General features: G+C 39.8%; 7 protein-coding genes and 4 non-coding genes across 35 annotated transcripts; 5 read left to right on the top strand and 6 right to left on the bottom strand.

Annotated features, from left to right (window-relative positions):
- Positions 1–5,961: 5,961 nt before the first annotated feature.
- Positions 5,962–62,500, top strand: BLTP3B (bridge-like lipid transfer protein family member 3B). Of its 3 annotated transcripts, none has more exons than XM_065671181.1 (21): positions 5,962–6,191; positions 25,629–25,791; positions 26,815–26,853; positions 29,958–30,049; positions 31,604–31,793; positions 33,531–33,671; positions 34,226–34,396; positions 35,725–35,905; positions 37,156–37,239; positions 41,555–41,737; positions 41,840–41,958; positions 44,904–45,045; positions 45,839–46,032; positions 47,981–49,476; positions 50,280–50,455; positions 51,855–51,991; positions 53,419–53,569; positions 56,827–57,083; positions 59,370–59,478; positions 61,133–61,302; positions 61,987–62,500. In XM_065671181.1, the coding sequence occupies exons 1-21, from the start codon at positions 6,148–6,150 to the stop codon at positions 62,110–62,112; spliced, it is 4,365 nt and encodes a 1,454-aa protein (XP_065527253.1). In that variant the 5' UTR covers positions 5,962–6,147; the 3' UTR covers positions 62,113–62,500. The 3 variants fall into 3 exon arrangements, with proteins under 3 accessions (XP_065527253.1, XP_065527263.1, XP_065527271.1); XM_065671191.1 differs by lacking the exon at positions 5,962–6,191 and adding an exon at positions 13,763–13,890; XM_065671199.1 differs by lacking the exons at positions 5,962–6,191; positions 25,629–25,791; positions 26,815–26,853 and having other exon boundaries at positions 29,978–30,049; positions 31,713–31,793.
- Positions 62,501–80,926: 18,426 nt separating this feature from the next.
- LOC136006028 (ankyrin repeat and sterile alpha motif domain-containing protein 1B-like) lies at positions 80,927–251,452 on the top strand. The gene is made up of 13 exons (XM_065664011.1): positions 80,927–81,060; positions 127,497–127,577; positions 131,606–131,762; positions 140,769–141,065; positions 147,670–147,745; positions 150,598–150,699; positions 159,184–159,294; positions 162,358–162,533; positions 184,054–184,194; positions 205,091–205,256; positions 233,645–233,781; positions 247,988–248,168; positions 251,379–251,452. Exons 1-13 carry the CDS (start codon positions 80,927–80,929, stop codon positions 251,450–251,452), a joined length of 1,833 nt encoding a protein of 610 aa, XP_065520083.1.
- A 60,364-nt stretch (positions 251,453–311,816) lies between these two features.
- LOC136010239 (ankyrin repeat and sterile alpha motif domain-containing protein 1B-like) lies at positions 311,817–755,427 on the top strand. Of its 7 annotated transcripts, XM_065671111.1 has the most exons (13): positions 311,817–312,017; positions 340,923–341,021; positions 350,386–350,538; positions 704,417–704,524; positions 710,129–710,308; positions 723,875–723,949; positions 729,215–729,343; positions 732,222–732,297; positions 737,384–737,391; positions 741,920–742,006; positions 746,590–746,727; positions 752,888–753,055; positions 754,235–755,427. In XM_065671111.1, exons 1-13 carry the CDS (start codon positions 311,817–311,819, stop codon positions 754,343–754,345), a joined length of 1,533 nt encoding a protein of 510 aa, XP_065527183.1. In that variant the 3' UTR covers positions 754,346–755,427. The 7 variants fall into 7 exon arrangements, with proteins under 7 accessions (XP_065527183.1, XP_065527211.1, XP_065527203.1 ...); XM_065671139.1 differs by lacking the exon at positions 710,129–710,308 and having other exon boundaries at positions 723,878–723,949; positions 754,238–755,427; XM_065671131.1 differs by lacking the exon at positions 710,129–710,308 and having other exon boundaries at positions 723,878–723,949.
- Positions 755,428–767,755: 12,328 nt separating this feature from the next.
- APAF1 (apoptotic peptidase activating factor 1) lies at positions 767,756–799,961 on the bottom strand. 10 transcript variants are annotated; one of them, XM_065670988.1, is made up of 28 exons: positions 799,542–799,961; positions 798,992–799,088; positions 797,553–797,694; positions 797,058–797,247; positions 795,627–795,824; positions 794,483–794,666; positions 793,238–793,350; positions 792,563–792,694; positions 791,945–792,183; positions 791,220–791,387; positions 790,269–790,400; positions 788,324–788,437; positions 787,571–787,749; positions 785,295–785,421; positions 783,174–783,299; positions 782,415–782,546; positions 780,542–780,667; positions 779,283–779,444; positions 778,857–778,985; positions 777,961–778,086; positions 776,994–777,113; positions 775,469–775,594; positions 774,990–775,115; positions 773,256–773,375; positions 772,010–772,135; positions 771,129–771,254; positions 770,551–770,697; positions 767,756–769,380 (listed from the first exon to the last, which is right to left on the bottom strand). In XM_065670988.1, exons 3-28 carry the CDS (start codon positions 797,688–797,690, stop codon positions 769,237–769,239), a joined length of 3,750 nt encoding a protein of 1,249 aa, XP_065527060.1. In that variant the 5' UTR covers positions 797,691–797,694; positions 798,992–799,088; positions 799,542–799,961; the 3' UTR covers positions 767,756–769,236. The 10 variants fall into 10 exon arrangements, 7 of the variants coding, with proteins under 7 accessions (XP_065527060.1, XP_065527076.1, XP_065527084.1 ...); XM_065671004.1 differs by having other exon boundaries at positions 785,295–785,370; XM_065671012.1 differs by lacking the exon at positions 790,269–790,400.
- IKBIP (IKBKB interacting protein) lies at positions 799,664–808,938 on the top strand. 3 transcript variants are annotated; one of them, XM_065671077.1, is made up of 4 exons: positions 799,664–800,067; positions 801,986–802,213; positions 803,755–803,872; positions 807,886–808,938. In XM_065671077.1, the coding sequence occupies exons 2-4, from the start codon at positions 802,020–802,022 to the stop codon at positions 808,639–808,641; spliced, it is 1,068 nt and encodes a 355-aa protein (XP_065527149.1). In that variant the 5' UTR covers positions 799,664–800,067; positions 801,986–802,019; the 3' UTR covers positions 808,642–808,938. The 3 variants fall into 3 exon arrangements, with proteins under 3 accessions (XP_065527149.1, XP_065527140.1, XP_065527131.1); XM_065671068.1 differs by lacking the exon at positions 807,886–808,938 and adding an exon at positions 804,774–805,671 and having other exon boundaries at positions 799,664–799,967; XM_065671059.1 differs by lacking the exon at positions 807,886–808,938 and adding an exon at positions 804,774–805,671.
- A 4,240-nt stretch (positions 808,939–813,178) lies between these two features.
- On the bottom strand, positions 813,179–822,419 carry SLC25A3 (solute carrier family 25 member 3). Of its 2 annotated transcripts, none has more exons than XM_065671099.1 (8): positions 822,316–822,419; positions 822,013–822,166; positions 818,235–818,356; positions 815,267–815,446; positions 814,975–815,156; positions 814,120–814,292; positions 813,646–813,756; positions 813,179–813,515 (listed from the first exon to the last, which is right to left on the bottom strand). In XM_065671099.1, the coding sequence occupies exons 2-8, from the start codon at positions 822,158–822,160 to the stop codon at positions 813,355–813,357; spliced, it is 1,077 nt and encodes a 358-aa protein (XP_065527171.1). In that variant the 5' UTR covers positions 822,161–822,166; positions 822,316–822,419; the 3' UTR covers positions 813,179–813,354. The 2 variants fall into 2 exon arrangements, with proteins under 2 accessions (XP_065527171.1, XP_065527162.1); XM_065671090.1 differs by lacking the exon at positions 818,235–818,356 and adding an exon at positions 817,948–818,069.
- Positions 814,603–814,842, bottom strand: LOC136007476 (small nucleolar RNA SNORA53). The gene has a single exon (XR_010609727.1). It is a non-coding gene; the product is annotated as a small nucleolar RNA SNORA53 (small nucleolar RNA).
- Positions 822,420–827,345: 4,926 nt separating the features above from the next.
- On the bottom strand, positions 827,346–856,483 carry TMPO (thymopoietin). Of its 5 annotated transcripts, XM_065670941.1 has the most exons (11): positions 855,938–856,483; positions 845,554–845,680; positions 843,742–843,900; positions 842,143–842,243; positions 836,477–836,596; positions 836,272–836,367; positions 835,614–835,724; positions 834,628–834,717; positions 834,479–834,544; positions 834,227–834,321; positions 827,346–829,183 (listed from the first exon to the last, which is right to left on the bottom strand). In XM_065670941.1, exons 1-11 carry the CDS (start codon positions 856,175–856,177, stop codon positions 828,895–828,897), a joined length of 1,494 nt encoding a protein of 497 aa, XP_065527013.1. In that variant the 5' UTR covers positions 856,178–856,483; the 3' UTR covers positions 827,346–828,894. The 5 variants fall into 5 exon arrangements, with proteins under 5 accessions (XP_065527013.1, XP_065527022.1, XP_065527047.1 ...); XM_065670950.1 differs by lacking the exons at positions 834,479–834,544; positions 834,628–834,717 and having other exon boundaries at positions 855,938–856,480; XM_065670957.1 differs by lacking the exons at positions 834,479–834,544; positions 834,628–834,717 and having other exon boundaries at positions 829,095–829,183; positions 835,556–835,724.
- A 5,724-nt stretch (positions 856,484–862,207) lies between these two features.
- Positions 862,208–862,279, bottom strand: TRNAW-CCA (transfer RNA tryptophan (anticodon CCA)). Its single transcript has one exon. It is a non-coding gene; the product is annotated as a tRNA-Trp (tRNA).
- A 422-nt stretch (positions 862,280–862,701) lies between these two features.
- Positions 862,702–862,773, top strand: TRNAD-GUC (transfer RNA aspartic acid (anticodon GUC)). Its single transcript has one exon. It is a non-coding gene; the product is annotated as a tRNA-Asp (tRNA).
- A 123-nt stretch (positions 862,774–862,896) lies between these two features.
- Positions 862,897–862,968, bottom strand: TRNAD-GUC (transfer RNA aspartic acid (anticodon GUC)). The gene has a single exon. It is a non-coding gene; the product is annotated as a tRNA-Asp (tRNA).
- Between the last annotated feature and the right edge of the window lie 290,465 nt (positions 862,969–1,153,433).

Below are 1,153,433 nucleotides of genomic sequence, written 5' to 3'. Positions count from 1 at the left end.
AAACTGTGATGGGGGCTTCACCACTTTCCTGGGAAGGTTGTTTTAGTGATTGGTTGGTCTTACTATAAAAAGTTTCTTACATCAAAATGAAACCTCTCCTGGTGCAACTTGTGCCTCTAGCCCCTTGTCTTCTTGTGAGGAGAGAGCCTCCATCATCATTGCAGGCACTCTACCGGAATACTGTGATGAGGTCCCCACTGAGCCTGCGCCAGGAAGAAATCATTCTATGATTTATGATTATATGTTTTAAATTATCATTACTAGTATCTTTGTTGTTATCCAATAAAACATAAAGTGCATTACAGTATGTAATTGTGTCTGTATGTAATTTGCTTTCTGGGAAATCCCGGAACTTAAAAATAACTGCAACTCTGTATGATGACTCTTTAACCCTAGCAAGTACCAAATGTCTTCCTATGAGCCAGGATGTTCACTAGAACGCGTGGCAATCTGCTTTGCGACCAATCCTCTTTATGTGCTTGTCAGTGTCTTAAGGGGAGCCTCCTTAATCCCCACTGTAGCTGATGCATTCTCTGGTTCTTTAGGGAGAGGTCACAGGAATTAATAAAACAGTTTTTCCAGTGCAGGAGTTTATGGATTGTTTTAAAGAACACTGTAAAGTGTTGGTTGTTCGCCTTCTTTACCCACTGACAGGTATAGTAATAGACAATTTTGGTTCTGTAATTAAAACCCAAAGTACACAAACCACAGAATTGTGATAAATGTTCTAGGTATTTACAGTGTTATGGAGAAATATAAAATACTGTTCCGAAATCACATAATTTTTACTTTGTCATTTTATTAATAATAGTACTTAGAAGAAAAATTTAGACATAAGGAATCATTGTAGCTATTGCTAACTTTTCCCCTGTAAAAATAAAGAAGAAAGCCAGAATTTGATTACTTTTTCTCTTGCAGATACTTGCTCCAGCTCTATGAGACTTCATCTGATATAATTTAATTCAGAGATGCTTTGGTTAGTTTTTTTTCTCTTTTTAAGGGACAAGCACCAGGCTTCTAACCATTCACTTAGATTTATGTGTAGTGGTTGATTTACATAAATATTTAAAATCTCTGGGAACTACAGTTGGTATATTTACTGTCATTGCTCACTGAGGGCAACTCAGGTATTTAGTGAGTTTGTTTACATACTCCTATACTGCAATAACACTTCTGATAGTACTTTCTGTTGCTGTTGACAGTGTGTCACAAAGTCAGTAATGTAGCAAGGAAACATGAACAGAACTTTCAAAGGTCCAGGTGGTAGCAAACCTCATACATTGCCCCTTACAAGAGCTTAAAATTGATACTTAGTGAGGCTCTTTAACTTTGAGCAGTGGTCTGTCAGATTATGTGAATCTTGTGCATTTGCTGTATCTTTTGCATTATCTGCATAGAACCATGCTGGTTGTCTCATTAAGTATGAAACAAAGCACTCACTGAAACTAAATCAGAACTTCTTAGGTCACATTTTATCTGTTCTTTTTCCACATTTCCTACTGCTTTATTTAATGGGAAAAACAGTATTTTTTGTTACTCTGTGACCTTCATGTTTCATGAAGTCACTTGGGCTCTTGTTATTTGCCTTTTTTTCCCTCTCAACTCCATTACAGTTTTTACAGTTAAGGAATCCACATGACCACATAAAAAGTCTAACTCCATCTGCACATGCTATACAAAGCACACAGATGCTTATTTGCTCTGCTCTGTGGGAACGTGCAGCTTCAGGATGGTTGAATGGTGCCAGTGACAGAATTTGCAGGCTGTCTAGAGCATCCAAAGAAAGTTACCCTTGAGAAAGAAGTTACTGCATTCTTTGACCCTGACACAGGGGCATGTTACCCTGGGCTTAGCATTCATCACCTGAACCCCATGCACATTTCCTCGTTTAGGTGATGGTGGAGGGCAGGTTGATGGATGACATGAATGCCTGATGTGAAACTCTGTACATCCTTGGGTTCTTGGGTCTTCTATCGAATTGAAAGTGTTCACAAATAGGCCCTAGAAATTACATGTGCTAAATACAAACCAAAATTATTCTTGAGATCCTTTTAGTATCCTGGATACTCTCAGAAGTGAGGTTCTTTCTTCGTGCCAGCTGCTTCATAAGGGAGGGAAGCGAAGAGCTGAGGGGGGATGCTGTGGCCAGCCAGAGCCTAACCCACCACCTCCAGCCAGGGAGCAAGGCAGTCAGGGATGGAAAGGGCAGCCCAGAGCCCAGGTCATCAGGCAGGTGTGTCATGATGAAGCAGATCTGAAGTCAAGCACATAAGTCAGTCCTCAAGTCAGGGTCAGGATCAGGTCTGGTGGGATGAAAAAAGCCAGACATTGTGCAGGGATCACAGGCAGGTCCACGGCAACTGCCAGCATGGAAAATTGGTGGGTTGGGGTCCAGGTCAGCAGGATCCAGATCAGAAGGATCCAGATCAGAACGACCCATGACGATACATGCCTGACCAATTTGGTGGCCTTCTATGATGGGGCTACAGAACTGATGGACAGGGGTAGAGCAGTTGATGTCATCTACCTGGACTTGTGCAAAGTGTTTGACACTGTCCCACATGATATCTTTGTCTCTAAATTGGAGAAACATCAATTTGATAGGTGGACCACTCGGTGGATAAAGAACTGGCTGGATGGCAGCATGCAAAGAGTTGTGATCAATGGCTCCAGCTGGAGACAAGTAATGAGTGGTGTCCCTCAGGGATCAGTGCTGGGACCGGTCTTGTTCAACATCTTTGTCGGTGACACAGACAGATTGAGAGCGCCCTCTGCCTATGACACCAAGCTGTGTGGCTCAGTTGATACGCTGGAGGGAAGGGATGCCATCCAGAGGGACCTTGACACACTTGTAAGGTGGGCTGATGCCAATCTCATGAAGTTTAACCATGCCAAGTGCAAGGTCCTACACCTGGGCGGAGTAATCCCAGGCACAGCTACATATTGGGCAGAGAAGAGATTCAGAGCAGCCCTGCAGAGAAGGACTTGGGGGTGCTGGTCGATGAGAAAATGAACATGAGCTGGCTTCAGTGTGCACTCGCAGCCCAGAAAGCCAACCATATCCTGGGCTGCATCAAAAGGAGCATGACCAACAGGTTGAAGGAGGTGATCCTGCCCCTCTGCTCTTGTGAGACCTCACCTGGAGTATTGTGTGCAGTTCTGGTGTCCTCAACATAAAAAGGACATGGAACTGTTGGAACAAGTCCAGAGGAGGGCCATGAGGGTGATCAGGGGACTGGAGCACCTCCTATATGAAGACAGGCTGAGAAAGTTGGGGCTGTTCAGCCTGGAGAAGAGAAGGCTGCGTGGGGACCTCATAGCAGCCTTCCAGTATCTTAAGGGGGCCTATAGGGATGCTGGGGAGGGACTCTTCATTAGGGACTGTAGTGATAAGACAAGGGATAATGGGTTAAAACTTAAACAGGGTAAGTTTAGTTTGGATATAAGGAGGAAGTTCTTTACTGTGAGGGTGGTGAGGCACTGGAATGGGCTGCCCAGTGAAGTTGTGAATGAATGAATGAATGAATCTCTGGTAGTGATCAAGGCCAGGTTGGACAGAGCCTTGGGTGGGATGGTTTAGTGTGGGGTGTCCCTGCCCATGGCAGGGAGGTTGGAACTGGATGATCTTGAGGTCCTTTCCAATTCTAACTATTCTATGATTCTGTGTTGTGATCTGCCACTACATCCATCCCTTTTCTTCTTCTGTGACATAGTTTCTCTCCTCACTGGGTGAGGAGTCATTTTGGTAAATCAAGAGCACAGAGCTTTGGTTGCTAGATGAAGGAATCCTACATAGCAATGTTTATAATTGCAAAGTAGTCATCAAATTTATCATATTAAGGTAACAGCTGATGACAGTCTCACAGGTTCTTTATAAATTATCACCTTCCTCTCTTCAAAGCAGATGTTAGTCTCTGGGACTTTGTATCAAACACTGCCTTCACATAGTGGTAGTCTAATTATCATGAACATGATAGCAGAAATTCACTTGCTGAGAAACATGCAACTGTGATTTGGGGAATCAGCCCAAAGTCTTAATAAACATAGTCTGGGGTGGCTTTTTATGACAGGCCCTTCTAATCCCTTCTAATCTGTGCATTTCCCCCCATTCTTCTATTCAGTGTGCTCCAGGAGGTGGGAGAGAACATGAGGCCATGATTCAGATCAGCCCTGCCAGACAGGCATATTTCTGGTTTCCAGTTCTGAGGTCAGTGAAGAGCCTCTGGACTTTCCTTTTTCTGTCAGACCTACACTTGCAGGACACTTGAAGGGGACCACACAGCATGGGTCCTGCTTTCCTTGCCCCATGTATTTTCTTTGACGAGAAGCTGATTTGTAATGATACTGAATAGTTTCTCCAAGACACTGGTAGATTTTTATTTTTTTTCCTCGTTGAGAAAAATTGTACTTAAAACAGGAATAAAAATGTTAGCTTCATACACAGCTCATTCCCACTTTTTAGATCTCTTTAAAGAGTATAATGAGGTCAGTATTACACAACTGACTGATTTCTAAATGCCTGGAAAAAATCAGTCAAAAACGTTCATCTCCTGACCTATTTTATTTTTTTTTTCTCTGTTACTGTCTCATATTTCTGGCTTAAGGGTCCTTGGGGGTTTGTTTCATTGCATGTAAATTATTAATCTGTTATGTACACGAGAAGCACAAAATAATATCTGATGTACTTCCTCTGCAGCTCTAGCCTATATTATAGAGGCAGCAAGCCATCCTTTAGAAAGAGGACACATCTGAAAAGCTTGTTAGGTTTACAATTGTGTTTTTTTCTTCTTCTTCTTTTCCAGTTAATACTGCTTTTAGGATACTTGATTACCCACCACTGAAATTCTCCAGGATACCTTTTCTGAATGAGGGACCCCTAAAGAAGAGGGTTACTTGATGAACAAAACTAATACCAAACATTTGCTTTTTAAGTGACTTGAAAATGCTGCTACAGCATGAGATGTTATCTCAAAATTAAAATAACTTCTTGGCTTTATACTTGCCACAGATACCCAGTGGAATGTAAGCACCTGATTTCACAAGCTTGTGGGTTTGAGTAATTGCTGAATAACTTGAGTTAAGGGAAAAATATATATGTGTATATACACATGAATTTATTGTTATATCATTATAAGTCCGTCAGTAAGCTTTTCTTCTTTTTTTATCCGACCTTGTTCCTTTTTTGTGGTGCTGTAGGAACAGTAGCTGTCCTGGCTTTCAGCTCTGCCAAGATCAGGCATGTGGCTGTTTGGGCAGGGCTTGCTGCCTGAACAACTCTTTCACCTTCCTCTGCAAGAACAGATGTTGAATTTGTTGCTTCTGGGGTTATTTGCTTGCTTGGAGTATCCCTTGGGAATAATTTTGGGGATCCCAGCTGTTAACATCTTTGAGGATTACTTTTTCTGGCTGGAAATTAATATTGCTTATGAAACAGTGGTATAAAAAGGGTAAATGTCTCACTTGGCTAATGAGGTGAATTTATTACAACATAGCTGGAGTAATGGTGCTTATCTGTAAAAATTGAAGTAACTTTACACATTGTTTCTGTGAGTGAGCTCTGCGGATCACCGGGGAAGAGCATGACCTGCAGCTCCTAATGCCAAGTAGTACTGCACGTAGGTAACTACGCGTTTTATCAGAAGGAACTCTCGCTGCATACAAGAACCACATTTTTTGTTACCGTTCTTGTTGCTACACTGCCTTTTAGTGGCACTTTAACAGATTTTCAACAAAAACAACAACCAGCCCGCGTGGGACACGCTCCACAGGCGGGGACGCGGGGAGACGCTAGCGAAGGACAGCAGAGAAAGGGCGGGCAGCGCCACCGGGGCGGAGCAGGGGCTGACGGCACCGAGGGGATCAGCTGCCCGCAGGGGGGTCCATTAGCAAGCGGGAGGGTGTGAAAGCCCTACCCCGCCTCCCTCCCGCCTGTATGGGGTGGTGGCTGCGGCTCCGGCCCTCCCCGGTACCGCCCCCCGTCACTAGGTGATGCTGCAGTCAAGATGGCGGCGGGAGCTGAGTGAGGGAAAGCGGAGACAGCCGCTCCGCTCCCGGCGGTCTCCCTGCCTCGGGCAGGGGGAGGCGGAGGGATGAGGCGCGTCCCCGGTCCCGGCTGGTTGTCGTGAGGGGCGTGGGCCGCCAGACACCATGGCGGGGATTATCAAGAAGCAGATCCTGAAGCATCTCTCCAGGTCAGTGGGGCGCCGTGCCCCGGGTGGGCTGGGGGTTGTGGGGGATGAAGGAGGGGTTGGCAGGCTGTGGCAGCTCCCGGTCCCACGGTCCACGGGGCCTGGCGCGGGGCGGGGGTACCGGGCTTCCTTCAGCCAGCGGAGGGTGGAGCTGGAGCCGCCTCCTCGGGGTGACTTGGTAGCGGCGGGGCGGTCTGGCGGTGTCAGCCTGAGGCGAGGAGGGGGCTCGGCCTGCCCGGCGCAGAACGGAGTCACCGAGTGAGTCACAGCCGGGCTCCGGTCTCCTTCTCGCCCGGCAGACGGTGCCGCCCCCGCAGCCCGCCGCACGGCGTCGAGCGAGCCGAGCCGGGCGGGTGCAGCCGCGGCAGCGGGCTCGGGGGTCCCGGGAAGCGCCTGCAGTTCAGCCCCTCGGTGGGGCCTGCTGATGGCCCGCCGCTTGCCTCTCCGATCAGCTCATGGCGGCGAGGAGTTGTGCGAGGCAGCGCGGAAAAGGAAGGGGAGAACCCAAACGCCGCCGTAATTCAGTGGCGGTGGGGTTTACACAATCCGTTCGCGTTCCCTTGGGGTGCGGGAGCTCGGCGTGTGCCCTCTCAGGTCTGCGCGCCACGGCTGAGCTCCTGCAGGCTCAGGTGAGGCCCTGGAACAAAAGGATGCGTTCCGGTGCTCGGACGAAATAACGTCCACGTTTTCTGGGTGACTGCAGTCATAACTAACGTGCCTCGTGGGTTAAAACAAACAAAAAACCAAGCAACACCCCCAACACATACAAATGTTTTTGTAGCTGTCTGTGTCGTGTGCTTGAAAGAAAAGCTGGAGAAAGTACAGTCTGACTGATATAATTTTTACAAAGCACATTACATTTCTCCCATTTTCTAAAGAGAGACAAAAAACCCCATTAAGTACTTGATCTGTCGTGATACCATAGTGCTGTTATTCTTCAGAGCTTACTTTTATATAAAAATACAACCTGAAATACTGGTTCCTGATTTGCCTTTTTAAAAAGGTATTAATCTGTTTATGTGTTATATTTCTGAAAGGTGTTTATTTTCATCAGTTCTAATAAAGAGAGGAAAAAAACCCTAAATGAAATGACAAATTATTTGACTAATCTGTGGATGATGCACAGGGAAAATAAAACTGTCATTCCTAATCCTTCGATATCTACACGCTAAAGATGCCATATGAAGCAGTAGTAGAATGTTTCTTCTGCACCCTACTCATGAGGTTTGTAGCTGGGAATGCTGGTGAAGAAATCTTGTCTTCCCATGAGAATAGCTGAGCACTGTGGGAATGGAAATGCAACACAAAGATGTCATCAGCCTTGAGTCAGTTTTCTAATCAGAAATGTGTTTGGAATCACTGGACTTAACTGGTACAGCGCAAGTCCTATAGCACTGCTGAGCAAGCTGTATGGAAAAGATGTGGTCTCTAGTCACTGTGCTACAGGTTAGAGTCTACAGTGTGCCTGTGAACTAGGCATGATAATGTGAGCTGGTTTTTGTCGAGTTTTTAAAACAGCTGAATAGATTAAAATTAAGTACTTTTTAATGTTGGCAGATTTGTGTTTGCTTTCTTGTGTGATGTGATAATGATTATTCAACTGGACTACATCAAATGATTGTGACAAGTTTAATCATTTTTAAAAAGTGGCATGGGATATGTCTCACAATCTGAGGCGTGCAGTTTGAAGTTGAGGCTCATGATCCACACTATGCTGACGTTGAGTGTGTTTGCTGTATAAAATATACACAGTTTTATTATTAAGCCCATTATTATGGGTGTTGTTAATCATGTGATTAGATAATATCTTTTCTTCCTGCAGAACTGGTGCTTCAGAGGTTGCAGAAGTTGGTTACGCAAGAAAACAGAATTCAAATGACACGAGCGCCTGTAAATCTTTTGGCTTTTTAAATTTTAGGAACTTGATTTTTCAACAGATATGATAATAATGTTCTATTTTTCAGAATTTTCTTTAATATGTGTTTTAAGAACATAATGAAGGTAGGCTTTGCATACTCTTTCATTTTAGTGTGGAGCCAGGTACGTAAGGAATTTCCCTTAATACCAAAGGACTCTTTCACTTTCTACTCTACAACTATATTGGTGCCTGTTCTGCAGTTTTCCTAGCTCCTCTAAACTAATGCTTGTTTGCTATCTTCAACAAAGCAGGTATTAGCGGCAGGATTAAAATGTACTGGAAGTCCATATATAATAGCAGGACAAGTCTTTCCATTCTTTTATCTAAATTTCCTTTCGTTTTTAGCTATTGTATTTCTCTTTGTGTTTGAGCAAAGCCAAATCTAATATGTACTTCACAGAGCAAATAGAAGATGCAAGGCTGTACCTTCAGTTACAGGGAAGTATGTATTTTTCTGCTACAAATCACAGAATATTAGAATGGTTGAGGTTGGTTGGAAGTGATTTCTGGAGATCATCTTACCTTGCTCCTCCAAATAATCATCGATTTACGAAGGTTGCTGAAATATCTGTCACTCGTGTTAGCAATTTTCAGCTTTCTTACTGTCTAGATACTGTATATGCAAATTTGAAAGTATTGTGTCATTCAGCAGTGTAGTTCACATTTAGCAGTTTGCGATGCTTTTAGATGAACTGATATGGACACTGATGTTGGGAAGGAGCCTTACCATTCTGCATTTGTTAGCTAGGGAAAATTTTTACATAGGTATGAGTCTTTAAGGTCTGAGAATAAGAAGACCCAAACTGAACTTTGGAGCAATTCTGTTATCTAAATGCCCTTTTACCTTTACAAATGGTTTTTCTCTATATTGCGTCTCAAGAACTGTGAAGGTAGTAGAGTTTATTTACTCAGTTTGTAAGAAACCTGTATCCCATGTCAGGATCTGGTATGAATGTTTAGCTTTCTCACAGTTTTTTAAAAACTTATAAAATACAAGCTATGACCTCTGTGTTCAAGATGCAGTGCTCTTCTGCAAGGCTGTGGTGAGAAGGAGGGAAGCGGAGAACCAAAATTTTTTTATTGTTCTTCAGATTATGTGGTGCTTGGTGTAGAATATGAAACTCAATGATACCTGTGAAGCGGAAGACATGAGTTTGTCATTTGGAGGCTTGAATTTTTGTCAGCTCCGTATTGTGTGAGGAGAGTTGTTTTTGTGAATCTGTTTGGTTGAGTGTCTTTATTTCATAATCTATGTGCCCTAAAATGGAACAAGTGTCTGTCTAGGTAGGGGCATTTATCTTGTACGAAGGTAGGAATGAGATACTCTACTGAGGAGTCTTATGTGTAGTGTTGGGATCATTTAGCGTCAAGGTCTTCCCCAGTGAACTGAAACTCATGTTGAATCTTCATATATGTGGTTACATGTTTTCATAGGTGAGAGATTTCTTCTTGAACAGTGCTTCTTATTGTTCTTATTATTCTTATTTTTCTTAGTCTTATTCTTTTCTGTGCGCGGCTCTGCTATGATAGAAGTACATAGCCTTCAGCATTACTTGTTTTTCCTGTTAGACTTTGTAGACAACTGTATGAAACCATAGTGTTAAAAATTTCCAGAACTCTACATTGCACTCTGCAAGTTCACGATAGTGTTCCTGTATGCTGTCTGTGATTATAAGGGGATAATCCACCGTAGGGTGGGTATTGACAGAGGTTGGGTGGTTTTGGCTTTTAGCATCATTGAAATTCACTTTCTAGTTAATGTGTAGTGTTGAGTCTTCTTTGTAAGAATCTGCAGTAGCCATGCCTCTCTGTGAAAAACAGTTTTGTTTCTCAAAATATATCTAAGAAGCATGAAAGAAAGTTTACAGACTTCGCTTCTATAATAAGTAGCTCCATTGACTATGACATTCTTCATCTCAATTAGATGCTATCTCTTAAATTTACCGATGTTTTCATGCATATTTCATTTTTACATATTTCAGCCTTTAAATTTACTTGCTTTGAATCTTGCTATTTTCACAAAGAAAACAGTAAGAAGATTTACAGTGCTTGATATGGCAGAAACCCAAATTGTTTTCAGTTTGTGTCATTAGTTAGTGTTCTGCATGAACTTAGACCTTCTTTTCTTTTGGTCACCTGAAGCAATAGATGTGAAAATAGTAAGATTTCAAAATGTACTGCAATTTTCTTCTATTGTGACAACTTTTTTCACCTCATAGTTGGAAATCATTCTAAAACACATATGAAAATTAGTTTTACAGAGAATAACGTACTAATGGCATGACTGTCAGGAATCAGCTGATTCTGCTGTAAATAGTGCTATCCTACATCATCTGGCACAACTCCACTGACACATGTCCTACCTAAATATTTGACCTTCATATCACCTTGCTTTTACATCAGTAAGTCATGCCTGCTTGGTGAGGGATACTGCTGTCTCAAGAGACCTGAGGTGACTCCTTTTAGCAATTTACCAGCATAACACCTTTATTTGACCAGAATGGGCTTGTTCCTTCCTCTAGCTGAATGCTTAAAATTATTTGGATGAGCTTTGAAACTTCTGCTGGTAGCAAAAGAAGTAGATTATTTAGCTTATTTTCAGTTTTGTACATTCCATTTCTATGTCACTTTAATTTTGTGACAGCCAAAGAGCACAAAGTGTGTACTTTTCTTAGAATAAGCGTAAACCAGGTTCTCTCTTTGCTTGTACTTAAGATTTTCACAGAGTGTATTCAATGTGACTGACTTTGTTGGCTTGTGTAGTATGTGGGAAAGTTGCAAAACACAATGTAGACTTAACAATCTGTGTTGTTCTGAATGAATCTGTGAAGAATCTGGATGCTTGTGGAACGTGTTCACCTAATATGTATCTTTAGATGCTGCTCCTAGTGAAAGAATGACTTTGAAAAAGGACAGGTAGTAAAGCAGAACTGCTTGAGACAGCAGAAGAGAAGGAGGAGAAAGCAACTTAAAGTTTCGTTATAATCCTGTATTTCTGAAATTCCCTTCTGTTCGTCACTCAGTACTTTTTGTATTTCAGTGGAGAATTCATGCCAACAGTTTTGTCTGTGGGCATGTGTTGGTAATGCTATGATGAGCTTAAGGAAAACAATAAGTGCTTTTTTTTCCAACAACAGTAAAAACTTCTTTTTTTTTTTTTTTTTTTTGGTAGCTTCATGCATTGTATTGCATTTTAAGCTTCTGTAACAGCACATCTTCCAAAAGGCCAAACTGAAATTGCTGTGGTGCTTTATGAAATTATAAATGTATTTTGGAGATAAATGAGCAATAATTTATTTACTGGTAGAATTCTTAATCATTCATTACATTTATTAAGTTTTAATATTAAATCTTATGTTACATCTCAAAGATGTCTTAAGCTTTCAGTAGCATTTGGGTTAATAAAATAAATGCACTGAATTTAATTTCTCGTTTTCAGTTTGTATTACATTATTTTTGCAAAGGTATTATAAATCTGGATGCTGATTCTGCAGACTTTTTATTTGTACAATTAAAGTTCTACTGAAGCTTTGCTGAAGTCAGATGACTCTTATCTATACAAAATAAAAATTAATGCATTTGCAGTGTCAACAGAAATTAGCAGCATTTTACTTGTATAGTAAACATTTCTCAGAGTAGTTTTGCTGGGAAATAAGTTTCAGAATAAAAATAATTTTGAAGATTACTTTGTGTTCAAGTACCTGATATGCTGGTGTATAGCATTCTTAGGAAGAAAGGGTATTTGAGTAAAGCCTGTGAGTAATAAAATTGTATCTTATTTTCAAATTATTATGGAGTATGTAAGAATAAAAACAAAGCCTACAGTTACATGTTTTGAAATTAGTTATTTCTGTTGCTGAAGCCTTCATGTTTTGTGGTCTTTTTTGTTGTGGTTGTTTTCTTAAATACAGAGAATGGTGTAAAATATACGGAGCAGTATAAGAGTAGGTACTAAACTTCCGAGAGTGAGCGGTGCCTGTTAAAGTGTACCTTTGGTTTGGTTTTGCTTTTTTTTTTTTTTTTTTCCCCTTTTCCTTACTTCTACAAGCAGATTGACCAAAGGAGTTTAGATAATTTATGGTGAAAATCAGAATTTTGCAAATCACAAGAATAATTGCTAATAAGTCATTACGGAACTTACTAAGGTTTTGGCTGGGGGAACCCAGGTTTCACCATGCGGTAGCTCCTGCAGGAGTCATTCTGTACACCTTTGTGGAGCTGGTTCCACAAACCAGGTGAATCGGGGTTCAGATCTCTTCGTTGTCCCCTCTCTTCATGAAAAGAAACAGGAGAGGAAAGTAAGAAAAGAGCTTCAATTTGGGCTGTGCCTTTCAGTACTTCCAGGCTCTGCTGCATGGATATACAAGCCTTCCTGTGTGAAAAATGCCCCCAGCACATATTTTGTGGCAGCTCTGCCATGCAGCTTACCATATAGCTTAAGAATGACAGAGCTTCTATTTTTCTCAGAGAAGTTGGCTTCTTCTGTTGTCTGACTCCCAAGGAAGTAACCTTGGGATCAACTTCCCGGGCATCTGGAAGTTACTTGGGCTGCATACTTCTGGAACAATTCTTATGTTGTAGTTGCTCCCATTGCTGGGGATCTGGAGACATGAAAAAAATAATAATTTGTAACAAGGTATCTGAAATTTGTTTTAGTGATACATCTTTTAAATGCTGCTCAGATACCCCAGCATACTGCCCACCAAGGGCACTGCCCAAATGCTTGTGTTTTCCTGTAGCCAAAAGGAATTAATTATATTTTGGCTAAAGCATCTTTTCAAAGTGAAGACAGTTAATGAAAAAAAATAATTTTTAGGTTAGCACATTTTCCCAAATTAAAGATTCTAAGTTCTAATTTTTGAGAAGCTTTAATGTGTTAAAATTTCATAGCCTTCAAAATCAGAACGTCAAGTGTGTGTAGGTCTTTTTAGCACTGCCCGAAATACAAAAACAAATCCAAGAAGTCCTGTTCTCTTATGCCTGTAGAGTTATGTTTCTTTAATGTGAATTTGAATAGATGAAGTTGAGACACCTTTAATAGGAGCAAATAATAGAATCATATAGGATCATAGAAAGGTTTGGGTTGGAAGGGACCTTAGAGATCATCTGGTTCCAACCTGCCTGCCACAGGCAGGGACACCTTCCACTAGACCAGGGTGCTCAAAGCCCCTTCCAACCCAGCCTTGAATGCTTCCATGGATGGAAATCCATGTGGGCTTGAGGAAACCTTGGGCAAGGCAAAACGAAACTGAAAAGTCATCTCCTACTTCCAAATGAAATAAAAACATATTTATGCTTTATCTCCAGGCTATCTTCCTTCTCACATTTCAAATATACTTACTGAGTATCTCTGAAACCACTTGACTACATTATATAGGCTTTTTCTGCGTGATTAGAATTTTCTCCATAAGATGCTCGCTTAACCATGGCTGCAGTATTGTGTCAGCAAGGGATATTCTCATGGGAATCTAGCATTTTACACAAGTCTGTTTCTTTTTCAGTTCTACAATGTCATGACATGTAACAAACTGTTGTACTGCAGTTACCTTTAGCTAAAACTCTCTTACATTATTATATCACTCCTTTTTCCCTTTGAACTTGATCCCTTGTGTGTCCCCTGTGTCCCATTCCCTGCAGCGATCCCAGCTGGCTCTGGTGGAGATTGGTTTGCTGTGAATATCCTTACTACCAAAATGAGTACCAGAAGCTTCTCGGAAGCCGTGGCAACTGACCACTTGCTTTCACCAGGAATAGGGGCCTTTTGTCTGAATACCTTGTCCTCAGGTAACTTCCCCTCTCCAACGTTTGTAGATTACATGTAAGAGGTGGTATGCATTTAAATAAATTTGGGAGTGAAATGAGATCTATAAAATGTTACTTGGTTTTCTCCCCTGGTTTGCTTGGATTTTTTTTTTTTTTTTGTAACTTAAACGCTGCAAAAAATAATTCTTTGCTATGCACCTGTGTGGGTTTTTTATTATTATTTAAGTCCTAAACTGAATTTGCTAAACTGGTTTGTGAAGTAAATCAGCAGTCCCATTATAAATGTAAATACTATAAACATACCTTTATGTTTTATTTTCTAAATGTAATCATCTTCTCAATATCTTTAGGTTATTTGAATTCTGTTTTTTATAATTTACACCTACTTAATTCCTTTTCTTAACTTGATATTTATTAGCTCTGTATTGATACTTGAAGGATCGGTCATCTTTTTACCCAGTTCATATTCTTATATTCAGCTGCTGAATTTGTAATTGTCCTTGTAGTTAGTCTTATTAAAATATTTTGTTGTGGCATCTGATCAGTTAGCATTAAAAAGATGTCTGCTAATGTCACATTAATAAATGATGCAGTTTTCAAGAGGCAGATGTTGTTATGCTTTTACACTGCACCATTATTTCTCAATTTTAAATTTAGAAAATTATTTTGCATCAAGTGGCTTTTCTTTACATTGGATACAGAACGTCGTATTTTGAGTGGAATTTATTAGTCATCAAGAATAAACAAATTCTTACAATGTGAGGTGTTATTTTTGCTGTCTACAGTGTGGAAGGTGCATTACCTTCCCATGCATGGTTTAGTATATTAAGGATTTTGTGTTATCTTATGCTCAGCATATGCTCTAAGGTCTGTTGTGCGGCATTGTCATGTTTGAAACAAGTTTTTGTAGTTTGATAATATTGACCATTTCTATGCTTGTGTAATATGTAAGAAGACTCACAGAACAGAAAAGCTAATATTGGTCTTGCTTGAGCAATATTTTACTTACACTGCATGAATTATGATCATCTTGTAAGCTCCTAATTTATGCACAGTGCTCAGCATGTGCATAAATGTCTGAGCAGATCTGCTGCATGACACATAATTAGATAAGTCATTGGTGACAGCAGCTGTTTCAGTTCTTCCTGTTCACAGAGAGCAACCACTAGTTTTTCCAAATAGAAAATAATCTCCTGCATGTATTATTACAGAATTAACTGTAGCTTTATATACTGTCAAGAACATTGGTGGGGATGTCAGTATTTGAGAAGGTATGGAATGGGCCTTAGGGTGAATACATGGGAACTCAGCTGGAGTAGAAGACCATGCTGAAGTCCTCCCTTGTCGTGATGAAATGGAAGCACTTATTTGTAAAGTATCAGCAGAGCAGATGTGCTACTCAGTGCTTCACCTCCTAGGGCAGGAATGAGAAGGGGGATGTTCTTACACTTCACAAGATGTGTTATACAAGCATGAGCTGGTTATTGGGTCAGGGTCCTAATTCATGGTTTGTCTGGAAAGGAATCTGTCTTTAGACCCTGGTAAGTCAAAGAGTCTCATGAGTGTTAGGTGGTTCAAATCCTGTATAGAGCCTGGAAAGTCCCACTTTCTGAAGCTGTAGGGTGGTAGGTGGAGTTTTGGACTTGTCTAGTATGGTGTAACTTGTGGCCATCTGAGAGCAGTAGGTCCAGGCAGGGTGTGCAAACAGGAATGCCCTGTCATGCTCCAGAGGGTTGGCCCCTGAGTGCCTCCTCAAGATGCTGTGCAGCAAATCATGTAGATCACACAGCCAGTCATTCACAGTCTAGGAGGTTCCTCGAGTGCATTGATGATAATTTCTTAATGCAAATGGTGGACGTACCAACTAGGGGAGCAGCGCTGCTAGATTTAGTACTCGCCAACAAGGAGGGTTTGGTCGAAGTGGTGACGGTCAATGGCAGCCTTGGCTGCAGTGACCATGAGATGGTGGAGTTTAGGATCCTGTGTGGGAGGAATAGAATACCTAGCAAAGCCACAGTTCTGGATTTCCGAAGGGCCAACTTTGGCCTCTTCAGTCAACTGCTAAGGGAAGTCTCATGGGAAAGTGTACTAGGCGGTAAAGGGGCTCAAGATAGTTGGTTAGCATTCAAGGACCGCTTCTTCCAAGCTCAGGATCGGAGCGTCCCAATAAGTAGGAAGTCAAGTAAGGGATCTAGGAGACCGGCGTGGTTAAACAAGGAGCTGCTGGGCAAACTCAAGTGGAAAAGGAGAATCTATGGATTATGGAAGGAGGGGCTGGCCGCTTGGGAGGAATATAGGACAGTTGTTAGAGGATGTAGGGAGGCAATTAGGACAGCTAAGGCCTCCTTGGAACTCAATCTTGCTAGTCGGGTTAAAGACAATAGAAAGGGCTTCTTCAAATACATAGCAAATAAAACTAACACAAGAGGCAATATAGGCCCACTGCTGAACGAAGTGGGTACCCTGGAGACAGAGGATATAAAGAAGGCAGAGGTGCTGAATGCCTTCTTTGCCTCTGTCTTTACTCCTGCAGACTCTCCCCGAGGGCCCTGGATTTCTATAGCCCCAGAAGGAGTCAGGACAAAGGAGGAGTTTGCTTTGGTAGATGAGGATTGGGTTAGGGATCAGCTATGCAATCTGGACATCTGTAAATCGATGGGTCCGGATGGAATGCACCCACGGGTGCTGAGGGAGCTGGCGGAGGTCATTGCTAGGCCACTCTCCATCATCTTTGGTAAGTCGTGGGAAACGGGCGAGGTGCCTGAGGATTGGCGGATGGCAAAGGTCACACCAATCTATAAGAAGGGCAAGAAGGAGGACCTGGGTAATTATAGACCGGTCAGCCTTACCTCCATCCCTGGAAAGGTGATGGAACAACTTATTCTTGACTCCATCACTAGGCATATCAAGGATGAGGGGGTCATTAAGAACAGCCAACATGGTTTTATGAGGGGGAAGTCATGTATGACCAACCTTATAGCCTTCTATGAGGAAGTGACTAGGTGGAGGGATGATGGTAGAGCGGTAGATGTAGTTTTTCTTGATTTCAGTAAGGCATTTGATACTGTCTCCCACAGCATCCTCATAGATAAGCTAAGGAAGTGTGGGCTTGACGATCAAGTAGTGAGGTGGATCGAGAACTGGTTGAAAGGAAGAAGGCAGAGAGTTGTGGTCAGTGGCGCAGAATCTAGCTGGAGGTCTGTGACTAGTGGAGTTCCTCAGGGGTCGGTGCTGGGACCGGTGCTGTTTAATATTTTCATCAATGACCTGGATGAGGGAACTGAGTGCACCCTCAGCAAGTTTGCTGATGACACAAAACTGGGAGGAGTGGCTGACACACCAGAGGACTGTGCTGCCATTCAGCGAGACCTGGACAGGCTGGAGAGTTGGGCGGGGAGAAACTTGATGAAATTTAACAAGGGCAAGTGTAGAGTCTTGCATCTGGGGAAGAACAACCCCATGTACCAGTACAGGTTGGGGGTTGACCTGCTGGAAAGTAGTGAAGGGGAAAGGGACCTGGGGGTCCTGGTGGATAGGAGGATGACCATGAGCCAGCAATGTGCTCTTGTGGCCAAGAAGGCAAATGGCATCTTAGGGTGCATTAGAAAGGGAGTGGTTAGTAGGTCAAGAGAGGTTCTCCTCCCCCTCTACTCAGCCTTGGTGAGGCCGCATCTGGAATATTGTGTCCAGTTCTGGGCCCCTCAATTCAAGAAGGACAGGGAATTGCTTGAAGGAGTCCAGCGCAGAGCCACAAAGATGATTAAGGGAGTGGAACATCTCCCTTATGAGGAGAGGCTGAGGGAGCTGGGTCTCTTTAGCTTGCAGAAGAGGAGACTGAGGGGTGACCTCATCAATGTTTACAAATATGTAAAGGGTAGGTGTCAGGATGATGGAGCTAGGCTTTTTTCAGTGATATCCAGTGACAGGACAAGGGGCAATGGGTGTAAACTGGAGCATAGGAAGTTCCACGTTAACATCAGGAAGAACTTCTTTACTGTAAGAGTGACAGAGCACTGGAACAGGTTGCCCAGGGGGGTTGTGGAGTCTCCTACACTGGAGATATTCAAGGCCCGCCTGGACAAGTTCCTGTGTGATGTACTGTAGGTTACCCTGCTCTTGCAGGGGGGTTGGACTAGATGATCTTTTTAGGTCCCTTCCAACCCTTGGGATTCTGTGATTCTGTGATTCTGTGATTCTGTGATCCTTTCCATGCTGGATATCCAGTCACCTAGCCACCAAGTACGCACCCGACAATTCTACAGAAGTTCAAGGTGTGATTAAATAGAGCACACAGGCATTCATGTGTGTTGTGGTTTAAACCCAACCACAAACCTCGTTCACTCACTCCCCCCCTTCTTGCCCTCCCCCTGCTCCTTGAGGGACGGAGAGGAGAATCGAAAAGAATGCAACTCCCACGGGTTGAGATAAGAACAGTTTAGTATCTAAGGTATAACACAAATCACTACTGCTACCACCAATAATAATAGTGCTAAAGGAAATAACAAGAGGAAAGAATACAACACCTCAGCACCATCTGACTGATAACTTGCCCCACTCCCCCCAGCCGAGCACCGACCGATATCTTGTCCAACCCTGCAGTCCCTCTAGCCCTTCCGGGTAACTCCCCGTTACATCCTGGGCATGACGTGCTGTGGTATGGAATACCTCTTTGGCTAGTTTGGGTCAGGTGTCCTGTCTCTGCTTCTTCCCAGCCTCCCCTCCTCCCTGGCAGAGCATGAGGCTCAGAAAGTCTTTGGCCAGACCAAACATCTGAGCAGCAACTAAAAACATCGGTGTTATCAGCACTGTTCACAGGCCAAAAAAGCAAAACATAGCACTGCACTAGCTACTAAGAAGGAGAAAAATAACTGCTACTGCTGAACCCAGGACGATGTGGAGTGGCCACATTATCTGTGACTAAAGGGGTGGTATTCTCCTGTACAAATCGAAGGGTGTGAGAAGGTGCTAGTCAGGTATCACAGGTAGTGAGGGGTGTACTTGAAAAGTCTGGTGACAGATACAGGTTCTTCAGTTGGTATTGCCATTTAGGAGTTCCCTGTGATTCCCTATAGCTTGCAGAATGAGGGAATGGTAGTCCTTGCGGTTACTCTACTGTTAGGGCTTCTTGGGAGGAAACCGCATGGTATTTGGGAATACACGCAGGTCACAGCATTGCTGATATGGATAGTTTTGGACAAAGGCTGGAGGATAGCCTCTCAGACTGTTAGGTCCTCTATAGACTTGCGTACTGGTTACCCACTGGCTGCTAACAGTGGTGGTGAGATTTGAGAATGCTATGGTGATGCTGTCTTCCTGGTGCAGGCTGTAGGAGTGCTATTGTTTGTGGGAGTATTTTTGTCAGAAATATTTAAATTTATTCTCACAATTGCTTATTTTTAGTGTAATGTACTATTAAGGAAAGAACTTAAGCATTTATGTGTCAGAATGTGTCTGGTTAATCCTACTATGTTGTAGGCATAACGATATACTTTTTAAATTGTTTTAAGCTTTTGGTTTTGGTACTGTATTCTATCCTGATGTTTTCATGGGCGTTAAAATGTTCTGCAATGAGTGTTTCCTTTTACAGGCTTTTAATGTGTTTTCTTTTTAGTTTTGAGTGTGTTTTTGTTAAGAGAAATAAGCATCCAATTAGCTTTTTGTGCAATGCTCTTTACTTTGTCATTAATGCTTTTGTTTATCCCCTCTAAGTCAGTTTTAAAATTTTCAGAAATGGATATAATGTCCAAGATGAGGGTATGCCAGCATATTTTGTGGTGATATTTAGTGCTACTTACCATTCATTTTTTATGTGTAGAAGTACTTTAGCCTTCATGTATTCCAGGCAGTTTTTCATCATTTGTCTCTTATCTTAGAGCTTTATGTGCTAAAAATGTATCTTTCAATTAGAACCCAGTAGTTTCCATGAATTATGTCTTCAGATGTTCAGTACCTCGCGTCATCGAGTCAGCTGTTGCTGCAGAGCCATTTGTTGATGTCTTGGGTTCCTCAGAAGGTCAGTTTTCTGTGCACTAGATAAACATGACTTCAGTCTTACCTGTCAGCTTTTACACATTTTAACTCAGCCTGTGGAGCTAAAAGTCATTTACTCCAAATCTTACATAAGTCATAGGTAATGTTTTCTTGCTGGGTGAAATACTACTTTTATATACTGCATTAAAATAAGAATATCCCTGGGACAGCCAGGAACCACTCGCAGGTTTCTGTTATTTCTGTTATTTCACCGATTCTTTTCTAGGGCATCACTAAATGTATTCAATGCCTTTGGACATACTAGGTATTGTTGCTCTTGCAGTCTTTTAACCAATTTCGTCATCTAACCTTAAGCCTTTACTGTATAGTGGTTGTGTTTTTTTTTGTTTTTGTAGAAGCTTTTGTGATGCCTTTTGGTTGAAGCAGTTGCATTACTAAGAAAAGATGTGAGTTGCTTGATTTGAATCTTGTTTCACAGGTCTGAAAGATTAAAATAGACACATTTTACAGAAGCTTGGGGTTTGTATTTTCCCCCCTCCCCTCCCACCTGGTCTATTACATTCATACGGAATTTTCATTAGTGCCTTACTGTTTGAATACAGGTCAATCATTTGTTGCATCTATGAAGTCTTGTCTTTCATCTGTCTGCCATTCACGTAACGACAGCTGAATCTTTGAATCTTTAATCTTGTATGACTATAGTCTGTCTCACCTTTTTTTTTTTTTTTTTTTTTTTGTCATACCTGGATCAAGAGGAGAATGCTGCTAAGAACTCTTCTGAATGTCATTGTGCTGAGACTTGTTTTTTAATCTAGGGAGTCTGTCTTATTCTCATCTAGGGCTTGCAGCCATCTAAGTAGATCAAAGCATCTTGCTATTTTGGACTTGTGATAGGCTGCCATGGGGAAAAGTATAGTAGTGCTCCTGAACTCAGTATTTGCGGGTGGTTTTGTTTCTGAGACACTGGTATTTCTTCTGGCTACAGGAAAGAAAATACAAGAGAGGAAATTGCTATGTTGCCTACAGCATACTATTTGCTGTGACTTTTTTTTTTTTTTTCCTCCCTCTTTATTTAAAGGTGGGAGGGATTTTGTTTATTTGTTTGCTTGTTTTTAAGTTCAGGCAAGTTACTGAAAGTCAGCTTTGATTTGTGGTGTTACACGGGATGAAAGGAAATCATCCTTAACAGTGCATATACTGGTGATCCCAATGCTTTTGTTTCTGTGGCAGATTTGACAAGAGTTAGTTCTGTTCCTCTTCTATTTAAGCAAGAAGTCTTAAATTTTGAAGTGGTATGGTGAGCAGAACGATAGTAGACATCACTCTGTCTGTTACCTAGTCATGGGAGGCCAGTATCTTGCTTGGAAGCTCAGTTGAAAAAAGACTTTTTCTTGCTTCAGAAGTCATATAGAGTTCCTTAGTAATCTACTAACATGGTTAATCCAACTCTTAACAGGAAAAAACCCACAGTTTTCTGTTCCATTTCTACTCTTTTATTATTGATACAGGTGCTAGTCCTTGGTAGGGCATGCTTCCCTTTTTCAGAGCCGGTTGTTTTGAACTGCACATCTTTTTAAGGAGTTCTAGTTCATAACAAGACGATAAGCAAAACATGTGGCACATATTCTGATTTAATAGTCTGTCACGATTAGAATGTACATATAAGACCAAATCCCTGCAGGAATTTTATTTAAAAAGCAGGGGAGGCAGATGGTAGAGCCTGGTGGAAAAGACTGTATGTTCATTAGATGTGCAAAACAGCTGAGAATTCCATGTCCAAATGGGATCCAGACTTTCTTAATTTCTCTATTAAATTGAGAGGTTGGAGTTCCTGTTGATGATCTTGACAAAGCATCTGGTATTCTCTCTAAACCTTTGTGGTGTGCTTCTCCAAGCTTCACGTGGTCTTTGGCCTTCATTAGACAAACCGTAAGCTTGTGCTTTCAAAGAAGTGTTTCTCCCATCTTCTCTGCTGTTTTTTTTTTTTCTTTCTAGTGTCACTTCTTGGCCATCTTCTCTGCAAGCATGGTGGAGTGTTCCATTCAGAGCTTCAAGCCTGTATTATCACAAACAAAACTGGGCAAGGAAAATAAGAATGTGTCTTCTGTGTAGGTGTTTTAGTTGTTTTAGAGAGAAAAGAGCTGAAGGCACTAAAAGAACTGTTGTGGTCCTGAGAAATACAATGATTTTAATTCATTACTGTACATATTCCTACTACTGTGTTGTTATTGTGCAGTCTTTTGTGCTTTTCACTAAACTCTTCGTCTGTGCTCTGTAAATTAAATTTGAACCATAAGTCTAACTGCATGGTAATATTTAGTGCATGTGGTTTTATATATATGTGTGTGTATGTGTATATTTATACATGCAAGGGAGATATGTCAGGCTGCTTGTGATATTCACAACTTTCTGTATTCTGGCACTTAAAGTGTAAAATATTTTATAGTATTAGTCTACCTTATGAAATTGAATATTAAATCTGAGTTGAAATTCATGCTGTTGGATATAGTAATTCAAACCTGAAATCATATATTTTGAGAAAGGAACGGTAGCTTGTGAAATTGAAACTAAACCCATGAAAACGGTTTTGCTAAGAATTATCTTGTGGTATTAGCAAACTGAGTATGTATTGCCTCAGTAACAGTGGTGTCTTACTGGCATAGCAAAACAGTGAAACAGAAAGCTTTGAACTCAATCATGTCCTTTATTTCCATTCCTGTTCCCTTTCATTTTCCTCTTTTCTGCTTTACTTACTTCATGTACTGAGCAGTGGGTATTAATATTTGGTCTGTTCCTCAAGAAAGAAATATCAGTCAGGATTTCATGGGATGTTGTGGCCTCTGCTCCCAGTTTGACCCAGTTTTACAGGAGTAATTAACTCTCTGTGAGGAATGAATACCAGGGTGAAAATCAGTTGGCAAGCTGGGGCAGAGCTGTTTGCATGTGCCAAGTTGGAGAGAAGAATGTGTGCATATCATGAAGTTGGTGACAGTTAGTTCTGAGTAGTTATAAGAAAAGCTCATAGAGAATTTTAAAATGGTTTTCCCCAAAGGTTTCTAATCATGAAGCATCATGACACAATCAAATATTTCTAATTATTACATATGCAGAATTACATGAATCTACCCTACCTTTATGGGAAGTACTTCTCTGCTTTACATAAAACTGTATCATAGATATTATAGTTGTCATAGTTCAAGCAGTTAAGCATTCTAGGTTACAGTACTGGCCAAGAGGTACAGTGCTTCTTTAGATACAGAGATAGCTTGCCAAACTTAAAAGCCATGCTGACTCCTCAGATTTTGTCTGGCAATAAATATTAGAAAACATCTCCAACACCATAATATTTAGAATAATATTAACATTTAATAATAAAATTAAAAGTTAAGAATACTAAAATACTAAATTGGTTTTTTTATCTGGGCAACAGCTTTATCAGTGATGATTATGCTAACATGAGTGTGTGTGTCTGTGGCACATCTTTGCCATGAGTTTCTCATTAACTGTGAAGCACACCAGAAAGAAAAGTCAAAGTACTCTGGCTTGGTGGGTCATGTCCTAGTTTGATGTACCATGGGATCCTAGAACAATACCATTTGGAGAGCTGTGGTTGCCTTAAGGCTTGCTGTTTATTTATTTATCTGTTCTAAATTCAGAATGCTGTCCTTTTTGTCACTTGGCTCTTCTTTTAATTTTATGCAAGAAGATCTGATTTCTTGTAAATTCTAAATAATGGGTATGATGATCACATTGTGTTTCGTAGGCCTAGCTGCCCATATAGGCCAACTTCTAATCTTTTATTTCTAAGGTTAGAGGCTGCTGTATAAAACTAAAGGTTATCCTGTTATATTAAATAGTATGAAATAGTTCTAAAGTGCTGAAATATCCAACAGACAAACAAAAGTATATTTTATGAAACAACTGAGTTTAGAAGGAGCAGGAAACTGGAACAGAAATGGAAGGGTTGGCATCCTCAACGGAAAGTTGGCTCTGGACAAAGCAGATGGACGAAGCAGATGTGGTGTTTGTATATTATGAAGATACTATAGGTTTTGGGCAAACACCACAGCCTTTTCAGCATGCACTCATCAGTCACATTCCACCTGTAGAAGTGGAAGGAAGAGGTCTGTTGCTAGAGGTGCCTACACCTGAAATGCCTTCTCACAATTCACCTGTTAAGAGTTTCTTTCTGTGACTTTTGAAATGAAGGGTTTAGTCCTACAGGTGGAAATCCTCTTATGTTGGACTATGCTGAATGAAGCAGCACCCAGAGCATTTTTCCTTTTGCTGACGGCAGAAAAGGTAACAAATTCAAAGCAACACTCTCAGAAGAATTAATAAAAATACGTAGAAGGGGGGAGGGGAGAAGTTATGCACCTTGTTGAGATTGCTTTCCCTGTCCTGCTCCTTGTTGGGAAGGAATGGCTCATATTTTGTCTGTTTGAGGGATGTTGGAACTATCTCTAGATTGGTGTTGCTGTCTCCATTCTTGTAAAATTAGATCCAGTTCATGGGCAGAAACAACTTTCCATGGCAGAATGCAAGTGTGGTTAAGTATAGCCTTTTCTTTAGCTTGTGGTAGATATAATGCTACAGCTGGGGTACCCATGATTTTTGCTGTGCTAGCTATTTCCCAAGGATGTGAACTGTCTGACACAGTCACACAGATCACAACAACAAGCCAATCACAACACCTTTTAAGTATAATGAAATGTATTGCATACGTACTCTTTTAAATGGTTACATTTTTTAGCCCTTGTATATCAGATTGACCTGCAAGTTTCCAACCAAGATTTTCTATACACCATGCTGTTATGTGTGTAAATATGTGTTTTTCTAACTTATATTATTAAATTCTGTGGTTAAATCTAATGAATACTGTAAATATATGTAAAAATATACTGTTTACAAGGAGTAGGTTTTTTTTACTCCTGAGTGAATTCTAGCCACTCCTGCTTGCTCTAAGGATGACAGTATAATGCCGTAGAAATGGACTCAGAGATCAATGTGATCACACAAAAGCCGTTTAATACAAAGCATCTATCCTTTTTATACTGTTGTCTGCATCTGCTTACAATAGCTCGCTGTATTATAATCAGCTACATATACAATAGCTTGCTGTATTATAATTGGTTACATATTCTTGTAGCACACAGCAACTAGTATACTATTGGTCAAATAAGCGTGTGGGAACTTAACCTTTAAAACTTGCTAACAGTTCACTATTTTTTATATCTTAGCACATTCCAGTTTCTTCTTACCTTGCTTGCACCGTTACTTTTGCTTCCTTACCCACGTCCGCCTTCATCCTCGATTCATGTTGAACTCCACATAGGCACTTGCTGACTTGAGAACGTGGCCATTCTTTGCTAAAAGTCCATCCACAGTATAAGTTGTAGAGTTTTTTTTTTTGTTTGTTTGTTTGTTTTTTTTTTTTTTTAAACTAAAGAAGAATGAAATAGATTCACCTCTACCTTATAGAGTTTAAAATAAATAGTTAAATACTTTGAATCAAGGATTTGTTATTCTGCGTGATGGAAAAATTAGAAGATGCCTCATATATCATGTATTTGCAGATGGGGTTAATGAGATGCAAAACTTTAGAGGGGCAAAGCAGTTCAATGGTAGCATTTCTTTTCAGGGTGAAATTGCACCTAAGATGATTTCCTTGCCACCCCTACTGTTGCTTTAAGTTAAATTGTCAGCTCTGTACGGGACAGTTCTAATTGCTTTATCTGCATTTATTTAAGGTGCATGTTTATTTTTAGATTCACCAAAAATCTGTCACCTGACAAGATCAACCTGAGCACATTGAAGGGGGAAGGTCAGCTGACCAATTTAGAGCTGGATCAAGAGGTACTTCAGAACATGCTGGATCTTCCAACATGGCTTGCTATAAACAAGGTCTTTTGCAATAAAGCATCCATTAGGGTAAGTATTTTATTATGCCAGAATGGTAATTAACCAAATCTTTTGTTTTTTTTTCCCCTTCTGTCTCTGTAAAATTTCAATCAGCTTTGTATTCAGAGAAAACTGTGCTGAGTGGTTGGTAAAATTTTTGAGAAATTAGTTACCAGCACTAATTTCTTACTAATTTTTGTATCGAAGTCCTGTGATGATTGAATATGTATGGAAACAATGAAGATATGGAGTGATTATTTAATTTATTTATTTATTTATTTATTTATTGTCTGAGTAGAATTTATTCCTGCATGTTCTAAAATAGGGGTAGAGATAAAAGCATGTATTTGCTCATGGTAATGATTCTCTTATAGTTATTTATTATTATCATATATATATTTTTTAATGTGTTACTTCTTCTCTTTGCTGCCCTCTTTATATTGCTTTCCCTCCTGTTCCTTTCATATTTCCAAAAATATCTTTCTAAAGGATTCTGGTCTCTGGGAAATGTGGGAACAGCCTAATTCTAGAAGTTGTGGTTTTGGTCCTAATGGCTGCTAGGTATTGAAGCAATGTATGTCATTTCTCTTAGATTACTCTTCTTACAAGAGTAAGAAGTGAAGCTATGACTTCTTTTTGACAGCAGTTGTGATCTGGTCAAACTTGGGCATTTCTCTTTAGTCTTTGGCATACCAATTGCAGGCCAACAGTGCCAATGTGGGGTTTTTTTCCTTTTAAAGGAAAGAATGTAGAAGATGGTGTTGCTTTTACTCATGCATGACAAGTCAGTATTAAAGATACAGATTCTATTTTCTTCCTCTGTTTTCTGCTCAGTGATAAATAAATTTTGAAGTTCTGTTTTTAACAGCTAAAATTTATGTGTGTGTATAAATTTACAGTATTTTAAGGTAAATGTATTATTTTGAAAGTAATATAATTGAGTTCAGGAGTTGCAAATATAATGTGTATGCATAAAGCAGATGCTAAACGAAGTATTTATTTTACTGTATTTTTAATATTTATTTTGCTTTAGAATAATCTTTTGCCTTGCAGATACCGTGGACAAAATTGAAAACACATCCTATCTCTTTGGTAAGTTCTTAGATCAACTCCTAAATATACTCTGTGTAGCAGAATTTGTCTCAAATGTTTATATAGTTCTTTTGCCTTGAGTCTAGAAATAACTGAAACATTAACAGGCCATTACAAAGTGCCTTCTGGGTAGTGGCAGATCGAGACAAAATGCCTTAAAGTTTTCTTTGGTAGGTTTGTTTTCTTAATCCGTGGCTTGGGGTGTCATCACTATAATGTTTGACTGTTAGCTAATTTCTGTCAAGTTCTTCAGTCATTACATCTTAATTTGGGTTCACCTGAAGGGTAGTTAATAGTCAATCTAACCCTTATACAAGTTTCTGCCTGTCTTTTAGAGCTATCTTATTTTTAAGGACTTTTTTATTCTACATCTGTACTCACCCAAATGACCTCAGTTACTGCAGGTAACATTACAGGGTTTCTGCAGCAGGCTTGGATTCAACCTGGATATAAACAGGATCTAAAATGTGTAAATAGGACTCAATAATAATTAGAAGTGATGCTAATTCTTGCATTTATTTAATTTTGTTCTTTAAGTAGACTAAGAAATTTGGTAGCACCAGAAGTGATTTGCTTGATGATGGCTAAACTTTCTTAATTGTGTTTAGTTAGGAATGAAGTCCTCTAACTGTCATGCTTGAAGTCTTGCCATGAATTCCTGAATGTGTTTGTAATTCCTTAGTTCTAAATCAGACTTGGGAAATGCATGTTTTAAATACTTGATGGATTTGCTAGTGACCTACTTGTAATGTCCCAGTGTTTGTACTGCCTCTTCCTTGACACACAGAGCTTAAAATGGGGTAATGCTGAGGTGGGATGATTCAACCTCTTGACTGCAAGATGCAAATGCCAAATTGGGAAAATCGGTTTAAACTGTGCTATTCTTAATGGTTACATACTTTGGCTTAAGGTAGCAAGGTCTGATTGTTTGTTTTGCTTCTGTTGAAATTATATTAGTGATCTTAGAGGCTAAGATAACTTTCAAGGTTGCCTTTTTTATGCTTCTTTACGTAAGGCTTTCCTTGGACAGTGCATTACATAGATAACAAAAGTTCAGTTTTCAATGGTAGACTGTACAACAGGCTTTTTGACTTCTAAAGGAGGGGAATTCAGTGGCTTAACTGTCCCAGCTTCAGCCACTTATTACATCACTGAACTTCCTTTATTTTGGAGGGTATATTTTCCTCCTGAGAGTTTGATGAAATTGGAATAGCATCCTCTTTGCGTAGCTTAGGGAGTAACTAGAACCCACTTGTCTAGCCAAAGGTTCTTTCTTTGAGCTGAGTTGCCCTTTGTGAAAATCTGTTAACATAGTGGCAAATAGTAAGTTATTTTTGCTCATAATCAGTTTCTGTTTCTATATGATAAAGAGTGTAATTTTAGATTTTATATATATAATAGATATATTTATATTAGATATTTACATTATAGATTTATATGATAGTATAGTTTATAGGAGTGTTTTGGGGACCCAAGGATGCTATGCAGCAGTTTTTCCTCTATCAGAGTACTGTATTTGCTAATGAGAAAAGAATAGACAGATATCTACATCCAGGTGTTCTTTGTTAACTCCTACTTATATTATGCAAACTTCTTAAATCACTGCGCTACTGTTCTTTCAGCTAGTCATATAGTGAAGGAAGTTTTTCCAAAGGTTTCAGTCTAAGACACCTTAAAAGAGTGGTCAAACATCCGAAAATGTTAGGATAATCAGGAGAAATCTTGTCTTTCCCCCACGATCTTTGAACTAGTTGATTGGGATTTTCTTCTTGTTTTTTTCTGTTGTTGTTTTCCAGTGTGAGTTATTAATTGAGACAGCTGAGCATCAAAATATAGTGAAGTATAAATACGTCCAGAGTATAGAATTTATGAACTTCTAGATAGTAGTTAGGGCATTTCATGGGTAAGAGTAGCATAGAAAAATATTTGTGGAGCAAGCGGGTTATGAAGACAGCCACAATTAACATAATATGATAATAAAGTCCAGTAGGTAGGGCAGGTTGAATCATGAAAAATCTAAAATCTAGGACGAAGCTTTTTAGTGTGCTTTGTTTCACCTAAGAGAGGGTAAATGAAGGAAGTCAGAAGGAATAGTACAAAGCCAGAGAGGAAGTAGGTGTTGTTTTGAATGAGCTTCCAGTGGGACAAGACTTCAGAACTATAAGCCTTAAGTGAAAAGCCTTCCCACGTTGTACAATAAATAGAGGTCACAACCATTGTAATGTAAGTTAGGAGAATCTTGGATTTATTCAGTGGCTGGGAGTAAGGTTTTGCATTTGGCTTGTTCCCATTCTGTTCGTCCCCCTGTTAGTATGCATTATTTATGATTTGTGTTACAGTTCTGCTATTTAAATATAGCCTTCAGTTAAAATAGGATTTAGGTGTCCCATTCCCTTAATTCCCAGTGTTGTTTTTAAGGGTCCCACCAGAAATGCAGAAAATACAATAATAACATATGATTTTACTATAATTTGACATATTGCAATTTATACTAGAATATATCTTTTTAGAAACTACTTGTTTTACTAGATCTTCTGAAGATTTGTATATGCACGAGTGTATACATACTTTGTGTATATATATTCAGATTTTGTTTTAATAGATGCAAGATTTGTGCTGCATCTTTTATCACAAGTTTTAGTGGACTAGTTTCAAATATTTTTCATTAAAATTTCCAGACCTTACTTGAACCATTTAGAAAACTGCAGTGGTATTAAATATTTCACTGACAGAAAAACCATGCAGGAAGAACACCCAGATGTGTATGCATGAAGTCATTCCCATTTTGGAATACAATTTTTGAAAATGTGCGTGATAATACTACTTGGGATCAAGAATTCTGAAATACAGTATTTGACTGGAAAGGTCTGTTAGAATTCATTAAATTTAAAAATTAATATAAACAAATTAAAAAAAGATAATTCTTATACATTATAAAAGTTTATGGGAAAATTGACATGGTAAGAAATGTTCTATGTATATTTCAGAAAAAAATCTCAAAATTATTTTTGGTTGGTTTTTTTTTTTTTTTGTTCTTCGTATGTCATCTGTTTACTTTGTTACCTCTTAGGTCTCCAATTCTTTTTTTTGTTTTGTTTTTCAAGTCCTTGGATAAAGTTGTAATGGAAATGAGCACATGTGAAGAGCCACGTGCCCCTAATGGACCCTCTCCTATAGCAACTGCATCTGGACAGAGGTCAGTGATGATATTTACATTGATCCAGAAAAGTTTAAATGACTATAAAACAGATCAACTCCAAATTTCAAGAAGTATATAGAGTTGCAGCTTGCCATTTTCATGTCTCCAAAATTTTACTTGTGGGTGGAGTAATACGTATAGTGCAAATGGAACTATCCAGACACAGGCCTGGAAAGAATGTCTGAACTGTGTATGGAACTTCCTAGAAATGTTTCATATGGGTGCATCTACTGCATCAAACATCAAGTTTAATTGATATTAAGGTTTTTGAAAATTTAACATATTTTGCCTTTGTTCTCATTAAAAATCTATAGCATGATGGGTTGTTTTTTTATTTCTCCTTTGGCCTAAAAAAACCCCCAGTATTAAGGGCTATTTATTAGTGTGATGTTTTAAAGTTCCATTTTTTAAATTGTATCAGCCAAGTCTTGCTGAAGGAATTTGTGCACGCTTTATAGCCCAGAACTCAATTAATTTGGTGGGACAATATAGCATTACATCAGGGACTTCCACAGTCACAACCACAGTAATAATTTCATTTTTACAGACCCAAAACATTTTTCAGTGGGCATAGGGACCCATATATAGAGAAACTAATTTAATGGTATGATTGCTTTTCTTGCTTTAATTTCTATGTAATATGTAGAATGTGTCCATGGGCCTTTACTGTCTCCTAGGGTACAGCTTGAAAATCATTGCCATAGAGATTATGTGTAGGATGGAAGTTATAAAAAGGAAAAGGAATGACAAATGACATAAACTGTATTTTTTTTAAAAAGCAGAAAAAAATATCCAAAGAAAAAAAAAAAGATTTTAAAATAATATTTAAAATGCAATTTTCCATTCACTAATCAAAAACATTCTGAACACACAAGATTTTTATTAAATATTAATTGCAACTGGTTTATATTTTTTAATACTGGAATGCATGTTGATTTGTTGTAGAAATTTAACTGCTGTTTAGGATGCCTTTCTTTTCTAGAATGAAACAAAACAAATACTTCATACTATTTTGCATATATGAAAGACACTAGTTTAAATGGTTGGAATAGTGAAGTTTATAGAGATAAGTACTAACCAGGTTGGAGTTGTCTAATAATTAATTTGATATGAATTACTCCTAATGTATACATAAGAGTAAGATTTTTATGTAATGCTGTACTATTAATTTATACATTTATATATATGTATGAAATATTCATCATGGAAAATTGCATTTATTGTTATACTTCATGGAGATTGATCTTAGTCCAAAGTATGTTGTTTAGTAACTATTTTGAGATTAGGATCATAGGGTGTAAAATTATTGTAAACTAGATCAAGTGTATTTACAAAAATTCATAATTGGGGAATGCATTAGGATCTTATTTTATAGTTTGCTTCATGTTGATGTCCCTGCCCATGGCGGGAGGGTTGGAACTAGATGATTTTAAGGTCCTTTCCAACCCTAACTATTCTGTGATTCTAGGTTGCATTTCAGCTGTTCAAGAAGTTAAACTTTGTGCCCTTTCATTAGGTGTGTATTTAATATGTTGGCATTTCACTTTTTAGTGAATATGGCTTTGCTGAAAAAGTGGTAGAAGGCATTTCGGTTTCTGTGAACTCCATTATAATAAGGATTGGTGCAAAAGCCTTTAACGCTTCATTTGAACTTTCCCAGCTGAGAATATATAGTGTAAATGCAAACTGGGAACATGCTGACCTCAGATTTACCAGAATACAAGAAGCTCAACGTGGAGAGGTAAATACTATCTTTTGGTAACATTTTTAACTTGTTTTTTGGAGTAAAGGAGAAGGAAGTCGAATTGCAACCTAACACAGTCTGGGAAACATGCTGTTACTGTGCTCAGTAATTTAATCTAGGAACATAAGGATATAAAAATGGGGGATGTGAGTCAGATCCAATGTTGTGTCTGTAAGTGGTGTCCAAAGTGAATGCTTAGGGAAGAGTGAAGACCAGGGCAAGCATATGTACTGTTCCCCTCTTACTTTCTCCAAGCTTGTGACCATTTTAAAATTCAAACTAGAAAAGACTTGAGGAGTACTGGAACAGGAGAGTATGGTGTATTAAATGTGGAAAGATAAGGTGTTGTGCTGTTTTTCTTGTTACTATTTTTAAAGCTTTAACTGGTTATTTATTTGCTTGCCAGGGTTTGACTAACAAGGATTTTTTTTTTCTTTAAGCTGTTTCAAATGAATGTTAATAAAGTTCCTATGCAAGAGTTAATTATTTTTTTTAGAATAACTAAATTGTATGTATACAAAAAAGTAATAGCAGTTAAGTGCATACTTTTCTACTGTCTGTGAGAACTTTACATGGAAGTCTTAGATTATTGTACACCATTCGTTTGCTTTCTCCCATGTAAGCAAAGTAAAGTAAAGAGTGCAAGGTTGATTCTAAATATTATATTGTTATTATTATATTGTAATATATTGTATTGAGAAAGACTTATTTTAGCATGCATCTGGCATGGGATAAGTGTTTGAAATTTTGCCCATGTTGGCCCATTTCTAGGTGATCATTCCAGAATAGTTTACTCAGAGATAAGGAGTCTGGTAGTTGCCTTTCATGTAGGAAAAGAAACCCCAAGAGAATGTTAGTTAAAAATACCACAAAAAGAATAAGTCAAACTATTTTTCTAACAGGTTATCTTTCCTGCAGCTTATCTGTATTCTAATGCTCATGTGTTAATGAAGTTTAAAGAGGAAGAGTTAAAGTTTGACCAGATAGAATTTTGTGTTGCCATATCTTTTGATGTTGTGCTTCTTAGGACGAGTTTGATGCCTAACAGTTGCTCCATGCACAGCAGACCTTTCCTTGGGGAGTAGTTTCTTTTAGAGCACTGAATTCTGGAAACTGCAGTGAATGATTTGTTAGCAGTAAATTGCATGAAACAGTGTCATGTTCATTTGATGTTCTCCATGATGAGACACGGGATATCTGCTTACTGTGTCTTCTAGAAATCCATGTAATGTTTCAAAGCTTGCGGGGTCTGTATGGCATACATTGTACTCAATGTTTAACTTTCTCTTTTAATTGAAATAAAACACTCCAAAAACCTCTTCCATCCTGTAGCTTTGCTTCCATCCCGCTCTTTTCTTACATACTCCGATTTAACATTGTGAAACAAAAACATGTAATCTTCTTTTTTTCCTCTATCAAAAACAACCTAGTATGCAAGTATTTTAACCTTTATTTTCTTCTGAATATTGGAAATGCTGCTTATTATCTCTGCTTGGGACTAGCTTAACATTTCTGTGACAATCTGGAGGTAGAGAGAAGGATCCAGGCTTTACTTCCTGACATCTCGAATAACAAGTGACTTTGAATTTCTCTTCATATGACTCTGCATGAAGGATGTATGTTAGTGTGTATGTGTGTATATATGTGCAGATATATACATGCACATGCTTATGCACAAGTAAGCTGTCATATTGCATGAAGGTGTTTTTTTTCTCTTTTTTTCTCTCTTTAAAGGTTTTGACTTTTAAAGAAATCAACTGGCAGATGATCAGAATAGAGGCAGATGCAATCCAGAGTTCTAAGCATGAAATCATGAGTGCTCCAGTTCGACTGATTACTAACCAATCAAAGATTAGGGTCACACTTAAAAGAAGGGTAAATGCGAAAGTCTTTCATTGTTTTATGAATTAATTTTTAATTATGCTCTTAGTGGATGCATGGACATAGGAGAGGTTTTAAATTTAGGCCATATAAAATGTAAAATTCCCTGAACTCAGTTTTTACTAACATGTGATTAGTAAGACTGTAGAATTTACAAGAAATACAGCAGGCAGAATTTGAAGATGCAGACCTTGCACAGGTCTTACTAATGAAATAATTTGATCTGCAGAGCTTTGTTTATGATGAGGCATGTTTTACTTCTCTAGATTCACGCAATGTTAACATCACCTACATTTAGAGAAATGCATCAATTTAATATCTAATGCATTCGAAGCAAATAAAAAGGTGGGGTATAATTATACTGTATCTTAGGTACTTTTTAGTCAATGAGAAGAATACAATTTAAAATAAAAAATGTTAATTATGTGGAAGAAATTTCATTTTGGAGGAAGTGTAGTTTTGCATTCAATTTTTTTTTCTTATATTTGATTTAAGAAGTTTAAGTATTTAATGCACCCATTTAACTTGATTAAATTTCTATTATACAGTTAAAGGATTGTAATGTAGTGGCATCAAAACTGGTTTTGATTCTGGATGATTTGCTGTGGGTTTTGACTGATTCCCAGTTGAAGGCCATGGTGCAGTATGCCAAATCTCTTAGTGAAGCCATAGAGAAATCAACAGAACAGAGAAAAAGCTTGGCTTCTGAAACAGCACAGGTATGAAAACTGGTTCTCACTATATAATTAACAGGTGCTCTAAAATGCAACACAGTGTAATTAGTTTTGTTACTTTATTTTGGAGAATGTTCAGTTACTCATTTTCATTCAGCTGTATAACTTAAATTACATTGGGAATGAATCACAGGCTATTTTACTCATGAATGAATGTAACAGACTCTACTTTACAAGATTTTGTGTATTCATATTAATTGCAGGAAAGAGAAAAGTTGGATTCCTTTATCCATGCACAGAGTGTGTAGACCTATATGTTAACAGTTGATTAACTGTTTACTACATTTGTTCCCCAAATATTTTCTGGTTATGGATTAATGAAAGTAATAGTTAAGACACACTAAGGTAACCTTAATGTGGGGATAGATATGCTTGCTATAACAACTTAAAGTGCTTGTCCAGTTTATTTTCATGGTACCAAAAAATTAGCTTTGGGTAGGAGCGTTCCATCATGCAGCTCTCTTATTGGTATACCTGGTGAAAAATTCTACTTTTAACATATCTGTGTTGGCATGGATATGGTATAGATGCTGCACGTAAGATAGTCTTATGTAAACTTTGGTGGTTTTTCAGCAAAGCAGACTAGGCCATCTGGGCTATGTGAGCATAACAGGGGGGACCTCTTGTCAGTGAAAAAGCGGAACAAATACACTGATAAAAGGTAGTCCCATTAAAATAAAACATAATTTATTACTAAGACTGAGTAAAGTAATTTCTGTTGAATCCCTTACAATGAAGCTAGTGTACTATAATGGAGAGTTCAGTTCTTACAGTGGTCCTCATGATTTACGGTGGGATTTGATAGTTTAGCTACAAGAATTTAACCATTTGCTGTTACTTAAGCAGGGAGGTTCCAATTCTTCAATTCCCTGTACTTGCATCTCACCAATTACCTGATACTGGCAGCGTCTCATCTTTGACCCTTTTGATATAGTTTGGAGAACTAAACTAGCAGAAATGAGCCCAGCAAAAAAAAAAAAAAAAAAAAAAAAAAAAAAATGGTTTTCTGCAAGTTTAGATCCCTGAGCAGCTTGCTCAGAAGTTACAAAAATACCAGTGCTGCAAGTGATGGGTGTAAAGAAGTGTGGGGGTAGGGAAGAATGGGCATTTACTCCCTGTGATGCTGAGCCATTAGCTCATCTTAGCTGTATTCTAAAACAGCACGCTTAGATCTCTGTAACAACACAAGGTGAATACACTTGGTACAGATTTCTTCCTTATTTCAGGGGCCTGTTTTGAGTAAGGAAGAGGGTATTTATGCTTCAAAGGAAGGATAAACTTTATAAATTGATACAACTGAACATTTTTTTCAGAGTTCTGCCCCTGCACCCAGCTCTCAGCAAGTGAAAGCGCCCCAGACGATGGCAGCACCCGATCAAAATGATGCAATAGTAAAATTGTTTAATGATTTTGATGTTAAGGAAACTTCTCATCACTTAGTAATTTCCCATTTGGACCTACATATATGTGATGATATCCATTCTAAAGAAAGAGGTAACATTTTGCAGAATACATTAATGTTAATCAAGAGTCTGTATTTTAGAGGAATATTCAGAATTGTCTCTATGTAGACAGCTTTAAAATTAGCTAGATGCCTTTATGAGAATAACATTTCATTATTAAATGTGATTATTGTAGAATAAATGCAATAAAAACTGCTAAGAGTGTTAGTATCATCAGTGCTTATTCCATCTTCTAGGAACTGATTCTGCCCAGTCTGATTGTTCCTGCTGTGTTTTTCTTTTATACAGCAAGTTAACTGGGTTATGAAGAATGCAGTGGCAACATTACTGTGGCTTGAAGGGGTCCTATATGATCTGCTTCTGTAATACTCTTACAAAATACAGACTAATAAAAGAGCAGTTCTCTTTCTGTTGCTAATTTAGAGAATTTGGTATGCTCTGCAGCACACAGAAAGAATGAAACAAGTGTGTTTTTTTTTAAATGAAAGGCTATTGCACATAGCCATATTCAGAATCAGAACAAAAGAAGACAAATGATGCTTCTTTAATGCCTTTAAAAGCAGAGAGAGTGATGTATCAGTGTATATCCAAGGAGCTGTCTAGTCGCCAAAAAAAGTAGAGGTATACAAGGTCTGCTGAAGAAGAGTAAGAAAACCTTAGGTTATTATTATCTCTCTTAATCAGGGAGAACACTTGGAGAACAGCAGAGCATAAGTTCACTGGCTAGAGATGTGTTTACTTACATGCAGTATGTCTACTGCTGTTTTGATTTATTATTTTTAGTGAGATGTCTTTATTAGTCATTTATTTTTTGCCCATGAAGTTTAAATTTAGCAGTGGAAAAATCAGAACAGAGAACTCCCAGGAGACCTTTTCACTGCAATAATATTTGTCAAATAAATTATATTTAATTTCAAGAATGCTGTAAGTGTTGACTTCGAATACTGATCAGAACCATACATTCAGTATGAAAAGTTTTTTTTCAGAAAAACTGCAGTAGTATGCATTCAGAGAGTTGTCTTTACTTTTTAATAGCATTTAAAACAATGCACAAGTTGTTAGGAGTGTCTAAGTACAGAGCACTGAGTTCAACTAGCTGATCTTCAGAAATTAGTAATGCCTTACCTGTATGTAAATTTTAAGGGAAGACAATGAGGTTATAAGGAGAGACAGTGAAGGGGAGGAAGAAACAGCTGTTTGATTTTTAAAGAAGTGGAGCAACATGAGAACTAACATGCTAAATACAATGTGTATAGAGCTGAGTATTGTTTTATTTTACAGACTCAAATAGACGTGTTACAGGAGGAGCCATGCAGCTTTCCTTTAGCTATTTAACAGTGGACTATTATCCATTTCACAAAGCAGGTAAGAAAGGGAGCATTTTTTGAATTACCTGTGAATGTGACTATCTTCCTTTTGAATACTAAAAAAATTTGTTTGTGTGTGTGTACGTATGTATGGCATGGATAATAATATTCTGAGCATTTCATATACACTCGTTTTTATTTCATTGTATATACAAAAACAACAAAAGCGACAACCTGGGGACCAATTTAATTTCTGTGAATGAGCTCTTTTAGGCCAAACACTTACTTTTCACTGTTCTGTTTGGTCAACAAAATGGTATTTAGACATTTCCAACATGAAAAGATTTCTGTGTTGACAGAGGAAGGCAGTATGGCAGATTGAGAATTCACAAATTGAGTATTTGCAAGAGTCAATCTGTTAGGGTTTAGGGGTTTTTTTTGATTTTTTTTTTTTTCCCATGTGGAAGTCTATAATTTTATATCCATTTCCAAGCAATGTTTTTGTTTTTATTTTGCTTGTTGTATAGGCTTTTGTTAAGGAATTGTTATTAAACAGATGTTAGCAATTTTCAAAGAAGCATTTTTTACATATAGTTTTCAGAAGTCTAAAAAAACATAAAAGTGACAAAATAAGTTTGCTATTGAATTTGAATTCAAAAGCAGTCCAGCACAGTGGAGGGTTTTTTAGCTGGTGGGCAGAACTGGTTGTGCTTTGTTTTGCTTTTTACTAACAGAGACCAGTCATTTTGCAATGGTTACCCACATAAAGATGCGAATTAGCCATAGCCTGCCTCATGCCTTTTTTGTCATGGTTGCAGGTGAAATCCTGTAGTGTCAATCTATTTCCTTCATAGGTAGCAAGTGTAATTTTTTTCATTAAAAAATGTAATTTAGTATAGGTCAAATAAACATACAAAGCCACAAAAAAAGATACACTTAAGTAGTATTCTGTCTTTCTATGGGCCTAATATGTTCCAAAAATTGTGATATAGCTTTCCTGTTCTATAAAAGGGGGAGGACCCTATTTTACAGAGGTTTAACACATGCCTGTCTTGTAAACCAGCTATGTTTTTCATTTCCTGTCACTTCTGATTCCTACAATGTCTAAGTGAGGGACCAGTCTATCTATGATTTCTGTGAGCTCTCTTCAGAGAAAATTCAGAGAATCAGGGAAATAAACTGATTGTTTAATTTGAAAAGATTCTTAGCCAGATTGAACCATGCACTGTAGGCTCTTGGATGGGCAGGCTAGAAGCAAACTGAGTGCTTTTAGGCAGTGACTGCATGTGGCATAACTCACTACATTAAACCAGAGATGGAAAAGCTCATTTGCAGATCAGAGGTGGTGCCTCTAAAGGTAGTGTTCTCCTTCCAGTCTTAAGCAGTGTTCTGCACAAGTAAGTTTAAGTAACAGAAATCTGTGTCTCACTAATAGAGTATGATAAAAAGCTTCCAAAGGTGGTGGTGGTTGATCCAATAGGATGTATGTGTGGAGGGGGAAGGAACATGACAGAAAGTTTCTTCTTCCACTTAAGAGGTCCTAATTTTTCTGTGGTTTTAGAAGAGTGTGGCAATTCTATGGGCAAACTGTTGTCACAAAGGGGACAGTCTATTTGCTCAAATCAAAAGGCATACATGTTAATCCTGAAAATTCAAAGGGAGCTCTCTAGCCACTGTGTCTCTACATACTGATGTATCGGGCTATCACCTGATATGCAGAGCATTTCTACCTTGAAGATGCAGTCCTGCAGTATTGCATACTGAAGGACAACACCATATTAATACTTTCTAACAGCAAGGTCACAGCTTTTGTGACCAGTTTTCTGTTTTTGTACCTTTCTGGCCTATGGAATATTTAGGAACAGCTTTTGGGTTTAGTCTTCGAAATTGCGGTTAATCCTCTAGGAAGAAGTCCTCAATAATAAATTATTTTGCAGATTGAGTTCTTGGGGGCTGGAAGTTTGGTGTTTTGTTTTGTTTTTTTTTTTTTGGGTAAAAGACCCTGCTCAGCAAGACTCTAAAGGGAGTTTGAGGCATAATCACTGTAGGATAAATTTCTAACCCATTGAAAATCAAGCCTTCCAACAATAACCTTGCATAGTACTTAACAGAAATGAAGCGGGTTGTATGCCCATTGACTGTGATAACCCTAACATAAGCCAGACTTACCGGATGTTGTAAACCTGTCTATGCAGCAATTCATCACTCCAGCAGTCTTCCCAGACCTGCTTTCACCCAAGCTTTTATTCAGATCCATTATCTGTGCAGCTGATGTGTTGCTGGATGATGATCAGAGAAAGCTGCTGCTTTGCCATCATGCAGGACATTTTGCAGTATAGGAAATTCTTGATCAAGCTGATATGTTGAGACAATATGAGAAATTGTAAAGCATTTTTTTTCCTGGGCAGCCAGCAATAAATTCAGATGGTAGCAACATCAGTGCCAGTTCCGCTAAAATATTGTTTTATTACATTCTGGCCTTCTCTTCACTATTCATAGATAAGTGTGGCAATGACATCATATATAGGAATGTAGAATAGTTGAGAATGGAAGGCAGCTCTGGAGATTGTGTAATCCAACTCCTCTGATTAAAGTAGTGTCAGTTAAAGTTAGTTATCTTCTCAGGCTTGTGTCCAGTTTTGTTTTGAATAGCTCCAAGGCTGGAGATTTGGTGAGATTTGTCTCCAGCTGGACTTCATGCTGCTAGTCCCAACCCTTGAAGACTAGTGGTTTCGAGTAGATACTGAGGTGGCTAAAGTTCCTAATGAGGACCAGGCTCTATGAACATGATACTGCTTCCAGTTGTCTGAAGAAGGCCTCCTCATCTAATCAGCTGGTCTGTAGCAGACATCTGTCACAGCATTTCCATGTTGGTCTGCCATCTAATCCCTACCTGTAAATGCTCCACTGGCTGATGATCCATCCCAAGGTAGAGCTCCATGTGTTCCCACTCATCTCACTGATGGGTCAACTCACTCTCCTTGCCTTCTTATCCTGTACTTCCCAAAGAGCCTATGTCCATCCTCTGCAGCATGTTAGTTGTGTGTGCTATCTCACTATGTTTCTGTGGTCCCAGTGAGATCATAGCCCTGCAACTGCATGCAGATCTCTAATTTCTTCTGCTCTGGCATGTTCCTCATGCTGCATGTGTTAGCGTGCAAGCACTTCAGAGGCGCCTGCCTGTACTGACTTCCTAGAAGGGGTAGGAGAGCTTTTCCTATTACGCTGTAGTCCTGTAGGTACTTCAGAGTTTATGTGCATATGCTTGGGGTGATCACAGTTCAGCCCTGTTTTGGAGAATCCCAGCTTCATGGACTTGATTTTAATGTATCTTTGCCCTCTTTTGTGCACTCTTTTTTTTTTTTTTTTCTTCCCTGTTATTTTCTCATCTTCTTTACCCTGAAAGATGTGAACAACCATCAAAAGGCTGAGGAAGGAGGGTGGGGAAAAAATGTCATCTTTTGTGATGGGCCCCTCCCTTATAGTTTCTTCCATGCTGAAATTCTCACATTTAGGCTTGAAATCATGTTTTGTTTTTTTTTTTTTTTTTTTCCAAAGCAATTACCTGTTTTAATTATCTACTCATCCCCAGTGTAAGTATCCAAAACCTTATTAAGTCCCAAATAAATCAAGTTTTCACATGGTGGTATTTAGAGAGTGACGTATCACTTGATAGAAGTTTATTTGTAGTGCATGCTTAGTATCAAACACATTAGTAGACTGTCTTTACAGGGACTGTTTGAAGAGATCTGAATTTCTTTCAGAGGTTTAAGTGTCTGACCAACAGAAACATGTTAGGAATAAAAGAATTTCTACTGGGCTTGATTTTTAAGGCTGTGTGTGATGCAGCGCTGATTGAAATTACCTTCTTGTTTGTGTGCCATAGAGGTGCTAGAGAGCCATCACAAAAAGAATACATTTCTGGAAAGGGACCAGGAACTTCTTAGGACACAGTTCTGGCAGGAAAGATAAGCTTGGAAAAAGTGAGCATGAGAACATTGTTCTGTTACTTGCTCTCACTTCTTTTTTTTTTTGAAACTTTTTTTTTTTTGCATGTTCTCACATATGACATTAGTGTGTCATCAGATTTCTCTGAGTTGAAATATTCAGTGCTGTTTTCAACATGCTAATGGTGTTAAAAGGCAGGTGGCCATATTAAATTGTTTTCTGAGTGATTTTGTGAAGCAGTGAGATGTGTTTTTATATAATATAGCTTCTGTTTTAACGCCTGTTGTAAATTCTGTTCAGTAATTACAGCATGTAATGATAAGATTGTATTTTGAAGAAGAATTGTCAAATAATGGGAACTTGTTACCTAGTTAAAAGCAGACTTTCAAATGAGTTAATATTTTCCACATTCCTTTTATGTGCAGGAGATAGCTGTGATCACTGGATGCATTATAGTGATGCCACTAAAACCAGAAGTGGGTGGGCCAAAGAATTATTGAATGAATTCAAAAGCAATGTTGAATTACTTAAGCAGGCTGTGAAGGACCAGGTTATAGATTCTCCCCCCGAATCACCACCTGCTGTATCCCCTCAGAATCTACAAACAGGTACTTTGTTTGCATCAATACTGATCCAATTCTATGAAATGCTAAAACTATTCTAAAAAAGACTGTTATTCTCAATGATTCCATCACTATTCTTTCCCACAGGCAAGGAACAGATACCAAAAGGAACACCTAGGGCTTCCTCTGTATCTTCTCAACAACCAAAGGGCAAACTGATGTCTAGTCCTGTTGTGGTTAGACTTGCAGATTTCAATATATATCAGGTACATTTCTTCAAGTTAGTAAAACTGGGGCTACCTTGCCCTGGATTGTTAAATAACTATGTTTTTTTAAGGGACAAATCTGAAGCCCATTGAAATTAATAGAAGTCTTTTCATTCATTATTGGATTAGACCTTTATGGTCCTACTTCTGCTTTGTTAAAATTGGTGGATATTTTCTTATTGACTTTATATTAGGTGATACCCAATTACAATTATATTTCAGATCCAAGTTCTTCCTGAATTCTGACATTTGGAATTTCATCTTTTCATTGTATTGTGTTAGGTACCCAATATTTTAATATGTGGTTTTGTATTTCATACTTTTCTTATTACGTTTTTCAAAGGACATGGGATTTTATTAGATGTTAAATTGTGAAGGTTTTTTAATTTTTTTTTTCTCCAGACCTTCCCTCCCTCAGTGATATTTTGAGTAGACATTTTAATTATTTTGCCCCCATTCCCCATTTGTTTGAGTAAGTACTTTTATTTGACAACTGTGGTCCAGACTCACTCTTTCATGCAGACAGGAGGCAACTGTCATAGAGAAGGAGTGTATCTCTAAGACAGAATGGTACTGATACAGGAGGATCTACCCTAAATTTCAGGTTCTAACAAAAATGGTTAGTGTGAGCCCAGAGTCATTGTGACTTCTACTTGCTCTTTTTCCATTTTTCAATGTTTTTTGGCCATATTGCTTCTGGTAGAGTGGGAGGTTGCAGCATGCTGCCAGGAGCCTTCATCTGGGTTTGAAGTGGTTTTATATCATTTTGTGCCATTGGTGCTTTCAGTTGCTTTCTACTCTTCAGATACTTGTCTCCTCCTCAGATACTTGTCTCCACCTCCCTACATAAATATATTTTTGATTTTTAAAATTTTCATTACTTCTATACAATTTACAGAAATCTATTTTTCTAAATAGAAGAGATTCAGAGCAGCCCTGCAGAGAAGGACTTGGGGGTGCTGGTCGATGAGAAAATGAACATGAGCCGGCAGTGTGCGCTCGCAGCCCAGAAAGCCAACCGTATCCTGGGCTGCATCAAAAGGAGCGTGACCAACAGGTCGAAGGAGGTGAACCTGCCCCTCTACTCTGCTCTTGTGAGACCTCACCTGGAGTATTGTGTGCAGTTCTGGTGTCCTCAACATAAAAAGGACATGGAACTGCTGGAACAAGTCCAGAGGAGGGCCATGAGGGTGATCAGGGGACTGGAGCACCTCCCGTATGAAGACAGGCTGAGAAAGTTGGGGCTGTTCAACCTGGAGAAGAGAAGGCTGCGTGGGGACCTCATAGCAGCCTTCCAGTACCTGAAGGGGGCCTATAGGGATGCTGGGAAGGGACTCTTCGTCAGGGACTGTAGTGACATGACAAGGGGTAATAGGTTAAAACTTAAACAGGGGAAGTTTAAATTGGAAGGAGGAAATTCTTTCCTGTTAGGGTGGTGAGACACTGGAATCGGTTGCCCAGGGAGGTTGTGAGTGCTCCATCCCTGGCGGTGTTCAAGGCCAGGTTGGATGAAGCCTTGGGTGGGATGGTTTAGTGTGAGGTGTCCATGCCCATGGCAGGGGGGTTGGAACTAGATGATCTTGAGGTCCTTTTCAACCCTAACTATTCTATGATTCTATGAAATAATGTTGCAAGCAACATCTTACACGAATGTTGTTCCATACCTTTGTTAGACTTGTTTCTCTTGAAGAGTTGTGTCATAGCGGTAGGCATAAATTGGCTTTTTTCAACAGATTCTTTCTTTGATAGTTCTAGTAACACTGCTTGCATACAAATAATACATCTAAGCAGGTTAGATATAAGGAAGAAGTTCTTTACTGTGAGGGTAGTGAGACATTGGAGCAGGTTGCCCAAAGAATTGGTAAATGCTCCATCCCTGGCAAGTGTTCAAGGCCAGGCTGGACAGTCTTGGGTGATATGGTCTAGTGTGAGGCATCCCTGCCCATGGCAGGGGGGTTGGAACTTGATGATCTTAAGGTCCTTTCCAATCCTAACCATTCTATAATTCTATAATAGATCTGTTTTTACTTGAAGTTTTTGTGTGTTGAGACAGAGTTGTTTGCAGGTTGAAAACAACTACATGGAGTGAAGCAGGCATATAAAGGTTATATATACTTTATTTCCAGTGAAACTCATACAAGTAGACATCATCATATAATCAGTATTAATATGTTGGCTAATTCCAAAGTAGCAGTCTGACTTACTAAGTGTTGGATGAAGCAGCTTTGTTTTGACAACATACTTTTTAAACTAGGGTACATTCCAAGAAATTTAAGGTCAAATATATATCAAAAGGTGATCTCTTCCTTGTTTAATAATTTTACACTGCAAGGAACCAGAAGTGAAGGATTTACTGTTCTATAGTGTCTTAATTCTCCTCTGAAGCAGACCTTTAGGCATAGCCAAGCAGACAAATCCCTGCCAGGTGCATGCTAAACACTTTGCTTAGCAGTATACAGTCTAGAGTGGGCCTCTGTCCTTATGTGACAGAACAACCATTTCCTAATTTTATTGACATTATAAACTCACCTAGCTGTCTATCCTCTATCATCTAGATAGAGAATCCTTGCGGAAAAACAGTATGCAAATATAGCGTGTCTGAGCAGAATTGTTTATACAGGAGCTTTGGTGTTTGCAATAAAGATATCAGATCATTTTAGGCTTTTACTGAACACCTTTGAAAGTGACCTGCTGCCTCCTGCCTCACATGAAGGAAGGTGATCTGGTACTGTTCATGTTATATAGTTTTCTTGTGAAGCTGTTCTATGTGGATTGCTTCTACTACAAGGCGACTAGGTCTGTCTCGTAGCACTTTGTGTAGCTGGAGTTCTACGTATGAGAACAGTGGAATATTACCCTACTAGGCGTGTGTCTTGGAACTACAAATGTATAACAATTCATAAAAATGTAATGTACTAATGAAATTAATCTTCTGTCTTTTACAGGTTTCAACAGCAGACCAGTGTCGTTCTTCCCCTAAAGCTCTGATCTCTTGCAATAAAAAGTCACTTTATCTTCCACCAGAAATGCCAGCTATTCATATTGAATTCACCGAATATTACTACCCAGATGGAAAGGACTTTCCTAGTAAGAAGTTCATTTTTTTTTGCTTTGGGTGTTGTGTTGGGTTTTTTTGTTTGGTTGGATGGTTTTTTACCCTACCATAAATTTTGTGTGTTACTTTCACCTTTATGAAGCTTAATACTTTTCCAGGTTGACAATTGGAAATAGGTAATGGCTTTCTAAAATGGAAAGAGCGCAACACTGCTCCATTTGCACAGTCCTTGCTCCTGGTAATCTCCTGTAATACTATTTTTTATAAATATGGCTTTTATATCAGAAAACACAGGATTTTAATGACACAAGTTATTAGTTCTTCAACATATATGTATTGTTTCTACAGTTGCACTGTCTATCTACATAAAATAACTCAAACTATTGCAGTAGTATTTACTATGCAATGCAGATCTGGTGGAGTTATTTTTATTAATGTGTTATGGGGTTGGCCCTGTTATATATACAGAAATGTCAGTGGATTTCTTGAGAATGGGACTTGAGGACAGCAAAATCTCCTTGGTCCTGCCTTCTGTAATGAGGGCATTATCCCCCTCTCCTCAGACTTCATTCTATTCTAATATTAGGTTTTCCATTCAGAAATTCAGTTGCTTTGAGTGAGAAATAATCATTACTTTAGGTATCCCCTAAGAATGTATTTGTCCTTGAGACCAAAGGAGTGGGTTTCCATTCATTCTCTGATGTAAAATAGCAGTAAAAATGTAAGTCTGCACTCATTAAAAAAAAAAAAAAAAAGAAAAATTTAAAAATCCACCCCCAAAACATTTTACTTATTTTCATGATTTTGTTTTGTTTTCTCTTTCAGTTCCATGTCCAAATTTATATGGCCAGCTGAATGCTTTACAGTTCACCCTGGATGAGAGAAGTATTCTTTGGCTAAATCAGTTTGTGTTGGATTTGAAACAGAGTCTTATTCAGTTCATGGCCATGTACAAGTTAAATGATAATTCAAAATCAGATGAGCATGTTGATGTTAGAATTGATGGATTAATGTTAAAGGTATGTTGTCATTGAGGAGGGGTTTTGTGGTTGCTTGGAAGAAAATACTCTTTTATTTTGAAAAGCTGTTAGTAAAGCAGCTTAACAAAATGTGGACAAAAACATGAGCAAGCAATTTATGCCATAAATAATGATCTTCTGGAAAACTATGCTGAATATGATGGCTTGAATACAAGCATGTGTCCTACATACTACTTCATCTGTGTCCTAGGGGTATTTTGGTTTTGTTTTGAAGACCTGAATGGAAGTATTCACAAATCATTTCACTGTGTTCAATGAAGCTGACATAGCAGAAGAAAGAAAAATGAGCACTGCAGTAAAAATAACTAACACATTTGCACTCAATTAATGCAAGGGCCCTCCTTTGTTCCTCTAGTTGTAGTATATCAGAACTCTTTTGTCTTGCTGCTGAATGCTTAGGGTAAAGCAAGCAGTTCCTCTGCAGGTTTATTTGCGTCTCCAGACCCCATTCTCACCATTTTCTGTTTCATGCTGGCCCTTGGCTGTAGTCCAGGTACACAAGTTCTCCATATGTTTACTCCAGAGGAGTGGAACTCATTAGTGCATTGAAACATCAGATTTTTGCTTCCCTTGTCTTTTTCTTCTTTGGAGGAGAAGGATTGTTGAGCAGACTAATTCCTCACTGTTCTTCCCTCCCTTCTCCCCCCCAGTTTGCATTGGGTATTTTTTTCTGAGGTTCAGAGGTAAACAAAACAATGACTCTCTTTGATGGTGCCTGCATGAGAGGTTTCAAAGGTTCTAAAGTCAGCATATGGAGAGATGGCTGTCCTTCTAATGCTCTTGGTACATATTTAATGGAACTTAAAAAAGACATAGTTTGTACTGAATGGAAACACTTATTGAGAGCTAACAATCAGGCAACTACAAACACAGACTGATCTAACAGTGAATTACGATGTATGAATAGCCCACTAAATTAAGAGAAGATAAAAGCATTCTCGTGTCCCTCAAACTTTGATTCATATTAATTGTTTCATCCCTGTATTAACTGCATTATTTATATTTTTAGCAATTTATGAATATTTTGTTATTGGTGTGCTTGATGTTTACAGATCTCATAGTTATTATATAATTAGATATTAGGTTATTTTGTTCTGAGTCCTTTTATTTACATGAAAAAAGCTTCATCACTCCCATCTTTTGAGTGTCTTTAGGATTACTTTTTTACTCTGATCTTTCTAGATTCAGCATGGAGATGTTGTGACAGAAGGTAGTGTTGCTGATCCTAGCAAAACTAATGTGGTCAAGGTCCATGTTAACAACAGATACAGAATTTGACATAAAATACATATTTCCTTTAAAACTTGCCCTGAAGATAGGCCAGTTAAGTTCAGCATACTGAACTATTTTGTTTTTTTTAGGAGTTGGAGTATATTTTATGATGAAAAAAATATGATTATCAGATAATGGTCACAAAATACTTATTCTGTGTTCTGCACTGTTAGGAATGTTAGCTGTGTTAGCACATTTAGTTGTTTCTTGGTATCTTAACATGGAAAATAGTGTGGTGAAAAAATCCTGTTTGCCAAATCAGATTGAAAAAAGCAGAGAATTGTAATTTGGAGTTCAAAGTTGTAAATGCTTGGAACACTTGCAGAAACTTTCTGCCAAGTTGTTTCTGTGTTGAAGAAATGAGGCACTAATAATAATGAAGAAATGAGCCTAATATTGCTGACCTAAATCTTTCAGATAAGAAAAGCCTGAGACCCTTATGTTTTTGTACAAACATTGAGTCTTAGATGCCACAGATCCTTCATAAAAAAGAGGAAACACAAATGATAATTCGTGAGCCTGTGTTAGCGTAGTTGAGTTCTCATAAAATTACAATTCCTTTATTTTAGCTGTCATGGCTATTATTTTGTTTCTTTAATTGTATACCTTCTTAATCTACAATTTTCTGACTAGAAAAAATGTATTTCTCTTGCAGTTCATCATCCCATCTGAAAACAAACCTGAAATTCATAAAGATCAACCTCATGCACTTTCTATTCAAAGTTCAGAGATGATTGCTACAAATACAAGATATTCACCAAACTGCAGACACTCTGATCTAGAAGCTTTGTTTCAGAACTTCAAAGACTGTGAATTTTTCAGTAGAACTTTCACCACTTTTCCCAAGTCCCAGAAGAATTTTAATCTTTTGCATCCAATTTTCCAGAGACATGCTCATGAACAAGATACTAAAATGCATGATGTCTACAAAGGTTATATCATACCACAATTGAATAAATATGCATTAAAGACATCTGCAGCTACTGATGTTTGGGCCTTGCATTTTTCCCAGTTCTGGATAGATTATGAAGGAACAAAAAGTGGGAAAGGCCGACCAATAAGCTTTGTGGACTCATTTCCACTTTCACTTTGGATTTGCCAACCAGTAAGGTTTGCAAAGTCACAAAAAGACCTTTTATCCCATGATCAGACACCTCTGAGCATTCCAAAAAGTGAATCTAGTGATCTTGCTAATAGACTGCAGCGTAAAAAACTTCTTAGGGAATATTACAGCACTGAGACAGAGCCCTTGACCAATGGGATTCAAATGTTAGACACTTCAGGAGTGCTTTCTGAAAGTTCTTCCACAGATGCAGATGTACATGTCCTAGTCCATGTTCAGAAACATGTAAGCATGCAGATCAATCATTACCAGTACCTTTTTTTGCTGTTTCTCCATGAATCTCTTGTATTGCTCCTGGAAAACTTAAGGAATGATGTAGAAGCAGTGACAGGAAAACCTGCAAAGCAAACAGATGTCTGCATTGGGATCCTACTTAAAAGTGCAGAAATAGCCTTACTACTCCATCCAGTGACTCAGGGAAACCCTTGTAAGTCTCCAGTTGTGGAAGAAGGAAGTCCCGTGGCATCAGAACTCTCCCCTTTGGGAAATGGGGAAGCTCTTACTTCAGAGAAGAAATTAGTTGGCAATAAGATAGTGCAAGCTGGTATTACTGATTTTGATTATGTAAATGACTGTAAGCCTTTGAATGCTGAAGGTAATAAAGGGGTTTTAATAGATCCTCTTTTGTTTAAATCAGACAGTAATATGGACTTTCAGAAAGGAACATCATTTTCAGATGATGCATCAGATAAAGGTTTGGGAGATACGAGTGAAGGAGCAAGCAGTGGACTTTTTAGTAGAAGTGATTCAGAGGAGGTCTGTGGACCTCTGAGTGAGAAAAGTAGTTTGCATCCTAAAGATTCAACATCCGTCTTAAATAAGAGAGAAGATTCTACTGATTTTATCGTTGATAAAGAGGACGACAAAAACATATTCTCAAACAAGTTAAATGAACAGGAAGGCACAACTGAAGGCTGCCCTAACCAAGTCACTGACTTGGAAACAGAAACTGCCTTAGAAACTGAAGAATTTGAAATCAACAAAGACAAAGTAACTTCAATTAGAATGTTTTCATCCCAGTCATCAAGGTACAGAAGACTTAATACTAAATCAATTTGCTTACTATTTGAAAATATTTATCAATTTTGTTGGCCATGTAGTTCTAGTAATGGTCAATGGAAATGAACATCTAGTACATAAAATTTTTTAAAATATAAATATAGAAGATATGCCATACCCGGCTTTTAATGAAAGCTAAAATGAACTGTTAGTTAACTGATCTGAACTCTTTATTTTTAGTTTAAATGTCATGAAATATGTATTGAGAAAAACATTGACACAAATATTTACAGGAATGCATGTTATTTCTGTGCTTGTCTCTGCTTAGCCTGGAGAAGAGAAGGCTGTGTGGAGACCTCATAGCAGCCTTCCAGTATCTGAAGGGGGGCTATAGGGATGCTGGGGAGGGACTCTTCATTGGGGACTGTAGTGATAGGACAAGGGATAACGGGTTAAAACTTAAACAGGGGAAGTTTAGATTGGATATAAGGAGGAAATTCTTTCCTGTGAGGGTGGTGAGGCACTGGAATGGGAGGGAAGTTGTGAATGCTCCATCCCTGGAGGTGTTCAAGGCCAGGTTGGACAGAGCCTTGGGTGACATTGTTTAGTGGGAGGTGTCCCTGCCCATGGCAGGGGGGTTGGAACTAGATGATCTTGAGGTCCTTTCCAACCCTAACTATTCTATGATTATTGAATAATCAGATTTTTTCTTTTGTATGTTGCCTGGTTCACATAAATGAAAAACAAACAAACAAAAAAAAACAAAATAAACCAACAAAACAACCAACTTTATTTGAAATAATAATTTCCTGATATCTTTATATTTAAAAAGTGCAAAGCCTAAGGAACGCTGCCCGTCCAACCTCCCTGCATTCTCTGTTTCTTACAAGAATATGAAGAGAAGTCCATCACAAGTCTCTCTGGATACCATCTCTATAGATAGTATGATGCTGGAGGATCATTTGGTAGAGAGTGATGGAAGTGACAGCCAAAGCTTTCTGGAGAAAGGTGAGTAGGTTTAACAAAATATTTTTAAGCAATACATGAAAATGTTATCTATTACTAAAATAGCCTTTAAAAGTATTGTAGTGCACCAAATCCTGGATACTTTACAGCATTATTTCTGTTAAGTTCTCCAGTTGGTACTATCAAGTATATTCACAGCACATTATTTCAAGGGAAAGCACTAAGGTGTGCTACTTAAGTAGTGCTACTTAATTTTAGCACTACTTAATTTTTCTCTCTTGAGAGTAAAAGCATTGTAGTCCTACGTTGCAATTGAATTAAGCAGCACTGTTCTCTGATTTGCTTAAAAGCCATTGCTTTGGCTGTTTTTACAGGTTTGTGCCCTGAATGGGTACAAATGTTATGCTTGAAGTGGTAAAGAACCTTTAATTTTAAAAATAGATTAAAAAGAAATGGATTTTTACTAGTACTCATCATGCTAATTACCAAGCAGATAGATTTAGTAGTCTCCTTGCAGCTTGTTCATTATGGAGCTTTTCCTAGCTATTGACTGTCTAACAGCAGGTATTTGTCCAATTTTTGCTCATCTGTGCATTAATGTGTGGTCCTGGTCTGAAGGAGGAATCCAGGCATATGGTAATTATGTCTGTATAGTCTGTAATGTTATGGACTTAAGCAATTGTAATGATCAAGTAGCTCTCTAGAAAAACTGACTAAATTATTTTCTGATGTCAGGAAATTCAATACAACTTTATTGGTACCTCTTCTCTGATAAATTTTACTTCCAATAAAGAATGACTTTTTTTTTTTCTTTTCAGTCTAGAGCAATAATGAGAATACTACTTCACTTGCAAACCTGTTATATATTTGGATCGTAGGAGTATTCCTGCATGTGCTTATGTGGGAGTATGCCATAAAATACATTTCCCATTTTAAGTAACCTTTATGTGTTTTTTTTAAGCTTGTTAAACAATATTTAACTGTAGATTAAGTCTGCATGCTTTTTAGTTGTCAGGGAAACACTACCATCATCACTCTAATGAAAGTATATATAGCTTATTTCTCTAAACATAAATCCACAAACATTTACTTTAAAGGCACTGTGCAGTGTTTTATATACATGGTTGGATCGAGTTTATATTTGATTTGGAAGACTTAAAGAGGCCTTTCACAATTTTTTTGATAATGCATGTGGAGTGCTGTTTTGGGTTTCTCACTGTATCCTGCCTTACTTGTGTAGCATCTTGAACTTTGAACTCTCTGTAAGAGGCGTGGATTTGGCAGCTCAATCATAAATATTTGTTTAAAAAGCCATTCAACTCATCTTAAAGAGTGAACTAATGTATGCACACAGTAACAGACACTGACTTTATCCTTGATGCAGGAGTGATTCAGGTTTTGCTATGCTAACTTTGTGGTTCTTTTCTGATATATATGGAAGGTATTACAGCCACAAACTATCAAAGCCCATCAGAAAATGCTCATGAAGGAGGCACAGCGATTGAAAATTGCGGTGGCTCATCTCCAGATGCCATGAGCGCTGCTTCAGAGAATGCCCATGAGCCTAGTGAAGAAATGGTAATATTGTTGAATTCCGTTAGAATACATGCTTCAGCAAATTATACCTCTAAATAGAGCTACAATGCATGCTTTTAGAGGCGATTTTTCAAGTAATTTTGGTAGCTTTTGTTAGTGCATTACGTAAGCCTATAGGTGTAGTGTACTTGTATTAAATACAAATGAAGATTGCAATCCAGGTTACACTGAGTATTCTCTGTCTTTGTCATCTCCTGTATAGCCACTGTTGATAAATGACAGTAGCCACTTAGAAATGCCACAAAATATCTGCTTTAGTACCTAGCAATATTTTGTAATACTGTCATGTTCTTTTATGCTTGATTGAATACAGTATTTAAAATGAGCTTTTTAACATCATTATGTATAGATAAAAGAAAGTACCAAAACTCTGATGTCTCTGATATGGAGATGTTTCCTTAGCACAGGTAGCATTCTGTAGTATTTGTAGCATTCTATAATATTTGCAAATAGGAGCAAAACAGCTGCCCTACTGGGTTAGATCAGAGATGCCTCTTGTCCATGACTATGTCAGGATAATGCCCAGTATTTACAGAAATACGTAGAGATTCCCTCCCTGATATACCATGCAGGGTCCAGCCTGAGAGTTTCAGTTGACTGAAATCTGTCGTGTTCTTGCTGATGTATTTTCCTTTTGTAATGCTAGTTGTGTAATCCTACCTTTGCTTTAAAATATTTGCAGATCATGTTAATTTAAAAAAAATACATTAAAAAAGCAGCTCACTTAAATGATTGGTTCCTTTTACATACATTTTCAATCATCTGTGCATATAGGTAACATGGAAAAATCAGAATTCATTGACTGTTATGCAGGTGCATGTTAGTGTGGGATTTTTTTCTACTTGCAGAATATAACTGGTCATTTTAGTAGTATTAATGATGATGGACATAGATCTTCTGATACCAAAGCTGACCTTTGAAATTGGCTGCTACTTACTGTTTTGAAAGATATTGCAGTCCAATAGAGGAAAAAAGGCTCACTACTACGCTGATAGCCAAAGTTTAGTAGCCTGATTCAGCACCACAAATGCTTGGTTGTGTTTATAATGTGCATGAAGTTGAATGCAGCCTTAGAAAGCTTCAGGTGTTACATAGGTCACAAACTTCTTTGTTGGAGTGAGGAAAATGCCTCACTTGTGGCTTTTCTGGCCAATTCTGAATTGGTATTAGTGGGTTATAAATACAAGTGTCTGTCTTTGGACAGACTGTTGAGCAATCCATTGTCAAGCTGATAGTTACAAAAAAGAAAAGAAGAAATGAGAAAACTGTGCTTTTATGTGAGCAAGGGTTATGGATACAAATATTCTTTTCCTTTTGTAGAGAAAAGGTTTAGAAAGAACTTAAAAAAAAATAACCACCATAGATTCAATTTATAATCTTACACTATTTCATCTTAATTTTGTTGGCAGATGTCTGTTGTGGTTTTCCAAATATTTGGTGTTAATGGGGAAATCGACATCAGAGGTGAAGATACAGAAATATGCCTGCAGGTCAACCAAGTGATACCACATCAGTTGGGAAATATCAGTGTTCGGCATTATCTTTGCAACAGAACTGTTGGTAAGAACTAACAATGAGATCTCGGTGTTGTGAAACTGGAGGTAGTAACATTTGTTCTGAGTAAATAAAAACTCAGCAGTAGCCTTAAAGCACAAAAACAGTTTTATGTTAGTACAATAGCATACTTTTTATGCTGATTTAGAATATCTACTCTGATTTCTTTCCTGATAAGGGAAAGGGAAGGAAATAAAAATGGAACCAGTTTCTGGTACTGCAGATAAACTGTATTGCATTGAATTCTGGTCATTAGTTTGCTCTTTTTAAAATCAAATAAATTGCATTACATTGTTACTGTTGTATGAAGATAGAACTCTCTTACTGATCTAATGATACTTTGCTTAAATGTACCTTGGTTTGAGGGGCTGGTTCTTTTCTTCATGATCTATTTCTCTAGATTAATTTAACACCCACAGTTTAAACAAATTTATAATTTGTGATTTAAGAAAACTTAAAAATGGATTCTGTGTCAGGAAGGATGAGCTATGAGGACAGCCATTTTTGCTTTTTGGGTGTTGTGGGGTGTTTTTTGTTGGTTCCTTGTTTTTTTCCTTTTTAAAGCTTGATAGGAACAGAGGGTGTAGGTTCATGCAGATATTTGCACAACTAGATCAACCAGTGTGTTGTCAGAGTTTTTCCTGGGCATGAGTACATATACGTTCTCTGCCAGTAAACCTAGTTCACATGCTGTGAGGTTTTCTTTCTTGGCGCGATGTATTAGCATGCCACTTCATGTCACAGTTCACTTTGCTCCCTCTGCCAGCGTTCCACATGGATTGCTGGATGCTGTAGGGTTTTTGGGGCAGATCCCTGATGCACTTGCTTCCTGCTTCTGGCTCCTCTCCTTTCCCAGGAAAAAGCTATAGCAGCTGTTGGCTGCCATTTATTTCCAGCCTTCCAGGAGCAGGATTTTCTTCAGGAAGCTGTACGTGGTGGGACAGCCTCTGATGCCTAACTAAAAAACCCATTTACTGGTAAGCTGAGCAGTTGCCAGCAGCTGCTGTCTGAGCAGCTGTTACATGATGTTGCAGTTGCATTCAGGCATCTGACGGCAAGTAGGAGGTCCGGCAGGGAAGACTCATGGCTGACCTTCAGTTCTTATGCAGGGAAACTGTTTTCTGGTTATCTGCCACATCCCCTGTAAAACCAAGAGGGAGTAAATAGTAACAACATGCCATCTTCCTGGTCTTTTGTGTATCTAAAACTAGAACCTGCTTCCTCTGGTTCAGCTGATAGAGATGCTTGTGCACTGGCTGATTATTTTATGGGCAAAAGATTATAATATGATAGTATTATACTTCTAAATACTTCTATATGCTTCTAAATTTGGATATACTATCCAAATACTTCTACTTCATCTCTCTTCCTTTCTCTTTCTGGTGGGTATCTGGATGGGTAGGCCAACAGCGCTCTTTTTGTGCATTGCTGGTCACTTCCATTCTGTAATGTACATCGTTTTTACTCTCTACTATTCTTCTCTCCACTGTAGGACTGTATTTTCTGCACTTAGTCAGCCATCTTCTGTGGGCACTGCTCTTCCCCATATCTCACATTTATTCTAATAGAAGAACTAAGGAAGAAAATAGTTAAATCCAGAGGATCAAGGTTGGGAAAAAGCTTGGGAATTAGATCAAAAGAAACTATTTAAATGAGTTAATGGTAAAAAAAATACAACCAGAACAACCAGTGAGCAAAAGCAAAAAGAAAATATCCCAATAAAAGCAATCTCCACCCCCCCGAACCCCCACCCCCCGACCTTTTAATAAAACTTACTCATGTGCTGAAGTAACATTTGTAATTAGTAAAGTGAGGAACCATGCAAAGAAATGATCAAGAACCTGAATCCTCAAGTATTAATGCTCTGATCAGTTGTTATAGCACTGCAGTAGCAATTAACAATATGTTAATGTACTTTTAAAAAATAAGTTCGCATGCTGCAAATGTCTGTAACAGGATACCTGAGTATATCTATAGAGACTTGATATATCATAAAGCTTGTGTCTCGCAAATGTAACGTGTTCAGCAATGATGTCTTGTAGTTTTAACCAAGTGCCTTGTAAACCAGTTGTGTAATTTCAGAAGGAACTCTAATTCTGTGAAGCAGGGTGGTTTTTCTTTATATAAAGGTATCCAGGCTAAGTTTTACTGAAAACAAATAATGTAATGTGCAGCTCACCAACATACTGTGTTTTTCTTTTACATTACATGTCAGATTATTTAGAGATTAACTCTGAAATGGAGGGGTGTAGCATGCTGCATTTGTTACAGCATGCATTATTACTTATCAGTGGATAGTACATAGCAAAGAAGCCACCACAGAGGAAACCTGCACTTCATGGGATCACAGGATAATTGAGGGGAGAGGAGAGAAGGCGATGTCGAGATGTCTCTAGTCCAGTCCTGTTCTCAAAGTAGGGTCAACTCTGATATCAGGCCAGGTTGCTCAGGGCTTTATCCCATCAGGTCTAAGAAAGGACCTCCAAGGACAGAGATTGCACAACCTCTCAGGAAGCCTGCACCAGTGCTACATTTTCCTAATTTCTTATGTTCAGTTTGGACCTCTCTTGTTTGAACTGTTGTCTCAACCTCCTGAAGAGCACCATTTTGAAGAGCCTGGCTCTGCCTTTATGACCTCATCGTATGTATTGGAAAGCTGCTAGTAGATTTCCCGTATGCCTTCTCTTCAGCTTTCTTGTAATTGCTAATATATGCATAAGCAGAAATCAAGAAGAGGAGATTACAATAAACTGCATGCCAATAATATGGGGAGAGGAGAAAGAATAGTATTAAAGAAACAAAAATAGAAAAAAAGGTGTCTTCCTTTTAATTTTATCTAATCTTTCTGATTTCTAATCTTGTTAACATTGGCCTTTCCTGAGGGAAGCAGAGTTTAAACCAAGAAACTTCTGTTTATTTTAATTCTTTCAAATTTTTTAACAGTTAGGTGCTCTACTAATATAAATGGGCATGATTCAGTTAATTTTATTTGAGTTACTTTGATTTCAGCTGTCTTTGAAATGACAGCCTTGATGCTTCTTAATACAACAACTGTATATTACTGTGGATATGCTTTTTGTCATACAATTTCTGTAGATCAGAGGCTCTGAAGTTCTGTAATTGCAATGCTGTAATTTGTAGATACGACTTCTAAAATGCTTTTGGAAAATCAGTTGGACAGCAGAGGTAAAAGTAGTTGCATCATGATCACTTTTTTGTGCATTGCAAAATTTTAATGCAAATTTGTTTTCCTTTTGCAACAGGTTCTGACTGTAAATCTGTGGCTGGACCAGTTAATTCATCACCTGAGATTAGTTTGAGATGGGAAAGTGGGCCTAGTGCTGTGATACATTCTCTGCTGGCTGTAAAAAATGGTTTTCTTCAGTGTCACGTAGAGAACTTCAGTGCTGAATTTTTAACATCTTCCCTTACGAACATTCAGCATTTTCTAGAGGATGAAACTGTCGCAGAAGTGATGCCTATGAAGATAAAAGTTTCTAATGCAAGGATTAATTTAAAAGTATGTTAACAATGAGGCATTTGGCTCCTCTATAAAAACTGTGTTCTTGTTTCTTTGATGATAAACTACTAATCTGGATATAGTTAACTTCAAAGCAACTGCTGTTGTCCTCTAGAAGGTCTTTAGATAACACTTAAATTAAAAATCCATAGATTTGGTTAGCTCTGTGGTATGCTTAGAGTAGGATTCTATGCATGACCAAGCTATTTATATGAATTAATTTTTTATACTTATTTTCTCTGCTCCCAGTCTCTTTTGTAGAGTGACTGTCTGGGAGCTTTATAGGTAAGGTATACCAAGTTCCTAGAGGCTCAATGTGGGTTTTTCTGGTTGGGCTTTTTAGCTTGGCACAATAATGGTTTTCTAATTACAAAAAACAGATTTTAGAGGTTCATTCTCTCTCTGCTTAGAGGATCCTTCTTACAATGAAATACAAAAGAAGGAAAAAGGTTACAGGAATTGCAGTTCAAACCATGTGATGAATACTGTTTCTTAGAAGCCAGATTTCATTTTCTGCCCTGCCTAGAGACAGATACTAAATAATGCAAGTTTTCTCACCATTGGAGCATAAAATAGTAACATTAAGAGGACACTCCTGCTCAAGTCTCCTAGGGGATTTTCTTTCAGACATTTAAAAGAGATGGTGAGTTCTGTGCTGCACAGTCATTGAATATAAAGATAAGGACTTCTTTTTTTGGGGGGAAGGGACCACAACAAAACCCCAAGGAGATGGTGAGTTCTGTGCTGCACAGCCATTTAATATAAAGATAAGGACTTCTTTTTGGGGGGGGGGGGGGGGAGGGACCACAACAAAACCCCAAGCAAAAGTAATGACAAGATAATTATAACATTGCTTTGTAAATTGATAATCACCCATATACATATATAAACTTAGAATAAATTGAGGACTGGAATAGCAGCTCCAGTTCTGCATCTGGGGGTAAGGCCTTGACTCTGCTGAGATAATTCTTGACTTAAAGGGCAATTATTATCTCTGCAGTGTTTTATTCAAAGTGCATCAGTATTCCCTCCCTCTGTGATGCAGCTTTTCCACCACCTGATGATCCTTAGGCACTCCTTTAGGGCTGTTCTTACTACAGGAGTAGGACAAGCATTTTTTGTAAGAGCTGTGGAGCTGTTCCTCACATTTCAATGTATCACAAACATGAATGCTTGCGAAAAGGAAAGTCTTAACATATAGACATCTAAATTTAAAAATTGATTGTCCTGATTTATGGGCAAGAAGGCAGATTTAATCAAAATATTATTGAGAAAGCAGCTGTTTGAGGTGGGGAATATACATTAATAAACAAGCAGTAGGAGTTTGCTTGGCAGCGAAAGCCCCAGAGTGCTCACTCAGCAGTGCACACGAGTCACAGTGAAGTTGCTCATGATGGTTGACTAAACTGCAAGTTTGACATACGGATGATTCATTTCTATAGAGTTGCAGGGTAATAATGAGTGAAAGGATATGCTCATAGATTATGCTGCATTGGCCATTCAATATTGTGCTGAAATTCGAAGAAAGAGTGTATTCTGCATGAGACTTGATGCAGTGTGTTGCATTGGGTGGGGCTGGAATTTAAGAAAGGTTATTTTATTTTTTGCATTTTTCTATTGCAGTCTCAGTGCAGTTTCAAGAAACTTTGGCAGTTATATCTTAACAGCTTTCTCGCTACATGCTTTTTATGCTGATATGTGCAGTTTCTGATTACACTGGCTGTGTTATTCTGCTTGACAGGAATAATGAACTATAAAGACTTCCTGGGGAGACCCCAAAAGAAATAATGTATGAAGTTTCTCTTCTGTTGGGTACAGTAATAAAACTGAACTGCAGCTGGCGCCATCCCAAAGTAAATTCTAAAAAGACAAAATCTGCTCAAGAATCTTAGTTGTACCCATTCAGTCTTTAAATAGTTCAAGGGAAAATCAGATGCTGCATAGTGCAAGTTTCTTATCTCTGACTCTGAGAGCTCCTGAGTTAAGCATGTCTTGGGTTGGGGTATAATCTTATTGAGATGTCTTTGAAAATACTTTGAAGTATAGTCAGACTAGAGTTCAGCAGAATTACTCCAGAGATGAATTTGTGCCTTTAATATGATCCCTGGGAAAAAAAAAAAAAATGAGCAAAAGTTTAGTGGTGAATCCCATTAGAAAATTCTACTGTGAAGTGTTCCCTTTCAGGTTTCATTAAATCCACTTTTAAATCAAGATGTTTAATTGAACATCTTGATTAGCTCTTTTTATATCCCAGTAAACTCATTTTTGAATACTTATATTTTTTAGGATGACAGTCCACGTGAAAATTTCAAGGCATCTGAGCTGGTACCCATAAAACTTCATATTGACATACTCTGGATAGAAAGAAATGATGATGGCTCTTTTCTCATTAGAGGTTTGTATGTTCCAGCATCTTGATATCTCAATACCATAATCTAATTATGATGAAAACTGGTTTTTTTTTGTTTTCCTTTGTGCAAATATGTGGCTAATAATGAAAAGATAATAATGTGCTTTAATTCTAAATGTAGTCACATAAAGGATCCAGTATTCCAGGTGTGGTCTCACTGGTGCTGAGTATAGGGGAATAATAACTTCCCTCATCTTGGTAGCTGTAGCCTTCCTAGTACAGCCTGTATGTGCCTGGTCTTTGTTTTCAGAACTTAACTGCTGACTTATGATGAATCTTCTCACTGACCAAGGCTTACAGGACATTTCCTACAATGTTGCTTTCTGTCCAGTTGGTCTCCAATTGGTAGTGGAGCAAGAGGTTATTTACTTCCAGCTGCAGGACTTCACACTGGTTTCAGCCGAACTTCATAAGGCTCCAGTGAGCCTGTTTCTCCAGCATGTCAGGTCCTCTGAAAAACAGGCTTGCCCCTCTCTTGTCAGTTACTCTTCCATTTGGTATTGTTCACAAAATTGCAGAGGGTGCACCCATCCTTTTATTCTGGTCCTGAATATATTAATCCAACAATATGGAATGTATTGTATGACTTGAGGAAGAGGAGGCTGTAGGGTAGTCTTAATAGCCCCTTCACCTATCTGATGGAAAGGTACAGTGAAGGTGGGCCAGACTTCTCAGAGGTATACTATAGCATGATTTACTTGTATTTAAACAACTCTATATTATCTAATATGTTGTTTGTGTGTTTAAAGATGTTCAGTGCATTTTGGTCATCTTTTTAAATTAAACATTTGAAGAAATAGTAATTTAGTAAGAAAATACAGTTTTAAGGTTTCTTTCAGCTTTTTTTTTTTTTTTCCTTCCCCTTTTTGCTGAAGTACTTTGATCCCTATTCTTGTCATGGACTGCTCAGGTACAGTGACTTCAAAGGCGTAGGTCAAATGCTGTCTGCACTGCTGTGATTTATGTCTCTGCAGTGCTAGATTTTTGAGTCCTTATGTGCGTGGTCGGAGAAGGGGCTTATGAACAGAAACCTCTTGTTCAGAAGGAAATATTTAAAAAAGAAAAACCCAACCCAGACAATTTTTTTGGCTACCAAGAACCATGACCCTCATCTTTTCCCTTCCTGTACAGCAGTGTATTTTAAGAGATGTTACAGTTACATTTCAGTTATAAAGGCTACAAAGTTTCTTTAATGCGAAGTAGTTTAAGTTACTTTCTAATTTAAAAACTGGATCCTGCAGGTTTATCTCCCTAGGTCTCCAAATGTAAATGCAGTCTTCAGCTCTGATTTGGACCTGGAGACAGTATATTAATAGCAATATTAATAGTTCTTAAACTTACAGTTATTCAGAATGCATATTCAGTGATGATTGTATTGGTTGGTATAAAAATGTGATAATTTTCTTCAAGTTGGAAGCTACATATTGCTTCTTCTCATGCCTCCTTTTCTTTCTCTCTTCCTCCAAAATAGTTTTTTTTTGTTTTTTTTTTTTTTTTTTTTACTTTATTCTTACATTTGATTTTGGGAGGTAAGTATTTGTTTAGTTGGTTTTAATTTTGTGCTGCTGGGAATCAAACTTCAAGAAAAAGACAACAAAAACCCTAAGCGCTGCTGTTAAATGTCTTTTCTGTGATCCAGACAATCAAAGAGTAAATGATCTGTCAAAGATGAAGAATTCAGGTAGTTCATCGCAGCAAGTAGGTGGACCTCCTGGACATAAAACACAGGACCGAGCCACGCAGACTATTTGTGAAATTCCCAGATCTCCTAAATCAAAGAAGGATTCGGCTGACTTCCTTAAAACTGAGGTATTAAGAATTGCTTTTGACACTCTCCCTCCCATGTCCCCTCCCTCCCTCAGTATATTACAGTCATTAATCATTATAATTTTTAGATCATCTATTGATGGGCTTGAGTGTTACTTCTGCTTAGAAATCTATCTGATATGGAAAATATGAATTATGGATATTATAGTAGGGTTCAGTACTTAGGCATGCAAAATAAATTTAATACTACCTTCTAAATATGGTAATAGTACCCTGTACTCTGATTTTTCTCCTTTACATCAGAGTACAACACAACTGCCAAAGACAAAGGACTACATTGTTAAATCAGACTTGTACTAATCTCTCAGTCACACCTGGATTTTGAATTGATGATGACAGAACTCACAAAGCAGTTTGGCTTTTTTTTTTTAATTTCCACGGGGTAAGGAACCATTCCTAGAGCTTAGAACCTGGTGTCATTTCCACTGTACTACAGAATGGAAGTGGTGTAGCTAGAACATTGGCTATCTTGCCTTTTGAGGTAACTGCATCAACTGTCTCTGTGTCCCACAGTCATTGACTGGGAATCAGTCGCAATTGACTCAGCCCCAACAAGCCTGCACTCAGCAATGAATGTGAGCATATGGTATTGTAAAAGTTTCTGTAATGGAAAATGTTAGTATGCAGGAATACTAATAAAGCTCTTCTATAATGTGATCGTTTCAGCTTATTGAAGAAAATGAATGTCTCAAACAGGAACTAGCCAAAGCCAAAATGGCTCTTGCTGAGATCCAAATGGAAAAAGATGCTCTGCTTCATCGTATAAAGAAGATGAATGTTGATCATCAGTAGGAGAGTGTTCTGTTGGTGCAAGGCATCATCAACAGGTGATGCAGGTGATGGTGGCATCTAAAATACTGTTTGTTAAATTGCTGGAAGACACAGTTGGGTGTTTTTGTCACAGAAAGTTTTCTCATTACAAACAAAATGTTTGTGAACTAATTACTATTCTGAAATTAAACATTGCAACTTTTTTCAGTCCATTTTAAACTGAAATAACTTTGGAAAAATCAGTTTATACTGTCCTTTAATTTACTGAAGGCAAAAAATCATATCATCTACTTTTAATATTATCAAAGGAGATGTTCTTTTTAAAATGTTTCCTGAAAAGTGGACAGCTCAGCAATGAAAGAATGTCTAGGTGCATTACAGAGTAAAATGTACCATGCCTCATTAACAACTGTACCTCTGTTTGTTAAAGTTATGTTGTTTTATTCTTACCAAAAGGTGTCAGTACAAGAGGTTACATTTGCACTATGATGATACGGGCTAGCTCCTCCAGAATAGTATAGCTACTGAAAATTAAAATACCAGCCCTAACCTGACTCTAAATTCCGTGTAATTTGCCCAGAGAGTTCCATATCCCCTTTCCATATGGATTCCTAAAATACCACAGTAAATGCTGGAGAATTTAAGTAAAAGGGCATACTACTGGACTTTCCTTCTGTGTGAAGGTCCACTCTGTGTGTACAGCTGATGTAATTTAGACATTCGCACCTGGGTTTTCTCCTGAGGTGAAGATACAGCCCTGCAGTAGGATCCAGCCCTTTGTGAAAGGTGAGCTTAGAGCCGTTTTGCATGCATGTCTGACTTCCACACAACTCATCAGACATGCAGGATTTGGTCCAATGTATTTAAATATGTAATGTCAATGCTGGGGGGGGTTCGGGGGGGGGGTGGTGTTGGAAATCCTACAAGGATTCTTTAGTTGTATATTGCTTTTTTTGATAAAAAAAGCTGTAGAGAATCATTTAATTACCCAATGAAATTGTGAGATTACATAAAATGTAATTACACAGTTTAAATCATGGGTGATTTGTACAAATTGAACAATAATTTTCAGCTAAAACCTGGTACAGATGAATAAATAAAAAAGCACAACGCTGTAAAATAGAGAATATAAAAGTGTGCTTTAAATAACTTACGAAACAACATACAAAACCATTTATGCCTGTAAGATTGGTTTTGCTAGAAGTAAAAAATGTCTGAATAATTTAACTAGTGACCGTGAATCTGACAACTGAAAATCTTACAGTTGCTACCACAAGTGTTTCTGCTCCATGGGATATTTGAGGGAAGTTTTGCCTGTAGATATGCAGACCAATCTCAAAAAGTATTTATTATCCTGTGGTTTGACTTTGCATATTCAGGCTGTCAAACTGGTTTTAATTAAATTGGTTTCCATTAAAACTTTTTGGAGGACACATAATTTACACTGCGAAAATAGTTACTGAAAGTGTGTAGATTTTAATCAAGAACTCCATGGAAGAACTGGTTCAGGCGCTATTTTAAAGCCTGCCTTACAAAGCCCTAGTTGAAACTCCCTTTAATGCCCATGGAAATTTTTATCTTATTATTCTGAATGAGATGAAAAAATATACACACAACTGTTTCTAACAGAAAAAGTAATTTATATTTCAAAAGGTATTCAAGACAACACAGTATTAAATAGAGTAGGCCAATTTCACGCAAATGTAATGTTGGATTCAGGGGAGGAGTTCTCAACTGGTTTACTTCTGATCGGTACTGTTAAAGTCGGTAATTCTTATGCAGTTTATCCCTGCCAAGATCTAGTTAGAATTATTCTGAAGAAAGGAATGTATAGAGTGCTTAGTAGCATGTTGCTGGATTAATACATTGAGAATTGTCTGATTTTTAAAAAGAAATAAACAGCAGTATCAATTGTCTGTCTTTATTACTGCACAAGCTACTACCTGCTGCTTTTGACAAAAAATCAAACCCACACCTAACCCAGAACAACCACCCAAACCAGCTTTTCTCAGTACAGATGCTGAAATTCAGGAGATCACTTTCTTTCTAATAAATGAATAGAGTTCTGCTTCATGCCAGTTTTGCAGTAATGAGCATCATCTGTGGACAGTTCAGAAGAGATGCATGTGCTTGGCTGCGGACTTGACATCACGGAGAGTGTACTGTGTCACTCTGAAACGAGTTTTGCTTTTGAAAAAATGCAGAGGGAGAGTTAGTTTCTTAATGTTTGACAATACAAAGTTAAACTAAGCTTTAACAGGGTATACTAAACATAGCGATTAAAGTCCTCAGATTAAGTAAAAAGGCTGAATTTATTCTCGGGGCTCTTCTAGTGTATACAGAAAACTGACTCCAAAAGTCTTGCAGGCAGACTGGTACCAAGTTTTATTTTATGTTTTCTGTGGAAATTTAAACTGAGCTACAGATTAGCTTAATGTTCATTCAGCTTGTTTTAGAAATACTGCTGCAATGTCTAATAAAGCTTGTGAGTTAGCTCACCTTAAAGAGACTATGCCCTTTCCCAGGCTAGGTCATGTAATCAACTGATGGACAAGGGTAAAGCAGTTGATGTCATCTACCTGGACTTGTGCAAAGCGTTTGACACTGTCCCACACAACATCCTTGTCTCTAAATTGGAGAGACACCAATTTGATGGATGGACCACTTGGTGGATAAAGAACTGGCTGGGTGGCAGCACACAAAGAGTTGTGGTCAATGGCTCAATGTCCGGCTGCAGACCAGTAATGAGTGGTGTCCCTCAGGGATCGGTGTTGGGACCGGTCTTGTTTAACATCTTTGTTGCTGACATGGACAGTGGGATTGAGTGCGCCCTCAGCAAGTTTGCCGATGACACCAAGCTGTGTGGTCCAGTTGATACGCTGGAGGGAAGGAATGCCATCCAGAGGGACCTTGACACGCTTGTGAGGTGGGCTGATGCCAACCTTATGAAGTTCAACCACGACAAGTGCAAGGTTCTACACCTGGGTCGGAGCAATCCCAGGCACGGCTACAGGTTGGGCAGAGAAGAGATTCAGAGCAGCCCTGCAGAGAAGGACTTGGGGGTGCTGGTCGATGAGAAAATGAACATGAGCCGGCTTTAGTGTGCGCTCGCAGCCCAGAAAGCCAACCGTATCCTGGGCTGCATCAAAAGGAGCGTGACCAGCAGGTTGAAGGAGGTGATCCTGCCCCTCTACTCTGCTCTTGTGAGACCTCACCTGGAGTATTGTGTGCAGTTCTGGTGTCCTCAACATAAAAAGGACATGGAACTGTTGGAACAAGTCCAAAGGAGGCCACGAGGATGATCAGGGGACTGGAGCACCTCCCGTATGAAGACAGACTGAGAAAGTTGGGGCTGTTCAGCCTGGAGAAGAGAAGGCTGCGTGGGGACCTCATAGCAGCCTTCCAGTACCTGAAGGGGGCCTATAGGGATGCTGGGGTGGGACTCTTCGTCAGGGACTGTAGTGACATGACAAGGGGTAACGGGTTAAAACTTAAACAGGGGAAGGTTAGATTGGATATAAGGAGGAAGTTCTTTACTGTGAGGGTGGTGAGACACTGGAATGGGTTGCCCAGGGAGGTTGTGAGTGCTCTATCCCTGGCAGTGCTCAAGGCCAGGTTGGATGAAGCCTTGGGTGAGATGCTTTAGTGTGAGTTGTCCATGCCCATGGCAGGGGGGTTGGAACTAGATGATCTTGAGGTCCTTTCCAACCCTAACTATTCTGATTCTGTGATTTTGGCATACTGTCCTGGGTTCAGCAGTAGGAGTGATTTTTATCCTTCTTAGTAGCTGGTGCAGTGCTGTGTTTTTGACTTTCAGCCTGGGTACAATGCCGATAACACCAATGTTGTTGCTAAGTAATGTTTACTCCAACAACGGACTTCCTGAGTCTCATGCTCTGCCAGGGAGAAGCGGAACCCAGGAGGAAGTAGAGACAGGAAACATGACCCAAACTAGCCGAAGGTATTCCATACCACAGCACGTCATGCCCAGTATATAAACTGGGGGGAGTTACCCAGAAGGCCCGTATCACTGCTTGGGTCGGGCTAGACATGGGTTGGTGGGTGGTGAGCGGCTGTATTCTCTCCCCTGTTCCAGTTGCCACAGTAACTCTAATATTGTTGGTAAGCACCAATTTTAAATCATAATTCTGTGGCCTTACAGAATTATGAAAGGCCTTGTGGAGAGGTAGCTTTGTAGAGATCATGCCTGTTCTCTGATTTCTCTGCTCCAATTTTATGACACTTCTGTCCCTGGATTATTCCCGTTCTTGGATTATTTCAGTCCCTGGATTAAACCCATCATGGTTCTTTGCACAGGATAGCATAGTACTGGCAGGCAGGCAACTGCCTTTTTGTTTATGTTTTGTTTTCCTGCCTAAGTCATTTCCTGGTCCCATTAGTCATGTCTGTTTGTACACCGTCTCCCCTTGGAATTGACCTGGAGTCTTAAACTGGGATCATAATTGGTTGCTAAAGAATAATTGCTAGCTACAGAATATTTCCTTAGTCTGACATGATAATGGTTACCTTTATTCATAATAAATTCATAATAAAGTGCAAAGGAAATATGATAATAAAGGTAAAGACTTTATCAAGCTTCTACAATTTCAAGAGTACAAAATATGTGAATGTATCTCAGAAGCAAACTCCTTACAGTGACTGGATTTCAGGTAAGTAACAACAAAGAAACTAGTTTCTATATAAAAAAAATGTGCTTGTGTTTGTACAGTTCTGAAAATATTCATCACAAAATGCTTGAAGTAAGTTTTCAGCTTACTGTTGCTATCTGAAAATTTTAGAGGGTACTTCAGGTTCCGATTCAGCTGTTGGATGTAAATCAACGTCTATTTATTGTAGGAACAGAAAATGACCTTGCTAATACATTAAGAAGTTGTGGGTACTGGGTGTGAAATCCACTCACTCATCCCTCCCAGTAGAGAAATGAGTTTTTTGACAGCCCTGCAATACAACCTTATCTTTTTTTCAATTCCAGCCCGCACTGCTTCACTTTTGCTGACTGGCTTCTGAAGAGCAGCCCCGTTTCCTCTGCCTCAGCAAAGATACCTGTCACTGTGAACCTAGCAGCAGGCTTTGTATTGCTAAAGCACATCTCTTGTGTATTGTGGCAAACACGTGGCTTTGAATGGCGCAGGCAACCTGCACTAAGATGCACTCTGTTTAGTTTTGAGGTAGTGTACCTCCTGATCTTGTATTACTTCTCAACAACATGGAATCTTAAAATGTGAGCAGCACAAAAATAATGTTAATCAGTAGTAAAGGGAGCAGAAGATGCGTTGTGAAACACTAGGAATAGTGGTCTTGTGCTGACGGAACAAAGCTGTTCAATCAAATTGAGAAAAGCGTAAATCTTAAGATTAGTAGTAAATAGAAGATGTATGATTACCTGTTCTATGCAATTTTTAGCTTTCTTGTATAAAAACTTAAGGTTTAAAACCTCACATTTCTAAAATGATTTTCTCTTTTGAAATTTATTTTAGTAAATTATTTAAATTTGACGGTCTCCTCATTGCATGTAGAGGGCCAAACCTGCTGTCACTACTGAAGTAATCACTGATTTATACAAGTTTCAAGCATTTTAAACTGCTTTGTGGGTGTAATTATCTGGTCTGCTTATTGGATATTATGTATTTGGATACAAAATATCAGAACAGTTTTAATTATGAAAGGTATTTTTGAACACCAGAATGAATACTTTAAAAATATATATGCAAATTCCATTTTCTCAAATACTATAGACTGTCTTGCAAGTGTCTCACATCCCTCTCATTGCCAGAAGTTCTAGGTTAGAGTATGTTTTAAACCATAAAATGGTTTGAGTTAGATAATCGCTAAGCATTTTAAACATTTGACACATGTGAACAAACGAGCACTGCAGAAGTGGCACTCTGAGCCAGTAAGTGCTGAATAAAGAAGCCTCTAAAAAGCGTACCTATGGAACAAGCCTGGATGTCTTCATGTTGTCTGCAAACTTAAGTACACCATTACCATGGAAGGTGTAACTGTCAGAAATACTTTTATCACAGTGTAATTATATTGTTCTAGTAACTTGAGGTTTTTGAGCACTGGAAAATACTTCTGCAATAAGAATTATCGTATTGAAATCTGTGATGATTAATATTTTACTAATAAGAACAGTGCTTAAATAGTTCTCAGAATTAGGAATTTTTCAGTGAGTTGTGGCTGCCCCATCCCTGGCAGTGTTCAAGGCCAGGCTGGATGGTGCTTGGAGCAAACTATACTAGTGGACAGTGTCCCTGCCCGTGGCAGGGGGGTTATACATCAGGGACTGTAGTGATAGGACAAGGGGTAACAGGTTAAAACAGGTTAAAACGGTGGAAGTTTAGATTGGGTATAAGGAGGAAATTCTTTACTGTGAGGGTGGTGAGGCACTGGAAGGGGTTGCCCAGGGAGGTTGTGAGTGCTCCATCCCTGGCAGTGCTCAAGGCCAGGTTGGGTGAAGCCTTGGGTGAGATGCTTTAGCGTGAGGTGTCCCTGCCCATGGCAGGGGGGTTGGAACTAGATGATCTTGAGGTCCTTTCCAACCCTAACTGTTCTGTGATTCTATGATTCTATAAGTGAATGATGTTTAAGGTCCCTTCCAACCTGAAACCATTCTATTACTGATTCTTTTGACTCGAGTAAACACGGTGAACGGAGCTCTCCTCGCCGTGCCACCGCTAGATGGCAGTCCTAGAAGTCACTTGTGGCTTCATTTGCTTGTCAGTACCAGTGTGTGTCTCTTTCGACTGATGAACCGTGTCATTAAACTAGAAAATGTCGGGATACAGTTTGGAGGTTTTATAAATTTTGATGCTTAATTTCATAACATGATTTTAAATCAGGCTTTTTTTCACTTTTTATATTAGCTTACCTTTGTTTCTACCGCCTTCTTTATGGCATATTACTTTCGTCCTCTTTAAATAAATCATATGATCTCCCTGTACATTGTTAAAAGAAAGGCTTTCTTCCCCTTTTAGATTTAAATAAATTCTAAAACCATTTTTGTACATATTATCCCTTTTATAGTAAAATGTTTATCATATTTGTCATGTTTCACCTCAAAATAAAAAGGTTAGGGAATTCTTCTGGTTTTCCTATCATTGCATAGATGAACAAATAAACCTTGGTGCTATCAATCTATTCGTTCATTTCCTTGCTAACTAGAAACAAATCTGATTTTATTCTACTCATTTTTAATGAAAGTAGCATATATAGAGGCTTCCTATGTTTCTTTGGGAATAACCAAATGTAATTCTTATCCACCTTCACCAGATGGTAATCTAACAAGATAGATGATATTAACACTACAGTGTGTGGTAAGTGATCTGGGGTAATTTCTTTTTATATCCTCTTTAGCTATTCAACAACTTATAGGCAGAATGACTAAACAGAAAAGCAATCTATATAAAATTTATTGTAGGAATGGGGTTGCTTTATTTTTGTCAAAGAAAAAAAAGCGTAGAAACATCTGCATAGAAAGCAGATGTCTTTTCATTTATCTGGAATCTTGATGTGGTTTGTTCCTTCCACTTACTTTTATTTCTAATTCAGAAACTGCAACTCAGAATAGGTGTGATGGAGAGGTTTTTTTTTTTATGGTGTCATCCTGCAGTGCCACATACTAGAAGATGTAGCAGAATATGACAATTCTGGACACTAACATGATAGCAGCTGCTTACCTGCACAGGATCTGGTGTAGAAATGAGGCTTCCCTGGTCAAACTGAGCGAGAAATAATTTGCATCTAAACCATAAGATGTAATATATCTGCAAAATTCACGCACACAAATCTATTTACAGACTTCTTGAGGACTTGAAAATATTTATGCAACAGCTTTCTTAAAAATTATGAAAAACGTATAATCTCCGGCACTTCATTTCCTATCTAAGGATTATGTAAGAAATATGGCGAGTTGCAAGCAGTCATTGAGAAATTCTTTAAAGCAGTCTAAGAGGTATTTGCTTTATCTGGATCCTAAATCCTTCCACATCACTAACAGCTGGTGACATGTAACTCTCATGGAAAACTGCAAGCTAAGTTTCCAACTCATAACTCATCTGAAGAGATATCTGAGAGTGGTCATGACCTGAATGGCGAGGTTTTTAAACCTTCCTCTGCAATTACCAGAAGCATTTTCAGCTTACACAACAGAAAAGTATTCCTTCAAAGCCATAACATTAAGAAGATTTTAAAAGACTCCTTGAAATGGGACTTGAGAAAATATTTTGGTAGACAACACAGAGTTAATCTGTTTTGCCTTTCTATTATGCAAAACATGTCCCTTATTTAGCTACTGCAAGTTACTGCTGCCGGGAAAGAGGAAAAAGGAATATTTGAAATAAGTGTAGGGAAAACAATACACTAGCACAAATCCTGGGCATCTGAGTTATGAAAACTTGTTCCTAATTGGCTGAACAGCTGTCACCCTTAATGTCATTGTGGCTGCCTTTAAATCTACAGCTGCTGGAGTCAAACCCAAGGATTTTTACCGAGCAGCAATTAGTGATTATACATTAATATTTTTTTACCCCCTTCTTCCCCATTTGGTGATAGAAACTTGTACATGGATCACCACAATACTGTATGTAGTAGTCAGCTATAACTGACAACCACTGCCATTAGAGTAACACTGCCATAATCTCCCACTTTGCTGATGTTCCTTCACTTTAAGGATGCTTGGAAACTTCTTATGCCAATCAGGAGAACCTATATCAAGTGAGATTTATGAATAACAGGAGACTTAGTTATACCAGATACTGTGAGATCTCACCTATAGTACTGTTCTGAGATTGACTGTTAGTGGTCCTGTCAGAAGAACCTTGAGGCTGAAGCAGTGGAGGTGAAGTTAACATACTTAAAAGAGGATGAGGCAGAGCTGTAAGCCAAACATGTCCTAAGCATGATCTACATTTTCACTACAACCATCCTAACAGGGTGTGAGAAACATGGAGTGATAGTAAGGAAGAGGAGGAAGCAGAAAACAGACAGAGACTTTTATGAAAGGAGGCTTAAAAATTGTGGCAAGACAGAAATGCACAGCAAATGGAGATGTGCTGAACAACGAATAGGGCAGTAAGGGTGTTTACATAGCATGAAGACATGTACATACAATGTGCATTAGATGAGGTACATTTTAAGGTGTAGTACCCCAAAAGATTCAAAATAACTGGAAAAGATGATGTGATGTAAAAACAATCCTATCTGAAACAAAACAAATTGACTTGGCTTCTACAGCAAATCTGAATTGTTGTTTCCTTGCTAAAATAGCAGTGGCGCGGAAATAAACTGCATCATAAAAAAAGTATTAGGCTAATGCAAGGTAGTGTCTTCACTGGGATATCCCTCAGAGAAGCAACAGTGTGATGAAATGCTAACATAAAACCCAAACTGGGCAGTTCCATATTTCACTGTTTCAATTTTAAACATGTTTTAATGTACCTTCATCATAAAAATGCATGATGTGATAAAACAGTAGTGTCACAGAAGCTCACAAACTTGCCATTACAAAACTTATTTTCAAGAAACCACAGTGTTTGGCAGGTTCCAAGGTGTGAAGGGAGAAACAAACGTAAAAAAAATTGTCACAGCAGTTATCAGATTTATGTGACTTCAAATTTTCCTACTTGAATTATTCATCCTACTTTAGTTATTCACCCTGCTTTAATACAGCTTTATACACTCTTCTTATACTGCATCTCCTTGTTGGAGGTAGGCATTTTAGCTCCAATTTGTGGTATACTTGATTATTTGATTAAAGATTACTTTGCTTTAATTACTGCGCATTTTTCTAGGATGATGCCAGCCTATTTACATAGCTGTAGCACGCTATGTCTCTGTGCTCTCTAGCCTCTTAATGTGGAAATAGAATATCTATTACAAATAGCTGTACTGGTTTCCTTCCTATGGAAGAGAATCCAAAGATTAATTCCTAAACGTGTTTTGCTGAATCTGCACCAGCTAGAAAAATGTCATGGATATGCTGGCATTTCTGTAATCTGCTCTGCTACCTTTGCTGCTGACGCTCTGCTGTAGGTCAGTACACTATTGTGTTCTTGAAATATTTATCATACATTTAATATATTTTTGTGTATGTTTCTGCCTCTGAGATAGTAGCTTTAACTTAGCTGCTGAATTAAAATTAGTAGGGCTTTTTGCCTGGGGTCAGTAATCACCTTCATTTCAGATAAATAATAACCATAAATCAAATGAACTTGCTGGCTTGGCTATAGAATTTACCAATTATTATTTTTGACCAAAATGTATTGTATTGTCTGAAGGCTGAAAATGAGAGAGTCATCACATTAGCAAATTACTCATGCTAATGTTTTCCTCTGTAATCCAGTTACACAAGAGATAAATGAGATTTATAAATTCACTGCATAACTATGTCCTCTCATGCAAAAAGCAATAACTTTCTTCCCTAGGCAGTACAGGACTAGCTTTTAAATTTTAATAAACACTCTAGAATATTGTTTTGTGGGGCTTGGAAAAGTAATTAAGAATGAAGAATCTTTTTACTGTTGGGCTAACTGAACAAAATATGTCAGGATCCCTAATCTTGTGCTAGGAGCAAAGTATCAACTTCACAAAATCACTGTCTCTGACAAATTTGGTATTAATTGTTCCTCTTGGCAGGTAGCAGAAGAACACTTACTATCAAAATCATTGTGTAGCTGTGTATGTACTGCACAAAAACATAGTAAGCAATACTCTGTGTATTTGAATTTACATACAAAGACTATATTCAACTACACTCTTACACAAGGCAGTATCCTGAGTTAAAATAGATTAGCAAGATGATGAGCAAAGCAAATACTTATTGCTTGTGCTGTTTACTATCAGTGTGTATTCATAGGTAACAGTCACCACGCTAAAAGGTATTTTATCAGAATAAGAGCACATGCAACCACACATAATAAAAAGCAACCCTAAGCCTATTCTAAATCAAAATGTTTGAATGAAAAAATACATTAACATGTTTTAATCCTGTCCCTTGACAATTTCATTGCATTTCCCTAGTTCTTGTATAAGATGAACTTCTTGTATAAGAGAAAAGAATGGATAATGGTTTTATATTTACCTTTTCCATACAACTTATCATTTTATATCCTTCTATCTGAATCTCCCTATAGTTATATTTTTTTCTTTTAAGCTGAAGTGGCTTGTAGTCTATTTAGGCTATATGAAGGCTGTACTATACATCTGATTCTACCTCTTCTTCTTTACTGTATCCTGCTTAGTTCTGATGTAATCTTTTTGAGACAGGACAAACATAAAGGTTTTGTACATTGACATAATGAAGCTAATTTCCTTTCCTAATAGTTCTCAATAATTTTACTTACCATTTTGATTACCATATAAGCATTAAATAGACATTTTCATGGAAACTCAAGATTATGGAGATGTGAAAGCCATTTTGGAACTGTAAAACAGAAATCCAAAATCTCCCTCCTATGTTGTGACAGAAAATTATTAGTTTCTTTTGTCAATGTTGAATTCCACCCTCTATTTTACTATCTGCTAGAATAATGGTATGATGTACACTTTCACGCTCCGTCCTAGTTCAAGCTATTCTGAAACCTGCTGCTTTGCTAGCAGGTTTTGTTACTTCACTTTTTACTGTCTTCAGAGACTGTTTGCTGTACAGTGCAGGTCCTAGGAGAGACCCCTACACCTGCTGTCCTGACAACCTGTCACCACTGTGAAAACTGGCCATTCTTCCATTTTCTTTTACCTCCTTTAACTGATTGTCCATTCACAAGAGAATGGTCCTTACTCAAGAACAGTTTAGGTTTTTCTAAAATTGCCATTTCACATATGCTCTTTTGACTTCTTGACAGAACTCTTACAGATATGAGACATGACTTGCTTCTCCAGGAGCTGTGCTGAATCTTCACTACTCTGTGCAGAGAGATGTCTACCTATTTGCCAGGCATGGAAATCAGTCTTGGTTCTTCAAATCCCTCTTCAAGCCCCTTGAAAGTTCCTAGCATCACATTTGGTACCTTCTATTCATCCAGTACCAAGGTCAACTGAAACACCACCTCATACCTCAGCATTTTAATTTCATGCGTGTTGGATCTGAGGTTCCTTCAAACTCTTTAATTTGGTCCAGACAGGTTTCACTTATTGATTTGGTAAAAAAAAAATAATATTTTCTTATGGGACTGTAGCGTGAGTTCACTCCTTAGACTTGGCCTGTAAAAAAAGGCCCTGATAGCTGAAATCCAACCACTTTTTCACCACAAATAGTTATGTTTACTCAAAAAAATCACACCTGGCTAGACGCAGGAGGCCCATATAAAGTCAGCCAGCTGCATCATTTGTGTTAAGAATAACTTTCAAAGTCTAGAAATTGTAAGAATTTTGTAAATTATAGCCAGTAAGAGAACCAGTGGAAGACTGTTTCTCATTGTGTATTTGACAACACTATACTGTTTTTGACAAAAAACCCCAACAGCACTGTGTGCATTTGGTTCCATGTTAAGTCCCACTGCCATTCCTACTGTCATGTATTTCTCCTTTCAGATTTCTTCCTGTTATTCCTAGTTGTACCAACCTCTTGGTGCCCAGCTCTCACTCTGACATTTATACGTTTTTCAATCCATATAGACAGTTCTGAGCCTTCCCTAAGTATACCTAAGTATAGAATCAGAATAGTTAGGATTGGAAAGGACCTCAAGATCATCTAGTTCCAACCCCCCTGCCATGGGCAGGGACACCTCACACTAAACCATCCCACACAAGGCTTCGTCCAACCTGGCCTTGAACACTGCCAGGGATGGAGCACTCACAACCTCCCTGGGCAACCCATTCCAGTGCCTCACCACCCTAACAGGAAAGAACTTCTTCCTTATATCCAATCTAAACTTCCCCTGTTTAAGTTTTAACCCATTACCCCTTGTCCTATCACTACAGTCCCTAATGAAGAATCCCTCCCCAGCATCCCTGTATGTTCTGTTTTATTCTGTGTGCACAATTCATTTCCACTAACTGCTCTCTTTTGGACCTAATTAGGTCTGAAGCTGTGTTGCAGAACAGCAGTTAGAATTTCAGATCCATTCTGCTTTATTGGTTATCACAATGCATATCCATAAGCATAAACATACCTGAAGGATGTATGATGTGCAAGTGCTTTCTCAACCATTTGTGTTAATTCTGAGGAGTGATTTCCTTCCTATGTAATAGTTGCTATTAGTAGAGACATGAACAGAATGGAAACCCCTGGCAGAACACCTCTAGCTATGCTATTGCCTTATAGTGCCCCAGTCCCCCCCCAAAAGGTGCATTCATGTGCACTACTGTTCAAGAGCCTAGGATAACAACATTTGTGCACAATTTTAACAGCTGTCTGTACTTTCAGCTGCACTCCCTCATCACTATCATGTTTCAGCTGAGATTTCACTGTGATCCTTCTTGCAGACAGCAAAAATCTGATGTGTAAGCAGTGTTGTACATATCTTTAAGGGAAGACAAGAAGGGGAAAACGTTTTATGTCCGAAAGAGGTTCCAGTGTATATCAAAGGTAGAAACAAGTTATTTTTATTGCAACAAGCTGTGCACTGAGCAGTACAGGCAAAGCTTTAATACTGTATTGTATCTCTCAACACACTATGGATTGGGGAATCTAATCAGCATGCAGTTCTTACCAACTTGTATTCACATTCAATTCTGCATTTCTCTCTAATGCATGAAAAACAGTCTTAGGCATATTTTGATAGCAAACTGATGTAAACCTACAACAGAGCAGAAGGACTGAACGAATAATTATACTGATAATCCCACCTGCTGTCACACAAGTAATACATGTAAAGAAATGTGCAGCTATACCAGTTAACCTTAGCATCTGCCATCAGAACAAGACTGCAATTGCATCGGAAATGGCACAGCAGATGGATTTGACTTGCTATCAGTACTACCCCATCACTGATTTCTGGAGGCTCAGCTCTCCAGTGCAGACAAAACCTTCAGCCTCTATGTATTTGAGACTTTGGAGTAGTGGGGCATTACAGCCCTCTCGGGAATGCAACATGCTTCCCATGGTACGTTTGGATAGCTCTGTAAGTCAGGGCCTGGGTGACAGAATAATAGTTTAATTTCTTGCTCTTCTTCAGTGTGTTCACAGCCCCATGACAATGATGTAGCGGGGTCAATCAGTGCAAATGCTGAGGCAGTATCTTGCTGCTGTGCAACATCACTAAAGGACCATTTCCTTGCATGTTCTTTTCCATTACAAATCTACACTATGACAACATGCCTGAAAGCAAGGGTTTACAGAAAACATGATCTAATCAGAATTGTACAGTCAGAGATAGGCTTGTTGTGGATAAGTCATCAAAATGGCTTTCTCCTTACCTATTACTTCAGCTTCTACTTAAATCTGGTGAGTCCAAGCATTCATGCACTCTTTTGAGACCATAGCACTCTTGGTCTTTTTATATTCCTAATGAGTTAGGCCTAGTACTGTCAATTTCTGTAATTTTCTTTTACAGTGGAGGAGGATGTAAGACCTATTTCATATTTCAGTGGTGAGAGCATGTGAGTATTATGGTATGTCCCAGTTATCTAAACTGAGGACCTGTCCATGGTGTCTGTCTACCTTCTGAGCCTGTCACTGAGGAAGGCCTTCAGACAGAGGCTGATGCCAATCTGTGTTTCAACCCAACAGGGAACTGGAACATGATGCGCATTCACACATGGCCTCAAGAGCTCAAACACGCTCCTCCACTTTGGACTTAGCCTCTGAGCCTGATGTTAAGGTATCTCCTAGAGAAGCAGTGCAAACACAAAGCTAGTCATGGTTGGTTGAAATTCATTATGTACTCTTTTACACTACTGTAAAGAGCAAAAGACAGTATCAAGCCTGAAGAACTCTTGCCACCTAGGTGCAAGAGAAATAGCACTTTCTCTTGGGCACTTTGCAGCCTTTGTCCCTGACTTACCATGGGTGTATAAACATGAGAATAATAATTAGGCTAATTTATTTTCTAATACCAAACATTTTGAGCTCACTCTCAGAATATTCCTCAGGATTTGTAATAGGGATCTTTGACATTCCTGAAGTCTAAATGAGAGAACTGATAACAGCCCTGAAACATGATGTGAATATGTTTGCTATTCTACACAACTATTCTTAATATCACAGATTTTTTTTTTTTTTAATACTAGCAACTCAGGTTTCCATATCCCTTCCATGCTTCCTGCTTGAAAATAGAGAAGGGAAAGTCACAGAATGTTAGAAAGCACACATTTAATTTGCCTTTAAGTGTGCGAGGGTACAGGAGGAAGAAATGAAGTTGTTACCCTGAAAAGAGAACAAAGCCAAGTGATAGTTGCACTGTAAAAACATAAAGTCCCTGCTTATTACAGTCAATCCCAGGCCTTTCAAATGACAAACCAGTTGAAGAATTTCTAGGTAGGCTAACTGCTCTCTCTGGTATTTAGAAAATGGAAGAAAACAGAAGGTAAGGCATATGTTGTGTTAAGAGAAATTTTCAGATTGAAGGTGTGATGCCACTTAGACACTGACAGCTGCAGTGGTCATAACTTAAAATGTCTCCACAAATACTGAAATCATAGATTCAAAATTCTGTTGTGGTATGTAACAGCACCGCTCAAAAAGCACACAGTGTTTTGAAAGACCTCATGGCTGTTTGACAAAATATTTTTCTCATCTGTAGCTGCTGCAAATTATAAAGCTATGTTTCTACTTTCTAGGTCTAGTTAACATATTTATCATACATACAATTTTCGACACTACACAGTGTTGTCCCAGTGTTACCAGAACATTTAAAAACACAAAGGAGTCCACCTGATCTCATAGATTTGACCATCTACATTCAACTCAGTCTCAATTTTTTTCCTTTACGACAGTCCACCATCAATTTCATCTCTGGAAACAAACCAAAACGTGTTCTGAATTCTTTATGCCAGTAGCCCTTAGAATTTATCCATGTTTAACCCTTCCATTAATCAGTTCTGCTTAAATTCTTTTTTACTTTTCAAATTGATAGAATAACTGCTTTCTGCTCTATTTTGCTAATGAAACTAAATCCTCTGCTTGGATTCTGTATTTTGTTGGGCACCAGGCTGATAGGTTTATTGGGGTATGTTTTGAGTCTTGCTACATTCATAAAATCCTCCTGACATAAAATCCTCCTGAATCTGCTGGCTACTGCATGCATCTGCTCCATTGATATTTCTGTCCCGATTCTCCATACTGCTCTTCAACAGCTTGCTGGATGATCTTTTCAATTAGAGCATAGTCTTGAGATTTTATTTTCCCAAGAAGAATTATGTAACGTTTAGACTGAGTCATATTTGCCATCTGCTGATCCGACCACATCAACAATACACATTCTTAAAAAACCCAGTTTTCTTTAGTATCTGCTTCTAATCTGACTTTTCACCAACATGCAGGTTTATGCACATACCCCTGCCTTATGATTAGCACTTCACAGCATACTGGCACCTCTTCAGAGGCTATCAGCAAACTTGAAGAAATCCATTCCTGCAGAGCATTCCGAGGATACATTTGAGGTGCTTATATCAGGCAATGCACGTGATCACATACAAAATCAAATGCAAGGCAGAAATAGAGGGAAATTATGTCTACCTTAACAGAGGACATTAAGAGCTTCAAAAGCAGGGGTATTCTTAGTTTATGGCTAACTTTGGAACTAGTTAATGCTTGAGTGGGTGGTAGCAAGATACATAACTTTTTATTCCAGCTTTAAATTACTGTTTCCCACTGTGACTCTGCTGTGACTAACGACAAACTGTAAATCCTAATTCATGCAATTATACATTTACTTGTTTAAACCATAATAAAACACGTTCACAGTTTCAGACCTTAAAATTGCTATTTATAACACACTCTTTCATTCAGAAAGGCCACAGTTAAAGAGTATCTTCACCAAGTAATTTTATGCCAGTGCTCAATTCCATGTCCTGTTGACAACATTGGAGGAGACATCATTTCACATCCTGAAAATGCCAAACTATGTAAATTACATTTTCTAGCTAAAAAAATAGATACTGTTTTGCTGCTGTGGACAACTATACTGGAACAATATGTCCCCATGATGGTAACTTTTTTCCTTTGTAAAAGAAAATCAGACCCCTGAAAGAAATTTCAGGGGATTAAAACTGTTTCATTATCTAATAAAAACATAAAACACACCCGTGAAACTGATACTGACAGGAGCTAAACCAAAACATTTGTGAAATCAACAAGGATCTTTCCATTGACTTGAATGTACAATAGGTCTGGAGTAATTAACGCTCTCTCTGGGAACATTAAAATCCTGCCTACCACGATGTTGTTTTGCTATTGCTGCACTTCACATTTTGAGAGCACAGTTCATGAAAGAATGCCACTGATCTCAGTGGGGGAATGGTAAGGGGTCTTAACCTACTTTTCTGTTGTACCTATGGTTCTGCCTGCACAAATGACAAAACTAAACCAGGAACCTGGAGCTGTAATTTGGCTTTTCAAGTATACACTGTATCAACGGTGCATTAAACAAGGATGTGCCTGCGAACTGGAGAGCGCTGAGTATTTTCTTCATAGCTCGTAAGAACATGAGCCATAAGGAACGATTAAAGTCATACAATTCAAAAGGTGACATGTTTTGAAACCCGTAACAGAACCAGGAGCAGCAGAAGGGATGACTGGATCTGACAGCAAGCACATTCGGTTATACCTCCCATCCTTCGACACGTTACAAAGCCACGATCCCGGTCTGACGGGTGTGAGCAGTCCCGCCTGCCCGATTCACCGAGCCAGCACCTCGGTGCTGCTCCCGACCTCAGCGGGGACCGCGCTTTCCTTTTTGTCTGCACCGGTTCGCCCAACGGAGCAGGTTCGGGGACTCCCCTCACACACACATAGCTCCGCGGTACCTCAGCCCCACCGCACTCCGCCTCAGCACGCACCTCCGCCCTGCCCGCTCCCCACAGCCTCGCCCCCTGCCGCGCCCAGCGCTGCGCCTGGCCCCGCTGCCGCGGGAGGACACCCGCCTCACCCCGGCACCCAGGGCCCTCCCTTCCCCTTCCGCAGCGCAAGGAAGCGCCAGCTCCCCGGCGCTGCTGCAAGCACCTGCGGCCGCCGGCCCTGCTGCCGCGGCCGCCCCGCTGAGCACTGACGCGGCCGCCGCTGGCGAGGGGGGATGCAGCTGCCCGCTCCCCTCGCCCGCAGCGCCGGCCGCGGCGCCGCACCGCAGTGGAGAGCCTGACACTGCCGTTGCTGAGGGGCGGGCTTGTAGGGCGGAGGCGCGCAGCCCGCGGCGGCAGCGGCGAGGGGCTAGGGCAGGCGGAGGGGGGCAGCGAGCCCGGGCAGCCACTGAGAGCGCACCAGCCGCGTCTCCCCAGCAACGGGCCTGGCAAGTCAGCGCTGCGCCTCCGCCCCCCGTCCCTCCCTTCTTCCGTCCGTCCGTGAGGGTCGTTGTCACCCTTAGCCCGGCCTGCTACGGGCACGGGGGTTGGGGCTCTCCGCTCCCCCCCGCCCCATCCTCTCCGGGTCGGGGCCGTGCGTGCATGGGAGTGGGGCGGGGGGGGGTGTCTTTATTGGCCTCGTCCTCCCCTCCTTCTCTTCCACACTCCACCCAGAAATGATCCAGTGAAACTAGGAGGAGGTGATTCTCCTCCTCCCTCCTGCTGCTGCTCCTGCTGGTCTGGAAGGGACTGCAGGAATCTGCTCTGAGGCAGGGTCTGGGCAGGGGAGAGCGCTCTCAGGAAAGAGGGGCCGCCGTGGGCCGGGGTGCAGCTCTCCTGGTGTGCGGCGGGGTGCGAGGGGGCTGCTTGGTTCCTGACCATGGGAAAGGACCAGGAGCTGCTGGAAGCTGCTCGCACTGGGAATGTGGCTCTGGTGGAGAAACTCCTCTCTGGGAGGAAAGGAGGGATCCTGGGCAGTGGATCTGGAGCTATTCCCTTATCCAGCTTACTGAGGTAGGGACATCGTTCCCCATCAGATGCTGGGGATATTAACCTCTTCTTCCCTATCACCATCATCGCCCCTCTCATCTTCATTTTCATTCCTGCATCCTTCATAGTAACAATAAATCGTTCACTGTCTCGCCAAGTACAAGTGTGCCTGTGTTTAAAGTCACAGGCAGTCATTTTATTAATACAGTGATACTGAATTTGTTGCCTTCTATGTGTCTGTAGGGTACTCGTTCATTCTGTTTCTAGCTGCGGTGCAGAACTTGTATTTTTGTTGCTGGGTTAATATGCACAATGTGCTAATTACCCTTCCTTTGATATTTCATCTTCAAATTGCTACTTGTAATCACAGATGGAAGCGTTAATCACAGATGAGGCATTGCGTTACTGAATTCTGTGTAAAAAGCCAGAGCTTCACCCCATACCCTCACTGGTAGTTGCTACCCTCACTTGCAGAAGACATGAGCCTACCAACAAAGAAAGGGAATTTTTATTTTCTTAATGAGAGATTATAGAGGCGTAAAACTTAACGGAGCAGGTTAGGTAAGAGCAGCATTACTTTCAAGGTACCTGGATTTGGTGGAGTGAAACTGGGTTACTGGCCATGTTGGATGGAAGACTTAACTTTAGTCATTAGTCATATCTCAGGCGATTCCCAGCATAGCTTTGATGTTAAGTTTCATCATGCTCTTATTTAAGAGCATTAGCACAGGCTTTTATGACATTTGACAGTATTCAAACAAGAGGAGGTCTGCAGCACACAGTCCAGTGCTAGTGTTCATTACTACACTAGGCATAGCAAAAGAAGACGAACTGTAACACTGTTGACCTAGAACTTGAATAAACAGGGATTTTGTGGTGTTTTTGTTTGGTTTTTTTTTTTTTTGTTTATTTGTTTTATTTCTCTTTTTTTTTCTGTAAAGAAAAGTCCTAGAGAAACGGAAATTGCTTAAATGAAGGTATATTTGTGATTCTATTGCCAGTACCTGCTTGTCTGGTATACTAATACATTGTTTCAGTGTTCCCCATCAGAGGAAATTTAGTGCAACTGGCCAAATTGTACCAGTCTGAACTCTTTTTATAAAGTCTTGCTGGTTTTAGTGCTGTATACAACCACAGTTCAGGTTTACCAAAGTTCTGTAATGCTCCAGTTCAATTAGTTATTGCACCATTGTTGAATTACTAGTCCATTGACCAAAATCAAAACACACCATGCAATTGTTTTTTGTGCTGTACTTCAATAGCAAGGAGTATGCCAAATAATTGGTTGAATTTAAAATGTAAGTTGTCTTAAATTGTGATACCCATTTTTTGTAAGTACAGAAGTAAGTTCACTTCAGTACAATGACTAGCCATTTATAATCCAGTTCTACTGCATGATTTGTGTAGTGACTTTCTTCAGGGCTAGTGCCTGTGCTATATTCTTGCACTGTTATTTTCATGTTATATATCATAAGTTCCATATATCCAGAGGGACTGTATTTGCTTGTGTTTTTTATTAAGCAGTGGTGTTTTACTTCGTGTATATGGAACGCATTAGCCACGTGTCTTTTACAGATGGGTCATGACAGTCATTGTTTGTTACTCACACTTTGAAGTATTTTAGGTTGTAAACTCGACTGTAGTCTTATTTTTTATTATTTTTTTATTTTTTTCCAGAAGTGCACTTAGCTTAAAAGGAAGTAAGGCAAGGTAAAACATGCACTGTTTTATTTATATTTCTTACTAATGTTATCTAGAATGTCTCTGGCTTCTGTAAATGTAAATTCAAAAATTACAAGTAAAAATTTAGCATACCGCTGCTAAGATATTTCTGTTTATAAAGAAGTTATTTGACTACATGTAAAAAGAATTCAGTAATGGATTGATGCATAATCATTTGCAGTCTAACACACTATTGAACATAACGTGTTTCAGAGGGAATCTTAATAATTTCATTGACTTCACCAAGAGCTCAAAGTAGAAGCTACTATGCATTATACAAAGTGTTTTGAAGAAAAAATTATACGAGTTAGGTATTTTAACATACCTTTTTTTGGCAATGTTGCATGATGTTAGGGTGGTGAGACACTGGAATAGGTTGCCCAGGGAGGTTGTGAGTGCTCCATCCCTGGTGGTGTTCAAGGCCAGGTTGGATGAAGCCTTGGGTGGCATGGTTTTGTGTGAGGTGTCCCTGTCCATGGCAGGGGGGTTGGAACTAGATGATCTTGAGGTCCTTTCCAACCCGAACTATTCTATGATTCTATGATTCTATGATCTATAGTGACTGATGCCAGTAATTATGGATTAAGCCCAGAATGACACGCAAGATTAAGGTGGGATTTATCTTGGTACAGAGCACATGGAAAAGAAGAAAGTACTGAAAGGGAGTCATGCTAACAGCTTGATCCTATTTAGGAAATCAACACTTACTGAAAACAGCAATCTTGTAAAGAGCCGTAATTGTAAAGTGTAAAAGTTTGAATATGAGATTTGGAGGATCTGAAGGATTTTTTAGTAGAAAACTAGTTGAGGTAGCTTACAAGTAGAGCTGTACTAATATTTTTTGCATACAGTTTATTAGACTAAAACCTGCTTTTGCAAGTTACAATAAAGAGCATAGAAAAAAGTACAGGGACATATTTTTCTTCTTCTTATGAAATCTTTAGAAGACATTGTGTTTGACAGTAACTCCTGGTGTTCATTGATCATAATTGTTGCTCAGTTCCTAAAATGGTGTCCCAGAACTGTACCTGTCCCATTGTGGTGAGAAAGGTCTATTTTACTTTTTCTGTCTCCTTTTGGCAATGCTGTTCCTACCATTAGGCTGGAAGAGTCCTTCAGCATACAAATGGACTAATTCTGTGCCTGATACACTGGTCTAAGTAGCAGTACACATTCCCTTTGGATTTCTTCGAAGTGCTGAGGACAACTCAGTTTATGTCGCTGAGCTCTCTGTGGCTTGATACTTTTCTTTTGGTGGAAATTTGCTTCACAGTAATTATGCACCTCATGAATGACATATACTATTCATGAATTGACAAATACACATTGATATCTGAAACAAGGAGGAAACTTTGAGCTCTGATTTTCTGTTCACATTTTTATATAATTTTTCTTCTGCCCTTTACTGTATTTTATGGTACTTGGGGGAAAAATATGGCAAGCTTTTGTGTGGTTGTTTTATAGTTGAACTTATTCATTGATGTTAATTGCAGACTAAATTACCTAGTTTTTAAAGGGCTGACTTCTAATTTATAGGTCATTATATTAAATAATGACTACAGTTAAGGAAACAACTTTGTTCCAGAAGGCTATTTAAGCACACATACAAATGTATGAATGAATTCCTGTGAGGATTTAAAACACGCTTAAAGCAGAGTATGGTCAAAGCACATAAATATGATACATCCTTAAGTAAAAGGTCATATGCACCCAGATATCTGTAAGAGATACTATGTAAGACCTCCTGCCCAAATAGATTATCTAGAGCAATGACAACTAATCAGTGATGTTTGGCTGTGTGCACCATAGAACTTGCTCCGGAACAATGTTCAGGAGGAGCATTGAAAGTCTCTGGATCAGTGTGTGGCGCTCTACCTCAGTCTCCATACTTTGCTCTGGAATATAAATATAAAGATTGTGGGTAAATATATGGCAGGTGAATTCCTCAGATGCAGAAGTTAGCGTAAGGTGTTGCAACATACTAGAACAAGTATGATGCCCAGTAAACACCTGGCATAGAGTAATTTAATTGCTTAAACCTGGGTATTGGAATTTCAGATGCCCATGAGTTTCCAAGGCAGCTGCATGGGCTGAGGGACTTTGACAAAGAACCACAACCTGGGGAGATAACATCCGAATTCAAGGTGGGATACACTAGGAAATCTAAAGCTGTGTTACATGAGTGTGTAGACTACAGTCTCCAACCCAAAACATTAGTGCAGCACGAGTAGTTCTTTTACTATGAAACAAGGATATTTTGATATCTGCCAACAGTCAGGAGTTCAGAAGGCCAAAGTGTAAGGGAAGTTTCTTTTCTCTGTTTCTTTTGGGATTCCACTTCCTGGAATTGTCATATGTTAGTATGTCAACTATATTTCATATTGAAAGAATGTATGTCTTTTAGGTGTGTAATAGAGTGCAAAGAGAATTTTCACGGATTTTAAAATTATTTCATTGGCTTTTATATTATTCCAGTATAAACATGGAAATTTGAGAGTGAAATCCCACAGTCCCTCTAACAGAATATATCATTTGATTCCTTGTGTATTCCAAATCCTTAAATGTAAATTAAATGATTTAAAACACTAAAAGAGTAAAGTGTTTCTAACAAAACTGGTATTTTTAATTTACTTAATTTATCTGTATATAAGTGACATGTTTTTATTGGATAACCAGGTTTCCATTACTAGACAGAGAAAGACTTTGTTTCTTTCAAATTGTTTTAGGAGAAATAACTTTGAAGGTTTCATCTCAGAGGTTTATATCTCATAGACCTTACATCATTTTGCTACATGCAGTCAGGTGCATGCCTTTTCGTCCTAATATGTGACAACCCAAAGAAAAATTGATAGTTCTTGATTAAATGCTAATTTTTAGTCTTTTTAAACTTCACATGTTAAAAGAGCTTTGGCTTTTTAACAGGACTACCGGATAGAATAGGAATTAATATGAACTGGCACAGAGTGGTAGGGAAGGATGAGTTGGCCCCTTCTTGCTCTTTGTTGGCTGCTGCCATAACACAGCATGGGAGGGCGGAGCAGCCTGCATGGAGCTGTTTTTTTCCCCTTCTACACTTGGCAGACTGTGGCAGGGAATGGCTCCATTCTTTGCTTATCCTTACTTAGCGCAGCTACACAGTGTATAGGCCTGGACCAAGATATTTCTCTTCTAAAGTATAAGAAAACCTGCAAACAGATTGTCAGCCTGCGAGTTGCAATCTGTTTTCTCATCTGTTTCTCAGAGCAGTGTCTTGCTTGCAGCAAAGCCACAGTTCAGCCTGATGGCCTCATTGCATGCTGAGAACCACACAAATCTACTTCTATCCTTGTGCAGAGCCCTGTGATTCGTTCATCTTCCTGTACAGAATCAGATCACACTTCTGCTTGCAGGGCAGAAAGTATTTAAAATACTAAAATACTTTATGAAGCTTTAGTTAAGAGCTAGGCTTTTTACAGTGATATCCAGTGATAGGACAAGGGGCAATGGGTGTAAACTGGAGCATAGGAAGTTCCACGTTAACATCAGGAAGAACTTTACTGTAAAGTTGTTTTCACATTATAATTTAAATAACAAATGGATCACCTTATCAACAAAAATAAAGGCACTAGTTCTGTTTTTCATTACAAATAGCATTATTTCATTACAAATAATGTTCATTAAAGTAAGAGAAACTTTCTTAAGTTGATTTAGAGATTGTCTTATATGAGGATTGCAGTAGCAGGGTTCTGGGCTTGCATACTTCTGAAGTCACTTCTGTGTTAGAGGGTACTTATTTCAAACAACTGGGGCAGATAATAAAATGGCAACTGTTTGTCACATATAGGTCAAGTGGGCATCCAATTAGTCTATGCTTATTTCTAATTTTAGTTACTCTACTTTTAATTAATGTATGGAGGATTTTATACTAATGTCCCAAGCAAAGACCAGCATTCCCGGATTGCCCAATTACCATCTTCATCCTGTTAGAGAAGGAATATTAAGTCTTTTGGGGACATACTTAATTTTTCTTCCTTTTGTCTTTCAGTATGAAATATAAATCACAGCAATACTTTATGCTGTTTTCTGTTAGTGCTAATTAATTGCTGCTTTGATTCTGCGTGTTTGCTCAGTCAAATGTATGAGCTTCTCTGAAAACTTCACCTTTATTTTGTTATTGTCCATCTTTCTTAGACTTACTTTTATTTCTCATAAATGCTTTCAATTAAAGTTTAGACAATGGAATTCCTTAGATTTCAAATCCTTAGATTTGAAACATTTACAGTATGAAAAAGTAGCAATATGGGCAGTATCAAGGACATCCGGTAGAAATATCATTGTTATGGGCAAGGCATTTCACAAAGTTTGCGTAAGAAATCTTCCCTAGGAGCTCAGAATGATCCTGGATTCACAGCTCTGTAGTTAATTTCTATAGATAAACTTCTCACTTCTCCTTATTTCAGATCTTGTTTTCTGAGTATTGTTGAATTGCATCTTCTATTATTTTTTAAATGTTAGACCAAATGTAAGAAATAGCCAGCTGTAAATCTAGTGTAAAATCTACCGAGGTCATATTATCTGCCCATAGATAGGATCAATACCAGTGCTACTGGTACGTAGCAGTGCTGGGAGGACTGATGAAGGATATGATGGAGACAGAAACACTGAGAAGAGCAATTTTACAAACATACTAAGGAGAGGATAAAAAAATAAATCAGAAAGTTGAAGTGTCATAACTTAAAATGATTCTTTCAGAATTCTAGACTTCTTAGGCACTAGATGGCTACTGTCTAAATCTGCAGAGGACCATATAAATGCATCATGATCACTATCTTTTTTCCCTCTGGTCTGATGTTATGATCTTAGTAGTTTGGTAATTCAGTAGAATTCATTTTGCTTTATACATTTTAAAAATTGATATGTGACAGTGCTTCCTTTAAGTGGTAGTGATGTAGCAGAACTAAGATGGGAAATAAATGAAATGAAATTAAGAATGACGTAATCTGAAAGGTCTGCTATCCTGTGACTAGTCAAGGTTAGAAATATGATGATGAGTAAATACAGATGCTTTTAAGACAAGCGTTTTCACAGTCACTGCACTAGTGATCAAGAAGAACGTAACCATGTTTCTAAAAATCTACAGGTAGATTATTTGCCTCAGTTTCAGTTTGTGTGGGTATTCATGGATGAGCTATTAAGGAACTGCTTATAGTTCTAGACCATTTTTTATTGCCCTGACACAGGCACTGCTTTAATTTATGATACTGGTATATAATCCCTAAGGGACAAAGCAGTGTGGAGTGCATTTAAACTTCCTTTCCTTCAGCAAGGTTAGCTTGCTCGTCTGGGGAGGTGACATATACAAGAGTTCCACAACTGAAATTCCCTTCTGCCATGGAATTTTTCTGCTGGCCACCTCCAATCAGTGTACACATCCTAATCCTTTTTATTACTTTAAGGTAAAATAGTTTGACAACTCTCAGTGTTAAATATACAAGTCAATGAGCAGTGTTAATTCCTGCCTACTGATACGTTATTTTCATGTACATGGATCCTTTTGGAGAGTAGGGGATATATTTTGTTTGAACTTTATAGCCTTTGTGGGAAGACTTTAATTACTATTTTTTTTCCCGATGACAGTATTTTCAGTGTCTTTCCTTTACACTTAAGAAATGATACAGCAACTCTTCTGTACTTAAATTAAAACTTATGAATTTCTAACAATGTACATGTATCTAATGTAAGAAAGGTTCTGTGAGATTTAGTTCCATGAGATTGTGCTTTTATTAAAATGATTTTACACTGTTTTCTATTTATTGCACATATGTTTTTGGAAGAAGGAAAAAATACTAAAAATGACATAATGAGTGCAATTTGGTTCCCGTAGTGGTAGCTATGATTCTAGTTGTGTTGATACCTGTCCTAGGTGTCTTAAGTTTCCATTACAGCCAATAGAGGTCTAATCAATGCAGTTAGGGAGCATACGGAGTGATTCAGATCACCACAAAGTAGAAAGTGAATAATTTTATTTCAAACTGAGCCACATCCCAATGTAAATAATTTTTGTAGGCAAAAATATTTCAGTGAAGAACAGGAAAACAATTCTAATTAAAGGTGTATGTAGAAAACGTATAAATGACCTTAGCTAGGTTAAAACAAAATTTGGGTAGAATTTCCTTCCTGATTTTGTAGCTGATATAGGTGAATTCAGAATTAGCAAGCATTAGATACTGACCGAGATAAGTAAGTAGAGTATCTGGTCAAGAGGCAGAATCATGGATGTGTGAAGTTAGAGATACATGAAAAATACATAAAATGCATGATGCTGTATCACATAAGATTTGTTGGAAACGCACCAAGTGTGCAAGAATAGAATTAGAAAAACATCAGGTGGAGTTAAAACTGGTAAGGGATGGGAAGGGCAAAAGTATGTATGTTGACAGCAAAAGAAAATATGGACCCAGTTCTCAGTGGGCCAGGAGACAAAGCACATGGAAAAGGCAAGGCACTCATTGCCTTTTCTGCTTTGGGGTGGTTTTTTTGGTGGTAAAGTTTGACTTCCCAGGTTCCTGAGCCTACTAGCAAAATTTGTGTGGCAATGAAACATGACCCACAGTAGAGGAAGATCAGGGGAAGCACTTAGGACCAATGTTACTGTGAGGCCACTGTTATCTTTGGAGGATCATGTCAAACAAGGTAAGTTTCTGATGACTGGAAAAGGAAAATGTCGTGCTCATTTTCAGAAAGGCAAGAGGAAAGTTCTAAATCATAAGGCTCATCAGTCTAACCTAGGTCCTGATGACAGTTACAGAGCATATCCTCATGGAATTAACTTCTGGGCACACAAAAGACAAGAACGTGATTGGGAACATGCCGTATGGATTTATCAAGTTCAAATCATGCCTGACCAACCTTAATTGCTTTCTCCAATGAGAAAACTGCCTCTGTGGACAAGGCAAGAACTGTGAATGTTGTCTAACTTTGCTTTAGAGCAGTCTCTATCAGTTGAAACAGTGAGTGATGGACTGAATAAGAGGATGGTAAGATGGGTGGAAACAGCATGGCTGTGAGGGTTGTGATCAACAGTACAAAATCCAGCTGTTGGTGTCACTAGATTCAAGGGCCAGTGTTGATTGCAGTGTATCAAGTATAGCAGGTCTGTAGATGATACCAAATTGGGGAGAAACAATTCATGGGAAGAATTGCTATTAGAAAGGACCTGAACAGGCTGGAGAAATGGGCAGATTGGAGCATCATGAGATTCAGCCAAAGCCACAGTGAAGTCCTTCGGCTGGAAATGAAGAACCTCTTGCTCCACTACAGGCTCTTATGCTGGAGTTGGACAAGTTTTTGTGGTTTTCTTCTTTTTCTGTCATATTAGTGATTACAAAAATGTCAATATCACATTTGGTCTTTGAGTTCACACAGTAGTAACTTCTTTCTCCTTTAAGAATAGTATGATTGGTGTGTGGATTTTTTCCTAACCTTTCATAGCCCAGACAAGCGCTGAAATAAGTTATAAAGTATTCATGTCACAGCATGAAAAGTGTCCAGGAAATAGATGTCTTTTTGAGAAAGTAAAAAAGTAGAATTTTATAAATTAGAATTTGGAGTACTTATTGTATTTTCCTTCAGCATATTGTCTGAATTTCAAGCCTCTGTGATGTAACTTTCTAGTGTGTTTATTATTGGTAGTTCTGAGAGCTAACTACGAGTTTAATGTCTTCCATGTTTACTTGCTGACTTGTAAGGGTCCTTGGTTTTTATTTTTAGATGCCACTAGGTATGAGTTGTGGAACAGTGCGTCTAAGTTATTTTTGCAGTTTAACCCCCCCAACACATTAATAATAGCAGTTTGACCCTAGAATTTCAATGAAGTCATTGGTAAGGTTTCCTAAAAAACGTAATTTACGCTTATTTTTAGTTTTTAATTTTCTCGAGTAATTATTTATCCACTTCCATATCCTCCTTGTCATCTGTATAGCTAATTTGTCAGATTATGCTTGTAAGTAATTTGCAATCACTCTGCTTCCTGTTTTGTGCACATTTATGTGCAGAGCAGTATCTTGCATAACCAAGTGGTAATGATCTGCCAGGCATCTTCTCACATAATGTGCATAAGTAACATTTCAGAGAACAAAATACACCAAATAGAGAAATAAAGCATATGGTATATAGTATATGTATATGTTAGAAATCTGTTGTTTGCCTATCACAATAGTTAAATCTATCCCCTCTACTTTTATGTACATCTTGATTAAGTCGTGACATAAGCAGAAAATGAAGGCTCTAAAGGATAGAATCAACATGTGTTCTGGGTTAGGAGATGTGGCTAAGACAGGTGGGGAGAGAAAACTGAATAGGGTTATTTAGAGTGTTTTGGCCAGCAGGCTATATATAAAAATCTGAAAAGGCTGGAGTGCTAGAAATATTTGGTAAGAGAAATGGGTGTAAGAATTGAGACTGGGAATAAAAACTGGAAGTGATCGACCATGGAGGTTAGCACTACTGAGGAGCAGAAGAGACAAGTTTAGGAAATGAGAGACAAGGAACAGGGCAAAAGGAGTTACATTTAGCAGAATAAAGGGAAAATACATATTCACTGAAATATAGTTTTCAGTCAAAACTTGGCGTTTTCATATTTCTTTGCTATAACAGGTATTTGTGAAATGCACCTGCAAACTGTCTCATTCTCTTTTAATGTTAAAATAGACAGCAGTTAATAACGTGCCATCAGTCATTCCATTAGGTTAGGTGGAAGAGGTTGTTGTGATGGATATAGAGGGATCCTAAATCATCTAGTAAAATTTTGCGGAGATGACACCACATGGTGAAATTTCAGTTTTAGTTTGCTTTTTTTTTTTTTATTAAGGGTAAAAATGAAGTTGCTGGTGCAGTTTTTGTTTAGCCCCTTGAATGTAGGCTTTATTTTTATTTTTTGTAATGATACAATCCTGTAAGGACCTTGTGAAAGAAAACACTACATCAGTTGTGGCCCAGGATACAATGCTCATTAAATAAGCAGTTATTCAGTGTTTTTTATCCTTAGGATTCAATGGTTAGCCCCGAGCCCTATTTACTACACACAGTTCAAACTGTTCTCTAGAAAAAGAATGATTTATTTTTCTCCTGGGCTTTTCAGTGGTGTTTGTCACTATAGTATCTGACTGCTTCACAACATTAATAAGTTTACTGTCACAGTACTTCCATGACTGGGTAAGGGTGTTAATATCTGTGGTTCAGAAATGCTAACTGAAGCACAGTTAAATTATGGTGAGAAGTATCCACTGACTTGGTGTTTCTAACTGGTGACTACAAGGAGCTCATTTTTCACAATATTAGTATAGTTATTGTAAAAAATAGGAATGCCTCTTCTTGGTCAGGATGAAGGTCCATCTAGCCAAGTAGCCTTCTCCAGTATAAGAGGCTGGTCTTTAAAGAATATAGCAGCACAGCAAGCATATAGGAAAGTAATACTTCCTCCAGTGTACTCTCACAGCTTCCAACAATTTATAGCAGCTTTATGAGACAGATGTATTGTCTTTGTATTTAATGGCTCCAGAGGGTTTTTCTTCCATTCATTTGTTCATTTGGTGTTTGAAGGAATGCAAATTTTTAGCATTCATAGCATCTCACAGCAAGGATTTCACATCTTAATAAAGTATTATGTGAAGAATATTCTCTATAAATTAATCAGTATTTTATATGTTCAAATGTATAAAGATCTGCTCAAATGTTCAGAGGTTTGTTTCTGGAGTACAGACATGGGTAGAATCTGTTTCTGTGGTTCAGGATTAAACTGCTGTTCCTGTTCTTAACTTGTTTAATGGATTTAGTAAATACCAATGCACCTTTTAATACCTTCAATTTTCAAGAAGAAAAGTGTTCTTATTCAGTCATCCCCATTATAGGGGTTAGGCCTTCAGCTGCTCCAGGATCACCATTCATTGCACAAGGAAAAATAATATTGGAATCATGTAATTATTAAGGCTAATGCATATGTGTAAGCAGGATGACTTAACACCAGCACTTTAATCCTTATCTTTGCAGCCTCAACATTTTTTTAATGGGTCAAGAACTGACTGAATAGGAGAGTTCAGAGGGTTGTGATCAGCTGAGTAGAATCCAGCTGGAGGCCTGTAGTCAGTGGTGTTCCCCAGGGATCAGTACTGGTTCCAGTCTTACTCGTCTATCAATGACCTGGACAAAGGGCTAGAGTGTGCCCTCAGCAAATTTGTTGATGATAGAGCTGTGAGCAGTAGCTGATACATCTGGATGCTCTCATTCAGCGGGACCTTGATAGGCTGGAGAATTGGGTGGGGAGAAACCTAATGAGGTTCCACAAGGGCAAGTGTAAGGTCCTGCACCTGCAGAGGAAGCACCCCAAGTACCAGCACAGGCTGGGGGCTGACTTACTAGAGAGCAGTTGAGCTGAGAAGGACCTGGGAGTCTTGGTAGATGGTAAGTTGACTATGAGCCAGCAGCGTGCCCTTGCAGCCAGGAGGGCCAGTAGTTTCCTGGGGTGCAGTGGGAGGAGTGTGGCCAGCAGGTCAAGGGAGGTGATCCTCCCCCTCTACTGACCCTGGTGAGGTCACATGTGGAGTATTGTGTCCAGTTCTGGGCTCCTCAGTACAAGAAAGACAAGGAGCTGGTGGAGAGGGTCCAGTAGCCACAGGGATGATCAGGGGTCTGGAGCATCTCTCCTATGAGGGGAGATTGTGGGAGCCTGTTCAGTCTACAGAAGAGAAAACTGAGCGGGGATCTCATTAGTGCAGATCAGTATCTCAAAGGCAGGTGCCAGGAGGATGCTGCCAGACTCTTTTCAGTGGTGCCCAGTGACAGGATGAGGAGCAATGGCCGTAAACTGAAACACAAGTTTCCTCGCCATGAGGAAGAACTTCTTTACACTGAGGGTGCAGAGCACTGGAACAGGTTGCCCAGGGAGGTTGTGGAGTCTCCCTCTCTGGAGACATTCCAAACCTGATGCATTCCTGTGTAACCTGCTCTAGGTGGCTCTGCCTCCGCTGGGGGTTTGGATTAGATGATCTCCGGAGGTCCCTTCCAAGCCTAATGGTTCTCTGATAATGGAAAAAGAGGCTTTTTGTTGTCAGGTTTCAACACATACTTGGAGTTTGCTTTAATCATATGGTCTCTTCAGCCTTTTGACCAAACTTCAGGGTATGCAAGAAATCTGAGACGTAGACCCCTAGCAGCAGTTATGACAAAGTTTGCCACAGGAATCATTGCCACATCCAAAACGGTGTAAGTTACATAGGTATAAATGTCAGAAAGGGAGTAACAGCACTATAAACTTTGCAATGTGTTTCCAGTGTGTGCATATTTTTTTGCCTGAAAATGAACTGCTGCAGCATTTGCTTCACTTCTTGCTTCTCCGTCTTGCTCACCTGGTTGTAACAGGGCACAGATTTAGGAAATAAGTTTTGAGAAAAGCAAGTAAGGTTGCTAAGAAATGCCTGCTTTCTAAACAGCCCAGGGAACATCCTCTTCGTTAGGCTGTCTACTTCAGAAACCTCCAGGGAATAAATCAGCTAATTATGATAGTGGTAAGAGACAAACAGAGCTATCTTTCCGTCAGTAACTCAATATTGTTTTCATAGAATTTTTTCTCCTCATCAAACCTCCTTTTACCATTATAACTGGTTTTTGTCCCCTTCCTTTCTCACTGTGATACCCAGCTTGGAAAGGGGGGGGGGGGGGGGGAATGTTAGGAAAAGAAGAATCATGAATCCTGAGTTCCTTATGCCAGCCTTGAAAAATCTTGTTGTAGATACTCAGCCCAAGGTCAGGGATTCCAGTATAAAAAAATATGAAGATCTAAGTTAATGCTTTTGGAGAATGCAAAAGTCACTAGATTTGACAATGGCATGCGAAAACTGAACATAATCAAGGCAGAATTAATTGGGAAGCTTGAAGGAACAGACACAGGGTTGGGCAAAAGTTACAAGATCAGGGATACGTGACTGATTTGGGAACTGGGCATGATAACTTCCTGGACAAAGAGATAGAGATCCACTTTTGGAAACTTTCCCAAAGACTGATGAAATCTAAGAAGTGTTAAATAAATTTATTTAGAGGGTGACAAGAAAATACACATGCATGGTTGGATGTTGTCTGGTCTTTGTCCGACAGAGCTGTAGCACATGTGAATGAATCTGCCTAGCTGCTTGGGAAAATGCCAAAACCAGAACCACCAGCTCTGAAAAAGCAGAGGAAGAAGCTGAATCTCTTTGTGGTATTTCTGTTTAAATGTGTTCTTTGGTTAAAAAAAACTCAGGAGAGAATGAGACAGGATTACTCTTTGAAGGATGGAGCCAGTGTCAAGACCTCTTTGGAAGTGCACTACTTTGGCTGTCTTCAGTTCATAGTAACTAATTGCCCAAATCTCCTTTGAAAGTGCTACTTAAATAACACAATATGTCACCATTTCTGAGTAAGTTCCAAATAAATTCTAAAGAGGAATTAAGAACAATCAGTCCAGAAGGTCAGTTCATAGTACACATCTTTCTCTTAAGTTTCATTTGACTTCTGAGATTCCGTGGCATTATCAGTTGTTTCAGGAACCATCATGCAGCATGCATTGTTAAATCTTCTGGGATTCTTGGAAGAGTCCAGAATACAGCTGAGATCTTCCTGAGAAAAATGAGCCTTTTGGTAAAAATGACAATCATTATATTCCTGAAAAGTATCTTCAGTTATTTTTTGGTCTTTGGGGGTTTCCTTTCTCATCTCCATAGAAAGCAATGTCTATACCAGATTTTATTTGAGGCTATTGCAGTACCACACTTATTGGGCATCAGATGAGCCGCCTATAAAATGTATGAAATTCTGCAAAGGGTTGGTTTATTTTCACTGTAACTAAAAGACAGATGCTACCTTTCAGAACAGCTGGACTGACACTCACACAGGGAGTTGTCAGGAGCTATTTTAAATGAGTGCAGATTTATCAGAGCCACGAAGTGGGCAGTCCTGTCTCTGTTAGCACTGCTCAGTGCATTCTTCTAATCATATACAGTTTTAGTCACATGGCCTATCATTTATATCATCACGGGCAGATGCACTATAGTTTTGATGATAAATCTCTTTCCCTTTGCACCTCTGTTAGGGCACATTATTGCACGTCTAAGCGTGCAGAACTTGACAATAATACGAATCATTAAAATACTTGATTTTAATTTAAAGTTGGTATTTAAAGTACTCTTGGTCAATTTATGAAGAATTATGTTCTTTCTGAAAAGTGTTTTCAGTTTAGTTTTGATAGGCATTATGCAAAGATTTTTTTACCTAGATTTGAAAATGTTGAAAAACCTTCAAATGAGCACATTTGGCTAAGATTAGTGATTTATGACCCACCTTAAAAATTGTCGGAAAAGGAAATAATGGCCCAACCTTAACTTCTCATTTGAAACGTAATCTATCTCTTAATTTGTTATTGTGTTGCTGTGCCGAAGTTCGCCACATCTGATTTTTTTCCATCATATCGAAGTGATTGTTTGATTTTTGAACAGATTTTCTGGTCAGTAAGCATATGCTGAGTAGCAATTACTGTATGCAAAGAGAGGTTTGCCTTGCATCCCTTAATCTCAGGTTTAAGATGTGGTCATTTGTCTTTAGCATAACAGCCAAAGACTTGCACACCTAAACATTAGTTCACATTCCAAGTGAAGAAAATGTTTTTTGGGTAACAGCAGTGTATTACGTAAGTAGACGCTGAACATACTAATGATACTGTGTAACCAAGTGTTGCTGCTTCCATTTGTGCTAAATATTACACATCTTAAATTCTGTTAGTGCTTTGATCATTAGATTCTCTTTTCCATTTAAAACAGTATCAAGTTGTGTTTATGTTTTTCACTGTTAATCATTAGTGAGCTGGCCTATCAATTTCTCAATAGGGCAGTATTTTCCGCTACAGCTTAAAATTTTAAATGTAAATAATTGTTCACTTTATCTTCACACTTTTTTTGGTTAAGGGTGTCAAATGCTAATGAGACAGGGCCTGGTATCACCATCCTCCAGAAAATAATGCAAGTAAGAGCAAACATACTGAAGAAATTTTGTAAAGAAATTTGATGTTTTGCCTATAGAAAAACCCTAAAAAAAATCTGGAAATGAGCAGAGTCACAGTTAGGTAGCTGTTTTATATATCTATGCTCCAGTGAAAAGAGCAGGTTCCTTTCCCTAGGGGAACAGAGGGACACATTCCTCAAATGATACGATGACACTGAAGGTGCTTGTCCTTTTCCTCCCAGCCCTTGTCTCTTTTCAAGAAAGTAGAGGTGTCTCTATGTATGTCTGTAGGTGTGAATATATGACATAGCCATGTAGGCAGCTAGTCCTACTGAAACAGGCAGTAAAATAAAAGTGGATGAAGATTTATTTTTTTTTGTCAACCAAGCTTTAATGAATGAATACCAGCTTTCACCCTGGAACTGCACTATTTTTTGTACTTCTAGTGGTCTTAAGTTTCTCAGCATAGAAATGGCATGGAGAATCTAAAACAGTAGTTAAGCTGATAACCATATCATTCATTTCTGGTGTAGACACTCAGGTACAAATTTCTGGTCTGTCTGTCCCAAGAAAGTTCTCTAACCACTGGTTTACTTAACACACAGTTTTCCCCTGGTCTACAATCTACTTGCGTTGTATACACTTTTCTACTAACTGAGCCTTGTCGTAATAAGAATAGCAAATATCTTAAACGATTGCTGGAGCATTTGACTAATTATACTTAAGTTCATGAACAGTGGGATTGAGTGCGCCCTCAGCAAGTTTGCCGATGACACCAAGCTGTGTGGTCCGGTTGATATGCTGGAGGGAAGGGATGCCATCCAGAGGGACCTTGACACGCTTGTAAGGTGGGCTGATGCCAACCTTATGAAGTTCAACCATGACAAGTGCAAGGTCCTACAGCTGGGTCGGAGCAATCCCAGGCGCAGCTACAGACTGGGCAAAGAAGAGATTCAGAGCAGCCCTGTGGAGAAGGACTTGGGGGTGCTGGTCGATGAGAAAATGAACATGAGCCGGCAGCGTGCACTCGCAGCCCAGAAAGTGATCCTGCCCCTCTACTCTGCTCTTGTGAGACCTCACCTGGAGTATTGTGTGCAGTTCTGGTGTCCTCAACATAAAAAGGACGTGGAACTGCTGGAACAAGTCCAGAGGAGGGCCATGAGGATGATCAGGGGACTGGAGCACCTCCTGTATGAAGACAGGCTGAGAAAGTTGGGGCTGTTCAGTCTGGAGAAGAGAAGGCTGCGTGGGGACCTAATAGCAGCCTTCCAGTATCTTAAGGGGGCCTATAGGGATGCTGGGGTGGGACTCTTCATCAGGGACCGTAGTGACAGGACGAGGGGTAACGGGTTAAAACTTAAACAGGGGAAGTTTAGATTGGATATAAGGAGGAAATTCTTTCCTGTTAGGGTGGTGGGACACTGGAAGGGGTTGCCCAGGGAGGTTGTGAGTGCTCCATCCCTGGCGGTGTTCAAGGCCAGGTTGGATGAAGCCCTGTGTGGGATGGTTTAGTGTGAGTTGTCCCTGCACCTGGCAGGGGGGTTGGGACTAAATGATCTTGAGGTCCTTTCCAACCTGAACTATTCAATGATTCTATGAATATGTGACAGAAACACGAATATTTCAGACATTTAGGAAAAGAGCTTACGATAAGAATACCTGACATATTTTCGGAGATAATTTACATGGCAGTTACAAGTGAAAAGAAAAAAGAGTGTGACTAAGGGTTACTGGCAAAAAGATAGAAAAGTTAGGTTCACATGCATTTAATTGACTTTGGTGATACCACTAGATTGTGTTACATGGGTATCACATGTTCAGAAATGCCTTTCTTTTTCATGTATTGTAAAGAAAAGAATTTAACACTGAAGTGCTTCAGATTTACAATGGAGCTCCTTTGGAATAAGCATGAAGAATAAGATAATGATTTGTATAGAAAAGCAAAAAGAGTAAGTAAGAGTAAGTAGCTAACTTAGTGGTTTATAACAAAATTGGGGCGATGATTTTGTTAGTTAAAACATATGTATGAATAAACATTCTATTTAGAAGAAATATAATGAAAAAAGATGGAAGGGAAATTCTTTACAGTCTGTTTGCAGTTGTCTTGAGAAAGAGGTAATTCAGGTAATGGGTAAAAATCTGTTTTGCAAAGATCAAGGTCATGTACTTGGGCACTCCACTTTCTCCACTCCCCTTCTGAAAGATCTGAAGTCTAGGCACTGTAGAAGTGGGGAGAACACATTTAGGGTCTCTTAGTCCCAGAAGCACTGGGCATGTTGAAATAGCACTGTACTGCCCGTGGATTACCTTGTCTGTGTTGGGGTCAACAGAGCCACCTAATAATGACTCTGCTTAAGTTCACTTAGTTGGTGGAATGACAGCCAGCCTAAATCCACACAGAGCAAGCTTTGGTCTAGTAGGAATTCCTTCTTCAGTGGCATGCAAATGTAGCTACAATTCTTTCAGATCTTAGATAGCTCTGGAAGCATTATTCAGAAGCATGTGGTTGGCTAAGAAGTGCTATTAGATGCAGACTGGCTTTATAGAGATCTTATTTCTCTGTACCCATGTTTATCTGCAGGCAGTCTGACCATGAACTGTGGCATTTGGACCGTGTGTTGATGGCATGTTGTATGTATTACTGGATGTTGTACATTGTCACGTGGTATTCTTCAGATAATATTCACTCTGCTGTCATAGTATAGGATGGATGATGCTCCCTTAGATGCTATTTAGTATTTAGTACTGCATCCAGCTCTGAGGCCTCCAAAGCAAGAGGAACGTGGGCCAGTTTGAGTGAGTCGAGAGGAGCGCCACGAGGATGATCAGGAAGAGAGAGCTGGGGATTTTCAGCCTGGAGAAGGCTTCTGGCAGACCTTATCACAGCCTTTCAGGAGGCCAACAAGAAATCTGCAGAGGGACATTTTACAAGAGCATTTAGTGATAGGACAAAGGGGAATGGCTTTAAACTGGAAGAGGCTAGATTAGATACAAGGAAGAAATTCTTTACTGTGAGGGTGGTGAGACACTGGAGCAAGTTGCCTCAAGACATTGTGGCTACCGCACACCTGGAAGTGTTCAGTGCCAGGTTGGATGGAGCTTTGAGCAACTTGGTCTAGTGAAGAGCGTCCCTGCCTGTGGAAGGGGGATTCGAACTAGGTAATCTTTAAGGTCCCTTCCAAGCCAAACCATTCTATCTTTCTATGCATTTATATTCTCATTGTTAGCGTGGGCTCATGCCTTTAGTGAACATTATGCAGATGTTTCTCACATGCTTCTCAGTAGAATTTTGCAAACATAATGCATTTATTTTAAAAACAACCTTGTTTGATGACAGGATATTATTACTCCGTTTTACAAATGGCTATGTGAAGCCCTAAGATGTTAAGGTCAAAATTATTGGGTCATTTTAGATGCATAGTTCAAAACACCTAAAAGCTGATTTCTGATTTTGCAGAATATTTGTCATCAAATACCATTTAAAAGTGCGAAGCAGAAATTACTCTGACTACCAGGGCAACTGCAAATAGTGCTTTTACAGTCAAAACTCAGGATATGAATTGAGGCACCCTGAAAATTGCATGTTTAATAATCAGTCTTGCAAAGTCAAATTTAAAAGACTGTCCTGTCTTTAAATTACTGTCAAAAAATTCTCTGTGGCAGGAGAATTCTGCATCTGTAGGGCTGTGTTCCACTCTCCTGCATGCAGTTTTCTCCTTTTTCCCCTTGTAGTCCTCTAAGCCATACAGAATAAATTCCCCTTTCTGTTTACCTTTATATTCAACAGGTTCTGTTGCTACAGGATCATGACACCTTTAGAGAGGTTACATAGACAGGCTGAAGAAGATTTACCGAGGGAAGATAAAAAATGCAATTAATAGATCATGGAATTAAAGGTTATGCATTCATAAGCAGGAATTGAATTAAGATCATAATTATTTGTGCTATTTGTTAACTTTTCAGTATGACTTGTGTCTATGTAATTTCCTTTTTTCTTTTTTGGTAAAAACAAGTGATATATTAGAATTTTGATTATTATACCAAGACTCTTATTCATTAGGACTGTGCAATTTTTGCATCACAGCTGACCAGCTGTGTGGTGACAGCTCACAGGGCTAACAAACTAGGTATTTGTGGCCAAAGAAGTAATCTTTTATCAGTAAAAGAGATAGTAGTTCAAGATGTGCTGCATAGAACTCTGTGCTTTAGTGGAATGCTTGGTAGGAGTAGCCAGCGGTTGTGTGCGTTAATATTTTGCCAAAAGTGTTGCTGACATTTGCTCAGTTATCACGGAATTCAGTTTAGGAAAATGTGTTCTAGCAGAGTGTCTACAAACGTTTCTGCTCACTCAATGCAAATTCGTGTACACTGTCCAGCTGTCTTCCTAGCTTTAGCTTTTACTCCTTATAGCTTGTGCGTCTTTGTGTCCTTTTACAGCTCTTAGTCTTACCCTGGAGGCTGATGCTTCTGGTCTTTTTACTCAGCTGTTTTCATTCTTTCAACTCTCCCTAAATTTCTGGTCTTGCCTGCACTAGTTCGTTCCTGGTCTCTGTCTTCTAATTTAATCTGATTTTAATTTCCTGTGAATTTCCCTTCATATGCTCACTCACATTTCCTGGCCTCAGAAATTCCGTATTTTCTCCTGCAACTGTAGATCTCCTTTCTTAGAACACTTTAGTCTGAGGTAGACGTCTGACATGCGAACTTCTAACTGAAACAAAGCAGTTGTAGTCATAAGCAAAGTGAAATGAGATTTTACACGGGGCTGTAGGTACTGCTCAAGAAATAGCAGTGTTGCTAGGGCACTTGCTAAATTTACCATCCTTAAAGAAGAAAAGTTATCCAGAGAGAGAACATTCCTGGAGCTGTTTTTTACTGATGCTCAATAACTTTTGAGAATGGTTTGTACAGGAAACCATGATTTATTTAATTCCACGTGGTAAAATGAATGGATTCTTAGAATGCATTAGTGCATGAATAGTACAGTCAGGGAACTTAGTTTCTGTAAAAGGCAATCTGCTGTTTATAGTAGAATGAAGGTAATCCTGTGATCAGGTAGTATGGAAAAAGTTTGAGAAATCTGAAAATAATTTCAAGATTTAAGAAAGTTAAAAAAATCTTGCATGAAAGTGCATGAAAATTTGTGGATTAAAAGGGTAAGAAAGGGCATTTATTTCTTTGTATGCATATATATGTGTGTGTGTGTGTGTGTGTGTATAAAAAAAGGAAAAATTAAATCCCTCAGTAAATGAAGTTAATTTTATTGGTTTAACTAGTTACTTTGGAAAGCAAATGGGATAATTTCTTTGTGCTAATAAAAGCACTATTTTGCTCACATCCAGCATATGTGCATGTTACAGGTTTTTTGTATTACACTAGTTCTGCCATACTGATAACATGTTCCAAGTGGAGAACTAGCTTCAGAATGCCAGTACATTTAACACCTTTATAAATCGGTCTTGACTATGAAAGATACATTTGCAAAGTATTTGAGTGATAAGTAATGGGGAAGACCTTGTAAAATTTGTCCAAAGATATGCAAATTTCAGAATATCTGATACTTAATTGCTCTTTTGTTATATAGGTTGGATGTTTTAATTATTGAGGATATTAGCTTGAAAATGGTCTCCACATTTGAGAATTATGTTTTAAAGAAAATTGTGATGAACTGAAATAATCCTACAGTATGTTTTACAGGTTTCAAAAAGGAAATATGCTATGATAAACTTTGTTTTCTAGAAGTCTAATATAATATTTTACTATCACATTACTTCAAATATAAAAAAATAATCATTAGTTATCTAGAACCTGGGCAAAAAGCATTAATGATCCACAAATAATAATTTGTGAAAAACTCAGTTCCATTTTTAAATAGAATTATAAAATTATATCATGAAAGGAATACAGAATATGCAACATTTTTATTTTAGATGGATAATTGTATTTAAATAAACCAAATTGTACTGTGTTTCTTAAAGCCCTAATTCTGAAAAATAAAGCCATTGCACTAGCTTGAATATGAATGATGTAATGGTTTAAAGTTTTATTAGATAAGAGACTTTAAAAATTGAGACTATAAATGATAGTTTATTCTACCAAATTTTGAGGTTAGTAACCTTAGGCTTATTCTAACTGTAAAACAAACAGGGTGATGCATTTAAATGTGGATGACTTGCAAGATAACCTCAAGAAAGTCTAGTATGAAAGCTGTAATTTTCTGCCAACCTGTTTGCTTTGTTCAGCATCTTGAAATAAGTTGCCACTGAGACATGCAGAGTTTGATTCTGCTGAGTATTTTCGTTTTGGAGGAAGAAACCAGAATTACATTAGTCAAATTGTCAGATGCTGAAAAACTGGAAACAGTTACAAAATACTTACAGTACAGGATTAGACTATAATAAAGCCTTGATAATCTGCAGGAATAGGTTGAGTGTAGTAAAACAGTCTGATAATAAAGGAATATTTGTAAGAATACAAATAAAATAAAATAAAGGCAGAGTATATAATGAATATTGAGTATGGGGAAGTTGGTATCACATGCTTCAGATAACCAGTCTATACAGATGCTTCTGTTTACATTGTCAAAAGAATTGAGAGAAGTCAGGAAAGCTCAGTGTACCTAAATTCTCTAGCAACATATTAGGAGTAAGAATACTGTAGTCCCAAACTGTTCACAGTACAAAACCACAAGCAAACAAATGTCACAGAAAAACTCCCAAACATTTTAACTTTATTTTTTTTCTCAAGCTTACAAAAGAAGGATGTGCCAGAATTGTGATTTCACATCTTTTAGTATGGGCGAGTCATTCTTGTCTTTTTAGAGTCTGCAAAGACTTCCTCAGATGTCTGCATTTCAGTATTAATTCCTTTCAACTTTAGGTTGTCTACTTTCAGATTTTTTTTATGTTTTTTTTCTTCCCCCTTTACAAGTTGTTGCATCCTGGTATTTGTTTTCCTCTTCTTTGATGTCTGTAATAATAGTGTCACTGTTGCCTGGTTCATTTTGTGTAGAAACACCCAGAGGAATTTGTATCAAGCAGTACCTGCAGGTAGTTGGGACAAAATCTGTAGTTTAGCCTTGTAGCTGATCTGACACAATATACCACGATCTATTCTTGACCTGTCAAATAATGAACTGTTTTTACTTAAATGGTATATTAAAACTAGCGTATTACCACTAGCAATAAGTTGTGACATCTTTTCAGTAATTTTTAAAATCATTTGAGATTAAAGCAGGTCCTCAGATTGGTGAAAATTTTCTCATTGTAGTAGACTGCTGATCTAATCTGTGCTACTTTCACTTGATAAAATTATGCCCTGCATCAACAGGTTTACCATTTTCAAACGCTATTATGAAACCTTATGTTAGTCTGGCTTTCACTATAGTGGAAGTCAGTGATTATAGGCAGTACCTAAAATCTTTACTGGTAATTTAAGCTTGACATCTAGGTGACCATGTTTTGAAACAGATCCTTATGTTTTATACTGAATCTCTGACAACTCTCCTCTCTGTCCTTCAGATTGAAGATACAGTTCGCAATGAATTTACAAAACCACCTTCAGCTGGTGGTTTCTGAGGCTGAATCTGAGAACTAAAATGCTTCTATGAACCTCTAGAGATACAAGTTGAACTTTCATTACATTACCAAGGCTAGTGAAGCCAATAATAGGATCATAAGCACATATTCAGTGTATTGCATTGATATTCTGAGAAGAGTGTTGTATTTAAATATTTGGAATGGGCACATCGTATATTAGATTTGTATTACATGATTCTGTTGCAGGTGTGTTAGATCATTTCCTATTCAGGTGCTTATGAATATGTTTAATGAAGTGCATGATTTAAATTTTCTGGAAAACATAGGCAGTGAATTAGAAATGACAAGGAGTAATGTCAGTGAAATAACATACGGTTGACTGATACCAGATTAATCAAATACATTAAGGCTTAATTTAAACAGATCTAGCAATACCCAACCCCAGGAAGTCTTCCATACATGTAGTTTGCCTTCTAAATTGATTTTGTGGCAATTGTGGTCAAACAGAGCTCTCATTCTTTGTCAGGCATAAAATTGAACAAAATTCAGAACACAGTTTGAAACAAACATTAATTTCTTATTTAGAAATAGATCAACTATTCAAATGTTTTTGTTTAGGAATACATCTTAATGAAATTTCAGTAGTTCTTATAAGGATAATAATTATTGTTTGTCTTCTCATTTGTGTTATTAATATAGTATCATACCAATTTTTATTATAAAATTATTCTCTATTTATCTTGATTTTTGCCCTAGAATCACATTTTTAATGGCAGTGTTTTCAGTGTAAATTCAATTTTATTCAAAGATGAAAATGTAAAGTTATCCGTTATCCATTTATGAGCATAGAATTAAATATGTGTTAGTTGATTGGCAATTGCGGAATTCAAGATAAAGGAAGAAAGCAAAAAAATAATTAAATCTTAAAAAAATTCATATTCTGTAGGCATCCAAATTCAAGATTAACTATATGCATAAGCATCTAGAAAACAGAAGCTGCTATAAAAATTGATTTATCATGGGGGAAATAAAGAGGAGGAAGGGAGTAAAGGTAGAAAGGATAAAAGAACTGTAATGTCTTCTTTAAAACTGTAGATGTTCTTCAGGAACAAGTGTACAGTATGAGATAGCAATAGCAAAGAGGGTGTGTTCAGTGAGAGTGTGTGTGTGGTTGAGTGGATATCTTACTTGGCAGTGGTTTACCCTTGTCTTTTACAAATCATTTTAATTCAGAAAGATAACATTTTCTCAAGACTATTAAATTTAGAACAGAATAGTAGGGACAGCTGGCTTCAGGATAATTGGTAAATTTGAACTCTGACAGACCAGGCTGAAAGCAATGAGAATATCTGTTGCTTTAACCCTTTAATACCCTAAGACAAGTGTCTCAGTCTTTAGAATTCTAAGTTAATACAACTCCCATACATTTTCCCCAGCTTTCTCTCATACGCTCTTACAGCATAACCTTATTCTTCTCTGAACGTTCTTTCTTTCTGAGATGCCTATTGCTCTTTTCCCAGATAAAATCTGCACAACTAAATGAAGTTCACCTCCATTCTTTTTCTACTCACTTGGTAAGACACTACCCTGATGTTGAAGTGTTCTGAATCCTTCAACTGTTTTCCTCTCTTCCCTTCTGCGCTGTCTCTGGGAGATGTTCATCCTTTCCTGCTTCTTACAAGGAGGCAGTGGTAGTACCTGGAATTTGTTGTTATTTGGGTCTGGAAAGGGTCAGATCATATGGACTGTAGGATAATATTTATTTTATCCTTTCTGATATGTAGTAAGGTATTAGTCTTAAATCCAAGAAACAAAACAATCATGAAAGTCGGGTGCATTTCAGGTATAACTTCTGTCAGCTACTGTGGGCAAAATTGAGATGTTCTGATTTTCCTTTGGTGTGACTCCATGGATTTTGTTTCAATTTTTTTAACAGATACCTTAACACAAATTTTGTATTTGTTATTTTTGTTTGTCTGATTTTAATTAAACTACCTGTCAGTAAAAACACAAGCCATTTGCAGCGCCTTCTGCAAGATACCAGCCTACATTCAGAGTTTCTATGTAGGCTGTCTCATAGAGAATAGCCATAGTTACTGGGAGAAAATCCTTGCTCTTCTTTACGCTTGAAATATTTGTTGTGCTGCAAAGCCAGTGTCAACTGATCTATTATTCTTATGACTGTTTCTGTACTTTATCTAGAATACCCAAAAATGAAATATAGAACCATTCACTAGTTAAAGGACTGGAGGCTAGGATATTTCCCAGGTGAATGCTCTAATCTCCCTTTTTAAGGATGTGCCACCATCACTGTGCACCTTGGAAAGAAAGAAGTCGGCTTTCTCAATTCTATGGGAAAAGGAGATAGCTGCTTATATTCAGGAAAGGCCCTCTTAACTTTGGGTCTTAAATAGAGGACATTTTTCTTTAGTTGTGTGATGCCTCATCCTTGAAACAAGAGGGGTTTTCAGAAACATGCATGTTTTCAGTGTTTCCACATGACTAGTTTTAAGGAGCTAAATAGAGGACATTTTTCTTTAGTTGTGTGATGCCTCATCCTTGAAACAAGAGGGGTTTTCAGAAACATGCATGTTTTCAGTGTTTCCACATGACTAGTTTTAAGGAGCTAAATAGAGGACATTTTTCTTTAGTTGTGTGATGCCTCATCCTTGAAACAAGAGGGGTTTTCAGAAACATGCATGTCTTCAGTGTTTCCACATGACTAATTTTAAGGAGCTCCATACTGAGTATTTTCATTTTAAATGATTCTCTGCTGAAGTGTTAGCTGAGGTGTCTAATTCTGGCAATGTGATATATGTGTGGGTAACATAAGTATTTAACTCAGGGTTCATCCTGGGGAGACAGTATCTAAAATCTGTGTGTTACCTGTCTCTTTTGTACTGTCCTTTGCATAATTGTAGGTCTTATGAAAAAGCAAAACAGCACTTTAAAATGAATGAAAAAAAAAATTTCAGGTCATGGAAACCTGAATACAAAGCACAGAACATAGAAGTCGTTCAGCTTCAGACAGTAAATATTTGCTTACAGTTTAGTATGCCCTTCTTTTCACAAAAAAGAGGGGAAAATAAAAGGGCTTGAAGGACATGAATTGAAGAACAATTATCCAGGCTTCAGTAAAGAAGAAAAGATCAAGATTTGAAAGCCAATCACTACAATCATGGACTTCTATTAAACCACGCATAGCGTAAATAATGTAAAATGAATATTCCTTTCTTGAATCATCAGTTATTTTAATATCTTAAGCCTTATCAGGGTATCTGTAGTTTCTTCAGGAGGCCATGTCTGTATGTGTGAAGGACAAGAGGGTGAATGAAGGAATCAGCATGGATTTACCAAGATTAAATTGTACTTGGCTTACCTGACTACCATCTTTGATGGGTCAGCATGATGAGAACATGGATCAGCAGTGTGGCCTCACAACAGAGAAGGCCAACAGTATACATGAACAGCAAGTTGAAGGAAGTACGTATTGACTTCTGTTCAGAGAGGTGTAGACTTTCGGAATCTGCAATAGAAGACACAACCTGGAGAAAATCCAGCAGAGACATCAAGATCATTAGGAGGCTGGCACACAGACATATGAGAAGTTGAAAGGGCTGTTTGTTCAGTCTGAGGAAAAGAAGGCTAAACAGAATCCTCAACTACTTCAGCTGGTGCTGAGAAGAACCAAACTCTTATCGGGTGTGCATACGGAAATGGAAGATGGGGACAGATACAAACCGCAACAAGGAAAGTTATGATTAGATATTAGGGATAAAAATCACAGTGAGGGTGATCGATCACTGAAAAAAAATTATAAGAGAGGCAGTGAAATCTCCATGACTGAAGATATTTAAAACTTGACTGCACAATTTCCTGAGCAAACTGATCTAACCTTAGAATTTGCTCCAACTTTGAAATTTACCCATCTCAGAGAAAATGGTTGATCGGATGATTCCAAAGATCCGTTTCATATATTCTATTAGCCTTCACAGTTACTTTCTGTGCATATTCTTTCCAAAATATGCTGTCTATGACCATTCTGTCTTTCCGGGCAGCAATATCTATAACTGCCAAGTTCTTTGGATGCTCATGCTCGGAGATAGGATTGATCATGATCAGTCATGACCACTACTTACTACTGTTACTCAGCTTCTTAAGTAGTGAGATTAGGACAAAAGTGATGTTCTCCTCCCTATGTTTTTGAGAGCCTTTTTTACTCATCAGTTAATTTGAGGTCCTTTAATTTAGGACATTTCCTTATCTGTTACTTTTTTCATTAAGAGTTGATATATATTATTGCCTGTTCCCTTTTTTATTGCTGCAAAGTCTGTCACTGTTAAAGGTGGTACTGTCCATAAATAATTTCACAGTCGAGTGGTTTTGTTACGTGGAAGATCATCCAGCCTCTCAAAATTAGGGAATTATCTTCTAATGGGGCTTTTTGTTTTCCCAGCCTGCCCATTACCTACATTGGCACGCTCTGAAAAGATAAAATATGTTAGAAGGGAAAAAAACCCTCCTTGGTTTCAAATGACTGGGAATATTTACTGTTATTATAATACGAGAGTTAGTCTTGACGTAATCTGCTTATTAATATTTATTTTTCAGATTAAGTTCAGTATGGTTGAAGATGAGAATTTTACTTCTCTGGATTTGAAGAACAAAGGTTACAGATGCATTTTCTATTATGTGTACTTTTATGCATGATATCAAGATGTGGACTTATTTGAAAAAAAAAAAAAACCCAACAAAAAACCCCATCATCTTGTAAATTCATTTACAGAATCACAGAACAGTTGATGTTGGAAAGAACCTCTGGAAATAATCTGTAGAGGTCAGCTAGAACAGGTTTTCCAAGACCGTGTCCAGTCAGATTTTAAGTACTTCCAGGGATGGAGACTCCAGAGCATCTTGAGGCTTCCCCCTCCAGTGTTTAACCACCCTTACAGTAAAAAAGTGTTTTCTTATTTTCAGATGGAATTCCATTTATTGAAGTTTGTACCTCTTGCCTCTTGTTCTGTCACTGGACACCAATGAGAAGAGTCTGGCTTTCTTTTCTTTACATCCTCCCACCAGACAGTTGTTGATAAGATCCTCCCCAAGCCTTCTCCAGCCTAAACAGCAGTCTCAGCCTCTGCTCTTATGAAAGATACTCCAGTCTCCTAGTTTTGAAAGTTAAACAAGTTATTTTTTTTTTCCTCAGTGACTGCTGGGAAGTGGCTATGCTGATGGCTTGGCCTTAAATGAAATTGTGATTTATCCCCTGACAATTCTTTTTATGTGAAGGGACAAATTTTCTTTAAGTAAAGCTATCTTTTCAATATAAAAGAAATAAAAATAAAAAGATTTTACAAATTTATGTATTGCACAGCTCTAACTTACCCTCATTTTAAGTTTTCACCTGAACTACAAGAAAACTGAAATTGCAATATAACCTATAAAAATAGAGCCAAATGCTGTTGGAAGCACTATTAACATGGAGAGTTGCTGTTCTTGTATTGCCTGAATTATTGATAAAGCAACTTTAGTCATTCAACTTCAAAATATTTTATGCATGATTTATATTTGATAGGATCGTACTGAATGTTGTAGTAAAAAATAATTTTAGATTGCTGTCTTTACAATGCTGAAATATTCATGATGCTTTGTATAGGAACTATGTTGGCTTTTGTATAATATCTTACTCAAAGCTTAGGTCGAGTTCAGTATAGTAAGACTTCAAATGGGCACCTTTGTAAGGATAAAATCCATATACTGTCTTTTGGAGAATATGAAACTTTTTTCCTCAGATGTGTTACAAATACGAGTTCTTCTGGATGTAGCTCAATGTCTTAAATATGAAAATGATTTCCAAAGAATGGAAATAGCCTTGAGAAGAAGTGAATAATCATATTATATGCATATACTCCTTATTTACAAAACCCTCCACAGTATGTAACATTTAAAGATTATTTTAGCCTGTGTTTGTAGATGTCTGTCTTTGCTCATGGCAATAACTATGTTTATAATAATTTCAGTTTAAAATAAGGTTACATTATACAGTATGACAAGAGATATGCAGTTTCTGACTATGGTTCGTATGTATATGGATTATTGTTCTTTTCTATTTCATTTAAGATCCATTGGTTGGGGTGTAAATTCAAAAGCGTATACTTCTTTTAATTCGTAGTAAACCACATCACTAGAAAGTGTAAATAAAACAAAGGAATATGACTTTTATACTAGAACTTAACTTTACTTATTAATTTGTAATCTTGTGTTTGACCAGTACTCTGCGTAACTGAGTAGGGCCAGTGCACCAGTGCTATTTTTCATTTAATTTCCCTCCCCTCCTCTCTTTTCCTCTCCCCTCGCTTCCCCTTATGTCCCCTCTCTTCCCTTCCCATTTTCCAGGGAATTGTAATATTAAATGAATAATGCCCTAAATTATAAGAATGATAACTTGTCTCATTAATTATAAAGCTCACAATCTAAAGAGATTGTGAGCACAAGGAAAATGCTATATCAGGGAGAGATCATTATGTCTGTTATGTTGCTTTTAGTGCATGGGTTCAAGGTTTAGTCTCACCTTTCCAGGAATATAAAGTACTGTTCTATGCTGTTTTGTGCTACAGGCATTGCAGGCAGTTTGGCTACATAAAGAAGCACACTGCAGAGTAAGATTCTGTTGTGGATCTGTGCATAGGCAAGCTGCCAACAACGTCTGAAGCATAAAATATTCCCCTCACTCCCCGAAAGAGAGAGAAACAACAATATAAGTCACTTAATTCATTGAAGTTATGTTTTGAACAGAGGAATTTTATGTTCCTTGCGCATCTTAATAGGGAACATCGCTGACATTGGTTAAAATACCCACTTAAGTGTCGTCTGCCCCCCAGCCCTATTATTGTAAAGAACCATTTACATTGTCTTAAAACTTTGGGTGTCAGTGGCCCAGAAATCAGCTCTGTTATGTTGTATAGGAAGCCAAGGGTAAACCAGCTTCTTTCAAGTTTCAAAGAAAACAGAGCTCCACCTTGAACTTAAAGAATAGTTTGAATGATAAAATACAATGCTATTTTTATATTTATATCAATAGGAGTGGTCTGCATCTCTTGATTTGTAAGATCCTTTTTTCCCACAGTGTGATTTATATGTGGGAAATATCTTAAAATTGGTTATGACAATTCCAGTATACAATCCTGCACTTTGTGCCTCCAAATGTCCTTAGTGAGTTCCTTATTCTCACATGGACTGGAATGTCTTTACATCTTCACTATGACAATTAGGTGTGGAAAGGTAGTTGTCTTGAACAGGTATTAAGTTTTCATTTGCATCTCCTCTTATTCGGTAGAGTTGACTACAGTTGCTATGCAGAAATCTTATGAGAGTTCCTAAAAATTACATTCCTCAAACTTTCTAAAAATGAGGAAGCTTCCAACAGCTCTTCAGGTTTCTGTCAGGTTATGCTGGACTACCTGGTGTCATTACCTTTCAGAATCCAGAGACATTATAAAGTTGGCTTTTGTTTGCAACATTGAAAAATCCTTTAAGACTATTTAGACCATAATTCTGCCTGTGAGATTTAAATTTTCTGTCATGGCAGTACATCCCAGTCAGTGACTCTGAAAGGATGCTCTTATTCCAAATTCCTGACCACGTCTCTCTTCTTTCTTGGAGATGCCACTAAGCCTTGCAGCAAAGACTCTGGTATTCATGGTAGACTCACCTCTATAGAAAGATCCTGTTCAAAGCATATTCCAAATATTTCTTTACCAAATCAAAAGATACAGGAGGTGGCACATGGCACTGCCACAACGTGACACATAAATAAGGAGATGTGAAATCCTTTCTCCTGTATTGGTAGCTGGATAATCTTTCAGATCAGTATACCTAGTGTAAGATTTGAATTCCTAGAAGCTCTGAATACACTATCAGACAATTTGACCTATTTTAGGCTTGTGAAGTGAGCGATTTAGGAAAACATTCTATAATTTAATCTCATGACCTGAGCCTTCCAAAAGCTGATCTTTTTGTCTCAGAGATCAATAGCAAGTGTCCCTTGCCCTGCTTCCACTGTAGTCAGGCCTTGAAATCTCTGTTATTGATTCCTTCTCTGATTAAATTTCCTGATTTATACTTTCATTTCCATGTTTTCAGGGATTCCCAGAGAAAGTATGACAGGCTGGCACTACGGAAATGCCTAGTTTCAGGACATCCTTCATTGTGACTGTGGATATCCAACTCTTACCCTTGACCTGTTCTGTCTAGACACAAATTTGTTCTTCCTTCTGCAGAAACCATCTAATTAAGTACAGGAAATACTATATCTGATAAGTAGGCCAAATTTCCAGTGTTCAACTAGGTCCCTTTCACCTATGAAGGCTTCTTTCTGCTTCATTTGTGATGACTGGGAGATTAGAATTACCTAATCATGATTGTCTGGAAAAAGTTGTTAAAAATTTTGGGTTGTTCAAAGTGACTGGGGGATATATGAAAGCCTATAAGAAAAACTCTTTCTGTTTGCAAATTTAAAGAGACAGCCCTGTATCGGTCTACATTCAGGTGAAGATTTTTGTTAATAATGGTGGCTACAAAACTGAAGTTGTAAAACATCTTGCCATTTCAAAGATCCTCCAAAGCCATTCTGAAATGATTTCATGGCCTGGATTTGTTACTAAATTTTTGTCTCCTATGTGGCAGAACTGTGTGATCAACTAGGTTAAATTAGGTTGTTTTTTTTCACTGTCATGAGAATCTATTCCTTCATTCACTGTTGAACTCAAAGTTTTCTGTTTTCCAAAAAGGTCAGAACTTTTGTTTCTGGGTTGGGTTTGGGTTTAGGTTTGTTTTTTTCTTTTATTTTTCTGAAGATTTAGTATAGTTTTAAAATGTCTACAACCATAAACTACATCCTGATATTTTATTTGTGTGCCCAAGGGAAATTAACCTTTCGGCTTTCTTTGATTACTCTTGTATTGAAAATGTTTACAGGTTGTCTGTGTATTCTGACTACTCTGAACTGGCATGATAAGAGTCTATAGGGAATTATTTTGATGATGGCTGGCAATTATGTGCTAGTAATGTACCCCAAGTTAATTCAGTGTCTCAATTATTGATATTAAAGGAGTACTGCTGTGGTACAATCTTTTTTTTCAGTCATAAGTGCATTATCAGTACAGGTATTTAATGTAAATCTGGGACGAGCTTTTATGCCCTTTAAGATGCCAAGTTCTTTCAGACCACTTATATGACACACCTGTATGAGGTTCTTTGCCTGCATAGTGGTACCAAGGGAGACCAGCCATGAAACAGCAACTAGTCAGGCTGTACATCAGCAGTGCAATTTAAGGAATTAATCTCTTTTTCTATAGTTCTTTCTCGGTGCTGGGTATCCAGCTACTCAGGAAAGCTGACCTAAAGAGTCTTGGTTCCATTTAATACTTTCCTCAGTGACGTCTCAGCCACTTTAAATTTAATTCCACTAGAAGGATATGTATTTTTATATGACTCCAAGTGTGACAAGTATTTTTTTGTTCAGGCTTCAGCCCTTGGAACAAAACGTCCCTCTTCTTGCTACTTGAAATCAGATTGTGCACCCTCTGGTGAAATGATTATTTCTTTATTTAACAGAATAATTACACTACTAAGATTGAACTAACAAACAAATCTACTTCTTGAAAGTGCTGTTAAAATAAGATGTGGAAAAAGATCTTTGTTTCCACGATTAAAGGTAAGTGAAATTTCAACTAAATTCAGTTAAAGTAAATTCAGTAGGAATATTTTAGGGGGGGTTGAGTCTGAATTCTGTTAAAAGTTAAGTAGCTTCCAGAGAACCTAGCGCATATATATGTCACAGGCCTTCATTCTCCATAATTCTCCAAAAATCTACACCTTTCTAGAGACTTCACAAACAAGGATCCATTCCTCTCTGAAAATGAAATTTTAATGACCTTTAATGTAAAAAAAAAACCAAAATAAATATGGTTTATATATAAGGGAAGGAAACCAAGATGGAATCTGCCACCTCATGATTGCGTTTCATAACTGTTTTTAGTGTATCACATACCCTTTTTATGTTCTAGGCCAGTCTATCCTTACAGGTTACATTTAGCTTAGTACCTAAGATACTTAGTCAAGGGTTGTTCTTTCATTGCCGTATTATATAAAGAGCTAGGAACACTGTTTACATTAAACACAGCTGAACAAATCGTAGTAATTGTTTCTTGAGTCCTGCATCTGCTGTGGTGCTAATAGTAGATTATAGGGAGTGAGTGTTGGGATGAATCATTTTCCATGGTGCCTTATTGTGGAATTGGGTCTCTTCTCCAATGTTTCTCAAGCTCTATGGTACTGGAAGGAATTTTTGCACCCAAATTTGAATTCTCCAGCTATCTTTTACCAGTGAGGCAGCTCGGAAAGAACACTAAATTATTCCTGTAATGGCTGAGTCTTACAATATATTTTACATAAAGGTATCTGCCAAAACAGATTTTGTGGAGTGTCCTATCAGTTCTATTTTAAGGAGCAGAAAGATGACAAGATTATTCAGTTAGCATTCTAGAAATATTTTCCCCAAATATAGCATTTTTATTTTAAGATTGCTGAAAAGTTTATAATCTATGGGCTGCAACTGAACAGAAAACTTGCAATACTTATAGAGTAGAGGGCTGTTTCATTTTCTAGAAAACACGCCCCAGTAGAACTATTTGAGATACAAAGAATGCTTAGTTTCTTTCTCAGTATTTCATTGTTTTTGTAAAATTGAGAAACATAGTGTTCACTTCAGATACATCTAGAAATATTTGGGGGTTTTTGTTCTTTTCAAGCTGCTTGAAGCTCTACATCAGCCACATCTTCCTTTGTAGCAGAAGCTTCTGTGTCATTTAAACCTCTTAGTCTTGGATTTAATTTCTACATTTGATAAGGCTTTTAAATAGAATAATAACAATAACTCCTAATGGATTTGAAAAGGGAATTCTAACATAAGTAGACTGCAGATTTAGTGAATATTTTTACTATAATTACATTTTACCTTCTAAGCTATGTGTCATAAATGATTTTGTTCAATAGAAGGCATCATGTTGGATGATTTTTTTCCTGAATGGTCCAAGTGCTTACTAGTACATCCTACCAAATATTTTTTTGGGGGGATGTGATGGGTATGATCTTTGTAATTATTTCAGTAGCGCTGTTCATGAAGTTTTGAGTGGTGATATATTCTTGTTACTTACCCAAAAGTTTTGGAAGACGTTTGTAATATGTAAAGTTGTGAAACTTTAGCCTTTCTAGTTAATGTATGTTATTTTTCTTTGTGAAAATTATTTTGTGCTGATAAATTCCAGTCATGATCATAGTAGTGCTTTTGATGCTCCTGAGGTAATTCTGACCTCTGTTGGCAAATCACAGCAAAGGAAATGCGTGTTCTGTAGCACGCTTCTGTTTTGATATTTATTTCAGGCATGACATATTGCTAAGAGGAGAAATTAAGGTGTCAATTCTGTATTTTTTATAGTTGTAAAGCTTTTTTTGTCCTACCATTCTGATTAGTTTGAGCACAAGAAGGATTTCTATTCAAACTCTCCTTAGTTAATAACATTTCATGGTTTAGTAATTTTTGTACCAAAGAACCAGTTTCATCCAATATCTTTCTTATCCAGATTTTCTATACTATGCCAACAGCATTTAAACACATCATTTCATAATAGCTCTATGTGTTAAAGTTTGGATGTTGCAAAGATTCCATTTTAGGTTATGCAGTATGTCTGGTAATAATGATTACCATTCTGTAACGCAGTGTTTAAGCCTCTGAGAAAACATGATCAGTGGATTGGTTTTGCTTAGTTGTGCTTATTGCAATAGCTAATTTCACACTAATCATGGTTCTTATTGAACATGTTAATCCAGTTGAGAGACATAAAGAAAGAACTGAAGGGATGTAATCTGAACAGGTGCTATTATTATTTTTTTTGTGCAGTAACTATAATTTCTATCATATCTTTGTCATATCTGTCTTTAACTTTCAGATGTCCTTCCTAGGTTGTGTTCTTGTTAACAAAGTTAATATAATGCTGATGGAAAGAATAAGGGTTAGCACTTTGATGCAGCCAGGTGACATGCACATACTTTCTGCTAGCATTCTAGCAAAGACATTAAATGCATCGCAATTTTGAAACTGTGTTACTCCAGAGAACAGGCACAGATTGTTTAATATTTTATGTTATGGATAGGAAGGGGTTTTAGTACTATTTTGAATTAATTTTGATCTAGCTTACTTTCAGTTACCTTGCAAAACTGTACTGTTGCAGGCTTCTGATGTTCTCTGCCTTGCTCATTGTCAGCTTGGGGCTGTAGAGTCTGAGTAACTGCAGAAGTATTCTACAATAAATGGAAGACATTTATTCTACAATAAAATAACACAAATATGTTGTTTGTATGTTATAGGTCATTGATAGACTTCAAGAGCCTTAATATCTCAGCATTCATATTTTGGAACATAGTTGCTGGAGTTACACTCTTTCAATTTTCTGAGTTTAGGTTAAGTTTATGGCAGGTTGTCTAAAAGTGTTAGAGGTTGTTGCTGCTGTTATGAGATGAAGATATGGAAGATTTGAACTCAGAATATGGGAAAACGTGGATGGTTTATTTAATACCATTTGGATGTAAACACAAAATATCAGACTCTTATGTCTGTTACATTCTCATTTGTCAAGATAGCTAGTGATTGATTTAATTGATTCAGGGTTTAAGACTGCTATAGGTTGATTTCTGAATCTCTTTTTATATCTTAACGTAAATTGGGAATGAGGTGTGCAATTAGTTTCAACGATTGAGAGGAAATGGAATCATGTATTTTTTCTGGTGTCTATTTTGCGGGTGTCTGATAGGATTACTCTACTTTTGAGGAAACCCGGATTAGGAAGGGCAAGGTTATTAAAGCTAGCTGAATTGCAGACCAAAGAACCAAGTTCTGTTCTGTATGTCCTAGAGATATAACAAAGACTCTCATCTCAGGTTGGTTTCTATGATAAACAATCTTTAGTTCCAGAATGAGGTTATAGTTCTAACAGCATTCATATTTCAAAATTGGTGATACATACTGTTACTCTTCCCAGTGCTGCTTCCAGTGCCAGAGCTTCAGAAATTTTTATTCCACTTAAAAAAGTGTCAGTAAGTGTCCCAGTATGCATAATTAATCATTCTGAGGTTTTAAAATCTCTTTTTACAGTAAATATTGACTTTTCCTGTCTGTGATAAATTGCAAACACCGTGAATTCATGATGGATATGAATGCTCTGTTGAACCTACAAAAATGTATTCTGGAAAAAACTCCCTATAACTTTTCTTACTAAAGATCCAAGGTCAGTTGAATTAGGAAAAAGAATGGCTAAAGGAATATCTCTCCTAATAAAATTCACCATCGTATCTGTATTCTTGAGAGAAAGAGAAATGGGGCTTTACTTCAGTTTGGTTTTTATATGAGAAATATTAGTGTGGGTTTTTTTTTATTTTAGCATCATCTAATTTTTACAAAAGAAGTCGGAGTGTTCTGAGAACATGTTCTGTTCTTCGAAAGAAAATACTGATGTTATATACTGTACTTAAATGTTCACAGGTATAGTCACGCAAGTGTATCTTTCAATCATGAGATATGCAAGGGCTTTCAAAACCCTTCAGAAGATCCACTTCCATTGCTGTGCTTACAGAAAAATAATTATTGTTTATATAGTTTCACTAAATAGCAGTTGTCTGCGAAGAGTTGAAAGAACCCAGAATTTATTTATAAAGGGAGTTCAATACATGTGTGTATTTATGTATTATATGTATTGTATATACACTGAAAAAAGATATAGTCAAGTATTATATAGCCTGACATTATGTAATGCAATGGATCCCTCTTCCTGGTGGATCTTGATCAATGTATAGATCTTATACAAAGCATATAGGTCCGATTCACAGCAAACCCATCTACCTCATACATATATAGGGAGCCTCAACTCGTGTTACAAAGGGTGTGGAGCTGCCCTCTATAGAAATAATGTGATGCATTGATCTTTAGCATTAGCCATACACATCACTGCAGATTGCTCAGATGACGTAAGATCATACATGGAGACATCAGTGACAACAGTTTTAAAACATGGTTCAGTAGTAAAATCATTCATGTATGTTAAAGATGCTGCCTCCTGATCTGGTTTTGGACTGGGCATTTTCATAAGTTAGTTTGTAGTTGTTCTCACAGTATTCTTCTGCAGAATGATGCCAAATGAGAGTTAACATTTTTTTCCTAACAGGATGACTGAATTATTTTCAAGGACAGAATTCTGGAGTGGATCCAAGGATCTGTCTGATTCATCATTGACAAGCTGGAGTTACTAAAGTTCACTATGAACTGAGCAAAATCCTGGCTTGTCCCTGTAGACAACTGGAATACAGAGGAACCTTGCTGTCATAACTGATGAAAGCTTTCTCTGTTTTAGCTACTGCAGGCAAATTGGTCTTGACTGCAAGAAGGCAAAGCTAACCAGTATTAGCCAGGAACATACTGCTTTCTGAATATAGCCATAGTATTATGCAGTGTACGCAGCCAGTGTACTTCCAGATGAGTAGTCCATAAAGAATGATGAAGCCAAGCCAGTTAGATACAGGTCAAATGCAAAGTGTCCTTATATGTGACAGATCATTTTAATAAAGCATGCCTAATTTATTGCCTGTTCATTTGTGTGACATCATCAAGAGATCAAAGTGCTTCTCCTTTACATGTTACCTGACTTTTTATAACATTTAAGCTGATATAACTATTAATATATAAGAATATATATAAGAATATATATAAGAATATATATATATAAAAGAATAAAATTAAATGCCTTGAAATGAAATTGATTCCAACTTGAAGTAAATAGAGTTCTAGTTCACTTAAGCTAGTTCATGTGACTTTAGTTCAGGTTTAGTTTCTTTAGTTTTTACCATACAGACTACTTAACTGGAGAGACACTGCTTGTCAACATGTTTTTCTAGGTAGATTCTTTCTCAAACTAAACCTATCATCTAAATTTGCATGTACTTACACATGCACAGACTGTCTAATCTGCAGACTCCTAGAGCACACCTCCCACTGGCCCAAATCTGCCTTAGAACACCACTTTTTTTCTCTAGTATTTTTAATATAGATGTTCAAAGTTGGCTAAACCTCCAAGATAATATTTGTGACTTCTGCAGAACCCTGTTGCTCATGTTTTGGTCTGCAAAATCTAACCTTCACCGTGGTCTCATATGACAGCCAGCTTCTCTGTGTGGTCTCAATCTCAGAGACATGCAGACACACAGCTAGCTCCCAGGCTACTTCACCTACTTGCTGACTAGTCCAGCTTGATCTTCATCAGCAACTACACACTGTCTCACACACCCACGCTCCCTATAGTTGCAGGCTCCATGGATACACAGGCCTTCTGTCCCATGGTCCCACTTCAGTTTCTGGTCCCTAGAACCTCCCTTGCTCCAGTTTCTGGCAACACAGACACATAGGCTCACTCAGCCGTTGTCTGACCCAATTTCTGGCATGTGTATACATATGTATGTATATGTGTATACATGCACATGGAATAGAGTCCCTCACCCAGGAAAACAAATGGAATTTAATATGATTGAGAGCAGGACACGGCCAGACTATTGTATTGTAGAGCTAACTATATATATGTGATCTGCGCCTTTTTTCCCCCTTATCCCTGTTTTCTCACACATGTTCCTTTCCAAATCACCTGAACCCATCCCTTTCCCTGGATTGGGTTCCTCCCTAAACATCCCATAGGAAGTCTTGCTCCCATGTGTCCCATATCCCTATACAGGAGCACCTTTCAGCCTGAAATATGCTCCAGCATTGCCTCAGTCTCTGTCACTCCTGGGCAATGGGTTGGAGATTGTCATAGGACAGCCCTGGGAGGGGCCCCAACAGGGTGTCTCTTCCTCTGAGCCTGTAATTTGGGTTTCTGCCTGCCATTGTGCTGCTGGGCTTGTAGAGATGGGCCTTTAATGTGTTGATGGTTCTTCCTGATGAGTATGAGAGTAGTTGGGTCAGGGTATGTCTTGATTCTCCCACCTGCTGTTGTCTCTTTATGCTCCTTTGTGGATGTATGCAGGAGCTGTTTATCTAACTCACATTTATGAAATTTTGTATAGTTTCTGTTATCTTAGTGCTGTTCTAGCCTGTTCTTTGTGTACTTCACAATTACTATGTCCTCATATACAGGTTCTGTAATTTCTTGCCTCAGAAGTTTCTTTGGGGTTGCTTCTTTAGTCCTAACAGTATCAAAATACACTTTTATAAGACCATTTCTATTTCTTTCAGTTGCAATTCTTATTTTATTCTAAGGTTATTCAAAGGATAAGGCCACATTGACTCTGTGAGTCAAAGGTCACATAGATTCTGTGAGACTTACCATGGCTAGGGGTGTTCTGGATATCCAGGACTTGTGCATCTCTATGCCTGGTATTCTGCCACACACACTGGGCTTCTGTCATTTAGAATCAGTCTTTTCTTAGTCCTTTCCATTGGAGAAAGTGTGGATGGGCAGACTGGCTTAATGACTGTGCTAGCCTTGTCCTTATGCAAATATAGTTAGTAGCAGCAAGAATGGTAATGAGCAAGTATGCTAGGTTATCTATTTGGCATTAAGGTTATTTGTATACTTTTAAATGCTGCTACCCTACACCAAATTTTGGTCTGGGCAGATGTAGTTGGTTAAATCTCAGTGTTAGTTTAGCAGTGATATTTCACAGAGTCTGAAAAGCAATAATTACAGGTAAAATACTCATTTTTGAGCCTTACATTGTTGGACATGATGCTTCTGTTCTACTTTTATGTATGCAATTTTTTAAATTGCCCTTTTTACTTCCGTGCTTGTGTTAGCACTTTAACTACTCATCCTGATGTTTGTGTATTTGGAAAAAGATCTTTTTCTAACCAACTATTGTTGTAGCTTTTCATGGAGGAAACAAACATGACCCGCAGAAAATAAACATTGCAGTATTGCTAAATTCATAATGTTGTGAATTTGTGCCTTTTTCTCTTTGTGCTCCGCTTGATGTCCATCTTTATAGATATTGCTATTACTGCACATGGCATTCCTTAGACAGGTTTTCAAGAGGAAGACTTAATTCAGAGTTCAATCACAACAGATACAGCAGGAATGCTCAGCGTAAATGAGTGTTATGATGTAGCTATTGATGCTTTTATGCCCTAGATAGACTAGATGGTAGTGAGTGACTCTTTCTAATTTATTTTCACATTTCTGTTCCCAGTTGACATTCAAAAGGAGTTATATGTATATTGGAGGCTTCTGTGACAGCTGGGAAAAAGAAACCTTTCTCTGGTTTTCAGAGAGGCCTAGCATCACAGATAGACACCCCTGAAGCATCCCAGTGGTATATTTTGTGAAAGTTTGCTATATCTCCCTGAGAATAGTGAGGAATCAAATGGCTTTCTTAGCTTATCCCAACTTGTTCTTCAGTTTCTAGGTTGAATTACATAATTCCTTGATAGGAAGGGGATGCTGATATATGAGCAGAATCTTTGTATCTTACACATGCCGCACAGGAGAATTTCCTTTATCTCTGGATATCTTCATTGCCAAAGAAAGGCGGAGGCTGGATTTACCTTCAGTTATTGTCTGCACTCCATTCCAATAGTAATTTCATATTACCATTATAAATCTGACTTTTGCTGAAATAAAGTTCATTGGATGAACTTGATCATGCATCCATAAAGAGGAAGAATAACCTATTTGTTCCAATATCTGTTTTGACCACAGGCAATGCATTCTTGCAATGAAATTTATGTATGATACCCAGCTGTTAGGAGACTTCAAGGTAGCAGTCCCTAGATACATGGACTCAGTTTCTCACTAAGAGATAAAATTTTGCATAAGTTATTGAAGGGAGAAGTAGCTTGTGTAAATAACTTTACTTCATTATGAGACCACTGGGTAGGACTGAGACCTAGTTATATAGGAACCACTCTTGAGTATAGTAATAAGTAACTGTTGTATAATAAAAAACCTCATAATATTTACTATATTCAGTATTTCATATTAAATAGAAGCCACTTATCTACTGAACAGAATCAATGTGGAAATAAAATCACAGTTCAGTGAAATTCCTCAGTATTCCAGACTTACACTATTTGTGGCCAAGACTGTAAACAGATCAAGGTTAAAGAAAACAAGTGGAATAAGCTGTTTTGGAGCCTGAACTTGAATGACATACTTAATCCCATGGATTAGTTGACCATAGATTTTGTTGTATTATTCATATTGACACAACTGAAGAACAGGAATCAAAATGAGATAAACACATTCCACACATTCAAAAATGAAATGGTTTTGAGTCACATTTCAGACTAATACAACAAAAGCACTTAAATGAACAATTGGAATTATATATACAATCAGCTTTAAAGAAGCAGTATTAACTGGATTGATAATCCCTCTGCCCTTCTCCTGTTTAATTTTTAAGTTAATAATTAAAATTTTTATTATTAGTAGTTTTATTTTTCACTTTTAATTCTCAGTTGCTACAGGCAGCAGCTGTTTTTAATACTGGAAAGAAGACTCAACCTTACTCAAGACACCGTCTACTTTTGTTAATGTAAGACATATAGCGGCACTTGCTCAAAAAGATTCTTACAACGCATTTTTGGGTGATGTTTTTCCATGTACAAATTTTGAGCACCTTATTATTAATTTTTCATTATGCTTTAAAATATGACTTTCTAAACATTTTTGTTTTTTTCCCTAGTGTCACTAAAGGCAAATATTTGAATTTACTTTCCTTGAAGTAATTTTAAAATGTATCTATCTCAAATTCAGCAAAGTAGTGTAAATATAGGTAAAGCCATACAAGAAAAAGTCATACATTCCTTTTACTGTATAACTTACATAGCACTGGATTCCATCAAAGAGGACTCTGTCGGAAAAAAAAAAAATCACATTTACTAAAATGAAACAATTCTATATTTGATAAGTAGCATAATTAATCTGTATAGGTTAGGGCAACATGGTTGACAGTTTATTTGTGCACACAATGGAGAATGTTTTGCTGCTTTTCACAGTAAGTAGCGTTATTATTTTGTGTCTGAATAACTGATGATACATATTATTGTGCAAAAAATTGCATTTTCAAAAATGCTCTGTAAAACTGTTCATATATTTTGTATAAGTTCAGTTTACATGACTGAAAATGTGTGTGAACATAGGCAGAGCACTAATGAACATAGGAGCCTGGCTATGTGCTTTAATAACTTTATGCAATGTGTTTCTGACAATTTAATAACAATAATTTTAACAACAATAAACCTGGAAACTTTGTAAGATTTTGGCTCAGAACGGGACAAATTCCTTTAATACCTATTTATTCTATGGGACACAGGAACAGTGAGGAAACTAAATTTATCTGAGCTGCTTGGTTGGTTTCCAACAACATCAGTGGGAACAGGATATTTACTGAACCTGCATTCATTTTGTAGGAAATAATGTTGCAGTACTATAGCAATGCAAAGTAAGTTTAGGATTTCCCACAGTTAAAACTGGCCTGGCAAGATCAGCTTCACTACTTTTATTGTCCTGAAGAGCCAGCGGTTCTCTAGGAATAGCTTCCAAAGATGCTGAAGACCTGGGAAAGAAGGTGGGGAGAAGGGTGGGAGGGATGAGAACTAGGTATGTGCTAATCCTCTGCCAGCTCTCAACAGGGTTTAGACCCTAAAATATGCAGTCATGAACACCATGCTCTATCCATCTCCTCTGAAGCAACTGATTCCACCCAGACAGTGTCATCTTTCTTTCTGCAGAGAAGAAATAAATTCTAAAGAGAGTTACCAGAGAGCTGTCAGCTAAGGTTTAAGTGAAACCAATGGGGAGACAGACACTGATGTCATCAGGCACCTCTCTATGGATTTTAGGGACTCATATAATTGTTTTACCAAAAATATTTTCCTTTCACCTTGTCAAAACTACTATACAAAGGTCACAAATATCAGTGTACACATAACAAAATAATAATAGAATTTTATAAGTAAATATATATGTATATATATAAGTACAGAGTGGAGATATGATGGAAACAGATTCAAACTTGTGACAGATATTCTGTGCATGTATGCATGGTTCTTGCGCTGTTGATAGGGAGTCTTCCTGTGGGATTAAAATTAGCAGAATTAACTTCTGATTTCCTTGCTTTTGCATGAAGAAATGACTTCCCTATTATTTTTTTCCATATAGCAAAAACTACAGCAGAATACCAATCAACTAACCATCTTTTTCTTTAGTCTGTCATTTTCATGTCAGCTTTGAAATGCTACTTCTTGCATGTATTCTCAGCTCACAAAAGAGAAAAAAATGTTTTCTTACCAAGTAAAGGGTATTTCCAATTAATGTATGACATCAATTCAAAAGGTCAGTGTTCTTTGTCCACAGCAACAACAAACTATAAGAAGGTCTTTTTGCTGTTGGCAATGGTGTAAGTAGCATAACAGACTTCAGTTTCTTTGTGCCTCACTTTGGCAAGATAAAATGGAAGAAACTAATCGATGATCATGTTTTAATTCAGCGTTTTAATTCATCATTGACTGAAAAATGATTTTTTTTGCACAAAAAGTAGGTTCAGTTACTCTCTTAAAATTCATTAAGTGATAGATTTTCCTAATATGCTAATGTACATAGGAAAAAAATTCCTAACTTCTTAATGCATGTAAAATTAAGAAGTCTGATTTTTGACTGCATCGAAGAATTAGGAGAAACTTAGTTTTGTGAACATTCAGTATTAATGGTAATCCAAAGAGCTGTGGATCTTCTGTGAAAAAATACTCTTTTCTGGAGGTTCAGTGCTAACTTGTTTTGTTCCAGGTTCTCCTTAATGTTGCTTTCACAATAACTATTGAAGTGTTTTAATACACAGATAAATCAATACATTTGATAATTTCTCATATATTTTCTGCGACGGTGATGCCACAGAAAGGCTCTTTAGACTTTTTCCTCTTTCTGCACCCCACTTTTCTTTGAAGTCAGATGTTTTTTTATGGAGCTAATACACCACTAGACTTTTGTCCTGCTGTATCTGTTTGCAGAAGAGCTTTAGGCAAACTCTTCACCACAGTTGGGAATTTTAGGGTCTAAGAATTTCTATTCACAGGCTGTCCAGTTTGAACTTAATTTTCAGTTATTAGAGCATAAATATCCAGTGTATTTACTGACCCTGCATCCATTTTGTGCGAAATAATGTTGCAATACTATAGCAGTGCAAGACCGCCTAGGAGGGGATTTCTGCACAGGCCCAAAGGAAAAATTTGCAGCCAAGATGTGTTCATGTCTCTTGTGTTCTCTGGTTTGATAACCAAATTCTGATTTTGAGCATGTGGATTAAAGGATAGAATTAGGGGAGAAAAGAACTAGGTTTTTGTTGGTTTTCTGGGTGGGGGCTTAAGGGCCTAATTCATCATGAGCAATATATGGATTTGGTGCATTTTGAAAGAACAACCAAAAGGTAAATCCTAACAACTTAAAACTAAGCAAGCAAGTAAGCAAAACCAAGTAGATGAATATTCTGGGTTTTTATGTGATTATTTTAATATTTAAAATAAGTAATAACTTTTTATGTAAAAATATAAACGAGGTTATAGAGTATCCATAGATAAGGACTTTATGCTTCCCAATAGGTAAGTTTAACCTCTGTCATATAAATGATGTATGTCTATTACGGAGGAACTAGCATTTCAAGGACTCAATTTTTACTACATCATGAATTTAAGTTAATTTCTTTTAATTGGATATATTGGAGTGACTTTCCTAACTTGAAGTTGCCTTTCATAAAAAGAAACATCTGTAGACTTCTGAGCAGATTAAAAAAAACAAAACCAAAAACTTCAGTTTCTGCTTCTTTGCAAGAAATTGAATTGCAGGGAGAGGTGAGGCTCTCAGCACTAAGCAGAATTTTCCTCAGTGCAGAACATAATGTATGACACAAATAATCTGTATGCATGCAGTATTTTATACTTATGGGAAACAACTGCTTAAATTTATGAGCTAATTAATCATTCAAACACACACAATGAAAAAAACACCAGTCTACAACATCAATATTCCATAGGTAATAAAATACACATTCAGTAGTCAAGAATTCTTTAAAAGCGTTTATTTAGCATGCATGTTGTTTCACTGATGTAGATCATGAGAAAGGCCAGTATGAAGAGCTCATTTTACCTATTAGCTTCAGATTATTTTCTTCAAACTGCAGCAACTGATTCTAAGGTACAAAGTGAAAGGAAAATACAACTTTCCTAAAACTGTTTGACACTGTATTAGCAGCTAAAAAAAAACCAGATTGTAATTCAGGACTCATAATCTTGTGTTCTGGAAGTTGTAATACTAATGATTGAAAACTGCGTGCCACAAAAAAAAAAATGCTTTCAGAAAGCATTCAGATGTATTCAGAGAAAAATCTGCTGGGATTCAATATGCCTCTGATATCCAGTTTTCAGAATTTGGGTTTTTTGTTTGTTTTTGTAGACTAGCAGTCACATTTTTGTACTTTGAAAGAAAAAAATCTTTACTGTTTTGTGAAGATTCCATAATAGATAGTGAAACTAGTTACGTGAGGTATATAATGAAGCTGACTTTAAAAATAAGTGATGTAAAATGCAGAAATAAAAACAACAACAAAAAGGAAACTTTTGTATATATGTAATTTTTTTTAAATGTAATTGGTTAAAATGGGAGCTAAGATATCAGGCCACATAAAAAGAATACGTTTACTGTTCCTTTAAAGGATATGATTGGTTCTCACTAATCTTATGTTTGTATGAATCTAGATTAACTGACCTAAAGTCAATGAATGCATTTTGTGAAAAAAGTAGTGCAAAATCAGATTATAACCTCAATGTAGTTACCAGACTAATAGTAGGAGAACAGATCTTTGTGAGATGACAGAATAGTCATTAGTCTTTGAGATTGCCCTACATAAAGTTAATAAAGATTAATGTGTAAAATTATTTTTATAAATAATTTATATTGATACCAACATGACATTTGTTATTTTAAGTTCTTTTCAAGATAATTCGTCCCTTAGTTGTTGCAGAGGTCTTTAGATTATTTATACATCAAATTTCTGACATTTCTGTACTTGCCAAGCCAAAAAATTAACTTTACAATTGTGCTTTATTTGCAGCATCTGGCGAGGACCAAATATAAACTGCACAGACAGTTCAGGTTATACTGCTTTACATCATGCAGCTTTAAATGGACACAAGTAAGTGCCTCACATTTAGTTTTTATGTAGAATGTTATTTAACAGCATAATTTAAAAACAGGTAGCATAGCACTGAGATTTTCACAGAAAGTTGACAATCCGTGATTTACTGAAATAATCTCATTTCCAGTGGGATATATTAATGCAAGTATTTTTGACACTGACATTGACACCAGCATGTAGTAATGACAAATAGGAAATGCAGTTTAGAATCTACTGATTCTATACTGGTTCTTCCAAATTCTTCCTTGAGTTTGAGTAAATTTATTATTGTTACTGGTAGTGGTGGCTCCAGTGCTTTTTAGCTGGTAGGAAATTGCAACAGAAAATTTTTTAATATACTTGTGTGTGTACTTACACATGTATAGTGCATTGAATATTTAAGGAAGCAATATCATGAAACAAAATAGTATAGATTAATCAACATCAAAGTAACATGATAAGAATATTCAGTAGTTATACACTTGAAAGAAGAAAAAATAGCTATTACCTTGTATGGGACGTCATAGCTTTACCCTCCCTGCTGCCCGTTCAATCTACCACATGTATATTCTATCTCAACAATCTTGGGGAAAGCCTTCAAAATCTGCACCAAGGGGTACTGCACAGACATACCAGTTCAGGTGAACTTTAAGGTATTGACATGTCAGTAAATTATGTGGAAACATATTTTGTTATTACACCTTATTATTTGTTTTGTGTTATATCTGTTATTACCTGTTGCTCCGTGCTACATGTTACCTCCATTGTATTATGTTGCCAACCGCATGTTGTAAAAAAATTCTAATGAGGTCTATAAAGTTCTAGTGCAATGGACCCCACTGTAACCAAGGTGAGAGCTGCTCCACTTACTGCAGTCCTGATACCCTGTTTTTAAACTGCCTTTGTCAACACTGACTGTTTTTTCACTAAAAATTTTAATGTAAGTCTTTGGGTTATTCCTCTGTGGGAGATAAGGAAGTGATGAAAACCCAACTGAAATTAAGTGTGATTTGCACTAACATTAATGTGATTTTAGACTGTCCAAAAGATAACATGAATCTGTAATAATGATATGTTTTGTTTACTCATTTCACAGTTGTTGCATTCTTCCTTGGAAAAATTAAAATTTTAGTTGAATTCTAGAAACCTGTATATTTTCTTTCGACCAGATTAATCTTTTGTTTCTTCTTCTGAATAAATAAATGAAGTTAAGATAGTGTTAAAATAGATATTGGGCATTTTCCAAAATTTCAGTTCTGTAGGAAGATGCAGAATAATCCATTAATATATTTTACCTCCATGGAATTGAGTCTAAGCCCATATGGTCTGTTACACTCAGCCTTTTTTAAAAAGGGAGAAAATCACATTTCTCTTGTTTATCATTAATGGATTGTTTCTTGTGCCATTGCACATTTTTGATTGACAAAAGCCCAAGCCTTAGCTTGCGAAGATTGCTGCTTTTAATATCTTTAATAGTGACTATGAACCAATTATTACCCAGGAAAGTGAAAAATATCACTGTATAAACACTGAATCTATTAAAGATTTCAAGTGAATCATAGCAATATAAATTATAAAATCCCAAAACATACAAAAGCCAAATCGTGTTTTCAGACACAGCATTGGCCAAACTTCTGCTGAAGTCAGACCAGACAGAACTTCAAGGTGTGGACTTAGGTACAGCCACAGATATAACTGCAGCTATTGGAAAGGTCACAATGGCTATTGGCTGCTGTGACCCCTTACCTTCATAGTGCGATAATTAGCAGTTACTGACATCACATTTATAGCTTGTTATATTAAACTGCAGTACATCATGGGGCATTTCATAATAAAGCATGATGGTTCTGGACCTGCTATCCATACAGATCCTGCTGCAATGGTAGCACTGTCAGCAAGAGAACTGGACAGATACCTGCTGTTTGTAATTTCATTAGTCACCATAAATAACAAATAAATAGCTTTACACTCTCAGATTTGAAACTTGATATTCATATTCAATATTGGGTACGATCTTGTGACACAAGAGCCTTCCCACTTAGGAGTTCTTGTCTTTTGAAAACTTTTGGAGTTTTAATTTTTCACACATTAAATTAGGATGAACTTGCAAGATTTCAATTTTTTTCAGGAAAAGTGAGAACATAAGAATTAATGGCCAAAGCAGTAATTTCTGGCTGGGATACTTGTTGGACACCAGTGTTCAGGTGCTTGTTTGATCATTGTATGTGATGAAATCTCTCCTTCTCCCTTATTCTGGGATAGTTCTCTTTTCTTTTGAAACTATCCCGCTTTATATAAGTAATTAAATCATATCTGGGGCAGGCACTTGAATCTCAACCTCCCTAAGTAATTTTAGTTAGCCCAGTAATGTTACTGGGCTAAGGGCTGTCAGTCTTCTCTCTGAAATTTATTTCTACAAAATGAAAAAGTTCTGACAAAGTGCTAAAAAAGACTCTCCCTAGAGAAGTGTAATGGGTCAGGACATTCTTGAAGGATGAAGGAGATCTAGGTTCTATTTTGTAGCTTGAATCTTGCAACAGACTCTTGCCAATAGGTGCTGTGTATCATTATCCAGAGCTTGCAGTTGTGGAGGGTTTTTTTTCTGTTTTTTTCTCCCTAGTTAGTTCAATTTCTGTTTCATTTGATTTTTGTCCCTTTCAAACTGCTATCTCAAGCTTTCATTGGACTGTCTACTGCAAGACCAACTATTATTACATTAGAAGTCTCTCAAACCTTATTTGTACTAAAAAGTTTCTCTTGGGAGGCACTTTTCTGGAACTTTCTGTATAGCAAGTCTTTCTGTACTTGAGCTGCTTTTTCTTGTTTCTTTTCATGTTATTTATTTGACCTGGTCAGGGGTAAGAAAAATCCAGCGTAAAGTCTCCCCCAGAGACTAAACATGATGACTCCAGTATCTCCATGAAATCTTCTGAATACAATGGAGAGTTTCTTTTGACCTGGATGTATTCACTTTTACTTGCCACGTTTTATTCTTGATAGGCAATTAAATAGGGTGCCATCAAGGTTGGAAGAACAATTGCTTTGGGATTTACCTTCTGTCTTGATTTGTAGTCAAGGGTTTAGCTTTTTGTCGTAGCATAGGCTGCACTGAGCTCCCTGCTTGCCCTGATTTTTTTGAGCCAAAACAGTAAGAGCCAGTGTTTCCATATTCAGCAAAAATATGCATGGAACTGCCTACACTGGATCATAGATGCTATTAACCTAATAACTAATGAGGCCTGACTGTGTCAAGCTATGAGAAGACAAATGGAGAGATAAGACAAAATTTATTTACTTTCTGACAGACTTGATAATGTGATCATAGTGCACAGCTGATTTTTATGTTCAACTGTTGAAGTTAAGTACAAGGATGCAATATGCCAGTTTATACTAATCTTTAATTTAATGTATGATAAGCCACACTGAAAATCAGAGAGGAATATAGTAAGAATTAAAATATTACAAGTAATTTTTTCCTCACTTCTCTCAGGAACCTGGATGTGGGAAGTGAAAGCAGAAGCAGTTATTCCAGAGAAGATATCTAACTAGGCCTTTATTAAATTGTTTACTCTATCTTTGAGATATCTTACAGAAGAAAAACTTGCTTAAGCCTTACTGCAAGAACCATATCCATAAAGCTACCCTCTTGTCTTGCTGCCTCCAGATCTCAGAAGTGATAGGGAGAGGAGTACTTCTCTGCCTTTAGTGCTGGGAAGGTTTGGCTTGAGGGACATGCATGTGGCCTGGACTGGCAAATTCTAATAATGATTCCATGGCCAGGTGATCCTGTTGAAATAAACAGGTACAAAGAACCTATGATAACAGTGTTGATGGGTATTCATGGAAGTAAGAAACATTGCAATTAATAACATTTTAGCTATGTTTTACTATTTCATTCTTAGAAATGACTGATCTTCATTTTTATAACTGTTTCTCTTGAAATACAGGGGGTTTTCAGGGTAAAAACTTTGGTAATATATGTATGTTCATGTAAAAACTTGTAATAATCTTCCCGTCAATTTTTAGATTTACTTCCTGTTTTCCAGGGATATAGTTCTCAAATTACTTCAGTATGAAGCATCAACTAATGTGGCAGATAATAAAGGTTATTTTCCTATTCACTTGGCTGCTTGGAGAGGAGATGTAGACATTGTGAAGATTCTCATCCATCATGGGCCATCACACTCCAGAGTGAACGAACAGGTGAAGTGCTAAAAGTATTTGTGTACATTATCAGAAAAAAGCGGCACATATTCTTTAGGTCTGGCAAATTTATAGCCAAGTTATGAAAAAAAATCTTATTTTCCATTGTTTCAGTAACTTCTTCTCCAAGAGTAATAAAATCTTCTAATATGAGCATACCAGGTATCTTTCTTCTGGATGGGACTTACCTAAAGTATATTAGATTTTAAAAGTATGAAGAAACCTTCTGCTTGTTTCTGAAAAATCATACAAAGAGTACTGTAACTATCTATCTTATATATATGCTGATGTAAATTTGCATTAACTGTGTCTTATTTACTTCATTAGATATTAAATTGAGAAAATTAATATTCTTGCTATCTTGCGAGTGTACTGTAAATGAATTGATATGCAGAGAGAAATGACAAACCAGATGGACTGCACATGCAGCAGAAAGGACACATAAATACCAGGAAAAAATGCTGACAGTATTACAGTAGATAAACGCAGGATAAATGTGTTTCATTCTGTTGTCAAACATAGTACACCTGTTTTCATTCTACGTATTCTTATATGGTCCGTGCATAGGATTAATACTTAAAAATATAAAGAAATAAGGCAATTAAAATCTGACACTGTCTATAGTCAGCTGAACTGCCTGAGGAATGGAAGTAAGCAGTGAAAGACGAGTAGTAACTGCAAGTTACTGAATTTGGCAGAGTAATCGGGAAATTATTGGAATGTAAAGGTGGGAGTCAGATCCAGATCTAAATTTTAGTGTCCACATTGTCTGCATGTAGACTGTGCCTGCCATGCGCTGTTTTATTCCACAAAAAATATTCTGGTCAGTGTAATCACAGGAGCCAACAAGGTTTATTCAAGTGACCAGAAGTAAGGCATGTGGATGGACTCCAAGTAAGGTGCCCCACAGCACCTCAAATGGCAAAGTACAATCTAACAAATGAATTGCACTCTCAGTGTGTATGTTAGTGTGGGAAAACTGTGAGAAAATGAGAATTGTTTGACCTAAATTGCAAACACTTAACCAGTTTGAGCTGCCCTTCTTTCAATAATCTGTTTGATATCTGAAGTGATACACTTAGCCATTGGAATTGATACAGTGACTATGATATGTATGTTATGACTATCAAGTATTAGTACAGGAAATATAGGAGAATAAAGTAATAAAATGTGTCAGTCTTCTGGGAAATGCTGTAACACTCTGACTCATCCAAGAAAAATACAAAAAACAACATGTGTCATTCTCTGGTTTGAGTTGCAGATTTGGAGTTCCTCTGAGTTTCTTATTCTCATCAGCTGTTGCATGTAGGGTGAAAACACTTGAATTGTAGGATTTTTTTTTTTTTTTGTCAAGGAGAAGGGGTTTTCTCAGTTTTATTTCTGCAGCAGAATAAAAAGGCAACTTTCTGATCCCGTGTTACCCATTTGCTCGAAGAGATTCTTTATACTCTGCTGACAGAAAACTGGAAGCTGTGTAGGAACTTGAGGGAGGGATAGTGAAAAAGATTTCAGTAAGGTCAGAAAGAGAAATGTAAATTCAAACCTACTTCTCCCCAATCCCAAATATATATCCAGATTTACAGAATATTCTCAGACTTCATTAGGTGTGCTGTTCAGTCTCTCTGGTTTGATCACTGAAGCGGAAAGCAGGAATACATTTGATGCTACACCCTGCTGACTCAGAAAAGGTTTTGTTTTCAGATCTCCTGCAGATTATGCATTTAATCCAAAAACTTCATAACGGAAATTGTCCGAGCAATCCTCACAAGAAATGTTGTACCTTAAGTTATCTTGATCATATTTAAGTTAAATTGAAGCATACACTGATCTTCTGACTTTGTAAATCTGCTGGTTGACCATTTTGCTGGTGCAAACTTTCCCCTGTTAATTAGCACTCTACACAGGAGAATATTGCCCGTATCATGGAATGAGGGAAATGCCAAGTTAATATAAAGCCATCTCCACCCATAGATCTTCAAATAACACCACACTGACATCTTCACCCTCATACCAACTCTACATTCATTCTCATGACTCTAGTTTTCTGAAGCTTTTGCTTGTTTGCAGGTAAGCTCTATAAGTGAGTGGGTTATAAGAAATCCTGGGATTTTTCTTCCTTGCTTTTTCTTCTGAGAGTTGGACAGAAGAATAACCATTTTTTTTTTTAACACACTAAATACTATACTCAAGTCAGATGACTTTTTTTTTTTTCCCCTGGTTTTTGTTTGTTTGTTTGTTTCCTTTTGGAATATGTGTGCTTTCGATTTAAGGAAATAATTTTGTTAATCATTTAAAAATTATTGCAGCAAATTTGTAATATGTCTTTGTTTTTCTTCTATTTTATTGAAACTCTATGTAAAAGAAAGGCTTCTAAAAACTTCAGTGAAAGTAATGAACACCACAAAGAAATAAATGAGAAGCTCATGATGCATAAATGCGTATTACATGAATTAATGGATTTACTATGGTATATTGTAAATTAATTAACTACATTCTACCCATTTAAAATGCAGTTAACTAGCATCATAGGACCATATCCAGCCATATCCAGCATCTAAAGCTCTGAATGCCCCCTACTGTTCCTATTACATAAAATAGAAAAAAGGCCCAAACAGTAAAGAGGCAAACAGTTAAATGATGATTATTTTATGGGGGTCGTAGAATGTAGACTGGCAGCTCTACGCACAGGAAATGGTTACGGCATAACAATTATGTAAGAATAATTCTGTCACTGTTTATTACGGGACTCAGCTTACATGCATGGTGTATGTTTTCAACTACAAAATATGGCGAAATTATAAAACGTGTTTAAACTTTGTCGATGAAGACTTGAAAATATGTAAATTATAAATTGAATGAAGATTTATTAGATAGTATGAGTTCAAGATTTGTCAATCATTAGTAACAAGCATAATAAAAAAAAGTGCTGTTAACAGTCAAACTACTTGCATGTTTGTTTATATAAAAGCATCTGGGCAGCAAAAACATTTATTATGGCAACTCACATAATAAAATTATATAATTGATAAGAAAACCTAATCTACAAAAAAAAAAAAAACACCCCAAAACCTGACAGATACAGGTCAATATGTAGTGTTTGGTATTAGTGCAGGAAATGACAGGCAAAAAGCGTGAATGACATCAGGGATAGACATCAAGTTCAAAGTATATATTTTAATAAAGAATGTGAGTAGTGAAAACTGTACAAGAAAAATGTGAACACTTTTGAAATTTCTTGGTGATGTTCTCTGTTTTGTGATTCTGCCTGTTTTTCTTTATAGACATAGCACATCTTTTTCCTCACATTTATGTATTTCTTGTACTCTAGAATTTGCCTGTGTATCAAATTGTAATTTTCATAAAAAACATGAACATTTCCTTAATGCCTTTTGACACTTCTGCAATGTGAAGGAAAAATGTTCAGGACACACTCATAATATGTAAATATGTAACAGCTAATGTATTTACTGACTTCCCCAAATCATCAAAATGAAGCACAGAGATAACAACTACCCTGCAAACTCAATAATTTTCAAGCTCTGCATTTGATGTTCCCTCCCCCCCCTTAAATTAGAGACTGTGTGGATGAATTTCAGAATTTCCCTTGAAAATCTTACACTTTTTTAAAAAGAAAAAATGTGCAGAAGCAATCTTTTTTATTTGAGTTGATTGTAGCAATAAATTTGAAGATAATATTTATTCAAAGTAGTCAACCAAATTACAGAATTACTTTTTTATTACGCTTCCACGTAAGTAAAGTAAATTTCAGTGTGAAGTCAGTAGATTTGATTTTGATTCACACTGGGTAATTTGCACTCAGATTTTTTTCCCAATAACTTGTACAGAAATTGTCTTTTGAAAAAAAATGTTGCTATCTAAATCCAAGCATTCTCAAAGTTATGGGACAATGGCATCTTTCTGTTTCATCATGTTGTTCTTATATGGTAAAAGTATTCATTAGAACATGTTCATTGAATCATAAAATCCTAGAAGGGTTTGTGTCAGAAGGGACCTTAAAGATCATCCAGTTCCAACTCTCCATCCATGGGCCAGGACACCTTCCACCAGACCAGGCTGCTGAAAGCCCTGTCCAACCTGGCCTTGAACACTGCTGGGATGGGGGAAATCCATCCACAGCTTCTCTGGGCAACCTGTTCCGTAGTCTCACCACACTCATTATAAAAGAATTCTTCCTCATGTCCTATCTTTGTATCTAAATCTGCCCTCTTTCAGTTTAAAACCATTTCCCCTTGTCCTGTCACTACAGGCCCTGGTAGAAAGTCTCTCCATCTTTCTTAAAAGTCCCCTTCATATATTGAAAAGCTCCAGTAAGTTCTCCCCAGAGCTTTCTCTTCTTCAGGCTGAATAAGCCCAGCTCTCTGTGTGTCTTCATAGGAGAGGTGTTCCAGCCCTCTGATCATCTTCATGGCCCTCCTCGGGACTCACTCCAACAGGTCAATGTCTTTCTTGTGCTGGGGACTCTGGAGCTAAATACAGCACTCCAGCTGGGATCTCACAAGACTAGAGGGTGAGAATCACCTCCCTCAACCTGCTGGCCAGAATTCTGTTGATGAAGCCTAGCATATGGTTGGCTTTCTGGGCTGAAAGTTCATATTGCAGGTTCACGTCCATCCACCAATGTCCCCAACTCCTTGTCTGCAGGGGTGCTTCTAATAATTTAATTACTGAGTCTGCATTAGGAATTGCCATGACCTGGCTGCAGTATTTTGTACTTAGCCTTGTTGAACTTCATGAGATTCACTTGGCCCCACTTCTCAACCCTGTAACAGTACTTCTGGGTGGCATCCCTTTCCCTCTAATGAATCAGATGCACCACTGAGCTTGGCATCATCCTAAAACTTACTGAGGGTGTGCTAAATCCCACTGTCTGTGTCACTGATGATCATACAGGTCCCAATACAGACCCTAGGGTGACACCACTTGTTACTGGAATGTTCATTAGGGATTAGAATACATAGCTTTAAACTTTACTGAGAAGGAAAAAATAGAATAGAGCAGGGCAGCATGCAGTAAAGAATTTCAGTACCTTAGTATCAATTTGTTGTAGATTGAAGAAGAAACATAAAGAAACATAGTAGGTCTAGAAGGGGAAATGTCCGACTATGTTATTTATGAGCATTTCTCTTCTTACTACTGAGATTTCTAGTTTAAGTAAAATAATTTAAGTTTTATTACATTTCTGTTGCAAATAATTGTAAACTACTTCTGTCTCTTAAAATGTTTCTTCCAGTCGATGAAATACACTGCTAGAGCATCCTCTGTCTTAGGGGTATCTGGGATTGCTGAACCAACTGTGTCTATCTGGTAGGCAGTCCCTCCTTTCCTAAGATTGAAAATGGCAGACTCTGTCAAAACCTACTTAAAAACTCTATCCTCTCTCCTCAGTAAAACCTCTTGCTTCCAAGGTGGATTATTTTATGTAAGTAGTATAAAATTGTCAAAGCAGATTAATTTAGAGGGCATTTAAATAAGTTTTAATTCTCTCTTTGAAAGTTAAAAATCATTCTGTCTTTTATACCTAAAATGGGTTGATTAATTTACATTTTAAGGAGGAAAGGATGTTTTATTAACTTTTAATTAGGTAGTACCTCTCAGGTCTGATAACACAATATATCCAGGGCTGCTTCTGACCTGCATATGTGTGGGTAATTTAAATATCATGTTTGTCCAGGTTGGATTCTTCTATTGTATTTCAGTGATGCCTAGTTCTTTTTAATTTTGAATCAGTTTGATTTGTCATTAACTTAAATGTAGCTTTCATTTAGTAAATGCAAAGAAACAAGCTATGCAAGAATATTCAACAATATTAATTTAAAAATAATAACATTTTGCTCAGATTTACAGATGCTTTTATGCACCATGCTCTTTTGAAATATACTTGCTTGGTTTTTTTTTTCTTTGCATGAAAATTCATGAAATTTATTTAGAAGGAGAAAATTTTCATTTGCTTCACAACAGCAGTGATTCGAATCGGTTGGTCTCTACGTGTCTATACCTGTGGCTGAAATTTTGGCCACTCACCACATTTTGAGAAGAAAGCTGTAGTCAATTGAATTTTTCTGTCTCTTTGAGTATTAAATCAGAATACTTTTAAACTATGATATGAGACTGTTAGCACAAGATTACAGTTTATACGATACCCAGAAATGCTTAAAAAAATTGAAACATTAGCAGATATTGTATATATAGATCTACTTGACAATTGTATAATAAATCTCTATTTTGCTGTTTACCTCATAGAATGTGGAAATAGTTATACATCTAATATTTTTGGGTAACTATTTCCATCAGATATGTAAATACAGTAACTGTAGACACAGATTACCATAATTGGTCATTTTATGTGCAATTATCTGATTTTCATACTTAATTGTGGGAACTGTACACAAAATTAGACTGCAATTGGCTATTCATCTGTAGAGTTCTGTCCATGAGCTATGGAAAATCTAAAAATAAATTGGCCCAGAAAGCCAACCGTATCCTGGGCTGCATCAAAAGGAGCGTGACCAGCAGGTCGAAGGAGGTGATCCTGCCCCTCTACTCTGCTCTTGTGAGACCTCACCTGGAGTATTGTGTGCAGTTCTGGTGTCCTCAATATAAAAAGGACATGGAGCTGTTGGAGCAAGTCCAGAGGAGGGCCACGAGGGTGATCAGGGAACTGGAGCTCCTCCCATATGAAGACAGGCTGAGAAAGTTCGGGCTGTTCAACCTGGAGAAGAGAAGGCTGTGTGAAGACCTCATAGCAGCCTTCCAGTACCTGAAGGGGTCCTACAAGTATGCCTGAGAGGGAGTCATCATTAAGGACTGTAGTGATAGGACAAGGGGTGATGGGCTTAAACGTAAACAGGGGAAGTTCAGGTTAGATGTAAGGAAGAAGTTCTTCACTGTGAGGGTGGTGAGGCACTGGAACGGGATGCCCAAAGAAGTGGTAAATGCTCCATCCCTGGCAGTGTTCAAGGCCAGGTCCAACAGAACCTTGGGCAACATGGTTTAGTGTGAGGTGTCCCCGCCCATGGCAGGGTGGTTGGAACTAGAAGATCTTAAGGTCCTTTCCAACCCTAACTATTCTATGTTTCTATGCTTGTCATTTGTGTCTATACTTGTGGCTGAAATTTTGGGTGTAGAACCATAGATAAAATTTCTTTGCCCAGTCTTGTATAGAGGATATGCTAAAAGACACTAGAATACATAAAAAGCATATCAGAGGTAGAACATTGCAGCCATGCAGTAACCTCAATTTATGGTCTACGAATAGAGAAAGACCACATGGTGGTCTGAATAATGCACACGGATTACTAGTCATCAAACCATGTCTGCCAATTGAAACTTCTCACTTTCTACCTGGCTCTTCTCCAGCTTCTGTCTCGCAGGTTAGCAGGAAACACATTCCAGTCTCTGGGATCTTGTGTGGTTTTGCAGACACCTGAAGACTTTATCTGCAACATTAAATTTATCTGAATGTATTGATCTGTCTCTTCTGTCTCCAAGGTTCATCTGAGTCATTTTAAATTACAAGATGAGATAAAATTGACAACAGTGTTATTACAACCACAAACCCAAGAATTTAGCTCTTGATCACAGAATCAGAAACACTGTTACTAGAAAGAAAAAAAGTTGTCCCTTGTTTCACCTTTCTAGATATTATCATGCAACATGAATTTTCTTATTCTAGCTAGCTTTTGAGTAAGAGGCCAGAGCCTCATTTCTCTGATTTTCTCACCCTTTCTGTCTTGCAAAAGACAAAGCTTTTTTTCTACTTTCAGTTCTCTGTCCCCAGATCTTTATTCAATTATTTCCTTGAGAAATAAAGCCTATGGGTTTGGATTTATCTCATTGCTTTAGAATTATATTTCTAGCCTTCTTTAGTATCTTTTGTGAATTTCCATTAATTTTTGATTTCTTTATATGATACATTAGCTTAGTGGCTTTCTACTTATACAACATTTTCAAAATTGTCACAACTTTTTATACATCATATATCAGTAGAGGCATTGAATGTACACAATTTTAAAATTTATAGTGTCTAGCCTATTTTAAGTCTTCATAGAGCCTACATAAGAGATATTAATAATATAAATGGTATATAAAATTCAGAGAACTCTATAAATAATTTTCCTTCCTCTCAGCCTGAAATTATTTGTCTGTTTGGGACTGTAAGTATACAGGCAGAACTGGAAGAGAACAATTAAATAAGATACTGCTTATTCTTAATATTTATTTATTATTAATATCATTAAATAGTGTTTGGGGAAAGATGTGGGGAGTGTCACTTTATACAGTAAAAACTTATTCAATCCACAGCTTACAAATACTTGTATGATATAAAACACACACATACATCTCCCTGGAGCTCTGAGAAAACTAGCTGCTTATGTGATATGCTGTCTTTCTAATATCTACAGTTGCTATTTGCTTACTTCATGCTTTGATTGTTGTTTTGATAGAAACTTTTATAGTGATGTATGAAACTAGCCTTGTGCCTGATACATTTTCATTATACAGTTTTCCTCTGTAATTTCACAACTCCAATAACAAAATGCTATGATTTAAAAACAGTGTCCTGGGTTCAGTTGTAACAGTTATTTTTCTCCTTCTTAGTAGCAGTTAAACTGAGAATAGAGACTTAATTGTCAGAGTATTTCTAAGAGAAGGACTCAGCTATGATTTCAAGAACAGTTGAATCAAGAAGGGTTACAGATTTCAGCATATCATGAACAACAAGTTTTTCTGGGGCATGTTGTTAAAGATGGATTTGGAAGTGTGGACATAAAGGGATCAAGTCTACTGGAGAGCTACAAAGCTGAAGTATTAATGTATTATTAGTAAAATTTTAGTGGAATAATTCTGAAGCATTTAACATACATTACCATACATTATATTGCAAACCCTGTCTGTAGTGATGTCATGGAGGCGATTTATAGAAGCTGAGCAATTCTATTGTGTGATTAAACATGAATTTCTGAAGCTTTTGTTTTGTTTTAACAGAATAATGAAAATGAAACAGCACTGCATTGTGCAGCTCAGTATGGTCATTCAGAAGTAGTTGCTGTTCTGTTAGAAGAGCTAACAGACCCTACAATAAGGAACAACAAACTAGAAACACCTCTGGATCTGGCAGCGCTCTATGGACGTCTACGTGTTGTAAAAATGATCATCAAAGCATATCCAAACCTGATGAACTGCAATACAAGAAAACACACCCCTTTGCATCTTGCTGCACGTAATGGCCACAAAGCTGTTGTACAGGTGCTTCTCGAGGCTGGGATGGATGTCAGCTGCCAAGTTAGTGTGTAATTACTTTCTTCCCTTATTCCTTTCCTCATTTCTTAATTTTTTTCCTTACTTTCATATATCATTAAAATACTATTCAAATTAATAACTTCTTGCATTTTTTCTTTTAAAATACACTTTCATTTACTTTATTAGAAATGCTGCAGGGATATATAGTACAGATTTATTCTTTACAACCCACATGACGTGTTTGAAGGGATAACTCAAGAAACATACATGTCTTAAAAGCTGAGTGTATATTTTAATGTTGTCTCAAGACAGGTAGATATGCAAATCATAGCAATCATTTATGTAGGTGTCTAAATATATATTTGTTTACAAGGTTGGCTTTAATGATCCTAAGCTGATGTGCTAAAGCTATGGCTCTAAATGGTCATAGCAATCTGAAACAGTTTTTGACTGAAGAATCATTTTCCCAAATGTTGATTTTCTGCTTTTCTAAACACCTGTCTAAATCTAAAAGAAAATTCTATAGCAGTACACTCTTGCAGCTACTGACTCCACCCTGTTAGCTGTTTGTTGCATCTAGTTCAATGCATAGTAAGTTATAATGGTGTAAAAGGGGTAACTTTAAGTATAAGTAGACATAGGTTGGAACAGATAGGACGTACAGCAGCAGTACTGTTTTTTGTCCAGTCCTTTGTAGTGGAAAATGTCCAAGCCTTTTAACTACAGAGGACCTGATTCTGTTATGTGCGAAGTCTTGCCTCATTCTTAAAATTTCTCTTGATTTGATTGACAGCACTGTATTTGAAATTAAAGTACATTTTGTCTTCAGATTTAAAGTAGCCTTCTTGCTGTCTGGGTATATATAATATGTTTTGAATTAAGGTTGTTTCAGCTTTTATATATATTTTCAGACAAACCAACTAAACAAACATAATTAAATCTACTTTTAGACTCACATCCAGGCATTCATTACCAATAGGTCACTTAATAAATCTTGTGACCCTTCCCTGAAATTTGACTAAGTTTTATAATAATTTTATGTGTTAGGTGCATTTAATCTGACAACTTTGTACACATTGTTCCCTTTTATATAGAAGGATTGTACCTGGATTGCATGCACTTTTGTTGTTTCTGGATTCTTCCATCAAGGTCATAATTTTCAACTGTTGAGAAAAGGGATGTAAAGTGAGAAAGCAAAGATAAATTAAAAAAAAAAAAAAACAACAAAGGGCAAGCCAGAAAATTAAAAATGGATAAACTCAAATGCCTTCAGAATGAAAACTTGGTAAAATTGTTTTGCTACTTTTATTAGCTCTAGTATCTTTTGGGTTAGCATTGTCATTGCTTTGAACTATTTCAAACTGAAACACTTTTTTTCCAGTGGTTTGCCTACCTGTGTATTTGCCTACCATTATGCTTCCAATTTAATTTGCTTTTGATTTTCTTTACCAGAAAGTGATACACTTTGAAAGGTTAATACAAGCAGTTCTTTTGTTTCAGTTGTCCTTTACTATTACTATGTCTTCAGTAATTCAGAAAAGTTTAATGCTAAAGTAACACACAACAGAACCCTTCAGTACATGTTTCTGAATGTATAATTTCTCTTCTATTTAGCAATTGAATGAGCAAAAAGTAAGAAAGAAGCTGATGCCTGAATTGATATTTAAGAAATGGAATAAGATACCTAAGAAATGGAATAATTGAAGAAAAATAGTGTCTGTTATGGCAGCTTACAAACTGACAGTTACATGGGGGTTGAATATTGCACAATTCTTTCATGAAATGTGTTCTTCCTCTTATGTAATCAAGATTATTTTAGCAGTACTGTGAATTCTCCTAAACCATTTCTATCTATAGTTACACCAAAAATTTTTCCCTGGTCTACAAAAATACAGTGGCTGCAAATTTTGTAGTCTTCTCTTAAGAAATAGGAGATTCTTTTAGTACTGGTCATCTGTTTGCCATCAACACTAAAATTCTAGGACCTTTTTTCTTTTAAAAAATTCTTATTTGTTTTAAGTAATTTATATTTTAATTTTTCTTTGTTATCCTTAGGATTTTTTCCCCCACTGGGTAATCTTGTTTCTTCTGTGTTTGTCCTACTTGCCATATAATTTATTTGTTTTCTCACCAGTATAAATATTCTCCATCAATATGTTCCTTTTCATTCAGCATCTTAGCATACTGGCAAGTTGACTCTGTACATATTATTAGATTATTACTTCTATAATCTCTGAAAAATTCTTTATTGATGATTACTGGAAGCTTATTAAAGTAAGCAGAGCATACAATATCAGCCTGTTACTTAAAACTGAACTCAGCTCTTTCAGCGTTAATTAAATTGCTCTACACCACTGATTGGGAAAGAGCAATATGCAAAGTATAAGCCCATGTGGTAAATAAAATTGTACACATTCATACACATTAAATAAATTCAGCTTATCAGTGGTAAAGAGCTCTCAGAATGTTGAGAGACAATTATAGAAGTAGCCTATCTGCTATCACTCTGTAATTGTACATATTATTTGTTTAAATGGGAAGTTTACTTTATCCATGTTATCTTTCTCTTCTGTACTTCCTGAGCACTTTTATTCATAGTAAATATTTGGACTAATAAAAGACACCATTTAATTTTTGATTGAATTAATCACACATTTTATTCATTTCCCAGGTCTATCCAATATCCTTCAATCTGAAATTATTTAGAAGTGGGCAATATGCTTTGAAGTTTTCATTTAAATTGAAACATATGAAAAATACACAGGTTTTGGGTGAGTGATAGATTTTGGGCCCTCAGTAACATAAGATACTGCACAGTTCAGTGTGTTTCATGTAAACGGTAATTTTATAATTGTAAATACTTTAAATACTTGGCCTCTTCTGCTTATCCAACTTTCATCTATCCCTATTTGCCTTCCTCATCTGTTCCCGTAATGATGGCAATTTCCATTGCTTGTCACTGTAGTTCTTCTGCAAAAAGCTATGCCCCTTCCTTTTTGCTGTCACTATGTATGAAGAATATTCCATGAATCAATTTGCAAAGCTAACATGCCATCCTTCAGATTATGTCTGAAATCCATATCAAAACCATAGTAAACCGCCTATGAAAAAGGACTAGAGAAGTGACCTAATTACAAGGTCTTGCATATTTACATGGTTAAAAAATCTGTGGTTAATAAAACCCTTGATGCTTTTATGTGAGCCTGCAAATTGTACGCCAAGTTGACTTGTGTATCCTGGTGTCCCTACTGACAATGCCCTTCTATCCTTGCTTGCTTTGTGTGTCCAGCTGTGACATTGTACCTGTATTTAGCTGTAAGCTACTTGAGGCAAGGACCATTAGCACAATTTGAGCTGTAGTTCTGTATATTTTATATACAGAAAACTTATACCAGGGAACCAATATCTAATCCTTTGGTGCAAACTCAAGCAGACTTTAGCTCACTATATTAACCAAGAAATAACAGCATTTTTTGCATTAAATATGACTGTGAAAGAATTTCCAAATTCAGTGGTAGTGTTCACTTTGCCACGAAAATATGATCCAAGACAATGAAAGCTTCAGGAAGTAAAGCAGTGAATATTGCCTATAAATCTTAAGTTTGCTTGCTGTAGCATAGACAAGAGCACATACGTACACCATTATAAGTGAAAAGTTCTACTCAAAAACTCTAGCACATCTTAAATAGTATATAGATATTATTTGCAACTACATTTTTCAATCATTCCAATTTGTGTAACATGCTCTTTTGAACCAGAAAAAAAAAACCCACATTAAAACCCAACTTTATTTCTGCCTTCAAGTAGTAGGCCACATATACGTTTACAAAGAGATATATAGCTAGTCAGCCAGTCCTCCGAGTTTCTCTTGGCCCTGTTTATCCTAAGGCTCAGCATTTTTCCTTTGTTAGTGGAGTCTGGTAACTGAATTCTCTGGTAACAAGGACATTTCTGCCTTCTGGACAGTTTTTGGGTCGAGGAATCTGATTCACTAGTTAGTTATTCGCTATTACCGTGAAATCCTGCCTAGGGCTTTTAAGATTTATGTCAGCATTCATCTTCATGACATCTCATGCAGAATTGCACAACTGCATCTTACAAGTGTAGTTTAAATCTCCGTATTCCCAGACTTAGTTTAATTTAGTTTCATTGCAATATTTCCCCTTTTACTCAAAAAATCACCTATATAGTGAACAAATAGTTCCGCTGTTTATATGGCGTGCCTTTCAAAATCCTCTTTCAAACAGTTTATAATATATGGCTTATTTCTGGAATATGGCATTCATTAGCATTGTCTGATAGCTTGTATTAATAAAGCAAAGACTGCCCCAGAATTCAGGACAGTGTAGAATGCCTGTAAAGCATTTCAGAATCATGTTCAGATATGTCAGGAAATATCACAGTACAACAGACCAAAAAGTGAGAAAGTGTAATGAAAAAAATGGTATTTGGCTTTGGCTTCCTGTCCCAGTACTATGAATTACATATATATGTGGCTCTATTCTCTTTATATGCATAATAAGGCCTTGGTTCTGTTAACGGAACTATCTTCTGGATCCGAAGTTGCCCCAGATAGATTTGTTTTCCTTTGACATCTACAGGAAATCTCTTCTTCTCATGTTTTCATTCTATTTCTTATGAAATGTATGTTTTCACCAAGGAAGATATTACTTGCCTTTCCTCCAGTGGGGAATTTTGATCAATAGAGAGGACTGCTGCCAGTTCTGGCAATCATATCAGGATCTTTTCTACCCCTTTACTGAGGAGTCTGAGGACAGATCCTCTTTCTTGTCCTCAGGGATTATGATTCAGCATGACAGAACATTAATCTTTCTCAGTCTCAGATGATGCCACATCAATGGATTCTAGATAGCTGTTTTCAATAAGGTATGCCCATTTTCCATTAGAAAAGGTCCCCTCTTAACACAGAATTATCTCTATAACTTTAGCCACGGTGCAGATGGTTTCTATCTCTGCAGTTCATCCTCAGTTGGACTAAAATTTAGTGCTCAGGACTTCTATAACATCTGAACCTCTGTGGATTTAATTGTTGGTGTATACATCAATGATTATTATCCCAGACAGAATCACACAATGGTTGAGGTTGGATGGGAACTATGGAGGTCATCTTGTGCAACTGCCCTGTTCAAGCAGGGTCAACTACAACAGGTTGCCAGGACCACATCCAGGCAGCTTTTGAATATCCAAGGAGTGAGATTCTGCAGCCTTCCTGGACAACCTGTACCAGTGCTCAGTCACCTGCACAGCACAAAATATTTCCTTAAGTTCAGACAGAATCTCCTGTGTTCCAGTTTTTTTCTATTACCTCTCCTGTCACTGGACACCACCGAGATTGGCTCAGTCTTCTTTACACCCACCCTTCAGATACTTACACACATTGATGGGATCATCTGTAAGCCTTCTTTTGTCTAGGCTAAAAAGTCCCATCTCTCTCAGCCTTTTCTTGGAGGAGTGATGATGCTTCAGTCTCTTAATCTTCTTAGTGGCTCCTTCCTATAGCTCCTTATCTATCTTGTACTGGTGAGCCCAGAACTGGACACAGTACCCATCTCAGTTTCTCTGATTACTTCTAGATATCCTGTCATTCATTGCATGGCTGTAACAGTCATGCATTCTGATACAACTAATAAATAATGAATCACTATTTCATTTTAGAGTTAATTTCCATAGTTTATTTTTTAATCATTTGCCCACAAATGAAACCAACTCAAAATCTAATTTACTATAGTTAGGAAAAGAAAAAAAAAAAGCCAACAAAAAAACCCCACAACAATTCAGCCAGGGATTCAATGAGATCTAGTAGTGTTTCTAGTAGTGTTCAGCTACTGCTGAACCCAGGACAGCTACTGCTAATGCTGTTGTATGGAAAGGCATTCCGTTCAGATTTTTCAGTAACAGCAGTATAAAATACTAAGAAAAGTAGTGTGTTAAGAGATGTAATTTGTTTTTCAGTGCTGTAAATTTTACTTGAGAAACCATTCATAAAGAATTTTGTATCACAGAAATCTGAAAAATCGGGTTCAAAGACATCTAAGGTAGAATTTAAATGATCAAAACTAGTAGGCATCTGATGCTGTTGGAGGTGCCTTAGGGTATCCAAGATATCTGTATGGAGCAGATGCGCTGCAGATCAACTGTGAGCATAAACTGGAACATCAGCTGGAGATCAAGTGGGATATCCTAGGGCATCTCTCATCATGCAATTGACCTTCTAGGGTGTGGTCCAAGTTCAGATTAAAACACCTAAGTGTAGGTGTCCACATGTAAATTGTCTAACTGCTGATGTTCCACTGATGGTATTGACTAGGTTTTCACCATCTATCATAGGAGTTTAGAAATTTTTCACCAACAAAGGCTTGTTAACTGGGAGTTGTATTACATCCCTAATATATTTTCTTGTATAGTTAGTAATTTTTATAGTAGAACTGACAACATTTATGTTGCTATCATGAATAATAATAATAAAAAATTATGGTAGCATTTGTTCTTGCCCATTCAATGTTTTTTTTATGTGTAGATAAAATAGAGGGGAAAATAAATACTTCTTTTCTAAATGCATTATTTTCAAAATTATTCATTGGTATTTTAATTTGCATTTTAAATGTCACAATATTTTTTTTTCTAGACAGAAAAAGGGAGCGCACTACATGAAGCAGCCCTATTTGGAAAAGTGGAGGTAGTACGCATTTTGCTTGAAACAGGTAAATCTGATTTACAGGGAACACTGAACAAATATACTTAATATTCCTAAACTGGCGTATGCCTTCTCAAGTTTTGATTATAGGATCATAGAATCATAGAATCATAGAATCATAGAATCATAGAATCATAGAATCATAGAATCATAGAATCATAGAATAGTTCAGGTTGGAAAGGACCTTAAGATCATAAAGTTCCAACCTCACTGCCATGGACAGGGACACCTCACACTAAACCATGTCACCCAAGGCTCTGTCCAGCCTGGCCTTGAACACCACCAGGGATGGAGCATTCACAGCTTCTCTGGGCAATCCATTCCAGTGCCTCACCACCCTTACAGTAAGCAACTTCTTCCTTATATCCAACCTAAACTTCCCCTGTTTAAGTTTTAACCTGTTGCCCCTTGTCCTATCACTACAGTCCCTGATGAAGAGTCCCTCCCCAGCATCCTTGTAGGCCCCCTTCAGATACTGGAAGGCTGCTATGAAGTCTCCACTCAGCCTTCTCTTCTCCAGGCTGAACAGCCCCAACTTTCTCAGCCTATCTTCATACAGGAGGTGCTCCAGTCCCCTGATCACCCTCATGGCCCTCCTCTGGACTTTCTCCAACAGCTCCATGTCCTTTTTATGTTGAGGACACCAGAACTATACACAGTACTCCAAGTTATACAAATTACTGTTACCTTTCTCAGTCTTTGCAAATCTAATCATATGTACCTCTCTTTAAAAGAGTGTTCTTTTAGAATAAGAAATTACTATACACAGAAAACAAAAGGAATGTTTTCACTAAGACTGAGAAACTCCATATATGACTTAGTGTATGCCTCTGTATTCTGAGAACAAAATGGGTATGTAAAATTTTGTTATTCGCTCTGAAAGACAGCCAAGAATATTCTTTGATCTAGAGGCCAGAAGACTCATGTTCACAATTATTTCCTTCACTTAGCTATTCTTAACAAACACACCATCCTGCTTGCTCTATTGCCTGGATAAACTTTGAGTGCTTGTGAAGAAAGGGGAAGGCACTGTGTCTCTAAGAAATGCATTTTTCCAGAAAGGACAGGAGAACAAGGATATATGTAGAGTTCAACAAACCCATCTACTACATGATAAGAATTTCAGAATCATTGCAGGTAAATTATTCATCTAAACAACTGTCTTCTCAGATAAATGAGAAGACCAAAGAAAGTGAAAATATCTAGAAATTACTTCCCTGATGTGTGAACTTCCATTACACTGAGGGATCTCACTGGTCTTTATTTTCAGTGCTTGTGGGGTTCTATAATGCAAAAGAAGGTATGACTTACTCACAGCTCATCTGAATCTCAGCTAGTGTATACTTGGCCTGAGATCTGTTTTCAGAAAAAAGAGGTCCTTCCAAGGTGGATTCATCCTCTTTGGATGAATAAGAAGGAGGCAGGAGGGGATCTCTAGCTGCCCTCAGAAAGGCAGGGCCTTTCTATATTAATTCGCCTAAAAGAGGAGGGACTCGAGAACATCACACAAATATAGGAAAATCCTATGTTTGAGCACAAATAAAGACTGCCTCTTATAGATTAGTACACATTATAACATCTGACACAGTGGAATTGTATAAGACAGTGGAGTAGTCTTCACTGTGAACTCCTTCAATGCTGCCACATGCTCTGCACTTCTGCAACACTCCCCACCTTCTGCCTTTTCTACCTAAAAATCCCGTATTCTCTCTTTCTGCTTCAAAAAACAAAAACAAAAACAAAACAAAAAAAAAAAAACACAAAAAACCAACAACCAAAAATACTTGGAAGACGTTTTAAGTAGCTACTGCAAAGTCAAGGTGTAAGCTATGGTGTCTGGCCACTGAATATCAGCTGCTGCTGCTAATTAGCCCAGCAATATTTTAGCTTTACTTTCAGTGCAAAAACAAATATCTCTTTCTCACAAAATAAATTAGGAAACTCACCATCAGGTCAGGAAATGACAAGAACTGCAGCCTTTTCTGGTGAGTAGAGAAATCCTTCCATGCAATCAGAATGTCCTCATAAATCCTGCTTCCCCTGATTTCCTCTATTCAGTGTCCCAAGAAGAATTTCATTCTTTACTTTTTATGAAAGTACATCCAAACTTTGAAACTACAGCCAAAAAAGAATATCAGTCTTCTGCCGTAAGGCAAACAATTCCAAAGTAGTTCCTACAAAACTAGAGTGGAGAGTCATGCACTGTCATGTACAACAGGTTCTTTGAGACCTACCTGGGATAAGCCTCTAACTTATTTAAGGTTATGTTCACAGTTTGTGCCGAACTATTACTTTATCAAAAGCCTGAACACCTGGAAATGCTCTGGCTGTTCATAAAGCCCTTTCACTACATATGGTCATTTCAGTCTACCCAGAGCATGAATTTCAAGCTTGTCACTGTGAAGTACAAAACTCTTAAGGTTAATAATTTCTTCAGTAGTATTCTCAAAACACATACCGTTACTATGAACTAGAAAATCCCCTGTGAATCAGAGCACTTTGGAGAGAATTAGAATTCAGGAATGTAGGAAAAACATTCAGAGAATTTTTTGATTGCATAAAATATTATTTTCAGGATGGCTGTTTCTTTAGAACAGTTAAAATAATCCAATATTTGATTAAGAAGCTTACTTTATATCCCCATGAATTACATGTGAAACACAACAATCCATGTCAGCATGTGAATTTTAGGCTGCTCAAGCTTTAAGCAGAAATGGATGCTGTACTTCAACAGTATCACAGCTGTTAATCTGTTACTGCTTGCATTCAATTTGCCAGATAATTGAGTCTGATATACCATATTTATAATCCAAAATACTTGGGGTTAAAAATTCCACCACAGATCATTTTCTTTTTCAGGAATTGATACCAACATAAAGGACAGTTTGGGTAGAACCGTTTTAGATATTCTGAAAGAACATCCATCTCAGCAGTCACTCCAAATTGCAGCTCTTCTTCAAGGTAAGTCATATTCAGTTATACATTTTTTAGAGGCAAATCAGAATAGTGTGGATGAATATTAAGGTTTATGGTAATTTCTACTCTTTAAATATTTTGTTACACAAAAGAGTATAGTTTGAACTAAAAGGACAAAATTATTGTTTGCTGGATACACAACAATAAGTGGTTGAATATCTGAATTTCATAGTAAACACTTTTTTTTGGCAATAGACACTAGCACTGTGTGTCACATAGTTATCCTTTGTACATTCTTCATTACAAAATAACATATTGTATTTCACTGCAGTTCCATTAAATTGTAATGGTAAACTGAAATTGAAATGCTTGATTTGTTCATAAATCACAACTATGAAAGATGATGGCAAAGTTTCAAAAAAATTCTTCTTTTTATGTTTATTTTTTTTTAACAAAATAAATGAGCATACACACCTGCAAGACCAAACAGGCAGTATCTCATCATCATAGCAGAAATAATACCATTTTGTTGTACATACATTTGTTCTCATTCCTCATCTTATGTCCATTGTTTACTTCAATTTTTTACTATAAAAGATGGCAATAAAGTGATGAAACATGAGCTAATACATAACTCAGTGTTAAACATCATTCCTTCTCTTCTATGGAATTTGTTCCCTGCATTTTCGGATTAGTCTTTCATTAACTGTGTTTGACAGATGAGTTCCCTGCAGGTGTCATTGCTGAATCTCCACCTGTATTGATTATTCTCATCTTTAAATAAGCCATTTTAATCAGTTCAGCCTTGGTTCTCCATATGAACTAGCTTATGATTCAGTCTCCCACATAACTGTATTTCATAAGAATATTTCCTGGAGAAAATGAAGTCATGTGGCCCCAATGTGTCCTTCACGTTTTCTTTTCTGAATAACTTCCTAACTTGTTCGCCAGCTTCTGTAAAGTTTTCCAGTGAGATGAAAGACTGAAGATATATAGCTCCTATAAGTATAATGAAAATTTTGCAGGCTGGAGGAGAGGTATTCTCTTAAGGACCAGATTTATGTTATAGCTGAACTGAGTTAACAGCTTGGCTTGAGGTCTCCCTCTCTCCCTCTTTTCTATTTTCTTTTTCCCTTTCCCCCATTCCCCACCTTCCTCCTCCACTACTTGCAGCTGCACAGTTCCCTTCGATATTCCCTGCTTCCAGGAGATTTTAAAGTGATCTGATTCAGTTCATGAAACAGTATTTAACTGTTCATGAAACTATTTAATAGTATGTACCAATAATGAAAAATATTATTATAATAATATAAAGATACATTTGTTTTAATGAATTTGCCTCCTATGTGATTCAGGTCCCAGAATTGGCTCTGTCCCAGGTAACTGGCAGAAATGTGCATTAAAAAGTGGAGAGGAAGATAACTGATGAGGGAAGTAGGACTTCTGCTGTCAACAGAACAGAGCTCCTAATTTGACTCAGGCTATATGGTGAAACTTCAGCCTCTCTTAACACAGCCTCACTGTCCTCACTGAACATACCACTGTGTAAAGGAAAAGAGGGTTAATATCATACTGAAACTTCTTCAGTGGCAGGAAAAGGGTCAATCAGAGCTTCCACTTTCTTAGATATCCAAATCAATCATCCTTCAGATAATAATCTAAGATGCATTATAATGTCCCAGCACCAACTAAACTAGCTTTCATTTTAATAATTCTGTATTGTGCCATTTCCTCCTTAGTGTGATAATCTTGCAGTCTCAATCCCATTGATAAACAAAGTTGCTTCAAAGTACCCTTATCCTATGAAAAATATAGCACCCAAACCCTCTTAAGGGTTTGTCATGTTGATGGATCAGTACCTGCTCTTAGTTTTTACTTCAAAAGAGAAATACATCAATTTCAAGGCTTTTTGGTGCTTTTAAATGCAATCTTTTGCGCATGTATGCCTTGAAAATGTAAAGACTACTTAGTTTCAGCTCATAGTAGTGTGATGAAACTGTGCTTGTAATGAGCAGCTGTCTTTTTTTGCTCTCTCTGCCTTGGTCAGAACTGATGTGCAAGGATGAAAAATATTTACAAGGATGCTGTTCTGATTTTTAAAACAACCTGAGGTACCCCTTAATAACTCCATTGTGGAACCCACTGAGATTGTTTTTCATCAGGCAAAGGGTTTACTGAAGCTTTAACCATCAAAGATTGTTTGAACTGTTGCAGGATTTAGTACTAGTGCTGCTGATGATACAGTAGACCTACCCTCCTCTGAAAAACCCATTGAATATACTTTTCATTGAAGTGTGGGCATTTATCCTGTTGTAGCTGAAATATCAGTGAAGCACTGGGATTTTGGGTAACCTGGATATACTGTGATTGAATTTGACTTCAGTGTGTAATAAATACCATGCAAAGAAAGGGCAATTGCTGAGAGAGAGAGAGAGTTAGTAGCTTCCAGAAACATTCCTGTTAAAGCTTCTGTCTTCAGATGATTGTCTAGAGAAGCTTACATGTCTCTTCATATAGACTTATATGAAAAAGATATTAAATTATTGGTGTCAGACAACTACTGACTAGATTTTGTAAGTTTCTTTCTAATTTTTTTTTTCTTTATGCAGACACAATGGAATTGAACGGATTCTTTCACCTTGTTGCCAGGATAGAGGAAGATTTTATCACCTAGCATTCTCATTAATTTTTACCATTTCACCCCTTGCATTTTTATGATTGTTGCTGTACAGTTTATAGTATTAACACAGAATAATATCTGTCCCTGCCACAAAACATTATCTTTCAAACTATAAAACAAAGGCTGAAAGATGCATATAAGCAGACTGGCAGAAATGGACAAGGAAATAACATGACTGGTATTCCTGGTGGGCCTGATTGGTAGTGTACTGTCTTATATGCAGAGGGGTAACAGAGTTGTAAGAAAAAATTTGAAAGAAAATGTGTTAGTTTCTTCTCCAGAGAAGTTCCTCATGAATATCCTCAAAACCAATTTATGTCTCTAGAAGTGGTTCAGGGAGGCAGTAAATCCATTCAGCTGATCCATTCAACCTACCGGACTGGTAACTTCCTGTGAATGAGGCCTCCAGAACTGAAGAATTGTGGATAGAATTTTCTATTGGTGTTCTCACTTTTTAAAAGAATATTTACAAAACTCCTTTTTAGAGACTATAGGTTAAAAGGAAACTACACTGGAGATATTCAAGGCCCGCCTGGACAAGTTCCTGTGTGATGTACTGTAGGTTACCCTGCTCTTGCAGGGGGGTTGGACTAGATGATCTTTTGAGGTCCCTTCCAACCCTTGGGATTCTGTGATTCTGTGAAACAAACCCTTTTGCCAGTGAGGCTTTAGAAGTGATCCTAGTGTTTTTGTGATCTTTACACCTTTCCTCACTATCCTAAGAAAACAATAATTGAAATTTCTGCAATTATTTTTGTGTGTGTGTATTTACCAAGTCTGTTGGTTTTGTTTGGTTGTTTGGTTTGGTTTGTTGTTTTGTTTTTTTTTTTAATATTATGGTGCATTATCTGATAGGAGGGAAGTAAATAACAATGTTGCTTTAAAGATCAAAATGAAAAAGGCTGAGTAAGACATACACCACCTGCATGGTTTCTTACTGCCTGGTAATTATAGATGATATGGTCTTTCATATATGCCTCATCACTTTCTGTGTCTTGCTCAGGTCTGAGTTGCATTGAACTCCATTAAAATACTTATTACAGTTTAAATTCTTTATGTGGTAATAAAGAAATAGCTGTTCAAGCATTATGTTCTCAAATTGCAGAGAATGAGAATCCTGTGCCAACTAAGGCCAGTCTACTGGATTCATTTCATGGATGTAGTGAAACAACAGCATTCAGCGCTGAAGCAGTTAACAGTATTGGCACTTAGGGCTTTATAATTAGGCACTGAAGATAAAAGGGATGTTGCCAAGGCTAGTAGGCCTAAAATTAAATCGACCAGCTGTGTTTTAGTTTTAGCACATGTGAACGTGACGCAGGTGCGTGCTATACCATCTTTCAACTCTTTCTCCACAGCCCACTATGCTCTGTGTTAGAATCTCGCTCTTTTACTATTTCTGGAAGCAGAATTCTTGTTATTATGAAAAAAAAAGGAGATAGTAGATAAACAGATGAAAAACAACATGAGACCTGGGAAGGCACGATAAGCTCTGCTGCACAGAGAGTATGGAGGGAGTTGTAATGGAAAGCTGTTTCCTCTCTCTTGTGTGGAAGCTGCTTAAGAACCTAGCATTGTTTGGATGTGTTACCGGAATACTCATAAATGGAAAATGCATAAGCAGCTGTAGAACCAGAACTCCTTTCTTCACCCCTCTGCTTAAATAGCTTTGGTTGGAGTAGTACTGGTTTTCTTTTGTGTATTCTCACTCTCTCTTTTTCTCCCTCTCTTCCTGTGGACAAATAGATCTTCCATTCTTTTGAGTGCAGGAGGCAAGCCTCGCTGGAAAGACAGAGTTGGTTTCCAATGAAGGATTTAATTACACCTATGTGTGGTGAAATAATAGGGATATCAATCCCTCTGTTAATTTTTTTTTTTTCTGAGGACTTCTCAGCTCCTTTATAGACTGTAAAGTATTGACTGTATTTCTGAATTAATTTAACTGCTGTTGTTTTGGGGGCTGAAAGTTTAGCTGTACCCTTACCTATTTCAGGATAATAGCAGTACTAAAGTGCTTGTTTCTATTTATCTTCCCTGAACAAATGCACAAAGGTCTGCTTATATGCTTTAAACATCTACTGATTCCTGGTTTCTTTGGAAGTTAAACTTGAGTTGTTTAGAATCATCCTCTGACAGGTAGGACATGAAGCTAGCCCAGCCTCCATCTAAGCTCCAGTCTGTCAGCTTAGCACACCTGAGGACAGCAGCTACCAATCAGTTTTCTGCTGCTGCTGTAAAGAGGAGAGAAACTGGGCCATGAAGTGTCAGGTGGGCTCCTTCCCAGGGTACCAAGTGAGCTGTTTTGGGAGGAGCTTTTAGAGAGCTCATGGGTTGGGGCAGGACTCAGTGGAGCTGCAGGATCCTCAAATGCTTTCTGGGAGAGCCTTGGCAGGGGCAGGGAGTGCTCTGAAGATTGTTGTGCTTCAGGAAGACAAAGAGTGAAGGAGTTAAGAATCCCCCTGCAGGGATTTTGCCTGTGGAGGGGAGTGGTTTCCAAACCAGTATTATCCCTCTAATCTAGTTACTGGGAGAATCTTCTGTTTGAAGAGGTGAGCATTCAGATTTTTAGTCTGATAACAATGTGGCTTTTTTAGAGTTTGTTAAGTCTCTTGACCCCTTTATGGAAGGCCACTTTAGGAAGGAAATGTATGGAAATCCACTCCATAACATGGGCAATGTAGGCTCTAAAAACAAAAAGGAAAGGAACTCATACTTCAACTAAAGAAAATAAAGTAAAAATATTTTTTCCCATTAAAAGGAAGAGTAAAAAGTTATCTGAACCTAATTTAGCCATTACTTTAAAAGTCAAGGTTTATAAATAAAGCAAGAATCTTGACCCAGTCACCTCACTGAGGAATTAGGACCCAGAGGAGCTGAAGTTAAAGTCCTAGAGCCTGAGCTTTTGGTGCCCTGGAAGCTCAGCAGCAGCCTGAGCTGAGCTGGGCCATCTTCTCTTCATGGCTAACCTCCCTGGCTCTGGCAGCTCTGTGGAGAGGCACCTGTGTTTCCCTGCTTACGTCTTAATGCTTTCCTTTCTGCTTGGCTTTGGCCTAACTGGTGTTACCAAAACTCAGAAAGGTGGAGCTGCAGCTCTTTGAACTTTGTAGTGCTTGTTATGTTTGTTATCTTTTTGGGTTCATATTCCACACTGATCTTATTCCCACTGCTGTGTGGTAACTTTTCTGCTATTATGTTTTGTAATGCATATCACTTTAGATTGAGGAGGGCTATCAAAATCTGGTAACTGTAAAGCTACTAAGCATGCAGTTATTGAGATTCTTAGTATTAATCCTCAGTGAGCTATAGTCTGTGGTTTGAGTTAACAGAAGTAAAACACTCAATTTTTCCCAAAGCAGTATGGTGAGGAGACATCTCTGAAGTGTGTATCAACATATCAAAACTTTACCCCTTACATACTAGTCATGCTGGCTGTCTTTGAAACATGGAACAGGGTGGCAATAAGCTAGGAAGTATTAAGAATCTCTTGGGTCATATTTTACATGCCCTTTATTCTGCCCTATCATAGGATGACAGTCTTTTCTCTAAACTCAGCGAGACCACAGCTGGAGAAACTGTTCTTGTCATTAAGTGGTAAAATTGACTCAGCTTGGCTTTCTTGTGAAATATCTTTCTTTTTTTGAGGAAAAATAATAGAATCAAGAGCAGTCTCTCAAGTGCACCATAGTCAGAGCAGATGATGGTAGCAGTATCATCTTTGTCAATGAGTTTGGGCAGGCTTTGAAGATGAATTTCTAGCCAGCTGCAGGTGAATGTAATTTGGTTGCTGGTGGAAGCATCAGCTACTTGTGTGTACTTTGACTTTTGAAATAAATCACCTGTTTTCTGTCTGTTTCTTTGATAATATTATGGGTAAGTGTACATTTACGTAGACTACAAGCCCCTCACAAGAGAGTCCGTGTCTTTTTTTGTCTCATACGTATCTGGTAGAGTTTTCAATAGCACAAAACCAAAATGGGAGTACAGGTCCTATATTGTAAGTGTTGTACTCTTGCAAGGATGGCACACTGCTGGCCTGTTTTAAACTCCTACACCATATCTTGTGCTGAGCCTTTTGTGGAGGGTTTTCTGGAAGGAGCTCTGCAGTTTTTAAGATAAGTATTTATGGAACTTAATTTGAATTTGGGATTTCCTCCTCAGAACTAGCCTTTAGCAGGAAAGTGCATCGGTCTGAAAGTGGAGCTTGTCAAAGAATAAAAAGAGTATTGTTGTAAAAGCTCAGTCTTACATGAATATTGGACAACAAGGTTAAAGTCCTTCACGATTTCCCCTGCTTTTTCTTTCCTGGTAGTATCTGTGTTGGTCCAATAATTTTAACATTCCCACCTGGTAGAACTTCAGTTTAGGTTTGCCTCTTGACAGCTGCACAACTAGAAAGCAAATATTTCCAGGCATTTTTCCTTTTTCTTTGTGTCTAGCTTCCTTTCTATTTCTCCGCCGTCTTGCACATTAACTCAACAAATAATATAGCTGACAGGGCTGGAAAACATTCCAGAACTTTTGTCATGCTGCTGGTTTTCTCATGGTCTCTTAGAGCTAATCTTTGCTTCTTTGCTTTCAGCACTACACAAAAAAAATTAAGTGCCTATTTTCATATGAAGGAATGTATGACACATTATGCAGGGGACCACTGCAACCATCAAACTTAATAAATGACATTTTCAAATCATACATTCTTAAAACAAAGTACAAAGAACAACCTGCAAAGCATTCTGAAACTGCATGCTGTTTGCTCCCATTTCCAATTTCATTTTCTCAGATGTCTCTTTTATCACAGATTGTATTTGGGTTTGGGGAATTGTTATTTAATCAGGAATAACAGCAAGATAAACAAGTGTATTGTAGACTCTAGAAATTAAATGAGGGAGATTTCACTTCCCAGAAACTGCTTAGCCCTTTAGTGTGATATTGATGAAACCAGTTATTGAAGTTCGCTTTTGTGTTTCTTGCAACATGCACCGTTGTGTTTACTATCTGGTATCAGAAAGAACTTGCTTAAGCAACTTCAGAAAATCAAGAAACTGCAGATGTAGTATAACTGCCCAAAGTGAGAAACAGTCACTCTGCTGGGAAAAAAGTGCCACTATTGCATAAATTAATTTATAATTTTATTTTTGTCCTATAATAACATTCATTAACGTCTTGGTGTTCCATTGAGGTAGCCTGTGTACAAAAGCACATGAAAATAATGTATATGTTCACACAAAAATAATAGTAATAAGGTGGAAGTTTAACATGCTCATCATTCCACATTTTCCTGCTTTTATAGACATCATCACAAAGGTGTGACAAGGGAAGTCTCAAGGAGGAAAAGCACAAAAATTTTAGAATACTGCTTTTTAGACTGCTAGTTTTAACTAATTTTTTGAGACTGCATTCTTTTTTCTCATGTACTATCTGTGTGCTGCAAGTAGAATTTCTGTTTTTCTTCGCAGTATAACTGTATCTACTTACTGTGAACCTGAATCCTGAATATTTTAGCTAAGAACTCTTCACAAATGTAGAACAAAGAAAACTCAACCAGAGTAATAAAATGGAACAGTTACATGGGTGTTTCAAGGAGACAGAAAAAACACAGGGATAGTCGCAACACATTACTCCTATAATGAGATTTTTGTAGCGGTTTCAGCAGATTAAGGAACTGGCCATTATAGTGTTCTGTAATGCTTTCAATAAATGATTGCCTTGCAGTAGTGTTTATGAATAATTACAAGGGTTTAATATGAAAAACTGGAAAAGTTTAATGAAAAATGAAGTAGCAAATATAATTTTAATTGGAATAAACCCCCTTAATTCAGGAGTTTAAGTGTATGTATATCTTTAAATTGCAGAATATATGGAAACAGGAAATGCAAGTATTTCAGAGGAACGCCCACTGGAATGCGCAGAACATCAGTCTTGCATTTTGTCCCCAGAAGTTCCTCCGTCTCCAAAGGCTAAAAGTAAATACATATACTCTGTGAATCAGAAGCTGTACTGAACTTCTCTTTTATATTAAAAGTATATTGCTAACACATTTATACAAACATACAAAATGAAAAAGAGGTTAAGAAAGTTATTGATATTGAGAAGCTTTATTCCACCATGAATTACCTATCTTGACGACATACACTGTAATCCATGTCATACAGGAAAGCAAAGAACTGTATGCTCAGAAATGACAAATCATAGATGGATTACAATGTATTACATTATTTGATCTTAAATATTTTTAATTTGTCTGACCTTACACATTTCATAATCAAGTAAAACCAAAGGATACTAGATTTGTTGAAATACTCTGCAGGCATCGTTCACATTCAGGTTAAAGAGTGAATCTTTCTTTCTCTTTCCCAGTGAGTACCTCTTCTAATTGTGTTACGTTTGGATGCCTCTTTCAAAATTCATGTGTGTGCTGCTATTTCCATTCTTCTTCTAACATATCTTGCATATACCATGACCATCACTGTTGTGTGCACATGCTTTCATCTTACATTTTGGTTCACCCTTTACACACCACAGCCACTTAAATAGGGCATTTCCTCTGTGGTGTCATCCTCCTCTTCCATGAAAATCATCTTCCTGTAAAACCAAACCTGACTTCTGCCTTCTCTAATCATCCAAAGTAAATGTAATTGACTGCTGGCAAATAACTAATCTTCTTTTTTTTCTTCTTTATGTTGTGTGGGGTTTTGATCGTGGTTGGGGAGGGGTGTGTTTTTTGAACTTTACAGGAAGGGTGTTTATTCATGAGAAAACTAAGCTTACTGCTGCACACTAGATTATGATCTTCATGGTGACAGTAAACAAATGCTTCAGTTCCAGTCATGTTTCCCATTGGGGTTCTTAACTGACAGATGATATATGAAGATTAATAGTTCCTTTGAGATTAGTAGAATCATGAAGTCAACTAACCTGTGCAATAGAAATGCCTATCCTGAAATTAAGTAGTAAATATTTTTAAAATGCATTTTTCTTCTTAATGGTAGGGTCATGATCTTACACTGCTTGCTTCCAATTTAAAGGGATCAATAGTGTAAAACATGCTGTCTGGTTTTGTCTATTGTGTAATCTGAGTCTTAAGGAAAGAAATTGTAGTTGATTGTGCTGCTCATCTGTCTGTTTGCCGTTCTCTGACAATCTCATTTCAAATAATTTAAACTGAATTTGGAAGAGGGATAGCAGTATCAATTACCTTTCCGTGGCTTTTGTGAAAATAGGTGGTTAGATAGATGAGAGACCTTAATTAGCACCCACACTGAAAGAAATAAGAAAAAAATCATCTTTTATGTATTTGTTCTGGTAGCAAGGAGCCAGCCAGTTAGCATACACTTACAGGTCCGTCAGCATCCTTGCACCCTTGCAGTTCCAGTCTTGTCACGTAGAATTCATTCTTGCCCAGCAAGAAATATTGCAGCCTGGATGTGGGAGAACATGGGATTGGGGGCACAAACCTAATTCTGTAGGAAAAAGTAGTCCTGTGCAGGACAGGGCAGTGTATTATGATTTTAGACTAGTTCTTGATATTTAGGTATTTTACTTACAATTTTTAAATTATTATGTTAACCTGGAATAATTTTAATTCTGTAATTAAAAAAAAAACCCAAAACTGATTAGATCTCTGTTTCATGTAAAAGTTTTGTGCAGAATTACCATCGACTAAGAGTAGCAAGTTTTGAATGCAAAATTTCTGTTACTTAGATATTAAAAAGCAATGAAATGATTTTAATTATCAGCTTCTGTTCTTGGGTCTGAAAGTTTCAGTCATAACTGGCTATAGTTGTAACTTTAAAAAATATTGTGGAATACTTATGTTTACCTGGCATAAAACCAGTGACTATGAAGAAAAATTAACATAAAACCAGCTCTAGACCACGCTGAGATAATCTTATCCAGGGCTTCTTTAGTTACATTAATGTACTTTTGTGTGTTGTATGTATGCTGAGCTTAATATGCTCACTCTGTTTTTTCCTTTTCAGCATTTTATTCCTGAAGATGGAGTAAAATGGAACTTTTTCTGTGTTTTATCAAGCCTAAGGGCTGTAGTTTCCAAGAATATGACTCTTGTAAACCTAGTAAAGAGAAGGGATTTTTTATTTGCCCCTGGAGAAACTTGGCTTTCACTCACATTTTCATTGCTATTACTGAAGGTAGCTATATAACACACATGTAGCAGATTATCAGAATCTCATGCAGTTGTTCATAACAAGTAGCTTTTTACTTTGTGAGGGTCTTGCTGCTGCCAGTGGGCTATTTGCAGAGAAGTTAATACTCAATGTGATTCTAATACTTATTACCACCACTATTTCTAATAGTGACCCTCAGTTAGTATAGACATATAAAGCCCATTGTCTTACTATTCTGTTAGATTTCTGAACTAAAGATATCTGTTAAATTAAGGAGGAAACATGAAACACAATGCGGAATGCACTAAACATGGTTTTCTGATAGGCTGCTGTAGGGAGGCATGTGGGTTTTGCCCAGTATAACCTCCCTCCCTTCCACTTAATCCTGGGACAGTGAACAAGAATTTCTTATAAAACATAGCTACCTTAATGGGAAAGATGTGCATTCTCAGAAACTCAGTTCCAAACTACTTACAGTTTATAGAATCTGTATTGTAGTGTATTAACTGATCACAGTAGCCAGCATGAACCTTATGGAGAGTATGTTTGTAGAAACTTTCCTTTCCTGGATTAATTTTACATCCGTGGATAATTGCTATTTCTAGCCAATTATGAGGATTAGAAAATGGAGAAAGGGTAAGTATATACTGTAATTCATCCTAATTAAATGCAAGGTACAGGGGACTGCAGAAGCATATAGGTTACCTCCAGTAATTCCCATTCTTGAATGAGATGCTATTATTTTTGAGGTGAGAATTGTGCATGAAGATCACTGTTTAGATTCTAAGGCATGAAATATAACAAATACTTAATACAATTTAAAGAATGTGCATTTCCTTTTTAGGCATAAATTACCCCTGGAATTCTAAGTATTGACTAATGGTGTGTCTGTTTTTAAAGGTGAAGCTGTGACTGGAGAATTATCAAAGCTCTTAGATGAAATCAAATTATGCCAAGAAAAGGAATACTCTTTTGAAGATCTGTCTCATACAATATCAGACCATTATCTGGACAATTTTAGTAAAGTATCAGAGGAAGAACTTATGACCAGTGGAAGCCAAACCAAGCTTAATGTAGTAAGTAAGATGGGATACAAAGACTATATATTCAGTTATATCTGCTTTATTTATGGCACATTCAAGAAAGAAATAGTACAAGAGTGAGACTAGTACAAGTCTAACATTAAGTTAGAAAAAAGTGATTTAGCATATGCTCCTTGCAGATTTAGGTTGTAATATTTTCCTTACTTTACAAAGATATTGCTTACCACACCTCAAAATGGTTTTTCATGGCACCGCTGATATGACTGAAAGTTCAGGTTAGTTATTGAGTGTGGGCAGTGCAAGGAAGGGGTTTTTGAGAAATCAGTTGAAATCAGTGTACTCGGTACTATGCCAAAGACTAAATACTTTCAGAATCTCATCAGAAGTGCCCCTCAAAAGAAGCAGCTAAGCATCTTCAGTTATGATCCTTACATATTTTATTGCTATATAGCTTTCCCAGTAGCCTGATGGTATTAAAGACTGAGTCTCTAATACTGAAAATTGTTGTGGTTGTGATAGTTCAGTGATTTCCAACTACAGTTGAAGATATTACTTCATTACTATTAATCCTGTGAATAAAGTGTTCTAAGATTCATATTTTTCTTTACAGTATAACAAGGCTTTTTTTTTTTTTATTTAAAAAAAAAAAAATTGAATTATCTTCAGTAAGCAAATTAAATGGGATTGCCCAGGGAATAAAGCACAGTACAGAGGGAAAATGCTAAGTGCTAAATTTCAATTAATGTTCATAAGTTAAGAAAAATTATGCTTTATTATGTGAGGAGAAAACATGGTAAGTTAAGGATTTTTATGTTCTAGAGGATTTATTACAATAAATGTAGACGGAACAAGATTTACAAAGATTGTTAGCTGCCCTGAAATGAAGTAGATACTTTAGTAAAGTCTTTCTAGCTGTTTGAATGATTAGATATATAACCCATATTGAAGTCAGCTTGAACAAGCTGGTGCTGATCGCATTTAAGCATTTTTGCGCATCTTTCTTGTGTCTTTCTGTATTTAGGTGCTAACTGCTATTTAAAACTGCTCAGCTGCTGTTCTGCAGAAAATGCAATCCATATAATTCTGTCTACTCATACTGAATTTTTTATAGACTGAAACAAAATACAATGTGAATGGGAAATATTCAGACGCTGTAGCTGTAATTTATGTGCAGCAGACAGATGCAAAGATAAATTAGGCAATAAACTATTTGAGATTTCACCTATTTGTATACTGAATGTGAAAATAGGTGTAAAAACAAATCTTCAAAAATGGGGACTGTTTAAAGCATGTTGTTACTAGAGTAAACCAAACTATACAGGCCTATATGGAGAAAATTCTTTGATATGGATGTTTTAGATCAAACAGAAAAATCCTACATCACAGCATTTTTTTAAAGTATTTTAAGGTCACTCAGTCTGTTCAGTTGCTACCTGGCTGCCTTGCATAAAAAAGAGAAGTTGCTCTCAGTTTCAACATGCCTTCTTTTGGTTTTGGGAAAGGGCTGCCTTCTCTTGGTGTACAGACTCCCTGTATAGTGATGCGTGATTTGAAAACCCACACGTGCTGTAAGGAGCTATCAAAGAGTAATTGGGTAGAAGCACTAAAATGAAGAGATATGTTTAGCTCTGAAAATGGTTACAAAGGTGAATGCTGCCAAACTACTCTGGGGGTAGGATCAGCAAGCGTGGTGGTGGAAGTGTGACAGTAGGGTGATGATTGAAGAAACTTAAATGCATATTTATGTATATGAACATGAAGATACAGAGAGAAAGAGAGAAGTGGAGACATGTATAGATATGGAAAGTCAGATTCCTTGGATGTGTATTAAAGAAGAGAGAGATTCTTACAGCTTCTTCTGATTTTAGTTTTCTTCTTCCTGGGAAGCTTCCAGAAAAATCTGAGTAGCGTTAAGTGGGGGTCTTCCCTACTGACTGCATTCATTCAGTTCACATTCATTGCTGCTACACATGCCAAGACTCTATGGAGGCAGGGGCAGCATAGTAGTGTGGTACCACTGGAGCACTGAGTTTTTCTGCCTGCAGAACCAAGTGAAGTATTTCCCTGTTACCAGCTCCAGCACAGGGCTAATAACTGCACCTGCAGTGGCTCTACAAGCAAGAAGTTACTTCAAGTTCAAATCAGCAGTTTTCCCCTAACTTTCATTGCTGACTGTGCCAGCATCAGCTCTGAAAAGGTGTAGAAGTTGGGCCACTGGTGGAAAAGTGTCAGATGATGCCATTTCGGGGACAAATGTTGGTTCCAGAGAATGATGACTGGTACAGGATTTTCAGCTTTTCCTGTAGTTGATCTGCACAGGTTCCAAAATCTAAGTCATGACACTTTATAACCCTTATGGAGATTCTGCAAAGGAACTGGCTGCTAGGAGACATTTTTTTGCTGTTCAGAGAAATAGGAGGCCAAGCCTGGGGAGCTTCCTTTTGGAATAATAGCTTGTGGCTCAAAACCTCAGTAAGATGGAGCAAGGAGCATCAGGAACCACCGTCTGAGGATAGCATGGGTATATGAAAAAGAATGCATACGGAAACAGTATGTATTTTAAAGAATTTTTTTAATAGCTGACTCTTTTGAAGAGGGTCAAATCGCCTGTGGTACTGCTCTGGCTAAGTAAGATTTAGATTGATTCAGGACTGCAAAAAGGAATCATAGAATCATGTCTATTTAGGATCCACAGCCTGGAGTTCTTGCCTGAAGTGCTAACCTGTTTCATTTGGAAGAGCAGGGCTCACTGTTTTTGCTTAGTGTAAGGGTAGTGGGGATGCCTGCCTCATAATGCATTGGCAGTGAAATGTTTCATCTGGAAAGTGAAAGAGCGGTGTTCGGTTCACTCTATGGAATGAGGGTGGGTTTTAACATCGCTTTCATAGTCTCCCAAATAAAAGGACAGAGCATCAGCCTGTTGATCCCCTCCACTATTATTTCTGGATTTTACAACCATTGGAAAAATACCAGTGCAATCTTGAGAGCAGGACTTAGGACTTCCTATTCACTAGCAAATTCTGCTCCTTTTCTGGCCTCAGATTGTTTATTGATCAGTAATACAGCACCTTTAAAGTACTACATTTTCTTTTGAAGAAGTTACAGGTTGGAATTCTCTTAGCTCAAGGACAGAATTGAGTTCATTCTTCCATTTCCTGAGTTACTGGAAAATTAGTCATCCAGCCATGCAGCAAGTTGTTCTGGTAGTTTGGACTAAGGGAATTCCTTCTGTTCATCAAATTATGTATTAAAAGCACTAATACATATTATTACTTAGTATGCTTCTGTGGACGTATGCTTGTGTGATGTGTGACATAAAGCATTAAAAAACTCCAGAAGTTTATGTTGTTACAGTATTTTATAGTCAAATAGGAAGCAGATTTGCACAACTCTGAGGCTAGGTGAAACTGGAAAAAAGCTTTCTGGAGGAAAATTTTGGGTTCAGTCACCTTAACTCCAAATTACTAGTAGGCACAGCATTGACTTTTAAATCTCCTCAGGACATGGAAGAGCTGAGTAGGAAAATTGAAGGGCAGGATCTTGAGGACTGGAAGGCATAAACATCTGGGAGGGGAGGGTACAGTGAAACAATAAGTAAAAGAATAGCACAGTGTAGATGTGAATAGGAACAGATCTGGAGGTGAGTGAAAATGTACTCAGAGGACACTTCTGTTCCTAAAGCTGACGGGGAAATTGCGAAAAATTGGGGGTTCCGGAGAAGCAGACTGTTAGCTCTGTGAATGAAGGCAACAATGAATAAGAGGGGGTGGAACCTGAATGCTTGTTTGCTGAATAGGATGAAGTCAGATGAGAATAAGTTAACGTGATCTTTTATTGGAAGAGTACATTATAAAGAATAAACTACAGAAAGTCAAGGTGAAACTTCACTGGAAACTTTATAATTCCAGTGCTTGATTTTAAAACTCTGTGTGTGTTTCAATGTACTTCTGATGTGCTGTCATGAAAATATTCATTCTATGTTTCCTAGTCTGTCATCGCCAGTCATTGAAACATGCATAATATGACGTATTAGCCAACAGCCCCTCTTCATTTTCTCCACAAAATTAAGGGCCAAATTGAACATAATTTTGCAACTGGAAATATGGTTTATTATGCTGCTTCAGAGAGAGCATTTATACCCCTAGGCATCATTTTAGTTAGAATTGTCCGTTTTTCTCAAAGGCTTGTACACTGGCTAGGATTGATGGGGGGGTTCATAGACTTTTATTCCCAGTTCCAATCCGCCTTTTTTTCCCATTTTGGTCATTGGGACTTAAACATGCTTTTCAGTTCCCCCATGTATGCAAAAACATGGAAAGCCCTGAGAGCTGTTGCACAGCTGTGCTGGGAAAGCGGTATACTTGTGTATTGTTCAGTGCTGCCATATTATAGTTTTATTATGTTTGCTAAATATAAAACTTTGACTCCAATTAACTAGGATTTGATTGTTCAGCAAGCTGGAAAAGGAGCCGTGCTTCAAAACATGTTCCAGAAAACATGAGGTAGAAAATATATGTAGGGAAATCTTTGATTGTATCACAGTTTAGTTATCTTAGGTGTTTCCTTTAAAAAAAAAATTAAACTGTCTTAAGTCTGATTGCTGGCAAAATCAGCTTTTGACAATAATTCATCGTAGTTTCAGTTAAAGAAGAAAAAGGTCTAATTTAAAAAATATTTATTTTCCAATAGATGGCAGTCTGGCTCAGTAATTTCAAGGCAAAAGCAGCCATCTTATGTAAGAGTTTTTCAACTTTTTTTTATTGCTACGTTAATATCATGTATTTTTAGCACGGTTGATAGTATAAACTGCTTAAAAGCAAACACCCATAATACTTATAAGAGGGAAATTCATACCGTACATCATAACATACATTTAAATTTCAATCTAAAATATCAGGGCTAAATTTAAAGGTATTATAACACAGATGTTACACGTGAAGTGTGTACTCAAACTATCTGTGTGAATTCAAGAGCAAGTAAGAAAATTTAAATAGGTATAATCTGCAAAGCAGAGATCCAGAAAAATTAAGTGTGTCAGGAAAATAAACAGAAAACTGTCAACTTGTATATTGTAAGGAATCTTCCTAAGCTCCTGGAAGTAAATTGCTGTAATTTAGATTTGTCTGTCCTTGGAATACTAACATCATTACCAGTTTCTTGTCAGCTTGAGGTTCCTGTGTATGTATTCATGTGAGGACAAATTATTCTAAATGTAATACTAAAACCAGAAATATGCTGTATTTATAGCAATCCATTTGCTCTATTTGTTTCTTACATTAAAAAAAAAAAAAAAAAAGAGAGAGAGAGAGAAAAGAGAAGTATGAGCTTTTTGTTCATGTAAGAAATACATTCCTGTGGACACCAGAGAATGATACGTTACTTTTATTTGCTTTAGATGGCCTATGATTGCAAAACAAAAAATAGGGTGTTTAGAACTTCTATACCTCTATATGTGTCTGTATGAGCATATATATATTTGCAAGACATACATATTGGATACATCTTAATCTTTTCATAAACTTGATACTTATTTTAATGATTATTTTCATTAACATTTACTCTTAAAAAGAGGTTCATCTTATTCTGTGTTCAAAAGTTTATTCCAGTCCTTACTTAAGAATGGCTTTGGGAAGTGTTGGTTTCGCTTAGTAGCAGTAATGCATTTTTCTCTGAATTTTTTGAGGTCATGAGAATTTTTGAACTAAACCTAATTTTTAGATAAGAAAAACCTACCATATACACTTAATAAAAATGAAGCTCTAAATTGAAGTATTTTCTTCAGATCAGCCCCTTTAATCTTGTATAGTAGGTGGTTCCTTGCAGTATTTGCTTTTACATTTATGCTATTGTGTTTGAAAGCATAATACTAAACTAAATAATCAACTTGCAAGTGCAAATGCAGTATCTTGCTGTCTTTGGATATGTGACATGACTTTAAAGGCATAGTTCCAGAAAGTGCTTTGGTGCTCTTAACAGCAGAGTATACGTTAAAGGATTTTACTTAATTACCTGTAATATGGAGAAACATAAGTTATAAAGTGCCCATATTTTTTTCTTACAGAATAAAATTGAATATAGTAAAAACATATAGGATTATAGTGACTGTGCTACACAACAATTTTACAGACGTGGCAGCAGTTCATCTGATTACATTTTATGTGGTTATATAATAGATAATAAAGGCTGGCAGCAGTAATTTAAATTTATACATGAAGAAAGATTCTGTGTAGTCTCAGGAAAAAGATTTGGATTTATCACAGGCATATAAATGTCAATTTCTGCTTACTTCTGTCATCCAGAAAAGGAAGTTGATACTTATGTACATTGAGAGTTGAAAATAAAAATACACTTAACAACATCTTATATTAACAGTGTTGAAAACAGTGATGGTACATATTCAAAGAGAAGATGCACTTTTTACTTTCATGTCAGAGTATCAAGAAGATTAGGGTATATAAAGGCAATAAAACTATGATCATATTTGGATTATATCTACGGGGAAATTTGAAAATATAGAATTGTGGTTTGTTGTTTGTTTTTTTCTGGAAGAAGGTGGCTCAGAATGAATATATTACAGGGGAATAAAATTTATGTGTGATCATTTAGAAATCAGTTATCCTGACTAATTTTTTTTCTAAGGCAAGCCCCCCTTTTTTTATTAAAACCACACATATTAAAATATTTTTAAATTATTATTTTACAAAGTAATAATCAGTGGGATTTGTTGAAGAATGTTACATTTACCATGATATTTAAATAAATAGTGGCTGGGCTGAAATGTTGTGATGGCCAAGAGCAACCAAATGTGCTGGATTAAAATGTTTGCTACCATGGATCAAACATAGTAACCTTTAACAATATCACATTCTTGCATAGAGGCATTACTGAGAGCATAAGACAAAATTCCACATGATAATGCTGATTAGTGAGCCAGAAGTATATACAATGGCTGACTAATGAGGATACATTAAAAACACATTCAAGAGCAATTTTGGTTACTTATTCATTAGGGAATAGTAAGACAATCAGGCCTGATTGTTTGGGACTCCATGGAGAGAAGCAGATAAATTTGTAATTATTTAATACATTAACATTTATTGAATTCGATACTACAGCTTTGCTGTGCTTTGTAGGTATTTTATGATGTATTAAAAAAATGGAAGAGAATTATATTCAGAGTCAATGGTTGGAATATTGTTGCTTTACTTATCTATCACGAAAGGAGAGTTAATTTATGTATTGCCAAATTTTGGCATTGCAAGAATTTTTTATGAAGTTCTTCTTTAACCGTTACACATAGTTCAGTTGTGAATCTTATTTTGCAAGCATATATTTACTCTTATTTCTGTGGCAAGTAAAACTATGAGCGCTGTCTCTCCCGGGGTATGTAAACTTTATAAGACTCCCTTGTTGTAAAGGTCGACCTATTCTCTGAAGGTAAGATTATATAACTTTAAAAATTGTTTTTAAAAGCTACTGCCCAACTAAAAACCATCTGCTAGTTCCAGTTCAAAATGTACACAGTGGTATTTCCCACTGAGAAGAACTGTTGCTGTTATTTCTTTCATTGGACATTTGTAATGTGACATCCAGTACGGAGCTGTCTTGGTTTTTATTTTTATTATTTTCAAAGCTAGAGTTAATTTTCTTCCATTTGGTCAATATAGGATGATACACTCACTATAAGCTACTTTACAAAATTATTTCCAACTTTTATTTAAACATGAGCTGTTTATTGCAAAGAAGCAGAGGGAAACATACCAACTTATAATTTTTTTTGTCCCTTTTGTTAGGTTTTAGTTATTAAAATAGGTTATTTTTTTGTATCTATAGGTTATTCAATTCTTCAGTACAGTATTGTAAAGATTTCAGTGCTAGAGGGATCCTAACAGCAGCCATGTGGAACTCTAAACAAAATGATTTACCTGGTGGCATGCTTCACAGCCAACTAAATTAGCCTGCAGCTCCCTGCTGCTGTGATTCCTGATAGAAGTATTGCTAGACAATCCTCTAGTGTGCTGCACAGACCTATCCTGCGAGATAGTCAGCAATTATTTAAGAATATAAAATCCCCAAACATGACAACACTTTGTGTGATTTAAACTAGATGGAATAACTAGTGGAAGGTGCTGGCCAAGCCACCAGTTAATCTAATCTGCATTAAAAAGTACCTTTTCCACTAGAATGGTCTTGTGGAATATTTAACAGTCTGTGCAATTATGTATGTGTGTGGCAAATTCCTTTCTGTCAGATATGTGCAGGAAAATAGTTTACAGACGAATCTCTCTGAATTTTGGTATGTGTTTAGCTTGCACTGGAGAATCCTAAATGTATCTAATCTTTTTGCTCCAATATGTCACACTGTTTACCACAGTGACCTTCTATTACTATGTTTTGCAGAACACATGCTGTATGGTAGCTCTTTTATTTGCTGAGTATATACTTCCATTTATTCTTATATAGTAAAATCTGACAGAGTAGAAAATAACAAATATTTTTTGTCCACCCTCCATAATTTGCAATATTTCTGGCTTGTTCTTTCTTAAAGCTATCTTTTTCCTAAGTAATCCTAGCATTTCAGTTTATTTAGTATGTAAATCTTGCTGTGCTACCAACCACTTTACATGTCCTGTTGTGGACTCTTTCATCTTAGGTAAATCTCTTTTATATAATGAACTCAGATACGGGTGTAGCATTTTTTCATATAAAGTAATTATAACATGAGCTTTTAAGATCAAAGAGCTTGTTTGTCTTTATGGCTTTCAAGCTGTATATACATTCAGGCTGCTGTGGAAATGATTAGTCATATTTTATCTACTCAGGAGTCCTATTGGACAGCTGTGTTCCTTTAAATTACCTACAGAAGATTTTTACATTTTTGCCACAAGGACCATTTTAGCTCAGAGACTGTCATATATATCGTACTGAACACGTATGTAATTTTAACACTAACCTCTGTTTCATTATACTTAGATAAATAACAGAGAAATCTACTAATCTCAACAGGATTAGCCAGGATTAGAGGACTCTAGCAGAACTGATCTTGAGATCATCTTCCCAATATGAAGTATATTTACTTTAATTAAATATCTTTTTGTGTGTGTTATTTGGTGCTTTGGAGAACTTAATTTGTACCCCTATTTATTCCATTATTTTTTAACATCCCTGAGCTGCCTGTGCCATTGTGGACACTGTTGCCAAGCTTGCATAGCAGAACATTTGTCCATTCCATTTCTTCCATATGCTCTGTGCCTGCCATCCTGTGAGGGCAGTACTGTATAACGCAATGCCCATTTTTGAGCTACAGTATTCAACTTCATGTAGGCTCAAGAGAATTTCAGTTCACTTCTGAAGAACAAGAAGATAATACCATGAGATTTCCACCCATAGTCGTGATTTTGTAATAGTAACTCAGATCTTTGTCATTGTTATTTTTACAAAACCAAATAATCAGAAAGACTGATGACTTTTGCTATTACTGTATCAGTCACCAGAGATGTTTCTCTCAGGCTCTGACCTTCCCTAGAGGTCTGCCAAAAATCTGTCCCTGACTCCTGCCTTGCGTTTCCCTCCGGTTTCTCCCTTCCTCAAACTTTTCTCCAGTGTTCTAGCCAGAATCATATTTTCAACTTATCCCTCAGAAGAGAACAAAAACTTGATCATTAGGATCTTCCCTGGTTCTCTTAAAATCAATTATCTCCCTATTTGATCGGAGTATCAGCAGTTGGGGTGCTGAAATTCCGAAGGTGGAAGCCAGCCGCCTTTATTTTAAGTGTCTCATATCACTGTGGATGGGAAAGGTACCTTTTGCATGGGGCTAACATAGACTCACTCGTGCCTTCAGGACCTCACTGTAGAGTCAGCTTAATCAAGATTATAATGTCCCTCCAGTAGACTGGCAGTGTTAACATTAAGGACTGAAAAGTATTTGTGAAGCTTTACTAATCTGTTTGGTTTATTTTGTTTGAGCATGTAACAATATAGGAGGCATAAGGAATATAAAGGACTTTGATAGCATTTAAGTATGATTTGACTTAATTTCTGCTCTTTTGAAAAATTAGTTTTGATAGTTTGTAAAAAGCCTAAGCTTGAATAGGTGGGAGATTTACTTTTTGCAGTCATATGTAGGTATTACCCTAGGGGAAAGATAACTGAGTTAACAAGGAAAGAAGGAGCAAGAATGCTTTAAAGTGTGCACTTTTCTATCCTGCAATCTTAAGCAAGGCATACATCATTCTAGAACTTTTTAACATATTACAGATGTAGGTATTGCAGTAATATTTTTGGAACTGTATCACTGTTGTCAGCAGGTACCAATGCATGTTTGATTGTGTTTTTTAATGCATAGTGACTTTAGACTGTATGAGTATTCTGCCTACACAAGAGGATACAAACAGTGGGGGAATCTTAAATATCTTTCGTATATGCCTGAAGTCAACGCTCATTTCTTCTCTGCTCTCTTGGTATAAGATAAAGTCATTAATCTTGGAACTAACAGTAAAGCTTGATGATTACCATCTGATAGGAAATGCATGAGGAGAGCAAGAAGCATATGGGTATGTCTCTCACTTGATTTCTGTACTGAGAGGAAAGCTCAGTTTTATCCCTATGGTGTAAGCAGAAGATGGAACCTGCTAATCTGTCAGAGCTATGTGAACTACAGGATCCAGTAAGGGGTGGGGATAAGTGTATTGTATTGTATGATTGTCCTGGGTTCAGCAGTAGCAGTTATTTTTCTCCTTCTTAGTAGCTAGTGCAGTGCTATATTTTCATTTTTTGGCCTTGGAAGAGAGCTGATAACGCCGATGTTTTCAGTTGCTGCTCAAATGTTTGGTCTGGCCAAGGATTTTCTGAGCCTCATGCTCTGCCAGGGAGGAGGGGAGGCTGGGAGGAAGCAGAGACAGGACACCTGACCCAAACTAGCCAAAGAGGTATTCCATACCACAGCACGTCATGCCCAGGATGTAACGGGGAGTTACCCTGGAAGGGGGGACTGCAGGGTTGGACGAGGTATCGGTCGGTGCTCGGCTGGGGGGAGTGGGGCGAGTTATCAGTCAGCTGGTGCTGAGGTGTTGTGTTCTCTCCTCTTGTTATTTCCTTTAGCATTATTATTATTGGTGGTAGCAGTAGTGATCTGTGTTATACCTTAGTTACTAAACTGTTTTTATCTCAAGCCGTGGGAGTTGCATTCTTTTCAATTCTCCTCTCCGTCCCTCCAGGAGCAGGGGGAGGGCAAGAAGGGGGGGAGTGAGTGGATGAGGTTTGTGGTTGGGTTTAAACCATGACAATGATTATTTTGAAGTTGAGTAAATGCTTACTCTTTTAGCAGCATCAGTCCCAATTTCCCTTCTTCGCTTCTTAGTAAGGAGTATACAAATAATGACGAAGGTAGATATTCTGCTATATTTCGCAGGGCACAATGATAAGTTAATACAAAAGAATGCTTTCTTTAAAAATTTAATAGTTGAGGATAGAACATTAGGCAACTTGTTTGGACTACTTGCTTAATTTATTTTTTATTCTATCCTAATGGCAACAAGAACACTTATAATTGACATATAAAAATATTTTTGTCCTTAAGGCTTGAGGCAGTTGACCATTCATCACGTAGAGTTTCATTGCATTCTGTTGGCAGATTTTTTCAGTCACTGTGGATAAGCTCAGCAAGTAAAAAATGAATAGCAGAAAAATATATTGGACTAGATTCTTATAACTCTATAAAATATTAAGATCACGAGTTAAGTCAGAGTTAAGGGGGAACTGCCTAATAATTGCTATGCATTAGAAATGTTTGCATGGAATTAATATAGGTCTTCAGTGTGATATAAATGCATGCGCTAACTTTTCTTCAGCTTCAATATATACTGAAACCCTTGTCTGATTTCAGTGGTATAAGTTTTTAAATTGAGATTAGAAGCAGAAACCAGGGTTACTTGGTCATGCACATATCTGTTTTTACACGTTTCTTTACTTTTCCAGAGAGATGTAAGAGTTGAATGACTTACATCTTTTTTAATAATGTTTTCTTTTTTCTTGGCGTCTGTCCTTCCTAAACTTATAATAAGTCTCAGTTTACTGCCATGAGGGAAAATCTCAGAACAGCCTCTTCAGTTTTATTTGCTTCAGTAGTTATTTAAGATTGAGCAGTTTCTATTAATACTCCTGTTATTATTTCTGTTGATATTGATGCTCTGCCCAATATCTCTGGAATATGAACTGTTCACAGCCTGCAAAGAAGCAGCCTCAGCACTGCCTGTCAATCTTAGAGAAAATAATGTTAAAATGTAAAAAAACATTTTATTCCTATGCTGGTCTTTCTTTCAGTTATTAATAGCTGATTCCTTATGGGTATTGGAGTATTTACTATCTCTCCCAAATGGCATTTTCTTTAAGGAATTTCAATAATTTAAGAGCTCACATGTTTAGCCACAGATACTTCATAAGAAATACAGTCATACACAGGAGTCATATGTGAAAGATGTTACTGACCAACTTAATTATTTTACAGGTATTCTAAGATGCTATATGATGGCTGGCTGAAGGAAGAGTTTAAGTATTGGCTCTTCATCTACTTAATAGTATATCTGGAAAACATAAAGGTGTGCTTGCATTGCAGTAGATCTGTACATACTACGCACACAGGCAAAAAGAACAGTGCAGATGAGCTAGCACAGGAAGAGCAACCATTGTCCTAAATCTTATGATAAGACTGGTTATTGAGATGACTGCAATGATATCACTGTTTTATGTAAGACAGGAGAAATCAGCGGCTTGCATCTGAGCTTCACACTGGCATATTTTCCTACAAGACATACCAAAACCTTTGCCTTCCTAATGAAGATGATTTTGAGTTCTACTTCCACGTAAATCAGCCTGCATTAAGAGCTGTTGTCCAGTTGTATTCTGCATCTCCTATGGGGGGTTGTGTGTGATCCGTTTTTCTAATACCTCTAGAAAAGTTTGAGCTTTTGCATGTTTTGCTGATACCAAAAAGTAGTTTACTATTTGTCTGATCTTTTCCCCTTGGGCCTTCAAGTCCTTTAGCATGTCAAGACATTTCAACTGATTGTCAGCTATTCTACTGCATTGTTTCTATATTATATTTAGCACTTAGGTGACAATATAGCAAACTACTAGTGATTTGTTGCTATTGGATCTGTAGATAATCTGACACAAATGCTCTTCAAGGCTTTACTGATTATCCACTCTTAACCAGCATTCATATTCAGATGACTAATTCAGTGCTGTATTTAGTTACTCATTAGATTGGCTTTATCTATTCAGGTATAATTTTTTCTTATGTCCTTCATTAAGCCAGCAGCTACTTAATGGAATAATAACTGCGTTTTCATTAACACACTTGTATTGAGTATATGTATGCTAAATAAAAAACTCTGCACTGGAGGAATAATAAATTAGTGGCTTCTGCCTACTCACCACCTGATTTTCCCCCTACTTAAATTTTTGTTCCTTCTGCTCTATTTCATGACAAATAATGTATTTTCTATAAGTTTCATCATTCTGCCGCCCACTTATCCACCCTCTCTTTCACAACTTTAAAAAAAGAAAAATACATGTTTTACAGCAGATTTTTTTTTAATTACATTGCACTGAGTTTGTCAAATGTTATATGATAACATTCAGATAGTATAGGAATGTAAAATACAGAGATGCCTCTGTAGTTATTCTCCAAATAGTACTTTCTTTCTGTGACATTTAAAGCCAAAAATGCTGGTTTGTACTTTGAACTATATGATTTTTTTCTTTAGGCGAAGGTAAATGTGCTTAAGCTTTTAATTCTGTTTAATAGTTAAAAAAATAGTAACACTTGATTTTGGTTTTCCTTCATTATCAGTCTCTTCTTTTTTAAGTGGTACATGAGTTTTACACAGTGAGTCACATTTTGGAATGAGTCATGTGCATATTGATTCAGAGAGATGCATAAGCCTGTCATTAACATGAGAAATCCTATTAAGTTAATTGGAACTATTCATGTGCTTAAACTTCATGACTCAAAAAAAGTTACCAAATTCCTGCGGTTTTGCACAGTCTACATGTGTGTATACCCTGCCTACATGCCAGCTTAGGTAAATATACTATGCCTGTGGGATGGAAAGGCAAAGAGTGTACTTGCAGTTTAATTAACCTGCTGAGTTCAGTTCTGTCTTGAGGCTTTATGCTTCAGTGTACTAAGTTCTTCCTTGGTCAAGCAAAACAATTGAAGTGATATAAAGCATTTGAAATTGATATGAAGTGTGCAGTTAGTCTGATTTATGAGTATTAAGTACATGGTCAAAGTTAGGCAAGTGTTTAAAACACAGGTTCACTTTATTTTACTTAACGTTAAGAGGAAGAAATTAATTTGGGCAATTCAATCCTGTCCCAAGCATAGACATTAGAATGAACTAAGTAAGTTGTGGAAGTGCCTATATTTTTATTCATTAAAGACAGCTAGTTTAATCAATAGATTAAGCAAACAGCTCATATTAAATGCTTAGCTTTCAAATGGCTCAAACTAATTTCAAAGAATGATGTTCTCAGTGTTTTTTTGAATCAGGACAGTTTATATTGCAGCTCCAAGCAGTGAATATTTCATCCTGTTAATTTCACACCAAAAAATAAACACAGTATATGCTTCCCAAGATATTTAAAAACGAAAACTCTATAGGTTCTGTCTACTATATCATTCTTAAAAAATACCTTCTTATTATGGTAAATTACAGTTACTAAAAGCACTGCTCTGCAATTTTTCAATTTATCAAATTCTTGAATTTTCTGTCATTTGAAAATCTTTATCTACATAGTAAAATTCAGTGGGAGTTAGAGTGAAGATTCTTACTGAAGTACATAGAGGTATCTTTTGCTTCGTAGTTAAGATCTGCACACAAAAGATCTGATCTCTAATAGAGGCTTTTATACATAGATGAAATACTCTTCATATGAAGATTACTATACTCGGTTCAAAAGCTTACGTGTAATGAAAAATCTATTAGCCAAGATCAGTCTTTTTATTAATAAATGACAGTCTGTTGATGGGCCATTCTTTCTTTACGGTTATTTTTTTAGCAAACAAAAAAGCTATCTTAAGTCTTGAAAAATAGTAATTCCTTTATCAATGGAAGAAAAGTATTTGTTGTTGTTTATGCCTGGTGTTTTCTGACTAGTTAATAACTTGTCAGGTTTTAAAATCCTAAAACTTTTGTTGTATTGTGCATGCATCCTTTTATGAGAGTAAAGATGCAGAATTGTGTTGTCATTATTGTTACATGCAAAGATTAATTAAAAATGGAATGTATGTCCCTGCTTTGAATATACATTCACATGTACTCATTCATTTTATAATCCCATTTTGACTTCTAATTTTGACCTTATTCAGTGCACATTGTACTTGCCACCTAGTTCCAGGGTGTATTTACTTCATACTGGTAGATCCTTCTCTGAAGACCGAATGACTAATTTCTGGGGTGCTCATCATGATAGGTGTCACTTGCCCACTGAGGAGCAGTAGCTACACATTCACGTACTTTTTTTTTATCACATATGTAAATTAATTATGTTTGCCTAAAGTTAATACCTTTTACTGTTGCTGCATATAGTCAATTGCCATGACCCCACTGACTTCAAGTTACTGGAATTTCTTTCCAGGTTCAGACTTCACTGTTCTTGAGCTCAAAACATGAGACTGCTTTAGACAAGGGTTTGGTTTTTGGTGGTGTTTTTTGTTTGTTTTGTTTTGTTTTGTTCAGTTTGTTGTTTTTTGTTTTTTTTTTTTTTGTGAGTTTTTCTTTATGGAGCTCCAGTCAGAAAATGCTATCACATGCAGCTTGGCTGATGTGCACTGGTGCACATCACTGTCTAGAGTTTCTAGCGCTTGGATTTTCAGAGCACTTAGTGTCACATACCACTGAAAATGGTCATAGATAGCTTGCGCTGGTTCCTGCTGTAGCCTGGTACTTCTGCAAACCTGCCTTCACAACTTCAATGTAGCCAGCAAATAAAGAACACAACTTAGTGACCATATCAGAGAAGCTTAAATGACATGCACAGCATCCCACAGGGATTATGGCAGAGGCAGGTACAGAGTACACTTCTCCAACTGCTGCTTTACCTGAAAGACCATCCTTTTTCTCTTGGTATTCCTTTGCTGAATACAGGAGGTGCATTCAAAATCTAACCAGACTCGTGACAAATAGAATGATGACAGAAATGTAAGCTAGGAACGTATTTCTGAAAGAATGGCTGCAGTCATGCAGTGTAAGGTGAAGGACAAGGTAATGAGGATGTGAAATGACAGAAAAAAACACCCCAGACAAACTCAAGCAGAGAGAAGGCTGCCTTGGGGATTGTGGGAAAGGTGTTTCCAGGCTACCAAAATGTCTCACTGTTGTCTGCCTGTAAGATGCAGCACGTACCTTGTAAATGAGGCTTCTCTTTGTCAGGTTTCTTACTGAATCCAAGGAGGGTTCATTCCGCTAATGTAGGGATCCTGCTGTGATAAAAAATAATAGCTGATGATGTTACATTCATGCCTGTTGCTCATCCCTCAGGGATTTCCCCCTGGGAGCAGCCCGAGCAGCAGCAGGGGGAGCACTGAGCGCGCAGGAACACTGCCCCTGATCTGCTTGCACGGGCTGGCACAGCTGAAAACAGCCGCGGCACGGAGCAAGCTGCTCAGCCGAATTTATAGAGGATCTTGAGGAGCGATTTCCCTCTCTATTAGTTTTTAGTATTAAGAAAAAATAGAATATTAGACAATAGAACTGTATTTTTCTTTTCACTTGTATTTTACGACATAATTACAGGCCTTTTGGACCAAAGGAGAGGTAGAGGGGCCTCTATAATCCAGTGGTTTAGGATCATATGAAATATTTGCATGGTCCTATGTCTGACAAATTATTTTTTCAGAAGAAGCCTCCTACTGGCTTCATTGTTCCAGACCGAGTGATAGAATTTACTTTATCACATCTTCCTTTTCTACCTTCCAGAGACAGGAGATTGTTTTCTTGGTTTTGTCTTTGCTCCTCTGTTTCAAAAAGCTGATTTTCTTAATATGCGATATGCTGCAAGATAAATGCAAAGTTAGCATTAGTGTCCAGAACTATCATGCAATAACAAATAGAAAAGGTCCTATTACTTTATATCTTGAATGGTTTTGCTTGTGCTATGTGGCTATTGTTCTTTTGCTGTAGTGGATGCTGCCTATAAGAGTGTTTGCAATACTCCTGCAAATGGATGGTGAATAGGAAAAAACAGAGCTACAAGATTAAAAGAAAGATTTTCTTTTGAAATTTCTATGATTCTATGATTTTGATGTTTGGTTTTAGATTTGAGTGGACTACTATAGGAAAGTCTCCTTTGTATCCTAAAATGAGGGAAGCAAATCATATTTTGCATAGCGATGGCTGCTTATGAATGTCAAGGCAGGAACCAGACCAGTATTCACTGAAAAACAAGGGAAGGAGGGAATAAAAGGAAATAAGATGTTTTGTATTACTTACTGTATTAATAGACAAAATTTGTCTAGATAATATGGTAGTCAGGAAATCATTGGCATATGTAAAAAGGAAGGTCAAGACTTTATATATGTTTTATACATGGCCTAAAGTTTCATGAGCTGTGAAATTAAAAGTGGTCTCTCTTCCTTTTGAGTTTTAAGAAGGAACAGATTTTCTCTGCTTTTTTTTTTTTTTAAATTTATTTTGTCAGTACTTGTCATTCCCTCTTGCTAAATATTGGCTTGTTCTCTTAGATCAGGAGGAAGATGTCAAGTTTTTATGATGGCCAATCTGAGGCACCTACATATTCTGGGAGAACAAATAGCCTGTTTAACGAATGAAATCCTTCAGTATAAAGTACCCTACTGGGCGAATTTTGCCTTTTAGATGGAGACATGACTATTCCCTTATCGCTATGTTATTACACTCTTATTTTTATACATAGAGAAATTATATTGTTAGTATCTTACTGCTGTAAACAATGTTTAATACTTGAGTGTTCGGGTAACAAACCCAGGACTGTTACTAAATCTCTTACTGTTTCAGTGTCTTGTGGTTTCCCTACCAATTTTTCATTTTTAAAGATTATATCTAATATCTTTTAAGGTTTTCTGTCTGTTTTGTTTGAGGGAATGTAATGCTTATACTCATGTCTCTTCTAGCTCAAGCAGAGTTGTCCTTTTTAAAGCTTAGTATTACAGTTTATATTGATTTCACAGTTTGATAACGTCAAATTCAATTAATTGAGCAGCTATGATCGAAATCGCATTTTCTAACTACATTTATTTTTTCATTTTTGCATCAAAACAGGCATGAATAAAAGGTTCTCAGTTGTGTCTGTTTTCCTTTAGGTGACAGAAATCTCTTCCTCTCTTTTTATGTTTTTTTTTTTTTTTTGAGACGTGGGCATAAATAACTTTGGCTTCTCTAAACCTCCCTACAGGGCTATTTCAAGGCTTCCCAGCAGCACACGCAGAATTAGATTTTCGTGTCCAAAGGATCTCTAAGGAGGCAAAATTAAATTATACAACAGAACAGAAAATAAAGGAGTTCTGGGAAAGGAATGAAGGGTGGGAGAGAAGAGCAGGAAGCAGGGTGGCCTGGGTTGGGAGTTCCAAGGGCTTATATAAAAGCCTGAGATCTGTGGGTTGGTTGGAGATCTTTCTGATCTCACCTGTCTCCTCCAGCTGCTTCCCTCTGTGCCAGCTATACAAACCCAGTCTATCCCACCTGGGAGATTTCTGACTCCCCTTTCTCACATGCAGCTGTTTACTCCTTTCCTCCTCTTTGCAAACACAGATCTCTTTCCCTGCAGCAACTCTCACTTCTCCCTTTGCATCTGTGGTCTAGGGAGATCTGGGCTTCTGGCAGCGGGGATAAGTGAGAAAGGTTTATAGCAGTAACTGTTTCTTGACCCTTCATGCAGATTTCTCTTAATGCTTCCTTTTTAGTGCTTTTTCAGTAGCAGAAATCTGGACAAGGCAGAAACCAGTTTTGCAGTATAAAAAGAACCAACCCTAGTCTGCAGTAGTCTGTAAATTAGCTAGTATTATGTTATTCATACCTGGGTTTTTTAGTTGTGTAAGAGTACTGGTCAGTTTATTCCAGGAGTGTGTCTAATGAACTCTGGTCCTTTTTAGAATGATCAAGAGATCTGACTATATAATATTTCCCCTTTCTTCTCATTCGTATTGACAGTAATTTAAATTCGTGTTATTCACACTCTTTCTCAGGCTATTTATATAAAATATATCTAATGGAAATAATACAACTCTTATTCTGCTTCTGCATTTTTTCTATTGGTATATTTTTTTCTTACTCTGTTCCTGTAATAGCTAAATACTCCTATGTTCTCCCTTGAATGATTCAAATATATTGAATTTCATTATTCATCTTCCTTTAGTTGTGTTGAACTCTTTGATATTATGTGTGCATATTTTTTTACCTTTAGGACATGCATTGACATTTTTCTGTGACTTTTGTCTTCATTCACTTACACTGGCTTGTTAAGGTCACTGCTAATATGTATTACCTGCTTTCCTAGTATTGCTGTACTTAGCATTGCTGCAGTTCTTTGATTTTTGCTCCAGGGGGCAAGAAACACTTTATTCTCTGGTATAACAATTCTGACATTTAAAATATAAACATAGGGCAACCACCGTGGAAGATGGCATCATAAATAGAAGGGAAAGACCTGTAGTCTGCCTCCTTTGTCTATGCAAATGTATAGCAATAATAGTCTTTCATGGCCCACCTCTGCAGACCTAACCAAGTCCTTTTAATAATCTGTACAAGAATATTGGTTGCTATGGCAACACATTCTGTGGTACCACTTGACTGTCAAAATAACCTCATGAAATATCATGCTAAGAATGTTTTAGAAATTGACTTTTACAATAAAAAGTAAATAAATCCACGTAGCTTTAGAAGATGTGGCTAGGTTTATATGGTCTGCAACAAGGGATCAACCATTTTCTAACCAAGAGGAATCAGACTAGTGGAAATGGATATATTGTGCTTCTCATCTTTGGTGAGTGAGCTGAAATACAGTTTTGAAATATTTTTTTCTGCTTAAATTGATGGTATACCAGCCGCATCTTTGTAGAAGTTAGAACAAGAGTCAAAGGTTAAATGATCCTCAGGTGTTACTAAGTTTGAGTTAGTGCCTGTCTGTGCGATGTCTTTGCTTCTCTTACAGTTTCCATTAGCTTGTGTTCATGTTTAGAACTGTTACTGTTCCTGTGCTTCTTTCTCTCCCCATACTTCTTCATTTCTGCTTTCCCTTTCTTAGAGCCAACTCCATGCTTTTCTTTATTCTGTTGGCTAAAATAGTATGCAGTTAAATGTTTGTAGGTTTTTGTATTACTTATTTTTGTATGAGCCTCATAGCAGTACTTTAGATCTAATGTTTAACACCAGATTAATAGATGTCGTCAGCCTCAACAACACTACATTGGTCAATCAAAAATCCAACTACTTCTGAAAGATTAAGACAGGCATTCCTAAAGACAGCATTTAGTATCTAAATATCAGGTAGGCTGCACAAACATCAAGCAGGCTAGAACAAGTATTGCATATTCCGATATATATATATGGACAAAAAAATAAGGTATGAGTAAAACTTACTCTTTTTTATTGTTGTTGTTACTTTTTTTTTTTTAAACCAGATTTTCAGTAATCACTCATTAGTGGCTTAACTTTCCTTCTCTTTTCCCTGATATCAATAAAAGTTGTCACTGCAGTTCATTCAGTTGAGGTGGGCTATCCTGTATAGAAAATAACATAAATGAGAACTGTTCACTCTTCATATGTTTGGCTATCATATAAAATTAGTATACTCTTTTAAGTGAAAACCAGCATTCTGATATTCCCTTATCACTGAGAACAATATGGAAGCCTTAATGCTGGCAACTGAATGACTTTTCCTAGTACCTTTCATCCCTTCTATCCAATGAAACAAAATAAGGCAGGTCAACTTTAAATAAAAGTTTTGCTTACAAAACAAGCTAGCACATTTATTACTGATACATTTAAAATAAAAATGCAAACCTCATAATTTGATTGGTCTTTTTCCCATGAAAACCCTTGGAGTGATGCAAGCAAATGTAATACAGTTGTACTTTTCTGAATACAGGAGATGAGTATTGAAGCAAGATCCCTTTAGCTTATATGATTTCTTATTTGGGGGTAGTATTTATTTTTTAAAATGTTAGTTTTTATTCTCTGTGGTATATCCTAAGCTTCATGATGTTAAAGCAAATTTTAAAGTAAGATGGCGTAAAAATAGCCAATAATTGATAATAAAAAATACATAAGTTTAATGTGTATCAATATGTTCGCTTCTATTTAAAGTATAATTGCAGATACATCAATATAAATATTTTCCTTAGAAAGTGTGATTTTCATACAGCAGATTATCAGCTGAGTAGTCACTTCGCATTAAAATAGCAGTTTAACTTTTGGAAATTATAAATGGGAATCTTTTAATTTCTTTTAAGTAAAATGTTTCATTGAGTATATCGCTGTGTTTGATTTGAAAGTATTGTTGCTTTAAGCAGAGGCTGCCTTCAACACATTTATCACCAAGAGAGGAAGAAGATGATGATGCAGGTGACAATACTTGTGGTCCTTCAGGTATATGGGAGGCATTGACACCTTGTAATGGATGCAGGAACCTTGGATTCCCTATGCTTGCACAGGTATATGTTTACCTTTCCATTATAAAACTTATTAACTATAGAAGAACTGATTAATCTCTTCTGTGTCTTACAGTCATTTCTAGTTTTGCTTTATTCCCTTCAAAATTGTTACTGTCAGTCTTCATTTTAACATCAAAATATGTTTTTAAAATTAAATGTTGGGGTTCAGTCATCCTGCTGTTATCCAGGTAAGTTTAAGGACAAGAGAGTCTGCAATTTCAACAGTTTTTGTGTTGCATAGCTTTATTTTCTCATTCCATCTGGAAAGAAATTTAGAAGTCACAGAGTTTCGTTTGGGATATATAGTCTGTTTTTGATCAGCTTCTAATTCATGTAATGGCATCTCAGCTACTTTCTTTATAGAATTAACTGAGGACACCATTCATAACTCAGCTGATGTAAGAATATAACCTAAAACTTCTATTTTAAGATTATGTAAGTTAAAAAAAATCTTCAAACATTTTCAAATGCTCTTCAAAACACAGAGGAGAATAAATAAAAATGGGTAATGTACTTGGGTCTAAGTCCCAACAATTCTCAGAGCAGGCCAATCTGCAGTATCCACCAAGGCATGCCAACAGCTGTGTCCTGAACAAGTTGCTACAGAACAGGATGATGCTTATTTCTGCTTCTGGATCTCCCTTGTTCTGTCCCCTCACTATAGTTTAGCACTCTCATTTCTGTAACATCTTTCCTGCACTTTTCTTGTAGCATTGAATGGAGGCCTGCCAAATTTGTGTTTAGAAATGCCTGTTTTTTCAGTTGCATCCTTACTTGGCACTGCATGTAAATAGCTTTGTCGGATTCTTGTGTACCAGATTGGAATTACATATCCTGTCTCACCACACTTTATACACTGTTGCTTTCATACTGTGACTGTACGTTTTATTCCCTTCAGTCTAATGGGACTTGCACCTGTTTAAAGTCAATGCTAAAGCTTCCACTGCAGTCAGTGGAAACAGGATGTGGCAACTAATGTGCTTGAATAACAATGAGCACTGCCCTGTCTTTTTATAAGGAGCTTTTATATTCCATTCCCCTTTCAGTAGCTGTTTTCTACTTCATACTATCTATCATTTCAGACATTTGGCAAGATGCAGAGCCATCAGAATTATCCTGATATACAATAGGAGTGCCATAGTTACTATTTCCTCATTTTTAAGAATTTGTTTCAAAAAATATTTCTTAAATGGAGCTTATTTAAATATCTGTCTCCTATGGTTTAATTATTGTTAAACTTTCCTATGATGAACACACGTGTCATTTTGGAGTGACTGCCTAATTAAAAAAAAAAACATTTGTTTTCCTTGCTTCTTTTTCGTATATAAAAGACTTGTAAAGTCTGTTATAAATTTGAGGAATGCATTTGAAAAATACGATGAAGTTAGCTTGGTTAGTTGGTATCTCCTTTTTATAAGTGATGTAAGTTTTAAGATGGTGACTTCTGAATTAGTTTTATTCATTGTGCTTAAGTCTTAAACTCAGACTCCCAATATCTCATCTTTCTTGCTCTGAGAACTAATAGGATTTTTAATTATGGATAGAAAAAAGAGTGCACTTATTCAGTGTTCATTAATGAAATGGCAGAACGCTTTTCTAGATTGTTTCTCCATAAAAAATTGAACAGAGGTAGTTTGATTTTCTTTTTATGGAAGACAGAAAAAAAAAAAAGAAATTAAGTAGTGAAAAATCTCCAAATTACAAACCAGTGAATTCATTTTATGAAGTGTTGCCATCACTGTATGCAGTCTTTCAAGCTGTTAGCTAATCTGATGGATCTTTCACATTCACTTCAGAATGCAGCAGAGAACATCTTGTTCTAAGGGATTGAGAGCACAAAGTATTTATTTCAATTTTAGATTAAAACCAATATCTTGAATTGGTTTAACAAATTCTGGTAGATATAATCTGTAACAGCATGTTTTAGGTAAACTAACAAAAATGTGGTTTTAATACTTATGTCAGTCCAGTAACATACAAGAAAATGCAGTTTATCATGAAGAAACAATAAGATAAGGCTACATGGCATCATGTCTTAAAATCCATACTTTACTAAAGATCCTGAAATAGAGAAAAGGGTCTATCAGATATGCAAATGACAAGTTAATTTTTCCAATTCTCTTGTAGTTAAAAATGGATTTTACAATTATGTAAATATACTGTGTTTACACATCAAAGGAGAACAAGTATAGTGATTCTTGGCAGAGGTACAATGGTGAACTGAAAGTGAATTTTAGGAGAGATTATGAGAGTGTCCATCTGTGACCTAATAACCTAACAGTTTTCAACATGCTAAAGAAAAGGGTGATTATCTCCATGATGAACTCGATTTCTTTATTGCAGTTATGGAAAAAGGCTTGCTGAAGGTTATTCTGACATGCAGTATGTCTTTTCTGTCTGTACTGTGCTGGGAAGTGGTTTAGAAAGGGCTGTTATAGAAAGTTCTGTGTAAATTATACAGTAGGTATCATTTAAAATCTAACATAGCAATAATACAGGTATTCACAGAATAAGCAACTCTCTTTCATCATCTCATATTTGGTGAAGACCTGGAAGAGCTTGATGGAAAATCTTCATGTCTTGTAAGAATTTTGGGGTTTTATATAGTGCCTAATTCTACATCAGAATGGAGCTGACAGCCAGCTTCATCCACCCGGAAGTGTGTGCTTACAGCCCAGAAAGCTAACCGTATGCTGAGCTACGTCGAGAGGAGTGTGATCCTGCCCCTCTATTCCACTCTTGTGGACCCCACACTGTGCCCAGCTCTGGGGTCACAAATGAGAGGGGCATGGATCTGCTTGAGTGAGTCCAGAGGAGGGCCACAAAGAAGACCCAAGGGCTGGAGCACCTGTCCTGTGAAGACAAGCTGAGAGAGTTGGGCTTGTTCAGCCTGGAGAAGACTTCGGGGAGACCTTATAGGAGCCTTCCAGGATATCCATTCTGATGAGGCAGGTCTGAAGTGAAGCTGGGAAGTCAGTCTGCAACTCAGGGTCCAGATCACGGGTTGTTGGCCAGGTGCAGGCACAGATGAGGTGAAGTTACAGATGGGCACTATTGCAGATTGTCTCAACAGGAGCTGAGGGCCCAGGTCTGAGCTGAAATTGGGCCCAGGTCTGAGCTGAAATTGGGCTGCTGGGCCCAGCAGGGTAAGGGCCCCAGCTGAGACTGTTCAGAGAAAGTATGACCTATTGGTGCACTTAGCTCTGTGACAGATGAAAGTGATAAAATATATAAAATGGAAGCTGAATTGAATGTGATTGTTACTTAAGCTGTTATTGTGTGAAAGAGTAAGACCAAGAAGGAACAGTTACTGATGTACTAGATTGCTTTGCATGCATCTCATGTACAGCTTTTCCATATATGTGTATGAACTTGTTTCATCTGCATTTATAGATTCATGCCTTGGCTGACATTTGTAAAGTCAGTATTCTAGCAGGGGTTCTATTCCTGAAGATTCCCAATGCTGCTGCAAGAGCAGATAGGATTTGTAAAAACCCGTATTTGCATCTTATACCACTCTAGCTATGTGGTACCAAAGTACAGGGATGATATTGGTAACAGTGGGGCCTGAACTATGAAGAGTGCTGTGCATGTTAGTCTACCCTTGGCTCTTCAATGGAGCAGAACTTTAATCTCTGCAGTCTCGTTATATTTAAACGTGAAATAGGCATTAAGCAGCTCAGGTCTGGAGGTAAAGGTACCGGAATACTCCAGCCATTTTTCCCATAAAGTCTCTTTTTGGCAGCACCTTAGAAAATTGAACAAGGAATAGCTCCTCTCTCTCCTAGTTTACCTGAACATAGGTTTTGGTAAAGTAGTAGGAACCAGTTTGAACAAAGACCAGCTTGGCAATGGCCTTTGTTTGCTTTATTGATTAAGGTGCACAAGATAAGGAAGGGGTAAGGAATATAGTAAGTAAGTGTAGAGCACTCTTGTGTGCCAGTAATGGGAGTGTTTCTTGGTCTTAATCTTCTGTGCTGTAGTGTAGATCAATTTACTGCTCAGTTCATAAAATATTTATTTTACAAAGTTTATCAGTACCCACATGCATACATACATATTAACATTTTCTTTGGAATAAGGAAGCATACTCCAAATGTATGAAACTGTAGTTTTCATTCCATTTTCTTTTTCATGGGTAGTGTGCTTCTGAATATATCTGCTAAGGGGCAAACAGGGCCTGGCATACAGAGATAAATACAGGGCTATCTGCAATGTCGGAAGGATGGGTTGCAGAGTCCTGTGTGATCATAGCAATATTATCAGTTTAAAGCAAGCAGTCTGTGTGCCTTAATCATGACAGTTGTGTCTGCATATTTTCCTAATTGTGATACAGAGTAATTGTGAGATAAGGTAGGTTTATCTGTGTCCCATTTAGGAAGCTGCTGGATCAGCTTCAATGCACTGTCTCTGGAATTAAGTCTTATATGTATAACTTAAAAATCCTGACAGTGATTCCCTATGTTTGACATGACAGCCAACCAGAAATACCACATTTGTCTATTGCAAAATGAAAATAATATCTGTAAAGAGAACAGTGCAGTTGCTATGGAAAAACTGAACTTTGATTTAAAAGCCTTAAGTATAAATCTTCATATTGTCATTTGTCAGGAAGCATGGCTGTTAACAAAAATATAGACAGATATGGAAAGTTTATTTCAATATTTAAAGAAACACTATGTTTCTAGCTTAATGTCAGATTTTCATCTTTTTAGAACCAATGAACTTCTGGAAGACCTTCACATTTACTTTTTAAACTGACCTATATTCAGCTTATACAACCCCAGGACTCCTAGAGGTAGGAATTTAAGCAATTTTGTTACAGGTCCTCCTGTGGAAGAGAATTTTCCCCCGAAATATCTTTTATTTATAGGGAAGGAAGAGAAAGGAGACTCCTGACTACATTTTTAGGAGATAAATTGCATATAATATTGTTTATTTATCAGTATAGGCTGTGATAGCAATATTTAGTTTAGAGTTTGATGCATCAGTTAACAGGTTTATATATTTCATGTCTGACTTCCAGAAGATCATAATATCTCTCTGTACTTCTTTTATATATTTTTTTAAAAGGAATTTTGTATTGTATTTGTATTGTGGAATTGGGTTAAGATTACATTATAGAAAGCCTGGCACAGAAAATTATTATGTTGCAATTATATTTACGATTGCAAAGATGGTTCTGGATACATGAGGGATGAATGTGGAAATTGCGTAAGGAGCTAACTCAGTTTTTGTGTAGAGATCAAGTCTGTTTTTAAAACTCTGTAATGATACTGTCTGGAGAGAGGCAGCATGACTCCTTGTCTCTTTCTGGACAATTTTAATATTGGGAAATTTATTGTGCATTATTTTTCATTTTAACATATTCTTCCAGTTTGAACTCCTCCTTTTGTCAGTTGTCTCTAAAAATTTTCTTAGATGTTAAGCTTAGTTCGAGTGTTTTAGTAATTTTTTGAACTGCTGATGTGCATAGGAGGGAGTATAAAAGAGGGAATGTTTCTTCTTTGCTCTTCAATTAAAAGAACAACAAAACAAACAGAAAAACAAAGAGTGTATTTTTAACTGAACACCATTAGCTGAAGTATTGAAAAGGAAGTACGTTTCAGATTGGATTGGTAACAAAACAGATTTGGTTGCTGTTGCTTCATAGAATCATAGAATTACCAGACTGGAAGGGACCTTGAAGATCATCTGGTCCAACCTTTCTAGGCAAAGTATGACCTATTTGGTGTTGAAGTTCACCAGAATTAGGAATAGAAAGCCTTGTGGCATTAGCTAATTTATATATTACCAGAGTGGAAAAACTGATATCTTGTTTCATAATGTATTTATTTGATAAGTGATACAGACATGTTAAAGACAAAATTATTTTCCAGGGAAGACCACCCTCAGCTAGGAAAACTGGCATACAGTATACCTGGAAGATGAATAGCCAGAGTAAAATTGTTACATTACCTGTAGTATTTTCGTATAGTTTCTAACATTGAAAAAATTTATTATTTTCTTCTCATTTTAGGTTAGTGGATTAAATTACGATTTTACTTAAATGGGGTTGACATGGAGACCTGTATTACCCTTAGAAATGTTTCTGTTAGCTCTTGATTTGCAGTCTTGTCTTTTCTGCATTAAGCTGTAGTTTTGTTGGTAATCTCAGGAACACACCACCCCCACACTGAAGCAGCTACGGCAAAGTGCAGTATGTATTGTGAACAGAAAGAATCAGCAGGTGATGATTATACCCTGCCGAACAGTGATGGCGAATAAGTATATTGAATAAAATTGTGGCATATTTTAGTGCTTTGCTACAAACTCTGATGGTGTTTTAAGGAATGAGGCTGAGCTTTTTGTTCTTGCTACTAGTATGTAGCTTAATTTCCATTGTAAATTTCCAGTTGCCAGATGTCTTGTGGCAAATGAATTTTTACTTCACTAGTTGTACCATCTAGACACTGCTACACATGTATGTAATGTAATGAGATGTTTTAATCTTTTTATCCTTGGGTGTTTTCAGAATTGACTGGACAAGGCTCAGAGAAACCTGATAGTTAAGATAGTTCTGCTATGACTGAAAGCTTGGATGAGACTACTTATAGAATCATAGAATAGTTAGGGTTGGAAAGGACCTCAAGATCATCTAGTTCCAACCCCTCTGCCATGGGCAGGGACACCTCACACTAAACCATCCCACCCAAGGCTTCATCCAACCTGGCCTTGAACACCGCCAGGGATGGAGCACTCACAACCTCCCTGGGCAACCGATTCCAGTGCCTCACCACCCTAACAGGAAAGAATTTCCTCCTTATATCCAATCTAAACTTCCCCTGTTTAAGTTTTAACCCATTACCCCTTGTCCTGTCACTACAGTCCCTGACGAAGAGATGCTCCCCAGCATCTCTATAGGCCCCCTTCAGATACTGGAAGGCTGCTGTTAGGTCCCCACGCAGCCTTCTCTTCTCCAGGCTGAACAGCCCCAATTTCCTCAGCCTGTCTTCATATGGGAGGTGCTCCAGTCCCCTGATCATCCTCGTGGCCCTCCTCTGGACTTGTTCCAGCAGTTCCATGTCCTTTTTATGTTGAGGACACCAGAACTGCACACAATACTCCAGGTGAGGTCTCATGAGAGCAGAGTAGAGGGGCAGGATCACCTCCTTCGCCCTGCTGGTCATGCTCCTTTTGATACAGCCCAGGATATGGTTGGCTTTCTGGGCTGCGAGTGCACACTGCCAGCCCATGTTAATTTTCTCATCGACCAGCACCCCCAAGTCCTTCTCCGCAGGGCTGCTCTGAATCTCTTCTCTGCCCAACCTGTAGCTGTGCCTGGGATTGCTCTGACCCAGGTGTAGGACCTTGCACTTGGCATGGTTGAACTTCATAAAATTGGCATCAGCCCACCTTACAAGTGTGTCAAGGTCCCTCTGGATGGCATCCCTTCCCTCCAGCATATCAACCAAATTAAGCTGGCACGGTCATTGTTTTCTAAGTATGACTGAAAGGTATTTAAGAAAGAATCATTTTGATTCCTTAGTCTTGGTTAAGAATTCAGCAGGTGGAAACCTCTCCAAAATCTGCCCTGAATAATGGAATGTTAACCTATTTAAATTACATTTTGCTCAAAAGGTACAATGCTGGACTTCTAGTGATCTCTCTCATACAAACATCTACGTTCTATAATTCTCTATAAAATTTTAGATATGTGAACTCAGAAAAGCTAATTTCTTTAAAAGTTTAGGACTGACTCCAAGTTCATCAGTTTGTAAATCAGTTTGCAAAGGTATGGCTGTCCCTCCCTAGTGCTGTGTAAATCTGGATACGACTGGTCTGTGTTATCTCTTGGTGTGATTATGGAACAACAGCATTAAGTGGGATGACACAGAGAAGGAAGAGAGGTGTCAAACAACACTGGAATTGTTGATATATGTCAGAAACCATGGAAAATATTGATAGCCATGCTGACTTTCGTGATGGGCTCTACTACTATTAAAGGTGTTCACATTCATGTAGAATAATTTTGAGTTGCACATGGTCACATTCCTAACTGAAATATGGAAGTATGATCTTAAATAATATGTTACATTTTACTACTTTGTCATTTGCACTTAAGTGGTAACCAGAAGACACACTTTCAGGAAATGCTTTTGATTTCATTACTGCTTGACAAATCATGAGAAAATGGAAAAAAAATCAAGTTAAATTGCATAGCAAATGGACAGCAACAATGCATAGCAGATAATTTTATACAAGAAAAAAAGTTCAACTTTGTATTAAAAATTTAATGTTTGAACTTCAGCTGATTCAAAACAGATATATTAAAGCATTATGTGGAAATTTGAACACATGTAGAAGTTCCTGGTTAGTCTGACCAAATTGGGTTTACTCTTCAGTACTTCATTTTGTGGGGAAAAAGTCATCATAGATAATTTGTGTTTGTTGTTTCAGTGGTAGTAACAGGAGGAAAAGAGTTGATGGCCCAAAAAGCTGGTATTCGAGGTATCTGAAGGTAGGAGATCAGTTGCATGGTGCCATCTGGGTGCTGTGATTAGTGTATAGGTTTACTAGATGGATTAGCCATTAAGTCACGGGGTGTGTAAGGTTGCAAGTTCTGTGAAGGGCTGTTTAAAGGCATTTGACTTATTGGAACATTTTTGAGCCTAGCAACTTTTTTTCTGGTTTGGGTTGGTTGTATTGTGGTGTTTTGCTATTTTTTGCTTGTTTGTTTGTGGTTTTGTTTGGTTGGTTGGTTTGTTTTTTTGGTTGGGTTTTTTTTTTTTCAGATTTGGTTGGGATTTTTTATCATAGTGATACAAATGAAATGTATTTGAGAACCACTGACAGACTAATAGCGGAAACTGTGAAGTTTCTCTGCCAACTGAGAAACTGGTAACTTGACAGAATGTACTTCATTTCTGAAGAAATGACCTGGCTGGTAACTGGGTATTTAAAGAAGAAAAACTCTGTATTCTGTAACTGTGAATCCTCTCTTGCTGTACAAAAGAAATTGCATGCCTTGGGTCTGACTGCTGTATTTTACTGAAAACTTTTATTACCAGTATTCATTACACTGAGTCTGAGAATGAGATAAACCCTGATTCAACAAATTGCTTCAGCCTACTTAAACATAGGCATTAATGTGCTTAATTCTGTTTTTGCTTCCCTACATACAGAACTTTATCAGGAAACACTTATTTGTAAACAAAAATACAAACCCAGTCTAAGGCTAAGACTTTCTTAAAATCTGAAACTGATTGTTATGGTTTTTCCAGTATTAATAGTTCAAAATGAAGATGAACTCACGAATTGGAGGTCAAATAAAATGAAACAAGTGAAGAGTCCGTATTTGAGATATCAAGGGAAAATATGTAAGACAACATTGTTGCATGTTTTTATGATAAGGCATTTTGGATTTGTTTATTGATAGAAAACATGATCTGCCAATTCTAGTGAAATACACCTTTCCACTTTAAGGTCTCAGAAAGGCGGTTCAACTAGGAAATGAGGAATGTTGTGGTTTATGTTTTTCTACGTAGTATAGTGTTAATCATGTGTATTCCTGTCGAATACAAATGCTCCATTCACTTTCCAGAAGCAATAAGCAGTCCTGAACCATGAAATCTTGCTACAATAAATAGAAATAACAGTAATACTACTGTACATAGGGATAGAGGGAGGTAGCTTTTAAAAAAACATGTTACAAATGTGTCTCCCTATAACCAGAACAGTCCAGCAGGTATTTTTCAGACTTTTTAACACAAAGGATATATGTGTAAAGACATTAAGGTAGATTAATAAATTGACAGTATTAAGTTAACTGTATTATTTTTGAAGGTGCTATAATTTTATAACATTCTAATTTCTGATTCATGATATTTTATACTGTGAAAAGAAGACAAAATAAAATCTTCAGGCAATGTTAAGTCACATTTAATTCTCCTAATTTTGAATTTAGCAAAATTGAGTCCATAGGTCTCAGACAGTATTTTAGCCTACCTTATTGTCTAAGTACTTACAAACCACTAGCTTCATCAGCCTTTATGTTTAGCAGATACTTAAGTTCTATATACACATAAAGCTTTTTGAGTAAACTGTTGTAATCTGTTTTTATATGGACAGGTGCCTAAATTCTGTCTTATTCAGATTGGTTTTGCATAGTTACTGGTTTTTGCATTATGATAAATAAATATTGACAGCAGAAAGTTCATTCAGAAACCCATCTGGGTGCTTGTGCTCCCTGTATCAATGAGAAAGTGAGGACATCTCTGAAGATATTCAGTTGACTGCTCTTTTATGTCGAACAGGAAGGCACTGGAAGACAGCCAGTGTCGAGATGTGAAGTAGAGGGATGTGTTTGACTACATGTCTAGCTTTTGAGCTGAATTTTTTGTGGATTTGTGAATTAAACACCAGGGCACTTACAGGGGATACACAGCTGACGAAGCAGGTGGCCTTCCTTCACTCCTTTCTGCCCACTTCCAAAAGGGACAGATTACATCTATCTGGTTTTGTTTCTTTTGAATGTAGTAGTGTTTTACTGTGAAGCGCATGAACAAATTTTGGAGTTGCCTGTTATGTATAGCTGTCTTAACAGCTTTGTCCTAAGGACACTTATTTACTATCAGGACTGTATGACCAAAGGAGAACTGCAGAAACTCTACATTTTGGATTGTAAGTGACTAGAATCTCATTTTCGATCCAGAAAGAACCACAGTCAAGTGTTTCCTGTTGTCTAGCTTTAGGTGGCTTCATGACATGCAGGCTTTGTAAGTGGATTTCTTTTACTGACCAGCTCTGTTTCCTTGTTGTGAAATTATGAAAGGATCTTGATTTTACAAATTACTTGAATGTATGCTTATTTTAAGCATTTACATTGCCTTTTTGAAGTTGAGTTACTAATTTGTTAAAATATAAGAAATTAGTTCAGTCAGAACCTAGAGCCATATAATCAGTAAGTTTTGTGTACTTTTTACCATCTTTGTGTGAAACACTGACGTAGTTTGTTTGCATATGAAGGAAGGTCATAAAGCATGAGTAGAGAATATCTAGTAAAACTGTTATGTACAGCTAGTGTGACTGCAAATATGGGACAAGATTCCTTAATTCTGACCAAATAGACATATAATTCTGTGGTAGCTCTTCTGAAACTGGAGTCTTGCAGCGAACCTTATGGGTTAAACTTTCTAAATTCAGATTTCATTGAAAATGTAACACTGGTTCTCTTACAATCCTTAGTCATATAATTTCATATAATCTTCACATTCTCAGTTTCCATTATGCAATAACTCAGGCTGAGTAGGTTAACATACCATAGAAGTAGATTATCGTACCACAGAAATCATTATAGTAACAATTGAAGCAGTAGAGCTTTGACATAAACCAGTAGGGTTTCTTATTTAAAAAGCCATAAGGAAGCAGCATGTGTATTAGCTGAATATTTTTCCTTCAGTGAATTAGGTAATTCCCGATGCATTGTTGTATATTTCAGTCTTTGCTGATTGAATTGAACATGGCCAAGTTAGTCCTCATAAAACTGCTGAGTATTTATGTAGTATGATAACACTGGATGATGGAACTTTTTGTATTCATAAAACTAAATATGCATGTTATGAATGTTATTTGATTTTCGCACATTTTTGGTCAGGAAACAGCAGAGTTCATAGGGTCCCATTCAGAGCTATGGTTCTGAACTGTGGTTTGAAATAGGAAATTACTGGGTCCTTTATGAGCACAGGAGGTATGGACAACATTGTATTAACATTGGCAGACTGCTATTGTGCATATTTCTCCTGTTGTAATGGAATAATTTAATTTACAGATTTTTAAATACTGATTCAAATTTACAGTATGAATTTGCTTTTCCGCTGATTGTCTCTTACTGTTAGATTCAGTTTTCACACTTCTGAAATACCATGCTTACTGTAGATAAAGGGTATTTTGTCTTATTTAATTAGGGAGTACTAAACTTTTATGAAATTTGCATGCATTCTGAGACCATTAAAGAGAATTTTTGAAATGTGGTTTTTCTGTTGATTTTGTATCTCATTTTCTGTTCAGTTTTGTACCAGATAAAGGGGATTCATAGCAAAGTTCTTCATTTTTGATAATATGACTCTTAATAACTTTAATATTTGGAATATTTTTTTGTTCTTTCTTTTTTACTGTGGAAGCATGTGTGGGAGGGAGTTCTTTTATGAGAGTCTTGGCTTACACTGTTGCGATAGTAGCTTTTTATATGTATATATATATGCTATTTATTTTATATATTTATATTATATACATAATTAAATTTTTATTTCTTCAATATCAACTAGAAAACTTTTAAACATGGGAGATTCTGTTTCACAAAATAGCAAATATCTATTTGTAGCTTCCTTTAAAGCCATTGTGTATGGCATCAAGTAATTGGTTTCTATTGTGCAAATTCATGAAAGTATATGACTTCAGAACAAGAGCATGGGCAGATACAGAGAATTTCCTAAAATGCACATATTATTTACAACAGGTGATGAATTGACATGCCGGCGGTAAAGCTTTCTTTTCAATGAAAATGTCTTCCATAATGTCTCATTTAGTGATATTGTCTGCCTCCAATCAAGTCAGTTTACAGTTACAAGTCTTTTTTCTGTTTTATATTAATAGTGAAAACTACTATTAACATAAATGACATGTTCTGGTTCCACATCAACTTAGGTGTATTTGATTCCTCTCTCCCCTCCACAGCAATCCATATATTTTTCATTTACTGGCATAATAATTGATAAGTATGAAGCTATAAAATGTTAGAAAATTTCAGTGTATCTGCTTAATATATCATGTTGTTTGTTTTGGGTTTTTTTTGGTTTGTTTTTGCTTTCTGCATTTACTGTCTAGTAAATACTGACTTCACTTAAGGTTTTATCAATATCTGTATTTTCTATGGTTTTGGCTTGTATGAAGGATAATTTTTACTTCTTGTTCTCTGCTCCTGTTAGAAAACCTAAGATTGGTTGGTTTTACTAGAATAGGAGACAAAACTTGTATAAGAGCTGGACTAAATCTGTGGTGTTTCAGATGGGGAGAAGAATGGATGATTCACTGCCTTGTGGTCCAAAGGCAGAACTATAAATCCTCATTCGCTTTTTCTGTGCATATTTCACACTAACTTTCAGGCACATACAAAAGGGTCAACCCAAAGTGTAAAATATGTTTTTAATTGGTTTAGGGGAAAGTGATTTAATAGTGACCTAAAAATTTTTTTTGTGATGCTCAAAATGAATCTGTCAGCTGTTAGTCGTGTACTCCTTAGATCCCTATAAGTCAGATCTACCACTCTTTCTGTAACTGTTGTGAACCTTTTCTTACAAATAAGAGACGGACTTTTTTTTTCCCTCTTCTTTCTTTCCTTTTCTAGTGAAGAGGTCTAATTATGTAACAAACTGGTACTGTGTAAAATGGCCTTTCATAACCACCTTCAAATCTTTGTGCTATTACTAAATGAAGTCCAGAGCCTGACAAAGTACATGTGCCTTTATCAGTCTCTGCAAAAGTGGAAAGCAGTTTCTTCCTTCTGATACCAGACATGCCTTCCTCATGTTTTGAACTTTGAAGTTGGCACCCTTGAAACCATGACATTCTTCTGAGCCTTCATTCACCTTCTGAGACATCTTCTGTTCCAAACTTATCACTTTCCAATGAGTTATTTTATCTCTTACTTGAGAAGATATTGTATGAAAATAAATGTTTGCATGGGCCCTCCTTCATATATGAGATTATTGGGGATTTTCCAGATTCTGTAATATATCATGAGCCTTATTATCTGTTCTGTGACAAATTACCTATTCAAGTGTTTCTAGCTGTTATAACAAAGAACATTTATCATAGTTTGACTCATGAAAAATTATTCTAATTACATGATGCTATAAAAATTATACTTTGGTTAAGTAAGTAATAGATAAAAAAAGTTATTACTAGCTAAAAAGTTATAGTAATATTCCTGATTTCTTTCAGTGGGGAGGCAGTCAAATATTTCACCATCTAGTTCTGTTTTGGGATTAGGATGACGTAGGAAATACTTTCAATTGGTCACTACATTATTGTGACAAATTCGCACAGTACCCGTCAGCTTCAGGTACTCTCCCCTCGACCTTGCTACATGTCAAAAATGTGTCCTAATTATCTTTGGTCCCTGGTCAGGACTCCTTTCTTGCTTGAATTCTTGATTCCTCTCAGCAATCTTTGGTTACTTATCATGAATATTTCAGTGTAAAGTGTTCCAATCCGTCAGTGTTATGCATCAGTCTGTTTGCAAACATGAAGAAGTATGTTTGATGCAAACACATTGAGACTAGATAGAAGGAAGAAATTTTTTACTATGAGAGTGGTGAAACACTGGAACGTGTTGTTCAAAGAGGTGGTAGATACCCCTTACCTGGAAACATTCAAGGTCAGGTTGGACAGGGCTCTGAGCAGCCTCATCTAGTTGAAGATGTCTCTCCTTGTTACAGGGGGATTGGGCTGTATGATCTTTAAAGGTGCCTTCCAACACAAACTATTTTTTAATTCTGTAATTCTATGATGTAAATGGGATAAATGCAATAATCATTGCTTGCTCTCATAGTAATCACCCAGTTTGGGTTGATGGAGTGTTTGGGATCAATAATTCTCCAAAGTTTTATTAACAGAAGTATCATAATACTCTTCTAAAGAAAAACGAAGCAGAATTTATCCCACTGTAAATAAAGAAGAGCTACTTGAGTTCATGCTGGTCTTCTAGCATGCAGCAAGTCAGGGGAAAAGATACGATACCCTGATGGATCTTAAGGTATATGCCAGAATTTAATAGCAGTTCTTCAATCTGTATTCTATATAAATGAAAAAGATATTTTCTAACGATGGCAAATACATTGCATGCTTCCTTTCCACATTTATGAGACTGTTTCTCCTTTAAAATTTATTATTCAGAAGAAAAACCCTGGGTATTTTACTTCTACTTCTTGTTCATACATGTTTTCAGATAATCAGTAATTATAGCCATAAAGTTTTCTTTAAAAATCTGAATTATCTGGATATATAAGACCATTGAAATACCTACTAATAATTCTTTTTCTGAACAAGTGTCCTTAACTTCTGTCTTCAAGTATAAATACCATAGTGGCATTCTTGTTTGCCAGAGTTTCTAAAAAAAATGCCTTAGGGCTAGAATAACTATTCTAAACTTTGTGGTCCTTATTAGGTATCTTAAACAAATTGTAAGGACAGTTAGTGTTAATTACAAAGAAGTCATTTATCAAAAGAGAGACTCAATCAAAACCAGATCTGGTAAATTTTCAAATAACAGGATACAGTATGGCTTTTAACTGTGAGTATCCTAGACTACAGGAGGTCTAACTCAACATCATGTAGTTTTTGAAGATGTTATGGAATATTGTTTCACACTTTTATATAACCAGTTACAATTGACATATAGATATATTAAAGCAAATTCATTCCCACTGACCAACAGTCACATCCTTCTCCTCCCCTCCTTTCTATTGTCTTGTCCTGTTTAGGTCTCACATTACATATGATAAGTATTATACCATCAAGCATATTCTCAGTAGTCCTGTTTAGGTCTCAGATTACATATGGTAAGTATTATACCATCAAGCATATTCTCAGAGGACCCAGCTGGCTGGAGATTTCTGAGTAAGGGCCATGATGTGTCCCTGGCATGTGCTCTGCAAATTCAATTTCACATTGCTGTTTCTTTCTACAAGGCAAAAATCTAATTTATATTTTATCAGTATGGTCAGATGTTCTCTAATGCTTTCCCAGTGATGCACCCACTCTCAGTCTTTTTCTGTCACTTCTATTGTGTATGTATTTTTATCCTTTCCACAAAAATACTTAAATACTTATTTTAATGTACTGGCAGCCCAACACATTACTTTTATGAAGTTCAATTTTAAGTAAGAACTAACTCTGATTTGACAGTCATGGTCAGTTACATGTGTCATCTTCAAATTTTTTGGCATAATTTACAGAAATTTAACAATCTCAAAAAAAATTAAACTTAGATTATTTTCATTTCAGGGGCAAAGGTTATTCAACTATAATGGAATAGTATTTCTTTAGAATGTTTTATTATGCAGATGAAAATATCTAGGACATGTAGGATTACCGTAGAATTACTTTTCATTGAAGTGGGTGAGATGAAACAACGGAATTGTTGTTATTGAGAAGAGTGCTGAAGGCCTTTTAATCTGAGAAAAAAAAAAAAAAAACGGAATCACATTGCTTAATGCTGCATATTCTAAGACAATTTTAAGTTGCCTACTAACATCTAACTTGAATTACTCTAGAGATTAAAGTTTTCTACAATATGCTCAGTACTTACAAAATGGAGAACATACTGCAGCAACCAGAATACTTTACACTGCTTTTCTCCAGCCATGAGAAGTTTGTCTTTTTACTACTCTACACTTTTTAATTAAGCCTTATCACCTTCACTTGATAGAATTCCAGACTTTTTAATGTATTAAAAGGGATATAGCCCTGGAGGGCAGGGGGGCCCAAGACTGTTGGTTGATATTCAAGGATCACCTGCTACAAGCTCAGGAGTGCTGCATCCCAACTAGAAGGAAGTGCAGCAGGAGGGCCAGGAGACCTCCTTGGATAGATAAGGAGCTGTTGAGGAAAATTCAAAGGAAAAAAGAGGCTTATAAAAAATGGAAGCAAGGACAGGCGGCCTGGGTAGAGTATGGGGATGTTGTCTGGGAAGCTAGGGACCAGGTTAGGAAGGCTAAGGCCCAGTTAGAATTAAACGTAGCCAGGGATGTTAAGGTTAACAGGAAGGTTTTCTACAGGTACGTAGCAAACAAAAAACAGACTAGGGACAAAATAGGCCCCCTGAGGAAGCTTTCGGGAGAGCTGGCTACACAGGATTTGGAGAAGGCTGAGGTTCTGAATGACTTCTTTGCCTCGGTCTTCACTGGCAAAGGCTCTGACTGCACCACCCAGTTCTTAGAAGGTAGACGCAGGGACTGTGAGAATGAAGACCTTGGGCCCACTGTAGGAGAAGATCTGGTTCGAGACCATCTTAAAAATCTGAATGCGCACAAGTCCGTGGGACCTGATGGAATCCATCCGCGGGTCCTGAAGGAGCTGGCGAATGAAGTTGCTAAGCCACTGGACATCATATTTGAAAAATCATGGCAGTCAGGTGAAGTTCCCAACGACTGGAAAAAGGGAAATATAACCCCCATTTTCAAGAAGGGGAAAATGGAAGACCCGGGGAATTACAGACCAGTCAGTCTCACCTCTGTGCCTGGCAAAATCTTGGAGTGGATTCTCCTGGAAGGCATGCTAAGGCACATGAGAAACAACAAGGTGGTTGGTGACAGCCAGCATGGTTTCACTAAGGGGAAATCCTGCCTGACCAATTTGGTGGCCTTCTATGATGGGGCTACAGAACTGATGGACAGGGGTAGAGCAGTTGATGTCAGCTACCTGGACTTGTGCAAAGCGTTCGACACTGTCCCACACGACATCCTTCTCTCTAAATTGGAGAGACATCAATTTGAAGGATGGACCACTCGGTGGATAAAGAAATGGCTGGATGGCCACACGCAAAGAGTTGTGGTCAGTGGTTCAGTGTCCGGCTGGAGACCGGTAACGAGTGGTGTCCCTCAGGGATCGGTGTTGGGACCGGTCTTGTTTAACATCTTCGTCGCTGACATGGACAGTGGGATTGAGTGTGCCCTCAGCAAGTTTGCCGATGACCCCAAGCTGTGTGGTCCGGTTGATATGCTGGAGGGAAGGGATGCCATCCAGAGGGACCTTGACACGCTTGTTAAGGTGGGCTGATGCCAACCTTATGAAGTTCAACCACAACAAGTGCAAGGTCGTACACATGGGTCAGAGCAATCCCAGGCACAGCTACAGGTTGGGCAGAGAAGAGATTCAGAGCAGCCCTGCAGAGAAGGACTTGGGGGTGCTGGTCGATGAGAAAATGAACATGAGCCAGTAGTGTGCACTCGCAGCCCAAAAAGCCAACCGTATCCTGGGCTGCATCAAAAGGAGCGTGACCAGCAGAGCGAAGGAGGTGATCCTGCCCCTCTACTCTGCTCTCATGAGACCTCACCTGGAGTATTGTGTGCAGTTCTGGTGTCCTCAACATAAAAAGGACATGGAACTGCTGGAACAAGTCCAGAGGAGGGCCACGAGGATGATCAGGGGACTGGAGCACCTCCCATATGAAGACAGGCTGAGAAAGTTGGGGCTGTTCAGCCTGGAGAAGAGAAGGCTGCATGGAGACCTCATAGCAGCCTTCCAGTACCTGAAGGGGGCCTATAGGGATGCTGGGGAGGGTCTCTTTGTCAGGGACTGTAGTGACAGGACAAGGGGTAACGGGTTAAAACTTAAACAGGGGAAGTTTAGATTGGATATAAGGAGGAAATTCTTTCCTGTTAGGGTGGTGAGACACTGGAATCGGTTGCCCAGGGGGGTTGTGAGTGCTCCATCCCTGGCGGTGTTCAAGGCCAGGTTGGATGAAGCCTTGGGTGGGATGGTTTAGTGTGAGGTGTCCCTGCCCATGGCAGGGGGTTTGGAACTAGATGATCTTGAGGTCCTTTCCAACCCTAACTATTCTATGATTCTGTGATTCTTCTTGTCTCTAACTTAAGTTCTGCTTGGCATACTGTTATCATATTTGCTTTATTAGTGAGAGGTTGATGAATTTACTAGTCAGTAATTTACATTCTAACCATTTTCTCAGTAACCCCATAATTTTTATTTTTTTCTTCTGTGACATTTAGATTCTTATAATGTTAATTTCAGAATCATAGAGTCACAGAATGCTTTGGGTGGGAAAGGATCTTAAGATCATCTAATTCCACCCCCCCTCCATGGGCAGGAATACCTCCCACTAGACCAGGTTGCTGAAAGCCCCATCCAACCTGGCCTTCAACACTTTCAGGGATGGGGTATCCACTTGTAATGTTTAATAACATTCAGAAAATCAAGCTGAATGTTAAGAGCAATTAGGAAAGGAGTAGAGTGCAAAAGCAGGAACATCATTATGTCAGTATGAATACTTGGTGAGCCCACACCTCGAATGCCACATGAAAATCAGATCCCTGTCAGATCACTGAAGGCTGAGGGTGAGGGCTGACAGGAATGATCAAAAGACTCTGTATGCTATTTGCGTAACTTAAAAAAATAAATGTTTTTTGGTTTTGTGGGCTTTCTTGGGTTGGTTGGTTTGTTGTTGTTTAGCTTTGGTTGTGGTTTTTTTAACAGGATATGGGCTTCAGGAATAATTTTTCTATCAACTTTATTTGAGGAATGAGATGGCTTAAGTTTAAGAAGTTGTATTTGGAGCTGCAGCAAGCCTACTTAGACACTTTTCCAATTCCTTGTTAAGTTTTTAGAGTCCGTTAACTGAAACTAGTTACTGCTAGTATATAGCAGCAAAATTGATAATGCAGAGAGCTCATAGCTTGACTAGAGATTAACCAGAAAAGGGTAAAAGAGGTAGGCACACAATCACATTCCTTTTTTAGGCGTATGTTTTGAACGCTGACTACTGACCTTATATTGTTTGCTAGCGCATACTCATTTTTCATCACAAATGCTTGTTTGTATTCTTTTTATTTTGTATTATTTTCCCTGCTCACTGTTTCTATTATTTATTTTCAAGTACTTTATTCAGTGGTGGTTTAGCCTAGATTTAATTTTTTTTTTTCTACTGAGCTCATCAAGTAGAATTTTGAAGGGGATATCCTGTTGCTGCCATCTCAAACCTATCCTTCAAATGGCCTTTATTATCACCAGATTATGAACTGTCATAAAAATCAGGTCACAATACAATGAGCAGGAAAAACTGCAAAGGTCTGGTAGTGTAATAATTTGTTAACAGTGTAAATAATTTACCTAAAAAGTGGACTGTTACCTACACCCATCTTTTTCCTTAGGTAATACCAATTTCTTGTTGAAGAAATTGTTATTCCACATCCTGTTTTAGTCATCACATTCTTAAATCATTTTCTGAGTAGGACTATGATAATATCTAAATGTCAGGGTGCTTTCTGGTCCTTTGCCTTTTATTATATCATATATGATTTGTGTGCAGTGTTTCACTTTCCCAGGCATCCATATGTCCAGTGTAAGAAAGATGTAGAAATAGTCTCTGCCTATTCAATTGCTTTCTGCTGGGATTAAAAAAATATAGATCACAAATCAAGAAACTCTAGTGAAACTGTATGGTATCTTCTTATTTGTGTTCTAAAGTAGAGACAGTCTGCTTGATTGGGCAGTTTAGTGTACCAGCAAATCTTCCATCCAATTTCTTTTTTCCTTCCCTTGACATTTGCTAATGATGGGAATTCACTATTTGTATCACTGCAAAGGGACCTTGTGCCATTATTGCTCTTCAGTTCAAATATAGAACAGTATTTCATCTTCATTCACAACCTGGGATTCTGCCATCAAAATGTAGATGGCATAACTTCAGCTTTTTTATGTGTAATATGAACATACTGTAAAACCATCCCCAAAGACAAAGTAATTGCAGTGCTTAATGTAATTATCACTTTCATGAGATATAATTCAAAATCTGAATAAGAAAAATCCCCAAATTAGAACATAGAAAAGCAGGTATGGCAAGATCAGTTATGTTGGAGCTTTTGCTAAATACAAAGTTTGAAGAATATAGACATTTCTATAACTAAACAAGAATTATAATACAAAAAATTTAAAGAAACAAGAAACGTTACCTTCTAGTGTGCAATTAATTCTTCCAGTCTGTTACAATTTAGATTTCAGCAAAACGTGATGTTTAATTTGATGGATTTTAAACCCTGCTAGCTGGAGTTATTTCGCCTGGTTCTTTTCTTATGTTGTCTCAGAAATTTCATGCTTACCTACTTAAATTTTTGCATTTCAGGAATCTTATTCAAAGAAGAGAGGTTATGCATTGGAAGCAATACCTTCTGTGCCTCTGGATGCAGTTCCCTCTGAAAATGACAGCAGTCTCTGTGATTCGATAGACACAGCAGTGACCAAAAAACCTTGTTCCCTAGAGATAGCCAGAGTTCCTTCCTCAAGACCAGGTAAACCACCACATAATCTTTTACATAATCTTTGGTGTAAGTGTAATGTTATGGAAGGTATAGAATTATGTATAGAAGGTGTAGGTTTATGTTCTTAATACAGCACTCTGTTTACTTATCACAGCATGATTATAGTCTTCCATTAGCTTCAATAAGAGCTTAATATCAGAATAAGGATTAATAGCAAAATGCTATTGAAGGGAAAACAAAGCAGAGGTTTAAATAATTTCCTAGATAAATACAAGGTTGCAAAAAGCCAAATTAGAAATCGAATTTCTTTAAGCCCAGCCTTTTTCAGTAATCTATTTACTAACCCATTTCTGTTTTTTAATGAAGTGCTTAGCAACAATATTATAAAACTAATTCAAAATTTAAAGTGCTCTATTTTCATGTTACATAAAAGAACATCTGCTCTGTTTTTGAAAATGACACAGTGGATGAGAATTGATAGAAATATTAAATGACAGATTGGCAGACTGTTTGTTGTTATAGAGGTTTGAACAGCAATGAGTTACAATAGTTAAAAACCAATATAATTACGCTGAATCAGACAAATAATATTATCTGTATGTATTCTGTTTATATTCTCCAAAATTATATGCTCTCTTCGATTTCCCTTGTTTGAACTCTTCATTAGTCACCACCTGGTACAGGAATTTCAGAATATAATCATTTTGCTATAAGTAATTGGACTGAGAGTCTGACAAATGACAGTTCTTGGCGGTGCAGACTACTTGGAATGGACAACTGACTTTTTTACCTGTGCTATCTTGATTATGAATCATGATTTGGGAAATATACAAGAATGACAGATGATTGTTAACTAACAGTATGTCAACAATCTAGTCTGTGTAAGGGGAAGCACCTTCTTGATTTTACAGCTGAACTAGTACTGGAAGAGTACCAGAGCTATATCAGGCATAGTATATAAGGGCTAGATATCAAGATACATCTTGAGAGTCAGAAAGGTGAGGTGGAGTGGATCATAATTCCCATCTCTCCAGAAGTTCTGGGCTAAAGAAGATTTGAGGGAACTTGCATTATGAACAGAGACCTAGGAGGTGGCACAAAATAAGATAGCATCTTTATTGCATAGTTGCCCAGAATGGACCAAAATCTGACATGAGCTTCAGCATGACTACTTGTATAACTGAAGGTTTGCTTTGTTGGTGTTTTTTTGGCTCTGATAATCTAAAAAATTGACACATTGTGCAGGACAGTATTGCAGGTTGTTGTTCAGTAAAGGAAAACAAAAATGCCAAATTATCCTTGTTTTTCAGACTTTCACTTGATTAATCACCATAAACACACTTATTGCAATGGGAAGACTGCTATACCCCTACTCTATTAATTGGCTGAGGGAGTTCATTATCTGCCTCCATAGTAATGGGGCTCAACTACAAAGCTTTCCATTATAGTTAGTATTAAATAAACAAACAAAAAAAAAAAAAAACAAAAAAAAAAAAAAACAACAAACCCACACAAGAAAACACAACAGGCTTTGGAATTGTGCTGTCTGCTGAACATTTTTCATAGGCTTAATGAGTTCATTAGGATCAGTATGAAGAACAGATCTTGAAAAGGAAATTTTCAGACCATAATCTGGAAACATATTTTGTGTATGGTTAAATATGATACATATTAGGGTTCCAGAGAATAACCAAGGAAGCTGTAGGACATTCATAATATTTATAAGATCTAACAAGGTAAGTTGACAGTACAAATGTACCGTAATTCTTCCGAGTTTTCCATATAGCACTGTGATCTTAGCATTTTATTGGAAAGAACGTTTTGCTGTATAGATAAGCAGATTCCAAAATGTGATTTTATTTTAAGCTATAAATGCAGTAGTTATCTAACTGGCCTGGCTTGTAAGCCATATCTGTAATTATGTTGGCTGCTGTCTTATGCTACAAATGGCCCAAATGAAATTAACCATGTCACTCACAAAGTACTTATCACTACGCATAATTGTATGTGAATGTCAGCCTGCCACTTCTGCTCATACAAATTTATTGCTTGAATAAGTTATGTATGATTACAGAGATAATTCAGTTAAAACAAATATCTGATTTGTATGCCTTTTCACCAGAATTTCACTGAGACTTGCTGACTTTGGGAATACTGTTTCAAATTGCTGTACTGTATCATGACTAGAGTTCATTTCAAAGTATGAGGTAGCACTTTGAACATAAAATTGCATCTGTCAGTCTCCTTTCCCTAGATGATAGGACTCTGATCAACAATCCTCACTGTCTGGGGCATTACTATCTCTAGGCAGTAGAAGTGAGACTGCCTGCACTCAGTGATTGAAAATTCTCCTTTCCTGTACAGAGAGGAAAGGTCGTTCTGACTGGCATTTCAAGCTGTAGAGCTGCATGTTGTAATTATTATCTGCCCTACCAGTAAACTCCTAACAGGTTGGAAGGAGTCACCTTGCCAATCATCATTCTCTGATCTACTCAGGAAAAAAACTGCTCTATAGTTCTCAATAATACTTTTAATGTCCTGAAACTTATTCTTGAACTGGTAGGGAACAGTAGAAGGTAAGTCCATGCACCAGGTGGTAAAGGGTTGTTAGATATAAAGGAGCAAAACTGAACAGAAAGGAAATAAAGTTTGTCACTTCCATTTCTGAAATTCTGTGTTGTATGAATACTATGTCTATTTGCAAGAAATTAGGTTTATATAGGAAGAACAGTTACATTATTGGTTTATCTCACCATTAAAGCAATTGCTTCTAAATAGGACTGATCTAAGAGTAAAAAAGACTGCAAACATGTCTGAGTTCAAGTTAAGCTGTTTGTTGTTTCTGTGTTAGATTGATGGGACAATGTTGGCAGAATGCGTTAACATCTCTGTCTCAGTTTCTCTGCTTTTAAACTAACAGTTACAACGTGATAGGAATATTCTGAAATACTGCACTCTGATACAATTTTTTTGTGCTAAGTTAAATATACATTTGGATTTAAAATTTTATAAATCTCATAAAATTAATTTCATAAATGAATTTATTAATCCTTCTAATCTTTAAACTAGACATTTCTACTAGTAATTTTAACTTTTAGACTGCCTGTAATTTTAACTTTTAGACTGCCCTTCTATTAAAAATGAAATCACATGACATTTAACCTTGAAAAATAACCATAAAATTTCATTAGTTCATAAGGCATGCATTAGTATTGCCCTTTTTATCTTAAGGATGTAATTAAATTTTGTGAACTATAGCAACAAATCATCTCAAAAAAATGTGTAAACTTTTAATAAATAGCTGAAGCTCAAAGCACTGGGTGATTCTAATATCAAAGTAGGCATTGACAAGCATCTTCATGAAGTTAATGTGGCTTTAATAAGTTACCTAGTGTCTAGAATACTGGTACCAGAAGTTCATGTGCAGCACCATGCTGCATTTGTACCTGAGCTGTTGAAGACCCTTACACACTGACCTTGCATCCTTGGTCGCTTGAACAGTTTGTACCATACTCCATACTTGCATCTCTGTCCTGGTTTTGTCAGGGATAGAATTATTTTCTTCCTAGTAGCTGGTAAAGTGCTGTATTTTGGGTTTAGGATGACAATAACATTGGTAACACATTTTTAGTTGTTGGTAAGTAGTGTTTACCCTAAGTCAAAGGACTGTCTGGCTTCTCACACCACTCCACCAGTGAGTAGGCTGGGGGGCACAAGAAGCTGGGAGGAGACTCAGCTAGGACAGCTGACCCAAACTGACAGGATGGCTGACTAAAGGGATATTCCATACTGTATGGTGTCATGCTCAGTATGTAAACTGGGGGGAAGCTGGCTGGGGCTGGTGCTCAGATCTGGCTGGGTGTTGATTGGCAGGTGGTGAGCAATTGCATTGTACATCACTTGCTTTGTGTTTCTGACTGGTTTATCATCATTACTATTATTAATATCTTCCTTCATTTTCTGTCCTGTTAAACTGTCTTTATCTCAACCCATTATTTTACCTTTTTTCCCCCACTTCCCTCCCTCATCCTATGGGGTTCAGAAGGGGGAGGTGAGTGAGAGGCATTGGACCCTGACAACCTCATAGAATCATAGAATAGTTAGGGTTGGAAAGGACCTTCAGATCATCAAGTTCCAACCCCCCTGCCATGGGCAGGGACACCTCACACTTAACCATGTCACCCAGGGCTCTGTCCAACCAGTCCTTGAACACTGCCAGGGATGGAGCATTCACAACTTCCCTGGGCAACCCATTCCAGTGCCTCACCACCCTAACAGGAAAGAACTTCTTCCTTATATCCAATCTAAACTTCCCCTGTTTAAGTTTTAACCTGTTACCCCTTGTCCTATCACTACAGTCCCTGAAGAAGAGTCCCTCCCCAGCATCCTTATAGCCCCCCTTAAGACCCTGGAAGGCTGCTATGAGGTCTCCATGCAGCCTTCTCCAGGCTGAACAGCTGCAACTTCCTCAGCTTGTCTTCATACAGGAGGTGCTCCAGTCCCCTGATCATCCTCGTGGCCCTCCTCTGGACTTGTTCCAGCAGTTCCATGTCCTTTTTATGTTGAGGACACCAGAACTGCACACAATACTCCAAGTGAGGTCTCACAAGAGCAGAGTAGAGGGGCAGGATCATCTCCTTCGACCTGCTGGTCACGCTTCTTTTGATGCAGCCCTCATAATGTCTTGCACTTAACAGAAATATTGAATGAAATCTCAAATACGTTATGGAAGAAATGTTACTATATTTTTTTAATTGAAGTTAAGTGTGTGTTTTTACCCAACAGAGAGACTGTATCTTTTTCAGTCTGCCTTTATAGTTTCTACTGCAGAAACTCTGTAGGAGTCAAACCAGGTGGCATTCTCTATGCTATGTTTTTAATAATAGTGAATAATGGCCAATACTGTTTTAAATGTTTTTAGGCCAAATTATTGTTAGGGATTAGAGAGGACTTTTTCAAACTCTGTTACTAATGAATACTGGTGACAAAAAAAAACCAACTAGCCTTATTTTGGAAAGTAGATCTGTCCATGCAGATTAACAAAGGTTTTGATACACCATCTCAGTAACAGGAAGAAACACTGCTGTCCATAAACTGCATGAAAATCATCTTGAGTATAGGATATATAGTTCAAGGATCTGTTTTTTCCAGTTGTGTTAGTTTACTGTGGCTGCAGGTCAAGGAGACCTTAGTGAGCCATCTTCAACTCTAGAAACAGCTCAGCTGTAGCAATGCAGAGCTTGTTATGGGCTGCAAAATCCAACTGAGACTTAAGGTGAATACTTAGGGACTTCACTTATGCTGAGCTCTCAGCCACAGCACAGTCAGCAGTTCCCAAGTCAGCAATTTTAAAGATAACTCTGGTACAACTACCCTACTCAGTTACATCTAAGATATGGCTTCTGTCAAAGGATAAAAATGTTCCTAGAGACCTGATGTGTTTGCACTAGCCTGTAGTAGTCAGGTACAAGGCAAGGAGTTAAAACATAAAGGAAAAGATACCTTAGCAGCTGTTCTGGACATCTGTCCAGCCGAATGTGTTCTGAAGAAATTTTGCTGTTGTCAGTCATGATGTTTTTGTTATTTAGAAAAATTACTTAATTCACACTTAAATGCCAGTAACTTGGAGGGAGGACTATGCAACATAATAAATATGTAGTTAATGATAATGTTTCATAATCACAGCAGGGAAACTAACAAAAAATGCTTGTCACTGTATTATTACAACATATCGAACTGTCTCCAAGCTGGCCTGTCTACTGCAGCATTAGGGTTTTTTGCTTTCGCAGCCTGGTGTTCCTCTCCTGTCATTACAGTGAAAATGAACATGAAAATATGTAGCCAGTGTATCAGCTTGCCTCTTCTTGTCTTCTGTCTACTGCGTACACTGTCAGCAATCTCAGATATCTAGGAGGTAGTACTTCAGAAACCTGAATTGAAAAATGGCTTCTCTATGATAACATGTTTATCAAATTGAAGTACAGATCCACATATTTTCCAAAATCATTAAGTGCTTGGCTTGGTAAATAAAGTGCTATTTGTCAGGTCATCAGTTTCTGATTGAATTCAGTAACAAAGCTTCATAGCACCTATCCTGAATATTTGAACATTTTAGTACTGCAGTTTGAGACTAAGATAGCAAATGCATCTTTTCTTGTTTAATGACTTTATACCTTTGCTTTTATAGAGTTATTTTTTAGCTATCAGCAAACCAGTGCAAAGTGGCCACAAGAAGGAACCATCATACTGCCAGATGTGCAGAATTGTCTGGATGAATGGAAATTCAAGAGGCCTTAGTCACCTGTGCTTCTTCATTTTGAAACTACAATTGATCTGAAAGATCATGCACTAACCCTAACTGCTTCAAACAGGACTGCTAGAAGGGCTATATTTAATATAAGCACACTTTTTAAACCAGAGGTAGCAGGACATTGTGCACTTAAACATGAACTACAGTCCAGCTCCTCAGGATTAAATACTTCTATGATCAAGAAAGATCATCTTAGCTGTGTAGAATAAAGGAGGGAGGCTCTTATCAAGCAAAGAAAATGCAGTATATCACAGTTAGTCTAGAGTCATCTGAAAATAACTAGAGTCTATGAAATTTAGTCTAATTTGACACCAGTGTTTCTGCTATGAAAGCTTTTGGTATTGTAGTGCACATTCAAAATCATTACTACCTTCCTGCCCTGAGTACTGAATATCCTAAATACTAATTCTCAGGCCTGATGTGTTAGGGAACAGTAAGGGCCAGCTGCTTCTTCAGGGATGGGGAGGCAGGAGTGAAGCGGACTACCATAGCTGACAGGGCAGGGACCTCACTGGTGAGGGCCCTGTCTCACCACCCATGAGGAGGGCAGACCCTAGGGATCATAACCAGGTTCAGCAAAGAGCCCAGATTATCCGGCAAGTTTGTACTGAGGAGGTAGATCTAAAGTCAAGCTAGAAAATCAACATGGAGGTCAGGACCAGGTCTGGTGATGGCCAGGAAGGTTCATGATGACAAGACCGTGTCCATGGTCAAGTTAGGAAGTCAGCTATCAGTTGGCATCTGGATCCACAGGGCACAGGCAAAAGCATAAACCAGTCACTCTTTCAGTGTACCTCAGGCAGGAACTAAAGGCCCCAGGCTGAGCTGAAATGCAGTCTCCAGGAAGGGGGATGCAAATAGAGCACCTCAGAAGGCTGATCAAGGCTATTAGAGCTTATTAGTGCCTCAAGGCCTTATATGATGTATGTATTGTAATCAGTGTTCCTTATTGTTTCATTTATTACTCTAGAAGGCAGTATCTTCAGAGTTTAATTCATCTGTATGTTGAGAAGTGAAGAGCCACTCAAAGCTTGTCAGTAGGAACACAAAGCATAGGTGTGTATCATAATGTGAGGCATGCATTGGTTTGATGGAGTGGGTAACTGACAAAGGAGGCTTGTGTTTCCATAACAACCTAATAGCTGAAGGCTTTCTTAGGCAAGTGGTTTCTCTTCTGAGTAATTTTCGGCCTTAGAGAAATGCTACCATTATTAAGTAGTTTCCCAGTTCTCAGAGTGTTTTATACAGTCTAATCTCCCTTTATGTTTAGCACAGAAAAAGGTTCAAAGGCCATGAGAAGAATGAGCAAAAGAGTCTCATAGTGTCCTGACAGGATAAGAATACTCACCTTAAAGGGAGTAAAGTTAGGTTTTACCCTTTGTATAGTTCCTTTAATAAGCCTCTTAAAATACATCTTAAAAATAGCTGAGGGTTGTGCCTGTTACTCTGGATAGAAGTCTGCTTCAGAAACACTGATTTTTGTGCTAGTGATTAAGAAGCTTTTCATTTCCAACCTCAGTATATTCATGGCCAGCTAAAGTCAAGACAGAGGAACACTAATATACTGGCTTTGGCTAAGTCATAACTCTCCAGCAACTCTTCAAGAAGCAATTCGGGTCAGCCTCTGAATGATTCTGAAAAATCTCTTATTGCCCTTATGCGTGTCTATATGTACTGCCTTGTTATGGTGGCTAGAGGACTCCAAAGGATGGTAAACTGTGGCATAGAGGTCTTCTAGAGGTGTGTACTCTGTATCACAGTACGTTCAAGTTATCTTGTCTTATTTAAGTATGTATGCATCTATTTAAAGTATTTGCCTCTACAGAAATCATTATATTATCTACATGCTATGCCCTAATATACTTCCCTTTTTCTGTGTAAGAAGAGAAGAATTAAGCTATAAGGAGTATAAGAAAACCTGAAGTGGTTGAACCAAAATCCAGATAATTTTTCCAGATAAATGTTATATTTATTCCAGCTGAAAATATTTTTTTTATTTGCCTCCTAGTGAAGTGTACTTTAATGTGAAAACTGAAAATTAATTAACAATTGTCAGTTGCATTTTTGGTCAATAACTTATTCATAATGAAATATAATGCCCAGCCTTAGATGTAAGACCTATATATACTTTTTTCTCTGGTCTTCTTTGTCGTCCTTTAACCTGTGTTTAAGCTGTACTGAGAGAATTTGGCTATGGTACAGAATTTATCAATTTACTTGTTTTAACTGGTTAATTTATAAAGATGCAAGGATCACATACAGAGCTTCAGGATACCAGCCTTTGCCAGAACACAGTGTATTAGAAACTAGTCTAACCTTCTGACTGAGTTTCAGTGATGACACATTTTGTATTCGTCATTCACAGCATACATACTTCTTGTAAGAATAAATTTTGTCCAGTGCACTAGCATATGTTTGCAGTTTGGATATTTTAATTTCACACAGCATTTTAATAAAGATTAAGGGAGTGCTGATGGAAGAATAGAGTATACAATAGCTCTTCTGTCGTTAATCTTGTCTTTTTCTTCAGTACAGCTAGCACTTTTTTAAGCACTCTTCAAAACTGTAAAAGATTTCTGAAAACAGTGTCTGTAAAGTGTTTGCTGGTGTAGTTGTTCCTATAACATAAACTATAAATTTGTAATTTATTTTCTATTTTTAAGTATTTTCTGTAATTTTATAGTTCTTTTTGTTCTCTCTAAGTACAAATCCCCCAAATATATATAGCTTGCGAGTTCTGTTTTATTATTATGACTTTTTCATACCCATTTTTGATATCTTTTATATTATTATCATAGTTCTTGCAGTACAACTAGGATGCTTTATGTTAGCTTTTTTAGGACTATATCTCTTGGAGCAGATCATTTCAACTGTGTTTTGGTCCTGTGTTGATTACTATTTTGTTGACAGGTGTTATCAGTTATCTACTGATTTTGACCAGTAGATCTTCAAGTGATCTGAGTCTCAGAGGCTGGCATATCTTCCTAACCTCTATGAAATTAGGGCATGTTTTGCTGTTGATTTCATTTGGGTTAGATTTTACTGTATATATCTTCTTCCAAAAGAAGGGTCTTTATTAAAATTAGGAATTAGTCAATTAAACATTGATATGAGATCAGGAAAAGGTGTGTCTTGTAGTATAATAGTTAGCATGAGGTCCTATCTGTGGAAATATTTCACTTTACCTCTGATTTCAACTCAAACTGGGAGAGGACACCTCTTCAGGTAGTATAACCCTACAGTAGATGGCAGTGGCTGAGATGGGCCAGTGCAGTGTGCATCTCTGATTTCTGTCAGTTAGGTATGCCTCTGAAATCACATTTGATAGCATGTGAAAGCTATGACCTATTTTAATTATCTCTGGGTAGATTTCAGGAGGTGAGTGAGGCACCCTTACAATTCTTTTTATAGTGAAATTCAGTTCTAGGAAGTTCATGTAAACCAGATTTCTGATATCACCTAAGAAACAGATCCATGTCATCCATATACAGTTTACATATACTGTTCCTGTGCCATATTCTTTCTTGATATGGCTATAGTCTGCTGTCAGTAGAGGTATGCCAACAGTGCGTATATCCCTTATGTAATGTTTAACAAAGAAATAGTATCCACTGTTGTTCAAATTTCTCGTACAATGTGAGAATCAGTTTTCTTGATAGAATCTTACAAAGGGAGATGAAAAATAAAATTTAACTCCTGTGGTGCAAAATAAGGACTATGTCCATTAGGGTGTGTATTGCATTACTAATGTATTAAAAGAAGAAATGAATAAATGAGAGAAGGTGAATGATAAAAAATTTGAATAACATTTCATCCACTGTCTGCTTTCACTTTAAGCAGCCAAAGGCAGTGTGAGAGAACGCCATAGCTTCCCCTAAAACAGCTGTTCCCTTAGTTATTCTGTATTTGAAGCAGGGCAATTTTGTATTTGGACAAACTTCTGTTATAATAAAGTTTTCATTATTAACTAGAAAATTTACATCATATGATAGTCAATGTTCAGTTGGCAGACTAACTGCAAAGTGCTATATTAAGAATTGATTCTTTGCTGTGTTGAGAGTCTGAAAAGTACTATTTTCTTGTGTCATTTTACTTCTTGACTTTTGAAAAAAGCAGAACTTATTCAGCAAAGCAAAAATATAACTTCAGTATCACAGACTGAGAAGCAGGCAGTGGAAGCATTCAGTAATCAGTTTCTAGTGTCATATTTCCTTGACTGATTCTTGTGCATTTAACTGGCAACTTTCAGAATCCCAACAAAGAGCATTAAGAGAAAGGAGATTTATACAGGCTTCCAGACCCTCCTTCTGCTCCCAGTGATATTTGTAGTATAAAGTTGGGTAAAAGTTTTACCTTTCTTTTTTTTTATTATTGTTTTATTTGGGTGGTCTAGAAATTCTGTCTAGTATTCTGAGTGAATACTTCTCATGCACATACATCTGGAACCATTCATTAATAAGTTTTAAAATTACCTCAGTTGCAAGTGTAGACCACTTTAATAATTTTTAGTAACCCAAATGTACTATTAAGCCAAATATTAAAATTAATTAACTTTATTTACTTGTATTAAATGAACTTATAATTTCAGTTAAAAAACAGGTTAACTAACAAGATCCAGTTTCTCTGAAGCAATGCTAACTTGAATAACCCATGCCCCTTTCATTTATTAACGGTGCTCCATATCAGCTATTCCATTATTCCTGATGTCAGAATGAAAGCCTGTAACTACTAAGGTTAATCCATTAGCTTCCCTTTAGTCTTCTCAAATCTTATCAATATTTCTAGTGCTATAAAGAAACAGCACCATTTGTTGAGATAACTTGACAGATCTTTTTAAACTCTTGGGTACAAAATAGATAGATCTGTCCACTAAAAATTTATAGTTTTAGTAACTCTCATTTAACATTCCCTTTGGATATTTTTATATGATTTTGATATTTAGGAAAAATATTTCATATCTCTGTTGTTTTATAATATTATTTCTCCTACTACACTGCTAGAGTAATGTGCCAGAATTTGGGTTGTTTCATTGTCCATTTCCCCACTCCTTTATGTCCTTGATGCAACAGAGGTCTCGTGGAGAAACAGCATTATAATCATAATTAAAAGACTTTTCAGAATGCATAGGCACAGGAGGATGAATTGAGGTTGCACAAGACACGTAAATTCTTACATATAACAGTGCTAATGTACTTTCCTTTACAACCTTATCATCCCTCTAGAAGGTTTTTAGTATGTAATTAAGATAATTGCTCCCCACCATACTCTCCTTTGGATAACATCTCTGATAACATCCTTAACAATGAAATGTTACTCTAAAAATACTCTGTCTTTTCTGAAGGTAAAGCATATGGGAATGACTGATACCATGTGACGGGTTCATTATCAAAACACATGCAGGTCTCCACCCATTTGTATGTTCCAGTAGATATGTTTATGTTAAATCAATTCTACATTCCAAAGACTAGCTTACATTTTCTCTGCAGAGGGCGAGAAAAAGTCTGCTGCTTGGCATATGTTAAACATTTTCTTATGATTCATTACTTCTTATTGCTTAAAGCACAATTGAAAAAAAATACCTTGCATGGGAGTTTGGGGCAATTTTTGCAAATGAGGACTCATCAAAGTACATGTATTTTGACCAGCACTCAGTTTCCATCTCGGTGTGATTACTGTCTAGAATGATCTCATTATTCCCTTGACTGCATGCTGTCAGACAAAACCCCTTTTTCAAATCAAGACAATAACTCAATGTAATTATTGTGAGACAGTTTGCATTTTAAAGCCCAAATGCAAATTCTTAGCAGGATTTGAGGTTTTTTGTGTTAAAAGATGATGCAGCATCTTTTGCAAGTACTTTTGGGTCAGGGATGAAATACATAGACCACATATGACATGTTTCTTTCTAGTAAGTAATCCTAGGCTTCAAAATGCTGTTGAGATTGTTTTATAATTGAGCAGATGTGATAGTAGCTGTTATAAATGACAATAATTTAATAGCTATATGAGGAATAATATTGATACAAACCCTATCAAATTGCTAGTACTAGCAGTAATAGTAAAACATCTTACCATTAATTTGTTTGTATTTCACATGCATCTGCTATATTCTAGAGGAATATAATGTGTAATGGGTATAGCACTCATCTTCAGTAGAGATTTAGTTAGTATTATATGTCTCCTGGTGCACCTGTGAATTTTCTACAAACTTTAATTTTCTACAAAGCTTTTTGTGTTGAATCGTACTCCGTATGAGAAGCTGCTGTCTTGACTTCATACAATTTCTGTTATACACAAGACTTTGCATCTTGTCCTATTTTGCATTAAGATGGAACTAAGTCCTAAAATTTGAGAGATCCAGTGCTCAAGAATAGGTACTTTAACTTTACTGGTGTCTATAATGCAGTAAAATTCAAATACTGTAAAGAAAAATGAACTGGTTTTCAGAAAAACTCAAAATGCAGTATGGGTAATTTTTGAATCGTACAAAGAACTCAGTGATCATTTGTGGAAGATTAGTTTCTTCACTGTTTGGTTTCTCAATTTTGGATGATAAAGCTGCTCAGCTCTGGATGTTTAATCGTTAGACACTGCATTATACCTATCTTAGGATCATCTAGACATTCTCAGCTGTTGCAGAAAGTTATGACATTAACAATGCTTGTGATCACTGCTGCTCCTTGTGTAGTTTTCCAGGCTTTTCTGATATTTTGTGTTAAAGATTGCACATTTAATACTATTTATTAGGAAGTGTTGTGACTTGGTGTAGATGGTGAAGAGATGTACAGTCTATAGGTGTCTTGTAGCAGTTATGTGATTGCCTTTGATTTAGGTATTAGATTTGATGTCTGGGCAATCCTTTTTATTTGTATGTCCCATATCAGGGCAGTTATTTGGGATTTGGGGGATCAAGCTGAAAATATCGGGCTAGAATATCCGTGACTATATCTGTATCACAGGGTATGAGAATTCTAATCGCTGCCGGGCCCATATTTCACATGCTGTCAGCGTCCCAGCTGCATGTCAGATGAAGAAATGTGAACTCAGTCCCTGCCCTGCTTGATCAGAATAGGGTTTGTCAAAACATGTTTGGTAGCTCTGCTAACAGACAGATACTGAGGTCTGTGGATCATAGCTCTGCCTGCTCCCTGCACCCTGCATTTCACTGCTTCTCTGTAGGGATCATCTACTGCTATGCAGTTACTGTGCTTTTTCAAATATTGTGAAAGGTCACTTTGATATGAATGCAGTTAGTAACCTTGCTCTCTTTTGTACAGTTCTAGTACCTCCTACCTCTACTCACCACTAAAAAAAAAGAAAAAATTTCGCTCGTCCTTGTAACAGTCTCTAGAAGAATTATAGTTTTTGTTTGGTTGGTTGTTTTGTTACTGACTACATCAAAATTTGGCTATGATTTTATATCATACAGTCAACTGAATGTGCATGCTAATTTTATTTGAGCATTGAGCTGTATAATTCAGATCAATTATTACAGATCAATTACAGATTTGACTTACTATCTTTCAGGATAAAAAATAAATAAATCGTACCCTGTATCTCTTGTCTTTACTTCTCCAGTAAGTAACAAGCTTGTTAAAGAATTTAAGCTATTTTATTTAATACTTAAGTACCTTTAAATGTGTTCTACTGGGAACTCATTTTTTCACAAGATTGTGATATGTTTTACGAGGTGTTTTTTTAATAAACTTTTGTACTAACTTTAGTACATTTGGTAAGCAGAAATCCTGGCGTAGTTTGCTAAATTTTGTTAATGTCAAAATATTTGTGAAAATATTAAGCGGTTACTAAACTAAACCCATTTTGTACATAATGAACAGATTTATTTGTTCAGTGTCAGACATGATTAAAAAATAGACAAACATTGATTCCTAGTGAAGGTAACCAGTGTTTCATTCTGTTAAAAAAAAAAAAAAAAGGAAAGAAAAAGATTTCCCTCCTGTTCTATTCTAAGTTACATAAAAAATACTCATTTACTTCAGTTTTCTCTGCTTCTGTCTCCCTTTCTGCATCTGCTAGTCCTGATGGCAGTTTAGCTTGCTGCCAAAGAGTTTCCTTCTGCTACTTTCTAGATATTTCATTTTTGTTCTTCTTACACAATTTTCATTTTTGTGCCACCTCAGAAGGGAATTTGTGGAGTACAAGAGATGTAGGATTTTGCTATATATCAAAATATATGTGAAAATGTGTTTGTATTGCCAATCCACAAGTGTATATATAGAGCATATCTTTACTAATAGCTAATGATAAGATAGTTTTCTGCTGCAATAGGATATCAAACTAGTCTTTTCCTTTTTTTTTCTTTTTTTCTGTTCTGTCTTCAAATACTGCAGATTTGGAAGAACCAATATGAAAGAACACTTTCACACTCCATTGCTTTATTGTTTTGAGAAAGCACAAAAAGTCTTCAGAAGGACCATTTAATATTTTTTGCTCCAGGGCAGGGTGTATTATTCTTTCTATAATACAATATACCATTGTATGCAGTTATATCTGTTCTGGATGGTGATATTAAAAACAGCTGTTAGTAAAGATATGCTTTCCACTCAAGCTCCAGCTGTTCAACCCGTGTCCTTTTTCTGTCAGATACCATTCCTTCCATGCTGCAAGATACTTGAATAACATAGCGTAATTAAAAAAAAAAAAACCAAACAAAAAAAAAAAAAAACCCAAAACCCAACAAAACCAGTTTCTTACCAGTAGTGCTGGGATTGACACTAAATTTTTTTCCTGAGAACATTCACAGTATTTTGACATCTGTCTTACATTATGATGAAAACTCTCTGTGGATATTGTGTAAGTAACATTTGCAAAAAATACCTTTTTTCTGATAAATTCTGTAAGTAGTCTTTCAGTGTTTTTCTCTTCCAACCCATAATAACTTCAACAAGGATTTGCCACTAAGTTTAAGGAAATTTTTACATGCCTTTTATAAACGCATTTTATAAATTGTTTGTCCAACTTCTAGACATCAGCCTGATAAACATAATGTGGAATGAATTTGTGACTCATATTCAAATGGAATTATGACATTTACAATATGAAGTTGTTAGTGGTCAGGAGCTCTGGCAGTAAAAGTAACAGGAGTTCTGTGAATCCTGCCTTTTGTTTTGGCTAAAGACCTCTATTCAAGTATTATTTAATTGTAATCTTTGTTGTAGTTTAAGACCTGAAGTTAAGGAATGTTGGATTGTTTTATGCCACATTTTTCTCCATAAAACTTGACCAAAATAATAATAATTAAAAAAGCATACTTTCACTTAATTATTATCTCTATTTTTGTATGAGTGGTTGGATTGGTCATTTCTGCCCCACTGTGCTGGAATATTCCTTCTTGTCTGAATATACTGATTTGGCTCTGTGTCAAACATAGGGGCCCTGCATGGCCTAGAAATTGTGATTTATTAATTTGCTATCAATAGGAAATGCAAACAGCATACCTCTTTAAAGTTTTGTGCCATCTTTATCTTTCCTTTATATAGTTAACTGCAGCTCTCAAAAATTCCAGGGTCTATCCAAACTCCTTATCTGGTCTCTGTAGAAGAGTAGTAGGTTTCATTAGTGGGAACACTTCCTTGGAAGAAATTTAAGAAATCTGCAAATATAGTTTGTGGATCTCAGAGAACCTAAAACCAAAACAAGAAGAGAAAACAAGTGAGGCAAACTGCACGCTGTTTAGTTACTGTGTTGTAAATAAATTAATATGCTGAAGTGTGTAGAAGATTCTAAACCCTCAGAGCCAGAGTTACGTAAATCCTGCCTTGTCAGTTAGAAGGTAAGCTTAATTATGAGTAAACATGTAATACTGGTATAACATATAATTTCATCTAAATTGCAGCAGATAGAAAATAAATTAATGCAGGAATATTAGTGCAAAGGGCAGAATTTGAGTATTTTTCAGAAGAAAATGCCAAGAATAAATAAAACATATGTAAAGTGTGGCAAAATTGTTTTGGCATGTTAATTATAGAAGAGATAATTTGGGAATTAAAAAAGGCAGTGAAGTGTTTGGGTATTTTTAGTTACTAATATCTCCAATTCTGCAGTGTTGCAAATTAACTTTGAATGGTTAGAAACTGTATTGTGTTATTAGAAAACTACCCACAGTATTTTCTTTGTTTCTCGAATCATCTAGATATTATCAGAGCAACATATTGGACTAGATAGCAGGTCCACTTTGGAATTGCTTTCGAAATGAGCATCAAAGACCTTTGTGAGTGCCTGAATTCTGACTGTGTATTAGTAGTGCACACTCTCTGCTGGACTCCCTTTATGCTTAATAAGTATACGGTTACGCTGGATACAATGCACAATTTGAGTATGGAACACAATACTTTCTTCCATGTATGTATGTTAAATAAAAAAAGGTAAAATTTCAGAGTGGGAATTGAGCACTCTGAAGTCACTCAAAAATTCAGATACTTTAAAGAAGAATAGCTGGATACTGAAACATTTTAAAACATTTCTCGCTTGCTGGCTTTAAAATATTTTGGTTAGCTTTTTTACTTCAGTGTTCTGGTTAAGAGGTTTATTAGTTAATTGACACTTCAGAACTGAAGCTCATGAAAATATATTTTTCTCTATAAAGTGCATTTCACTGCAACTAAAGATAGATGCATATTGAAAAGTTTATCTTCAAGACTGCTTCAATTATTAATTATTATTGAGCCTTAGGGGGGCTATTGTTATCATCAGTATTATTTAAATTATTTGAGAGTACTTACTCCCATTACCTTTTTCTGTTTATATTCTGAGATAATTTGACTATGTAGGCTAATTCACTAGTATCTATTGCCTTTGCAATAGTAGAATACTTTATCTGCACAGCTTATTTAGTTATTCTCTTTGGATTATAGGAGAAGCCTTGTGAAATACTGAGGCATACGTATAATAGCATTCAGTGGCCTCTCATTGATGAGCTAAATGTAAAAATAAGCACAGACACCCCCAGTATGTATCAGGGGGTTTTGGAGGATGTGTTTTTTATGAGACTACTAGGCATTCCAGTTTTTAGTGAATGAAATAAACAAAAATATTTTGGCACCTGTAACTACACCCTGTGCTTTTCGTTGAATTTGAGAAACATGATGACTACATGCTGAGACAAGGCAGATGTAGAAATCAATGAAATAGCTGTCATAGGCAAGTACAGTCATTTCATTACAGGCCTTTTAAACATGTCAAAGCCAAGAAAAAGGCCATTTCACAAAAAAAAAGAAAAAGTGTATGCAACTGTGTAGCATTGTTTTTGAATGCTCAATTAGACATCAGCAGCTAACAGCTTGCAGAGGCAGTCTTCAAAGGTTACTCAGGAAATGGTGGAAATTGCCTATCATCTCTAATTAGTACTTAATGAGAGATGGTTTTCCAGACACTTGCCTGGTATTACAAGGGTTATGCAAGCTTGAAGCTGTTCCAAAGTCTATTTGTGCAGGTGGGTGATTGAAGGAAATAAAAAGTTGATAGTAGTCATACCCAAGTCTCATGGATGATGCAGAAACAACTAAGCAGACCCCCTGCTGCCGCTGGAATGCACTTTGCTAGTAATTAAGTTCAAACACAACCCTGAAATAGCTGCTACATCCAAGACTGGGCCAGTTACAGCTTCAGGTGCCTTCAACAAGATAGTTGTAGATATATATTTACAATCCTACTCGGAACAATGGTTATTCAGATTTAAGTGTGTAGGAAACAAAACAAATTCAAAAGAGCAAATTCAGACAGTTTAGTCCAAGCGTTCTCTCTATGCATCCAGTGTAGCTACCTATTGATTCTATTATTCAGTATTTCATGTGCTCTTTTGAAATGTCTCTTGCAATGTTCATTCCTCAAAATCCTGAAATAGATGATGTTGTCTGTAATTCCTAGATCTATGCTGTGTTGAATAGTCACGTAGGAGAGAAGATTTGCTTCAGCGATTTAGTCAAGTTAAAACAATTTCAAAGCAAAATCCTGTACTATGAAAACTTGTCTCGTCCCTCGACTGAGACTACCGTATAACATGACAGGTTTTGTTTTCTGCTTGACAAAATAAGAGATTTTCTAATTTTTTTCCTGGATTTCTGTATGGACTTCAGTCTGTCTTAATTTGCTGCATGCAATTGCTAGGAATCTTTGCAATGTGTCCACCACTTACAGGAGGCATCACATTTTTATCACACATGCTATCCAAGAAATATTATACAAGGCAGCTCTGTATCAAATCAGGGCAATTCCTGCTATTTTGTGACCTGCTCTGCTCAGTTTTGGATCCTTATTAGTTTCTTCCTACTTGTTGCCTTGGCCTTCTGCCTTGTAAATTTACTGCTCATGGAATCCAGCAGCCTTGATTGACCCATCATGAGTGAACTGAGCCTGAGTAGCATTGTCTCCAAACAAAATGTTCAGATATATTACTTTAAGAAGACCTGCACTGAAATCTCTCTGTAGGTATGCTTTAATGTAATGGGGTGATTCTCCTTGCACTGACTTAGGAAAAGTTAATTGTGATCTAATGAGCCCGATGTAATCTTCAGGAAGATTGCTGTGTCAAATTCTCTTTACTATAAAGAATAAGATTCAGGTGATTCTTCATGTGGGCCTGGGTTTCTCACTCACTTTTAGATAAAGCTCAGCAACAGTAGGGAAGATTCCCTGACACATATTCAGGGCAAGCTTCTTGGCCTCCTCAGCATGAGGATATCAGCATATCCCTGATAAAACTTCCATATCTTTGATTGTCCCTGGAATCAGAAAATAACTGATTTAGCTCTCACTCCAGTGTGGTTATAAGTGGCAAGTCTTCTTTCTGTCCTTTTAAAGGACTAGAGATTATTGAAGAGCACTAAAATCTAGTCCTTGATACCATACATGATGGGACCTACATTAACCTGTTCATTTCTTAGCCAGCCAATGAAACTAGCTGTTCTGGTGGCCATGACCTCTGTGAGATGTGTGTAAATTCAGACACTGGTCACTGGTCCTCTAAAAGTGGTACTATTTCCATATTATCTTATTTTGTCCTTTTCCAAGATTCCTATTGTGGTTATGATTGATTTCTGTCTGAGAGAGCTGATTAGTATTGCCATGTTCTTTTCAGAGATTTGTGCCTCTTTATAACATATTTGATGTTACCAGGACATATAACATATACAAACAAAGGTATTCCAACATTTTTTTCTAAAGACAGATCAAAAACCGTAGAAACATAGAAATTATCAGACTGGATATGTGTTTTTCTAGTAGTTTTCTGATAGAGTCTGCTATAACTGATCAAACTTAGGTCTTTCTTGATTCCACGTGAAAAAGCATTTTGATGACAACACCAAGCCATCTGGAGCTTTATTCACATTTTTGCATTATCCTGATGCTGAGGTGTACAAAACAGATGCAGGATTTTGGCCTGTCTTCAAGTAGTTTGAAACACTGCATGAAGTCCTCTATGCTGAGTAGTGCTTGAGGAATAAAAGGAAGTTATTGCTAGTAACAGTGTGCCTTTGAAGTTGTCTGTATATTTATGGAGGCATTTTACACCCTTCTCTTTCTTTACCTGGAGCTGCAGTGTACAAATCTATCCAGGCCCTGAATTTATAGTATGAAGCTCTACAAGGTTGTACCAGTTAGGGTTTGTGGTTTAAGTATTTTGTTTGTATCTAGTATTATATTTTCAGAGGGTTTAGAATTTAGTGTATGTATTTATACACACCATTAGAAGTATAGCATATAATCTAGTTCTGGATTATTACTGGTCCATACCTCTAAAGTTAAATATATGTTTCTTCTGCTCTTACAGCAAATTGTAAATCTAAGCATGTAGTATTTAAGTAACTCCACACATAATTGGAATGCAGAAATAAAATAGGCTGTGTACACATTTTGGTTCAGAGCACTAGATGTGAATTTGAAATAAATTGTTGTTCCCAGTTTCTGTTAATTGCTTCAGTCACAGTCTGGTTTTGGTGCATATAAACCAGACCGCTTTTTAATCTAAAGCTCCATTTCAGGTGGGCACTAAAAGTATAGGGTCTTTATGGAAGATGTGAGGCAAATGTTTGATGGGGGTGTTTGGTAGAATAAATAATATGCTATATAGTGCAAACAACTCAAACCCACATTTATTTAAAATGGAGTGTCCTGAGGATCAATTGCTTTGATCTGTAGATCCACTGCTTTTACACAAAATTGTAGAAATAACTGATGTAACAGTGTCATGGTTTAAACCGAGCCACACAGCTCTCCACTCACTCCCCCTGCTTCTTTTCCTCCCTCTACTCCCGGAGGGACGGAGAGGAGAATCAAAAAGAATGCAACTCCCATGGGTTGAGATAAGAACAGTTTAGTAACTAAGGTATAACACAAACCACTACTGCTACCACCAATAATAATAATGATAAAGGAAATAACAAGAGGAAAGAATACAACATCTCAACACCAGCCGACCGATAACTCACCCCACCCCACCCAACCAAGCACCTATCGATCCCTCGTCCACCCCCGCAGTCCACTACCCCTTCAGGGTAACTCTCCGTTACATCCTGGGCATGATGTGCTATGGTATGGAATACCTCTGGCTAGTTTGGGTCAGGTGTCCTGTCTCTGCTTCCTCCTGGCTTTCCCTCCTCCCTGGCAGAGCATGAGGCTCAGAAAGTCCTTGGTCAGACTAAAACATTTGTATTATCAGTTCTGTTCCCAGGCTGGAAGTCAAAACACAGCGCTGCACGAGCTACTAAGAGGGAGAAAAATAACTGCTACTGCTGAACCCAGGACAAACAGTAAACACATTTCAGTAATGAAAGTGAAAAACTGTAGATCAACTGCATGTTCCATTTTGAAGATTTCTTTCTGAGGTGAAATGTAATTATATTTCGAATATACTAGCTGGAAATATGTTTGGAATATAATGGCTGGAAAATAATTCCAGCCCATATCTGGAATATGAGTTGCCTTTGACTTCTCATATTTTGCTTGATGTGATGTGGTAGGAAGTGTTCTGGTTGGTATATTTGGTGTCTGCATGATAGTTAATATTGTGGCATTACATATATATGCTGCCTTTTCTATGAGTATCTGTTATCTCTTAGAAAAGTTCCAGTGAGAAGTGTGTCCTCACAGTACGCAGATAGCAGGATGAAAACTTTGATTAAAGACTTGCTGAACTATGGTGATATGGTCTATTACTATCCATAAGAGCATTCCTGTCTATGTAGAGTGCTAAATGAAAGAAGACAATCATCCCTGACTACTAATGTCACATATCACAGTAAACGACAAAGATCCCAGTGCATGTTTTGTTTAGTTTCACTTAGTTAACATATTTGTGGTTTTGTCTGACATCACAATAGAAGGTAGCAGTAAAAGAATGCCATAGATTGTTCTTACAATATGCTAAAAGAAGACAATATTCACCTTCATTTTGCTCCCTCCAGACTGATATCTGAGTGATCCTTTAAAATGTAAAGCAGTCACTATATCCATGAAAGGGAGCTCCTTGGTCTCCCCTCTTTTCTTGACCTTCTGTTATCTGGTGCATTTCAGAGAAATTTTACTATAATTTTTATCATGACAGTAAAAATAAGCTCTCATTTTCACAAAGTTCTTTGGGAAACAATGGTTAAAGTTCTTGAGAAATGTGAGTTTGGATTCATCCCTCATAATTTTAGGACCTTGATTCAGTTGCCATACATAGCTGTCTACTGACATATAAAATGCTTTTGTGTGTCCCAAGTTGATGCTTTAGAAGGACAGTGAAATCTCATAGAAAGACAGTAAAGGCCTCAGGCAGATGCCTTGAGTTACCTTGGACTGCCGAGATGGCATTGTTAACAATGCTTTGGCAGTTGAATCTTGCCGTATTTGACTACAGTAGAAGTGTCTGAGCAAGCTGTCTTGGACTTTGTTTAAAGCTAATGCATATCTTCGTATAATCAATGAAGCTTAGGTCTTGTTCCTCTGATCTAATATTTCGTCAGGATTATATATCTTTATATAGAGTATATTTTACCTCTAATGAATACTGTTTTAATAAGGTTTTCATTGATTTAAAGATGAGTTTAGCAAATGTAGCTGCATTTAGAGAAATACTACCTTGCAAATCTGAAGATTGGTTTTTGAATTGCTGAAGATGGAACAAAATAATGCAATTTTTTTATAGCAGTTCAGCTACTAGCATATGAATACAGAAGTTTAACTTTAGGCACTGAAATCTGGTTAAAAAATCAGTCTTATTAGATAGATGTAAATGACATTATGCAATGTGTTATATATATATTACTCAGAAATCCTTTTTGTACTGAAAGACCATTGTGAATTAATCATAATGTCAGTGATGGTAGAAGCAACTTTTCTTCCTATGAAAGGATTGGTTGTGATGTTAACTCTTTGTTAACACTTAAGACCAGTGGGTAACTCAGAATCATGCAGCTGCTGGCTCACTCCCTCTCTTTCCCCCTGCCCCGCTCTAGGCAGGATGGGAGGAGAATCAGAAGAATGTAAACCCCACAGGCTAAGAATAATCCAATAACTAAGGTATAATACAAACCCACCACTATTAATAATACTGATAAGGAAAGTAACCAGGGGAGAGAATAGAAAACTAAAAAGGGAAGGGAAGAAAAACCCAAACCATAAACACAAGTGATGCGCAATTTAATTGCTCACCACCCACCGGCCAATACCCAGCCCAGCCTAAGCAGCAGTCTTGGCCTTCTGAGTGTCTCCCCCCAGTTTATATACTTGGTGTGACGTGCTGTGGTATGGAATACCCCTTTGGCTAGTTTGGGTCAGGTGTCTTTGTCTGCTTCCTCCCAGCTTCCTGTGCCCCTCCTCACTAGGAGAGCATGACAGACTGGAAAATCCTTGATCCAGGTAAGCATTATTTAGCAAGAACTATAACATTGGTATGTTATCAGCATTGTTCTCAGACTAAAGCTGAAACACAGCACTGCACCAGCTATTGAGAAGGAGAAAAATAGCTGTTACATATGAGCCCAGGACACTCTCATACAATAGTCTTTGTGTGAAACATGAGGTGTACGTCACAGTTAAACATTTTGATGAACAAGATAACAGCGCTTCTATAAATTACACTTTAATAATATTGAACTGGATAATCAATAAAATTGAGTACTATGCACAAAAGCATCTTTTTTTTCTTTTTGCAATTGTGAGTGTGATGAAAAATTTATTCTGAGGTGTTTGTCTTGCTGCTTCCATTCTCTCTTAATGGTCTCAGAAAAAGGTGCTGTGAAAAATAAGCATTTCCCGTATGAAATGATACTAAAACTATTTAATTAATAAATTAAAAAAAACCCCAAACCAGTTATGTGAATTAGTTCTTACTCAATGCTATTAAATTTCTTTTTTGTAATTTTCCTGTAAGAATATGTAACTTTTAGTGAACTATGGAATAACTGGAATAGACCAGTAAAAAGCTAATCTGTATTTCTGATTTGGTGAAGTTGATTCAATATTAAAAGTTTTTAGTGTAACTGAAATCAAACCTCCTGTTTGTAACCAAAAGTGTAGCTCTAATTTAGGGAATGCTAGTGTGCCTTGAGAGTAAAGATCTTTTAAATAGTGATAGGAACAACATGATCTTCAACTTCCAAACAATGATGTCATTATTTGTAATTACAGTCTTTTGATACGTGAAGGAAAGACTAATATGCACAGGCAACTTGTATGAAGCAGTAATGTGACCATTGCTGTAAATACTGAGTCTGCTTCTACTGTAAATATTTCAGTAATTGGGAAAAGTAGCAAATAGAATTTTAAGTAGCATTAAAATTTGGAAATTAAGATGTCTATTTGGTGAGAAATTTAAGAATAACCATCTTTATAAATATGTCCATGAGATGTTAGTGGTATGGTAAGCCAATCAATCAACCAGCAAACAAAGCAAATTAGTAAGATTTGCCAGGATGTAACCAATAAAGCTGTTTTTGTAGTCTACACTAAATGGGTCCAGTTAATCCAAAAGCTGAGTTTATCTAACCTTTGAAAAAAGTATTTTGGTTATTCTGGACTTAGAAAACATAACATAATGGTTTTTCTGTATCTGATCCTATTCTATTTCTTTTGCCCTGCAACAAAGGAAATTAAGGATGGAAAGTTCTCAGTAACCATTTTTAAAAATCAGAATAAGCTCCAATTACATAATCGTTGTGAGAGTTTCTCATGTATGATAAGGCAGGAAGGAATATTGTTAGAGCATGCGGCAGTTCTGTAATTTTTACCTGCCAGATGATCTGTGGAGCCTGGTGTTATATCTGACTTGTACAGAAACGTGTCTTAATTTATTGCAACTTGAGCCAGTAAGTAGAAGAGAATCACAGCCCAAATACTTCCCTGTTGGTCCTCTATAGTACCTGTCAGAAACTTAGCATGGGAGCTAATCTTTCCTCGGTAAATTTTAGTTTCTTGATTTTCCAAGTGCTTTTTGCCATAAAATATTCCACTGAAACTTACAGTGTTTGCATTATAGATATCTAAATGTAAAAAATGTTTGCTTTAGTTGTGTTACCAGAGAATAAGAAAAGAAAATGAAAACATAATTATTCTATTATTTAATTAGAAAAGAATATATATTCAAATCTATTCTTAATGAAACTTCTGTAGCACTGCATTCTTAATGAATACTGTAGACATAAATAGAGAAGTTGGCCAGATTGCTTGCAGGAACTAATTTGATGGCGATATTCTCTCTCTGATGGAGCAGACACAGGTAGTGAAATCATTATTGGTTGCCTAATGAGAAGATCCTACTGTGAAAATAAACAGCTGTCCACAATAAATTGTTTACAAGAAACCGTTACATGTGAGACACTTTATTCCCTTGAGAAAGGAGTGAAGGCATTGAATACTGAGCAGCTGGATTTTTTTTTCTGTTTGTTTTTGAGATGTTTATTTCAAACAAATATGTTTGAATGTTTTTTCATAACTTTAGTTTTAGACTCTACAAACATCATCCTTATTGTGTTGCCACTTTATTTTGCTTGGAAGACTGTAACTACTTTTAGGTTTTGGGTTTTTTTTTCTGAGATTTCTGCTTATTACAGATGTTCCCTAACTGTTTATAATTGTATGCACACACTGTAGCTTGAGAAGTTTTTCGTAGCCCTATCTGGTGGGGCATATAACAGCCCTGCCTCCTTCCAAGAATATCTTCCAATAAATTTTCATTCCAAGAATGTCACTACTAGTCAGTTTGATGCTTCATGGGTGGGGCAGTACCTAAGGGCAAAACGTAATGTTCTGTGACCTGTCATTGAACAGCGTCAACAAGAAGTCTTTCCTATGGAAGGACCAAAGTCCTGCTGATATAACTCGATTGCTCTGTTACCCTCTTCTGCATGTTTAAAGTATGGGTAAACTAAGATGAGAAGAATACCAATAAGGCATTGAAATGGAATGAAATGGTGGCCAGAAAACTTACCATCAGCCCCAGTCTATATTTCTCACTATCTGCTCTTTAAGTTACTTCTGCATGTGTAAGACTTCCTGATTTCACTTGCAAGGCTTTCAAGTGCTAAATAGCTAAAGAGCAGCTGTGCTTAAACACAGCAACACAGGCTTCACAGTGAAAGAACCGCAGTAGAAACACAGGGACTGATGAAATATCAAGGAGTTTGTGTTCTTTTCTCTGTTAGGTTTAGCTGTTTGTCAGAGACAATTGTTCTATTTGTTTTTCACACCAGTAAGTAAATAACTGCTTTAAGTACACTTGGCTAGATTCATGTGGAACATTTCTCCTTCTAGAAGTTATTTCTTATCTTCCTAGACAACGCCTGTATTGCCACCTGTATTATGACATGTCTCAGCAGCAGTGTAGTCCCTAGTTTGGTGTCTCTACAGAGTACAGAGCTCTCAAAGCAAGCCTCTGATTCCTCAGTCAGGGGTGTTCGTTGATAATTATCTATTGATGAGTCTGTCCACAGAATGAAATAAGGTAATATTTCATATTTTGGACTAAAAGAGGATGAGGCTCAGCTCCTATCACTCATATTTTGCCTTCATTCCCACTCTGAGACTTCCAGAGTATGGTAAGGCCTGTGTGGAGTGTCCGCTTGTCATTCCTTTGATGAGCTTGGCTTTCAAATCACTGGATACTCACATCCTGCATGTGAACAGTTTTACAGGTAGACAGCAGTTCAGACAGGGAAGCATAAGAGACATTTTAGTTCTTCTGTGTCAAGGATGTTATTATGACGATTCATTTTACGTTCCTTTCTAAGGCTATATAAAAATTTGTTTGATTTGTCATTTCAACAAACGTATTAGTTTCTGAAATGTATGAATTCAGATCTGGTATTTCTCTGTGCACTTGTGATGATTCAGGAAGAGCACTTCTCTGTGTTAAGACTCCAGACCTAAAGGACTGGCAGTTTTGATGACATATTTTTCCAAAAATTTGGAATTGTTTCTGTGACATGGAGGGTTCACTCTGTCAGATGTTAGGTAACACCTGAGGTTATCTGTAGTGTCTGTCAAGCTGCCATATGAACTTCTGTTTACACTTTCACTAATCTTAACAGCATTGCTGATACATTCCAGCCTGATATTTGCCTTAGAAGAGCAGTTTGCCAGTCTGTATTTGAATTGAAATTACGACCTCATCCAGATATGTAGTGTTTCTGCAGGGAGTATTTCTCAGACTCATCCACACAATGAAAATGTCTGTTACATTTGAAAAGCCGTAAGTTTACATTCTTACAACAATTCATCTTTATTCTATGTTATCTACATTAACGTAATTGGGTATTTGCTTCCCTTTGATACCTGTTACGTTTCCAATAATTCTTTCAGGCTAGTAGGACTGAGGAGGAGAAGCTTCTAGGATTAGTAACACAGAGACATTTGTGACTTACGCACATGAAGGAGATTGTGTTCCTGCAGAAGCTAGTTAGGCAAAACTTCTCCAGCTTATAGCACTGGAGTTGCTTTTGTTTATTCGGAGTTTGGGTTTTTCTGGAGTGGATTTGCCCACAGAGTGAAAGCATGTTTTGGAGATCCATCTCAATTACAACTAAATATGCTTTCTTCTGTGAACTCTGCAGGCTGTCAGTTGAGTCCCACAGACCCAAGATGAGAATGTAATCATTGTCTTAATACAGAGCTGCAGGTATTATAGCACATTTAGGAAAATAGAGCACATGTGATCCACAAAGAAAGGTACACACAGGCAATGACATTTTCCCCAGAATCAGAGCTAAAACATTTCTTTGATAATACAACTCAAAAGGCAGGAAGTAATGTGAAGCTTTTGGCCTCCTGTTAAGTCATTCTTGTGCTTGTTTTCCATCACAACTGGGTAGTTATGCCTTATTTCATAGACCTCTCTATCCTCTGACCTTATTTGGACTAATTTAAGTTTACATTGTTCGAACAACATTAAAGGCATTTAGAGAAGGTAAGAATGATACTTTAAGTCCCTTTAATTGTCCTTCACAGTGCCAGAAAGTGGCAAGAGCATCACAAATTTTGTCCAAACAGCAGTTTCCTATGTACATGTAGGTATGTAGACATTTTTAAGCAAGCTGTAGGTTATCTAGCTACTGCAGTGCAGAGCTCTATGGAGGTTGCAAATTTCATCTGAGAAGCTGAGTATATTTTCGTGTGATTGATCTTTGCTGATCAGTTGTATTGCTCCCAGTATCCAGGAAAGTTGTCAGTGATGGCTGTTAGCATGCTCTAAGTCAGCTATGTGTCTGTATAACTTGGATTTATATAGGATATGTATCCTGGATTTTCCAGGATGGGTTATGAGGTGCATTATAAAGCTCCCTTTCAAATCACCCCTGCTATAGTGATAGTACTTGGATTCACAATCTGTAATTCAGGTTTATGAAAGTAAAAGATATGTGTTTGGTTTGTACCTCATTTTATTTAGGTAGTAAGAGAGTGCTGTATCCTGCCTTAACGTAGAGTGAATGTATAAGCTGACAAAATAAGTGTAGATATACCATATATTCCTCACCAGATGCATTTAAATTATAATAGGTTTTGTAAGTTGAAAGTGTTCTGAGTAGTGTTCTGTTTTCAAAATAATTTTTTTTCTTATTTTAAAATATATGAAGTATTTGTAAGTTCACATAAATGCTATTTTTATTCACAGATAATGCACCTCAGGTAGCAATTACTGCACCAGGATCTGGTAACCATAGAAACAGCTCTACAGGCCCAACACCTGACTGCTCTCCTCCATCACCAGACACTGCACTTGAAAACATAGTAAAAGTTATACGTCCTCAGGTAGGTGCTCATCATAAGCATCATCTTATTAGTTCTGTTTTTCATTTTAGAAGCAGGCTATCGTGCATGTGTTCTAAGAGGACATTATCACTGTGCACATTTGAATAGGTCAGAGGCAGATAAACAGAACACAAATTATTTTTTTGTACTTGGGATGCAGTCTTGATAGCAGAAGACAGACTATTTTATGAACAAGCCCAGCAATGTACAGATACCAGTACATTTCATATAGCACTAATGCATTGTCTTTATGTAATATTTTGTATTTTTTTATGTGCTATTAATTTTCTCCTGAGTTTATGTTTGTTTTTATCAGTATTAATTCCCTGTTACTTTTTTTGGGTTCTCCTTCCTCTTTCTGTATCTCCATTTACATGGTCTCATAATGTTTCATATCTTCTTTAGTTACCTTATAGTGTAGTTTCTCTACTTTTATCCTTCCTAACTATATTTCTAATAGTGTATTGGTGAACAAGATACTTAATATATGTAAAACTTGAGTGCCCTTTTTAATTCTTTAAGAAGTACAGCCTTTTAAAAGAAAAGCTGCAAAGCAAATAAATCTTAGAATTCGAGTTATTAGTGAAGGTAGAGGTAGTCGGCATAGAGGAGTTTATTTTGGGGTCATAGGGCAACATGGGTCAGAAGAAACCTCAGGGGGTTATCTAGTTCCCCACTTAAAAAGGCATGACACTAGGTGTGTTAAAGCTAGCTGACAAGTACACACTGAACTGACTGTGAGACTTTTCTGGTGTGAACCGGAAGAAATCCTGTTCCTCTCCTACCTATTATTGGGTTCAAATGCCATCTGTTCTTCATTGCTGAGCTGATCTCTGCCAGTGAGCCGCTTTGATGCTAGTGGATGCGGGTTTTGTATCATCAGTACATTGCTGGCATTTTTTTTACTTGACGAGTAAGCTGATGGATACATGATATTTTGGTAAGATTTCTGTAGGACAGATTGTGTTGGTGCCATGCTTGTGAGCATGTCACAGTGATGAAAGTGAATCTTTCTTTCAGAACTCATTGGAGCACAGATTTCAGGTCTTGCAGACTTAGAGGTAATTTCAAGGAGCACCTGCTGTTTTTACCTAGGAGCCACTGGTTTCTTATGGCTGACACTGTCAATGCATGATAATGCTAATGACTGGCTGCATACCATCCCTCTGACACTGCAGTACCTTGGGTTCCATATCCTCGTTTAAATCTAGATTGCAGGGGGTCTAAAATAACAGCTTCCTCTCCTTTTGTCTTTTTATAGTTGTTTCTCATTTTGCCGGTTCCTGTAGTCTCTCTGTCCCTCCTACCCTACATTAGTATAGTACTGAAATGCCTTCTTCCCTCTAAGCTGTTTTTTATAGTAGGTGGTAAGCAAACAGAAAGGTATTGGAATATTGTTGGGAACAAGCTGTTGTGTGATAGCTTATTGAAAATAGCATTTAAAAAGCCGTTTCCATCATGATATTGCCAACAGATGGACTCAGTACACTGAATGGTGATGTTCTCCTGCTAGTTAACTCTGAATGGATTCAGCAGATTCTGGGGAGCTATTTTCAACTTTAAATCATACCATTTACTGACTCCCAGTATTCTCATCGTTCTGCAGAACTAAAGCTAGTTGTGTGATATATATGGTCAGAACTTTACCACATTTGTTAAAATGTCTCTCATGTGGCCCTACATGTGGCATACTTCCTATGCAGAAAAAAACAGCAGAAAGGCACATGTAGGCTTGTGCTTAACGTATGTTGTAAACCTGTGCACTAATACATGAGAAGTTGAATACACTATAGAATTCAGATCCCGTTATGCTTCTTTCTCCATGTGTTTTATGCACACTCCTTCAATATTCTTCCTTTTCTTTGCTTTTGTTGCTTACCTAGTCACCTCCCCCCAAGATCTTAACCAAAGAATTTAGGCATCAAAGCTGTATATATTTGCAATATAATGTTTGCAAACCGTTAATATTAATTCTGCCTGCATATTTAATTCCTTTATCCCATGCCTGCTGCATTCAATTACATGGCAAGCTCTTTGAAGGTTAACACAATGGATTCTATTCTTGACTGACCTCTTACCACTCATGTAAAACTAATGAATAGTGTTATACAATGCATGTAAATTAATTAATTATCTCTTGTCTTCCAGGGCCTCTTTGCACTTTTCTAGCAAAATAAACAGATTTTAAACAGATAGAAAGCAGGGATCATATAAATTTCCACACCAGCTGTCATTCCTTTCCTCTTTTCATACGTCTTGTGCATCTAGTACAGGAAGGTGCCAGTAAAAGGCAGAATGGGAAATTCTTCAGCAGCTGGTTTTGCACTAGGCAGGCTTTGGTAACTTGGATGAAACTGCCAGGGAAGGCTAGCCTTTCAACTCATGTTGTTATTTCCATTTATAGCCTCACTTATCTTTCCTGGAGGGCTGTGCATATAACAGTTCACCTGCAGTGAGGAGAAGCACTGTATTTCTGTATAAGAAGCAGCAGAAGGGACCAAAGATTCCTTCCTCCCACCAGTCCGGCGAGGGCAGGTGGTGCAGAGAGTGGAAAAGGAGAACCCTGGCGAGCTGAGTTAAGAAGGCAGAGGTGGGGGTCATCCTGCCTCCTGTTTTATTTGGCCTTTTCTTTCGGAGACTGCATGTCAGCTCACATGATGGCAGTGCATATACATGCTTCAGCACCCAACAGATTTTTAAGATGTTTGTATGAATGTGATGTTAAGCACAACACAGTGGCCTCTCTCCTGTTCCAGAGGCTCCCATATCAAATGCAGCCGGTGGGGAACCCTGTCACCTACACCTGCTACATGGGGTCCCTGAAGAGAGAAGCTGTGATGCTGCACTGCCAGCACACGAGGTAAAAGTACCGCAGCTGGCAAGTATGAGACAGGAACAATCTCATACACAAGGTGTGAATCCTGAGGGGACTGGCATGGTCAGTTAAGAGATTGGTTCCTCAGAGTACATTCAGAACTTGCTTTTTCTTTTTCATTCTAGCTGTGTCTAATCTGGTCCTAATTATTCTCCATCTTATATTAAAAACATGCCATCATAAAACCTGGCTAGGATTATTATTTCGCACCAACCTTTCACTCATATTTCTGGAAACCCATCTTTTCTTCAATGATGAATTTTGAAGTGATAAACCTGAAGTTTGTTGTGACCCTAATGCTCATCTCTTATGAGATGCTCCCTAAAATCTGTCTAAACTTGTCTTTGGATATGTCTCAACTATTCCATTCAGTGTACTGTTACTAAAGCTAAAGCTTATTTTAACTGAAATGATGTATATCCCTGGCACACACTCTGGAGAGATGCTAACTCAGATCTCAGAAGCAGTACTAAGTTCAGTGCCACAGTGCCATCCAGCCCTGAAGTGAGCACACTTAACAGTAATTCAGGGATCTGTATGCTTTTTTATCTGTGCATCTTAGCTATGGCTTTTAGCTATGATCTAGCATTTTGTAAATACATGAGTTGTTTTCAGATTTTCACAGGGTCGGCCTCTGAAAAAGAGGGGTTATTGAGAAATTATATATATGCCGATAAGAAACAAATATAGTTGAATTGAGTTCAGGGTTTGAATCACTTGATCTTTTTTTTTTTTTTTTTTTTCTGGATTGTCAGACAAGTCTTAGTAAGTTTTTAATTCATTAATTGCTAATTAATGAAGACTAAGATAGTACTTCTTCAACTTCGCAACTGCGTCTGTGAAGTATGCTAACAGCACATAGGAGAAAAAATGAGGTGTGGCAGGAGACCAAGTAGGTTAATGAGTTAGCCGAAGTCCTCGGAAATGTTAGTCTCTCTTTCAAGTTTTACCTAGTTGCATTAGTACATGTAGTAAAATATAACTTACCTTGTCAGACTTGAATTTTAGAAAGTGGTAGTAAAATTGAGCTTGTTCTACCACAATTCCTATAGCTCTCTGTCTAGATGAAACTTAGACAAAAATGAGCTGCATGTGATGCTTCATGTATATTTTTGTATTAGCCACTCAATTTAATAAGAATCTCCCTACTTTTTTGTTCAGGTCTGCTTCAAAAAAATGAACTATATACATAGAGGGAGAAGGTGCACCTTTTTATCCTAAGAGACTGTTTCTTTTGCCAGTGCTATTCACTGGTGGGTGAATTGGGGGGTCTAATGGTCATAAAATTGAATTCTGACTTCTCACCTTTTACATTCTATACTAAATGTAATCCAGCATTTGCATATTCTCTTGTTGTCTTTTTAAGATATGTTTCAAATGACTCACTGTTGGTACAGCTTTTGGTGTCTTAATGTGGATTATTTAAAAGTAACTTTGATTATATCTAGCATGAATTAGTATTTTCCCCATTTTATGTGAATAGCCCAACTTCCTAAGGCTGTTGTTTCAGTGATATAAAGAGGGCTTCTGGTAGAAAGACAAAGGAAGAGAGAAATTCAGTGTGTCTGACATAATAAAATCTCATCATCTTGTTCTTGCTGGTTTTATTGCTAAAATCTGCAATAATCTATTCATCATAATACCTTTTTATTTTTCTTGTGAGTTTGGACGTGTTGTCTTTACATTAGTCAACATTTTTTTTCTATTTAACTTTTTTAACCTCTTTAAACAAAGTTACAATTTTATGTATGGTTCATTATTCCTCTGGCTAAGACATTTATCAATATAATAGAATGTAATAGTTTAAATGTTAGAGGACAAAAGAAATTGTCTCATTTTTCTGCAAGCAGTAATAGAATGTTGTAGGACATCTATAGCCTGTAATAGACCTATTGAACTTTTTCAGGCTACCAGGTGTGCCTTGCCTAAGGTAGAACTATTTTCTGCATGTACAGTGAGCCTGGTGTACCAATGCAGATGTAGTTCATCTAGGCATGAGGGACAGGGACCATGACATTCCACCTCCTGTAACAGCCTGGGCATTAATGGACAGAGAGACTGTAGGAGATATATGCTGCAGAATCTCTCACATTCACCTAAAAAGTGATAGTAATTTACATTCAAGGAGGTTATACCTCATCCTTTTTGCAGTTAGGTGCAGGTATTACTTTGAGCAAAACCAAACAAAATCATCTTAGAGGCAGCTCTGAAAAATCACAGTTCCAGAAAATAAACTTTCAGAACCAATTTTTCCATAAACAGGATTTTTAAGTGGATTAGTATCACTATTTTCCCATGATGAAATAACCTTAGTTATTTCCTCCTGCAGTACCCTTAGTTCTTCCCAAATGAAAAGCATTTATTGTCACAGTTAGCTGGAGTTGGTATATGACTGTCTCTGCAAACTTAGTGAAACCCTCACTGCAGGCTGTTGCAACAGTGCACAAATGCACAAGGACTCTATAAGGCACCTACTGAACTTGTTTTGCAACAGAAAAAAATCTGCTTTATTACGTTTTTTGTCATGAAAAGGAGTGCTGAAAAACACTGTTATGCAATAAATTCTCACCACTCTCTTTCTGAATGAGATCACGGGACAACTGGAGTGTAAAGACCTTCTTTCTCCCATGAACTGCTTTCTGTCCTCAGCTCAAGTTACAACATGCTCAGCCAGGAAAGGAATAACTACGAAAATCCCCATGCGGAACTAGTGTTCAGGCACCCTATGCTTCCTGCTCAGTTACACACTTCTTTCTCTGGTATTTTTTGGTGCTGGACTTTGTGCAACTCTGTGCAGTGTCCATGCTTAGCACAAGAGGCAAATAAAATGTAAAAAAAAAATTATTATGATTATGAGTTATGATTATGTGGGAGATCAAACCCATCATGTCCAAGGTAAAAGCCACAACTGTGTACATGATTTTATGAAGTTCTGGAAGGTGCTGAGCATTTGAAGAGTGCTGAGCATTCCCAAAGCCTGCTAAAATAAGGATGTATTCTGTGGTCCAGAGATTTAGTCCTCATCATCAGTGTGCCAGGTCTGGATTGTTCCTCTACTTTATGTAGTGTTTCCAAGGTTGCATTAGGACTGAAAGAACTTTAAGGTAGTTGACAGCAGTCAGTGACCTTGATTCTGGGTATGAAGATATATTTCAGAAAATTTTCTATAGATTTTCTTTGTAAACCTTTAAAGCACCTGTGCAAATCTACTGCTCACAGTTTGATATCTTCTCATTCTAATGATGTTGAAATGAATAAACAGAAATAAATGGATAAATAAAGGTCTTGTTAGGAAAAGCAAATAATTAAACGATATACTGCCAGTGCTATTAAGTGGTGGCTATCTGTTCATCAGTGCATGACTGCAAATAGGACTGATATTATGAAAATCTGTTATTCTGAAATACTGAGTAAGAATTACAAGAAGACAGGTCTATGGTTGGAATTGTCTCACAGGACTGATTTTTTCCTGCCCTGTATTGCCACAGAATTAATGGTAGAAGAAATATGACAGCTCCGGAGGAGGATCTTTAAAAAAAAAAATTTCCTTTGAGCTTAATGGATGCTCTGTGCCTACTTAATAACAACATTAACCAAAATATTTTTATAGAGATGCATTGTAAAAGATCTCCTTTGACAAGTAACTATAAAACATAGTTCTATTTAGATTCTTTTAATTAGAGCTGAGATAATATGAAAACATAAACACATCTACCCAATACACAGTATTAATGAAAACAGCAAACAGTATGTGTGAGTGCATTTAATTATAGTTCAACAGGATACTAAAGCAAAAGTACAAATTAAAGCAGAGCACTTTTTATTGTCAGGAGTGTTTTGTTTTAGAATATTACTTCTACATGCATCTTGTTGCTTGGTTGAAGCTGGTCGCTTAGCTGGAGAGATTCTTTAGCTTGTGTTTCCTGATTCAATATAAGCACAAATTGTAGAGAAGAACAGAGTATTTTTAATATCTGAACTTGTTACTGACCGAATTGTTGAATTACTGAGCATAAAGGTACTTCAGACACTGAAAGGTAGGTATGTACATCTACACTAGTAAAACAAGCTTCTGAGCACTGGAAGGTTGCATCTATACTATTGAATTTTTAACAGTCCTGGCTGTAATTTTGGTCCTTTACTATTCTCTCTCTCCAAAAGTATCCACTGTCAGGCCTGATTTGGAGTTTGGATGGGCCAGGGATCATTCCTGGTAGGTAATTCTGCTTTGAATACCCTGCTCTGAAGGCTAATGAAGTTTAATAGTAGGAGGGTGAACCAATCCATGACAACTGCCCTGCCCCAGGACATATAATGCTTGGAAAGAGCAACACACTGAGAATCTGAAAGATTAAAGCCTTTCTGTAGTGCTTTGATGGGTATCTCACCAGATTCCTAGCATTTTCCTTTGTTTCTGTGTAGCACTCACTGGTTTTGAGCACCTCAGGTACTGAGTAATCCTGTATCATCATCCAAAAATACACCAAATTTTCATACATTCATACATGTAACTTAGAAATCCGTCATCACCTTGTCCCTTCAAAATTGGTAATGTACAAATGTAATGATATGAGCAATTTTCATAATCTGTGGGTCAAAATGGGATGTTGCTAACAGTTGGAAGCTAAGCTTTTTTTTTTTTTTTTTTTTTTAAGAAAATAGCCTTACATCCATTTTCCAACTGTTTCAGTGAAAATAACACTTTTTTAATACTTGAAAGTTAGAAATTTTTTATAGCTAAGGTATAAAACATTCCTCTTATTTATCAAATTTATCTGTTGCAATTTGAAGCTCATTTCAAGCAATGTTTTCCCAGGATAGGAATAATGGTGTATCTTCAAAATCTAGTCACATCTGTCAAAGAGGAAAACTACTTTGAAGTTATTACATTTTTTAGCATTCAGAACTGCTGTACTTCACAACCCACAGCTGCCTTATTGTCCCAATTAGAATGAAAGTAGAAGCCAAGGAAAATGGAAACTGGGTGATCTCTTTTTTCGCCCTTATTTATTTCCAGTCTGATTTGTCATCTGAGACAAGACCAGAGGTGGAAGATGGAAGGGGGCAACAACCTCTGACCTTTAGTTACATACTCCAGTGGAGGACTTGTAAAGGAGAAGTTAATATAACATGCACAGAGGAAAACAGAACCACAGGAACAGAAATTACTGTGGTTATATGGTACCTAGAATCACACTGCATGACTTCCTGACCATAGGCTACAGGAAAGAGGGATCTGTCTGTGCCATCCTTGAGCATGTCAGTAGCAGTGAAGTGATCAAAGTATGCCAGTGGGCTACGAGGCTACTGTGAAGAAGTAGGAACTTGCTGCTCATGCAGGATGCAAGATGTGTCTTTCTTTAAATTAAAATCAGTCAAACAGAAATTTCTAGGACATTAAAAATGAATTTTGTTTTAAAATGCACTATGCTTTTACTAATGAAAAGTATATATAGTTAAAAACCAGATAAACCATTTTTTGATATATACTTATTTATTTATTTATTAAATTTCTATGATCTTGTAAGGTCCCTGTTGTGGCTGCTTGGGCCATATTTGTTGCCAGCCACTGTGTAATTTCTGCCTTCTGCTTTTAAATTAAATTAAGATGCTGGGAAGTAAAAACAAGAATGTCAAGATTTTTTATTCTAGTCATAATTTAAGTATCTATAAAATGAAAAAAAGAGAAAATTGTATTATCTTTTTAAGACAGAACATCTCTTCAACTCTGTTACATGGAATTTTGAGGCTTGACAGAATAATTAATTCAGGAGTCTAGTAATAGTTCAGTGCAGTCTTTCACTTCTAGGTGACATAGATGAATCAAACCTATATCCATTGTAATCTCCAGGTTTTGCAGTTTCAAGGCTACTTGATCATCTTAATTCAGATCCTTTTATTTGGATAACTTCTGGCAGCAGCATTGACTAATGAAAATGTATCAGGCCTGCTGATTTCTGCAAATCAAACCTGAGGTACTGGATACAGGAGTAAGTGAAGAAGCCGTTTTTTTTTACGGGCTGTGTTTTACCAAGAAAATTATGAATGTTATGGGATTTTATATAAGTGCACATGAGCAAAAGAGATAGAGATGGTATGTTGGGATGTTGAGGCAGAGGATAGAAGACTGAGAAACCATAAAAGTGATGTGAAAGTTGTATCTGAAAGGGATGACAGAGGTTAAAATCAAATTCATTAAAGGACAACGAGAGGGTTGTAGTGACTGATAAAGCCGGTGGGAGATAAGACTGTTACGGAGTTCATTTGAGAGACCTTGATGACAAAACCACAGAGAAAGCAGAGAAGCAAGTTTTGGAAGACCAAATAGAGGTGGAATCAGCTAGGGTACTGTCAAGAGTGGTTTAGAGTAAAACAAGCTGTTTTCAAGGGAATGTAACATTAGATGGGAGAAAATTGAGAAAAAGCAAGAGGTAGGTGGGAAAATGAGTATGTACAATTAGAATGGGATCTTAAGAAAGAAAGAAGCTGGAGAAAGGAAAATTTCTGAAGTAGGAGTGAATTGATCAGGGAATGAGAAGAATGAATTCATCTGGGCTGGTACCAAAATGAGGGATTTATGTGGGCACACGGCTACACCCATACGATGTTGTATATGTGAGATGAGCCTGAGGAAGGGGCTACAGCATTTTACTTTCTTTGCTAAGTCTGCATTTTATGTAATAGCTGGAATTTGAGAATGTGGGTTCAGTTCTTTATACTATAGTGCATTTTCTGCATGGTGTAACACAACTGAACCCAGTTTTTACGTTATGCAGGACAGCTGAAATTTGTCAGGATTTACTAAAATGCAGAATTTCGTCAGGCTCATTGGGTCTTAGTGGTTTAATGAGCCACACATCTGTCCATTGGGAGAGCTCTATACCCTAGTTCAGCATCTGTAAAATGGGGCCAATAGCTCTGCCATAGTGCAGAGGAGTGTTGTGAGAATTAATTCTTTAAAGACTGTGATGGTCCTATCTACACAAATCCCAAAGATAAATGAAGGCAGAGTCACAAACTTATATTGCAGTACTTCAAAGCTGGAAAAATATTTTTAAGTTAACTGAAGAAAAGAATTTTGCCCTACTGCCTCTGCTAAATGTTATGAGAAATATTTGAATAATCCCTTGTGTGCTTGCAGTGTTACATGGGAGTCATGGTAGCATTACAGAATTTACATGCAACTTCCATTCATGGGAACACTGTAAGTCAGTACTTGCCTCTGACAGTATGTGTATTTTGATGCCTTTCTTGTTTTGCAGTGTTCAAAGTGGTATCTTTCATTGATATATGTCCATTACTGATTTAACATGCAAATATTTTTATTAGAGATGATTTGAAAGTTATTTAAAATGTGTTATTACAATATCTTTCAAAAATTTTATTGGTATATTTTTGCTTTCGCATTGACAAATTTTCTTCATTAGCCTGATTTGGTATGCTGGTTTAGTGTTTTTCTGGGTCAGTATTATGACAAGTGAAGTAATAGTCATGAAGAAACATTTTAAGCAAAATCAGTCATTAAGAAGGTTCACACAAAACAAATTAAATACATGAATGTAATGAATAAAGAATATGTAGTTAAGGAAAAACTCTGCATGTGGCTATGTAGCATACTTACTGGGGTGAAATTAAGCCATAAAAATGTTACAATTGCACAAGGGTTGTCTAAGTGTGTGCAGGTGTTTTGGTTAGTACAAGGAAAACACGTAGTGGACAAAGCTGGCTTTGGTATAAAGAATGAAGAAAACATCATCTCTCTGGGACAGAGTTTTGTGTTTGTATAATCTCCACAGCTATAGAACCCTGACTACGTTTTCTGGATATTACAATTTTCCATGTAGTAAATAATCTTAGAATTATTGAGGACCTATCGGGAGTGATCTTAGTCAATGTAATTTAGAAATGGCTTTGGCAGATGCAATTCAGGAACCAAGGTACAGGACTCCAGTAAGTGATTTGTTAATTGCTGGCTACACATTCCACCAGTAAGGCTAGAATTTGACTCCATATTCTAATACATGAAGTGTTAGAGTGTGTGTGTGAGCTACAGGTGGAATTCAATCTGGGACTGAAACACATATGCTTTTAACTCTGTATATAAGAATCTCTGTCTAATTTGCATTATAACCTCCCATCATGCTCAGGAGAGATGTGAGATTCAATTCTTTCCCCGAAATGGCAGCTGGAGGCCAAGTAGGGTGCCCCAGGGATTCTTCAGTGATGGCTGATACCTGCGCTAAGGGCAGTGAACTGATACCAAGGTGACTAGGGTGAGGTGAACTGTTCTCTGGACTCTATTGATTGTATTGACTAGATTTCAACTGACTGTAATGGGAGCTTAATTATTTAGTGGAGATGTAAATAGCTATGCTGTAAATTTAGTTGTTTAAATCTGGAACTGAATTTAATCCTGACTGTAGAAAAAGATCATTTTTTTTCTACAGTTTTTGTGTAAACTGTACTTTAGAGAGACACAAGCAGAGGGATGCAGTCAACACAAACTGGTTTACTGCATCTCTCTTAGCATTTATTATATGAACAATTAACGTACTTTAACAACATAACATTTTACAGGACCAAGCAAAGGTGCAAAAGGCTTCTCTAGCTATCTACAAAAGCTCACATGCTAAATTCTTGTGTAATTATGTGGAAAAATTATTGGCACATGTTGACAGATGGACCTTGTTAACTCCAGAGAATGTAACAGAAGTGTTTTGCTGTGGAGTACTAGAGGCTGCAGGAGGTTCTGTATAGAATCAGATTGGAAAGACATTAAACTGAGATATGCTTCTCTGAATTAATAATGTCAAAGCCCAAAATAATATAGGAAGTATTTTATATCACCTAGGTCAGCAGATGGTTGCATATTATCATGAACAAACAGAAAACATGTTTCTAGCTTTCCATAATCATGTTTGAAAACCACTTTAGACTTATTTTATATCACTGACCCATGTCTTCAGAACAAATCAAAGCTATTTGTTGATGGACACATTTTTGGAATCTGTGAGCATTTGTAAACTAAACTGATCTGTAAAAGAAGTTTCAGAACAGTCTGGGGTGCGTTGTTTTTCTTGTTTGTTTTCACCTTCACCCTCCTTCCCCAAGACCTTGCAGATGGCTTTGTGAAAATAGCTTTGTGAAATAGCTGATCACCTTTAAGTTAGTAAAAGTCTATATGACGTATCAGATGCTTCTCGGCCATCCCAGGTGCCCTTTGTGATAGGAAGTGTCTCAGTTTAAGAATAACTGGAGATTTCACACATCGTGTTACTTGATGTGTCACCTTGTCAACTCTGAAGCTGAAGTCCTGCAAAACCACAAAAACACCATTGCTTGGGAAAGGGGCCAGAAACATGTTTCTAAAAGAGTGGAGTTCTTTTCCAGTTTTAGAAATAATTAGGTCATTGATTAATTTGTTGTCCAGCAAAAGCATGCAGTTTAGGTTTAATTAATACACATGAATATTTTTGGTCTGATGAGAGAGTGATTTTGGCTCAGGTCCCAAGCATTGGCTTTTAACCAAACTGTTTGATGTTGGAGTCTGTCCCTTTTTTATTGAACTCTCCTATGAAATCACTAGACCTAGGAATCAGAGTCTTTCAAGGCAGAAGCTTCTTTTGATTATTAAAGTAAGTAAATCCCCTCAATAGACCATAGATGAGTTCCAGATGAATGCCTGAATTTACTCTTCACAATTTTTCTTAGTTTTAACAGGACACAGTTAAATCACTTGGTGCCCAACAGAACCTAACAAGCAACCAACATTATACAGACCTAAACCTATTCAGTTTTTTGTTTGACATTCCATTAAGGAGAGTGAATTTTTAGTGAAAACAGCCTGGTTCTGTATTTGTAACACAAACATTGTGGACTCATAACATAAGGACACATAACGTAAAAATGAAATAGACAACAAAATTGAACATTACTCCACTGGGATAGATTGTATTTTAACAGGTAGTTCTATGTAAGGGATGGTGAATAGCTTCATGGTCCATCTTATTGCTCCCAAGGCAACAATTTGACACTAATGATGCTAATAAGTAGCAAATTCTTGACCTTTACAAATATTCTGACCTGTTAGGCCTGGCATGCTAATAAAAGAGTTAAAGCACTCTTTACTCTCTTTTTGTATTTACTTTTCCCACCTTTATTTATCTAAGACAGTCATTCCTGAGATGTTTATCACTGTCATGAAATAAATATACTGACAACTATAAACTTGGAAGCAGGGCCTATTTTGGAGGAGATGTTTATTGGTTTAGGTCATTAGTCTTGAAGCATTAAGGAGTATGGTTACTGTTAGGATATTTTGAGTATGGAGCCATATGGCTTCTGCAACAGACTAGTATGACATTGCAGACTTTCAGTGGTCTGTGTCTTATAGTCCATGACATCAAGCACTAAGATTATGCCTGTATTAATAAGTAGTGCAGTGCAATTGGAACAGACTTATGTAGTGAAAAACATTGTTGCTGACCCGATGGTTGCGCTATATACATTTAATTGTTTTTTTAATTTGAACTAGCTTTAGTGTGATACTATGGTCAAAAGGCCATGAAGAGTTGGAGCACATTTTGTACAATCCTGGAATGTACTTTGTGGTGTAGATCCACCAAAAAGGAATGGGCTTCTCATGCTCTGAAGCTGCTCTGCAGTCCAAAACACAGTCAGTCAGTGGGATCAATTCAGAGGTTCACTTTGAAAGTGAATAATACAAATTTTGAAAGTGAATAATACAATTGATACAAGCTGTTACAAAGCTTTTCATTATTCCATGAGAACTCATGAAGAAACTTTGATTTTCATGAATGTTTTTAAAGCTGACACTTTTCCCCTTAGCTTTTAGAAATTTCAGTCTTTGAATATTTAAGACAGCCCTTTATAAATAGATCAAACAGCAGAAAGCTGCTTTCGAGTGATGAGTGCTTGCTATTATTTTGTAAATTCCATTAAACAGGCATCAGCAGTCTAATTGTTTTGCAAGATGTGCCCAGCAATGCAGCTGGTGAAGAGCTCCCTTTCTTATCGAAAGATGATTACAATTATTATATGCAAGGCTGTAAAACACCATTTTATTTTGAATTAAATTGATTAGAATGTAGACCTGCATTTTTTTCTGATAAAGATTAATCCAGATTTTTGAAGGAAATTATCTATCCACACCACAGCTTGGCATATGAAATGATTTTTGCAAGTATAACCTTTGAACCAAATAAATACAGTAGAAGGAGAGAAACCCTAGTTAAATTTATTAGCTGTCAAGTAATGAAAACTATGCAAAAAGTCTGTATTTTTCACTCTTTACTTCTGTTTTTCTTGTAGCCCAAGCAGCGCACATCAATAGTATCTTCTCTGGAATTTCACCGCATGAATCACAGCCACAATTACTTTGAAATCAACACATCCATTGGTTGTACAAGTTTTATTTCTACTCCTGCAATCAGTCCAGCTAATTATTCGTTTGGATCTTTGGCATGCAGTGTTGAAGAGAAAGAACTTCCAGGTATAGAAAAAAAAGCTTACTTTGCCTGTCAGCAAGGCTTTACAAAACTATTGGTCTTTGAGCTTATGCTGGAATTGCTGTTGTCTTTGGTAGTGAAATACTTTTATCATAAATACACAAAATTATTCCTTATGTTTTTCCTGCTGCTCAACAAAGATTCTCATATTCTGTGACCAATATTATTAAAATATACTTTTTCTTGAATGTTATATTTTGAATAATCCAAACTTTGTTTTACAGAAATGCCGCGAACTTAGGTATTGTAGTTTTTGAAATTACAATGATTCAGGTAGATATCTACTGTCATCATTGTGTGGCCAGCATACTTGAATATGAATTTCAAGTTAAGAAAATATAATTAGAAATCATTATGTAACCATCAGTAAAGATTAGGAAGGGAAGATTTCTAAGTAACCTGACATTATTTCTACAAGTAGTAGTCACTGAATACTTAGGGACGTGTTTCAGTAAAGCAGAACTTCAATATATTTGCTCTGATGATGAGTATAATAGAATAATAGTGTGATTGTAACTGTGAAGGTTTTATCTGTATATAGAAGTTTACATAATGAAAATGCTTTAAAAAGGATTAGTTTCTTCTTCACAGACCAAAACTTCAAGAGCAAGAAAGTGTTAGTATACTATGCATTTAGCTACTTCTGCCCCTTCAAATTTCATGTGTGAGTTGCTTTATTTAGGCTAAACTTGTAGCAGAAGAGTGTAGTATTTGGGAAAGCCGATGTATTGAAACAAATGTCTTTTAGTAGCTAGTTTATATAATCTGCAGATGGAATTATTTCTTTTAAAGGTACACTGTATTTAAGGCATGAATAGAAGTAGATTAATATAAAAAATAGAAATACTGAAATTCAGTGCATACTTATCAATTGGCTTCTGGAGCATTAGTGTTTAATGAGATGAATCCTCTACATTCCTGGTTGGTAGGCTTTGAAAATTCTGAAAACTGTTGCTTTTAAAGGATCAAAAAAAATTAGTTTCCTAGTTAGATCAAAGGAAAACTATATTGTTAAAGAACTTTCATGAAATAAGTTGAGTGAGAAATTCTATCTTATTGCGAAGAAAAATTTAAAATTATCAGAAATTATTCATATTATTTTTCTTGGCCTTTTTCTTGGATTTTTCATTGTCTTTGAAACTAAAGAATGTGCTTATATTCATGGATATCTTTTCAAGCCTAACTGGAAATAATTAATTTGAATGGTATCTTTTATTCCTAGGTCTGGTGTCATTTGATTCTTTAGGGTTTTGGGTGGGTTTTATTGTTTTATTGTTTTTTCTACTGTAATTTCTATGCAGAACAATATCACAATTTTATTCTGGGTAGTTGAATGACACTCAATATGTCTTGATATTTAAAAGAAAATATAAGAAAACAGAAAGAACATTCACTGGAGTTAGATAATGAAATTCTCCAAGCTTCTGATGTTGCATGGTTTTGGTTAAATTCTGCATAATATCTGGATTTGGTTTACTTTTATCTTTGGTTAAATTTACAACAGACTGCACTCAATAACTTTTAATAACTGCATTGGATTTGGTCTGAAATCGGAACTATAATCTCATGCTTACTAGAACTGCACCTTTTTAATTTGTGGATGATTTGATTTATTGATTGAGGGGAAGCTCAATTTCCTCTTGTCTCTGCCTAGAAAGCTAAGAAAAAATAACAAAGGCAAAATGACTGAAGTTCTAGGCATCTTCTACAAGTTTTTCAAGAGTATAGTTTACCAGAAGTAAATTGTTAATTTGCCATCTTTAAGTGACATAATTATAATAGAAGTGGAAACTGGTTTCTACCCTAGAATTATTTAAGTAAAATATAGGATCACAGATGAGACACAATCTGAGCCTGAATAAAAAAAAACAAAAACATTTTATTTTGCTCATTAAGGTCCTTTTGACTCCTTAAAAAAGGTAGGTGAGTTGTAGTTCTGCAAGGGACAAGGAATACTAATGTGTAAAGAGAAGAGCAAAATCCAGAAAGAGCAGATCAAAACTGTCTTCTCTTTAAAATGCCTCTGATTTTGTTGTTTACCTGGATTGTTAAAAGCTGAACTTTCAATAGTAAAGGTTAGCAAGGAGTAGCAGAAGCAGTGTTCTGCTAGAGCTTTTTTTTTTTGCTTTAGCTAGCTGTTGTTTCTCTGAAAGGTTCCTTCTTCCTTTTCCAGATCTACAGTGAAAACAAATACAATTCATCATATGTCTTGATTATAATTCTCTGAATTGCCAACTTGTTCTGAAAATTCATGGAAGACCTGCACCTTAGAAGAATGTTAAATTCATTTATAATTGAGGATTAGCAGAGGGGTTGGACTAGGTGATTTCCAGCAGTCCCTTCCAAATCTGATGATCTGTGATTTGTGTGAATTTTATGTGTTTCATTCTATATTATATTCTTGGACATTTATGTGTCTCATGTTTATTTTGAAAGCTGTCATCAGCAAAAAGCAATTAATTATTTTGTCATGCCTATTGAGGTCAAGGGTCTTCTGGTTGACCAGAAAGAAATAATACACAGAAGGAACCCATTTTCATCATAATTGCAGCTAGTAGTTTTCTGTTGCCTTCTTTGAAACAATCAAAATGAATTTACAGGATTTCTAAATCAGGAACTGCCATCTAAATAAGGCATTAGTATTTCCCTGCTCAATTTCAGTGTTTTTTATGTTTTCTTTGGGGAAACTTGTCATTTAGACAAGAGTGGGAGACGGATACAGCAAAATAATTATTCTGATTCTAAAAATCTTCGTCATTTTACCTCTACCTCAGAAGTCTGCTACCAAAGAAGAATCAATCTCTTGTAACTCTTCGTGGATTAGAGAAAACTCCTTTTTATATTTGGGGATCACAGTTCTACTCTTAGTGTTTGCTAATTCCCTACATTCCCTGATTTGAAAAACACTGACCTCTACCATAGTACTATATTGTCTGACCGACAGCATATGACAACATTTTCTGATTAATTAGCTGCAGAGCTGTCCACATACAATGGTAAGTATGTGCTTTAGCTTTGGGATTGGATGGCCTTGTTGTGTAAACAAAACTACGTGTGTTGCTGCATGGATAGTAGAAAGTGTCTTAGTATCAGGTTGCCTGCAAGCAAAATATAGGTTGTGTTAGTTTTGAACTTTAACTGGTGGAAGAACCAGCAAGTTGATGGAAACTCTTCTCTTACTCTACTATACGCAGGGCAGACTGTGAATGCAGCTTTCGTGTGGCCTATATTCACAGCTTTATTTGCAGCAAGAACGTGGACTTCATAGAAGTATTCTCAAATTCAGAGTGAAAGATTATCCTTTTATAGCATTGTATTTCAAGTCAAGTTGGAGATCAGTGGATCTAAATAATAACAGCTGCTACCATTAAACTTTGTATACTAAAAATTAGTCCACTCCATAGGACAGGGAAATCATTACTGAGTGTAACTCTGTCATGACAAGATGGTAGTCTTTTTCTTGATCATATGAATCCATGTTTAGTAGGTGGTTTTTGTGATAACGAAAAATTAAAACCCTCATAATCAGTTGATGGTTTTGTATGTGAGATGTTCGTCAGATAACTTTGACCATGAAGACCAGTAGATGTGCAAGATCATTCACTCCAGAAGAGGGCAGTCTGGGCTTTCAGGAAGATGCCTCTTTAATATCATAGCTCTGTGCCTTGTTATATACATCCCTGAAGTTCTTTTGAATCTGTAAATTTCAAATCTTAAAGGCAGCAAAATTGTAGCCATCTTGGTAACATCAGCTTGGCACAATCAACACTTGCAGTTGAAATTGTCACTCTGGATTATGTTATTTTTCATTTCTGCTTAATCAATCAGAATAATGGATCTTTCTCTAACCCATATTAACTTCATTATGTCTTGTTGTACTGAGTATAATTGGGCTGTGATATTAAAAAGACATTTCTGTGGATATTCTTGTTCTGTTTCAGGTCAGGAAATAGATCTGTTCTCAGATGAATATATGCAGCAAAAATGTTGACAGTTGTCTGTAGGTAATCTCATTGCAATCTTTATTTCCAGTCCATTAATATATCTGAATTTTCACTAGATTCTGTATACCATTCATTTTAAGAGAGAATACTGGTACCTAAAAGTATTTACTGAGTTTTTTGCTTAGTTATAAAGTCTGTAGAACCTTAATGGAGCTCTTAATCTCTTTACATGTCTTGTTTTCTTACTATGAGTGAAGGCTATATCATTCGTTAAAACAACCCAGAATGTACAATTCAAGAATTCTTTCATATATGGACTTTATTTTCAATATTTCAGTCACACCTTAGGATTGTTCTGGAGGTGTCTTCAGATCTTTCTTTAAAGTAAATATTTGATCAAATTGCTTTGTCTCACAAGCCAAATTTTTCCAATTTCTCTGAAGCAAAAGCAGCCCTAGACTTAAAGATAAGCTTGCAGTTTAATCTGTTTTGAGAAGATCAAGATATTCAGCATATTAGAATTAGACACTTTGTTCAGAGGTTCCTGGCTATGCAGCCTTCCTAGATAGAGTTGAAATTTATTCAGCTTCAGGAGTGTTCCTTTGTGTGACGTTAGTGAAGCTGAAGTAGGTCACATATTTGTCAACATTACTTTCTTATTCAAATATCTCATTTATTAAGATCTGATGTGAAAAAATCAGACTGTGATGTTTATGTAGACTCTTCAAGTCTTGTTTCTTCAATTATAAAAAGTTTTGAAATTAATGGAAATGAAATACAAAATGAGAAGAATGTGAAGAGAAAAGAAAATGTCTTTTATTGCTAGAGGGTATTATATGTGCGATCTGTTCATGGTAGACTTTGTCTGTTAATAATTCCTTACTAATTGCCAAAAGAATGCATGGTTTTCCAGTGACAGAGAAAGGAGAAAAGATTGGCATTTATTTAAATAAGCATAATCAACAAATACAGGTAAATAAAGCATTCCTATCTCTTGCATATGGATACCTAGATCTCCAACGAGGGACTATCTAAAAAAGCGGTATTCTAAGCCTAGGCCAACCTATCAGTGATTGAGAACTCTATACCACATGAAATGCCTGAGAAGGTCAAATTAAAGCCTTGTTTTCTCTGGTTTTTAATTTTCTTCATCATCTTCTTCACTACGATACAATAAAATCTACCAAGGCATTCTTTAAACCAGGTTCAGTTGAGCCTTTTCATTTTGAAGATTATCTGTTTTTTCCTTTCAATTTATTATTCAAGTTCAGCTGAGTGCAATTAGTAAGATATAGTCAAGCTATTCCAGGAACTGCTACTGGGGACCATACTCAGGACTGTCTCAAACAATTTCTTTTTTGTTCTAATTAAGTTGTCCAGCAGATGTAGCATGCTAAGGTCTCCTTATGTTGCTCTTCTTTTTGCTGCTTCTAATTTCAGCCTTTGCACAGTTGTCCAAGGTAAAGATACAGTCTGTCCCAAAGGAACAGAGAAATGTAGGGTTAATTAATATAAACTTCAGTTTCCTAACTGCTGTTGTCTTAACATCTTCCAGTTTAAAACAACAAGCTCCATGAAGCTCATTGTAATTATCTCTGTTACAAATATGTCAACATGCAGTGTATAAATAATGTCCAAAATATCTGACAGCAGAAAGATCAAGAAACTCACTCCTGTCCTTCCTTTCAAAAGCAACGTATTTTTTTTGCAAGAAACTGATCTTCTGTACTAGTGCTTTCATAAAATATTATCTGTGGTAAACCCTAAATCCCATGCCACCTGAACTACTTTTAAAGTAGTCTCGTTGGAGATATATTTTTCCAACTTCATGACAGTGTTACCTAGCTCTTCAGTAATGCCTGTATATTGTTATATTTCAGTCTTTTCTCAGGCTTAAATGAATTATCTGGACTAAACTCACTTAGTAGCTGTTAGTATGAACTTGCTTTCCAAACACACTATCTCACATGTCACTAACTGTGGATATTCTGATTGCTAAGTCAATAGTAAACTAATATGAAAATAAACCAATTTGAAGCAGGCATATTGAAAGAATAGAACTGCACATTCCCACTGTTAGATGTAGCACTGGATGTGTTAATAAAACAAGAAATGACATGAACAGCTAATCTCTTTTCAAATTAAATTCTGAATCATCTGACCACATGTGGATAGGCATGTGTTGAGCAATGCGCTAGCTATGTTTTATTCGGATGGCTGTTCTTGAGGATTTACTGTTTTCCTCTATATTGCTTACTCTGAATAAAGTCAATGAGCAATTGTTGACAATACAGCGGGGAAAAAAAATCCCATGTAATACATAAAATACATTCACTATTTTTGAAAGCCTATATTATTAGCCCTCAGTCTAAGGCAAGCAGGAAAGTAGGAAATAGAGTAATGCTGTGATGATGCTGGAGATGAGAATTAGAGACTGTCCTAAAATTGGGGAAGATTTCCTTTAGAGGGATCCTTGGGAATACTACACCTTACATTACAATCAGCTCCAGGTATTAGCTATTTCTTTGACTTTTTTTTCCACTTGAAGTAAACATAAAGTGAGGTATGCATGTTTGTATACATGTCTGTTTGCACTATTAAAATCTGTTACGCTTCATTTAGTTGCCCGGTCCTCCTATTTGTGAGATAATAGAAAAGGCATGTAACAGTGGTTCATCACATTGTAAAATGTTTTCCTGAAGGAACATCAGATATTAGAACAGTAATCCTATAAAAATATTTGTAAAGCGCTGCTTTGGAGGAGCAGGTTACAAATGCAATTGTTAGAACCAATATAATTGACGGTTTTAATTATATATATCTGATGTGCATTTTTCCAGTTACAATAATTATCCTGACAAGGTCAAAAGAAAAAATATTTTCTGTAATGGTGAATTTACAATTCCTGGCCATTTCTAGAGGCACAGTAACTATAGGAAATACTAATTTATCTGAGTGTCATCTTAGTCAATTCTTTGCTTTGCTGTTTTTTGTTTGTTTGTTTTCAGTTGTGTTTTTTTTTCTTTACAAAGCTGCAAATGAAATAAGTTCTTAACTTGTAGTGGAACCATTTGCAGAGACAGACCATTTTAGTCTTTAGACTGTCAGGATGTCTTGTTTTATTCCCTTATATTTGTTTTGGACATTTTCTAAATATGTGAACAGAATAAGCTGTGGAGGGGTCCTCATGAAAACTTCAGTCTGAATTATCATTGCAAGATGAGGGCCATTACAAAGAAACATTAGGATATTTCAGTCTCCACAGTATTGTTTGTAGTACAGTTTTCTTTTACTCTGTATATGCATTTAAACTGATTGTAGCATTATTTAGAATATTCTGTCTTACATTTCAATCTACTTTTCTTTTCTTGTTATCATGTCCTGTTATTTAATTGCTTTTCTTCTTCTTTTCCTTGAAAAATGGAGACGATGCCATGTGTCCCATAATTTTAATTCTAACCATGAACACCTTTTTTTTTTTTTTCAGCAGTAATTAGTCAAGAAATCTGAGACACTTTCACAAATGGTCTGAAAGTGACTAAATAGACCTTTTTATAAAGCAAGATGAAATATTTAAGTCCTCTAAAACCATTTAACTCTGTTCCCCCCCCCCATGTTATTGAATAACTTTTATACAGTAGCTAGTTTGATAGTTTGTAACTAGATAAGGGTTCAAAATGGTACTGACAAGTTTGTAAAAAAATTAAAAAATATCCCTTTCAGGAGCATTTTTATGCTTCAGTAGAGAAAAATAATTACACAGGATAGAATAAATAATATAAATTCAAAATGTGAAGAGATTTCTTTGAAAATCTATAGAAATACTCTATGTTATACCTAATTTGGTCTTGGTCGTACGAGTTCTGTGTATAAGTGTTCATTTTGTAGCTCTAATTGTAAAGTTATGTAAAATGAAATTATTTTTAATTTCCCCCCCCCCCATTTCTAAGTTTTAGAGTGAGAGACTCATCTTCTTAGAGTTATGCAGAGGATTCGTTAAGAGTTTGGACTTACTTAGTTGAAGAAGATAGAGGCAGATGGCCATGTCTGGGGAAGACACAAAGCTCTACTCTGAAAATATGTCAGAACTGTCAGAGACCCAAAATTAATAAATTCTCAAAAGTTTAACAAGACCAGAATAATATAAAATAAAAACCATTAAAAAAAAACATAGAAAGTTTGTCCTGAGTAAGAGTGAAGTTTTATCTACCCTGTATCATATTTGACAATGAACAAATATGAGCCGTTGGAAAATGTGTAATTGAAAGAAAAAAAAACCCAAAACATTGTGACACCTCTTCAGAATGTCATTACAGCCTTCACGTAGTTGCAGGCCAAGGTCCTCCTGGATATTTCCCATGTGTCATGAAACCTTAGCAGATTTCTATTCCATGGATTTATCCATTCTCCGCTAAGCCCACATAATTTTTGTACCCACAACATATTTTTGCAGTGAGTTCCACACTTAGCCAAATATCTAAGCCCCACGAGGAGGTTGCACCTTTTGTTCCAGTCATATAAAATTCAAGAGGCTGAAAAGAGGGTCTGTGCTTATGTTCTAGAACTTTCATTTTTGTGACTTGCACTCAACAGACTGTGACACCAGCTGATGCAATTTTTCTGCATTTCAGCAGCACTGTTCATAGAATTAAGATTCTTAATTCCTGAAGCATAGAATCCTTTTGGATCATGGCTTTTTTTTTTTTTCTAGTTACAGATATTTTATATCAAGACAAGACCTTTGTTGAATCATTTGAAAGAAAAGTCTTATTCCCAGTGTTATTGGTGTTTCATAGAGCTCATTAGTGGCTGTTTACTATTTGTACCTTTACAGGACTGAAAGTATTGAAGACGTAGCAGCAGCATTATTTACATATGTTAATTATATTTAATTCATGCTGAAGTACGCTGTTAAGAAAGAACTCTGGGTTGATCTTGTACAGCTCACAAGCAATATTACTCATCTCCTGTATTTATTATTATTTTTTTAAGAAATTATTTGGGAGTTGCTGTCTCCAGACGTATCTCGTAGGAATGCCATCATTCCGTGTAATCCTTCATCTCCACAATCTATATTGGCAACAGTAGAGGCAACACACATTACGTGTCATCAAAAAAAACCCCAAATATAGACTTCTATACAGTCTTACCAAGCAGTTTGTGTCATACTTGTGGTGATCAATAATTCACAATGCTATCTGCAGTCTCAATGTCTCAAGTAGCTTGTAGCTTGGATAATAAGATCCATGCTTCTGGTATCAGTGAGGCTTTACATGGCCACAGACAGTTATGTCCTTGCTCAAATGTTTGCAAGGTGCTTACTTCTGAAGAAAGAAAAATCTCCATGCAAAACCTCAAGCTATATGTGAAAACCCAAACACATACAAACCCCAATTTCATCATAGTATTTTTAGTACCATTTTAATTAAAATCTAATTTAGTTTAAATTCAACTTATTTGAATTCTCTGGAGCCCAGTATGCTTGCTTTTTTTTAAATTTAAATTTAACTTTTTCTTAGAATATAATGCTCCCTAGCAGCTTTTCATTTGTCAAGCTATCAAGGTGTCAGATATATATACATATTTTTATGCTTAAGAGCTTATTGCTGTTATGCTTAGCTTACAAGAGCTATAATCAGAAAAAAAGGTAGATGTAGGTGTATTCAGTTTTAATGTTCACTGGATTCCATAGAATACTATAACCCAATACTGTAACTTAAAAGTAATTCAATATTTCAATAGAAATAATACAATAACAAATGATTTAAAGTTATTTTACTTTCTGTTACTAGTTTTGGTGTCTTCCATAGCAGGAAAATGGGTTTGTTGTTGGGGATTTTTATGTATGATAAATGGATTTAAATTATAAAAAGTCTGCATTTACCAATGCAACAGGCCACTAAGAGGCAGTTTAATATTGTTCTTGCTAAGGCAGAAGTATAAACCAGGTATACTTCAGATGCATCCTGTATATCGTATACTTCCTGGATCTTAAATTACTGTCTTAAAATGTTTAGTGACACCTTAAAAATGGTGGAAGAACAAATCGTGTATTTTCTATTAAAAAGTCAGCAAAGTTAAAGCACTCATATTGAAACCCATCTTCCCATTTAATTTTCGTTGGGAAGGAATACAGTTCATGCGCTCTGAGATTGCTCCAGGATGTTAACCAAAACACCATAAATGGGAACTGTCAAGAGATTTCACAGCCAGACTGTAAAACTAATGGTAGCTGTAAGCCTTCAGTATAAATCAGCTCCTATTAACTGTAAAAGAATCAGAAGAAAGAAAACAATGAGAGAGATTTTGTATAAATCAGCTCCTATTAACCACGAAAGAATCAGAAGAAATTGGACAATGAGAGAGATTAATAGTTTGGTTATAGAAAATGATCTAATTTTCCTTTTACTGTGTCAGATATCAGAAAGAGTATGACATAAAAAGAAGCTTATTGTTTTGCTTTTCTGAGATAAATCCCAGGAAAGCAAATAGTTAAAACCATGAATATTCAATTATTTGAATCGCTTGCTGTTTATTCAAGTAACTCAAACAACCCTTACCTGCTTGCTAGATTGCTTGCATCCATCTGAAAAAGTGAGATGCTACTCGTAAATGTTCATCTCTTTCCTCCTGTAGAAGGTGTCCTATGACACCTTCATATGCAAGAAAAAGGCGGCACTGAAAGAGAAAGAAATTGGATAAGAAAGGAAAAAAAAAAATGCCTACTAAAAATACAGGTTGAAGGAACAGGGAAGACTCTTTTCCCTGTGTTACAAAGGTGAAAACATACATTATTTCTCTTGAGCAACATGAACTGCAGGGGCTCTAATACCTTCAGCTTTTTCACAGTTTAGGAAGTAGTTTTTTATCATGACCACAGAATAATGTTCACAATTTTAGTTGGGTTTTTTTTTTTAATATTATGAAACTATATATGGCCTGTCCATTTGTTTTTGAATAATGTACTTCCTTCAGAGCTTACTGAACTTTAATAATTCCTATAGGCAAAAAAAAAAAAACAACCCTGATGATACCATTCAAAGCCTGTGGAACTGACAGCCCATATCTGCTTACATGGAGTTTCTGCATGTTGTCAGAGGAAGTTCTCCTTGGACAGTACAGCACTTATTCAGAAGTACTCAGAGAATTTAGGCAAGCAGCTATATTTTGGTGCTTTAACAAGTATCTGATCCTTACCTCATCTGCTGTAACTTCATGTTTTTACTTGACAGTAAATGTTGAATCAAGCCACTTCACAGTTAAATAAAGCTGGAGCACCATACCTTACCATCCATGCAGGAGCGCTAAGAGTATACTTGTGGCCAGGTACTACAAAAGCATTGATGATCAAGTGACACATTGCCCTTTATCATGTAACCGTAATTCGAAAAAGAGTGGAGAAATGTAAATACCATTAATCTCAGTTAAAGGTAAGATGAGCAGCATCAAAGTACTAAGTACCTTGCTTAATTTTGAAGAAAAAATGGGAACAGACCTTTTTCAAGTTCCAGTCAAGTGTCATAATCAAATTTAGGATTATTTCAGGATTTCAGAAAATTCTGAACTGGCAGACTTTTTCTCTCAAGGACATTCTTCCACAGTATAGCAGCAATTGAAACATCGCCTATAGCAACAGTAGCCATGGGGAAATATTTTTTTCTCCAGCAGTGAAAAAGCAAACCGCTATATGCACGCTTAGGACTTAGAAACCAAGCCTGGTTACTGGATATGCACATTCCTTCTGTTCTGTTCTTTTGCATCACAAACAGTAAGACCACCCATGCTACTAAACACTCTATTCATGTACTGATACTGAACTACAATAATTTTGACCAAAAAACTCCCCACCCATCAGTCAATGTATAATTAAATTCTGCTTCAACAAATCTTGTATGATTAGCATCCTATTTGTAAGCAGATTAAAGAATTGATTACTAAGTACAGTCATTAAAGTAAGATAAATACTTGAAAAAAATACACAAAACAGTAAAAGGAGTTTAACTATGTTTCACAGCTATTAGTCATCTTAGTCCTAAATCTGATAACCTAAAGATAATACTGATGAAACAGAAAATAAAAAAAAAAAAAAAAGAAAGAAATGTTTCTGAGCAAATAATTCTTTTATCTAATAGAAATGTATTTCTTAGCATTCGTTATACCCCTCATTTATTCCCTGGAAACTTGCGGGCTAAACTTGAAATAAACTAATGATATGGCAGGAAATCCAGTGATTCTCCTAAGTAAATGTCAGTGATGTGATTATAGTAAATCTGATGAGAAGTTAAGAAGTATTTTATATCCTGACTTAGGAATACTGTCATCTGTCAAAAATGTGTGAGGAACGGAACAAGAAAAATGAGATGGGTTAAAAAAAGAAAAAAGAAAGCTAGTATAGGATAGGTTAGGATAGCAACAGCTTGGTTAAGATATTTATCTGTGCTTTGAAATACTTCTTTCAATTACATGGGCTCAGCAGGAATTCAAACCTTTGTCTTCCATATCACAAATGAATAACTCAGACTCCTGGTCTTGTAGATTTATAGAGTCTCTAGTTTCATCCATACATTCTTTTCTGGAGCTGAGAAACCTTTTGCCAGGAAAGCATTAAGGAAACCCACAACTACATCTCATTAATCTTTTATTAGATAATTTAACATTTTCCACCAAGAAGAGAGGAAAAATATGTAGAAAAGTACTAAATTATCCTTTTCTGTAAAATCAAATAAATGCAGGTACATTACCTTATATGTACCTAATAAATAATAATAAATTAATAATAATTTAAAATAATAAAAAAGAATTATTTATTACAGGTAAAATAAATTGCAACTTTTTTTATAAATATGGCATATTGTTGTGCATGCTACTACTTATTCATACACAATCTGAAAAAAAATTTATATTTTTTAAAAGGAATTTTAATGACATACCGTAGTTATATGTTCAATAATATCCTTTTAAGTCACTGTATAGAGCAAAAAGTGCAAATATACTTTGCAAAATAGAATATTTGGTAAGATATCTATGGTTATGACTATCTTCAGAAGATGTCATAGAATATTTGATACTGACAATATATGCAGTTCAGTAAGAAAATGTCTTTAAAATGCTGATTACTAGTTAAAATTCTCTAGCGGCCTGATCCAAAGCTTATTGGTATTAGTGGAAATATTAATACTGAGTTCTGCAGATTTCAGATAGAATCAGACTCAAACACATTAAAAATTACTGGAAGAACTTTTCCTTTCTAAAAAACACTGGAGGCAAATACGTTAGTTCAAAACCAGTGGGATACCATTCCGAACTGAATCTATAATTCTAAAGTAGAATAAGTGCATGATTAGTCTGAACAGTGATTTAAAACAGATTTGAGTTAGACTGGCACACTTAACTGACAAGATTTGGGATTATTCTGTACTCTAAAAAAGCATTTAAATCTGCATGCTTCCTGTTTTTCTGAGGCTAGAGATCAATTTGGGGCATTTTAGCACAGTACATCACTTATTTCTGTTTCAGATTCTAAAAATTGCTTTGAAGTATATGCCAGAAGCAAAATTATTTCTGCCCATATATGAAAGAACTCATTCTCTGTGGCTTCCTCAGACGTGGAGTCAATTTCTGCTAAGGAAAAATATCATTTTTAAAAATAGAATAAAATGTAACTCCTAATTTCAAGTTTAGCATTTAGAAAACATTATGGGCTAAATTGTCACAAGCTCTTCTGACGGAGGTACATCAAGATGATCTGTTTCATTTGGACACAGTCATCTCTGGGAAATAAGAGCAAGAGGAGGGTTTTTTGTCCATTGCATGTTATGCCAATGAAGAAATTTAGTTGAATCCTTCTGGATAGGTGGTTATTAAAAAATCATGGGGGTGTTAGAGAAATTTGTACCATTTCCAGTATTTTTGACCCTTTCTTAAGAGTGCAAGTTTATGCAAAATTATTTGAGCCTGTTACTTCCTTGCTTGGTATTCTCAGATATGTAATGCACAACGTGTCAGAAGAAAAGAGGATTGGTTTATCTCTTCAGTCAGCATGAAAAAAGTTCAGGGAGAGTTGCTGTCTGCTATTCTTGAACAGCTGTCTTGCTAGCTGATGTAAGGTCTTATGGCAGGCTTTCACACATACACAGAGCAGTACACAGTCTGGCCCTGTGTAAATTCAGAGCAGTATATAAATAGACAATGTAGAATTATGTTGTATTTGAAAGAGACATGCAGTTCAGACCATCACATCTATAATCATGTTACTACTATCTGGTTTTCAGAACATTTTGTTAACAAATGTCTGCATAACTCTGAATTCCAAAGTATTACATTACAATGAAGCATCATGTCATTATCTCTGTTGCTGAGACTCAGGGTCAATTATATCTCCCTATGATAGTACAGACTGTAAGGAGTTTTCATATAAAGTGAAGGCAGAACATGTTATCACTAAGGATAGGATCTGTGAATCGTGTTGCACACAGTTGTAGAGTTGTCCAGGATGCCGGAAAGATTTAATCAGTGGCTGAAGTGGATCTTTGAAGCTATTAATTTTGCCACCATCTATTCACAGCCTTTCCAGATTTAGTGTAAATCCCACAGTCCCTTCCTGGCTTGAGGCTGGGGGGACACATTTTCTTTTAATGACCTATCATTGGAGAATTTTTCTGCATAAAACATTAGTGAATTTGGTTGTTGATACAAAATCTAAAGTACAGCTGAGAATAAACATATTAAACATGTGGAAATTAATCTGACATTCTCTTTTAAGAATCCAGATTTCTGGAATAAGTAAGCTGGATGTACTGATAAATGCTTTAGAATACCATGTATGAGAACACTTAATAAGCTAGAAGATGATTAGTCAAAATTCGAAAGGTGTTTGCATTTTTTAATGGTATGCAGTATAATGTTTGCAAAATAAAAGCATATAGAATATTCTTTTATGGTATTATCTTCTGGTGATTTTCAAACTTTGTCCAGGCCCAGAAATGCATAATAAATGTGAAAGCTCTTTTGGAAAATGTGGTTAACAATAGAAATTTACCTTTCCAGTGAGGTATTTACTTAATCTGTTTGAAGCTCAAAGCCTGAATAAGCAAAACAGACACAAAAGTTGTCCCAATTACAGATGAAGTGTGATTCTGCATATTTTCTTTATAATTAGATGGCATATTGGAATTATAGAATTGTGATAAAGAAAGATTTGGTGAAAACTGTGCTGCCCTGATATTTTGCAAAGAGTTACTGAAAATAAGTTAAGTGTGAAGCATTTCCCAGATGGTAAAAATTCACTCCAAGGAATTTAAATTGATACTGAAAATGTTGCTGTGTTCTTTAAGCTCCTTTTGCATCTTTAAAAAGAAAATTGCAATGTACTCTAATCACTGCCAATTGCTCTGTAATTTATTACAGGGAAAATTAAATTAACACAAAAATTGCAGGTAGAAATCTGATTTCTCCCTGCACTAAAATCTTGCAGTATAGCATCCTCATCTTTCAAGTTCTGACCTATTTTTGCTATATTATCATGAAACTGAGCTTTCTTCAGGGAAATATTAGTAAAGCATCATGCCCTTATGAAACAACTGTCAATGTTTATTTAGTTACAGAAAGATTTCCTTCAGTGTAAGTAAAATTTCTTGCAATCTCTTGACATAATTTCTAAAAAATACCTTTAATCAAAGGTTTCATTATTGTGTTTGAAGTACTTGAGTCTGTTTAGGATAACAATGTAATATAAACCTTAGTTCAAATTCCTTAGCATTGCAGTAGTCTTTCTGGTTTAAATTGGTTTCCTGTCTTAAATGCTGAATTTTATTTTTTTTTTTCAAAATTATGCATATAATTTTGTTATCTAACATTTGATATGTGCTTTATGTAAACAGCATCAATGCAAGTAATGTTTACTTGATTAAAGAACAGAAACATACATATTTAATTTGGTGTTATCAGCATAATAATCAGATCTAATTCATATAATAAATGGCACATTCTTTGTCAAATATGACTTACATTGATAAAACACAATTATGTACCTCCAAAATATAAATATCTATAAACTCAATGCATAGAAATACTCTTCTAAGTTAAGAAAGTACTTGTATGTGCTCCTGCATGAACATGTTTTCTCAGGATTTCCAACACAGATCTTAAGTGGTTCATGAAAAACAAAGAGCAAAAGGACTTCAGCTGTGACAGATCCTAATTCTCTCCTTGCTCATGCATCATTCAGAAGCCGATCACAGGTTCACCCATCTAGGTCACAATAGTTTGTCTATCTAAAATGCTAAGCAAGAGAAGTATATTTTTTAATTTCTATAGCAGAAGAATACATGATGCTGCTCATAAATCTGCTGAATAGTTTCCATTGTGTTCTTCACAGGTAGCTGCCTGTTAGTGGTAGTTACAACGTTTCATGTTTGGATCAAAACAGTTGCATGAGTGACTGTGCCTCTACTTATTAATTTATCTCTGTACATTTTGCAAGGAGAATTACTGCATACATTTCCATGTAGAGACAGTACAGCAATATAAGCCTTTCAGTTTGCGATACTGATAAATGAAGGTGCTGTTTAAGATTGTTCTGAGTTTGCTTTTTTGAAGTTGATGGTAAAATACTAAAGGAAAGCCTGAAAAATTGAGAGATTAATCCAGTTCTTTTTATAAAGCAACCAAAGGTGAGGTTCTCAGAGTAACCATATTTTTAAATAAAAAATAATAATGCACAAGCTTTAATTTCCATTTCTCTTAAAAGCTGTAATAGGGATCCAGGCTTCTTGAGCATTTATACTAAAAGTAAGACAGGTATATATGCAACAGTAGATAAATATATCTGTCTGTAAATAAACTTTGACACACCAGTAGACTAATAATTGTTTCCTCTTTAAAGAGGCATAAGCTCAAAAGCTCCATAAAATATGAAATGTGGCCACTATACTAGGTGACATATTTATTGTAAGATTTCTTATTAGTGGAAATCATGCATCTAAAATGAAGTATGCATCTTTAGCATGTAGCTGAGAAACTGGGTTAAATGCCAATTCTTAGAACTTTGCATTTAAACTAAGATATGAAAAGAACAGATGTTAACATCCTCAATATCTACTTTAATATTTGCCTCATTGCTATGATTTAGATTCTTCTTCTGTGTTTGATGTTTTGGAAATGATTTATTCTAAGACATAGTTGCTGGGGATTAATCACTGTTTTCCTAACATCTTTATCACTGATCTTCTGGTCTTTAGATGGAATCTCTCTAAAGCACAAGGAATGATCATGCATCTGCTATTTTTCTAATTCAACTGTACGTACTAAATTCTGAGCTCTTGGCTATGAACCTGCATTGACTCTTCAATTGTTTGTATTATCTTTCTAGCTTAACATACCCTGACTGTATTTCCTTCTGTGTCAAATGATATTAATTTGCTCAAATGACAGAGTGTCTAAGACTACACTCTACTCTTTCAGATACAGCTATAGAATGATTGCTAAAATTAGAGCTAGCTTTATTGTAAATAGTACTTTTAAAATACTATGGGGGAAGTAATATTAATGCTACAGTTAATATTCTGTTACTAATGCATATTTAAATAGTACAAGCATAGATTACTAGAAATCTTTCTGGTGAGACGTCATCAGAACCACATCAGCAAAAATGAAAGGTGGTACCAGGACTGTGCTATGTCTATCTTGATTTAGTCCAATAGTACTAGTGTTAGGTTGCAATGATTTTATAAAGCCTATGCTTTGTTGCTCAGGACATCAGCGGGGTAATTCAGCTCAAGAAGAGCTTATCCTTTATGTCTTACTGACATAAAGCTTCTTGTGAAATTAGTAAGAGGATGGCTTCCAGAAATCTTTCATATATGTCATATAAATTAATCCAGAATATTTTAATGCTTTACCTATTACGATGATGTTGCTAAATATCAGGGAATATTTTTGTCTGAACAGTGAGTTTAAAATTCAGGTTCCTTAATGGTTCAGTGCATTTTGGAAATAATGTAAGTTGTGATATCAGTTCTTTTCCAATTTTGCTGGTGTAAATACACATCAAAACCAGACAGTTTTTCTGATCTTATGTAAAAATGTTCTACTTCATAAACTGGATACTGATTCTGAATTAAGTGGATTCCCATTCAGTGCAATTACTTTTTCCATGTTTCACTTCATTGCAGCGGGGCTGGGTTGCCTAAGCAACCAGTAAAATACCAGGACCACGATGCGGCTGATGCTTTCTTCCTTGCTTCTAGCCTGAATGCAGTCAGTGCTGTGCAGAGCTCCCAGTCTTGAGTGTCCATGTAAAGAGAGCATTGCTCATCACACTTTACAAAGCATGAAGTGAATAAACTGCCCGGGACTAGGCAAAACCTGTGCTGTTTCATAGTGAGGGCTTTTCTAGGAAATATGAAGCTGGAGCTGTTGCATTGGATGAGGTCAGTTCTCATAGCTATGTTCTCATAGGGGAAGTTATCAAGGAGAAAGCAAAAGGACTAAGAAGTGGGGAGACAGACACAGAATATGCAAAACGTAGAGATGTACAGACAATCACAAACCCTTGTTAGAGCTTCATGTTCTCTGCATACACATTAAGTCTTGCCCAAAATATGTGTAACTCTGCAAAGCAATGTTCCTGGGTAGGACATTTTTAGGGGTCCTGTTGGTCGTCTTTGCATTCTGCTCCTCATTTGGGATTAAACAGGAAGTGAAGTATTAAACAAGACTCCAACAAAATCTGTTTTGCTGCAAATTGAAAATATCAAATTGTTTGAAATAAGTCTCCTACCTCTGTTTAATTTGCAGCAAAATTTTGTTGGTAGATTATATTGAAATGTGTGGAAAATCAGAAATAACTATGATTAACATAACATGAAATAACATGATTAACTTAACCAAGTTAACATTCTTAACTTCTTCTTAAATGTATTGATTAGACTAAGTACTCTTCAGATCAGATGCTGTAATACGAAAACCAGGGAAATGGTGTATTAAAAAGATTTGAGGGTTATGAGTTCATTCAATGAGAAAAGTTGAAATTCTTGCTAACGTTGCCTTTCCTGGCTTTAAGTACTTGATATCTCACATTCATTTTTTAAGCAATTTTTGTAATGCAATTTTATTTTTTAAGTGTTTATTAATATTTTCCACAGAGATGAAATATCAGATGTTCTGTACTTCATTTTCCGTAAAAATTGAGCCAATGAGAAGGTATTTTAGGAAGATGCTTATATACAGTGAAAGGAAAATTGAAAACTTTTATTCCTTTTTTATTCCTTTTAGTGGTGAAGACAATAAAACGTGAATTTAGCATAAATTAATGGAGCGTAACTTTCTTGCCCATGTGGATAATGAACTCTGATGCTTTTAGCTCAGTTCTTTGAGTGCACTGTTCTGGTACCTGGAGGGAGAGATGATGGATTTGAGGGCTCCATTTTTCCTTTCCTTGTGTTCCATAAGCAATGAATCATAATAATCCATAGTGTAAAAGAGAGCATTTTGCTGGCCCTAAAGCATTAAAAAACTGTGAAAGGGACTCTCGACAAGTTTTTCTTAGGGTGGGTGTGAGTCTGAAAAAAAACAAGACTCTGTTCGACTTATTTCTGCTATCAAAGAAAGAACTCTGTACAAAGATGATTTATTATTTGAAAACAGCCTTTTTGCTAAAGTAGGTGATGATTTTGCTTTCTGCTTGTATAAACAGTCTCTTCTTTATGGATGGGTGAGGGGATGTCTTCTAAAATACTTAAAGCTGAACTGAAAATCCAAACTTGTGGCCATTTAAGTATCAGGAAAGACTGTCTTTAGAGAGACACCAATCCATGTAACAGTTCCATATAGAGATGGCTTTGCTCTCAAACACATAAGTTGAAGTCAGCTGGTCAGCTCAAATGAATGAAGTTATGAAGAAGGCATGATTAGGTATAAACCTGGTCTTTTTCTAGAAAAAATTTCAAAATACTTTGCTTTTGTCGGGGAAGAAAAAAAAATTCCACAATTTATTTTTTTTAAACCACTAGCAATTAACATAAGAAAAGTCCAGCCTGTTTAATTGGTAATTACCAGGATATAGAATTGACAGCAAAATTAGTTCTCTTAGTAGTTTATCATATTATTAGCCACTTCTACATTCAGTTTGAACAAATCTGTTTTATGCTCCCAATTGCTAATGAGAAATATTAATACACTTACTGTAGGGGAACACACTGACTAATCACTTGCAGACTCCATTGAAAAAAATCTCTACTCAAATGTAAATACCAAACCAAATTGGGTTTGTGGCTTTATTTCGTTTTCAACATTTGAAAGCTTAATAAAATGCTTTTAAGCCATGTACAGGTATGCATTCTATTTCTGAACAGTTTAATTATACAGTTTGGTTTTGAAAGGCTTGTGTATCTTCACAGTATGACATAAGTAAATGTAACAAATAAACAGAAAGCTTTGCATCCTGGTAAAACTTTACATATTAGCAGTGTGAGCAGAATAGAAAAACACAGCTTAATATAATACTAGGCTTCCAAACTAAAGAGTTAGATTGCTACATATCCATTGCTGAAAAATGCCATTTTGTCAATTACAGTTGGTTATTGCTAGGAAAAAATGTGTTGCTTTTAAAAATACTTTGACAACATATTTTATGTAATAGCTGTTCATTAAAGACACAAATTTTAATTGTAATAAAAATTACTAGAACTAAAACATAAAAAAACCCATAAATCAAATGTTTATATTAAGTACAGTTCTTAAATTTGTTCTGAGGCAATATCGTATATTCATTTACTTCAGTAGGTGTTGCACAAGGCCTCATATGCTGAAGCTAATGGCAGTTTATCAGCATTTTAGGTTTTCTCAGAAGCAGAATTATCACTAAATAAAATCATTATTTTTTAGCCATTCTTGCTATCTGTGAGAAATGTGACACTGGAAATAATGAATATTATATTGGAAAGTGACAGATGTTAACACGATATGGGTTAGTCAAGAACTATTGTAACAGATTCATGAATGCTAGGAGTATCAGAGGATCCTCTGGATCTTTTCACCTGAAGAATTCTGTGGGGAAGAAAGAGCCAATAGCATCTGAAGTATTCTTGATCTCTCTTGCCAATTACTGCAGTGTAAGCTCTGTTTTTTGTATTGTGTGTGTTAAATTCTTTTGAGGAGCTGTTTTGGGACCTGTAGTTCATGGCATGTCTGCAAATGGTCTCTGAACTCTTCAATACTGATGTTCTGCAGCTTCAGTGCCTGTTCTTACAAAGGGCTAGATTCAGTGACCCTGTGCTGGGTTCGTTTGTGCAGCCTTTAATTACGGTATTCCTCCATCAGTGTCACATCATCCTCTTGGAACTGAAGTTAATGGATGGTAGTTAATACAAATGACATGTTTTGGTACAGCACAAACATCTTCTCTGTGAAGTTTTAGCTACTATTGGGATAAGAAAAAATGAGTCCAGAAAACCCAGAAGACAAAGACCTGCAAATAAAATGCCCTCACTCTGTGTTAATGTAAACATCCTTTTTCCCTCAATCCAAAGACAAACAGATGGTGCTTAGTAAAGAAAGGGCTTGTAAGATAGTTTTGTAATTTTTAACGCTAATGCTAGTAGTATAGCAATATCTAGTTCTTAGACATGTATTTGTATTAATTATTTCTTATACCATTTTACAAAGGTCAGTATTGTCTCCATTTTACAATATTTCTGTATTGTACAGTGAACATGAGAAGATAAAACCAACAATTCAGGAACCAGAAGCAATTAGTCTTTAGACCTGTGTGAGGACTTCCTGGTCCTGAGAGGACGCTAAATAGACAAACATTATATTGACAAACAAGACTGTCTCTCAGACCTGAACTTCTCTTTTTCCATGACATTGAACTGTGATGCTAGGTTTACAATCACATCAAGAGTTAGATGGAAAACATTGCACAACTGTGCAATATTGTTGCTTGATGTGCTTTCCTTGGTAGGGATGTCGTATAAGAAGTGTTAGAAAGCATAGGTATTGAGTCATTTTCTGGGAAGATGAAATGTGTAGAAAGGAGGAGGCAGATGATGTGGATTGGGATCATAATTTGGAGGGATGAGGGAAGACTGCATAGCGCAGGGTTGATACCGAGTTTGGGAAGCTGGAACTATGCAGTGCAAAGATTAAGAACAGTGTTTAGATGGAAGCTTCACAGATGCATCAATAATGTCTTGACTCTCATGTATTTTAAGGTTAGCTCTCATAACAAAGGTAAGTATAAATTCTCAAGTGATGTGACTTTTCATATAGAATTAAATTATTTAGGTCATTCAGGTGACCTTAAATTGTATCAGGCTCTAGGCAACAAGCTGAGTTACTGCTTAGTTACCTACAGGCATGTATATAAGGGATTCTAATGTTATAAGATAGCTTCTCCAAGATGTTTCAAGTAAATACTGCTTTGTCTTTTAGAAAGCTGTCTCGTCAGTGCTCAGCTTTGTCATAGCTCATTAGTGAGCCAGCCACAGTTTCTGAAATAAGGTCATATCTGCTGACGTAATTTGGGGTTTTTCAGGAGGACTCAGTTGCCAGCATTAAAGATAAATACAGTTTTTATTAGAAAAAAGATGATGATGAATAGAAGTCTAAAGCTAAATGGACTGCTGTGGGAAAGATCATAAGTGGGCCAGGCATTTAACTGAACTCGGCAATTGTGACAACATTGCAGACTCCTGATACACTTTTTCTGTGTGTGGCTGCCGCAAGCACAATAAATAAATTTTTAAATGAAAACTGTATTTCTAGCTTCCCTTCCAGTAAAAAATGCTTTTGAGGATCCTAGAGAGCCTGTTTGTCTTCAACAGACCACAACAGTAGATTGTCTTACATACCAGTCTTCTCAGTTGTAAGAATACTAGGTACCATCTGCCTCTGATTTAAATTTGTTGTATCATAGTGTGTGAGAAGTCATGTCTTGCAAAATAATATTTAATAATTTAAATCTTTTAAATCTTTCTAATTAATTCCAGTTGAGTTAAAACATAAACCTGAAACTTCACATTTTCTTTTGAAGTATAAGTACCAAGAAGTAGCACATTGTTATTATAGCCAAAGGGCTTTAATAAAACATTTCTATTTTTTCAATTTGCTATAGACATAATAACACTTTGTATACTCTGCAGTTGAATTTGTTTTCTCATATATTCAGTTCCTTTCATGTTACAGAAGACTCCTAAACATTAGCAGAGATGTATAAAAATACAGTACAAGCATTTTTGAAGGACTTCTGAAAATTTCAGGATTTATGGCGAAATCTTTTAAGCATCTTAAGATGCTGATAGTACTTAGCTCATATACAACGGTGTTTTCATTTGCAGGTCTAAGAGCCCTTTAGAAGGACTGGTATTATTACAGCCAAGGGAATTCAGGCAAACTTAATACTAAACTGTTTTTCCAAAGTCACCTGGTAAACTGAAAAGGCTAGGAGTAACTCCTGAGTCACAATATAGCAGTTTTTACTTCAGACTACAGTTTTTTCTTCTGCATTTGCTTTAGTTAGACAGTCTTCTGTTAAGAGAAACAGATTGCTTTTAGTAATTTCTAACATTGTTCTTGTGGATTTTTAGATATAAAAGGCTTGGTATTTTTCAAAGAATCTGAGCAAGCTAGGCAAATTGAGGCAAAACCAAACTCACTTTTTCTTGACAGCAACGTATTTTACTTAAATTGTAGGGGGTATTTAAAAAAAAACACTAGCAATTTTTATGCCATCTTTAAACTGCCTCAAGCTTGAGAGTGGTATTAAATACAGCATAGCATAGGCTAATTTGCTCTGGGGTTTGGAGCAAGCCTGTTCTATGCACTGCAATGATATGGAGAGATTCCTGTTACTATGTAGGGTTTTTTTTAAAGCTCTCTTGGTTTGTACAGTGTACTGTAGTTATTGTTGTGAATGCAGTGTGGTCACATCTCCTATCCACTTAAGTAGTTTTTGATTCTGCCCCTTTCTGCTGATTTTTCATGTCACCTGTTTCTTTTCTCCCCTTATGACTCAGCTGCAGTGTTAAATAGTATTGAGAGAACCTGATGCAAACAAATTTATTCATTTGAAGTTACAATAAAGTGATTTTTCTAGATTTTCTGTAGGCATGCAGGTGTGCAGCCATTAAACAAGAGAACGTTGAAGTATTTATGCCTGCAGAGTTTATTTCTAGTGTACACTTGTATAAATACTTAGAGCAGAGGGATATTTTACAGAATTTCAATACATGCTCCTATTTACATCAAATGAGTTTTCATCCCTTTCACTTTTTCCATCATCTAGAGAGTCTTTCAGACAAGACATAAATTTGACATTAAACTAGGTAATAAAAACATTGTGTATCATAAACAAGGTTTTGTATCTTCTCTTGTATTTGGAAAGAGTTGTGTGGAACCTTGTTTTCCCTTAGTGGAAGGGAAATTGCTACTTCAGGTAGCTCAGATTTTTCACTGGATACCACAACTTCCGTTTGGAAGGGTCACTCTCTTAACAGAATACTTTCCGTGAACAGCTGGTGCACCATAATATTTTATATCGTTACAGCTGTCTTCAAAGTGGTTTTTCGACACAGCTTTAGCTGATACCAAGACTAGAAGTTAAATTATGTTCATTTTTTCTCCCTTCATACTTCAAAAAATGTTTTCTTCAGAAATAAATGACCTATATCTTAATCTCTTGATTTACATAATTCTTGACAGTGTGTAAAATTCTAATAATTGCTCTCTTTCAAGAAAATCGATTCCTCTCCAGTGGCATATGTAAAAATCAAGTTTTTTTCTAAGCATGTAAAATCTTTATTCAAGTGTTGATTTGGTGGGTTTTGAATATTTTACTGTGAAAAAAAAAATCAACTGGACAACATCTTTATTCCAAATCAAAAAGACTTCATATTGGTGAATATAGTGTAATTCTTGTTGTTGTTATTATACGGCTAATCTGTGTCATATGTGCAAAGATATCTTTCAAGAAAACACCTCAAGCATTCCCAAATTCTCAAGCAAAAGCAGTTGTTACCTTGAAAACTAATTTAATTTTGATAGTGGAAATTTGACAAGATGGCAGATTTATGAGAGAAACATTTACAATTTGAAGACTTTGAAGTATTACCTCTGAAATTGTAGAAAGGGAATTGTTTTGTAAGAAGATAGGAAGCTCCTAGCTCAAGACAGGATTATTAGAAGCAACTGCTTGGAGGCCACTGTAGTGAGTGACGCCTTTTATGCCAGTCATTTGAGTGGGATGTGGGAGAAGATGAACTACATCTAAAAAATTATTGTTGGTGTCTGTAAGATTCCAAATGTCAATTAAGAGTTCTTGATGCTGTTGCCAGTGCTACAGTAAAGGCTCTACATAATAATCTTGTGTTAGTACTGTTTAGTTACGTAGAGGGTGTGCAACATCTAGCTACATCTAGCACTCATGAGTGATGCTTTCAAATGAATTGTAGAGTGTATACATGAAATTAAGAAAAAAGTCTGCCTAGTTCACCAGTTTATTTTAAGAATATGTGGGACTCTAGTTATATTAATAGTCTTTGAAGTTGTAGAGGAAGAAGAACAATAACAATCTCAAGCATAACACTTCCAAACTTTTCTATTGCCCTGTCATAAACATGGTCAGTGTTACCTTTTTCTGAAGAATGCAGAGGAAATGACGTACAATTCTGTAGTTCACCAAACAGCTGAAAGGCATTGTGAAAATCATCCTTAGCTTTGTATCATTTGTAGAATGATACAACCCAATTTACCCAACTCATTTACCTGATTAAACTATTTTCTTTTTTAGCCTCTATCCCCATTTGTTTCTTTGTTGTGACCTCCAAGAATGCTTTTGTAGTCTCATGAAGGTGTAGGATGAAATTTCATGGTTTTAGGTTGGAGTTCACTCTGTAAAGTTAGCATAAGGAAAAGTATATTCTGTAAGTGTGCACGTGATTATCTTCTGATTTACAGTGTTTGTGATGCCAAAAAATAAGTCTGTGTACTAATGAGGACTAAACTAGTGTGTTTAGTCTTGCAAGAAAGACATGGGTTTAGGAAGCAGGTCAAAAATGCCTTTAGTATTGTGTTCCTTCACTTTGGCCCCTTCTGTCCTCTTTCCAGACTGTTGCTTGGTTGATCTTTTCCTTAGTTTTTCAGATACTGTTGGAATTCTTGAAGACCAAAGGCCCAAAGTGGTGACTTCTCCCTGTGTTGGTCCAGATATCAGCTATCACCTTGGTATCTGCTTTGAGCAATGCTGAAAGCTTGGCTTCCAGATTTTTACTGCCTGAACTTTGTACTATTTGGGGGGAGCTTGGATGTTATTTCTTTGTTTTCATATAGTTCTGGAGACTTACAATAACTGAAGGAGAAAAAAGCACTTGGGACTTAAGAATTTGAGCTGAGGCCCATGAATACAGTAATCTTTGTTCAGGTGTCAAGACACAGTCTGTATGTAAAATTGTACAGAAAAGGAATAAAGGTATAAGGACTGAGAAGATGTCTCTAATGACTTTGAAAGGAATTCTAACTTCATGAATGACAGTTATCTTAACAGTCAGTTGTCTTTACAACTCAGTTTACAGCTCAGAAAAGCATGGCTGGGCTTCCCACGTGGCATAGCTGAAAGGATTATTGAGTGAATACGAAAAACTTTAGGAAGTTGGCAGATGAATCTAAGGCAGATGAATATACAGCTTTAATACAAGAAGACATCTGTCATGTAGTTACGATAGCAAAGAAAACCTACCTATCATAAAATAGCAAAAAAATATTTGGGGTTGGTTTGTTATTTTTAATTGAGTCAGTATACATTTTTTCAATGTTACTTCAGCTACTGTAAACTTGTCATTAATTTTTTCATAAGTTTTCCCATGATTGTGTTATTGACATTATTATGACTTACTCCAAAACTTGTCTTTGACAAATCTATGGGTCTAATAGAGGAGCAAAATCAAATGCCAAAATGATAGTCATTATTATGCCTTAATTAAATGCAAAATAATAGTAAAAAAATGCCAAAAATAGTCATTTGTGTAAGATAAGTTGTATTTAAAAATGATTGACCTCAGGCAAGGTATTCAGTAAAACTAATAGTTCCGTGCAGTTCACTTCATCTATAAAGAGAAAGCAAACTGAGCTGTGTCCAGTCAACAAGTCTCTGAAAACATCAGCTTGCACCTGGGCAGTAATTTAGATTTGCAGTGGCTGTGATTATATGGGAGAGGAACACAGCAGAAGTGGAAGAAAGAGACATCTAATTTCGATATCTTGATCAAATGAGCTTCCTGACAGGAGGCACAGATGTAGCAAGAAGACCAAAAGCACTTACAGAGTAGTGCAGTTCTGTTAACATGTAATAGTTCCCTGGAATTATAATTCAGATTATCCGTTACCTTCCACTTCTGTGTTTTCTCACTCTCCTTTTCTGATTCATTATTCTTGATTATTTTTTTTATTTCTCAGGCATTTTAGCTTTTCTTTAAGTGCTTTCTTGTTTTTCTTTTTTTTTTTTTTCCAAAAATCTTCAAGCAGCTTTTTTGCATATTCCACTTAGAAGGCAGTGTGAAATAGAAATTAGATGAGATCATAGGGGCTTTGCCTTTTACAAATACTTCAATAAACATTAATAAATGAAAGAATGATCCTGTGATTAAAACTGAAAAAATTTTTTCATATTTAGTGTCCTTGGAGTGGGGCCAGTAGCTGATCTGTACAATACCTAAGAACTAGGTTCATCATCTTTATGAACTCCTTTGGCTCTGCTGTTGGATGTGCATATTGTTCAGGGAGATGAAAATCCTTATTCTATGCTCTCCTGTGCAGGACAGGTACAAATGGTACTTTTGACCTTAATTTTATAATTTTGTGTGTATATTCATTTTAGAGACATTGTACCTTCAGGAGAAGATGTGCTACCATTGCCTTAAACTCTAGTCCACTTTAACCAGCCAAGAGCCTTTGTCTGATGCCTACCTTTAAAATCCATAGAATCTTAGAATTATTTGGGTTAGAAGGGATCTTTAAAGGCCATCTAGTCCAACCCCACATGAATAAGCAGGGACATCTTCAACTAGGTTGGGTTGCTCAGAACCACATTCATCCTGACATTGAATATTTTCAGGGATGGGGTATCTATAACCTCTCTGGGCAACCTGTGCCAGTGTTTTACCACCCTCATAATAAAATTTTTTTTTCCTTATATCCAGTGTGAATCTACCTTTTTTTTTTTTAGTTTAGAAATATTACTCCTTGTCCTACTGCAATAGGCCCTACTAAAATGTCTGCTCCTATCTGCCTCCCTCTGAAAGGCTGCAATAAGGTCTCCCCAGAGCCTTTTCTTCTTCACACTAAACAACTCCAACTCTCTCAGCTTTTCCTCACAGGAGAAGTGCTCCATCCATCTGATTATTTTTGTGGCCCTCCTCTGGACCCTCTCCAAGAGGAACATATCTTTCCTGTACTGAGGATCCAGAGCAGTACTCCAGGAGGTGGGCTCTCACCAGAGTGGAGTACAAGGGCAGAATCTTGGTGTACAGTGGTACTTCCACACCCACAATGAAGAAAAAATACTTTTACTTGATCTGAGTCAGTCTCTCTAACTGTCAAGATAAATTAAGGAGAACTCCTACCATGAAAGGCTCAAGAATTCTTACTTTTCAGTGGGAATTCTTAGAGGCTTAGTCATGTAGGGAAAAAATGGTAATACTCTATAACTCTTCACCTGAGAATTGCAAAGTAAAGTTGTACAAGTGTGATAGTTTTTCTTTTATAATAGTCTTTATTAATTAATTGACTTCAAAAGCTGGCAAAAAATGTCAGATCTTAGAAATTACTGATTTATGCTGAGTCTTTGTCTTTCGTGTGGTAAAAACATTGCTGTTTGCTTTAGTATAAAGTATGGTTTAACTGAAATGGAAGATGCCAGTTTTAAGAAGCAGGCAGGTAATTTGATTCAGACTTGTGTACTTCTCTATGGTGATTACTGCATGCCTTGGGCTGCTATAAAATGCCAAAACCAATGAAAGTTCAGATTAGAAATATTTTGAAGGCACTTGCAATTAGAGATTTTAGAATTTATATTGATAGAATGACTCTGAGGTTAGGTTCACTTAAATAAGTTTCACTTAAAATTTACTTTTAAACTTCACTCATCAGTTGTCAGATCTGTGGTGTTAATTTTGGTTTGAAAGCACATAGCATATTTTTTCATATGTTTTTATGTGGTTATTTGTTTTAAAAAAAGTTTGTTAGAGTTATAATAAATATCCACAGGGAAAGCTGGAAGAAAGAAAGTTGCTTTCAAAAAAAGGGCCTATATGTATCCTCTCTCCACATGTTCATTCTTTGTTTACCAGTACTGTAGCTATCACAATTACTTTAAATTTTGGCTCGCCCTTTATTCCCTGGAATAAATTCTCTTGTCATTCTCCTTGGAAATACCTAATGCGTGTCACTTATTCCTTCCACCTTCATCAGCTTTCTTTCACTTAGGTTGGTGCAGGTAGGCAAAATAATTAAATAACATAAGCTGAAGTGCTAATGATACTATAATCTTCAAGATAACCTATTCTGGAAGTGACCATCTCAACTTTTTTTGACTCTGTTTCTTTACACTAGGTGTTTACGTAAAAATGCTTTCAAGATGCATGTGTTGGCTAAATACTTTGCATTTTGTCCTTGTTTCTCCATGAGATTTTTGAAAGCTAATTAAAAAAAAATCATAAAAGCACTTTCCACATTAAAAAGTCCTTTTCAGGACCAACTGTAATTTGAAAATCTCATCAGAAGTTTCTGGGTTTAGAATCTTTGGTCTTCAGGATGCTCCTTTCTTTTGCTCTTACTCTCTTCTCTCTTCCTTTCTTCTCCCTTTTTTGTTTCCTAATATTACAATAGGAGAGCAATATCATGTTTGCCCACTTTTAAACAGAAAAATGATCAAAATGTTTTCATTGTCATTTCTCATTATTTTAAAAATAAAAGTGTTTTTTTGGGGTTTTTTTTGGTTTTTTTTAAAGGAGAAGAAAAAGAAAACATCTTCCAGGTTTTGTTCTGGTATCTGTTACAGTGCTGTTTGATATGTTAAGCTGCTAGTGATGCTTGTTTCCTTCTTTGAACAGAACAAAAAGTGACTTGTGTGAGTTTCTCGGGAGACTGTGATCATTTGATTTCCAGTTTATTCCAAATGAGGAGTACACTAATTAAAACAATTGTAATATTGTTTCTGCAATTATTTGTTAATTATGATTGACTTAATTAACTACTTCTGCATACTCAGTTCTCTTGAGTGTTTTTGGTAGGTCAGATAAAAACCGAAGCAGAAGAATCAGTGTTATTTCAAAGCAAGTCAATTCTGAACCTAAACCAGTCTGTGCAGCAGGAGCAGCAGTGGGCTTGAGGCAGTGCCAAGAACTGTCTTTTTCAGAAACATGATGTATACCAATGTTAATTTTTCTACAGCTGTCAATGTAGTTGAAATATACAGTTGTTTTACAATCCCTTTGAATCATGAAATATTAGAACAATTAAATTCTGCTATGTGACTTCTCAGCAGATATAAAAATAACACAACAGTAATAATGGGAAATTGCTAGCACATGAAAAACATGAATTGATAATTTGATTACTTTGAAGGTTTATTAAGAAAAAAATTGCATGCCAAAAATTGCCTTAAAATTGACGGTGAGCGGAAGCATGTAACATGCTCAGTGCAATGGACCAAGAAGATGACTTTTGTAGAAGAGCTCTTGAATGGGTCAAAAGCAGGGGCCTGAAGTTTAATCAATACAAGAGAATGGTTTGAGTAACAATTTTTAGCTGGACAGGTAGAGGCCATGTTTTAGAAATACTCTACAGGACGATGTGTTGAGGCGTAAACAGTATGAAATCTATGGAAGTAAGATACAACTTACGGGATCATAGAATCATAGAATAGTTAGGGGTGGAAAGGACCTTAAGATCATCTAGTTCCAACCCCCCTGCCATGGGCAGGGACACCCCACACTAAACCATCCCACCCAAGGCGCTGTCCAACCTGACCTTGAACACCGCCAGGGATGGAGCATTCACAACTTCCCCGCGTAACCCATTCCAGTGCCTCACCACCCTAACAGGAAAGAATTTCTTCCTTATATCCTATCTAAACTAATTTAGCACCCGAGTTAAAGAACAGTGTGTGTGAGCAGATAGTAGGTCTGGTCTTTCTTCCTGTGTTTGTATGTCTGACTGATGAAGGACTTAGCCACTCTGTCAGTTTTAATAACTTCTCTATTTGTAGGGTGTAAGAGAAGGGTAGGAGTGAGTGGAGAGGGGGAAGAAAGGAGTGTGTGTAAAAAAGCCGAGTCCAAGAGCTCAGACCTTCCTTCTATAGTGACTGAAAACAAATATTCTAGTGAGTCCTTTTCTGAGACTGAAACAACAGAAAGAGATATCCTAAAAGCTCGGAAGACAAATATGAAGTGTTTGACATCCAATACTGAAGAAGTGTTTAAAATCATCATCTGGGAGATACTTCTATTATGAAAACTACTGAGGTTTGGAAGTTTCTTGTCATGTGAAATAAAAAAGTAATGTTTTTAAGTATTCAGTGAGAAATGCTGAGAGAAATGTAGCACATTCTTTCACATTACCCATTCAGAACTTACTATCAGGAACCATCTATTTCCTGACTGACCACAGTGACGAGACCCAGAAGAATGGGGAACTGTTATACCTCAAAGAGAAATGATGGCTCAGATACCTTCATAGGCAGTATTTGACATGTACATAGCTGGTGTGGCCAACAGACAAATCTATTGCTGTGAACAAAACTTCATTGTTTGTTGTTTTCAGTACAAAGGAAGTCCAGGTATCTCCCATGGACCTCCCACTAGAGGAAGGTCTGAATGGTCCACTGGATTAGGAATAAATTGATGGGTCCAAGGAGGTCAAATAGATTGTGTCCTATCCAATGAGAAAACCCCCAAATAAAACAACGTTTCTGGCATTTTCACTCTCAGGTCCCCAGTCTTTGAAGGAAACAGATGAGCTAACCTCATAGTTTAAATGTAAGTCTTCTAACTGTTGGTTCATTCCACAAAGATTTTGAAGGGATTCTTCTAAAGGAGATAAAAAAGTTAGATGATGGTGATCCTCTAATTTCTCTGCGTTCATACAAGCATTCACTTCATAGTAGCCTGCCTGAGTAGCATTTATTGCTGTACAAAGTTTTTAGGAAATCTGTACTACTTTTCTACTTTTTTGCCTCTCCTCTGTCTCTGCCCTCTTATATATATACATACGATAGGAAGATTAGATGTGGCTGATCTGAATCCTTAGTTTACAGGTAAACATAATAGTTGATGTTTGTTCATCAGTCTTCCTCATACTGAATGAAATATAAGTAGGAGCAGAACAAAGCAATAGTAACATTCTAGGCCTGTCTTGCTTCAGGTATTTCTGGTTTAAGGACCTGATGAACTTGTTATAATCCTTTATTTTACGTTATTTCTTACAAAAGCATTGTTTCCATTCTTGCTGGCTTTGAAACATAAGGGAAACAGAACATAAATGAGCTTATATGTGGAATGAGGAGAGGCAAACTACCTTGTATCACATCTAAAGTATCTTAGAAATACTGGTCAGATCAGAAATATATTCTTTACCAAGGTTAGAAAAGACAGAGATGTATGATCAGTGCAAATGTCAAAATGTATATTTTGTATACTTTCTGCTTTTGTCTCATGCTTGGGGAAACTGAATTGTTACTTAGGCAAATTCTTCCTTCTAAATACAAGTGTTGAAATTGATGAGCAATATCTCTTTTTAGAAACAGCATTCTAAAACTCATACATTATTTTTCTGGTCTCTTTTGCCTTGACAGTTAATATGTTTTGTTCCCAGTTGGTGAAGGACTTTGTCATTCCTACTTTGCATTTGAAGTGTGAAATATCAGAAGTGGAACAATTAACAAGGTTTCACTGAAGTCGTCAACAAAACAATATGGTTTCAAGATTTCATCTGCCACATTCCTATTGCTTTGCACTGATTTTGGATATTAAGTGCCACCAATTTTTTCTCTTCTGTTACTCTTCCCTGCTGTACTACATTGTCAAATTAACATGTACTTTCTGATCACAGCCACAGCCCACTCAACTGCTAGCTTTCTCCTGCAAGAAGAGACTACGGAATTCTCAATTCAATTTCTCAATGCAATTATATGTGATCTTTCTGCAAAATTACCTTTTGCATCAATTTCCATTCATTTCTCAGAATTTCTTATGAAGGATTGCTTGAGTGTTACAAAGAAATACTTTTTTTTTTCTTTTTGGCTGCATGGTAGCGTTGGAATTTTCTCGTAAAATTTTAACTTAAACATGGGTGTAGAATTAGTCCAGTGTTTCACCTGGGAGATGCTGAACATTATCTGCCTGAAATTTTTAGTCCATAAACATGTTGACATGTTAGTTTTCTGAAGGATTCTTATTTTGATGAGCAGGTATAAGGCAGATTCTTGTGCTGTAAAATGTGATGGTTCATGAGAGGCTGACTGTCATTAAGACGTCTAGGAACCATGCCTTATATAGTCACACAGAAAGAAATTCTCATGGAAACGGCATTATGGAGGTGGCAGCTGCAGCTCTATATTTTTTTCTAGGTTTAATTTTGCAGTTAAAGATTAACCCTTTATGATCTGTGTAAAAATTGCATTTATGTCCCCCTGAAAAACAGAATATATATATAATAAAACAAATTTCTGAAAATGTACAGAAGAGTCGCTACATCTCTTCAGGACTTAGAATTAACTCTGTTTGCACCAGATTACACTGCTATTGCTGAAATTTTGGGCAAGAACTATATTTGGGTATTCTAATGTGGCTAGAATTATCATTGATTACCAACTAATGTTTTTCCTCACTGAAAGCTTTTTTCTTTGTTAGAGGCTGGCAAGCAATGTTCAGAAAACTCTGTACAGAACTGTCTTTCCCCCAATATCTTTCTCTTATTTCACAGTTCATGATGGACCATTTTGAAACAGATGGGTAGAATGTGGACAGTGAAACTACCAAGGTAGCAATAGTGAGGCAGTAAAATAGTGCACAGTCAAGCGTAGACTGTGATGTCAAGTGGTTGAATTGGCAGTTATAAGTAAGAACAAGAACACAGTCCACAGAGACTTTTAATTTGATTTTTAAGGCACTGTATGGCTTTGAGAAGCTGGTAATGTTGGAACCTGAGAACAGAGCCTGAAAACTGCAAACACTAACCTTGCAAGCCATCTTCTTGTGGTTTATTTAGATTTAGGAGGAAGCAGAAGGAGAAACAGCAATCTGTCTTGAGACTTGCTGCTTTTCTGTGTTCTTGCTGGTGCCCACATTCTTCATTAGTTGCTTAGTAATCGTGTTGTTATATCTCCCACACAGGTCCATGGTACCTTGCTATAACATTTACTAGAGTGAGAAAATACTGCACTGCCTCATCAAAGATAGCTGCAGCTAACATGCTGCCATCAAAGAGATGGAGCTTGGTCAGAGCACCTTGATGTTTGCTGTGTGAGATAATGGCTTCCTGAGTATTGCTCCTTAAGTTTTTAAATACTATTAATTTTCTGTCTTACACCTCTTTTTGCTCATCATCCCATTTTATAATATTACTTTGGCAATACAACCAATATCATAGCAATACTTACCATTCAAAGTTGACTTCTAAAAGAAGGTACTCTCCAAATACTATTCAGCTGTGACTGATAGTTTTATCAATCAACAGTGTGTGTGGAGAAGGGAGTTGAGAATATAGTTTTGGGCAGATATAACATGTGCAGAATGTGCTGCTGGAAACACCTTTCTGGATCAAATGAAAACAGAACTTCAACAGATTAATTTTGCGGGTGTCACAATACAGTTGTTACCATAGCTATAGAACAGATTTCTAGTGGATTTTTATTTTACATTAGAAACTTGTGCCATGGCAACAGCAGTGCCTGTTAAAGATGTAATTCTGTCGTTATAATTTATCTATTACAGCTCTTTTCATTATTACTAACAGCTGTTATTCTTCTGAATGTGCTGTAGTTTTGAACATGGAATCTTGTGAGATATAAATGTGAATAAACTGATTTCAAACTTTACATAAGTGCAAAATTCACAGTATTTAGTATGCTTCTGGTTTTCTTAAGATGCTCTGCAGTCTTGGAGTCAGATTCAGAAAATAGATACGTGAGTTTGGTGAAGCATCTGTATAACTCAAATGCTAAAAGTGAGAAATGGTATTCCACAGACTTCTATATATGTATCACAACAACTGTGCTGGGGTGCATCAGTGTGTAAATAAATAGCTCACTGAATTTCAATTTGCTGCCTAAATGCCAGTTTGGTTGTATATAAACTGGTGATAATAGCAATATGTATTGTGGCAGAACTGAATTTATTTGTTGTTCCAAATATAAATGTTTTCCGTGCAACATAGATGTGGCAGTATTGCACCGATTTTCAGAAGTAACCCACTCGGATGGGTAAGCTGTATGTGCACTTGTAATAACACTAAAAATTGGTAGAAATGACATCTGTTTATGTTTTGGTATTTAGGATACTATTTACAAATAAAAAGATAAGGTGGTAAGAAAGGTAATATCTGGTGAGGAAGTAAGATCTCTGTTGGCTTTTTTTTTTTTTTAAATTACTAAAATAAATTTTTTGCAAAAAAAATAATTATCATAAGCAGAAAACTTCTCTCCATTGGGATTCAATCAAAGATCTTGAACTTCTCCACCTATTATTCTTTCTGGTATTCCCATGCTCTTTCTACTCAGAAGACTTCACACAAGCCTATGAGAAAGAAAAATTAGTATTGACTTGCTGCTCACTGAGTATAGACCTATGCGATGTAATTGCATATCATACCATTTCTTAGTCCCAGTTAAGTTGGTTGAAAAAATAAATATAAAGCATCTAATGAAAAGGATCAAAAGTATATGATAAAGTTAGGGCATAGAACACAATAGAAATGGAGTCTGAATTTCAGAAATACCAGTAGATTTAAGATTAGTTTTAATCACACAGAATATCAATCATTAGTATAGACATCTCAAAGGATTTTATTTCAATACACAGCAGTATTCAAAAGAACAAGAATAATTTTGATCTGTTTAAAAACAGGCAGAAAATAATACATAAAACACATCAGCACTAAGCTTCAGAAGAAATACTGAATTTAGTATCAGTTGTCTTAAAATTAATGGCAGAAATATGCTACAATAAAAAAACACCAATCTCTTATATGGGTAATTATTAAAAGCTCAGGAAGATTTTTTGTTGGTTTGTTGTTTTTTTTTCTTCAGTAAAGTTGCCTGTTTTAGCAAGGATGCAGTAGAAATATTGTATGATCCTGTTTAGACTTTCTTATACTTCAAGTTCTTGAGGCTGAGATGTTAGGAATTTGCATAAGCAATGAAGACCTGTAGTTTCGGTTCTAGATATGATGGAGTTTGATGAGGTTATTTGGTATCTCATGCTTCAGGTTTAGGTCAAAAAATACTCTCTTGAAATAAGACAGAAAACAAGTAGTTTTATCACTATCTATTTCATGGATTATTTCTTTCCTCCTGTGGTTTCTTTGGAACAATACAGTGATTAGTAGGCTACTATACTATTTAGAGCACAGGTTTAGTCCGTCTCTGTACTCTCACTATTCCCGGAACATTAAAGTATTAAGCAGTAACAGCATTATGATGCTAAAATAATAATACAAATCTGTATTAAAAGAGCATTAGACTTTTTTATTTTTTCCCCTGACAAATCCAGTCTTTTTCATTGTTCATCATAGATGTGGTTTGCATTGCTCAAAATCACGGGGAGAAGCAGGCATAGCTACGACATCTTTGCTTCCTTTGTCATATAATTAACAAAGGCCTTAGTTAAAGCAAAAAGTAAAAAAGTATCAAGGAAAGGAACTGACAGCTAGGTAGCTGAACACCACAGAGAGAATGCTCAATCTCTGACAGAGCTTTTGTTATGTTGATCAAGACAGACCAAACTTTATCCAAATAGTCATTAAAAGTATTCCTTTGGTTTTTGGCAGCTGAATTTGAGACATTAGGGGTCTGACTTGACTACTGAGGTCAATACCAATTGTGTTATATTCTGTGTTCTACAATGTTAATTACTCTGAACAAGGCAAATCTTAAAATAATTTCAAATTGAATGCCCCAAATTTGTAGACATTTTCAGCATTATATCCTTGTCTCTTATTTCCCATTTATCAAACTAGGATGTTATCACGCTACAACCTTACCCTGTAAAGATATAAGTTCATAATTGTGAACCCATTAGATAATAGGCACCATAAAAAATCTAAGGAATTTGATATTCAGAGAAGAATTTGAATGTTGTGCAATAAATAGGGAACAGAACCATTCTTTTTGAACAAAGAGAATCACTGAGAGAACTCCATCACTGAGAGAACTTCATTTTGAACATGAAATGGGCAGTTGGTTTTTTGTGTTCTTTTTTAAAATAGTAGGTTATGATGTAAGAACTCAAATACAGTGCTGCTAATGCATAAGAAGACTAGAGGTTACACAGGCAACCTTCATTTTCATCTTTTTTTACTTTCTTGAAGCGCTTATATGTGTATTATAAAGATGAAAGTTATACCTACAGTAGAATATATATACTTATATATGCACAATAAAATAGTTGTACTGACCTGCTGCAACGTATGGTGAGCAGCGTTTCTCTCTAGGATCCTCTGACTATCAAACTGATCTTTGACTGATGAGAGTTTACTTACTTCTTAGACATGTAAAATAAGATACGTCAATCTGGAGCAGGATCCCAGCTACTGAGTTTTTCATGTAAAGGAAAAATACCAAAGTTGATCATTATTTGCATAATTTATTTTTAATTTTAAGTTCACCCTCAAAATTGTAGACATACAATTAATTCAACAACTTTCAGAAATCAAAGAAAGTGAGAATGTCCCGTGTCCCCCATAAAAGAGCTTTTCTGGCATTATTGATTCCTTAAGCTCTGGCAAGTCCCCCATACAATCTTTTGCCATAACAGCCCACAGTTGCAAAATTTCTTAAGACTATATTCTAGTCAGTTGTTTCCCAAAGAAAAGTAGGTTTTCTTAGGTTGCACTCATAATCTTGGTTAGAATTTTATCATGATATTTTACCAAATAAGAAAAACTAATGTTACATTTTTAAGCAGCTGACTAGTAAAAGAGCTTTCATTCATGTAATCAAATACTGCCTTCTTTTAGAAGTAATCTTTTGAGATTTGGGGAATTTGGTTTTGATTTCAGATTTTTTTTATTTTTATTTTTTTGCAAGCAGGTATTTCACCAAATAAGAGAAAACTGCTTCATTTCTTTGCAAATTATTACATAATGAAATATTTGATTTCTTCTCATAGCTAGTGCTATGCATACAGTCCTACAGTTAGAGTCTACGTATGTGCATACAACTTCTAGGAAGAATAAGATGAATGTATTTATCTTTAACAAAGTAGTTATAGAGATGCAACTGTTAGTAGGGACACATTTATTCTGAGTAGAATATGTTAACTTAATAGCATGTGGATAGAGTGATGTTATCCATACCAGTACTGTAAATGAGGTAGTACAGATAGAAAAAGGTCTCTTTCTTCCCCCCCCCCCCCTTTTTTTTCTCCTCTTAGTCCTTACAGCAACAGTCACAAAAAAGAGCTATAGATCTTTAATAATCCACTCTGACTGCCAAAAAGTGCGTTTTTCTGTAGGTGTTTTGTTTTTGTTTGTGTATTTGTACTAAATTGCATATAAAACTTGGTTCAAAAAGACTTGATTTCCTGGTGGGTTTTTTTTTTTTTCTGTTTTTTCTTAATGGTTACTATTACTCTGAATCTATTTGCAAAAGTTCCTAGAAATAAAAACAAAACTCAGGTCTATTCTTTAGAGACTGTCAGTAAAGGCATCATAGTGTAAATTCACTATTATTGTAATGACTATAAGAACTAAAATTACTAACAATACTCCTGACAATACTGGTTCTTCATCTGTTTTACTACCTACAAACTAACTAGCTAATTCATCATAATAAACTGTATAATTTGTGCACCTTTCAACTTAATAACAAGTTAAATGAGACAACCATTAGCTTGATGGCATAACAATGGAATTTTGTCTTATAAATTTGTTTTTTCATGGAATTTATGTGTAGCACTGACTGGTTTTGGCTGGTTTTCAGGCAAGATAAAATAGTTAAGTTTAAGGAGAGAATTGTTTTTTAAGAGACTAATAAATCAATTCATGACATAAGTATCTTTTGTTTCTGTACATAAGAAAGAACCAAGTAGCATATAAAAGTCACTTTGCAGAGAGTAAGGGTTTTGTTGTTTGCAGTATTTTAACACCCTGTTTTTTTTACAAGGTAATCTCTCATTTCAGAGCGTCTTTGCCAGGGAGAAGCATCCACTGAAAGTGAGCTTCCTGAAGCACACCCCGCTGAACAGTTTGCGGGTTTACTCCATGGATCATCACCTGCGTGTGACCCACCTGATAATCCATTCCAGCTGTACAGCAGAGTAAACCAGTGCAGTGGTCCACTAGAGAAAAGCATTTTGAGCAAGAGCACAGTTCAGCAGATACAGCTGCAGAAAGAAAGCAACACTGATCCACCTGTTAAGAAAAAAAAGCCACCAGTTGTTAACAGAACCATATTTCATACTAAAACTAAACCAGTAGAAAATCATACGTTGGTTGGCACATCAACCAGGATAAGTGAACAATGGGTTATCACCACTGGGGGATTTGTTGAGCGAGCATGCACACTTGGGAGAATACGATCTTTTCCAAAGACTTTGCTTGAAATGCATTTGTGCAAAAATGTGTCAAAATCTGATTCTAATCTTATCACCCGTCCACCAAATGACAAAAAAGCAAGAAGCAACTGGAGTGAACCCACACCAAACCAGCAATGCTCCAAAGGGAATTCGGAGAGAACACCTTCCTTCACATCAGAATGGGAAGAAGTAAGTTATATTTATTTCTAAGGACAAGGAAATATATGGTATTGTGAAAATGCTGTTATTGTTTGAAATAAAAAATTCATCTTCCACACTGCAAATCTTCAGAGACTATGTCCTAGTGTAATGCATAGTAGTTTGACAGCTGGAACAAAATGCAGTGCATTTCTGTTCAAACACTGCACACTTAATGAAGCCTATTGTGTCCATGGGGAATGAAGTTAACCAGAAGTAATTCTGCAATTCGTTGTGACATTGAAATTATTTTCTACTAAAGCCTCACCACCAACACTAATTAAATCGGTAAAGTTCTTTGTAGCTATGTCCGTATTTAGATACTTGATAATTATTTCCCACGATGGCAATGCCCACCAGCAAGAGACAAGAGAAGATGGCAGGAATGGAGAGTCTAAGATTTTTAGGTTGATTATGTATTCTACAAACTCTCCCTATGTAACATGTTATCTAACTGGTATGTAACCTGTGTACAGAATGCTTGGGAAATACCATATGCTTTCGTAAAGTGGGAATGCACTTACAGCTATGGTGAATTCAGGACTATTAAAAGAAATGTCCACACTGAGTTTGTAGTGTACATGCTTGCTCCTACAAAAGCATTTATTTTAGTTTTATAACTAGATTTAAAACAAATTTTAAACACCTCTTTTTTTCCTCCTTTGTTAAATTTCAAGGATGCAAATTGTTCTTCATAGACACAAAACTTTCCATCTTACTGAGGTAAATTAAAGTGAGAAACATTTAAATCTTACTGCTATTACAGAGAAGCAAGCTTTTCTCTTTAAAATGACTGCTACAGAAAATCTATATATCTCCAGAGTGCTATTTTATTTCAGAAAGAACCCAGAGGATGTGTTTGGTTATTTTTCTAGAAACAAGGTTCCCAGCTCATCTAAATGTCTGTTCTGATAGGGCATCCGAAGGTAGTTTTTGTTGTAAAAGAGCTACTTTCTCAGTGACATGTTCTTAAGATCAGGTTTTGATCTTAATAATTTGGATACATTGTTATGAAATCCTAATATGAGTCAGGTCCAAGTTTGCCTTTTTAGGGAGACATGAGGTTTTGTTTGTTCTTGAGAGTAAGAAAAAATGTAGTTTATTTTAAAAACAAAAGGTATGAATTCTAAATCTGCAGATTCTGACATGGTTTCCAGATTGTCCTGATTTCTCATATCACCAGTGACAAATACGTAGTTTTTTAAATGGAGGCTAATGCTTTTCTGATAGTCCTAATATTAATCTTAGTAAAACCTGGTACTCTGTGTCTGCCTTCTTAGACAATACCAGCTTTTGATCCACTTTTTGTTTTGTCTTGTTCTTAAAGAAAAAAAAAAAGGTATAATATTTTTGACATAGTAAGTTCAATGTAATTCAGACATGTGCAAATGAGTTTTGGGATCAGCGTGATGCTGTTTCATGAACAATATCATTCTGTGGTATGTGGGGACACATCTATGTTTCATGCCTATTTGTGGCCTTGGGGCAGATGAAAAAAAAAAAAAAGCATAAGAAATTCTCTGGAAATCTTCAATGAACAATTTCTTTAGTACTTCATAACACACAAAACAATATTCTTATGCATTAATATTACTGCTTAAATAGATCTCTGCTGGTTATACCTACATGACCATAATCATAAGTATGAACTGTAGAAAAAGAAATACTAGTCTTAAGCTTTAGCTTTTTCTAGTGTACAAATGTTGCAAAATAAAAATCAAGGTGGAGAAATTGTCTACCTTTGATTTTTGTGTTTTGCAATCTTGGTTGTTGTTTTTTTTAACTGTCGTAATAATGCCAGAAATTTATGCATGAGAAACCAAAATGAAGTGACAAAGATGGGGCCCATCAATTGTTTTCACTGTTTTCTCTTTTGTAGATTGATAAAATCATGAGTTCTATAGATGCTGGAATTAATACTGGACTGGAGGAGATGAGTGATCACACTACAAGTAAGGAAAAACAACTAACTATTGTTTCATTTTGACTTAACTGTCTATAGGGAAACCGTGAATAAGATATTGCTAAGTAACCCACTGTGTTGAAATCATTTGTAGGTGTTTGTATAACCATGAACAGAATCAATGTTGTTTACTGTTGGAGGTGCATTAGGTCCAGTACCCTGGAGCTGTTACTTTAAATAGCACATTGAAGTCATTAATGTTGTTTTTTGAATCTTACCAGAAAAAATATTCCATTAGTGTCTACTTACTGAGGCCTTCCTGCTAGGGGGATATTTTCCAGTCTTTTTCAGCTGAGTTTTTGTTTGGAACGATGGGACCCTCCATATATCTAATCCAATTGCTGCTGACGCTTTTTAAAGCATCATGTTACCTAATACTGCTTCGATCAAATATTTGGCACAGGGCTGGAAGTGTTGCTGACAGCCAGTGACTAGTGTCAGCAATGTAGGGAAAATTTACAAACCTTTCCTACCATGGTGACTTCTAAGAACTCCACATCATGCCTAGCCTTTTGGTGTGTCAGTATAAACCTGTGCAACAGTGCTGATAAGAATTTTGAAAGTATTTTACTGTATCTTCTTCCTAAGCCGTGGAAAGAAAACTGACTTGTACGTCTGAATAATTTGGTCTTGAGGCAAAGCTATGTTAATTCACCTGTACTGGTACATTCCTGTTAGCAGTTCCAATTACTTGGGTTTATCTATTGGGCAGGAGACTATGTACCTTATTGCTTAAAATTAAGAAACAAAAAAATAGAAAAGTGTATTTAACAACAGCCCATTTCATAGAGCATTATATCTGTACAGGATAAAACTGTGTCATCAATTAAATAGAGTTGACACAGCTATTTTAACAGTAGCTGGACAGTGAGAAGGAAATCAAAGAAAAAGAGAAAAAGCTGATTTGAATACAAATGTAATAGCAGATAAAACAAGCAGATTCAGATTATTATTGTTCTAAAAGAGTAAGGGGCAATCTCATGAAAAGTGCTAGGCATGTTGTCCTGGCAGGCTGTTTTTGATTCCTGAAACTTGCAGTGTTGGAAGGGAGAATTATTCAAAGAGAAACTCTGGGTTAGGAGATAATTAATAATTTCTGAATTTGCTAAAAGCAATTCAGGATTTGCTGAATTTGACATGGAGTTAATTTCCCCTGTAGCACCCTTCATAGTGCTGTGCTTTGTACTGGTAGCTGGAAGGGTGTTGGTACCACCAGTGTTTTAGCTGCTGCCGAGCAGTGCTCACATGGCACCAAGGCTGTCTCTCCAACATCCCCCCTTACCAGTAGGCTGGGTGGGCAAGATGTTGGGAGGGAATATAGCTAGGGCAGCTAACCCAAACTGACCAAAGGGATATTCCATGCCATATCAATCTGCTCAGCAATAATAGCTAAGAGAAAGGGGGGAGGTTGGGACAGCATTTGTTATTATGTTTATCTTCTGGAGCAGCTGCTACTTACACTAAAGCGCTACTTCTGAGAAAGTGGCTGGACGTCACCTGGTAATGGCAAGTAGTGAACAGATCTTTTGTTTAATTTTGCTTCTGTGAGTGACTTTTGCTTTTGCTTTATTTAACTGCATTTTTCTTGACCCACAAGGGGTTTTTTCCATCTTATTTTCTCCCTACCTGGTCCTGCTGAGGTGGGGAGTGATATAGCAGCTTGGTGTCACCTAGCATCCAGCCATGTCCAACTCACCACAGTACTTTTTGGTGCCCCACCTGGGGCTCCAGGAATTCGAGGTCAGGGTACTAACTGTGAGAGGTAATGAGCAAAATATGGACTGAACAATGTGGAATGGTGGTGCAGAATTTTGGTAATTGTAATTGTGGTAAAGCTATGAGGGGTGCATTGTGTGCAAATTGTGTCCACTTTTGTTTGGTGTTGTGATGATATTATTCTGATTTTTGTGTGGGATTGTTTTTTTTTTCTTGTTGTTGATATGAGTGAAGTTTGTGTGATTCTAATGATAATGCTTAAATATGCGATCCACAGAGGCAAGGAGTGGAATATATTGAGTTTGTGTGGCCAGGTTTTGGATGGACCTGCTGGTAGCACGTAGTTATCTGGGCTAGCACTATAGCACTATGTTATCTGGGATAACATAGTTGAGAAGCAGGAGGGAGAGAAATGGCGCAGCAGCCAGAGAGAGGAGTTAGAATATGTGAGAGGAACAGCTTGGCCGACACCAAGGTCAGAGCAAGAGGAAAGGGAGGAGATGCTCCAGGCAGCAGAGCAGAGATTCCGCTGCAGCCTGTGGTGCAGACCATGGTGAGGCAGGCTGTGCTGCTGCAGCCCATGGAGGTCCCTGGTGCAGCAAATATCCACCTGCAGCCTGGGAAGGACCCTATGCTGAAGCAGGAGGATGCCCAAAGGAGGCTGTGACCCTGCAGAAAGCCTGTGCTGGAGCAGGCTCCTAGCAGTACCTGTGGTCCAGTGGAGAGAGAAGCCCCTGCTGGAGCAGGTTTGCTGGCAAGACTTGTGACCCTGTGCAACTAGACCGTATCACCCAAGGCTCTGTTCAGCCTGGCCTTGAACACTGCCAGGGATGGAGCATTCACAACTTCCTTGGGCAACATATTCCAGGACCTCACCACCCTTACAGAAAAGACCTTCTTCCTTATATCCAGCCTGAATCTCCCCTGCTTAAGTTTGTATAATATAGTAGTACAGTTATCAGAGTGTACAAGTCAAAGATATTTCTCTTAGTGATGGATGCTAAGGGACCTATATTAATGAAATTTCACTTTTCTTGTCTAATAACTTTTTAGCAAACAGTAAAGTTTCTGATAATACTGAAGAGCGAATGTATCTTGATATGGAATTCTTTTTTTTAATATTTACTTTAGTCCTGTAATTCATATTATACTTTAGTGTTTTAATGAACTGTTAGTAAAAACAAAATCATATTAAATTCAAGTACAAATACTCTTAATTTACTAGGCATGAAGAGCTTTTTATACTGCACAGTATCTCATTCTCAGTGAAAAATATTTGAGAGGAAACGTGTCATACACTGATAATTCAATAGCTATATTTAAATTAGACAATGATGACATCTTGTGATGAAATCCTTGAATGGATTTGCAGGAACCTTGGACTATATTTTCCTGCTAGTGAAATCTGGAAAGACTTCATTTAGCTCTCGAGGGGAATCTCCTAAGAAGTGATTAGAGGATCAGTGAAAGGGGAGAATTGAAACTGGCTGATGTGGTCATGAGGACTTCATCCACAGCATGCATTCAGAAACAAAAGTATTAAAGCAGAGATTTCACTTTAGTAGTGGCACAGGTAATGGAAGAGTAAACTAGAAACTACAGAGGGAGAGATAGCTGCTGGTGTCCTCTAAGGGCATGGAACATTCAACATTTGAATAGCTTACCTCTGAAATCAAAAGCAGGAGTGCTGACTAGAGGGCAAGTAAGAACTAATCTCAGTGGTAACAGACAAGAAAAACACTATCTCAAGCAGTACAAAAACTCTACTGTCGAGTGAAAATAAAAGAATGTACTGGCTACTGACTCCACTCAAGGTAATGTGGAGACATCTGTATCACCAGGCACTTACAGCTGGTGTATTTCTTCACCAGAGTCCGAATTTGCCAGGTTGCAAAAGATTCTTCCAATCACTAGCATGTGATAAAGAATACTCATGGACCTGACAGGAATGATCAAAATTGAAAGTGATTATAAAGCTTTGTGGCAATGGATAAAAACTACGATTCAAGTGATATTATTGTATCTCCTCTCACATCCAAGTCAAGCATCAGTTAGGTACACCCTAAATATAATTACAGGGCTTCTATTCTGAGAGAACTTTAAATTAAGAACCATGTGGCAAGGACATAGGTGAACCCCTGAGAAAGACAGGATTACTTAAAACAAGATTAAAGAATTGACTAGAAAAAGTCATGGGTCACTTTGCCAGCTGTTTGTATGCTAATGGTGGAAGAAAAGGGAGCCGAGAAGAGGAATTAATGAGCAATAGACAAGAATAAATTGATGATTGTGGCAAAATTGGCATTGTAGAGAATTTGTCATATATATTACACTGGGAGTGTAGAGGGAAAAATTAAAGAAATGTTGGCTTGTCTTTCAAAAATATAATGGACTTGATAGTAATGGGAGATTTTAGTTGCCACAGCACTTGTTGGGAAAGAATTTTCATTGACAGACTGCCCAGAAAAAAGTCTCAAGGAGGCAAACATCAGTAAACTCAGCCAGTTTATTTTAAAAAATCGCTAGGGTTCAAGTTAAATAGAAATCTATGGGCTCTTCAACAGAATACTGCTAAAGGCCGTAATACAAGCTTCACCAATATGAAGGAAAGAAAGTGTAAAAGACCAGCTTAGATAAATTGTCATTTTTCTTTCACTTTAGATAAAATGAAGAAAATGTCTCTCTTTACTGAGCTTTGTAGAATAGCACACGCATCTAGAGACAAGTCAGAAGTGCCAAAGCACTCAGTGAGAGCAACTAGCAAGAGAAATGAAGATTTAATATAACATAATTACATTAGTGCATTAATAAGGAGAAGAATAAAGAAATCTTTGGCACTTAATAGAAGTACTGCAGGAAAGGAAAAGCTGCTCATAGTAGGTGTAGAGAAGGCAAAAACATACAATGACTTTTTATAACACATTTTTACTGAAAAGGTCATTGTGGAGCATATGACATACACATCTAATCCTTAGAGTGTAACCTCAATTGTAGATAAGGAAATAGCAGGTTGTATAGGGTAGGTATCTTAAAATTGATTTATGAACTTCATTTTGTGCTACATAACTGTCTGAAAAACTTAAACCTGTTAGTGGGTTTTTATGAGAATTCTTGGAGAATGGATGAGGTACCAACACACTAGAAGAGAATGATGTAGAGCTTATCTTTAAAAAAGGAAAGAAAGGAGAATCTTTTCAATTCATAGAAAAGTATGGAATCTTTTCAATTCATAGAAAAGTCAATGAACAGATAAACTACTTAAAATAGCCAAAAAATAGTGAAGAAATAAATAAGAGGCAACATGGATTTGCCAAGAGCAAACCTATTAAAGCAATCTAATTCCCTGCTAGGAGCAGATATCAGATTTTTGTAGGTGAGGAAAGAACAGTAGACGCCTACTATTTGGACTCCAGTTAAGGTTTTGACATTGTCTTGTGTTTTTCTAGTTGGCAAATTAAGGAAACATGGGTTTAATTAAAATAAAGGTAGGTCAGATGGAAGAAGCTTATTCTTAATGTCTAAATTCAGACTAAATTCAGTGTGGACTGCATTGAGTACGATAAGCAGGCACTTCTTTGGTATTGTTCATCACATCTAATTGGCACTAAAAATATCTATAAAGATAGCCTAGAGGACATGCTCAGATATAGTGGTCTGAAACTAGCTGACATGAATCTCCCCCTCTTCTCCCCATAACACAATTAAAAAGACAATATACTGAAGCATCCAAATATATTATTAGGGAGATTATAACCTGTGTTACATTCAGCAGCACCTTCAAGACTTCTGCATATTTGCTAGAATTAAGAAGGATATAGCTTGGAGTATACCTGATTCTGTCTTGAGTCAGTTGAATAGATCAGATTACTGTTTTAAATCACTGTGAGTCTATGTTGCAATAATTCTGTGACTACTGGGATAACATGATTTAGATAGAACCTGTCTACAAGGTAAAGTAAAAAGAAGAAATACTTCAATTTCCATTTTTTTATTTGCCTAAGTTTTTCAAGGCACGCATAGCAGTATTTCTGTGTTAGTTGAAGCCTAGTAGCTGTTCAGAGGTGTGTGGTTCAGAGTTTACTTACATTTGCAAGTCACTTGAAAGAGGATAATGAAGAAATAATCTACTTCAGAAAAAAATTGGGATTTTTAACGTGGGTAATTGGATATCATATCGTTGTCATGATTAAAGCAGGGGTTGTTTCAAGTCAAAACAATTAAAATAATGACAAGGAAAATAATTGTTAAAGGTCATTCAATATCAAAATAATCTACAATCAGTTTAGGATTGTGCTGGGCTTTTGAAAAAAACACTGTCAAATATGTTCTAGCACATAGAGGGTTATTTACAGTTTTATAATTCTGCTGATCATGAATTCTTTTTTGGGTGCTAGCCAAAAATTCGCTATCCCGTTGCTGTGTGCATGCAGCTACACTGTAGTAAGGATTTCTTTGATCAGCTGAGCAAGTGCCCTCATTGTTCCACCTAGATGTATACAGAGTGCAGTTTACCAAATTATCTTGAGTTTCATGATCTACAATTTGAGCTTAGAACATACAATATTGGCAAGCCTTTTCTTACAGCTGAAATAAGCAAATTTCTTACTACATTTAGCAAGTTTGGACTTTACAAAGCTCATTTGTTGCCCTTTTCCGAGAATAGTGGCTATGCGTGAACATAATCCTAGCATCACATTCAGCATCTATGTCTAAACATCAATATCAAAGCTCCAAACTTTGCTCAGTGAGGCTTCCTGAGTGAGTGCCTTTCAAAGATTAATGTGATTTGTTACTGGAAGAGGTGTATGCAACAGAATTTTACCAGAATGGGAAAAAAAAAAAAATCTAGCAAATCTAAAATATTTAGTTTAGCAGTATGTATTAGTGTGTCAACAACTTCAGAGTGACCCATGAGTTGACTCTTCTGGAGCTACTTTGTAAGCAGAAGGACTCCAGAACGCTGACAGCTATGCCTGAGTTGACTTCATATGAGCTGTACATCATTTGAAAGTAGCAGAACTGCAGTGGGTTGTGCTGTATTCAGAATAAACCCTACAGCTCCACTTTACATGAAGTTTTTCCACAAACAAGACTTTAATGGTTCTGGATATGCCCACTACCTGTGTGTGTTTCTGTCATGTACTACATATTTAATGCCAGTAGTAGGTCATGGAACACTGTATTAGAATGCATTTTGTGTTTAAGGGATGAATGAACACACACAGCCAGAAAAGCAGAACGAGAGGAGTAAGAATTCACGTTGTGCACCTGTCATTACAGTACAGCTGTAATGTAACTGGAATTGTGCAGACCTTTGACTACCAGGAGCTACATGCCCAGTTTCCTCTCTTTCTTCCATCTGTTCCACTGCCACTACACAGACATGAAGCCTTCATCCTCCTTATTATAGTTCTGCCTATGAAAGCAAAAACTTCACTCCAAAGTAATCAAACTTTCTTTTAACAAATGAAGCCTTGCTAGGCTGGCCCTTTTTCTGTTTGCTGCCATATGGTTGTGATTTTGGCAAAATGGTCTTCCTCCAAAGCTGTTAATATCCTCCCTCCTCCAAGGGCAGAAAACAGATAAAATACAAGTATTTAATTAAGGCAGAATTTTAATTAGATATGTGTAGGCATGTTGGCATAAGGCAGTTTCACAGTGGTAAGTTATATACTTGAAAGTATATACTTTAATTGTTATTTAGGGTCTGTTTTGCAGCAGTTACTTCCCCTTTTTAAATCTCTGTGTGCTTAAACTAAGCACTTTGATGAAGTGGATTTAGTTCATAGGTTTTAATAAATGGAACCATGCACCCTCTCACAAAGTGGGAGACCTTTGAAGCTTACAGTTTTGAACGGACAACTCTAATTTTGCAGCAGCCAACACCACCAGACTGTAAAATAAGAATAACATCACTTCCCTCCTAACTCCACTTTCCCATTGAAGCTGATACACTGTGCAAAAAGACCAAAATATCTGTAGCATCATAAAGTGGAAAAAAAAAAGAAAAGGCAGAGGGAACCTGGCTCTATAACTGGTAGAAGAGGGACCCAATGATGGGAGACAGCTCCAGCAGCTGTTCTCTGCTTCCAGTGCTGTTTGATGCCTCCTTAATAGGAAATGAATATGCAGTTTGAGATTTTTAAACTGCATCTATGAACTCTTTAGCATCAAATATAGGACAGCACTGCAGGGAAAAAGGCCACACAATTGGGTTTGATTCTGCACTTGTATTTTATTAACAACTGCAAAGCGAATGTGGAATTTTAAGTTGCAGTGGCAGAATTGCTGAAGCAAATTTGTCTAAGCCAAGTCAGTATGAGATGTTATGGAAGGCAAAGGTGATTCTTGTTTCAGGCAAAACTGGTTTTAGTCGTTCATTTTCTCTTGTGAATGTCACTCACTCTCTTTACCCAGAAAACAAGCATGCATGTTAGCCAAGTTGCCTGTTCATGGCCACTTGTGTGTAATAACAGCAAACTAATTTTTTTGATAGATCTTTAGGAGTCAACAGTTACTATAGTGTGGTCCTCTTGATCCAAAATTTTGTATACTTCAGTGGTGCTCACTATTTTGGCTTTCTTATCTTGGATATTTTAGGGCTAGAATCTATCTTGCTTTCGGAATTACAAGAAGGTGAATACCACATATGGTGTGCTATAAGGTTGTTGCTGTCCTCCTGTGTAGTGTGTATTGTAGAGTCTTCTGCTGACAAATGATCTGTGCTGTTCCTTTATCAGAGCACACTCCTTGTCTTGACAGAAACACATTCCTTAGTCTTTTACTGCTGTCAGCTGAGCCCTTGGTTATCAATACAGACTATACCTTTAACCCTTTGTAGCACTGTTTCCTCTCATGCTTGCACACATGCACTTGTACTCATGTATTATACATAACAATCTTCATATTTATTATAAAAATCTCTGGAATTATTTGAATGGTAATTTCAGCCTATGTGATCACCTAGATTATAGAACAGTGGAGAACAGAAGCCATATAGCTGTAAAATACATGGAAGAAATATTTTGGACATTTATTTACTGAGAACATGTTAGTCAGAATGCATTGCATGCTACTGAGCTTACCCAAAGATCACATAAATTCTCCAGAGAAATCACAAATAATTGGATTAATATTTTGTTGACTTTACTTCATAAAGGCCTAAACAAGAGATAAGGATGCATCTGTTTTAATGATCCATTGAATCCCAAAACAAACCTTACAGAAGACTTGGGAAACTACAGGATAATTGTAGCTATGTTTTAAAATAAACACAATGGGAGTTGGATACAAGAAGCAGCAAGCATTTCTTTTATTTTCTGTTATTCATGTATTCATATTTTATTGGCAATTTTAACCTGTAGTGTCATAAATGTAATATTCATCTATATGCTCTTCATACACCAGTTAATTAGAGCTGTGTTTGAAACAGCTTACTAAAAATGAAGACAGACTAAACTGAAAAGACAGTAAAAATGTAAGTCATCAGACCATATTTACCCATGTAGTCTCTAACTCTGATGCATTTTCTATTTACATGTGCACTCTCTCTGTAAGTGCCTATCAACATATACCTTTTATTTGTGTCAGTGCTTTTTGTGTCCTAAGTTAGGCTTCTTTTTTCAAAACTGTTTGCACAGCAATTCAATCATTATATTCACAGACTTGAATAAATGATTTCTGGCATATGTCTTCTAGAAGGAATAGATGATTGACAGCAAACAGAGAAACTTAAGAAAATGGGACTATAATATCATAAATCTTGACATTCATCAGTGAGTAAATATATAACCTAATTTTTGTTGATTTTGTTTGTAGTCTACTTGTGACCATCAGATCTTGACATGTTAAATTTAGATACAGTGCAACAGGACTCCCTGAGCAAAGGAATCTTCTACAAACTCTCTTTTAATTGGAGGATTAACATTTAATTTTGACTGACTTAATGTACTGAGACTTTTGAGAGGTATTTTCCCACATCGGGTGTAAGGTTTTAGTGAAATAGCAGAGGAGGTTCAGACCCCATTCTGGTGTGTGCATTTTCTCCTTTGGAAAAACTTTAAACCTTGGCAGTCTGGGCAGTTGTAGCATTATTTCTGAGTAACCAAGCATTTTTCCTTAGAGAGTATATACTAAAATATTTGTCAGGCATAAACAAATCTCTTTTTTGTTTTGTAGAAAGACTTAATCTCAGAAAGAAAAGTAATGCAAACTGCATTCCTACCATCTCTTACTTCATTTTTTTATTAACCTAATATCTGATCCTTACATTCTGCTGTTAAATTTGGTTAGAAGTCTGTGTGACCACAAACATGAACAGTTTATGTGCAGTGTGAATATACTACTCAAATCTATGAAAAATCGATGTACTTACCACTGTTCTTAGAGCTTTGTTTCAGTATTTTTAAAATCATCTCACATTAAATAGTTCCCCTTTAGAAGGAGTGAGAGATACTGAGTTCTAAAGAAGACATGCATGTTGATAGGCAAAAATGGAATAAAGTGATCCTACATCATATTCATATACACCCATAATATTTTGTTTTGAGACAGAGTGCAGAATGGTATGAATACACAGATTGCAAAACTCAGAAAATCAGATTTTCATTGACTTCCAAGGGCGTAAGGTTCAGAAATATTGACAAATAATAGTAAGATGGAGAGTTAAGTAGTATGATGTTTAGGAATGTTTGGGGACAATGTTAAGAATTGTATACATTACTGTACAGAAAATTAAGTAAATAAAAGTTATTCTCACTTTAAAATTTTGGATATACCTGTCTATGGCCTAGCCTTACAAAATTGTGCTGATACAAACAAAACCAGCCAGAACTCAAATTGATTGGTTATGAAAGGTGCTTCAAAAATAATGTTACTCACCTCCTGGATTCTGTTGGTAGTAAATAAGTCCCTAACTCTAAAGTGGATTTGAAAACATTTCTGCTGATGATAATGTTACTGCTGCAATCGACTCTCCTTGGTCAGTTTTCTCCTCTGTCAGACCTAGTGTGAAATCACTGAGCCCTACATACTGTAGCATTTTACATTATGGGGCTGAATATTGCTGAGCTATGTCCATCTAGATAGGTGATAAAAGGACCAAAAAAAAGGTAGATTGGAGACTTCAGAACTTGAAAAAATGGATTAAGACATTTTTCAAAGTTATTTCCCGTAGAACTGAGGTCTTGCCTGTTTCTCCACTGGGCCATGGCAGTCCAGGGGGAGTACTATTAATCTGTGTCATCTCCTCAAGGACAGTTTGGCTGGATTTCACAAGGTTAATGGCAGAGTGTTTGTTGGTGTGCCTAAAAAGTGACAAGGTAATGGTGCCTTCATTCTGTAATGCTCTCATAATCATGCTACTGTAATTCCAGAGGTTAAGAGATATTTTCTTCAAGCCATGATAAATGACATGAAAAGAACAAGCAGATTACTTAAAAATTTTACAGGTCACTTGCTTAGGTTAGGCTTTATCCTTGCAGTTTAATCTGTAATTTGCAACTATGTAATCATTTACACAGATATATATTAATATTATATTCAGTCACTGAATTGAACAGCATTTATTCTTTGAAGCAGAATCAAGTTCAATACCAGGATAAAAATGTTTGCAGAATAGGAATTAAAAAGTCAGTGGAGTTAAAAGTATCTGATAAAAACTGAGGCTTTCACAACCTGTGGCTAGGAAATACGTTACAGACAATAGAATATTTCTAGCTTCTAAAATGGACTGCATGGAAACCATAAAGTGATTAGTAAGGGCAACTATGTAAAACTTTGTTCAATATTCTTTGGTGGTCTTTTGAATGAGATGAGTATTACTCTTATAAATGTGTTAGGGCTATCTTTCAAGTTTATATTTCATAAGTTATGGAGAGATCTAAGTCTACTAAGACTGAATTAATAACAGTTTCTTGAAAGTTCAGGTGATTCACTGTTTCCTTCCTAATCTAGCAGTCTTTAGATTGAAATAAATATGAATTCTTTGAAACTCGTATTTCTAGTAATCACAAAAACATCACAGGCTTAGTTAAAAGTCTTTGGCATGTAATAGAATTTACATCCCACAGAATTGTTTCTAGTTTTAGTTCCACCTACAGAAAATGAAGTGATATAGAATATTGAACTAACTAAAGTGTATTCATTTGCTTTCTAACTCAGACCTTTAACTTGAGTTCAAGATCGTAACACTAGAACCAGTATTTTCTTGTTTCATTGCCCTGTATTCAGGAATATATTGTATTTGAATGCTTTCAAATCCTTCCAAAACTATTTGCTATTTACTATTTACCACCCCTGGTTCATAAACCGTGATACCAGGAACTTCCCAAAACTTTTTTTCTACTTTTATCTACAGCTGCCTTTAGCTGAGGTTAAATTATTGGCTGCTAATATAAATTTCCATTAAATGTTTCTAATAGCACTTGTTGTAAAGTTATGAATTGTTTTGGTATCTATTCCTAAAGTATATTGATTATTCATTACTTCATGCATAACTTCAGATAAATAATTTTTATGAACTCTGAAATTTGGCTGTTTTTCTATTTGTGGGATGAGATGGACCATCTCAGTTACTTGGTGCTACTCTGTTTTCTGGTAGGCTATTTGAAATGTTTTACAGAACATAATTCCAAAGAATAAATTATCTTGTAAGTACATAAACCCCCCTACTTGCATATGAATATGGAGTTCAAGTAGATACTAGCCATTCTTCTCAAATTTATGCAAGACAAAATCCATGCAATTTTCGATCGGATAACAAGGAATGTAGTTAAACAGCCCTAGACCAGAATTTAAGGGAATAACTGCAGGTACTGGTTTTGCTTATTAAACCAGCTCTACTTTTGATCTCGTTTGTAGTATGGGAAATAATCATTATCTCACTAACATTATATCTCACACAACGTTAATGATGCTGGTGAAACTAGTCTGACATGTTTTCAGCTAACCTGTACCTGCAGAACCACTTGACCTCTTCCTGAGATCCATTAGTCTTGACAAAGGAATGATGGAAGGAATGGTGCCCAGAGTACAGTTTGTCAGTTTTGTCTGGAAAATTACATTTTTATCACTCCAATTCCTAAGGCAAAAAGCCGTGCAGGACTACAGTGGCATGAGAGCTGTTTGCACTGTCTATAGGCATCAGCACAGATCTCTGAAGCAGGATCCTAGGCTCCATCTGTGGGTAGGGAGGCCAGATCAGAGTTCCTACTCCAGAGGTGGGAGAGTGAGAGTCAAGCAGTCAGCATGAGGGAGCTCACAGACAGGATGCATGCAGTTTATATAACCTCATCCATATGCAAACAGTCCAGTGAATTGCCAGAGCAGTGCCAGCATGCCACCCACTCAAGTAACGTCTTCATTATTCATTTGAAGGTGCCGCAGTTTTCTGTTGGTGTTTGCACAGACTGTGTTAGTAGAGGATAAATATTACAGAAGGTAGTTATAGAGTTTTTATGTAATAAAGCAAGTTTCTATTGAGAACCTGCCTTTTTTGTCAGGGAGCAGAGAGGGACAGTTGTTCCCTAACAGCAGTGAGCTGTGCCCTCACCCATGGGGTGCCAGGAGGTTACCAGGTATTGGTAACATGCTCCACTGACTACACCAGACAGGCCCCTAAGAGATGACTCGGGTCCATGGTCTGTAAAGGGAGCCTAGCCAAGAGTAAAAGGAGATGAGCTCCGAGATAAGAATGGAGGAAAGGTGTAAAATGGGTTCATAGTCTATGCAGGAGGCAGGGCTGAAGATAGGACTGCAAAAAAAACAGTACAGATGTCTGAGGGGTCCATCCAGGATACAAACTACCTACATTGTAGGTCCAGAATCCATCCAGTAGTTAGGACCAGAGGCAGGCTCAGAGACTGGCACTGTTGCAGCATTATTTGGGCAGGGAGTGACAGTCCCAGGCTGATCTCAAATGGGGTCCTGGACCATAGGCAGGGTGAGGGAGGCTGGGGAGATGCTGGGCGTGGACAGCAAGGCCCACTGGTGCCCTCAGAACCCTGATACCTCTGGTTTGATTCTGTGTTTCCACAGAACCTTGCAGCAGTTACCAAATCTATGAAATTGCTGTTGCCATTTATTTAATGGCTGTATTTAACTTCTTGAGCTATTTCTGTTCCGTGAGTGTTCTTTCAAACCTTTTGTGAACAGTTTTTCAAATATTTTTCTGTTACCCACTCCTGCTTGATTTGCTCAAATCTGAAATGACATATATTTGTTTTTATGGTGCCAGGAATTACAGCATGGAAGTTTGGGCTTATATAGCATTTTTAGCAAGACTACGTAGTATGCCTTTTTTATAGATATATACTTAGTATATTAGTTTTTAACAGTAGTCTAAAATCTTTACTGAGTTAAATAAAGTATTTCGATTGGTCATGGTGTCATGTAAATTTTCAAGTTTGGTGGGTTTTTTTCTTGCAGACGATAAGAGTGAAAATGATTACTCATAGGTGGTGAGTGTAGTGTTACTATTATCCTGTAAAAGTTCCTGAAGCAAGCAGAGAAACTGCTCTAAGAAACTAACTCCTTTTTTACAGAAATTGTTACTAAGTTTCATTGAAGCCAAATAAGAATGTGCACGTTTACCCATTGCATGTGAATATGATTCTTGCAAAAAATGGCAGGCAACTGAAAGCTCCTTGTCCTACCAAAAGAATTTGTAGAAGGTAGAACAACTTAATAAAATAATGTGCTCCACTGAGATTTGCATTCATACCACCTGCTCAGCACTGCTTTCAGCAGTAGGAGCTCCTTCAGTGTTCCTGAAAAGGGGAAAAAAAGCAGCTGAATTCTAATTGAATCTTAACTGTATCTTTCCTGAATGCAATACAAAGTGACAGTAACCTCTTACCCTTGTGGTGACATCTATAATGTAAAAAGACATTCCCTCCATTTCCCAGAGAAAAGAGTTACAGAGGGAGGGCAGAAGACAAATCCAGTGCTCCCTGCAACCCTCTTTCTCCCAGCATATTTCATCAACCACCAAACCGGCAGAAAAATCCATGGAGGTCTATTAAGCAAAAAGACACTATTTCTCTTTCAGGGAGACATTGAGCTACAAATTGCTGGGTACTGGGAAAATGCTAGGAAAGGATCACTGCATGTCCATCTTACATTTTCTTATACTAGCCGCTGAATAAAGTTGGTGAATGGCTGAAGCTAGGTGAAGCTAGATTAAGGTGTGGTGTGATCCAGTGCAGCTCCTCCTGTGGTGTCACAGTGAAACACCCATCTGTTCTTAACTAATTCTTGCAAATCAGTAGGTTGCATCTAGTATTTCTGTTCTATAGGCCAAGGATATCTTGGCTATTGCAATTCTATATAATACAGTTTTATTGTTGTCTTTAACTATAAATTATCCCCCAAATTTATTAACTTAAAATACAAAATCAGAATCTTGAAAGACTAATTTTAGCTCAAGAAATCTTGCTGCATGGTGATATATGTTACCATATACCATATATATTGCTCAGCATCATAGTAGTGGCGGTCTTGAATAAAGCAAGGTGTCCTGAGACCTAGTATGGTAGCTGTGCTCTAGAAAACAGATCTTTGATTTTTCTGGTAAGAACTATCCCTTATTCACTGAACAGGATGGGTTCTGAAGGAAACTATATCAAAGTTGCCAAAGCAATTGACTATATACAAAAAATACCCTAACTTTGAAGTGTCTGTAATAGATGCATGTTTCATGATGGAGTGAAGAACTTTGAGCTGTTCCTGGGTAAATAATATATGAACAATCTGTCCTGGGTTCAGCAGTGGCAGTCATTTTTCTCCTTCTTAGGAGCTAGTACAGTGCTGTGTTTTGATCTTTTGGCCTGGGAACAGTGCTGATAACGCCGATGTTTTTCGTAGCTGCTCAAATGTTTGGTCTGGCCAAGGACTTTCTGAGCCTCATGCTCTGCCAGAAAGGAGGGGAGGCCGGGAGAAAGCAGAGACAGGACACCTGACCCAAACTGACCAAAGAGGTATTCCATACCACAGCACCTCATGCCCAGGATGTAACAGAGAGTTACCCGGAAGGGCTGGGACTGCAGGGTTGGACGAGGTATCGGTCGGTGCTCGGCTGGGGGGAGTGGGGCGAGTTATTGGTCGGCTGGTGTTGAGGTGTTCTATTCTCTTCCCTTGTTATTTCCTTTAGCATTATTATTATTGGTGGTAGCAGCAGTGGTTTGTGTTATACCTTAGTTACTAAACTGTTCTTATCTCAACCCGTGGGAGTTGCATTCTTTTCGATTCTCCTCTCCATCCCTCCAGGAGCAGGGGGAGGGCAAGAAGGGGGGGAGTGAGTGAACGAGGTTTATGGTTGGGTTTAAACCATGACACAGTCAGAAACACAAACTTGTAGAAAGTCCAGTGAGGTTCACAAAGTGCAGTTCACTCTTGACAAATCATCTGTTAAGTAAAATGAATTGTGTTCACAGACTTTGTAGTTATAGTTATTATAGATACAGTTATTGTACTTGCATAGTGGTAATGTAGAGTGTCATGGTTTAAGCCTAGCTGGTAACACAGAACCACACAGCTTCTCACTCACTCCCTCCTTCCTCCCTCCAGGCAGGATGGGGAGGAAAAACAGAAGAATGTAAACCCTGTGGATTGAGATAAGAACAGTCCAATAACTGAAGTATAATATAAACCTACTACTAATACTAATTACTAATACTAATAGTAATAATGATAAGGGAAGTAACAAGGGGAGGGGATATAAAACTAAAAAGGGAAGGGAAAAAAAAAGCACAATAAGCCCAAGTGCTGCACAATACAATTGCTTGCCACCACCTGCTGACCAATACCCAGCCCGACCCAAGTGATCTGGGCCTTCCAGGTGACTCCCCCAAGTTTATATACTGGGCATGGCATGCTGTGGTATGGAATAGCCCTTTGGCTAGTTTGGGTCGGGTGCCCTGTCTCTGCTTCCTCCCGGCTTCTTGTGCCCTTCTCACTGGCAGAGCATGAGACTGAAAAGTCCTTGATCAGGGTAAGCGCGACTCAACAACTATAACATTGGTGTGTTGTCAACATTATTCTCATACTAAATCCAAACCACAGTACTGCACCAGCTAATAGGAAGGAGAAAGATAACTGTTACAGCTGAACCCAGGACACAGAGTTATAATAAATCACATAATCATAGAGTGGTTTGGGTTGGAAAGGATGGTAAGATCATCTAGTTCCAACCCCCCTGCCATGGGCAGGGACACCTTGCACTAAACCATGTCAACAAAAATCAGAACAGAACCATGGGGATGATTTTCCTAGTCAATGAAGGTTGTTCCATTAGCTTGCATTGGCTGTGGTCTGAGAATTATTTTTATGTGTTCCGGGCCCACACATAAGCAATGGAATGTAACCTTTAGATTATAGATGCTAGATAGTGTTATTTAAATTCAAGCTGTTTCTATTGATTTTGGTTTGGTTTTGTATATGCCAGGAAAACTCTCTCTAAAAATACTTTAAGGCACATATTCAGCATCACCAAACATGATCATACAAAGTGGCATTGTCATCCAAAGAGCTAGGCTGCTGGTAGAAATTACATATTTTATGTAAGGCATCCAGGGTTTTCAGAGTTTTATGAAAAAGATAATTTCAAAATCTAAGCATTTTGAGTAGCCTAGTAATATAGCTGAAATGCATGTGGTAAAGCAGAACCTTGCATACACTTCTTGGAAACTACTATATTTCTCTCGTAACAAACTTTTTTTAATTATATTGGTCTGCTAGATGTTAGACATAGTTTTTCTCGTACAACATACTGTTCCTAGCTATTCTTGTCACCTCTCCAGGAAAATGTTTAGATTAGTTTATTCCCTAGAACGTGCAGTCATTCTAACTCTGCTTCTCAAGTTCTGTCACAGTGTTGAGATAACTTTTTTATCTGGCTGAAATCGTAAGTGCAAAGAGGAAAATTATATTCCATTTAGTGCTGGACATGGCTGAAAGCTTTAATTAAAGAAGAATGTTTATAGTACTTACTCTAGCATCAATTTCTTCAGCTCTGCTGAACTTGCTGCCAGTGTACTTTAAAGATTAATTCTTTTCATATTGTGCTATAGTCTCCACTCAGAAATGTATTGGTCAGTAGCTACAAAAATTCTTCCATGTTTGACTCCTTAACATCAGAAGTGTTTAGCGATGTTTGACCTATCTAAGAAATTGGTTTATAATAATTTGTTCACAATGGCTGGGGGAACACCTCCTCTACAAAAAATATCACTGCATTCCTTTCTTTTCCTCACTTGAAAACTAAATGAAGAAAAAATGATAAGAAAAATCCACATTATTAACAGAGACAATAAAATAAAGATCTTAAATTCCTTTTCATTTAGAGCAAATCTGCCTTTCAACATGTTTGAAATCATGTGATCTTTGATGTCACAGATTCAGTCATTTCCAAACCCCACAATAAAGATATTCTGAGTCTCACTGGGAATGAGACATCTTGTAGAATTTACTGTATAGCATACCAGATGGCATTTTTCTTGGAGACATTACTTCTATGTGCTGCTTCTTTTGCCTTGGAGAAGCAAGAACCAAGTATTGCTACCCCTGACTTATGTGTCAGTTTTCCCATGCAAGAATAAGTCCATCTTTTTTGATTGTGGTGTTGGTATCACAGAAGGATTATCATGGGATTTATGTTTTTTGAAATCATGGGAAAGCACAGTAGTATGTGAATATGTTGCAGGTGAGAACATCTTACACAGCCTGCGCAACGTTTTTCAATATCAGGACCAGCTTTAGGCATAGCCAAAGTAGGCAATGCCTGCAGCAGCACACTGGTGGGGCTGGCACTGAATCATAGACTAGCAAAATGAAGAGATAGTCTTCTAGTCTCAAAGCAACAGCATCTGCTCCAGTTTCTGCTTGAACTGGCTCATAAAAACTGTCCAAGCAGCCTCCCTAAGGTAAATCTCCTGGACTGGCAAAGAAGAAGGAGATCTGAAGAGCTGCATGTTCCCATGATGAAATATTTGTCTCTAATCTAATCTAGATTAATCTAAGGCTCTGTGCCTTCATCTTTGCCTTACTACTGCCTTTGGAAGAACAAGGAGGGAAAAAAAGTCTTGCAGGTAACAGGATACTTCAGCAATGAGACAGGAGTCAGGGATGAGGACAAGGCAGCAAGCTGACTGTGTTTCTCCTTATTTTCTTTCCCCTTTTGGAGCAACCTTATGTTGCCTTGATGGGTTCAGACATGTAGTTATACTGGCAGAGGACAGAATTGGAGGAGAGTATGCAGTGGGACCAGCAGTGCTATAATAATCCAGTACTGGGGCCATGGATAGTACCAGCAGCTACATGAGGAAATGTGTCTGGGGAGCCACTCAAAAACTGAATTTTGCCTACACTGTTGCTAGGCATTGAGCCAAACTCTTTGCATCACTGGCAGCATAACTTCCATGCTGTTTATAGTAAGGTAAGGATGAAGCATTTGACCACGAAACTGATATATTGATTATTGGCTGTGCCTTGTAGGCAGAACATTTTTGCTGATTGGGAACACAAGATGCAGAGACATTTGTGTCTATGCATGCAGGGGAAATAAAGAGCCTATCATGCATAATTCTTTCAAAGAGTGGGATTATGCTTCATTGGGTTTCTTTCCAATATCAATTCTTCTGCTTATGGGGGAAGGAGGAAGACAAATTCAGGTGTCCTTTTCAAAGAAATTAATGATTTCTCAGCCAACTAAGAAAAAAATCAACGAAGATTTAATTCTCAATTTAAGATAATTTTGTTCTCAATTTGTTCTCTGAAGAGCTTTCCCAGCCTTTCAAATTTGCTTACTTAAGGGAAGTCCACTGTATCTCATCACAACATAGCCCTACCCTCCTCCTTACAGCCTTGCTACATACTGGGCACAACCCTGAAGGGATTATGCTCCACCTGTGTACAAATATATGATTCGCAGTGGAAAAAACTCTGCAAAATAGGGAAGATTTACAGACAGATGTGAACAAATGCATTTGTATCTCCATGAGACCTAGATCTCTATCAATTTGGTATAGCTCCTTTCTCTGAGAAAAAAATGAATTATCCATTAATCTGTTTGAAATACGTTTAGCTATTTGTGCACACTGTAGATAAATGGTCTATATTGCATATATTCGCATGATAATGTTATTAAATACTTGAGAAAACTCCTAAATGCCTCTTCAACAGCTACAGATTTACCTGTGCCAGAGAAGCCTTCAGCATTTTTTTGATAGGCCTAATGAACCTTTCACATTTCATGTGGTAATGTAGCAAATTAATAAGAAGAACTGGAGTAATGCAAGATCTCCTACAGATCTATCTTGGGCAACTTTCCAACCTCATGAAAGATTTTTTATGGCTGAACTAAAATTATTCTATAAATTCATTATGGACTTCAGAGATGTTCCACTAATCCAAGCATCAATACCAGAGCAAAAGAGAACAGGTTTTAGTCCAAACTCTAGTCAGGCTGGAGTTGAAACTCTCTTAATATTGTTAATTTTAAATACCCAGCTAAGTTTAAAGTCTGTTCTGCAACTGCTTAGGGAGCCTCTGCATGTCACTTGCAAACACTTTGCGTTATACCTTATCAGTCAGGCTGTAGGTTTGGATTTCAGTGGAACAGTTTTCTTCCATAGTATCATCAATCCCAAATGATGTCCTTGACAGGTATCTATAATTTCCTTATGCCTGGAATTCAGTGCCCCTTGGAGATGATCATTGCCTGAGATTCACAATGGACTCTGAATATATCAATTTTCTGCCTTTATTTTTTTCAAGTCCTTTAGTCCAGTTATGAAAAGCAAAAGTTTAGTAAACATTCCCCTTAGAATAAAGGTGTAAAGTATTTCCAGCCTTAGAGAAACTGTCTGAAAAATGGAGCATTGATAGAGAATACATTGTGAGGTATTTGTCTTCTTGTGCAGAAAATGAACTTCACTTTCATTTTAATTTTTTCCCGTTATAGTCAATAAAATATGCTTCCTCCCTAGAAATCATGCAAATCTTATATGTCTGCCTACTATCATTCACATTTTTGTATGAAAATTCTATAAACTTAAAATCTTATTTAGTAAAAATATTCTAGTTATTCATTTGAAATGGTGACCTTTTCAAATTGAATTATGATATGTTGGCTTGAAGGTTTTCTTGTGTCTTATAATATTTTATGGTTGAAGAAATCATGCAGATAATCTAATTACTTTGACTAAAATTGTTGTGCCGGTTATGTCTTTTGCAGTACTACAGGAGAGAAGCTGTGAAATGTATTCATTATCGATTCATTAAAGGGGTTTGCTATTATACAAGCAGAAAAGCAGACCACTACCTATCTTGTATTAAAAGGGGGAAGGGGAAGGCATAGTAAACCACGCCATTGGCTATGATTTATGTATTGCAGTTCTTAGTGTCTTGTAAAACGTAAAAATCTACAATAAACAGATATGTAAAGCGTAACTGGTATGAAGATTCTATTCAGATTTAAGTGCTCTAGGTTGCTTTTGAGTCTCGCTATTTTCTGCATTTGTTTTGACTGCTCTCATCATTCAAGATTGACGCGTGGATGGGTGTGTAGGAGGAAGCAGCAGCAGCAGGCTTACAGCTTGCAGACAAAAAAAAAATCTGCCTTATCTGATGGCTATTATTGAAAATGCGAGGTGTAGCCTAGGCTGGGTAATGATGGGGAGCGAGCAAGGGGGAGCAAGAATCATGGAGCTGCATACTGATGAGTGTAGGAGTACTTGATAAAAAGAATTCTTGCTGCTGGCAGTGCATTGCTCATTGTGGAGTATTCCAACAATCACATATAACGGAGAACAGCTTCGCTGACAGCTTGATGTGCCTTTTTTTTTTTTTTCCTGCTGTATGACGTACTGGTCCGTAGTAAAGATTAATAACTAAGAAATGTAGAGCTAGGATCAGATCTTATGCTATATACTGCCCTGTAAACTATGTTTTACTTCTGACTTTTCTGCTTGCTGAAAACATTAATCTGTCAAGCTGGCGGGCTCCTTTGATACCAACTTTTCCAGGAACACGATGTGGCAATGCCACCTCTCAGCCCAGGACTACCGCTATTATCCAGTGGATGGTTATTCATTGCTTAAACGCCTCCCTCTTCACCCTCCTACAGGACCCCGATGCCCTGTCCAGACAGTGGGACAATGGTTGGAAAATATTGGGCTACCTCAGTATGAAAACCACTTGCTGGCTAATGGATTTGACAATGTGCAATTTATGGTAAGAAATTGTCTGTGCATATCTGTGTATATACACTGTAGCTGCCTTTTTTGTCTGTGTCTGATGTGCTCATAAAAACCTTAGAGTAATTCTGCATTGCACTAGGAAGATCTGTATAGTGTTTCACTTTTCTGTGTCTAGCTAAATTAATAATATATAGACTGTCCTTGTATAAACTTCCGAATTGTACTTGTTACAAAATATTCTAGCCAGAAATATGGTAAAAGAAACACTGCATATGAAGGTTTTTTTCTCCCTCTCACCAATTTTCAGATTAAAAAAGAAAAATGCACAGTTCTTTTAATCTGTTGCAGGATTTTCACAACATGTAAAAGCTGTAAACACCCCTATCTGCAATACATCACATTATTACTTTTATTTAAACATTAAGACCATTGTAGTAATAATAAAGTAACATGCAATGCTATTCTTGCATTGAGGGGCAATTAAATAACAGAAAATTATTTAATGAAGTGTGCTGTCTATGCAAGTGATTCTTGATGTCTTAGCTAAATGCTTTTTCATCTTCAAAAATCAGGCTATGGGATTCACTTGTTGAAACTTATGCCCTGTGTGGAAAAGTAATGCATTCCCTTTAATAGCTCCATTTTAATCTTTTAACTGTAGACATTTATCAGGAACATTTGAATGAAATAAAATTTTATGTAGTTCAGGTTATACAGTATTACCATGTGGTGTAAAGTAACAGAGACCTGTCATGCACAAACTTCCCATTGAAATGGATATTGACAGTAGAGAAGCTTACTTGTAAGGTTGTTATATAATCACTTCTCTATCTGCTTCAGTACTCCCATTACTTGAACCTCTTGCAAAAATCCTGACTCCATTTCCTATAAAGTATCAGAGCTTAAAATAATATTAATCAGTCCCTTTTAAGATATTTTTAGTAACCATGTATATCTTGGAGCAGTTCTAACTCTGCATAACTTACACCCGGCATATAAGAAACAGAAGTGAAACAGTGAGAATATTGCAACTGTAAGATCATCACAACTTGTGTTTTCCTATTTAATTTCTTTGGCTAAAGTCATTATGTGCCTTTGACTTACTGACTGGAAAATTAAGGCACAGATGTCTGCCATTTCTACATTATAATAGTGTAGAGGTTTCTTCCTGTTTTTACATGGCTGCCATGTGATCTTCTGCTTATATCAGTAAAACTCAACAGAATCTTCACCTTTAAATAGTCTTGAAAACAAAGCTGGAAGAGTGTGCTGTCAGTGCAGCAATGTAAAAAATAAAAACCAAAATGTGTTTCAAGCTGCAGTTTCACAAAGTGGAACTACAGATTTTTATATATGTTGTAGCATTAGTTACATAAGTAGAGGATCATTTAGTCTTAAAAAGATTACAGAAGGAAATTGTTCACAGGAGGCTGTAGGTGGCATAACAAATGCAGAGGGGTACACCTACCACAGGTAAATTATGAGCGCCAGAGGAGCCAAATAAACTGCCCTGCGGAGGGCTTTTGTTGTCCCCTGACTATGGAGGAGCCTGAACCATGTTCCGGGGGAACTGATAAGACTTTAATTTGCTATGTCTTTTATTAGCATACTTATGTAAACACACAAATTATATACAAGATTCTATGACATAGTACCCAGATCCAACTTTTCAGGTATCAGACAGATTTAGTTATGCCTGCATACATGTGTGTTAGATAATGTTTTCTGCTTCCTTTAATTTAAGCCTTTTCTGAAGTGCTTTGTTTTCAAAAATATATTGCAGGTAAAATACAGAATAAATTTTAATATTAGTTGGGGTAGTATACACATGTGAGTGGAAGGTTAGACTCATGTCCAGTGATTAAGTAAAAAGCTGGAAAAACCCTAGTAATAAGGAGTTTATATTTTCAGGATGTAATAATTCCTAATTTATTGATGTCAAGCTGTTCATCATGCTGTTATATATTTCAAGTTTTGTTTGTACCAGAATTTGGATAGTTCTCATATTTTATTAGAAACAAAAATGATCAGAAAACATCAATTTTTTTTAATAATATTCTTTTGAATGTAACAGTATTATGTAAAGAAAGCTTCTTCTGAAAATGTAAATGAGTGTTTTTTAAAAGTATTTTCCATTCTAGCCAAAATGTTGAAGAGAAAATTAAACTCAAAAAGTACATAGGAAAATGACAGAATAAAGACCTGCTATGCTAGGATTAAAATTCAGATTATTCCAAACTTAAATGTGTTGTAGCCTTCCTTAATATGAGAAAACTGCTTTGCCTTTATTAAAGTGGTTTATATATTAAGTTATATTTTACAGTCTTATTAAGTGTTTCAGATAGGTTAGCTACTTCGCACTGAAGAACTCTTAATACTTCAATGCAGTAAAAATCATTTAGACATATTTCTTCTATATTCAGTACCATATTCCTGCTTTTGTTTTTCTGGAAGCACATTCTGACCTGCATTTATTCATTCTGTTGCCTAAGCAACAACCATCACACTCCTATTAAGTATGATTTAGTAATACATGTCTTACTAGATGTTCAGAACAGGAGAGGGAATATCACAATGTTATAATTAATGTCCATGGAATAATATACATATGAGAACAAATATATCCTATTTATACTACTCTCAAAGCAAAATACTATTAATTAAATTAGCATTCTAATTAAAAGGAGGTTTTTGGATAAAAAGACTTAATGGTTAGTCATTCATTAGATCATAGAAATTAACTCTTTCTTTTTAGTCCCCCTTGGGCATTAGGAAAGTTACTCACTAGACTGTACTTTGGAAAGCTATTCACTAGACCGTACTTTGAAATAGGATACGAAGATTTGTTTGTTAACTGAAGTGTGTGGACTTTATAATAAGAAACCGCTTGTTTCTGTAACTTTACAGTATGAATATTTTTCCATTGTTCATCAGTATATATGTTTTTAAAGTATCTTGCGATAAAGTATTAAAAGTTGTGTTTTCACAAGCTGTTTCTACACGTATTTGTGCACATAGCAAGTGCAATTCCTACCTATTATTAGTGATGTGCAGGAATGACACTTGCATAACATTTAGTAGGCCCAGGACAGATTCAATCCCAAAACTTGGTTCATGTGTGCTTGTAGGAGTAGAATCATACCTGTATATATATATAAGCAATCATTATTAACTGATAATTTGTTGTGTAATAGGCTGCTGTCCTTCAAATGTAAAAATTTGTAGTGACTTTTTGCAGAGATTTTCTATATTTGAAGATGCAGATGATACTGCAGTTTCATAATATGAAGGCTGTTTTGCAGTCTAATTCTAAAGCACAAGAAAAAATTAGGTCGATCATAAATTGCAGTACATAAGCTAGATATAAAAAATAAGGAAGCCTAATGAATCAGTGAACATCTTTTTGATGCATAGGTCCCATGGATATTTCTGGGATAAGGTATAATCTTTATGCAGACTCTCAGGCCTACATGACTTAGTATGCTGAGAAAAGTTAAATTGCAGAGAAACATGAAAATATACAAGTGTACAAGGTTTCTAGACACTTGCATGCAGCTTTATACAACTCTGGAGCTTCATCAAAGACTCCATTCTGGATTCACAGAGATAAAAGCAGTTCCGTCATATCACTGCCCAGTGGGGACTGGTTCTGATTAAGGGCAGCATATTTATAGGTTGTCCTAATCATTAAAGATATTCAGAAATTTTATCACTTGCTTAATATTGCAATTTAGTGAAGATAGTATCTCTTCAAAAGATTTATACAACAGTGTGTGAAAGAAATAGGGACCAGGCAACTGAAATGACAAAACAGAAAAATATGAAACATTTTATTATAATTTTTGACATTCCAAAATATTGTTCATTAATAATAGTTAATAACTTGAATTGGCATAAGACATTTGACTTTCGTGGCTGCTGTGAACTTACAGACATGCACCTGTACCCCTTCAAGTACTTAAATGGCTTGTATTGACTGTGTATTTTTCTAAGTTCAATTTTTTTCACTGTTGGGAAACTGAGGCATAGAGTGCAGCGTGGGATTTAAAGCTGCTTATACATTTGAGATAAAGGGCACTAGTCCATAAAATATCTACTAACCTAGTGTTTAGCCGATGAATTACTTGCTTAAACGTAGGTATCTAGTACCAGTTGAGATACTGGATACTGGAGTACCAATTGGATAGGGAATCCAGAAGATCCAGACAGGGCTGACAGGTATTAATGAGGACCAGAGACAGTCAGACACTTCATGATCAGCAGCCAGAGTCCAGGTGGGATAGCACTGAGCACCTCAGATGGCTCTAGGGTCCTGATGCTTACGCAGCTGAAATGAATCTTCAATGTTGTAGGTCACACAGAGCTTGAGAATATAGATGACTTGAGTTTGCGCCTGCTGTCTTAGTTGCATATGCATTCTTATCCTTCTAATAATTTTCTGTAATTGTATTCATCCTGTGAACTTACCTGCACAAGTGTTTACCTGATTTCACAGTGCTAGGCATGGCTACCTTCTCAGTTCCCTTTAGCTGCCTGTTTTGGATTTAATTTGAGTTAACTTTTCTTTCTCCTTTCCTCTCTCTCTTTCGTTCTTTGTTTCTTTCCATTCATTTTTTCACTAGGTCTGGAGGTTTATTGAATCAACTGAAGTTTATCTGGAGACTGTCCTCCCTCAGGTGTCATTCCTGGGATTTGCTGTTCTGGAATACCCAATAATTCTTGCCTTTAATCTCTCTGGAGGATCTTAAACTCTGTACCGAGTATAAGGACAGAAACAATTTTGCTTCTTTAGAGTGAAATGCACCTGAAAGAGTTCCTCTATGTGCATTAGCTTCAAGTCCTGAAGTTGCAGAGACCACCAGAGCTTTTACCCAAAACTGCCTGGTGCAGAGATAGGCGATTTGGACATCAGATGAAAGCTTGAAAGACTTGTCAGTCTGCCAACACCTTTCTTAAATAGGCCATGATGCAGATGATGAAAAGGAAGCCAGTGTTTGACAAGGGTTCTAGTCTGTAGTGACTTTCAGAAGCCAACACCTAATATGCTTAAAGCATACTAGAGAAAACCATTTAACACAGCCTTAAAACCGGCTGCGAGTAATATGCGGGTCCCACTGATGCTGGAATAAACTGTGGTTTAAGATTTTCTGTACATCAAGTAAAATCTTAGAATATATGCCTGGAACTATGAGTTTCAATCCCCTTATCTGAACATCACTGGCAAACCCCAGAACTTGCTTGTAGTTTTATTGCAGATGTACAAAACTTGACACTAAAACTGTGGAACTCTTCTCAGTGCCTGTGCAGCTGTGGCTTCTTCCCTGAGAAAAGCAGCTCTTTGTGACTCTTTGTCGCTCTTCCGAGTCTTCCTGTCCTTCACCTCAGTAAGCCTTTGCAGCTCCTGAGGCAGGCCAACTCTAGCGATAGTCCAGCCTGTTAGCAGATCGTAGAGTGGCGGAGAATTAAAGTTAAAATATGTACCAGTCACTAGATCTTTAGGACTCATTTCAGTTGTCCACGTAATGGAAATCACTTTATATGTCTGAAACATCTGTGTAGGCCTATAATATAGGATACAGGATCCATGGAAAACCCATACCTATCTGGAGCTTTAGTTGGATTCCAGGCAATGTACATTTGCACATCCCAAATGACTAAATTAGTATCTGTGGGCAACTAGGTGAAGCACCTTATCAGCCATTAAAGCAAATGGAGCATAGGATGCAATTTAATTGACTGGCGAAGTAACTATTAGGGTACCTATTTAGGGTAAATTAAAGTAGATTCATCTGGTCAGCTGAATCACTGTCTAGGCTGTATTGCTTTTTTTACTAGGTCTCCTTAAGCTCTCGTGTAGACACAAAAATTTTGATGCCACAATTTGGGCTAGAATCCATCCAGGGTTCGCCAAAAGGAAGCACAAAGTATTTTTATTAAAGCTGTTTCTCGTCTCTCAGAATATCCAGCCCTGAGGCTTCAAGATCTTTTATCTCATTCTAGTAAGGATTCTTAGTATAAAATCTGGGATAGGCCTGTCTACCTGTCTGCTAGGTTCTGCTGAGTTAGCCTTTAGGTGAGGGTTTCTCTAGTTCTTCTGGAATATTTGGTCATCTCTATTTAAATGCTTCATACAAGGTTGTACATGCAAGGCACACAGACAGGACTTCCAGGCTGTACACTTCGTAGACAATCCAAGTGCCAGTATATGCAGTGGAATGTCCTTCCACTCACCTCTGCCATTCAGGTTAGTGACATCTAGAGTATATGGGCCTCTTTGGGAGTTCACTCTGCAGTAGTCTGAGAGGAAGAGCTTGTCCAATGTACATATCAATGTATTGGGCTCAGTCTTACCCTCACTAAGAACAGAGGGCCATATCCAGATGTTGAAAGCCATAGTATGTACAGTTACCACTAAATGTCATTGTACATATCTGTGAGTATGGTACTTGAGGACTGGAATTAGTCCCATCTGTTCTACAGATATGTTAGATGTTAACATTCAATGTTGTGCTTGACCTAAAAGCCTGCTTAGCTCTTAGAAAATCTGACAATATGTAAAGGTCCTTAAAAATCACAGAAACTTTAAAGGTTAAGGGAGGCAAAAATTATGAAAGTTTTTACTCCTCAGAGTGAAAACCTGAAGATTCAAAGGACAATCCATTGATAATTCTATTTACATTGTGGGTAAATAAGGAAAAGCTTCGCAATGGAAGGCAATGGTAGACTTAAAACTAGTGGCCTGTATGTAATAGAAGGTTGCAGCTTATTCTTAGTTATTTCATATGGGAATACTTCTTAATAAAAAAAAATCATAAAAGGATTTTAAAAGGAACACAGTATACAGTTGTTTATATTACTGTTTTAGAACAACACTGTCTGACAAGAAGCAATTAAATGAAATCTGGTAAATTAATCTCGAACAATGACAGAGTTCCCTGACTAAGTTAAAGATGTTTGAAGGGCAAAGCAGTAGAGAGGAGCTTGATTACAGATAATTACAGTGTGGGATTCTGAAGGAGTTATCAGGTAAAGATTATGGGTACTAACAGATAACTGGAAATAAACATAAGATTCTTGAACATGTTACCTTTTATGAAGGAAGACAGGATGATGTAAGAGAAACTTGGGTAGATATATGAAAAAGTATTAATGCAGATTGAAAAACACTGAAAAAAAATAGAGAGAATACATCACAAAAGAACAGGTAAATAACCAAAATTGAGGCAGGAAAAAAAAAACTGGAGAGAAAATGACATTTCATTAAGTATGTGAGTAGAATACACTTAGGAAAGGTTTTATCAATATGCTGTAGCTGAAAGGGATATTAAGAAGGTTATGACCACTGCTAGAAGACGGAGAAAACTCAGTTTTAGCATAAAGAACAAAGTACAAGAATTAGTGAAATGCGGTGTTAAATGAAGGCCACTGAGGTATTGGGAGGGGGTGAGGAAAGAGAGAGCGCTATCATGCTGCAAGCAGATAAAAGAGTACTTGGTTAATTACAGTATCTGAATCATCTAGGTTAGGTGATGTTTGATGAAGAGTCTTAAGAAACTGAAGAGGAAATATGAGATCCTTTAGCAATCATCTTTGAGAACTCCTGGAGAATTAATGAATTGTTAGAAGACAAATAAAATACAAATATACTACCAATATACATTTCCTATCACAGGATTGATCCTCAGCATAGATTTCCAGTGTCCTGACCAGCCTTTCACCTTACAACTGATGCCTTATTAAAAAGGAAATGGATGGTGCTGCTGGTAGCAACAGATAGTTACTGTCAACAGTACTGAGTCTGGCGGGGAGAAGTTGGGAGAGTGAATAGAATGTCACAATGGGGTGTAATGGGAAGAGAATAAAGCTAGATGAGGTAACTGCATTTCAGTATTTAAGAAAAAACAGTAAAGAAACAGATGTATTATAAAACACATTGTGCCTCTCATCACGTAGATGAGAAGCTTTCCTTCTATCAAAAGCAATTAAAATTTCGACAAGGGAGACAAGCTTAATTTTGCTGGTAAAATTGCAGCTACCTTTTAATACCAGAACTACCATGCAAATAAGCCATTTCTGGTACAGAATGTCTGACTACCTCTAAATTTCCTCAGCACTTCAACTTTCCTTCTGTTTAGAGATCTTATTTTCTACATGTTGGGGAAAATTTTCCTTCTCCCATACACCATGCCAATACATTTTTGTGGTACCAACACCCCAGCATCAGTTTTAACCTTTGTAATAACAAAAGCTTTGAAATCCATAAGGCTTTTATCCATATGATGTCCATTCTGCTTGCCCATCACAACATGCTGTCCATTCTGCCTACTCGTGTGCACTCGCACACACGTGTGCAGAGACATACACAAATTCCACAGAAAAGAAATTCATCAAGATCATCAGAAATAAAGAATTGGAGAGTTACAGTACCTGCCAGACCTCAGTTCATCCCTCACATTCATATGTGTCATGATGCAGTCTTTAGTCACAGGTTTCTATACTAATTTTTTCCCTCCAGTTCTTTCCTCATTCAGTGTACTGAGATCTGAGTATGCAGAAGCACATACTTCAAGGAACTAGCAGTTAAAAATAAAACTTTATTTTTCTACAGTTACATTGCTTGATGATTTTACACCCTTAGCCCAATGGTTATTTAAAACAATTGTGGGACCTCTAAGCTCTTCTTTCAGCAGTAATTCACAGTTGTCTAGTATTGTTAATCTGGAATATTAGAATTGTTTTATCACTCTAAAGTGCTTATACATCCAAACAGGCTTCTTGTTTGCATTTGGATTTTAGAAACTGGGTTATAAAAAGTTAGTTAGAAAAGATAAAAGAATAACACTTCAGATGATATCTTTAGACAATTAAAAATGAATATATTCTGTTAGAAACACTTTTCTCATAATTCTTCAGCTGAGCTTACTGTGCATCAGTGGTCACCTCCAAAAACTTTGCCTGAGTGTTTTACATGTGTCTAAGCACAGATTCAGTTCTAAGAAAGTTTGATGTTCTTGACTTTCAATGGGAAAAACAAAAGATACATTCTTCAACTGTTGGAAATAAGGTAAAGGCCAAGTGCAGACAAAATAAAATACCTTAACTATGATGTTATTCCAAATAAGAATAACTAATTGAGTTAACATAAGCTTTTATTAATCGTAAATCCAGTGTCACACAAAAATATCACGCCTGGTCTCTAGTCTTGTTCCTAGTCCTCTCCTGACTGAAATATATTTTCAGGAAAACTGGTAATACAAATACTACTTTACTCCCCATCTAATTAACTTCTGTAGACTTTAAAACACTACATTAAACATTTGAAACATTTTATTCACTATGGAACGTATTATATTCTGTATCTTTTGCTGCCCCTCATTAAGCTGCAATTACTGTGCTTATGGGATAAAATCTCCATGCAACAATGCACTATATTTGTTTTAGGCTGGTTAGTAGTGATGAAACTGAGGGTATATACACTTGTTGTACACACAATGCATGACTTAGCTGAAATCTCATGTTTCAGACATTTATTAGTGTTATATTATACAGTGTTTTATTGAATTAGTTGAAACTGAATTATTTAATAACTTTGATGGTGGGAACAGCAATAGGTTAAATTTGCGAGATGTACCATCCCTGCTCTAGTTTGTGTTGAATGTCTTTGAGTGTATGGTAATTGAAAACTTTTTGATCCAAAGACTAGATCTAGATGGAAGTTTCAAAATATAAAAAACAAGTATTTGCCCAGGTGGCAGATATGGAGGGATAAGGTTACTGTGGATACAAGTGCTAACAGTCGGTTTAAATATTAAAAACTGTTATATCATGAATAAAAGTATGCTGGATGAACACCTATCAAATGACCTTTCCAATATAAATCCTGAAGAGTATTTTCTCTGACTGCCTGGTTAGCAACCATCAATTGGTAAAGAGTGGCCTTCTGCACACAACTCCCCCTCTGTAATTAGGAAGAGGGCTGGAAAAATCTGCATCTTATTCACTGGAATCTTGCAGCTCATGTTAAAAACAAATACATGTACAGCTGGTTACAGCTCTTAAAATCTCAGAAATGATTGATAGATTCAGTAGTCACGCTATTTAACAGCTTTTACAGTGCTTCAGGTCTGATCTCTCCAAGCAGCTCCCCTTTTAATCATATAGAAAGCCCGATTCTTGAAGTAAGTTAAGATGGCGTTTATAAAGTAATAATAGTTCTTATCTGCTATACTGCATTAGGATAAAAGATTGCACAATGCTGAGTTAGTTTTTAGCCTTGATCCATTTTTAAATATAGTATGAATATTATAGCTCTGTTAGCTTCTCTGAACTCCCTAGGCATCCCTCTTGTTGCCAGAAAGGAATTATAAATTGACAATGCAAGTTATTTTATTTCATTTTCCATCTCCCTTGGAATTTGAAAATGTGTCTTTTCTGTCCGTGAACTTTTTATTCCCTGATGTTCTGATTTTTTAGGTACTTGTTTTATTTCCTTTAGAAATAGTAGATCTTCACTTTCTGTCCAGAAAAATAACTTCATGCAGCAAGAGTGGAATATTATGCTAAAGAACCCAGATACAGACAAATCTTTGGTTCCTGGTAACATCAGGCTTTTTGTCAGCAAATTCTGTTGTTCCTGCTTGTATTGTTTGATTTCTCTGTCTCTTAGCTCCTCTATGTATGTAATAGCATTTTGCTTCATGTATGTATATGTTTAAAATGCATGCTGATTTCCTTCCTTCTTGAACAATAAAAAATGGAGACCTGGGGAAAGAGAAAATAAACGCTTGGTAGCATGTGCAGAAGAAACCTGGTCTATGGAGAATGCATAGGACAATATATCTAAGGGTCTTTTCTGAGGTCAGCCTTTGATTTGGATTATGAGCTTGGGGAGGAACTCTATTCCCTTAATTATCTGGCTAGGATGTTGTGTATATTTGCTGACCCACATACATGAAATCAAGAGAGGATTCTGGAATAGGAATATTTGTATATTAAGAGCTATCGTGTGGCCAATTAGCTGCTTGTGTCTGTTCTTTGATAGTATGGGTTTCTAAGTACCTGTAGCTGGAAAGCACAGGTTCTCATTTGGGAGTCAGAGGTAGCCAGATTGCTTGAGGAATCCATTGGGTATCTTCTGTTAGTTTCTGAATAAATCCAGTGGCAAGGATTGAACTTAAGCTAAAAATAGTGCAGAAAACCAAAACAAGTATTTAATACTCATTAATATTTTTATATCCCAAACCAAATGAATCAGGAACATTTACTATGTATGAGCTAGCTATGTGTAATTTATCATTACTTTGATCTTCAAGTCATGCATTTTATTACTTCTCATGGCAGAAACTGTTTCTTAGGATTCCTCTTGTCTCTCCTGTATCTACTCAGGTACCCTATTCCTTTCTTTTTAGTCCTGAGGTTCAATGTGACTGTCCATCTAGATGCATTTGTGTTTGAGCTCTCTCCATGCCTCACCATCCCTGCAGGCTGGCCTTTTCTTCTGCTCCCCATGTCTCCTTTTCTCCATTTACTCTTTCCTCAGTTTACTGACTTAAAACATTTTAGGGAGTCCTGAAAAAAAAGCAGAGGGACATTTAACATGATAGTCTTCACAAAAATATTCTTGCCACTCTTTGGGAGGCAGCTCTGGCCTAACAGAGCTGGTGCCAAGTGAGAGCTAGTTTGCTTGGCTGGGCTTAAGCTGACTCCTTTGCAGTACTATATTATTCAGATTTTTCCATTTTCCAGTGTGTCTCAGGCTTTTGATTTATCTGGACAGCTAGCTACAAGTTACCACATTTTTTTCTGATAGAAGTGATGCACTGAAAACCCTTTGATACATATGTGCAAGAGAAGGAGCAGAACTGGATTTTCTAAAGTGTGAGTGCTCACAGCTGAAATGGAATTTGATTACAGTTTTCCTTTGAATACATATGTACATAGATACAAAGTGCTTATTGAAATGGAAGAGAACAATCGCTGCATTTAGGCACTGAGAACTAATAGATTTTTTTATTATCATTCTAATTAGTCCTACTTTAACTCTTTGTCAGTACAATGGGCATAAAAATGCCACCTTGCCTTGAAGAAATTTTATAAAACATATTAATTCCTGTTTTGGAGCTGTCTAATACTATTTCACATCTAAAAAAGTCTGAAGTGAGTCATTCTTACCGGTGAGGTCTTCAATGGAAAACTATACATAAGACATGGACCTACACAGAGCATGATAAAGACTAAAAAAAGAAATACCAGATATCTTTTTTTGTAAGCACCATTCATCCCGCTGCACTGAAATAATGAATTATTCAGAAATGTAATTCTACTGCACGTATGATGCCACGTAGAATATGGATCCTGGGTTGTAGGGTGGTTAGCCAGTGCTGAGAAGTCTTCGTTCTGGTATTTTGTAGCTTTGTGACTTTGCAACATTCCTTTAACATGTAATGGGGATCAACAGCTCATATTTTCTCTGGTTTGTTCATTTCAGTAACTTTTCATTTTAAGAAGGTGTACCAAAATCTAGAAATTTCATCATAGAATCAATTAGGTTGAAAAAGACCTTTAAGATCAAGTTCAACCATTACCTCACTACTGCCACTGAACCATGTCACTAAGGGCCTCATCTGCACATTTTCTAACAGTCTCCCACAATCTTGTGTCACTGGATCAGAAGCAGTTATATTAGCTGATTAGTTGGTAGCGCTGGTCTATTTTGGACCTGGTATTAGAGGCAGGAGAGATTCACAATTGCTCACCAGGACCCTTAAGAGAATTTATCACAAAGTTAATTTAGAAAAAGCTTTCTCGCAAGAAATCTGCAAAGTATCAGTAAAAGAACTGCTTGAATTTGGACAGGGGGAGGCCCCTAAATGTTAGTTGTCAAGCAGAGTATCCTTGTATAGGAAAAGGATTAGTGGTAAAACTCGTCACAGTAGCATCAGGAAAAAGGGTGCCAGACAAGGTGGACTGATTTGCATGAAGGCTTCCCTGTGACTGAGGGAAATGGTGTACTAGAGTGTCAGCTTACTGGACTCTGACAGTGCATATCCCAACATGCACGCTTGGAATATCAACCATGTAGCAAAAATGCAGAATCCTTCCATAGTATTTTGGGACTGGATCTGTCTGCGTATGGGCAGTACTATCTTAAGAATGTATCAACTTGTCCTCTCAGTAATTTTGACCTTGTTAATTCAGATTATTAAGAAAATTCATTATGTTTATGGGAATAATCACCACCTCAGACAAAAAAACACAGCAAGTTTACCTTTATACAGAAGATTATTGAAACCATATCCTGTTTACTTGGCGCATAGTTCAAAGTGCTATATAAGTATGCTAGAACTGTCTGTATGAGACCAATACGTGACTTTAAATTTCACAGCTAATACTTGCTTTGGCTGCAGACAAGTTACATATTTCAGTTTCTGAGAACACTCTTCCTCAAATGCATGGATTTTTTTTCTTATATTCACTGGTAATAAAAGATTATGCCTGCCATTATATATGCAAGTGATTTATGGATTGCTATAAAAATACCATCTTGTGTGAGCATTTGTAACATCTAAGAAGTCAGTTATGGGTAGAAAACACAGAACTATGATAGTCTAATTACTGCTTTTGTGTTGTATCCGAGATAAAAGAATATTTGCAAAAGAGTAAAAAATGTGTAAATAAAGCAGAGAATGTGAACAAAAAAAAGGTCACAATAGTCACAATATTAGAACTATATCTGGATACAATATGGGGATTTGGAATAAGTTTCACAGGGAGAAAAAGCAGATATGAAGGGAGGAAGGGAGCAGAAAGTAGTTTACTATCTGGCTTACACAGCCAGGAATCTGATTTTGCATTTGTTTATTTATTTATTGGATGTGTTTGTTTATTTTTATACTTCAGAATTATAAATATTGTTGCTTAATGACAAGATACTTAAAAATTGTAAGCAAACTATTTTGATGTCTATGGTAATTAATATTCTTTATGAGATCCAGTCAGTAGCTACACAGGTTATTTTAATACAGTCTGGTTGACAGTTACTGTATTATTGGTGACATAGCTAGACTATGCTACATGAAATGCTGCTGTTTAGTATTAAGAATGTATTGTCATGGCTTGACAATGTGATACTAAAAAATGCAGTGATCAGTGAATCACTGCACAGTGCATTTCTTGCGTATCAGTGGCTACCCAGTTGTTTTCCATAATGGAACCTTTAATTTTAGATAAAGTTAGCAGAAACTGAATGTCTTTCCCTCTTTTCCCTCTTTGCACTCATTGGTCACTTACACATTGCTCAAGCGTTTTAGGGATCAGTAAAGGACAGTGAAGCATCCCTTTTATGCATAGAAGGGAGGCCATCCAGAGGGACCTTGACAGGCTTGAGAAGTGGGCACGTGTGAACCTCATGCAGTTCAACAAGGCCAAGTGCAAGGTCCTGCAGCTGGGTCAGGGCAATCTCCAGTATCAGTACAGACTTGGTAATGAAATTATTAGGAGCAGCCCTACAGAGAAGGACTTGGTGACACTGGTGGATGAACCACCAATGTGCACTGCAGCCCAGAAGTCAGTTGTACCCTGGGCTGCATTAAAAGTGTGGCTAGCAGGTTACAGGTGAGTCCCCACCTAGAGTACCACATGCAGCTTTGGGGACACCAGCACAAGGAAGACATGGACTTCTCAGAGCAGAAGAGGAACATAAAAATGGCTGTAACACCTCTCCTAGTAGGAAGAGCTGAGAGAATTTGGGATGTTCAACCTGGAGAAAAGAAGGCTGCAATAAGTTTCATTGCAGCCTTCCAATATATATAAAGGGGCCTTATCAGAAAGAGGAGAGAGATTTTTTACCAAGGCCCATTGTGACAGTACAAGGGGCAATGGCTTTAAACTAAAAGAGGGTAAATTCATAATGGACATAGGGGAGAACTTTTTTATGATGAGGGTGGTGGGACGCTGAAGAGGGCTGCCCAAAGAAGTTGTGGATGGCATCCCTGGAAGTATTCAAGGCCAAGCTTGATGGGTTTTGAGCAACATAAATGATGTCCCTGCCTATGGCAGGGAGGTTGGGCTAGATATTCTTTGAAGATCCTTTCTGACCCAAACCATTCTGTCATTCTGATTCTATAGAATTATTTAGGTTGGAAAAGATCTTTAAGATTATTGAGTCCAACCTTTAACCTAGCAGTGCCAAGTCCACTAAACTGTGTACCAGTGCTGAGTACAGTGCTGTGTTTAAGTGCCACATCTTCATGTCTTTTAAATACCTTCAGGGATAGTGACTCAACCACTTCCCTGTTCCAGTGCTTTCCAACCTATTCAGTGAATAAATTGTTCCTGATATCCTGTCTAAACCTCCCCTGGTGCAACTTGAGGCCATTTCTTCTTGTCCTGTTGCTTGTAATTTGGGAAAAGACACCAATACCCACCTGGCTATAGCCTCCTTTCAGGTATTTGTAGAGAGCGATAAGGCCCCCCCAAGCCTTCTCTTCTCCAGACTAAACAACACCAGTTCCATCAGCCATTCCTCATCAGACTTGTGCTCCAGGCCCTTCACCAGCTTTGTTGCTCTTCTCTGGACCCTCTCCAGCAATTCTAATCTTTCTGGTAGTGAGGGGCCCAGCACTGAACACAGGATTCAAGGTGCCACCTCACCAGTGCTGAGTACAGAGAGATGATTCTAAGTATCCTTTCTTCCATCTGCTCTGCAGGTTTGGGCCTGTCATCATAATACAGTTTTGAAGGGGCTGTTCTTATTTTGATTCTTGTGGAGTATATCATCCCAAAGTTAATTTGCAAGAAGTCTTCTGCCTTCTCTGCAACGCACAAAAAGAAATAAGCTCTGCAGTGCAGGGATGATTTGCTGCAATCTAGAAAAGGGATGGTAAATTAGCTTACTCCAAATGCTAAAGATCAGCTGAGTCTTATGTATCCACTGAAATCTATGGTGGATTTGTATTTAACAAAACCAGGTCTTCTGCCTGCTGTACATCCAGCGCTCAGTCTGTAGTGTAGTTAAATGCCCATCTGCGTCACTTTAAATTAGTGCAAAGATCAGAGTGAAAAAAAATTATGTAAGACAAATTATTCATATATTTTGCTTTTTGGGGCAGTTTTAACTGCTAGCAGAGACACTGTGAACCACTGAGTTAGAGAAACCTTTAATCTCACCTAGTATGGTCATACCAATGATTCTTGGGAACTACGGCCTTGATTTGGATTCTCTAGCATGTTTTGAGGAGCAGTGTTTGCTTAGTGCTGAACATAGGCTTCGTGGTGCAAACCAGACATTCTTGAAGTCACTACATGTGAAGTGAAATGCATCCTGATATGATGCTGTTGTCCACGCATGACACGCAGGGTGACCAATGGAACAATAATAAATCCTACTTTATGAGAATAGGGAAACACATCTCCCCCATCGTCGCTGGAGAACAATAGCACCATGTAGTGACATAAAGCGCATGGGATCACATCACAGCGATCTGCTGGTTGCCGTGGTGACGGGAGTGGGCCTGCAAAGCCAGGCGCCTGGCTGCTGAATTGGAAGGGATAAGAAAAACACAGCCCACTTCCCATGCAAAATGAATTACAAGAACAAGCAAAGGAAGAAAAGAAAATTGTCAACCCTTAATCAAATGTTCTCTTATTTTTAGAAAGGGTTTGAATAAAATGGAGGCCATCTCCGTTTATCTCTTGGGCTTCAGGGATCTGGCTAGTAATATCTCTGTATATACCGTGAAAATAAATGACACAGTTTGTGCAAGACAAATCACACATAACAGAAATCTCATCTGTGTGCAGTAGGCGATGACAATACCATATTCAACCCTGCTATTCGTTGTGCCTGCCTTAGGAAACAAAATCTGTAGGAATATGTTAAAATTGGTCTCACCAAACCAACTGTATTTAGCAGGCTAGCCTATGTATTTTCCATGTACCCTTTTAATTTTCACCTAGAGAAAGTTAGTATATAACTGTTCCTTATTAACTGCAAAGCTCTCTTGCCTTTTGCCCTTGCTTCAGCACTACAGATCAAAAGCCACATGGTGGAATGTGAAATGAATTTAAACATAGCAAATCGGTGATGCATAAAAAACAGTTCCTGTATCTGTCATTTTCAGGAGCTGCCTTATATTTAATTCCATTTAGCAGTATTAAGCAAAACAGCTAGTTCAGTTGACCTAACAGCCTCCAATTAGTAGCAGCTAGGTTCTGAAAATGGTTTGGGCACCTGAAATTTAGGCAGTGTCTTTATTTTGCAGCGCACAGAGTGGACTCTGAACAGCCAGGTGAGGCCTCCAAGATCACATTAAAAATGCAGTTAGGTGAAGAAATGGTGAGCACCAAGCCATGCTTAACTCCACAGTTCCTGTGTCTGGGAGTGGGATTGCTACAGTTGAATTAGGCACAAAAAGCTTAATAGGAAGAGAAAGGCAGGTAAGAAAGGGGTTTGCAGTGCTAAGCAAAGGAAGCCTGTAAGATTCTTCAAAGCAGAAGTTACATCTGAAGGTTATGCATCCTTTTGCAGCCCTGCATTAGACACCATTTGGAGGCTGGATTTCTTGCGCTGCTCCCTGAGTCTTGATGTGCAAGTCATCCCTTTGGATGAGGACAGCTGGCTCACTGTTTTCTTCCAAATTACAGTATGCACCAGTAGCATGAGTCTAGCTCACAAGTTAGGATACTTGGTTGAAAGAAACAGAAAGTCCTGAATTTTTAGCTTTTTATCTGCTTTTATATTTGGCAAAATAAACCAGGAACCTCTCTAGGAACAGCACAAGATTAATTTACCACAGCCAGCTGTCACTGGTCTAAAGGGTAATATTCCTTTCTGGCTTACTCACTAAACTTCACAGCAATTTAGTTTCAGCAGGACAAGTGAAAGATTCCTTCTCAGTTCCAGAGTGCCTTTCCTATCAGCTGTTGCATAGCTTGTGCTCTTAGCAAACCCAGGTTTGAGAAAGACACATACATTTGATCTCCTGCCTTCTGTATGAATACTCTGATAGCTGGGCTGTGCTATGAGGAAGAAAGATAAAGCCATTCTTCCCCTTCTGAATTTTAAGAAAGAAAGCATCTGCCGATTTCAAGAATTTTTTAAGAAAGAGCAGCTGCCAGTTCATGCTGTTGCTCCTGTGTTTTTCCCTTGAGCGTGCTCTGAGACTACCAGATCAAGCTCTGATGGTATCTAAGAAGAGATGCCAGTTTTCTAGACTCAGCTGGAAGGACTGTCCCGCAGGGGAAAAAGGGTACTAGGACTGGCTCCCTGAAATGCCTGTACACCAATGCACGCAGCATGGGGAATAAACAGGAGGAGTTAGAAGTCTGTGTGCAGGCTAAAGGTTATGATCTAGTGGCAATTACAGAGACATGGTGGGACAGTTCACATGACTGGAATGTGGTCATGGATGGCTATGTCCTTTTTAGGAAAGATAGGTCAGCGAAGCGAGGTGGTGGAGTTGCTCTTTACGTGAGAGAGCAACTAGAATGTATTGAGTTCTGTCCGGGGTCGGATGAGGAGCAAGTGGAATGTCTGTGGGTACGAATCAAGGGGCTGACTGGCACAGGTGATACAGTTGTGGGGGTCTATTACAGACCTCCTGATCAGGACGAAGGAGTTGATGAGGCTTTCTACAGGCAACTGGAAGTAGCCTCGCGACTACATGCCTTAGTCGTCGTGGGGGACTTTAACTACCCCGATATTTGCTGGAAGACTCACACAGCCAGTCATTCACAGTCTAGGAGGTTCCTCGAGTGCATTGATGATAATTTCTTAATGCAAATGGTGGACGTACCAACTAGGAGAGCAGCGCTGCTAGATTTAGTACTCGCTAACAAGGAGGGTTTGGTCGAAGTGGTGACAGTCAATGGCAGCCTTGGCTGCAGTGACCATGAGATGGTGGAGTTTAGGATCCTGTGTGGGAGGAATAGAATACCTAGCAAAGCCACAGTTCTGGATTTCCGAAGGGCCAACTTTGGCCTCTTCAGTCAACTGCTAAGGGAAGTCTCATGGGAAAGTGTACTAGGCGGTAAAGGGGCTCAAGATAGTTGGCTAGCATTCAAGGACCGCTTCTTCCAAGCTCAGGATCGGAGCGTCCCAATGAGTAGGAAGTCAAGTAAGGGATCTAGGAGACCGGCGTGGTTAAACAAGGAGCTGCTGGGCAAACTCAAGTGGAAAAGGAGAATCTATGGATTATGTAAGGAGGGGCTGGCCGCTTGGGAGGAATATAGGACAGTTGTTAGAGGATGTAGGGAGGCAATTAGGACAGCTAAGGCCTCCTTGGAACTCAATCTTGCTAGTCGGGTTAAAGACAATAGAAAGGGCTTCTTCAAATACATAGCAAATAAAACTAACACAAGAGGCAATATAGGCCCACTGCTGAACGAAGTGGGTACCCTGGAGACAGAGGATATAAAGAAGGCAGAGGTGCTGAATGCCTTCTTTGCCTCTGTCTTTACTCCTGCAGACTCTCCCCGAGGGCCCTGGATTTCTATAGCCCCAGAAGGAGTCAGGACAAAGGAGGAGTTTGCTTTGGTAGATGAGGATTGGGTTAGGGATCAGCTATGCAAACTGGACATCTGTAAATCGATGGGTCCGGATGGAATGCACCCACGGGTGCTGAGGGAGCTGGCGGAGGTCATTGCTAGGCCACTTTCCATCATCTTTGGTAAGTCGTGGGAAATGGGCGAGGTGCCTGAGGATTGGCGGATGGCAAAGGTCACACCAATCTATAAGAAGGGCAAGAAGGAGGACCCGGGTAATTATAGACCGGTCAGCCTTACCTCCATCCCTGGAAAGGTGATGGAACAAGTTATTCTTGACTCCATCACTAGGCATATCAAGGATGAGGGGGTCATTAAGAACAGCCAACATGGTTTTATGAGGGGGAAGTCATGTATGACCAACCTTATAGCCTTCTATGAGGAAGTGACTAGGTGGAGGGATGATGGTAGAGCGGTAGATGTAGTTTTTCTTGATTTCAGTAAGGCATTTGATACTGTCTCCCACAGCATCCTCATAGATAAGCTAAAGAAGTGTGGGCTTGACGATCAAGTAGTGAGGTGGATCGAGAACTGGTTGAAAGGAAGAAGGCAGAGAGTTGTGGTCAATGGCACAGAATCTAGCTGGAGGTCTGTGACTAGTGGAGTTCCTCAGGGGTCGGTGCTGGGACCGGTGCTGTTTAATATTTTCATCAATGACCTGGATGAGGGAACTGAGTGCACCATCAGCAAGTTTGCTGATGACACAAAACTGGGAGGAGTGGCTGACACACCAGAGGACTGTGCTGCCATTCAGCGAGACCTGGACAGGCTGGAGAGTTGGGCGGGGAGAAACTTGATGAAATTTAACAAGGGCAAGTGTAGAGTCTTGCATCTGGGGAAGAACAACCCCATGTACCAGTACAGGTTGGGGGTTGACCTGCTGGAAAGTAGTGAAGGGGAATGGGACCTGGGGGTCCTGGTGGATAGGAGGATGACCATGAGCCAGCAATGTGCTCTTGTGGCCAAGAAGGCAAATGGCTTCTTAGGGTGCATTAGAAAGGGAGTGGTTAGTAGGTCAAGAGAGGTTCTCCTCCCCCTCAGCCTTGGTGAGGCCGCATCTGGAATATTGCGTCCAGTTCTGGGCCCCTCTGTTCAAGAAGGACAGGGAATTGCTTGAAGGAGTCCAGCGCAGAGCCACAAAGATGATTAAGGGAGTGGAACATCTCCCTTATGAGGAGAGGCTGAGGGAGCTGGGTCTCTTTAGCTTGGAGAAGAGGAGACTGAGGGGTGACCTCATCAATGTTTACAAATATGTAAAGGGTAGGTGTCAGGATGATGGAGCTAGGCTTTTTTCAGTGATATCCAGTGATAGGACAAGGGGCAATGGGTGTAAACTGGAACATAGGAAGTTCCACATTAACATCAGGAAGAACTTTACTGTAAGAGTGACAGAGCACTGGAACAGGTTGCCCAGGGGGGTTGTGGAGTCTCCTACACTGGAGATATTCAAGGCCCGCCTGGACAAGTTCCTGTGTGATGTACTGTAGGTTACCCTGCTCTTGCAGGGGGGTTGGACTCGATGATCTTTTTAGGTCCCTTCCAACCCTTGGGATTCTGTGATTCTGTGATTCTGTGACTGACGTGGTTTCCAGGATGATGTGCCTGCTTAGAACAGAGATATTGAACACCAGGCAGCCTAAAGGTAAAGCTGCTGGTGTAAACTGGGTTCAACACCAGATAGGAGATGAGCAAGTGCTTCCAAGGCCTCAATCATAACTTTAGGGTCTAAGTGTGTGAAGGCTTACATATTTTCTTGAGCGTGTGTTTTCCCTGCTGCTATTTTACAGAACATTCCTGTGAATAACCTGTTTTTAAGACATGGATACTGCCCAGAATTTTACAGTCAAAACCTCTGCATTTTGTACTCTCCAGGCTGATTGGGGTGGCTCAAATTTTAAACATGGCTAAGGTTGATAAAAATGTGAGGAAGGAAATATTTCTGTGAGGGAGGTAAATTGAGTTTTTACATTTGTCGCAAAACCACCAGTGGTACCTCCAAGGTTAAACAGAGCTCCATGTTCTATGCAGAACAGGTGTTCAGCATTTCTGTTATGCCTGAAAATACCATGTTTGCCACTTCCTGCACTCCCCAAACTTGCATACTTATTGGAGAAAGGAATATTTTTCTGAGAATTTACAGGTCTGTTAATTAGCTCACAATAATATTGTTTTAAAGTGGGTCTACTGAAAAATTTAGCATCTAGGCTAACTAGCATTTATCTCAAGTAATCTGAATAATGGTACAATATAGACTCTCTGGAATTTTCATTACTCAAATGAAGTGAAATTATCTTCATCATATATGTTCAAGACATTAAGATGTAATTTAGGTAAGTATCAATAATTATTTTATTGAATTGTTATGACTAAATAGGCAGACAGAGTTGGGTCAACTGTGTGAGTAATTAAGTGGGCCAAGTGCAACATGAGAGGTAATAGTTTCAACTGCCACCTTATCTGTACAGGTAGTGCACATGTGACAGTTGTATTGGTTGTAATGTATCAGTGTTAGAAGGAGAAGGGGGTAAAAATAGCAGAAATTCTTCTTACAAGGATCCTTGTCCCAGCTATTGGTATTGTTTAATTATCATTGCATTTTAATTAACTATTACTGTTGTGTGAAAGGTCTGTGACTATATGCTCATTTGAATATGAATATTTGAAAAGCTTTTGATGGCACTGTTACTTCAGGTTCACTTCTGGAAGAGCTGAATGTGAACCAAAGAGAGGTCTTTCTTTAAAACTTAGGTAAAGTGGGACTCGGATCTGTTGAGACATCACGTTCTACTTTATGCATAAATTTGCATACTATACTATGCATAGTTTGCAAATAAGGCTCTGAATTGCTATCACCAGACTCATTATCAGTGAGTGAAATGGCCTTTTTTAGTTAACATTTCAGTAGTAGTTTATTATTATTTCCTGACAAAATTACAGTAATATGGAAAACTGTCTTCCAGTTTTTCTTTTTGTGGGGGTTTTAATTGCTAAGAAAGTCATAAATATAAAGACTGACAATAGGGCAACTTGAGGATTGAGAATGAGTATCAGTAATTTAAAAGCAAATTAATTTTGGAAGAATGTTATCAAAGGATTGTTTTGCAACATGCTCAGTCCTTTATTCCTAACATTTTATAATCAATCTCTTTCCCTCAAGGCAAAATTTCATGCTTCTGCAGGGGGATTTCTAAGATATTCTTGTCAGGTTTTAGGTGAAATAACAATTTCTGCAGTATCTCCAGATATCTGATATTTTTTTCTGACCTGAAAGGCATTTCACTCAATAATCATTCCTACAGATCTTGTTTTCATGTTAGCAGTGGCAATTCTAGTGAGAGGCAACCTTTTCACTCATGGTGAAGCTTGCTAAATTCTTTTTACCAGTTCTTGTCTGGAAATGAAACATGTGACACATTGCCTGAAATTTTTGCACTAGTAAGAGGCAGTATTCATTATCGAAAGCTACATTTCTCTAGTAATTTTTTGCAAAGAAATAAAGAAATACAAAATAAGCTCTTTTACCTTGTTGAAAAGCTATGTTGTGATGAAAATGTGTAAACCTTCTGACATATGATTTAGACAATGAAAAAGAAAAGTCCTGGATACTCAGTGTGTCTGTAACTACGTTGTGAGATGTCACTAATTTGTTCCCGGCCAGAGGACGGTTTAGATACCAGCCCTTTCAAGGGGATGTGGTTTGGAAGAATATTAGGATTAGGCGGGTGAGAAGCAAAGCAATTCAGACTGAGGAGGGGACTGTTTTTCAGCAAGTTGTTGAGGATATGCTTCACAACAGTCCCTCTTCCCATTGGTACCAGATGGCCTGCTCCCTTCCTTCCCAGTTATGCAATTGGGGTAGAAGGGGTAAAAAGGCATACAGCTCTTTAGTGCGGTTGGTCTCAGTTTTCTATCTCTGACTTAAGTCTCCAAGCATGTATAATTGAAGAATTCCCATCTGCTCCTGGCCTGCTCCCACCTCTCTTATCTGGGTGGCAGGAATGAAGAGGCTCTTGGGTACTTCAGCTAAGTGTGCCACCTCCCATATCATCTTTTTTCCTTTCTGTGGCAAATCATATTTCCAAAGCCCTGTAAGCTCAAGTGTGAGGACTGTTGCCCCCGCTCCATTCAGCCCCCCGTTCTGTGCAGTGTCAAGTCTCAGTGATCTAGGATAAGATTCAGTGCAGTACACGTTGGTAGAGATATTAGCAAGGCACTTTGAACACCTACCAGGCCTTGCCTGTGATATGGATACACCACGATCTTACCCATTGCTATGCATTAGGTACCATCTGTACCAGCTCTTCAGAGTTCCTACTGATCTTATTATGTTGATGGTGCAGCCCACTACTACATGGGTGGCTGGGAGAGTGCAAAGGAGAGCATCGAGCGCTCCCCACTTAATGGGAGTGATGCAAGCACCAGTGCTGCTCCATCAATGGTGTACTAAGAAGTCATCTTTCCCTAACCAACACCAACCCTGTTCTTGGGCAAACCAATTTCCAGTACACCAAAAGCATAAAAAAGTTATGGAATTTGCTGCCAGCTCCAGTAGCACTTGTCACCTCCAGCTGAACTTGGTCTGTGGTTATACAGCAAATGAATTCCACTCAACCTCATAAGTAGCAGCTCTTACACAGCTTTAGCACCAGATCTACTACTTTTCCTCCTCTAGCTGATATAGCTGAGCATAGAAAAAGCTGGTTTAGTTGGCATTGCCAGCCTATAGTCAGAACTCTCCTAAATCTTGCTCAACAGGTTTTTCTTTTGTAAGCAGGAAAAAAGCCTTAAATTCAAAATTAACTTGTTCTTTCTCTTTTTTTTTCCCATCAGTTTTTACTTCATTTACATAAAGTAGTGCATATGCATTTACCTACTCATTGAGTTTTTTCCCCCGAACTTTACAATGAAAATCTATGTAGTGTGTCTCCCACATTTATCAGGTTTTCAGTCTATCAGCCAAGGTGAAGAGCAGTAAGACCAAAAAGCATATGCAGGTAGTTTGTTCCCTGCAGCCCATCTCTTCCAACTTCAGTAGCTGAATTTTCAGATAGGTGTAGTCTATCTGCCACCTGTTTTAAAGCCCCTGTACCATTTTACTTAGGCAGTGCTATGACACTAGAACCAGACACTGGAAAATATGTGAAGGAGGAGTGAAAACAGAGGTACAAAAGAAGAGCAATGAGAAACATCCAATCATGCCTTCCATCCCAATGCGTTCTTCTAATAACCATGTTTTATTATCTTTAACCATGTTTTATTATCTTCAGGGACAAAGTGCTTCTGTTCATGCAGGATATAAAATAGGTATTGGTCTTTTTTTTTTTTTTTAAGAATCCTGAAATTTGTTCTCTTTTGATAGTAAATGAAGTTGTCTACAAGTTTATCAATCTTTTAAATTGGATTTTAGACTCTTTGAGCTGTTTAATATATTGAAGTTTGGTTTTAATAAAAAACAGTAATTTTTGTTTTGCTATAAATTTGACATATTCCAATTTAAATTGTTTTCTAAAGATTCTGTATACAAATATCTGTACTTACATACATTTGGAATATGGCATAAAGGTCTAATCCAGCATTTTGAGGAAAGTCCATATTAACTTCAGGTGTAGAGTGCCAGAGATGATTTTGTGTGGAACAACCCAAATAAATGCCAGTAAAATCTTTATCTCATAGTGTACCATTATGTATTTTGTTCTGAACTTATTTATAGGAACTATCTCAGATTTTGGCAAAATTTCTTAGGTTTTTAAATTGCGTTGTTTTTCATATGCCTCCAGTCTCCCATATGCAGAGTCGTTTTTCCTTCCTTCTTGAGCCCAACTGTTCTGTGAAACCACTGCCTTCTTACTCAGAAGATTGGCTTCCTCTATGTGCTTACAGGGAAAAAGATGATATTCCTGAGAGCTGTGCAGATCCTGGGGTGGGGGGGACGGGGGTGGGCAGTCAGCTATACTTTTTCCTAACTGGAACTTTAGAATCAAGATCCTTCCAATTCATAAGACTAAATGTTATGCATTAACAGGACAGGAATTTCAACAGTGTAAGCTGAAGGGAATGAGATCTGAATCTGCCCTAGTGTAAGAACTTTTGATATATTCTTATTGCTTTAATTCTGAGAAGTTTTCCTTCCAAGTTTTCTTATAGACTTAAGAAACTGCAATATCACAGAGCTTCTTATATTTTTATTACATAATAAAAACATAATAACCCTAGTAGAGATTGCTGTCCTCTATTTCCTGTTATAAGAGCCTGTTTTGTATGTAAGCATATCAAAGTTAAATCTTTGGACTCAGATTCTCTAGGTGTCTACCAGAATAATTTCTTTTTGGTGAATGTTTCAGCTAATGTAGCTCAGCTATTTTTAGGGCTAAAATGATGTGAAAAGACACTCTTGCATTCATATTCATTTTAATTCCACTTACCATGTCATCTCTGTAAAGTTAATAAAGGTTAAATTGGGACCAGTTTATAATAAATGTTTGCATGGCAGCTAAGAGCAGGGAGAGAATTTCTCCTCTTGTCTCATCTCTCATTTGCCACAGAAGGAAATTAGGTTTTCCTCACTCTTAACAAAGGAGACTATGGAAGAAGACTGCAGGAGTGCAACAGTAATCAGAAAAAAAAAAAAAAAAAGCTCTGGGATTAAGGAGAGAATGGGAGTAGACACCAGGGAAATAGAAATATGGGGGACTGTTTTTTGGGACTCTTCACAGAGTCTGCAAAGCAGACAGCAGCTTTCTACTACTGTCAGTTTAGTCTTCTATGTTAAGCAGTAGTGGATAATTCTTAGTATGTAAAATTTCCTGGTTTGCTAATGTGGAAACATGAAAATCTGGTTTAACTCCATGGCAGGAGACAATGAAGCCTAATTCTGCAGGAGAGATGAGTGTCTGCTACTGTTGACACTAATGGTCATACACAACAGAAGCTCCAGAACCTGAGCACATTGAAAGATCAGGTTGTTGCCTTCTTAGACTGAGGACAAGGACGCCAGATGAATTCCAGGCTTTTTAAAGTTTTAAATATTTGATTTTGTAGTGTTGACATAGTTTAAAAAAATATATAGAATACCAGCTGCAAAGAAACAAAAGGTACAAACTGACACATAAGGAAAAATTATAATAATGAATTAATAAAATAAAGCTTTCTCTGCTATGCGACATCTATGTGTGAATAGATGGAATTTTTCTTGTGCCTAAGTATTAGTTGGATTAGATTTTAAACATTGCAGGATTTGAAGCTGGATGCCAAGGTTACTGACACACAGTAAACTCTGTGTAGTAGCTCAGTGATGAGTATTTCATGATTGTATGTAAACATCATACAGCGATGACAGGTGAAATATGAAAAACAGTGAAATGAAGTGAAAGCAATAGCTGTAAACAAAATATCTGCATTTATTAAAATGAATGAAAATGCACAGCCTTTGTTTTGGACTGGATCCTCAGTTGGCTCAGTTTTCTTAAAGCCACTTATGCTAGCTATTTCCAGCAGCTGGAGAATCCAGCCCAAAATGGAAGTTTTCTTCCTCGGTTCTTTCCATGAGTTTAGAGCCTCCTTTAGGTTTCTCCTGAAGGAGAAAAGAAGAAAGGGGAAATTATATTTTGTATGTGTTTACCAGGGAGATGAAGGGGGTGTTAACCCCACCTCATCACTATCGCTGTTTGCACAGCCTGTGCTGCATGCACTGTCGCCATGTGATCTACTTAAATCTACATGATTGCAGAGTTTCTCCCTTTAGAGCAGATCTCTGTCTGCTCCTGTTCTGAATGCTGCACACCAAGTTTTTCAGGGTATGATTTGCAGACTTGAGTCTTAAATCATACCGCTTACTGTGAAATATAATTTTAAATGTAATAGCTTTGCAAAGTTTCTATGATTGCCTTAAAAAGACATGCCCTGGATTTTGCAGGGTACTCTGCAGAGTAGCACTTGAGAGTCCTCAAGAGTACATCTGTAAACTAATTAGTCCATCTGAAAAGGGTGAAGATTTAGCAGCTGAACAGGGTGAAGTATTGCGTATTCTAGTGTGCTTTTTGAAATAAAGCTATGTAGCTGTGGGACATGAGATTTGATATTCAGAAAGAATTCATATCCATTATTAAGCCCTGATTCAGCAAAGTATTTAAGCATGTTCTGTTATGCACCTGTTAGCTTTTCATTTTTGCTGCTGCTTAAGAGTCCTACTGAGTCAGAAGCAGCAAGCCTAATGGAAACGTAGAGATGAAGTTTTTATGGTTTTGCTCACATAAATCCTGTTTCATGATGTTAAATGAGTACAAATAATAATTCTTGTTTCTAGCAAATTAGTGTCATAAGACTCCAACAGGGGTAAGACTTCAAGACAGGTCATCTCTTTTCTTGCAGGTTTTGTTTGCAACTGCAATAGTTAGAAGCTTTTAAAAATAAATTAAATGTTTTTAAAAGCTGAAGTTTCGTCTGAACTGAAGTAGTCTAAAAAAAGGAATACAAGATTGCCAGCCTACTTTGAACAATCTTGATTTGATCCCTGGCTGCAATTCTCTTTTTTTGAGCTACCGTTGTGCCTCCTGTGATTCCAAATAGTCACTGCCAGCTAAACACCTTAACCTTCAAATGCTAAACTTACTATCTAGGTGGTGTCACACTCTTTGAACGTAGGATATTATCCTGTTTGTGTACCTATAGGTCCTCTCCCTAGTGCTAGCAACTCCTAAGAATAAAGACCTGAGTTGTGGAGGCTTATTTTATGGGCTTTGGGGGCAATTATTTTATGTATTCTTCGAACAGATAAACTATTTCAGCTGTTTGTATGTTATGAATTATTTGATCTGCCCGCAAGCAGGGTGATAAGAACAGTGATAGGTAAAGTTAGGATTGCACTAGGAGAGTGAAATTTAGGGGAATAGGGACTCTATAGGGTGCATTGATACTACTCTCTTCACTATTTTTCTAACGAGGAACTAAATAATTTTATCCTCATCCACTCTGCTCATTTTATTCTGTGTTAATTATTTTCCAATCTGGAGAAAAATGACCATCATGTATAGATGGATGAGAAAGGAGGGGAATTGAAAAATAGACAGTTTCTGGACGTTTCTGTAGTCATGTCCTTGGTTCCAGTCAAATGAAAGAAGATTCGCATCTGGTATATGGTTTGAGTGAAAGCTACAATTTCTCCACTGCAGTGCTGCCAGCAGTAGAGTAATTGTCCATGAGTTCAAGCACCTTCCACCATATTTTTGTCATTGTGAAAATGAATGCAGTCATCAGTAATTTATGATTCTTGTCAGATACTGTAAGTTAAGCAAAGTGTTCTTTCTCAAATGCAACAGAAGGGCTTGTTTCAGGCTACTGAAGACATCTGTTGCTTTTTCACTTGTATTCCACCTTTTTTCTTTTTTCCCCCCATTTTTAGGGAAGCAACGTAATGGAGGACCAGGATCTCTTGGAAATAGGAATCCTTAACTCTGGGCACAGACAGAGAATACTCCAAGCAATCCAGCTTCTCCCAAAGGTATAGTTTCTGTTATTATCCAAGTGAGGAATCTAACACCTACAGCTTTCACATTATTTAAAACACTTTTTCGAACAGAGATAAAGATAATGCTCTACTGCTTTTGTAGGCATGATTTTGCATATGCAAATGTGGCATAAAGTAATGTCTTTGCATTAGACTCACTTTGTACAGATGTAATTGGCAAACAAAGCAAAGGAGAGTAAAATCTGTAATTTGAAGTGATGGCTATTTAGAATTTATTTTATTTATTTTTGGCTTTTCAATCTGTTTATAGACTGTCATTACATATGTGCAAATAAGGCTGTCAATGAATTCCAGATTGTTAATCTTTACATAGCAGTTGGCCTGGAAATACTTTGCCCCTTAAGTATACTTAAAAGCCATGTATGAAACCTTATTTTCCTAATATCTGCCTTTCATGTAATCTGTGGAGACTTCCTGCAGGCTTCATATTTAATTTGCTGCTGCGTACATGAATTTTGCTTCTTGGCTGTGGACAGAATGACATGCAATCATTTTACCAATTATTTTTGGTGCTAACTGATTTAAACTATCGATTTTAAAATCTGTGATAGAAAGGGATTGCTCTTATATTTTTTATGCCAAAATATATCAGTGGAGGCTTCTACTACCATTCTAAACAAGAGAGATAGTGCACCTAGCATGGTAACTTACTGTTCGATTTTAGAAATCTGTATGAGGAGGATGAATTAGGAGAAGTAGACCCCAGTAAGGGTCAGAAGTCTTCCATATGTGATGCAGATACTTGGTACAAAATACTAGGACTGGAATAAAACCTAGTGTAAAGTGCATGGAGTGTTCTGGGAGCAGCATGTGTAGAATAATTGAGGTAAATAGAGATTAGTCCGCTTGCAATTTAGTACTAGCAGAGAATGAGGAGTTATTAAAGGACTTTTTAGTCTAGACAAGAGTTTGACATTGCTGGAAGAGGCTTTTTGATGCATCAGGGCTTACTGGATGAATCACTTGTAAAAGAGAACAAGAGCTTCTTTTGTATGGGAAAAATTAGAAGTTGTGAACAGTTTCTGTATCTGGATGTATTAGTCAATCCATATATACTACAACATGAGCCTGTGCACTGAAACATCGAAGGTTATTAAAGGAAATAGTATTCCACATATAGTGTTAGACAAGTGAATTAAATGATACAAATACTAAGGTGTAGAAAAGTAGCTTAAAATAGATATTGAAGGTTTAAATATTAATTTATGAGTTTTTCAGCAATGCTATCATTCAAACAAAATTTTGTAATCGTAATCCCTGCTCTTAACTGATTATATACTTTTTGTTTTTCACACTTCTTAGGGAGATCAGCTTTCTTGTATTGTTGAAAGTTTTCAAAATTAATGAGTAGATTGTTAATATATGATTATTTTAGTGCTCTCTACCCTAACCTATGTTTATGAAGACATTGTTAATACTGTTTGGTTTTGGAAAGTATTATAGTGCTGAGACCAGATTCTGTCATAAAACTCTAAACTGAGGTCTTTTTAAAATATGCTTAATATGAGAAAGGAGGACAGAGTCAAGATCTAGAGATGTTCTGGAAACCAACTGAGAACAAGATGGTTATGCAGTTACTTTGAAGAACTGACATCTTTTGAACCAAAGATAATTGACAGAATGTCTTGAAGCATGGACTGAATAATGGGAGAGGTAGATTTTAGCAGCTTCCCTGTTGGGCTAGAAAAAAACAATCCTTAAGGACCATGTTTTTAGTGTCTTTGATGCAAAAATGTTACACCAAAACAAACACAATCAAACACTGAAGCTGTGCATCACATTTCTTCACTTAAGTGACTCAGCAATACAAGAGAGCTTACATAGTAAAAGTACATAATTTCCAATTCAAAACTGAGTTCTTTCGAAGGCACAGCTGTCAGAATAGCCATGGGGCCCAAAAACTGGGGTCATGCTAAGTTTTATCTGATGTAATCCACCCTTGCTGCATTCATAACAGCATGCTAAAGGTTTAAAAAAAATTCACATTCTGCAAGGAACTTTGAAATATTTCAGTATGTCTGTTTGTTTGTTGATAAGTTCAGCTCTGTCATCATGCGTTCAAAATAGTGCATACCATCTTAATATTTTAAGATCTCAAGCCATAATTGAAGCTTCACTAATTTGAATCTCATTAGATAAAAATTCTTTTAGTTTGTTTGTTTTGAACATGTACCCCTTTTCTGTTCCTCATTTAATTTAGAACTTGATGACTCCTTGTGTTTTAGTACTTAATGACATTGCTGATGATGATATTTTTAGATTTACTATTAATGTTTCATGTCTTGTGATACTTGTTAAATTTTGAGGTGGAAGTTAAGTGCTTTAAAAACATCTGAAACAGGACTTAGTTAAAGCCATATACGCAGGCACTATTGAATAAGTTTAGAGGGTAAAAATCAAGCAAAAAGTCTATTGTCAAGGTTTTAAAATACTCCTTTTTTAAAGCTCTTTGTTATTCTCATCAATATTCCTCTCTGCAGTCTGAAAATGCAACAGGCATTTAGTGGCTGAAAAGACTGTCTTTTTAATCGTAATTGCTGGCTTCCTAAGTAGTGATGAATTTCTATACTTCAAACACCAGTAGCCTGTTTAGGAACCACATTCTAGAGCTTAAAGTGGTTTTAAATGAGAAAAAAAAAAACCCCACATATCTGTCCAAATGTAGATGACTTAATTATTGTAGTTTCTTATGCAGTGTTTAACCAGTATAAAAAGGTATGCTTACCCAGATTTCTCAAAATATTTTTCCCTGCCCATTCTGTATTTGGTATGGTTGTAATAGGTGGAGTTGAAATCTTTCCATTAGATCTCTGAGTTTCAAAATACCTTTTATTTTTGTTGGGTGTCCTGGGTTTACCAGGAGCCGTTTTGCTCCTTAATAACTGGTGCAAAATACCTTTTATTTTTTTAGAGCTAGTAGCCCAAAGTTTCCTCTCACACTAATATAAGTTATTCAAGTTTCACATTAATAATAATTAGAGCACTTTATGCTTATTATTATTAGATAAGGTTATGACACTCCAGTAGAGCTCTGATTTGTAAAGTTAATTCTTGAAATGGAAATATTTTATACCTGTTATCAGTCTTAGAGCAAATTTCATAGCAGAGTTTGATACTGCATCTAATATTTCTTCTTTTAAAAAGAATTAAATCAATTTGGAGAATGATTTTAGAGGTAAAAGATTTTAGGTAGAGGCACTGTCCAAAAAGATACTGAAGCTGCAAGTACAGGACTTAAGAAAAATAAAATAAAACTGGGAAATAAACCGTGTGCAGGATATGCTTAATTGACTAAGAAAATTGTAGCAGTCATGGGAAACTAAAGAGCATTCTCAGGTTATTTCAGCATCCCAAGCCTATGTGCAAGTGACTTCTCAATGGGTTCTTCAAAAGCTAAAAATATTTTTGAAAATAAGAATTGTCCTAGCTTATCTGAAAACTTAGATAAGAAAAAGGATTGTTTTTGTGTGGGATGCTCAGTGTATGGCTCCTTCCCCCAGTGTGTAATGGGAACACATTCTCTCGTTTGACAGATGGAAGAAAGATGTTAGCTGAAAGCAGCTTTCTCCTGGCTTCAGAGTTATTCTTAAAGTATGCAGCTTGTTCCTTCCTGTACAGAGTGGTCTCAGCACAAAGAGAGTTAGGAAATCTTGTAGCAGGCAGCCAGCCTCTTTCCTGGGTGCTTTACAGAACCAGACAAGAAGTAGGATATCAAAGGCTATGAGCACATGCTTTCTGTGAGTAGTTACATGAGCAGTAAAGATATGCTTCCAAAAAAAAAAAAAAATGCTGGATCTATTACTCATATGTAACATTCTTTTGTGGAAGCATAGTAAGTCTGTCATTTAGGAAAACAGAACTACTGTGCATGTGCCCATTAACTATGCTGTGTGTCTAACAGAAAAAAGACCACATCATATGTTTGAACTGCTATATTGCTATTGGCTTTGACATCCCAGAGTTTAGCAAGCTGATTTAATCCTGGCCATTAATTCTCTTCCATTTAGCACAGCTAAAAAGTAGATCATTACAATTTCCATTCCTAAAGACAGTGTCCAAACTAGGAGATGCTGCAAGTGGTGTCATAATGTTTGTGACCCTTTCTGGCCATAACTACTTGCTTCTGGTCTTCGGAAGTGAAGAGGAAAAACATGATTCAAAGAAAGTGCTTTCTACCCTAATGATTTTCCTCTTTCTAATGCCTCTGAGAATTACTTTCCCAGCTAGAAATAGGAAGAGCTTCAGCTCTATTCACTAAAGTGCAAGTAAATATCCACAGGACTACTCTTAGAAATTATACTTATAGAAACTCATGAGATCAAAGGCCATAGAGTCCTCCTATTCCACAAATTCTAGATTTGGGTCCTTTTAAGAGTAATATGCAACAGCAAGGTCCTAAACTGTTGTGTACAGCTCAGTAGCACTGAATGAGACTGATCTTCCCTTGTCCCAGACATTGTGTCTGATGAAGAGCTAGAAGGCCTTTTCAGTCTTCCTAATGTGGACCTGTCTGAATTTGCCATTGAGGCAGGATCCTGAATGAGCCAGCACTGTGAAATGAACATGCCTGTACCCTTTTTATAGTAAGTTCCACGGGAAGATGGAAGGCTTTCGATTCGCAGAAAGGAAAGTCAAACATTAATAGAACACAGGCTTGAATAGTTAATTTTTTTAACATATGTCAAGGTAGACAGAATAGAAAACCGAAAGGTTTATGTACAGCTTTTCCACACACACTGGATCTTTGCAGACAGGTCCCTGTTTTCACTCACTGCCTTTCTCAACAGCTGCAAGTGCAAAGTCTTATCAGGTCCTTAGGGAGTTGTCCCCATCCCCAGTGAGAGCTGTCTCTCTGCTCCTGACTGCAGGCTTAATTTCTGCACAGACACCAGCTCCATGTGGTAGCCCTGTGCCATCCACAGCCTTTGGTCTTTAGAAATATCACTCTCACAAGCCTTTACTTTCACCTCTCCAGAGGAGGAACGATCTCCTCTTCCAACAGCATGAGTTCAGCTGATTGTGTTTGTAAAGTACATAATGCATGCTAGATATCTCATGAAAACAGGAGAAAAAAGAGCTGATGCTTCCTCCATTGCAAACAGCTAGAATTACTAAGATTTGTAGTTGATAGTTTCATAAAAGTTCCCAAAAGTGTGTATGTGATTACTTTGAAGCCCTTTTTGTTTGGCTGTCCTTCAGAGGCAAAAACTCAGGTACCTTCTATCCTAATTGTAAATACTGTATAGGTATAGCAGTGATGCACCTGTAAAAAGTCCGATGTACACCCAGTCTCTTGTAAAGGATTTTTCAGCCCACTGGGATGCTATTTGACATCACTATTTTATTATGAGAAACATCTCTTTCTGACTTCTGCTTTCTATTAATTTCAAGGAAGCAATACCAGTGGTAGATCAATATGACCTAGGAGAGAAATCTCTTGTGGTTTGTGTCTTCTTCCATGCTTTGTTTATATGATATTTTCTTAAAATACTTTTTTTTACTCTAAATCCTATGGGCTTTATTTCTAGCCTTTTCCGTAGTCGGCTTGCTAAAATCATCTGCAGTGAAACAGCTAACACTGATGCTGTTCTTTAAAAATAACAACTCAAAGAGCAAGTAGCACTGTCTGCAGAAGAACAATACTGCCCCATTTTATGAGCAGTTAATATTTGAAAGGCTTTCATGGCTTGAAGCTTAAAGGTTTTATGTTGCTCTGAGTCAAGCAGTATGCACATAACTGCTTAGATGTTTGACACAACTGGTGCATATGTTGTAGCTGGTGTGAAATGACTGAAATAGTATACATGGAAATACAGTCAGCAGATAGGAGGAGTTTCTTCTTTCAGAAACAGAAATCAGTCAGCAAATGGCATCAGCAAGGAAGTATGCAGGGTGTACATGATCTGTGAAAGGACTCTTAAGATCATGGTGCAGTACAGAAAAAAAATATAAACAGTCCAAGAGCCATGACCTGTTAATTAGGACTGGGATAAGATGCAGCTAAACTGGAGCTCTAATAAAGAAAGGGGGCAGTGCTTCCAGGCAGATATTTCCAAGTGGTTTTTTTTTTAAAAAGCTACATAGCATTTTATAAGAAAAGCAGATGCTGTTAATGATACTGTCACATCTAGATAACTGATCTGTCAATAAATACTTGAAAGGCAAACATTCAGCCAGCTAGGAATGACAGTTAATAAGCTGGTTGTTGTTATTGACAGAACAGAACTTTCCATACAAGGGGACAGATACTGAAAGTTTATTGATATTCATGTATTAGACACATTTTAGAAAATCTGTTTTAGAAAAGAAAGTGGTTCTTGGTTCATGACAAAACAAAATACTGCTGTTGTGTGGAAACTGCTAGCAAATACTCTAGTTCTGAGGTTTACTTTCTGCAGTAGGAGCAGCAGTAGGGGCCTGTCCTGCCAGGGCAGGTGCGCTGGGAGCAGAGAGGGAACAGTGGGCAGGCAGGGAGCTCTGGCAGAGGGCAGGGATGGTAGCAGTGACCATGAACAGCCACATCCCAGGGCAAATCCATAGGGTTGAGGATGGGACAAGGTCGATTCAGGAGGGTGAGGATCATCAAGGTGTATGGCAGGGCACAGCTTGGCACCCTATGGCATAGCTTGGGTGAATGTCAGGGATGTGGACCAGAGCTCAGATGCAGCTCCTGGAGAAGGTGGGCTGGCTCCAACCAGGCTTCTCGCTGTTTTTTCTCACATGAGTCTGGTCCAAGGCTAGGCAGTGGCATTATCCCCTATGTGGCCTTCAACACAGGCAGCCAAATCTCTGGGACAGGGAGAAAGAAAATGTTTGCAGAGCCTGCTGCTGCCCAGTGTATTTTCATGTAGGCTTTTGAGTGACCCAGTGACAATTTTGTCTATTGACACCAAATCCAGAGAATGAAATTGTCGCATACATTTCAGTTGTTCTCGGCCTCTTGCTTATTGGATCGTTCACCTGTGTTTGACTGCCTGCAGCTTTTTGCAACACACCGTAGTAGAGTGATATCTATTTTAACAACCCTTTTGATCACCAGTGGGAATTGAGAATTCAAGAAACTTCCCATGCTGTTTGCTTTTCACAGAGGCTGGTGGGTTGCCAGAATTATGGACCAGACTGCATGAGGTTTCTCAATAAGCAGGTCAAAAAAAAAAAACCAAACCAAACCCAAACCCAGAAAACCCCCAACTTGTTAAAATCAGGATTTATTAAACATACAGATCAAATAGTAATTAAAAAAAAAAAAAGATTTAATTTGCATAACATGCCCCATCTGGTTATGTTGAAAATTATTTCAAAGGTGCTTCACTTTTCTTTGTTACAGAAAGGAAACAAAAATACCTTGTATGTTTCAAAAGTCATGTGTTCCCTGTACATCTTCTTCATGTCTTCTTTTGTATTAGATTTTTCTTCCTCAAGTGTCAGTTTTTTTGAGAATACCTTTTTTAAAATCTTGAAATAAGCTTCCCAGGAGTCAGAGTTCCTGGGATCCTCCAATGTCTTTGCAGTCTGCTAGATCGTCAGTCTAAGATTTGAAGTAAGTCTGAATGACAGTAAAAGAAGAATTTGCCATGCTTTTGATATCTAAGAATTTAATTATAAATTAGGATGAAACCAAATTCCAAAATGTCAAGTTCAACAGCAAAACTGAACTCTGAATTTCTAATGACTCCCATGTTAAAGAAGTGACCTGAAAGGCTGATACCCATTGTTAATTTATGTGATTTCTTGTCCCTCTTTTATGATTTAAGATAATGATTTCACTACATCATTTAAATACTTCCATTAGTATTTTATATCCAACATCTGTAACAAAGACCAAAGAGTAAACTGTCATATCCGTGATGCAGTCTGCCTGCATCACTCTTCTCTGATACTACAGGAAACTAAGATCAAGATCATGCCATCCTGGCTTTCTGCATTTGAACAGATAGATTGATGAACACTGCCGTGGCTTTCAGATGCAGATATTAATTTTTTTCTCTGCTTTGAGTTCAAATTGTATTTCAAATAAACTGTGGGAAATAAGTCGGTTCAGGCAAGATATTAAGATCAGAATTCTCTCCCTGTGAAATTACTTTGTCACTTCAAACTTAAGCTCAAAGCATTATGTTTCTGTCACACTTCCCTTGTTTCTTAGAAAGTAGGAATGTACAGGCAGAAATGGAAGACACTCTTTTACCATGCAGTGTCACCCTTGCATAGTCAGGAGAACCTATGCAAAACACAAGGTTTCTAAACCTCTAAAGCTTCTTAGCAGTTTACCATTTCAGTGTATCATCATGTTAGCAATAGTTACACTTCTAAAGAAAGATGATATGCATATAATACTGTAGAAAATTGAGGCTATTGCACATTTTCTTTCTACTTTATTCTACCTCTGACACTATGGTAAATTACTTTAAAATTCATAAAAACAATATGGCATAACAAGCTGCACAGGTAGAGGCTTTATACGTTTTTATCTTTAATGGGTAGCTTGAAAATCTTGACTTGTGTCACTGAGAGGTGATTGTGAAAGAGGAAATGCAGCTTTTTGCTTCCTAGTAGCACAGCAATCTTCAGAAAAATAAGAAGCCAGTGGTATTTCTTTGTTATGAAAACAAGATTTATGTGATTATGCTTCCTATGACTGTGTTGCTATATAAATGCTTGTGGTGTGCTTCTGTGTGTGTCATTCTCTCAGTTCCATTCCAATAATACTTGGTTCGATTGTCCAATCTCAAGCAACTGTACAGACAGAGAGAGCTATCTAAAATATGTTAAATTCCCAGAAGTTCCATGAAAAATTGACCAGGTAGAGGAAAGTCTTTTTTAAACCTCCCCTGAGGGTGGAAAAAAACAGTTTGTCTTCAACCATTATAAAAGATAACCTAGTAGGAGAGGTAAGTTAACAATAATATAACCAAAGCAGACTGTTTCATTTGCAGTGTGATACCAAAAGACCCATTCTTCAGAATTATTTCTTCCCCTTCTATGAAAACTTAGGTGCAAATCTAACGTTTTTGTCAAGTCAGGATATTAATAATTTCTCTTTCGCCTTTTTTCCTTCTCTCACTTGTGTATTCTATGATATCTACTAAGAACTGAACTCCAGCTTCAGTCTTGGTATAGTCTGGTTTAAAAGGCAAGCCACTATAAGATAAAGATACATTGAAAACTAAGGGGTTTTAGTGCTTTTGCTCACAAAATTGTTTCACATTGTACTAATCATTAAAAAAATGCTGATCCAAGAATAAGGTAACTCTGTGAGGAGACTAATACACATAAACTGCCGTTCCGAAGGATATTTAATGAATATCATCAGTAATTCTCACTCATTCTTGGTTTTCAGATGAAGCAGATTGGTCATGATGGCTACAACCCCGCCTCTGTAGCTGAATGGCTGGATTCCATTGAACTGGGTGACTATACCAAATCCTTTCTAATTAATGGCTATACATCGATGGACCTTGTGAAAAAAATCTGGGATATTGAATTAATTAATGTAAGTTGATCAATTTATAGCAGTAATAGCTCCTCCTAAATACGTTATAATGCTTTTCTTACTTATCAAAGAGAAAGCACAAAAGCAAATTGCACTACAAATACTGACATCAAGTACTGTTAATGATTATAGCTTTCGTGCCTATACCTGAGTTGACTGTACCCTCTGCTTCCATTTGCTTTACCATTGTCTTTCTTATGGTATTCAGTCAGCGTGGTTGTGTCTGCCTTCAGGATGCTGAATGACATTTAAAAATATATTTTGGTAGTTTATAGCTACAAAGCATAAGCCTTTGCTTTTAGAGTGCCTAGCAACAGTGCTTCCTGTAAAGATGCTTAGAGTTTAATTTTTCCACATGCTCTGGCTAAATTAAACATAAAATAAGGAAACCTTAAACATAGCAAATAAGTTATGCTAAAGGAAAAGATATTTTATTTAATTATCACTTTCTCTTGAAACTTTATTTACATGAGTCAGTTAAATTAGATGCCCACAGATGGGCAACCATGAACTTTAATTTGGACTGCACTGCAGAGTAATTGAAATGAGATGAAGCTTATACAGTGGCGATATTGACAGTACAGCTTTGCCAATGAAATTTTCATGTAAGTTATGTGACTGAAACTGAGTTTTATTCCTTTTATAAAAGACGTGATTATAGCTTTGGATTCACTGTGGCTTTTGAAATCAACTGTATTGTCAGTTTATCTGAACTTTAGCGCAATCTCAGCATGGAAAAAAAAACCCAAGATCATATTTTAGTGGCTCTTCAAAGACAAAAGACTGTGCTCTTCCTTCCAATATAGAAGATACGGCATCTCTGCCTCTAATTAGTGCCTAACTCAGAACAGTCAGAGAACTACCAATAACTATAGGCATCAAGCATAAGACAAAGCAGCTGTGAAGCCATGTTTCAACATAGTAACTGGTGCATGAACCACAAGCAGATACAGCCCAAGAACAGCATCTAAAGAAAAGAAAAGGAATTAAAAAAAAAAAAAGAAAAAAGTGAGAGGTATTTGATTAACTGACAGACAAGACCATTGCATGTTAGAGTTTTTTTTCTTGCTGTCACATTACAGTTAAACGAGCACAAAAATGTAGCGTAAGAGTACGGACCAAACTCTTTCTAACATGTTATGGCTGTTGCATTCAATGTATGTTGTGGGTGTATAATTGAAGTCAGAGTATGATTGATGCTATTATGGGTGTCTGCTGCTAAGCTGTTTAGAAGTGTGATTCTTTTTTGTATATGTGGCTTTAATTTTAATAAGAACTGGGGACCCTTTGTTCCAGAAGATAATATAAATTAACAGCCAGCACTGAGTTCAAGGAAGTGGATGACTCTGCTCTTAATTTTGCATTCCATTTTGCCATAATCAGTTTGGAAACAAATTACCCTTTAGCTCCCCCAAGTGGATCATTAAAACCTCATTAAAGGCTTGTGGTTTGATGCCAAACTTGCTTAAAATGATGAAAAGGGAAGTACCTGCACTGAAGTTAATATGAATACACTCTTGTAAAATTATTACAAACCAGACCAGTATATGTCCCTCTAATTTTAAAGGTTAACATCATGTTCGAGGGCCTGTAATTCTTGGGCAAACACTCCCTTTTGCCATGAGTTGCAGGAAACAGCTGTTAAACTGTTATTTAAGTGTTTGTATAGATGCAGATACCTACAGAGATAAATATTTCTCCCACCTGATATGATATTAGATTGTGTTGTTCAGGAGCACAGTAAATAAAACAGTTCTACATTCTCAAAAATTTAGGTTTAGTCAGTCAGTATGTATTTGATTCCTGCAAATCAGTAGTAGCTAACTGTAATGACAGGGTGTTCACTAAGAAAATCTGTTGTTACTGTTATTTTTCTGTTTCAATTGAGGGGAATCTTTCAGAAATGGACAAGAAATTGGTTTGAAGCATTGTGCAGTCTGGCAGAACAAGATACTTATCTCTGACCAGCAGGCCTGCTGTCTGAAATTGAATTCAGAGGTCTCACTTCCCATTCAGGCAATGGCAAACAAGAGCTTATAACATAAAGATTTTCATAAAAGAATGTATAAAGGTCAAAGCCACTAACTCTGAAATAGGACTCTGGATATGACTAGGTTAGAATCCAGGCACTTGAAAAATTAGAGCAAGAGGAGAGTCAACATCCTGAAAATAGCTGGGTACCAATGGTTTGGTGGCTTTTGGTGCTCAAGCTGTAGATGGAGCAAGAAGCTTCATCTGCACTTATGCTACATAAGTGATAAAAATGTATCAAGGACTACAGATACAATAATTTCTTAATTTTAGCTGTCAGTTTAAGCAGTTGCAGTTGATGAATTTGACATAAACCCCATTTTTTCTTTGGTGTAATGAATCCCTTAGTTCATACTTGGGAAGCCATTGGGAAATCCTTCATGGCTTCTGGAGGTGTAGAAACAGATTTGAACATAGAGATAATATCATCTGTTAGGTAAACTAGCATAGTTGAAAGAACAGAGGAGAGAATGGGACATTTAATTTTTCACAAGCCTTTCTTTACGTCTTAAAAAGAGAATAAAAAAGTGTTTATTACTTTCTTTCTACACTTTTTGTGGTCATGAATTCACATGTCTGTGAATGAAGTTCATTAAGTTTTAGTTCCTAGATTTTTTAAGATTGCAACCCCATGCAACGCTACAGACTTGGGGAAGAGTGGCTGGAAAGCTGCCCGGCAGAAAAGGACCTGGGAGTGTCAGTCAGCAGCCAGCTGAACATGAGCCAGTTTGTGCCCAGGCAGCCAAGAAGGCCAAGAGCATCCTAGCTTGTATCAGATGTAGCATGGCCAGCAGGACCAGGGCAGTGATCACCCCCTTGTACTCAGCACTGGTGAGGCTACACCTCAAGTACTGTTCTCAGTTCCGGCCCCTCACTACAAGAAAGACACTGAGGTGCTGGAGTGGGTCCAAAGAACGGCAACAAAGCTGGTAAAGCGTCCAGAGACCAAGTCCTATGAGGAGTGGCTGAAAGAACTGAGGTTGTTTAGCTTAGAGGAGAGGAAGCTCAGGGGATATCTTATCACTCTCTACAACTACCTGAAAGAAGGTTGTAGTGAGGCAAGTGGCAGTCTCTTCTCCCAAGTAACAAGTGGTAGGGTAAGAGGAAACAGACTCAAGCTGCACTAGGGGAGCTTTAGATTGGATATTAGGAAAAGTTTCTTCACCAAAAAGGTTGTCAAGCATTGGAACAGGCTGCCCAGAGGAGTGGTTGAGTCACCATCCCTGGAGGTATGTAAGACATGTAGTCATGACATTTAGAGCTTTGTTTAGTGGTGGACTTGGCAGCATTAGTTTTATGGTTGGACTTGATGATCTTAAGGGTTTTTTCAACCTAAATGATTCTATGATTCTATGATTAAAGTTAACCTTTGTGAGTTACCCCTCATGCTGGAATGATCAGAGCTTTGAATCTTGTTATCTTCCTAAAAATAACAGTTCTTGCTCTATTTCCAACATTGTCTTATCATGCTTGGAATTTACCATCTAGGCAAGCACATTTAAAAAAAATCTGAGAGGAGAATGACGAGTATATGAGAGAGGTACAAGGTCTGAGACACCAGTGGTAAAGGCCATTTTCGCTCAGTTTCTCTGGTCCTCCAGCTTCCTCACTGACATTAAGGCACAAATCTAATATGCAGCTTCCTGCAATTTATTGCAAGTTAATGTCTGCTCTAACTCAAGTGCTGGTTTCTTTCAGGCTTTTATATTATACATATATAGTGCATGTGTTTTGTCAAGCACAGTCAAGCAGCAATTACTTAAAGCGTTTAAATCAGAAGAATATTTTTAAAAGTTATTCATTTGTGGGTTTTGTGAGCTCTCTCTAGCATTCTGTTCTTTTTCAACAAGCCAGACTTCAAAATTTAGAATCTGTTTCACTAATTTACTTGTCATTTAGATCGAGAGTTTTCCCAGGTCCATTTGCTTCATTATTTTTTCAGGTATGTGCTTCCTGGGAAGCACTGTTCTAATTTCCTCATCATGGGATTGGAAGTATTCAGAATGCCTTCTCCCAGCACTGGCTTTCCCAATGCTTCTGGTTTTGTCTCCCAGGTTTCTTGGCTCATTACAGAGATCAGGTTCTGTACCCAGATTCAGTTATAATTTATTTGATGCTGTAGCTACGTGAATCTTTTCTGAACTTCTCATCTGCTGAAAAAAAAGTCCGCTATGTTCTGAAATCCCCTAAGCCATCTAAACTGTGCACCTGTGCTTTAAAGTATAAATGCTCTTCAACATGACTAATCATATTATTCTTGTCTGTTATTCTGGATTACTTACGTAACCCTCCCCCTCAGGGAGTCACTCTCTTCAGGGAACTTTTACCAAAGACATTCTTCAGGCAAGATATAAACAGCTTAAAAGCACAAAGCAAGTTAGTTATCGTCTAACACACACAATGCATTTTAGGACTAACGAACTAGGCATTAAATCAGCCCCACCAAATGAGTCACTAAGTCTAATGGGCAAGTAATCATCACTGAAGTAGGGGAGGGTTGGCCTCTGTTGCTCCTTGGAACAGGCTGATCTATGATGTTGCTGAGTTGTTGTCTCCTGATTTTCCTTTTTTATCTCAGGATTTTATACCTTTTCATGTGAGTGGTGTTATACTTGAATCCTTGAGGTGGAGGTGCAAGTTTCCCCTGTCCTAACAATCTTATTATGTCTGCAACTTTACCTTCTACTCTTGCATGCTTCAGCCTGTGCACTTCCTCAGAGCTCCTTCTCAGGCCCTAGCAATTTTCTCAGAAGAAAACTGAGAACGGTTGTAGAACTGTGCTGTAGTGAAGGTAGGCCTTGAATCACAGCTAGCTGAACTTCTGGGAGGAGGGTTACATGTGAGTGACCTGGTTTACATTTCTTCTCAATTAGTTTATCCTGCACTATGAGCTTCTATTTTCATACATCTGTCTTTCACATGGATGATTCAGCCTTTGTCTTCTGTAAAATTAATGTTTTCCAAATGGTTTCTTAAACTCACTTCCTGTCCAGATTTTGAGCTTCTGGGGAAGTGTTATTGATGATCCTCTCTCATTAACTGCATTCCTGTTTTACATTAGGTTATGATGATTACTGTTGAGGATCAGATCAAAGATACTAGAGAGAGGCAATAGCTACCAATGGACTGCCCTGCATTAGCTAAATACCTTGGACCCTCCACAACATCAGCAACAAGTTCCGAAATTTAATTTTATTTTGTACTGTGTAAATAGGTGATTCTTTAGTATTATCTAAAGCTGCTACATGATCATTTCACTGCAGCCCACTAGGTTTTGTACTGTAGGAATGAAAAAGCATGAAAATGACCATATTGAAACAGATCAGAGGCTCTGCCTAAACTAATGTGCTGTCTATAAACATGGCCATACACAAACGACCAGGGAAGGCTACATGAATAAGACAAGCACATTATGAATTACCTGCACAACCACCTTCTTCGTCATTAATAATTTTCAGTTCATGGACTTCTGGAATTGGGCTAGTTCTTCCCAACTGGTCCTTGTCTTTTTTATCTTGAATGTGTTATTATCATCATCAAGTTTCACGATCTTACTGCTAGTCTTCTTTCCTATGGAATTTATAAATGCATTCATTGTACAGCAATGTCACAGATTTCTGCAGTAATTCACTAAGAACCTTCTTCCACTCTGAAAACTGAATTTTATGCTACTGTTTCTTGGTTTAATCAGTTATTTATCCATGAAATAACCTCTTACAGGTTAATGGCTTGACTGGTTTGTTGTGTTGGGATTTTTCTGGGTTTTTTCTTAAAGTTTTTTAAGAGTGATTTCATCAAAAGACTAGAAATCCAGACAAGCAAGAGATCATCAACTTTCTTTCTACTATTTTTGACTGTTTAAGGGAATACCAAATAGACTTCTGAAGGATGAGGTGCCTTTCCATGCAGTCAGTTTGACTCTTCCTGGTTATATATATCCATGTGTCCACTACTAGTATGCATTACTAAAATCCTACTGATTCACCTGGGTAAGGCTTAGAAGACAGTACTTCCACAAATTTTTTTGTGACACTCTTCAAAAATTGGCATCAATGTCTAAGGATCTCTAGTCCTCAGATAACAAGAAGGTTTTAAGGGAAAATTTGCACATCATTGCTAAAAAATCAGCCAGTTCATCCTTTAATTCCTCCTCTATTCATCTTTTCTATGCTGTAGTTCATTTTACACACTTCTATAATTTCTCCTATGCAGACTAAATAACCTTAGTCCATTTAGTCATTCCATACTTCCAGAAATCTTTGTTCTGTATCTTTCTGGTCCTTTTCTGTACACCTCAAATAGGCAGAGTGCCAGCTATACCTTTCTGCTTTCAAAGTGAGAATTACTTCATATGAGTTTAGCTTGAGCCTATAGCTCAAAGTAATAGAAACCACTGTACTGAACTCAGTTCTCAAAGCTTTCATGAGGCCTTTGCCAATAAACGCACCTACAATGTCAGTACAACTTACAGTCTCTGCTTAAAGAACTTAAAAATGGACCACATACTGCATTCAGGTTCTTTGACCAGGCTAGTGTCTTGCTTAGCAGCCTGCCTGTCTACTCCAGCAAAGCAGACTCCTCAGCTTGGCTGGGTAATATACACCGAAATGGATAGATTTTTGTACAGTGCTCACTTGACAGTTTAATTTCCCATGCTCTATAGCATAAAAAGGTGCCTTTTTCTTAGGAGGACTGTTCTTCAGACTCTGTTTGATAAGTTACTTTGTGGCTCTTCTTCTCTTGTTACTACTTCATTTCCCACACATGCCACTCTGTAGAGGCAGTTTTTGAAGAGGAATGAAACATTACATCTCAATAATATATTCTCAGACATTGCAAGGGCAGTTTACGAATCCTGTTCCTTTTTCTCTCTACCTCGGAGCCCTGTGGTAGATTTCAGATAACTGAAAAGAATCATGAGTACTTGGAGCCAAAGTCCTTTCCGATCTCCCAGAGGTGCTGCTGATAAAGATGTTCATAGCTCTTCCTATAGTTGCTAACTGGCTCTGATAATTTTGATAATAGGAAGAGTTTTCAAAACCATGAATCTGCCTTAGCATTAGGCTGTGGGACCTCAGGTTATTAGGTATTTTGTTATTAAAAATAACTTCTGTGATTGCTGAGTTTAGAAAAGTCTCTGTATGACTTTTTTGTTGTTTACCCAAACATTCAGGAGCATATTGCTGGTGTACTTGGTTAAGAAAATACTTAAAATTTATTTATGTAAACCAATAATTTTAAACCAGCTATGCACAGACACATATATGTGTATGTGTTTATATATAAATGTATATAGTTGAAAGTAAAGAATTCTCCAGCAAGCTAAATGATGGAGTATCACAGTTCAAATGCAAATGCCGCTTCTGTAGAGACAGCCATGTTGATGTACTGGTGTAAAATCAGATGCCTTGTATTTTAAAGTTTCTAGGTAGCATAAAATGCTTGAGAATGTCTTTGACATCCTGAAAAAACAAATGGGCCTGTTATACTGAGGAACAGATATTTCTAGCCTTTAAAAATTTTATGGGAATCTTTGAAATTCTTTGCCAGGCAGACTGAACTTTGGGTCTTCTAACTCATTAATAAAGTAGTAGACTATGTATAAGATGCATTAACATGTTTAATAAAATATTTTCTACTATATTTATGGTGGTTTTAATGTTAAATAACTACTAATGTGAAGGAAACTTTCAATATCCATTCAAGTTCTTTGGCTCTTCTGTTTGTAAAACTGTCCTAATTAATAACAATAATAGGACCAAATATTAAGCATTTTTTTGACAACAGGATAATTGCATATATTTCAAATCAAATACTCTGAAGATAAGTCTGGAAGTTAATAGCTTTCATTGTGATGCATTATTTCTTCATGAGGTAAGACATGTATATGGATTTGCTCAGCTGCTCTGACATTAGTAAAATAATGCTGCAAATGAGATTACATTAATGTGTTAGCTGCTACAGTTGTAAATTCAGAGGATAACTGTATAAATACTCTCTTTGAAATCAGATTGGTACATGCATTTAATGTACAAAAAATGTTATGAGATATTATACAAATAGTATCTTTTTCATCCATACAAAATAGGTGTGTAGATTTGATCCACCCAGGGCATCCACAGAGGTTTCAAAAGGGTTTTAATGATGCACGTCTTTGTTTCTTTAGCAAGAATGAAATATTTGCCAATCACAGTCATATAATACATTTATTCAGCTGGATCTTACATTTGAAAATGATTCTTTCTGCAGTCAGATTTTGTCTGCTTTGAATACTAGTAGCAGCTCCATCAATTATTTCCTAAATGCCTGTGGATGTTACTGATCATTTAGAAACTGTTATGTTATAGTATTGCAGTGGCTGTTTCTAGAAATCTACCTGGAAGCTCTTTATCAACAAATCCATGCGCTAGTATTGTAACTTCATGGCATGTTTAATTTTTATGTACAATTTCTGCATGTAACATTTTGCATAGGCAGTGATCTCATAGCCTTTGATGTGAAAACTTCTGTCTATTCCTCATGGTAATGCAAAACGTTTTGAAACACATTATCCTCTTTCTTCTTACTTGGAAAAGATCAGGAGATGAAAGAAACCTTGGCAATTCCTTCAAACCTCTTCCCACTACCACCTTGGATCATGGCAGTGCTCAGGCTCAGGAGAAGTGGGAGTAAAAGCATTTCTTTTAGTTTTCATGCAGTGCTTTATTCAGTTTACAATACAACACGGTAAAGAAAGAAAGAGAAAGCATTTGCACTGTGAACATTTTCACAGCATTTATTTTTTTGGTAGTGTAATGATTCTTTTGTAATTCATCTGGTGTCATTTTGCACCAGAGGTATTTAAGTAGAAGGCATTATATAGGTACTTTGAAATCCTTTCCCTAATTCTATGTTTATATTTCCTTATATATAGATATATATAAATACTGTTTTCTGATTAAAAAGTAACAGTAAAATAACCACATTTGATCAGTGAATCTAGCCATTGATATTTGCAGATTTTTAAATGCATTTATTTTTAAATGTAAGGATTTTAGTCATATCAAAATAGTATAATTTTTTTATCAATCACATTTTACCTCTTTTCTAAGGTAAATTTTTGTTCTTATATGGGAATTCTTAAAATTAGAGCTTTTTTTTCACCTTTTGTTCTCTTTTTAATTCCTCTCTTCCACGCTCTCTTCAAAACAAATTATAATCAAGTAGTGATTGGCAGCAATTTTTAGCAGTAATAATCAAAGCTGAGCAATTTTAGCACCTATTGTGTTCCACCTGCAGGATCATTTTCTTGTCCTGTAACACACTAGGTAGCACAAATGATTGATTTAATAAAAAAATTATCATGCATTACAAAGTAACCTACTCTGCCTAGTGCCAGAGAGGGTACCATCTCTGAAGAATTCTAACAAAATCTCCCTTCATTCAGACAACAAATAAATTGCCTTATCAACTGATTTTCTGTCTAAAATCTTGGTACTCTATAAGAAGGTTTGTATTTCAAGTTTCAGAATGTGACCTCCTTTCCAGGGAATACAGCAGAAGCAGCCCAACCCAAGACTTCTTATTCCATTTTATAAAGCTAGAAAACAGCCTCTCCTCACAGCCCACAAGTTCTTTACAAAACCAGATAAAATAAATCGTCACTAAATATTTTGTTGTCCTAGGCAACAACTTGTTCTGCCTTCAACAGCTTACAAGAGCCTTGGATAGAGTTCTATTTTACAGCCTTAACCTTTTCAGTGTTGTTTCAGTAAGAAAATTGGATTTCTATTTTCAAATAATGTCCTTTTTCAGATCCTTGAATCCAATACTAATTTAGAAGTTTTAGACACATCCTATTTTGAATTTGTCCTCCCAAACATGCAGCCTTAGGATAGCATCCTTCATTACAGTAATTGTAAATTGTAGTAAAAGGTAGTTCCTCTAAAGTAATTTCCTTACGAGTATTTATTTTTTCCATTCTAGACCATATTTGTGCTAGTTTTGCCAGAATTGCTTGTCCTAAATGTTTGAATTTGCTGCCCCCAAAACCTACCTCTCATAGTTCTAGTTTATAACATTTTAAAGCAGATTGTTTTTACTGAAGGTAAGTATAAAATACTTGAAGTTAGTGGTAGATAAAAGCAAACAAGAACACAATGATGTTGATGTTGTAAAGCAATATTTCTTCCTTTACTTTATAGAAATTCACAATCATGAACAAGTATCCCCTGTTTGCAAAGAAAAAAAAAGCTGCAGAATTCATTACATAACATTTTCAAGGACTGCGGTACTATTTTGATGCTTTTAAAAGAATACTGTGGGGCTTGTAACTCTACTGTTCAGCAGTGTGCAAAGGAGAAATGATTCCTCTTTGAAATATTTTTTAATCTTTCTTTCCTTTTCTGCTTCTTCATTGCTTTGTAGGATATTGTGAGGAGTTGATATTTACAATAAAAATTCTCAAGAGAGTATCAGATCTTGCCTAGCATCATTTGTCTTCCGTTCATGACTGGTATTAATGATTAAAGGTAAAGAGGACTGAATGGCAGTCCTTTTAGCTGTAAGGAAGTTGAAGATCAGCAACATTTTAGAAACAATTTCCCTGTATAGCAGGTTTTGTTAACATACTCAGGTGTAAAAGCAAATGCTGTGCTGTGGCATATAGACCTATCAGAGTGATTAATGTGCCAGAAATAGGACAGCAGCATTATCCTTGGTCTTCTGCTTGATTTCACATTGTTCAGAGCTGGCTCGGACATCTCTGCAATCCACTGTGCTTGTATCATACAGACACAGTCATGGCCTTCAAAAAAGATTGAAAAGTGTTGTATCAAGATTATTAATAGAAGTAAGGTCAGAATTTTTCAACGCAATAAAGACAAGGGGAAGGGAAGTATTCACTTAGCTATAAAAGGTTCTATTGCAGCCTACAGACAACAGGGTTTGATTCCTTAAAGTCACCTTCAAGGATTTTGTCCTTCATTGTTTTAACTTTCAAAGGAATAAGGTTTCATTCACCTTCCATAAAGGACAATTCCAAATTCTAATAGCTGGTGCCAAGAAACCTTTTATATTGTCCGTATTATTTCAAGATTACATACCATTATCTCCAGTTATCAAAAGCAGGATTTCCTACATCTGTAGAAAACTGGATTTTTTGACAGCCCCAGTGTTTACACCCTGAAAATATTTACTGACAGGTTATTTGTGACACTTTTCATAATGATCAAGTCATTGCAAGCTTATATACATTTAATTTCTGATTAATGTTCCTACCTCAGTTTGTACTTTTTCTTATTCATCACTTATTTAAAGAATGTTTTTCATATCATGTAGACATGTTAAAACTGCAGTATTCACCCAAAAGTAGCATATAAGGATGATCAAGGGACTGGAGCACCACCCCTATGAAGACAGGCTGAGAAAGTTGGGGCTGTTCAGCCTGGAGAAGAGAAGGCTGCGTGGGGACCTCATAGCAGCCTTCCAGTATCTGAAGGGGGCCTATAGGGATGCTGGGGAGGGTCTCTTCGTCAGGGACTGTAGTGATAGGACAAGGGGTAACGGGTTAAAACTTAAACAGGGGAAGTTTAGGTGGGATATAAGGAGGAAATTCTTTCCTGTGAGGGAAACTGGTGAGGCACTGGAATGGGTTGCCCAGGGAAGCTGCGAATTCTCCACCCCTGGCGGTGTTCAAGGCCAGGTTGGACAGAGCCTTGGGTGACATGGTTTAGTGTGAGGTGTCCCTGGCCATGGCAGGGAGGTTGGAACTTGGTGACCTCAATGTCCTTTCCAATCTTAACTATTCTATGATTCTATGATTGTATGTTTTTTAATTCACTGCCATAATTTGAAAAAAAAAATTTGAGGAAGTGCAGTTAAGCATGCTTTTGAGTGCAGTGATATTCAAAATGGTATTCTGATAATGAATTACAATATAGCTGTTGCAAAACTGTTACTCTGCTAACAGAAAATGAGAGATCTTTCTAGTTCTGTTGGGTTCAAAACAGTTTCAAAATCTGTTGCAGTGTTTTGTTTGTGTTTTTCATCAATGAATTAAGCGCCTGGTTCAGATGCACTAATGACAGAAGCTACTGGGAAAAAGAAAAAGATATAGTTGGACCTTGCTTAATACTTTTGTCAGAGTGAGAGTCTGGTTATGTAAACACACTCAGGAAAGGACATACATCAGTTTTCCAAATAGCAATTTTTATAATTCTGGAGGAGTCAGCCCAAGCTCCTGACCACCCTGATTTTCTCAGGGTCTAGACTCCATGCTATCATTTCAAGGAACAATTCAATAACAGGTGGGTGTAGATGACCTACTAATGATGATCTAGCAGTTTCTATCATCAAAAAGGTTTTCTCATCAACCTCGTCTCCCACGTGTCATCTACTTGAAGATGGAAAACACAGTCATAATGCCTTCCTTTAAAATATCCCTCCAGTAAGCCATAAAGAAATGCATATGCACTCACGTGCACACATAAGGCAAAAGAACAAGAATTATGCAGAGCTAAGTATTTTAAACATGTGTTCCCACATGCAGTATGTTTCTACTTTGCTTTCAGTGAACATAACCAAACACAAGGTAGTTTGTGGTTCCTGTGTATAAAATCCTGAGTTAAATTTATATAAGATTTATATAAGTGATAGGTAAGCATCAAAGCTATAGCCGGGGAGGATAGATGGCAAAACACTGGTATAGTTCATAAATTTACATTATTAAAAGGTAGTGATAGATCCATGCTGCTGCTTCTGTTGAAGCTGAGCAACAACTTGCAAGCACAAATAATTATTCTTACCTGTTTTTAATAGCAAAGTATACAGTAGCACTAGTACATGACGTCCACCAGGAAAACGCATTATCTTGGGTTATCTGCTCTGATCTTTGAACATTTTTTTTAGTTAATTTGTGGCTCTCTGGGAAGCAGAAGCATATGATATGACTTAATGTGAGAGAAAAAGAAATGACACAAGTTTAATTTGCCTCTAAGCATATGGAGTGGTTGGCTTTGAAAATTCACTAGAACTGAGGCATGGGAAAAAGGAAACTGAGAATTGAGGAGAGTTAGTAGTAAATGAGGGAGTTATATGCAAGGATGAGATGTCAAGAGTGGGAAATGACTACATTGGATGCTAATAGGCTTAGCAAGAAAGACAAGAAATAGTAGTGTACACAGAGCATATAAGTATCATATAAACCAGACACAGATCAACTTAAAGTCCTTACTTCATGTCTACCTAAAATGTAAACAAAGGACTACACAGATACAGAAAGAGTTTCAAATATCCAAAATTATTTTCACAATTGGTTTTCTGTTTTCCCTTAGCCTTCAAATTAGCTCGCATGCTCTTTGGGGCAGGGAATCATCTTCGTGCACTCACAGTGAGCTCCTAGAACATTCTCTAAAATATGAACTAAAATTTCTCTCAGTACTTTTACTACTCTATTAATAAACAACTACAGGATATCAAACTGGTGATTTACAGAAAATGTGAAATATGACCATGTCTTACATATTATAGAAGAAAAAAAAACATTGGCTAGTATTTCAGATAAGATTTGTGTCAAGAAGACCTTGATGTGAGAAAGAGTTTAAAAGATTCTTTGAAAATGTTTTATTTAAGCTAAGGTTCTGGGCAAAATATTTTCCTGGGGATTTTGGTATAATGTGCTTTAGCTTTTCACCATAAGATTTCTAGTGATCTCTGGAGTTCAGATAAGGAAGAGAAGCAAACTGGCTGATATCTTTTCTGCATTTCCCCGGGGATTTAGCACAGATTTTTCCAATGTGTCAAGGATAAAACCGCCTCACTGTTTTGCAGGAGGTGCTGTTAAATAAAATGGCTGAGATTTTGTGTTTATTGCTGACGATTTGTTGTATTTCCATAAGCAACAGCATTTTAGCACTCCATTTGTTTTTGCTCTTATACATACATTTCTATGCGTAAGTATACAATGAGGTATTGTATTTTTTCTTCTGAGAACAAAGGAAGATATTCCTTATAATTCAATACAGATGCATTAATAGGGTGGTGAAGAATCTGGTCCTGAAACTCACTTACTTGGTTTAACTGTTCATATAACAACTATCAAGACAGTAAATATACTTAGAGGGTCTGAAATATAAATCTTCTGATGGGAAAATGTCAAGGTAAGTTTAAATGAATAACAGAGTCAGAAATGTGTTTACTGATACTGAAAGAATCTGTCATCAGAATCACAACAGACATAATTCTGAGTATCTGAAAACTTGTACTGAGATTAAATTTTTGTCATGTCCTACTGGTATCTTGAAAATAGCAAAGTTCTTAAAAAAAAATAAAATTCCCAATTATCTGTCAAAGTGAGTATAGGATGATGTGGCACAGGAGCTATCTCTGTATAACAGATCATTTTACTGAATTGTAAATGAGATGAGTATTACTGATAATACCCAGTCAGATTTTACGTGCAAGTAGTAAAATAATTATAAGAATGTAGCATGCCTTTTTTATTTCAGAAGCTAGCTGACACTTGGCTTTGAAACTTACTATGTGGAATCAGTTGTTTTTATTGCTCATTTTGTTTTCTGCTTCATCCTTTTTATCTCAAGGGCAATTTCCATGAAAATATTTTGGAGCTTTGTTGGCTCTCACTGTGAGTTTCCCACCTGAGTTGCTAATCCTGTTTAGCTGGCATACTGAAAGTAAGTTGTCACAATGCATAAAGAACAAACACTGGTCAGTACAATGTACATTCTGGTATGTATTGGAGGTTTTGTGCCTTTGACACTGTCATCAAAGCAGTCTTGCAAGCAGCTGAAAACTTGGCTTGGCAGGACATATGTCATAGTGCAGGTGTGCATGTGTGTATGTGAAGTTCGGGAGTTCTTCTGTATTTCCTATTAAGATTTATTGACATTTTAGTATCCCAGCATGTTTATTCAGTGCATTGTTTACCACGAGGCTCTTGAGAACATTTTAAATGTACGGGCTGAAGCTATTTTTGCAGTAAGGTACCGTGAAGTATTTAGATGATATGTAACGCTGTATACATAGTAATATATAAAAAAGAAGCATTTTACAATCATTTAATAGGGTGATATAATTTAATATATACTTATCCAGTCTGTTTCTTGTGTTATGTTTAGCTTGCTTATCTCCTCCCTCCCCTGGCTTTTCTTTTTAAGACTTTTTCTTTGCCAGCCTTCAGATCATATGATAGCACAAGCAGTAAAAAGCAAGACCAATAATATTCTCAGAGTGCTTTGACCCAACCAGTCTCTCTCTTCTCATGGATGAAGAGAAGGAACCTCAGTTGTGTTGTTCACTATTTTTGAGTGCATCATCTAATCGGCCATTACCAAAGTGCTTCAAGTTTCAAAACAAAGGGATTTTAAGCACACCTTCACTGAATTATGTCCCAAAAAGGCAATGTTAGACGAAATTCATAACTGTCTTTCATTTGTACATTGTATTAGTTAGTCATTTTACATATTCCACTTATGAAGTGGGTGGAAGTGTAGCAAGACATTGCATTGTTGGAAAAGCCTATGCTCTTCATATACATGTATTACTTTTAAAGTTTCTTGCAATGATTGGTGCTACAGTACTCAAATCATGCATATACCAGAAACTTTCCAGATTATTTTATTTCTGCTAAAACAAATTGGCTTAAGAAACAGACAGTGCTTTTCATAATGGTATCACAGTTCTGGAAAGAAAATTTTGAAATTTATTCTTGAAATTTATTTTATTTAAATTTAGAAAATTAACATATACAGATTTTTTTAAATTACATTTGAAAATCTAAAGTGTAAAAAAGTATCATCTTGAAAACATATTTTATGTAGGCTGATGATTACTTGACATTTCAGACAATTTGAAAGAAGTTATTAGTTTGGGTTTTTTTACCTGTATTGGCCATGCGATGTCATAGTTTACTTTGGCAAGAGAGGGGCTTATGAAGGATAAAATTATGGTTGCTAGCTATATCAGTGAAATTCATATTTGCAACTCATATATAGCCATAGGAGATACATGTCTAGTTTCTTGCTATAATCATTGAAGATATGCAGTCATTTCTTTGATATGATTCATCTTGTCCAAAAGCAAATGCTTAAATTACATCAAATGAGTCATTCCTTAAAGGTGACTATTTCTCTCTGTTAACTAAAGGGATCCTTATGAGGTCTCTATTGTGTATATTTTACTTTCTATGACATGAGTACTGTTCTAATTTTGAGCATGGCTTCATACACAAGAAAATACAGTAGAAATTATTGACTAATAATGTGATGTCCAGGAAATAAGCTATAGTCAGAAGAAAAAGTAGTCCCAGTATTGAAACTTCTGAGATGAAAGCTGTTTCCCCTAGAAACCCGTTTCTTAATTGTGGAAACATACTGGAAAGTCTTGGCATGTTCTGAGAAAGCTGTTGTAGCACACCATCGCATACCAAAACATTTTATCATTACCAACCACTGGATGTACTAGACTGCTAAATAATACCTCCATATTAAGAACGTTGTATATCTCACATCTGTTTTTTTTTATTTTTTTCCATCCTGCCACTGTATACCTCATTTACTTCTATGGCATTTGTATTAGAAAACAGCACATTTACCATATTTTTTTAAACCCACACTTTTAGTTCTACATTGAAAAAGTAGCCGAAGTAAATAATCTCAGTTTTTTGGCATGACTTTTTTTGTGAAAAAATCTAGAATAATCCCATATAAATCAGATTTTCAGATTCTGTTTATAAACTCCTGTGTTTTATCCAGGACCTGTGTTTCTTATTCAGGCAAGATAAGTCCCATTCAAATAGTGCTGACCCTGATTTTCTAAGGGCTGTGCTCTTTACAGCTATGCCTACAGATTTGAACCTCTGTGTACTTCCTATAAGTTTTATGTAAGATATTACTTTGTAAACTTCATTGCAAGATAATAAAATTCCATTCTGTGTTTGGCAGTTAAATCAAGCACTGGCTGAAAGTATAGCTCTGAATGTCTCCCAGGTTCAACCAATACATCTGCTTTACATTTGAGACCTAGAAAGCTTTTGCATTTTCGTAGTGTTCTGTTAGAAAGTGTATATATATGTGGCAAAGAAGGAATTAAATTTGAGTATGCTTTCCTACTCAGTGAAAACAGAGGAGTCACACATACAGAATCACCAGCTCCAGCCCATATTCCTTAGGTTGGTTTAGAATACAAAAATGTTTGAGTATATCTTCTTAGACCTATAGAAAGACATGTTATAAAAACATATTTTAAATTTCACTTGATATCTGTATGCATCATTTTTTTACAGATTTGTGTATATCAGAAGCAAGATGCTAAGATGTGTTTCTGGGAATTGAAAGAAGAATCAAAAAGCTCATCAGATAGTGGACAAAGCAAATTTAGAAGATACCAGTAAAAGAATTTAATACTGTTACCAACACCAATATGAGCACAGAATCTTTATATGTGTCAGATCTTTATATGTTTGAAGTGTAAAACCAGAATTAAAATAGAGTTTAAATTAAAAAAAAATAGATAACAAAACCCTTTAAAATTAATTCAAGGAGAAAAATGCTCATGACGTCTGAAAAGTTAGAAAACTGTCTCTTGGAACGGGCAGTGTAGACATTACCCTTTGATACATTTACAGTAGGTGAAAAACAGTGAGTAATATCCCTGTATGACAGGAAGACAGGTCAGAAACCTGTAGGAGTCTCTGCAGCCGTAACTTCTATGATTCAGTGGTGATACCGCATATTAACTTCCCCGTAAAGAAGCACTTATTGCTATACTGCTTAGGCGATGGCATTTTTGAATCATTGTAATAAATGAAAATTCCACTAGGTGGTTCTGGTGCTCTTCTAACAAGGACCGAGAATGTTGGTGAGCGGCAGTGCTGTTCTTCTTTTGCTGTATTGTTTTCCTGTCCTGAGTATGTCAGCATCGAAGCATTTAGTTGTATTCTGGATAATAGTATTACTAATATATTTCTTGATTATGGATAAAATACTCTTGGTCAATAAAGGCCAACATATGAGACTTTAATATTGTGAAATTACATTGGTAGGTGGTTAGTATTTGTCAGTGGTGCATGACAACAGAACATGAACTGTGCAGTCATGGGAGCTTTCTTTTTGTATGGGCCATTGCTTAAGGTAGGATATTGATTTAAATACATCCCGGCTTTAGAGCTCTGCTATAGCACTGTGCAGCCCATCTTGCGTTTTTATTAAAATCAGCTTCTACTTGCCACCTTTTCCCTTTGCAATTCTTCTGTTTCACAAATATCAAATACTTTCTCTCTCAGATGTCCTGAAATATGCAACTTCAGATATGCAGCTTGCATATTCTCAGCTTCTATTCATCTTTAAAGGCTGCTGTTTCTATTTTAGACCTGAAGAAAGGCCTTTGTGCCCAAATGCCTCTATCTCCCAAATGTGTCAGTCTGGTCTAGTACAAATCTTGCCCTTTTGAGTAGGCTTAGAGTGTGTTGCTGGTTCTACAAAAGGGTATGAAATGTTTTCCTGTCTTTTTTTACCATTTCTGGTCTTACACAGTAGTTATTTTTGCTACCATGGTACAAGTTATTAATGTTAGGTAACTACTCCAAATATTTCCACAAAAAGAATACAGAACTCAGTTTGCTTTAGTTGTGTTTTCATTTTCTTAATATATTAATGAATGGGTTTCATAGAAGTGTTCATGGGAGAAATTTACAGAATACAGAACAGATATGATAAATTCCAAGTCTGCACACCAGAAAACCAATTCTGATAATTAATGGGTTTTAAACTACTTCAGTATATGTCCTCTTTTTTTTTTCTTTTTTTTTTTTTTTTTTTCCTGGTGAACATGTAGGCCTATATGCAGCAAATATAAGCTTACTGACGATAGCTGTGCTGAACCACCAGAAATCACTGACAGACCCACAGAGCTCCACAATGCACTATAAGCTCCCATCTGGCCAGAAAGGAGAGCTCATATCATGTACTACAGTTACAATATATCTGCCATTAGTTTTCCAATTTACATATTGAGTACTCAAAATAAGTATTTCAGAAAGCCCCTGGATCAAATTTCACAAAAAGTAGGAAGCAAAAGGCATTTCATAAATTCTTTCCTTTCTTCTGCCCTTTCAGCGTCTTGAGCCTAACTTTAGGAAGAGATTGTCCGCTTTGCAAACAGTTTGCATAACACAATCACTGCTAGTTTGTGGTTGGGCCATGCTTTTCTGAGGTCATGTTTGTGCTGGTTTGTATTTAGGGCCGAATAGCACTCCTGTAATTAACATTATAAGAATCTCCAGAACGTGTGTGTACTTTCTACAGGTGATGTTTTTATTTCTTTAACCCACTGTAAAGAAAGCTTTTAAAATCAGGCTGTGCATTTGCTATGAAACATAAAACTTTCAGAACCTCTACTCATCCTCTATATTCATCTGATGCCATGCCGTGCAACTTATGCAGAGAAGTTAAACTAGATTGGTACCCCAGTTTGCCAGAATAACCTGCTTGTTTTCTGTGGTAGATGAAGAATGGAGATCAGTCATTGAACAAGACTAGAACTAGATGTATTTCCCTATATACAAGGATCTCAAAAGATTACAACAGCAAACACATCCAAACAACTTCCATCAAAAACCAGCCTGAAAGGCATTATGTATGACATGTATGAAAACGCTCTGCTTTGGCTAATAGACATAGAATACGCCATCTTTCTATACAAAGGGAGAAGGCATCTTAGGAAAATACCAGAAAAAGTGGTGCACTTTCTAAAATGCGTATTCATTCTTTCATCTTGCTATGGCCAACCATCCAAATCAGAAGGATTTTTAAGATGTGATGTAAATGCTTTCTAAACTCTAGAAAGCTCACATAAAAATGCCACAGGAATAGAAGATCAAACGTGCAACAGATAGTGATTTATATGTTGAAATACCCTTGTGACCTGTGTTATTCTAGAAAGACTTAAGACCACTTGGAACTAAATATTACGACACAGCAATGCGTATATGGAGGGAAATTAATTCTCTTTATAGTCAAGCATTTAGTGTAATGTTATTTATGTCAGTAGCCAGTTCTGGGTGCAAGAATGTGTGGATTTGCAACATTTATTTCTGCCAGAGTTTGTTAGTGAAGTTTTAACAGACATGCCTTTGAAATACAAAAAAAAAAAAAAAAACCAAAACCAAAAAAAGACTCAGTTTTATGATTAAAACCCAGAATCTCATGACTTAACAGAGAGTGGAGGTTTACTTTTCAAATATTTTGTCTACTGTTTCTTGACCTATCCAGGGACTGTCCCGGTAACCAACACTAACACGTTTGTGGGTGTGAAGAACTAGCAAAGAGCATTCAGGTTTTTGGTTGGGTTTTTTTTCAAAGCAGTACAGTAGGTGAAGCAACACTACCATGCTTCACTGCTGCTCACAAGCCCTACCTTAAACAGAGGAATGTCATTATTCATGATCTATAAAATTTATGTGTTACATGAAAACAAAATAATTTTCTGCCAACTTTTGGACATTTCAAGTGTGTCTTACTCCTCAAGATAAAAAACACAGAGGTGAGTTATGTTGGCATGAACAACATTTTTCTGTGGTTCATAATTGATATTGCCAGAATTGACCACAAGCTCAGAAGAAACTGTATTTCTTTTCTCTTGTTATTTCAAAATGAGATTTCTATTATATCTTAAATGGTGTTTGTCACTGTGTAGTTCATTTCTCAAGTTGCATCTTATGATACGTTGTTTCTCAGAACCCGTAAAATGGCACAGAACAGCCTGGCAGATTTTAAATTGTCATGGTGGTTTGTAACACAGCAAGATACCTTAACACACCACTAAAGCCAGAAAACATTGAAGAATGGTTTGGGTTAGAATTCTGATTTTGAGCCTATTTTGCAAAGCCATGATTGCATGCATTTCCATCAGGACTACACAGAATATGTATGCTGCTGTTATTTTTGATGGATTTGTACTTGCTTCAGTAACAAGCAAGCAACATAGCCTTTCTGGCCTGTGATACATTACCAAATTAGTTGTGACTTTAGAACAATTATACCAAATTAGTTGTGACTTTAGGACAATTAATTCCCCAGTAACGCCTGTATTAGTAAACTAAATGGTGTTCAGAAAGCTTCTTCAGGTACTAGAGCACACATTCAGAAGGCCCCGGGTATCTTTTTGACATGTACCGACTAGTACTCTCCCCAGCAATTCCAGACACAGATCTGGAGCTAGGATGTTTTAGAGGCCATTCCCAGCAGGCGTGCTATGCTGTCCCTCAGCTTTGCAGAGTCAGGGTTTACTAACACAAGTGCAAACCATTTCAAACAATTTTGCCTTAAGGCCCAGGAATGTTCTTGGGCAGCACATTTATTGCTATGGCTATAGATCTATACTTTAAACTCAGAGAGTATCTCAACTCTGACAATATTATAAACTTACATAGGCACCATCAACCTGATAATTACATTTTTCAATATTGTCCTTTTTTAGTTTATTTGACTGTAATTTTTTTTCCTGCTATCTCATTTTGTAAGTTTGCTAAATGTTCTTAGACCACCATAGAGAAGCCATAAAATTGCAAAAATAAAGCAGTATTAAAAAAAAAAAAAAACCAAAAACAAAAAAAACAAAAAAAAAACAACAAAATAAGCAAGTACCAGTAACTTATTAGAAAAGGTCAACAATGATGCGTAACAACTTGCACTTTTTCCTCTTTACAGTCTTTTCAAGCCTACTTCTTAGAATATTTTTTAAGAAGACCTGGTTGAAAAACTTAGGATTCTTTTTTGCTTCTTCCTCCATTTTTCCACTCATAGCATTGTATCCCAGTATTCCAGAAAAGGCAGGAGCGTTTGTGACCTAAGTATGATTTTTACCCTGGTATCATAAACTATACACAGACATTGAACCACCTTAAAAATCTCCTGTGCTATCTGCAGTGACAAACATGTATTTACCTCCCGGTCCTTTTTGTCTCAGTTGTTCCAAAGCTCATCTTGATCACTGTCTTGCTATAACAACACTTTATATGAAATTCTAACAACTTGAATCTCAACAGGGAGTTTTAATTAGTGCCAAGAGTATTCTATTTCTGTCTTTTTCACAATACTGTCATACAAACAGCAAATGAAAGGTTTAAATTTTAATGTGTACTCCAGGATACCCCTTTGATTTGTATTGCAAAATACTATTTGACAGCCTGCACATATTAGAGTGTTTTACTTTATTACTCTACATAATTTAAAAAAAATCATTCCAAAAGTTGATACAAAGTATGAGAGAATAATCTAGGTATTGGCTGTGATACATCTTCCATTATCATCTTGCTTCTTTCCAACAGTTTTGCTCTGTTTTTCAGCAAGTCCACATTCTACAATACCCAGGGTTTTGAACTGCTTTCTAACTTTGACATCAGCTGTAAATGAAAGCCTTTTAGTCCTTCCATTGCTCTCTCTATAGACATTACTACATTAACATTGTAATGATGTTAACTCAGAGCAATCTGCGCAGCACCTATCACAGTGACTTCCTGGCTTGTGATCACTGTTTCTGTCCACTTTAGTAGAAGAAAAAGTAGCTATATCTGTATCTTATTACAAGTGATTTAAACTTTATTTCCATTTGATCAGGTAAAAAGCAAGCGAACCAGACTGTCCCTGCCGTCCTGCATCAACAGGGCCATTCTGCATCAACAGGGTGCCTCTGAATGCACTGCAGTGTGAAGGTGTGATTTCAGAGGTCTTGTATATACTGCCTTACCCAGCAGAAGCTGATTTATCCTGTACAACTGAATCGTTCAGTCCCAATAAGATATCCCGCAGGGGACTATCTGTTGAAATCCATGGTACCATAGGTGCTGTGCTGTCAGTAGCTGCACTGCCTGGGTATGACAGCATAGGCTGAGGTCACACATCTGGGTATCAGTTAAGTTGGTGCTTACATACGTCTCAGTCTATGACTCGCTTCCTCCAGGAATATTTTGCATCTCATGGTACAGCAAAAATGGCACCGGGGGATCCTGATGCTGCATTGACTGTGCCGCAACATGTCAACAGTCAGATGTGCCTTGCAGGTGGGGTGGTGTGGGTGCAGACAACACTCCTTTGCAGCTGCAGCATCTTTCCCTACCACTGGCAGCACCTGAGCCAGAAATGACTCAACTTTAAGATACTGACAGAAGTCACGAGCACTGCTATTTAAAATCATGGTATTTCAAAGCTGAACTAAGCTGACTATAACACATGCCACAGAGATCCATAGTCTGGTGTATGGAGTCACTTTGCAGAAGATTTAAAGCAGTGTTTTACCATCAGTGATGAAAAGGAAAGAGCGTATTTTGAGACTAGAGAGAGGAACAACAAGATTTAGCAAGAGCCCAGAAATGTCAGGGTCCACAAGGCTGGGGGCTCACTGGGGCAGCAGTGCAGTGCCTGGTAGCCCAGGCTGGTCCCACCACCCCAACCAGGAGCAGGGCAGCCAGGAGGGACCAGGGCAGCCCCAGGCATCAGACATCTGCCTGGACACAGAGATAGGCTGATACTGGATTGGGATGTCAGCCCATGGGTGAGTGTCAGGGTTATACGCAGTGGAGGAACTGGGGTCAGACATGGCTCTAGGATGGTTGTGCTGGGCGTCCCCACAGTGCTATCTGGAGGGCCTCCATGGGCCCATGGACACCAGAAGGGATGTGGTGTGGCCCTTATCAGAAGTGTAAAGATAGCAGAATGCCACATAATGATAGTGACTCCTTGTCTTGCTCCAGTTTGTCAAATCCTCTAGAATATAATAACCTTGCTGCTTATATAGTTTGCAATATATAAATAATTTTTTACTGGTGATTCCAGATGGTTTACATCTTTCAGGAAGTTCATAGATTTGGATGCAGTGGTGTACTTGCTTATGTCCTTTCTGACAAAATGTGGGTGTAACAGATCGCTTTACTGAGGATCACTGGTGCATAGATGTAGGAGATTACCTTTTTGTATTGAGAAACTCTAGGCTATAGGTAATGATGCAGGAACATTTTAAGTGTTTCTACTCAAGATAGATATCTGATACTCAAGATAGGATATCTGATACTTTTAACTGAGTTGTATATAAAGCATGGTGACTTTGTTTTTGTCTGTTTTCTCTACATTTCTGTAAATTAATTTAAAACTTTGTCATACTTTGAAAGTAATGTCTTAATAGATTTTATGTAAGTTGATAATATTATGCTTGATGGTAGAAAGATGATACTTCTCACAAATTCTCACATCCTTATTGTTTAGTTCCTTTTCAGTTTCAAGGATGAGAAAATAAACTATGTTAGATGAAATTTTGTGTTTATTGTTAACAAAGAAAATATTTGTTAGCTATTGTGATAGATAAGTTCATGAAAATGTAGATAGATTGGAGAGACAACAATTTGATAGGTGGACCACTCGGTGGATAAAGAACTGGCTGAATGGCTGCTAGCAAAGAGTTGTGGTCAATGGCTCAGTATCCAGCTGGAGACCAGTAACGAGTGGTGTCCCTCAGGGATTGGTGTTGGGACTGGTCTTGTTTAACATCTTTGTCGCTGACATGGACAGTGGGATTGAGTGCACCATCAGCAAGTTTGCCAATGACCCCAAGCTGTGTGGTTCGGTTGATATGCTGGAGGGAAGGGATGCCATCCAGAGGGACCTTGATATGCTTTTGAGGTGGGCTCATGCCAACCTTATGAAGTTTAACTATGCCAAGTGCAAGGTCCTACACCTGGGTCGGAGCAATCCCAGGCACAGCTACAGGCTGGGCAGAGAAGAGATTCAGAGCAGCCCTGCAGAGAAGGACCTGGGGGTGTTGGTCAATGAGAAAATGAACATGAGCCGGCTTCAGTGTGCGCTCGCAGCTCAAAAAGCCAACCGTATCCTGGGCTGCATCAAAAGGAGCGTGACCAGCAGGTCGAAGGAGGTGATCCTGCCCCTCTGCTCTGCTCTTGTGAGACCTCACCTGGAGTCTTGTGTGCAGTTCTGGTGTCCTGAACATAAAAAGGACATGGAACTGCTGGAACAAGTCCAGAGGAGGGCCACAAGGATGAACAGGGGGCTGGAGCACGTCCCCTATGAAGACAGGCTGAGAAAGTTGGGGCTGTTCAGCCTGGAGAAGAGAAGGCTGCGTGGAGACCTCATAGCAGCCTTCCAGTATCTGAAGGGGGCCTATAGGGATGCTTGGGATGGAATCTTCATTAGGGACTGTAGTGATACCCAAGGGGTAATCGGTTCAAACTTAAACAGGGGAAGTTTAGATTGGATATAAGGAGGAAGTTCTTTACTGTGAGGGTCGTGAGGCACTGGAATGGGTTGCCCAGGGAAGTTGTGAATGCTCCATCCCTGGCGGTGTTCAAGGCCAGGTTGGACAGAGCCTTGGGTGAGATGGTTTAGTGTGAGGTGTCCCTGCCCATGGCAGGGGGGTTGGAACTAGATGATCTTAAGGTCCTTTCCAATCCAAACCATTCTATGATTCTATGATAGATGATGTGGCAATTCTAGTCTTTCATGTAACTGTATTAGTTTATTGTCCTTGTCACTTTATAGGCTCTCTCAAAGGTCAGTAGAGGGAAACAGGTACCTCCCATTATTGATTGTCCTATGCTAAACTGTTGAGATGGTGCTTTTGACCTGTCCTGTTCAAAGGCCACCATATGATGGGGAATAAAACTTGTGCTAATAAAACACCTAGATTCGGTGGTACTGAACTCTGTCCTGATAAAAAAGTACCTGGTTACCTCTGGATAGTGATCTTTTCTGCAGTGAGATAAAAGCAGTGTTTGTATCCAAGCAATGACTGAGTGTTGAGTAATATGCCAGAAATCTTCTGAGCTTTATGAGTCACCCAAGCTGAGGTAGTGTGGCAATCCTCTGGACTGATTTGGAGGAGAGAGCAGGAAGCATTTCAGAACGTTTCTAATCACTCCTATAATCATCTTGAAGTGACCCAGGATCTTTGTAATTTTTTTTTATTTTTTTTTTTATTTAAAATTTAATTTTTTTAAATTTAAAAATTGTAATTTTTAAAATCTACTGTAAAAAGTAGAATTGTAGTTTCTACTACATCAAAAGCAGTATTTGTGTTGAGCAAAGAAATGTTCTTACATGCTAACAGAAGCAGGCAACTGCCAGAGTCAGAATCTGTCTGATTTTTGAGGTTAAGTTTTCAGAAGATTTTTATTTGAGGCGGGTAATTTTGAGGGCAGAAGTTGCTTAGAATGTTTCTTTTTCACACATTTTCTTCCAAACAGATTTGAAAACAATGTATCTTATTTTTGCTTGAAGGAGTCCAGCGCAGAGCCACAAAGATGATTAAGGGAGTGGAACATCTCCCTTATGAGGAGAGGCTGAGGGAGCTGGGTCTCTTTAGCTTGGAGAAGAGGAGACTGAGGGGTGACCTCATCAATGTTTACAAATATGTAAAGGGTAGGTGTCAGGATGATGGAGCTAGGCTTTTTTCAGTGATATCCAGTGATAGGACAAGGGGCAATGGGTGTAAACTGGAGCATAGGAAGTTCCACGTTAACATCAGGAAGAACTTCTTTACTGTAAGAGTGACAGAGCACTGGAACAGGTTGCCCAGGGGGGTTGTGGAGTCTCCTACACTGGAGATATTCAAGGCCCGCCTGGACAAGTTCCTGTGTGATGTACTGTAGGTTACCCTGCTCTTGCAGGGGGGTTGGACTAGATGATCTTTTTAGGTCCCTTCCAACCCTTGGGATTCTGTGATTCTGTGATTCTGTGATTCTGAAAACTTCCACTAAGGAATAGGTAATGTATACTATAGTTGCGGAGATATTTCTGAATTTGAAAATTAATACATAAACCAAAAAACTCAGGACCGTTTAATATTTTTGCAGCTTTCATGCTGACAGCATATAACAGGTTTGTGGAAATCTTCTGGTCAACACTTCTTGTTATCAAGTAGCATTTACAACTTTGAAGCTTAAATTTTCTTCCTTCCTATTTTCAGCTGCCTTAAGAACACTGACAAACTAGCAGAGCTCATGAGTTTTTTAAGGATTTAAGGAGAACAGTTAAGTCCTGTATATGATTAAGCAGTGTCTAAATATTAGAAAGCGGTGAAGGCTGCTCTTGGCCGATGAACTTAATCAGGGTATGGTAGGTACCAGTAAGGTTAGAGATTATTATTAAAGGAAGGTCCTTGAGAGGGCTAGTGATGCAGAGGCTGAGTTAGATTGCTACCTAAACATGGTTAGGAACTGTTTGTGGGCTCTGAAATAAAGCAGCATGAGCTGTTTAGAAAAAAATGTACCCAACCCCCCCACCCAAGTGATCATGCCTCAGCTAGCTACCGAGCGTGTTCCCTGGAGCAGGCTATCCTGTGAACTGTGCATCAGAGAGTGCTAATTTGCCATCCCAAGGAGAAGGCGATCAGTTAATTAACATGGATGAGGAGCAGTGTGGTGCCTGGGATCACTGCTTGGCTCCATTCCACTGAGCAGTTTAGCTATAAACAGAAGTATCCTTTCTGGAGTGAGCAGCTTTCCTCTGCAGGTTTCAGACTCACTAATGGGCATTGCTGATTGATCCAAAGGCAAGTTGTGATTTAGTCTCATTCAGTGGGTTGTCTGCTCCTCTTGTTTTGCTTTATAACACACATTGATGGGAGCCCCTCTGTTGGAGCATTGACAGAACTTGATGCCTGAGATGCCAGGTAAAACACCCGCTTATACCTCATTTTCTTTCCCATAGTCTTACTGCATATTTTTATAAGATAAAGACAACTTCTGAGCACCCTAGCTGAATGATCTGTTTCTGTCTATACAGAAAAAAATGCCCAGGCACAAAGTCACAAGTAACATTCAACAGGAAGAAACAAATAAATAAACAAATAAATAAATTTGAATATATATACAGCAGCTTATCAAATCCAGATCTCTTATATTTTTCTCTTGAGTGCCATGGGTGAATTAGATTTGCAGCAGTCTGTATTTGTTTTTATGAGAACTATAATTCTTTCTTTCCCTGCTGCATGAAAAGGACTATTTGCCCAGAAGAGCTTAGGTGAAAATATGAAGCTATAGTCACAGACTTTAGCTTTTGTTCAGATTCTGTCCCAGTTCACTCTCCTGTGCCACAGTAATAGCTTTAACATGATATGACTCTTCTTGCATCTGGATGGTTTACAGCAACAAGTCTTTTCTGAGCCAGGAGGCAGCAAATGCTTACCTCTGGAGGCTTAATGAACTCATTCTAATAACCAAAAGACCTATTTACATGTCAGTAATGTCTATGTAAGCTGGGTTTACTAAAATCCTCAGCCAACTAGAAGATGCACTGGTTCTCGCATCTTGGAGGAACATTAACAAACACTCGCAATTTCTCATTTTGATTATTCCAATTATTCATCAGGTATCATTCAGAAGTTGGTCACAGCAACAACGAGTGACGGGCCTGAATACTAAACCCTGTCTTTCCAAGTTTGGAAAACATATGAGTCTCTATGGCAGGGTGATACATCTGCTTCTTCCTAAATGATTTGGAATAGATTGTGAAGTTTTTTGCATTTGCAGAGCCTACCATGTTATTGAACAGCGCCAAAGGACAATCTCCTGTATGATGTGGGGAGGGCAGGTATTACAGAAAGCATACAAAAAGGTCATCAGGAAAACAGCACAGCTGTTTGGAAGGGAAAGCACCTTGCTGGACCTGCAGGAGAGCTTACTGTAAGAAGTGAAACAGAGAGCTATTGAAAGAAATGAAGCCACCAAAAAAGGTATTTTGCTTTTTGATGTCACAGCTCTTAAGGGTGTGTGGTTTTTGTGGGAATAGATGCCATATTTTATAACTTCAGCAGACAGCATCCAGGACACGATATGTTATTTCATTAATGCTTCTGCCCCATCTGCATAAGACAATCATAATATCCTTTATAGACCATTTCTTAGCTTTACATTTCTCTTTAAGAAGCTGCTGTTTTTTTAATATGCACGTCTGATGTAAGACATTTGCTAGCCCCCAAAGTGAAAATCAAATCTCATTATTACTGTAAAAGATATGTGTCTTGCAGAATACGAGTATTCTAGAGAAGAAATAGAAAACATTAAGTTAATTTACTAGACAGTAACTACTTAGTCTACTTAGCTATTTGCAGCCTGTCAACTATTTACTATTAACGAATTGACCAAGATGTTTACATGATGGCACTGGAATAGTTGCCTATCCAGTTTTCAGTCCCTAATTGCTTAGTTGGCTGCTTCACATTATGTAGATTTTTTTTCATTGTGCTGTTTAGTAAGTTTGACATTTGTTTACTGAATTTACTAATACTGAAAGCTAAAGCTTACAAGGACACGAGCTCTTCCACATCTTCTGTAACTGTTGCTAACTAGTGCAAACAGGACCTTCTGGATTAGGAGTGAGTGTGCAGGTTTGCAGTGTCTACTGCTCTAAAAAGGAGCATTTCCACAGTGTGATTTATTAATATTAAGGTTGAGGTCCTCAGAGCATCTGAATTAATGTTGCTTCACTGCTAACTTATCTTTCACGTGTTGCATATCTAAAACTTGATAAGAAACGGAGTTCACAATATCACTGCTAACCCCTCATACTTTTTTTTTTTCTCCACCCCCCTTCCCATCCCCAAGATGTTGCAGTTGAGAGTGAGAAGACATTACTTACTTATGGTCATACAACAACAGAAAGAGGCCAGAGGAGTGGTCAACTGCATAGCAACTGAACTTTTGGAAGAACAGAAGACTGAGGGACCATGTCTTCCACCTTTTATGCAAGGATTCATAAAGATAGCCTGAATTGGAAAAGCCCAGGAGAATAAGGAAGGGGAAGAGAATAAACAAGAATAGGATTGTGGACCCCTTTGACTTTCCATAAAGAGTGTATGCTCAGCATATCAAAACTTTACTAAAAACCAGGGGGTCAATAGCAAAAAAAAAGTACTGCAGAAGAAAGTAAGATAGAAAGAGGGAATTATCTCCTAGGATTGGCTTTTTGAAGAATGGAGTCATTTAGCAAAATGCTTGGCCAAGTTGTGAATTTTCTTGTATTGTCAGTGTCCCTGGTCAAGTGTGCTTTTTATCAGATCTGAATTTGCAGAGAAGTGGAGCACTTCTGTTCTCTGTAAAAGGCGGGGGGGGTTGGGGGGGGGGGGGGAACAAAACACCAAACAAAGGTGGAAAAATTCTTTCTTTAAACCAAGCTGCCACTTATCCAACAAAATATGCAAAAAAAAAAAAAAAAAGCCCCATACATAACATCCCAAGTTCCTGTAACATTTCCTTATTGGCTTCTCTCATTAGAAAAAAAAAAACAAAAAAAACCAAAAAAAAAACCACCACCAACAAAAAAAGTCACCAAAAAAACCCCACCAAAAACAAAAAATAACCCCCCCCAAAAAAAGCCACAAACTTCTCTTTCTTTCCTGCCATCATACAAACATAGGTGTCTGTATTTTAAGACAGTCAAGTTGCTGTAATGTATCTAGCTTTTTGCTTTTTAAAGAATGATATCCATGTTTGTCCCCACACTCTGCTGCTCTGCCAGCATGCCAGTCTGAAGTGGCATATGACTGCCTGTTTACCATGTAAACATCATTGTGTGGCTGCCCTTCAGGGAATAAAATTAAGTCTTTCAAGATAATCTGAACAATTCTTGGTATGCCCATTCTCCTGTGACTGTAGGAAAGTTAAGCGCAGACTCACTGTTTTTGTCTGAGTTATGGCAGGACTGTAAGAAAACATGAAGAGGGTATCACAGTTTTGCTGCTTGTGAGCAAAGACTAGGTTTTCTCTGAAACCATTTCTTTATTTTCATAGGCTATTTGCCTTTCATATTATCTGTCTTCTTGTGGAGAAGTAAGGGTGAATAAGGAGAAGCAACCTACTGGCAAATTTTCATGTTATTGTTTATGTCCATTGATGAATCATGCGACTGAATTACAGGACATCCCTGAATTATAGAAATAATCAGTTTTCACATTTTCTTAAAATTAAGATCTGTTTTAATAATTTTGTCCATTAATAAGTGCTGTCTTTGCAGTGCATTGCACTGCCCACTCTCTCTGTCTCTCTTTACTTTTACTCCAAAATGTTCTGGCTGTATGAGATGTCTGATTTCACATCTCCTCTTCTTCCTGCATTATTGTGTCTCTCAGGCCATCCTCAAAGTCATCTGCTTACATCCTCCAAGTCATCTTCAGTTAACAGAGAGTTTGTGGGTCAGGGTTAAAGGGAGAACAGTGATGGGGGACATACTGTGGGGATCTGTTACAGACCGCCTGATCAAGAGGACTCTGTGGATGAAGCTCTCTATAAAAAGATAAGAACAGCCTCACACTCACAGGCCCTTGTCCTTATGGGGGACTTCAACCACCCTGATACCTCTTGGAGGGACAGTATGGCCCGGCACAAGCAATCTAGGAGGTTCCTCGATTGTGTGGAAGACAACTTCCTTCTGCAAGTAATAGAGGAGCCGACAAAGAGAGGTGCTATGCTTCACCTTGTGCTCACCAACAGGGAAGGCCTGGCTGGAAATATAATGCTCCAGAGCTGCCTTGGTTGTAGCGATCCTGAGATGGTCAAGTTCGAGATCTTCAGCACAGTGAGAAGAGTATGCAGCAAGCTCACTGGACTTAAGGGCAGGTTAGTAAGGTTCCATGGGATATAGCCCTAGAGGGCAGGGAGGCCCAGGACTGTTGGTTGATATTCAAGGATCACCTGCTACAAAAGATCAGGAGTGTTGCATCCCAACTAGAAGGAAGTGCAGCAGGAGGGCCAGGAGACCTCCTTGGATGGATAAGGAGCTGCTGAGGAAAATTTGAAGGAAAAAAGAGCCTTATAAAAGGTGGAAGCAAGGTCAGGCGGCCTGGGAAGAATACAGGGATGTTGTCCGGGAAGCTAGGGACCAGGTTAGGAAAGCTAAGGCCCAGTTAGAATTAAACTTGGCTAGGGATGTGAAAGATAAAAGGAAGGGATTCTATAGGCGCATCGCAAATAAAATAAAGACTAGGGACAACATGGGCCCCCTCCGGAAGCTATCAATCAGGAGAACTGGCTACCCTGGATTTGGAGAAGGCTGAGGGTCTGAATGACTTCTTTGCCTCGGTCTTCACTGGCAAAGGCTCTGACTTCACCACTCAAGTCTTGGAAGGCAGATGCAGGGACTGTGAGAATGAAGACCTTAGGCTCACTGTAGGAGAGAGTCTGTTTCAAGACCATCTTAAGAACCTGAACATGCGCAAGCCCATGGGACCTGATGAAATCCATCCGCGGGTCCTGAAGGAGCTGGCGAATGAAGTTGCTAAGCCACTGGCCATCATATTTGAAAAATCATGGCAGTCAGGCGAAGTTTCTGACGACTGGAAAAAGGGAAATACAACCCCCATTTTCAAGAAGGGGAAAATGGAAGAGCCGGGGAATTACAAACCAGTCAGTCTCACCTCTGTGCCTGGCAAAATCTTGGAGCACATTCTCCTGGAAGGCATGCTAAGGCACATGAAAAACAACAAGGTGCTTGGTGACAGCCAGCATGGCTTCACTAAGGAGAAATCCTGCCTGACCAATCTGGTGGCCTTCTATGATAGGGCTACAGAACTGATGGACAGGAGTAGAGCAGATGACATCATCTGCCTGGACTTGTGCAAAGCATTCAACACTGTCCCACACGACATCCTTCTCTCTAAATTGGAGAGACATCAATTTGATAGGTGGACCACTCAGTGGATAAAGAACTGGCTGGATGGCCACACACAGAAGAGTTGTGGTCAATGGCTCAATATCCAGCTGGAGATGAGTAACGAGTGGTGTCCCTCAGGGATTGGTGTTGGGACTGGTCTTGTTTAACATCTTTGTCGCTGACATGGACAATGGGATTGAGTGCACCATCAGCAAGTTTGCCAATGACACCAGGCTGTGTGGTTCAGTTGATACGCTGGAGGGAAGGGATGCCATCCAGAGGGACCTTGATACACTTTCGAGGTGGGCTCATGCCAACCTTATGAAGTTTAACTATGCCAAGTGCAAGGTCCTACACCTGGGTCGGAGCAATCCCAGGCACAGCTACAGGCTGGGCAGAGAAGAGATTCAGAGCAGCCCTGCAGAGAAGGACCTGGGGGTGTTGGTCAATGAGAAAATGAACATGAGCCGGCTTCAGTGTGCGCTCGCAGCCCAAAAAGCCAACCGTATCCTGGGCTGCATCAAAAGGAGTGTGACCAACAGGTTGAAGGAGGTGATGCTGCCCCTCTACTCTGCTCTTGTGAGACCTCACCTGGAGTCTTGTGTGCAGTTCTGGTGTCCTGAACATAAAAAGGACATGGAACTGCTGGAACAAGTCCAGAGGAGTGCCACGAGGATGATCAGGGGACTGGAGCACCTCCCGTATGAAGACAGGCTGAGAAAGTTGGGGCTGTTCAGCCTGAAGAAGAGAAGGCTGCGTGGAGACCTCATAGCAGCCTTCCAGTATCTGAAGGGGGCCTATGAGGATGCTTGGGATGGAATCTTCATTAGGGACTGTAGTGATACCCAAGGGGTAATCGGTTCAAACTTAAACAGGAAGTTTAGATTGGATATAAGGAGGAAGTTCTTTACTGTGAGGGTCGTGAGGCACTGGAATGGGTTGCCCAGGGAAGTTGTGAGTGCTCCATCCCTGGTGGTGTTGAAGGCCAGGTTGGACAGAGCCTTGGGTGAGATGGTTTAGTGTGAGGTGTCCCTGCCCATGGCAGGGGGGTTGGAACTTGATGATCTTAAGGTCCTTTCCAACCCTAACTATTCTTCGATTCTGTGGTACTTGAATTATGAATATGAATTTTAAAATTGCAAGTACTGAAGAAAAGATTACTCAAATAAATTGTTTTCAATGATTACTAATCCAGCTGTTCCACCTTGCAATTTTATATACTTGTTTTTTAGACTTGACAGAAAATGGTCTCTTCGTGGTTTCTTGGGTAGAGAGAGAAAATATTCAAAAGCTATCATCTCTAAAGTTCAAACTGAGGTCCTGGCTCTTAGAACAACTTTTCTTCTTCCTCTGGAGCATATCTTAAATAGATTTCTTTTGCGGGAATTCACAGCTTCTTCTTGAAGCACTATCACATCAGCCATTTGTTATTGATTAGGTGCAGAAATATTAGCACATCTCCAATTTAAAGGTTGCTTTTCTCACACAGGTTTCTTTCTGTCTCTAGTGACTACCCAGCAATAGGGAACAGTTTTAGCAGACGTTAAGTGATCCATGCCGGGACCGCTTCACTGATTGTAGGTCTAAAGCCATACTGTTGGGTTGATGGAGCATATCTGCTTCAGCTTATGTTATGATTTAAGGCTTCATGGTAAATTAAAGGTTTGAAAGGTTACAAGTAATCTTTCTGCACATGACCAAATGCAACAAATTAAGTCTTTCTTTCGCTGCTTCGTGGTCTGTTTGCATAGAGGTCTGTGACGCTATTGTTTATCCAAACACATAGTGCATAATAATTTTATGCAAATAATGAATCACTTTGTCTTTTATTTTGACAAGAAATTGCCATAAAGCTAAAGCAAAAACATTCTTACACTAAACTCATTGGCACAAAGTTAATTTTCTTGTGTTTGTACTCTAAGTCAGGCAGCATGCTTCCAGCAGTTGTGAAAATTCTGAACTCTTTGAGAAAAACTTAATAAAAATGGAAGACTACATAAAAATGACTGATTGTACTCTCTCATACCTGAAAATACGTGTAAATAATATAAGGAAGGTTGTGAACATTGGCTATTATGAATGATACTATTCTTGCTTTAAAGTATTTTTACTCTTGCTTTACAAGCTTTGTACCTGATATTGGTGATGACTAGAAGTTTTAAATAATTTGTGGCAAATAATGGATTTAATTCATTTTAGCTCTCTTTCTGCATGTGATTTTGTCATGAACATCTTATAATTTTCTCAAATATATTCATGAGATAATTTCTCTGAGTAAGTTTTAGTGTATATGTTTTTTCACAACTGCAAATATTTGAAATTCAATATCTACGATGTTTTAAAGAGCTTTGATTGGATGTGTGAGTCATACAGTATTTTTCTATTCCAGGACTGGTTAAAAGAACTTATAAATTTTCATGACTAGTCACATTTGCAAGTTCAAAATTTGCTATGTTCTTATTTTCTACCATTAATTTTAAAGGGTCCTTTTCTGTGAACTATTCTGCTACTTGACTCCTTTGCCTGAAAAGGCACACAAAATTAGCCTCAAAATGAGTCCACATACAGCCACAGTAGAGTCAGCATTTTAAATATTTCTGGAAATTTTATTCAGGTAGATCTATGTCTCATCAACTGGCCATTTCAAACGTGGTTTGAAATCCTTTTTTTGAAGCGACTTATTACTAGAGTATTTAGATCTTGAAAACTTGGGGGGGAGGAGGGAGGGTAGAAAAGATCATTTGTAATTCTTAGGTATTTTGTGCTGTGGTTGAGGAAGGGTGTTTAGTGTTCCTCAAGTGTCTGAATTCATATAATCAGCACTGAATACTAGCTCAAAATGTCTGGATGGAACTGTATATTCTTTTTTGCGTTCACAGTTTGCCTGCTCTGATAGCACTGAAGGAACTAGCCCTTGAACTAACGTGATTCTAGGATAGGGTTAAGAGGTATATATGTTTTTGTAAGTTCTGTAAAACTTATAGAACTCTTAAGTTCTAGAACTAAATCAAAAGTATATTTATTTCTGACATATGATTAATTATATGTAGTGATTAAAAATTAAAGCTCTGAGCCACTAATACCCCAAGGCAGCTGTTCCGTTTTGCTGATACATCATGCTGAATTAAGCTGGTCACTTTTGGCCTGCTCACCTAATTTACATAGTCCTTAATAAAATTAAATACTTTTTTACACTTTGGTTGACGTGCCCTTTCTCTCTTAAGAATTTGTGGAAGAGATAGAAACAACAACAACAACAAAAATCTACTGATTACTTGCTCCACACTTTTGTAGTGGTCAGTATAATTTAAAATCAAAGTTACACATGAGAATATGTTCATTAGTATAGACTCATACCCCTGAAGTCATTAGGGTCACATCCAGAATAGCATTTAGCCTCATGTACTTTAACCGTAAATAATTAAATTTATAAAAAATACGTCAGTGGGACTAATTCAAAATTAAGAATTAGCTTAAATTCTTCATAGACTTGAAACATATAGGAGTTGTGAATACTCTGTGATTTCCACTATGGATCTTCCTGCTCTGTGGTAACTAAATATGTACTAGTCTAAGCAGAGGAAATAACATATTTTACAGCAAGCTTTAAGTGTTCCACTGAGTTCAATCCAATCAAATATTCTGTATGTCTGCTACATCAGAAACATATATTCATACATCTTAATTGTCATTGATCTTTGGCAAGACTCTTTTCAATAGCAATTCTAGGGCTTGTTATCAGCAAGAAAATTAGCCAAGAGGTATTCTAAATATCAGTCAGGTTTATTAGTATATTTTAACCTCCATTTTCATTCACTTCTGTAATCTCAGGTAGAAAGTAACACTGTTTCCAAAACATATAGCAAATATTGCTTTCAGTTATATATTCTTATTTCAAAGTAGCTATTAACTTTCTGAAGAGTTATTCTGGAACTGTAGAAAGGTAACTGAGGGCGGAGTATGGTCAGTTTCCAAAAACTACTATCGCTCTCCTATTTGTATATCTTAATTGCCTGGGTTTTATTTCAGGTAATTAGCAGATGCTCCTTCTGGCAACCTTATGCAACACTATGAAGCTGTTCCCAGTAAATACATTATTGCCTTGAATATCCAATAGACACAATTAAATGCATGTTATTTTTCCAGAGCTATTCCACCACTTAAAACCAGGTAATGCTCTGACAACAAATACTATCTTTAGAGCAAGATGAACTATTATATTTTGCCCTTTGTAGAGATGTGCTTGAAAAATCAGCAACACTATCTAGCAACCAAAAGGAGTAATTATAGCTTTCTCCTTCTCTAAGTGTGTAAATTCATTTAACAAAACAAACACAAGGCTATCCCTTATGTTTTATGATGGCTTGTTCTTCTGCCTTTTTTTCACGCAGAGGGACAACCATACCTTACATAGGATCCCAGCAGGAAAAACCCTAGAAATTCCTGGAAGCCCTGCCATCTGTTGGAGCATAGCAGAATGGGAGCTCTCAGATATATAGGATGTTTTGGTCCACCACCTCTTCTACACTTTCTGTAAAGAACAGAAGATAACAAACAGCCCTCCATTTGAATTTTGGGTAAGCCCCTTTAACATAATTCTTATACAAGGTTGTTGCTGGCTTACCTGAGGCCCTCTGAGATCACAGTTTTGTGATCATTATTTTATTATATTGAGTAAAAATGAAGTAATGAAGTTCTAGCAAACTAACCAGCACCAAATGAACATAGGTTTTGCAATTTTTTTTCATGTATGAGCTTCATATCCTCAGACAGTAGATAAAGATCTTTGTTATATATCAGTATGCAAATTTGGTAGCACAAAGGGAATATAAAGGTTATTTCTTCAGAGATCTTATCCCGCTGACAGCCCTTTAACAAATAGAGCAGCTTTATCCAGTATTCTTGGCCTTCCACAAAAATACTTGATGTCTGCTTCTTTTCTCCCTTTTTAAAAACAAAGATGGAACAAATACAAGAGGCAGAACTAAATGATATAAAAGTATTTCCTATGCAGTCCCTTTCAGTGTAGTACTTTGAACAGATTATCATAGATATCAAGATAGCCACTCTCTTTTTCAGTCTATACAAAGAGAGTGATAAGGCATATTTATTATGGAGGAACACACAGATCAAACTAATCTGGCAAACAGCACAGGGAAGTAAGAGCAGAAAGGTCACATTAGACAGCATCTGGGTGGATTGTGACAAGGAAGAAATGGAGATGAATGACTAGTCTTAGATTAAAGTTTCGCTAAAGTGTCTTACAGTAGAGTAATCATCATTGCAAAGGTAATTAAAATAGCACTCTTAGTCATGTTGCATCCACTAATCTGGAGATAGAACATTATTGTACAGCATTTATTCACATATGTAGTGCATGAAGGCAGAATTTTAAAATGGTACATCCCATTCGGCTTGTGAGTCAAGCAAAGATTATGGAACACCCATTTAATTGCCTCTGTAATGCCGCAGCTGCAGTGTGTTTATTTCTGCATTCAAATACTAGAAGCTACTTTCCTAGCTATTTTAGCTCATTTTACCTTCATTCTTTTCACTTCCCCGCTAAATCAGCTGCCCAAGGTCTACAGTGAAAAATGGCTTTCTGCAGTCTTCCAGAGGAAGATGCCTTCTGCACCCAGCTGGTCTGCAGTAAGTCAGAAACCTCCAAAATTTCTTCTCAAAAGGGAAGAATCTTCAGTACTCTGCTGAAGAAAACATTGCCGACATTCTTAACAGACCAACAGACACCAATCTTCTCATGAAATCTTCCTAAATTCTTTTAATCAAATTCTACTTAACAGTTATGATATCTAATCTATCCAGCCATCTCTTCTAATTCATGGAACTAATTCCTCTGAATCTTAATCAGATGTGTTATCTGAAAATTCCTGAATGCAGCCTGCATGCTGGAAATTTTATACTACCACGTTGTTGCATTAATTGTGGTTTATCTTTTTTTCACATCAGTTTTAGGAAAAGGTTTTTCATTCATGATAGTTCCTGCCCTCTGGGATTCTAGCCTGCTTTTTGTCTTTGTAAAGGCAAGGTGACCCTGAATATCGTTCAGCCTCTGATAAATATAAGAAAATAGTTAAGTATTAGAAGAGATCTTGTCCAAATGTCTCCAAGGTGAATAAACTATCCCAGATGCACCTTTCTTATCCACTTTATGCTCATATTCTATTGTGCACATGGAGACTGATTAAGGAAGACAAAGTATTCATATAATTGAAAATACTATTGTAAGTACCTTATTTTGAATTTGAATGTGAGAATGTAAACCATACCAAGAATATCTTTGATACTTTAAATTTGTGAATTGAGAATAATCTCAAAACTGGAAGAAAATAATTGACATCACTATTGCAAAAAAATCTATTAAAAATAGAATAATTAGATAGAAAAATATGTGCATTTTCATAAGTTCAATACTTTTGTTTCTTGATTGATCAAAGTAATAGTTAAACATGGAACATAATCTTAGAGGGAACTGCAGTCCCTGGTGAGGATGGCTTTGGGAAGCCCTCACCTCTAGGGTAAATACAAGAGACACTGTCAACTTACTTAGTAAGAAGCAATATAGTTTATTTATTGCACTCTGCTTCCTTATTTTGTTCTGTCAAGAAGCTGTATATGTTGAACAAGGCACATCCCTCTCTGGTGTGACTGATGCTGCTAGTAACCGATCTGCTGTGTGCTGAACTGTGCTTCATAGCCATAACTGAAAACGTTTCTTCTCAGATAGAAAAGTAAAGATAAGCAGTTATAAAAGATTTTCTTCCTTCATACATTTTCTTCCTTCCCACATACATATTCTGAGTGATATTACCTGTTCCCCTTTCTAGTCTTCTTTTTATCTCACATAGAGGAAATGCTGGTGTAGTGCCTGGGAAAATGATGTCAGGTGTTGCCACTCTCAAATACCCCGTGATACTCAGAAGATTTTTCAAGATTATCTTGTATAATTTCACTAATAAGGGACAGATGTCTTCAGAATGCAACAGTAAAAACTTGTCCTAATTAGCCCTAGTTTATATATTTTTAATACATTTCAAGCAGTCTTTTCATTGCTCCAGTTTGGAATATAGCCATTGATTACAAATTCAAATGAATTATGGGGCAGACTCAGATAGGACTTTGTCCTTTTGACCAAAGAAATAAAACTGTTACTGATATTTGCTGGCTCAGAGATGCCAGCCCACTGCAGGGAGCTATGCCAAACTGCTTTCCTCAACTGATAACATCCAAGGTAAATAGGCAAGATCTTTTTCTCTCTTCTTCCTCCTCTTCATCTGTGAAATGTGTTCACCTCAGACAAAGAGATTGGCCTCTTCCCAGAGGATCCAGAACTTCATATCCCTAGAAGCTAATATTCTGCTCTCTTCTGCAGCAGTACCATGAATAATATTCAAGAGTCAAGATACTGTCCTGCCAGAGAAAAGAAGGCTTTTGCCAGATTTTAATCATGAACCATATAACCTAATAGTCTATGTTTAGAAACTTGTCTTCCAGATGGTGCACATTTCCTTTTTTCATCTTGGGATTTCTTCTGCTCAGTTGGACTATTTATGTTATGCCTTCCTGTTTTTTCCGCCGTTTCTCTTCAAATAATATTCAGAATTAGTCAATACTGCAAAAATTGAAAATCATTCTCAAACTAAAAGTCTCTCATTTGCAATAGGTAGTCTGCCTCAGGGTAAAAATCATTATTTTTAGATACCCTAGTGCAGATTTTTCCACATGACTCAAAAAATATATCTGAAATTATTTTATAAGTACTCTGACTGTTCTGTCATTTCCTTTTATTCGAGGTGGCAGTAATTTTAATGGATTCACATTGCAAGGTTACATTTTAGACTTTCTTGCACTGATAGAAAACAGTAAAGTTTTGAAAATGAGGAGTTTGGAAAGGACTGTTCCTTACAGATTGGACCAGCAAGAAATGAAATTGTAAAACACTGTTGTGTAATTGTAGGAGCACATCGGAAAAGAAAAGTTTAATAGAACTCCAAGCTTACTAAAAAATGTTCATTAGAAAGGAAGGAGAGGGCATTTCTGGGTTGGTGTGGTTTTTGTCTGATTGTTTTCATGGGAGAAATAAGATCATTCACTTTCTTTCAAGGGTATAGAATTTTACTGGTGAAAAAAAAATATACCCAAGGAGCAGGGAAATGAGAATAAATACTGTCAAGTACAAAGTGGGGTGCATGTTTTATTCTCTCAGGTGAGATAACACACCTCAGACTTTTAAAAGTGCACTTGATATCATGGTAGCAGTGCTATGATGGTGATGACAGCCTTTCTTTGTTGCTGTCTCTACAAAAGAGGAAGTGCTGTTGTACAGGAGGACAGCCCAAATAGCTTCACTTTTGCTGTCATTCTAAAAGCTGTAGAAGAACAGTGGTACCCTGAACATCTAAGAAATAAGAGCAAAAAGTAAAAATAGATATAAAGATAAGCAAAAGATTTCAAGAGAGAGAGGAGAAGTGGCAGTAGGAATCAGCATGAAGTCCAAGAAAACATCCTTGGTGAAACCTCCATCTATTCCATTGCTTAGGCATTGACACTGCATTTACTTATAAAAATAAAAGAGTATTGCTTAATATTAGAGTGTTATTACTTTTTCCCTTTTTACTGCTTATGACTTCTAGCAAGAAGGTTGTGGAAAATGGCTCATGGAGCACAGCACAGTAGATAAGCATTATTATCTTAGAAGTGCATTGTCAGATTAGTAACAAACTAAATAACTTGATGCTGCCTTGATAATAATGGTAAGAAATATGAATCATGGAAGCCTTAGTCATGACTGTTCTATTAGATCTTTGGACAGAGAGTCACCAAGGCTTCAAGGGCCATAAGTGGGATTTTTCTTTCTCTGTCTCCTACAGTATGATCTCAGTGGACTAAGATCATGGAGAAACTCTAGCATATGGTGAAGGCTGAAATTAGTGATGTTTGTATGCTGTGATATTACTCTCCTCCTAGACTCCATTCCCATGATATGGGCTTCTAACTGTTTTTCACTCGCTGTCTTCTAGGGCTATATGACACAAAGTCACTGTTAATATCTGCTTCAGCATTTGTGAGGGAGAGGGAGGAACAGTGCAGGCTGTGGGAAATGTTTCAGGCATTTACGTCTCCTCTACAGTGTAACTATGGAGGCTACATATGGAGCTTTTCCTGAAAGCTCCCCAGCTTTCAGGAAAAATTGTATTAGGAGGTCAAGGGAGCAAAAGCAGATGAACAATATTCAACCAGGGAGTACTGTACAGAACCAAGAATAAGATTCATGTTGTGGTGATCGTGATGCTACAGTAATATCTGTGCCTAATAATTCTTGTACTTAGTATTACATCATTTTAAAATCTCAGTGTTGTTAATTGTGTGGTATGGTAATATATGGTGATATTATGTCGACACTGATGAGGATATTGGAGGTTTTGAGTAGCAAAGAAGAATGAACTTCTTTCAGGTCATACATAAACATTCACATTTTTTTGCAGCTAGGTAAACTGAGAGATTAGGAGCATCATACAGGGCCTGTTTTTCTTTTTCAATCATTCAAAGCTGACACAAGCTGTTAATACCGAGTTGTTAATACTCCCATTTGATGACTCTGGAGTGGACTATGTGGAATGTATTTCATGGCTACCATTCTAGATTCTGTACTTGTCAGAAATTGTCGGTGTTGTTGGTTAAAGATTATGTGTAGTCAAAGGCAAAATTATTCACGTCTGTGGAACTGATGCTTCCCAAAATTATTTGAGGAGTGCTGGCAGGGAAGTTTGCAATAGGAATTGATATACTTATCCATTGGGGAAATGTGAGCTCAAAAGAATGAGCAAAATGACCAAAAAAGGTTTGAAGAAATACATAGACAGTTGGAAGCAGTTAAAAGTGAAAAGCTGAGTTAAGTGTGAACATGAACAGAAAAAGAAAATACAATAATAAACTGAATAATAATTACTATAGGAAAAATTAGAAAGAACAATTCACAGGACAATGAATAACAAATAGGATCAAAAGGGGGGAAATCTCAAAATTACTATATAATCAAATCCTATTTACAGCCTTGAAAGAAGATTATTTTTAACTCTGTTTTTTTCTCTAAGCTAGTTACTGACATATACTGTGTGGCTGGATCATTTTTTACATTTTTATAATATCAGGTAAAAAATATTTCAAGTATGTTGTAAGTATTAAAGGTATTTTTTTCACTTGCCAATTATTATTTATTTGACAAATATTATTTTCAAAAAATTTTTACTGGCCGCAGAAAACTGCTCATATATTTTTGAATCCATTAATAAGGTGATAGCAGTGAAGTGATAGCTGGTGATAAGATCTTAGTGTGGGACATTACTTTTCTATTATTAAAAGTAGACTAAGTTTCATATTATAAAAAACGTTGTCACGTATTCATAAACTCACACTTAAATCAGCGAAAATTTATTCCAATCCAGCAAGGTTACTCTTTCTCTTTTTTATTTTTTTTTTTTAAAGAACTCATTTTACCTTGTTTCAACACTAGCGGGCATTTCTGCTCCCCTGTTATTAGAAATTATGATGTTAAGAAGCTGTATCTCTTGAAGAGTGACTTTAAGAACAATTACATAGTATTCTGGACAGACATTGACGCATTAAGGGATTCTTCCACAGTGAATATTGAGATATCTACCAAGTAAAAATCCTGAAATTATAATCAAACTCCACAGGTTCCTTCATTCTTTTCCCCCTAGCTAGCAGTATTTTCAAAGTATTTCAAAACAGCTCCAAAACATTACTTCAAAATGTTGACAATCAGCAGTGTGGGAACATTGGTGATTAGCAGTGCAATACATATGAATAGATTAGCTGCAGCTGGTGGGACAGGACTATATTTTTAATGCTTCAGAACACAGGACACAGGCTTGGCAACCTCAGTGAAGCTGTAGCTTGAGCTGTAATAGTATCTTTTGCATCGTAAGTGTGAAAAGTTTATAGCTACTGCAGTCTGGAAATGTTTCTTTTCCAGTTGCATCAGTCTTTAGTCAGCCATTTTAATGGTAAATCAACCACTGAAGGTGTTTTAATAGGAGCAGGTACTCTAGTAAGTCAAAATATGCCTGCACTGGCCATAAAACTTGAGTAAAAAAAGAGGAATCTCAGGTTTTAGTCTCTAAATTATATAGTCATACATAGCTAATATTTGTCCTTTACCCACTGGGCAAAAAACATTGCAAGTTGCAGCAGATGAGGTATGATTGATCCATTAACATTAATAAATGTCTGAAAAGGTCCATTGTACCATGACATTTTGAAATTTCACCCTGCTCCACATCATGAAAAATGAAAGTCTTGCCTGATATAGATGTTAATGATGCTATAATTCCAGACCTTACCCTAAAAGATCTACCTTGTCTCATGCTTCCCTGTTTCACAAAAATTACTGCTGTTTGTATGCAGAAAGATGTTACTTGTATCCAAATTAGAGACTGATGATATTCATTTCATATGGTAGATGTTTGTAGTGTTTGCTCATGAGAAAGACATTTATGCAGAGATGATAGATGGGAACTAGATACAAGAGTCTTTTGGAATGCTCTCAGTAGGCTGCAAAGCTGTTTCTTCAAATGTTCTCTTGGACTTCAAGGTGATAACCAAGTAACTACTGTGCTTTATTTGTAGTAGCAGATTTTATGTTGTGAATGGCTAATGTTGTGTATTAAATTGTTACACACTACAGTGTATACTTTGATTTTGTTAGCAAGATATATTATTAAGGAGATGTGAAACTTAATGGCATTTTTCAGTTAAATGCAATTCTGGAGTAACAAAACTATAGCTTTGATGTGTGATGACATAGTGAACCAGAAAACTGAAGTAACATAGAAATAGTCAATGTGCAGGATGAATGTATATTTGTACAACTGTGGACCACAACAATTTGTAAGGGGGGACCATACCTGTTCTGTAATTCTTAAAATGGAGACTGTCTGTCCATTCCATGCAACTAGAAGAATGAAAGGGCTGTGTTCTTAATAGGCTTCAGGACAAGTTGAAGTAGCCTGTCCTAAAGTTACAGTAGGCTTCAGGATTATTTTTTTGTCAGTCACTGTTCTTCACTGAGCTCACCTCCTTTGCGTCATACCCAGCACATATTCCTGAAAACACCTTTTATGCCCAGTCTTCCTTTTCTTGACTATTATATCTAGCATTTTTCTAGTTCTTCTCCCTCATTCTTCTCTTCTAATATAAGTCTTCTTTTCTACTATTGTTCAGCTTCTAACTTAGAGGAATAGCTGGGTTTTGTTAAAGCAACACTATTCTCCTTCATTTGCTTTCTCCCCTTCTTAGAGATGTAGCAAGGTATTAACTACTGATTAGCTACTCAGTTTTTTACCCTCATGTTGTGCTCTGATTGGTACTAGAAAAAGGAAACTTTCTTAAATTTCCCTTCTTTTGTGTATTTTCCAGGAAGTAGGGAAGTAAAGTAAGATTTTTAAGTGGGTTGGGTTTTGTTCTTTTTCATTCTTGTATATTTTCTCTGCAATACAGTCTAACAATAGCCTTTCAATAATTACCACACTGCTTCTTAAGCAGAAGCAAAGGATTCAAAAGTACTAAGACTAGTAACTTCATTCTAACCCATCCGAGACAGGGTCTCCTTACATTGAAGACAGTACCTGCCAGCTTACCTCCAGAATTAATGTGTGTTCTTAATCAGAAGAAAGCAAAAATTGGAAAGATGCATTTGAACTGTTTGAGTGTCATCTGCACAATAATGCTCATGGGATGCACCATCAGAAAATTACTCTATTAGTTCCTATGAACTTTCCTTTCCAGCTCTTCTTTAAAGTTCCTCAGTATCCTGAAAACAAGGGTTTAGCAAATGGCATAAAACTTGAGAATGACCAATGACCATTAAACAACATTTTCCTGCTTTTTATAGACAAGTATAGTGACATAGAGGATCAAGTCAGCAGGGAACAACATATATGTGTGAATAGGCTCAAAGAGATCTAGTTCAATGAGATATTTTTAACCTTTTCTTCAGCCCAAAACTGCCACAGATAAGCTGCATTATCAGATTCTTCTGAACTGGGGGAAAAATACGTTGCACTGGAGAAATGCTCTTTCCTTTAAAGACATGATTAAGGTACAACTTACAGTATTACTAATTGATTCTCTATGAACAGGATAAGAGATATGTGAATTTATTTCTCCAGCAGTCTTCTTCTAATGATATAAGATGCAGTTCATAAACAGGACAAGAAAACTTATCACCCAGGCTCTCTTATTATACCAGGGATAAAGCATTTAAATGGTCCTTGAAAAAACTTTCTTTTTGAGACACAGAATGATTAATTCCAGGAAGCTAAATGTTTAACCTAGACCCTGACCAGCATCTCGAGCCCATGTGAATGACAGTACATTTCTGCATATTTACTCAATTTAAAGGGTCTAGACAAATTTCTGTCTTCTCTCGGAATATCACTAGGCAGCTGCAGCACATTATATCCCTGCAGACAATAAACTTGCTTTTGCACATGATGTACTTCAAAAATGTATGAAAGGTCGAATTAATTTGTACTCACCAGTAAAAGATGAAGTTCTGTCACAGGAACTTAATTTGGCAAGGATATAGCCCAGCTCCATTTGAAAATATGGGGGATTATTTTTTCTTTCATTTCTCTATTTTTCAACAGCTTTTGTAAGGCTCATGACATAGGCAAGGTTAGTGGAATCTGCTAGCTATGGGGGCAGCTGGTCTTTTTCAAAAAGTTAACTTCCCCTAGAATCCTTCTGCTAAGGTTGGCTCTGACTATCATATTAGTCTAATCAGTTTATAGTTCTATGACTGCATATTCATAAAGGAGAATATAAATACACATTTCAGGTTAATCAATAGTTAATTTGCAATATGAATAAGAAAAGTTTCTAAAACAACCCAGATTTGTCTTTCTTAAGATTATGTTTTCTCTCCTATTTTTTGACAGCTGTAGAAAGATATTATTTCTCAGTCGTTATATAGGTGGATTAGTCAGGATATAGAAAAGGGGTGTTGGGCACTGTCACTTCTTCCTTCTCTAAGAATCTGTATTAAATTGATGACAGCAGCAGTGGACATATAGTTAGCATGTCTTTGACATATCCCTATTCTTGAAGGATCTGTATTCATACTATACAAAACAGTATTAATTACATCTGGCTTCTAGGTCAGCTGCTTAGTTTGGCAGAACAGTATTTCAATACCAGTTTAACAATGATTGAAATATACTGTGACTCCTGAAGAAGGAATGAGAATGTTACATATTCATGTACTTACAGGTTCCACTCAGTTATCTTTTTTGGGTGGGAGGGAAAAGGATCCTGGCCAGAATATTAATATGCTTGAAAGTTTCTCTGGCACAACTTGGCAGAGAAAAAACAGCTGAGTCATTGGAAATACCATGGTCTGCTTTTAGTGGCCTGGCTTTCAAGATAGGCATGAATTCAGAGTGGAGGGCCAGTAGGGGCATACAAAGCTGTTAAAAGGCAGTCCTGGGGTATGAAATTGACCTCTCTCTTAACTCTGATTTAACACTGCAGAAGCAACCTCCATTTCCACAAGATGGTGATGAAGTAGGAGAAGACTACTTATGTAGCATGCAGCCAAGTCTCTAGATCTCTTTGCTTGAACTTTATAAACCCAGCTTCAAAGCAAAATGAAGTAGTAATTATTTAGTTATCATGATGTATATCCTGGCACAAATGTGTTATTTACAAGTTAATGTTTGTTGAATAAATACTTACAATCCTTGCTATAATAATATCTTACAGCATTTCTGTGTTTTTTAAAAGAAAGCTTAAAGTAATTTAACGTCAAGTGTGCAGTTTAAATTCATTTTATGTGTAAGAAAATCTTACTATCTCTAAAAGTTCAGGACAGCACCAAATTTGTGACATTATGTTAATTTTCTACAGGTATATTTCTTGGACATTTTTGCTTTAATATACGGCAGTAGTTCAACGGTGTTAATATTTATTTCTGAATGGGTTACTTTACTTTGCCAAGTGGCAAGGTGAGGATCAAAAGCCGTTATAAAATAGGAAATTGAACTGTTGGAACAAATCCAGAGGAGGGCTATGAGGATGATCAGGGGACTGAAGCACCTCCCGTATGAAGATAGGCTGAGAAACCTGGGGCTGTTCAGCCTGGAGAAGAGAAGGCTGCGTGGAGACCTCATAGCCGCCTTCCAGTATCTGAAGGGGGCCTATAAGGATGCTTGGGATGGACTCTTCATTAGGGACTGTAGTGACAGGACAAGGGGTAACGGGTTCAAACTTAAACAGGGGAAGTTTAGATTGGATATAAGGAAGAAGTTCTTTACTGTAAGGGTGGTGAGGCACTGGAATGGGTTGCCCAGGGAGGTTGTGAATGCTCCATCCCTGGCGGTGTTGAAGGCCAGGTTGGACAAAGCCTTGGGTGAGATGGTTTAGTGTGAGGTGTCCCTGCCCATGGCAGGGGGTTGGAACTAGATGATGTTAAGGTCCTTTCCAACCGTAACTGTTCTATGATTCTATAAATAGTAAAGCAAATCAGAAAAGGAAGGAAAAGTAGTGAATTTTGATTTACAGATAAGGCATTAAAATAAGGGGTGGGGGGCAGGAGGGGATGTTGCTAGTTTTACTGCTATTTTCTTGCTTGAGTGATATTTTGAATGTGCATTAGAAAAAATCCCCAAAACTAAGCACCTGGAGGACTTAAGGGCATTGGAATCTTGGATGTATGTATATTCTTTCCAGTCATTACTTACAAAACATGGAGGTAGAACAGAAGCTTTCAAACCCTATTCAAAAGCACTAATGGGAGATCTCATTATTTTAATGCACTTTGTACCTACTGGATTAAAGACTTTCTGCAGTATTTCTACTTGGCTTTCTCACAGACTGATGTTGGGACTCCCACTGCATAGATAACACGCAGAAGACAGCTGAAAGCAGATACTTCTCTTGGCTTGCCTGTCTGATGGCTTACACAGTCTCAGAGAAATACCTGATATATTACAGGTCAGACCCAAAATATTTAACGCACATCATGGTTCTGTGATGGCTGCCAAGTAAAAATCTGGTCCAACTTCTCATGCAGTGCATATGGAAATATACTGGTGCACTGAGAAAGGTTATTTTGGTTTTGGTGTTTGGTAATTCACCCTGACAAGAAACCTGGGCATTGGAAACAAGATTTCTGTGTTTTTTTCATTAGCTGTAATGTGGTAGGACATAAATGAAATAGAGTTAAGATACGTCTCTTCTCAAAGGCATGAAACCTTAGGATCTTGTGTCAGGGCTATTCAGAGGCACAGGCCTTCTTCATGCAGCTGATTTACTGTCAAAGATCTTGTCATGAGCTAGAATTACCAACAGTCAGATTTTGAATATGTCCACATTTAAATAAATGCTGTGGGACATAGGATGAAGAGGGTCATGGAACGGAAGAGAATGCATAGTTCTCTAAGCAGACCAGCTGTGGAGCAATGCAGTTTGTGGTAACAGTAGTGAGGACTACTAGAAGAGATGATTGAAATAGTTACAACCACCTAACTCAGGATGAAACAGACCAATGTGGGACACAATTTTACATAAGGTAAAAATTATCACTTATTTTTATTAAAATCTTCTATATCTAGAGAAGACCTGCATTTTGATAAAAAAAGACTCCATTTGCCAAAAGGCTTATTTTAACTTTTCAAATATATGTATTTAATTTTTATGCATATGCTGGTTTTGGCTGAGGCAGAGTTAATTCTGGCTGGGGTTAAGCCACAACAGTGAATAACAGACTTCCAGCCTCTCTTAAAACTTCTCAATTTGGTATGATTGTTCAGGAGGGGCCAGCAGAAGCACTTTCACACTAATTTCAAAAGTCTCTTGAATTTGGAGGAACTGGCTATCAAAGAGTGCCAGACAAAGCACTAACATATTACTGTCAATTGAAATCATGATACAAATAGAAAAAAAAGTTTCACTTCAGAGCACTTTAAAATAGTGCCTCCTTCCTCACACTAGATGTGTTATCTGATTAGCAGAAAACTGTTAACAGTACAGTTCTTAATTCCAGTAGTTAATCCAATAATGTTAAAAATTTTAGCAATAAGTATCACTGTTGTGTTTTTTAGAATTCAGTATGGGTATCATCCAAATCTCATGGCAACAGGAAGGAAAAGTAATGCTGTCTTCCTGAAACCCGTCAGCTCATTATGGAATTAGTCTCCCTGGAGATGACATCTGAACCGCTTTCTACTGAGTTTTCTATTGCAAGCATGAAGTGAGGGTGATAATAAATGCAGCTGTTAAAGAAATTGGTCTGTTTTATCAAATGCAAGTTTGTTTACTTTGAATTAGAAAAGGTTTTCTGAAGAAAAAAAGGTCTGGTTATTTTTTGTACCTCATCTATTTCTTGTAGATTAGTTTCTGTTAGTGTTCACTGTCTAGTTTCTTAACTGACTTTTCATGCTAGCAGCTGAATGTTTCTTTTTGAAGACATTCCTTATCACTTAAATTTCTGAAAGGAAGAACAGTAGTATCTATTTTATTGTGAAAAGCTGCCATGCCTGGACCTTGAGCTAACAGCTGAAATGATTGAAGTCCTTTCCAGTGACATTCTGTCCAGTACGTGCCCTGGAACACTTTCTGGAATTAGAAAAAGACCCACTGAAATATTACTGTTATTCTAAATCCATTAAAAACACAGTTCTTCTTAAAAATCAGCACTAAATAGAGAAAACAAAACAAAACCTAACCCACCTGATTATGAACTGAACTAACAGTCAAGTAAAGAATTCTTCTTCCTGCATTAATAACTTCTCTTCTTATTTTTTAGGTTATTATTTTCCTGCTTCAGGACAGTTCTCCCCTCCCCTTAATGTGCCAGAACTTTAGGGCTTAGTCATCTCTTCCCCTTCTATCTATCCCCCAGTAACAGAACTTTTCATTTATGATTTCATTCTTTGAAAAAGGTAAAGCAACGTTTGTGTTCTCATGATTTATCTGCAATCCCCTAAAGTTCAAGGAAAACTTGAGCAGAGTATTTTTCAGATTATATGGGTAATAAAATATGCCTCAGAAGAGTTTCCCAATATAAAAATCTTGCTTTGCTCTTTCTTTTGTTATGGACAAGACCTTAAATAACATTTTAATATTAATCACTAACTCCTGATCTAGGATAACAGGATTCTCTTGAGAGTCTTTTAACACCATCTAGTTACCCAGAAGAATAACTGCCAGGCAATATGAACACATCCTCACATGTAGGGATTAAGCATTTGGCAGCTGCAGGCCCATTCATCTCTAAATTGAGAAACCTGGGCATGAGGGTGGTGCTAAATCTTCTTCATGATAAGGCAAGGAAAGTAATTATCAGTGGGCCTTGGGAGTAACTGTCAACTTTATTTTTCTTAATGGCATGTGCATGGTTTCAGGTAAAAGCAAATAGTAGCTTGGAGATTTTCATTTGTTAAAAAATGTTACCAGACTAAAGCCATTGATCTTATATTTTAGAATGCTGCTGCTCAATTTAAACTACTTCAGAGGAGCTTTGCTCTTGAGATGTCAAATCTAGGTATGAACAAGTGTCATTAAAACATAATGAATTAGAACTCACCATCCTTTTAAAAGCAGTACATCTATTAAACTAAGCTGATTAGAATATGGTCCAAAAAGGAAAAATTCAGGGTCACTGGCTCCTCCACAGATGTTGATGGAGGGGGACTGGACCTTGTGTTCTGGTCTGCTGGGATGTTGATCACTTAGGCATTTAAATCACTGTTTTCCCACAAAATATTCCTGTTTTCCTCTGACAGTTGTATAATGATAAACATCTCCTATAGTAAAAGGAGAGAATGTGGCAGAAATTCAAAATCCAGGTACAACAAAAAACAACGAAAACCAGATTGATTTCAGTTAGGTATGCCATGTATCACTGTTGGCAGTGCAGATGTACTATGTAGGGATGATGACCCATGCTTCGCGCTGTCAGAGTGGTTGACTGGGATCTCTAATGATTTCAGTTCTGCAAAGTGCTGAGCAATTTCCCAAGTACCTGTGGCTCCTACTGTCTGGCTTTCGGTCATCAGATGCAGAGGCATAGAGTCCTAGAGACTGGGATTCTGAAAGACAGATAATAAGAACAAGAGACTGCTAAATGGAATGTGGAAAGAAGCTGATAATGCTTTGTATTTTAGGAAATTACCTGGTTTACTTGGTATGTTTTATCTTTGCTATGCATCCTGGTGTTGTGTCTGCTTCCCTTTTCTTGGATGTATTTGGTTTGTAAAGGACATTGGTTACTCCCTACACGTTTGGAAGCATAAATGCCAGATGTTTCCTATTTTATGTAGGTTATCATTGATTAATACATTCACTGAAGGATCAAATAGTAATACTTTACATATAGTAATTTACAAAAACAATCATTGTGGCATGCTACTGGACACATCAGAAGTAACTTCTAGTATCCTTTAAATTTGCACTTCACATAACTTGTCAATTTGTGCCACTGGACACACTGACCTTTTTTGGCTTGATTTTAAGCTATTTATAGTCATTGGCTAGATCAGGATTTCTTCTGAACAACTCTTCTTTTCCATAACTTGAATTCTATTTCACACACACACACAAAAAAAAAAAAAAAAAACAAACAAGAAACAAACAACTAAAAGCTGTGTGGGAAATTTTGTGAAATAGAAGCAAAACAATGCAAGTGCATATTTGCACAGATAACTTAAAAGAAGTTCTTAATTTAAGAATTTTTAAGAGTTACAAATAGCCACTTATCTCAGTATTTAACTCCATCAAATGAAGACAAAGGGAAGTAAAATCTGAAGGCTACAGGTCTGATCCTGAACCGCAGCTCATTGTTGGTACGGGCATTTGGACTTAGGAATTACTTCTGCTTTTTACTCTCACTCAAAAGAAATGAAGTCCAGCAAATCATTTGAGCCTTACTGGGGAAAAGGTAGAGTAGTGCTAATTGGCAGAGGACAGAGAACACACATGATAGAGACTGGAAGAGTCAAGGTATTTTTCCCAAATTTTTTTTACTGCCAAGAAAGTCTTTTGAATTGCTGGTAGAATTACCACAATGAATTTGATATGAAATCTATACATTACTGAAATTAGAAAAAAATACAGTGAGTTATCTATTCAGATAGGAGCATTTGGCCTTTAATGATTTATTCTGATGTACCCAGGACTTGGCTAAAGGTCACCTGCAGGTGCAAATCCCTTAGATTTTTGGGGGTTTGTTGTGTTGAACATGAGGAGTTTTCATTCTGTAACAGATCTGGACATATTAGATCCAAAAATCCTGCCTGCAGTTTGGGCATGAGTCCTTGAGGCATATCTGCCTTAATGCCTCAGGTCAAGTAATATATGCAGCAGAATTTTCACAAGATGAAGTGTGCTCGTTGGAAATATGCTGTAGCCATTCTCAGAGTGATTTATAGTGAAAGAATGAGTTACATTAATTTCTGGTAATTATTGTGCAATAACAATTCAATGTGGTAAATATCTTGCCATTTAACTAAGGTACTTGTTAGTGCATATGACAGTTTGCTTGAGATTTTGTATAACTTACAGGCAAACCTTCATGTGTTCATGTAGAAATTACAATATAATAAACATAAATATGTACTGTATAATACATCTAATTGCAAATATTATGAGGAACAGCAGTTTGGAATAATGTAATTGCTAATTGTCAAATAAGACTTTTCCATGAAGTTAAAAAGAACATTACTTTTGTGAACTATAATTTTTTCAGTTTTGAAAAGCCTTTCAAAGTTACCTTCTGCCTTTCTTGGTTATGGTGAGCCGAGTTTCTCTTTAAATGTAATGTTACTGAAATCCTTCTAAGTATATGTATCAGAGTCTAACCCAAAATCATTTACTTACTCAAAGACTCTCTATAAATATTCGAGAATGAATTGGCCCAGTGGCACTCCACATTTACCAAACTAATTTATATACTGCTTAAACAAGCTCCAGTGTCTGAGGAAGTCAGTGGGAAGGTACCTGGGTAACTGGGAGCAGAACTTGGCTCAGATAAGTTCATCATTCAAATAGAGACATTATTCTAAATACCAACTGAGAGCACTGAAGCTAGTTTATTTTTAATGTATAATTAACACCAAAATATCTTGCAGGTCTTACTTCCTTTGACTCCCAAGAGGCCCTGCCTCATTCATAGAATCACAAGTAATTTAAGTTGGAAGGGACCTGTGGAAGCCATCTGAGCCAAATGCCTGCTCAAAGCAGAGCCAAGTTAGATCAGCTTGCTCAGGGCCTCATTCAGTCAAGTATAAATATCTCCAAGGCTGGAGATTCAACAGCTTCTCTGGGTAACCATTCCAGTATTTCTCTACTTTCATCATGAACATTTTTTTCTGCTGCCTAGTATTTCCAGTGTTGTGACCTGTGTCTGTTGACCCCTCATCCTATCACTGTGCACCTCCAAGAAGAGTCAGGCAACATCTGCTTTATACACTCCCATTAGGTTGTTAAAGATAGCAATTGCATCCTCACTTACCCTTCTCTTCCCAGAACTGAACAAGCACAGCATCCTCAGCCTCTGAGGGTTGATGTGCAAGTGTAACTGATTGGAGCTTACATGCAGCTTTACCAACAATTCATAAGAGTGTACACTTCTCCCTCCTAAATTATGTTGGTTGAGAGGCCTGGTAGGGAACAGGAACAGAAAAATATGTTTTCAGGTACTACAGACCTCAGATACAACTGGGAATATACATTAGAACCCAAAGTTTTATGTGTCACTGCACCATTTATATTCAGTTGTATACATTTATATTCAACTGTGTACTACTTTCACCACAAAATAACATTTTCACATTAAAAGAGATTACTTCATTAAAAAAAAAAAAAGCCTTTTTTGATCCAGTGTACAGTTTCACAAGTACATCAGAATTTTCCTAAGCATTTAAAAAGCACTGCATTACTATGCTATTCATGCACTAGCAAAAAGAGATGTAACCAAATTTAAAAGCTTAAGATGAACAGTTTGTGTGCTTGGGTAGTAAAACTCTTCTCAGCAATGTCTCCTGCAGCTAAGCAGCTCTGCTGTCTGGTCAGAAATCTACAAGTGTCTTTTGGAGGATATTGATCCTGCTCAGCTTTCTTTGGTTAGTTTTGTACTACCATAAAAGTCTGCATTCGTGAGTGGCTTGTGTAGCTGTCTGACCCCATTACAGAGGGAACATGTACAGTACTCCAAATGTGGTATTGGAAGCAGTTCTACTCCAACGACAACAAATTTTCTTTGCTTTAATCTTTCCAATGACTTCAACAAATGCTGAAGGAAAACTTTCTCCTAGTGCTTTTAATTCTCCTAGACCTTAATAAGTCTCTCAAGAAAGGAAATAAGTTTTCAGTCAAGATTTGTCCTACACAAAAAAAACCCAGGATGCTTTCTCTGACAATTCCCTCACAAGACTAGCCTGCAAATTTTTTGTGTCACCACTTCCAGCACTTTGTCTTTCTGTCTCAGCTTCAATTTGGGAAAAATCCCAAGTGTTTTTCATCAGTATGACAGACAGGTAAATACCATTCCTTCCCTTCTGTAGTGAGCATAGAGAGCGAAGTGACTTACTTAGATTATGCAATGTCTCTGGCAGAGAAATATTAAAGTATAAAAACATCTCAGAAAGTTACAAGACTTGTCAAATGTGGCTGCTCCATTTGGACTTAAAAACTTTATTCTTAGAGGTCATTAATTTTCTATGACTAAAAATTTGCAGTATGCAGCAAAGTGTTTATTAACAATGAATTTTAAGTAGAAAACAAATTCCCTCCCTTTGCTCCAACAGATTTCATTGTTGATGAGAGTATGGGTAACATTGTTTGTCAGTAGGAAAAATAACTGTTAGGGAACAATTTGTTAAAAATCTAGATCTATTTTGACTTGTTCATCAAAGAGCAGTGTGATGATACCCATGGCTTGAGCCTGGGAAATCTGGGATGTAATTAGTGCTATGGATGTGATAACATACATACACAAACCGGTGGGGGGGGGGGAGGGGGTGGTGATTATTTTTTATTATTATTATTATTATTATTATTATTATTATTATTATTGTTGTTGTTGTTGTTATTATTTTAAATGGTCTTTCCTGCTATACGTTGTGATGATCATTTTCCAGAAATAATCTGACTCTCAAATTCTGAAATGTCATTTGTACGAGACATTTCTGTTACTTTCATGTGGAGGTGAGTTAAGTTTAGAATCTGTGGTCATGAATGTTTCTGCCTACAAGTGGTTTCCACGATAACAAGAAATGCCCCAGAGTACCTGATTTAAGGACAGATACAAATACGAGCATAGGAAACCAGAGCCAGTTCTAGCCATTCTGTAGGAAGAGAGACTTCCTCATCATACTATCCTCCTGGTTAGATAGTTTTGATTCTGACAAATACGATAATGGGAGTCTTTTCCCATGAGGCTAGTTCACAAGTAGCCCTTCTCATCTGAAGTTACTGAACACACCCTGGGTGAATTGCTCCTGCTCAGCATAAGCCACTGCCAGGTTAGGAGAATCATATGGTGTCTACTGTTCTCCAGCTTTTAGGACTTACAAGTTTCCCTCTAGAATCACATCAGTCAAGAGAACTAGGTCCACAAATCAGCTGCACTGGGTGAAGCTTGCAGGAATGTGCAAGGGCACCAGAGAAGCTCTTCATAGTCATGTACAGATAAATGAAGTGTTGTACCAACCTTTGATCACTGTGATCAGTACATCAGCATACTTTGCTTGGCAGTTCTATGGAAAACGCAGGGATTTTTTAAAAAAAGAAAATTCTATTTCAGATGTGATCAGATCCACCCATAGCATCCCTCACAGGGTTTAGCCTCAACGTACGCATCTAAGATGATGGAGCTTTGAAAAATATTTGCTAAAACTCTTTAAATGGATCCCCGTCCCTTCTAACTAGATCCTCATTACTAATATAACTTGTCAATCTGCCTTCAGGAAAAGACATTCAGCACACCTGCTGAAACACACAGTGGCCCACAGAGCCCCCAGTCCGGAACTGCAGCCTGTCAGCAGCCACCACTCACTTCTCACACCCCATCTCTGCCCAACCTCTAGCAGCCACAGGAACATTAACTGAAGAAGTGGTCCATTCATGGCTATGAGGGACGCAATTTTTTGGCCTTTCTAGTAAGAGATCTCCCTGACAGAACAGACTGTGAGGTATCCTGACATACAGTCCGGCTGTGACAGATATGAATGGTCCAGCACTTCATTTACTTTTATCTTTACGTATCTGGTCCTGTCAGGATCCAGGGTAGCCAGCCTTCTCTTCAGTTCAAACAGGAGCAGGGTGAGAGCATCAGGTAGACCTGTCTTGGCTAGTGACAGCATGCAGGTACAGATATGTCTCACTCAGTGCTGACATAGCCATGACACCTACTCAGCTACAAGTGTTCAGACCGTAAAGACCTGCTGGCTGGAAAGGCATCCAGCTAAGGTGAGAGCGGCTCACGAGGAGATGTACCTTGTGCTGAAATCATGCAGATCTTCCCTGCCAAAATAGTACAACAATCTGGGCTCACGTTTGCCTCCTCACCGAGCTTCTGAACTCCTCAAAATGCCCTTTTTTCACCATCTTGATAGAAACCTTCACTCTTTCTTAGGACTTGGTAGTTGTTACACACTTGCTTCCTTCGTGCAGGGCTGCTATAGTCTGCAGTACGTTGCAGTCAGTGGAAGTAATGAAGTTTATGGCAGGTATAGGAAAATGGCTGGCAGTGCTCCATGCTCTGCCATCATCGCGTCGGATTCATGCTGACATCCGTAACTTGCTCCTCCTCTGCTTCAGCAATCCCATGACAGTAGTGCTCCTTACTGTCGGGGTTTAAACCCAGCCGGCAAGCGCCACCTGCCGGTGGCTCTGTGGCGCAGCAAGGACCGCGGTGGGACCGCGGCGGGACCCCAGCTCGGACTTGGGGCATTCCTGCTCGGTCCCGGGTTCGAAGCCCAGGGCCACCACTTTTTCCCGGCGCTATCACGAGAACCAATATGCCTTGGTTGCTGATGGGCCCTGCCGCAGCGTGGCCATTGGTGCTTCCCTGGTGGAATTCTCACCTGCCACGCGCAAGCCAGGCACGATCCCGCACCTAAAACCCATAGGGGTGGCCCGTGGCTTGCCGGTGGCACTCGAACCTTCAGCCTTCGAATGACTCCCGTCAACGCACGCTGCAAGTCCAGTGGGCTATGCATTGGGTCACAGAGCCGTCAGCGATGTATACTACACACAAGTGTGTACTAGGCAATTAATCCAGAGAAGTTCATCTGCCGTTGGTGGTGCTGCCTCATTCCAGGTCATTGCTGCCAATGAGTGGGCATACGATGATGGCGCACTCCAGCTGAACCCGGGATGCTAACTCAGAAAGCTGTTAATGGATCGCATCCCACCTGTACTGAAGATCTGATTTCAGTTTACAGGCGTAGATCTCACAAAATCCAGAACAAAGTGAGTTGGAGCTGTGCAGAAAGAAAGTCTTGTTAGCTGGAGGGATGGAGATGTGGAGATACAAGGTATTGGAAAAGTTTAGACAAATTCAGAAACATAATTCGACATTTTAAGGAAATACTGCCAAAATGTCTACTTCGAAAAGACCGGTTCCTCTCAGAACAAAACTGATACTGACTATTTAGATGTAATATTTTAAATTGCATTAACGTGTTCTGGAAAGATGAAAAAGAATTGTTTTGAAATGGTCACTTTCATATTTACAGTCTAAATCTTTGGAATTCTATTCAGGAAGCATTGCAAAATGTTTATGTTTTCTTCTGATTCAGGGTGAAACTAAACTTTCATATTCGGCTCAGTCCTTCCCCATATGGGCTACTTCAGATCCATATAAACACCAGACTGCATCTATAAATTTTATTGGGGGGGGGGGGGGGGAAGGGCTATGCAAAGAAGCAGAGAGTATTCAGTTAAAATCAAAACTTTCCTAATCTCATCCTTTTTTTTTTTTTTTTAATATGCTTTTAAAGTAATGCTTAGGGTTCCCCACCATGGATTTGGCAGGATTAATTAACTAAAATCAGTTAAAAAAAAACTGTATCTCTAGAAGCTTGCATTATCCTTTGAGTGTTCCTTTCATCTCTTAACTAATCAACGGTTGACAGAATCGTAGAATACGGGGTTGGAAGGGACCTCAAGGATCATATGGTACAACTTTTCTAGGCAAGTATGACCTAAACTAGATGTCCCGGAACCGTGTCCAGTTGAATTTTACAAGTATCCAAAATTGGGGAATCCACCACTTCCCTAAGGAGATATTCCAAGGATAGAGTGTTATGTCACATCTTTATTACCTGACAGATTTTTGTCTTTGAGGCTCTTTCTACATTCCTATTGCTGTGTGCATCACGGAACTGTATTCATAAGAACTATCAGACCTTCAGATTTCAGTAGCAGGTAATTAACAACCCTTTTGACTTTTCTCCTTAATTCTATGCTGAATTCAAGAAACCATTCGGGTAGGTAATTAGGAATGTTATTTAAAAATAAGGAGTTGAAGCATCTTCAAGGTTTTACTTTAATAAAAGTGTGATTGATAAGATTATCGCTGACTAATACATATTTGGGAGGAGCACACAGCATTTAAAAAGAGAAGTGCCTTCCCTGACTCCACAGAACCTCATTAGAAATGAGAAAGAAATTCAGATCTCCAAAAAAGTATATGAAATGGAAAGGGGGGGACAGGGGGGTGTAATTTCTTAGAAATTCTTTTTTAATGGAGAAAAGTATGCAACATCCAGTGCCAGTTGCCAGGGACTGGGCTTTGCAGCACGCTGAGGGTGATTGTCTCACCGCAATGCGTATTACAAGACTGGGAACTAAGGAGTCGCTGTCATGCACAATTAAATGTTATAGAACTTTAATTTTTACAGCCTTTCAAATGTTTGTATTTACAAAACCAAATGCATTCTTTCATAATCTGGTGTTTCAGTCTGCTTCTCATTCACTGAGGCCCATAAGAAACCATTTTCTACTTATGAGGTTGCCCTAAGGTCCTTAAGGCGACGGTATTTGAAGCAAAACATTTATGAAAATGAATGGTTTGCATAAAGTAGTGGTAAACGTCTAAAGTACCTAGAGGGTAAGTAAAATACAGTATAATTGTATACAACACAAAGGTGTAAGACAGTCTCATATTTTTATTGCCTTTTAACAAAAGCTATAGGTTATTGCAGCTTCAGGATTGCTTGGGCTTGAGATGAAGGGTTCGTAAAGAGTTTTTTCACTCTAAACTACTGATGGCACACTCTGTTTTGTATATGAGCTCATATTTGTTCAGATGTTATACAGTCTTTCCTAAAGTGTAACCTAAATTTTCCCTACTACATGTTAAATGAATTCCTCGGTCTTCTTTGATTAATCCAAAAAATGGCCTACTTTATGACACGCCTTTAATTATTTGTAGACAGTTCCTGTTGTGTCATTTTCCTCTGGCTGGCACTTGCTTAACTCTATAATCCCACATAGATCTTGTTTCCCAAACATCTCCATTCAGCCACAGTCTATCCAGCTTCTTTGGCTGGAGCTCATCCTTTTAAATACTCTGTCCCTTGACAATACTCTGATCTTTAATCACTGTCGAGTACTGCATAGCCATAGCCTAAAGGGAGCCCTACAAACAAGGAGGAGGAAAAGGAAAATTTAAGGGGAAAATTAAGAGTGATGTTAAGAGAGGCAGCAGTTGGCGAGTCCTGAAATACTCTCTCCTGTTTTACTTGTGTCAGTTAGGTGTAACCACACAACAGCAAGAGCTGATGTTGTTCTGATTGAGCCTACAAGGAGTGTGTATAATATTGCCCTTCTTGCAAATAAGTGTTCCCATGATCAGATGTAGGTTCCTTAGATCAACCTCTTTGCCATAAATTGTCTTATGGTATGACATTCCAGTATCTTAATGCAGAAAAATAACACATTTCTCTCCTTTGCAGCGGTGTGAAATATTAACATAGGATCAATTTATATTTGATCCTGGGGAGAGAATTAAAGGTCATTGTACCTTTGCATTGCATTCGTTATGTAGCAATCCCTTCTTGCCCTAAAAGATAGGAATTTTCTGAATCATGAACGTGAGCTGGTAATTTTACAGTGTATGTTTTGTCTTTGTTGCTTCCTAAAATTTTAATAGATTTTTTTTCTTTAAATGACAAAAAAAAAAAAAAAAGATTTTTTTTTTTTTATCCAGTTTATATTCTATAACTTTAAAATTTCTTTTAGCTCTGATTCATGACAGGAAAATGAAAACACAAAATATTTAATGGAGAAAATTCTATTAAAAAGTTTAATTTGGACATAGCCAGATGTTTGGTTTGAGTTTTCAGTCAAAACAAAATAGTAGCATTGTAGTTTAAAAGTATATTGCTGTCATCTTCAAGAAGGATCAGCCTTCATAGACACATTTCAATAGAACATAGTCTAGTGACTCCTCTGATTCACCATGGTACTTGTTCAGACAGAATCTCATAATGTACTGAAATACTGACCTTGAGGGACTCTACCATTCTGGGAGAATGTAGAAATCTTAATCATGGATACTGTGAGAAAGTCACTGATTTGGAAAGATAAGCATTGCTTTTTTTGACTGGGGGGGGGATGGAATAAAAACAAAGAATATTCCATTTTGTTTTACTTATGCAAAACATGCCATTCTGGGAAGAAATGCTTCAACTAGATTTTTCAAATGAGAATTCAGTATTTTTAATGTAACATGTTAATTATGAAGAGACTACATCAATCTGTTAAGAATATATTGACAATTTTTACACTGCAGAGTCTCAGAAATAGAACATTTGTGTCTAATATGTGAATAGTGTAAGTATATTAGGGCCACCATTATAATACAATAATTACTTGCGACATGGCCTTTGACACCAATATTCACCATGTAGAATTTTTTTAACATGCATATGCATCTTACAGGGCCATTAAATATACATTAGAAGCCATAAATTGAATGGTGCTATACATGCTGTATGCAATGCATGCATTTTTAAAGCCAAGGAAAAATTCTTTTGTCTTGAAAGCTGATCTATCTCATAGTATTTTCAGACTAACTATACTCTCCAGCTCAAAATTATTTTCTCAACTAGCCTTCTCTCTCTAACACTCTGTGATCCATTCCTTCCTTCCTTTGTGACTTACAGATTTTAAACATACATTTATGGGAAAAGTAATAGGATGTGATCAGTACATCAGCATACTTTGCTTGGCAGTTCTATGGAAAACGCAGGGATTTTTTAAAAAAAGAAAATTCTATTTCAGATGTGATCAGATCCACCCATAGCATCCCTCACAGGGTTTAGCCTCAACGTACGCATCTAAGATGATGGAGCTTTGAAAAATATTTGCTAAAACTCTTTAAATGGATCCCCGTCCCTTCTAACTAGATCCTCATTACTAATATAACTTGTCAATCTGCCTTCAGGAAAAGACATTCAGCACACCTGCTGAAACACACAGTGGCCCACAGAGCCCCCAGACCGGAACTGCAGCCTGTCAGCAGCCACCACTCACTTCTCACACCCCATCTCTGCCCAACCTCTAGCAGCCGCAGGAACATTAACTGAAGAAGTGGTCCATTCATGGCTATGAGGGACGCAATTTTTTGGCCTTTCTAGTAAGAGATCTCCCTGACAGAACAGACTGTGAGGTATCCTGACATACAGTCCGGCTGTGACAGATATGAATGGTCCAGCACTTCATTTACTTTTATCTTTACGTATCTGGTCCTGTCAGGATCCAGGGTAGCCAGCCTTCTCTTCAGTTCAAACAGGAGCAGGGTGAGAGCATCAGGTGGACCTGTCTTGGCTAATGACAGCATGCAGGTACAGATATGTCTCACTCAGTGCTGACATAGCCATGACACCTACTCAGCTACAAGTGTTCAGACCGTAAAGACCTGCTGGCTGGAAAGGCATCCAGCTAAGGTGAGAGCGGCTCACGAGGAGATGTACCTTGCGCTGAAATCATGCAGATCTTCCCTGCCAAAATAGTACAACAATCTGGGCTCACGTTTGCCTCCTCACCGAGCTTCTGAACTCCTCCAAATGCCCTTTTTTCACCATCTTGATAGAAACCTTCACTCTTTCTTAGGACTTGGTAGTTGTTACACACTTGCTTCCTTCGTGCAGGGCTGCTATAGTCTGCAGTACGTTGCAGTCAGTGGAAGTAATGAAGTTTATGGCAGGTATAGGAAAATGGCTGGCAGTGCTCCATGCTCTGCCATCATCGCGTCGGATTCATGCTGACATCCGTAACTTGCTCCTCCTCTGCTTCAGCAATCCCATGACAGTAGTGCTCCTTACTGTCGGGGTTTAAACCCAGCCGGCAAGCGCCACCTGCCGGTGGCTCTGTGGCGCAGCAAGGACCGCGGCGGGACCGCAGCGGAACCCCAGCGACGGGCTTGGGGCATTCCTGCTCGGTCCCGGGTTCGAAGCCCAGGGCCACCACTTTTTCCCGGCGCGATCACGAGAACCAATATGCCTTGGTTGCTGATGGGCCCTGCCGCAGCGTGGCCATTGGTGCTTCCCTGGTGGAATTCTCACCTGCCACGCGCAAGCCAGGCACCATCCCGCACCTAAAACCCATAGGGGTGGCCCGTGGCTTGCCGGTGGGACTCGAACCTTCAGCCTTCGAATGACTCCCGTCAACGCACGCTGCAAGTCCAGTGGGCTATGCATTGGGTCACAGAGCCGTCAGCGATGTATACTACACACAAGTGTGTACTAGGCAATTAATCCAGAGAAGTTCATCTGCCGTTGGTGGTGCTGCCTCATTCCAGGTCATTGCTGCCAATGAGTGGGCATACGATGATGGCGCACTCCAGCTGAACCCGGGATGCTAACTCAGAAAGCTGTTAATGGATCGCATCCCACCTGTACTGAAGATCTGATTTCAGTTTACAGGCGTAGATCTCACAAAATCCAGGACAAAGTGAGTTGGAGCTGTGCAGAAAGAAAGTCTTGTTAGCTGGAGGGATGGAGATGTGGAGATACAAGGTATTGGAAAAGTTTAGACAAATTCAGAAACATAATTCGACATTTTAAGGAAATACTGCCAAAATGTCTACTTCGAAAAGACCGGTTCCTCTCAGAACAAAACTGATACTGACTATTTAGATGTAATATTTTAAATTGCATTAACGTGTTTTGGAAAGATGAAAAAGAATTGTTTTGAAATGGTCACTTTCATATTTACAGTCTAAATCTTTGGAATTCTATTCAGGAAGCATTGCAAAATGTTTATGTTTTCTTCTGATTCAGGGTGAAACTAAACTTTCGTATTCGGCTCAGTCCTTCCCCATATGGGCTACTTCAGATCCATATAAACACCAGACTGCATCTATAAATTTTATTGGGGGGGGGGGACGGGCTATGCAAAGAAGCAGAGAGTATTCAGTTAAAATCAAAACTTTCCTAATCTCATCTTTTTTTTTTTTTTTTTTTACTATGCTTTTAAAGTAATGCTTAGGGTTCCCCACCATGGATTTGGCAGGATTAATTAACTAAAACCAGTTAAAAAAAACTGTATCTCTAGAAGCTTGCATTATCCTTTGAGTGTTCCTTTCATCTCTTAACTAATCAACGGTTGACAGAATCGTAGAATACGGGGTTGGAAGGGACCTCAAGGATCATATGGTACAACTTTTCTAGGCAAGTATGACCTAAACTAGATGTCCCAGAACCCTGTCCAGTTGAATTTTACAAGTATCCAAAATTGGGGAATCCACCACTTCCCTAAGGAGATATTCCAAGGATAGAGAGTTATGTCACATCTTTAATACCTGACAGATTTTTGTCTTTGAGGCTCTTTCTACATTCATTCTAAACTTTATTGCTAGAGGTCATTAAGTTTCCATGACTAAAAATTTGCGGTATGCAGCTAAGTGTTTATTAACAATAAATTTTAAGTAGAAAACAAATTCCCTCCCTTTGCTCCAACAGATTTCATTGTTGATGAGAGTATGGGTAACATTGTTTGTCAGTAGGAAAAATAACTGTTAGGGAACAATTTGTTAAAAATCTAGATCTATTTTGACTTGTTCATCAAAGAGCAGTGTGATGATACCCATGGCTTGAGCCTGGGAAATCTGGGATGTAATTAGTGCTATGGATGTGATAACATACATACACAAACCGGTGGGGGGGGGGGGGGGGAGGAGGGGGTGGTGATTAATATTATTATTATTATTATTATTTTAAATGGTCTTTCCTGCTATACGTTATGATGATCATTTTCCAGAAATAATCTGACTCTCCAAATTCTGAAATGTCATTTGTACGAGACATTTCTGTTACTTTCATGTGGAGGTGAGTTAAGTTTAGAATCTGTGGTCATGAATGTTTCTGCCTACAAGTGGTTTCCACGATAACAAGAAATGCCCCAGAGTACCTGATTTAAGGACAGATACAAATACGAGCATAGGAAACCAGAGCCAGTTCTAGCCATTCTGTAGGAAGAGAGACTTCCTCATCATACTATCCTCCTGGTTAGATAGTTTTGATTCTGACAAATATGATAATGGGAGTCTTTTCCCATGAGGCTAGTTCACAAGTAGCCCTTCTCATCTGAAGTTACTGAACACACCCTGGGTGAATTGCTCCTGCTCAGCATAAGCCACTGCCAGGTTAGGAGAATCATATGGTGTCTACTGTTCTCCAGCTTTTAGGACTTACAAGTTTCCCTCTAGAATCACATCAGTCAAGAGAACTAGGTCCACAAATCAGCTGCACTGGGTGAAGCTTGCAGGAATGTGCAAGGGCACCAGAGAAGCTCTTCATAGTCATGTACAGATAAATGAAGTGTTGTACCAACCTTTGATCACTGTGATCAGTACATCAGCATACTTTGCTTGGCAGTTCTATGGAAAACGCAGGGATTTTTTAAAAAAAGAAAATTCTATTTCAGATGTGATCAGATCCACCCATAGCATCCCTCACAGGGTTTAGCCTCAACGTACGCATCTAAGATGATGGAGCTTTGAAAAATATTTGCTAAAACTCTTTAAATGGATCCCCGTCCCTTCTAACTAGATCCTCATTACTAATGTAACTTGTCAATCTGCCTTCAAGAAAAGACATTCAGCACACCTGCTGAAACACACAGTGGCCCACAGAGCCCCCAGACCGGAACTGCAGCCTGTCAGCAGCCACCACTCACTTCTCACACCCCATCTCTGCCCAACCTCTAGCAGCCACAGGAACATTAACTGAAGAAGTGGTCCATTCATGGCTATGAGGGACGCAATTTTTTGGTCTTTCTAGTAAGAGATCTCCCTGACAGAACAGACTGTGAGGTATCCTGACATACAGTCCGGCTGTGACAGATATGAATGGTCCAGCACTTCATTTACTTTTATCTTTACGTATCTGGTCCTGTCAGGATCCAGGGTAGCCAGCCTTCTCTTCAGTTCAAACAGGAGCAGGGTGAGAGCATCAGGTAGACCTGTCTTGGCTAGTGACAGCATGCAGGTACAGATATGTCTCACTCAGTGCTGACATAGCCATGACACCTACTCAGCTACAAGTGTTCAGACCGTAAAGACCTGCTGGCTGGAAAGGCATCCAGCCAAGGTGAGAGCGGCTCACGAGGAGATGTACCTTGTGCTGAAATCATGCAGATCTTCCCTGCCAAAATAGTACAACAATCTGGGCTCACGTTTGCCTCCTCACCGAGCTTCTGAACTCCTCAAAATGCCCTTTTTTCACCATCTTGATAGAAACCTTCACTCTTTCTTAGGACTTGGTAGCTGTTACACACTTGCTTCCTTCGTGCAGGGCTGCTATAGTCTGCAGTACGTTGCAGTCAGTGGAAGTAATGAAGTTTATGGCAGGTATAGGAAAATGGCTGGCAGTGCTCCATGCTCTGCCGTCATCGCGTCGGATTCATGCTGACATCCGTAACTTGCTCCTCCTCTGCTTCAGCAATCCCATGACAGTAGTGCTCCTTACTGTCGGGGTTTAAACCCAGCCGGCAAGCGCCACCTGCCGGTGGCTCTGTGGCGCAGCAAGGACCGCGGCGGGACCGCAGCGGAACCCCAGCGACGTACTTGGGGCATTCCTGCTGGGTCCCGGGTTCGAAGCCCAGGGCCACCACTTTTTCCCGGCGCGATCACGAGAACCAATATGCCTTGGTTGCTGATGGGCCCTGCCGCAGCGTGGCCATTGGTGCTTCCCTGGTGGAATTCTCACCTGCCACGCGCAAGCCAGGCACCATCCCGCACCTAAAACCCATAGGGGTGGCCCGTGGCTTGCCGGTGGGACTCGAACCTTCAGCCTTCGAATGACTCCCGTCAACGCACGCTGCAAGTCCAGTGGGCTATGCATTGGGTCACAGAGCCGTCAGCGATGTATACTACACACAAGTGTGTACTAGGCAATTAATCCAGAGAAGTTCATCTGCCGTTGGTGGTGCTGCCTCATTCCAGGTCATTGCTGCCAATGAGTGGGCATACGATGATGGCGCACTCCAGCTGAACCCGGGATGCTAACTCAGAAAGCTGTTAATGGATCGCATCCCACCTGTACTGAAGATCTGATTTCAGTTTACAGGCGTAGATCTCACAAAATCCAGGACAAAGTGAGTTGGAGCTGTGCAGAAAGAAAGTCTTGTTAGCTGGAGGGATGGAGATGTGGAGATACAAGGTATTGGAAAAGTTTAGACAAATTCATAAACATAATTCGACATTTTAAGGAAATACTGCCAAAATGTCTACTTTGAAAAGACCGGTTCCTCTCAGAACAAAACTGATACTGACTATTTAGATGTAATATTTTAAATTGCATTAACGTGTTTTGGAAAGATGAAAAAGAATTGTTTTGAAATGGTCACTTTCATATTTACAGTCTAAATCTTTGGAATTCTATTCAGGAAGCATTGCAAAATGTTTATGTTTTCTTCTGATTCAGGGTGAAACTAAACTTTCGTATTCGGCTCAGTCCTTCCCCATATGGGCTACTTCAGATCCATATAAACACCAGACTGCATCTATAAATTTTATTGGGGGGGGGGACGGGCTATGCAAAGAAGCAGAGAGTATTCAGTTAAAATCAAAACTTTCCTAATCTCATCTTTTTTTTTTTTTTTTTTACTATGCTTTTAAAGTAATGCTTAGGGTTCCCCACCATGGATTTGGCAGGATTAATTAACTAAAACCAGTTAAAAAAAACTGTATCTCTAGAAGCTTGCATTATCCTTTGAGTGTTCCTTTCATCTCTTAACTAATCAACGGTTGACAGAATCGTAGAATACGGGGTTGGAAGGGACCTCAAGGATCATATGGTACAACTTTTCTAGGCAAGTATGACCTAAACTAGATGTCCCAGAACCCTGTCCAGTTGAATTTTACAAGTATCCAAAATTGGGGAATCCACCACTTCCCTAAGGAGATATTCCAAGGATAGAGAGTTATGTCACATCTTTAATACCTGACAGATTTTTGTCTTTGAGGCTCTTTCTACATTCATTCTAAACTTTATTGCTAGAGGTCATTAAGTTTCCATGACTAAAAATTTGCGGTATGCAGCTAAGTGTTTATTAACAATGAATTTTAAGTAGAAAACAAATTCCCTCCCTTTGCTCCAACAGATTTCATTGTTGATGAGAGTATGGGTAACATTGTTTGTCAGTAGGAAAAATAACTGTTAGGGAACAATTTGTTAAAAATCTAGATCTATTTTGACTTGTTCATCAAAGAGCAGTGTGATGATACCCATGGCTTGAGCCTGGGAAATCTGGGATGTAATTAGTGCTATGGATGTGATAACATACATACACAAACCGGTGGGGGGGGGGGGGGGGGGAGGAGGGGGTGGTGATTAATATTATTATTATTATTATTATTTTAAATGGTCTTTCCTGCTATACGTTGTGATGATCATTTTCCAGAAATAATCTGACTCTCCAAATTCTGAAATGTCATTTGTACGAGACATTTCTGTTACTTTCATGTGGAGGTGAGTTAAGTTTAGAATCTGTGGTCATGAATGTTTCTGCCTACAAGTGGTTTCCACGATAACAAGAAATGCCCCAGAGTACCTGATTTAAGGACCGATACAAATACGAGCATAGGAAACCAGAGCCAGTTCTAGCCATTCTGTAGGAAGAGAGACTTCCTCATCATACTATCCTCCTGGTTAGATAGTTTTGATTCTGACAAATATGATAATGGGAGTCTTTTCCCATGAGGCTAGTTCACAAGTAGCCCTTCTCATCTGAAGTTACTGAACACACCCTGGGTGAATTGCTCCTGCTCAGCATAAGCCACTGCCAGGTTAGGAGAATCATATGGTGTCTACTGTTCTCCAGCTTTTAGGACTTACAAGTTTCCCTCTAGAATCACATCAGTCAAGAGAACTAGGTCCACAAATCAGCTGCACTGGGTGAAGCTTGCAGGAATGTGCAAGGGCACCAGAGAAGCTCTTCATAGTCATGTACAGATAAATGAAGTGTTGTACCAACCTTTGATCACTGTGATCAGTACATCAGCATACTTTGCTTGGCAGTTCTATGGAAAACGCAGGGATTTTTTAAAAAAAGAAAATTCTATTTCAGATGTGATCAGATCCACCCATAGCATCCCTCACAGGGTTTAGCCTCAACGTACGCATCTAAGATGATGGAGCTTTGAAAAATATTTGCTAAAACTCTTTAAATGGATCCCCGTCCCTTCTAACTAGATCCTCATTACTAATGTAACTTGTCAATCTGCCTTCAAGAAAAGACATTCAGCACACCTGCTGAAACACACAGTGGCCCACAGAGCCCCCAGACCGGAACTGCAGCCTGTCAGCAGCCACCACTCACTTCTCACACCCCATCTCTGCCCAACCTCTAGCAGCCACAGGAACATTAACTGAAGAAGTGGTCCATTCATGGCTATGAGGGACGCAATTTTTTGGTCTTTCTAGTAAGAGATCTCCCTGACAGAACAGACTGTGAGGTATCCTGACATACAGTCCGGCTGTGACAGATATGAATGGTCCAGCACTTCATTTACTTTTATCTTTACGTATCTGGTCCTGTCAGGATCCAGGGTAGCCAGCCTTCTCTTCAGTTCAAACAGGAGCAGGGTGAGAGCATCAGGTAGACCTGTCTTGGCTAGTGACAGCATGCAGGTACAGATATGTCTCACTCAGTGCTGACATAGCCATGACACCTACTCAGCTACAAGTGTTCAGACCGTAAAGACCTGCTGGCTGGAAAGGCATCCAGCCAAGGTGAGAGCGGCTCACGAGGAGATGTACCTTGTGCTGAAATCATGCAGATCTTCCCTGCCAAAATAGTACAACAATCTGGGCTCACGTTTGCCTCCTCACCGAGCTTCTGAACTCCTCAAAATGCCCTTTTTTCACCATCTTGATAGAAACCTTCACTCTTTCTTAGGACTTGGTAGTTGTTACACACTTGCTTCCTTCGTGCAGGGCTGCTATAGTCTGCAGTACGTTGCAGTCAGTGGAAGTAATGAAGTTTATGGCAGGTATAGGAAAATGGCTGGCAGTGCTCCATGCTCTGCCGTCATCGCGTCGGATTCATGCTGACATCCGTAACTTGCTCCTCCTCTGCTTCAGCAATCCCATGACAGTAGTGCTCCTTACTGTCGGGGTTTAAACCCAGCCGGCAAGCGCCACCTGCCGGTGGCTCTGTGGCGCAGCAAGGACCGCGGCGGGACCGCAGCGGAACCCCAGCGACGTACTTGGGGCATTCCTGCTCGGTCCCGGGTTCGAAGCCCAGGGCCACCACTTTTTCCCGGCGCGATCACGAGAACCAATATGCCTTGGTTGCTGATGGGCCCTGCCGCAGCGTGGCCATTGGTGCTTCCCTGGTGGAATTCTCACCTGCCACGCGCAAGCCAGGCACCATCCCGCACCTAAAACCCATAGGGGTGGCCCGTGGCTTGCCGGTGGGACTCGAACCTTCAGCCTTCGAATGACTCCCGTCAACGCACGCTGCAAGTCCAGTGGGCTATGCATTGGGTCACAGAGCCGTCAGCGATGTATACTACACACAAGTGTGTACTAGGCAATTAATCCAGAGAAGTTCATCTGCCGTTGGTGGTGCTGCCTCATTCCAGGTCATTGCTGCCAATGAGTGGGCATACGATGATGGCGCACTCCAGCTGAACCCGGGATACTAACTCAGAAAGCTGTTAATGGATCGCATCCCACCTGTACTGAAGATCTGATTTCAGTTTACAGGCGTAGATCTCACAAAATCCAGGACAAAGTGAGTTGGAGCTGTGCAGAAAGAAAGTCTTGTTAGCTGGAGGGATGGAGATGTGGAGATACAAGGTATTGGAAAAGTTTAGACAAATTCATAAACATAATTCGACATTTTAAGGAAATACTGCCAAAATGTCTACTTTGAAAAGACCGGTTCCTCTCAGAACAAAACTGATACTGACTATTTAGATGTAATATTTTAAATTGCATTAACGTGTTTTGGAAAGATGAAAAAGAATTGTTTTGAAATGGTCACTTTCATATTTACAGTCTAAATCTTTGGAATTCTATTCAGGAAGCATTGCAAAATGTTTATGTTTTCTTCTGATTCAGGGTGAAACTAAACTTTCGTATTCGGCTCAGTCCTTCCCCATATGGGCTACTTCAGATCCATATAAACACCAGACTGCATCTATAAATTTTATTGGGGGGGGGGACGGGCTATGCAAAGAAGCAGAGAGTATTCAGTTAAAATCAAAACTTTCCTAATCCCATCTTTTTTTTTTTTTTTTAATATGCTTTTAAAGTAATGCTTAGGGTTCCCCACCATGGATTTGGCAGGATTAATTAACTAAAACCAGTTAAAAAAAACTGTATCTCTAGAAGCTTGCATTATCCTTTGAGTGTTCCTTTCATCTCTTAACTAATCAACGGTTGACAGAATCGTAGAATACGGGGTTGGAAGGGACCTCAAGGATCATATGGTACAACTTTTCTAGGCAAGTATGACCTAAACTAGATGTCCCAGAACCCTGTCCAGTTGAATTTTACAAGTATCCAAAATTGGGGAATCCACCACTTCCCTAAGGAGATATTCCAAGGATAGAGAGTTATGTCACATCTTTAATACCTGACAGATTTTTGTCTTTGAGGCTCTTTCTACATTCATTCTAAACTTTATTGCTAGAGGTCATTAAGTTTCCATGACTAAAAATTTGCGGTATGCAGCTAAGTGTTTATTAACAATGAATTTTAAGTAGAAAACAAATTCCCTCCCTTTGCTCCAACAGATTTCATTGTTGATGAGAGTATGGGTAACATTGTTTGTCAGTAGGAAAAATAACTGTTAGGGAACAATTTGTTAAAAATCTAGATCTATTTTGACTTGTTCATCAAAGAGCAGTGTGATGATACCCATGGCTTGAGCCTGGGAAATCTGGGATGTAATTAGTGCTATGGATGTGATAACATACATACACAAACCGGTGGGGGGGGGGGGGGAGGAGGGGGTGGTGATTAATATTATTATTATTATTATTATTATTATTATTATTATTATTATTATTATTATTATTATTATTATTTTAAATGGTCTTTCCTGCTATACGTTGTGATGATCATTTTCCAGAAATAATCTGACTCTCCAAATTCTGAAATGTCATTTGTACGAGACATTTCTGTTACTTTCATGTGGAGGTGAGTTAAGTTTAGAATCTGTGGTCATGAATGTTTCTGCCTACAAGTGGTTTCCACGATAACAAGAAATGCCCCAGAGTACCTGATTTAAGGACAGATACAAATACGAGCATAGGAAACCAGAGCCAGTTCTAGCCATTCTGTAGGAAGAGAGACTTCCTCATCATACTATCCTCCTGGTTAGATAGTTTTGATTCTGACAAATATGATAATGGGAGTCTTTTCCCATGAGGCTAGTTCACAAGTAGCCCTTCTCATCTGAAGTTACTGAACACACCCTGGGTGAATTGCTCCTGCTCAGCATAAGCCACTGCCAGGTTAGGAGAATCATATGGTGTCTACTGTTCTCCAGCTTTTAGGACTTACAAGTTTCCCTCTAGAATCACATCAGTCAAGAGAACTAGGTCCACAAATCAGCTGCACTGGGTGAAGCTTGCAGGAATGTGCAAGGGCACCAGAGAAGCTCTTCATAGTCATGTACAGATAAATGAAGTGTTGTACCAACCTTTGATCACTGTGATCAGTACATCAGCATACTTTGCTTGGCAGTTCTATGGAAAACGCAGGGATTTTTTAAAAAAAGAAAATTCTATTTCAGATGTGATCAGATCCACCCATAGCATCCCTCACAGGGTTTAGCCTCAACGTACGCATCTAAGATGATGGAGCTTTGAAAAATATTTGCTAAAACTCTTTAAATGGATCCCCGTCCCTTCTAACTAGATCCTCATTACTAATGTAACTTGTCAATCTGCCTTCAAGAAAAGACATTCAGCACACCTGCTGAAACACACAGTGGCCCACAGAGCCCCCAGACCGGAACTGCAGCCTGTCAGCAGCCACCACTCACTTCTCACACCCCATCTCTGCCCAACCTCTAGCAGCCACAGGAACATTAACTGAAGAAGTGGTCCATTCATGGCTATGAGGGACGCAATTTTTTGGTCTTTCTAGTAAGAGATCTCCCTGACAGAACAGACTGTGAGGTATCCTGACATACAGTCCGGCTGTGACAGATATGAATGGTCCAGCACTTCATTTACTTTTATCTTTACGTATCTGGTCCTGTCAGGATCCAGGGTAGCCAGCCTTCTCTTCAGTTCAAACAGGAGCAGGGTGAGAGCATCAGGTAGACCTGTCTTGGCTAGTGACAGCATGCAGGTACAGATATGTCTCACTCAGTGCTGACATAGCCATGACACCTACTCAGCTACAAGTGTTCAGACCGTAAAGACCTGCTGGCTGGAAAGGCATCCAGCCAAGGTGAGAGCGGCTCACGAGGAGATGTACCTTGTGCTGAAATCATGCAGATCTTCCCTGCCAAAATAGTACAACAATCTGGGCTCACGTTTGCCTCCTCACCGAGCTTCTGAACTCCTCCAAATGCCCTTTTTTCACCATCTTGATAGAAACCTTCACTCTTTCTTAGGACTTGGTAGTTGTTACACACTTGCTTCCTTCGTGCAGGGCTGCTATAGTCTGCAGTACGTTGCAGTCAGTGGAAGTAATGAAGTTTATGGCAGGTATAGGAAAATGGCTGGCAGTGCTCCATGCTCTGCCGTCATCGCGTCGGATTCATGCTGACATCCGTAACTTGCTCCTCCTCTGCTTCAGCAATCCCATGACAGTAGTGCTCCTTACTGTCGGGGTTTAAACCCAGCCGGCAAGCGCCACCTGCCGGTGGCTCTGTGGCGCAGCAAGGACCGCGGCGGGACCGCAGCGGAACCCCAGCGACGTACTTGGGGCATTCCTGCTCGGTCCCGGGTTCGAAGCCCAGGGCCACCACTTTTTCCCGGCGCGATCACGAGAACCAATATGCCTTGGTTGCTGATGGGCCCTGCCGCAGCGTGGCCATTGGTGCTTCCCTGGTGGAATTCTCACCTGCCACGCGCAAGCCAGGCACCATCCCGCACCTAAAACCCATAGGGGTGGCCCGTGGCTTGCCGGTGGGACTCGAACCTTCAGCCTTCGAATGACTCCCGTCAACGCACGCTGCAAGTCCAGTGGGCTATGCATTGGGTCACAGAGCCGTCAGCGATGTATACTACACACAAGTGTGTACTAGGCAATTAATCCAGAGAAGTTCATCTGCCGTTGGTGGTGCTGCCTCATTCCAGGTCATTGCTGCCAATGAGTGGGCATACGATGATGGCGCACTCCAGCTGAACCCGGGATACTAACTCAGAAAGCTGTTAATGGATCGCATCCCACCTGTACTGAAGATCTGATTTCAGTTTACAGGCGTAGATCTCACAAAATCCAGGACAAAGTGAGTTGGAGCTGTGCAGAAAGAAAGTCTTGTTAGCTGGAGGGATGGAGATGTGGAGATACAAGGTATTGGAAAAGTTTAGACAAATTCATAAACATAATTCGACATTTTAAGGAAATACTGCCAAAATGTCTACTTTGAAAAGACCGGTTCCTCTCAGAACAAAACTGATACTGACTATTTAGATGTAATATTTTAAATTGCATTAACGTGTTTTGGAAAGATGAAAAAGAATTGTTTTGAAATGGTCACTTTCATATTTACAGTCTAAATCTTTGGAATTCTATTCAGGAAGCATTGCAAAATGTTTATGTTTTCTTCTGATTCAGGGTGAAACTAAACTTTCGTATTCGGCTCAGTCCTTCCCCATATGGGCTACTTCAGATCCATATAAACACCAGACTGCATCTATAAATTTTATTGGGGGGGGGGACGGGCTATGCAAAGAAGCAGAGAGTATTCAGTTAAAATCAAAACTTTCCTAATCCCATCTTTTTTTTTTTTTTTTAATATGCTTTTAAAGTAATGCTTAGGGTTCCCCACCATGGATTTGGCAGGATTAATTAACTAAAACCAGTTAAAAAAAACTGTATCTCTAGAAGCTTGCATTATCCTTTGAGTGTTCCTTTCATCTCTTAACTAATCAACGGTTGACAGAATCGTAGAATACGGGGTTGGAAGGGACCTCAAGGATCATATGGTACAACTTTTCTAGGCAAGTATGACCTAAACTAGATGTCCCAGAACCCTGTCCAGTTGAATTTTACAAGTATCCAAAATTGGGGAATCCACCACTTCCCTAAGGAGATATTCCAAGGATAGAGAGTTATGTCACATCTTTAATACCTGACAGATTTTTGTCTTTGAGGCTCTTTCTACATTCATTCTAAACTTTATTGCTAGAGGTCATTAAGTTTCCATGACTAAAAATTTGCGGTATGCAGCTAAGTGTTTATTAACAATGAATTTTAAGTAGAAAACAAATTCCCTCCCTTTGCTCCAACAGATTTCATTGTTGATGAGAGTATGGGTAACATTGTTTGTCAGTAGGAAAAATAACTGTTAGGGAACAATTTGTTAAAAATCTAGATCTATTTTGACTTGTTCATCAAAGAGCAGTGTGATGATACCCATGGCTTGAGCCTGGGAAATCTGGGATGTAATTAGTGCTATGGATGTGATAACATACATACACAAACCGGTGGGGGGGGGGGGGGAGGAGGGGGTGGTGATTAATATTATTATTATTATTATTATTATTATTATTATTATTATTATTATTATTATTATTTTAAATGGTCTTTCCTGCTATACGTTGTGATGATCATTTTCCAGAAATAATCTGACTCTCCAAATTCTGAAATGTCATTTGTACGAGACATTTCTGTTACTTTCATGTGGAGGTGAGTTAAGTTTAGAATCTGTGGTCATGAATGTTTCTGCCTACAAGTGGTTTCCACGATAACAAGAAATGCCCCAGAGTACCTGATTTAAGGACAGATACAAATACGAGCATAGGAAACCAGAGCCAGTTCTAGCCATTCTGTAGGAAGAGAGACTTCCTCATCATACTATCCTCCTGGTTAGATAGTTTTGATTCTGACAAATATGATAATGGGAGTCTTTTCCCATGAGGCTAGTTCACAAGTAGCCCTTCTCATCTGAAGTTACTGAACACACCCTGGGTGAATTGCTCCTGCTCAGCATAAGCCACTGCCAGGTTAGGAGAATCATATGGTGTCTACTGTTCTCCAGCTTTTAGGACTTACAAGTTTCCCTCTAGAATCACATCAGTCAAGAGAACTAGGTCCACAAATCAGCTGCACTGGGTGAAGCTTGCAGGAATGTGCAAGGGCACCAGAGAAGCTCTTCATAGTCATGTACAGATAAATGAAGTGTTGTACCAACCTTTGATCACTGTGATCAGTACATCAGCATACTTTGCTTGGCAGTTCTATGGAAAACGCAGGGATTTTTTAAAAAAAGAAAATTCTATTTCAGATGTGATCAGATCCACCCATAGCATCCCTCACAGGGTTTAGCCTCAACGTACGCATCTAAGATGATGGAGCTTTGAAAAATATTTGCTAAAACTCTTTAAATGGATCCCCGTCCCTTCTAACTAGATCCTCATTACTAATGTAACTTGTCAATCTGCCTTCAAGAAAAGACATTCAGCACACCTGCTGAAACACACAGTGGCCCACAGAGCCCCCAGACCGGAACTGCAGCCTGTCAGCAGCCACCACTCACTTCTCACACCCCATCTCTGCCCAACCTCTAGCAGCCACAGGAACATTAACTGAAGAAGTGGTCCATTCATGGCTATGAGGGACGCAATTTTTTGGTCTTTCTAGTAAGAGATCTCCCTGACAGAACAGACTGTGAGGTATCCTGACATACAGTCCGGCTGTGACAGATATGAATGGTCCAGCACTTCATTTACTTTTATCTTTACGTATCTGGTCCTGTCAGGATCCAGGGTAGCCAGCCTTCTCTTCAGTTCAAACAGGAGCAGGGTGAGAGCATCAGGTAGACCTGTCTTGGCTAGTGACAGCATGCAGGTACAGATATGTCTCACTCAGTGCTGACATAGCCATGACACCTACTCAGCTACAAGTGTTCAGACCGTAAAGACCTGCTGGCTGGAAAGGCATCCAGCCAAGGTGAGAGCGGCTCACGAGGAGATGTACCTTGTGCTGAAATCATGCAGATCTTCCCTGCCAAAATAGTACAACAATCTGGGCTCACGTTTGCCTCCTCACCGAGCTTCTGAACTCCTCCAAATGCCCTTTTTTCACCATCTTGATAGAAACCTTCACTCTTTCTTAGGACTTGGTAGTTGTTACACACTTGCTTCCTTCGTGCAGGGCTGCTATAGTCTGCAGTACGTTGCAGTCAGTGGAAGTAATGAAGTTTATGGCAGGTATAGGAAAATGGCTGGCAGTGCTCCATGCTCTGCCGTCATCGCGTCGGATTCATGCTGACATCCGTAACTTGCTCCTCCTCTGCTTCAGCAATCCCATGACAGTAGTGCTCCTTACTGTCGGGGTTTAAACCCAGCCGGCAAGCGCCACCTGCCGGTGGCTCTGTGGCGCAGCAAGGACCGCGGCGGGACCGCAGCGGAACCCCAGCGACGTACTTGGGGCATTCCTGCTCGGTCCCGGGTTCGAAGCCCAGGGCCACCACTTTTTCCCGGCGCGATCACGAGAACCAATATGCCTTGGTTGCTGATGGGCCCTGCCGCAGCGTGGCCATTGGTGCTTCCCTGGTGGAATTCTCACCTGCCACGCGCAAGCCAGGCACCATCCCGCACCTAAAACCCATAGGGGTGGCCCGTGGCTTGCCGGTGGGACTCGAACCTTCAGCCTTCGAATGACTCCCGTCAACGCACGCTGCAAGTCCAGTGGGCTATGCATTGGGTCACAGAGCCGTCAGCGATGTATACTACACACAAGTGTGTACTAGGCAATTAATCCAGAGAAGTTCATCTGCCGTTGGTGGTGCTGCCTCATTCCAGGTCATTGCTGCCAATGAGTGGGCATACGATGATGGCGCACTCCAGCTGAACCCGGGATACTAACTCAGAAAGCTGTTAATGGATCGCATCCCACCTGTACTGAAGATCTGATTTCAGTTTACAGGCGTAGATCTCACAAAATCCAGGACAAAGTGAGTTGGAGCTGTGCAGAAAGAAAGTCTTGTTAGCTGGAGGGATGGAGATGTGGAGATACAAGGTATTGGAAAAGTTTAGACAAATTCATAAACATAATTCGACATTTTAAGGAAATACTGCCAAAATGTCTACTTTGAAAAGACCGGTTCCTCTCAGAACAAAACTGATACTGACTATTTAGATGTAATATTTTAAATTGCATTAACGTGTTTTGGAAAGATGAAAAAGAATTGTTTTGAAATGGTCACTTTCATATTTACAGTCTAAATCTTTGGAATTCTATTCAGGAAGCATTGCAAAATGTTTATGTTTTCTTCTGATTCAGGGTGAAACTAAACTTTCGTATTCGGCTCAGTCCTTCCCCATATGGGCTACTTCAGATCCATATAAACACCAGACTGCATCTATAAATTTTATTGGGGGGGGGGACGGGCTATGCAAAGAAGCAGAGAGTATTCAGTTAAAATCAAAACTTTCCTAATCCCATCTTTTTTTTTTTTTTTTAATATGCTTTTAAAGTAATGCTTAGGGTTCCCCACCATGGATTTGGCAGGATTAATTAACTAAAACCAGTTAAAAAAAACTGTATCTCTAGAAGCTTGCATTATCCTTTGAGTGTTCCTTTCATCTCTTAACTAATCAACGGTTGACAGAATCGTAGAATACGGGGTTGGAAGGGACCTCAAGGATCATATGGTACAACTTTTCTAGGCAAGTATGACCTAAACTAGATGTCCCAGAACCCTGTCCAGTTGAATTTTACAAGTATCCAAAATTGGGGAATCCACCACTTCCCTAAGGAGATATTCCAAGGATAGAGAGTTATGTCACATCTTTAATACCTGACAGATTTTTGTCTTTGAGGCTCTTTCTACATTCATTCTAAACTTTATTGCTAGAGGTCATTAAGTTTCCATGACTAAAAATTTGCGGTATGCAGCTAAGTGTTTATTAACAATGAATTTTAAGTAGAAAACAAATTCCCTCCCTTTGCTCCAACAGATTTCATTGTTGATGAGAGTATGGGTAACATTGTTTGTCAGTAGGAAAAATAACTGTTAGGGAACAATTTGTTAAAAATCTAGATCTATTTTGACTTGTTCATCAAAGAGCAGTGTGATGATACCCATGGCTTGAGCCTGGGAAATCTGGGATGTAATTAGTGCTATGGATGTGATAACATACATACACAAACCGGTGGGGGGGGGGGGGGAGGAGGGGGTGGTGATTAATATTATTATTATTATTATTATTATTATTATTATTATTATTATTATTATTATTATTTTAAATGGTCTTTCCTGCTATACGTTGTGATGATCATTTTCCAGAAATAATCTGACTCTCCAAATTCTGAAATGTCATTTGTACGAGACATTTCTGTTACTTTCATGTGGAGGTGAGTTAAGTTTAGAATCTGTGGTCATGAATGTTTCTGCCTACAAGTGGTTTCCACGATAACAAGAAATGCCCCAGAGTACCTGATTTAAGGACAGATACAAATACGAGCATAGGAAACCAGAGCCAGTTCTAGCCATTCTGTAGGAAGAGAGACTTCCTCATCATACTATCCTCCTGGTTAGATAGTTTTGATTCTGACAAATATGATAATGGGAGTCTTTTCCCATGAGGCTAGTTCACAAGTAGCCCTTCTCATCTGAAGTTACTGAACACACCCTGGGTGAATTGCTCCTGCTCAGCATAAGCCACTGCCAGGTTAGGAGAATCATATGGTGTCTACTGTTCTCCAGCTTTTAGGACTTACAAGTTTCCCTCTAGAATCACATCAGTCAAGAGAACTAGGTCCACAAATCAGCTGCACTGGGTGAAGCTTGCAGGAATGTGCAAGGGCACCAGAGAAGCTCTTCATAGTCATGTACAGATAAATGAAGTGTTGTACCAACCTTTGATCACTGTGATCAGTACATCAGCATACTTTGCTTGGCAGTTCTATGGAAAACGCAGGGATTTTTTAAAAAAAGAAAATTCTATTTCAGATGTGATCAGATCCACCCATAGCATCCCTCACAGGGTTTAGCCTCAACGTACGCATCTAAGATGATGGAGCTTTGAAAAATATTTGCTAAAACTCTTTAAATGGATCCCCGTCCCTTCTAACTAGATCCTCATTACTAATGTAACTTGTCAATCTGCCTTCAAGAAAAGACATTCAGCACACCTGCTGAAACACACAGTGGCCCACAGAGCCCCCAGACCGGAACTGCAGCCTGTCAGCAGCCACCACTCACTTCTCACACCCCATCTCTGCCCAACCTCTAGCAGCCACAGGAACATTAACTGAAGAAGTGGTCCATTCATGGCTATGAGGGACGCAATTTTTTGGTCTTTCTAGTAAGAGATCTCCCTGACAGAACAGACTGTGAGGTATCCTGACATACAGTCCGGCTGTGACAGATATGAATGGTCCAGCACTTCATTTACTTTTATCTTTACGTATCTGGTCCTGTCAGGATCCAGGGTAGCCAGCCTTCTCTTCAGTTCAAACAGGAGCAGGGTGAGAGCATCAGGTAGACCTGTCTTGGCTAGTGACAGCATGCAGGTACAGATATGTCTCACTCAGTGCTGACATAGCCATGACACCTACTCAGCTACAAGTGTTCAGACCGTAAAGACCTGCTGGCTGGAAAGGCATCCAGCCAAGGTGAGAGCGGCTCACGAGGAGATGTACCTTGTGCTGAAATCATGCAGATCTTCCCTGCCAAAATAGTACAACAATCTGGGCTCACGTTTGCCTCCTCACCGAGCTTCTGAACTCCTCCAAATGCCCTTTTTTCACCATCTTGATAGAAACCTTCACTCTTTCTTAGGACTTGGTAGTTGTTACACACTTGCTTCCTTCGTGCAGGGCTGCTATAGTCTGCAGTACGTTGCAGTCAGTGGAAGTAATGAAGTTTATGGCAGGTATAGGAAAATGGCTGGCAGTGCTCCATGCTCTGCCGTCATCGCGTCGGATTCATGCTGACATCCGTAACTTGCTCCTCCTCTGCTTCAGCAATCCCATGACAGTAGTGCTCCTTACTGTCGGGGTTTAAACCCAGCCGGCAAGCGCCACCTGCCGGTGGCTCTGTGGCGCAGCAAGGACCGCGGCGGGACCGCAGCGGAACCCCAGCGACGTACTTGGGGCATTCCTGCTGGGTCCCGGGTTCGAAGCCCAGGGCCACCACTTTTTCCCGGCGCGATCACGAGAACCAATATGCCTTGGTTGCTGATGGGCCCTGCCGCAGCGTGGCCATTGGTGCTTCCCTGGTGGAATTCTCACCTGCCACGCGCAAGCCAGGCACCATCCCGCACCTAAAACCCATAGGGGTGGCCCGTGGCTTGCCGGTGGGACTCGAACCTTCAGCCTTCGAATGACTCCCGTCAACGCACGCTGCAAGTCCAGTGGGCTATGCATTGGGTCACAGAGCCGTCAGCGATGTATACTACACACAAGTGTGTACTAGGCAATTAATCCAGAGAAGTTCATCTGCCGTTGGTGGTGCTGCCTCATTCCAGGTCATTGCTGCCAATGAGTGGGCATACGATGATGGCGCACTCCAGCTGAACCCGGGATGCTAACTCAGAAAGCTGTTAATGGATCGCATCCCACCTGTACTGAAGATCTGATTTCAGTTTACAGGCGTAGATCTCACAAAATCCAGGACAAAGTGAGTTGGAGCTGTGCAGAAAGAAAGTCTTGTTAGCTGGAGGGATGGAGATGTGGAGATACAAGGTATTGGAAAAGTTTAGACAAATTCATAAACATAATTCGACATTTTAAGGAAATACTGCCAAAATGTCTACTTTGAAAAGACCGGTTCCTCTCAGAACAAAACTGATACTGACTATTTAGATGTAATATTTTAAATTGCATTAACGTGTTTTGGAAAGATGAAAAAGAATTGTTTTGAAATGGTCACTTTCATATTTACAGTCTAAATCTTTGGAATTCTATTCAGGAAGCATTGCAAAATGTTTATGTTTTCTTCTGATTCAGGGTGAAACTAAACTTTCGTATTCGGCTCAGTCCTTCCCCATATGGGCTACTTCAGATCCATATAAACACCAGACTGCATCTATAAATTTTATTGGGGGGGGGGGACGGGCTATGCAAAGAAGCAGAGAGTATTCAGTTAAAATCAAAACTTTCCTAATCTCATCTTTTTTTTTTTTTTTTTTACTATGCTTTTAAAGTAATGCTTAGGGTTCCCCACCATGGATTTGGCAGGATTAATTAACTAAAACCAGTTAAAAAAAACTGTATCTCTAGAAGCTTGCATTATCCTTTGAGTGTTCCTTTCATCTCTTAACTAATCAACGGTTGACAGAATCGTAGAATACGGGGTTGGAAGGGACCTCAAGGATCATATGGTACAACTTTTCTAGGCAAGTATGACCTAAACTAGATGTCCCAGAACCCTGTCCAGTTGAATTTTACAAGTATCCAAAATTGGGGAATCCACCACTTCCCTAAGGAGATATTCCAAGGATAGAGAGTTATGTCACATCTTTAATACCTGACAGATTTTTGTCTTTGAGGCTCTTTCTACATTCATTCTAAACTTTATTGCTAGAGGTCATTAAGTTTCCATGACTAAAAATTTGCGGTATGCAGCTAAGTGTTTATTAACAATGAATTTTAAGTAGAAAACAAATTCCCTCCCTTTGCTCCAACAGATTTCATTGTTGATGAGAGTATGGGTAACATTGTTTGTCAGTAGGAAAAATAACTGTTAGGGAACAATTTGTTAAAAATCTAGATCTATTTTGACTTGTTCATCAAAGAGCAGTGTGATGATACCCATGGCTTGAGCCTGGGAAATCTGGGATGTAATTAGTGCTATGGATGTGATAACATACATACACAAACCGGTGGGGGGGGGGGGGGAGGAGGGGGTGGTGATTAATATTATTATTATTATTATTATTATTATTATTATTATTATTATTATTATTATTATTATTTTAAATGGTCTTTCCTGCTATACGTTGTGATGATCATTTTCCAGAAATAATCTGACTCTCCAAATTCTGAAATGTCATTTGTACGAGACATTTCTGTTACTTTCATGTGGAGGTGAGTTAAGTTTAGAATCTGTGGTCATGAATGTTTCTGCCTACAAGTGGTTTCCACGATAACAAGAAATGCCCCAGAGTACCTGATTTAAGGACAGATACAAATACGAGCATAGGAAACCAGAGCCAGTTCTAGCCATTCTGTAGGAAGAGAGACTTCCTCATCATACTATCCTCCTGGTTAGATAGTTTTGATTCTGACAAATATGATAATGGGAGTCTTTTCCCATGAGGCTAGTTCACAAGTAGCCCTTCTCATCTGAAGTTACTGAACACACCCTGGGTGAATTGCTCCTGCTCAGCATAAGCCACTGCCAGGTTAGGAGAATCATATGGTGTCTACTGTTCTCCAGCTTTTAGGACTTACAAGTTTCCCTCTAGAATCACATCAGTCAAGAGAACTAGGTCCACAAATCAGCTGCACTGGGTGAAGCTTGCAGGAATGTGCAAGGGCACCAGAGAAGCTCTTCATAGTCATGTACAGATAAATGAAGTGTTGTACCAACCTTTGATCACTGTGATCAGTACATCAGCATACTTTGCTTGGCAGTTCTATGGAAAACGCAGGGATTTTTTAAAAAAAGAAAATTCTATTTCAGATGTGATCAGATCCACCCATAGCATCCCTCACAGGGTTTAGCCTCAACGTACGCATCTAAGATGATGGAGCTTTGAAAAATATTTGCTAAAACTCTTTAAATGGATCCCCGTCCCTTCTAACTAGATCCTCATTACTAATGTAACTTGTCAATCTGCCTTCAAGAAAAGACATTCAGCACACCTGCTGAAACACACAGTGGCCCACAGAGCCCCCAGACCGGAACTGCAGCCTGTCAGCAGCCACCACTCACTTCTCACACCCCATCTCTGCCCAACCTCTAGCAGCCACAGGAACATTAACTGAAGAAGTGGTCCATTCATGGCTATGAGGGACGCAATTTTTTGGTCTTTCTAGTAAGAGATCTCCCTGACAGAACAGACTGTGAGGTATCCTGACATACAGTCCGGCTGTGACAGATATGAATGGTCCAGCACTTCATTTACTTTTATCTTTACGTATCTGGTCCTGTCAGGATCCAGGGTAGCCAGCCTTCTCTTCAGTTCAAACAGGAGCAGGGTGAGAGCATCAGGTAGACCTGTCTTGGCTAGTGACAGCATGCAGGTACAGATATGTCTCACTCAGTGCTGACATAGCCATGACACCTACTCAGCTACAAGTGTTCAGACCGTAAAGACCTGCTGGCTGGAAAGGCATCCAGCCAAGGTGAGAGCGGCTCACGAGGAGATGTACCTTGTGCTGAAATCATGCAGATCTTCCCTGCCAAAATAGTACAACAATCTGGGCTCACGTTTGCCTCCTCACCGAGCTTCTGAACTCCTCCAAATGCCCTTTTTTCACCATCTTGATAGAAACCTTCACTCTTTCTTAGGACTTGGTAGTTGTTACACACTTGCTTCCTTCGTGCAGGGCTGCTATAGTCTGCAGTACGTTGCAGTCAGTGGAAGTAATGAAGTTTATGGCAGGTATAGGAAAATGGCTGGCAGTGCTCCATGCTCTGCCGTCATCGCGTCGGATTCATGCTGACATCCGTAACTTGCTCCTCCTCTGCTTCAGCAATCCCATGACAGTAGTGCTCCTTACTGTCGGGGTTTAAACCCAGCCGGCAAGCGCCACCTGCCGGTGGCTCTGTGGCGCAGCAAGGACCGCGGCGGGACCGCAGCGGAACCCCAGCGACGGGCTTGGGGCATTCCTGCTCGGTCCCGGGTTCGAAGCCCAGGGCCACCACTTTTTCCCGGCGCGATCACGAGAACCAATATGCCTTGGTTGCTGATGGGCCCTGCCGCAGCGTGGCCATTGGTGCTTCCCTGGTGGAATTCTCACCTGCCACGCGCAAGCCAGGCACCATCCCGCACCTAAAACCCATAGGGGTGGCCCGTGGCTTGCCGGTGGCACTCGAACCTTCAGCCTTCGAATGACTCCCGTCAACGCACGCTGCAAGTCCAGTGGGCTATGCATTGGGTCACAGAGCCGTCAGCGATGTATACTACACACAAGTGTGTACTAGGCAATTAATCCAGAGAAGTTCATCTGCCGTTGGTGGTGCTGCCTCATTCCAGGTCATTGCTGCCAATGAGTGGGCATACGATGATGGCGCACTCCAGCTGAACCCGGGATGCTAACTCAGAAAGCTGTTAATGGATCGCATCCCACCTGTACTGAAGATCTGATTTCAGTTTACAGGCGTAGATCTCACAAAATCCAGGACAAAGTGAGTTGGAGCTGTGCAGAAAGAAAGTCTTGTTAGCTGGAGGGATGGAGATGTGGAGATACAAGGTATTGGAAAAGTTTAGACAAATTCATAAACATAATTCGACATTTTAAGGAAATACTGCCAAAATGTCTACTTTGAAAAGACCGGTTCCTCTCAGAACAAAACTGATACTGACTATTTAGATGTAATATTTTAAATTGCATTAACGTGTTTTGGAAAGATGAAAAAGAATTGTTTTGAAATGGTCACTTTCATATTTACAGTCTAAATCTTTGGAATTCTATTCAGGAAGCATTGCAAAATGTTTATGTTTTCTTCTGATTCAGGGTGAAACTAAACTTTCGTATTCGGCTCAGTCCTTCCCCATATGGGCTACTTCAGATCCATATAAACACCAGACTGCATCTATAAATTTTATTGGGGGGGGGGGACGGGCTATGCAAAGAAGCAGAGAGTATTCAGTTAAAATCAAAACTTTCCTAATCTCATCTTTTTTTTTTTTTTTTTTACTATGCTTTTAAAGTAATGCTTAGGGTTCCCCACCATGGATTTGGCAGGATTAATTAACTAAAACCAGTTAAAAAAAACTGTATCTCTAGAAGCTTGCATTATCCTTTGAGTGTTCCTTTCATCTCTTAACTAATCAACGGTTGACAGAATCGTAGAATACGGGGTTGGAAGGGACCTCAAGGATCATATGGTACAACTTTTCTAGGCAAGTATGACCTAAACTAGATGTCCCAGAACCCTGTCCAGTTGAATTTTACAAGTATCCAAAATTGGGGAATCCACCACTTCCCTAAGGAGATATTCCAAGGATAGAGAGTTATGTCACATCTTTAATACCTGACAGATTTTTGTCTTTGAGGCTCTTTCTACATTCATTCTAAACTTTATTGCTAGAGGTCATTAAGTTTCCATGACTAAAAATTTGCGGTATGCAGCTAAGTGTTTATTAACAATGAATTTTAAGTAGAAAACAAATTCCCTCCCTTTGCTCCAACAGATTTCATTGTTGATGAGAGTATGGGTAACATTGTTTGTCAGTAGGAAAAATAACTGTTAGGGAACAATTTGTTAAAAATCTAGATCTATTTTGACTTGTTCATCAAAGAGCAGTGTGATGATACCCATGGCTTGAGCCTGGGAAATCTGGGATGTAATTAGTGCTATGGATGTGATAACATACATACACAAACCGGTGGGGGGGGGGGGGGGGGGGAGGAGGGGGTGGTGATTAATATTATTATTATTATTATTATTTTAAATGGTCTTTCCTGCTATACGTTGTGATGATCATTTTCCAGAAATAATCTGACTCTCCAAATTCTGAAATGTCATTTGTACGAGACATTTCTGTTACTTTCATGTGGAGGTGAGTTAAGTTTAGAATCTGTGGTCATGAATGTTTCTGCCTACAAGTGGTTTCCACGATAACAAGAAATGCCCCAGAGTACCTGATTTAAGGACAGATACAAATACGAGCATAGGAAACCAGAGCCAGTTCTAGCCATTCTGTAGGAAGAGAGACTTCCTCATCATACTATCCTCCTGGTTAGACAGTTTTGATTCTGACAAATATGATAATGGGAGTCTTTTCCCATGAGGCTAGTTCACAAGTAGCCCTTCTCATCTGAAGTTACTGAACACACCCTGGGTGAATTGCTCCTGCTCAGCATAAGCCACTGCCAGGTTAGGAGAATCATATGGTGTCTACTGTTCTCCAGCTTTTAGGACTTACAAGTTTCCCTCTAGAATCACATCAGTCAAGAGAACTAGGTCCACAAATCAGCTGCACTGGGTGAAGCTTGCAGGAATGTGCAAGGGCACCAGAGAAGCTCTTCATAGTCATGTACAGATAAATGAAGTGTTGTACCAACCTTTGATCACTGTGATCAGTACATCAGCATACTTTGCTTGGCAGTTCTATGGAAAACGCAGGGATTTTTTAAAAAAAGAAAATTCTATTTCAGATGTGATCAGATCCACCCATAGCATCCCTCACAGGGTTTAGCCTCAACGTACGCATCTAAGATGATGGAGCTTTGAAAAATATTTGCTAAAACTCTTTAAATGGATCCCCGTCCCTTCTAACTAGATCCTCATTACTAATGTAACTTGTCAATCTGCCTTCAAGAAAAGACATTCAGCACACCTGCTGAAACACACAGTGGCCCACAGAGCCCCCAGACCGGAACTGCAGCCTGTCAGCAGCCACCACTCACTTCTCACACCCCATCTCTGCCCAACCTCTAGCAGCCACAGGAACATTAACTGAAGAAGTGGTCCATTCATGGCTATGAGGGACGCAATTTTTTGGTCTTTCTAGTAAGAGATCTCCCTGACAGAACAGACTGTGAGGTATCCTGACATACAGTCCGGCTGTGACAGATATGAATGGTCCAGCACTTCATTTACTTTTATCTTTACGTATCTGGTCCTGTCAGGATCCAGGGTAGCCAGCCTTCTCTTCAGTTCAAACAGGAGCAGGGTGAGAGCATCAGGTAGACCTGTCTTGGCTAGTGACAGCATGCAGGTACAGATATGTCTCACTCAGTGCTGACATAGCCATGACACCTACTCAGCTACAAGTGTTCAGACCGTAAAGACCTGCTGGCTGGAAAGGCATCCAGCCAAGGTGAGAGCGGCTCACGAGGAGATGTACCTTGTGCTGAAATCATGCAGATCTTCCCTGCCAAAATAGTACAACAATCTGGGCTCACGTTTGCCTCCTCACCGAGCTTCTGAACTCCTCCAAATGCCCTTTTTTCACCATCTTGATAGAAACCTTCACTCTTTCTTAGGACTTGGTAGTTGTTACACACTTGCTTCCTTCGTGCAGGGCTGCTATAGTCTGCAGTACGTTGCAGTCAGTGGAAGTAATGAAGTTTATGGCAGGTATAGGAAAATGGCTGGCAGTGCTCCATGCTCTGCCATCATCGCGTCGGATTCATGCTGACATCCGTAACTTGCTCCTCCTCTGCTTCAGCAATCCCATGACAGTAGTGCTCCTTACTGTCGGGGTTTAAACCCAGCCGGCAAGCGCCACCTGCCGGTGGCTCTGTGGCGCAGCAAGGACCGCGGCGGGACCGCAGCGGAACCCCAGCGACGGGCTTGGGGCATTCCTGCTCGGTCCCGGGTTCGAAGCCCAGGGCCACCACTTTTTCCCGGCGCGATCACGAGAACCAATATGCCTTGGTTGCTGATGGGCCCTGCCGCAGCGTGGCCATTGGTGCTTCCCTGGTGGAATTCTCACCTGCCACGCGCAAGCCAGGCACCATCCCGCACCTAAAACCCATAGGGGTGGCCCGTGGCTTGCCGGTGGCACTCGAACCTTCAGCCTTCGAATGACTCCCGTCAACGCACGCTGCAAGTCCAGTGGGCTATGCATTGGGTCACAGAGCCGTCAGCGATGTATACTACACACAAGTGTGTACTAGGCAATTAATCCAGAGAAGTTCATCTGCCGTTGGTGGTGCTGCCTCATTCCAGGTCATTGCTGCCAATGAGTGGGCATACGATGATGGCGCACTCCAGCTGAACCCGGGATGCTAACTCAGAAAGCTGTTAATGGATCGCATCCCACCTGTACTGAAGATCTGATTTCAGTTTACAGGCGTAGATCTCACAAAATCCAGGACAAAGTGAGTTGGAGCTGTGCAGAAAGAAAGTCTTGTTAGCTGGAGGGATGGAGATGTGGAGATACAAGGTATTGGAAAAGTTTAGACAAATTCATAAACATAATTCGACATTTTAAGGAAATACTGCCAAAATGTCTACTTCGAAAAGACCGGTTCCTCTCAGAACAAAACTGATACTGACTATTTAGATGTAATATTTTAAATTGCATTAACGTGCTTTGGAAAGATGAAAAAGAATTGTTTTGAAATGGTCACTTTCATATTTACAGTCTAAATCTTTGGAATTCTATTCAGGAAGCATTGCAAAATGTTTATGTTTTCTTCTGATTCAGGGTGAAACTAAACTTTCGTATTCGGCTCAGTCCTTCCCCATATGGGCTACTTCAGATCCATATAAACACCAGACTGCATCTATAAATTTTATTGGGGGGGGGGGACGACGGGCTATGCAAAGAAGCAGAGAGTATTCAGTTAAAATCAAAACTTTCCTAATCTCATCTTTTTTTTTTTTTTTTTTAATATGCTTTTAAAGTAATGCTTAGGGTTCCCCACCATGGATTTGGCAGGATTAATTAACTAAAACCAGTTAAAAAAAACTGTATCTCTAGAAGCTTGCATTATCCTTTGAGTGTTCCTTTCATCTCTTAACTAATCAACGGTTGACAGAATCGTAGAATACGGGGTTGGAAGGGACCTCAAGGATCATATGGTACAACTTTTCTAGGCAAGTATGACCTAAACTAGATGTCCCAGAACCCTGTCCAGTTGAATTTTACAAGTATCCAAAATTGGGGAACCCACCACTTCCCTAAGGAGATATTCCAAGGATAGAGAGTTATGTCACATCTTTATTACCTGACAGATTTTTGTCTTTGAGGCTCTTTCTACATTCATTCTAAACTTTATTGCTAGAGGTCATTAAGTTTCCATGACTAAAAATTTGCGGTATGCAGCTAAGTGTTTATTAACAATGAATTTTAAGTAGAAAACAAATTCCCTCCCTTTGCTCCAACAGATTTCATTGTTGATGAGAGTATGGGTAACATTGTTTGTCAGTAGGAAAAATAACTGTTAGGGAACAATTTGTTAAAAATCTAGATCTATTTTGACTTGTTCATCAAAGAGCAGTGTGATGATACCCATGGCTTGAGCCTGGGAAATCTGGGATGTAATTAGTGCTATGGATGTGATAACATACATACACAAACCGGTGGGGGGGGGGGGGGGGAGGAGGGGGTGGTGATTATTATTATTATTATTATTATTATTATTATTATTATTATTATTATTATTATTATTTTAAATGGTCTTTCCTGCTATACGTTGTGATGATCATTTTCCAGAAATAATCTGACTCTCCAAATTCTGAAATGTCATTTGTACGAGACATTTCTGTTACTTTCATGTGGAGGTGAGTTAAGTTTAGAATCTGTGGTCATGAATGTTTCTGCCTACAAGTGGTTTCCACGATAACAAGAAATGCCCCAGAGTACCTGATTTAAGGACAGATACAAATACGAGCATAGGAAACCAGAGCCAGTTCTAGCCATTCTGTAGGAAGAGAGACTTCCTCATCATATCATATCATCCTCCTGGTAAGATAGTTTTGATTCTGACAAATATGATAATGGGAGTCTTTTCCCATGAGGCTAGTTCACAAGTAGCCCTTCTCATCTGAAGTTACTGAACACACCCTGGGTGAATTGCTCCTGCTCAGCATAAGCCACTGCCAGGTTAGGAGAATCATATGGTGTCTACTGTTCTCCAGCTTTTAGGACTTACAAGTTTCCCTCTAGAATCACATCAGTCAAGAGAACTAGGTCCACAAATCAGCTGCACTGGGTGAAGCTTGCAGGAATGTGCAAGGGCACCAGAGAAGCTCTTCATAGTCATGTACAGATAAATGAAGTGTTGTACCAACCTTTGATCACTGTGATCAGTACATCAGCATACTTTGCTTGGCAGTTCTATGGAAAACGCAGGGATTTTTTAAAAAAAGAAAATTCTATTTCAGATGTGATCAGATCCACCCATAGCATCCCTCACAGGGTTTAGCCTCAACGTACGCATCTAAGATGATGGAGCTTTGAAAAATATTTGCTAAAACTCTTTAAATGGATCCCCGTCCCTTCTAACTAGATCCTCATTACTAATATAACTTGTCAATCTGCCTTCAGGAAAAGACATTCAGCACACCTGCTGAAACACACAGTGGCCCACAGAGCCCCCAGACCGGAACTGCAGCCTGTCAGCAGCCACCACTCACTTCTCACACCCCATCTCTGCCCAACCTCTAGCAGCCACAGGAACATTAACTGAAGAAGTGGTCCATTCATGGCTAAGAGGGACGCAATTTTTTGGTCTTTCTAGTAAGAGATCTCCCTGACAGAACAGACTGTGAGGTATCCTGACATACAGTCCGGCTGTGACAGATATGAATGGTCCAGCACTTCATTTACTTTTATCTTTACGTATCTGGTCCTGTCAGGATCCAGGGTAGCCAGCCTTCTCTTCAGTTCAAACAGGAGCAGGGTGAGAGCATCAGGTAGACCTGTCTTGGCTAGTGACAGCATGCAGGTACAGATATGTCTCACTCAGTGCTGACATAGCCATGACACCTACTCAGCTACAAGTGTTCAGACCGTAAAGACCTGCTGGCTGGAAAGGCATCCAGCCAAGGTGAGAGCGGCTCACGAGGAGATGTACCTTGTGCTGAAATCATGCAGATCTTCCCTGCCAAAATAGTACAACAATCTGGGCTCACGTTTGCCTCCTCACCGAGCTTCTGAACTCCTCAAAATGCCCTTTTTTCACCATCTTGATAGAAACCTTCACTCTTTCTTAGGACTTGGTAGTTGTTACACACTTGCTTCCTTCGTGCAGGGCTGCTATAGTCTGCAGTACGTTGCAGTCAGTGGAAGTAATGAAGTTTATGGCAGGTATAGGAAAATGGCTGGCAGTGCTCCATGCTCTGCCATCATCGCGTCGGATTCATGCTGACATCCGTAACTTGCTCCTCCTCTGCTTCAGCAATCCCATGACAGTAGTGCTCCTTACTGTCGGGGTTTAAACCCAGCCGGCAAGCGCCACCTGCCGGTGGCTCTGTGGCGCAGCAAGGACCGCGGCGGGACCGCAGCGGAACCCCAGCGACGGGCTTGGGGCATTCCTGCTGGGTCCCGGGTTCGAAGCCCAGGGCCACCACTTTTTCCCGGCGCGATCACGAGAACCAGTATGCCTTGGTTGCTGATGGGCCCTGCCGCAGCGTGGCCATTGGTGCTTCCCTGGTGGAATTCTCACCTGCCACGCGCAAGCCAGGCACCATCCCGCACCTAAAACCCATAGGGGTGGCCCGTGGCTTGCCGGTGGGACTCGAACCTTCAGCCTTCGAATGACTCCCGTCAACGCACGCTGCAAGTCCAGTGGGCTATGCATTGGGTCACAGAGCCGTCAGCGATGTATACTACACACAAGTGTGTACTAGGCAATTAATCCAGAGAAGTTCATCTGCCGTTGGTGGTGCTGCCTCATTCCAGGTCATTGCTGCCAATGAGTGGGCATACGATGATGGCGCACTCCAGCTGAACCCGGGATGCTAACTCAGAAAGCTGTTAATGGATCGCATCCCACCTGTACTGAAGATCTGATTTCAGTTTACAGGCGTAGATCTCACAAAATCCCGGACAAAGTGAGTTGGAGCTGTGCAGAAAGAAAGTCTTGTTAGCTGGAGGGATGGAGATGTGGAGATACAAGGTATTGGAAAAGTTTAGACAAATTCATAAACATAATTCGACATTTTAAGGAAATACTGCCAAAATGTCTACTTTGAAAAGACCGGTTCCTCTCAGAACAAAACTGATACTGACTATTTAGATGTAATATTTTAAATTGCATTAACGTGTTTTGGAAAGATGAAAAAGAATTGTTTTGAAATGGTCACTTTCATATTTACAGTCTAAATCTTTGGAATTCTATTCAGGAAGCATTGCAAAATGTTTATGTTTTCTTCTGATTCAGGGTGAAACTAAACTTTCGTATTCGGCTCAGTCCTTCCCCATATGGGCTACTTCAGATCCATATAAACACCAGACTGCATCTATAAATTTTATTGGGGGGGGGGGGACGACGGGCTATGCAAAGAAGCAGAGAGTATTCAGTTAAAATCAAAACTTTCCTAATCTCATCTTTTTTTTTTTTTTTTAATATGCTTTTAAAGTAATGCTTAGGGTTCCCCACCATGGATTTGGCAGGATTAATTAACTAAAACCAGTTAAAAAAAACTGTATCTCTAGAAGCTTGCATTATCCTTTGAGTGTTCCTTTCATCTCTTAACTAATCAACGGTTGACAGAATCGTAGAATACGGGGTTGGAAGGGACCTCAAGGATCATATGGTACAACTTTTCTAGGCAAGTATGACCTAAACTAGATGTCCCAGAACCCTGTCCAGTTGAATTTTACAAGTATCCAAAATTGGGGAATCCACCACTTCCCTAAGGAGATATTCCAAGGATAGAGAGTTATGTCACATCTTTATTACCTGACAGATTTTTGTCTTTGAGGCTCTTTCTACATTCATTCTAAACTTTATTGCTAGAGGTCATTAAGTTTCCATGACTAAAAATTTGCGGTATGCAGCTAAGTGTTTATTAACAATAAATTTTAAGTAGAAAACAAATTCCCTCCCTTTGCTCCAACAGATTTCATTGTTGATGAGAGTATGGGTAACATTGTTTGTCAGTAGGAAAAATAACTGTTAGGGAACAATTTGTTAAAAATCTAGATCTATTTTGACTTGTTCATCAAAGAGCAGTGTGATGATACCCATGGCTTGAGCCTGGGAAATCTGGGATGTAATTAGTGCTATGGATGTGATAACATACATACACAAACCGGTGGGGGGGGGGGGGGGGAGGAGGGGGTGGTGATTATTATTATTATTATTATTATTATTATTATTATTATTATTATTATTATTATTATTATTTTAAATGGTCTTTCCTGCTATACGTTGTGATGATCATTTTCCAGAAATAATCTGACTCTCCAAATTCTGAAATGTCATTTGTACGAGACATTTCTGTTACTTTCATGTGGAGGTGAGTTAAGTTTAGAATCTGTGGTCATGAATGTTTCTGCCTACAAGTGGTTTCCACGATAACAAGAAATGGCCCAGAGTACCTGATTTAAGGACAGATACAAATACGAGCATAGGAAACCAGAGCCAGTTCTAGCCATTCTGTAGGAAGAGAGACTTCCTCATCATATCATATCATCCTCCTGGTAAGATAGTTTTGATTCTGACAAATATGATAATGGGAGTCTTTTCCCATGAGGCTAGTTCACAAGTAGCCCTTCTCATCTGAAGTTACTGAACACACCCTGGGTGAATTGCTCCTGCTCAGCATAAGCCACTGCCAGGTTAGGAGAATCATATGGTGTCTACTGTTCTCCAGCTTTTAGGACTTACAAGTTTCCCTCTAGAATCACATCAGTCAAGAGAACTAGGTCCACAAATCAGCTGCACTGGGTGAAGCTTGCAGGAATGTGCAAGGGCACCAGAGAAGCTCTTCATAGTCATGTACAGATAAATGAAGTGTTGTACCAACCTTTGATCACTGTGATCAGTACATCAGCATACTTTGCTTGGCAGTTCTATGGAAAACGCAGGGATTTTTTAAAAAAAGAAAATTCTATTTCAGATGTGATCAGATCCACCCATAGCATCCCTCACAGGGTTTAGCCTCAACGTACGCATCTAAGATGATGGAGCTTTGAAAAATATTTGCTAAAACTCTTTAAATGGATCCCCGTCCCTTCTAACTAGATCCTCATTACTAATATAACTTGTCAATCTGCCTTCAGGAAAAGACATTCAGCACACCTGCTGAAACACACAGTGGCCCACAGAGCCCCCAGACCGGAACTGCAGCCTGTCAGCAGCCACCACTCACTTCTCACACCCCATCTCTGCCCAACCTCTAGCAGCCACAGGAACATTAACTGAAGAAGTGGTCCATTCATGGCTAAGAGGGACGCAATTTTTTGGTCTTTCTAGTAAGAGATCTCCCTGACAGAACAGACTGTGAGGTATCCTGACATACAGTCCGGCTGTGACAGATATGAATGGTCCAGCACTTCATTTACTTTTATCTTTACGTATCTGGTCCTGTCAGGATCCAGGGTAGCCAGCCTTCTCTTCAGTTCAAACAGGAGCAGGGTGAGAGCATCAGGTAGACCTGTCTTGGCTAGTGACAGCATGCAGGTACAGATATGTCTCACTCAGTGCTGACATAGCCATGACACCTACTCAGCTACAAGTGTTCAGACCGTAAAGACCTGCTGGCTGGAAAGGCATCCAGCCAAGGTGAGAGCGGCTCACGAGGAGATGTACCTTGTGCTGAAATCATGCAGATCTTCCCTGCCAAAATAGTACAACAATCTGGGCTCACGTTTGCCTCCTCACCGAGCTTCTGAACTCCTCAAAATGCCCTTTTTTCACCATCTTGATAGAAACCTTCACTCTTTCTTAGGACTTGGTAGTTGTTACACACTTGCTTCCTTCGTGCAGGGCTGCTATAGTCTGCAGTACGTTGCAGTCAGTGGAAGTAATGAAGTTTATGGCAGGTATAGGAAAATGGCTGGCAGTGCTCCATGCTCTGCCATCATCGCGTCGGATTCATGCTGACATCCGTAACTTGCTCCTCCTCTGCTTCAGCAATCCCATGACAGTAGTGCTCCTTACTGTCGGGGTTTAAACCCAGCCGGCAAGCGCCACCTGCCGGTGGCTCTGTGGCGCAGCAAGGACCGCGGCGGGACCGCAGCGGAACCCCAGCGACGGGCTTGGGGCATTCCTGCTCGGTCCCGGGTTCGAAGCCCAGGGCCACCACTTTTTCCCGGCGCGATCACGAGAACCAATATGCCTTGGTTGCTGATGGGCCCTGCCGCAGCGTGGCCATTGGTGCTTCCCTGGTGGAATTCTCACCTGCCACGCGCAAGCCAGGCACCATCCCGCACCTAAAACCCATAGGGGTGGCCCGTGGCTTGCCGGTGGCACTCGAACCTTCAGCCTTCGAATGACTCCCGTCAACGCACGCTGCAAGTCCAGTGGGCTATGCATTGGGTCACAGAGCCGTCAGCGATGTATACTACACACAAGTGTGTACTAGGCAATTAATCCAGAGAAGTTCATCTGCCGTTGGTGGTGCTGCCTCATTCCAGGTCATTGCTGCCAATGAGTGGGCATACGATGATGGCGCACTCCAGCTGAACCCGGGATGCTAACTCAGAAAGCTGTTAATGGATCGCATCCCACCTGTACTGAAGATCTGATTTCAGTTTACAGGCGTAGATCTCACAAAATCCAGGACAAAGTGAGTTGGAGCTGTGCAGAAAGAAAGTCTTGTTAGCTGGAGGGATGGAGATGTGGAGATACAAGGTATTGGAAAAGTTTAGACAAATTCATAAACATAATTCGACATTTTAAGGAAATACTGCCAAAATGTCTACTTCGAAAAGACCGGTTCCTCTCAGAACAAAACTGATACTGACTATTTAGATGTAATATTTTAAATTGCATTAACGTGCTTTGGAAAGATGAAAAAGAATTGTTTTGAAATGGTCACTTTCATATTTACAGTCTAAATCTTTGGAATTCTATTCAGGAAGCATTGCAAAATGTTTATGTTTTCTTCTGATTCAGGGTGAAACTAAACTTTCGTATTCGGCTCAGTCCTTCCCCATATGGGCTACTTCAGATCCATATAAACACCAGACTGCATCTATAAATTTTATTGGGGGGGGGGGGGGGGGACGGGCTATGCAAAGAAGCAGAGAGTATTCAGTTAAAATCAAAACTTTCCTAATCTCATCCTTTTTTTTTTTTTTTTAATATGCTTTTAAAGTAATGCTTAGGGTTCCCCACCATGGATTTGGCAGGATTAATTAACTAAAACCAGTTAAAAAAAACTGTATCTCTAGAAGCTTGCATTATCCTTTGAGTGTTCCTTTCATCTCTTAACTAATCAACGGTTGACAGAATCGTAGAATACGGGGTTGGAAGGGACCTCAAGGATCATATGGTACAACTTTTCTAGGCAAGTATGACCTAAACTAGATGTCCCAGAACCCTGTCCAGTTGAATTTTACAAGTATCCAAAATTGGGGAATCCACCACTTCCCTAAGGATAGAGAGTTATGTCACATATTTAATACCTGACAGATTTTTGTCTTTGAGGCTCTTTCTACATTCATTCTAAACTTTATTGCTAGAGGTCATTAAGTTTCCATGACTAAAAATTTGCGGTATGCAGCTAAGTGTTTATTAACAATGAATTTTAAGTAGAAAACAAATTCCCTCCCTTTGCTCCAACAGATTTCATTGTTGATGAGAGTATGGGTAACATTGTTTGTCAGTAGGAAAAATAACTGTTAGGGAACAATTTGTTAAAAATCTAGATCTATTTTGACTTGTTCATCAAAGAGCAGTGTGATGATACCCATGGCTTGAGCCTGGGAAATCTGGGATGTAATTAGTGCTATGGATGTGATAACATACATACACAAACCGGTGGGGGGGGGGAGGGGGGGGAGGAGGGGGTGGTGATTATTATTATTATTATTATTATTATTATTATTATTATTATTTTAAATGGTCTTTCCTGCTATACGTTGTGATGATCATTTTCCAGAAATAATCTGACTCTCCAAATTCTGAAATGTCATTTGTACGAGACATTTCTGTTACTTTCATGTGGAGGTGAGTTAAGTTTAGAATCCGTGGTCATGAATGTTTCTGCCTACAAGTGGTTTCCACGATAACAAGAAATGCCCCAGAGTACCTGATTTAAGGACAGATACAAATACGAGCATAGGAAACCAGAGCCAGTTCTAGCCATTCTGTAGGAAGAGAGACTTCCTCATCATACTATCCTCCTGGTTAGATAGTTTTGATTCTGACAAATATGATAATGGGAGTCTTTTCCCATGAGGCTAGTTCACAAGTAGCCCTTCTCATCTGAAGTTACTGAACACACCCTGGGTGAATTGCTCCTGCTCAGCATAAGCCACTGCCAGGTTAGGAGAATCATATGGTGTCTACTGTTCTCCAGCTTTTAGGACTTACAAGTTTCCCTCTAGAATCACATCAGTCAAGAGAACTAGGTCCACAAATCAGCTGCACTGGGTGAAGCTTGCAGGAATGTGCAAGGGCACCAGAGAAGCTCTTCATAGTCATGTACAGATAAATGAAGTGTTGTACCAACCTTTGATCACTGTGATCAGTACATCAGCATACTTTGCTTGGCAGTTCTATGGAAAACGCAGGGATTTTTTAAAAAAAGAAAATTCTATTTCAGATGTGATCAGATCCACCCATAGCATCCCTCACAGGGTTTAGCCTCAACGTACGCATCTAAGATGATGGAGCTTTGAAAAATATTTGCTAAAACTCTTTAAATGGATCCCCGTCCCTTCTAACTAGATCCTCATTACTAATATAACTTGTCAGTCTGCCTTCAGGAAAAGACATTCAGCACACCTGCTGAAACACACAGTGGCCCACAGAGCCCCCAGACCGGAACTGCAGCCTGTCAGCAGCCACCACTCACTTCTCACACCCCATCTCTGCCCAACCTCTAGCAGCCACAGGAACATTAAGTGAAGAAGTGGTCCATTCATGGCTATGAGGGACGCAATTTTTTGGTCTTTCTAGTAAGAGATCTCCCTGACAGAACAGACTGTGAGGTATCCTGACATACAGTCCGGCTGTGACAGATATGAATGGTCCAGCACTTCATTTACTTTTATCTTTACGTATCTGGTCCTGTCAGGATCCAGGGTAGCCAGCCTTCTCTTCAGTTCAAACAGGAGCAGGGTGAGAGCATCAGGTAGACCTGTCTTGGCTAATGACAGCATGCAGGTACAGATATGTCTCACTCAGTGCTGACATAGCCATGACACCTACTCAGCTACAAGTGTTCAGACCGTAAAGACCTGCTGGCTGGAAAGGCATCCAGCTAAGGTGAGAGCGGCTCACAAGGAGATGTACCTTGTGCTGAAATCATGCAGATCTTCCCTGCCAAAATAGTACAACAATCTGGGCTCACGTTTGCCTCCTCACCGAGCTTCTGAACTCCTCCAAATGCCCTTTTTTCACCATCTTGATAGAAACCTTCACTCTTTCTTAGGACTTGGTAGTTGTTACACACTTGCTTCCTTCGTGCAGGGCTGCTATAGTCTGCAGTACGTTGCAGTCAGTGGAAGTAATGAAGTTTATGGCAGGTATAGGAAAATGGCTGGCAGTGCTCCATGCTCTGCCGTCATCGCGTCGGATTCATGCTGACATCCGTAACTTGCTCCTCCTCTGCTTCAGCAATCCCATGACAGTAGTGCTCCTTACTGTCGGGGTTTAAACCCAGCCGGCAAGCGCCACCTGCCGGTGGCTCTGTGGCGCAGCAAGGACCGCGGCGGGACCGCAGCGGAACCCCAGCGACGTACTTGGGGCATTCCTGCTGGGTCCCGGGTTCGAAGCCCAGGGCCACCACTTTTTCCCGGCGCGATCACGAGAACCAGTATGCCTTGGTTGCTGATGGGCCCTGCCGCAGCGTGGCCATTGGTGCTTCCCTGGTGGAATTCTCACCTGCCACGCGCAAGCCAGGCACCATCCCGCACCTAAAACCCATAGGGGTGGCCCGTGGCTTGCCGGTGGGACTCGAACCTTCAGCCTTCGAATGACTCCCGTCAACGCACGCTGCAAGTCCAGTGGGCTATGCATTGGGTCACAGAGCCGTCAGCGATGTATACTACACACAAGTGTGTACTAGGCAATTAATCCAGAGAAGTTCATCTGCCGTTGGTGGTGCTGCCTCATTCCAGGTCATTGCTGCCAATGAGTGGGCATACGATGATGGCGCACTCCAGCTGAACCCGGGATGCTAACTCAGAAAGCTGTTAATGGATCGCATCCCACCTGTACTGAAGATCTGATTTCAGTTTACAGGCGTAGATCTCACAAAATCCCGGACAAAGTGAGTTGGAGCTGTGCAGAAAGAAAGTCTTGTTAGCTGGAGGGATGGAGATGTGGAGATACAAGGTATTGGAAAAGTTTAGACAAATTCATAAACATAATTCAACATTTTAAGGAAATACTGCCAAAATGTCTACTTTGAAAAGACCGGTTCCTCTCAGAACAAAACTGATACTGACTATTTAGATGTAATATTTTAAATTGCATTAACGTGTTTTGGAAAGATGAAAAAGAATTGTTTTGAAATGGTCACTTTCATATTTACAGTCTAAATCTTTGGAATTCTATTCAGGAAGCATTGCAAAATGTTTATGTTTTCTTCTGATTCAGGGTGAAACTAAACTTTCGTATTCGGCTCAGTCCTTCCCCATATGGGCTACTTCAGATCCATATAAACACCAGACTGCATCTATAAATTTTATTGGGGGGGGGGGGACGACGGGCTATGCAAAGAAGCAGAGAGTATTCAGTTAAAATCAAAACTTTCCTAATCTCATCTTTTTTTTTTTTTTTTAATATGCTTTTAAAGTAATGCTTAGGGTTCCCCACCATGGATTTGGCAGGATTAATTAACTAAAACCAGTTAAAAAAAACTGTATCTCTAGAAGCTTGCATTATCCTTTGAGTGTTCCTTTCATCTCTTAACTAATCAACGGTTGACAGAATCGTAGAATACGGGGTTGGAAGGGACCTCAAGGATCATATGGTACAACTTTTCTAGGCAAGTATGACCTAAACTAGATGTCCCAGAACCCTGTCCAGTTGAATTTTACAAGTATCCAAAATTGGGGAATCCACCACTTCCCTAAGGAGATATTCCAAGGATAGAGAGTTATGTCACATCTTTATTACCTGACAGATTTTTGTCTTTGAGGCTCTTTCTACATTCATTCTAAACTTTATTGCTAGAGGTCATTAAGTTTCCATGACTAAAAATTTGCGGTATGCAGCTAAGTGTTTATTAACAATAAATTTTAAGTAGAAAACAAATTCCCTCCCTTTGCTCCAACAGATTTCATTGTTGATGAGAGTATGGGTAACATTGTTTGTCAGTAGGAAAAATAACTGTTAGGGAACAATTTGTTAAAAATCTAGATCTATTTTGACTTGTTCATCAAAGAGCAGTGTGATGATACCCATGGCTTGAGCCTGGGAAATCTGGGATGTAATTAGTGCTATGGATGTGATAACATACATACACAAACCGGTGGGGGGGGGGGGGGGGAGGAGGGGGTGGTGATTATTATTATTATTATTATTATTATTATTATTATTATTATTATTATTATTATTATTTTAAATGGTCTTTCCTGCTATACGTTGTGATGATCATTTTCCAGAAATAATCTGACTCTCCAAATTCTGAAATGTCATTTGTACGAGACATTTCTGTTACTTTCATGTGGAGGTGAGTTAAGTTTAGAATCTGTGGTCATGAATGTTTCTGCCTACAAGTGGTTTCCACGATAACAAGAAATGGCCCAGAGTACCTGATTTAAGGACAGATACAAATACGAGCATAGGAAACCAGAGCCAGTTCTAGCCATTCTGTAGGAAGAGAGACTTCCTCATCATACTATCCTCCTGGTTAGATAGTTTTGATTCTGACAAATATGATAATGGGAGTCTTTTCCCATGAGGCTAGTTCACAAGTAGCCCTTCTCATCTGAAGTTACTGAACACACCCTGGGTGAATTGCTCCTGCTCAGCATAAGCCACTGCCAGGTTAGGAGAATCATATGGTGTCTACTGTTCTCCAGCTTTTAGGACTTACAAGTTTCCCTCTAGAATCACATCAGTCAAGAGAACTAGGTCCACAAATCAGCTGCACTGGGTGAAGCTTGCAGGAATGTGCAAGGGCACCAGAGAAGCTCTTCATAGTCATGTACAGATAAATGAAGTGTTGTACCAACCTTTGATCACTGTGATCAGTACATCAGCATACTTTGCTTGGCAGTTCTATGGAAAACGCAGGGATTTTTTAAAAAAAGAAAATTCTATTTCAGATGTGATCAGATCCACCCATAGCATCCCTCACAGGGTTTAGCCTCAACGTACGCATCTAAGATGATGGAGCTTTGAAAAATATTTGCTAAAACTCTTTAAATGGATCCCCGTCCCTTCTAACTAGATCCTCATTACTAATGTAACTTGTCAGTCTGCCTTCAGGAAAAGACATTCAGCACACCTGCTGAAACACACAGTGGCCCACAGAGCCCCCAGACCGGAACTGCAGCCTGTCAGCAGCCACCACTCACTTCTCACACCCCATCTCTGCCCAACCTCTAGCAGCCACAGGAACATTAACTGAAGAAGTGGTCCATTCATGGCTATGAGGGACGCAATTTCTTGGTCTTTCTAGTAAGAGATCTCCCTGACAGAACAGACTGTGAGGTATCCTGACATACAGTCCGGCTGTGACAGATATGAATGGTCCAGCACTTCATTTACTTTTATCTTTACGTATCTGGTCCTGTCAGGATCCAGGGTAGCCAGCCTTCTCTTCAGTTCAAACAGGAGCAGGGTGAGAGCATCAGGTAGACCTGTCTTGGCTAGTGACAGCATGCAGGTACAGATATGTCTCACTCAGTGCTGACATAGCCATGACACCTACTCAGCTACAAGTGTTCAGACCGTAAAGACCTGCTGGCTGGAAAGGCATCCAGCCAAGGTGAGAGCGGCTCACGAGGAGATGTACCTTGTGCTGAAATCATGCAGATCTTCCCTGCCAAAATAGTACAACAATCTGGGCTCACGTTTGCCTCCTCACCGAGCTTCTGAACTCCTCAAAATGCCCTTTTTTCACCATCTTGATAGAAACCTTCACTCTTTCTTAGGACTTGGTAGTTGTTACACACTTGCTTCCTTCGTGCAGGGCTGCTATAGTCTGCAGTACGTTGCAGTCAGTGGAAGTAATGAAGTTTATGGCAGGTATAGGAAAATGGCTGGCAGTGCTCCATGCTCTGCCATCATCGCGTCGGATTCATGCTGACATCCGTAACTTGCTCCTCCTCTGCTTCAGCAATCCCATGACAGTAGTGCTCCTTACTGTCGGGGTTTAAACCCAGCCGGCAAGCGCCACCTGCCGGTGGCTCTGTGGCGCAGCAAGGACCGCGGCGGGACCGCGGCGGAACCCCAGCGACGGACTTGGGGCATTCCTGCTGGGTCCCGGGTTCGAAGCCCAGGGCCACCACTTTTTCCCGGCGCGATCACGAGAACCAATATGCCTTGGTTGCTGATGGGCCCTGCCGCAGCGTGGCCATTGGTGCTTCCCTGGTGGAATTCTCACCTGCCACGCGCAAGCCAGGCACGATCCCGCACCTAAAACCCATAGGGGTGGCCCGTGGCTTGCCGGTGGCACTCGAACCTTCAGCCTTCGAATGACTCCCGTCAACGCACGCTGCAAGTCCAGTGGGCTATGCATTGGGTCACAGAGCCGTCAGCGATGTATACTACACACAAGTGTGTACTAGGCAATTAATCCAGAGAAGTTCATCTGCCGTTGGTGGTGCTGCCTCATTCCAGGTCATTGCTGCCAATGAGTGGGCATACGATGATGGCGCACTCCAGCTGAACCCGGGATGCTAACTCAGAAAGCTGTTAATGGATCGCATCCCACCTGTACTGAAGATCTGATTTCAGTTTACAGGCGTAGATCTCACAAAATCCAGGACAAAGTGAGTTGGAGCTGTGCAGAAAGAAAGTCTTGTTAGCTGGAGGGATGGAGATGTGGAGATACAAGGTATTGGAAAAGTTTAGACAAATTCATAAACATAATTCGACATTTTAAGGAAATACTGCCAAAATGTCTACTTCCCCATATGGGCTACTTCAGATCCATATAAACACCAGACTGCATCTATAAATTTTATTGGGGGGGGGGGGACGGGCTATGCAAAGAAGCAGAGAGTATTCAGTTAAAATCAAAACTTTCCTAATCTCATCCTTTTTTTTTTTTTTTTAATATGCTTTTAAAGCAATGCTTAGGGTTCCCCACCATGGATTTGGCAGGATTAATTAACTAAAACCAGTTAAAAAAACTGTATCTCTAGAAGCTTGCATTATCCTTTGAGTGTTCCTTTCATCTCTTAACTAATCAACGGTTGACAGAATCGTAGAATACGGGGTTGGAAGGGACCTCAAGGATCATATGGTACAACTTTTCTAGGCAAGTATGACCTAAACTAGATGTCCCAGAACCCTGTCCAGTTGAATTTTACAAGTATCCAAAATTGGGGAATCCACCACTTCCCTAAGGAGATATTCCAAGGATAGAGAGTTATGTCACATCTTTATTACCTGACAGATTTTTGTCTTTGAGGCTCTTTCTACATTCATTCTAAACTTTATTGCTAGAGGTCATTAAGTTTCCATGACTAAAAATTTGCGGTATGCAGCTAAGTGTTTATTAACAATGAATTTTAAGTAGAAAACAAATTCCCTCCCTTTGCTCCAACAGATTTCATTGTTGATGAGAGTATGGGTAACATTGTTTGTCAGTAGGAAAAATAACTGTTAGGGAACAATTTGTTAAAAATCTAGATCTATTTTGACTTGTTCATCAAAGAGCAGTGTGATGATACCCATGGCTTGAGCCTGGGAAATCTGGGATGTAATTAGTGCTATGGATGTGATAACATACATACACAAACCGGTGGGGGGGGGGAGGGGGGGGAGGAGGGGGTGGTGATTATTATTATTATTATTATTATTATTATTATTATTATTATTATTATTATTATTATTATTATTATTATTATTATTTTAAATGGTCTTTCCTGCTATACGTTGTGATGATCATTTTCCAGAAATAATCTGACTCTCCAAATTCTGAAATGTCATTTGTACGAGACATTTCTGTTACTTTCATGTGGAGGTGAGTTAAGTTTAGAATCCGTGGTCATGAATGTTTCTGCCTACAAGTGGTTTCCACGATAACAAGAAATGCCCCAGAGTACCTGATTTAAGGACAGATACAAATACGAGCATAGGAAACCAGAGCCAGTTCTAGCCATTCTGTAGGAAGAGAGACTTCCTCATCATACTATCCTCCTGGTTAGATAGTTTTGATTCTGACAAATATGATAATGGGAGTCTTTTCCCATGAGGCTAGTTCACAAGTAGCCCTTCTCATCTGAAGTTACTGAACACACCCTGGGTGAATTGCTCCTGCTCAGCATAAGCCACTGCCAGGTTAGGAGAATCATATGGTGTCTACTGTTCTCCAGCTTTTAGGACTTACAAGTTTCCCTCTAGAATCACATCAGTCAAGAGAACTAGGTCCACAAATCAGCTGCACTGGGTGAAGCTTGCAGGAATGTGCAAGGGCACCAGAGAAGCTCTTCATAGTCATGTACAGATAAATGAAGTGTTGTACCAACCTTTGATCACTGTGATCAGTACATCAGCATACTTTGCTTGGCAGTTCTATGGAAAACGCAGGGATTTTTTAAAAAAAAGAAAATTCTATTTCAGATGTGATCAGATCCACCCATAGCATCCCTCACAGGGTTTAGCCTCAACGTACGCATCTAAGATGATGGAGCTTTGAAAAATATTTGCTAAAACTCTTTAAATGGATCCCCGTCCCTTCTAACTAGATCCTCATTACTAATATAACTTGTCAGTCTGCCTTCAGGAAAAGACATTCAGCACACCTGCTGAAACACACAGTGGCCCACAGAGCCCCCAGACCGGAACTGCAGCCTGTCAGCAGCCACCACTCACTTCTCACACCCCATCTCTGCCCAACCTCTAGCAGCCACAGGAACATTAACTGAAGAAGTGGTCCATTCATGGCTATGAGGGACGCAATTTTTTGGTCTTTCTAGTAAGAGATCTCCCTGACAGAACAGACTGTGAGGTATCCTGACATACAGTCCGGCTGTGACAGATATGAATGGTCCAGCACTTCATTTACTTTTATCTTTACGTATCTGGTCCTGTCAGGATCCAGGGTAGCCAGCCTTCTCTTCAGTTCAAACAGGAGCAGGGTGAGAGCATCAGGTAGACCTGTCTTGGCTAATGACAGCATGCAGGTACAGATATGTCTCACTCAGTGCTGACATAGCCATGACACCTACTCAGCTACAAGTGTTCAGACCGTAAAGACCTGCTGGCTGGAAAGGCATCCAGCCAAGGTGAGAGCGGCTCACGAGGAGATGTACCTTGTGCTGAAATCATGCAGATCTTCCCTGCCAAAATAGTACAACAATCTGGGCTCACGTTTGCCTCCTCACCGAGCTTCTGAACTCCTCAAAATGCCCTTTTTTCACCATCTTGATAGAAACCTTCACTCTTTCTTAGGACTTGGTAGTTGTTACACACTTGCTTCCTTCGTGCAGGGCTGCTATAGTCTGCAGTACGTTGCAGTCAGTGGAAGTAATGAAGTTTATGGCAGGTATAGGAAAATGGCTGGCAGTGCTCCATGCTCTGCCATCATCGCGTCGGATTCATGCTGACATCCGTAACTTGCTCCTCCTCTGCTTCAGCAATCCCATGACAGTAGTGCTCCTTACTGTCGGGGTTTAAACCCAGCCGGCAAGCGCCACCTGCCGGTGGCTCTGTGGCGCAGCAAGGACCGCGGCGGGACCGCAGCGGAACCCCAGCGACGGGCTTGGGGCATTCCTGCTCGGTCCCGGGTTCGAAGCCCAGGGCCACCACTTTTTCCCGGCGCGATCACGAGAACCAATATGCCTTGGTTGCTGATGGGCCCTGCCGCAGCGTGGCCATTGGTGCTTCCCTGGTGGAATTCTCACCTGCCACGCGCAAGCCAGGCACGATCCCGCACCTAAAACCCATAGGGGTGGCCCGTGGCTTGCCGGTGGCACTCGAACCTTCAGCCTTCGAATGACTCCCGTCAACGCACGCTGCAAGTCCAGTGGGCTATGCATTGGGTCACAGAGCCGTCAGCGATGTATACTACACACAAGTGTGTACTAGGCAATTAATCCAGAGAAGTTCATCTGCCGTTGGTGGTGCTGCCTCATTCCAGGTCATTGCTGCCAATGAGTGGGCATACGATGATGGCGCACTCCAGCTGAACCCGGGATGCTAACTCAGAAAGCTGTTAATGGATCGCATCCCACCTGTACTGAAGATCTGATTTCAGTTTACAGGCGTAGATCTCACAAAATCCAGGACAAAGTGAGTTGGAGCTGTGCAGAAAGAAAGTCTTGTTAGCTGGAGGGATGGAGATGTGGAGATACAAGGTATTGGAAAAGTTTAGACAAATTCATAAACATAATTCGACATTTTAAGGAAATACTGCCAAAATGTCTACTTCGAAAAGACCGGTTCCTCTCAGAACAAAACTGATACTGACTATTTAGATGTAATATTTTAAATTGCATTAACGTGCTTTGGAAAGATGAAAAAGAATTGTTTTGAAATGGTCACTTTCATATTTACAGTCTAAATCTTTGGAATTCTATTCAGGAAGCATTGCAAAATGTTTATGTTTTCTTCTGATTCAGGGTGAAACTAAACTTTCGTATTCGGCTCAGTCCTTCCCCATATGGGCTACTTCAGATCCATATAAACACCAGACTGCATCTATAAATTTTATTGGGGGGGGGGGGACGGACGGGCTATGCAAAGAAGCAGAGAGTATTCAGTTAAAATCAAAACTTTCCTAATCTCATAGTTTTTTTTTTTTTTTTTAATATGCTTTTAAAGCAATGCTTAGGGTTCCCCACCATGGATTTGGCAGGATTAATTAACTAAAACCAGTTAAAAAAAACTGTATCTCTAGAAGCTTGCATTATCCTTTGAGTGTTCCTTTCATCTCTTAACTAATCAACGGTTGACAGAATCGTAGAATACGGGGTTGGAAGGGACCTCAAGGATCATATGGTACAACTTTTCTAGGCAAGTATGACCTAAACTAGATGTCCCAGAACCCTGTCCAGTTGAATTTTACAAGTATCCAAAATTGGGGAATCCACCACTTCCCTAAGGAGATATTCCAAGGATAGAGAGTTATGTCACATCTTTATTACCTGACAGATTTTTGTCTTTGAGGCTCTTTCTACATTCATTCTAAACTTTATTGCTAGAGGTCATTAATTTTCCATGACTAAAAATTTGCGGTATGCAGCTAAGTGTTTATTAACAATGAATTTTAAGTAGAAAACAAATTCCCTCCCTTTGCTCCAACAGATTTCATTGTTGATGAGAGTATGGGTAACATTGTTTGTCAGTAGGAAAAATAACTGTTAGGGAACAATTTGTTAAAAATCTAGATCTATTTTGACTTGTTCATCAAAGAGCAGTGTGATGATACCCATGGCTTGAGCCTGGGAAATCTGGGATGTAATTAGTGCTATGGATGTGATAACATACATACACAAACCGGTGGGGGGGGGGGAGGGGGGGAGGAGGGGGTGGTGATTATTATTATTATTATTATTATTATTATTATTATTATTATTATTATTATTATTATTATTTTAAATGGTCTTTCCTGCTATACGTTGTGATGATCATTTTCCAGAAATAATCTGACTCTCCAAATTCTGAAATGTCATTTGTACGAGACATTTCTGTTACTTTCATGTGGAGGTGAGTTAAGTTTAGAATCCGTGGTCATGAATGTTTCTGCCTACAAGTGGTTTCCACGATAACAAGAAATGCCCCAGAGTACCTGATTTAAGGACAGATACAAATACGAGCATAGGAAACCAGAGCCAGTTCTAGCCATTCTGTAGGAAGAGAGACTTCCTCATCATACTATCCTCCTGGTTAGATAGTTTTGATTCTGACAAATATGATAATGGGAGTCTTTTCCCATGAGGCTAGTTCACAAGTAGCCCTTCTCATCTGAAGTTACTGAACACACCCTGGGTGAATTGCTCCTGCTCAGCATAAGCCACTGCCAGGTTAGGAGAATTATATGGTGTCTACTGTTCTCCAGCTTTTAGGACTTACAAGTTTCCCTCTAGAATCACATCAGTCAAGAGAACTAGGTCCACAAATCAGCTGCACTGGGTGAAGCTTGCAGGAATGTGCAAGGGCACCAGAGAAGCTCTTCATAGTCATGTACAGATAAATGAAGTGTTGTACCAACCTTTGATCACTGTGATCAGTACATCAGCATACTTTGCTTGGCAGTTCTATGGAAAACGCAGGGATTTTTTAAAAAAAGAAAATTCTATTTCAGATGTGATCAGATCCACCCATAGCATCCCTCACAGGGTTTAGCCTCAACGTACGCATCTAAGATGATGGAGCTTTGAAAAATATTTGCTAAAACTCTTTAAATGGATCCCCGTCCCTTCTAACTAGATCCTCATTACTAATATAACTTGTCAATCTGCCTTCAGGAAAAGACATTCAGCACACCTGCTGAAACACACAGTGGCCCACAGAGCCCCCAGACCGGAACTGCAGCCTGTCAGCAGCCACCACTCACTTCTCACACCCCATCTCTGCCCAACCTCTAGCAGCCACAGGAACATTAACTGAAGAAGTGGTCCATTCATGGCTATGAGGGACGCAATTTTTTGGTCTTTCTAGTAAGAGATCTCCCTGACAGAACAGACTGTGAGGTATCCTGACATACAGTCCGGCTGTGACAGATATGAATGGTCCAGCACTTCATTTACTTTTATCTTTACGTATCTGGTCCTGTCAGGATCCAGGGTAGCCAGCCTTCTCTTCAGTTCAAACAGGAGCAGGGTGAGAGCATCAGGTAGACCTGTCTTGGCTAGTGACAGCATGCAGGTACAGATATGTCTCACTCAGTGCTGACATAGCCATGACACCTACTCAGCTACAAGTGTTCAGACCGTAAAGACCTGCTGGCTGGAAAGGCATCCAGCCAAGGTGAGAGCGGCTCACGAGGAGATGTACCTTGTGCTGAAATCATGCAGATCTTCCCTGCCAAAATAGTACAACAATCTGGGCTCACGTTTGCCTCCTCACCGAGCTTCTGAACTCCTCAAAATGCCCTTTTTTCACCATCTTGATAGAAACCTTCACTCTTTCTTAGGACTTGGTAGTTGTTACACACTTGCTTCCTTCGTGCAGGGCTGCTATAGTCTGCAGTACGTTGCAGTCAGTGGAAGTAATGAAGTTTATGGCAGGTATAGGAAAATGGCTGGCAGTGCTCCATGCTCTGCCATCATCGCGTCGGATTCATGCTGACATCCGTAACTTGCTCCTCCTCTGCTTCAGCAATCCCATGACAGTAGCGCTCCTTACTGTCGGGGTTTAAACCCAGCCGGCAAGCGCCACCTGCCGGTGGCTCTGTGGCGCAGCAAGGACCGCGGCGGGACCGCAGCGGAACCCCAGCGACGGGCTTGGGGCATTCCTGCTCGGTCCCGGGTTCGAAGCCCAGGGCCACCACTTTTTCCCGGCGCGATCACGAGAACCAATATGCCTTGGTTGCTGATGGGCCCTGCCGCAGCGTGGCCATTGGTGCTTCCCTGGTGGAATTCTCACCTGCCACGCGCAAGCCAGGCACGATCCCGCACCTAAAACCCATAGGGGTGGCCCGTGGCTTGCCGGTGGCACTCGAACCTTCAGCCTTCGAATGACTCCCGTCAACGCACGCTGCAAGTCCAGTGGGCTATGCATTGGGTCACAGAGCCGTCAGCGATGTATACTACACACAAGTGTGTACTAGGCAATTAATCCAGAGAAGTTCATCTGCCGTTGGTGGTGCTGCCTCATTCCAGGTCATTGCTGCCAATGAGTGGGCATACGATGATGGCGCACTCCAGCTGAACCCGGGATGCTAACTCAGAAAGCTGTTAATGGATCGCATCCCACCTGTACTGAAGATCTGATTTCAGTTTACAGGCGTAGATCTCACAAAATCCCGGACAAAGTGAGTTGGAGCTGTGCAGAAAGAAAGTCTTGTTAGCTGGAGGGATGGAGATGTGGAGATACAAGGTATTGGAAAAGTTTAGACAAATTCATAAACATAATTCGACATTTTAAGGAAATACTGCCAAAATGTCTACTTCGAAAAGACCGGTTCCTCTCAGAACAAAACTGATACTGACTATTTAGATGTAATATTTTAAATTGCATTAACGTGCTTTGGAAAGATGAAAAAGAATTGTTTTGAAATGGTCACTTTCATATTTACAGTCTAAATCTTTGGAATTCTATTCAGGAAGCATTGCAAAATGTTTATGTTTTCTTCTGATTCAGGGTGAAACTAAACTTTCGTATTCGGCTCAGTCCTTCCCCATATGGGCTACTTCAGATCCATATAAACACCAGACTGCATCTATAAATTTTATTGGGGGGGGGGGGGGGGACGGGCTATGCAAAGAAGCAGAGAGTATTCAGTTAAAATCAAAACTTTCCTAATCTCATCCTTTTTTTTTTTTTTTTTTTTACTATGCTTTTAAAGTAATGCTTAGGGTTCCCCACCATGGATTTGGCAGGATTAATTAACTAAAACCAGTTAAAAAAAACTGTATCTCTAGAAGCTTGCATTATCCTTTGAGTGTTCCTTTCATCTCTTAACTAATCAACGGTTGACAGAATCGTAGAATACGGGGTTGGAAGGGACCTCAAGGATCATATGGTACAACTTTTCTAGGCAAGTATGACCTAAACTAGATGTCCCAGAACCCTGTCCAGTTGAATTTTACAAGTATCCAAAATTGGGGAATCCACCACTTCCCTAAGGAGATATTCCAAGGATAGAGAGTTATGTCACATCTTTATTACCTGACAGATTTTTGTCTTTGAGGCTCTTTCTACATTCATTCTAAACTTTATTGCTAGAGGTCATTAATTTTCCATGACTAAAAATTTGCGGTATGCAGCTAAGTGTTTATTAACAATGAATTCTAAGTAGAAAACAAATTCCCTCCCTTTGCTCCAACAGATTTCATTGTTGATGAGAGTATGGGTAACATTGTTTGTCAGTAGGAAAAATAACTGTTAGGGAACAATTTGTTAAAAATCTAGATCTATTTTGACTTGTTCATCAAAGAGCAGTGTGATGATACCCATGGCTTGAGCCTGGGAAATCTGGGATGTAATTAGTGCTATGGATGTGATAACATACATACACAAACCGGTGGGGGGGGGGGGGGGAGGAGGGGGTGGTGATTATTATTATTATTATTATTATTTTAAATGGTCTTTCCTGCTATACGTTGTGATGATCATTTTCCAGAAATAATCTGACTCTCCAAATTCTGAAATGTCATTTGTACGAGACATTTCTGTTACTTTCATGTGGAGGTGAGTTAAGTTTAGAATCTGTGGTCATGAATGTTTCTGCCTACAAGTGGTTTCCACGATAACAAGAAATGCCCCAGAGTACCTGATTTAAGGACAGATACAAATACGAGCATAGGAAACCAGAGACAGTTCTAGCCATTCTGTAGGAAGAGAGACTTCCTCATCATACTATCCTCCTGGTTAGATAGTTTTGATTCTGACAAATATGATAATGGGAGTCTTTTCCCATGAGGCTAGTTCACAAGTAGCCCTTCTCATCTGAAGTTACTGAGCACACCCTGGGTGAATTGCTCCTGCTCAGCATAAGCCACTGCCAGGTTAGGAGAATCATATGGTGTCTACTGTTCTCCAGCTTTTAGGACTTACAAGTTTCCCTCTAGAATCACATCAGTCAAGAGAACTAGGTCCACAAATCAGCTGCACTGGGTGAAGCTTGCAGGAATGTGCAAGGGCACCAGAGAAGCTCTTCATAGTCATGTACAGATAAATGAAGTGTTGTACCAACCTTTGATCACTGTGATCAGTACATCAGCATACTTTGCTTGGCAGTTCTATGGAAAACGCAGGGATTTTTTAAAAAAAGAAAATTCTATTTCAGATGTGATCAGATCCACCCATAGCATCCCTCACAGGGTTTAGCCTCAACGTACGCATCTAAGATGATGGAGCTTTGAAAAATATTTGCTAAAACTCTTTAAATGGATCCCCGTCCCTTCTAACTAGATCCTCATTACTAATATAACTTGTCAATCTGCCTTCAGGAAAAGACATTCAGCACACCTGCTGAAACACACAGTGGCCCACAGAGCCCCCAGACCGGAACTGCAGCCTGTCAGCAGCCACCACTCACTTCTCACACCCCATCTCTGCCCAACCTCTAGCAGCCACAGGAACATTAAGTGAAGAAGTGGTCCATTCATGGCTATGAGGGACGCAATTTTTTGGTCTTTCTAGTAAGAGATCTCCCTGACAGAACAGACTGTGAGGTATCCTGACATACAGTCCGGCTGTGACAGATATGAATGGTCCAGCACTTCATTTACTTTTATCTTTACGTATCTGGTCCTGTCAGGATCCAGGGTAGCCAGCCTTCTCTTCAGTTCAAACAGGAGCAGGGTGAGAGCATCAGGTAGACCTGTCTTGGCTAGTGACAGCATGCAGGTACAGATATGTCTCACTCAGTGCTGACATAGCCATGACACCTACTCAGCTACAAGTGTTCAGACCGTAAAGACCTGCTGGCTGGAAAGGCATCCAGCCAAGGTGAGAGCGGCTCACGAGGAGATGTACCTTGTGCTGAAATCATGCAGATCTTCCCTGCCAAAATAGTACAACAATCTGGGCTCACGTTTGCCTCCTCACCGAGCTTCTGAACTCCTCAAAATGCCCTTTTTTCACCATCTTGATAGAAACCTTCACTCTTTCTTAGGACTTGGTAGTTGTTACACACTTGCTTCCTTCGTGCAGGGCTGCTATAGTCTGCAGTACGTTGCAGTCAGTGGAAGTAATGAAGTTTATGGCAGGTATAGGAAAATGGCTGGCAGTGCTCCATGCTCTGCCATCATCGCGTCGGATTCATGCTGACATCCGTAACTTGCTCCTCCTCTGCTTCAGCAATCCCATGACAGTAGCGCTCCTTACTGTCGGGGTTTAAACCCAGCCGGCAAGCGCCACCTGCCGGTGGCTCTGTGGCGCAGCAAGGACCGCGGCGGGACCGCAGCGGAACCCCAGCGACGGGCTTGGGGCATTCCTGCTCGGTCCCGGGTTCGAAGCCCAGGGCCACCACTTTTTCCCGGCGCGATCACGAGAACCAATATGCCTTGGTTGCTGATGGGCCCTGCCGCAGCGTGGCCATTGGTGCTTCCCTGGTGGAATTCTCACCTGCCACGCGCAAGCCAGGCACGATCCCGCACCTAAAACCCATAGGGGTGGCCCGTGGCTTGCCGGTGGCACTCGAACCTTCAGCCTTCGAATGACTCCCGTCAACGCACGCTGCAAGTCCAGTGGGCTATGCATTGGGTCACAGAGCCGTCAGCGATGTATACTACACACAAGTGTGTACTAGGCAATTAATCCAGAGAAGTTCATCTGCCGTTGGTGGTGCTGCCTCATTCCAGGTCATTGCTGCCAATGAGTGGGCATACGATGATGGCGCACTCCAGCTGAACCCGGGATGCTAACTCAGAAAGCTGTTAATGGATCGCATCCCACCTGTACTGAAGATCTGATTTCAGTTTACAGGCGTAGATCTCACAAAATCCAGGACAAAGTGAGTTGGAGCTGTGCAGAAAGAAAGTCTTGTTAGCTGGAGGGATGGAGATGTGGAGATACAAGGTATTGGAAAAGTTTAGACAAATTCATAAACATAATTCGACATTTTAAGGAAATACTGCCAAAATGTCTACTTCGAAAAGACCGGTTCCTCTCAGAACAAAACTGATACTGACTATTTAGATGTAATATTTTAAATTGCATTAACGTGCTTTGGAAAGATGAAAAAGAATTGTTTTGAAATGGTCACTTTCATATTTACAGTCTAAATCTTTGGAATTCTATTCAGGAAGCATTGCAAAATGTTTATGTTTTCTTCTGATTCAGGGTGAAACTAAACTTTCGTATTCGGCTCAGTCCTTCCCCATATGGGCTACTTCAGATCCATATAAACACCAGACTGCATCTATAAAATTTATTGGGGGGGGGGGGGGACAGGCTATGCAAAGAAGCAGAGAGTATTCAGTTAAAATCAAAACTTTCCTAATCTCATCCTTTTTTTTTTTTTTTTACTATGCTTTTAAAGTAATGCTTAGGGTTCCCCACCATGGATTTGGCAGGATTAATTAACTAAAACCAGTTAAAAAAAACTGTATCTCTAGAAGCTTGCATTATCCTTTGAGTGTTCCTTTCATCTCTTAACTAATCAACGGTTGACAGAATCGTAGAATACGGGGTTGGAAGGGACCTCAAGGATCATATGGTACAACTTTTCTAGGCAAGTATGACCTAAACTAGATGTCCCAGAACCCTGTCCAGTTGAATTTTACAAGTATCCAAAATTGGGGAATCCACCACTTCCCTAAGGAGATATTCCAAGGATAGAGAGTTATGTCACATCTTTATTACCTGACAGATTTTTGTCTTTGAGGCTCTTTCTACATTCATTCTAAACTTTATTGCTAGAGGTCATTAATTTTCCATGACTAAAAATTTGCGGTATGCAGCTAAGTGTTTATTAACAATGAATTCTAAGTAGAAAACAAATTCCCTCCCTTTGCTCCAACAGATTTCATTGTTGATGAGAGTATGGGTAACATTGTTTGTCAGTAGGAAAAATAACTGTTAGGGAACAATTTGTTAAAAATCTAGATCTATTTTGACTTGTTCATCAAAGAGCAGTGTGATGATACCCATGGCTTGAGCCTGGGAAATCTGGGATGTAATTAGTGCTATGGATGTGATAACATACATACACAAACCGGTGGGGGGGGGGGGGAGGAGGGGGTGGTGATTATTATTATTATTATTATTATTTTAAATGGTCTTTCCTGCTATACGTTGTGATGATCATTTTCCAGAAATAATCTGACTCTCCAAATTCTGAAATGTCATTTGTACGAGACATTTCTGTTACTTTCATGTGGAGGTGAGTTAAGTTTAGAATCTGTGGTCATGAATGTTTCTGCCTACAAGTGGTTTCCACGATAACAAGAAATGCCCCAGAGTACCTGATTTAAGGACAGATACAAATACGAGCATAGGAAACCAGAGACAGTTCTAGCCATTCTGTAGGAAGAGAGACTTCCTCATCATACTATCCTCCTGGTTAGATAGTTTTGATTCTGACAAATATGATAATGGGAGTCTTTTCCCATGAGGCTAGTTCACAAGTAGCCCTTCTCATCTGAAGTTACTGAGCACACCCTGGGTGAATTGCTCCTGCTCAGCATAAGCCACTGCCAGGTTAGGAGAATCATATGGTGTCTACTGTTCTCCAGCTTTTAGGACTTACAAGTTTCCCTCTAGAATCACATCAGTCAAGAGAACTAGGTCCACAAATCAGCTGCACTGGGTGAAGCTTGCAGGAATGTGCAAGGGCACCAGAGAAGCTCTTCATAGTCATGTACAGATAAATGAAGTGTTGTACCAACCTTTGATCACTGTGATCAGTACATCAGCATACTTTGCTTGGCAGTTCTATGGAAAACGCAGGGATTTTTTAAAAAAAGAAAATTCTATTTCAGATGTGATCAGATCCACCCATAGCATCCCTCACAGGGTTTAGCCTCAACGTACGCATCTAAGATGATGGAGCTTTGAAAAATATTTGCTAAAACTCTTTAAATGGATCCCCGTCCCTTCTAACTAGATCCTCATTACTAATATAACTTGTCAATCTGCCTTCAGGAAAAGACATTCAGCACACCTGCTGAAACACACAGTGGCCCACAGAGCCCCCAGACCGGAACTGCAGCCTGTCAGCAGCCACCACTCACTTCTCACACCCCATCTCTGCCCAACCTCTAGCAGCCGCAGGAACATTAACTGAAGAAGTGGTCCATTCATGGCTATGAGGGACGCAATTTTTTGGTCTTTCTAGTAAGAGATCTCCCTGACAGAACAGACTGTGAGGTATCCTGACATACAGTCCGGCTGTGACAGATATGAATGGTCCAGCACTTCATTTACTTTTATCTTTACGTATCTGGTCCTGTCAGGATCCAGGGTAGCCAGCCTTCTCTTCAGTTCAAACAGGAGCAGGGTGAGAGCATCAGGTAGACCTGTCTTGGCTAGTGACAGCATGCAGGTACAGATATGTCTCACTCAGTGCTGACATAGCCATGACACCTACTCAGCTACAAGTGTTCAGACCGTAAAGACCTGCTGGCTGGAAAGGCATCCAGCTAAGGTGAGAGCGGCTCACGAGGAGATGTACCTTGTGCTGAAATCATGCAGATCTTCCCTGCCAAAATAGTACAACAATCTGGGCTCACGTTTGCCTCCTCACCGAGCTTCTGAACTCCTCAAAATGCCCTTTTTTCACCATCTTGATAGAAACCTTCACTCTTTCTTAGGACTTGGTAGTTGTTACACACTTGCTTCCTTCGTGCAGGGCTGCTATAGTCTGCAGTACGTTGCAGTCAGTGGAAGTAATGAAGTTTATGGCAGGTATAGGAAAATGGCTGGCAGTGCTCCATGCTCTGCCATCATCGCGTCGGATTCATGCTGACATCCGTAACTTGCTCCTCCTCTGCTTCAGCAATCCCATGACAGTAGCGCTCCTTACTGTCGGGGTTTAAACCCAGCCGGCAAGCGCCACCTGCCGGTGGCTCTGTGGCGCAGCAAGGACCGCGGCGGGACCGCAGCGGAACCCCAGCGACGGGCTTGGGGCATTCCTGCTCGGTCCCGGGTTCGAAGCCCAGGGCCACCACTTTTTCCCGGCGCGATCACGAGAACCAATATGCCTTGGTTGCTGATGGGCCCTGCCGCAGCGTGGCCATTGGTGCTTCCCTGGTGGAATTCTCACCTGCCACGCGCAAGCCAGGCACGATCCCGCACCTAAAACCCATAGGGGTGGCCCGTGGCTTGCCGGTGGCACTCGAACCTTCAGCCTTCGAATGACTCCCGTCAACGCACGCTGCAAGTCCAGTGGGCTATGCATTGGGTCACAGAGCCGTCAGCGATGTATACTACACACAAGTGTGTACTAGGCAATTAATCCAGAGAAGTTCATCTGCCGTTGGTGGTGCTGCCTCATTCCAGGTCATTGCTGCCAATGAGTGGGCATACGATGATGGCGCACTCCAGCTGAACCCGGGATGCTAACTCAGAAAGCTGTTAATGGATCGCATCCCACCTGTACTGAAGATCTGATTTCAGTTTACAGGCGTAGATCTCACAAAATCCAGGACAAAGTGAGTTGGAGCTGTGCAGAAAGAAAGTCTTGTTAGCTGGAGGGATGGAGATGTGGAGATACAAGGTATTGGAAAAGTTTAGACAAATTCATAAACATAATTCGACATTTTAAGGAAATACTGCCAAAATGTCTACTTCGAAAAGACCGGTTCCTCTCAGAACAAAACTGATACTGACTATTTAGATGTAATATTTTAAATTGCATTAACGTGCTTTGGAAAGATGAAAAAGAATTGTTTTGAAATGGTCACTTTCATATTTACAGTCTAAATCTTTGGAATTCTATTCAGGAAGCATTGCAAAATGTTTATGTTTTCTTCTGATTCAGGGTGAAACTAAACTTTCGTATTGGGCTCAGTCCTTCCCCATATGGGCTACTTCAGATCCATATAAACACCAGACTGCATCTATAAATTTTATTGGGGGGGGGGGGGGACGGGCTATGCAAAGAAGCAGAGAGTATTCAGTTAAAATCAAAACTTTCCTAATCTCATCTTTTTTTTTTTTTTTATATGCTTTTAAAGTAATGCTTAGGGTTCCCCACCATGGATTTGGCAGGATTAATTAACTAAAACCAGTTAAAAAAAACTGTATCTCTAGAAGCTTGCATTATCCTTTGAGTGTTCCTTTCATCTCTTAACTAATCAACGGTTGACAGAATCGTAGAATACGGGGTTGGAAGGGACCTCAAGGATCATATGGTACAACTTTTCTAGGCAAGTATGACCTAAACTAGATGTCCCAGAACCCTGTCCAGTTGAATTTTACAAGTATCCAAAATTGGGGAATCCACCACTTCCCTAAGGAGATATTCCAAGGATAGAGAGTTATGTCACATCTTTATTACCTGACAGATTTTTGTCTTTGAGGCTCTTTCTACATTCATTCTAAACTTTATTGCTAGAGGTCATTAAGTTTCCATGACTAAAAATTTGCGGTATGCAGCTAAGTGTTTATTAACAATGAATTCTAAGTAGAAAACAAATTCCCTCCCTTTGCTCCAACAGATTTCATTGTTGATGAGAGTATGGGTAACATTGTTTGTCAGTAGGAAAAATAACTGTTAGGGAACAATTTGTTAAAAATCTAGATCTATTTTGACTTGTTCATCAAAGAGCAGTGTGATGATACCCATGGCTTGAGCCTGGGAAATCTGGGATGTAATTAGTGCTATGGATGTGATAACATACATACACAAACCGGTGGGGGGGGGGGGGAGGAGGGGGTGGTGATTATTATTATTATTATTATTATTTTAAATGGTCTTTCCTGCTATACGTTGTGATGATCATTTTCCAGAAATAATCTGACTCTCCAAATTCTGAAATGTCATTTGTACGAGACATTTCTGTTACTTTCATGTGGAGGTGAGTTAAGTTTAGAATCTGTGGTCATGAATGTTTCTGCCTACAAGTGGTTTCCACGATAACAAGAAATGCCCCAGAGTACCTGATTTAAGGACAGATACAAATACGAGCATAGGAAACCAGAGACAGTTCTAGCCATTCTGTAGGAAGAGAGACTTCCTCATCATACTATCCTCCTGGTTAGATAGTTTTGATTCTGACAAATATGATAATGGGAGTCTTTTCCCATGAGGCTAGTTCACAAGTAGCCCTTCTCATCTGAAGTTACTGAGCACACCCTGGGTGAATTGCTCCTGCTCAGCATAAGCCACTGCCAGGTTAGGAGAATCATATGGTGTCTACTGTTCTCCAGCTTTTAGGACTTACAAGTTTCCCTCTAGAATCACATCAGTCAAGAGAACTAGGTCCACAAATCAGCTGCACTGGGTGAAGCTTGCAGGAATGTGCAAGGGCACCAGAGAAGCTCTTCATAGTCATGTACAGATAAATGAAGTGTTGTACCAACCTTTGATCACTGTGATCAGTACATCAGCATACTTTGCTTGGCAGTTCTATGGAAAACGCAGGGATTTTTTAAAAAAAGAAAATTCTATTTCAGATGTGATCAGATCCACCCATAGCATCCCTCACAGGGTTTAGCCTCAACGTACGCATCTAAGATGATGGAGCTTTGAAAAATATTTGCTAAAACTCTTTAAATGGATCCCCGTCCCTTCTAACTAGATCCTCATTACTAATATAACTTGTCAATCTGCCTTCAGGAAAAGACATTCAGCACACCTGCTGAAACACACAGTGGCCCACAGAGCCCCCAGACCGGAACTGCAGCCTGTCAGCAGCCACCACTCACTTCTCACACCCCATCTCTGCCCAACCTCTAGCAGCCGCAGGAACATTAACTGAAGAAGTGGTCCATTCATGGCTATGAGGGACGCAATTTTTTGGTCTTTCTAGTAAGAGATCTCCCTGACAGAACAGACTGTGAGGTATCCTGACATACAGTCCGGCTGTGACAGATATGAATGGTCCAGCACTTCATTTACTTTTATCTTTACGTATCTGGTCCTGTCAGGATCCAGGGTAGCCAGCCTTCTCTTCAGTTCAAACAGGAGCAGGGTGAGAGCATCAGGTAGACCTGTCTTGGCTAGTGACAGCATGCAGGTACAGATATGTCTCACTCAGTGCTGACATAGCCATGACACCTACTCAGCTACAAGTGTTCAGACCGTAAAGACCTGCTGGCTGGAAAGGCATCCAGCTAAGGTGAGAGCGGCTCACGAGGAGATGTACCTTGTGCTGAAATCATGCAGATCTTCCCTGCCAAAATAGTACAACAATCTGGGCTCACGTTTGCCTCCTCACCGAGCTTCTGAACTCCTCAAAATGCCCTTTTTTCACCATCTTGATAGAAACCTTCACTCTTTCTTAGGACTTGGTAGTTGTTACACACTTGCTTCCTTCGTGCAGGGCTGCTATAGTCTGCAGTACGTTGCAGTCAGTGGAAGTAATGAAGTTTATGGCAGGTATAGGAAAATGGCTGGCAGTGCTCCATGCTCTGCCATCATCGCGTCGGATTCATGCTGACATCCGTAACTTGCTCCTCCTCTGCTTCAGCAATCCCATGACAGTAGCGCTCCTTACTGTCGGGGTTTAAACCCAGCCGGCAAGCGCCACCTGCCGGTGGCTCTGTGGCGCAGCAAGGACCGCGGCGGGACCGCAGCGGAACCCCAGCGACGGGCTTGGGGCATTCCTGCTCGGTCCCGGGTTCGAAGCCCAGGGCCACCACTTTTTCCCGGCGCGATCACGAGAACCAATATGCCTTGGTTGCTGATGGGCCCTGCCGCAGCGTGGCCATTGGTGCTTCCCTGGTGGAATTCTCACCTGCCACGCGCAAGCCAGGCACGATCCCGCACCTAAAACCCATAGGGGTGGCCCGTGGCTTGCCGGTGGCACTCGAACCTTCAGCCTTCGAATGACTCCCGTCAACGCACGCTGCAAGTCCAGTGGGCTATGCATTGGGTCACAGAGCCGTCAGCGATGTATACTACACACAAGTGTGTACTAGGCAATTAATCCAGAGAAGTTCATCTGCCGTTGGTGGTGCTGCCTCATTCCAGGTCATTGCTGCCAATGAGTGGGCATACGATGATGGCGCACTCCAGCTGAACCCGGCATGCTAACTCAGAAAGCTGTTAATGGATCGCATCCCACCTGTACTGAAGATCTGATTTCAGTTTGCAGGCGTAGATCTCACAAAATCCAGGACAAAGTGAGTTGGAGCTGTGCAGAAAGAAAGTCTTGTTAGCTGGAGGGATGGAGATGTGGAGATACAAGGTATTGGAAAAGTTTAGACAAATTCATAAACATAATTCGACATTTTAAGGAAATACTGCCAAAATGTCTACTTCGAAAAGACCGGTTCCTCTCAGAACAAAACTGATACTGACTATTTAGATGTAATATTTTAAATTGCATTAACGTGCTTTGGAAAGATGAAAAAGAATTGTTTTGAAATGGTCACTTTCATATTTACAGTCTAAATCTTTGGAATTCTATTCAGGAAGCATTGCAAAATGTTTATGTTTTCTTCTGATTCAGGGTGAAACTAAACTTTCGTATTCGGCTCAGTCCTTCCCCATATGGGCTACTTCAGATCCATATAAACACCAGACTGCATCTATAAATTTTATTGGGGGGGGGGGACGGACGGGCTATGCAAAGAAGCAGAGAGTATTCAGTTAAAATCAAAAGTTTCCTAATCTCATACTTTTTTTTTTTTTTTTTTAATATGCTTTTAAAGTAATGCTTAGGGTTCCCCACCATGGATTTGGCAGGATTAATTAACTAAAACCAGTTAAAAAAACTGTATCTCTAGAAGCTTGCATTATCCTTTGAGTGTTCCTTTCATCTCTTAACTAATCAACGGTTGACAGAATCGTAGAATACGGGGTTGGAAGGGACCTCAAGGATCATATGGTACAACTTTTCTAGGCAAGTATGACCTAAACTAGATGTCCCAGAACCCTGTCCAGTTGAATTTTACAAGTATCCAAAATTGGGGAATCCACCACTTCCCTAAGGAGATATTCCAAGGATAGAGAGTTATGTCACAACTTTATTACCTGACAGATTTTTGTCTTTGAGGCTCTTTCTACATTCATTCTAAACTTTATTGCTAGAGGTCATTAAGTTTCCATGACTAAAAATTTGCGGTATGCAGCTAAGTGTTTATTAACAATGAATTTTAAGTAGAAAACAAATTCCCTCCCTTTGCTCCAACAGATTTCATTGTTGATGAGAGTATGGGTAACATTGTTTGTCAGTAGGAAAAATAACTGTTAGGGAACAATTTGTTAAAAATCTAGATCTATTTTGACTTGTTCATCAAAGAGCAGTGTGATGATACCCATGGCTTGAGCCTGGGAAATATGGGATGTAATTAGTGCTATGGATGTGATAACATACATACACAAACCGGTGGGGGGGGGGGGGGGAGGAGGGGGTGGTGATTATTATTATTATTATTATTATTATTATTATTATTATTATTATTTTAAATGGTCTTTCCTGCTATACGTTGTGATGATCATTTTCCAGAAATAATCTGACTCTCCAGATTCTGAAATGTCATTTGTACGAGACATTTCTGTTACTTTCATGTGGAGGTGAGTTAAGTTTAGAATCTGTGGTCATGAATGTTTCTGCCTACAAGTGGTTTCCGCGATAACAAGAAATGCCCCAGAGTACCTGATTTAAGGACAGATACAAATACGAGCATAGGAAACCAGAGCCAGTTCTAGCCATTCTGTAGGAAGAGGGACTTCCTCATCATACTATCCTCCTGGTTAGATAGTTTTGATTCTGACAAATATGATAATGGGAGTCTTCCCATGAGGCTAGTTCACAAGTAGCCCTTCTCATCTGAAGTTACTGAACACACCCTGGGTGAATTGCTCCTGCTCAGCATAAGCCACTGCCAGGTTAGGAGAATCATATGGTGTCTACTGTTCTCCAGCTTTTAGGACTTACAAGTTTCCCTCTAGAATCACATCAGTCAAGAGAACTAGGTCCACAAATCAGCTGCACTGGGTGAAGCTTGCAGGAATGTGCAAGGGCACCAGAGAGGCTCTTCATAGTCATGTACAGATAAATGAAGTGTTGTACCAACCTTTGATCACTGTGATCAGTACATCAGCATACTTTGCTTGGCAGTTCTATGGAAAACGCAGGGATTTTTTAAAAAAGAAAATTCTATTTCAGATGTGATCAGATCCACCCATAGCATCCCTCACAGGGTTTAGCCTCAACGTACGCATCTAAGATGATGGAGCTTTGAAAAATATTTGCTAAAACTCTTTAAATGGATCCCCGTCCCTTCTAACTAGATCCTCATTACTAATATAACTTGTCAATCTGCCTTCAGGAAAAGACATTCAGCACACCTGCTGAAACACACAGTGGCCCACAGAGCCCCCAGACCGGAACTGCAGCCTGTCAGCAGCCACCACTCACTTCTCACACCCCATCTCTGCCCAACCTCTAGCAGCCACAGGAACATTAACTGAAGAAGTGGTCCATTCATGGCTATGAGGGACGCAATTTTTTGGTCTTTCTAGTAAGAGATCTCCCTGACAGAACAGACTGTGAGGTATCCTGACATACAGTCCGGCTGTGACAGATATGAATGGTCCAGCACTTCATTTACTTTTATCTTTACGTATCTGGTCCTGTCAGGATCCAGGGTAGCCAGCCTTCTCTTCAGTTCAAACAGGAGCAGGGTGAGAGCATCAGGTAGACCTGTCTTGGCTAATGACAGCATGCAGGTACAGATATGTCTCACTCAGTGCTGACATAGCCATGACACCTACTCAGCTACAAGTGTTCAGACCGTAAAGACCTGCTGGCTGGAAAGGCATCCAGCCAAGGTGAGAGCGGCTCACGAGGAGATGTACCTTGTGCTGAAATCATGCAGATCTTCCCTGCCAAAATAGTACAACAGTCTGGGCTCACGTTTGCCTCCTCACCGAGCTTCTGAACTCCTCCAAATGCCCTTTTTTCACCATCTTGATAGAAACCTTCACTCTTTCTTAGGACTTGGTAGTTGTTACACACTTGCTTCCTTCGTGCAGGGCTGCTATAGTCTGCAGTACGTTGCAGTCAGTGGAAGTAATGAAGTTTATGGCAGGTATAGGAAAATGGCTGGCAGTGCTCCATGCTCTGCCATCATCGCGTCGGATTCATGCTGACATCCGTAACTTGCTCCTCCTCTGCTTCAGCAATCCCATGACAGTAGTGCTCCTTACTGTCGGGGTTTAAACCCAGCCGGCAAGCGCCACCTGCCGGTGGCTCTGTGGCGCAGCAAGGACCGCGGCGGGACCGCAGCGGAACCCCAGCGACGGGCTTGGGGCATTCCTGCTCGGTCCCGGGTTCGAAGCCCAGGGCCACCACTTTTTCCCGGCGCGATCACGAGAACCAATATGCCTTGGTTGCTGATGGGCCCTGCCGCAGCGTGGCCATTGGTGCTTCCCTGGTGGAATTCTCACCTGCCACGCGCAAGCCAGGCACGATCCCGCACCTAAAACCCATAGGGGTGGCCCGTGGCTTGCCGGTGGCACTCGAACCTTCAGCCTTCGAATGACTCCCGTCAACGCACGCTGCAAGTCCAGTGGGCTATGCATTGGGTCACAGAGCCGTCAGCGATGTATACTACACACAAGTGTGTACTAGGCAATTAATCCAGAGAAGTTCATCTGCCGTTGGTGGTGCTGCCTCATTCCAGGTCATTGCTGCCAATGAGTGGGCATACGATGATGGCGCACTCCAGCTGAACCCGGGATGCTAACTCAGAAAGCTGTTAATGGATCGCATCCCACCTGTACTGAAGATCTGATTTCAGTTTACAGGCGTAGATCTCACAAAATCCCGGACAAAGTGAGTTGGAGCTGTGCAGAAAGAAAGTCTTGTTAGCTGGAGGGATGGAGATGTGGAGATACAAGGTATTGGAAAAGTTTAGACAAATTCATAAACATAATTCGACATTTTAAGGAAATACTGCCAAAATGTCTACTTCGAAAAGACCGGTTCCTCTCAGAACAAAACTGATACTGACTATTTAGATGTAATATTTTAAATTGCATTAACGTGCTTTGGAAAGATGAAAAAGAATTGTTTTGAAATGGTCACTTTCATATTTACAGTCTAAATCTTTGGAATTCTATTCAGGAAGCATTGCAAAATGTTTATGTTTTCTTCTGATTCAGGGTGAAACTAAACTTTCGTATTCGGCTCAGTCCTTCCCCATATGGGCTACTTCAGATCCATATAAACACCAGACTGCATCTATAAATTTTATTGGGGGGGGGGGGGGGACGGGCTATGCAAAGAAGCAGAGAGTATTCAGTTAAAATCAAAACTTTCCTAATCTCATCCTTTTTTTTTTTTTTTTTAATATGCTTTTAAAGTAATGCTTAGGGTTCCCCACCATGGATTTGGCAGGATTAATTAACTAAAACCAGTTAAAAAAAACTGTATCTCTAGAAGCTTGCATTATCCTTTGAGTGTTCCTTTCATCTCTTAACTAATCAACGGTTGACAGAATCGTAGAATACGGGGTTGGAAGGGACCTCAAGGATCATATGGTACAACTTTTCTAGGCAAGTATGACCTAAACTAGATGTCCCAGAACCCTGTCCAGTTGAATTTTACAAGTATCCAAAATTGGGGAATCCACCACTTCCCTAAGGAGATATTCCAAGGATAGAGAGTTATGTCACATCTTTATTACCTGACAGATTTTTGTCTTTGATGCTCTTTCTACATTCATTCTAAACTTTATTGCTAGAGGTCATTAATTTTCCATGACTAAAAATTTGCAGTATGCAGCTAAGTGTTTATTAACAATGAATTTTAAGTAGAAAACAAATTCCCTCCCTTTGCTCCAACAGATTTCATTGTTGATGAGAGTATGGGTAACATTGTTTGTCAGTAGGAAAAATAACTGTTAGGGAACAATTTGTTAAAAATCTAGATCTATTTTGACTTGTTCATCAAAGAGCAGTGTGATGATACCCATGGCTTGAGCCTGGGAAATATGGGATGTAATTAGTGCTATGGATGTGATAACATACATACACAAACCGGTGGGGGGGGGGGGGGGGAGGAGGGGGTGGTGATTATTATTATTATTATTATTATTATTATTATTATTATTATTATTATTTTAAATGGTCTTTCCTGCTATACGTTGTGATGATCATTTTCCAGAAATAATCTGACTCTCCAGATTCTGAAATGTCATTTGTACGAGACATTTCTGTTACTTTCATGTGGAGGTGAGTTAAGTTTAGAATCTGTGGTCATGAATGTTTCTGCCTACAAGTGGTTTCCACGATAACAAGAAATGCCCCAGAGTACCTGATTTAAGGACAGATACAAATACGAGCATAGGAAACCAGAGCCAGTTCTAGCCATTCTGTAGGAAGAGAGACTTCCTCATCATACTATCCTCCTGGTTAGATAGTTTTGATTCTGACAAATATGATAATGGGAGTCTTTTCCCATGAGGCTAGTTCACAAGTAGCCCTTCTCATCTGAAGTTACTGAACACACCCTGGGTGAATTGCTCCTGCTCAGCATAAGCCACTGCCAGGTTAGGAGAATCATATGGTGTCTACTGTTCTCCAGCTTTTAGGACTTACAAGTTTCCCTCTAGAATCACATCAGTCAAGAGAACTAGGTCCACAAATCAGCTGCACTGGGTGAAGCTTGCAGGAATGTGCAAGGGCACCAGAGAGGCTCTTCATAGTCATGTACAGATAAATGAAGTGTTGTACCAACCTTTGATCACTGTGATCAGTACATCAGCATACTTTGCTTGGCAGTTCTATGGAAAACGCAGGGATTTTTTAAAAAAAGAAAATTCTATTTCAGATGTGATCAGATCCACCCATAGCATCCCTCACAGGGTTTAGCCTCAACGTACGCATCTAAGATGATGGAGCTTTGAAAAATATTTGCTAAAACTCTTTAAATGGATCCCCGTCCCTTCTAACTAGATCCTCATTACTAATATAACTTGTCAATCTGCCTTCAGGAAAAGACATTCAGCACACCTGCTGAAACACACAGTGGCCCACAGAGCCCCCAGTCCGGAACTGCAGCCTGTCAGCAGCCACCACTCACTTCTCACACCCCATCTCTGCCCAACCTCTAGCAGCCACAGGAACATTAACTGAAGAAGTGGTCCATTCATGGCTATGAGGGACGCAATTTTTTGGTCTTTCTAGTAAGAGATCTCCCTGACAGAACAGACTGTGAGGTATCCTGACATACAGTCCGGCTGTGACAGATATGAATGGTCCAGCACTTCATTTACTTTTATCTTTACGTATCTGGTCCTGTCAGGATCCAGGGTAGCCAGCCTTCTCTTCAGTTCAAACAGGAGCAGGGTGAGAGCATCAGGTAGACCTGTCTTGGCTAATGACAGCATGCAGGTACAGATATGTCTCACTCAGTGCTGACATAGCCATGACACCTACTCAGCTACAAGTGTTCAGACCGTAAAGACCTGCTGGCTGGAAAGGCATCCAGCCAAGGTGAGAGCGGCTCACGAGGAGATGTACCTTGTGCTGAAATCATGCAGATCTTCCCTGCCAAAATAGTACAACAGTCTGGGCTCACGTTTGCCTCCTCACCGAGCTTCTGAACTCCTCCAAATGCCCTTTTTTCACCATCTTGATAGAAACCTTCACTCTTTCTTAGGACTTGGTAGTTGTTACACACTTGCTTCCTTCGTGCAGGGCTGCTATAGTCTGCAGTACGTTGCAGTCAGTGGAAGTAATGAAGTTTATGGCAGGTATAGGAAAATGGCTGGCAGTGCTCCATGCTCTGCCATCATCGCGTCGGATTCATGCTGACATCCGTAACTTGCTCCTCCTCTGCTTCAGCAATCCCATGACAGTAGTGCTCCTTACTGTCGGGGTTTAAACCCAGCCGGCAAGCGCCACCTGCCGGTGGCTCTGTGGCGCAGCAAGGACCGCGGCGGGACCGCAGCGGAACCCCAGCGACGGGCTTGGGGCATTCCTGCTCGGTCCCGGGTTCGAAGCCCAGGGCCACCACTTTTTCCCGGCGCGATCACGAGAACCAATATGCCTTGGTTGCTGATGGGCCCTGCCGCAGCGTGGCCATTGGTGCTTCCCTGGTGGAATTCTCACCTGCCACGCGCAAGCCAGGCACGATCCCGCACCTAAAACCCATAGGGGTGGCCCGTGGCTTGCCGGTGGCACTCGAACCTTCAGCCTTCGAATGACTCCCGTCAACGCACGCTGCAAGTCCAGTGGGCTATGCATTGGGTCACAGAGCCGTCAGCGATGTATACTACACACAAGTGTGTAGTAGGCAATTAATCCAGAGAAGTTCATCTGCCGTTGGTGGTGCTGCCTCATTCCAGGTCATTGCTGCCAATGAGTGGGCATACGATGATGGCGCACTCCAGCTGAACCCGGCATGCTAACTCAGAAAGCTGTTAATGGATCGCATCCCACCTGTACTGAAGATCTGATTTCAGTTTACAGGCGTAGATCTCACAAAATCCCGGACAAAGTGAGTTGGAGCTGTGCAGAAAGAAAGTCTTGTTAGCTGGAGGGATGGAGATGTGGAGATACAAGGTATTGGAAAAGTTTAGACAAATTCATAAACATAATTCGACATTTTAAGGAAATACTGCCAAAATGTCTACTTCGAAAAGACCGGTTCCTCTCAGAACAAAACTGATACTGACTATTTAGATGTAATATTTTAAATTGCATTAACGTGCTTTGGAAAGATGAAAAAGAATTGTTTTGAAATGGTCACTTTCATATTTACAGTCTAAATCTTTGGAATTCTATTCAGGAAGCATTGCAAAATGTTTATGTTTTCTTCTGATTCAGGGTGAAACTAAACTTTCGTATTCGGCTCAGTCCTTCCCCATATGGGCTACTTCAGATCCATATAAACACCAGACTGCATCTATAAATTTTATTGGGGGGGGGGGGGGGACGGGCTATGCAAAGAAGCAGAGAGTATTCAGTTAAAATCAAAACTTTCCTAATCTCATCCTTTTTTTTTTTTTTTTTAATATGCTTTTAAAGTAATGCTTAGGGTTCCCCACCATGGATTTGGCAGGATTAATTAACTAAAACCAGTTAAAAAAAACTGTATCTCTAGAAGCTTGCATTATCCTTTGAGTGTTCCTTTCATCTCTTAACTAATCAACGGTTGACAGAATCGTAGAATACGGGGTTGGAAGGGACCTCAAGGATCATATGGTACAACTTTTCTAGGCAAGTATGACCTAAACTAGATGTCCCAGAACCCTGTCCAGTTGAATTTTACAAGTATCCAAAATTGGGGAATCCACCACTTCCCTAAGGAGATATTCCAAGGATAGAGAGTTATGTCACATCTTTATTACCTGACAGATTTTTGTCTTTGATGCTCTTTCTACATTCATTCTAAACTTTATTGCTAGAGGTCATTAATTTTCCATGACTAAAAATTTGCAGTATGCAGCTAAGTGTTTATTAACAATGAATTTTAAGTAGAAAACAAATTCCCTCCCTTTGCTCCAACAGATTTCATTGTTGATGAGAGTATGGGTAACATTGTTTGTCAGTAGGAAAAATAACTGTTAGGGAACAATTTGTTAAAAATCTAGATCTATTTTGACTTGTTCATCAAAGAGCAGTGTGATGATACCCATGGCTTGAGCCTGGGAAATATGGGATGTAATTAGTGCTATGGATGTGATAACATACATACACAAACCGGTGGGGGGGGGGGGGGGGGGGAGGAGGGGGTGGTGATTATTATTATTATTATTATTATTATTATTATTATTATTATTATTATTTTAAATGGTCTTTCCTGCTATACGTTGTGATGATCATTTTCCAGAAATAATCTGACTCTCCAGATTCTGAAATGTCATTTGTACGAGACATTTCTGTTACTTTCATGTGGAGGTGAGTTAAGTTTAGAATCTGTGGTCATGAATGTTTCTGCCTACAAGTGGTTTCCACGATAACAAGAAATGCCCCAGAGTACCTGATTTAAGGACAGATACAAATACGAGCATAGGAAACCAGAGCCAGTTCTAGCCATTCTGTAGGAAGAGAGACTTCCTCATCATACTATCCTCCTGGTTAGATAGTTTTGATTCTGACAAATATGATAATGGGAGTCTTTTCCCATGAGGCTAGTTCACAAGTAGCCCTTCTCATCTGAAGTTACTGAACACACCCTGGGTGAATTGCTCCTGCTCAGCATAAGCCACTGCCAGGTTAGGAGAATCATATGGTGTCTACTGTTCTCCAGCTTTTAGGACTTACAAGTTTCCCCTCTAGAATCACATCAGTCAAGAGAACTAGGTCCACAAATCAGCTGCACTGGGTGAAGCTTGCAGGAATGTGCAAGGGCACCAGAGAGGCTCTTCATAGTCATGTACAGATAAATGAAGTGTTGTACCAACCTTTGATCACTGTGATCAGTACATCAGCATACTTTGCTTGGCAGTTCTATGGAAAACGCAGGGATTTTTTAAAAAAAGAAAATTCTATTTCAGATGTGATCAGATCCACCCATAGCATCCCTCACAGGGTTTAGCCTCAACGTACGCATCTAAGATGATGGAGCTTTGAAAATATTTGCTAAAACTCTTTAAATGGATCCCCGTCCCTTCTAACTAGATCCTCATTACTAATATAACTTGTCAATCTGCCTTCAGGAAAAGACATTCAGCACACCTGCTGAAACACACAGTGGCCCACAGAGCCCCCAGACCGGAACTGCAGCCTGTCAGCAGCCACCACTCACTTCTCACACCCCATCTCTGCCCAACCTCTAGCAGCCACAGGAACATTAACTGAAGAAGTGGTCCATTCATGGCTATGAGGGACGCAATTTTTTGGTCTTTCTAGTAAGAGATCTCCCTGACAGAACAGACTGTGAGGTATCCTGACATACAGTCCGGCTGTGACAGATATGAATGGTCCAGCACTTCATTTACTTTTATCTTTACGTATCTGGTCCTGTCAGGATCCAGGGTAGCCAGCCTTCTCTTCAGTTCAAACAGGAGCAGGGTGAGAGCATCAGGTAGACCTGTCTTGGCTAATGACAGCATGCAGGTACAGATATGTCTCACTCAGTGCTGACATAGCCATGACACCTACTCAGCTACAAGTGTTCAGACCGTAAAGACCTGCTGGCTGGAAAGGCATCCAGCCAAGGTGAGAGCGGCTCACGAGGAGATGTACCTTGTGCTGAAATCATGCAGATCTTCCCTGCCAAAATAGTACAACAGTCTGGGCTCACGCTTGCCTCCTCACCGAGCTTCTGAACTCCTCAAAATGCCCTTTTTTCACCATCTTGATAGAAACCTTCACTCTTTCTTAGGACTTGGTAGTTGTTACACACTTGCTTCCTTCGTGCAGGGCTGCTATAGTCTGCAGTACGTTGCAGTCAGTGGAAGTAATGAAGTTTATGGCAGGTATAGGAAAATGGCTGGCAGTGCTCCATGCTCTGCCATCATCGCGTCGGATTCATGCTGACATCCGTAACTTGCTCCTCCTCTGCTTCAGCGATCCCATGACAGTAGTGCTCCTTACTGTCGGGGTTTAAACCCAGCCGGCAAGCGCCACCTGCCGGTGGCTCTGTGGCGCAGCAAGGACCGCGGCGGGACCGCAGCGGAACCCCAGCGACGGGCTTGGGGCATTCCTGCGATATGCCTTGGTTGCTGATGGGCCCTGCCGCAGCGTGGCCATTGGTGCTTCCCTGGTGGAATTCTCACCTGCCACGCGCAAGCCAGGCACGATCCCGCACCTAAAACCCATAGGGGTGGCCCGTGGCTTGCCGGTGGCACTCGAACCTTCAGCCTTCGAATGACTCCCGTCAACGCACGCTGCAAGTCCAGTGGGCTATGCATTGGGTCACAGAGCCGTCAGCGATGTATACTACACACAAGTGTGTAGTAGGCAATTAATCCAGAGAAGTTCATCTGCCGTTGGTGGTGCTGCCTCATTCCAGGTCATTGCTGCCAATGAGTGGGCATACGATGATGGCGCACTCCAGCTGAACCCGGCATGCTAACTCAGAAAGCTGTTAATGGATCGCATCCCACCTGTACTGAAGATCTGATTTCAGTTTACAGGCGTAGATCTCACAAACTCCCGGACAAAGTGAGTTGGAGCTGTGCAGAAAGAAAGTCTTGTTAGCTGGAGGGATGGAGATGTGGAGATACAAGGTATTGGAAAAGTTTAGACAAATTCATAAACATAATTCGACATTTTAAGGAAATACTGCCAAAATGTCTACTTCGAAAAGACCGGTTCCTCTCAGAACAAAACTGATACTGACTATTTAGATGTAATATTTTAAATTGCATTAACGTGCTTTGGAAAGATGAAAAAGAATTGTTTTGAAATGGTCACTTTCATATTTACAGTCTAAATCTTTGGAATTCTATTCAGGAAGCATTGCAAAATGTTTATGTTTTCTTCTGATTCAGGGTGAAACTAAACTTTCGTATTGGGCTCAGTCCTTCCCCATATGGGCTACTTCAGATCCATATAAACACCAGACTGCATCTATAAATTTTATTGGGGGGGGGGGGGGGGACGGGCTATGCAAAGAAGCAGAGAGTATTCAGTTAAAATCAAAACTTTCCTAATCTCATCCTTTTTTTTTTTTTTTATATGCTTTTAAAGTAATGCTTAGGGTTCCCCACCATGGATTTGGCAGGATTAATTAACTAAAACCAGTTAAAAAAAACTGTATCTCTAGAAGCTTGCATTATCCTTTGAGTGTTCCTTTCATCTCTTAACTAATCAACGGCTGACAGAATCGTAGAATACGGGGTTGGAAGGGACCTCAAGGATCATATGGTACAACTTTTCTAGGCAAGTATGACCTAAACTAGATGTCCCAGAACCCTGTCCAGTTGAATTTTACAAGTATCCAAAATTGGGGAATCCACCACTTCCCTAAGGAGATATTCCAAGGATAGAGAGTTATGTCACATCTTTATTACCTGACAGATTTTTGTCTTTGAGGCTCTTTCTACATTCATTCTAAACTTTATTGCTAGAGGTCATTAATTTTCCATGACTAAAAATTTGCGGTATGCAGCTAAGTGTTTATTAACAATGAATTCTAAGTAGAAAACAAATTCCCTCCCTTTGCTCCAACAGATTTCATTGTTGATGAGAGTATGGGTAACATTGTTTGTCAGTAGGAAAAATAACTGTTAGGGAACAATTTGTTAAAAATCTAGATCTATTTTGACTTGTTCATCAAAGAGCAGTGTGATGATACCCATGGCTTGAGCCTGGGAAATCTGGGATGTAATTAGTGCTATGGATGTGATAACATACATACACAAACCGGTGGGGGGGGGGGGGAGGAGGGGGTGGTGATTATTATTATTATTATTATTATTTTAAATGGTCTTTCCTGCTATACGTTGTGATGATCATTTTCCAGAAATAATCTGACTCTCCAAATTCTGAAATGTCATTTGTACGAGACATTTCTGTTACTTTCATGTGGAGGTGAGTTAAGTTTAGAATCTGTGGTCATGAATGTTTCTGCCTACAAGTGGTTTCCACGATAACAAGAAATGCCCCAGAGTACCTGATTTAAGGACAGATACAAATACGAGCATAGGAAACCAGAGCCAGTTCTAGCCATTCTGTAGGAAGAGAGACTTCCTCATCATACTATCCTCCTGGTTAGATAGTTTTGATTCTGACAAATATGATAATGGGAGTCTTTTCCCATGAGGCTAGTTCACAAGTAGCCCTTCTCATCTGAAGTTACTGAGCACACCCTGGGTGAATTGCTCCTGCTCAGCATAAGCCACTGCCAGGTTAGGAGAATCATATGGTGTCTACTGTTCTCCAGCTTTTAGGACTTACAAGTTTCCCTCTAGAATCACATCAGTCAAGAGAACTAGGTCCACAAATCAGCTGCACTGGGTGAAGCTTGCAGGAATGTGCAAGGGCACCAGAGAAGCTCTTCATAGTCATGTACAGATAAATGAAGTGTTGTACCAACCTTTGATCACTGTGATCAGTACATCAGCATACTTTGCTTGGCAGTTCTATGGAAAACGCAGGGATTTTTTAAAAAAGAAAATTCTATTTCAGATGTGATCAGATCCACCCATAGCATCCCTCACAGGGTTTAGCCTCAACGTACGCATCTAAGATGATGGAGCTTTGAAAAATATTTGCTAAAACTCTTTAAATGGATCCCCGTCCCTTCTAACTAGATCCTCATTACTAATATAACTTGTCAATCTGCCTTCAGGAAAAGACATTCAGCACAGCTGCTGAAACACACAGTGGCCCACAGAGCCCCCAGACCGGAACTGCAGCCTGTCAGCAGCCACCACTCACTTCTCACACCCCATCTCTGCCCAACCTCTAGCAGCCGCAGGAACATTAACTGAAGAAGTGGTCCATTCATGGCTATGAGGGACGCAATTTTTTGGTCTTTCTAGTAAGAGATCTCCCTGACAGAACAGACTGTGAGGTATCCTGACATACAGTCCGGCTGTGACAGATATGAATGGTCCAGCACTTCATTTACTTTTATCTTTACGTATCTGGTCCTGTCAGGATCCAGGGTAGCCAGCCTTCTCTTCAGTTCAAACAGGAGCAGGGTGAGAGCATCAGGTAGACCTGTCTTGGCTAATGACAGCATGCAGGTACAGATATGTCTCACTCAGTGCTGACATAGCCATGACACCTACTCAGCTACAAGTGTTCAGACCGTAAAGACCTGCTGGCTGGAAAGGCATCCAGCTAAGGTGAGAGCGGCTCACGAGGAGATGTACCTTGTGCTGAAATCATGCAGATCTTCCCTGCCAAAATAGTACAACAATCTGGGCTCACGTTTGCCTCCTCACCGAGCTTCTGAACTCCTCAAAATGCCCTTTTTTCACCATCTTGATAGAAACCTTCACTCTTTCTTAGGACTTGGTAGTTGTTACACACTTGCTTCCTTCGTGCAGGGCTGCTATAGTCTGCAGTACGTTGCAGTCAGTGGAAATAATGAAGTTTATGGCAGGTATAGGAAAATGGCTGGCAGTGCTCCATGCTCTGCCATCATCGCGTCGGATTCATGCTGACATCCGTAACTTGCTCCTCCTCTGCTTCAGCGATCCCATGACAGTAGTGCTCCTTACTGTCGGGGTTTAAACCCAGCCGGCAAGCGCCACCTGCCGGTGGCTCTGTGGCGCAGCAAGGACCGCGGCGGGACCGCAGCGGAACCCCAGCGACGGGCTTGGGGCATTCCTGCTCGGTCCCGGGTTCGAAGCCCAGGGCCACCACTTTTTCCCGGCGCGATCACGAGAACCAATATGCCTTGGTTGCTGATGGGCCCTGCCGCAGCGTGGCCATTGGTGCTTCCCTGGTGGAATTCTCACCTGCCACGCGCAAGCCAGGCACCATCCCGCACCTAAAACCCATAGGGGTGGCCCGTGGCTTGCCGGTGGCACTCGAACCTTCAGCCTTCGAATGACTCCCGTCAACGCACGCTGCAAGTCCAGTGGGCTATGCATTGGGTCACAGAGCCGTCAGCGATGTATACTACACACAGGTGTGTACTAGGCAATTAATCCAGAGAAGTTCATCTGCCGTTGGTGGTGCTGCCTCATTCCAGGTCATTGCTGCCAATGAGTGGGCATACGATGATGGCGCACTCCAGCTGAACCCGGGATGCTAACTCAGAAAGCTGTTAATGGATCGCATCCCACCTGTACTGAAGATCTGATTTCAGTTTACAGGCGTAGATCTCACAAAATCCCGGACAAAGTGAGTTGGAGCTGTGCAGAAAGAAAGTCTTGTTAGCTGGAGGGATGGAGATGTGGAGATACAAGGTATTGGAAAAGTTTAGACAAATTCATAAACATAATTCGACATTTTAAGGAAATACTGCCAAAATGTCTACTTCGAAAAGACCGGTTCCTCTCAGAACAAAACTGATACTGACTATTTAGATGTAATATTTTAAATTGCATTAACATGCTTTGGAAAGATGAAAAAGAATTGTTTTGAAATGGTCACTTTCATATTTACAGTCTAAATCTTTGGAATTCTATTCAGGAAGCATTGCAAAATGTTTATGTTTTCTTCTGATTCAGGGTGAAACTAAACTTTCGTATTGGGCTCAGTCCTTCCCCATATGGGCTACTTCAGATCCATATAAACACCAGACTGCATCTATAAATTTTATTGGGGGGGGGGGGGGGGACGGGCTATGCAAAGAAGCAGAGAGTATTCAGTTAAAATCAAAACTTTCCTAATCTCATCCTTTTTTTTTTTTTTTTTTTACTATGCTTTTAAAGTAATGCTTAGGGTTCCCCACCATGGATTTGGCAGGATTAATTAACTAAAACCAGTTAAAAAAAACTGTATCTCTAGAAGCTTGCATTATCCTTTGAGTGTTCCTTTCATCTCTTAACTAATCAACGGTTGACAGAATCGTAGAATACGGGGTTGGAAGGGACCTCAAGGATCATATGGTACAACTTTTCTAGGCAAGTATGACCTAAACTAGATGTCCCAGAACCCTGTCCAGTTGAATTTTACAAGTATCCAAAATTGGGGAATCCACCACTTCCCTAAGGAGATATTCCAAGGATAGAGAGTTATGTCACATCTTTATTACCTGACAGATTTTTGTCTTTGAGGCTCTTTCTACATTCATTCTAAACTTTATTGCTAGAGGTCATTAAGTTTCCATGACTAAAAATTTGCGGTATGCAGCTAAGTGTTTATTAACAATGAATTTTAAGTAGAAAACAAATTCCCTCCCTTTGCTCCAACAGATTTCATTGTTGATGAGAGTATGGGTAACATTGTTTGTCAGTAGGAAAAATAACTGTTAGGGAACAATTTGTTAAAAATCTAGATCTATTTTGACTTGTTCATCAAAGAGCAGTGTGATGATACCCATGGCTTGAGCCTGGGAAATCTGGGATGTAATTAGTGCTATGGATGTGATAACATACATACACAAACCGGTGGGGGGGGGGGGAGGAGGGGGTGGTGATTATTATTATTATTATTATTATTATTATTATTATTATTATTATTATTATTATTATTATTTTAAATGGTCTTTCCTGCTATACGTTGTGATGATCATTTTCCAGAAATAATCTGACTCTCCAAATTCTGAAATGTCATTTGTACGAGACATTTCTGTTACTTTCATGTGGAGGTGAGTTAAGTTTAGAATCTGTGGTCATGAATGTTTCTGCCTACAAGTGGTTTCCACGATAACAAGAAATGCCCCAGAGTACCTGATTTAAGGACAGATACAAATACGAGCATAGGAAACCAGAGCCAGTTCTAGCCATTCTGTAGGAAGAGAGACTTCCTCATCATACTATCCTCCTGGTTAGATAGTTTTGATTCTGACAAATATGATAATGGGAGTCTTTTCCCATGAGGCTAGTTCACAAGTAGCCCTTCTCATCTGAAGTTACTGAACACACCCTGGGTGAATTGCTCCTGCTCAGCATAAGCCACTGCCAGGTTAGGAGAATCATATGGTGTCTACTGTTCTCCAGCTTTTAGGACTTACAAGTTTCCCTCTAGAATCACATCAGTCAAGAGAACTAGGTCCACAAATCAGCTGCACTGGGTGAAGCTTGCAGGAATGTGCAAGGGCACCAGAGAAGCTCTTCATAGTCATGTACAGATAAATGAAGTGTTGTACCAACCTTTGATCACTGTGATCAGTACATCAGCATACTTTGCTTGGCAGTTCTATGGAAAACGCAGGGATTTTTTAAAAAAAGAAAATTCTATTTCAGATGTGATCAGATCCACCCATAGCATCCCTCACAGGGTTTAGCCTCAACGTACGCATCTAAGATGATGGAGCTTTGAAAAATATTTGCTAAAACTCTTTAAATGGATCCCCGTCCCTTCTAACTAGATCCTCATTACTAATATAACTTGTCAATCTGCCTTCAGGAAAAGACATTCAGCACACCTGCTGAAACACACAGTGGCCCACAGAGCCCCCAGTCCGGAACTGCAGCCTGTCAGCAGCCACCACTCACTTCTCACACCCCATCTCTGCCCAACCTCTAGCAGCCACAGGAACATTAACTGAAGAAGTGGTCCATTCATGGCTATGAGGGACGCAATTTTTTGGTCTTTCTAGTAAGAGATCTCCCTGACAGAACAGACTGTGAGGTATCCTGACATACAGTCCGGCTGTGACAGATATGAATGGTCCAGCACTTCATTTACTTTTATCTTTACGTATCTGGTCCTGTCAGGATCCAGGGTAGCCAGCCTTCTCTTCAGTTCAAACAGGAGCAGGGTGAGAGCATCAGGTAGACCTGTCTTGGCTAGTGACAGCATGCAGGTACAGATATGTCTCACTCAGTGCTGACATAGCCATGACACCTACTCAGCTACAAGTGTTCAGACCGTAAAGACCTGCTGGCTGGAAAGGCATCCAGCCAAGGTGAGAGCGGCTCACGAGGAGATGTACCTTGTGCTGAAATCATGCAGATCTTCCCTGCCAAAATAGTACAACAATCTGGGCTCACGTTTGCCTCCTCACCGAGCTTCTGAACTCCTCAAAATGCCCTTTTTTCACCATCTTGATAGAAACCTTCACTCTTTCTTAGGACTTGGTAGTTGTTACACACTTGCTTCCTTCGTGCAGGGCTGCTATAGTCTGCAGTACGTTGCAGTCAGTGGAAGTAATGAAGTTTATGGCAGGTATAGGAAAATGGCTGGCAGTGCTCCATGCTCTGCCGTCATCGCGTCGGATTCATGCTGACATCCGTAACTTGCTCCTCCTCTGCTTCAGCAATCCCATGACAGTAGCGCTCCTTACTGTCGGGGTTTAAACCCAGCCGGCAAGCGCCACCTGCCGGTGGCTCTGTGGCGCAGCAAGGACCGCGGCGGGACCGCAGCGGAACCCCAGCGACGGGCTTGGGGCATTCCTGCTCGGTCCCGGGTTCGAAGCCCAGGGCCACCACTTTTTCCCGGCGCGATCACGAGAACCAATATGCCTTGGTTGCTGATGGGCCCTGCCGCAGCGTGGCCATTGGTGCTTCCCTGGTGGAATTCTCACCTGCCACGCGCAAGCCAGGCACGATCCCGCACCTAAAACCCATAGGGGTGGCCCGTGGCTTGCCGGTGGCACTCGAACCTTCAGCCTTCGAATGACTCCCGTCAACGCACGCTGCAAGTCCAGTGGGCTATGCATTGGGTCACAGAGCCGTCAGCGATGTATACTACACACAAGTGTGTACTAGGCAATTAAGCCAGAGAAGTTCATCTGCCGTTGGTGGTGCTGCCTCATTCCAGGTCATTGCTGCCAATGAGTGGGCATACGATGATGGCGCACTCCAGCTGAACCCGGGATGCTAACTCAGAAAGCTGTTAATGGATCGCATCCCACCTGTACTGAAGATCTGATTTCAGTTTGCAGGCGTAGATCTCACAAAATCCAGGACAAAGTGAGTTGGAGCTGTGCAGAAAGAAAGTCTTGTTAGCTGGAGGGATGGAGATGTGGAGATACAAGGTATTGGAAAAGTTTAGACAAATTCATAAACATAATTCGACATTTTAAGGAAATACTGCCAAAATGTCTACTTCGAAAAGACCGGTTCCTCTCAGAACAAAACTGATACTGACTATTTAGATGTAATATTTTAAATTGCATTAACGTGCTTTGGAAAGATGAAAAAGAATTGTTTTGAAATGGTCACTTTCATATTTACAGTCTAAATCTTTGGAATTCTATTCAGGAAGCATTGCAAAATGTTTATGTTTTCTTCTGATTCAGGGTGAAACTAAACTTTCGTATTCGGCTCAGTCCTTCCCCATATGGGCTACTTCAGATCCATATAAACACCAGACTGCATCTATAAATTTTATTGGGGGGGGGGGGGGACGGGCTATGCAAAGAAGCAGAGAGTATTCAGTTAAAATCAAAAGTTTCCTAATCTCATCCTTTTTTTTTTTTTTTTTTTACTATGCTTTTAAAGTAATGCTTAGGGTTCCCCACCATGGATTTGGCAGGATTAATTAACTAAAACCAGTTAAAAAAAACTGTATCTCTAGAAGCTTGCATTATCCTTTGAGTGTTCCTTTCATCTCTTAACTAATCAACGGTTGACAGAATCGTAGAATACGGGGTTGGAAGGGACCTCAAGGATCATATGGTACAACTTTTCTAGGCAAGTATGACCTAAACTAGATGTCCCAGAACCCTGTCCAGTTGAATTTTACAAGTATCCAAAATTGGGGAATCCACCACTTCCCTAAGGAGATATTCCAAGGATAGAGAGTTATGTCACATCTTTATTACCTGACAGATTTTTGTCTTTGATGCTCTTTCTACATTCATTCTAAACTTTATTGCTAGAGGTCATTAATTTTCCATGACTAAAAATTTGCGGTATGCAGCTAAGTGTTTATTAACAATGAATTCTAAGTAGAAAACAAATTCCCTCCCTTTGCTCCAACAGATTTCATTGTTGATGAGAGTATGGGTAACATTGTTTGTCAGTAGGAAAAATAACTGTTAGGGAACAATTTGTTAAAAATCTAGATCTATTTTGACTTGTTCATCAAAGAGCAGTGTGATGATACCCATGGCTTGAGCCTGGGAAATCTGGGATGTAATTAGTGCTATGGATGTGATAACATACATACACAAACCGGTGGTGGGGGGGGGGAGGAGGGGGTGGTGATTATTATTATTATTATTATTATTTTAAATGGTCTTTCCTGCTATACGTTGTGATGATCATTTTCCAGAAATAATCTGACTCTCCAAATTCTGAAATGTCATTTGTACGAGACATTTCTGTTACTTTCATGTGGAGGTGAGTTAAGTTTAGAATCTGTGGTCATGAATGTTTCTGCCTACAAGTGGTTTCCACGATAACAAGAAATGCCCCAGAGTACCTGATTTAAGGACAGATACAAATACGAGCATAGGAAACCAGAGCCAGTTCTAGCCATTCTGTAGGAAGAGAGACTTCCTCATCATACTATCCTCCTGGTTAGATAGTTTTGATTCTGACAAATATGATAATGGGAGTCTTTTCCCATGAGGCTAGTTCACAAGTAGCCCTTCTCATCTGAAGTTACTGAACACACCCTGGGTGAATTGCTCCTGCTCAGCATAAGCCACTGCCAGGTTAGGAGAATCATATGGTGTCTACTGTTCTCCAGCTTTTAGGACTTACAAGTTTCCCTCTAGAATCACATCAGTCAAGAGAACTAGGTCCACAAATCAGCTGCACTGGGTGAAGCTTGCAGGAATGTGCAAGGGCACCAGAGAAGCTCTTCATAGTCATGTACAGATAAATGAAGTGTTGTACCAACCTTTGATCACTGTGATCAGTACATCAGCATACTTTGCTTGGCAGTTCTATGGAAAACGCAGGGATTTTTTAAAAAAAGAAAATTCTATTTCAGATGTGATCAGATCCACCCATAGCATCCCTCACAGGGTTTAGCCTCAACGTACGCATCTAAGATGATGGAGCTTTGAAAAATATTTGCTAAAACTCTTTAAATGGATCCCCGTCCCTTCTAACTAGATCCTCATTACTAATATAACTTGTCAATCTGCCTTCAGGAAAAGACATTCAGCACACCTGCTGAAACACACAGTGGCCCACAGAGCCCCCAGTCCGGAACTGCAGCCTGTCAGCAGCCACCACTCACTTCTCACACCCCATCTCTGCCCAACCTCTAGCAGCCACAGGAACATTAACTGAAGAAGTGGTCCATTCATGGCTATGAGGGACGCAATTTTTTGGTCTTTCTAGTAAGAGATCTCCCTGACAGAACAGACTGTGAGGTATCCTGACATACAGTCCGGCTGTGACAGATATGAATGGTCCAGCACTTCATTTACTTTTATCTTTACGTATCTGGTCCTGTCAGGATCCAGGGTAGCCAGCCTTCTCTTCAGTTCAAACAGGAGCAGGGTGAGAGCATCAGGTAGACCTGTCTTGGCTAATGACAGCATGCAGGTACAGATATGTCTCACTCAGTGCTGACATAGCCATGACACCTACTCAGCTACAAGTGTTCAGACCGTAAAGACCTGCTGGCTGGAAAGGCATCCAGCCAAGGTGAGAGCGGCTCACGAGGAGATGTACCTTGTGCTGAAATCATGCAGATCTTCCCTGCCAAAATAGTACAACAATCTGGGCTCACGTTTGCCTCCTCACCGAGCTTCTGAACTCCTCAAAATGCCCTTTTTTCACCATCTTGATAGAAACCTTCACTCTTTCTTAGGACTTGGTAGTTGTTACACACTTGCTTCCTTCGTGCAGGGCTGCTATAGTCTGCAGTACGTTGCAGTCAGTGGAAGTAATGAAGTTTATGGCAGGTATAGGAAAATGGCTGGCAGTGCTCCATGCTCTGCCATCATCGCGTCGGATTCATGCTGACATCCGTAACTTGCTCCTCCTCTGCTTCAGCAATCCCATGACAGTAGTGCTCCTTACTGTCGGGGTTTAAACCCAGCCGGCAAGCGCCACCTGCCGGTGGCTCTGTGGCGCAGCAAGGACCGCGGCGGGACCGCAGCGGAACCCCAGCGACGGGCTTGGGGCATTCCTGCTCGGTCCCGGGTTCGAAGCCCAGGGCCACCACTTTTTCCCGGCGCGATCACGAGAACCAATATGCCTTGGTTGCTGATGAGCCCTGCCGCAGCGTGGCCATTGGTGCTTCCCTGGTGGAATTCTCACCTGCCACGCGCAAGCCAGGCACGATCCCGCACCTAAAACCCATAGGGGTGGCCCGTGGCTTGCCGGTGGCACTCGAACCTTCAGCCTTCGAATGACTCCCGTCAACGCACGCTGCAAGTCCAGTGGGCTATGCATTGGGTCACAGAGCCGTCAGCGATGTATACTACACACAAGTGTGTACTAGGCAATTAAGCCAGAGAAGTTCATCTGCCGTTGGTGGTGCTGCCTCATTCCAGGTCATTGCTGCCAATGAGTGGGCATACGATGATGGCGCACTCCAGCTGAACCCGGGATGCTAACTCAGAAAGCTGTTAATGGATCGCATCCCACCTGTACTGAAGATCTGATTTCAGTTTACAGGCGTAGATCTCACAAAATCCAGGACAAAGTGAGTTGGAGCTGTGCAGAAAGAAAGTCTTGTTAGCTGGAGGGATGGAGATGTGGAGATACAAGGTATTGGAAAAGTTTAGACAAATTCATAAACATAATTCGACATTTTAAGGAAATACTGCCAAAATGTCTACTTCGAAAAGACCGGTTCCTCTCAGAACAAAACTGATACTGACTATTTAGATGTAATATTTTAAATTGCATTAACGTGCTTTGGAAAGATGAAAAAGAATTGTTTTGAAATGGTCACTTTCATATTTACAGTCTAAATCTTTGGAATTCTATTCAGGAAGCATTGCAAAATGTTTATGTTTTCTTCTGATTCAGGGTGAAACTAAACTTTCGTATTGGGCTCAGTCCTTCCCCATATGGGCTACTTCAGATCCATATAAACACCAGACTGCATCTATAAATTTTATTGGGGGGGGGGGGGGGGACGGGCTATGCAAAGAAGCAGAGAGTATTCAGTTAAAATCAAAACTTTCCTAATCTCATCCTTTTTTTTTTTTTTTTTTTACTATGCTTTTAAAGTAATGCTTAGGGTTCCCCACCATGGATTTGGCAGGATTAATTAACTAAAACCAGTTAAAAAAAACTGTATCTCTAGAAGCTTGCATTATCCTTTGAGTGTTCCTTTCATCTCTTAACTAATCAACGGTTGACAGAATCGTAGAATACGGGGTTGGAAGGGACCTCAAGGATCATATGGTACAACTTTTCTAGGCAAGTATGACCTAAACTAGATGTCCCAGAACCCTGTCCAGTTGAATTTTACAAGTATCCAAAATTGGGGAATCCACCACTTCCCTAAGGAGATATTCCAAGGATAGAGAGTTATGTCACATCTTTATTACCTGACAGATTTTTGTCTTTGAGGCTCTTTCTACATTCATTCTAAACTTTATTGCTAGAGGTCATTAATTTTCCATGACTAAAAATTTGCGGTATGCAGCTAAGTGTTTATTAACAATGAATTTTAAGTAGAAAACAAATTCCCTCCCTTTGCTCCAACAGATTTCATTGTTGATGAGAGTATGGGTAACATTGTTTGTCAGTAGGAAAAATAACTGTTAGGGAACAATTTGTTAAAAATCTAGATCTATTTTGACTTGTTCATCAAAGAGCAGTGTGATGATACCCATGGCTTGAGCCTGGGAAATCTGGGATGTAATTAGTGCTATGGATGTGATAACATACATACACAAACCGGTGGTGGGGGGGGGGAGGAGGGGGTGGTGATTATTATTATTATTATTATTATTATTATTATTATTATTATTATTATTATTATTATTATTATTATTATTATTTTAAATGGTCTTTCCTGCTATACGTTGTGATGATCATTTTCCAGAAATAATCTGACTCTCCAAATTCTGAAATGTCATTTGTACGAGACATTTCTGTTACTTTCATGTGGAGGTGAGTTAAGTTTAGAATCTGTGGTCATGAATGTTTCTGCCTACAAGTGGTTTCCACGATAACAAGAAATGCCCCAGAGTACCTGATTTAAGGACAGATACAAATACGAGCATAGGAAACCAGAGCCAGTTCTAGCCATTCTGTAGGAAGAGAGACTTCCTCATCATATCATATCATCCTCCTGGTAAGATAGTTTTGATTCTGACAAATATGATAATGGGAGTCTTTTCCCATGAGGCTAGTTCACAAGTAGCCCTTCTCATCTGAAGTTACTGAACACACCCTGGGTGAATTGCTCCTGCTCAGCATAAGCCACTGCCAGGTTAGGAGAATCATATGGTGTCTACTGTTCTCCAGCTTTTAGGACTTACAAGTTTCCCTCTAGAATCACATCAGTCAAGAGAACTAGGTCCACAAATCAGCTGCACTGGGTGAAGCTTGCAGGAATGTGCAAGGGCACCAGAGAAGCTCTTCATAGTCATGTACAGATAAATGAAGTGTTGTACCAACCTTTGATCACTGTGATCAGTACATCAGCATACTTTGCTTGGCAGTTCTATGGAAAACGCAGGGATTTTTTAAAAAAAGAAAATTCTATTTCAGATGTGATCAGATCCACCCATAGCATCCCTCACAGGGTTTAGCCTCAACGTACGCATCTAAGATGATGGAGCTTTGAAAAATATTTGCTAAAACTCTTTAAATGGATCCCCGTCCCTTCTAACTAGATCCTCATTACTAATATAACTTGTCAATCTGCCTTCAGGAAAAGACATTCAGCACACCTGCTGAAACACACAGTGGCCCACAGAGCCCCCAGTCCGGAACTGCAGCCTGTCAGCAGCCACCACTCACTTCTCACACCCCATCTCTGCCCAACCTCTAGCAGCCACAGGAACATTAACTGAAGAAGTGGTCCATTCATGGCTATGAGGGACGCAATTTTTTGGTCTTTCTAGTAAGAGATCTCCCTGACAGAACAGACTGTGAGGTATCCTGACATACAGTCCGGCTGTGACAGATATGAATGGTCCAGCACTTCATTTACTTTTATCTTTACGTATCTGGTCCTGTCAGGATCCAGGGTAGCCAGCCTTCTCTTCAGTTCAAACAGGAGCAGGGTGAGAGCATCAGGTAGACCTGTCTTGGCTAATGACAGCATGCAGGTACAGATATGTCTCACTCAGTGCTGACATAGCCATGACACCTACTCAGCTACAAGTGTTCAGACCGTAAAGACCTGCTGGCTGGAAAGGCATCCAGCCAAGGTGAGAGCGGCTCACGAGGAGATGTACCTTGTGCTGAAATCATGCAGATCTTCCCTGCCAAAATAGTACAACAATCTGGGCTCACGTTTGCCTCCTCACCGAGCTTCTGAACTCCTCAAAATGCCCTTTTTTCACCATCTTGATAGAAACCTTCACTCTTTCTTAGGACTTGGTAGTTGTTACACACTTGCTTCCTTCGTGCAGGGCTGCTATAGTCTGCAGTACGTTGCAGTCAGTGGAAGTAATGAAGTTTATGGCAGGTATAGGAAAATGGCTGGCAGTGCTCCATGCTCTGCCATCATCGCGTCGGATTCATGCTGACATCCGTAACTTGCTCCTCCTCTGCTTCAGCAATCCCATGACAGTAGTGCTCCTTACTGTCGGGGTTTAAACCCAGCCGGCAAGCGCCACCTGCCGGTGGCTCTGTGGCGCAGCAAGGACCGCGGCGGGACCGCAGCGGAACCCCAGCGACGGGCTTGGGGCATTCCTGCTCGGTCCCGGGTTCGAAGCCCAGGGCCACCACTTTTTCCCGGCGCGATCACGAGAACCAATATGCCTTGGTTGCTGATGAGCCCTGCCGCAGCGTGGCCATTGGTGCTTCCCTGGTGGAATTCTCACCTGCCACGCGCAAGCCAGGCACGATCCCGCACCTAAAACCCATAGGGGTGGCCCGTGGCTTGCCGGTGGGACTCGAACCTTCAGCCTTCGAATGACTCCCGTCAACGCACGCTGCAAGTCCAGTGGGCTATGCATTGGGTCACAGAGCCGTCAGCGATGTATACTACACACAAGTGTGTACTAGGCAATTAAGCCAGAGAAGTTCATCTGCCGTTGGTGGTGCTGCCTCATTCCAGGTCATTGCTGCCAATGAGTGGGCATACGATGATGGCGCACTCCAGCTGAACCCGGGATGCTAACTCAGAAAGCTGTTAATGGATCGCATCCCACCTGTACTGAAGATCTGATTTCAGTTTACAGGCGTAGATCTCACAAAATCCAGGACAAAGTGAGTTGGAGCTGTGCAGAAAGAAAGTCTTGTTAGCTGGAGGGATGGAGATGTGGAGATACAAGGTATTGGAAAAGTTTAGACAAATTCATAAACATAATTCGACATTTTAAGGAAATACTGCCAAAATGTCTACTTCGAAAAGACCGGTTCCTCTCAGAACAAAACTGATACTGACTATTTAGATGTAATATTTTAAATTGCATTAACGTGCTTTGGAAAGATGAAAAAGAATTGTTTTGAAATGGTCACTTTCATATTTACAGTCTAAATCTTTGGAATTCTATTCAGGAAGCATTGCAAAATGTTTATGTTTTCTTCTGATTCAGGGTGAAACTAAACTTTCGTATTCGGCTCAGTCCTTCCCCATATGGGCTACTTCAGATCCATATAAACACCAGACTGCATCTATAAATTTTATTGGGGGGGGGGGGGGACACGGGCTATGCAAAGAAGCAGAGAGTATTCAGTTAAAATCAAAACTTTCCTAATCTCATCCTTTTTTTTTTTTTTTTTTTACTATGCTTTTAAAGTAATGCTTAGGGTTCCCCACCATGGATTTGGCAGGATTAATTAACTAAAACCAGTTAAAAAAACTGTATCTCTAGAAGCTTGCATTATCCTTTGAGTGTTCCTTTCATCTCTTAACTAATCAACGGTTGACAGAATCGTAGAATACGGGGTTGGAAGGGACCTCAAGGATCATATGGTACAACTTTTCTAGGCAAGTATGACCTAAACTAGATGTCCCAGAACCCTGTCCAGTTGAATTTTACAAGTATCCAAAATTGGGGAATCCACCACTTCCCTAAGGAGATATTCCAAGGATAGAGAGTTATGTCACATCTTTATTACCTGACAGATTTTTGTCTTTGAGGCTCTTTCTACATTCATTCTAAACTTTATTGCTAGAGGTCATTAATTTTCCATGACTAAAAATTTGCGGTATGCAGCTAAGTGTTTATTAACAATGAATTTTAAGTAGAAAACAAATTCCCTCCCTTTGCTCCAACAGATTTCATTGTTGATGAGAGTATGGGTAACATTGTTTGTCAGTAGGAAAAATAACTGTTAGGGAACAATTTGTTAAAAATCTAGATCTATTTTGACTTGTTCATCAAAGAGCAGTGTGATGATACCCATGGCTTGAGCCTGGGAAATCTGGGATGTAATTAGTGCTATGGATGTGATAACATACATACACAAACCGGTGGGGGGGGGGGGAGGAGGGGGTGGTGATTATTATTATTATTATTATTATTATTATTATTATTATTATTATTATTATTATTATTATTATTATTTTAAATGGTCTTTCCTGCTATACGTTGTGATGATCATTTTCCAGAAATAATCTGACTCTCCAAATTCTGAAATGTCATTTGTACGAGACATTTCTGTTACTTTCATGTGGAGGTGAGTTAAGTTTAGAATCTGTGGTCATGAATGTTTCTGCCTACAAGTGGTTTCCACGATAACAAGAAATGCCCCAGAGTACCTGATTTAAGGACAGATACAAATACGAGCATAGGAAACCAGAGCCAGTTCTAGCCATTCTGTAGGAAGAGAGACTTCCTCATCATACTATCCTCCTGGTTAGATAGTTTTGATTCTGACAAATATGATAATGGGAGTCTTTTCCCATGAGGCTAGTTCACAAGTAGCCCTTCTCATCTGAAGTTACTGAACACACCCTGGGTGAATTGCTCCTGCTCAGCATAAGCCACTGCCAGGTTAGGAGAATCATATGGTGTCTACTGTTCTCCAGCTTTTAGGACTTACAAGTTTCCCTCTAGAATCACATCAGTCAAGAGAACTAGGTCCACAAATCAGCTGCACTGGGTGAAGCTTGCAGGAATGTGCAAGGGCACCAGAGAAGCTCTTCATAGTCATGTACAGATAAATGAAGTGTTGTACCAACCTTTGATCACTGTGATCAGTACATCAGCATACTTTGCTTGGCAGTTCTATGGAAAACGCAGGGATTTTTTAAAAAAAGAAAATTCTATTTCAGATGTGATCAGATCCACCCATAGCATCCCTCACAGGGTTTAGCCTCAACGTACGCATCTAAGATGATGGAGCTTTGAAAAATATTTGCTAAAACTCTTTAAATGGATCCCCGTCCCTTCTAACTAGATCCTCATTACTAATATAACTTGTCAATCTGCCTTCAGGAAAAGACATTCAGCACACCTGCTGAAACACACAGTGGCCCACAGAGCCCCCAGTCCGGAACTGCAGCCTGTCAGCAGCCACCACTCACTTCTCACACCCCATCTCTGCCCAACCTCTAGCAGCCACAGGAACATTAACTGAAGAAGTGGTCCATTCATGGCTATGAGGGACGCAATTTTTTGGTCTTTCTAGTAAGAGATCTCCCTGACAGAACAGACTGTGAGGTATCCTGACATACAGTCCGGCTGTGACAGATATGAATGGTCCAGCACTTCATTTACTTTTATCTTTACGTATCTGGTCCTGTCAGGATCCAGGGTAGCCAGCCTTCTCTTCAGTTCAAACAGGAGCAGGGTGAGAGCATCAGGTAGACCTGTCTTGGCTAATGACAGCATGCAGGTACAGATATGTCTCACTCAGTGCTGACATAGCCATGACACCTACTCAGCTACAAGTGTTCAGACCGTAAAGACCTGCTGGCTGGAAAGGCATCCAGCCAAGGTGAGAGCGGCTCACGAGGAGATGTACCTTGTGCTGAAATCATGCAGATCTTCCCTGCCAAAATAGTACAACAATCTGGGCTCACGTTTGCCTCCTCACCGAGCTTCTGAACTCCTCAAAATGCCCTTTTTTCACCATCTTGATAGAAACCTTCACTCTTTCTTAGGACTTGGTAGTTGTTACACACTTGCTTCCTTCGTGCAGGGCTGCTATAGTCTGCAGTACGTTGCAGTCAGTGGAAGTAATGAAGTTTATGGCAGGTATAGGAAAATGGCTGGCAGTGCTCCATGCTCTGCCATCATCGCGTCGGATTCATGCTGACATCCGTAACTTGCTCCTCCTCTGCTTCAGCAATCCCATGACAGTAGTGCTCCTTACTGTCGGGGTTTAAACCCAGCCGGCAAGCGCCACCTGCCGGTGGCTCTGTGGCGCAGCAAGGACCGCGGCGGGACCGCAGCGGAACCCCAGCGACGGGCTTGGGGCATTCCTGCTCGGTCCCGGGTTCGAAGCCCAGGGCCACCACTTTTTCCCGGCGCGATCACGAGAACCAATATGCCTTGGTTGCTGATGAGCCCTGCCGCAGCGTGGCCATTGGTGCTTCCCTGGTGGAATTCTCACCTGCCACGCGCAAGCCAGGCACGATCCCGCACCTAAAACCCATAGGGGTGGCCCGTGGCTTGCCGGTGGCACTCGAACCTTCAGCCTTCGAATGACTCCCGTCAACGCACGCTGCAAGTCCAGTGGGCTATGCATTGGGTCACAGAGCCGTCAGCGATGTATACTACACACAAGTGTGTACTAGGCAATTAAGCCAGAGAAGTTCATCTGCCGTTGGTGGTGCTGCCTCATTCCAGGTCATTGCTGCCAATGAGTGGGCATACGATGATGGCGCACTCCAGCTGAACCCGGGATGCTAACTCAGAAAGCTGTTAATGGATCGCATCCCACCTGTACTGAAGATCTGATTTCAGTTTACAGGCGTAGATCTCACAAAATCCAGGACAAAGTGAGTTGGAGCTGTGCAGAAAGAAAGTCTTGTTAGCTGGAGGGATGGAGATGTGGAGATACAAGGTATTGGAAAAGTTTAGACAAATTCATAAACATAATTCGACATTTTAAGGAAATACTGCCAAAATGTCTACTTCGAAAAGACCGGTTCCTCTCAGAACAAAACTGATACTGACTATTTAGATGTAATATTTTAAATTGCATTAACGTGCTTTGGAAAGATGAAAAAGAATTGTTTTGAAATGGTCACTTTCATATTTACAGTCTAAATCTTTGGAATTCTATTCAGGAAGCATTGCAAAATGTTTATGTTTTCTTCTGATTCAGGGTGAAACTAAACTTTCGTATTCGGCTCAGTCCTTCCCCATATGGGCTACTTCAGATCCATATAAACACCAGACTGCATCTATAAATTTTATTGGGGGGGGGGGGGGACACGGGCTATGCAAAGAAGCAGAGAGTATTCAGTTAAAATCAAAACTTTCCTAATCTCATCCTTTTTTTTTTTTTTTTTACTATGCTTTTAAAGTAATGCTTAGGGTTCCCCACCATGGATTTGGCAGGATTAATTAACTAAAACCAGTTAAAAAAACTGTATCTCTAGAAGCTTGCATTATCCTTTGAGTGTTCCTTTCATCTCTTAACTAATCAACGGTTGACAGAATCGTAGAATACGGGGTTGGAAGGGACCTCAAGGATCATATGGTACAACTTTTCTAGGCAAGTATGACCTAAACTAGATGTCCCAGAACCCTGTCCAGTTGAATTTTACAAGTATCCAAAATTGGGGAATCCACCACTTCCCTAAGGAGATATTCCAAGGATAGAGAGTTATGTCACATCTTTATTACCTGACAGATTTTTGTCTTTGAGGCTCTTTCTACATTCATTCTAAACTTTATTGCTAGAGGTCATTAATTTTCCATGACTAAAAATTTGCGGTATGCAGCTAAGTGTTTATTAACAATGAATTTTAAGTAGAAAACAAATTCCCTCCCTTTGCTCCAACAGATTTCATTGTTGATGAGAGTATGGGTAACATTGTTTGTCAGTAGGAAAAATAACTGTTAGGGAACAATTTGTTAAAAATCTAGATCTATTTTGACTTGTTCATCAAAGAGCAGTGTGATGATACCCATGGCTTGAGCCTGGGAAATCTGGGATGTAATTAGTGCTATGGATGTGATAACATACATACACAAACCGGTGGGGGGGGGGGGAGGAGGGGGTGGTGATTATTATTATTATTATTATTATTATTATTATTATTATTATTATTATTATTATTATTATTATTATTATTTTAAATGGTCTTTCCTGCTATACGTTGTGATGATCATTTTCCAGAAATAATCTGACTCTCCAAATTCTGAAATGTCATTTGTACGAGACATTTCTGTTACTTTCATGTGGAGGTGAGTTAAGTTTAGAATCTGTGGTCATGAATGTTTCTGCCTACAAGTGGTTTCCACGATAACAAGAAATGCCCCAGAGTACCTGATTTAAGGACAGATACAAATACGAGCATAGGAAACCAGAGCCAGTTCTAGCCATTCTGTAGGAAGAGAGACTTCCTCATCATACTATCCTCCTGGTTAGATAGTTTTGATTCTGACAAATATGATAATGGGAGTCTTTTCCCATGAGGCTAGTTCACAAGTAGCCCTTCTCATCTGAAGTTACTGAACACACCCTGGGTGAATTGCTCCTGCTCAGCATAAGCCACTGCCAGGTTAGGAGAATCATATGGTGTCTACTGTTCTCCAGCTTTTAGGACTTACAAGTTTCCCTCTAGAATCACATCAGTCAAGAGAACTAGGTCCACAAATCAGCTGCACTGGGTGAAGCTTGCAGGAATGTGCAAGGGCACCAGAGAAGCTCTTCATAGTCATGTACAGATAAATGAAGTGTTGTACCAACCTTTGATCACTGTGATCAGTACATCAGCATACTTTGCTTGGCAGTTCTATGGAAAACGCAGGGATTTTTTAAAAAAAGAAAATTCTATTTCAGATGTGATCAGATCCACCCATAGCATCCCTCACAGGGTTTAGCCTCAACGTACGCATCTAAGATGATGGAGCTTTGAAAAATATTTGCTAAAACTCTTTAAATGGATCCCCGTCCCTTCTAACTAGATCCTCATTACTAATATAACTTGTCAATCTGCCTTCAGGAAAAGACATTCAGCACACCTGCTGAAACACACAGTGGCCCACAGAGCCCCCAGTCCGGAACTGCAGCCTGTCAGCAGCCACCACTCACTTCTCACACCCCATCTCTGCCCAACCTCTAGCAGCCACAGGAACATTAACTGAAGAAGTGGTCCATTCATGGCTATGAGGGACGCAATTTTTTGGTCTTTCTAGTAAGAGATCTCCCTGACAGAACAGACTGTGAGGTATCCTGACATACAGTCCGGCTGTGACAGATATGAATGGTCCAGCACTTCATTTACTTTTATCTTTACGTATCTGGTCCTGTCAGGATCCAGGGTAGCCAGCCTTCTCTTCAGTTCAAACAGGAGCAGGGTGAGAGCATCAGGTAGACCTGTCTTGGCTAATGACAGCATGCAGGTACAGATATGTCTCACTCAGTGCTGACATAGCCATGACACCTACTCAGCTACAAGTGTTCAGACCGTAAAGACCTGCTGGCTGGAAAGGCATCCAGCCAAGGTGAGAGCGGCTCACGAGGAGATGTACCTTGTGCTGAAATCATGCAGATCTTCCCTGCCAAAATAGTACAACAATCTGGGCTCACGTTTGCCTCCTCACCGAGCTTCTGAACTCCTCAAAATGCCCTTTTTTCACCATCTTGATAGAAACCTTCACTCTTTCTTAGGACTTGGTAGTTGTTACACACTTGCTTCCTTCGTGCAGGGCTGCTATAGTCTGCAGTACGTTGCAGTCAGTGGAAGTAATGAAGTTTATGGCAGGTATAGGAAAATGGCTGGCAGTGCTCCATGCTCTGCCATCATCGCGTCGGATTCATGCTGACATCCGTAACTTGCTCCTCCTCTGCTTCAGCAATCCCATGACAGTAGTGCTCCTTACTGTCGGGGTTTAAACCCAGCCGGCAAGCGCCACCTGCCGGTGGCTCTGTGGCGCAGCAAGGACCGCGGCGGGACCGCAGCGGAACCCCAGCGACGGGCTTGGGGCATTCCTGCTCGGTCCCGGGTTCGAAGCCCAGGGCCACCACTTTTTCCCGGCGCGATCACGAGAACCAATATGCCTTGGTTGCTGATGAGCCCTGCCGCAGCGTGGCCATTGGTGCTTCCCTGGTGGAATTCTCACCTGCCACGCGCAAGCCAGGCACGATCCCGCACCTAAAACCCATAGGGGTGGCCCGTGGCTTGCCGGTGGCACTCGAACCTTCAGCCTTCGAATGACTCCCGTCAACGCACGCTGCAAGTCCAGTGGGCTATGCATTGGGTCACAGAGCCGTCAGCGATGTATACTACACACAAGTGTGTACTAGGCAATTAAGCCAGAGAAGTTCATCTGCCGTTGGTGGTGCTGCCTCATTCCAGGTCATTGCTGCCAATGAGTGGGCATACGATGATGGCGCACTCCAGCTGAACCCGGGATGCTAACTCAGAAAGCTGTTAATGGATCGCATCCCACCTGTACTGAAGATCTGATTTCAGTTTACAGGCGTAGATCTCACAAAATCCAGGACAAAGTGAGTTGGAGCTGTGCAGAAAGAAAGTCTTGTTAGCTGGAGGGATGGAGATGTGGAGATACAAGGTATTGGAAAAGTTTAGACAAATTCATAAACATAATTCGACATTTTAAGGAAATACTGCCAAAATGTCTACTTCGAAAAGACCGGTTCCTCTCAGAACAAAACTGATACTGACTATTTAGATGTAATATTTTAAATTGCATTAACGTGCTTTGGAAAGATGAAAAAGAATTGTTTTGAAATGGTCACTTTCATATTTACAGTCTAAATCTTTGGAATTCTATTCAGGAAGCATTGCAAAATGTTTATGTTTTCTTCTGATTCAGGGTGAAACTAAACTTTCGTATTCGGCTCAGTCCTTCCCCATATGGGCTACTTCAGATCCATATAAACACCAGACTGCATCTATAAATTTTATTGGGGGGGGGGGGGGGACACGGGCTATGCAAAGAAGCAGAGAGTATTCAGTTAAAATCAAAACTTTCCTAATCTCATCCTTTTTTTTTTTTTTTTTTTACTATGCTTTTAAAGTAATGCTTAGGGTTCCCCACCATGGATTTGGCAGGATTAATTAACTAAAACCAGTTAAAAAAACTGTATCTCTAGAAGCTTGCATTATCCTTTGAGTGTTCCTTTCATCTCTTAACTAATCAACGGTTGACAGAATCGTAGAATACGGGGTTGGAAGGGACCTCAAGGATCATATGGTACAACTTTTCTAGGCAAGTATGACCTAAACTAGATGTCCCAGAACCCTGTCCAGTTGAATTTTACAAGTATCCAAAATTGGGGAATCCACCACTTCCCTAAGGAGATATTCCAAGGATAGAGAGTTATGTCACATCTTTATTACCTGACAGATTTTTGTCTTTGAGGCTCTTTCTACATTCATTCTAAACTTTATTGCTAGAGGTCATTAATTTTCCATGACTAAAAATTTGCGGTATGCAGCTAAGTGTTTATTAACAATGAATTTTAAGTAGAAAACAAATTCCCTCCCTTTGCTCCAACGGATTTCATTGTTGATGAGAGTATGGGTAACATTGTTTGTCAGTAGGAAAAATAACTGTTAGGGAACAATTTGTTAAAAATCTAGATCTATTTTGACTTGTTCATCAAAGAGCAGTGTGATGATACCCATGGCTTGAGCCTGGGAAATCTGGGATGTAATTAGTGCTATGGATGTGATAACATACATACACAAACCGGTGGGGGGGGGGGGAGGAGGGGGTGGTGATTATTATTATTATTATTATTATTATTATTATTATTATTATTATTATTTTACATGGTCTTTCCTGCTATACGTTGTGATGATCATTTTCCAGAAATAATCTGACTCTCCAAATTCTGAAATGTCATTTGTACGAGACATTTCTGTTACTTTCATGTGGAGGTGAGTTAAGTTTAGAATCTGTGGTCATGAATGTTTCTGCCTACAAGTGGTTTCCACGATAACAAGAAATGCCCCAGAGTACCTGATTTAAGGACAGATACAAATACGAGCATAGGAAACCAGAGCCAGTTCTAGCCATTCTGTAGGAAGAGAGACTTCCTCATCATACTATCCTCCTGGTTAGATAGTTTTGATTCTGACAAATATGATAATGGGAGTCTTTTCCCATGAGGCTAGTTCACAAGTAGCCCTTCTCATCTGAAGTTACTGAACACACCCTGGGTGAATTGCTCCTGCTCAGCATAAGCCACTGCCAGGTTAGGAGAATCATATGGTGTCTACTGTTCTCCAGCTTTTAGGACTTACAAGTTTCCCTCTAGAATCACATCAGTCAAGAGAACTAGGTCCACAAATCAGCTGCACTGGGTGAAGCTTGCAGGAATGTGCAAGGGCACCAGAGAAGCTCTTCATAGTCATGTACAGATAAATGAAGTGTTGTACTAACCTTTGATCGCTGTGATCAGTACATCAGCATACTTTGCTTGGCAGTTCTATGGAAAACGCAGGGATTTTTTAAAAAAAGAAAATTCTATTTCAGATGTGATCAGATCCACCCATAGCATCCCTCACAGGGTTTAGCCTCAACGTACGCATCTAAGATGATGGAGCTTTGAAAAATATTTGCTAAAACTCTTTAAATGGATCCCCGTCCCTTCTAACTAGATCCTCATTACTAATATAACTTGTCAGTCTGCCTTCAGGAAAAGACATTCAGCACAGCTGCTGAAACACACAGTGGCCCACAGAGCCCCCAGACCGGAACTGCAGCCTGTCAGCAGCCACCACTCACTTCTCACACCCCATCTCTGCCCAACCTCTAGCAGCCACAGGAACATTAAGTGAAGAAGTGGTCCATTCATGGCTATGAGGGACGCAATTTTTTGGTCTTTCTAGTAAGAGATCTCCCTGACAGAACAGACTGTGAGGTATCCTGACATACAGTCCGGCTGTGACAGATATGAATGGTCCAGCACTTCATTTACTTTTATCTTTACGTATCTGGTCCTGTCAGGATCCAGGGTAGCCAGCCTTCTCTTCAGTTCAAACAGGAGCAGGGTGAGAGCATCAGGTAGACCTGTCTTGGCTAATGACAGCATGCAGGTACAGATATGTCTCACTCAGTGCTGACATAGCCATGACACCTACTCAGCTACAAGTGTTCAGACCGTAAAGACCTGCTGGCTGGAAAGGCATCCAGCCAAGGTGAGAGCGGCTCACGAGGAGATGTACCTTGTGCTGAAATCATGCAGATCTTCCCTGCCAAAATAGTACAACAATCTGGGCTCACGTTTGCCTCCTCACCGAGCTTCTGAACTCCTCAAAATGCCCTTTTTTCACCATCTTGATAGAAACCTTCACTCTTTCTTAGGACTTGGTAGTTGTTACACACTTGCTTCCTTCGTGCAGGGCTGCTATAGTCTGCAGTACGTTGCAGTCAGTGGAAATAATGAAGTTTATGGCAGGTATAGGAAAATGGCTGGCAGTGCTCCATGCTCTGCCATCATCGCGTCGGATTCATGCTGACATCCGTAACTTGCTCCTCCTCTGCTTCAGCAATCCCATGACAGTAGTGCTCCTTACTGTCGGGGTTTAAACCCAGCCGGCAAGCGCCACCTGCCGGTGGCTCTGTGGCGCAGCAAGGACCGCGGCGGGACCGCAGCGGAACCCCAGCGACGGGCTTGGGGCATTCCTGCTCGGTCCCGGGTTCGAAGCCCAGGGCCACCACTTTTTCCCGGCGCGATCACGAGAACCAATATGCCTTGGTTGCTGATGGGCCCTGCCGCAGCGTGGCCATTGGTGCTTCCCTGGTGGAATTCTCACCTGCCACGCGCAAGCCAGGCACGATCCCGCACCTAAAACCCATAGGGGTGGCCCGTGGCTTGCCGGTGGCACTCGAACCTTCAGCCTTCGAATGACTCCCGTCAACGCACGCTGCAAGTCCAGTGGGCTATGCATTGGGTCACAGAGCCGTCAGCGATGTATACTACACACAAGTGTGTACTAGGCAATTAATCCAGAGAAGTTCATCTGCCGTTGGTGGTGCTGCCTCATTCCAGGTCATTGCTGCCAATGAGTGGGCATACGATGATGGCGCACTCCAGCTGAACCCGGGATGCTAACTCAGAAAGCTGTTAATGGATCGCATCCCACCTGTACTGAAGATCTGATTTCAGTTTACAGGCGTAGATCTCACAAAATCCAGGACAAAGTGAGTTGGAGCTGTGCAGAAAGAAAGTCTTGTTAGCTGGAGGGATGGAGATGTGGAGATACAAGGTATTGGAAAAGTTTAGACAAATTCATAAACATAATTCGACATTTTAAGGAAATACTGCCAAAATGTCTACTTCGAAAAGACCGGTTCCTCTCAGAACAAAACTGATACTGACTATTTAGATGTAATATTTTAAATTGCATTAACGTGCTATGGAAAGATGAAAAAGAATTGTTTTGAAATGGTCACTTTCATATTTACAGTCTAAATCTTTGGAATTCTATTCAGGAAGCATTGCAAAATGTTTATGTTTTCTTCTGATTCAGGGTGAAACTAAACTTTCGTATTCGGCTCAGTCCTTCCCCATATGGGCTACTTCAGATCCATATAAACACCAGACTGCATCTATAAATTTTATTGGGGGGGGACGGGGGACGGGCTATGCGAAGAAGCAGAGAGTATTCAGTTAAAATCAAAACTTTCCTAATCTCATCCTTTTTTTTTTCTTTTTTACTATGCTTTTAAAGTAATGCTTAGGGTTCCCCACCATGGATTTGGCAGGATTAATTAACTAAAACCAGTTAAAAAAACCTGTATCTCTAGAAGCTTGCATTATCCTTTGAGTGTTCCTTTCATCTCTTAACTAATCAACGGTTGACAGAATCGTAGAATACGGGGTTGGAAGGGACCTCAAGGATCATATGGTACAACTTTTCTAGGCAAGTATGACCTAAACTAGATGTCCCAGAACCCTGTCCAGTTGAATTTTACAAGTATCCAAAATTGGGGAATCCACCACTTCCCTAAGGAGATATTCCAAGGATAGAGAGTTATGTCACATCTTTATTACCTGACAGATTTTTGTCTTTGAGGCTCTTTCTACATTCATTCTAAACTTTATTGCTAGAGGTCATTAATTTTCCATGACTAAAAATTTGCGGTATGCAGCTAAGTGTTTATTAACAATGAATTTTAAGTAGAAAACAAATTCCCTCCCTTTGCTCCAACAGATTTCATTGTTGATGAGAGTATGGGTAACATTGTTTGTCAGTAGGAAAAATAACTGTTAGGGAACAATTTGTTAAAAATCTAGATCTATTTTGACTTGTTCATCAAAGAGCAGTGTGATGATACCCATGGCTTGAGCCTGGGAAATCTGGGATGTAATTAGTGCTATGGATGTGATAACATACATACACAAACCGGTGGGGGGGGGGGGGGAGGAGGGGGTGGTGATTATTATTATTATTATTATTATTATTATTATTATTATTATTATTATTATTATTTTAAATGGTCTTTCCTGCTATACGTTGTGATGATCATTTTCCAGAAATAATCTGACTCTCCAAATTCTGAAATGTCATTTGTACGAGACATTTCTGTTACTTTCATGTGGAGGTGAGTTAAGTTTAGAATCTGTGGTCATGAATGTTTCTGCCTACAAGTGGTTTCCACGATAACAAGAAATGCCCCAGAGTACCTGATTTAAGGACAGATACAAATACGAGCATAGGAAACCAGAGCCAGTTCTAGCCATTCTGTAGGAAGAGAGACTTCCTCATCATACTATCCTCCTGGTTAGATAGTTTTGATTCTGACAAATATGATAATGGGAGTCTTTTCCCATGAGGCTAGTTCACAAGTAGCCCTTCTCATCTGAAGTTACTGAACACACCCTGGGTGAATTGCTCCTGCTCAGCATAAGCCACTGCCAGGTTAGGAGAATCATATGGTGTCTACTGTTCTCCAGCTTTTAGGACTTACAAGTTTCCCTCTAGAATCACATCAGTCAAGAGAACTAGGTCCACAAATCAGCTGCACTGGGTGAAGCTTGCAGGAATGTGCAAGGGCACCAGAGAAGCTCTTCATAGTCATGTACAGATAAATGAAGTGTTGTACCAACCTTTGATCGCTGTGATCAGTACATCAGCATACTTTGCTTGGCAGTTCTATGGAAAACGCAGGGATTTTTTAAAAAAAGAAAATTCTATTTCAGATGTGATCAGATCCACCCATAGCATCCCTCACAGGGTTTAGCCTCAACGTACGCATCTAAGATGATGGAGCTTTGAAAAATATTTGCTAAAACTCTTTAAATGGATCCCCGTCCCTTCTAACTAGATCCTCATTACTAATATAACTTGTCAGTCTGCCTTCAGGAAAAGACATTCAGCACAGCTGCTGAAACACACAGTGGCCCACAGAGCCCCCAGACCGGAACTGCAGCCTGTCAGCAGCCACCACTCACTTCTCACACCCCATCTCTGCCCAACCTCTAGCAGCCACAGGAACATTAAGTGAAGAAGTGGTCCATTCATGGCTATGAGGGACGCAATTTTTTGGTCTTTCTAGTAAGAGATCTCCCTGACAGAACAGACTGTGAGGTATCCTGACATACAGTCCGGCTGTGACAGATATGAATGGTCCAGCACTTCATTTACTTTTATCTTTACGTATCTGGTCCTGTCAGGATCCAGGGTAGCCAGCCTTCTCTTCAGTTCAAACAGGAGCAGGGTGAGAGCATCAGGTAGACCTGTCTTGGCTAATGACAGCATGCAGGTACAGATATGTCTCACTCAGTGCTGACATAGCCATGACACCTACTCAGCTACAAGTGTTCAGACCGTAAAGACCTGCTGGCTGGAAAGGCATCCAGCCAAGGTGAGAGCGGCTCACGAGGAGATGTACCTTGTGCTGAAATCATGCAGATCTTCCCTGCCAAAATAGTACAACAATCTGGGCTCACGTTTGCCTCCTCACCGAGCTTCTGAACTCCTCAAAATGCCCTTTTTTCACCATCTTGATAGAAACCTTCACTCTTTCTTAGGACTTGGTAGTTGTTACACACTTGCTTCCTTCGTGCAGGGCTGCTATAGTCTGCAGTACGTTGCAGTCAGTGGAAATAATGAAGTTTATGGCAGGTATAGGAAAATGGCTGGCAGTGCTCCATGCTCTGCCATCATCGCGTCGGATTCATGCTGACATCCGTAACTTGCTCCTCCTCTGCTTCAGCAATCCCATGACAGTAGTGCTCCTTACTGTCGGGGTTTAAACCCAGCCGGCAAGCGCCACCTGCCGGTGGCTCTGTGGCGCAGCAAGGACCGCGGCGGGACCGCAGCGGAACCCCAGCGACGGGCTTGGGGCATTCCTGCTCGGTCCCGGGTTCGAAGCCCAGGGCCACCACTTTTTCCCGGCGCGATCACGAGAACCAATATGCCTTGGTTGCTGATGGGCCCTGCCGCAGCGTGGCCATTGGTGCTTCCCTGGTGGAATTCTCACCTGCCACGCGCAAGCCAGGCACGATCCCGCACCTAAAACCCATAGGGGTGGCCCGTGGCTTGCCGGTGGCACTCGAACCTTCAGCCTTCGAATGACTCCCGTCAACGCACGCTGCAAGTCCAGTGGGCTATGCATTGGGTCACAGAGCCGTCAGCGATGTATACTACACACAAGTGTGTACTAGGCAATTAATCCAGAGAAGTTCATCTGCCGTTGGTGGTGCTGCCTCATTCCAGGTCATTGCTGCCAATGAGTGGGCATACGATGATGGCGCACTCCAGCTGAACCCGGGATGCTAACTCAGAAAGCTGTTAATGGATTGCATCCCACCTGTACTGAAGATCTGATTTCAGTTTACAGGCGTAGATCTCACAAAATCCAGGACAAAGTGAGTTGGAGCTGTGCAGAAAGAAAGTCTTGTTAGCTGGAGGGATGGAGATGTGGAGATACAAGGTATTGGAAAAGTTTAGACAAATTCATAAACATAATTCGACATTTTAAGGAAATACTGCCAAAATGTCTACTTCGAAAAGACCGGTTCCTCTCAGAACAAAACTGATACTGACTATTTAGATGTAATATTTTAAATTGCATTAACGTGCTATGGAAAGATGAAAAAGAATTGTTTTGAAATGGTCACTTTCATATTTACAGTCTAAATCTTTGGAATTCTATTCAGGAAGCATTGCAAAATGTTTATGTTTTCTTCTGATTCAGGGTGAAACTAAACTTTCGTATTCGGCTCAGTCCTTCCCCATATGGGCTACTTCAGATCCATATAAACACCAGACTGCATCTATAAATTTTATTGGGGGGGGACGGGGGACGGGCTATGCGAAGAAGCAGAGAGTATTCAGTTAAAATCAAAACTTTCCTAATCTCATCCTTTTTTTTTTTTTTTTTAATATGCTTTTAAAGTAATGCTTAGGGTTCCCCACCATGGATTTGGCAGGATTAATTAACTAAAACCAGTTAAAAAAAACTGTATCTCTAGAAGCTTGCATTATCCTTTGAGTGTTCCTTTCATCTCTTAACTAATCAACGGTTGACAGAATCGTAGAATACGGGGTTGGAAGGGACCTCAAGGATCATATGGTACAACTTTTCTAGGCAAGTATGACCTAAACTAGATGTCCCAGAACCCTGTCCAGTTGAATTTTACAAGTATCCAAAATTGGGGAATCCACCACTTCCCTAAGGAGATATTCCAAGGATAGAGAGTTATGTCACATCTTTATTACCTGACAGATTTTTGTCTTTGAGGCTCTTTCTACATTCATTCTAAACCTTATTGCTAGAGGTCATTAATTTTCCATGACTAAAAATTTGCGGTATGCAGCTAAGTGTTTATTAACAATGAATTTTAAGTAGAAAACAAATTCCCTCCCTTTGCTCCAACAGATTTCATTGTTGATGAGAGTATGGGTAACATTGTTTGTCAGTAGGAAAAATAACTGTTAGGGAACAATTTGTTAAAAATCTAGATCTATTTTGACTTGTTCATCAAAGAGCAGTGTGATGATACCCATGGCTTGAGCCTGGGAAATCTGGGATGTAATTAGTGCTATGGATGTGATAACATACATACACAAACCGGTGGGGGGGGGGGGAGGAGGGGGTGGTGATTATTATTATTATTATTATTATTATTATTATTATTATTATTATTATTATTATTATTTTAAATGGTCTTTCCTGCTATACGTTGTGATGATCATTTTCCAGAAATAATCTGACTCTCCAAATTCTGAAATGTCATTTGTACGAGACATTTCTGTTACTTTCATGTGGAGGTGAGTTAAGTTTAGAATCTGTGGTCATGAATGTTTCTGCCTACAAGTGGTTTCCACGATAACAAGAAATGCCCCAGAGTACCTGATTTAAGGACAGATACAAATACGAGCATAGGAAACCAGAGCCAGTTCTAGCCATTCTGTAGGAAGAGAGACTTCCTCATCATACTATCCTCCTGGTTAGATAGTTTTGATTCTGACAAATATGATAATGGGAGTCTTTTCCCATGAGGCTAGTTCACAAGTAGCCCTTCTCATCTGAAGTTACTGAACACACCCTGGGTGAATTGCTCCTGCTCAGCATAAGCCACTGCCAGGTTAGGAGAATCATATGGTGTCTACTGTTCTCCAGCTTTTAGGACTTACAAGTTTCCCTCTAGAATCACATCAGTCAAGAGAACTAGGTCCACAAATCAGCTGCACTGGGTGAAGCTTGCAGGAATGTGCAAGGGCACCAGAGAAGCTCTTCATAGTCATGTACAGATAAATGAAGTGTTGTACTAACCTTTGATCGCTGTGATCAGTACATCAGCATACTTTGCTTGGCAGTTCTATGGAAAACGCAGGGATTTTTTAAAAAAGAAAATTCTATTTCAGATGTGATCAGATCCACCCATAGCATCCCTCACAGGGTTTAGCCTCAACGTACGCATCTAAGATGATGGAGCTTTGAAAAATATTTGCTAAAACTCTTTAAATGGATCCCCGTCCCTTCTAACTAGATCCTCATTACTAATATAACTTGTCAGTCTGCCTTCAGGAAAAGACATTCAGCACAGCTGCTGAAACACACAGTGGCCCACAGAGCCCCCAGACCGGAACTGCAGCCTGTCAGCAGCCCCCACTCACTTCTCACACCCCATCTCTGCCCAACCTCTAGCAGCCACAGGAACATTAACTGAAGAAGTGGTCCATTCATGGCTATGAGGGACGCAATTTTTTGGTCTTTCTAGTAAGAGATCTCCCTGACAGAACAGACTGTGAGGTATCCTGACATACAGTCCGGCTGTGACAGATATGAATGGTCCAGCACTTCATTTACTTTTATCTTTACGTATCTGGTCCTGTCAGGATCCAGGGTAGCCAGCCTTCTCTTCAGTTCAAACAGGAGCAGGGTGAGAGCATCAGGTAGACCTGTCTTGGCTAGTGACAGCATGCAGGTACAGATATGTCTCACTCAGTGCTGACATAGCCATGACACCTACTCAGCTACAAGTGTTCAGACCGTAAAGACCTGCTGGCTGGAAAGGCATCCAGCCAAGGTGAGAGCGGCTCACGAGGAGATGTACCTTGTGCTGAAATCATGCAGATCTTCCCTGCCAAAATAGTACAACAATCTGGGCTCACGTTTGCCTCCTCACCGAGCTTCTGAACTCCTCAAAATGCCCTTTTTTCACCATCTTGATAGAAACCTTCACTCTTTCTTAGGACTTGGTAGTTGTTACACACTTGCTTCCTTCGTGCAGGGCTGCTATAGTCTGCAGTACGTTGCAGTCAGTGGAAATAATGAAGTTTATGGCAGGTATAGGAAAATGGCTGGCAGTGCTCCATGCTCTGCCATCATCGCGTCGGATTCATGCTGACATCCGTAACTTGCTCCTCCTCTGCTTCAGCAATCCCATGACAGTAGTGCTCCTTACTGTCGGGGTTTAAACCCAGCCGGCAAGCGCCACCTGCCGGTGGCTCTGTGGCGCAGCAAGGACCGCGGCGGGACCGCAGCGGAACCCCAGCGACGGGCTTGGGGCATTCCTGCTCGGTCCCGGGTTCGAAGCCCAGGGCCACCACTTTTTCCCGGCGCGATCACGAGAACCAATATGCCTTGGTTGCTGATGGGCCCTGCCGCAGCGTGGCCATTGGTGCTTCCCTGGTGGAATTCTCACCTGCCACGCGCAAGCCAGGCACGATCCCGCACCTAAAACCCATAGGGGTGGCCCGTGGCTTGCCGGTGGCACTCGAACCTTCAGCCTTCGAATGACTCCCGTCAACGCACGCTGCAAGTCCAGTGGGCTATGCATTGGGTCACAGAGCCGTCAGCGATGTATACTACACACAAGTGTGTACTAGGCAATTAATCCAGAGAAGTTCATCTGCCGTTGGTGGTGCTGCCTCATTCCAGGTCATTGCTGCCAATGAGTGGGCATACGATGATGGCGCACTCCAGCTGAACCCGGGATGCTAACTCAGAAAGCTGTTAATGGATCGCATCCCACCTGTACTGAAGATCTGATTTCAGTTTACAGGCGTAGATCTCACAAAATCCAGGACAAAGTGAGTTGGAGCTGTGCAGAAAGAAAGTCTTGTTAGCTGGAGGGATGGAGATGTGGAGATACAAGGTATTGGAAAAGTTTAGACAAATTCATAAACATAATTCGACATTTTAAGGAAATACTGCCAAAATGTCTACTTCGAAAAGACCGGTTCCTCTCAGAACAAAACTGATACTGACTATTTAGATGTAATATTTTAAATTGCATTAACGTGCTATGGAAAGATGAAAAAGAATTGTTTTGAAATGGTCACTTTCATATTTACAGTCTAAATCTTTGGAATTCTATTCAGGAAGCATTGCAAAATGTTTATGTTTTCTTCTGATTCAGGGTGAAACTAAACTTTCGTATTCGGCTCAGTCCTTCCCCATATGGGCTACTTCAGATCCATATAAACACCAGACTGCATCTATAAATTTTATTGGGGGGGGGGGGGGGACGGGCTATGCGAAGAAGCAGAGAGTATTCAGTTAAAATCAAAACTTTCCTAATCTCATCCTTTTTTTTTTTTTTTTTTAATATGCTTTTAAAGTAATGCTTAGGGTTCCCCACCATGGATTTGGCAGGATTAATTAACTAAAACCAGTTAAAAAAAACTGTATCTCTAGAAGCTTGCATTATCCTTTGAGTGTTCCTTTCATCTCTTAACTAATCAACGGTTGACAGAATCGTAGAATACGGGGTTGGAAGGGACCTCAAGGATCATATGGTACAACTTTTCTAGGCAAGTATGACCTAAACTAGATGTCCCAGAACCCTGTCCAGTTGAATTTTACAAGTATCCAAAATTGGGGAATCCACCACTTCCCTAAGGAGATATTCCAAGGATAGAGAGTTATGTCACATCTTTATTACCTGACAGATTTTTGTCTTTGAGGCTCTTTCTACATTCATTCTAAACTTTATTGCTAGAGGTCATTAATTTTCCATGACTAAAAATTTGCGGTATGCAGCTAAGTGTTTATTAACAATGAATTTTAAGTAGAAAACAAATTCCCTCCCTTTGCTCCAACAGATTTCATTGTTGATGAGAGTATGGGTAACATTGTTTGTCAGTAGGAAAAATAACTGTTAGGGAACAATTTGTTAAAAATCTAGATCTATTTTGACTTGTTCATCAAAGAGCAGTGTGATGATACCCATGGCTTGAGCCTGGGAAATCTGGGATGTAATTAGTGCTATGGATGTGATAACATACATACACAAACCGGTGGGGGGGGGGGGGGAGGAGGGGGTGGTGATTATTATTATTATTATTATTATTATTATTATTATTATTATTATTATTATTTTAAATGGTCTTTCCTGCTATACGTTGTGATGATCATTTTCCAGAAATAATCTGACTCTCCAAATTCTGAAATGTCATTTGTACGAGACATTTCTGTTACTTTCATGTGGAGGTGAGTTAAGTTTAGAATCTGTGGTCATGAATGTTTCTGCCTACAAGTGGTTTCCACGATAACAAGAAATGCCCCAGAGTACCTGATTTAAGGACAGATACAAATACGAGCATAGGAAACCAGAGCCAGTTCTAGCCATTCTGTAGGAAGAGAGACTTCCTCATCATACTATCCTCCTGGTTAGATAGTTTTGATTCTGACAAATATGATAATGGGAGTCTTTTCCCATGAGGCTAGTTCACAAGTAGCCCTTCTCATCTGAAGTTACTGAACACACCCTGGGTGAATTGCTCCTGCTCAGCATAAGCCACTGCCAGGTTAGGAGAATCATATGGTGTCTACTGTTCTCCAGCTTTTAGGACTTACAAGTTTCCCTCTAGAATCACATCAGTCAAGAGAACTAGGTCCACAAATCAGCTGCACTGGGTGAAGCTTGCAGGAATGTGCAAGGGCACCAGAGAAGCTCTTCATAGTCATGTACAGATAAATGAAGTGTTGTACTAACCTTTGATCGCTGTGATCAGTACATCAGCATACTTTGCTTGGCAGTTCTATGGAAAACGCAGGGATTTTTTAAAAAAAGAAAATTCTATTTCAGATGTGATCAGATCCACCCATAGCATCCCTCACAGGGTTTAGCCTCAACGTACGCATCTAAGATGATGGAGCTTTGAAAAATATTTGCTAAAACTCTTTAAATGGATCCCCGTCCCTTCTAACTAGATCCTCATTACTAATATAACTTGTCAGTCTGCCTTCAGGAAAAGACATTCAGCACAGCTGCTGAAACACACAGTGGCCCACAGAGCCCCCAGACCGGAACTGCAGCCTGTCAGCAGCCCCCACTCACTTCTCACACCCCATCTCTGCCCAACCTCTAGCAGCCACAGGAACATTAACTGAAGAAGTGGTCCATTCATGGCTATGAGGGACGCAATTTTTTGGTCTTTCTAGTAAGAGATCTCCCTGACAGAACAGACTGTGAGGTATCCTGACATACAGTCCGGCTGTGACAGATATGAATGGTCCAGCACTTCATTTACTTTTATCTTTACGTATCTGGTCCTGTCAGGATCCAGGGTAGCCAGCCTTCTCTTCAGTTCAAACAGGAGCAGGGTGAGAGCATCAGGTAGACCTGTCTTGGCTAGTGACAGCATGCAGGTACAGATATGTCTCACTCAGTGCTGACATAGCCATGACACCTACTCAGCTACAAGTGTTCAGACCGTAAAGACCTGCTGGCTGGAAAGGCATCCAGCCAAGGTGAGAGCGGCTCACGAGGAGATGTACCTTGTGCTGAAATCATGCAGATCTTCCCTGCCAAAATAGTACAACAATCTGGGCTCACGTTTGCCTCCTCACCGAGCTTCTGAACTCCTCAAAATGCCCTTTTTTCACCATCTTGATAGAAACCTTCACTCTTTCTTAGGACTTGGTAGTTGTTACACACTTGCTTCCTTCGTGCAGGGCTGCTATAGTCTGCAGTACGTTGCAGTCAGTGGAAATAATGAAGTTTATGGCAGGTATAGGAAAATGGCTGGCAGTGCTCCATGCTCTGCCATCATCGCGTCGGATTCATGCTGACATCCGTAACTTGCTCCTCCTCTGCTTCAGCAATCCCATGACAGTAGTGCTCCTTACTGTCGGGGTTTAAACCCAGCCGGCAAGCGCCACCTGCCGGTGGCTCTGTGGCGCAGCAAGGACCGCGGCGGGACCGCAGCGGAACCCCAGCGACGGGCTTGGGGCATTCCTGCTCGGTCCCGGGTTCGAAGCCCAGGGCCACCACTTTTTCCCGGCGCGATCACGAGAACCAATATGCCTTGGTTGCTGATGGGCCCTGCCGCAGCGTGGCCATTGGTGCTTCCCTGGTGGAATTCTCACCTGCCACGCGCAAGCCAGGCACGATCCCGCACCTAAAACCCATAGGGGTGGCCCGTGGCTTGCCGGTGGCACTCGAACCTTCAGCCTTCGAATGACTCCCGTCAACGCACGCTGCAAGTCCAGTGGGCTATGCATTGGGTCACAGAGCCGTCAGCGATGTATACTACACACAAGTGTGTACTAGGCAATTAATCCAGAGAAGTTCATCTGCCGTTGGTGGTGCTGCCTCATTCCAGGTCATTGCTGCCAATGAGTGGGCATACGATGATGGCGCACTCCAGCTGAACCCGGGATGCTAACTCAGAAAGCTGTTAATGGATCGCATCCCACCTGTACTGAAGATCTGATTTCAGTTTACAGGCGTAGATCTCACAAAATCCAGGACAAAGTGAGTTGGAGCTGTGCAGAAAGAAAGTCTTGTTAGCTGGAGGGATGGAGATGTGGAGATACAAGGTATTGGAAAAGTTTAGACAAATTCATAAACATAATTCGACATTTTAAGGAAATACTGCCAAAATGTCTACTTCGAAAAGACCGGTTCCTCTCAGAACAAAACTGATACTGACTATTTAGATGTAATATTTTAAATTGCATTAACGTGCTATGGAAAGATGAAAAAGAATTGTTTTGAAATGGTCACTTTCATATTTACAGTCTAAATCTTTGGAATTCTATTCAGGAAGCATTGCAAAATGTTTATGTTTTCTTCTGATTCAGGGTGAAACTAAACTTTCGTATTCGGCTCAGTCCTTCCCCATATGGGCTACTTCAGATCCATATAAACACCAGACTGCATCTATAAATTTTATTGGGGGGGGGGGGGGGACGGGCTATGCGAAGAAGCAGAGAGTATTCAGTTAAAATCAAAACTTTCCTAATCTCATCCTTTTTTTTTTTTTTTTTTAATATGCTTTTAAAGTAATGCTTAGGGTTCCCCACCATGGATTTGGCAGGATTAATTAACTAAAACCAGTTAAAAAAAACTGTATCTCTAGAAGCTTGCATTATCCTTTGAGTGTTCCTTTCATCTCTTAACTAATCAACGGTTGACAGAATCGTAGAATACGGGGTTGGAAGGGACCTCAAGGATCATATGGTACAACTTTTCTAGGCAAGTATGACCTAAACTAGATGTCCCAGAACCCTGTCCAGTTGAATTTTACAAGTATCCAAAATTGGGGAATCCACCACTTCCCTAAGGAGATATTCCAAGGATAGAGAGTTATGTCACATCTTTATTACCTGACAGATTTTTGTCTTTGAGGCTCTTTCTACATTCATTCTAAACCTTATTGCTAGAGGTCATTAATTTTCCATGACTAAAAATTTGCGGTATGCAGCTAAGTGTTTATTAACAATGAATTTTAAGTAGAAAACAAATTCCCTCCCTTTGCTCCAACAGATTTCATTGTTGATGAGAGTATGGGTAACATTGTTTGTCAGTAGGAAAAATAACTGTTAGGGAACAATTTGTTAAAAATCTAGATCTATTTTGACTTGTTCATCAAAGAGCAGTGTGATGATACCCATGGCTTGAGCCTGGGAAATCTGGGATGTAATTAGTGCTATGGATGTGATAACATACATACACAAACCGGTGGGGGGGGGGGGGGGAGGAGGGGGTGGTGATTATTATTATTATTATTATTATTATTATTATTATTTTAAATGGTCTTTCCTGCTATACGTTGTGATGATCATTTTCCAGAAATAATCTGACTCTCCAAATTCTGAAATGTCATTTGTACGAGACATTTCTGTTACTTTCATGTGGAGGTGAGTTAAGTTTAGAATCTGTGGTCATGAATGTTTCTGCCTACAAGTGGTTTCCACGATAACAAGAAATGCCCCAGAGTACCTGATTTAAGGACAGATACAAATACGAGCATAGGAAACCAGAGCCAGTTCTAGCCATTCTGTAGGAAGAGAGACTTCCTCATCATACTATCCTCCTGGTTAGATAGTTTTGATTCTGACAAATATGATAATGGGAGTCTTTTCCCATGAGGCTAGTTCACAAGTAGCCCTTCTCATCTGAAGTTACTGAACACACCCTGGGTGAATTGCTCCTGCTCAGCATAAGCCACTGCCAGGTTAGGAGAATCATATGGTGTCTACTGTTCTCCAGCTTTTAGGACTTACAAGTTTCCCTCTAGAATCACATCAGTCAAGAGAACTAGGTCCACAAATCAGCTGCACTGGGTGAAGCTTGCAGGAATGTGCAAGGGCACCAGAGAAGCTCTTCATAGTCATGTACAGATAAATGAAGTGTTGTACCAACCTTTGATCGCTGTGATCAGTACATCAGCATACTTTGCTTGGCAGTTCTATGGAAAACGCAGGGATTTTTTAAAAAAAGAAAATTCTATTTCAGATGTGATCAGATCCACCCATAGCATCCCTCACAGGGTTTAGCCTCAACGTACGCATCTAAGATGATGGAGCTTTGAAAAATATTTGCTAAAACTCTTTAAATGGATCCCCGTCCCTTCTAACTAGATCCTCATTACTAATATAACTTGTCAGTCTGCCTTCAGGAAAAGACATTCAGCACAGCTGCTGAAACACACAGTGGCCCACAGAGCCCCCAGACCGGAACTGCAGCCTGTCAGCAGCCCCCACTCACTTCTCACACCCCATCTCTGCCCAACCTCTAGCAGCCACAGGAACATTAACTGAAGAAGTGGTCCATTCATGGCTATGAGGGACGCAATTTTTTGGTCTTTCTAGTAAGAGATCTCCCTGACAGAACAGACTGTGAGGTATCCTGACATACAGTCCGGCTGTGACAGATATGAATGGTCCAGCACTTCATTTACTTTTATCTTTACGTATCTGGTCCTGTCAGGATCCAGGGTAGCCAGCCTTCTCTTCAGTTCAAACAGGAGCAGGGTGAGAGCATCAGGTAGACCTGTCTTGGCTAATGACAGCATGCAGGTACAGATATGTCTCACTCAGTGCTGACATAGCCATGACACCTACTCAGCTACAAGTGTTCAGACCGTAAAAACCTGCTGGCTGGAAAGGCATCCAGCCAAGGTGAGAGCGGCTCACGAGGAGATGTACCTTGTGCTGAAATCATGCAGATCTTCCCTGCCAAAATAGTACAACAATCTGGGCTCACGTTTGCCTCCTCACCGAGCTTCTGAACTCCTCAAAATGCCCTTTTTTCACCATCTTGATAGAAACCTTCACTCTTTCTTAGGACTTGGTAGTTGTTACACACTTGCTTCCTTCGTGCAGGGCTGCTATAGTCTGCAGTACGTTGCAGTCAGTGGAAATAATGAAGTTTATGGCAGGTATAGGAAAATGGCTGGCAGTGCTCCATGCTCTGCCATCATCGCGTCGGATTCATGCTGACATCCGTAACTTGCTCCTCCTCTGCTTCAGCAATCCCATGACAGTAGTGCTCCTTACTGTCGGGGTTTAAACCCAGCCGGCAAGCGCCACCTGCCGGTGGCTCTGTGGCGCAGCAAGGACCGCGGCGGGACCGCAGCGGAACCCCAGCGACGGGCTTGGGGCATTCCTGCTCGGTCCCGGGTTCGAAGCCCAGGGCCACCACTTTTTCCCGGCGCGATCACGAGAACCAATATGCCTTGGTTGCTGATGGGCCCTGCCGCAGCGTGGCCATTGGTGCTTCCCTGGTGGAATTCTCACCTGCCACGCGCAAGCCAGGCACGATCCCGCACCTAAAACCCATAGGGGTGGCCCGTGGCTTGCCGGTGGCACTCGAACCTTCAGCCTTCGAATGACTCCCGTCAACGCACGCTGCAAGTCCAGTGGGCTATGCATTGGGTCACAGAGCCGTCAGCGATGTATACTACACACAAGTGTGTACTAGGCAATTAATCCAGAGAAGTTCATCTGCCGTTGGTGGTGCTGCCTCATTCCAGGTCATTGCTGCCAATGAGTGGGCATACGATGATGGCGCACTCCAGCTGAACCCGGGATGCTAACTCAGAAAGCTGTTAATGGATCGCATCCCACCTGTACTGAAGATCTGATTTCAGTTTACAGGCGTAGATCTCACAAAATCCAGGACAAAGTGAGTTGGAGCTGTGCAGAAAGAAAGTCTTGTTAGCTGGAGGGATGGAGATGTGGAGATACAAGGTATTGGAAAAGTTTAGACAAATTCATAAACATAATTCGACATTTTAAGGAAATACTGCCAAAATGTCTACTTCGAAAAGACCGGTTCCTCTCAGAACAAAACTGATACTGACTATTTAGATGTAATATTTTAAATTGCATTAACGTGCTATGGAAAGATGAAAAAGAATTGTTTTGAAATGGTCACTTTCATATTTACAGTCTAAATCTTTGGAATTCTATTCAGGAAGCATTGCAAAATGTTTATGTTTTCTTCTGATTCAGGGTGAAACTAAACTTTCGTATTCGGCTCAGTCCTTCCCCATATGGGCTACTTCAGATCCATATAAACACCAGACTGCATCTATAAATTTTATTGGGGGGGGACGGGGGACGGGCTATGCGAAGAAGCAGAGAGTATTCAGTTAAAATCAAAACTTTCCTAATCTCATCCTTTTTTTTTTTTTTTTTACTATGCTTTTAAAGTAATGCTTAGGGTTCCCCACCATGGATTTGGCAGGATTAATTAACTAAAACCAGTTAAAAAAAACTGTATCTCTAGAAGCTTGCATTATCCTTTGAGTGTTCCTTTCATCTCTTAACTAATCAACGGTTGACAGAATCGTAGAATACGGGGTTGGAAGGGACCTCAAGGATCATATGGTACAACTTTTCTAGGCAAGTATGACCTAAACTAGATGTCCCAGAACCCTGTCCAGTTGAATTTTACAAGTATCCAAAATTGGGGAATCCACCACTTCCCTAAGGAGATATTCCAAGGATAGAGAGTTATGTCACATCTTTATTACCTGACAGATTTTTGTCTTTGAGGCTCTTTCTACATTCATTCTAAACCTTATTGCTAGAGGTCATTAATTTTCCATGACTAAAAATTTGCGGTATGCAGCTAAGTGTTTATTAACAATGAATTTTAAGTAGAAAACAAATTCCCTCCCTTTGCTCCAACAGATTTCATTGTTGATGAGAGTATGGGTAACATTGTTTGTCAGTAGGAAAAATAACTGTTAGGGAACAATTTGTTAAAAATCTAGATCTATTTTGACTTGTTCATCAAAGAGCAGTGTGATGATACCCATGGCTTGAGCCTGGGAAATCTGGGATGTAATTAGTGCTATGGATGTGATAACATACATACACAAACCGGTGGGGGGGGGGGGAGGAGGGGGTGGTGATTATTATTATTATTATTATTATTATTATTATTATTATTATTATTATTATTATTATTATTTTAAATGGTCTTTCCTGCTATACGTTGTGATGATCATTTTCCAGAAATAATCTGACTCTCCAAATTCTGAAATGTCATTTGTACGAGACATTTCTGTTACTTTCATGTGGAGGTGAGTTAAGTTTAGAATCTGTGGTCATGAATGTTTCTGCCTACAAGTGGTTTCCACGATAACAAGAAATGCCCCAGAGTACCTGATTTAAGGACAGATACAAATACGAGCATAGGAAACCAGAGCCAGTTCTAGCCATTCTGTAGGAAGAGAGACTTCCTCATCATACTATCCTCCTGGTTAGATAGTTTTGATTCTGACAAATATGATAATGGGAGTCTTTTCCCATGAGGCTAGTTCACAAGTAGCCCTTCTCATCTGAAGTTACTGAACACACCCTGGGTGAATTGCTCCTGCTCAGCATAAGCCACTGCCAGGTTAGGAGAATCATATGGTGTCTACTGTTCTCCAGCTTTTAGGACTTACAAGTTTCCCTCTAGAATCACATCAGTCAAGAGAACTAGGTCCACAAATCAGCTGCACTGGGTGAAGCTTGCAGGAATGTGCAAGGGCACCAGAGAAGCTCTTCATAGTCATGTACAGATAAATGAAGTGTTGTACCAACCTTTGATCGCTGTGATCAGTACATCAGCATACTTTGCTTGGCAGTTCTATGGAAAACGCAGGGATTTTTTAAAAAAAGAAAATTCTATTTCAGATGTGATCAGATCCACCCATAGCATCCCTCACAGGGTTTAGCCTCAACGTACGCATCTAAGATGATGGAGCTTTGAAAAATATTTGCTAAAACTCTTTAAATGGATCCCCGTCCCTTCTAACTAGATCCTCATTACTAATATAACTTGTCAGTCTGCCTTCAGGAAAAGACATTCAGCACAGCTGCTGAAACACACAGTGGCCCACAGAGCCCCCAGACCGGAACTGCAGCCTGTCAGCAGCCACCACTCACTTCTCACACCCCATCTCTGCCCAACCTCTAGCAGCCACAGGAACATTAAGTGAAGAAGTGGTCCATTCATGGCTATGAGGGACGCAATTTTTTGGTCTTTCTAGTAAGAGATCTCCCTGACAGAACAGACTGTGAGGTATCCTGACATACAGTCCGGCTGTGACAGATATGAATGGTCCAGCACTTCATTTACTTTTATCCTTACGTATCTGGTCCTGTCAGGATCCAGGGTAGCCAGCCTTCTCTTCAGTTCAAACAGGAGCAGGGTGAGAGCATCAGGTAGACCTGTCTTGGCTAATGACAGCATGCAGGTACAGATATGTCTCACTCAGTGCTGACATAGCCATGACACCTACTCAGCTACAAGTGTTCAGACCGTAAAGACCTGCTGGCTGGAAAGGCATCCAGCCAAGGTGAGAGCGGCTCACGAGGAGATGTACCTTGTGCTGAAATCATGCAGATCTTCCCTGCCAAAATAGTACAACAATCTGGGCTCACGTTTGCCTCCTCACCGAGCTTCTGAACTCCTCAAAATGCCCTTTTTTCACCATCTTGATAGAAACCTTCACTCTTTCTTAGGACTTGGTAGTTGTTACACACTTGCTTCCTTCGTGCAGGGCTGCTATAGTCTGCAGTACGTTGCAGTCAGTGGAAGTAATGAAGTTTATGGCAGGTATAGGAAAATGGCTGGCAGTGCTCCATGCTCTGCCATCATCGCGTCGGATTCATGCTGACATCCGTAACTTGCTCCTCCTCTGCTTCGGCAATCCCATGACAGTAGTGCTCCTTACTGTCGGGGTTTAAACCCAGCCGGCAAGCGCCACCTGCCGGTGGCTCTGTGGCGCAGCAAGGACCGCGGCGGGACCGCAGCGGAACCCCAGCGACGGGCTTGGGGCATTCCTGCTCGGTCCCGGGTTCGAAGCCCAGGGCCACCACTTTTTCCCGGCGCGATCACGAGAACCAATATGCCTTGGTTGCTGATGGGCCCTGCCGCAGCGTGGCCATTGGTGCTTCCCTGGTGGAATTCTCACCTGCCACGCGCAAGCCAGGCACGATCCCGCACCTAAAACCCATAGGGGTGGCCCGTGGCTTGCCGGTGGCACTCGAACCTTCAGCCTTCGAATGACTCCCGTCAACGCACGCTGCAAGTCCAGTGGGCTATGCATTGGGTCACAGAGCCGTCAGCGATGTATACTACACACAAGTGTGTACTAGGCAATTAATCCAGAGAAGTTCATCTGCCGTTGGTGGTGCTGCCTCATTCCAGGTCATTGCTGCCAATGAGTGGGCATACGATGATGGCGCACTCCAGCTGAACCCGGGATGCTAACTCAGAAAGCTGTTAATGGATCGCATCCCACCTGTACTGAAGATCTGATTTCAGTTTACAGGCGTAGATCTCACAAAATCCAGGACAAAGTGAGTTGGAGCTGTGCAGAAAGAAAGTCTTGTTAGCTGGAGGGATGGAGATGTGGAGATACAAGGTATTGGAAAAGTTTAGACAAATTCATAAACATAATTCGACATTTTAAGGAAATACTGCCAAAATGTCTACTTCGAAAAGACCGGTTCCTCTCAGAACAAAACTGATACTGACTATTTAGATGTAATATTTTAAATTGCATTAACGTGCTATGGAAAGATGAAAAAGAATTGTTTTGAAATGGTCACTTTCATATTTACAGTCTAAATCTTTGGAATTCTATTCAGGAAGCATTGCAAAATGTTTATGTTTTCTTCTGATTCAGGGTGAAACTAAACTTTCGTATTCGGCTCAGTCCTTCCCCATATGGGCTACTTCAGATCCATATAAACACCAGACTGCATCTATAAATTTTATTGGGGGGGGACGGGGGACGGGCTATGCGAAGAAGCAGAGAGTATTCAGTTAAAATCAAAACTTTCCTAATCTCATCCTTTTTTTTTTTTTTTTTACTATGCTTTTAAAGTAATGCTTAGGGTTCCCCACCATGGATTTGGCAGGATTAATTAACTAAAACCAGTTAAAAAAAACTGTATCTCTAGAAGCTTGCATTATCCTTTGAGTGTTCCTTTCATCTCTTAACTAATCAACGGTTGACAGAATCGTAGAATACGGGGTTGGAAGGGACCTCAAGGATCATATGGTACAACTTTTCTAGGCAAGTATGACCTAAACTAGATGTCCCAGAACCCTGTCCAGTTGAATTTTACAAGTATCCAAAATTGGGGAATCCACCACTTCCCTAAGGAGATATTCCAAGGATAGAGAGTTATGTCACATCTTTATTACCTGACAGATTTTTGTCTTTGAGGCTCTTTCTACATTCATTCTAAACCTTATTGCTAGAGGTCATTAATTTTCCATGACTAAAAATTTGCGGTATGCAGCTAAGTGTTTATTAACAATGAATTTTAAGTAGAAAACAAATTCCCTCCCTTTGCTCCAACAGATTTCATTGTTGATGAGAGTATGGGTAACATTGTTTGTCAGTAGGAAAAATAACTGTTAGGGAACAATTTGTTAAAAATCTAGATCTATTTTGACTTGTTCATCAAAGAGCAGTGTGATGATACCCATGGCTTGAGCCTGGGAAATCTGGGATGTAATTAGTGCTATGGATGTGATAACATACATACACAAACCGGTGGGGGGGGGGGGGAGGAGGGGGTGGTGATTATTATTATTATTATTATTATTATTATTATTATTATTATTATTATTATTATTTTAAATGGTCTTTCCTGCTATACGTTGTGATGATCATTTTCCAGAAATAATCTGACTCTCCAAATTCTGAAATGTCATTTGTACGAGACATTTCTGTTACTTTCATGTGGAGGTGAGTTAAGTTTAGAATCTGTGGTCATGAATGTTTCTGCCTACAAGTGGTTTCCACGATAACAAGAAATGCCCCAGAGTACCTGATTTAAGGACAGATACAAATACGAGCATAGGAAACCAGAGCCAGTTCTAGCCATTCTGTAGGAAGAGAGACTTCCTCATCATACTATCCTCCTGGTTAGATAGTTTTGATTCTGACAAATATGATAATGGGAGTCTTTTCCCATGAGGCTAGTTCACAAGTAGCCCTTCTCATCTGAAGTTACTGAACACACCCTGGGTGAATTGCTCCTGCTCAGCATAAGCCACTGCCAGGTTAGGAGAATCATATGGTGTCTACTGTTCTCCAGCTTTTAGGACTTACAAGTTTCCCTCTAGAATCACATCAGTCAAGAGAACTAGGTCCACAAATCAGCTGCACTGGGTGAAGCTTGCAGGAATGTGCAAGGGCACCAGAGAAGCTCTTCATAGTCATGTACAGATAAATGAAGTGTTGTACCAACCTTTGATCGCTGTGATCAGTACATCAGCATACTTTGCTTGGCAGTTCTATGGAAAACGCAGGGATTTTTTAAAAAAAGAAAATTCTATTTCAGATGTGATCAGATCCACCCATAGCATCCCTCACAGGGTTTAGCCTCAACGTACGCATCTAAGATGATGGAGCTTTGAAAAATATTTGCTAAAACTCTTTAAATGGATCCCCGTCCCTTCTAACTAGATCCTCATTACTAATATAACTTGTCAGTCTGCCTTCAGGAAAAGACATTCAGCACAGCTGCTGAAACACACAGTGGCCCACAGAGCCCCCAGACCGGAACTGCAGCCTGTCAGCAGCCACCACTCACTTCTCACACCCCATCTCTGCCCAACCTCTAGCAGCCACAGGAACATTAAGTGAAGAAGTGGTCCATTCATGGCTATGAGGGACGCAATTTTTTGGTCTTTCTAGTAAGAGATCTCCCTGACAGAACAGACTGTGAGGTATCCTGACATACAGTCCGGCTGTGACAGATATGAATGGTCCAGCACTTCATTTACTTTTATCCTTACGTATCTGGTCCTGTCAGGATCCAGGGTAGCCAGCCTTCTCTTCAGTTCAAACAGGAGCAGGGTGAGAGCATCAGGTAGACCTGTCTTGGCTAATGACAGCATGCAGGTACAGATATGTCTCACTCAGTGCTGACATAGCCATGACACCTACTCAGCTACAAGTGTTCAGACCGTAAAGACCTGCTGGCTGGAAAGGCATCCAGCCAAGGTGAGAGCGGCTCACGAGGAGATGTACCTTGTGCTGAAATCATGCAGATCTTCCCTGCCAAAATAGTACAACAATCTGGGCTCACGTTTGCCTCCTCACCGAGCTTCTGAACTCCTCAAAATGCCCTTTTTTCACCATCTTGATAGAAACCTTCACTCTTTCTTAGGACTTGGTAGTTGTTACACACTTGCTTCCTTCGTGCAGGGCTGCTATAGTCTGCAGTACGTTGCAGTCAGTGGAAGTAATGAAGTTTATGGCAGGTATAGGAAAATGGCTGGCAGTGCTCCATGCTCTGCCATCATCGCGTCGGATTCATGCTGACATCCGTAACTTGCTCCTCCTCTGCTTCGGCAATCCCATGACAGTAGTGCTCCTTACTGTCGGGGTTTAAACCCAGCCGGCAAGCGCCACCTGCCGGTGGCTCTGTGGCGCAGCAAGGACCGCGGCGGGACCGCAGCGGAACCCCAGCGACGGGCTTGGGGCATTCCTGCTCGGTCCCGGGTTCGAAGCCCAGGGCCACCACTTTTTCCCGGCGCGATCACGAGAACCAATATGCCTTGGTTGCTGATGGGCCCTGCCGCAGCGTGGCCATTGGTGCTTCCCTGGTGGAATTCTCACCTGCCACGCGCAAGCCAGGCACGATCCCGCACCTAAAACCCATAGGGGTGGCCCGTGGCTTGCCGGTGGCACTCGAACCTTCAGCCTTCGAATGACTCCCGTCAACGCACGCTGCAAGTCCAGTGGGCTATGCATTGGGTCACAGAGCCGTCAGCGATGTATACTACACACAAGTGTGTACTAGGCAATTAATCCAGAGAAGTTCATCTGCCGTTGGTGGTGCTGCCTCATTCCAGGTCATTGCTGCCAATGAGTGGGCATACGATGATGGCGCACTCCAGCTGAACCCGGGATGCTAACTCAGAAAGCTGTTAATGGATCGCATCCCACCTGTACTGAAGATCTGATTTCAGTTTACAGGCGTAGATCTCACAAAATCCAGGACAAAGTGAGTTGGAGCTGTGCAGAAAGAAAGTCTTGTTAGCTGGAGGGATGGAGATGTGGAGATACAAGGTATTGGAAAAGTTTAGACAAATTCATAAACATAATTCGACATTTTAAGGAAATACTGCCAAAATGTCTACTTCGAAAAGACCGGTTCCTCTCAGAACAAAACTGATACTGACTATTTAGATGTAATATTTTAAATTGCATTAACGTGCTATGGAAAGATGAAAAAGAATTGTTTTGAAATGGTCACTTTCATATTTACAGTCTAAATCTTTGGAATTCTATTCAGGAAGCATTGCAAAATGTTTATGTTTTCTTCTGATTCAGGGTGAAACTAAACTTTCGTATTCGGCTCAGTCCTTCCCCATATGGGCTACTTCAGATCCATATAAACACCAGACTGCATCTATAAATTTTATTGGGGGGGGACGGGGGACGGGCTATGCGAAGAAGCAGAGAGTATTCAGTTAAAATCAAAACTTTCCTAATCTCATCCTTTTTTTTTTTTTTTTTACTATGCTTTTAAAGTAATGCTTAGGGTTCCCCACCATGGATTTGGCAGGATTAATTAACTAAAACCAGTTAAAAAAAACTGTATCTCTAGAAGCTTGCATTATCCTTTGAGTGTTCCTTTCATCTCTTAACTAATCAACGGTTGACAGAATCGTAGAATACGGGGTTGGAAGGGACCTCAAGGATCATATGGTACAACTTTTCTAGGCAAGTATGACCTAAACTAGATGTCCCAGAACCCTGTCCAGTTGAATTTTACAAGTATCCAAAATTGGGGAATCCACCACTTCCCTAAGGAGATATTCCAAGGATAGAGAGTTATGTCACATCTTTATTACCTGACAGATTTTTGTCTTTGAGGCTCTTTCTACATTCATTCTAAACCTTATTGCTAGAGGTCATTAATTTTCCATGACTAAAAATTTGCGGTATGCAGCTAAGTGTTTATTAACAATGAATTTTAAGTAGAAAACAAATTCCCTCCCTTTGCTCCAACAGATTTCATTGTTGATGAGAGTATGGGTAACATTGTTTGTCAGTAGGAAAAATAACTGTTAGGGAACAATTTGTTAAAAATCTAGATCTATTTTGACTTGTTCATCAAAGAGCAGTGTGATGATACCCATGGCTTGAGCCTGGGAAATCTGGGATGTAATTAGTGCTATGGATGTGATAACATACATACACAAACCGGTGGGGGGGGGGGGAGGAGGGGGTGGTGATTATTATTATTATTATTATTATTATTATTATTATTATTATTATTTTAAATGGTCTTTCCTGCTATACGTTGTGATGATCATTTTCCAGAAATAATCTGACTCTCCAAATTCTGAAATGTCATTTGTACGAGACATTTCTGTTACTTTCATGTGGAGGTGAGTTAAGTTTAGAATCTGTGGTCATGAATGTTTCTGCCTACAAGTGGTTTCCACGATAACAAGAAATGCCCCAGAGTACCTGATTTAAGGACAGATACAAATACGAGCATAGGAAACCAGAGCCAGTTCTAGCCATTCTGTAGGAAGAGAGACTTCCTCATCATACTATCCTCCTGGTTAGATAGTTTTGATTCTGACAAATATGATAATGGGAGTCTTTTCCCATGAGGCTAGTTCACAAGTAGCCCTTCTCATCTGAAGTTACTGAACACACCCTGGGTGAATTGCTCCTGCTCAGCATAAGCCACTGCCAGGTTAGGAGAATCATATGGTGTCTACTGTTCTCCAGCTTTTAGGACTTACAAGTTTCCCTCTAGAATCACATCAGTCAAGAGAACTAGGTCCACAAATCAGCTGCACTGGGTGAAGCTTGCAGGAATGTGCAAGGGCACCAGAGAAGCTCTTCATAGTCATGTACAGATAAATGAAGTGTTGTACCAACCTTTGATCGCTGTGATCAGTACATCAGCATACTTTGCTTGGCAGTTCTATGGAAAACGCAGGGATTTTTTAAAAAAAGAAAATTCTATTTCAGATGTGATCAGATCCACCCATAGCATCCCTCACAGGGTTTAGCCTCAACGTACGCATCTAAGATGATGGAGCTTTGAAAAATATTTGCTAAAACTCTTTAAATGGATCCCCGTCCCTTCTAACTAGATCCTCATTACTAATATAACTTGTCAGTCTGCCTTCAGGAAAAGACATTCAGCACAGCTGCTGAAACACACAGTGGCCCACAGAGCCCCCAGACCGGAACTGCAGCCTGTCAGCAGCCACCACTCACTTCTCACACCCCATCTCTGCCCAACCTCTAGCAGCCACAGGAACATTAAGTGAAGAAGTGGTCCATTCATGGCTATGAGGGACGCAATTTTTTGGTCTTTCTAGTAAGAGATCTCCCTGACAGAACAGACTGTGAGGTATCCTGACATACAGTCCGGCTGTGACAGATATGAATGGTCCAGCACTTCATTTACTTTTATCCTTACGTATCTGGTCCTGTCAGGATCCAGGGTAGCCAGCCTTCTCTTCAGTTCAAACAGGAGCAGGGTGAGAGCATCAGGTAGACCTGTCTTGGCTAATGACAGCATGCAGGTACAGATATGTCTCACTCAGTGCTGACATAGCCATGACACCTACTCAGCTACAAGTGTTCAGACCGTAAAGACCTGCTGGCTGGAAAGGCATCCAGCCAAGGTGAGAGCGGCTCACGAGGAGATGTACCTTGTGCTGAAATCATGCAGATCTTCCCTGCCAAAATAGTACAACAATCTGGGCTCACGTTTGCCTCCTCACCGAGCTTCTGAACTCCTCAAAATGCCCTTTTTTCACCATCTTGATAGAAACCTTCACTCTTTCTTAGGACTTGGTAGTTGTTACACACTTGCTTCCTTCGTGCAGGGCTGCTATAGTCTGCAGTACGTTGCAGTCAGTGGAAGTAATGAAGTTTATGGCAGGTATAGGAAAATGGCTGGCAGTGCTCCATGCTCTGCCATCATCGCGTCGGATTCATGCTGACATCCGTAACTTGCTCCTCCTCTGCTTCGGCAATCCCATGACAGTAGTGCTCCTTACTGTCGGGGTTTAAACCCAGCCGGCAAGCGCCACCTGCCGGTGGCTCTGTGGCGCAGCAAGGACCGCGGCGGGACCGCAGCGGAACCCCAGCGACGGGCTTGGGGCATTCCTGCTCGGTCCCGGGTTCGAAGCCCAGGGCCACCACTTTTTCCCGGCGCGATCACGAGAACCAATATGCCTTGGTTGCTGATGGGCCCTGCCGCAGCGTGGCCATTGGTGCTTCCCTGGTGGAATTCTCACCTGCCACGCGCAAGCCAGGCACGATCCCGCACCTAAAACCCATAGGGGTGGCCCGTGGCTTGCCGGTGGCACTCGAACCTTCAGCCTTCGAATGACTCCCGTCAACGCACGCTGCAAGTCCAGTGGGCTATGCATTGGGTCACAGAGCCGTCAGCGATGTATACTACACACAAGTGTGTACTAGGCAATTAATCCAGAGAAGTTCATCTGCCGTTGGTGGTGCTGCCTCATTCCAGGTCATTGCTGCCAATGAGTGGGCATACGATGATGGCGCACTCCAGCTGAACCCGGGATGCTAACTCAGAAAGCTGTTAATGGATCGCATCCCACCTGTACTGAAGATCTGATTTCAGTTTACAGGCGTAGATCTCACAAAATCCAGGACAAAGTGAGTTGGAGCTGTGCAGAAAGAAAGTCTTGTTAGCTGGAGGGATGGAGATGTGGAGATACAAGGTATTGGAAAAGTTTAGACAAATTCATAAACATAATTCGACATTTTAAGGAAATACTGCCAAAATGTCTACTTCGAAAAGACCGGTTCCTCTCAGAACAAAACTGATACTGACTATTTAGATGTAATATTTTAAATTGCATTAACGTGCTATGGAAAGATGAAAAAGAATTGTTTTGAAATGGTCACTTTCATATTTACAGTCTAAATCTTTGGAATTCTATTCAGGAAGCATTGCAAAATGTTTATGTTTTCTTCTGATTCAGGGTGAAACTAAACTTTCGTATTCGGCTCAGTCCTTCCCCATATGGGCTACTTCAGATCCATATAAACACCAGACTGCATCTATAAATTTTATTGGGGGGGGACGGGGGACGGGCTATGCGAAGAAGCAGAGAGTATTCAGTTAAAATCAAAACTTTCCTAATCTCATCCTTTTTTTTTTTTTTTTTACTATGCTTTTAAAGTAATGCTTAGGGTTCCCCACCATGGATTTGGCAGGATTAATTAACTAAAACCAGTTAAAAAAAACTGTATCTCTAGAAGCTTGCATTATCCTTTGAGTGTTCCTTTCATCTCTTAACTAATCAACGGTTGACAGAATCGTAGAATACGGGGTTGGAAGGGACCTCAAGGATCATATGGTACAACTTTTCTAGGCAAGTATGACCTAAACTAGATGTCCCAGAACCCTGTCCAGTTGAATTTTACAAGTATCCAAAATTGGGGAATCCACCACTTCCCTAAGGAGATATTCCAAGGATAGAGAGTTATGTCACATCTTTATTACCTGACAGATTTTTGTCTTTGAGGCTCTTTCTACATTCATTCTAAACCTTATTGCTAGAGGTCATTAATTTTCCATGACTAAAAATTTGCGGTATGCAGCTAAGTGTTTATTAACAATGAATTTTAAGTAGAAAACAAATTCCCTCCCTTTGCTCCAACAGATTTCATTGTTGATGAGAGTATGGGTAACATTGTTTGTCAGTAGGAAAAATAACTGTTAGGGAACAATTTGTTAAAAATCTAGATCTATTTTGACTTGTTCATCAAAGAGCAGTGTGATGATACCCATGGCTTGAGCCTGGGAAATCTGGGATGTAATTAGTGCTATGGATGTGATAACATACATACACAAACCGGTGGGGGGGGGGGGAGGAGGGGGTGGTGATTATTATTATTATTATTATTATTATTATTATTATTATTATTGTTATTTTAAATGGTCTTTCCTGCTATACGTTGTGATGATCATTTTCCAGAAATAATCTGACTCTCCAAATTCTGAAATGTCATTTGTACGAGACATTTCTGTTACTTTCATGTGGAGGTGAGTTAAGTTTAGAATCTGTGGTCATGAATGTTTCTGCCTACAAGTGGTTTCCACGATAACAAGAAATGCCCCAGAGTACCTGATTTAAGGACAGATACAAATACGAGCATAGGAAACCAGAGCCAGTTCTAGCCATTCTGTAGGAAGAGAGACTTCCTCATCATACTATCCTCCTGGTTAGATAGTTTTGATTCTGACAAATATGATAATGGGAGTCTTTTCCCATGAGGCTAGTTCACAAGTAGCCCTTCTCATCTGAAGTTACTGAACACACCCTGGGTGAATTGCTCCTGCTCAGCATAAGCCACTGCCAGGTTAGGAGAATCATATGGTGTCTACTGTTCTCCAGCTTTTAGGACTTACAAGTTTCCCTCTAGAATCACATCAGTCAAGAGAACTAGGTCCACAAATCAGCTGCACTGGGTGAAGCTTGCAGGAATGTGCAAGGGCACCAGAGAAGCTCTTCATAGTCATGTACAGATAAATGAAGTGTTGTACCAACCTTTGATCGCTGTGATCAGTACATCAGCATACTTTGCTTGGCAGTTCTATGGAAAACGCAGGGATTTTTTAAAAAAAGAAAATTCTATTTCAGATGTGATCAGATCCACCCATAGCATCCCTCACAGGGTTTAGCCTCAACGTACGCATCTAAGATGATGGAGCTTTGAAAAATATTTGCTAAAACTCTTTAAATGGATCCCCGTCCCTTCTAACTAGATCCTCATTACTAATATAACTTGTCAGTCTGCCTTCAGGAAAAGACATTCAGCACAGCTGCTGAAACACACAGTGGCCCACAGAGCCCCCAGACCGGAACTGCAGCCTGTCAGCAGCCACCACTCACTTCTCACACCCCATCTCTGCCCAACCTCTAGCAGCCACAGGAACATTAAGTGAAGAAGTGGTCCATTCATGGCTATGAGGGACGCAATTTTTTGGTCTTTCTAGTAAGAGATCTCCCTGACAGAACAGACTGTGAGGTATCCTGACATACAGTCCGGCTGTGACAGATATGAATGGTCCAGCACTTCATTTACTTTTATCCTTACGTATCTGGTCCTGTCAGGATCCAGGGTAGCCAGCCTTCTCTTCAGTTCAAACAGGAGCAGGGTGAGAGCATCAGGTAGACCTGTCTTGGCTAATGACAGCATGCAGGTACAGATATGTCTCACTCAGTGCTGACATAGCCATGACACCTACTCAGCTACAAGTGTTCAGACCGTAAAGACCTGCTGGCTGGAAAGGCATCCAGCCAAGGTGAGAGCGGCTCACGAGGAGATGTACCTTGTGCTGAAATCATGCAGATCTTCCCTGCCAAAATAGTACAACAATCTGGGCTCACGTTTGCCTCCTCACCGAGCTTCTGAACTCCTCAAAATGCCCTTTTTTCACCATCTTGATAGAAACCTTCACTCTTTCTTAGGACTTGGTAGTTGTTACACACTTGCTTCCTTCGTGCAGGGCTGCTATAGTCTGCAGTACGTTGCAGTCAGTGGAAGTAATGAAGTTTATGGCAGGTATAGGAAAATGGCTGGCAGTGCTCCATGCTCTGCCATCATCGCGTCGGATTCATGCTGACATCCGTAACTTGCTCCTCCTCTGCTTCGGCAATCCCATGACAGTAGTGCTCCTTACTGTCGGGGTTTAAACCCAGCCGGCAAGCGCCACCTGCCGGTGGCTCTGTGGCGCAGCAAGGACCGCGGCGGGACCGCAGCGGAACCCCAGCGACGGGCTTGGGGCATTCCTGCTCGGTCCCGGGTTCGAAGCCCAGGGCCACCACTTTTTCCCGGCGCGATCACGAGAACCAATATGCCTTGGTTGCTGATGGGCCCTGCCGCAGCGTGGCCATTGGTGCTTCCCTGGTGGAATTCTCACCTGCCACGCGCAAGCCAGGCACGATCCCGCACCTAAAACCCATAGGGGTGGCCCGTGGCTTGCCGGTGGCACTCGAACCTTCAGCCTTCGAATGACTCCCGTCAACGCACGCTGCAAGTCCAGTGGGCTATGCATTGGGTCACAGAGCCGTCAGCGATGTATACTACACACAAGTGTGTACTAGGCAATTAATCCAGAGAAGTTCATCTGCCGTTGGTGGTGCTGCCTCATTCCAGGTCATTGCTGCCAATGAGTGGGCATACGATGATGGCGCACTCCAGCTGAACCCGGGATGCTAACTCAGAAAGCTGTTAATGGATCGCATCCCACCTGTACTGAAGATCTGATTTCAGTTTACAGGCGTAGATCTCACAAAATCCAGGACAAAGTGAGTTGGAGCTGTGCAGAAAGAAAGTCTTGTTAGCTGGAGGGATGGAGATGTGGAGATACAAGGTATTGGAAAAGTTTAGACAAATTCATAAACATAATTCGACATTTTAAGGAAATACTGCCAAAATGTCTACTTCGAAAAGACCGGTTCCTCTCAGAACAAAACTGATACTGACTATTTAGATGTAATATTTTAAATTGCATTAACGTGCTTTGGAAAGATGAAAAAGAATTGTTTTGAAATGGTCACTTTCATATTTACAGTCTAAATCTTTGGAATTCTATTCAGGAAGCATTGCAAAATGTTTATGTTTTCTTCTGATTCAGGGTGAAACTAAACTTTCGTATTCGGCTCAGTCCTTCCCCATATGGGCTACTTCAGATCCATATAAACACCAGACTGCATCTATAAATTTTATTGGGGGGGGGGGGGGGGGGACGGGCTATGCAAAGAAGCAGAGAGTATTCAGTTAAAATCAAAACTTTCCTAATCTCATCCTTTTTTTTTTTTTTTTTACTATGCTTTTAAAGTAATGCTTAGGGTTCCCCACCATGGATTTGGCAGGATTAATTAACTAAAACCAGTTAAAAAAACTGTATCTCTAGAAGCTTGCATTATCCTTTGAGTGTTCCTTTCATCTCTTAACTAATCAACGGTTGACAGAATCGTAGAATACGGGGTTGGAAGGGACCTCAAGGATCATATGGTACAACTTTTCTAGGCAAGTATGACCTAAACTAGATGTCCCAGAACCCTGTCCAGTTGAATTTTACAAGTATCCAAAATTGGGGAATCCACCACTTCCCTAAGGAGATATTCCAAGGATAGAGAGTTATGTCACATCTTTATTACCTGACAGATTTTTGTCTTTGAGGCTCTTTCTACATTCATTCTAAACTTTATTGCTAGAGGTCATTAATTTTCCATGACTAAAAATTTGCGGTATGCAGCTAAGTGTTTATTAACAATGAATTTTAAGTAGAAAACAAATTCCCTCCCTTTGCTCCAACAGATTTCATTGTTGATGAGAGTATGGGTAACATTGTTTGTCAGTAGGAAAAATAACTGTTAGGGAACAATTTGTTAAAAATCTAGATCTATTTTGACTTGTTCATCAAAGAGCAGTGTGATGATACCCATGGCTTGAGCCTGGGAAATCTGGGATGTAATTAGTGCTATGGATGTGATAACATACATACACAAACCGGTGGGGGGGGGGGGGGAGGAGGGGGTGGTGATTATTATTATTATTATTATTATTATTATTATTATTATTATTATTATTATTATTATTATTATTATTTTAAATGGTCTTTCCTGCTATACGTTGTGATGATCATTTTCCAGAAATAATCTGACTCTCCAAATTCTGAAATGTCATTTGTACGAGACATTTCTGTTACTTTCATGTGGAGGTGAGTTAAGTTTAGAATCTGTGGTCATGAATGTTTCTGCCTACAAGTGGTTTCCACGATAACAAGAAATGCCCCAGAGTACCTGATTTAAGGACAGATACAAATACGAGCATAGGAAACCAGAGCCAGTTCTAGCCATTCTGTAGGAAGAGAGACTTCCTCATCATACTACCCTCCTGGTTAGATAGTTTTGATTCTGACAAATATGATAATGGGAGTCTTTTCCCATGAGGCTAGTTCACAAGTAGCCCTTCTCATCTGAAGTTACTGAACACACCCTGGGTGAATTGCTCCTGCTCAGCATAAGCCACTGCCAGGTTAGGAGAATCATATGGTGTCTACTGTTCTCCAGCTTTTAGGACTTACAAGTTTCCCTCTAGAATCACATCAGTCAAGAGAACTAGGTCCACAAATCAGCTGCACTGGGTGAAGCTTGCAGGAATGTGCAAGGGCACCAGAGAAGCTCTTCATAGTCATGTACAGATAAATGAAGTGTTGTACCAACCTTTGATCGCTGTGATCAGTACATCAGCATACTTTGCTTGGCAGTTCTATGGAAAACGCAGGGATTTTTTAAAAAAAGAAAATTCTATTTCAGATGTGATCAGATCCACCCATAGCATCCCTCACAGGGTTTAGCCTCAACGTACGCATCTAAGATGATGGAGCTTTGAAAAATATTTGCTAAAACTCTTTAAATGGATCCCCGTCCCTTCTAACTAGATCCTCATTACTAATATAACTTGTCAGTCTGCCTTCAGGAAAAGACATTCAGCACAGCTGCTGAAACACACAGTGGCCCACAGAGCCCCCAGACCGGAACTGCAGCCTGTCAGCAGCCACCACTCACTTCTCACACCCCATCTCTGCCCAACCTCTAGCAGCCACAGGAACATTAAGTGAAGAAGTGGTCCATTCATGGCTATGAGGGACGCAATTTTTTGGTCTTTCTAGTAAGAGATCTCCCTGACAGAACAGACTGTGAGGTATCCTGACATACAGTCCGGCTGTGACAGATATGAATGGTCCAGCACTTCATTTACTTTTATCCTTACGTATCTGGTCCTGTCAGGATCCAGGGTAGCCAGCCTTCTCTTCAGTTCAAACAGGAGCAGGGTGAGAGCATCAGGTAGACCTGTCTTGGCTAATGACAGCATGCAGGTACAGATATGTCTCACTCAGTGCTGACATAGCCATGACACCTACTCAGCTACAAGTGTTCAGACCGTAAAGACCTGCTGGCTGGAAAGGCATCCAGCCAAGGTGAGAGCGGCTCACGAGGAGATGTACCTTGTGCTGAAATCATGCAGATCTTCCCTGCCAAAATAGTACAACAATCTGGGCTCACGTTTGCCTCCTCACCGAGCTTCTGAACTCCTCAAAATGCCCTTTTTTCACCATCTTGATAGAAACCTTCACTCTTTCTTAGGACTTGGTAGTTGTTACACACTTGCTTCCTTCGTGCAGGGCTGCTATAGTCTGCAGTACGTTGCAGTCAGTGGAAGTAATGAAGTTTATGGCAGGTATAGGAAAATGGCTGGCAGTGCTCCATGCTCTGCCATCATCGCGTCGGATTCATGCTGACATCCGTAACTTGCTCCTCCTCTGCTTCGGCAATCCCATGACAGTAGTGCTCCTTACTGTCGGGGTTTAAACCCAGCCGGCAAGCGCCACCTGCCGGTGGCTCTGTGGCGCAGCAAGGACCGCGGCGGGACCGCAGCGGAACCCCAGCGACGGGCTTGGGGCATTCCTGCTCGGTCCCGGGTTCGAAGCCCAGGGCCACCACTTTTTCCCGGCGCGATCACGAGAACCAATATGCCTTGGTTGCTGATGGGCCCTGCCGCAGCGTGGCCATTGGTGCTTCCCTGGTGGAATTCTCACCTGCCACGCGCAAGCCAGGCACGATCCCGCACCTAAAACCCATAGGGGTGGCCCGTGGCTTGCCGGTGGCACTCGAACCTTCAGCCTTCGAATGACTCCCGTCAACGCACGCTGCAAGTCCAGTGGGCTATGCATTGGGTCACAGAGCCGTCAGCGATGTATACTACACACAAGTGTGTACTAGGCAATTAATCCAGAGAAGTTCATCTGCCGTTGGTGGTGCTGCCTCATTCCAGGTCATTGCTGCCAATGAGTGGGCATACGATGATGGCGCACTCCAGCTGAACCCGGGATGCTAACTCAGAAAGCTGTTAATGGATCGCATCCCACCTGTACTGAAGATCTGATTTCAGTTTACAGGCGTAGATCTCACAAAATCCAGGACAAAGTGAGTTGGAGCTGTGCAGAAAGAAAGTCTTGTTAGCTGGAGGGATGGAGATGTGGAGATACAAGGTATTGGAAAAGTTTAGACAAATTCATAAACATAATTCGACATTTTAAGGAAATACTGCCAAAATGTCTACTTCGAAAAGACCGGTTCCTCTCAGAACAAAACTGATACTGACTATTTAGATGTAATATTTTAAATTGCATTAACGTGCTTTGGAAAGATGAAAAAGAATTGTTTTGAAATGGTCACTTTCATATTTACAGTCTAAATCTTTGGAATTCTATTCAGGAAGCATTGCAAAATGTTTATGTTTTCTTCTGATTCAGGGTGAAACTAAACTTTCGTATTCGGCTCAGTCCTTCCCCATATGGGCTACTTCAGATCCATATAAACACCAGACTGCATCTATAAATTTTATTGGGGGGGGGGGGGGGGGGACGGGCTATGCAAAGAAGCAGAGAGTATTCAGTTAAAATCAAAACTTTCCTAATCTCATCCTTTTTTTTTTTTTTTTTTTACTATGCTTTTAAAGTAATGCTTAGGGTTCCCCACCATGGATTTGGCAGGATTAATTAACTAAAACCAGTTAAAAAAACTGTATCTCTAGAAGCTTGCATTATCCTTTGAGTGTTCCTTTCATCTCTTAACTAATCAACGGTTGACAGAATCGTAGAATACGGGGTTGGAAGGGACCTCAAGGATCATATGGTACAACTTTTCTAGGCAAGTATGACCTAAACTAGATGTCCCAGAACCCTGTCCAGTTGAATTTTACAAGTATCCAAAATTGGGGAATCCACCACTTCCCTAAGGAGATATTCCAAGGATAGAGAGTTATGTCACATCTTTATTACCTGACAGATTTTTGTCTTTGAGGCTCTTTCTACATTCATTCTAAACTTTATTGCTAGAGGTCATTAATTTTCCATGACTAAAAATTTGCGGTATGCAGCTAAGTGTTTATTAACAATGAATTTTAAGTAGAAAACAAATTCCCTCCCTTTGCTCCAACAGATTTCATTGTTGATGAGAGTATGGGTAACATTGTTTGTCAGTAGGAAAAATAACTGTTAGGGAACAATTTGTTAAAAATCTAGATCTATTTTGACTTGTTCATCAAAGAGCAGTGTGATGATACCCATGGCTTGAGCCTGGGAAATCTGGGATGTAATTAGTGCTATGGATGTGATAACATACATACACAAACCGGTGGGGGGGGGGGGGGAGGAGGGGGTGGTGATTATTATTATTATTATTATTATTATTATTATTATTATTATTATTATTATTATTATTATTATTATTTTAAATGGTCTTTCCTGCTATACGTTGTGATGATCATTTTCCAGAAATAATCTGACTCTCCAAATTCTGAAATGTCATTTGTACGAGACATTTCTGTTACTTTCATGTGGAGGTGAGTTAAGTTTAGAATCTGTGGTCATGAATGTTTCTGCCTACAAGTGGTTTCCACGATAACAAGAAATGCCCCAGAGTACCTGATTTAAGGACAGATACAAATACGAGCATAGGAAACCAGAGCCAGTTCTAGCCATTCTGTAGGAAGAGAGACTTCCTCATCATACTACCCTCCTGGTTAGATAGTTTTGATTCTGACAAATATGATAATGGGAGTCTTTTCCCATGAGGCTAGTTCACAAGTAGCCCTTCTCATCTGAAGTTACTGAACACACCCTGGGTGAATTGCTCCTGCTCAGCATAAGCCACTGCCAGGTTAGGAGAATCATATGGTGTCTACTGTTCTCCAGCTTTTAGGACTTACAAGTTTCCCTCTAGAATCACATCAGTCAAGAGAACTAGGTCCACAAATCAGCTGCACTGGGTGAAGCTTGCAGGAATGTGCAAGGGCACCAGAGAAGCTCTTCATAGTCATGTACAGATAAATGAAGTGTTGTACCAACCTTTGATCGCTGTGATCAGTACATCAGCATACTTTGCTTGGCAGTTCTATGGAAAACGCAGGGATTTTTTAAAAAAAGAAAATTCTATTTCAGATGTGATCAGATCCACCCATAGCATCCCTCACAGGGTTTAGCCTCAACGTACGCATCTAAGATGATGGAGCTTTGAAAAATATTTGCTAAAACTCTTTAAATGGATCCCCGTCCCTTCTAACTAGATCCTCATTACTAATATAACTTGTCAGTCTGCCTTCAGGAAAAGACATTCAGCACAGCTGCTGAAACACACAGTGGCCCACAGAGCCCCCAGACCGGAACTGCAGCCTGTCAGCAGCCACCACTCACTTCTCACACCCCATCTCTGCCCAACCTCTAGCAGCCACAGGAACATTAAGTGAAGAAGTGGTCCATTCATGGCTATGAGGGACGCAATTTTTTGGTCTTTCTAGTAAGAGATCTCCCTGACAGAACAGACTGTGAGGTATCCTGACATACAGTCCGGCTGTGACAGATATGAATGGTCCAGCACTTCATTTACTTTTATCCTTACGTATCTGGTCCTGTCAGGATCCAGGGTAGCCAGCCTTCTCTTCAGTTCAAACAGGAGCAGGGTGAGAGCATCAGGTAGACCTGTCTTGGCTAATGACAGCATGCAGGTACAGATATGTCTCACTCAGTGCTGACATAGCCATGACACCTACTCAGCTACAAGTGTTCAGACCGTAAAGACCTGCTGGCTGGAAAGGCATCCAGCCAAGGTGAGAGCGGCTCACGAGGAGATGTACCTTGTGCTGAAATCATGCAGATCTTCCCTGCCAAAATAGTACAACAATCTGGGCTCACGTTTGCCTCCTCACCGAGCTTCTGAACTCCTCAAAATGCCCTTTTTTCACCATCTTGATAGAAACCTTCACTCTTTCTTAGGACTTGGTAGTTGTTACACACTTGCTTCCTTCGTGCAGGGCTGCTATAGTCTGCAGTACGTTGCAGTCAGTGGAAGTAATGAAGTTTATGGCAGGTATAGGAAAATGGCTGGCAGTGCTCCATGCTCTGCCATCATCGCGTCGGATTCATGCTGACATCCGTAACTTGCTCCTCCTCTGCTTCGGCAATCCCATGACAGTAGTGCTCCTTACTGTCGGGGTTTAAACCCAGCCGGCAAGCGCCACCTGCCGGTGGCTCTGTGGCGCAGCAAGGACCGCGGCGGGACCGCAGCGGAACCCCAGCGACGGGCTTGGGGCATTCCTGCTCGGTCCCGGGTTCGAAGCCCAGGGCCACCACTTTTTCCCGGCGCGATCACGAGAACCAATATGCCTTGGTTGCTGATGGGCCCTGCCGCAGCGTGGCCATTGGTGCTTCCCTGGTGGAATTCTCACCTGCCACGCGCAAGCCAGGCACGATCCCGCACCTAAAACCCATAGGGGTGGCCCGTGGCTTGCCGGTGGCACTCGAACCTTCAGCCTTCGAATGACTCCCGTCAACGCACGCTGCAAGTCCAGTGGGCTATGCATTGGGTCACAGAGCCGTCAGCGATGTATACTACACACAAGTGTGTACTAGGCAATTAATCCAGAGAAGTTCATCTGCCGTTGGTGGTGCTGCCTCATTCCAGGTCATTGCTGCCAATGAGTGGGCATACGATGATGGCGCACTCCAGCTGAACCCGGGATGCTAACTCAGAAAGCTGTTAATGGATCGCATCCCACCTGTACTGAAGATCTGATTTCAGTTTACAGGCGTAGATCTCACAAAATCCAGGACAAAGTGAGTTGGAGCTGTGCAGAAAGAAAGTCTTGTTAGCTGGAGGGATGGAGATGTGGAGATACAAGGTATTGGAAAAGTTTAGACAAATTCATAAACATAATTCGACATTTTAAGGAAATACTGCCAAAATGTCTACTTCGAAAAGACCGGTTCCTCTCAGAACAAAACTGATACTGACTATTTAGATGTAATATTTTAAATTGCATTAACGTGCTTTGGAAAGATGAAAAAGAATTGTTTTGAAATGGTCACTTTCATATTTACAGTCTAAATCTTTGGAATTCTATTCAGGAAGCATTGCAAAATGTTTATGTTTTCTTCTGATTCAGGGTGAAACTAAACTTTCGTATTCGGCTCAGTCCTTCCCCATATGGGCTACTTCAGATCCATATAAACACCAGACTGCATCTATAAATTTTATTGGGGGGGGGGGGGGGGGGACGGGCTATGCAAAGAAGCAGAGAGTATTCAGTTAAAATCAAAACTTTCCTAATCTCATCCTTTTTTTTTTTTTTTTTTTACTATGCTTTTAAAGTAATGCTTAGGGTTCCCCACCATGGATTTGGCAGGATTAATTAACTAAAACCAGTTAAAAAAACTGTATCTCTAGAAGCTTGCATTATCCTTTGAGTGTTCCTTTCATCTCTTAACTAATCAACGGTTGACAGAATCGTAGAATACGGGGTTGGAAGGGACCTCAAGGATCATATGGTACAACTTTTCTAGGCAAGTATGACCTAAACTAGATGTCCCAGAACCCTGTCCAGTTGAATTTTACAAGTATCCAAAATTGGGGAATCCACCACTTCCCTAAGGAGATATTCCAAGGATAGAGAGTTATGTCACATCTTTATTACCTGACAGATTTTTGTCTTTGAGGCTCTTTCTACATTCATTCTAAACTTTATTGCTAGAGGTCATTAATTTTCCATGACTAAAAATTTGCGGTATGCAGCTAAGTGTTTATTAAAAATGAATTCTAAGTAGAAAACAAATTCCCTCCCTTTGCTCCAACAGATTTCATTGTTGATGAGAGTATGGGTAACATTGTTTGTCAGTAGGAAAAATAACTGTTAGGGAACAATTTGTTAAAAATCTAGATCTATTTTGACTTGTTCATCAAAGAGCAGTGTGATGATACCCATGGCTTGAGCCTGGGAAATCTGGGATGTAATTAGTGCTATGGATGTGATAACATACATACACAAACCGGTGGGGGGGGGGGGGGGAGGAGGGGGTGGTGATTATTATTATTATTATTATTATTTTAAATGGTCTTTCCTGCTATACGTTGTGATGATCATTTTCCAGAAATAATCTGACTCTCCAAATTCTGAAATGTCATTTGTACGAGACATTTCTGTTACTTTCATGTGGAGGTGAGTTAAGTTTAGAATCTGTGGTCATGAATGTTTCTGCCTACAAGTGGTTTCCACGATAACAAGAAATGCCCCAGAGTACCTGATTTAAGGACAGATACAAATACGAGCATAGGAAACCAGAGCCAGTTCTAGCCATTCTGTAGGAAGAGAGTTCCTCATCATACTATCCTCCTGGTTAGATAGTTTTGATTCTGACAAATATGATAATGGGAGTCTTTTCCCATGAGGCTAGTTCACAAGTAGCCCTTCTCATCTGAAGTTACTGAACACACCCTGGGTGAATTGCTCCTGCTCAGCATAAGCCACTGCCAGGTTAGGAGAATCATATGGTGTCTACTGTTCTCCAGCTTTTAGGACTTACAAGTTTCCCTCTAGAATCACATCAGTCAAGAGAACTAGGTCCACAAATCAGCTGCACTGGGTGAAGCTTGCAGGAATGTGCAAGGGCACCAGAGAAGCTCTTCATAGTCATGTACAGATAAATGAAGTGTTGTACTAACCTTTGATCGCTGTGATCAGTACATCAGCATACTTTGCTTGGCAGTTCTATGGAAAACGCAGGGATTTTTTAAAAAAAGAAAATTCTATTTCAGATGTGATCAGATCCACCCATAGCATCCCTCACAGGGTTTAGCCTCAACGTACGCATCTAAGATGATGGAGCTTTGAAAAATATTTGCTAAAACTCTTTAAATGGATCCCCGTCCCTTCTAACTAGATCCTCATTACTAATATAACTTGTCAGTCTGCCTTCAGGAAAAGACATTCAGCACAGCTGCTGAAACACACAGTGGCCCACAGAGCCCCCAGACCGGAACTGCAGCCTGTCAGCAGCCCCCACTCACTTCTCACACCCCATCTCTGCCCAACCTCTAGCAGCCACAGGAACATTAACTGAAGAAGTGGTCCATTCATGGCTATGAGGGACGCAATTTTTTGGTCTTTCTAGTAAGAGATCTCCCTGACAGAACAGACTGTGAGGTATCCTGACATACAGTCCGGCTGTGACAGATATGAATGGTCCAGCACTTCATTTACTTTTATCTTTACGTATCTGGTCCTGTCAGGATCCAGGGTAGCCAGCCTTCTCTTCAGTTCAAACAGGAGCAGGGTGAGAGCATCAGGTAGACCTGTCTTGGCTAGTGACAGCATGCAGGTACAGATATGTCTCACTCAGTGCTGACATAGCCATGACACCTACTCAGCTACAAGTGTTCAGACCGTAAAGACCTGCTGGCTGGAAAGGCATCCAGCCAAGGTGAGAGCGGCTCACGAGGAGATGTACCTTGTGCTGAAATCATGCAGATCTTCCCTGCCAAAATAGTACAACAATCTGGGCTCACGTTTGCCTCCTCACCGAGCTTCTGAACTCCTCAAAATGCCCTTTTTTCACCATCTTGATAGAAACCTTCACTCTTTCTTAGGACTTGGTAGTTGTTACACACTTGCTTCCTTCGTGCAGGGCTGCTATAGTCTGCAGTACGTTGCAGTCAGTGGAAATAATGAAGTTTATGGCAGGTATAGGAAAATGGCTGGCAGTGCTCCATGCTCTGCCATCATCGCGTCGGATTCATGCTGACATCCGTAACTTGCTCCTCCTCTGCTTCAGCAATCCCATGACAGTAGTGCTCCTTACTGTCGGGGTTTAAACCCAGCCGGCAAGCGCCACCTGCCGGTGGCTCTGTGGCGCAGCAAGGACCGCGGCGGGACCGCAGCGGAACCCCAGCGACGGGCTTGGGGCATTCCTGCTCGGTCCCGGGTTCGAAGCCCAGGGCCACCACTTTTTCCCGGCGCGATCACGAGAACCAATATGCCTTGGTTGCTGATGGGCCCTGCCGCAGCGTGGCCATTGGTGCTTCCCTGGTGGAATTCTCACCTGCCACGCGCAAGCCAGGCACGATCCCGCACCTAAAACCCATAGGGGTGGCCCGTGGCTTGCCGGTGGCACTCGAACCTTCAGCCTTCGAATGACTCCCGTCAACGCACGCTGCAAGTCCAGTGGGCTATGCATTGGGTCACAGAGCCGTCAGCGATGTATACTACACACAAGTGTGTACTAGGCAATTAATCCAGAGAAGTTCATCTGCCGTTGGTGGTGCTGCCTCATTCCAGGTCATTGCTGCCAATGAGTGGGCATACGATGATGGCGCACTCCAGCTGAACCCGGGATGCTAACTCAGAAAGCTGTTAATGGATCGCATCCCACCTGTACTGAAGATCTGATTTCAGTTTACAGGCGTAGATCTCACAAAATCCAGGACAAAGTGAGTTGGAGCTGTGCAGAAAGAAAGTCTTGTTAGCTGGAGGGATGGAGATGTGGAGATACAAGGTATTGGAAAAGTTTAGACAAATTCATAAACATAATTCGACATTTTAAGGAAATACTGCCAAAATGTCTACTTCGAAAAGACCGGTTCCTCTCAGAACAAAACTGATACTGACTATTTAGATGTAATATTTTAAATTGCATTAACGTGCTATGGAAAGATGAAAAAGAATTGTTTTGAAATGGTCACTTTCATATTTACAGTCTAAATCTTTGGAATTCTATTCAGGAAGCATTGCAAAATGTTTATGTTTTCTTCTGATTCAGGGTGAAACTAAACTTTCGTATTCGGCTCAGTCCTTCCCCATATGGGCTACTTCAGATCCATATAAACACCAGACTGCATCTATAAATTTTATTGGGGGGGGACGGGGGACGGGCTATGCGAAGAAGCAGAGAGTATTCAGTTAAAATCAAAACTTTCCTAATCTCATCCTTTTTTTTTTTTTTTTTTAATATGCTTTTAAAGTAATGCTTAGGGTTCCCCACCATGGATTTGGCAGGATTAATTAACTAAAACCAGTTAAAAAAAACTGTATCTCTAGAAGCTTGCATTATCCTTTGAGTGTTCCTTTCATCTCTTAACTAATCAACGGTTGACAGAATCGTAGAATACGGGGTTGGAAGGGACCTCAAGGATCATATGGTACAACTTTTCTAGGCAAGTATGACCTAAACTAGATGTCCCAGAACCCTGTCCAGTTGAATTTTACAAGTATCCAAAATTGGGGAATCCACCACTTCCCTAAGGAGATATTCCAAGGATAGAGAGTTATGTCACATCTTTATTACCTGACAGATTTTTGTCTTTGAGGCTCTTTCTACATTCATTCTAAACCTTATTGCTAGAGGTCATTAATTTTCCATGACTAAAAATTTGCGGTATGCAGCTAAGTGTTTATTAACAATGAATTTTAAGTAGAAAACAAATTCCCTCCCTTTGCTCCAACAGATTTCATTGTTGATGAGAGTATGGGTAACATTGTTTGTCAGTAGGAAAAATAACTGTTAGGGAACAATTTGTTAAAAATCTAGATCTATTTTGACTTGTTCATCAAAGAGCAGTGTGATGATACCCATGGCTTGAGCCTGGGAAATCTGGGATGTAATTAGTGCTATGGATGTGATAACATACATACACAAACCGGTGGGGGGGGGGGGGGGAGGAGGGGGTGGTGATTATTATTATTATTATTATTATTATTATTATTATTATTATTATTATTATTATTATTATTATTATTTTAAATGGTCTTTCCTGCTATACGTTGTGATGATCATTTTCCAGAAATAATCTGACTCTCCAAATTCTGAAATGTCATTTGTACGAGACATTTCTGTTACTTTCATGTGGAGGTGAGTTAAGTTTAGAATCTGTGGTCATGAATGTTTCTGCCTACAAGTGGTTTCCACGATAACAAGAAATGCCCCAGAGTACCTGATTTAAGGACAGATACAAATACGAGCATAGGAAACCAGAGCCAGTTCTAGCCATTCTGTAGGAAGAGAGACTTCCTCATCATACTATCCTCCTGGTTAGATAGTTTTGATTCTGACAAATATGATAATGGGAGTCTTTTCCCATGAGGCTAGTTCACAAGTAGCCCTTCTCATCTGAAGTTACTGAACACACCCTGGGTGAATTGCTCCTGCTCAGCATAAGCCACTGCCAGGTTAGGAGAATCATATGGTGTCTACTGTTCTCCAGCTTTTAGGACTTACAAGTTTCCCTCTAGAATCACATCAGTCAAGAGAACTAGGTCCACAAATCAGCTGCACTGGGTGAAGCTTGCAGGAATGTGCAAGGGCACCAGAGAAGCTCTTCATAGTCATGTACAGATAAATGAAGTGTTGTACCAACCTTTGATCACTGTGATCAGTACATCAGCATACTTTGCTTGGCAGTTCTATGGAAAACGCAGGGATTTTTTAAAAAAAGAAAATTCTATTTCAGATGTGATCAGATCCACCCATAGCATCCCTCACAGGGTTTAGCCTCAACGTACGCATCTAAGATGATGGAGCTTTGAAAAATATTTGCTAAAACTCTTTAAATGGATCCCCGTCCCTTCTAACTAGATCCTCATTACTAATATAACTTGTCAGTCTGCCTTCAGGAAAAGACATTCAGCACAGCTGCTGAAACACACAGTGGCCCACAGAGCCCCCAGACCGGAACTGCAGCCTGTCAGCAGCCCCCACTCACTTCTCACACCCCATCTCTGCCCAACCTCTAGCAGCCACAGGAACATTAACTGAAGAAGTGGTCCATTCATGGCTATGAGGGACGCAATTTTTTGGTCTTTCTAGTAAGAGATCTCCCTGACAGAACAGACTGTGAGGTATCCTGACATACAGTCCGGCTGTGACAGATATGAATGGTCCAGCACTTCATTTACTTTTATCTTTACGTATCTGGTCCTGTCAGGATCCAGGGTAGCCAGCCTTCTCTTCAGTTCAAACAGGAGCAGGGTGAGAGCATCAGGTAGACCTGTCTTGGCTAATGACAGCATGCAGGTACAGATATGTCTCACTCAGTGCTGACATAGCCATGACACCTACTCAGCTACAAGTGTTCAGACCGTAAAAACCTGCTGGCTGGAAAGGCATCCAGCCAAGGTGAGAGCGGCTCACGAGGAGATGTACCTTGTGCTGAAATCATGCAGATCTTCCCTGCCAAAATAGTACAACAATCTGGGCTCACGTTTGCCTCCTCACCGAGCTTCTGAACTCCTCAAAATGCCCTTTTTTCACCATCTTGATAGAAACCTTCACTCTTTCTTAGGACTTGGTAGTTGTTACACACTTGCTTCCTTCGTGCAGGGCTGCTATAGTCTGCAGTACGTTGCAGTCAGTGGAAATAATGAAGTTTATGGCAGGTATAGGAAAATGGCTGGCAGTGCTCCATGCTCTGCCATCATCGCGTCGGATTCATGCTGACATCCGTAACTTGCTCCTCCTCTGCTTCAGCAATCCCATGACAGTAGTGCTCCTTACTGTCGGGGTTTAAACCCAGCCGGCAAGCGCCACCTGCCGGTGGCTCTGTGGCGCAGCAAGGACCGCGGCGGGACCGCAGCGGAACCCCAGCGACGGGCTTGGGGCATTCCTGCTCGGTCCCGGGTTCGAAGCCCAGGGCCACCACTTTTTCCCGGCGCGATCACGAGAACCAATATGCCTTGGTTGCTGATGGGCCCTGCCGCAGCGTGGCCATTGGTGCTTCCCTGGTGGAATTCTCACCTGCCACGCGCAAGCCAGGCACGATCCCGCACCTAAAACCCATAGGGGTGGCCCGTGGCTTGCCGGTGGCACTCGAACCTTCAGCCTTCGAATGACTCCCGTCAACGCACGCTGCAAGTCCAGTGGGCTATGCATTGGGTCACAGAGCCGTCAGCGATGTATACTACACACAAGTGTGTACTAGGCAATTAATCCAGAGAAGTTCATCTGCCGTTGGTGGTGCTGCCTCATTCCAGGTCATTGCTGCCAATGAGTGGGCATACGATGATGGCGCACTCCAGCTGAACCCGGGATGCTAACTCAGAAAGCTGTTAATGGATCGCATCCCACCTGTACTGAAGATCTGATTTCAGTTTACAGGCGTAGATCTCACAAAATCCAGGACAAAGTGAGTTGGAGCTGTGCAGAAAGAAAGTCTTGTTAGCTGGAGGGATGGAGATGTGGAGATACAAGGTATTGGAAAAGTTTAGACAAATTCATAAACATAATTCGACATTTTAAGGAAATACTGCCAAAATGTCTACTTCGAAAAGACCGGTTCCTCTCAGAACAAAACTGATACTGACTATTTAGATGTAATATTTTAAATTGCATTAACGTGCTATGGAAAGATGAAAAAGAATTGTTTTGAAATGGTCACTTTCATATTTACAGTCTAAATCTTTGGAATTCTGTTCAGGAAGCATTGCAAAATGTTTATGTTTTCTTCTGATTCAGGGTGAAACTAAACTTTCGTATTCGGCTCAGTCCTTCCCCATATGGGCTACTTCAGATCCATATAAACACCAGACTGCATCTATAAATTTTATTGGGGGGGGACGGGGGACGGGCTATGCGAAGAAGCAGAGAGTATTCAGTTAAAATCAAAACTTTCCTAATCTCATCCTTTTTTTTTTTTTTTTTACTATGCTTTTAAAGTAATGCTTAGGGTTCCCCACCATGGATTTGGCAGGATTAATTAACTAAAACCAGTTAAAAAAAACTGTATCTCTAGAAGCTTGCATTATCCTTTGAGTGTTCCTTTCATCTCTTAACTAATCAACGGTTGACAGAATCGTAGAATACGGGGTTGGAAGGGACCTCAAGGATCATATGGTACAACTTTTCTAGGCAAGTATGACCTAAACTAGATGTCCCAGAACCCTGTCCAGTTGAATTTTACAAGTATCCAAAATTGGGGAATCCACCACTTCCCTAAGGAGATATTCCAAGGATAGAGAGTTATGTCACATCTTTATTACCTGACAGATTTTTGTCTTTGAGGCTCTTTCTACATTCATTCTAAACCTTATTGCTAGAGGTCATTAATTTTCCATGACTAAAAATTTGCGGTATGCAGCTAAGTGTTTATTAACAATGAATTTTAAGTAGAAAACAAATTCCCTCCCTTTGCTCCAACAGATTTCATTGTTGATGAGAGTATGGGTAACATTGTTTGTCAGTAGGAAAAATAACTGTTAGGGAACAATTTGTTAAAAATCTAGATCTATTTTGACTTGTTCATCAAAGAGCAGTGTGATGATACCCATGGCTTGAGCCTGGGAAATCTGGGATGTAATTAGTGCTATGGATGTGATAACATACATACACAAACCGGTGGGGGGGGGGGGAGGAGGGGGTGGTGATTATTATTATTATTATTATTATTATTATTATTATTATTATTATTATTATTATTTTAAATGGTCTTTCCTGCTATACGTTGTGATGATCATTTTCCAGAAATAATCTGACTCTCCAAATTCTGAAATGTCATTTGTACGAGACATTTCTGTTACTTTCATGTGGAGGTGAGTTAAGTTTAGAATCTGTGGTCATGAATGTTTCTGCCTACAAGTGGTTTCCACGATAACAAGAAATGCCCCAGAGTACCTGATTTAAGGACAGATACAAATACGAGCATAGGAAACCAGAGCCAGTTCTAGCCATTCTGTAGGAAGAGAGACTTCCTCATCATACTATCCTCCTGGTTAGATAGTTTTGATTCTGACAAATATGATAATGGGAGTCTTTTCCCATGAGGCTAGTTCACAAGTAGCCCTTCTCATCTGAAGTTACTGAACACACCCTGGGTGAATTGCTCCTGCTCAGCATAAGCCACTGCCAGGTTAGGAGAATCATATGGTGTCTACTGTTCTCCAGCTTTTAGGACTTACAAGTTTCCCTCTAGAATCACATCAGTCAAGAGAACTAGGTCCACAAATCAGCTGCACTGGGTGAAGCTTGCAGGAATGTGCAAGGGCACCAGAGAAGCTCTTCATAGTCATGTACAGATAAATGAAGTGTTGTACCAACCTTTGATCGCTGTGATCAGTACATCAGCATACTTTGCTTGGCAGTTCTATGGAAAACGCAGGGATTTTTTAAAAAAAGAAAATTCTATTTCAGATGTGATCAGATCCACCCATAGCATCCCTCACAGGGTTTAGCCTCAACGTACGCATCTAAGATGATGGAGCTTTGAAAAATATTTGCTAAAACTCTTTAAATGGATCCCCGTCCCTTCTAACTAGATCCTCATTACTAATATAACTTGTCAGTCTGCCTTCAGGAAAAGACATTCAGCACAGCTGCTGAAACACACAGTGGCCCACAGAGCCCCCAGACCGGAACTGCAGCCTGTCAGCAGCCACCACTCACTTCTCACACCCCATCTCTGCCCAACCTCTAGCAGCCACAGGAACATTAAGTGAAGAAGTGGTCCATTCATGGCTATGAGGGACGCAATTTTTTGGTCTTTCTAGTAAGAGATCTCCCTGACAGAACAGACTGTGAGGTATCCTGACATACAGTCCGGCTGTGACAGATATGAATGGTCCAGCACTTCATTTACTTTTATCCTTACGTATCTGGTCCTGTCAGGATCCAGGGTAGCCAGCCTTCTCTTCAGTTCAAACAGGAGCAGGGTGAGAGCATCAGGTAGACCTGTCTTGGCTAATGACAGCATGCAGGTACAGATATGTCTCACTCAGTGCTGACATAGCCATGACACCTACTCAGCTACAAGTGTTCAGACCGTAAAGACCTGCTGGCTGGAAAGGCATCCAGCCAAGGTGAGAGCGGCTCACGAGGAGATGTACCTTGTGCTGAAATCATGCAGATCTTCCCTGCCAAAATAGTACAACAATCTGGGCTCACGTTTGCCTCCTCACCGAGCTTCTGAACTCCTCAAAATGCCCTTTTTTCACCATCTTGATAGAAACCTTCACTCTTTCTTAGGACTTGGTAGTTGTTACACACTTGCTTCCTTCGTGCAGGGCTGCTATAGTCTGCAGTACGTTGCAGTCAGTGGAAGTAATGAAGTTTATGGCAGGTATAGGAAAATGGCTGGCAGTGCTCCATGCTCTGCCATCATCGCGTCGGATTCATGCTGACATCCGTAACTTGCTCCTCCTCTGCTTCGGCAATCCCATGACAGTAGTGCTCCTTACTGTCGGGGTTTAAACCCAGCCGGCAAGCGCCACCTGCCGGTGGCTCTGTGGCGCAGCAAGGACCGCGGCGGGACCGCAGCGGAACCCCAGCGACGGGCTTGGGGCATTCCTGCTCGGTCCCGGGTTCGAAGCCCAGGGCCACCACTTTTTCCCGGCGCGATCGCGAGAACCAATATGCCTTGGTTGCTGATGGGCCCTGCCGCAGCGTGGCCATTGGTGCTTCCCTGGTGGAATTCTCACCTGCCACGCGCAAGCCAGGCACGATCCCGCACCTAAAACCCATAGGGGTGGCCCGTGGCTTGCCGGTGGCACTCGAACCTTCAGCCTTCGAATGACTCCCGTCAACGCACGCTGCAAGTCCAGTGGGCTATGCATTGGGTCACAGAGCCGTCAGCGATGTATACTACACACAAGTGTGTACTAGGCAATTAATCCAGAGAAGTTCATCTGCCGTTGGTGGTGCTGCCTCATTCCAGGTCATTGCTGCCAATGAGTGGGCATACGATGATGGCGCACTCCAGCTGAACCCGGGATGCTAACTCAGAAAGCTGTTAATGGATCGCATCCCACCTGTACTGAAGATCTGATTTCAGTTTACAGGCGTAGATCTCACAAAATCCAGGACAAAGTGAGTTGGAGCTGTGCAGAAAGAAAGTCTTGTTAGCTGGAGGGATGGAGATGTGGAGATACAAGGTATTGGAAAAGTTTAGACAAATTCATAAACATAATTCGACATTTTAAGGAAATACTGCCAAAATGTCTACTTCGAAAAGACCGGTTCCTCTCAGAACAAAACTGATACTGACTATTTAGATGTAATATTTTAAATTGCATTAACGTGCTATGGAAAGATGAAAAAGAATTGTTTTGAAATGGTCACTTTCATATTTACAGTCTAAATCTTTGGAATTCTGTTCAGGAAGCATTGCAAAATGTTTATGTTTTCTTCTGATTCAGGGTGAAACTAAACTTTCGTATTCGGCTCAGTCCTTCCCCATATGGGCTACTTCAGATCCATATAAACACCAGACTGCATCTATAAATTTTATTGGGGGGGGACGGGGGACGGGCTATGCGAAGAAGCAGAGAGTATTCAGTTAAAATCAAAACTTTCCTAATCTCATCCTTTTTTTTTTTTTTTTTACTATGCTTTTAAAGTAATGCTTAGGGTTCCCCACCATGGATTTGGCAGGATTAATTAACTAAAACCAGTTAAAAAAAACTGTATCTCTAGAAGCTTGCATTATCCTTTGAGTGTTCCTTTCATCTCTTAACTAATCAACGGTTGACAGAATCGTAGAATACGGGGTTGGAAGGGACCTCAAGGATCATATGGTACAACTTTTCTAGGCAAGTATGACCTAAACTAGATGTCCCAGAACCCTGTCCAGTTGAATTTTACAAGTATCCAAAATTGGGGAATCCACCACTTCCCTAAGGAGATATTCCAAGGATAGAGAGTTATGTCACATCTTTATTACCTGACAGATTTTTGTCTTTGAGGCTCTTTCTACATTCATTCTAAACCTTATTGCTAGAGGTCATTAATTTTCCATGACTAAAAATTTGCGGTATGCAGCTAAGTGTTTATTAACAATGAATTTTAAGTAGAAAACAAATTCCCTCCCTTTGCTCCAACAGATTTCATTGTTGATGAGAGTATGGGTAACATTGTTTGTCAGTAGGAAAAATAACTGTTAGGGAACAATTTGTTAAAAATCTAGATCTATTTTGACTTGTTCATCAAAGAGCAGTGTGATGATACCCATGGCTTGAGCCTGGGAAATCTGGGATGTAATTAGTGCTATGGATGTGATAACATACATACACAAACCGGTGGGGGGGGGGGGAGGAGGGGGTGGTGATTATTATTATTATTATTATTATTATTATTATTATTATTATTATTATTATTATTATTATTTTAAATGGTCTTTCCTGCTATACGTTGTGATGATCATTTTCCAGAAATAATCTGACTCTCCAAATTCTGAAATGTCATTTGTACGAGACATTTCTGTTACTTTCATGTGGAGGTGAGTTAAGTTTAGAATCTGTGGTCATGAATGTTTCTGCCTACAAGTGGTTTCCACGATAACAAGAAATGCCCCAGAGTACCTGATTTAAGGACAGATACAAATACGAGCATAGGAAACCAGAGCCAGTTCTAGCCATTCTGTAGGAAGAGAGACTTCCTCATCATACTATCCTCCTGGTTAGATAGTTTTGATTCTGACAAATATGATAATGGGAGTCTTTTCCCATGAGGCTAGTTCACAAGTAGCCCTTCTCATCTGAAGTTACTGAACACACCCTGGGTGAATTGCTCCTGCTCAGCATAAGCCACTGCCAGGTTAGGAGAATCATATGGTGTCTACTGTTCTCCAGCTTTTAGGACTTACAAGTTTCCCTCTAGAATCACATCAGTCAAGAGAACTAGGTCCACAAATCAGCTGCACTGGGTGAAGCTTGCAGGAATGTGCAAGGGCACCAGAGAAGCTCTTCATAGTCATGTACAGATAAATGAAGTGTTGTACCAACCTTTGATCGCTGTGATCAGTACATCAGCATACTTTGCTTGGCAGTTCTATGGAAAACGCAGGGATTTTTTAAAAAAAGAAAATTCTATTTCAGATGTGATCAGATCCACCCATAGCATCCCTCACAGGGTTTAGCCTCAACGTACGCATCTAAGATGATGGAGCTTTGAAAAATATTTGCTAAAACTCTTTAAATGGATCCCCGTCCCTTCTAACTAGATCCTCATTACTAATATAACTTGTCAGTCTGCCTTCAGGAAAAGACATTCAGCACAGCTGCTGAAACACACAGTGGCCCACAGAGCCCCCAGACCGGAACTGCAGCCTGTCAGCAGCCACCACTCACTTCTCACACCCCATCTCTGCCCAACCTCTAGCAGCCACAGGAACATTAAGTGAAGAAGTGGTCCATTCATGGCTATGAGGGACGCAATTTTTTGGTCTTTCTAGTAAGAGATCTCCCTGACAGAACAGACTGTGAGGTATCCTGACATACAGTCCGGCTGTGACAGATATGAATGGTCCAGCACTTCATTTACTTTTATCCTTACGTATCTGGTCCTGTCAGGATCCAGGGTAGCCAGCCTTCTCTTCAGTTCAAACAGGAGCAGGGTGAGAGCATCAGGTAGACCTGTCTTGGCTAATGACAGCATGCAGGTACAGATATGTCTCACTCAGTGCTGACATAGCCATGACACCTACTCAGCTACAAGTGTTCAGACCGTAAAGACCTGCTGGCTGGAAAGGCATCCAGCCAAGGTGAGAGCGGCTCACGAGGAGATGTACCTTGTGCTGAAATCATGCAGATCTTCCCTGCCAAAATAGTACAACAATCTGGGCTCACGTTTGCCTCCTCACCGAGCTTCTGAACTCCTCAAAATGCCCTTTTTTCACCATCTTGATAGAAACCTTCACTCTTTCTTAGGACTTGGTAGTTGTTACACACTTGCTTCCTTCGTGCAGGGCTGCTATAGTCTGCAGTACGTTGCAGTCAGTGGAAGTAATGAAGTTTATGGCAGGTATAGGAAAATGGCTGGCAGTGCTCCATGCTCTGCCATCATCGCGTCGGATTCATGCTGACATCCGTAACTTGCTCCTCCTCTGCTTCGGCAATCCCATGACAGTAGTGCTCCTTACTGTCGGGGTTTAAACCCAGCCGGCAAGCGCCACCTGCCGGTGGCTCTGTGGCGCAGCAAGGACCGCGGCGGGACCGCAGCGGAACCCCAGCGACGGGCTTGGGGCATTCCTGCTCGGTCCCGGGTTCGAAGCCCAGGGCCACCACTTTTTCCCGGCGCGATCACGAGAACCAATATGCCTTGGTTGCTGATGGGCCCTGCCGCAGCGTGGCCATTGGTGCTTCCCTGGTGGAATTCTCACCTGCCACGCGCAAGCCAGGCACGATCCCGCACCTAAAACCCATAGGGGTGGCCCGTGGCTTGCCGGTGGCACTCGAACCTTCAGCCTTCGAATGACTCCCGTCAACGCACGCTGCAAGTCCAGTGGGCTATGCATTGGGTCACAGAGCCGTCAGCGATGTATACTACACACAAGTGTGTACTAGGCAATTAATCCAGAGAAGTTCATCTGCCGTTGGTGGTGCTGCCTCATTCCAGGTCATTGCTGCCAATGAGTGGGCATACGATGATGGCGCACTCCAGCTGAACCCGGGATGCTAACTCAGAAAGCTGTTAATGGATCGCATCCCACCTGTACTGAAGATCTGATTTCAGTTTACAGGCGTAGATCTCACAAAATCCAGGACAAAGTGAGTTGGAGCTGTGCAGAAAGAAAGTCTTGTTAGCTGGAGGGATGGAGATGTGGAGATACAAGGTATTGGAAAAGTTTAGACAAATTCATAAACATAATTCGACATTTTAAGGAAATACTGCCAAAATGTCTACTTCGAAAAGACCGGTTCCTCTCAGAACAAAACTGATACTGACTATTTAGATGTAATATTTTAAATTGCATTAACGTGCTATGGAAAGATGAAAAAGAATTGTTTTGAAATGGTCACTTTCATATTTACAGTCTAAATCTTTGGAATTCTGTTCAGGAAGCATTGCAAAATGTTTATGTTTTCTTCTGATTCAGGGTGAAACTAAACTTTCGTATTCGGCTCAGTCCTTCCCCATATGGGCTACTTCAGATCCATATAAACACCAGACTGCATCTATAAATTTTATTGGGGGGGGACGGGGGACGGGCTATGCGAAGAAGCAGAGAGTATTCAGTTAAAATCAAAACTTTCCTAATCTCATCCTTTTTTTTTTTTTTTTTACTATGCTTTTAAAGTAATGCTTAGGGTTCCCCACCATGGATTTGGCAGGATTAATTAACTAAAACCAGTTAAAAAAAACTGTATCTCTAGAAGCTTGCATTATCCTTTGAGTGTTCCTTTCATCTCTTAACTAATCAACGGTTGACAGAATCGTAGAATACGGGGTTGGAAGGGACCTCAAGGATCATATGGTACAACTTTTCTAGGCAAGTATGACCTAAACTAGATGTCCCAGAACCCTGTCCAGTTGAATTTTACAAGTATCCAAAATTGGGGAATCCACCACTTCCCTAAGGAGATATTCCAAGGATAGAGAGTTATGTCACATCTTTATTACCTGACAGATTTTTGTCTTTGAGGCTCTTTCTACATTCATTCTAAACCTTATTGCTAGAGGTCATTAATTTTCCATGACTAAAAATTTGCGGTATGCAGCTAAGTGTTTATTAACAATGAATTTTAAGTAGAAAACAAATTCCCTCCCTTTGCTCCAACAGATTTCATTGTTGATGAGAGTATGGGTAACATTGTTTGTCAGTAGGAAAAATAACTGTTAGGGAACAATTTGTTAAAAATCTAGATCTATTTTGACTTGTTCATCAAAGAGCAGTGTGATGATACCCATGGCTTGAGCCTGGGAAATCTGGGATGTAATTAGTGCTATGGATGTGATAACATACATACACAAACCGGTGGGGGGGGGGGGAGGAGGGGGTGGTGATTATTATTATTATTATTATTATTATTATTATTATTATTATTATTATTATTATTTTAAATGGTCTTTCCTGCTATACGTTGTGATGATCATTTTCCAGAAATAATCTGACTCTCCAAATTCTGAAATGTCATTTGTACGAGACATTTCTGTTACTTTCATGTGGAGGTGAGTTAAGTTTAGAATCTGTGGTCATGAATGTTTCTGCCTACAAGTGGTTTCCACGATAACAAGAAATGCCCCAGAGTACCTGATTTAAGGACAGATACAAATACGAGCATAGGAAACCAGAGCCAGTTCTAGCCATTCTGTAGGAAGAGAGACTTCCTCATCATACTATCCTCCTGGTTAGATAGTTTTGATTCTGACAAATATGATAATGGGAGTCTTTTCCCATGAGGCTAGTTCACAAGTAGCCCTTCTCATCTGAAGTTACTGAACACACCCTGGGTGAATTGCTCCTGCTCAGCATAAGCCACTGCCAGGTTAGGAGAATCATATGGTGTCTACTGTTCTCCAGCTTTTAGGACTTACAAGTTTCCCTCTAGAATCACATCAGTCAAGAGAACTAGGTCCACAAATCAGCTGCACTGGGTGAAGCTTGCAGGAATGTGCAAGGGCACCAGAGAAGCTCTTCATAGTCATGTACAGATAAATGAAGTGTTGTACCAACCTTTGATCGCTGTGATCAGTACATCAGCATACTTTGCTTGGCAGTTCTATGGAAAACGCAGGGATTTTTTAAAAAAAGAAAATTCTATTTCAGATGTGATCAGATCCACCCATAGCATCCCTCACAGGGTTTAGCCTCAACGTACGCATCTAAGATGATGGAGCTTTGAAAAATATTTGCTAAAACTCTTTAAATGGATCCCCGTCCCTTCTAACTAGATCCTCATTACTAATATAACTTGTCAGTCTGCCTTCAGGAAAAGACATTCAGCACAGCTGCTGAAACACACAGTGGCCCACAGAGCCCCCAGACCGGAACTGCAGCCTGTCAGCAGCCACCACTCACTTCTCACACCCCATCTCTGCCCAACCTCTAGCAGCCACAGGAACATTAAGTGAAGAAGTGGTCCATTCATGGCTATGAGGGACGCAATTTTTTGGTCTTTCTAGTAAGAGATCTCCCTGACAGAACAGACTGTGAGGTATCCTGACATACAGTCCGGCTGTGACAGATATGAATGGTCCAGCACTTCATTTACTTTTATCCTTACGTATCTGGTCCTGTCAGGATCCAGGGTAGCCAGCCTTCTCTTCAGTTCAAACAGGAGCAGGGTGAGAGCATCAGGTAGACCTGTCTTGGCTAATGACAGCATGCAGGTACAGATATGTCTCACTCAGTGCTGACATAGCCATGACACCTACTCAGCTACAAGTGTTCAGACCGTAAAGACCTGCTGGCTGGAAAGGCATCCAGCCAAGGTGAGAGCGGCTCACGAGGAGATGTACCTTGTGCTGAAATCATGCAGATCTTCCCTGCCAAAATAGTACAACAATCTGGGCTCACGTTTGCCTCCTCACCGAGCTTCTGAACTCCTCAAAATGCCCTTTTTTCACCATCTTGATAGAAACCTTCACTCTTTCTTAGGACTTGGTAGTTGTTACACACTTGCTTCCTTCGTGCAGGGCTGCTATAGTCTGCAGTACGTTGCAGTCAGTGGAAGTAATGAAGTTTATGGCAGGTATAGGAAAATGGCTGGCAGTGCTCCATGCTCTGCCATCATCGCGTCGGATTCATGCTGACATCCGTAACTTGCTCCTCCTCTGCTTCGGCAATCCCATGACAGTAGTGCTCCTTACTGTCGGGGTTTAAACCCAGCCGGCAAGCGCCACCTGCCGGTGGCTCTGTGGCGCAGCAAGGACCGCGGCGGGACCGCAGCGGAACCCCAGCGACGGGCTTGGGGCATTCCTGCTCGGTCCCGGGTTCGAAGCCCAGGGCCACCACTTTTTCCCGGCGCGATCACGAGAACCAATATGCCTTGGTTGCTGATGGGCCCTGCCGCAGCGTGGCCATTGGTGCTTCCCTGGTGGAATTCTCACCTGCCACGCGCAAGCCAGGCACGATCCCGCACCTAAAACCCATAGGGGTGGCCCGTGGCTTGCCGGTGGCACTCGAACCTTCAGCCTTCGAATGACTCCCGTCAACGCACGCTGCAAGTCCAGTGGGCTATGCATTGGGTCACAGAGCCGTCAGCGATGTATACTACACACAAGTGTGTACTAGGCAATTAATCCAGAGAAGTTCATCTGCCGTTGGTGGTGCTGCCTCATTCCAGGTCATTGCTGCCAATGAGTGGGCATACGATGATGGCGCACTCCAGCTGAACCCGGGATGCTAACTCAGAAAGCTGTTAATGGATCGCATCCCACCTGTACTGAAGATCTGATTTCAGTTTACAGGCGTAGATCTCACAAAATCCAGGACAAAGTGAGTTGGAGCTGTGCAGAAAGAAAGTCTTGTTAGCTGGAGGGATGGAGATGTGGAGATACAAGGTATTGGAAAAGTTTAGACAAATTCATAAACATAATTCGACATTTTAAGGAAATACTGCCAAAATGTCTACTTCGAAAAGACCGGTTCCTCTCAGAACAAAACTGATACTGACTATTTAGATGTAATATTTTAAATTGCATTAACGTGCTATGGAAAGATGAAAAAGAATTGTTTTGAAATGGTCACTTTCATATTTACAGTCTAAATCTTTGGAATTCTATTCAGGAAGCATTGCAAAATGTTTATGTTTTCTTCTGATTCAGGGTGAAACTAAACTTTCGTATTCGGCTCAGTCCTTCCCCATATGGGCTACTTCAGATCCATATAAACACCAGACTGCATCTATAAATTTTATTGGGGGGGGACGGGGGACGGGCTATGCGAAGAAGCAGAGAGTATTCAGTTAAAATCAAAACTTTCCTAATCTCATCCTTTTTTTTTTTTTTTTTACTATGCTTTTAAAGTAATGCTTAGGGTTCCCCACCATGGATTTGGCAGGATTAATTAACTAAAACCAGTTAAAAAAAACTGTATCTCTAGAAGCTTGCATTATCCTTTGAGTGTTCCTTTCATCTCTTAACTAATCAACGGTTGACAGAATCGTAGAATACGGGGTTGGAAGGGACCTCAAGGATCATATGGTACAACTTTTCTAGGCAAGTATGACCTAAACTAGATGTCCCAGAACCCTGTCCAGTTGAATTTTACAAGTATCCAAAATTGGGGAATCCACCACTTCCCTAAGGAGATATTCCAAGGATAGAGAGTTATGTCACATCTTTATTACCTGACAGATTTTTGTCTTTGAGGCTCTTTCTACATTCATTCTAAACCTTATTGCTAGAGGTCATTAATTTTCCATGACTAAAAATTTGCGGTATGCAGCTAAGTGTTTATTAACAATGAATTTTAAGTAGAAAACAAATTCCCTCCCTTTGCTCCAACAGATTTCATTGTTGATGAGAGTATGGGTAACATTGTTTGTCAGTAGGAAAAATAACTGTTAGGGAACAATTTGTTAAAAATCTAGATCTATTTTGACTTGTTCATCAAAGAGCAGTGTGATGATACCCATGGCTTGAGCCTGGGAAATCTGGGATGTAATTAGTGCTATGGATGTGATAACATACATACACAAACCGGTGGGGGGGGGGGGAGGAGGGGGTGGTGATTATTATTATTATTATTATTATTATTATTATTATTATTATTATTATTTTAAATGGTCTTTCCTGCTATACGTTGTGATGATCATTTTCCAGAAATAATCTGACTCTCCAAATTCTGAAATGTCATTTGTACGAGACATTTCTGTTACTTTCATGTGGAGGTGAGTTAAGTTTAGAATCTGTGGTCATGAATGTTTCTGCCTACAAGTGGTTTCCACGATAACAAGAAATGCCCCAGAGTACCTGATTTAAGGACAGATACAAATACGAGCATAGGAAACCAGAGCCAGTTCTAGCCATTCTGTAGGAAGAGAGACTTCCTCATCATACTATCCTCCTGGTTAGATAGTTTTGATTCTGACAAATATGATAATGGGAGTCTTTTCCCATGAGGCTAGTTCACAAGTAGCCCTTCTCATCTGAAGTTACTGAACACACCCTGGGTGAATTGCTCCTGCTCAGCATAAGCCACTGCCAGGTTAGGAGAATCATATGGTGTCTACTGTTCTCCAGCTTTTAGGACTTACAAGTTTCCCTCTAGAATCACATCAGTCAAGAGAACTAGGTCCACAAATCAGCTGCACTGGGTGAAGCTTGCAGGAATGTGCAAGGGCACCAGAGAAGCTCTTCATAGTCATGTACAGATAAATGAAGTGTTGTACCAACCTTTGATCGCTGTGATCAGTACATCAGCATACTTTGCTTGGCAGTTCTATGGAAAACGCAGGGATTTTTTAAAAAAAGAAAATTCTATTTCAGATGTGATCAGATCCACCCATAGCATCCCTCACAGGGTTTAGCCTCAACGTACGCATCTAAGATGATGGAGCTTTGAAAAATATTTGCTAAAACTCTTTAAATGGATCCCCGTCCCTTCTAACTAGATCCTCATTACTAATATAACTTGTCAGTCTGCCTTCAGGAAAAGACATTCAGCACAGCTGCTGAAACACACAGTGGCCCACAGAGCCCCCAGACCGGAACTGCAGCCTGTCAGCAGCCACCACTCACTTCTCACACCCCATCTCTGCCCAACCTCTAGCAGCCACAGGAACATTAAGTGAAGAAGTGGTCCATTCATGGCTATGAGGGACGCAATTTTTTGGTCTTTCTAGTAAGAGATCTCCCTGACAGAACAGACTGTGAGGTATCCTGACATACAGTCCGGCTGTGACAGATATGAATGGTCCAGCACTTCATTTACTTTTATCCTTACGTATCTGGTCCTGTCAGGATCCAGGGTAGCCAGCCTTCTCTTCAGTTCAAACAGGAGCAGGGTGAGAGCATCAGGTAGACCTGTCTTGGCTAATGACAGCATGCAGGTACAGATATGTCTCACTCAGTGCTGACATAGCCATGACACCTACTCAGCTACAAGTGTTCAGACCGTAAAGACCTGCTGGCTGGAAAGGCATCCAGCCAAGGTGAGAGCGGCTCACGAGGAGATGTACCTTGTGCTGAAATCATGCAGATCTTCCCTGCCAAAATAGTACAACAATCTGGGCTCACGTTTGCCTCCTCACCGAGCTTCTGAACTCCTCAAAATGCCCTTTTTTCACCATCTTGATAGAAACCTTCACTCTTTCTTAGGACTTGGTAGTTGTTACACACTTGCTTCCTTCGTGCAGGGCTGCTATAGTCTGCAGTACGTTGCAGTCAGTGGAAGTAATGAAGTTTATGGCAGGTATAGGAAAATGGCTGGCAGTGCTCCATGCTCTGCCATCATCGCGTCGGATTCATGCTGACATCCGTAACTTGCTCCTCCTCTGCTTCGGCAATCCCATGACAGTAGTGCTCCTTACTGTCGGGGTTTAAACCCAGCCGGCAAGCGCCACCTGCCGGTGGCTCTGTGGCGCAGCAAGGACCGCGGCGGGACCGCAGCGGAACCCCAGCGACGGGCTTGGGGCATTCCTGCTCGGTCCCGGGTTCGAAGCCCAGGGCCACCACTTTTTCCCGGCGCGATCACGAGAACCAATATGCCTTGGTTGCTGATGGGCCCTGCCGCAGCGTGGCCATTGGTGCTTCCCTGGTGGAATTCTCACCTGCCACGCGCAAGCCAGGCACGATCCCGCACCTAAAACCCATAGGGGTGGCCCGTGGCTTGCCGGTGGCACTCGAACCTTCAGCCTTCGAATGACTCCCGTCAACGCACGCTGCAAGTCCAGTGGGCTATGCATTGGGTCACAGAGCCGTCAGCGATGTATACTACACACAAGTGTGTACTAGGCAATTAATCCAGAGAAGTTCATCTGCCGTTGGTGGTGCTGCCTCATTCCAGGTCATTGCTGCCAATGAGTGGGCATACGATGATGGCGCACTCCAGCTGAACCCGGGATGCTAACTCAGAAAGCTGTTAATGGATCGCATCCCACCTGTACTGAAGATCTGATTTCAGTTTACAGGCGTAGATCTCACAAAATCCAGGACAAAGTGAGTTGGAGCTGTGCAGAAAGAAAGTCTTGTTAGCTGGAGGGATGGAGATGTGGAGATACAAGGTATTGGAAAAGTTTAGACAAATTCATAAACATAATTCGACATTTTAAGGAAATACTGCCAAAATGTCTACTTCGAAAAGACCGGTTCCTCTCAGAACAAAACTGATACTGACTATTTAGATGTAATATTTTAAATTGCATTAACGTGCTTTGGAAAGATGAAAAAGAATTGTTTTGAAATGGTCACTTTCATATTTACAGTCTAAATCTTTGGAATTCTGTTCAGGAAGCATTGCAAAATGTTTATGTTTTCTTCTGATTCAGGGTGAAACTAAACTTTCGTATTCGGCTCAGTCCTTCCCCATATGGGCTACTTCAGATCCATATAAACACCAGACTGCATCTATAAATTTTATTGGGGGGGGACGGGGGACGGGCTATGCGAAGAAGCAGAGAGTATTCAGTTAAAATCAAAACTTTCCTAATCTCATCCTTTTTTTTTTTTTTTTTACTATGCTTTTAAAGTAATGCTTAGGGTTCCCCACCATGGATTTGGCAGGATTAATTAACTAAAACCAGTTAAAAAAAACTGTATCTCTAGAAGCTTGCATTATCCTTTGAGTGTTCCTTTCATCTCTTAACTAATCAACGGTTGACAGAATCGTAGAATACGGGGTTGGAAGGGACCTCAAGGATCATATGGTACAACTTTTCTAGGCAAGTATGACCTAAACTAGATGTCCCAGAACCCTGTCCAGTTGAATTTTACAAGTATCCAAAATTGGGGAATCCACCACTTCCCTAAGGAGATATTCCAAGGATAGAGAGTTATGTCACATCTTTATTACCTGACAGATTTTTGTCTTTGAGGCTCTTTCTACATTCATTCTAAACCTTATTGCTAGAGGTCATTAATTTTCCATGACTAAAAATTTGCGGTATGCAGCTAAGTGTTTATTAACAATGAATTTTAAGTAGAAAACAAATTCCCTCCCTTTGCTCCAACAGATTTCATTGTTGATGAGAGTATGGGTAACATTGTTTGTCAGTAGGAAAAATAACTGTTAGGGAACAATTTGTTAAAAATCTAGATCTATTTTGACTTGTTCATCAAAGAGCAGTGTGATGATACCCATGGCTTGAGCCTGGGAAATCTGGGATGTAATTAGTGCTATGGATGTGATAACATACATACACAAACCGGTGGGGGGGGGGGGAGGAGGGGGTGGTGATTATTATTATTATTATTATTATTATTATTATTATTATTATTATTATTATTATTATTTTAAATGGTCTTTCCTGCTATACGTTGTGATGATCATTTTCCAGAAATAATCTGACTCTCCAAATTCTGAAATGTCATTTGTACGAGACATTTCTGTTACTTTCATGTGGAGGTGAGTTAAGTTTAGAATCTGTGGTCATGAATGTTTCTGCCTACAAGTGGTTTCCACGATAACAAGAAATGCCCCAGAGTACCTGATTTAAGGACAGATACAAATACGAGCATAGGAAACCAGAGCCAGTTCTAGCCATTCTGTAGGAAGAGAGACTTCCTCATCATACTATCCTCCTGGTTAGATAGTTTTGATTCTGACAAATATGATAATGGGAGTCTTTTCCCATGAGGCTAGTTCACAAGTAGCCCTTCTCATCTGAAGTTACTGAACACACCCTGGGTGAATTGCTCCTGCTCAGCATAAGCCACTGCCAGGTTAGGAGAATCATATGGTGTCTACTGTTCTCCAGCTTTTAGGACTTACAAGTTTCCCTCTAGAATCACATCAGTCAAGAGAACTAGGTCCACAAATCAGCTGCACTGGGTGAAGCTTGCAGGAATGTGCAAGGGCACCAGAGAAGCTCTTCATAGTCATGTACAGATAAATGAAGTGTTGTACCAACCTTTGATCGCTGTGATCAGTACATCAGCATACTTTGCTTGGCAGTTCTATGGAAAACGCAGGGATTTTTTAAAAAAAGAAAATTCTATTTCAGATGTGATCAGATCCACCCATAGCATCCCTCACAGGGTTTAGCCTCAACGTACGCATCTAAGATGATGGAGCTTTGAAAAATATTTGCTAAAACTCTTTAAATGGATCCCCGTCCCTTCTAACTAGATCCTCATTACTAATATAACTTGTCAGTCTGCCTTCAGGAAAAGACATTCAGCACAGCTGCTGAAACACACAGTGGCCCACAGAGCCCCCAGACCGGAACTGCAGCCTGTCAGCAGCCACCACTCACTTCTCACACCCCATCTCTGCCCAACCTCTAGCAGCCACAGGAACATTAAGTGAAGAAGTGGTCCATTCATGGCTATGAGGGACGCAATTTTTTGGTCTTTCTAGTAAGAGATCTCCCTGACAGAACAGACTGTGAGGTATCCTGACATACAGTCCGGCTGTGACAGATATGAATGGTCCAGCACTTCATTTACTTTTATCCTTACGTATCTGGTCCTGTCAGGATCCAGGGTAGCCAGCCTTCTCTTCAGTTCAAACAGGAGCAGGGTGAGAGCATCAGGTAGACCTGTCTTGGCTAATGACAGCATGCAGGTACAGATATGTCTCACTCAGTGCTGACATAGCCATGACACCTACTCAGCTACAAGTGTTCAGACCGTAAAGACCTGCTGGCTGGAAAGGCATCCAGCCAAGGTGAGAGCGGCTCACGAGGAGATGTACCTTGTGCTGAAATCATGCAGATCTTCCCTGCCAAAATAGTACAACAATCTGGGCTCACGTTTGCCTCCTCACCGAGCTTCTGAACTCCTCAAAATGCCCTTTTTTCACCATCTTGATAGAAACCTTCACTCTTTCTTAGGACTTGGTAGTTGTTACACACTTGCTTCCTTCGTGCAGGGCTGCTATAGTCTGCAGTACGTTGCAGTCAGTGGAAGTAATGAAGTTTATGGCAGGTATAGGAAAATGGCTGGCAGTGCTCCATGCTCTGCCATCATCGCGTCGGATTCATGCTGACATCCGTAACTTGCTCCTCCTCTGCTTCGGCAATCCCATGACAGTAGTGCTCCTTACTGTCGGGGTTTAAACCCAGCCGGCAAGCGCCACCTGCCGGTGGCTCTGTGGCGCAGCAAGGACCGCGGCGGGACCGCAGCGGAACCCCAGCGACGGGCTTGGGGCATTCCTGCTCGGTCCCGGGTTCGAAGCCCAGGGCCACCACTTTTTCCCGGCGCGATCACGAGAACCAATATGCCTTGGTTGCTGATGGGCCCTGCCGCAGCGTGGCCATTGGTGCTTCCCTGGTGGAATTCTCACCTGCCACGCGCAAGCCAGGCACGATCCCGCACCTAAAACCCATAGGGGTGGCCCGTGGCTTGCCGGTGGCACTCGAACCTTCAGCCTTCGAATGACTCCCGTCAACGCACGCTGCAAGTCCAGTGGGCTATGCATTGGGTCACAGAGCCGTCAGCGATGTATACTACACACAAGTGTGTACTAGGCAATTAATCCAGAGAAGTTCATCTGCCGTTGGTGGTGCTGCCTCATTCCAGGTCATTGCTGCCAATGAGTGGGCATACGATGATGGCGCACTCCAGCTGAACCCGGGATGCTAACTCAGAAAGCTGTTAATGGATCGCATCCCACCTGTACTGAAGATCTGATTTCAGTTTACAGGCGTAGATCTCACAAAATCCAGGACAAAGTGAGTTGGAGCTGTGCAGAAAGAAAGTCTTGTTAGCTGGAGGGATGGAGATGTGGAGATACAAGGTATTGGAAAAGTTTAGACAAATTCATAAACATAATTCGACATTTTAAGGAAATACTGCCAAAATGTCTACTTCGAAAAGACCGGTTCCTCTCAGAACAAAACTGATACTGACTATTTAGATGTAATATTTTAAATTGCATTAACGTGCTTTGGAAAGATGAAAAAGAATTGTTTTGAAATGGTCACTTTCATATTTACAGTCTAAATCTTTGGAATTCTATTCAGGAAGCATTGCAAAATGTTTATGTTTTCTTCTGATTCAGGGTGAAACTAAACTTTCGTATTCGGCTCAGTCCTTCCCCATATGGGCTACTTCAGATCCATATAAACACCAGACTGCATCTATAAATTTTATTGGGGGGGGGGGGGGGGGGGACGGGCTATGCAAAGAAGCAGAGAGTATTCAGTTAAAATCAAAACTTTCCTAATCTCATCCTTTTTTTTTTTTTTTTTACTATGCTTTTAAAGTAATGCTTAGGGTTCCCCACCATGGATTTGGCAGGATTAATTAACTAAAACCAGTTAAAAAAACTGTATCTCTAGAAGCTTGCATTATCCTTTGAGTGTTCCTTTCATCTCTTAACTAATCAACGGTTGACAGAATCGTAGAATACGGGGTTGGAAGGGACCTCAAGGATCATATGGTACAACTTTTCTAGGCAAGTATGACCTAAACTAGATGTCCCAGAACCCTGTCCAGTTGAATTTTACAAGTATCCAAAATTGGGGAATCCACCACTTCCCTAAGGAGATATTCCAAGGATAGAGAGTTATGTCACATCTTTATTACCTGACAGATTTTTGTCTTTGAGGCTCTTTCTACATTCATTCTAAACTTTATTGCTAGAGGTCATTAATTTTCCATGACTAAAAATTTGCGGTATGCAGCTAAGTGTTTATTAACAATGAATTTTAAGTAGAAAACAAATTCCCTCCCTTTGCTCCAACAGATTTCATTGTTGATGAGAGTATGGGTAACATTGTTTGTCAGTAGGAAAAATAACTGTTAGGGAACAATTTGTTAAAAATCTAGATCTATTTTGACTTGTTCATCAAAGAGCAGTGTGATGATACCCATGGCTTGAGCCTGGGAAATCTGGGATGTAATTAGTGCTATGGATGTGATAACATACATACACAAACCGGTGGGGGGGGGGGGGGGGGGGGGAGGAGGGGGTGGTTATTATTATTATTATTATTATTATTATTTTAAATGGTCTTTCCTGCTATATGTTGTGATGATCATTTTCCAGAAATAATCTGACTCTCCAAATTCTGAAATGTCATTTGTACGAGACATTTCTGTTACTTTCATGTGGAGGTGAGTTAAGTTTAGAATCTGTGGTCATGAATGTTTCTGCCTACAAGTGGTTTCCACGATAACAAGAAATGCCCCAGAGTACCTGATTTAAGGACAGATACAAATACGAGCATAGGAAACCAGAGCCAGTTCTAGCCATTCTGTAGGAAGAGAGACTTCCTCATCATACTATCCTCCTGGTTAGATAGTTTTGATTCTGACAAATATGATAATGGGAGTCTTTTCCCATGAGGCTAGTTCACAAGTAGCCCTTCTCATCTGAAGTTACTGAACACACCCTGGGTGAATTGCTCCTGCTCAGCATAAGCCACTGCCAGGTTAGGAGAATCATATGGTGTCTACTGTTCTCCAGCTTTTAGGACTTACAAGTTTCCCTCTAGAATCACATCAGTCAAGAGAACTAGGTCCACAAATCAGCTGCACTGGGTGAAGCTTGCAGGAATGTGCAAGGGCACCAGAGAAGCTCTTCATAGTCATGTACAGATAAATGAAGTGTTGTACCAGCCTTTGATCACTGTGATCAGTACATCAGCATACTTTGCTTGGCAGTTCTATGGAAAACGCAGGGATTTTTTAAAAAAAGAAAATTCTATTTCAGATGTGATCAGATCCACCCATAGCATCCCTCACAGGGTTTAGCCTCAACGTACGCATCTAAGATGATGGAGCTTTGAAAAATATTTGCTAAAACTCTTTAAATGGATCCCCGTCCCTTCTAACTAGATCCTCATTACTAATATAACTTGTCAATCTGCCTTCAGGAAAAGGCATTCAGCACAGCTGCTGAAACACACAGTGGCCCACAGAGCCCCCAGACCGGAACTGCAGCCTGTCAGCAGCCACCACTCACTTCTCACACCCCATCTCTGCCCAACCTCTAGCAGCCACAGGAACATTAAGTGAAGAAGTGGTCCATTCATGGCTATGAGGGACGCAATTTTTTGGTCTTTCTAGTAAGAGATCTCCCTGACAGAACAGACCGTGAGGTATCCTGACATACAGTCCGGCTGTGACAGATATGAATGGTCCAGCACTTCATTTACTTTTATCTTTACGTATCTGGTCCTGTCAGGATCCAGGGTAGCCAGCCTTCTCTTCAGTTCAAACAGGAGCAGGGTGAGAGCATCAGGTAGACCTGTCTTGGCTAATGACAGCATGCAGGTACAGATATGTCTCACTCAGTGCTGACATAGCCATGACACCTACTCAGCTACAAGTGTTCAGACCGTAAAGACCTGCTGGCTGGAAAGGCATCCAGCCAAGGTGAGAGCGGCTCACGAGGAGATGTACCTTGTGCTGAAATCATGCAGATCTTCCCTGCCAAAATAGTACAACAGTCTGGGCTCACGTTTGCCTCCTCACCGAGCTTCTGAGCTCCTCAAAATGCCCTTTTTTCACCATCTTGATAGAAACCTTCACTCTTTCTTAGGACTTGGTAGTTGTTACACACTTGCTTCCTTCGTGCAGGGCTGCTATAGTCTGCAGTACGTTGCAGTCAGTGGAAGTAATGAAGTTTATGGCAGGTATAGGAAAATGGCTGGCAGTGCTCCATGCTCTGCCATCATCGCGTCGGATTCATGCTGACATCCGTAACTTGCTCCTCCTCTGCTTCAGCAATCCCATGACAGTAGTGCTCCTTACTGTCGGGGTTTAAACCCAGCCGGCAAGCGCCACCTGCCGGTGGCTCTGTGGCGCAGCAAGGACCGCGGCGGGACCGCAGCGGAACCCCAGCGACGGGCTTGGGGCATTCCTGCTCGGTCCCGGGTTCGAAGCCCAGGGCCACCACTTTTTCCCGGCGCGATCACGAGAACCAATATGCCTTGGTTGCTGATGGGCCCTGCCGCAGCGTGGCCATTGGTGCTTCCCTGGTGGAATTCTCACCTGCCACGCGCAAGCCAGGCACGATCCCGCACCTAAAACCCATAGGGGTGGCCCGTGGCTTGCCGGTGGCACTCGAACCTTCAGCCTTCGAATGACTCCCGTCAACGCACGCTGCAAGTCCAGTGGGCTATGCATTGGGTCACAGAGCCGTCAGCGATGTATACTACACACAAGTGTGTACTAGGCAATTAATCCAGAGAAGTTCATCTGCCGTTGGTGGTGCTGCCTCATTCCAGGTCATTGCTGCCAATGAGTGGGCATACGATGATGGCGCACTCCAGCTGAACCCGGGATGCTAACTCAGAAAGCTGTTAATGGATCGCATCCCACCTGTACTGAAGATCTGATTTCAGTTTACAGGCGTAGATCTCACAAAGTCCAGGACAAAGTGAGTTGGAGCTGTGCAGAAAGAAAGTCTTGTTAGCTGGAGGGATGGAGATGTGGAGATACAAGGTATTGGAAAAGTTTAGACAAATTCATAAACATAATTCGACATTTTAAGGAAATACTGCCAAAATGTCTACTTCGAAAAGACCGGTTCCTCTCAGAACAAAACTGATACTGACTATTTAGATGTAATATTTTAAATTGCATTAACGTGCTTTGGAAAGATGAAAAAGAATTGTTTTGAAATGGTCACTTTCATATTTACAGTCTAAATCTCTGGAATTCTATTCAGGAAGCATTGCAAAATGTTTATGTTTTCTTCTGATTCAGGGTGAAACTAAACTTTCGTATTCGGCTCAGTCCTTCCCCATATGGGCTACTTCAGATCCATATAAACACCAGACTGCATCTATAAATTTTATTGGGGGGGGGGGGGGACGGGCTATGCAAAGAAGCAGAGAGTATTCAGTTAAAATCAAAACTTTCCTAATCTCATCCTTTTTTTTTTTTTTTTTACTATGCTTTTAAAGTAATGCTTAGGGTTCCCCACCATGGATTTGGCAGGATTAATTAACTAAAACCAGTTAAAAAAAACTGTATCTCTAGAAGCTTGCATTATCCTTTGAGTGTTCCTTTCATCTCTTAACTAATCAACGGTTGACAGAATCGTAGAATACGGGGTTGGAAGGGACCTCAAGGATCATATGGTACAACTTTTCTAGGCAAGTATGACCTAAACTAGATGTCCCAGAACCCTGTCCAGTTGAATTTTACAAGTATCCAAAATTGGGGAATCCACCACTTCCCTAAGGAGATATTCCAAGGATAGAGAGTTATGTCACATCTTTATTACCTGACAGATTTTTGTCTTTGAGGCTCTTTCTACATTCATTCTAAACTTTATTGCTAGAGGTCATTAATTTTCCATGACTAAAAATTTGCGGTATGCAGCTAAGTGTTTATTAACAATGAATTTTAAGTAGAAAACAAATTCCCTCCCTTTGCTCCAACAGATTTCGTTGTTGATGAGAGTATGGGTAACATTGTTTGTCAGTAGGAAAAATAACTGTTAGGGAACAATTTGTTAAAAATCTAGATCTATTTTGACTTGTTCATCAAAGAGCAGTGTGATGATACCCATGGCTTGAGCCTGGGAAATCTGGGATGTAATTAGTGCTATGGATGTGATAACATACATACACAAACCGGTGGGGGGGGGGGGGGGGGGGGGGGGAGGAGGGGGTGGTTATTATTATTATTATTATTATTATTATTTTAAATGGTCTTTCCTGCTATATGTTGTGATGATCATTTTCCAGAAATAATCTGACTCTCCAAATTCTGAAATGTCATTTGTACGAGACATTTCTGTTACTTTCATGTGGAGGTGAGTTAAGTTTAGAATCTGTGGTCATGAATGTTTCTGCCTACAAGTGGTTTCCACGATAACAAGAAATGCCCCAGAGTACCTGATTTAAGGACAGATACAAATACGAGCATAGGAAACCAGAGCCAGTTCTAGCCATTCTGTAGGAAGAGAGACTTCCTCATCATACTATCCTCCTGGTTAGATAGTTTTGATTCTGACAAATATGATAATGGGAGTCTTTTCCCATGAGGCTAGTTCACAAGTAGCCCTTCTCATCTGAAGTTACTGAACACACCCTGGGTGAATTGCTCCTGCTCAGCATAAGCCACTGCCAGGTTAGGAGAATCATATGGTGTCTACTGTTCTCAAGCTTTTAGGACTTACAAGTTTCCCTCTAGAATCACATCAGTCAAGAGAACTAGGTCCACAAATCAGCTGCACTGGGTGAAGCTTGCAGGAATGTGCAAGGGCACCAGAGAAGCTCTTCATAGTCATGTACAGATAAATGAAGTGTTGTATCAGCCTTTGATCACTGTGATCAGTACATCAGCATACTTTGCTTGGCAGTTCTATGGAAAACGCAGGGATTTTTTAAAAAAAAGAAAATTCTATTTCAGATGTGATCAGATCCACCCATAGCATCCCTCACAGGGTTTAGCCTCAACGTACGCATCTAAGATGATGGAGCTTTGAAAAATATTTGCTAAAACTCTTTAAATGGATCCCCGTCCCTTCTAACTAGATCCTCATTACTAATATAACTTGTCAATCTGCCTTCAGGAAAAGACATTCAGCACACCTGCTGAAACACACAGTGGCCCACAGAGCCCCCAGACCGGAACTGCAGCCTGTCAGCAGCCACCACTCACTTCTCACACCCCATCTCTGCCCAACCTCTAGCAGCCACAGGAACATTAACTGAAGAAGTGGTCCATTCATGGCTATGAGGGACGCAATTTTTTGGTCTTTCTAGTAAGAGATCTCCCTGACAGAACAGACCGTGAGGTATCCTGACATACAGTCCGGCTGTGACAGATATGAATGGTCCAGCACTTCATTTACTTTTATCTTTACGTATCTGGTCCTGTCAGGATCCAGGGTAGCCAGCCTTCTCTTCAGTTCAAACAGGAGCAGGGTGAGAGCATCAGGTAGACCTGTCTTGGCTAATGACAGCATGCAGGTACAGATATGTCTCACTCAGTGCTGACATAGCCATGACACCTACTCAGCTACAAGTGTTCAGACCGTAAAGACCTGCTGGCTGGAAAGGCATCCAGCCAAGGTGAGAGCGGCTCACGAGGAGATGTACCTTGTGCTGAAATCATGCAGATCTTCCCTGCCAAAATAGTACAACAATCTGGGCTCACGTTTGCCTCCTCACCGAGCTTCTGAACTCCTCAAAATGCCCTTTTTTCACCATCTTGATAGAAACCTTCACTCTTTCTTAGGACTTGGTAGTTGTTACACACTTGCTTCCTTCGTGCAGGGCTGCTATAGTCTGCAGTACGTTGCAGTCAGTGGAAGTAATGAAGTTTATGGCAGGTATAGGAAAATGGCTGGCAGTGCTCCATGCTCTGCCATCATCGCGTCGGATTCATGCTGACATCCGTAACTTGCTCCTCCTCTGCTTCAGCAATCCCATGACAGTAGTGCTCCTTACTGTCGGGGTTTAAACCCAGCCGGCAAGCGCCACCTGCCGGTGGCTCTGTGGCGCAGCAAGGACCGCGGCGGGACCGCAGCGGAACCCCAGCGACGGGCTTGGGGCATTCCTGCTCGGTCCCGGGTTCGAAGCCCAGGGCCACCACTTTTTCCCGGCGCGATCACGAGAACCAATATGCCTTGGTTGCTGATGGGCCCTGCCGCAGCGTGGCCATTGGTGCTTCCCTGGTGGAATTCTCACCTGCCACGCGCAAGCCAGGCACGATCCCGCACCTAAAACCCATAGGGGTGGCCCGTGGCTTGCCGGTGGCACTCGAACCTTCAGCCTTCGAATGACTCCCGTCAACGCACGCTGCAAGTCCAGTGGGCTATGCATTGGGTCACAGAGCCGTCAGCGATGTATACTACACACAAGTGTGTGCTAGGCAATTAATCCAGAGAAGTTCATCTGCCGTTGGTGGTGCTGCCTCATTCCAGGTCATTGCTGCCAATGAGTGGGCATACGATGATGGCGCACTCCAGCTGAACCCGGCATGCTAACTCAGAAAGCTGTTAATGGATCGCATCCCACCTGTACTGAAGATCTGATTTCAGTTTACAGGCGTAGATCTCACAAAATCCAGGACAAAGTGAGTTGGAGCTGTGCAGAAAGAAAGTCTTGTTAGCTGGAGGGATGGAGATGTGGAGATACAAGGTATTGGAAAAGTTTAGACAAATTCATAAACATAATTCGACATTTTAAGGAAATACTGCCAAAATGTCTACTTCGAAAAGACCGGTTCCTCTCAGAACAAAACTGATACTGACTATTTAGATGTAATATTTTAAATTGCATTAACGTGCTTTGGAAAGATGAAAAAGAATTGTTTTGAAATGGTCACTTTCATATTTACAGTCTAAATCTTTGGAATTCTATTCAGGAAGCATTGCAAAATGTTTATGTTTTCTTCTGATTCAGGGTGAAACTAAACTTTCGTATTCGGCTCAGTCCTTCCCCATATGGGCTACTTCAGATCCATATAAACACCAGACTGCATCTATAAATTTTATTGGGGGGGGGGGGGACGGGCTATGCAAAGAAGCAGAGAGTATTCAGTTAAAATCAAAACTTTCCTAATCTCATCCTTTTTTTTTTTTTTTTTTACTATGCTTTTAAAGTAATGCTTAGGGTTCCCCACCATGGATTTGGCAGGATTAATTAACTAAAACCAGTTAAAAAAAACTGTATCTCTAGAAGCTTGCATTATCCTTTGAGTGTTCCTTTCATCTCTTAACTAATCAACGGTTGACAGAATCGTAGAATACGGGGTTGGAAGGGACCTCAAGGATCATATGGTACAACTTTTCTAGGCAAGTATGACCTAAACTAGATGTCCCAGAACCCTGTCCAGTTGAATTTTACAAGTATCCAAAATTGGGGAATCCACCACTTCCCTAAGGAGATATTCCAAGGATAGAGAGTTATGTCACATCTTTATTACCTGACAGATTTTTGTCTTTGAGGCTCTTTCTACATTCATTCTAAACTTTATTGCTAGAGGTCATTAATTTTCCATGACTAAAAATTTGCGGTATGCAGCTAAGTGTTTATTAACAATGAATTTTAAGTAGAAAACAAATTCCCTCCCTTTGCTCCAACAGATTTCATTGTTGATGAGAGTATGGGTAACATTGTTTGTCAGTAGGAAAAATAACTGTTAGGGAACAATTTGTTAAAAATCTAGATCTATTTTGACTTGTTCATCAAAGAGCAGTGTGATGATACCCATGGCTTGAGCCTGGGAAATCTGGGATGTAATTAGTGCTATGGATGTGATAACATACATACACAAACCGGTGGGGGGGGGGGGGGGGGGGGAGGAGGGGGGTGGTTATTATTATTATTATTATTATTATTTTAAATGGTCTTTCCTGCTATATGTTGTGATGATCATTTTCCAGAAATAATCTGACTCTCCAAATTCTGAAATGTCATTTGTACGAGACATTTCTGTTACTTTCATGTGGAGGTGAGTTAAGTTTAGAATCTGTGGTCATGAATGTTTCTGCCTACAAGTGGTTTCCACGATAACAAGAAATGCCCCAGAGTACCTGATTTAAGGACAGATACAAATACGAGCATAGGAAACCAGAGCCAGTTCTAGCCATTCTGTAGGAAGAGAGACTTCCTCATCATACTATCCTCCTGGTTAGATAGTTTTGATTCTGACAAATATGATAATGGGAGTCTTTTCCCATGAGGCTAGTTCACAAGTAGCCCTTCTCATCTGAAGTTACTGAACACACCCTGGGTGAATTGCTCCTGCTCAGCATAAGCCACTGCCAGGTTAGGAGAATCATATGGTGTCTACTGTTCTCCAGCTTTTAGGACTTACAAGTTTCCCTCTAGAATCACATCAGTCAAGAGAACTAGGTCCACAAATCAGCTGCACTGGGTGAAGCTTGCAGGAATGTGCAAGGGCACCAGAGAAGCTCTTCATAGTCATGTACAGATAAATGAAGTGTTGTACCAGCCTTTGATCACTGTGATCAGTACATCAGCATACTTTGCTTGGCAGTTCTACGGAAAACGCAGGGATTTTTTAAAAAAGAAAATTCTATTTCAGATGTGATCAGATCCACCCATAGCATCCCTCACAGGGTTTAGCCTCAACGTACGCATCTAAGATGATGGAGCTTTGAAAAATATTTGCTAAAACTCTTTAAATGGATCCCCGTCCCTTCTAACTAGATCCTCATTACTAATATAACTTGTCAATCTGCCTTCAGGAAAAGACATTCAGCACACCTGCTGAAACACACAGTGGCCCACAGAACCCCCAGACCGGAACTGCAGCCTGTCAGCAGCCACCACTCACTTCTCACACCCCATCTCTGTCCAACCTCTAGCAGCCACAGGAACATTAAGTGAAGAAGTGGTCCATTCATGGCTATGAGGGACGCAATTTTTTGGTCTTTCTAGTAAGAGATCTCCCTGACAGAACAGACTGTGAGGTATCCTGACATACAGTCCGGCTGTGACAGATATGAATGGTCCAGCACTTCATTTACTTTTATCTTTACGTATCTGGTCCTGTCAGGATCCAGGGTAGCCAGCCTTCTCTTCAGTTCAAACAGGAGCAGGGTGAGAGCATCAGGTAGACCTGTCTTGGCTAATGACAGCATGCAGGTACAGATATGTCTCACTCAGTGCTGACATAGCCATGACACCTACTCAGCTACAAGTGTTCAGACCGTAAAGACCTGCTGGCTGGAAAGGCATCCAGCCAAGGTGAGAGCGGCTCACGAGGAGATGTACCTTGTGCTGAAATCATGCAGATCTTCCCTGCCAAAATAGTACAACAATCTGGGCTCACGTTTGCCTCCTCACCGAGCTTCTGAACTCCTCCAAATGCCCTTTTTTCACCATCTTGATAGAAACCTTCACTCTTTCTTAGGACTTGGTAGTTGTCACACACTTGCTTCCTTCGTGCAGGGCTGCTATAGTCTGCAGTACGTTGCAGTCAGTGGAAGTAATGAAGTTTATGGCAGGTATAGGAAAATGGCTGGCAGTGCTCCATGCTCTGCCATCATCGCGTCGGATTCATGCTGACATCCGTAACTTGCTCCTCCTCTGCTTCAGCAATCCCATGACAGTAGTGCTCCTTACTGTCGGGGTTTAAACCCAGCCGGCAAGCGCCACCTGTCGGTGGCTCTGTGGCGCAGCAAGGACCGCGGCGGGACCGCAGCGGAACCCCAGCGACGGGCTTGGGGCATTCCTGCTCGGTCCCGGGTTCGAAGCCCAGGGCCACCACTTTTTCCCGGCGCGATCACGAGAACCAATATGCCTTGGTTGCTGATGGGCCCTGCCGCAGCGTGGCCATTGGTGCTTCCCTGGTGGAATTCTCACCTGCCACGCGCAAGCCAGGCACCATCCCGCACCTAAAACCCATAGGGGTGGCCCGTGGCTTGCCGGTGGCACTCGAACCTTCAGCCTTCGAATGACTCCCGTCAACGCACGCTGCAAGTCCAGTGGGCTATGCATTGGGTCACAGAGCCGTCAGCGATGTATACTACACACAAGTGTGTACTAGGCAATTAATCCAGAGAAGTTCATCTGCCGTTGGTGGTGCTGCCTCATTCCAGGTCATTGCTGCCAATGAGTGGGCATACGATGATGGCGCACTCCAGCTGAACCCGGGATGCTAACTCAGAAAGCTGTTAATGGATCGCATCCCACCTGTACTGAAGATCTGATTTCAGTTTACAGGCGTAGATCTCACAAAGTCCAGGACAAAGTGAGTTGGAGCTGTGCAGAAAGAAAGTCTTGTTAGCTGGAGGGATGGAGATGTGGAGATACAAGGTATTGGAAAAGTTTAGACAAATTCATAAACATAATTCGACATTTTAAGGAAATACTGCCAAAATGTCTACTTCGAAAAGACCGGTTCCTCTCAGAACAAAACTGATACTGACTATTTAGATGTAATATTTTAAATTGCATTAACGTGCTTTGGAAAGATGAAAAAGAATTGTTTTGAAATGGTCACTTTCATATTTACAGTCTAAATCTTTGGAATTCTATTCAGGAAGCATTGCAAAATGTTTATGTTTTCTTCTGATTCAGGGTGAAACTAAACTTTCGTATTCGGCTCAGTCCTTCCCCATATGGGCTACTTCAGATCCATATAAACACCAGACTGCATCTATAAATTTTATTGGGGGGGGGGGGGGGACGGGCTATGCAAAGAAGCAGAGAGTATTCAGTTAAAATCAAAACTTTCCTAATCTCATCCTTTTTTTTTTTTTTTTTTTTAATATGCTTTTAAAGTAATGCTTAGGGTTCCCCACCATGGATTTGGCAGGATTAATTAACTAAAACCAGCTAAAAAAAACTGTATCTCTAGAAGCTTGCATTATCCTTTGAGTGTTCCTTTCATCTCTTAACTAATCAACGGTTGACAGAATCGTAGAATTCGGGGTTGGAAGGGACCTCAAGGATCATATGGTACAACTTTTCTAGGCAAGTATGACCTAAACTAGATGTCCCAGAACCCTGTCCAGTTGAATTTTACAAGTATCCAAAATTGGGGAATCCACCACTTCCCTAAGGAGATATTCCAAGGATAGAGAGTTATGTCACATCTTTATTACCTGACAGATTTTTGTCTTTGAGGCTCTTTCTACATTCATTCTAAACTTTATTGCTAGAGGTCATTAATTTTCCATGACTAAAAATTTGCGGTATGCAGCTAAGTGTTTATTAACAATGAATTCTAAGTAGAAAACAAATTCCCTCCCTTTGCTCCAACAGATTTCATTGTTGATGAGAGTATGGGTAACATTGTTTGTCAGTAGGAAAAATAACTGTTAGGGAACAATTTGTTAAAAATCTAGATCTATTTTGACTTGTTCATCAAAGAGCAGTGTGATGATACCCATGGCTTGAGCCTGGGAAATCTGGGATGTAATTAGTGCTATGGATGTGATAACATACATACACAAACCGGTGGGGGGGGGGAGGAGGGGGTGGTGATTATTATTATTATTATTATTATTTTTATTATTATTTTAAATGGTCTTTCCTGCTATACGTTGTGATGATCATTTTCCAGAAATAATCTGACTCTCCAAATTCTGAAATGTCATTTGTACGAGACATTTCTGTTACTTTCATGTGGAGGTGAGTTAAGTTTAGAATCTGTGGTCATGAATGTTTCTGCCTACAAGTGGTTTCCACGATAACAAGAAATGCCCCAGAGTACCTGATTTAAGGACAGATACAAATACGAGCATAGGAAACCAGAGCCAGTTCTAGCCATTCTGTAGGAAGAGAGACTTCCTCATCATACTATCCTCCTGGTTAGATAGTTTTGATTCTGACAAATATGATAATGGGAGTCTTTTCCCATGAGGCTAGTTCACAAGTAGCCCTTCTCATCTGAAGTTACTGAACACACCCTGGGTGAATTGCTCCTGCTCAGCATAAGCCACTGCCAGGTTAGGAGAATCATATGGTGTCTACTGTTCTCCAGCTTTTAGGACTTACAAGTTTCCCTCTAGAATCACATCAGTCAAGAGAACTAGGTCCACAAATCAGCTGCACTGGGTGAAGCTTGCAGGAATGTGCAAGGGCACCAGAGAAGCTCTTCATAGTCATGTACAGATAAATGAAGTGTTGTACCAGCCTTTGATCACTGTGATCAGTACATCAGCATACTTTGCTTGGCAGTTCTATGGAAAACGCAGGGATTTTTTAAAAAAAGAAAATTCTATTTCAGATGTGATCAGATCCACCCATAGCATCCCTCACAGGGTTTAGCCTCAACGTACGCATCTAAGATGATGGAGCTTTGAAAAATATTTGCTAAAACTCTTTAAATGGATCCCCGTCCCTTCTAACTAGATCCTCATTACTAATATAACTTGTCAATCTGCCTTCAGGAAAAGACATTCAGCACACCTGCTGAAACACACAGTGGCCCACAGAACCCCCAGACCGGAACTGCAGCCTGTCAGCAGCCACCACTCACTTCTCACACCCCATCTCTGTCCAACCTCTAGCAGCCACAGGAACATTAAGTGAAGAAGTGGTCCATTCATGGCTATGAGGGACGCAATTTTTTGGTCTTTCTAGTAAGAGATCTCCCTGACAGAACAGACTGTGAGGTATCCTGACATACAGTCCGGCTGTGACAGATATGAATGGTCCAGCACTTCATTTACTTTTATCTTTACGTATCTGGTCCTGTCAGGATCCAGGGTAGCCAGCCTTCTCTTCAGTTCAAACAGGAGCAGGGTGAGAGCATCAGGTAGACCTGTCTTGGCTAATGACAGCATGCAGGTACAGATATGTCTCACTCAGTGCTGACATAGCCATGACACCTACTCAGCTACAAGTGTTCAGACCGTAAAGACCTGCTGGCTGGAAAGGCATCCAGCCAAGGTGAGAGCGGCTCACGAGGAGATGTACCTTGTGCTGAAATCATGCAGATCTTCCCTGCCAAAATAGTACAACAATCTGGGCTCACGTTTGCCTCCTCACCGAGCTTCTGAACTCCTCAAAATGCCCTTTTTTCACCATCTTGATAGAAACCTTCACTCTTTCTTAGGACTTGGTAGTTGTTACACACTTGCTTCCTTCGTGCAGGGCTGCTATAGTCTGCAGTACGTTGCAGTCAGTGGAAGTAATGAAGTTTATGGCAGGTATAGGAAAATGGCTGGCAGTGCTCCATGCTCTGCCATCATCGCGTCGGATTCATGCTGACATCCGTAACTTGCTCCTCCTCTGCTTCAGCAATCCCATGACAGTAGTGCTCCTTACTGTCGGGGTTTAAACCCAGCCGGCAAGCGCCACCTGCCGGTGGCTCTGTGGCGCAGCAAGGACCGCGGCGGGACCGCAGCGGAACCCCAGCGACGGGCTTGGGGCATTCCTGCTCGGTCCCTGGTTCGAAGCCCAGGGCCACCACTTTTTCCCGGCGCGATCACGAGAACCAATATGCCTTGGTTGCTGATGGGCCCTGCCGCAGCGTGGCCATTGGTGCTTCCCTGGTGGAATTCTCACCTGCCACGCGCAAGCCAGGCACCATCCCGCACCTAAAACCCATAGGGGTGGCCCGTGGCTTGCCGGTGGCACTCGAACCTTCAGCCTTCGAATGACTCCCGTCAACGCACGCTGCAAGTCCAGTGGGCTATGCATTGGGTCACAGAGCCGTCAGCGATGTATACTACACACAAGTGTGTACTAGGCAATTAATCCAGAGAAGTTCATCTGCCGTTGGTGGTGCTGCCTCATTCCAGGTCATTGCTGCCAATGAGTGGGCATACGATGATGGCGCACTCCAGCTGAACCCGGGATGCTAACTCAGAAAGCTGTTAATGGATCGCATCCCACCTGTACTGAAGATCTGATTTCAGTTTACAGGCGTAGATCTCACAAAGTCCAGGACAAAGTGAGTTGGAGCTGTGCAGAAAGAAAGTCTTGTTAGCTGGAGGGATGGAGATGTGGAGATACAAGGTATTGGAAAAGTTTAGACAAATTCATAAACATAATTCGACATTTTAAGGAAATACTGCCAAAATGTCTACTTCGAAAAGACCGGTTCCTCTCAGAACAAAACTGATACTGACTATTTAGATGTAATATTTTAAATTGCATTAACGTGCTTTGGAAAGATGAAAAAGAATTGTTTTGAAATGGTCACTTTCATATTTACAGTCTAAATCTTTGGAATTCTATTCAGGAAGCATTGCAAAATGTTTATGTTTTCTTCTGATTCAGGGTGAAACTAAACTTTCGTATTCGGCTCAGTCCTTCCCCATATGGGCTACTTCAGATCCATATAAACACCAGACTGCATCTATAAATTTTATTGGGGGGGGGGGGGGACGGGCTATGCAAAGAAGCAGAGAGTATTCAGTTAAAATCAAAACTTTCCTAATCTCATCCTTTTTTTTTTTTTTTTTTTTAATATGCTTTTAAAGTAATGCTTAGGGTTCCCCACCATGGATTTGGCAGGATTAATTAACTAAAACCAGCTAAAAAAAACTGTATCTCTAGAAGCTTGCATTATCCTTTGAGTGTTCCTTTCATCTCTTAACTAATCAACGGTTGACAGAATCGTAGAATTCGGGGTTGGAAGGGACCTCAAGGATCATATGGTACAACTTTTCTAGGCAAGTATGACCTAAACTAGATGTCCCAGAACCCTGTCCAGTTGAATTTTACAAGTATCCAAAATTGGGGAATCCACCACTTCCCTAAGGAGATATTCCAAGGATAGAGAGTTATGTCACATCTTTATTACCTGACAGATTTTTGTCTTTGAGGCTCTTTCTACATTCATTCTAAACTTTATTGCTAGAGGTCATTAATTTTCCATGACTAAAAATTTGCGGTATGCAGCTAAGTGTTTATTAACAATGAATTCTAAGTAGAAAACAAATTCCCTCCCTTTGCTCCAACAGATTTCATTGTTGATGAGAGTATGGGTAACATTGTTTGTCAGTAGGAAAAATAACTGTTAGGGAACAATTTGTTAAAAATCTAGATCTATTTTGACTTGTTCATCAAAGAGCAGTGTGATGATACCCATGGCTTGAGCCTGGGAAATCTGGGATGTAATTAGTGCTATGGATGTGATAACATACATACACAAACCGGTGGGGGGGGGGAGGAGGGGGTGGTGATTATTATTATTATTATTATTATTTTTATTATTATTTTAAATGGTCTTTCCTGCTATACGTTGTGATGATCATTTTCCAGAAATAATCTGACTCTCCAAATTCTGAAATGTCATTTGTACGAGACATTTCTGTTACTTTCATGTGGAGGTGAGTTAAGTTTAGAATCTGTGGTCATGAATGTTTCTGCCTACAAGTGGTTTCCACGATAACAAGAAATGCCCCAGAGTACCTGATTTAAGGACAGATACAAATACGAGCATAGGAAACCAGAGCCAGTTCTAGCCATTCTGTAGGAAGAGAGACTTCCTCATCATACTATCCTCCTGGTTAGATAGTTTTGATTCTGACAAATATGATAATGGGAGTCTTTTCCCATGAGGCTAGTTCACAAGTAGCCCTTCTCATCTGAAGTTACTGAACACACCCTGGGTGAATTGCTCCTGCTCAGCATAAGCCACTGCCAGGTTAGGAGAATCATATGGTGTCTACTGTTCTCCAGCTTTTAGGACTTACAAGTTTCCCTCTAGAATCACATCAGTCAAGAGAACTAGGTCCACAAATCAGCTGCACTGGGTGAAGCTTGCAGGAATGTGCAAGGGCACCAGAGAAGCTCTTCATAGTCATGTACAGATAAATGAAGTGTTGTACCAGCCTTTGATCACTGTGATCAGTACATCAGCATACTTTGCTTGGCAGTTCTATGGAAAACGCAGGGATTTTTTAAAAAAGAAAATTCTATTTCAGATGTGATCAGATCCACCCATAGCATCCCTCACAGGGTTTAGCCTCAACGTACGCATCTAAGATGATGGAGCTTTGAAAAATATTTGCTAAAACTCTTTAAATGGATCCCCGTCCCTTCTAACTAGATCCTCATTACTAATATAACTTGTCAATCTGCCTTCAGGAAAAGACATTCAGCACACCTGCTGAAACACACAGTGGCCCACAGAACCCCCAGACCGGAACTGCAGCCTGTCAGCAGCCACCACTCACTTCTCACACCCCATCTCTGTCCAACCTCTAGCAGCCACAGGAACATTAAGTGAAGAAGTGGTCCATTCATGGCTATGAGGGACGCAATTTTTTGGTCTTTCTAGTAAGAGATCTCCCTGACAGAACAGACTGTGAGGTATCCTGACATACAGTCCGGCTGTGACAGATATGAATGGTCCAGCACTTCATTTACTTTTATCTTTACGTATCTGGTCCTGTCAGGATCCAGGGTAGCCAGCCTTCTCTTCAGTTCAAACAGGAGCAGGGTGAGAGCATCAGGTAGACCTGTCTTGGCTAATGACAGCATGCAGGTACAGATATGTCTCACTCAGTGCTGACATAGCCATGACACCTACTCAGCTACAAGTGTTCAGACCGTAAAGACCTGCTGGCTGGAAAGGCATCCAGCCAAGGTGAGAGCGGCTCACGAGGAGATGTACCTTGTGCTGAAATCATGCAGATCTTCCCTGCCAAAATAGTACAACAATCTGGGCTCACGTTTGCCTCCTCACCGAGCTTCTGAACTCCTCAAAATGCCCTTTTTTCACCATCTTGATAGAAACCTTCACTCTTTCTTAGGACTTGGTAGTTGTTACACACTTGCTTCCTTCGTGCAGGGCTGCTATAGTCTGCAGTACGTTGCAGTCAGTGGAAGTAATGAAGTTTATGGCAGGTATAGGAAAATGGCTGGCAGTGCTCCATGCTCTGCCATCATCGCGTCGGATTCATGCTGACATCCGTAACTTGCTCCTCCTCTGCTTCAGCAATCCCATGACAGTAGTGCTCCTTACTGTCGGGGTTTAAACCCAGCCGGCAAGCGCCACCTGCCGGTGGCTCTGTGGCGCAGCAAGGACCGCGGCGGGACCGCAGCGGAACCCCAGCGACGGGCTTGGGGCATTCCTGCTCGGTCCGGGGTTCGAAGCCCAGGGCCACCACTTTTTCCCGGCGCGATCACGAGAACCAATATGCCTTGGTTGCTGATGGGCCCTGCCGCAGCGTGGCCATTGGTGCTTCCCTGGTGGAATTCTCACCTGCCACGCGCAAGCCAGGCACGATCCCGCACCTAAAACCCATAGGGGTGGCCCGTGGCTTGCCGGTGGCACTCGAACCTTCAGCCTTCGAATGACTCCCGTCAACGCACGCTGCAAGTCCAGTGGGCTATGCATTGGGTCACAGAGCCGTCAGCGATGTATACTACACACAAGTGTGTACTAGGCAATTAATCCAGAGAAGTTCATCTGCCGTTGGTGGTGCTGCCTCATTCCAGGTCATTGCTGCCAATGAGTGGGCATACGATGATGGCGCACTCCAGCTGAACCCGGGATGCTAACTCAGAAAGCTGTTAATGGATCGCATCCCACCTGTACTGAAGATCTGATTTCAGTTTACAGGCGTAGATCTCACAAAGTCCAGGACAAAGTGAGTTGGAGCTGTGCAGAAAGAAAGTCTTGTTAGCTGGAGGGATGGAGATGTGGAGATACAAGGTATTGGAAAAGTTTAGACAAATTCATAAACATAATTCGACATTTTAAGGAAATACTGCCAAAATGTCTACTTCGAAAAGACCGGTTCCTCTCAGAACAAAACTGATACTGACTATTTAGATGTAATATTTTAAATTGCATTAACGTGCTTTGGAAAGATGAAAAAGAATTGTTTTGAAATGGTCACTTTCATATTTACAGTCTAAATCTTTGGAATTCTATTCAGGAAGCATTGCAAAATGTTTATGTTTTCTTCTGATTCAGGGTGAAACTAAACTTTCGTATTCGGCTCAGTCCTTCCCCATATGGGCTACTTCAGATCCATATAAACACCAGACTGCATCTATAAATTTTATTGGGGGGGGGGGGGGTACGGGCTATGCAAAGAAGCAGAGAGTATTCAGTTAAAATCAAAACTTTCCTAATCTCATCCTTTTTTTTTTTTTTTTTTTTAATATGCTTTTAAAGTAATGCTTAGGGTTCCCCACCATGGATTTGGCAGGATTAATTAACAAAAACCAGTTAAAAAAAACTGTATCTCTAGAAGCTTGCATTATCCTTTGAGTGTTCCTTTCATCTCTTAACTAATCAACGGTTGACAGAATCGTAGAATACGGGGTTGGAAGGGACCTCAAGGATCATATGGTACAACTTTTCTAGGCAAGTATGACCTAAACTAGATGTCCCAGAACCCTGTCCAGTTGAATTTTACAAGTATCCAAAATTGGGGAATCCGCCACTTCCCTAAGGAGATATTCCAAGGATAGAGAGTTATGTCACATCTTTATTACCTGACAGATTTTTGTCTTTGAGGCTCTTTCTACATTCATTCTAAACTTTATTGCTAGAGGTCATTAATTTTCCATGACTAAAAATTTGCGGTATGCAGCTAAGTGTTTATTAACAATGAATTTTAAGTAGAAAACAAATTCCCTCCCTTTGCTCCAACAGATTTCATTGTTGATGAGAGTATGGGTAACATTGTTTGTCAGTAGGAAAAATAACTGTTAGGGAACAATTTGTTAAAAATCTAGATCTATTTTGACTTGTTCATCAAAGAGCAGTGTGATGATACCCATGGCTTGAGCCTGGGAAATCTGGGATGTAATTAGTGCTATGGATGTGATAACATACATACACAAACCGGTGGGGGTGGGGGTGGGGGGGTGGGGGAGGAGGGGGTGGTTATTATTATTATTATTATTATTATTTTTATTATTATTTTAAATGGTCTTTCCTGCTATATGTTGTGATGATCATTTTCCAGAAATAATCTGACTCTCCAAATTCTGAAATGTCATTTGTACGAGACATTTCTGTTACTTTCATGTGGAGGTGAGTTAAGTTTAGAATCTGTGGTCATGAATGTTTCTGCCTACAAGTGGTTTCCACGATAACAAGAAATGCCCCAGAGTACCTGATTTAAGGACAGATACAAATACGAGCATAGGAAACCAGAGCCAGTTCTAGCCATTCTGTAGGAAGAGAGACTTCCTCATCATACTATCCTCCTGGTTAGATAGTTTTGATTCTGACAAATATGATAATGGGAGTCTTTTCCCATGAGGCTAGTTCACAAGTAGCCCTTCTCATCTGAAGTTACTGAACACACCCTGGGTGAATTGCTCCTGCTCAGCATAAGCCACTGCCAGGTTAGGAGAATCATATGGTGTCTACTGTTCTCCAGCTTTTAGGACTTACAAGTTTCCCTCTAGAATCACATCAGTCAAGAGAACTAGGTCCACAAATCAGCTGCACTGGGTGAAGCTTGCAGGAATGTGCAAGGGCACCAGAGAAGCTCTTCATAGTCATGTACAGATAAATGAAGTGTTGTACCAGCCTTTGATCACTGTGATCAGTACATCAGCATACTTTGCTTGGCAGTTCTATGGAAAACGCAGGGATTTTTTAAAAAAAGAAAATTCTATTTCAGATGTGATCAGATCCACCCATAGCATCCCTCACAGGGTTTAGCCTCAACGTACGCATCTAAGATGATGGAGCTTTGAAAAATATTTGCTAAAACTCTTTAAATGGATCCCCGTCCCTTCTAACTAGATCCTCATTACTAATATAACTTGTCAGTCTGCCTTCAGGAAAAGGCATTCAGCACACCTGCTGAAACACACAGTGGCCCACAGAACCCCCAGACCGGAACTGCAGCCTGTCAGCAGCCACCACTCACTTCTCACACCCCATCTCTGTCCAACCTCTAGCAGCCACAGGAACATTAAGTGAAGAAGTGGTCCATTCATGGCTATGAGGGACGCAATTTTTTGGTCTTTCTAGTAAGAGATCTCCCTGACAGAACAGACTGTGAGGTATCCTGACATACAGTCCGGCTGTGACAGATATGAATGGTCCAGCACTTCATTTACTTTTATCTTTACGTATCTGGTCCTGTCAGGATCCAGGGTAGCCAGCCTTCTCTTCAGTTCAAACAGGAGCAGGGTGAGAGCATCAGGTAGACCTGTCTTGGCTAATGACAGCATGCAGGTACAGATATGTCTCACTCAGTGCTGACATAGCCATGACACCTACTCAGCTACAAGTGTTCAGACCGTAAAGACCTGCTGGCTGGAAAGGCATCCAGCCAAGGTGAGAGCGGCTCACGAGGAGATGTACCTTGTGCTGAAATCATGCAGATCTTCCCTGCCAAAATAGTACAACAATCTGGGCTCACGTTTGCCTCCTCACCGAGCTTCTGAACTCCTCAAAATGCCCTTTTTTCACCATCTTGATAGAAACCTTCACTCTTTCTTAGGACTTGGTAGTTGTTACACACTTGCTTCCTTCGTGCAGGGCTGCTATAGTCTGCAGTACGTTGCAGTCAGTGGAAGTAATGAAGTTTATGGCAGGTATAGGAAAATGGCTGGCAGTGCTCCATGCTCTGCCATCATCGCGTCGGATTCATGCTGACATCCGTAACTTGCTCCTCCTCTGCTTCAGCAATCCCATGACAGTAGTGCTCCTTACTGTCGGGGTTTAAACCCAGCCGGCAAGCGCCACCTGCCGGTGGCTCTGTGGCGCAGCAAGGACCGCGGCGGGACCGCAGCGGAACCCCAGCGACGGGCTTGGGGCATTCCTGCTCGGTCCCGGGTTCGAAGCCCAGGGCCACCACTTTTTCCCGGCGCGATCACGAGAACCAATATGCCTTGGTTGCTGATGGGCCCTGCCGCAGCGTGGCCATTGGTGCTTCCCTGGTGGAATTCTCACCTGCCACGCGCAAGCCAGGCACGATCCCGCACCTAAAACCCATAGGGGTGGCCCGTGGCTTGCCGGTGGCACTCGAACCTTCAGCCTTCGAATGACTCCCGTCAACGCACGCTGCAAGTCCAGTGGGCTATGCATTGGGTCACAGAGCCGTCAGCGATGTATACTACACACAAGTGTGTACTAGGCAATTAATCCAGAGAAGTTCATCTGCCGTTGGTGGTGCTGCCTCATTCCAGGTCATTGCTGCCAATGAGTGGGCATACGATGATGGCGCACTCCAGCTGAACCCGGCATGCTAACTCAGAAAGCTGTTAATGGATCGCATCCCACCTGTACTGAAGATCTGATTTCAGTTTACAGGCGTAGATCTCACAAAATCCAGGACAAAGTGAGTTGGAGCTGTGCAGAAAGAAAGTCTTGTTAGCTGGAGGGATGGAGATGTGGAGATACAAGGTATTGGAAAAGTTTAGACAAATTCATAAACATAATTCGACATTTTAAGGAAATACTGCCAAAATGTCTACTTCGAAAAGACCGGTTCCTCTCAGAACAAAACTGATACTGACTATTTAGATGTAATATTTTAAATTGCATTAACGTGCTTTGGAAAGATGAAAAAGAATTGTTTTGAAATGGTCACTTTCATATTTACAGTCTAAATCTTTGGAATTCTATTCAGGAAGCATTGCAAAATGTTTATGTTTTCTTCTGATTCAGGGTGAAACTAAACTTTCGTATTCGGCTCAGTCCTTCCCCATATGGGCTACTTCAGATCCATATAAACACCAGACTGCATCTATAAATTTTATTGGGGGGGGGGGGGACGGGCTATGCAAAGAAGCAGAGAGTATTCAGTTAAAATCAAAACTTTCCTAATCTCATCCTTTTTTTTTTTTTTTTTACTATGCTTTTAAAGTAATGCTTAGGGTTCCCCACCATGGATTTGGCAGCATTAATTAACTAAAACCAGTTAAAAAAAACTGTATCTCTAGAAGCTTGCATTATCCTTTGAGTGTTCCTTTCATCTCTTAACTAATCAACGGTTGACAGAATCGTAGAATACGGGGTTGGAAGGGACCTCAAGGATCATATGGTACAACTTTTCTAGGCAAGTATGACCTAAACTAGATGTCCCAGAACCCTGTCCAGTTGAATTTTACAAGTATCCAAAATTGGGGAATCCGCCACTTCCCTAAGGAGATATTCCAAGGATAGAGAGTTATGTCACATCTTTATTACCTGACAGATTTTTGTCTTTGAGGCTCTTTCTACATTCATTCTAAACTTTATTGCTAGAGGTCATTAATTTTCCATGACTAAAAATTTGCGGTATGCAGCTAAGTGTTTATTAACAATGAATTTTAAGTAGAAAACAAATTCCCTCCCTTTGCTCCAACAGATTTCATTGTTGATGAGAGTATGGGTAACATTGTTTGTCAGTAGGAAAAATAACTGTTAGGGAACAATTTGTTAAAAATCTAGATCTATTTTGACTTGTTCATCAAAGAGCAGTGTGATGATACCCATGGCTTGAGCCTGGGAAATCTGGGATGTAATTAGTGCTATGGATGTGATAACATACATACACAAACCGGTGGGGGGGGGGGGGGGGAGGAGGGGGTGGTGATTATTATTATTATTATTATTATTATTATTATTATTATTATTATTATTATTATTATTATTATTATTTTAAATGGTCTTTCCTGCTATACGTTGTGATGATCATTTTCCAGAAATAATCTGACTCTCCAAATTCTGAAATGTCATTTGTACGAGACATTTCTGTTACTTTCATGTGGAGGTGAGTTAAGTTTAGAATCCGTGGTCATGAATGTTTCTGCCTACAAGTGGTTTCCACGATAACAAGAAATGCCCCAGAGTACCTGATTTAAGGACAGATACAAATACGAGCATAGGAAACCAGAGCCAGTTCTAGCCATTCTGTAGGAAGAGAGACTTCCTCATCATACTATCCTCCTGGTTAGATAGTTTTGATTCTGACAAATATGATAATGGGAGTCTTTTCCCATGAGGCTAGTTCACAAGTAGCCCTTCTCATCTGAAGTCACTGAACACACCCTGGGTGAATTGCTCCTGCTCAGCATAAGCCACTGCCAGGTTAGGAGAATCATATGGTGTCTACTGTTCTCCAGCTTTTAGGACTTACAAGTTTCCCTCTAGAATCACATCAGTCAAGAGAACTAGGTCCACAAATCAGCTGCACTGGGTGAAGCTTGCAGGAATGTGCAAGGGCACCAGAGAAGCTCTTCATAGTCATGTACAGATAAATGAAGTGTTGTACCAACCTTTGATCGCTGTGATCAGTACATCAGCATACTTTGCTTGGCAGTTCTATGGAAAACGCAGGGATTTTTTAAAAAAAGAAAATTCTATTTCAGATGTGATCAGATCCACCCATAGCATCCCTCACAGGGTTTAGCCTCAATGTACGCATCTAAGATGATGGAGCTTTGAAAAATATTTGCTAAAACTCTTTAAATGGATCCCCGTCCCTTCTAACTAGATCCTCATTACTAATATAACTTGTCAGTCTGCCTTCAGGAAAAGACATTCAGCACAGCTGCTGAAACACACAGTGGCCCACAGAGCCCCCAGACCGGAACTGCAGCCTGTCAGCAGCCACCACTCACTTCTCACACCCCATCTCTGCCCAACCTCTAGCAGCCACAGGAACATTAAGTGAAGAAGTGGTCCATTCATGGCTATGAGGGACGCAATTTTTTGGTCTTTCTAGTAAGAGATCTCCCTGACAGAACAGACTGTGAGGTATCCTGACATACAGTCCGGCTGTGACAGATATGAATGGTCCAGCACTTCATTTACTTTTATCTTTACGTATCTGGTCCTGTCAGGATCCAGGGTAGCCAGCCTTCTCTTCAGTTCAAACAGGAGCAGGGTGAGAGCATCAGGTAGACCTGTCTTGGCTAATGACAGCATGCAGGTACAGATATGTCTCACTCAGTGCTGACATAGCCATGACACCTACTCAGCTACAAGTGTTCAGACCGTAAAGACCTGCTGGCTGGAAAGGCATCCAGCCAAGGTGAGAGCGGCTCACGAGGAGATGTACCTTGTGCTGAAATCATGCAGATCTTCCCTGCCAAAATAGTACAACAATCTGGGCTCACGTTTGCCTCCTCACCGAGCTTCTGAACTCCTCCAAATGCCCTTTTTTCACCATCTTGATAGAAACCTTCACTCTTTCTTAGGACTTGGTAGTTGTCACACACTTGCTTCCTTCGTGCAGGGCTGCTATAGTCTGCAGTACGTTGCAGTCAGTGGAAGTAATGAAGTTTATGGCAGGTATAGGAAAATGGCTGGCAGTGCTCCATGCTCTGCCATCATCGCGTCGGATTCATGCTGACATCCGTAACTTGCTCCTCCTCTGCTTCAGCAATCCCATGACAGTAGTGCTCCTTACTGTCGGGGTTTAAACCCAGCCGGCAAGCGCCACCTGTCGGTGGCTCTGTGGCGCAGCAAGGACCGCGGCGGGACCGCAGCGGAACCCCAGCGACGGGCTTGGGGCATTCCTGCTCGGTCCCGGGTTCGAAGCCCAGGGCCACCACTTTTTCCCGGCGCGATCACGAGAACCAATATGCCTTGGTTGCTGATGGGCCCTGCCGCAGCGTGGCCATTGGTGCTTCCCTGGTGGAATTCTCACCTGCCACGCGCAAGCCAGGCACCATCCCGCACCTAAAACCCATAGGGGTGGCCCGTGGCTTGCCGGTGGCACTCGAACCTTCAGCCTTCGAATGACTCCCGTCAACGCACGCTGCAAGTCCAGTGGGCTATGCATTGGGTCACAGAGCCGTCAGCGATGTATACTACACACAAGTGTGTACTAGGCAATTAATCCAGAGAAGTTCATCTGCCGTTGGTGGTGCTGCCTCATTCCAGGTCATTGCTGCCAATGAGTGGGCATACGATGATGGCGCACTCCAGCTGAACCCGGGATGCTAACTCAGAAAGCTGTTAATGGATCGCATCCCACCTGTACTGAAGATCTGATTTCAGTTTACAGGCGTAGATCTCACAAAGTCCAGGACAAAGTGAGTTGGAGCTGTGCAGAAAGAAAGTCTTGTTAGCTGGAGGGATGGAGATGTGGAGATACAAGGTATTGGAAAAGTTTAGACAAATTCATAAACATAATTCGACATTTTAAGGAAATACTGCCAAAATGTCTACTTCGAAAAGACCGGTTCCTCTCAGAACAAAACTGATACTGACTATTTAGATGTAATATTTTAAATTGCATTAACGTGCTTTGGAAAGATGAAAAAGAATTGTTTTGAAATGGTCACTTTCATATTTACAGTCTAAATCTTTGGAATTCTATTCAGGAAGCATTGCAAAATGTTTATGTTTTCTTCTGATTCAGGGTGAAACTAAACTTTCGTATTCGGCTCAGTCCTTCCCCATATGGGCTACTTCAGATCCATATAAACACCAGACTGCATCTATAAATTTTATTGGGGGGGGGGGGGGTACGGGCTATGCAAAGAAGCAGAGAGTATTCAGTTAAAATCAAAACTTTCCTAATCTCATCCTTTTTTTTTTTTTTTTTTTTAATATGCTTTTAAAGTAATGCTTAGGGTTCCCCACCATGGATTTGGCAGGATTAATTAACTAAAACCAGCTAAAAAAAACTGTATCTCTAGAAGCTTGCATTATCCTTTGAGTGTTCCTTTCATCTCTTAACTAATCAACGGTTGACAGAATCGTAGAATTCGGGGTTGGAAGGGACCTCAAGGATCATATGGTACAACTTTTCTAGGCAAGTATGACCTAAACTAGATGTCCCAGAACCCTGTCCAGTTGAATTTTACAAGTATCCAAAATTGGGGAATCCACCACTTCCCTAAGGAGATATTCCAAGGATAGAGAGTTATGTCACATCTTTATTACCTGACAGATTTTTGTCTTTGAGGCTCTTTCTACATTCATTCTAAACTTTATTGCTAGAGGTCATTAATTTTCCATGACTAAAAATTTGCGGTATGCAGCTAAGTGTTTATTAACAATGAATTCTAAGTAGAAAACAAATTCCCTCCCTTTGCTCCAACAGATTTCATTGTTGATGAGAGTATGGGTAACATTGTTTGTCAGTAGGAAAAATAACTGTTAGGGAACAATTTGTTAAAAATCTAGATCTATTTTGACTTGTTCATCAAAGAGCAGTGTGATGATACCCATGGCTTGAGCCTGGGAAATCTGGGATGTAATTAGTGCTATGGATGTGATAACATACATACACAAACCGGTGGTGGGGGGGGGGAGGAGGGGGTGGTGATTATTATTATTATTATTATTATTATTATTATTATTATTATTATTATTATTATTTTAAATGGTCTTTCCTGCTATACGTTGTGATGATCATTTTCCAGAAATAATCTGACTCTCCAAATTCTGAAATGTCATTTGTACGAGACATTTCTGTTACTTTCATGTGGAGGTGAGTTAAGTTTAGAATCTGTGGTCATGAATGTTTCTGCCTACAAGTGGTTTCCACGATAACAAGAAATGCCCCAGAGTACCTGATTTAAGGACAGATACAAATACGAGCATAGGAAACCAGAGCCAGTTCTAGCCATTCTGTAGGAAGAGAGACTTCCTCATCATACTATCCTCCTGGTTAGATAGTTTTGATTCTGACAAATATGATAATGGGAGTCTTTTCCCATGAGGCTAGTTCACAAGTAGCCCTTCTCATCTGAAGTTACTGAACACACCCTGGGTGAATTGCTCCTGCTCAGCATAAGCCACTGCCAGGTTAGGAGAATCATATGGTGTCTACCGTTCTCCAGCTTTTAGGACTTACAAGTTTCCCTCTAGAATCACATCAGTCAAGAGAACTAGGTCCACAAATGAGCTGCACTGGTTGAAGCTTGCAGGAATGTGCAAGGGCACCAGAGAAGCTCTTCATAGTCATGTACAGATAAATGAAGTGTTGTACCAACCTTTGATCGCTGTGATCAGTACATCAGCATACTTTGCTTGGCAGTTCTATGGAAAACGCAGGGATTTTTTAAAAAAAGAAAATTCTATTTCAGATGTGATCAGATCCACCCATAGCATCCCTCACAGGGTTTAGCCTCAACGTACGCATCTAAGATGATGGAGCTTTGAAAAATATTTGCTAAAACTCTTTAAATGGATCCCCGTCCCTTCTAACTAGATCCTCATTACTAATATAACTTGTCAATCTGCCTTCAGGAAAAGACATTCAGCACACCTGCTGAAACACACAGTGGCCCACAGAGCCCCCAGACCGGAACTGCAGCCTGTCAGCAGCCACCACTCACTTCTCACACCCCATCTCTGCCCAACCTCTAGCAGCCACAGGAACATTAACTGAAGAAGTGGTCCATTCATGGCTATGAGGGACGCAATTTTTTGGTCTTTCTAGTAAGAGATCTCCCTGACAGAACAGACTGTGAGGTATCCTGACATACAGTCCGGCTGTGACAGATATGAATGGTCCAGCACTTCATTTACTTTTATCTTTACGTATCTGGTCCTGTCAGGATCCAGGGTAGCCAGCTTTCTCTTCAGTTCAAACAGGAGCAGGGTGAGAGCATCAGGTAGACCTGTCTTGGCTAATGACAGCATGCAGGTACAGATATGTCTCACTCAGTGCTGACATAGCCATGACACCTACTCAGCTACAAGTGTTCAGACCGTAAAGACCTGCTGGCTGGAAAGGCATCCAGCCAAGGTGAGAGCGGCTCACGAGGAGATGTACCTTGTGCTGAAATCATGCAGATCTTCCCTGCCAAAATAGTACAACAATCTGGGCTCACGTTTGCCTCCTCACCGAGCTTCTGAACTCCTCAAAATGCCCTTTTTTCACCATCTTGATAGAAACCTTCACTCTTTCTTAGGACTTGGTAGTTGTTACACACTTGCTTCCTTCGTGCAGGGCTGCTATAGTCTGCAGTACGTTGCAGTCAGTGGAAGTAATGAAGTTTATGGCAGGTATAGGAAAATGGCTGGCAGTGCTCCATGCTCTGCCATCATCGCGTCGGACTCATGCTGACATCCGTAACTTGCTCCTCCTCTGCTTCAGCAATCCCATGACAGTAGTGCTCCTTACTGCCGGGGTTTAAACCCAGCCGGCAAGCGCCACCTGCCGGTGGCTCTGTGGCGCAGCAAGGACCGCGGCGGGACCGCAGCGGAACCCCAGCGACGGGCTTGGGGCATTCCTGCTCGGTCCCGGGTTCGAAGCCCAGGGCCACCACTTTTTCCCGGCGCGATCACGAGAACCAATATGCCTTGGTTGCTGATGGGCCCTGCCGCAGCGTGGCCATTGGTGCTTCCCTGGTGGAATTCTCACCTGCCACGCGCAAGCCAGGCACGATCCCGCACCTAAAACCCATAGGGGTGGCCCGTGGCTTGCCGGTGGCACTCGAACCTTCAGCCTTCGAATGACTCCCGTCAACGCACGCTGCAAGTCCAGTGGGCTATGCATTGGGTCACAGAGCCGTCAGCGATGTATACTACACACAAGTGTGTACTAGGCAATTAGTCCAGAGAAGTTCATCTGCCGTTGGTGGTGCTGCCTCATTCCAGGTCATTGCTGCCAATGAGTGGGCATACGATGATGGCGCACTCCAGCTGAACCCGGGATGCTAACTCAGAAAGCTGTTAATGGATCGCATCCCACCTGTACTGAAGATCTGATTTCAGTTTACAGGCGTAGATCTCACAAAGTCCAGGACAAAGTGAGTTGGAGCTGTGCAGAAAGAAAGTCTTGTTAGCTGGAGGGATGGAGATGTGGAGATACAAGGTATTGGAAAAGTTTAGACAAATTCATAAACGTAATTCGACATTTTAAGGAAATACTGCCAAAATGTCTACTTCGAAAAGACCGGTTCCTCTCAGAACAAAACTGATACTGACTATTTAGATGTAATATTTTAAATTGCATTAACGTGCTTTGGAAAGATGAAAAAGAATTGTTTTGAAATGGTCACTTTCATATTTACAGTCTAAATCTTTGGAATTCTATTCAGGAAGCATTGCAAAATGTTTATGTTTTCTTCTGATTCAGGGTGAAACTAAACTTTCGTATTCGGCTCAGTCCTTCCCCATATGGGCTACTTCAGATCCATATAAACACCAGACTGCATCTATAAATTTTATTGGGGGGGGGGGGGGGGGCGGGCTATGCAAAGAAGCAGAGAGTATTCAGTTAAAATCAAAACTTTCCTAATCTCATCCTTTTTTTTTTTTTTTTTTTTAATATGCTTTTAAAGTAATGCTTAGGGTTCCCCACCATGGATTTGGCAGGATTAATTAACTAAAACCAGCTAAAAAAACCTGTATCTCTAGAAGCTTGCATTATCCTTTGAGTGTTCCTTTCATCTCTTAACTAATCAACGGTTGACAGAATCGTAGAATACGGGGTTGGAAGGGACCTCAAGGATCATATGGTACAACTTTTCTAGGCAAGTATGACCTAAACTAGATGTCCCAGAACCCTGTCCAGTTGAATTTTACAAGTATCCAAAATTGGGGAATCCACCACTTCCCTAAGGAGATATTCCAAGGATAGAGAGTTATGTCACATCTTTATTACCTGACAGATTTTTGTCTTTGAGGCTCTTTCTACATTCATTCTAAACTTTATTGCTAGAGGTCATTAATTTTCCATGACTAAAAATTTGCGGTATGCAGCTAAGTGTTTATTAACAATGAATTTTAAGTAGAAAACAAATTCCCTCCCTTTGCTCCAACAGATTTCATTGTTGATGAGAGTATGGGTAACATTGTTTGTCAGTAGGAAAAATAACTGTTAGGGAACAATTTGTTAAAAATCTAGATCTATTTTGACTTGTTCATCAAAGAGCAGTGTGATGATACCCATGGCTTGAGCCTGGGAAATCTGGGATGTAATTAGTGCTATGGATGTGATAACATACATACACAAACCGGTGGGGGGGGGGGGGGAGGAGGGGGTGGTGATTATTATTATTATTATTATTATTATTATTATTATTATTATTATTATTATTATTATTTTAAATGGTCTTTCCTGCTATACGTTGTGATGATCATTTTCCAGAAATAATCTGACTCTCCAAATTCTGAAATGTCATTTGTACGAGACATTTCTGTTACTTTCATGTGGAGGTGAGTTAAGTTCAGAATCTGTGGTCATGAATGTTTCTGCCTACAAGTGGTTTCCACGATAACAAGAAATGCCCCAGAGTACCTGATTTAAGGACAGATACAAATACGAGCATAGGAAACCAGAGCCAGTTCTAGCCATTCTGTAGGAAGAGAGACTTCCTCATCATACTATCCTCCTGGTTAGATAGTTTTGATTCTGACAAATATGATAATGGGAGTCTTTTCCCATGAGGCTAGTTCACAAGTAGCCCTTCTCATCTGAAGTTACTGAACACACCCTGGGTGAATTGCTCCTGCTCAGCATAAGCCACTGCCAGGTTAGGAGAATCATATGGTGTCTACTGTTCTCCAGCTTTTAGGACTTACAAGTTTCCCTCTAGAATCACATCAGTCAAGAGAACTAGGTCCACAAATCAGCTGCACTGGGTGAAGCTTGCAGGAATGTGCAAGGGCACCAGAGAAGCTCTTCATAGTCATGTACAGATAAATGAAGTGTTGTACCAACCTTTGATCACTGTGATCAGTACATCAGCATACTTTGCTTGGCAGTTCTATGGAAAACGCAGGGATTTTTTAAAAAAAGAAAATTCTGTTTCAGATGTGATCAGATCCACCCATAGCATCCCTCACAGGGTTTAGCCTCAACGTACGCATCTAAGATGATGGAGCTTTGAAAAATATTTGCTAAAACTCTTTAAATGGATCCCCGTCCCTTCTAACTAGATCCTCATTACTAATATAACTTGTCAGTCTGCCTTCAGGAAAAGACATTCAGCACACCTGCTGAAACACACAGTGGCCCACAGAGCCCCCAGATCGGAACTGCAGCCTGTCAGCAGCCACCACTCACTTCTCACACCCCATCTCTGCCCAACCTCTAGCAGCCACAGGAACATTAACTGAAGAAGTGGTCCATTCATGGCTATGAGGGACGCAATTTTTTGGTCTTTCTAGTAAGAGATCTCCCTGACAGAACAGACCGTGAGGTATCCTGACATACAGTCCGGCTGTGACAGATATGAATGGTCCAGCACTTCATTTACTTTTATCTTTACGTATCTGGTCCTGTCAGGATCCAGGGTAGCCAGCCTTCTCTTCAGTTCAAACAGGAGCAGGGTGAGAGCATCAGGTAGACCTGTCTTGGCTAATGACAGCATGCAGGTACAGATATGTCTCACTCGGTGCTGACATAGCCATGACACCTACTCAGCTACAAGTGTTCAGACCGTAAAGACCTGCTGGCTGGAAAGGCATCCAGCCAAGGTGAGAGCGGCTCACGAGGAGATGTACCTTGTGCTGAAATCATGCAGATCTTCCCTGCCAAAATAGTACAACAGTCTGGGCTCACGTTTGCCTCCTCACCGAGCTTCTGAACTCCTCAAAATGCCCTTTTTTCACCATCTTGATAGAAACCTTCACTCTTTCTTAGGACTTGGTAGTTGTTACACACTTGCTTCCTTCGTGCAGGGCTGCTATAGTCTGCAGTACGTTGCAGTCAGTGGAAGTAATGAAGTTTATGGCAGGTATAGGAAAATGGCTGGCAGTGCTCCATGCTCTGCCATCATCGCGTCGGATTCATGCTGACATCCGTAACTTGCTCCTCCTCTGCTTCAGCAATCCCATGACAGTAGTGCTCCTTACTGTCGGGGTTTAAACCCAGCCGGCAAGCGCCACCTGCCGGTGGCTCTGTGGCGCAGCAAGGACCGCGGCGGGACCGCAGCGGAACCCCAGCGACGGGCTTGGGGCATTCCTGCTCGGTCCCGGGTTCGAAGCCCAGGGCCACCACTTTTTCCCGGCGCGATCACGAGAACCAATATGCCTTGGTTGCTGATGGGCCCTGCCGCAGCGTGGCCATTGGTGCTTCCCTGGTGGAATTCTCACCTGCCACGCGCAAGCCAGGCACGATCCCGCACCTAAAACCCATAGGGGTGGCCCGTGGCTTGCCGGTGGCACTCGAACCTTCAGCCTTCGAATGACTCCCGTCAACGCACGCTGCAAGTCCAGTGGGCTATGCATTGGGTCACAGAGCCATCACCGATGTATACTGCACACAAGTGTGTACTAGGCAATTAATCCAGAGAAGTTCATCTGCCGTTGGTGGTGCTGCCTCATTCCAGGTCATTGCTGCCAATGAGTGGGCATACGATGATGGCGCACTCCAGCTGAACCCGGGATGCTAACTCAGAAAGCTGTTAATGGATCGCATCCCACCTGTACTGAAGATCTGATTTCAGTTTACAGGCGTAGATCTCACAAAGTCCAGGACAAAGTGAGTTGGAGCTGTGCAGAAAGAAAGTCTTGTTAGCTGGAGGGATGGAGATGTGGAGATACAAGGTATTGGAAAAGTTTAGACAAATTCATAAACGTAATTCGACATTTTAAGGAAATACTGCCAAAATGTCTACTTCGAAAAGACCGGTTCCTCTCAGAACAAAACTGATACTGACTATTTAGATGTAATATTTTAAATTGCATTAACGTGCTTTGGAAAGATGAAAAAGAATTGTTTTGAAATGGTCACTTTCATATTTACAGTCTAAATCTTTGGAATTCTATTCAGGAAGCATTGCAAAATGTTTATGTTTTCTTCTGATTCAGGGTGAAACTAAACTTTCGTATTCGGCTCAGTCCTTCCCCATATGGGCTACTTCAGATCCATATAAACACCAGACTGCATCTATAAATTTTATTGGGGGGGGGGGGGGGGACGGGCTATGCAAAGAAGCAGAGAGTATTCAGTTAAAATCAAAACTTTCCTGATCTCATCCTTTTTTTTTTTTTTTTTTAATATGCTTTTAAAGTAATGCTTAGGGTTCCCCACCATGGATTTGGCAGGATTAATTAACTAAAACCAGTTAAAAAAAACTGTATCTCTAGAAGCTTGCATTATCCTTTGAGTGTTCCTTTCATCTCTTAACTAATCAACGGTTGACAGAATCGTAGAATTCGGGGTTGGAAGGGACCTCAAGGATCATATGGTACAACTTTTCTAGGCAAGTATGACCTAAACTAGATGTCCCAGAACCCTGTCCAGTTGAATTTTACAAGTATCCAAAATTGGGGAATCCACCACTTCCCTAAGGAGATATTCCAAGGATAGAGAGTTATGTCACATCTTTATTACCTGACAGATTTTTGTCTTTGAGGCTCTTTCTACATTCATTCTAAACTTTATTGCTAGAGGTCATTAATTTTCCATGACTAAAAATTTGCGGTATGCAGCTAAGTGTTTATTAACAATGAATTCGAAGTAGAAAACAAATTCCCTCCCTTTGCTCCAACAGATTTCATTGTTGATGAGAGTATGGGTAACATTGTTTGTCAGTAGGAAAAATAACTGTTAGGGAACAATTTGTTAAAAATCTAGATCTATTTTGACTTGTTCATCAAAGAGCAGTGTGATGATACCCATGGCTTGAGCCTGGGAAATCTGGGATGTAATTAGTGCTATGGATGTGATAACATACATACACAAACCGGTGGGGGGGGGGGGGGGGAGGAGGGGGTGGTGATTATTATTATTATTATTATTATTATTTTAAATGGTCTTTCCTGCTATACGTTGTGATGATCATTTTCCAGAAATAATCTGACTCTCCAAATTCTGAAATGTCATTTGTACGAGACATTTCTGTTACTTTCATGTGGAGGTGAGTTAAGTTTAGAATCCGTGGTCATGAATGTTTCTGCCTACAAGTGGTTTCCACGATAACAAGAAATGCCCCAGAGTACCTGATTTAAGGACAGATACAAATACGAGCATAGGAAACCAGAGCCAGTTCTAGCCATTCTGTAGGAAGAGAGACTTCCTCATCATACTATCCTCCTGGTTAGATAGTTTTGATTCTGACAAATATGATAATGGGAGTCTTTTCCCATGAGGCTAGTTCACAAGTAGCCCTTCTCATCTGAAGTTACTGAACACACCCTGGGTGAATTGCTCCTGCTCAGCATAAGCCACTGCCAGGTTAGGAGAATCATATGGTGTCTACTGTTCTCCAGCTTTTAGGACTTACAAGTTTCCCTCTAGAATCACATCAGTCAAGAGAACTAGGTCCACAAATCAGCTGCACTGGGTGAAGCTTGCAGGAATGTGCAAGGGCACCAGAGAAGCTCTTCATAGTCATGTACAGATAAATGAAGTGTTGTACCAGCCTTTGATCACTGTGATCAGTACATCAGCATACTTTGCTTGGCAGTTCTATGGAAAACGCAGGGATTTTTTAAAAAAAGAAAATTCTATTTCAGATGTGATCAGATCCACCCATAGCATCCCTCACAGGGTTTAGCCTCAACGTACGCATCTAAGATGATGGAGCTTTGAAAAATATTTGCTAAAACTCTTTAAATGGATCCCTGTCCCTTCTAACTAGATCCTCATTACTAATATAACTTGTCAATCTGCCTTCAGGAAAAGACATTCAGCACACCTGCTGAAACACACAGTGGCCCACAGAGCCCCCAGACCGGAACTGCAGCCTGTCAGCAGCCACCACTCACTTCTCACACCCCATCTCTGCCCAACCTCTAGCAGCCACAGGAACATTAACTGAAGAAGTGGTCCATTCATGGCTATGAGGGACGCAATTTTTTGGTCTTTCTAGTAAGAGATCTCCCTGACAGAACAGACCGTGAGGTATCCTGACATACAGTCCGGCTGTGACAGATATGAATGGTCCAGCACTTCATTTACTTTTATCTTTACGTATCTGGTCCTGTCAGGATCCAGGGTAGCCAGCCTTCTCTTCAGTTCAAACAGGAGCAGGGTGAGAGCATCAGGTAGACCTGTCTTGGCTAATGACAGCATGCAGGTACAGATATGTCTCACTCAGTGCTGACATAGCCATGACACCTACTCAGCTACAAGTGTTCAGACCGTAAAGACCTGCTGGCTGGAAAGGCATCCAGCTAAGGTGAGAGCGGCTCACGAGGAGATGTACCTTGTGCTGAAATCATGCAGATCTTCCCTGCCAAAATAGTACAACAATCTGGGCTCATGTTTGCCTCCTCACCGAGCTTCTGAACTCCTCAAAATGCCCTTTTTTCACCATCTTGATAGAAACCTTCACTCTTTCTTAGGACTTGGTAGTTGTTACACACTTGCTTCCTTCGTGCAGGGCTGCTATAGTCTGCAGTACGTTGCAGTCAGTGGAAGTAATGAAGTTTATGGCAGGTATAGGAAAATGGCTGGCAGTGCTCCATGCTCTGCCATCATCGCGTCGGATTCATGCTGACATCCGTAACTTGCTCCTCCTCTGCTTCAGCAATCCCATGACAGTAGTGCTCCTTACTGCCGGGGTTTAAACCCAGCCGGCAAGCGCCACCTGCCGGTGGCTCTGTGGCGCAGCAAGGACCGCGGCGGGACCGCAGCGGAACCCCAGCGACGGGCTTGGGGCATTCCTGCTCGGTCCCGGGTTCGAAGCCCAGGGCCACCACTTTTTCCCGGCGCGATCACGAGAACCAATATGCCTTGGTTGCTGATGGGCCCTGCCGCAGCGTGGCCATTGGTGCTTCCCTGGTGGAATTCTCACCTGCCACGCGCAAGCCAGGCACCATCCCGCACCTAAAACCCATAGGGGTGGCCCGTGGCTTGCCGGTGGCACTCGAACCTTCAGCCTTCGAATGACTCCCGTCAACGCACGCTGCAAGTCCAGTGGGCTATGCATTGGGTCACAGAGCCGTCAGCGATGTATACTACACACAAGTGTGTACTAGGCAATTAATCCAGAGAAGTTCATCTGCCGTTGGTGGTGCTGCCTCATTCCAGGTCGTTGCTGCCAATGAGTGGGCATACGATGATGGCGCACTTCAGCTGAACCCGGGATGCTAACTCAGAAAGCTGTTAATGGATCGCATCCCACCTGTACTGAAGATCTGATTTCAGTTTACAGGCGTAGATCTCACAAAATCCAGGACAAAGTGGGTTGGAGCTGTGCAGAAAGAAAGTCTTGTTAGCTGGAGGGATGGAGATGTGGAGATACAAGGTATTGGAAAAGTTTAGACAAATTCATAAACATAATTCGACATTTTAAGGAAATACTGCCAAAATGTCTACTTCGAAAAGACCGGTTCCTCTCAGAACAAAACTGATACTGACTATTTAGATGTAATATTTTAAATTGCATTAACGTGCTTTGGAAAGATGAAAAAGAATTGTTTTGAAATGGTCACTTTCATATTTACAGTCTAAATCTTTGGAATTCTATTCAGGAAGCATTGCAAAATGTTTATGTTTTCTTCTGATTCAGGGTGAAACTAAACTTTCGTATTCGGCTCAGTCCTTCCCCATATGGGCTACTTCAGATCCATATAAACACCAGACTGCATCTATAAATTTTATTGGGGGGGGGGGGGGACGGGCTATGCAAAGAAGCAGAGAGTATTCAGTTAAAATCAAAACTTTCCTGATCTCATCCTTTTTTTTTTTTTTTTTTAATATGCTTTTAAAGTAATGCTTAGGGTTCCCCACCATGGATTTGGCAGGATTAATTAACTAAAACCAGTTAAAAAAAACTGTATCTCTAGAAGCTTGCATTATCCTTTGAGTGTTCCTTTCATCTCTTAACTAATCAACGGTTGACAGAATCGTAGAATACGGGGTTGGAAGGGACCTCAAGGATCATATGGTACAACTTTTCTAGGCAAGTATGACCTAAACTAGATGTCCCAGAACCCTGTCCAGTTGAATTTTACAAGTATCCAAAATTGGGGAATCCACCACTTCCCTAAGGAGATATTCCAAGGATAGAGAGTTATGTCACATCTTTATTACCTGACAGATTTTTGTCTTTGAGGCTCTTTCTACATTCATTCTAAACTTTATTGCTAGAGGTCATTAATTTTCCATGACTAAAAATTTGCGGTATGCAGCTAAGTGTTTATTAACAATGAATTTTAAGTAGAAAACAAATTCCCTCCCTTTGCTCCAACAGATTTCATTGTTGATGAGAGTATGGGTAACATTGTTTGTCAGTAGGAAAAATAACTGTTAGGGAACAATTTGTTAAAAATCTAGATCTATTTTGACTTGTTCATCAAAGAGCAGTGTGATGATACCCATGGCTTGAGCCTGGGAAATCTGGGATGTAATTAGTGCTATGGATGTGATAACATACATACACAAACCGGTGGGGGGGGGGGGGGAGGAGGGGGTGGTGATTATTATTATTATTATTATTATTATTATTATTATTATTATTATTTTAAATGGTCTTTCCTGCTATACGTTGTGATGATCATTTTCCAGAAATAATCTGACTCTCCAAATTCTGAAATGTCATTTGTACGAGACATTTCTGTTACTTTCATGTGGAGGTGAGTTAAGTTTAGAATCTGTGGTCATGAATGTTTCTGCCTACAAGTGGTTTCCACGATAACAAGAAATGCCCCAGAGTACCTGATTTAAGGACAGATACAAATACGAGCATAGGAAACCAGAGCCAGTTCTAGCCATTCTGTAGGAAGAGAGACTTCCTCATCATACTATCCTCCTGGTTAGATAGTTTTGATTCTGACAAATATGATAATGGGAGTCTTTTCCCATGAGGCTAGTTCACAAGTAGCCCTTCTCATCTGAAGTTACTGAACACACCCTGGGTGAATTGCTCCTGCTCAGCATAAGCCACTGCCAGGTTAGGAGAATCATACGGTGTCTACTGTTCTCCAGCTTTTAGGACTTACAAGTTTCCCTCTAGAATCACATCAGTCAAGAGAACTAGGTCCACAAATCAGCTGCACTGGGTGAAGCTTGCAGGAATGTGCAAGGGCACCAGAGAAGCTCTTCATAGTCATGTACAGATAAATGAAGTGTTGTACCAGCCTTTGATCACTGTGATCAGTACATCAGCATACTTTGCTTGGCAGTTCTATGGAAAACGCAGGGATTTTTTAAAAAAAGAAAATTCTATTTCAGATGTGATCAGATCCACCCATAGCATCCCTCACAGGGTTTAGCCTCAACGTACGCATCTAAGATGATGGAGCTTTGAAAAATATTTGCTAAAACTCTTTAAATGGATCCCCGTCCCTTCTAACTAGATCCTCATTACTAATATAACTTGTCAATCTGCCTTCAGGAAAAGACATTCAGCACACCTGCTGAAACACACAGTGGCCCACAGAGCCCCCAGACCGGAACTGCAGCCTGTCAGCAGCCACCACTCACTTCTCACACCCCATCTCTGCCCAACCTCTAGCAGCCACAGGAACATTAAGTGAAGAAGTGGTCCATTCATGGCTATGAGGGACGCAATTTTTTGGTCTTTCTAGTAAGAGATCTCCCTGACAGAACAGACCGTGAGGTATCCTGACATACAGTCCGGCTGTGACAGATATGAATGGTCCAGAACTTCATTTACTTTTATCTTTACGTATCTGGTCCTGTCAGGACCCAGGGTAGCCAGCCTTCTCTTCAGTTCAAACAGGAGCAGGGTGAGAGCATCAGGTAGACCTGTCTTGGCTAATGACAGCATGCAGGTACAGATATGTCTCACTCAGTGCTGACATAGCCATGACACCTACTCAGCAACAAGTGTTCAGACCGTAAAGACCTGCTGGCTGGAAAGGCATCCAGCCAAGGTGAGAGCGGCTCACGAGGAGATGTACCTTGTGCTGAAATCATGCAGATCTTCCCTGCCAAAATAGTACAACAATCTGGGCTCACGTTTGCCTCCTCACCGAGCTTCTGAGCTCCTCAAAATGCCCTTTTTTCACCATCTTGATAGAAACCTTCACTCTTTCTTAGGACTTGGTAGTTGTTACACACTTGCTTCCTTCGTGCAGGGCTGCTATAGTCTGCAGTACGTTGCAGTCAGTGGAAGTAATGAAGTTTATGGCAGGTATAGGAAAATGGCTGGCAGTGCTCCATGCTCTGCCATCATCGCGTCGGATTCATGCTGACATCCGTAACTTGCTCCTCCTCTGCTTCAGCAATCCCATGACAGTAGTGCTCCTTACTGTCGGGGTTTAAACCCAGCCGGCAAGCGCCACCTGCCGGTGGCTCTGTGGCGCAGCAAGGACCGCGGCGGGACCGCAGCGGAACCCCAGCGACGGGCTTGGGGCATTCCTGCTCGGTCCCGGGTTCGAAGCCCAGGGCCACCACTTTTTCCCGGCGCGATCGCGAGAACCAATATGCCTTGGTTGCTGATGGGCCCTGCCGCAGCGTGGCCATTGGTGCTTCCCTGGTGGAATTCTCACCTGCCACGCGCAAGCCAGGCACGATCCCGCACCTAAAACCCATAGGGGTGGCCCGTGGCTTGCCGGTGGCACTCGAACCTTCAGCCTTCGAATGACTCCCGTCAACGCACGCTGCAAGTCCAGTGGGCTATGCATTGGGTCACAGAGCCGTCAGCGATGTATACTACACACAAGTGTGTACTAGGCAATTAATCCAGAGAAGTTCATCTGCCGTTGGTGGTGCTGCCTCATTCCAGGTCATTGCTGCCAATGAGTGGGCATACGATGATGGCGCACTCCAGCTGAACCCGGCATGCTAACTCAGAAAGCTGTTAATGGATCGCATCCCACCTGTACTGAAGATCTGATTTCAGTTTACAGGCGTAGATCTCACAAAATCCAGGACAAAGTGAGTTGGAGCTGTGCAGAAAGAAAGTCTTGTTAGCTGGAGGGATGGAGATGTGGAGATACAAGGTATTGGAAAAGTTTAGACAAATTCATAAACATAATTCGACATTTTAAGGAAATACTGCCAAAATGTCTACTTCGAAAAGACCGGTTCCTCTCAGAACAAAACTGATACTGACTATTTAGATGTAATATTTTAAATTGCATTAACGTGCTTTGGAAAGATGAAAAAGAATTGTTTTGAAATGGTCACTTTCATATTTACAGTCTAAATCTCTGGAATTCTATTCAGGAAGCATTGCAAAATGTTTATGTTTTCTTCTGATTCAGGGTGAAACTAAACTTTTGTATTCGGCTCAGTCCTTCCCCATATGGGCTACTTCAGATCCATATAAACACCAGACTGCATCTATAAATTTTATTGGGGGGGGGGGGGGACGGGCTATGCAAAGAAGCAGAGAGTATTCAGTTAAAATCAAAACTTTCCTAATCTCATCCTTTTTTTTTTTTTTTTTACTATGCTTTTAAAGTAATGCTTAGGGTTCCCCACCATGGATTTGGCAGGATTAATTAACTAAAACCAGTTAAAAAAAACTGTATCTCTAGAAGCTTGCATTATCCTTTGAGTGTTCCTTTCATCTCTTAACTAATCAACGGTTGACAGAATCGTAGAATACGGGGTTGGAAGGGACCTCAAGGATCATATGGTACAACTTTTCTAGGCAAGTATGACCTAAACTAGATGTCCCAGAACCCTGTCCAGTTGAATTTTACAAGTATCCAAAATTGGGGAATCCACCACTTCCCTAAGGAGATATTCCAAGGATAGAGAGTTATGTCACATCTTTATTACCTGACAGATTTTTGTCTTTGAGGCTCTTTCTACATTCATTCTAAACTTTATTGCTAGAGGTCATTAATTTTCCATGACTAAAAATTTGCGGTATGCAGCTAAGTGTTTATTAACAATGAATTTTAAGTAGAAAACAAATTCCCTCCCTTTGCTCCAACAGATTTCATTGTTGATGAGATTATGGGTAACATTGTTTGTCAGTAGGAAAAATAACTGTTAGGGAACAATTTGTTAAAAATCTAGATCTATTTTGACTTGTTCATCAAAGAGCAGTGTGATGATACCCATGGCTTGAGCCTGGGAAATCTGGGATGTAATTAGTGCTATGGATGTGATAACATACATACACAAACCGGTGGGGGGGGGGGGGGGGAGGAGGGGGTGGTGATTATTATTATTATTATTATTATTATTTTAAATGGTCTTTCCTGCTATACGTTGCGATGATCATTTTCCAGAAATAATCTGACTCTCCAAATTCTGAAATGTCATTTGTACGAGACATTTCTGTTACTTTCAAGTGGAGGTGAGTTAAGTTTAGAATCTGTGGTCATGAATGTTTCTGCCTACAAGTGGTTTCCACGATAACAAGAAATGCCCCAGAGTACCTGATTTAAGGACAGATACAAATACGAGCATAGGAAACCAGAGCCAGTTCTAGCCATTCTGTAGGAAGAGAGACTTCCTCATCATACTATCCTCCTGGTTAGATAGTTTTGATTCTGACAAATATGATAATGGGAGTCTTTTCCCATGAGGCTAGTTCACAAGTAGCCCTTCTCATCTGAAGTTACTGAACACACCCTGGGTGAATTGCTCCTGCTCAGCATAAGCCACTGCCAGGTTAGGAGAATCATATGGTGTCTACTGTTCTCAAGCTTTTAGGACTTACAAGTTTCCCTCTAGAATCACATCAGTCAAGAGAACTAGGTCCACAAATCAGCTGCACTGGGTGAAGCTTGCAGGAATGTGCAAGGGCACCAGAGAAGCTCTTCATAGTCATGTACAGATAAATGAAGTGTTGTACCAGCCTTTGATCACTGTGATCAGTACATCAGCATACTTTGCTTGGCAGTTCTATGGAAAACGCAGGGATTTTTTAAAAAAAGAAAATTCTATTTCAGATGTGATCAGATCCACCCATAGCATCCCTCACAGGGTTTAGCCTCAACGTACGCATCTAAGATGATGGAGCTTTGAAAAATATTTGCTAAAACTCTTTAAATGGATCCCCGTCCCTTCTAACTAGATCCTCATTACTAATATAACTTGTCAGTCTGCCTTCAGGAAAAGGCATTCAGCACAGCTGCTGAAACACACAGTGGCCCACAGAGCCCCCAGACCGGAACTGCAGCCTGTCAGCAGCCACCACTCACTTCTCACACCCCATCTCTGCCCAACCTCTAGCAGCCACAGGAACATTAAGTGAAGAAGTGGTCCATTCATGGCTATGAGGGACGCAATTTTTTGGTCTTTCTAGTAAGAGATCTCCCTGACAGAACAGACCGTGAGGTATCCTGACATACAGTCCGGCTGTGACAGATATGAATGGTCCAGCACTTCATTTACTTTTATCTTTACGTATCTGGTCCTGTCAGGATCCAGGGTAGCCAGCCTTCTCTTCAGTTCAAACAGGAGCAGGGTGAGAGCATCAGGTAGACCTGTCTTGGCTAATGACAGCATGCAGGTACAGATATGTCTCACTCAGTGCTGACATAGCCATGACACCTACTCAGCTACAAGTGTTCAGACCGTAAAGACCTGCTGGCTGGAAAGGCATCCAGCCAAGGTGAGAGCGGCTCACGAGGAGATGTACCTTGTGCTGAAATCATGCAGATCTTCCCTGCCAAAATAGTACAACAGTCTGGGCTCACGTTTGCCTCCTCACCGAGCTTCTGAGCTCCTCAAAATGCCCTTTTTTCACCATCTTGATAGAAACCTTCACTCTTTCTTAGGACTTGGTAGTTGTTACACACTTGCTTCCTTCGTGCAGGGCTGCTATAGTCTGCAGTACGTTGCAGTCAGTGGAAGTAATGAAGTTTATGGCAGGTATAGGAAAATGGCTGGCAGTGCTCCATGCTCTGCCATCATCGCGTCGGATTCATGCTGACATCCGTAACTTGCTCCTCCTCTGCTTCAGCAATCCCATGACAGTAGTGCTCCTTACTGTCGGGGTTTAAACCCAGCCGGCAAGCGCCACCTGCCGGTGGCTCTGTGGCGCAGCAAGGACCGCGGCGGGACCGCAGCGGAACCCCAGCGACGGGCTTGGGGCATTCCTGCTCGGTCCCGGGTTCGAAGCCCAGGGCCACCACTTTTTCCCGGCGCGATCACGAGAACCAATATGCCTTGGTTGCTGATGGGCCCTGCCGCAGCGTGGCCATTGGTGCTTCCCTGGTGGAATTCTCACCTGCCACGCGCAAGCCAGGCACGATCCCGCACCTAAAACCCATAGGGGTGGCCCGTGGCTTGCCGGTGGCACTCGAACCTTCAGCCTTCGAATGACTCCCGTCAACGCACGCTGCAAGTCCAGTGGGCTATGCATTGGGTCACAGAGCCGTCAGCGATGTATACTACACACAAGTGTGTACTAGGCAATTAATCCAGAGAAGTTCATCTGCCGTTGGTGGTGCTGCCTCATTCCAGGTCATTGCTGCCAATGAGTGGGCATACGATGATGGCGCACTCCAGCTGAACCCGGGATGCTAACTCAGAAAGCTGTTAATGGATCGCATCCCACCTGTACTGAAGATCTGATTTCAGTTTACAGGCGTAGATCTCACAAAGTCCAGGACAAAGTGAGTTGGAGCTGTGCAGAAAGAAAGTCTTGTTAGCTGGAGGGATGGAGATGTGGAGATACAAGGTATTGGAAAAGTTTAGACAAATTCATAAACATAATTCGACATTTTAAGGAAATACTGCCAAAATGTCTACTTCGAAAAGACCGGTTCCTCTCAGAACAAAACTGATACTGACTATTTAGATGTAATATTTTAAATTGCATTAACGTGCTTTGGAAAGATGAAAAAGAATTGTTTTGAAATGGTCACTTTCATATTTACAGTCTAAATCTCTGGAATTCTATTCAGGAAGCATTGCAAAATGTTTATGTTTTCTTCTGATTCAGGGTGAAACTAAACTTTCGTATTCGGCTCAGTCCTTCCCCATATGGGCTACTTCAGATCCATATAAACACCAGACTGCATCTATAAATTTTATTGGGGGGGGGGGGGGACGGGCTATGCAAAGAAGCAGAGAGTATTCAGTTAAAATCAAAACTTTCCTAATCTCATACTTTTTTTTTTTTTTTTTAATATGCTTTTAAAGTAATGCTTAGGGTTCCCCACCATGGATTTGGCAGGATTAATTAACTAAAACCAGTTAAAAAAAACTGTATCTCTAGAAGCTTGCATTATCCTTTGAGTGTTCCTTTCATCTCTTAACTAATCAACGGTTGACAGAATCGTAGAATACGGGGTTGGAAGGGACCTCAAGGATCATATGGTACAACTTTTCTAGGCAAGTATGACCTAAACTAGATGTCCCAGAACCCTGTCCAGTTGAATTTTACAAGTATCCAAAATTGGGGAATCCACCACTTCCCTAAGGAGATATTCCAAGGATAGAGAGTTATGTCACATCTTTATTACCTGACAGATTTTTGTCTTTGAGGCTCTTTCTACATTCATTCTAAACTTTATTGCTAGAGGTCATTAATTTTCCATGACTAAAAATTTGCGGTATGCAGCTAAGTGTTTATTAACAATGAATTTTAAGTAGAAAACAAATTCCCTCCCTTTGCTCCAACAGATTTCGTTGTTGATGAGAGTATGGGTAACATTGTTTGTCAGTAGGAAAAATAACTGTTAGGGAACAATTTGTTAAAAATCTAGATCTATTTTGACTTGTTCATCAAAGAGCAGTGTGATGATACCCATGGCTTGAGCCTGGGAAATCTGGGATGTAATTAGTGCTATGGATGTGATAACATACATACACAAACCGGTGGGGGGGGGGGGGGGAGGAGGGGGTGGTGATTATTATTATTATTATTATTATTATTATTATTATTATTATTATTATTATTATTATTATTATTATTATTTTAAATGGTCTTTCCTGCTATACGTTGTGATGATCATTTTCCAGAAATAATCTGACTCTCCAAATTCTGAAATGTCATTTGTACGAGACATTTCTGTTACTTTCATGTGGAGGTGAGTTAAGTTTAGAATCTGTGGTCATGAATGTTTCTGCCTACAAGTGGTTTCCACGATAACAAGAAATGCCCCAGAGTACCTGATTTAAGGACAGATACAAATACGAGCATAGGAAACCAGAGCCAGTTCTAGCCATTCTGTAGGAAGAGAGACTTCCTCATCATACTATCCTCCTGGTTAGATAGTTTTGATTCTGACAAATATGATAATGGGAGTCTTTTCCCATGAGGCTAGTTCACAAGTAGCCCTTCTCATCTGAAGTTACTGAACACACCCTGGGTGAATTGCTCCTGCTCAGCATAAGCCACTGCCAGGTTAGGAGAATCATATGGTGTCTACTGTTCTCAAGCTTTTAGGACTTACAAGTTTCCCTCTAGAATCACATCAGTCAAGAGAACTAGGTCCACAAATCAGCTGCACTGGGTGAAGCTTGCAGGAATGTGCAAGGGCACCAGAGAAGCTCTTCATAGTCATGTACAGATAAATGAAGTGTTGTATCAGCCTTTGATCACTGTGATCAGTACATCAGCATACTTTGCTTGGCAGTTCTATGGAAAACGCAGGGATTTTTTAAAAAAAAGAAAATTCTATTTCAGATGTGATCAGATCCACCCATAGCATCCCTCACAGGGTTTAGCCTCAACGTACGCATCTAAGATGATGGAGCTTTGAAAAATATTTGCTAAAACTCTTTAAATGGATCCCCGTCCCTTCTAACTAGATCCTCATTACTAATATAACTTGTCAATCTGCCTTCAGGAAAAGACATTCAGCACACCTGCTGAAACACACAGTGGCCCACAGAGCCCCCAGACCGGAACTGCAGCCTGTCAGCAGCCACCACTCACTTCTCACACCCCATCTCTGCCCAACCTCTAGCAGCCACAGGAACATTAACTGAAGAAGTGGTCCATTCATGGCTATGAGGGACGCAATTTTTTGGTCTTTCTAGTAAGAGATCTCCCTGACAGAACAGACCGTGAGGTATCCTGACATACAGTCCGGCTGTGACAGATATGAATGGTCCAGCACTTCATTTACTTTTATCTTTACGTATCTGGTCCTGTCAGGATCCAGGGTAGCCAGCCTTCTCTTCAGTTCAAACAGGAGCAGGGTGAGAGCATCAGGTAGACCTGTCTTGGCTAATGACAGCATGCAGGTACAGATATGTCTCACTCAGTGCTGACATAGCCATGACACCTACTCAGCTACAAGTGTTCAGACCGTAAAGACCTGCTGGCTGGAAAGGCATCCAGCCAAGGTGAGAGCGGCTCACGAGGAGATGTACCTTGTGCTGAAATCATGCAGATCTTCCCTGCCAAAATAGTACAACAGTCTGGGCTCACGTTTGCCTCCTCACCGAGCTTCTGAGCTCCTCAAAATGCCCTTTTTTCACCATCTTGATAGAAACCTTCACTCTTTCTTAGGACTTGGTAGTTGTTACACACTTGCTTCCTTCGTGCAGGGCTGCTATAGTCTGCAGTACGTTGCAGTCAGTGGAAGTAATGAAGTTTATGGCAGGTATAGGAAAATGGCTGGCAGTGCTCCATGCTCTGCCATCATCGCGTCGGATTCATGCTGACATCCGTAACTTGCTCCTCCTCTGCTTCAGCAATCCCATGACAGTAGTGCTCCTTACTGTCGGGGTTTAAACCCAGCCGGCAAGCGCCACCTGCCGGTGGCTCTGTGGCGCAGCAAGGACCGCGGCGGGACCGCAGCGGAACCCCAGCGACGGGCTTGGGGCATTACTGCTCGGTCCCGGGTTCGAAGCCCAGGGCCACCACTTTTTCCCGGCGCGATCACGAGAACCAATATGCCTTGGTTGCTGATGGGCCCTGCCGCAGCGTGGCCATTGGTGCTTCCCTGGTGGAATTCTCACCTGCCACGCGCAAGCCAGGCACGATCCCGCACCTAAAACCCATAGGGGTGGCCCGTGGCTTGCCGGTGGCACTCGAACCTTCAGCCTTCGAATGACTCCCGTCAACGCACGCTGCAAGTCCAGTGGGCTATGCATTGGGTCACAGAGCCGTCAGCGATGTATACTACACACAAGTGTGTGCTAGGCAATTAATCCAGAGAAGTTCATCTGCCGTTGGTGGTGCTGCCTCATTCCAGGTCATTGCTGCCAATGAGTGGGCATACGATGATGGCGCACTCCAGCTGAACCCGGCATGCTAACTCAGAAAGCTGTTAATGGATCGCATCCCACCTGTACTGAAGATCTGATTTCAGTTTACAGGCGTAGATCTCACAAAATCCAGGACAAAGTGAGTTGGAGCTGTGCAGAAAGAAAGTCTTGTTAGCTGGAGGGATGGAGATGTGGAGATACAAGGTATTGGAAAAGTTTAGACAAATTCATAAACATAATTCGACATTTTAAGGAAATACTGCCAAAATGTCTACTTCGAAAAGACCGGTTCCTCTCAGAACAAAACTGATACTGACTATTTAGATGTAATATTTTAAATTGCATTAACGTGCTTTGGAAAGATGAAAAAGAATTGTTTTGAAATGGTCACTTTCATATTTACAGTCTAAATCTCTGGAATTCTATTCAGGAAGCATTGCAAAATGTTTATGTTTTCTTCTGATTCAGGGTGAAACTAAACTTTCGTATTCGGCTCAGTCCTTCCCCATATGGGCTACTTCAGATCCATATAAACACCAGACTGCATCTATAAATTTTATTGGGGGGGGGGGACGGACGGGCTATGCAAAGAAGCAGAGAGTATTCAGTTAAAATCAAAACTTTCCTAATCTCATCCTTTTTTTTTTTTTTTTTTACTATGCTTTTAAAGTAATGCTTAGGGTTCCCCACCATGGATTTGGCAGGATTAATTAACTAAAACCAGTTAAAAAAAACTGTATCTCTAGAAGCTTGCATTATCCTTTGAGTGTTCCTTTCATCTCTTAACTAATCAACGGTTGACAGAATCGTAGAATACGGGGTTGGAAGGGACCTCAAGGATCATATGGTACAACTTTTCTAGGCAAGTATGACCTAAACTAGATGTCCCAGAACCCTGTCCAGTTGAATTTTACAAGTATCCAAAATTGGGGAATCCACCACTTCCCTAAGGAGATATTCCAAGGATAGAGAGTTATGTCACATCTTTATTACCTGACAGATTTTTGTCTTTGAGGCTCTTTCTACATTCATTCTAAACTTTATTGCTAGAGGTCATTAATTTTCCATGACTAAAAATTTGCGGTATGCAGCTAAGTGTTTATTAACAATGAATTTTAAGTAGAAAACAAATTCCCTCCCTTTGCTCCAACAGATTTCATTGTTGATGAGAGTATGGGTAACATTGTTTGTCAGTAGGAAAAATAACTGTTAGGGAACAATTTGTTAAAAATCTAGATCTATTTTGACTTGTTCATCAAAGAGCAGTGTGATGATACCCATGGCTTGAGCCTGGGAAATCTGGGATGTAATTAGTGCTATGGATGTGATAACATACATACACAAACCGGTGGGGGGGGGGGGGGAGGAGGGGGTGGTGATTATTATTATTATTATTATTATTATTATTATTATTATTATTATTATTTTAAATGGTCTTTCCTGCTATACGTTGCGATGATCATTTTCCAGAAATAATCTGACTCTCCAAATTCTGAAATGTCATTTGTACGAGACATTTCTGTTACTTTCATGTGGAGGTGAGTTAAGTTTAGAATCTGTGGTCATGAATGTTTCTGCCTACAAGTGGTTTCCACGATAACAAGAAATGCCCCAGAGTACCTGATTTAAGGACAGATACAAATACGAGCATAGGAAACCAGAGCCAGTTCTAGCCATTCTGTAGGAAGAGAGACTTCCTCATCATACTATCCTCCTGGTTAGATAGTTTTGATTCTGACAAATATGATAATGGGAGTCTTTTCCCATGAGGCTAGTTCACAAGTAGCCCTTCTCATCTGAAGTTACTGAACACACCCTGGGTGAATTGCTCCTGCTCAGCATAAGCCACTGCCAGGTTAGGAGAATCATATGGTGTCTACTGTTCTCCAGCTTTTAGGACTTACAAGTTTCCCTCTAGAATCACATCAGTCAAGAGAACTAGGTCCACAAATCAGCTGCACTGGGTGAAGCTTGCAGGAATGTGCAAGGGCACCAGAGAAGCTCTTCATAGTCATGTACAGATAAATGAAGTGTTGTACCAGCCTTTGATCACTGTGATCAGTACATCAGCATACTTTGCTTGGCAGTTCTATGGAAAACGCAGGGATTTTTTAAAAAAAAGAAAATTCTATTTCAGATGTGATCAGATCCACCCATAGCATCCCTCACAGGGTTTAGCCTCAACGTACGCATCTAAGATGATGGAGCTTTGAAAAATATTTGCTAAAACTCTTTAAATGGATCCCCGTCCCTTCTAACTAGGTCCTCATTACTAATATAACTTGTCAATCTGCCTTCAGGAAAAGACATTCAGCACACCTGCTGAAACACACAGTGGCCCACAGAGCCCCCAGACCGGAACTGCAGCCTGTCAGCAGCCACCACTCACTTCTCACACCCCATCTCTGCCCAACCTCTAGCAGCCACAGGAACATTAAGTGAAGAAGTGGTCCATTCATGGCTATGAGGGACGCAATTTTTTGGTCTTTCTAGTAAGAGATCTCCCTGACAGAACAGACTGTGAGGTATCCTGACATACAGTCCGGCTGTGACAGATATGAATGGTCCAGCACTTCATTTACTTTTATCTTTACGTATCTGGTCCTGTCAGGATCCAGGGTAGCCAGCCTTCTCTTCAGTTCAAACAGGAGCAGGGTGAGAGCATCAGGTAGACCTGTCTTGGCTAGTGACAGCATGCAGGTACAGATATGTCTCACTCAGTGCTGACATAGCCATGACACCTACTCAGCTACAAGTGTTCAGACCGTAAAGACCTGCTGGCTGGAAAGGCATCCAGCCAAGGTGAGAGCGGCTCACGAGGAGATGTACCTTGTGCTGAAATCATGCAGATCTTCCCTGCCAAAATAGTACAACAATCTGGGCTCACGTTTGCCTCCTCACCGAGCTTCTGAACTCCTCCAAATGCCCTTTTTTCACCATCTTGATAGAAACCTTCACTCTTTCTTAGGACTTGGTAGTTGTTACACACTTGCTTCCTTCGTGCAGGGCTGCTATAGTCTGCAGTACGTTGCAGTCAGTGGAAGTAATGAAGTTTATGGCAGGTATAGGAAAATGGCTGGCAGTGCTCCATGCTCTGCCATCATCGCGTCGGATTCATGCTGACATCCGTAACTTGCTCCTCCTCTGCTTCAGCAATCCCATGACAGTAGTGCTCCTTACTGTCGGGGTTTAAACCCAGCCGGCAAGCGCCACCTGCCGGTGGCTCTGTGGCGCAGCAAGGACCGCGGCGGGACCGCAGCGGAACCCCAGCGACGGGCTTGGGGCATTCCTGCTCGGTCCCGGGTTCGAAGCCCAGGGCCACCACTTTTTCCCGGCGCGATCACGAGAACCAATATGCCTTGGTTGCTGATGGGCCCTGCCGCAGCGTGGCCATTGGTGCTTCCCTGGTGGAATTCTCACCTGCCACGCGCAAGCCAGGCACGATCCCGCACCTAAAACCCATAGGGGTGGCCCGTGGCTTGCCGGTGGCACTCGAACCTTCAGCCTTCGAATGACTCCCGTCAACGCACGCTGCAAGTCCAGTGGGCTATGCATTGGGTCACAGAGCCGTCAGCGATGTATACTACACACAAGTGTGTACTAGGCAATTAATCCAGAGAAGTTCATCTGCCGTTGGTGGTGCTGCCTCATTCCAGGTCATTGCTGCCAATGAGTGGGCATACGATGATGGCGCACTCAGGCTGAACCCGGCATGCTAACTCAGAAAGCTGTTAATGGATCGCATCCCACCTGTACTGAAGATCTGATTTCAGTTTACAGGCGTAGATCTCACAAAATCCCGGACAAAGTGAGTTGGAGCTGTGCAGAAAGAAAGTCTTGTTAGCTGGAGGGATGGAGATGTGGAGATACAAGGTATTGGAAAAGTTTAGACAAATTCATAAACATAATTCGACATTTTAAGGAAATACTGCCAAAATGTCTACTTCGAAAAGACCGGTTCCTCTCAGAACAAAACTGATACTGACTATTTAGATGTAATATTTTAAATTGCATTAACGTGCTTTGGAAAGATGAAAAAGAATTGTTTTGAAATGGTCACTTTCATATTTACAGTCTAAATCTTTGGAATTCTATTCAGGAAGCATTGCAAAATGTTTATGTTTTCTTCTGATTCAGGGTGAAACTAAACTTTCGTATTCGGCTCAGTCCTTCCCCATATGGGCTACTTCAGATCCATATAAACACCAGACTGCATCTATAAATTTTATTGGGGGGGGGGGGGACGGGCTATGCAAAGAAGCAGAGAGTATTCAGTTAAAATCAAAACTTTCCTAATCTCATCCTTTTTTTTTTTTTTTTTTACTATGCTTTTAAAGTAATGCTTAGGGTTCCCCACCATGGATTTGGCAGGATTAATTAACTAAAACCAGTTAAAAAAAACTGTATCTCTAGAAGCTTGCATTATCCTTTGAGTGTTCCTTTCATCTCTTAACTAATCAACGGTTGACAGAATCGTAGAATACGGGGTTGGAAGGGACCTCAAGGATCATATGGTACAACTTTTCTAGGCAAGTATGACCTAAACTAGATGTCCCAGAACCCTGTCCAGTTGAATTTTACAAGTATCCAAAATTGGGGAATCCACCACTTCCCTAAGGAGATATTCCAAGGATAGAGAGTTATGTCACATCTTTATTACCTGACAGATTTTTGTCTTTGAGGCTCTTTCTACATTCATTCTAAACTTTATTGCTAGAGGTCATTAATTTTCCATGACTAAAAATTTGCGGTATGCAGCTAAGTGTTTATTAACAATGAATTTTAAGTAGAAAACAAATTCCCTCCCTTTGCTCCAACAGATTTCATTGTTGATGAGAGTATGGGTAACATTGTTTGTCAGTAGGAAAAATAACTGTTAGGGAACAATTTGTTAAAAATCTAGATCTATTTTGACTTGTTCATCAAAGAGCGGTGTGATGATACCCATGGCTTGAGCCTGGGAAATCTGGGATGTAATTAGTGCTATGGATGTGATAACATACATACACAAACCGGTGGGGGGGGGGGGGGGGGAGGAGGGGGTGATGATGATTATTATTATTATTATTATTATTATTATTATTATTATTATTTTAAATGGTCTTTCCTGCTATACGTTGTGATGATCATTTTCCAGAAATAATCTGACTCTCCAGATTCTGAAATGTCATTTGTACGAGACATTTCTGTTACTTTCATGTGGAGGTGAGTTAAGTTTAGAATCCGTGGTCATGAATGTTTCTGCCTACAAGTGGTTTCCACGATAACAAGAAATGCCCCAGAGTACCTGATTTAAGGACAGATACAAATACGAGCATAGGAAACCAGAGCCAGTTCTAGCCATTCTGTAGGAAGAGAGACTTCCTCATCATACTATCCTCCTGGTTAGACAGTTTTGATTCTGACAAATATGATAATGGGAGTCTTTTCCCATGAGGCTAGTTCACAAGTAGCCCTTCTCATCTGAAGTTACTGAACACACCCTGGGTGAATTGCTCCTGCTCAGCATAAGCCACTGCCAGGTTAGGAGAATCATATGGTGTCTACTGTTCTCCAGCTTTTAGGACTTACAAGTTTCCCTCTAGAATCACATCAGTCAAGAGAACTAGGTCCACAAATCAGCTGCACTGGGTGAAGCTTGCAGGAATGTGCAAGGGCACCAGAGAGGCTCTTCATAGTCATGTACAGATAAATGAAGTGTTGTACCAACCTTTGATCGCTGTGATCAGTACATCAGCATACTTTGCTTGGCAGTTCTATGGAAAACGCAGGGATTTTTTAAAAAAAGAAAATTCTATTTCAGATGTGATCAGATCCACCCATAGCATCCCTCACAGGGTTTAGCCTCAACGTACGCATCTAAGATGATGGAGCTTTGAAAAATATTTGCTAAAACTCTTTAAATGGATCCCCGTCCCTTCTAACTAGATCCTCATTACTAATATAACTTGTCAATCTGCCTTCAGGAAAAGACATTCAGCACACCTGCTGAAACACACAGTGGCCCACAGAGCCCCCAGACCGGAACTGCAGCCTGTCAGCAGCCACCACTCACTTCTCACACCCCATCTCTGCCCAACCTCTAGCAGCCACAGGAACATTAAGTGAAGAAGTGGTCCATTCATGGCTATGAGGGACGCAATTTTTTGGTCTTTCTAGTAAGAGATCTCCCTGACAGAACAGACTGTGAGGTATCCTGACATACAGTCCGGCTGTGACAGATATGAATGGTCCAGCACTTCATTTACTTTTATCTTTACGTATCTGGTCCTGTCAGGATCCAGGGTAGCCAGCCTTCTCTTCAGTTCAAACAGGAGCAGGGTGAGAGCATCAGGTAGACCTGTCTTGGCTAATGACAGCATGCAGGTACAGATATGTCTCACTCAGTGCTGACATAGCCATGACACCTACTCAGCTACAAGTGTTCAGACCGTAAAGACCTGCTGGCTGGAAAGGCATCCAGCCAAGGTGAGAGCGGCTCACGAGGAGATGTACCTTGTGCTGAAATCATGCAGATCTTCCCTGCCAAAATAGTACAACAGTCTGGGCTCACGTTTGCCTCCTCACCGAGCTTCTGAACTCCTCAAAATGCCCTTTTTTCACCATCTTGATAGAAACCTTCACTCTTTCTTAGGACTTGGTAGTTGTTACACACTTGCTTCCTTCGTGCAGGGCTGCTATAGTCTGCAGTACGTTGCAGTCAGTGGAAGTAATGAAGTTTATGGCAGGTATAGGAAAATGGCTGGCAGTGCTCCATGCTCTGCCATCATCGCGTCGGATTCATGCTGACATCCGTAACTTGCTCCTCCTCTGCTTCAGCAATCCCATGACAGTAGTGCTCCTTACTGTCGGGGTTTAAACCCAGCCGGCAAGCGCCACCTGCCGGTGGCTCTGTGGCGCAGCAAGGACCGCGGCGGGACCGCAGCGGAACCCCAGCGACGGGCTTGGGGCATTCCTGCTCGGTCCCGGGTTCGAAGCCCAGGGCCACCACTTTTTCCCGGCGCGATCACGAGAACCAATATGCCTTGGTTGCTGATGGGCCCTGCCGCAGCGTGGCCATTGGTGCTTCCCTGGTGGAATTCTCACCTGCCACGCGCAAGCCAGGCACGATCCCGCACCTAAAACCCATAGGGGTGGCCCGTGGCTTGCCGGTGGCACTCGAACCTTCAGCCTTCGAATGACTCCCGTCAACGCACGCTGCAAGTCCAGTGGGCTATGCATTGGGTCACAGAGCCGTCAGCGATGTATACTACACACAAGTGTGTGCTAGGCAATTAATCCAGAGAAGTTCATCTGCCGTTGGTGGTGCTGCCTCATTCCAGGTCATTGCTGCCAATGAGTGGGCATACGATGATGGCGCACTCCAGCTGAACCCGGCATGCTAACTCAGAAAGCTGTTAATGGATCGCATCCCACCTGTACTGAAGATCTGATTTCAGTTTACAGGCGTAGATCTCACAAAATCCCGGACAAAGTGAGTTGGAGCTGTGCAGAAAGAAAGTCTTGTTAGCTGGAGGGATGGAGATGTGGAGATACAAGGTATTGGAAAAGTTTAGACAAATTCATAAACATAATTCGACATTTTAAGGAAATACTGCCAAAATGTCTACTTCGAAAAGACCGGTTCCTCTCAGAACAAAACTGATACTGACTATTTAGATGTAATATTTTAAATTGCATTAACGTGCTTTGGAAAGATGAAAAAGAATTGTTTTGAAATGGTCACTTTCATATTTACAGTCTAAATCTTTGGAATTCTATTCAGGAAGCATTGCAAAATGTTTATGTTTTCTTCTGATTCAGGGTGAAACTAAACTTTCGTATTCGGCTCAGTCCTTCCCCATATGGGCTACTTCAGATCCATATAAACACCAGACTGCATCTATAAATTTTATTGGGGGGGGGGGACGGACGGGCTATGCAAAGAAGCAGAGAGTATTCAGTTAAAATCAAAACTTTCCTAATCTCATCCTTTTTTTTTTTTTTTTATATGCTTTTAAAGTAATGCTTAGGGTTCCCCACCATGGATTTGGCAGCATTAATTAACTAAAACCAGTTAAAAAAAACTGTATCTCTAGAAGCTTGCATTATCCTTTGAGTGTTCCTTTCATCTCTTAACTAATCAACGGTTGACAGAATCGTAGAATACGGGGTTGGAAGGGACCTCAAGGATCATATGGTACAACTTTTCTAGGCAAGTATGACCTAAACTAGATGTCCCAGAACCCTGTCCAGTTGAATTTTACAAGTATCCAAAATTGGGGAATCCACCACTTCCCTAAGGAGATATTCCAAGGATAGAGAGTTATGTCACATCTTTATTACCTGACAGATTTTTGTCTTTGAGGCTCTTTCTACATTCATTCTAAACTTTATTGCTAGAGGTCATTAATTTTCCATGACTAAAAATTTGCGGTATGCAGCTAAGTGTTTATTAACAATGAATTTTAAGTAGAAAACAAATTCCCTCCCTTTGCTCCAACAGATTTCATTGTTGATGAGAGTATGGGTAACATTGTTTGTCAGTAGGAAAAATAACTGTTAGGGAACAATTTGTTAAAAATCTAGATCTATTTTGACTTGTTCATCAAAGAGCGGTGTGATGATACCCATGGCTTGAGCCTGGGAAATCTGGGATGTAATTAGTGCTATGGATGTGATAACATACATACACAAACCGGTGGGGGGGGGGGGGGGGGAGGAGGGGGTGGTGATTATTATTATTATTATTATTATTATTATTATTATTATTATTATTTTAAATGGTCTTTCCTGCTATACGTTGTGATGATCATTTTCCAGAAATAATCTGACTCTCCAAATTCTGAAATGTCATTTGTACGAGACATTTCTGTTACTTTCATGTGGAGGTGAGTTAAGTTTAGAATCCGTGGTCATGAATGTTTCTGCCTACAAGTGGTTTCCACGATAACAAGAAATGCCCCAGAGTACCTGATTTAAGGACAGATACAAATACGAGCATAGGAAACCAGAGCCAGTTCTAGCCATTCTGTAGGAAGAGAGACTTCCTCATCATACGATCCTCCTGGTTAGATAGTTTTGATTCTGACAAATATGATAATGGGAGTCTTTTCCCATGAGGCTAGTTCACAAGTAGCCCTTCTCATCTGAAGTTACTGAACACACCCTGGGTGAATTGCTCCTGCTCAGCATAAGCCACTGCCAGGTTAGGAGAATCATATGGTGTCTACTGTTCTCCAGCTTTTAGGACTTACAAGTTTCCCTCTAGAATCACATCAGTCAAGAGAACTAGGTCCACAAATCAGCTGCACTGGGTGAAGCTTGCAGGAATGTGCAAGGGCACCAGAGAAGCTCTTCATAGTCATGTACAGATAAATGAAGTGTTGTACCAACCTTTGATCACTGTGATCAGTACATCAGCATACTTTGCTTGGCAGTTCTATGGAAAACGCAGGGATTTTTTAAAAAAAGAAAATTCTATTTCAGATGTGATCAGATCCACCCATAGCATCCCTCACAGGGTTTAGCCTCAACGTACGCATCTAAGATGATGGAGCTTTGAAAAATATTTGCTAAAACTCTTTAAATGGATCCCCGTCCCTTCTAACTAGATCCTCATTACTAATATAACTTGTCAGTCTGCCTTCAGGAAAAGACATTCAGCACACCTGCTGAAACACACAGTGGCCCACAGAGCCCCCAGACCGGAACTGCAGCCTGTCAGCAGCCACCACTCACTTCTCACACCCCATCTCTGCCCAACCTCTAGCAGCCACAGGAACATTAAGTGAAGAAGTGGTCCATTCATGGCTATGAGGGACGCAATTTTTTGGTCTTTCTAGTAAGAGATCTCCCTGACAGAACAGACTGTGAGGTATCCTGACATACAGTCCGGCTGTGACAGATATGAATGGTCCAGCACTTCATTTACTTTTATCTTTACGTATCTGGTCCTGTCAGGATCCAGGGTAGCCAGCCTTCTCTTCAGTTCAAACAGGAGCAGGGTGAGAGCATCAGGTAGACCTGTCTTGGCTAATGACAGCATGCAGGTACAGATATGTCTCACTCAGTGCTGACATAGCCATGACACCTACTCAGCTACAAGTGTTCAGACCGTAAAGACCTGCTGGCTGGAAAGGCATCCAGCCAAGGTGAGAGCGGCTCACGAGGAGATGTACCTTGTGCTGAAATCATGCAGATCTTCCCTGCCAAAATAGTACAACAATCTGGGCTCACGTTTGCCTCCTCACCGAGCTTCTGAACTCCTCAAAATGCCCTTTTTTCACCATCTTGATAGAAACCTTCACTCTTTCTTAGGACTTGGTAGTTGTTACACACTTGCTTCCTTCGTGCAGGGCTGCTATAGTCTGCAGTACGTTGCAGTCAGTGGAAGTAATGAAGTTTATGGCAGGTATAGGAAAATGGCTGGCAGTGCTCCATGCTCTGCCATCATCGCGTCGGATTCATGCTGACATCCGTAACTTGCTCCTCCTCTGCTTCAGCAATCCCATGACAGTAGTGCTCCTTACTGTCGGGGTTTAAACCCAGCCGGCAAGCGCCACCTGCCGGTGGCTCTGTGGCGCAGCAAGGACCGCGGCGGGACCGCAGCGGAACCCCAGCGACGGGCTTGGGGCATTCCTGCTCGGTCCCGGGTTCGAAGCCCAGGGCCACCACTTTTTCCCGGCGCGATCACGAGAACCAATATGCCTTGGTTGCTGATGGGCCCTGCCGCAGCGTGGCCATTGGTGCTTCCCTGGTGGAATTCTCACCTGCCACGCGCAAGCCAGGCACGATCCCGCACCTAAAACCCATAGGGGTGGCCCGTGGCTTGCCGGTGGCACTCGAACCTTCAGCCTTCGAATGACTCCCGTCAACGCACGCTGCAAGTCCAGTGGGCTATGCATTGGGTCACAGAGCCGTCAGCGATGTATACTACACACAAGTGTGTACTAGGCAATTAATCCAGAGAAGTTCATCTGCCGTTGGTGGTGCTGCCTCATTCCAGGTCATTGCTGCCAATGAGTGGGCATACGATGATGGCGCACTCCAGCTGAACCCGGCATGCTAACTCAGAAAGCTGTTAATGGATCGCATCCCACCTGTACTGAAGATCTGATTTCAGTTTACAGGCGTAGATCTCACAAAATCCCGGACAAAGTGAGTTGGAGCTGTGCAGAAAGAAAGTCTTGTTAGCTGGAGGGATGGAGATGTGGAGATACAAGGTATTGGAAAAGTTTAGACAAATTCATAAACATAATTCGACATTTTAAGGAAATACTGCCAAAATGTCTACTTCGAAAAGACCGGTTCCTCTCAGAACAAAACTGATACTGACTATTTAGATGTAATATTTTAAATTGCATTAACGTGCTTTGGAAAGATGAAAAAGAATTGTTTTGAAATGGTCACTTTCATATTTACAGTCTAAATCTTTGGAATTCTGTTCAGGAAGCATTGCAAAATGTTTATGTTTTCTTCTGATTCAGGGTGAAACTAAACTTTCGTATTCGGCTCAGTCCTTCCCCATATGGGCTACTTCAGATCCATATAAACACCAGACTGCATCTATAAATTTTATTGGGGGGGGGGGACGGACGGGCTATGCAAAGAAGCAGAGAGTATTCAGTTAAAATCAAAACTTTCCTAATCTCATCCTTTTTTTTTTTTTTTTATATGCTTTTAAAGTAATGCTTAGGGTTCCCCACCATGGATTTGGCAGGATTAATTAACTAAAACCAGTTAAAAAAAACTGTATCTCTAGAAGCTTGCATTATCCTTTGAGTGTTCCTTTCATCTCTTAACTAATCAACGGTTGACAGAATCGTAGAATACGGGGTTGGAAGGGACCTCAAGGATCATATGGTACAACTTTTCTAGGCAAGTATGACCTAAACTAGATGTCCCAGAACCCTGTCCAGTTGAATTTTACAAGTATCCAAAATTGGGGAATCCACCACTTCCCTAAGGAGATATTCCAAGGATAGAGAGTTATGTCACATCTTTATTACCTGACAGATTTTTGTCTTTGAGGCTCTTTCTACATTCATTCTAAACTTTATTGCTAGAGGTCATTAATTTTCCATGACTAAAAATTTGCGGTATGCAGCTAAGTGTTTATTAACAATGAATTTTAAGTAGAAAACAAATTCCCTCCCTTTGCTCCAACAGATTTCATTGTTGATGAGAGTATGGGTAACATTGTTTGTCAGTAGGAAAAATAACTGTTAGGGAACAATTTGTTAAAAATCTAGATCTATTTTGACTTGTTCATCAAAGAGCAGTGTGATGATACCCATGGCTTGAGCCTGGGAAATCTGGGATGTAATTAGTGCTATGGATGTGATAACATACATACACAAACCGGGGGGGGGGGGGGGGGGGGGGAGGAGGGGGTGATGATGATGATTATTATTATTATTATTATTTTAAATGGTCTTTCCTGCTATACGTTGTGATGATCATTTTCCAGAAATAATCTGACTCTCCAGATTCTGAAATGTCATTTGTACGAGACATTTCTGTTACTTTCATGTGGAGGTGAGTTAAGTTTAGAATCCGTGGTCATGAATGTTTCTGCCTACAAGTGGTTTCCACGATAACAAGAAATGCCCCAGAGTACCTGATTTAAGGACAGATACAAATACGAGCATAGGAAACCAGAGCCAGTTCTAGCCATTCTGTAGGAAGAGAGACTTCCTCATCATACTATCCTCCTGGTTAGACAGTTTTGATTCTGACAAATATGATAATGGGAGTCTTTTCCCATGAGGCTAGTTCACAAGTAGCCCTTCTCATCTGAAGTTACTGAACACACCCTGGGTGAATTGCTCCTGCTCAGCATAAGCCACTGCCAGGTTAGGAGAATCATATGGTGTCTACTGTTCTCCAGCTTTTAGGACTTACAAGTTTCCCTCTAGAATCACATCAGTCAAGAGAACTAGGTCCACAAATCAGCTGCACTGGGTGAAGCTTGCAGGAATGTGCAAGGGCACCAGAGAAGCTCTTCATAGTCATGTACAGATAAATGAAGTGTTGTACCAACCTTTGATCGCTGTGATCAGTACATCAGCATACTTTGCTTGGAAGTTCTATGGAAAACGCAGGGATTTTTTAAAAAAAGAAAATTCTATTTCAGATGTGATCAGATCCACCCATAGCATCCCTCACAGGGTTTAGCCTCAACGTACGCATCTAAGATGATGGAGCTTTGAAAAATATTTGCTAAAACTCTTTAAATGGATCCCCGTCCCTTCTAACTAGATCCTCATTACTAATATAACTTGTCAATCTGCCTTCAGGAAAAGACATTCAGCACACCTGCTGAAACACACAGTGGCCCACAGAGCCCCCAGACCGGAACTGCAGCCTGTCAGCAGCCACCACTCACTTCTCACACCCCATCTCTGCCCAACCTCTAGCAGCCACAGGAACATTAACTGAAGAAGTGGTCCATTCATGGCTATGAGGGACGCAATTTTTTGGTCTTTCTAGTAAGAGATCTCCCTGACAGAACAGACTGTGAGGTATCCTGACATACAGTCCGGCTGTGACAGATATGAATGGTCCAGCACTTCATTTACTTTTATCTTTACGTATCTGGTCCTGTCAGGATCCAGGGTAGCCAGCCTTCTCTTCAGTTCAAACAGGAGCAGGGTGAGAGCATCAGGTAGACCTGTCTTGGCTAATGACAGCATGCAGGTACAGATATGTCTCACTCAGTGCTGACATAGCCATGACACCTACTCAGCTACAAGTGTTCAGACCGTAAAGACCTGCTGGCTGGAAAGGCATCCAGCCAAGGTGAGAGCGGCTCACGAGGAGATGTACCTTGTGCTGAAATCATGCAGATCTTCCCTGCCAAAATAGTACAACAATCTGGGCTCACGTTTGCCTCCTCACCGAGCTTCTGAACTCCTCAAAATGCCCTTTTTTCACCATCTTGATAGAAACCTTCACTCTTTCTTAGGACTTGGTAGTTGTTACACACTTGCTTCCTTCGTGCAGGGCTGCTATAGTCTGCAGTACGTTGCAGTCAGTGGAAGTAATGAAGTTTATGGCAGGTATAGGAAAATGGCTGGCAGTGCTCCATGCTCTGCCATCATCGCGTCGGATTCATGCTGACATCCGTAACTTGCTCCTCCTCTGCTTCAGCAATCCCATGACAGTAGTGCTCCTTACTGTCGGGGTTTAAACCCAGCCGGCAAGCGCCACCTGCCGGTGGCTCTGTGGCGCAGCAAGGACCGCGGCGGGACCGCAGCGGAACCCCAGCGACGGGCTTGGGGCATTCCTGCTCGGTCCCGGGTTCGAAGCCCAGGGCCACCACTTTTTCCCGGCGCGATCACGAGAACCAATATGCCTTGGTTGCTGATGGGCCCTGCCGCAGCGTGGCCATTGGTGCTTCCCTGGTGGAATTCTCACCTGCCACGCGCAAGCCAGGCACCATCCCGCACCTAAAACCCATAGGGGTGGCCCGTGGCTTGCCGGTGGCACTCGAACCTTCAGCCTTCGAATGACTCCCGTCAACGCACGCTGCAAGTCCAGTGGGCTATGCATTGGGTCACAGAGCCGTCAGCGATGTATACTACACACAAGTGTGTACTAGGCAATTAATCCAGAGAAGTTCATCTGCCGTTGGTGGTGCTGCCTCATTCCAGGTCATTGCTGCCAATGAGTGGGCATACGATGATGGCGCACTCCAGCTGAACCCGGCATGCTAACTCAGAAAGCTGTTAATGGATCGCATCCCACCTGTACTGAAGATCTGATTTCAGTTTACAGGCGTAGATCTCACAAAATCCCGGACAAAGTGAGTTGGAGCTGTGCAGAAAGAAAGTCTTGTTAGCTGGAGGGATGGAGATGTGGAGATACAAGGTATTGGAAAAGTTTAGACAAATTCATAAACATAATTCGACATTTTAAGGAAATACTGCCAAAATGTCTACTTCGAAAAGACCGGTTCCTCTCAGAACAAAACTGATACTGACTATTTAGATGTAATATTTTAAATTGCATTAACGTGCTTTGGAAAGATGAAAAAGAATTGTTTTGAAATGGTCACTTTCATATTTACAGTCTAAATCTTTGGAATTCTGTTCAGGAAGCATTGCAAAATGTTTATGTTTTCTTCTGATTCAGGGTGAAACTAAACTTTCGTATTCGGCTCAGTCCTTCCCCATATGGGCTACTTCAGATCCATATAAACACCAGACTGCATCTATAAATTTTATTGGGGGGGGGGGACGGACGGGCTATGCAAAGAAGCAGAGAGTATTCAGTTAAAATCAAAACTTTCCTAATCTCATCCTTTTTTTTTTTTTTTTATATGCTTTTAAAGTAATGCTTAGGGTTCCCCACCATGGATTTGGCAGGATTAATTAACTAAAACCAGTTAAAAAAAACTGTATCTCTAGAAGCTTGCATTATCCTTTGAGTGTTCCTTTCATCTCTTAACTAATCAACGGTTGACAGAATCGTAGAATACGGGGTTGGAAGGGACCTCAAGGATCATATGGTACAACTTTTCTAGGCAAGTATGACCTAAACTAGATGTCCCAGAACCCTGTCCAGTTGAATTTTACAAGTATCCAAAATTGGGGAATCCACCACTTCCCTAAGGAGATATTCCAAGGATAGAGAGTTATGTCACATCTTTATTACCTGACAGATTTTTGTCTTTGAGGCTCTTTCTACATTCATTCTAAACTTTATTGCTAGAGGTCATTAATTTTCCATGACTAAAAATTTGCGGTATGCAGCTAAGTGTTTATTAACAATGAATTTTAAGTAGAAAACAAATTCCCTCCCTTTGCTCCAACAGATTTCATTGTTGATGAGAGTATGGGTAACATTGTTTGTCAGTAGGAAAAATAACTGTTAGGGAACAATTTGTTAAAAATCTAGATCTATTTTGACTTGTTCATCAAAGAGCAGTGTGATGATACCCATGGCTTGAGCCTGGGAAATCTGGGATGTAATTAGTGCTATGGATGTGATAACATACATACACAAACCGGTGGGGGGGGGGGGGGGGAGGAGGGGGTGGTGATTATTATTATTATTATTATTATTATTATTATTATTATTATTATTATTATTATTTTAAATGGTCTTTCCTGCTATACGTTGTGATGATCATTTTCCAGAAATAATCTGACTCTCCAAATTCTGAAATGTCATTTGTACGAGACATTTCTGTTACTTTCATGTGGAGGTGAGTTAAGTTTAGAATCTGTGGTCATGAATGTTTCTGCCTACAAGTGGTTTCCACGATAACAAGAAATGCCCCAGAGTACCTGATTTAAGGACAGATACAAATACGAGCATAGGAAACCAGAGCCAGTTCTAGCCATTCTGTAGGAAGAGAGACTTCCTCATCATACTATCCTCCTGGTTAGATAGTTTTGATTCTGACAAATATGATAATGGGAGTCTTTTCCCATGAGGCTAGTTCACAAGTAGCCCTTCTCATCTGAAGTTACTGAACACACCCTGGGTGAATTGCTCCTGCTCAGCATAAGCCACTGCCAGGTTAGGAGAATCATATGGTGTCTACTGTTCTCCAGCTTTTAGGACTTACAAGTTTCCCTCTAGAATCACATCAGTCAAGAGAACTAGGTCCACAAATCAGCTGCACTGGGTGAAGCTTGCAGGAATGTGCAAGGGCACCAGAGAAGCTCTTCATAGTCATGTACAGATAAATGAAGTGTTGTACCAGCCTTTGATCGCTGTGATCAGTACATCAGCATACTTTGCTTGGCAGTTCTATGGAAAACGCAGGGATTTTTTAAAAAAAGAAAATTCTATTTCAGATGTGATCAGATCCACCCATAGCATCCCTCACAGGGTTTAGCCTCAACGTACGCATCTAAGATGATGGAGCTTTGAAAAATATTTGCTAAAACTCTTTAAATGGATCCCCGTCCCTTCTAACTAGATCCTCATTACTAATATAACTTGTCAATCTGCCTTCAGGAAAAGACATTCAGCACACCTGCTGAAACACACAGTGGCCCACAGAGCCCCCAGACCGGAACTGCAGCCTGTCAGCAGCCACCACTCACTTCTCACACCCCATCTCTGCCCAACCTCTAGCAGCCACAGGAACATTAACTGAAGAAGTGGTCCATTCATGGCTATGAGGGACGCAATTTTTTGGTCTTTCTAGTAAGAGATCTCCCTGACAGAACAGACCGTGAGGTATCCTGACATACAGTCCGGCTGTGACAGATATGAATGGTCCAGCACTTCATTTACTTTTATCTTTACGTATCTGGTCCTGTCAGGATCCGGGGTAGCCAGCCTTCTCTTCAGTTCAAACAGGAGCAGGGTGAGAGCATCAGGTAGACCTGTCTTGGCTAATGACAGCATGCAGGTACAGATATGTCTCACTCAGTGCTGACATAGCCATGACACCTACTCAGCTACAAGTGTTCAGACCGTAAAGACCTGCTGGCTGGAAAGGCATCCAGCCAAGGTGAGAGCGGCTCACGAGGAGATGTACCTTGTGCTGAAATCATGCAGATCTTCCCTGCCAAAATAGTACAACAATCTGGGCTCACGTTTGCCTCCTCACCGAGCTTCTGAACTCCTCAAAATGCCCTTTTTTCACCATCTTGATAGAAACCTTCACTCTTTCTTAGGACTTGGTAGTTGTTACACACTTGCTTCCTTCGTGCAGGGCTGCTATAGTCTGCAGTACGTTGCAGTCAGTGGAAGTAATGAAGTTTATGGCAGGTATAGGAAAATGGCTGGCAGTGCTCCATGCTCTGCCATCATCGCGTCGGATTCATGCTGACATCCGTAACTTGCTCCTCCTCTGCTTCAGCAATCCCATGACAGTAGTGCTCCTTACTGTCGGGGTTTAAACCCAGCCGGCAAGCGCCACCTGCCGGTGGCTCTGTGGCGCAGCAAGGACCGCGGCGGGACCGCAGCGGAACCCCAGCGACGGGCTTGGGGCATTCCTGCTCGGTCCCGGGTTCGAAGCCCAGGGCCACCACTTTTTCCCGGCGCGATCACGAGAACCAATATGCCTTGGTTGCTGATGGGCCCTGCCGCAGCGTGGCCATTGGTGCTTCCCTGGTGGAATTCTCACCTGCCACGCGCAAGCCAGGCACCATCCCGCACCTAAAACCCATAGGGGTGTCCCGTGGCTTGCCGGTGGCACTCGAACCTTCAGCCTTCGAATGACTCCCGTCAACGCACGCTGCAAGTCCAGTGGGCTATGCATTGGGTCACAGAGCCGTCAGCGATGTATACTACACACAAGTGTGTACTAGGCAATTAATCCAGAGAAGTTCATCTGCCGTTGGTGGTGCTGCCTCATTCCAGGTCATTGCTGCCAATGAGTGGGCATACGATGATGGCGCACTCCAGCTGAACCCGGGATGCTAACTCAGAAAGCTGTTAATGGATCGCATCCCACCTGTACTGAAGATCTGATTTCAGTTTACAGGCGTAGATCTCACAAAATCCAGGACAAAGTGAGTTGGAGCTGTGCAGAAAGAAAGTCTTGTTAGCTGGAGGGATGGAGATGTGGAGATACAAGGTATTGGAAAAGTTTAGACAAATTCATAAACATAATTCGACATTTTAAGGAAATACTGCCAAAATGTCTACTTCGAAAAGACCGGTTCCTCTCAGAACAAAACTGATACTGACTATTTAGATGTAATATTTTAAATTGCATTAACGTGCTTTGGAAAGATGAAAAAGAATTGTTTTGAAATGGTCACTTTCATATTTACAGTCTAAATCTTTGGAATTCTATTCAGGAAGCATTGCAAAATGTTTATGTTTTCTTCTGATTCAGGGTGAAACTAAACTTTCGTATTCGGCTCAGTCCTTCCCCATATGGGCTACTTCAGATCCATATAAACACCAGACTGCATCTATAAATTTTATTGGGGGGGGGGGGGACGGGCTATGCAAAGAAGCAGAGAGTATTCAGTTAAAATCAAAACTTTCCTAATCTCATCCTTTTTTTTTTTTTTTTATATGCTTTTAAAGTAATGCTTAGGGTTCCCCACCATGGATTTGGCAGGATTAATTAACTAAAACCAGTTAAAAAAAACTGTATCTCTAGAAGCTTGCATTATCCTTTGAGTGTTCCTTTCATCTCTTAACTAATCAACGGTTGACAGAATCGTAGAATACGGGGTTGGAAGGGACCTCAAGGATCATATGGTACAACTTTTCTAGGCAAGTATGACCTAAACTAGATGTCCCAGAACCCTGTCCAGTTGAATTTTACAAGTATCCAAAATTGGGGAATCCACCACTTCCCTAAGGAGATATTCCAAGGATAGAGAGTTATGTCACATCTTTATTACCTGACAGATTTTTGTCTTTGAGGCTCTTTCTACATTCATTCTAAACTTTATTGCTAGAGGTCATTAATTTTCCATGACTAAAAATTTGCGGTATGCAGCTAAGTGTTTATTAACAATGAATTTTAAGTAGAAAACAAATTCCCTCCCTTTGCTCCAACAGATTTCATTGTTGATGAGAGTATGGGTAACATTGTTTGTCAGTAGGAAAAATAACTGTTAGGGAACAATTTGTTAAAAATCTAGATCTATTTTGACTTGTTCATCAAAGAGCGGTGTGATGATACCCATGGCTTGAGCCTGGGAAATCTGGGATGTAATTAGTGCTATGGATGTGATAACATACATACACAAACCGGTGGGGGGGGGGGGGGAGGAGGGGGTGGTGATTATTATTATTATTATTATTATTATTATTGTTTTAAATGGTCTTTCCTGCTATACGTTGTGATGATCATTTTCCAGAAATAATCTGACTCTCCAGATTCTGAAATGTCATTTGTACGAGACATTTCTGTTACTTTCATGTGGAGGTGAGTTAAGTTTAGAATCCGTGGTCATGAATGTTTCTGCCTACAAGTGGTTTCCACGATAACAAGAAATGCCCCAGAGTACCTGATTTAAGGACAGATACAAATACGAGCATAGGAAACCAGAGCCAGTTCTAGCCATTCTGTAGGAAGAGAGACTTCCTCATCATACTATCCTCCTGGTTAGACAGTTTTGATTCTGACAAATATGATAATGGGAGTCTTTTCCCATGAGGCTAGTTCACAAGTAGCCCTTCTCATCTGAAGTTACTGAACACACCCTGGGTGAATTGCTCCTGCTCAGCATAAGCCACTGCCAGGTTAGGAGAATCATATGGTGTCTACTGTTCTCCAGCTTTTAGGACTTACAAGTTTCCCTCTAGAATCACATCAGTCAAGAGAACTAGGTCCACAAATCAGCTGCACTGGGTGAAGCTTGCAGGAATGTGCAAGGGCACCAGAGAGGCTCTTCATAGTCATGTACAGATAAATGAAGTGTTGTACCAACCTTTGATCGCTGTGATCAGTACATCAGCATACTTTGCTTGGCAGTTCTATGGAAAACGCAGGGATTTTTTAAAAAAAGAAAATTCTATTTCAGATGTGATCAGATCCACCCATAGCATCCCTCACAGGGTTTAGCCTCAACGTACGCATCTAAGATGATGGAGCTTTGAAAAATATTTGCTAAAACTCTTTAAATGGATCCCCGTCCCTTCTAACTAGATCCTCATTACTAATATAACTTGTCAATCTGCCTTCAGGAAAAGACATTCAGCACACCTGCTGAAACACACAGTGGCCCACAGAGCCCCCAGACCGGAACTGCAGCCTGTCAGCAGCCACCACTCACTTCTCACACCCCATCTCTGCCCAACCTCTAGCAGCCACAGGAACATTAACTGAAGAAGTGGTCCATTCATGGCTATGAGGGACGCAATTTTTTGGTCTTTCTAGTAAGAGATCTCCCTGACAGAACAGACTGTGAGGTATCCTGACATACAGTCCGGCTGTGACAGATATGAATGGTCCAGCACTTCATTTACTTTTATCTTTACGTATCTGGTCCTGTCAGGATCCAGGGTAGCCAGCCTTCTCTTCAGTTCAAACAGGAGCAGGGTGAGAGCATCAGGTAGACCTGTCTTGGCTAATGACAGCATGCAGGTACAGATATGTCTCACTCAGTGCTGACATAGCCATGACACCTACTCAGCTACAAGTGTTCAGACCGTAAAGACCTGCTGGCTGGAAAGGCATCCAGCCAAGGTGAGAGCGGCTCACGAGGAGATGTACCTTGTGCTGAAATCATGCAGATCTTCCCTGCCAAAATAGTACAACAATCTGGGCTCACGTTTGCCTCCTCACCGAGCTTCTGAACTCCTCAAAATGCCCTTTTTTCACCATCTTGATAGAAACCTTCACTCTTTCTTAGGACTTGGTAGTTGTTACACACTTGCTTCCTTCGTGCAGGGCTGCTATAGTCTGCAGTACGTTGCAGTCAGTGGAAGTAATGAAGTTTATGGCAGGTATAGGAAAATGGCTGGCAGTGCTCCATGCTCTGCCATCATCGCGTCGGATTCATGCTGACATCCGTAACTTGCTCCTCCTCTGCTTCAGCAATCCCATGACAGTAGTGCTCCTTACTGTCGGGGTTTAAACCCAGCCGGCAAGCGCCACCTGCCGGTGGCTCTGTGGCGCAGCAAGGACCGCGGCGGGACCGCAGCGGAACCCCAGCGACGGGCTTGGGGCATTCCTGCTCGGTCCCGGGTTCGAAGCCCAGGGCCACCACTTTTTCCCGGCGCGATCACGAGAACCAATATGCCTTGGTTGCTGATGGGCCCTGCCGCAGCGTGGCCATTGGTGCTTCCCTGGTGGAATTCTCACCTGCCACGCGCAAGCCAGGCACCATCCCGCACCTAAAACCCATAGGGGTGTCCCGTGGCTTGCCGGTGGCACTCGAACCTTCAGCCTTCGAATGACTCCCGTCAACGCACGCTGCAAGTCCAGTGGGCTATGCATTGGGTCACAGAGCCGTCAGCGATGTATACTACACACAAGTGTGTACTAGGCAATTAATCCAGAGAAGTTCATCTGCCGTTGGTGGTGCTGCCTCATTCCAGGTCATTGCTGCCAATGAGTGGGCATACGATGATGGCGCACTCCAGCTGAACCCGGGATGCTAACTCAGAAAGCTGTTAATGGATCGCATCCCACCTGTACTGAAGATCTGATTTCAGTTTACAGGCGTAGATCTCACAAAATCCAGGACAAAGTGAGTTGGAGCTGTGCAGAAAGAAAGTCTTGTTAGCTGGAGGGATGGAGATGTGGAGATACAAGGTATTGGAAAAGTTTAGACAAATTCATAAACATAATTCGACATTTTAAGGAAATACTGCCAAAATGTCTACTTCGAAAAGACCGGTTCCTCTCAGAACAAAACTGATACTGACTATTTAGATGTAATATTTTAAATTGCATTAACGTGCTTTGGAAAGATGAAAAAGAATTGTTTTGAAATGGTCACTTTCATATTTACAGTCTAAATCTTTGGAATTCTATTCAGGAAGCATTGCAAAATGTTTATGTTTTCTTCTGATTCAGGGTGAAACTAAACTTTCGTATTCGGCTCAGTCCTTCCCCATATGGGCTACTTCAGATCCATATAAACACCAGACTGCATCTATAAATTTTATTGGGGAGGGGGGGGACGGGCTATGCAAAGAAGCAGAGAGTATTCAGTTAAAATCAAAACTTTCCTAATCTCATCCTTTTTTTTTTTTTTTTATATGCTTTTAAAGTAATGCTTAGGGTTCCCCACCATGGATTTGGCAGGATTAATTAACTAAAACCAGTTAAAAAAAACTGTATCTCTAGAAGCTTGCATTATCCTTTGAGTGTTCCTTTCATCTCTTAACTAATCAACGGTTGACAGAATCGTAGAATACGGGGTTGGAAGGGACCTCAAGGATCATATGGTACAACTTTTCTAGGCAAGTATGACCTAAACTAGATGTCCCAGAACCCTGTCCAGTTGAATTTTACAAGTATCCAAAATTGGGGAATCCACCACTTCCCTAAGGAGATATTCCAAGGATAGAGAGTTATGTCACATCTTTATTACCTGACAGATTTTTGTCTTTGAGGCTCTTTCTACATTCATTCTAAACTTTATTGCTAGAGGTCATTAATTTTCCATGACTAAAAATTTGCGGTATGCAGCTAAGTGTTTATTAACAATGAATTTTAAGTAGAAAACAAATTCCCTCCCTTTGCTCCAACAGATTTCATTGTTGATGAGAGTATGGGTAACATTGTTTGTCAGTAGGAAAAATAACTGTTAGGGAACAATTTGTTAAAAATCTAGATCTATTTTGACTTGTTCATCAAAGAGCAGTGTGATGATACCCATGGCTTGAGCCTGGGAAATCTGGGATGTAATTAGTGCTATGGATGTGATAACATACATACACAAACCGGTGGGGGGGGGGGGGGGGGGAGGAGGGGGTGATGATTATTATTATTATTATTATTATTATTATTGTTTTAAATGGTCTTTCCTGCTATACGTTGTGATGATCATTTTCCAGAAATAATCTGACTCTCCAAATTCTGAAATGTCATTTGTACGAGACATTTCTGTTACTTTCATGTGGAGGTGAGTTAAGTTTAGAATCTGTGGTCATGAATGTTTCTGCCTACAAGTGGTTTCCACGATAACAAGAAATGCCCCAGAGTACCTGATTTAAGGACAGATACAAATACGAGCATAGGAAACCAGAGCCAGTTCTAGCCATTCTGTAGGAAGAGAGACTTCCTCATCATACTATCCTCCTGGTTAGATAGTTTTGATTCTGACAAATATGATAATGGGAGTCTTTTCCCATGAGGCTAGTTCACAAGTAGCCCTTCTCATCTGAAGTTACTGAACACACCCTGGGTGAATTGCTCCTGCTCAGCATAAGCCACTGCCAGGTTAGGAGAATCATATGGTGTCTACTGTTCTCCAGCTTTTAGGACTTACAAGTTTCCCTCTAGAATCACATCAGTCAAGAGAACTAGGTCCACAAATCAGCTGCACTGGGTGAAGCTTGCAGGAATGTGCAAGGGCACCAGAGAAGCTCTTCATAGTCATGTACAGATAAATGAAGTGTTGTACCAACCTTTGATCACTGTGATCAGTACATCAGCATACTTTGCTTGGCAGTTCTATGGAAAACGCAGGGATTTTTTAAAAAAAGAAAATTCTATTTCAGATGTGATCAGATCCACCCATAGCATCCCTCACAGGGTTTAGCCTCAACGTACGCATCTAAGATGATGGAGCTTTGAAAAATATTTGCTAAAACTCTTTAAATGGATCCCCGTCCCTTCTAACTAGATCCTCATTACTAATATAACTTGTCAGTCTGCCTTCAGGAAAAGACATTCAGCACACCTGCTGAAACACACAGTGGCCCACAGAGCCCCCAGACCGGAACTGCAGCCTGTCAGCAGCCACCACTCACTTCTCACACCCCATCTCTGCCCAACCTCTAGCAGCCACAGGAACATTAACTGAAGAAGTGGTCCATTCATGGCTATGAGGGACGCAATTTTTTGGTCTTTCTAGTAAGAGATCTCCCTGACAGAACAGACTGTGAGGTATCCTGACATACAGTCCGGCTGTGACAGATATGAATGGTCCAGCACTTCATTTACTTTTATCTTTACGTATCTGGTCCTGTCAGGATCCAGGGTAGCCAGCCTTCTCTTCAGTTCAAACAGGAGCAGGGTGAGAGCATCAGGTAGACCTGTCTTGGCTAATGACAGCATGCAGGTACAGATATGTCTCACTCAGTGCTGACATAGCCATGACACCTACTCAGCTACAAGTGTTCAGACCGTAAAGACCTGCTGGCTGGAAAGGCATCCAGCCAAGGTGAGAGCGGCTCACGAGGAGATGTACCTTGTGCTGAAATCATGCAGATCTTCCCTGCCAAAATAGTACAACAATCTGGGCTCACGTTTGCCTCCTCACCGAGCTTCTGAACTCCTCAAAATGCCCTTTTTTCACCATCTTGATAGAAACCTTCACTCTTTCTTAGGACTTGGTAGTTGTTACACACTTGCTTCCTTCGTGCAGGGCTGCTATAGTCTGCAGTACGTTGCAGTCAGTGGAAGTAATGAAGTTTATGGCAGGTATAGGAAAATGGCTGGCAGTGCTCCATGCTCTGCCATCATCGCGTCGGATTCATGCTGACATCCGTAACTTGCTCCTCCTCTGCTTCAGCAATCCCATGACAGTAGTGCTCCTTACTGTCGGGGTTTAAACCCAGCCGGCAAGCGCCACCTGCCGGTGGCTCTGTGGCGCAGCAAGGACCGCGGCGGGACCGCAGCGGAACCCCAGCGACGGGCTTGGGGCATTCCTGCTTGGTCCCGGGTTCGAAGCCCAGGGCCACCACTTTTTCCCGGCGCGATCACGAGAACCAATATGCCTTGGTTGCTGATGGGCCCTGCCGCAGCGTGGCCATTGGTGCTTCCCTGGTGGAATTCTCACCTGCCACGCGCAAGCCAGGCACGATCCCGCACCTAAAACCCATAGGGGTGGCCCGTGGCTTGCCGGTGGCACTCGAACCTTCAGCCTTCGAATGACTCCCGTCAACGCACGCTGCAAGTCCAGTGGGCTATGCATTGGGTCACAGAGCCGTCAGCGATGTATACTACACACAAGTGTGTACTAGGCAATTAATCCAGAGAAGTTCATCTGCCGTTGGTGGTGCTGCCTCATTCCAGGTCATTGCTGCCAATGAGTGGGCATACGATGATGGCGCACTCCAGCTGAACCCGGCATGCTAACTCAGAAAGCTGTTAATGGATCGCATCCCACCTGTACTGAAGATCTGATTTCAGTTTACAGGCGTAGATCTCACAAAATCCAGGACAAAGTGAGTTGGAGCTGTGCAGAAAGAAAGTCTTGTTAGCTGGAGGGATGGAGATGTGGAGATACAAGGTATTGGAAAAGTTTAGACAAATTCATAAACATAATTCGACATTTTAAGGAAATACTGCCAAAATGTCTACTTCGAAAAGACCGGTTCCTCTCAGAACAAAACTGATACTGACTATTTAGATGTAATATTTTAAATTGCATTAACGTGCTTTGGAAAGATGAAAAAGAATTGTTTTGAAATGGTCACTTTCATATTTACAGTCTAAATCTTTGGAATTCTATTCAGGAAGCATTGCAAAATGTTTATGTTTTCTTCTGATTCAGGGTGAAACTAAACTTTCGTATTCGGCTCAGTCCTTCCCCATATGGGCTACTTCAGATCCATATAAACACCAGACTGCATCTATAAATTTTATTGGGGGGAGTGGGGTGATGCGTTATGCACTTTGTCTTTCTGTCTCAGCTTCAATTTGGGAAAAATACCAAGTGTTTTTCTTCGTTGTGACAGACAATTGAATACCATTCCTTCCGTTTTGTAGTGAGCATAGAGAGTGAAGTGACTTACTTAGGTTATGCAAAGTCTCTGGCAGAGAAATATTAAAGAATAAAAACTTCTCAGAAATTTACAAGACTTGTCAAAAGTGGCTGCTCCATTTGGTGCTACCAAACAATAGCCTCTGCAGTAAGTATCACATTATTTCTCCCTGTTCTGGCAGGAAATAATCTTGGGGTGCTAATTAAGCACCACAAAGTAGCAAATTGCTCGGTCTGCACTTCCTTCCTCATTTGCTTTTCCTCAACTGTCCACTATATGTCAGAAATAACTGTCACTTTCATTCTAGTCTATTAGCCTTCATTATTATAGAATCATAGAATAGTTAGGGTTGGAAAGGACCTTAAGATCATCGAGCTCCAACCCCCTGCTATGGGCAGGGACACCTCACACTAAAATGTATCACCCAAAGGCTTTGTCCAACCTGGCCTTGAACACAACCAGGGATGGAGCATTCACAACTTCCCTGGGCAACCCATTCCAGGGCCTCACCACCCTAACAGTAAAGAACTTCCTCCTTATATCTAATCAAAACTTCCCCTGTTTAAGTTTGAGCCCTTCTTAACCCTTGCTTGAACCCTTAAGTTTGAACCTTGTCCTGTCACTGCAGTCCCCAATGAAGAGGCCCTCCCCAGCATCCTTATAGGCTCCTTTCAGGTACTGGAAGGCTGCTATGAGGTCTCCATGCAGCCTTCTCTTCTCCAGGCTGAACAGCCCCAACTTTCTCAGCCTGTCCTCATATGGGATGTGCTCCAACCTCCTGAGCATCCTCGTGGCCTCCTCTGGACTTGTTCCAACAGATACATGTCCTTTTTATGTTGAGGACACCAGAACTGCACACAATACTCCAGGTGAGGTCTCACAAGAGCAGAGTAGAGGGGCAGGATCACCTCCTTCGACCTGCTGGTCACACTCCTTTTGATGCAGCCCAGGATACGGTTGGCTTTCTGGGCTGCGAGCGCACACTGAAGCCGGCTCATGTGCATTTTCTCATTGACCAACACCCCCAAGTCCTTCTCTGCAGGGCTGCTCTGAATCTTTTCTCTGCCCAACCTGTAGCTGTGCCTGGGATCGCTCCGACCCAGGTGTAGGACCTTGCACTTGGCATGGTTAAACTCCATCAGGTTGATATCAGCCCACCTCACAAGCGTGTCAAGGTCGCTCTTGATGGCATCCCTTCCCTCCAGCATATCAACTGAACCACACAGCTTCGTGTCATTGGCAAACTTGCTGAGGGTACGCTCAATTCCACTGTCCATGTCACTGACAAAGATGTTGAACAAGACTGGTCCCAACACCGATTCCTGAGGGACACCACTCATTACTGATCTCCAGCTGGATATTGAGCCATTGACCACAACTCTTTGTGTGCGGCCATCCAGCCGGTTCTTTATCCACCGAGTGGTTCACCTATCAAATTGATGTCTCTCCAATTTAGAGACAAGGATGTTGTGTGGGACAGTGTCGAACGCTTTGCACAAGCCCAGGTAGCTGACATCAACTGCTTTACCCTTGTCCATCAGTTCTGTAGCCCCATCATAGAAGGCCATTAAATTTTTCAGGCGGGATTTCCCCTTCGTGAAGCCATGCTGGCTGTCACCAAGCACCTTGTTGTTTTTCATGTGCCTTAGCATGCCATCCAGGAGAATGTGCTCCAAGATTTTGCCAGGCACAGAGGTGAGACTGACTGGTCTGTAATTCCCTGGGTCTTCCATTTTCCCCTTCTTGAAAATGGGGGTTATATTTCCTTTTTCCAGTCGTCGGGTACTTCACCTGACTGCCATGATTTTTCAAATATGATGGCCAGTGGCTTAGCAACTTCGTTCGCCAGCTCCTTCGGGACCCGCGGATGGATTTCATCAGGTCCCATGGGCTTGTGCACGTTCAGTTTCTTAAGATGGTCTTGAAACAGATCCTCTCCTACAGCGGGCCTAAGGTCTTCATTCTCCCTGCATCTGCCTTCCAAGACTTGAGTGGTGAAGTCAGAGCCTTTGCCAGTGAAGACCGAGGCAAAGAAGTCATTCAGACCCTCAGCCTTCTCCAAATCCAGGGTAGCCAGTTCTCCTGATTGATAGCTTCCGGAGGGGGCCCACGTTGTCCCTAGTGTGTCTTTTATTTGCGATGTACCTATAGAATCCCTTCCTGTTATCTTTCACATCCCTAGCCAAGTTTAATTCTAACTGGGCCTTAGCCTTCCTAACCTGGTCCCTAGCTTCCTGGACAACATCCCTGTATTCTTCCCAGGCCGCCTGCCCTTGCTTCCACTTTTCATAAGCCTCTTTTTTTCCCTCGAAGTTTCCTCAGCAGCTCCTTATCCATCCAAGGAGGTCTCCTGGCCCCTCCTGCTGCACTTCCTTCTAGTTGGGATGCAACACTCCTGAGCTTGCAGTAGGTGATCTTTGAATATTAACCAACAGTCCTGGGCCTCCCTGCCCTCCAGGGCTATATCCCATGGAACCTTACTAAGCAGGTTCCTGAAGAGGCCAAAGTCTGCTCTCTTGAAGCCCAGAGCAGTGAGCTTGCTGCACGCTCGTCTCACTGTCCTGAGGATCTTGAACTTGACCATCTTAGTACTGCTACAACCAAGGCTGCCCTGGAGCATCACATTTCCAGCCAGCCCCTCCCTGTTGGTGAGCACGAGGTCGAGCATGGCACCTCTCCTTGTTGGCTCCTCTATTGCAGAAGGAAGTTGTCGTCCACACAATCAAGGAACCTCCTGGATTGCTTGTGCCAGGCCATACTGTCCCTCCAATAGATATCAGGATAGTTGAAATTCCCCCATTAGGACAAGGGCCTGTGATCGTGAGGCTGTTCCTATCTGTCTGTAGAGTGCTTTATCCACAGAGTCCTCTTGATCAGGCGGTCTGTAAGAGATCCCCACTATAATGTCTCCCATCACTGTTCTCCCTTTGACCCTGACCCACAAACTCTCTGTTGACTGCTCAGCTGTCCCCAGACAGAGTTCCATACTCTCCAGCCTATCGCTAACATAAATAGCAACTCCCCCTCCCCATCTGTCGGGCCTGTCTTTTCTAAAGAGCCTGTAAACTTCCATTCCAACACTGCAGTCATAGGAGCCATCCCACCATGTTTCTGTGATGCCTATTACATCATATCTCCATAGACGTGCACACATCTCTAATTCCTCTTGTTAGTTCCCCATGCTACGGGTGTTTATATAGAGGCATCTGAGCTGAGCTCCAAATGAAGCCAGCTCATTGGCTGGAGTGGCTGTAATATCTCTACATTGCTCCGAGCATTTATTATACTTGCTGGCAACTGACTGGGTGTGTTGGGATGGCTTTAAACTAGTTAGGAAGGGGGGAGGGGATTTAACTGGGCCTGTTGGGGACAAGCCCAAGAGGAACATGCTAGGGATTGAAGGATGGCGGGCTAAGGAGGACTATCAATCTCTTGTTTCACTTGTGGGAAAGGATAGCTCTTTAGACCCTGTCCCGCAGGGGAAAAAGGGTACTAGGACTGGCTCCCTGAAATGCCTGTACACCAATGCACGCAGCATGGGGAATAAACAGGAGGAGTTAGAAGTCTGTGTGCGGGCTAAAGGTTATGATCTAGTGGCGATTACAGAGACATGGTGGGACAGTTCACATGACTGGAATGTGGTCATGGATGGCTATGTCCTTTTTAGGAAAGATAGGTCAGCGAAGCGAGGTGGTGGAGTTGCTCTTTACGTGAGAGAGCAACTAGAATGTATTGAGTTCTGTCCGGGGTCGGATGAGGAGCAAGTGGAATGTCTGTGGGTACGAATCAAGGGGCTGACTGGCACGGGTGATACAGTTGTGGGGGTCTATTACAGACCTCCTGATCAGGACAAAGGAGTTGATGAGGCTTTCTACAGGCAACTGGAAGTAGCCTCGCGACTACATGCCTTAGTCGTCGTGGGGGACTTTAATTACCCCGATATTTGCTGGAAGACTCACACAGCCAGTCATTCACAGTCTAGGAGGTTCCTCGAGTGCATTGATGATAATTTCTTAATGCAAATGGTGGACGTACCAACTAGGGGAGCAGCGCTGCTAGATTTAGTACTCGCCAACAAGGAGGGTTTGGTCGAAGTGGTGACGGTCAATGGCAGCCTTGGCTGCAGTGACCATGAGATGGTGGAGTTTAGGATCCTGTGTGGGAGGAATAGAATACCTAGCAAAGCCACAGTTCTGGATTTCCGAAGGGCCAACTTTGGCCTCTTCAGTCAACTGCTAAGGGAAGTCTCATGGGAAAGTGTACTAGGCGGTAAAGGGGCTCAAGATAGTTGGTTAGCATTCAAGGACCGCTTCTTCCAAGCTCAGGATCGGAGCGTCCCAATGAGTAGGAAGTCAAGTAAGGGATCTAGGAGACCGGCGTGGTTAAACAAGGAGCTGCTGGGCACACTCAAGTGGAAAAGGAGAATCTATGGATTATGGAAGGAGGGGCTGGCCGCTTGGGAGGAATATAGGACAGTTGTTAGAGGATGTAGGGAGGCAATTAGGACAGCTAAGGCCTCCTTGGAACTCAATCTTGCTAGTCGGGTTAAAGACAATAGAAAGGGCTTCTTCAAATACATAGCAAATAAAACTAACACAAGAAGCAATATAGGCCCACTGCTGAACGAAGTGGGTGCCCTGGAGACAGAGGATATAAAGAAGGCAGAGGTGCTGAATGCCTTCTTTGCCTCTGTCTTTACTCCTGCAGACTCTCCCCGAGGGCCCCGGATTTCTATAGCCCCAGAAGGAGTCAGGACAAAGGAGGAGTTTGCTTTGGTAGATGAGGATTGGGTTAGGGATTAGCTATGCAAACTGGACATCTGTAAATCGATGGGTCCGGATGGAATGCACCCACGGGTGCTGAGGGAGCTGGCGGAGGTCATTGCTAGGCCACTCTCCACCATCTTTGGTAAGTCGTGGGAAACGGGCGAGGTGCCTGAGGATTGGCGGATGGCAAAGGTCACACCAATCTATAAGAAGGGCAAGAAGGAGGACCCGGGTAATTATAGACCGGTCAGCCTTACCTCCATCCCTGGAAAGATGATGGAACAACTTATTCTTGACTCCATCTCTAGGCATATCAAGGATGAGGGGGTCATTAAGAACAGCCAACATGGTTTTATGAGGGGGAAGTCATGTATGACCAACCTTATAGCCTTCTATGAGGAAGTGACTAGGTGGAGGGATGATGGTAGAGCGGTAGATGTAGTTTTTCTTGATTTCAGTAAGGCATTTGATACTGTCTCCCACAGCATCCTCATAGATAAGCTAAGGAAGTGTGGGCTTGACGATCAAGTAGTGAGGTGGATCGAGAACTGGTTGAAAGGAAGAAGGCAGAGAGTTGTGGTCAATGGCGCAGAATCTAGCTGGAGGTCTGTGACTAGTGGAGTTCCCCAGGGGTCGGTGCTGGGACCGGTGCTGTTTAATATTTTCATCAATGACCTGGATGAGGGAACTGAGTGCACCCTCAGCAAGTTTGCTGATGACACAAAACTGGGAGGAGTGGCTGACACAGCAGAGGACTGTGCTGCCATTCAGCGAGACCTGGACAGGCTGGAGAGTTGGGCGGGGAGAAACTTGATGAAATTTAACAAGGGCAAGTGTAGAGTCTTGCATCTGGGGAAGAACAACCCCATGTACCAGTACAGGTTGGGGGTTGACCTGCTGGAAAGTAGTGAAGGGGAAAGGGACCTGGGGGTCCTGGTGGATAGGAGGATGACCATGAGCCAGCAATGTGCTCTTGTGGCCAAGAAGGCAAATGGCATCTTAGGGTGCATTAGAAAGGGAGTGGTTAGTAGGTCAAGAGAGGTTCTCCTCCCCCTCTACTCAGCCTTGGTGAGGCCGCATCTGGAATATTGCGTCCAGTTCTGGGCCCCTCTGTTCAAGAAGGACAGGGAATTGCTTGAAGGAGTCCAGCGCAGAGCCACAAAGATGATTAAGGGAGTGGAACATCTCCCTTATGAGGAGAGGCTAAGGGAGCTGGGTCTCTTTAGCTTGGAGAAGAGGAGACTGAGGGGTGACCTCATCAATGTTTACAAATATGTAAAGGGTAGGTGTCAGGATGATGGAGCTAGGCTTTTTTCAGTGATATCCAGTGATAGGACAAGGGGCAATGGGTGTAAACTGGAACATAGGAAGTTCCACGTTAACATCAGGAAGAACTTCTTTACTGTAAGAGTGACAGAGCACTGGAACAGGTTGCCCAGGGGGGTTGTGGAGTCTCCTACACTGGAGATATTCAAGGCCCGCCTGGACAAGTTCCTGTGTGATGTACTGTAGGTTACCCTGCTCTTGCAGGGGGGTTGGACTAGATGATATTTTTAGGTCCCTTCCAACCCTTGGGATTCTGTGACTCTGTGATTCTGTGAATGATGCCCCCCTCCCCCAACACATCTAGTTTAAAGCTTTCTTGACCAGCCTGGCAAGCCTCCTACCAAAACAGCTCTTCCCCTTCACTGTCAAACCAGCTCCACCAGCCTCCAGTAGACTGGCCTTCCAAATCAAGTCCCTTGTCCTAAATACCCAAACCCTTGACTATGGCACCACTGCTTTAACCATTTATTAACCTGCCAAATCTGCCTGGCCTTTTTAAGGTCCTCCCCTTTATCCTACAGAATTGACGAAAAGACAATCTGAGCTCCAGAGGCCCTAACCACCTCTTCCAGGGCTCTGTAGTCTTTCTTAATGTTCTCCAGGCTACTGCTATCTGTATCACTAGCACTCACATGGACAACTGGAAATGGGTAATAGTCAGTGGGACTTACTAGACCAGACAGCTTCTCTGCATTATCCCTGATCTGAGCCCCTGGTAGGCAACACACCTCCCTGGAGACTGGGTCAGGCTGACAGGCCTCTGTGCCTTAATTATTACTATTACTATTAGTATCCAAGCTAGCTAATTTGTGCAAATTCTCTTCCTTGTTTTCTTTTTCAGAACACTAAAACCACCCCATTTCACAATGGCATGAATTTTCTGATTTGCCCTTTGTGAAACCAGGGTTTAACCTGGGCAAAGAGAATCTCTCCACTCACAAGCAAAATGTTTGTGGGTAAGGGGAAGAAAAATAGGGAAGAGGAAACAGGTATAGGACAGGGAAGGGAACACATAAATGAATATGAGACTTTAGGGAGAAAACTATTAAAAGGTTCAGCCTTCTTTGTTCAGAGAACCCTCAACAAATAGCATGCAATGTGATTTTATTTAAATATCTGCTTTTCCTACTGCAGAGATTAATATCAGGAATCGATATGTTCCTAGTGTGTATAGTATGCTCATTAGGGATTATTGTCAACTTCTTTCTTTCTTCCTGCTTCAGATCTAACATACCTATTTGTATTGGAAGCATCTGGCTATATTCACTTTTTAGTCTATTTTCTGCTATAGTTCTTTTGCAATGTCTTCAGTAGTAATTCTCAGTGGCTAGGTGTTGGGTTTTGGCCTTTGTTCCTTACATACTGAGCAATCTGATAAAACAGTAGTTTCACTCAGCTTTATAAATGCTTTACTTAAACTAAACCAAATATTCTGTTAGACTCTAGGATGGCCCCCTGTCTTACTTTGAACCATCTCTATAGAAGTGGGATGCAAAAATAATATCAAACTGTATTATGAGAGCAACATTGTCAGGGAAATAACAAATACTACAGTTGTGCAAATAAACCTAAGGCTTGAGAGACTAAATAAAAAATTATAAAGCGTTAAATAGATCTGGGTCAAATAAGGGCACAGATTTTAGGAATATTTGTGTAACTTTTCATATGTGAGCAATTACATAATATTCTTCAAATGACTGAAATACCAAAGGAGGAGAATTTTATTAACAAAAGAATAAATTGCAGCAAAGGCATAAGATTAGTAAAAGTAAGGGAAAAAAAAAAATGAAACATGAGGGTTCAGTACCAGTACGGTAAAGTAGTATTGAGATATAGTGTATAAGACTGTTGTGGAAGTAGTCAAAACTTTCTTATTTGGGAAATTTCAATCTAGACTGGAAAAAACGCTAGAAGATATAGGGGATAGCCTTGTATTTGCAGAGATTTAATGGGACATTATTAAAGATATTTTTTTTTCAGCTCTAACTTCTACAGATTGATTTAATGCAGGATAGTCCAAAATGTTCATGTTGAAGACAGAAAACGAAAAAAGAGATTATGCTTCAAATGGTCACAGATGTGGACACTGATCATAAAAAAAAGTTAAAATGTTGATGTTAGATAGAAACTTAAAGCCATTGATGCAATATCTTGTAGTGGTTAAGAAAGTAAACAAATTACAGAGCTGTGTCAGCAGAGCACAAGAACAATAACCAGAAGAAACTACTACACAGAGATCCAGTAAGACAATCCTAAAGTACTTTCCTTGACCAGTGACACTAACTATAGACAGAAATTAGGCTTGTAATGATGAGCAAGCCCTAATCTATGAGAACATATTGTTATGCTGATGTTCCTTAGAAAGAAAATAATAATATTTCCTATTAAAAGATTTTTATACGAAAAATATAAGCAGGATCAATTCCTGTTTGCAAAATTTGTCTCTTAAGTCTCTTAATTTGGAAGTCTAGTCTTCATTTGGGACACTCATTTATGGACCACAAATGTCTACTGTTTGAGCTTACATGACCATCACCTTTTTAGAGTTCTTACTGTGAAATTGAGGACAGTAAATGACCGTATCTTGGATGTAGAAGCATCTTGGATGACAAACCACTGTTAGCAAACTTCATATTCCCAATTTCTACCAAATCTTGAGATACTGTTCCAAATGTGATGTTACAGTAATTCTTGCTTATATTTGCCATGATTGCTCTTTTGTTCCACCCCCCCCTTTTTAATTCTTTGTTTTGTAATACGATTTGTCTTGCTTATTTCAGACATTTAAAAAGTGTGGCCTATTGTAATTTTTACTGTATTCTATCATGTTTTTAATAACAAACAGAAACTCTACATTGTCAGGGGACTTCTCATTTGGCAGTTAAATTATTTTTATCATAAAGTGGATATTATCACACTCTTTGAGAGGAAGCATTAGACTGAAATAATGGGGCAAAGATCAAAGCCAACCGCTACACATTGTTTCTTGAAAGGAAACCCTGGCTGGAAAAGAGAAGCTGGCTGACGGCATTTTTTCTTACAACTAATGAAAACTTCCCAAGAGGTTGAGCCGTCTAATAGTTTGGAAGGTGTAATAAAAGCTGATTTCAGACTAATACAGAGTTCCCAACAATATTTCATATGTATTCAGTTTTCCCTTTATTGCTGGTACTTTTTCACCACCTTAAGCTTCTGTTCTGCAACCCTGCAACCACACACAGAATCGGTCCTGTTCATTTCAGTGCTTATTCCCAGAAAAAAGAAATTGTAAAGGAGGGTCTCATTGCTGCTGATTTGACTCCAACCTTTTCTCTTTAGATGCTCTGCTCTTTTTAGCAGTATTTTTGTATTTTATCGGTATCGAAATTGAATCTCAGACTCTCTGAATAACATGATAGAATAACTGCCTTTGAGTGTCCATAGTCCTTTACTAAAATGCTTCTAGATAAATGTAATAATTAAAATTCTAATAAATTAGTAGAACCAGTAAAATATTAGTACATTTTTACTAAACTTCTTCCTATCTCACTAGGAACTTTCATAAATTCTGACTTGTAATTAAGATCAAGTGTTTAATTCTTACATTGAATGAGTTTATTCCAAATAATTGTGATTTTTTTATTGAAATAGCCTTTTTAAAGAAGCTTTAGGTGCAGATCATAGACTGCAAGTTGCAGAAAATAAATGTGGAAAATAGGCAGAAAAAGAAAGGATAGTACAGGAAAAAATGATAATGATCAAAAAGTTGGTGATGTAGCGAATGAAGAAACTATGAGAATTACACAATTTTGATAATTTATTGAATAAAGTAAGGCAAATTATCCAAAATAAGTGTCAGTGTGCAAAATTTATCTGTTTTCTGGGAACCTTTTAGAAAGTATTTTTCCCCTTACAGACTGCAAGTAATTAGGTACAATGTTTATATAATATGGCCTATGGTTTGTTCTAATTTGTTATTTACTCACAAGGAAGAGCACCATTTATTAAACAACCAGAAGCATTTTGTGCTGTGTTATAGGTTTTCCTTGCAGGAGATCCATCACAATAAACAGGACTGCAATTATTAAGATCTGACAACTACACAATCCGAGTGATGAATTTAAAGGCTGTTTAACTACAATTCCAGCAGACTGTAACCTGCAGTGATCTCTAACAATATAAAATGCTTCAACGTTTCCCTGTATGGTCAGTTCTGAACGCATGTGGTTTTAGAGGCCTATCAGGAAGGTAAATATTACTCAGAAAACATGGGATATATGTCTCAGTTTCTTGGGTGTTTCTGAGTACAGAAAGGGAAGGCTGCTGCTTAAAGGAGGGGACCCAAGGGAGAATAATATACTATAGAAAAAGAAAATTTTTGCTCTGAACTCTGAAATCTCCTTATTCATGCGCAGCAGTTATAGGCTGCCAGCTTGGGAAGTCTTGGCACCCTTTTCCCTGATTTTCAGAAGAAAGGTCCCGTAAAAACTGAGGTAGTATATTTTAAAAGTCTGTTGTATATGAAGGCGGCACTAACTCTCTTTTCCAGCTACTTCGATACTCGTGTTTTTGTTGGGGTTTTATGTCATTAAATCAATGCTTCATAGCCCTAAGAAATACATGAGTGTGGCCTCAGATTAAGTCACCATTTCCAGGACCAATCATAGAATCATAGAATAGTTAGGGTTGGAAAGGACCTCAAGATCATCTAGTTCCAACCCCCCTGCCATAGGCAGGGACACCTTACACTAAACCATGTCACCCAAGGCTTCATCCAACCTGGCCTTGAACACTGCCAGGGATGGAGCACTCACAACCTCCCTGGGCAACTGAAGTGACATTTTCAGCACAGACAGGCAGAAGTGTTGAACAGTTGACTGGACTGTAAGAAAAGGATGTTCAGTCAACACTCATTTAGATGTGTGAGGGAGGTCCTTGTCATTTAACACACACAAAATGTCTTATGGTAGTATTCAAACTGTCTTACTGATGTAGCCTTCCCATCAGGATCAGGAACTTCTTTTTCAGGGAAACCTTCTACTGGAAGTTTATTCTCCATAGAAGATTTTCTTCCTTTTTTCTCTCAAAACTGGCCTTCATTGAAGAACTGTAACAGGAATTAGTTAACTGATCTGAAGCAATTTTCCTCAGCAGTTTTGCCTGGAGAATAAATACAGTAAATGTTTTTTGTGATTTATTTTGTTTATCCAAACCTGAAAAACCTAAGTATTTGCATGAAAATGAATCATCCCGTTTCTCTCTCTAACTGAATTATTTTCTTTGTGGAAAGGCTGTCTTCTGCTTCATGAAGACCACCTTGGCCCCAGCCTGGATTTCGTGCTCTTAGCAACTCTTTGGTCAGATCTTAGAGTCGGGCAATGTTACCAGCCTTTCCTGCTGCTGCTGTCATTGCTTAAGACCTAATTTAAAGTATCCCTTGCTGACCACACATTTTTCATCAAGACAGAATCTTAGCCTGATGTTTTCATCCTTTTCTTTATTTCTTATTTGTCCAATACATTAGATACGAATGAAACTGTAAATATACTTGTAGTGCCACTGAAATCCACCAGGCTCCTTTGTTTGGTTACAGGTTTGGGAGAGGGGGGAGTTTGCATGTTTGGCAATAGGCCTAGCTAGAGAAATACGTGAAATCTGACACTAGACAGTACTATAATGCAGGTAACAAAGAATACAGAGAAAGGTGAAAAAGGAACTTAATTATTGTCCTGTAATATGAAAAATATGAAGCAGCAAATCAGTTTATCAAGCTTGAAAGATTACTGGGCTTCCATTCTGCTAAAAGAGGTAAGGAAATATACTTGATTTTATCTTATCTTTCTAAAATATCAGCAAAAATTAGTTTTTCATGAGGATTATAATCCTCGAAACCAGCTATTATATCTGTACATAGCAGCATCAGAAGTTAACATAAGTTTTCACCTAGTAATATATATGATATTTCATTCCACTAATCACTAAATCAGCTGCTTCTAACATAGAGCAGGAATATTTAGAGATGTTGATTTATCCACAGATAATTATGGAACAGCAGATAGCAAAAAATAATTACAGATAATGCTGGTTTTATAAAATAATGTACAAAAATAGTAAGGCTGAACTAATTTCTACATAAATCCCAAGAGAGCAGTAACTACTATAGAAAAGCCAAAAAGAAAATAAGTAGTTTTGCAGGAACAAATTTTCTTCACCTTAACTGTCTAGCAAAACCAGATTAAGATTAGCATATTTTGCCTTCTTTTTTTTATCCAGGAGGGCTCTATTCTTCTCTAGGCTCAGACTTTTTCAGCTTTTGAATAGTTTTAGTTGTGGTAACTTGCTCCAGTAGCATGGCCCACTTGCTTTAATCACTATTTAATCACTACACCCCAGACTGGTAAAGAGTAATTTTTTCCATTCTGTAATTCCGTTACTCTTTATGTGCTGAGACCTGGTAGTGATATCATGTGGCAAAAGTAAAGAAATTTGTTCCAAATTTGAAAGTAATACAAATGTCATTAAGATTTTCTATTTGAGCTCAGTATGCTTATTTAAGAATAACTTGTGTTAGGTTATTTTAGCAGAAGTAAATACACTGTTACAGTTGATTTCAGTTTATAATTGTCTTTTCTGATTCGGCCTCTATAAGGTGTCATTTATTTGATAAGACGTGGCGCTTTAGTTCAGTAAATACCGGTTGATATATCCATTATTTAAATGCTTCAAAAGGTTATACACATTATATTTATTTATCAACAACAAAACTGCCTGTATCAATGGTAAACAGAAGCAGTTTGCTTTCATGCTGCAGATTGGAAAACAACTTCAAAATGCTGATTATCCAAGAGCTACCTTTTCTGACACCCTGAAAGCTCCTGTTTCATTATCACCACCTGCCATTGCTATTATAGGTAGCAATTTGTAGGTGACGATTAAAATTGTAACCAGTGAATCTTTCCATTTTCTAATGAAAAAATAACTATCAAAATCATGCAACACTGAAGAAAAAAAAAAAAAAGAAAAAAATACCAAAAGAGAAGGGTTTCTTTCTAGCATGCACAGGTTCTGCTGAGTACAATAAAAGCAGTATCCATTCAGAAAAAGCCTCGAGCATCAATATTGCTGGTATTTTGCCTCATTCTGCCTGCAGCAACATGTAAGCAAAGGAATGGCTGAGAACAACCTGTACAAAAGGAACTCAAACCTCTTTGACTGCTGCAGTTGAGGCCGTGTGGGACCCCAAAGGTGCGGGTAGACTTACCGGCAACTGGACCAAAAATCTTTCAGCATAAACTGTCTAGAAAGATAGGTTAGTAAAGCAATACATTTCCGTGCTTATACTTGGAGTTTGCAGCTTGTTATGTTCTTGTGTCATTAATGTAAATACTGGTACCATTGAAAACTGGTGTAAAACAGGTGCGTCAAGATAAGTCATACAGCCAGCTCTAGTTTCTAATTGTGGAGAGGATACTTTATAATCTGTCAGAATTTTGATAAGAAAAAGCTGAATTGACCTGGCTGCCTTGCCTGCTTCTCCTTCCGGGCAATCAAATCAATTTTCTAAAAACTCCAACCTCTGATAGGTCAATTTGACCCATGACAAGTGAATGGATGAATGCTGAAATCATGCAGATCTTCCCTGCCAAAATAGTACAACAATCTGGGCTCACGTTTGCCTCCTCACCGAGCTTCTGAACTCCTCAAAATGCCCTTTTTTCACCATCTTGATAGAAACCTTCACTCTTTCTTAGGACTTGGTAGTTGTTACACACTTGCTTCCTTCGTGCAGGGCTGCTATAGTCTGCAGTACGTTGCAGTCAGTGGAAGTAATGAAGTTTATGGCAGGTATAGGAAAATGGCTGGCAGTGCTCCATGCTCTGCCATCATCGCGTCGGATTCATGCTGACATCCGTAACTTGCTCCTCCTCTGCTTCAGCAATCCCATGACAGTAGTGCTCCTTACTGTCGGGGTTTAAACCCAGCCGGCAAGCGCCACCTGCCGGTGGCTCTGTGGCGCAGCAAGGACCGCGGCGGGACCGCAGCGGAACCCCAGCGACGGGCTTGGGGCATTCCTGCTCGGTCCCGGGTTCGAAGCCCAGGGCCACCACTTTTTCCCGGCGCGATCACGAGAACCAATATGCCTTGGTTGCTGATGGGCCCTGCCGCAGCGTGGCCATTGGTGCTTCCCTGGTGGAATTCTCACCTGCCACGCGCAAGCCAGGCACGATCCCGCACCTAAAACCCATAGGGGTGGCCCGTGGCTTGCCGGTGGCACTCGAACCTTCAGCCTTCGAATGACTCCCGTCAACGCACGCTGCAAGTCCAGTGGGCTATGCATTGGGTCACAGAGCCGTCAGCGATGTATACTACACACAAGTGTGTACTAGGCAATTAATCCAGAGAAGTTCATCTGCCGTTGGTGGTGCTGCCTCATTCCAGGTCATTGCTGCCAATGAGTGGGCATACGATGATGGCGCACTCCAGCTGAACCCGGGATGCTAACTCAGAAAGCTGTTAATGGATCGCATCCACCTGTACTGAAGGTCTGATTTCAGTTTACAGGCGTAGATCTCACAAAATCCAGAACCTTGTCCAGTTGAATTTTACAAGTATCCAAAATTGGGGAATCCACCAGTTCCCTAAGGAGATATTCCAAGGATAGAGAGTTATGTCACATCTTTATTACCTGACAGATTTTTGTCTTTGAGGCTCTTTCTACATTCCTATTGCTGTGTGCATCACGGAACTGTATTCATAAGAACTATCAGACCTTTCAGTAGCAGCTAATTAACAACCCTTTTGACTTTTCTCCTTAATTCTATGCTGAATTCAAGAAACCATTTGGGTAGGTAATTAGGAATGTTATTTAAAAATAAGGAGTTGAAGCATCTACAAGGTTTTACTTTAATAAAGGTGTGATTGATAAGATCATCGCTGACTAATACATATTTGGGAGGAGCACACAGCATTTAAAAAGAGAAGTGCCTTCCCTGACTCCACAGAACCTCATTAGAAATGAGAAAGAAATTCAGATCTCCAAAAAAGTATATGAAATGGAAAGGGGGGGACAGGGGGGTGTAATTTCTTAGAAATTCTTTTTTAATGGAGAAAAGTATGCAACATCCAGTGCCAGTTGCCAGGGACTGGGCTTTGCAGCAAGCTGAGGGTGATTGTCTCACCGCAATGCGTATTACAAGACTGGGAACTAAGGAGTCGCTGTCATGCACAATTCAATGTTATAGAACTTTAATTTTTACAGCCTTTCAAATGTTTGTATTTACAAAACCAAATGCATTCTTTCATAATCTGGTGTTTCAGTCTGCTTCTCATTCACTGAGGCCCATAAGAAACCATTTTCTACTTATGAGGTTGCCCTAAGGTCCTTAAGGCGACAGTATTTGAAGCAAAACATTTATGAAAATGAATGGTTTGCATAAAGTAGTGGTAAACGTCTAAAGTACCTAGAGGGTAAGTAAAATACAGTATAATTGTATACAACACAAAGGTGTAAGACAGTCTCATATTTTTATTGCCTTTTAACAAAAGCTATAGGTTATTGCAGCTTCAGGATTGCTTGGGCTTGAGATGAAGGGTTCGTAAAGAGTTTTTTCACTCTAAACTACTGATGGCACACTCTGTTTTGTATATGAGCTCATATTTGTTCAGATGTTATACAGTCTTTCCTAAAGTGTAACCTAAATTTTCCCTACTACATGTTAAATGAATTCCTCGGTCTTCTTTGATTAATCCAAAAAATGGCCTACTTTATGACACGCCTTTAATTATTTGTAGACAGTTCCTGTTGTGTCATTTTCCTCTGGCTGGCACTTGCTTAACTCTATAATCCCACATAGATCTTGTTTCCCAAACATCTCCATTCAGCCACAGTCTATCCAGCTTCTTTGGCTGGAGCTCATCCTTTTAAATACTCTGTCCCTTGACAATACTCTGATCTTTAATCACTGTCGAGTACTGCATAGCCATAGCCTAAAGGGAGCCCTACAAACAAGGAGGAGGAAAAGGAAAATTTAAGGGGAAAATTAAGAGTGATGTTAAGAGAGGCAGCAGTTGGCGAGTCCTGAAATACTCTCTCCTGTTTTACTTGTGTCAGTTAGGTGTAACCACACAACAGCAAGAGCTGATGTTGTTCTGATTGAGCCTACAAGGAGTGTGTATAATATTGCCCTTCTTGCAAATAAGTGTTCCCATGATCAGATGTAGGTTCCTTAGATCAACCTCTTTGCCATAAATTGTCTTATGGTATGACATTCCAGTATCTTAATGCAGAAAAATAACACATTTCTCTCCTTTGCAGCGGTGTGAAATATTAACATAGGATCAATTTATATTTGATCCTGGGGAGAGAATTAAAGGTCATTGTACCTTTGCATTGCATTCGTTATGTAGCAATCCCTTCTTGCCCTAAAAGATAGGAATTTTCTGAATCATGAATGTGAGCTGGTAATTTTACAGTGTATGTTTTGTCTTTGTTGCTTCCTAAAATTTTAATAGATTTTTTTTCTTTAAATGACAAAAAAAAAAAAAAAGATTTTTTTTTTTTTTATCCAGTTTATATTCTATAACTTTAAAATTTCTTTTAGCTCTGATTCATGACAGGAAAATGAAAACACAAAATATTTAATGGAGAAAATTCTATTAAAAAGTTTAATTTGGACATAGCCAGATGTTTGGTTTGAGTTTTCAGTCAAAACAAAATAGTAGCATTGTAGTTTAAAAGTATATTGCTGTCATCTTCAAGAAGGATCAGCCTTCATAGACACATTTCAATAGAACATAGTCTAGTGACTCCTCTGATTCACCATGGTACTTGTTCAGACAGAATCTCATAATGTACTGAAATACTGACCTTGAGGGACTCTACCATTCTGGGAGAATGTAGAAATCTTAATCATGGATACTGTGAGAAAGTCACTGATTTGGAAAGATAAGCAATGCTTTTTTTGACTGGGGGGGGGGGGGGGGGATGGAATAAAAACAAAGAATATTCCATTTTGTTTTACTTATCCAAAACATGCCATTCTGGGAAGAAATGCTTCAACTAGATTTTTCAAATGAGAATTCAGTATTTTTAATGTAACATGTTAATTATGAAGAGACTACATCAATCTGTTAAGAATATATTGACAATTTTTACACTGCAGAGTCTCAGAAATAGAACATTTGTGTCTAATATGTGAATAGTGTAAGTATATTAGGGCCACCATTATAATACAATAATTACTTGCGACATGGCCTTTGACACCAATATTCACCATGTAGAATTTTTTTAACATGCATATGCATCTTACAGTGCCATTAAATATACATTAGAAGCCATATATTGAATGTTGCTATACATGCTATATGCAATACATGCATTTTTAAAGTCAAGGAAAAATTCTTTTGTCTTGAAAGCTGATCTATCTCATGGTATTTTCAGACTAACTATACTGTCCAGCTCAAAATTATTTTCTCAACTAGCCTTCTCTCTCTAACACTCTGTGATCCATTCCTTCCTTCCTTTGTGACTTACAGATTTTAAACATACATTTATGGGAAAAGTAATAGGATGTGATCAGTACATCAGCATACTTTGCCTGGCAGTTCTATGGAAAATGCAGGGATTTTTTAAAAAATGAAAATTCTATTTCAGATGTGATCAAATCCACCCATAGCATCCCTCACAGGGTTTAGCCTCAACGTACGCATCTAAGATGTTGGAGCTTTGAAAAATATTTGCTAAAACTCTTTAAATGGATCCCCGTCCCTTCTAACTAGATCCTCATTACTAATATAACTTGTCAATCTGCCTTCAGGAAAAGACATTCAGCACACCTGCTGAAACACACAGTGGCCCACAGAGCCCCCAGACCGGAACTGCAGCCTGTCAGCAGCCACCACTCACTTCTCACACCCCATCTCTGCCCAACCTCTAGCAGCCACAGGAACATTAACTGAAGAAGTGGTCCATTCATGGCTATGAGGGACGCAATTTTTTGGTCTTTCTAGTAAGAGATCTCCCTGACAGAACAGACTGTGAGGTATCCTGACATACAGTCCGGCTGTGACAGATATGAATGGTCCAGCACTTCATTTACTTTTATCTTTACGTATCTGGTCCTGTCAGGATCCAGGGTAGCCAGCCTTCTCTTCAGTTCAAACAGGAGCAGGGTGAGAGCATCAGGTAGACCTGTCTTGGCTAATGACAGCATGCAGGTACAGATATGTCTCACTCAGTGCTGACATAGCCATGACACCTACTCAGCTACAAGTGTTCAGACCGTAAAGACCTGCTGGCTGGAAAGGCATCCAGCTAGAGGTGAGAGCGGCTCACGAGGAGATGTACCTTGTGCTGAAATCATGCAGATCTTCCCTGCCAAAATAGTACAACAATCTGGGCTCACGTTTGCTCCTCACCGAGCTTCTGAACTCCTCAAAATGCCCTTTTTTCACCATCTTGATAGAAACCTTCACTCTTTCTTAGGACTTGGTAGTTGTTACACACTTGCTTCCTTCATGCAGGGCTGCTATAGTCTGCAGTACGTTGCAGTCAGTGGAAGCAATGAAGTTTATGGCAGGTATAGGAAAATGGCTGGCAGTGCTCCATGCTCTGCCATCATCGCGTCGGATTCATGCTGACATCCGTAACTTGCTCCTCCTCTGCTTCAGCAATCCCATGACAGTAGTGCTCCTTACTGTCGGGGTTTAAACCCAGCCGGCAAGCGCCACCTGCCGGTGGCTCTGTGGCGCAGCAAGGACCGCGGCGGGACCGCAGCGGAACCCCAGCGGCGGACTTGGGGCATTCCTGCTCGGTCCCGGGTTCGAAGCCCGGAGCCACCACTTTTTCCCGGCGCGATCACGAGAACCAATATGCCTTGGTTGCTGATGGGCCCTGCCGCAGCGTGGCCATTGGTGCTTCCCTGGTGGAATTCTCACCTGCCACGCGCAAGCCAGGCACCATCCCGCACCTAAAACCCATAGGGGTGGCCCGTGGCTTGCCGGTGGCACTCGAACCTTCAGCCTTCGAATGACTCCCGTCAACGCACGCTGCAAGTCCAGTGGGCTATGCATTGGGTCACAGAGCCGTCAGCGATGTATACTACACACAAGTGTGTACTAGGCAATTAATCCAGAGAAGTTCATCTGCCGTTGGTGGTGCTGCCTCATTCCAGGTCATTGTTGCCAATGAGTGGGCATAGGATGATGGCGCACTCCAGCTGAACCCGGGATGCTAACTCAGAAAGCTGTTAATGGATCGCATCCCACCTGTACTTAAGATCTGATTTCAGTTTACAGGCGTAGATCTCACAAAATCCAGGACAAAGTGAGTTGGAGCTGTGCAGAAAGAAAGTCTTGTTAGCTGGAGGGATGGAGATGTGGAGATACAAGGTATTGGAAAAGTTTAGACAAATTCATAAACATAATTCGACATTTTAAGGAAATACTGCCAAAATGTCTACTTCGAAAAGACCGGTTCCTCTCAGAACAAAACTGATACTGACTATTTAGATGTAATATTTTAAATTGCATTAACGTGCTTTGGAAAGATGAAAAAGAATTGTTTTGAAATATTTCACTTTCATATTTACAGTCTAAATCTTTGGAATTCTATTCAGGAAGCATTGCAAAATGTTTATGTTTTCTTCTGATTCAGGGTGAAACTAAACTTTCATATTCGGCTCAGTCCTTCCCCATATGGGCTACTTCAGATCCATATAAACACCAGACTGCATCTATAAATTTTATTGGGGGGGGGGGGACGGGCTATGCAAAGAAGCAGAGAGTATTCAGTTAAAATCAAAACTTTCCTAATCTCATCCTTTTTTTTTTTTTTTTTTACTATGCTTTTAAAGTAATGCTTAGGGTTCCCCACCATGGATTTGGCAGGATTAATTAACTAAAACCAGTTAAAAAAAACTGTATCTCTAGAAGCTTGCATTATCCTTTGAGTGTTCCTTTCATCTCTTAACTAATCAACGGTTGACAGAATCGTAGAATACGGGGTTGGAAGGGACCTCAAGGATCATATGGTACAACTTTTCTAGGCAAGTATGACCTAAACTAGATGTCCCAGAACCCTGTCCAGTTGAATTTTACAAGTATCCAAAACTGGGGAATCCACCACTTCCCTAAGGAGATATTCCTGTGGGTGATCATTCTTATTGTGAAAATTTTCCCCTTCGGTCCAATTGGAATCTTCCCAGGAATAACTAATGCCTGTTACCCCTTGTCTTGTCCACGTGACTTCTTTTAAAAAGGGAGTCTCCATCGTCTTTTTAGCCAGCCTTTAAATACTGGAACATGGTGATGAGGTCTCCCTAAGCTTTCTTTTCTCAAGGTTGAGCAAACCCAGTTCTCTCAACGTTTTCTTGTATGGCAGGCTACATGGTCCTTGGATCATTTTTGTGGCACTTCTCTGGACCCTCTCCAGCCTTTCCACATCTTTTTTGTGTCCCCTTCTCAACTCATCAGCAAACTCCATCAGGGTACATTTGATCCCATCATCTGGGTCATTTATGAAGATGCTGAACAGTCTTTCAATACTGATCCAACTAGCAACAGGTCCCAGCTGGAAAAGGAGCTGTTCACCACCACCCTCTTGGTGCAGCCAGTCAGTCAGTTCTCCAAGAGCACTAAGTTCCTCTTAGTGACTTACAGAACTTACTCTACTGCTTTTACTCACATGTGTACTAGTGCATTCGAAGTCTACACTGTTGTGGTTGAGTCAAGTCAATCCAGCTGACCTATTCATTAACTGTGCTGAGCTCAGTGGCCATGTGTGTGCCACAGCAAGCCTTTTTGTAAAGAACAGGTATTCCTGACGCTGTTTATAACCAATAGAATCATTTCTGGATAGGATCATTAGTTTTAAGACATAATTAATGCTCTGAGGGACATAAATTCAGAGCCTCAAATAACGCTTATTTTGGTGCCCAAAGCCATCTATGCTTGAAGTTCTATGAGGGCACATACAGTTGGCCATGCGAAACAGAAGAGCCTGTGAATTACATTTCTATATTTAATCAGTGTGAGGTCTCTGAGAAGTTTTGACTATGGACATGTACATGTGTTTGGAAAGTTTCCCTTGCTGGTGCAGCGCCTGTGGCTTCTACATCATTCGGCCGTATTCCTTCTCCTCCTGGGGAGGCTGTGAATTTCAGCACTACGAACTGGCTGTGTAAAACCATGTCCAGAGAGTGACATTTAAATTGTCTTTCACTTTTTTATTAAGCCTTTTATTTCACAGAAAAGACAGTTCTCCTTGAGGCTTGGCAGCTTCGGAGGCAGGATCAGGGCCTGGGGCAACTGACTGGCTGGCTTCTTGGAGAGATCTGCTGTAAGCAAGCCAGGGAAATGCAGCCTGCATTAGAAACCGAACACTTTACCTGCCATAACCAAGTAAAAATTTTATACTTGGTAGAACGTTTCTTGCAGGTTCTGCTGGCTGAGCTTGTCAGATAATGCACTCAGCCATCAAGTGTGTAACTTCCTTGGGGAAGCAGAGCAGGAGATAAGAGCTGCCACGACGGACTGGAAGTGCAACTCTGTCCTCTGGCCTTTTGTAAAGTTAAATTACAGGGGCATCACCTTCTGTGCTTTATTTCCCTTATTAGACAGCGCGGGTGCTGCTTAATGGGATGCAGTCACCGGAGTAAACAATCCTGCAGGATGCTTATTTGGTCGTATTAACGCAGGAAGGAGAGAGCTCGACCAGGATTTATTTAGACGCTAGCGTTAAAAATAAAAATCAACCAAAAAGTGTTTCTGCCGAGGGAGCAGGGGAAGGTGCCCGCCAGCTGCCGCCGGGCACGGAGTTTGGCTGCCGGCTCCCACAGCGCCCGAGCTCCGTACGCCGGCCCCCACCAGGCCCGGGGCAGCGGCGCCCTGCGGGAGCGCCCCGCCGCGCCGCACGGCACCACGCCGCCGGCCGCCTGCGCGGGCGGGCGCGGAGGAGAGGCCGGGCTCATATCCATAGTAACGGCGGGGGCAGAGGGGAGGCGCCGCGGCAGCTCCCTCCCGCTGCAGCCCGCGCGGCGCCGGCACCGCACCGAGCTGCGGTGAGCGCGCGCGCGCGCGCGCCCGCGCCGCTCCGCGCTTCCCCGTGTCCCGCCGCTCACACCCCTTACCTTATCCTACCCACACCCGCCATTCCCCACCGTGGGCAGCGCGGATCAGGACGCGGGCGCGCGCACCCGCGGAAGGCGGGGGGGGGGGGGGGGAAGCGGGGAGCTGGCGGGGGCGCGCGCGGCAGCGGCTGGACGGGGAGGGCGGCGGGGGCTCCGGTGTGCGCGGCTCCGCGGCGCTCGCCCTGCCTGACTCACCGCGGGGCGCGGGGAAGATGCTCAGCGCGGAGGGGTAGCAGCTGCGGAGCAGACGTCGCGCCCCCCCCCCCGCCGCTCCCCACCCCCTCCGGGCTCGGCAGCTCATCCCGCCGCCGCCGCCGCCGCCGCTCCTAGGTGAGACCGGGGGGCACGGGAGGGCTGGGCGAGCACGGGGGGCCGGGCACGGGGCTATCGGGCACCGCCCCCGCCCCGCCGTGGAGCCCCGAGCGGGGGCCTGGGGCCTGGGGACCGGGACCCGGCCCGGGCACCCCCGGGGACGGGGAGCGCTGGCAGCGGACCCCGTGGGGCGGGCGGGAGGGAGGGAACCGGCGGCGCCTGCGGTTGCCGCTTTCGCAGGATTATGTCAGCCGTTGCCTCGCCGGTGCCCCCTCCACCGGCTCTGGGGCGGGCGGCGGCTCCCGCCCGGCGGCGCTGCGGGGCGCCTCGCTCCTGGGGCAGGCAGGGGGCGGCGGGGAGGCGGCGGCTGTGGGCAGCGGGATGGCCGGAGTTTCAGCCGCCTGACGGAGCCGGTGCTGTGGGCTGGTGAGTTTCCACCGGGCCAGAGCGGTAGCGGGAGGAAGGCGCCCCGGGCACCCCTGCCTGCCCCGGCGTGCTCCCTCCTTGCGTGTCCGAGTCAGGATTCCTTTCGGAGATGGGGGGGAAAGTGGGCATCCACCAGGTGTGCTGCGCCCGGGGGAGCGGTAGCACGGCGCACCGAGCCTGCAGCTGCCGCTGTGTCAGTATTGCAAACCTCCTTGTTCCTAGGTCTTGTAACTTGATTGTGATTGTTCCCTGGTCTGAAACTTGTCGAAAGAGGTCTCGGCTTCAAGGCACCACTGTTTGTCCTTTCGGTTATTTAAGGAACGCTAATTGGGCGAAGTGCTACGATTATTCTATTGGGGGGGGGGGGGGGAAGGTTGATGGAAAGGAGAAGTGTGTAGTGATCAGAATGGTGGTTTATGCTTCGGTATCTACGAAAAAGGTTCATACTGAAAAATACATCTTAATACTTATTTTACCTAATGGCGAGAAGGCAGTTTTGGTATTGGGAGGGAAAAAATGATACCTGAGAATTTCAGCTGGAACTCAATTTGCTGCACACGTGCAGTAACGGTTTTCCTAAGGATTTTGGCATGTGGACTGATGCATGTTGCCATGTGCCTTGCAAAATTCTTTCTGCTCTGTGAGCAGTGGCAATGTGTGCCCACATGCACGAAATCAAGGTGTGCTCCGTACTGTTCTCAACTGCAACAGCGTTTATAAGGAAAACTAATAGTGTCCATCTGTAGCAGGATTACTGATACTAATGTATTGTAATGGTTCCATAAAGAGCATTTTAATTTATAACTAGTGTTAAAGTAGACCCTGACGTGATGGATAGTAACTTCTCATCTGAATGCACGTTAAGAACCAATTTGTGTCATCATTTTTCGTGTATGCCAAAATATGAAATATAATAATCTGCTAAGAAAACCCCAACCCTCAGTGGAAGGTTGTCACATGATAATGGGGCATTTTTTCTTGACTAAATATGCATACAAATTGTAAGCATTCATGTAAAGTTGATACTTGTTTGCCAAGTACAAAGCCTTAATCCTACGGTGTGTAATTACCGTAATGAATTAAAACTTCATTCTCATGGCATCCTAAAAATCTCAGTGATGCTCTGAAAAGAATGGAGAGTAAGTGATTCTAGCTGATGAATTTGGTCTGGCAGCAGTAGTTTGCTAAGAGATCGATTCTTTTTGACGTGTGTGTATAACTCATACAAGCTGTGGTCATGTGGTCACTCACAGACTCTCTTTATACACCTGCTAAGTTCCATTTCAAGAATTTGTGCAAATGGTTGACAAGTGAGAATTGGAAGAACTCGCTGATGTATTCAAAGTAAGCTCTGCTTTCTGTAACATTGGTGAGCTCCTTTATATATATATTTTTTTTTTTTTTACAGATCAGGAAAATGTGATAGTCGGGAAGAGATAAATTTATCCAGTAAGAAGGAAATTGAAGTATACTATACATATTCATTCTACTTAGAAGGCATTCAAATGCGGTACCCCAAAATTAATTCAGAAAGCTACGGGCCCGATGCTTTTCCTCTTAGCATTTTTCTTTGGGGGGGGGGAATAACGCCTCTAACTGGAAGTGGGCACACGGAGTTAAAAAGGGAGGGTAGAGAATGTGAGAATTAGGAACAGAGCTGTCAATGAAGCCTCCATCAGAGAAGGCTCCACTGAACTAACTAAAGCAGATCGACTCTAGGTAAGAGTTTTGCTGCTGAGGAACTTGATGAGGGAACTGTGATCCAGGTTAGTTGGGATTGACTTAAGTTTCCAAGAGCAAGACATTTTAATGTCAGATGAATCTGAATTCCGTGTTGGAAATACTCATTTTAATTTATTTGCATCAATCAGGAAGATGCACATTTTGCTTTAACATTGAACAGCTGGCATTTTGGTAAGGATCTATATATTTATTTGTTAAATGTTAGTGATAGGCATAATGAATAATGTTCTTCACAAATAGTAAACTTCCAGCTTGCTTTGAGCAGACTGAGAAACTGCCAAGCCTTGGACTTAAGATCTCTTGGCTCTTGGTCCTGAGACACCTGCTCTGTGTGCAGACTGAGAGTTAAAGGAGAGACAAGAGTGAATAGTATCAATCCGGGTCCAATCTTACTCATTTGCCAAATATCAAGAATGACTACATTACATTTGTAAGACTGGACTTCTTTTCCTTGTGGTCCTATTGTCACAATGCTTTGCTTGTGAAATCTTGAAAATCTATGTTAGTCTTCCAAATCAACAATCATTGTGATGATTTGGCCATTTTTTACTTGGAGAGATATGATTTGGGGTTGTTTTCACATTTGGGAACATGTTGGTTTATGCTAGTTCACATTTTCAATGTTGTCTTCACAGTTATATGAGCGACAAGCTTATTTTTAAGAAATCACAGTCAGATTCCAGAGAATAACACCTTCAGAAAATTGTACCAGCCTAGCAATGTAATTTCTCCCTTTGTGTAGGCTATAACAGAGGGCTGCTTGTACTTGATCTTTTAGTCCATGTGCCAACTATGCCAGCTTGTCTACAAGACAGTAGTCATGGTTCCAAGTATTGAAGGGTTATGCTTTAGATAAACCTGTCTTCAACAATGTAATCAAGCTAGTGAAAGCACATCGTTGTCACAGTTTGATTGCTGTCTCTAGCCATAGGCTTTCTGTATTTTTTTCCTTTGAGAAGAAAAGCTTTGAAAATTTGGTGATTTTAGTAGAGTGTTTGAGCGTGTTAAATTGAGTATTTTGAGCACTGAGATTCAAAGATGCAGGTCTTCACAAACCTTATTCTCAACAATTTAGCTCTATAAGTTATCAGTCTACTCCCATGCTTAAATTGCTCTTGGAGGTGGTCTTTGTTTACGGATTACATGTAAAGATTGCAAGGCGGTTTTGGAGAGTTTCAGTGGTCATATTGGTTTTGACATAGAGTTATATACTGTTCAGTATTCTAGGAGAAAAAAATTAGTTACCTGACGTTGGTTTGTTTTTCTTTTTTCCCTGGCTGTCTGTTTATGTAGTCTGGAGCAATAGAATTTTTCTAAAGGTCCTTCAGTCAACTAAGAAACATTTCGTCCTCTCTCCAAAGATTCTTTGTTTAAAAACCCCTCATATTTGGCCTGGGTTCACTCTCACAAGCTTGAGCACAGGAAAAGATCTTGTTGACATTGCCACCCCCCAGTGAATTTCTGTGAAATATCTTGGTGTATTGCAAGTAACATTTGGGCCTATCTTCATGTTAGCTGTAGATAGCAATCATTATGCCTAGTGTAAGGGACTGATGATACTAGTGTTGAACAAACCTTAACCATGGGAGAATCATCGGAGATATAGCCTTCCTTCCCTGGTGAAAGAGTAGTGATTCTGTTTTGAAACATGCTGGCAGACATCCTGGAGACTATCTCTTGTCCTTGGATCACAGAATGAAACAGGTCGTTGTTGTCACAAAAATGTTCAAGCACAAAGGAGAAAATCCAGGATTATCTCTGGTCCTCCTCTATTCCTTACTTACTGCCTTCAGCCTCTTGCTAGTGGAATATTTCCAACTGATTTGACTGAGGAACATCTTTAGGAGTTTTGCAGTGCCTTTCTCTAAGACAGATGATATTTGCATAGTCCTTACTTGGCTCATTCCTGTGGGGTTGGATAGTGTCTTTGTGGTACATCTAGAGAAATCACAAAAACATACCGGTTGCAGTGTAACAATGATACCAAACATTTGCCTCTTTTTCATTAGGACTCAAATCCCAGTATATCTGCGCACCAAGAATTGAGATTGGGTTAAGTCAAATGGCTGAAATGCAGCTTGATCAAGAGAAGAGGTACTGAGCAAGGACAGTGTATCTAAGGATATTATAAAATCCCTTGCTGTTTTGTCACTTGAGGGCACTTGTTCAGCAACATAATCATCTTCAACACTGGGACATACTTACTCTGTGGATGGTTAAGATTTGTACTTTTTTTCCCCTTGTGAGTATTCATATCTTCACTTGTTTCCAAGACTTGCATGATCCCTCCTAAGCAACCAAAAAGGGCAGCTTTCCTTTAGGAAAACCAGATGAAAATTCTACCTGGTCCAGAGCTAAGTATTTGTAACCATCTTATTTTTATTAAATATACCACACATGCTCCATGCTTAACAGCAGTGCCTGAATTGGGGGAAAAAAGGGCCTTAAGAAGCTTGAGATGGAACTTCTTACTCCCAGGCCTTTGCAGCTGGAGTGTCCTCTTTCTAGAAACACAAAACTATGATGTGTTAAGGAAGGATATGTCTCTTTGCTTATGTTTTTCCAGCTTTTTCATGCAGGAAGTCCAAGGTGATTCGTATGAGCTTTGCTACGTGTAATTGGTTTGTTCTGCATTCTGTCCCTGGTTTCTGTAGTCAGCAAACGTCTAAAGAGGTTTTTCTGGTGCTTAGAGTATTTTAAGTTCTGATGCCGTAAAAATTGTAAATTTAATAGTAGCTGCGGTAATGGCAGATGAAGTCAGCAAGCAGTTTTGCCTGTTTGACAGCCAATTTTAGCCCATTGTTTAATTTCTGAAATACCTTTCAGAGTGTTACCCTGCAGTGGAGAATTAACGTTTAGTTTTTCAGTACATTAAAACATTGTGAAACCTGAAGGTAGTAAACACTCGTTTTGCTTGTCAAGCTGTGGATGGTCATCTAAACTCTTCATTTAGTTGACTGGTCCTGCAGACTGCAGAGTGGAGTCAGACCTTCAATGCTTCTGGGTATTTGCATGTATGCCGTCTTGACTGGTTCTGTAAACCTTGCAGTAAAGCTTTGCAAAGATGTCAGTGAGAATATATGTCTCTTTTACCAAGGGTATACTGAGGATAATTTCTTTCTTCTTTGTATATCTGTTCAATGAAGAACACTATCACACGTAATAACTTTATTTCTAAGTATTGCGAATGACAGTAAAAGCGACTGCGGTAAATTGGTAAGCAAAAAAAATGGTTAGATGTAATTATTCCAAATATAGGAAAATGCAAAGTCAATTACGGTGTTCATCAATATTTATTATGTAAAATGTGTGTATATGTACCACCCTTATTGGAAAAAATTTTTTACGTGAGGGTGGTAAAACTCTGACAGAGAGGTGGTGGTTGCACCACACCTGAAGACATTCAAGGCCAGGCTGGATGTCGTTCTGGGCAACTTTATCAAGTTGAAGATGTCCCTGCTCATTGCAGGGGGTTGGACTAGGTGATCTTTGAAGGTCCCTTCCAACCCAAACTATTCTATGATTGTATGTGTATATACATGTGTAATAGGAATGCATGATTATCTGACCATTTTTAGGCTTCATCTTACCCCATTGAAATTGATGTTAATTGTGTTGTAATTTTAAATACCTGGCCATATGTATTAGGTCCATAAACAGTGCTTATAAAAATAATCTAGCAACTTTTTACTGTTTTATAAAGTCTTAAATACTGCCACTTATTGCATGAATAAGTATGCTGGCTAAATGTAATTTTTGAAATAGTTAAAACACTTAAAATTTAAGATAACTTAGAACTGTCTAATTATCTTCTTCAGGGTCCCGTAATCAAAGGGCTGTTATACCATTGTCATGCTTTGTTAATGCCTTTATTTTCCACACATGTATTCAGAGGTAATGCTGGAATCTTGGGAAAGTGTTACTTTGATAATAGTGCAGTCACCTGGAAAGCTCATTATTAATGAGTACGCAATTGGTTAGTGAAACACCTGCACTATTAATACATGATGAAAATACATAGAACTTCAACATTCTGTACTAATATTTATAAACCACCACAGGGGTAAGTTGGTATTGGAGTGAATTGTCACACAGCAAAATGCTTTAGCAAAACCTAAGGGAAGTATTGTATGACTCATTTGTATTTTTACTGAAGCCATTACAAGACTGAATGCAAGTTATTATTTTTCTTTTAAAAATCTGATTGTGGTGGTTTTCCTGCTCTTAGCACTAGCAAGAAGCAGTTCAAGGATTTTCATAGACCTTTGTGAGTACTTCTCAGTCCTAATCCATGCTATGCCCAGCTCAAGTATGTCAGAAGTAAAAACTGGCTCTACAGAAAGCACATTATAAAAAGACTTCCAAATCTCATCTTCATTTAAAAACTCACGGTAAAATTCAGTTTAACAGGTGCTCACAGGTTTAAAAATCTGTTGCACTAACCTTTTCCTAGGGGTTTCATAGATGCTTATTTTAACTAATTGATTGTCCATGTGATTTTTATGTACCTGTGCAAAATGGCAATCAGTCTTTATTATTTGTAGAGTGATAGCATTATAAGATGGTTTGGTTTGGAAGGAACCTTAAAGGTCAGGTAGTTCCAAGCCCCTTGCCATGAGCAAGGGACATCTTCCCCTAGACTAGATTGCTGAAAGCCCATGGATCTTTCTTGCACTTCTTTAAGTGTGAAAGTATGGGAAAACCACTAAATACTATAATTTCTGTTATAATTTGATTCTAGTGATTCTAATTTTTGTTTTTTGAAAGAGTATGATCTGCATGAAAGATTAAAAGGCCCTTTGCCATAGCACTAGACATTGATTTTGGTGTCATCATATGGTCCCATGACCTGAGTGCTTCTAAACTGTTGCCTGCACCCAGCCGTCTTGGCACACCACCAAACAGCTTCATACTTGGCCTTTGTGTATGTGTTAGTCATGATTACATCATAGTAATAACAAATGTTTATTTAGCGCTGTCCGCATCCACCAACCACTGCAGGATAATCTTCAGGGTTAACCCAGATGAAAAATGCACTTTCCACCTCTAGTGGTTGGCTGTGCCCATTCCTGCTCCATCTCTAAGGCTTCCTGGCACTATTTTTGTTCTTTATAGATTTGTCAGGGATTAGTAGTAGCTCCTCAGTGATGATACACATAAGGAAGTATAGGGCAGAAAAAGAAAGCGTCACATGTCCCAAGGAGATTTTGAACAAGGTTCTCAGCTGGTGTAAATTGTCATAGCACCATTGATTTCACTGCACAGACTGAAGATATGTCTCACATACTTTGTCAGGAGTAACCTTGGGTACTAGGAAGATAGCAAAGCAATAGAGTACATTCAGTTATAACTGCAGGGAAGCAGTATTTGGGCAGCTCCTGACATACCTTTCTGAAGGTAGTAAGCATTCACCTATTGCTATCACTGTCATGAGAGCCTAAACACTGTTAAAAGCCCCATGTACTCTTGTTAAAGAAGCCATCTTCTACTGTGGTTTTATTCTTTATTCATTTTCACTGACCAGTTAGTTGTCTAAAACTTCAGAGAAAATGTAATGTTGAAGGCGGAGGTCGAGGCCAGTATATTCCATCTTTATGGCCTAAAAATGAGGCTCTAAACTTTCAAATTCATTGTGGTTTTCAAAAGTAAAGGTGCCTTTAGAGGAACTACTAGTTGATAATCTCTGTAAACGTCCAGTTGTGGAAGCTTGCCTTAGGCAGTCCTGATCTGGAAAGTGTGGCTGTAGAGGGTTAAGTTTCCCTTTAAACTAATTTAGTTAAATATGCCATACTTTGATCTTCCTAGGTTGAAAATTTTGTTGAAATCCTTTGGCCTTCATATTTAAGGATAGTACTGCAGGACTATACTTCTGTAATGAGAGTATGGATAATGTTCATATAAAATAAATGCAGTTTAAAACATAAGCTAAAGAGCAAGTAATATACCAAAAATAGTATTTTTCCCTATTTAAATAACTGCATTGAGATTATATTTTCTTTGTTATTATGTATATCAATTATCAGTCCAGTCATAGAAAGTTGGGAAGCTTCTTTCTGTTTTAACAGTTTCCTAATTATTTTCACAAGTAAAGGAAAGCTACCATTCCTTCTGTTGACCCTTGGTGTGGTGCAGTGTTGTACATACGTGGTACCTGGGGACTTGCTAAAGCTCTCCTGTGGTCAGACCGTACCAGCTGAGGACAGTAGCTTAGTCAAACTGGGAAGTGATTTCCCAGCTTGCTGCTCTTTAGTGTCTGTGGTTGGTAATCTGTGATGGGACCTTTGCAAGGGAAGAATCCCTTTTTATCTGCAGAGCAGAATTTGTTTTTAAAAATATCTTTCTTACCTTATGGTGTAAGAACTTAGACTTGGTGTAAGAAACTTTCTTTTGCAAAGGCAGTTTAGAAGTACTGGAAAAGAAACAATCTGAATTAGAAGCAGTGGGTAAAGAGAAAACAGCACTCATCTTCCTATGTTGTTCTTGCATTGGCATGCACCCTAGTTTGAGTTATGTAACTAAAGTAATACCATTGTTAGTTGACCTTCATAATCTCATTGCATCACTGGAGGTTCAAATACTCATGTAAAATAAAATTTCTTCTTTTCTAACCAATCTTCACTTTTAGTTATCTGTATGTGATGATGATTTTATACTTAAATGCAAAACTGTTGATTCATGGCAGTAATCCTGTGTTCATGCATTATACAGAAGCTGTATCTGGTATTGTTGCTATTGCTAGCGGCTGATGTGTCACGCATTTATAAATCTTATTTTTAAAATATCTTATTTCAGCCACCACAACCTGCTCTGGTTAAAACTCTGTTTTGTTGATCCTGATGCAGTGACGACATAACAAAGAGGGTGAATGGGCTAGTTGAAAACTAGTAGCACCCCTGAAGTATTACCTCAATTTGTTAGAAACATCTGACTTGTAAGGATTTTCTACATTCCTAAAGAGGTGGTAGTAGCAAGAAAACAGTCAATTCAAGCACGTAAATTAAATGGAATTTAGCACTCTTGGTTCATCTTACATTTTTCAGCCACTCACCTCCTCCCTGGTTCTTTAGTCTGAAGTTTATACTTTTCATTGTACATCTTATACAATTATTCACATATACTATTTAAAAAAACCCAAAATCCTAACCTTTTGCCCTGGTGTCTTTGTGCTTCTCAGTGGGAAATGGAGAATTGGAGCTGCCCTACTGGAGCGTGTGTGGAGAATCCACACTGGTGCTCTCCAAGGTGGATCTCACCATCTAGCTTCCCCCCATTCCTTCTGTTCGTTCTCTCCCACCTCAGCATAGGGTCCTGCTGAAGAGGATGGAATGATGGTCTGGCTCTCCCTGCCTGTGGGAGGGAGTAGGTGGTTGAAGCTTAGCTCAGCATTGAGGCATCCCCACATCCTACAGGTTCAAACTGAGAATTAGGGGATCATAGTATAACTTCAGGTCACTCCTTGTCACACACTGCTGTGTTGAGCAGAGGGTCTGGTCCAGCATTATGAAAACTGACATAACTGAGTTCAGTCTGAAGGTTTTCATGATGCTGCATTCGTATGTAAAGCAGTCTAAGTTTGGCACAAACTTTAATGATGTGTGTGAGTCTGTGTAATCAAATTTGAAGGTATTTACATAATTACTGAATTATCAGAAGTATTAAGAGAGCTGTCATGCATTATTATGCTATAAAACCTGATGCCTTTTGTAGACTATGACACATGAAGTGTTTTTGTTTATACTTTCGGCATATTACAAAAGATTGCGTGATGCATTCAGAAATTACATTGACACTATGGCAGTCTCTGTCTCCCTTTTCTATACGGCAGTTCCATAAGAAGATGAATGTCAGTCATGGTTTTCTGTGGACTGAAAAGGGATAAAAGTTGAGGTAGTTAATCATAAATAATAAATAAATAAATAAAAGATACATTTTTTTCTATTTCTTGAAGCTCTGACAAAGTGAGCTCCCTCCTGACTCTACAGCACATTTTCAGGCTGTGAAACTTGGAAGTTGGGGGCAGCAAACTTGTTAAATTGTGGATGGGAGTAGTTGAAAACAAGCAATTTTAATGATTTCTGTTTGTATTCTGGAAAAGATACTTACGGTAGAAGGGAATCGAAACTTCAGGTCTGCAGGAGAGATTCTAGATGCTGTAGTAATTGGACTGCAATCAAGGTTTGAATGATTACAGGTTTAATTGTATTCTGGTATCTTCTTCCATAGGCATATTCTAATCTAGGTTTTGTAACCCTAGGTTTTGGTGGTGCTGCTTTGAAACATTGTATTGCCTGTTAATGGTGGGGTGGGTGTTTTCTTACTTTTTGGGCTACAAGACTGAGTTATATTTGTGAGGATTCTTCAAAGATATTCTCTGCTTTACTCCATTTGTTGCCCAGGGAGCTTGCATAATCCAAGGACTCCAAATGGAGCTTTAGTCCACCCTCCCTAATGTATCTGGGAGATATTTTTATACCTATGTATGTTTATCTTGGGTATGTAAGATACTTCTACATAACAAGGAATATGCATGTTAAAGCAGAGAGGGCCTGTTAGTTTCTTTAGAGTGCATCCTCTCTTGTGTCCTGACATCAACATGAAACTGCAAGATACCTGTTATTTAGCTGAATGTCCACAAATTTCTGGAACTGGTGTATTTTGTATTGCCTATGTGCCCACAGCATTGCAGTGATTGATTAAATAGAACATTCTGATAGATGCCATGTGGTAGAAAACTCTTGCCCAAGTGGCACAAAGTATGAGTAGCTGAAGGCAAACATTGCCTATCACTAGCCTGTGTTGCCGCAGAAGACATTGCAAAGCCACATCTGTTGTTTCAGCAGTAGGAAGTGGGAGAGCGAGGTGTCTGAGATGTGTGCTCGACTAAAGTAAACACTCCTTTACGAAATCACTCTAGCTGCTTTCTATAGAAGATTAGAAAAGATTATGCTAGTCTGCTACAAATAGCCCCAGTATCTGTCCGTGAGTTTTGATTTTGCAGAGTAGTGATTCAAATGCTTCTGCTCACTGTAGTGAATCATCCGTCTGAGGCAAGGATGTTTTCTACCAACCAGACCAAGGTTCTGTCAGTGATAGGGTTGATTGCTCCTCCAAAGTATAACAAATCCCACTGGAAAGCAAGAATACTTTCATCAGGAGCACTTGGTCCATGATGAAAGTGGAAATGGTTTTCTGGATGAAGTAGATAAGAAATTGAGTGATGCTCATTTCGAACACTTTTATCCTAAACTACTGACCTCCTCTTAAGTAGGCCTGAATTTCTGTCAGCTCAGTAAGAGCCCAGGACTTTCATCTGTCTGTTTAGGATAATGCAATGTGTGTGATTATTCTACAGTTAAGAAGTTTTTGAGGGATTTATTCCGTGTGTTTGCTCTGCTGCCTGAACCATACCTATCCTAGGAGTTGATTGCAGTATTTATCAAAGCTATGGAGCCCCCATTTGAGCCATCTGTAGGTAGTGGTTGTGCCATCTGTCACTAAAGACTGCATTCCAGAGGGAGAAACAATATGCACAGACTTCGTCATGCAAAGCCTGTAAGGGATGGTCTCTGATGCTTGCTTTATCCTTGTAAGATGTGCAAGATGTAGAACTTGCAGTGTTTCACTAACTTCTGAAATTTTTATTGCAAGAGGCTTCTGAATGCCATGGTAGCCGATACTTTGTGCTCACCCGTCTCTATGCATTATGCATTTACTGAGCTCCACACATTCCTCTGGGAGGTGAACTGTGGTATCTAGCTGTTAAAGGCTGCAAGAATGTTAAATAAAATGGGCAAAACCAAGGTACAAAAGATTTCAAACTAGTACATAGCACTCGGAGATAATGGTAAGAGCCATACAAAATGAGATGCCTTTGGGTGCAAGCATATCGTTTCCTGAATATTTCTGCAATGAATGATCAAGGATTACAGCAGCAGCAGATGTTTGAGGCAGCATGATATAGATTGTGTATATTTTTGTGTTATGATTAACTGAGCCAATATCCTTGCATACTGAGAGATAGGTGACTTCAAAAAGTTTCAAGAGAACATTATGTTTCAGGAATACTTTCACTGCAGTTTTGTTACTAAGAGCAGCATTCAATGTTTTTGCATGGTGTGTAGTGATCACCTAATTTGTGATTAGCAGTAGTGATTTATGATGGAGCACTTGAAGTGGAATTTGTGTTGTCTTCAGATGTATTTCACATTGGATCTGGGGGCAGGGTGATGACCTAGACAAAACTAAATGTGAGAACAATTACCTACTAATGAAACTCTGGGTTTTCAAAACAGCAATTTTCATGACTTCATATCCTCTCTATTGCACAAGCGTATTGGCAGTCCTTGTCGCAGTGAAGGGTATGTCTTCATACTGTGTGATCATGGGGCCACAAATCCTTTTGCTGCCTTTTCAACTTGAAGTAAAGCATGGGCAAGACACATGCGGGTAACCAGAAGTACCAGAGGCTGCTGCCGAGTTTGTGTGTTCCTTGGGACAGTATCTTGTCCACACAAGTAGGGCTTGTGAGCTACCATTGTCCATTTTTGACCGACATGGTGTTGGCAATCTGTCAGAAACAGGCAAGAGATGTGAAGCAATGAAGTGGCGGGGCTTGTAGTACATACTTTTTTTCTAATATAACACAAGGAATAATTTGTACAAATGACAACCCTAAAAGGAGACATTGCATCAGTAAGAAGTTAATTCTGTGCATTGCTGTGTTAAACGGGAAAGGAACTGATTTAGCGTAAGCAAATGAACTTTTAAAAAGCCATGTAATAGCTATTCCTATTCTAACACAGATAAGATGTAGCATTAAGAGCCTGTCAGGACTTACATGTGTAATGTCTGTGTACTTACATGTGCATCAATAAAATATTCCGAGAAATGCATAGCAAGAACGTTGTATCCAGTAAGAGGTAATGCATGTTTAATCTAGACCTAGCTTCTGAAAATACTCATGAAACATGGTGGATCAAACATTTTATTTAAATACTGTATTTAAGGGCATTTGAGTGGATTATTCTTTGTTCTTTACGGATGTTCTCTCAACATGAAACCAAGGGGATATGTAAATATATAAATATATAAATTTCCTTTTTTTTTCTTTTTTTTTTTTTTTTTTTTTTGCAGTGTAGCAGGGACTTGCTCAGTTGCTAGGTAACAAGGTATTGCTTTATTTGCAGGAGCAGTAACTGAGTTGATAGTAGAGGCAATGATTTATCCAAACTGTATTAATATATACTGTAGCAGTAATAATGATTATTGAATTGCTTATTTTTATGTGTTCTGTGTCATGGAAAAAAAAAATATAATCAGTTCATTAGAATATTTCCTTCTGCTGAATATAGAAAAAACTGCTTAATTACTAAGAATGTCTATTTAGTGAAGCAGCAGAATCTGTATCGTTTATTTAGTGTTTTTTAATGAGTTATTTCAAAAACAAAACAAGGATTAACATGTTAACAAGAAAAGGGGATTTATAAGGAGGAGTAATTTCCCTAAATTGTCCATTCATATCTTTTTTTTGGCCTTTCACACAGGCTTGCTTTCCCAGCAGCAATACGTTTTCCTCCAGGGATCAAGAAAACCTGTCAGTCACCAGGGCAGAAGTTGGCTCCTTCCTAGTGGCAGGCTGCCATCTCTGCTCTGCCTCCAAGAAGACCAGCAGGTGATCCGCAGGCCACTCCACCGCCTGCTTTCTCATACAAGTCTGTAAATTCAGAATGTCAGGGTTGCCTTTAAGGGCACATGGTAGTGCCACCTGCTTCCAGTGCTGGCACGCTGGCCAGTGACTGGCTAGGTGGTGCTGGATGGTGTATCCCTGGCCAAAAATGTTATTGCCATTCATCTTGTTCAGTTTTTCCATTATCTGGGAAAGAGAAGAATACAGAGTCCTAGTGGATTCCCCATTGTCTTGATGCTCCTCTTAGCCAGGTAACACCTTCACCCCTGTCTGTTAGTGAGATGTATTAACCATGTCTCACTGCTGTTCGTGGACCTGGGAAGACTGTCTAAGTGGATGGAGTAGGATTTCTGTAGTCACACTAAAGAACAGTTGTTCTTTCAGGATAATGGAAGCTGTACTGACTTAAAAGAAAGTTGTTTTCAAAATTAGCCAGATTAGTGAATGAGCATTATGGCTAAGCATTTTTTAGCATGATTCAAGTCACCCCTGACTAAATTTTTGACACTTTTCCTCCTTGCAGGGACTTACTAATACATCAGATGTATAATTCTGGCATTTTTAGAGCAAACACTGAACTTTCCCCCACATCAATCAGTTTTTAACAGTTTCAAATCTTTTTAACCTGCAAGCTCACCTCTTGGACTCTGAACTTGGTTCTTAGACATTCACACGTTGCTTAAGAAAGCTACAGTTTACCTCCACTCAGAATTTATTCGTCATACTGGTTTTCTCATCCTGGTGGATTTACCTTTCAAAAGGCTGTTATCTATAGTCCTGATCATTTGGCTGTTTGGGTTTTTTTGTTTGTTTGTTTTGGTTTGTTGTTGGCTTTTTTTCAACAGAATTCAAGCAGAATTAAAATGGTGTTTATCAGTCTGTGATGGAGAGCAAGGTTAGTCTACAAGTGACTGTTGATGGGCAAGCAAGAACAGGATAGTATAGATAGCAAAGTTGATTTCCATGTACCTCACCTGTGCTAATGGACATTTGCAGAACTGGGTAACATGTTATGTTGCTGCTTGCAAACCTGTTTATATCTTTTATATTCTATCGTACATGACGTTATCCCTTAGACCTCTAATGACATCTGACAGAGTCATTCACAATCAGTTCATAAGTAAATAGCTGAAGGCTTGGACAGTGTATTAAGAACTAAAGTATTCCTGATCCTTTGGCTTTCATTTCAGCAAAAGAAATTAGTAGATTAAATAATTAAGAGGCAAAATGGCACTCTCGCAGTATCTGCCTTCCTGAAAAGCTACAGAAAAGAAAGAGCCAAAGCACAAGAGAGTTAAAAAGAATGTAAGTTAGAAGGCTATTCCTGTATCTATAAATTTAGAAGACTAAAAGAAATAAAGGGAAAACAGAAAGGATAGATGGGAGAAAATGGGTGCAGCAATAAAAAAAAGAGCAGCAATTATGCTTCAGCATGAGTCAAAAGGACACGAGGATGGTACTCTTTTGTGAATCATCAAAAGGAAGGTATTTGGAGCCGTTGCAGGATAAGGCCTTCAGAAGATAAAATTTTGTTGTCTAGAAGTTAGAGGAAAATCTTTATATATATATATATATAAATATATATATATATCTATTTTTATGTATTATCAACTGAAAGCTGTGCATCCAGGGTCAGTCACTACCTGTCTGCTCATCCTTGCCTCCAGTTTCAGAAGTTTCATCTCTTATGACAGCATCTGGCTGCAGCTTGTTGGTGCTTGGTGTGCAGCCGCCCCGGGTGCTTTATCTTGGATCAAGAGGATCTAGGCAGCCCTTGGATCATTATCATCACACAGAAGAATACTAACCTGGACTATAGGACTCCCTTAACTGCCCAGATTTAGTGAGCTTTGTGTAATTCATTTCACTGCTGTTTAAAATTCCCCAGTTGTAATAATCAGGCTCTGACAGAGGACAACATTTGCCCACTTGATAGTTTTGGTATTTGAACAGTCATGTTCACAAATTGGTTCTTCCCTGAACAGAAGATGTCTGTGTGGCTATTTTGATAAAAATGCTTTCCTTAGTGGATAAATAATCAAAGTACTGGATTGTTTCTAATTTCAAAATGCTTTAATATGATTGAATGGGTGTGTTAGAAGCTTAGAAATCAATCTGATGCTTGCTTGTCCTAAGCAGCAGACCTCTCTTTCCAGTCTCAGTCAAAAGAATCCTGCATAGAAATTCTGGATGTGTATGAGCAGGTGTGAGAAATCACTGAAGACAGTTGCTTAATTAATCACTGTTCTGACATATGTGTGGAATGGCATTCACTCTGCATGAACGTCATGTCATTTATGTAGACACGAATGCACAGCCTGTATTTGTTTCACTGAGAAGTGGTGTTCACCGCTGAAGAACAGAATTGAGTCTAAATTTAGTATGCTTTAACTTTTCTGATTGTAGCAAAAGAGTATCATGCTCCTTTTATTTTATGAGGAACAGTGATTAAATAGCTGCGGTTTTGTTAAAGTTAGGTAAGAAATAAGATTTGAGGTTCTTGCTCTGAGCTATAATTATTATTAACAGACATGCATTTTAGAATTTTTGGTCACTGATTTTCTTCATTAAACTTTCCTTTTGGGGAACACTTTTTAACTTAATGAAGTATGTTTTTGCAATTATGCTGTCAGCCTTTTGAACTTGATTGGGCATTTGAAGTGAAAGAATGGTTTATTTCAGAGGTATTGAGTTCCCATAACTGTCATGAAAGTAAGTAGAGGAAACCCTTTCAATACCCTTATTCTGGCACAGATATTGTGGCTTGCAGTGCCGGGGGTGGGAAAAATTGCAGGTAAGGAATAGAAGAGCCATGGTGGGAAGCTGAAATTACTAAGAGGACTGGGGAAGCTGGAAGTAGTACAGAGGAGAAAGTGGTAAAGGAAAAGGAGGAGTTCTGAGTCAAGTTCTGATTGTAGAGATGTAAGTGAAAATCCCTAGGAAAACATACTGCTATTTATGTTCCTGGTGGCACATGTCAGTCACCAGGTACCTCTTTAAAATAAGTCCCTGTGTAGTAAGTGACATACTGGTTTAAGTAAAAGCATCTGGTTGTTTGCAGGTAGCTTCTCGTAGTGCTCTCTTCATTATGCTGAATGCCCTCTGGTTCAGCACAGTGTGACTGGTAAGGGCCATGAGTACCTAGCACTCTTGTCTTCCGCCTGGGGGAAAAGTGTATTCCACAGGGTAGCTGGGTTTAGCAGAACGTTAGTTTGTGGGAAAGGGTTCCTCAGTGTACGTGTTGCTATGTAGTGGGTAGGGAAAGCAAAAGCAGAAAATCCATTTTCCTCTCAGAATGGAAGGTGGCAGAATGGCGTGATACATGGCTATGTTAAAAATTCGCTTTTGCTTTCTCTTCTCCTTTTAATCAGGTATTTTGCTGTTTTACAAGGATCAATGCTTGCTAATACTTGATTAGGCAAGCAGTACGTATTTTTATAACATTTTTTTACTTTATATTTGTGATCAGTAAATGCAATGTCACGTAATCACAACCATTTTTCACTTAAACTAGCAGTCTGTGAGGAAGAGTGTTGTGATTTTCATTAATATCATCATTAGTTTATGAGAACAAAGAGTAACAGAAGAAAACAATGTTGAACATTTGATTTTAGGCAGAGTGAAGACTGTGGACCACTTCTTACAGTGCTTGGCCAGACTGCACATAGGGTGGATGTTTTTTATGGCTCTTACTTCACCCATTCTCACTGCGTGGCTGCAGCAAGTAAAGCCAGGATAATTTTGTGAGTAAAGCATGGCATTAGTATTTAGGAGACGGGGTTTTCATTCATATTAGTATGCCAAGTTTTATCTGCAGACTTAAGTTTATCAGTTAATCACTTGTGCTTCAGTTGTTAATTTGTTAAAAGAAAATAAGAAAGAGAAATGAAGTTAGGGTTTTGATGGTGTTTTTTCTCCTCTGCATTGATAGAAACACACATATTGTTCAGTGGCTGAAGAGCTACCTTTTATCAGCAGTACAGAGTGAAGTGACCACATTGCAACAGGGAAAGTTGACTCTATAAGAATTAAAATCAATGCATTAAAAAATAGGTTAATAATCTGATGTTTATACTATGGTAGGACTCACAAGAGAACAATAAAGCTTGATCATATGCAATGTAGTATAGTGGATTAAATTTCATAATTGCTAATAATAAGTAATCCTTCTGTCTCCAGGGTATATAGAAGGTTGAAATGCAGCCAATGCATTTTCATTGTGTCAGTCTCCTTGGCAGTTCTCTATGGAAGCATGCTGATGGGCGGGAGGGAGGTTGGGAAGAGCCTGTGGGTACGTATGGTGCTGCTGACAGGTACATAAATTACACAGGTCCGCTGAAAAGTGGGTGCACAGTAGCACATGTTGTATATCTTCCTGTGGCACTCCATTGTAGCATTCTTCTGGCTCAGGGGATTCAGTTATTCAGTGCTCTCTTCCTCTTTCTTTTTCTATTGTGAGCTCATTTCACAGGAGTCTATTCTACTCTTAATGCTTCTACTTAATTTTCCTGAATACTGGAAGTATATAAAGGAATGAGAAGAGAATAGACCCCTGAGCTTGGACTGTGTTTTCACTGTGCTAAATTCCTGTTTCTAGAGCTCTCACTCTACAAAACCTGTGCTGTTGCTCTAGGATAAAATGTGTAGGTTTGGATTTCATTTTTCTAAGAAGCTGAATAATAGATGTAGAAGCGATGCATACAGCAGCATATCAGAATGGTTCTGTGCTATATTGCTGTATTTGAAAGTGAAGGTAAAAGAGCAAGTCTTTTACTCTTCTTCACATTTCTTTAATCATTTTTTAGCATGCTGTGAAGTAAAGCATACTGTGTCATATGATTTTATTCTTAAATCACATTGCTCAACTCTATTCTCATTTATCTAAGTGAAGCAGGAGGCCATGTCTGAGCACATGTACTTTGTTTCCTGTTCTCTCCAGTTCCAAACTAATTTAATGTTCGTTGTGAGGGGCTGTGTCTTCTCTCGTACTTTGCCATAGAGTGATGGAAGTCCTGGATGCCTGAGATGCAAGGACAAATATTACCAAATTGGATGCATCCAGTTCCCTTCATTTCACCATGGGCATTCTTCTTGAGACCAGGGCTGCTTTAGCACTGTGTAGGCTTCTGCTATAGTAAAACACAGGTGTTAACAAAGCAGGCTGGAAAGGCTGAGAGCTGACATTACAGGATCAAGAGCCGCTATTAGGAAAAGTTGCTATCATCTGCATCTTACTAGTATATCACTAATGTTGTGACTGGGATGAGCTGGTCTGTGGCTGTTTCTTATCACTGACATCAACAGCCTGGGAGAGGTTCCTGTAAGGTGAAGAGGAAGGGGAGACATGCCAGAACTACAGGCTGTCCCCAGCTTGTCTCAGATCTGTCTTAGTTTTAAATGCTGTATCAGTGGGTTGGGAGGAGAGGATTAGCACTAACAACAGTGACCTGAGTCTCAACAAAACCCTTTATGGAGCACAGCCAGGGAGAAATATTGCCGTACAACTTCTCACGTTCATCTTTGCATGTGGTTTTGAGGTTTACTAGTTTACACTTGGGTTGTGTCATAATTGTGTAATTGAGAGATTATTAATTGCTTTTACCTAAGTGAAAGTTAGAACATTTCATAACCCAGCACTGTAAAAAGCCAAGGATTTATTGAAGGGTAGCAAAGTGCCGTGTTTGTTTTGTCTTGGGGACTACAAGGTAAAAATAGTCAAGTTTGGAAATAAAAGGTTAAAGTAACTACAGTATGCTTGTTGCCTGCAAGTCTAATTTGGTGTCTGAAAGGCTGTCTTTCTTGCTTTTATACTGTAATAGGATTCTGCAAGCAGTATTTAGAGTAGGGCTGCTGCAGCCTGTGGAGGCTGTTCTCATGTATAGAATTTGTAAGTTCAGTTGTCATTTAATTAGCAGTTATAGATGATGAAGAGCTAGTAAACCTCAGGGCTTCAAACATCGTAGGAAAATTAAGATTGGGGGGTGTCTCCCCGACCTTCCCAATATGGTAATTCAGAGCTTTCTATGCGGTCATGGGACATGTGCATTTGCCTTCCTAACAAAAGCTGAGATTCAAAAGTTTGTGGTTTTGGGAGGAAGTTGGAATTTGGTGAGACTCATGATGAAATTACAAGAGTGAGAGACAATATAAACAGTATCTACTTACTCTCACCAGAAATATGCCATCTCTGAAATGGAAATGAAAAGTAAACCTAGGGTTTTTTTCCTAGCCATGAGTCTAAGCAGCTATGAGACTGAATATATTTGTATAGTAGGTTTGCTGAATAAGAAAACACTATTTTTACACAGTCAGCGCTCATTCTAGCATTTCATTTTAACTGTACCCGTCCTTTTCAGTTCTGCAATGCAGTAATCCCTATTTTATTGGAATACAGCATGTCCAAGTGAGACACTGGCTTCATTGCAGTCAGTGGTATTTTGCCACTAAAATCAAGAAAACCAGATTCTCATCCTCACAACCAGTAAGTGGTGTTTGAAACAGACTTTCACTGGCATTAGATCATTGCACGCAGGTAATTTTTAAACATGTGGAAAATATTTTAGATACTGTCAATGCCCTAATGTGTGTATGCTTGATCAAGTTATTAAACAGCTGATATTCAGTGTACATTGAGAAATAAAAGCAAATCAAGTGTTCCTTTGGCAACAAGGCACCTTGGCCCAAGAACGTAAGCGTAAATCTAGACAACAGATAAAGTGTTAGCTAGGAACTAAATGTGAGCAATTTCAGTAGGGAATGTAGGTTGTGCAGCCCCAGATATCTAGCATTCTGGTACTTGTGGCAAGCTGAGAAATGGGTTCTGCTTCCCTGGACAAGTACATAGGTCCACAGGCAAGGGCAAACAAGCAAACAAACAAAAATGCATTTTTATTCTGCTTGGAGGATTTTGTTGTTAATATTTAAGTAAATGAAATGTGTGACCTATTGAATTATTTTCCTAACCATTTATCTAACTTTAAATTGCATGAAAAATTCAATACCACTAACATAGCAAAAATGCCTTGAATGTTCTGTATTCACTGAGTGCATAATAATCTGCAGTGTACAGATAACTTTTCAGTTTGCTGCACCGAGATTTAGCTGTCAACTTTGAGCTAAGTTAAAATAATGATATACATTTTCCCATTTAATTTTAGATCCTATTTTTCAGTATGTGGGTCAGTTCCTTAATTCAGACCTGTATTAGTCTTGTTACACAAAGCAGGTTTAGAACTAGGATCAGGTCTTCCATGTTCTCATTTCTTTAAAATAGTGAACTGTAAAGGAGATGTTTATATCTAGAAATGTAGATGTGTCAAATGACAGTTACTGTCTTCTTGCAATCTGCACAACCAAAGTTATATTTACCCTCTGAAACTATTTTTGTTTTTACTAGTGACTCTTATTTAAACTCCATATTCATGCTTCCACGTACTTGCACACCAAATACTTGGAATCAGCTCAATGAATCATACCAATTCAAGTTTTATTATACTCTCCATTTTATACCTTAAAACTACACATTTACAAGGAGGTTGGGCTGGAAGATTTGTCAACACAGGTCACTAGAAGGTGTCACTGAGGGATACCAGGCTAGGTCTTGTCCATAGAACACTCTAAATACAGAGTTACTGTAGTATTCATATGCAGAATTTCCTCTTGCAGGATTTGTTAACGTACATTTTATTATTCCAAGCACAGAATAAAATTGTGGTTGAAGTTAAAAGAACGAGTGACTGCCCCTGCACTATTAGAAGCCTATATAATGTATTCTAGGTATACATCACATGGCCTTTAAGCTTAACGGGTGGTATGAAGTGGTGAGCTGCTAGGTAAATATTACCCTGATTTTGAGAGATACATGGGGGGGGGGAGGGGCTGAAGCTAGTGAAGGCTTTTGGATTTTTAGTGTCTATTGAAGAGTAATTCCATGCAGATCTTACGGTAGACACACTTCGTTGTGCTTGTCAATTGTTTCACAGCTTTACACATATTTTAAATGAGATAGCTGGACTATGCTGCTCCAGCATTTAAATGAAGCCAAATTAGTATTCTGTCAGCAAGCAGAAGGGGGTTTTTATACTAGAAAGGTGTAGGAGGAAGATGGATAATGACGGGTGAAACTTGCTGATACAAACACATGCCATGTTTTCTTAAAAATATGAAATTCTAAACCACTGAAGCTTGCATATTGTTAAAACTGACCCTAGGTGATTTTAACATATATGCCAGTTCCTGGGGGCATCCACAAATTATTAGCAAAATAATACAATGGTAACACAAAGAAGTAAATTTTGGTATTTTCTAAGTATTTCTCACTTCATGACACTGCAATCATTTTCAATTTACACAGTAAGAAAATGTATGCAATGAAGAGATGTCATGAAATTTTAAATAGCTAAACATTAGATGCACATTTTTTAAGAAATCCATAGCAGGCACCCATGTTCACAAAATCCCTTCTTTCTTCAAAATATTATTGAATAGCCATTCTGAAAAATGTTTCCTATTGGTAAAACATTTTCATGATAAAACATAAAAAAATTTCTCTCTGTGTTTTATCTCAATATAGAATTAAACCATCATACTATGCCTGGTAGTATACTAAGTTGTGCTAGGTCACAGCTGATGAAGCAAGCTGGTTGCAGTGCTCCTAGCAGCACCACTTGTGCAGAAGACTCACTGTACAGACTATGAAAGAATAGAAATGTATGTGGGTGTTTGTTCTCTTCATTTCAACGATATCCTAGAGGTGCAAAATAAGGACAGAGATTGCTGAAGAATGAGGCAGTCTTCTTCTGCAAGCTTGGGTGGTTATAGCATAAATGACATGTATAATAGACATTGAACATACTTTAAAAAATGTTTGTTACACGGTTATTTCACTGCTTATGGAGGAAAGCAGATACCATGAAATCAAATCTGATTTTATTATTAATCCAACATCTTCCTTTCAGTTTTTCCATGGACTTTTTACCTTACTTGTTCATCAGTTTTAGCTTGTTCCTTTGTTGTTTCGCCCTGTCACCGCTGTAGCGGTCTGCTGGGCAAGGTTGGAGTATGGTTGCAAATGCAGATTAAAGTGCTGAGCTGAGTGAAGGGCACTAAAGAAATGCAGGAGACCTGGAGCAAAGGTACAACAGGGAAAGGAATTTGGGGCCTGTTGAACTGAGAATAAGATGTTAGAGGAAGGGAGGAGGTTGACAAATGAGAGAGAAGGAAGTTGAGTTTGTAAAGAAGAAAATAGGAAAGTTATCTGAGCAACCAGAAGAGACAAATAATGTAATCTACTCTGGTTTACCACAAATGCCTTGTGGATGTCACCTACTGATATTTTTCAGATAATTATCTTTTAATTTTATTATAAAATGTAAATCCTTCCATTAGCTATTTTTCATTTTATTACTATAATGACCTATTTTCTGATCTTCCTTGTTCTCATGTTCTTCTCTTGTCTTATACATTCTTTTCAAATTTCTGGCACTCATTTTCTCTCTGATGGGTTCCAAATTCCCATTTTACCTTATTTTTCCAGTGTGCGTTGGTTGTATCTGCAATTAAGAAGTTGATTAATAAAATTTAACATTTGCATTTTAAGTTCTCAACAGATACAATTCCTTGTACAGTTAGGACTTAATTGTATCTCGTGGTGCTTCTCACTGTCTTTTGATTAATGATATACACTTAGTGTTTTGTCATTTATTTGCTTTCCCCATTACTCCCTCACCACAGAGGAATCCCTGGCCTGTCTGAGGTCTTAGTTTACACTGATCTGTAACACAAATGTAGATTGTAATGCTATATAGTTGGAGCTGTCTCTGAAGGTGTTCAGTGCTGCCTGTGTCCGTCCTAGCAACGAAGCATGACCCTGAGCAGCACTGGCTTGCAGCAGTTGGACTGCAGGATGGCTGCAAAGAAGCCCCAATGGGAAGGGCGCACCCTGATGGTGGCAGGGATATAAGTGTATTAAAGCATCCTACTGTGCTTCAAACTCCTTTATCACATGGACTCCCAGCAGGCCAGTTTTGAACTGATGCTTCTGTGTCAATCCCCAGAGGGCTTTGGAAGCAGAGAGCTATTTTCTGAGAATACATTTCATAATTTCAGTATGCTAGTGTGTGCACCATGCTCTGCTCCCTCTCTTTTCAGAACTGAAATACATAATCTTATCTCCTGGGCAGCTCTGAAGTGCCAGGATATTTAGTGTTTTCTTTTAAAATGTTTTGTTAACTTTACATGTAATTCTAAATCTTCAAGAGTGAAGAATCTAGGTAATTTTCACCAGCCCATCCATGCTGCGCTTTGATGGGAAAACGGGGATGCACTGCTCTCATGCTAGTTCTGTCCTCTGGGCTCACTGCCAGGGAGGGCATTCAAGTCCCATGGGGCTCAGTGGGAACATCAGCACTTCGTAAGTCCCTTGTGATAGGTGTTAATTCAGAAAAGATCAGCTGTATCTTGGACCAAATCAGGGTGAAACGCAGAATGATTTCCTGAAGATTAAGAAATTGCCTGAAGCTGAGTAAGCCCATTGTATGTGATACAGAAACATAACATTTCAAAAGCATATTTTAACCTTTTCCATAAGTATTCTTCATTTCTACTAGTAAAGTAACACAGTAATTTACTTTCAATTCTGTGCAAAAATTTTGTTTACTTACGCTGTTAAGTATCTCTGAGAAATCTGATAAGAAAATATGAACACAAATCATGAAAAGAAAATGTTTTATGATTCAAAGGTTCATATTAGAGCAGAAACAAGTAAGCTTGAATGTCAGAGTTCTTAAAATGAGAAAAGCCTTACACTTTTCTGCATTCAGATCTGGATTACAAATACAGGGAGAACTGAAAAACCCCACATGTACTTGAATAGTAGTTTCTAAAACTATACTTACTTAACAGTGACCAAATTTACACTTACTTATTCATTTGAAAACCCCAAAACATTATTTAATTTGTTAGTACAGAAATACATTCTAAGTCTAAGTTATATGAAGATAACTCAAGTGGTTACATATGAGAACATAGCAAATATGTAATGTAAGTTACATTATCATCTAATCATCCATAATAAGAGGGTTTTTTTCTCTTGCCATTCATGTAAATCTACTCTTCTGATTTATAATTAGTCATAGTTCATGTGGTGATTGGGTGTAAAATGTTCATGACAAGATTTCTTATGTTACAGTGAGTTAATGTGATCTGTACTGCAGTGCATGTTTGTGACAGGACAATGTAGAAACTTGGTTTCACAATACTACTTCTGGCTATACATTACAGTATTATACCTAATACTATATATTAATAGATATAAATATACATGTAAAATAATCTCTTTCTGGTTTAACATTTGAAGCTCTAGTAAAATTAAAGGTCTACAAACTTGTTGTCCAACACAGATGTGGTTTTTCATAGCATTAGTTCTGATCCAGAGGGTGAATATTTAACTTCATAGTAACATTTGTAGATTAGGATTAAAGAGATTATGATCTTTGTAATGCATAAATGGGCAGGATCAATTATATAAGATTTAATTGAAGAAATGTGAAAGATTTATTTTGGAAGCACAGATCACGTGAGAGAATATAACAAACTCTGACTGTTCTACTGGACAGCAATACTGGGGGAATAATCTGAGCAGGAGTAGTAAAGCTACTGGGTATTAGACTGAACATCAGACAACAGCATAGCACAAAAAAAGGGCAATGATATATGAATGTTCTGCATACTAACAAGAGGAGTGTTTATAAAAGCTTGTAGATTTCTGTCCCAGGGAGTGGTCTCCTTTGTGTTTCAGCTGGGATAATGGGTTTATATGTTGGATTCCTTATGACCAGGTAAAACAAATTGAAGAGCAGGAGTTATTCTTGGTATAAGAATTTTGCAAAATTGCATGTATGTTAAGGTCAATAACTTGCAAAAGACAAGAAAACTGTTCTTTGGTTTTATTTTTTTGTTTGGGTTTTCTTTTTAAGCAAAAGTTTTACATATTTATATTACTTTTTAGATTAGGAGAAGAGGAATTGTTTCTGCTCATGGTATATGTTAGAAATAATGGCTAGTGTAACGGGCATGTTTCTTCTAGGAGGAACAAGACTGAGGGCAAACTTAAGTTTCTGCCAACATGTAAGCTGATGTTAGAAAGGAAATAATGGTGAATTATTTTCATAACTACATGAGGACAGCAATGTTAGAGAAGAGAAAATTCAGGTTGAATATTAACAAAAAAAATCAAAAATCATTTGATTAAGGATATTTGCTAAATAACTATTTAGAATTATAAAAGTAATGACTAGACATTGGGGAGATTCTTGAAACATTGAGAGGTTTAGGAATCATTATAGACAAGATTTGGGGGCTCTGACTTCTTGCAGTGTGGGGCTGCTGCCCTGTAGTTAGCTGCATTCATGGTTCTGCTACGTCATCTTTGTGACTAGCCCCCTCACGTAGCACTCTGCAAAACAAGGACTGCCGGTGTTACTACTACTGATGGGAAAAATGGGTAATGAACTCCTTGGCACTGCCTTTCTTTCTTTCAGCTTCATTGCATGGGTTGGATGGGCCTAAGATGAAAAATAAGAAAAGCAAAGCCACAGTGTGGAGATCATGTTTATCCTCTTTTTGATACTCCCTTTGCAGAGAGCTTCCCTTTTTCAGGAACTTTTGATAAGGCTGGAGAAAAGGAGAGAAAGAGTAGAGGTGAAGAAAACACACTACACTACACTGTACAAGGAGTCCTGTGCAGCCCTTCTCACTGGGAAAATTCAAATGGAATTTATAACAAGAAAGCCTTTCCCATGATAACCCATTCCTTGGTGGGTTTTGCCAGAGTTCTTCATTAACAATGTATCTGTCCAAACCCTGGAATTCAAAAAGATACACTCATCTATATTCTTTTTAATTTATAATGCAACTTTAAGGGCAGCAAGTTTGAGATGACCAAAGCTTTGCTGTTTTTCACTGTTAACATGAAGTTCAGTTTGTCTTTTTTTCAGCCGTAGTACAAAATCAGCCGCCTGTTTGGAGAGCTCTTCAGTACAGCTTGCCCACTCGCTTTGTTCTAATTTGGTTATGTACAAAAATGTTTCTTCCTTAAGCCAGACTAATGTTGAATGTTTAATGAAGGAATCTGCATAAGAAGATGTGTATGATCTGAACGGCCTTGCAGTTTCAATTTCTCTGAAATTGTGCAGACAGTAATCTTTTACATTGGAATTTGTTGTGGTGTTCAGAGCCACAAGGAAAGAACCTACTTGAGCTATTGACAGACGAATATTTTGGCACTTTATTTGTATCTTTTTGTAACCCCACTTTTTGATGGTGTTCCTTCCTGCTCTTACCTCAAGGCATGAAAGAAAAAGATATTTTGAGAAATGCTTTTGCTGTCCCCTTGCTGCCCCTGGCAGAGTTAATCCAGCCATCCTGCTGTGCTTATAGAGCCTGTTCTCTCCCACCCACAGTGCTTCCTCCTCACAGATTAAGAGTCAAAGTACAGCATGATGCCGGCTCTGCCTATGATGTATGATTCTGCTCTGCCATGGTCACCATTGCTTTTTTTAAGGTAATAGCATTGCTACTGTAGTGATAGCATAAAGGGTATGAATGAAGCAAGGATATACGGAAGAACTAATAGGGGTTTTTGAGCCATACCAAGTGGCTGGAAAGTGGACAAGATTAGGAGTTCAGAATCTGACAAACATCCTCGCAGTCCCAACCTAATGTTGGTTAGAAAAATTGCCCTTAATTTATTTTAGTTATGCTAATCAATAAGACTAGCTGAAAGAAACAGTAGATTACTATAGATGCAGTTGAGATTAATTGGTGTATTTTACACACATGGTAGCTTCCTCCAGTTGTTAAAGGATGAGATTGATGATGGGGGAAGAGGGGCTGAAACCTGAGGAGAGAGACTGGTGCCATTTGTTTCAAGACGTGATTTTTTTTCTAGAACCTGTAGTAATTGTTTTAATGAGTTTAATTGTGTAGTTGTTTAATGAGCAAAGATTGCAAGCCAGGATAGTGTAAGACAACTGGGAAAATAAATTGATGGAGAAATTTTATTATTTTTATGCTAAGGTTGTATATCATGCCATGTGCTATACTGAGATTGTCAGTCATTCAAAGTTTATTCTTTTGTGGAGTGCCCTTGCTGAAAGAAAAGTAATGGAATTGGTCAGCTGGCTGTTGCTGCAGAGCAGATAGAGTGGTAATTGAAGACCCTCTTTACATCACATCACATACGTAGGTGTTTATTTCCTGTAAGTAATGAAATTACAATCTTGAGAGAGGTGACATCCATGGACTGCATAACACATGGTACCCAGAATAGAGTCAACGGCACCTATACTAGCACATCACAAAATGTGTTTTACTTCATGCAGTGTGCCAAATGCTGTCAAAGAAAGGCATGGCTGAGGCAAAGTAGCCCCTCTGCAGTAGTGTCATGGTTTAGCCCCAGCTGGCAACTAAGTACCACACAGGTACTTGCTCACTCCCTCTGTTCCCTCCCCCAGTGGGATGGGGAGGAGAACTGGAAAAAGGTAAAACCCATGGGTTAAGATAGGAACATTTTCAATAACTGAAATAAAGTAAAATATAATAGTAATAATAATAGAGAAAAGAGGGAGAGGAATAAAACCCAAGAAACATAAGTGATGCACAGAACAGCACTCACCGCCCGCTGACTGGCCCAGCCTGTCCTGAGGAGTGATCAGCAGCATCCAGCCAACATCTCGCCAGCTGATATACTGGACAGGATGTTCTATGGTATGGAATATACCTTTGGCTAGTTTGGGTCAGCTGTCTTGGCTGTGCTCCCTCACAGCTTCTTTGGCAGCCCCTCACTGGCAGACTATGAGAAACTGAAAAGTCCTTGATTTAGGGTAATCTCAATTTTGCAACAACTAAAACGTCCCTGTGCTCTCAACATTATTCTCAGACTAAAGCCAAAACACAGCACTGTACAAGCTACTAGGAAGAAAATTAACTCTATCCCCACTGAAACCAGGGCAAGTAGTGTGAATCCACACTGATTACTGATAAGACAGAAACAGTTGTGAGAAGAAAAACATTTTTCATTAAATGGCTACCCTATCTCTGCCAGGTTTGCTCCAGTCCTTGGGGAGAAAATGGTAGACACCTGACAGACAAACTAGAAAACTAGTAACTGCTGAATACTAAAAACCATAGGCCCAAAGACCGTAGTTTCTTTCTAAATGTTGGTGTTCGGGTTCTTTACAGATTTACTTTTTTATGCCCTCTTCTTTTGGGCGTCCAGTGTAAAAGGAGCTGCAGTTTCACTGGTGGATGCATCTCCTGTTTGGTTTGCAGTGCTGTAAGCACAAGCAGCTGTTAAAAATGAGATTTCCATCCCTTCCTCTTTCCCCTGTCCTTCGCCATACTTTCCTGCCCATTTACTTATGCCAGTATTAGCTTTCTGTGGCCAAGTAAGGAAGCAGATGAGGAGCTTCCTTACACAGGCCCTACAGAGAACTGCTCCCTGTCCTCCTCCCAAGTCTCTTTTCAAGGTGGATGGGATCCTTGGAGCAAGATCCCTGGGAGGTTGCTCTGCTGAAGCTGCTCCTGCCATGCAGCCCAGCATCCCTCCTGTCTGAGCAAATCCTGGTGTTTTCTTCTGCAGATCTTCTAAGGAAGCATTTCCATGCAGTTTTCACAAGACTTATGGGACAATTAACCTATACTTTGGCAGTGAATCGGGATTGGTTGTGTCCTTAGATCATGCTATCAGTTCATACTAGTATAGTATTTACATAGCCAGTGATGGCTTTTGTAGCAAAGGCTGAAAACACTTTTCACATTTTTATCTTTATGATACTTTTACAGTTCTTCCCTTAAAATAGAGGATAAATATTAATGCTAGCAGTAGAATAGTAATACATGATCAAGTTTGTAACTCTGGAATGTTTAATACTTAAGGGGATAAGCGTATTTTGGATTGCTGTGTGTGGTGTCTTGTGCCAATCATTCCATAGCACAGCCTGAATGCAAGCCGTAGTTAGCTTCTGGGTGTAGAATTGGCTTGAACTAGATATTCAAGGGTGGAGCCCATGCTTTCAATGTGAATGTTTTACACTACAGAAAAATAATTTTACTAAACTGAAAATACTTTAGTGCAATAATAATTAGGTCTATTGTGCATACAGCTAGTAACTGGCAAATATACTAGTAAACTGAATGTGTTCAGACTAACATCTGACATTTGTTCTGATCCTTGGTCCAGGTTCTCCTGTCCCGTATTTAGCTTTTCTTTCTGTATTTTTCCTGCAGTCATTATGTATCTAAAAGATGTTGACAATTTAAAAAAGCAATGCATAGAAGGACCTCTGTTAAATTCTAGTATTAGAAGGAGATATTTCATGCCTCCCTAGGCTTTTCATAATTTTTACTGCCTTTTTTATCAGACTATATAATTACATGATATAGAAATAATTCTGAATCCTAATATATTAAAATCTGTATAATTAACTGATCTTATTCTCATATGACAGAGCTTACCTTTTTATGACTGCATTGGTTATAACTGTGAGCTACATTAATGTGCATTTTTACTCCAAGCAGTGAATGGCTGTTTGCTTCTTCTGATGTGAAATCATTCATTATAGTATGGTATTACAAGGCTTTAGAAAAAAAAAAAAGGCTATTTATTTAGTAGACAAATGTCCCACTCTTTAAAAGGCCTTGAACGTTGTTTATTTTTTTCCCTTTTCCTTGGAATTAAATCCGTGATGAAATTTAATCAAGATCAGAGAAAGGATCAATGTTAGAGCTGTTAAAATTTTCTATGGAGATTTGTGTCTCCTGTTGTTGTACACGCTGTACTTCACACTTGTATACAGATTAATGTGCTTTGCTGATAATTGTGTATTAAAACCAGATAAATAAATGATTAGCTCATTATGAAATGTTTTGTAGTACCAGAAACTTTAATTAAAATTCATTTGCTGTGTATGCAATCCTGCAAAATGCTATGGGATAACATATTGCCACTGCTATTGCTCTCTCATAGTGCTGTATGATTAACATTGAAGACCTCACGAAGCTTGGTCAGTAATAATACTCCTGATGTCTGTGACCACACATTTCCAAACCTGATCTGAACCAGTGACTAGATCTGTCATTAGCTCAACAGACAGGTGGAAATGTATGTCATCAGTGGAGGGAACAGTCTAAAAAGTCTATCCACTAGGACTCAATTTGGAAACGTACTCCACCTTTCAAACTGCCCAATATTTTCTCCACTTGCTGCCTGTGAAAACAGAAGAAATGTTTTCACTTTATGTACAGACCTGCTTAGTGCTTGCTATTTTTCACATAGGTAATGTTTTCAGCCTTATCTCTCAGAATACATAAGCATTATTGTAATAATCTTTGAGTTTGTATGTATAACAGACTTTAAGGATTTCTGATTTATGGGGTATTGAGCCTTGTGTAATAAAAATGCACATATGTAATATTTGTCATTACATCTGAGACTTGCAAAATCATTAAACTGTGATTTATTTTTCCAATTTATTTTTTTAAAGGCCATGGATTTAACTTCTTTTTTTATTAAAAATTTGTTTTTAAATAGCGGTTCAGCATGTAGCCTGTGACACATCCTCAGAAGGTAACGTGGCCAGGCCTTATTTCATTGTGTTTTCCTGATTTTTCTTAATGAAAAATTAAATTAATATTTCTCCACTGAAATATTGAGGGTTATCAATTGCAAGCACAAAATTACCGTTACATTTTTTTTTTCCTCTTTAGTGGAGCTAAAAGTACTAGCACCTGATATTTTCAGTCAGCCAATTCTTAAACTAATGAGAAATTGGAAAACAGTTTCCTTTTTGGAAAACAAAACATGATAAAAATAAGAACTTCTGCAAAAAAATAATAAATTCTAACCCACACGAATGTGACCTGGGATGGTAAGGGCTGAACAGCATTGTAACACCACTGCTGTGACAGCATGTAATGTGCAGCAGTGCAGCTCAGAGTGTAACAACCTGGGATTAAAAATTACTCTTACTTGGAGAATACTCTTGCCTTTGACTTCGTGGTACCATTAAACTGGAGATCTGGAACTAAATTATATATCTGGTGTGGGGGAACACACCAAACAAACATCAGTTCCTCATGATAATGTATAGAAATGGGGCTTACTAGGCAGCCATCTGTCTTTGTGAAATGCTGTCATCAAGACAACAGACATCTGTTTCCAGTTGGGTAATTAATTCAGGGCAGTAATGGTGCGTATTTCATATCATTATGATATGAAATTGTAAGTCTCTTGCAAGACTCTTTGTAGGCATAAGAAACAATTGGTTCCACTGCAGTTGTGGAAACCAGGTAAGTCTTGCATCTAGCACAGTTGGAGCAAGTCTCTGACCTGCAGGGTCCTTTGGAGCCTCTCTGTTTTCCTGTGCCTGTGCTTTGCTGCGAAGTCAGGGCTCTATAGGAAAATCCCTGGCCTGATAAAAATGGCAACAGTTTATGATAATTTAGGGTTGGAAGGAATCAGTAGCTGCAGTCAGGATGAGAAAGAGCATAAAGTATCCGTATGTGAAAAATTCAACAGATGTTTAATATGGTTTGGACTGGATTTGGCTGTGTCTGGTAAGCCACTGGGCATTCAACATCACAGCTGACTCAGGCATATTTATCTTTCAAAATATCCCAACTATTACAGTATGTAAACTTGGTCAGTATGTGGGGCGTAGGGTTTTTTTTTTATTTTAATTGTTTATCACTGACAGCAGTTCTGTGGATAGGATTTGTAAACATTTTGTACAGTTGTCCATGCTGGGAATTTATATAGCAAGTGTATTTAATCCTTTCTCAAATTTTCGGTTACACCAACTCTGATGATCAGGCGAGGTGCACTGGTTGGTCTGGGCTCACTTCCTGTGTATTCTGGGCAGTGCTGTGCTTTAGGATAAAGCCCTGTGGGGTGTCATTGTGGCAGCAAAGTAGGACTAATCAATGTATCCTTCACCCACAGTTCCAAATAGCCTGGAATTTATTCCTGTATGATCAGCAGTAAAATGGTTAATAAAATTGAATTTAGCTAGCATTTTGGGCTCTTTGCTTGCAGAAATAGGAAGATCACACCTTGTTGGCATGTATTTGCTGTTTTTTGCTTCTTAAATTCTGAATTGTCTGATGCTGCTAGCAGAGAATCACTAGTACTATTCTTATCACTGTCTAGTTTGTGGCTAGTTCCCAGTGTCTGATGGCTGCTACACGTTTAGTCCAGACCACTTGCACTTTTATGGTTCTCCTGTTAGCCCATACAGCTAACTTTTCAGGTTATCCCAAAAGAAAGAAAATTTGTTACTTGAATTTCAGTAATCTTTAAAATATTGATTTTAAAGGGGGAGGGAGGAGGGGAGTAGAAAAATTGTAAAAATACAGTATTGGATCATATTGTTCAATCAGAAGAAAAGATCAGGCGGAAGACTTGCAGAAATAATGCTTAGTTTTAGATGGAATAACTTGTTAATTCCAGCATCTGCACATACACAGTCATCAGGGACTTACTGGACTACATGTGTTTGTTTTTTAAAACATCTGTCAACTAAGAAATCTAAATGCAAAGTGTAACATTGGTTACGTTTGTGGATTCCTTACATTTCCTAGTGGAATTTCATTTTGCATGCTAATAATTGGAGAATATGGATGTAAAAATATTACTGGGTTTGTGAACATGTGTCATTTCTTTGGACAAATGACTTGCCCTATTCTCCTTTAATTGTATTACAGCACCAAATGTAAGCGAATGTATGTGATGGAGTTGTATTATTTTTGTCTCAGGTATCCTACTGTTGGTGTGGAAAGTGGCATGTCATGTAAATGCCTTTTTTTTTGTCCCAGTAACAGAATCACAGGTTGTGGAGGGCCTTAGGCTACACTGAATAGTTTCTTGACATGTTGTAGCTGATTCCTGCGGCAACACTGCAAAGCTCATTTCACAAATGAATGCTTCGCTACAAAGCAGAAGTGAGCTGTATTGGCTGCCACTATAGTTCAGTGTTAACTGTGTTCACTGTTATCAGGTATGTAGAAAATATTCCTGGGGAAGTAACCTGTGGGCTAAAGAAGTATAAGACTTCTAATGGTTACCTGATACACAGGATTATCATATTTCTAAGATACTGCTTTAGGCAACTTTACCATTGCACTCTGTTGACCTATATTTGTGATATTTGACATTTTGCATAAATATTGTCAAGGGTAATCCATCACAGAACAAGTTTTCAGAGTTTCAGGGTGTTTGTTAAACTCTGATAACTAAAATATAGAAGTGTTTCAGAAAACAGTATTTTATATTTGTAAGTTGTGAAACAGGTTTTCTAAGTAAGAAAATTACTAGGGAGTCCATTTCCAGAAGAATACAGCCATCCTCAGTTAACAAGAGTATGTGGTGCAGATAGGACTGGGCTACAGCTCCCTGTTGGCTGAGGACCATATGTTTCTGTAGGTTGCATCTTTAAATCCCTACCACTTCAGATTTGGGGTGACCACTATTTTAATGGAAAAACTACATGTTGAATAAGCTTAGCAGTGCTTATGGTGTTTAAAGATCTGTATTGCTTTCAAATTGAGCACAGTTTTTGAAATAATATAGCCATTTAGACCCATCTGCTGACCTCTCATGTGCAAAGTCCCTCAATACTTCTGTCCTTTGCTCTCCTGTTCAACAGCTCTGTTAAGTCAAAGAGAATTGCTTTGTGTGGTTTGATACGGCTAATAAGGCAGCCAGAGCACCAAGGAGCTCGAAACAACGTGAGAACTGTAGCTTGACTTAAAAATCTCTGGATAAATGTTCTTGATGATTGGGAAGGACTGAGAAATAAGCAAGTTCATTGAAATGCATTGCCTGAGTAATGCTTAAAGCGGCTGTAGTTCATTCCCGTGTTTCATATAGTTAAATACGGAGACAAACTGTGCACCCTTGTGTTTAACATTCAATGTAAACTAAATACATAACTGTCTCCTGCATGCCTCTGGCATTTTTGTGTGTGCTGCGCTGTCTCAGCTTCACTTGTGCTTCTCCAGATTTAGACTAATAAGGAAGCACACAGCAGGCTTGTGGGACTCTGTGGCTTGGGTCTGCAACAGCCCAGTAAGCTGCCTCTCCAAGGAAGGCCTCAATCTCTTTCATGTCATAGCCCATTACTTAATAGATGCAGGCAGACAAGATGTTCTTTATGTTCAACAGTATCAGATAGTACAGAAGCATCCAACAGAGGAAGTGTGGACCAATTCACATGTCTATGGATGAGCAGGATTTCACCCACCATAATAATGACAGCATGTTGCTCCACTGTATCCTGAGATAGTGGATCTAAGAGATGTCGTAGAGGAGTTGTTGGGGTTTAGGTTCTGTTTGTTCTCATGAATGGTAGCTCTTAGTGGTACTGCTTAAACTGAGATAATTGTTCACTTAAAGAGCGTTTTCAGGGCTTCTTGGAGAATATTACTTTTTCTGGGTTGAGTGAGAAATTCCTCTCTACTGAAGGGTGTTGACACATGGTGGTCCTAAATATAGTGGGAAGTACTGTCTTCTGAGTGGGAATGGAGGCAGCTCTGGTGTATGAAACCATATATACAGTCTGGAAGAGTTACATGAGGACACGACTCTGCAGAGCAGGGGTTTGCTTCTACAATTAGGGCATTGTAACCATGAAAGAATAGCAACAAATATGATTTTCTTTTTCGTTAATGTTTGATTTTCCAACTTGCTGCTTCTGTCCTCTCTGTTTTCCTGAGAGCAGTTGTGGTTTTGTATGTGGCAGGGACACAAAGAGATACAAGTGGGGAGTGGTTGCAGTAAATTCAGTACACCTTTTTGTCAGTGTTCTTGGAGTTTGGACAAGCACAATGTATTTGAATCTGTCCATTGACAGTCACATTTGTGTGCAACAGAGATTTTTTTCATCGCATCTGATAAAAGTAATACACCTCCAGGACGAAGTTTGTACATCCTGTGTTTCTTATGCAAGGATGATTCTACATGATAATTCAAACTGTATGTGTCATTCAGAGATTACCTGTGAAAGGCATGGTGAATTGAATTAGAAGTGCTAACATTTATTCACTGTGAGTTTCCTTTTCTCCCTTCTTGCGTTCTCTAAGCATTTGCTGGCTGTTACTCACTCCCTTTCTCATCTATCCTGTGAATCCTCTTAATCCTCATCATTCACTGCCTGCCGGCGCCTCTGCGTTTTCTTCTCCAGTCTTTCTCCCTCTCCCTGTTTTTGCTCCATCTCTGCTGCCTTCTCTTCTTGTTTCATTTTCCTTTCCTCATTACTAATTTTTGATTTATATTTTTTTTCCAGTTTTCCACATCTATACCTGCTTTGGTTTCTTCCTTCATTCTTCAGGGTTTTTCCTCTGACCTTGCCTCTTGTTTTCTCGGCTGACTGCCTCGCCCTGCTGTCTGCTTAGCTTGTGTAATGGACTAACTTGTTAAAAGGGTTAAGAAGAAAATGGCTTCACTCTGAATAGATCTTCATTTAATGATTGCAGTGTGTTCTTTTTAACAAGGTATTTTTTGTTATTATTTCAGGTCTTAAAAATTAGCTTGCTTGGCCACCGGAAGCGTGTTCTGGCATCTTTGGGGGACAGGCTTCACGAAGATCCTCCTCAGAAACCACCTCGGTCAATAACCCTCAGGGTGAGTGCTCTGGAAAATTTGTTTGCATTTCTCAAAAAGTCAGCAAGCATTTCACAAGTCACGTGAAAACAACAGCTGCTTTGAGTGGGGTTCAACTTCATCTCTGAAGCTTACAGTGTAGACACCTTAGGCTGACCTGCTCAGTCACGGCGTATAGCCAGCGGAGATAAATTGTCGTTTGTACAGTGTTATTCATCTGACCTGTTTCAGATGTCTATCTTAGGATGAAATAAGTAGTGTCTTAGAGGTACCAACTTCCCTTTTTGGCTTAAGAAACTAGCTCAGGACTAGGTGTGTGCAAGCTGCACATCTACATTTGCCCCCAGGCATCCCAGCCCACCTGATCGATATTGCAGGAGGAGAGTTACCATTTTCCTTTCACGTTTTCAAATGCTTACACTTACTTTTCAGACGTACAGTTTATGCTTTCTTTAAGGAGAGCCTCTTGAAGTTGCGGAGATACAAATGTCATTAAGATGCTTCTGTGTATCAAGTCTCATGTTGTTTTTTAATTTTCATTTGTATTCCCTCTTTTAGAAACATTGTTGCAATATCCCTATGATTTTTCCACACTCGACCACATTTAATCTTCTCTTGTTACACCACATTCACTGGGTTTCTCCTGTCCAGTGCCTTTACCTCCTTACTGTCTGTTACCCTTATTGAGTTGTGTTCTGATGACCCTGTGTTCTCGCCAAGGGAGTTCATATCACCAGTTTTTATTTTGATAATTTAGGTCACACCTTTTGCATTTGATTGGATCTGATTATTTTCATGGGGCTGGCATTTCTGACTGGAATCTCATTTGGGACTAAATTTCAAAATGTCAGAGTGTCCGTGCTCCCAAGTAATATTTCCTGGTATAAAGAGAAATAGAGAAAGACAGAATGAGGGCTTATTTTTACATGCACTTACAATTTCTGTGACCAGATTGTTTTCACCCAGCGTATTGTGAGATGTCGCATAGAGATGTTTTAGATCCCCTGCCCCAAATTCAACCTGTCCCTAATGCCATTTTGAAAAAGGTCTCGCAAAACTGTAACATTCTGCTCTCAGGCACTTTGCACAAATGTGGATGTTTTTCTTGTATTCTGTGTATTATGTGAATTATTCCTGATGCATGGCAGGTGTTAAAACACTCTCAGGAAAGAGGAATCATTTGGAAGTTGCACATTTTGCTCAGTACTTTCAGTGCTTTAGACTGGGGAATTAGTTCCTCTTCAGCAGGTGGGAAAGTTTCCACAGCTCATGCTATTATTGGTTGGCACTGTATATTGTCAGTTAATAGTGAAAAGGAAACTGAATTTCCTCCATCTGTAGTCAAAAAGATAAAAAGTATTCTGCTGCTCCACTGCTAGAGTTACTGATGCGGGCAAGCGCTAAATGTCATTCATCACCTCATGGTATTGGAGCCTTTACAGAGAATCCTAAAGAGGACATGGGTTCGGATTAAGGTTTTCTTTCCCATCAACTGCTACTTTGCCATTTCAGACAAAACAAAGTGATAGTATTTAATCTGTAGTTTACAGTAATTTTTAGCTTGAAAATTGGTTTAAATAAACTGATGCTTCAAATAGAAGATTGATTTATAGTAAATTTGATTTGATTGAAAGGGATCTTAAAGATCATCTAGGTCCAATTCCCCTGCCCTGGGCAGGGGCAACTTTCACTAGAGCAGTTGCTTTAGATCAGTAGAAGAAGATCATTTGTTGTTTAAAATATCTACTTTTATGGTCCCAAGATCAACCTAAAGCATGGGTGACACTTCATCTTTTTTGACTCTTTAAAATATTTTAGAGGAAAAAATTATCAAATATTGAGGAAAAGCAACAAAAATTATGAATATCCAAAAAAATTTGTTATTCCCACAATAACTGTATACTAAAGAAAAGTTATTTTTATTTCAAAGTCATATACGCAAAGGTAGAAAATGCTGGGTCTCGGGTTACCTATACAATCTTGCAGCCTGGGGAAGGATTTCTTAAGCTCCCTTCCAGTCCTGACCTATGTAGTTCCAGCTTTACAGACTACACTAGCAGGACTGAGAGGTGAAAATGAAGCAGTTTTTAATAGTTAACTGCTGGAACACGTCCAGAGGAGGGCCACAAGGATGATCAGGGGACTGGAGCACCTCCCATATGAAGACAGGCTGAGGAAGTTGGGGCTGTTCAGCCTGGAGAAGAGAAGGCTGCGTGAGGACCTAATAGCAGCCTTCCAGTACCTGAAGGGGGCCTATAAGGATGCTGGGGAGGGACTCTTCATCAGGGACTGTAGTGACAGGACAAGGGGTAACGGGTTAAAACTTAAACAGGGGAAGTTTAGATTGGATATAAGGAGGAAATTCTTTCCTGTTAGGGTGGTGAAACACTGGAATCGGTTGCCCAGGGAGGTTGTGAATGCTCCATCCCTGGCAGTGTTCAAGGCCAGGTTGGATGGAGCCTTGTATGGGATGGTTTAGTGTGAGGTGTCCCTGCCCATGACAGGGAGGTTGGAACTAGATGATCTTGAGGTCCTTTCCAACCCTAACTATTCTATGATTCTATGATTAAATATATGATCGGACATCCTGCAGAGCATGTGTCTGTGCATTTGCAACAGGGTGGAAACGTGATATGATTATCTGGTGACTAACAGTAGGATGGTACTGAGGCCATGATAGCACCTCCACAGGCATCCATTCCTGGTCTGCTGATTTGTTAAGGAGATGAAAAAGTGGGCATGGAGTGAGGAAGTGGAATGAGAGAAGAATGGGAGAGAGACTCATGATTAAAGGAATAGCTGTACCTGTGAAAATGCAGATTTACACCTGCTTTTGCTACAAAGCCCCTGGATAACACTCAGTAAGTTATTTAGGTAATTGCCTCATAAACAGTCACTAATTGTACGTTACCAACATTCTACATATTTGACTGGAGTCTAGAGTCTGATTTATACAAGTGCTGAGCACACAGTGCTGCAAATTAGGTCAATAGATGCAGAGTTTTGAATACAAGCACTTGGAAAACCAGGCAATAGATATTGTAATAGCGCATCCAAAGTGACTTATATTGTTTAACCTTTGTCAGTGTGTTTCGGGTCCCCCACATAAAAGTGGTAATTAGAAATGCCAGAAGTCAGAGGGTGCGATGAAAATAAATTGACATTTGTAAAGTACTACGAGTATCACAAAAACGGCGATATTAGTCATCCTATCTTCAGAGCAGGGTTTGAATAGAGTTTAAGGAAGGGGCTTGGGGCCATGAAACGAGGTGAGAATAAAATACTGACTACACAATAACTAATGATAACACAGTGCTGACTATATGGCAACATGCACAGTTGAGGATCCATCTGTGCTGTGAAGGACAACTTTGAGAAAATAGCATAAAATCATAAAATTACATACTGTTCCATAATGCAGAGGCACTGTAATTCTTTTATTTCTTGACTTTGTAATTCTTGTCTGTATTGCCTTGCCAGCAATCTTCCGATATAGATCTCTGAGTGAATTTCCTCTTTATATGCAGTTTGATAAAATATGGAAAGCTCTGTGAGAGCTGGAACCTGTATGTCCATTCATTGCACGGTCGTTTGTAACTCTGAGGAATTGGTAGCTCTATCAGTCTACTCATAGCGGGTGAATCGTGATTCAGAGCAGAGAGAGGTTACCTACCTGGTTGGAGCAGTAGATAACAGTCATTATAAAAGATCTCATTTGAGCCTCTGTACTCAGGTTATTTTCAGGGCAGAAGCATGTGCACCATCTAGTCAGGCCCATGGAGGGTAGGTTTTAGACGTGCCTCACCAAACCTGCTGAGCATGTGCAGATGACAGCTTTTCAGAAGCTTTTAACTGGGCCAAATGTAGGTGGATTTTTCTGAAGGAGGGGAAAAGACTATTCCTAAGAGGAAAACACTTTTTTTTTCCCTGGGAAATGTCAAGTGCTTGTCTCAGATTATACAAAAGCCAGAGAATTTAGAAATTAAAAAAAAAACCACAACAAAAAAAATCAAAAAAACCCCAACACAACATAAACAACCCACAACAGTTAATTGAAAGTTGCTAAACAACTATATATCCCTGATTTTAGTTAACTAACATGATAAATTCAAATCCATTACTGTGGTTGTAAGAAATAATGTCACATAGACTCCTACACTTCAGATATTAACATCAGATGTTACTATCACTTGAACACATGCAGCGAACTGCAACTTCCCTTTCCATTTGAAAGACATCACAGCTCTCTGGTTTCTTACACCAGAACTTGTTTCTTAACAGCATGGAGTAAAGTATCTTGATGCTTTTCACAATTAGGTTTGCTCCAAGGTAATAATGCATGAAATACCCACTTTAATTCTTTCTTTAAAGGCAGGTCTTTATACCCTCCATGCACACTGGAGCAAGTCTTTTCGTACTCTAGTATCTTCAGGTCCTTTCTTGTTGTTCAGTGTTGAAATACAGTATTATAGCAGTAGGTAATTTATGCAAGTTCTGCGCTTTGCAAACACACTCCTGGGTGCATTCTGCCTCCAAAGAACTTACTATCAGAGAAATCTAATGTCAGATAAATTGAGCCCAGTAGGATTGGAACTAGATGATCTTAAAGTCCTTTCCAACCTTAATCATTCAGTGATTCTATGAGAGAAGACTGTGTTTCCCTATGCAGTTGCTGTGACAGTGTTTTACAGTCTGCACTGGGGTGGCATGCATGTAGACTGGCTGGCCAGTTCACCATAACTCTGCTTCTGCTGGTTGCAGTCTCCAAGACAGTGTTGAACAGTGGAGCTGGGCACCAATGTTTGTAGTTGATGTTTGAACAAGTGATGCGATGTGTGTGAGAATAGGTGTTGCCAAGCATACATACCGTGGCTGGCTGTGAGTAGAGTGGTGGCAGATCCTCATAAAAGGTATGATCAGGAGGACATGTTTAGCTGTTTATTAGGTAGAATTCATGTACCATTTCACTGTGGTATTTGCACACTGACTGATAGAAGGTCACAGTTCAGCACAGGTTACAAGAAAAGCCTTGTAAAATATTTGTACTGTGCAGCTTTCATGCATTCTAGGAATCGTTATTTAGCTTGTTTCTGATACCCAGTACTTTCAAGTTAAATGAGTGTTCTGCAAGACCTATAAAAATTGCAAACGAAGTGTCTCTATTTTGTAAACATTTGTGCATTGCTTTTTTTCCAGCCAGAGGTGTTGCTAGAGTTCAAATCACTTTCATATCCCTTTCACCGCTCAGTGGCTGCTCAAAAGTGGTGAGAATGTATTTCACCTTACAAATAGCTAGTGCTAAATCAAGGCTTTATTTGGGCCTTGACAAAAAGTAACTCACTGTTTTATCTATCTAGCAGACCTAGAAGGGAGAATGTATTACACAGGGAGGCTTTAGAGAGGAAATTTGCCACTAGTTGATGTAAATAGTGAATTATTTTTCCTTCCACATGGGCTCTGCACATTAGGTAGTGAAACTCAGAAGTCCATCCATAGTAACCTCTATTTCAGGAATTGTTCCTTATTTTTTTAGTAAGAATCATTCAAATAAATACACTTTTAAATGTGTGGTTTGAAATCAGCAGTATGCTGTTCTTACACTGCATTTTTCTTCTCTCTGCCCAGGAACCCAGTGGTAACCACACTCCTCCTCAGTTGTCTCCATCACTTAGCCAAAGCACGTTCACTACTGGTGGCTCCCTGGACGTTCCCCACATTATCATGCAGGGTGATGCAAGGAGAAGAAGAAATGAAAACTATTTTGATGATATTCCCCGGTCAAAGCTGGAGAGGCAGATGGCACAGGTAGGATTAAAACGATGCTGTTAAAAGGCTGCACCTTGCTGCAATTGCTTACAACTAAACCTAACCCTAGCTGTGGGTCATATATGAAGGGTGAATTGTAAACTACAAAGGTGAGCAATTTTTCCAAGCTGTCTTTCCAGTTCTCTGTATTTCAAATAGTGTAAGTTGGTGTGTGGTTTCTCCTGAGAGACAGAGTTTTGGGGGTGTTGAGATGGAGGCTGAGATGAAGGTGCCTTCAGCGCACCAGAGCATGCAGGCTCCCACCAGCACTGACTCTGCCTCTTGTTTCTGTAAGAAGGTGCAGATTCCTCAATTTCTGAGCAACCTAGATAAAAATAAGCTGACATCAGTTCACTGCCAGAAACTCAGAGGACTTGGAGGACAGTAATTGCTGCATTTATTAATGGAGAGGGTCAGCATTCTGCTAAACTTTGTGATCTGGGGATGTATCTTGAGTGTTTAAAAAAAGATTTAACAATGCAACAATTTAGTTCAGCATCGCAACAGCACTAGACTCAACTGGATGCTAAATCAGGCTGTTCATAAAAGAAAGACTCCATCTCTAATTTTTTTCACCCCAACAGAAAAAGAGCACTGTTAATTTCAAGTCAAGCATACACTGCCAAGCATGATGTCTTGAACCGTTCTAAATGGCAGTAAAGTTAAGCTTGGACGTCCTGTTGCTGAAAATGCTTAAGGATGAACTCAGCTGTTTTTTGGTGGTGCATATGATGAAAGACAGGCAGGTCTTAAGCCAAGCTGTGCTTTGCAGTGCGTGTTGGAAATAAGGCTTTGATTTGCTGTCAGAAGCAGATGGGCAGCCAGTGCAGTTCCTGGAGCGACTCACTCCACGAAGGAGCAGGTTGCTGCATGCTGCCCTGCGAGGCTTCCCAATGGTTCTCTGCCTGCCACAGCCCAAAATAGAGCCTCTATCAAAAATTCAGCCTCAAAATGGAAAACACTGTGCAAATAACTGTGTTATAATGAACAAAAGGCTGCAGTCTGTTAGCTAATTGCATGAACAAGAAGAAGTAATTAAATAAACAAGCAAAACAAGGTGCTGCTGTTACCTGGGAACACAGAAACAAATTGAATTCCATTTGTTCAGAGGATATTTCTGGGGAGGTGGAATTGCGTTTGGCTGGGTGGGGTTATTTCCATGCCTTTCCTTAATCTCCTAATTTTCTGCTGAATAATCTTATTGTACAAAATTAAGGGGAAAGCTGCCTAGTGAATGATCTTGTTTTCAAACTGAAGTCTGCTGGGCTTTTGTGGCAAGAACACGAAAGTCCAGCAGGAAAAAGCCCAGTTCTTAGCATGAAAATATTTCTTTGAAGATCATGAAATTACGTGTTTGAGCATGAAATACACACTTCCTTATGGCTGAGTAGACTGCTTCATGTACTTAGTTAATTTTATCACTTGGTTCACAAATCCCTATTCTCACTTCCTCTATTAGTCACTAACATTGAATTCTTCCTGTCTCCTTTTCACTCTTTTATTTTCATGTTGGAAGTCCTGATATTCCCAAGAGGTATGATACACTCTCATATATGGCACTTGGAGATTTTCTTTGGGCTTTTAAAAATTGCTTTTCTAGAAGGACTGTGATATGTTGCATACCCAAAGAGAAAACTGAGCAGTTAGTATTTGCACCACTCCAAACCACTTTAAAATCAATTAAGGGCTGGGGTGTACCCACTGAATGAATTACTTCAGTGCCTTCTCTCTAACTTTCACATTGGAATATAGCAGTCATCCTTTGGGACTCCAAAGGGGAAAACTGATTCAGATGAAATCCAGAAAATGGTGTTTTGTGTTAGTCTCTGAACTCCAATCTGTTTGGAGTCTTTCTCAGCTCTGCCCCCAAATTCTGCACTCCTGATGTATGTAAAATTCCCTTTGACTTTAATGGGAAAGTCAATGACTCCCTCTGGTGATCATTCTCACTAAATTGGACTCACCCCATTAAGAGGCTAATCAGGGATTTGTTCAACCATTCTAGGCCAAAAATAGAATTTTAAATTTATTTTTCGCAATATGTGCTTTGGTAAAATGAACTATATTTCCTTCAATCTTTTCCCCCAAAGACCCTTCGAAATTAAAGGTAAAATAATGATTTCTAGAAAATAAAGGAGATCCAACTGATTGTTATTGTGGGCCTTCAGTTCCATGGGATTTTTATGTAGCAACTTTCTCCTTGCAGTTTGCAGGTTCCTTTGGCTTATGTCAGATCAACCGTAACTTCTGGGGAGATACTAGTCCAGCTTTCCAGTAGAATACTTCTCACAAACAGAATGATTTAAAGGGATTATTGGAATTGCTTTGAAATTATTCTTTGTCCTAACCATTTCTTTGCTAGGCTGTTTGCATGCTGCTGTATGAATCTGCATGTTTACTGGATGCTATGGTAGAGAGACGTGCATAAAGATACTTTTGATGCTGTGATTTTCTCAAAGGATCTTAGGTGTGTTCTTGATTATGATATTACTGGGTATTGTTATGACCTTGAAGAGAGGCAACACGGTATTGAGAGTTTATCCATGGTATTGCTTTCATGAACTTGATTTTATTTCAGAAATGCTAAGGTAATACTATTTTAGCCTCAATTTAAAATCTCCAATCTGAAGATATTTTGAGAAAATGGTGAGATCTGATGTTTCCGTCTTTACTACAGCCTGTGTTTTCACTAAACTTTTTACGTGGAAGTCATCAAGCATGTTGAACTTTGTTGTAACAAACACTAGTTGGTATCTGATACAATGAGTAGTACATCAGTTTAAATCTGTTTTCCTCTGATCTGCTAAATGGGTTTAAACATTTCTCTTAACCATAATAAAATCTGCTTGTAAGTAATACAACACTTGGTTTCCTGGAGGAAGCACTGATTTAAATTTACTTAATGTGGGTGGTCTTGTCTCAAGGCTAGCATGTACCTTCATTCACTGGCAGACTGTTTGTGACCCAAGAGGGGAAAGTCCTAATATAAACAATGCATGTAACCAGTTTAGATTCCCCACTGAAATAGGTTTGGTCATCCAATTCTCCAGTTGGTCATACAACTTTGAAAGTCTCTGACATCTGGTTGGATAAATAAGAACTGCCAAAAAGGTAATAAAGAAGGTTCTGAAAGGGTTTGTTTTCCAAAAGAGAAAAAAGAAATCCAGAAAGGATTGAGTAGTCTGAGTCATCTTTGACTGTAGATGTTCCATTCTGAACCTCTAAACCATAGAATAATATGATCAAATTAGCGTAGTTTAAAATAGCAAAGGTAACTCTCAAGATTACCTAAACCTCTTAAATAGAACTGAAATCATACAGGCAAAGACTGAGGACTTTGAAACCAAAATCAATAGGAGGAGTCCCAGTGAAGGTATTGGGCTCTTCATTTACCCCTGAAATCATGGAAGGTGGGGGAAATATATTTGTGGGGAAGAGCTTTGGAGGTTAAAAGGAAGCATAGATAAGTTCATTAAAGTACATTAATAAAAAAATTAAAATGTCAGGTCTTTAGGATTTATAATTCTTCAGCCAGTAGAGAAACTTTAGGTACTAGCAGCAATCATATCCCAGACTGCCAGCCCTGAGGCTGTTGCTGTTTATTGTCCCAGCCAGTGACCTAAGGTGCTTGTAGCCACTGTGGTCCATAAGGCCTGTTGCTGTGGTGTTCAGAGCACTGCACCCTGCCCAGGAGCAAGGGACAGAAGCATCCTCCCTGTGGGTGGTGGGCAGAGAAATGTAGGAAACACCTCTGCCCACGCTGGTCAGTGCAGGAGCAGAGCTGGGTTAGGCATCACCCCTGACACATGCTTTCCCCATGCGCCTCTTTAGGGCTCTGGGGAAAGCTCCAGGCTGTGCCTGCCTGTGGGAGAAAACACTGGTAATGAGTCAGAGTAAGCTGTCTGGCAGGATAAACCTAGTCATGGCCCATATGGGGAGCACCGTAGTGGGCTGTGACGGAAGGAAGAGATCCTCTAAGATGTCAGAGAGCTGGAGAAGTTATTCACAAAGGCTGGCAAGAGGAGTTCTTTTCCAGAGATGCTGAACCCAGACTTAATTTTGAAAGGCTTTCTGGGTTCTTTGGTCCCTTGGTTTGAGGGCTCTCACTGATGGGTTTTCTTTTTTTTTTTTTTTTTTTTGTTTGGTTTGGTTTTGTTTTTTTTCCTGCAACACAAGATAGCTTAAATGTTAAGGTCTTTTTAATGACTGGGTAGTAAGTTTGAAGTAAAGCTATCCTGATTGTTTGTATTCTGCCTTATAACATTATTTCATGAGATAATTTTTCATTGCAGGATTAGGATTGATATGCAGGAGACTGTCGTTTAAATGGCGTTAGTACTAGAGGATAGAGATCTTTATCTACAATAGAGGAAAAAGTATAATAAAAGCAAGAGACAGAATTAGCAAAGGCTGATTCATAAAAAAAGATGAAATAATTTTCATGCTTTCTGAAGTAATACCTTCAACTCATTAATATCTTCCAAATACTTCACAGACACTAATGCATTCGTATTTCCAGTGCAGTGTGGGGCTGTATGATTTAAAATCACGTTTTCCATTTTGCAGCTAAGAAAACTGAGGTACAGGGATGTTGCAGGCTGGCTGAAATGTCACTAAAAGTTTGACGTAGCCAAAACCAAAACTCCTGTATCCTAAGACCCACCTTGAGTTCTTTTAACTTTTAACCACGGGATGACATTTCTTTATTTGCTTGTTTCCTGTTTGGATTTTTTTTTTTTTGTCTCCTTCTCTGCTTTGGAAGGATTTAAAGATCACAGTGAATGAAGGAAAATATGACCTGGAGAATATTGGTATGTAAAATGAGATTATCTAAGAAGCAATGAAGAATGGGTTTTATCAAGGGTTGAAATTACCGGTGAAATAACAGAATCCTTTACTAGTAGATTTAAGAAGCAATAAATGCAAAAATACAGTTGTCTAGATTATTTTCTAAGGTTTCTTACTTCCATTTTTTATAAGCATAAAGCAGTATCTATTGTGAGGATGAATAAACAGCCCTTTTAAAGACAAGTTCATAAAATCCAGACAAAATCCTCTAAGGTTCATATTTTTATGTGCATTTTTTTTTTAAATATGGAAAGACGACTGAACTATGACAACCTTTAATTTAACATCAGAAGTACGTAACTCACTCTATTGCATAGTATAGATGTTACTGGCAGTTGTCTTGTTAATTCATATGGATATTAATGCCATACAGGGCTGTATCTTGAACTGTAAATTTAAGCAAACTTTCATCTGTTAGACCCTTGGGTACTGTGTATTTAATGGACAAGTAAACTGATAAAGACACTGTGAAAAATCTGAGTAATTTCTGCCTTTCTGCCTGAACAGAAAGATACTTTTTTTTTTTTTTTTAGAATGTTATAGAAGCTAGCATTTAGAGATAAAGTTTTGTGATGTTAATCATACCTACATGCTGCTTCAGCATATGGAACTAAGGGAGCCGCTTCTATATTTGGTATTAATGATCCAAACTGAAGCCATAAATACTACACGGAGAAGAGAACAGATGTTCCTTCAAGATGGGGACAGATGTTCTTTATTAATTTACTGTTTTTCACACTCAGTCTTGTGAACAAGAAGCCCTACATTGGAAAGATTGTATGAAAGCTGAATTTTAATATCTAACATTGATATTTTTTAGCTGCTGGATAAAAGTACTTAGACTTTAGTGTGCTCTTCTGAGTAAGTCAAATTTTTTGTTGCTTTGGGGGTTTGGGGAGCTAAAATTTAGGTGCCTTACCTAATATTCAGGGATCAAAGTCTCATCATCTTTACTGGTGGTATTTGTCCAGAAGTTTGTATTGTTTGTCCAAGGCTAAAAGCCTGGGGTGCACTTGTAGCTGGCAGCACCAGCAGAAGGGGTGAGGTTCATCAGAAGCAGCTTGGCTGCTCACTAGGGGACATGGGGCCAGAGCTTCAGCTGTAAGCTGCACCTGCAGAAGCTGGGCAGGGCAGCTGTAGCCTTAGCAAGCCACTTGGAAGACCCTCAATCCATCCTCCCCAGCGGGAACCCAGCTCCTGGTTGCTGAATGGAAATCAAATGAGAATTGCCTGTCTATAAGAAAAGATGGCCATTGCATTAAGGAAGGTGTCAACTGGTTGAGAGAGAAGCACAGCTGTGTTACTAGTCTTTTCTCTTCAGAAAAAATGTGCAAATCACGGCCCTGCGTGGAGCAGGAGGTGGAGGTGCATGGGACCCTGAGCACTGATGCTGGTATGGGATGAGGCTTTGCTTCTTGCCCTCCCATGGGCTGGAAGAGACAGTCTTTGCAGGCTCACTGTGGTCCTGGGCCAGTCATCTCCCTTCATGGGGTGTGCTTGCCATGGCATGCACCTTCTTGTGAAACCTTGCTGGATGCATTGACATGGAGTGGGGTGTCACTGCTCACGCCGCTGCCTGCCTGCAACAGAGCCATTCCAAGATGGATAGTGATTTTCTGAAAATCTTCATGTAAAGTATTTTCAGGAGAAGCAAAGAAATATACCAATGAAAAACATATGTACTTATTCTAATAAGAAGTGGTATTTCTGGTTTCTGCTTCTCTAAAAGAAATACTGATTTCAAATTTCACTCTTTGTCTCTGAGGATCTTGTTTTCAAAGGAGGATCTGTGATCATTCCTGCTGGTAAGACAAGCTCTCCCCAGAGTTTTGGGAACATTCAGGGAAGCAGCAGCCATTGAGACAGCACAACTGCTCTCCCACGGTCCTAAAACATTTGGAGTGACGATTACAGAAGGGGCCAGACAGCCCCATTCATCCGGTTTTCATTTGTTTCTTTCAGCTGTTACACCTTTAAAGATTGTGCAGCATGCCAAGAGTGATTTTTCTGGGATTTGATCCAAATTTCTGGAGCTAGACTGAATTACAGCTAGCTAGTTAGATAATGTGCATCCGAGGGAGCTGCTATTTCTCTCTTTCCCTCCTGTGCCTCGCTGGAGATGCAGCACCAGGAGATGAGAGCGATTTCCCAAGGCTCAGCCCCGTGGTGAGACACAGAAGATGAGGCAGTGGGGGAATAAGCCAAATGGTTATGTTCAGGAGCTCCTCTTCTCCCTGTGCACCAGCCCTGCAACGTGGAAGTGCAAGAGAGGGCAGCCTTGCTAAGGAGAGGTGGAGAAAGCAACAGAAGTCGCCAACAGTGTCTACTCAGACCAGCTCAGGGGTGAACAGACCATTGGGACCCTGTAACCAGCTCCAAGCCCTGGTGGTTTCTAGACTTCTGGTTATTGTTACTCCCTCCTGGATTCCCTCAGTCTGCCTCCATCCTTTTTGCAGTGCAGTTGCTAATACTGGATGCTGCCCTGTATGAGACCTCGCCTGGTAGCTCCCCCATATGGCAGAGAAGTTCATTCCCATGTGTTAGAATATGCTGCTTTTATTAAATACCTGGGAGTTTTCATTTAGGAGAGGGCAATTCAGCAAAGGGCCACCCAAGATGGCTGGGGGTGGGATCAGCTGCCCTCTAAGGAGAGGCTGGGTGACCAGGGCTATCAGGAGAAGAGGCATCTTTGCATACTGAACTGAAAGAGGAGAGGCACTGACTGGATGCCAAGAGAAACTTCTTCCCCAAGAGGACAGGCAACCATTGGAACAGGTTGCTCACAGAGGCTGTCCAGTCTCTGTTCTTGGAGGTTTTCAAGATCTGACTGGATGAAGCCCTGAGCAACCTGATCCCATCTCACAGCTGCTCCTGCTGCGAGCTGAAGTTGGAATGGAAATTTCATGAGCTCCCTTGCAGCCTGAATTATCCTGTGATTTATTTAGTTCTCCTTTTGCAAGACTGCTATGTTCAGTTTGAAGTATACTAAAACTTCCATATCTTCTTGTGTCCTCTCCCCACCTCCTTCTTAAATTGTTCTGCTAGTTTATTTGCTATTTTACTTGTGTACTTAATCTTACATTTCCAAGGAATACTCTTAGTTTACTGAGTTTCGTCTGACTGGTTTCTGTAGTTCATCAAATCGATTTTCAGTTCTTAACCCATTCTTGAAAATCTTTCCCTTCTGGATCCTGCCTAGAGAGCCTGAGCACTCCTCCAAGCCATGGCATGGAGCAGGTCATTTCAGATCGTCTCAGCTTGTTCCAGTCCAGGTGTGCTTAAATATTGACAATTATTCTCTAACTGTGCACTTCAACTTCTTGTGCGTTTTGATTCAGGGTAGTTTGTATATGGGGCATGTCATGTGTTGCTGCATCAGGAGTCACATAGTCAGTGTTCAAGTCCTGCTGTGCTTCTCCTTGCTGCTGCTAATTTAGTCAGCCAGTTTTCCAACAAAGGAAGGAAATTCGATCTGAGATGATTCATACTGAACAACCTCATTATGAACATCTTGAATTTCCCTTGGCCCATAGAAACTGTCTCACTTAACACGTTAGGCAATATTATGCTTTTTCTTTGTGATTCTCAGAAAGATATACATAGGTACAGATATACACACACATGCACATATTCCTAATTGTTTATTTCAGGTGGCCAATGTCAGAAGGCTTCATAGGCCACAAGGACCAGGGGATGGTGACTGGGTTTCTATATATTTTTAATAACTTGCTGGTGTCTGTGGTTAGGCTGGCTATAACCTTCTGAATCTTGCTTTTCTCCCATCTTAAATATTCTTTTAGCCCTTCTTTGGCCCTTTCATTATGTTCTGTGACTTTCTGAGGATAATTGCTCCTAGTTTAGGTAAATCTTTAACATCTCCTGAAGTGCCAATGAGTTCATTGAGCTGTGCTGAATACATCAGGATTGCCTTTCACCCAGCTCCTTCTGCATATGCTGTCCAGGTATTGCTTTCCTCTCCCTAGAAAATATGTAATTTCCATGATTACTCTTACTGGTTTATGATCACTTTCAGTACAGTTATTCTGTCTTCAGATTATGAACCAAGTCTTCCCTGATTCACTTTATGAAACACAAGGTTGTCTCCGACATAGCCCACAACCTTGAAGACCTGTGTGTACTGTTCTACAGCTTTTCCAGTAAACATATGAGTGATTAGAAAGACTTGAAGCAGATGGAAATGTGCAAACACTTTGTAACATGATTGGCTACTGACTTTACTATGAGTGTCTGAAGTAATTAAACCATATTGTCTTCTGTCATGATGGAAATTACCCAGAACAGTAAGAAATATTCTTACATGAATGTTTTCTTGAAATAAACAGGAGAAGTGTAAATGTCCTTAAACAATTATTTTTAAAGACAGTCATAAAGTGATTAGGAGACCATGTCAGAATGGTGGGAAGGGAAGGGAGATGGATGAGAGGAGAGCAGGTAATACAGAGCATCAACTCCCTCCCTCTCACACTGTTAACCACCCACCTGTATCATGGGTAGCAGATGGCAGGAGCTGTGCACTGCAAGCCATTCCTTTTCCCCCTTTCTTTGCCCCTCCTGCCCATCAGAGTTGTGTCCCATGGTGATTAGATGGGGGAATCATAGAATGGTTGAGGTTGGAAGGGACCTTAAAGAACATCTAGTTCCAATACCCCTGCCATGGGCAGGGACACCTTCCATTGGACTGGGTTGCTCAAAGCCCCATCCAACCTGGCCTTGAATGCTTCCCAGGATGGGGCAGCTACAACTTCTCTGGGCAGCCTGTTCCAGTGTCTCATCAGCATCACTGTAAACACTTTTTTCCTAATGTCTAAGCTAAATCTACCCTCTGTCAGTTTAAAGCCATCAAAATCCTTCATGCATGGGACATCTGTAGCCATCACAGGAATGGTATCATGATAACAGGATCTTGCTGCAATATTACTTGGAAGCATTTATCTTTTGAGAAGAATAAGTGCATGTTTGATACTAATCAGGCAGTAGCTGATGCCATTTTTTTGATGCTATTTACCATAATACCTGGGAAAATGCTTTTTCTTAAACTCTTTTTCATAGAACCTCTGTGTCACTTAATACCAAGTGCCCAAGTGTATTTGTGTTTATTATGGTGGAAGTGCAGGCACAGATTGAATTATTTTCCTTTTCTTTGAGGGCATATGTTTTGGGAGCTGAATGAGTGTTTGAAGCCTAATCCCCATTCTCCCTCCTACTGCCTATTTACTGGCCTCAGATACTCACTTAACCTTTTTCCTTTCCCTGGTTCCTTCCTCTTCAGCATACGGGTATGCAACTTTTAAGTAATTCTCCTGAGGATTTCATAATTCATTAAAAAATGTTAGCGCTTTGAAGACATAAAATATGTATCTAGTAAATGCTAAATATTTTTACAGTGGTGCAAGGAAAAGGTTGGTTTCTGAATTTGAATTCATTACCTTCTATAAAATTAATGTTCCTTCTGCATTTCAGTACCTTAGTCATTCGAACATTAATGAGTGCAGAACTGAGTAATGAGTTTTTCACTGCTGCCCTCGTGACTGGGAACTCATACAATTGCAAGAAATTCTTAGTCTCTGCTGGTTCACTTGATTTATTATTGATTTAATAAATCAAATCACCTGTACTTAAGGATGATTTAGCTTAAACCTTGATCCTCCAAATAACTCTGGAAGTATGCCTGTGTGATGGGGGCAGTTCACTTGAACAGTCCTTGGAGCAGACACCTGGAATCAGAACTTGTCTCTCACAGGTGAGTCCTCCAAGCATCTGCTTTTATGCACTCTTCTTTCTCCAAAGAATTAAATATAAAAATTAGGACTTCATTTATAAAAGGAGTTGAAGACAGCCTGTCTTCTGCTGCTTTAACCTGTGAAAGAGGAAGGTGAAATAGATAGGTATGAATTCCCTCAGTCAGAGGCCATCGAGACCTCACAGTTTTTCGGTGAGTGCGCTAGCCCCTGAGTTTATGTTTAGGAGAAGATGAGCTGGGGGAGGCAGGGACACTGTGGGTACCATTGGCATGTATGAGGAAGGATTGATTCCCTGCCCTCTTTTTTAAATGAAGCAACTTAAAGCTTGCATACGTGTTTACTGCAGTGTCACATAACCTGTTCCTGAGTTAGCACCAAAGCAGCTGACCGATGTATTCAGTGTTAGGTGCTGCAGCGCAGTAGGGCTGCTGTTGCAGCATCACTGTCAGCGGCAGCAGCCCTGGCACTCTGCTAGGAGAGCCCTGCACACCTCTGCTGTGCTGGGACACGCATTGTCTCTTGGTTGTCATGGTTTAAACCCAGCTGACAACTCAGTACCACACAGCCATTTGCCCACCCCCTCTCCTTTCCCCCTCGTGGGATGAGGTGGAGAATTGAAGAAGGTAAACCCTGTGGTTTGAGATTAGAACAGTTTAATAATTGAAACAAATTAAAATATAGTGATAATAGAAATAATACCACTAACAGCAATGCTGGTAATAACAATAGGGAACAACAAAGAAAAATGAAAATTCAGAAAACCCAAGTGATGCACAGTACAGTCACTCACCACACACTGACTGATACCCAGCCTGACCCAAGCAGCAATCTGGCCCTTCTGAATAACTCTGTCTAGTTTATATATTGAGCATGACATGCTGTAGCATGGAGTATCCCTTTAGCTAGTTCTTGTTGGGTGTCCTGGCTGTGCTCCCTCCCAGCTTCTCGTGTGCCCCTCCTCACTGGCAGAGCATGAGACTGAAAAGTCCATGATCGGAGTAAGTGCTATTTAGCAACAACTAAAACATCAGTGTGTTATCCTCATTGTTCTCAGACTAAAGCCAAAACACAGCACTGCACCAGCTACTAGGAAGAAAAATAACTCTGTTCCATCCAAAATCAGGAGACCAGCTCATCCACCTGAGGCACCACACCACTCCCTAAAGGCTAGTCCTTGGAAGGGGCAGGATTTAAGGATATGCCTTTTTCTCCAGAATATCAAGATGGTGAGCACCAGCTGTACAACATGACGGCATGCTGCACCTGGCATGGAAATTTGTTCTCTTTTCTCTTGAAAAGCAGAGGCACAATCTCCTGCCATGGACTCCCATTCAGGAATCCCCCCCTAGGCAAACAAACATAGGCGTCACAGCCATGGGCATGATCAGAACATCCAGAAGTCAGTTTGCTTGACATACAGAAAAAAGGGTCATTAGTGCCAGCTAGTGCAATGTTCTAATAATGGCACAGCAGAGGAGTGGTGTTTGCTACTGGTCTTGCACTGAGAGTAGGTGTTTGTCACATGGAGGAGGACTGTTTTGTAGCAAGTTGCAGAGGATGAGATAGAAGACTGTGAGCCAAAGTCAAAGTTTTTATTAGCTAATGCTATCAAAATGAGCCCTGCACATCATGAAGAAGCAAATAATTCAAAAACAAGTTGAGGGAGAAGAAATTAACCAGATATGGGAAAGTGTAAGAATTGACTGAAGCTGTAGGAAGGGATGCATGCTCATCCATTTCAGATCATGAAGGAAATATGGGACGATTAGCAACATTAGGCTGCCACCAGCCTGCCTGGCAGTGCTCAGTAGTCAGTCCAGAGGATGCCAGCCTGCCCTGACAGTAACAAGGTGATAACCTACTCTGTCACCCCCTAGGCAGCTAGGTTTCAGGCTACAAAAGGTAAGAGCAAGAGCCATATTTCTAAAAAGAGTTGCACTTCTTAAGAGCATCGGTGCCGAAATCCTGCTGCTGCTAAGAACTGGCAATGCACATTCTTGCTATTGTTAATTAGCTGATATATTAATTGCTGTCTATTCTGGATGCTGCAGTTGCATTTTTCAAGCCTGTTTATTGCCTTTGGTTGCTGCCTGCCGAAGATACTGTGGGCAGATCCTACATCTGATGCTTTGTTTTAGTTGCCTGGCTACTGTAAAATGTTATCTTAGCTTTTGCTGAGGTGTCACAGATGCTTTCTTGATGAGTGCCCAAACGAAGAAATATGTAAAAGATGCTGGCAAATGCTGTGCTTGCCTAGTTCTGTTGCTTTTGCTAGAGATGCTACAGTATGCTTGTTTGGCTTCGCTGCTACAGACTATCCGTACTATAATGTAGAAGGTAGACTGAAACCTTTCGTTTATACAGCGGGGTCATGGTCAGTGCAAAGGTAATACTAATCTGTATCTCTGTATGCAAAGGAACTGTTGTTGGAAGGAGATGCTGGGCAACTGCTTCACTTAACTGCAAAGCGTTCTTTTCTGGTAATTGCTACAAAGAAAACTTGTTTTTCCTGTTGACCGTATTGCCAAATTTTTCTCTTCCTCTCTCCCTGTGAAAGTCTCCAACAGAGAGAGACTCAGGTCTTAAACCTTAATTGGGATGTTAACTTCAAACTTCTTCCCTGCCAAAACCTGAAAGTAACCAGTATTTCTTCTGCACTCTGCATTTTCTGTTTATGCCTACATAACTTTATCTCTTTATATCACCAGCACTTCTGACTAAATTGTTTTCTTGTACTCACAGTCTGAAACCTCTTCTAAAGTCTCTGAATAAGCTTTGTTTCCTTCCAGTCAGTCCAAAAATATTTTGTCATCAAATAAATAAAAAACTACTTTTAACAGCTGTTTTATTTCCTTCTTTGATATTGTTGCAAGCCTTTTCTTAATTATTCTTGCCTTTTGGCAGTTGCAGTGCATTAATATTTACAAGATGAGATGTAGTTTTCTGTTTATATTAGCAGTCCTCGGTCTGTGAGATCTGGACCAACCAGAATGCAGGATATCCTTTCTCATCGATTCATCAGGTTCATAATGTAAGATACAGTGATAAATGGCTATGTTGTCACTCTATGGATGTACAGTCTGTTGCCGTGGTGTTATCTACGGGTGTCATGTCACTGAAATGACAAAAAAAGTTCGTAACTTGTCCGCCCTCTTTTGGGATTATGTGTGCGTGCATTCATGTATCGTGCCATGTGGCTAGCATATGTTGGCTGTATGGTGTACATACAGGATGAGGGAATTGCCAGCAGCAGTCTTGCTCAGGGGGAGCTTTGACTTCTCTTCACAATTTTTCATTTGCTCACTTTTCAAAAGCGAGAAACTGTGCAAACAGCTCGGTTTGCACAGTTTCACCCCCACAATGTGTTGTGCTGCCCTTTCTGTGTTAACCTATAGGCTTTGCCTAGCTGGGGGACACGCCATGTTTGCAGAGGCACTTTTGGGGAATTAGAGGTAATGCTGATGCTGCTCTGAATTTTCATCGCTTCTGTGACAGTCACATGTGCTGTACACGTGAGAGCAAACCTGGTGATCCGTGCTGCAGCGTGGTAAGGGCGACAGCCTGTCATTCAGCAGAGTATATCAGAGGAACTCTAGATTTCTCCTGTTTTGTGCCATATGACTGCCTCCTTGGAGTATCTCTCTCAGAGAGGGGCCGTTTTGGCTACTGAGCTTTAGAAGCTTTTAAAATGTACGTGCGCCATGAATCTGCTTCCATTATTTCAAAAGCCAAAGATACAAGCAGCTAAAAAAAGTTTCTCTCGCTCTAGGAATTAAAATGTACTCAAATAAAGAGGATTTGGCTCGTCCACAGAACATTTACAATTCTTACAGGGAGAAAATAGAAAATTACTGATTTTTCAGCCAGAAGCGTTGTATCTATGTGTGCTCCAATTTATTGTTGTCATGGTGACTAATGCATGTTACCATAACTAGGCATGAGGCTTTAACAGGTGAAAAGTTAGATGATGTGGTCCTTCTTAAACATTACTATATTCAGCCACTCAAAACCAGGCCTTTCTTTTTCTTTTCTTTCTTTTTTCCTGCAGTATGGAGGGTTTTTGACATTTTTATAAGAAGATGAGGCGGGTGTTAGATTTTATAGAAGTTGATTTGTGATTGCTTCTTTACATATTAAAGGTACCTCTTCATTCTCGTCTTCACTATGAGCCAAATTCTATTGTCAGAGAATGGGATGAGAGAGAAAAATGTACAGCAGTTGTAAAACATTACCTAATAACAATAATACAGTTCTGTAGCTCATTTGACATCAAGCATCTGACCCTTTCTAGAGCACTGAGAAGCGCACATCTGCCCATTTTCAGTGTTATGAAGGACTGCAAGAGCATGAGGTACTGGTTTAAAAGTTGTCACTGTAAAAGAATTGAATCTCTATCACTCTGGCACCTGACGAGACCATTTTGTGCTTGTTAATTCTTTATCTGCAAAATGTGGAGCAAAAAAAATCTTCTTTCTCGAGCTGACTTGAAGTCAAAGAGAGGAAAGGCAGTAGTTAAAGGCATGGGGAGGTTAGAATACTAAAACACGAGCAGCACAGCAAAAGCCACGTGATAAATTGCACAGCTGTCTGATGAGCTGTAAAGTTAGATGAGGAATAAATTATCTCTTGCCTTTCTACTTCATCAGAGAGATAAAAATCTTCATACATATATTGTGTCATAAAAAATACATAAGCTTAAATGTTTGATTATTTCTTAGGATTGCAAATTAAATATTCAAACCAGAAAATCCTTATCCTATCATACCTATTTTTAAAAATCAAATCAAACATCATAGTTAGTTCTGCACAGTAATTTGCGAACATTTCTATACTGCTTTAAAGTGTTTTAGGTGCTTAGGAAGGTCCTGAATCTCAGTATGTCACCCATGAGTTGTACCCAGCAAATTCCTCACATTTAGAATTGCTAGTATTTCATGTTTTTCTACCCCAGACTTGAGACTTGTTGTTCCAAGTCTTCTGTAGGTCAAAGATGTTCCTACTTTGTTTTACCTGAAGTTAATTGCCATCATCACGTCCTAAATCGAGAAATTACAGTATCTGACTTGAGTCAGTCCACCGAGGAACAACTTTTTTGCCTGTAGAAGTTTTTAGGCCCAGATTTATGAAAGTAGTTTGCTCTCTAAATGTTTTCTAAAAGCCTTTTTTCCCCTTAAAAAAAAAAAAAAATTGTGTGGGGAGTACGTAGTAAGAATTAAACTTCTAACCATCTTCATGGATCTGGGTTTTAGAGACTGCTCTGTTCTATCTCAGTCTAAGTAGGTAATGAATACTAGCAATAGTTTGGTAAGAAACGAAAGGAGACCAAAAGCCACTTCTACTGAATATTAAAAAACACTTCTGATACAGTTTAAAAAATTTATGTCTATGTATAACATGTCTTCTTCATCTATCATTATAACCTATACCTATGATGTTTAATTTTACGCAGCATTTCTTAGTAGCTGCTCCCTCTACAAGTCACACTGAAATGCACAAAAGGTCTCTCGGTGCAGAAATCCTATATCTCTGCATTGCCTTAACCCCAGCTGTATTGTGTGTTTAGATCATCCACTTGTATAGCAGCCTCATAAATTCTGTCTTGCCTAATTTAAAAAGAGTAGGTACTAGGATGATTGTATGTATTTATAGAGCAAATACAAACAAATATACAAACACAAACAAATGGTCTCCAAACAGTCCCTCTCTAAGTGACTCATACCCTAGTTTTATTAGCCTAGTGGAAGATTATTTCTCATTTTTTCATGATTATTGCTTCCTAGCTCTTTTATAAAATTGAACCAATATGAGAGGGATCCTCTTTTTACTGCCCTTCATTGACAGAAAGAAACAATGCAGTTCTTCATGCTTTTAATATCTTCCATACAAAAGCAAATCAAACTGTAAAATGATGTACTTGTTTTATTCCTTATGTACCCTGCTTAATTTGTCAGTACTGTCCATTTTCTGCATGCAAGGACAGTCGCCTGCACAGCAGTGCAACAAAAGTGTTTGAAGCACCACTCAGGGTTAGTACTACCCAGAACCACTTGTTCTGTAGAAATTCTAGTCCTACTTATGGCCATCCCCATGTTTCCTTGGTGGAGAGACCAGTGGTTAAAAGATACACTTTTATAGCTCTTCTGTCCTGGAGTTACTCCCGTTCCATCATAATAACCTTTTGCTAAATAGATAGATAGGATATACCTCCTGCTTCCTCACACAGAACATGTAGGAGTGTTTCTTTATTAGGAAAAAAAGGGGCTATATCAAATGGTCTGTTAGCTATGGCCTTGAACAGTTCATGAAAAACAGTAGAGCACACTGTGAGAATGTGTCACGGGTTCAATCCATATTGCAGTCAAATACAAACTCCACTAACAAGGATGCAGATGTTTGCTCATTGTAAAATTATGGAAACCTTATTTTATAAGGAGAGCTGCTACTTAAAGAAATGAACTTTCCACTTCAGATTAAATATGACAGAAGGATAGAAGGTGGTCAGAAGGATTCATTTCTGTGGATACAGAATGCCACAAATTGGAGCAATTGCTTCTGCTGCTTTCCTTTAAAAATTTGAGGTTGAAGTCATATCCGTAGCATATAGGCAACTTAACTAGGTAAGGTAGAAATTACAGTACTGTATATTTTGTAGCTGTGCTAATAGTGCCAACATTAACGGGATTTGACTTGTTTTATGATGTTCCCTTGCTTGAAGTTACCATATTGGCAGGGTAATGTTGATGTTTCCAGATTTATCTCTTGCTTTTCATTGCAGAGTTGTGCAAACGCGTGTCATTTCATTATTTTGTGACACATGAAAATGATGTACTTGTTTTGTTTACTCTGTCCTGATTTAATTAGTGGGATGTGATAGTTTGCCAGACTTTTGAATGTCTTCGATAAGATTTTTTTTTCATGTGGTTTTGATGCTTAATTTCTTTTTGCTTTAAAAGTCTTAACTTCTAGCCATATTCTGTGTGAAATGCTGATGACAATTCCTTGCCAGCTTCAACACATATTTTAGCAACATGGCATGCATAGAAAATACACAGAGATAAGTGCAGGTAAAGAAAGAAGTAGCATGATCCAAATTGAAATAATCAGATAGGACAGGGTAAAAGAGTTTGAGAGAAAACAGGCAGAGGAGGAAGAGGATAAGGAGGGAGAAATCTGATCCCCAAAATACAGATAGGAAGGACAGGGGAATTCAGAGACAGACAGGCACAGATGAGACAGGATAGGGGAGAAGTGGGGCTGGTGGCAAAGGGAAGGAGACTTGGGAAGAGGAGAACTCCATCCACAGGTCATTTTCTCTTAAAGTGAGCTGATGCTGATTTGGCAAGATCCCTGTTGAAGAGAGAGCATGGGCATATGTGAACCAAAAGTAGGAGAGATCGCAGTTAAAAAATAAATAAACAATCTCAAAAAAATATCTTTTTTTGCAAGAGCCTTCAAGATGGAAGGAGTCCCCAAGGGCCCAGTGGTCAGTCCAGGTCCAATAAAGCCATGTCCAGAAATATGCAATGGCAGGCAAGACCCAGACCAGCACAACCATGCTGGGGGTATTCCTGTACCAATGCCTGTGTTGGCTCTTTTTGGAAGGGAGAAGAGTGTCCTGCAAAGGGATTTGGTAAACTGCAGTCCTACCCTTGTTCTCTGAGAGCTTTGAGGAAAGAGGGGAGATGACAGCTCAGGAAGGCAATCAATCACCTGTATCAATGAGAATGATGGATATGGAAGGGCAATGTTAATAACTCTGCAATGAGACATCAGGAGAAGGTGTTCAAAGCAAATATTTGTAAAGAGATTAAAGAATACCTATGTTTGAAGAATGTGCAGTAAGTTTTCAGATCAAAGCAAAGTCTAAGTTACTTAGTCATTTAGTAAGGTTAGTTATCGATTATATGTGCTGGGGTAATGGAACACTTTTTAACAGCATAGAAAAGCTTGTAAAACATGTAGCGGAATTTGTGAATGGCATTTTTGTGCATCTCATTGCTTTCATCCTCATATATGTATTGTAAACAGTTATTTTTAAAGAACGTTTCCAGAGCCTAATGATTTTATTCTTGAAGCAAATAGATTTAATTAAAGCCTCATTAAACACTACAGTAGATGACTTTGGATTATAAATTAAATCATGCAAAATGTTGTAGGAGTTATGTTCCCTTATTTTAGTAACATGGCTCTATGTGTATAAAATAAATTATTATTAATTGAGCACAACAATAGAGGGTTACTGGGTAGTGAATTTTCCTGCAATTTCTCTTATATCTTGAACAACTATGATTTTCAGACAGGAGACTGGGGAGAGCCTTCCATTACCTTGAGACCTCCAAATGAAGCCACAGCATCAACGCCTGTACAATATTGGCAACATCATCCAGAGAAACTCATTTTCCAGTCGTGTGATTATAAAGCATTTGTAAGTGTTGATAAATTTAGTGGTTTGACTTGGGGCTGATATATTAACTGATTTTGATGGGCTGAGTTTTTTTTCATTTGTAATATTTTTTCAGTCACTTTTAATGAGATAAACCACTTTTTCTGAAATAGCGTAATTGTACTAAATGAGAAACAAGAATGCACAGTCCTTTTTGCTATGAATTTTGTGATATATTGCAGTCTGTGTAGCAATAGCCTTAAAGAAATGCTCTATGAATAAGTGGCTAAGTGTCGTAGAAGTGGCAGTGAGAGCTAACACCCCTACTTGTAATCTGTCACAAATCCCTTTCTGTGATTGTCCCTGGATGGTAACTAGCACCTCTGCCTTCCTCAGCAAGTCACAGTCAAGGTCCAGTCCATCTGCTCTCAGTTTTGCTCTCCTCCTGTGAAGCACTTCAAATTGAAAAGGAAACTCAGTGATTTATAGTTCCTTAAATATTTTTCATAGTTCGCAGTAAAATGAACAGGTTTATCTCACGTGTGCCTCTTATCTCATTGCTTGATCCAGCAGTAAATTCACAATCAGATGTAACCTTTTTAGTGGATTGGAAGGCGTGTGGATGACAGAAAAGAAGTTGGGATGACCAGGAATATTCAGGTTACTGGTGATGAAGGAAACACCTTCCTTTCTTAAGGAGCATGTACCAGTGTATTGTCTCAGCTCCCTGAGCTATATTGACCTCAGCTTTAAAGCCCTGGCTTGGAAGTTATAATGAGAGCAGCTTTCATTGTATGTCGCATCACTCAGTTAAACTGCTGGATGCCCCTCTGCCTTGCTCCCACATGCTATGGGTCTTTCAGAAGGAACATTTCCAAAAGCACAGCAAGTCAAAAGAAAGCAAAATTCCTAGAATTCTCAATTTTTCTGATAACTAAATTGGGCAGTATCTCTGTGGTTTGTTTGTCTGTTATACAGTCCACCCTGAGAAGCATTTCTGAATGCTTGCAGCTGAGGCAGGGACTGGAGCTGCCAGTCTCTTCCTGTTGTTCTGCCATGATCTTTTTTGCCCTGGTGCCTGATGAGCTGGTAGCTTTCAAGGAAATACCAATTTGTTGTGCTGTAGTCCATTAAAAAAGAAAATAAAGAAATTGTGTCCTTCCCAGAGAAGACTGAGGCTGCCAAAGGTGGTAGACAGCAGAAACCAGAGAAATATATAGTCCAGTTCAATATGATTTTGTTTAATTTTCTATTTTCAGAGCTTGCTTTAAATTCATTTCTCTTCTCCAAGGGCAATACTAAGCCATCCCATCAAATTAATGCTCAAAGCTCTATTCATGTCACCGCTGGGCCCCCAGCTGGACTTGCAGCTGCTTAGTTTATGAATCTTCATAGGAATGCCCTTCATTCCTTTCTGCTTGTGCTTACCTGGTAGTGTTGGTGTTGCTTACACTTACATTTATGATGTAAGTTTCTCACCATCACCATCAATTACCATGTTGACTGCTGTCTACATTGAAATATTTATGCATTTTCTTGCAGGTGAGAGACCCCTGCAGTACTCAGTGTGAACTGAAGGCTTTAAAGTAAATATCTCAGTTTAGGTCAGGAGACAGGAGATGAACCAGTATACTTTCTGTTTTGTCCCAGCTTGCATTCACCCTCCGCCTGTGGTCTACCTGCCCCGTTCTCACCAGAGGCAGGACTTCTCTTCAGCTCCTGTGTTGCTCAATTGGGATTGAAGACTTGAGAGGAGCCATGGCATTGCACTGCAGTGAGAATGCAAAAAGACATCTCTGTGCCTGGGGAGAAGACAAAGGGTGGCTTGCTGTCCCCTTTCTCCAATTAAGCCAGAGTTGCATGAGACAGAAGTACAGAAACATCCTATTTGCTCAGAGCTATATGAACGTGTGCACATCCATAAATGCACGTGCCTGTAGTATCCTCTAGGAGAAATTGCAGTCATGGCTCTCACACAGCCCTGTTAGCAGTAACAAGACCACCCAAGAACAGCAGGGATGATGCAGCCAGCTCTATCCTGAAGGAGCAGTGCCATTCAGACATGGTGTAGAGAGGCCCTGAGACCTCAGGAATAAATTCAGAGGAGAGAGCCCACTGTCAGGGTGCAGGAGGGCTCAAGCTGTACATGCCAGCAAGTGACAAGAGTGAGGAAGGGACAGGTAGGAAAGCAGATATGTCAGTGAGGCACTCACTACGCCTTGTGTACCCTCAGAGATGAGCAGGCTTCTCAGCCAGCACAGTGGCTTTCTTCAAGCTGAGCCAGGACCAGCACCAGCACCCTGCTGCTTCCTCTCACCCAGCCCTTGCCTCAGATCAGTGAGGCTTCCAAATAATAGTTAAGGGTCAGCCTTTTCTTAGGAAGAAATAATGGCTTAAACTAGTTTTCGTTTCAGATTTATTTCCTGTGTTTGTTGACATCAGGCTCTGCTATTTTGCACATAAATTAGTTACAGATTGAGTACACTAGAGGTTAACATTGCTGCTGCCTTCACATCCATGTGACTGCACACATAGCAATATGAGTTTGGCAGATGGAAGCTAAAAAAAAGCAAATTCTCAATTTTTTACTCAAATGCCTTTTTTTAAGATGGGATCTGTAGTATTTCCTTGTTGTTTGAGTGACTAAGGTGGTAAGCTAGAAGACTTTCAGATATCGTTTCAAATGGCTCCATCTGATTCACTACACTTGTTGCTGTGCATTCCTGTTTCATAGGTTGATTAACACACTGGTTTAAATGATTCATCAGAGAAATGCAGAAATGCAGAGTAAAAAAAAAAATTCTATAGCAATATATTAATTTGCTGCTACTGCTGTGATTTTTAGGCATTTTTAGTGCATTTGTGCAGATGTTTGTTTGTTCTGGAATTCTAAAGTGAGTTTAATGGATTTTTATCTTAGTATTTAGGTTCTATGCTGGTAAAAGAGTTAAGAGGCACAGAGTCAACACAGGATGCCTGTGCAAAGATGAGGGTAAGTTAGTAAACCTACTCTTTTCTTTATCATCATAATATTAAATACTGTCAACTTGTGATTACATGTACTGTGCCCTTTTAGCTTTATAATGTTCTGTTGCCCATTTGTTTCTTATTGCCCTTGCATTTACTTTGGTGTTCAGTAGGAAGTCTCCTCTGCCTTTTATCAAGTAGTACCAAAATTGAAAGGCAGATTTTTATCTTCTATTTTTATTTTTATTTTGCATTTTGTATGTAAGGAGAAAACCCTACAGTGTGCATTATGTTGAATCTTAAAGTGTGTTTCCACACACTTTAAATGTGCCCATATCATACTGCTTTTACAAAAGTATTTGTAGCTCACATATGATAACAACATTGAATTTATTATGTGAAAATATGTACTAGTAAATATATTAGTATGTTACCAATGCTATTGTTTTTTACATATGGTCTACTCCTACAGTCACGTAATCCTATGGATGCTTTTACTCATATGAGTATTCCCACTAATTATGAGTTACTTACATGCTTATTTATTGAAGGATGAAAAGAGATCTAATTCAGTTTCACCTGATAGTGGAAAGCATTTAGGTTTCCTTCAAACTGGTAAGAAGATGTTTTTCTATGGCTCTGGTTCATAGAAAATTCCAATGAGGCTTAGTCTGTCTCCACGAAACATACTGCTGGTGTAAACTCAGAACAAGCCACAGGCCAGCTATACAATTTACTCCCAACTGTAGCTGTAATGAGAATGCACCTGTTCATGGAGACGGTGAACATATTATGGTCTGTCATGATTAATTAATGAAGAATATAATTGTTTGGTAATCTACCAAATGTGTAAAATTACATAGATGAATCAGTGAAATTCTTTCTTCTATGGATCATAAATCTTTTATGCAAGATGCCTCTGAGCGTTAGACATAGCATTCAGATCAATTAGAAAGCTGAAAGATGTGTAAAATTCATACAATCAGACAGCCATTTCCTACTGGTTACATATCTGCAGCATACAGACTTTTGTATAAGCTGTTCTAGCTAAAGGCCGGCTGTAATTCACACTTACTAGGTTGCCTGAGATCTGTAGCTTTTCAGTCAATTACATGCTAATCATTCCTCACCTGGACTTAAACTCCTTTGAAAAAAGTCCCAACAACTTGACACAGAAGGTGCTACAGTCACATATGTGTGTTCTGGGGCATTAATTGAGGCTGCAAGCACACCACCTTCCAATCCAGTTTTCAAACTGTCAGCCTTAGCAGTTCAATTTTTCAGGCATTTGCCTATGCAGATCTTAGGGCAGAATTTGACACTACAGTAGCATATGACAGCTTCAGTAAGTTTTCTGACTGAACTAGGAAGCTTAACATCAAAAAAGTCTAAATAATGTATAGCCATTTTAAGATATTTTTAAAGCTATACATTTGGCAAATTTATATTCTATACCTGAAGAAATAAGTGTTTGAAAACAAATTTAAAAGACATGTTTTTCTGTAAAACTAATGGAGTTGCATAGTAATCTGTAGTGCTGTACATATACAGTGATAGGATTTATATACATTTATGTTTTACATTCTCTTTTGAAACCGTTGTGCTGTAAGAATGTTTATTTTCTGGTTTGAGGGGGGTTTATTGCAAAGAGGTTTGAATAAAACAGGTTTTTAATCAGGATTTCATCTATTCTTTCTATGTAGTCATTTTAGTCATATTCCTATTCAAGTCAGAAACAAAAAACATTGACTTAATGGGAGCAGATTATTATTTTAACATAAGTTTTCCCACGAGAAAAATGTATCTTTTTCCAAAACTCTCTCCATATGGTTGTGTTCTGAAATTTGGTGTGTACGAATTGGGAGTTCAGGTTGTCCTAAGTAATCCTGAAGTTTTCCTGTGATGTGCTTAACATTTAAGTACCAGTGGGTTGTCATCGAAAATGTGGCTTCTTTTATAGTTGCATTTTACTTTAAATGTGCTGAAAGAGACATTTCACACAATGAAAAAAGGCAAAAACCAGCTATATTATTTGGCTGCTTCTCAGGTACTGAATCTTGTCCACTTGTCCAGTATCTTTAGAGATGGTAAAATTTTTACATAGAGGTCGTAAGATTTTCACATAGGGTTGTACTAACGTGATAGAACATTTTTTGATTTTAGTATTTTACCTGGTTTTCCATTTATGTATTTCAAATCCATAGCATGGTGCAATCTGAAACGTTGGGAGTATGTCGCATATAACCTTGTACCATGTTCAGATTTTTTAATCTTTCTGGAGCCAGCCACATAACAGTTTTTAAGGAGAAGGTATTAAAATTAGGTACCTAAGTTTTCTGTCAATGTGGCTTTAGCTTCTCCATCTTTAACCTAATGCTGCTCAAAAAAGGGTTTCTATTCACTGGATGCCTTCCAGTCAACATATGCACAAGGACAAAAGAAGTCTATCAGTGAAAAAAAGTATCTTGATATTCCCTAATCATTCATAGATACAGAGAAACAACAAAACAACATATTTGCTGACTGCAGATCCCTCATTGTTAGTTGTAGAAGCTTCCTGTGCTTTCAGTTACTGCAATTGATGGTTTCGGTTCTCAAGGGAAGTGTCATGTGGATACCCCTCACGTCTCTCCACAGCGGGGCTTACAGCAGCTTCCTTATCTTACAACTTAAGAGTGAAGGGAGATCCTAAATCTCCTATAATGAAAAAAATAAAAAATAAAAAGGAAACAAAAAACCCACCAAACCTGGGAAGTTCTGTCTTAATAACTCTTCTTGGCTATCCACTCTGCTTCTCAGCATTGTGCAGCAGTGTGCTCCAGCAGGACAGATGATGAATTTGTTTGGAGAAAATCATGCCGATGCAATAGATTGAGCTCAGCAAGGTGGTCAAGGTTATACATTCTTTTCGTTCCCACCCAAATTACAGATTTTTGCAGCCATCCAAAATTACGGATGTTTGGCAGGAACTGTGTCTATTAGAAGGATCATACTTTGGTTTTCCATTCACATATTTGTGCTCCAAAGATGGATTTATATTTTATGGTTTCCTATTTGTTTCCAGCTATTTTCTCTCACAAACTCCCTCCACAGTTAACAGCAGTGTCTCCTTATCTCTGTTCCCACCTGCTGTAAACTGACTTTTGCTACTTGGAGATTAAATCTTCTTGTCCTGGCCGGTATAGATCTATTAATTATGTTTGAGAGATACCTTCAGAAACTTAAGAGCTTTCAACTTTCTCAGCATGGAATAGGAAATATTACAAGTTTTGTTTCAGTCAGATTACTACCTTCACTTCAAATCACCATAGGAACACAAACTGAAAATAAAATATGTTTACATCAAAATAAAGAAAAAGAAAGTTTAATTGGAGCTAGAAAGAGACTTATTCGCTACAGTCGACTCCATCTGGCATTTACACATCTGAATGTCTTGACCAGGTATGAAGGGGACAGTTTTATACTTACTGGCATGAGTGCAGCAGCAAGGTGGACTCTTTCCTTGCAGTAATATTAAATCACTAATGTTGCTTATACCAATTGCACAGTCTGAACCAATCAGATATATACTGCGGCAGTAGGGGACATAGGTTTTGCTCTTGGAGCCTGACACCTTCCCCAATATTATGTATCTTTCTTAAAGGTTTTCTTGTTAGAATAAAGGTTCTTACATTTCAAGTCAAAGTTCGGGGAAACCAGGAACATAATTCTATTCACAAAGCAGGTGTTTAAATATCTTGCTGACTTAAGACTGAAAGTTGGAATTGTTACAAAATCTGCAGATAAAGCAGAGGTGACCCCTTCACTGAAAATAGGCAGGGTCTGAGGCTTTCATTCCTCATTTCTTCTTATATAAAGAAGGATGACCTGGATATAGATGTCAGTCTCCCTGTTTCTGCTAATACCTTTCTACTTTTCAATCTCCATTTAGTTTCTCCCCCCAGAAGTAGAAGTGTCCTGCTCAAGTACTTTATTTGAGAATTCAGATTCTTCAGTCTCTGTTCTCATGGGACTTGTAGCTCTGTCTCACTCATGTGGCCTGTGCTTCTGGGGAGCCAGCAGTGGAACAGGCACATGGATATTTTTCAAAAGGAAAAGAGAACTGGTAGGACATCTAGAAGATGTTCAGTCCTTATGCACACCCACATCATGCCATCCATGTTCTTCAGAGGATTGCATGGCCTTGAGCTCTGTGGCTAAAAGGAATCCAAGGTGCAGGAGGGATGTGCTGCCCTTTCAGCAGCAGATAAGTGCAAACAGATATGGCAAAAGCAAAAAACTCCTTTCTCAAGTAGATGAGTTGCAGGTGTATCCCCAGTGCAATGCTTATGTTTATGATGTAGCTTGGAGGCATTCACTAATTGTAGGGAAGTAAACAGTCTTGTACCACAGGGGCTACAGATGCTATCTTATTCCGAGAGGTATTATGTCAGTGATGCATTTTTAAGACTTTAGGACTGAGAGAAGTTTGTAGGTGTTACAAGTCAGATTTCAAAAATGGCTTCAAAACTAACTGGTCAAATGTGAATTTTGATTTTTTATTTCAATTTCATTTCATGCGTGCTCTTGTCAGAGTGATTCACTCAAACAGAACTGTTTAATGAGGCTTCATAAGCTTTAAATAAATAACAGACTTATGGGCAGATAATAGTAGGTGACAGCAATATGTATTTTGAAACGTGCATTCTGATGCTATTTAGAATTAATAGTTGCTACCAGTATGGGAAATAGTTGCTACCAGTGGATTCCAGTACATAATTGAATAGAAAAATTACCAGTTACAGTCTTCAGGTAGCTATTAAAAAACAATGTTGGACAGAATTAGTGATTAATTTGCAAAGGTAAAAAAGCCGAGATGAAAACTTAAGATATTAAAGGCTTATAAACTTGTACCCAGAAGTTATGTATGGAATTGGTAGTGACTTGGCATACTTGGATAATGTTTTTTTACTGTGTATTTGCAAGATCAAGTATAATCATGTATTCAGTAAAACCTAAAAATTAACATGGGTTCATTTTTGGCAGTGTTATGAAAGCTGAGTAGTCCAGTTCTAAATGTATATATAAGTACATGAAGGTGGTCAGCGTGGTAAAGTAGTGCAACAATATGTCAAGTATGTCAAGTGAATGCGTGAGCATCTTACTTGGACACCATGCTATGTGTGCTCCTGAATTTCTTATTCAGCTGCTTCGTATGTGTGTCTGCACTGTGTTTTGTACACTAGAGGAGTATTTAAAAGTGTTGGATTAATGCTCTGAGTTCTGCACAGAGCAAGGTATTGCAGTACAATCTTGTCTTGAGAGGTTTAAAAGCCCTTTAGAGTTGTATTTACATATATTTGCTTTTTAAAAATAAAAATAAAGCTAGTTTATATTGCTTTATTCATAGAACAAAGTCCTCTGCTTCTTAAGCTATTGTTGATTACCTTGATTTGTTAGGCACACTGGCTGGGTGGATCTCAAATTAGTTGGATTTTAGTTTGTATTCTAAATAAGTTCGGCACAGCCTTTAACTCAAAATCAAAATACAGGTGGAAATGCTTTACCCACTTAAGACAATTTGTAGTACTATACTGTTTAGAGTCTGCTTGCAAGTGGGGTGGGATTTTTCAGTGAAACTAAATTGCTAAAGATGATGAGAAGCAAGCACTTGCTCTCTGGCACCATTGTGCTCTTGCATACCTTTAGGCTAGTTTCAAAAGGAGGAATTGGGAGCAGCCCTGTCCAATGCTATTCAGGGTTTTGACACTGTCCTACCTAATGGTAGCAGTGGGTTTAGATGCAGACTCAGAAGGGAATTAAATCCAGGCTTTTATTGTAAAAGCAAGCGCTGTAATAACTAGACAATTACACAGCAGAAGCCTTTCACCTCCTTCTGCTGGATAGATCTCCATTCTGGGTGCTGAGGAGATGAAGCAGCTTCATCGCAGCAGCTGTATTAAAGTACAGGCGAGCCTGCTATTCCTGTTGTTCTTTATTCTGTAGAAGAAGAGGCTCTGTCTTTGGAGTGGGATCTGGGAAGTTGAACATAAGTCACATTGGATTTAGGATGGTGATGCTTTCTTCCATCTTCCTGTGTCTGAAGTCAAGCCTGCTTTGTGGTTCTTCAGTTACACAGGGCCTACTTTCACGTAGTCATCTACCTGTCTTGTAGGAAGTGTTTCAGAAGCAGGACCACAGCTTAGTCTCTCTGGCATTGCACTGTGCAGCATTATAACTCCTCACTGCAGGAGCATTGTACCTGAAGAGACAGGGCATGCACATCTGTCCTTGTGTAGGCACTGGCAACGAGCCTAGAGTATGCTTGCTGTTCAACCAAATGATTCTCTTAAAGAAGTGTCTTAAAACAAAGAGACAAAGTTATGGTCACAAATTATGGAGTTCATAGGAACTATGACCAGTTCCACGCTAGTGAGCACTTGCCCAAAGACAGGGCCCTGTCACTATGATTGCTTCTACATGAAATAAAATCTAATTCTGCTACTATGGTATGAACATGCCTTGGAGCATTAGACCATATGTCAGCATGCACATGACATTCAATGCCAGCCTTCAACTGTGGCTCCTATGACTTTGGCTCAAGTCCACATGCTTCCCATAGAGGCACCAGATGGACAAGAATGTTTTGTCATCTCACCATGTCCTCACGGAATTGATATGGTGGCTAGGACCCGAAAAGCCCATGGAAAGGGAATACTGACTCCTGTGTCCCACCTTCTTCTCAGATTCTGGTCACAGGCACAGGCAGAGATGCCCACTTGGCCTGCACAGAGGTGTGAAATGTCTGACCATACTTCATCTCAGCGTCCTAGAATTTAGAGCCAAAGCACTTACAGTGCCTGAGCAAATGGTTTTCATATTGTATCTCTGAAAACTCACATTACACGTTCTGGCAGCCACCTCCTCTTTTAAGAAGAAAAGAACAACAAGCGAATAGGATGAGCTCACCATGACAACTCAGAACTGTTCAAGTCTGGAAACTGCTTGGAAATAATAATTATATGGTGGACTTCAGTTACTGTATCACTGAGAATTGAGCAGGGGGAATAGAGCTGTTTGTTTTTCATAACAACACTGTCATTATAACAAAGGATGTTATTGCACTGCCCGACTGTTTGTTGCAGTGGGGGTACAAGTGCAGAATTGTTTCCTAAAATCGTGTTTCCACACTGGACTACAGTCTTCCAGAACACCTTTGCACAAATCCTGGGGTTTGTATGGTTTGCCAGCTGATAAGGGACATTGCTCTTTACCAGCTGGCTTAATAAATTACAAATGTCCATCAGTCTCTGATTCATTTCCGAATTTGCCAGGTAAAATTTGATAGTATCTTGATGAGCTATTTCACTCAGATACAGTCTTCTAGCCGTTCACAACCTCGATTAAATACTAAAGATCAGGTCTGCTCTAGATAAATCCAGGTGAATGTGGAGCTGACAAGGAAGATGATTAAATTACAAACCTTCTGGTCTAGAGGAAAGAGGACTCCCAGATGGTCAGTACAATGTGGCCTTGCAACAGGAAGCTTCACCTTTATGGCAAATGGAAGATAGAGCAAATTAGACCAAAAAGCTATAATAAATTAACTTAGTAGCCCTGTTTGTATAGCGTGTTGGAGGAGAAGAGGAATTTTGCTGCTAGGGAGGCAAGGAAGAAGATAATTACAATAATCAAAATAGGACACAAAGAGCTCCTGAGTGTAGCTGTCGGGATAGAAAGAAAGGACAAAAGTTGGATGATTGCTGGGTTGCCAGATGATTAAAGTGATGTTGACATATTTGTGAATATTTTGTCTGGTTATGAGCATATGCGGGGTATATTGCTTGTTATTCTGATAGATGTATGTACTGCAGCTTCTGTAGAGTCACTGTCGTGCTTTCTGTGCATTGAATTTTGTGAAAAGGCTCATTTAAGATCTATTATAGACACACACACACACACACACACAGAGGTATGTACTTGCTCTGCTTTTGGCAGGGATACCATTTCTTCTTCCACGCAGTTCAGAGTCATGCAAATCAGATTAGTGTCTTCCTTCAGATTTTGTTAAGAGTCTTCAGGATGTTTTACTATTTAAGCTTTCGTTTTTTGAACAGTGCCTAGTGTCCTGGGTGAAAGAAGCTTTCTCTGGGATAAACTGACACTTCTTGTCTTGAGTCACTTGTTATTTGATCCTGAGAGATGCAACAGTCCTCTCTATTGCAGGGGTGCGTGGGGCTCTCCTTGAAACATTAATTAGAGGTTTTAGCCTTCATGGCATGGACACTAATTGCAGAATGTAGCTGGATCTGTAGCTTTGAATTTTATGCTGGCAAAATCAGAGTCTCATTTGATTCTGGAAGGAACAAGAGCTGATAAGGGGACTTGATTACAGGGTTTTTTCCTTTAGGCTTTTGTTTGTTTTGCTCTCTAATGTTGGCATCACCTGTTTTTCAAACTTTATTTTTTTCTCAGAAACAGTCTGTGTTTTTAAGCTTGTATCTGTGCTGTTTCCTTTTCCTTGAAGAATACAAACCCTCCGCTGCTCATTTTGTTCAGCTGCTCTAATGATCTTTCGGGGTGCCAGTTCTAGACCTTTCAGTGAGTTTACACTCTCGTTCTGCGGGCCGATATTTATTCATATTTAGCTGTAACTGACCTCACAGTTTCCTCTCAAGAAAATGTTTGATTGACCTCTGTGATTGTCTGCAGATACTCCCATGAGTGAGTGCTCTTTGAATGTTACCTATTTTATTTATCTACAGTAGTTTTGTACAGAATATCTGGTCAATACCCTCCACCTTAAAAGAATTCAAATCAGCTGTAAACTATTATGTCCATATTTGTTTTGTTGGTTGGTTGGTTTTGGGGTTAGTTTAGTAAATTTGCTCTGTAAACTAATCAACAGATTTTTCTGCAGAGAACTTAAATCTATCCTAAATATTTGCCCAGTCTGCTCAGCAGGAAATATCGTTGCTGTGTGCATCATGTTGATGGCACACAGAAATAGATAAGCATAAAATTAAAAATAGCCATATAGGAAGACATGAACTGTAGGTAGGAGAACCTGGCAATGGGGGAATGCAGAGTAAGCCTCAGTGCTAATTCATGGATAAAGCAGCAGTAGCAGCTGCACTCAAGAAACTGCAGACAGACAGCCATGACAGGATACAGTGTTGGGACAGATTGACTGGCAGGGATATCTTGTGTCACAAATACAACTGCAAGAAGGCAAGAGAGTGAAATATTTCTAAATGACAAGTAATTGCAGCAAAGAAACAGTACTGCGAGAAGTACCTCAGTATTTTTTTTTTACATCTAGGAAAAGCAGGAAAAGGAGAGGTGAGGCAGGGATGATCTTAAACAGACGCATTTTGGGAAACCCCTGATTGCATTACTGGTCTTTTTAAGCCTGGCAAATTTATTTCATTCTCTTCCCGTTGTGCTAGGGAAAATGAGAATTTTTACCATCCTTGCAATAAACTGTAAAGATCTTAGTCTTGTAACTCCAAAGCAGCTATTTCAAAAGCCCAGAGCATAGCCAGCTCAAGAAACAGTCAAATATTTTGATAAGCACCTTTTGTTTAACTTCCTTATTTTGACAGAAGAAGAGAAAGAGCACTGGTCTTGCAATGCAACACAACTCTAACAACATCTTCATTTTGATTCCAGAAGTCTACAGAACAAATGAAGAAAGTACCAACCATTGTCTTGTCTGTCTCTTACAAGGGAGTCAAATTTATTGATGCAACAAATAAGGTATGTGTAATTATTCAATATTGGCTTCTATTTCTCTCAAATAGGAATACGAGACTGGCTCTCTGAGAGCACCAGTACGGAGAGTGAACAGAGTTGCACTTTGTGTTTTCCTCTTTTTCATCTTCTTCCTGAAATGGATATAATGTCATTGTCATTCTCCAGAAACTCAGTCTGGAGGACGAGTGAGGCAGCTTTAATGGCTCATTTGATGAACAGTGTCCAACTTTCTGCCATTAAAATGCAAGCTTATCACAAAAGACATTTGGCAGTGAGCCTCTGTTGAATCCTTTATCATATTCTTCCCTATACACTTCATTAAATATACAGAAAATATATGCATATTTGTTCAATAATATAATTGGGGGAGGGGAGAAGGGGGAGAAAAGATGCCTCGATGAAGAGTGAAGATGCAGAGTTTTCTACAGGGCCAACCATTGTAAAAATAAGAAACATGGGCCTTGAATGTTCAAGTGTCAGAGCCTCTCTGAGAGCTGTCTTCCTGGTACTAGCCAATTGTGACCCCCTGAACTGCAGCAGCTTCTTAACGGTTGTTATTCCATATTTTTTTCATCTTCCTGTGTGGCAGTGCCCCTGTGCTTTGGTTCTTACATTTTAAAATACATCCAGCATCGTTTAAAAATGAAAAAAGGGAGAAATTGAGAGGTCAGAGAACTCAATGGGTTATTGCTTAGCCAAAGTAAAATGTACAAGCTCTGTATACAGGTGTAAAGTAATGCCTGAATTTCTCTTCTTTGGATGTCTAAAATGGCAAGAAAATGCAATCCGTGCTGATGCTTGCATGTGAATAGAAGAAAAATTACCTTTTCTATTATGTGACTAAAACTCACTAAAAGCAATATGAAAAGTAAATCTGACAACCCAGCTACCTGACCAGGTTAATAATGTATATAACTGCTTTGTGTTGCTGAACATTTAGACCACATGATACATCTAATCCAGTATCCATCCAGCTTGCCAAATAAGTCAATTTTTAAAGGTATTTAACTAGAACTGAGTTTTAAGTGACGGAACAAAAGCAGATTTTTGAACTTCTGGTAGAGTTTGGAAGCCGTACCTAGGGTTAGAAGATGGCATGAAAGAAAAAGAGAGGTGAAATCACTATTATGTCAGGTATTGGTGTATTTGCTAGAGCAGAGAGGCCAGGGATTCCTGTCAGCTCCTTTTTCTTCCATTGATTCAAAACTGAGCTTCTACAGCCCTCATTTCCTTTATGTTCTCTGATGTGCAGGGCACAAATCAGGACATTGTAATGCTGTTAACTCTAACTTGAATAAGGCTGTTTTCAGCTCTTAAATCTCTGTGGTATAAAGGATGTAACTTCAGAGTCCATAGCTTTAAAAAAGAATACATCAGGAGAACAAAAGGAACTTCCAGTATCTCTTTGCACAGTGCATATAGTCTTATATAAGATGGAAACTTGAAAGCAGTTTGGCAAATTGCATTAGCTTTAGACCAGTCCCACTGAAATCCTATGCCTAATAGTGCAATAGATGTATTTGATGGAGATAAATAATGCCACAGTGTTTTTTCTCAAGTGGTAGATTGCTTTCTCTCCAGTTCAAAATCTGCACTGCCTTTCCCTTCTGTAAAAACCAGGTAATAGCCTGCAACTCTCCCGGAAGCATTGTTATCATCCTTGTCCACAGTGTGCTGTACCCAATTCCTTCAAGACCCAAAACAGATTAGCACTAAGGTGAGATCCTATTCAGACTTGTACCGCTTCCATATGAGCTTACAGTTGACAGCGCTGGGCACCACTTAGCAATAAATGCATACTTTTTAATGACAAAAAATAGCTAGCAATTATGTGCTTGAAAACTCAGCTCTCATGGCTGTTCATCCTTTTCCTTTCTGCCACCAAGCTAAGACTTTATATTCTGAGTCGTAGCAGGCAAAGCCTCAGGTGACAAAGGGGCCCTGACCTCATTCCACGACAGCTATTTCAGTGGCGCCTTGAAGCTTGGCATGACACCACTCTGACATGACACCATTTCTTTGCAAGTGAGGCCAGAAAGAAATTGCTGCTTAGGAAAAAGCAGACTTACAGAATTTTCTTATGGGTCACAGCTAACCCTAACTTCTGGGTGATTCCTGCCAGGAGGGACATTGGCTGACACAAGATAGGCAAGCAAAAGCAAGGCTGCTTAGCAAAACACTGATCTCTCCAAGGTATTTCCTTGGCAGAACCAGACTCGACTTTCAGCTTCCCTGCTTTTCGAGAAGCGCCTGAGGTTTCTCTTGCCAAACTGAGTGACAATTTTTAGAACGACGGCTGTACAGTGACAGTCAATGCCTGAGGAGTGTTCCCAGAACAGTGAGCTGGTTCACAGCCTTGTAAATTCCACAGAGTAAGACTGTGGGTCTACTGGAGTAATGACCCTAGGAAACAATAAGTGTATGCACTGAAGACATGTTTAGATTTGAAAGGAGATCATAGAGGGTATCCTATAAAAGCTAGGGAAAAGCTCAGTTTCACTACTCATTTTCATCCAGAAGATTTAGTTTAGGTATACTTTATTTTATTCACAACAAACTTGATTTGGGTGTGTTTCCAAACTCCACTTGGTTTAAAGTGAAAACATTAAAATAATCTCCAAGAGTTTTGACTCAAGTGCAAAGCCCTGTATCAATCCCAGGTCACTTAGGAAAAATTTCAGCATAGCATAGCAGAGCTCCATTCACATACACTGCATAAATTCAAGTGGTTACTTTGTGGCTCATGATTTGGCATAAATACTTAAAGTGATTTTAAGACTTTCCAAGCTTTAATTATTTCTGCTTTCTAAACTACAGTGTTCCCAATACAACATCAGTGACTGTATTATAGCTATATCTATGGTTATCTAAATCCCTGGGCTTGGTTTAAGTGTAATTCGCATCAAAATCTTTATTCAGGGTAAAAGTTATCAATTTGAGAACAAAGAAAATAAAATGCTTAACGTAACATAAAAAGCCAGTGATTGTTAAGCAGAGATTATACGTGTCATTATAAATTAGCATATATTGAAACATAAGTACTCTTTTTGTCATTTCATTGAATAATGCATTAAACAGAAATAATCAAGTATGTTGCAACAATTTAAGATTAAGAGGATTATTTCATTTCCTCAGTAACAGTTTCCTTGTCTTTTTTTTTTTTCTGTAATTTGAAATTTGGAATGCTTTTTATTAAGATTTTTCCTAAGGCATGTTTTCCTTAAGTAGATATATTGATGTCTTTTCAAAACCTTGACTCCTATATGCAAGGGGGAAAGTTGCCACTTAGCAAATGAAAGAAGATATGGCAAAGCATCTTAACTGACTTAGTTTTATACATTTCCTGTTCCTTATAATTTAAAAAAATAAAAGAGAAAGAGAGAGAGAGAGGAGGAGGCAAGAAAGTGGGAAAGAAAAGAGAGGGGTGAGGGAGAGCCAGAGATTGTTTTAACTTGGACAGATGCCACTAAGGCAGCAGCAAACAGTGGCTCTGGGAGGGACTGGGACATGACATATGTCACATGTTCTGTGGTGCGATAGCGATGTCGTGCTGCAGGAGTCTTGTTCATTTTGGGGTTTTGTGGAAAAGCTACAGCCAGCAGGGCCACAATTCAGAAAAGCTCATATAAACTGAGTGCTAAGTAAATTCATACCCAGTGAATCATTCTGTTTAAGTAAGTCATTTGAAATGGGTGTGTTGCTGAAGCAAGGCCTAATCATAAGCCACTCTGCAGTATCTTCTTCTCTGGCTTCATGGTTCCTTTGGCCTGCACACAGTAATTACATATGAGCAATTTATGTAATGAATATTCATAATTTTCTCCAAAGCTTTAAGACAGCTTTTTTTTTATTTCATCGGACAGACATGCCCACCTGTATCTCAGTAGTGTGCTATAGCTTACATTGGCTGTTGCAAGTAGTGTTGCTCGGTGCATGAATGGTTTAATTTTTCTACATCTTTCTTGCAGGATGCTGTTGGCAGTAAGTGGAGAAAAGTTGCCAGATCCTTTCTGTAGTTGTCTTTTTACTAAGCAGAAACCTTTTGAGAGCTCAGGGTTTCAATTATGTAAATCTTTGGTGGTTTTCTCTCTTGGAAAAGTACAGCTGAAATTTGTCAAACAACATGTGCAAAAACTGGGATATTGAGCCTGCTGGGTTTCACCAGATTCTGTCTGCCAGTGGACTGAAACAGTGTCATAGAGTGATCATTAGACAGAAAACCAGCATCATCATAAGATGCTCATATAGTGCTTTGAAACTGCTTTTACAGTGGTGTGCCAGGAAAGATGTCTCTTTGTCAGAGGATCCTGAATAAACTGCATGAAACTCAACCAGATTCATAGGGAGACTGTAGAATGTAATTGTTTTCTACCAGATTACTGCAATTCTGGATATCATTGGAGAGAGTCAAAATTCCAATGATCTATGTAAGATCACACATGGGATGTGTTAAATCTCTTCTTACTAAGAAACTTTTGAAATACTTAAGTAAAGTAGTCGAACATAAATGTAAATCTAAACCCGCACCTTTTACAACTCTTTTAAATTTAATTCCTACATTGATTGAAAATATTTTTTTTAAACAGAATATTATTGCTGAGCATGAAATCCGTAACATTTCCTGTGCTGCACAAGACCCTGAAGACCTTTCTACATTTGCGTACATCACTAAAGACTTGAAGACTAATCACCACTACTGCCATGTATTCACTGCGTTTGATGTGGTCAGTTTATAGAAGATACTTCATTTAATAATTCTTTGTAATAGTATTTTAATTCTATTGAAACATTTTCAGGTATATGGGGGTTAATGGAAGTTGTCATTCATTTACCACATGAAAAAGCTTATCTACTATGGGATAGTAAAAAGACATTTCTGGAGAAGTGAAAATATTTTCTTTGATGTTGTCTCATTTCCCATCTGAAATAACTCACCTCTGTAATCTCAGCTGTTGACTGTAAACTTGGCAAGTAGCATTTCATACATCTTTACTTAAAGTTCTAACCTAAGCTGTAGCCTTCCAAGAAATTTGTAACAAGCAGGTTTGGCCATTTATTCTTATAATCTGAGTGCAAATTCTTATATCTGGGTGCAAACCAAATGAAGAAATCAGAATGTGCATTATATACAGTATTCAGTCTTGCTAACAGGTAGGTTCAAGAACTAGCTTGCATTATGTTTGCAGGCCGTCACGTGCTTTTAACTGCATTGTACTCCTGGTGGTGGTAACACCCCACCTTCACAAAACAGACGTGGGCTGCTTTTTTGGAACAGAGCTGAGATGTTACCACTGTGACTCCTTCAGATTTCTTATCTTGCTGTACTGAGTTTTAGTGTTTCAGTGTTAAGCTGGATCAGTCCCCAAAACTCAAAACGTCTCTCTAAATATTGTTTAGACTTCTTGACAATATATTGGAGGAACTGTAAGACTGAAGCTTCCTCTGCAAATGTATAGAGAATGTATGACAAGTTTTCTGTCTGCTTTAACCAGAGAACCAAAATACTTACAGATCTGACAGATACCACACAAGTAGCTGATTACATATCTCAACATTTCCTAGGAATAGGAAATTACCCCACTGAAACATTTGAAGCACCTGTGATAACAGAGATCTGTGTATTCGCCTTTCTGTGTTCTTGTGTAAGTTTACCCCTGTCACTATCAACAGATTATTTGTCGTTATTATTATAGGGTCCCTCTGTTCTGCTCTGCTCTCCTCTCTGTCACGTCAGTTGGAGTTTTAGCTTAAATAATGCAGATGCAGAATTTGGGAAAATTTTATTTTAGCAACACATTTACCTTTGCGAAAAGATTGCCTTTGTTTTGAAAATAGCAAATGAATGCTTTAATCCTTTACTTCCTGGTTCAAATCTTCATGTCTAAAAATCTCAAAAATATTATTTCAGCAGAAGTCCTTCCAGCTCCTGATATTTTGTTGGAAAATGACTAAGTTCTTCCTACATTTATGCTTCTCAGGTGGTGATGCACAGGCTGATACTGTTTCAAGAAATCATGAACACATATCAGTTGTTAGTCACTCTTGCTGTTCCAGCTAAATTTGGTGAAATAAGTAGCGGCTCTGATTTTTTAGGACTAAGAGGACTTACTGTCCAAAACTTTCAGGAGTGCTTGCGCTCTGAGTTAAGCACAAGATAAATTCAAGATGCTATTAAAACTTTAAAATCATTCAATAGAAAAACATTTTAATATAGTATAATGTGCACGAAGTCTTGAAACATGCTTACAGGAATATAAATGCACTAAATCAAAGAGATTAGAGATGTCTGAACTGAGGTGTTTTGTTTGGGACTGGTGAAATAGTCAACACTGCAGAGCGACTGCTCTGAGAGAGTTTAAATAGTAAGATGTACAGAAAGGTAGGTTTGAAGGGATTTTAGCATTTTGGTGCTGTGCTTTTGCTGTTTAAATTCTCTGCTGACATTTTAGTGTCCACAGGGAGTAGAAAGAACTTCAAAATTTTGTTAAAAATAGAGACTGTGGTCAGTAAGATATTACGTTATATGCAGCTTTTAGCGATAAGTGAATCAGACTGATGGAGGTTATTATTTCTCCTGATCTATTTAAGTACTTGTTAATGCTTTCAATTTACTGCTGTTTCATTTATAGGCTTAATAATCAAGCACATAGACCCAGGTATAGTAGATGAAATTCATTTTCTTCTTGCTTGGCAAGGAAAGAATAGCTATCCAGGAATAATTGCAACATTTTATTCACTTCCTGTACCTTAAGAGGAGCATTTAATACCCCAAGTACTTTAGCTATTTTAAGCAATACGGAAACTTTAATGTCTAACTAACTGTCTTTACTTAGTTTTCTCTTGCAACATAATCCTTAGTCGGGTGTTACCTACTCAGATACTCTTTTTGTGTTGTTTTATTTCTCAGGATCTAGCACTTTTGTGCAAATATAAGCCCCCAAACCACTAGCTAGATATGCAGAATGCAAGCATACAGTACATTACATTTGCTGTTTAAAGTCTAAAATTTACGTTAGCCTGATCTTCCAGTTAGCTAATAGAAACAATCCTACCTGTTAGTCAATGGAGATAAGTCATATTAAGAAAAATAAGGTTTGAAACAGCAGAAATCCACAATAAAGTATAAAAAAGATTCATCTTAAATCATATATATTATGGTAATACAGTATATGCAATGGTACAAAAAGATTTTACTCTTTTAAGTCCTTCAGTTCCTCAAGAAATGTGGGCAAGAACAATTTTATTTTGCAGATAGGAAAGAATTTTATCATAGTGACATGTCAACCACTGATACATACAGTTTGGGAGTGACTGTACATGTAACTTGTCTACTCAGTGTTAGAATTCTATAATCAAAATTGAAAAAAAGTCAGAAAATTAAAGAATATTGAAGAGGACAAGGCTTGGGTGAAGAAAAGGATTTATTGTTCAGTATTTGAAATCTGTTTGAGTCTCGTTCACTTATAAGTGAAGGATTCCCTCTGGAGAAACAAATCATTGTCACAGTTCTTATGCTAAATTCTGGTTCTTAGAGGGAAGGCATCCGGAGTAATTTCCATCAGAGATTCCTGTATTGCCCAACGCACCTATGAATAGAACACAGCCGGCAGTAAAAAAGTCAGTTTAGATGTAAGAAAGCAATTGGGCATTGGAATAGGTTGTCTGAGATAAGGCAGATGAAGAATCCTGATTCAGACTTGCACCGGGGCACTACTGTAACATTACATGGCAAACAAAGGAGTTGACCTCAATTTCTCATCTCCCAGAAATTGTTGCTGAAGGGTGTTAGCTCACTCACTCTCCTTCTCTGCCGAGCTGATCATGGAGTAGGATTGCAGCATTCTCAGTAGCACCATGGTCCGAAAAGTTTTGCCTCCTTTCTAAGGAGCCTGGTGGAGTGCTGTAAAGGTCAATGTCTTCCTCAGTCAGACCAGCAGGTCTGCAACTTCTGTACTAAGCGTCTTTCAGGGAGGCAGATCTGTTTACTTCCTTTTGTACCACATGTAAAAAAGTCAAATAGTCTCCTCACTCCATCAGAATTTCTACAGCCGATTTTGTGGTTTGGTTTTCCACCCACATCCCCAAGGGACTCCTGCTCTTACCGCTCCAATAGAGCACCTGCAAGAATCCATACCAACTCTAATCCTCATGTTCTTCTCCCAGTACTTCAGGTGAGAAATTCCTCAAACCAAACTTACTTACTTCTGGGTGTTTTCAAAATACAATTTTTCAGATTTTTTTTTTTTTAATTTTACAAGGGACAATTTTAAAGCCCTCCTTGCCTCCACTTGAAGATTTCTCTTCATGAAGGCTCTACCGTAGTACACAGTGTATGAAATCTACGTACAAGTTCAGTTTACATTTCAAATACTGAACAGAACACTGGATGTTCTATTTTATTTGCTATATTTCAAATATTTATTAACCACAGAAACAGTTCCATGTTTCCTATGGCTTTCAGGCTCCAGGCAGGCCTGTTTTTTCATTTTACAGATTGCAGAAAGAAAATAAATCATAGTGGCTTCAGACGAGATGCAGGACCCAGACTGGATTTATGGCTCAGCATAGCAAACTCTGCTTGTCTCCACTCTTATCTCAAGAGCTTTCCAGGCCTGTGTCTCAGTGACATTTTTGTATGCCACACTGGATGGTGCATTTTCTCAGTCCCAGTAGTACTGCAGTCTGCATTTTCTTCAAGCCATTACTACACCCTGTCCTGTTGATGTATTCTTTAGCAATAGTAATAGCCACTGTAGACAATCCCATGGTGATCTATTACACTGCCTCATTGTCATGACAGCTGATTAAGATGCCTTTAGAATAATATCTTTGTCCTACTAATAGATGTGCTCCATTTTAAATATTATTATTATTATCATTTTTAACGATTATACTCTGTTGGTCTTAATTCCATAGCCAGCATTCTGCTAAAAGGCAGGGCACTTTATAATAGTCTCTTTAGTCTTTCATTTATTACTCCACAGGCAAACTGCATCCTCAGTGTTTCACCATCCTGGCCCGTCTCCATAATTTAAAGAGGAGATAATGCAGAGACTGCTGATATTAAATTAGACAGACATTTTTATTTGGGAAGCTATGAAACTTTGGTTAGCTTGCTGTTGTGTCCACAGTCATAGCAGCTGAGAGTATATCCCAGTGGAGGAGTATAACTTTTCTGTCTGACCTAACAGAACCCAGAGCTGGCACCTTCATAAGAAGTTCTTACAATGAGCTAAATATGCTGAATTTAGCCTCTACTATCGCAGTATACATGTGTGGTAACAAAAGGATGTAGATTTCTTCACTATTACTGTGAAATTGCAGTGTAGGACATGAAATAAAATGTCCTACATTTTACATTAACACATTAACTGTGTTTTGACAACTTAAGGGCAGATAGTGTGCTTCCAAGTGTCTTGTATTGCCTTCTGGCTTGTCGCAAACTCAACAGCTAGACTTGACTAGATAAACAGATACCTCATTTAAAATTATATCACAAATATGGGAATTTTAAGGGATCACCTAGTTCAAAGCAATGCAGGATTGCTTCCAACTATGGACTACGGAGGCTGAGGAAGGAGAAGATAAATTCTGAATTGCATCAAAGATGCATGAATTATTCTAAGGAGACCATAGGACATAAAGTAGCAAACCTGAAGGCTTGCATTTGCTTTGCAGGGGTTCAAAACTTTGTTGCAAATTGAGTAGCCTAGAAATAGGCTCTAGTAGGAGCCTAGAGGTAAATGTACCAAAACAAAGCCACAAACCTGAAAAAAAAAAATACCATAGAAATTCACTTGCAGTTTAGGTTAAGATCAGATTTGAAACTCACAGCTGCTCTTTCACTGATGTAAAACTGCTGAAAAACTGTTCGTACCGACCCCTTGGTTCCTCATTCACGCTTTATAAACCTTTCAACAGGTTTTGTTCCATATGAGAACTTAAAGTATTCCACCAATACCACTAAACCTGTCTTGGTCTCAAAAGCCTAACTTCTTTGGTCATACACAGTAACCTACACACACACTTACCAAGAGTATTCTGACATGCCAGTTTGAGCTCAAACATTTTTACTCTAGGGGGAAAAAGCCAACCACCACCTCCCAAAAAAAGAAACAAAACAAAACAAAACAACCCCCAGAAAAAAACCAGCAACTCCCAAAACATGAGAGGGTTTCCCCAGCACTTGAAACATGCATCTGACATAGAGCACTGACTTTCACGCATGCATAAGTGGACTGCATCTGTGGAGCACAGGGGGTTGGGCCTAGATGACCTTTGAAGCTCCTTTCCAACCCAAACCATTCTGTGATTCTATGTCACTTGCTTTTTGTCCTTTCGGAAGCAGCACATAAATGCTTTATCCTCTTCACATGCTGTTCAGTTGAGAGTGCAGCGCACCCCAAGGCAGGTGCCCAGGGAAGCAGCACATCAGGCTGCTGGTTCTGGAGGAGGACAGGTCAGCAGAGGAGTTCTGAAATAGAGCAAGGCTGAGTGTCAAACAGATGCAGTAGTGCAAGGTCGGTGGGATCTTCAGAGCAGCAGATACGGGGTGAGCTGAAAAGATGGCGATGAATGTACTTGTTCTAAAAAGAGATGACACACACTCACCCAATCCTGTTTTCATGCTTAGTGAGACAAGGTTTTCAAGGTTTTTAGAAATAATTACTTCCAGTACAATAAATTACATTTAGTTTAGTTTTAATCAATGAGAAATCAAATGACAGACATAAATATTAGCAAGACTAAGGAAGTCATTAGCAGCATGATTTTAATTATTTACATTACAAATCACTTCCTGTAGACAGTACTACTCCACTTCACGTATCTGATGATAATTCAGCCTCACTCTAATTTTAACTAACTGTTTTTGTCTTGTTTCAGAATTTAGCTTATGAAATCATCCTTACACTAGGACAAGCATTTGAGGTGGCGTATCAGCTTGCACTACAAGCACGAAAAGGGGGCCATTCTTCAACCCTCCCAGAAAGCTTTGAAAATAAACCCTCCAAACCTATTCCCAAACCACGTGTTAGTATTCGGAAGTCAGTGGTAAGTAAAAGGTACCTGTGCATGCAAAAATAACAAAATTCAGCTATACAGTTAAGAGTTGATATAGAAGCTGTAAAACATACGTGTTGAATGAGAAATGCTGCATGTCTCAGTTGTGCCTTCTCTGCTCATCAGCTGGTGGGGTTGTGTCACTGCAGCCCAGGTAGCCATTTCAAACAACTGCCCATTTCAGATCCTTCCAGATGTGGCTTGGCTCTTTTAGTAATTACAGAGCTTTAACTGATTCAGTCTACTTCCAATGTATTGCGACATTTTTAAGAACTGAGGGTCACAGCCAATGCATACAGCTAAAGCTCTGAGGTTCCATGGGCTTTCCTGATCTCCTGTCGAGAAATAAAACCTGCACCAAACTGGATTGGTACACAGTTGCTGCATATGTATCCTAACCAAATTACAAATCCAAATCAATTTACAATTTTCTTATCAATCAGACCAAGCAACTTCTTTTCTTACCTTTTTTGTTTAATTTTTTGCCTCTTGGCTGACCTTCCTGTTCCAAAACTGGGATTTAATAGACTTTTTCAGTAGTTTCTCTGGAATCCCAAGCTCCTAAGAATCCAAGCTCATGGCAGCCTACATATTAATTGCCTTTAAAGTGCCCTCCTGAGGTGTATAGATGACAGAGAAATATTCTTTTATGGTAGAGTTTAAAAACAATTACTAAATACATTATGAATTATGAATACAGGCATAAGGTGATTTGGGAGGGAAAAGGCAAAAGATTACTGCAAACTGTATCATATTCACTGGTTATAAAATGAAAACCATACTCTCTGATATTTAATGATTGGTTGAGAGGAAAGGGAAAATAAGTGTGACTGTAGACTTTTGTCACCCATTACCACAGAAACTTCCTCCATAAAATTTTAAGATAGAACATTTCCTGATATCATCAACTGTCTCAGTAGCAAAAGGACTTCTCAGGGTCAAGCATGGCTTTAATAAACTATGATGCCCTATAGCTCGGGGGTACACATACCTCCGATCTAAATAGGAAAAAGAGGGCAGCTGTGGGTACATGGGAGTGTAGACCACCACACTTGCTGCTGTAGGACATTGTTGATACAGGATTTGTTCTGTGTTCTATTAGTCCAAAGAAAAAACTTTGCCAGAAATGCTGTGCACAGAGATGGTAACCCTGTATGTTTGCATTTAAAGCAGATAGATCCATCCGAACAAAAGACTCTTGCGAATCTACCATGGATTGTTGAACCTGGACAAGAGGCCAAAAGAGGCATTAATACCAAGTATGAAACTACAATTTTCTGATACAAAACTGTCCCCCCTTCCTTGTTGTGCCTTGCACGCCAAGCAGTCACAGCACAGCCTTTCCTTTATGGCAACGTTTCAATCCAGCAGAGAGGAAGACTGCACTGTATGAGTGGCCTTGTAACTAACAAAAAAGGCTGACAGTCATTTCTGGTGATGTTCTTCTTCCTGCAGCACTGACAGAAGAATGACACTATATGAAGACTTTTAAAATTACAGTCCACAAGAGGAGTGAGAAACCTTATTTTTCACGCAGTTCTCCCTTGTGACGCTGCCACAGTGCTTTCTTTGGTTTCTTATTTTAGAATTCTACTTTTTAAGAAATGAAATAAAAAAACAGAAGGTCTCTAAACTAACACTAATGCTGCCTATGAGTAGAATATTTGATTGGTTTTTTATTTAAATCTTGGCAGTTTTTAATTGAAATAGAACCAGAATTAATAAATAGAGTATCTGTGAAACCACTGAATTCATTAATAATTACTGTGTTGAATAAAGAACTTATTCAAGTGACAAGAAATTAGGGACCCTGATTTCTGTATGCGCTGGTTTTATATGTAATCATTGGTGTCCTTTGATCCTCTACAGAAATAGGAACTTCTTGCATTGTAACAAAGGATCAGAGTTTTACGAATGGTTAGAAAAAGGTATTAATAATACACAGAAAACATTTAGTAGATATTTTTATGGAAGAGAAGTACTATAGGAAAACATATGAATATTTATGGAAGGAAGCCAGATTAATTATGACAAATATTGTTTATTTTAAAGTTAAGCAAACCACTGCTATTGCAGCACTATGAAAAATGTAAAAGTTGTAGCATCAGTGCACTGGATGTTCCATGTGATCGGCCCAGAATGAAAGTGGAATGGTCGTTCTACTACACCTACATATAGTTTATGCAGTTCAACATTGCTATAGCCATGAATTCTGCTAGTATTTTTAAAAAATAATCTCAGTGGTTCTAAATAAAGTCAAAACCATGGATTTTTGCTATCAAGATTTCTGTCACAGAAAGCTTGTTTGGAAGCGTGTTGATAAAATTCTACTGCAAAAACATTTTCTAAGTAAAAATAGCGAGAAAAAGAAAAAAATTCCAAAGTAATAAAAACGTTTTCATGGAACAAAACAGTTAAGCATTTGCTTAATATTTGATTAAATAAGATTTACTTACCTTTTCTTTGAAGTGTTTTAAGTTTTTTAATGTCTGTGGAGTATTTGTATAATACCATGATGTATATTTATGTAGAACTGAAATTATAACAGTAAAAATATCACTATAGGAGAAAAATGACATTTTAATGTATACTGTTCTATCCAGTCAAATTGTGAATCATTTTGAAGTTCATTATAGAGATATTGATAAATTGTGTGGTTGTCTTATTGTTTTTTTAATTATTATTTCATATCCAGCTGAGGTTTTCAGTTAGAATCATCAGTTGGTAAATTCCAAAAAATGGATAATCGAACTTGGTTTAAACCTGATCATTGTATATGGTTTAGTTAAACCTAATCATAGCGCTGAGTGATGACATACTTTTAATACAGTATTCAATTTACTTGAACAAAATAGTTCCGTGTACATATTTTTGCCTATTCACTGTTGATATGTACGTAGTCAACTGACAGTAAAAAAATAACACTAAAAATATGGTACCAAAAGGAAAATTGTATAGGAGAACAGTAAATAGTAGCCTCACTGCAACAAATACTTATGTAAATATGCTTGGGCTTCCAGTTATAAATTTTGTAATTTTGTCATTTATTTATATCCTATAAAAGCACACGAAATAAAATGAAGTTGTACAGTCCCAGTGCTTTGTGCATCATTTCCTCATGGCTAAAGGAAATAAGGCGCCTGATCTAAAGGATACTGACATCAGTGAAAGGTCCTCCCCTCTCCTTTCCCTGCTTTCACTGGACTTTGAATCTTGTCCTGTGAAAACCCAAGCATTGCTATGGAGACAGTTTTGGTTCAGAATTCAGATTTTGTTTACAGATGGCAGGTACTTCATACTTTAAAGTCCTTAATTAACTAACTGGGTCTTTGGTACACTACTGAACTGCTGACTTACCATGTTTAATCACACTCTATAAAGACTCACATAGGGAGTTACGTTAAAACACATTCACTTTAGGCACCAAAAGTACAAAGTCGCCAGATTTTCAGGCTGTGAAACTGGGGCACCTCTTATGTAGCTGAGTGACCCCTAAAGCTAAGGGATGAGACAGGAGCTGCAGCACAACTCTTAAGTAGATGTAAGGGAAAGGAGTGAAGAACAGGAAGAACTGGCAACTTGCCGGAATTTGATCAAGGCTTATCAAAGAGATGTCAAGCAGGCAAGATGGCACAGTAAGCAGCTGAACTTGTTTGGGAGAGAAAATTGGGGCAGAAGAGACTGAGGATGGCTAGTGAGACTGATGAAAGATGAGACAGATAAAAGACTGGTGGAGCAGGGAATGAATGCGAAGAGAAAATTTTGGGGACGCAGTGAGGCAGTGAAAAATTGGATCACCCACAGCAGGCATAAATTGAGACTGGAACGGAGAATTAACAGGTACAAGTCACTTTTGTACTTGCAGAAACCTGAGATTTTAGAGGGAAACATTTCCCTCACCAGTTGACACAGCTGCAAGCCAGATGAAGTCCATGGGGTCCTTTCTGGCATGGGCAGTGATTTCTTCAGATCCAAAGAAACTCCTACAAACCTGCACTAAGCCCAGAGCAGTTACCACTTGATCTTTAGTCTTTTTTGGTAAAGGTGACTTTCCATTCGATTTCCTATTGTGCTGGAAGTGTACAGTAAGGGGACAATGAAGATACCTTAAGAGTGAAGGTATGGAAAAAGCCAGACATCTCCAAAAGATCAGAAAATGAGGAAATTTGCTATTTTTGACCTCGACACTCAAGGTAAGAGGGAAGCAGAGGCAGTCAAGGAGAGTGTGTGAAGAAAGGGAACATCTGGATGTTGCAAAACCAGGAGTTAATTGCAACAACTGCCTTACAGTGGGAGGTTCGAGAACAGGCAAGAGAGATGATACAGAAGTAGGTTGTGTTTGATATTGAGAAATAAGGAAGTTGGAATCAAAGCGAGGTAAGTGTGGGTAACAAAGGATTTTGAGAATTATTTGGGTAGTGAGGTCTCTAATATGCAATGTAGAAAAGCTGCTGGGAAAAAAGCTTAAAGACTGGAGAAACTCCAGTGGGAATTTTCTGTGGTGGACATAGAGGGTTTCCTAAAGCAGATGTTGCATTTCAGACTCAACATAGTGACTCCTCCAGCCTGGTCCGGTGTTTATTAATAGCCAGAAGAGCTACAGCTGTCAGGAAAAGACACTCAGCATGTCTGGTTCTGGCATTCCGCCAATAAGTTTAAGAGAGGCTGCCTCTCCTGCAGAACAACAGTGTTACACATGCCTTGCAGTTTGAAGCCCACACCTCAGCATCAGAAACTGGCAAGGCCACAAAATTACCATTGAGAAGAGAATTATCAGGTCATGAAAAGGGTTGTGCCCATCCTTTTGAAAAGAAAGCAGCATACTAGACAACTAATAAACTTTCACATCCAACTGTGATAGTTCATAGCTTCCATCCTAGGTTAAAATAGGCAGTTTGTGCCATGTGCAGAACTGTCATTTAATTTTGCCCTAGATTTCTTTCAGTATGTGTTGTTTAGCTGTCCTGCTTCACGCTTCACTGGAAGATGATGTCTTAAGTTGTCATCAAGACAACAGTCTAGAAATAGTAACTTCGACTGTGCCCAAACTACCAGCCCAAAGAACGATTGACTCTATGGAGGAACTGTGTGGCAGTAACAAGCATGTATGTGAAAGACATGGCATAAGAATTAGAGACACTAGATGGTGGGCACTTACCCACCCACTCAGTAGAGATATCCATTATCTCATGAAAAAGACCAGCTGAGGGGAGCCGGATTAAAAAAGGGCTCTTAATTTGCTGGAAATATTGACAGGATTTTCAGCTCACTGGAAGGCACCAGGGGATAATGCTCAGGCTTCTACTGAAAAGCTCCACAACTGTTTAGTTCTCCATAACTTCTTTAAGTGAACCAACTTCGTCACTGAACTAGCAAACTTTGACTATACTACTATAAAGTCCACTTTTAAATACATTGGTTCTAGTTAATTTTCACACCTGTGAGCTGATAACCCAAGCTAGACAGAGGCTGACCACAAGCTCAGCCAGCTGAAACAAACACACAAGACTGAATTGCAGTCAGAGTTCACACTAGGACATAGATTTGGTGGATGATATCCTTCCTACTGACTGGACAGTCACACTCATCCTCATTACAAACCTGAATGCAACCAGCCCAAACACTGCTGTTCTACTGAAAAGGCAGAAAAGGCAAGGAAAAGGGCTATGGCTTTCACCTTTCAGGAAAGATGTGCTGCAAATGCAGAAATGGGAAACGGCACCTTCTTGCCTGGCACAATACCATAAGGAAATTTCTCTTCAGTCCTACTTTATATGCATTTGCTAGTAGCACATCTTTTACCCTTCCACTGCGGAAGTCAGGTACGTAAATATCTTTGAGAATGTGGGTCCGGGTGAAGTGGAAACAACTACACAGATGAAAATGCCATCGGATATGTAAATGAAACAAAAATTCTCTCTACTCTTGCCACCAAGAGCTTGGAAAAGAAAACTATCTTTGTATCAATCTAAAAAGCTGAATTCAAAATACTTTACAAAAGCTTTATATAAAAAGCAAAGCTTAGACAGAAATGGGGGCCTTAGACTTCTTCCAAAAACATGGAAAATACATCTCAGATTTAACATCATAAGCTGACTTAATTGTAAGATACAAACTTTTTTAGGATATTTTTAGAACATGGCAAATCCTATCTTCAAGTCATTAGAAGAACTGCTCAAATTCTCCAGATCCTCTTCCAATGTATTATAATAATAAAATCCTATTAAAAACCAAAAATTCGCACACAACCTTAAAGATGGGTCAGTGCTTGAGAGAACATGTCCAAATTTCAAGGCAGTATATTCATTATCATCTTTTCTAAACATGTAATAAAGAATACAGAAAGAGTGAGACAAAGGAAATGGAAATATGCTTAGAACAGAGAATACCTAAAGAGCATTAACTTTATCCTATAGTGACACCATGAGGAAAAAAGAAATAGACTACACTAATTTCACAAATGCATAAGATGCAGTGCAGCCTTCATTCTTCTGCTTGTAATTGTTGGATAATGATAGTTGCCAGGCTCCCGAATTAAGGGCTTGAGCATGTCTCTAAGCAAAAATATCCTAATGAATATAATTGAGGGTAGCACTACTTATTTCTTTAATTTATGTTGCAAAGATTAGTAGTATTTTTTTAAGTAAGCTATATATGCCTACACTATTCTATACAGTCTGGAATATATCAGTGATGAATTAGGTGAAAATTCTTTACTGGAATTGAATGAATCTACTGAGGCCTCCAAGTATCTGGGAATGCTGCGCGTGAGCAGAGGTTAATATGAAAAGACGTTAGATCAATCGTCATGGCCATGTCTCTGTCACAGCTGCTACATTTCACTCAGCTACACTTATGTAAAGCTTCAAGAATTACCTAGGCTAAATACCTCAAAAACCTGGGAAATTAAACCGATTACTACAAGAAGTAGTAAAGAAAAGAGAGTACAAAGGTGCCATCAGTGTCCCCAGCCTCTGATGTGGCAGGAAAGCCCTCAGGTGAAAAGTATTTAAGTAATTCCAGCTGGTGATACACAGCCCATCCTCCTATAATACAGAAACAGATGGAGTAAAACATCCCTGCCAATCTGACTTAGGCAAACCTATTTCCCAGACAGAAGTCTAGTCACTATATGACAATCTACAAGGAAACTGCACCAGGAAAACAAAACGTATTTCACCTGAAGGCATAGATCACCTGTGTGCAGTGCTGCACTTCCTAAAGCAGCTAATCTCATAGACTCATAGAACAGTTTGGGTTGGAAGGGACTTAAAAGCCCATCCAGTTCCAATTCCCCATCATGGGCAGGGACACCTTCCCCTAGAGCAGGCTTGAACACTGCCAGGGATGGAGCGGCCACAGCTTCTCTGGGTAACCTGTGCCAGTCAGTGTCTCACCACAAAGAACACAAACCCACAACAACCAGCAATACCTAGAAACATTCTGTGATGTTCAGGATAGACTCTCCCATATAACCTTAAATCTGCCATTCCACTGTTTCAGTCAGGACTGACTTCAGGTCAATAGTTGCCTTTGCCACCTCTTTCAAAACACCATAATTACCATATTCACAATCCTTCAGAAATTTTTCATTTTTTCAAGGTGTGATTCAAAGGACACTTCATCTTATCCATCCTGGATGTTTGGCTATTTATTGCTTGGACTTGCCAATTCAAAATTCTTTAGTTTGAAAAAATGCATCCTTGCCCCTGTTAAGATTATAAATTTCCTATCCCTGTGATTAATATATTCCAAATATATTATCTTTCCAACATCATATTTCATAACTGTGTCACTGTGATCAATGAAATAAGCTGCTTTTTGTTAACTGCATAGGTTTAATACAAATGACCTCTCATTTACTTTGTTTACTGATATTTCATTCATTGGTGTACAAACCCCTATCAGTTGCTTTTATACTTTACTTTCCAATCTGCAATCTAAAATATCATAACCATCCCCTAACATATTTATCTATGTTTCACTGCATCTTTTACACCTCTTTTTAATGAATGTCATGTAAGATAGCATCTTGTTCAGCAGGTTTGGGGGTTTCATGTCTTCAGCAAGAAGAGGGGTTCACATCTGTGGAACTGTAACTCCTTGGACCCTTTTCAATGATTCCCAGCTTGGAACACATCCTACATTACATCTATGTTCCCATCTATGTCAAAAATAGTTTTGCTGGAATAATTCCAAATCTGTAACTCCCTGATCAAGGTGATAGCCTGTTATATGAGGAATATGCAAACAATGCACAAATCAGTGACACTTGAAAAACTGCTAATCTTTACACCTTGAATTTAATTTCATAATTTGATTTCATAATCAAAATTTCATAAAGGTTTGCTTTTCAAGAATGTCTCCACTGATCCAAAGCCAAATGTGTGGGTGTTTTCCATCTCGCTGTAGTTGATTTAACTTGTAAAAAGGAGACTTAACTTCCTTTCTATAGTTTCTTTCAATTACATAAACATTCCTGTGAGGAACTCAGTAAGAATTTGTGACAGATTTGGAGCTGCCTGGTGATAATTTATGAGTACTTTATGTTAGCCTGATTACTGAAATGTTTGTTATACGGCTTCGCTTGTTTAACGTAGCAGAATCTGTTGGGAAAAAACAACTCTGAAAAGGAAAGATAGATTAAGGTACCCAGTTCTTAGGGGAAAATGCCAGAATTATTTGAATATCCTATTCAAAATAGACTCTAAAACTGGCTTAGAAGAAGAAAAAGCAAAGTAGCAAAGTCCAAGAATCTGCAAGAGCAGAATTTGTATTTCAAATGGAAAGCAAAAGGTGCCTAACTGTTAAAAATAAGTAGTTTCTGTCAGTCACTATACAACCATTGCAGTTACACCTTTAACATGCCATTGCTACTGGAATATCTGTGCTACTGATCTCTGATTGCAGCCACTTAAATTGTCTCTTCTTCCTCTGGGGGGGAATTTTTGCAGTCCTCCTGTTTGGACCAAGTCCTTGAGTTACAATACCCACTTGAGCTGTTCCCGCTTTGAAGTTTTGACTGTGTTTCCAATTTTTCCCTTCAAGGAATCTCAGCCGCCATGAAACAACTTAGAAATAGGAAAAAATATCTCAGTCTGGCCATTTCAATAGGGAAATCCACTTTCTTAGAACTCAAATGTTGCACAGAACACATTCAAAACAGAAGACACCCAAGCTCAAAGCTGCTCACTAATCTCAACATCCAAACTTTGTTTTTGTGAGAATGAAGAGTATATCAAAGTTAAGACCACTTTTATTTTCTGCTAAGTTCTCAGAGTATTCACTGTGATCAAATTCTCATTTGCCAGGTAGATTCCTGCTTAACAAAATGAACACATGGACAGATACACATTATTATCTTAAAATGGTTTCTAGCCCATGACAGAACTCAAATAAGGAGCAAAGTAAGTGATGCAAACTGGAGGTACAAGCTGTGTGAGCACTGTGGTTTAGTTTTTGAAAAGTAGATCTAATTTGTATGAAAACTGAAACATATATATAGGAAAATCTTTTTTAGATATGATCTTTATTCCCTAGACTCACATTTTAGCATTAAAAAAGCAAATATAATGCAAAATACACTTGCGTAACAGCTTGTTGGAGATCATTATTTTTTTCACTAATACACACTGAAGAAACCGAAGAGATCCAGAACACAAATTGAGAAAATGCTTCACTCCACAAGGCCACTGAATAAAAGAAAGGATAGTGAAGTACAACTTTGTTCCAGCAAATCTTCCCCCAACATTGCCAATACTAGAACCCTGAACAGTGGAAAACCCTTTTGAAAGCAGGTAGGCAATAGTAACAAAGGACTAAATATGAGATGTAATAAGGGGTAAAGCAGCTTGAGAAACTGCAAAGTGTAAAAAGCTGCAGAGTTAGCAGAAGTTTAAAAGCAAAAATAGACCATAATTTCAAGGAACAGACTTTTTTCCATGTCTACCAAAACTGATATTTTAACCCTTTAAACAAAGATATTTTTTGAAAAAAAAGGAGATAAACCAATCAAATTAGCTTTTAGCTTGTTGCCATCTACTGCACTTAACATATTTTTAACCAAATTTAAATGCTCGAGACAAACTGTGAAGAAAATTACAGGCCTCACGTAGTTCAATGGAATTGTACCTGTCTCTGGCAGGTATTCATTTGCAATCTTGCAGTGAAAAACACTCTTCTTCCACAGATTCAATTTGGCCACTTAACCATCCTTCTTTCGAACGAAAATGTACTCAAGATCTACCTCAATCCCAGAGCCTCAGACTGTGAAAAAAAAACCAGTTGCTGAGTCAGAGCAGCAATTTAATAGCTGCGTCCTTGAGACTGTAGAAAGAAAAAAGATTAGTATCTGCTCTATAATTTTTAGAGTGGACAAAAGCCACAACTGTTTGGCTTTGAGAAATTGAGAATGCAACTTCTGCATGATGTTAAAAATATCTATATAAATATTTTGAAAACTCACACACACTCAGGTGACCTTTTTTCATGCTATTGTTAAACATGTATTCAAATAAAGGTAAAAATTAACCAACATTTAATATGTTAAACTCCTTGAAACTCTTACTCCTCACATTTCCCAGTTCTCAAGTTCAAGTCACATATTGATGAGACCCCTTCAACACATTTCCTCCAATCTCTCATTTGTACACAGCAGGAAATATAAAATGTGTAATTACTATATAGTAATGAATATAAGTAAACTCCACAGCACCTTGTAAGAAAACATGCAAATACACTGCAAAAATTAGGAGCTACCAACTTGTGCAAATCTACACTATTGTCCAGACGCTGAGTGCTCAACACCAAGACACGACTACTGGCTTCAGAGTGGATTCTTTAAATTGAAATGTTTGATTTGTATTTACAGACAGATTTCCCCTGGCTTACACCTGTCTGTTCACTCATCTATTCTCTACCAAAAAAAATAAAAAATCCAACCAATGAACTAACCGAAAAACAAGACCAAAACAAAACAAAAACCCCACAAAAACAAAACAAAAAAAGGAACAAAACCCCACACCACAAATGAAACACCTGTTAAAAAGACAAAACTCAAAGCGTCTCCAAATCTTGCATTAAAAATATGCCACTCTTCTCATGCACTGTTGCAGCACTGCTAAAACAAAAGCATATTTTTCAGTGTTTCCTTAATCTTTTCTTCCTACACTACTTCTGCCAAGGGGCTTATAAACAACATCCAATACTCATCATAGTATTAAAAGATGAATTTAAATGGCTCTAAATGGGAAGTGCAGAAAGAAACATCCTTGTCATTGTGTCTCTTGGACTGGAAAACTTGCTTTCAAAACACTGCAAGACTATTTCTTAGCACTGGAGTAAGAGTTTGAACCAGCAGGCTACAATGGCTTAGCACACATAAACATGAATATTAACTCTAGTGAGGAAGAGAAGTATGGGCCAGTTATCGCATTCTTTGGAGACAAATAATATGATTTTCAGAACTACAGGAAATCCCTGTTCTCATGTGCTTTCTCGTACTGGCTAAGTATATAAATGAAATTTGCTATACAAATAGTACAGAACAATTAAAAGGGTCTACTGCTTTAGAAAAGAGAGAAATGTAAAATACAATTTTTAAAAAGCATTTTAAATATTAAGCAGACTTTGTGTTAGAAATGCATTAGAAATTACATACTTTATCTAAGTAGCATCATATCTACTCCTACATAGCTCGATTGGGTAAACTTGTCTCTGCTTCATTTTGTGTCATTTTAAACACCATGACTTTCAAAATTCATGTAGTTCATATGCTGAGAACCTGAACAAAGCTAAAAAATGAAATAATTAAAAAGGAAAAAAATAAATTGAAAGAAGTAGATACAAGATGAAAAATATTACATAAACAGAGTCTAATTGTGGTATCCTGAGTACTCAGATGATCCCTCTTGAGTACAGAACAAGAATCTGCTGTAGCCTGAAGGACCTGAATCTAACCATTCTCAGAGCACTTGTCATGCATACAGTGTGTGGTTTGTTAAATGGAAACAAGCACATGAAGCTAATTTGTTCTGCAAACAGTCAGACCCCAAGAGAGAAAAGAAAATGCCTATTGAAACACTTACAGATACTTTCTGAATAAACACACACAGCACTTAGTTCAGCTGGTCCGACTATCACACAATTGTGCTATATCATGCAGACAAATGAGACAAGAAGTGCCAAAATTGTTGGTCACACATGCAGACTGAAAATATTACTCCTTTATATTCACTGGATCTTCTGGGATGCACCTTAACAGCCACAAAAAAAAGACTAGTCTTAACTTAATATCTCATTGCATATTGGTAAAGCCAGCAATTGTGTCCCATTGCTAGTTTGAAAGAGCAAGGTGAAATTGAGCACAAAAATCACACTAGTGTTCCAAGTATCTGGCACACTCCCTGTTCCCCCAACACTAAGGTTCATTTGGCTTCTGCTCTTGAAATCACAACAGAAGTGATGCATCCCAAGTACTCAGAGCTTTTGGGCATCATCATCACTGTCTATGAGCCCAAATAAATTTGTTTCCTTACAGTAGGTAGGGAAGGAAAGCAAAATGTGGACATATATACCCGGTGTGTGTTGTCAGAGGGAAATACCAGAAAGCATCCCTCAGCTGCAAGGCTGACCTTTGCACTCCTTGGCATTGCCACCGCATCTCTTCTTGCTATGTAGGAAAAAGGCAACCAAACGGTTGGATACCGGGTTCATATTCTACTGGCAGCTGCAAGAACATACCTAAATTTTTGATGTCCTGCTGGTAGCCTGGATTTACTGGCTTCCTGAAGATGGGGTAGAGTGGCCTCCCTGCAATATTTTGTTCTAGGAGGGCAGAAGAAACCACCCAAGTCAGACTGCTTTCTCAGCCTGTCTTTCCCCCTGAAACTTGTAAAGCCATCAACTTCTGTAAAACACCTTGGGAAAGCAGAGATAAGGGGACAGAATCTGCAATAGCTAGATACAACCTGAGGAACTGGGTCCCACACAGAGACTTCACTAAATAAAAAAAACTGAGGGGGGTCAACAATTTGCAGAGCATTCTGTAACACAGAGTTTAACTGCATCATTTTCTAACGGAGACAGAATAATTTTGGGGTGGAAGATGTTCCTCTACTGCCAACAGGTTAACCAGTTCCAGTACCTACACACTCCATCACAACAAGAGATCTATAAACCTTTACATGGAAAAACCTCAGGCAGTAAGTGCATTTCCAGTTGCAGTTCCATTTCAAATTACTGTGTAAGATAAGAGAGGGGGAAGGGGAATGGCGTAGTTAAAAGGATTAGTACAATTCAAGGCAATATAAAGCATCCTCTTGAGCAGCTGTGTCACATATGGATACAATTCCTTGTTATTAGACAAAAGAGAGAAAAGATTTGTGAAGGCACTGCAGGTCTACTTGCCAAAGTGAAGAGACTCAAAACTTCTTCAGAAGCTGATAGGCATCATGAATAGGAAATGTACCTAAAAATTGTTTACACAAAAGCATATTATAATTTCAGTTAAAGAACTAGATAAAATTAGCAACGCTCATTAGCTAAATTCTAACGCAGGCTGATTCAATTTGATCTGGCATTACAAGAGACAATGGAAGCACTAATGGTGCATCTACATAAAAACTGCTTCTGGCCAAACTTTCGTTTCCTTCAAAATACATTTAACATCAAAGGGAACAACTAAATCAGATGACACAGCAGGACTTATTACGGTAAACTGCCTTAACCTTCTTCAATATTTTAGATTAAAGAAGTGGTGGCCTTGGTTGGCCCCTATTTTAACAATTTTCCATTTAAATTGTCATCGTATCTTGCAAATCTTCAAGCTCTTCAGACTCTCTCATCCCTATTTCTCTTCTTCCACCTCAGCTAAAAAAGTCCTACAGCCAACTCCATATATTTGCACATGAACACAACCATCCTGACTCTATTAACACCACCTTCTATGGAGCACTCCTCAGTTTCATCAATTAGAGCTGCTGCGCTGTTTTTCTTGCAGAGTAATTGAAGAATTCACTATTTATCTCACACTTCTTCAAGCTTTGTGCTATTTGCTTCTTACTCACTTCAAAATTGAAATTGCCTATGAACTCTGCTTCTCTACCATTCACTTTCTTCATTAAAATATGATCAGTTTTTCCTGTCATCAGAATTTCATTAGCATTGTCACAAAAGGCAACTATCAGCTCTGATTCCTAACATCAAACATCTATCCTTATCTTTCTCCCAGTTGGGTCTCTAAGTTCAGACCAACATGGTCCCATGCAATAAGAACAGCACAGCCTATGCAGTCAAGGGACATTGGCAGTGAGGAGATTCCTGCTCCTTGAATATGCAGCTATTCAGAGGGGGATGATAAGGTCTCTACAAACCAGACAGAAGCAACTCTGTCCTGAAAATTGCAGGACATATTCCAAGACTTCAGTGTCCCTTTGGTGGTTTATACTTCCATCCTTACATTTAATACTGTTGGTTTCCTGTCAAAGTACTTTTGATGTGGTTTGTAAAACAGCATTATGTTTAAATTGAAAATAAAACCACAATAGAAGATTATTTAAATAACAGCACTCCCCCTCCCTCTTACCCTTTAAGCAAAAAAACCCCAAATCAAACAAAAAGCCCCAAACAAAAAAAAAAAAAAAAAAAAACAAAAAAAAAAAGCCCATACAGATACTCAAGAATTCAAATTCATTCACAGCTTTGGCCAGTACTGCCTGGATTATCTTTATTGAATGCTGTACATACTCAGAATACAAAACATCATATTTTTTTCGATTGAATTCCTTCTCTTTAGATTTCTGGCAGCAGTACTTTGATTACACTGACCCGTATTAAATAGCACCTTAGAAATGGTGGAATTTCAAGTTAAAAGAAGAGGAAACGAAACAATTGTCAAAATCAGGAAGGTACCAAGAAAGTATATTAAATCTTTTGAAATGAACACACACACACACACACACAAAAATACCATAGAACTGAGAACTTCATTATTCAGTATCAGTCGAGACACTTATAATGTACTTTTTACAATCAAGTACTTAGATGGAGTGTTCTACTGCCAAGTATAAAAATATGAAAATCATTATATTAATCCTTGTGCAGTTACTCATAACAGTTGAGAGGCAATTTGCTAGAATAAAACTGGGTATCTAAGAAAAACTGTTATCTAATTATTCACAAAAGATATGTCAGGTATAATTAGTACAAAACATTTCTACCCCATATTGAATCTATAAATAGACTATAAAAATTACAATTAAAAAAATAATAATAATCACATATTACCAGGCGAGAGATCCTTGTGCATAGAATCCCATGTAAACAAAGTTGAGGAAAGTAAAATGTATCCATTGTATAAACTGAATGCAAATTCCAAAAGGAAAAACAACTAAAATTCACATAGTCTTATATTTTTCAATATATACCTTTTAAATATTTTCCATTCTTAGTTTAGCTGGTTAGCTGTATCCATCTTTTGACTGGAAATATGGTACAATCTCTTCCACTTCAATTGCAAAATCCTTTCAGATTTTGCCTTGAGAAAACAAGAGTCAAGATGTTCTCCTTAATAGGAATAGCCCATATGTGTTACAATGCATTTTATCTTCACAAGGTTAGAAGCATGAAGGCTCTTATTGCAAGTGGGAAGCACTATAAATCAGCTACTTGATTTGTTCTGAACATCAAGCACCAAGATAACTAGTTTCATTTTTCAAATGAAGGATGTCCCTGATTCTTTCCATTCTGTACTAAATGAAAATCCTTGTATCACAGTAAAAAAAAATTTTTTGCATCTTACATGGCTCTGTTCAGGGCTAGAGAACATTCAGCCATTAGTCATAGCACAAAGCAACATTTCAAAGTATTAAATTCCTATTATTTCCTCACTGTTATTAATTTTAACTGATTTGAATAAATCTTAATATAATTTCCTCACAAAGTTTGAAGCAACATACTTAATATGCAAATCAAAATTTAAGGATTATAATAATGCTTAATAAAACCACAATTACATGCAAGTTCATTTGAAAAAACATGCATAAATGTACATAAATATACATGAAGACAACATGAATAGAACAATGAAATATAATTCACAGCTTAATGAGTATCAAACATTTAGCACAATTTTGTTTCCAATAAAAAAATCTTTGCAGTGTTCAGTACATTAATCACATCTTCTGTAATACATAAAGAATACCAAGATTATCAACAGTCACATACACTTTGAAATCAGGGGACACATGTAATGATTTGAGGTTTGTTCCATTTGTGTAGAAGGTCTGTAAGGATTCTCCAGTGTTTACATTCCACCACTATATAAAAAAAAAAAAAACCCAAAAAAACAAACAAAAAACAAAAACAAACACACTTTCAGCTTGTTGAAGGATGCTTAGGATAAATTCTATCAACTGGGCTTAGCATGGCAAGCCCAGATGACTGCTTTTCCCAAAAAGGTAGAATTAGAAATTAAATGCAAGCAATCTTCAGTAGAAAACGTTTAGGACCAGTCAGTAGAGGTGTAAGACTTTCAGATAAACTTCAAAAAGACTGAAGCTGTTCAATTTCAAGAAAGCATACAAAACAAATTCAGGTACTGGCTCCTGCCTCACCACAAAATGAAAACAATACACTTAAACTGTACATGTCCAAAATTTAAAAGATTATGCATTTTTAGATAACCAAATGAACAAATGAAACAGACTGCCAGACAATATAACTGAAACTATGGTTAGATTAAGGAACTTGGCTGGATTCACAAGAGGATCAATCATGTACACATTTGAAACCATTTACAATTTTGTTAGCAAGACAGACTTTTTTTCAAGTGATATCTGATTTTTTTTTTTATTTTTTTTTAGGATCTCCAGTAAGCACCAATAACAAAGATGCAGAGAAACCTTCCACCATCAGTTTACTCCATGAATATAGACTGAAATCTGAAATTTCAGATTTCTTGGAAAAAACGTAAACCAATGCAAAATAGAACCAAACACAATCCAGCACAAAGCTTTTACTTCGCTGTTCCAATGCCCTCTATTCTTGCAAAATTTGAGTGCAGTAGCAAAATATCGAAACAGATTACCTTCAGCTTTGATCATCTATAAAAGCAGGTGGTCTTCTTAGTTCACTCACCTCATGAAATCTGTAACACTACAGCTGTGTGCATAATATAGATTTACAAGTACACAGCGATAATAATATAAAAATAACATAAAAATCTGAAGCTAATAAGAATTGAATATACGAGTTCAAAACCACACTCCAAGTCTAAGTCTAAATTTGTATGAGACCTTCTCAGGGCTGTTTCAGATTTCAGAAGAAAAAGTGAAAAGAGCTTAACAGTCATGAAAACAGAACAGCTTTGTGTTAAGTAAAACATCTCAGGTTTCTTTCTTTAAATTAGTCTGCATTTTCATTTAGAATTATCAAAATATTGCCATTTAATTAGGCATGTTCGGATATTTTATTATTTAAAGGCTTACCTTAAGATAGCCTCCAGAGGACACAAGTATTTTACTGTCAGGTGAAAATGAGAGGTCTGTTACCCAACCACCGTGTGTTGGTTCTCCTTCGTCTACAGTAACTGGGGAGCAGGAGTGAACTAATGCACCTGTTAACATGTCCCAGATCTAAAAGAGAGGGAAGATTATGGGTATAAGTAAACCTAAGGGTGAAGAAGGGGGGAAATTTCAAGTAAGGAAAGCTGAAATGTATTTTTTTTTTGTATTAGAGAACAAAACCATTGCAAATAAGCACTCTACTTGAAGTGACAAAATGACCAAAAGAAATGAATTCTCCTCTTAGAACTGTAATGTATATGGAGGATTTGATCATGCATGCAATTCACAGTAGAATTATTGGTAAATTACGTGAATCATTTCCTCAGCATTCACAGAGCATAAATCAGTACGGTTACAAACTAGTATCTCATATGGCAAACTTTGCTATTTTTGACTCCCCAATGTTCACCGCAATGCTAACAAATCAGACAAACTATGAAAACTTTTCTGTCTGAACTATCAACTGAATTGCAAAATAAACAGCAAGACTGAAGCAATACCCTTATTTCTCCTTTGTCATCTCCAGTGGCCAATAATTTGTTATTACAAGAGAAAGTACAGCACCGCACACAGGCTTCATGACCTTTCAGCTCATGAAGAACAGATGGACTTTGAAAGCTCCATATCTAAATGAAAAATATTACAGAAAAGTGAAAAAGATAGTTCAAAACCATTAGCATTCAATTGTACTTAAGATTTTTTATATGTGCATACATGTGTATGCATTTATGTATTATATTGTAGTCTTTTTATCATCTGAATCACACAAGAAGGCATTTACTACCAATTACTGAGCCACACGCAAGTGTATTTTTTAACCTTGGAATATACTCTTTAATCAAACTGAGTCATTTACAAGAAAGTTTCAAGCTGTTCATAGGAAAAGAATTCATCAATCAGTTTAAAGATAGATTTTAGAAAATATAACAGGACACTTAAAAACTCTAATGGGGCAGCCCCAGAATATCAAACAGCTCACTTTTTGCACCTTGCTTCCAAACAGGAATACCAGAACCTATGGACAGCACTTTCACTGGAAGTTCCAGAAATTTTTCTTAGTTTAGGTTTCCAAATTAAGAATGTTACACTATTAGTAAACCAATACAGAGAACTAAACAAAGTGTTCTCCACAAACTTGTGCACTAAATGTGCATTTTATCTGTACAGAAGTCACCAGCACAGCCTTAAGTTATATCCAAGATGAATACTGAAATGACAGTAATAGCGTTAGAAACATGTTCACAGATGCAGGAAATTTAATACTAAAATTACAACAGGATAGCTTAAATAATCACTAATCACCTCAGAATAAAAGCAAATACAACATATATTTCAGGACAAATAAACCATCATTTTTATCTGTGTACAGAAAGTAACCAACCTTTGCAGTTTTGTCAGCAGAAGTAGATGAAAATTTACTACCATCAGGTGAAACAGCACAGGAAAGAACAGTACCTCCATGGCAAGCAAAATCTTTTTCTGTGTTTCCAGTAGTGATATTCCAAACCTAACAAATATACAGGAAAACAGGTTACTTCTATAACACTGTAAAAAGGTTAACATACCTGCATCTTACACAAGAATACATAAGAGATAAACTCAACTACATAGCTCCAATATGGCCAACCTTATGAAGTTCAACCATGACAAGTGCAATGTCCTACACCTGGATCGAAGCAATCCCAGGCACAGCTACAGGTTGGGCAGAGAAGAGATTCAGAGCAGCCCTGCAGAGAAGGACTTGGGGGTGCTGGCCGATGAGAAAATGAACATGAGCCGGCAGTGTGCGCTCGCAGCCCAGAAAGCCAACCGTATCCTGGGCTGCATCAAAAGGAGCATGACCAGCAGGTCGAAGGAGGTGATCCTGCCCCTCTACTCTGCTCTTGTGAGACCTCACCTGGAGTATTGTGTGCAGTTCTGGTGTCCTCAACATAAAAAGGACATGGAACTGCTGGAACGAGTCCAGAGGAGGGCCACGAGGATGATCAGGGACTGGAGCACCTCCCGTATGAAGACGGGCTGAGGAAGTTGGGGCTGTTCAGCCTGGAGAAGAGAAGGCTGCGTGGGGACCTAATAGCAGCCTTCCAGTACCTGAAGGGGACCTATAGGGATGCTGGGGAGGGACTCTTCGTCAGGGACTGTAGTGACAGGACAAGGGGTAACGGGTTAAAACTTAAACAGGGGAAGTTTAGATTGGATATAAGGAGGAAATTCTTTCCTGTTAGGGTGGTGAGACACTGGAATCGGTTGCCCAGGGAGGTTGTGAGTGCTCCATCCCTGGCGGTGTTCAAGGCCAGGTTGGATGAAGCCTTGTGTGGGATGGTTTAGTGTGAGGTGTCCCTGTCCATGGCAGGGGGGTTGGAACTAGATGATCTTGAGGTCCTTTCCAACCCTAACTATTCTATGATTCTATAAATATTTTGTTGTACTTATTGGTATAGTTAAAATAAAAGACTCTAAGCCTTACCAGAAACAGAAAATGCAAAACTGTGTCTTAAAAAGCCACCTCAGGCTTTAGAATCAATTCAGTAAGATGTGTGGCAACACAAAGTGCAAAAATACCAAATGTTAGAAAAGACGGTGAAATGTATTGCATGTGATTTGTCAATTCACAGCCTTTTATTTACCTTAACGGTTCCATCAAATGACCAAGAAAGGAGTTTTGAATTTTCCAGAAGTCTAAAATCCTTGATTGCTTCCTTGTGCCCTCTTAGAAACACACATTCATCCAACTGCCAATTCCATACCTAATCATAAAGACAGAATACTTTAAAAAAAATCCCCAAAATTTTAATGGCAAAGATGAGAAGAATTAACTAATTGACTTTAAAGTCACAGGAATAATAAAAATTTTTTATGGAGGCAGCAACTAATTAAAAGGTTAGATATTGAAGATATCCATAGGAGAGATGCTGAAGATTGAATATTAAATACTATGCCATACTCAATCTATGAGAAAGTTCCCTATAATAAACACAATCTGATTCTCAAAGTGAATTTGATGCTTAAAATTTACTGGCAATTTAAAAATGAATAGCAAACCAATAATTTTCTAGGCATCCCAGAAGTTTGGGGTTTTAAACCTTTGATTATGGCAACAGACTTCCATCATCTGGCAAACCTCATATATTCCATACTTAAATTACCTTTATTCTATATTTGTAAAGCATACTTTTAATGAAATGCCATTTTTGCTTTGCATTTTTATAATAAATTGTCACATTTTAATTCAACCATTCACTGAAAACTGAATAAGTTCTTAAAATTTATTTTACAGAAGCTATTAAGCATCAATTTAAATTCCAATGATTTTATAGTTTTCAAATTAATGGGTTTTCTGTATCAAAGTTCAGAAAGCAGAGGTGTTCAGACAATGCTGGAGGTTTAACTCAGGCGCTGTCCACTAGAGGGAGCGGATGACCCACAGGAAAAGCAACCTGAAAAGAAGGATCCCAAAGCCGATAAACTGATGAGCCGTCTGTAGTTGCTTAATTGACCACAGCGAGGGCACCTACGCTAGCTTCAGATCGGATGCTGCTTAAGTTGCATGTATATCAGCAAGTAGCTAAAACACTGATGTTGGAACAGATTTGGTGAGCAAAACGGTGCAGAGAACCAGCACCCACATGTGTTTTGGAGGCTTCACTTAAAACAGCTCAAATTTGGCTGTGCGCACCAAATACTCATTAGCATCTGGAGCATGTGCTCTAGGTTTAGCAATTCTTTCAGTATGCCTATAACTGCTCAGAAGTGCAAACTAAAGCACAGTACGTATGAATGATCAGAACATTCATTTCAGAAGTGCATCCCAGAGGTGAGCTAAAATGTTAATATAGACACACCAGAATGCTTCACTGGTGCCTATCTAGCCTGCTGAGAGGCAGAGCTGATTGAGACTGCATTAGTGCAACCACTCTGTTTCTAGCTAGTATCTGTATTCAGCACTGGACGGGACTAGGTGGACACAATAACCTGCTCACAAACAGGTCTTCATACCTCCTTCAGTGTAAGCAAGCCCAGTGAGAGACCTACCATGTATAGCCAAGTTCTGGGTCTCAACCCAGATCCTTTACTCATGCAACCAGAACAGTGTTGAGTAACCTTTGAAAACTAATGTTCCTTTCCCCATCTTACAGGAGTTGGTGTCTTTCTGTCATCCACAGCATTAAAAATAGATATTGTGTAATACTCATTATCACGGAAAGGATAAATAGAGGATACAGTTTCTACAATCTCTTGCTGCAAGATGAGGCAATAGAGAATACAGTAGTCATTTGCTAACTTTACATTATCTATAGTGGACAAGATGTTTTTAAATAAATTGTAAATTATAACTTTATCTTCTTAAATATTTTCCAAACCTGTATAACTGAATCATGAGCACTTGAAATGAGAGTCTGATAATCAGATGTAAATTGACAACACTGCACTGATGTCTTGTAGGCCTCCCGGGACTTCAGAACTTTCCCATCCAACAACTGTAATACCTTTAGAATGAAGAATGAAATAATTATATTTATTCTACATACTTGAGGAAAAGGAAGAAAACAACATCAAATTATTTTTTAAGTAACACAGGATTGTGAAGATGTGATTCTCAGTCAATGGTCTGGAACAATAAAAAGTTTATATTAGCTTAGTCCTTGGTAAAATTAAATGCAGAGCTACATTATTAGCACTACCTTTAAATTACTGTCATTTATACTTCAAAGTTTTTACACTTGTGAGTGATGTCTTATGTTGAAGACTATTATTGTACAGTTATTTAAGTGATATTTCTTTAAAAAAGAAAAAGCACCAAGAAGGGTGTTCTTTTTAAAATCAATTTAGGATGTAATACCTTTATTGTTCCACTCTCCTGTCCAAAAGCTGCAAATTTAAGATCTTCACTTAAGCAACAGCAGGAAATGGGGGATTCTTGAGCTTCTGTCTGCATAACAACACTGTCTGTATTTCCATTGATAAGCTGCAAAATAGGAAGTTATTACAATATCTTTAAATTCAAACTTAATTAAAATATAGAGCTAAGAATATTAGAGAGAACAGTGTGCCAGTTTCAAGCTTTGAATTATAAAGACCAGTTATTTTCATAAACCAATTGCTTTGAAGGTTAGTGCAACTATCTTCATAGAATGCTCTCTGAACTGGAGAAGTTTGCAAGAGGAAATTCATCTCAATATTAGAAGGCTTTCTAAAGTTTGTCTGACTAGAGGAAACAAAATACTACTCCCAAATTTCAAAAGCCATATAGGGAGCTCCACACTCAAATTTATTTACCTTGCCAAATGGAGCATAAAATCCTTTAAGTGCATCCTCTAAGCATGACTTTAAATTTACTATCGCATGTAATACACCAAAACTCAACTCAGTATCACTCTCAAATCAGTTCTCAATGGGGGGAAGGAGGGAGAAGAGAGAAGTCTTTAGAACACAATGATTTCCAAATGTTAAGTTTAGAAAGCTACCAGTGTGAAGTGTTTAAAAACTAACATACTGTAAATTGAAAGGTGACTAGAACCCCAATTCTGAGATTACAAATTACATAGAGTAAAACACCACAACTGCAAGAAAGAATGCTTTTAGAGATGTGATAGCAGAGATATATTGTTAAACTACAGTACACATTCTTAACCGCAATTTGTCTTTTCAGTCAATTTCTTTTCTTGTGCAAGGGTAAAAGAACATCTATTTTGTTTCTAGAGTGAAGTCTTCTCTCATTACTATATTGCTACAGGATGTCAGAATACTGTATTTAGGGTAGAAAATCCAAGCACCATTTCTTCTAGGAAATAGTTCAACTAAAGTTACAACAGAAGTATACTAATCACAAACAGATCAGGTCTACCAATTCAAATGAGAGCCAGACTACAACATCACGTAGTAGTTGCTACAGATTTTACAATTCAGGACCTGAAGCTCTCCCAAGGCTACTGGCAGACTTGGGCTCACACCTTTCATTCCCCCAATTTGAGATTATTGATTCAGCTATTACACAGTAGTTCTGAGCATCATGTACATGTACTGTGTAACACCTGGTCTATACATGCTGCACACATTACATATTGCTGTGCATATCTGAGCCACCCAGAGCATCCACAGCTTCCCCAGTCATGAAAACAGCTCTGTTCCTCTGCATCCAGCTTCAGTTTTGACATCTGTCTGGAACTTTCCCCTCAAACTTCATTTTTGCTTACTAAACTATGCAGAATTTCTAGATATAAAAATGCTACCATACATTAGGAATTATTTGCTACAAATTCAAGTGTTGACAGCCATGAACAAGCAGTATTTGCAGCGCTTCCTCCATTTCCTGACATTCGCAGGTAAAATTCAAATGTATTAACATATTGAGAAATACAGCTTACTTGTAAATGCTTCTGATTGTAAATTGCCAAAATCATCACTTCATCATTGTGAAATACAACATCTAGTTCACTTTTTAGCACAGCATCAGAAGACTTGCACACCTTCTTTGTTTCCCAAATCTGTTGAAGAAAAAGTATTTCATTAACTTTAATAAAGGGCAAAATACAAAACTGGCTGAGTAAGACTACTTGTAAGCCAAAGACTTGTAAACTTACAAGTAACACTGATTTTTAAAATCAGTGAAAATTATGTTTCTGCTATTTTCGTTTACTAGGGAAGGTTGTGCAATTACTATAGCAATTCCAATGGATGAAACAGAACTGATTTTTTCCAGGATGACTAGCTGACTCCCCTGTGTTTCAAGTCTATAGCTATAAAGTCTAAAATTTTCTAATCCAAAGCAGAATGTTAAGATACAATTACAAAAAATACGAAGTAGAGGTTTCTATACTTCAACTGCTTTCAAAATTTAAAGAATATAACTGCTCAATTGGGAGAAAGGTTACTTTTGTAAACTATATTTCTGCTTTCATGGGTTTTAATAAGGCATTACAATTATAGAAAACTATCCTGACTATTAACATACAAATACATTTAACAATGAAAGCAACTTCAAGTCTGTTAGGATCCTTAAAAAACTTCACAATTTCTTATTTAAATAATATCTAAAACAAAATAGAAGGTTACAATTACTCTTGAATGGCTACTGGACTTAACAAATCCCATAGATATACAGTAAATTTAGATAAATAGTAAATGAAGTTAAAAAAAAGCTCAATTTACTGTATATCTAAATAATTTTATAACAAATATCTAAATATATATTGGCTATAAGTGAACATAAATACTAAATACATCATATCAATATATTATATATGTGTAACATTTTTATAAAAAACAACTCTGTAAATGCATAACTTGATAATACAAATTCACATTTTTCAGAATAGAAAGATGACATCTTACACGTATTGTCTGGTCATCAGATGATGTCAGAAATAAAGATCCATCTGGAGAAAATGTCACACAATGAACCCAGCTCATGTGTCCCCTGCAATATGCCACTTTTGATAAAGATTTAATATTCCATAACTACAATAAAAATATGAAAGAAGAATTCAAATGGATTTAGAATGCAAATTACAGGAAAACAATGCAAAACAAGCAGTATAATTAGTTACTATTTTTCTAGTATTTTCTTACTTCTCATTCTGAAATCAGATGCAATGAACTGTGCTTGCTTATCACATTTCGGTGGGCAGGGAAACTGAATCAGCAGTCTCTTTGACTGCTACAATTTTAAATGGGGAGGAAAGAAAAAAAAAAAATCACTCACAGTGTAAAAACATGCAAGTTCAACTTGACCACAGAGACTGGAAACCCAAAAAAACCCCAAGCAACAACAAAAAAAAAAAAAAAAAGAACCCCAACCCCAAAACTAATAGTTGTACGGGCTTGCTGAAGCCACTATGCTATGCTAGTCCCAAAGTTACTCTAGATATTTCATTCCTTTTCAGTGAGTTTCCACATTCTCGTAGCAGCATATGGTAGAGCTTGGTTTGTTCTAAGGAATACTCCTTAGAAGGACAACAGCAACTTTAAATAAATTTAGTGGACTGTTGTTTTTGTATAAACATGAGTTCTGTTGTCTAAAATGACATATAACTTTAAATCATTATTTCCCAACTCATATTTTACATACCAGAAGTGAATTAAAATTATACAGAATGAAGTACATTGAAAGCCTGCTAAAATAGCTACATTTGTTTCACCTCTGCATACAAGAAACTATTAAGACAAACGTAACATTTTATGTTACAAGTAGTCTTCCCAGGTGTACTATAGCAAAGACAATCATTTACCTCAACAGAGCAGTGAGACAAAGCAACTGCTACTAGCTCATCATCAGGACAAAAGTCACAGTATTGGATTGTGCTGTGATGACTCATGATGATTTGTGTTAACAAATCCCATGTTTTAACACCAAAAAGCTGTGAACACAGAATCACAGTAGTTAGCACCCAGCTTGAATAACTTCACTAGAGACAAATAGCTTGTATGTTCCAAGTGTTCATTCTTGAATTTAGAAGGTATTCCTCTCAGTCAACGAGTTTGTTGGCCACATATTTTTACTTTACACACACTTAAAATCACACATCTTATATGTGAAACATCTTAATGGACTAGAATTTTATCTTTAATCATAATTTCTAGCTAATTTAAACATACTACCAATATCTAATTGAAATATACTACCGCCAAAAAAATTATTCAAGTGAGGTACTTACCAAAAGTTTATTTTTTGCTACCACCAAAATCATGTCACCATTTCTGGACCAAGAGCAACATTTTACTAAAACTTCCACATCATCTGGTTGCTCATCTGCATTCTTGAAGAAATCTTTTACCGCAATACTTTTCAGTTCATTTGCTGAGCGCACTCCCCAAAGCTGCAGTGAAAAGTAAAGGAAATACACAAAACCTCTTTTCACCAATGTGGATACAGAATGTAACAGGAGAGAGCTAACTCCCAATCACTTCCAAGAAAAAAGAGGGGTGAGGGTTAGAATATGAAAAAGAAAGCTTTTGCTACCTTCCCTGGTCAAGAAATAGCACTAGAATATTCACAAACCCAGAAGGCTTAGACAAAAAGAACCAAAAAACCACAAACTGGAAAAAAAATAAAAACCCAACAAAGGCTTACACTGTAGCAGAACCCTCTCCCTGTGTTCCCTCATTCCAGCTACAATCCTGTCTCAATATCTACCTAACAAAAGAATAAAACAAAAAAACAATACCTACTCTGCAACTCTTTATTACAAGTCCACTTGCCATAAGAAATGTGGCATACATTTAGCTTTGCACCTTAATTTCATTGAGGGACCCGCCAAAAATCTACTATCTCTGTTCTCTCCACTACAATTTTCCTTCTGAATAAGAACAGATAAAGCAACTCTCCTGACTTAGCAACAACATAAAGTAACAAGTGTTTTAAGAACTGCAATTCTGAAATAACATAGTTCTGTCGTTCCAAAGGCAATAAACATAATATTTACATCCTAAGGAGAAACACAAACCTCTCAAGTCTCTTCTAGTACATACATGAAAAATAGCACATAGAAATTGCTTTTATGTTTACAGATGATTGATTGACAGAGATAACAGAACTTGCAATTAACTTAAAAACTTACTAATTTAAAACAAACAAGGTTCACACACACACATCCAGTTTTCTTAACAAAGTACATTAGAGGAAAAAAAGTAAAATGGGAAAAAGCAAAGGATTCAAACTGAGACTAGCTAGGATTTATTTACAACTACAGGCACCCAACTTTTTTGCTGGTACTTTACAAGCCACCTCAAACTCTTGCATTAAAATGGGACCAATAATCAAATATTTCAGGATTTAATTCATTAAAGCTGATCAAGCAGACACAAAGTTTTCTCATGCATATAAAACATACATACAGAAAACATACATACATACATACAAAAACCCCAAAGCCATCATCAAAACAAACACTTGATTTTAAAATATACTCAGTACCTTTAGTGTTCCATCTGTTGAGCAGCTAGCAACATATTCATCATCTGGTGAAAATCTACAGTGATTGACAGAATTTTCATGACCAATCATTGTATTTCTACAATATCTCTTGCTCAAATCCCAAATCTGCATGAGAAATAAACACAAATATCATCATATTAAAGAATTATTCAGACTGTTCATGCTCTTCTCAAAATCATTCACTAACAACCAAAACTTCAATTTTTTTTTTCTTAGTTTTACCCACATCCTCATGGATTTGATATTATGCCCTGCATTAGCCTACAATTTAACTCCATTTGCTAATGTGCATGAAACTACTTACATCAGAATTACATACAACTAGTTAAATTGCGTGTACAGTGCAGACAAAGCCCTTGAACAGCAGAAAGTTACTGAAAGTTTCCTCAAACTGAGAAGAAGCTTTCTCTTGCCTCTTTTGCTATCAACTTTAAAGTTCAGAATTCTGTAGCTTACACGTAGTAACAAAGATTAAATCTCTTGGGTTAGTCTTAGCCAGTCTGAATACCCTTGCCACACAACATTAGAAGAATCCTAGAATCATAGCAAGGCTTAGGGTTGGAATCAACCTCACAGGTCATCTAGCTCTAACCTCTCCTGCCACGGACAGGGACACCTTCCATTATACCAGGTTGCTCCAAGCCCCATCCATGGCCTTGAACACTTCATGTGTTCTTTTGCTTACAGCTCCTTCTCACCACCCCTCTAACACACACAGTTTTCTAAGTCTATAGCCCAGGCTTCCTTTCTTCATGCCCAAATTCCTTCCCTTTTTCCTATATAAATAAAAATAATTTAAAGAAATCGTATATTTGAGAGTTCAAGTGAGAACTCACAACAAGAACCATCACTTTTATGGTGTTCTCTGAAAACAAAAAAAAAAAAAATCAGGCCCTTTTGATTAACATGCATACATCAGTTCTGACATTCAATACAAATGAAAAGTGTCAAACACTGTCTAAAATACTAAAATCTCTATTCCTCCTAGCTACAGCTGGAAGTGGCAGTTGTCTCACTAACAATTGCAATCTTTGCTGTCTACTTCCAGCAGCTCTCTTGCACTTGAACTGGGCAATCTCTACAGGGAACTAGAGAAACAGAAAACTGATCCCACCACACAGAAGTATTTGCAGAGCTGGCTCCTTGAACCATACTACTGCAGACCAGCACATGCACTGCAACAAAGTATTTTATTTACAGCCAGAACATCTTCAGTGCCAGTTAGCTACAGGATTCGCTTAGTTGTACTGTGAAATTGCGCTCTTATTTGAAAGAGTCTAGGTCTTACTTGATTCTTCTGGTTTCCCCCTTCCTTCAGATGCAGCCTCCCAGTCTGAACAGCGCCAGATGGGTAGCATGACAAACCCCTTGCTTTGAATACTGTTATTTTGTTGGCTTCCACCTTCATTTCTCTACTATGCCAAATCAATTTCATAAATAATTGTAGCTGCTACACTTCCATAATACTTCCCCATCTTTCAGCATCCATTTTTTTACATTATTCATGTTTTCAGTCCTAAATTTCTGCCTTCACTTTTCGTATGCTGTTTTTAATCAGGTATTTCATTCCTATATTGTCCCATTCCCATACCACCATCTAAAAGCCTTCACCCTTCATGCCCTACCAACAGAGGAATTGCCCGTTCTCCTTCGCTGAGCACAAACACCTCTCCTGTTCTGCCTCACACAAATATGATTACAGAGCTGTCATCAGTACGCTCAATCTGTTGCTATCTCTCTTCTACCAGGCTCATTTAAAAAAAAAATAATTATTTTACAGTGTTTAAATATATTTATACATTATAATGTTATAATGAGCAACATGAGAACAACCTCAAACTTTTCCACTTACTTTGATGAAAGTGTCATTTGAGCAGGTGGCTAAAAGGTACTGACCACTTCTGTTATTGAACTGGCAGCAATTGACCTGCTCTGAGTGCTCTTCATAAACACGCCTACATTGGCCTGTTCTTGAATTCCAGATCTAGACAAAATTGAAGGATGAAAAAGACTTTTAAATATGTTTAAAGTACTTCATTTTAAAAAAATAAAAAAAATCTGTAAACTATGCTGAAATACAGATGAAGCCCTAAACCATTCTTAACACTTCAAAAATGTTTTGAAAATAAAAGGAAAGCGTATATATTTACGCTTAGAAAAAATAAGTTACAAGGGGAAAGGGCATAATTCAGATTAGAATCTTATAAATACTGGAATTTCATAAAGGTTTTGCTACAATAGGAAATAAAATTTCTACAAGTAGGAATTAAAAATTGTAAATAATTCACATGTAACAAAAAAAAAATACGGAAAAAGAATTTTGGATACATTCACCTCATGTTATTGATAGGACTGGACTCACATCATGTTCTATTTAGACAGAACCATCTAATAGAACTAAAATAAATTGCAATGCTGCATGATGTAAACATCAAGCATCTTTTATGTTTTGTAACAAATGGGGCTTCTGTATTTGTTAACAGTGAATTATCCACATAAGACTTAAGATGGCTAAAAAAACCCTGTAGTCTTCAAAATCTGCTTGATTTGGTTAAAACTGAAATTAGAATTCTTAATTTGAAAAAAAATTGTCTGCTCTGAACTTCCTTACCTTCACTTTTTTGTCAGCGGAACAAGTTGCTACAAATTCACCATCTGCAGAGAAAGCGCAGCAAAGTACTTCATCATCATGGGCACTTATCTCCAGAAGTCTCTCTCCACTTTCTGCTTTAAACACCTAAAATAATAGACAATAAAATCTTACAATTCACATACAACTGTAAAATACAAATACAAGTCTGTTTTCTCTTAAACAGCTCTTTTTATAAAAGCTCTCCATAAATTCGGTTTATTTTTGAAAGTATTTATAATTCTAGGGAAATGAACATAATTATGAAAATATTTAATTTGAGCTTCAATTTTGTAAGGGTGATAGAAATTATTAGAGAGAAAATGTAAAAACTTTTTTAAAAATAGTGTATGAAATGTTTCATTAATGATTTCTCCTACACTTAATCATTAAGCACAGTCCATATCCTTTCTTAGTACTTTCTAATAGTATCCGCAGAACACTGTATCTATTAATAAAATCTAAACTATTCTTTAAAATATAAAATCCAGGCGTATATATAGGTAATATCCTTTAGTGGAAAGTAATAATTTCAGCAGAAACTGATGATTTGGGGAATAAACAAGGGAAAAGTTGTGAAAAGTTGTACAGGATGATGCTAGTCTCAGTCTGGAGCTAGTCATAGGCAACAGGACAGCTGGAAAAAACTGTCACATCTTAATCAAAACCCCAGCATTCCGGATCTGACTTTACAATGGGGGTGGGGGGATGGGAGGGTGTGGGGTGGTGGTGGGGAGGGAATTCAGGTCACCCTTTCCTCCTTAGATTACATATTCTTAACTATTAAAAGAAATCACGAGGTGTTCTTGACAGCTGCCTCCAGGATACCACAGTTGTGAAGTCCCTGGGTTTTCCTTTAATTTTTTCATTGAACAGGAATATCAGTGATAATGAAATGGTTAGTATTTATTCAAATAAGAATACAAATACTGAATTAACAGGAAACATACATTTACAGTAAATTCTGCAGAACACATGATTTAATATAAGAATTTTTATTTTGTTTGACAGAAAAAGTAAGAATAGCTTGAAAACTGAAAAGCTTAGGCCACTATTAGAAAAAACATTAATAACTTCAAAGTTAAAGAATGAAAAAAGGATTATTGCTAGTTTTCCTATTACTTCATCAACAAAAGTTTAGTTTATACGCAATCCACAGATTTTACTTTCTTGGGTAGAAAATGAAGATAAAAATAAGCAATTTTCTCTCAATAATGAGGACATTTAGTACAGAAGCCCAGCACAGTAACTTCAGCGCAGCATAAAAATCAGTACACATCCATCAGGCAGCTCCTTAAGTAGATGCCATGATCATAATATTGTAGAAGCCAGCAAATAAAAAAATAAATAAAACCACAGTAACAATACATTAAAGTAGCCAAATTAACAGCAACTAAGCACCACTAATGTTATTACTTTAGTACTCAACTTATCAAGCATCCAAAACAACACCAAAGGCTTGCAGAAGAGTTGTTCTTTTCCCTTACCTTTGGCTGTCTGGAATATGGATGCTTTACCAGGTTACTGGCTGATTGCTAGTTTTCTTGAGAGCTGGCTTCCCCTCCAGGCAGACTGCTGGCAAATTTGCATTAGTCACTTTCCTCTCTGTCTCCCTTAATCCACCTCCTAAGCACTTCAGGCCCATTTCCAGTCTAATACTGTCCTCAGCTTCAGGATTTAATTTTTCTCCCCAGATTTCCCTCTTTTACATAAGACAATTTACTAATTAAGCACTGAAGTTACATAATGTTCATTACTATCCCACAGAAATAGCAAACCTGTAACTAAAAGTTTTGGTGTTTCTCAGTTCTATAAAGGCTTACTGTGACTGTAAATAACATTTTTGCAAGCAAATACTAAACATGCTGCAGTGCATTACTTAGGCTCACATTCATATATTGTCAAACTAGAAGATGATGCTTACTATTCTAATAACACAACTTGATGCTTATGTAATAATACATCATTTTCAATCATTTCTCTCCAATATGCTCTATATCCCTAATATCTCCACATAACAGCAAAAGAAAAGTGACATGACTATTAATAAATGTTATCAAAATGGTACACAGCATCTCTTTTCACTCACAATAGGTATCTTACCTGAAGTGTTTTATCAGCTCCACATGATGCTATTCTTTGTCTATCTTTAGAAAAGCAGGCATGGTAAACGGCATCTCTATGGGGACGAACAACCAGACGGTAGAGGTTTTTCAAGGATGTTTTATTTCTACAGGTAAGACAGTTGATTTTAGACAAGTAGTGCCTTTCTATTATACAAAATCTTCTATAAAAAGATAGCACTTTTTACCATCTTGAGCAGTAAGCTTTACAACAAACCAACCATCCCACTGTATCTTACCCCCCAGCCTTTATGATGAAGTAGTACAGGTAAAAACAAAAAAAAAATCTGAGTTATTATCACCCTACAATAGTTACAGCTTAGAGGTCAAGAAAGATAATATGTGCATGAGAAAGCAACATGTACTTTATGGGCAAAGCTGATATACTGCAAGACACAGCCTACCTAATGGTATTTTTATGATCTGATATGTGCTATTTCCAAATACAAATTTCTTCATGAGAATTCTGGTTTCCTGCAGGTTCCTTTTCAAGCTTATTCAAAAACATTCATAAATTTGTTTAGATCTTAATAAACTTAATTTTCATATCGATGACTTAATTCTTATCACTACATACTTAACAAATGACTATAACTGCATTTCAGTTGGAGATTAAGTACAGAATCTAGCACACCTGAAATGAGTCTTACCTCACTTCAACAAAAATTTACAATTAGTAGCAATTATAATCATCCTGTTTAGCCAGATCTTAATATAGAAAGTCACTGTAATAAGGAGATTTTGGTGATGAATAGATTGTTATAAGATCACTTTGATTTTTGACTCTAGAAAAAAAAAAAAAAATCAATGCACTTTCAAGTTTTTATTATTACCAGTTTCAAACTTCAGGCTTAGCATTTAAATATTGGATAAAACATCTCAAAGAAAGAAGCTGCACTGTAGAATGAAAGTGATTTTTTACTGCAAAATACTGACTCATCTAAGCCAACTACTTATTTTTTTCTTTCGCATATTTTAATAAATCCGAAATTGCTGGTCAGAAGAGCAGCATATTCACCTACATATCCTACAAACCATTTTTGGAACCTTGCCCTAGGGTGGGAGACAGAAGCATCTGTCTCTGTTCTGCTGATTTCAGTCATATTCTTCAGCATAAGTTTCCCACACCAAAGGTGAAAACCCTGAACTACCTAGAGATTTACTCCTCTGAACTGTGCAATTTCCAGGAGTTTTAGTTAGAATTCTGTTAGCTATGCAAAATGAAACAACCAAATATTCAAAGAGAAGACCTGAAATTCAAGTACGCCTGGATTAACCTGCCTAGTTATTATCATATTCCCTGGTTTCAGCTGGGATAGAGTTAATTTTCTGCCTAGGGGCTGGTAGAGTTCTGTGTTTTGGATTTAATCTGAGAACAATGCTGATAACACACTGATGTTTTAGTTGTTGCTCAGTAATTCTTACCCTGATCAAAGACCTTTCAGTCTCATGCTCTGTCAGTGAGCAGTGGCACAAGAAGGAAACAGGAAGCAGAGACAGGACACCTCACCCAAACTAGCCAAAAGGGTATTCCATATCACGTCATGCCCAGTATATAAACTGAAGGGAGTCACCCAGAAGGCCCAGATTGCTGCTCAGGTTGGGCTGGGTATCAGTCAGCAGGTGGTGAACAATTGTATTGTGCATCACTTGTTTATTCCTTCCTCTTTCTATTTTCTATTATTATTATTATTGTTGTTGTATTATTATATTTTACTTTAATTTCAATTACTAAAGATTTATTTAAATAGGAGAAATTTCATGATTGGGTAGAGATTACAAAGCCTTTTAGTATTTCCCATCTCACTACTTTCAAAAACTTTGCAAGTTAACACAAATGCTCTCTTTTTTAAAGTGTACATTTTACTAGAAAACCTAAAAGCATACTGTAACATAAATAAAACTACAATTCTAACTTTTTTAAAGTATTTAGAGAAATTCCAACGCTTTTTATGAAATTATTATCATCTTTGTATATTTACAAATATTTAAATAGGCACAATCACTGAATACAGAAGTAAATATATTTCTCTATTTTTATGTAATTATTACTAATTTGTGGCCTTTCATATCCAGAGTTCCCCTCCTCCAACAAGTTTTTTAAAATTATTTCAATTTCTTTTCTCAGAAAAAAAAAAAACCCAACACAGCAGTTCTTAAGAAGGTGCTTATATTAACCATACATTGTGTTGTACATTAAATGATTTTCTTGCATCAAAGGATCAGCATATAAGCAGGTGGACTGCAACTACTTACATCCATTCCAAATAAAATGTTCCTGTTTCTCTTTGAGCATGTAGCTTGGCTTGTTGATATACCTCTGATGTCTCTGGTTGGCAAAGACCCAGCTGAATAATGTCAGGAAATGGCTGCCGTCCAAGGAGGTGCCCATTTAAGGACAGAAATTCCTGGAAGTTCTCACGTACTGTGCAATCCTATGTACAGAGCAGATAATATCTGATACCACAGAAAGAGGATTTATTTCCTAAGTCCCCTTTGCTTTTTTCATTTTCTATACAGCTAATATTCTTACGGAAGCACTTCATTCTATTTTTCTATTTAGTTTTACTAGCAAGTACATATGACAGACTGAAATATTTCATTATCCTGTTCAGGAAAGCATATTATCCTTAGTTTTCAAACGAAGGATATTGGTGACAGTGATTTACTCAATAAGCAGTCAGTATAACAGACTGTTCCAAGCAGCCAACAAAATTCTACATCTCAAAAGCAGACTACTGTTTGTACCCACCATTAGGCATTCCTCTCCACCTTAGTTACTGAGTTCCATGGTCAATTACTTGGGCACACACTGAAGTTACAACTAAAACTGAGAATTAAGATTTCTTAATTTTTATCTTCAAGTTACAGTTTAACTTAGTACTGGTTTTATGTTTCAGTTTTTTTACACTTTCTACATATCTGCCATATACACATACAACAAAATGCAACAAAATAAAAAAAAAAAGTATTTGTAACAGACTGATCATTTACCTTTTAGTATCATACCTTTTGATCCAGGATTGAACTATATTCTACATATTCATGAATCAGATGAGCAGGCCCTACCAATTCAGTTTTAGCTTTAATCCAATCTAAAGAAAACATAAGATCACAGAGTTCCTACAAGAAATAAAAATTCAAGTTCAGAGCATAAGTTTTCGCAACAGAATCTACTCAAGGGGAAAAAGCAAAGCACAGGAAATACATTAGGTATTTAATATGCTTCGGTTCAACTGTCTCTAGTTAATAACTTAGGCAATTTCCTTCTTTCATGCATCTTAATCAGGTATGGAAATTCTGGGTACAAAAGACTAAGCTTGTTATTTAAGGACTGCTCTTTGATACAGCTAGTCAGAGAAGGCATGGGGGTACAAAGCAGAACTTGACTTGCAGCACACAAGACCTGGTTTAAGATAAAACTCTGAAAAAAACTTCTTCTAGTTCAGACTAGCAAAGATCACTCTGCTAATACTGATCTGTTGGTCTTCCTAACAGATACTGAATTTGGATTTAACAAAAAAAAAAAATCTGTTATAGTTGCATTTAAGTTAGAAAAAAAAAAAAGAAGGTTATTTTAAAAGGCAATTTGAAACTGCAAACAGAATTTTGACAATAGAACATTTCATTTGAAAGGGACCTACAATGACCATCTAAGTCCAACTGCCTGGCCAATTCAGGGCTGACCAAAAGCTAAAGCATCTTGTTAAGCACATTGCCCAAATGCCTAAAACAGGCTTGGGGCATTGAACATCCCTCTAGGAAGCCTGTTTGAGTGTTGAACCACCCTCTCAGTAGAGAAATGCTTCCTAATGTCTAGCCTAAACCTCCCCTGGTGCAGCTTTTAAGCATTTCCATGTGTCCTATCCCAAGGAGAAAAGATCAGAACCTCCCTCTCCACTTTCCCTCCTCAGTAAGCTGTAGAGAGCAATGAGGTCAGCCCTCAGCCTCTTATTCTCCAAACCAGACACTTCCAAATTCCTCAGCTACTCCTCAAAGGACATTCTTTCCAGCCCCCTCACCAACTTTGTTGCCCTCCTCTGCATGTATTCAAGGACGTTCGTATCGTAAATTGTGGGGCCCAGAACGGCATGCTGTACTTGAGGTGAGGCTGCACCAACGCTGAATACAGCAAGATAATCACTTCTCTTGAGCAGCTAGTTTTACTGTCTTTGATGCACCCCAGGATGCAGTTTACCCCCTGGGCTGCCAGGACACAGTGCTGACTCCTGTTGAGCCTGCTGTCATCCAGCACCACCGGATCCTTTTCTGCAGTGCTGCTCTCCAGCCACTCCTCTCCCAGTTTATACCTGTGTTCATCCTAGGTGTAGGATCCAGCATTTGGACTTCTTAAATTTCATCCCATTAATCACTGTCCAAAATCCTCCAATCTATCTAGGTCCCTCAAGACAGTCAACAGCACATCCCAGTTTAGTATCATCATCAAACTTGCTAAATGTGCATTCAACTCAAAAATCATTGACAAAAATATTGAACAGGGCTGGCCCTTAAATTGAAACCTGAGGAACACCAGTGTATCCTCTCATCTCACAGCTGGATGACTTATCCAGAAGGATGCTGTGGGGGACAGTATCAAAAGCCTTATTAAAATTCATTAAAAAGCTACATCTATTGTAGTTAAGCCTGGGTTTTCAAGAAGGGTTAGAGAAGATTTCTTAGCAAAGCTTAAAAAGGAAAAGAAAAATACAAGCCATTATGATACAAAATACAAAAACTTCTTAAGAACTGGATGAAAAGATAAGACACAAAAGGTAGAAATACAGTAGTTTTCCTAACAGACAGTGAATATCAGTGGAGTGCCTAAAGGACTTTATGTTGAGTGTTTACCTATCTGCTCCAAAGCCTGGGAGAAGAAAGGTTCAAGTGAGAAGACGCTGGGGAGAAAGGCTAGGTGGGCCAAGAAGGGAAACAGAGGGCACTAGTCAGAACTCACCTTTTGCATGTTGGCACCAGCCATATGGTACGCTAGGAAGTTGTACCAGTACATGCAATCCTCTTGAGATGGAACAGGTGTATTAAGTTTGTAATATTTCTTGTACTGACTTACGATGTTTTTATGTAGCTCCTGCAATGTGTATCAAAACACTTAACTATCAGTTAACACTATACCACGGTACGGATTGGTTTCAGTATTGAGAAAATATTAATATTATACTGCATATAGTTTTGAGGAATAATATTACTATTATTTCTCAATTTTAGTACATCAACTAATAAAACAAGAAAAGCTTACTTTCCGAAAGTGTACACTTTACCTAATTTAGCATTTAAAATTTCTCCAGAAACATTCTCTGGATATCAAAAGACAGAAAAGCAAGCCGTTAACCTTCCTTCTCAGGCCAAGAACAGTTTCAAATCACTCTTCACATTAAATGTGAATAGCTACAAAAAAAAGACCCTTACATATATAAAACTAAAGCAAGTGTAATAACTTGCCTTTTCTTCATATCTACTCTTTTTGCCCTGTCCTTCAGAACCAATAAATTTATTTGGTACAAGTTATAGGTCCTTTCTCTGCAAGTATTGCCTTAAATTGAAAATAGCATTTCTCTGTATTGAAGAAGAAACTTGCTGTTCTGGTAGGGTCTTCATGCATTTGGAATTATCAGTGGGATATTCCATCTCCTGCTGGAAATGTCTTGACAGAAAAATTATGGATATAGAATCTTCTCTCAGTTTAGTTTCTCGGCTCCAAATGGAACCATCAGGAAATCACTCCACAGTTTCAAGTTGAAAATAAATTGTTTTAATTAGCCAGCATTAAGTTTAACTGCATTGTGGACCTATTCTATGAACCTACTCTGGAGACCATTTAACAAAGCAACATTTTCTGAAGAACACCTAGCTTTGGAGAGTAAAGTGAATAGATCAGACAATACCCTACCTGAAGCTGATTGCGATTCTTCTCTGTAAGAAAGTCAAGCTGAAGATCATGTAAATAATAATGAAATGACTTCCCATTACGATCACAGAACAACAGCGATTTGTTAACAAATTCCTGTAGTATATCTTCAACTTCTTCAGTTTCCATATCCCAAAGAATACAGAGAACCTAAAAAAACCACATTAAGACAGAAAATAATCAGAACTACAGGAAAATATGACTTGCAGGAATATCATAACAGGCTACCAATTAGCTGACAACAAAACACATGCTAACAGATATAGATATATTACCATTTGTAATAAATTCAGTAACTTACCAATTGTTCTATACCAAACTACAGAACAGATAATACAAGTTAACCCATCTTTTGTCTATTTGTGCTGTTTTATGGTGATCCTATCTTTTTCTTGAATGAGACAAATTTCACAAAGCAGTTTTTAAGCCTTTAGAGAGCTCAATTACAATCTAATTGGCAAGCTGTATATGGAATGCACATTAAACTTCAACATTATGAATACATTTGTTCAGTTACAGTTTTTTTGTTTTACTACTGACAATAAAAGTCATGATGCCATAACGGACCTAACCTACCCAATCTAGCAATTGCTATTAAGTTACATACAGCATAAGTTACACACAACAATTACAAATTATATGGATTCTTTAAAGTTATTTTTTGTACCTCACTAAAAATGCTGAGATTTCTACATTGCTGTTATTACCTTAGTAGGTACTTTAACATCTTTTGGGAGGATAGAGAGGTCTTTATAGTAATCCTTGTAATTGTCATTCAGTTGCTCAACACTTATGGACATTGCTTCATCAAGGGCTTCATAATCATAAGAAGAAGATTTTCTTATTCTTTTAAACTGCTTATTCTGCAGCTGTTTGAGATAGTATTCCCAGCGACTAGGGAAGTCTCTTAACAATGCACCTATCAAGGATATCACAAGAGGAGAACCTGAAGGAAAAGATAAAATTAATCTTAGAGGTTTTCAGGAACACAATCCCATGGTTAGTCAAGAGGCTGAATAAATCAGATAATTTTCCCAATATGTTGATTAAATTCTTGAGGAGTGGAGAACAGACAAACAAAACATGACATCTGAAAACTCACTCATTAAGTGTAATAGGGGATCAGGGAGAAGATACTCTGAAAAAAACTGCTTGAAAATGAATATGAGACACTCCTATTTAGTTAAAAAGTATTTATACAGCATTTCTGTTTTACTTAAGGTGCACAGTATTAAAGCATATTCACTCCTCCATTTTTAAGTCAAAACCTAGCAGAAAAACATACATTCAGTGCTAAATGATATGTTTAAGAGTGATAAGTATACCTTTGCATTCTCTTACAAGGCAGTTAGCTTGTTCTGGCAATTCTGATATTTTCATATTCACAAATAAGGATAAAATCTCCAGTCCTTTTTCATGTGCTAATCCACTTTCCACATGAACTTCATATTTATTGCCTAGACATAGAAATATGGAAAAATTAAAAAAAAAAAAAACAAACATAAAAAAATGCTATGAAACAGAGTATTTTCCAAGCAAAATCTGGAACAAAGGACCTAGCTCATGATTTTTTGCATAGTTTTTCATATGCTTAGTACTAAGAAGACTATAAATTCCACTATCAGAATAAAGTTTGCCTTATAGAGACAAAAAATTTAGACTATAATCTAAGAATTAGAAATGCATTATGGGCACATTGTAAGCACTGACTACTTAATAGTATAATCACCCTATAGCAGCAGTGTCACAGAGGTTAATTTATCCTGCTGAGAATCATTGCACTCTTCAGTGTGGACATACAACTTTCCAGGTAACATATAACATTTTCTTCACAAAGAGCATAAAGTCTTACAGGCAGAATTTTAAAACTTGTGCACAAGTTGACAGACACAGATTCTGTCAGATTCTTAAAAAAAAAAAATATATAGAAAAAAATCACAAGAACAAATTGCATGCATATACACAAAACCCGTGGTGCAGGACAGAAAGCTGTCCCTTACCTGCCACTGCGTCTGTCACGCTCCTGTCCCTGCTGGTGATAAGAACCTGACATTGATTATCAAATGCTTTTAATACCCAGGAATCCCAAACGTCATCCAGGATCAAAAGAGATCTAATGCAAGAAGAAATATTGCAGATTTCAGATCAGCTGTTAGTGCTACAATACAGTATTACATCTTAATAATGAAAGAAAATATTTAGAATTTACAATGCATCACTGCATAAATTTTTTATATAAATAAGTAAATTATTTTATTCTTCTTATGAGAGAATTGTCTTGGATGCTGAGGTTCTTTTTACATAAGCAACATTTTATAGTTACTACCTATTTAGATCCTATGGCTAGTCACATTTCTATACTATAGAGAATCTCAACAGAATAATGTACCTGCCTGTATTTAATAGAGAAGTTACTCAAAACTGGTTTTAAAATGTTCCAAGGGAGTAAGAAGTCAAAAGGACTGGCTAGCAAGTAGATTTATGAAACAAAATAGCAGTTATTTGCATTCTGTGCATTTTGTGGAGGAAAGAAAAGTTATTGAGACCAAATCTTACAACTTGTTTACATGTACTGCCCTTTTTTGGTCTCAAGGAATGAAATTTTCAAGATACACCAGTCTCTAGTTAAATTGTCCAATTGTCACTGAAGCATGCCAAGACATTTTTCTTCAGCTAAATGATATCTATGACATCAATGATTATAAATTAGGATTTAATTCTTTATAAACGACACACATTATGTCACATTTTCAAAGTTGCGTATGTCTTGGATACCCATATCTCATTTTTATACAGTTTCTCTATTAACAATTTTTGATAAATCAGAGGGTTTACAGAAGACTGCCATAGCCACAACTGACTCAATTTGTGGTACACAAATACAGTACTGTATTACACATCTACCACTAGCATCTATTTACCTTTCAATTTTTGTACACTTACCTAAACTTAGCTATTCTTTTATCAGACGTAAGTCAGTAATTTTGAAAATTTTGACAGGAATGCCTATTCAAGAATTAAATTTCTAGAACTACTTATAGCTTCACCCTGAATAACGCTTCCTGATTATTTACACTAAAACAGGAAAAGGGGAAGCAGAAAGAGTTAGGAAGTTGGTATTAAAAACAAAAATACACACCCGAGAGACTTCTAAGCACAACACAGACACTTTAGATGATTATACCAAAGATAATCTGTGAAGTTTTATCAGTTAAAAAACCAGTGTTTTATTCTACTGACATCACCTGTGATATTTGCGTAGCATCAGCAAACGAAGACGATCTTTAGCCTCCTCAATGTTAAGTGGTGGTCTTTGTGAAAGAGTGGAGTCATGTTCTAATCTACTGCAGAGATTCTGGAGTTTTATTAGGAGTCCTGCTTTGTCCTGTTTTCCAACAGAAACCCAGTGAACTCCTCCTGGAAAATAACCTAACAAGAAAAGCAATATTAATCACGCTATATACTTAATATCAGAAATATTTAATAGCATTTAATACAGCAATCAATAATTCAATTTCAATTAAAATATAAAAGTGTATAGCCTGTTGGAAACCAGCCTTACAACTTTACCATTAACACAGAAGGATGGTTCTACAAGACCACTGTTTTTTAAAGATTAGGTTCTATAGAGCAAGTTCCCACAGAATTCACACCATCACCGATGCTGTCACTCCTCCTCTCTATATGCCTTCCTGTCTATCCCTTTCCAATCCCTGCGGCATCCACCTTCCTAGTAGTCGGACTTAAGGTTTACTTTTAAAACTCTCTACTACTGCAGGAGTTCAGAGTTTGGTATGTGAATATTATCCCAGAACAGTGAATAAGAAGGCATCTAGAAGAGTCAGCTGTAGCAGAGGATGCTGTAGTCTCTTTCCCTAGATCAAGTTTTGTAATGCCCAAGTCCCTGTTTCTCCTCAGTGTCCTATGGTGGGGGGAGAATAATCATTAAATGGTTTCACTCTGATCTGCTTTAAGCTAAAGTGATACTAGTGTAATCAATCCACAAATGCTTGCCATTATAAAAATATATGCAAAAGTAAGAGTAAGATTTTTTAAACTCATGTGACAAGGAGAACAGTCTAAGGACTTAATGAGCAATGCCCAAAATTAGATATGATGCTTCTACTCTCATAAGCCAGAGCAGATTCCAAAATAAAGAGCTATTCGGAATCTTTTCTCATACATTAATAAAAGACTTAGCGACCTAGAGCACTGAATGGTTATGAAAGCTGTAAGTTGCAAGGAAACGTTTTGGAAATACCTAAGGAATTTAGAAACCTAATTCCTAAATTACTTTCCAGATTACATATCATACTTCACCAAGTATGTCCAAGACACATACACCTGTAGTCATTTTTATAAAAAATATACATGTTTTTCTAGAAGTACCTTCCAAGAGATGATGATCCCTTAAAGCTTCTGCTGTTAAGACAGTCTTCCCACAACCTGCCATTCCATAAACTGTGACCCAGCCTGGGTCACTTCCCAAGCAGCACAGCTTCTGTTTAATAGCATCTACCAGCTCTGGCCGAGTGACAAACACAACAGGTCTCTGTGGTACACCTCCTTCGCAGAGAACTGTCTTAACTGAAGTCAGAAAATGAGAAACATGAAAATAAGAAGTAACTTCAAAATGTGATGCCTCTTCAAACCAAAACAAACAAGTTCCCACCCCAACAACTCTACCCCCACCTCATGTCCCATACAAATGTTCTAAAAACTACTTGACTCACAGCACCAAATACTGAAAAAATACTGCTTTTTAGAAATAAATCATTTAACAGGCAACTAACCTCCCACTTACAATAGTGCTGCAATTATTAACTACATGCAAGGCAAGCTAGTTACGTCAATCCCTAGAAGTGAAAAGATAATTAACAGCTCCAGTAGAAACTGTGGTAAATACAAGAGCTCTGCTATACCCAATAATCAAGTTGCTTTCTCAGCCAGAAGTTACTGATGCATGGATGCAGCAGAAAAGAAAGCACGCTTTGTAAGGCTTTTACTTAGTAATTAACAACAGCACAGCATTGTGGTTTTTGCAAGACTTCCTTCCATTTAAGCTAAGATAGCATGACTTGCAATGGAGCAGGTAAAGCATAGCAGGAAAGAAAATGTGCACTTTATCACAAAGTGGCCATATGCAGTGCCGTATTATACTGATAAACTCTCATAATTCTTACTTGAGTAATCAAAATTCCACATGCCTATGACACTTCTTAAAATGTAGCATGTCAGTAAATATGGCAGTTACTCATACGCAGTTAGACAGCTCTTCCCACTAGAAACTACCAATTTATTTCATGTCAAAGATGATACAGATGACAAAACAGGTAAAAGTTGGGAATTTACGTAAGGTAACTAAAACATCTGGTGGACAGAATTAACAACCTAATAACTAGATCAGCTACTGGAATGTAGGCTGAGAGACTACAGACTACTCTTCAAGATAAGTCACTATAAATAAGCATCAAAATTTTGAAGGCTACTACTTTTTATGTTAAATTCAACTTTAATATATCCAGTAAATCTTTCACATACAACAAAAATGTTACAATTTAGAGAAAACTGCGAGAGCTTCAGGTTTCCCTCTTTTAAAATACACATTAATTATACGTACATTTTATTAACTTGCCTGCATATTAAATATATGAAATACAGAAAATACTACTACCACTACAACTACTACAATACCAGAACAAGTGAACACAACTGCTCCTTTTCCATTGGAACAGGTATCACAGACAGTCACTTAGGAAGGAATAAAACAGGCAACTTGTTTTTACTTTCATACACAGGGATTGCCGTAGTTACACTGACCGTGTGAAGTCATTCCATCCATCGAACTCTTTCTGTTACCAGAGGAGATGGCAGGGATGCCGTCCTGAAGAAGTGCAGCAAGATCACTGTATCCTTCATGAAGTAGTGCATTATAGAATGATCTATATGAATTATTATCTTTTGTAAGAATAATGTTTATTAGCATTGCTGCTCGCTCCTTCTGTGTATTCTAGGGAATAAAAATCACCCAAAAAAACCAAACAGAACATTAAGAGATGTTATATAGAACTAAGAGACCTCAGAACTTGTCTATCACTCTGTCAATTATAGACTGTTTACAGTTCCAGAAACAGCCTTCAACTTGACCAAGCCCTTAACTCAATACTATGAAGTGCAATAAAAAGTGCATGCTAAGCATATGTTTAAGAATTTCCTGAATCCAGAAATGAGACAGCCAGAAATTACTATTTTTAAAACAATGATATAACACGTCAGTAGACTAGGAAGACAAAAAACAGTGAGAAACAGTTCTACCTGTTGTTTTACTCTCTCCTCCTCCTGTAATGTTAGCACTTCATCAGAAATCATACGATCCATGATATAGGAAGTCTTGATGTCTTTTTCCAATGCTTGGCGATTCATAAGTAAATAATTTCTACTCTTGACATCCATATTTCTTCATTGTGAAAAAGAGAACGGGGGGGATGTCAAGTTGGAACCAGAACATAACTTACAAGTACATTGAAAAAAGTTTTAAAACAGCTTATGAATTCTTGTTTTGAAATCAGAAAAAGTAGCACAGCATCTGCATTAGTGGAAGACAGAGTGAATCTTCAGGCAAGCTCATATTACAAACTGCAGAAAGCTAAAAAATTTAGTTGCTTTTTTTTTACCTTCTGCCTTGATAAAGAGACTTGCTTACCTGTTATATGAGTTTAATCATACTGTTTATAACTCAGTAGTCTAGCTCAGCTAAACAGTACAGCAGCATTGCGAAAACACTGGGGAAATCTAATACTCTTTTTCAACAGAATAAAAAAGGTGTATTAAAAGTTAAGTTGTAAGAGTTCACAAGCTACTGTGGATATTAACAGTATTCTTAAAACACTATTTAGACACCATATGCTATCATGTTTAATAAAGCTATACAGCTGAGTGTTGCTGTAATTAATCTGGCTACAATATTTCTCTGATTGCCCCACTTGGAGGCATATAAATTGGGTATAAAAAGCATTTCAATCTTTAACAATTATTACACTCATAGTAAAACTTTTGTGCTCAGTACATGAATGGAAGTTTTCATTAAAAAAGCAGATATGTACTACTAATCCTGAAAAAAACAAGAAAATCTGAGTCACTTTCCGCATTTCTATGAATTTACGTTTATGAACACTTGCAGAACTAAAGAATCACAGCCTGTGCAGTCGAGTATTCTAGGAACTTCCTAAATGTCTCCATGAAAAAAATTTTCTCCCCACCCACTACATCACTCAAATTTTTTAAGTCCTTGGATCATGTGAGTGGGACAACAGGATGAGAAAGATGACTGGTGTCATAGCTGACATCACTGGGCAGAGCTACAACAGAAAATAAAATTTCAGTATACCAAATCCCATGAGATAAACTTGATGTTGTCTCAAAGTTCAGGACTTCATACAGGTACACTCACATCTTGACACATGATGGAAGATGGAGCACTCCACACTGCCAGTGACTGACCTATACCTTTCTTGTCAGCATTTGATGTATAACTATAAACTTGCATTCTTCCTCTCTGTCATTAAAAAACAAAAGTGCCTGAAGACAAGAGGAGAAAACTACTGCCTACTACACAAAGGTTTTCCAGAAGTGATCAGCTGTGAGTCCCAAATGATCTCCCCTATCACACAATCCCGTACAATGACGAAAGGCTCCACAGTCAATTGCAAACTTCTCCAAGGAGCAACTACAAAGCTGCCTGCAGAAGCGCTCACCTGCTTCACTCCTTCCTTCAGGAGCCGGGTATGCAGAACAGCTGCCTTTGGAGCAGCCCACGCAGGAGCGCCTCTTTCGCCGTACTCACAGAATAATCTATTTTCACCGAAAATGATGTGACTAGGAAAGTCTTATACCCTCCTCTGACCCCACCGCGCCGCTCAGGAGCGGGGACCGGAACGCCCCCCAGTCGAAAAAACGTCCAGGTTAAGAATAACTAACTAAATTATGATTAAGCCACCAGTGAGGCAAATACAAAACGAAAGCACCTCGCGAACAGAAAACAAAGGCTTACCTCAGACCCAGACACGCCTCGCCATTACCAGCCGCAGGGAGAACGAAACAGAAACCGGAGCGCCCAAACCAACGCCCCGCCGGGGCGGGGAGCTCTGCCCGGCCGCTACCACAACCTGCCCCCGGGCCAGGGAAACAAGCCCTCTCTAAGGCACACAGCTCGGGGCCGCGGGACGGAGTCCGCCTCAGGGCACCGTGGTGAAACCGTCGCGCCCTGCCTGCCCTGCCCGTCCGCTTCCTTCCCCACCGACTCACCTGGCTGGCAGCGCGGCCAGCAGCAGCAGCCGCTGACGGCGGCGGCCTCAGCCTAAGAAGCCACCGCCCCACAGCGAGAAATCAGCGCGCCCCGACCACTTCCTCCTTCCGGGCCGGGGGTGGGATAAGGGCCGACTCGGCCCACTCCTCTCTGCGCCGGCCGCCGGGAGCGCGGCCGCCACCGCCCCGTGCGGAGCAAAGCGCGGCGCGCCGGCGCAGAGCCTCGTCTGCTTCGGCCGGCCGCGGGAGCGCGCCTGACGTGGCGGGGGCAGCTGGCAGGCGCTGCTGGCGGCTGTGACGGGTGAAGCACCCGGCGCTGGCCCGGGACGGAGGTGTAGCCGCGGGGCGCGCGAACTGGGTCACGGCAGGGCCGAGCGGCTCCCCGACCCCTCCGCGCTCCACGTGGGGCCGGAGGAAGCCTCCAGGGTACGGAGAGTGTCCGTGGCTGGGCCGGGGTGCCCGGCTGCTGAGGGACGGGGAGCGGCAGCTCGAAACGCTGCAAGGCGGTGGCGCCGTGGCAAGAATGGTAGTACCGGGGCTGGATGGTGGCTGGTGGTCTGCAGGCCTGCTCCTGGGCTGGGGGAGCTTCCTGGAAGCTTGGCGGGGAGGGAAAGCGGCAGTCGGCCTCTTTCGGTGCCCTGGGCCAGGCGCACGCAGGGCAGGAAGAGTAGGGGAGCCTCGGGAGCGTCTGTGGGGAGCTCGTCCGTCCCCACTGCACGGGGCTGCGCTCTGAAGCTCTCTTTTTAAGCCTGGTTTGTTGCTCCTGTATTAAACTATTTCCCTACCTACCCTTCGGATCTCTTTTAAGTTTTAACACCGTAATCCGTGCTGTCAATCCCAAAGGTGTTTTAAATGTTATAAAACAATATTTTTGTTTGTTTTGTTTTTTTTTGGGGGGGGGGGGGGGAATGGAGGGAGCCAGAGGTGGTTTATTTTCTACAGTTCAAGCTCAGAGCACACTTCCTAGTGCTGTGACTTGCAAACAGTCTAAGCTTCGTGCCCTGTGACAGACTGTATTTTAAACAATGCCTTTTACGCCTGTGTGTGATTATGTAAGCATCTCTAATGTTTAAATAGTCGTATTTTGACAAGTGACAAAATGGTGGCAGAAAGAAGCACAACGTTTTCGAAGGGGGCCTATAGGGATGCTGGGGAGGGACTCTTCATCAGGGACTGCAGTGACAGGATAAGGGGTAACGGGTTAAAACTTTAACAGGGGAAGTTTAGATTGGATATAAGGAGGAAATTCTTTCCTGTTAGGGTGGTGAAGCACTGGTATGGGTTGCCCAGGGAGGTTGTGAGTGCTCCATCCCTGGCGGTGTTCAAGGCCAGGTTGGATGAAGCCTTGTGTGGGATGGTTTAGTGTGAGGTGTCCCTGCCCATGGCAGGGGGGTTGGAACTGGATGATCTTGAGGTCCTTTCCAACCCTAACTATTCTATGATTCTAAATTGTGCTAAACCGAATCTGCCAAGGCTCTGGTCTATTTTGAGCAGCACGGTGGAACAATTAGACTTAAAAATTCCACTGTCTCCTTCAACTTGGTTGATTAGAACATGAGGTTGTGTATTCTTTGAAACTGGAGATTCACATTGCTTGAATTCCGTTCAGACCTTCAAAGATGAAATTATGGCTTTCCTTTTACCTAGATGCAGTGTTTAATTCATCTTCTGTATTTTTCTATTAACTGAAGTCTGTGGCTTTATGGATGACATGAAATCATTACAACAGATTTCTAAGTTAAAGTTTGATTTGCAATCCCATTTTTTAAAATGAGAAAGTTTGTTTTCCCATTTAAAGTGGAGTAGGTAATAATTTAAGAAAATCTACAAGTAAAACAGGATAGTGAAATTGCTGATGAAATAGTGATGAAATTGTGACAGTAATCAACTATAAAAAGAAATATGCTTTCAATCCTTGTGATTTTTAAATTTATCTTGAAGATGGCTTACTGTACAACAGATGATATTTCTGGAAAGGTAAAAATAGCTAGTTTGAGAAGTCAGCTCAGTTTGAGAAAATATGAAAGTGGTGCTCTGTAGTATAGAAAACATTTCCACAGTGTCTTATGAAAGTATTATGACACTTCACAAAAGTTGATATAACTAGAAAACTGGATATAAGGAGGAAATTCTTTCCTGTTAGGGTGGTGAGACACTGTAATCGGTTGCCCAGGGAGGTTGTGAGTGCTCCATCCCTGGTGGTGTTCAAGGCCAGGTTGGATGAAGCCTTGGGTGGGATGGTTTAGTGAGAGGTGTCCCTGTCCATGGCAGGGGGTTGGAACTAGATGATCTTGAGGTCCTTTCCAACCCTAACCATTCTATGATTCTATGAAAACATAGTAAACACTGCAGGAAACACTTTTTGGGTGTAAATAAAGGGCAAAACATTATATTTGAGGATATTTAGAAGTAAGTAGTCCTCTTTGGTTTTGTTTTTCCCCTAGAACTCTTTTGCTTCTGCTTGTTTTAAAACACAAAATGTCTGAAGTTAAGCAGAGGAATAAAAGTATTTCTTCATCCAAGAAGAATGAAGGGTCACAAAAAGTTGAGATGCAAAGTAACTGTGGGAAGCTGGTAAGTCCCAGGACCAGCAATAATCGGAGCTCCTTTTGGATGGACTCACAGACAAGCTTGAGCATGGTTTCCCTTGCTGTCTGCCTGGTGCTGGCCTGGTAGGTAACGTTCTAAACTGGATTTTAATGTTTTCTTTTGTATTCATGCTGCTAAACCATGGACAATATGATTAGTTACATTTCTTAAAGTTAGAAAGATCAACTAAGGAATGGCAGTACTCTCAAGTGTGGAAGTATCAGTGTACAGTAAGAAAGTATAAAAGCTCGATCTGTTCCATCATGTTGATAGTTTAAAAGTTGCCTTGCTCATGAATTCTAAATACCTGCTTTGGAGACTACATCTAACTGTGAAGAGCAACTTAATCTGACAATAAGTACAACAAGGCTCATCTGGCAGGTAATAAATAATTCAACAGTAGAAGTGAAGTAGGGTTTTATGTAAATAATTTGCTCAGCAGGATGGTAAATTGTTCATCAGGTGGAGTCTTCAATTAAAGGTCAAATCTCTTTGTAAAGGAGGTTTTAGAAGATCTTAGCAGCATCAGTACCTTAGTTCCATCAGAAACTAAGCTTCATACAGAAATGATTAAATTCTCAGAACTCTAGGACAAGAAATTAGTCCCAATTATTATACTTTATCTTAATTTTCAGATTGACATCTAAAATTTGTTCTTATTTTCTGCTTATATCTGGTTTGCGTGCATCTAACTAGCATTTTAGTTTTTACTAACTTAATCTGTATAGAATATTTTAGATCTTTTGAAACTTCTGATTGCTATTCAGTATACTAATAAATATCAACTTAGGAAAGCACAAGTATTTTAAATAAACTCTATTGTTCTAGGGGAAATTGTTATGACTGTGATGACCCCTCCATAGTCTACAATAAACCTTGTTTTGGGATTGACAACCCTCTAGCAAAATCCAGGGTTTTAGCTTGTTTGTCTCGCTTCTTTTTTAACTGGACAAAGTACTTTCATTTACTGTGAATTCAGGAACTTTCTAAGCTGTATCTAGAATGTATATAAAGTACAGGATTGAGGTCTTTGCTGTCTTCAAAGCTAGCATCATCATAACAGTAGCTATACAAGCTTTGCTGCAGTGCACCTTATGGTCTTGGATGGTTGCAGTTTAACCGGCCTTTCTAAATCCAGAGGCTTCTGTGCATGATTTTACGATGCTTTCCAAGAAAGTCCAAATTAACTTCTTGCATTTTATATCCATGTTAGATTAGGTTAAATAGTACTTTATCAATAACATGTATTGTAAGATGATGCATTTTGAGCATGTAACGCCCTCCCTATGTCAGCAGTCTTACTGGACATTTTTCCTGTTTGAATGGCATACAGTATAAGAACAAAGCACATCTATGGCTGTTGCCCTATTTTTCTACCTCTATAGGGGGGTGTGTGTGTACATATATATATATATATATATATATATATATATATATAACTTCAGTATGAAGAGAGATCAACTTCATTAAATCCTAGTTTTTTTTTTTCTCTCATGTATTGATCTAGCAAATTCTGTGAACACAAATCCCTGCAATAACAGATTGCTGTGAATCAGGTCCTAGAACATGTAATATATGCTACTTCTGTAATTCTGTTTACTATTTATTTACTTGCACTTTGCAGGTTCCTGTTTCAGCAGTCAGGTCAATTTGCTGGTATGGAAAAAAAGTATACCTTCTTACAGCAAGAAGCTGAAAAATTCCTGGATATGGAAAATAAAGTTAACTTAATTTCTGAAAAGGTAAGCATTAACATCTTAATTGGATAACCTCTGGTGATTATATGCGATTGTTTTACTTTTTTGTCATTTAGGTAAACTTAATTGATTGTCTTTAAATAAATTTTCATAATGTATTCTACTTACCTGTGAATAGGCCTTGGAGAGTATTTCATGTGACTGTGTCAATCCATACAATTGTTCAAGTATGTGAAAATAATGGTTGTATCTCAGTATTATTTTTTAGACACTATTTTCAAAAACTTGATTTATGCACATACTTCATTCTACCAGTACCGTTCTGTGTATAATTTTAAGATACATAGTTTTGAAGAAAATATATAGGAATTTTTATGTAGTAGACCTTCATAATAACATGAAGGCATAGTGAAGTGATAGAAATAATTTGCATTTCTATTTTATTTTTTTATCTGCTTATGATATTATCAAGTGGAAAACTTGGGCTGGCTGCTGAATTATTTTGCAGATGACGGGAAAACAGCAGGACTTATGCCAGTGAAGTTGGTTTAGTACTGAGCTTGTAGTGATGTCATTTATACATGATGTGATCTGGTTATTTATATACTATACTTCACATACATACATTGCACGATGTTGCATGGGATTTACATAATGTGATATAGTTTACAAAACAATAAAGAACCATGGAAAATAAGGGATTGACAACAAAGAAAATGGTGTGTATTTTATAGAAATTCAACAACAAACATATGCTTCCCTGTGACTTCTTCATGCAAGGTTAATCAGCAATATTTTAAAGTTGAAGCATGAAAACAAATCACATAGGAGCTTTGTAACAAGTAATGGGGCTTTTGCGGGTCTTTATTCTCTGTTAAATGCAGATGGGTTTTCTATCTTACTTTCATGAAGTAGACATGGACATTGTTTTGTGTTACAAATGCAGCTTGAGTCTTCTGAAAGTATCCTACGAGCAGCTGCCTTGCCTGTCTCTGTGATGACTGAGCTTGAGCAGGAAATATCCTCTCTTCATAACATCATAAATGATATTCAGAACAATGAGCGGACTCTCTCTCTGAAGCTGCAGAACATTAATGAGAAGTTCCAAAATGTTACAAATTCCTGGAGAAGAAGCTTGAATGAAATGAACACTAACACCAGTGGCTTAAAATCAGAAGTGAAATCCATACATACAGGAGTTACTTTCCAAATTAATGAAGTTGACCAAAGAATTAAATCCCTTTCAGAAAGAGTAAGAGATTTGGAAGACAGTACAGCCAGAAATATAAAAACACTAAAAAGACAAGAAGATGATGAATTCTCTACAGTTGAGCAAAAGTTGGACTCTCATGCAGAGGCAGTTGAAAAGCTAGAACAACAACAGAATAGTCTGTCAGCCAAGGGCAGAGACCTGCATCAGAAACTTGCAAACTATGAGCCTAAAATTGAGGAGTGCAAGACCCATTTACCAGCAATTGAAAATGCTATTCACTCTATTCTTAGATTATCAAGTGAATTGCTAAGTATGGAGAAAAAGATACAGGAGCTGACAACACAGCTGTATACTGTGGAAAAGGATATGTTGAAATCCATTTCTGATACCGTGGCCATGCAAAAGGTTCTTGAAGGCATACAGTACAATTACAGCATATTGAAAATGCAGGGTGAAATACTGGCTTTAGAAGAAGTCATGCATGACATGAAAGTGTCTTCGAAAGAAGTAACTTTGGAAAGCTGTAACTTAGAAAATGACCTGAATGGAGATAAGTGAATTGGGATTTACGGCTTTCATTGCTGAAAAAGCACTTTATAATAAATAATGTGACTCCAACATATGTTAAGGATAGCTGAAATACTGTTGTTAATTTATATAGGCATTAGATTAGAAGGCAAACTTTTTATAAAGAGGCTAAAGAGCAAGAAATATTTTTTTTTTCAAGGAGGAAGGAGTATCATCTTAAGGATTATTTTAGCTTATTTATTAAAAGTTCATTTTTATTAGGAGCTAGAAGCAAAATATTTAACAATGGGGGGGAAGAAGTCAAAACTGAAGACATGAGATTACAATTTACATTCAGTTTTCACTGCTTTTTTTTTTATATTGCTGCTTTTTGTATTATATTCCATGGACAGTTATATTACCATGGACTATTATGTTACCATGAACAATTAAGTTCTGTTTCTAGTCAGATATACATGTACTTTGCTTTTAATGTATTATATGCCCTAATGTTTTTGTGCTTACAATTCTGACTTCTCAATGTCAGAGTTGTTACTGGGATCCACACATTTTATTATGTGGAGGAACGCACCAAGTACGTTTCTAACAGCTGCAGCTTAGATACAACAGCTTGACAGAAAGCGAGTACCCCTTATGGAGAAACTTGTACTGGTATTTATAAGCACAGGGTTACATAGCAGCTGGTGTTATCATTCATTTCTTTCACCCTGTGCGAATAACCTCCTCAGACCTCATTTCCATCTTTTTCACACTTCCTGAAATCACAGACATAGTTTTGTTCTGCCACTGAAGTTGGTCTACATGTTCTTATTTATATATTTTCCCATTGGGTGGTTCTTCAGCATTGAATTTGAAAGTTGTTTGGTGTGATCAGTCACTGAGTTTGTTGGGTTTTTTTGCTTGTTTGGTATTTGTGAGTTAGTTTGGTTTTTCTGGTGCTGTTAGAAACAAGTTTTAACTTTTGCAGAATGTTCTCTGTTAGACATTACGTGACATGTCTGGTATTGCTCTGCATTTCAAAGGGGAAAAAAGCCTCAACAGTGTCACTGACATTGGTTCACGAAGTTTGGTGAACCAAGGGCTGCAGGAGCAGTTAATGAAAGCCATGGAGTTATGTATTTGGGGGCTGGGAGTATCTAATTTATCCATAGATCTATTACATCTACTTACACAGGATGCAATACTACCTAATGTGCCTGATAGCTATTCACTGAAACTTGGATCTTGAGACCACCCTAAACTCGTGTCTACAGCTGTCTGGCTTGATAATTTCCTACTGCTGAACTCAGGAAAGTAGACTGCTTAGTAGACAGTATGAACCCACAACAATTGACTTAATTAGGCTAAAGTTAAATTATTCTGGCTGTGTACATTCATCTATCTAGAACTTACTGAAATCTTCACTACAGTTAATGTTGTCCACTCAAGAGACTATTAAGCCAGCACTTCTCAATGTTATAAAGTCTATCAGTTTCACATTACTTATGTACAGATTTGTATCTCTTTACAGTCATATTCAAATAAAATATATTGCAGTTAATCACCCTGTCCTTGTGCATAATCTAATTCAGAATAAATTGTTTCTTTTACAAATTCTACAGACTTATTGGGGATTGAACAGGAGCGTGTCGGATATTTTCCTTTCTTCCTCTCAAATTTGAAACCCAAGCACCAATTGTTAAAAAAAAATCACAAGTTAAGTAGCAAATGCCACTAAAAATACAGCTATGAATATCCCCTCATTATCACAGCTTTTATGGAGGGTTTTTCTATGAAGTATTTTTGTGTCTTATTTTAGACAAAAGAGAACCATGCCTAATTCCTGCAGCTTTTCCTTCTGTGACCATGTTCAAAATACATATAATGATTACCAAAATAAAACCACATCAATTAATTATGGTCCATGATTTTTGGACAAAAGAATTTTAAAGTAGTCATCTTTCTGAAATGTTTCTAAACTATCTATGTATGTCTTTCTAGATCACAGCTGTCACAGGCTTAATACAAAAGATTTCCATAAATCAGAAGATTGCATTTGATGATCTGTGGTCTCAGAGCTCATGCTGGAAAGTCGTATTGTGCCTTCCTCTAATGGTTGCTGTAATAGAAAAAGTAATAACATCTGCATTTGTTATGTATACTAAAAAAAAAAAAACCAACATTTTTTGTGTTGCAGCATAAGTTTCTTTCCCACAGACAGGGTTTGCATTCAGTTTCAGTATCAGATTAGTAAGATACTGTATTAGATACAGCTTCAATTTTGATATATATGTTAAGCTACAAATCTTGTATGATATTTTTGTTTGTATTCCTTTAGTGTGAAAAGACTTGGAACCTAATGGAACACCTGGAAGATCTTCAGATAATTTCTCACATTAACCATCTGCAGGAAGATATTTATACAATGAAAATATGGTCTAACAGCATAATGAAAAAACAAGAAGAACTGCAGAAGAATTTAACAGCCCTTTTTCATGCCATTTCAAGCATTGAACAGAATGCAGCTTCTGTAGCAAAAAACCTAACTTTGACCATTGTGGCGGTAAAAACTGACATAAGGCGCATTTCAGGCCTAGTTTCAGATACTGCTGCACTGACAGAATCTTTGCAAACACTAGAAGATAAAGTAGAAAAAGGTGAAAAGAAGACAGTAAAGAACATAGGGGACCTGCTTAGCAGTAGCATCGACCGAAGTACAAAACTGCAAAGCTTGGCATCCAATAACGCAAGAAAAATTGAGCAAATTCAGACAGCGCTGTCTGAGTTAAGGAGCGATTTTAACAAGCATTCAGATAGACTTCTGAATCTTGAAGGTGACAGAGCAAAAGTTCTGAAGACAGTTACTTTTGCAAATGATTTAAAACCCAAGATGTACAAACTTAAAAAGGATTTTCCCATTTTGGAGCAGTTCATAAATGACCTAACGCTGAGAATAGGAAAATTAGTGGAAGATGTGTTAAGGCGGGAGAAGGAAATTGTTTTACTGAATGAGAAATTGACCAATCTAACAAGAGTTCAAACAGAGATCAAAGTTATAAAAGATGAAATACCCAAGATTTCAGACATTAATTGATCACTTTGAAATGCCACTGCCTGAAGAATAGCAGTTTGAGGAGTGTTAGCTCCATCATGTGTAGTAGTCAGAAGGAAGGCAGTGTTTAAAGGCTTCATTTAGAAGCACACTAAAACTGAACTAGAAATTTGTCCTCTTCCTCAGAAAAGGACAAAGTCATACTGATTTCAAGGGATAAACTATAATGTGAGCAAAAAACCATGTCTCTGTACATGTATTTGTCTTTCTGAAGGGTGTCAGGTGCTACATTTAATAAAATGCTTGTTTTGTACAATAAAATAGTGTAAAAGCATAAAATCTTGTTCTTAAAGAGCTTTCTTTCATGAAGAAAGCAGGACCCCAAACCAACAAATCTTCAGCTTTCCCTTCCTGCTCCAAAGGAAGGAATAAAAATGTGGTTTCCATATGGAGTTAACCAAACTGCAGCAGCAATTTAAAAGTTGTGCTCTGGTATGCCTTTAAAATGCAGGTTTATGGGGAGGATGCTTTGAAAGATCTACTAGTGGCTTTTTCCCCACTGTTAAGGATTCTGTTCAGGAATCCTAATAATTGTTAATGATTCACTGTTTCTTAGCCTGTGAAATACGATAGCAGAACTAGCAAAGAGAAGCTACTTAGGTCCCAGCTTAGACTGATCTGAACCACAGGCAGTATTCCTGTGGTGAAGAGCAAGAGTTTAAGATATCTGAGACATCTGAAGATGTGGTAGGCTGTAGACTGAATTAATGAGATAATGGGAATGAGTTTAGCAAAGGGAGAAAGGTGGATTGAACAGGAATAAAATTATAACGAATGAGAGGTACAGCAATTCAGAAAATCCCTATCAATTATTTCAGTAAGCACAAGCAGACAGTACAGCTTTTGTAACTTCTCACCAGTTGGCCATACCTGTGCATCTTACAGCTACTAGACTCCTAATTGTACAGAAGCTACAACCATTCCTCTTCCTCACTACTATTCTTAGAAGGCAGGTGATTAGTAATTTCCCATGATCTGCACAGGTATTATAAAACTCCATTTGCCCTTCAAGCACAGACCTCAACTGTACTAAAAAATAAGTTTTAGAGTAGCTTTGTAATTATACAGGTCTAAGGACAAAGGCAAAGCTCTTTCTACAGCAGAAAAGGTAAGGCAGTGTTAAGTATTTTACTATTACATTTAAAGCAGGCTGCTCACCTTACCTCCTTGGTTTAGTATTTTCAGTGGTGGGGAAGAGTATCAGTTCAGTAAAGCTGCAACCCCTTACTCAGTTAATTTCTAGGGGTGCAATTTTATTAAGTGATTAAGAGATTCAGGCAATAATGGAAATTACCTCCCACGCAGCTGAACCTATTGTGATACTCAGGACATGTTTTGCTTTTAACTTGGTATGCAGGTATAGAACTGCCCCATAACAGCCTTGCCAGCAACTCACAAGGGGAACAAACAAAACCACCACCCCAGCAATTAGGTGATCAGTGCTGAAAAACAGCATGAGCAAAGTAATCCAAACACATTCAAACCTACTTTTAAATATCAGAACATCAGCTCAGCCGAGAAGTTTCTGCTAGCAAGATCCTCCTCCCACATCACTCAGAGGTACAGAAATCATATTCTGTAACAAGGCCATGTAGCTACTAAACTTAGCTACTCAAGGTACTCGTATTTGCTACAAAAAAGCAGGACATTTATTGTTTTCACTGTGAACTACATAATTTCTGTGTAGAAATATGAATTACAACTATTTGTGTTATTACAGCCTGTTTTAAAGTGATATGCAACAGTTCAGCACGTATCAGCACATTTGATCTGTAATACATCCTCGTACAGACACAGGGGATGGAGTTGTTACTCAAATTTATATAGACAGTATGCTTTAAACCAGAAAGCTGATCTCAGCTCCAGTAATAGCAAGAAAGGATGTTTTGATGTTTTCTCCTTCATAAAACAATATACACAAGCAGCATATACATAAGCCATGTTTTACAAAGCACTTTAGGGTGTAGTGACTGGTCTGGAGTTTCCCAAAAGTAAAATGGAGTGCTCCTCAGTACAAAACTTCCCCTGCAACATCCATCAAAAGCACCACCACTCCCCCACCCCACCTGCTCAACTTTCAGAAGACACACCATGCATTTTGTATAAAGCAGTTATAAAGTTGACCTTTTAAATGCATTTAGTACTGCAGTTTTCCCACTGAAGCTTATTTAAAATACCAGTGGGTTGACCCTCTAGGTGATAAAGTGTATGTTAAACCCCTTCATCACAAGCATCCAAACAAGCCCATGGCTGAACATTAATGAAGTCAGCAGCTGCAAGGAAATTCTCTTTCTTGTGTTTTCCATGAAACCCAGCATTAAAAGTAGCACTATTTTCCCTTTTTCAGTTACAGAAGAAAAGGGGAACAGCCAGCTGCCCCTTGTAGTCTTATCTCAGATTTACCTTGATAAAATTATCTGAGCATCTCTGAAAAGATAGTTTCAGGTCTACCCTCAAGCAACCAGTAAATGGATTTCAGATTCTCCAATTACTTCGTATTTACTGCACATTACTATATTTAAAATGGTTGTACAAGAGACCCAATTCCAGAGTAAAACTGCACAATTTTGCTCCAGAATGGCAAGTCTTGTGAAATGTAGATTATCATTGAATTACCTGACAATCAGACTACTGCAACTGCATGAGCCAAGTTCATCTCGCTTCTCTGCCAGCCTTAAAATTTGACAAAAGTACTTCACTTTCCCAGGATTAAAAGAAACTTCAGATGTTTTCCAGAAAATAAAAAAAAAGCCTCCCAGGATAAAACACACCTCTAAAGAAAGTCTGATGTTCAGTACACAAAAGCAATACTGTTTTTTCTACCAAGTTGAACTAAATACAAAAGTTAACTTCAAAAGCTGATTTAATACCAATGGGCTTGACTGATACAAGGTCAAGTCATAGTTAACACTCTTCTCCAAGGAAGCTTTTACGTAACAAATTATTAAATGCTCCTAACTTCAAAGCTTCCCATTCTCAATGGGCTATGAGATACACATACCTGTATCATGAAATACATTTAATTCAGCACCAAAATTCTTGTATAAATGGTTAATTTCAATTTACAGGATTTGAATTTGCTGTTTAATGCAGTTAGATACCAACCACTCAAATAATGTGTCTAGTGTTACAGTGACAAGGAAATAGAGCAGTTTTAGGCTTCTTCAATATTTTGCAAGGTAGCAATTCAAAATAAGGCTCAACTTGCTTGTTTAGCATTAACCATCCAAAATCTTGGAAGTTGGAGGGTTTTCCCAGAGGGTAAGCAGCTCAACACTAGATAAAACAGTAGCAGGAACACCTGACTCTAGCTAGATGCAATGGTCAGTACTTACGCTACCTCCAGTGTAGCCTGCTTTAATTGCTCTTTTGACTCTGAAAAAGAGGCAGCAGCAGTGCAACGCACATGAATGCCAAGTTCAGTATCATCAGCTCACATGCTGAAAGGCAGCATATCTGAACAGTTTTGCACAAAAGACACTTGAGCTCCAGCTCTACTAAGCAAACAAAGTAGTGCCAGTTATGGTGAACCCTTTATATACTATTAGGCATTTCCTGGATTTTTCTCAATGTGATTATCATCTGTGCGTTTTTGAATAGCCACAAGGCAGAAGGCAGCATGCTCACCTTTCTGTAAAATGCTGGGGGGGGGGGGGGGAATCACTGCCTTAACAGAACACTGCATGAGTGCTTCCTCCCTCTTCATGCCTAGGAGCCTAGATTTCCTCTTGTTAAAGCTAAAAATAAATAAAAATAAAAAATGGTATGGCTTTTTTGCACTGCATTAGGGCATTGTTCAAACAAAACTTCACATTAAACTAATTGAGGGGAAAAAATATATATATATAAAAAAAATGTACCAAACTCCAGGAGTACTAAGTGTAGGGAAAAGCTGCCAAGTTAAGTGTAGAATTTGACAAAAGAGGCAAGTAATTTTCCTGTAAAGCTGTAGTAAGCTTTTAGTGGTCAGGTATCTTTGAGAATCTTTATTAACATCAGTTTTTCTTTTATTAAGGTAGCAGCTACAGTTTAATTCCACAGTACAACCAAAAGCACTGAGTTCTTTGGTGTGGTTCAAAGCCAACAGAAGCAGAAATTAAAGTTAGCCTGTTAGTTATATTGGGATGACCACCCCAAAGCAGAAACAGCTCTATTACATAGAAGGTTCCTTTTATCTCTATGGAGAACACCCATACCATGACCAGGAGGCCGTGTCAGACTCAGTCACATCTCAACCATTCAGCTATTCTACAGTAGCAGCTTATTACAGGCAAATCCAATGTTAGACTCAAAGTGCATAGAACTGCATAAGTTTCTGCAGTTCTGCAAGGATAGGTTCTTGGCACTTCTCTAGAAACAGTGAAAGCCTATTTCTGTTAGAACTGTTTCACAATTCTCTAGTTCCTGAAGTGCAGATTATTTTTATTATTATTTGGGGGGGATGAGGTGGGAAGGAGTATTTGAGGTATCTGCTGCTACAAAATGGAGGTTACAGATGCAGTAGTAAAGAGACACTAAGCACTCTCTTTCTCATTTATTTCAGGCAATGACAGTGATAGAATTTAAACCCTCATGTGGGATGAGGGCACAGCCAATAATAGTATCATATACAGTTTGTTTTATACATAGTCAAATATATAAAAGTTTCATGAAACTCATCACTGGGAGGGCCAGTACAGTCAGTCCATGAGTTGTCTACTCAGTTAGACCAAGCTTCTTCTTCAGAGATTCTGGCATTTCTGGCGGAGGTGGACGAGGAAGCCTGAAATAAACCTTCACGGAATCATAGATGAACCACTGTAGTGCAGTCAGGGTACCAATCATAATGATACGGGCAAACAGACCCTTCCATACACCTGCAGAGCAAAACAAAAAGCATGAGAGGTGTAATACGACAAGAAAAAAAAAAAAAAAAAGAAATCCCCCCCCCCAAAACACAACAAGCCACAAACACTTGATCCAAAATACACAAAAGGAAGGATGTACCTTTGAATCCAAGCCTCTGAAGAACCTGTGAAGCAGAACTGCCTTTTTCTTTGTTCAACACAGACACTACAGAGTCAGCAGGATGGGACACAATAGCACAGAACACACCAGCTGAAAGAATAATTTGACATTAGTTCTGTGGTATTTTACCTGTACCATAACTGTGTACATGAAGTACAACTACCTGAAACACCTTCTAATAAATTGCTAATAAATCGTACAGAAGTTAGGTTAAGCCTCTTAGTATCCTAAAACTGCAATTTCTAAACTTGGATATTAATATTGGTAATATATACAAACAATTAAGAGTATTGTCCTACTACAGACCAATTTGCCACTTATATATTAGCTTTTTTTTTCCCCCCGCACATTTAAACTTATATGTAATTTCTCTCATTCTAGTCACATCTACTTGACATTCTGAAAAGGGACAGGCTTACAGAATTGCAGAATAAGACTTAAAAGATTCCTTACCAATATAGCCTGCCACAAATGTGACTACCAGTTGTTCTCCTTTTGTACATTCATTTCGTGGCTTAGGAACGACATACTTGTAGAGAGCTTCAACAGTACGTTCAAAGCAGGCGAATTTCATCATTGTGTATGGAATCTGTCTCATCCATAATGGAGCAACACCTTTATAGAAACTTAACCAGAAAAGAGCCAAATTCAGTTTGATTTTCTCCAGCACTTAAGGCACATTTCTAACTTGGTGTGTGCGTTAGCTTACTGTTGCTATCAAGAATGTAACTTCTAAATACTGACACTGTAAGGCTTAAGTGTCTCAACACACAGAGAACAGAAATTTAAGTTTTATTAGTTCCCAAGTACTAACTTACAACAGCAACATGAATTGGAATTTACCTGATCCCTATGCTGCACGGCTGTTTCTGTAGTCACTTCAGATCCCAAGACACTGCACTAATGCAGTACTGATACTACAAGTGCAGTAAGGCTTATGTCTGCATACCAGCCAAGTCCCGATAGCAATAAATGACTTGTATATTTACAGCCACTTCTATCAGAACAGAAGGCTAACATGCAGTTATATTACTCTTACATGCCAATGACTCAAGCATCTTTGACTGTACAACCAAAAAGTTGCTGAATATCCCTGACTGGGACTGCTAGAAACTGAAGTTATCCAGCAGAACTCAGCACAAAGATACTCACAAAGATGGATCTAAGGAGCATGTGGAATTAACAGTTGGTATTATAAGCTAGTTTATATTTAGTTTTAGCAACAGTTCTTCATTAGGAAAATACTCAACATCAAGATCCTGAATTAAAAAAAAAAAAAAAAAAAACTTAAAATCAAGAGACACTTACGCCCAGATGCCTTCTTCTCCAAACATTTTAGGTACAGCCTCCCGCAGAGTGTTAGCATATCCAGGCTGTGTCTGAATTCGAACTTTAGCAGCTTCCATTGGAGCCAGAGCAATGTCAGCAAAAAATTCTGCACTGGCAGATGCAGCTAAATATAGCGAAGTACGCCACAAGTATGCATTTTCCTGAAGTCAATTTAAACACACAGTTTCATTAATGAATCATGTTTTTGTGAATACTCTGCGTTACTAATACTACAATAAACATATTCTCATGTAAACCACTTAAGGCTTACCTCTCCCAGCATGTTGCCGTACAGGATTTTGAAAACTTCATAGAAACCAAATTTACAAAGTCCCTGCATGGAATATCCAAAAAAGGTTGGAGCCCAACCCTTAGCCAAGCCACGAACACCATCTTCCTTGATTGTCACTGAAAATCCATTGAAGATGCTCTTGTATTTTTGTGGATCAACCTAAACAGAATAGGCAGTTAATTGCTTGATATAGCTTACTATTTCCCTTTCAGCCCGCCACCATTGGAAACATAAAATTTTTAAATTCCTTACACAGCTGGCTTCCTAAGGTCCCTGGACAAATGATGTACTCACAGGGTTACACTAATGCAACTGTAATGGTCATTTGCTAGTCTCAAACCCTTACTTTAACAGACAGTATGTTCCTCGATAACTGGGAACAAACAATGTGAATTTTGCTTTACATTTATTCTCCAAATCAACAATATGACTTTCTGTAACAGAAAGATTTACTGAAATCACTATTCTAACCCTGTCAGTGATATAGTTATATAATTCTGTTTAGATCAGATTCTTTCAAAATTTGAGAGCTTCTGTCAGCTATCTCAATCACTTTACACACCTATCAACACCCATGTGTTGCCACAAACCAAGCCTCACAATTCACCTGATTCTTAATCAGAAAAAGTTAGTATGATCCCTCTACCCAAATACAGACAGATAGAACAAAGCAGATCAAAGAGTACTCAAGAACTTCTATACTTGCACTTTGACTTCAAAGTAAAGGGTACATACATATTATTTTCTGCACATAAAACTTTTGAGTGAGATTTTATTAATAACTCATTAGAAATTTTAAAAAGGATCAATCTGAATATGTCATTCTGACAAATTTTAAGCCTCATAACAATGTTAATTTTCATATATGACATCATCTAACGTTTCTTCAGAGAAAGGAAGATATCAAATAAGAAGTCAACTAATGATTTCAGAAAGAGCTATGGAACATGCATGCCAACCTGCAGCAACTGTTATTTTGTCTTGCAGTCTGGCAAGAACCTACTTGAGACCTAGTTCACCTAAACATCCAGAATTTCATAATATTGGGTATTTAATTGGGTACTGTAAAATGAGACTATGTTTGTGTCATAATCATGCTTAATTATCTACATAAAAGGTGACCTCTTCTTAAAAAAAACGTAAGAACAGGCGAAGGGTTCCTGCCTGGAGCATCTATGAAGGATCAGTAACTGCTCTGTGATACATGCTGACAGATTTTACAATGTAACACCAGGAATCCACACCTTCCACTAAGTGCTGGAGAAAAAAAGAGGAAGTGTCACTACCCTTTGCCATGTAGAGGAGCCCAGGACTAGCAGCCCCAACTGAGCACACCAACCACACAGCTGCAGCCTGGAAAGCATGAGGCCTCGCTTCCAGTTGTATATGCAGCACTGCGTCTACCTCGAGACTTCTGCCTGTTAACCCAATCTGGAGTCAGATTAACAACTGTCTGAGATGCTATATCCTCTCTACCCATGATCAATCAGTCTCCTCAGGAAACTCAGCCTTAAGCATGGGTAACCAAGGTACCAATCTTGTATTCTGAAGTCCGTAACAATGAAAGAGTGCACTTAAGCTACATTTTCAATAATAAAACGCATACAGAGCTAGAACTACTGCTATTCCCCTACTAGAAGAAACAGAGAATTCCTACAGTTAACCTGGTCTTGATGCAAATTTTGTAGAAAGCAGCATGTTGCCCTCAATTGAGATAGCCTGTTTTACAGAATTACTAGTCTGAGACCAGAACTTCAGGTGCTCAAGTATGTGAAAAAGGTTCTCTTACAAAGAATGCTAAATAAAGGCCTTCCAGAATAACACAATTTTAAAGAACACCACACACAGTATTCCTAATGTCACTAACAGGTCTTGTTAAATTCATTGTTCCCTCCTAATCTATCATGACAAAAGTGCCACTTTAATAGTCAGAGTCAGCCTATGCAAAAAGGAAGTCATTAACTACTGTATTTCCAGAAATTCAGAAGTCTGCTTAAATTTGGTTTTCTCGAGGCACAGATCTGCCTGAATAAATCCGTTAGTACGTCTCTATCTACAACTGTTCACTAGATGATTTTCTGTGGAAACTGGTACTGCAAATTAAGTGTGATGTGATGATACCCCTTTCAATTCTATCAAAAACCACTTCAAGAGCAGCCACAAGCACCCATGGCTTTATCACTACCATACCAAATTTTGCCCATTCCATTCAAAGTGGCATCATCATAAAGTATCCAATCCATAAACCATGCATTAATAATCCACAACGTTAATGGATCAAATTACACACGCATGTCATTTCAAGCTAAAACCCCACAGATCTTCAGAACAGCAAAGATACTATTTTCTTTCTCCAATAGCACATAGTGCTAGAGAGCCTACCAGCCAGCAAAGAGTAACATCATGGTAGTTGCCTTTCAGCAAAGTCAGTCAAATGTACTTTCAATGCAGTCAATAGTAATTCACCCAGATGATCTTAAATGCCTCTGCTTCTCTTGAAAGCGATACTTTTGTTAGGCTCACAACAGCAGAGTTAATAAAGCCCCATTCATGTTTACTCACTTCCTATCCTCCAGAAAAATTTAGTGTCCCTACTGTAAACTCTAAATGTGCTGGCTACATAGAGAAAAAGCTTAAGAAATGTTTAAGTTAATACAAACCTGCATACGACATTTCACTAAATCCAGAGGTACAACAGCAGTGTGCGTCAGGCCACAACTTAGGACCCCACCAACGCCACAGAGAGCATAAAACTTGAGCGAGCCATATTCGCAACTGTATTCTGCAGCAAAAAATAAAAGACACACCATGCTTTTGCATAAACTCCATGCACTGTTAGACAATGATGTCCAGGGGATAGCTTATGCCTCCAGTTCGTTAGTACATTAATTATACCACACTAAACACACTTTGTCAATGCTACTGCATACCGACATGCAGCACAAACCTGCATTCTGCATTTAACCAGGTCTAGAGGAACCAGTGCTGTATGTGTTGTTCCACAGCTAATAATCCCACCAAGGCCACAAAGCAAAAAGAATCTGTTCGAGCCATATGCACAGCTGTATTCTAGTTAATTAAAATAAATAAATAAATAAATAATATATATAGGATCAATCATAAACAGCAACAAAGCTCAGAAAAGAAATAAAATTGACTGAGTGCTACCTTTTTAAAAGTATTACACTGAAATAATCTCCCATGCTGTATTATTCAACTGTAGTGTTATACTCAAAAATAATTCCCTTTCTTTGAATTAGCACCTCTTGGACTGACAAGATTTGGTTCTAAGCCTTTGAAATTGAGCTTGTTCCTTAAAATAAAAAAGTAAAAATAGTAATGGAAGAAACAGTTGAGTTTTAGCACTCAGCACACTTAAACCATAGAAATTAATCTCAGAAGCTGCTAACAGAAATTATGACTCAGAGCGGCAACGTCCAACATTTTCTTACACCAAGGAATTAAGCAAGAATAGTATTTCTCTAGTATTACAGCTTCTTTGGTTAAATATTCTATGATAGTACAACTTCTGCATTTAATAGAAACCATACAGATCTACAAGATCAGCACTGGATTTTTTTTCTTTATGCAGACACATTTTCAGGTATTTTTCAGATTCTTTATACAGATTTTATTTCTTTTCAGTCTAAAACAGAATCTCAGATTTATACAGCTTCTGTTTAGTGAAACTGCATGTTGTTATCACATTCAATGCCTATAAACAAGGTTCTTGAAAGAATCTTCCCCATCACGTTTAATCAAGGATATTTCATTTGCACTGCTCCATACAGTACTATGTATAAAATCATCCAGTCTTAAAAGAACAGGTTATTATTTTTCATAAATTCCAATGCACAAAGTTACTCAAGCTAGAAAAAAAAAAAAGGAGCAGTTTTCCTCTTCCATTTTCGAAGGAGCTACAGAGGGTATGATGAGCGGCAACCAAGAAACCCACAATTTTTTTTTTTTGCAATTTTTACAATTAACAGTATGAAATAAGCATGAGGTAGCAAAAGAATTCTGCTTTTATACATAGCATTTTAAATACATAAGCAAAAGCAAAATCAATGCACTGAATAAGCATATAGAAAACAGTACATTATATAGAAAATATTCCCCAAAGTAGAAATGGACAACCTAGGTTCTTTTGTTGTTAAATCTAGTGGTGTTACTTCAATATAATGGAACAGACATCAGTGTTACAGCAAATTAATAAGAACTAAAAACACTAATGAAAATCTAAAGTCAGCAAACCCCTATCTTATTCACAGCTTCTGAGAACTTCTTTGGGCTTTTTTTTGCTTCTGTAATGAATTCTTTCATGAACATCAACAAAAATTTACAACTATATTCAACAGCATCAACAGAGCACCAGTTAACACTAGCAGGCTTTTCCAGCTTCTAGCTTTGCTTGAGGGAAGGGAATTTCTTCCCTCAACTACTGCAGGCTTTGTATGGCCTGTTATGTTCATATTTCTCACCTTACTCTTCATAATTAATCAACAAGGCAATAAAGTGTCACTTTTTCTCTACTTTAACAAATACTGAAACACAGACAGCATTTTAAGCCTATACTTGAAGGATGAAATCACTTATCAATCAGAATAATACATAACCTATGAGGACTTTTTTTTAATTGAGATACTGCTCAAGACTGTAAATATGCTGGTCCAGGACTTATACATGCCTCTAAAATAGGTTGGTTATGCTAGCAGACTTGCAGGCAGCAGTAATATTCTGCTTACAATTTGCTAGTATGACTGATTAAACACAAACATGGTTTTCTATAAAGGTATAATCAGAGAACAGACTCTTGAGCCTGTATTTCAGGGCAGCTCCGTCTAGCTGAATCTTTGGCCTGCTGCACAACAGTACTGCAGCAGTTACCATGATGCCCAGACACCAGAAGTGCTCATTCACATTCCCTTTTTCACAACAATTTACTGTTACAAGTGATACTCCTCAACTGACAGACATCTGTAGAAGTCACAAAAAAAAAAAAAACAGAGCTTTATGTACCTGCCTTATTACAATGCTATTATTCAGACTGACCTGCCAGCCAGGTGTTCAAAAACAAGTCATTGGGAAAAGCAAGCCAGTATTGATTAGGCTTCAGCTCTTTACAGGTACCTAAGTTTGTAATGGTATAGCAATATTAAGGAAAGAAAGCCATACTACATACCAGGCTTCCTATTTTAAAAGGATCAAATTTCCTAAAGACTGTTACATGAAAACTGGATAAACATGTAGTACAGAGGGCAAGAAAATTATTCTGACATACCTAGAAGATGACTTAAGATGATCACCCTGATGCTACTCAAACATAAACATACAGCCCAAAAACTTGTCTGCCTATTAAGATAGCTACATCATAATTAATTGATTTCTTCTTCTGATCTGACACAAGGGTGAATTCCAAGAGCTGATCATAAAACACTTCGCCTCTGAACTATGCTACAGTTAATGTTCTGAGGTGAACTCAGAAGACCATGTGGTTTGTACTGACTTTGTATGACCTTGTGTAAGCTCAGATATCTTCTGAAACATGTGAACCTCCAACACAAAGGCCAGAGAACAAACTGGTCCATGAAAGAATAAACACAGCAGAAAAAACTATAAAGAATAAGAAACTCTGGTCACCTTTGAAAGCATATGCTTTCAAACAGGATGAAGATTAAGCTTCACGCTTTCAAGAAGTGCACCCACTGAATATATTCAGCATATCAAAGAGCAATTTATGGCTTTAGCTAGCAAGCAACAAGATTACCACACTGAAAGCCAGAAGTACTTTCTTGAAAATGTAATAAAATCCAAGAAGTTCTCTCTCTCTCTCTCACATATCACATGAATGTAAGAGCATTAACATACTTCAGTAACCATAATACTTCAGGTGAGTATCTTGCCAAAAGTAATACTGCAGTTTGTGGTTTTCTTTTTTTTAATTGAAAGTAGAGGAATGTTTTCAAGTTATCAATAGCTTAAAATAATTACAATTTTAACATTTACCTCCACTATTAGCAGTATCATCAAGGTTTGACCTTTCAAAGTCACAAACAACAGTAAGGAAACACTTGCACTTAAAATTTAAAATAAAATCAATGCATCACTGTATCTTAGGTCAGCAGAGCCATCTGGTGTATGCCCCACACCTACAAAGAGCACCTCTAATGTGTCTGGGTGTCCAAATGTCCAGCTCTGAATAAACATGGGGAAAAATAAGAGGAATAGAAAAAAAAAAAAGTAAAAGAAAAAAAAAATCTTTTTTATCCATTCAGATTCACATGCTGCTCTTCTCCAAGGAATAAGGAAGCATAAGCCTTAAGTCCCAGCCCTCGAGCCTGCAGGCCCAGAAGAGCCGGCAAACGCACTCTTGCACCCGAAACAAGACTCCATCAGCGATCTTATTATTCCAAACCAGCACCTTCCCCTGTCCTTCCCCGCTAACGTCGGATCCCCTCTGCCACTTAGCACACACTGCAGGGGGAGCGGAAGCTGCCATCAGCGCCTCCCCCGCCAGTGCCCTTCCTCGTCCTCCAAGCGAGCGCGTAGGCCCAGCGCCCGCTACAGAGCCACTCCACCCGGGCCCGGCCGAGTCCCGTAAGCGTTAACCCTCCTTCCGCCACCCCGGCAGCCGCAAGCCCGCGCGAGTGGAGGTCGGGCTGGCAGGGGCGCCTTCCCCGCCCGCGGGCCTCGCCACGGCCTCCATCCCTCCCGCCCGCTCTCACCTTCACCGGCGGATGCGGCCGCCAAGCTCCGCCGCGTGGTGGGCGCCTCGGTGGGCTCCGCTCGCTTCCTCACCCCATCCTGGATCGGCTGGAAATGCGGCGCGTAGAAGGGGTTGAGCCGGGCGAGCGGCACGATGGAGGAGAACATGGCGACCTGAAGCGGGCGGAAAGAGCAGAGCGGCGTGGGACTGCGGGGCCCGCTACGGGCCCGGACGGCTAGCCCCACACCCAAGATGCAGCCCGTCGCCGCAGGGCGAACAGCGGGTCCCTGCGAGCGGGCAGCCCCACGCTCCCCTGACTCACCTCCTAAGATGGCGGCAGCTCGCGCAGAGGCTGACCGCGGGCCCGGCTCAGTCACTTTGTCCTTCGCCGGCGCAAGGGGCGGAGTCACAGCCCAAGAAGCTGCAGAGCGATTGGCGGAGACGCGCTGCCAACCGGCACTATCGCGCAGGCGCAGCTGCAACCAACACCCTTCGCCGTTCCCCCTCCCGCCCTTCACGGCTGCGCTCCGCACCGGGGGAGGTAGGGGCTCGGGTCAACCCTTATCCCGGGGCTACTGGGCTGCGCCCCCGGCGCCGCTGAGGACGGGGCACTGGCTGCGCTCCACAGCTGCCGGTCGGTTCACGGGCCGGTCGGCTGCCCCGTGCCCTTGTCTCGGTCAGGCGAGTGCCGCAGCTGCGACAGGCCTGAGGAAGGCTGTTGACTTGTTGGGTAGCTCGGAAGGGAGGTATTGGTGCACCCTCCCTGTTAGACTCTGTGCCTGAACTTCTGAGCCTTCCTTCGTACTGCCCGTACCTGGGCGCTTGCCAGCCAGTCCCCAGAGCTACAGCCCGGGGCAATGTCAAACCGGAGACACACCCATACTTCTGCTCCAACAGCCTGCTTCTAGCACTAGCAAGCTGTTCTTGGTTCACAGTGCAGGCGACAATCACACCCACAGTTTAAGACGAGTTTAAAGAAGTCCAGTTCTGTTTACTCACAGCTAGTGATACTTCCTGGCAAAGCTGCAAGAAGCAACTCCTTCAACAAAAGCTGCACCCCTCTGGCCAGGCCCCTGCTGCAGCACCATGCCAGATCTAGCACAGACAAGAGAGAGGCCAAACATTCTGCCCACAGCCTCTACAACTGCATTTCTCCTTCCAATGGCAAGCCTGCAAGCTAGCAGGGGCCTGTGCTACAACAGCTACAGCTGCTGCCAGAATAATTGTTAGATACTGTTTTGTTACAAGCGGAATGTTATTTAACAGAACACCCATGCTTAGCCTTAACTACCTTAAACTACACCTTCTAGTAACAGTGTGATTTCACTCATTTTAGTGGATTTACACAGTCCAAATCAGTGCAACACAGTTCAGCTCTCTGGTTATTGAGAGATAAGAACTCCCAAGTTCTCACTGTCTCACTCATACCCCTTCCATTACAGTGCTCCATAACACAAACACAGCAGACAGCACAGCAGGAGACACACACTGAACATCCCAGCTATTGCTTCTAGACAGGGAGCCATATTGACAGCACACCTTCAGGAACACCCCTTCGGCAACTCAGCAGCTGCTATTGAAGCAAACTTCCCTGGAGAATGACCAGCTACCGCAGTGTGAGGACTTAGCTCTAATTGCCAAAAGTTGATTCAGGCAGTCATACACTGGCAAAAATGACACATGCTTCCTATTTTTATAAAAGTCTAGGTTAGTTAAATCCCTCGAGTAAACCTGACTCCAACTGCCAAGTAGGAAAAGGCCATCTGAACTTGATTCTTTACTTTCATTTAGCAACCAGCTGAGAGCCTGAAGTGCTGCTCTCTTCCCTGCCACTGGCAGCAATGGAGACAGGCCAGAATTGTTCATTTTGCTACTGTTCTACTCTACTTACCTGCATTTAAACAATTGTTGGTAGCAATGTTTTCTAAAAGCCAAATTTCACAAACCAAAGTACATTTAAATGACTGAAATTCTTGCAGAACATAGAGATAACCTCTGTTCCAACTATGAAGGATGAACATGTGACTATACATACATCTAATGGCAATTTTTATGCACAGCTAGTACTGACACTTGATAGTCTGCAGAACCATCAGTTTCTTTGGGTTTAGCTGCCAATTAACTTTTAACAGCCATACTGTTAACAAGTACTGTTAAACAGCAGTCTAACATAACCTTGTGAAAATACCGGGATAATGTGTTTCTGCTGAATGCATACCATTTCCCACCTGTGAAAGAATAAAACAGCAACAGCATGCAATTCAAACTATCTAATCTGATTTTCTGACATGTATCAAAATTAGTAATAGATGAAGACTTGAAAGATGTTACCTTTTGGTGTCCACCTCTGTCAGATTCACAGTAAAAAGAGCTATTGTAAATAAAATTAATCTTTGATTAAAAAAAAATTACGTTTCAAATTTGTGGAATTTAGGAAAATGACAGTTCGGCAACTCCAAAGTTTACTTACTTACATCTATCCTTCTGTTACTAACACCCACCACACACACCCTCCATCTCCCCCCTCCCCCCCGCCCCAAGCAGCACACAATCAATCAACTGCAGACTAGTTTCTGTCCTACAGTAACTCCTTATAGTTTTAACATTTTGGTGAAGCCTGCAAGTAAAATCAAAGCACTTGTAAACTTGTTCTCCAGATGACATACTGCTTTTAAAAAATACATTATGAGATGGCGAAACAGCCAACCACACCTTTGATAATCAAGTTAGCACAAGTAGCATCTGCTCCTGTCATAAGCATGCATTTTACTTATTTATTCTATCAACACCAGAACCACTAGACCATGATTCTAAAGAATCAGTAACAGATCAATTCAAACTGTAAGTTTCACAGCCAAAGAGAAGCCTTAACACTGGAGCATTCTCCTTCAACAGGATCCAAACTAGCTAGGTTGAACAAGTCACATTATCTGAATGCAGGAACTAACAAAATCTCTAAATGCCCTAAGAGTCCTCTCCTCATCTGATGATCTTTTTTAATCTAAATTCTCCCCAATGTACCAATGCCGACAAAGAATTTCAGAGTGAGGTGGGACAGAGAATCTGAGGAATTACTTTTCAGTATCAAACAATACATACAGGTATATATGCCACCTTAGGACTACAAACTAAATTAACTTGTAGATCCTGTGTTGTATGAACACATACATGTATGTATACACCTGTGATAGCTTGCTGTTGCACTGGTGCAAAGCAGCCTGGTATACTCCCTAAGGAAAAAAAGCTTAAGACAGGAAGTTTTAGATAAAGACAGGTAGACTTACTAAACATACAGTAGAAGATATATTAACAGACAACAAAGGATGTGCTGGAATGCTTAAGTCTGTCAACACAAGATTTAAAATTATACATCACAATCCATCCCCATATTTATTTTGACCAGTCAGATAAAGGTTTTGATTAAAAAAAAAAAAAAAAACTTATCAGCCCAATATGCAACTTCAAAGCAAGTAAAAAATATACTATGCACAAGACATGCCACACAACTTTACAAGCTTTATTCGTAATTATACTTTTCAGCTAAACAGCCTCTTTTTGGAGCTTGTATTAATTAGAGGCATTCTTTTGGTACTCAGCTTTAACTCTGCACAAACCAGTTAACGCCCTTAAAAAAAAAAACAACCAAAAAAAACCCCCCCAAAAAACCACCCCCAAAACACAAACCCACAGTATTTTGTCCACAGAACCATCTGAGAATGTAATTAAAAAGAACTGCAGATTTTAATACCATGAAGGGTTTTCCTAAGTTGTGCCACAAGAAACAAACTAAAACATACATAGATCAAGTCTATGAGGGACCTGAAAGCTTCTGTAGGGCATGGTGCTAGTAAGTCTAATTGGAGAACAGAGTTTCCTTCACCCTGTTTCCTACTTACACACAAATCAGTTTCAAAACACACACAGAATTTAAGATCTTGTCTCAGACAGTAGGTAAGCTCTCACAGCCTCACCATGGATCAGGTGCCACAGTGAGTCTCAACACTACAAGTGATACCCCCTAGCCATTCACAGCCTGATACCAGACTCCAAACTGGGCACATGATACAAGATTAATGCACAATTTAAAGGGAAAAGCATGAGCTCCGTGTTAGCTGTAACTCAAACAAGCAAATCAAAGTATGTAATGTTTCCAGCACAGTATTCTAAGCACTATGACCAATCATGAGAATAAAACTCACCAAACCCCCCAATATTGGCATGCCTGTTAACTTACACAGCCATTCTTCCAGTCTTTTTGTAGCTCTTGCACTAAAAGGGACTTAAGCAACTTTTACCACATCAGAATTTAACTAATTTTTGCATCTGGAATTTGGATACTAATACCAGTCTGTAAAATGGCTCTATTCTGTGATTGGTTGTGAAAGTTTAACCTCTGTCTAGAAGCCAAGATAAACTAATGGAACAAAAGTCAGACTATTAAAAAAAAAAAAAAAAAGCGGCACACCAGTTCCCATGCTTTCTACACTTTGATACAAAGACTATAGTATACTTCAGTGTAACTTACTTAGCAGTATTTAGGCAGCTTTATGCATGCAACTATTCAAGCTAGTAGCATTATTACTACACGTGTTTTTCTTATATACTACATCAATAGTTTTAACAATGCTAGTAAATCCATACTTGGGGCTGGCAGAGGAGGGAAAAGAGGGAATAAAGAAGGAAGAGATTATTCTCAGAGCTATCTCACACCGTTAAACGCTTCAAGTACAAGAAGCTTCCAAAGTCTTCCAACTACAACTGAGCTACATGTAAGTTACTTTGAGAACTTATGTAGAAAAGTCTTTACCTTCTGTGAAGTAACACTGAAGTCGAGAGGATTCTCCAAAACACTGCATAAATGAAAGAATGACGACATTTGATTGCATTGCAGTTCAGTTTTGGGTGTGTCTGGGTTTGTTTTGTTTTGTTTTTTTTTTTTTTTATGATGCTAACAGTATCCCTGAAGGAGGTCAACTGAAATTATTTCATGTAACTAGAAGAGAAAGACATATTTCATGTTAAAACACATAGCAAAGTGGGGTGAAAAACAATTTAAAGTGAGAAGGAAGTTCCTTAAGTACTGAAAAGCAAATGAAGACTAGCTATGCCCCCCATCCAACTTAAAGACCTAACATAGGCTAAAAGATTATGGTTCAATACTATTATAGTGCAAGTATGATGAATATACCTCCTACCAAATGTTGACATGAACTGCTATGCTTTTACTATCAGATTTTTATTTTTTTTAAAGATGGATGACTTCAGCAGCACAAAATGACACCTCTGATACATCAGCTGTCTTGCTTTTGCTGCTTTTCAGCAATGAATTTATTTTGATAAGGAAAATCCACACACATTAAAATCATTTTTATTTTTCTGCATTTTGACACCAGAAGTGAATGTCTTATGTTACAATTTTCTATAGGATGGACACAAGTTTAGCTATTTGGATTACTAGAAAGGCAGATTAAAAGGAAAAACAAAAATTAATCTTAACAGAAATAAACCCCCAAAACTATTGCTTTGCTACAAATTACCATGTTTGTCCCAAAGTTCACAGAAAGTAAAGCTTCTTCATAGCTATAGCCTATGCAATAATTGTACCTAGAGTAAAAAGATAATGACTATTAACTAATGTTCTCAGCGTTTTATAAGTAGCACTTCAAGAATTAGTATGATTTATTGCGATTTTGTACCAAGCAGTAAGACTGAACATCTGGATGCTGCAGATTTAAGCACACCAAAATGTATACATTCACTTTGAAAAATTGTTGCTTCTCACTCTTCATTGGTAGTAGTGAAGTCAGCTGCCTCATCAACTAAGTTACACAATATAGAGTGTTTCAGCATGCTTCCACTGAGAAAAATATTCAATTGCATCAAAGTAGTAAATCTCACCTCAGAAGATGAAACTGTAGCAGAAAATGCAGCAATGCCCTCTTCATACAAGAATAAAACTTCATATGGAATTTTCACACTTTGAGAATAATTCTCTACATGAATATTTAAAGATAATCAAAAGCTGTGTTGGAAAGACCTCACTTAAAAAAAAATAAAAAATAAAAAAAAGACCACTGCTAACATCAGAATTTAGACTACTTCAGATAACAACTCTGACCCAAAAAAGTATTTTAGTAGTAAATTATATTGATGCAAATTTTATTTTCCACGCATATTACTAATAAATAAGTTCCTCTAAGACATCTCTTGCCAATTAAGTTTGTATTCAGCTCCTACAACACTGTAAGCACTAAAACAAAGGGATACATTTAAATGAAGTTACACTTAAACGGAGTTACTAATATGATACTAAGACTTTTACAGAAATGCAAACAGGTTTACAGTTACATTTACTAAAAAGTTACAGTAATCTACAGAAAAGGTTGTCATACTCTCCCTACATCCTAAGAGATCAAATTCAGTTACATGGTTACTGAAAAAATGCATACAAAAATGCATTTCCCTTTATCACCTGTGTTAAAATCCTCCTCCACAATAATCTATAGAGACAGAAATACAACCTCTTTTCTGTACAAAGGAAAAGCTTTAAAAACACAGCTTCACATTTTACTACGTTTTTGCCCTTCTCAACTTCCAAGTTCTTGCAAAAACAAATATACATTTTCTCAAAAATGAATTTAAAGGATGTCCACATTAAAAAAATAAAGCCTACAAAAAGTTCAAAGATTTAAAAAAATGTTACTCCTATGGCAGTGATCTCCTACTAGTCCAAATCCAGAAAGTGACCGATGTCCATTTAATATTATCTTTCTTCCTTTATCCAATTTGTTATGTTCCAATCACATTATTTGTATGAAGTCCTTGAGCCGATGAGAGGGCAGAAGAGTTCTCTACAATTAAAAATAGGAGATCAAATCAGGTGTGCCTTTCAGAAAGATACTCATTTGGCACCACCCCGATGGATAATATTCAGATACTTAGAGAAAGGATTTCCTTGATTAGTTTCCATTGACTGATAAACTGAAAACAAGAAGACCGAAATGACAACAAAGAGAAGAACTTTTATCCACAGGGGAATGGAGCGTTTTTTTGTTGGTGGTTTCTCCAACTTGATGTCAGTTGAGGTACTGTATTTTGGAGCATACTTAGAGAAACACTCCTCCATTCTGAAGTCACTGTGCTCTATAGGCCGGCTAGCAGCTCCTTTGATGGGTTTACGGCAGCTAGCACTGTTAATAGAAAAAAAAACCCAAACCATAAAATATCACATATTTCAAAGAGCAATCTAAGGTAAACACAAGTTTTATTATAATGAAAGAACTAAAAATTATTCCTAGTGAATGCAGTACCTGAAACATTTGTTGCAAACTAATATGTCTATCATTACTACAATGAACACTATCCTAGTCATTCAGTGTTTAAATACACACCCCTTAAAAAAAAAAAAAAGCTGAAATGCCACTTCATCCTGTCCACATAATCAATGGATCATAACTGGCAATAAAGCTCCAGGATGTGTGCCTCTCCTTTTACGTTTTTAGTGATCACTTATGCAGCCCCACTGGGATTTCTAAATCTAAGATTGCCTTGGCCTTTAAAATATGTATTTAACGGTTAAGCCAACACACAGCGCCAGAAGACAAAGCAGTAAGGGTTAAAAAAATCCACCTACACTGCCATGTCATAGAACAGTTAGGGTTGGAAAGGACCTTAAGATCATCTAGTTCCAACTCCCCCTGCCACAGGCAGGACTGCATCACCCTACATGCATGGCATACAATGCATGATTTTTATTAAGTGGTATAGATTTAACACAACTGACAGACCTCAAAACAAGAGCAAAGCTGAGTGGTGAGAGAATACACCACAGTAGTAGTAGCTGTTACCCTAAGGCAAGGGCAGAGGGAAGTGGTTCAACAAGTTATGGATCCCCTTCCCTCCTACCATCAGACAGAAGGAGAGAGCTTAATGGACAAGGATGGATGGAGGGAGGTTCCTCCTCAGAGAGGTAAGCGAAAACCCTCACAATAATCCCTTCCTCCCTCCCAATTGCCCTTGAATAACAGGTACGAGGTCTTGGAAATTCAGGGCCAGGTGAATGGAGATGGTGAGGCAAATCTATCTAGTGAGTCACCCAGGGCTAGTCACTCACCCCCATGCCTCAGAACTTCCCCAACCAAGAAGAAAAGAAGAGTAATTGTGGTGGGTGACTCCCTTCTGAGGGGAACAGAAGGGCCCATTTGTCGACCGGATCCACCCCACAGGCCCCCTGCCTGGGGCTCGGATTAGAGATGTTAAAAAGAAACTCTCTGAACTGGTGCAGCCGTCTGACTACTATCCGCTGCTGGTTTTTCAGGTTGGCAGTGACGAAATTATTACGAGGAACGTAAGGGCAATGAAGAGAGACTTCAGGGCCCTGGGACGGCTGGTTAAAGGGTCTGGAGCGCAAGTGGTGTTTGCCTCCATACCTGTTGCAAGCGAGGGTGAAGGGATATATAAGAAGACTCTGCAGGTTAATGTATGGCTACGTGACTGGTGCCAAAGGCAGGGGTTTGGGTTTTTCAGTCACGGGCTGCTGTATGTGGGCCTGTTGGGGACAAGCCCAAGAGGAACATGCTAGGGATTGAAGGATGGCGGGCTAAGGAGGACTATCAATCTCTTGTTTCACTTGTGGGAAAGGATAGCTTTTTAGACCCTGTCCTGCAGGGGAAAAAGGGTACTAGGACTGGCTCCCTGAAATGCCTGTACACCAATGCACGCAGCATGGGGAATAAACAGGAGGAGTTAGAAGTCTGTGTGCGGGCTAAAGGTTATGATCTAGTGGCAATTACAGAGACATGGTGGGACAGTTCACATGACTGGAATGTGGTCATGGATGGCTATGTCCTTTTTAGGAAAGATAGGTCAGCGAAGCGAGGTGGTGGAGTTGCTCTTTACGTGAGAGAGCAACTAGAATGTATTGAGTTCTGTCCGGGGTCGGATGAGGAGCAAGTGGAATGTCTGTGGGTACGAATTAAGGGGCAGACTGGCACGGGTGATACAGTTGTGGGGGTCTATTACAGACCTCCTGATCAGGACGAAGGAGTTGATGAGGCTTTCTACAGGCAACTGGAAGTAGCCTCGCGACTACATGCCTTAGTCGTCGTGGGGGACTTTAACTACCCCGATATTTGCTGGAAGACTCACACAGCCAGTCATTCACAGTCTAGGAGGTTCCTCGAGTGCATTGATGATAATTTCTTAATGCAAATGGTGGACGTACCAACTAGGAGAGCAGCGCTGCTAGATTTAGTACTCGCCAACAAGGAGGGTTTGGTCGAAGTGGTGACAGTCAATGGCAGCCTTGGCTGCAGTGACCATGACATGGTGGAGTTTAGGATCCTGTGTGGGAGGAATAGAATACCTAGCAAAGCCACAGTTCTGGATTTCCGAAGGGCCAGCTTTGGCCTCTTCAGTCAACTGCTAAGGGAAGTCTCATGGGAAAGTGTACTAGGCGGTAAAGGGGCTCAAGATAGTTGGTTAGCATTCAAGGACCGCTTCTTCCAAGCTCAGGATCGGAGCGTCCCAATGAGTAGGAAATCAAGTAGGGGATCTAGGAGACCGGCGTGGTTAAACAAGGAGCTGCTGGGTAAACTCAAGTGGAAAAGGAGAATCTATGGATTATGTAAGGAGGGGCTGGCCGCTTGGGAGGAATATAGGACAGTTGTTAGAGGATGTAGGGAGGCAATTAGGACAGCTAAGGCCTCCTTGGAACTCAATCTTGCTAGTCGGGTTAAAGACAATAGAAAGGGCTTCTTCAAATACATAGCAAATAAAACTAACACAAGAGGCAATATAGGCCCACTGCTGAACGAAGTGGGTGCCCTGGAGACAGAGGATATAAAGAAGGCAGAGGTGCTGAATGCCTTCTTTGCCTCTGTCTTTACTCCTGCAGACTCTCCCCGAGGGCCCCGGATTTCTATAGCCCCAGAAGGAGTCAGGACAAAGGAGGAGTTTGCTTTGGTAGATGAGGATTGGGTTAGGGATCAGCTATGCAATCTGGACATCTGTAAATCGATGGGTCCGGATGGAATGCACCCACGGGTGCTGAGGGAGCTGGCGGAGGTCATTGCTAGGCCACTTTCCATCATCTTTGGTAAGTCGTGGGAAACGGGCGAGGTGCCTGAGGAATGGCGGATGGCAAAGGTCACACCAATCTATAAGAAGGGCAAGAAGGAGGACCCGGGTAATTATAGACCGGTCAGCCTTACCTCCATCCCTGGAAAGGTGATGGAACAACTTATTCTTGACTCCATCACTAGGCATATCAAGGATGAGGGGGTCATTAAGAACAGCCAACATGGTTTTATGAGGGGGAAGTCATGTATGACCAACCTTATAGCCTTCTATGAGGAAGTGACTAGGTGGAGGGATGATGGTAGAGCGGTGGATGTAGTTTTTCTTGATTTCAGTAAGGCATTTGATACTGTCTCCCACAGCATCCTCATAGATAAGCTAAAGAAGTGTGGGCTTGACGATCAAGTAGTGAGGTGGATTGAGAACTGGTTGAAAGGAAGAAGGCAGAGAGTTGTGGTCAATGGCGCAGAATCTAGCTGGAGGTCTGTGACTAGCGGAGTCCCTCAGGGGTCGGTGCTGGGATCGGTGCTGTTCAATATTTTCATCAATGACCTGGATGAGGGAACTGAGTGCACCATCAGCAAGTTTGCTGATGACACAAAACTGGGAGGAGTGGCTGACACAACAGAAGGCTGTGCTGCCATTCAGCGAGACCTGGACAGGCTGGAGAGTTGGGCGGGGAGAAACTTGATGAAATTTAACAAGGGCAAGTGTAGAGTCTTGCATCTGGGGAAGAACAACCCCATGGACCAGTACAGGTTGGGGGTTGACCTGCTGGAAAGTAGCGAAGGGGAAAGGGACCTGGGGGTCCTGGTGGATAGGAGGATGACCATGAGCCAGCAATGTGCTCTTGCGGCCAAGAAGGCAAATGGCATCTTAGGATGCATTAGAAAGGGAGTGGTTAGTAGGTCAAGAGAGGTTCTCCTCCCCCTCTACTCAGCCTTGGTGAGGCCGCATCTGGAATATTGCGTCCAGTTCTGGGCCCCTCTGTTCAAGAAGGACAGGGAATTGCTTGAAGGAGTCCAGCGCAGAGCCACAAAGATGATTAAGGGAGTGGAACATCTCCCTTATGAGGAGAGGCTGAGGGAGCTGGGTCTCTTTAGCTTGGAGAAGAGGAGACCGAGGGGTGACCTCATCAATGTTTACAAATATGTAAAGGGTAGGTGTCAGGATGATGGAGCTAGGCTTTTTTCAGTGATATCCAGTGATAGGACAAGGGGCAATGGGTGTAAACTGGAGCATAGGAAGTTCCACGTTAACATCAGGAAGAACTTCTTTACTGTAAGAGTGACAGAGCACTGGAACAGGTTGCCCAGGGGGGTTGCGGAGTCTCCTACACTGGAGATATTCAAGGCCCGCCTGGACAAGTTCCTGTGTGATGTACTGTAGGTTACCCTGCTCTTGTGGGGGGGTTGGACTAGATGATCTTTTTAGGCCCCTTCCAACCCTTGGGATTCTGTGATTCTCCTTACGGTAAGACGTTATGCAATTGCAGCTTAAATTGAAGCTATAATTAACATATTGGAAACACAAGAGTTGACTTCACATCTTAACATTGGGAAATTTTCTCATTCTCTAACAGGACAAAGTTTGGTGAATTGCTTAATTATCCAGAAGATTGTTTAAATTTTTAGTTAAATATGAAGTTGCAAAGAAAAATGTAACAGCCCTTCTTAGATGCCATCCTTATTCAATGCTAAAATTAATCTCTGACTAGAACAGGACTGCTACTTAGAGGAAAAAAAATAGGGTATCTGAAAATTCTTTTTGGCTTTCAAAACGAAAGCTCAAACATATGCTGGGAAATCTTCCATTTAACAGCAGGCCTAAAGCAGTTGTATCTAACAGAAAGCTTAACTATTTTAAGCTACACAGATAAGCCCTTTCTATCTAACTTGCAGCATCCAGAAGTTCCAATAATAATTCCTACTATAATATTACCCTGTTCTCCCACCCTCAATTTAAATAAAGAAATGGCTGTTTTGCCTAACAAAACTATGTATGTAGAACAGAAGAGCTGGTCATCTCAACTATTACTGAGACAGCACAAAAAAGTGTTGCTCCTCAGAAACCTACCAATATAATCAGAAGACACTCATCAGCTTAAATAGGATTACAAAGTTGAGAAACAAGCTCCACATAAACGTTAGAAATACCTAATTCCTGTAGGTGTTGATACTTCATAAGGGAACATTTCCTTGAGAATATCCCTTTCTACTCTTCGTTCTTCTGTATGAGTTCTCTCCAGCACCTAGAAAATCAAAAACAGTTATAAACCTAGTAAGACTGCAAAGCAAAAAGCTCCTTCATAGCTATCTCAGTGACCATCACCATGTGCAATTTTTAAGACTGAGTCACCCAGTGGCATTCAAGAAATTTACTTCTTGGGTTCTAGAAGTTAGTTTAACCTTTGTTAGTGGCAGCTGTCTGGTCACTTTTGGTGTCTTAAAGCATTCAGTCCTCTCCTCAGTTTCCTTTAAGATAAAAAATATGCCATATAAATACAATACACCTGCCAGCCAGTGATGTAGATGATCAAAAAAACTTAACCCATCACCTCTATCATGGCTGTGTTGAGCAGATCACAGGATTGGTTGTGGCCAACATGATTAAAAAAGTACTGATGTAGGCAATCTGTCTCTTCTTGCTGTAATAAACAATGCCACAGTATAGTAAAATACTAACTGAAGAAAAAAAAACCCCAAACCTTAAGCTTTAAATAGAACATCCAGTTTTCCCACAAACTTCTATTTGACAACTAATTCTACATTCCAGTTACACTACAAATAAAGCAGCCCCATTTCATAAATTTCAGACCCATTGAGAATAGGCTTCACAAATGTTAACATAAGTTTTATCTGCAGTAACTACATGAAGCAATGAACTCCATTCAATTTCAGCCAAACATTATCTTGGAATGTAAAAGTACACAATATTACAGGACTATGTTAATACAGTTACATGTACTTGCAAGTGCTTTAGACAGTCCTCCAAGAATATAATTTTGACAGATTTACAGTTAACCTAGTCAAAGAATTATTTTCTTTCTTGATAACTGACAGGAATCTACAGATGCTTTTTAAATTTAGGCTTTTGGTCTAAAGTAATCCTACTATTTGAGGCCCTAAATTAAAGCACATTAAGGCTTTTCAGGATAGGCTGATTTACAAGATCAGAAGCAGATAATCCAATACTGCTCTATCTTTGAGCTATTCAAAGGATTTAAGGGGAAAAAAAAAAAAAATCTACATTTTTATCAGAATAGCAGCACAAGAAGAAATAACACACCAGAAAATATTTCACTTAGGAAAAAAAAAGTAGGATTTACACACACACACCCCCCCCTACACTCCCCAAATCAGAAAGGGGAAGATAAAAGAGAGAATATACACTTATTTTTATGCCATGTGACACTACTATTTTGACTAGTAACATCTGGACAATGATGTCCTCTACCCCCTCTGTACTAAGAAGTAAGCACATACACACAAGAATCTTGATCACAGAGGTAAGCGAGAGCAATCTAAGTTTTAATTTATTTACTTCAGCTGTCATCAATGGTTTCTTTGGTGTTCTTCTGGGCATGTCTGAGAGTTCACTGATTGACAGCGTAGGAGCTGCATGCTTGTAATTTCCAGTCACCCTATTGCCAACCTGCCAAGATTCAAAATTGTTCAAACTCAGAATCAGCCAAAATACAAAATAAAAGAGGGGGGAAAGGTGGCAGAACGAAGCAACAAAACCTTTATGTGCACTTAATATATGCATGTTAGCCGTTAACTCAAGGTTATGTAACAGATACTTTGAAATAAGCACAGGAAACACATTGCTTATCATTCCAAGTACTTTCTTTCACGCCATTTAGAAACAAAGCTATTTAGTTCACAAGAAAAGCCAAATTTAAAAGCTGATATTCTGCATGTACTTAAAAGATCTAAGCTTTGAAAGTGGCTCTTTTCAACCCTCCCCACAAAAAGACATCAGATAGGATCTAGGTGTTTACCCAGTTCCATCTCGAAGTGAACAGCATAAGTACTAATACAGACACTGAATATGGTTTCAAAGAACATAGTCTTTGAATAGCCTTACTTCCCTTGAAACAGCCTGTCTGTTCAAAACAGAATGATTCCATCAGTAAAGATATATTACAGAAGAATACCACTTGCATGATTTATTGAACATATTTACTAAGCATATTTACTAGGGTCTCGTTGCTTGCAGTCAATATAGTTTCAGCTATGGGAGTACTCTCTGATATTACAGCATCATCTACAGGCAACTGTGCTGTAGCTTCCACCTGTTTGTTTAAAACAAACAAAAGAAAACAATTGAATAAAGTAACCACCGAGACCCTAAAAAGTGAGAAAAAACAAAAAGCTTGTCTATTATAAAAAGCCTATCATCACCCTTTTCCTTGGTGTTCTTCTTGACACTCTTGTAGACTCCCTAGAAAATGCCTGCAGAGGTCCACTTTTTGAAGATCCACTTGTCCAGACAGTCTCAGTAACTCCATCTTGAGAATAGGTCTATTCAAGCATCAAACACATGATCAAATACATGAAAGCCAACTCTCAACATTGGATACCCACAACCAAAAGCCAGAATAGCATGCATACTCCAGAAGCAGTGTCTACAAACCAAAACTTAGCTGGACCCTAATACACTCAGTAATTATCATCTAGCTAGACTAGTAGTAGACCACAATACTTACATTAGAGCACATTATTGTTGAAATACAGAACTGAAAAGATAATGCCTGAGAGTAAAAAATGTACTTACTACAATAGAGAGTGAACTAATGCTACCTTTGTAGGTAACTACTTGTGTAGTTACATCAAGTCATGGACAAAATGTATGCCAGCTTTAAGAACCACTGCATTACCTGCCGACACAAAAAAAAAAAAAAATCCATGACCATAAGCAGAAAGCATCACCATGTTCCCTACTCACATAGGGGTCTATTCTCTCGAGCAGAGGTGGGAATGGTCTAGGAACAGCCAGCCACATATCAATTTTCATGTAACAGTAGGTTTAAACAATCAAGCCTGACAGATCTTTACAGTCTAAGTAACAACATGAAATGCCAAACTTCTATAGCCATTAAGAAACACAGATCATCCCCTATGCCATAATGCAAGTTCTTATGCTTAAAGAAAAAAAAAAAATCATCTTCCTCAAAACAAATTCCAAACATAGACCTAGAGGGAAAAGGAGAAAAGGGCCTGCTTCTTCTAAATTATACACAAGACTTCCCTTTGTATTTGGTTAAGTTTAAAAATAATAATAATATAAAAAAAACCCCACTTTGCTTATCCAAGATATTTGCCCATTAACACCTCATGCATTGATGTACTACCAAGTTTTTAGAGGTTACATCCAGCGCTGATGGAAGTTATACAGACTGGTGCAACTCTCAATTACAGTTCTAACAGTAAGTATCACTGGAACAATACAAACCCCAAAATAAAAAGACCAAGAGCAGGCTGAAAAGGATTTACTGAGGGGGGAGGGGAGGAAAAAAAGCAAAAAAAAAAAATAAAATCCCCACAACAACAAAACACAACACAAAAGCAACAACAAGACTAACAAAACAAAGTTACCAACATCCTCCATCCATTCACCACTTGTATCTTCAGAGTTACTACAGTGAAATTAGAAGCTGAGCAGCTTACTCTGAAATTCTGTACTACAGCTGCTACATATCCAGCAGAGGGAGCACAAGTGTTTCACTTTACTCCAGCCACTAAAATAGTTTGAAAGCCAAATGATCAAGTCCAAACAGATCCAGATGTTTCACACAGAACTGTAGATTTCAACCTAAGTCTCTGATTTTCTTTTCAATCTAAGCAGGATCTTCCAACCCCTCTTTATACAGTCACCAGACATTGGCTTCACTTCCCTATTAAGAAAAGCTTAAGCCTTCAGTCATGGCTCCCCACCTCACCCCCACACATCTATTTGAGAGGCATTCTTGAAAAGCCTAAAGAAAAACATTAATTTCAGAGTAGTTCCAGTCAAACACATTCCAGTTAATAAAGCAGTACAGCAATTCCCTCATACTACTAATGGAGAGCTCCCCTGGTCCGGGCTGTCGGACAAGAAACTAGTTTTCTTCTAGTGGAAGTTGGAAGCACCTCAGTAAATAAATGCTTCTCCTTAGTTCTTCAGATTGTTATCAATCATGTGTTTTAAGTACCAAATTTCAAGGTTTTTTTCTCTTACATAAAAAGTCTATGAGAAAAAAAGAAAAATTCTACTGCAGAAACCCCCATCCAGACTTCAGCAGAGAGTATTTAACAGACAATTTAAGAAAGTTGTTGCCTACAGTTATACTTATCCTCTGTGTCAGTTGAGTAGGCCTTGTCTGCTTATTCCACAAATATCTGAACTAAGTAAACCCTGTTAGAATATAACATTTGTGTTATATATACCCTATATATACACTATGTATAACCATAGAAAATTACAATGATGTGGTACACAAGTACTATTCAGCCTGTGCTTTTAACTGTCGCATTACTCAAGCAGTGAAGCTACAGATGAGTTTACCTCAGTTACCACAGAAGCTGCAATGCTGCTTATTTTTAAGAAGCCCAGATATACAGAAAGTAAAAAACTCAAGGGAGAAGTAGGGGAACACAACACCACAAAGTGTCACTACACTAACTCTTGAGAAGACTAGTTCTATACTGTTAGGACTTCGTAGCATATACATTATTTAGCCTGTCTCTTTCTGTCCAGTGCACTTACTATGAGGCCTTAGGCTCACTTTGGAACTCTAAATCTGTGTTCACCTACCCAAGTGGAAGTGGGCATTCAAATAAGGGGTTTCTTCCAACTTTTTCAGTTCACTATGAGGATGCAATTACACACAAACAGCCAAGGTCAGATTCATTTAGCCCTCCACTGTTAACTAAAGTGATAGGACCCATAAGCCTGCTAACCTCCTCACACCACTTATTTTGCAACAGCTGGCTTAAGGACTATCTATTTGCACTCATTTCTTAAGGAAACAGCAACATCCACCCATGCCAAATGACAACCTTTTCAGGTCTGCACATCCAGACTAAGACTAGTGCTGCACAGGACCAAGAAGAAGCGATAAACAAGTCTGCTCACACACTACCCACCGGTTCAGCCCCACCACCCTTCAGAGCTTCATAATCTTTGAACCAATGCCACACAGACCATGACAGTTGCGTATAATTCTGCAGAATAAGTACGGTCACTTGATACAATCTCAGACTAGGGAAAAAAAAAAAACCCACAACCAAAAAAAACCCCAAAACCAAACCAAACCTTCCACTTTTATTTAAGCATAACATATTACAGAATCATAGAATAGTTAGGGTTGGAAAGGACCTTAAGATCATCTAGTTCCAACTCCCCTGCCATGGGCAGGGACACCTCACACTAAACCATGTCACCCAAGGCTTCATCCAACCTGGCCTTGAACACTGCCAGGGATGCAGCATTCGCAACCTCCCTGGGCAACCCATTCCAGTGCCTCACCACCCTAACAGGAAAGAACTTCCTCCTTACATCCAATCTAAACTTCCTTTGTTTAAGTTTTAACCTGTTACCCCTTGCCCTATCACTACAGTCCCTAATGAAGAGTCCCTCCCCAGCATCCCTATATCCCCCTTCAGATACTAGGAGGTCTCCATACAGCCTTCTTTTCTCCAGGCTGAACAGCCCCAACTCTCTCAGCCTGTCTTCATACTGGAGGTTCTCCAGTCCCCTGATCATCCTCATGGCCCTCCTATGGACCTGTTCCAACAGTTCCATGTACTTCTTATGCTGAGGACACCAGAAACGCACACAGTGCTCCAAGTGAAGCCTCAGGAGAGCAGAGGGGCAGGATCACCTCACCTTCTTCAACCTGCTGGTCATGCTCCTTTTCATGCAGCCCAGGACACGGTTGGCTTTCTGGTCTGAGGGGGCCACTGAAGCTGGCTCATGTTCAGTTTTTCATTGACCAACACCCCCAAGTCCTTCTCTGCAGGGCTGCTCTGAATCTCTTCTCTGCCCAACCTGTAGCTGTACCTGGGTGTAGGACCTTGCACTTGTCATGGTTAAACTCCATAAGGTTGGCATCAGCCCACCTCACAAGTGTCAAGGTCCTTCTGGATGGCATTCCTTCTCTCCAATGTACCAACCAACCCACACAGCTTGGTGTTATCAGCAAACCTGCTGAGGGCGCACTCAATCCCACTGTCCATGTCACCAAAGATGTTGAACAAGACCATTCCCACCAACCGATCCCTGAGGGACACCACTCATCACTGGTATCCAGCTGGACATTGAGGCATTATGCATTTGCTAACCAAAAGCATTAAGCTGTTCTTGGCTTCAGGCAGATGTAAGTCTTTGTTAGTCATTTTTATTTTGTTGTTTGTTTGGTTTGTTGAAAGGTAAAGGGTTTAACAAGCTACAGTTAAAGAGTTCCTGAAGAATCTGGCATAATTGTGAAATTAGATTTTTTTTTTACTAATGAAATTATACTCCTTCTGTTAACTCCTGGCTAACTAAAATATTGCACATGTAATAAATTGCAGGATAAAACCAGTAATGACCTCATGTTATTACAGTGAAGTTTGATGACAAAAACTTAAGAAGGCACTCACTTGAAAATTCCACAAAAACACATCACTATCTCTTCCCTTTTATTCTGTAAGTGGGTTCCTAAAGACTAGGAAGCTTGCTTTGTTCACAGCTGAATTAAATACCTTTGTTACACTGAGGCTGGCAGGGACTTCTGGCTGAACAGAGATTTAGAAGAGTAATCCTTAAAATACAAGATTCAGATGAATTCTAAATACCATCATGAGCAGAAATTGCCTGAATAAATTAAGGAATATTTTGTGTGCTGAACTATGTGTGTGCTTTGATTTGTAGAGGTAAGATCTGTTCAGCTTGTACCCTAAAAATCCAGTAATAATGAGAACTAGTCACAGATCCCTGTAACTGCACTCCATTACCCAAGCTCACACCACAGCATATTACCTGCTTTAAAAGACAACCATAGCAAAAGCAGGCTTATACAAACAAACACAGTATCTAAAAAGGAAGCATCTGGCATTTAGAATAAAGTAGTGAGGATAGTCACTGAGCTGCTAAAATACATCAAGCTATTAACAGGTAAGATTCTGAGTCACTAAATGTTTTCTATACAAGTCCTCTACGGTAGCACAACTCCACTACTTACTTGTCAGATGAGTGAAACTCAAAAAGAAGATCCTAGGTAACCTAAGTTGGGGAACAAGGTATTTGGTGACACTGTCATATCACAAGAACACATCAGTCACCAACTACCAAATCCAGTATTCAGCCAACAGTTTGAAAACCTGAGGTGCTCCTGTAAAATTCCTCTTTCACCACAACAGAACTAGTATTATTCATAAGGCCAGTTGGCACATACAGTGAGGTTTAAACTTGTTGTTTATTACTGTTCTTCTTAGGAGAAGCTTTCCAACAAATTAATGTCTACACTAGTATTGCTGCCACAAGCACAGCTGACAAAAAAAAAAAAAAACAACAGATAGCTAATGCATGTGTATACGCACACATACACATGCTTCTATATATAGGCATATACAGAAGTACATTACTTCATGTATTAGAAAGATTAAACAGATGTATTTAAAATGCATATATGTATAGATATCAAACCAGATGGATATAAATAATGTTTTAAAATACATATACATACATTTCTTAGAAAGAAAAAAAAACCACCAAAAAACCCCAAACTAACCTTTTTCTGAACTTTTCTTTTTCCATGTTAAGGTTGCCTATTATTTTTTTCAAAGACGTTTGTCTGACTGGCCAGCTACGGTAGCACAGCTTTTAGCAGAACATAATTGTGAACATTATCGGACAGGCTAAACCCAGTAGCTACAGTTACTTCACAAGATTTTCATGCTGCACTAGAACAGGCTTTCTGGAAGAACTTTCAAAAAACAGCAGAGCCCCCTATGTCAAATGTTAAAATGTTAAAAGCATTAAGGTGTTTAGTGAGCACGTCACCTTCAGTTAGCAGCTGTTCCAGACACCACTAAATTAAACATACCTGGTTGTGTTCAACAACTCTTCTTTGTCTGAGTGCTGCTGAAGTCTTTGTCCTGGCTTTCAATGGTTCTCTCTTCTCAAGCCTCAGTTCAGTCTTCGGATCTGTAATCAATTTTAATATAACCAGCTTCTGTAATACTACTGGTTGTTGGACTAGTTTAAACTAATTTTATTTCAATAAAATAAATTTTAAGAATTTTCCTAAAAAGCTTGAGAAAGAGGGAAGTTTCTTCACTGAATGTAGAAGAGACATTTGAAGAATAACCTTAAAAATATTTTAAAACACCAACCCAAGTATTTCAGTTTTATTATAAAACACTACATTTCGGATAAGTTTTGGCCAATTCAGCAGTTCCATTTACAAACTGGTATCAAGCTGTAAATACTTTAACCAAAATACCATTATACTATTAATTGTAGAAAGGGTATTGAAACTTTTCAACATCGTTTATGTTGGTAGTTTTATTTCCTTTAAGACAGGTCCTTTTATATAAAGCTCATTTTTGACGCAGAAGGGCTAGTGGTTAGCAGTCATCTTACCAGTATCTATTATTACCACCCATTTCTAAAATTCTAATATACCAACATATCTAGAGTCTACTTATAGAAAAGTTCTGTTTGTTTAATTTTTGACAGGGAGGAAGTGTTTGGGTCTGGCTTGGGGTTTTTTGTGTCTATGCCCTGTTCCCCTCACCACCATCCCCAGTTTTTGAACTTGGTAATTTGATAAAGCATGCGTAAGCAGGAGAAGGCTGTCAGCTGTGACTAGGCTCTCAGCTGTGCTAAAAATAAATAAATATATAAGTCTTTAACATCTCTCCCTGATTTGAAAGGGCAAGGGCTAAGTTCAAAACCAAGCCCAAATACACAAGAGAAATCCATTGAGTTCCTAGTTGTATTTCAAACCCTTCTGTCCTATCTCCATAGAAGTTCCGTAGAAACAACAAAAAAATCCAACACCCCCAAAACCAAACCACACAAAATAAGCATCTTCTAACATTCCATTCAATACACTCTTTAAAACCTACACTGTTTTTATATAAGAAGCATGATGGTGTGAGGTTTAAGTTCCATTTCCCCCCCCATACCTTTATTGATACAAACTTAATATTAAAACCACAAAACACATCCAAGACCAACCAACCCAAAACAAACTAAGCCCATAACAAACAGAGCATAAAAAGGATTGAGTCATACATGACAGACATTAAACCAAAACAGAAGTTTAATAAACATTCATATACTATCCAATTGTAAATAACTACTAAGAGCACCTTAAGACAAAATTGCACTTAATGATGAAGTGCAAAGGACACTAGAGCAATTAATATGTAGTTTTCCTACCCATCAGATTTACAGGCTCCAATCCAGGGAAAATGGACAAAAGGAAACAGTTTAGTAGCAGTTTAAGTTTAGTTAGTTTCCTTTCCCAGAACTCAATCACTGTGCTAGTACTGTGTGATTAATTACATGACTCAACTGGCCTACAGCAGTAAGCCTCACCTAACTGCAAGGTCATGCCTTTAGATATTTCTTCTACTGCAAGTATTACTGATGTATAATTTGAATAGTTCACATGCAAGTTCCACTTAAATCTTACCTTCTTCACTGTCACTGTACTGGTCAGAATCATTACTTCCATTCTGCCTGGTATTCTCTGTAGCTGAAGAAATCACTGGGAGAGGCACAGGTGCCTTTGGTTCTGGGCCTTGCTCCATCAGTTTCAATAGTTTTTTCTCATAAAGTTTCCTAGTAGTAGCTATAAACAAGAAAGGATATATGCTAGTTTTCATCTTTCCTGACTTGACTGCAAGAACATAGGTGTTATATATTCCTCTGGGATCTTTGAAAGCATGGTGTTTCGTATTTTTGATCAGTCTGTATGGCCCAAATCATATACCTCTGGGTAGATAATGCTACCTCTAAAGCTTCTAACTTTTTGGTTTAAGAGAATTCTTAAGATAAACTTAGACCTGTTAGTACACTGAAAGTTACAAGCATTTACCTATGTAAAGGGAACTTAGCTGCTCCTTAGGTATTTTATTTCACATGCTGTAATACACAAGTGGTTATGCTCTCACAAAAAAAAAAAAAATTGTGGGACTGATACTGCAAGGGCAACGGTTTCCATGCATATTCCACTGTTATCCTCCTAATCCCTTTCCCCTTAGTTTAACCTTTTCCTTTTGCCAAATTAAGCCAAGTAAGCACCAAAGATGGTGCAAGTAACAGCAACAGAACTTCCCGTTTGCTGCATCTAGCCATCAGGTTGTCTTGCTTGATCCGAGAGCTGTTTAAGATAAAAAGGTATCAAGTTTAGCACATACTTCCATGTCAGGACCATGCTGGCAAAAATCTATAAAGGTGACTCTTGCCTGAGGTGTTAGCTGCAGAAAAGCCTAACAGAAGAAGACTTCAGGCAAGAGGAGGAGGCAGACTACAAGAAACAGAATCCATGTGCTCTAAGAACAAAGCTTTTACTTAAAATCGGAACATCTTTCCAGTGGACTCCATGTGTACTCAAATTTTCAGAAGATTCGAGTGCTATCCAAGAGGAATAAATTGAATGGGAAGGCATGCAGTAACAGCTAACATAGTATTATGCGTAAGACTTCAAATACACACACAATTCCAGGATCTATCACTGTCATTTCCATTCACCCAGGATCCCAAGAACATCCACAGGAGGCTCAGCATATTACAGCAGCCTTTACCTTTTTTCCCTTTTTTGTTTTTAAAGAGTTGCGGAATTCCCTTGCTATTAAGCTAGTGAACAATCTGAAAGGCAAGGAGCTTTGATCCCACATCACAGATGAGTGCCCAAGGCAGAAGATTAAGCTGGGATAAGAACTTCTGCTGTAGGTTATCATGCAAGACAGAACATTAGTTTCAAGGAGTGGGGGTGGGGGGTGGGGTGGCACGCAGGAAAAGAGAAAAAAAGAGAAAAAATAGCAGAAGAAAACATTACTACACAATGCAGTAAGTAGGAAATACCCCAGGGATGGGGAAGTTCCACATTCTCATTCTGCTCTCAATGCTATTAGGTTATTATGTAAGATTTATTTCCTTTTTTACCAGGCCCCAGATCTCCACCTCTGTTATCAGAAAAAGTTCAGCGCTGGGGTAATTAGGCTAACTAAGAGTTACACAGCTTTGGAACAGAAGTTGGAATATCTCCAAGCTGGCCTAGAGCACAAGAGGAATGAACTGGGGACTTGCTTACAGTGAAGTATGTTTCAAGTCTTCTCAATGTAAATAGTTCAATGAAAACACCTTAAGTGGAAAGCAGGACTGCAAGAGTATTGGTATTAAACCTAAGTAACTGTATCAGATAAGCTTAGAAGACACAGAACTGAGGTTTATTGGGAAATACATTGAACAGGTCAATATTTGCTAGCACCACTTGACCTACCTACAATTGGGCCAGGATTTAGTCCATACTTCACAAGTTGCTCTTGAAGATCTTCATTACTCATCTCTGTTATGTCTAGGTCATCCTTCTCCTCTGGCCTGGGTTTGTCAGTTTTCTTTGTGGCCTTCTGTGAGTGTGCAAGGAAGAAACAAGAGACACAGTGTTTCCAGCTAATACAGGACACAATGTTTTCTTCTAAGGGAACAGGAAGATAGGAGAGTCCTAAATATATAAAACCAGAAAAAGTAATAACATTAACCACTACCAAAGCCTATGTGAAACACTTTAAACATTTATACCTCCTAAACAAACATGCACAAGCTTCCTACATATATAAGGACATACCTATTACAAGCCTCCTCTACAGTTCAGGGAAAAAAAAAAAAACACCCACACAAAAAAAAAACAACCCCCCCCCCAAAAAAAAAAAACCACAAAAAACCCCCCCCACAAAACCCAAAAAAACCACACACGCAAACCCTTACTCATTATTCCGATCCTGCATTTTAATTTGAAGTTCAAGTATACAACAGGAGAGGATTTCTTTCCTATGACTGGAGAGTTAAGCTTCTAGCTTCTACCATCACAACACTAAGCTACAAATATTTATGTTCCATGAGCATTTCTTCACATTCTTCTTCTACCACACAGGTCAACACTTCTTCCTCCAATGGCATGGAAAAAGCAGATACACCCTCTCAACCAAGTTCCTAAAATCCTCATTCTCACTTATCCTGGTATTCTCTGTAAGATTACATGATGGTTACAAAGGAAGTGCAGGAAAGGCAAAACCAGAAACACCCTCAAATTTTCAAAATCCTGTCTGCCTAGGCCTCTGCTACTGTAGCTCTAACAGATCCTAAACCCATCTCTGGCAACACTACTTGAACAGTTGGCAACACACCACCACCACATACAGATGGTTATCAAAATAATCCACCAAGATGCTACTCCTAAATTAGTGGTTTCCGCTATATCCAAATGGAGTGTTCATGGTATTTGTTCAACTTGGGAAGCCTTTGCTCCTAACAAGAGGTATTTCAAGCTCCAAGATTTGCAAGAGAGTGAGAAGAAAAAAATATGCTTAGGATCTACTTGCTCACAACTAAGAAGAGCCTTGATACTGCTTTGAAATAAGTCATATTTTTGTCTCAAAGTCATAGGATATAAACAGATAAAACTTTTTCACTTGGTATTTTTATCAGCTTGGTTGCCCAGATGACCTATCTGGGTTTTCTGGTACTTAAAGAGTAAAATTCCAGATACAAGTATGTTGTAATAGTCACTATCAACAGGGTTCTGTTGTATTTCATAAGAGAGCACCGAAAGATTGTAAAATGACTGACACAGGTCCCCCATACTTGCTAGCCACTGATGCTAGTTCAATACTAGTTTGAATGCAAGCTTGTTCTTGCCTCAAGTGTCTTTGATACTTTGAAGCTAAATAGGGTCTATGAGAGGATTTCCAAAATACTGACTTCTTAATTAGATTTTCCTCCCAACTACTGGATTGTGAAAATCTCAGAATTATGAATCAAAATCAGCTGCTGAAAAGCAACACTCTCCAAAACCTCATGCTGTTTCTTAATTCTGAAGAGTAGACTCCAAGTAATCTGAAGAGATGGTGCCACTAAAGCGGCAGATTTGACTAATGACAGGTTTACAACACATTCTATCAGTCATTCCATTACCACATAATAATCTAATTTTTGAAGCAGCTGAGCCTACTTCTGTTGGTGTAAAAAAAAAAAAAAACAAAAACAAAAACAAAACAATGAACTTGCAGCTATGAGACTTGCATTTACTGTTCTGACTGACACATTCAGAAGTATCACAAGTTCAGCATCACATTAACAAGAACTTAATATCCGAAGCATTTTTTTTTCCTGGACTACTTGGAACTGTCCAAACAGCGTAAAAGAATCCCAAAACAAATAATGGATTTCCTTGTTGGGATCTGTTTAGACAACTTGCACACATCACCAAGAAGATTAATTAAGATGTTACTTCCATACTTCAGAAGAAAACTACCACCATGGTGCAGGAAATCACCATTCCAATGACATTTCAAAGAAAGTGGAAACCTAATTTAATGTAACTCTACCTTTGTATCACTTAGAGGCCACAGAAGAAACTATAACAGTATACACCAGAAAAAGTACTGTGGTAAAAAGCACCACCACCACACTTTCTGTTCATCATCACAACTTATTCACGAGACTACCCCAATGAGACAGATTATAAGAACTACCTTTAAAATTTACCATTGCAAATAAAAAGAAAAGGAAAAACAAACAAAAAAACCCAGAAAACAAAACAAAACAACAAAAATCCCACAACCAAAACCAAAAACACCAATCAACCCAAAACAACCCAAACCCACAAAAAAACCCCAAAACCAACCAAGCAAACAAAAACAACAACAAAAAAAATAAACCCCAATACCCCACATTTTCCTGGTCTGGTGACCACAAGCAAAACTAAAGTTGTCTTACTATGTTGCAGAGGTGAAGTGCTTAAAATGAAATTGGGGCAACCACCATGCTTTGCCAAAGTAAGGTAAGGCAGCTGACCACTTTGCATGTAATGTAAATATTCCTGCAACACTATGCCCGGACCAATAAATCCACACCTGAAGATGCTCTAATTCCAACCAGAACTAGCAGCATTAAAACAAACAACAACAAGAAAATATTTCTAACCTTTGCCATCTTCTAAACAACAGAAGATGGAAGAAGAGCTACACAATTCACTTGAGAGAGATTTGTTCTCAAAGAGATACCACCACCAAATTGCCATTTATCAGGCTCAGTTCCAGATTAACTAGGACCCCAACTCATCAAACAAGTACTGAAGTGAGTTATAAGCATAGGGCTTTCACACAGCCTTCTCAGTTCTAGGACCACAGGAAAACAAGAGCATAAGAGAAGTTCATCTTCTCAGTGTCATATCTCAACAGCAAAAAGCTTTCATCTTCTTACACTAATGAAAGGAGCAGAAAATGCAGGCAATGAGAATTCAGACTTGGAAGCTATCCCATACCTTATCTTTTGTATTCCTGCTGAACAGAAGTCCAACAACCACAGACTAATTTATCCAGCATAATGTACAGGTACCTTTACTAGGTTCCAGCACTACTCCACCAAAGACAAGCATTAAGTAACATCTTAAAGAAACCATTAAATAACATAACAGACAAATTTTCAAATCCCGAATTAAATGGCACCTATTTTAAAATGATCAAGGATTTTAATCCCAAACAGGTGCAGCTTCCTCACTAGAAGCAGAAAGATTCAGGGTTTCTTTACTATTTCTCCAAAAGAGGTTAAGACAGCCTAAGACAGTGTTGCGGTTTAAGCCCAGTCAGCCATGCAGCTTGCTCACTCCCCCCACTTACTCCTCCCACCTCAGGGAGGGATGGGGAGGAGAATGGAAAGAATGTAACTCCCACAGGTTGAGGTAAGAGCAGTCCAGTAACTAAGGTATAACACGAAACCACTGCTGCTACCACCAATAACAATAATGAGAAGGGAAATAACAAGGGAAGAGAATACAACCGTTCACCACCCGCTGACTGATACCCAGCCCGACCCCAGCAGTGATCTAGCCCTTCCGGGTGACTGCGCCCAGTTTATAAAGTGGGCATGACGTGCTGTGGTATGGAATACCTCTTTGGCTAGTTTGGGTCAGGTGTCCTGTCTCTGCTTTCTCCCGGCTTCCCCTTCTCCCTGGCAGAGCATGAGACTCAGAAAGTCCTTGGTCAGACTAAACATTATTGAGCAGCAACTAAAAACGTCAGTGTTATCAGCACTGTTCCCAGGCTGAAAGTCAAAAAACACAGCACTGTATCAGCTACAGAGAGGGAGAAAAATGACCACTACTGCTGAACCCAGGACAGCCAGCCCAAATCACACCAATGGAATGCTTTTTAATTTTCCAGTTCATACAGCATCCTTTCTGGTAATAAATAGCTGTATTACTCTTAGGGGAGTGGAAGACAAGGAACTGCATATGCTAAGTCTCAAAAATAAGGCTTATACTGTGAAACACAGGGATGCTGGAGAGGGACTCTTCAATAGGGACTGTAGTGACAGGACAAGGGATAACAGGTTTAAACTTAAAGAGGAAGGTTAGGTTAGATACAAAGTTCTTTACCAGGAGGGTGGTGAGGCACTGGAACAGGTTGCCCAAGGATGTTGTGAATGCTCCATCCCTGGCAATGTTCAAGGCCGGGTTGGACCGAGACTCGGGTGATGCGGTTTAGTGCGTGGTGTCCCTGCCTATGGTAGGGGGGTTGGACCTAGATGATCTTAAGGTCCTTTTCAACCCTAACCATTCTATGATTCTAGGATTCCCCTTATACTTTTTATTCTATCATACACAAACATTCCCTGCAGTAGAATTATTTTTTAAACCAAGTCCTACTGAACTATTTAACCGCAAATGCCTCCAGACAGTATTTACCAAAAGCTACAGGACAGACAAAATACACAATGAAAAGGATATTATGCAGCAGTAATTTAGCGATACTGATACACACAACAATGAATTCTCTACCTTTTAACATTAATTAATAAGTGCCAGACCTAAAATTTCCAAGCTTCTGTATGGTAACAATTCTAAATTATAAGATCAGGGACTATTCAACCCTTCCATCCCCTCCACAGTGAAAGGAATGTGCCCACTCTGAAAACAGATGAGTCCTGCATAATGAAGAGCTGCTTATAGAGAACCTAAGCAAAAGAGTGTAAAAAAAAAAAAAATCACAAAAAAATAATTAATAAACCAAAATAACAGATGGTCTCATCAACTGAATGCTGAGCTGGAGATCTGGCTTCTGTACATGTCCCTGCTGTACAATGGACATGCACTACTAGACAAAAATTACTTCAACAGGATTTTGTTGTTTCAATATAAACACCATTACTACACTAGATGACTAACAAGCACATCTCCCTAGCTCATGATTCTAGAACTGCAGAAAGCCTGAAGGTGCACAACAGCATGGCAAGACTTCTCCCTGAAATGGGAACTACTCAGCCACCTCACCCCTATTGCTCACAGCCGTTACTCGGACAACAGATGAGTGCCATTTAAAAGGCCACAAAAGTGTTAATCTGTATTCTGGGTCACATTTGTACAGCACATCATTAAATAAGAGATACAGCCACACAGGAAACACTGAATAGATTCTCTTCCTTCACAAGGTAGCATATATGCTTTACAAGTCTCTCTTCTACCCAAACACAGTCTCACTTTCCATGCTCACTATCTTCATAAACCACCAGTTTTTCCATTAGCTTCCCTTTTCCAATAGGGAAGGGGTTGAAACTATAGTTACCTCAGCTACAGATATCACTACCACACCATTCTGACCTCAAAGAGCTGAGGCTACTTGATTAAAACAAGTGATTAAAAACCAACCAAACAAAAAAAAAAAAAAACAAACCAACCAACCAACCAAACAAACAAAAAAAACCACCAAACCCACAACATCCAAACAAAAAGTCTTTCCCTGATATAATCTTTCAAACAGGTCCTTCAGGTCCAGATGCTCCCATTATACTTTCATTAACAGAAGTGAGAAGGAGACACCCAACTGGTATTTTTAAAATCATCACTTTAAAAGTCAAAAATATTGCTCAGTGTGTTTCAGAAGTGATTCTTCCAGGACATTAGATGCAACAATAACACAAGTCATAAAAACCTACACATTTTAAGTTCTCCTGTCTGGCAACAGTGTCAAGGTATTTTTGACATGAGCTTTAAAACAATGCTCCTAAGGAGACAGAAATGCCTTTTCATAATTACTTTTTCTGAGCTATGTGTCCTCATATTCACCCCATAGCATCCAGGACCAGGATTATCCAGATGCAGACAGTTCTTCCCCACAAAAATAAAGGCATCTCACACCAGCCACTGTCCTCACACACCACTATGGTAAACAGGCTTAGGGAAAAGAAGTTGCTCAGAAATGTAAGTAGAGATGAAGGAGCTGGCTCCTCCAGAGAGTATTGTTGGACTGAGGCCCAAACAAACATGATTTTAAAAGCTTTTCTTCTCCTGGTAAGAGTACATAGGCAGTGAGCCCTCTCTCCTCTTCCCAAAGGGAAATACTCCATCTAAAAAAATGGTCATATTTAAAATTATACTTTCAGATGTTTCACAGGACAGCTCTTTATATATCTATATATATAAATATACATATAAACTATATGTAGTTTAACATTTAATCTTACTTTGATTTACTGATTTTCTTTTTTGTATTTGAAGTCATCTTCTACAAAGCAAATTGCACTTTATGCAATAGGAGGGGATTTTGCTGCACCACATTATGAAGTATAAAAAAAATTACTTCCTTCCTACAGTAAGATAGTCTGATTTTTAACTTTGGATGCCAAAAAAAAAAAAAATGCTAATACCCAAAAGAGTTTGCTTGTCTAAAGCATGAGTTTCAGGGCCTGAAAACAACGTGGTCCAAACAAAACCCCTATAAGCTTTGATATGCTTATACATGTATGTTAGGAATCTGTACATTCACTACTGGACCAGAATAAAACACAGGTCAAAATAAACTCATGAATAATATGAAATACGAATAAATGAAACAGCAGCAGCAGCACTATACACAACACATCAACTTTAAACCACTAGCATATTAAGGTTGGATGCAGTATTGGTAGAGCTATGCTAGAAGAGTGATGGATTTAAAAGAGTCTGTAGTCAAATTATGGGGTTTTGTCTCTTTGCTGCATAGTTTTCAATCAACAGAAAATGTGCATCTAAATGCATTATCAAATGCCTAGAACTTAGAAAAAAGAACACTAAAATGACAGCAAAGACAGTTCAAAGTTACTAAGGACTATGGCAATGTCAAACCATTAACTGTCAATATCAGTAGACCTGGGTTAGCTTTACTGTCTCTTTAGTGCGTGTAACACAGATATTCAGAGCACTCCTTTGGGCTTTTCTCTCATATCCATTTGAATAACAACAGTGCTTCCTTCCCTTCCCCTGCCACAGCATCCATAAGCCAGTTTAGAGCTCAAGTAAGGTATTGGTATGAACCCAAACATCACAGGGGTACCCACCCTCTCCACCTTAACCCCCATACCCAGAGGATGCCATGGGGAGGCAGCCCTGGAGCGCCCCCCTTCCGGCCAGCCCCATCCCTCACCCCAGCAACAGGCTGCGCCTGCTCTCCCACGCAGCTCTACGCTCTGATCACCCCTACACAGACATGAGCACTGCAACCCCAACTGGTTGCCGGCTCACAGGGGGCTGTAACTTCGCACTTGCTAAAGGGAATTCCGAGCTGACCTAGAGGAAGATGGGGATAGCTCAGCTGCCGGTAAACTCTTCAATGACTGACAAGCCAAGACCACCCTTATTCAGGCCAATATGGCATCCCCATTACATTTTTCACATTGAAAGCCTAATAAACAATGTATTTTGTACATCTTTGATACCTGTGCCCATAAAGTAAGGACAGAGTACTTTTTGACTGTGATCCCAACACCTTCCAAGGACTTGAGCAAGAGAGGATTGCTCACTCCAAGCATCTGCAAGCAAGCAGGCACACACAAAGGAAGTTAAGCTCTCATACCTATTGCCTTAAGCACAAACCTATTACGCATCTCACTTGAGTTTGTCTTCTCTACTCAAAAGTACCCATTTCTCTACTCCAAGAGTGATTCTGGCCCTTTTCTGCCTTTCCCTCTACATATCCAACATTCATTCATTCATTCCCACAGTGAGAGTGAGTCTTTACTTACTCCCAAATCAGTTCATTTGGGTTGGGTATTTTGGGGTTTTTTAATTGTTTGTTGCTTTTTAAGGATTGTAGAATATTAAGCTATATCCAAAGAAACACAAAAACATAAGGAATAGCCGAAAGCACAGTGGGACAGAACCCTCCAAAATGCAAACCTATGTAAGTGCTCTTTCAAATGTTTATACAAGTTAATACTAGCCTTGACTGAGTCACTGGGATTGAAGAGGCTTTTTCTATTTTCAAGTTAAGCAACAGTCAAATTTTTAGAGTGATACAAGTAACATTGAATAGAGCAGTCCAAATTTTTTAATTCCATAGCAGATACCTTTGTAATATAGGCAAGTATTTTGGTATTCCAGAAATATACTAAGTACCAGATTGCCCATAAGTTTCAAAGAGCTGGTTTACAAGCTCTCCCCCAACCAACATATACACACCAATATTACAATTTCTAAGACCTGTAATACACATAAAAATTGAACTAATAAAGCATTGCAATTTTGTTACTCAGTTCTGAACTTAGTAACAGAAAAGAGACATGTTATTACTCTAGTGTATGTCACAAAGTACTTTTATTTCTTAGGCATCCACTGCAAATTGTTTTCTGCTCCTTTTAAATATACACATAAAAGCAATACCTAAGATTAACCAATTAAGTTGCACTGAGGAGTAAGAGACAGAGGTTGCCAAATCCAATTCTTTCTGGAGCCTACTAAGTGACTTACAGGAAACATGGAATTCCTTTATTTTATTTCTCCTTTCCATAACACCCTGCAGCCCCAGCTTGTTCCCTTTGCCCCTTCCAGTTTCTCTTCTTTCAGAGGTCTGAGCGCTTTCCCTCCTGTCCTCTCCATCCTATCAAACTATTCCACTACAAGCAAGCTACAAGCAGTTTCACAACTACCTAAACTGTACAAAGCAGAGAGCAAGCTTTTTTGCCTCCCCAACCCCCAGCTTTTCTCGAGGGGATAAAAGTGGAGAAATGGGTAGGGGGAATGGCATGACAGGCCCAAACCCAAGCAACTGCCACTAGAATGTTCACAGAAGTTTCAGAAGTTATGATGATACAGTGCTCTAATATTAACACACAAGATTAGCAGAAATAGCACAGCCCCTTTCAGACACTGTTAACAGAAGTTTAAGTAGTACCACCCATTGTGTAATTATCAAAAAAAAAGTCACCTGGAGCCGTTTAAGCTTAAGCACTGTGAAAAAAAAAAAAATTAAGAATCAGATCGAAGAACTTCAGCAGTTATGAAACTTCCCTTCTACAAGCGTGAAACACATCAGATTCAAGCTCATCCTACTTTACTTAACAGCACCTCACAAATGCCACAGGCAAACCACTAAGTCAGATATCTGTAAAGTTTCTCCTGTGAATGCTAGTTAATTATTTGAATTGGACAGATGTTAAAGATAGGTATATAATTTGGTCGGAAATCTCTTCCTCTTTTAGTTGTGGTTTTCAGTTTCGAGAACTCTTTGTTAGGTTTTTTAAAAAGTTTAAGTATGAAACACCTTCAAAGGAGTCCGTTTCTCTGCATTCTCTTTCCAACTGAGCTTTGAAACACAGTATTTCAGATCCAACTCAGTACTTGCAATATCACACACATTACAACTCCGGTAGCTGCCAATCGTTATAACAAGGCTTTATGTGAGACCTGACAGCTTAGAATTATGAATTAAGAGTGCTTATTCAATATATTCAAATTTACAGATCACTTATTAAGCAGGAAATCCCATTTTCCCAAAGGAAAAAATTCTAAATGGCATCAGCTCCCTCCTTCTTCCCTTACATGATAAAGTTTGTCTAAGAAAGTCTATCTAAGAAAGCAAGTAACAGCGAACCAACTGAACGTGCAGCAGAGGCACTCTGCTATAAAACATATGCTTAGATGTACGAGCCAGCAACATTAAGCAGACCAGCTTTACACTAAACATCCCACTTCATTAAACAAAACAAGCAAGCTGTGAAGAACAGCTTCACCCTTTCACATGGAGGTATTAACACGGAGTAGCGTTGCTCCAGTACAACCGAGACAGCTGCTGGGGATCATCTTTCTAAAGTAAGCTGCAGCCCCGTGCAGTTTCACCTGCTCTAGTCCTCCAAGACCCAAGTATTTTACTTTCGAGACGGCCCGACAAACCCCAGTAAAGGATTCCTAGCACACAGTCCGGGTTTGTCTCACGCTCCGCGCCCGATCGCCCTGCCCCTCCCCGGCTGGAGGGGCCCCCCGCCCCGCGCGCCCTGCGGCCACCGGGGACCAACCACTCCAAAGCCGCTGCCGCCGCGGAGCGTACACGCTGCTCGCGACGCGGAGGCGAAGCCGGCCCCAGCCCCGCGGGTCCCAGTCGGGCTCCTGGCAACGCGCGCCCGTCCCTCCAACCCCGTTCCCGCCGGGCACGATCGCACCCTCAGCCAAGCCGCGCCTCGAGTGAGGCGAGGCGGAGCGGGCCCTAAGCCGGAGAACGCGCGGGGAGCTGCGGCCGACTGGCGGTGTGAGGGGTAGGCCCGTTCGGGCGGGAAAGCGGGCCCGAGACCGCTGAAAAGCCGGGGGAGCACGGGTGGGGGTCAAGACCCTGGCGCAGGGTCGGGACGGCGCTACTCACCCGTCCGGCGGCAGCGCCGCGGTTCCTGGCGCCGAGAGGCGTAGGCTCCCGCTCCTCGTCGCTGGAGAAGTCGGGTTGCGCGGCCGCGGGCGGGTTGCGGGCGGTGAGGTGCTGCAGGTAGAGCTGCACATACACGTCCTTGCGCTGCTCGCCGCCCGGCAGGCTCACATTGTTCGCGATTAGCTCGCTCTTCAGCTTCTCCTTGGTCAGCACCGACGGATCCGCCAGGAACTCGGGCATCGCCGCCGGCCACCGCCGCCGCCGCCGCCACCACCACCCTCCCGGGAGAGGCACCAACAAAGCGCGGGGAGAGGGAAAAGGGGCGGAGGGGAAAAGAGAGGGAGGAGAGAGCGGAGGAGGAGGAGGACTCGCCTGCCCCGCGTCAGAAACCCAGCTCCCTAACGGGCAGGCTCGCGCACGGAGGGTTTCTTTCAGCCAGCAACAAACCGCGCCCCGATTGGCAGAAAGGAGAACGAAACCGCCCTATTATTGGCTGCCAGGAGGAATAGGGAAAGAGGCGCGCGAGACCCACCAGCGTTAGTGCTTTGCGCGCGCGAGGGACAGTAACGCAGTTTAAATTCGGCTCGGGCGGGAGGCGCGAGGGGGGCGGGGGCTGCGCGCGCCGCCTTGGGGCGGTGGAGATCAGCGTCGCGGCGGTTCCTTTTGTAACCCGTGTGGGGCTCGCCGGCTGCCCCACGCCGCCCTTCACCGGCCACACAGCGGGCGGTTCAGGCCCTCCGTGAAGAAGATCCCTGTACCCTGCTGTGACACCTGCTCCTCGGCACCGGCTTTGCTTTGGTGTGCTGAGGCGGCTGCCCCACGGGTACCCGGCTTCTCTGCCGGGGGAACAGGACGTGCTGCTCTTGCTAGCCGGGCGCTTAGCTTCGTCTAGCGCCTTAGCTGTCTGGCTGCAGGAGAAATCCAGCCGGGAAGCTGGTAGCTAAGCTGTCAGTGTAACTGCTGCCGTTGTGATGACTTGCATGCTAAACAAATAATAATAACAAAATGAATCGCTTCTGTAGCATTGCAAGATTTGAAAGGTGCATAGAGTTTTAATGCTGCATGGTGTTTAAACAAGGGAGTCAAACCTGTGTTTACACACTGCTGGCTGGGAACATACACTGCTATCAATTTTCCTGTGTTTTATGATGGGAACAGTTTAGTATTTAGATCTGACTACATATCCTGTGCTTTTGAGAGCTACCCTACAGTATCAGAGATAAGAATTGAAATGTATTTACATTTGCCCATCAGTTACTGACATACAACAGGAGTGTTAGTGTTTGTGCCTGCTCCTCTTTATGTTTTGAAAAGTGTTTTACACTGCTGTCAATGAAAGTGATTCCCCCAGTTTAGGTTTGCTCCATCTCAAAGTATGGTGGCCGTCATTTCTGTTTACCCGGCCAGCGAGGTGAAGGTGCTGAGGGTTATTTTTGTGGAAGGTAATTTCGAGGTAAATCAAAGACCCACGCACAAGAAGCCTGATGCTTCCAATGGAGGAACTGGTGTGGCGTAACAAAGTAATTAATATAAGGGAGACGCTTGGCTTGGCGGGTTTAGTTTACCTTGTAGTGCAAATAGTCAGCCATCATCTGCAGTTCATTATACTTTATATCTGAAAGCATTTGGTTCTTTGGTGTTGCATATACTTTACCTGTTCAGTCTGTTAGACAACAAGGCTGAATGGTGGGTAGAAACATCTTCCTTCCATTGATAGCATACATGCATACACAGCAAATATTCATATACCAATGTGGATTGATTACTATCACTTACTTTTAAACCTGAATCGAACAAATTATGTGGTTCTGTTTATTTTTCGGCATATCTTACCACATTTTTCCTGGAACATGGGTATCACGTGACAAGTGTTTTGGAAATGCTTAAAGAAAATCAAATTCATTTCCAAATGTGCTAATAATAATTTAGTGTAAGTAAGAGTAGATAGTATGTTTCACCTTCTTGGTGACTTTAAAATAGATCTTTTCCCCACCTTTAAGAATTTACATCTTGCTCAGATACGAAACCAGTTGCAGACTGACATGGCATTTAAAAAGTTTAAATAGTTTAATAGTTTAAACTATAAACAGGTAAAACTACCTTTCAGTTTAAACTATAAACAGGTTTTTATATAAACATAGTTTAAATAGCTTAAACATAGTTAAAAATAGTTTAAAAAGTCAAAAATTGGAGTTTAAGCTTTGTTATTATTTTAAATATATATTGTGAACAATAACTTAAAGAGAAATGGGAGATTATGAATAGATAATAAGGTGCATAGGTATACAGGGAAAATACAGCAGTCCATAAATATAGTTAAGAACTCAGTTGTACAGTAAAAAGAAAGGGTATAAAAATGTAGATGACTAAAGCATTATGTGTGCAGAGGAATAATAATCTACCATGAATTAAAATATGCAAGTATTGGGGACTAAATTGCTTTTACAACTCTAGAAAGTTGTTTTTACTACTATAGTAGTAAATTACTAAACTGCTTTTACTACTTTAGAAAGCAGCAGAGATTCTTCAGCTATCACACTAATGTGAAAAATAATAACCTCAAATCATAGAATTGTATTACAGAATCACAGAATGGTTTGGGTTGGAAGGGACCTTAAAGCTCATCCACTTCCAACACCCTGCCACGGGCAGGGACACCTTCCACTAGACCAGGTTGCTGTAAGCCCCATCCAACCTGGCCTTGAATACTGCCAAAGAAGGGATAGCCACAGCTTCTCTGGGCAACCTGATCCAGTGTCTCACCACCCTCACAGTACAGAATTTCTTCCTAATGTCTAATCTGAACATACCCTCTTTCCGTTTAAAGCAATTCCCCCTTGTCCTGTCACTACATGCCTTTGTAAAAAATCCCTCTCCAGCCTTCTTGTAGGCCCACCTTAGGTACTGGAAGATTGCTACAAGATCTCCCTGGAGCCTCCTCTTCACCAGACTGAACAACCTCATACGTCCATAAAAAATCCTCAACACAAAATAGTCCTTTATTCTCTGGTTCTACCCTTTTTGTTCTCACTCCTTGGGTACAATAGGCTTTCTCCAGGCAAGGTACAGACAGGGAAAATAATACGAGAAAGCACCAAAATGTGCATGTACATAAATAACGATTAACACTGCAACCTGCAGTTATCACCAGAGTTAAACCTTAGACAATTAGCTGAGGATTTACACCTTTATTGTTTGCTCTGAAGTAAAGAAAGGCTGCATTTTGTAGCATAAGGCAGCAGTCAAAGGCAATAAGGGAGTGAGCTCCTTATGAACAACCTTGAAATATCTTTCATTTTTTTTACCAAAAAACCCCAAATCCATGAGGTGGTCCATATGCCAGTATGATGATTAGTGTCTTAGAGGTTTTGCTCTGCCTTCCGTGAAGCATTCCAGTATTTAAATGTTTATTCCTAACAACCAGTTCTGGTTTTCAAAGACTGGAATACCAGCCTTTGCCTGAGAAACAGGTAGTCATATTTTACCTCGTCAGTCAAAATGGTGACAAAAGGAAAGTTTAGGAAAAAAGTGCAAATAGTGTTCAACTATGCCTGTTTTCAGTGGTTGAAAAACTGCCATAAGCTTGCCTAAAAATATGAAATATGCTGAAGTTTGAAGCCAAAAACCCTTCCTTTTTAGGACCCTCCCAAATGTCTGGAATTTGTTCGCTTTTCTGAGCATGGGAAAGAGATTTTCAGTCATACAGTTTTCTTTTTCAGGAAAACATTGAATGTCTTCTGAACTATCTCAGTTGTCTAGATTTGGCTTCCCCCAGGTTTATGATTCCTAACCTCTAATGCCACCCAGAAAAACGAGACCAGTAGTTTATGTTGTGCCACACTGAAAAAAATGAATTTTCTCTACTTCTGTGTTCGTTCAAAAAATATCCTAAATTCCATGGAGGGTTTAGAGAAAATTAGGTGTCTTTTTAATAACTCTTTCTTATCCAGAACATTTTTACGCATAATCCAAGTAGAAATGGCAAAGCAGTAAGAAAAAAGCACATCTTACTCCAATGGAGCATATCACTTCTAGAGCAATTCCCTTAGAGAAGATCTTTCATCTCTTGCTGAACTGGCCAGTGGATATACTGGGGAACAGGGACGTATCAGGGGAACAGGCCAGGTAGCCCGCTGAGGGATGCTGCTGGATCTGCATCACCCAACGTGGTAAAGACACGTGGTTGCCCTTGCTGTGGACACAGGGTGCCCAGTGCTGCAGGTGGTCTGTACAACTGTCCCCACAGGGGCAAGGGAGCTAAGGTGTATTTAATTCTTTCCTTTAGTTTTTAAATGTCACTAGGTTATTTCAATTTAGGGACAGTAGGCTCTCCCTCCAAAGAACAACTGACAAAAAAGTTAACTGAATGGTGGTGGTAGTCGTCGTGGTTGCCAAATCCTGCTCTCCCTCCTGTCCCAGGCCACGCACCCCTGATGCTTTCCTTGTGCTGGATCTCCTAGTCGTGCCACGAGATCTGCATGCTGAGCCAGCAGCTGCCGCTGCACAGTTGCACAACATGATCCAAGTGGAGTGGGGGAAGCAGGCAGGCAGGGAGGGCCGAGCTGAGCCAGACCAACTGCTTCATGACACCCTGCACCTGCATTACACAAGGTCTGTTGGTGTGAAACCACACCCTGAGAACTCTGACTCCCATTAGCAGATGTTCTGTATTACCAGGAGATGGACCCTCACTGCAAGCCAGAGATGCTGCCCAGCAGCAATCTGGAATGCTCAAGCCACGCACCTGCTCTGGCTGCGGACAGGGTAGCATGTCAGTCAGTCCTCTGCTTCTTTTCAGACCTGGTAAAACCTGAGTCAGCTGAAATACTGTGACTAGTTCTGGGCACTTAAAAATGCAACACATTTGGAAAGTCTCCAGAGGCAAGTAACACAAATCATCAGAGGCCCAGCAATCACGGTCTGTTACCCTAGAGCAGCTGTGGAGAGGCATAGCAAATTTCAAATATGTAAGAAGTACCTATAAAAAGGAAAGGAATAAACTGTCCTCCAGTGCAATAGCACAAGGGCTGGATTTAAGTATGTTGAAAGAGACATCAGGACTAAAATACACATAGCTGCTTCCTAACAGTTAGGACAGCAAAACACTGGAACAGAGCGCTTAAGGAAGATGCAGAATTTCTGTATTTGAGAGGTTTTACGGGTATATGGAATAAATATTAGCCTGTAAATCCCAAAGTCTTTATGTTGAAAAACCCACATAATTGGATGACTCTGCTGAGTCTAGTTTCCAGGACTTCTGTATTCTTTTCATTTTCTGCCATGGTTTACAACACTAACAACCAATTCTCCAAATTTAGAATTATATCTCTGGAGTTTTTCTCTCCATGCCTCAAATTCAGGCCTTTTGACAAACTGTGCTGTTTCCTTCCTAATTCAATTTCATTAAGTGTAAAACTTTCCAGTCCATCCAAATCACCAACGTATTACTTCTATGACTCGCTCTCATCTCCAGATCAAAATTCAGTACTTTCTGTGCCTTTCTGCCTCTGGCACCTCAGCATGCGGGAATGGCTACTCTGAGAAAACTCCTGTGTTTCACAGCCTCAACACATCACCCCCCGAAGAGCGTCCCCTGGCACTCAGTCCCCCTGCTCCCCTCTGCTTCCTGACAGGACTTGACCGCCCCGACCACCTGTTTCCAGTGCCTTTATTCCACCCCTCTTCATGTGCACTGAAAACAGGTGGTCGGGGAGGGCAAGTCACTGAAAACCACTGCCATTTTGGGGGTACCATTTAAAATTTAAAGTTGCTATTTTCATGCATCTTTCTGATCTGTCCTCATAATTTCCACACAGTGGGCTGTCTTTGTAGAACTTTGATCTCTGAAACGTTCTTTGCCTTCCGTGTTTTAAGTGTGATATTAGAAAACAGCCCCGCGCCAGGATCCGCACCCCGCTTCCCGTTGCCAGCCGCGGAGAGGACCTCGGGCCGCGCTGCGGGCAGCTGCGGTCCCACGGCAGGCAGAAAAGCACTGTACCCTGTGTCCGTTCCTCTCCGGGCACTGCTTCCCCCTCGGCACGTCCCCTGATCCGCTGCTGCCGAAATGTGAGTGCCAGACGCGTCTCTGTCCGCAGGCTACGTCGTTACTGACACCGTTCAGACGGCCTCGATTTGTACTTCTGCCGCTCTCTCAGGGTCAAGCAAAAAGAGACCGACCCCGAGCTTTTTTTGGGGGGGGGGGGGGGAAATTGACGTCTCTCCGCTTCCTCCGGGATGAACCCGAGAGTGGAAATGAACGAAGAAAAACGATGACCCCGACGTGATTCGAACACGCAGCCTTCTGATCTGGAGTCAGACGCGCTACCGTTGCGCCACGAGGTCCTGCTGGGCAGGCATATGCTGGGTTTCACAACTCGCCCACTATTGGCAGCCCCCATCCTTGGAGACAGGGACAGAGCAGAAGGGTGGGGAGCGGAGGAAGACGCTCCTCACCCGCTATGGCAACCGTACCGATTAAACCCGCAGCCCCGCACCGGCCCCTCTCCTCCAACACGGCTTCGTTTATCTCCTTCCCGCGCCCCTACGTTAACTCTACCCACCTGCACACCCGCTACCGGCCCCTCGCAGCAGGGACCTGTCGGCCTTCAACACCGCCTCCTTACGCAGACTCGTGGGTAGCGGTTCCCGCTGCTCAGAGATCGCCCCTGCTGCCAACCCCCCTTTGCCATTGTTCCGCAACAGGAAGGGAAGTAAGGGTGCACTTGCAGATAAAGGATCCCTCCGAGGGAAGTTTACGACACAGCTCCTCGTTAGTATAGTGGTGAGTATCCCCGCCTGTCACGCGGGAGACCGGGGTTCGATTCCCCGACGGGGAGACTGGAGACGTTTTTTCCGGGCGGGGCGCGTGCTTGTTTTGCAGGCTGGTGCCAGCAGCCGGGCCTAGCGCGGCGGCCGCCGAACAAAGGGCCTGGAAACAAAAAGCGCGCTCGAGCGCGGCTCTCCCCGTCGGGGAATCGAACCCCGGTCTCCCGCGTGACAGGCGGGGATACTTACCACTATACTAACGAGGAGCCGCGGGGGGGCCCGCGGGGAGCGGGGCATGCGGCTCCGGCCCGGGCGCCCCCCGCTCTGGTGCCCAGAGGGTTCTGGGGGGCACTGCAATCCTCCCTCCCTCCGTGTCGTTTGCTAGTCTCGCGAAGGGTATGGCGGGTCCCGAGCGCTCGGGTGATGTGCGTTAGCGTCAAGGCGTGCGTTGTGTCGTGCAGGCCCGGGGAGGGGAAGGGAAGGGGCTCTGCCGGGGGCTGCTGACACCGGGAGACGGTGGGGAGAGGGCGGAGGAAGGGGAAAGGCTCCGCCATGGCTCGTTGTTGTTGTGGTTCTCCCCGGGGGGGTGCGGCGTGCTGCCCAGTCTCTCCCGCCCGCCCCACCGCGGAGCGCCCCGGGAGTGCTGCAAGGCGAAGAAAGCGCCCGAGGGCAGACAGCGGAGCAGGAGCTCGGGTGTCTTGGCGTTTGTGTTTTTGCCTGTCGTTCATACAGTTCCTCTTTACGGGAACCCGAGAAGCCCTGGAGTCAGCAGTCCTTGGGGTGAAGAGACTCTAGCACCTGCTTCTTACCTACCTAAAAAGGGGACGAGAGAAATGGAAACCGGTTACTTTGGGATTTGAGACTAAAAGGCAGAGGACATACACTGACCGTATGGCATCATACCAACTCGGTCAGCAGTAACATGGTTGTAAGTTTGTAATAATTCTTTGGGTAAAAGGACCCCAGCACAGCTCTTTCAGACAAGCATAGCTAAAGAACAAACAAATCTGTATGTAGACATCTAAATAGACATGACCTGGAAATAAAGCTTTTCTAAATACTGACCTGCTTGTTTAAGCACTCAGCTATAAACATGAGTTTCCCAGTGGATGGAACAGATTCGGATTTTGTCCTGACAAGTGAAAAATAATAATTGAAGTCTCATAATAATGTCATTACTTTGGAGGTAGCATAATGAGATGAACTGGTAGGGCTGTGATCAGGTGATAGCCTTAAACCTCCCAAAGCAGGATCAAAATCCGTGTTGCTAGGCTGGTCTAAACTTGCTGTGTGGGTTCAAATTTTGTTCAGCAAATGATGATGGTTTGCTTTCAGCTGCGAAACTGGTGGATCAAACACTGCCTGTGTGCATTTTGTGAGACCACTCACACGTAACTCTAGTTCAGACTTTTTTAGCAGTCCCTTCTGAATTCTGTCTGTTCCTTGATCCCTGGGGTCAGGTATCAGATGTGACTGCTTGTGTAAGTGATGGTGCTTCCTACAGCCAGACCTTCCCTAGCTTCTACTCTTTACTCAGAGCTGGTTTTGCCTCAGGTTCCTGTGCAGACCTCTCCTTGGGCTGTCTTCTCTTGGAACATGACCTCTGCTGTTCCATACCATCTCTTGCAAATTTTTGGCGTTGCTAAGCACTTTGAGAACACCAGAGCCAGGCTCACAACAAGTTGTGAATGGTGTGTTAGGGGTTCAAACTGAGGAAAAATGGAAAAAGCTACAGAAGTGGGTTTGCCTCCTCTGCATTTTATTGAGTGGTCTGGGAAGCATCAGTAGGGGGAATGTGTTAAGCATAGGGCAAAATGTTGTTAGGGCAATTCCTTGCACCAGCAGTTTCCTCTTTGCTGTAGTTGCCACAATGATCCTGGTGGCCTGAAAGAAATGAGAGCAGTCCTTAGAACCCGCAGTTGCTGACAGGTAAGTTTTGTGAGCAGTAAGTCAGGCCCTTGTCTTCTTGCCATGCTGTAAAATAGCACAAGTCATTTCAACCCAGTGACTGTAATTTTATATTACAGGGGCGTGAGGTGGGGGAAGAACCTTCTATAGCTGCAGAAATTAATGTTTCTGAGTCAGTGTAAAGCCACAAGCCCTAGATGAGAAACAAAGTACTTCATTGGTATGGTCTTTAGGATGCCCCAGCCCAGAAGAGCTGCTGCAATTGAATACATCTTATTCTGATTACTCCTTATAGCTATTTTGTACACTCTTATTGCTGCCCATTCACACATATCCAACACTGTGTGCTCTGTGCCCTGTTTTCCATGTAATTTTTGTCTGTACCTTCACCCTGTGGAGTTCACAGCACAGGATTTAATAAGCTTTGTAAGTAAGAGTGTATGAGTTATCAGATGGCAAATTTAATTACAGTACTTCTTTCTGTGTGAGTTTTGGCCTAACACAATTTTTGTCCAGTGTAATGGATTTGTTGTGTGGTCTGTATGACTCAGTTATCTCTTTCTGTGCTAATGTATTTTGATCAAGCTAAACCAAAGTTTTAGAAGTTATTAGAAAAATCAATTTACATCACTTGAGGGAATGAATGATAAGACATCCCATGTAAAATCAGCAGCTGAAGAAATTCAAGGAAAGGGGGACTGTGACATTCTATGCCACTGCCTGGTGGACTAGTGGGAGAAGGGACCTGAGGGGCTTTTTCCCCTATTAGCATGCTTGGTATAGTTTACTAAATGCAGCCACACAGCTGGGAAGCTTCCTCTCCATGTTGCATCATGTGAACTGTTTAATAAATGGAGCCTTTTAAAAACCTGTTGGAGGAGTCTCAGGGATTGAAAGCTTATGTCCTAAGAATTGTGAAAGAAAATAGAGAAGTGCCTATGCAGAACCCCATTTCTGTTTAGGTAAAAAGCACCCTGATGGAAAAGTTCAGTAGTTGAATATAATCATTTCTATTCCTATATCATGGTTTAAATCCAATGGATACTCTGAGTAAGAATAAACTCCTTCTCAGAGGGAATCTACATTCTGATCTCTTTTCCCTTCAAAAGGGATTGCCAAGCAAATGTACTTGGAGAGATACCATGAAAACCGGGAAAATTCAAACCAGGAAAAGTGAAGGCTGGCTGGTTTTAAGGAAAAATTTCAACTTTAGAATAGCAAAATCTGAGAGATGTCCTGCCTAAAAATCAGAGGACAGGACCCAGTAATTAGAAGGAAGAAGATTGATCAAGTTGGTATGCAGAATACACTCCTCTTGGTGTATGAGGTGTATTGGTTTTGAGTAATCCCAAAAGCGTGTTTATGCAGCAAAGCCTTTAGAGACGTATTGTGACACTCCAAAACCCCAACAGGTTGTGTACTAATGTAAGTATTCGTGTGTAATGCAGTTCTGGATACTAGAATATGCCTACTATATGACTACAAGAATGGTCATTACTTTCTGGCTGTGGTGAAAGACTACAGTGGACCCAAACAATTTCGCCATTGGTCTGACTTGGTCTGAAATATGGAATTTCTTAGAATCTTGACATTGTCAATAATTTGCTTCTAGGCAGACCAATCATGTAGTGCCTAAGAAGGAAAATTGTAGAGACAAACATGAAAAAAACAAATACCGTCATATACAGCTGTAACTATAAGGTCTGACTCTTGCATCATATCTGTTCTAGGCTTACACAGCTGTCATTCAAAAAAAGGGAATCATGAGGAAAATGACGTGTAGAGAGAGGAAAACATGGGATAGCAAAACCCACAGAAAGTAATACAGTAAAAAGTACCATAGACTGAAGTTAGGTATCCAAAACAAAGATGTCATGAGATAAAGGCATCACAGAAAGAAATCAGGTAAAGATATCTCCCCATGTAAAGAGCATGGGGAGGTATTTAAAGGTATAGTACAAAACTATAAATGAGGGAATATGCAGTTTATTTATCTTAGAAGGCTGATCATCACGAACTTCTGTCACGCATTCCAATGCTCACTCAATATAGACATTGCGGACAAGTGCAGGCCAGGTAATTACGATGGGGAAACCGGACAATGAGACCAAAGATGAACATACAGAAGAAGTGCCATTAAAACCAAAACCTATGTGCTTTCTTAAGGTATGAAATTAGAAACACACAAAAGTTCCTGCAGAAAACTTGGGGAAAAAAAGCCCAGAAATTTTTATGCTCCCATGTCAGAGCTCACTAGCGCCCCAGACCTTGAATAATACTTGCCGTTCTCTTAAGTTTGCTAGATTGTACTGCTGTAGTACTGAAAAATCAGCGGCAAAAAAGAAGTCAGTGTGCTGGGCCAACAATGAATAGAAGTCAGTTTAGTCTTTATCTGGTAGTTAACACAAAGGAAACTGACCTACCTTGAAAGCACTATCAGAACATGCCATGGAAGTATAAAGGGAAATTTATGATGTTTTGCTGCTTTTGTAAAGGTTTTGGGAAGTTTCAGCCAGATATATATCACTGAAAAATGCATTGATGACTCAAAAAATCCAGAGTTTAGACAGCACTGTACCTGAGAGAGAAAGCAACATTATAATCTGGTATTCAAACATTATGGTATATCATCAAGGTACATTTTGTCTGTGAAAGCATTTGGTATTAAGTAGAAAGCACAACAAATGACAGTTTGGAATCTTCTAAATGGCATCTGGGTTAATAGAGCTTCTATGAACAATGTGATGTCTGTTAGCAATCTTTCTTTAAGAGTTTAATTAGAGAAAAACTTCAAAGCTTGATGAATGTTAAAATTAAAAATGATAAATGTTAAAAAAAACCCAAAGTGCTAAAAATAGTGTCAGCAAAAAACAAAGGTGACAACTCATTTATTTTAACAACCAAGCACTAGATCAAAGCTACCAGCACTGTATCAGTTGTAATGCTGGCTTCACTCATGCTCCTGGTCTTCCAGTCTCCACCATTTACTAGTTTGTTGTGTTGTGCATGGGAAACAGAAGAATACCCTCCTTTCTAGATAAACTGTGGCTTGATGAGGTAATAGTTTACTCCTATCTCCTTTTCTTAGGATAAAAGAGCCACCTGCCATGGAAACCATATTTTTCTTTTCCTTACTCAGGGAAGTACTCCACTGATTGTGGTAATCCAATGTGCACAGGGAAACCTTGAGAAACCCTATGTGGTCCTCATAGCTAACAAAAACCAGTAAGGCTTAATTTCTCTTTAAGTAGTCGGGTTTTATCCTTGTGGTGTGTTGTACTATTACACCTGCATTTGGCTTCTTCACTCTGCAGTCTTTTTGTCTTCCTCTTCACTATTTTTCCTTCCCTTCCCCTCCACCCCCCTTTACTTTTTTTGTTTTGTTTTCCTCTTTCTCCTGAGGAAAACAGAATGCCCATGTCTTATCCAAGTCATGGGGTTGCAAAAGAGTGAGCAGAAGGCTAGAGGAAACTGGTGGTCCTGTTCATCTGTGTCAGGAGAAGCTCCTGAGACTGGTTCCTTTGCTTCTGACACAATTTTCAGTGGGTGCACGAGCAATAGAAGGGAAGTAGATAGGTTTTTAAATTTAGCAGACGGAAGAAGTAAGATGGTATAAAATCAAACATTTAAAAGCCCTTACAGAAATTAATTGCCATTTCCAGTATTATTCATGATAGATAAAAGCGAATGTGCACATCCACCAGAGATTGTTCAAGACATGATGGATGGTTAACTATCTTGCTCAACTGTAAAAGCCTGACACTTAAAAAAAGTTGCAGAAATGAATCACAGTGCACTTTAAAATTGAAAGAAGAGATGAATATTTAAAGTCAGTTGAATAGCCAAAACCACAAATGAGGAACTGTTGAGAATGATGTGCTTAGAGCACAGCTGCTTGAAGTAAGGGCTGAACACAATGGTGTATCTGCAATACATTGGCTGACAATCACCACATTACTCTTGATTCTAGTAAAATCAAAGTAAAAGCAGTACAACAGAAAGTATCAGATGCATTGCTAGGTAGAGTCAGATTCAGTGAACACAGCATCTATTCCTGGGAAAAAAAAAAAGTATAAGAGAGTTTGTTGGTTGCTTTTTGTTTGTTTTTCATTTACATTGATGGTTCTCATTATATGTAATTGGAATGTGGAGTTTTTTACTTCAAAAGGCACAAACACCTTGCTTCAGAACCATAAATTTGTTTCTTTGCCGTTTGCTATTTTGCAGGGTAGTGATCATTACATAAAGTTGTAGGGTTTTTTTTGTTTGTTGGTTTGTAGTTTCCTTTTTTTTTTTTTTTTTGACTCTCTTCCCGGAAAAGAACTAGACTTTCAGGTTTTCAATTGCGTTGGCTCCCTCTGGTGGCATTCTGAAATGCTCTAGTTTTTAGTCCGGTAAAATTCGTTTGGTAGCAGTTTGGGGTTACTATTTTATGTAATTATTATATTAAGAATAGGACAAACAAATAGTCATATCTCTTAAATCCAATTCAGCTTACACAAAATCAGCTCATAAAATGAAATTTTATCAATCTGGGTCAAAATGGCTGGAAATAAACCTTATTCATTTCCCTTCCCTCACATTCTCTTAACTGAATTAATGAATGGCATTTTGCTATTTGCTGTGTGTTTGGAAAGGCGAGAAGTTACAACAGTGTCTTAACTATGGGACTGGCCTGTTTAACTTGGCAGCAAAAATCAATCAGTCTCTTACAGAAAGTTTTAATACGAGAATTTCCAGTTTGAAATTAAGGTACTTGCATCCTGGTAGCCCTTGCCAGAGCTGAACCAGATGTGCAGTTAGTGACTGTTTTTATCCATCTGTTGTTAATCTGTTGACTATAGAAAAGAGGGGAAAGAAAAGATAAAGAGGAGCAGGAAATGCAGAAGCAGTGCCATCATTTCCTCTGTTTAGGCATGTGGGAAGAACACGTGTTTTGGGAATTTTGCAGAAGATGAAACTAAGCCTTTTCCTGGAGCTGGGTAATTCTGCAGTTGGCATTCTCAGTGTAGCAAGACTGAGAGGAAGAAAATTATTAAAGCTGCATCATCAAGGCACTGCGGTCCCCTATCTGTGCAGTGTAAGGCTTCATTTAGCAAACATGGTAGGTTTTCCAAGTGAGTGAATGTACCTGCCCTTTCTTTTACTTAATAATAATTGAGAGTTCAAGAACTACTGCCTGTTGTTTCTTGGTCAGTGTCACTCTGCTCTATGAACATTCTTAGGTTGATACACTGATATACTTTTAATTACAGCACTTCAGAAACTACTAAAAGAAGAAGACAGGAAAAAGGCCAGTCTTTCTGTAGATTAACTGCTCGCATTGGAAGAAATTGTGTAGGATCTTCTGTTTAAATGGATGGAGAGCCCACAATCTTTTCTGACATAGTTTAAGTAAAAAGGGAAATGCTAAAGATAAGATAATTTTTAGAAACACTGTTTTCTACATGGCATGAAGACTAAGCTTTTTGTAATTATTTCAGTGCTAAATATCAATAATATTTTGCACTTCTGACAAAATTCAACTGAAGATACAATTTTTTTGCCCAGTTTGAAATCCTGATCCTACAAACTCTTCTGAAGCAAAATAATTTAATCAGACTTACTAGATAACTTTTTAATGAACTTGTTGGTCTACTGAGTCTGAAATTCCAGCTTTTCAGAATTATTTCAGACAGGCTCTGCCAGGTTTTAAAAAACCCCCACAACTAGCAATACTATAAGAGCTGTACATCTGTGAAAAGTGTGTGTATATGTATATATACACTACATATAGTAGTACCTTATATAGTAGTACAATATATTTATGTATTTGTCTACCACAGAATTAAGAATTTACCATGATTCATCTACCAGTATATTTAAGCAGAATAGCTAGGTATACTTAAGGCCTTTTTACATAATTCTGCACACCTGCAAGTTCTCAGAACATTTATTTAACTTGTAAGACACACATCATCAGATAAATGTGTGTGTCAGCATATTATTCTAAAACATTTAATATGAACTTGAGCATTACTAAATCTTCTTTCTTCATATGAGCAAGTTCTGTATTATTCAGAAAGTCCTTTGCCTGGCATTTTCACAATGTGTGTTTGTTTTACATCTACAAAACCCACTAGTTCTGGACAATGCTTTTTTGTTTTTAAAATCAACTGAAGCAGTGATAAATTACCAATTTTTAAATAAAGCGAGCTTCTGAGCCAAGAAAGAATATAAGAAATTATAGCTGTGTTTCAAAGACAAAAATGATTGTGCGTTAAGAAGGGAAAGTCATTCATAACTCTACATTACATGATTAAAAGCTGAGCTTAACTATTTATAGCTAAGCACTGTCAAGAGCAATATGTGTTGATGAGGGAATTTGACTGTTAGTACATTCCTAGATTAGGTGCATGTTAACAAGGGCTGTACAGTGTTGAAAAAAGAATGAAGAGTGAAGGTAATATTTAGAACCTGGAAAGCATGTTTGACTTGCTTAGTTACACAAAACTGTAAAGTTGGAGGCAAAAGGAGTTAAAGTAGGTAAAATTCTCACTTTCTGTCAGTAAAGCAGCTCTGCTTCCTACGGAGGCTTAAAAAGGTAGACTAAAACTGCTTTAAACATTTACTTCTAGCAAAAAATTATATTAATATTTTAACTAGTACTTAATTAATGTTAATAAATACCGCCCTTAAATGAATAATAATTCATGCATTTAGAGTGTGTATTTTCCTGAAGGAATTCTTTAAACAAAGGAGAGAAAGCACACACTTCGCAGAGGGACTCCATTCAAATACAATGCTGAAACCAAGCTTTTTTGTTTTACTTTTGTCTTAACCTGGGTTATATGAAGGATAATTTCAGGATAAGGGGCAAGCACCAAGGCATTGGATTCTTAGCGGTGTAACAACCCTTAAACCTGAATATGAATCACTTTTACAGTGCCTATCATCTGATACAATTTCCTAGAAGATTTTTAAGTTGATGGGATGCAGCTTTGTGGAACTATTAGGTCAGTCCGGGAATCTGACCAAAAGACATATTCAGGGCTGAAGATATATCAGAAGGTAAATCAATGGATTAATCAATCTTTTGGTCATCACTTTTGTTCAGAAAAAAATCCTTACTATGCATCTGGCTGTCCGTGTCCCCCTGCATTTTCATAGGATGAAAGATTAAAATACCAAAATGACACATTTTTTTTAGGTAAATTAATTATGGATATTCTATTACAATAGGCATTCTTATCATACACTACCTCCTGTAACTGCGGAGCATAGCAATCTGTTTTCTCTATGTCTGGAAGTGAAAGAACAACTGTACACAGAAATGGGCATTACAAGGCCAGTTAATAATATCCCTGTTCTCTTAACTAGAAACACGCTTGTGTGTAAAGTTTAGATCTAGATCTGGGTTTGTCTGCAGTTTCGGGAGGAACAGAAGAGCATTGCAGTTTTGCAGACCGGATGCAGAACTTCAGCTAAGATATTTGGGAGAAGGAAGTTGTGGATAGATATGTATCTCAGATTCTAATACCTTTGTGTTTCAGGATGCATTCAGAATTTGGGTGTTGCCTTGAGCTAGTTCCACATTTAAACTTCTTCTGTGGTAAAGCAATTACTTAGGTTGAGATTTTGGTGAGTGAAATAAAGAGAATTTGTGGCTTTTGAAAAGACAAGGTAATGAAAGCTATGTTTATAGAGAATAAAATATGCACATATCTCATGGAAAGAGAATATGAAATTTGGAAGGCTGGGACTGTAGTTTCTGCAGCCCATAAACCACAGCATTCCCTTCATGTGTTCAGATGATATAGCCAAAAGACAGTTGTTGTGCAGTGTGCCCTCTCCCTTTGGCAGGTTACTTTCTGAAATGGAAAACAGCATGAAGTCACACATCAAGAACAACAGTTTCATGGTTAGTCCTAAGTGGTTGGATATGGTACTAAGAAAGAATGGGGATGCGTAATGGTATCAGGGCAGTCCAACAACAGCAGGTGTGCTATACACACTGTCAAAAGTTTACTGGTAATGTATCCCAGCAGCTCTTGTGCCTACATTCATCTTCTCACTCTGCATGCACATGACGGTGATGCCCAAACTGACACTACTGATTTCCTAGCTCCTACCTGCAGTACTTAATGAAAATACTGTGAACACTCCCTCCCTATGTAGTCAGTTGTACTGGTTTTGGCTGGGGTAAAGTTCATTTTCTTCATAACAGCTAGTATGGGACTTTGATTTGGATTTTTGCTGTAAACAGTGTTGATAATACAGGGATGTTTTAATTACTGCTTAGCAGTGCTCACACAGAGTCAAGGCCTTTTCTGCCTTTCACACCACCCCACCAGCAAGTAGGCTTGGGGTGCACAAGAGGTTGGGAGGGAACACAGCCAGGACAGCTGACCCCAGATGACCAAAGGAATATTCCATACCACGCGGCATTATGCTCAGCAATATAAAAGCTGAGGGGAGAAGGAGGAAAGGAAGACGTTTGAAGTGATGCCATTTGTCACCCCAAGTAACCGTTACGTATAACGAAGCCCTGCTGTCCTGGAGATGGCGGAACATTTGCCTGTTCACCTGAACACCTGGAGAATGAATTCCTTGTTTCGCTTTGCTTGTGTGTGCAGCTTCCGCTTTACCTATTAAACTGTCTTTATCTTAACCCATGAGTTTCCTTGCTTTTACTCTTTTGATTCTCTCCTACATCCCACTGTAGTGGAGTGAGCGAGTGGCTGTGTGGTGCTTAGTTGCCAGCTGGGGTTAAACCACAACCTAATACAGTGACAGCGACAGCAGTTCGGTGTTAGGATAGAGCAGAGTTTTATCCTACCATGTCCAAAGCGAGGTGGGATAAAAGTAGGCATGTTTGATTAGGAAATTTTTATTTCTGCTTGTTCATATCCCCCTCCTTGTCCGAACAAGTTAGTTGCTAAAGTTCTTCATTATTTGAGCAACACAGAAATACTATCTACTTTGACCCATTTTTTCTTTCATTATCTACAGGAAGATGGTCATACATAAAAGCTTTAATTTATATTCTTTGTGTATTATCATTAAAGAGATGGTTACACTGGGAATTAGGATTGGTTTATATTGATATGTGTTTCATCAGGTAATTTAATTGATAGGTTTGGTGCTACTGGATGGCAAGAAAAGGGTATATTTTAACTTACTTAATATACTATGTATAAACACCTTCCAAGCCTGTGTGGTAATTGCTTATCATTATGTCTGAAGCAATGGTCTTTTGGCAGAAACTTAATGACTGTTATTCTGTTGGGCAAGCTAAGGCTCTGGTACTCACTTACTGAGTTATTGTCTTAATTCTTTGTGTCTGGATGATCACAGAGGATGTTATTAATAATAGATTGGAAATGAAGGATAAGAGAGTCTATTCATCAAAGACCTTATCCAAAGGACATATGAACTCTGGCTTGCTGGACTGGTTGTTTTATGCAAGTGATAGTGTCATTTGTACAGCAGATGCCTAATAGCAGCTGCGGAAGAGTCACTGAACTGCATTGTTCTCAAAAAGATGTATGCATCTTACCATCTTTGCAAATTATAAAAATAAATCTATACAGTACAAACACATTGTCATAGATGAGACTACTTTCAAGCAACTAAAGATGTGGTATGACTCAATTTCTTTACATGACTATCTATTTCTTACTTTCTAAATGCAGATAAACTAGAACAGAGAAAAAGTTTGTAGCAGAACATAACATCAGAACAAAGGCTCTAAAAGGTCTTGGAAGTATTTGTATTATGAAGAGTTCTTCTATCATACATCTAGCTATGGTTCCTAGATTTTTCTGAAGAGGAGATGTTTTTTTGTCATCTTTTGAAGTGCCTTAAAATATTTGACCTTTTATATACCTACTGTTGTTTTTCTACAGTCTGCAGTAGCAGAAGATTTTTTGCTATTCTGCAAATAGCATAATTTTCTCCTGGATATAGCCATTTATGATGAACTCACAGGAGTAGTACATCTTGGAGGAGGCATTTGGAGAAGGCATGGGAAAATCAGCAGCTGGCGTCCAGCAAAAGCACCACAATTACAACATTTCTTTAAGTAGTAGTCCTACAAACCATTTCTCATTTTCCTGGAGACTCAATGTGTAAACTCCATGTTGGTGTGGGATGGAATACAGAAGGTGGCAGAAGATGGAGAGCTCAGGGATGTAAAAACACATGGCAGGGGGCATTTGCTGAATGTATTGGTCATTTTACTGAGGAAGAGCTGAGAGGGTGCATTTGCCAGTGCTTGTCAGAGCCTAATTTCAATGCAGGGACAAGGAAAAGCTACAATGAAATACTGTTGCATTTTTTAATTTCCAGGACCATAGGCCTGAAATAGAGTTTATACAAAGATCACCAAGGAACTGCATTTATCTAGTTGAGTCCAGATGGTGAGAGAGGTGGTAGCACTGTCTTGACAGTGAAAATCAGGCACTAAAGTAAGTTCTACCAAACAAGCAAACCTCATACTAATATTTAACAGTTCTACTGTTCAGTTTCAAGAACATTTCATTTTAAGAGCTTCTCATATGATTAGGCTCCACAGAGTGCTGCCTTAGGCAGGGACACCTTCCACTAGACAAGGTTGCTCCAAGCCACATCCAACATGGCTTTGAAGACTTCCAGGGATGGGACAGCCACAGCTTCTCTGGGCAGCCAGTGCCAGTGCCTCATCACCCTTGCAGTAAATAACTTCTTCCTTAGATCTACTGTAAATCTACCCTCTTTCAGTTTAAAGCCATTCCCCCTTGTCCTATCACTGCTTGCTCTTATAAAAAGTCCCTCCCCAACTTTCTTGTAGGCCTTCTTGAGGTACTGGAAAGCTGCCCTAAAGTCTTTCAGAGACTTCTCCAGGCTGAACAACCCCACCTCTCTCAACCTGTCTTCATACGAGAGGTTATCACAGGATTTATAGTAACTGATGGTGGGAACCATACCCTGCAGCAGGATCATGAAAGCTGTATAAAAGCTGCAGGGCAGGTGAGGAGATGTTGTCAGCTGGGTCCATTGTGCTAGCACAAAGTAAAGACATGCTTCCAGGTCATAAGTACATCTCTGTAACTCCTCTGTTTCTGCAGCTCAGACATCTGAAATTAAGAGTTTCTGTTATCCTTGTTTCAGCCACTGAAGGAGAAATACCAAGGCTGAAAAGAGTCATGACATCTGCTGAAACTAGCACAGTGTTAGTCAATGGCTAATAGTGGGCAAAAAGTTCAGAGAAACCAAGGATGTCAGGACAGGGGTATAACATATACTGCTAGACAAATTATCCCGCCACTCCCCTTGGGTGAATAATGCTGGGTCTGAATGATTATGAGTGTTTTGGCTGTAGATTCCTGGTGTTCAAGTATAATTGATGACATTCTTTTCATAGGAAAGAGAGATGAAGAAAGGAGTGATTTCAGAACATGACAGTGAGCTTCAATTATTTCTAAGCAGTGCTATTGCAGGATGTTAACTTGAAACAGAGACTGAGGAGATCTGAGGCCTGAGTGTCAGAAGTCAGAGATGTGAATGAAATGCACTCAACTTGTCATTAAATATGAATACCTCCATCAGGCAGCACCAGGTTTCTTCTGCCACCACAATTTCAGACCAAAAGAAAGGCTTACGTTGTCTAAAAATGTTTCTTTTTTCCCCAGCTATTTAAATGGAAAATACAAAAATGTTATCTATATCATTACAAAGCATGACACCTTGAGGCCTCATACGAAAATTCTCCATGATTGAAATATTGGTTAAGTACATTTTGTGAAATTTATTCTCTTGCTACACTGATTTTTAATTGTATTGCTACAGTACTTCTAAAAAGCAAACAGTAGGGAGATCTCTGCAAATACAAATTTCAGCTCCCAAAATATTCTGCGTCATCTTCCTGACATACCTAAACTGATGGTTAATGTTAAGAAAGAGGTGTATGAATCAGAGTGTTGACAAAAATAATTGAAAATGGCTTCTAGTCTGAGCTCCTGAGGGGTTTCAGCAAAGTTGAAGCATTAGTCCATGGTACTGAAACAAACATCACAAGACTGAAGTGATCAGAAAATACAGAGTCTTACTTGTTTACTCAAGGACAATGAGCTCAGTGTCTCCTCAAGTGATTTTACTGATTTCTTGAGACAAAACAGTTCTTGGTGTAGGACTCCACCTACCTACAATGCTATGTATCTTCAGAAAATGTATCAAAATGTCTCAATCCTCAGAAAAACAGCTGCATCATTGTTGCCCACTTGTACAGGTCGCCCTTAGGATTCCCAGACATAATAATCAGATATGAACATCTCCAAGTTGAAAATACTCTCCCAGTCCCATGGCTTTTCATCACAGCAGCATTTCCCAGCAGTATATTTCCATACTCATTTCCAGCCATGTCCTTGGATTGTGTTTCTAGAGTTGTAGACTGCATCCTTATCAAGTTTGCAGGTCATGCCAGATCAAGGGGGCTGTTTGATACACTTGAGGGCTGGGCTGCTGTCCTGATAGGCTGGAGTGGTGGAGCAACAGGAACCTTATAAACCTCGACAAGGACAAGTGCGAAGTCCTACGTTTAGGAAGGACAAATCACTGCCAGTGATACAGGCTGGGAACTGATGGGCTGGAAAGAGTTCTGTGCTGAAGTACCTGAAGGTACTGGCAGCCAGAAAGCTGAACATGAGAAAGCCCTAGCAGCAGAGAAAGCTGAAAATAGGAGCACAGCTTATAGACTGAAGAAAGCATTTATCTTCTTCTACCAGTATTCATTACATCATACCTAGACAGAACATGTTTTGGGCTCCTCTAAACTAAAGACATTGATAAACTGCAGGAAGTTCAGCAAAATGTCGCCATGGCAGTCAGGCTGGAGGACCTGCCCTGTGAGTGGAACCTGAAGGAATGGGGATTGTTTAGCCTGGAGAAGAGATGGCTTCAAGGGACCTAAGAGCAGCCTTCCCATACTTACAAGGAGATGAATGAGAGGTGGGGCCAGGATATTCATATTTCCCATGAAGACAGCCAAGAAGTGAGACAGGATCCCAAAGAGGCTGTGCAGTCATCATCCTTGAGGGTTTTCAAGGTCTGCCTGAATAAACCCCTGAGGAATTTGGTCCTGTTTGATCAGGAGGTTGGACTAGAGAGCTTATGAACGTCCCTTCCAACCTGCATTAGCCTCTGATCATATGAAATTATTTCTGAAACCTTTCCTCTTCCCTTCCAAACTTGGGTGATTTGAGAAGGGTTTAAGGTGGGGGTGAGGAGAGAGGTATGGCACAGAAAGGAACAAATGTTTTATTTCGTTAAATTACATTAAAATCTTATGATTTGGAAAACAGAGGTGGAATTAGCAAAAACCACAGGAAGAAGAGCATGGGGCAAAGTATTTTGGAACAGAGTCTGTAAAGAATTATTCATGTGAGCAAGAACTGATAGCCAATCCTGATTAGTGTACAATTATAATGGGACTTCATGCTCTACAAGATCAAAATAGTTAAGTGCTCCATTATGGCAATTTTCTATCAAAGGGTGAAAGCACAATAGATGAAGTTGCTAAAATACTTCTGTGTTCATTAGTTTCACTATGTTGCAAATGTATTATAGGGCACTATATGCTACTACTGTATCTGACAAACAGAAAATGTTAATGGAAATGATAGAAAAACAAATTATAAGGAAACCAGTCCATGTTTAGCCATTAGAAATCCAAGTACATGTTCAGTCTACAAATACTTACAGGGGGGTATGTGGTCAACTTCCAAAATCCTTTCATCTGATCCAAGTTATGAAGGGATTGAGGTCATGCAGCATCCTTTTTGTGATCAGTAATATGCTACTCAGAGCTAATACTGAACAATTTTAATTTCTAACTTAGGGAAACAGCTCATTTGACCTTGAAGATTATTGGCAGGCAAATAAATGAGCATTGTCAAGCATTCTTTGGTGAAAAGCTCTCTGTAATCAAGATTTGTAACTGAAAGACCCAAATAATTGGGATTGAACTAAACTTCAGGTTTTTAACAAGGAAACTTCATGTCACCTATTTGGGATGTGGTTGGGCTCCTGCTTTCTACCATAAATATGTCTTAAGGATTAAAATCTAATTATTTTTATATACTATATTTTAACATAATATTTTATTGGTTCTGGTCAGTAAAAAAGCCTTTAACTCATCAGGTACCAGTGGATTCAGACATGCTTTAAGAATTTCCACATTCACCTGTGTGGCTGATTCAGGATTTTAATATTCACCTATGTGTTTGAAGAGAACAGAAGGCATGATCTTTAGCAGCATGGAATACATTCCCTGCATAGTGATACTAGTTAACAAGTTATAGGAAGGAATGACTATTCCCCCACTCTTTCTCAAATCCTTCCAGGCAACTGCTTCCAAAGCTCTGAAAAGTCCTTCAGCACTTAACATTCAGAAGATATAAGGGTTCTAATTATAACCAGTTCTTCACCACTGACACAGTTGACGATGAGGAGGTAATGAGATCTCAGTGTGTTCCTTCTGTTTTTTATTCACCTCCAGTGAGTTAAAGAAAGATAAACTAGGTTCTATTGATTGCATATGGCACCACTGTCTCAGGATACTAAGAAAAAGTTATACGAACAGCTGATTTGTGTAACTGTTTTATTCTAACTTTGGTGCTCATTTTTAGATTAGAGCCTCAGAACGCAAATCTGTATGTACGAGCTCTCTGGAGTTATTACATTTATGTCAAGAATCAAGCCCATATAATGCTGGTGCTCAGGAAGAAATACATAGTAGCTGGAGAAGAATAAAAGCACAACAGGATAGAAGTGCATAATAACAGAAAAAAAATGAAGACGTAAAAAGGGATTAGTTGGTTTTGAGGTTAGAGGAATGAGGCTCTATGACTAAACACAGCTGGTCTGGAGGAAGAGAAAAATAGGATAAATAAAAATATGCATGAAAGAAGCATTGCTAATTAAGTTTTTATATGATTTGGGCAAGAAAGTAGCAACATTTAATAAGAATCTAATTAAACTTGAGTGTATTAACTGGCAGGGGCAAAGATATGTAAGTGGGGAGTTCTTAAATAACTAGTACATCTATTTTCTGTTCTCAACAACGCATTTTCTCTAAGGAGAATTTCAAAATATAACACTGTAATTCCAACAGTTCTCCCATTTTCTGGACCAGATTTTCTTCCCCTTTTGAGTCTCTGCATGCTTTAACAGCTACAAAAATGTTGCAGAGGGATAATTAAACTGTTCAGTAGTTACATTTGCAGACAGTAGTTAGGAGAGATTTGCAATCTGGGATAAAGAAAAATAAATTCTGAATAAAAATAAAATAATAGCAACAGAGATCAAAGTATGCTTTGGAACAAGCTGTTCTTTATGACTGCAGTGGGTGCAGCAAATGATGTAGATTTGCTGTGCAATAAGAGGCTATTCTGCCTGTGCCAGAGAGCCTTGGCATGCGAGTGTCACCTAAGCATTACACACAGTCTTGCCATAACTTACAGGGGTTGGAGAACGATAGTCTTGTGACAAACTTGAGGATGATGGGGGCTGGAGAGGCTTAAGAAATTCCCTGAGATTTTTCTAAAGAAGTAAAGTTACCAAAGTGTCTACTCCAGTGCAGCTTCTGTGTGAAGGCTGATCTACAGGATGCTTTGGGACAGAAAATTTCTCCTGTCCTTTGCCTAGTGTTCAGCTGGTAAATTGCTCATTAGTCAGGACTAACACTGGCTTAAGCTCCCAAAATTCTCATAATTCATATTCTCTGTCCAGAATGCCCCAATGTGATTTTTGAGCCTTGTATAGCTCATGAACTACTGAAGTGAAGTTGCTCTGCTGCTGCTATCATATGGTGAATTAAGGGCTAGCACTGGCAATGAGTCTGTGCGGTGTTCTCAGCCTTCAGTCACTGAAGCAATATGGTGTGACAGACCATTCTGGGCCACAGAAAAAGTCAGCTGTCCATCTGAGCAGCCTCAACTGGGAGAAGGAAGAGGGGAGACCTTGTGGATCTATTGTAAACACCCACTGTGGACCAGTGCTGGATGCCCCATCTTTTCAGCTGTCAAGGGGTTTGCTCTCTGCAACATGGGAATTTTGCTATGCTGCTTGTTGGCACTGAAAGATAATGCATATTGAATCCTGTATATAACAAGCACTGAATTTTATTAAGAAAACCCTATATGATATTGCAAAATTCAATTTTGATTGCATGCTTTTTGGAAACAGTTGAAAATATTAGATGATTGGGATGCACTTTGTACAGTAAACTTTTGCATATTATCAAAACAGAAAATGCTAACATTGTCACATGTAGCTGCGCAACTCCCAGTTATGAGATTGGAGCAGCTCACAGAAATATTTCAGAGTTTATAAATCTGTATTTCAGCTACTCTTCTAGCAACACTCGTTATGTACTCACAGTCATAGGACCATATATGCCCAACTGACACTTTTTGAGCCAATATGATGCCTGTGCAGATTTACATACTCTGAGCACTGGCGTCTTTTGGAGCCAAGGGCTGCAGTGGCTTTGACTGTGCTCCCTTGTCCTGTGCAGAATTGCATAAAACTGGGGGGAATCAGGATCAGATATTCAGCTTCCCTGCCTTACATTCATGATGTAAAGAATATAATCCACATGGTGGCCAGGTGGCATGAACATTAAACCTTCCAGATGTTCTTCAGATGTTTCTAAGACAAATAGCTTGTCACTGTTTCCCTTAAAACTTATGCTCAAAGAAGGCATAAAAAGAAACCCCTTTAGTTGAAACAGAAGAGGAAGATAACTATGAATTTTAGAGTTCACTTTTAGGAGTGAAAATACTGTTAGAAACGCATTAAGAATGTAACCTATGACTTGAACCAAAGCCAAAGTGCATTCTTTGGGAAACAAGACAAAACACTGCTCTAGTATATTACTCAGGACAGACTACTACATGTTTTTACTGTGACTGTAGCAGATTCTTTGTCCCCAGCAGACACATGTGCAGAGTATGAACACCTTGTCCTGGGAGATAATGAACTGGAACAGAAGACAACACAACCAAAAGCTGGTTCTTCTCTGCAGTATTGTATCATTCCTTTTGGGAGGCGTAGGATGCAGTAATATCAACAAGTATCAAACTAGGGCTTAATCTCAAGCCTCAGGCACTTCAGCTCCTGCATTGCTCTGTAAATCATCCCTTCTTTTTAGCCAGGCTTGATTGGGTATTAAGGACGTGCTTATGTCTAAGCTTCAGACTCAGCACTTGCTGATACAATTAACTAATCCACATCTCTCAAAGCTGAAGCTAGTTGTTTATTTTTAGGTAGAAGTATTTTTCATCTGAAAGCACTTATTTATCAAAACTGAAGTGTTTTGTGGGAAGTTGTTTTAGCAAGAATTGAATAGAGCTGTCTGCTGAGGAGGCATGTGTAGGAACCTGCCATTTTGACTAAACAAGGGACAATGGCAAGTTGAGATCATGAAGCCATGGAGCCACGCATGTGACTCCTTGCAAGCTCAGCTTCTCTGTTCTCAGTCTTTAAGTATCTATCTCACCTCAGGGCTGTCAGGAGCTAGGAATGGAGTAATCCTCGGTGTTCAGCACTGAGCTGCCCAGCCACCCCAAACCCTGCGTAGCAAGATTTGGAGAACATGAGGGAACTTTGTGGAAAGGTAAAAACACAAAGAGATCTGGACTTTCGAAAACTGCAATTTCAGAATTTCTTTGCTGTGACAACTTGAATTTTAAGTCTGAAAGAGGCTTTTCTACATTCAGCAGAAAAAAAAATCCAATCTCTATACAATAATATCTACAAATGTATGTATACAGCATTAGCTTCCCATTTCCTAAGCTGTCTCCACAGGGCTTCTTAAACCTTATTTGTTTCAAACATGGAAATACAGGTTCTGAGACACACAGCAGCAGTCACCAAGGGAAGATACTAAGACAGCAGCATAGTGTGAACTAGGCAAATAGCAGTTCCACATTGCAGTTACACTGCTTTATGAAAGGAGTCTAAGAATGCATGCACTAGTAAATGCCATTCTCAGGAATTTTGGGTTACATGCCCATGTCCCACTCTCTCCAGCTCTGGGTTGCTGCATTTAAGACTTGCAGTTTTACATTGTTGTATTTCCCTTTAGACAAAGTACAAACAGAGCTTCTGCTCTGTTCCTCTGAACAGTGACTCTAAAGATCTAGGGTCAGAAGCTGTAAAATAACTATTTTCAACTCCCTGAACAAGCTTGCTATTGAACTGACTCCTTTGTTCTTACCCAGGGAGAGTACTCATCTCTTTAATTTGCTTGGCAGCCAAACCACAACCTCCTGCTATTCAGCATACTCTGAAACTATAAAGCATTGGTTTGAATAGTGTTTTAATGTTTTTATATGAAAGAAGAGAGACACTGACAAAGGCAAACTTAGAACTTGTCTACATAATTAAGATAGTCTAATTATGCAGCTAAGGTAATACTTGTATAGCTTACCCAGGATGAGGGTTGTTTTTTTTTTTTTCAGCCTGCAGCTCTGTGTCTCTTTTAAAGCAATATGATGATGTGAGTCTCGGCTAGACTACAGTATTGTCTAGGACTTGAAACTGTCAGTATTTAAGTACTCTGATAGGTAAAGAATGAAAACGGATGGATCTGTGCCTCCTCTCCAACTTGTCCTCCTGCCTTGACAAGCACTTTCCATGGCGTTCAGCCCAATCTGCTGTCTTGGTGTCCATATTCTAGATGCTTCAGGACCTGGCCTGAACTTATCAAGAACATCCTATAAGGTGCCAGGAAGAAGACTGCAGCGGGTAACCTCAGGAGAGGAGTAGCAAGTGTCAAAAGGGAACTGCTCACTTTCCTGAGACTGCCATTGGTTTACTCTAACCTCATATTGCTTTCCCAGTCATCACACAGTCATCCTGAAAAGCTTGTCATGATTACCACCCATGCCTTGAGGTATGCTGGCAATAACATACGAATTTTCATTCTTGATTGGCCAAAATATGCTAGTTTGTAAACTGGGAAGGAACATGAGAAAGGTGCATGTGAAGAATTGTAGTTCCCAGTACATGCTCCTGGTTTCTGATAATCTGAAGTTTAGGAATGTTTAAAGACAGAGTTTGTATGGCATTGGTGTTTAAAATGAGCAGTATTCCTAACTTTTTGTGAATGCAGAAGCCTGCCTGGAAAAGCAGAAGAGTACATAGATAAAGAACTGGCTGGATGGCCGCATGCAGAGTTGTGGTCAATGGCTCAATGTCTAGCTGGAGACCAGTAATGAGTGGTGTCCCTCAGGGATCGGTGTTGGGACCGGTCTTGTTTAACATCTTTGTTGCTGACATGGACAGTGGGATTGAGTGCGCCCTCAGCAAGTTTGCCGATGACACCAAGCTGTGTGGTTCGGTTGATACGCTGGAGGGAAGGGATGCCATCCACAGGGACCTCAGCACGCTTGTGAGGTGGGCTGATGCCAACCTTATGAAGTTCAAACATGCCAAGTGCAAGGTCCTACATCTGGGTCGGAGCAATCCCAGGCACAGCTACAGGTTGAGCAGAGAAGAGATTCAGAGCAACCCTGCAGAGAAGGACTTGGGGGTGCTGGTCGATGAGAAAATGAACATGAGCTGGCTTCAGTGTGCGCCCGCAGCCCAGAAAGCCAACCGTATCCTGGGCTGCATCAAAAGGAGTGTGACCAGCAGGTCGAAGGAGGTGATCCTGCCCCTCTACTCTGCTCTTGTGAGACCTCACCTGGAGTATTGTGTGCAGTTCTGATGTCCTCAACAGAAAAAGGACATGGAACTGTTGGAACAAGTCCAGAGGAGGGCCACGAGGATGCTCAGGGGACTGGAGCACCTCCCGTATGAAGACAGGCTGAGAAAGTTGGGGCTGTTCAGCCTGGAGAAGAGAAGGCTGAATGGAGACCTCAGAGCAGCCTTCCAGTATCTGAAGGGGGGCTATAGGGATGCTGGGGAGGGACTCTTCATCAGGGACTGTAGTGACAGGACAAGGGGTAACGGGCTAAAACTTAAACAGGGGAAGTTTAGATTGGATATAAGGAGGAAATTCTTTCCTGTTAGGGTTGTGAGGCACTGGAATGGGTTGCCCAGGGAGGTTGTGAGTGCTCCATCCCTGGCAGTGTTCAAGGCCAGGTTGGACGAAGCCTTGGGTGGCATGGTTTAGTGTGAGGTGTCCCTGCCCATGGCAGGGGGGTTGGAACTAGATGATCTTGAGGTCCTTTCCAACCCTAACTATTCTATGATTCTATGATTCTATAGGGGTTCTTCAATTCTGGTCAAGGTTTTGCTTCTTTAATAGGAATAGAAATTTCCATAGTGTATGTCAGGCCATGAGGTTCTTCTCTCAACCAGGATTTTGAAAGTACTTATTCAGGGAATATATTATGGTCCTTAAAGGTTAATTATATGTGGAATTTAATACTGGCATAGCAGGAGCTAGAATGAACCCCTTCAAAGCTCAGAGGTGAATTTTAGATGTTACAACTCCCCTTTATATCTTTCTAGTAATAAAATGATTCATTTCCATATTACCCATGACTCTTACATCTGTGTAAGTGTTGTCACTACTGGGCTTTTATGGCTGAAATATTGTTAGTTATATTCAAATTTGTATTTAAATTTGGGATAATGAAACCATGTTTTTGCATTTTCCTCAATAGTGAAGGATATTTGGCTCCCAAATTACAAACCAGTTGGGCATATTTTACTATTTTAGAATCACCTATATTTCCTTTTCTATCCTTGAATGCAAATAAGTTTTTTTAAGAAAGCCAATGCTGTGAATGTCATGTAATGACATATGAACTTTGCACTGGAGCTAAATCTAATTTCCATAGCTGTGGGAGAATCATCTAAAAAGATTAGTCAGAACTACCTTTTTTTTTTTTTTGTGGTGTGAATACATAAAATGGATCAGTTGGCAGTCAGTGGACATCATCCATTTTGGGCTTGGACTCACTGGACCCTATTCAAATATAACTGATGTATTTTCCTCCACTTACATGTATTTGCCTGTGGGACAGACAAGTCTGGTTGCTGAGTACAGAAGCCAAGCAGTGTTAACTTAAAACCGGAATTTAAAGCAGAAGGTGGCCTATCCTTTTGCTGACCTTCAGCACCCTTTCATTACTTGCTTGTCATCCTTTTGCGGTGGTTGTGATATGACCCAATGTACAGAACAGTTGTGTCTTTGTTTCATACTGTCACCCCTGCCTGTCACATGTTGTCATAGAATTGCAGGATCATGGACAGGTTTGGGTTGGAAGGGACCTTAAAGCTCATCCAGTTCCAACTCCCTGCCATGGTCAGGGACACCTTCCACTAGAGCAGGCTGTCTCTGGTTTGATATTTAGATTTTAATCTCTGTGACTAGGGCCAGAGCTGTTGGTCAGTGTGGAGGAACGGGAAGTGAGATGGTCTGAGTTGTGCCTACCAGCCCTATCAGTGAATTCTGGGTATGAGTGGAAATCAGATTTAATTAATGACACAGCTGACATTTTGGCAAAATGTTAGTACTGCATCTACTCCATTTCCCCTCTGTTTATAATTTTTAGTATAAAGTCTTCCTTTTACCTGATTATATATGTTTGAAGCCAATGCAGCACTGTGAGTGACAGCACCTGAGCCACCCCAGGGATTGTGCAGTCCCAGCCACCAGGCCTGCAACCTGCTAGTTACAGGATGCCTGTGTTTTCAGCATACGAAAGCCTAAACTGGACCACGATGGGGGAAAACAAGTAATCACGGATGTTGAATTGAGTAGTTGCTCTAGCTCTAAGACAATTTTTCGAGCCCTTCATGCTGGTGTTTCGGCGCAGCGTTGCAGGGCTTGTGTTGGGGTAGGGAGGACATCTTGTGGTCAGTGTGGAAAACTCGCCCTCTCCCAGCGGGCTGGCAGCCCTCAGCTTCCTCCTGGGAGCGAGACATTCGCTGGGGACCTACCTGGCGATTTTGAACCCCCCAAAATGTGCTCAGCCACATTTGACAGTGAGGAGCCGCCTCCCAGACCCTGCTAGTGTGTGTCTGGTGAAGTGTGGCTGGCAGGGAAGCGAGCTGGGAATCCATCTTTTCCCAGCTGAGGTCATGGAGCTGCTGGCATTCAGGGCCCATGAAAAGCTACGTTTCTGCAATCACTTTGTTGATGGGGATTTATTTTCTCCTTGGCATACATCAGCATAACCACAGAGCTGCTGCATACGGAGGGTGTTTTGTGTCAGCAGGGAAGCACAGAACTGCAGCTCGCATCAGGACGTAGGAATAAAGTGTGGCTGTGAAAGCATAACTGAAGCAGGGGAGTGGAATGAAGCTTCTAAGGCAGGATGCCATTAGCATTCAATAACCATAGTCTGATTAGTGGGATTATGGCTGTGAACAGAGAGTGGGACCTGCACCATGGTCACATAAGCTTTACCCAGGCTGCCATGCTGACACTGACCCAAATGGGGCCAGGCCAGGAGAATGAGGTTGAACGAGGGTCATGAGGCATCAGGCGCATGCAGAAAGCAGTGCTGTTTGGTGCCCTAGCTGAGGAGGGCTGAGCAGTGAGTCCCCACGCTACCTGCCTGCCAAGTCCGATCAGAGCTGGTGTCACCAGCCTTCTGTGTTCATCCTGCTGTCTTCATACCGGCATGCATGGGACATTTGGCAGGGTAAGGAACAGGAAGAAAAGAGCAATAATTTGACAAGGACAGGTCTGTCATGTGTTTGCCTGGGGTGTCTTCTGCAGAAAAAGCAGGTACTGTTGGTACTCAGGTCAGACACGCTGAATATGTGCTGTATGGATATTGCATAGGGACCTGCACAGTACACTGTTACTATGGGAGATCACTAAGATTTCTTCTCACATCTTTCCTTTTGGACTATGTGCAGCAGTGTGCCATCAACTTTGTCTATCCAGACACATGGTAGTTCCAAACAAATACAGCAAATCCTCAAAATCCACTGGGTAAACACGTCCAAAGGGAAAAGGAGAATCGGGGGAAACACAGGTGTTTGTGAGTTTTAATCAGGACTATGGGAAGATGGAGAAAAAGAGCAAAGTGAAGGGACAGCAGTGAAAAGCATGCTGGGCTTTTCTCAGAGCAGGTAATAAAAAGCCCTTCTTTTGTGCTTTAAAAGATATTATCTAAACCTGCATTTAACTGTCTGTATGCTTTCTCCCTGCTCTTAATATGCCCTTTTGGGTCAAGGAGTATCTACATTGTGTTTGTGCACAGTATATCACAATGAGGCTGATTTTTATCAGTTTTATATCTACTTCTAAAAATAGATTAAGAATGATCACCTGCCACATTTTGACACTCTGGGTAGAAAGGCGAGATCAGCCACATGAAGGACACGCTGACTGAACTTGGAAAAGTTTGCTTTTTATGGATCTGACAAAAACAACCGTGGAAAAAATGCAAAGTCTTGTGTTTTATCTCAATTTAATTCAGTATATGGGGTAAGCAGATGCACGCTTGCCTGGTTAAATCACTGCAGTCAAACATTTATTTTGATATATCAGCTTACTATAGCAGAGAGAAATCTGTTGGGATGATGCTATATTAGGCCTTGTGTTGTCCCAAGGTATTTTATTTAAACTGCTACCCCACAATCCTGTCTTCTTTGCTGCAAATCCCAAGTTTGGTCAGATACCCACTGTACTGTGCACACCTTTAGTGAGCACTATCATCTGACCATTCACTCCCCTGTATTAACATTATATAAACATCTGACCATCTAATTTTCATATTCTTATACAGTACCTAATGCAATGAGGTCCCGAGGCCAAAGGCATTACCACAGCAGGGCAGAAGTAATTACAGTAACACCAGTAATATACTTAGTGGCCATGAATTTTGCTGACATGATGTGTCCTTAGCAGCACGTCCAGCTTCTGCTGCACTGTGCAGCTGAGAATTGTGGACAGAAATCAGAAGCCAGTCTTCTGATGGAGACTGCTGCTGCCTAAGAGGCCACCTTGAAATTTTCATCCTTGCAGCCTGAAATAGCCTAAATGTCTCTTTAGAATTCTGGGCAGATGTAACTCAGCTGCTGAAGAAGTAGGAGCTGTTATTAATCTGTCTGGAAAAATATGCACAATAATACCCGTGAAAAGATTTCTGCTCAGCCTTCTTGCACCTAGGATTCAGTTCCAGACTGAAAGACAAGCAACATTTGTATTTGCCTCTGATACTGGTATGCATACAAGAGCATGGGCATTTTTTTTTATTTATCTCCTGTTTCCTTTCTTTATACTATACCCCTTTATTACTGTTAGAACTCCTTATACGATGCTGAAATACAACATTTTCTTGGTTTGTCTTTGATCTTTGAATAGTAAGGCTTAAGTTGTGTTTTTAAAATTAAGATACATTTGCTTATTTTGCAGGTGGAAAGACTATCCCACTAACAAGCCCTTTGGCCTTAATTCAGTTTTAGTACTCTATGCTTGTCATTCAGTCAGTACCTCCAAACCATGTGGTTTTATCCACGATCAGAAACAATTTAAATTCCAGGACTGTTTTTAGTTTCTTCTTGCAGTGTCTCTTTTTTAGAATCATAGAATCATAGAATGGTTTGGGTTGGAAAGGACCTTAAGATCATCTAGTTCCAACCCCCCTGCCGTGGGCAGGGATATCTCACACTAGACCATGTCGCCCAAGGCTTTGTCCAGTCTGGCCTCAAACACTGCCAGGGATGGAGCATTTATCACTTCTTTGGGCAACCCATTCCAGTGCCTCACCACCCTCGCAGTAGAGAACTTCTTCCTTGCATCTAATCTAAACTTCCTCTGTTTAAATTTAAAACCATTACCCCTTGTCCTATTGCTAGGGTCCCTGATGAAAAGTCCCTCTCCAGTGTCCTTGTAGGCCCCTTTCAGATACTGGAAGGCTGCTATGAGGTCCCCACGCAGCCTTCTCTTCTCCAGGCTGAACAGCCCCAACCTTCTCAGCCTGTCTTCATACAAGAGATGCTCCAGCCCTCTCATTATCCTCATGGCCCAGGGTAGCCAGTTCTCCCATTAGCTTTTGAAGAGGTCCTACCTTATCCTTAGTCTGTTTTTTGTTTGCGACATACCTATAGAAGCCCTTCCCGTTACCTTTCACATCCCTGGCCAGATTCAATTCTAACTGGACCTTAGCTTTCCTGACCTGATCCCTGTCTTCCCAGATAATGTCCCTGTATTCCCTAGGCTGCCTGTCCTTGCTTCCACCTTCTATAATCTTTCTTTTTCCTTCTAAGTGTTCTCAGCAGCTCCTTATCCATCTGTGGAGGCCTCCTGGCCTTCCTGACACATTTCCTTCTTGTCAGGAATGCAATGCTCCTGAGCTTGTAGCAGCGATCCTTAAATGTCAAGAGCAGTCTTGGGCTCCTCTGCTTTATCCCATGGAACCTTGCTGAACAAGTTCCTGAAGAGGCCAAAGTCTGCTCTTTTGAAGCCCAGAACTGTGAGCTTGCTGCATGCCCTAAAAACCATTTTGTTTCAGTCTACACAGTTTGCTTCTAGAGCAGGTTGTATACCCTTCTTTCCTCAGAGTGAGATGTTGTATATTTCATTATGAAACAAAATAAGAGTAATTGGCAGGTGATATTGGGCAAGCCCATAGAAGCTAGAAAAGCAAATGTGAAACCAGACCAAACTGAAATGAAACAGGGTTTCCTTCAGTTGCAGAGAACAGTAGCTTCTCTGATAGTCTGTTATTGCTTGGTTTATTAAGGTACAGAGCATATCTACCAGTATCCACATATTCAACACATACCTAATCACCTTTGAAATGAAAATAGACTTGTTTTGTAGTCGTGGCCCGAATGTATCTTTAGGTTTATCTTATGTCCCATTAAGTTCATGAATTACTTTCTTTGTGTCTTGTGCTTTTATACTAAAAGGAACTTGTGACATTTGGCAGTTCTCTCTCAAGTTTTGTATAACAGATTTTTTGTATTTTTAAATATATTTGGCCTAGGAATCAAAACTAGACAGCATTCCAATGTCTGCCATGTGCAATTGTGTGTAGTTTGAGTCTCTGCACTTTCACAGGAAAAATAGGATTTCATACTATATTGCTAATGCCCTACAGGTAGGGAAATAACTACATTGATTTATCTCACCTTTAATCTGACTTCCCTTATGTCCATTCTGTAGCTTCTGCCACCCCTTACCACCATAATAGAGATAGAGAGCCATCACACAGCTGTTTCTGTTGCCTCACCTTTGGGCAAGAATCTCCTGGAAATTTATGGGACAGAAATCTGTGAGAATAAAACTCCCCACGTATTGCAAATCTGAGCCTTTTGGCATATTTGAACCTGCACAATGATTCTTCAGAAAATGTTTACCATCTCTGCTGGTCTTGGAGTACTGCCTGCATGGGTATTGATAGCTGGAGTGGACCACTGACCAGATTCTTCTTTTCCCTTGGTGGTGTTAATCATATGTCATCAAAACTGTTTTGTAACAAGCCACTGCACTTTAATACATTTATTTTATTTCTCTGCATAAAAAATTGATTTTTGAAATCAAAGCTTATAGCCTATTCCCCCATGATGTAAATGAATCACTTTGGTATTCCTTTTCAGATGGATCCAGCAGTTGTGATAATGGCATTTTGAAAGTGGCTGCTGCCTAATGCTACGTAATTATTTTTAATAATGATTGATCCATAAAATAAAATTCATACCATTCTTGATACACATTCTAACTAGAAGCAGTGATGGTGTGTGTGCAGAGCACGCATACCAAGAAATGTCTGAGTCCTTGTTTCACGAGTAATATCAAGTCCCTGGCTAGTGCAAAAGTAGGTATTCTCCTTTGGCTGTGCTGGAATTTCAGTTGCTATTAGCTGCAGAGAATTCAGCCTATGATCCAAACAAGAGTCAGACTCCAAGGCATGCTACAGAAAATTAGAACAGTATTATGTGTGGATACTTTATTGTCTAGCCTAGACAGTGGATGAAAGGAAGTCACAAGGAACAGAGTTAGTATGGTTAATCCCCAGTTTATATTAGGAATGTTCTCTGTGATAAAGCAAAATGCAGTTCTGGATAGTTTTTCACTTGTAGGATCTTAGGCCAATGCAACACAGTCCAAAAAGACTAAAATATAGCGCATTTTATAAGTGAAAGGAAAGATATGCATAACTCTTTATTTATAAATTGTCTTCATAAAATGAGTTCTCTACCCACTTGATCAAATACATTTGGTGCAAGTACTTGTGTACAGGGTGTGCCTGAAGGTAGTTCTTATTAAAGACAATACAAGGAGGCTAGGATGAGTCAGAAGAGGAAACAGGCTTCTCTTCAGTCTTGAGCGAGCATAGTTCAAATGTAATAAGTACCTAAATAAGCAGTATCTTTATCTTTTTTTTTTTTTGCACTGTGGGGTGGAGAAAGAGAACATTCCTTTCAGCACTTACGTGTACTTACATCATAAGTATATGATGTAAGTATCTGATGAGATACTTACATCATCTGCTATGACACGGAATCTATGCAGGCATTTTAATAAGTAGCATCATTTGGCCACTGGGGCAGTAAACTAGGGTGATTCCTGCCTATTACTGTAATATTATTTAATTTGTGTCTTTTCACAAAGTCCAAGAATAACTTTATTCTCTTGTTGCTCTTTGATGGAAGCTCTATTCTCCTAGAAACCAAAGATCGGCTGAACACAGGCATTGGTATTATTTTTAATATATGCATCTGCTGGCTTACACCTTTTTAAAATGCATTGTACGTTAATCTGATATTTATAGGTCTCCACAACAGTCGTATTTTAAAAGCAGCCCATTCTACTCATGAGTAATAAAGCGTTCTTTCAAGAGCTGATAGGTGCATTGAGTTACAAAGACTTTCTTGGACTATGACATTCTCTGCATTAGCATGTGAACTGCTTTCAGAAGGCTGCCAGTTAAAAGGGATCAGTTCAGCTTTGACCTGCTAAGCATGCAAGGGACCCAGCCCTTTGTAGGCAGGCAGGTACTAATATCTGAAAGACCAAAGCAGTTGAAGAACATTACCAGCAGAAGAAAGAAGATGGGGGGTTTCTTCTTCTGCTGTTAAGAGGTACAGCAAAGGAAACTAATACAGTGGTGGAAAGTGTTCCATTTCCAGTATTACTGCTATTTCTCCTCTGCATGCTTCTGGAGCCTTCCTTAATGAGGGATCCTAGTCATGGAGAACACTGCTAGAACAGTGCTGACCAGCAGTCTGTACAGGTAAAAACAGTGCCCGTGACTGTAATTGTTGGCTTTGTACTGAGACAAGGAGGCACAAAAGCACAAAATGTTCTAAGTAATGTTAAGTTTGATGGCTTTGCAATGGAAAATAACTGCGGTGCTTGAAGATAGTTGACATAGTTTCAGGTCCGTAGGACCTTAGTACAAAAGCTGTAAGAAAAGCTGACTAGAAAAACAGGACCTGGGGATGGGGAGTAAGTGGGACTAGCAGATGTCCAGGATGGGTACAGCAAAACTAACTGATAAGTAAAAGGACAGGATTGCTGTGTTTGTGGTGTTAATGAACCCATTAAGCTGGTGTAAACATCTACTGGGGAGTATCCTGGGACTAGCAGACGTCCAGGATGGGAGCAGTTAAACTAACTGATAAATAGGACAGGATGATTGCTATGTCTGTAATGTTAACTAAGCTGGTGCTTCAAAGACTGCCTGAAGTTATGAAGATTGTTGAGAAAAGTAAACGACCCTTAAAGACCACCATCACATTTTTTGTATGCATGTGGGAAACTTTCTGGAAAATGACGTAATATGCCCAGTGACCATATAAGGATGGCCTGTATAGCAATACGGGGACACACGTTAGGAGGAGCTATCCTCTGTGTCTCCCGGCGCCGCAATAAAGAATACCTGCTTGTCAACTTGAAACTCTGTTGGCGAGTTTGTTCCTGGAGTTTTCTCTGTATCAGTACAAACTGGAGAACCAGTCTGAGTGGAGAAACTCAGGATCTAAAGTCAACAAATGGAAATTTGGTAGAAGTAAATGCAGAAGTTGATAATAAGGCAAAAATAAAGCACAAAATGGCTCATGCTTGGCAAGATAGCAAAGTTGTAGAACAGGGGTTGAAGCTTATACTGGATCACAGACTGAAAAAAAGTCAGTCAGTGAGATACTGTTAAAAGAAAATCAATCTCCCTCTGGGATGTATTAGCAAGAGTGTCACTGAACTGAGCAGAATTTACTCTTTGCAGTGCTGGTGTGACATCATTTGGAGAGGTCAAAGCACCACACATTCCCCAAAAGCAATGAGAATAGTCAGAGGTGTTTGTTGCTTTTGGAAAAGACATAACTGTGACTGGGGAGAGGTAATGCTGATAACCTGTTGACATTGTAAAATTTAGAAGGTTATTATAAGGATCAATTGTCTTCTCTGCTAATCAGCACAGAGCAAGGTTGCTAAAGTTTCAGCAAACACTACTTTGGCTAAATATTAGGAAAAAAATCCATTTATAAATGTGTTAATGTTCTGGAACAGGCTATCGAGGGATGTTACATCGTCTACAAAAATTTCTCAAAGTAGGCTGTATAAATGCCTCTCTTCCTAACAGATGGCTGTACTGAAGGTCATCAGATCCTTTCCAAGCCTACAGTAGGAATGTCAGTGAGAACTGCAGGGTTACCCCTGTGACAAAAGCTTCTTCAAACTGTGAAGCTGCATCAGTACATGGTGTTATCAGGTCATCATCTTGAGATGGGCCGTTAGTGCGCACTGTGTGCAGGAGTACCTTCATGTTATAAAGTTTTAACACCCTTGGAAATTTTGACGGTTTTCCAAACTACTGAGCCAGTTCCAGTGATACACACAACCTACAAAGAGCTGCTCGCATGAGACCCCACTTCACTCTGAGACACAGTAATACTCCCCTGTATCGTTTTTCATAGGATCAGGAAATGGACTTGTGGGAACAACCTGTGAAAATTGGGACTACCATTGAATGTAACTGTTGTTTTCCCAGTTTGCTTGCAGCCTGACTCCTTTTTGAAAGCCTGCATCTATTTTCGTACCTCCTGAAGTAAATAAAGTTCAGCTGAAAGACTTAAAGCTGGCAGGCTGGAAGGCAAATAATTCTGTGCCTGGGACTGTAACCGGGCAGCTTAGTCGATATCAACTTTAGTAAATCAGTAACTCACTGCTGCTCTCAGCGAAAAAAACTGCTTTCTCTAAAAGAGCACATTCTTGTAAAACTACACTCAAAAACCTACTTAAGAATTTTCCAGACAATTAATTTATGTCTCTCTGTCTTTTAGCCACCTCCCCCTGCAACTGGTTACCACTTGGGTTGCTCAAAAAGCTGCTGTAGCAATCACAGCAGGAAAGCTCAACACCACTAGAAATCTGTGCATAGCTCTTTTTGACTTAATACTCTCTTGTTTGTGTTTGTGTTTGTGTTTTTTCTTTTTTTGAGATGAGGACAGAAGAATATGCAGTATTGTTTTGATGGGGCATAATATATATGAGAATAATTTGTATGTAATGACAAACAGGCTCTCAGATCTGTTATTATTCCTGTTTCTGTGGAGGCATAAAAGCATGTGGCATGCTGTACAAGCAAGGAAGAGGTTCAGATGCATATTCTAAATGGTGTGTTGGGTATAGCAGGAAAGTCTTGGTACTGCAGGGTGTGCAGGTGAAAGATGCCTTTTTAAAAGTCATTGTCCACACTTGTGCTGTCACCTGGGGATCCCAGGGCAAGTAGACTCTATAATCTTTGACTGACTCTTTAAAAGATTTCACTAGAAACTGAAACACACTATTTCATGCCGGAAAGATTTCCTGCATTTTGGATTTAGAGAGTATGATTGCTGAAATGCTGGTTTCATACAGCTTTCTCTTCTAAAAATTGGTTTTCCCAAAATGATCCCAAACTCTCTGAAATAACCTGACAAATCCTAATTCCGGTAAAACTTTTTTCTTGGTTTTGGTGTTATCATTGGTAAACACACCTCTAGGCTGGTATTAAGTGACAAACTTTTGATGCACTTCTAATAACTTTAGCACCTGCCTTTTTTTCACAGCAGAATAAATCCTGCTGAAAAATATTTATAGGGATCATCATTTCAGATGTCTTCACAATAAGTACAGAGGACTTAAGAAACAATGTTGATCTATAGTGATCATCATTTCAGACACCTTTACAATAGTCTAGAGGACTTAAGAAAAAGTGTTGATCTTGTCTGTGGGCCTCCATAACTGCAGTGGGTCTGACTGCAATAAATCACAGCTCCCAACAGGGCTTTGATTATGTGGAGTCAAATGGAGAGAGAGCAAAGATAAGCCCAGGAGCTAAAAAGCACTGAATCCTGCCTTAAAATTAACAATCACAAAAGCTGTGTCTATTTAGAGCTTTGATTTGACTAAGTCTCTCAAAGCACAGATCAATCATAGGCATGGTAACAAAGCCAGTCACCATAATGTCTAAGTGAGGATGGTTATCCCAGTCTCATTGTCCCCTGCATTAGTCTAGAGATATGGTAGGATCAAGCTCTCTTATTAGACTCTAAGACATTCCTCCTTTTGTGTCTACAAATGAGAGACAAGGGACAGAGACAGATATGTCGTGCAGTCCACAACAGCATATCAATATCCCAATCTGCATAGCACACAACAGGGGTCACCTTGCAGATGGATTAGTGTGCCAGCTCCCTGTTGCAGCTAGGTAATACAGTGAGTTACATAAAAGTTAATTAGCAAAGTAAAGCAGAGAGCTAGAAAGGCTCTGATGATTTGTTTAAATACTATAATCCTCTGATGTTCTGCGATTTACAGTAAGACTTGTGGATGCCTCTTTTTTATGGCAGAATGTAGGTGATGGGTTAGTGCTTGGTGAATTTGACCCTTTAGATGCATATCTGAATAATCTATGAGGCATACTTATAAGACAGGGTAATGTTTATGTGTCAGTCACAGAGTTACATGTTATTTAGTGTTCTTTTGATTTATCTTGTCAAGGTAACATTTAATAGGACTGCCCGACTGCTTCTGAGTTTAGCTAGCCAGGGCAAATCTCCAAAAGGAAATACTTGAAACAGTTTGGGAGTACAAGCCTATTTCAAGGTTTTTAATTTCTTTATTTTACTTGCCTGAGTATTGCAATCCTATAGTTACTTTTAACATAATAAACTGCATTTTTGTACTAACCCTTTTATCTTTAGTAAGAAGCATAACATTTAACTTAGCTGTCATATACAGTCCAGCCTGATACCACAAGCAGAGCAAATATTTACCCTCAACTGTCTTGAGTCCTTTGTGATGTGTACCATCCAGTCAAATGCTACAGCTCTATAGAGCCGAAGAACAGCTTTAATATTACGCTGCAAGGACTGCTTTGCAGTTTGGTGAGATGATGGCTGTACTTGTGGGCATCAGTTTCCTGTAACAGGAACCAGGACTTCATTGTCATGGGATTCCAAACATAGAAACTGTCTGTATAGGATAAGAAAACAGATCTACACAACCTGGTGGAGATCAGGTGAATGTGTAGATAAGAAGAAAGTAGAACCAGGTGGTTTATGGGCCTGGGAGAGGAGCAGAGCTTCTTATCTTCACAGAATCACAAAGTGGTTGAGGCTGGAAGGGTCCACTGGAGGTCATCTAGTCCAACCTCACTTCTCAAGCAGGGTCACCTGGACCACATTACTCAGGATTGAATATCTCAAGGGAAGAAGGCTCCACAACTTCTCTGGGCAACCTATTCCAATGCTCAGTCACCCTCACAGTAAAGTTCTTCCTCATGTGTAGGTAGAACTTCCTATGTTTCAGTTTGTGCCTGTTGCCTCTCATGTTATTGCCTGGCATCACCAAGAAGAGTCTGGCCCCATCCTCTGGACACCCTTCCTTCAGATTGATCAAATCCTTCCTGAGCCTTCTCTAGGCTGAACTGGCCCAGCTCTCTCAGCCTTTCCTCATATCAGAGGTACTTCAGACCCTCTACTCTTTCTAGTAGCCCTTTGCTGGACTAGCTCCAGGAGCTCTGTGCCTCTCTTGTACTGGGGCATTCAGAACTGTGCACAGTACTCCAGGCGAGGCTGCACCAATTCTGAGCAGAGGGAGGGTCACCTCCCTCAAACTACTGGCAATGATCTTCTTAATGCACCCCGGGATACCGTTGGCCTTCCTGGCTGCAGGGGCACATTGCTGGCTCATGAAGAGCTTGTCATCCGCTAGTACCCCAGGTCCTTTCAGCAGACTACTTTCCAGCAGGTGAGCCCCCAGCCTGTACTGGAACATGAGGCTATTCCTCCCCAGGTGTAGGACCCTGCACTTGCCTTTGTTGAATTTCAAAAGGTGCCTTTCTGTCCATCTTTTCAACCTGTCTAGATCCTTCTGAATACAGCAAATCACTGTGGGCTATCAGCCGCTCATCTAGTTTTGTATCACTGGCAAACTTGTTGAGGAGTCACTCTATACCTTCATCCAAGTCACTGATGAAGTTGAACAAGACCGGCCCCAGTATTGACCCTTGGGGGACACCGCTAGTTAGAGGTTTCCACCTACACTCTGTACCACTGACTACAACCTGCCATTAGTTTGGATACTAGGAAGAAATTTCTTCACCAAGAGGATGATCAGGCATTGGAACAGGCTGCCCAGGGAAGTGGAGGAATCACTGTCTCGGAAAGTGTTCAAAAAACATGTAGACGAGGCCTTTAGTGACATGGTTTAGTGGTGGACGTGGCAGTCCTGGGGTAGCAGTTAGACTTAATGATCTTAAAGGTCTTTTCCAACCTAGCTGATTTTATGATTCTATGATTCAGCCAGTTCTCAATCCACCTCACCATCCACTCATCCAGCCCTCACTTCCTGAGCTTGTCTAGGAGGATGTAATTTCCACCCAATATGGGCCATGACTCAAAGGAACTGAGTCATAGTAATAATGCAGCTATTCACAATCTCATTTTCTATGGATTAGCACTTCCATTGCGAAGATTTTAACAACAACCAGTGTTCTCCACAGAAATGAAGCCCTCTGTTGAATTTCTGCAGCTGGGCCTCTAATGTCCTCTGGCCATCTGAAAAGCTCCACAGAGTGACAGAGGACTTACTAGACATGAAGACCAAATGTGGTCCTTCCAGATCAGTGCTGAGTGTGGGTGACACCAAGGCAGCAGAAGGAAAGCCAATATCTGCCCGTGCTCTAGATGTCCTTTGGTAAACCAGAAGAGTTAGTTCCAGGAGAAGCATGTGGAGCTTTCAAAATTTCAGTCCCTTATAAGAGGGAAAAATCAGTGGTGGAGCTTTCAGGAAGGAGGAAACTCCAGGGGACCCAGGCTTTGGAGTGACACGATGGGATAAAGGGATGTAAGCAATGACATTCAGCTAGAAAAATGATGTTTCATTGTGATTTTGGGATCTGGGCTTCATGGTCTGAGGCTGGCCACTTCACTCCTTTAGGTTTTCACCCCTCAGCTGCAGCCTTCTCTTTTGAGGGATACACCACAGATGCATAAGTGGTTTTTTTTCTGAGACCTAAATGTCAATATAATGCGTTGCTATAAGAAGCAAATATTTACTTAAAAAGTGCACAGCTTGAAAGATCTGCAGACCCTGGGTATTTGACCTTTTCTCCTAGAATCGTGGTGCTAATGCAGAGACCACTGTGGTTTCATGAAAGAGGAGCGATGCCATAATCCGTAACATTTCTCTCCTGCAAATGTCTTTGTGGGAGGGTTGGAAACTGTAGAAGCAGCCACTGGATGGCAATGTTTCACACACAATTTCAGCCTCAACAGTTTAATAAGACTTGGAGTGCAGGTGCTCATCTGATTAAAACTTTCATCCAAATCCTAGTCTAACACTTATTTCAATTCCATGTTTATATTGCTGACAAAAATTGAACTGACAGTTGTATTATGGAGAGGCTATTGGCTCTGCATAACTAAGGTAAAAACTTGCTTTCCGTTATAAACTCAATCTTGACCTCACCTGTGAAATTCTCAGTAAAGACCATTCCTCTTTGACACACTGGGCCCACAATGAGTAGCAAAGAGAGATGTTTTGTTTACATTTCAAATAAGTTAGGCAAAGTATTCATTTCTTTCAGGTCTATGGACACCTGGGTATTAAAATATATTCTAAGCTTTTCTTGCCACATTTAGCAGTATTCCCTCTGTGAAACTTCCTATGAAATTCAAGACCCCAAGGACATCATGTGCTGGGCTGAAAGGTTCACTGGGTAAAATGGGAAGTTATTCCAGCTGAATTCACCCTTCCTTCCTTATGTTTTGCTGCAGTGCAAATTCACCTAACATTTCTGAACATTTTCAGAAAATGAAAGCCTAGTGACAAGTAACACAGTGACAAGTGCAGGTATTCTCAGGAAGCAATTTTTCACACTCATCTGTCACTGTTCATGCTGGGAGCACTCACACCTGGATTTAGCTAGGAAACAAGGACAGCACAAATCAGGTGACTTGGCTGGCAAATTACAGCTGACCGACATGGCTCAAAAAGAGAATGCTGAATGCTTTAGAGAACTAAGGTGGCATACCTATCTACCTTTTTCCTCTTTTAAAAAGAAAAATGTACCTCTTTGGGAGGCAATATGAAATAAGAAAGTTGAAGGATCCTCATCGTTTGAAGAATTTATTGTGAAAAAGCAAAACACTGAAAATCACTGATGATATTATTTACTTTGCTTCACTTACCATGTTACAAAAGTCTCCTTTCTCTCTATACACCTGCTTTTGTTCTCTATTTCTGACCATCACATCCCTGACAGGTATGCCACATGTCAGGCAAGAAAACAGAAAATTTCTGTTCAAAGGAAATTATTCTTGTTTCTTGTTTCAGTAATAATTGTGGGAATCATGTTCACAGCACATTCCTTCCTGCCTGGGCCAGTTTAATGTGATGTTTACTGGGTCTTAGGAAACCAACTGCTTTGGAGGAGGGTTGTCTTTTGAGATATTTCTTGATGATGCAATCATTCAGGAATGGATACACTTTTTACTCTGCCACTGGTTTTGAGCAGCAAGCTTTGCATACCTGCTCTCAGAGAATTTGGAATTGCTCTATATGGGAAAAATCCAATCTTATTCCTATATTGGCACAGTCTTTGAATCCTCTGCTTTACTTCTAAGGATCATGGAGAATGCTCCTAGCAGATTCTGTGTAACAGATAAAAAGGAAGAGGAGGTCTGATAGCCTGATATTGCTGTGGAAGAGAGCTAAGGTTAGAACTAAGCTCTGACGATCATTTCCACTTTCAAGCATTCTCAGTATAGTCTTACAATGTGTTCCCTAACTTTGTAATGGCTCTCTTAAAGAATTAAAGTGCTCTTATATTTTACTTCTCTGATACTAACAGGCACTCTGACGCTGTACACAAGCTTGTGCCTGGGAAGTACAGCACTTCTTTGCTGCTGTGTAGAGCTAAATTCAGGTGAATCTGGATTTGATCGAGCCATTTCAAACTTGGTACTTCCACCTTTTTTGATCATGAATGATGACATTCCACAAAGGTACATAAACTGTTATAACACAAAATTGAGGTACAGCCAGGCAATAAGGCAGAAAATAAATTAGACTTATATTGCTTAGGCATTGATGAGAAAGTGATGTAACCTAGTCCTAGCAGTAGCATAGTGGTACCATTTGCGTCACTGAAAATCATTAATAAGGTCACTTTTTCTCTAAGGAGCTATTGCTTCAGGTGTTACTAACCTGAATGTGAATATTTGTTTTGACAGGAGTTTCGTCAGTTTGCACAGATTCAAGTCAATTATTTAATAACGGAAATCTTTTAAAAATTATGTTTTCATGCAATTAAAGCAGATTGTTAAAACCCTGAACACATTGCCCAAATATGTTTTACAGGGTATATCGTAAAGGAGTGTAAACAAGCATCTGTTGGTGGCATAGGAGCTCAGGTTCTTGGCTGATGCAGAAAGGGTAAGTCTCAACAGCACTTAACAGCCGCTTGCATAACCTGCTCTAAATACCCAGGGCCTGACTTTTTTAAGTGTATGATTTTATTGAAATGAGTGAGTTCAGGCCATAGGCCTAATATATAGCTGCAGCTATGCATGCAGATCTGGCTCCAGGAATTCACATTAAACATTCTGCATATGTGGAACATGCCAATAGTTATCACCTCTTAACACTTTAGTCTAAATCCCCAGCCCAAAATCAGATAGGACCTTTTTGGAAGGGACAAGGGAATACCCTGTGCTGCTGAAATAATAAATGATTTAACTGCCTTTTTCCTTTTACAAAAACATCAAAGTTTTCCTCTCTCGATCAAAATGTAATATTTTATTTTGGGATCTTAAATCAGGACAGACTGCATATTGACACGTCAGTACAAATCACAGTAAGGGTTGTCCTGGTTTATCCCTTCAAGTATTGAAATTCCTGAACTAACTATGCATATGCTTGAAGCTAATCATGGAGATTTAAGTCTCTGGCATCAAGTTTATGTGTCAACACTGGAGATCCTTCAGGATGTTGTGGTGGGGTGGAGTCAGATTAAGCAGACTTCTGAAAAACAGTACCTTAAATTTTACATTTTGGCAAGCCTCATACTGAAGTCATTCGGACTTTTCCTGAATAAAGAGTGCAAGTTTTCCCCCACTATTTGTGCAAACTGGTAATTTTCTCCTGTTCTCAAAAAATGCATTTCTAAAATACTCTCCCTGCAGAAGCACATAATCAAATTTCAGCAAGAAAATGAAATTAAGGATACGGAGAAGAATGAAGAACAATACTTCTACAAGTAAAACTTGGGGGTGACTTAAGGACAGAATGAAGGAGTGCACTTAAAGCAACATACCTGGAAAACATTTCTACTCAAGAGAAGCTTCTGGGTATGAGCACTGTATTTCTGATAGAATGGAATTACAAAATTTAAAACAGTCTTGGGAAATTGATGTCCCATATAAATATTGTAAGAGGCAGTAGTGAGAGGTTTTTAGAGGGAAACCTTCTGTAGTACATCATTGCCAAACACAGAAGTGGTCCAGATACACGGTGAAACAGTATGTAAAATGAGACTGGAATTTTTCGGTGTGGTAACATTGTTGTTCTATAAAGCCAATTAGATGTGAGAGAAATAGATTGATTCGATAATGCAGCTAAATCATCATATAAATTGTCACTATTAACATTTTCTGCAAATATTAATGACATCAAAGAGACTTGAGGGATTGCATTCATTTCCTATTGAATACGACAATATCCTGATACTTTCTCCACATCGGTTTTGTTAATTTTCAGTGTACTGACATCTGTTTATGGGTAATATTTGTCAAATCCAGGAGCTTATTAAATAATGGGAAAGGGAGAAGGAAGAACAAGACTGCATGGGAGGACATGTAAGACCCAAGATACTGTTTAGTGCTGTGTGCTTGTAGAGCTGGGTGGATAGAAGGACTGCCAGGATGGAGACTCAACTGGTCCAGGACCTGACAGCTGCTCCATGCCTGAAGCTTTGAGGGAGGCTTCAAGAAGTGTGACAATCAGCAAACAATTGACCTTTTAGACAAATGTCTTCTTTTGCTTCATCAGTTGTTGGCTTGTCAGCTCTGCACACAGGTTGAGATTATCCTCTTTAATGCAGGACTGGTGTTTCACCTCCAAATTGCTATAGAAAAATAGTGCTTCTGTCCTTAAACTGTGACACCTCTGGGTGCCAGGGATGTTGACACCGGCATTTTCTACAAAGATCTTTTAACTGAAGATCTCACTGAAGTGTCACTAGTGAATACCAGCCCAGCCCTCTTGCTTTGAGGCTGGGCGAGGGCTGGAAGATGTCAGCAGAGAAGCATTCAAAGCTGGGAAGCAGTGGCTTCTCGACTGCTCCCCCTGGCCTGCCCCACACCTTCATCCCATGTATGATGCCACCTATCACAAGGCACTGTGCTCTGTCCACCAGTAAGTGTCAAACTGATGCAGACAGGCAAGTGTTTCTTCAGCTTTTCTTCTTTAGCAGAAAGGGAGGCTGTAGGCAATGAGGGTATGTCAGAAATACCTGCCTTGTGACAGCTGTGAGAGGAACAAGAAGACCACATTGCAAGGAGATGGGGAGGTCAAACTTCTCTGTGAACAGAGGAGTAAAAGAGGTGGAATGTGAAAGCTGAGGTCAGAGGAAAATTTTCCATGAGGCTAGTCCTTCTGCACTAAGAACAGGAGGCAGAGAGAGCCAGAAGCTTGAAAGTGTTCACAAGAAAGCTGCCTTTTTGTTTTGTTCCCACTAAATGTGGGAAATATAAAATATTTTGTGCCTTGACAAAAGGTTTTTCCCCATAGAAAATTAAAAAAGAGAAGGATTCCTTAGAAAACTTTTAAGATGGAGAGCATGTTTTTGGGTTTTGTAAGCCAAAGAGCAAATATTTTGAAGGCTGAAAAGGAATATTTTCAGATTTGGTTATTTTGTCAGCAGCAACCGTGTGTTTTACTAGGAAATAAAAGCCTTCGCAACTATTTTATGCACCTTTATTTCCTACCAAAATGCTTTCATCCATTTCTTTTCCCATCCTTGCAACAGCTCCATTAAACTCTGCTTTATTTTGCCATTTTTGCTTTCATTATTTTGTTCCACACACAATTTTGCGAAATGGACCTACAGAATTTTTTTTTGGCAGAGAACTTCTGTCATGTTTATAAAGAGAAGGTGGCTCTAAAGTGTCAGAGAATCAAACACTAAATTGTGTGTCTCCTCTTTCACTGCTGCTCTCACAGATTTTGGATTCTCATCCATTTTTCAGAGTAGACAAGATTTCTGATTGCTATCTGATTTTGCTATAGCATATCTCCAGCAGTGGTATAATCTCTAGCTGTGATACTACTTAGCAGTTAATATTTTTTAAAAACAATCCCTTAAATTTTAATCCAATAAAAAGCTTCTCTTAAACACCCAGTCAAATTGTACTGTTTTTTAGCTTTGTTTGACAACAAAGCCCTTTAGATGTAAATATACAAAGCCTAACTTCCACCTTTTAAAGAGAAGACTGTATACCTGTTTTACTGATACACGAGAAAGGCTTGAAGAAGGTAACCATTGCAGAGACTGATTCTGAATCCTCAGCAACTTTCAAAGTAGGAGTTTAAAATCACCAGCTTCAGAATTTTCAGAATCTAAAAATTTGTTGTGAAAGTGAAAAACATCTTTCAGTTTGAAGCTACAGGGAACAGCATCTGTTACATTATGACTTATGAATGATGATAAGTAAAGAAAGAGCAAGCAAAGAGTTTCATTTATTTAAGAAGGCTTTATTTTGGATCTGAGGAATTACTTTGCATATGAAAGAAGGGAAAATTACTATATCATGTCCAAGAAATGTGTTTGCTATAACATTTTACATGACTAACACCTAATTATTTTCATAACTGAATAGTCAGTTTGTTGTTTTTAGGTTTTTTGTGGGTTTTTTTTTTTTTCTTAAACCAAAGATGACACACTCTTTGGAGAACCTAGTGTTAGACATACTCAGTGTAGAATATCACAGCCTGGTTTCAGATGCTTAAGTGGTAACAGAATTTGAACTGATGCTTGGGAGAGGCAGAGGATAGTGCTCCAGTGGTTACCGAAAGCTCAGTGAGCAGGAATCTTGATCTTTTGATTATAGTTTTCTTTTCTTTGAGCTTCCAGATGCCTGTTGTGCTGCATAAATAAACAAAATGCCTTTACTGATAAGGACAGGGAGAGGAAAAAATGCATATTAACATTGAAATACTAGAATGCATTTTCTTCTGCATTACTGGCATTAGCCTGTTTGTGGAGTGGTCTGAGCCAAAGCATTGAGAGCTTCTATTAATTAGTCCTACTCTGTGTAAGGAATTTGCATCTTGGTTCTTGATAGCAATTTGTACAAAATTATGCTGAGGATGGGTTTGCCAACAGGTCTGTTGAAGCCACTGCGGTCTGCCTGAATAACTCTCTAGGGCAGCTCTGGTAATTGTATTTGTGGAGATATGGGATTGTTAGGGAAATATAATTTGAAAATATAATTTAAAAATGAGATAATTCTAGGCAGGAAAAGGACAATCTTGTTCAATGAGTCCACACCTCTACTACATCTTGCGTTTTCTGTATTTCTGAGTTTTTCATTCGACCTACACTGTTTATTGCCACCATTACTTTTAGTATTTGCTTAATAATGCTGGAAACTGAGAAGGGGGATCAGTGAGTGTTTTATTGCTCCACTAAAATATTGCCTTTATATCAGATTGTCTGGAGTTTGTTGAGTCTGGGGAAGGTTGATCATCACACATTTGCACTTGTTAGCAGTTCTGGAAGATCCTCACAGGAGAATGAAATGGTTTTAAGGTATTTTGCAAGAGAAAATTAACAGATCCCTGTGACTACAATCACAGCCAAGGCGCTCAAAAAACAGTTCACTTCTGAGACCAGCATTGGTCCATGATGTCTTTGCAGGACAGCCCTTTGATGCTTGTAATTAATAGCTGTCTTTTCCAGAAAAAGGTTGGAGTGACAATCACCCACCAACACCAGAGACAGGGTAGGTGAAAGCTACTTATACATAGCACCTTTTCCTTTCACCAACTTTTGTTTTCATTCAAAACTACCAGCTGAAATACAGCCATACACTCTGGAGCCTGTTGGATTGCTTTGCCAAGGGACACTCTTGTTTGCATAATGGGACCAGCTGGTCATGGCAAGTTATGTGGTGCTGGCAGCTGCCTCTTTTCAAACAGCTTTAGTGGCTCCTAGCCCCTGCCAATTGCAAGGTTGAGACACAGGATCCTTTGGGAGCTCAGTCTTTATTAAGCAACATGGAGAAACCCCATTGTTTTAGAAATTTGAAGGAAATTAGAAGGGTGATTGACTACTTTGTGGCTAGCCCTACCAGCAGCATTTCTGTTAATCCACAGAAAGATTGATGAACAAAAGGGAGTAAGTGGGGTCTGCTTTTCATATATTAGAATTTTCTTCCCAAAATCTTTTCTGTGTTGGACTAGCTCACAAAGAGGTGTTGCAGACATTCCCTACTTTCCAGCCTGGTGTTAATTATGTAAGTCGTATGCATTGTTTCTGCTCTCTGATTGAGTGACTTAGGTAATCACCTATGTCAATGAAAATTATAACAACCAAACTTAAATGTGTTTTTTCTGGTTGTTGTTGTTTTCTGAATATCTCAGAATTCAAAGGTGAAAAATCAATGTTTCAAACATCTGCGGAAGTGAAGCTTGACTGCATGAATATTTACTGACAGCAAATATGTCAGATTAGCAAATCATATGAATCAAATTTAGGTTTGCTTGTTGCTATTGTTAATAATAACTGGTTGTGTGACAGTAATACTTAATATCCTTTCAGTGTTCAAAATGCGGTGAAAGCATACAGCTAAGTGATAGTCTGAACTTCAAAGAAGTTTTACTCTAAACATAAAACACAGGGGGGTTACTGGCTTTGAAACAAATGTTTGCAGAATTTCCCTCTTTTCTCATTGGCTCATGTCTCTGTCACACACAAATACAGTCTTTTCCCAATTACAAGAACCACTATGAAAAAATTGGTTTAATGCTATCAGTATATATTCCCCACGATAGGGCTTCATAAAGCTATTAGTTTCTCTAACTTCTACAAGTGCTTTGTTTTAGAAGAATCAAATCACACTGATCACATTTCTGTAATGTCAAAAGATTCAGTTATATTTCTGAGGCACTTCTATAATTCATGTTGCAGAGGAATCTGTTGCAAAAAAAAAATGTCCTCTGTCCTCTTTCTTAGGGCCAGCACAGAAATCTCTAATAGTGGTTTTGGTACTTTAGATAGCTAAGACAGTTTGGCTCATATCCCTAAAACTTTTCTATGTATATTAACAACCATGCTATTCGACTCTTTAAACTCTGTTTAAAACTTTCCCGCCAGAATAATAATTCAAGATTGTAACTTTGGTCACTGAACTTTCTGGCAAGATTGCTTACTGAAAGCTCATATTTTAAGTCAATTTTAATAAATTGACTATTAAATTCACAACTAAAAAAAATATTTAAAAAGTGAGCTTTTAAATTTGGAATACTAATCTAAGAGTTATAACATGTAATCAGAGCATAAGGACATGCCAAGAAAATTATATGCTCAATCCAGAGAGTTCGCATATGATATTTCAAACAGTGAATCCCTCCTATGGATTACTCAAGTCTAAACTGCAGACAGGGAATTATTTTTGAGGAAGTATTCAACATAGTGTTTGAAATAATGCATACATTCAAGAAACCTGTAGTCAACTAATAACAAGGGAAAAAGTAGAGAACACTTGCAAGTATTCTCTACTTGCAAGAACAGTTTAGCACTCAGAGGAAGGATCAGCTTCAGAGCTACCAGCAAAGTGAAAGAAAGCTTCAACAGCTTTAACTATCAGTAAATAGCAAAACGCATGCTCCTACATTATCTTGATTACTTGTTGTGGTTGCAGTATCTTCCATTTAAGCCAGGGTTGTTTCCATCCATGCAAGGATCAGTTACTACATTTTTATTATCTAATAGTTGAAGACTCTCATAACACAGGAGTGCACTAACTGCAATATTAGAAAAGAGTGAAGTTCATAACCCCTAGCAAGATTACAGTAATGAACCATATGAAGTCAGAGTGAGAAGAGAGAGATGATACAGAGACTGATCAAAAGCCAAAGAAAATCAATGGCAGATGATCTGCAGGCTTCAGTGGGGTGGGACTGAAACCAGGGCATCTAAACTCAAGTCTGGTCCCCACTTTGTAAATTTGGGTAAGTTATTTCTGCTTGCAGCCTTCATTTAATTCTGGAATGGTTGTGAGGCTTCAGTTAGTGTATCAGAAGAGTGTCAAAACCTTACATGAAAATCAGAACAATTACAGAAATATGAACCACTACCAACAACACAAAAATACGGGGCTTTTATGTTTATTGAAAGCAAGTAGCAACAAGATGATGATAAGCTATACTAAATGTGACTTAAACTTCTGCCTTATAGATTCAATTAGAGATATTGCGGGAGTATAGATGAAATATGTAAGAGTACTGAAGAAGAGCAGTAACACATCCAAACCCCCCAAATGCATGCTGTATGAAAACTTTCCCCCACATACACAGAAAACCCACAGGTACTGAACATATTGGCAAAACAATGGGAGTAGCACATTTAAAAGTAAGCAGGTGCTTGGAAAAATAAAACCATTCAGGGAATCTCAATGAATAATAATATGTCTACTTATCACTTACATAACAAAGGAAACAGTTTTGCCAAGGGCTCAGTACTAGTGCAACTTAGCAAAATTGTGACTGAAGAAAAAGGAACATTGTCAACATGCATATCAAAATGTTATTGGATTTGATATTAGGATATTAAAAACTTCCCTTTCTGGGTCTGAATCATCCATATTTCTGACTCCACAGCAGTACTCTACTAACAGTTAATTATTCATTCCAATTTTTCAAATATATGTAGATATATAGCTGCACATTTTTGCATAATTTTAGCCTTACCATATTTACAAATGAGGAATCATTTGCTCAGATATATTAAGCCAAAAGGACATTTTCATTGAATTGGTATGATTGATTGGTATGAATTGGTATTTTACAGTATTACTGTGTTGTACTGATATTAGGCAAAGCATTGCTCTGCAGTTAGAGAAAATTCTGTGTAATCCAGTAATGATCTCATACCCTGAAGTGACAGCTTTCTTGAAGTTTTAATGTGTTCCTGAACCATCTCTTTTTGGGCATTTTTTAGGTGCTCTCACTGTCTTTTATTTGCTTTAATATTATTGGGCCACTATTCTTGGGACAATATTGTTATGTCCACTAACTGCAGTACTATAAAAATTCAAAGCCATTTTTGCACAGAACAATTCTCCTTCTATATTAATAATAGATATTTAAAAAATTAATTTCAAAAATACAATTTATATATATTAAAAGGAGGTATAATGTGAAATAGGCCTAAAGGCTACACTGATGTGAACTAAAGCCACTGTGGTACTTTACTAACATTCTCTGACAGCTACATAATGAAAAGTATGCATGACAATAACATTTAATTTTTTAAAAGGGTGGAATTCTGTATGTGTTAATGAACTTCTGAAAAATGTGACTGATTTATTTGAATTTCACATGAAGAGAGGCTGGTTTATCTGTGATAACGTTGTATAACCCAAAAGGAACCCATCTGACAGCTGTTGAATAGCATACGTAGAAGATGGAATGTGGGAGCAGCCAAGTCCATTATAACATATATTGATGTCTCCCTTTGGCAATTTTACTATAGAAATCAAGACTTAGTGTGCCTGAAAATAATTACCTTCTCCTCACAAAAGACAGTCCTTCTATACTGGGATAATGCTATGTGGACAATGGCTATGGGACTGCTTTTGTCATGTTCTTCATGCAATCTGTATTTGCCTGACAAACAAAGAATTTCAAGGGCAGAAGTTCAGGTCCTTACAAGTGCTAGTTATAAACCCACAAGGTAAAATCCTCTTCTCATATATGTCAAGATAGTCTGTTCTCCCTCATGTATGGGGCATGGCAGAAGCTGGGTAGCAGAGAATAATGGCTATGAGAACAGTGATGTGTCTTTGAGAGGAGACTTTTGCTGTGAGAACACTCAGTTCATTTAAAAAGAAGAGGACTCATTATCCTGCCATCTGTGACGAAACTTTAAAGGCTAATTTCATTTCAGTCCTTTCGTCTGCCTGTGGAAGAGTAACCATTCTAATTCCTGTTTGCTGTCATTTGCCTGAACAGGGTAATTCCAGGCTCTCCGTTTCCTGATTTTAACAACAATTAGACCTTTGGGCATTGCTGAAGTGGCTTGTATTTTTTACAGCTAAACCTTCATACTTGAAGGGCTGCGGAAGCCTACAGAAGTAAAAACTATCCAGCTTGTTCTCCCATGAGGGGGATTGCTTGGCTTACTGCTGTTACAACACTCCCTGCCCTGATGCACATGCTCTAGAGCTGCTTTTTCTCATGACAGGAGAGGCTGTGAGAGGGAGTTTGTCAGGAAAATGTAGGACTCAAAAGCCCAGTGTGGGATTGCAAATCAGCTGCAGGCACACACAGAGTGGGCTTTTTGCCTCCTCTGTGCTCCATAAACCTTTTCAATACTCTATATCAAACTTCAGTAGAAAGAGAAGCCTCAGAAGCTACTCTTTGCCCCTGAAAGGGAGTGGGTGCATCAACACAGCCTTGCATTTTTCCAAAACCAAGGAGCTTGTCAGGCAAGAATTTCTCAATGGCCCTGAAAGAGGTCTGTCCCCAGTGGTACCAAGGGAAGTACAAAATAAAATATGTTGTTATATCTCCATATCACTTTGTCTCGCCCCGATTTCAGACTGACACACTCCCCTGATCTTTTTAAATGCAGAAATATTTTGATAATCTCATCTGGCTCCCAGCAGACACAAACACCAACACTTCATAACAGACAGACTTGGGACTGAGCAACTGAGGATGGTGAAGAGAGCTCTCACTGGGGAGAGGTGTGGGCGTTGGAGCTGATGTCATGTTCTTGCTGGGATGTGGGAGTGAGATCAGGTACAAGTTATGCTAGTTTAGACTCTCTCTGGCCTTAAGTCATATTCTCTAGGGTCATATTTTCGGAAATGCTTAACACCTGTCACTGGGACAGGGATTTTAGATGTGCTGCCAGTTAAGCACTGAAATAAGCAAGCAGATTTCAAAAAAGCTCTAACACTTGGGCTGAATTCTTCTGAAATTCTGGCTGCATTTGTGGGTGGCATGTATTTGTGGGTGGCATGTATTTGCAGATCTTGCTCTGAGAACTTTTGAAAAATGACTTTGACTCTTGCTGTAGAATAAGAATTACAGCTGAGTTCCATTTTTGCACATCTTAAGAATTGTACAGGCAGGTACTGCCTGAAATCTTACCTTTCTCATCCTATCAATGTCTTGACACTAAGGTAATATGAAAGTTTGTCTACCTGTGGCTTATTTCATCCGTTAAAGCAAGCCAGACCTAAGATGGTCTGCTCAGATAGGATCTGAACCGTTAGCTCAAAGCCTCTCGGGAACTTATGTGCCATCTTTATTCTGTTCTGTAAACAAATGCGTAAGAAAGCTCTGGGAAGAGTAACTTGTTAGCTACACATTAACAGTCATTTTGGTCTTGTCTGGGTCAATAAGAAACTTCTGAGAGATCTGCTAATATGCTGCAAAACCTGTTAGTTGAAGATAGTAATTCTGCAGTGTCCCCTCTGGGTACTCTTCTGGTTCTTGGAAAGAAGGGGATCATTCACACAGGAAGATATTAACAAAAATGAGAGACCAATAAATGCATCTGTCAGTGTTCAACAACAGCTAAAATTAATTCACAAATCCAAACAATCTGTAGAAAACTGAACACAATTATATAAGAAATTAAGTTATACAGTTGCCATGACCTTTAATCAATCATTCCAGCTGTTAATGTTAATTTTGTGATCTGAAAATCATAGTTCTATTTGCATTTTAATGGCCGTTAAATGAGAGTCATCAGGAAGAAATAGTGGCAGCTTGGCCTTTTGATACTAAATTCTTCCTTCCTAATGTGATTTGGAAAATTTTGAATTTCTGTTCAGAAGGGGGTTTGTTTCAAACTGCAGCAGGCATAGGAAGCCAGTTCTGCAGAGGGAAAACAGCCAATTCAAAGTAAAATCCCTTTTAATCCAACAGCAGCTATGAAGAGATCATAAAAAGTAGGTAAAAAAGCTATAACGGCAACTTCATAACCCTCATGCTAACAAGAACTCTACCACATTTTAAAGCCCTTTTCAAAGATATATGCTATTTTAATATTTTTTCCATCAGCAGGATCTTTCTACTTAACAGAATTTTTTGTGAAATGGAAAGTGAAATAAACCCCAGCAAATGTAATAAAACCACTAAATAGGATTTTTAGGTTTCGTTCAGTTAGTTTATTTTGTATTTACTTAGCCAAAGTGTTGCATACAAGACTGTCTTACAAGTACTAGTCATTGGCTTATTTTTGCAGATAAAGATGTTAGTGGTATTGCTTTAGATCAAAACTCTATTTAAATCAGATTCCCACTCTGGTATAACTGTGAACTTGTTGATTGCTTCAATTTTTAATAAGGTCTAAATGTCTGCCAGACAATACTGCCAGTGTTTTCCATTTAACATTAATACATTTTCTTATTAATAGAAAGATCTTCATTGTTACATGACAATTTATTTGCATGCAAAGTGCAAAAATCTGATTAAAATGTGGTGTTCTGCTTTAATCTTCATCTAATCTCCTAGGAGACAGTCCCCAGGTGAATCTTCTTTGGTTAAAAAAGGAGGTCTTGGAACTACATGTTCAGAAAGGAAAGCAGTGAGCTGCAGACGTATTTCAGCAATTGGGAAGCAAAGTCAGTATTAACAATGAAAGAAGAAAATGGCTTAGCTCTATCCAAAGTCCTTTTTTATTGAAAATAGGTAAATTGTAAGACGAAGAAAGTTTCAGCAGATGTTTTCAGGCTGAGTTTTATAAAGGATTGAATAGCAATAGGAAAGAGGAACATTGATAAATGCCTTGCCTTTTATCACACAAGTAGAACTTCTGTCCATAAAGGCAGTCTAATTTGAATGCATTGAACAGCACACCTTCTTCTTTTCCCAAGTAGAGAACCTATGCATTTTCTCCTTCTACAAATAAAATGTATACAGGTGGTATGCATGCTGATGGGGTTGATCTCTGAAGTTAGACGACTGACTGATGCAGGAAAATGTAGCAGGGCAGGACTCCCATCCTCACTGTGGTTTAACCGCAGCCAGCAGCTAAGCACCACAAGCTGCTCTCTCATTCCCCATAGAGGGATGGGGAAGAGAACTGGAAGGGTGAAAGTGAAAAACACATGGTTGAATTAAAGACAGTTTAATAGGTAAAGCAAAAGCTGTGTGTGCAAGTAAAGCAAACCAAGGAATTCATTCACCAGTTTCCTTTGACAGGCAAGTTTCCCTTTGGTTCAGCCATCTCCAGGAAAGCAGGACCCCATCACATGTAACAATTACTTGGGAAGACAAACACCATCACTACGAATGTCCCACCCTTCCTTCTTCTCCCCACCAGCTTTAAATTGCTAAGCATGACCCCATGTGGTATGGAATATCCCTCGGTCAGCTAGCGTGAGCTGTCCCAGCTGTGTCCCCTCCCAATTCCTTGTGCACCCCCAGCTCACTCACTGGAGGTGTGAGAGGTAGAAAAGGCCTTGACTGTGTGAGCACTACTCAGCAATAACAAAACCTGTATTACCAACACTATTTTCATCACAAATCAGAAACAGAGGATCACACTAGCTATTATGAAAAAAAATAACTCTAGCCCAGCCAAAACCAGCACACTGTGACAAGCCCTGCCCTTGGTGCTTACACAGACATACTGTTGCCCTTTAAGCTTCCCATTTTAAAAGCTAACCAGGAAGCAAAGCAGATCCTAGCTTTGGCTGAAACACAAGTCCAAAGCAACACTGTCAGGATGCCAATATTTTGATTTTGCTGGACTTCAGGAGATCTGCTGCCTTAGAAACTCAATGATTTTTCTCTTTTGCCAGTAATATTCCAGTCCATGGTACAGCTTTATAAGAAATCAGTGTAGTCATGTGTGCATGTGTGGAAATGTAAGTAAGCAGCAGTATGCTATGCATAAATGGTGATAGAGAACCCTAGTCTGAAATTCTGGCTCCACAGAAGTCAGTAAGAGCTTTCCCACAAGGTTCGGTGGAAGCAGACAGTCACCTTGCAGTCTGAAGTCCTTTAGTCCAGACTAAGGATGGCTTAAGTGCAGGGGTTTGAGGGCATCTTCACACTGGGCAGACTTAAGAATGCTTGGTGTGAAATGTCTTTCCATTGCAGGTCTTGTCATATTTAAATAGGAATAGACAAATCTCCAAAGCTTTGGAGGTGGATTTGGCTAGGTGTTCAGAAGGTCTGTGACTAATTCTAATTCTTTTCCCTGGACCTCTTCAGTTAAGAAGACCTCTTCAGTCCACAGATCTCCTGACGACAAGCTTTCTCATAGCATTACTAGTAATTCCAATTCCAATTAAGTTAGAAATAAGAACCTTTTTTATCCCAGGTACTTTAGTATTTCTTTTTATCCCAGGTACTTTAGTATTTCTATGCATATTGAGTAAATGGATATTAAACATTCTTCGGGAAAAATGCTATGTGGAAATGATTCACCTAGATTTTTTTGCTAAAGAATCAGGCTTCTCCTTTCTTTTTGTTCAACCATACACATCTGTCCTCAATTTTCATTGCTGGATTAAAGGCATTAAAGAAATCCCAACAGAGTGATACCTTAACTTATTATTTTCCACCTGTTGATAATCCTTGGCATTTAAAATGTCACTATTTTATTTCTGAGGCAGAGCTTTCTCAGAAAACTCTCTATGTGGTGTTTATCATGCAATACATACAATGTTCTTCAACAAACTTCAGGAATCAAGCCAGCAGACTAGCTCCAGGCGAACAGACAAATCTCAAAGGTATCTTTATAGCTATATTGCAGGTCAAAAGCTCAATGCAAATGGGACCTATTTTGTTGCTCACAAATTGCTGAATTGCAGGAAATGTCTACATTAGTATCCTAAACAAATATATTCTTCCTGTTATTCTTGATCATATCTTATTTGTATTGCCTTTTTAAAATCTAGATAATTTAGTGTTAAACTGAAATGGTTTCAACAAATCAGACCCTGGGGTACTGTTGGGTTGTTAAGATTATTTTTTTCTTTTTTATTTTTTTTTCAGGTAGTCAGGGCTTTGTTCCCTGATTTCTCCATTTCTTCTGCACCCATCAGAATTGCTACCTGCCCCTTTTAGACATATTAAAGTTTAAGAAAACTGAAGATTTTTCAGATATTTTTATGATGATTTAAGGCATTTATAACACTTGATAGTTCAGGGATTTTTTGTGATGATCTAGCCTGGGGACTAGTGCATGATGCTGGCTGAAAAATCTTTATGCAAAAGTAAGCTCATTTTCAATTTTCTTCCGGAAAGTGTACCAAAAGCAATGAGAGATGGTGGACAGTCCGGGTGTCATGTACCTTCCTCCTCTTCATGAATATACTCTTTGTTTCTTCAGAAAACTCCAACCAACCTTGTTCCATCTGATCAGATATGAGTTTTAAAAGCCTTACATCATTGAAATGCACTGTTAGGAGTTGTGAAAACTAATTTAATTTCTGCCCATTTCCCCAGATTGTTGGCAGTACTGCTAAAATACACAAAAAGGCCATCTGGCCCATGGAAGATAGTTTCCAATCAAATAGATTTATGCCAAAATATTTATACATGCAAAGATAAGTAAGAAGATTGCTGAGAGTGAAGGAGAAGACTGTCAGTGGAATATTGACTCCTGCTTTATTGTGACAGCAGAACTGGGTTTCCTCATACCTCCTTTGGGAAGGCAGGCTGGTTGGAGTCTTGATTCCTTGGTGTTGTTCTAAAGGCAAAAGAGATTTGGGGATGGCCATCTCCCTTCTCAGGCAGGAACTGGAGAATGGTGATGGGAGAGATTGAACAGAGTCTCCCACTCATACTCTTGCAGCAAAGAGCAAAATCATGGTCAGACCCTGAGGGCAGCATTGCTGAGACAGCTGATCCTACATCCAGATATGGGACAAGAACTGGCCTTTTTGGTGATGGGCAGCTCTGTTGCAAAATCCTGGCTGGACTCATTGCCCTCAGTCTCTCACCCTCCTCACTTTACCGAAGAGGTCCTTTTGGACCTCTTACGTAACGGGTAACTCACCTGCTATGGTAATCATGAAAAAATGGGTAAATGGTAGATGTTTAACCTGAACCATGCTACCAGATTCCGCAAAGTGGAGGTAACAATTTCCTTAGCCCCTTGGTGGAAGGGTTTATCACATCTTGTTCAAGTGGTTAAGAAAGCTGCATTTAATGATTTAGAATGCAGATGATTTCAGCTGCAGATATATTTTAAATAGCCTTCCTGATTTTAGCTTTAGGCTAATGGATAGGAGGGTATCACAGATTTGTAATAAATATAACTCTGCATTATATGAAGCACTATTACTAAGTTGCTTCTAGTGACAATGTTATTGCTCCTTATATGTGAAAACATACTGCAGGTGTCACAGGTAATTTCTGAAAAAATGTTAAGAATATTTACTGATAAGCCTGGTAGGATTATTGTTTTGAATGGGAAAAATCAGAAATAGTCCCTCTTCTGAATCTTATATGACTGTTCATAAAGTGGTTAACAGAAATTCTCCATCGCTGCAGAAATATTTACAGCAAGGTGCAGCTTTATCAGCACAAGGCAAAGTGAAATTCATGTTAAACTAGACTAACATACAACATCTAGTATTCCATCTTTGGAAACTTTCGCAGTGCAATTACTCTTCTGTTACAGAGTCTGGAACATAAATTGACAGCATTAGGAGGAGCTTTTCATGCATTGGCATAATGGTTCAACATGTTACGGAAATAGCTTAGATTCATTTATATTCAAGGGCTTTAGAAGGACTTTTATGTAGAATGGTGCTCAAATGTAAATTTCCAACATATCCAAATTCACTTGTCATATTTTTCTCTTAAAATGAATTATCAAACAGTAGGATAATATTATGGGAAAAAAGCATGTTTTAACCAGCAGCAGTCATCTTACTGTAGAGTGGTATTCATATACTTCCTGTTATGGTGAAAATGCCAGAAATGTTATCTATTTATTTTGCATATACCCAAGGATATGTGTGTGTTTCGTTGTACATTCATTATTTAAAGGCTTAGTCCTGCATCAGGGCAGTAACAAACAGCTCCACACTTAAATCTGAGAGCAGCCTGTTAACGGAGAACTTCTGAAAGTGATCTGAAATCCAAATGCTTGCTTGGACCATCCTGAGAGCTGCGACATCTCATGAGGATGCGGGGCAGAATTCAGCATTCAAAGCAGAAGTCATAAGATATCCTGGTATCTGTTGGAGCGATGGTACAGCCCGGCACAAGCAATACAGGAGGTTCCTCGACTGTGTGGAAGACAACTTCCTTCTGCAAGTAATAGAGGAGCCGACAAGGAGAGGTGCTGTGCTTGACCTCGTGCTCACCAACAGGGAAGGGCTGGTTGAGAATGTGGTGCTCTAGGGCAGCCTTGGTTGCAGTGATCATGAGATGGTCAAGTTCGAGATCCCCAGGACAGTGAGAATAGCATGCAGCAAGCTCACTGCCCTGGACTTCAAGAGAGCAGACTTTGGCCTCTTCAGGAACCTACTTAGCAAGGTTCCATGGGATATAGCCCTGGAGGGCAGAGGGGCCCAAGACTCTTGGTTGATATTCAAGGATCACCTGCTACAAGCTCAGGAGTGTTGCATCCCAACTAGAAGGAAGTGCAGCAGGAGGACCAGGAGACTTCCTTGGATGGATAAGGAGCTGCTGAGGAAAATTCAAAGGAAAAAAGAGGCTTATAAAAGGTGGAAGCAAGGACAAGCGGCCTGGGAAGAATACAGGGATGTTGTCTGTGAATCTAGGGACCAGGTTAGGAAAGCTAAGGCCCAGTTAGAATTAAACTTGGCTAGGGATATGAAAGATAACAGGAAGGGATTCTATAAGTACATTGCAAATAAAATACAGACTAGGGACAATGTGGGCCCCGTCCGGAAGCTATCAATCAGGAGAACTGGCTACCCTGGATTTGGAGAAGGCTGAGGGTCTGAATGACTTCTTTGCCTTGGTCTTCACTGGCAAATGCTCTGACCACACCACTCAAGTCTTGGAAGGCAGATGCAGGGACTGTGAGAATGAAGACCTTAGGCCCACTGTAGGAGAGGGTCTGTTTCGAGACCATCTTAAGAACCTGAACATGCACAAGCCCATGGGATCTGATGAAATCCATCCGCGGGTCCTGAAGGAGCTGGCGAATGAAGTTGCTAAGCCACTGGACATCGTACTTGAAAAATCATGGTAGTTAGGTGAAGTTCCCAACGACTGGAAAAAGGGAAATATAACCCCCATTTTCAAGAAGGGGAAAATGGAAGACCCGGGGAATTACAAACCAGTCAGTCTCACCTCTGTGCCTGGCAAAATCTTGGAGCGGATTCTCCTGGAAGGCATGCTAAGGCACATGAAAAACAACAAGGTGCTTGGTGACAGCCAGCATGGCTTCACTAAGGGGAAGTCCTGCCTGACCAATTTGGTGGCCTTCTATGATGGGGCTGCAGAACTGATGGACAAGGGTAGCGCAGTTGATGTCATCTACCTGGACTTGTGCAAAGCGTTCGACACTGTCCCACACGACATCCTTCTCTCTAAATTGGAGAGACATCAATTTGATAGGTGGACCACTCGGTGGATAAAGAACTGGCTGGATGGCCACACAAAGAGTTGTGGTCAATGGATCGATGTCTGGCTGGAGACCGGTAACGAGTGGTGTCCCTCAGGGATCGGTGTTGGGACCGGTCTTGTTTAACATCTTTGTCGCTGACATGGACAGTGGGATTGAGTGCGCCCTCAGCAAGTTTGCCGATGACACCAAGCTGTGTGGTCCGGTTGATATGCTGGAGGGAAGGGATGCCATCCACAGGGACCTCAACACGCTTGTGAGGTGGGCTGATGCCAACCTCATGAAGTTTAACCATGCCAAGTGCAAGGTCCTACATCTGGGTCAGAGCAATCCCAGGCACAGCTACAGGTTGGGCAGAGAAGAGATTCAGAGCAGCCCTGCAGAGAAGGACTTGGGGGTGTTGGTCGATGAGAAAATGAACATGAGCTGGCTTCAGTGTGCGCTCGCAGCCCAGAAAGCCAACCGTATCCTGGGCTGCATCAAGAGGAGTGTGACCAGCAGGTTGAAGGAGGTGATCCTGCCCCTCTACTCTGCTCTTGTGAGACCTCACCTGGAGTATTGTGTGCAGTTCTGGTGTCCTCAACATAAAAAGGACATGGAACTGTTGGAACAAGTCCAGAGGAGGGCCACGAGGATGCTCAGGGGACTGGAGCACCTCCCGTATGAAGACAGGCTGAGAAAGTTGGGGCTGTTCAGCCTGGAGAAGAGAAGGCTGCATGGAGACCTCATAGCAGCCTTCCAGTATCTGAAGGGGGCCTATAGGGATGCTGGGGAGGGACTGTTCACTAGGGACTGTAGTGACAGGACAAGGGGTAATGGGTTAAAACTTAAACAGGGGAAATTTAGATTGGATATAAGGAAGAAGTTATTTACTGTTAGGGTGGTGAGGCACTGGAATCGGTTGCCCAGGGAGGTTGTGAGTGCTCCATCCCTGGCAGTGCTCAAGGCCAGGTTTGACGAAGCCTTGGGTGAGATGGTTTAGTGTGAGGTGTCCCTGCCCATGGCAGGGGGGTTGGAACTAGATGATCTTGAGGTCCTTTCCAACCCTAACTGTTCTATGATTCTACAATTCTATGGTTCTATGAAGAAGTTGATTTTCTGGAAGATGAGTAGGTGCTAATTAACATGTCCTCTGAGGTGTTTTTATTATTGTCATTATCTGATGCCCAGAAAAGGATGGTGGCCAGCTACAGAATCACTCAGATCAACATATCCAGACTGTTGTCAGATGTAAAAATTAAGTGTAATGTTGATTCTCTCTTCATTCCCTATGCTTCACCACAATCAGGATCAGTGGAGCTTAGGAGTCCTAGTTCTCAGTCTCTATTGTTATAAAGTCATGCTTTCATCCATTCAGAAATCTTAAGAGACGTTAACCACTGAAGTCCTCTTGGTTCTTCCAAGTCAGAGACCACAAAAAACAACAGCTGAATAAACAAAACTTCCTGTATAGAATGATAGGGCTTTCATTTGCTTCCCTGGGAAGTTTTCAAGAAGTATTGACATATGCATGAAATTAAGATATCTTCATTTCCTAATAACAAGATTCTGGTCACCCAGAACATCAGGAACTCAAACCATCATAGGATACAAAACAATTTGATGGTAGGCTGGAGGATTTACTACACCACCAACTGTAGTGCATCCGTCCATCACAGCCTTAAATCCACAGCCTGGATTACCCAAATTGTCGTCTTTATTAATTTCTCTTGGAGATTTCTGAGGGGTTACTAGATATCACTGCTTCTGTACATTTGTGGAAGACTCCAGTATTTCTGTGATGCCAATTAAAGGCAAATGGAGTTCTATTTAAAGAAGTGAAAAATGTAAATGTGAAGTTGCTTCAGTCAAGAGACCACAGAGAAAAGGGGAGGGAAAAGTAATAAGGCTCTGAAAATCCCACTGTGGAAGACCTGACTTACTGCCAGGCCAGGGGAAATGAATGAATTTTGAATGATTTTTTCCTGCATGCTGAAGTATTTTCAATATGAATCTAAAATAAACCTTTAAACTAAACTTTAAAATATCACTGAACAGTTCAAGGAAGTTTCTGTGAATATAATAAACCATAGTGGGGATCCAAAGTGTCAAATGCAATCCAAGAGTCCGTGCTACCACCACTGCAGCTCAAACAGTAATATCCCTCAGGAGCTACCTGTGTCTTGGTTACACTCTACCTATTGAGTACCAATTGCCCAAAGCCAATATATAGATGGCCAAGAAAACAGGCACAGTTATCACTTTGAAGAATTGCCTTCTTGAGGGCGCAATAGCCTACCCAGGAACCTCCAAAATACCATTTTCTGGGGTTCTCAGGAGGACTCAGATTTCTAGGAAGCCAGCAGCACAGAAGCTGTGTGTAGAGACACTGAGCTGTCACATGACATGTTTATTCTTGCTCTGCTTTCACTGCTCAGGCTAAAGGTCAGTCATCCTTTGGGATACACAGACTGGAAGACTGTCCTGGGTTCAGCAGTAGCAGTCATTTTTCTCCTTCTTAATAGCTGGTGCAGTGCTGTGGTTTTGACTTTCAGCCTGGGAGCAGTGCTGATAACACTGATGTTTTTAGCTGTTGCTCAGTAATATTTACTCTGACCAAGGACTTTCTCAGTCTCATGCTCTGCCAGGGGGAAGGGGAAGTCAAGAGGAAGCAGAGACAGGACACCTGACCCAAACTAGCCAAAGAGGTATTCCATACCACAGCACGTCATGCCCACTTTATAAACTGGGGGCAGTTACCTGGAAGGGCTAGATCACTGCTTGGGTTGGGCTGGGTATCGGTTGGTGGGTGGTGAGCGATGGTATTCTCTTCCCTTGTTATTTCGCTTCTCATTATTGTTATTGGTGGTAGCAGTAGTGGTTTTGTGTTATACCTTAGTTATTGGACTGTTCTTCTCTCAACCTGTGGGAGTTATATTCTTTCGATTCTCCTCCTCACCCCTCCGGCAGCAGGGGGAGGAAGGCGGGGAGTGAGGGAGCGGCTGTGTGGTTCTGGGTTGTCAGCTGGGCTTAAACCACGATGGTTCTTTTTGGTGCCCAACATGGGGCCCGAAGGGTTGAAATAACAACAGATCTGACTGGAGTGTGTCTAATTGTATTTGTGATAACCATTCATTGTTTTGGATTAATAGTCACAGATCACAATGCTGATTTATTGGCTCTTGAAATTGTTGCTCTTGATCTCAGAGTTTCAGCATGTCGTACCTTACTTACAGCCGGTATTTGCTGTTTTAGTGTTTATCGGCTGGGGGGCCTGGGCTAGGGTTCTTGTTTCACTGTACTTTATGATAATGACTTGTAATACAATCGAATCACTGATCATGAAACTGATCTGGTTTGCGTTCCCAGTGTGGTCACCACCTCTGTACTTTGGGAAGTATATAATAGAAGTGTTTAGCAATTACACGTTTTTTCCCTTCCTCGGGTGGTCAACCTATGAAGGAGACATTCTTTTACCTTCCCAGCCCCCCACCAGAATATTTACAGTATCATTTGAGAGTTCTGAAGGTTTTGAATGGCCTTTGGGTACCCTCGAGACCTGCCTGCTGATTGTGATGGGGATCACCATGTTGGCATGCATACAGAGTGTATTTTACCCACGACCATTTTGTCTGATCTCGGAAGTTAAGCAGAATCGGGTTTGTGTGTTGTCTAGGGTTAGACAACGATATAGGAGGATCAAGAGATTTTCCCTGACGCTGGACAATCATGAGTGGCAGGGTGTTAATTGCCATAGTTTTGAAGTGGTTCTGCTGAGGAGGCAGCTGTTGTGCTCTCTTTTGTGCAGGGAGCAGCAGATGTGGCAAGTAGGGGAGGAAAGGAAAGCCCTTTTCTCCCAAAAAGGGGTTGGTCAACTGAACCCCAGTGTCTTCCTTACAGGTCTGTCCCACCATTTTTCCCTTCCCACAATTAGTCCCTGATTCCTCTCTACACAGCTGCCTTCAGGCTCCCTATAAGCTCCCGCATCTCCTGATTATGCAGGATGTAAGGCATTACACACTTTCCACAGTTTCTCAGAGGCCGATTCTTACCACAAGCAGTTTATAGTTGAATGTATATTTGCAAATTGATAATTCTGCATCATGTTGCAAGAGTCTGCTTAGCCCTGGGCACTACTGTATTAGGAATGTTGTTAATTCCCCCACTGGCTCCTGAGCAGACACTACAAAGACTGAAAGTAGAGCAGAGAGCTGGTATTGGCAACCTCAGAGGTCGCAGCTCACAGCCCAGAGTGGCAGAGCAGGACTTGAGGTCCTGGGGCCCTATGGACAAGCTGCTTCAGCCAGCCGAGACATTCCCTTTCTTCCCATGCACTGCCTAACAAAAGCAAGAGTCTGACTTCTGGGACTGGAGCCTTTCCTTAGGATACAGATAACCACACTGCATTGTTACAGCTTTACTCTCAGTGGAGTAGTCCAGCACACTCTGTGTGCCATTGCACAACGTTCAGCCTCAGCAGGAAAGCACAGCTATCAGCTCTGCCCTGTGCTGGCAAAGTATTCACTAGCTTTGCTGTCAGGTAACCTCCCAGACACAGGGAGGCATACAGGTACAAGGGCAACTCTTCCCCACCAGCTATAGAGCTGCTTTCCTACAACAGCTACTATGCCTCCAGGCTGCAGTGCTACTTTCCCCCCAGAGATAAGAAAATATAGCAAGAAAGGGGAAATGGTATTCTAATCAGGGAAGCAACTAGGAGGACATGAAAGATGAAGGATACTAGGAAGGAAAATGTAGTTCAGTCTTAGGAAGTCACGTTTGTATTGAACAGTGCTGGAGCTGGCTGGGAAGGGAAGAAATTGAATAGTTCATGCATTAATACTAGCTGGATAGTCATTGTGCAAAAGGGCTTGGAAATTCTCACTGATGAGAGGAGGTTTGATGTAAGTGTCACTGCAGAGGATTAGCAGGGTGATTCATGTGAGTGAAATCTTCAAAACCAGGGTGTCATTCTTGTAGGAAGGACTGAGGGGGAGGGGTGGCATCCTGCATTACTCCCTTTAAAGTGATCAGTAGCTGCAGGACTGTGAGAATATGCAGACAATAAACTCCGGAAAGGAAGCTGGGAAAGTGAGTGTCTGCTACAAAACACTGAATCAAACCAGAAAGTAGGATGAATTAGTTGTAAAGCATCTGCCATAGGGAGCTTAAGTTTGGAAGATCTCAGGCAGCTGGTAGGAAAACATTATGACTTCCAAAGATTTAACTTGACAGCTATCTATTTGAGACTCATTCTAACAGATAATAATACATTAATTCTAGGATTACAGGTTGTTTATCGCTTAAGGCTTACAGGGTCTGGTTATGTTTGTTGTAATTAGTAATATTTTTATTTGGAGCTTCACAGTACTGAATCTCTCATTATGAATGAATGTTATGAGATTTCTACCAGAGTTGAATGTGTCCACATACAAGGAATTAAAAAAAGCTTGAAAATCAGAAGCTGTTTAAGAAGATTGCTAAATGGGCAAAAAGCCATGGCCTAGAGTCAAGAACAAGGATAACTTTGGCAGAAAGCTCAGGGTGGTTGACAAAGGAAGCCCATGACAACAGGTTTCTGAAGCACAAAGGGCTATGAAGAAGCAATGAACTGTTGCATGGAGACAACCATAGCATATGGCTTCTAGCACAGCACATGGCTGTCCTTGGATATTGGCAATTTTTCCACAGGCCATCAGGCCTTTCAGGGAGATCGGCTGCAGTAGTCCATCCTCTAGGAGGATGACCCTGGCTGAATGACAAGGGTAACCCATGCAACAGCAGCATAGGGCTGCCCTCAGAAAGTTAGCAGTTACTTTCAGCCTTCCATCCAAATTGTGACACTTGGAAAAAAAAGTATTTTCTTTGGTGTCCCTTGAGAAACTGCACTTTCCCCTTTGCAAATGATGAGTGTTTGAAACAAAACCATTTTTAACAGAAGGAGGAAAGGAACATTAATTTAGGGGAAAAGAAAACCCAACAGCAGCAACAAATCAATTGTTCAGCTGTGAAAATAACATGTGGAACATCTGCCTACACACTAACCTCCAGTGGTCTTTCATCTTAGCTGTCTGATTGACCAACAAAGAATGCCTTTTCACAGGATGCTTTCCTCCCACACTTCACTTTTTGATGTCCCAATCTCAGTCTAGCATCATTAGCTGGTAAAGTCCAGTGTCTGAACTCAGGCAGGTTCATCTGCCCTGAGGAGAAACGGCATTGTGTTTCTGTGACAGGGCTCCTATGCTATTTGTCCCCGAATGATGATTTTCCAGGTGATGGTTACAACAGAAGATGCTCTCTGCCAGGCTGGTCCAATCCTACACAGCAACTGCTACCTGTAGTTGTGGTAATCTGCATAAAGCATAAAAAAAGGGGAAGACACAACAGTTCTGCAGGGTTTCACAGTGATCATCAGGCCTGACTCTTTCCATCCAGCTCCAGAGGTGGGATGAGCTGCTCAGGACTCAATATGATCAGGTTATTAGGTTGCATGGTGGGACCCCAGTTTCCCCGAACCATCTCCACTCTCTTTGCAAAGACTGTATATTTAAAATTGCCTTCTAGTCTGGCAAACATACAAGCCAGGTTAGTTATTTAATTTCCTTTTGGAGTAAAGGTTATGATGACCATATGAGGTTCTCATTCAGAGAAGACCGGTGTGGGACTGTGCACAGCTGGCAGTTAAAAACCCGTTAATTACCCCAAACTGAAAACAGCAATGCAAACAAAACTACAAAACATAAAAAGCCTGAAACCGTTTGTTTCTGTGTTGTCTTCCCACTGCAAAAAAGCCTAGAGGGCCTGAGAAACCTTGGCTGAATCTGTTGGAGCCCAGCCCTACTCTCCTGTAAGGAAAAGGGAAATCAGCTTTGATGTCATCCTAATTAGTATGGGTGCCATGAGCCTCAGAGCTGGTGGGGCCTGGTGGGAGCACTGCTTCAGCAGCCAGGCACAGCATGGGCTGAGCAGTGACTTTGCCATACCTTTGAAAGGGAAAAAAGGGAAGCAAAGCCCCATATAACCAAAACATCTTGCTAATGTAATTCGATGGCCGTCATCCCCATAAAGCCCAGCTCCCTTTCTGATCCTCAGTGGGGAACCTAACGCATCCGCTGTGTTCCTCCTCCGAAGCTGGGGAGTTGTACATGGAAAAGACACAGGTGTGCTCTGTGTGGGATTTAGGGATTGGTATTTTTACAGTACTGTTTTGCAAGATGTTTCACTTCACATCAGCTTGTACTCTCACCAGTTTCTCTTGTGCGATTACTGCCAAGTTGGACTAAAAGTTTGCAAACATGCATGTTCACTGGGATTTTAGCTGTGTCCAGACCAGAGCCATAATTCTCTCCATCTCCTAGGTTAGGGTTTGATTGGGCAATTAAGATATGGGGACTCCTCACACCCAACTCTGCCCTCTTGGGTGAAAACTACTAGGTTTGGTTTATGTGAACTTCTTTATGCTCATGAACAGTTCACCTTATAAATATTCCTTTCTGAAAGAGTTAAAGAGGAAATTATTCTTCTCCATACAGGGATTTTTTTTTGAGACTTATTTAATCTAGAATTCTGAGACTTTATGAGTGTGTACAATGATGTGAATAAGTTGGCATTTTTTAGTAGAGGTGAAAAATTCAGCAAATTCCATTAGCATGCATTTGTTTCAGATGTGCTCGGTACCTTTTTATTTTCCTTGTTTGAATACTTTATGATACATATTAGCTAGCAAGAATGATAGGTGAAACAGGTGACATTTTGAATGATTATGAGAGAATTCTCATAGAAAGTAAGTTTGGAATTAAAAAGCATTAGAGTTGGCATTGGAAAACTCTTACTATAAGAATGTCATCTAATCAGGGAACAGAAAGCTATCATTTGATATGCACTATCAATCAGTATTAACCAATACAGCTCAACAAAGAGTGTGGAATGCTGCTGTAAATTTCTCTTGATCAAACTATAAATCAAGAATATATGCTTAAATTATATGACAAATTCTAGCAGTGAATTACATTGAGGTGAAAAACTTTTATATTGTTTGGCAACAATTCACAAAACAAGAGCTAAAGCATTGTAGTCATTGTGGAAAATAAACCCAGTTCTAATTTTTTTGTAAATAGCTTTGCAATTGCAATTACACTTTCTGAAACATAGTATCCATTTTTGGAGATAAGTAATTTTGATTCAATGAGATTCAAGCTAAAAGCCCTCCATTCTTTTACAAATGATTGCTCTGTGCATGGCAATGTTACAGAGCTCAGATAACTGCCTTGTTGAATGCATATTGCATGAATAGTAATCTAACAATATATGCTGATGGCCACGTGGCTGTAGAAATTATCACCTTCTCATATAGACAGGAAAAATAAAATACAAAAATGACATCCAGCATTTGCTGAAGTTGTGAAAGCCATAAAAATGGACATAACATCAACAAGCTTTCAAAATGCTATAAGAAGTTCTTCTGGTGCCAAGAGGCGTACCTGGGGATCACAGCCTTGCTCCTAGTCACCTTGTAGCATCCTCAGCATCTCTGTTAGACTGTTTATACAGCACATGAATAGAAGTGCTTGCCTCAAGATGGACTCCAACAAGCTGTCTGCTGTGAGAATATGAAAACAGGCAACAGCAAACACTAGCAAAACATGCACATGTCTAAAGCCTGTTCTTTCTTTGGACTTGAGCATTCAGGAAGGCTCTTCCTTTCTGGAGATAGGCTGTTGAGCCTCCCTTGTTTGTGAAAGCCACATTCAAACTTCTGAATAGCAGGGTGCTCTGGGTAGCTTCCTCCCATGCTTTTTTGGACGCTGACTATTAAATACGTCATGACTAACTGGGACCTTATACCACAGCTTTTCTGCTTTCTGGGGAGCTGAAGCACACAAAGAGAGCATCAAGTGCCACTTTTCCCTCTCCCATTTGATGCCTGAATCCCTGAAATGAGCACTGGTGCCAGTAGAAAAAGCACCCTGGGGAACCTCCACTGCAGCAAGTCCTGCAGAAAAGCACAGCCGCTAATTTGAGGGATCCAACTAGGGCTGGGAGAGAGGCTTCTCTGAGATGATGCAGAAACAGATACCAGACTAGAAAAAGGTGATGTTCAAACCATAAAAGTTACAGCTTTCATGTGCTTACAGAGTAAAGAGAATGGGGCTTATGAAGACCTGAGTTTTGGAAGTAGCATTTCAATGCTTGTGTGGATCTAGCCCTCTGCTTTCTAGAAAATAAAATGTTTTTTTTTGTTTGAATTCTGGGGTAACTCATTAATGGAAAGATAACCTTGATCTTACAACTTAAAGGGAAGAAGGTTTGCTGGTTAGGAGTCCCATTATACCCAGCTCACTGCCATTCAGGGCAGATGCTCCCACACCTCAGGCAGATGAGGAAAGTTCATAGAGAAGGGCCTAAACTCTTCTTAGTGTCACTGAGTCAGTAAAAAGGTTTAACAGAGGGATACAGTCTGAGTATGTTAAGTTCTTTTTGCAGTCAAGGCATCTTAGTTTATTCCCACAAAAAAGTCTACATATCAGTCAGAGATGACTTGTCTTTCCTCCCTCCTTTGGCTTTGTCGCTGACATGGACAGTGGGATCGAGTGCGCTCTCAGCAAGTTTGCCAATGACACCAGGTTGTGTGGTTCGGTTGATACGCTGGAGGGAAGGGATGCCATCCAGAGGGACCTCGACACACTTGTGAAGTGGACAGATACCAGACTTATGAAGTTCAACCATGCCAAGTGCAAGGTCCTACACCTGGGTTGGAGCAATCCCAGGCACAGCTACAGGTTGGGCAGAGAAGAGATTCAGAGCGGCCCTGCAGAGAAGGACTTGGGGGTGTTGGTCGATGAGAAAATGAACATGAGCCGGCTTCAGTGTGCGCTCGCAGCCCAGAAAGCCAACCGTATCCTGGGCTGCATCAAAAGGAGCGTGACCAGCAGGTCGAAGGAGGTGATCCTGCCCCTCTACTCTGCTCTTGTGAGACCTCACCTGGAGTATTGTGTGCAGTTCTGGTGTCCTCAACATAAAAAGGACATGGAACTGTTGGAACAAGTCCAGAGGAGGACCACGAGGATGATCAGGGGACTGGAGCACCTCCCGTATGAAGATAGGCTGAGAAAGTTGGGGCTGTTCAGCCTGGAGAAGAGAAGGCTGCGTGGGGACCTCATAGCAGCCTTCCAGTACCTGAAGGGGGCCTATAGGGATGCTGGGGAGGGACTGTTCACTAGGGACTGTAGTGACAGGACAAGGGGTGATGGGTTAAAACTTAAACAGGGGAAGTTTAGATTGGATAAAAGGAGGAAATTCTTTCCTGTTAGGGTGGTGAGGCACTGGAATGGGTTGCCCAGGGAGATTGTGAGTGCTCCATCCCTGGCAGTGTTCAAGGCCAGGTTGGATGAAGCCTTGGGTGGGATGGTTTAGTGTGAGGTGTCCCTGCCCATGGCAGAGAGGTTGGAACTAGATGATCTTGAGGTCCTTTCCAACCCTAACTATTCTATGATTCTATATGAGAGCCTCTTTAATAGTAGTGCAAAAGCAGAACCAATAATTTAAAAGTATTTTTGAGATACCATGTTAAATGTTTTTCCTGCACAAATGCTTTAAAGGGCATACAAATAGTGATGGGACAGCCTTTTAATATTTTATGAAATAAAAATTCACATTGCAATTCGTGGAAGTTTTGACCTGAGCAGTATGGGGGAAAAAAGACACAGAAGAAGTTTTAGCTTACACTGAGAAAAAAAATAAGGTATCTCTTCCTCTGTTGTGTGGGCCCCTCATATCAAGATATCTTTTCCTGAGATTTTGCTCCAGATTGCTGCTATGTGTCATCTATCCCTGCTGGCTTGACATGAGGAATCCTCTTCAGTGCTTCCAGGAGTGACCCAAGGTCTCTCTGCCTGAGGGAAAAGCCAAAGAGGAAACTGATTTGAGGTTATCCAAGTAAAAAAATAATCCCAAGGCTATTCCACATACCTGAGTTAGGACATCAGTGCCCTGAGAGGTAAAGGGTGAGTTAAATCCTCACCCTACAGGCTTCAGAGAATTAGGATATATCCAAATTTGCAGAAATTTTTTAAAATACAAACATATCAGCTAAAATACAGCAGACAAAACAGAACAATAGGTATCTGTCCAGGACAATCTGTTTTTCTGTACACACACGGCAAATGCAGAGTTTTTAAACATAAATGTGGTTAAAATGAATGTTTTCAATGTGTTTTAAGCAGATTTTCCCAAGAAAACATTTGGTGTTAACATGGGAAAGCTCAGTCGCTAGACACTGCCCCTCACTTAATGAGTGTATTGTGACAGCTTCAATTCTGAAGCAAAATTGTATCAATTTTAAAAGAGATTTTTAAAAAAGGGAATGAAAGCCCTAACAGCGAGCAGCTATTAGCTCTCTAGATGAGGGCTTCAACACTGGTGACATTTTACCTTTGCAACTGAAAACAACGTTGACAAGTGCTAAGGGTATGCTGATGTGCACATCCTTTTCTCCTTGGCCCTCTCCACATCTGCCTGGGGAAGGAGCAGTGAAGTTTTCAAGAGCCTGGCAGTGTCCACTGCATTGTCTGAGTGAGCCCAGACAGTGCTGATTGTTTTAGACATGTCAGCTTTCTGTGTGGGAGTTATCACTGAGGTCATTTACAGCTCTTATGTCATTAGACACCATCAGCATGATGGGAGAGTCTCCTTTATGACTGCTGGTGGATTTACATTAGACTTGTTAAGCATGCAGGTCCTCTATGTGATTATTCAGATGAGCAACCAGGTAATTCATTCCTGTTTTAAACATCTAGATATGGAACAGAGCATCCAGACTATTGCTGATACTTGTATTTGCAGCTGCTTGTAATGGGCTTACTCATTACTACTCATGCAGTGCCATTAGTGGGTAAAGTGTATTACTGACGCAAAGGCGCACTTGCCCTGAGGAGCCTACAGTCAAAAGCTGATACCGGGATACTGAAAGCTACGGATATTCAAAAAGCACAGGAATGAGAGAATGAGGGCTATAACACAGAAAGATTATGAGATATGCTTGTTATGTTCACCTCTTGCTAGCACCTTTTTTTTTTCAGTCTATGCTGACACCTAACCTGAACAATCTTGTGAAAGAATCATGTTCTGAATTCATATAGCTCCTTGTGATAAGCTGTTGATGTGCTAGTGGTATTTTTAAGATACAGAGGAGACATGTCAGAGAAATGGGAGCCCGATTGCACTACAGATAGAATATTCTAATCAGTGAGCAGCTTATCACCACACTTAAGGGCAGCAAATGCTTCACAAATCCCAGGGGATGCCAGATGAAAATCCCCATCATTACAGACATAACTTTCTTGATAAGCCTCCTCAACAACACGAGCTATTGTTTGTACTGAGAAGCACTCCGAGGTTCAGTGGAAAGGTGTGCAGAGCTTTTTCCCCCAAACAAATGAAACGCTGGATTTGTGGGTGAGAAGCAGACCTGCTGGCATTCACAGCTCTTATTCTATTCAATAGTCACAGCAAATGATACCTTTTAATTTTCCCTTCCTGCATTTCGTAATACAAAAGAAAAACTTAAACCTGAACCAGCTATTTTTATTTTGATTAAATTTCTTTCCCCCTCTCCAGATGCTACATGCCAGGGCAGGACATTAACCCAAAACAAAAGTGAGCAACCAGAAGCAACTGTGCCATTAGCTCAACTCAGTGTCTGATGTGTTTATTTTCAGTGGATCTGTGAAGCAGGCAGATAAGCAGAATCTTTTTCTTCACATACAACTTGCAGAGCTCCAGTGAGCAGGTACCATATGAAACAGCCAGTGAAAACAACTTCAGCAAGGCATGCCGCATTTTTTTCTTTATAGGCACAGGTACAGTCGATCTAAACCTCAGTTGATGAAAGAGACTCATCAGAGACAAAATTAAGATAATTGCATCGTAACTACAAATTGTCAAAAGAGACGTTTTATAACACAGTTTAGCTGAATTAGATACTATTGACCTCAGAGCAGTTTACCAAGGAAGGAGAAATAAATTAAGATATATGAGCACACTGAATACAAACGGCAAGCTGCATTTTCCGAATTCTTTTCAACTTCTCCGAGATTAAGTGGGATGCTTTGTTTTACAGTCACAAAATGAAAAGTTCAGACTTTTCAGCTCTGTCATGTATGACCACAGTAGAGCCAGAAGCTTCAGATTGGTACTGTATGGCTTTGTCCATGCCAGTGGCCCAGGCATGGACATGGGTCTGTGTGTTTGCCTGGGATCATCCATCCATACTGGAATTTCCATAGCAAGGTCCCTGAGAGGGTTTTGGCCTGTGCTGGTTAGCAGTCCTCCCAGGTTTCAGACAAAGCCTGAAGTTTAGTGAAGGTGAAGGACATGCCCAAATGCAGACCAGATGTGGCCAATGTTTTGAAAAGGAGTTTAGCCATATGGATGAGAGCAGTGCTGTGTCAGTGGACCTCAGGGCCAGTGAACAATCCCTATTTACTAGTATGGACGTGCTTTGCAATATCAGACAGAGAAAGGGCAACAAACTGTATTCTGCTCCAAAACAGAAGTTCCAGTAAATAGCGGTGGTAACTGACCACTGGCTATTTCATTGTGGCTATGTTACAGAGCTCCATCCCGGTAAAACATCTCAGCAGCCTTGACTAGTGTGGAAATACTGGCTTCCGTTGGGCTAGTTCCTGGATGTGCAGAAGGATGTGGCATGGAGAGGCAGGCATACTCATCAGATAAGAGCCAGCTTGCACCTGGAGGTGATGCAGCTCATCCATGGTGCTGCAGCTCATGCGAACAACCTTAGCTGCTAAATACTAACAGCATCCCTGTTGGCTTGGTCTCTGCTAGCTGGGGGAAAATGACCATGTGGTGCAGTACCCCATCATCATGTCCTTTCCCAGGCTTTTGTGTTAGCAGGGAGGTGACTTAGGCATTTGCACACTGAAGAGCACTGGTGTTAAAGGGGGCTGACCGAAGTGTTTACCTGCTATTGAAGCACAAATGATAGATAACAGGAATCACTAACAATGAAAATTAACTGAGCATCAATCAACATGAAAGTCCAACTCACCTTGAAACAATGCCTCAAACACAGACAAAACTGAGATGTCCTCTGCCACCTATAACTTCATTAAACCAGTGAGGTTTTCCACTGAGTGTACTTGTCAAATACACAACAAACCCTTACTGAGTTCTCTGATGCTTTCAATAAGTGGCACCTCTTGGGACCTGGAATCTGCTGACACAGATGTTATAAAAGACTTTTTGTAGGATTGACGGCAAATAAAATATTCTGCTGCTTATTGCAAGCCTTTTGACGGCATAATTATGGGTATCCTTGCTCCAGGCTTCCTGTCTGATTCCCACCTGACAGACAGCCTCACAGATTTTATGCATTCAACATATGCATTGGCACTCTACCCCGTATTTCAGCATAAATCCAGGAATGAAACAGACATCAGGTGACTGTCTATTCTGACTCTGTTTTACAGCTTTTAACATTCCTGTCTTTTCTGTGTTGTTACAGAAAGTCTCACTTTTGCCTCTCAGCTTTCTGAAACAAAAATAAAGGGCTGTATCACAAACATCAGAAACAAGAGATAAGAATCATGACTGAACCAGGGTGCTGTGTGTGTACATTAGTGTGAACAACTCAACATTATGTTTTTATTAAAGGTAACTTAAAAGGTAGTGAAGAGAAATTAGAAAACCAGAGACTTCTCTTCACAGGTGTTGAACACCTAAAACTAAAGCTTTAGGTTGAACACTAAAACACCTAAGGCTTTATAAAGCCTTCCATTTCTTTTAGGTTCAAGGTGCTCTGAGAACAAAAGGCACTTAATAGAAATGCACTGCTTTTTAAATGGTAGTGGCCAATGACAGACAATAACAATTTAAGGAAGGACAAAGAATGCTTTTCTGTGAAAAGACAAGAATACCTCTGAAAAAAACAGGACAATCTGATTTCTATGTGCTTATTTCAGCAGAATGTTCTAGTGTTAAAAATCTCCACTAAATTTTCATGGAGGAGTGATACCATTTATGGTCACGGACAGCATCTTTAGCTTTGATTTGAAGCACACTAAGCTACTTTTGCCTTATCCTTTGTAACATTAATTGTGCAGTGAAGTATTCTTAGTCTCCTTTTAGCTAGCACTATTCTAGCAGTCAGCTTTCTACTATGTATCTCTCTTATCACATCCTCAGTTTTTTTTTTTACCTTTCTATAGCTATTGCATCTTGATACTGCTCTCATTTGTTGTAACCTCTAGCCTAGCTTTCAAAAATCCCTCTCTTTTCGACAGGAGCTTTGTACCTTGTCTAATCATCACTTCCCACAGGTTCCTTTTAGCGCAACAAATTTCAGTGCTGATGTGCAAAGTGAAACACTCAGCTTCCTGTTACACTTGCACAACCTGTTGGGATCCAAGGAAGTTGTACTGGTGTAACAAAGGTGACTTCAGCCATTATATTTGCAGTCCCAAACCCTTCCTTGCTATTTCTCTGAAGTGTATATTCTCAGACATCTTTGTTGCTCCCGCATGCCAGGGAGCCCTAGGGAGCAATTCCTTAGCATGGGTGCTGCTTAAAGTCAGCAGCTAAGAATGCAGTGCTTTGCTTCTTCTGATCTTGTTCCTAATAAAATTCATATCTCTGCATTTGTAGTTACTTTCTCCTAGGTGATGTAAAAGCCTGATAACTGAGACTGTAGTCCTGACACCTTCTAGTAGAAGGTTTCAAAAATAGTGCCATTACACCAATGTTACTTTTAATGTAAATGGCATATAAAAGACAAAATATTGTAATTTTGCATCCTAAGCCTGCAGAGAGCAGGGATATATCCCCTTAAATCACACTGAAATCTGTAGTATTACTGTAAAAGGGGTGGAAAAATACAGCTTAATTTTGACCTTTCAGAAACCAATGGATAAGCCAAAGAACTGCCTGAATATGTGGTCTGAAAGTAACAAGTAATATATAATTCACAGTTCCCAGTTTATTTATTTCCCCTGTATTATATGGTACTTGCTAATGTAGACAGCAGCTTTTCTAAATAACAAGAACATTATTTGGGAGAGCTGATGTACAAGCATGGTTCGGGAAGCCCTGAACTCAACGACTGTCTACATCTGTAGAAAAAGGCTTTACCCATGCTATTCCCACCTATGTTTGTGCAAATGAAGGCAATAACAATCCCTCACCTTCATCATGAGGGAACACATCGCTCTATGAGGATGAAAAGGGACAAACTATTATTTGAGATTTCCTAGCTCTGAAAAATCCAAACTGAAACCCACATTTCTGCATTTTAAAGAACACTGCAATACCTCCATGGAAATAGCATTGCCATGCAATAAGTGAAAGGTGGGGTGAAAGGATAATATCTCTGCTTTGAGGCTCCAGTGTTTCTTTCAAGTGATGGAGTACATCAGACACTTCATCCTATGTAAGCATGTTAGGCTGAGAACAGCTGAGCATCAACTAACTAACATGTTGGACTTACAGTGAATGAAATAATGACCAAAAGAGCAGAATAAAAGTTAGTCACAGAATAAGGTGCTTTACCAGGCCATAGTTATCACCAATACGGCACAGGGTTGTAGTCCAATAGGTAGAGCAAACAATAGCAATTTTGCCAGTCATCACTGCTTGATATAATGCCATGAGGAATGACCAGCAGTACATGGGTTTTTAAGGCATCAAAGGCATACATTTGTACAGCAGGGATACAGTGAAACATCTCTCAAGAAGTACCACACAGGGGTTATCAGAAGGAGGCTCCCTCACAAAGAAAGCATCCAGGTGCTGCAGGGAGAAAACCCCAAACTACATCATTGTCTCCATGGGAGTCCTAGGCCTGGAAAGACTCCACTGCAGAGATCCTCTGATATGAAACCCCAGTGCTGATGGCTACCAGGCCCAGCAGGTGTTTGGAACAAACAGGGGGTCTCTTGGGTGGAGAGTCACAATTAAAAGGCAAAACAAATATCTGTGTGTACAGCCTCCCAGAAACATTGGCACCTCTCGAAACCGACAAGACAAGGAGGCAGCACAATAAACCAAGTGTAAATGAATTTAATTTTGGAGGGAAGCAGCAATGGCCAGAACACAGTGGCTAGCCCTGAACTCTTCCTTCAAAAGCGGAAAGACTTGCTGAAGAGCAAAATCACAAATGTCCAATCCTGTTAAGTGAGCTCACAGCAGGAGTAATTTTTAAAGTGAAAAGCATGCCCACTGTTCAGAGATACAAGCGTGAGAATGGCAGGGGAATCTACAAAAAGAGAGAGGTGATGAAGAGAGACAGCGGGAAATCAAACTCCACTCAGAACAGCAACCTGCAAAGTTCCAGGGCAGTCCAGCCTGCAAAATAACAAATAAACTTCCCCAGGATGAATAAACCGCTAAATGCACTGGTAGGAAAAGAATGAGTTGTATCTACAGGTAGCTTATGGCCCTTTTAAATGGTAGCAGTTAGAAGTCTGGATGTGAATACAACCCTTGGTTCCTTTTTCTAATTCACATTATATATGCTTTTGTAATAGCAATATATGGAACAAGGAGTTTGGCAGCTCAGGAAAATCATTATATTTCCAATAACCTACATGACCAACATAGCTTTTTCATTTTATTCTGATATACTAATCCTTCGCTGGAGTGGGTATCAATTATAGACCCAAATAACTGCAAATCAGACACCCTTGCATTACATTTATGCTTATATATAGTAAGTGAAGCCAAAAATTATTGTAATTTCTATCTTAGTCAGAATATGTCTGTTTAAGAAAATATATTTAATTTGTAGGTATTCTCACTGCCCACTTTCATTACTTAGCTGTAAAAATTGCTTCATTGCTTTTGCATGGAGTATTAGCAATGAGTTGCCTATATTTTGGCTTTGAAATATCTGTGACATTCATTTTAGGAGTATCAAGAATTGTTTCAGACAGATGAAATAAGCATTTTTATTTTAGATTTGTTTTTCGACTTTATTGCCTTCACCAGGTTCAGAGGTAGGTACTGTACACTTTTTCAAAATTTGAGATTGTCTAAACTTATCAGAGATAGGAGCTTTGACTGGTCAGGCATGGCACATGGCCGTAAGGACTCAATTACGAATTTAAAGCCACTGCTCAGAACAAGAAAGGTGGGTTGATTTCATTAGTGTTGACAGGCAGGTCACTGAGAAGTTCACCACAGGAAGAAGTCATTTAGATAATAAATCCTCACTGGTGTTTACTAGGTAAGCTTTAATTCCTGTCCAAAAGAAAAAAGGAAAGATTTCTTCTGTTTCCAGTAATGAAGGTGGCTTTTAGGATTTAATGCAACCGTATTTGGATTATAGGTTGGTCAGCAGTTTCACTGGGAAACTTCGGACAAACCTACCTAGGCAGTAACTTTTAGTAAGTACAGCACTGCCATGTCACATCTGCTTCAAGTGCTTATTTCAGTAGTGGATGAAATATCAGGATTGCAAGACAGGTATGTGCTTGCTACAGGTATTTGTGAATTCTTCTAAAGGCTTGTCTTGATTCACTGGTAGAGAACTGCATTTAATTTACTGCCTCCAATTAACTTGTGCAAATTGCTTAGTAATCCAAAATCATGAAAATGTTCAAAATAATGACTTTGAGTTTTTATTTTGGGCCATTTTATTTATGGCCAGTTAGAGAATAATTCTGGCAGAGAAAAAATTGTGTGATGGTATTTTCTCAGTTCCCACAGGTGTGGTACTTTAGGTCAGTGTATGTCTCTAGGTGTCCTCTTCCACGAATACACTGTGGGCAGCAGACCAAGCATGTCCCCACGATGTCTGGCATGGTCACTAGCAAGATACTTAGCAGTCTGTTAACCAGGATTCTACAGAGTTGACCAAAGTGGGGTCAAGTCAAGAATAAATCCCTCCTGTTGTGAAACCCAACAAAGCCACTGTGGCAGTGACTGTGAGTAGCAAATGCTTTACTGATTTTTAGTCAGTGGAGCTACATATTTCAGGACACCTGCAGGCACACTTGGACTCTTCATTCTAACTGTTCCCCTTCGTGTTAACTGCTGCCTTAGCTACAATAGCTGTCAATTTTCGGCTGCAGATGGCTAATCTGCTACTGCTGCCCTGCAGCAAAACCCAGAGAAGAGCTGAATTTTTCCCAAGAGTGATTTTCCAAGTAGCTAAAACAAGCACCCCAATTTGGGGAATTTTTAGGAGGGTTGCAAGCACAATCTTTTGAGGTAGTTTCAGCTGCACAGGATGAACTGTCTTTACATATGAAAGTGGTTGTCTCAGTGGTCTTCAGTGTACTGAAATTGAAGATGTGCTGAACTTTGAAATTACTGAAATAAGCAATGGTGCACCCAAGGATATTCATGACCATTGCACCAATTTAGTGTGTGATCAAGACTTTGAGATTGCTATGATAATCAGGTTGGCAAGCATATGCCCAGGCACGTAATATGTCTGGCTTTGGAAATAGGCTGAACACGCAAATAAGCACACTCGTAAATCCATTGCTTTGTTTAAAGCACTGGAGATCACTAACTGTAGTGTTCACTTTAATAGGTCAAGTAGTGCTCCTTCCTTCCTCCCTTCCCCCCCTCCTTCCCTCCTTCCTTCCTTCCTCCCTCCCTCCCTCCCTCCCTCCCTGCCTTCCTGCCTTCTTGCCTTCCTGCCTCCCTTCCTTCTTTCCTCTCTTCCTCCATTCCTTCCTCCCTCCCTCCCTTCCTCCTTTCCAGCCTTCCGGCCTCCCTGCCTTCCTGCCTTCTTGCCTTCCTGCCTCCCTGCCTTCTTTCCTCCCTTCCTTCTTTCCTCCCTTCCTTCCTCTCTTTCTCCCTCTCTTTTTCTTGCCTGACTGCCTTCCCTCATTCCTTCTCTCATTCTCTTTCTTCCTGGAATAAGTTGTAGGCACCATTTTTTTTCCAGGATGAGGTGAAAGACAAATCAGGGATGTAAGTATGCATGCATACCTGTATTTGTACACACCAGAACACATATGCATATATCATGTTAAGAAATACACATTGAAAGGATATGATTGTTTACAAAATCCCACCCTTAAAACTTAGGAAATGTCAGAATCAAGTTTGCCTATGCATGTTTAATTGAGTTCTGTTCTGGTTTTGCATTACAATGAGCGCTCAATTTTATGGCTACATGGCTTTTACCCACAGGTGCCTGGGATAGATTAGGATCACTTACTGGGCAGCTTTTCAATATTCTCTTTTATCTTGATAGTTCAGCACATAGCCCATGGCTTGGGTATTGCACTCTATTCAAGCTGTGTTCTGATACATAATTATTAATTTTATCAGCAGCTTTTTAGTGACAGTCACTGCTATTGTTTTCAAGTGGCTGGTGAATAGTGGTGAGTTTTGCTTTCCTTGTCTAAGATGAGGGACATTGTTATCTTTATTTTCCAGGTGGAACAAAAAGACACAGAAAGATTACAGTTCAGAGGTTCCACTAATTTCATCCACCAAAGATCTTTGCTAAATACCTTTGTGGAAAGCTATTAGCATTAGCAACAGCCTTTATGTGGTCCAGTGCTAACAAAGTCTCTCCAGCACCCATCATAGCTATTTGCTGACTGTGGAGACACTGGAGACCTGAGCATCTCCCTTTGAGCAAATGTGCCACAGGCAGACACAAACTCATTTGCTCATCCCTACCACAGCAGATGATTTGTGGACAGCTAGTTCCCCACTCCCCATCTTTGCCTCCCCCTGAAGAGGGCAGTTTCATGCCCATGTCACCGAGAGCAAGGCAAGCAGGGGCTGTGCTGCCAACCGTAGTGACCATCCCCAGATGACATAGCTGCTGGGCAGTGCTGAGCAGCCCAGTGGGGACAGCCCAGAAAGCATAGACTCTCTGGGGAATTTGACTGCTTTCCTGTGCGAAGTGTGCTCAGACTTGATCTTGGGAAGGTGTGCAACATGGGCAAATTTGGGTTGATTTACACAGGAGTAGAAAAAGATCTGCTAACCTTTCAAGAAGACAAGGCCAGGGTATATTTTTTCCTTAAACTTGTTCTTAGGAAAAAAAAAAATAAGAACAGTCTGGTGTTGGATATAGCTTGCAGGAAAATCTGCCTAGAATACTTCAGCCCACCATGCTGAGGTCTAGCAAAATTGTTAGCAGGTGAAGCAGGGAAATCCTGTATGACTTTACTATGGAGTAGTTGTAGTGTCCTTGCTGCTAATAAGAAGGCATATACATGCACGTATGCACACACACACACACACTATGTGCGCATACACAAGCACAATAATTAGCAGGACTGGATGCCCTCTAATTTATTTTACTTGTTCTTTTCTGTAGAGCTTAATCTTGCAGACAGCTTGCTTTAATCCTGAGTGGATGGAAACGGCAGGAGTTTGTATAAAATTGGTGTAAGATTTCAGCCACTGAGAGCAGAACCCATCAGAAGGCAATGCTGAATAAATCCAGAGGAATACTATGGCATTAATTGTGCACCGTGCTGAGCATACCTGCTGCAGCAGAAGGTGACTCCAACCCCAGTGATGGATGAGATCCTGAATGAACTAGGACCTCCTCATGTTTCACCAACGCAGAACTGCTCAAAGCTTCATGTCGTGACCTAATTCAAATTAATTGAATTAAAATGATAAACACAGAATCATACAAACAACTGGAGTACAAAGGGAACAAAGCAGTGCAGTCATTTCTGTTTGGAAATGTGATAACACCTTCAGAGGAAAAATCATGAGACATGGAGGAAAAGAAGTCATTTACTTATAGAAAAAAAAGTCATTTACTTGTAGAAAAAAAAAGCCTTTTAAAAAGGGTGACCTGCTGAATGTTGTGTATATTAATGATATCTTTATACGTAAACTAACGGGGTAATGCATGTATCAGTAAGGATTCAGATCCAGGAGTATGATACAATAATTTAATCCTCCCAAGATACATTGTCGATGTTAGTCATGTGCTTTTTATACACATGTAAAAGTCACTGGAAACCACCTTAACTAGTTTCCTTCTTATTAAACAGTCTTCCAAAATCTATAATTCAGTGAGACATTAAGCAGTTGGCATTTGTTGCTATACAATCCTGCTCCACAAACCCCACTGTGAATTCAGCAGGGCATTCAGCACTAGCCAGCCTTTGTTATCAGTAACTCTACAAGAAAGAACTTGCATTTTCTTGCTAATGAAACAATCCAAAGAATAAGTTGTTCATGATTTTAAAACCTTAGTTTGGATTCAGCTCTGAGATTTCGGTGCAGAGAACTGCTGAGATACTCTCAAATCCAGTGTCTTTCACTGCTAAATGCCTGTAAATGCTTCTATCTCCTGCAGATGGCCATATACAATTTATAACATTTAGACATCAATAGAGAACTAAATTCTGATAGGGGGTCTCAAATATTCAATGAGCTGTCTATATGTTAGGGAATTACAAGTTAAAAGGCAGACTAGACCCTTGGGTCTGAAGACAGTGAGCAGTATAGGCTGCAAATGCCAGGTAGAAAGATCAGATCCAGACCCAACACCTCCACTTATCTTCTTAGCATGATCACTGCTTTTTAGAACTCTTATTTTTTGGCAAATGATAACATGTGTTTCTCCTCATGCAGTTTACTAACTGATAAGTCTGTCAGAGGTACTCTGATCGCAGGCACTGACTTCAAAAGCCTCTTTGGACTTATTGTGCATTGAAGCCTCAACAGCTCCTTTAAGGCTACCCATGAGTTTGCTTGGTGCCTGCCACCACTTCCCAGGCTTTGTCCAGTTGAGTGGCTAGGCTTGTTTCTAGGATGACCAAAGTGTGATGGATGCAAGTTGCTTTGGGATGAAGTGTACGGGCTGGATGTGGTGACGTGGGACTGCAGCGCTCAGGATCTCCTGGCACAGCAGGGACCATGCTGGGCTGTCACTAGAGCATCCCAGGCAAGTCCCTCTGGTTTCTGGAAAGATCAAAATGAGGATGATAAGAAGATGAGTCAAAGCTATTTTAAACTGTGGCTTCTGGCCTGTGCATAATTCTGCCCTGTGCTTCTGAGGCCATCCCCATACTGTTACTGTGCCCAAGGTGAGTCTCTCTCCATGCCCTTTTTTCCTTTCCAGTTATTTGCCCAAAGAACAGGGTATTTACCCTCTGCTAGGACATGTAAGATCCAGCTTGTTTCTCAGATTATCATTAAGCAAAGGGGTACGACATAGATTTTGGAAAACCACAGCCCTACCCCACTGCCTTGTATTTCATTGTCCACCTGACTCTTTTATCTTCTTCTGCCAAAGAAGGGGATTAACAGGATCTCTCAGCATTGTGAGAGTAACATGCAGTGCCACATTAAGCTGGAGAAATTCTTTCAGATGGGAGAATTTTCTATTTAGCAGATAAAATACCATTTGGGGGAAGCAAGTGCTCTGAGTTTGGACTCTGCCAGTGGAGGAGAGGCTGTATCCCACAATCAGTAATATTAGGGTGAGCTGGCACTGTTGTAACCAGGATGAGTTTTGCTGCTTATCTATAAATGGGCAGGCCGGAGACTTTTACTTTTCTGTGCTTGTATTTTTCAGCTTTTTTTGACTAGACAAATTATTGCCAGAAAAATATTGCTGAAATCATTGTCAAGAACCAACTGCAAGTATCTGCCTCTTACAGAAAATGCTTCACCCCCATCTCTACTCCGTACAAAAATACAAGATATCTGATCTGCTCTTCTTGGGGGACATCACATCAGAGCTAGGAACACAGTTTTATGGGGGGAAGGAAAAAAAAGGCAGCAAAGTTACAGAAGCTGTTGCATGGGGTTTGTTTTGCCCAGCACAACACTTTGCCAGCAGAAGGTTTCCAGGCTGTGCAAAATATGCACCATGTTAATGATCCTGGTTTCTAATGACTTTCAAATGAATTTATGCTAGTGCAATCAGTTTTGTTAACTGCTGAGCAACAGTATTTGTGTTCACAATCAGTTGTGGAAGTACAACGGCAGGCATGCAGGTAGAAGCTGGATTTAAACCAGCATGTTCCAATTAAATACATGGCTGATAACTGCATAACTGGAGACTTGTAACATCGGCATTGTCAGAAAAGATCAGACAGGTGTTTGAAGACATGGCAAGAAGGCAACTTGAGGGTTGAAATTCTGTACTCTGTGATGTCTGTGAGGAGAGCTGAATCTTTTCACTGCAAAAAACTAGTCTGTGAGGGTGAATGGGAAGCAAGGGAAAAGGCCACGGACTTCTGACAGTGAAGGGTTGCAAGGACTCTAAATACACCAGGACAGCAAGGGCTCAAGGCTTCGGTTTTCTCCCTTGGTCTAGAAAAAGAAGTTTTGTTCCCATTATGGAATACTGTGGAGACAGATCGTCAGCCCCTGTGTGCAATAATCACAACTTCAAACTATCTTGTTTGACTAAGAGTTCTTAGGAAGCAAGTTGCTAAGTGTATGGATTGCTCCCGCTGAGAACAAAGAAGAGTGCTGTATTTTAGGAGGTGTTCCTAAATGTTAGGGCATAGGAAGATGACATCTTTTACCTCAGAGAACAACTCAGGATCACTGTGGCATTATCTGAATTACATTTTTTTCTATGCCAATTCATGGAGTGAATTGTTCATTTGTGAGAACTCTTTTGCTAATCACTTTCTGTAGATCACTTGGTAAAGTGTAGGTAAGATGTGTGCAAAACATCCCACCAGTCTGCCAGCTGTGGTGTGGGCTAATGTGCAGTTGTCCATCAGGAGACCCATCTCTGTGGTATCCTCCCAGAAGTGTAGTGGCTTTGAATAACCTCCAGCCATGTTATTGTTGTTGTTGTTGTGTGCTGGAGAAGAGTTTCCAGGCTTCCCGAATTTATGGATATGTGGGACAAGCAGTTCACAACATGTAAACTGTAGGCACCCCACAGAGATCCTCCTTTCCCCTTTCCTTCATGCTCTTGGCCATGAGCAATGCAATGGAGGAGGACCCCTAAGTCACTTCCCAAGTCACTTCTTGAGTCACTTCCCAAGTTTCTGCCACTGCAGAAGGGGAATCAGAAAGCACTGTTGTAAGTCCTTGCTGCTGAAAGCCAGTCTTGACTTCCCTAGGTCTCTGAGTCTGAAGACCTTCATTCCCATGAAGAATTCCCATTGAGAATGATATGTCATTCCCATGAGAATAATCTTATTTCCTAACCAATGAGGTAGAAAGAGTTTCCTAAGTTTATTATAAATCTTGGGAAAAGAGTGGGGAGAGAGATTTGGAGATGGAGGGAGAGCAAGGAGCCCGTCGGCCTATTCCTTCAGCCCCAGAATCCATACAGCAAGGATGGACATTGCACAACAGAGGGAGATACCAAAGTCAGAGAAAACACTGGCCAAATCTTTTCATGTCTGTCTGTGTTTTTATCTGCATGTAGTCAGCTGAAGAGACAAAAAACAGCTGGTTTATTATTTCCTCAAAGAAATTCATGTTTCTTGGCAGGGAAAACACAGGCTGACACAGTAAGAGGATGCCAGGAGCAGCAAGGAAATGGGCTTGGAGCAATGTCCATCTCCAGCAGTGAACATCTGTACTAGCCACTGGTGCTGCAGGGATGTGAGGGTAAGTGAAGGGGCAGCCTGTAGGCCTGGCACTGGGCAGGACACCTGCTACCTGCTGCCTGTCCATAGTCCGTGCCCCAGTCAACCCAGTCCTGCTCCCAGGGTGCACAGGCCTCCCAGTGCAGGAATAAGAGATCGCAAAGGGGTCTTGTCCCCTATTCTCCTTTGAAACAGGGATTATCAGTGCTAAAGATGCATGGCTGTTCTTTGGGACAGCTTCAGCATTCCCGTTTTATTGCCTGTCTGTGGAGGAGGCTGCCCAGCCCTGACACAGTTGCTGGACTGACAGCAGTGGACTGACTAGCTAATTTTGCCAAGGGCTAAAGGGAGATTGATCAGGAGGAGTTAAGTCACTTGGCTGTTGATACAGACTGGATGGCATGGAAATGGCATGGTGTGAACAGAACAGAATATATTTTTTAAGCTGATGGCAATAGCTTCATTATCTTGTTCCCTTGGCCTCCTGATCTTGAGGTTGACCCCTGTGTCATGGCAGAAAGAGCAAGAGAGGTTAACTGTGGAATTAACCACTCTTCATTCAACCAGCACGGTTGCTGCTCTCTGCACCAGAGAGACATAAACAGCAAAATGAGTGATTTTCAAGGAAAAGTGCTAGTGTGCATTCCTGGCAGGGTGAGGGAAATAAACGGATTTTAGTCCCGTTAGACTTTGGGCTACAGTTAAGTGACTTTGAGGCACATAGTCTGTGCAAGTGAATTAACAGGGGCAGGTCAGGAAATATTATTTATAAGTCAGGGTTACATGACAACTAAACAGTTAATTTTTTATCTACAAAAAGTCGCCCTGATTTTAAGAGCATCCCCTGTCTCAGGTGGTTAGCCAAAGGGCCCTCTTCTTATGAAGCTTTTAAATGCATTGTGGAAACTTATTTGTCAGATAATCGCACAACCAACAAAGGTATCACAACAGCCAGACTTCTACAGTGCTTTGAGGTCCTCCCTGAGGATCCTGCTGCAGGGCAGAGGGGGAGTGGCTGAGGAAATTTGCCCATTCTTGGGAAATTTTCTGTGGTTTAGAAATTTTACTGCTGAAGAAGAAATGGACCAAGACAGAACTAAACTTATTCTATATATGTGAGGCAGTAAAAATAGCTCTGTATTCGCTTTGCATTGGCTGTACTCCCACCGCCCCCCTCCCCCCCCCACTTTGTAATTCAAAATATGCTCATAGGAAACTTCAAGAGAAGCTGTCAACAACGTTATCAACATCAGGAGAGATAGACAAACCAATGACACAGGACGTAAATGAAAGGATACAACTGAGAAAAGCTACACAGATGGTTTTATAGATTAAAAAAGCTGGCATATCTAAAGCTCAGGATTGCTAAAAAAAGAGACAGATAGAGGGAGAGAGAGTGAGAGAGAGGAGTAACTTACTTCTTCAGTCCTTCTGGTCTGATACTTCTGTAGGCCCCATCTGTACTTTGCAAGAATGGGTTTGTGCTTTTGGTTGCACTCCCAGCTTGTTCTTCATGGTGTTTATAGACTATCCCAGATGTCAAGTTGTTCTCTGCAAAGCAAGTTGATAGCTCCTCACAGCAAGAATTGCTCTGTTCTAGGGCTGTGCTGAGGTATTTTGCATTTATAAAGTGATTTATAGTCCAGACAAATCCTGTGAGGAATGACTTTGCTGTTCCTAGGGCAGAAGAGAAGTAGATCTCTCTCTTGGGCTGCCTGCCTATTAACTGGGACAAGCTCTTAGTTATATTTGTTCATTCATTCTCTCTTTGCCTAAAATTAAATCACTTATTCTAGTAGTTCCCAAACCACAGTCTCTTGTACCACATCAAACAGTGCTTTCTAGGGTGCTTTTCACTGAACACTTCAGGAAGGAAATGTGTTCTGGGAAATTCTGGTGGTGTTATATTTGAAGAAAAGTTTTGGAAGAACAAAATGACTTTGTCGCTTTCGCAGGATTTCTGCTATTACCAGAGATTTCAACACGCAGATAAAAATGGAAAGGAATACTCCACGAGCCTCCTAGAATATTTGCCCAAAGTTGCAAGATTTCAGCAATTCTGACTTCCAAACAGACTACCGCAACAAAGCCATCTCCTTCCTGCTGAGTAACTTATGTTAAATGGGTGCTACTTCTGGGCACTCAGTCCATGCCTCCTGGCACCATCTGACAACCTGGCTCTCCTGCCAGGTGCTGCGCCCAAACATCCAGCAGCTTCTCCTAGTGTCTTGCCCACAGTCCCAGACAACAGAAAGGCAATAAAGAGATCCAGAAATATTTTCTTCTATGCCAGTCCGCTCCCTACTTTGGCGTGTGCTGAAATTTCACTTTTCTGTCTGCAACATTCATGAAAATAATAAAATTGCTGCTGACTCTGGAGGTCTCAGGGAGTCACTGCAGGCGCAAACTGTCCTTGCAGCATCTTGGGTGGAAAAGGGGCTATTCCAGGCAGCTCTTCATGGCACTCCATTTCATAACCCAAACTTAAGTAATGCCGCGTCTTTGTCAGTGTCTCTGTTTAAATGGTTGAGACTGGCAAGTGTTTGATGCAAAAAATACTTCTGCGTGAACAAATGTTATTTTCTTTATGAGGACTAGACTGACATGAGCTTCTGAGAGGTAAACAGACAGGGAGAAATGTGTAGACAGACAAATGGGCGGATGATAAAATTGGTCCTTTACTCTGAACTGTTTCTAACATAATTCAAAATAGCAGCTTTGGAAGATGGCACTTCCTTTTATAGTTCCTTTTCAGAAATAATAAGAACAGTTTGCTAGAATCTTGGTCTAAGTATTTAATCACCACATTACCTTTAAGCGAAGGTTTGCCTCCCATCACTAAGTAATTCACTCAAGGTAACAAGTGAAATAAAGTCAGAGGGATATAATGGTCTCAGATGTAAGCCTTATTTTACAATAAAGAACAGTGTGGTTAGTCTTTCTCCAGAGAATTTTTTTTTCTTTTTTTGGTGCTTTCTTGCTTTGTTACAGCTTGCAGAAAGTGGAGATTACAATACGGATCTGCTAATCAATATTAAACTAGTAAGAGTAAAATGTCAGGGAGGAAAAAAATTGAAATCATACTATATTTCAACACCAACAGAGAAAATCCCAGCATTATTAAATGGCAGCAATAAAACTAGCAATTGTTATTTAGTTTTAAGTAATGAACCAAATAAAAAATACAGAACTTGCTACATTGCCTTCCAAATGGAGCTTATTACACTGCTGCTTGAATGTTTGTACAATCTTTAATTTAAACATTTTCTCTTCAGGTCTTAATAATAGGCATGGGTAGTCGTAATTTACTCCCTCTTCAAAGGCAAAAAATGAAAGAGGAAACCAAAATGCTTTAACAACTCATGTGAGCAGAAGTAGCTCATTCAGCCAGAGGAGGCTGGTAGGGCTGAAAGTCAGAGAATTTCACCCTGCGATTTATCTTTCAGCCAGGTAAGGGCACGATTAGCATGTGGGCTCTCCAAAGCTGTTCCCTCAGTGAGAAGGAAGAGCCATTCATCACTATTTACTGGGCCTTTGTTCTGCTGCAAACCCTTGCAGAGAAGAAAAAAAAGAGTAATTTGTGTTTCTCAAAAGGATACCAACACACAACCTCATAGATGCTTCAAGGATTTTTTTTTTTATTATTATATTTTAATATATAAGCAACCAAGGAAATTATTTAGAGGTGAATGTTAATATATTCCACTCCTCATGGCCCACAGGATTCTCAATTCTCAGTTCAGTTTTTTCATTATGCATCCTTTGTTTCTGGAATTACTGTGATAGTTTACTGGTTTGAAGGATTTTACAGTTGCAGTCATAAATAGAGGCAAATCTTAACCTTGAAACTTGAATGACAAAATAATCCTATTTGAAGCAACTCCTGAGTGGCACATGGAGGGGAAAGAAATAAATTAATTCCTTTTTTTCCTGTACATGACTACCTCGAGCTCAAGCTGCTTTTTAAAGCTGATCATCTGATAAAATACCAAATTTTAAAATCCCTGGTTGATTTTTTTATGAAAGAACAGAGGTGGGCTAGGGTATTTATTCCTGGCCTTGGGACTTGTGATTGCATGACCTTCTGTTTCCCCTGTCCTTTTGGGGCACTGGTGCTTGCATGCAGGCAGAAATCTCTCTGAAAAGCTTGGATTCTGATGCTCACCTGCAAGGTAAATAAGGACATTTTCCTCTTGGGCTGTATTTGATTTCTTTAAACATTTTTATTCTTTGGTTTCTGCTGTGCTCTTGCAGTGAAGCATGGCTTGTTATTCACCCTTCTGCACTGGAGGCAGGACGCGAACGGAGGGGCTGCTGCTTTGCAGAGCACACAGCCTCCATCTGGACTCCTGCCTGCTTGTTTGGGTGGCTGTGATGGCCAGGTCAAGTTTGGGAAGTACTATTTTGAGAAGGCTGGAGGAGCAGAGGAACCCCATTTCCAGCCTGGGACTGTGCTCAACCATGACTGCAAGGGCTTTTCTCTGAATCTAGCTCTTGTCAGCCTTAGGTAGCCAGGAGATCTCAGCCTTTTCCTTCTGTGACTCACAGCATGGCTTTCTGTGGGATATGTAAAGCTTGAGTGACATTTAACAGGTCACGACATACAGAAGGATAGATTAGTGAGTATCATACAACATTTAGAGTTAATTTTTATCGTACCTATTACCTTTATCCTTCCTTGTAGGAAACTTTCCTGATCCCATCTGTACTAAAAATAGAATAAAAGAAGAATGTCGTTAACATAGTAAAATAAATCAGGCAGCACAATACAATGCCTTGAAAGAAGACGTTCAAATAATGAGGCCCTGACTCGCTGCAACTCAGCAGCCTTTAGAGAAGCTGAGACCTGGCACGCCATTCTGTGGGGCAGCTGAGGACGCCCTGCACAAACATGATGGCCCTTGGGCTGAGATCCTGATACACCCCCCAGGTATTTGCATATGCATTAAGGGGTCCTCTGGAGCACGCTGATATCTTTTTCCAGGTGAGCAGAAACCTTCAGAACAGGACAGATTTCTGTGACAGCTGATATTAAAAACCAGGAGCATGTGACAGTGACATTTGAAAAATGCATCTTGATGCTTTTGCAAGGGAAGCTGTGTTTAGTAACAAGATATTACGGAAAGGAGTCTATTAGAGGTCTAGCACAGCTATATGGTACCTGAGGTAAGATAACATTGCTGGAATGTTATCAGTACTTGCACCTAAATACTGTTTTTTATTCTCTAGGATCTGTTTTGGATAGTCTCATATGACCACTTTAAAACATATTGACATTATACTTTTTTTCCAGATTAATCTAGGAAACAGCTGAAAACACAGTATTAATTTTTGTCTTATTTGTTGCTCATTCAAACTATCGGTAAACCAGTAATCTGTAAGATTGAAGAGGCTGGCTATAAGAAATTAGGATAGGAAATTGTTTTCCAAACTATGCTGCAGACTTTCTCCTCGATCAAAGTTAGTTAAAGGAAAAAAGCAATTAGATATTATTTCAGCCTGAGTGTATACAAGGCCAAGAGGCAGTTATTGCTGCCAGCAACAAGACTCCTGGGATCTATCAAATATTGAATGTTGAAGGCAGACCCTTTAAAATCTAGGAGCAATTAAATATCCAGACTATAATTTAGAAGAGACTAGAAATTTCAATTATGCATTAACATTTAAGGAAGGTTGCCTATAGTTATGAGGGATGGAAATATTGAAGAAACAATGCCAAGTTGGTATGGGAGATCGAGAAAAGTGAATCCTAAATCTAACTTGTTACCTAATGAAATTCAAAGGTATTATGTGGCTGTAAATAGTCAGAAGAGAGCGTTGTAAGAAAACTAAACATCAGGTGTTTACTGTTCCGAGAGATAATCTAGCTTAGGGAAAAATTACACACACACATGTACTTATAAATAACTACACAAAACACAGGAAGCTTAATGATAATCTGTCATCAGCACTAATGGGGAAGACTTGCAGCCACATCAGGTAACCAGGAGTGTGTGGGCCACAGCTGGAGGTACTAAACCAGGCTGCAATCATCATAATTTTCCTAGTAATTCATTGCTGCTTTGTAATCAAGGACTATTGTGTTGTCCAGGCCAAAACCAGGACATAAGCCAAGGAATTTCAGACACTGCTTCCTACATCTTAGGATCCTTCATCCTTGCTGTAGAGCAGGGGGTATTCCGGGGACCTCCAGCAAACCAAGTAGGCACTCAGCTATGCAATCATTTCACAATGATTTCAGGAGATGTTAACACATTCCCCTAAAAGGAAAGTTAATCTCATTATTAACTATGCAAGCAAAAAAAAAAAAAAAAAAAAAATTAAAAAGTAATATGAGAGTTTCAATAAAGCTGATAAAATTTAAGAGTCTTCTGCCTTTTGGAAAGCGTTTTTGAGCCTGGCTCAGATTAACCATGATCAAAATGCATTTTTGTCCTCATAAGGCAGGAGAATTCTTTTGTCTCAGGCCTTTGCTTGATGACAAAGGTCAGGTTTTTGCATCTACAGATCTGACCTGCGGCTGCAGAAGTGCTCAAACAAGAGAATGAGGAAAGCAGGGAGGAATTATCTGCAGCTAAAAGGCAAGCCTCTCAACACAGGTTAAAGCATTTTTGCTTTCAGCTGCTGCCTCTCATCTCATGTTTTCTGATCTAGCATCTAGCTGACAGTCAGAGTCACCCTGCAAAATGAGGCATAACAAAGCCATGAGACAGAGGGAAATTGCTTCCCTCTACATTAGTGGCTTATGCTCAGTGCCAGGGAGGAGAGGAAGGCATTGGCTTGTGGTCTGAAGGCTTTGTCCCTTGCTAGGTGAAAGAAGAAGAGCCTGAAGGTGAGAGCCTTGAGAAAAAGTCTGTTATTTATAGGGGGCACAGAATAGGAAGGACAATTGCATATTACGAAGGAAAGGACCCCCAGGCAGATAAGCAATCTTGAATGAAGGCTTTCCTTGGAAGGTAAAAGTGGAAGAGGCTGGTGTTCCTGCTTAGAAGACAAGACCAAAAGGAAAGACATGACCAAGAAAGAGTTGCTCGGTTAGGGAGGGAAAAATAATCAGTGGTGGAAATGATGTAGTTTGCACGATGAGAGCAAGCACTAAATGTAGAAGGTGAATGAAAGTCTTTAAGAGAGACAGTGAGACTCAGTGCTTGTTACAGCTAATGCCAAGCAATATTAATTTACTCCATAAGGTATTAGTGAATATTAATATTATGTTGTTAGCAAGCTTTCAGTACCACTGGCAGTATGTTATGCCTTTTTGGGGGTGAAATAAAAGAACTCAGTTTCTAGCCCTACTAATTTTATATCTTTTATGAGCAACACATTTCCTTTTAAAAATAAAATACAGCATGTAAAAGTAGTAATTTACAGCTAAAGCAACTATTTTCTGGTATTCTCATTAAGCCTATTTTATGCACCTGTCTTCTATTCACTCTTTTGAAATTGTAGACCACAAATAAGAGTACTGGGAGTGAATAATTAGCCATAATTATTGTTTCTTTGTAATATTTTAGGATGTTGAGAAGATTTCTTACATGAGGATGTCCTTTGTGAGGAAGGAAGTATTCATAGTGATGCTGAAGCTTATGACTCGAACCTGCACAGCAACAGCAACCTGCAGTGAGGAGGGCAAGAAAGAATTAAAGGGGGTGCTAACCACAGCAGATTTTGTCAAGGATAAATCCTAATATGGTTTAATCACTGCTCAGTTTAAAATACTTTTAATGAAATATTTGCATTTTTATGTCTGTTAAAGGCTTCAGTAGTTACTACCTCTTTGATTTCCCAAATTTGCTATAATGGTGTTATGTTTAAATACATCTGTATGTATAATGATCTTTAACATTGCTGATCCTCTGTGTAATGAATTAGACTTTTCACTGTTGTAAATAGGGCTGATGTGAGATTAATAAACCAAGCCAAAGAGTATTGATACATGGAATTGATGTAAACCAGGTTAGAGGAGAAGCTAATTAACATGCTTCAGTGATTTACAGTCTAAGCTGTACAAAACATTAGAAACCAAACTTGTGAGTACCGAAAAAGTGAATCCCAGCTGAAGTATGAAAAACAATGCTTCCAATTCTGCCATGGTTTGTCCCCTCAGCTCCTCTTAATACTACAATAAGTATGATTTTGCAGACTAAATGTAAGCATTGCTATTTATTTTAAAATTGGATTTAATGTGAAATCTGTTTTTCACAATGATTTTTTTTTAAAGAAATGAGTGGATTTCTCCATCTATTTGCAAATCTAAAGTATTCAATTCAAACAGTAACTGCGACAGTGTGAAAAGCTATTTAAAGGTCTGCAGCCATCTCTGGTTTCATCAATTTGTTTTTCAGTCTTTGTTGTTATTTCTTGTTTCTTATGGATCTCCTGGGACAGCTCCTTGCTTGAGGAGAGAATGTCAATAGCTCATTCGTCCTCCAGGATGTTTCCTCGCAACAATGAGCTTACTCCCCAAATTTAATCTAGTTTTTTTGCCTCTTTTCTGTAAAATCAAGGAAGATAAGAAAAGTTATTTCAAGAAACATGAACATCATCTGAAGAAGTCTGCTATGTAATAACAACCTGGTTTTTCTTGGTTTCTATAAAGGGATATTAAAATACATTATAACTTTCAAAAATCCATTAGTGAAATTCCAGACCATTTTAGACATTAAGTTCACAGTACTGTAAATGCTAGACAAAGCTCATCTGAGGAGGGCTTTTTGCTTTGTTTTGTTTTTTAATCCGCAAACATATTCATCGAACTTGTAATTAAATCTCGTGTACCTGTACGTTAATCTGCTAGAATGCTTGTTTAAGAACTAGTTTCTATTTATTTTCCTGGGGCCATAAGATATTTCTTAGCCCATGCAATATGAGGATGCACTGTGATGTTTATAGTACTGTATTAAAAACAAAGATAAGGAAGTATGAGCATGAATGCAGAAAAGAATTTTCATTCTAGATGTGTTCTAGAGAGGAATAAACTTGCATTAAGTGGAGAGTTAAATTTCTCTATGATATAACATATGGGAAAGGCACCTGTTCTTTCTCTCTTTACCTGCAATTTATAAGAAAAGATAGTTTCTTTTGTTTGGGGTATGTCTACCAGGGGAAATTAACTGTGATAGCTCTTCTGGATTAATTCTCTACACAGTTAATATCAAACAGGAAAAGGGCATTCTTATTCCAGAATTAGAGTGTATACATAAGGGAAATAGTCTTGCAAGATTGTTCCACATTCTGTTCATGCCTGAATTTCATCCACATTCACTTCCTTTCAGGCATCCTGGAAAAATCCAGTATTTTTGTTTATAGGAAAAGGGCTTAGAACCATGGAATGGTTTGTGTTGGAAGGGGTTTAGAGATTATTTAGTTCCAACCCCTCCTGCTATGGACAGGGACACATTCCAGCATTAGACCAGGTTTCTCAAAGCCCCATCCAAACTGGCCTTGAACACTGATAGGGATGGGGCAGCCACAGCTTCTCTAGGCAAACTGTTCCAGTATCTCACCAACCCCTCAGTAAAGAATTTGTTCCTAATGTCTAATCTAAATCTCCCCTCTTTCAGTTTAAAGCCATTCCCCTTGTCCTGTCACTACATGCCTTTGTGAAAAATCCCTCTCCAGCTTTCTTGTAGGCCCTCTTTAGGCGCTGGAAGCTTGCTCAAATGTTTCCCCAGAGCCTTGTTTTCTCCAGGCTGAAGAGCCCCAAGTCCTTCTGCCTGTCTTCTGCCTGTGCAGGACCTTGCACTTGGTCTTGTTGAACTTAATGAAATTTGCAATTGCCAATCTCTTGAGCCTCTCAAGGTCCCTCTGGATGACATCTTTTCCCTCCAGAGTATTGACTGCACCACACAGCTTGGTGGTGTCAGCAAACTTGCTGAAGATGCACAATCCCACTATCTATGCCATTTACAAAGATGTTAAAGAGCTCTGGTCCCCGTACAGACAGTTTTCAGGAGGACCTCCATTCCATGATCTTGCTGAGCAAAGAGGTGGCACTGGCTGGCCTGTAATTCCCTGGGTCTTTTGTCCCTTTTTAAAAATGGGGGTTATATTTCTGCTTTTCCAGTCAGTGAGAACTTCACCACACTCCCACAACTTCTCAAATATGATGGATAGTGGTGTACCCACTTCATCTGCTAGTTCTCTCAGGACCCGTGGATGCTTCTCATCAGGTCCCATGAACTTGTACCTCTTCAGGTTCCTTAGAAAGTCTTGAACCTAATTCCTACAGCAAGCAGTTCTTCATTCTCGCAGTGTCTGTCTTTGCCTTCTGTGACTTGCGAAGTGTGGCTGGAGCACTTGCTGTTGAAGACTGTGGCAAAAAAGTGATTGACTACGTCACCTTTCTCCATATCACAGGTGACAAGGTCTCCTGTTTCCTTCCAAGAGGGCCCACATTTTCCCTATTCTTCCTTTTATCACTGATGTACCTATAGAACCTTTTCTTGTTGCCCTTGACATGCCTGGCTAGATTTAATACTATCATTAGGGCTTTGTCTTTCCTAACCTGATCCCTGTCAGCTTTGACAATTTACTCCAAGGGTACCTGTCCCTACCTCCACCCTCTGTAATCTTCCTTCTTGTGTCTGAGTTTGTCTAGGAGCTCCTATTCATCCCCTCAGGCTTCCTGGCATTCTTGCCTGAATTCCTCTTCATCAGGATGCATTGCTCCTGAAATTTGAGGAGGTGATCTTAGGACATTAACCAGTTTTCCTGGGCCCCTCTTCCCTCCAGGGCTTTATCCCATGGTACGCTACCACACATACCCCTGAAGAGGCCAAAATCCACTCTCCTAAAGTCCAGGGTAGCAATCTTGATGTGAGCCCTCCTTGATGTCCTATAAGGCTGCACCTCTCTGATTCTAGAGGGCCTCATCCACTGGTTTTCCTGGTTCTGTGGCCTTTGACAGACCCCCACTATAATGTCACCTGTCCCTGCCTTCCCTGTAATCCTGACCCATAAGCTCTTGGTTCATCCATCCTCAGGCAGAGGTCCATGCACTCCAGCATAACATAGAGGATGATACCCCCTCCTTATGTCCCCTGCCTGTTCTTCGTGAAGAGCCTGTATCCTTTCATTCCAACACTCCAGCCATAGGAGCCATCTCACCATGTCTCAGTGATGCCAGTAAGATAATAGCCCTGCAGGCGTGTGCACACCTCTAGTCTCTCTTGTTTATTCTGCATGATTCATGCATTTGCATAAATAAAGCTGACTTGCTGGCTGGAGTGGCTTAAATCTCCGTGCTGCTCTTCAGGTGCTCCTGCTTCAGGTGCTGACCTGCCATCCCCCTCCAGGCTCTGGGCATCTCTTGCTGGCACTGCTATCAATCTAGTATGAGTAGGATTGAGGTTTCCCTCACCCGTCAGCTTTAGTTTAAAGCCTTCTTCACCAGCTTTTTAGTAGTTTCTCTGAACCTGGGCCTGAACAGTGAGAAAAGGAAAATTACCTTTCTATTGATTTAAACTTTCCTTGTATTTACTACTACAGTTCCTACCTGGTTATACTTCTGGAGTTATTTGGCATCGGGATGCTTGGAGCTGCATACAACAGACATGAGGTCTGCTGTGAACCCACAAAAAAAAAAAAAAAAAAAAGTAAGTGAAAATCATGTTCCATGCAACAGATGTATAATAAAAAAATATTAATATCATAGCTGAAGTTTGGTGTGATAGTAATGCAGAGCAGCTGAAAGTGTGACTTCCCTGTCCACATCTGTACATACCTGTAAAATCTGTGTAATTCCTGAACCTTTTATCTTCTAGACTCTGACAGCCTCTTTCTCTCTTTGTTAACATAAATGACTACTTGGAATGGGCATCAGATTCTGATATTAGTTACATGATTATTGTCTAGCAGATTATAGCTTAACCCAACTTTCCCTTCCCCTTTCGTTGTAAACAAAAAGCCTCTAAAAACCTATGGGAAATCAGGTAAGAAACTATATTAAAGAAAATCAGTTCATATATATACAGACTAACAACCTTTTGACCTTTCTTGCCAGAATACACACGGTAAGGGTAATTGCCAGCTCTGTTATTTGTTCTCATTTTATTAAGTCTGTTTTACAATAGGTGTTAGAGATAAGTACTCTGATGGCTATTTTTCCAGATGTCTGGTTTAAATGTACCATAAAACATACTAGATGGTGTATCCATTAACACCATATAGTGCCGAGAATACCAGATTAACGTTAACCACTGTGTTAAATGGGAAGATGTTTCTAAATTGTGTTTGTTTGAGTGAGTCACAGCAAATGGATATAATTAAATTCAAAGAGTTAAAGTAAGATTTCCTTCTATACCAGTTTACTTTTTTTTTCTTGTCTTAATTTTCTTTTTTTCTTTTTCTTTTCTTTTTTTTTTTTTTTTCCCCCAGGGAGCTTTCAGAGTTAGCATTATGAGGTTTGGTATTTCTGGTGCTATGCAATGGAGTGAATATGTTCCTGCTTCCAGAGTTGGAAAGGAAGCATGAATTTTCTGCCTCTTTGCCCACCCTGCTCCCTCATTATGCGCAGACACTCTCTGCCCTTGCACGCTGGGTTATTATATACACAAGGTAAATGCTCAGAGCCATGATGGGTGCACACAGTTGTTAAAAAGACAAGAGTTTTTCTGTGTTTTCAGGATTACTGCTCCAAATTTTTGCTTCTGAAAGTCTCATCTATCCCAAAAATAACTGTTGGACCTACACTGCAGAGAAACAACTCAGACTTTTAGCCACTGGAAAGACTCAGTAGTCTTTAATTCTAAGAACCTATGATGCTTTTTACAAAGCACACTTTTATATGTTCTTGCAAACATTACCTGTCCTCTTTTGCTCTCCCCAGATATCACTGAACACTTCATACTTTCTGTATGCATTGCTTTATTGCCATTACCATCATCTTGGTTATGCCTTTCAGCTTTGGTGTTCTGCTGTGCCTTTTTCTATAACTTCTAAACAATAGTCTCCAGCTATTTGTTCCATTACTTTTTTTTCTTTTTACCCCTTTCTTGTATTTCTCCTTTCTATCTTTCCACCAAGTATTTTGCAACAACAACAGTATCTGATTAGTCCCTGTGATTTCCTTTCCTAGTAACTTGTATAGAGAAAACATACTTTGACAGATACTCCAGGCAGATAATGAGGATTTTGGAGATGGGTGGTCATGTGGTGCTTGAAATCCCTGCTGTAATGAATAACAGCCTTTCTCCAACTGGATGTGTTCCATTTCACTTTGTTTAACTGTCTGGCTCAGCTTTTCAGACTATAGAGTAGGACTGAGTTCCTTTGAAAGGTTTTCAATTAGCACCGTGCTCCCAAACCAGCAAAGCAAAAATGTATCAGAAGGGGGGTGAGGGGAGCAAACAATTAATTTTATTTCAAAAGCCTTAAAACACTTTGGTTGCTTAGCATAGCAAGAAACATCATTTGAATGGAGCCTAATGAACTAATTTTGACAATCCTGTGCTTGTCAAGCATTGTTTTTTTTTCCTCCTTTAAATCGATACAAAACATTGCTTTTATTTCTAAGCAGTGAGCAGAAAAAAGTGAAACATTTTAATTGAAAACTGAGCTCATATATTCAGCATGAGGAAAAAAAGAAACAAACCAAGGAGCAGAAAATGTTTCCTTTGCGTCCACAGATGATGAAAAGTTTTGTCCTCTTCTGTGAGAACATGACTTGATTTTCGTTCCTTGGTGTCAGTGCTTTACATCCACTTACAATCCTCCAGAAATTATTTTTTTCTCAACTTTGGATGATTACCTTCTTTTTAAACCTCAGGGCATGGGATGGCAGCACACCACTTGCCACACAGGAGGCTGGCCGCTGGATTTAAACTACTCAATGAAGTGGGAGCTCCTGGCATAAGAAGGGTAATTACATTGATTGAAACACAGCCCTGTGAGACTGGATGACTGAAAGCTGCCTGTCTGCGGCTTTAGGAGATGGCCTTCTGCAGGTGGGAGTGGATGTCACTTTACTGAAAGGATTGACTCCAAGAGATTAATATCCTAGTACCTACATAAAGGGATTTGGTAAAAGGCTCTTGTCTCAACTGGTAGATGAAAACCCTTGGGGCTGATGCCCAAGTCAGTCAGCACCATTTTGCACCTATGCTCTTCAGCAAGAATGAGGCATTTGGTGGGTAAAAAAGGGCTCTCGAGCTTTATGGAGGTGATCTTTTTTCTATCTTCTTGTGCCTCCTCCCAGACATGGGTCTGGGATACTGGCTGAGGCTAGTTTTCTATGCAGAGTGGCCATTTGTCATCATCTTGAAAAGCTTCCTGGCAGACAGGAATTTGGAGAGATGATCCAAATTTGACATTGCTTCCTTCTTTCTTGACAGCTTGTCGGCCTAACCCGTAATGTTTATAAGAGATTTTCAACACAGTGAAAAGCTATGGCACAAGATTTTCTTTAATGGATTTTGCTGCTGTGATGAGTGGGACTTATTTTCACTTGTAATAGCCTAGGCATCTCCTGAAACTGGAATGTTTTCTTGTCAGCTCAGACATTAAGGTAGGTAACACTGGTGAGCAACTGTCTTGTGCTCAGCTAACCTTTTCAGCAAAGTTAGCAGATTAAAAACCAGAATTATCACTGCTGACACCCGAGTCTGAGGTCTGGGGAAGGCAAGCAGGGCTTGTTACCAGTTGACTTCTGAAATCAATATGAAGTTGCGAATTCCAGTGCTTATGTGCTCCAGTTTCCTTCAATGAATGGTGTCCATCTGTGACCCCGGTGTTGCATGGACATGTGCTGAGAGACTAGAGGAGCTACAGAGGGCATGAAAGGACCTTGAACACCCCAGGTCCCATGGGTTTATGATAATAAAAGATGGTGAGTGAATGAAGGTGCACTCAAGTGGAACAGGAGGAAGGGAAAAGAGAATGAAGGAACAGTTATAGTAAGACAAAGAGGAGTGGATGAAATTATTGTGCAATGAAGTGGGAACTGGAGACATAAAACCAGAGTGGACAATGGGAAAAGATGGAAATCCCTCCATCTTATTCTGTGACTGCAAAGAACACTGCTGTGTCTGCAGTGACAGGGAAAGATGCAGTTGCACATCCAAACTGTGTTGTAGGGACTGAGGAAGGCCATTTCTTGCCATAATTACCCATTTAATATAGAAGCAAAATTTACGCAGAATTTTAGAGGATGATACTGTTTTGTTCAACAGCTTGCCTTTAAAATGTTCTTTTAAAGTGGTACAAATTTTACCTGGTCACAGTAATATAAAAATATAGTCTGAAAAGTCAGGCATTTGATGAACTGAAAAATTAGATGATCGAATTTTTTCATGCACAGTGATGAATATAATGCACTCCATTTACAGCAGTTATGTTTATAATAGATATGTCCTCAGAATAATATAACAGGTTTATTAGATAAAGTTACACTTTGTCCATTTTTTGCTGGTGATAAGTTGTTAGTGCTGGTGACCAGTTGTTTCTTGATCTTTTTTAGAATTTCTTTGTAGCTAACACTCCTCACAAAGTTCTTTGTACTCTGAAAATGTGATTAATACAAGCATTTTAAAACAGGCATGTTCCATCTTCTGGATAGAAAACAGTAACAGGGAACAATGTTGGTGAATAAATACAGAAACCAGGCCAGCCTTTGAATTTTCTAAGACATAACTGAACAAATCTTTTCCATGTAAACCAATTCTGCAGAAGAAAGATTTCATGGTGTTGCTGGACACAGCAGTGATAGCTACATCTTTCCTCTGTCTTGAAGTCTCAGCATCTGGCAGGTTTATCTTGACTTTCAGCAATATGCTGCTTTCAAATAAATCTCAGTTTCCCTGGGTACAAATGGACGTTCATCAAACACAGACACAAAGTCGAAACCCAAACTCATGAACAAACAGTAGTTACCTGTTTAATAAATGCTGTGAGTGTGTTTTAAAAGTATGTGACAACATACTGGTTTTGTCCTGGCTTGATGGTATTGAAAGCTTATAACAGGAACTGGGAAAGTTTTGAAATACTGACCCTAGATACAACTTTTTATTACAGCAACATATTACTGCTCAATGAGAAATTCATCTACTGAACTCCTCTGCTATTAGCTCCCCAGACCAATAAGCAGCAGCTGGACCTAACATGGGCCTTTCATATGTTGGAGAATATACCTGCTTTCACCCAGCCAGGAAGGGAGCATTAATACTCTGCAGCAGCCGGGAAAACACATGCGTGCTACCAATTAGGAAACCTTTCAAAGTGTGGCTTTGCAGCCCATATGTGATCTGCAGACCTCAGCTTGGGAACCATTATTCTCTACTAATGGCACCAGGGGAGCAGGGAGGATGGAAAACTGTGGGGTTTGAGGGAGCAGAGTCTATTAAATGCTATGGCAACAGGTAGCAAAACAGCATTCTCCTTTTCTCCCTTACTAATTAGTAGCTGTTAGCATCTGGAGTTGACTGTTGGTGGATGTTATTTGCTGCACTCAATCTTGTGATGGTGCAAGGAAACTGAAGGACAATGCAAGGAGCAGTCAAGCCAAGAAGCAAAAGAAATATCAGGGATGAGCTCCTGTATACTTCTTTTTCTATACAATGTTTAAAATAAAATCATGCTCCTGGAGGTCTGGGAGTAATGTGCCTAACACAGCAATATTTTCTACCCTGTCTGAATTGTTTTGCTTACATTCTTTGCATTCTTTTGGCAGAAAATAGTCCAATACTGATCTTTTCACTTGTTCGAAATTCTGGGACAATGAAATTGCCAACTGAAAATAAAATTCCCATAGTAGGCCTGAGGAAAATATTTCTCTTTAACTATTGGTGATTCAAATCCTTTGGAAAGGAGAGGTTTCCAAGTAAGCTCAGGTCTGGGGGCATGCTGGTAGAGGGTCATGGAAGAAGCCATAGGCATGGGGTTGTCCCTGTTCATAGGGAGAAGTAGGTTCACTGCAGTCCTTCCCCAAATAGTCAATAGTGGATTCTTTCTGCTTACCAAGGCTGAATGTTTTGAGATCATCATCTTTCTATTAGATACGATTATTATTAAATAAACAGGGCCTACAACAGGTTTCAACATTTTTTGCTGAGAGTAGGAGGTGTGTCTGGAGATGCAGAGTATCTGCAGAAGTTTCATTTCCTGAGGAAACGAAACTAAAAAGAATTTCAAACTTAAATATTGTGCATACTCGGTATGTTTGAAGGCAGGAGGAAAATCAGACATCTCTGTTCAATTGCATTGATATTTTGTACTTGATTGTATTAATCTTTTTCATTCAGTCTTAGTTACTACCAACAGTTTCCTCACTGACTGTCTTGAGAGGAAAAAGGAGCTGACACCAAGAGATGTCAAAGGAAAGAACTGTCAGCTGAAACTATGCCCAGGACCTAATGCAATGTTTCAGGGATTCTATGCAAAAATAAGTGGGAAGGTTGCTATTCACTAATTAAGTACCAGGGTTTGTAAGGTACCATCCTGACATGCTACAAAAAGAGGAATAATTGCTGTGAAAGTCTGGTGGTCCAAAGCGTGTTCGACATTCTGCCCATTTCAGTACCTGAGAGACTGCAGGACAAGTTATTTATGTCCCTTTGTCAAAGACTTTACAAAAATCTGTGCATTTCACGTGATCATAATCTGCAAAAATTTATTAATGTATTTGTTTCTACTGTTGTAGGAAGTTCCAGTTACTCATATGCATGTTTGCAGAATGTAAGCTGTTATCCTGGCTTCCATGAAGTGCAACCGTCTAGGTTACATCAGCTCTTTTTCATCAGCAGATGACACTTTCTAGGGATTTCATAAGAGCAGTTCTGATTACTCATGTGCTTACATTTTCTTTTGCTGCTTTATATGGGTTTGAGTTTGGATGAACAGTGCAGTAGCTCTGCAGGAAGTCAGATATTATGAGAAACCTTACGAAAATTGGAATGTCTTCTAAAACCAGAAGCTGCAGATTATTTATCAGGTAAACAATATGGCTTAATAGAAGTAGTGCATTTCTGTTTTTAACCATAGCTAAATAGAAGCTCCAAAGTTCAAATATCATAATCTTTGTAAAAATGGATTTTAATTTCTCCCTGTGTTTTTAATTTGTGTACCAGCTTGACCTTGAAGGCCTGCCAAAGAGATAAAGCTATCTTCTGAAAATGCGGAAGGAATGATAACAGCTATGGGAGCTAGGTGATAGTGGGTATTTGAAAATCCCACTAGATATCCATCTGTGTTTTTAGGCACCTAAAATAAAAATCTATCTTCAAATCTGCAAAGCAATCAGTTGCTCATTGGGTCTCTGTGATGGCAGATTTAAAGATCTGCAGGTGCATTAATAAGAAATCAGCAGGATCTGAAGCAACACAAATAGGCATGCTATACAAAAGAACTGGAACTGTAAACTGGGATAGGCTGCAGGGATAACTCAAAGAAAAAGTCTCAAGGATGAAACTTGAGGAGCAGAAGCTCCATAGAGACTGTAGGGAAATATTTGGTTAGAGGTGTTTCCACTGCTATTGTTACAATTTGGTTCATGCGTTTTACAACAGATAATGTTTCTTTTTTTTTTTTACAGGCCCATATTCAGAACTTCACTGGATGACAGTGGGTTAAGCCCTATTGACACACATAATAAGGCAATACTGAAGCAACTGTGGTTTTTTTGTTTCGTTTATATATTTTTGTTTTTAACTATCATGTTGAGATGAAAGGGGTTCAGACATTGTCTCTAAGACATACAGATTATAGAGGGGAGAAAAAAAAATATCCAAACCATAACAGAGCAGTCTTAATTACTACACTGTTGTGTAGTACTCAAATCATTGAGAAGGATAATGGCAGAGAAAATGCAAACGGAACGAAGGTGAAAGAACACAAATTAATACTAATGTTTCCCTTATCTCCCAGTCCTGCCTGTGGCTTCTCTACATTAAAAAGATGTTTTTGAAGTAGCATTTCATTCAATAGATGCATGATACCTGTATGAAACCTAGCCTAATACTTTGCAGGTCCAACACAGATATTCCTAGCTGCAGGATTTTTTCTGAATGTGATTATGGAAACTAATTTGTACTGCATTTTTAGCTCAGTGGCACATTGAGCTTGCTTTGGTTTTTTAGCCTGCAAACAATGACAATAATTTTAGGAGAATGAGGTTGTAAATCAATTACCTTTTCAGTTCAATGTTTTCACCCAGTGTTTTTCCCTGAGAGCACCTGAGAGAGATGGGCCTGGAGGACACTACTTCACCGCTCAGTCCCTCCAAGTGCCACTGGTGCCTTCCTGGTTTTAATTCACCTGCCTGTTTAAGATACTTATTCTGAGCTAATAGTCACTGTCACTTTGCAGTGATCATTAGAATATATGCAGAAATATATGTAAATATATTCTGATGTGGGTTTTAAAATTTTATTTAAAGAAAACCAGATTAGTAAAAAGCAAGTAAAAGAGCTCAAAATCTGGCATGTTTATATAATCTGTGGAGCAATTAAAAGCATTTTCCAGGAGATACTGTTTCATCAATATCTAATCTGTCAGTCAAGCCAAACAATGGGAGATGGTTAGAGAATGGCCCAAAGTGGAGCAAATTCAGTAATTACAGAACTATAAATGGCAAACTTTATTATTCTTTTAATTAAAAGCTGTTCAAATTATTATTTTTTTTTTGCTTCTCTGTTGAAGCTAAACACAAAAGAAATTTAGCCAGGTTATTAATATGTTATTGCTTCCTATAGCTAGAAGGTCTTTAACAGACAGCATTATACTACCTTCTGATTCACCTTGTATGTTAATTTATAGATGGAAATGAACAATCTTTGCTTTAATTTAACCAGAGAAGCACAGCAGTCTGACTATGGACTGAGTAGTCTGAATATATGATAAACTTTATGAATACATGATAAACTTTAAAAGAGGAGCACACGTAGTCAGAATTTAGGATTAAACGGTGTGATGGTGGGGCTGCTCATTTATTACTATTTTTGATTTACTGTACCATTTTGATATATTCTGTACCACAGTTGCAGGTAGATAAGCAAGAATGTGGTGAACTGTGATGCACAAAGGCATGAGGATTTCTTAAAATCTTAATAAAGAAGTGCTGTAGTTGTTAAAATCTTAATATATTTACTGAGTACTAGAAAAAGCAGAAATGGTAGATCCGTAGCAGGGCTCACTCAATATGGAAAGTTAAATTCTGCCTTTTTTTTGAGAATTTAACTGTTTTTTTTTCCATTTATTTGATTTTATTTATTTCCCCTTTTTTAAAAAACAGAAATGTTAAGAAACAGAGCTGTCATTGCTTTGTTTTATCATATGCTTTTAGCCATCTGTCTTCTTTGAGGGTAGTTGTAAGAAATAGCTAAGCTGTCCCTCAGAACCAGGGCTTGAAAATAGCATCAGCCTCTGCTGCCAACACCAGCACGTGGCATCAGCCATAACAAAAACACGTGCCTCGTGTCCAGTGAGAGGGATTTGCAGCCTTCCATGCTACAAAAACCTTTGGATCAGAAGCAGAGGAAGAAAAGCAGTGATGGTTAGAGAAGGATGAAGGAGGGAGAAGGAGCACCAAATGGACTGAAGGAGTCTTGAGTGCATAGACCCAAAAGAAGCTATCAGAGAAAGCTTTATAGCTGAATGGGAACAGAGATGGCTCCTAACATTCACTGAAGAGCATCACTCCAGGGGAGCAGTGCACAACCTGGACTCCTGCCGAGGAGATCTCTCATGGTTTGGATTGGAAGTTGCCCAGCACTAACCGCTATGCCATAGGTGGTCACAGCATTGAATTTAATTTAACTCACTAGGTCCAAGTGAACCAGGAGTGTTTAGTTGACAGCTAACCTGCTGGAGCCTTCTTGAGGAGTAAGGCTAAGTTGTTTCAGAAGAGCAATGGACATGAAATGGAGGTTTATTTCTCTTGACATGTCAATTTTTAGTATGTTTGGGAACCTTTGCTTAGGCACTCAGGTAACTCTGACTGAAAATGGAGGCACCAGCAAGTTTTCAGCACACTTGGGTATGTGGTGATGCTTTCAGGCAGGCAGCTTGGTGTGTTGGGTATCAGGGCACCTGTCAGATTGCTTTTGATGGCCAACACAGAGCACTGGAGACATTCAAGTTCTTACTGCAGGCCCTGCAGTGCCTCCAGGGCACCTCATTTGTATGTATTCTGAAAGCGATCTGAGCTTCCAACATGTCTAATATCTATCCCAGGAGCAATTACATCACTGCTAGCAAGGACTTTCCTGCATTTGTCCTGTCTATAAGTGGTCTGCATCATGCTCACCTGTAACACTCTCATACATCCTGGAATGAATAGCTATGTTGCTTAATGAGATTGTTAGCGTCCACACTGACTTCCGTACGTCAGTGCACGTGAGCTGGCTGAGGCTTGCAAGACCAAAGGTGGAGGAATTATGTGGAAGCAGGACAATCCATAGAGTTCACAGCAAGGGAGCGAATACGCCATTGCCAGAGTCAAACAGTTAGTTGATTTCAGGGACTTTTCAACTGGTGCCAGCTACATCTTGGAGCTAGCTGCTTAACACCCTTTACTGGGACTAAGTCATTCTTCAGACTTGGGATGATGGACACTGAGGTGCTAATTGCAGAATGCAAAATAAAGCCAGATGGCTTCTGGTTCAGGAGATGCATTGCCTTCATTTCTGGTTCCCATCAAGATCTGGAACTGGGCATATATGCTCTCTGCAAGGTAGCCACATTAGACAATTAAGGTACAATGGTTTGGCATCAGCTATGACCAGTATCATAGCAGAGGTCTGTAAACCAGTATGCCATCTGGCCTGCTCTCTTCAAAGTTTTTTGCTTTAATATAACTTTGGCAGCCAACCCAAACAGGAAATAGTCACCGGAATATGAACTTCAATTTCTTGCCAGCAGACTACTGTCTGCTTAACCTTGGAACACTCAATGAAAGATTTCTAATCTGTTTCTAAACAGTGTTGTTGCAATGTTGGGGGGGAGTAACTTTGGGGTTTAACAGGTAGTGAGGGGACATTCATTTGTACCTGTTTCACTCTTGTGACAGGTCTGAGCAGATTCCCGCAGCCCTCAAACTGGAAAAGTAAGGGTGGACTTAGCAGTCCTGGGGTACAGATCACACCTGATTATCTTAAAGGTCTTTCCCAACCTAGTTGATTCTGTGAATCTATGGAAACATATTACCAAGTCAACATGACAGAAAAGCAGTGGAGACAGAAACATTGATAATGAAGACAAATGAATTCCAGGCTCTTGCTATACCAGGGGTCTCTATATGCTAACATGGCTACAATGATCCTCAGTTACATGTCATAGGTTTCTCCTTTTGATTGCCAGCTTTCTTAGCCTGAGCTGTAGTTCTCTCACAGGGTTTACTTTAAAATAGAAGACACACTGAAATATCAACTCTAAAATCCCAACAAACTTCTTTCTTCCTCTCCCCACCCCCCCCCCCCCCCCACCCCCCCAGATCCTAGTGCCACTGTCAGAGTTTAAAAATTATTGAAGAATGTAAAGAAAAGTAGTTTGGCTTATAACAGAACCATTCTCACTTCCTTATGACAAAGCAATCTTTCATGTGTGCATGTGATAAACTTTGATGTTGCTGTCCTGTGAATTATCTCAGGGACTGTTTCTGCCATTCTTCAACAAAGGGTGTGGGATGGCATCACAGAAGAGCCAGGATTTGACTCAGTGCTGCTTATGTTTAGCTGAAGATGCAAGCATACTCAGGAGTGATTTTTCAAATATTTATAGATTTTTCACTCTTATTACTTAGTTTGTAGGAGCTTTGCTGTGCGAAATCAAGTCTTACGTATAGCAGCAGAAGTATTATTTTAGCTGTGAAACCAAATATGTTTAAACATCTTCATGAGCCAGTGAGACTCAAAATATAAAACTTATGTGTAAACATAAGGGAAAGAAAACTGCAAAGGCAAATAAAAAGGGTCTCTGCAGAGTTTTCAGAAGCAGTCTGCCTAAGTAAGAGATGTCAGCACAGCAGTCTCTGCCATATCAATTTTTTAAAGTCTTATAGAAGATGTTTTTCAGCTTAGGAAGTCTTAACTGGAAAATATTCTTTTGGAGAGAATCACTTTTGGCTTCTTGGTTGATGGTCAGCTCTATACCGCAACTCTTTAGAAAAAGAGGTTTTCCTTCAATAGAGATAATTAACAGTATTCTGATCAAAGTAAATTGAAAGGAAAAAGAAAATTCGTGATGTAGAATTTTTCTTGCTAAATGCCAGAGTTTCTCAAATTTAGAAGCCAAGAGAAAGATTCTTCTGAACACAGGTCCCGTCTGACATTTTATCTCTTGCCTCTAACCCTACTGAGCTGATCTCTTTCTTACTTTTGCATGCCAATCATAAAACCTAGTAGGTGGTGGATCTTCAAGGAGCTGCCACTGTGATGTGCAGGCAGCCAAGCAAATGAAGAAAGCAGCCAGCATGGATGAGCAGGAACCTCCTGATTGAGCTCAAGCGCAGCAGATAAGGTCATGGAAGGAAGAAGTGGAAACAGCTACCCAGGGGTAATATGGAGACATTGCCTGAGCCTGAAGGGATGGAATTAAGCAAATTTGACTGGAGATGAAAACAGCAAGGGATGTGAAGAGCAGCAAGATTTATATTTGGTAGCAGAAAGAAGAAAAAAAATGAAAGCAAAGGAAATATGGGCCCCACAGCTCAGCAGGATGGAAAACCTGGTGACAGAGGACATTGTAAAGACTGAGGTTCCAAATTCCCTTTTTGCCTCATTTTTTATTGGAAAGATTTGCCCTCCCAAGTTTCTGAGCTTCCTAACAGGGGCTTTGTGAATGAATCACTACTCACAGTAGAAGACTGAGTCAGGGACCACTTGAGTCAACCGGACACACAAGTCCATGTAGCCAGATGCATGGAAAGGTGCTAAGAGACCAGTCTGATGTCATTGCAAGGTTTTCATCACCCTTAAAAGACTTCAATCAGAGGAGGTTCTTAATGACTGGACTAGCTGGAACAATGGACTGAGGGGGACCTCACGAAATTCAAAATAATTAAGTGTAAAGTCCTGCATCTGGCAGTGAATAATCTCTTGCACAAGTCCAGTACAAGCTGGGGATGAAAGGAACAGAAAGCAGTTTTGCAGGAATAGAGTTATGGGCTTTGCTGACCGAGAAGTCAGTGGTAAGCTCTCAAATGCTACCCACATACAGGCTGTACTAGCAATGGTGTAGCTGGCAAGACTGGAAAATGAAGCTACTGTCTTCCCATAGTTGGTACTGGTGAGACCATATCTGCAGTACTGGATCCAGTTTTGGAGTCTCAAGTATGAAAGATACTGACAGATTACTGCCAAGATGACTGGGTACTGCAGCAGATGATGTATGAGGGTCTAAGAGAAATGCATTTGGCAATTCTGAAGGTAAGAAGGCTACCTAGTGATCTTATTGCAGCTTTTATCTACCTAGGAGAAGTGTACAGAGTAAATGGACTGGATTTTTCAGACTAGATTTTTCAGAGGTGCTTAGTGGCAGGCAAGAAGCAATAGGAATTGCCATAATGCCTATTCTGACTGGATGTTAAGGAAAAGATCTACAGTTAGGATAATAAAACGTGTGACAGATTGCTCAGAAAGCTGTGGGACATGCAGAAAGTTGGAGACATTGAAAACAACTGGACAAGGCCTTCAGCTAACCTGAGTTAGATCTGCTTTGAATAATTGATTAGAGTAGAAATACCCCAATATAAATTGTGCTGCAGTTCTATGGTATTGTTATTCTTACCCTGCAAGTGGCTAAATGAGAGGAGACACAAATGAAGGAGCAGACTGGAGCAGCTATTCAAATAGCTATTCAAAGCTATGTTCTTTGAGTCAGAGGAAGAAGAGGATTGTAGAGAGAAGTAATACATTTTACTAGATCAGCTGATATAGCTGGAAGAGAAAAACAGCTATATCTTTTATTAGGTTTTGAAAGAGAAGTGGTGCTCTTCGAATCTGAAAACAAGTAAAGAGCAATTTCTCTAAATTATATATATATTTAGCAGTGAAAAAAGGCAGCAGGTACTTTCAGAGCAATGAAGAATCCTACACTAGTACAGAGAAACATCTATAGGACAGAAAATGCACCTCAACACCAAGACCAGCTTATATATTTTACCCTTAACTCCACCAAACTTTGCTTTCAATAACAAACATTGCAGACATTTTCACAGCTGGAAAAATAATGTGTTTCCACAATATGCTGTAGGATTCACCATGAAAAAGAGATTCTAAATAATTACCAACAAACCTAAGAAAGCCTCATCACCTGGACTGAAAACCTAGAATCCCTATCGATTTCCACCACAGCTTCATTAATCACTTTCTGTTCTAGCACTAATTTCCTGGTCACAATCAGCAACATAAAGGATAGAATACATCCAGAACCAAGACCAGTGCACATACTTCTGCGATCATTTAATCACCAATAAATCATTTAAAACAAAACAAAAAGGTTGGGGTGTGCACTCAGATCCTGAAACATGGGTGTATTAGCTTTGAGGAAATCTTGCAACATCCTTCCGAATCCCAAAAAGAGCTACCAAAAAAGGGTCACCACTTGTGAGGCAATTATATGAAAATAGATCCCATCTTTAACCAAATCACCACAATTTACAAAGTCTTGTAATTTTGAAAGTCACATCAGCTGGATGCAGCTGCCTCGCTAACACTGCAGCCTTGAGAATAATACTGAATTATCAAACATACTTGAAGAAAGTTGGAGTTTATTTACTTCCTTGGAAAATAAATTGGCAGCACATTGCCTGCCACCCCATCTAGTCTCACTAAGTTCATTGCCCAAAGCAAGTTTCACAGAGATCAACATGCACCATTTGCTCAGACCATTGTTCAGGAAGACTGGAATTTTGGAAGGAGGCCCACTTGGCTAAGCAAGGAGCTTCTTAATGAACTGAAATGCAAAGCACATAAGAAGTGGAAACAAGGGCAGACAACAAAGGAGAAGTACAAAAGTACTGCTCAGATATACTGGGACAAAACCAGAAAGACCAAAGCCCAGTTGGAGCTAAAACTGGAGAGGAACATAATAGCTAACAAGATGCAACATTGCAAGCATGACAGAAGTGAAAAGAAACTCAGAGAAAATGTGCATTTCTCCCCTTCTGTTTCTGAATGGAAGAAAACATAGTGATGGATAGTATGGAAAAGGCTGAAGTACTCAACGACTTTTTGTTTTGGGGAAAACCTGCTCACAGGTCTCTGCACTTATCAGTGCTACATGAGAGGAAGGACAGCCAACAGTGTATTGAAATCCACAGGGCTGGGTGAGACTTCTCAACAGGTACTCAAAGATATGGCTGATATGGTTGTAAGGATGTTATCATTTTTGAAAAAAATCATGGTGCTTGGAAGGGAAGGATGAGTCCCTGGTGGCTGGGCTGATGCTACATCCAATTTTAAGAAAGGCCAGAAGGAGAATCTAGGGAAACGTAAGCTGAACAGTGCTGTTTCAGTCCTTAGAAAAATAAGAGAGCAGATCTATTTCCGATCACATGAACGACAGGCAGCCATCAGGAGCAGTCAACAGATGCATCAAAGTGAATCCTGGTTACAGAGATAACGTAGGACAGAGCTCTGGGCTGCATTAAAAGAACACAGGCAGCAGGTTGAGGCAGGCTGATAGTTATTTCCCTCTTTTTGACATTTGTGAGGCCACATCTGGAACACCAGCCTGACCACTTCATTTCTCCCTATGTCCTCAGTATAAAGAAAATACTGACATATTAAAGTGAGTCCTGGGGAAGACCACCAGAATGACTGGGAGGAGCACAGCTTGTTCAACCTGGAGAAGGCTACAGGGAGGTCTGATTGTTGATTTCCACCACCCAATGAGAAAGTATAGAGGAGGCAGAGGCAGATACTTCTTGAAGGTGCCCATCAAAAGTATATGCTATAGAAAAGGCAATTTTAGTCACTGTAATCATCAGAAATATTCAAAGCTCTGTTTGACAAGCCCTTGACCCATCTGATCTCAGTTTTGAAGCTAGCTCTGCTTTGAGGGGACAAAATAAGAGTAGCCTACAACAGCTTGAAGGGGAGTTATAATACCAACAGAACCACACTCTTCTGGTAGACACCAGATGGCATAAAGATGTGCAATGCCCACAAATCACAGCTTTGTGGTTCAGAGTGGACATCAGGAATGACTTATTCACTAGGAGTGTAGGGTAACAGTGGAACAGGTTTCCCAGAGATCTGGCTAATCTCTGTCTTTTCAAGTTTTCAATACTTTCTTGGCAAGGCAGAGCTACAAAATGTGGTTTGTGTTTGCCACAAACCTGCTTAAACAGGACTCTGGACTAAGATAGAACTCTTCCAATCAAAATTTCAGTGGCTCTGTGAACCATACTGCGTCGGAACACGTGTGAGACTTGCCAACATGTCTTCATGATCACCATGGTAAAGACACCACTACAGAAGCATCATAACCTTTGGCTCCTAGACAAGTACATCCCAGAACACTATGCAATGGCCAGTGAGACAGATACACAGTTTCCATGGCAGTAAAATAACAATAACCACGCACTGGAAAAACCTCACAGGGATCATCAGTAAAGGACAGAAGGTCCCAGTTAGCAGGAGGACTTTATTCACAAAATAGCCTTGCCATCTGTGACTGCTCAGGCCTAACCCTCCAGGGAGATGTAAAAAGCACCTTCAGAAGAGGAGTGTGGAAACTAAAGTGCACATCCCTGCTGGACACTAAAAATTACAGACTAAATAGAGAGATTGGCTTTATGGTACATTGTAATTTCCTACCCAAGCTCCTCCATCTTTCACAGACAATGAATTACCAGTCTTTTTCTCTTTTTGCCCAATAGGAGCTAATGACCTTATCAACTTTTCCCTTGCTCACACCACTCTTAGGCTCCACAGGTATCAACCGCTTCCTCACCCAGATAGTCTAACTATTTAACGTAATCAAGTTAAACTCAGACCAACTGTTCAGTTGCTTTTAACACCAAAGATGCTGCTTTTATTTCAGCCTTGAAAAATGGCTCTTGTAGTTGAAAGCCTGTCTGTTTTTTCCCAACAATCTGCTGGGTATAAGAAAAGATTATCTCCCCCTACAAACCTTCATTTATATCTGTAGATTATCATGCTATAACAACATCACTTTTGTGAATTACATAATTTCAAAGAACCATGTTTTCAGAGAAAAATGCATAATCCTCTCTTTCACTGCCACCCATTTCCCTGTATAGAGGCACATGCCTATAAACTGAATTTTCTAGTGGAGTCAGATGATATGACAAAAGTTTAATTTACCCTAATTTGGAATGCTGCAGGTCTTAATCCTGATATAGGTCAAAACTGACTTCTTACAGTCTGCTGAAGGCTGATGTAAGTCAGCCATTGAAAGTTACCTGTCTTTATGAACTGCATCAATCCCAGACTCATCAGTACAAACACAAACAAGACTGTTGATGCAGACTTCTGTGCCCCTCGAAATTGCAAAGCTGAGCTATTTATAACAGTCAGATGGTCTGTTAAGCCTGTTTTCTTTCAGGCTACTGATCTTGGTAGACAAGGAATCTTTTCAAACATTTAAGTTTTAATCTTTTACTGCTCTTAAATCAGCCCATTAGCTAGTTGCTGAAAATACAAGGGAAATTCTGAGGCCAAAAAAGAATCACAGTCCTCTGTTGATGGACTATATCCCATACCAGAGACATGAAATTTCAATGTAAGATTGATTTAAAGATGAAGGCTTAGTAAAATTCAAATATTGCATTAAAAGAAGGATTTCAGCAAGCAATAGTTAAAGTACAGGAAATTCTGCAACTTTTGTAGTTGTTTATAAACTAGTTATACTCTTGCTGGAAGCCAGGACCATCACTGGAACTACTCTGGATTTTCACTTTCAACAGTTTCCCTATAGGTCAGAGTTCACTCTAAGCTGCTCTACTGTATAATGAACTAAGCCAGAGGGGTTAGCTTAGTAGTCTATGCATCAACTTTGAAATATCCAGACATCCTGGAAACAAAGGTTTAAATCCCAGCAGGATTGACTCAACCCTTCCATTTTTTGAGATAGATAAATGGTGTGCAGTGTGCTAGACTACCTATGGACCTCTCTGATAAAGTGAGACCTGAAAAAGAGACATGTGATCTACTCTCTGCACACATTAAAGGGCTTATTGCCTTTTTCTTAAGGGTAAGTTTGTTTCAAGTTCTTGGCCAAAATTTTCAGCTCCACCAGTTGTGCAGTTCAACCTTGTATCCATTGTCTGACTATTGTCTCCTGTTTCAGAGATAGCAATGCTCCAGTGAGACTGCCTGCACTTCAGCCCAGTCCAAAGCCCATCAAAATTAATCTTTTTCTCACAATCTCTATATTGGTTTATTTTGGCACAGCACCTTCCAAAAAACCTTAGATGTGACCCCCCCACCAAACCCAAACATTACTAATGATGATCCCTGTAGTACGGTATATCAGAAGCACAAATGCATGTGTAATACCATGTATTTATGTCCTCTTAGATATGCATCTGTGCACACACCTAATATGAAAATAAAATCAAACAAATGTGACGCACTCCTTCTAGATACCTCAGCCCGCATGTCCCAGTTGTGCAGCATATTAGCATTCATCTCACAGTGATTTGCCTACAGAAATTTTGCAAGATGAAAGTTTGATGCATAAGAAGAATCTCAGGACAGAGCGGTTCCCTTAGCAACCTTGCAGCCAGCTCCAGCAGCCCTGACCCAGCTACAAAGCCCTTCACAAGCCGAGGAGACACGCTTTAATGACAGCTGGCTGAAATTTGAGAGTACTGATAAACGGCCCTCTTATCTGGAAATCACCTTTGAGGAATATTATCTTTATTGACTTGCTTTAAAAAAAGCCCACAAACCGCTGCTACAAATTAGTACATAATAATAAGCAGCAATACCAATTTATTAGTGTGCCCTCCCTTTCCACCAGTAAAGCACCTGGGGCACTGAATAACAGAGTAAAAATAAACACAGCATAATTAATTAACACTGATTACACTTCTTCCCCTCTGGACCATCTCAAATGTAGCTGTTTAGTCCTGTCTGGCTCACCCATGTCTCTCCCCACACCACCTCCACTGAGGAGTCCCTTGCCACATCCCCCAGCTATCCATTGCCCCTGCAAGCTCTGGTCTTGCCTCCTGTCTCAGTCGGTGTACAACTTTGTCCTTTCTCTGTATTTGTCAGGTATACTCCTGCCTGCCATTCCCTGCCTGTTTTGTGAACAAAGACCAGTTTTGTCTTTTGGAGTGGGGAATAAATGATGAGTATGGCTGTATTGTGCAACAAGGAAATACGCAGAGACTAGTGTGCAAATATGACTATGATTTCCCAGGTCTTTCTATCTGCAATACTAGGAAAAAGTATAATCATGAGTTTGGGTTTTAATAGCATATTCACATGGTGTCTCTGAGCCAGCCTCAAGCCTTCTGTTTGACTAGCTTGTGGTCCCAGTTAAATAAAATCAAACATCCCTCTACAGAGGGGTTGGTGGCATCAGCGTCTCTACTCAGTTGCAAGGTGCTGCCTTTGAGCAGAGTTTCAGGCTGAGTTTTGTAAATCTTTTCCACTTCACACTAGATCTGATTCAAGGAAAAAGACAATATTTAGCTGGCAGGGATTGCAGCAGAAAATTTTGGTGTGTTCGTGTGTGCACGTTGAACACACAGGGAAGGTGCGTTCATTCCCATTCTTCATGGGTTACCCATTGTCAAGGTAATACAAGATGAGAATATTAAACTTTTCTATGTCAGAACAAAATAAAAGCCTTTAGCATCTTGACTTTCCCCAGTGTGCTGCTTCTGATGCTCAGCCCCTGTCACCACAAACTCCTGAGAACTGGATAACGCCTTCCAGCCTCTGAAAAATAAAAAGAGAAAAGAAAAGCTATGGAGGTTATATGTTTTAATAGTTATTGCACGCTGTAAACTGTTACATGTTGCAACAAGTTGGAGTGAATCTTGTAGTTACCTCCATTGCATTATTCATTTTACGATTAAGACAGAGCAGCGATGAAAAAATCCCAGCAAGATTTATGAAATTCTGATGGGGATGAACTTCCTGATCTCCAAGACAAAAGTTATCTACATAAACAGAAAATCTGCACATCGAAAGAAGACATTCCCATTCACAGCTTGTGTAAGGCAGGAAATTGTAAAAGTTGCGGCTGAAAAATGAGCATGGTGTACCCATGCAAGGCTGTGGCTGGAGTTGTGACAACGCGTGTGACAGCAGCTTCAGCATTCATTTATGCTGGGTGAGCATGAACCTTCTTTCCACAGATTTACATTTTGAAGCCATTGTTTGTGGGGAGGATGAGATGTTTTAGGGCAAACATGCTCAGCCTAAACCACCACTCATTCTAAGCCTCAATTCTGCATCTGTAGCTATTCAGAAATAGATATAAGTAGGTTTAGATTAAATGCTGCTAAATAAAAGATGCTTTCACATCTTGTGTAATTTAAAGTGATTTTCCTCAGCTCACTCACCAGTCTCCAAAACTAAAATGTATCCCTTATTACAAGTAGATACACATACACAGCTTATCATTTTGAATCATCCTTTCACCTTGAGATCAGCTGGGCAAAGTACAGGCACAGGCAGAGTAGGTTGCTGCCTTGGACAGCTATCTATCAGTGGCTGTAAAATTACAATTGCCCCTGGCTGCTGCAGCTTTGGCTCTCTTGCCTGCTTTTGCCTGTCTTTTCTCCTGGAAGGGAAGAGGACTGGCTGAGCCGCCCTAGCTACCCTCAGAGCAGATGTCTCTCTCTCTTCCTACAAAGCTCGATGTGCCACTGCCCTCTGGTTGGGGTCAGGGTCTGGTGTTGAGGGAGGATTTCTCCAGGGTGGAAAAAGAGGGGCAGGCTTGTTGCACTGCTGATTTCCATGTCTTTACCTTCTCCCTCTTTCTTGTGCCATTTGTGTCAGGGTATAGATTCACAGGGACAAGGAAAGAGGAGGGATCAGACCTACACCATCACCCAGCACCACTGAAAGTCTTCTGTAGTCTCTCCAGACGTCCCCAAAGCACTGAAACTTTCCAGCTCTCTGTACCATTCAGCCGTCTTCCTTCTTTCCCTTTTCCCCAGGCATTTCCCATTCCTGGTCCCCGATACCTTTCTTCCCCAACTGACACATGCGTTTCCCCACAATCCTTACACTGCACCTAGCTGTCCCTTTTCACTCTGGGTTTGGATTCCTCTACCTGTGTATTTGACATAAACATTCCTGACCTCTGAACAAAGTACTCATTTTTTCCCACCCCGATGTCAGGTCTGCCTGTGTGCTGCCAGCCTGACCTCTCTGTGCGAGGCCATGGGGAGCAAACCAGAGTTGTCAGCTGTACACCAGCCCCACAGCACCGTGATGCCAGCTGTGCGAAGATGACAAAAGCTCTGGCCATGAAAGCCGCTGCAACAAAGAATTTACAGTCTCAGCAGACAGGACAAGCAGAGGCTTGTGAGAAGCGAAACAAGCAAGCAGAGAGAAGAGATATGACAGTCCAACACAGAGGATATGGGTAATTTTTTCAGAGCTAGATGTGCTGAGACAGAGCTTCATCTCAAAAAGAACAGTGAATGGTTGGGGGACCATGACTCACAGAGAGCAGGGTTAACAAGATTTTGTGGTTGACCATGTGATCCTCAAAAATGTTGAATTTAACCTTCTAAACACCCAGCTCACCCTGAATGAAACAGTAAGACATATTAAATACCCACAGCGGTCCCCTTCAGGTTTGCAAGCCACGACTATTGAAAATTTTAGACATTCAAAACAAAGAGGGATTGACTTCAGGGATGTATCACCTCTGAAGGAGACCAAAATAATGACAGAACTGGTAGTGAAATAAATGGGATAGAAGAAAGGGCACTCTTGCTAGTACACTGCTCTAAATTGGGTGAGATTGAAAAGACTTCAGAAAATTATCAACAATTTTTCATGGAATGAAAATTGAAAAAAAGAAAAGAAACACGTCTCCCTCAGATATCCCAGTTTTGTGTTGTTTTGCTGATTAGAAACAGCCCAATTTGTTTTACGATAGCATTCGTTACTGTACCACAAGGTTCCAATAAACACTTTAATAAACATCACAACCCAAGAACTCATCATCCCTAGTTATGTCTCCATAAAAATTTATGACAGCATAATTCTGCTGGGGCTTCTGACTGAAGAATTTAACTCATATGGTCATTGATGCTTTTTTTGTGGGGTATGACATATTTGTAGAACAGTTTGATGCAGCTGGCAAATAACATCAGCCCCACAAGTCCATAACAGCAGGGTTTGTGGATATTTTGCCCCTCCTGCCTCCCACAGTGGTTGGGTGCAAAAAGAGATGAACAGTGGAGTGGCTGCAAGGCTAAGCCTGAGCTGCAGCACAGGCCTGTGGATGAGACACTGGCAGTACCTCGGCATTGTGCTGCTGGCTACAAGTGCTGGCACTAGGGCTGGTGAGTGACTCTTTCTAGACTCTGGAAGCTGAACTACAGCCCAGGCCCCCTGCCTATTGCTTTAGCTATATCTAGAACCTGCCTGATCTTTATGTTTCAAAAACTGATGAGAAAACACTTGAAGTGACTTTACCTCACAACCCAGTTCTGCTGTTTCCTCCCAATTCATAGTTTCAGCTAATAGTTTTGCATCAAATCCTATAGAAACGGCAAGATTACTCTCGTATGTATCTTAAGAATACTTACTGCTATCAAATACTTAAAAATAAGCTCTGGTACAAAGAAAGACCTTCACAGACTGCAGGAGTAAAGGAGGAACTCAGTTTTAAGAGGAGAAGAGGCTAGAGCTGCCCATGGCTCTGGGCTTGGCGGGAGCCAACAGCACCAGTGGAGAAAATTCATGAGGAGGGACACAAAAACACTAAGTGGGAAAGAAAACAAGGCCTTTCTGTTAGCACTTGTTCACATTTATGTGGTGCATGAGACTGGGAGCCTGCACAAGCTCTCAGCACCATGCAGTACTCTTTCCTGAGAGCTGCTGCTCCAAGCCTCCCCTTTTTAACTTCTATTTTTCGTCAGTTTTAGTTGCAGCATAGCAAAGTGAGATAGGAGGGATAGATCTGAAGCATGTAGAGATAGCTCTGTTTAATGGTGGCAACAATCTGCCAAATTTCCAATATTAATTGTCCATGTTTGCCTCCTCAGTTGAAAAGAGACTTTATCAGGCATGTGATTTATATAAAAGATTGCTGGTTTTATACCTCTTTATACAAAGCAGGCAGTTTTGTCATAAATCAGCATTAAAGCATTTAAACAGTAAGTTGTTAATGTATAAGCCAGTAAGTCAGCTTCCAGCACAAGCCAAAATCAGTCTCTGTCAGGTTCTGCTCACTTGGTTGGAGTCTCCAGGCAAATTCTCTCACATCTGTGCCTTAAAAATAGATTTATTTCAATGCATGGGGAATTTAGCTCAGTTCCTCATTGGAAAGAGGTCCATTTCCAGGCCATTTTTACGGCAAACTCTTAGATTCACACAGGTGTGGGGTTCTTTATGTGTTTATAGGCTTGCCTTTTTTGTAGTTGTTTTTTGTTAGTTTTTTTTTTTTGTTGTTGTTTGTTTGGTTTTTTTTTTAAAGAAATGTCACTGTTTTATTTTTCATGAGTATTGCACCACAGAGACCAAAAGTATATGGGCCTCACCACTGTGCCTTAATTTGTAAGTTCTCCTATGGCTCAGTATATGACTGTTCTTTACTACATCGGCTTATGTGGCTTTTTCCTTTTCAATTTTCTTTGCATTACTTCCTACTGTACAGCTCGAGAGTAAAAATAAAGGATAAAATGACAATAAAAGCTCCCAGGGAAAAACAAAAGGGAGGAAACATGAAAAGGACTTGAGAAGAAAAGGGTACAAAAGCACAAAGTACAAAGGAACCTAGAGTTGAAAAGATTATAGAATTAAGGGAAAAAACGTGCTAATGTAATCTTTTAAAAAAAAAAAAGAAAAATTATTCAAATGAAAAGCCATCAAAAAGAAGATGAAAAAGATGATTTTTTTTTTTTTAAACAGGGAGATATTTTTAGATAGCCTGTTTAACCTGAGGGGACAGCCTCAGGAAAGCCAGATGTAGTTTACTGAAATTTTTATCCTAATAAAATGTGTAACAGAACACAGAGCACCATAACAACACTTTCAATGGAGCACACAAACCCATATTCTCCCTCTCCTTTCATAACACCTTTGTTTTGAGTAGATCATGAGTGCAACTTTCACAACGAATGCTGGCATTACCAGCTCATTAATTCTTTGCTGAAATAACACGCATGTGGCTCGCCCTTATTTTCCTGTGATAAACATTGAAAACTCAGTTTTCCCTACCTATAAAATAAGGATATTATTTCTGGACCTGTCTTGCCCTGGGGGAAGAGGAGGTAGACTAAGGGCCAAAGGGGAGCAGTACCCAAGTTCTCCCCATCTGGAGGGAACAAAAGGGATGCAGCCTGACAGGGTGGGAGCAGTGTCCTCAGCCCTGCCTGCCCATTTGTCCTTTCCTCAGGCTCATCCCAACAGGTAGCTTCAATTATTTATGTGATGTTCTTAGCAGGGTTAAAATCAAATGGACTCTTTGAGGGCAGAAGGGGAGAGTCAGTCAGTTCAGCTTGGTAAAACACAGTCATTAATTTTCTACATGCTAATCTTTTATTACACTGCTATATTTAAAGCTATATACTTGAAGTAATTTTTCTTTCACTCTTGTTCAAAGCCATTATCTACAACAATGCCTACATTTCCTAAAATGCTACATTTTTGGCTGGGAATCATTGTTTCTTCTAATTTCAGTAATGAGGTATTCTGAAAGATTAAAAAAAAAATAAGTATTACACTTATGTTTAAAAGATATCAATATAAATAAACAAGAGAGTGAGGATTCTCATTAGTAAAGACAGTCTTCATTTCCCGTTTAATTTCACTGGGAACTGAGTACAAAGCAGTTGAAAAGGCAGTTAGGTAAAGTAGCAAAAGAAATATCCATCAAGGACTATTAATCACAAAGGTGTAAAAAGTTTTCTAGCTTAGGAAGTCACTAAACTAAGTAACTAAGACTAGTGAAAAGGGAAACACCACTTGGCTCTCAACTTGATTTAACCTTGCTTTAGACCGGACAGAGCTAGTCTAGATGCACCTTCATGTAGCTTGGCATTTTAATGTTATAAAATCAGAGCACAAAGAGCCAGAAGTAGCTTTATAAAGTATTTGTCACAGGGATTTTGCTGGCACATATTGCATCAGAAGTGACAGATTGTCACTGCTAGACACACCGTTAAGGGCAGGGAGTATGAAGTCTGTTTCACACTGCAAAACACAGCCCGTCTAGGTTAGAGAAAATGATGGCTAATGGAGAAGCTTCTCATTAGGTCTGCACGCATGCAAGAGAAAGGCCTTAACAAGTGAGCTAGAAGAGTTAGAAGGCCACAGATATATTCAGAAGCAGAGAGGGCAGTTCCCAACCAGGCTTTGTTGTTGTTTCTGTTGTTATTAAAGCTTTCTCACCATGGGCTGCACATAGCCAAAACCTACAAATGGCTGACATAAATTTTGCTGGGATGGGGATAAGGGAGGGAAAGCAAGGCTGAAACCAAGGGAGCCTAAATGGCCCAGAAATTAGAGCTAAAAAATGCACAACTGCCAAGCTGTATTTGACATTTCCAATGTGCAAACCCCCGGCAGTTTAGAACAGGTCTGCGCAGTCGGGAACAAGTGTAAAAACTCATTTCTGACCACAGTCTGGTGTGGAATGTCACTTAGCTCTGTGATGAACCTATGAAAATAAGCCATGGGAATGACATTGCCCTCTTCTAGGGATGCCTCCAAACGCCTGACTTCGTCTTAGTTCCCTTCTCATTGCTCCTGCTGAAGAGAACAGCACTTTAGTAAGCCCAGAGGGATCTCGCAGCAATAGGAATTCCTTCGTCTGTAGCTGTCTTTTTTTCCCACATTTTTATATTCATAACACATACGTTGAGGAAATGGAAGCAATAAGAAAGCAGGGCTAGCATAGGTGGAGCTCTAATAATCCTTCACTGGTAAAAAAGGCCTCATCACCATTTTGTTTGCGCACAGGGCTTCCGTGGTTTGTCACATTTTGGTTTAGCTTACCAGGAAGAAAATGCTCTGTCATGTGCGGCACCATGCAACCAAGACGTGCAGTCAAAGTGGAGTGGTAATGAAGACAAATCGCACAACAGTCTGCATAGCTCGTGAGCTGATGTGTGTTGGAGTAACAGTGCTTATCAAATCTGCTGGAGAAAATGAGGAGCAGTTTGTGAAATGTTCAGGAATAGAAAAACAGTCTGCTAGAGAAACTCATTGCTGATCGCAGATGGATCTTGGTGAACTGTTTGGCAATAAGTAAAATGGGACTGAATTGAATGCAGCAGGCAATTTCTCCCAGAAGGATGTGCCTTTCGGGAGTGTAGCAATAAAGCATCACGGAGTGGATGCAATCAGGAGGTGTTGGCTGGTTTACCAGTTCAGGCCCCTAAGCCTGGGACTCCACCTGGGCATGTCAGTCTAATAGTGTAGGACTGTGGCTCCCGCAGTTAAAAAAATGTAGTCCTGTCTACTGGCATTAGTATAATGAACCTGTGGAAATAATACATGAAACATTTCCCAAATGGCCATGCATATGGTTACTCTCGACTTCAAAGCTGAGTGCATTACTACGACCTCTCCCCCCACACACTCCCTTTTCCCAAGGAAAGAAATTTGTGTCTCCATTACTCTTGCACCTTCCTTTGAACACATCCTAATGTTCTTCGTTTTAACTCCATTCTTCTTCAACAACATATTTTCCTTTGTATAAGAAGTCTGAAAGCAAACTCCCACACGAAGGGTGGTGTCAATATTCCCCTCCAACAACCTCCTTGTCTTTAAACAGTGAAATTGTTGACACATAGCTCAGATATGAATATTTGATCAAAAAGAACCTTCCATGATTCCAGAAATTTCACGTCCCCAAGCGTCTTTTTGGCAGATGGCCAGTAATCATCTACATTTTTTTCCATTTGGATCCACCTTGTTTCAGGTTTAATGTCCTTAGAATAGAATAACCATTATGGAAATTAGTTAGCAGCTGCTGTACATCAATGTTTAGAAAATTAATATTACCCACATTACACAGCACAGAAGCTGAATTTCAATGAAGCATGGAAACTATAAGCAAATTGACCTTTCACCTCATCAGAGGAATAGTCAAACACAACTTTGTCTGAGAAAACTTATAGTTTCCATGAGAATTATAATAACAGAAATACAGTATTTTCATTATAACAAAAGAAATTAAATGCTTCAGCAGACTAGAGATGACAATAGAATCCAAACTATTATGTGTTCTTGCTGCAAAGCTTCAGAAATATATTCTCTTAATGTATGACAGTGGAAATTTCAATGCTTTATAATAATAGATCTAACACATGAAGAGAAATGTTCAAATATATGCTGGGAAGAAAACTGATCTAAGCAGTCAGCTAAGGTTTCCCCTGGCTTAGGAGCTGCTACCAGCCTGTACCAAGAAGGCAGCTGCAGCAGTCCTTTGCTGTCTTTTTCGTTGCTGCTTCTTTGCTTTGCTGTCTTTCATCACCATTTTCTTTTTCTTTTTATTGAACTACCAGAAATGTTCAATTCTGACCTCTTTAATTTCAATCATGTATCTTCGTTTATATTCTAAGACAGTTATAACTAGATCACAGGAGAAACAGAAGGGGTAAATTTATTTTCAGGCAATGTATCATGGACATTTTAATTCCGGCTAGAAGCATTTGGTTAATGTATTTTTCTCTCCTTTAAAAAACCAAAAACAACAAAAAATATATATAAAAAAAATAATTTGCAAACCCCACTTAGGAAAACTTGCAGGGTGTCTTTCTGCAGAGACTTTATAAAATAATGTTGTAGCCTTATTAAAACTCCCTCCTAGTGTGTGTTTCTGTGTATGTGCTCATGTGGTGTTGTGCATTTTGCAAACATGTGTCAATACTGCCAGTATAAATTTACCTTCAGGGTACATTCATTCTATAAATGACAGCTAGTACAAGAAACTCTTCTAATGGAAAATTATGCACTGTTTCTAGCAGATCTATTTACCGGTGTTCAAAGCTGGAGGAACAGGTCTGAATGCTGTAGTGGCCACGTTTAGTTTTCGTTCACATTTATTTGGCAATACAAAAGCTCTGAAAGTCTCAAAAGTCAATAAATTTTTGAAAAAAAAAGAAAAAGAAGAAAAAGTCTTCAGGAGGACATTACAAGACTCAAATAACTGTAAATCAAACTGACTCACCTGACTGCAGCAGGTATCCTGCTCCATGCATAGGGATTAAAATGAACAGAACTTTGGAGAAAGGAGAACGTCTGCTTATCATTTCTCTCAGACACAATGCTGATTAGAAGACTGCAACAGAACCATAAAGTGCTATAACATTACTTAAAGGTCATCGCATGTTGTAATAAACCATAACCTAATTTATTTTTTTTAATGCTGACATGAATCTGCTGAGACTAGAAAAGCAGGTAACTTTTTCAATTAATGTCAAAATGTTCTATTTGATTTTATAGGTTGTTTTACCCATTCTAAGTTAAAATGATGCTTTATTATGGCATCACTTTATGAGCCCAAAGAGACATTTTGACATTTAGCATAATCTTCCTGAAAATCAAAAGAGAAATTGTTACAAAAGATGTACTGAATAAAACACCTGAAACAAAATGCAAGAAAGATTACGTTGTAAGTAGGAGTGGTGATTAAAGTATTGTTTCTCCCCATTTAATATGTGGGGGCTCTGTTTCCCCCGCCTTCTTAACACTCTCCAGCACTGTCTGTGAAATAAAAGGTGAGCATCTTGCAAGAGAGACCTTTTAAAAGCAATAAAAATCCTTCTTCAGCCTTCGTTTTTGTCTCATTATTTTACCTGTAACCATTTGATGTCGGTTTAGTGCAGAGGTATTATGGATTTAAACTGCAATTTATGGGCAGTCTTTGCTCCTTACTGGGGCACTGCAGGTGAAGAGACAAGATATAAAGGCTTGAATAGTCTCACTTAAAGAGCCTTTTTCTCCCAGCCCTCTCCACGGTGTGGCACTGGAGCACCCCCCCCCCATTCGCATCACCACAATGCAGCGGCAGAAGGATTCTGGTGGCCCCTCTCCTGCCACCAGGCTTTGTCCCTGCTCGCTGGCTGCATCCCCCTGCCACTCAGTTACAATTCAGTGCCACGGCTTGTAGGACGAGGGAGATGATCTCCCCTGCTTTGGCTCCCCGGAGGAGGTGACTACCCTGTATCCCCGCACTGGCTCGCTCCCAGGCTCCTGGCAACGGCCACCAGTGTGCTGGCCATATACCCCACACTGACTGTAGACAGGGATGTTATTGAAGCCTGACACAGTAGGGAAAGCAGGAAGTCAGTCCCTCCTAATTAAAAGCTTTCATTTACTTTCAAGCCGCACATTAGGTCCCCGGAGCAGTCCTGCTTTCCTCTATGTGTCTTCAGAAGGGCATTTCCCACTTTCCTGTCCCCACCACAGATGAGAGAGGTGGGATGCAAGTCTGGGAAGACTGTCCTGCAGACAGAGGTTGGAGAAGCAGACAAAAGGCAGCAGCAGCAGCCTGGCAAGATGCCCAGGAACCAGGCTAAGCCCGGTAAGTGCCTCACTGTCTGTAGAGCTTCACATGTACTCACTGGCAAGAAAAAGGAGGCTCTACTTCATTAAGAGCTAAATGCTGACACGGCATCTGGGATTTCTCTGTTTTAACAGCAACTGCTTCTAGGGACCAGGTAGCAGCTCACCATTGCCTAAAAGCAAACTTTAACTCTTGGCTGCAATTGACATGAAGCATTTTAAAGCACAGGATGTTTGTGGGGAGGCAGCAGTCCCAAAGGGTGAGGAGAGAGGTATAAGATAAGGCCAGTGTCAGTCCTGCCTGGGGGACCAAAAATGTCTGCTCAGGGGCAGGGATGCCCTGTGCCATGTCTAGGAATAGGAAGAGATGGGAGGAACAAACCATGGAGGGCTGGACGTACATGGGGACACTATTAATGCAATAGGCTGTCCCTACACAACCAGTGTGCTGTCTGAGACCCTCAGACAAGCTCGGCAACATACTGGAGTGTTTGGCTGCTGGGTGATCAGAAGGGGACAGGGTGGATCACTGTCATCTCTCCCTGTCAGCTGTGTTTTATTAAGGGTTTGGCATGGTGAGAGCACCCGGTACCTGCATGCTTGTCAAGCTGCTAGCAGCAATTTTCTTTGGGAATTTAAGCACTGCCAACTGGCAGAGAGGGCAGTGAAATCTTCATCTTGGACAAAGAAACTTTCAGCTGCAGTGAATTACATGTGGCTTCCTTATAAACCCTGGGTATTCTCTGCTCTGATGGGGGTTACTGGAAAGAAATGGAAACACACTCCTGCAACATAAGTTATAAAAAAAAGAGGAAAGAAAAAAAGAGGAGGGCATGGCTGTTGCACAGCAAAAGGTGACTGTTAGAAGAGAGGGCATATAATTTGAGGCATAAGGCTAGAATCCCCATTGATCTAACAAGCCTCACAAGCTGCTTTCTCCCTGTGTGTTAAATCATCAGATCCCTTCCCCAGTACACCTTGCAACACACAACCAGCTGGTTTTCATCCTGAATGATACGCTTGAAAAATCTCCAGTAGGCCTCATTAGCAAGGAGCTGCTAGTATTTGCAGATGTATTGGATTTAACTTGTATCTCGTAGGCACGTTTTTAATGTCCTTGTTATGACTGCAACTGCAATTTTGAAAGATTATACCAGCTCCAAATGACTGTAACTTTCTGCTGCCCCAAGGAAGAGGACCAGCCATCGCACTGTTTGAGGTCACTCAGGAGACAGCGGCTTTCTGCTCCTCTGTGTTAATCAGAAGGCAGAATCTGAAGTGCCAATTTTATAGAGAACTCTGTGTCCAGTTTTCCCCCAGCCCCAACACTGAACTGTCTGATCAATATTAAATGTAATTTATGATGATGGCCCCTGTGAAGCTTGCAAATGTTATGTCAACATATCTTAATAGCTTTGGCTTCTTGAGTAGCCTTGTTAGCTGCAACTTGTCTGCTTCTGGTACTCTCTAAACTACTTTCACCTATGGAGCCACATCTGTAACAATGGTGACCACTTCTCCCATCCTTTTTGCTCTCTTCTGCCAGCGGAAGAGAACCACGCTGACGGTTCCTGTCATGTGAGAGCTCTCCAACAAGCACAGGGAAGAAAAAGAGGAAAGAAAACAAAATTAATTCCCCTGCCGATTCTCCCCCTCCCTGCAACTGATGAACCAAAGAAGGAAATAATTGCTACTCTCTTTTAATAACGGCACGTTTACAGAAATTTCCATACAGATGATTTAGAAAGGAATGCATGGATTTTTTCTCTGTGGGGTGTCCAAAACGGTTTGCATTGTTCTGTAATGTAATGTTATTAGTGCTCCATCTAATTTATATTTGCATTTCTCTGTCTCCAGGGCAAATTTTTACAACTCACTTGCAAAGTACTAAATGAAGAAGTGCTGCAGTGCTAAAGAACTACATTCTCTAGCAAGCTTTCAAACCAGCCACTAATTGCCAAGGGGCCAAATCCAAAAGGTGTTGAAGGACTCTAAAGAAACACTGAGTTATCTCCATCCTCCAGTGGAGTGGAGAGCACACAGCACTTCAGAAAGTTAGGCAAAGTGGTTGTTACGTGGAAACTGGAAATGTACACACTCTGTGCCTGTGGTCTGTGTTTCCTATAAATGGAAAGGGTTGTCTCCTTACTTGCCATTAGAAGGGAGATTGAAAGCGGAACAGAGGCAGATGAATGGTGAGTGACAGTTGGAGAATCACCATCTTTCTGAGGTGTCTGACTGTCAGAGCGTGGGCCACATCCATGTGTGTCGCAGGATACTTTAGCCAAACCAGCTTTCACTAGCTGGATATTTACCAACACTTAAGGAGTCCCAATTACAGCAGGGTTTCTTCTGCCAGTTACTGTGTAGGTGCAGATTCTCTATCCCAGTGGAACAATACAGGTGAAGATAGAAAATACTATTAGTACTATGAATGAATTATTTTGAAGTAGGTGTAAAATCTCCTTTGTACATACATTTGGAAACTGACACAAAGAGATGTAAATGACTTGCTCAAAAGAGAGACTAGAAATGAGTGGTGATGGGGAGGAGGAGGACACAGATCCCTCGAGTCTCAGTCATATTCTTCACACTCAAACCATTTCTGATATTTCAGATGCCACCAGTAAAAAAGAAATATAAATATGTGTACGTAAAACCCCTTCATAAATTAAACATCAGATTCTTAATTCAGAGAATGAGTGTATGGTATTTCAAGAATTTGCCCAGCATCTCAGGTCAAGCTAATTTGGGCATAGCAACACAAGCTGCGGACAAGCCTGAATAGTCACCAAGGGACAAGGGTTACTCTTTTCTTCCAGAAAATTGCTCAGGCTTCACAGCTCGTGGAAAAAAAGCTGTATAAAAAACGTCTGGGTGAGAAAGAAATTGAACCTGAGATTTCTTCTCTAAATACCTGATCAAGAGACAAGAAAAGGAAAAAGCAGCAGCTTCTAATCCTTCTGGGAAGCAGAAAGTTGTGATGATTTCTGTGCCTGTGATGCCAAGGTGGCTGCTTTGTTTTCTAATGAGACAATATTATAGTCCAATTAAAACAGGATAAACTTACTCCACCTGCTTTTTAATGTCAATAACCCTAGGCTGAATTTTATAGCAAACTCTATCCACACAATGGGGAAGATGCACCTGCTCAAACATCAGGTCTTAATTTGGTCAAAAATCATTATGGATGCACCAGATTTTGTTTTTAGAAGATAACTCTGCATACTTCACTGAGTGCTAACCTTTCAAACCTTGCAAAGCAGGAAAGTGTAATATTTCAAGCCTTAATCGTCTTAGCAGCTCAAACCTTATGTTCCAACATTTTTAAAAACTCTTAATGAATTCAAGGTAAGGATCATGTAAGTTTTCTTTCTCAGCAGGGATTCAAAGAGTGCATCCAGCTTTTGTCTGGCTCATCCTTTCCATTCTGGAGTAAGGGTGTGATCCACACAGCCCCACTTCTGCAGCTCAGCAAATCTGCAAACATTATGCGATGTTAAAAGCAGCAACAAGAACAATACCTAATTTCCACTTCAGCAGCTTGAAGGTTAGGTTGGAGGGGAAGCAATGCCGATACTTGTATTTATGAATATTGTATGAAATCTAATGTAACCAAACTATATTTTAAAAATGAGGTGAATGCTGGTGAAGAGAATGTTCTGCTATATGACCATTTGGACTCAAAAAATAATGAGTGAATTTTTTGCAATGGAAAAGAGTAGCATCTATCTCGATGCTGACCTCTCTCTCTTCCTTTGTTCACTCCTCCATAGATCCATCTCTCTCTGTTCCTCTGGCTTTGGTAGTCAGCAAGCAATTTTCTCTTTGGCAGGAGGGTTTCTGAATGGCAGTGATAAACATCTCCTCACTCACATCAGGGAGATTCTTCATAAGGAAGAAAAACCTTAAACACTGTCCTTACAAAGCCTCTTTCTATATACGGGGATCCTAAGGGCAACAGTAGTGGACGGAAACTATAAACATCCTCTAACATTTTGAAACAAGTACCTGTGATAAGAATTTAATAACTAGGCTATGTTTTCAAGAGAAAGACCAGAAACTCACGGTAAAACATGAAAACTGACCTTCAGCTCAACATTTATAGTTTCTACAAGCTGGGTACCTACAGGCTTTTTGACTTTCAGGAGACCCAAATTCTGCCTCTCCATGAAGGGTACCACAATGAATGCCTGAGGATAATGAACATAGCAAGAGAGAGCATCATGTGTTCTTTTTCAGAATCTCCTCCCCAGCTGCACATACGTGCACCCATGTTCTTTAAGGGCTTTCCTTTCCCAAATATTTGGTTCAGGTACAGTCCTGTATTTCTGCCTCAGTTTTGCCAAGGTCTATGGATTTTATTAGGCTAATAAAACAGCCACCACACACAAACTTTTTTGCTGGTTGAGTCACGTGTGGTGGATGTCTGTGGCCCTTGTCTGCCTCTGGGCAACATCTGCTGGCTTAGTATGGACTGCATGTAGTAGTACCTCAAGCTGATGCTGCACTTGGAGAAAAACCCACTGACGTGGTACTTTCAGCAGCATAGGAATGAGCAGCTGGTGCCTGGCAGTACTGCCTGGTGCCCTCACAGCAACTGCTTCAGTGACTGACAGTGGCCACGGATGTCCGGGAAGTTTTAGCTGTGTCAGATCAGTATCTGTTAAAGGCAATCTGCCTTAAAAGTGCCTAAATTTCTACACAGGTTAGAAAAGGTGAGCAAACATTTGCAAAAGAACCCCCTACAGATCCTAGTTTAGACAAAACCAGTGAGAAGGAAGGGGTGTTTAAGTCAGACCTGGAGGATTTGGCAAGCAGTCAAGCCACTTCCCTATTTGTAGCAAGATCTGTTAAAAATAGGATAAGGTTCAGAAGGCTCAGATCTGCCCTTCAAAAAAATCCAGATAATTAAAGAGTTTCTCTCACTGACACGTTTCTATTTCTGTTGTAGAAAGAAAAAACAACTAATAATGTTGGCATTTAATAATGGAATATTCCTGACACACAGAAGGTCCTTTAATTTTGATTGGGAGTATACAAGCTAGGCTGCTGTTACCTGTGCTTAGTACCTAGCACACAGTAAAATCATAACTGAAGGACTAAGGTACAGGTCAGGCATGCCACAGATAACAAAAACGGGGGGATAGCTATGACATGTTTCATTTCTCTTTCACACTGCAGGGATTTAAGAGCAGTAGTAAGTAAATGAGTTTACAGCTGTCCACAGGTAAGGGTTTTTGTAAGGGTTTTTGTTCACTAATATGCCTATATTTTACAGGCCTGGTATGTTTCAGATCAGGATATTTTAATGACTGGTCCAAATGTCAGCCTTAGTATCTCAATAGAAGTTCAAGATTACATTCTAAAACACCAAAACAAATGAAAGACGTAAAATATTCATTAGGGGATCTGATTTGCTGCCTGGAATCCTTATTATTGGTGGCAGTCAAAAACAACCCCAAAAAAATACCCTTCTTAAAACGGCAGGCCAGTGTTATAAATAACCATTCCCTGAGAGACTTTTGAGAGATATGCTTTCAGTTTACTGAAAAATATATATTTTTCTTTCTGTCACCAGAGTAGAGGCAATATAGCTACACATGAACGTACTGCGTTCTGCCTCAAACACGTCCCTGGAGAATTTCCAGTTAAGTTCTTATTCTACAATTTTTATAGTCAGCAATGATACATAAAGTACAGAAATAACACAGTTTAACTTGAAGCTACCAGGCTGAATCTCCACTCTTGATCAAAGAATCTTGAATTGACTTTAAAACCAAATGAATTTCATATGGAATTTATGGTGCAGAAATATGTAGAGAATGTTTGGATGTCAGTTTTGTAAGGACACTTCTTACAGTAACTGAAGCTATAAATTGAATTATGGAATATGAAAGTCTGTAAGGCTTATAGCAGAATTTTTGACTGATGAAATGAAGACAAAGAACTTGAGATAACATGTGTGTCAGCAGCACAGAGGCTAAATATGATCTGTTTTGATGTAAAATTCAAATACAGTGTTTTCTGCAAATATCTGAATTCCACTGTATGTAAGTGAATAGTGGGTTTGTATTAATTCATACCAAAAAAAGATTCTTGCTTCTTTGATGCTGAATAGACTATATTGCACTATGAATTTTCAGTAAGGTTATTTCTTTTGCCACTTATGTTTGTAGCATTTCATAGATATTACACCAACAAACTCCTTTGACTCGAATATATGTTCTCTCTCCTGATCCCACAGAATCTGTTTATACATTTCACTCTCCTGAGTTCATTCGTTAGAGTGGTAATTACTTACAGGAGCAGAGCTTGCTTTCTTAGGTCCTAAAACATGCTACTCTACTCTAATTAGGTTCTTTGAAGCTAGCACATTCTGTAAATAATTTAAACATATCTGATTCATGAAAACACATCCAAAATCCCTCTAGAAGCAATTTTATACAAAACAGAGATTGGGATACCAGTTCCTAGATTTTTGCCTCGTCTGAAGCATTGCAGCTGCAACAGGTATTGCTGCAGCCCTGGGAACTTCTGGTTTCAAGAAGTGTCCTGGTGGCCCAGGCACTTCTGTGCCAGTGTCAGACAGGGTGCAGTCTCAGCTTTGGCAGCAGCACAGCAACTCAGTATTAGTATGGCTCAAACAATCTTTCAGTTCTAGTTCAAACCTCATACCTGTATCTAACCATTACTAAAGGGAAAAGGATGCATTTGTCAAGAAGCTTAGCTGAGGTTTTGCAAAAGGCTGAGATGTGCAGTGGATAAAAAGGAGAGAAATGAACCCGGGATGCTTAGAGAGGTGAGATCAAGGTAAGCATCTGCTGAATGCTAAGTATAAGGATGGCATAGCATTTAGTTACCACAGGAACAGGTACTTTTGAAATAAAATGGAGAGATGTTTAGTGTTGGTGACACAGTGCTTTTGAAAGACATCACAATGGAAACTCTGACTTTCCCTCTTCCCCTCCTGCCCCCTTACAGAACAAATGCACCAAAGCATATCGGCCAAATAAAGCAAAAGTAGCAGCCAGACCAACTCAGCAGTGTGCTTCCAGCTGACCTGGAGCAACTCTGAAGGCATAAAAGATGCTCATTCTATGGCCCATATAATCTTTTACTTTTGCACTAAAAAGGTGCTAACTAATGCATATTGTGGTAGTGTTTTGGTTTGGGGGGTTGATTTGTTTGGCTTTTTCGTTTTTGCAAGCCAATTCCTGCAAAGGTATGAAGCAAGAAATCTGATTTCTGACATGCACTGTAATAGTCACAGAAAAATAACAATCTGTTGCTGACATCAACTTAGGCTATAGCTGAAAACCCAAACCTAACACCAGGTGCTTCTGAATCAGCAAAACTCCAAACTAAGCTTTAACCACACACGTACTGTCTTTGGTGTTAATGGGACTGTTCGTGTGCTTTCAGCTATATGTGTTTAAGTGTCTCAGTGGATCAGGACTTCATAGAGATCTCAACCTTGAAGACTTTGTTTTCAAATCTGGCTTTCTCATTTTCTGCTTTATGTTGTACCACACCTCCCTGAGAAGGCAAAAAAAGCCCAAGTTGGAATAATGTCTTCTACGTATTAAAACTGAGTATAGAAAAGTAGCAAAAATATATTGCAAAGCAGAGGTTTAAAAAAATTCTGATACATTGTTAATAATGAAAAGAAAAAGATGATTGTTTCAGATACCAGATGAAAATGTTTTCAAAAGCTGGATGGAAGTACTTGCATTAAAAGTACAACTGGTTTTGATTCCCTTGACACATTTGCATTATTTAGACATTTCTAAGCCTTTATCTCAGAAATATTTTGCGGTCATGTCTTCTGAAACCATGATTACCCACCACAGTGCTGGTGCTAACACCTGTTAGATGGTGGGGATATCAGCAGTAGTAGATGTGTGTGATTGTGTGCATATGCTTTACACAATCAAAGTTTAGAGGAGTATGATTGTACAAAACAACAACAGAGCTTTTCATTAGAAAAATAACCTTAACAAGACAAAAAAATTTAGCAGTTGAATTTTGAAAAACAGTTAAAATGTTCCTTTATATCCATGTAAAGACCCTTCTAACTTTCTTCTGCGACATCTTTTCCAGCTCCAGCCACATTGCCACATGCCCATCTCTATGAGCTTGTAACAACCAGGAAAATCCCCTATCTACCAAACAAGCACACAAATGCACAAGAGCTCTACAGTGCATTTATTGAACCTGTTTTCCAACACAATGCCAATCTACTTTGTTCAACTTCACTGTAAAAGGGACAGATGAAGCACTCAGTTATACAAGAAATTCTTACCACTTACCTCATCAACAAAATCACAGGACACATGGGGGTTTGGGACCTTCTAATTATATCCGAAAAGCCTCCTTTCCCTCTGCTCAAGCTGCATTCATTGCTCACATCTGTGACCTTGGGGATAGCCAAGGAATTTGTGGCCATGGGTGTACTTACGCTTCTGCTGTGTTGTGGGGTGGATGCTGGTGTGTGCACCAGACATGCTCACCACAAGGTGGGGAATAAAAAGGTTTTACAAAAGATTATGAAGTTATTGTGTGAGGATGGATCCAGTAATCTTGAAGGTAAGTGCTGCCCCTACTCCTCTACTGAAAGGATATTGGTTTGCAGAATTAGTAAAGTTATCTAGAGAAAGCAAATGTTGCAGTAGAATTAAACAGTCTAAACATAATGTCTAGAAACTATGATACTATCTGTTTAAATTCAGCTATGTTTTGGGAGTCAATGACATATAACATCTTTTTAAAAAGAAGCTGACCTATAGCTGCAGTATAACACTTTGCCATTTTATCTTCAGCAAATAAAACCCAAGTGAATAATCTTGCAAAATAGTGGGATTTCAGAGCCTGATCAATTATTATTAAATCATTAAACATAGCTTATCAGATAATAAAAAATAATGCATGAATGATCTATATTTCATAAGATGAAACACAGCCACGCTGTACTTTGTACAATTAGTTTTGCTGCTGTACTGTGCAGAACTTAGAGATTCACTTTAAAAGTGAACTTTCCAAGTAGGTACTTTACAGAAGGCCATCCCATTACACAGCCAGTTAAAACATTTTGTTTGTTCATGATGAAATCTAAGGTAGAGATTTGTTTTCTTCCAATAGATACCTTCTGCTAAGAAGCTAAACTTTGTAATTGCAGTAGTTCCACTGGGAGCTACAAAGAAGTATGTGAAGCTGATAATTCTTTAGTGCAAATGAACTATCAATAAAGACAAGCTAATTATAAAATTTTCCACTGTGAAAATTCAGAAGCATTGTAGCATCCAAAGAAAATGTGTAAGATTACCCCCCTTCTCCCCAGATTGTATTATATTGCCATCTTTATTGTATTACTTATAATACTTATGTCATTACATTACTATATATAATATACTATCAGCTTTACAGTTGATGCATAAAGTTTTTGTCAGAAGGATTTTAAGACCAACAACCCAATATTGCAAAACCTTTCTCCAGCAAGATACCAAAGATGTTATGAAAGTTGTCACAGTGACACAGTTTTGGCCCCTGTTGCCCAAATAAAACCACTAACAAAAAAAGCCAACCTGGGCTTAAAATTCAGTAACTCATACGAACATGTTTTAAAATTGCAAGACAAACCTGCAGAGCCTAATAGTCTTTGCTTGTAATGAATGTGAATACAAATTTGCTATGAGGTGTGCAGAGCAGTATGCACCCTGCGCAGCGTATCCTGTTCATCAAAACTGCAGTATATACAAACCGGTGGATTAAAGCACAAGACACAGAGGGAGCAGGAGGAAAGGGGATGGAGTTTTAAAAGAATTAAATCTGAAACTGAACCTTAACGAGTGACCAAAAATTAAGATTTTCTTTATTTCACAGTGGAGTTGACTTTGGCATGGAAGCTTAACAGGCATTATTGCTGTAATAGAAGCATTCTTGAAGCACTCAGATATTTCTTTGATCTAAAGTTTGTTTTCGATTTTTTGATGTGAGGGGAAAAAACGAGCTGAGTACACCATCAGTATGATGAGAGACAGGCCTGATATCCCAAAGCTGGTAGGGAAATTGATGGTCCTTGTTGCAGACCACATCATCACAGTGGGAATGCAGAGAAAGCCAGACACGAAAGACTTGTTATCCTTCTGGGCATGGGTGACTCTGCGGCAGTGGCAGCAAATCACCTTACAGGTACCATGACTCTCACGCAGGTCTGAAGGGGATGAAAAAAGATGGGTGATGTTGGCAGTGCTGGGGAGAGGACATGATCCTTAATGCTACTGACAAATTGTATTTATGAGTGACCAGAAAAGCACACTGGTCTCTCCAGGACAGTTAACATTTCAGGAGAAAGAAAAGTAATTATTAGTACTAAAGAGAGAGGAAGCCATGCTCCCTTTCACCTTTTCTCCTTACCCCTGGCAATCTAGTCTAAAAGCGAGGGAGGTGAAGGAGGGCTCTGAGGGCTCTGGGGAAGTGCTGCCAGATGCCAGGAAGCTAAGGAGAGCTCCAAGGGTGAAACACAGGATTCATCATAAGTCATCCAGTGTACCAAGCCTGAGGGTTTTGTCCACACTGTGTTTTTAAGCAAAGAACTTTGTTGCCTTTTTTTGGAGGCAAAAGTTTGTTTTATACCATTTGCTTCATTAGATTAAAATTAGGAGCCGAAATGTGATGTATGCTCAGATACTTCTAAAGGTAGGAATTTCTCTCAAGTCATCTAAATTGCCTCAAGCAGACCTTCTTTTATGGTTGCTAGTGTGTGGAACTAGCATCTCCTTTACCTTGTGACTTTATAATCTTTTAAGTCAAAGTAGCAGTCAAGCACCACCAAGACAGAAGTGTGCATCATTGCACTTTGGTTTGGTAACTCTCCAAGGTGCAGATGAAAACATGTTTTGTTACAGTATTTGAATTATTATCCTTTGGCCATTAAATGCTGGTATGAAACATCATTATTATTCTCATTGTGAATAAAATTAGAATTTAAGCTTGTGAAATATATGGCAGCTGCTGATGATATAATAAAAATGAAGTTTTGGAGTTGATGAATAGTTTATAGTCTGGATGCTCAAACAAGATAAAGAATGGAGTTAACGCTGAAAAAAATGAGCTGGATACATCTCATTAAGGGCTTACTGCTGTATTTGCATTTTTGTTTAATACTCAAATCCTGAAGCACTGCAAATGAGCTGTAACTTTGCAGTCTTTAAAAAATAAATAAAGATTAGATAAATGCAGATGCTATGCAAATAGTCGATCAGCAGCAGGCTACTGAGCAGCCATTAACAAGTGCTGGGAAGTTACACAGGTGATCATGAAAGACCTTTCCAGTAAGACTAAATGCCACAGTGATCTGTAAGTTCCTTCTGATTCTTCCCTTGAATTTGTCATACAGGCGATGGGAGGTAATCTGAAGATGTGCCTTGTTAGTTAGGAAAAGATGATATATCTGTAGGTGGGGAAATACATGTGGAATTGCAATTGTGTAAAGAAAAGACAAATAGTATAATTGCACAATGCCTGCATTATTGCAAGGGAAAAGAAATAACCTTTTCTATTATTTCTAGTTCTTCTTCATTATCAAATAACAGATGAATATCTCCCGCATTCAGGATTATACACAGATCTTCTAAAAATGATTCATCCTAGATCAGATGAGACAGTTGCTCATTTATACCCCAGATTACAAAAGCATTTTAAAAATCATTCTTTCACTATCCATTTATTTGTCTTCCCCATGCTTTCTTATTGGTTTTTCGTTATGAAAGAGATTTATAGTTTTAAACTCCGTTTTATATATCCCCTTCCTTTTAATGAGTAACTATAAAATAAGCATCATTTTCCTAATGTACATTTTGAGTGTCAGAAATAGGCAATTTAAATGTGAAGCTCCAAAACACTATTAATGCTGCAATTTAGTGACAAAATATCTCTCAGTTTTCAGAGCCTCTTGCCACATTTCTTCATTTCAGTGATTTATTGTATTATTTCTCTGCCTGTAATAGTTAGTGCCCTAAGTAGCTGGTTTATTTTTGTATTTCTTCACACATTAATACATTTTGGTAATGGCTGGAGCTACCTTTGTTTGACAATCAGCCGAGAGGAACACGATATAAGCCCCCCATAGTGCCAGGCCCTTCTCAACACCTTTTTGAGTTCGTCTCTCCATTCATCAACTATGTATGACTCCTGAATACTAACTTTGAAAAGCTGAGCCTGCCATAAATAGCTTCAGTCTTGACAGAGAGCACCAACCACTGCTTTCTACTCCTGATGACAAGGGGGGAAAGCTGTCACAATTTCTAACATGAAAACCTAAGTAATGATAGAGATTAGAGGGTTTCTTGATGATTAGCTCAGCTTCATCTGCTCCAAAGCCTTTAGAGAGGATGAACTCTGTCTCAAGAAAAGCACTGTTGTTCAGTGAGTTTACCATACTCTCCTCTCCTCTTAAATGTGCTGCAAGCACAAGTAACTTCTTAGTACTCGGTGTGTGGCATGCACAGCTTCAGGGTGCTGGATTATATGCCTGCCTGCATGAGGCACAGTGTAAATTATCCAGCATCCTGCTGCTATTTGAAGATATCAAAAGGCTGTTTTCAATTTTAAATATGCATTCAAATCCAGAGACTACACTGTAACCATGCTTGCGTTAGATATACACTTGTGCTGAAAGTGTTTTCAGACAGCTTTATACAAACGGGTCATATGTGAAAATACACTGTGGTGCTCTGAAAGCTGCATAAGGACAAATTGTGCATGACATAGCCCTCTCATGATCTTCTCATCCTAAATTTCAAAGCCTGTAAAAACAGTATAGTTTGCCTCATCGCACACATAATGTATTTGACACAGGGGTGGCTTAGAGTCAGTATTGCCATTTAGGGGTGAAGAATTAAACCCCAGAGATGTGAGGTATCTATCCTAGTGTTGTACAGCAGATCTATGAAACATTTCCCTGCTCTGTGGCCTAATCAGACATTGCTATGACTGACACAAATGCATTCCGGTGATGGTGTCTCCACAGACAGCTAAATCAAGTAAACAGCAGCATTTGCCACTGGAAAAATACTTGTTACCATGAGTTTGGTCCCAAACACAGGACTCCTGTGCCCCTTCAGATTGTAAGCCCCTTTTTTGTTGAAATTTTATCCTGCAGTTGAAAAGCTTGCAGAAATGCAGACTGTGGTTCAGGGGGACAAGCACAGGAAAAGAATAGCCTCCTCCTCTGCCTGAGCATTCAAAAAGCCTGGAGGGTTATTTCTAGAGCAGGACAAAGCTAGACAGAGCTGGCTACTTCTAATTAAAAAAAAAAGAAAAATTTAAAAGAGATGCCCTGATTGGGAATCTGTGTGATTTATTGTTATTCGACAACTCATTTTGGTGCCATAGGAGAAAAGCACTTGAAATTTCCTTACAGCTTAGTGTCGCTCTTCCTTTGTGGAAGGAAAATGTCCCAGTGACATAGTGCATGTTTTTACCTTTGTTTCTATTTGCATGTTTGTTTTTTTTTAGTATTTAGCTTTGGAACACACCTTTTTTTTAGCCCAAATTATAATTCTCCACAAAGAAGGAAGCCCATCACTTTAGCAGAAGCATAGAGGTTCAGTGAAGATTGGCTGGACAGGAAGATCATTAGCGTAGCTTCCAGACTATGGACTGGACAACCCCCTGGAGTAGGCATTGCATGAATCTCCCAAAACTTCGAGATCCTGCACAAAACTTGGTGCACTCAGGAGTTGGAACACCCTTGTCTTCTCATTACATTACGCATGACCAGTTTTGTAAGACTGCATGTGCCTGAGGTTCTGCCATTCAGTCTCACCCTCACGGTTTTACTGTAAGAGTTTGTATAGAGCCTGAAACAATAGCTTGAAAGACATATATTCTCCACCTGCAATAAAATAAAAAATACTGAAATTTTCTAAGAGAAGTATGAAATGTCATTTTACTGAATGAGTTCACCTGAAAGAACACATCAACCAGAAAATTGTTCTCTACATGCACCTGAATGCTCTTTGATTGCTGCAGTCAGTCATAGACCATCACATTAGTCTTTGAAAGACGAAACTGCAGACTAACTACAGAGACTTGAGGACATTAGGCCAGCAGAGCTTGGAGACACTCTGAAAGTTTCTCTCCCCACTCATACAGTGAGGCACTGCTGAGCATTTTGCAGTTTAGCTGACCACAGATGAGACTGTCAACTATTTTTCCGAGTGCTAATCATGACACTTTTGTGGGAAATAAGAGGGACATAATAGGAACAAGCTGTGCCCGGGAACAAGAAGATGAAGCTGGCCCATCTGAAAGCACCATTTCAGGCACACATGTAAGTTCTGTGAGCGCAGGCTGCCCAGTCCTTCAGGCTGGTCCTGCAGCACAGCAGCCCTATCTCTTTTGCATTTAATCTGAAACAGTCATTTATCTTTTACTAATTTTAATTATTGAGTAAATTGGCAATTTTCTTATTCTGGCATTTTAATTTTCTTTGAAGAGACAGATTTATTAAAGAAAAAGCTACCCAAATCATCACCTTGTATCAGTGACACTCAAGATGGCGCCTGTCTTTTTGCCTTGGAGCAAAGTTTGCACATGTTCTGAAAAGAGAAGGGTCTGAATAACTCAGTCTATTGTATCCAAAAAGCACACGGGCTCTACAAAAAACATTTCACATTTTTACCACATTTTCCATTAGAAAAAGAAAATCTGGAAATAAATGTGGAATGATGTGGTTCAGGTTTATTAAGTCTACTTGACCCTTATGTCACATACTGACATTTTAATTTTTCTGCCTGACATTTAACAAATCCTTAGTAATCCTGAAAAAGTTAATGATTAAAAAAAAATATCTCTGCATAGTTAACTTGAATATATGCAAATGCAATAAAATAATTAGCAGCACTTTTTGTTTCATCATACAAAACTGTTCACTATGGTGATTTTTAATTGCATATTCAGCATGTATTTATCCACAGCCTTTTGACTAAGAGCTTGCCCGATTTATTTAAGTGGTTGTTTCTTTAAATAGCAATATTTATAAAAGTGCTGGGTAACAAGAAGGAGAGATTGTTATAATAATAATAACAATTTATAATATTCCTAACATTTGTCAGGCTTCTCCCTCCTTCACACAACTGACCTGGGGAGCCACTGTTACGGGAATGAAAGTACTACGATGCCTTTGCATATTTCCTACAATAGGATCATGTCCCTCCCAGCTATTTGCAAGAAGTCCTACAGGAACAATTATGAAATATTCTCATTCATTTGGCACAATGGCATATGGAAATTTCCTGCAACACTAATTACTATGGTTGCAATTTTTAGCCAAAAATGTCAGTGTCTAGGATTTAATTAGTCTGCAGCAGAATTTTAAAACTGACCTTCTAGTTTAGTTAATTAATTTGCCAGTTCTTTTTTTTTTTTTTATTATTATTTTTTTCCAGAGATCCCTGTCACATTGATTTTTAGGAGATTTTAATTAAAAAGAAGTCACTACTTCTAATGCCAGCAGAATATCTAAAAGCAGTTGTCAAATATTTTAGCAAATAAAGGCAGTGAGGTCAAGTTCCTATTGTCTCAGGGTGCCCCCCTAGCCATTGTTTGAGTGCTCTGATTGCTACCAAGGTATTTGTGAAAGGCAGTTTGCAAAAGGTAAAAGTGCAATTAAGTTTTTCCCCAATTAACTGTTCTTCCCTATGCTTGCATCAGCACTCTCTGCTGATAGTGGTTTCTTTACAGGAATTTAATACAGTTTTAATTAGAGATCTGTTTGAATCAAAATACTGGAAACCAACACACTGAAAGTCTCAGAAAGTTTCAATTATCTCAATGAGTGTCTGAGGCCGATTTCTCATTCAAACCAAAAATCTTGATATAATTCAGCTTCAGAGTTATAAAGACAGAACTGTGAAAAAGATTTTTTTTTTTGTTCAGTTTTATCTTGACATGAGCCAAAATATGCCTTTTATTCTATCCTCTTTCTTTGTGACAGTTACTCTGCTGAGAAGTTACACATTACTCTTTCCTGTGGAGAAAATTAAAAACAAGCTATCTAGCAGTCCCAGCTCTGTGGCACATTCCAGCTACTGAACTGTGTCATACTGTTTTAAAAGAAGAACTATAGTACATCTTCTGAAATGGAAGCAGCTGTGACTTTTTAGGTGCAAAGGAATCAATAAAAGAATGAAAAGTACATGGACATGCCTGAAACTGCTCTTGACACACGCATCTGGGCACAATTACGAGCTATAGTGTACTATAATGGTAGGGGTTTTACAGCTAAGATTTAATCATAAGCATGAGTGTTGCCAGCTAACCCGTGCAAGTGAACTAGTTAATGCCAGTGCACTTACATGTGCAAAGCAGAAACCTTTGGCCAGAGCTATTCATTTGCTTCTAGAAACCAAATTTTATTAAGCTGGGTGAAATATCTTAATAAAGCATGACTCCCCTTGACTGGTTTTGTATCCAGCTTCATCTTTGGTGTGTTATTTCTTTTTCCATACTTTTATACTGTCTTTCAGAGACATTTAATTAGGGTTTTTCATAATACTTTTCCTTACTGTTTTATTTTGGTTTATGTTTTTGCCAGCAAGGAGAAGAAAAGCAGGTGAATTCATCTGAGTCACTGAATCTGAGATACTGCCTTTGAGATAGTCACCACATCCTGGGCCCTTTTCAAAGACCATTTCTAAGGCCTACTTAGTATACTCCAAAGAAAAGGATAAGAAGCTCCATGTGTGACAAGGCATATCTACCTGTGGACAGATAAGACTGACCTGGCTTTTCAGAAGCACTTCAAAAGCTGAAGGGTCCCTGCTGTGCCCTAGTGCATGCCATGTTATATTCACTCTTTACGACTTTGCTAGATGAGCTAAGTTGTCCTAGTTCAATGGTTGCATGGGTGACTGAGCATCTTCCAGTAAGTCTCAAGAATTCAGTGATGGACTCCCAGGGAATTTCACTGCCACTATTACCAAGCCATGAAGTCTCAAACACAGTTAAAGCTACAGTTAACATCAAGGGACTGCCCATTTGCAGAAAGGTGTTAACCTTTAATGTCCATGGCAATACTTGTGGTGGATCTCTAGCCTTAGGTTAACCATATTTCCCCCATATCCTGAATGAGAAAAAGGACAAGTAGAAGAATGGCACCATTGTGATAAAGTCATAGTCATGACAATGAGCCCCAGTGATACATAACCCCAAGGCTATCACCTGGGATAGCTCCTCAGGTCACTAGTATGAGCAACAGCTTTATCTGTGGATATCTGCAGCTCTGTCTGCCAGTATGTGTCACCTTTCTGTTGCAGGGAAATGTTTTCTTTACAACCACAAAATGCTGCTTAGAAACAGAAGACATGAGACTCCAATTTTTAAAGGCAACCAAGTTGCTGGAGATGCAATGAATGGAGAGGAAAAACGAAGAGTAAAAAAAGAAGCAAGATTAGAGGGAGAGGTCAAAACAAAATATCAGAGAAAATAATTTCAGGGAATGTGCCAATTTGAAGTTTGGAAAAAAAGAATTACAGCTTCACAACACTTTCTCCCATTATTCATGCTGCTGGTATGAGCCAGCAGTGTGTGCTTGCAGCCCGGAAATCTAACTGTACCCTGGTTTGCATCAAAAGAAACATGGCCAGCAGGTAGAAAGAAGTAATTCTTCCCTGCTACTCTGCTCTTATGAGACCCTACCTGGCATACTGTGTTCAGCTCTGGGGTCCCTAACACAAGGCAGACATAAATTTGTTAGAATGAGTCCAGAGGAGGATCATGAAAATAATCAGAGGGCTGGAACATGTCTCTTATAAGGGCAGGCTGAGAGACTTGGGGTTGTTCAGCCCAGAGAAAAGTCTCTGGGGAGATCTTATAGCAGCCTTTCAATATATACAGGGGTGTACAGAAAGCGTGGAGAAAAATTTTGGCCTGGGGTTGTAGCAACAACACAACAGGCAACAGTCTTAAACTGAAAGAGGGTAGACGCAGGTTAGATATAGGGAAGAAATATGATGTGGACTGTGAGACACTGGAACTGGTTGCCCAGAGAAGTTGTGGAAACCACATCTCTGGAAGTGTTCAAATCTAGGCTTTGAGCAAAGGTGAAAGATGTCCCTGCCCATGGCAGGGGGTTGGACTAGGTGATCTTTGAACATCCCTTCCAGCACAAAAGTACAAACCATCCTGTAATTCTGATCTGCCAGGGAGCAAGTCTGATAACAAGCTGAGGGCCCACTAGCTTCAGTGTGTTTGCTCAGAACATTGCTCATTGCTGGTGAGCTACGAATATGGTGCCAACTCACTTCTTGTACAAAATCTCATTAATATCGTGAACTCTCTAAAATGGAGAAACCTGCACCAAGTATTCCATAATTTCCCAGGCATCTGCTTTTGATGTTGTCCCATTATTCATTCATCAAAAGGGGCTCTCTGGACCGTTACAAACAGTACATGCCTGCTTTCATTTCTTGGCAAGGAGCTTGCCTGAAGACACAAATCCTTTTCTGACACAATTTTTCTTGTGTTGCTGGTTTCTTCCTGCATCATTGCATGATGCCAAGCTCCACTGCAAGGACTACCACAAATGAGATGAATTATCTCTCTTATTTTAACTGATTTTAATCACTGAGCACATCCTCTTGACAGCTGGAGAGGCTTTGTTTCACACATGACTGAAAAAGGCTGTGTGGTTGCAGTGTTTGTTGACTCTTTGTCCTCAGCAGGCGAGGGAATTTCACAGCTCACACCTTTAGCTGAATGTTTCACAAGCAACATCACTGAGGTAAAACCAAAGGATTTCTTTCCGTTCAAAAAGAGCATCACAGGGAAGTTATCACCTTTCAATTACATGGTTACTGTTGACCATTTAATAGTTCAAAGCAAGTTCTGAATAACAACAAATATAGACTTTGCATATTATTATATGCTAAATGAATGGGTGACTATTTCTGTCTAGGGAACCAGAGAGCGGACTAGCAGTAATCACTTGTGAAATGAAATAAGGCTTACAGGCAGCTAGACTGAACAGTTCATTTCTACAGTACCATTAGGAATTTTGACTTTGCATTGTACAAAATGTATGTTCCAAGGGCAGAACTTCATTAACCTGAACGTATTTTGGGCTCATCAAGTTAAAAATCAAGCAAGTAAAAGAAAGAAAAGTCAGTGCATCTTTCATAATATTTCTACTCCAATATTTCTACTTGAAGCTTCAAAGTTTTCAATAATTGCCTGAAATCATTAGCTGATTTACTCGTTACCTTCACAGTCTGGAAGGAAAGCTCCCTTTCTATGAGCTTTGACTGTCTACAACTTTATCATAAAGGACCCAGTAGACTTCCTGTACCAATAGTGACATTAATTTTCACATTTCTTCAACATCTTGAGATACTTGTTCTGCCTTCAATAAAATCACCCCTTACCAATCAATAAAAAAAAAAAACCGAGAATATGAATCTTTCAAAATCAATACAATGTACAATAATTACACAAGTATGCTAGTGACATCCAGAGTGCCAAAGCAAATCCCAAGACCCATGATCTCAAAACCTCCAGAAACTAGCAGAAAATGATGCAGTTTTATTCAATTGTACTTCTGTATGAGCTGGTGTCAAGATTAGATGGAGTGGGTGTATTATCTCCTCAGCCTATTCCCTCAGCTTTCACAAAACAGGTTCCACTTAAATGCAAGGATTTTCAGTTTGATCAAAAAAATTTCTTCTGCTGTCTGCCCATTGAAATGGCAGAGTTCAATGAGGTGGCAAAGAACAAAACAGCGTATGTGAGTGCTAACCCCACACACTAGTCATTTATGTCGTACAAAGAGGTTTCACAAGGCAAACTTACAGAAGGAAAAATCACAAGGCCTGTTAGATATGATGCAATAATGCAAGCTGAAAGCAGCTTGGAAAGTCCACGTTCAGCAAAGAGCTGGGGTACTTCTTCACATTTTCTGTCACATGAAGAAGTTAGCTGGTGCATGCTCTAGGGAATGCACTGCTTCCTACATAACACATTGATGTCATGTATTTATAAGAAGCCTGTGTCCTTCAAATTTGAAGATATCAAATGATTTCCATGTAAGAATACAACCTTTTCTGGCTTTTCTGAATCTGAACTGCTTGCAGGCTGTAACAGGATTTCTTGAAGGCTTTCTTAGCACTCCTGAGCTTCACACTTCCATTCATTTGCTTTCCTACAAAGAAATTACCAAGAGTTTGGCAGTAGGAAATGAGAGATAAGGGTGACTTTTCTCATTTTCCCACACTGTAGCACCAGTGCTTATTCGAGTCTAGCCTCAGTTTCTGGTGGTTTTACTTTCTGTCTGGTTGATGAATAAAAGTGAAAACCCAGGTACACAACCTTGACCTTCCTTGCTTTTGACCAATTCCTAAGTACAGCACAATGGAGTAGACACCCTCAGCAACCAGTCCTCCATGTGCTGGTGAAGTGTAACTTAAAACAGACCTTTAAACTGTTCTGCAATTTTATCCTTCCAAGTATGCTCAGATCCAGGAATATAAAAATCACCTTACAAACAACCTTTTCCACCCACTGATCCTCTTCTTTCCCCTATCCCCCCTTTTTTCTTTTTCTTGGGAGTACAGATTTCTACTTACATCTTTATAGCTCACAAAAATGCATGGATTACATTTAGCTATTTCAAACTGAACATGCAACCCAGAAAGTATGCTGAAAAATCCCTTCTGGGGAAGGTGGAAGAAGATACACATAAACGGCAGCCACAGCTTGGTCATTCATATATGTAGTTGCCCAAAACTGTTATGGAATAGAGGCAAAGTGAGAAATGGAATAAGAAAAGATTTTAAAAATAAAATAAAATAAAATAAAATAAATAAATAAATAAATAAATAAATAAGGTTTTTTAAAGTACACCTGTATTGATGTTTCAAGGCCCTACATTAGAGCTCAGGTTTATCAGCAGGAAACTGGATACACTTGATATCAAATCGCAGCTCTAGCCTGTCAGTCAAGAATTCCGCCAATACTTGTTTGTAAGTGTGTGCAGTTCTTAGAAATCCTTTGGTGATAAAGTGAGCTTGGATGTATCCTTCATTTCCTGTGTCCTTGGCCTCCACCTAGAGAGACAAACTTGTGTGAAAGGAAACTTTCCAGAGTTGTAAACATCTGGCCTTTGAGCATATTTCTATACAATCAAGCCAGAGTAGCTATAAGTTGGATCAGACAACAGGACCAACCATGGGAATTGATTTGAAGATGTAAATAATAAAAGGGAATAAAAAAATAAATGGGATGACTACTTTATATTTTTAATTCATCCATGGTTTTCTCTTTAGTTGTTCTTAGGTGTTGTTTCCTACATTACCAAAGCCTCTGTTTGCATCTTCCCAATTTTTCCTTCTTATTTTATGTTTTCCAGGTATTTTTAAGGGCTCTACCAACCTTTACAGGCAGGAAAGACTGGAAAAGCTACACTAGAGAAACCAGAGGTTTAAGGCTTTTATCAGCAAGAGGGAAGGCTTTTCTGAAAGTCTGAAAATACAAATAAAACCTAACTCATCCTCAGGGCTGGCCATTTGCAATTGTCTTATTATTTCAGGGCTTTATTCTCCTACTTGGGTTATTTTGTGAAGTGGCTTGCACCACAAAAAAAGCCAGGCAAGCAGCAATGAGCATCCGCAGAGCTCTTTTGACATAAATGCGTTTCTCTCCCTGCCATGGTGGGGGTCCACTGTGAAAAGTTTCCCTACTCATTTCCACAGTAAGATTCAGGACCAGAGAATTCAACTTGTTAAAAGTTCTCAACTTCATGCAACAGCAGTTCTTAGGAGAGAGATATATATATATATACACATACATGTATGTATATATATATATATTTAAGTACAGATTTGATGGATTTAGTTTCTTCTTCAGAGCTATAGAAAGAATAAACCTGAGTTTAAAGATGCAAATAAACCCTGAACTTGGAAAAAATACGAAGAGAGGTCAAATCTTTGAGTACAGCTCTGTGTCAAAAAGATGCCATAGACATTTTCAGGAAAAAAAAAACCAAACAATCAAAAAACAAAGAAGCATGCAAAACTTTATTGTCTTGGTCTGGTTTGCCAGCTCACACCATACTGCCATATTACCATGTAGACAGAGAGTGGCAGATCTGTAGACCAGATAAGTAAGATTTGCAATTAAGCCCTCGCTGAAAAACAAATAAATGCCAAAATTCACCAACAGGACTCTTTGCACAAAGAATTTCATCTTTTTTTAACCAGTTCTAATAAATGAGGTGACAGATGGTCCCACATTCAGTACAAGGTTGCACTGGCTCAGGGGGTTCTGCTTTTTCACGGATAGCAGCTGAAACCCAGGACTAGGCTGCACCCTGGGAGATGCCTCTTGTTTTAATGGGTAATGCTTCCCATTTTTGTTCCCCCCCAGCCTCCCCTCCCCCCCCCCCTTTTTTTTTTGTCAGATCCACACAATGGCTTGAAAATGATTCCTCGCTAAGTTTCCTTTTTTATACCATTGGCAATCGTTTTGTCCTCCTCCAGTTCATGGGGGAAAAGGCTTGCATAGCTTTTCCATAATGACCTCGTTATCTGTGCAGCCAGCAACAACGTTGGCAGTGCTGGAAATTGGGTCTGGTAATTAAACTAGTGCTCCCTCTGTTGGCTGGGTGTCAGCACCCCAAAACAAGGACTTGCACAGCCAGGGACTGCAGTGATTAAAAGGAAAAAAAACAAAGAAAAAAAAAAAAAAGATATGCTCTAATAGCGCTAGAGCCTAGATAATACCCCAAAGTAGTGCTAAAGTTCCCTTGAAAATGAAAATTAGGTCCTGAAAAAGCACCTTCACTGAGTGTAGCTTGTTCCCATTACAAAAAAAAGAGTTCTATAATTCTGAACTCTGCAAAATATGATTTCTCCTTTTTTGAGTGTGCATGCCAAGACTGCTTCCCCTCCCCTCACATTCACGTCAGTCAGAAATAATTCAGAGCATTTGAAGTTTACCTGGCAAAGAGGAGAAGTAATTCAGACCTAACATGTCCTGATGCTGTTGAATACTGAATGAAGGCTGAGAACTGAATTTACTCAATATCACTTTAGGCTCTGCCCAAATTCAATTCAGGAAGGTTTCAGAGACAAAACTCAGCAATTATATTTCAGCTGGAGTACTCTCTTCCTTCCATGTAGGTCCACAATTGTAAAAAACATGTGGATGAATGCATACAAAACAGGTTAAAGAAAAATATAATTTTCTTCAAGTTGTTCAAGACATGTATTTCAAGGCTGCATAGCACTTGGTGAAAAAGTATATACAGCCCTATTTGCTCAGATTTGAGGGTTATACTGTCTCAGTGGTTTCTCTCTCACTTGCTGAAGAATGAAGCACTTTCCACCAAAGAACTAAATTACACATCTGGAAAGTGATGTAGTATTTTGGGTCCCTATGTTTATCTCGCTCGCATTGATGGAAGGTGAGTCAAAAGAGTGTAATGAAGTTTTGCCCTTCTTGCTGTATTATGACACAGTGACAGAGAGCCTCATTATTACTCTGTTCTGTTTATGAAGATGGGACTAGACTTTTGAAAAACTGTGATTAACCAAGCTTTCCACAGAACGCTGAATATCTTCACTAAATTACAAATCTTGTGTTTTGGAACTAATGCTGTTCTCCATTTCAAGAAAGCTGTATGTATCAACTTTTTAATTAATTACTTACCTGGTGCTCTGTTGCAAGATAATACACTTTGGGTAGTATTATTAGCAAACAACATTATCTTGCATGCAGCCCCTTGGGTTGTCAAGAACCATTTGCATTAGAGGAGAGTGTCTCTGCTTGTTTGGCACAATGGAGTTTAGGATAATACGAACTTCATAAACTGAAGGGGATTCAAGACGAACTAAACAAAATCCCAAAATGTATGTGCTTCAGCTAAGCTCAGGAATTCCTTTCATCCTACCTCTTTGCAGGACACTGCCACCTGCAGAGGTGTTTCTTGGCAGTGTTTTGGCACTGGCTACTTTCCTGAGCCTCTGACCTGTCAAAAGGGAGTTGTTGCACCTCATCTGATCTTGCTGGACATGAGCTACATTCCCAATTAAATCAATTCCTGAAGCTTGTTCACCTAGCTAGCTGACTGAAAAGATGTCCTTCCTCTATAGAGACTCTTAATTTCTTTGCTTACTCCATATTTTATTCCATATTTTGTTCTATATTTCCTCTATTAAAGCTATTTATCATCAAATAGTCTCAATCTCAGACTGTTTTATATTTGCTTGCTTTGTACAAGCATTTTCTTTATTTGCTGCTGAAGACATATGTTCTGCCAGTCCCTACCCCTCCCTGCCACCTTCTTCAGTGTCAATCTTTCTCTCATTTCCCATTTCAGTTAGCTCAAATCTCACTGAAATAATTTCTTGCATTTCAGGTACCACAGGGAAGATCAATACCAATTAGGAGTGTGTATTGTAATAAAGATGTATTAAAATTGTTCGTTCTTATAGGCCAATTTTATTCCCACTGAAGGGTAAAATAAGGCAACAATTTAGTGACAATTCCCTTTTCCGGAACAGGGCTATATATCAAGTTAGGTAAGAGCTTAGCAGGGCATGCTATGTTTGCCTACAGCAAAAGTCTGATCCCTTCCTATAGAAACAGTTGCTCTTAGTTACTTTTGAATATAGAATAATACATGAAACAGAGCTTGGTTCTGACCTAAATGTAGGAAAGAGCTAATGCATGACTTACAGCCCTGAAAATAACTGAGAAATTATTTTTAATGAATGTCCTTAAGGGGTTTTTGTGATCTTTATTGGGAAAACGGCACTGTTTTCTTCCTTCTAGGCAAATGCAGAAGTTCCATCCAATTCTTTGGGGGTGCAAATCCTTGGCACAGGATTTGGCTCATATTGCTGTCAATATGGCCAGAGAAGGCAAGATACATAGTCACTAAGCTTTTAAGCTTGGATATGATTTCAGAAAAGCATCAAAGTCCGTATCAAAATGCTCAGTCAGCTCCTCATGGAAAGATACTTGCCCTGTTTCCGTTAGGGAAAGCATCTGTGGAGATTACACCAAAAAAATGACAGGGATACCGAGGAGTCTCTACGCATTCCACCACCAGGAGGGGCCATAGCTGCAACCAAGAGCATGTCCTTGGCTGCACCACACCCCCGCCTTCCTACCTCAGACCCAAAAATGTCTTAATTTCTTTGTCATGTCGTTGCCAAAACCCCCAACCCAATGAATTTGCCTGCTCTCCCTGCACAAACTCTCTTTAACGGATAGTGTAAAGCACCCCACGCTATCCCTCTCCTACTGAGAGCAGCTCAGAAAGGAGAATAGTCATAGCACAAAGCAAAGAGACTATGCTGTTTACTGCAAATGAAAGCAGGGGGAGGGAGGTAGCTGGGCTGGGGAGGGGGGTGGTGAGCTTTTCACAGTCGTGTATTAAAAAGGTAACTGTCTGCATCTCTGCTGCTCTCAGGAAGAGCTATTCTCTAAAGAAAATGGATGCCTGACAGTGTTTTTTCTAATAGTTTGAGTTTAAAGTAATGACCTCAGACTTTAGTCAAGCATTTAACAAACAGCAAATTAAGGTTTGCATTCTTGGAGAAATTACTGAACAAGCCTAATCTCTGGTCTGCCACTCAGGCAGAAGAAAAACATTAAAGGGATAATTTGTTGTCTCCAGTCCTCCTGTCTGCCGCCTGATAGGCAGACCCACCACCCCAGGAGAACGTGCTTTACCCGAGTTTGTCCTCCAAGATGGGCACTATTCCCTCAAAAAGGTCATTCTTTTGCCACATGCAATAACAGTTGCAGGGGTCAGTCTGGACACGAAGCCTTTCCTCTGTATCTGCACTAGCCCAGCAGGCCCCTTCCCCTCTGCTCATACGTTGGAGCTGGCTCCTTCCTCTGAAACATTGCTTAGATGCCTTTGCCATCACCAGTGCCTGCAACAACACCAGCCTAACAGAACAGAGACTTGGTTTGCTAAAATTTTCCAGGCTCCCTCTTGAAAATCAGTACTTCTCCCTTGCTTTTCTTTTTTGCTTGCTTCTTTTATTTTGTTTAAACAGCCTTGGCAGTAATTCTGTAAAGTCTTTTCACGCAGTGCAACTTTTTTTATTGCGCCTTCTCCCTGTTGCCACACTAGCAATGTGTTGCCCATCTCAAACTATTGAAATGTGTCCATGTCACAGATCTCAAACTCTGTTCTCCAAAAAACTGCTGCTAAATTTCAACTGAAAATGTGCAGTAGGCAAGAAAAAAGCCCGGATTGCAGTGTCAGAAGGCTTGACTGCCTCATCACATTTTTGTTCGAGTTCATAAAGCTACTACTTTAGGGGGGGGTAGGACCGGATGAAGTCTGAGCCTTAGAAAAGTGCAGTGTGACTGGTGCTAGACCAGTCCATCTGGTGGTTCAGCTTCTTTATGGCTTGCTGTGAGAGAATTGCATGGCTCCATTCACGCATGAAAAAAAGCGGAAGACAGAGGGCTGCTGCTGTCATCTGAAACACGGTGCTCTCTGATGTCACTGACAGTCTAAGTGTCACCTCAACCAACCAGGGCAAGAGGCAGAGAGCAGTGAAAGAGGGGCAGCAAAACCTGGATGTGGGACACACAAGATTCCCAATTGTCAGTGTCTGACACATAACTGTTCTGCCCCTGAGAAGACTATTAACAGTTGGGGTGAATTTACAAATAAAATAAATGAAAATGCTGACTCCTGCTTTGACTGTACTTGGCAACTCCCTGTCTTCTGATTCCTTGCCGGCCTCCCTCTGCACAGTCCCCCTATGAGCCTTATAGAGGCAGGGACCCAGGCTGTGACTGCCATACTCCCAGGGGCCACTGACAGCCTCTTCCACTGCTTAACCTTAGATTTTACCAGTGTTCAAGCCTTGCAGGCTCTTTGATTTGCCATTTAGTTCTCCACAAATATGCAAACATCAAGAAGTCCATCAGGCTTTGCAGAGGCTTCTAACCCCACTGCTGTTATACATCAAGACCGCACAAGAACTAAACAACATGCAAACAGTTAAACACCTACCTGCTTTTCCCCACCCAGTCTCCTTATCAATCTAAAGCATCAGACTCTTTTAAAGCATTCAAGAGGCATCTTCTCCTCCATCCTTGCAGCTCCTCCTGTCATGTTCTCTTCTTGGGCTGTGAAATAAACCTGTCCGTAATGGCTTCCTACTGGGGTCTTTCATCCCTAGGAAGGTTCATTCAAATTCCCTATGATGTTATGAGGCTATAAGTAGACTGTTTTTTTTTAAGCTGGTTACCTTCTGACCAAGAATGTTTTAATTTCAATAGAAAATTACCAAAGTGTAACCTTTCTCCATAGTCAGACCCTTCATCTCTGAAATGTTCCAAAGCTGAAGATGGAAACACACAGAAGAAGGTGAACAAGGTCCTGACTCAAAATGTGAGTTGCATGATGAGTCTAGACTATATATAGAACTATATTACTGAGTTTGGGAGCACAATATAAACTAAACCCAAATAATAACAGTTATGTTTCAGAATTTTCAATAGAAAAGGTTTATTAAAAATAACACAGCTATTCATTTCAGTGAATGCTATTGTTTATCAGGAATGAGTTTAATTTCTATTTAAGAGTCCTTATTTCTTAAAAAAAAAAAGTCATCTTTATTTCTTAGCAAAAACATATTTTTCTTTTTTGTTAGAAATGTCTGATCCCGATGGTCTTACTCAGTTAGAAACAGAACTAAAATAATTGTGGTAGGGCCAAAGATACGGTCTTGTTTGCGTATCTCAATATTCTGTTAAGGGCGCGCGCTGTTTTCCAAGAGCACTGATGTAAGAGGTAGAAATAGAGGCACCCCCAAAATATTAGATTAACACTTCTGAATTAATCACTTCAGAAACAACAATTCTGGATTTTACACAGAACTTTTAAACTCTATTCATTCATTGGTGTCTTCCAGGGTTTGTGTTTTCAAACTGTGCAGTGACAGCAAGATATAGTAGGAAGTAACTGTCATTCAAGGAGTGGTGGGTATAACGTTATGGAAACTGAAAGAATTTGAGAGCAGGAGGAGAGAAATACAGCTAGGATCCCTGCCAAGGCTCCATGGAAACTTTTGCACTGAGAGTGCGAAGGACCAAGGGGCCCTTTGGGGAGTACCTTTGAAGGGAAGAAAGAGTCGTTAACTGCCTGGTTCCTGAAGAATCAAACAGGAAAGCGCAGAAAGACTGTCATTTTGCATCATGTAAGGAAGAATTTGCGTGGGAAAAGGCCTCTGAGAAGAGGGGCAGAAGGAAAATAAACAGCTACATCTCCTTCTGTCTGTATAAACTCTGTCATGATAGGCGGGAATGGACAAGCACATTCAAACCTCCTGTAAATCACCAGTTAAGGAATCCACACAGATACATCTCTTTCCATTACACAGTTCCCTCTTGGAGGTGTTCTGCGTGATGTACATGGAGTCCTCACAAATGCAGTGGCAAAAGAAGGGGTTTTCTGAACCAAATCTTGCTTCCCCATTCCTGTCCTTTACACAGTTTGAACCAGCTTTCTAAGGGGGATATTGCAATCAGCAGAAGAACAGTGCACTCTTCCCTCCTGCCCTTCTAAAATGACATGTTAGATAATGGGGGAATTAAAAAGATTAAAGCTGTGAAACTTTTCTACATGTAAATACTCTCCAAAATCTAGAATCCAAGAAAGGATTGAGGCATATTTTTCTTTTCTTATTTTGTGCCTGCCAAGTGGTGTGTCTCATTAATAGATCAAGTATAAATAGCATGCACAGTTGGCTCTGGTAATTTTGAAAATATGATATACATAAATTTAACTTTATAATCTCATGATAAGTATGAATGCATGAAGAAATAATAAATGATACACTCTCTAAGGCATCTTCACATGCTGCTGAAATATTTTATTGCTGTAGCAAGATTTGTGCCATCTATCACATGAGGAGTAAGGGGAAGATGTTTTCTCTTCTCCTTCTGTGCCCTACAGAGAAGGCAAACCACTTGCAACAGTCCTTTGGAAGGTAGCTCAACTAATTTTTTTTGTCCACATTGGGGATTTGACACTTTCGGCTGAGTTCAGCCTGAAGAAGGTAGGGACAACTGCCAGGGACCAAATTTGGTTTCACATGTCTACAACTTCTCAGAACCACCTGAGATAGAAGAGTATGAAATGTTATACCTAAAATTAAAAGAGTGTAACTCAGGGGGCTCAGTTTTTAAAAATAGATGTTGGAAAGGAAGCGAAGGGGAAAACTGGCAGGGTAGGAGCAGAGGAGCAATGGGTATAGAGAAAGGATGTAGGAGATGAAAAGTTGCAGAGAAGTAAGTTAATCTTAACCCAAGTTTTCCACATTTCATGACCTTTCTTGTTCATTAGTGGAACTGAAACCCCAAACCCCATATGTGTACGTTCTTAGAATTGTTCTGCTCCATAGACACTGTTGTGACTACTGTCTCCAGGGACATGCTTGAACACGTATTAAATGAGTTAGCTTGGGTAATACTGTTTAACTGGGACAGCACAAACAACACAGGCAACAAAACAGCACAGACAAACATCTGCAGAGACTTTCAGGCAGGATCTACATCTCATGCAAAGCCCAGGCAAAGATCTACGTTGCTATGACTGCCCATCCAGTAGTTTCAAGCTACTTCTAATGAACATCAGTGGGGCTAGCCCAGGCAGTCAGCCCTTAGGTTCAGCCCTGATAGCTGTGTGGAGTGGCACTTGCCTGGCACTTCAAAGTACAGTCACGCAGGTCTGTAATGGAAACCTTAATGCTCTACACCTCTTGTCCTTATCCAGCATGGCTGTTGAGTTAGGATTTTTTCATCCCTTCATACTATCAACAGTATGGAGTGATATCTGGGTTAGACTCTGCTGCCGTCTTCAGAGTTCAAACAGCCAAATTCACTGGATTCTTAAGCAATGGGCATGGAGGAGGGAGAGATTTCCTAATGGGATAAATGAAAGAAAAATGCTGATTTGATGAACAGCTTTCATGATGGAAAGACACACATAATGGACTGCTTCCCTACTGTGTTCGTATCTACATAAAATCGCATAAACATCACAGATCTACTTGCTATCTGTATGATATTTTATTAACTATGTTTATATATATTCCTAAAGTTGGGGCTGTTCAGCCTGGAGAAAAGAAGGCTGTATGGAGACCTAATAGCAGCCTTCCAATATCTGAAGGGGGGACCAACAAGGATGCTGGAGAGAGACTCTTCATCAGGGACTGTAGCAATAGGACAATGGGTAATGGGTTTAAACTTAAACAAGGGAAGTTTAGGTTAGACGTAAGGAAGAAGCTCTTCACTGTGAGGGTGGTGAGGCACTGGCACAGGCTGCCCAAAGAAGTAGTAAATGCTCCATCCCTGGCAGTGTTCAAGGCCAGGTTGGACAGAGCGTTGGGCAAAATGGTCTAGTATGAAGTGTCTCTGCCCACAGCAGGGGGGTTTGAAACTAGATGATCTTAAGGTCCTTTCCAACCCTAACCTTTCTATGATTCTACGATTCTGTACACACTTACATGCATGTATGCATACACAGAGATAGATAGATAGATAGATAGATAGATAAACAGATAGATGATAGATAGATAGATAGATAAATGATAGATAAATGATAGATAAGAAAATATATCTGTGCATATGTCTTCCTCATTAAAGGGGTTAGAAGCAAGTAGTGGACAGATGAAGCAGCTGGCTCTTGATTAATCCAGGAAATGCACAATATTTACAGGAATAAAAAATACTACAGAAAACATGCCAGAATCCTGACCTTTGTCAAATGTGTAATATCTTTAGGGTCTTATGGGATACCTGGAGGGAAGAAGAATGATGGGGAAAGCCTTCTGTCATCCTTGTCTGACTGACATACTTTAATTTGCTTGTCCCCAGCAAGAGCTACTCTATTTGCCTGTCCTGGGAGGGAGCACAGATTCTTACTCTGCCTGGATCTGAACACGACTATCTCAGATGGGTTGAGTCAAACATCCCAGAAATTCAACCACCCATATGATCTACAAAGGGGCCAGTGAACACACCTCATCTATCTTTATAAATTTATTTGATTACAGATTCCTTCACACCAAGTTCAAAGGTCAAGTTCTGCTTAATGAAAAAACCTTCCAAAATCAGGACAGATACATCTAAGAATCATATCCATGAAGTTTCTCATCAGTCACTAGAATTACATCACTGAAAAGCCATAAAGCTATGTAAATCGAGAACACAAGACTGTCTGGCCAAGCACTGGCTGTAGGACCTGCTTCTGAAAGAAATCAGACTGAGCTGTACTGCATTTAAAGTTAACCTTTTTAATATACTCCTTTGTCAGGGACAGTATTGGTAAATAAAGCAATCAATGCCCATGTAGGGGGAAGACAGAGGAGAAAGGAAGAGAGAGAGAGATTCACACAACTGGTAATTCTTTCTTTTTTGTTTTGGTTTTTTCCTAGTATCAGGAAATAACAGGGTTGTGTCATCATGGGAAAAGCTACCTGCCTCACAGTGTGTATCTTAAGGCAGGATTTGTTCCTTTTTATTGCTACACATTCCCACCATTTCTCCACTTCTAGTAGTTAAGGTTTCTGCTTCATGTTGAGCCCATCCTTATTTTGTCACCTCAGAGCCATTTTGTAACATATGGTGTATTAGGTGTAGATGTGCAGCTGCTTACATAACTTAAGGCTTGCTGGAGTACAAAGACCTAAGTGTATATAACAGATGCACAAAGGAACACGCAGACAAACATGCTGTGGATGCAAAATAATGATGATACTGCTCAGAATCAAATTTATTCTGCTACTCCTGTGGAGTACACCTGTCTTCTGCTGGCGATACGTGCGGCTCCAGCCAGCGAGGCTTCCTCATCCAAAACTAAGCTTAGAGCTTTGTTCCCTCATTAGTGTACTGTGACTCCCGCTCCCACACCTCGTTTGCACAGGGCATCTAGGTGCTCGCCAAAGCATTTCATTAGCGTATTCAAGACATACCCCCAGTAGACTCGTATGCGGTACACACAGATGCAAACATATAAACCTAGACAAGCAAACGCAAGTATACCTTGTGGGTACACAACAGGTTTTAAACAAATTCCCAGAAAGGAGATTAAAAGTCATAACACCTTTGCTTGTATGAAAGTGAGTCATGTTTGTTACTTCCTTCTGGCAGTTCACCATCCCCTTTAAAGCGTGCTGTGGTACTCCTGCTATGGAAGGAGCTTCATGGCATGAGTTTTCTGCCAGATGGAGCTATTCCAGAGGTCAGATATTAGCTCCTGGCTCCTGCTCCTTCACTCTGCTTGGGTAGTGCTAAGTCGATGGAGCTAGTCACATCCAGCTGGGAGTTATCTGGGGAGCCTTCATGTGGGATAATTCTGGTATGAATCAGTATACACTGCCTGCTTTCCCCTTCAGTGCAGGTATTTGGTGTGTTTAAGGTAGTACAGACCTTGGTATGTAGGTTCCAGCAGTCTGCAGTGGGATTTTTAGGGGACTGAAATTTATAGAAAGCCTTAGAGTAGCAGAGAAATGAAAATATGCTATGAAGCAGATTGTCCAGGCAAGTAGATGCAAACCTCTCTCGATTATTTACTATAAAAAAAGAACATGTTTCATGGACTGGGAAGCCAAGAGAGCTTTCATGCCCTCAGGCAGCACTACAGCTTCACGTTCTCTAGCAAGTCCCCCATAGCCCTCCCATCCCAAAACCCCACCCCACACTGCATGTTGGGCCTGCTCCTCCACCAGTCCCATCCTTCACTCACTGGGGTCACGTCTCATGTGTTTAGGATGCTTTTACATCTCTGAGACTGCAATAGCTGTGTCAAAACCGGTTCACAAGTTGTCAGGGAGCAGGGGAATACAGACAGTGCAAACTCAAGAGCATGATTTCCTTGGGACTTCTTACCTGCATGAAAGCAGGGAACTTTTTCATTGTCTGCAGTAACCACACAGATAGTGTGACAGAAGCAGGCTCTGAGGCATAGTGGGTCTTTTACTAGCAAATATTTTCTATTTAGCATCCTCAATGGCTTTGCCGCCAATAGTTTAATCACCTTAGAAAGCCATGGATCCCTCTGACAGTAAAGGGTACTATCTAGAATTACCTCAGCTGCTTCTTCCTGTGGCTATATTGTCAGATATTATCAGCAAATATTTGCTTGTTATAGACTGTCATTGGGAGAAAAAACATGCCAGTCTTCTTGCCTTCCAGGTAACTAATGCTTTGTTGTTTACCCAGTAAAGACCGTCTTGCTCGAATTGTTCTTTCTGTGTAAATTGCTCATCCAGACAGGCTGACAAGTGACAAGCTGCACCCAAAAGCAGAAGTAATTCAAGTATATAAAGGAACAAAACCTTTGTATTTAAAATGTCATGAGTTTGTTTTTTCATTGTCCCCACCTGCTTCTTCCCGACTTCTATGTCATGGTTTATACAGAGGGTAGGGTGGTATGAACATTCCTGATAACCAAAAGCCTTATTGTTCCTACAAGGAAAGAAACTCTGCTGTATTAGAAAATGAGGGATTTTGGAGCAGGAAAATTACATGCATTTCAATCACTATTTCCCAACTTCAGTGTAAAATGATAAAAAGATTCTAGCTAATCTTTAAGCTTCTAGTGCAATTTCACTTTGAAAACATTAAGAAATAATTCAGAGTTTTGAGAAAACGTCAGAATTTAAAACACATATCTCCTTTTTTATTTTCTTCTTTCATATTGTGGTACAAAAAAGCTGAAGCCTTTATTTTACTTGGTTAAGGGTAAAGAGAAAGGTAGGAGTTCCATTTGAAATGCGGACATGGCCTGACAACTTTCATGCCTCTCCTTTGAAAAGCACAGAGGGATCATAGGCTGAGACTGCCATGTAAAGTTGTAGTACAATGTTAAACACGTATTACTAAACCCCAGGATCTCCAGTATTGAATGGTTTTAAATGACTGGTTTTAAACATAATTGTGAACCGTAATAATAATAAAACATATAAGAAGTACCAGTTCTTAATTAATAGCCTATTCATTTGGTAAAACTGCAGCTGCTTTCTTCCTTAGGTGTATATAATTAAGTGCATCATGAAGTATGGTTACATTTGCCTAATAATTGAGCACTGTAATGAAGCTACCATGGCTAGGTGCTATTTTACTTTTCCCATTCAAATCTAGATTTTTTTTTCAAGCTGCATATTAACCACGCTTGCTCTTAAACAACAGAAAATTCTTTTAAATTCAGACATGAAAGACATAAACAAGGGAGAATTTTCAGTCTTTCCAACCACCAGTATTAACATATATCATGCAGAAAAGTGCCTGAGTCTATTACACACTCTTCCTCTAAACATTGACTGCATGTTAGAAAAGCATTTTCATCTGCATTTTAACCTCAAAGTCATTTGCTGAAAGACAAATTATTCTGTTTTAGTCCTTAACAACTGAGAACTAAAAATTTATTTGAAACTAGTTTGTGCTGGCTTAAATACTGATGATACTTTCTCAAAAGCATGAAGCTGCTTGTTGTGCCTCCCTCCCATATAGGCTTGCCTTTCTCATGCTGTAATTCACTGCAACATATAAGCCTTTATTCCTTTTCCTATACATGGAGTCATGTAACTCAGAGTGTTTTCCTGTTGTGACTGAGAAGATGAAGAATTATAAAAGACTAACACTACAATTTAACGCTTCAGAGAAACAGTGTATATCATTACTCCTCTGTAGCCAAGCACACTAATTAATATTTATTGCACCTGTCAAACCAGTAGCCGTGGTCAATCCATTGCTGCAGCAGTTCAATGGGAGGCTGGGCACCATATTTCTCCTTGGCAGGCATGTTTAGGTCATCAACAAAGACAAAAGCCCTTTTCCCCAGTGGAGCACTGTAAACCCTCTTCTTTCTCCTACAAAATTAAACCATTAATTTTATTCATGTTAATTTTCATCTTACTTTGAAAAAGCAGAAAGAGAGAGAGCAGAGGAGAAGAAAAGAAGAGAAGAAAGAAGGAAGGGAAATCACACACTTTCAGGGGAGCCTGCCTGACATTATTATTAGAACCAGTTCTTTTGGAATCCATGACCTTTTATTTTTATCAGATGTGCCGTAAAGGTCACAGAAACATGGGGAGGACATAGTTATAAATCCACATGGAGTTTAATCAAAGGCGGCACGTTGTTCTGAAGTAAACAAGCTAATAAAACTATTCTAGTTTAAACAAAAAAAGAAAAAAAAAGGGGGGGGAACATCTTTGTTGAAGACTGTCAACAAAACTCTGATGAATGTGAATGTATCAATGGAATTAATTAGGCAAGAGGGATTATAATAAGCAAATTTCAGTGTTGCACCTACAGTAGGCACTTTGGCACCCTGAGTGAAACGCTTTTATTTCCAGCCCTGTGCCTCATTCCAAAGCATGTCACAGTGCGCAGTGTGCTGCTGGGGAGCCACATTCACTTCAGCTAATTACAAGACAATGAGAACTTGAACTAAAGGCAACTACAGAGCAGATTGCTTCAGTTCTGCCAGCCTGTAACCTGATTACACCACGAGCACTTGTGACAGTGTAAAATAACAGCATAAATGGAAGAGAGCTGAGATACGACATCCTGCATTTCGGCAGGTAGTATATGACAACAAAATTAGAGGCCTTGCAAGAATTTCCACCCATTGTTTTGACCTCAGAAGTGCCTGGTTGGGCTGTCATCAAAAGGATACCGTGCTCCCATGTGGGTATGAGGTAAACTAAGGACTCAAAAATAGTTTGTTTGTGTTTCCACTCAAGCTGGACTTGTGCTGTGTCCCTGGGAAATGTCTAACATACCTAAGAGATAGGAGAGTCAGGCAATGTAAGGACAGGAAGCAGTGTTGAAATACAAGCTACCAAGAGTGAAAGTGGTGAAACAACCCAAAAACCTACTGGTTAGCAGTGGAGTAAAGCATTTGCTTCTTTTGGAGAAGACGTAGAAAATCTTAGCGAAGCCCAGTTGTGCAAGAGTTCTTGCAAGCACTGAGTCAGATGCCAGTTCTTACAGAATGTATTATAACATGGTCAGTGAATACGTATTTTAATGTTATAGATGCATATGAATAACATCATACTTCTCCCTGCAAAAGACCATGGACTGGGTTTTCAGTAGATAGTTCAATACTCTGAGAAATAGATAAACACTTTTAAAATCTTTGTGGCTGTCTAGATAACCTTTGAAATAAGAACTGGCTTTCAGACCTACTAAGGTATGTTTGAAAATCACTTTAGCAGTTACAGGTGTCTAAATACTTTAGGAAATACAATCCTTTATGCTTAGATATTGAAGGATAGATGTACGCGTTTTGTCTCTTATACTAAGGCTTGCTACTCAGATGGGTCTAGATCCACCCATAAAGGAATATTTAGGTCATGGCTCACATGGTTTTTAGCACCCTACCTTCTTAAGGAAACCACAGCCCTAGGCTGGATGCTTAAGGTTTCTCCATACAGTGGAAAACAGAACAGGTTCAGAACCAATGACTGCCAATGCTACTGTCCAAGGACCTTATCCACCAGGGGACTGCAAATATCAGAGCAAGGTGAAATCCACCTTTTTTAAGGAGAGTTTAGGCACCCCTCTGCTCTCATTTCTCATCAGCCCATGTAATATCTCATTGTTTGATACAAAAACCAGGAATTGTGCCAACCCCAGGAAAATGCCTTGGGTAGGACAGCTCCTGGGAAATAACATCAAGCCCTGCCCAGGTGGAGGGGTGCCCTGAGCTCAAGTCCCCAATTTCTACCAGGGGAAGCACAGGCAGCCGAGGAGCCTGAGGCAGAGCAGGGCAGAGGGACTGCAAACACCAGGGGGCTGAAATGACCACTAAGTGCTGGTGTGCGTCCTGTGAGTCTAACCTGTATTTCCTGGCACTTTAATTTGTCCACAGGTTTTATTACGTGAGGCTGATGAAATGTATCAAGAACTACTCCGTGGGCTGAATATGGAAAGAAGCCATTTTCCCTGTGCGAATAATTATAGAACTAATTCTCAGGTCTTTTGTCAGCTGTCTTGCCTCTGCCTTAAACACTATTGGGTGGTTGTAGTGCCATAAAGCAGGTCCAAAATACTTGAAATTAATACAGCTTGATTTAGATGATCATTTAGTTTATAGCCCTAGTTAAAATGTCAGGGAGATTTAACAGAAGATAAACTTTGTATTTGGCCCCTTATGTTATGGTAATTCCAGCAGCTCAATCCTTTTTTTCTAGGGCCTAGTGTTAACAGTGATTTTCCTTTTCCCTGACAAATGAACTGTTAGTTAGCCATCAGTTAGCTACTGTCAGATAGAGGTGATATATCAGACCATGTTTTATATCAAAGAATTGGAGGAATTAGACGCAGAAAAGGCTCCCTATGTCATTCATGTCTCTACCAATATGGACCTGTTTTGTATTTTATATTTTATAGAATCTTAGAACGGTCTGGGTTAGAAGGGACCTTATGGATCATCTAGCTCCAGCCTCCTTGCCATGACCTAAGAAATGGTGCTTTCATTTTTTCTCCTGGAATCTATTAATTAGCAGGATTTTTTTTCTTAATATGCAGCTTAAACATTCATTACCTTATTATGCTTCACAATGAACTGAATTCAGTGCTTCCAGCATGCAGTCATAATTTTTACCTATCAGCTGGAGGTGCGCTTTACTGGGTGAAAACGTCAGAATTATCATACAGCTACTGCCTGATAAAACATTACTCAAATCCTGTAATGTTTTCAAATCTTGAGCTATTAATAATTTAACATAATTAATTCAAAACACTTCAGTCAACGTGAACCAGAGAGAGACGATGTGGAAATGATGCATATTCCATCTTTCAAGGGTGGAATTAAATATGGAAAACCAGGAAAAGATAAAGAGCTGCCAACACGTATTTGGAGTGTAATTCACCTGTTTTGAACTTGCTATAAAATTCACGTTTCTAAGACTTTCAACTAACTTCACAGGCATAAATAAAAAAAACCCTTTCCCCTATCACAAGCAAACAATTTAACATGGTTAGAGCTGTTTGTCAGGCATAAGAAGAAAAGAAACAAATTAACAAATGGAGAAGATTTTTCTACAAAGAGAAGTAGCAATTAAGCAAATTAACAGACTTGTAGAAAATCATTTAAAATGCAATACACAGAAATTCCTTCCTCTTTTTGTTGAAGCTTATCAGCAAGAAATATTGTATCAGTAACACTTTTGTTTAATTAAACCTTCTTTAAAGGCAGCTTGTTGTTGCTCTTTTCATGATGGGTTGCTTTTGTAATTTTATTTCTTTAAATCAAGGCTGGACCCAACCTTTGTTTTTCTGGTTGGAAATTCTTGCTCTTAGGAAGAACTGCAGGTGCTAAATTATGGCACAGTACATAGCAGCTGCAGAAGTGCACCTGGAAAAAATTAGGCTAGTAATGAAAATTTCACCTGAAAAGTGCCAAATTGGAAGTCTCAGAGATTGAATGCTTCCATTAAGCCACCACTCAGGAACAAACCAAGTAATAAATATTCAAACTTTCTTTCTTCTTTGACCACAAAGTCTTACTTCAGATGTGTTTTGCTTGATATTTGGGGAAAGAAGGGAAGAACACAGGGAGAACATGTTCATCTCTCATCTCCATTAAATCCCTAGCCAACCTTTTCTGCCAATAGAGGTACCAATTAGTGCTAATTGTAGTAGACACTAATAGTGTAGACACCTGTCACCATCTATTGAGCTGGGACCATCAGTAAATTCACAAAGGCCACCAAAAAAAAGCATCCAGAATATTAATGATCATAATTTTGGTACTGACCCAGTCTGAAATTAAACTGTTGATTCTAAGGTAAAAAGTTGAGAAATGTTTTTTGAAGGTAGAATAATCTCATAAGAGTAATGCACATATATATATATGTTTTTATTATAGAAACACAAAAAATGATACAGGACTAGTTACCATAGCAACAGTGCTTCCTGCACTGCATGGACCAACAATCCTTACTATTTTGGAGCATTACAATGGATTCATGCTTTATGAAAAGAAGCTGAGTGGCAAAACCTAAATATCCCCCTAAGCAGTGGCAGGGCCTCTATAGGGAGAGCGATGAAACCCAGCTGGTCCTGATTCCCTTTGCAGCTAATGTGTACATCATTCATACCCACATAGGCAACCTTCAGGTTCTACTGTTTCGTGTGTAATAATGTCATAATTTGGTATGTAATCTGTCACGATGCAATGAAAGGTAACCACCTTTCATTTTGACATAAAGCATACAGGGTCTGTCAGCTTCAGCACAACAAGGGCAGTTCAAGGGCCGAGCCTGAGCATGTTTCCAGGCCACCTACTGATATGTGATGTAAGTTATTCCATTAAATGCTCCCTTCCCTCAAAGTGGTTGTGGAAAAGACAAAAACCGCTATGATGTGAATCATGCTAAAGCAGCCATCCAGGCACAGGACGTGTGCTGCTTGGCTTGGGAATGGGAACCAGCACCTGTTGGTTTGGGGGGAGCTCATATTTCTACAGTTATTCTGCAAGCACTCCAGGCACACTCTGCATCCGCTAGTAGAGTAATAACAAGCCCATAAAACACTGAATGATAGACATTACATGTAAGCATGATAGAGAAAAATTAAATCCATTAAAAATCCCTGCCAGGCCGTGATTAGCTATTATTATTTTTTAATTCATTGTAATAAACACTGAGCATAAGGGAAAAACTAACAAACATAAATGAGAGGGAAGTTAACAAACAGATTAATTTCCATTTTAACTTAGGCCTCTTGCCTGGAATTTATAGAAGTGGTAACTCATATAGATGAGTAAGATCTGCTCTGAAACCTTCTGGATGAAGGAGCCCTGCAGAAATACCAACAGGATGCCATTTTTAAGCGGTTTCTCTCTGGCAGTGAAGGAACTGCCTGCAGTACTCAGAGCAGGTCATTTTTTCTCTATTCGCAACAGCTGGACAGCTGTGGATTCTTAAGCAGTTTCCTTGCATTGAAGGAAATGGGGGATTGGGCATTCAGAGGGTTCCTGCTAGCTGTTTCCTGCTTGAAGCTGAGCACAAAAACAGTCCACTGGAATGTATTTAGATGAGCAAAGCCTTTTCCCAAAGACAGACATGTTTCATTTTCAGTTCACCAAGTAGTTTTTGGATTTCTGCATATTGGGAAGTCTGCCATGAAGCTTCTTTTTATACTCTAATCTCTTGTAAGGCTGCATCTTGGGGCCAGCAGGACACATCAGCTCCAGCAGTGCCCAATGGGCCTAGTGATGCTGGTGAGGACAGTCTCTTTTCTTCATCCCTCTCCTGGAGGAAGCGCAGGGAAGGGTATGCGTTAATCGCTAGCTCTCCAGGGAGAACTTGGATCTGGAGTTCCCTTCACTCACCAGAGGGCTGTGCAGACAAGCATGAAAAAGTGCTGGTTTGCTCCTTGCCTTTCAGTACAGCACTTCACATTCCCCAAGCAGGCGTGAAGTGATGTGCTTAACAGTGCAACCTGTCTATGTGCTCTGATGGAAAATGTTGCTGCAAGCATATAAGTTTCCACTTAGGAGCCTCAGTGTACACCCTGAAAAGACCCTGTCTGTGAGAGAAGTTACTTTGCAAAGATCTCCCTCTTTTTTTTATTTTTTTTTTTTTTTTAAGAATTAATTAAATGTAGTCACCAAGGAATGCTGAAAAAGCTCAGCCAAAGAACTTCAAAGCAGAACCTGTAATCAAACTATGAAAATCACTCAACACACATTTGCTCCAGCACGTAGGTAAATGCAATCTGCTTGGAGAAAGATGCAGCACAAGAAAAGCTCCATGGAAGAAGATGAAGTTTCTCCTGTAGTCCCTGTAGAGCATCTTTCCCTACCTTATATTCTGGGACAGCGTATTTTGACTGACACAAAAGAAGGTACACTGCAGCCCTTGCCTCCCCCTCACTGCCCTTCAGCAGAAGCTTTGGACAAGTTACAAACCAACCACACAAAAGAAGTACAGACTGTCCTCACTCTCCCACAGGTTGACAAAAGGGCAGTCCAATCTTTGTCGTCAGGGGATGAAAAAGATCTCATTTTTGAGAGCACACTGTGCACTAACTGCTAGTCCCCTTATTTATTTGAATGCTTAATTCAGTACGTGACTTCAGGCATGTAGTCAGATGTCTGGTGTTCATTTTCAGTCAGTTGACAAAATGCCTGGAAGTTTGAGTCATTTGATCAAATACTGCACTGAAATAATCACTGACTGAATAACTCTGACAGATCCGGGATAGCTTCTCCTTTGGCTGATTTCTTTATAGACAAGAAAGTTGCCTTGTTCTGTATGTAGCTTAAGCACCTCTTTGATCAAGCAGGTTGGCAGTATTTGTTATGCTAAAGGTACACTGCTCATGCAGTCACAGCCTCCTTCTGCCTCAACCCTGCTTGATAATCTTGTATGACTGTTTCCCTCCTCCTCCCTCCTTTGGGGCCATCACCTCCCTCCTCCCTGGTCTCAGCCAATGACTGTCCAGGTGGACCTGTATTCATCTGGCTTCCTTTTTGTTACTCTGGTACTTCTGTGCCCCCAGGAGAGCACTGCACCTTCCTGGACTCCCCTTGGTCCTCATCCATGAATATCTGCGTTGGAGATGTTTGTGGGGGTTTCCATGACGCTGTGACCACCCACAACCTTCACTTAACAGATAGGCTGCATTTTTCAAATTGCTACCTGTGTTTCCAGACATCTAACTTTCACAGCACCCACCTCAAAACAACAGCCGCCTATACCATGTGGACCAATTTGGGTGCTGTGTCATTCCATCGTTGACTTTTACTACACTAGATTATGTTGATTTGTACATAAAATGCAACATTTGTGCTGGGGCTTCCAATTTAGTGGCAGATGTTTAGCAATTAAAAAGTTAATAAAATAAAAAAATGACCTTTCTTACAAGAATAGTTTCTCTGTTCTTTGCTTTTACAAGTCTCTGTGAACAACTGTAAACCTTAAAATGAAGCTCTGCAACATCTGTACTACAGTTTGATTTCATTCCTGGGAAGTGCTTGTACACATATACATTATAGATTTACGCTGAGCAAGTATTTCTGAAATCTTCGCTCTCTGCTTCATTTAAGGGGGGCAAAGTAACTCTGGGAACTATGCTACAAGTTGCACCATTATGATCCAGGCCTCTAATAAATAATCCCAAGAGATTCTGGCCGGGCATAATCAGGGAAGAAACCTCCTCTAGTCCATAAAACTATCTAAGATGCGTAGCTACTGTTTCTCATTCAAAAAAGTACATTTATTTCATACAGCTCTGGAGCACCACATTACAAGTTCTTCAACAGCTTTTGGCTCAGAAGCAGATATAAAGAGAGCATGAAAGGCACTTATTTTCAAAATATTTAACATTTTCTCCAGACAGGCATTACATTTTTTAGAATCTGCATGTTCTCACTCATTTCATAGCTTTCACTGCAACTGATTACCCAAACAGATGGACTTTTCAACTAATTTTTATGAACGGGAAAATAAAAATGCAAATAATCAAAAATTGGCTTTTTTTTTTACCATCTCTGTGTTAAACTTTCTGAGAGTCTGCTCTTGGATATGTATTTTACATAAAATGAAAACAGGCCCCTCCTGAGAACTTTCCTCATTTGAGAAAAAAATTCCTACTTTAGTGTGGGCTAAAACAGTGCCTACCTCAGAAAGCACAAGCTTATGGTGACCTTTCCAGGTTTGGGACTGATATTTTTTGGATGTCTGGTTATTCCAGATCTTCTGCCTGGACTACTTTAATGTTCTTTTTTTTATGACAGAAGTTTGAAAACGCAGCTTAAAGAAAAATATAAATATTAAAAAGAAATACTGTTGAGCGAGTGGTTTTATATTGACTATGCAGAGATGAAAATGATCATGACTTGTGAACCCCTCAGCAAATAGCCTCATGGCATTTTCTAGTCCTTTGTATTGTTGGTAGGATATATTTCTTCATTCGTTAGAGACTGTCAGTTTTCATAATAGATTTATCAAACTCCAGTATGCATAAAAATGTATTCTTTATGTAGATGAACTATTTATGTTACATCTGAGTCAAATTCTCAGTTTTATTTGCTCAGGGAAGCTGCAATTATTATAGCAAGTTGTAACACCCAAAATATCATCTGTAATGTGCATAAAGAGTCATGCCTGCACTGAGCACTTTCAGCACTTTCTCCTGATTTTTTTGCATTAATTGATGAGTGATTTTGCCCCCAGATCTCATTTCTGGTTCTTGCAAATACACAGTTTGAAGTTTCGTCTAAGCTGGCTGGCAAGCAAGGCTCTCCACATTGAAAGGTGCAGAATACAGTATGAGCTCCCTTTTATCATGCCAATTAATGTTTGACTTGTTTGTCTGCCATGTGATGAATTAAAAATGCATGATGCTGGAGAGCTAACCATTTTCTAGATATAATCCCCTGGATGCTGCCATTCTTCCAGTTGATCTTTTTGCCCTCCATGTCTTGGCGAGTACCATATACAGCCTACTGCTCAGATCTTTCCCTAACAGATGGCTCACTTTACTAGTTGGGACCCAATATGGTGATTCCCTTTAATACGCTTTAGACTGAAGAATATCCAGGGACAGGCAGCTGATCCATTCTCCTAAAGCAAAATCAACTAAGAAGATAAAGTTAAGTAGATGTGCTTTCCAGACTATGTGCTGTTTTATATACCCCATAAATCAGAATATTTGTCAGCGTCAATTAAAATATAGTTTCCCCTATAATAAACATCACATGGAGAAACAAATCAGCTTTCATTTATCCTGTCAGAAATGGAAGGAGAGCATTTCATATCATTTTGTGGATAATCTCTGTGGAGTAAACTAAGCACAATTACATATTTGATTTTAATTAAAACTCTGGGTACCTTTTGAGTTTCGTTAGGAAGATGTCCTGGGTATGATTAGCTGAGGTCTGTGCTGAGAAGTTAATTTGACGTACAACATATTTTTCATGAAGTAACTGTCGCAGGAAGTTGTTTGTAATAGCTATCTTTCCCAGGCCTGTGGGGGCAACAAAAAGTAATGGCTTATCCTGAAGCAGCAACTTCTCTGGTATGCAGTACATCTGCAAAACAGTCCCAGTGGTGCTCACAGTAATGTCATTAAGCTGGGAGAATAAAAGAAAGAACCAAAAGATGCAGATAAAGGTGTTTCATTACCCACTGTACACAGAACAACAATAGAACTCAGTCATAAAATAGTTTTGGGTCACAATAAACGCAAAAACCACAAAAAATACCTGGGAATGACAAAGGAGTTACAGTTTATGAGCAGTGGGCTGGGTGGAATTGCCAAGTTGGAGACTTAAGCACAAAAGAGCACTAAGAAATCCTGTTTGGTACTGAGGGAGGGAGGCTATTATACTCAAAGCTGGTAATGAGAATGCAGTGTCGTTAACTGTTTTCTTTTACAATATTTGACACCAGGATGGCTTAATGCTATGTTGTTTTCTCTTCAAGCTAGAGTTTTCCTTTGCAAGAGTGTGAGAGCAGAATTCTAATGCAAGTATACACTGGGAAAAAGGGCCTCACTGCTCTGCTTTGTCTTTTCCAATCTCTTACACTGTAACTAGAAGGTCATTTCATTTATTACACACAGAAAAGGGCAGGAGCCAGGCTTAAAGCTTGGTATGTACTCATATATTGAACTGGCACTTACTTTGTTCTCCCTTACCTGGGTTAGCCTCCTGCCCTAATCACTGCTATAGGTGCATGCATCTGGCTAGAGAGAGGTAAAAAAGACCTCATTGCATGCATTCCTCCCTCTCACCCTTCCAAAGGAGTTAACTTAACTTGGGGTACTAGCAGCAGAATTGTTCTGTTGCTACATGGGGTATTTTCTAACCTCAGCAGCTATTCCTCTGCATGAGAAAGCTATAAGGAATGTGTGCTTGATGCAGCAGGTTCACAAAGCAATTTCATCTATTCACAGCTGGCTTATTAAAGGAATCTAGCAAATGGCAGTATCATTGAAGCATTAAGTCTCCTGCCCTTTTCCTTTTGAACATAGCTTTGAAAATGTAACCAATATAAGCTGATAGAAACCAATTGCTGGGGTTGATAGCTTGTCACTTATGTTTCCTGAAAACGAGAAGCTATTCATACTACCCTCTACTGGAGTCCAAACTGTGCTTTGAACAACCATGGCTGTGAATACTTCACTTTCCATTGCTGTTGAGGGCTGCATGCAGTGCCATAGCTGCACTGCCTACCTGAGTGTACGGGCTGTGCCTTTCCTCAGCTCAGCCTGGCCACAGCACAGCTACCAAACCTCCGAGCAGCCAGCATAGGCTCTGGTACAGTAACCTAGGTCAAGGTGTGGAAGTGCAGGGGATCAAAGAAAGAAAACTTTAATGTAAAGAAAACTTTGGTTGAGGTTGAACCACTCAGGCCTCCTCCGTTGTTTGTCCTGATGATGCATTTGCACCACACTAGATATACTGCATGCAACAGCATTTTGCTACTCAGCACGCAGACACACAGGTAAAGCTAACCTCCCTCCTGCAAGAGCCTATGCTATGAACTGACAAGGCAGGTAAAAGCTGGGAGTGAAAGTCAGAGAGATGATGTGGTGTTCCAAGGTCAAATATCAGCTCTGGGGACAAAAAGTTAAGAGTTCCGGGCTGCCTGTGACTCACTCCAGGGTCCTTTCCAGTAGAATGCTGTGGCGAACAGCAGAGGTGGATAAGACCTACTATCCTCTAGTGATGAAGTCTATAACATTTATAGAGAGTCGTGGACAAATATACATCAGTGCATAGGGATCTAACAACATCCTTTTTATTTTAACAAGAAGCCCTTGAAGCCTTTTGAAGCTGCAGATTAAGGAGGAAGCAGTAGGCCAGTGCTTCTGCAATAGAATAAGGCCACTCGTCTGGGAATCCTACACATTTTTGTAAAAACCGAATTAGTTCTGTTTGGAGTGTGTCCAAAAGTACTGTCTCTCTAATCAGCCTCCTCCCTGACCAGAAGCCTGCCCTGGGCCTGGCAGTGCATTACGGATGGGCTGGAATTGGATATCCCTGCAGTTAGGCAAACATTGTAAGTATTGGCTCACCCCTGCACAAATTTATTTCAGTAGCCCTTGTTGTGCCCTCTAGATGCAAAGCTAGAGGCTGTCATAGAAAAGGGGAAAGAGAAGAATCACGGAAGAATAGAAAACTCCAAAGACTATTTAATTACCATAGACGTTTTGTGACTCCAGAGATGTGTACTATATACACCTGGGTGTATGCAATTAAGCTGCAAATTAGTCATGGTTTGACCTGTACAATATTGGTAGCTGTCCTTACAGATTGGTTTCACTCCAGCCCGAATTCCTAGCCTGAAAGGTTAAGTATATAGTACTCCATATGGTCAATAATCCATTTTTCCTGCTATCAACAGTACGAAGAAGGTGAACATACAGCTAATTAAAATACATTTGTTGAAAAGGTCATGCAGTAAGCTGCAGTTCAGCTGAATAGAAGGATTACAATCCTATTCACCCAATCTGGTGATAAACATACTGAAAATGGAGCCCAAGACACGATTAATCCATTTTGCTATCACAAAATGGGAAATGGCTCAAACTTACCAGTATTCAGGTTCTGAAAAAAATACCAGTCCTTAGTGTTCCTAGCATGCTCTGGTACAGTGGTAATAGGCTATGCCCATGTTATTCACAAGGGGTTTAAGGAGTCAGCTGCTTCAATTCTATTCAAATGCAGTTTGAGCATCTCATTCATGTTCCTGTAAAAACACTGGTTTGCTTTACAGAAGTAATTTGTACAGTGCAGTCACATATTAATGACTACTACCTCCTGGCAAATAACTAAGCAATTAAAAACTATGCTCAGTTTGAAACCACTGATCATATCCTTTTTCCTGGGAGAAAACTTACAACAAACAGAGTTGTGTGTGCCTACATCTAAATGTTCTGCTATGGAGTCTGATCTCATTTCAGGAATCTGATATTTGACTTTATCAAAGACGGGAACTGTTCTATGTTTAGATTTCACCAGCCACCAGAGGAATCTAAAGGTACCTCCTCTGCATGAATACATAAAAAAGAAGTTGTGAATATTGCGCTTTTCATGCTATTCACTGTTCTGAGTCAGACACTTCGGTGACACCATAGGCCTCAGAATATTTTTATGCCAAGAATAGTTAAAAAGTAAAAAGATTACATTCATCAGCCTCTCACATTATCTAGAAGAGGTTTCGAAAACTGCATAATTGTGCTCTTTGTGATTGTTATTTACCCTGGGGGTCTCTGTTGAAGTGCCAGATCCCCATCCTAGTAAAATTTTAACACCAGGGCTTCTGCAGGAACTAAAGGAACTGAGCAGCTCACAGAGCCTGTATGTGTGTGTGACGTATAAGGTGATGCTGTAGGATTGTATGATCCATGCATTCCTGAATAGTCAGCAGAGTGCCAAGGAAAAAGATGAACTGTTACCATTTATGCTAGAGCAAAGACTTCTGCTTGTATGAGAATGCAGAGCATCAGCAGAAAAGGGAGTGAGAACACAATACCTACTTGATTATATTTAAAGGTAACAATGCCAATAAACAGACAGCAATTAGTTAGCCACGGGTACAGGGCTTGCTGAAAATGAAAGGCAGCCCAAAGCAAAATCTATTTATAGTCTTTCAGGTTGAATTATAAAGATTAACAGATTATGGAGTTCCAGAACACCCAGAGCATTTCATGAAAAGATACATGGTCAAAGACCAAGACTAAATGTTAAGTTAGAAATAAAATGGTGGATCCCAAAGTGAACTCTTAGCTGCCTCCTCCTGATGAGATTCCAGATCCCTCATGCAACCTAAAATGTTGCTGTCATGGGTGATGATATCATCATGCAGGGCAAGATTGTGCAAAGTTTCACCTAGCTATCCCCAGAGTTTGAAGCAGCCTTGAGAAAGAAGGCCAATTGGCATGGACTACAGTGCTTCTACACTGCAGTAGGTAAACAATAGATGCAGATCCAACATGGTACAGTAGACACTCAGATGTCCTGTACAATAACTACACCCATAAATGCGTGACACACAGCACCATTTCTCCAATTGACAGTGTATTCAGCCTAGCATCCAATGGCACCACGAAACCATGTGTCACACAGGCAGTCTCGTATGCAGCATGGGCTGAGTAATAACTAATTGACACATGCACCTAATGACAGTAAGTCTTAAGTCCTGTCCCTCAGGCAGAAGTCACTTGAAGACTGACATCTGTACTCTCCCTTTCTTCCCAAGGCCTGAGCAGGATCTCAGATGACTCTTTAGAGGAAATGTTTCCTGTGCTTTTGATCTCTGCCTGGGAATGGGCTGCCCAGCTCTTTCAAAACAGGTGGAAGTTGATAGGCTTCAAACAGTCTTTAGGCAGTTTCAGAGTCAAATAATTAACTAAACTAATAATAGAGTAAAAGGAAAAATTCTGCAAGTAATACATCTAAAAGCTAGTTTCTTCCTTGGATTATCTACTCTATGACAGAATATGAGTTCTGACTGGAGATTTCTGTGACCACAGCTGGGATTTATTATTCCTTCCTTCTCTTTCTGAGAGTCTTCAGTGTCTAATAAGGATTAAGCTCATGCTGCAGGCTTTCTCATAGTGAGCATCCTAATTAAAGTCTTACTCCTTTACACAGCTGTTTATTTTAATCAAACTTGTGGAATTTAATTTATTTAAAGACTGCCATTCCACTTTCAAATCTGGTTGAAACTAAATAATGAGTTCAAAATGTATTTAAAGAGAATCTGTAGGTAAAACAAACATATACTACATGTACATCAGTCTTACTTCCTTAAGAAACTAGGCAAAAATCTGCATTGTCTATGAGGCTGAGGTACTTCCAGAGATAGTTTGCTGCAAAAGGGAGTTTTCAAAGGTATCTTTCGGAATCAGATGCTCAAGTTTGATTAAGTCCCACCAGAAGATCTATATCTGGGAGATTTTTCTTCATTAGAAACAAAACAAAACAAAACTAACAAGCACTCCAGAGAAAAGGACTCATTTGTTTTCTTACCATGTTGAATAGAAATCCTCTTCTTTCGACCCACATGACCCTGCATAATGTTAGCTGTACTAATTGTAAACAAAAGTCACACTGTCAAAATAAAAGGGAGATGAATTAGCAACAACAGAGTTCATTAAAGCTTGTTAATCTTAAAGAGGATGGGTGCGATGTAATTGGAAGAAAGGCTAAGAGCTATGTGGGTAAAATATTTCAAGGGAATACATTTCACTTCAAATGACAAAATATAATTAAAAGTGAGCAGTTAAATCAACTGTCAAAAGCACAGTTACAGCTGTCATTTTTTTTTTCCCCTTTAAATTTTTAATACAGTGATGTTCTGTGGCCAGATTTCCTAGCTTGTTTGACCTACTGTGTTCTGCTCTGATTTTAGCTGCAGGCTCCACTGGGCTGGTTCACTTTGCTCAGAGGGAATCTGTACCCCTCATATATTTTCCTCTTTTTTCCTCCTTTACATCCCTCCCCACTTACTTAGCTGCCAGGTCATCTTTATAACAGCTTTCTTTTTTCTCACTGACCCCCACTTTACTTCCTTAGCGAAACTCATACTCATTTTGACAACCTGCCACAAAATCTGCTGTCAACAAGTGATTATCTTCTGTCTCTAAACCAGACATCCAGGGGCCTGAAGCCTTCTGCTTCAGTTCCTGGAAGATTCCTCTGTCAGATGTCTCAGCTTCTTCTTCTGGTCTCTGCCTATTTTCACTCTGCCCTATAGACCTCATATTCTCCACAACTTCACAATCGTAATATTTATAGAATCATAGAATCATAGAATAGTTAGGGTTGGAAAGGACCTTAAGATCATCTAGTTCCAGCCCCCCTGCCATGGACAGGGACACCTCACACTAAACCATGTCACCCAAGGCTCTGTCCAACCTGGCCTTGAACACTGCCAGTGATGGAGCGTTTACCACGTCTTTGGTCAAACTGTTCTAGTGACTCACCACCCTCACAGTAAATATTTTATATGAGATCTATATGAGATGCATGAACTTCTGCTAACTGTGCTTTTTGTAGTCTGAATATCTTTTCTCTTCCACTGTCCACAGGAGTCTTGTGGTTACAATTCAGGTCCTCTCAGCCAGTGCAGTGATCCATCCTCTGGACAACCTCTGCTGCTATCACTGCAGTGCCAGACTTAACAGCCTGCATATAAGGAAACCTGGGAAGTGCAAGCTTAACACTGCAACATCTGCACCCACAGCATACACTCACCAAGAGGCTTTTGCTTGTCTCCCTTTGCATTATTGCATGCTATCTCATCTCTCAACTTAGAATGCGGCTTCTTCTGGTACTGCCTATCTCAGCTAGACAGTCACTTCCTTGAATCACCAGCTTTTGTGTATAAGCTATCTAAACAGCACACATACACTCAGGTTTCTCTTTCTTCAAACATAAGTACCTCTATTTCTTTCACAGTCAAAATAGGTGCTTTCCAGGGAGGACAGACAAGACTAAATAGCAGCATATGGTGATTTTCCCACCATATCATTATTTCTAAGTGCTCACAGTCATACTTCTGAGATCTGGTTTGTAACCAGAAGACTGGGTGCTTAAACACGTGCACCTGCATTTATCTGAACATACACACAGGGAGTTGTGAGTGACTATTGCTAGGGCCCTGAGGCCCCAGCACCCACTGTCCTTGTCTGGACCCCTGGTGTTTCCCCTACCATGCCCAGGTCCCAGGACCTAATTACAGCCCCCAGCAGTTTTGAACACAGCTGAACATGAAATTATCTGGGGTGGGGAAATGAGAAATGTTAGGGAAAATGCCTTTTCCCTGAAAAAGGCAAAAGGAAAAAGACTACAAAATTTATGACAAATATTTCAGTCATGGGTTTGTATGCTTGTATCCTCCTATCCTCCTCTTACTTATTTGTAATAACTCAGCAACAACTCCTGACTCTAGGAATGAGGAGTTGTCTGATTATGTGCATTTAAAATGTCTAGCACCCTGTGCTATATAAATAATTCATAATGTTTCTAATGACATGACAATACTACTCACAATTTTCACAATTGTAATTTTCATCCTAGCCAAATAGACAGATAGAAGCCTCATGTGTACTAAATAAAAAACACCTTAAAAAAGAAAAGTATAAACAGAAACCAAAAGAAGCAAAAGTATCCTTGTTTCTAACATATATGAATCTCTGACCCATGAGCCATAAGCAGTTGTGTTTCAGGCTCAGGGTTAGAGTGTGAAATGAGTGGGACCAAAACTCTGCCTAAACATGAAAAGTTCAGGGGTCCCCACAAGTTGCCTGTTCAATTTACAGGGGAGAAATAGTGTACCTGTTGAGGTAAAACCTTTAGTTCAGTGATATTTATACTGTCAGCATAGGCCATCTTCCAGGTGAATTATGTATAATAGCAGTAACAAAGATTATTACTGCAGGTTAATTGCATAACTACAAGTGTATACAGTTGTTTAAATAACACTGCTGTGAACACAGATATGCTTGCCCTCTATCGCTGTATTTTAATATGCTTTCTTGCAGCATGAATTTTGATTAATGAATTTCTAGGTGAATAGATTGCAATGCTGTGATTAAATGTAACACATTAAAACGTCTCTGATGGCATCTCTGTATTAGAAAGGAATTAGGGTGATTCTTTAGTCTTTCCATGTGTGGGGGTTTCTAAAACACTTTTTAGCAACTACATATGTGAAAGTTTCAGAAAATTGAATGGGGTTTCTTCCAAAGAACCCTTATCGTTAAAATACGTAAATAAGTAATAGGGAAGAAACTGTACCATCCTTTTAGAGTTTCTGTACTGCAACTTTTGGCATGGCTACTTTCTCTCTTTGGGGACTCAATACAGAATTTATTCATTTTTCTTTTAAGTCATACCTTGGTTTATTAAAACAAACCCACCTTATAACACCAGTTCAATGAATTGCTTGTGTACCACATAGTTTCCACTACTGTCATATACATAAAGGTTTGTATGTGCTTTTTTTCTCACGAGAACAGAGTTTAGGATAATTACTAGCACACTGAGAAAATACCTTGTGTTAAGAGGCTCTTTATTAAGTCTGCCAACAAATCTAACTTAACTCAGTCACAATTAAAAATGGAACTATTGACTATAAATAATACATGAGGAATTAAATTCTTTTAAGTACTTAATATTTTCATAAAGAAAAGAGTTTAATTTTGTCTGAAATGTTGACGTTTTCTTTGCACCACTATTTTAATGAAAAGATTATAATTCACCCTATTTTGTAATTAAAAGTATGGAAAAGAAACATAGACATCCTGATTTTTTAATGCTTTTTCTTTCTGTCTGATTGCAAGAACACAAATAACATTTTGGCTTTGGCTTTTTGTTTTGCTTGTGTTTTATTTTGGTGCACATGAGCCACATCAAAACAAAACAAGGATACAGACTGAAGACTAATGAAGAAATTGTTCTGTTTTCAAAAGATTTATATTTCAAAGGATGATGGTCTATATTGCAAGAACAGCTGATGAAGTATATTCTCCTTAAATATTGCATTCTAGTCCTAAAAGTCAGAAAGGTGTAACCCCTCTGCAAGATATTGATGAAATACTCCACTAAATTGTTTATGCCACCTTCAATTCCCTGAACAGTGGCCCTTTAATATTTTCTTCTAATAGGAATCATAGATCCAGGCTGCAGCATACTAATGAGTCTAAGCCTACCAATTACATTTTGCTCTCCATTTCAGATTAAATGACTGTCTGTCTATGCACTCTTGCAGCCCACCCCTTCCCCACACCACGGTGTCCTGGTTTTCAAAAATAGAAATAATAACAATAATAATGTACTGTATCTTTCCAGTTAGCTACAACTCTATATGCTTTGTTAGGCTAATGATAAAGAAAATGCCTGAATCTCAATGTGTTGGTAGCTGCTTCATGAGGATAATCAACTTGCCACGCATCCCTGATGCTTTGCACAGCAGAACAGAGAGATAGGCTTCGAGGATTCAGAAACAGCAAAGTGCACATAGAAAAGAAAAATAACCTACAAATGAAAGAGCAGAAGAAATGTCATGGGTAAAACCAGTAGAACTGCTTGGAATTTTCCACTTCATTCTTTTCCTCTGGAAAAGACTTTTTTTTTTCCCCATAAAGTACACTTTCCATTATTTTCCTCTTGAAGAAGGTCCCTTCCAGCTTTCTGGCTCTCCCTTTTCCCCACAGCCCTTGTCCAGAAGATAACTGGGATAGCTGCTGTCTGTATTCCATTCACCCTAGCTACCAGATAGCAGTGGTTTGGGAATGCACAGCTTCCAGCAAAACATGGGAAGGTTGCCCTCAGTCTCTCTACTTGCCTGATAGATCCAGGTGAACACCCAACCATACAAAATCATGAACTTACCTTTGAGCTTACACCTCGTACATCTGCAAAAGCCAGGAGGTTGAAGCAGACCCATGCCTCTCCTGGTCTGCCCTCCTCTTCTGTATGTCTGCCACCCATCTTTGCCATCAACACTAAACTTGGTATTTTATTAGTTGTGACAAAAGCCTAACTACACAAACTTGGGACTTCTGAAATAGTGACACAGGCTTTGCTGTCAATAAAATAATTACTCCTATCCTAAGTCCTAGCCTCTTGTGTTTCACAGCAGATAAGGAAGTAAGAAAAGAACAGTGAGGATGCAACTGTAAGATGCTTTTACGAGAGACAGAGGCTGGATTTGTGCAGAGTAACTGTAAGAAATACTTGACAGAGAATTGTAGGAGATGGCTATAATATTCCAGAACTTGAAATTCACATGCATCCAGGAGTACCATAGGCAGGGTTAGGACAGGACTGGAAATAGACAGGTTTCCTAAGATGAGAGGCAAGCAAAGGCCACTCAACATGCTTGTCTACACACACTGCTGTCTTCAGATAACTTTGGTCTCTGATTTGCAGGAAATGGAAAGCATGCTTCCAAGGGATATTTCTCACAGCTCTTGGCCATACATAGTAGCCTAGTTATTTCTCTCCATACTGGGAAGATGTTTTGTGCCAAGGGGATGAGTATTTAGTCCTATGGATTTAGTTCAGTCCTGCCTGGGCCTGTAATTTTAGAATATGCATAGTAGTTGGAGGGCACCCATCTTCATAGAGAAGAGAGTACCTATTACCATATGATGGCTACCAACACTGACCTTACATGTGGTAACAGGAAACTAATTTTAGGTTTGTAGCTTTAACTTTGGTCTGTGGGTAGTTGAGGTTTGTGTAGACGTTTTGCTGATGGACATCCTGTCCATCAGATGAACAAAGAAATATTCCCACTGCTTGGTAAGACCTGTATCTATTGCTGTGAATAGCAGGACAAGACTGGGGCTTTTCTGGAAACTTCTCCTTGCCTCTAAGTGCCCTGGCCTCCATTGTCTTTGTTCCAGCTGCAAATCCCAGTTCATTGTTTTTTAATTAATTTCTCGTGATCATGACGTGCATTTCCCTTCCTTCCTTTTTCCTCTGTCTCACCACAGGTGGACTCCTGCCCCATACCAAACTCTTTTGATCTGCTTTTAAAGCAAGAACAAAACCAACTCCCTCCAGCCTGATAGCTCATGCATGAAGAGAGGAAGATGGGATACTGCCAAGGGGTTGGCGTGATGCCTGAATAGTGGATGCAGCAGCTCTCAAATTGGCTGAAATTAATGAAGGAGTATGGCTGACCTATACTGTAGAGCCACTTCTCAATTGCTTAGTGATGGTGAGGAAAGGTAATAAACTTGCCTCCTAAACCATGTATCTCTTACCTTGTCCTGAGCTTTGGAAACATTGAAAGACTGGATGGGAAGGACGATTCTGTTTCTCAGATCCCTTCAAAGGTAGGCAATATGCTCCCAGACTCCTTGCTGGCTGTGTGCAAATGTGCTGGCAGGTTAGAAACGGACACTTACCCAATTTTATCCCTATCTAATTGTCATATGGCCAGTCCATTTGAAGGATTCCTGGGTCATCCTCTAGTATAGATTTGCATGACAACTTTCATTGCCTTCTTTGCACAAACTCCAGAATGAGAGCAGAATTTGCCCAACTGACACACAGGAGGGTTCATGATTACCCTACTGAAATTAGTGAGAAAACTCCACATGTGGGAGCCATAGGTAGGTTTTAGAGAAATCATTGTTAGGTTACAAGTCACTAAATGAGTCCCACTGGTTTTGAATCAAGCACATACACTGTAAATCAACTAGGTGAGTTAACCTACACAGGGGTTGTTAATTTTGCCTGGTAGGCACAACTGAAAGAAAATATCCCGCCACAAAACATAAAATTTACAGGTATTCCATTTATTGCTTTGGAGTTCAACCACATAAACTGCTGAACTGGCACAGTTCAGGAGGGAGCAGAAGTACTTCACAGGGGAGGAAATGGATGGAGACTTTGTGGTTTCCATTGGGAGTTTTCTAGGGCAGATCAGCAGCTGCTGGAGAAAGACTGTTCCATTGAGGAAGATCGCCTTTGACAGTTCTCCATCCGTCCTGTTTATCTTTCCCTCTGTCCAGGGTGCTAAATGCCAAATTGGGCATTTTGATATTTATGGAGAGGCAGGACCAAGAGACCTTCAAAAGAATGAAAAGAAAAAAGGATTATTGCTTTTAAAAGTGGTCACTGCAAGACAGGTGTGTACCTGAGAGACCTGATTCGGACTTAATCGAACAGCCTTGTTGAAAAAAGAGTCCTCAGGGGAAGCTCTGCTTTGATTGCAAGTACAAAGAGACATCATGGACAGTTGCAGTTTGCCTTTGACGTTAGGATTTTAACCAGTGAGTCTGTTTGATTGACATTTACCACATTCAGATATTTTTTACAATTCATACTCTTCATATCTACTACTGTCAACTTCCAGTCAGGAACACAGCAGCAGCTGCAGCCTTCAACATGGTTAACTCTACTGCAGAAAGAATTTTACTCTCAGGTAAAATCTTACTCACCTGCATCAATAACCTATCTGGAAGAAGAATAATTTGCCATGGAAGGCTAAGTGACAATCAGAGGGCCTGACACATACAGAAAGATGAGAAACCTAAATATGACTAGGTTGGCCAAATACCAAGTGCAAGTGGGACTATACATAAGCTATCCAGAAGTACAAGAAACACCTGAACAGTAAGGATGGAAAGAGTTGATTTAAGTGGTATCACAGGTAAAAGCAGGTGCTGTAGTATTGTCATCTTTCCAGAAATGACACATTCACAGCTAAATATAAAACCAAGCTTTGGTAATGAAACTTGCTAGGTAGGAGAAGAGTTTTTTACAGTAAGCCCTTAAGCCCTGTCTCCTGAGACCTTAAGCCCAGGCTCAGAAAATACCTTATAAGGCAGGGACAAAGCTGACACAGCCTCCAGTATGGAAAAGATGACCCAATATATCTTTTTCTTCCATAATTTCTATAATTCTATGAGTTTTCATATTTTGAAAATAAAATTAATTTCTGTTCATCAAATGCTGCCACTGACTGTTGCCTTGTGAAAGTAGAAACCTCTCCCCCAAAAGTTTCAGCTGCCCTTTATTGCAGTCTTTCGTCACTGTCACATCATCGTCTTCAGGCTATCTGCACCAGAAAAAAAAATAAAAAATAAATGTTTAGGAACAAAGATTAATAACAGGTTTATTGAAAAGGGTGAAAATGCAAAAGGATGGAAAACACGGCACATTCACAACACTCTGCTCTGAGAAGACAAGTAATTGTTGACCAGTTGCTATTAATAAACAAAGAAACCCTGACTTGGAGTATAACAGGGCTCTTCGAGAACAACATTTTTTACAGTTTCTTTAACCTACTGTATATTTTTAGCACTCCTGAAATGCAGTGTGTCATTTTTAAAATGAATGAGGGTTGAAATGGAGTAGAACAGTAAAAGAAACAGTGGGAATGGAAAGAAACTCTTGATTAAAATGGGAATGACTGAAGCTAGATGCACTAAAAAAGCTTGCCATGGAAGAAAACTGCTCTGTCTGTAGCAAGTGACTTACTTTTCCCTGAGCACTTACTATGAACTACACTCTCAGAGAAAAATTAGAATTTCAACAGGACTCAGTAGGGCCAGAAAGGAGACACAAAGGAGAGCTGGACAAACAGCTGTGAATAAAATCCTTGAATATTTTCTCCTGTCCCCTTTTCCTCCCAGTGACAACAAATCTTCATCCTACCTGTTTACTCATTCTTGTGTATTTAGTGCTAAGTAGTTAGTCTAAATTTCATGGAGTGAAATTTGTTCTGTTGAGAAATAATTGCTCTGTTTGGGGTGAGGAAGGGAAATATTTTGTTACACATCTTGGAAGAGAGATGTGCCTGGATCATTAAGCCGCTCCTTTCTGGATAAAATCAGATCAGAGGGCACTGGAGACACGACAGCAATGGTAGAAAAGATAGATGGACATATACACAGATAAGATGGATGGACAGATATGACAGATGCTGCTAACAGGGTTTTAATATATGGGATAGATAGAAGAGATTATAAAAACTACAATCTTCCTCTGACCAGATCTGGAGACTGTTTTCTGGAATGTTACATTTGGTGTTAAGAATTCTGTAAAAGCATTGAAGTGATCTGATGTATATGATTTATAATAACTATAAAGAAGTTACCAGCCTGTAAATAAAAAAAAAAATAGAAAGGCTCTGAGGAGCAGAAAATCATGGAACAACAGAAATAATTTGAAAAATAGTATCCTTAAGTAATATAGACACCTTCTTACTCGTATCTCCAGAGAAGAAACTTCTTACTGAAATAACGGAGCAATCTTGTATCTAGTCCTTGTAACTGATTACATCATCTGCTATATTTAGAATACCTCCAGTGTAACCATGGAAACTGCTTTTGCTTAAACTCACATTATTCCATTCAACATTAGTTGACACTATAGAAATACTTTTACAAGCTCACAAAACAATTAATGTATCACTGTTATTATATGCCTGTATATATAGCAACATGGGGTTTTGTCTTTTCTTGAGGTATGCATTATGCATACCCAGAGATGTCAGATTTCTGACAAAGAGCCAAATGCATGGCAATGGAGTGAGCATACAAGACTTACAGGAGAATTTAGAGTACATCCTCTGTACTTTGCTTTTAGCCCAGCTGTCTAAGGAAAGGGCTCATGCTGTCAGACTGTATGCACAGGTCTGTGTGTCTTTCCCACGCAACTTTTGAACCCAGTTTCAACCAGATTTGACAAAGACAAAAAGAGGACGTTTTTAATCTCCCACAAGGCTTGCAAAAAGACAAACAGCTATGCATCAGGTAGTCTTACCAGTGATCCCACTGAAAGACCAGTAAGTGCAATTCATACGAGATCTAGGTAAATCTGCAAAAAAGAGTCTGTGTGATTTCTGGAAGATATGGAACTACTTATAATGCTGAAAAAAATATTAGAAACTAAATAAAATATATACAGTTACCTTGCATCAAAAAAGTGAAAAAATACTTTCTTTTGTTCTTTCATAAATATGCAGCTTTGCAGAAATAATTAAAAAATACTAAACAAGTGTCAGAACTTCAAATACCAGAAAACCTAGAGAGGAAAACAGAAAAAACACTTATAAGCAGAAGTCCCAAACTCAGCCTTCCAAACTGGAGGCAAGGAACTACAATGATTTCAATATGATACTATAAATTTCTGCAGTGATTATCTGAGAATAAAAGGTAAAATTAGCACTAGGAAACAAAGTACTACAAGGTTAGTACAGATGCCCAGTTTTCACAGCATGGGAGTGTTACCATGAGGTCCCAGATGTATTTGTGCTTTTCAGCATGAGCTATAAATGGGAATGAGGTGATCACATTTGCAGGCGACACTTGATTGTAAATAATTACAGAAGGATATACTGATAATATGTGGCTGAGTGATAAAATGGCAAATGATATTCCATGGTAATAAATATGAAGCAGAGTATGTGTGTGGAAAATAACTGAAACTGTACATGTACAGGGATGAACTCTAACTTAGCAATTATTACTCAGAAAGAGATTTTAAGTTTATAGGCATCTCAGCACAAAGATGGGTATAAAAGGCATATCAGATATTCGGACTTATTGGAAAAGTTATTGAAGCAAAACAGAGAAGATCTTATGTCACTTGTGAATTCAGGGCACACAACACATTTTTATGACTGTGTGGATTTTAGTCACCTTAGAAGTGATGTGAGAGAACTGGTAACATGAGGAGGAAGAAGATAACGGGGAGCCAGGCTATGGCATCCTTTCAAGAAGAGAAGAATAGATGAGAATTCCTCAGCCTGGAAGAGAGTCAGCTGAGAGGTGGTAAGATTAAAGCCTACAGAGACATGAATTGTATTTAGAAGATGAAGGGGGAGTGACCTCCTTCAAGCTGGGGAGAAGATGAAACAGGGAGAAGGGAAATGGCCTTGACCCCAACTTCCACTTCATGTGAGAGTCCTGTCAGTGGCATATCTTTTACATCTGTTCTAAGTTCTGTATCCTGTCTCTGAGTGGTGCTAGCCAAGAATGCGCTGCTGCATAAAGAGGCTGCAGGAAAGCAGAGGAATCATTACAGAAGTAGCAAAGAGAGGTTTCTAGTAACTACATATCTAAATGAGCACTCACTAAAGATGATGTTTTCAATCCATTAGAGCTTCATGGGTAGCATGCTGTCACTAACAATATGCCAGTTCTGCAGTATCATCTTGGCAAGACTAGCTAGCTACTTCGAGTGGCACAGCACTTGCTTTGAAAAGACTACAATCTTTCATTATTTTCACCCTTTTTCTCAGTAACAGCAGACAAAACTTGCTGACCGCTAGAGTTACCAAGTTGTGGCATGGGACTAGATCTGTAGAACAAAACAGATGGTTGTGAAGACCTGACATCTTCAGTACATGGTCTGGGAATGAAGGTGCTTCAGCTTAGCCCTAGTCAAATACCACGGTCTGAAGGCAGCAGACCTACTTCTGTCCTTCCTTTGCTCTCAGGAGGGCAGGCAGCCCTCCCAGGCCTGCTTCAGGGCTGTCCTGGCACCCTGTCTTTGTGTGCAAAACAGGTTGTTCAAATGATCTAAATTAACAATAACCAAGGAGAAAAATCTACACAGAGTATTGCCCTGCTACAAATGATGGTCAACAGATTGCCAGCTGCTGGGTGGGTTTTATCCACTTGATTTCTGCAGGAAAGCAGATAAATAGATTTTCAGTGCAGTGGCTGAGTAAAGGAGGACAAAATGAAATGATAGAGTCAGCTCCCCAGTTTTGGGGTCCCTTACATAGCATGGATCAGGGAATGGGTCCTTTCTGCAGAGGGGAGCTCTGCAAACCCTTGATGGTGGCAGATCACCAGTTACATTCTGCAAAATCTTCCATATTGAACACATGAAATCCAGAAGTATTTCACGCTGAAAGAAAATTATCGTTCATATGTAATAGGTTGATTTTCAAACAAAAATCTTCTGTCAACTTCTATGTGTTTAGCAAACTTTTCCCAAGGCACCAATCCCTGTTCTATCTTAGGAGTCTCAAAGATGCTGACTTGCAAAGCATAGCCTTCCAAAATATTTTGCAAACTTTTCATGGTATGTTGCCTTGTACCAGTGGAATTCTGCAAGAGGAAAATCAGATTGTTACCAACATCCAGAAACTAATTAGGAGGGAAAAGTACATTTCAAACTGTAAATATTCCTTTTTATACTCCCAGAGCATTACAAATTGAATGACAACTTGATTTTCAACCCCCACCCCCTTCTGCAGTGTTAAAAATGTGACTGGAAAATAATATATCACCAACATGAAACCTTGTTTTACAAATACAAGCTTTAGCCTAAGGCAATATTTTCGAACAGTCAAATGGGAAATCCTGAAAATAGGGGCTGGAATGTTCTCGTGGATTGAAGAGGCACCCTGAGTTAATGCATTGTCTGCATGTTGATGTTTTGTAGCATCTTATTCCTTCTAATGGGGCAGAGATGATTTGAGATCTACACTAATTTGCTAAGCAATGTCATTACACACCTCCAAGTCATTTGCATCTCACTTTAATCCTTCAGTGTAACGTAGACATTTCCATAGTCCCACATAATATGAACCAGCTGAATGAATTCCAATTTATCAAGAAACTACAAATTGCAAAATATCAAGCTGAAATGTCAGTAACAAGCCCAGTGATCACTGTCCCATACATTTTAGATTGTTATTTAAGGGCTCCTGGGAGATCAATGCTGTATAACCTATTTCTCAGGATTCCTGTCAGCTATATGAACTCTTTGCAACTGCTTTCACTAATATGTTATGACTTGTTTATGATACTGAAGAATAAGTGATGGGATCAGCATGGTCACGGCAGAATGGGAAATGATGTGGAAATAGTCTGGAAAAGGTATAATGTTTTTTCCTGTCTCTCTATGCATATTCTGAAGGACTATTGTTAGGCTATCCCACAGGCATCCCATTTAGCTCCCTCACACAATGTGTTTGAGCCTAGATGTTCCCTCTTTGTGAAAAATACAGTATCTGGGATACTAACTGACTCTTACACAATAATCACAGAGCTCAGACTCAAGATTTAACTTTAAAATTAAATTTAGAAGTTATCAAGAAGATCTGTCAGCAAAACTTTAAATCTGTGGATTTCTTCACAAATTGTGCATCTGCCAGGCAAGCAATATCTTACTTAACAGCAGCTGATATAGCAGCTCTTTTCGACCTCCACTGTGTCCCTGCCTGCTACCCCTGGTGCATATGGCTTCAAGGAAACAGAAGACTGAATCTCTCCAGCAGAGATTTCCAGCTCCAGCTGCTGCAGATGAGATGGGTCAACAGGTTCTTTTGGGGAAGTAACACACAAGTTCCCACTGAGCAGGAAATTTGTAATGACACCTTCATTACTTTCCCACTTCCTCAACCCCCTCTTCTCAGTGAATAAGCTAAGCCTGGTCAACAATGCACTGGAAAGAGCAAATAAAAAAAGCAAAATTGGCCACCCTCTCTCCCTTCTGTGGGAGAAGCTTCTGATAAGAAGGCTTGAAAAGCAGCCTTTGCCAAACATTACAGAGGGGAGACTGCTGAAAAACTGTCATACCCCTTCTTTCTTACCCTTCTTGCAGCCAAGTTCTCTTGCTCTGTGTCCTAATCCTACACCATGTGTTCATATCCTCATGTGCAACCTGCAGTGTTGTCGGCACCTCGGAAGCATGTCTTTCAGTCTGACAGCAAAGGGAATCATGTCCCTCATGAGGCTGCTGTACGCAAGCTGTTTTCAACATTTTATCACAGATTTCCCAAAAGGCTCGTGCTATCAGTACAATTACTTCCATTTAACAGAGGACATAACTGCACTGAGAGCTTACTGGTTTTCTCAGAGATTTCTCTTGTGAATTATATTTTTAGCTCAAGCATACATATAAGTATATACTTAAGTCCATTTACATTGCTGTCTAGGTTTACACTATCAAAGACTTATTTTAAAGCCCATTTTAAATCCTCTCTATTAAAGTCCATGCCTATATTGCTTTCTGAGTAAGAAAACTTCACCAAATTGGAGACCTGTGTATAACATGGATAACTAAAAAATAAAATACTGTTCACTATAGGCACCCAACAGAGCAAGGAAATATATCAAGGGCTTTCATACTTGGTGTCAGGCATGCTTAGATTCATTTTGGGTCTGCCTTCTGAGGAGAGAAAGTAGTAGCAGGCTGAAACTGTAACACATAAAATAAAAGAAAGAAACATGGTGGTCTCACCTGATAATGAGAATGCAATGTGTTTTCTGTTGCCTTCCTTTCCCACCCAAACATAAATGTCTACCCGTTTTCCAGAAAGCCTTAAGGAATAGCAAAGCCATTTGTCTAATAATGGGAAGTTTCATTTCCCATTGTCTGCAATGCCATAGCATATCCTGCATCATTCCTACAAGGTAGTGATTTCTGTGATCAATATGGTCCTAACTGTGCTTCTGTGACAAGATGCTTTAAAAGATTATGTTCTCACGTCATCTTCCATGCAACTCGTCTGCTCCCTCTTTCTTCCCTCCCTGCACAATAATTTGCAGGATGCAGCCAGAATGAGATATTTGTAAAGGCATCACCTTATTGCAAACACACAGATATACGGATCTCTCACAGAAAAATATTGTCCATTGTGTTGAAGTAAAAGTCATAATGAGAGAATTAAATTGTAGGAAATGTTGCAGTTGTTAAATATAAACTATTAAAGCCTTTCTCTTTTCTGTCACAAGACATGGTACGTATCTTCATAGTATTATAATTCAAATAACTATTGAATGATAGTTGTTAGGTTCATGTTCTGATTCTTAATCTAGGTGTCTGTGTCACACTTTTCCAATGCTATATGAAAGGACAGTGTTGCTATGGCCTAATGGAAAGAGGCTGTTTTTCTGAATCTTTGCCCAATGTCACAATTATATCTTGTTCACAGCACTTCATCATAGACATATGCACACCCAAATGTGCATACACACATTGCCTAATTTAAACTGCAACAGAAATGCTGTCTCCTGATAAAACATGACCTTTTGAGGGTGAAATCTCGCAACTATTTAATGGCATGAAATCATGAACATTAATTTTAAGAAGTTGGGGGCTTGACTACATGGGGAGCTGCAAGGAGCAAACTGGTCACAAACTGAGATTTGGCAAAACCATCAGGATTGGTAGTCAGACACTTAAAGACAAAGCTGTCTGCAGTCCACAAAGGTAGGGAGACCCTCAGCTTCATGGCCCAGTTAAAACAAAGCAGTTCCAGCAGCAAAATCTTTGCTGCTGTTTGGACTTGCTACTGGCTCAATCTGAGTCTTCCAAATCCCTATCACCATTTTCTGCAGCAGATCTTTTTTCTATATGTTTATGCAACAGAGGCTAACAGTGCCCAGTGTACCTGTGCCAGCTCTGGCTGGGCTGGCTTGAGCACAAGAAAGAGCCTAGATGAGCTATATACTGTTCCTTTCCTGACTTGTGCAGAAGCACGAGGTATTGATACAGGCTTCCCACCTAAGCAATGATTTACTTTTTCCTTGCTTAGCATATCAATCCAGACAGGATCAAAGTACTAGCTGACATAGCTGAAAACTAATCAGCTTGTAATTTGCACGGGTTACCATGCTAGTATTGTACATCATTTCATTAATAAATATGACAAAAATCAGACAAGTCTGCTTGCTGATCATTCATATTACATAGGAAATCGACTGAGAATGTCACTAGGAAAAAAATAATCTGTATTCACTCAGAATTGGAAGCACTTTTTCCCATTTTTCTTTTCAGGAGTTGTCCAAATCTTTAAAAATATAGCAGAAAAGTTGCTTTGATCTTGTAAAATGTCAGCTATCCCTAAGTGGCTTTTTTCTAGATTATGAAAAGTATTGACGGGCTTTCTCATTTGCAACTCCAAGAAAGTGCTGCAAATCTATTTTTTCTTTTTTTTTTTTTATGATTTTAGGTCAATAAATATCAGGCTATATGTAGAGGAAATGGGATGAAAAGTGAAGCAGCTGAAGAGTCATCAAGTGAATTGCTTCTTTTCGAAGATCTACTAAATTAAAACAAAATTTTTGAGATGCTAGAAATCACTCAATAAATCTTTGAAACAGCTCCACATCTCTCCAACAATAAAAATATTTTGCAGGAGGCAACCTGAATAGCTCACGTTTCTCCTCTGACTGTAGGTATGAGTGGCTTTGTAATATTTTAGCAGGGGACAACAGGTCCTCCTAGCAATCCCATGAGTTGTCTGGTAAAAACAATCAGTAAATTAAAACCAAAAGAAAATTTAGGATGTTGTCAAAGCGCAGCCCAAGGGAGTAACCAGGACTTTGGGTATCTAAGAGTGCTGCATGCTGCTGCCCACCTTCTACCTTTCTGCATGCAGTGGTCACCCACAGGCTGATCTTTGATGATGGATCTCTTCCACCTTTCCTTGAGTCTTTTGCCCCTCTGATAGCAGCCACGCTGCCAGGTCCTGTGCCAGACTATTCATTTCCTCTGCACAACAGTTTTCTCTTTGGCTGCTGGCCAGACCAGCATCGCTTTCTGTGGTACCTAGAGCTTTGTAGTGCATCCCTCCTTGCTGACTTGGCGTCATCAAAGGTAGCTGCTATCTGACATGTTTGGCACTTTCACTGCAGAGGCAGGAGTGCATTTCATAGTGAAAGTGAAATTTAGGGCTTTTGATGACCATGTTTTGCTAGTCTTTCTCATTTAAATTAGAAAATATCAGCAAGTGGAAAATAACTCAGATTAATTGCAGGATTTTTTAAAGGCTAATATCACACATAATATAATTTTTGTAAAATGCTTTGGCTTAGGAAGATTGATTAAAAAAAATAGACTAAAACAATCTCTAAGTGCAAGCATCGTGGAAAGAATTGAATGCTTAATAATTTCAGGCCATGACCAGTAATAATTGAGAAAAATGCTTGTCTCAAGCATAATAATACTGAAGGATAGCAACACTATTTTAGATGGAAAAAGTGGAAGAAAAAAAGTTTGGTCTGCTTTGATACTTAGGATGCAGTCTTTGACTTTGTTAAGATAGAGTTGAAGAAGGAATGAATTATTCATATAAATGTTGCCTTAGTAACAAGCCAGAAAATAAAATGAAAGAAGCCCCTTGATTTTAAGGGGGAAACTATAAATTTGAGCCTGTTGGATCCAAAACTTCAGCACTTTGTACACTCTGTGGCAACTCTAACTTACGTCAACACCTGCAACAAATCAGATCTGCACGATCCCAGCTGTCCCCATATGATCAATTTTTAGCATTCAGAGGAGCAATTGCCACAGTAAGCTCCATCCCCCATGAGGAGGGTATTTGAGCATCACCCAGAACCTAGTTCTATAATGAGTGGAGGTGTGTTTTTAATTTTCTTTTTCTAAAACTCTAATTAGCTCCATTCAAAATGCTTTATTAAATGAAAACTAAGGCCAAAAAGCAAAGCACACCAAATGAGGAAATTTCAGTGCGAAAATGATAATGAGAAGATTTACAAACAGCACATTCTTGTGGGAATGGACAGAGGTACATAGCTTGGCATTTTGGAAACAAATCAATTAGGGTGAAACCAACAAAAGGAATAGAGTGGGGGTTTTGTCCTGCCTAGTGAAAACCAGAGCCTGTGCTTGAAACATGAACTCCCATTTGGTGCCTGAGGAAAGTTCAACACCTAAACCTGTTGCAGTTGGCATGATGAGATGGAGTTGCCTGAAAAAAGGCAGTGGGCAAGAAGGGAGTGTCCCAAGGCTGCCAGCATGGGAGACAGTGAGATGACAAAAGGGTGATCTCTGGGACAAGGTTCTCTGCCTCAGACACCCAGACAGAGAATGCTGCAGGGTGAGGCAGTGGGCAATGCCTAACCTTCCCTGCTGTGAGTGCTCACCCTGGCTGGGGGGTCACATCACTAGGAGCTGAGCCGTTAACCCCTCAGGGCAACTGTGGTGTTCGGGACACTTATCTGGGAATGGGCACCACAATATTTTAGAGAGGACAGGCCTAAATCAGAGCATTGATAAGCTGCCTCTTAGTCTAGGATGTTCCTGCTGGCTTTCAGAGCCCTCCCTGACCTCCTTTGTTGGGGTATGAGCACACACATAATGTATCCTAGCAGCTGCGGGTGCCTACACTCATACAAAAACATTAGCTACTCTATGTTTAGTGTTTATAATGGGGTTATTGTTCAGCTGGAGAACAGCAATACAGCTGGTGACCAGGGCACCACAGGGAATGCTTGCCAGTCAGCATGGACAGCCTGTGGTGTGAGACTTATTTTTCTGAAAGTTGTAGTTTTAATTCTCTGTTCTTCAGCTTCTTTTGCAAGTCTATTTCTATTCGACTTTTTCTCATGTCATTAAAATTGAGCTCAGCAACAGGATTTGACTCAGTAAACAAACCTGAAGCAAGGTTAGGAGCAATACCAGGTTATATGGCCAGACAACCTAGTATATATTCTTTCATATTCATTCCTTTTTTTTACCTTTCCTTCCCCTCTCCTGCTTTGTTTTTTCTTTTTTTTTTTTTTCTTTCCTGAAAATATTTCTTTAACCAACTGCACAAAATCTTAGAGAAGACAGAATAAAATGTGGTATCTTTGTAGCACATTTCTTAATGTCCCAGGTGTAATCAAATGAGACAACCTTTAGCAGTGGAGAGTTTAAGTAAGGGTCAGACTGATAGGAAAAACTTACGTTCTTCTGCTTTCTAAAAAGTTTAATATATATATATATATTTTTTTTTTGGCCAGAAAATTTAATACGGATAGGTGCTTTCAAGCAGTATGCTTTCAGTATATCATCTGTGCCTGGTGTTTTTCCCTTCATTATCCTCTAAACTTGGCTTTACAGACTACCTTACATCAGATCATTTGAAAGCAATGTCTGTTGATTTCAAGGTTAAGCTTGCTGTTACAATAAAGCACTGCTAAAATGTTAGCTCTCTATAGAAAAACCTTGGCCAAATTTCACTCTATGCACAAATTATTGTCTTGGAATGCTGTATAGAAATTAGAAGAAAAGACAAGCTAAATTACAAGGATGTTTCTTTAGAACAATCATTTTTGTTTACAATAGCTTCACTTGGAGAACATTGAAAGACCCTGACTTTACACTGTTTTTGAGTCTGTGTTCATGTAACAGGGAGCTTATCCGAACTTTCACACTTTCCCAGTAAAAGTGCCAACAGATTACTCCACTGGAGTGACTGCATCTTGTCAGACAATGCAAAGGATAGGCAGGGCTGGATAAAGTGGGCCCATGGATTTAGGGGATCCCCATCACTGTCACATGGCTGGATACCACCAAGTTTGAGCAGCTCCAAGGATCCCCCAAAATCATAGAATCATAAAATAGAATCAAAAAATCATAGAAAATGATGCTCATGGATTATCACAGACCCATTCCAAGGCCAAAGCCTCAGCTGGCAGGACTGACTCAGCAGACAAGTAAACAAAAGTATTTTTGTTGCATTTATGGTACGTGTTCTCATTCTGCTGAATTTAATAAACTAATATCAGACAGACTCCTGGCAATTTTCATCTTACCAGTTTATCTTGCTTGTTATAAACCTGTCTTTTATTCTACCTGAGCTATTACATCAAACTTGTGAGGGTAGTCCATGTTTGTGAAGTTGGTGATTACCTAGCCATTGCTGCTTTTGCATTAGGTTTTTGTTTTGATAACCTGAAACCCCAGTCTCCAAGTGGGGCAGATTAATGCTTGTACCAGACAGCTCCACCAGGATCATGGGTTTCAAAAATTCTCCTTAGCAAATGGAAGTTTCATTAGAGGTTAGAAATATGAATTGGTCAAGTGACAGATTCTGTGATATGATGGAAGCTCAATTATAAGTGGATAACATAATATAACAAGTGCAGATGAAATCCTATTAAGGTCTGAAAATCCAATATCTCATCTTCCTGACTTTTAATTGATCTTTACACATATTGTCATTGCAGTCAAATATTTGAAATGATTCCTGTACACATAAACAAATGTAAGCACATTAACTCTGTTAATAATTTTAACAAGTAATTTGTATTTCCCATTAGACTGTCTTACAATTTGCTTTACTATAATTAAAGATATCATCAGTGATAAGCTTTAATGTGTTATTTAAAGTCTGCCTGTTTATAAGATTTGCTTTTATCATTAACTGCAGGTTGATAAGATCCACACATACCCTCATTAAGAAATTCGGTTTTATGTCTAAAGCAAATAGGGTGCTCAGGTAGGGAAGGACTGCTGATTTTTTAATAAATCCTAAATATAGACCTTTCTTCCTAAGGTTGGTCTGTAGTAAGACAAGCAAGTTCATTACTCCATGGCTTTCAGTCTACTTTACAAGAAAAGCAACAATTTTCCCTTGTCACAAAATTACACATCTCGGTGGTGTCTAGAGTACTGATGGGCCAAAGAAGTTCTTCACATGAACATAGTTACGGAAACTTGCTGTGGGGCAGTCACAAGTGGCTTTGCTTTTGGGTGAGATGAAAAGCCCTAAAAGAGTGGCAGTCCTTTTGCTGTCAAAGCCCAGACAGCACAGGCTTTTAAAGACCCAGCTAGAAAAACAAGTGGGATACATGAGATATGGGACACTGGTTAAATGCTTTGCAAATACTTTGCTGCTTATGCTCTTCCAAATCAGATCCCAAACACTTCTCCTTTACTCTTGACTAATGCAATAGGAATCAATAGACTACCCACCTCTGTCCCTGCTCTGTCTTGTGTTATCATTATGTCCCTCTTAACAACAGTGCTCTGAACTGACTTTAAGATTTCTTTTATATTACCTGCCAAGAAGAGAGAGAGAATTAACATGTACGTTTCCAGCTTGAGTTTTGAACTGTTTATGGTACAAATGTGACTTTTGTTAGTCTTTCTTCAGACATACAAAACACCATCACTTTGTAAACAAAACCAAATTTCAACACCAGCTATAACTAATTCCATTGCTGTAGTTCAGCAAAATAGAACATACATTCAATTCATAATCAAACAGCCAAAATTAACCTGCAAGGCTGAAAAATTGAGGAGTGGTTTAGCCTTCTCTATTTTATTTTACTTTTAAGGTTATGAGACTTTTAGGTCTCAGGTAAATAACATCCCACTGAATAAATCAGCAGAGCAGGTGGAGGTGAAATTAATTTTCCTTAGTTTATTTTTCACTTGCGGTTTGTTTGCAGGGTTTTTTTGTCCTTAATTTTATTTTAAGGGATGAAACACTTACTCCCCAGCCTCAACACCTGCTGCTTTATGGTTCTACTGTTCTTATTTTTGTGTAGAGAGGCGATGATTTGGACCTTAATTAAAATTGGAATCTCTTCTTACCGTGGAATCATATTAAACGTTTTGCTAGCAAGGGCTAGCACACAGTAAAAGCTTTTTCTAGCTATTATTTTGATGACACTTTGAAGATTCCTCCAGAAGACTACAAAGACATCACTGGCAGCTAATACGTAGGTGCTCTTCCATTCCACATGACTTTCAGAACAGCAAAATCATTTGCCTGCTCCTTGTTTGAGATCTCAGCTATCTTTCTTTTATATTTTCCAAATCGTCAAGAGCAGTGCAGATTCAAGTCTAACATTAACTGAGAACTCTTTAACTATTTATGCTGCTATAATTTTGTATTGATTTTATGTAAACTTTTAACCAAACATAGATTACACTGCTTAAAGAAGACTTCTGGGAGTTCCTAATAAATTGCTTTTCTGATCTTTAATGGAGCATTAGTAATTATCGGATACAACGTGATTTAAAGTCATTTAGAAACCACAGAACAGTAGCTTGATAGAGTACATTTCTGTCTCACTAAAAAGTTGTGCTATGTGCAGTTTATATCTGACAAAGGCACTAGGAAAAATACTGACAATTTATCTTGATTGTAAAATTCTATATGCTCATTCTGATATCATATACTATATAGTATTTTCATCATTAACAACTACTGTAGTGGTTTAAGCATTTCTGGAGGAAAAAAAAAATAGCACAAATAGGGTCATATGCACAATGGAAGGCTGCAAGAAAAACTTGCACATGTTTTCAACAAAATCTTAGCCAAGGGAAAATAACCAGGTCCAGAGTAGGTAAGAAAATGAACCAGTAAAAACACAGTCCTTGCAGTGGTCAAAATTAAAATAGTTTCCCCGCATAGAGATCAAAACAGACAAAGATCTGATTATTCCTGTGTTATTCTGGTGATAACCAGATATTTAGAATTTGCCTTTAGTTGTGGGTTAACAGCCAAAGAAACCCTATGAATGTGCATCACTGCAACAAAGATCATTAGGTAAATAGAAGCTGCTATGACTCAGCATCTGGAAACAAATGCATCTGAGTGGGTCGCATGAATGGCCTGACAAAGCCCTCTGTATCTTATCCATTTTGTTTCCAGCCATTTGATAGCACCTCTGATACTTGCTTTAGATACAAAAGAGTTCAGAATTTTTTCCAGTCTTCCTGTGGGTAGCTTGGCACAGCTGGTTTAAGGAGGCTGACTGTGCAGTGAATCGAAGATGCTCTGGGGAGAGAATTCACTTCTTTGTGTTGCTATTGCTTGATCTTTTGCTGTTGACAATTCCTCATATTTTCAGCTGTCTGTACCCAAGTTTCAGACTTTTTATTAGTACCCATAGACATGAGGAAAGGCCCCATCACCTCAGAGCTGTATAGAGGCCTAAGAGAAAGTGTTTCCTACTCCTTGTTCCCCACATACTAAAGGTGCTACAGCTTTCAGTTTATCCCTCTCTCCCTATCACAGCTCATTACATCCACAGCCTGTTTGCAGTGCTCACTGTCCCTATTCATCATTGCTCCTTTCTTCACTGCTCATCCCCACATGACCCTGAACCTCCAACCCACCTGCTGATACCCCAGATCCCAAGCCTCCCATGCCTGCCTTTTGGTCACCCAGCTCCCACCCATATATATTTCTCCATCCAGTATCAGAATCACCTCTTCAGTCTCCTTTCCTTGTTAGCTGCTTCTACTTTGTCTATCTGGCTGTTACTGCCACTCAATTCTCTTTCATATTTCCACTCTAACCACAGCAAGCACTGCCCAGGACTGCAATAAATTTCAGATAACCCATTATTTGTTCCTTGCATCAATCTACCCTGATGCTTTTTATCAGTTTCCTCCCTAGGGAATTACTTGCCCTTTACTTGGCCCCTATAACACTGCTGGAGTAACTGTATTCCTATCAAGTCTACCCATCTATCTCCAGCATTTATGGTGCTCAGATCATTACAGAGTGTAGGTATTGTTACCTTTCCCAAGATCACCAATTACCATTGAAGCTGCTTCCTTAAAACTCAGCCCATTAATTAGATATTCTGACTAGTACCCTCATCCCTTTCTCACTACCTCATACGTGCATTTCAATACCTTTACCAATCTATGAACAAAGGAGCAAGCTTGCAGAAGTTGTACTTGTAGGTGCTTTCTAACAGGCTGCCATGAGCAGTAAAGCTTCCCACCTGTTTTGCAGCTTGCCAGATCTCCAGGACTGGTGCATGACCCATAAAAATCCATTCATTGACTCAAGCAGTCAGTGTGTAGGGTCTGCTGCCTTATCTCTTTGTTTGTTAGAGCAGACAAGAGTAACATGGTTAAGCAAGCATTCTTAAGATTTAAGAGAGGGGTTTTTTTAACTGCCTGTTTCATGGTGTACCATAACTCATGGAGGTCAGGAGCCTGATTCTAGAAAGCAGAAAGCTCACAAATATTCCGTAGAGCACTTGCTGGTGGAAAGAAGCACAAATGTTCACAGCCAGCAAGCAGCTAGCTTACCTCATCCATTACCTCAATCGGCATATTCCCATGTGTGCAGGAACCTTCTTAGGTAGGTCTAAAACAAGACAGTGATTGATTATGGAAGGAACTGTTATATAACTTAGACATTATCTCGGTTTCCACAACCCTAATCACAAAGTTCCAAATGCATTCAAGTGACAAACCAATTTAAAAACAATTTGACTCCCAAGACAATCACAACAGGGAAAGACTTTAAACTGAGCAGGTATTACAATGCAATTAGCACAATTAACCCTTTGTCACAGCAGCAAATCAAGAGGTTCCAACTCTTAGTGTTTCTTTAAAATGGCTGCAATTGGAAAATTGACTTCCAGCAGGGAGGAGTTAACACTATGGCATACTCTTCCTTACAGATTTTTAACAGTCACCAGGTGGCAAGATCTATTTATACACCATATGTTTGTAATAGGATCTCAATTTGTAAGATACAGCATTAAATTTTTTGAATGAACATACCGAACAGAATAGCATGGCAACTGGAGCCGCAATAACATGATGAAACAGATTAAAATCAGTGTTAATATAATAATCAGCTGTGTTTTGTTCCATATGGCAATTTATAGTAACAGTTAAGCTAAACCCCATCTGTTTCTTCAAAAACTGAATGCAATAAAAGAAGAAAGGTCACAATCACGAACTTCTGCCTCCAAGTCACACTGTGTGTATTTAATAATGAATATATAGCTCACTGGTTTTAGATATGATTTGTGCCAAGTTAAAAGACAAGTTTCTTCTGCATGCAAAAATGTAGCAGTTTTGGAGAGAATCTTAACTCCCTATCTCCAAACTTATCAAAGAGCCTTGAGGAGGTGCATAGATGGCAGCAGAATGGTCAATGGCAATGTAAAGAGCAGGCCTAAATTTTTCCTGCACCGAAGATCCTGTCATCTCAGGGTACACCTGATTCTACAGCTATGACAAGACAAATAGTATATTCCACACATCTAACAGGTGTCCTGTGCTACCCTTCTGCTTGTACTGAAATGTGCTGACAGTACAGCAATGGAGAACATTTGTCTTTATAACAACTGACAAGATGCATGATTACTGCTGTAAGGGTACCAAGGAAAAAAAGAAAAAGAAGGCTCTGTCCATGGGCCTAGTTATTAGTCGCATACTGAAACGCTGACCAGGTCTAAGAGAGTAGGAATTATTTGCAAAATTGCCTTCAAAGAGCATTATCTCCAACCTCTCTACCAATAAGCAGACCAAACAGATCTCACCTTTACCAGCTTTTCATATCTTTTTTTGTGAGAATTTCTGCAAGTTTTGTAACTTAGCCAAGCTCAAACTATTAACGGCCACCTGAAATTCATCACATCTGTGGCTTTATTTCTTCAACCTTTGAAAAAAAATCTAGTTATTACTATGATGGATTTTTATCTACATAAACATCTCAGAAGAGATGCTACCCATGAATTTGCACACTGTAGGCAAAATCTATATGTACTGTGGTTTGGAAAGCAAACCTCTCCTGGGATCCCTTTGAGGGAAATACAATTATCAAGCTGCATAGTCAAAAAGAGTACCATTACCTGGTGTTCCAGGTTCATAGGATTCCCATGTACAAAGACTGGACACCAAACATAATGTAAACAATCAAATGCTCTAGTCTATTTATTGAGGTATTAATGCAAAGCAAATATATATACATATATATTAATGCAAAGCAGGTTACATACATACCAACCCCCGGTTGAATGAGATACTGCTGAGCAGGAGAAGGCGATGGAACATGTTGCCCGGTCGGAGTGGTGATAGGCATTGTGTCGTCAGGGCATCCCCAGAATCAGGATGCTCATCTGGCTTTCTCACCTATCCACCCCTGCACAGGTCCTTATATCCCCCCTCAGGTTGGAGTGGAAAATTACCAGTTGCAACATCAGCGCACAAGTGGCCAGCATGTGAACAGGTATTTACTGGTATAAGACTCCCTTTTGCTAACAGCGGTGTTAACTCCCCTATTTTCAAGGTTATTTCCCACAACTAGTACCAAATCGTAGTTTTCTATGTTTGTGTGTTTCACCGTGGACCATTATCTATTGTTACTGACACACCTGGGCATCTATCTTACATCTTTTACTGCACTGAGGTATGTAAAGAAAGGGTCTGGGTTGTCAGTTTTGTCACACACATGAGAAAGAGCCTATCAAACAGTTCCTATGTCAGTCCTTTAAATGATCCAGCATTTCTGAATTGCTGTCCCTAAAATGGATGGATTCCCCATTTGCTGGCTGGAAGTTAACCTGTGGTCCTTTGTAATTTCTATGAATACATTGATCTGTGAATATAATCCTGCCATTGATGAACAGATGCAGTGTCCTCTGCAACATGAAACAAATTCTCTCTGCAAACAGCTCTAGGTTTTCTGTTCGGATCCAGGCAATGAGATACAGAAAGGAAAACGTTCATGTAACCTGGGATACCCCTGTGAGCTACACAAATAAGGAGGATTAGAAGTATAGTTTATTCCTACCAATTATAATTTAAGCTTCATGAATTGCCTCCCAGGGCACAATAAAGCCAGATGTGGATTTTCCTTTACCTATGAAAGCATAACTTCAGCTAAACCTTTTCCACCTCAAGGAAATGACACATACAGAATAGCTAGCTGCACAGGCAGGAGATCCTACTGTTCCTTTGAGGATGTGTATTATGAAAAGATCAAAGGTCTCTTGCAAGATCTTCTCTGAGACACTCTCTCTCTCACACACACACACCCCCCCCAGTGAGGGTACGTTCTCCTTAGAGAAGATGGTCAGCATGAAGCAGCTCAGCTGTCCTGACTTCATACAGCAACCAACTGGAAGTAGGAGCACCAGCAGCTGCTGTTCAAAGCAGAGCACGGATGTGACATTTGAGTCTTCAGCGTGATGGATGCTGTTTTCAAGACATTTTCCCCCAGCAGATGTTAGCAAAAGGGACAACTAGAAAAATATCTTTCTGACTTTGAAGAAGCCCCAAGTCCCAGCACAACTCAGAACCACACTCGTGTGATTTCGCTTAACTCCCTACAAGCCTTGTTTTTCTGTTGCCTGTCTTCTCTGTAGGCATTTTGGCCAGGTATTTCATCCTTACATCTGCCTGCAAAAGCTATCAATAACTTATTTAATCAGGCAAACATGCAACAAATAAATAGTAACTTGTTTGGAAAGTAGGTCTTTAGGCAAGTGGTAGAGAGTCATTTCTATTGGAGACAGGTATTATCTCAGGAGAGGCATTGTGGCTCCTTTCAATATTCATAGTCCTGCATTGTTCTTTTTTATTTATGTTAAAGCAAAACAAAAACAAATTTAGAGGGAAATTATATCACTTCTGTGTCATTAAAATTGAGATATAAACCACAGAAGCCAAGATATGCAAAGACATGACTGCAATTTTTCCTGACACCATGTAGTCTGACACAGTGTCAGACTTAACTTTGAATTTCCTGGCTTTGGTGGGTCTTGTTCTAACCCCAAGACATCATTTAAATGTAGTTTGTCATTTCTGAATATAACAGTAGCTCTTATATTATCAATAATAATAGGGTACCTTCTGCTCCTCAGGGGCAAACTCTCAAAGAAATGGCTTGTGAATCAATAAATCCGTTAGTGCGCTGCAGCTGAATTTATTTATTCATGAGATGCTTATCTCTCTGTAAATTCCTTAGGAAAAATCCTTAATCCTGCCATACTGAATTGACTATTTATCAGTTTCAAATTGGACCTTATTAATTTTTTTACCCATGCTGGAAAATGTCTCTTGTACCATATATCTTCATATGAAATTAAATTTCTAACTGTCTCCCTTTTTTCTCCCAGGAACCAAACCCAGTGGTTAAGAATGGGAAAGAACAGATGGCAACAAGCTCCCACATACAAATCCGCTGTGTCTGAGTGTCCTGTAAACTCTCTTTGCAATCTACTCACAGAAGCCTGTATGCCACGGCATAAGCACAGTCACATTTGGCTTCTCACTCACTGGTGACAGGCTGAGCTGTTTCTCCCTTTGTTTTATTGCCGGCTCATTGGCAGCTGCTGTAAGTAGAGACCAGCTCCATCACAATTGAGTGCAATTATATTTATAGGGTACAAAGGTACTTACAAACCCTTAAGCATAAAATTGAATTTGATGCTAAGGTTGTGATACAGGTTTTACCTACTGACTATGGCAGGAGATGTCTTCTTAAGAGCTAGGAACTAAGAAAACGCTGTTCTGCTGTGGGCTCATTTGAATAATCTCACCACTCATTAAACACAGCTGCAAGGCAAGGGATGACAGAGTTCAAAGGCAAACCAGGGGAATATATTAGTAACAAAATTATTGTCAGAGCCTTTAGGTATGTTTCCTCAATATTCCTCAACATAATGCCATTAATTACAATAGGAACAATTTTGTCATTTGCAAGCACTTGAAAAGGTTAGAAGAATGTGCTGATAGTCTAAATGTCTATTTTTAGAAACACTGTTGCTAGAGAATTCCAGACTGTTACACATTTTGATGAAAGACCAAAAGAGGAGTTTGGTTTGGGTGTTTGTGGCCAGACAGCCACAATGATATAAAATATATTGCCTAATCCTAGTATTATCCAAGAGGCTACAGACTGCAGGGAAAAAAAAAAACCCAACAACCCAGCAAACAGAGATTCACACAATGTTATGTTTTGCTTGTGTTTTTACATATTACTATCATCAATCTACTTCTCTGGCCAAATGGCACCCACTTGCTCATCAGAAATGCACCATTCTCCGCCTTTTTGGCAGATGTTCCCCAATACACCTGTTAGGACAGGCAGTGAGCACAGCAATGGGGCAGTCTCCCTCAATTCAGTTCCTGTGATCAAAGGGTGCCAAAATGCTTCAGGGCTACCAAAGTGTTGATATCTCCAGCGCAATTTTCATCACTCTCTTAGCTAAATAAAATAAGCTTTCCAATACAGCTCTGGAGATTGGAGTAGTGTCTTTTTACTTTGCAAATCAGAACTGCTGCCATTCTTTAATATTTATTAGCCCAAATCCAGAGGGAAATATTCAGCCTCTCATTTTCCAGAATGCATGTTTTTCCTTATACAAAAAGAAAAAAAAAAAAAAAAAAAAAAGGCTGCTGGATTCTATGAGGCAAAAAAAATCAAATGTGTTTGATTTGGGAGAAGGGGGATAATACGAGTGCATTGAGGCCGATGTGGCAAGTGGCCATTTTTCAGATCTGCTATTGTAATCAGAAGAAGTGTCTGGAAGGTATTTTCTATGAAATACCTCTCTGGAGCTAAATCTAGGGACTAGAGCATTGTTTGTGAAAACACCGTCATTTTTAAAGGAAATGTACTTGTTTACACATCATAAAAATTTTAACAGATATTTCTCCTTTAGGGAGAAGTGCAGACAGCTAGAGCCGAAGAAAGTTGTTTTACGAATCCTTCGTGAGGAGCACTGAGAACTAAAAGGCTGTAAGTGATACTTATGGAGTCTGTCACTTTAAACTTGGGTTAAACTTGTAAAGGAAATGCTTCAAACAGAGGGGATATAAGTGCACCCAGTTAGATCTTGGCTTACTTAGGCACCTGCTTATCTTTCAGCCTGTGAGTAGCAATGCTGACTTCCAACGCATGTGCTTGCAGATGAGCATGGTCTTCAGCCTGGACAGAGAAGAAGATATGCCATGCTGTGCTGTGGTGTTGTGTCCCTCCGCACAGTGTCCCTCCTTTTCAGGTCAGAGAGTAAAAGACCTCTCCAGGCATCAGGGTTATTTTGCAGAGGTTAGTGGGCACACAAATGAAGTTTGATCATATTCAGTGTTGATTTAAATTTTGTTTTGGTCCTGCAACTACTTTGCTTAACCCTGAAAAGTCATTTTCAGGCAAGCTCGCAGGAGAAAGTGCTTTATTAACAACAAGCGAACACCACCTGCTTTTAGCCTTCCTGCGTGGGAACAAATGTCACGAAAAAGAAGGAAAAATAATATGCTTTTATTTTTTTCATGGGGAATTAAAAGCACTAAAAGCCAGGGTCCTGTCTCAGTGCACAATTTAATTAGACTATTTTTCAGTGGTTTGTTTCGTTCTCTTATTTATATTTAATGTGGCTGCAAACAGCAAGCAAGAAGTTTGGATCACCAGCATAATGATGCATTATGCTTGTGACTAAACTCCTGAGACTTTGTGATCCTGGCATTTCTGGTCAGGTCAGCTCCTATTATTCAGTTTCTGGAGTCACATGTGAAGAATATTAGCATTTGTTTGTACAGCAAGGGGAGGAAGAGCACAACACCATCACACTGGTGGATGCTGTTGCTAGGCAGGAGCTGGTCCTGCAGTAGGGTCGTGCTTGCTCCCCCCACATGGTATCTGGTGTCATCACAAATTACTGCAGATGGATTGAAGAAAGCAGACCCGTATTCTCTGGAAGGACAGAGCACAAAGAGCAAACAGAAGAAATGCAGTGTCGAGAACAAATCGTTGCTATTACGTTGCACAAGGGCCCATGCTCATTCCTAGCTTTCACTATGTCTTGTTCTGCTGGGAGGGCAAACAACACAAAAGGACAGACAGAGCTAGTTCTGTCAGCAGTCCTGAGCAGCTCATTACCCCCTTTGGCCATGGAGAGAATGTATTGAAATTGATACATGCAACCAAGCACTAAGATTTCCAATAAAAGAGAACTGTAGTGGTGGGATTTGGAAATCCTTGCCATCATCATTCCTCATCCTTGTTAACCCGGTCTGCTGCCCTGGAGTTTATCTGAGCTCCAAGAGTTTTTCAGACACCATGCTCTAGGGTAGGTTTCTACCTTCCAAGATAGAAAAAGCAGAGTTGCCTGGGGCATGTGCCAATAACGCAGGAACACGACAAGGGGAATTGACTTTTTAGTTTTCTGGACCTTTGATTTTAGCATTTATTTATTTATTTATTTATTTGTTTTTAAATCAGGCTCTGATAATCTTGTGGATGAGGTACTGACTGATTTCATTTTCTCAAGTTGGTTATATTTTGTAATTTCCAGAGCACATTTCTGTGAGTATGCATAACAGATGTTGGATTTTGTTTAACAGAAACGGGCATTTTTAGCAAATGTTTTGAAGATGTATAAGAAAAATGCAGGCTGACAATGCCATGGCACTTTTGTTGATGTTCTAGAAAGTGAAAGGAAGTATTGAGATGTATCAAATAGCAACACATACTTCTAACTAAAGTAAGAAATATAATTGGAATAGGATAACAATAATAAAAAAACCCAAGAAAAACTAGCAGAAAAATATATTTTCTGCAGAAAAGTTTCAAAATCTTTGTCCTAGAAAAAAAATAACTCTCAGGGACTTATTCCAATTTATTCTGATCAAATCTTGCATGCTGTTGAAGTCATATATACACATTGGTATAATGGATTAGAGTCTGAAAGAATAGGCACTAAAATCAGATATCTAAACCAGCTCACTATACACAGGGCTTTACATTCAAAGCCCTGCTTACATACGTACTATACGGACTTGGAAAGAAGGCAAGCAACTGAAGTCTACTGGTGGTCTTCTCCTTGGAGAATGTTTCGACCTGTCTACCTATGTAAAAAAAGAACTATACTGGCTTTAAAATGAGTACATAAAAATAGAGCAGTGGAAAAATCTATGAAAGAAACTCAGGCTGAACCTCAACACTACACTAGGCACAGGGAGTCAAAAGCCTCTGCATATCACAAGGGCAAAACTTCTTACGAAGGTTGATTAATATTTTGCCAATGATCTGGGGTTAGCATACAAGTAGCAAATGGCATGTGCTGGTCTAAGGTGTGGGTTATAGCCAAGGAGGCTGTAACCTGTGCGGGGACTTGTTTCTCCCGAAGGAGAACTACCTCTCTAAGGAGAAGTGTTGAAAACACAGCCTTCCCCACTAGCAAAGAATGGAAAAGTGAAAGTCATTGACCGTATGGGTCTTTACCTTGTGATTAGACAGGCCAGTCAAACCTAGGAACTACACAAGAGAACTAGGACTACATATACAGAGATTCATTGATCTTGGTATTGCTTGTCTGGAGAGGACCATCTGGGACAAAAGAGAGGTTAATTCAGATCTATGGGTGCTTTAATATAAAAAAAAAAATGAAGAGAGAATTCTCAAGAGATGCTCAGCAATTTATTAGGACTCTGCCTAAGAGTCTGAAGAGAAATCATGATTACTCATCCCTATTTGTCTGTGTGCGGAGTTTCTAAAAAAATAGTAATGATACACGACCTTGACTTCTGTGTATATAATCAGTTCCAAGTTCATGGCAAAAGATTGCCATTTCACAGAGCTCCTTAGTCCATGTGGTTGTATATTAATGTATATAAAAACGTTAGTAAAAACATTGAAAAATTCCATGCACTGGTAATGCAGACAGGCAGACAGACTGTACATTGTATATGGCATTTACATAAAAGGATTGCTTCACTTTATGGCTTTACAGTGGTTATGGAGCAAGCCTATGTAACATTTTAGCAGCACCAGCAGTGCTGAGAGACATGTTAGAATGCTTTATGCCACATAGCTGAAATGACAGAAGTCTAGAGAAGCAGCCTGCAGTAAGCCAGGCTGGACTGTAGCCAGGACACTCAGCTAAGAAACGCTACAGGAAGCTCATGCATAACAATCTTGGGATCTTTAATGACTGCAGAGGAGCAAGCTAACTGCTTTGCAACTCATCTGAAAAACAGCTCATCATCACAGTGGGGATATTCAGTCTTATAGCTAAGGCGCTGTTGGGCAGTTGGGAGGTCTGGGTTTAACTCCCCACTCTGCTGCATGCTTCTCGTGCAATGGTGGGGAAGTAAGTCTGTCTCCCTGTGACTCCACTTACCCCCTGATGCACAGGGCAGCAATCAGCCTTCATTTCCTCCAGCCTTTGCCTACTTTGTCAAACAAGCAGAAAATGAGGTGTGGTGTGCTTTGTTTGTATATGTCCACCCCAGTGTCACCCTTTGCTTGTTGGGGGCTGTAACTCTGCTCTGACAACTATTCCTGCACTGAGGTCTCCATGTCAGGCGCACCTTCATAAAAGACCTGGGTGCCACAGCCATTGCTGAGACTGAAAAGCAGAATAAAGGCCTCAGCAGTATAATGCAAACATGTGAGGAAGAAATACCATCATAAAACAGTGTGAGGCCAAGGCCAAACGTAAGTGACATTTGGCAGGCCTGGTCTGGGAGAATGGGCAAGAGCAACAGTAGCCAGATATTAAAACATGGGCTAGTGAAGAATAAGTCAGAAATACTAAGTTGCTGCTAGACGTATTAATCTGGAATTAAATAATGTTCTTTATTTCAAAGGAGGCAGAATAAAATCCCCAGATCCATTGCTATAAATCGTCTAATTTTAACCCCCTGCAATATTCATATTTCTCAAGTAGCCTGATATTTAAGTCTTGAGATAGGGCAGTCAAAGGTTTAATTCAATTAGCTATAGAATTATAGGCATTTAGTCTAAATCAAGAAAGACAGCTGTAGTTATTGCCTAAGAATAACATAAGAGACTTTAAGCTCATTCAGACTAAAATTACCATATCTCAAATTGCCAGCAATTTTTCGAAATAGGTACTACTACATGACCTGAGATATGGAAGAAAATACTTCAGAATTAATCATATTAGAAATTAAACCCAGCTGATTAGGGGAAAGAAAATATAAATAAACAGACACTTAGGAAACTGAACACGTGACTGTGGACCACAAGGAACAAGAAGCTGTTCCACACAAATTCTTTATCAGTGGAAATGCAGCCAACCAAACTGTTACATTAATCTGAATTGGTATGCTAAGATGATACAGACAGAGAAACATAGCTATCCAACTTCTAATAGGTAATATCATTACACAAAGGGAAATTGATTGGGTTAATTCCATCAACTGTTTGAAATCTTTAAATAAAGAAACTCTCAAACGACAAACAGAAATGTATACACAAGGTCAAATAGTAGTAGTTTTTATGGTAATATAATAAATTAAATTTCATATTTCTTTTACAATAAGAATATCTGACACATATGTCAATACTTCTCTCAATTTATATGAACAGATGAAATATTTAAGCTAGACACTGAACATGTTAATCTGCACATTTTCATTCATGGGAAAAGGTCATTCTGAGAGGAAATTAGACAGTCTATGCAAAAATAAGGCAAGGAAGAGAAACCAAAAAGCAATTTTTAAACCAAGCCCTGCAGTTTTGAAAATAAACATATTAAATAATGGAAAGCACATGTGTTCAGGCGGTGTTATATGACAAGTTGTCAGATAAGAACCATTGAGGGTACAAAGAAACTGTCTAGGAATCCTTCTTCCCTACCTTTCTTGGATTTTGCCATTTTGGAAAGCGTTCAACATAAAGTATAACATCAGAAAAATGGCAAAATTTGGGCACCAAGAAAAACATATGGATGGACTGTGGCGAAAGAGCTGTTCCAGAAAACTGGACTTGGAAAGAAGAGCTGGTTTCTGTAAGAGCAGTGGACAAAGGATCTGTGGGCCACAAAGTTGTAGGCATATGTCCTTATCCAGAAAGGCATGGGTTCCTAGTGGTGTCTGGTGAAAAGCTCACTGAAGTCAAAGGCTGTATGTCTAGGCTCCCTCTCAAGTCAATGGAGTGAATAAGAGCTCCAAGGGTAACTTCATTTAATTCTAAAGTAGGTGACTGGAAATAGGTCAGATTATTCACACTTTAAAAGCTGCTTATTTCATTCATGTGGATAAAAGAGATCTGGCTGATACAGTCTACATGGATTTCCCAAAGACATTCAGCAAGATCCTTCTACAAAAGCCCCTAAAGTAACTAAACAGACATGGGATAAAAAGGAAGGTCATTGCATGAATAAATAATTGATTAAACAATTGGAAGAAAGGGTAATAGTAAATGGCCAATTTTCACAGTGGAGGGAGGTCACCAATGGAGTCCCACAGGGACCCTGCTGGGACTCATGCTGTTTAACATATTCTTAAATGCTGTGAAACAGAGGGTGGGCAGTGAAGTGACAAAGTTTACTGACTATACCAGCTTATTCAGGGTAGGAAAGCTGAAGACCAACAGTGGAGAACTGTATATGGACCTCTTAAAGCTGAATCACTGGTCATTAGAACTTAATGTAGAGAAATATACAATGAAAAGAATGAGGAAAAACTTCTGGTATATAACCATGCAATTTAATCTGATATTAGCCTTGAGGGCCAAGATCCTAGGCTTCGAATGGATAAGTAGAAAATTCCTTGAAAATGTTGACAAAGTGTGCAATTGTATTTAAAAAAATTAAAAGCCAACACAAAGAATTATGAGGAAAAGAACACAGAACAAACCAGAAAAAAAGAAACCAAACCCAAAACATTGTGTTTTGAAAAGCAATGACTGAGGGAGGCATATAATAGAAGATTATGAAATTATGGAAGGTAGGAATAGAGCAGCCAGGAAAGGACTATTTGCCATCTATTCCTGCACAAGAACAAGAAAACATCAGTTGGTACTATGAGGTGGTAGGTTCACAAATAAAAAAGGAAAATTAAACCAAGTTGTTCTTCACACAGCTTATATGCTGCAGAATTTTTTACTTCAGACTGTTGGGGATTTACATACAAGTTTACATAGATTCAAAGAGCAAACAGTCCAATTAAGAGAAGAAAAATTGTTCAAGGGTAATTAAATGGAAAATAAATAAATAAATAAAAAATCCCTCAAACACCCCAGAGCTCCCAATATCTTGGTTTAGGAAACCACCGACCTTGCAACATTTATGATGCATAGAGAGTGTTTCTCTAACATTATCATAGGTGGTCAACTGCTTTTCAAACTCATCCTTTGGCATCTGCCATCTCCAGGGGTAAGATAGACCTTTGGCTTGATAGACACAAGGCTTGATAGACCTTTTTCTCCACCCCAGTCTGGCTGGTCTTATTTAATGTGAATACAGAGACATTCTTGTCAAACCTTTGTCTTTTGTGCCACAGTGATTTCCATGCTCAGTGCTACAGTTATAAAAGTACACCTCAAATCTGATATAGAAAACTCAGTCACTTCAAAGGACAAAAATGCAGCACAGAATAAAATGTAACAAAATGTCTCAAATGTAACAAAAAAGCCAAACAAAAGTATTTGGAAGAACAAGCGCACACACTGCTCTAATTCTTACCAGATCTGTGAAACATGCAAGACGAAAAACAGCGAAACTGGGAGTGACAATGCAATGACTTCTTTGAAAGAAATAATAAGCTCAGACTAGGCTACACAGAAACTAGTTCCCTTGACTACCGGAGACTTTTGGAATGGAAAAAACCCAGAGGTGACTGAAAGAATAAGCAAGTGCAAAAAGAGGGGAAAACAGAGACTCCAATTAAAATGCACCACGAGAGTCTGGAAAAGATTTATGAGGACACCTCAGATAGCGTTATGCAAAAGACTGGGCAAAAAGCAGGCTTTATTGGGCCAACATGAATGCACAGACAGTAAAAATGGTCAGAAATCATTGCCACTGTGCAAAGTACCAGAAGACAGAAGCACTGAGAGGCTATGACAATTTGTGATGCATGCAGCAGAGCTTGGCAGTGACTGGCAACTGATGTATTCAAACATGGAGGAAACCACTGCCTGCTGATAATTGATTATTACAGTTGTTCTATTGAATCTGACTGAAATAAGCAACACATTAGCCAGCACTCTAGTGAATCACACTGAGGTAATAGTCACCAAACCCCGTATCTGCAATGAGCTCATTTGAGATAATGGTTCACTATACATGGTGGAGGAATTTTGAAGGTTTGCAAAGTACCGGGGCTTTAAATGCAGCTGGTAGTTCTTATTGCTGATGGTTTAATAGGCTGACCAACACTTACAAATGGCCAAACAGATACTAATGCAGAAAAGGACTTCCTTGAGATTTATTGACAAGCCCGTATGAAATCAGATGCTTTACTGGCTGAGATGCTAATAAGCTGAAAACTCTACTTTTAAGTCCTGTGGCATGCCCATTCTACAGCCCAGAGCTGCAAATAGGACAGAGGGGAGCAAAGGGAAGAAGGAGGCAGCAAGCCCAACATGGTTATTCAAGAAACCATGACACAGTTCTAGGTAACTCAGAAATAAATGACAGAGATGGAGAAAATCTTGTGTAGAAACAGTACCTGTGGAACAATTCACGTTATTTAAAGTACAGGTAGAAAATGGAGAGAACCGAGATTGACTTCAGATATTAGAAGACAGCTCTGGCCATGCAACTGCCCCCCTGACAATCTGAGGAAACCACTAACTACAATCCTACTATGGCTTTAATGCCACGTGGTGTGCAGAAGGGAGATGACTCAGGCCTGAGCATCAAGTGATACTTGAACTATACTGTGCCACTCAAAAAGTTCAAGCCCAAAGAGCTGATATACTAATGCTGTGATTACACAGAAACACTAGTAAGAGCATCTCCAGTTTTATGTTGCTTTCATGCACCATTAGGTAACTGGTACAACATCATTTACAGAAAGGCTCTTAAAATGACTCCAGGAGATTGTTTCCTGCTCACTTGCTCTGCATAGGCACAGAATTCAGATGATGAGAGCAAATGGGTGTTTTTGAAAAGCCCAAATAAAAAAACCCCACCAAACCTGTTTAAGCTTACATGTGTTCAGCGTCATTCAAGGAGACAGTCGAAATAAGACAAAATAAAGATCAAATAAATAAAAATGAACAGTTACCCCCAAACCAGAAATTCATACCTGTGCTGCGGAAGAGCTAAGGAAGATTTGTGTGTCTGAGCTGGATCTCTTTCATCTCACAGGGTGAGACAGAATCCTCTGTGATAGTGCAGCCATGTCATCGATATCCCATCATACAGACATTGCCTCAACTAAGAATTAAGATAAAGTAAGGGCATTTTGATTGTTACGAAACAATGCATTCAGGTAGGAAGGTGTTTATCATACTCAGTATAATGCTTTACTGGAAGAATAAGTCCCTTCCAGCGCAGGAGTAAGTTCTTTTCCATGCACATAGCACTGTCTCTGAGAGCAATCTGGCTGATGAAACACTAGATATGTGAGCTGAATTTCTCTTTTGATTCCACTGTCTCACCTAAATCTCTGGTGACCACAGACATTAGACATGAGAGTAGACATGTAGGCATCTAAATTTAGGTGTCTTAAACTGAATGTTTTTCTTCTGTTTTAATTCTCCTCATGACTGTTTTTCTTCTCCTCTGTGGCTGCCCATATCTTCTTGCCCTTATTCACCCTAGTTAAAAATAAGCAAAATTTTAAATAATCTAAATTAGCAGAAGTTAGAATCATAGAATCATAGAATCATAGAATGGTTAGGGTTGGAAAGGACCTTAAGATCATCTAGCTCCAACCCCCCTGCCATGGGCAGGGACACCTCACACTAAACCATGTTACCCAAGGCTCTGTCTAGCCTGGCCTTGAACACCACCAAGGATCCAAATTAACTCTTCTTGTTTCCTTGTTTGTACAGTCTATCTTCAGTCCCTTTGCCTCTGTCTGACTGAAAAAGCTACAGATATTTTCCTTTTTATGCTAGCCAGAATCTAGCATAATGTGATCCAAGAACCAAATAGCTTTTTGGACTATATAATTACATATTACTGTTCTTAAATTGCTGGTTACATATTAGATCCTATCTGATATCACAACAGTAGAACTTGGCTCTTCATGTGTTGTGGTTTAAACCCAGCCACACAGCCCATCCACTCACTCCCCCCCCTATCTTGCCCTTCCCCCTACTCCCAGGGGGATGAAGAGGAGTATCGAAAAGAATGCAACTCCCTCGAGTTGAGATAAGAACAGTTTAGTAACTAAGGTATAACACAAATCACTACTGCTACCACCAATAATAATAATGATAAGGGAAATAACAAGGGAAGGGAATACAACACCTTAACACCAGCTGACAGATAACTCACTGCACCCCACCCAACCGAGCACCGACTGATACCTCGTCAAACCCTGCAGTGAGCTCCCCTTGCAGGGTAACTCCCCGTTACATCCTGGGCATGACGTGCTGTGGTATGGAATACCTCTTTGGCTAGTTTAGGTCAGGTGTCCTGTCTCCGCTTCCTCCCAGCTTCCCCTCCTCCCTGGCAGAGCATGAGGCTCAGAAAGTCCTTGGCCAGACCAAACATTTGAGCAGCAACTGAAAACATCGGCGTTATCAGCACTGTTCCCAGGCCAAAAATCAAAACCACAGGGCTGCACCAGCTACTAAGAAGGAGAAAAACAACTGCTAATGCTGAACCCATCACATCATGATATGTGTACTTAGAATTGCAGTGTGACATCATCACCTGGCAAATGCCAGACTGGAGAATATGAAACTGATCGTGTATATATATGTGTGTGTGTGCATACACATGCACATATATGTGAATGAAGTAACTCTGACTGTATTTATTGGATTTCTGTTCTTAATTACAAAGTAATCATCCATATTTTGCATAAACAGCTGCAACCACATTAATTCTGTTGAAAACAGTATGGTCAATTAATTTTAATTAACTGTAGTAAGTTTTCCTGTTGTTATTGTCTTTTCCTAATAACCTCTTGTTCTGCCATCTTTCTTTAGCCCTCAGGATTTTCTTTAGTTTCCTATTCAAATATTGATGAAACTTATCCCTGGTTAGTTTTCACATCTGACAAGATCATAACTTGATGTGTACTGTTATCCATTAAAAATCACTTAAGGCAATTGCTGTTACCACTGTAACATGATAAGCCTGACAATTGACTGTTAGTTCAAAAGAACCCAGCAATTTCATTTATTTCCTGTTCCTCAAAACATCTGCAGTGACGTGAAAGAAATGTCAAGTTAAAAATAACAATTCATGGGTCATGGTATCAACTGTGATTTCATTACATTATGTCTGTGAGCAGATGTAAGCTGCTCTGGCATTCAGACTTTAGGTGAGCTGGTAAATGAAGAAGAGCTTAATCTAATCCCTTTTAAGATTATCAATTATTCAAATACCTACAAAGTGTCTTCATTTTCCCATGTTCCTCAACTGAGAACACAAGACAGACTGCATGATGTGGGGCAGGTAAATGCTGGTGGGCTCTGATAGCAGTCTGAGCCTGCAGGGTCTGCATTAACCCAGACTAGGATGCTGGGAGCCCATGTGGTGCTGAGCGTGGATAGCCAGACAGCCATCTGGGGAAGCAGGGACATCAGCTCAAGCCTCAGTATCATGCCAGCGTGTCTTCCTGCTTTTTGTATGAGAATTGTGTTCCATCTTCAGACAAACCTTGCCTGTGTCTGCCTGCACTCTCCCGTGATGGCATGACTTAGCTTTGGAAGAACTGCTGCTTAAAGGAAAGATCTTCCAGGTCCCTTCTAAACACCTTGCTCCTTATGCTGAAAGTCAATTATTACAAAGCAGCTACCTTATCGCTTAGATAAATTAAAATATGAATACAAATTATAAGAGCTGGCAATCTGACAAAACCCCAGCAGAGGAAAGTACAACTAATACCTTCACCTTCTATGCATTTGTGGCAGTTGTACTGCAGTATCTAGGGCTGACAGGAACTGGCAAGCTCATGTTCTGCTCTGAGACACGTGTTAAGAAAGAAAGTAAAATTTTATCCTCATTTCAGAACTCCATTACTTTAAATTAGTAAACATTCAGGACTAGACCTACTTTTAGCGGACAAAAATCGCTTAGTCCTAAATGAGACAGACAAAGCTGAAATCTAGTAGAGGAACTGGTATTTCTAGATATTTCTTGCTTTAACCTATCTGCAAGAAAAATGAGGCTTAAATAGAAGAGTGATATAGGCACTTTAGAAATCCCCATACAAAAAGGGACAGACACTCAGAGATACAGACAGTTACAGATGCCCATTTCTGAATGTCGCTGCCCAGCATTTGGAAAGAATGGATCTCATATATAAGAATGATGCAGGTAATAAAGATTTAGAATATTCACAAGCAGAGAAAATCCGTAGATGGAGAAGTGATTCACCAGGGCTGCTTTCTTTCCTTAAAGCATCATGTCTGCAGCTAGTGGTTGAGTGCACGCACAAATTAAGTTTACAGATTTCATAAAGCAATTCATTCTGCTTGAATGTAATAGCAGTAATTTTTCATGTAAGTCAGCAAAATACAATCCATAAAGGAAAAATATTGCGATTATTTTAATCTCTATTGTCCTTATTCAATCCAAATGTGAACTCAAGCTAAATAATTTACTGCATAAATTTCATTTTTAATTTTATGCTATTCCAAAAGAAAAGACAGTGAATAAGAGAGAGAGAAGCTTCAAAGCTTTAAATCCTTGTATCCTAATATCTCAACAGTAAAATAATCTGAGGAGCATGCTTCAGCAAGAGTGATTGCTGAGATCTATAATAGGATTGTTATAACTCAATAGTGTTTTATAAATTTTTGATTCACTCCCAGTTTTTGACAGCTTGCCAAGTTCCAGTTTTTATCTGATCATCTTTGCATTAATAATACATTACAATAAGTTTCTCTGAAAAGTGGCCACTTTTTTCTTACTGAATACTTCACTTTTGCCAGCAAAATATTGATTTGGGTTTATAATCAATTCCTGTTTGGCTTGATCATGCTTAGCATTAAACTAAAATATTTGTTGTTAGACAGCTGCCAATACAAATGTAATCATTATTCTACTCTAACAAATTCCATCAGTTGCTAAATGATCTGCCTTGTAGGTTGTGATGTGTAACGGACTGAAGCCCAAAGCTTCAAAGACACCAGAATGTGAGTAGTTGTATTTACATGAGACTCCTGTTCACGAGACTCCTTCATAAACACTTCCTCCCAGCAACAGCATCTATTTCCATACAGTCAGCCTCTGAGTCACCTGTGGCTTGCTCACTGACTAGATTCAATCAAGGCAAAAATAATGAATAAGACCAAAAATGTCAAAAATTATTTTAGTCACCTTCCCCCTCCTTCTCAGACATGAATGAAAATTGATTTTCAACAAAAAAAACCAACCAACCAACAACAACCCCCCCAAAAAAACCCCACACCAAAACACTAGAAATAGGACTTATTTATCAACTTACTTCCTGAAGGCTTAATACTAATTACACGTTTCTTTGCGTCAGCATGCCATCTTGATAGCCCCATCAGGTTTTAGCATATCAACCCCAATCCCTGAGTTTCCCCTCTGGGATTTGGAGCCAGAAGTCCTACAATTCTCTCCTCCTTCTAAGCTGAGAGCACAGCTCTTGGAAGAGTCCAAGGCTGGCACTTATCCAATCATCTACACTGCTGGCAAGAGATTTCTTTGCCACACTGCCTGACCAGAGAATTCAAGAAAACCCACGATGTTGATGGACAGCATGTGCTCTTGGAACAGGGAAAACCTTGTTGCATCCTCAGCTGTTCCTGTTATTGGTAAGGGTAGTGGGAGTGACCTCTCTCAAGCACCAAGATAAGGACTATAGAGAGTGAGAACATGCTTGAAGAATATACACATTGGAGTCTGGCCTAAATGCAGCAGGGCTGAGGTCCTCTGTCTGAAAGGCAAAACAAGTGTGCAAAAGTGGCACAAGCACAGAACAAAAGCCAGATACTCTACCTGATCTTCACAGTGCTGTATTTTCTGCAATACATCTCACTTTGACAAGGTTAAATGCTCTGATGCTCTGATTCCCTGTGTTGTTCAGTTCATGGTCAACTTAGATATCCAGAAAAAGGGAGGAAAAATAAAACAGGTATGTACAGGCATCACAAGCCAACAGATTTGTATGTCAAGGGATGCCTTAGAATTTCATAAAGCCACTCTTGGTGTCCAGCCATTTTTTGGTATTAATTACCTTCAGGATGTCCCATTCAAAAAAAAAAAAAAAAAAAAAAAAAAAAAAAAAAATAGAAAGAAAAAGAAAAAGATAAAGGAGTGTGCGTTTTCATTGAAACACAATTACACATTATATTTCTTGCTTAATATAGTAGATTTCTCCTACGCCCCAGGCAACAGGCAATTGTTCTGAGAAATATGATATGTGTGAGCAACTAGACTATGCAGGTCCTTTAAAGCCATGCATGCATCTTTAGTGTCCCAGTAGCAATGACACTGTAAATTGTAGCATAACAATATGCCCTTTATGAAAGTTATTTTCCTAGATCTGGTCGTTACAGAGGTACTAACAGAAATATGTTTCATCTTTCCAAAACTTTAAATTCCTTTCAGAAAAACATGTGAAATTTTGTCTCTGAAAAGCCAGAGTTGGCAGTCCTGTGGCACATAAGAAGATAGTGCCCCAAGTCTCAGTGTCAGTGATCTCAGAGAATAAACTCCTTTTATATAGTTTCATCTCACTTGGGGCAAACAAGTAAGACAAGAATGTGAGTTTCCTGCAGCTGCTATTTCCTGCCTGCAAGTAGCTGTCAATCAGCTTGAAAGGAAAGGAAGAAGCATCCCTCTCATAGCAAAATACAAGAACTGAATATTGTGGAGCACAGTAAATCAAGATGGGAAAAATCACCATTTGGAATTAAAATTGGAAACAGCTGGGCACTGACCTTCTTCGACGTCTGTGATTAATCAATACATCTATGGTGAATAAATTAACGGTTGATAGCTGGTATATCTATTATGAAAGTCAAACAAAAGAAGCAAAATTTCATTGAAATAAATAAGCCTGCACATATATACCAATGAAAAAAACGCTGCGGAATGCTGCAAAACCAGTGCTTGTTATTTTTAATGTATGCTTTCCACTTGCTAAAGGTGGACTTCTCTGTCCTCAGGCTGGGTGAAGGTGGCAGATGGATGGTACTGCAAAGAATGCTGAAAACATGTGAATGACACATGGGACCGAGTTAAAAATTACCTTTTGTTTCAGCAAACAACAAAAAAGATGAGAGTTTCTGATTCTCTCACATCACTGTCTTTTTGCAAATCCACCACAGCAACTCCATCACTGATACAACGTGTGACACTCTCCATTTCCAACACAAGCAAGCATAACCTAAATGGCAGGAAAGAAAGTCTGCAAGGAAGAAATGCTATCCTGATTTCACTTTTGATGGCATGATTTGTATTTTTCAGATTTGAAAGAGTCAATGAATTTACTGAGCAAATGCATAGGAAAGAAAAAATTAAAACTCTCGCTCACAGTTGTGTGCATACAAAATGAGAAATATCAACCCAAGGCAATCAAGCACATGGAAAACAATTTTATTGTTTATACAATAGTAATGAAAGTAAATAAGCAAGTTCATTCAGCCCTGGCTTTCCAAACCCTGATTTGTTACACTTCTTCCCAATAGGAAGGATTAGTTGGTTTTAGTTTTGCTTTCCACTGAAACAGCAAAGGATGCAGCTGATCAGTGCCCCTTTGTCTGTGAGCTTCCACCATGACATAAGGATAAGAACTTTGCATTTTGTTGCACAGGGGAATCATTTTGGTTTCACCAGCAGGCTACAAAAATGCATCAACCATTATCTGCAAATATATAAGCATGAATCACTAAGAATAACACTGGTAGTCACTTAATCACTTCACCAAAGGAGAAAGAAGCTTTCTGTTTTGGGGCTGTTTTTATTCCCCCTTGTTGAAACAATCACTCTTCCATTAATGTACACTGGTCATGACATTGTTGGTTTGTTTATGTGATTTCCTAATGCTATGGATGTCTGTGAGGCTTTGTGCAAGCATCTTAACACCTCATTTTCTCTGACAGCAATCATTCCCATCACAAATGCCAGTGGAGAATGCTACAATGGAAGAAAGTGAAATTTGGCACTTTCAAAACCAAGCCTCATTGTTACAGTGATTGAAGGTCAAGGTCAGCAGTACCCAGGGTTTTGTATAGCTGCAGCAACAATAGCAGTGAGTAGCTGATGCCCAGAAAATCACCTTTTATTGCTTCTTTTTGTGTTGCACAGTTCCTTGTGTTTTACTGTAAACTGGAGGTATGTGCCATCTGAAAATCGATGTAAAGGTCTTTACTCATTTCTCTGTACCAAAGGAAGGTGTATTTCCTCCTTTCTTTTCTTTTTTTTTTTTTTTTTTTTTTTTCCTAGAGAGTTCATCTGAAGTGATCCAGTGGGTATGAAAGAAACTCAAAAGGAAGCTGGTTCCATTAAGAGGAAAAGCATTCAGAAACATGATGAGCTTTTCTATTAAATGCAGACCTGACTCACGAAATTGAAGAAGAGACCAAAACTTATGATAAGAGTAGCACAAATTCTCCTCTTTGACCTGAGACAACTTGGGCATTTCATTATATCAGAGCATCTCATGGCATTTTGTTTGTAACACTGCCATTGCTCAAGATCATCCCTACTTGGCTGTAAGTCATTCCTTTTCCAGCTTCTGACTCTGACAGCAGCCCCAGAGCACACAAGAGCAATGAACAGAAACCAAAGTGGGTTTGAGCCACATAAATTTGTACTTTTACTTACAGATATTGGAGAAAGGCTCAGTTCATTTTCTAATTGAGCCAAATCAGTTTGTCCTCTCCTTGTGCCAAGCCACTTATATGTAGGCTCTTGGTTTTCCATGCTCATAGTGTCTTGGGGAAAGAGGAGCATGTTAAATGCATGGTACCCACTTTTGGTCAAAGGTGCTGGGCAGAAGATGATTCTCAAAAAAGCTGCAGAGCATGTGTGTTTTCTGCTGTGTATTTCTCTCTCAGCTTCTTTGTTCTCATAGTTTCCTGCCACTGACACCAGCATTTCCACTTGAAATGGTGCTTTAACATAGATATTCCCCTATGTCTGCCGTTCTTCCTTGGACTAACATTTGCATGGCAGATGGTGCAAATGGCCCAGCAAATATTTACTGGATCAGTGTTAGAAAAGCAAAGCAAAGCAAAACAAAACAAAACAAAACCGCCCCAGCTGCCAGACGGATGACTTTCTGGCATATTGTGTGCCACCAGTCACCAGGATAGAGAAAACACCACAGGAAGATAATCAATGTTGAACTTGCTGTATTTTTCAGAGTATCTTTCGAATCTTGTCCTTGAAACATTCCCAGAGGGGTAGCACAAGGACAGGAGCTTTTTCCCTTCCTTATCAGAATCTGCCTTTTTCTTGCTGCTTAGGTGAAAAAGAAGTATTATGACAGATTAATGCGTTTCTGTTTTGAATAAAACCCATTCATACTTGGTATCAGAATTATATTAATTACAGAAAACACATTGAGTTCATTGCAAATGGAGTCTGCTGAAACCCTCGGAGCAAAGTCTGGGATAAAAATATTTAAGATTTAAACGGTGATAGAAGTAGAGGAAAGCAATCAATGTTAAGAATAACTTACTGCTTTCGGAGGCACTTGTTAAGGCGTATCACAGGAAGAACAGAGCAGTGAAGCACCTGCCCAGTGAAGTTGCTTTTTAATTTTCAGGATTTCCATGTTCCTGCCAATCACTATCCCTTTATTTTGCCATTTCCCTGGTAGCTGAACTGAGTGTGGACAACCGTCATGGTGAAGGACAGTAAAATGCCAGGAAGCATTAAGGAGCAAAAGTATTCTTTTCTACCATAGTGATACTCTACTACATTTAATGGTGCAGAATCAGTGAAATTATATTACTGACCAAACAGAGGTTCTTTCCTAACCAGGTTACATATCCCATAATTTAAAAAACAGTCTCTTGAGATTCCAAAAGGAAAACGGAAAAAATATTAAAAGCCAAAAATATTCGGGTTGCCACTCTGAAAAGTAGTTTGGCAGGTGGCCAAATGTAGATTTGTATTGAATGGGACACAACAGAAGAAGATGGAGCACACCTGAAATGATTGTTCCAACTGGAAACCCAAACCACCTGAAAATCAAATTACGCATATTCTATGGTTTAGTTTTACTTGTAATTACAGTTTAAGAAATTGTTAATAAAGTTTTTGCACATACAATTTTTTTAAAGAAAACACATTTTCCTTCTCCCATCAGTCCCTCAGGAAAGATTCAATTTCTCTTTCAGCCTAAGAGCAGGAAAGATAGAAAGACAATGTACTCACAACAAATATCAGGCAAGAGAAGAAAGAAAATTCAGTCTCCTGTAATTGTATTTTGCCCATTTTTCTTGCACTGTAAACTGTGAACTAAATGAGAATATGCCATGAACCAGAAAAGGGAAGAACAATACAGCCCTGATTAATCTAGTTCACCCAAAGTTCTCTCCTTGATCTTATGGCATTTCAGAAGACAGTGTTCATTAGTTGACAAAGCTAAAAAAATGTCAGCGTATCCTCAGTGCCAAGAGAAAGGTGGAGAGATCTTTCACTGGAAAACAGAATCGACTACAAAATCCTTCCACAAAGGCCACAGAAGGTAGAGCTGTTTTGGGTCCTCTCTCCAGGAATGCTTTTATGCTTTTTAAACAAATCTTGATTTCAAAAACCCAGCCCAAATCCTTGGAAAATCTGTATTCACATCTTAACTCTGAGGTACTCAGAATCACAGCATCAGATATGGGCATTCATGAACAGTGGAAATGTTTATCTACAGACACTACTTCATAATCTAGTGGACCCTCTTCTCCTATTCAGTAGATTCATATCAGCTAGAAAAAGAATATGCTCTCATACAGAAAATGAAGTTCAGAAAACTATCAATGAGAATGATCTATTTGAAAGCATAGATTCATAGACTGGTATGGTGAAGGCAGAGAACGTGTATCAGGGTATTCAAGTGCTTGAAGGCTCTGACCGGCCAAAAGGAAAAAATAAAATGGAAACATGGCAAAGAAAAGTTGAACCTAATGCTTGTCTATCTGCTTATTAAAAGATCTGATCACCTGGTTGTGGAGGTTCAGGGATTCTCATCTTGCATGACAGTTAGTTCTCCAGCTAATCTTAATTCAGCTGAGTTTTCTGCTGAACTTCGGCAAGCATTTTCAGATAAAAAACTATATAATAACTTACCCAACTGGCCTGTACTGATTTATATAAAAGCACAATAAAAAATCAATGCTTAAGTAATTTGACAATGTTTAAATAATCTTCTAACTGCACACCAAAGGGATTCTTTTTGCTATCAGTTTTACCATTTCCTCTCAGTGATTCCTAAACGGAGGCTAATCTCTCTGAAGCACTTGCAAACCGCCACCATCTAAAGAAAAAAAAAAATCCTCCAAAGGATATTAGGTATTGTATTTCATTGGCCCAGGATAGAATATCACCACTTTTGTGTGGTAAACAGAAGAGGTTAAGCAAGGAAAAGGAAGGTTCAATTTTTGTGCCCAGTTTCCTGTTGTCTTTTTTTTCTGAGGGAAAAGGATGGTTTAAAACTGCACATGTTGCTAAAACCAGACATGCTACAGAATGCTTTAGAGTGTAATATGCAGGCAAAAATTCTGGTTTTTAAAATAATTTATAAGGTTTGATTTTTGTAAGCAAATCTGTTTATTAGATCGTTCAGGAAGCAGCCATGAAGGCATTGACCAGCTCCACCACTGGAGCGACTTGGAAAAGCTGTGCTGAAGCCCAGGTTTGCTTGCGATAGGGTTCAGCATTCTTTCTGCATGTAATCTCTTCATTTCTCTGTACGCGGGACTTTTTATGTGTACCCCTATACATGGAGGTCTGCATGTCACATACAGCTTGTGCACATGCACATGAATTTTGAGCTATACAAATACTACAGGAAAGACTAGTCGCAGCTTCTGTAACTTAGAGTGACACCTGTCACTCTTGTGTCTTGTAGAGATAGCACTGTGTTTTCACAGAGCTTATTGCTCTGTCAAAGGTACAGAAGTTTTCTGTGGGGGACTGCTACCTCTGATTACCTTGGGTTTTTGAAATCTTCAGCTGCAACGTTCAGAAAATAGGATGTGGGGAGAAGACTCTTTTGTTCATTTTGAAAAAAAAAAAAAAAAAAGAAGGGTGTTTTCTTGAAAGGAGGGAAGAGAAAGCAATTCAAATGAATGTTAAAACCAAGGATAAGTGGAAATGTTACAGGTCCCTACCTATAACATGGGGTCGGCTGACCCTGTTCTTCCCAGGGAATTGTAAAGTTTCATTAAAGTTTGCAATGTGTTCAGATAGAGTGAGAAGAACTGCAGAACAGTCGAGCAGGAAATGAATAATTCTGTCTTTAGAGCCATGCCTGAGCAGTGTGTAGTAAATAAGGCCTGGGGCCAAACACCAAGCAATGAGGATAAAAGAACATATTGAATAGCTGCTCATTAAGTGAGCACCATCCATCCTGTGCCCTGCTGAAGCAGGTGTCCTGGGGAAAAGTAATAGTATGCAACCTTGTAATTAAAACTGTATCATAATGCATATTCACCAGGAGGCAAAATTAAGGATGCTCTGAGAAATTCAGTCTGACATTGCCTAACTTTTGAATGCTGGACTTTGCAAATCTTATGTTCCTTTTGCCATATATATACATCAAGTCTACCCTCCATCCCGCCATTACCTCAAGCTGAAAACATGATAAGAGGTAGCAGAATATAGTCTTTCTGCCAACACATCCAAACAATTAGAATGACTTCAAACCAATGGACTAAAACTAAAACCACTGCATGTGTCTGCAGAGCCCAGAGCAGTGCTGAAATAAGGAGAAGGGTAGGCCTGACAATCTGTGAGCAAGGTAAAGGAAGCCTGAGAGCCAGCATCATCAGCCTGTGGCCTGTACATAACAAGCGTTGATGCATATGAGGGTTAGATCTTGGGACATATGTAAGTCTTGCCTCAATGCAAATCTGGTTGTATTTTATTACAAACTTTATCTAGCAAATCTTTATTAAAGAAAGTTTATGTTCTTTGACTACCTCTTACTCGTTCCATGCTTCTTTTTCTATCTTGTTCTTTCTTTCTTTTAATCACATTCATATTTGGCTTATCCCAAAGAAATCGTAAATGATTTTGCATGTTTATTCTCTCAGTCATTAAGCACCTTTTCTCATTTTCTGCCCTGGGGCGATCTTATTTGTTAGTACATTTTCACCTTGATATTTTTGATAGTCTCTCTATACCTATGCATATCTAACAGTGTGAAAATGATTGAAAATGGCTGCAGATATATATTTATATTAACATATGCATGCAAGTGTGAATATACAAGCATATCTTTTATACATATATAAACTGGATATTAAAAGAATGTTTATGTCACAAAGGCAAGATCACTCAGTAAACACCTCTATAGGTGTTTAGACACCTATAGGTTAGTTTGGACTTGAACCTCAAAACTTCTTCCTCTATTGGTGCATCACCCTTTCAGTGTAACTAATTCTGCTTTTAATGTAGTGGAACCTTATTCCTTTGCTGATGTCCAGATATTCTGGCTGTGCAAAGGATGTTCCAGTACCTCTGTCCCCATGAAGAGCTGAGGATGAAGACCCCAGCCAGGACTGTTCCCTGGCTGCTGGGAAGGAGGTGACCTGGCCACATGATCTGCTCCTACCAGGAACATGATACTCAGTCAACCACCCAGCAAGTATGAGGAAATCCACTTTTAACCAAAGACTAAATTCAGCATTCTCAGCTTTCACTGTATGCTCTGTTTTCTGCATGGCAGACTTCACAGACAAAATTAATTACTTTCTCATAAGCTTCTGCTCATGGGATTTGTCTGGGTGCTAAACTTAAAATGGAAATAACCTGGTGATTTTTTGGGTTGGTTCTTTTTGTTTTGGTTTGTGGGATGTTTTTGTGTGGGTTGTTTTTTTTTGTTTGTTTGGTTTTTTTTTGTGTGTTTTTTTTTTTTTTTTTTTTTTACAATGGTATTAAAATGGGAACTTTTTGTATTTCAAGAGGAGGAATCTGCTGTTTGCAACTTGCTCAGAGAAAAGAGCTGCCTAACACCTTTCTGGCAGACACAAAGTCTAATTTATCTCAAAGTATCCCCAGCCCACTTTGGATTTTATTATGACAGCTTGTTCCAGGTCTACACCCAGGTGAGGAACCCCTGGTTTCCAGTCCCAGTTTCTAGACTGACACATCATTCTTCAATAATATATTTTGCATACACCACATACTTTATAAATTACCTGTTTCAAAAATACTTCGAATCAGTGTTTTTTAAATAAACTGTTTCCCCACCTACTTGTTTATAAAGCAAGAGGGATTTTTAATACTCAAAATATATTTTACAGGCCCTGGGAGAAGAGGAAACTTATGGAAGTTACCAGAATGATTTTTTTTATATATATAATAATTCAATAAGTTTGAATTCTAATATCTAATTGTGGTGTTTGTTCAGCCCCTTTTTCTACGAAAAACATTGCTTCAGGTTAAATCTCAAGAGACTTGTAGCCTGTAGAACAGTTACAGTCTCTAACAAACTATTGCACATGCTGAGACTTAGAGCTAGCACAGTGTGAAAGTAAAATCGTGAGTTGGAAGAAAGAAAGAAGGAAAATGTTGTGGTTTTTTTTTTTTTTTTTCTTCTAGACAAGTATTTGTGAACAGCAGAACTAATGAACATGAGCCTCCAACATATTTGTGTTTTTTGCTTGGTCTGCCTGGTGGCCAACAGTGCAAGCTGCAAGCAAAGCTTTCCTTGCAGCTGGCACAGTCATGTGTGCACAACGTGTTGTGAGGTTGTCTTACTTACACAGATTATCATGTTTAGCAGAAGATGGGCTCATGCCACAGCCTTCCCTCCAGTGCGAGGCACTCCAGAAATTTTGGTCGTTTCTGGAGTATGGAACATAGAAGTTTTTAATGGTCTCATGCAAATGTACCATGCACCAAGGCAACACCTGGATTCAGAAATAAAATCTATACTGTGGGAGAAGAGGTGTATCACAGATCAGTCTGTATCATGCATAGGCAGGAAAGTGTGTATCTGTCTGTGAACATGTTCTCAGATGCTTGTGCCTCCATGGCAGATCTGACTGACATTGATTGGTTCACAAATCGTTAGACACAGAAACATGCAGACAGCGTCACAGAAAACTTGTTTCTATAGGAAACCAGGGTCACGATACCGTTAACCTAGAGAATCTTTAGGATGCATTTAAAGTACTGGGAAGGATATGATTTAATGATCTAAATACAAACCACATAGTCAATGCCTGCCCCCAAGTCTCCTTAGTTATTGGTCACAGCAGCATCACTGGGAGCTTTTAGGACTGAGTGGAAGAAAAACTGAAAGAAACCACTATGAAATTGCAGCACTACCTTCCCTGAACTCCAAGCACAAGCAGAAATTTCTCCAGGTTGTGGATATTCAGGTTAGCTCAGGCAGCTTGAAATGAAAAGCAACGCAAAAGTCAAGCATCCCTTATAGTTACCCCTGAAAACATCACCACCAGTTTAGTGTCCAGATGTAGAAACCGCAGCTGAGATCTATGATCCTTCATGGCTCCATGCCTCTACCCCACAGCTCAAAGCTTGATGGCTGCAGTAGATGGTGCCGTAGCAACAGAGTATACCAAGATATTTGGGTGATTTAAATATCTCAGAGTCAGGCATTTGAAAGGACAAGAAAAGATACACTGAGGTGATAGAGAGAGGCTGTAAGATACTAGGAGACATTGTGCTCTAGTCAGATCTGTTTGACGTGGGAAGTTATGATCCCAGGCCTCTGGATTTCCCACAGCCTGACACCAAGGAGCACTTGCCCACTGGGGTCTTTCCCCTGACTCTGCTGAACTCCTTGCAAATAACAATGATTACTGTAGAGGTTCATCAAAACTTGTTGCATTCGATAGCTGCTTGCTAGATACCAGGCATGTGCTCAGAGTTGTGTTAATATCTTTCCAAGCAAAACCAATGTCAGTATGCGAGTGCTGTGGGGAGAGTCACATACATACTTAACAGGGGAATGGGGAGACCATGAGGACAGCTTGAGCAGAGCAAATGCGAAAGAGTAGAGGTACAGAGCAAGGAGCAGCTGAGCTTTATGTGATCCCACTATACTGTGAAGGAATAAGGACATGCTTTTCTGTGGTTGCTGAGCACCCAGTTCTTTGAGCAGCCACTTCTGCAGGGACAAAGAAAGGAAGAACAGGAGAGACTGCAGCTGAGGGTCTTACTTGCTTCTTCTCTTGCTTTATAAAGCCTGCAGACAGAAGAGAAAGGAGCAATGCTCCTCTGTTTTGCATCCCAAGTTCCCCTTGCTGTTTTTAGAACAAGCAGCATTTTTCAGCAAAGCTGTTGAGAAGACTATTTTCTTGCAGCTTGCTTCGCCTGATGTGAGGTGTAGAGTGCTTTTGTCCTCACAAACCAATCAAAGTCGCTGCTGACATTCCTGGAAAGCCACAGAGATCACAAACCCTCCCCCAAAACCAAGGGGTTGGGGTGGTGGTGGTGGAAAGCTGGATAATAATAATATTATTAATAATAGTCAGAGCCTTTGTTTATGACTAACATGAACTGTTAGAAAGACTGCGAAACGTTGCTGCATTTACCTAGAGAAAGGAACTCTAACCTGAAAGGGAAATGAGTGGCCAAAGGTTACCCTTGTTGGGCAGGTCCTCAGATATACCTGCGCTCTGAAGGTATATACATCACTGCTCTGCCACATCAAGAGAAAACAAGATATGTTTAACCATTTTTTGTTCACAGTACAGCAACATGGTAATTGTATTGCTTCTTTGCAAGAAAAGAGGAGTGAAAGGACAGAGGTAGGGTTGCGAAAGAGCAGTCCAGAAAGTTCAGTCACTTACTTCTTTTTCTTCATGTGAGACCTTTCTAAGAAGGGTCTTTTGGTGAAAAAAATCTTTGTGCTTTAAAGAATGAAATTCTACTTAAAGCACATTGAGGTTCCAGTGTAACACACAGCTTCTACATACCTGTTTAAGGATGAGCATTTATCTAAATAGTTTCCTTAGTCAGCAAAGAATTCAAATCCCTTATGAGCCTCAAGGACTTGCAATTACTTTTCACACTGGAGAATAATACATCAGTGTAGGAAAAAGAGACCTTGAAAAACAGCAATGTGACAAATGGAATCAGAACTGAGCATGAAAGGTACATTTTAAAATATCAGCAATAATAAAAAAATATGGATAGTATATAAGAACTGTGTTAGTTCTAATAACTAATGTTACTATTCTTCTAACATGTTAATAGCATCCTTGTAATCTGGACAAAGACATACTACAGCTCTATACTAGTATTTTAGCTCCAGGCAACTGGATCATATGGAACAGGAGTCTAAAGTGTGCTGTGGGTGCTGTAGGCCAAATTGTTCGCCCCGGGATGTTCATCTACAAAGCCGGAAAAGAGCTACACAAATGTGGACTTTGAATTTACCTCATGGTAATGAAAATTTACAGTTTGGTTTCAGCAAATACAGCAAGTGTGGAAAACATCCTGCAGAATTTATTAGCATTCTGAAGGGGTATCATTTCACTGTGTTCAAGGAAAAAAGACAGAAATGTAACAGACAATTTTCACTGACAGTCCATCCTGTTCTAGGGTATGAAGTGAAGCTATTTTTTCAGCATTATGGCATTTCAGTTTAGGTATTGGACACCTCACACGAGTCTGTTGTATATTTATTTATACAAATGTGGAGCTGCGGACTTTATAACATGAGAAGATAAAAAGCAGAGCAACCTCAGTCAGATCTTTGATTTTCTGAGTGCTTTAAAGAATATTTACATATTAGAAGAAACCTGAATATTGGAAATAAACAAATAAATTACCGAAATGACAAAAAGATCATTACTAGCTAGTGAACAGTTACTTTACCTCTCAGTTAATTTATCTCTTATATGAGAAATAAGTTATCTTACACATCAATTTCTGCTTTGAAAAAATAGAAATAATTAAATCATAAGCCCTATACCAATGGAAAAAGTTAATAGAAAATATAATGAAAGAGCAAACTGCATAGAATTTGAACTCAATATCCTTAAAATATAAGGCATCTATCCTCCAGACTAAACAGCTTTTGATACCATCTACAAATAAGGTGCATGATTTTCACAGGCTCTCCTGAAGAGCAGTTATTATCATACATTAGATTTTGCTTCATGATTAAAACACCATATTAATTAAATGCAATTAAATTAAATTAAATTAAATTAAATTAAAAGTTGAAGATGCAGCAATCCATTTATTATTATTTTCTCACAGTGTGGGCCTCATTCTAATAGAGTGATCACCCTCCCTCCCAGCCTCCCAGTCATGATTACACAACATCCCTGGAGCACTTGTAGTAACTGTGTGTACAGAATAGACACACTAAAGTATTTCCATATTTGATTTCCTTTAATGAGATTTTTCTTGCGTGAAAAAAATGGTTGTAAGGCCTCCTTTTCATCTTTGGGGTCATCTCTTCCTCTGAATTATTTCTTCTTCACCTTGCTCTCTCTGAATTGTCTTTTCTTTGTATCATTGTGTCATGTGTCCTTTCACTGTGCTGGTTTACTTCACTGTATCCACTCTAGATTTCCTGGAAATTTCCTTGTGAAGCACAGACATCTCTCCTGATGGCTACTCTTACTGCGACTGTGTTGTATAGTCACTGAGATTGTACGTCCCGATGATACTTGGGAAGAGAGAAGCAGAAAAGAGTTAAGCAGATTCCTCAAAGTAAGAATAAATGAATTTATTTTTTTGGTATTGAAGGCAGGATCAGTCATCCAAAAGGCACTTTTGATTTAATTGGGAAGTTTAGGTTAGATATAAGGAAGAAGTTCTTTACTGTGAGGGTGATGAGGCACTGGAATGGGTAGCCCAGGGATGTTGTGAATGCTCCATCCCTGCAGGTGTTCAAGGTCAGGTTGGACAGAGCCTTGGGTGACATGGTCTGGTGTGAGGCGTCCCTACCTATGGCAGTGGGGTTGGAACTTGATGATCTTAAGGTCCTTTCCAACCCTAACTATTCTATGATTCTGTGATTCTAATGTACAGACTCCTGAGCAAACTTTAATCAGTCACTTAAAGACTACAGGTTCAGAATATGTCCATTTGGTTAGGGGGGAGGAGCTCCCAGGCTGGCAGGGTAAGTTGGCCCAGAAGAAACTGCAGTAGGCAGTGGGCACACCGCTCCTGCACAAATTGGTGTCAGGTTCTTCGTCCCTACTCTACGTAGGATGACAGTATGGAACAAGTGGGCTGCCCTACTAAACTAGAGCTGAAGAAACATGCTGGGTTCCCTGAACCGCAACACAAGAAAACGTTAGACACTTTGCCCAGCAGTATGAAGGTAGGTGGTGAAGTTCCAGCTGGCTGAAGAACTGATAGCAGGTGAGGAGTCTGGGGCAGAAAAAAATACCTCCATCAAACAAGCCATCTCTTGCCAGCTCTTCTCAGAGCTGTCCTGTTGGCAAACCTGTGACCTCATTAAAATGAACATATTCTCCATGGATTTTTATCTTCTGAAAATAGGAGGAAGAAAAAACCAAATCTATCATTTGCAGTTCTTTGTGAGTGGGCAATCCTCATGTGGGAGAGCTATTGAGAGCCTGAGCAGCTGCCCCTACGAAACTAAAACCAGGGTCTTCATTAATGAACACACAGACATGCCACAAAATTACACCAGAGCCAGCTTTTTAACGCGCATATAGTAGGATGTGGTATTATTTTCTGCTGTTGTGCTCTCCTTCCCTCCACTAAGCTGGCACTGCCATAGCCCCTTTTCTGAAATGCCTGCTGCTCTCAGGAGCATTCACCACCCCCCTCCCACCATCTGTGAGAAACTTCTTCCTATATCATCTGTCTTACCCATTTTCTATCTCACTTCAGTTCACTGCTGGCAACATGTTCTCTCCCTTTCCCTCCTTAATTCCTTTTGCTTTCTCTCAGCAATATCATTTTATATGTTAATATTGCTATTTAGTGTTGTCTGAGGTTCCTGGATCCGGGTTATACTGAAGTAGCTTGTTGCATTGCATTTGCCGCAGTAACTTTATACATTATGTTTTTATCTCATATGGCAGATTTGTTTCAAGGACATTATGAAAACAAGTCTGTTCATGACTATGTATTGATGATTCAAGACACAATTTTGTTTTCCTTTTCGAAAATCATGTTGGCTAAATGTCTTTCTTTTTGATATCTCTGGACAGCTTCTGCGTTGTACTCTCTTATGAAGGTTTTTTTCTGAAACAGATTAAACTATATTGCAAAATAATCTCCTTACACTATCCAATTCACAGCAAATACTAACAGGGACTGTACAGAAAGGAGGATACATTCTGTAAATAAAGTAAGTCCATAACAGTTTTTCCTCCAATATTTACATAGTCAGAATACATAGGTTTAGAATTTATTCTCCACCACATAGCTAAACCCTCTTCTGATCTTCAACTTGTTTAACTGTGCTATTACTCAGAGACACACCAGCCTGTAAGTGAGAGCAGAAACCATCCAGAATGGCCAGGCCACTGCTTTACACACAGGTAGATATGCATATGTACTCTTGCAGTCATCCTGTCTGCTTCAGTCCTGCCCCACAAAGGCAATTTCTGAACCAAGGTGAACAATAGCCAGGCAATTCATCATAACCAACTCCTTAGTGTTTGCAGTTCACTTATTTACACTGATGGCTAAGGCTAGCCTTTTACTCATTATCACATTTTAAAATACTTTGAAGTGTTTATTTGTAAGGTAAGGTTTATTTGTAACATATGTTCACACATAAAGAAAAAAAACAAACCCAAACTTGCCAGGTGTCCAAAGTGTCCATTAGTTTTCAAAGAAAATCCTAAACAAAATAATCTCCTGAGTCTGAGAAATCAAATTGTAAGCCTGTCGGGAATATGTCACTATAAAGTAGACCACACATGAAAATATAATTAAAGTGGTTAGTAGTTTTCACTACAGGAGCCCTGTTCTGCTGTATGAAATACCAGCCATCGCTCCACTCGTGTGAAATTGGATCATATCTCCCGTACAAGTGCTTCGTACAACTGTTCTTGGGCATATGAAAACATGCCATACCTCGTTCATCCACTAGACCTTTTTTTTCCTGCTGTTCAAGCATCCAGCAGAATTCTAGAAGAGCGTTTTGCACAGCAGTTGCTGTGCATAGTCTAAATTTACCTCCTATATATACAAGATTTATATTACATCCCAAAAAAGTCTGTTAGTTTGGCTTTTTGTTTTCTAATGGAGAATGGCAGAAAGAATGGTAGTACATCCCTAAAGTTATAACACTTGATACATAAAATTGGTTCAATATATATATAAAAGTGTACAAAGGTAACAGATCCACTAAGGAATATATCACAACTTTCCTAAATAATGAGAGTGGGATATTAGGGAAGGAAGGATAAGAAGATAGATGTAAAAGAAAAGTTGTTTTTCCCCAGGGATACCCTTTTTAATTTCTAAAGCTTTTATCCTGGAGGTCCATTTATCAGCTTGCTTAAACAGCATGTATATGTAGTTCAAAACAATAACTGTTTAAATATACGAAATGGTATCTATGATTCCACTGAAATGCTTTCACATTGTCTTAAACCAGAGAATTCTGCATTCACATTTTAAAGTACTAAATAGAAAGATGTCCTGGTTTGTATTATCTAACCAATGAACCAGGGAACCAGCTGCAGATTCATTTTCTGTATGATTTCCCTGATGGATACATTCAGGATGCCATGGTCAGGAGCTGGTGAAACAGCCCCTGGGAAGAGGTCCGAAATGATGTTATCAGAGAACAGAATGCTGTGGGATAGGCACAGAAAATTAAAAAAAAAAAAAAAAAAAGATAAGGAATGTGCAGCCAAGGCCACCACGTAATCATTTTAGCTTCTCTTATTTAAATCTCCTTCAGTCCTTCATCTACAATTAATAAGATTTGCTATTTAAAAAAAGTTCAGAGGGTTCTATTTTAATTGCTGAGACTTAAAAGTAAAATCCTGGCCTTTCATCATCTAAAAGATATATAAAACTTTGTGAATCAAAAGGCTCTTTCAAACATCTTGGAGGGTGACAAGTTTAAAAACTGCCAAAACTGAATAGTTTATTGTTGAGATCCTACCACAGAGTAGTAAAGGTATAAACTGAGATGATACATGGTGGTATATGGATCTGACATCAAAAAGAGTGCGCATTCCATCTACTGTGGAAAATAATTTTTCATTTAAAATAAAAGGTAACCTGTAAAAGGTGCAATGATTATCTTTTTCATGCCTCATAATGTCAGACAGACTGAGTACATGGAAGGATGAAAGCACAAAGCACAGAGAAACAGCCCCAAATTAAAGTTAAATGTGGGCTCTCATAACAGCAATGACAGCAATAGCAACATATGAAAGGAACTGTGCATACACATATTTTGTGTTCTTTTAGACCCAGGTGATGCATTTGCACAAGCAACTCACACAAAAAGGCTGTTTTCATAGCCCTGTATTACTAAACAAAGTCATGTTGAATATACAGAGATAAGCCTGATGTGGTATGTAAGGAAGGCAAGAGCCTGTGTGCCTTCCCTTTATTGGCTTAACACAGATCCATTTTGGTCTCAGCCTGCGCACTGGGAGCTGAGGTAATGCAGACAGTCCTAGCAGAAAAACATTGCATCCTTTTTTTTTCTTCCAGCCTGGCTGCCTAGTGAGGCAATGCACCGTGAGACAAGAGCTGCTTGGACATCCCTGGTTCCCAAAGACTCCCGACCAAGGAGCTGGTGCTGCTCTGCTCAGGGATGGAAAGGTGTCAGTGGACTGAGTAGGGGGGGAATGAAGGCACAGCCACTCCTGAGGGGGCAGAGGGCGCATTCTGCACCAACCTGCCTGAAAAACTGTAATACTGAGGGAACTGGAGCAGGCAAGAGCCAAAAAGGCTACAAAATTGGGTCCCCTTCTGACCAAAGCCAGATGCTAATGAGTAGACAACAGTGTGCTGCAGAAACCATGGACCAGCTCCAGAGCTACGCCCCCTTTTAAAAACAAATCTTTTCCATTCTTCCCTATTTATTTGTTTCAATCTGATTGTTTTTTTTTTAATCTGTTGTATAGCCAGGACTGCCTCTTCCACCTTTGAATGAGTTGTGAAATAAGCTTTTCTGGATGGAATACATAAAAAAAACATCCAGCCTAAACAGCTTAACAACAACAGTTGTAAAAGATACCCTTTCCTCATTCTTTTACAGAACCCAAGAAGAACCAATTAATCTAAAAGTTTGTTGTGTCACAACTCCAACCCCCCAAGATATTTATTCTAAACTTTTGTTGTCATCAGAATGACCTACAGAGTGAGAATTGGTGCTACCTTGAGAGATTTAGGACATGGCATTTTTTTTCACATGAGAGGAGACATCATAAATCTTCATAATTTCTACTGTTTTTATTGTATACATAGCAACAGATGTATGCACCCAGGAAGATAAATTAATCTACTCTGGATCAGTCCACTCAGTCAAGCACTTCCCCATCTCTCTTCAACAATGTGTTTGAAATTGAATCAGGAAGTTTCTGCATTTTAAAGGTGTTTTCTCCTGTAACTTTGAAAACAGGCAGCACCCTACCTGGAGCCAAAAACCCCTCAACCAAACAACCTCTTCGGTGCCCTTCTCTGCTCCTGAGTTTCCATCCTCATCCTCCGAAAGTGCAGCAAAGTGCAGACAGAGGTAGGGAATAGGAAGGTGGGGGTGTCTCCTGAGACCATTAAACAAGCTAAAGATACTTCAGTGATGATATGGCAGCTATAGAAATGGCTGGCACCAGTAAACTGCTGTTCAGTAGGATATGAATAGTCATCTTTTATTTGTACCACTGCAATACAGAAATATATGCTGTGCATCTCTTTTATATGATGAACCCTTAAATGCAAGGACACAGAGCAAAATGCAGTTTCTGGTTGTTCAGTGTAATAGCATTTAAATAGACCTGATTTGAACCGTCAGCTTTCTGAGATATCCTAATTGCATCTCCCCTCTTGAGCTAGCAGAGGTAGACTGAGTTTCACAAACAGGTAGTTTGAAACAACTATTTCACCAAAAGTATGTAAAAAATACATTATTCACATTTCCAAGATCCCGCATGCCATATTACTTCAACACACAAAATCCTCTAAAATCCAAATTTCAAATTGCAAAAGCCATCTTGTTTGCCAGCATTCCTTTGGTCCTATCAGAGGTTAGGCTGCAATCATGCCCAAACGAAACAGCTGAAAACCGCTCAGATCAAACTGCATAGATATCTTGAACTAAACTGCTCACTGTGACATTTAAAACACTCAGGTTGCTGCAAGACAACACAAACTCACCAAAAGGTGGTTTCGTACCAGAAAAAAAAAAGAAATTTAGTACACAATAAACAGAATTTGGATCAACAAGCAGAATGGAAGCTTCCAGAAGAAAAGCCTGTCAGTAACCAGCTTGCCCCATACACATAAAGATGTGTATCCAAGGGAAAATAACAGTTCACAGGTTCCATTAAAATGTATATTTAATAACTTTACATGGCTGTAATGACACTGAGATTTTTCAAACAATGAAAAATGCATTTCTGAATGTATTTCAAAGAGTAAAGGCTACCAGCAAATTCCCTGCCAAAACAACTTAAATTACCATGCCACTTTTCCATGCGTGTTCAAAAGCAAAATGGAGATGAGTACGAAACAACGTCTAAGATCTATTTTTCAAAGTGTTGAAGCCAACACATGAAAGTGAAATATTTCTTAGTCTCCCTAACTATAGATCCACTGCATTAATGCAAGACAACGACTAAAAGCCATACGAAAGCATTTAAAGGCTAAAAAACAAGCAATGTGGTTTTCTCAAGGAAAGCATAATAAATTAGCTGCAGAAGAAATGAAAGTGTTCAGAATTCTAAGGCAACTAAAAATCTGCCTGTTAGACACTGAGGAATACCTAAGTGCGAAATTTCAAAACCTGAAATATCTAATTTACTTCTATATTTAAAATGCCTGCTCCTCTTAGGAATACAAAATAAGGTACACGAACAATAACCTGAAAAACCTCAAGAAGATGCAGAGACAGATGGAAATGTAAACAAGTTTGAAGGATCTCTGCCAAAAGTCTGCTCTAATCCACTGTCCAATCATTAAAGAATAAACACCACACAAACCCTTTTGTTTTGAATGAATTACAACCTGGAATTACTTGGCAAATACACAATGCAGAACGTCATGGAAATTAAGAAATAGAATCTAGTATAAAAGGACATATTTGCAAGTCATCTCCTTCTGTGCAAGATCACAAAAAGGCAAAAAATATGTCTTCAGGACTTTGTTGGCTAAAGGTATAGATAACAAACTTTTCACTTTTTGTTCATGAACCTGACAGCAGCAGACTGGAGGCACTGCAAGATGCAGGATACATGGGAAATGGGACTGTCTTACAAAAGTTGCCTTGGAGCTGCCCCTGGGACCTGGTTTTCTCTGTCCAAGCAGCCAGTGAGCCTCTGGGGAGGCTAGCACATCCTGGGGCAGCTGGCCTGTGCAGCAGCCGGCACCCCAAAAGGGACCTGAGGAGCAGCTCGTTGAGGCTATGGGTGCAGGAGGCATGAGGTTGCCACCCTTGAAGCTGCATCTCAAATATTGCATCTTTATAAGGTGTGTAAGAAAGAGACAAATTCTTCCACAGACCTAGACCTCTGGTAGTTTAGTTGGCGAATCTCTCAGTTGTGATTTACATCTCCTTCACAGCAAAATACCTCTTGTTTTAGGAAGAGAAAATACCCTCAGCAACCCCCTGTTCACTCCACTCTCTTGTGATAGCATGCTTCTTCAATTAAGGGTTATCATCAGAGAAGCTGCCCAGCATGGAGATCATACTTCATAAAAAGAAGCTATAGATGTCTACAGTGCAGAGAGTTAGACTTCAATGAGGCCGTCAGTATTCAGTTCCTCTCTAGTTCTATGCTCCCAGTGGTCCCCTTCATTTGGTGGCATGAGCAACACCTACCAGGAGCTGTCTGGCTAGACAGGTAGGAAAATGCACACTTTGCTTTTAATACATGACACATTAGCTAATGAAATTAAGTTCAATTAGAAAAAAATTCTATGTGTTATTTCTCTCATAGATTAGACTGACTAGATTCACATATGTAAAAACCTTTCACTTTCAAATTCCCAACAGCTATAACATTATCCTACAACACATTGTAGCAGCTATGAAAGAACGATTTTTTGCTGACAATAGAGGCACATAAAAGGACAAGATGTCCTTCTCATCAATGCCAGCATAGATTGGAAGTAATTCTATTAAGGGCAGCGTAGACCTGTCAGACATTGCAAATCCATATTTCCCAGGGAGAGAAGAGAGCAGGAGCTGGAGACAGGAATTTGGTAGGAGAGTAGTAGTCAATTGTATTAGGAAAGCATGGCATGGTAGGGTATAAAGCTTGGATTATATTAATATATATATATATATACATAGACAATACATATCTCAGCAAGAAAATAAATTCTCTTATTCATCTGTTGAGCTGTTGGGGAAGTCTATTAAGGATGCAGTAGCATAGATGTATTTTCCTTGTCTAGATTCATCCCAGTTTTTAATCCTTTTTCCAAGAAACTTCACCTTCAAATTAGGCATATATTAGGGTCCCCTTTCTGTGATTAGTTATACTTACATATGCTTTCCTCATTAAAGATGTGTCTAAGCCCAGCTGAAATAGCTCCTTCCCACTGTTTCCTGCCTTGCCTTTTGCATCAAATAGGTATATCAAGTAGGCTATTCCTACTATTCTAGTCTATGCAAAGAGAAGCTGTCTGTGCTCTCTGATGCAAAGGCAACTGTGCCTTTATTTACCATAGACATACCCTGTCCTTAGCCCATTGGCTAGGAAGATCAAAAATGCAAATGAGTATCTGGAGGAGATGGGTGTGAAACAGGGTCATTAGAGAAGAAGCCAGCAGGGTTCTTCAGAGACCCAATCTTAAGTTTACTTAAAGGTCTATTTATTTTCCACGCAGGAAATAGGCTAAGACATCAAAAATGTCCTCCTTTCCACATGCATATCCCAAAGGCAGCTGCTGAAGTGGTCGATTCAAAGAGGCGGCATTCAGATACCTTGCACTGCCCAGCTGTGGTACAAGACAAGTTAGATCAGATATACAGTCCTGTCCTATCCCTTCCCACCTCTCTTGTCAGTCTCCTTCTAAGTCTCCTTTTCTGCCTCTGTAAAAAGCAAAACTTTTTACAGAGTTAAGGGTTTGTTTTGCATATCATCTTTGCACATCATAATTGGGAAACGTGTTAAATCATCTGTTAGCTTTGGTAGTTGAAACATGCTGGCTGGGTCCCCTGAGGTGTGGAGACCCCCCTGCTGGGACTAACAACAGCCTGTGAGCTGGAAGCAGGAGCTGGGAAGAGCCAGGAGAGCAGGCAAGGGAGGCAGCTGGAAGTGGAGAGAAAGGCTCAGCAGGGGATTCAGATGGTGACCCCATCATGCCTGGCACAGTACAAAACACAGCATAGTACCAAGTGCAGCTGCCCGCCTCCCCAGCTGCAAAGACACGATCATACCCATCAGTTTCACTGTGGAGTAGCAATGAGTGAACTTCTAAATGTTTGGAGGTTGTTTCACTACATGGTCCAGGTGATTAGTGGAGCCCTTTCGGCGTGCAAGACCAAATTTGAACCTCTTCTGAACAAGCTTAACTGTGAGATGGGGAAAGTTTTTAATTCCCCTTCCCAGACAGTGCAGAATGGTTTGAAAATGACAACCGAAATTTTCACAGAACTGAACTTTTCAAACCTGAGAAAGACTTTGCTTCGTTTTCATTGTAGATGAGAGTTTGTAGCATTTCTTATTTCATCTGATATCTTGGGCATCCACACACAAGGATAAGTGCAGCATTTGCTAAGCCTTACAGGCACACTTTTGAGGAGGCAATATTATAGCATTTGGTATACGTGTCCATATGTTAAGGAAAATTGACTTGCAGCATTTCTCTTTGAATGTTCAGCTGACACAATCCCTATCCTCCCTCCCTCTCAGCCCCAGATATCCAATCTTATAGGCATTAATAAAAATATTAGAGGAGCCTTTTATTTATTATCCAAGAAGCAATCCTAATTTCTTAATTCTTAAGACTTTCATTCTGCTCAAATTAATTCTTGACAGTGACCTTGCTTTCATACACATTTTCCTGGGTAAAATTTATGAACAAGGAATATGTAGCACACCTATGTTTTCATCCAAATCACTCCTACGTGGGCTTGTTTGCCCAGCTGCACATACCTTATGTGAATGCTCAATGCCCCCTTACTCCACGGTCTGCTGAACTCCCCCAGGTTGCTCTCTACTCAGTTGCACTGCTGAATACAACCTGTAAACATTAGCATCTTACTTTGTTGTCTGGCTGTCAGCCCTGTGTATGCAGACACTTCTACTGTTCTTTAAACCTTTCCAAATCGTGTGACCCTGTCATTGAAATCTGTTGGCAGTGGCACCAGGTATGTGGGGAATTACTTCTGCAATCTAGCAGGGCAGAGGCAAAATTACCCTGATTCTTAAGGGGCTGCAGATTTCACAAGCACCAGCTAAATGGAGATACTCCTTCATTCACATTACAAGCCTCAGTAGTAAAGTCTCATGAGGCAGTACTTTCCCAGCTTTTAATTGGTACGCATCTGGGACTAATAAGGAATAGGTCAGTGCTCCTACCCCATGTGGCAGAACATGGTGGGGACTCCAGCAGTTCCTCTAGTGAATCTGGGTGCAGTGTTGCACATTGCTTAGGCAGCCCTGAAACATGTACTGCGTTAAATCCATCTTTTACAGCATATATCATCGCCACAGGGAACTTCCCCACCCCCTCCCAAATCACATCTCCAGGACTAGCGTAGGAACAAGCCCTAGCGGAGGACTCTCCATTGGCAATCCCATGAATTCTCAGTTGCCCTCCCACTGAGGTGACAGTGACAAGGCTTGACCAAGACAAAATCGTGTCCCGCCCACCCCCGGCAGAAATCGTGCAGTTAAGCATAGAAACCGTATGGAGAGCACCTCTTAGCCTGCAAAGATGGATAGCTTCTCTGCTTGCTGAATTTGATTTTTAAGTTAATACTAGAAGTGTGTTCCCCCACTGGGGAGGTGACTTGATGAATCCCATTAACTGCTCATCTCTCCCAGCTATCTGCAGGTACTATCAACACACCTTCTACCAGCTCTCCTGGGATAGCAGAGACACTTGGCAATTAATCTGCAGGATCTCAAGCAGAAAATTATCTCTCTGTAGAAAGAGTCAATCTGGACTGCTGTCCATTTTAAGACAGATAGTACAGAAATGGCTGATATTCCCATGAAATCCGGAGTGTGCATCCACCTCTCCCACTTATCCCCTCTTACTCCTTCTGGGATTTATATAGGTGATAAAGGACAGTGTTGTAAAACAGAAAAATCACAGCCTGAGTGTGGACAGAACTGCACCCAAAACTAAGCATCAGCTCTTCTGGAACCATCTGACTACACTGCCTGCATCTGTGTGAAAATGCTGGATCCAGCCGGCTCCTTGGAGCAGGCTCAAAGAGCTGGTGATACAGAAAAGGTTTTCTTCTTAATTTTCACCATGGAAAACAACACTTTTAGCACATAAGAATCAGGGGCTACATGTTGCAGATGTGAGACAGAATTTCTATTTTCTACATGCAGAGAAAGCATTGAAGCAAATATGTTTTATTGATTATTTTGATTGTGGATCTGAAGAACAGGATCTATTCCAAGTGACATCTGCCATTTAAAACTTTAGCAACATAATTAAATAAAAGTCAGTTAACTTCTAATTTATTTCTATCAATTTATTTTCCAGAACCACTAATCTGTGCTCCAGATTAGATAGTGCCCTCCTCAGAATATAAAGTGTATCATATTAAGGTTCTTTATAGATACTTGGAATTTCCTTGCGAAATTGAAATCTGTTGCTATGAATACTCATGTTCAATACAAGTAACTATGCCTCTTACCATGCAAATCAAGAAGAAAAACGCATTCTAACTGCAAGAAAGGTTTTTCTCGGAACAGTTTCACAGGGCTATCAAAAATAGTTATGAAATGGTGATATAAAAAAATAAAAATCTATGTATACAAAGCAAAATGGTAAATGTTATACTTTCTATTAAATATTTATGGAAAACAAAAATCCTAGCTTTCTGTGAATACTGCAATGTATCAAATACGTGTTATTATAAGCCTAATAACAGCTATTCTAAGAGGAATTTTCTTTGATGGTGGGGTGGGAAGTTTGTGACTTGATCATGGATGTGAATAATAAAAAAGAGCCAATTCAGTGGAAATCTGATACTACCAATTCATTTTCCCACCTCCAGGTGAGTGAGTTCACAGTAGCTCAACAGCTTCAGACTTTCATCCTTAATGAAATTGTGAACAATTCTTTAAAGTTCCCACAAAAGTGGTTAATTTATAATCAGGGCATGAGCAGTAAATTACTTTTCTCTCACTTAACATTAAAGTAACATTAATTACTCAACATTAATTAATGTTAATTATTTAACCAAAGACACTTTGTTCTCCCAAGTTCCCACTCAGTTAAAGCCTCACTCATACTTTGAACAAACAGACTCCAAAAATAAACCAAACCAAATCCCAGAACCCCTGGAAGTGCTCTCCTGTTTGGGAATGTCTTCGCAAAATCTGTCTGTGTATCCGTTTGAAATATTGACATTGCCTCCAACAGCAAGCTTCCTGAGTTCCTCTCTATATTAAATACATTTGCTGCCCGGCTTCTCTGTGCCATTATCCTATGAGTCAGAGAAACAAAGCACAATGTTTGTCTGCCCTAATTTGAGTAGCTAAAGTTAGATATCATCGCAGGTTCATCCACTGAATAGCCCTCTGGAAACATCCCCATCTCTACTTCTTCTGCCAGGGCTGTGCAAAGTTATTGTCTCAAACTTAGACATCTTAATATTAGATCGGAGTCAGATAAAATGTAGCCCAGCATAAGTGGTTTACCTAAAGTGTAATACTGAGAAAAAGACCTCATCTCTCAAGCCCAAATACCTACTAGACTATTCTTTCTCTTCCCCAGTTCAAAAAAGAGCAACAGCCATTGTTTAAAGTAATACTTACAAAATTTACAGTTTTTTAATGCTCTAATATTGAGCTCTGGTTAGCTAGACAATGATTTCCTCATATGGAAAATTTAGAGAGCCTTTTGCAGAAAATCATCTGGTATATATAGTGTTTGGAGGTGATAATTTTTTTTTTACATTATCATCACTTAAAATGTTTCCAATTCAGAATTTACAGTATTGATCAAATTAGTTAAGATTTTATCAATTATATGTAGGTGTTCCTAGGTCTGTTATTGCCATAGAATTATTTAGAGTGGATCTCAGGGGGATTCAGTGGATCGCATTTTTATATATAAATTAGAAGAGATTACTAAAGAGTTTAGTGACTCAACATACTTGATGAATGTAAACTGTCCCATGTTTATGAGGTGAAGAAAAAGGCAGATACAAAGTACAAATGGTCATGAGGATATAAACAGAACCAACATAAGTAACCTGTCAGAAGGTATGCTGTAAGATTTTAACCACTAGGTAAAAAAAATCTTTATAATCTGTTTATATATTTTTTATAACCTCTTTATAAATAGACCCTCCTTGTAAAATCTTATCTTAAAAATTTATAAGGATTTAAAGACAAATCACATCAAACATATCCTCCATGTACTTTAATTGCTGTGCCTGATGTTGCTGGCCCAAAAGACATACCATTCCAAGTCCAGTCCAACTAAAATCAACCAGCAGCTATATGTTTGTAAATAGAATTGACAATAGATACCTAAAAATCTTCCTTTAACCCAAAAGTAATGTATTTCTCATGTAACAATCAGGAATAAACAGTCAGCAAGGAGATTCCATAATCAGACACAGTTTGTCATGCATGCACTCAAGTATAGGTAAGTGACAACAATCCTTTGGATAATGCCCTGCTTTAACCACAAACCATGTATTTGTTTGCATCTTCGCTTGGATAAAGCAACCCCTGTGTACTTTCTAGTCTGCTGGTTAATGTGGTTGTTTGGCACTCACCAGCAACTTTTTAAAAGTTGAAAAGATGGCTCTTTACATACTGGTTTTAGAAGACTTCATGTATGTGGTACAGATACAACTATAATGAACAACACTTTTCCATCATAATTTTCATCTCTCACTTTCAGAATGCAAAAACCATCAGCTTTATTAAAAAAAAAAAGGTAATAAATTACTCAACTTTGGCAAATTGCTACCTGTGTAAGATTACACCTTCAGAACACGGGTGTTAAAACCTCATTGCATAAAGTTCATAATTTTCTCAAAACTGTAACAAGAGTGAAATTGCTCCTTCTTTACAATTTACAACATAAGGTGGAGCTGAACTGGGGGTTTCATGTTGGAAAGATACTTGATTGATTTTGGAATAGTATCTTCAACATTTCAGGCTTTTTTTTGTATACCAGTTGAAGTAAACTCTTATTGTACAATTGCCTGCTAAGAAGAAAAAGAACACAGAGATTATTTGCAGCCATTTATGTCTAGTCCTTATGAGTCTCTTGGTATGTCATTATAAATTGGGGAAAACAGGAACTGGAGATATTAATGATTTTGTTTTCATTTTCTTGTCTTGAAAAATGGTAAGACAAAATGAACTGAATTTGAACTTGGTGTGAGCCTCATGAACTTACATCCAAACTGATGGTAAAATTAGATAAAATAAAATGCTTCTATTCTGATGAACTACACTTTTCGTCTTGAATAGAACTGTCTTCTATAGCCTCCTGGACATTATTTTTTGTAAATTCCTCTGTTAGGCTGCTTGTTAAATTTTTTCATCAGTAACTGTTAAGGTAAAAAACCATAACATTTTATCTGATATGTGAGTGAGAACACACTGTAAACAAGATAAACTTTAAAAATTTTCCTTGGAGGGTTTCCAAATCCAGCAATGAAGCATTGAGCCCTTTATTTCCTTAGTTTAAAAGCCCATTTAGAATATATAACTTTTCATTTCCAGCAACAAATAGCCTCCTAAAATAATTTTTATTTAAAAAGTCATATTGCCAACCATAATGGGCAATACTGAGTATAAATATCATAAAATCTCCACTGAAATGTGATTCTGCTATGTAGAGATCACAGCTTGTATAAATACAGTGGAAGTCCCAGTTCATGGTTTGGCTCATGCAAGAAGCAGGGTTTTTTTTTTTTTCCAGTGACCAGCTATGATGGTTTTCATCCTGGAAAATCTTGTGTAGATTTCCCCAGAGAAAAATACCAAGAAATATCCCAATGATTGTCCAAAACAAAGAAGGGGAACAGCGCTAGTAAAGAAACAAAAAACCCAAGAGGGCAAAAAAGCCTTTGTATGAATGTGTGGGCTATAAGAAATCACAGCATTGCACACGGATATCCTGCTCAGCATCTGCAGGACAGGCGAATCAGTTCCCATTCACTCACAGCAGCACCAATAGGCATAAACTCTCACATGGACAAGACCAAATTACAACAGCTTAATAACTTACTGCTTCTCAGTCGAGTGATCAAACCACAGCTTTGATTTGATAGAGCCTTCTTGTCATGGCTTAACCCCAACCAGAAATTAAGCACCACACAGCTGCTCACACACTCCCCCATTGGGATAAGGAAAAGAACCAGAAGGGTGAAAGTGAGAAAACTTGTGGGTTGAAATAAAGGCAGTTTAATGAGTAAAGCAAAAGTCACACATGCAAGTAAAGCAAAACAAGGAATTAATTCACCAGTTTGCCTCGGAACACATCTTCAGGACAGCAGAGATTCATCATGTGTAGTGGTTACTTGGGAAGACAAATGCCATCACAACAAATATTTCCCCCTTTTTCTTCCCCCAGCCTTATTTGCTGAGCATGATGCCATATGGCATGGAATATCCCTTTGGTCAGCTGGGGTCAGCTGTCCTGTCTGTGTTCCCTCCCAGCTCCTTATGCACCTCCAGCTCACTCTCCGGTGGGATGGTGTGAGAGGCAAAAAAGGCCTTGACTCTGTGTGAGCACTGCTCAGCAATACCTAACACATCCCTGAGTTAACATTGTTTTCAACACAAATCCAAAACAGAACCTATACGAGTTACTGTGTAGAATATTAACTCTTCTCCAAACAAAACCAGCACCCTTCCCCATTGATGAGCCAAAACACAGTGGCTGAAACTCCTTCCTAACTGCATTAACCTCATCCAATTTTACTGAGGTTTGGACTACCTCACTTTACCTCCCAGTTCAGTCAGGCTCATGCTGCACACAGGTACAATTAGGGCAGCTCTTCTGACATGTGGTAACACATCACACTGCCAGTACTTAACATTTGACGATTGCATGCTCATTCATCACCAGCCAAAGCTTAATTCTTCTCTATGATAGATTATTTTTTACAGTATATGATCTTAACTCATCCTGACAAAACATGTCTACTTTAGTTTTTGAGCAAAACATCATACTAGGGTTTTTTTAAGAATAATACTACTGCATAGCATAAATAAGACATAAAACATTGTTAATACAGCTATAATGTTATTATATGCTATGTATTTATAATCTTTAACAATATGTGTTTTTGGTTTCATAAGCACACTCTCCAGCCATGTGTTCAGCACCACAAGTAATACCTGCCATTTATGTTTTCATAGAATCATAGATCGGTTTGGGTTGGAAGGGACCATAAAGATCACCTAGTTCCAAACCCCCTGCCATGGGCAGGACACCTTCCACTAGACCAGGTTGCTCAAAGCCCTGTCCAAGCTGGTTTTATTCCCCCTCTGGTTTTATTCTTCAGGGGGAGAACAGGGAGTGCAGTGGAGTATTCATTTTTGTCAGGGCCTTTGGTTCAGTTCTGATTGTGAGCTTGTTTCAGGGGCCAAGAGGTCCAAGAAGTGCTTCTTGTCCTGGAGCAATAGGTGAAGAGGTGGTCAGTGCACCTGCAAGAGGGCATTTGCTCCCCACCTCCCAGCCTGGCACCCAGAAACCCGCAGCCCTCTTCACAGAGGAATTTTGTAAGCTAAATCTATGAATTCACATATAGAAAGGAAGCTGGTTAGCAATATGTCATGGTTTAAACCCAACCACAAACCTCGTTCACTCCTTCCCCCCACTTCTTGCCCTCCCCCTGCTCCTGGAGGGACAGAGAGGAGAATCGAAAACAATGCAACTCCCACAGGTTGAGATAAGAACAGTTTAGTAACTAAGGTATAACACAAACCACTACTGCTACCACCAATCATAATAGCGCTAAAGGAGATAACAAGAGGAAAGAATACAACACCTCAGCACCAGCTGACTGATAACTCGCCCCACTCCCTCCAGCTGAGCACCAACTGATACCTCATCCAACCCTCCAGTCCTCCCAGCCCTTCCGGGTCACTCCCCGTTACATCCTGGGCATGACGTGCTGTGGTATGGAATACCTCTTTGGTCAGTTTGGGTCAGGTGTCCTGTCTCTGCTTCCTCCCAGCTTTCCCTCCTCCCCGACAGAGCATGAGGCTCAGAAAGTCCTTGGCCAGACCAAACATTTGAGCAGCAACTGAAAACATCGGCGTTATCAGCTCTCTTCCCAGGCCAAAAAATGAAAACACAGCACTGCGCTAGCTACTAAGAAAGAAAAAAATGGCTGCCACTGCTGAACCCAGGACACAATATAAAAACACAATAGAAACTTTCAAGGAAGCTTTCTATTATAAAGAAATAGTTGATATGTCATGATTGAATATGCTAACACACTTGAAACTGAAATAGTTTCACAAAGCTATTTTCTATATAATGCTGAGGAAAGCATTTTGGCAGCAGGGCAGGAAGACGTTGGCTCTGTCATTCCACCAGTTCCTCCAGAGAAAAAAGGACACAATAGGGAATGTAAGTATAAAATAGACACCTCCAAGTAAAATACCCTCTGTCACCATTGTGAAGAATTAATTTTGGCAAGCTGACATCTTTGGTTGTTTTGCTGGGAACCAATACTTCATATGCCTGGATATTAAATTTCAGATTACCAGTGAGGATGAGGACAAATTTTACCCTTGTCACCCATGGGTTGCAAAGACATATCTTGTGACAAGAACTAAAATCTGGAACTCATTTTAAAAGTGTATCTGATATAACAGTAACCATTGGAATACATCCAATTCATAATTATAAGACTGGAAAACTTTAAATTAGGTAAAACTTCAGCTCCAAATTAAAATGAAAGCATTCAAGGGCTTAATGCATACCAGCAAGACATGCAATGTTGCATCTGCTTTCACACTGGCTACTTGAAGGCTAAATTGATATTAAAAGCAAGAATGTTAAATAAGTGGGTTTTGTTTTAATCAAGAGTTAGCATTTTCTTTGCTCATCACTTTGTGCTAGAGGGCCATGAAACTTACTCAGCAAAACTGTCAGTGCTTGATGTCTCTGCAGCCTACTCCCCAGTTAAGCTGAGCTACTGATTTAGCCGTAAAAACGTTTCACTAGTTGGAGTTTCTAAAATTACACACTGAAACAAGACAAAGGTTTGTCGAATCTCTCCTGAATATAACAGCAAACCACAAGAAAATTACTTTCACAAAATTTATTTACTAGAGACAATTCAGCTTAGATGAAATATTTGCTTTTCCACACAGGTTTGCTTTTCTAAAATTTAACAGCAAGGTTGACTGCAAAAAGAAAAGCTGTTGAGTTGTCACAGGCCACCTAATGAAATGGTGGCTTTGTTAACAATAGATTTTAGAACTTTGCTGACTCCCACATTTTCAACTCTAACCAGTAGACTATGCTGATATCCTACTAGGGATCAGTAGGGACTCAGTAGGAGCTGTGTTGTTTTCTTCTTCCAACCTAAAGAGTGGTAGTGGCATGTGGAAAGAAGTGGTGATGTATTCTCTGTAGGCCATAGGAGACAGCTCTGAAATAATCCTGTAAGAAATAAATAAAAAATAAAATAAATAAAATAAAATTAAAATTAAAATAAAAATAAAATAGTCAGGAAAAGAGACCTAGTTAATGGGAAAATAATTTCCTGTTGAGTCATACATTAAAACTGTAGGCTTTGGAGTGAAACAAAGCCTTCCTCAAGCCTAAAGTGCAAGTAGCTTACATTCTTGTTGTTTCTTTTAAAATTATCATTTGATGACAGTAAGATTAGTGAACTCTCTACTGTGAAACCACCTCTCAAAGGCATTTTATCAAAGTAACAAGGTTACCTACTGGAAATCTAGCATCAAAGATGCAGTGCTGTCATACAGGGCAGGGGCAAAAAGTACACGGAATTCATTGTTTTCTATTTAACAGTGTATAGCAAGGAGGAAGTTCAGTGATTATTTTTACAGTCTTGGTTTTGTCTGTGTCTGTGTGCCTGTGGAAGCAATTACACCAGGAAATGAAAAACCTAAACAGCACCAAAATCAAGCCAAAAAAGCCCAAACCCACGACCCCTTGAATATCCCCTGCTAAGTTATCACTACACCTGTTCAAACATATCTCTCTTTCTTATCTTCACCCATTTTGAGAGCTGAAATAAGCTGCAAATATCAGACAACATGTTTGGATAGTACAACAGATAATTGCTTGAATTAATTAATGCAAACTTATTTTCCACTCTGTCCAGGGATGCAAAAAGTCAAATGTAGCTAACAGAAGGGTGAAATAATAATTATTCCATTTTATTTTGACTTCTAATCACTTTTTCCATGTTGTATTAAAAAGAGTATAGATAAACAGCACCCTTTTTAGTATGGTCTTGCTTAATATAACCTATTCCTTAAAAGCAGAATTGGCAAAAATAAGTTACTTTCTTGAAATGGAGCAATTAGTTTATCGAAGCTGGGGTAACATACAGAAAATTTACTTAGAAGTCTGGGATTTCATTTTGTTGTTTTTTACATCACAGACTATCTTGGTTAAGAATGTGGTTTTAAAAAAAGAAGAAACCCCCCCAAAGGAAACAGGAAGCAACCATTTGAAAACAAAAAAAGGAAAAGAGCAATTACTTAGTTGAGGTTGGGGTATCTCTCTAAGAATACCTCTACAGCCTTCACTACAGCATCACACTTCCCTCCTGCTGCTTTCAGGATGTCATTCCTCTCCCTCTTGCCATCAGCAGCGGCTGTCTCCAGACCCCAGGGAAGGCACCCACCAGGGCAGGGTGTCACCTCCATAGCCATCATACCTGGAGGTAGGGGAGAGGGCTCAGGCCCCAGTCTGGTTTGCGGATTCAGCCCGCTGGGGGGAGTATGGCCACCCCAGACACTGATCCAGGTTGGGGCTGGGTATAGTCTGTCCTTGTTCTGCACAAAAATCCAAGTCCAAACACTTCTTTTAATTTCTCTCTGGGGTAATAATATTTTGGGGTCTTTTTGCTTGAACACTGGACCAGTGTATCAAACATGTGCTGTTTCTTGCTCTGAGGCAAGGTACCACAGTGGATGAAACATGCCACCCCACCATGTCTTTGCCCCCATCACCTCCCTTTTCAAGATCTGCATCCTGCACTCTGTAAAAGACAGTGCAACACCTGTTCATAATCTCTTACCTTCAGGGTTTGTGGTTTTTTTTATCCCTGGTTTTCTTTTCAAGTGGTAGTTTATTCAACACGATGCTTGCAAGCCTTTGATGGTGTAAGGCAGAAAATCATCGCACAAAGAGTGTAACTCCCGGCAATCCGAACTCTGCTTTTAACACAAAGCAACATTAGCTTTATCAAAAAATATATTGTTTCTACCTGCAGTTTAGAAACCTTTGTTTTCTTTTTGCAGAGCCGTTCCTTATATTTTTTTCATCTGCTGCCTTTCAAGAGAGGAAAGAGTATAGCTTTCTTCCTTCAGAAGCAGACTGCCCAGACAAATCCCTCCTGCCCTAGAAATCCCTCTTTACGGTCAAATTTCTTTCCTGGATACTTGATTAGGGACTTCCAGAAAAATCAGTAGGAGCTGCTTTCAGGCCTCTTAAGTCTGGCCTTGCTGAAAGTAAGGAAATGTAAAATTCCAACCAAAGAATTTGCCTTTTCAGAAGAAATCCTTTCAAACATTCGAGTTAACTAGAAGCTTGTTTTTACATTCACTTTTAAAGAAACAGGGCAGTACACTTAAGTATAGTGACAAAAAAAAAAATATTTTATTCAGCCCTCTAGTTTAGAAAACCAAAGCTGTCTCAACATTTGTTGCATGAGGAAACAAAATACGGGATGTATTTTCTTTGGGGGAAATATTGCAACCTTTCACCAGGATGAAATATATACATAGATGTGTAGTCATCAATTTGGGAAATTTGTATGTTCAAAATGAATCCCAGCATAGTCAAACACAGTGTTGAAATGCAAGTGAGTCTTTTACATGCTGTAAATGTATCGGTCTCATCACCAAAGTTTAACTTTGACATACAATTTAATGATGAAGAATCAAAAACTTTGAAAAATTAGTGTGCAGTAAGATCAAAAATGGCCCGGGTAATGAGCAATTCTGCTACAATATCATCTTTAGGCTGCTCAGAATAACTACTCCTTGCACATAAAATAAACATGCAAAAATATAACAAGGGTTATGTAGATTTTGAAGTGGATTTCCATATAAATTTGACAATATCTCCAGGAAGAAAAAATCATTCTGATGTGATTTTTTCACTTAAAGATAAGACCATGGTCCTAAACAAAACAGTTGTTCAATAAAGATTCAATGTTTTATAGGACTGTAGTTACAAGGGAAAAATGAATTCCAAAGCACATCTATTCTATACATTTTGAAAACTGCACAGATCCAAGCCCCAGTCAAGTAAACCAATATGAGTAGCTCTTCTCATTAGTCACATGCCAACATGCTAAATTAGCAAGAGAGCATTATAATACCTTTAAAATTAATGGCCAGGCTGTTTTTGACTGCTGTTAGGTCAGGATTTCATGTTGCTTTACTAAATATATGTATGTATATGTATTTTTTCCAAGACTCATACTGCAGAGCCAATGCAGAGCTTTGGAGGAATGATCTAAATTCTCTCCTGCCTTCTGTATTGTTAGCAAAGGTGCTGGCAAGCATTCACAGAGCACACTCTTTGCACTGCATAAAATTTTAAGCAGCAGAAAGAAATCCAGAGCCATCTTCAGATGTTAGATCTTAAGATGCTCACGGTTCAGACTAAACTGAACACATTTGTTGTAAAAGATGGTGAAAGGCACATTGCATGAGAATTTAAGGAGGGTGCCTGTTTCATCTTCTACTAGCTAATATAGAAATAAGGAACCCAAAGGAGCAGAGAATGGGCTGGTGAGGTTAGGAAGCTGGGAGGAGAAGGATGCTGCTGGACATGTTGGATACAAAAATTTGCAACGAGGGAAAGTACCTGTGGGGGTTCAAACCAAGCATGTGCAGGGATTTCTTGTTTCACCTGATGTGAATTGGGAGTAAAGCTGTCCTTTCAGATAATTCCACCAATTTATATTATTTATAAATGCCAATAACAAAGCAGATATTAGATATTTTGAAATCAGCCACTAGCTCAGTTATGGGCTGAAGAAATCTTTTCATCTATGGATGCCACCTTCATCAAGAATAATTTGGAACTTGACCATCTCAGCACTTGCTTAGCCAAATCATGTGTAAAAAAGCTTTCACGTGCATCCTCTATTTCCGCTAGTTATCTGGAGAAAACCAGATTCATCCAGGTTCACTTTCTTCATGGTAATAGCATGGCCTTATGCAATACCTCCTTTCCCATCATGTCCAAACACCCTATAGGAGCTCCAGAAGGAGAATTACAAGGAAGTACTATTAATATATATGTAACACTGTATTGCTTATTTCTTCACAGCTCCCTCGTATCTACTGTTTCCACACGTGGAATCGCATTACTTATTCAAGCACTGTAAAAAAAACCCACCACCACCAACAAAAATAAAACAGCAAAAACACCCCCACCAAAACAAAACCACAAAAAAAAAAAAAAAAAAAAAAAAAAAACAACCAACCAATAAAGTGAACACAAAGGAGCAGATTAAAGAAGAAAAGGAAAAGCAGCTGAGGCTAGTAAGCCAAACACTTTATTATGAATAACAAATATTGCTGGGCTCAGAAAGCAAAAGGTTGGATTTCTTTCTTTTCTTGGAATATTTATCACAGAAATTAAATCACTGTTTTCATCTCTAGTTTGGGGAATGCGCTTGCAGAAAAGATCAGTTCACTTCTTTTGCTATCTACCAGCGCAATAATGTCCTATGATTTTCCTGTTATAGTGTTACTTTTCTTGTGATTATAGTTGTGTCAAAGTGTATTTCCTCTAAGCACACAGAAGCAGCATAATGTCTTTCTATGAAATAAGAGAAATTGTGAAGTTATTTGAATTGTGTGATCCATTATAATGTAATATCTAGCTTGATGCAGTGGTGTATTAGCTAGCTTCTTCTACAGTCTGAAATTCTTGTAAATACTTACCCCTGTGACGCAGTTTCAGGAGCTGTAACAAACCAGTGGTGAACTCATAGGCATCTAGAGCTTAGTACTAAGAATTCTAAGGGAATATTTTATTTCCCATATCTGCCATTTATTCTTTTCTATAGTTTCCCAGTAAGAAAATTTTTAAGTGTGTGACCTAAAAAATATTTAGAAATTTCAAAAACCCCACCATGTAGCCTGAATGTTCTTGTGCAAATACTCATACAAAATTAAGAGTGAAAGTATTAGAACTTTTGAAGAGCAATTAAAGATGTTGAGGCAATTTTTTTTTTTTTTTTTGTCGAGGCAAAAAAAAATTACTCATTTTAATGGCAAAATTCCCAGTGGAATTCTCAATGATTTTCCCTAACAGCTATTTGTTGTCTTTGTGGTTTTATCTCATCCATTTCAACACTTGCTTACAAAGGAATGAGTAACTTTGTGAATTTCTAGCCTTGAGAATGTATGATGATGGCTTAGGTGAGCTCTTGCAGATGAGACCAATGTTATGGCATTGGACTGAAGGAAGAAACAAGACATTTTACAGATGATACGTTTTTGTGGTTGAAGTCTACAGACTCGGAGCCACATTAAATCTAAGCTCTTTTTAGGGCATGAAAAGCCCTCACAACCCTGAAAGTATTTCTTGACTCATAGCTCTGGTGTTAGAGCTTTGACACAGACCCAACTGTCTTACTGCGAGGCAATTACAGTGATGAGCAGTGGCTAGGAATGATTGTGGGGATTGACAAGTGACCTGAAATAGAAGTAGGTAGATAGCTACTGGCCTCTGATGGATTTTCAGGCATTGATCTAAATATGCTATAGAAGCCTTCAAATTATACTAGAGCATTCAAATGTCTTGGTGGCCTCTACCAAAGTTATCCCATACCAGGTCACTCCATCCATGGCAACCTCTGGGTGTTAGAGGCTGAGAAATTCCTTAATCAGACATATTGCCTTGTGGTTAGATAAAATCTTTTCACAATTGTATGGCATTTCTTTCTTCAGAAATAAATTCCATCAGCAGTTTGAGGACCAGAAATACCACACAGGTAATACTTAGTTGCTCTAGTATTTAATTTTCCAGTTTGAAGACAGCTAGAATTCTAGCTAGGTCTCAGAATTAAAACAAATAACTTCTGATAAAATGACAAGTTAAATCAACACTGGGTAGCTGTAATCCTCCAGTTGAATCTCATCAGGCATATATCATTATATCCAGTGTGCGATAATATATTAATATAACATAATTTAATATATCATAATGGATCACAACAGTGCTAAAAACCGCATTTAGGGCTGCACATGTATGCAGTTTATGCCTAAACTTAGTTGCACCCTAGCCCTGTGTTAATGTAGGAATCCAGATTCTAGGTGACCTTATATTTAAAAAACTGAAAAAAGAATATCTTTTTGCAAGTATGAATCCCATTCGAAAAAGAAACTGTATGGAATGAGCTAAAATAATTTTAACTGCCAGCATCAAACCTTTTACAGAAAAGGAACTTATTTTTTAAAAATAAAATCAAGAAGTATTCTTCTGGTTGTTGATTAGTGGCATGCAGACATTACAGCAAAATGTAAGTATCCCAGTCATCCATTCTAATTAAAATTTAAATTGAAAACTGGATTCTAATGAAGAAGAGCTTAGTGCTGGTCCTGAGGGATTTCCTGTCAGTGGGCAAAGCAGAAAGTGCACAAAGGCAAAAATTTTTCACTCAGGCATTTGCTTGGTCTATGCTGCATTCTTATATAAAAAGGAGTGGACGGTGCCTTTTACTGAAAAAGGGCCAATGCTGCTCTTCATGGTACTGCAATTTAGGGAGAAAATCTTTCTAAGCCTAGAAGAGGAGCAAACAGCAATAAGGAAGAAATCATCCTATAATTTTGTCCACCCTAACAAAGCTGATCTATTGTTCCTTTTGGATTCTTTGACAGATCCATTCCACCAGCCCACCCAAACTGCTGGTGATAAACAGAGTGGGGGGTGAATCCAGATGTATTTTCCTACACCTGCACCTGCTCAGACCTGGTTTCTGAAAGGTCAACATTTGCTGTACAGCTACAAAGATCATTTAAGGGAAGTGCAAAGCAAGCTCTTTAACACAGTTTTGTACACATCAGTACATCTGCTTTTAAACTTTAAAATGATGTTTTAATGCACTACTAAATGTAATAAAATCAAAAATCCATCACAACCTTAAGCTAATAAATTGCCCAGTGCATTGGAAACTTCCCTATTCATCAAATGATAACCTGAGAAATGAGTGAAAATGCTAAAACCATAGCATCTTCCAGAAACATCTCTAATGGTCTAATACAAGATAATGGAAAATACAGCAAACTTATTGTATTTTTAAAGCCTGTTTCTGTGCTACCTCAGAAATTTAAATGAGTGGTTATAACCTAATTCAATGTCAACACTTTCTACCAAGGGTTGCTGGTAGTTCTGAATTAAAAATAAATAAAGAAAAAAAAAATCAGAAAAATGTAGGGGCTATAAGAGATCAACCAGATCACCTCAGTTTGTACAAGAAAATAAGTTATGCAGTATTTTCCCGTATGGATATTCAATTATGCTTTGTGTAAGTATAATAAATGGCAATTCTTAAAACCCAGAACTCCTTTGCAGATCCTTTTGCAGGATTCCTTTTTGTTTTTTATTGCCCGCCCTTCCCAACAAGGTAATAAATGCAGCATTAAGGCATTCTCTCTCCCTGGCTGTGAGCTTTCTGCAGATGAAAGTTAACTCCTGTCTTTCAAAACACTATGAGTGGCAGGTTGCATACCAGTGTGGAAGAGAAATCTCGATGCTAATCTATCATGAGCAAAATACAACGTCTCCCCACAAACCTCCCTCTGCCACTGTGCTCAGAAGGTTGCAACAGCAATATTTCTCTGGCTATATTTACAGCAGAGAAAGCAGAAAACATAAAAAAAGTCACAGAGACAGATTTGGCATAGACAACCCATTGAGTTTGATTAAAATGTACCAAAATTGTATTTTTTTCATTTAACAGTAAGCTTCAGTCAATGTTGTTTAATGTCAGTACTGTTAATGAAGTTGTCAAGCTTGTCACTTTCACTGAATACCAACTTTGCTAAGAAACTGGTATTACAATTACCTCCAGCTCTATATGATTAAATTCATCAAAGCACACCAAGGCTCCAGATTGTGCCAGACCTTTGAAGAATTTCCCCATGGCTTTGTAGTCTCTTCCATCAGAACAGTTCAATACAATGCACTGTCAGAAGAAAAGAGCTTAAAAAGATCACTTTTTGTTATTTAAAATGTATAGAATTTGGCAACATTTACCACATGTAATTCGGCCTCCCCTACTGCCGCTCCCCAACCTTGGAAGCTCCCATATTTATCCAGTCTGAGCAAGTAATATAAAAGCAGCTTATGCAGTTCCTAACTAAGTCAATCATTCACGGTAGCATGTGAGATGTATTTGGACATGATTTTAAAAGTAAACTTCTAACATCAGGAAGATGAATTTAAAAGAGGAGCAGCTGCACTTTCATGTCCACCCAACTCCTGCACTTGAATATGCTTCTCAACATCCCTCAATGAAAAATCAATTCCTTTAATGAAAGCATATAACATTCAGAAAAAAAATTAAAAATATGCAAACCCCTCCAATACTAGTGAGCAGGTGAGGGAGGAATGCTTCTTAGTTGAAAAAGTCAATGGAAGAAAAGAGGCTCTTGGATTCCTCTGCTCTCTCTGCTGCCACAAGGAAACCCCACCGGGGTGAGGTGACTGTTCTCAGCATGAGGCACTTGGGTGGAAACTAACCTGCTCTTCCATCTCCAAGTCTTCCTCTCCCACCCGGCTGCCTGGTAGCCTGAGAAGGACCAAGGGTCCCAAGAGGAGACAAATTCTGGCTATGCAGCCAGGGCAGATACCTCTTTGGGCACACCCTGGGTTGGGCAATTCTCCTTGGCAACCCAGGTGTTCCCTGTTTTGGTTTAATCCAAAACTGTTTTTGCTCTGTGTTCTTTATACCACCCTGGAAATGAATGTACACCATCTCCTGAAGACCAAGCAAACCAAATCACTGCCCAGAGATGTGTTTTTGTGGAAATTAAAATACCTCCGAAAACAAAGACATAACACATGAAAAATTCAAAAATAAGCGTACTGATTTACACTGCACTGGATGCACAATTTTTGTTCTGCTGTAGCTGGGTTGAAGAGTGCAGAGGGTGAAAAGGTGCATGCTGTACAACTGGTGTCAAAGCTAATTTGACAGCAAACAATGTAGTCTGGAGTAATGCATAGTGCTTTCTTGGGCTGCATATACCATACAGAATAAAGTTCTCAGATACACCTGTAAAAAAGAGATATTACAAGGAAAGTAAAGTTCTGAGTCTACATTGAAAGCTAAAGACTGTTGTGCTTTCCAAACAGCTACTTATAAGCTCTTCCAGGAGTAACCACCACTTTTGATGTGGTGAATGTGTTACACAGATGGACCAACACAGCTGCAGATAAGCTATTTCCTCCTGGTTTCCACATGATGCACTATCCCCCCTAGACCATGCTTATAAATAAAACACATCTGAAACTCTCAGGTTTATACTCAAGACAAATGAAGTAGACAGACTTTGACAGATAGATACATCACCTGTGGAGCCATCAGGAGCTCACACTGAGGTAGAAAGCATCAAGTAGGGCCTCACCTGATACTCTCAGGAACCTCAACTCCAAAGTATATGGATGTATTGGACATGCAGGAACAGACCAAATGGGTCACATCAGTATCCCCTCTAATCCACCAGAGGTCAATCTTTGCATGTGAGCCAGTAAAGCCCACTTTGGGGGAGAAAGGAATAGGTGACAAGGCAAGCAAGCCTCCATGGATATGTATTAACATGAGTTACTTGGTCAGACCAAAACATTTTGGGAGAGTGGACCTATTCAAAATGGGATCAGAGACAAAATAAGGAAGAGAATAATGGATCAAATTAATATCTTAACGAGTATATAGTATCAGTAATGAGTATATTAATACCAGTAGCGAGTGGTGTTCCTCAGGGATCAGTGTTGGGACCGGTCTTGCTCAACATCTTTGTTGGTGACATGGACAGTGGGATTGAGTGCACCTTCAGCACGTTTGCCGATGACACCAAGCTGTGTGGTTTGGTTGATTCACTGGAAGGAAGGAATGCCATCCAGAGGGACCTTGACACACTTGTAAGGTGGGCTGATGCCAACCTTGTGAAGTTTAACCATGACAAGTGCAAGGTCCTACACCTGGTTTGGAGCAATCCCAGGCACAGCTACAGGTTGGGCAGAGAAGAGATTCAGAGCAGCCCTGCAGAGAAGGACTTGGGGGTGTTTGTTCATGAGAAAATGAACATGAGCCAGCTTCAGTGTGTGCTCGCAGCCCAGAAAGCCAACCGTATCCTGGGCTGCATCAAAAGGAGCGTGACCAGCAGGTCGAAGGAGGTGATCCTGCCCCTCTACTCTGCTCTCGTGAGACCTTGGAGTATTATGCGCAGTTCTGGTGTCCTCAACATAAAAAGGACATGGAACTGTTGGAACAGGTCCAGAGGAGGGCCACGAGGATGATCAGGGGACTGGAGCACCTCCCGGATGAAGACAGGCTGAGAAAGTTGGGGCTGTTCAGCCTGGAGAAGAGAAGGCTGCGTGGAGACCTCATAGCAGCCTTCCAGTATCTGAAGGGGGCCTGTAAGGATGCTGGGGAGGGACTCTTCATCAGGGACTGTAGTGACAGGACAAGGGGTAACGGGTTCAAACTTAAACAGGGGAAATTTAGATTGGATATAAAGAAGTTCTTTACTGTGAGGGTGGTGAAGCACCGGAATGGGTTGCCCAAGGGAGTTGTGAATGCTCCATCCCTGGTGGTGTTCAAGGCTGGATTAGACAGAGCCTTGGGTGACATGGTCTAGTGTGAGGTGTCCCTGCCCATGGCAGGGGGGTTGGAACTGGATGATCTTAAGGACCTTTCCAACCCTAACTATTCTATGATTCTGTGAGTCTATGATCTTAAATGTCTACATACTAGTACACATTCTATAAGTCTATGTGTAATAAACTATAGAAGATTGAAGTCTTCATACATGATTGAAATCATTGCTTCCTTGGCCTAAGAGGCTCAATCCAATCACATTCTTATAAATAGCATATGAGGTGATGTGAAACTTGCTGAAGAAGTACAGGTAGACGGAAAAGGAAGAACCTGATATTTCCGATATTAAGGACATATTTATTTGCTCTGAGATCCCAGAATGCAGTGAGCTTTTGAACAGCTGAAAAGCTCTTAATTAATGATTAAATGGAAATGCATGTGAAGGGGAATCTATTAAAGTTCATCAAAACAGGGTGGTCTGGTGGAAGAGGCTTTTATGAGCAATAAGCAGAATCATTTAAATGAAAGAATGTGGTAGCGTTCAAGCATTTCAGCTACACAAGCTACTGATGGAAACTAAATATACCAGGACACAAGGACACTGCTCTCTTTCAGATGCTCTGGCAGCAACTATTCAATACAGATGTCAGAGAAACATCCAGAAAAAAAGTATTTCTATATTTGTTTCTGACTAATGGCATGAGTCATTTGAAAACCTGAATATAGAAAATAGCTGAAGTGAGCATCATTATGAAGAAAGAGTAGCAAAAAGGAAACCAATGGACTTCAAGATATTGACAACCTCAAAAAATTGACTGGTCAGCTCTCCAGGAACTAAGCTGAAAGGGAAAAATAGCCAAGGAGAAATGGCAGGTCCTCAACATGACTGTACTAAGGACGCAAGTGCGAACTATAATGAGGAGAAAGTAACGGTGAGAGTTCAGTAAGTAATAATCTTTTCGTTTAACAGGAATACTTGAAGACATACAGGAGGCAAAAATTATGTCAGCTTACAGACAGGTTTACAGAAATAGCAAAAGATGATAGAGATAGACTCACAAAACCATGAAATGAAATACAAATACGAAGTGACATGGTGCATAACTAGAAATCATTCAAGAACATTAGTGATACTAGGAGATGAAAAAATATGTTGGAACAAAAATTGCAAAGAAAAATTATCAAAAGGTAGTGAAAAGACCAAAACTTGCTGGTTTTTCGCATCTGTCTTTACTAGAGAGGCTAGCCATGACATGATGCCCAGCAATATCAGTGACAGTGGGGTAATATCTCAGCTTCATGCAGGCAAATAAGAGGTCAACAAGTAACTAGCTTAATGATTGTATTTAAAGATCTGGCTGAAGCAACATCAGAGGCATTACCCACTATCTTTCAGGATTCATGGGTGACTAGTGCGATATTAGAAAACTGGGAAGGGCTAACAGAAAGCTAATATTTATACATGAAGAGCCAGTGAATTAGTAGCCCAATTTCAAATCCCTTAGAAAGCACTAGAACAAACTATTAAACATATAACTTTTCATAAGCCCTAAGAAGAAAACAAGATGAGCAAGAGTCTGAGCTGATTTGTCAGGAACAATCCCATCCAAACTATCTAATTTCTTTCTGTGACAGGAGAATAACTAGTTGATATGGATGCTCTAGTAGATGCCATACACCTTCTCTTCAGTAAGGCTTTTGACCGTGTCTCATGAGAAAGATAACTAAAACTGTTCTGAGGGAATTTATTTCAGGCTGGGTATAACTGCTGGAAAAACACAGCTTAAATGTAGCTACCAGTGATTAATTATCAAACAGAGGACTGTATCAAGCAGGGCTCTGCAGTGCATTGCAACTGAGTGCTGTTCTCTGATACTTCCATTAACCACTTGCACGACAGAACAGAGAGCAAAATTTAAAAACCACACCACCTTAGTAATGTGGATAACCAAAGTCCTGTTGTTTCGTCATTGAGACATCAAGAAGCATAGAGAGATGCTCACAAAAATAATGATTCAGCCCTAAAGAATCTCCAGCTAAAATGATGTCTTGAGTTTTGAAACTGAATAAAATTGTACAGGGTTGGAGAACATATGGAGAGAGAGATGTGGATGTGCTACAGTGGATGATTTCATAAGACTGTAAGAGACAATAAAAACCACCTTCTTTAAAAAAGGCTTCTTTAAAACCAAAGAGAATAATCTATTTTCCGTGACAGTGGTGGATGAGCAGGCTGTGGAATGTCCATGTTTAGATCTCAAAGATAGACAAATGTGCTTGAGGACATATGGTTTTGTTGGTCTAGCTCTGTTAAAGAGAAACATCTTGAACTCCTTTCTCAGTCTATCTTTTCACATGATTTTAAAATCAGAGAAAGGTGCAAGGCATGTGAACTAATCTCTGACAAAAGGAGTTTATATCTTGTATTGTCAGCTTTAAGGCAGCAGGCACAGTACAGTGCTATGGAGACATACCCAAATTCTCTATAAACATAGCAATCTCAAGTGTCTGGAGTGACAGAGAGTGCAATTCTGAGTGAGATCTCTGCCGCACCTCTTGCTCACTTAGTTCAGTCATATCTGCACAGCACTCCTTTTTGTAACGGAGACATGCACCTGGCAATTAGTTCATGCTCAACAATTCAAGTTTTTATAATTCCAGCTAATAGAAAATGTGTAAAAAGTGCATCATTTTTGGAGACAGGGTAGAGGTTTTCATTGCCCATGCAAATGTTCAGTTCTTTGATCATCTCCCACGATCTGAAAGTATCTTTAGTGACTGGATATACTGGTTAAAATACATATATATACATATATTTTAATTAATTGTTTTTCAGCTTTATTTTGTCTTCTCAGATATTTGGTTAAGTAAAAGGGTGCACAGGAGTTAACTACATCTTCTGGCAACGCCCCTTCCATACACAATATATATGAAGGCTGAAACTCTTCTCATTTCAAATCATAGAAGAGCCCAGGTTGAAAGCAACCTTGAAAGCTCATCTGGCCAAACCAAAATCTCACTCTGTTTATGTGCCAGAAATTTGTCCTTTGAAGCTTCTCCCTCTTGTTATATCTTTTCAAGACAGTGTTGCCTGAGCTGAGGAGCAGCATGGAGTTGGAGGGAGAAGGGAGTCTTTTCAGATGATGGCATTGTTGATGTTTTCAGCGTTATTCTGTATCCAGTTTATTAGATAACCAGTTTGTCTGGGTTGCTTCTAAATTGACTTCTTCACATTTGCATATTAACCAGAGACGTACAGTGACTATTCCAGAGTAATATTCCAGTCTTTTTCCATAGTGGTTACAGCTAATTTCAAAGCAGCAATGTGCATGAGTACCTTGGATTATTCTCTGTGAAGTCCATTAGCCTGTCTTCATCAGCAGTGTTTTCGTTTGCCTCTGAGCTGCCTTGTGCTTTCATTTTGGTCTGTCTGAATTTCATGTGTTGCTTCATCAGGGCACAAGGCTGGAGACCAGTGGGGAAAGGAAGAGGCACACAAATTCCCCAAGAGTGGGGAGCAGACACCGTTGTCTTAACTTTAAGGAAAGGCTAGGATATTACCGTGACTACTCTGGAAATAGACCTGGGTTTGTGCCCCTCTGTGGGTCTGACACACGTCCACTCTGATAAAGTCACTTCTAAATGCATACAAAATTAGTAGAGTTATACCAAAAGAGGGAACTAGCCCAGCATGTGTTACCAGCTGTTCTGTGCTTATTGTATCCTTTAACTATAATTTTTTGGATTGCATTTTCCCTTTTGTTCATTCCACTGCTTCCTTCTGATACCATGTGAAAACAGAGGTGGGAGTAATCCATTTTGTCATTTCTTCTTCTAGGTCTCAATTATTCTTTCTAACCTGCTTTCCTTCTCTGTCAGCATTCCCTCTCACTCTTAACCTTATGATTTCTTCCTTCTCCTATCTGCCCAAGACTGATTTAAATAAACCCATGGGAAAGTAATGTGAATGTGTTTTTTGTCTGAAAACTAAAAGCAAGTGACTTGCTCCACTGGCACTGGAGTTCTATATGTGCTGAAGAATTTTGACACCTTATGTACAGCAAAAAGCTACATTCACATAGTCAAAAAGTGCATGTATCTGGACACAAGGAGGCAAGATTTTTGTCCCCTACAGAAGTAGCAGCCCTAAACATACCCATGACAGAGGCTCAAATACTTCTTGGAAATGTATCAGCCAACAGAGTTATTTAATCCCAAGCATCACATAACACCTGAAATGAGAAATCCCACACTTCAGTCCCTTAGACTTTCTAATAAAGTATCGTTCTCTGAGGTGTTTGCATGACTGCATTTGCTGAACCAACAAGGTCTCCCTCAAACCTTTTCCAGTGCCTGTTTTGTCTCTTCCTCTCTCTTTCATGATTTTCTACCCATATTGTGAACATTTCTTAGCTTTTATCTTTACCTAAAGCATGTAGTTCTTTTCAACTCAGGAAGATTGAAGAGTTGTGCCATTTTGTGCTGCTCCAATACTGACATTCTCCGAGATGTTAACACTTTGCTGTTGAGCAAAGAGTGTTGAACACTTGAAGTATGTCTGCCAGGAACCAGAAGAGCAAGTTTCTGAGCACAGGCATTCCTGTTCTTCAGTAATAGTATCTAGCTCTTACTTTTGACCACTGACCTGTAACTTTCCTCTCACTTTTTCAAGAAGTACAGGCTGAGAGAAACAACAAAGCATCATCGACAAGTCAGGAAACTCTTTCCCGGAGAAGCCAGCACTGGACTTAATGGGTAAACAAGGACCTATAACAGGGATTTCAGTAGGTGGCTTGGGGCATTGCACTGGTAGTTGGCCTGACAGCATTTTGTTTAATCCATAGAAGTAAACATGCTCTTAAAGTTAAGCACACACTGATGAGTCAAAATTAGCTAGAAATTAGAAACCAGCCACAGGATGATTTGCTATCACATATATGTCTACGTTGGGACCTGTTTCTTTTCATTTGCATGTGTTTATGTACTTAAGAGATATTCATAAGCAAATCCTCCTCCTAAATGTTTATTTTCTTAATGGAAATACACTGTAATTTGTTCCTTTAGAAACATTGGACTTTTATCTGTCAGATACAAGAATTTTAGATCATTTTATCCCACTTTTTTTATTATTTAGGAATAAGATTAAAGACCGTCAACGAAAGATATTTAAGTGTCATCTGAATGGATTATTATAAAAGGAAACAAAGCTCCCAGTCACATTACTATATGTTCTCAGCAAATAGCAATAACCGTTTTTATGCGTAATCATAGAATCATGGAATAGTTAGGGTTGGAAAGGATAATAAAAATATATATGTATAAAACATTGTATATAAAATGATACAGCAATGAAAAATATCCTTCTGGGACTGATACTGTTATTGCCTCAATGAAATTCAGCTCCTCTTTTCTCCACTAATTTAGCAGCACACAAAACCAGAAACCTTCCAGTCCCACACTGTGCCTCAGAAACGCCTGTGTACACAGACTGTGTTTCTTTAATCAGTGTAAATTCACCCTGCAATTTTCTCTCCTCATTGCTACCCCCTTGAGCAACAGCTTAATAAATAAATAAATAAAATCCGTTTAGCTACTCCCCAAGTTGAGTGCAGCCAGACATCCTCTCTGGGTCTTTAGGTAGATGAGCAACCATTCTGACTCCAGTGACTCACATATTTGTAATTATGTGCACACAGGGAATCTACACCCTTAATTTGTTTTTTGCCTCCTGTGGTGTTTAAATCATGAGGCTTTTTGGTTTTTTTTTAAATGATTTTATTTTTTTTTAACCTGCTTGTTGTTCTAGTCAGGTCTTGTCAAGTTTCAAGTTTCTCTTTTGCCTGTTCTAGTTGGTTTTTCAGGTGCTCCAACAAAGCATAGGGGTCCCACCAGAGTCCTTAAAGAAGAAAGATTTCCAGGGTGAGTACACTGTATTAATAAATGAAACCCAACCTTTTAAAAATTACACTGTCAGAAAAACCTATTAGGCTGTAAAAGAGTTGAAGTAAACATTAGATTTTAATATCTACTGCTGCTTAGATTTTTCTGAACCAGAAATCCCCAGTGAGCACTTAAAACTTCATTACTACGCTGAAAGGTTGTGAAAGGCTATTTAAAAGTTTTCAATTTTGCTGAAGTCTAGAGGTTATTACAGCTTGAAAGAATACAAACCCTAATATTACATGGAATGAAAGGAATCAAATTTATGTTCTCATCTCCCCTGTAGTTTAATCCAGTTCTATTAGATTCAATGGAGAAAATTAAGGCAGGCTGAAACTTTTTAGAGGGCTGATGAAAAATAGTATTTGGTCATTGTAGAAAACATTTCTGTCTATTACTCACACTCTAAAGGATATTCCTATCTTGCAATCCCACAGTCACAACTTAGGGTGTTATCAGCCTCCTGCTCAGAAACCCACGGGCTATGACCTGTGTCAGACTCATACCTGGGTGTCCAGAATTACACAAGAAAAATGAGGATATCTGACTTCATCTCAGAATTAATAAAACAAACCACAGAAGGAAAACAGCCAAAGAATATTCTACATTTAAAAACATCTTTAACAAATCTGTGCATTAAAAGAATACTCTTAGTAGAGATTGGATCCTTGTGAGATGAAATAAAATTGCTAGATTGTCTTTTAATGGCTGAAGCATATCACCCTCTTAGACATAGTAGTCAGAGTGCAGTTGAGAATGGGAGAACAAATAGAAGTCTTGGTGTTCTTTCTGCCTTCCTTTGCCTGATGCTTTGGCACATGGCAGGAAGCAGATCAGCCCATGATGCAGTTATGCAACATGCTGCTTGACTCATTACTCAAAGGATAGCTCTTGGGGGATATGACAAACCAGAGCTCAGCACTCTCCATTGCTGCTGTTCCACTAAGCTTTCAGTAAGACCAGTCCAGAAGATAAAACACTCCCCACCACTATCACCAGTTTGAAGAGAGCTTCATACATCTATATTACACCTTTAATGCAACACTGTTGCTCACTTTCTTGGAGATGTTCATTACAGACTTTGGTTTTAATTAAAAAAGGGGGAGGAGAAATACTAGAGATGTTGACAGGCCTAACACTAACAGATCTGTGCCTTTGACTTCTCCCCTCCCCTTTCCTTTTCATCATCTATTAGCTCTTTAACTCCTCCAGAAGTCGCAAGATCCTTAATGCAACACGTGCATGAACTGGCAAGGAAGTGCAAAATGGCTGAGGGACTCAGAAGACAAAGTAGCTGGAGGGGATCTCTAGACGTCTTCTGTTCCATCCTCCCACACAAAGGGGGTCCAGTGAAGGAAGGTTGCTGATGACCTTCTCACACAGCCAGTCATTCACAGTCTAGGAAGTGCCTCGAGTGCATTGATGATAATTTCTTAATGCAAATGGTGGACGTACCAACTAGGAGAGCAGCGCTGCTAGATTTAGTACTCGCCAACAAGGAGGGTTTGGTCGAAGTGGTGACGGTCAATGGCAGCCTTGGCTGCAGTGACCATGAGATGGTGGAGTTTAGGATCCTGTGTGGGAGGAATAGAATACCTAGCAAAGCCACAGTTCTGGATTTCCAAAGGGCCAACTTTGGCCTCTTCAGTCAACTGCTAAGGGAAGTCTCATGGGAAAGTGTACTAGGCGGTAAAGGGGCTCAAGATAGTTGGTTAGCATTCAAGGACCGCTTCTTCCAAGCTCAGGATTGGAGCGTCCCAATGAGTAGGAAGTCAAGTAAGGGATCTAGGAGACCGGCGTGGTTAAACAAGGAGCTGCTGGGCAAACTCAAGTGGAAAAGGAGAATCTATGGATTATGGAAGGAGGGGCTGGCCGCTTGGGAGGAATATAGGACAGTTGTTAGAGGATGTAGGGAGGCAATTAGGACAGCTAAGGCCTCCTTGGAACTCAATCTTGCTAGTCGGGTTAAAGACAATAGAAAGGGTTTCTTCAAATACATAGCAAATAAAACTAACACAAGAGGCAATATAGGCCCACTGCTGAACGAAGTGGGTACCCTGGAGACAGAGGATATAAAGAAGGCAGAGGTGCTGAATGCCTTCTTTGCCTCTGTCTTTACTCCTGCAGACTCTCCCCGAGGGCCCCGGATTTCTATAGCCCCAGAAGGAGTCAGGACAAAGGAGGAGTTTGCTTTGGTAGATGAGGATTGGGTTAGGGATCAGCTATGCAAACTGGACATCTGTAAATCGATGGGTCCGGATGGAATGCACCCACGGGTGCTGAGGGAGCTGGCGGAGGTCATTGCTAGGCCACTTTCCATCATCTTTGGTAAGTCGTGGGAAACAGGCGAGGTGCCTGAGGATTGGCGGATGGCAAAGGTCACACCAATCTATAAGAAGGGCAAGAAGGAGGACCCGGGTAATTATAGACCGGTCAGCCTTACCTCCATCCCTGGAAAGATGATGGAACAACTTATTCTTGACTCCATCACTAGGCATATCAAGGATGAGGGGGTCATTAAGAACAGCCAACATGGTTTTATGAGGGGGAAGTCATGTATGACCAACCTTATAGCCTTCTATGAGGAAGTGACTAGGTGGAGGGATGATGGTAGAGCGGTAGATGTAGTTTTTCTTGATTTCAGTAAGGCATTTGATACTGTCTCCCACAGCATCCTCATAGATAAGCTAAAGAAGTGTGGGCTTGATGATCAAGTAGTGAGGTGGATCGAGAACTGGTTGAAAGGAAGAAGGCAGAGAGTTGTGGTCAATGGCGCAGAATCTAGCTGGAGGTCTGTGACTAGTGGAGTTCCTCAGGGGTCGGTGCTGGGACCGGTGCTGTTTAATATTTTCATCAATGACCTGGATGAGGGAACTGAGTGCACCCTCAGCAAGTTCGCTGATGACACAAAACTGGGAGGAGTGGCTGACACACCAGAGGACTGTGCTGCCATTCAGCGAGACCTGGACAGGCTGGAGAGTTGGGCGGGGAGAAACTTGATGAAATTTAACAAGGGCAAGTGTAGAGTCTTGCATCTGGGGAAGAACAACCCCATGTACCAGTACAGGTTGGGGGTTGACCGGCTGGAAAGTAGTGAAGGGGAAAGGGACCTGGGGGTCCTGGTGGATAGGAGGATGACCATGAGCCAGCAATGTGCTCTTGTGGCCAAGAAGGCAAATGGCATCTTAGGGTGCATTAGAAAGGGAGTGGTTAGTAGGTCAAGAGAGGTTCTCCTCCCCCTCTACTCAGCCTTGGTGAGGCCGCATCTGGAATATTGCGTCCAGTTCTGGGCCCCTCTGTTCAAGAAGGACAGGGAATTGCTTGAAGGAGTCCAGCGCAGAGCCACAAAGATGATTAAGGGAGTGGAACATCTCCCTTATGAGGAGAGGCTGAGGGAGCTGGGTCTCTTTAGCTTGGAGAAGAGGAGACTGAGGGGTGACCTCATCAATGTTTACAAATATGTAAAGGGTAGGTGTCAGGATGATGGAGCTAGGCTTTTTTCAGTGATATCCAGTGATAGGACAAGGGGCAATGGGTGTAAACTGGAGCATAGGAAGTTCCACGTTAACATCAGGAAGAACTTCTTTACTGTAAGAGTGACAGAGCACTGGAACAGGTTGCCCAGGGGGGTTGTGGAGTCTCCTACACTGGAGATATTCAAGGCCCGCCTGGACAAGTTCCTGTGTGATGTACTGTAGGTTACCCTGCTCTTGCAGGGGGGTTGGACTAGATGATCTTTTTAGGTCCCTTCCAACCCTTGGGATTCTGTGATTCTGTGATTCTGTGATTCTCAATTTAGCTTTTGCATTGCTGGCTTGGAGATACCACCTCTGCAGGCTTTTGGGTATAAAAGAGTATTAGTCTATATTTTTATGTAGGAGTATCTCCAGCTATGAAGACACAGAGAGACATACTACATTTCCTACAATTATTTCCTGTCTTGAAACCCAGAAGGCGTGCAAATAGGCAGAATGCTACTATCAACTGTGCTTAATGAGGTATAGTGGTTTTAAGATGCAAATTACTCTTCAAATCTGAATTTCATTCACTTGGGAGAATTGCAACTTGCATTTAATATGTGGACAGAAACTTTTACTGACATTTTTCTCAGAGTGTCTGCTGTTACAGAAATCACTTATTCAACACATCATTTCAAAATATTCATCAACACTTCAGAATTAATACATCTCCTACATCATTCTAATACATCTTTAACATTTTTGTTATGTGGGTTTTCTACTCTTTGTTGGTAAGAGAGTGCATCTTCATATTGAGAGGATAAAGAGATCCTGCTCTATATGTTTGTTTACAGATGAAATATAAAAAGGCATTAATTTATTAAATATTGGCATGTGTGCAATTTTCACCATTCCTGTAAAGGTCAGTGAGTATGTTGTCAGTGGAGGAGAAGCAAATAAGTGCTCCTTTACCCAGGAAAGCAGGTGTTATTTGAATCATTCTTGCTAGGCAATTTTCATCTTCCTTTGAATTTATTATTTGTGTCAGCATCAGCGACAATAAATCAAGCACAAGTTGCCTGTCTGCATGGACACTTCTGTTGTCTCACAACACAGGAAGGCAATGAGGAGAAGGAAATGACATTGCATGGGTAATGCAGGTAAGCATGATCATTCAGGGAGGGTGTGAGGATAGTGTTTGTCCCAGCTCCCACCTAATCCAGCATGAGAGGCTTTTTGTGGGTTGCTTTGGTGTCATGGACTCCTCTGCCTGGCACCTTCTCAGCTGTGGAGCTGAAGGTAATATAAATAAAAAAAAAATTAAGAAAATCTTACAAACAGCACCTTGGGATCACACAGGAATATAAGTTTTATATTGGCATATATAAAATACATGTCCTGTACTACCACACAAGGATCACACTAATTTTCAGTCCTCAGAAGTACTCAGGTCTTTAGGGAAGTCACAGCTTTGCTGAGCTGGATCTGGGTACTCAGTACCATGCCATTGGCAGTAGCTACCTAAGCAGCAGTGTTTCCTTAGCCTGACACTGTTTCAGGTCTCTGTTCTCTTCCTTAGAGCCCTAAGCAAGCACAAACCAAGTTATGAGCTCAATAACCTCTCAGCCCTTGGTTCTCTGAAGTAACTGTCTCTTGTAAGGATGCAATGGCTGGCAAAATCCAACCTTGAATCCAGTGGGGCTCTGAAGTATTGAGGAAAAAGCACATAAGACATACAGATGCAACACACCAAACTGAGAAAAATGTGGGGTTTAGGGTTTTTTTATGCCTCTAGCAGGCTTAATTTCTTTTACCAATGAAAAAAAAAAAAAAAAAAAAGCACTATCTCTGATGACACCTTGTAAAAATTTGCAAGAAAGAAACCTTGTGGTTTATGCTTGTATCTCCTCATTAAACTGAGTTGAAAGATACACAGTTTCAGGCTGGTTTTCATTTTGCTTTTGGTGTTTCTAGAATATAGTCCCAAAATATACATTTCAGAATTAACAGGAGCTATATGGCTAATGAATGCAAAATGTATCTCAGCTTTAACCATGGACTGCAACAGATGCCTCCCTAGCTTCCTCAGAGAAACGTTTCTACAATACACCAAATATTTCTTCAAAGAGCTATAAAATAAGATGCCAATACACACACACACACACAGAAAGGCAAATGCAGTCAGCATTACTGGGCTAACATTGTAATACAAAAATCCATCAACATTAGCTTCACAAATACCCTTTACTGAGGAATCGGCAGTTTCTTAACCCATCCAAATGCTTTGGGAAGAGAGCTGTTTCTCCCATCAGTGTTCAAGCAATGCTTTTTAGTAAACACAGCAAGAATGCATCCAGGAGGAGACATTCAGCTCTGCTCTTGGTTTCATTAGCTCAGGGTGCATGCTCTCCATGCAATGCCATCACATAGGTTCCAGGGGGTGACTTTGAGGGGCCCAGATTCAAGGGGTTAATGATATAATGACATACTGAAGTTTCTAATGCTAATGTTTAAATGGGATCTGGTTGATTAATGAGGTCTTTCATTTGCAGTCACTACAAAAATAAGTTTTTTTATCTTACTTGCACAGTCTACAGTACTTTCAAAGACACCGGCTGCTCATTATGAATAATCATACAGTGTTCATGAAAGAAGAGCACACTGAAAATGACAAAATCCCCAAGTTATTAATGTGCAAATATTCAATGTAAAGTGAAAATTATTTAGTAAAAACCACTCTGAAATATTGTAATGTCGTTTGTATAATTTCACAGTGGAAAAAAGAAAAGGATGAGATCTTACTTTCTATCATTTTTGTAATATTTTCTAAGCCCAGGATTCATTTTCAAGCAAAATGTTATTTAGACAGCTGCTGCTTTGAGACTTCAAAAAAATATTTAAAGAAAACAATTTACTTTGAGAGTAAGGATATAAACACTGTACAAATAGATGTTATGACATTGTTTCTTAAGAAACATATTTAACTCCTGATTTTTGAACTAATCATTAGATTTTCATTAAAATGTATTCTCAGTTTCTGTGCTGACATTCAAAGGTGTCTTTTTTCCCTGGAAACATATTGATAAAGAATCATTGCAATAGCCGGTTTTGTGAGCATCTGTGTTTCAGGTATTAAAATAATAACAAGGAAAAAGAAAGCATGGGAATATGATAACATCAAATTAATATGGGAAGATTATTAACATCAAAAATAAAAGGTATCTTGGAGGTGAGGAATAAGTTTCAAGGCGGGAGTCAGTCTGCAGTTATTAGAAGCAGGCAGGGAACTTAGTAGGGCAGAATATACCATGCCTGACTCAGGAAGGAATCCCTACCCTTTCCACTGAAGTAGCTGGTAACAATTAGCCATATGAAACTAGGTGTTTAAGTGTAGGCACCTGAATTAATACTGGTTGCATATACAGTATATCTAAGGTAGCCACCAGCTCAGAACGTGATCCTCTAAATTATCGCCCATTTGTGATGCCCTTTCTGTAGAGACAGAGATACTTGGACAGTGAGTGTAACACACTGTGGCATGTCACATGGAGTCACAGAAGAAAACAAGAATTTGGCCTAGGTATATCATGGTTGAAGTAATGCAAGTTGCAGCCCTGAGAAAAAAAAATATTTGGAGCCCCTAGAATAATGAATTTGCTTAATTTTCCTTTTGTGGAGCTATTTGCTGGCATTTGTTTGCTTATCTGGTAGTCAAATTGAATGTTTACTTGACATGCCTAGTTCTACGGCTGTGATTTCTAGAAGATTTTCTTTACTTCACAGACACAATAAGTACACCCACCTTATCCTGATGCAGATCTCCACCTCTCCACCATGCTCTTTCAAAAGGAAAGAGAGGTAGGAAGAGCTGTGATTTGAAAGACATTTTAGTCTCTATAGTGTTCTGAAGGCCATTAAAATGTGTTCTGAGTTTCATGTAACACCATTTCTTCAAAGCAATGAAAAACTTAAATTAGTGTTGCTTGAGAATATTTCAAGACTGATTTTTCTGTAAATTAATTTCTTGCGCTATTTTTGCTGCTTTTGGCTTGCAGTAATTTAATCAGAATCTGTAATCTTCTATTTGTTATGGTGCCACCCTATAATGTTTCTTTACACTTGAATGGAGTCCCTGAGTACATTTCCAGACTACTGAGGGGACACACTCTAGGTTCTACTGCCCCAAACTTCACATTTCAGTGCCTGAGAAGCACAGAAATAATTAAAATAGGTCAATGTCAACTTTAAATATTCTAGTTTTCTCGTTATTTGCACTGAAGATAACTTATCCTTACGGACTCATTTTAAGTCTTGTATTCTATTGATAGTTGTTGTATGTCTCAACAGAGATTGTTTTGAAAATACGGAGATTCCTTAAATAGGAATGTGTCCTAAAGAAATAAAAAAAAAATAAATCCTGGTTGTGCAGACCAGTTGCACAAAAAAAATTGTTTCTGGCTGCAATTTTTATTTGTTTGTCATGGCAATTTACAATAGGCTTTTACCACAAATCCTAGCAGAATCAATCAATCTTCCTGCCACAAAATAAAACAATGCTTCACTCCCATTGTGTGACCCTGGCGCTTTAATATTTTTCTAACTAAGATCACTATAGAATTCATTTTTCCTCTACTTCCTACTCCACATCCCACTCCCAATTTTCTCTCAGAATAGGAAGGCTACTGTTTCTGTCTACTACCAACATAAATCAATTCATAGCAAATAGCCTAGTGCGATATCTATTAACTTGTCACCAGGGATAAAATTTATTTAAAAGTTAAGAAGTGCTTTGCAATATAAAATGTTACCCAGTGCTGCAGTAAATAGTATATGCTTCCTTAATAAAACACTTTTTCAGGCACCATTTTTAGAAATACAATCTACCATTACTGGAAGACTGAATGAAATTCATATACCATGAACATCTTCAGTAATTAGTGTCTCAAGAGTAACACTTACTTTTCTGGATAGGTTGCTTTGTATTATGTCAACAAGATTTTCTGGTGTTTTATTATCTCTTCCTTTTTCCTTCTTTTCCCAAATCAGCAGGTAGATCACCTCCTTTGGACAGCGACCTAAGAAAAATGAAAAGCAGATGGATACTCCAAATAATTTTCTGATATAAAGCATGACATGGTGCTCAGCTAATTTCATTTTTATTTTCTGTATTTTTTATGTTAATTTGATTTTAGTTGCATAAATATGAATGCATTTTTTAATCAGCTCTGGCATGCCCAAAACTGTGCAAGAAATCTCATATTTTTTAAGGCAGATTTGAAAAACTCTTTTTGGAGAAAATCACCTTACTTGATAGGTGTATAAAATAAAGTAGGGTAAAATATGCATACAGCAATTGTTTGTCTAGTCACATCACTTGTGCTTTTCTGTTTTCCTCAGCTTATTAATATCTAATGAGAAAGCAGAGAAACACACAGAAATCCAGGGAAAATATAACAAATTACAATAAACCAGTATTTCAGCAGATTACATACAAAAAGGAAGTAAAGAATTCATCTCCAAAGGCTTACATGAATCTTTTTAAAGGTAACAAGCATAAATAAAATAGTTGGCATTGCAAGTTAAAGTTCGCTTTAAAATCCCATTCATTTGTAAAGGAGAAAAAAAACACTGCTGTATTTTTCAAGTTCCATGTACCGTCCTGTGTTAACTTCCCCTCAGAGGTATGTTGGATAGGTCATTTAGCAATTTTGCATAAAATGGAATGTTTTAGATTTCCCTTATCTAAGTCTGATTCATTTAGCCACTAAAATTGCTATTGAAACCCATTTTGCATCATTAGCTGGCATTACTAAATCGTTCAGCATGCTCGGAAACACAGCCCTGGGAAAACATATGTTCATGTGAAGCACTTTTGATAAGCTGTTATAAAGAGAGTTCCAGTACATAAACCCATAATTTCTACTTATAAAATGAAATGTGCAACAAGTTGGCCAAATCTTGATTATAACTCTGATATTAAACCCGCATTTGATTTATTTTGCCACATGGTGATTAGGCCATCTGTGAATGACCCCTATAAACTCCCCTGGAGTCTTCTGTACATGGTGAGAAGGAGCCATTTTTATGGTTTTCTTTTATTTAATGTCTAGGTTTTGTTTTAGACAATCCCAGTTTGTTATTTCTGGCCTGGACCAGGAATAAGGAGATCTCAGGCTTTCCTCACAGCCCTCTGGCCTGACCTCTGCCCAGCACCTGTAACACATCTCTGGGATGAGGGGACACCCGCCGTTGTCACTGTGGGGACCAGACTGGGAGCCTGCCTGCAACTCTGGAGAATTTCCCTAATAACAGAGTGTGTTGGATACATCTCTTTCATACTCATAACAGTCAAGCAAGGCAAGAATCACCATAAAACATTTTTACAAGCAACCAATTGCTACAGGGTTATCATTTTCCCTTGAAAATCAACAGCAACTGTCTTGATTCTTTGCTGGAAAAAGATACAGGAGAGCCAAAGCTAGGCATATATGCTCCTTTGACTGTATGATCAAAGCTCTTTAAAATACAGTATGGGCTCCTTTCCAGAAATCCAGTTAGCGAATTGGCATCATTTCTACTTTGCAGGTTTTTGCATGTTAAATCAAAAGACAAAGCATTTCCATGATACTGCTTGGACCAAAGTAGTGGTCTGGCATTTGGTGGCAGATGTGCTTCAGCCAGTCATTGACCCATCCAGCCATTCTTTCCAGTGGCTTGATCCTGGCCAGGAATTGTTATGTCCCTACTGCTGCACCTGTGTCCATGTGATCAGGTAGGCTGGAGAAACTTGATCCAACTGAAAAATAAACTCTGAAAGAAAATAAACAAGAGTATTTACTTTCTAGACTGTTTCACTGCCTGCCTGGAAAGAAGCTGTGCCAGTGTGGGACTGTGGGATGAGGAGAGACACGTGAAACACAACACAAGATCCAGGAGCAGGAACAGCTAGTGCTTGCACTGGCATGGCCACAAGAAAGCTGTTCAGCACATCGCAGCCACAGCACCCTGCTTTTTGCCTATTTGATTTTCATCATCCCCACTGTAACTGAAGTTCCGTCTCCTTCCTTGTATTTCTCAGCAAGTATTTCCTCAATGTGTACGGGCTTAAGCATCACTTACCAGTAATGCCTCTATTTCTCTGAGCATAGGGAGAAGTGCCAGCAGCTGCTCAGGCTAGTCAGCAGAAATAGCTGTCCTTCCTTTTGGTCAATGGTATCAATGGGGTCATAACTGCTGACAAACATTTCTTCACTGACTGGATCTACCAGGAAAGCAAATCTCTCAGAAAAAACGAGTCAAATATAGCAAACCCACTGTTTGCCTTCCTTCTGAAAGATAGTCACAAGGACATTTGGAAATTAATCTGAATTATCATTAAGCATCTTTCCAACCCAGGGAAATCAATCTCGCTAGCAGGTAACATATGCAGGTTCTCAATGAAGTTCCCTTAAAGAGGTAAGAGGGAAGGTGTTGGAGTCTTTGGTGAGGCAGTATTTCCAGAAGCCCTTTCCCTTGTACTATGTGTGGGAGCTTACATGGCTTGGTTTCTTCAGTGTTGACAATGGAATCCTTTCAGCAGCACCTTGCAAGACAGGTTGCATTCCCTAAGCAGAACTCTAGCAGGCAGCTAATCATCAGTTTAGAAATATTATCAGCACAGAGAGCTAATTTCAAATAGCTGTAAGCAGTGAGAAACAGCTCAGAAAGAACCAGTGTCTGCGCAACCCAACTCTGCCAACAGGCACACTGGTGAAGGGAAGAGAACTTGAGGTGGGATACCTCGGATGAGCAAGTTGCTGCCAAACACTCCTGAAGGCTAAAATGATCCTTCATGTGTCTCTTTAGTCCTGCAGCACCAAAGCAAGATACAGAAAACCAACAGCTACTGAAAAGTACAGCATTGTTCTACCTAACCTGTGAGTCATCACAACAGCCTTATTGCCTGGTAAGGATACTTCCTAGACAAAGCCGATGATGGTATGCGCACTGTGTGTGCTGGAGACTATCACCTCTTAGTACAGGCACTCAAAGAGATGAGAGGTTTTAAAAAACTATTGAAATGCCACCACTGTATGAACCTCCACAAAGCAAGCTGGAAGATTTTCTGCTTTCCAACAGCACAGCAGACTCACCTGGTACAGCTGCTTAGGTCTTATTTTTGTATCAGATCACTCAAAACTACTGTGCCTCGCTGCAGAGAGGGGTGTTGGGCAGTAGGATGAAAGAGAAACGGCGATGCTGTGTCTGAGGAGTCATTTTAAAAGCTTCATGAATTTAGTGTAGCTCCACAGAGGAAGCAAGTGCGGCTAGCTGACAGGATGCTCTCTGCTATAAATTAAAGCCTGTTTACTTAGGGATCATATCTTGATGCAAGGGAAGAAAATTATTTTTAGAGAGATTTCACCTTTATTGCCACTGAATGAAATTAATGTTAGCTGAATGGCTCACTTGGAAACATAAAAAGCAAAAGCATCTTAACTTGCCAATTACAAGCATAAGGTCTGGAATGGCTCTCACCAGCAAGCAGCAGCTACTGGTCCTTGTGAAGTGACTCTGCAATGCCCTCTCTCTCTCCTTCCTGCTGTTGAATTTGCTGGCTTGTGATTCTTCCAAACAGCTCATTTTACTGCAGACAAAAGCAAGCATAGTTAACCCACTGTCCAAGCTGACTAAAGCTGTCCATGTTCACGGAGGCACGGCTACAGCCCCAAACCTGCCCTTTTGAGTGAAATTGTTATACAGTATTTATTCTGAGCTGTTTGCCCAGTTTTAGAGTATATGTTTTGATGAGCTGGAGAGACACCTTTCCCCAAGTGACAGTTCAGTTCAGGGACAGCTTTGATCTTTGCATGTCTTCCATCCAGCAAAAGGATTTTGCAAACAGTAACCTTGAAGGAAGCTGGCTTTCAGCCATGAGCAGGAGAAAGTAAATATTGCATGTCAGTTGAGAATTTTATAGAGAATTTGGGGGTGCAACTTTGTTTTAATAGAAAGCACATTTGGGAGAACTGAAATTTTTCTGTCATGTTTTAATTTCAAACGTGCAAAATGAAAATTAAACAGATTGGCTTAGATTGGATTGATCCATGCAGAACTAATTTAGTTTGCTAAATACAATTAAAGTATCTTGTCTCAGGGCAGTTCAACATTAATCTTTCCTTGAGCTGCCACAGTGCTTCACAGGAGCTACAGTTTATTCTCTTCGGAGCGACAGGTACCTGACAGACCACATACCTTATGGTCCACACAGATTTTAAATGAGACTGGTTGAAATAAAGCCATTGCTTTGCTGAATTTCATTTTGATATGTTATTACCTTTGGTTAAACCCAAAAATGCAGGGGAGGTTTGGATGAGAATTTAGGAATCAACCTCTCTGGAAAGCTAAAAATTTGTTTGTGTCAGGGTCTACAAAGTGCAGAAGTGGATTGTACCCAGCCCTTCAGGCAGGTGGTAAACCTCCTGGCTTTTTGGAAATGAAGGCTTCTGTGGGTAAGTTTGGATAACCAGGACAGTAATGCATAAACAACAGCTCACATCCCTCAAGGTGGACCAGGAAAACAAGCTCAAGGGCAATCACCCAGACTTTCACATTGCAACACTTCTGTGCGAAAATCATCCCCCATGATTTTGTGTGATTTTATTGCTCTAAAAGCTCTCTGAACTGTGCTGTTCAAGAATAAAGGCAGCAGCTCTCCCCTCCAAACATCTCTGCACAGCTGGATACCTTGTCATTGAACACTTTCCTCTTTTTCTTTTTTTTTTTTTTTCAGTCATTCCAGCACAGTTTCAAAATTGATCTCTTTTCTTTCAATAAGCTCAGGATTTTTAAGGGTTCAGCTGTAGATGTAACAACTAGTTTTCACCACTGAAAATGCAAGGGTGGAACAGTACACACAAGCAGAGCTTCAACATTTTATTTTCACAGAAAGGCTACTTTTTTTCTGGGACACTAATGAGGAGAAGCCTTGTACAGGAGAGAAAAAATGAAAAAGCCCTGACATACACAGGTGGCAAAGAAACTGCAGAAGAGTTTCACCCTTTACTGAAGGCATAGTAATGCCAGACTGCTCTTATCCTAGACTGCTAGCTGAGCTGAGTCAGGTTGCTCCGATCACTCGCACTAGAGCTCTCTTTTCTGGGGAGACCAGCAGGGCAAATCACATGGGGGAGTCTGCTGGCACAGGGAGCTGAAAACTTCCAATTGAACTTTGAATCGATCTTCTGGCATAGGGCTTTAAAAACACTTGGGTGGGGGGCATTACAATTTTACAGAAGTCTTCCTTGGTTAAATGGTAGTTTCATTATTTCAGTGACAGCTGTGAATCTATGTTTGCACACACAAACACGCACACACACAAACACACACACATAAGCCCCAGCACATATTGTTCACCAGATAAGAAGATTAGAGATAAACAATTGCCTTGTTTTCACTTCAGCTATACCACGAGCAAAGACAAATACTTACTGCGATAAATCCCTGAGCAGTGAAGTCAGTGGAGGGCACTGATTTACACCAGCTGAGGACTGAAAGCAGCGCACTCACTTTCTCTTTTCTTGAGGGCGAGTATTCCTTATTTCTTTCCTAGGAGTTTCCCTGTAGAATATGTGGATAATTAGAAATGAACTAGTTATACAGAACATTTAAAAATTGTTTTATTTAATTGGCAATACACTTTTAATATAATAAATATCACATGACAGGTTAGAGGGAATTGCACTATAGGGAATTAGGTGTTCAGCATGAATCAAGTAATGGCCTTTTCCTTGCCTAACATGTCTACTTACTAGCATCTCACTTCAGGTTTCTTTTCTAACTTTCGCAATGCAGTAACTTCCTAAACTTATTGAGAGACTCTATGTTGGAATTGAGGTAAAGATTAAAGTTAATATTTTACTTATGAGTTTGTGTCCCAGTTTCAAAATAAATTTATCCTATATGCCCTTAAGTATCACCAATGCTCCTTGTGTTTAAAAGTAGACTTATATGTATCTGAATACCTTATCTACTACCAAGTTCAATATTAATGTCAGCAGTGAAACAATTATTATGTTAACATTATTGTCATATTATTTTTAAAGCTTTATCTGGCCACAGCTTAATGTTCTGTGTACACTCAACTTCATCTACACTAGTGAGTCAAAGTGTTATTTAAAAAGAACTTATCGCTAAATACATTTGATTCAGAGCAGCCTTGTGGAGAAGGACGTGGGGGAATTGGTCAATGAGAAAATGAACATGAGCCAGCTTCAGTGCGCACTCACAGCCCAGAAAGCCAACCGTATCCTGGGCTGCATCAAAAGGAGCATGACCAGCAGGTCAAAGGAGGTGATCCTGCCCCTCTGCTCTGCTCTTGTGAGACCTCACCTGGAGTATTGTGTGCAGTTCTGGTGTCCTCAACATAAAAAGGACATGGAACTGTTGGAACAAGTCCAGAGGAGGGCCACGAGGATGATCAGGGGACTGGAGCACCTCCCGTATGAAGACAGGCTGAGAAAGCTGGGGCTGTTCAGACTGGAGAAGAGAAGGCTGCGTGGGGACCTCATAGCAGCCTTCCAGTATCTGAAGGGAGCCTGTAAGGATGCTGGGGAGGGACTCTTCATTAGGGACTGTAGTGACAGGACAAGGGGTAACGGGTTCAAACTTAAACAGGGGAAATTTAGATTGGATATAAAGAAGTTCTTTACTGTGAGGGTGGTGAAGCACTGGAATGTGTTGCCCAAGGAAGTTGTGAATGCTCCATCTTCATAAAGGCCAGGCTGGACAGTGTCTTGGGTGACATGGTTTAGTGTGAGGTGTCCCTGCCCATGGCAGGGGGGTTGAAACCAGGGGGGTTGTGGAGTCTCCTACACTGGAGATATTCAAGGCCCGCCTGGACAAGTTCCTGTGTGATGTACTGTAGGTTACCCTGCTCTTGCAGGGGGGTTGGACTAGATGATCTTTTTAGGTCCCTTCCAACCCTTGGGATTCTGTGATTCTGTGATTCTGTGATCTTGAGGTCCTTTCCAACCTTAACTATTCTATGATTCTATGATTCTCATTTACTGTAGTCACAAACAGAAATAATTTTATCAACAACAAAATTAAAAAATATAGCAAATAATAATGACAAAGTTGAAGGACATCACTTTTAGGGATATAAATTTCAAATCATGGTTATCCATTGTTGACTGCAAAGGTATTCTGTATTTTAAATACTAGTATATGAGGGCTTCTACTCATGGAAAAAGTACTGCGCTGCAGATGGTGCTTTTTCAAAGGAATATATTGACAGCACAGTGGGCATGAGTCTGATTTCTCTTGTGTAAATACTGCAGTTTATCCTGCTATGACTGAGATCTGTGTGCTGATATTCTCTACTTCTAAATTTATTTCACCACTTTCTCTGCATTATCCTTTACTCCAAGTCTGATTTAGTTTATCTTTTAATTATTTTTAATAATATTTAAGCTGGGGAAATGGGAGCTTTTGCTCTCCCTGTACCTAGAGCTGCAGAAATCCCTCCTGCCCAGGCCTGAGAAACCAGGAATGCCAGAAGGCAGATGTTACACCAAGGGGAAGAGGACAGGATCTGTGTTCTTTTAACGCATCACCCCAGGTCCCATCTGATAGGAAAGGGTCATCCTAGCAGGATTATCTGTCATTTGAAATACTACCTCCCAATCAAGAGATGTGTGTGCAGAGGTCCAGACTAAGTTTTCCACTTGTACTGAGGAAACATAAAAGATGAGCACCTGAGAATTATGTGATTTTTCCTCTGAGTGGTTTAAAAGCTGTGGATGTTACATGCACGAGTGCCCTGTCCCTGTTCTGTTCTGCACACTTTGCAACCCTGCTCAGATTTTCAAATGTGGCTCTTGAAATCATTGTAGGTTAAGAAAAAAGGGTTATATTTCATAACAAATTTGAAACATCTTACCCAGTCTGTTAACTCAAGCTGGAGTGAGCTGGAAAGGAGACAGGGAGCTGTGTTGTGCTGGCTGCCCTCTCTGCTTCAGGGAAAAGAGAAGATAGCAAAGCTGGGTGCTCCATGACTGCCTGGGTTAAAATGAAATATTAGAATTTTGTTTCAATTTTTGCTGAGACTACAACTAAGAGAACGAAATAAAAAACAAACAAAAATAAACAAAAACAAAACCCAAGCAACTCATAGGAAAGGATCTCAAGTGAATGGGAAAACGTGTGAGAGAAGGCGTCTGAAACCTGCATTCATGTCTCTGTTCTACATGAACCTATGAATGAGACAGATTCCGGCTTTCTTCCAATACCCAGTATTCCCTCAATCAAAGGGAAATTCTGAATACAAATATTATTGACAAGGATGTAGGAGACCCATCCTAATCTCTGACTGAACCAAAGCAAGCTGAACCAATGCATAGCCGACGCAGGCTATGAATCTTTTTAAACACAAACAGATCACTTTTGTTGAAGAAAAACCCTGACCTACTGGAAGCTCAGGGAGTGTGAGCTATCTCTTTAGCATCTGCTTCCTCCTTTACGAGCCATCGCTGGAGACATACTATTGGATTTGGGGTATCTTTGGTCTCACCCAATGTGTTATTAGAAGGTCAGGGTTGGACTGCAAGCTTCATCTTGGATCTGAGAAAAATTTGTTTTAAAAAAAATTAATAAATTTAGTTGGTAAATCTTGCCTAGTCATAAAAAAAATTATAATCCTATTTCATCAAATCTGTGTTTTGCAATAAAAAAAATGAAAAATTGTTTTATGAAAAACTCTTGACCAGATATACTGTCCACATTTTTGTCAGCTGGGGGAGCTCAGGGATATCCTTAAGGGGGGCTGTCCTGGACTTTTCTCAACCCTGTTGAATTCTTACTTTTGTACTTAGATATAGCACCTTCTTTTCAGAGTTAGGGCAGCCTAGGGGAAAGGAGAGTAAGGAAAAGTAGACACTACTGGGTTTTCTGCCTGAACTACACCTTGTGTAAGATCATTGAAGGCAGCTGTGCTAGCAGCAGGTGACCCCAACAGCACTGAAAATAGCACCTGGGAAGTGGTAGCCATGCCAGGGTGCCTGCCATGTATACCTGGCCAGCTGAAGAATTCCTCAGGATCCAGCACTTTCTGGAGCAGTCTCCAAAAGACTACAAGATGAATGCAGGGAGCAAAGACCTGTCTGACTGCTACCCAAGATACTTTATGAAATATTTTGTGGATCTTGTGATAATCATACAAAAGGAATGGTTAGACTGATACCCAGAAATATTTTCTTCCCAACATTTTTATTGCTGAGGAATGTAGGCATGACCAGACCCAGCATCTGCCTGCCCCCCCCAGCACTGTATACTGCCTTGAACAGTCAGCAGTTCAGAGGGTGCTGAGCCAGGGTCAGGAAACCTGCACCACAGAAATGCTTCTACGTGCCAAAGTACAATTTGTTGCTGATATATAAGGTTACTTTTATATATACATTTTGTCCACAGCTGAAGTAAAACAGCTGGAAACCCAATCTGTTAAGTAAGGTTACCAGGTAAAACATTCGTATTTCGTCTTTATAACTATAGAAGCAATGGGAAGTGAATGAGCTACAGTGTGAAGCATTTTACTTCTGTTGCATGCAAGAAATCAAAAGGTCAGGTGCTGTGAAGGATCTTAATGGGCTTAGGAAGAGAGAACAGCCCTCCACTGTGGTCCTCTGTAATCAGAGAAAGATGACGAGCGTATACAACCAGCACAATTTATCATTAAGCTGCATCTTCAAATGCCAGACTTATTTACTGAACTTATTTCTATGTTATCATTTACAAGCAATGCCAAAAAGTAATATGCTTCATATAGATTAATCCTTGTAATTCTACACTGCTTACTCACAAAGATAACTCTCACTCACTTTGTCTTCCTATTATCTAAACAGACATGCCTTTCCTTAAGTCATCAACAGAGGTCATCACACAAATGTCTTTGTGGAATATTCATTAATCAAACAACTAATTTGAAATGGATCTTCAAAGCATTATTCATTCCTCATCATTCTTCATACATCAATTTAAATGCTTTATGTGTATAATGATTAGGCTGATGTTTAATTAATTGTGAAAATGTGAATTAAAGCTAAATTACAAGACAAATTATTCCACAGCACACAAAAAACCTTAATTCTCAACTGTTAGGTTTTGAAATCTCAGCAAGTTTCCATAAACACCTCTGTCAGCTTTGTACTGTGAGCTTATAGCATGTCAGTTGGCTCTACTTTTAATCAAGGTTACAGTATCAGTGCCACTAATTTGCTTCTTCCAGCGCCAGAATAAAAAAAGGTTAATGTAAATACACGACATATTTGTAATTAAGAATAAATCGGATATTTATTGAGAGGCAACTGTGAGGGCCCAAGACAGAGGGAGATACACTAGAGACATTCTACTTCATCTTGAGAATTTATCTACCCTCACAAAGCCCTTGGATCTAATAATGAATTTCATCAAATTAATCGTAACCAAAGCTCACCAAAGGCAATCCACCCCCTATGGAGTAAAAAACAGGTATACACTATGCAACATACATGTCTCAGATGCACCAAGTTAGTTGGTTTTATGACAGAGTAGCGACCAAATTGCAGCATGTTAGCTACATATGCCCTATTTACAAACCAGTGGCTGTATGTTTCAACTGGATAAACCATTTATGTTCCTTCCTACAGGTTTTCACACATTGCTGCTCTTGCAGAATGGATACTGCTTCTAAACGCCAGGAGGGTATTTTGTAAATGGATGGCTGATCTCTGCAGCCCAAAGTACTTTGGTATGCCTTCTGATGGAAAGTAAGAAAACAGAAAGCTTATTTGTGAACTTTCCAAATTTACACATGGAAAAGAGTCAAATACTTTTATATAGCAACAATTAGAACAACTTAAAAATTTCTATTTCAGTATAGATGAAATATGAAAATATATGTATATAAATATAGTAAAAGAGTCTATATATGACCAAAAAGGTCCACAACATGATGCATGATTAAAAAAATAGTTATGGTAGGTAAGGATCAAAACTAACTTTTATTATGAAAGTAAGTATAATTTCAAAACAAATGTATTTTCAGCTGTTTATTCAGTGGAAGTATGACAAAGAAAGGCCACTCAGATTAAACTTTTTTATTCTGCTCACAAAATGAATATGACAGGTGCAAAAGTCATATTGAATTCAACCAATATCAGAGCAGAGAATGCATTCTACAGGACAGGGTGACTAGCAATTGGTCCCAGTGTGGCAGGGCAGCAAGCACAGACATTTGTTAGCACTGTCCTGAGCCTTACTTGCATATAGCTCATGTAAGCTCCAGCAAAAGGATCTAAAACCACATCCTTTAGGCTTATGCATATACAATATTGCACCAAAGTATGAATTAAGGTTTATTCAGATGTGTGCATAAGTGTTTTGTATGATAAGGCTACATCATTGGATGGATGATGCTTGAAGGACAAGCAGTAAGAATTGAACAGAGCTGCTTGGAATGAGGGAGATTTTTTCTTTTGAAAAGCCTGCATGAGCTAGTCTGAGTCATCTCCTTATTTGTATGTCTCAATAATGAGATATGTTGAACATCTACACTTCTCACTGACTCAGGATCAGTTGCACATCTGGTAATAGACCAATTCTCTTAGATTTACTTTCTAGAAGCAAAAGGAAAAACACCGACTTTTAAAAAACACTGGAATTTCAGCAGCAAATCCTTGAGTGCACAGACCCAGGCCACAGAAGCAATATGAATATTAAGGATGCTGACTATTAGTCAAGATGAAATTTCAGATCAAATTAATGTCAAAATACATTGCAGAAAAAGCCAAATATTCAAGCAGTATTTCATTAATTTTCCTCTTTGGAGAAAGTTCAGTAGGGGCTTTCAGATGAACCAAGAGTTTTCAATTTGCTCAGCTGTCTTGAATAATAACTACCTTTTTTCCCTTTTTTTTTTTCCCCCCCTTTTTTTTTTTTTTTCCTGCAGCTGGGATAATAGTTTTATGGTGTACAAGGCACTCATGCTAAGAAGAAGAAATGTCCAAATTCCACTGTAGCACATCACAGCCCTTAGCAGCTGATAAAGCAACATTAATAAACCTGGTCTCATCCAAGTCAAAGCAGATATCATTCAGAAGACATAAAACACAGCAAAAGGGATTGAAGTATATATCTAACTTTCAGCAATTTATTTATGAAATTCCTAGGGGACATAGACAAACACAGGTCTCAAACCTGTGGTCTGTGGTAAATAGTATGTCATAATATATTTAACAAATGCTAATTCAAGCCACAGAAAACTATACAGGGAAAGGTTCAGAAAATATTTCGTAACTGGGAAGTTACTGAACACTCAGTTTACATATAATTAATTCCTCCTTTCTGTAGTAGCAGGTTTTTGCTTACATTAAGATTGTTAAAATTCTAAAAGCTACAGGTCAAGATGTAAGACATTTCCATGAAAATGTCCCTGTGGATTGTCGGTCACTAATGAAGAAACAGTTTCATATATGTCAGTAAGCTTTCAGAAGTTATTCAGAACCAAGAACTGTAATAATAAAATATGAGCAAAAGAAAATTGATTTAGCATCAGAGAAAACCTCAGGTGCTATATCATCCAAGCTTTTGAAGTCAATCATTGAAAAATAAAGGGAAATACTGTACAGAATTCTATATTCAATTTTGTAGTGTCAAACTCTTCTGTAAATAGCCCATACAACAGCAATCCTATGCTTGTTCTCGAAAGGTCATTCCCTTATCTGGTATTGCTGTTAAAATCAGCATTTGCAAGGAGTCAGATGGAATTTTCCAGCCCCCTATGCCATAGCATTACTGACCCTTTGTAATGTAATAAGCAATTGTTTTCTACCCTTCATGCTTAGATATGCCAAGTACTCCACAGGAAGCACCATTATTGAACCTCATGGACACCTTTTATAGTACATCTCTCTTGTCCTGCTGCCTGCTGCATATTACAGCTGATTTACCATGCTGTTGCCAGCCTGCAGCCCATTTCCCAGGAGTTTAGATACATCACCTTTCAGTGTTCCATGCTACATTTTATAGGATATATACTTACAGGATGTATGTTTTCACTGCTGGCTGCTTTTACTAACAGAACTCCACATAGGATCCACTAGGTTTCCATTTTTGCAAACACTTGAATAATGTTAAATGTTAGAAAAATTCTACAGGAATTTAGTTGGGGTTTGGCTGGCATATCCCACTACGCTAGCAAAAACTGGAAAGTCTGTCAGGCTGTGCCTGCTTTCAGTCCAAATGCTTAGAGAGAAGTGATGTGTGTGAACAAACGCTAAGCTTTGTGTCAGAGGAAACATCTGTGAGTCTACCTTTGGTTATTGCAAAGCCCTGTGCCAAAGTGCATTAAAGCTCTTCTCAGGTTCTCTCTCTGAAATACTTTCTCTACTGCTCCTTTCTTTTCCTCCTATTATTTCCACTAACTCTTACTGAAACAAAAAACAAAAAAAACCAACAAAACAACCCCCCCCCCCAAACAAAACACCACACACATACACAAAAAAAGCCCATGCCAAAAATTAACAACCAACAAATACAGAACCCATACAGTCTCATAAAGCCTGGATACAAAGTTCATCATATGCAATGATGAGGACTGTGCAGGCGTGTCATTCTTTAAATGCAAGCAAGATACTTCAAAATCCCAGCCATATCTCTGCCTGGCTCCCAGAGATCCTCCTATAACTTGTCATATTCACATTAATTAATTCAGGGCTTGTTTGTTTTGTCCTAGACTTTTTTTTTCTTTCTTTTTTTCTTTCTTTAAGGAAAGGCTACTGGATGGTAACAATGAAAAGGGCAAAAGTCACATACACAGAGTCTTCTGAAAGGTCAAGCCATTAAGAATTTGCTTATATCTTTCGCTGTGTCTGCATTTTTGTTACTGATACCCAAAAGCTGAGTCCCAAAGCTGAGCAGGATAGTCAACTCTCCCAGCCCTGGCAGACGCATCAGCTTCCATTCATCTGCTCTGTGTAACTTGGCTCCACTCAAGGTTCTCACTGAAATTACCTCTAGTGTTCACTGTCACACCCCTTCCATACCGTGTAAATTCAAAATATCAGAAGCCATTAATATCTCCTTTAGAACACTGCAACTTTGGACTTTAGAATCTTTGACTACTGTGACAGAGTGAAGAAAAAAGTAGATTGAATAGCATATTATCAAAAACCTCACAACAATGAGGTATACGGTATACTTGCCACTAATCTTCTAGCCATTTTCAATTGTTTACTTTAAGACTTTTCTTTATTCTTTTTATTGATTTAAGAGTAAAATGTTTCAGCACATCTATATTCCTGCTACACACAGATTATTGTAAAGTAAAGATAACCATTATCAAAGAAAAATACAAGACCAGCTTATTCTCATTTGCCCCTTGAAAATACCTGGTCAATCAAGAGAAAAATCTGGTACAAGAGATGATGAAACGTAACTCTTTTAGAAGAAAACATTTTTACCAGCAAGGAAAATAACCTGTTCAGTTAGCTTTTACTGTTCACTTCTGTTAGAAGCGGTCTTGCCTGCAGACTTCTATTTTCTCCTAGTTCTCTAGGAAGATTATTCCAGCTGATGACTTGTGGAGCTTCCAGTTCCCACCTTTTATTCTTTAGCAGGCTGTGGAGAGAAACATCTTTAACAACTTAAAATTCAGTTTCTTTACTAAACTAATACTTGTGTTCAGAATACATTTTCCATTTCCCATCCAACATACATTTTCTAGAGTTGCTGAAATACAATAGAGGAGCCTGTGGTTGTAAAATGCAAAATATCACCAAATCCTACCTTATGGGAATATGCAATTAGTCAACAAAGTAATTGCTTGCAAGGACCTTAATTCCATAAGACTGTGAAAAGTGTTTCTTTCTTTCATTCTCCCTCCATTTTCTTTTTCAAGATAAATAGATATTGGAAGCAAGAGATACCTGAAACAGAATTCTGTATTTTATTTAATCACAATCAGCAAATGTCCTGAACTCGATTTCTTTAAAAAGGGTGATGGAGATATTTAGTAGCTTTTGATCATGATGGTGATTTGGAGTACTTACAATAACTTATGCAAGCTAGCAGGAGCGTTGCTTTGGTACCCTCATCTAACCCAACCCCTGCTGGTTTTCCTTCCAAAATACCCTTCACTGATTTTAGCTTTGATTTCTGCTACTCTGAAAACAGTGTGAGACATGAATCCTTTCCAGGTTAATCATGCAGCCTCCAAGGTCTCTCATTTCCCTTTGGTGAGATGAAATGTGAATGTCTCTGGATCTTAAAGACATCTCAGGACAGACATAAGAGTGAACTTTAGGAACTGCAAGAACAGTACCCTGCCAGCAGTGTTTCCAGGCTGTGAACCTCAAACCAGTGGTAGTGCAGACACCAGCTATAGTATTCTGCAGGTGCACCACAGATATTTCTAGTTGCTCTATCAGAGGTTATAGAAACTTTGGAAAATAAGGATTCCTGGGGTTTAGTGATGAATTGTGAAGAATAGTAATGATCCTTGAGCCAATAGCATCCCCCAGGTCATCTCTCTCATCTGTATTTTTAACTGTTGCACTTCTAACACACCTGGACTGGTCACTGTATCATAGACTATCTCAGATTGGAAGCGACCCGTAAGGATCATCAAGTCCAACTCACTGGACTACCTGTAACTAAATCATATGACTAAGAGTGTCATCCAGATGCTCCTTGAAATCTGATGGGCTTAGTTCTGTGACCACTTCTCTGGGATGGCTGTTCCAGTGATCAATCACCCTCTCAGTAAGAACCTTTTCCTAATGTGCTACCTGAACTTCCCCCTATGCATCTTCCTTGCACTTCATTGTGTCCAAATGAACTCCTGACTTATTTACCCACCAGGTCTAGAAGCCAGTAGTCTATTTTCTACCAGCCAGCATCAAGGCTAGTATCAGACATTTCAAGGGATAGAAAAACCAAAGCTCTCCACTGAGATCGTCTCAGAGCATGGCATCAACATCACAGTTGATTATTCTTTACCAGTCACAGCTGACCTGGGTCTCAGCCTTAGCATTAGGCTGTACCTGTAAACACTCCCAGCAGATATCACCGACCCCTTGTGCCACTGCCAGGGAGTGGTCTTTCCACCATAAATGCTTAATGCAGTTTCTCAGCAGTGTGAAGCAACTTGATGGTCATTTGGGGATAAAAGAACAAAGCCCTGACATGTGTATGGTCTTAAATATTTCAGGGTCAAAACTGGGCATGAACACAAAAGGACCCACAGCAAATGCTTTTCTCAGCACAAGTTATTTCAGTTTTAGTTCCCATAGGGTAATAAACTGTACTGGCAGAAGGTAGTGCAGTGTTGATTTAATGGTATCTGTGCTTGGAGTTACAACTTTCAGAGTAAAAAAGCTCAGACAGAGTTACAGCAATTAAAAATCTGCAGTCAGGCAGAAGCCTAGAACAGCATAAGCAAATGCATGTACACAAAAGCTGATAAGATTTTGCTTTTGTGGACCTCAGGCCAGCTGAGGGTGACCAAGGGCGGATGAAAGGTGCAGACACCCTGAAACAGAGCAGCAGCTCTCCTGGCCACCTCCCAAATTAATCACACACATACATTTCAGCATTATCAGCACAGCTGCTTCTGCACCATGCAGCAAACCAGCCTGGGGTTAACTGGTTGAAAAAACCACTCAGAAGTTGAAGAGGAAGAGAAAGTTGTGGGGCCTTTGGCTTCAACTCACAGAGCTGTCACATACAAGTGGCTGAGCTGGCATCACTAGACAGGAGAATGCTCTGTCTGGGGGGCATTATCCTGTTTTGTTAGCAAGGGTTTTGCACCATGAAGTTGCAAGTTGTGACACTGCCTTTTCCCCATCATCATTTTGATCATTATATGTATGTATTTATTACTAGTGTCTCTTAGCCAGACATGGGCCTATTTTCATCTCCACACTAAGTATCCCCCTCCCAAAACCCAGGGTATATATTTCAAGTTCTTTAGCACTGCAGAAACAGGTTTTCATCTCCACATCCCATGTCACTACTCTTTACCTGTTTTGGAAAAAGTACAGAACTTGTATATCCCTTTTAACACATTTTCCTTTAGTTGTCTAGGTACAGCCTCAAGTATCTGGATGTGTATCACAAAGTTCTTAGAATATCAGTAAGTAAAATCCATACGTAGTTTCAGGCAATATCTGCACTTCTTCTACTCCTCTGTTGCAGTCTAATCACAGTTTCAGTTATCAAAATCCCTTCTACTACAAAACACAAGACACCAGTAATATTCTTGATTCCTCCTGCTCTCTTCTTATATAGGTAAATAGAAGATGGACCACCTTATTTTGCTGGGGTGCCTCCCATCATTTGTACTGCACTTCTCCCTCAGAGTGGGGTTTGGTTGAAAAGGTCCCTTTGCAGACCACAGACACCACCTTCAAATTGCCAGCTATGGGAACATGGATAGCTCGTATCAGAATTGACATGGATAAGATTTAAACCTCAAGTAACATCTTCAGATACATGAGTGCTATGACGTCTGGATTGAGAATTTGATCTAAAACTATGGATCAAGTTGAGATATCAAAACCCAAACAAACTGAAATGCCAGAGTTTAACCTCCCCAAAAGGAGTGTTTTTGTCCAGGGTGAAGCCAACATCCCTCAGAGGCAGCAGCAGAGCATGAGAGTCAGTTCAAGGCATGTTTCAGAGAGGAGGTGAATGCCAGACCTTGGGCCATTTGCACATTGCTGACTCCTGCCCTAATCTCTGCACTCTGGGAAAATCCTCTGTGCAGGTAGCTACAGAAAATTCCTGTACAGAAAAAAAGAGGACTGAGGAGGAAGGTGACTAATACTCCGTCAACAGCAGCTCCTTGGGGAGGGAGGGAAGGAAATCTAGAAATATGCAACTTTTTAATTCCAGCAGGACTTGAACCCAGAAGCTGGGAAATGTGACAGTCTCCCTGTCCTCCCAGCACAGCCTCATGCTAAGGGCTAGGGCTGCAGCTGGCTCCAGAACAGCTGCTGGAAGGATTTTTTGGGCATCCCACCAGGGCAGTATCATGCAACCAGGGACTGCCATGCCATCAGTAACAAAATAATGTTGTACCATATTACCCTTAAATGAAAAGGGATGCTGCTTCTACTGTTGGCAGCAGAGGACCTGCACAATCACAATTATAATTCTGCTCACCGTGCTGTGATTTAAAGACTTGAAGGGACAGATTTCCAATCTGTCTTTGCTGACCCTGAGACCCTCCCTATTTCAGGTTCACTTTCATGCGTGTACCTTAGGTCAGATGGATACAGAAGTCTCTCCTTCTCTGTGACCTATCTGCTCACACAATTTAATTTGTGGATTTGTACTGGCAGAATAAGAGGTCAGCTCCTGAAAACCCAGCCTTAACATGTCCTGTTGACAGCTTCTCAGATATTGCCTATCTGCTACCCATATCACAGCTCATGTATTCTTTCCTCATAACAGTAACAAACCTCCCTTCATTCTCCAGCTTGTCATCTTTTTGTCCTAAGAATTTCCAATAACATCCTAAAAAAAAAGCAGAGCCTGAATGAAAGACCTGAGAAAATCCTCCAACCGATGCAATGCTCCTGTCTAATCCCCTAAAACATGGCATATATTAGTATAAATCTATAACAAGAGTAAATCCCTGGAACAAAACAGTACAGGTTTTCCCTTGTTTATTTTTTGGGGTTTCTCTTTGTCACTCCATGTATGTTAATGTAAAAGACAGTAAGCAGCAGTACACAACCAGCACATTACTCTCAGATAATGCATGCCTATGAGGCATTCCAGCTGCTCCTTCAACCTGAGCTGTTTTGAAATGCATGTGAACCTTGTTTGAGCTGGCATGATATAGTATCTGGAAGAGCAATTTAATGCAATCTCTCATCTATTTCACTGATTGCAACCATTTAGTGCAATCTTAAAGAAAGATGATTAGAACTCACTGGTTCTTAATGTTTAATTTATTTACATTCATGTCTGCTAGAGAGCCATTTCATTCATCTCCTAAATGATAGCATAAAACCATTGAAAAATGATGTGCAATAAACATTATTATTATACTGCTGTCCTCACTAGCAGATAACAACTGCTGTCATTCGTAACACCGATTGACCTATATGGCACAGGTCTTCAAATTCTAGCCATAATAAAACACATTACAGGCATAGCGGTTCTGTATTGATGCCTGGCACAATAATGGGTTTTTACTTAAAATAAAATTCAAGCAAGACTGGTATTTCTGTGCAGGTAGGTTGAAGCACAGCTACTCTTTGAAAGAAAAAAGACCCGACACATAAATGTCATATTAGCTGAAAAGAAAGGGTGAATTTTTGGAACCATGACTGCATCCTAATTGGCACTTCTGGTGTTGTTGCCTAGTGCAGAGGCATTCGTATTAAGCTGAACAAATGCCACATTTGCATTTCCGGTAAGTGCTAGCATTTTCCACATTCCTCATGCATCTCTTGTTCAAATAAGCATACCTGAAACATTACCTAAATTAGCCCGCCAAGACAGCTTACTATCTCATTCTCATTGGCTGAACTGTGGACTTTTTATAATAATAGCCTTGATTCAAGGTAAAGATCCCTGCCAACAACATTTGGGTGATTAAAATAAGAGCAACATCAAAAGTTAAAGTGGCTACAATGGAGATCATCTAACAAAGAAAGCAGCAGACACCAGCCTGTGCCAACAAAAACAACAAAGTTTCCAGTAAATGAATACATTCATGACTAGAAAACTTTTTTTTTTCTTAACATGATACAGATATTTTGTGATTGCAATATTATAAAATGCTTTTTCGTCTATTCGGCAAAAAGCAATATTTGTCATATTATTACTTCTTTCAAAGGCACTGTACTACAATGAAAGAAGGTATACGTTTTTCTTGATGGAATTAAGGTAATGAATAATTGAAAGTTACTCTTCATTCCAGCTGTGCAGTGTGGCTTCTAAGTTCAAGTGAAAAAAAAAAGGAAGTAAAATTAAGTTACTTTTGCATAATGTATAGATACATATAGAGCTATAAAATAAATAAAGGTGTTTGCTATGTTTTAAACCCCCACACACACACCACAACACCTATAAAAGCGTTCTTCTAACAAGGAACCTGGAATCAAAATGCAGGTTTTGATTTCCTCTCATTCAGAAAGCAACAATATGAAATGGACACTTTCCACCTATACAAACTAAAAAACCATGTTACTTTTCTTGAAATTCCAGCATTGAAAGAGACAGACAGACAGATGGAGGGATGGATGGACTCTTCACTCCACATCACACCATATCGCCATCTGAATTGCTTTGCCAGGTTCCAACCTGTCACACATGAGCAAACCATAGATGGTCAGTGAGGTTGCCCAGGTGTCACTGGCCTTTTCCTGCCAAACTGGTATTACCAAATTGATACAACTTCAGAAAACTGAACCTAACTGACTTTAAGCTGAATTTTCACAGTTGAAAAGTAAAAGAACAACCCACAACCCATATCATTTAATGAAAATACTAATACTGCACACAAAATCAGTCAAGTTACAAAAAAAAAAAACCAAAACAAAACCAACCCAAACTCAGTTTAAGTCCCTTTTTAAGACCCTTTAATGCTAGTAAAACATAGGTACTTGAAAACTCACAAAGGACTAATTAAATGAGGGTTCCCAAGTAGTTCCCACCACTATTTTTCACTATTTCTATATTTAATCATTTTATCTTTATGCATTCTGATATTATTTCTGAATAAACCTGCATACATATGCACACTTTTATGGCAGAAGGGGGTGAGAGAAGAATTTGTTGAGAAAGCTGGTGAGCTTGCAGACAGTGACAGCAGTGACATGGGAACACTACTACAGGGATCTCTGAGCACCAGTCACAGCACTGCAGAGTGATGGCTGTCTTGGGGGTAAAGACCCGTGAGCACCTTTATGGCTGCTCCCATGCAGGAAGGTGGATGATCTTATAAAGCTGCACTCTCTGCCCTTCCATAACTAAAATCCCATACTTCTTCTATAAACGCCATTTCCATGGCATAACTCTTGAATGATCAGCCTCTCTAAATGAAAACATAGCTACCTACACAATTGTAAAGAAACATCTCATAAACCCAAACAAACAGGCTACTCCAAACAGCAGAATTTCAGTCCAGTCTCAATGATACACAAATTATATTGTCTTAGCCATACAATATTTATGCTTCTCTTACCAAATTCATGGCTTCCTCTTAAAATGCTAGGTCTTCCCTGCTCTAAATAACCTTTCTTAGGACTGCAGGAGTTGAAGGTTTGGAACAAAGGTTGCTTAGCACATGGTGCAGCCATTTCCCTCTTATAACCACTAAAGCAAAACTTTTTGGGTACCGATACGGGTCTGTGGCACATTTCAAAATTCATGCCGCACATAGATTGCATCAGCTGAAAAAGAACAAAACAAGAAATGTTTCTCTGATGTCCTCCCAGTGTACCTAACTGCTATATGCTAGCCTGAGGTGTCTGGGGTGTTAGGGCATCAGTCCTGTGGGTATCTTTGGGTTTTAGTTCTCAGGGGATTCTTTAAAATCCAGTAAAACTTGCTTGAAATGCCCAGGCATACAATGACCTGCTTTGTTAAGCACAGTATTGCTGCCCCATCACTGCATAAGGAGCATCTGCATTGGAAGTAAAGTTTCATCTGTTTCTAGTGAATTTTGAACAGCTTTAGTTAC

The sequence above is a fragment of the Lathamus discolor genome, chromosome 1 (genome assembly GCF_037157495.1).
Source record: "Lathamus discolor isolate bLatDis1 chromosome 1, bLatDis1.hap1, whole genome shotgun sequence".
Lineage (NCBI taxonomy): Eukaryota > Metazoa > Chordata > Aves > Psittaciformes > Psittacidae > Lathamus > Lathamus discolor.
The sequence above is the reverse complement of the archived record's forward strand: the minus strand, read 5'-3'. Positions and strand labels throughout refer to the sequence as shown.

Bases quoted from the DNA above. Each gene is read 5' to 3' on its own strand.
- BLTP3B (XM_065671181.1), top strand. From the start codon at position 6,148: ATGGCGGGGATTATCAAGAAGCAGATCCTGAAGCATCTCTCCAG. The intron at 35,906-37,155 runs GTAACATTTTGC...TTTATTTTACAG, and splicing joins TATCCATTCTAAAGAAAGAG to ACTCAAATAGACGTGTTACA. The intron at 61,303-61,986 runs GTATTAAGAATT...TGATCGTTTCAG, and splicing joins CTGACTTCCTTAAAACTGAG to CTTATTGAAGAAAATGAATG.
- LOC136006028 (XM_065664011.1), top strand. From the start codon at position 80,927: ATGGGAAAGGACCAGGAGCTGCTGGAAGCTGCTCGCACTGGGAATGTG. The intron at 81,061-127,496 runs GTAGGGACATCG...CTTTATTTGCAG, and splicing joins CCCTTATCCAGCTTACTGAG to CATCTGGCGAGGACCAAATA. The intron at 184,195-205,090 runs GTATATGTTTAC...TTTGCATTTCAG, and splicing joins GATTCCCTATGCTTGCACAG to GAATCTTATTCAAAGAAGAG.
- LOC136010239 (XM_065671111.1), top strand. From the start codon at position 311,817: ATGTGGCAATGCCACCTCTCAGCCCAGGACTACCGCTATTATCCAGTG. The intron at 312,018-340,922 runs GTAAGAAATTGT...CCCCATTTTTAG, and splicing joins TTGACAATGTGCAATTTATG to GGAAGCAACGTAATGGAGGA. The intron at 350,539-704,416 runs GTAAGTTGATCA...TTATTATTTCAG, and splicing joins GGGATATTGAATTAATTAAT to GTCTTAAAAATTAGCTTGCT.
- APAF1 (XM_065670988.1), bottom strand. From the start codon at position 797,690: ATGGATGTCAAGAGTAGAAATTATTTACTTATGAATCGCCAAGCATTG. The intron at 794,667-795,626 runs GTACTTCTAGAA...TTTTCTTGTTAG, and splicing joins GGATCATCATCTCTTGGAAG to GTTATTTTCCAGGAGGAGTT. The intron at 793,351-794,482 runs GTGATGTCAGTA...TTCTTGCATTAG, and splicing joins ATGCTACGCAAATATCACAG to ATCTCTTTTGATCCTGGATG.
- IKBIP (XM_065671068.1), top strand. From the start codon at position 802,020: ATGTCTGAAGTTAAGCAGAGGAATAAAAGTATTTCTTCATCCAAGAAG. The intron at 802,214-803,754 runs GTAGGTAACGTT...TGCACTTTGCAG, and splicing joins GTCTGCCTGGTGCTGGCCTG to GTTCCTGTTTCAGCAGTCAG. The intron at 803,873-804,773 runs GTAAGCATTAAC...TTACAAATGCAG, and splicing joins TTAACTTAATTTCTGAAAAG to CTTGAGTCTTCTGAAAGTAT.
- SLC25A3 (XM_065671099.1), bottom strand. From the start codon at position 822,160: ATGTTCTCCTCCATCGTGCCGCTCGCCCGGCTCAACCCCTTCTACGCG. The intron at 815,157-815,266 runs GTAAGCCTTAAG...AATTGACTTCAG, and splicing joins ACGGCAACATGCTGGGAGAG to GAAAATGCATACTTGTGGCG. The intron at 813,757-814,119 runs GTAAGGAATCTT...TTATTCTTTCAG, and splicing joins ATTTGTGGCAGGCTATATTG to CTGGTGTGTTCTGTGCTATT.
- TMPO (XM_065670941.1), bottom strand. From the start codon at position 856,177: ATGCCCGAGTTCCTGGCGGATCCGTCGGTGCTGACCAAGGAGAAGCTG. The intron at 845,681-855,937 runs GTGAGTAGCGCC...GCACACTCACAG, and splicing joins GCGGCGCTGCCGCCGGACGG to AAGGCCACAAAGAAAACTGA. The intron at 834,322-834,478 runs GTTAAACTAACT...TTGATTTTCTAG, and splicing joins GACAGCTGCCACTAACAAAG to GTGCTGGAGAGAACTCATAC.